General features: G+C 43.3%; 1 protein-coding gene, 1 non-coding gene and 3 pseudogenes across 10 annotated transcripts; 3 read left to right on the forward strand and 2 right to left on the reverse strand.

The window, feature by feature from the left end:
* The first annotated feature begins 145285 nt into the window (after positions 1 to 145285).
* Magi1 (membrane associated guanylate kinase, WW and PDZ domain containing 1) lies at positions 145286 to 754945 on the forward strand. 9 transcript variants are annotated; one of them, XM_032906056.1, is made up of 25 exons: positions 145287 to 146195; positions 492320 to 492436; positions 619313 to 619432; positions 641281 to 641487; positions 648236 to 648437; positions 659915 to 659997; positions 664032 to 664067; positions 672370 to 672427; positions 675246 to 675379; positions 677557 to 677649; positions 684111 to 684293; positions 685410 to 686030; positions 713706 to 713737; positions 722446 to 722662; positions 726193 to 726276; positions 729173 to 729264; positions 730663 to 730855; positions 733194 to 733487; positions 736515 to 736718; positions 743786 to 743879; positions 744021 to 744081; positions 744982 to 745125; positions 747394 to 747532; positions 749577 to 749665; positions 751452 to 751829. In XM_032906056.1, the coding sequence occupies exons 1-25, from the start codon at positions 145883 to 145885 to the stop codon at positions 751506 to 751508; spliced, it is 3867 nt and encodes a 1288-aa protein (XP_032761947.1). In that variant the 5' UTR covers positions 145287 to 145882; the 3' UTR covers positions 751509 to 751829. The 9 variants fall into 9 exon arrangements, with proteins under 9 accessions (XP_032761949.1, XP_032761947.1, XP_032761948.1 ...); XM_032906057.1 differs by having other exon boundaries at positions 736518 to 736718; XM_032906052.1 differs by lacking the exon at positions 749577 to 749665 and having other exon boundaries at positions 145288 to 146195; positions 751452 to 754945.
* On the forward strand, positions 433166 to 434927 carry LOC116903591 (annotated as a pseudogene).
* Positions 545891 to 546021, reverse strand: LOC116904681. The gene has a single exon (XR_004388379.1). It is a non-coding gene; the product is annotated as a small nucleolar RNA SNORA44 (small nucleolar RNA).
* Positions 754946 to 779179: 24234 nt separating the features above from the next.
* Positions 779180 to 780216, forward strand: LOC116902721 (annotated as a pseudogene).
* A 149339-nt stretch (positions 780217 to 929555) lies between these two features.
* LOC116904723 lies at positions 929556 to 929669 on the reverse strand (annotated as a pseudogene).
* Between the last annotated feature and the right edge of the window lie 50331 nt (positions 929670 to 980000).

Consider the following 980000-nt stretch of genomic DNA (forward strand, 5'->3'; position numbering starts at 1 on the left):
TCTCCCCTGGGTTTTCATGGCCTCTAGGGTTTTGGGTTTTAACTCTAGGATCCCTAGTTCCGGCATGGCCTGGGGTCCCTAGTGCTGGCAGGCCTCCAAGATAGTAGGCAGAGTTGTGGGCTGGCAAATGGAGTCTAAGGTGTTGGGTACAGTTTAAGGTTGTTGGGTGTTTTAAGGAAATATGGTGGGCTAGGGCTTAGTGCAGGGTCTTACCTGGTGACAGCAGGCCTCCAAGAAAGGAGGCAGAGTTGTGGAGCAGAAAATGGAGGACAGTGTTTGGGGTGCATTTTATCCCTCTTGGGTCTATTCTCAGGGGAGTTGGTAAGCAGGGGATTGGGAGTAGGGCTTTCTTTGGGTCCCTGGTGCCTGCAGGCCTCCAGGAAAGCAGGCAGAGTTGTGGTACAGGAAATTCAGCAGAGGGTTTTGGGTGCAGTTTATTGCTGTTGGGTTGCTTTCAGGCAGAGCTAGTTTCTCAAGTTCCCGAAGAATGGTGGCTTTTATCTACCTGTCAGAAAATCCTCCTCTAGTTGAAGCTGAACTCATTTCTGGGTATTTTGACTGTCTTTTATAGTTTGGAGAATTAGAGTTTCCATTGGACCTGACAGGCTTTCTAAATTTAAAATCATGTGATCTGCAAATATGGGTAATTTTTCTTCCTTTTCTATTTGTATTTTTTTCTTTTGCCTTATGGCTTTAGCTAAGGATTTGAGCATTACTGTATTAAATAAAGGAGACCTTTGCTCCATTCCTTATGTTAATCTGTTGGGTCCATCACTACACACATTTCGTTACTGGGTTGTAGGGGCTGGAAACTTGCTGGGGAGGTCTGGAAACTGTTGCTAAGGAAGTAGCTAAGGAAGTTTGGAAACTGCTGCTGACCCATTGTCCTTGCCTCAGGCCAGGTAGCAGGGCATCTTCTGAGGATAAGGACTTGTCTGAATTTCCCAGTTCTTGAAAACAGAGATTTAGGCCTATTCTTCTTAATTGCCAATTTGAAGCCTGTGGTAGAATCAGCCTAGCCGTCTCAGCATGACCACTCCATGGTGCGGTTAAAGGGGAGGTATTTATTGTCAGAGAGAGAGAGAGAGAGAGAGAGAGAGAGAGAGAGAGAGAGAGAGAGAGAGAGAGAGAGAGAACAGCTAGAAACATGGGGAAAGAGTCCAGAGTAAAGACAGAAAGTAATAGACTGAATATGGCTAGCAGGCTGGATCTGGCCAGTTGAGGAGCAGGGGCATAGTGGAGAGATAGAGAGATAGAGGGAGAAAAGAGAAGAGTGAGAATGAAGATAAAGAGAGGACCAAGAGAGTGCATAGCCAAAATAGCAAGGTTATAAAGAGAATGGACAGCTAGAGGGAAAGAAACACATGAAAGGAGAGGTTAGCGGTGGTAGAGGGGTTGGGTGGGGGAGCTGAGAAGTGGTGGGTGGGGTGGGGCAAAGCTGTGAAGATGCAGATGCCAGCATGGACTCTAAGCTGTGTAACAGGGACTTGTGATACTGAGGAGGATGGGCACCAGCAAGTGCTTTGGTCCGCTAATAGTCACCACAGAGAGACATTTGTCCCTTGTTCTGGAGAAATGCAGTTATTTTCATCTACTGACTTTGACATGGTCTTGTTTTGACAAGACTTTAAATTATTTACTTGAGGTCTCCCTGATTTTTTTTTAATGTGAATATTTAGAACTGTCAGCTTTCCTCTTAGAACTCTTTTCCTTGTGTACCATAGGTTTTGGTGTGTTGTGTTTTCATTCTCATTAACTTCTACGGGTTTTAAAAACGTCTTTCTTGGTTTCTTCAGTGACTAAATCAATACATGCAATAATATGTTGCTTAATCTCCATGCACTCATATGTGTTCTGTAGTTTTTCTTGCTATTTTCTTGTAGTTCTATTGCATTGTGATAAGATACAATTTAAGGGCTATATAACTCTTCTTGCTAAGACTTGCTTTCTGTTCTAATCTATGGCCTTTTCTAGAGAAAGTAGCATGAACTTCTAAAAAAAATGTATTCTGCAATGTTTGGACGACATATTTTGTCTATGATGTCATTTGATTCAAATGTTTCTCCACTGAGGAACTGGCCTGTCAATGGTTGAGAATACAGCAGTCAGTCACTGCTTTTGGTTTATCTGTGACTTCATACCTTGTAGTATTTTATGAAACCTAACGCACCCATGTTGGATGGATATAGGTTTAGAATTATGAGTGTCTGATCTATTAATCAGTGTGTAGTGGTCTTCTTTATTTCTTCTGATTATTTTTATTTGAAATCCAATTTGTCATTAGATCAATGACACCTGATTGTTCCCGAAGTCTTTTTCCTGTTACTTAAGGAACAAATACCCGTTTTCATCCTTCACTCAAAGGTCTCTTATAGTGAAATGTATTTCACAGGTACAATAAATTATGTATTCATCTGTGTCTTTGACTGGAGAATTGAGATCACTGATACTCTGATATTCAGAGTTACTGGTATGAAAGGTATGTATTAATTCTTGCAGTTTTGCTGACTTTTAATGTTTGACATTTTCCTAATCCTATCCCTTTTTTTGCATATGAGTATACTTAGCTGGAGTGTCTTAGTGCACACTAGAAGAGGGCATCGGATCCCATTACAGATGGTTGTGAGCCACCATGTGGTTGCTGGGAATTGAAGTCAGGACCTCTGGAAAAGCAGCCAGTGCTCTTAACCACTGAGCTATCTCCCCAGCCCTCCTATTCCTGTCTTAATTATTACTCTATTGTGACCTATTTTTTCTCATGGCCTCATGGATGTCTTTACCTTTGTCCTCACTCTGAAGGCTTTCATCAAGTATGTTCTGTAGAGCTCGCTTAGTGGTAATGAATTCCTCTAGCATATTTTATTTTGATGGAAAGTTTTTCTTTCCCCTTCAATTATAATAGCTTTGCTGGGTGTGATAGTATGGTGAGGCAATTGTCTCTAAGAACTTGTAATACATCATTCTAAGCCTTCCTGCTATTCGAAGTTTCTGCTGAGAAATCTGCTATTATTCTGATGGTCTGACCTTAATGTGTGTCTTAATGTTTCCTTTGAAATTTGATACACTTTCTTTTCCCTGTATTTCCAGTGGTTTACATATGATATAATGGGAGGATTTTCTTTTCTAGTCTTACCTATATGGTGTTTTAAATGCCTTCTCCATCTGGATTGGCACCTCTTCCCTAATTTGGGGAAATTTTATGCTATCATTTTGTTGAAAATGTTTTCTATACCTTTGGAATAAAATCATTATCTTTCTTTTATGCCCACGATTCTTACATTTTGTCTTTTTCTTGTACCTTATACATCTTGGCAGTCTGACTTGTGCCTTCTTACTATTTTTCTTCTTGCCGAATTTTTCACATTCCTCCTCCATGTCTTTGAGTTCTGAAGTTTTGTCTTTTCCTTGATCTGTTATGTTCATGAAGCTTCTCATTAAGCTTTGTGTTTTATCATTCTCTTCATTTTCAGTGTTTTCATTCTGTTTTCTTCAAGTATTTCTGCCTCTTTATAATATTTCTTTTATACCTTTTTGGCTTCTTTACTTATTTCACCTATCTGTGTTCTTTTGAGATTTATTCATCTTCTGTGCTTTCTTTGAACATTTGTAGAATCGTTTTTCTGAGTTATTTGTCTGAGATTTCTAATCCTTTCTCAGTAGAGGCCATTGCTGTGGGATGTTTTTTTTTGTTTTTTTTTTTTTTTGTTTTGTTTTGTTTTGTTTGTGGACTCAGTATTGTCTGGTGTTTCCTGTTACTTGTAGGTTTGTGTTGGGAATTGAATCTCTGGAGTTAGGTCATTGGTTGGATTGATTTATTTATTTTCAATCACCTTAATTCTCTCAGAAGACGTTTACTGTGTTCAAGAGATCCTTAGCTTGTGGCTTTTACCTGTTACTGGGTTTTCAGAGTGTATTAGTTTCTATTCTGTTGCTTTGACAAAACACTGGGACAAAGGCAACTTAAGGAAGAGGGAGTTTGTTCTGGCTATGGCTCTAGACGGATAAGAGTTCATCATGGCACGGAAGCACGGCAGCACGTGGCAGGCCTGGCGGCAGGATCAGAGAGCTGAGACATCTTCAACAGTAAACGCGCAGCACAGAGTGAACTGGAAATGTGGAAAGGCTGTAAATTCTCAAATATGCCCCACACACCCCATTGACAAACTTCCTTCAGCAAGACTGTACCCCAGTAATTCTGTCAACTGGAGAGCAACTGTTAAAACACCCGAGCCCACAGGGGATGTTTTCATTCAAGTGACCAGACCAGGTTGTTCAGTTTCCATGTTAAACTTGTGCCTAGATGTGGCCGTCTGAGTAAAGTGACCCATTCAACCGAGGACTCAATGTGTCAACAAAATGTGCAATCTGATTTGAGGCTTGTAAGGGCTGAGGGCTTGCCCTGAGCTTAGGAGTCAGTCTCTTTGCTTCGGGGCTGTGCTGGGTAGTTCTATGTCAACTTGATACAAGTTGATACCAGGATTATAGTGAGGATTTTGGTTTCTAAAACACACACACACACACACACACACACACACACACACACACACACACACATGGGGAGAGAGAGAGAGAGAGAGAGAGAGAGAGAGAGAGAGAGAGAGAGAGAGAGAGACTATGAGCATGGGCCTTCATTTAAATTCCAGCTGTGGGATATGGGGCTGTTTCAGATTGTCCACTTCATCTGACTATGATTTTCCTTGTGCTGCAATGTGTGACATTTGGAATTCTGGGACCTTTTTAAAGGTTATATAGATGCTATAGCCGTTGTGGCGGCTTGGTGGCTGTTCGGTGGCTGGCTTCCATTGACTGCGGTTGGTTGCAGTTCGTCAAGTAGTCACGTTCAAGAAGACAGGGGTAGAAAATAGACATCCTGAAGACGAAGATCAAACTGGCACCAAGGAACTCGATGCCCCTAATCAGCAGGAAGTCGTCTAAAGATAAAGTCACTCCCTTTCTGCCTACCCTTTCCCCTCTCCTATCTAGGGTTAGGGGCTTGAAACTATGGAAAAAAGAACCCACAAAGTAGCCAAAAGACCATCTACAGATAGTGAGGTGTTGCTAGGACAGATCTAACCAAGTTGTTTCGGGGAGGATTGTAGAGGGACTTTGGAGCTTTGGCCCAGAAGAAGCCATTGATTTGGCACTCAGAGCTGTTCTGTGGGGGCTTGGAAGAAGGTTAAGAACAGTGTAGATGATGGAGGCCTGGCTCCTGAAGTTTCAGACAGAAGCAAAGACTTCACCAGGCCTTTTGAGTTAAGAATCCATGATTCTCGTTTGCTGGGACAGAAGAATTGGCTATAATTAACACGATACCAGAACCACTAAAGAGAAACCATTGTTTTTCTGGGACAATGGATGCTGGTTAGCTTGGTTTGATGAATCAGCTGTGCCTTAAGAAGAGACTAGCATCAAGGTGAAGTCTTCTAAGAAATATGTCCTCAGGGTCAGCACACAGGAGCTGTGTCAGAAACGGCCAAGGCTGTACCTTCTGTTCGCGGCTGAACTTGCTAGTGCAGGAGTCTCCGTGTGGTACTGGTTTTGAATCCACGAAGGGTCACAGAGAGCAGCTGAGGCACCGTGTGGCAGGGCTGGGGTGCCTGAAGAGACTCCGAGAGAGGTTATTAGTGAAAGTGCATCCCAGCTGCAGCAAAGGGACTCTGGCATTTTGGAGATGCCATGGAGAATGGCCACCAAGAATAGCAGCAGGTATGGATGGAGTCAGCTGGAACCTAGAAGAAATGCTGTGTGTGCTTCACAGGGCAGAGTCATGAAAATGGCCCACGACCAGGAGCCCAGAAGATTATGAGTGAATCCCAGCTAATCGGACAGTGATTTATCTACACGTTTAGAGTTTGGTTTTGCTTTAAGATTGTGACTGTGCCCCGATTCTTCCCTCATGAAGTAAGAACGTATTTAACTTAATTTTTTTTAAAGGAGCCCACTGTTGAGTTTTAGAATTTTAAGAGAGATTTTGGATTTTTAAAGGATCTGGATCTTTTAAAGGAACTGATCTTTTAATATGTTTGAGTTTTTAAAGAATGTCGGACTTTTAAAATTATATTTTTATGTGAGATCTTGGGGACTACTGAGAAAGGCAAAGTTGTAGCTTAGTGGTGGTGTTTGTGTGGCAAGCGGACAAGGGGCCAGTTATGTCATCTTTACACAAATTGTCATCTGGAAGGAGGGACCTCAATTAAGGAAATGCCTCCATGAGATCAGGCTGTACACCAGCCTGCAAAGCATTTTCTTAATTAATGATTGATGTGCAAAGAAGGACTCAGCCCATTGTGTGTGGTGTTATCCCTGGCTGCTGGTCCTGAGTTCTATAGGAAAGCAGGCTGGGATAGGCGTGGAGAGCAAGCCCGTACGAAACTCTCCTCCATGGTCTTCCCAACAGCTCCTGCCTCCAAGTTTGTGTCCTATTTGAGTTCCTATCTTGAGATCATTCAGTGATGAACTATAATATGGAACTATAAGCTAAATATACCCATTTTTATCCAACGTGTTTTGGTCATGGTGTTTCATCACAGCAACGGAGCACTGACTAAGACACTGGATCATTACCTTTTGGGTGAGGAGTCCCTTACGCCTGCTGCTCAAGCTGCATTATGGGAGCTATGTGGAGCATGCCTTCTTTCTCTTTGGTGTTTTATCTTTAATTTTTCTCAGCACTTTTCAGATATTTTTCTACTTTTATGAATTTCTAAAGGCTTTCTCTTTCTGATAGTCTGCTCTTTCTTTTTCTTTTAATTTTTTTTTGAGATCTATTTATTTATTTTATGAATGAGTGCTCTGTCTCCATGTACACCTCCATGCCAGAAAAGGGCATCAGATCCTATTACAGATGTTTGTGAGCCATCATGTGGTTGCTGGGGATTGAACTCAAGACCTCTGGGAGAACAGACAGTGCTCTTAACCATTGAGCCATCTCTCCAGCTCCAAGTCTGTGCTTTCTTACAGTGACTCTTCTCCTTAACCAGATATGATAGTCAATTTTGATTATCAACTTGATTGGATTTGGAATCAACTAAGTGATTCATCTCTAGAGCCGTTTGTAAGGAGATTTCAAGGAAGGAGAGACTGAGAGGAGAAGACCCTCCCCCAGAGTGGGTGGTGCCTTTGGGTGCCATCCCAGACACAAGGAGGTTTGATGAAAAAGCAATGCTTGCTTGCCTGCCTGATTCCTGCTGCTCTGTCCTGTTGCCACTGCTGTTACCATTCTTTATGGCTTTTGGCTTATTCACCTGTCCAATGTGGAGTGAAGACAAGGGACTGCAGAAATTCTCCAGGCCTTCAAAGTTACATTCTAGCTCCAAAGATATCTGTACACCCTCCTGGATTGAGCAGTCATGAGTTTATTGGCCTTTCTAGTGTGCAGATGGCCATTGTTGAACTATGCAGATTCTATTACATAACCCAATGTAATAAATCCCTCTTTTTAACATATGGTTAGTCATTCTATCATCCCTGTTCTTCTAGAGAACCTTGACTGTTCACTGAGTCACAGGGAAATGGCCCCTAGTCTGTCATCTTACTCAGGAGCTGTTGTCACATTCTCTATGGAACACTGTCAGAAAAAGTTCATGAGGCCTGAAATTGAGGTACATGGGTGAGCTCCCCTTTCACGTGATAGCTGACCTCTGCATTTGGAGCTGTGCTAGGTGGGTACCCAAAGCACTCAGCTTCAGAAGTCCCAAAAGAGGGTCACAAAGTGTGACTAAATAGCTTGTTTGTCTTTCTTCCAATCACAAGCTAGTTCCTTTGCCTCTAATCATCTGTGTATGTAAAGGCAGCATAAGAAATAGGCAGGGCTCCACATTTATCTCGCTTTAGATCCTAGAACTTTGTGGTATTTTTAGTTCTTTAGGTCAGTAACAAAGAATTCCTAAAATGACAATCCAAAACCAATCCTTCCTCTATGACCACATCATCTAGATCATGTTGGCAATTTCTACACATTTATCACTCTGAAGCTTTCTTGCCCCTGAACTTGCTTGCTAAAATGTAGAAATGTCTATGTTGCAGGTAGACGGTCCCAGAAGGTGAGGGTACTTGTCCCTCTTCCTTATTACTGTTTTACTTCAGCATACAAGAAACTACCTGGCACAAAGGCATAGTAGACATTAGGAACATATCTGCAATAAATTAATAATTAATTCACCTAACTTATCAATGTGTGGATGAATGGCTCTTCGGAATGCAGCATCACGTCAGCATTATAGACAAGACTTAGTAATGATCATGTCTCAATAGTGGTTCCTCTCTCTGAGCCCTGCTTCTGGGGTCCTGAACAGTGGAGTGGGGAGGATCACGGGGAGTACTCCTTACTCCTTCAGCACCTCTCATTGGACCAGATGTTTACTCATCAATTAAGATCAGTATGTCTTAGTTACTTTTCTATTGCTGTGAAGAGACACTATGACCAAGGCAACTTAATAAAGAAAGTATTACACTGGAAGCTTTGTTACGGTGTCAGAGGGATACACCTATGACCATCCTGGTAGGGAGAGTGGCTGCAGGCAGGCAGGCATGGCACTAGAGTTTCATCCAAGAACTTACATCCTTATCCACAAGTTGAAAGCAAAGAAAGAGAACTAATTGGGAGTGGTATAGGCATTTGTAATGTAGTGACATACCCCTCCATAAAGGTCAGACCGTCTAATCTTTCCCAAATAGTTTCACTAACTGGGGGCCAAGAATTCAAACATATGAGCCATTGAGGCCATTGTCATTCAAACCACCACAAAGTGGGTAAGTAGAGACGGATCCTTCAGGGCTGTGAAGATGTCTCAGCAGTTAAGGGCACTGCTCTTCCTCCAGATCTCCTAAACTCAATTCCCAGGATGCTCATGGTGGCTATAACTGTAGTCCCATGAGATCCAGTGCCTTCCTCTTGTGTACAGATGTGTACCCAGACAAAATACCATATACATAAAATACATATGTAAATCCTTAAGGGGAGCTGGAGAGATGGCTTAGCCATTGAAGGCTATGCTCACAACTAAAAATATAAGAGATGGGTCCCTTCAGCATACCTTGTCTATGACTCCATTCCTGTTGTTCTCCCTTCCTCCTGTCTACCACGAGGTAAAGAATCTCCTCCTTTACGTGTGCCTGCTGCTATGGTGTTGTGTCTCTCCACAGGCCCAGAATCAATGAATCCCAGCAGGACTGTTAACTGAGTCCTCTGAAACAGCAGTCCCAGAGAAACTCTTCCTCTTATAAATTGTTCTCTCTGATACTTTTGCTACAGTTACATAAAAGAAATTAATACAGGGACCTTATGAAGCTCAAAGTAGGATTCTCAGCACTGCAAATAGTAATTGGTGGTGGTGGTGGTGGTGGTGGTGGTGGTGGTGGTGGTGGTGGTGATGATGATGATGATGATGATGATGATGATGATACAATCCATGTGTTGAAGGCAGGCTGGGATGATCTGACCTCAGATAAGAAATAGGAGTTTGTCTAAATGTAAAGAAGACAAAACTAACTTCAGAGAGGAGGGGAGAGGACAGAAGGGGAGGGAAAGTGGGGAAAGAGAAGAGGGAAGAGGGGAAGGGAGAGGGACAGGGAGAGAGAGATTGAACAAGCAAACCTGCTAATCTGAATGTGCTGAGTTCTCAGTTCCCATAGAGTCCCTTGAGACCTGGCTACACTTCCTGACTTGATGATTGATTTCAGGTTGTGTTATTAGTTGGGTTGGTCTTTGATTTCTGGCAAACATTAATTCCTAACTCTAAAGGAAGGCATTCTCCACCCCGTGGTAACGTGAATGCGTTTCTCATTCATCCGTTTGTCTGCTTCCTGGATAAATGCATGAGGATAGGTGGGTGCGGGAAGATAAAGGCCCGTAGGTGGGTAAAGTAGACATCGGTTTGCTGTCAGGTTCCAGTGGGGGGACAGTTTTCAGGGACATGAAGAGAAACAGTGAGGTGACTGTGTATCTCATACTGCCTAGGATACTCCAGGAGCCATGAGCCATGAGCCATATCAAAATGACCAACTCATGCCAGGTGTGGTGGGTAGTGTATGACTTCAATGCCAGCACTTGGGACAGAGAAGCCGGTAGATCTCTGTGAGTCCAAGAACTACATAGTAGCACCTTATCTCAAAAAGGAAAACCATCCCCCCCCAACAACAACAACAAAAGAAAACAAAACAAAATAAAAAACCGTTAAAGAGAATTCAGTCTGTTATAGAGAGGAAAGATATACCATTCTTTATCAGAGAGCTGTTTTCACACTTAGATTCCCCAGGATTGGTTTTAGACTATCTCCATTTTATAGACAAATTGGAAGCACTTGGACCTCTAAGCAAGGGTTAAGTGACTATTCAGAACAAACAAAGCCAGGAAGACAGATAGGTAGAACCCAAACACTATGTTGTCTTCAAAGCCCCATATCTTGTGTGTTCCTTCTCTTCCCAAGCACAGTAAGTCCGGAAGAACCACACACAGGGTATAACCCTGTAGAAACCTGCAGTGGAAGGCATCCAGGCTGGGCTATTTTAAGGATCAGTTCTGCCAAAACAATGCCAGCATCCAGGAGCAGAGGCTCCAGCCAGCTCTCTGCTGAAGTTGCTGCAAGGTGGGTCTATTTGCAGCGCTCTCTCTCTCTCTCTCTCTCTCTCTCTCTCTCTCTCTCTCTCTCTCTCTCCTCTCCTGTGGGCCTGGGGTCTCCAGGGTTTGGGGCATTGGAGGATGGCTGAGGTTGGTGAGACCTGAAAGCTTGACTTTAGCACCCAGTTTGCATCCTGACCCTGCAGTGAAGACAGATAGACCAAACACAGAGCTTCCGAGGGTGCCCCTCAGACCGGCTCCACAAATCTCTTCAGAGTTCACAATGACATTACGGGACTTGGCTAAAACTGCATACTCCCGGGGGAATCTCGTTTTCTTTCCAACTTATCTCACATTACCGACAGAAAGGATAGAAATAACCTCCTCCGAGCTATAAAAATGAATGTCAATAAAACCCCAAAGCTCCTTCAGTGCCTTGGAAACTGTAACCTTGTTTTCAGACCAGCTTTCCTCAGAGGAGACAAGATCAGAAACCAGCTGGGGTTTCCATTTGGCTTCCCAAGACCCACCACAGCGAGAAGCAAGATGCTGCAAGGGCCCCAGCAGGGCAGCCAGAAATATCTCCCCACCCACGGCTGGTGCCTGGAATTCCACCAGGAGATGTGTTCCTGGCTCAAGATGGTGCCTCTCCGGAGGCTATTTCTGGACTTTACCTAGGCTCAAACCTGACAGAGCAACACTGCTTCTAAGTTGTGCTCTCAGAACCGTGTTTAGCAAAGTGTGTTCTGGGGATACCTACATCTAGGGAAGCTTTATCAGAATGAACGTTAGCATCCAGCCGAGTGCACAATTCTTCAATATGAGGCTCAGGTTACCTTCATTTTAAACAAGTATCCATGTTAATATTCTAGTACACTAAAGCCTGAAGGTTGTTCTATGTCATGTTTACCTACCAGTTTACCTACCTTCCAGAATATACTATAAATAAACCATGGCTATACGGGGGAGGTGGACATTGAGTATCATTCCTCAGATGCCATCCACCTTCTTTTATGAGACAAGGTCTCTCCTTGGCCTGAAACTCACCAAATAGTCTTGGCTGTGTGGTCAGTGAGCCCAGGGTGGGTGAACTGTCCCTGCCTCCCCATGCTGAGACAGCAAGTGTGTAATACCACACCTAACTATTTTACCTAAGTTCTATTTTTTTACATTGAATTCAGGTCCTTGTGCTTGGACATGTTGATTTGAGTAGTATTCTGTTTGGGGTTTGTTCTTATTGTAAGATATTTAGTACCATCCCACTGATATCAGTAGTAACTCCCCTCCCTACAGAAAAAAAATGTCTCTTAACCAGGCTTAAAATCCAATACCTGGGAGGTTTGGGGTAGAAAAATCACAACTACAAGGTCTGGACTATGTATGTAGCAAGAGTTTATAAATTAAATTAAATTATTAAAAAAGATAGGTGCCCAGGTGTTCACCTATAATCCAATTGCTTGGGATACTAAGTCAAGCATACGACTGCAAGTTCAAGGTCAACCTAGCCTAGAGGTCTATAGAGTAAGCCTCTGTCTTTCAAAATGAAAAAGACTAACGGGATGGACTTCAGACAGGATAGAGTCAAGGTCTGGCATGGTCTCTGCCATGCTGCTCATCTCCGAGCACCTTTTCATCCTGTAGTTGACTCTCTGGACAGTGGGGAATAGCTGCATCTTCTTAAAGCAGTTACCATTCCACATGGTGTCATCTGGCAGAAAGAGGCTTTCTGGTCCCTCAGCCATCAATAGAATAATTTGATCAACTTGGGTTATATGAAGTAAGATGCTAAGGAACTTACTTTTTATTTTTTATTTTCTTTTTTTTTTTTTTGAGGCAATGTCTCTTTATGTAGTCCCTGGAACACTCTGTAGACCAGGCCAGCTTCAAACTCAGAGACCCACCTGCCTCTGCCTCCCAAGCACTGCCGTGAAAGGCGTGCACCACCACACCCGCCCCGGGAACTGATTTTTAAATTAAACCAGTTTCTAATGTTTAAAACAGGATCTTTGCCCAGTCCAGGCTCCAGGCCATGAGCCAAAGGGTTCCTCTCTCTTTGGCTTCTTGGGAAGTAGTAACCACAGGCATTAGGCTATGTAGCCATTATGTTAGGCTACAGTAAGCCAGGTTGAGCTGGACTTTCTGTTTCTTGTAGCCAGAGCAAGCTCGGATACCTTAGCCTGAGCTAATATACCCCCATAACTACATTACATTGTTTAAACTTCTGGATCTTGTGCCAGTAGCGTCAGCAGTGCTGGGTAGCTTGTGAGGAATGCAGGCATTGGAGGTCCTTGCCAGGTTTACTGAGTCTGAAGCTGAGCTGTGAAAAGAGTCTCACGTGACCTGCATCAACATTAAACTGTGGAAACCTAGAGTTGTGAGCTAAGGAATCGATGATAATAAGCCAATGGTAGACATTGTAGCTTAGCTACTTCTAATTGGACTGGATGCCTGCTGTGTGCTCAGTTACATCTCAACTTCATGCACACATGCATTCATTCTCTCGTTTCACTTGGTAAAGAAATTTTAGCTCTACATTTATAAATAAACTGCGCGCGCGCGCGCGCGCGCGCGTGTGTGTGTGTGTGTGTGTGTGTGTGTGTGTGTGTCTGTGAAAAACAAAACGAAAAGGAATCTCTGCCCCTAAAGGAATCACTAACTGCTTGAAAAATTATAATCCTATAAACCAAGGTGGAGTGCTCAGGCAAGTCTAACTTTTGACCCTGTGATACAGCATTCATCATCTACCAGCTTCATGCCTGAAAATGGATTAATTGGGTTAGAAAAAATTGCAAAACAATCATGTCTTAAGCAAGCTTATGGTTTTGTATTGAGTCACATTTACAGCCTTCTTGGGACCGCATGGGCAGCAGCTTGGAGACACCTGAAAGTGGATCCCTGATAGGCCATGGGAAGATGGACAGTCCCAGTGCTCTGTGAAGACCAGAAGGACGTTAGTGAGGGTGTGGCGGGTTAAGGGGAGAGGAGCCCATCTGTGGAAAGCACAGGGGTAATGAATGCTTTTAGACAGAAAGCAGCAGGGCAAATCCTTGATTCTCCAGAAGGACAGAGCCTGGAAGGTGTGTAGAGGTTCAGCATGGACGAGGCAGGGTGAGGTGATAGAACTCTACAAACCCATGTTAAAAGGGATGAAGGTCTAGCTTATGCAACTGCAAGGTCTTGGATCCAATTCCTAGCATAAAAGAATACAAAGAAACATGTTCAGGAAGTTTGTGTAATTCCTAACCTAGCAGAAAGCAAGCATTTTAAATGTAGCACTACCAATGACATAGCCTCAACCTGTCTCTTAGCACCTTCTGTTCTTGTTGTCTCTCTTCCTTCTTGTCACTGAGCCAAGTCGTCCAGCATAGCTTCGCATGTTCACACTCTACGTGCTATTCGGTGCTGGCAGGCAGAATGGGGGACAGGGTCAGTCTGCTCGTGTTATTTCTCTGCCACAAGTGTCGAGACAACAGGAATTAGAGACCTATGACATCACCATCACATGGTTCATCTCTCCACATTGTATCCCGTCTCAAAGAGAGACAGTAAACACACACTGGATGAATGGTCTAACCCAGGCGCCTTCAGTTCGTCTACGTGCAGTTACCTGGTCTGTAAAATCAGATACCAGCAGTCTGTTTTATAGGATTGTATGAATGAAAAAGACTGTAAGGACTTGGCACAGTACTGGGCACAAGCCATATATTCCTAACTCTGTATAGGTACATGATATATCATATACACAGCACATGAACACATGTTCACACACTCTCAAAGGGATATCACACACACGCAGATGTACACATGAGACAGCAGTTTCTCACCACTGACTCCTGCAATCTAAACCAGAGACTCCATGAAATACTTTCTAAGTAGCTAGGCATGGTACTATTCACATTTATAATCCTAGTTCTCAAAAAGTTGAGGAAGTAAAATCATGAGTTTAAAGACAGCCTAGGCAATATTAATTAATTAATTAATACTTTAGGTGATCCATGCACCTATCTATGAATGGGGAAGCCACAAGACTTGACCTTCCCCACATTTGGTCATAGAGTAGGCATGCTGTGACTGACACTGACGTCCCCAGTCCGAGCATACACCTTGCCATGTGACCCTGTGAGTATTACTCCCCTGGCCATGTGTGTTTCTTCAATAGAAAAGGAGGAAGTCCTTGGAAGTGTCGTAGGGCCATTGGAACTTCCATTTGACCTGAAATAACCCAAATGTGTGCCCATTTCTCCAGCATGGGAATTGTTCCAACCATAAACTGGTCCAGCTGAAGTCATATTATGGGATTACTGTGGAAAGAGTGTAAGCGTCACAGGTGCGTTAACCCTTCGATGATTTAATTCCCCAGGTTCACCCATCAAACCTCTCCGTTTACCAGCACCACAGCGAAGCGGCATCTGTGTCCAAGTGCATCACAAGAAGGGATGGAAATGTATCAACTGGAGTGCGGTGAGCAGTTGCTGCCATTCGTTTGTCCTCCCCACTGGGGGCTCTGAGTCAGGACTTTGTCAGACTCAAGTGTGAGAAAAGCATCTCAAAATACCATGCGCAGAGACTGTTGATCTATAAACATTAATGTGTCCGGGTCACTTGCTAGCTTCAGGTAAATGCTAGGTCCAACACAGCAGTGCCTGGAATCTGTGTTCTTCCCCTCCCTCTTCTCTTCCTCCCTACCATCAGCTTCCACCAAGGTCACCGCTTAGACTTACGGTCTTGACTCCAGAAGGAAAAATCCCTTTCATCCCCAGACTTCACATCAGTCTCTAGGAAACAGTGAAGGGGCTCAAAGGACCGTGCACCCACTTATTTGTCCTCCAGGGACAAAGGGCACTAGCCAGGCTCAGTCACACATCCATCCCATGGGAAAGAAAACAGTTACTGTTGATTCTATCACACAGATCCGAGGATGTACAGTTCTCTAGATAGGGTGAAGGCTAGACCACGAAAGAAGATGACCCTCATGTCAAGACTTAAACTGTATGCCACCCCCAGTGTTCTCCTGTTGACCGTCATCTCTGCTGGACACAGAATTTATTTCGATTTTATAAAGCGCTAAGAGAAGAAAATCAAGGCCAATAAAAAGTATTTTGGTTTTTAAGAGAGAAGCTGTAAAAGAGTTTCAGCCCACATCAGATAAGCATCTTTATAGAGCAGCCGGCACAGTGTTCATGCTCGATGTGTCCCACCCATCATCCACCCTCTTTGCTCCCAGGCCTGCTCTATGGCCCAAGGCTGACCCTTGGTGTTGACCCTGGTATCTAGGGGGTTCAGATCAGGTAAAGAAAGCAAGGCCGTAAGAGTCATTCTCTGTGCCTCCTCGTTCACGGTCCTGTCAGCCTCAGGCTCTATCCTTCATCTTCATGTTTAATAGTGAGACTAGCTTCCCACCGCAATTCCTTGAGTGATGGATCATGTCCTGTTGCCCCATCACCTTTGATGGATCCTTCCACAAAGCCATTACACTCATTTCAGAGCTCTTTGATTAACGCCCCTTGAGTAAGTCATCTACCAACAGCTAAGATCCTAACCCACCGTGTACCTGGGTTATTTTTCCTCTTTTCCCCTCTATACATTACAAATAATATATATAATTTATGTAAATAAATTGTGTGTGTGTGTGTGTGTGTGTGTACATTCAGTACAGAAAAGCATGACCCCAGAAAAGGAATAAAGTGGACTGGGAAGGTAGCTCAGCTGGTAGAGTGCTACCCTGGATCTGATCCCAAAAGGTATATAAACTCAGTGTGGTAGCACATAGCTGGAATCCCAGCATTTGGCAGGAAGAGGCAACAGGAGGATAGGAAGCTCAAGGTCATCTTTACTGTACACTGGGTTTGAAGCTAGCCTGGACTTAATGACACATCGTTTCAAAACAAGAGGGTGGGGGAGGGGAGAGAGAGAAATTATCTTAACCCCTAGGTGATGTAATATTTTAATACATAGCATTCCATATTTTATTCCTTGTATATAAATGCATGCAATGCAGACTTTTAAAGATAGCAGTAGAAGTACCATTATCTTTTAAAACTTGAAGTGGTCTTTTTGCTGAGATTGGAAATAGGAAGAAGTTAATGGTTTCAAAGGCAAGAGAAAAAAATTACCTTGTAGAATGACTGTTACGAGTATAACCACTCCCCACCTTTTTTCAAAACAATTACAAAATAATCAGTTTTAGAGATCTCTTGTAAACAGGTGACTAAACTTTCAAGCCAAGTAAAGTAAACGTGGAGAATATTTTGGGACTTAGGTGGCTTTCAGTGAACTTTGACACTCAGAGAAAACACGGGGGACAAGCACAGCCAGAACACTAGCTGAAACTCCTTCTACCCAGAGGCCTTTTGCTCGCTCTAGAGGGCGATACAACATTTCCCCTAAGTAGTTCATTTTGGAAGAATTTTTAAAAAGTTTCCAAGTCCTGCTGAGTATTTTAAGAACAAGAAAGCTATGCATTGTCCTGGTCGAATGACCCCTGAGTCAGCAATGGCTTTAAGCACAGCCAAAGACCATGGATCTATGGAGAATTATCCCTCACATGACTGAACCCAGGCACGGACACTGTTCATGCTCTGTTAGTTCAACAAGTGCGATGAGTAGGAAGACCACTGAAGAAACAAGCTTGACCCTGAGAGCCCTCGTGGATGGCCCAGTCACTTAGAATGACCTAAAACAACAAAGTGTTCATCTAGCAAAAACTAGGAAATACTAGTGCAAACTGTCCTGGTTCGGGTATGAAATGTCCCCTCAAAAGGCTCACACAACTCAAAGCGTGGTGATACCCAACTTTAATCCCAGTATTGAAGAGGCAGGGACAGACTGGTTTACATAGCAAGTTCCAAGACAGCCAGGGTTATTTAATGAAACTCTGTCTCAAACAACAACAACAACCACAACAAGACTTCCTTGTTGAAGTCCTCAGGAGGCAGTGTTGAGAGCTAGGGCACGTGTGGTATGCACTCACAGGGTGTGTGAGGGCACACAAGAGTGTGAAGGCCTGGAGTTAATGTTGGCTGTCCTCCTCGATTGATCTCCATCTTTTGAGACAGGGTCTCTCAGTGAACCTGGAGCTCACCTATTCAGCTGGAATAACTGCCACCAAGTTCCAAGGACCCTCTGCTTCTTCCTACTTCCGGGATTTAAGTAAAGGCTGCTGTGCCTCAGCTGCTGCTGCTTCTGCCTCTTCTTTCTTCTCCTCCTCCCTTCTGCTCCTTCTTCCTTCATTTTCTTCCTCCTCTTCTCCTTCCCCCCCTTCTCCTCCTTCCCCTCCTCCTTCTCCTCTTTCTCCTCCTCTTCTTCTTCCTCCTCCTCCTTCCATGTGGGTGCCAGGGAGTTTGAACTCAGGTTCTTATGCTTGCATTGCAAGTACTGTACTAAGCCATCTCCCCAGCCTCAGGGATGAGACTTCTGGGGAGAGACAATGTCATGAGGGCGCTGCCTGTGTCTACAGATTCATCTATTAATGGATTTATGGATTTACAATTTTCTGGCATTATTTGGAATAGGTAGGGGTAGAGGTGGTGGAAGTGGATGGGGGATATGCCTTTGAAGCAATCAATGTCTTGTCCCCAACTTCTCTTTTACCTACTCCTGACCAGGGAGAGTGGGTAGTGACAAAAACTAGTAACACGGGACTCCGTGTGTGGAGGCCCTGTAGTTGGAAGGAGTTAAAACATTTAATGAGAACGCACTGGAGGGCAAGTCTGGTGCCAGAAGCCTCAGTAATTCTAGCTCGACAGAGTACATTTCCGTCACTGCAGTTGGGAGGGAAGCACGGGAGAGGGCATGTATAGAGGAGCTGCAGGAGTGGGAGTGGGGACGAATTTGATCAAGATACATTGTATTTATGTATGACATTTTCAAGTAATAATCCTTTCAAAGAAAGAAAAAAGTTGCTGCAGTTTATAAAGGTCATAGTTGGATCTTGGGAGAGAGCCGGGAATCTACCGTGGGGCAGTGGGTGCCTTCCTCAGCCTCCTGCCTCTCGGCTCCCTCCATGTTCTTAACTGGCCCGAGGCACTTACTCAAATGACCCGGACACTGTAGCTAGTAATACAGGGCTAGCACTGTAGCTAGTAATACTGGGCTAGAACTGTAGCTAGTAATACTGGGCTAGCACTGTAGCTAGTAATACTGGGCTAGCACTGTAGCTAGTAATACTGGGCTAGCACTGTAGTTAGTAATACTGGGCTAGCACTGTAGCTAGTAATACTGGGCTAGCACTTCTGTTATCTTGCTGGCTTTCAGAACTAAGGCATAATTAAGAGGGATGTTGGGGAACGTTCACACTGCACCCCTAGAGGTGAAATTATTGGAGCCAGGCAAGGTTTCCTGGCCATTACTCGGCGAGCAGCTCTGTCCCACTATGCCCTTGCCAGCCTCTGCCTCGCCTTAGGCTTAAAAGCAGTGACTCTGGGCTGAGCTCTCTTGAGCCCACATCCATTTTCTCTTTTGAAAGCTTATTTTCTTGGGTCTTCTTCTTTCTTCAAAATAATGGAAAGTCTAACACAGAAACGTTGGGAGGCACCCAGAGTCCCAGCATTCACGCAGTCTGGTGTCTTCACTTTCTCCTATCAATGGTGCTCACCAGTCTTCTTGCACTGTTAGTGACTCTGCTTTGGGGAGTGATGGGAAATATAGATTTTTCACCTTTCGCTAATAGTCTCTGGTCTCATGAATTCAATTTTCTCAAGCACTGGCATTGATTTTACAGTAACGCCTTTGGGATTTCTTCTGGCAGGCCTCATCTCTCTGACTCAGCCACCACCTTCGCACAGCTCTGAAAGTGTTGGCTGGGATTGAGCCTACTTCTTTGGCCTGGGTTTCTGCAGTTGCAAAGGGACCTGTCAACACAGACAGACACTTGACTCTTTCACCTACATGGTCCTTGTAAATGTTGTCTAGAGATAGTCTCGCCTTTTTCCAGTTCCCAAAACCGTATGACTATTAGAATTTTAAAAGGCCTAAGAGACACCCAGGCAGCCAGCAGTGATTACAGTGCAGGGCTATTCCAGCTCAGAGGCATCTGGGATATCTGAGCGACACATGAATCAGTCTGACTCAGCCTCTGTTCAGACCTCCCTATTCCAAGGTTGGTACTCTCAGAAGCACACATCCTCTGCAGATGCAACTTGGCAAGCCTGGGATGAGGGTGTCACTTCCTAACTTAATACTTCCTAACTCAAATTGCATCCTACACCCCACATCCGCCCATCCTTCCAGTCACCATGTCGACAAATAGTGTGTGATCTCTGTTGCAGCAGAATGAACCAGGCAAAATCTAGGAAGCGCTTGGGGAATGGCGACGTGCTGTGTCGTCCTCCTTAAGAACTGTGAGTTACATTCTGATGTTACCAAGGTGGACTTTCACTGGTTTCATGCCAAAGAACAGACACCAATTTCACTTAGACATGTTAAACTTTGGGTCCCTTCTTCAAGTAGCATGGTGTTACAAATCACACCTAGACACAGAGCACAGAGAACTAGACCCCATCAGGAACACACAGAGGGACTTTGCTTTATCTTCTTGTCCTGCGTGAACATACCACCCCTGCGTCACACTCTCCCCTCCAAGATGAACTATACCCTCAAAATTCAAGGGAAATAAACTCCTCGACCCTTAAGCTGCTTTTGCTGTACATTCATCTGCGTGCAGGATGGGCACTTGATCGCGTGGATTTTATTACTTTCTCCAAAGGACGATCAGAAAACTCTCCTATGACCTACCGCAGAGAACAGGGGTGGCGCCTTCACTGCCTTTGCAATTTTCTAAAATGGTAAAGCACCACATTTTGGGACAGCATGTGTGGTGGTTTCAATATGCTTGGCCCATGGGAATTAGCACTATTAGGAGGTGTGGCCTTGTTGGAGGGGGTGTGTCACTGTGAGGATGGACTTTGAGGTCTCCATCCAGTGTGGAATTCCAGTCTTCTCCTGATCAAGATGTCTAACCCTCGGCTCCTTCTCCAGCATCATGTCTGTCTGGAAGCCATGCTTCCCACTATGACAATAATGGACTAAACTTCTGAACCTGTAAGTCGGCCCCCATCAAATGTTGTCCTTTATAAGAGTTGCCTCGGTCATGGAGTCTCTTCTCAGCCATGAAATCCTAAGACAAAAATTTATACATTGGATGCTTCTGTTCACATCAACTGTCCATGGTGGGTAAACTCTGTAAAGACGGAATGCAGACTCCCAGTTCCCAGCTAAGAGTGAGAAGTGGAGCAAGTTTGTAATCTTAACACTGGGAGGCAAAGGTGGGACAATCAGAGAGTTCAAGGCTAGGCTGAGCTCCGTAGTGAGACCCTTTCAGAAAGAAAGATACAGAGAGGGAGGGAGGGAGAGGGAAGCAGCATTGTTTAATGATAATGGAGTTCAAAATCTGTGAGTAAAAACATCTGGGTAGATATGGTAACTACAGCACGTCAAATAAACCAGCTGCCACTGAATTACTCACTTTGAGTAGTCATTGCTTTGAGATGGTTAGTTTTAATCACGCCGTTGTTTTATGGTTTAGAAGAGTTACGTTTAGGTTGTGTGGCAAGCATCTAAACTTTAAAAAAAGAAACTGGAACTTGAACAACCGTGTGTTGCCTCAGAGCTCCTTTCCAGGATGGCGAGACGCTGTTAGCTCACCCCCAGGCCTCTGTGACTCAAGTCCAGACTTCGGCATTCTACACCGACATGGCAAAGCTTTTACCAGGTCTAACAAGATGTTTCAGTTCCCAGGACTGTTATGGGTGAAGGAGAGCATCAACTCCTACAAAATGTCCTCTGACTCCCACATGTGCACCGTGGCATGCACCCACCCAGGACAAATGAGCAAACAAGGCTTGAAAGAACACACTCATACCACACTTTCAAAAGCCATTCAGTTATCTCCTCCACTGAGATGCCATGGCCCATTCACCTCATCATCATGTCAATTTTTGTGAGACAGGGATGGAGATCAGACACACAATTGCGGGAGTCATATACTGGGAAAGGAAGCATTAGAGAAAACACCAGGAGCCCCACACACAGTGTTAGGGGAAGCCAGCTTAGAACTGAGACGGAAACGCTGCTCCTCGTCTGAGTACCTCAGCGGGCAGACTCACAGAGCAGCATGGCTGCATTCTGTAAAACACTGTGCCGAGGGCAGGAATTCTGGGAAAGAAAAGTATGGCATTTCATTAAAGGGACAATTATTCTGCCTGTTTCTTTAGCACGGCTTAAGGTAAACCCTCTTTTCTAGGAGCAATCCCTGCTTTCAGAGGAGTAATGCCTACGTCAGATGGTTGATGCGCCCAACTGGAACATCAATCCCAATGCAGGCCAGAGATTCTAGTCTGCTGACCAGAAGGAATTTCTCCTTAACGGGTCTTCACTGGCACTCTAAGAAAAGGCTTAACAGTCACCATACTGGTGGGAAAAATATACTCTGATGCTGCAACCTTCCATACAGTCCTTCATGCTGTGGTGACCCCCCTGACCTTAAAATGACTCTTGTTGCTACTTCATAACTATAACTTTGCTCCTGTCATGAATCGTAATGTAAATACCTGTGTTTTCCGATGGTCTTAGGTGACCCCTGTGAAAGGGTCACTAAAACTCCCAAAGGGGTGGAGACTCACAGGTTGAAAAACACTGCTCTAAAGAGAAATACTCATGCTGTTCCTTTTCGGATAACTAACCCCAAGAAATTAGACTTCTCCCTGGAGTCTCATGCTGGGGTAGGGAGGGTGCATGTGAGGCTGGGCTTCTGTAAAAGAAATTGTATGCAGCTCTCACAACTTTGTCAGACCACATCACAAGACTGATTAGAGCCGATGTAATGGTGGGTCAATAATGGGTGGGGTCACACCTTGATTAGGACTGCCTAATTATGCAGGCCTTTTGCCCTCCGTTTAAATCTAACTCTTAAGTCAGAAGCCTGAATGAAGATGGTCTGGGGAACATGGGTCCACAGCATCTCCTTATCCACACTGAGTAGATCTTTCATAGTTTTGACCACGACTTGTCTCTTCAAATAGCATAATTAGCACTCGAGGACAGGTGGCTGAGCCTAGATCGTGAGGTTTGCCAGAACCCAGGCTCTGACCAGAACAACTCCCGTGCACCTAAAACTATCTGTATCTGAAGTTCTGGACTTCTCAGATGAGTCAATGGGCTAACGGATTAATTACCTTGGCATGTGTGTATGTAAGTGAATTCGAATTGATTTTTTTTTTATCATTACAATTCCATGAGAAGGATCAATGGCTAATAGCATCTATTAGATTGAGCTCAGGCTATAAATCCCCAAGCCAATTTAGGATTTATCCTCTTGCCATTCAACAATTCCCTTGTCTTCCCCAGCGTCACTGACTGTAGTAATTTGCCTGACCTGTAGCTTTGATGCTATGTTAAGTATAACTCGTAATTCGTAACTTGAGTAGATGAATGGCACGGAGAGCACATTAACGCTTCTGACCCCATAATGTCCTCTCTTAAATGGGTTATGCACGTGTAGCACTGCTGCGGACCATCTGTACTGTGTATTTAAGCTCTGTAATGAAATGGCCGGGCGCTCATTGTTTATTTATGGGATGCAGACAGCCTCGCTCAGTCCTAACTCACTCCCCAGTCACTGTTTTGCAGGCTAGAAGGCTCGAATAACTGCAAAAGAAACGTTTGCTGCCTCAGATGGCGCTATTAAAAGAGAATTGTTCCCAAAGAGACGCTTATCTCCCGGTGGGGGAGGGGCCGCTAAATCACTATAAATTATGAAAAGGAGAATGGCAAGTGTGTCATGCTCTCTCTCTTTTGGAGGCATTGTTTTATCACAACTGTCAACTAGAGCACACACCTATTTTGAAAAGCTTTTTACAGCTTTGAATTAAGGACCAATGGAGGCATAAGAGGCTGCCTAATTAGAGCGGCTAACAAGAGCTCCGCTCTGCAACTAAAGACAGGGTTGCACGGTGACTGATTCACAAATGGCACCAGCTAGGGGTCGGGGCTGTGCAGAGGGTAAGAGAGGAGAGAAAAGCAGCAAAACACAGTCGAGAGGCGCAACTAGTGAGATAGCAGGGAGCCCGAGGGAGAGAAGACTATTGGGGCGTGGGCATCGTAGCACAGCTCCCTTCCCAGGGCCAAGAGGATGGGAGCGGTCAGGGCTGAGAGTTCCTTTTGACCTGAATAAACAAAATCAGTCAAACGGTCTGTGCTGCTGTAGGCTTTCATAATACAACTGTTACGGAAAAGGCAGCTGCCCTGTCCGCTGTCCATCACCAGCAATGTCCATGGAGTCCGGTATAGTAGCCAGGGCGCCTGTTCATAACACGGTGCACATGCTGGTCAAGGCCAGCAGAGGGAGCAAGAGGTTAGTGGGTGCCTTCCAAGCTGTGCCAAGGTCACAGGCTCCTGACATGGGACCACCCAATCCATTTGTGCCTAGGAGTATCTTCTAAGCCTTCTTGTTCTTTCCCCCAAAAAAATGAATGTTTGTTTGCTCTGCACTGTGGGTGTGGGGATGAACGAGCTGTTTATTTTTCTTTAATTCATGGTGTATTATGCTTTGAATGTATACATTGTATGCACTTAATGTTACATAGTGTATTACTCCACCTGTTGAGCCAACACGGTTTTGGTTAATTAAGATGTGTAAATGCTTGTTTATTTTCTCTGGGTTCCAATTCAATAATCTTAATAATGCTACAGAAAATGCTCTGGATGTACTAACTAGCACCACAAAAACAAAGAAAATGAGGTCTTAGGGAATCCTAGACGTGAGGTGCTTTACTGGGGATTGGGGAATAAAAGATGAGCACTCTGTGGTGTCAGGAGGCTTTATGCTTCACTCTTTAATAAGGCTCTATGAGTGCTTTAGTTAATTCCAGCTGCCATAACAAAATACCACAGGCTAGCCAACTTACACACAATAGGAAGTATTTCTTACAGCTCTGGAAGCTGGAAGGTCGGAAAAGATAGGGCCAGGAGGTTTGGTGTGCAGTGAGGGCCTGTTTCCTACACAGCATGTTCTCCCAGCACACAGCCCTGTCAGTAAAGAGCAAAAGGAACAAATTCTGTGTCTTCATGGGGCTGAAGGAAAGACCAAATCTTGCACTCCTCTGAGAGTTCACAAATCCTACTTATGAGGGCTGAAACTTCAAAGATCCTAAAGCCCCTACTTTGTGCATATGCCCACGTGTGTAGATTCATGTATGTGTGAAGGTGCTTCTGTGTGTGTGCAAGTGTGGGTGTATGTGTGTGTGTCTGTATGTGTCTATGTGTATGCATGCTTACACATGTGCAAGTACATGTATATGTGCTTGAGTGTGGAGGCCACAGGTCAACCTTGGGTCTTGTTCTTCAGGATCGATCCATCCTGTTTCTGAGGGTGAGACCTGAGGCTAGACTAGTTAGCCAGTACCTCAAGGGACCTGTCTATCTCTACCCCCACAGGTCTGGAACTTTAAAAAATGCATACATACCCCAATTAAGTTTCCACTTCATTTTTAAAAATTGTATGAAGGTCAGAGAACAGCTTGCAGAATTCAGTTCTCTCTCTCTCTCTCTCTATTACATAGGTTCTGGGGCTTGAACCCAGGTCGTCAGGCTTGGCAGCAAGCACCTGTATCCACTGAGCATCCCCCAGCCAAGTGTCCACATTTTTATTCGTTCTCATTAGTCCACATCTGTGTTAGTTACCTTCCCTGTTGTTGTGACAAAACGAATACCTGACAGAAGATAAAGAAAGAAAGATGGCCTCATTTTGGCTCGTGGTTTGAGGTTTCGTGTGGGGAAGACAGTCTAGCCGCCCAGCAGCAGAGAGACTGAAGGAGCGTGAGCCGCTGGCCATGGTCAGTGCAGAAGCAGAGAGATGTGCTGGTGCTCAGTTACCTCCTCCTGCTTTTCTTAGTCTCTGGGGTGATGCCACCCACACTCAGGGTGGGTTTTGTTGTCTCTATTTCATGTGTGTGTAGAGGGTAGGGGGGTGGGCCATGGTGCATGTGCAGAGGTCAGAGGGCAGCTGGTGGGAGTCAGTTCTCTCCCTCCTAAGTTAAGCCTTTCTGCAAACATCCTCACAGACATGCCCAAAGGTTGGCATCATTACTGTCCAAGTGTTTCTCTCCTCCTCTTTTTCTTCCTTCTCTTCCTCCTCCTTCTCTTCCTCCTTCTCCTCCTCCTCTTTCTTCTTCCTCTTCCTTCTCCTCCTCCTCTTTCTTCTTCCTCTTCCTTCTCCTCCTCCTCTTTTTCCTCTTCCTCCTCCCCTCCTTCTTCTTTATATCATTTTGTGTGTATTAGGGCTTTGCCTGAATGTATATCTGTGTACATATGCATTTCTGGTGCCTAAGGAAGAGGTGAGCCTTGATTTGGATGCTAGGAATTGAATTCGGGTCCTTTGCAAGAACAAGTGCTCTTAACCACCAAGCCAGTTCTCCAGGCTACCCCAGGTGTTACTTAACCCAGTCAAGTTGACAGTAGAAATTAACCATCCCAGCAGCACGCTGCTAAGTTCCAGCAGATGCATTTGCAGAGACTTCTGCACTCCGCAGGAGATGGGCATCAGGAGCTTTATATTTACAGGTGGTTTGTTCAAGTAAGGGTAGCTTAGCAGTCTGTCTTAGTTAGGGTTTTACTGCTCTGAACAGACACCATGACCAAAGCAACTCTTATAAGGACGACATTTAATTGGGGCTGGCTTACAGGTTCAGAGGTTCAGTCCATTATCATCATGGCAGGAGCATGGCAGCCTCCAGGCAGGCATGGAGCAATCAGAGCTGAGAGTTCTACATCGTCATCTGAAGGCTGCTAGCAGAATACTGGCTTCCAAGCAGCTAGGATGAGGGTCTTACAGCCACAGTGACATTGCCTACGCCAATGGGGCCACATCTTCTAATAGTGCTACTCACTGGGCCTCTCATTTATAAGCTATAACACAGTCTGTACATTAAAACTCATGAGGCTGCTGGGTGAGGTGACAATCATGCAATCTCAGGACTCAGGAGGCAGAAGCAGGTGCTGCTTTGTGAGTTAGAAGCCAGCCTGGCCTGCGCAGTGAGACCCTTTTTCAAAAATGGGGAGGGGGTGGTGGTGAGAAGATGAGACTCACACTACACTTCTCTCCTTCGCCAACGAGGTGTGAAATTTGTGATTTCCTAGCTCTCATAACAACTATCTGAGCATTTAATCAATACTCTTTAAAAGTATTTATTCCTTTACTTTTAAATCTACTTACTTTGAGTTACCCAGGCTGACTGAACTTGCTGTGTAACAAGGGTGGGAAACTCTGGTCTTGCTTGTCTCTCTACCTCTTTGGGATGACAGGTCTGGGCCATACGGTTTATGCAGAATTGGGGATATCCATCCTATGGCTTGGTGCACACACCAGGTAAGTACGGCACCAAGTAAGTTACGTCACCAGCTCCCAGTCAACAGTTTCCTTTACCTCAACTGATTTCTAGCTGAATTTTCCTTTCCAGTGTTGGCAGTCCAACCTAGAACTTCGCACACGCTAAGTGTGTCATCTACACTGGAGCTACGGTTCCAGCTCTGAAATCAAATTTGAAAGAAGCTTTATGGACTATATGCAAGAAAGAGAAGATAATCACTAAATCTGAGGTTTGAAGGTCAACTCCACCTCCCAGAGGCTCCCCATAAATGGAATTTTGGGCCAGGTCTTGAAGGACTCCAGCTGGGGCTGCAGAACAATGGACTGTTAAGGTGAGATATTAGACCAGCAACTGGAGAAGGTAAGGCCTAGAGGAATATGTAAAGCAGACGCTGAAAGGAATCTCAAGGTGACAGGAGCTTTTTGTTTTGATAGCAAAGATCCGAACAGCAGCAACTCAAATTTTTTTGTCTTTCCAATGAGGTTTTTAGATAGCAAAAGACAATTACCCAAATGCAAAATTCAGACCAGACTAGAAAAATAAATGGTCCCTAAGTTCTTCATCTAAACACCAGCAAAGGGGACGAGCAGCCTCCTAGTACACAGTAACTCTACATACAGCAGTGCACAGTAGGTTCCTCTCAGGTTAAAGCACCATATCCCCAAGAGGTAAAAGCATAGATATCAGACGAACACCCGCAAACACTCCATCTAACTCATCCCAGTGAGAGAGCCTGTTGGCTTTTCAACTTACTCAAGGGGGAAGGCCAGGAGCAGAGATGAACACTAGAGTGTTGGAGCGGATCACACAAACCACAGTGTAAGAGGGACAGCAGTTGGCCATCCACAGGGCTGTCTTCTTTGCACAACTGAGAAAGAACTTCCTGCATTATTCTCTATTTTACCATCCATTTCCTAATTGTCCAGACCAACATAGACAACTACAGATAAACAGTAATCAAATTAGTTCTCTTCAGAGTTAACAGACTGGGGATGTTGGGTAGTACTTACACCATCTTTAGAGCAGCATAAACTGGGCACAGTAGCGTACACCTATAATCTCAGGACTCTACAGGTGGAGGGAAGTAGGACAGGAGGATCTGAGGTTTAAGGTCAACTCCCCTCCAAGGCACATAATGAGTTTGGGCCAGTCTGCACTACAGGACAGTTAATGAGATAGACCACCTCGCCTTGCACACGCTAGGCAAGTGTTGGATCCCTGTGCCTATTTTTTTTTAAGTTTCTCTTTTTTAGAAGTAGATTTATAATGCAAAATAGACCAACTAGAAAATAACCTCAAATTACCATGTATTCGTATTAAAATATCACTGCTGTTAACAATTCTGTAGTAATTAGTAACAAACAGGAATGAGGAGAGACACGCTCTTTAAGGCTCCTCTAATTCTAACGTCGCGGGAATCTATCACCTAGCGCACTACGGGGTGAATTTATGTTTTATTAAAGCTGAGTTCCAAAAAGGTTAGAGTCAAGTTTTAAAATCAATCAGGAACAGCGATAAAAGCATATCTGAAATTAATGTGCAGTGTGTAAGTTAATTAAAAAGAGAAGTTCATTACATGAAAATGAAATTAAAATATATCTGTGGGGAGGAGGGAGGGAAGGGTGAAGGTGGAGACAATCACCATACACGAAATAAGTCTGAAAATTCCTGTGCAGCCATCACTATGAATGAGGGATGGATATATGTCGATACAGACTGTTAAAGACTTTTCAGTCAGGCCTGAAATATAAAAAGCTAGGGGTATTTTATTATATCTAAGAAATGACAACCGTCCACAATGACAACTGACAAGATCTTCACCCCAGCGTCATGATCAACACAGAAATCTATGGAAAAGGGTCCCAAGGCTGTCTTCAACCTGATACCCACAATGATTTTGAATGATGTTTAACTCATTATTTAAGTCCTCCAATGTGTCTAGGTGACACTAGGTGTCACTTTGTATCATTAAAAATAGTAACTGAAGTCACTCCGTGCAATCAAGGCGCCTTGAGATACCTCCCCAACAGACAATCACAGCAGAATCATTACCGCTGCTGATACTGTCAGAGAAGAACTCTTCATTGTCAACAGCCCTTTTCCATTTTATCTATCCTGTCTTCAACTTCTGGTTTTTAGGGGTCATTTTTAGATTTTTCAGGGAAGTCCTTTAACATTTTACCACCATCTTCAGACAGTTTGGGTCTTATCCTTGGTGTAGGGGCCTTTCTCTGTGACAAACCACCCCAGTTCCTTGAGCAGACTTAGCAAATACAGCAAAGGGAACTCCTTTCAGAGGACGTTTCCTTCTATTCACAAAGCCATCAACTTCCTTGTTCGACAATTAATGTCACCCCGTGTGCAGAGGGAACACAACCAAACAGGGACAGTAATGGTTTTCCCTGGCCTTGTAATAGAATATGAGAGGTTATCACAACAGGATGTCTGTGTTTGAATGGCAAGAGATAAAAAAAAAAAACAAAAAACAAAAAACAAAAAAACAAAAAAAAACAATAACAACAACAAAAAAAAAAAACCAGGCAAGCCTGTTGCTATGTGGCCTAACTGGAAGGAAGTCCACAGAAATGGACATTCAAAGAGCAAAAGCTACATCCCAAAGCAAATGGCAACTTTTAAAGTTGGAGCTCTTCTTTCTTTCCAGGGGTGGATAGGTGGCAAGGATGTGAACATCACAAGACAGAATTTCTACCCATAGGACCCCACACCTACACTTTCCTTACTTGAGAGTCTGAGGCAGGAAGATGGCAGAATTGAGGCCATCCCAGACTAGGTGGTGAGAGCCTGTCTTTAACAATAAAACAGAGGGGCTAGAGAGATGGCTCAGTGTTCAAGAGCACTGGCCGCTCCTTCAGAAGACCCGGGTTTAAATCCCACTACCTACGTAGTGGTTCAGAACCCTGTGTAACTCCAGTTCCAGGCCACCCGACACCCTCTTCCAGCCTCCGCAAGTACTAGACACACTCATGGGGTACAGACATACGTTCAGCCAAAATGCTCACACACATAAAATAAAATAAATCTGAAAAGTTAAGAAAACAAAATAAAAGTAAGGGGGTGGGGAGCCCAATATATTAATTCTAACTGAGCTCCCTGGTGTGAGGTATGTTCCACGGCTCCTTATCATCTGTATGCAGTATGCATCTGTGCATCTTACAGAACAAGAGTAGCCAGGCTCTAAGAGACCCGCATGTGGATGTTGGCCGAGGAGCACGACTCTCCATTGAGCATGGCTGTCCACATCCGTCTCATGACCTCCCTACTTCCCTATCTTTTTGTTATATGTGGGGATGGAAGCCGGGACCTCACACCTGCTGGGCCTGTGCTAGGCAAGTGTTCATTGTTCAAGTGAGATGCATGTGAGTGTTTCTGAGGCCATACGTGAATAGGAACGTGTACCGTGCTCATGGGACAGGGTTCTAGAGTGCCACAGATGGACCCCAGAAGCCACAGTCCTGACTTAGGAGCTAGCACTTCCTTCCTACCTCTACAGTCACAGGCTGCTCTACTCATTAACAGAGCTTCCCTCAAGCCCTTCTGTTACCAACGGTTCACATCCAGGTCGCTGAGACGGTTCAGTGGGTAAACGAGTCCTCTGCCAAGCTTGGCACCTTGGATCAGGCCAACAGGTGGGTAGCAGAGAACAAGATCCTGAAAGCTGTCCTCTGACCTCCACAACTCACAAGAGCACATACTCGGACAAATAAATGTAATAAGAACATGTAAATGTGCACAGCTGCCTTATTTCCCTGAGAGAACATTCTCACCCACCTTGTGTCAACCCACCCTCGGCAACCGAAGAACTGAGAAAAGCACTATTAGTTCTTCTTTGGTTGTGTTTGAAGGGCTCCTTGCTTATACAAAAAAAGTTTGTGTGTGGCCTGATGCTGTCTCTCCCATGCTTCACCAGTGTGAAAACACACACACACACACACACACACACACACACACACCTCTGTGCGTATCCCCCAATGTTCATTTCCCATCACTATCAAAGAACAACTTCAACTTCTCGGAGGGAAGGAGGGAGAGTGGGAGAGAGGGAGGGAGAGAGGGAAGAAAAGAGGAAGAGAGGGGGAGGAGAGCTTTATGCAGCAGGCTGGGCACGTTGCCTATCTTCTGTTTTGTAGAAGTAGGTAGGCGTGGCTACCTGCTTTCTTTTCCCAGATTAAATTATAACCAACATTAGATTAGTAAAGGTGTACCTGACCTTGGCAAGGCTGCCTCTCTCTCATCACCAGAAGCCAGCTACAAGGTCAACTCTTCCCTAACTCCACATAAAACATGTACCTCCTTTCAACTCCTCCCCACCCTGATCACCCTGCAGCCACTCATGGCTCTTAGGAGTATTTAGCAAGTAGGTGTGTAGAGGGGGAGGTGTTTGCTGCCTTGCCCTCCGGTTTCTACACTGCAGCCTCCATAGACCATGCATGCTTCTTTCGTGGCCAACTGTGTCTCCCTCCTCCCCCACCAAAAACGCTGGTGTGCAAGTAAGGAACTCAAACAAAACAAAGCAATAAAGAAATTAACAGTGTCTTTCTTGCCGCCCCTTTTGCCAGAAAAAGACACAAGGCAAGTGAGAGCCTTTGGTTGTTTCTTTCCAGGAAAACACGCCAAGGTAGAGGGTTCTCTGGAATACAAAATTTCCCCTTCACCATCTCTCTTTCCTGCCTGGAATACAGAAGCTGCTGGTGTTGGGGCAACAAACTTGGGACAGTGAGAAGGAGAAGCAGACATGGTCTCTGATAGCCCCCTAGAGCCTCCATATGAGCAGGGGATTGCTTGTGTCTAGACTTCTAATTACATGAGAAAACTAAAGCCGTCACTTGGTTAGTGCCATTGCCTCTGGTGCTCTGGGGCTTCCTGCCAAAGCCATTCCCTGTTGACGTCTCACAGTGTTCGAGAGAGAGAGAGAGGAGAGAGAGAGAGAGAGAGAGAGAGAGAGAGAGAGAGAGAGAGAGAGAGGCAGTTGTGGTGGGACACACGTACAGTCCCAGCAGAGAGAGATTCCTGAGGTTCGCTGGCCAGCCAGGCTCTCCTATTTGGCAAATTCTAGGCAAGCGAGAGACATTGTCTCAAGAAAGGAAACAAAATAAAAATAGGTCGGTGGTGCCTGAAGAATAAGCAAACCTGCCCTGGAAACCTCACATGCATGTGCACACATGTACATGTATACAAACATGTGTGTGCACCAGCACACACACACACACAAAGATGCACACAACAAAGATATTCAGTGTGGGTTTTTTTCCAGGGGGAGGGGAATCATACATCCAAAACCATTCACAATCAAGACCTAATATAAAACAACAGGAATATCAAACTCGAAGATGCCAATACGTTATAGTCTTCCTCCCTAAGGACTCCAACACAAACGGCAAACAGGAGTGAAATAGCTAGTTTTAAAAATCATCTTTAGGGGCTGGAGAGATGGCTCAGTGGTTAGAAGCACTGACTGCTGTCCCAGAGGTCCTGAGTTCAAATCCCAGCAACCACATGGTGGGTAACAACCATCTGCAATGAGATCCGATGCTTTCTTTTGGTGTCATGAAGACATCTACAGTGTACTCGCATACATAAAATAAATCAATTAATAAATAATTCTTTAAAAAAATAAATAAAAATCATCTTTAGTTTATGAATTCGCTCATTCAGTCCTCACTGCACTCTTGCCATCTACCAGACTACAGTAGGACCTGGTAATAAGGCAGCAAGCCCATCAGGCTAAAGAGCAACCGCTTTGTGGAGCCTCCAGTGGAGGAAGAAAGGCAGCCTACAGGAGATAGGTTCCTGTTAGGAGCTGTGGGGAACTATTACTAGAAGGAACAGCAAGGGAGCGTGTCCGGGCAGAGGAAGCAGCCTATTCATGGCCTGCAGTGGACATTTCCCAGGTCCTGCTCAATCAGTGAATTAAGCTTTATTATTTTCATCTCAGCCCAGTATGAAAGTGGCAGCATCAGTATCCTTCTTGCCTCAGGGTTCCTTCTGGGCACTGGAGCCTGCTCTGTCCCCATACACAGCCACTAGCAGGAACGAGAGCAAACACAGGCCAGGAACAGGCAACCGTTGGCATAGAAGTTCCCCAAGCTCCTGGCATTTGGGCAAGCTAACACTATTATCCCATGATGCACATGGTCAGTGCTGGATCTGATTTTGCCAGAGAAATTAGATCAGTTGCCCACAGTGGTTGCTGGCTTGATAACACACCCTCTAGGGGAGGATCTCTCTTTTCTGGCTCCCTTTTCGATTTCCTAAGGGCAGTTTCCAAACAAGTGATTTATACTCAAATCCTGGTCTCCAAGTCTATAGGCAGGAGACACAAACTTAGACAGAGCCAAGTTGGCCAAATTAGAAAGCTGTCCTGTGCCCGAGGGAACGAGGGAGTAAGAAGAAAGAGAGCCAGACAGTGGCATAAGAATGCCTAGATTCTAGACCTTTGTCCAAGTAAGGCGGAAGCCTTGAAGGGCTTGGGCAGAGCAGGAACACGTTCTGACTTGTGTTTTGAACCTTAGTCTAATTGTGTTGATAACAGACCACAAGGGGTATCTCAGGAGCAGGCGTACTTAAGGAAACTATCCATTGTTATAACTAATGCTGGCAACAGACAACCAGAGCATAGGCCAGGGAGGTGGCCCTATAACTAGAACAACGGAGTAGGGCTTAGGAGATGGCCCAGTGGGTAAAGTGCTTGCTGCACAAGAACAGATACCTGAGTTCAGAGCACCAGAGTCCATGTGAAAGCTGGGCACAGCAGCATCCATCTGTAACTCTAGTGTTGGAGAGCCGGTGAGACTAGTGAGCCCTGGGGGATTGCTGGCCAAGCAATTTAGCCAAAACAGTGAGCTCTGGGTTCAGTGAGAGACCCTGCCTCAAAAAATATGGTAGAGAATGATAGAGGAAGACACTCGACATCAATTTCTGCCTCTATACACATTTGTACAGGCAACTACACACACACACACACACACACACACACACAGACACACACACACACACACACCGCATGCACACACTGGCAAACCCATCTTCTTGTCCTGTTCATCTCAGTGGAGTTCATCATCCAACAGAGTAACCCAAAGTCATTGGGTCTCTTTGCCCTGGGAAGTCAGTATTCAGTAAGTGACACATAACAGAGCCTGGGACATGGGCTCCACACTTATCTCTGATCTCTTGTTTAAACTGTCTGGCTCTCCACAGCCAAAAATACCATTCCCACCATCTGAAGCCAGGGTGAAGAATAAATTGAATGAGACAGTGTTTTCAACTTGCTGAGCTCAATGTTTATGCTAAATTACAACATGAATATTATTTTAAAGATCACATTTCATCAGCTGTAAGCTAACATTGCTTTTAAATGTGTTATTGTTTACCCACCTCCAAGGAAGAATAAAAATACTGCCAGTTAAACTATGGCACAAGGCCTCCGTGACAGTCCTGCAGGCCACACAAGAGATATATCACCTTGTCACTGACCTGAAATGTCTTTCATCTAGTCCAAAGAACTGGACCATTTATCAACTGCATGCATGATGTGAGATGGGAAATGGTTTTCCTGTATCCAAGAAACGGCACGAAAGATAGTATAACCAGAAGCTTCATCAGTCTTCTGATATCTTTCTGTAAAACATTTAGAGGAACCAATGGCATTTCTCCTTTCACAAATCCCTGTTTCGGTAACCTCTTCTGGAGCCTGCTACTTTGTCTATCCACACAAAGGCTGTGGGTATAATGGCTTCTTCTCATTCTCCAGCTGCATCACTGTATCCCCTCTTGGGTCTTGGGTAAATGTACTAATTGTACACTAGACACATTCAGATCCAACCGGTAAGACATTGTTGAGACAAAAATTTTAAACAGTCTAAATGAACAGATCCCCAGGCTAGAAGAAAGAAAGAAGAAAAAACAAACAGTGCCTGTGTCCCAATTAGAAAGCATATGACCAAAACTCGTGCACCGATGCGAGCACTGGCTGAGGTCCCTACGAGGAAAGACAGGAACAAGAGAAAAGCAGTCCAGTTTTTATAGTTTAAGCATGATGTGGGATCTTTTAGAAATGGACACTCAAAGAGTGAACATTGTTTTATGGCTCTGTGCAGACATAGGATGGGTGGATAAAGGGGTGAGGCCTGATGAGAGAATGGGCTAGAAGTAGAGGGCGTGGCAGGATCTCCCCTCAGTTCTTGGCATCTCAGTGTCTCCATCTCTGTCCTTTCTACCAGATATCCAGTAAGGGGGTGGGGGTGAACTTGCTAGAATTAGAGCTGCATGACCTGCTTCAAGGGAAGCTCTTCTGCATCTTGTGGACTGCTTCGGGGGCATGAGCAAAGGAAGGTCTTGCTCTATGGCTTTCTCAAATACCAGGGTAGCAGATCTGGGGACAGCACATGCCAGATATGCTCAGCAGCCGCAGACTAGAAATTTCCCAACTATCAGCCAATGGTGGAATAAAGTTTGATGTGCATGGTATAGAAAGCATAGAAATAAGAATGAATTTGTAAGAACTTTCAGTCACAATACCTGTAAAGGCTTACAGATGTAATATGGAGAAAAAGGAATGGTTTTATCAAGTGTAGTTAAAGAAAGATTAAAACTCTGGCAAGCTATTAGAAGTCAAGAAAAATTGTTATTTGTAGGAGAGAGCTGAATGGCAATTAGGTTTGAACACGAAAGAGTCACTTAGGGTGGGATCATGTTCTGTTCTGGAAGTAGGTGCTAATGCATGAATGTGGACAGTTAGCAAAAAATGAATATTTATGCCATGTCTGTAAGTGTATTTTATTTAAATTTAAAAAACCCGTATGTCTGTATACATCTGTATATAGATGGAAATCAATTTGACCTTATCAAGGTAAAAAAAAAACTGGTGTTTGAATGAAGAATCATTTGTCACACCATTTTATCACAATGTTTTATTACCTGAACCTTTGAACCAGATAATAATAACACTTAGGTCTTTGCTTCTTGTTCATGGTTATCATGAGAAACAATGGTCTATTGAACAAGAGAAAATAATTTTCTTGTTACAGTGTTATTTTCATTTTCTCTCCAGGTAAATTCCTGCTAAGCTTGCTCTTGCCAAGTATCCACCCATACGGTGCACCATGACTCAAATCTCTGTCTAGTGTCAGCGTTCCTTAGGTAATGAGGACTTCCTGTGAGTTTAAAATGCTTCAAACCACCACTGAGGAGACGGTTATTACTGCCTACACTGGAGGAGAAACCTACACTGAGGACCCCTGAGAATTATATAGAACTAGGGCTGCTGGCACAAGTACCCTCAGCTCAGGGGTCAAGGCTCGGTGCCGATGAGCTACAGAGAGCCTGCACAGGGGTTGGACTCTGTCCATGGGAGACTTGTCTCTTCCGGTTTAGGCTGCAGTTTGCCAAACCTGCTGTTTCCCTGCATGGCTATGGAGGATCTGGAGTTCAAGAAGACTGAAGTTTTGACTCCAAGAAAGCACAACCCTCTCTTCCAGAACAGTATGGCTATAATATAGTTGTCTGCATGTAGCTGTGACAGAAAAAAAAGAATGATGTAGCTCGGCTCATAGTTTCCAAGGGTTTGGTACATGGGTGCCTAGTCCTGTGTGCTTGGGGAATGGGCTGGTCACCTCGTAGTAGGCAGGAGGCAGAGAGAGAAAAAGGGACCTGAAGCCTGGCATAAATAACATTCAGTCATACCCTAGTAACTTACTATTCCAGTTACAGCTTGGCCCACATCTCGTAAAGTTTCCACAACCTCCCAGAACAGCGCCATCAGCTGGAGAACAAGCATGCCATACATGAAACCATAGGAGTGCATCACACTTTCGAAGCAGAAAAATAATATACCTCTTTTTCTTTTCTTTTCTTTTCTTTTTTTTTTAAATTCTGGGCTTTTGAGACAGGATTTCTCTGTGTAGCCCTGGATGTCCTGGAACTCACTCCGTAGAGCAGGCTGGCCTTGGCTGCAGAGACGTCTGACTGCCTCTGCCTCCCACGTGCTAGAATTAAAGGCCTGAACCACCACTGCCCAGCCAATGTAAGCTCTTTTTATCTGCTCACGCATGGTTAGCCACAAGATTCATTTTACATCATCATCATCATCATTGTTGTCATCGTCATTGTCATCGTCGTCGTCATCATCATCATCATCATCATCATCATCATCCTTTGGTGAGTGCACTAACCCAACCCCCAACTGTGAAGCAAAGGGAGACTTTCAGCAACCCTGCTAAGGCAGAATTACCAGTTCAGCCCATACCTTCTGCCTGCAGAATAAAAAACTATATTTAGATGTTTGGTGCTTTAAGGGGGAAAAGTAGAAGGGGGACCAGTTGATAAAAGGAAGCGATCGGCAGGGGTAGGAAGAGGAACAAGAGAGAATAGTGAAGGTGAATATGAGAAAAACACACCACAGACATTCCAAGCTCATTATTCTACGTAATTAATATATGCCAATAAAAACTAAGAAACGAGTCGACATCGCTGTTTGATAAAGTTTGCCATGCCATAGTGCATATCACAGAAACAAGATCTGAAATGATGAGGAATTAAAAAGGAAAGACTGAATTTGGAGATCTGAGAGAAGACAGAAACTTACTAGACCTTGCTGGAGTTAGCTATTCAGAATAAGATAGCTGTAAATCTCATGGATAATTTGGACAAAGCTTTGGCTTTACAACCCCTGGGGCTCAGTCCTGATTACTTCCTTTTCCTCTAGACACAATCTGTTGGTGGTTTCTTTCAGCTTTGTGGCTTTCAACATCACCCACATGTAAAACGAAACAAGAAGTCTCACGATAGTTGTCTGTTGAGCGGCAACCCTCCTTTCGGAACCCCAGGCACAGGCATTAAACTACTTGGCTTCTCTTAGATGTCTGACTCTACCCTGAAATCGACATGGAGAACATTGCCAGGTGTGATGGCTGCAATCCGAGTGTTTAGGAGGCTGAAGAGGATTACCAGGAGTCAGAGGCCAGCATGAGGGACATAGTGAGATCCAGGCCACCCTGGGCTACACAGTGATGTCCTCAAATAAGAATGCCATACTTATCCCTTATCTAACACACACACACACACACACACACACACACACACACACACACACACACACACACACACACACACACCCTACCCCAGCTTGTTCTTTCTGTCCCTTACCCTCATCAGATTCCAACTTTCTTCTGCTGTTCTGGCCCTAAGCCTTGATTTCCTCCCAGGCACTCTTTGTGCCAGTTTCTTATCCTACTCAACAATAAAATGAGCCCAGAAGCAGCCAGTTCCCTCTGTCCATGTTGAGGATCAAACAGAATCAAAGACTTGCTAACATTGATGCTGACATAACCCTAGTCCAAATATCACATGGGCCAAGTCTCTGCTTATAGCATTTGGAGAGTGTGCACCTCCAGATAAAGGGAGCCCAGGCACCAGCAGCAGTTGACTCTGGAAATACCACACACAGGTATACTGGGTCCTCAGCCGCCATCTCATTCTGCACATACTCTTTACTCTCCGCCATGAGTGCCCTCACTCCAGAACACACCATGAGCCCCTCCTTTCACCCTGTATTTTCCAGGCTCTCTGAACACAGGAGTGAGAAATGCAGGCAACTTTTAAAAAAGAATTATGAATACGACTCCACATATTTTAGAGTCAGTTGTCTTACGTGGGGTTCCTATTGCTGTGGTGAAACACCATGGCCAAAGCAACTTAGGGTGGAAAGGGTTAATCTCACTCACAGTTTTTCATACAACAGTTCATCATTGAAAGCAGTGAGGGCAGGAACAAGGAGGCAGGAATTGATGCAGAGGCCATGGAGGGATGCTGCTTACTAGCCTGCTTTCCACGGCTTGTTCAGCCTGCTTTCTTATAGAACCCAGGACCACCAGCCCAGGGGCAGTACTGCCATAATGGCTGGGCCCTCCCACATCATACACTGATTAAGAAAATGATCTGTAGGTCTGCCTATGGCCTTATCTTATGGAGGCATTTTCTTAATTGAGGTTCCCTTCTTTCAGATGACTTTAGCTTGTATCAAGTTGACAAAAATTAGCCAGGACTGTGGTAAAAACAAGCCTGCACTCAAAAGTTACCAGATCAAGTCCTTCATTTTATCCCAGTGTAACTAGAAATTAACTATAAATAGTTCAGATTGTTCCTAATCTATATATTCAGCTGGTCTCCAACCAAATAGAAAATTTGCATGTGTATGTACTGATAATGTGTGCACATGTATATACCTATACTGTATACACATGTGTATATATACATGCACACATATATAGAGAAAAGCACAACATGTTTTATATATGTGTGTATACTGTGCTGGTCTGAATGAAAATGGCTCATAGGGAGTGGCATAATTGGAGATGTGGTCTTGTTGGAAGAAGTATGACACTTGGGATGAGCTTTGAGGTTTCAGATGCTCAAGCCAGGCCCAGCGTCATGCTCTTCCTACTGGCTGCTGATCCAGATGTAGAAATCTCAGCTCTTTCTCCAGCACCATGTCAGCCTGCATGCCACTATGCTTCCCGCCAAGAAAAGAAATGGACAAAATCTCTGAACTCTAAGCCAGTCCCAATTAGTTTTTATCTGTAAGAGTTTCTATGGTCATGGTGTCTCTTAATAGAAGTAGAAACCATAACTCAGACACACACAGAGACACAGACACACACAGACAGACACACACACACACACAGAGACACACAGACACACACAGAGACACAGACACACACAGACAGACACACAGACACAGACACACATACACTGAGACAGACAGACACACACACACACACACACACAGACAGACAGACACACACACACACACACACAGAGACAGACAGACAGACACACACTCACACACAAAGACACAGACACACACAGACACACACACACACAAAGACACAGACACACGCAGAGACAGACAGACAGACACACACACACACTCCTTTTGCTTTTAGTTAGGTTTGGTTTTAGTCTGTGCTAGTAAGCATCTTTCTGTCTTCAGATGGTATATCTGAACTTACTCGCTCTAACTATACAAGGCCTCAGGGTGTATGCTGATATAAGCCACCATCTTTTTTTTTTTTTTTGTCTGCATATTTTCCTACTTAATGTCACTTGGTGTTATGGCTTTAAACCCCCCCCCCACCTAAATAAAGCCAGGCATAGGAGGAGCAGCTTTAATCCCAGTGTTAGGAGGACACAGGAGAGAAAAATCACAAGTTGGAGGCCTGCGCAGCTACACAGTGAAACCCCATCTCAAGGAAACACAACCAAAACCCATAACAGTGAAACCTCTCTACTTGTATGTAGGGGGTGTGTGTGGAAGGAGGAGGGAAGGAAACAGGGGGTGCTATGCACTGCCAAAGAAGCAGCAAATCAAACCAGGTGACTCAGCCACTGCTCTATTGCTGTGTTGAGACATCATGACCAAGGCACCTTCTAGAAGACAGCATTTAATGGGAAAATCACAGTTTCAGAAGTTGAGTCCATGACCATTGTGGTCGGGAGCACGGTACCAGATAGGCATGGAACTGGAACAGTAGCTGAGAGCTCATATTTTGAGACACACCATAAGGCAGAGAGAGCAGGGGGACACTCTAGAAATGACATGCAGTGTTGAAACTTCAGACACAACCCTGATGACATGCTGGCTTTCAATAAGGCCACACCTTCCAATCCTTCCCAAACAGTTCCAACTGGAGACCAAACATTTAACTACATGAGCCTATGGGCACCATTCTCATTCAAACCATCACACTGGACCATCATTCACTTGGGAGCAGAACATTAAAAGTGAACTTGGAGGGCTGGAGGAATGGCTAGATGGTTTAAGGCACAATTATCCACAGTTTGGATCCCAGCATCCAAATAGCAAGTGGGTATTCATTAGCCAAAACCCCTGCAACTCCAGCACAAAAGGGGGACAGAGCAGGAGGCTTCCTGAGGCTTGCTGAAGTTTGCTGGTTTCCAGCCTCCCTGAGATATGAGTCCTGGGTTCAAGAGACCCTTGAGGAGGAACAGGCAACTGGGCATGGTGGCACACACCTTTAATTCCAGTGCCTGGGAAACAGAGACAGGCAGATCACTCTGAGTTTGAGGCCAGCCTGGTCTATCTAATGAACTTCAGGTCAGCCAAGCTGCTAGTGAGACTTGTTCTCAAAAAACAAAACAAAAGACAAAAGCTAGAGAGGAACAGGCAAAGAACAATGGAGGATTCCTGACACCTCCCTTTCCACCTCCCCTTGCAGGCACAGACAAGGGTGCACACACATGTCTATATTTGCACAGACAGATAGGCAGGCAGACAGGCAGACAGGCAGGCAGACAGACACACACACACACACACACACACACACACACAAACACACACACAGGGGAGTGGGGGAGACAGAGACAGAGATAAAGAAATGTGAGGAAATTTTTCAAAAGAGAAAAGTGTACTCGGGGCATCTACCAGCAGAAGCTACCAAGCCTATAAACACTGTAAAGTTACCACAAAAAGCATGTGAAATTGATTCTGGCGCTCTCTCTCTCTCTCTCTCTCTCTCTCTCTCTCTCTCTCTCTCTCTTTCTCTTTCTCTTCTTTCTTTTTTGACCTCCAGCTGTAAAAAAACTGAAGAATAGAAATGTGTGTGCTGTCCCACCTCTGAAGCAGCTCGCAGCCTCGCTGGACTTCTGAAAAGTCACAGATACACAACACAGTCACAGTCACAAACACCACGGTGGCTAGGCAGCGCTTCTCCACTGGGTGTTAGTTTGTACCCAAGGCAACACTAAACAACATCTGGAGACATTTTGGTTGTCACACTTAAAGGACGATGTTCCTGGCTTCTAGAGGGGAGAGACTAGTGTATTAGTATTAGTGTATTAGTAATTAGATTGATTACTTTAAATCAAATTCCCAAGTTAATTAACATAAAAAGTTTACTCCAGCTCACAGTCTTACAGGTTTTAGTCCAAGAAAGAGGAGTCCCAGTGATTTGGGCCCGTGAGGAGATGCCAAATGGCAGCAGTGGGGAGCACACAGCAGAGTAAGCTGCTCACCTCATGGTCCAGGAGGCAAAGACCCCAGAGTCCCCTTGAAGGGGACACCTCCAGGAAGAATGTCTCATAGGGCTCTACCTCCTGCAGATCTGCAGCTGCTTGAAACAGTACCGCTCTTGAAAGAGCCTTTAACACATGGAGCTCTGGAGGACATCCAGCTGTGGTCATCATGGATGATGCTAAATATTCTAGAATGTACAGGAATGCTCTCTGCATGCCTATCTGCCTCAGTTGTAAAGCCGTGGGCTAAGTATATAAGAACTTTCTCTTCTGCTCACCCCCCCCCTTTCCCACTCCATACATGTCTCATTCCTCCAGCGGTCTCCCACTCCAATTCTAATGGCTCAACTATGGTGGACACCTAGCTTTCAAAGTCTAGCCCCCAGCTCCTATAGTAGCGAATCTGCAAAGATTGTCCACTAACAAAATACCCCTACCTACAGGCAGACCTCCATCTTGAAATGTAAAGAATTTCCATTTTAATCGACAGGAATGGCACATGTGGCAAGATGCACAAATTCTAAAGCCTCCTAGTCCTACTAGGCACAGCTGCCATCCCCGCATGTGGAAAGCAGAGACAGAAGGACAGTGAGTTCAAGGCCAGCCAAGGCTACATAGTAAATTCAAAGCCAGCCTGGAGTTCCATAGAGAGATCTGGCCTCAAAACACTAAGGGCTGACAGCCTAACTCAGTGGTTGAGTACTTGCCCAGCATCGCACAAGGTCTTGGCCTCAAAGAGGAACGCTACAACATCAACAAAGAAAGAATCTGAGGTGCTAAGGGGTGAAGTCCAGCTGCATGACCAAATGAGGAAGCCACGTGGACAGGAAGAAGCCCCAAGTTTCCATGGGAAGAGAAGAAGGCCAGTCTCCTAGGTGAGTCCAGGCTTCAGCTACTTCTGTCCAGACACTGGGGACTAAACCCAAGGACACTCAGGTGACACCAGCTGCAGCAGATATCACCAGGAATGGAAGAATTGGCACACCAAATCAAGGCAGCTCAAAACACTAAGAAGTAACAAAAGGGCTTTTTGCTGGAAACAACTAGGGCTGTAACAGCTATAGACAACTGTATTGGATTTTTGTCTCTACAGTGAGGAGACTTTAGAGTCTCACTACTCTCAGAACCCCTGATCTAAACATAGTCTTACGAAAAGCAATGGTGTGCATAACTTTAGGGAGTCTTCTGCAGACACGAGCCTAGACAAAAGTGAATTCTTCAAATGGCAAGGAATCTGGAGCCAAGGGGCTGCTGGAACCAGTTGAGTTTCTTACAGAAGTCAGAGCTAACATATCTGTGATTCCAATCATTCTCATCATGCATCCTTCTACATAACCACAAGCCACTTGGCGTCATGACAGATATAATGTTAGCATGGAAAGGAAGTGGCAGTGAGAAAGAGGACACCACAGCATGTGTTTGTTTCAGTGTGTATGTGTGTTTGCATGCACATCAGTGTGCACATGCGTGTAGAGGTCAGCAACCAAGGTTAGAATAATTATTCTGCACCTTAGTTTTTGAGGGCATGTCTCTCACTGAATCCGGAGCTTATCACATCAGCTAGACTGGCTGGCCAGCGAGCCCCATGGATCCTCTTGTCAACAGAAGCTTTGCCAGAAGTCCCCTTTAGCATTACGTTGTGGGGACCTGCAAAGAGCTATGGATGGAAGCTTCTTCATGGTACCAATTCCCTGGTTATGATCCTGTGACAAGAGTTTCCTCAGAGAAGAGAGGAAAGCAGACATGCATCAGAAGCACGTCGTGGGCCAGAATGTTGCAGATTTGTATGTGGTACCTAAGATGATGATGCTCACAAGAAACAATTTCCCAGTGCACAAAGAATGACATAACTCCAGACACAATGGAGGACATTTTTCCTGTTTGTTTATTCTTCTCTCATATATTATCCCAACTGCCATTTATCTTCCCTCCCCTCACCCCACCCCAATCTCTCCCTCCTACCTCCCTTTTCCCTGGAGTCCATCCCTCCTTTGCCTCCCCCCTCCCCCAGAAAAGAGCAGGTCTTCCAAGGACACCAACCAAATCTGGCATAACACTAAGGCCGGGCACATATTCTCACATCAAAGCTGGATGTGGCAACCTAAAAGGCCCCAAAGGCAGGCAAAAGAGTCAGCAACAGCCCGTGCTCCTACTGTTAGGAATCCCACAAGGCATAGGTGCAAAGGACCTAGGTCTGACACATACTGGCCCTTGATCTCTGAGCCCACTTGAGTCCTGGTCAGTAGGCCATGTTCTAGTGGTGCCCTTGATCCCTCTGATGCCTCCAATTCTTCCTCCTCTTTCTCAGGATGCCAGAGAGCCAAGCCTGCTTACACACTTCTGTCTCAGGGATGTTTCAGGAATGTCAAGCCCACTTACACTCTCTGAGAAACCTAGCCAGTTATCTGTTCTTATCAGCACACCTGCAGTTTGAGGTTTAGGGTTATTGGAACCGAAAGAACAATGGGAGCGTGGTGAGGGTAGTGAATTGATCTCGGGCCCTGCGTGGCCTTCCCGTTTGCTTGTCTTTATAAACCACTGTATTGAAATAAAATTTGAGAGTTTCTTCAGACCATAGACTTGCTCTCCTTCTTTGTGCTTCCTGTCCCCCATTATTTCGTCCCTTCCCGGATCTCCGCTGAACTCTTGCAGGCCAGGGCATCAGGATTCCCTGTGTTACACCAAATATTTGACTGTAGGTCTTTGTATTTGTCTGATGAAGGATACTATAAGAAAACTTGTACTGGCTAGTTTTGTGTCAACTTGACACACAAGTCATCTGGAAGGAGAGAATCTTGACTAAGAAAATGCCTTCATTTTCTATAGGATTATAGGCAAGCCTGTGGAGCATTTTCTTTTTTCTTTTTTTTTTTTTTTTTTTTTTTTTTTTCGAGCTGGGGACCGAACCCAGGGCCTTGGCGCTTACTAGGCAAGCGCCTACCACTGAGCTAAATCCCCAACCCATGTGGAGCATTTTCTAAGTTAGTGATTGGTGTGGAGGGCCCAGGCCATTGTGGGTGGTTCTACCCCTGGGCTGTGGCCCTAAGTTCTATAAGAAAGGAGGCCGAGCAAACTAGGAGGAGCAAGCCAGTAAGCAGCAACCTTCCATGGCATCTATATCAGCTCCAAGCTTCTGCCCTGCTGCAGTTCCTGTCCTGACTTCCTTTAAAGATGAACAGTACTTTGGAAGCAGAAGTCAAATAAATACTTCCCTTCCCAAGCTGATTCAGTCATGGTAACCCATCATCATGTTAACCCTCACTAGGACAAAGCTCGAGTAGCTCGAGGCGAAAAATCCAGTCTGCAAGAAACCCCAAGGAGAAGAGACTGAAACACAGAGATAGAAGTAACCCAAAACGTCTTTTGTCCAGAAGATGGAGTAACTCAAAAGGAGGAAAGACTCTTTGGAGCTAACCCAGACAATTTTCTATTAAGCTTAACTCAGATAATAACAATAAAGTTATCGGATGAGTAGTTTAAAAACAAAAATGTAAATAGGGCTATTTTAGATAGCAGAATTCTGTGTTGCTTAGTTTCACCTCGACTTGGTATAAGCTAGAATCATCTGGGAAGAGGAACTTCCACTGAGGAAACGCCCCCAATGGATTGACTTGTAGACAAACCTATAGTACATTTTCCTAATTAGTGACTGATGTGGGAGGGCCCAGGTCATCGTGGGTGGGACCACCCCCTGGGCAAGTAGTCCTCAGTTCTACAAGAAAGCAGGCTGAGTAAGCCATGAGAAGCAAATTAACAAGCAGCATCCCTTCTTACCCTCTGCTTTGGTCCTGAAAGAACCTAGCTCAAGTCTCAGGATGGCGCACCCCAGGAAACACCGATCCCGGACGAGCCCCCAAATGAAAGATCCCTGAAGAGAGACCCTTACTTGAGTCTTGGGAAATCTCGGACCCCAGACACAGAGAGACCATTTTGAATGTAATAAGCAAAGGTGAGGTTTATTACGGAGATCTATTACAGGGATCTCCAGGCCGACTTATATCCCACGCAGGAGACAGAGGTGTTGACCCCGACTTTTAGAAGCAAGGGGTTTTTATAGGGTGAGGAACAGGGGGAGGGGGAGAGTTGGCGCGGCTATAAGTGATTGGCTCATTCAAACATATCAGTGAGATCACAACACAGAAGAGTACGTGCTGACTGGGGCGTTCGGGTTTTTAGAAGCCAGGGGCTTATCAGGGTTTGAAGGACATCTGGTTAAAGTGTGGCTCTGAGTAAGCTGGGGGAGGTGCCCTACTGCCAAATGGTTTATGAGAGTCTTGATCACTTGGGCTGGTTCCTGCATTTCTTTTCTTTATCTTTATGGCCTGTCAGTCCTGGCTGCAGGGCGTGCCCTGCCCTACCTGGACAGTGTTTAGCCCTGAGTCTGTGGATTTTGAAACTTACTCTTTTAATTTTATATTTTTAAACCTTAAATCTGTATAATTTTCCTTTCAGTCCCTGATTTGAGTTCTTGCCCTGACTTCCTGCTCTGACTTTATTAGACAAGTGCCTGTGATGTGGATGTGTAAGAGAGAGAAATCCTTTCTTCCTGAGTTTCCTTTGGTCACAGAGCTTCATCACAGCAGGAGAAACTGTAACAAGACAAATAGGCTGTGAAATAATTACAGTAGGGGGAAGCAGTGAGGGAGTATTTGGGGGCTATATGGGAGGCCCTGTGTCTGAGTGTACGGGAAGCCACGATACAGAATGGTCATTTGAGCTGATGAAATACCAGCCCTGAGAAACCTGAAAGGAAGAGATCCATCCAGGTGGTCACAGAGGAAACTATTTTTAAGGAGCCATGGGAAACAATGTAGCTGGACAGGAGAGAGCAAAATTGGTGGGAAGAAGCAGAGCCTCACAGGAGCCTGCTTGTTTGCTGTTTGCAGGCAGCTTTCTCTTTAAACTCACTTTCCTCAGGAGCCTTTTGAAAGGGCTCAGTACGCTTCCATTTCCACCTTCCCTGGATGTCAAGTCCTTGGTGTTGCTGATTGTGGAGCCCAGCGTTTTGATAGACATAGACTGAGAGGATCCAGAGTGTGAATGAATCTGTAAACCAATCGTTTAATCATCTTCCTTCGTCTGTCTTCTCATTGGAAACTATGGGCAGGCATCACATGAGTCGCGGTCCCTGAGGTTAGCGATAGCTGGGTTAAGAAAGTGTGATGCCCCACTTTAGAGGACTAACATTCTGCCCACAATCTGTTGGCAGTGATATAAGAGCCCAAACATGGAGGGACAGCCCTGTTGTTCTTAGCGCCATAGCTGCAGAGACAAGTCCCTTGTTTCTTATGGAAACCAATGAGCAGCAGACTGTGTAACTACAAAATCACTCTAGGCTGACTGTAAACGAGTGGATTAAACTTGGACCTGGGACCTTGTACACTAACTCTAGGAAATGCTTTTGTGCATAGGACCTAGCTCCCCATGAATTTTCAGTCGCTGAGCTTTGAAAACAGAAATGGCTCAGGAAACCATGGTAGGCACACTTGCTTGCCCTTTGATGGAGGGCTGAGATACTTTTGAAAAAAATATCCCACACAACGTTGGCACTGGCCCCAACAACCTAATGATTGAAAGATTGAGACTGTGCAAGCTCCATTCACACAGCCTTTAATCCCTTCCTAAAGCTAAGTAAATTCCTTGAGCAGAGCCAACATTTTCTTTGGAGAATCTCAATGGAAAAACAATGACCAGCACAGAATGACGATGATGACAATTACGAACAACAACGACAGCTTCTTGGGATTTCTTAGTATTCTGTGACAGGAGCTTGGCATCCCTAACCTCATTATCTACCACAAAACCCTTGTGAAGGAGCTGCACCTATAATACCAGCTGACTAATGAAATGCTTGACGCTGTTATAAACCCAATTATGGAGAAATTTAGGTGAGTATTGCCCAAGTTACTGAGGCACTCAGAGGGAAACCTAGGATTTAACTCTAGAAATAACGACTAAGTAGTCGTGCTCTCAAATAGCATGAGGGCCAATAGGAGCAAATTTCCATTTTAAAAGATGGTTTGGAAGCAAAGCTAAGGGTTTAAAAATCCATGAAAGCTGCTTCTGGGGGTGTGTGTGTGTGTGTGTGTGTGTGTGTGTGTGTGTGTGTGTACATGCATGCTTGGTGTCTTAGGAGGGCAGAAGAGGGCATTGGTTCCTCTGAAACTGTAGTTACAGATGGTGCGAATCGCCATGCGAGTAGTGAGAATTGAACTCAGGTCCTCAGCAGAAGGAACAAATGCTCTTAACCCCCGAGCGACTCTGCAGCCCCTGGTTTAACTTTTGATGTATGTGTACTTCTGAGTTCACAGTAGACAAATACTCATTGTCAGGCTCATTCATAAACAGCCTAAGGCATATGCAAACTTGCTTGAGCACCATTTGGAATGAATGGTGAGCTCTGCTTGCTGTCTAGGAAAGGAAGTGCCACGAAGCAGGGCAAGCTTTTAATAAAATAAGGAAGGACTAAAGGAAAGGAAAGAAGGAGAAAGAGAAAGGAGAGGAGGAAGGGACGGATTTTACCCAAATTGATACCCACAGGGCAGAAGGTAGAGAGAAGGACTCTTCTCTTAAGTTCCTGAGATGCTAGACAAAATCCTTTCTATGAAGATACTTCTATGACGTAAGAGATTTTATCCAAAGATCAATGGGAATTTCCTTCTCTCTATCAGCCTCAGATTACTTATTTCATTTTATCATCTACTGAAAGAGGAACCAGTTTTCAACAAACTCAAATGGCATTGTGGATTGGAACACAGATCTCAGGCACCTTCTCAGTTTCTCTTCGTTGTACTTTCCTCCATCCTAGGCAATGTCTTATTCACAGTGGCTGTCTCATCCACTCACACAGCATGGTATGTACTTCCAGGGATGCCTCCATGGGCTGGATCATGCTACAGAAAGAGGAGAATTAGCTCCCTGTGGGTTAACCTTGGCCAACGAGATAGAGGTGATTGGAGAAAGAGGAGAGCACTTGCCCCTTCTCTTTGATGGGCTACTTCTGCAGCAAAATATGTCGACAAGTCAAGGAAGGCTGGTGAGTAGTAGATGACCCTCCTCATGACTGGTCTATGGCTGAAAGCTGAACAATGCTTCATATCTTTCCCACCCCGTTTTGAAGCTCCCAAATCAGTTTTAATATCTTCAATATGGCTACCTGAATACAGAACACACCCTCAGAACTGATGGTGTCTGAGTGTTCTTACGAGTAGGATGCATGCAGAAGTGTCTTATACAAATTCTAGCCCTTGGCTTTGAAAAGAACTTAATCTTTTCTCTGACTTTCCTATTTCCCACTCCAAGCCCCACTGGCTGGGAAGCATCAAAAATTGGAAGAGTTGAAGGCTACAGATCAATGACATTAATGGACCATTCAGCCCTGTGTTGTTTCTTAAGTGAGTAGGAATTAAACTTCAATATTTAAAATAAAATTGTATTATGCGTCTCAATTATTGACTCAGACTCTACCTTGTAAAAATACTCAAGCCAGACTATAATTATGACATCTGCATTTTGCAGACAGCTTTCTTCTGCTGAGGATTCTGTGTGAATCACATTAAGGTCCCTGCGGAACAGGGGCTGCTCTGACTGACGGGGGCAGATACACCTGGAAATCAATTCTTCCATAGTCAAGACACAGACAGAATGGATCTCGATTTGCCCCTGCAGGGTGACCTTCTTTTATGTCTGAGATGATGGACATATAACATCCAAATATAACTCCTTCCCTTCCTTTTGGAGTATGAAGCAGTTGGTTGCCTTTATGCTCAAATAGAAATACAAAGAGAGAAGAAAGAGTGCGCAGATTCTTGTGATATAGAAAAGAGAGAAAGCCTTAACGTACACTTGGGCTTCCATTTCCTTGTTGGTAAAAGTTACTAAATTCAGTATTATAAATGGACCAGTCTTCCTATAACTCCAGTTCCAACACCTCCTGCTGGCCTCCAAGATACCTGCACTTACATGAACACACCCACCCTCCCACATACATGAGTATATATACGTTTAAAATAAATAAAGAAATCTTGGAAAATTGTTTATGTTACTGTAATAATGTAACCAATAGTAACAGTAAAACAGACATTATCATCCATATGATGTAAGAAAATAGATGTTTCACTCAAGATGATAGAGCTGTATTTCTTTTTACAGACTGATTTGTGTGTATATGAACGTGTGTGTGTGTGTGTCTATGTGAGTAGGGGATGTGTGAGTGTGTGAGTGTGTGTGTGTGTGTGTGTGTGTGTGTGTGTGTATCTATGTGAGTAGGGGATGTGTGAATAAGGGGATGCATTGTCCTGTGCACACAGAGGCCAAAGTGGGTGTTGGATCTCTTGGAGTTGGAGTTAAAGATGCCTGGCTTGCTATAGGTGCTGAGATTTGAACTCTGGTCCTTATGATTGTGCAGCAAGCTGCAAGATTTATATTTCCAGCCCCAAGGTTTCTATTTCTTGTCATAAAAAGAAGCCATGATATGCTTGAGCTTCCCCTTTACTCAATAATTTTAATTATGTGTGTGCATGTGTGTCTCAAGGGAGGGGGTTTGTGCGTATGAGTACAGGTGTCTTTAGAAGCCAGAGGCTCCCCTGGGGCTGGAGTTACAGGTGTCCACCATTGATGTGGATACAAGGAATCAAATTCAGATCCTCTGCAAGAGAAACAGGCATTCTTAACTGATAACCATACCCTTACAGCTTATTTGAGCTTTCGTCTTGTTTATTATTGGCTGGGTGTGCTGACACACCCCTTGCTAGACTCGTACTCAAGAAGCTGAGGCAGTGGGTCATGAGTTTGAAGACAGCCTGCTATCTAGTGAGACCTGGTCTCAAAAACAAACTAAAGTAGAAGTCCATTACTAAATGTAGTATAATAGTGTCTATTCTCTGAGTCGAGCCGTATGCCAGCAACTTTGACGTCAGCTGGGAACATCCTAAGGATTCGAACTTTTGGCCTCACACCAGCATTACTGAATCCGCAACTCTTGTAGCAGATGGAGTCTAGCAGCATGTGTTTCAGTGGCCCCCCGGGTTACGTGGATACATGCTAAAGATGGGCAATTGCAAATACACGTGATAGAGGAGCCCTGCTTTGCCTCTGCTACACCAACAAAGCAGAATGGTCGAGGCAACACAACTGGTCTGGAGGAATGGGTGCTTCAGAGAACACTGGAAGGTCAGGAATAATATAACATGACACTTCATCAGAGGTGGAGAGATGGCTCAGCAGTTAAGGACACATTCTTTGGAGGACCCAAGTTTGACTTTCAGCAGTCATATATGGTAGCTCTCAGTCACTTAGAACTCAAGCTCCAGGGGATTTGACACCCTCTCCTGGCTCCAGTACCTGAACTAGAATACGGAAAGTTCTAGACCTTATATTTATTACTCCATCTCTATTTGTTCTGAGCCTTTAATGAATTTGAGAGCAGGCTGCCATAGGTCTTAGCATCATATACAGACATTCCATATCCAGAGACAACTCCTGGAGTCAACTTCTTTCCCTCTGTCCCACTCTTCTTTCTCTTTTCCTCTTCTTCTTCTTTTGGCATGTCTTTGTCTTTGTCCTGTTTTTGAAACAGGGTCAAGGGTGCCTTGAAAACTCATGGTTTTTTTGCCTCCACTTCTAAGAACTCAGACAGGATTACAGCTCATAAAACCCTCATGTGTGTCTGTCTCTCTGTCTCTCTGTCTCTCTATCTCTCTGTCTCTGTCTCTCTCTTTGTGTTTGTGTGTGTGTGTGTGTGTGTGTGTGTGTGTATGTGTGTACATAGATGAAGAAAGAAAAATAAAACCAAGATCTCTTCTATTACCCAGGAGGCTACAGTTCTATAGTAGGAAGATCATGAGTTAGAGGACACCCCTGGCTACATAATACGAGGTCTCCGATACATTTTATTTTTATGAAATAAGATTTAAAACCTAATGTAAGAGGAGAAGAGTCAGCACAAAGAAACAAAATTCAACATATACATATATGCACCCATAAATGTCCCCAAGGTTTATGTGTTCAATTCCCTCCTAGTTAGCTAAACAAAAATTAAAACATCATCAAACTACCTTTTCTTGGGTTGATGAAATTCCCGGGCTCTCAACAGTTAAGAGCACATACTCTTGCAGAAGGCATGAGTCTTGTTTTCAGTGGCCACATTGGGTAGCTCACAAAGTCTGTAACTTCAGCTCCAGGAAGACCTCCACTCATGTGCACACACAACACATACACAGACTTAAAAGGAATTTAATTTCTCTACTGTCAGCTTTATAAGGATTACAAACTCTAGCAAGTCAGCATTGCAAGGAAGGAAAGAGAAATAGGCATCATCTGGCATTGCTGTGAGAATTCACTCCAGTACAATTCTTGTGGATGTCATTTTGGATTATCTAATAAAACTACATATCCATTTACTTTTTAACTCAGTAATTCCCTTTTTAGGAACTGATACTGAAGTTAGGATTCCAATAATATAAGAACACATACAAGGTATTATATCATTGTCAATCACAGCAAAATGTCAGAAAATGCTTCACTGGCCACATGCATATACACACATACATATGAAGAGGTTTATCATGAAGGGATATAAAGTTATTTGCAATGATTGAGTGGGAGGGAGTCAACAGAATATTATAACCTGTCAGCTTTCATGGGAAATAAGAGGGTATAAGAAAATGTTATATGATACGATTCCTAGGGAGACATGGACAAAGATCTAATTACCCCAAATAGGAAAGTTATGACACACCAAAGTAAAGATATCACCAGAGTCCAACTGAGTGACCAATGAGATTTATTGGGGTCACTTGCAGAAATGTGGACAAGGAGTTAGTTACAGGAACAAAATTGGTTCAAATACAGATGCATCATCAAAATTCCAACCAAAGCATGGGCAGAAGCTCTCAAAAGATGAGAACATGAAGTAAACTGCAGCTCAACAGGTTGGAGAATATCCTTTTCAGTTAATTCAGTTGTTCTGAGTCTCTTCTAGGCAACTACCTAGGCTAGATTCTGCTTCTTTCAGGAAGGTTGGTTTGTCTGCAAATGTCTATAAATAACCCTTACAGTTTATGCATGCCTAAACAAGGAAGAGCCTAGTGAATCTGGTAGGTTTCAGGGACTTCCTGAAACCTTTGAGTTGTTTACTTCCTGGGTTTAATGAACTTCTCTGCAAAATAGAATGTTTCACTTCCACTTAGAACATCCTGTTGCCTCATCTCCATTTTCACATCCTATATCTTATACGTTTTTCCCCAAAATAGAAAGTTTTAATCTTGGAGGAAACTGCTATACAACACTCCATCCATTCTTGTATCCTTTGCACATGCTGTTCTGCAATGGTCCATTGGATGGAGTGATATACAAGTCTGACTCTATCGTCCTCTAACTCAAATAGGAATCATTCTGTCTGTTTTTAGAATGGTAAGTCTTAGTGGTATTTCTTTTGCTATAAAATACAAGTGTAGAAAAAGAAGAAAATCAGAAACAGGAAAAATATACAAGTGAACACCACCAGCAGTAATTATGTCATACTGGTTGTAATTACAAATGTTGGGAAGTACCTTATTCTGGGCTCCATATTTATTTATTGAAACAAAAGCAATTATTTTTTCATCGGGGGCCTATTATTTCCCTGGTCACACATTTATCTCAGTTCCTAGAACCAGCTGTGATGTTTTCCCTGTGGAGCAGACCCTTAAATCCAATCAGAAAGCTGGTTTTCTCCATAATCCCTCACATCAGAGTCGTTCTAGCAGACACATCATGTCTGGCACTTTCATCTGACGCATACAGGATCCACAGCTGAGAAGGACTTCGAGCCATAATTATCTATAGCAATTTAACAGCACATTCTAGCACTCTAGGAAGTAGACCACAGGGAAGGAACACACTCAGCTTAGACTTCTTAGTCTTCAGACTTAATCTTTCCTCAAGTCCAATAAGCAAAGCATGGGATGCCTTCTGTGATAGGGTCTTATCCACTTGTGGAATGTGACCAACATCATTAGCAGTAACCTTTATTGTTTCAGGAGTGCCTAGGGCTTCCCTGGCCAAAAACTCCTTAGGAGGGAACCATTCTCAGCACTAGGATTTTTAGTAGCATAGGCTTTAGAGCATCTCTTTTTATTCTCTTACGGTATCCATTTTTACTGTTTATGAATTGATTTCTCTCTTCACTCCTTTGGGTGCACTGGAGTATCTCTTAAATTTGTCTCTAAATCTGAAAAAGCACTTAGGTTATATATATATTGAATGAGACCTTTTTGCAGAGGGCAAACAGGACAACAGTGTAAAGTCCTCAACCCCCATCCTGTAACAAATAGTGAGGTTGCATCAATAACACCAGGGAAACACTCAGAAAGTCTACTGTGATTGGTTCTGAGCAGGTATCTGGTGATCACAGGAGCTCATGGAGAAGAGTATATATTAAGGCAAACTTTCAGCAAAGTGTAATGCAGCATGAGAAGATTTTATCCATAGGATTAGTTACCTGGATGGTGCATCTTGGAGCACTTATATTGAGTCTCTGTTCACTCTAGTGAACTTGATGGAGTGGCTCTAACTGCTTAGTCTAGCCTAGGGTCAATGGAGAAATAGTCACTCACCTCCTTAGCTATCCCTGTTCCCAACTCCTACTCTAGACCTATACCCCTCTACTAGTCTGGATGACATTCTCTGCACCCAGGAGAGAAGTGTACACTGTTTCCTTGGAGGAGACAGTAATCCACTCCTCCTCCAAGTTTAATCTCTTTGACTTACACCATTGTCTATCCATGTCTACCAACTGACATTCAGTGTATTTGATATTCCTGAGACACCAAGAACCAAGACACATGTACTTCTAGAAAATATATTTTTTTTATCTTCGATAGATGACCAACAAGTCAATGATATAACATAGGGATCTCAGGCACCCTACATGATCTTCACCTCAAGTATCCCTGGCCCATTCCCTGAAGACTTCCTTTTTCCATAACAGGGGCTAATGGTGGGGTGTGCCTGTATTTTTCTGTTTAATATAGTGTTTTTCGTCTGTGGTGAACTGCTCATTAGGCCTTAAGGCTCACTCGCCCTGGATTTGATCTTGTATCAATGTTTTCTCTTAAGAACTCTTGACTCAGGACTAGAGAGATGGCTCAGCCATTAAGAGCACTGGCTGCACCCAATTAGACAAGATGGATGAAGCAAAGAAGTGCAGGCAGACAGGAGCCGAATGTAGATCTCTCCTGAGAGACACAGCCAGAATACAGCAAATACAGAGGCGAATGCCAGCAGCAAACCACTGAACTGAGAATAGGACCCCCGTTGAAGGAATCGGAGAAAGAACTGGAAGAGCTTGAAGGGGCTCGAGACCCCTTATGAACAACAATGCCAAGCAACTACAGCTTCCAGGGACTAAGCCATTACCTAAAGACTATACATGGACTGACCCTGGACTCTGACCTCATAGGTAGCAATGAATATCCTAGTAAGAGCACCAGTGGAAGGGGAAGCCCTGGGTCCTGCTAAGACTGAACCTCCAGTGAACGTGATTGTTGGGGGGAGGGCGGCAATGGGGGGAGGGTGGGGAGGGGAACACCCATAAAGAAGGGGATGGGGAGGGATTAGGGGGATGTTTGCCCAGAAACCGGGAAAGGGAATAACACTCGAAATGTATATAATAAATACTCAAGTTAATAAAAAAAATTAAAAAAAAATTTTGAAAAAAAAAAAAAGAGCACTGGCTGCTCTTCCAAAGGACCTGGGTTCAATTCCCAGCACCCTCATGGCAGTTCACAACTGTCTATAATTATAGTTCCAGGGGATCTGACACCCTCACACAGACTAATATGGAGGCAATGTACATAAAATAAAATTAAAAAAAAGAACTTTGACTCAATGTAAATCTACCCACATTTGACCCCAAGTACCTGGAGAGGTTTCACTTTTTATCTGTTTTTACTGTTTTTTTGTTTTTGTTGTTGTTGTTGTTGTTGTTGGTGGTGGTGGTGGTGGTGGAGGAGGAGGAGGAGGAGGGAGGAGGAGGAGGAGGAGGAGGAGGAGGAGGAGGAGGAGGATGGTGGTGGTGGTGGTGTTTTTGTACCTTTACAGGTTTGCATGTCAGCTCAAATCTGTTAACATCTCTTACTTATAAAGAACATGTCCTAATGTAGCTCTTACTAAAGTCACTAGCACTCCACCCCATTCCCAAAGTCTTTGACAAATTCATCTTTCCTCAACTCTTGAATGAACAGCATCAAACACCACTTTTTTAAATTATGCAAACTGACTTTTGAAAAATTTATATTCCAGCAATTGTCCTCCCTCCCTGTCCCCTCTTTCACAGTTCCTCATCCCATTCCTCCTCCCCCTTGCCTCCAAGAGGGTGCTCCCCACATACACCAGGCTTCTCTCTTCCCTGGGGCCTCAAGTCTCTCTAGGATTAGGTGCAACTTCTCCCACTGATGCCAGACCAGGGAATCTTCTGCTATATATGCTGGGGGCCTTGGACCAGCCTGTGTATACTGCCTGGTTGATGGCTCGGTCTCTCAGAGCTCCCTGGGGTCTTGGTTAGTTGAGATTGCTGACCTTCTTATGGGGTCACCTCCCCCTTCAGCTTCTTCAATTCTTTCCCTAATTCAACCATAGGGGTCCCCAACTTCAGTCCAATGGTTGAGTGTAAGAATCTGAGTCTGTCTCAGTCAGCTGCTGAGAAGGCCTCTCAGAGGACAGCCATGCTAGGCTCTTGTCTGGAAGCAAATCATAGTATCAGTAATAGTGTCAGGCCTTGGTGCCCCCTTCTTCCCCATGAGATGGATCCCTCTGGAATGCCTTTCCTCCAGTCTCCTCTCCATTGTTGCCCCTGCAGTCCTTTTAGCCAGGAACAATTCTGGCTCAGAAATTTTGACTGTGGGTTGTTAACTCCGCTCCTCCACTTGAAGCCCTGTCTATCTATTGGAGGTGAGGTGGACTCTTCACGTCCCCTTAGCCAATGTTGGGCATTTTGGCTTAGGTCACTTCCACTGAGTCCTGAAAGTCTCTCACTTCCAAGACTCTGGTGTGGTCTAGAGGGTTTCCCCCAACCCCGGGGCTGCATATTTCTCTTCATTCTCCTGACCCTCTAGGCTTCTCTCCTGTCCCACCATCCTACCCTATACCTTATCCTGTTCTCCTTTTCATCCTCCCCTCTCCCACCCAGATCTCTCTCCCCTTCTGCTTCTTGTGATTATATTCTTCCTGCTTCTAAGTGGGATTGAAGCATTCTAACTTGGGCCTTTTTGCTTGTTACACTTCTTATGGTCTGTGGGTTGTATCTTAGGTATTCTGTACTTTTTGGCTTATAGGTCCATCAATGGAATAATATAGAAGACCCAGAGATAAACCTCACATCTATGGACACTTGATCTTTGACAAAGAAACCAAAAACATACAGTGGAAAAAGAAAAGCATCTTCAACAATAGTACTGGTCTAACTGGCTGGCTGTATGTAGAAGAATGAAAATAGATCCATATTTATCACCTTGCACAAAGCTCAAGTCCAAGTAGATCAAGGACCCCAACATGAAACCAGATACATTGGATCTAATAGAAGGAAAAAGGGGAAAGAGCCTCAAACTCATTGACATGGGGGTGGGGGTTCTGGACAGAACTCCAATGGCTCAGGCTCTAAGAGCAACAATTGATAAATGGGACCTCATGAAACTGAAAAGCTTTTGTAAGGCAAAGGGCATTATCAATAGAACAAATAGGTAGCCTACAGATTGGGAGAAAAAAACTTCACTAACTCTACATCTGTTAGAGGGCTAATATCCAAAATATATAAAGAACTCAAGAAGTTAACCTCAACAAAAGATAAATAGCCCAATTAAAAATGGGAAATAGAGCTAAATAGAATTCAAAACAGAAGAATCTCAAATGGCAGAGAAGCACTTAAAGAAATGTTTAATTTCCTTAGTCATCAGGGAAATGCAAATCAAAATAACCCTGAGATTCCACCAATCAGAAGGGCTAAGATCAAAAACTCAAATGACAGCACATGCTGGCAAGCATGTAGAGAAAGGGGAAGACTTCTCCATTGGTGGTGGGACTGCAAACTGGTAGAACCCCTCTGGAAATCAAACTGCCGGTTCCTCAGAGAACTGGAAACAGTTCTACCTGAAGACCCAGCTATACTCTTGGGCATATACCCAAAAGATACCCCACCATACCACAAGGATACATGTTTCACTATGTTCATAACAACTTTCTTTATAATAGCCAGAAGCTGGAAACCACCCAGGCACCCCTCAACTGGAGAATGGATACAGAAAATGTGTTTATTTACACAATGGAATACTATTCAGCTATTAAGAACGAGGACATCATGAATTTTGCAGGCAAGTGGATGGAACTAGTAAACAGCACCCTGAGTGAGGTAACCCAGACCTCTAAGGACAAACATCACTTTTTTATCAGAAGCTTTTTAAAGGAATACTATTACTTATGTCATATTCTTTCTTTACTACCTGACTCCCATGGATTCGGAGTGTTTGGATGCTGGGAAAGTTCTTTAGGAAAGATACAACTTGTTACCCAACCTCCTGGCCCTGCAAACTGTAGAGAACAGCTACGTCAACATCTCTTCCACATCTCTTCTCACACAAGCAAGTTCCCCTGAGTAGCCACCTCAGTCTTAGCCACAGTTTTTACTGCATGCCGTGGTGGCCATACAGCCTCTGTGACAGGCTCTTGACGCTCTTGTTCCTAGTTACTCTCACAGGTAAGTACATGCGTTTAAAACCTTTAGCCCATTTTAGGGCATCTCTACATTTGTGCTCTAGACTCCATTCACCATACAGACATGTTACTACCTACCACCCCACCGTAGTTCAGTCTCTCCACTTGGTGGCTGTTTGGGGAGGCTTAGGAGGTGTGGCCTTGCTGGAGGGAGTATGAAACTGGGGACTCTCCTCATTTCAGATGCACTCTCCCTGTTTTCCTGCTTGTGGTTCAGGATGTGAGCTCTCAAGGGTCACTGCAGCCATCATGACTACCTGCTGCTAAGCTTCTCTGCAGTGATGGACTCTTATTCCTCTGGAACAATTAGGCAAAAATAAGCCCTTCTTCCTATAGATACTTTGGTCATGACATTTTGTTTTTATTTTTGTTTTTGTTTTTGTTTTTGTTTTTTTGATCACAGCAACAGGAAAGTAACTAATGTAGTGTGGAAGTGTAAGGACCTGAGTAGTAGATAGTAAAATGCCAGGCATGGTGGTTTGTAATCCCAGCACTGGGGAGGTGACTGCAGGAAGATGTCTAGGTCTCACAGACCAGCCTGTCTAGCCTAATTGGTGAGCATCAGGCCAAGTGGTGGTGTTGTGGTTTGCCCTGGGGCTGTTTGTGTTCTGATGTTAATTCTGTTTCCTCAAGAGGGACTGCCCAGATGAGATCATGTACTCAGGTGATTTCACATGAACCATCGTCTCCCCATGTTAACTGGTCAAATAAAGGCTAGAGCCTGTGATTGGGCAGCGGAAAGGAAAGGTGGGGCTGGAAGTTTTAGAGAGCAGGGGAAGAGTAGGGAATGAGGAGGAGGAAGAGGAGGTGGAAGGAAGGTGGAGCAGAACCACATGGCCTGAAGAAGCCATAGTAGCAAGAGATCTCATAGCTGGGGAACAGAGTACTGTGGTATTAAACCTGCCCAGTCTGTGCGTGCAGCTTATAAATACTGTAACTGAGTTATGTTTTTGCACGGGCTTATTGGCGTTGGAGATTTACTGCAACAAGGTGGCATTCCTGGGGATTACATGGCTGTCCTCCAGTCTCCACATGTGCTTCCACGAACACATAAACAAATGGGTGGACCGAGGCATGGGGTACATGTCTTTAATCCCAGCCCTTGGGAGGCAGAGGCAGGTGGATTTCTATGAGTTCAAGGCCAGCCTATTCTACATAGGAAGTTTCAGGTCAGCCAGGGGGCTACGCAGTGAGAACCTGTGTTACTTTGAATGATGTGTCCCTCTCTCGTAGTCTTGGGCATTTGAATACTTGATCTCCAGTTGGTGGTGCTGTTTGGATGGTTTAGGAGGTGTGTGACTTTGCTGGCCGCAGAGTGCCACTGTGGGTGGCTTTGAGAATTTAAAGACATACGTTATTTTTTTTTCTTAACTGTTTCTGCTTCATGCTTGCCCTTCAAGATGTGAACTCCCAAGTGTTCCTGTCACAACGCCTGCTGCCAGGGGTCCATACCAGGATGGATGTTAACCCTCTGGAATTGTCAGCCCAAATAAGCTCTTCGATAAGTTTCCCTGGTCACGGCATTTTTATCTCAATACTAGAAGAAAATAAAGAACATGGACCCTGTTTCAAAGTAAGTGGAATGAGTAGAAACCATGAGAAGCTGTGAGAGGAGTGGAAGAGGGATGTCACCTGAGCAAGGATTCTAAATTGTACAGCTAATGGCGTTCTACAGTCAGATGTGAGCACTCGGACGAACTCAGTCAGGACATAGTGGGAAACCAGGCAGCACACAGACTAACAGAGGGCCTCATATTCCAAGTGGCACAACCATCCCTGCAGCTGGGAGGAGGCTGAGGCAAAGTAACTGTGGGAAACTGGGCGGTAGCAGTCTTTACTATGGATTGCAGGAATAAAGAATTGCACAAAGTTAGATTCCCAGAGGATACAGATGATTAATTCTCAACCTATATTTATTAAAAGGCAGAACAAGGTAGTGCATACATTATCATTTTATTTTATGCTGGTGTGAGAGATCAAGGGCTTTGCACATGCTGAGGACGTACCCTCCTACTTAGATTTCTCTACATATCCTGAGATTATATTTTTGCTGGTCGAAAAAGGATGAAAAGAAGCAAAGGATGGGAGCTCACAGAAGCTCTCTGTTAACTGGAACTGGAACTATCAGGATGGTACCATCTATGTGTATGGTTATATAGTATCTCATCACACATAGATGATAAACAGATAAATGATAGTTATAGAATTATAGGTATACTGGGTATGTGCTTGTTAGAATGCACACATGTATTTTCTAGTTCTTCCTGCTCAGAGAACTTGGAAACAATGCAAGCCGTGACATCATATCACACTGTCCACACAAAGAGCCTAGACCTTGGTGTCAAGGACATTTCCCAGTGAAAAGGACAATGGCTTCTTACAGATACGATTGATTCTGGGGCCGTGCCAGGGAAAGCACAAGATGAGTCTGAACAGTTTGTGAGTCCAGACAATTAAGGAAGTACAATAAAAAGAAGAAGAAAGGGAATAAAGAAATCAAGCCATGAACAAGTGATGGGATAGAAGAGTCACCTGGAGGGTCACCCAGTGAGCAGGGGTGGGACAAGATGAGTAATAAAATAGTAATGATAGGATGTCATGCAGAGAATTAAATAGTTATGATATAGGCTGGTACCAAGTAGGCAAACAGCTAATACAAGGTGTAATGAATGGTTCATATCAACGTAGAAGGGTCTAGAATCACCCAGGAGACAAGCCTCTGGCCATGCCTGTGATGGCCCAGGTTGATGGGAAGACCAACCTCAAGTGAGTGCAGCACCATCCCGTGGGCCGGCTCTTGAACTACATAGAAGGGACAAAGCAGGCTGAGAGCGGGCTCTCATTGCTCTCTACATCCTGGCTGCAGACATAGTGTGACCAGCTGCCTCAAGCTCCCGCAGCCATGACTCCGCCTCCACGGAAGGCTGCAGCCTAGGACTGAACCAAAACAAGCTTTGTACTTTACGTTGCCTTTGTCAGGCATTTTGTACAGCAACAAGAGAAGTAACTTCTAAGAAAGCACATAGCTAAGCCGGACACACACACACACACACACTTAATCCCAACACTCAGGAGGCAGAGGCAGGAGGATCTCTACGTGTTCATGGACAGCTTGGTCTACACAGCAAGTTCCAGACAGCCAGGGTTACACAAAGAAACCCTATCTTGAAAAACTAAAATAAGTATATAACTGATAAGTATTGAATAAAATAAGCTGTTAGCAATTTTACATAATAATTAATAACGGAAAATTCATAAGTAACTGAACAAAGAAATGAAGGTGGGGAAAGGACATTATAGTTCATTAATACAGATGGGTGACATCAATAACAGGAGCTACAGTTAGTGGGCTAATTTATACTATCACGCATCTCTTAAGCAAGTAAGAGAACCCACTGGCAATCCAGTGGCATCACTGCCAACATTACACAGCCTGAACTTCATCTTGAGGAAACAGCACACTAGCCAAAATTGAGGAATGCTATGCAAAATAACTGACCATTTCCCCTTTGTGTATGTGTATATGGTGTATTTTCATGTTTAAGTGGGTCTTTGTATGTGAGCGTAAGGGACTATTTATGTGTGCATATGTGTGTGGAGACCAGAGGCTGACATGGCGTGTCTTCCTCAATTGCTTGCCACTTTGTTTTTTGAGGTTGATCTCACACTGAACATGGAGCTCAATAGTTAGTCTAGACTGACTTGTCAATGGACCTAAGGGCTTTTACTGTCTTCACCTCCCCAGGAATAGGATTACAGACAACTGACATGTAGGAGACATGGCCATACATGCCAACAGTGCCAGCATTGGTGAGCATAGACAGGCAGATCTAAAGAGCTCATTGACCAACACACACACACACACACACACACACACACACACACACACACACAAATGCACGCATGAACGCCTGCACGTGCAAATGTTTTTAAAAAAGAATATCGATTTCCCCTGGGAGGAGAACCAGGCATGTTGGAATTATGCTCCATGCTTATCTGGATTGGGATATGTGTAATAAGTTCATATCTAAATTCCACCAAACAGTGAACATTTAAAAGTCATGCACTCTGCTATAGGTGTGTTATTCCTGAATGGAGGGGGGAAAGAAGAGTAAAGGAAACCACACAACAATCGATGCATCGTAGCAAGCTGAAGCCTCACCTCCATGATGCACGCTGGACGAGGCTCCTAATAGAAGCCATAACATTTATCATCACAGTGCTTTCAATAAATATAACAAAGGCCCAGAAGAGATATCACATGTCAGATTGACAGCCCACCTCACATTGAAAGGGTATTTATAACTGACACCAATTGTAGGCGGCAACGTTTTTTTTAGTGGCATTGATTCTTCATGACATATTATTAGAGAAGTTGTAAATATCATAACTTTTGAGGATGAAGAGACCAAATCTCAGAGGAGTGAGAAGACACTGGCCCGAGGCAGACATTAATAAGCTGCTTCAAAGAGTGTTGTGTCAAGGTCAGGGTGTCTCTGATCCTATTTCACTGCCTCAAACAGAAAGATTTAGACTTGGATCTCTAGCACCAGGGAGGCCGGAGAGGTAAATCACTCAATCGGCATGGTGATTGCTGCCCAAGCCTAAGGACCTGAGTTCAATCCTTCTGTGTGGTGGCAGACACTTGCAAACCCAGAGCTGGAAAGGCAGAGATGTTGGGTTCCTAGGCTCACTGGCTAACAAGTCAAGCCTAATCAGTGACGTCCAGGATACTTGGAGAGCCTGTCTCATACAAGGTGGAGAATGACCCAGAAAGACCCATGAGGTTGACCTCTGACTTCCACAAACATGTTTACATGTGAATGGGGGGGCAGATAGAATGAGAGCGGAGGGAGGGATCCACTAAAAAAAGTCAGATACCAAGAAGATACTTGCTTCCTTTTTCTAAAATGACTTTCAAGTTTTTTGTTTTTTTTTTTTTTGTAGTTGTCAAATCCTTAAATTTTTATCATGGTCATGGAATTCTGACTGCCTCTATTTAAAATACACTCAATCAAAGGGCACTCTAGACATGTAGATCTTTGTAAAGAAATGTGACTTCAAATATGTAAAGGGGAAAAAAGTATAGCTTTTAAGCTTTCACTTGACCTCTCCTATCATCCTTTTTACCAGCCTTTGAATTTCACCCCATTAACCTTCCCTTCAATTTGAGTTGACTATTACCAGTCATAATAAAATCAGGTTTATTTATTGTCCACTCGATGGACAGTGGCCTGTAATTCCTTTACAGACAGCTGTGTTGTGTCTCCTTGTCACATGTACTAGAGACTGGTCTACCCTAGCCCAAGAACCTCTTGATCTAACTGGTCCAGGAATGCTGGGATTCTCTCAATGGTATCCTCTCCTTACAGCCCTGGCTATAAAAACAATCTCTTCCACGGAACACTCTGGTATGTAAGATCACATGGCCTCAAAATCAGATATGCCTGGCCCAGGTTCTAGCATGGCCATTTTTAGTAGTATTACCTTAGACAACTTGATTACTCTGAAGATATTAAATGTGTCTAGTTAGGGTTTTATTGCTGTGAAAAGACACCATGACTACAGCAACTCTCTTAAGTCCTGAGGCTGGCTTACAGTTCAGAGGTTCACTCCATCATGGTGGGAAGCTTGGTGGCCTGCAGTCAGACATGTGGAGAGGAAGCTGAGAGTTCCACATCCAGATCTGCAGGCAGCAGGAAAAGGCAGTGAGCCACTAGGCCTATCTTGAGCTTCTGAAAACTCAAAGCCCACCTCCAGCGACACACTTCCTCCAACAAGGCCACACCTACTCCAGTACGGCCACACCTCCAATAATGAAACTCCCTATGAGTCTACGGGGACCATTTTCATTCAGATCACCACAAAATGCATCTCTATGATATGCTGTCAGATGTGGAAGGAAACAGTGGCTGATGAAACAGTCCACAAAATCTTAAAGGGACATTCAACAAGACAAGGACACAGATGACCGCAAACAGTTGAGAAATAAGCCTTGTGTGACAGAGAGTGCCGGAGAATGGCAGTGTTGGGTTATGCTTGCTGCTTGCCTTTTCTGCCCTGACCTTGTATGTGTATATGTGCGTTGGGGGGGGGCATGTATGTGTGCATACCTACACAGGCTAGAGGTCAAACTCAACTGTCATTCAACAGAACCTGTTTTCTTCTCTCTCTCTCTCTCTCTCTCTCTCTCTCTCTCTCTCTCTCTCTCGCTTTCTCTTTCTTTCTTTCTTTCTTTCTTTCTTTCTTTCTTTCTTTCTTTCTTTCTTCCTTTCTGAGAAGGGTCAGACTCTCTCTTGAGTTATGGGATTCACTGACCGATTGGCCAGCAGGGACCTCTAGTCCTGGAAGTACAAGCACATGCCACCTCTCGGGGATTTTTAGAGTGAGTTTTAGAGGTTGTATTCATGTTCTTATGGGCAAGCACTTTTCCAACTAAGATGTCTCCCTAACCCCTGCTCTGCCCTTTCTGACTGCTCAAAGCAATAGTTCTCAACCTTCCTACTGCTACAACCCTTTCATCCAGGTCCTTATGTTATGTGACTCCACCAACACCACCATAAAATTAATTTCTTTGCTACTTCATAACTATAACTTTGCTACTGTTATAAATCGTTATGTAAATATCTGTGTTTTCTGATAGTCTTAAGTGACCCTTATGAGAGGGTCGGTCAAACCCAAAAGGGCTGTGCCCCACAGGTTGAGAACACTGGCTTAGAAGCTATGGAGCTAAAACAGAAAAATGTCACAGTGGCTGTAACATACAAGGAAGAAAACAGAAGGAAAGGACTTCCGTCTAGGCACCGTGTTGTACCAGCTGCTCTGTGTTTTTGCTAACCACTCACAGCCAGCTTACCAATAACCAAAGCAATTATTCCCTCCTGGGAACGTTTCTGCTTTGATTGTCATCAAATATGGACATCTGGAAGAAATTCAGAAATTGATTCCTACCAGTAGAGTGAATGCCAGCAAGCACAAGGTAGAACCACTTTAATTAAACACACGGCAAATCCCCGTTCATCTGATTCTCCTTCCTTTATGTAAGGGCCCCACATCCTTCCTGCCTCCTAAGTGTCTACACCAAGGAAAGACACTTCCTGAATCCTGTTACCACACGCCTTCTACCCTGCATATAAAAAACAAAACTGTGACTGCTGCTTTAAGTAAGTCACAATCCAGAGGGTTCATATTTTATTGAGTCACAGTAAACTAAAGGAAAGGAAAATGGGGAAACTTGCCGGAAGGAAGATGGCTTTCGAATGCAGTTGGTAACTAGAGTGAAGAGGGGCAACCTGGCTGTTATGTCTGAGCTGTCAGAAAGCTGCCGTGATTACGTTATTCAGCGGTAATCTAATACACTCCCACACTGACTCCCAGAGCAGAGAAGCTGGGGTTTTAATCATTTAGTAATGCACTTGTGTCCAATCTTGCAGATTTGTCAAGAGCTGTAAACGAACCACATTTTTTATTCACTTTTCTCTTTGGGGGCCAGTTCCAGTTCTCATCTGCAGCACAGGCAATTTTAAACACAGAGGACGGACACACGGGATGGGAAATAGTCTTCTAAGGCACCTCAGGGCCTCCAGGCAGGGGGCAGGCAGCTAGAGGACCTTGGGGAAGGGCTTCAGGCCCACTTAAGACCCAGGTTCCCACAAGCTGGATGCAGGGCAGCAAGGGCCAAAGGGCTGCATCATCCTGCAATTTCCCGACCCCTAGTACGAAGCCAAGTGGGGTGAAGTCTGTCTTATGTGCTTGCTGTCTAGTGGCCTTTAACACTTTGTGACACTGTGTGACCTTTTTTCTGTATGACAAAGGTTGGGTTGTCTTCTCTGCTTTGTTGTGGCTTCATGGGCTTGCTGTGTGTATGTTGCACACCAGTCTCCTTGGGGACTATTGGCTGGGTGGACTGTATGTGTTGGATTTTTGGTTTCCTCAGGATTTTCACACACGCCCAGAATGAATGTGTAGTAGCTTCAGTCTCCAACCATCTGCTGGCGTGTTTGGAAGTGAGAACCAGTTCAAGTGAGTTAACTTAACTCTGCTGTTGTTTAAAACTCATGCCTCAGGCAGGACATCCAACCCATAGGTGGCAAGTGCCCCGGAATAGGTTTGAACATGACCAACACGTTCATTGAGATTTGTTTCAGTTTTATTTGTTTTGTTTTTTTACCCTTTTCTTTTTGATAACTTAGTTGTGCGGCTCTCCAGCATGATCTATAAATAGCAATGTTAGGCTACAAAGGTTGCACACCCCTGGCTGATTTGTGAGTAAGACCCCCATGGAATTCAGGTTTGTCTTTTCCTGATAGTGTGGCCTGTCAGTTACTCAGCCATTCTGAAAGTCTATTTTCTTAAAAAAAATAAAAAAATAAAAAAACAACAAAAAACGAATAGACAACTCAGACTGGGAAGGTGTTTCCAAGCACCACCCAAGCAAAAGGCCCAGAATTCGGATTCCTAGAGTCCACATAAATATTAGTTGGTAGAAGTACTTGTCCTGTAATTCCAGCCTTTCAAGGTAGAAACAGCCATCCCTGGGGCAGATGACCAACAAGTAAGACCAGTGTCTTAGTTAGGGTTTTACTGCTGTGAACAGACACCATGACCAAGGCAACTTTTTTAAGGACAACATTAAATTGGGGCTGGCTTACAGGTTCTGAGGTTCAGTCCATTATCATCAAGGCTGGAGCGTGGTAACAACCAGGCAGGCATGGTGCAGGAGGAGCTGAGAGTTCTACATCTTCATCTGAAGGGTGCCAGGAGAAGACTGGCTTCCAGGCAACTAGGACGAGGGTATTAAAGCCCATGTCCACAGTGACACACCTACTCCAACAAGGCCACACCTCCTAATAGTGCCACTCCCTAGGCCAAGCATAAGCAAACCATCACAACTAACCAGATAGGTAAGCTCTGGATTTTATTAAGAGACTCTGCCTCAGAGTTGGTGGGATACAACTTTGGTTGTAGTATTCTGGGAGACAGAAGCAGATATCTGCAAAATCCAGGCCAGCCAGAGCTGTGCAGCGAGACTCTGAGAGAGGGAGACGGGAATTGGGAGGAGACTCAGAAGAATAAGGTGGAAGGCCAATCAAGAAAGATTCCTGATATTAACCTCAGGCCTCCCCTTGTACATGCACAAATGTACACTTGCACCCTCCCACACGAGCTCCCACATACATAGACACACACACACACACACACACACACACACACACACGAACATAAAAAAAAAAAACAGTAACAACATAGACCAGTTCAACCCAAATTGAGTGTTAGGAAGTTAAATGAGAGCACAGGTAAAGGAGGCTTACCTCAGAACGTTAAGATATATATTCGGGAACTAGAATAGATTTTTTCATGAAAAAAAATAATCTCAAAGCGCTGACAGGTCACAGAAAGAGAAATGTAAGTTGCTCTTGGCTATATTAAAGCTGTTCAACTTCCCTGACAATAAGACAACTACAGGGCAGTGCTATGCAGGGATAGCATTTTTACGTATTAAACTGGCAAAGATTCAATCTCCAAGTTTTATAACACGTTGTGGAACAAATAGCAGAATTCTGCACTCTCCTACACTGTTGGCAAGAGCGAGAAATGGTACGGTCCTTTGGGGACCTAACTGGCAATGGCGGTCCAAATTACAAACGCACTGGCTTTTCACGCAACAATTCAACTCCCAGGGATTTGTTTTATATCAGCACCTAAACCAGCGGTAAGCAAAGTGACACAGACGCCCTGTTAGAGCTGTGAGCAGGAACAACACACTGAACAGGGGCCCCTGCCAATGTAAGGCAAATAAGCCACAGTATGGTGGTGTGGGGGCTCAGCTGGAGAAGGAGAAGGCTCTCTGTCCCTTGCAGAAAACAGCTCAGGAAAATCACCCAGTGAGACTGAAGAATGCCAAACAGCACAGGGCATCGAAGTTGCTATAAAAATGACAGAGTAGCATATTTATATACAAATAAAAGCCAGAAGCCACCACAACACATGAACAAGACCTGTTACTAAGAAGAGGCCAGGAGATAGGAAATTTGGAGTCAGGACTTAGAATAACAATTCCTTTTGATTTCTTTTTGGTTTTTTTCCTAGTGCTAGAGAAGCCCTCTATCCCTGAGCTGTGTCACCAGCCCCATTGAATTTCTCTTCATTTGTTTTTAAGCATGTAAATACAATGTCACCTCATATTACAAGCTCAAAATAAAGAAAGTAAACATTTTTCTAAAAGGAAGTGCTTTCAAAATCAGTTGAAACCCATATTTGGATTACCTGTCATTCAGAACATTTTCTGGTCCATTTCATGCACTGTCTGTGACCTGGGTGGCCAGTCATAGAGTTAGAGAGCAGAGTTTACTACAGCAATGAGTGAGTGAAGGGTCTTGCAGCTTCCATTCTATAGGGAATGATCAGCTAACCGTCTCTACCAGAACTGTCCATTGGGGAGTTAACAGGAATAGGGAAAGCAAATTTGTGCATGCGTGTGTATAAAAGACAACCCTTGCTCTTTTTCCTCAATGCTATCCATGTTTTCTGAGTGTCTCACTGGCCTGGAACTTTTCGAGTATGGTAGGATAGATTACTGACAGGTGAGCCCCAAGAATCCATTTGTATCTTCCTCCTAAGCATTGGGATTACAAGTGCACTCGTGCTTGACTTAACGTTGGTTCGGAGGACAGAACCCAGGTACTCATGTTTCCCCGGCAAGCACTTCACTGACTGAGCCATCTGCCCAGCCCCACTACCTTGTATACAGGAAGGCAAAAATGCATCGCCAAAGAAAATGAAAAAGAAAAAATGGGTTCCTTCTTGGAACTCTGAAAGAGAACTCTGATGTAGTTTCTTGAGGGGGAGGGGAAGGGTTCCATTTGAACCAAAACTAAAGGCCACGGAGGCTGGAAGGAATGCATGCATCTGCCCTGGGTCAGAGTAGACCTGAAGACTGAGGAGGAACTTGTGAGGTCAAAGACAAGTTTCTCCACACACCTTCCAGCTCTGTCCCCATTACCAATTCCCTTAATAGAAACAGAGGGCTGGCGGGAGAGCACCACAGAGAGATGATTGGTAAAACGACTCCTACACCAAACGCCAAAGAAAATTTGTTCGTCCACGCCTCGACTTCCTCTACGCCCCATAATTTATACAAAACACCATCTCCTTTACTGCGGGGTACCTGATTTATAGATTGGGCATCTGTTTCATATAAAGGGCTCCGAATGGAACAACAACCTATGTTCTAACAAAACAGGATTCCTTACATAAATCACTTCCGACCCAGCAGATACCTCACACTGAATTTCTGTTAAATCCAGGCGCATTTTTCTTTTCCTCAGAGCTTGTCCCGCAGGTGGCTATTAAGACAGAAAAACATATTTCAAGCTGTTAAAGGACCGCAAAATAACAATAATAAATCTAGAAATCAGTTTATTTCTTTAGATTTTTTTTCTATTATACAGCTTTTTCTGTAAATGTTTTCAGGATGAAATATTTAAAGCAATCAATGTCCTCAGAGATCTTCTAGCCCAGGAAGGAATTTGCAGACAAATGGAATTTCCTTGTTTCCCTCCCTAGTCCCTCGCTCAGAGCAGACATTACTAATTGATCACTTCTTTCCTGTTCAGGTTGCTTGAGGCCCTAACTGTACCTCTCAACCCCAGGCACATTGGAACTGACCAATCCAGTTCCTTCAGGACTACCGAGGGGAAGGACAGAGGGGAAGGAGACTTTGACAAGGTCACAGCAAGTCAGGGATGCTCATGGAATGTACTCTCAAGTACTCAGTATTCTCCTTGGTGCACACTACCCGACGATGGATTTCTATCAGTGCACTTGATTCTTGTGTTTCAACAGAGCAATTCTTCTTTCCTTCAAAAAAATGTTATAGACCAAAACAATCCCAATTAGCTACATTTTTCAAACACACAATCAGCCAGGGATGTAGCTCGGTTGGTAGAAAGTTAATCTAACAAGCTAAAACCTCAGGATCAATTTCGAGAACAAATAAAACTGAAATGGTGCAGTGGGTGAAGACAATTCATGACAAGCCCGGAGACCAGAGTTCTATTGGACAAAAAAAGAACCTACCTGTCATTCCAGCACAATCTACAGACTAGCCACTTGTCACTCTAAATATCATTTTGTTTTAGCAATAATCTTATCAATCTGCTTCCTCCTCGGTGCAGTGGCCATAATGATTATTAAACCGGAAATTACTTTTTATCTGCTACCACAAAGGACCAGTCAATGAGCTTGATGCATGGACAAGACCCTCCATCACCGAAGCAGCGCAGAAGCTCATTAAGCAATTTATCACAGTCTTTATTAAACCTCAGAGAGGCTTTAATTTTTCCTTGTGCCTCAGAAAAAAAAAAGTTTCTCAGAATTACTGAATGTCTGAATAATGAAAGTCAGATAAGGGCTTTCAATGCCAGTGATCAAACAAACTACAAGAAACCATGGAATTCTAGAAATGATCTGGCCAGGATAACATAGCTGTGGACTCACAATTTTAAATTCCTTCTAATTCAGCATGCCACAGTAGTGAGAGGAGAATGAGAATTTTATCATAGAGTGTAGTGCTATACACCGCCATCCCAGTCACTCAAGAGACAGAGGCTGGGGGATTTTGAGTTTCAGGTTTTTCTGGGCCACACAGAGTAACCCTGTCTCAAAATAAAATAAAACAAAACAATAAAAAGGTATTTCCTGTATACTTATATATATTATAAGTATAATCCAAAATATACTGAGTTTTTATTTTGGGAAGCTGTTTTTTTTTCTTTTTTGTTGTTTGCTTGCTTGTTCATTTGTTTGTTTCAAAGCAGGTTTTCTCTTTGTAGCCCTGACTGTCCTGGAACTTGCTTTGTAGACCAAGCTGGCCTCGAACTCAGACTTCTGCCTGCCTCTGCCTTCCAAGTGCTAGGACCAAAGGCATGTACAGCTGACACCAGGCTTAGATTGGGTTCTCTAATCAATGCATCTTAAACTATGCAAATAAGACTCTGGGTTTAATTCCAGTACCAACAAAAGAAAAGATTATGTGGATTTGTGGCTATAGCTTAGTGATAAAGTCTGTGCTTAGCTTGAATGAAGCCCCTGTTTATAGTCCAGCACCAACCAATCAAAACTGTAATATGAATATGAATCACCCAGGGTCTGGTTAAAATGCAGAATGTCATTATGTATATCTCAGGTAGGGTCTGAGGTTCAGCATTTCTAACAATGACTCATGATCCAGATCCATGGTGCAGTGGTCTCTTTACTGTGAGAGAACCGTCTGGCCTTAGCAGTGTGTCTTTATTATGTCTCTAACAAATCACATTTGATGTCCATCACTCAGGTGACCTGCAATGGTCTGGACTTTCACATGGCGTGCTACTTCTTTTTCTTGGTGCTATCACGAAATAACTGACAAAAGTAACGTAAGGAAGGAAGCATTTGGTCAGGCTCATGGTTTGAGGGGATACAGTCCATCATGGCAGAAAAGACATAGTGGCATGAATGGTAGGCAGCTGGTCACATTGTGTCTGAGTCACGAGCAGAGAGAGACGGACACAGGTTCGCAGCTGATATTCTCATTTCCTCCTATTTTATTCAGCTCACGTTATAGGAGGATGCTTCCCACATTCAGGGTTGGTTTTCCCTACTTAGTAAAACGTCTGTAGAAATCTTCCCACAAATATGCCAGAAATACATTTCATGGTTGGAGATTCAGTCAAGTTGACAGTGAAGGTTACCCATCATATACAGCAAGAGTGGCTAGCAAGACGCTAACTAATTGAGCTGGATTTGATAAAGTGATAGAAGGATCCAAATTTATGTTCTATACTTCTATCTTTAAACCTTTGTTGCTGTATTTTCATTTTGTTTCCCAGGTTAATGTCTAGAGCAGATACCATAGCTTACTTGGAAACAATTGCTAATTTATAATCCCATCTTCAGATATTAAGATGACAATGTGGTACACTTCTAGCTTTTCTCCCCAGCAGCTCAGATCTACTTCATGGTGGGAGCAGGGGGAAGGCTGCTTCTCTCCTCACTCTGCTCTGCTTCCTATTTACTTTCTGCCACCTCTGGAGAGCCTGAGATCCAGTGGGGAAAAGGAGAAATGCTTACAAACAGACATGTTATTTAAAAAATAAAAAAATAAAAAGACTTAGTGGATTGGTGATACAAGATTTTAGACATTGCCTCCTTCCTTTTGGGGCCAATCCTATGAGTTCTTTAAAGACTCAAAGTTTCCCCTTCATTCCCACAGTAGGGACTTTTGATAGTGCCCTATGTCCTAGTCACTGTTCTATTACTGTGAACAGACTCCATGACCAACACAACTCTTATAAAAGAAAATGCTTAATATTGGTGGCTTGCTTACAGCTTTAGAGGGTTAGTCCATGATCAGAAAGCAGATAAACATGGCACCGGAACAGTAGCTGAAAGCTTTACATCTTGATCCTCAGGCAGCAGGCAGAGAAAAAGATGATAGACTTTGTAACTTCAAAGTCTACCCCCCAGTGACACATCTCCAACAAGACCACACCTCCTTACCCTTCTCAAGTAATTTATCATCTGGGGACTAAGGATGCAAATCTATGAGCCCACGAGGGCATATTCTCATTCAGTAGCCAAATGATGATCTGAGTGTCTGATCTTAACTACCTCTAGCTCCTAAGTGCTAGGATAATAGACATATACCACCACACACGGCTGTGCATTGCTGAGGGTCAAACCCAGGGCTTTCTGCGTACTAGGCAAGCATTACCAATCGAGCTTCATCCCCAACAAATTGATGTTAATCTATGGGTTTTAAGTCCTTAGAGCTATGTGTGTACTTTACAAAAAGGTTTCTAGAATACATTTCTAAAAACTAATGCTGTCACTACTAGCATGATGATTGGGTACATGGCACTGAATGTTTCTTTTAATTCACCTAATTATAGCAATTGGGCACGGAGGCACTGCTTGAAAAGCTAGCATTCTAAGCTTGTTATGAATTTATGATTAAGCACTCTTGGAATTCTCCTAGGTGGCATTTTCATTTTTTTCTTCACAGAAGAGAAATGTATCATACAGAACATTAATTTCATGGCTTTGAGTCCTGGAATTATTCACTGTAGGACTGAGGCACATTTCTAGAATGCAGCCTATGACAGAAAATCCTGCATGGTAGTTCTGATTCTACCTTGACCGTGGTTAGGCTAGTTGGCATTCATGACCTCCTCAAAGTCAATTCAACCTAACAGTGCTTCTTGAGTAGAAATAAGACCCAAGCACTAGGCAAGGAGGCTGAAATTATGTACTTGTACTAATTTTGGTGTTACTTACACCAAAAACAAAACAAAACAACAAAACAAACAAAGAACACTCATAGATCAAGTGTAGTGAAAATAACCCTGAGATCTCATTTACTGTGTTTCATGTGGTCTTGGTTAAAGGGACTCTCTTAGTAACTGTTCTATTACTGTGAAGAAACATAACAACCAAGGAAATTTTTATAAAAGAAAGTGTTGGATCAAGGGTCCCCTTTCAGTTTCAGATGTTAGTACACTATCATTATGGTGGGGAGCATGGTGGTACACATGGCCATGGGGCACTAGCTGAGAGCTTTATATCCTGATTCATAAGCAGCAGGAAGAGATAGAGAGGCTAAGCCTGGTATCCGCTTCTGAAACCTCAAAGCCTGGCAATACACCTCCTCTCCAAGGGCATGCCTCCTAAGGATTCTAAACCTTTAAAAAAGTTCCACTCTCTGGTGACTAACATTCAAATATATGAGCCTATAAGGACCATTCATATTCAAATCATCACATTCTACTTCCTGACCCTAGATGCTTATAGCCATATCATAATGCAAAAATACATTCAGTCCAACTTCAGGGGTCTCCATTGTCTTTCAGTTTTAACACTGTTTAAAAAAATCCAAAGGTTCTTCTGAAATTCATAGTGATCACACACACACACACACACACACACACACACACACACAGGGTGGGGGAGAATCCTCCATTCTGTACCTTTTCTTGTGTCTGGTCACTCAGAAATATGATGCTATCAGTTATGATTGTTTGTTGCTTGCTACCTCACATTATTTTTATCCATGTATTCGCCACAGACCGCTCCCCCTTCCACAATTATATAAACATCTCCTTTCTATAAGCTGACTTGCCACAACTCTGAGACTTAGCTGAAACACTGGTATGCTGTACCATGCCTTCTCGTGACCAACATCACCCACTGACCACGCTGTCTCTTGACTGATGCCACCCATTTGGTCCACATCACCATCCCCTCATCACCACATCACATTTGTTGCTAGAGAAAATATTCTGACTGGGTTTTTTTTTCCTTCCACCTGTCTCATGACAGGATCCTGACTCGCTCACCCAAGTGATTCAACACAATTCAGAGATCGCTCAGGAACCAAACTATTGGTTACTCCAGACTCATGTCTTACAAACTGATGAAATGCCTATAATACAAGTCTTTGAAACGTGCCTTTGATTTTTCTTACAATCCAATCTCTTTAGATTTTCCCTGGTGTGCAGCACCAGATTGTCCCCAGACAAGAGTTTATAGCAATCTCTTAACTGCAACCCCCTATAAAATCAAAATCTATAAGTGGATCACATACTTCCAATATAAAATGGCACAGAATACATATTGTCATTCCAAAAGGGAGTAAAGGGAGCAGAATGAGGAAATACCGGACCAAAGCAAGACCAAAAGTCATCAGGGTAAACTCCAAATTCTGTATCTCGTGTCTGATGTCAAAGCACTCTTCATTTCCCCAACACCTTTCAGTTTTCTTGAAAGCAACATACCTCTCTCTTTCTGGAGATGCTTCCATACTCTTAGCAGATCTCTTTGGCAGATGCTCCATGACTCTGGATCTTGGGGTCTCTAACACAATCCAGGATTTACCTTCACAGATTCAGGCAAGCGGCCTCTCTGGGCCTCTCAGGCCCTAACATGCACCTGTCCTCAGTGGCTTTCCTTAGATCCAGAAGGAGATTCCACAACTCCTTACTTATATCTTTAGTTCTAAAGCCAGAACCATGCAGCCCACGCTGCCACGTTCTGCTGCTTGTTGGGGCCCCCATGTTCAACTACCTCTACATCAGCTTTCTGTTGCTGGTGGCTTTCTTTACTTTGTAAGCTTGTCTTTAAGCTTAGCTGAGGTGTTGCCCTGAGGTTTCCATTCCATTTATTCCATTTAGCACCAGGCTTTTCTTTTTTTAAAACATTTTATCTCCTTAAGCACAAGACTCTATTACACCTCCTGGCATTTCTTTTCTCTTCAAACTGTACATTTTATATGTCTTTTTGTTCTCTTTGCTCCTTTTCCTTATATATCTGCATAAGAGTGTTTACTAATAACTGCATGGCAATCAATTCTAGGCTATCTTGAAATCTCCTCTCACAACACCATTTATCCAAAAGTCTTCAATTTAACCTCCAGCTGATTTTAGGATGAGGGCCAAAAGTAACCACATTCTTTGCTAAATATCACAAGAATGGTTTCTAGGCCACTTAATAGCCTTCCCTCTCTGAAACACTTGAGCTGGAATTGATGGTCCACATTGCTCTCATTCCTTTATTCTACTAAAATGACCCAATAAGCCCTGCTTAAAGCATTCAACCACTTTTCTATTTCAAAGTCCCAAAGTCTTACATAATTCTCCAAACAATAACATGGTGAGTCCTGTCACAGAAATATTCCAGTCTCTGGTACCAACTTGTCTTAGTCACTGTTCTGCTGTAAAGAGACATCTTGACCAAGGCAACTTTTATAAAAGGAAGTATTCAGCTGGGGGTGGGGGTTGCTTACAGATTCAGAGATTAGGACATTAGCATTATGGTGGGGAACATGGTGGCACACATGGCAATGAGGCACTAGCTGAGAGCTTTATATCCTGATTCATAAGCAGCAGGCAGAAGTAGAGAGGCTGAGACTTGTATAGGCTTTTGAAACCTCAAAGCCCACTCCCATGACACACTTCCTCCAACAAGGCCACACCTCCTAATCCTTCTAATCCTTTCAAACAGTTCCACTTCCTGATGACTAAACACAAAAATTTAAGAGCCTATGGGGACCATTCTTTTTTAAACAACCACAGGGACTTTACCTGACAAGCTGGTATCAGTGTTTATTTTCTTTAGAGCCTTTGTTTAAACATACTTACACTTAGACTGCTTTTTTGAGCCACACAGGTCTCTAGAATTCTGCTCAAAGTTGATTGAGACCAACATCAACCACTGGGGAGTTCCTCAGATAATGACTCAAGAATTAGAGAAATCCTTCATTATTCCAACTTGATCTCTCCATAAGAAACCCTAACTTATTTTTCAGCTATAACAAATTGAAAAGTTGAAAAGGTAAATGAAAAAGGCAACCTTTAAGAGGTGATCTGTTCAATAAGCTTATGGGACAATTAAATATTCTTTCTGCCTGGGAGGTTATTGCCAAGAGTAAAACAAAAATCTACCAAAGAAGGTACTATATGGATCCAAATATTTTTGTTTCTGCTCTTTTACTCAGAAATGTTTCTTCTAAAAATAAATCCTAAAAAAAATGATTGTACAAGTATCTTAAGAGGTACATATGGAATCATCAACAGCAGTACCAATTTTCATGTAGAAAAAAATTATAAGAAAACAACACAATTAGTAAGCAAGATATTTGATATAATCATTTTTATGGAAAAATACTTACATCTATGTTATTATGGAAAAGAATTATGCTGATTAGTGAAAATTTTCAGAGCAGACAATTATACATATACATATATATCATATATATGATATATGCCATAATGTAAATACAAACCATAATTTCCATTATGGGAGATTTTGCTACATTATTATGACTTTCTATGTCTCTGGTCTTTTTTCTTGCTGTGTTATTCCTGCTATGAAAAATTTAAACCCCAAACATCTCAACATCTAAACCTTTTTAAGTTCTACATGCTACCCCAAGTTAAAATTTTCAGATATGATCCCCTAGTTTTTCATTGCTGTGATAAATACCATAATCAAAAGCAACTTGGAGAAGAAAAGGCTTCTTTGGCCAATAGCCCATCATCAGGGGAAGCCAAGGCAAGAACCCGGGGCTAGAAACTAGAGGCAGAAACTGAAGCAGAAGCCATAGAGAAACGCTACTTACTTGCTTGCTCCTCATGACTTGCTCAGCCTGCTTCTTTATACAACCGAGAGTCACCTGCCCAGGGATGAAAACCCCACTCCTACCCCTAAACCCTGTCTGTGGACTGGACCCTCCCACATCCATCATTAATCAAGAAGTACCCAACAGACTTGCCTATAGGCAATTTGATGAAGGCATTTTCTCAATTAGGTTTCATCTTTTCAGATAATTCTAGCTTGTGTCAAGTTAACAAAAATTAACCAGGACACCTCGTCTCATGTAACAGATTATAGTCAAGATGACAGCACAATAAACGTATGAAATTACCTTTAGGCTACATGCAAAAACTTGTTATAAAATATAAATGAATTCCATTTTAGCTTTTTATACCATCATTAAAATGACTTATTATGCAAAAATTCAACCTCCCCCACCCATCCACAACTCAAAATCTGAAGCATTTGGAACTTCTGGTTTCAAATATTTCAGATAAGGGATAATCAATCTGTATCTATAATCTAAAAAGAAAAAGATCATTAAAAATAAGCCTACTATGTATGAGGACGTTGGCTTAGTCCCTAGAAACACACACACACGCACACACGCACACACGCACACACACACACACAAATGTTAATAATGATGATATAATTTAATTAAGACCCTAGTTTTTCCCTTGTATATATCTTTTGTGAAATACCTTCAAGGTTCCAGCCTTAAATATGCTTAGCCCAGGGAGTGGCACTATTAGGAGGTGTGGAGGTTGGAGTAGGCCTTGTTGAAGGAAGTGTGTCACTGTGGGTGGGGGCAATGAGATCCTCCTCCCAGCTGCCTGGAAAACAGTCTTCTGGCTGCCTTCAGATCAAAATGTAGAACTCTCAGCTCCTTTTCTAGCATCATGTCTGCCTGTACACTGCCATGCTTTTTGCCATGATGATAATGGACTGAACACTGAAAGTGTAAACCAGCCCCAATTAAATGCTATCCTTTAAAAGAGTTGCTTTGGTCTTTGTGTCTCTAAGACACTAAGACACTATCCAACAGAAATCTATCATGAGCCACAGACTAACATCGTGTATAATCTAAGATTTCAAACATGCTATATAGACTTATATGCCCAAATAATCATTTTAACATATAAAATACATTATACAATTTCATGAGATAGTGCACTATTTTTTTTAAATCTGAAGTTCTTCATGATATAAAAGTAACTTTTACTCACCTTATGTAATTGTCCTCTTGGAGGCCTGCTGCAGAATAAGCTCATCCTTTCTAGTTCTTTCTGAACTCTGGTGGCTGGTTCAACTCAGCTATTCTGCCCTAAACTCTTCTCCAAGCTGACTGATTCAAACTGGCTTCTCTCAGCTTCTCACTGAATTGCTCTGCTTGGCCTCTAACTCTGGCAATCTGTTTTCATCTTCTGTCTCCTTCTTTTCTAGTTTCAACTGCCTCAACTCCACTGTACTGCACTCACTCCCAATTGACCCTTTCTTCCTACACTGCTCTTAAATAGCCTCCCTTTCCTATCTGTTCCCATAAGAGTTGGGTATGTCTTATCTCTGACTCATTCTGCCAAACCATTCTCTGATTGGTTACTTTGTCTGCCCTTCAATTTGCTGTCATTGTTTGGGATTAAAGTTGTGTACTAAGTGTGTATCTATATCTCAGCCAGAAGGAATAAAGATATGTGGCATGTCTGAATTTCAGCTGGATCACACAGACCTTGAAGGTCTTTGGTTGTGACCCAAGTAGCCATGTTGCTGGATTAAAATCCCTCTATACCATATATAGCCATATGAATAACAGATTAATAAGGTTTCAAGCGCTAAATGGCCACATGAATTAGACAGTGCAGTTTTTGAAATGTACTCTGCTATCATTCTAAACAATTAGTAAATGTCTAGTTCTTGATCTTTACTTCATTCATCTCTCTTCTTCCCTCTTCCCCATTCTCACTCTCCCTGCTTCCTTCCTCCATCCTTTTCTTCCTCCATCCTTTCCTTCCTTCCTTTTTTCCTTCCTTCCTTCTTTTCTTTCTTTCTTTCTCTCTCTCTTTCTTTCTTTCTTTCTTTCTTTCTTCCTTTCTTTCTTTCTTTCTTTCTAACAGGGTCTTGCTATATAGGTCAGGTTATCTTCAAACTAACAAGGACCAACCTGCCATTGTCCCCAAAGTTTTGAGATTGAAACATGTCCCACCACCCCTACCTTCCCTCTGCCCTGCAGCAGATTGTTTTTAAAGAATAAACAAGGAGCTCAAGAGTTAGTAATGGTCCTTTTTGGAGAAGTGAATCTTTTTATAGGCATTTAGAAAGGTTTAATTTTTGAAGTTGTTTGATTTTGCTTAAATGGCTGGTGAGTTTTTGAAGATGGTTTTCCACAGTCTGATTTGTTTCATTTTAAAGAAAGCAATGACCTAAGCATGACTTCCCATACAAACACCCTAAGTGAACTTGTACCTCTCTCTTATCTGTCACTGCATCCTCAATTGTTGGCAGCAGGGACAAAAGGTCATACTCTTTCCTAGACACAATTGTTGCTGGTCCCTGGGAGGAGGAGGGACAGAGTGACAGCAATAACCAGTCACCTGTGGCCTCACTGAGGAGTGACTAGAATTAATAGGAAGGTTCCCTGCATAATCAAAATGGCATTATCTCACAAGTCTAATTCAGTCTAAAGAATGATGTGTCTTGTTGGTTTCCTTTCCTCTCTTTTTTTGCAGCAATCCACCTAAGTTGCCCCACCATGCGGAGGTTTTCACTGCCTGAACATGGATGGAGAGGGCCAGCCTCAGCACAACCTAGAACAGTGGATCCAGGTTTGGGTGTCTTTTGGTCTCTGAATTCCTAAGATCAGCATAAATAAGCTTGTTCCACCATTTGGCTTTTATGTGCCCATGTATGTTGAATTTGTGTATATGCACTCCAGTTCATGCACACATATGAATATGCATGTGAAAGTCCAAGAACAACTTTGGATGTTGTTCCTCAAGTATTATTTCCTTTTGGGGAGAAGATAGGGTCTCTCACTGCCCTTGAACTCACCAAGTAGGCTAGAGTAGGGGGCTAGTAAGCCCCAGGGATCCATCTGTCTGCAAAGTCCCATCTTGGTATCACACATGCATGCTACTTCATGTGGTTGCTTAGTTCTTTGGTTTGGTTTGGTTTGGTTTGGTTTTCTGAGACAGGGTTTCTCCGTGTCACCCTGGCTGTCCTGGAATTCACTTTGTAGACCAGGCTGGCCTTGAACTCTCAGAAATCTGCCTGCCTGTGCCTCCAGAGTGCTGAGAGTAAAGGTGTGCGCCACCAAGCCAGGCCTGTTGTTTTTTAATGTGGGTTCTGAGGATCAAAATCGACTCTGTGCTTTCAAGGCAGGCCCTTTACCCACAGAGCCATCTCCCCAGCTTTTTTTAAAAAAAGAAAATCCTTTTGCCCATCACACATAAAGTATGGAGAGAAAAGTATATCCATTCTAGATGTGAAGCTTGGTGACTCCACAAGTTCAGTGTTCTTACCTAGCCACAGCTTGATGGAGATGCACAGTACTTCCAGCACATCGGCAGCCCCTCCCGCCCCTGCCATCTGCAGCCCTCTGTCCTTATGAAGCCCATCACTACAGACCGAGCTGGTTAAAACCATGCAGCTTCGTCAGTGCACAGGCATCTTAGACCTTCAGTTCCCAGCCTTCCCATGTGGGAAATAAGGTGTCAGCCAGAGTTTGGCTCCTCCTCCAGGACCTGCGCTCACTCAAGCTGTTGGCTGGATTTCGTTTCTGTGACTGCATACCTAAGGTCCCACTGCCCTGCATCTTGTCAGCTCGGTACCACTCTTGGCTCCTAGAGGCTGCCGATAGTCCCCATAAGCAGTTCACAGCTGTTGCTTCTTTCTAGGTTAGAAAGAGATTTTGCCTCTGGCTTCTATTTCTGCTCATTCAAGAGCTCACCCAGATACATGAGCCCACTTTAGATCACCTGCTGGGAAATAATAGGAATTCTAACGACAGGAGTGATAGACCAGTTATTTTCTGATCAGTGTTACAGGAACACCTGGATGGGACCACTAAAGAGAAGAAGGGTTTACTTCAGTCCGTTCAGGAGGTGAAGGCATTCCATAGTTCCTGGCAGTTAGAGCATGTAAAGGAAGCTGGCTCATATGTTGGCAAATAGGATTCTGAGAAAGCTACAACAAAGCCAGGATAGGTATAACCTTCAAAGTCTTGGCTCTAGTGGCTGAATACATCTAGCCACTTTGTAGGAGTAGGAGTCCTTTGTAGTAGTAGGAGTCTACTTTGTAAAGGCTCCTAGCTTTCCAAGTAGTGCCACAAGTGTTCAAACCCTGAGACTGTAAGGCACGCTTTAGACTAAGAGCCTAAGAAGTGATATTCTATCCCATTATATGATGCAACTGCACTCAAAGGGCAGGTCATACATAAGGGACAAGCATGGGAGGCAGAGCTCATGAACGGACCTTAGACTGCTGGATATGACAACGCAGCTGTCTGGTGCTTCACAGTGTGTTTTACCTGACTTTAAAATTTATAAAAAATGAGGCTAAATAAATGGTTCAGCTGTTAAGAACACTGACTGTTCTTCCAGAGGCCCTGAGTTCAATTCCCAGCAACCACAGGATCCAATGCCTTCTTCTAATATGTCTGAAAATGGTGACAGTGTACTCACATAACAAAAAATAAAAATAAATCTTTTAAACAATGTTTTTATAGAAATGTGGATTAGTGAGGTGGTTTAGTATTAAGAGCACTTGTTGTACTTCCAAAGGTCCCAGGTTCAATTCCCAGCACACAGTGGGTACCACAACAGTCTGCAATTGTAGTTCCTGAGAATCTGATGCTCTCTTCTGGTCTCTAGCCAAACAGGCATGCTCATATGCATATATACATGCAAGCAAAGCAATCATACACATAAAAAATTAATCTAAAAAACCCTTTTAAAATGGCATCATCCAGCATGTCTCCTGGGCCTTGCTTTCCAGGTTGAACACTGTGAACTGCCTCATCCTTCTGTGTGCAGTTGTAGATAAAGCCTCTGCATTGTTGCATCTAGTATTCTACTGTGTGACTGTGGTGGTTTGAATGAGAGCGACCCCCCAGAGGCTCATATGTTTTAGCCTTAATTACTGGCACTGTTTGGAAAGGATTAGGAGATATAGCCTTGTTGGAGGAGGTGTGTCCTTGTTGGAGGAGGTGTGTTCCTGGGGGCGGGCTTTGAGATTTCTAAAGTCCACACCAGGTTTAGTCTCTCTCTGCTGCCTGTGGATCAGGATGTGAGCTCTTAGCTACTGCTCTAGTGCCATGCCTGTCTCCTATTGCCATATTTTCCCGCCATGATCATAACGGACTCACCCTCTGAAGCTGTAAGCAAGCCTACAATTAAATGCTTTCTTCTGTAAACTGCCTTGGTCATGGTGTCTCTTCATAGCAATTGAAGCAAAACAAACACAGCCCATTCCAGCTTGCTGGACACTTAGGTTATTCTTACTTGGAGACTATTACTAACAATGCTGTTAGAACATTCTAGAATGTGTCTTTTAATGAAGACATGAATGCAACATGGTTGGGTAAATATTGAGTTGAATCGCTGGGCCTTATGGTATATTCATGATCCACATGGGAAACATTAACAAGATATGTTTTTATTTTAATTTAACTTAAGTTTTCCTTTTAAAAAGGGTCTCATGTATCCTAGACTGACCTGGACTTCATCATGGAGCTAAAGATGACCTTGAACTCCAGGTCTTCCTACTTCCATGTCACAAGAGTTGATATTACAGTATATGAAACTCTTCCTGGTTTTATGAATACTGAACGTCTAAACCACAGCTTCATGGATGCTAGACAAGCAATCTACCAACTGAGCTTCATCATCGGTCTTACCAACCTACTATCCACATTGGCTTTACCAAGCTGTGTATCCAACAGCAGTGTTAGAATAGTCCACAAGACTTGGCCAGGTGCTGTAAACTATAATCCTTACAAAGACAATAGCACTGCACCTGAACCATAGTAATATACAAAAGTGAGTGTCCTCCGTGGACAACTTTCTGCTAGATTATGAAAGTTCCTGGGGTATAATATCCATCTTCAAATAGACAGAGGAACACATCAAAGTTGAACAGCCTCAACAACAAACTTCCTATAGCTTTCATTTACTTTTTCTTGGCCCTTACCCTAAAGCACATGGTAAGAACACTGACTGGGCACTGTCTTTGAACTTAGTGAGATTAAGACCAACCTGGGTTGGGGGCAGAGCTCAGTGGTGGAGCACTTGCCTACTTCATATTGAGTATCGTGGTTCAATATTCAGTACTGAAAAAGAGAAAGGAAAGAAAGAAAGAAAGAAAGAAAGAAAGAAAGAAAGAAAGAAAGAAAGAAAGAAAGAAGAAAGGAGGTTAGTATAATGGTGATTTTTGTATAAAACAATTATTCCAGACTGGGAATACTTAGGTCATATCTGTAAAACACAGGATTCATGAAAGTATTTCATTTGCTAGGATCAGCAAATTATAAGAAACACCTTGATTAAAACCTAGTCCAGGGAGAGGTTTTGTCTTATTTTTCAGAGGATTAAGAAGTGAAATTCAGGCCACATAATGTCAAGGAGAAACTAATCTCATGTACTGATTACCTTTCATGCAAGGGATCGGGCATGCTAATCAATTCTTCCTAATGGCTTGTTAGTCATTATCCTAGTGGGGGCCATGAGTCACTGGCTTCAGTCGCCTGATGCCAGACCTTGGAAGGCCAAGTCAAATCAAGAGAAGTAATGAGGAATCCCACAAACACATCAGATAAATCAAAGTCATTGCCTACTCTCAATGTGTTTTAAAGTTGGCTGGTTTTAATCAGGGGATCACTTAGCCTACCTTCCAGTTTCTCATTTGCAAAATCGGCATTATAGGGTATCAGTGACCTCATATGGCATTATAGGGCATCAGGAACCTCATATGGCATTATAGGGCATCAGGAACCTCATATGGCATTATAGGGTATCAGTGACCTCATATGGCATTAAGCATCCACTAATTCAAAAGACACAGTTCACACTCCATGCCAGACTCAGTGCCAGCGGTGAAGTTATTAATTAAATATTAATGAGATGTCAACTATAGCCATTGTCAACATTTAATTACTTGCCTAAGACATCTACAAAAGGGGCTGGAGAGATGGCTCAGTGGTTAAGAGCACTGACTGCTCTTCCAGAGGCCCTGAGTTCAATTCCCAGCAACCACATGGTGGCTCACAACCATCTGTAATGGAATCTGATGCCCTCTTCTGGTGTGTCTAGTGTACTCATATGCATAAATAAATCTTTAAAAAAAAAAAGACATCTACAAAAATGTGGAACCTTGGGGCCAGAGCGATAGTGGGTAAGAGTGCTTGATACACAAGCATGAGTACCCAAGTTTGGATCCAGCATTCGTGTAAAATCTAGATATGGCTGGTTTCGTCCCTGTAACTCAGTACTATTGTGAGTAGAGATGGGAGGATTTCTGGGGCTTGATGAATATCAGCCTAGCCTCAGACTCAGTGAAAGACCCAGTCTCAAGGGAATAAGGCAGAAAGGGATAAAGCATGACATCTTCTTCTGGTTCTCTTCTGGATCCTATCTCACAGATGTACATACTACACATACACTACACTACACACACACACCCCACACACACACATAACACACACACACCACACCACACACACATACACACACACCACATGCTATACACACCACACCACACAGAGACACATACTACATACCTCACATGCCACATACACACATGTACACACAAACACACACCACATATATCACAGACAACACACACATACCACTCACCACACTCAACACATACCCCACACACCACACATACCTATACACATACACATATCACACACACCATACCATACACACACACACATCGCCCACACACACCTACACACACACACACACACACACACACACACACACACACTACACACACACACACACACACACACACACACACACACACACACACACACACACATATACACACACATACACACACAGACACACACACACACACACACACACACACATGCCCCAAAACAAAGATGTAGAATATTCAGCTTGCTGTAAACCTGTCCTGTCATGCCCACCCCCACCCTCACACATGGTGACATTGCTACCTTCTACCACTGGTATGGATCCAACCCCTCAAGCCTGAATTCTCAGTAACTTTGGTCAGAGGAAACAACGTAATGGCATTATTGGCCTAAGTGCTTCATAATGAAAAAGGCAAATATGACCAGTTTCAAACTCCCAGGGGAAGGTTTGGGGGGTTAACTGTCATTATGTTTATCTGCCCCACATCTTCCCTTCCATTAACTGAGAAACATTAGGCAGCAACTCACTAAACATGTCTGAATGCAGGAGGATCCAGTTTTGCAGGGAGATTCTATTTCCTCATCAAGAAATGGTCAGTGGGAAAATATTTCCAAAATATTTCCCCTTTCAATAGCAAGGTCCTAGATTTTCTCTCAGCCTTAGTCATATAGTTAAGGAATAAATGTTAAATTAACTTTGGCAACAGAAGGTCACGAGGGCAAAAGAATGGTACTGAATAGAATATTCTTCTTCTCTGGAGCCAAAAAACCCTGTCTGAGGATTGCCTGGATTAAGGTTGCCTGCCTAAAACACAAAGTACTAAGTTACGTTTGTGTTTCAGATAAACAGCCGTTCTTTTAGTGTAAACATATTCCTTACTCAGATTTCGGACATTTTTCTACTAAAAATTTATTTGTTGTTTATCTGAAATTCAAATTTAACTAGGTGCTGTGTGTTTTGATTTGCTATGCCTGCTAACTTTACTCCGTTTATTAGCTGCGTGAACTAGGGCACGGATCTATAAACTGTCTGTGTCTTATTTGTAAAACAAGAGGAGTGAAAGCATGTTCTTCCGAGGATGGTTGGGATACTTTACTGCTCAAGGGAAATGCCTGGTTCATTTTCTTCCAGCAACTTGGAAGAGCAGTGCTTCCTCAGTTTCTTGAGGTGAACCTTGGGGCTTGCTTCAGCCAATGCAAAGCGGTAGACGTGAGTCACTTGAAGACTCTTACTCCCCAACCCCTGACCCAAGGTGTATGGGGAAGAATGAAAGTTCCATGTGTGATTTCGAAGGCTGAACCCTGGAAGCTTGTCCTTACAGTGTCCCTTAGCTATCTCGGTTTGGTTTCTTTTGCAGTGATGAAGACCATGACCAAAACCAGTCTCTACAGGAATGGTTTTGTTTGTCTTATACATCCTGAAGCCCAATCCATTGAGAGAAGCCAAGGCAGGAATCCAGGGGCAGGAACTGAAGCAGAAGCCATGGAGGAGTGCTGCTTCCTAGCTTGCTCCCCATGACTTGCTTGTTCTCTCTCTCTCTCTCTCTCTCTCTCTCTCTCTCTCTCTCTCTCTCCCCCTTCATTCCTTTCCATTATATACTTAATTTTGTTTTTGTGTTTTGCCTGCAGGTATGTCTGCAAGCCTGGTGTCTGCAGAGGCTAGAGTAGGGTACCAAGCCCCCTGGGACTGGAGTTACTGAGAGCTACCATATAGGTGTGAGAAATGGAACCTAAGTCCTCTGAAAAAGCAGCAACCCTCTTAACCTCTGAGCCATTCCTCCAGCCTGCTTTCAGCCTGCTTTCTTATACTACCCAGGACCACCTGTCCAGGGTGACACCATCTCTAGACTGGACCCTTGCACCCCAATCAAGGAAATTCCCTCATGACTTTGTCTAAAGACCAATCTGATGGGGATATTTTCTCAATTGAGTCTCCCCTTCCCAGATAATTCTGACTTGTGTCAAGCTGTCAAAAAAAAAAAAAAAAAAACAAAAAAACAAAAAACCAAAAAACCACCACCACCACCAACAACAACAACAGATTAGCTTAACTTATTTGTGAGCTGTGAGGAAGCCTTCATGAGTTAAAAATCACCAAGGAGGGGTTGGGGATTTAGCTCAGTGGTTAGAGTGCTTGCCTAGGAAGCGCAAGGCCCTGGGTTCGGTCCCCAACTCCGAAAAAAAGAACCCTAAAAAAAAAAAAAAAAAAAAATAAAAAAAAATCACCAAGGATTCAGAGCATTCAGAGCATGTTGGCCACACAGTAGGCAATTAAACACAGATATTTCTCATGCTAAGAAGTATGCAACACTGTTCTTGTATGAAGAAGGACTCGAGAGAAGCTGTCCTTGTCGTCTGTCTGAGTCAGTTGGATTGCTGTCAGTTGGATAACAGAGTATTGTGGAATAGACCAGGCTCAAACAATGGGCATCTGTGTTCCTAATGTTTTGGAGGGTAGAATGGGGCACCGGCATGGTCTGTCCTGGCGAGGGCAAATGGCCACCTTCCTTCCATGTACCCACCTGGTCTTTCCTTGGTGTGTATCATACACAAGGGACAAAGGTTCCTCCTTGGTATTCCTCTCCTATGAAACCATCAATGCTATTAGAGTCTTTAATTTTTCATAAATCCTGTACTGTTTAAAAGTCCCTTCCCCAAATCATATTGGGGGCCAGATTGTCAGCATACCCAAGTTAAATGGACACAGTTCAGTCCAGAGCAGTATGCATGTGCTGGTGATAAACACTTATTGTCTAGTTTCTTTTCTCTGGGCCTAAGAAAGTCAAACTACATATTCCTTTCCATTGTATTTGGTAATCAGCTCACCAATGAAGAAACATGTACCACAGTGAGTCTCTTTGATCATGAAACGTGTGTGTGTGTGTGTGTGTGTGTGTGTGTGTGTGTGTGTGTGTGTACTACAACCGAAGCATGGGTTATAACAGAGCAACAGACTAGACTGCAGACATCCATGGTTGAACACTCTGCAGAAGCTAGCCATGTGCACAGTAATTCAGAAAGGGCAGCGAAACCGGATCCAGGGGGGAATCACGAGCAGTTAATGAGAATCAGATGTACTGTAATTCAGACCACAGCACACATCCTGATCTCTGGGCACAGGGAATTACACCCATAAACAGACTAGACTTGATTTTATGCAGCACTTTCAACCCCCAAAGAATCACAAAGCACTGCAAAGCACACCCCTGCTCCTGGTGGCTTGGTAGTGCAGAGGCAAACAGGGCTAATGTATGTCTCTCACTCAGGCTCAGAGCCTTCATTTAGAATCCATATTGTCCGTGGGGGCTACCTTGGTTTGATGCTAGGCAACCCTTTACTGATAGGGAACATATACTGCTTTTTCTTTTTGATAAAAAGTACACACATAAAAAGTTCTAATATCCCCTAAAGAGGTTTTCCAAGTTTGACCATGAGCCACAGTAAAAATGCATAGACTCCACCAGACTCACTACACAAACGTCTTTGTACATGTGCATCTATGTCTTTATACTCAACAGGAATAAAAACTTCACAGAATATTACTAATCCTTGCTGTAAGTGATGTGTTCTGGCGTTCTCGTCGCCTTGCTTTTTTGAAAAGTCAATTCAATCGCTGTCTCATAATTGATCCTGGAACTCATTCCCATGAAGAATCTTCAGTTCTGAAATCCATTTTACTAAAGTATACTTACCAAACTCCAACATCACGGCAGTCCAATTATACCCCAGCATATGGCCCAGGGACAGTCACTGTACCTTTTAAGTAGCGAGCCTTCTGGGATTCCTCCAGTTTTAACTGGCTGGAGTTTTGCTGTATGGAATTGAAAGCAAGCAGCAGCTTCAGTCACTGCTGTGTTGTTTTCAGAATGTCTGAGAGATGGCGTTCAAGGTGGGAGGAGAGTCTGTGTGCCGGTGCATTGAACAGAGTTTTGGACACGCACAAAAGGAAGCGGCTTCTCTGAATAAGCAGTCATCGAGGTAGCTCGGCTGGCCCAGAGGCTGGGGTGATGTCACCCGATACTGCTGTCCTTGTCCCTGGATTCCACTGTCCTTGCTGTTAGAATTTTTCTCTCCTTTTATGGAAAGACTTCCACATGGTATCAGAGATATTCCTGAGTAGCTCTCAATGTAAGTTCCCTAACGCTAACAATCCACAGTAAACATGACTCTGTTTTGATAAAAAAGCTCCAGGCTTCTCAAAAGCCCAGGTTGGGTCATGTGCCCATTTGGGGGTCAATCACATTGACAAGAGATATGCCTTCCTCCAGAGGTTCAGATCTAGGTACCCTTGAGGCATAGTCATGGACCAAACAAACCACATGAACCTGAGGATGTTAGGTCAGAAAGGAAAATCAAAGGACCATTCCCAAAAGTTCAAAGCATGGGGGTTGGGGATTTAGCTCAGCAGTAGAGCACTTGCCTAGCAAGTGCAAGGCCCTGGGTTCTGTCCCCAGCTCCAAAAAAAAAAAAAAAAAAAAAAAAAAAAAAAAAAAAAAAAAAAAAGTTCAAAGCAGGGGTTACAAACCAGCATTAACCTTGAGCAGGTTAGACCACCGGTACGTCTCTCCTGTTCAGTTTTAAATCACAGAGAGGAGAATAGGAGCTCTATTGTTGCACTTGGAGAGTTCTTACCATAGAGAGAATTGCATGATATTTTCCTTCTCCAATCGCTTTCATAAGTTGCAGCAAGGGACTCTCCTAATTTTCAGATGGAGAACTTAATGTGCCATGAACTTCTGGTCACAAGCCTAGAACTAAAAACTCTCTTTGGGGCCTATTAGAGATCATCTCCAAACTTCACACGGTGGATTTTTAATGTAATTGCATTGTCCTGAAGCTGTCTGTGCAGGCAATGTTTGAACACGTAGGTTACCGTGGATTAACCAAGGTATTGTGTACTCCAACAGTTGGCTCGACCAGAGTCCTGAATACTTGCTCTGTCTTGCACTAAAGAGCAGACAGAGAGAAAAATACCCAGGCTCACACACAAAACAACAACCACAAAATCAGACAAAGGGAAGGAGAGCGTCTCAGAGAGACACGGCTGGAATGCGATCATCTGCCTGCATTTTGCCAGTGTTGCTTTTCTTCTGGGAAGCAACAGAATGGGCGCTGTGACTTTTAGGCTCTGCAAACATTATTGCCATGCGTGGGAGGTGATTAGCTCGCCCCAACACAGACAAGGAACGTGAGGAGCAGTCGCTCATTCTTTCTTTTGGCACATGCCCCTTCCACCCTATGTACCAGGCCAGAGTCTGGGGTTCTGTTCGTTTGCTTCCTTCGTCTTGTTTTTAATTAGTATGGGGTTTCTCATTGCATTTTTCAATTCAGACTGAGAAAAGACAGCTCTGGTGTGATGCAGGCACACTTCCTCTGTTACTCTGTGTCTGTGTGTGTGTGTGTGTGTGTGTGTGTGTGTGTGTGTGTACATGCATGTGTGTGTGAACATGCATGTATATATGTGTTATTGCACATGTATTTCGGGGGAAGAATGTGTCTGTGTACGTGTGGCCACCAGAGGAGAGCTCCCTGGGTGCAGCACACTTTGTATTATTTTTTTTGATGCAGGTCTCTTGAACCTGGAGCTCACATTTTCTGCTTATTCTGGAAGCCAGCAAGACCCATCAACCCTTCTGTTTCTGCTCCCCACAGCGTCACATGTGTGCCCAAAGATGCCTCAACTTGTTACATGGGTGCTGGGGTCTATCCAGCCTCCCTTAATGCTATTCTGAATTAGATTTTTAGTGCAAAATATAATTGCTTCCTTATAGCTATCACACATGGGATAAAGGAACCAGTATTTTTCCACTGCCTAGACCATTTCTCTTCCCCCTTCCTTGGCTTTTTCTTTCTCCAGACTTCACATCTTGGCTTCAATGGTAGGACATATTTTCTTCAAAATTAAATATTAAAAATTAAACATAATCAAAAGTAAACAAAGTTACCATGTAACTTACCCAACCCATTCCAATCTTCCTATATTTAGAGAAACGAGAACACATGCCCAAGCAAAACCTTATATGTGAATATTCATAGCAGAGTTATTCATGACAGCCAAAAAGGGTGAACCAGTTAACGAGCAAGCAAAAATGTGGTTTAAGGTAAAGCATTAGTCAACAATGAAAAGGAAGCATGCACGGCTTACCAGTCCACATGAGAAGGAAAGAACGATATATTAATACACACTGCGATGACGTATCCATCTAAAATATTACATGAAGTCATTGTAAAAGGTCACATGCTGCATAATTCCATGTACAAGTCTACAGAGACAGGAGAGGTATGAATGGTTGCACATGGCGGGAGGTAAGACAGAGATCAACTGCAAATAAGTATATGAGAACAATGTTGTAAAATTGAATTATAGAAATAGTTACATATACAACTTGACTAATTTAATAAAAATCCTCTAACTGACTAATAACAATAGTGATAAGCGGAGGCTTCTCTTAAGCCTTTATTGTTTGTTTGGTTTTTGTATGTTTACCTCTATTCATCTCCTGTGTGGAGGGAGGGGCATATGGGGATCTCAGGACAACTTGTGCTAGCTGCTACTCCCCTCTTCCCATGTGAGCTCCTGAGATGGAACTCCAGTTGAGTACCTCTTCCTACCCAGACATTCTGCTAATACTAATTTACCCTGCTTTAGAAAGTCTCCCATATATTAACATACTTGAACTCGGTCTCTCTTGGCCATTAACTGGAATGATCTTGGATGGGTCACTTGCTGTCCCTAAGACCAAAGGGGACAGCATCCACACCTGCTTACTTACTTGTCACTCTTGCCTAGTGAAGCACGCATTCCACCTGTCCCATGCTGTGCTAAAGGTGTCTGGAGCCAAGAACACAGGTAAGGATTCTAGAACCAGGCTGTCTAGATCTGAGTCCTCTTTCCAAGCTCAGAACCACATGGCTGTTATTTAACCACACTCTCTCATCACCAGAAGTTTGTGAGACACTAAGGCTCTTGTGAACGTCAAACGAGACGTTTCTCAAAAGAAGACATGGAAATGAGGTTTAAGAAAAAATACTCAACATCACCAACCGTCAGGGAACATAAACTAAAACTGGGGTGGATGGCCACTTCACACTTGTTAAACTGGCTATTACGGAGATGACATTAAAATGCTGGTGGAAATGTGTGGGGAGGGGGCACACAAGATGGCTCAGTGGGGAAAAGCCTTTGCTGCCAACCTTGACATGCCTATGACCCACATGGTAGAAGGCAAGAGCCAACTCCCACAATTTGTCCTCTGACCTGCATGTGGGAGCTGTGTCACCTGCCTTCTGACCATGCTGTTATACGTAACCTACAGCAGCCCCTACAATCCACTCAAAGCTTCAGCAGGACGCTGATGCCCATACCTAGGACTCTGTGGATGAGGATAATACTTTTTTAAACTTTCCATTTTGTTTTTATAGTTTTATGTGTACGTGTGAGCACATCATACATGTGTGCAGATGCCCAAGGAGGTCAAAGAGAGCAAAGCATAAATCTCCTGGAACTGGACTTTCTGGCCAACATGAGCTGACAGTGTAAATGCTGAAAACTGAACTCTGGCCTCTAGAAAAGTAGTAAATGCTCTGAACTGCAGAACCCCCAAGGATGACTCTTGCAATGTATGTTAGCCCCTGTGTACTTTAGCAAAATACCTGAGGAAGGTTAAGTTATCTTTACAAACAAGGGGGTCTTCTTCTTCCCCTTCTTCTTCTTCTTCTTCTTCTTCTTCTTCTTCTTCTTCTTCTTCTTCTTCTTCTTCTTCTTCTTCTTCTTCTTCTTCTTCTTCTTCTCCTTCTCCTCCTCCTCCTCCTCCTCCTCCTCCTTCTTCTTCTTCTTCTTCTCCTTCTTCTCCTCCTCTTCCTCCTCCTCCTCCTCCTTCTTCTTCTTCTTCTCCCTCTTCTTCTCCTCCTCCTCCTCCTTCTTCTTCCTCTTCCTCTTCTTCTTCTTCCTCTTCCTCCTCCTCCTCCTCTTCCTTCTCCTCCTCCTCCTCCTTCTTCTTTTGCTTTAATTTCAGTCTTCTCTTATATTCCAGGCTTTACCTTTCCTCTTTGATCTCACTGTGCTGTTGAACAAACAGTTCATCAGCCAAGGAAGGCAGCATTTGCTTGGATTAGTAGTAGAGTTCCTTCCAGGTTGGGTGACTTATGTTGGCAATCAATACAAGGTGTTAGTAGAATAGCAGTTTTGAAAAGTGACATTTAAGTTCCTCAAGAAAACTAAAGGTAGAGCTATACTATGTTCCAATAAACTTACTTTGAGGTCTATAGCAAAAGGAAATAAGACCAGGATGCCAAAAGTATGCTTGTCTTGACGTGTTCATTGTAGCAGTGGTCACAATAGCTGTGTGACTAATGGCTATTGTTAACTTGATGCAATTTATAATTACCACATAAATAAAACTCTGATCTTGTCTGTGAAGGGTTAATTGAAGTGGGGAGACCACACTAAATGTGAGAATACCACTGCAAGAGCTATGGTTTGGGACTGAACCTGTTCTGTTTTACTTTGTTTTGGTGTTGGTGTTAGTATTAGTGTTGTTGTTGTTGTTGTTGCTGTTGTTGCTGCTGCTTCTGCTGCTACTGCTGGTGGTGGTGGTGGTGGTGGTGGTGGTGGTGGTGGTGTGTGTGTGTGTGTGTGTGTGTGTGTGTGTGTGTGTGTGTGTGTGTGTGTGTGTGGCAGAGGGTTGAGGAAGGATTTTTTTTTTTTGACAAGGAATTTCATCTCAGCAATGAGGCAAGTCATGATTACAACAGCCAGGGAAGGGAATTATAACTGCCCATAAAGGAATGAGCAGAAAGAGTTTAGGATGAAAATGCATGAACACGGAAATAGAATCTAGCTTTTAAAAAGCAGAGCATGTGAGTCAGCAAGATGGCTCCGCAGGTAAAGGTTCTTGCTGGCAATCTGATGGTCTGACTTTGATCCCCAGAACACACAAGGTGAAAGGAGAGAACCACTTCCTGCAAGTTGTTCTCTGAACTCCACACTCACACTCTGACCTGCGTGTGAACACACATGCACAGGCATACACACACACACACACGAATCAATAAATACATGCAGACAAAGTAAACAGAGTATCTCGATGGACACATGCTTCTAGACCTAGACTCTCAGAAGACTGAGGAGGGAGAACTTGCACCTAAGGTGCTTAAGACCTGCGTAAGCCACATAATGAGATGCTATATTTTTAAAAGAAGTAGAAAATCATGTCTCATGTGAAATGTGGATAAATTAAAAGGACACTGTGTGGAATAAAATGATCCAGGCCCAGTTAGACATGTGGGATCTACAAGAGTCTAGCTCTGGAAAGTAGAGAGCAGAAGGAAGCTTATCTGTACTCTATGATAGTGTTTGGTCCCCAGGCTAGAGATGCTGAGAGAAGTAGATTGTCCTGAAATGCCAGGGTAAACATCCTAAGTGACAAACAGATGAGAAGAAAGAGATGTGACTCCTAGAGAGGAAAAGGGGCTATGTGATTCTGGAAGCAGAGAAAGGAAAGGGGCTATGATGTGGTTTCAGTTACAGTATTGGTAGAAAATGAATCCAGAAGGACACACAACAAAACAAATAGGGGTTAATAATTGAATGGACGTACAAGGAAGGAGGAAGGAAACAGACAGTTGATGGAATCCCTAAGTCTAGGTTAGATGGTGAGCAAAGAAAAACAGTAAGAACACAGTGAACCCTCTGGGTTATTTGTGTGAACAGTCAAGTTGGCCGGCAGAGAGATGGACGTGTTTATCTGAAGGGCTGATGTTCCCTGCACCCGGTGTTTGGAAGGACCAAAGAATGGAACAAATGTAGAAACATGGCCTGGGACACTATTCAGCAAATGTCAGAGGAAACAACCCCATACCTACATCCTTCATCTTTTACGTATCTCGGGCACAGCACGTTATGACACTGTCTTGGTTACTGTTCTTTTTTTTTTTGAAAAAAATATTTTTTTTCTCACATAATGTATCCTGGTTGCCATCCCTACCTTCCCTCCCCTGTGGATCTACCCCCTTGAAGTTTCTCACTAGAAAACAAACAAGCTTCTATAAGATAATAATAAGATAAGATAAAACAAGATAAAACAAAAACTGACACATTGGAACTGGTTCACAGAGAAGGACACGAACCCAAGATAAGGCACAAGAAACACAGACCCACTTGTTTGCACATTCGGGAGCCTATAAAAAACATTTAAACTAGAAGCTGTAATATTTACACAAAAAAACATGTAATGTAAAAAGAGAGAAGAAAAGATATATGGTTTTCATGTGCAAGTGGTTATGAGTTGGAGATTGCTTCTGGAGTAGGGATGGGCCATGTGCCCACTTCTCTTTTTAGTTCAAGGAATCCAACTGATACAGACAGACCCATGCCAGCCCTGTGCATGCTCCATCCATCTTTGTTGGGTTCATATGTGTTTATTGTGTTGATTTGTAGGGCCTCGTTTTCTTAATGTCTTCCATCCCCTCAGCTCTTGTACTTTCTCCACCTCCTCTTTATAGGGTTCTCTGAACGCTGATGGGAGGGATTTGATGAAAACATCACATTTAGGGATCAGCATTCCAAGATTTCTTACTTTCTGCATAATATCTTGCTGTGGGTCTCTATCTGTTTCTATCTACTGCATGAAGAAGTTTCTCTGACGATGGCTGCCCAAGGCACTGATCTATGAATGTAGCAGAATGCCATTAAGAGTAATTTTATTGCTCCTCTTTAAAGGAGGAGAAGAAGAAGAAGAAGAAGAAGAAGAAGAAGAAGAAGAAGAAGAAGAAGAAGAAGAAGAAGAAGAAGAAGGCATTTACGACGATTTATTTATTTATTTATTTTACAGCGAAGAAGAAGAAGAAGAAGAAGAAGAAGAAGAAGAAGAAGAAGAAGAAGAAGAAGAAGAAGAAGAAGAAGAAGAAGAAGAAGAAGAAGAAGAAGAAGAAGAAGAAGAAGTAGTAGTATTTGGTTTTTTTTTCCCCCTATGTTCCTGGGTTATCTAGTCTCTGCTTTTGGGGCCCACATTTCTCCCTTAGTAGCATACAAAGTAACTTCCTCTACCAAAGACACTAGAACAGAGGTGAAGTCTCTATGTAGGCCCCAGCTTGACTTCCCCATGTTCAATGAGTTGTGTATGTGTATGTGTTCTACTGCTGTGAAAGGACACTATGACCAAGGAAAATCTTATAAAAAGGAACCATTTAACTGGAGGCTTGCTTATAGTTTCAGAGGGCAAGAAGACATGGTGGGAAGCAGACAGGCATGACCCTGGTGCAGTAACTGAGCTTTACATCCTGATCCTCAAGCAGCTGGCAAAGAGACCCTGGGCCTCATGTGGTTTTGTTGAAACCACTCAGGGCCATGCCTCCTCCAACAAGGAAACCTCCTACTCCTTCCAAACAGTTCATCAGCTGAGGAGTAAGCACGCAAATGTATGAGCCTGTGGGGATTGTTCTCTCTCAAACTGTACACTGGCCTTTGTCCCTCCCTGTTTCATATCAGTCTGTTTTAGTAAAAGACGGAATTATAAATACAGATATCTCTTTTTAAAAAAGTCCCTAATTACAGCTGAAGCTTAAGTGGAAGGAATATCCAGAGTTAGGAAAAAGTGCTTCTGGGGTTGGGGATTTAGCTCAGTGGTAGAGTGCTTGCCTAGCAAGCGCAAGGCCCTGGGTTTGGTCCTCAGCTAAAAAAAAAAAAAAAAAAAGGAAAAAGTGTTTCTAAGAGATGGTACAGAGTTTAAGGGTACTTGCTAGTCTTGCCAAGGACCTCAGTTCAGTACCCAGGACCCATGCTGGGCAGCTCAGAACACATGTAACTTCAGCAACTTCAGCTGCATAACGCCTCCTGTCCTCCAAGGCCACTTATGCACACAGGTGCAAATACACTCAGTGATATACACACATGCACATAAACAGAATAAATCTTTTTGGTGGATATATATATATATATGCTGTATCCACAAGTGGGGCAGGCTATGAATGGCTGTTCCTTCCATCTCTGCTCCAGACTTTGTCTCCATATTCCCTCCTATGAATATTTTTGCTCCCTCTTTTAAGAAGGAGTGAAGCATCTGTACTTTGGTCCTCTTCTTCTTGAGCTTCATGTGGTCTGTGGATTGTATCTTGGGTAATTTGAGCTTTGGGGCTAATATCCACTTATCATTGAGTGCATACCATTTGTGTGTTTTTGTGATTGGGTTACCTCACTCAAGATGGTATTTTCTAGTTCCATCCATCTGCCTATGAATTACATAAAGTCATTGTTTTTGATAGCTGAGTAATATTCCATTGTGTAGATGTACCACATTTTCTGTATCCATTCCTCGGTTGAAGGGCATCTGGGTTCTTTCCAGCCTCTGGCTATTATAAATAAGGCTGCTATGAACATAGTGGAACATGTGTCTTTGTTATATGTTGCAACATCTTTTTGGGTATATGCCCAGGAGAGGTATAGCTGGGTCCTCAGGTAGTTCAATGTCCAATTTTCTGAGGAACCTCCAGACTGATTTCCAGGGTGATTGTACCAGTTTTTAATTCCACAAACAATGGAGGAGTGTTCCTCTTTCTTCACATACTTGCCAGCATCTGTTGTCACCCAAGTTTTTGATTTTAGCCATTCTGACTGTTGTAAGGAGGAATCTCAGGGTTGTTTTGATTTGCATTTCCCTGATGACTAAGGATGTTGAACATTTCTTTAGGTACTTCTCAGCCATTCGATATTCCTCAGCTGAGAATTCTTTGTTTAGCTCTGTACCCCATTTTTATTAGGGTTATTTGATTCTCTGGAGTCTAACTTCTTGAGTTCTTTGTATATTTTGGATATTAGCCCTCTATCAGATGTAGGATTGGTAAAGCTCTTTTCCCAATCTGTTGGTTGTCATTTTGTCCTAATGACAGTGTCCTTTGCCTTACAGAAGTTTTACAGCTTTATGAGATCCCATTTGTCAATTCTTGATCTTAGAGCATAAGCCATTGGGTATTTTATTCAGGAAATTTTCCTAGTGCCCATGTGTTCAAGAGTCTTCCCCGCTTTTTCTTCTGTTAATTTGAGTGTATCCGGTTTGATGTGAAGGTCCTTGATCCACTTGGACTTAAGCTTTGTACAGGGTGATAAGAATGGGTCGATTTGCAGTCTTCTTCATGCTGACCTCCAATTGAACCAGCACCCAAGAGCACACAAGATGAAAGAAGAGAACCACCTCCAGGATCTTCTGGCTTTCATAGTCTCTGGTGAGAAGTCTGGTGTAATTCTTACAGGTCTGCCTTTTTATGTTACTTGACCGTTTTCCCCTTACTGCTTTTAATATTCTTTGTTTTGTACATTTGGTGTTTTGACTATTATGGGACAGGAGGGATTTCTTTTCTGGTCCAATCTATTTGGAGTCTATAGGCTTCTTGTATGTTTATGGCCATCTCTTTGTTTAGGTTAGAGAAGTTTTCTTCTATAATTTTGTTGAAGATATTTCTGGCCCTTTAATTTGGGAGTCTTCATTCTCTTCTATACCTATTATCCTTAGGTTTGATCTTTTCATTGTGTCCTGGATTTCCTGGATGTTTTGGGTTAGGAGTTTTTTGCATTTTACATTATCTTTGACAGTTGTGTCAATGTTTTCTATGTTATCTTCTGCCCCTGAGATTCTCTCTTCTATCTCTTGTATTCTGTTAGTGATACTTGCATCTATGACTCCTGATCTCTTTCCTAGGTTTTCTATCTCCAGGGTTGTCTCCCTTTGTGCTTTCTTTATTGTTTCTATTTCCATTTTTAAATCCTTGATGGCTTTGTTCAATTCTTTCACCTGTTTGGTTGTGTTTTCCTGTAATTCTTTAAGGGATTTTTATGTTTCCTCTTTAAGGGCTTCTACTTGTTTACCTGTGTTGTCCTGTATTTCTTTAAGGGAGTTATTTATATCCTTCTTAATGTCCTTTATTATCATCATGAGATGTGATTTTAAATCCAAATCTTGCTTTTCCAGTGTGTTGGGATCTCCAGTATTTGCTTTGGTGGGAGAACTGGGCTCTGAAGATGCCAAGTAGTCTTAGTTTCTGTTGCTCAGGTTCCTGTGCTTACCTCTCACCATCAGGTTGACTCTGGTGTTAGCTTGTCTTGCTGTCTCTGACAGAGGCTTGACCCTCCTGTAAGCCTGTGTATCAGCACTCCTGTTGACCTGTTTCCTTTCAGCGAGATCTGGGAACAGAGAGCTGCTCCTGGGTCTGTGTGTCCTGAAGCCTCCAGGCGGGTCACTTGGAGCAGAGGAGTTGGCCTTACCTCTGCTCTCAGGTGTGTCAGTGCCCCTGTCAACTGGCTTTCAGCTCTGTATGCAGGCAGAAACAGGAAGTGTCCTGCCCTTGTCTGCTCCTAAGTGCTCCTCTGGTCCCCATATCCAGAGGGCACTAGGCAAGTTCCTCTTGGGCCAGGGATATGAGCAGGTTTGGCCATCTACCCTGAGCTCTTAGGATTGTCTGTACTTCTGAGAGTTCAGCTTTCTCCCCCATGGGAGTTGGGTACAGAGAGAATAAATCTTTTTTTAAGTGCTTCCATTGATGTAGAAGATATAGGTTCCCTTGGCCAGTCGATATCTCCTTATTGAGTGAACCTCATTACACAGGACAACAGGCTCAGCCAGAGCTTCTCTTGTCCCCATTTTGAAGGAGAATGAGTTTGGAAACAAGTGATGAGCTTGGCAAGGTTTCCAAAGGGAGTGTTTAAACCACTAGAAAACACAAACTGCAGTTAATCACCTTCAAACACATCAGAAGCTGGTTCAGATCCAGCTGTTATATGGATTGCAAACTGTTCCTCTATATTAAAGAAGCCTTGGGTAGAACAGGGAGCCATTGTGTAGCCTTGTTATATTTCCTGGAAATGATCAAGCTATTTCCTTTCAAACATTTCATCCTTTCTATCTTCTTCTAATTTTCACTGGCTGTTTTTTACTGAGGAGTTAAAACATCACAACTTTTTAAAAAAGTTTTAAAAACTATTAGATATTTCTATGTGTATATGTGGTCGTGAGTGTAAGTCTGTGTACCACATGCATGCAAGTGTCCCCAGAGCCCTGAAGACAGTGTCAGATCCACTGGAACTGGAGTTATAGGTGGTTATGAGCAGCCGTGGTGGGTGCTAAGAACAGAACTTTGCAAGAGCAGCAAGTGTTCTTAACCACTGGACCATCTCTCCAACCTCACAGTAAATGTTTTGATGGATCTCAAGCCCTGTAGCTTCTGCAACACCCCCTGTCTTGTCACCTGGGGTTGTAGCTCAGGACAATCCTCCTACTATCTACATCCCTAAAGAGTTTATCCCCAAACTGTCCAGCCCAAACCACATACCCGAAGTTTCACTTTTGAAATTCTAGACCTGGCCCTGTCTCCATGTACCAGAGCTCTGCAATAAACTCTGGTTTCCTGAACACCACCCAAAACCTTCCAAGACACCTCCTGACAGCCACAAGCAAGATCGTCCTGGAAGAAAGGCTAGCCCATGGACTTGGGTGGAATGGGGCCATGAGCTATGTGGCTGCCTTGCCTTGTCTGTAATCTTTCCCAGGCTCACTGACTAATGCAGAACATACCAGTGACTGGTCCTGAGGTTTGAGGTCAGGATCAAGAGAGAATGAAGTCCTTCTAAGATGCCTGGAAATAGCTACTTCTCCTTCAATAATAAGCATGGTTATTGTCACCACTTGGCATGTCCACCAGCCATCAGGCAGGACCATCTCACTCATTATAAACATATACTTGTTCACTTGCTAGATAATACTCGTTCATCTGTTTATATGGGTAAAATAGAAAGGGGGGCTTCGGATTCTGTGATTTTTTTTGTTTGTTTGTTTTTGAAGTAAGCAACACTGAGTATCTGTAATTTAAATAAAACCAATTATATTTAGGAACTGTGAATCACAGATACAAAAGAAACGTGAGGCTGGCGATATAATTGTATGGGTTAAAGTACTGGCGTGCCTAACTTATGGCAAACCCTGGCTTCAATTCCCAGCATCCCATAAACCAGTTATGGTAACACATTCCTGCAGTTCTTGAGGAAGAGACAAAAGGATCAGAAGTTCCAGGTCATTCTTGACTACAAAGCAAGTTCCAGATCAACCTGGGATTGCTTGAGTGAGACCCTGTTTCAAAGAAACAAACAAAAAAGAAAGAGGACTAAGAGAGAGGGGGAGGAAGAAAGAGGAGAAGGAGGAAGAAGAGGATGTGGTGGGGGGAAGAAGAGGAGGAGGAAGAGGGGGAGGAGGAGGAGAAAGAGGAGGAAGTGAAAGCGAGTTGATAGAAGCCAACAGATATTTCTTTTGTACCCCTACCAACATTCTCCCTCAACGTATTCCCCAATGACCCTCCATTGGGAGAATAAAAGGATTTTTAAAGAAATAAACCCAAATTGGAAAGGGTGATAATTGCCTCCTAACCCAGTATATGGGAGGCAGAAATGCAGGCAGATCTCTGTGAGTTCAAAGCCAGCTTGGTCTACATAGTGAGTTCTAGGCCAGCCAGAGCTACATAATGAAAGTCTGTTTCAGAAGGAGGAGGGGGTGGTGGTGGGAGAAGCAGTCCCAACATTAACAGTTACCCATTAAGTATTAAGAAGAACACCTCAGAATATAAAGTGAAAAGGTTCCTGGCAGACTTAACATAAAGAGTGAAAAGTCGAAAAACAGTGTCACGCCAGAAACCTCTGTGTAGCATCATGCTGAAACACAGGTAGGGCTGCTATCACATCCCTTATTTTCTCTCTGGAGCTGCTCTAGTCACGCAGAGTACCTGGAGAGCAGTCATTCGAAGATGCTGTATACCACTCCCCCCAGCCCCCACGTTTTGCATGGAAAGCTCATTAGCTCAATGTGAGGGAAGCTTTCTCAGAAGTAATGAAAAGAATATTTTAAAATGAAACACCATTTTATTAGGTTTAAAGGACCCAGAACTGGAGTTAGAATTTTAAGAGAGCTCTGAGGACTAAAGAGACGGCCCTTCCCACATTTCCCTTGAATTTCAAAATAAAAACAACCTTGAGCAAAGAGAAGACAAGTGTTGCACCACGGATTTTCTTGGCGTGGCATATATTTAATTATCTTTGTGTGTGTGGCCATGTTCCTGTGTCTGTCCATGAATAAGTGCATATGCCTGTGTGTAGAGGCAAGAGGTCCATAATGAGCATCTTCCCCAATTGACACCCACTTTATCTTTGGCACTGGGTCTCTCCCTGTGTGTAAAGCTCAACAATACGGCTGGACTTGCTGCTATCAAGCTACAGGGATCCTCCTGTCCCGGCTGGTTTTATAGAACCACATCACCTGGGCTGTCATTCCTTTACATAAGTGGAAAGACTAAACTCAGGTCCTCATTCTTGCATAGCAAGCGCTTTACCAAGCCCTTCCTGACCCGTGTGTGTGTGTGTGTGTGTGTGTGTGTGTGTGTGTGTGTGTGTGTGTGTGTGTGTGTGTTGTTTTTTGTTGTTATTTGTTTAGTCTACCTGCCAGGATACAGGGCTAAAGGCACTAAGGTATAGCAAAGGAGCCTGGCAAAGAGTCACCCGGCCAGGGTGGAACTTAGAGATGTATATTCGAATCCCAATGTTGACCTGTGACTTCCCTCTAAGCACCCATTACGTTATCTGTGGCTGAAAGATGGTTGTGGAGGGGTCAAAGCAAAGTTGACCAAGACAATGTCTGCTTTCTAAATGATAGCTCCATTGCAGTAGACACCCGCTTGCAATAAACTCATTACTTATATACACAAAAGGTGCCGAGGCAAGGCACTGATGATTTCTTTGAGTCAACCAACAACATACCTTTACATTTTTACTACCTCCAAAATTTCAACCCAGTAGAGTCTAAGCAAGCTGTGGTACCCCACAGTGTGGAGAGAAGGGAAAAAAAATAGGGGAAAAGAGGACATGATATACAACGTAAGGAAATAGGGCAGAGTACACAACACGTGCGGTCTTAAGGTTGGGGGGATAAGCAAAACGCTCTTTGCAGGAGTCTCCCAGATGCCTGATAGGAAAGCCTACATTTCTGGAAAAGGCAGACTTTCAATAACTGCTCAATTACTTCCCATCTTATAATTAAATGATTAAAAGATGGGGGGGAGGGGCTGCCATTTAGATTGGTACATGGTCCTCCTCTACTGGGCACGGTGTGCTTGGTGACAGGAAGGCTGCACCGAGGACTTTGACACACTCCATATCAGTGAACTCTGCCCATGGCAAGTTCCACAGCATGGTCATGGCTAAGAATGGGAAATATGTCATCAAATGGAAGGTCATTCTGTCTTCCAGGGGAGAGATCCCACCAACATCAATGGGGTGACTCTAGTGCCGAGCGTGTTGTAGAGTCTACTGGTGTCCCCATGGAGAAGGCTAGGACCACTGGAAAGGCAGAGCAAAAAGCGTCATCATCTCTGCCTGTTCTGCTGTGTGACAACTCACTCAATTGTCAGCAATGCCTCTTATACGAACAACTGCTTCCCTCACCACCCCCCCCACCCACCTCCCAGGCCAAGATCATCCACGATAACTTTGGTTTTATGGAGGGGCTCATGATCACATTTCATGTCATCAATGCCACCCACATGTCTGTGGATATCCCTTCTGGGAAACTGAGGTGTGATGGCCATGGGGCTGCCCAGAGCATCTTCCCTGCATCCATTGGTTCACCAGCACCGTGGACAAGGTCATCCTAGAGCTGAATAGGAAGCTCACAGAGATGGTCTTCCATGCCCCTACCCTTGGGGTAACCTTTGGGGATCTGAACATGCCACCTGGAAAAAATGCCAAGTATGATGACATCATGTAGAGGGTGAAGCAGGCGTAAGTGGCTCACCAAAGGGCATCCTGATTATACTGAGGATCAGGTTGACTCCTGCAACTTTACCAGCAATGCCCACTCTTCCACCTTTGATGCTGGGGCTAGCATTGCTCTCAACAACTGTTTTGTGAAGTTCATTTCCTGGTAGGGCAACAGAGTGGTGGACCTCAAAACCTACATGGCCTCCAAGGAGTAAGAAGCCCTGGGTCACCCAGCCCAACAAGAACAGAGAGAAAGAGAGAGGACCTTGGCTGCGAAGGGGTCCCTGTTCCATCTCAGCTCCTGATACTGAGTATTTGGGCCTCACAGCTCCCATCCGGGACACCCAGAAAAAGTAGGGGGTGGGACTTGGAGAATCCTAGTGTCTTGAATACAATCAATAAAGTTCATTGCTCCTGCTTCCCCAAAGAATAGGCCAGCATTCTTCCAAATGTCGTTATCACGAAATATAAAGAAAGCCTGAGGCATTGATCAAAATTAGGGAAGACAATCACAATTTAATGTCTGATTTGGTTTGGATTCTGTACTAAAAATAATAATCATAATAATAAAGCCCTTACTGAATCAGTCGACAAAATTGGTAGGTGGACAGTAGATTTGAAAAAAAGTATTGATCAATACTTAATTACCTTCAGTAGGTAAGTGCAGTGTGGTTCTATACAGGGATACCCTTGTTCTCAGAAAACACAAGGGCTGACAGGTAATGCGGCACAGTGAATGCAGCTCAGTCACGAACATTTTCTATACACGAAGAAGGAATAGGCAAGATGTCAGTAATTGGTGAGTCCCACTAATGGATGTATGGGAGGTTTTGTGCTTATAATTTTTTTTCTTGATACTTGAAATGATTCGTGAACAAATGTTTAAAACTGTGTAAGACTGAAAAAAAATTGCAGGAACTCTGGCAGTACAAAGGTAGGAATGAAAATTCCAAGCACGTACTGTGCAGCTGGGTATCATCAAGAATGATGTCCTGTTGTGACCAGATATTAAAAGTTTGATCAGCAATGGTGAACTTCCATAGATTTGGGCCATAAAATGAAACATTCTTCCAGATTAAGATTTTTATTATCATCCCTCTGAGGATGTGGAGTTGGTCAGATATCCTTTATTTTGGATCGAGGCCACCTACGACTTCGGAATGCATTCTGAAGTTCATTTATCTCTTGGGTCATTCAAATATTTAAAATGGCATTGAAATATAGCATACAACTGAGCAGATTTTTGTCTTGGAATTCCTCTAGAATGTTTCCATTTCTACTCACCAATAGGGAATTTTAATTTTGTTTGAAATCCAAAAATCCCTAATGAGCTTTGTCTCTGGATAGCCCCAACATAACTTTTGCCTGATTTAAAGTTTTTCTTGTTTTACAATGTGATTTATGTGCCAACTGACACATATCTCAGGCAGTGACTGATATGTACTTACTATGACTGGGGAGTCTGGGAGAAATAATTTTATATAGAGTCAGTTATGAATGAAGGAAAATATTCTTACCTCAGAGGGGATGATGAAAGAGATAATTACCATTTGCACAATGTCTCAAGGTCTTTTGATGAAAGGGTCCATTCAGGTCTACAAGTCATTTTTTATGATGGGCTCTGTCACATTTTCTTGATAGTACATGGAGTGCTACCATTTTAGATTGTTTTGTCAGAAGCTGATGAGGGTGAGTGCCAATAAAAGAAACTGATTTCCTTGCCCTCAGTCACAGGTATGGGTCCTGTCAATAGAATTAGACATAAAGAAATTCACAGGCTGAACATGGAGGTGCACACCTGTAACTCCATCACTGGGGAAGCTGAGGCAGGATGGCAGTGTGTTCTGGGCTAGCCTGGGCTATTTAGTAAGACCTCCTTTTCTCCCCAAACCAAAACCTCCTAGCCTTTGCCATGCTGCTGCTTTTCCCTGGATTACTACACCAGCCAGTTTATTATATTCATTTTCGTGTTATTATTTTAGTTTATTAGATACATGCTATAGTTAACTTTCACTGTCAACTTGACCGTGAGAACATACCTCCGGTGTGTCTTTGAGGGTATTCCCAGAACGGTTAAACTAAGGAGGGAAGATCCACCCTAAGTGGGAGTTCCACCATGGTCAACCTGCTACCTCAGGCTTCTGCGGTCATGCCTTCCCCGGTTTCAAACTGTGATCCAAGCAAATCCTTCCTTACTTAAGGTTCTTTGTCAGGTATATTGTCACAGCAGCAATAAAAGTAACTGAAACAACAAATAACCTTTTCCTTGGTTTATATGACTAGATTGTGGGCAAATATAAAAGCAATTTTGCTATTTATTGGGGCACGTATCCAATGTTAGGCATGGAGAGAAAATTGAGAAAAAAACTGATCTCATCAATGAAGCTTAGAGTCCAGTGGAGGAGAAAAACAAGAAAAACACGCACACATACACACACACACACACACACACACACACAAACATCACATCACATACACATACCACATATACAACACATACACACATCACTTGCACACACACATCACATACACACATACCACATACACACACACAAACATCACATCACATACACACACCACATATACAACACATACACACATCACTTGCACACACACATCCCATACACACATACACACACCCACGCACACCGCCTACACAAACACACACACATACACACACACACACACACACACACACACACACACACATGACAAAAATCATGAACAGAAAGTAAAGAAATGTAGTTCCCAGACCACAACTGCCTAAAACTCCAACTCCAAATGGTTCCCTGGCCTCCGTGATCACCCATACATATATGGCGTACACTGCTATAGATACTCATACATACACTTGAATGAAAATGAAAAATAAAAATATGACTTTAGATTTTTCTTTAAGGAGAGAGATGTGAAGCCAAAGATTATAAGAATGGGGCCTGGTGTAAGTTAACTTTTAATAGTTCTTTCTAGGTCTGGTTGTAACGATGTGGTCATGGATTTCCTTATAGGTAATGCATTTTAATAACACAGCACTTTTTAGAAACCATGCATCTGGGCCACAGACGAGCCCAAGCTCAGTTTACTAGCAATGCCTCTCACATCTTAGAGCTTTAATATTGGGAAGGGATTATGTGACGGAATGAAATGTTACAACTATAAAATCACTCCAGGGCTCTGGGGAATTGCTCATTGGATAAAGTGTTTGTCATGAACAGCTGAATTCAGATCCCTGGCACCCATGTAAAAGCCAGGTGCTGTGGCATGTAACTAATGCCAGTGTTGGCAGAATAGGAACAGGCATGGCCTCTATGTCAGTTCACCTAATTAGTTAGCTCCATTTCCCCCTTGGTCCTAGGGATTGAACCTTGGACTTCATATATTTAAGGCAGGTGCTGTACCGCTAGGCCACAACTCCAGCCCTTAGCTCTAGTTCAGTGACATAACCCATCTCAAAATGAATGAGTTGGACAGTGGTAGAGGAAGATCCCTGATGTTGACTTCTGGCCTTTACAGATACTTGCACATATGCACAATACATGTAGACCCATACTCACACATGTTTGCATGAATACCACATACATCACACACGCGCGTACACACACACACACACACACACACACACACACACACACACACTTCTGCCAATGATGATCCAACATTGGTTCTTCCATATTTAATGATTAAAAAAAAAAAAAAAAAGAGGAAATGAAGCATTTTTAAAGCACAAAATAAACAATGTTATAATGAATTAAGTGGCAAACTGTGGAATTCATTGCCATTGCCGTGATAACATGTAGTTAATAACTGAATTCTATCTGTATGAAGTGACAGTCAGTTCACCATTTGGAGGGCTCCTATTGTCTGTTTCCCTTACAAAGACTCAGTTGCCTAACTGGGTAATGGCCCCTTCTGATACAGATCCAAAACAAACTACCTGTAGAAGTAGCCATGAAAACAGTCATTGGCAATGTCTGTTTGATATTAGCGCTTAATAACTACTGACAATGTACACTCATCAGTCCCGTTGGTAGTTAGCGGTCAGGAGAGCGTATAACATAATGCCCTGGATGTTAGGATAAGTACCTACTATTCCCTCACAATAAATACATGCTGAATAAACTAATAGTTTAGCAAAAGAGGAAAAGTACTCTGTATACACGTAGGAGCAAAGAGTGGCAGAGGCCAAAATCAACCACTAACCCCCCAAAAAAAGGTTTGAACCTCCAAGCGTCTCAAATGCAAACCTTTTGGTTCCAGGGCCCTATTTACATACCCCATTTTCAGAATGCATCCTACAGCTGTCAAACAAAGCAGCAATACAAAAACATTTAGGGCAACTTTGCATAAGTTAGTTAAAGGTCATAGCCTGAAGGACTTTCTGCAGGCATTTGGTTAAAGAGGTTGCAGACTAGAAAACAAAATAAAACAGAACCTGCAATCGGTTGCAGGTGTTGGAGCAAATTCCCTCAGATCCTGTGAAGGCGTCTGCTGTCGCTGCTGCTTCGTTTCACTGATTAAATAAGTTCAGCAGCTCATCCCTGTTTGCAGGTGTTGGGAAAATAATCTCGGTGTCCCACGAGAGAACACATAAACAAAGTAATTTGACAAGAGGATTTCTTTTTTGCAAAAAGGGTACGCCAGAACCCAAACCAGGCTAGCGAACGCTCGCAGACAAAACGGCCTCTTTTATCTCTGACATTGGTGGTGACTGCTTCTCACCCCACTGTCTCAATGTCACAATCTAACTTGACTGGCTAATGGCACAAGGAGATGGGAACGGTTCAGGAAATAGGGGCCCTTGAGAAGCTGATTACCTCTGATAGAAAACAAAAACAAAACCTAAACATTTCTCATCATTCTCCCTCTCTATATCATACAGGGTTTTTTTTTTTAAGTAATCTCTTTTTTGGAGCGGTAACCCCAAATGCCTTAATAGTCAGGGCAATAATCAATCTGACTTTGTCCATCTAGATGGAGCTGCTGACCACGACAGTCAGTACACTGCTCCAGTAAACGGTATGAACGAGCATAGACTGTCTCTCTTATCAAGAACTGCTGTAGGAAGCATGGAGCAAACCTTGATCCACAGAGCCACACTAAGTCTCCCGCAGAAGGCCCCTCTGTGCTCCCTGACAGTCACTGCTAAGCTAAGCCAGAGCCCTTCCCCGCCTCCCCAGCTCTGAGCTCCTCCTTGCAAGTCCCCAGGCTTCTTCTGTTCCCAACTCCATGTGATTTCCAGCAATGACTAGACTCCCGGGAGTTTGGGAACACCTGACTCTTCAGCCTTAGACTGTCTCATTTCTCTCGGAGCTGAGGTCCACTTCCTAAGCCACATCGCTTCCTGCAAGTCCATCACCTGATGGCTGCTTAGGGTAAAAGCAGTCTAGCATTCCCTGTTTAGTCTGCCGGGAGGAGTTCCCACACCCTTTCGGTGAGGCGGAACACAGAACCACAACATGATATCCATTGAGTCTCCTCTTTTATATACATTTATGTGACTTTGTATGACCTTGGTAGTTTACTTAAATTTCATGCCCCACCCCCTTTCTTGGAGTGGTGGTAGGGATCCAGTCATGGTAATCTTTATCAGTAGTCAACAACCCCAGCGATGAGAATTGATCTATCACAGCCAAACCTTTGATTTTGAATGAGTTCAAGGAGCAGACAGTGAAAAACAGCAAGACATAGTAAAACATCGTGAAATAGATGTTTACAACAGCTTACAAACTCATCTGAGGAAGCCCTGTTAAAAGTCTGACACTAGGGCTGGAGAGATGGCTCAGCGGTTAAGAGCACTGACTGCTCTTCCAGAGGTCCTGAGTTCAATTCCCAGCAACCACATGGTGACTCACAACCATCTGGATTCGATGCCCTCTTCTGGTGTGTCTGAGTATCTGAAGTCAGTTACAATGTACTCATATATATACAAAATAAATTTATCTTAAAAAAAATAAATAACTGTGACGGTGTAGTTAAAAAGAACTTAGAAAGGGATGTTATCCCGCAGTCTGTTTGTTTCCCTAACCTGACTAACTGTAACTGGCAAATAAAAACAAAAGCAAAAGATACCCAGGGTTCAGTGGAGCAGAAAGAGGAACAAACAGAAAACGCAGAGCAAAGGAATCCTGCGAAAGAACACTCTGCACCAATTGGAGAGAGGCCGGCTTGGAGACACTGAACAGAGAGCAGGCACAGGAGAGCCTGCGTCTCCAGCCTCCAGCCCAAGAAGACTGATTTCTCTTGCTTCCAGTTGTGGTGGCAGTAGCTTGTGTACACCTGGCAATCATCCTTTAGGTTTTGGATGGTATATGACAATGCTGACTTTCCCTGGGCTGCTGCAAACTCACATGTGTGGTGGCTTGAACAAGACATCCCCCATAGTCTTTGGTGTTTGAAGGCTTAGTCCCAAGTTGAAGTCTAGAAAGGCTTAGGAGGCGTGGCCTTGCTGGAGGAAGTGCGTCATGGGGGGGCAGGCCTTGAGGCTTCAAAAGACCCCTCCCCTTTTGTGTTACTCTTCTTGCTTTCTATTTGTGGTTCAGGATGTGAGCTCTCAGCCGTTGGCTCCTGTCACCTGCTACACTATGGTCTACCCTCATGGACTCTAACTCTCCGGACCATTAGCCCAAAATAAACTGTTCCCTCTACTAGCAGTCTTCGTCACGGTGTCTTATCACAGAAGTTCAAGAGGTTTCAGAGAGGAAGGCTATTAGCAGCTGGGCTAGAGACTGTTCTTGTGATTTTTGGCAAAGAATTTGGTCACTTTCTGCCCACTTCCTAAGAATTTGCCTGAGCCTAAATTTTAAAGTGATGGACTGACTTCTTTGGTGAAGCAGATTTCAAGGTAACTTGTTATGTGGTTATTAATAATCATTTTATGCAGTTCTGCAATGAAAAACAATAAATGGGGCAGAAAGGAACACAAAATGTACAGTTTGGAGGGGGAAGGGCACTGTTGAGAACTCCCTCATGCCCCTCTCCCACCTCTAAAAAGCACAGAGAAAAAAAAAAAGAGGAAGAAATTTCATAGTCTCATCAAAAAAGATTTTACCTTAACCACAATACAAATTTTTATTGTGAATGCCAAGAGGGAATCTCTGGGTCCCATTTTCTTTTTTCTTTTTTCTTTTTTTCGGAGCTGGGGACCGAACCCAGGGCCTTGCGCTTGCTAGGCAAGCACTCTACCACTGAGCTAAATCCCCAACCCCTCTGGGTCCCATTTTTACACCCTTCCCCCCTCGTTCCTTGGTACAAACTGTTGTTGGGAATGGAACCCATGAAAGCAACTGGCAGAATGGAGGCCTGCCCAATGCCTATAGGTGCTGCTGTTGTTTGCAGATCATATGAGGAAACTGGGAAGAAGAAAGTGGCCTTGGTGCTATTTCATTCTCCCTAAGCCTGAAATAAGGCAGACCTGTGAATACAAAAAGAGCCAGGGAGCCTTTGGGTCTAGGGTCTACCAGTTGGTCTGTGGTTTTGCTGGTAGAGGAATCTGTTTCCTTCTAGTTCTTTTTACCTAATTGTTGGCCATCCTGGCTTCATAAGAGTTAACCAATCAAAGTCTCAGCCCCACATAATAGTAACAGGATCACTCACACTCCCATAACTCATTAGAATCTTAGCCTTCCCTCGTGGAGACTTCTGTTGCACTCCAATTTTGAATGTTTTATTCATCTGCAACTAATTACGAACTTGAGGCCATGTCCCGTGTTAGGTGCTTCTCAGCAAACAGAAGTTACCAAGGACACTTACGGAGCCATGGGTCAGGGCTCCACATTCACTTTGCCTCAGCGAAAAGTCTCACTCACAGTCTCTTAGTCTCCAGGATAACCCAACAAACCAAAACAAACTGCCATTCTTCAAATTTCCGACCTTCAGGGCCACAGCAATGGAGGCAGGGTGTGCCTCCCCCAAGGGAGGGCATCTGAACACTCTCTGAGATGGACTTGAAATCTTGGAAAGCCCCCAAATAGTTGGAAAAAGAAAAGTCTCAGTGTTGCACAAAAAGAACATATGAGCAGAGCAAAAGTAATTCAACAGGGCATTTCTTCTTGCAAACATTGTGAGTCAACATGTGTGTGTGTGTGTGTGTGTGTGTGTGTGTGTGTGTGTACGTGTGCATGCCTGCATGCATGCATGTGCATGTGAGTGTGCATGTATCTGTGCTGAGGCTTGAACCCAGGGCCTTGTAGATGGTAAGCACATGCTTTCCTGCTGAGCTTTTCCAGCTGTTGGCAATTAAGAAAAAAAAAGAAAAAAGAAGCATGCATTTTTACTTACTCAAATTTAACTAATATATGTAAGGCATTAACTCTTGGAAGACATCATGAAAAGACGTAAGACAGATTTTGGAGCAATTCCATCCTTAACCTTGATCTCCTATCATACTCCTTTATTTTAGAGGGCATAACATCATCTCCAAACTTCTTACCACCTAGAAAACTTGTCCTCCAATTCACTAAGTCTCAATTTAAACAATAAATAAATAAAGTGAATGTAGACACTTCCTCAGAGGAGGCCGGAAGCAGGGCTGACTCCAGGTGGGATCTGATTCCAGGCAAGACCAGTATCTTCTTTCCATCCTTAAACTCTGGCTTCCTCTGAATTAGCCCTGACATCCTCCCCCACAACCCCCATTCCTCCTCTCCCCTCTCCCCCATGCTTCTATGAGTGGCACGGATTGTCACCCCATCCCAGAACCTGTATCTGTGTCACCACCACATTGTCTTCAATCAAAATGAAGTGTGCCTCTCTGCCACAGCATCCCATATGCAACCAGCCAGAACCCCGAAGGGTGCAGGCCCAGAGCTGGATCAGCCAGCCAAACTGAGCTTGCCTGCGAGCTACACAGCGAACATCTGCTCCTGTCCTGGGAGAATCCCTTTTTCCTCTGGTGGAACGTGAGTACTGCTGAGAAGTAGGAAAGGGGGACGTGGAGGCTAATGTGGAAAACATCAAAGGTATCACATCCACTATGAGCAGAAAATCCAGAGCCAGACAGGGTAGTGTGCATCTGTAGTACCAGCTACCTGTGAGACATCTTTGTGTCCCAAAATTTGAGACCAGCCTGAGTCATACAGCAAAACCACGTTTTTTTTAAAAAAGGGTTGGACCACTGATACGGCTTAGTGGGCAAAAATGTCTGCTGATGAGTTCATCCCCCAGGAGCCACACAGTAGAAGGGGAAAACTGACTTTCAAAAGTAGTCCTCAGACCTCCACGGGGATGCCAACTCATGTGTCTGCATGTGCAAACAAAATAAACAAACTCTTAAAATAAAATAAAAGAGATTTGGGTTCATCTCTGTACATTCTCTCCAAGTTGGACACCTATCTTTTCTCCCAGAGAAGAAAGGTGTCCTGGTCAGAAAAACTACTGGAAATCTCACAGTGAAAGAATGTTGTCTCTTATCTGTGTCCAACCATATTACTTTGTAACACAATGTATCAAGTGCATGTGGCAGAGCTGACTACGCAGAGCACTGACAGTCCAGATGTGAAGCATCTTCACACTGATGCCAGGAAGCAATGAAAGGGTTTTGGGGATGCTGCACCTTAAAGTTTTTCATTGTCAAAGTCTTTAATTTAAAAAAAAAAAACTTTATTAGTGTGGGGAGATATGCATATCATAGAACATGTATAAAGGTCAGAGGAAGGCTGGAGAGATGGCTCAGTGGTTAAGAGCACTGACTGCTCTTCCAGAGGTCCTGAGTTCAATTCCCAGCAACCACATGGTAGCTCTCAACCATCTGTAATGGGATCTGATGCCCTCTTCTGGTGTGTCTGAAGATAGCTACAATGTACTCATATACATAAAGTAAATAAATCTTAAAAAAATTAAAGGTCAGAGGATACATTTCCATCATCACCACCACCACCACCACCACCATCATCATAAGGAGTAGGAGAATTTTGGGTTTTCAAGACAGGGTTTCTCTGTGTAGCCCTGGCTGTCCTGAACTCACTCTGTAGACCAGACTGGCCTCGAACTCATAGAGATCTGCTTGCCTCTGCCTCCTGAGGGCTAGGATTAAAGAGTGCATCATCACTGCCCAGCCAGAGGACAATTTTATGGAGTCAGTTCTCTCTGTCCATCTTTAATTGCCTCTGTCAGATTGACTTGTAGGAATTTTCATGGAACATTTTCCTAGTTAATGATGACTGTGGGAGGGCTCAGACTACTACAGTTGGTATTGCCCTTGGGAAGATGGCCCTAGGTTGTAAAACAAAACGAGCTGAGCAAGCCATGGAGAGCAAGCCAGTAAATATTCCTCCATGGTCTCTCTGCTTTATTTCTTGCTTTCAGGTTCCTGCCTTGGGTTCCTGTCTTGGCTTCCCCAATGATGGACTGACTATAACCTGTAAGCTAAAATAAACCCTTTCTTCCACAGGTTATTTCTGACCATGGTGTTTACAACTGCAACGGAGAAGCAAACTAAGACACATAAGTTCCCGGCATTGAACCCAGGTCACCAGGTGTCTGTGGCAAGGGCTTTTACCCAAGAGCTATCTCACTGGCCCTATCTCCAGCTTTGATCTACAGGTTTCAAACAGAAATCACAGCTTTGAATACTGCCAAGTTGACCGGCCTTTTCTAAACCCCAAAGCTGGCAGGACCCCATTGTCTTCTTTATTAAAGCTTTCAGATCGCACCAGATTGCCAAAATGTTGTACAGATTGTCATAGAATACTTTTCTTGGTAGATACTGAGAACCCAGAAGGAAATAAGGCAGGGTTGTAGCTCTGCTTGATTCAGCAGGAAGCAGAGACTGTAAACAGTCTATTTATTTGATCAGTCAAAGCAAAGACCGTTTAGTGAGTTGTCTCTTGAAGGTACTGTCTGCACACAGGCCAGTCAGCGACCAACCTCAGGATGTGTATTTCCCAGGGCAAGCACTGCTTCCTTTCCTCCTCTTGACTCTGAGCCTTTCTTTCCCTTGTATAGGAAAGGCTCTCTCCATTCCTCCCCAGCCTTCTTATTCTTTATCTCAGTAACTTCTGCACCTTTGAGTTTCAGTTTCTGTCCTAAGCTCCTCCTTTTCCTAGATTTGATGAGATATTTTTCTTGTTATTGTTTAGCTTTGAACTTTTGAGTAGCAAAGAATGACTCTGGATTCCTGTGTCACTGTGCCCAGAATATGCTGTACAAAGCCAAGACGTAGTCAGTAGACAACTAAGCCATGTCTCCAGCCCTCCATCAGAAGTCTTTATAAGATTAGTTTAGTCTTCCAAGGCTTTCCAGGTGACAGGGCAGTTTTAGAACTAGACAGCTACTGTGAAGATAGCCAGTCTTTCCCCCATCCAGACTCTGCGCTCCTTGAGGGGCAAAGCTGTTTACCTTGTTTCTACCTCTGGGCTTCATGCCACATCCTAGAGTCTGTGCCCCTGCTATTCTTCTGCCTATGACCTTTCTCCCTGGGGAACTATTCAGTCAACTCTCTTTCATTCTCCCTCACAGATGAAGTTAGCCAGGACAACTTCCCTTGTCACCTAAGAAACAGTAGCCACCTTCACCCTGAGCATCGCAGTCCCCTCTGCCCCCATGTCCTCTCTACAGCACTGATCTTCAAATTTGTCTTTGTGTATTGCCTCATGAAAAAAATGTAAGCTTTCCAGTCAGGGTTTTGGGTACAGGAAATGCTGTAAGCTTGAGGCCTGGCTGATTGATGTAATTTCCAAGCTCGAAACAAAACACAACAGTAAAACAAGAATAAGAGAAGACGAGGAAAAAGATAAAAGCATAAACGGAGCAGTGATGGGACACGCCTTTGATTCCAACACTCAGGAGTCAGTGGCAGGCAGATCTCTGAGTTTGAGGCCAGCCTGTTCTAAAGACCAAGTTCTAGGACTGTCAGAGATATACAGAGAAAACAAAACAAAACAAAAACAAACAAACAAAACCTAAAATAACAAAATTAGATATGTAGGCCTAGTTGGTGACTTTTTCCTAGTAGCCCTAATTGCCTTTCATTTCTTAGGTACATAAAGCATATTAAATGACTGGAAGGATAAACCTATATGTAATGATCTGGTCCACAGTAGGCACTTAGTACATGTTTTAGAAGAAAACAGGCAGTTGGGAGTTACTAAGCAAACAGGGTACTTGGCTTAATTAGAGGAGTCATAAAAAGGGGCAAAAAAATTATATGGAATAAAAGAATTTCCTGCCTAGTATGGAAGCACGCTCTGGTCTAGGGCCAGCTTGGTTATCATGAGACACTCTCCAAAAGAAAAGGAGAGGGGGAAAAAAACCTCAAAACAAACAAACAAACAAAAAACGAACAAACAAATACCCTGGAAAACTGGTTTTTTTCCCTGTCCTTTTATTATATTCATGCGATAGGTAAAAGGTGAGTCCAATTCTCTTAGTGTTGACAGCTAGATAAGGCTATCTAAGCAGGGTGGGAAGGCTGATAAACTCTTCATTCCCAGACACCCAGCCCTTCCATCCCCACCCCACCCTCACCCTCACGCCACTCCTACCCCCACCCCCGCCCACCTCCCACCCCACCCCCACCCCTCTCCTACTCCCCCCACCCCAACTCTTCAACATATTTTCATGCAGCTGTCAGCTTTTGTAGTTCTGTACTTTCTTGCCAAGAATGGAGATTAAAAATGTCCCATAGAGAAATTAGCATCAGGGTTGACCAACTGGAAGCCAAACCCTGCAGCTATTTTCCTGCGTTCCTCAACTCCCGGGAGAAGCAGAGAGGGAGGGGAAAAGCAGAGTCTGGAGGACAGTGATCTAGAAGGGTCATCCTCTTGTGGAGACAAAGTTGATGGGGGGAGGAACTGCGCATAGCACAGCAGGAGCAGAGGCCTGTGTTTGGAGAGGAGCCCTCTCTGCCTCTAAACATTTGGGGGTTTTGTTCCTATGGATTCTCAGGAGCTGTATGGTTTCTTCTGGAGCTGTGGAAGGCGTTGCTCCATCAGTCTTGATAATCACAGTGACAGCTTACTTACTCTCAAGAGGAAGGGAGGGAAAATGGCTACCTTTTTTTCTTTATAAATTCTTTCCCATCAATGTAAAGATCCCATGGCTGTTCTTGCTTAACACCAGGTTGGGACCAGCGTCAAAATTCTAGCTATAGAAATTTAGCCTAAATTTCCATATAATCCTTCATAATGGTTATTATAAATTGTTCTACTCTTTTGGGAACTACTACAAAGACTTGTCCATGGAATATTTTTCCTGGGATGCGGGAAGCCTTGTATGGAGATAAAAGCCATTTGAAATACGATTATCTCTCCCAACCTGCCTCATTTGGCTTTTAATGATCACTAAGAATATTAGCAGCCCTCAGTTCACACACAAAGAGAAAGAAAGAATGAGCTACCTGTTGGCTATCACCATTATTCTTGGGGTAAGCACCAACCTACTGGAGAAGTATTCTGCAAACCCAACAGCAGTCACACATGTTTTATATTTAGAGATGATTTGGGCTCAGATAGGTTATACACTCGTCTAAGGACACTGTGTGACAGCATGGGATTCTGCTTCTCTTGACACTGTCTTCTATAAAATTCATGCTTGTGAACTGTAAAACTGAATAACAAAAAAAAAAACAAAAAACAAAAAACAAAAAAAACACGAAACAAAACAACCACCACCACCAACAGCAACAAACGTCATGATTTATACAAGTTCCAAGTTTTGCATTAGGCTGCATCCAGAGCTGTACTGGGGTACATGTGACCCGTCTGCCGTGAGTTGATTATACCTGAGTTGATTTGCTGACTGAACACTGGTTCCTGTAATGTGTAACATTTTTCCTGTGTAAGTTATACAACATACACCAGCATATTCTGTGTTGTTTTAATATATCATAATTTTTAGTGATGTTAGAGAGTTTGGTTTTGTTGTTGCTGTTGTTGTTTTCGTTTTATTTTGTTTTCAAGACAGGGTCTCACTGTATAACTCTGGCTGCCTTAGAGCCCACTATATAGACCAGTCTGGCCTCAAACTCACAGAGATCTGCCTGCCTCTGTCTCCTAAGTGCTGGGATTAAAGGCATACACCACTATGCCCAGGTTAATGAGTTTTTTAAAAATTCAGGTAGAACTCACAGAAAATGCAGTTTACCATTTTATTGCTTTTATTGTGCTAGGGCTAAATTTAGGGCCTCTCATATTCTAGGAAAGCACCCTTTTGATGAGCTGCATCTTCAATCCCCCAAAAAATTTAAAGATACATTTTTCATTAATACATATATAGGAATTGTATATATGTATTTGGGAACTAAGTACCCTTCAGTATGTACAAAATGTAATGATTAAATTGGGGTAATTGGCATACCTGTCATCTCAGACAACTTTTTTTTGGACTATGTTTTATCCTTTGAAATTTTCATGCATGATATACACTGTATTTTGGTCAATCCACCATTACCCCTCCCTTCCTCCCTGTAGTGTCCCCCCACTTCCCTCCCTTTGTGGTTTGAATGAGAATGTCCCCCACAGGTTCACATGCTTGAACACTTAGCTCCCAGATGGTGGCGCTGTTTGGGAGATTGTAGAACCATTAGGAGTTGGAGTCCTGCTGGAGGAAGATATCATAGTCAGCTCGAGGTTTTGTTACAACAAGAAGTAAAGTAAGATGCTCTTTATAGATTGTGTACTTTCCTTCTTTCAAAGTACCATGTTTTGACATGTTAGTAATTAGTTCCTTTTTACAGCCGAGCAAATTTTCATTGTATGGAAATGTACACACACACATATATATATACACATATATATATTTCAAACATGTATATATTTATATACATGTACATCTATGTATATGTATGTATACGTGTGTGTGTGGCATATCCATATGTATATATAAATGGATATAGTTCATTTTGTTTATGGGTTTATTCACTAATGGGTATCTGCCCTATTTCCACCTTCTGTTTATTGTGAATTATAGTGCTACAGGTGTTTTTGTACACGTTTTTATTCATATACCTTTTTTAAGTCCTTTCAGTGTGTCTACCTAGGAGCTGTTGCCTTATGCATAATTTAGCCTATTGAGGACCTAATAAACTGCTCACAGACACTATGCCATTTTATATTTCCACGTGCAGTGCATACAGTTCTGTCATCTTCCCGTTGTCAGCATGTGTTAGTTCCCAGTTTACAAAGTATGGCAGGCCTAGTGGGTGTGTAGAGGCACCTTATGGCTTTGATTTACACTCCCCTAATGATTAAAGATGCTAAAGAAAAAAATCACTTCATGTATTTTTTTTTTTTTTAGTTTTTTTTTTCGGAGCTGGGGACCGAACCCAGGGCCTATGCGCTTCCTAGGCAAGCGCTCTACCACTGAGCTAAATCCCCAACCCCACTTTATGTATTTTAAAAACAAACTTTAATCTTTAGGAGGAAAGTGTTAAGTTTAAGGAAAACTCGAAAAGATGATAGAGCAACAATATTTTATTCTAGATGCATATAACATATACTAGAAACTGCTTCCTCTGCGCCTCTACTAAATCATCTACCTTGGATTATTTTGATAGAGAAATACAGGCGTACACCAGCACGGTTAATGAAGGTTCTGCTGCTTTCCTTACTGTGCCTACAAAACCCACCGTCTAGAGACTCTTTGGGTGAGCGTAGAAGTTAAACAGAAGCTGGGCGTGCTGGCTCCTCCCTGTAGTATCAGCACTTGAGAGGTTGGAGCAGGAAGATTGACATAGTTTAGGACTAGCCGGGCTATGTAGTAAGTTTTTACATCTGCCTGAGCTACAGTGGGAGGCCTCACCTCAGAAACGCATAGAGAACGGAAGTACCTAAGCGCTGGGGTTAAAAACATGTTTTTCGTTTGGGTCACACAGATTTGAATACTGACTGCGCCATGTTAGGCAAGATGCTTAACGTTTCCGAACCCCAGTCTCTCCATCATCCAGGCACAGCATGTGTCCGGCAGAGTCATTACAGTGGCATTATGGGACTTGGGAGTAGAAAGGTATTTGAAGCAGTTACAGGTAATCTTTTAAATGAAATGTTTCCCTGCTTTTAAAGCTCAGAACATGCTCACTTTGTGTCCTTATAGCTGTTCGAGGTCCACAGGATCCTCACTTTCTCGGCGCCTTCATTCATGCTTGCAAACCACTTCCTCAGTCCTCAGCTATGCACCGATCCTACACTGGATGTCAGGCCACAGTCAAGGAACAGGACCCAAAGCCTTCAGTCTGGATGGAAGTAGAGAACTTCAGTTCAAATCCCAAATCCCAACTGCTACTTCCTGGGTGTCTGACCCTCTTCCAGTTACACGACTTTGTCAGGTTTCCGTTTCCTTATGGGTAAAATGGGGCAAATTCTCTGGCCTCTAAAATGGAGAGTATTAAATAAATGGGCCACATAAAGCATTCGGCAGCATGTCCAGCACAGCGGGAACGCACTAAGAAAACACTCGCCGCCATTGCTACCGCGGTCATGATTCCGATCACAGCACAGACGGATTGTTGTTAAGATTTAATGAGATAATAGTCACAAAGATTGATGGTAGTCATACGCCTTGTCGTAAACATGTCTCCATAGCAGTATTATTTTTTTTTTTTTTTGAGTTGCTTTTTGTCCATTTAAAAAGGTAAGACCAGCCTTAACTCATGGGTCGTGCAGGGGCAGGTTAAAGAATGGAGCAGAGGTGGGCCATGAGCTCTGTCAGAACAAAAGGATAATACAGTGTCCTTAGGAGACTCGGTTTGGGTCACATGCACAAGTGTGTTTGCATAAGGGTATGCTGGAGAGAAAAGAAACCCCTTCTCTTCTGGTGAACAGCAATCTGAAAAGTTTGTAAGACGCAAACCTACAGACAGTTCCCAGCCATCTGGCGAGCAGTGGCAGGAGTGCCAGCTTGCCCGAGCAAAGGGATAGCATAGCTGTAATATTTCCACATTTGATGGCATCAATTAAAAAGAATAAAACCATACCAAGACTGCATGGTAAAGTAAAATTAGTAACTGAAGGAAGCTGAGTCTAAAATAGGGTAACCCTGGTTTTAAAATAAAGACCGGGGAGAGAAGAGAGAAAAGAAGTATAGTCTTGTGTTTGCTTCCATTGCTCAGCTGGGAGAGTTCCCAGCACTGTCTGAGTTCTAGAGGCAAGGTTAAAGATCAAGGTCAAACATCTGAAAAATGCAGATGCTGTGAGTCTGGAAGCAGAAACATTCCTCAGCATATGCCAGCTTATGCACTCGCTAAAGCAGAGAGCTAGCTCAGTAATTAAAACCTTGGTACCTTCCAACACGAAGCTTAATTCAGCCATTCTTGATTGCATCCAAAATCCTTGTGGGGCACGAAGGCAGACAGGCAGAGTGTCTCAATCCGGGCTGCAGAAATGCTCGGCAGACAAGGGCTCCAAATTTGGGAAGGACTCTCGGGAAGGCATTGCTCATAACCACTCTGGGGCTGGCTAAGTCTTTCCTCACCTGGGCAACTGTCCATAAAAAACGAGCTTGAAATTCTAGGAACGTGGTGAGTCTGGAGAGCGAGTCAGACCTATTTCTGGAGCACTCCTTCATCTGGATACAGGATTTTGGGGGGGAACTGTTTTCCTAAGATGGCGTAGTTTAAGGACCAAGGTCACTCAGGCTCCATGCTGTCTTTTTCTCCTGAGTCACAGTCCACATCCTCACCTCAGAGGCAAGCTTGGTGGAACCACATAGTCTCACTGCGGGGTGACTTTCCCTACCCAAGGACCTGGATGAATATCAAGCACACCTTCAAGCACCAGAATGGGATCACAACACCAGATTGCCTTTCACTGCATAAAATGCCACTAAGATAAAGAGAGGGAAAGAGATGGGAAGCCCTTCTCTGTTTATAAGGCAATGTCCTCTAATGAGAAGTCCGCCTGGGTTTCCCTGTCTGTGAACTTTCTTCCTTCCTTTCTTTAAGATTTATTTATCATATTATAAGTATACTGTTGCTGTCTTCAGACACACCAGAAGAGGACATCAGATCTCATTACCGATGGTTATAAGCCACCATGCAGTTGCTGGGATTTGAACTCCAGACCTCTGGAAGAGCAGTCAGTGCTCTTAACCGCTGAGCCATCTCTCCAGCCCCTGTCTGTGACCTTTCTAAACACTGTTTTGTTCTTTTGTCTGAATGCCAAATTTGAGGGTAAGCTTCCTTTATAACAGTGGTTTTCAACCTTTCTAGTGCTGTGACCTTTTGTGCTGTGACAACCTTCACCCATAAAATTATTTGTGTTGCTACTTAGTGACTGTAACTTTGCTACTTTTATGAAGCATAAATATCTGTGTTTTTCAATGGTTTTAGGTGACCCCTATGAAAGAATGATTTGAACCTGCAAAGGGGTCACGACCCACAGGTTGAGAACCATGGTCCCAGAGAACTCTCAGTGTGTCTTTTAGTCCTGTGCCTTTAGTCCTTAATATAACTGACAAAATAAGTGATCAATCCAATTTTTTTTTTTTGGAACAAATAAAACGATGTTCTTGGTATCCAATTGTCATGAAGTAACTCTCACGGTGTAATACATCTTTTCAGCTTAGACTACTAGAAACTCAAGATTTAGGTTAAAGCACTTGAACTTGATGCCATGTAGTTTAATAAGCCATCATATTATACACCTAAGTGTTTGACGGGTTTCCATAGCAAAGGGTTTGACTCTATAATGTTGCCAACTTTAGAGTATCTTAAAAAATGTCTTCGGAAATATGGGCCAAGCACTGCAGTTTTGATCAAAATAAACTCACAGTACACTTACGTTTTTGGAATGTGTAGATAATTGCATTAAAAAGCAACCATAGGGACCTGCAGGGTAATTTCCTTTTGTGAGGTTTCCCCAACCATTTCCATGTCTTCTCTCTCTCTCTCTCTCTCTCTCTCTCTCTGTGTGTGTGTGTGTGTGTGTGTGTGTGTGTGTGTGTGTGTGTGTGTGTGTGTGATTTGATAGACAATGATTGCTTGAAGGGCCGAAAGGGGAGGTTGGGGGTGGGGGTGAGGGTGGGGGTGGGGGTGGGGTATACCAGATCCTCACGCATGCTAAGAGGCTGTTTTTCCTCTGAGCTTCACCTCCAGTGCCTGAGGTGAATCATTTGGTGGTGGTTGTTAAAGCCTCTAAATAAATAGATTCTAAACTCAACAACTGAATTACTTTAACAAGAGCTGGAGTCTCTCTGCTTGCTTTTCCCTACTGAAAAATGCCTTCCTCAGTCTGATAAACTGGATTAGGAAAACTGCTGTGGCCATCATCCCTTCCAGATAGAACAAGGCCAGTCTTCCCAGAGCCAGAGAGCATGAGGCCAACGGACAGAGGGCAGAGCTAGGAGACAGACAGCTATAGCTGAGGGCATCTGTATCAGCTACTTGTGTTGCTGTGGTGATAAAATTCCTGACCCAAAAAAACAAAAACAAAAACAAAAACAGCAGCCGAAGGAAGAAAGAGTCGGGCTCAAGGTTCAGTTCGAGGACACACTCCTTCAAGGTGGGGAAGGCATGGCGGCAGGAACCGGAAGCAGTTGGTCACTCTGCATATGCAGCCAGAGGCTGAGAGGAATGCCGGTGCTCCGCTCCGCTCGTTTTCTTCTTTCTTAATTTATTTTTACTTTGTCTTTTATGTGCATTGATGTTTTGTCTGCATGTGTGTCTGTGTGAGGGTGTTGGATACCCTGAACCTGGAGTTATAGACAGTTGTGAGCTGCCATGTGGGTGCTGGGAAATGAACTGAGGACCTCTGCAAGAGCAGGTCAGTGCTCTTAACCAACACACACACACACACACACACACACACACACACACACACACACACACACCTTTTCTCCTTTTTATTCATTTTGTGACTCCAGCAACTAGGAGAGTGCCACTCACATATAAGGTGGATCTTCTCCCCTCCAATTAGCCTAATTTAGAAAATCCCTAACAGACATATTCCACGGTGATCCTGAATCTCATCAAGTTTACAATCAATTTTTTTTTTTTTTTTTTTTTTTTTTGGTTCTTTTTTTCGGAGCTGGGGACCGAACCCAGGGCCTTGCGCTTCCTAGGCAAGCGCTCTAACCACTGAGCTAAATCCCCAGCCCCTACAATCAAATTTAACCATAGCAGTGTCATTTAATCCTTTTATCCAGACAGGCTGAGAGCGGTTCTCAGGCTAGCCTTGCCAGTTATGTGGAATAATCCATTTCCTGTTTGAGTTAACCTAGTTAGACTGGGTTTGTTGTTGGCAACCCAAACCTACTACAAATTGTTATTTTAGTCTCATTCAAAATCTGGAATAATTGCTAAAAGGACAGTGGTTTACTCTATCTTGGAACACTCGAAATAGGGTGTCGTTCAGTTATTGCAAGTAACACGCACAGGACTATGCTTACCAAAGGGGAGCTGATAGTGTATCAATCAGCAAAGGTTTAAAAAATGATTGCTTTGCCCAGCATCCTGGGGTGTCATGTGCTTTCATATCAGTCAGGAGGCAGTTGCAGAGGCCAGCCTGGTCTACTGGTGAAACTTTGTCTCCACAAACAAACAAACAAGATCGTTTTTATCTTATAAATAAATTAAGATATTCCACTTGGGAACATGGGAGAGAATATTAAAGAGCACAGTGTGTGTGTGTGTGTGTGTGTGTGTGTGTGTGTGTGTGTGTGTGTGTGTGTGTGTGTGTACTGTGTACTGTGTACTGTGTAGTGGACAATTTTTGTAGTTGATTCTCTCCTTCACCACTTAATTGGGTTCTAGGATTTGAACTCAGGATCAGGCTTGCTTGGCCAGGGCTTTGACCTGCTGAGCCATTTCAATGGCATTATGTTTTTAAAACTCAGGCATTCTGCCTTTGGGTTGAAGCCATCCCACGCTACACGATGAGGGATTATTTAAAAAAGATTCAGAGAATATCTTTCTCCTCTCTCAGTTTTGTTTTGGTGTAGGAAACGGAAAAGATAGACAATAAGCAAGGGGAAAAATAGTAGAAAGTAGAATAATGAAGTAGTAGTAGTAGTAGTAGTAGTAGTAGTAGTAGTAGTAGTAGTAGTAATATCAGGGCTGGAGAGATGGCTCAGCGGTTAAGAGCACTGGCTGCTCTTCCACAGGTCCTGAGTTTAAGGCTGGCCCGGTCTACCAATTGAATTCTAGGGCAGCCTGCGCTGCACAGAGAAGTCACTCTTGTAAAAAAAACGACAAAACCAAACCAAAAAAAAAAAAAAAAGAAAAGAAAAGAAAAGAAAAAAAGAGCCCCCTAGAGCTGTTTAAATATGCACTATGTTTAAACTACTGAAGTTTTGGTGGCATTGGTGGGTGATGGAATAAAAGCCAGGGATGAGGGATGGTGACACTATTCTATTACAAGAAATGGGACCCTGAGGCTCCTTTTACTAGGAAGCAATTTATTGTGCCAGCAGGCTTTTACTGCAGGATTAGCCAAATGCTGAAAAAACTAGAATGTTACAAGGTTGTGGGTTCTTTGTTTTTCTTTCTTCTTTCCTTTCTGTCCCCCCACACCCTCAGGGTCTCTCTCTGTGTAGTCTTGGATGTCTTAGAGCTCGCTGTATAGTCAGGTTGAGACTTTTATACATTTTTGTCCTCTTCATCTCCTATAGATGGCTATCTGCATTCTAATTGGGTGCTTCAAACTATGAGGTAGTAAGAGCTAGAAGGAGAAAGGAAGGGGGTCTACAGGAGAGATGCGGTCAGTTTGCATATCCACAGAGAGACTACTGACCAGCCTGTATGTACACACACACACACACACACACACACACACACACACACACACACACACACACACGTACACACACGGGGGCAGTGTCCAGCCTGCATGGCTGTTTCCTGCTTTTCTTCCTCGTAGCCCTCAAGGGCCTCCTATTCTACCTCCCACAGCACATGCCTATCATCTCAACTCTTGGGAAGCTGAGGCAGGAGTATTGTTGGGACTGTGAGGTCAGCCTGGGCTACGTGGTGAGTACCAGATTAAGTAGGCCTATAACACAAGACCCTGACTCAAACCTGCCCAGACCTGGACTCAAACCTTCTTTCTGACTAAGGAAAACAAAACAACAAAACGGAAAGTGACGAATATTGACTAAGAGAGCAAAGACGCCTACAGGCAAATCTGTCAGCCTGAACTCAAGCCCTAGGCCCACAAGGGGAAGGAGAGAATGGACTCCTACCTTGCTGTCCTCTGCTTACCACACAAGGGCTGTGGCATGCGCATCTCTCTCTCTCTCTCTCTCTCTCTCTCTCTCTCTCTCTCTCTCTCTCTCTCTCTTTCTCTCTCTCTCTCTCTCACACACACACACACACATTTGCAGTGTATGTAAATAAAGTTATAAAGTGCACAAGTGTACGTATAAGTGAATGTAATTAAAATACAAAGAGAGACAGACACACGCACATACCAAGAAAGACAGAGAGAGAGAAGCATGGAATGCTTATTTGAATACAATGCAAATATCCTGTTCCTCAAACAGTTAGCCACGTCACCAGAATCATTTTCAATGAATTATGCAGGAGGGGGTGCTGTTTTAACATAGTGCTTTATATAGTTAAACAATTTGGGAAATCCTAGGACCGCTATAATAAAATTTTGGGGTTTCCTTGCTCTTTTGACAGTCAAATCTTCCAGTCTTCAGTTTGGGAAGGGGACAATGGAAGTGAACCAGAAGGTTCATCAAGCTTTAAACGTTTAAATCCTCTCTCTCCTCGGTCTTCATCCTCTGGGGTATCAAAATAGGAACTCAGATCTGATGTTTTGAAAGGTCACAAAACTTAACACTTTATTTATCTTTGCTCTCAGCTGAAAGTACTAAGGGGGGAAACACTCCGCACAGTGCACGGTTGTGTGAAATACAGTGATGACTGCCTGCCTGCCCGGTAAGGAAAATAAACTTTGTGGGTGAATCATAAAAATTCCTCTGTGAAGCCCACCCCTGACACTGCTCATGATGTTCTGCTATGCTTGCAGACAGGTGCCTGGCACAATCATCGTCAGAGACAGAAACAGATGCAGAGAACCAGAGGCAAACATTGGGCAGAGCCTGGGGAATCCTGTGGAAAGGGGGAGGAAGGAATGTAGGAGCCAGAGGGTCAAGGACACCAGAGGAAAACCTATAGAATCAACTAACCTTGGCCCAGAGGGGCTCACAGAGACTGAGACACCCACCAGGGAGCATGCATGGGACTGTCTTAGGCACGTTCCAGTGGTGTAGCTTGGTCTTCATGTGGGACTCCTAACAGTGGGCACAGGGGCTGTCTCTCTTGCCTTCCTTTCCTCCTACTGGGCTGCTCTGTCTAGCTTCAATAGGAGATGTGCCTAGTCTTACTGCAACTTCATATGCCAGGGCTGGTTGAAAGCCATGGGAGGCCTCCCCTTTCAGAAGAGAAATGGAGGAGTGGATGGTGGTGGTGGGGTGGGGGTGCGGTGGAAGGAAGGATGTGACAAAGAAGACAAGTAATTGATTAATTAATTAAAAATCCAAACCATGGGGTTGGGGATTTAGCTCAGTGGTAGTGCACTTGCCTAGCAAGCGCAAGGCCCTGGGTTCGGTCCCCAGCTCCGAAAAAAAGAAAAGAAAAAAAAATCCAAACCATTACAATAAAACCAAATAAAAAAAGCCTTCATGAGATCATTAGGAAATTTTCCTTTATTCTGATTACCATCTGCCTGGACCAATGGCTTCAGTCTATCCTATTAATGTACGCTTCACGCCAACAGTTTGGCATTAGTTACCTTACGCTACACAAATATCTATACTGGCATCTTCAACAAACCTTCTGAACAGCATTTTACGGGAATTAAGGTTTATTTGACAGACTGAGGCAGAAGGATGATGCTTCAACGCTAGGCTGGTCTATATAGTGATTCCCTTGACTTAAATGTCCTTCCATTTCCAGAAGAGTGAGGCGAAATGCTGCTCTAGACTGTATCTTACTTTGCTTGTCTGTTTCTGTGCCAAAGCATGGACCAAAACCAACCTGAGGGAGAAAGATTTATTTGGCTTGCAGAATTGAGTCAATCACCAAGGTATGCCAAGGCAGTATGAGAAATGGTTTGTTTGTTGTTTGTAAAGGTGGCTAGGCTCACCAAGGGCCAATATTCCATAAACCTTCCCCATTTTGAAATTTTTGCGTGACATATCTGTTTGCCCAAATCCTGAACATTCCTGAGACTTGCCTTAAACACACGCACACCCACACATGCTGTCAATCATGTCAGGATGTGAGATTGAACTCTTAGCATTGGGATTAAGACATAGTCACAGTTCTAATACGACATTAGGGGGATGGGGATTTAGCTCAGTGGTAGAGCGCTTGCCTAGCAAGCTCAAGGCCCTGGGTTCAGTCCTCAGCTCAGCTCTGGGGGTTGGGGGGGAAGACATTAGAATATAAACTAAGTGACCTTCCTTCCCAGTGTATGCTTCTTAGCCTGGGCATGGGTCACAGACCATCCTTTCTTCAAAAAGACATTGTCTTTCTGGGTTACTTTATGTGTTTGTGTGAAACAACAGTTTGGGGGCTGGTCTCAGACTTCAAATCCATCTGGAAGAGTGTTTGAACCCCCTCCCTTGACGGAGACATGGTCCCAATGTCCCATGGTCTCATGTTCCCATGGAAGTGGCCCCTAGGGTCTGAAGTAAATGACAGACTTTCAGATTGGTAAGGCTTCCCGGACAGAAATTTTCTCTGTTGTGGGAAAGGGCCTGGGATTTTCCTAGGCCCTCCAGGCACAGCTGTACATAGACCAAGTCAAGCAAGAAACATCATGGAGAATAGCAAAACATTCCTATGTGATTGAGACATTTTAAAGATGGAGAGCAACTTGGAGTGCAAGGAACTTTCTCTTTAGGGATGAAGGGTTGAAATATATATAAGCGTCTCTTGATTTAGATGCAAGAAACCTCTTTAGGGATGGAGGAATGAACTCTAAGGGGCTTTGAACAGAGTGGAAAATAATCAGGACAAACCGAGCTCCAGGAAAAAGAAAGGAAAGAAATGGAATCCATCAGATAGGGGTGAAACAAGTCCCTGGAATGGTCCAGAGAATCCTCCACCTCATTCAAGTGAGATTGAACAATGACAAAGAGATGTCCAAAGCTACATTTAAACTTCCTATCATCTCTCTGGCATGGAATTCTTCTTTCTTTTCTGCTTTGTCCAATTCTCCCAGAGAAGCTTGGAGACATTGGGTCTGGTTTGGAGAAAAGGAGAAAAGACAGTTGCTCGGTTGGCTAAGTTAGGTATGGCTGCCTTGGGCTGTGAGGTCCCTAATTTTGTAGAAGCACCACACAAGATGACTGAGGTTTTCAGTCAGGTTTAATTGTTTTCACATGTTGGTTTTTCAGAGACAGCGAAGTCCTATGGTCCTTACCTTCTTAATAATATCACTAGTGAAGATGACAAGTAAGTTCTATTATATGATTGCTGTAACCTTTTTTCCCCCAAGGCATGATGTCTCCATATAGCCCCTGACTTTCCTGGAACGCTTTTGTGTAGACAAGGCTGGTCTGGAACTCACGAAATCTGTCTGCCAATTGCTGAGGGTCGCAGATCTGTGTGATCTCAGCCCATGTCATGCTTGTGGGGGAAATGGTGGCAAAGGCACTTTCTCCTTTTCGGTTTCTCCATGTGTTCCCTTAACAACAGTGTCACTTATGGGTATTGGATACCATCTGTCCCATTTCTTCTTCTTCCTAGCAAGAGCTTGTACCTAGGAACCAAAGGAAGATTTTAAATAAATAAATAGCGGGGCTGGAGAGATGGCTCAGTGGTTAAGAGCACTGACTGCTCTTCCAGAGGTCCTGAGTTCAATCCCCAGCAACCACATGGTGGCTCACAACCATCTGTAATGAGATCTGATGCTCTCTTCTGGTGTGTCTGAAGCTACAGTGTAATCACATACATAAAATAAATAAATATATCTTAAAAAAATAGCAAGATCCAGCTAATACCCCTTGGTATTCACAGTGCCTTACCACAGGCCCTGATGAAAGATGGGCTCATTCTATCATGGATCTGAACCCATTGTAAGAAGAAGTAATCATGGTTCCATCTTGGCTGGTGACCTCATTAAGTCAACCATTGAGCATAATGGCACACACACTTGGGAGACAGAGGCAGGCAGATTTCTGTGAGTTCCAGACCAGTCTGGTCTACCTGCAGAATTCCAGGAAACTATAGATTCCAGGAACTATAGATTTTCACTCTCCCCATATACCCCTCCTCCAAAATATCACAGCAACCATGTAACTTACTTGCCATCCGTATTGATGATATCATCACAAAGGTGAGAGACATATGACTTCATTACCATCTTGGTTCATGCACCCCTAAAATCTCCTGCATCACAAACATTCAGCCCCAAAAAACACAATCCTTTTCTTTTCTTTTTTTTTTTTTTTTTTTTTTGAGTTTTACCTCCCTGGATACCTGATAGGATCATGGAAACAGGAGACCCAGTGGAGTCTCCAACATGGACTGTATTGCCAGGTGCTAAGGTTGATGAATTTTTATATCACACTCAGGCAGTAATACTAAACCTCCACGGTAGTTTTTATTTTTTTGTACGACATCATCGCAGTGCCTCCAACACTGGCCAGCTCCCAACGGGAGGTGACACTTTGAGATGGTTAGATCTGGGAGGCTCGGGGAATCTGCAACAGCCAAGAACAAACTTGGGAAAGCACAGCTCTACAGGATTGGCAGGTGCTAGACAAACTGCTGCCAGTGCTGCCAGAGGGGGAAAAAAAGGGATCAACCTGCCTGGGTAGGAGGACGAAGATGCAGATTCTGCTGTGTCTGTATGCCTGAGCTTTCTGCTCGGCCTCTCCATGACTGTTCAATCTTCCTTCCTTTCTCGATGCTTGCCTGCTTTTGTTTCTGCCCCACCGAGCCCCGAGTACTCCTGCTTTTGTTTTAAATTTCCAGTTACAATGACAGAAACAGGCTAAGAAAAAACCAAGCTGCCGCCATACCTTTCCCGATTCTTTTTAGATCTTATTGTTTTCTGTGTTGTGTATTCTCTAGATTACAGGTGACAAATAAAAAAAAAAAAAAGAGATGAAGTGAAAGACTATTACAATCCTCAGAGAGGACTGCCTGCTTAATAATAATAATAATAATAATAATAATAATAATAATTCATAATAGTAACACAACGACGACAACAATGTAATCTCACAATAGGAACTCTGGTGTCATAGTTTTAACAGGGCTTCCTTGGCTGTGTTTGTTACGTTGTAAACATTGAATTCATGATGTCTCACTGTGTGTTGCTGTTTTTCTCTATCTGCAACTTGCACTTGTTCAAAGCCAAAAGCAGGGTGATGACAGATCATTCTGTGGACTGTACACACCACAAAAACTTCATGTATTTGGCTCTTTAGGGATCTAGTTGGTGCCTGTGGAAGACAGGAGAACTTGTCAGGATCACTAGAACTGGAGTTATAGATGGTTGTGAGCCACAGTGTAGGCTGGGAACCTGCAAGTGTAACAAGGGAATCTTAAATGCTGAGCCATCTTTCCAGTCTTCCCATCGAAGACCTTTGGGGGTCTTATGTTTTATACAAGATTTACTCAGGAACTTATAAGTTGCCGTACTTTAACAGTATATACAGGTAATATTGACTTATTATAATGTATATATGGGTTTAGGTTCAGCTTTCAGTTATTGAGGTGGTTGCTATACAGTACTCTCTTCTAAGCCAAACAACTGCTGTCTTCAGAAGACCACTTGTGCCTGCTTATAAGAGATCAGCAGTTTATAAAAGAAGCTGGGGATGGTGGCGCACAGCTTCAATCCCAGCACTTGGGAGGCAGGAGCAGGCCTGTGAGTTGGAGACCAGCCTGGTCTACTGAGTGAGTTCGAGAACAGCTAGGACTACACATTGAAACCCTGTCTTCAACAGCCCCACCCCACCCCAAATGAATAAAAAATAAAGGACAGAAAGAAAGAAAGATCATCAGACCTAAATTTGTTGATATTTCTTCTTCGCAGAAAAGGAAGGTCTGGGTAACTGGGTCAAGGAGTATCTAGACAGTCCTTGGCTAACTATATGTGATTCTGCCTCAATTTCATGTGTCCTTGGGGTCTTGGGGAGCAGCCAGAGTACATAGGATGGGAAAGACTAGGGATAGGGTGTCCATTCCATATGTGCATCTTTGGCAAAGCCATTATCCATGCTGAGTAAATGTGGCTCCTTCCAATGTGGCTGCTTTCAGATCACCCACATTCCTTTCAGTAGCCAGAAGTGAGCTCAAGAAACATATTGGTTCTCTGAGGTGACCTTAGATAAAAATGAAACCTTGGTTTGTCATTGGGACTTTTGGGGGTGGGGTGATTGACATATTCCACTCTCTTGGGAGAAAATTCTCATGGTATTGAGAAAGAAAAGCAAAAGATAAAAGAAAATGTTAGAATAACATTAACAATGGAAATATTTTTAGTAAAGTAGGACTTGTATATGAAGATTAAGATGCCTGGATGTTTTTCCAGAATGGAAAAGAAAACCAAAAATAAATTTCTGTTTAAGTTACATAAAGTATGTGAATATATATATGATCTTAACATTTCTAAGGTCAAAGTTTAATTTTATTAATAGAGTCACTGATCTGTTCTTCATAACAATTATAAGGACTGGCTTAAAGAATAAAAATGTATGCCTAATCAAAGTTTATTTTTAAATGTGTAGGCTTTTTCCCCCTCAGCTTTATCTAAGGATTACAAAGTAGTTAAATGTACCAGATAGAAACCAGTAGGTGGTGGTGCATATCTTTAATCCCAGCACTAGGGAGGCAGAGGCAGGGGGATCTCTGAGTTGGGGGCCAGCCTGGTCTACAGAGTGAGTTCCAGGACATCCACGACTACACAGAGAAACTGTCTGGAAAACAAAAAATGCACCAGAATAGTATATATGGGTGTTCAATAATCATACTTGTAGGACTATATTGATGTGGTCAGAAGGATTAAAAAGAGACAATATTTTGCCTCTTCCCCATTGTCAACAAGGTACCAGTGGACTGCGGGTAGCTCTGTGTAACTATAGGGAGTGACCTGTTATTTGCAGGGAGGCTCTGGAGACCACCTGGTGAACTCTGTCCGGTTTCCAGTCTATGACTAGGAGGGCCAACACAGAAGAAGATGGTCTTTAGTGCTTCCAAAGAAAAGTATGGTTGAGCAAAACTTTGACTTACCCTGCTAAAAGGAAGGCTAGAGGAGCCAAAGGTTCTTCTCAAATCCAAGTGACTGCTGGGGACCAGACCCTCAGTTGGCTTTGATAGTAAGAAAAGAAAATGATTCATTTTGGCCTACTGCATGGTTTTAAACATTTAACATTTGGGCTGCAGCGATAGCTGCTCTTCTAGAGGTCCCGAGTTCAATTCCCAGCAACCACATCGTGGTTACAACCATCTGTAATGGGATCTGATGCCCTCTTCTGCATGCAGGTGTATATACAGATCTAGCACTCATACATAAAACAAATAAATCCTTAAAAAAAATACAACTTTGAAGTATAACTCTCTTATTAGGGTTTTAAGCTTTCAAAGTCCTGCCTCCACAGTGACTCACTTCCTCTAACAAGGCCACATCTCCTCCAACAAGCCACACCTACAAATAGTGCCACTCCCTATGGGCCAAGCATTCAAACACATGAGTCTATGGGGGTCCAGACCTCTTCAAACCACCACAATTACCAAAAACTAAAATGATGAATCCATTTCTTTAACAATCCATAGGATTGAGTTCCATAGACCTAAGACTTAAATCCATATGAGATGTTACTATGACAGCTATTTTTCACAAAGGACTTTTTTCTTTAAAAGATAATTTCATATGTCATCACAACATCTACCTACAGCCAAGAGAGACAAGCCCACTACTATTTTGACCTAAAATTTAAATGGTGGCTACATTCCTTTTTAGTCCATCTCTAGAAGCCATCTGGGAGGGACCTCAAGCTGCTTCTAGCCACTCTGACAGCTACCAAAGGGCCTGAGAGCAGATTCTGGGTTCGGCATTCTGGAGACCACCCTTAGAAGTCAATAAAAAAATGAGGAGTCCAATAGATGGATGCTCTTGGGAGCCCAACAAGAGATTCTCATGGACTTTGATTTGGAGATTAACAATGTCTTCCATTCTGGCCTTTCCTGGTTCTCTGCCTAGGACTTGTAATGCTAGTCTTTACTTCTCTCTCACACCTCCTCCCAGGCATGTGAAGAACTTTCTTCCCTCCCTATATCTAGCTATTCTATAAATGGAACCATGGATGTAGTTGGGGGGTTCTTTAGGTAGATCCAGTTAAGAGATACCCTGGGGGCCATGTCTTATCCCACCATTCAACTGGCATAAGCCAGATCAGTCACAACCCCAGATCCAAGTGGCAGCTACAGTTACTTCTTCAGGGAGGGGATGAGGAACACAGGTCAAAAATTGGCCAGGCAGTTTAAGGTAATAGACCCTGGAAATAAAAGAAAAAAAATAACCATTTTTTCTCTTAGCTTAAAGACAGAAATGCCCTTGGGCCTCTTGGCAGCCTCATCCTTGCTAGCAGTCAGAGATGCCAAAAGTGTTTTAGAGACTCTGTTTTCTGATCTGGTTTGCAAATGATTCTAGTCTTACCTCCTCAGACATTCATTCCGAGGAATGTGACAGTCGTAGTAAAGACCTGTCAAGAGAAATCTTACGGTCAAAAGAACAGAACCTTTGGCTTAGATGGAGACTTAGCATTCTAGTGGGGTCAAGTCAGTCTCCTGGTCTTTGGTCTTGGCCTAGGAGAGTGGGCTCACATTTTGTTATGTTAAACAGATAGGAAAAATGGTTAATTCCTGTGTTAGGAGCTTTATCCAGAGCCTCATCAAGTTTTCTCTCTCTAGACAATCCCTAGTCATTTAGCATGACAATGATTTATTATTACTAGAGAGTTCAGAAAGTCACTATGCTCTAGCTGACCTTGAAGAAATAAATGAAAATGTATCCTAAGGAGGGGCAATTATGATAAGTGGTTTTTTTTCTTTCTATCAAAGCTGGCTAACTCACCTATGGCCATTGTGTTTGTTTGCTCACGCTCTGTGCACTCCCAAGACTTGACTCTCTAGACACCATCTCCTCCTGTGACAGAATCAAATGTAAGGGAGGTGCACTTGTTAGCCTGGTTAGGGCCATGGTACACCCTTTTGGTAAAGAAATTGCTTTGTTAGATTAATTTCACTTCGTCTGCGTGATACTGAGAATATTCTTTCCAAACAGCAGGAACTCAACCTGGAGACAGGGACTGAGGCAGGGTTGAAGGAAGAACGCTGCTTTCTGGTTTGCTCTCTCTGGTTTGCTCAGCTCCTTCTCTCATAAAGTCTAGGCTAGTGATGGCTCCACCCAACTGGGCTGGGTCCTCCTACATCAATTAGCAATTAAGAAGAAGTCACACAGATCTGCCTTCAGGTCGAACTAATGGAGTAGATTCCACAGTTGAGGTTTCTCTTTTCCCAGCCCAGACTGTTAGCATGACTATCATTCTTCATAACTCAAAACTTTAGACAGAAACAAATTAGGAGGAAGCAGAAGAAGCGAGTCCTCTCTATTTATGGTTTTGTTCTTCCTTATAGTACAAAAAGCTATATGAAAGTCAGATCTGAATTTGTGGAGACTGTAGTTATAGCTTCCTTCTTGTTCAATTTCTAGTCTGCTCTATTAAGAGAGTTCAAAGCTGGGGCTGGAGAGTTGGCTCAGTGGTTTAGAGCACTTACTGTTGTTGCAAAGGATCTGGGTTTAGGGGTTGGGGATTTAGCTCGGTGGTAGAGCACTTGCCTAGCCAGCGCAAGGCCCTGGGTTCAGTCCCCAGCTCTGAAAAAAAGAAAAATTTCCCAGCACCCACATGGAGGCTCACCACCCCCTCAAGCACCAGCATGTGTTGTACACACATGAAGGCAAAACATTCATACACATAAGATACTAAAACTAAAAAAAATTAAAATCACTCATATACACTTTTAAAAAGTTCATAGTTGGTAGCTGGGTGTGGTGGCTCACACCTTTAATTCCAGCACTGAAGACACAGAGACAGGCAGATCTCTGAGTTCTAGGTCAGCCTGGTCTACAAAGCAAGTTCCATGACAGCAAGGGCTATACAGAGAAACCCTGTCTCAAAAACACGAAAACAAATTAAAGCCCCAAGTCAACCATCAAAAAGCCAAAAACCAAAATCAAACCAAACCAAACCAAATAACAACAACAACAAAAAAGAGTTTGTGGTTGGGGATGGAGAGATAGCTCAGCAGTCATGAGTCTTTACTGCTCTTGCAGAGGACCTGGGTTTGATTCTCAGCACCCACACTGTTATCTCTTAACTCCCTGTAACTATAGTTCTAGGAGCTCCAATTGCCTCTTCTGGTTCCTGAGTGTACATGCATGTGTATATATATATATATATATATATATATATATATATATATAACTTTAAATTTTTCAGAGGAGACTGAGCCATGGGATGTTTAGCTTTCATCCCAGTAGCCAGAATGCAGAAGTAGGTAGAACTCTGAATTTGAGATTAGCCTGGTCTAATCTCAGAGTTCCAGGCCAGCCAGGGATACATAATGAGATCCAGTCTCCCTTCTCCACCAAATTCAGGGTTAACAATCTTCTGTATCAACAACATGACTGCTTTTTTTTTTTAAGTATAGAATAGAATTTATTTAGGGCCTGGGGAAGGGAGTTTAGGGAGTAGAGACAGAGAAAGGCATGGTGGGGGGGGGTAGAAGCCAGCCATGAGCACGTGGAGAGAGAGGGGCAAGAGGGTAAGGGAGCATGAGCAAGAAGAGAAGAAAAGAGAGCAAGAGATAAGACTGCTTTGTACACCACCTGCCATGCATTCAGTCCTTGGGTCCCTGTGTTCTGTAGGAATGTTTGCAAACCTTTCTTCACTTCACTCCTGTGAAGTCCAAGATCTTCCTGATGGATCAAAGGTACATCCCAGTGCAAAAGAACACTGTGCTCCTTCACACAGATAAGGAGAGACAAGAGGACCAAACATACACTGTGGGGCAGATTCTAGAGACCCTTCCACCAAAGCTTTGCCTAAATATACTAAATGACTGCATCTGTCTTCTCACCTCAAAGTGTTCTGCGCACACAGCCCTTGGGTTGTGCCTCTGGATTAATGCCTAGCAAAACTCTTAGGCAAGTTTTCAATTCCTACTTCACTTTGCATAATGGTCCAGATTGAGATCATTTCTGGTAATCTCCCTCTCCCTTGGTTGCTGTACATAACTGTCCTGGCATACACAGTGAGTTTCAAAGTTATGTATTTGTAGCATCGTTCTTTGCAGCAGAATGCATTGCCAAATTCCTGGCACAAGTAAGAAACACTAAGGATGGTAGAGCCTTTGCCTTGCATCTGCTCAAGGAAAATACACTTTAAAATGTGGCAGCTATATGCCTTTTCTAAAAAACAACCTTTAAATATCTTGGTTTTAGCCATTAACTCCAAACTGTATCTTGTGTCATATGATTTAATATCTTACTTTGGCCATTCATTCATAAATCCATTCAATGAAGGTGCCTACTTGTGCTGGCTGGTTTTATGTCAACCTGACATAAGCTAGAGTCATTTTGAAAGAGTCATGAAAAAAAGCCCCCACCAGTTGCCCTGTAGGCAAGCCTGTGGTACATTTTCTTGATTGATGATTGATGTGGGAGGGTCCATTTCTGGGCTGGTGGTCCTGGGTGCTATAGGAACACAGGCTGAGAAAGCCAGAAAGAGCAAGCCAGTAAGCATTCTAGTCTGGCTTCTTCATCAGCTCTTTGTCTCCAAATTCCTTGCCTGTTTGTGCTCTTGCTCTGACTTCCCTGAGCATTGGTGTGTGATCTGAGGGTTGTAAGCTGAAACAAACCCTTTCTTCCCTATGCTGCTTTTGATCAAGGTATTTTTATCACAACAATAGAAACCCTAATTAAGACAGAAATCTGTAGCAGGTCATGGGGGCATATTACTATGACGGATCTGACCGTAAGTTTTGGGAACAATTATGGTAGCATCTGACCTTTGACCTGAAAAAGCCATAGAGAATTGAGAGCTCAGTAGGCTGGCTGTTCTGTGGAAGCTCCAAATACAGCAGTGCCACCAGAAGTGTAGACAACGAGGGTTTGGCTTGTGACGTTTCAGAGGGAATTAAAGGCTTTATCATAGCTCTTTATGTGCTATCTTGAATTAATAATCTGTGGTTCTGGTCATCAGGCGCTAAAGAGTTGGAAGAGGCCACAACCAATAAAGTGAAATCTTTGCTTTGCTGGGATCATCAAAGTCTTGTAGGAAGTATTTTGTCAGGGTTAGCGCATAGAAGCTGCAGTGCAGAGGCAGCAGAGGCTGTGCCTCATGTCGGCAGCTCAACTTGATTGTGATAAAGAGTTCCCAGGTCTTACTGGTTTTGAATTCATAAAGTAATTGTGGAGAGCAGCTGAGACTTCGCACCATAAGAGACCAGGACAGGCTATTGGTGAATGCACACGGAGACTGAAGGGGTCATGGAGAAGTTGCGGTTTGGCAGCATGGAGTAAGGTCAGTCTCTGAAGAGCACCCGAGAGGTTATTGGTGAAGGTGCAGCCCAGTTGCAGGCTGTAGTGCTTTGGGTGATGCTGATACCACAGGACCACCACCAAGGACAGCTACAGGTATGGAATGGAGTCAGCCTGAGCCTAGGAGATGCTGTGAATGCAGAGCCAGAGAATCATGGCTGCCCAAGGCCCTTTGGAGACCAGAGGATTGTCGGGGTAGGTCCCTGAAGTCAAACTGAGTTATTCACGCTGTTGGAGTTTGGTTTTTGCTTTGTTCAGATTGTGTCTGTGCCCTGGTTCTTTCTCCTTGGAGTAAGAAAACATTTGATTCATTTTGATCTTACAGGAGCCTAGGGTTGAGAGAGCTTGAAGAGACTTTGGGTATTTTAGAGAGGCTGTGAATATTCTAGAGAACTTGAACTTTGAAAGGGACTCTGAATGTTTTAAAGAGACTCAAATTTTAAAGTGTTTTAAAGTGTTTTAAGGACTGTGGGATTTTAAAATTTTGTATGTTTTATTAACATTGAGATATTGGGGATAAATGAGGGGGAAGGTTATCGTTTAACACTTATGTGTCAAGTTGAGAAGGGGTCAAGTGTAATGGCTAGTTTTATGTCAACATGACACAAATTAGAGCCATTTTGGAAGAGGGAAACTCAACAAAAAGATATCACCTCCCGTGGTACAGCTGATGATTTGGTGTGTGCAGGCTGTCTTAGTTTCTATGAAGACACAAGATGTCCATTAAGCTCTTATAAAGAGGGTGCGTCGAGCCAGAAGCAGCAGCCGGGATGGACGTATTTCTCATGATCCGGGGCCACAAGACCACCATCTTTATGGACGCCAGAGAGTTAAGCACCGTGTTCAGACTGCAGTGCATCGTGGAGGGCATCCTCAAGCGACCGCCAGAGGAGCAGCAGCTGTACAAGGACGACCAGCTAGCTCCTTGATGATGGAAAACTCTAGGCGAATATGGCTTCACTAGTCAGACAGCGAGGTCACGGGCCCCAGCCACAGTGGGCTTGGCCTTTCGAGCAGATGACACCTTCGAAGCGCTGTGCATCGAGCCCTTCTCCAGCCCTCCGGAGCTTCCAGATGTGATGAAGCCACAGGATTCTGGAGGCAGCGCCAATGAACAAGCTGCACCGTGAGGGTCCCAGGCCTACCCCCTAGAGGCCCATTCCCCCAATAAAAAAAGATATGGCTGTCTAAAAACAAAACAAAATAAAACAAAACAAAAAACTCTTATAAAGAAAAACATTTAATTTGGGGTTGGCTTGCGGTCTCAGAGGTTCACTCCATTATTGTCGTGTGGGAAACATGGTGGCAGACAAGCTGCTGGAGAAATAAGCTGAGAGGTTTACAATTTGATCTGCAGGCAGCAAAAAGAGACTATGAGTCATATTGGTCATAGCTTGAGCAGAGGAGACCTCAATGCCCACCCCCACAGTGACACACTTCCTCCAACACGGCCACACCTCCTAATAGTGCCATTCCCTATGGGCCAAACATTCAAACACATGAGTTTATGGGGGCCATTCCTATTCAAACTACCACTGGGGCCAAGGTCACTGTGGGCGATGCCACCCCTAGGCTGGTGGTCTTGGATGCTGTAAGAAGTTAGGCTGAGCAAACCAGCAAGCAGTACTCTTGCATGGCTTCTGACCTGTTTGAGTTCTTGCCCTGACTTCCCTAGGGACTGGAGTATGACTTGAGAGTCGTAAGATGAAATAAACCCTTCTCTCCCCACACTGTTTATGGTAACGGTGTTTTATCACAGCATTAGAAACCCTAACTAAGGTGTTGTTGTAAAAATATAAAAAGTAAAAAAAAGTATTGTTGTCTTTTACCTCGCTAGGTCCGCACCGCGGTGCCCTAAGATATCGGCTAGATATCTTGGTGGAAACACATCCCAACTCCTCGGCGGTCCAGTGTCTCCTGCCGCTGCACTTTTTACACTCAAACCCTCACATAAAAGAACACACAACACAATAATCTTTGACCCAATTGATAAGATATAATTGCCCACCTAAACATACAAAGCTCAGTACCATCCATCCCTTAGGAACATTAATAACAACCTGTAAATACACAGAGCGAGATCTTTACGTCAGCCTCCATTGTTCCTGCCACGGCTTCTCTCCTTCTCTCCCTCGAGTCTCTTCCTTTCCGTTCCAGTCTCCTCCTCTTCCTTCAAACTTCTCCCCCACCTTCCTTCTCCTCCAATGACAGGCCTCCTTCTATCCTGTACCTGCCCCTCACCTGTACAGATTCTTTACAAATTCAATGGGGAGAAGGATCTGGTGAAGTCACCTGATTCCTGAGTACTGACAAGCGGTCCTTGGGGCAGTGGAATTAGCATCAAAATACAGATAACTTCAGGCAAACCTCAACTCTAAGGTACTAGTACATTGCTGTGAGACATGGTTTTTGGGAAGGAGAATTCAAAGGTTGGCTATCAGAGATGTAATTTCAGTCATGAGGTTGCTTCTACTGTGGGCATGGGAATGAGACCGTGTGAAAGAGGAGGGATGGGAAGGGTCAGGAGGCACACAACAAACTCAGTGCCTGGAAAATTCCACCTCCGACTGCTCAGAAGGGTCACAGCTCTTGGGTCTTTTTCCTTTGGGGTGATTCCACACTCAGAACCTGAAGTATGAGGTAGGCTGGTGGGAGAACTCTTTCCTAGTATATACAATGCCTGGTGTTTGAATTCCAGCACTGAAAATCTAGCTGTGTGTCTGTGCTCAAGAGATGGCTAAGCAATTAAGAGCCCTGTCTGCCCCTGCAAAAGGCCAGGGTTTGATTCCTAGCACCCACAGTGCAAGTCACACTGTCTGTTCTCCAGTTCAAGGGATCTGATGCCCTCTACTGGCCTCTAGAGGCACTAGGCTTTCAAGTGGTACACAGGCAAACATTCAGGCAAAACACTCTTACACATAAAACAAACAAAATTGAAACTGTGTGTTTATATGTATGTTCGTGTGTATCTGCCTGTGTTTGTTGTATATATGTATGTCTGTCAGGTGGAAGCAGAGACAAGGACAATCAGGAGTTCTACCCAATCCTTGGCAATACAGAAAGTCCAAGGCTAGCCTTAGTTATCTGAGATTCTGTCTCAAAACAAAACCTGTAGACTAGAAACTCTAAACACAATTAACAACCAAAACTCTCCAAGGCTTTAATCTCAGCAAATGTGAGCCAGACACTGGTGGAATTATAGGAGTTTGAGGCCAGTTTCACTTATACAATAAGTTTTAGGCTAGCCAGAACTAAAGAGTGAGATTGTACCTCAAAATCCAAACCGAACCAAACCAAACCAAACCAAACCAAACCCAACCAAACCAAAACCAACCCTGCCCAACACAATAGAAGAAGGGATCTGGTCTCAATTCCAATCGTCTACCTTCTCAGTTGCACTGGGAGGAATCATGGAAGTCTGGTTGGGTAGATCCCTTGGCATGCTCCAGGTGAGGGAGAGAGTGAAGTCAGGAAGTGAGGGACACCAGTTCTCAGTGGGTAAGGGAATTTTTGGCAAATAGGTCAAGACTATCAGTGACTAAGAATGCGTCTCAAATAGCATATTTTAAAATGTACAGTTTTTGCAGAGAGGCCTTTGCACACACTCAAGGATTCATGAAGTACTCAGAGTTAAGTGCTCTTGACTGGGAGTATGTCAAGAACCCAAAGTATCTGAGTTCCTTGCCTTTTGGAGTGCATACTCCAGAAAAGCAGGTCATATGTTTACCCTCCCATAGGACTATGAAAAAAAAAATACACAGCGATTAAGATGTTAAATCTGTGGCCTTTAGTGTTGTATAGCAACACAACTTAGTGGAATCCTTAATGGTCTATGATCCAGCAGTAAGAGGGGAAGGAAGAGTGAGAGTTTGAGGTCTTCTTGGGCTGCAGAATGAGTCAGACCTAGTCTCAAAAACAGAAAAGTAGGCATTCAATCCACCACACAGGTGAAGAACAGTTATGACCATGGCTCAACACTAAACAGTAAAAAACAAAACAAAACAACCCCCCCCCAAAAAACCCCAAAAAACAAAAATAAACAGACAAAACCAAAAAAATCCCCCCAAAAAGTGAGATTTATTTGTTTGTAATGATTTGATTTTACGGGACAAATTTAACTTCACAGTTAAGAGACCGGGTTTGTTAAAAGCCCTTGAACTTGTAAAATGTTAAAAAGCTTGAAGACGTGGTACTTTTAAAATGTATTTTATATTGTTATATCAATATTATGGCATCTTGGGTACAAAGACAGGGAAGGTTATGGTTTAACATTACTGTTTGTGTGTCCAGTTGACAAAGAGTGGTGGGTGGTGCTAGTGAAGTTTTTGTCAACAGGAGAAAAATCTAGACACAGCTGGGGAAAGGGCGTAGTAGAGAAACTGGGGAGTGGCTATGTTTCTGAGGCATTGTCTTGATTGTGGATTGCTGTACAGGACCCAGGCCACTGCGGTGGATGCCATCCTTGGGCAGTTGAAGCAAGCCAGTGGGCAGCATTCCCGAGCTGTAAGTTCAAATAGATCCTTTTTGACCAAGTCGGTTTTGGTTAGTGTTTTATTACAGCAACAAAACGCAAGTTAGAACATCCTAGAGATGCTGATGGCCAGATCCCTGTAAGGGTTTGGCAGGTAGGTTTGAAGGGGCTGCTCATTTGACTTCAGTATTGAAAGGGTTAAAACAACAACAAAACCAAAACCAACAAAACAAAAAAGCCCCACAAACAGCACTATCACCACTTGGGGGAAAACAAAACAACCAACAACCCCTCCCCCAAAACCAAACCAAACCAAACCAACAACAACAAAACAAAGAGGCTCGCAGTGAAATTGCTTTCACCTTCTCAAATACTCTGGAGCCAGTTTTTTTTTTTTTTTTTTTTTTTTTAAATGGAGTCCAGGCTGTCCTCGCCTAGAATTTGCCTTGAATTCTTGATCCCCATGCCTCAGCCTCACAAGTACCAGGATTACAGATGTGAAACACCAGACCCTTATTTTTATTAACTTAGAATAGCTCTCCAGAAACAGGGCTTGAAGAGCTTAAATATATGCTTAAGTTCTAGAGAGGGGATTATCTCTACCCTACAATCCCAACCACTAAGGACTCCGATTCCTCACCCCCCACACCAACCTCCAGTTATCAGACTGTGAAATTTTATATGCTACCATACAATTATAAACTTTGTAAGTTTCCAGTGCTTATGTATTATTTCTAACAACTGTGGGGATTTGGTTGTATTCCTCCAGTTGGCAAGTGGAAGGTCTGAGGTTCATTCGCTTAAGGTCTTGAGTACTTGAGATGCCTGCGGAACTTCAGACTTTTCCTCTCCACCCACCTCAGTGGCATCCTCACCTTTCTGAGCGGCTCCAACTAAGCTCCCTTTATCTAGTAGATTCTCAAGTCTGTGACCAAAGAGGAACTCATTGGAAACCACTGAAAAGTAAACGAAACCGCTAGGGCCACTACTGCACTAGCCTCTTGGCGGTGGGGGCTGTTCTTTCTGTCCCAGCCTCATCAGCGCTGATTACTGCACCCAGCCTCTGGGCGGCGAATTCCGAGGTGGCCGGCGCGCCCACACTTGTGCAGGACCCGCACCCTGCGGGTGATCTTTACTCCCCAAAGCAGTCCTTACGGTTCTCGGCTCTCCCAGAAGCTAAAAGGGGCTGGCCGCTGCCGCCCCTTTGCTGGAAGGACAATGAGAAGTCTTAGGTAGAAGGCCTTTGGCTTTTCTCGCTCACCGACAGTTTTCTCCTTGTCCTAAAAAGTTGGCCCCAAAGTTTAACGGTGGGCGCGGAGAGAAATGCAGAGGGTGCGTGGGTCTTGCTGGTTCGGGTCCTCAGCGTCACACAGACAAGAGCCAGGCTCCGCACGTGGACTTGAACCCCTGGGCCGGGAGCAGGCACGGAAATGAGGCGGAAGGCAGTGGGGCCGCGAGAGAGATGGCGTGGCCACCGAGGGCGAGGAGGGAACCTGGCTGGCAGGCAAGAGTGTGAGCCCCCCGCCGAATTGGTCTCCCAGCCCCCACCTGTTTGAAACGATTTGTTAAGCACCAAAGCCACATTTCCTGCGTTACAAAAGTTAGAGAGCTGGAGTGGGGCACGCGCACGTGTTCCCCAAAAGGCTCTGGCTGGGCCGACGGCACAGGAAGAGTAGGAATTCTAGGGGTGCAGAGACAGGAGCAAGTTGGCGTCAATGGAAGGTCGGCCCTAGGACCCCGCGGGAGGCGCGTTGGAATCTCTCCTTTCCAGGAGGAGGGGTGGGGCGGGCCTGCCCGCGGGCGGCCGCCGAGCGCATGCGCGCGCGCCTCCTATCCAGCCGGCCGCCGCGCTCCGCCGCGCGGAGTAGAATGAACTGTAACAAAACAAGCAGAGCCTTTGTATCTGCTTAAAGGGGCCGCGGCCACTTCCCTCGCGTCCCCTCACCCCCGCCCCGCGCCGCCGCGTCTCCAGGGCTCCCGGCAACTAGCTTGGAAAGGGCTTCCCTCGCGCTGAGGAGCGGCCGGCCGGCGCGGAGCAGGCGCGGCGCGTGTGGAGAAAGCTGCGGAGCGGAGAGCGGGCCCGGGCGGCGTCGGAGTGGACTCTGGTCCCGGGAGCGCGATCGGCGCCGGAACGCGGACCCGGAGGCACCGGAATGCAAACAAAGCTCGCGGGCGCCTGTGCAGGGCTCTCAACGGAGCCCGGAAAGTTTGTTTTATGATGGCTTGAGAGCGCGAGAGAGTCGGGCGAGGAGGCTCGAGTAGCTCGCTCCCGCGCTCCGAGAGATGCTTCTCCCGTGAGCCCGCCGCTCCGGGGGCTCGTGCTGTGGGGGCACCTGTCTCTCGTTTTAGCAGTTTTCTTTCTTTTCTTTTTCTTTAATTTTAATTTTTCTTTTGAGGAGGGGCTGTAACTCATCATGTCGAAAGTGATCCAGAAGAAGAACCACTGGACTGGCCGCGTTCACGAATGCACCGTGAAGCGGGGACCCCAGGGCGAGCTGGGGGTGACGGTGCTGGGGGGCGCGGAGCATGGGGAGTTTCCGTACGTGGGGGCGGTGGCGGCGGCCGAGGCGGCGGGGCTTCCCGGCGGTGGCGAGGGACCGAAGCTGGCTGAAGGTGAGCTGCTGCTGGAGGTGCAGGGGGTCCGGGTGTCCGGCTTGCCCCGCTATGACGTGCTGGGAGTCATCGACAGCTGCAAGGAGGCCGTCACCTTCAAAGCCGTCAGACAAGGTAAGACGGGCGTGTCGTTGGGGGGGGCGCACCCCGAAAAAGAGGGGAGGCCTGAGGGGGCGCCGTTTGCTCCGAGTGCTGTGAGCTAAAGTTGAGGCCGGGCCAGATGAACTCAAAGTTGTGAGGTTGTGGGCTGCGCGCCCACCTGCGTGGCGGCCAGGGGCCGAGGTTGCGCCGGGAAGCGGGGAGATGCTTCCCAGGCCTGGTTTGCCAACTTCTTGTCATAGCCACCTAGTGTTGCGCAGCTTCGTCTGCACCTTAAGGCAGATGGGTAACTGAAGCAAGCTAAGGTGGACGCTTTCCACAGCCCCTTATGGGATAGATGAGCTCACGGAGCTGGTGGCTTGCCATTGCTTGTGTTCCCTGAATTGGAGAGTGGGTCGTGGAAAGGGAGGGTCTATTTATGGTTGACTGGAATTCTTACTTCACAAAATTGCCTTCACCCTGCAAGCCCTCCAGGTGAGGCTGGGTTATGACCCCCTAGAGTCCTTAATCCAGGCGCCTGCAGAGCCTGCATTCACCCCACAGCGGGGTGACGTCTGTGTCTCCTCCTTGTGGAGACCTACGGTGGGGGAAGGGGTGTTTAGCTCTTGGCGCGAATCTAGTCCAAGTTTACCCAGCCGCCGCCTCCCCTTGCACCGTCGTCCTTATTGATCATGATTGTTGAGAGATTACAATTCATTGTTAGCGTGCTATATGAGAGGCTCTCTGTAAAGTGGTTTAATTGCATTATCTCATTCTGATTCACAACAATGCTATAAGATCGACTTGTTTTTGTAAGTCCTATATTACAATAAGTAAGCCGGAGCTGACCTAGGTAAATGACTTGCCCAAGGTCACACAACTACTAAAGTGTATGGGTCTTTTCTGTTAAACCTTGAGCAAGGAGGAGGAGGGCTTGAGGGGATGACTTAAGGGGCTTGAGTTTTGGGGTGTGTGGGGGGAAGCAAGTCCTCTCTTAGAAGTCTGTAGGGTAGGGATGGCTTTCTAAAAGACGCATTTGATGACTCCTGGCCGTGGTAGTTTACTCCCTCGCAGTTTGGTCTGAGCAATGGTCTGCTCTCTGTCTGGCTACCGGAGCATAGCTGCAGTACTTAAAGGCATCCCTCCTGCACCCGAGTGCTGTGACGCAGGTTCTCCCAGATGAAAGCACCAGAGGAGGTGGCAGAGTTGAATGTGGTGAAAAGTTGCCATATGTTCCTGTCAGGATGGCAGCAGCTGAAGGAAACGTGTCAAAGGAAAGCCTGGGAGAGCCAGCTCTCTCCAGCAGCAGGCCTCTTCCAGATGACCTGAGGATGAGTGCAGTGTTGTGTGTGGTTAGCCCAGTAGCCCGGACTTTCTACCGTGTTGGGAGCGCAGAGGCTGACACCTAACAGTGGAATGTCCTTATCTTGCTGCTTGGCCTTGCCTCATGACTATGTCCTTAGGAGTTTCTCCTAGGACCGTAACCCAGGAAGTGTGCACAGCAGTGCTGGTTCACAGTAAGTGCTCAGTAAAAGTGAGTTATGGTTGTATGTTGGATTAGAGTTGAATTTAAGGAGTTAGGAATTCAGTTTTTAGCTAGGAATTTAGTGCCAGTTCCCCGGGTGATAATGACTTGGTTAGAGCTGTTGAGAAAATACTTTGACAGACATTTATTTACTGGGGGGTAACATTGGGTTTGAGTTCAGGCTCATTTTGCAGAAAGATTTCTCATCCAGCAGGATGTCTGGGTGGTGGTTAATGGGTCCTAAGATCTGTTGGCCATGGACAAGAAGCTGCCAGAAGCTGCCTTCCACTGTTTTGCAGAGATCCTTGGTGCTGGCGCCTTCCCTTCTTCCCCCAACCCTCTGTCTCTCGTGTGAGCACTTACCCTTCATTGGTGGTGCTGGGGGAAAGAAGCCTGTGGATTTGACAGTTACTGTAGTGCCTTCAGGTGTCGGTTCCTACGATTGGGACTGTCCTTTGCCAACATCCTTGTAATAGGCTAGGAGTGGCCTAGCGTGGAATCCACCACTTTGTAAAAACTGTTGCATGTGATAAAGACTTGGGCACAGTCACTTGTAAAATGTCTACATTACAGTGAAGATGACCCTAGGAACCATTTCAACAATCTTCTCTCACTTTCCTGTTGCAAGATGATTTAAGTTATAGGATGTATTTGTCTCTGACTTTTTCTTTTACTGTGTCTTTATTGTATCAGGTGGACTGAGCTGGTAATTGGGAAATACTATATTTTTTTATGGTGTTTCTATTTTGAGTTAGCCCTGACAAGGGACATAGTCACTCTGGGTACATGTCTATGTGGAAATGTCACAGCCTTTCTGGTGCATGGCGGTTCTCTGGAGAGACTTATGAAGCAAAATAGTCTATGGCAAATAGTGTTGTATGGATAGGAGTGGATTGAGAACCAGACTTAATAGACCCACTTTAAGTGGAGAGGACGGCTGTTGGTCGCAAAATGCTTAAAAATATTATAAATGTATGTGTGCTAGTTGGATCTCTGTATGCATATTATTTTCAGAATTCAGATATTTAAAATACAGAATTTTAGCAGGATTCAGATATTTTAAAAACCTAAACATTTAAACACACACACACACACCCACACACACACACACACACACACACACACACACACACACACACACACACAGAGTACATACTGTTTTGTTTAGCTTTTGTTTTGTTTTTGAGGCAGTATAGTCCTGGTTGGCCTTGAATGCCTGGTCCTCCTGTCTGTCTCTAGAGGACTAGGATTGAAGGTGTTTGCTGCCATGTCTAGTGTGCTGCAGTCTTATGATATTTGTGTATGTATTATATATGTTTAGGTCAGATACCGAGTGTCTGCTGTAATGGATTTGGGAGCATGTACCCTCTCACGTTCCCATCACTCAAATGAATATATGCATTACTATCAGCTAAATATTCCCTTCATGATTCTTTCTAGTTAATCCCCTCTCAATCAAGGGTGTTGATTCCTCTTACTATAGATTTGCATATTCTTTGACTTCATAAAAGATAAAATGTAGTATATACTATACTATGTGTCTGTTTTTACCCAGAAGGTTTTGGATAGCTTATGTTGTATACTTCACTCTGTAGCTCCTTTTTCATTGCTGCATAGTATTCTTTGGTAGATATTTTTGCCCCCCCCCCCAGGCCCAGATTTGACTGTTACAAACCAATCTGTTATGAATGTTCTGGTTATTTTCTGTCTTTGCCAGTCTTTAATCTCGTCCATGTTGTATATTAATCATTCTAGTGTTTTAGGGAAAGAAAGTAATTCTAGAAATATTGAATAGGAGGTAGCTAGTATTTTATTAAGTTCTGACATTGGAGTTTATCAGAACAATGTGTGTTTAGTACATGTGTGTCCTTGGTTCATAACTCAGCACTGGACTAAACCAAGAAGACATGGGGGTGGTTGGTTAACCTAGCACTTTGTGGCATTCCCTTCTTTAATCCTCTGAACTTGACTCACATGTTGGAAACTTAGGTTCAGAGAGGTCGGGTAACTTTGCTAAGAGCCCTAGTGACCCGGCAAACACAGAGGGGGAGTGCCGCCCACCATCCCAATGCCTCTGCTGCTGACACCGAGGACATTGGGTATGGAGTTGGAGTCCCCTAACCAGCAATTCTAGGTTTCCACACCCTAGTCAGAAATGTAAATTCTGCCTCCTGAGGTGCTACTGATTTAGGAACTCTGGGCTCACAGTCTTCGTTTGGTGACTTGTTGATCCCTGAAAGAGAAGATGGGCAGGTGACCCTCTGATCTCAAAGTCACTTTTCCGAGGGCCTAAATTTCTCAACGCCAAGAATAAGTGGGTATGCGTCGCTTCAGATCCACTGCTTGCCTGAAGTGCTGGGCTACGAATAACTCCGATTCCATGTTTAAAACTGTCTGATTGCAGTTTCTCAAAACGAGTATATTATAGGTCATGCTTTTTCATATTTCTGTGGATGAATTTGTGGTTTTGCAAATTACTCAGGAAATTGCCCTTCCACTGTGTTTTTTTTTAAAAGGCAAGTAAGAGACAATAAATGTGGCACAATTTAAAATTCAAATGTTGCACCAAACCTTTCTCTTTACCACAGGACGGGGCTGTGGCCACACAGAGTTGAGTCTAGTTCTGGGTGCAGGTTTAGTTCCTCTTGGCTTTTGTTTTGTTTTGATGGTGAGTGCTTGTGCTGCCGAATTGAAATATGTGACAGTGGCTCTTAAAATAATTCTGTGACCGTTTCCCCTTCATTTCTCAACACAGTGCTGTGCCTTTCTCGGTTTCTTCCTTCCCAATGAGTGTCTGCATCCTTTCTGCCAGATTGTCCCCACATTGACTCCTGTTTTAAAATTCCTTTTTCCTCTTTGCTTTTCATTTTTTCCATTGTGTGTGTGTGTGTGTGTGTGTGTGTGTGTGTGTGTGTGTGTGTGTGTGTGTGTGCGCGCGCGCGTGTGATGTGTATGTGGGGGTGTGTGCATGCCACAGCCTGCATATGCTATATATGGTCAGAGGATAACTTTGTGTAGTCTGCCCCACTCTTCCCCTTTATGTCTGTTGCTGGAATTAAGCTCAGGGTTCAGGGGTACAGTGAGGGCTTTACCCACTGAACCACCTCACCTATCTTCTCTTTGCTTTATTCAGACCACGTCTTACTATGCTGCTCTGATTGCCTTTAAACTCACTATGTGGTCCAGGCAGTGCTCTGAAGTCTTCTTCCCTCAGCTTCCTGCATGCTGGGATAACACATGTGTCGAGCTGTGCTTGGCTTTTGACTCCTTTTTAAATTTTAAATGATCCCTATACGTCCGTGTGTGGGTATGTACGTGTGAGGGCAGGTGTCTGCAGGCCAGACGTGTTGGCTCCTATTGGAGCTGTGGTCCACCTGATTAAGATAGGCGTTGGGAGCCAACCTCTGCGTGAGTAGCCTGGGCATCTCATCTCTCCTGCCCTAGGCTCTTACATAGTTACCGAATCTCCATAGACATCCTGATTTACTTGTGTTCATTCCTTATGTCCTCCTCCTGGTGTTCTATCCTAAGATCCTTTAAGAAAGATATTTTTTTATTATATGCGTTTATTTCCACCCACAGCAAGTAGATTCTTTGCGACACAAAGCAGCTTCAGTGCTTTTGCTCACTCTTAACTTCTGCTTTGTGTTTATTTATATATTTTTTAACTTAAACCTTCAAAAATCAGTCTGCTTTTGTTCTTAGTGCCAAAAGACCCTTCTCAGAGGCGTTGTTTTAGTGTATGTTGTGGAATCCGCCATGGCTTTGATAGGAGAGAAACCGTACAAGGAGAGGCAGCCCAGCCGTGTGTCGTTCCCTGTGCCACCCTCTGCCATTGGCTGTGTTACTTAAAGTAGATTAGCTTGACCTTATGAGGCAATGGCAAACTGTTGGCTCCCCGCATTTGCTGGCAGCCTGTATCCCACTCGTGTCGGATAGCAGAATTGATGATATCCACCGAGGGGAATTAAGTGGTTTGTAAGAGAAAACATTCTGACATCTCCTTACCACAGGGGTTTGCGTGAAGGATGTTGTTCCATAAACAGTGGTTATTTAACGCACAACACCACCCTGTGATGTCAGTGGCCCTTTCCCTGGGTTTGTATATATGTGTAACAGGATCTGCGGGGTTTTGTATACACTGAGAATAAAGGCTGTCACATTTGTTAAGGGCTGTACGGGACTATTCATGTCCTAAAGAGTAGGTTACCCAATCTTTGCCCGTCTGTAGCCCACAAGATCTGTAACCATGGGCCCAGGATCGTTTTCGTGTCGCACTCCATGTTGTGTCGGGTGTTATTTATTTCTCGTGGTTGCCTTTCATTGGTTCCCCAATGGAAGCCCATGGATGTCAAGGTTGGCTCCATCTGAGACTTAGAAAAAGTCCAGTGTGTTCTGACTGTCACCTTTTCTGAAGGCATGTAATAACAATTAGGAAATGCACTTGAACATTTTTATGATTAAATAGTAATCATCTGCTCTTATAGCTTAGCAGTTATAGTGTAGAACAGGCTTATTTATGCTCTTACCTGTAGTCCCCACCTCAGTGGTAAAGGCCAAGTTCATAAAGAAACTTAGAAGGCCCGTATGATCTGGCCCTTGACATCGATGCTCTAACCCTGCCCACAGCCTGTAGGCCCCCACTTACACATCTGACACACTGGCTCTCTCTTTCATGTACTTTAAGCCTTTCTTGAATAATCACCCTCTCAGCGAGGTTTCCTGTGCTCATTTAGAATATGATTTAACACGGGCTTCACTGACACTTGTCCTTCTGTGGTCTCCGGTGCTTCATTTACCCTGGAACGTGCAGGTCCCTTAAGTAAGTTGCCTGTAGGATCTAAATTCCAGGAGGGTCGGATTGGTTTGGTTCTCCACTGATGCTGTTGCCCTGGTGCCGAGGATGCAACATAGTTGTTCATTTATTGTTGAGTGTGGACTGTCAAACTTAGAACTAGAACAGGTCTCTCGGCTCACTCATCTCTGCAGATTACGGAAAGGTAGATAACGAATGCTGGTCTGCACTAAGCCCCACGTGACTTTTTAAATGATCGCTCTCTGACTGGAGCTGAATAGAGCTAGATGCGTGTGTCCTTACAAGACAGTGGTTCTGGCCCACTTCAATCAGAGACTTGATATTATGGAGTCGTTTGCCCCCCAAGCATCGGAGAATAGAATATGTAAAATCGCCTTGGAGTCAAAGATAGAGTTGTACTTAGCTTCCATTTTCAATCTTAGGAGGATATTCTTGATTTTAGGGCTAATTGAATGCTGCTGAGTTTTTGTGGTGGCACTTCTTAGGGTCACCGAGTGGTTGATCTAAACTGAAAACCCGAGGCCACTTGAGCCGTCCAGGGATCTCATTGACATAGCCAGGCCTTATATATCTATGTCACTAACCTTGCTTTGTCTTCCAGCCTGTCTGCTCCCCACCATCATGTGGGTCTTAAGTGGAATTTATAGGAGCACACCTGAGATAGGCTTTTTCATTTATTTATTTTTGAGAGACTTTTTTTTTTAACCATTGTTCAGATTTGCCCAAACTTTACTGTGTGACCAGGCTAACCACCTTCCTATCTCAGCCTCCCCAGTAATTATTTGACTGTCAAAATAATTACTTTTCTGAGAGGTGGTCCTAGGGAACACCAGTAGGAGGCACAGTGGCCAGCCAGGTGTTTAAAAAAAGTCACATTGCCGAGGAAGGATTTGGGGTAGCAGCTTAGTGCTGAGTGCCTCAGGAAAGTTTGAGAATGTCTTACTCCTCCCGTGGTTGGTGAGAGCTTCTTCCTGTTGGCCGTGTCTGTGAACTTTTTTTTCTGTAACTATCTCCAGTGTTGGGAGAAGGAGTTATGTAAGAAAATTACATTCTCACTGCCAAGGTATCAAGCCTACTGTTATTGCTAAGGTATTAAGCCCGGCAGAATGGGTTGTGTGTGTACTTTTAATGGGCCACGGTTGTGTTTTCTGCAGTAGGGCTCGTTTTTTACTTTGTTGGGAGACAGGGCTTGCTGCTCTCTTTATGGACAGTGGCCCAGTGGTGCAATTAAAAGGCTCTTGCTCATATACTGATGATAAAGCCGTGTTTCAAAATGATTGCCATACCCGGGATTAACTGGACTGTCAAACTGCTCATAGACTAATCTACAAATAGCAATTAATTGATGGGTTGTAATTAAGTCTTTAGACTCAGTCTGGCTACTGGAGACCTGGGTGTTAGGGGGGCAAGACACTTCACCTCTTGTGAGTCATGCTTGCCCCTCTGAAAATGGGGATAATAAGGGCGACTGCTGTGTAGGGCTGACGGAGGAACGAGCTGGAAATGAGGAAGCCACATGGCTCTGGGCCTGCGCAGAGTGACTGCTCAGAAAGTGTTGGCTTCTGTTATTGTTCCCCATTTGAAAGTGCTTCAGGGAGAAGAAAGATTTTTCATGGGGGGCGGGGATAGCTCTCTGCGGGAGCTTTTTCAAGTCCAGAAACAGCCTTCATTTTTCTGTATGATTCACACGCTCTTTCTAAAGGATTGGTTCAAACGAACGGGAAAGAGGCCTGTAGCTTGATTTCCCATGTGTTTGGTGGAGGTCTGCGCCTTCATGGTCATGGGTGAGGAGTTGAATAACGGTTGTTCTTAGGTTCCAGGTTGTGATAGTTTGGAGAGATGGCAGGTTCCTGATTTCTTGGTGTGCTAGGCGGGCTAGTAGGGCACCAGTGATCCTTGAGATCCAGACACCGAGGTTCTCTGATTTTTCTTGGTACCATGCCTGGGCTCCCACTAAATGTCTGGGGTGGCAGTGATGTTTAATGGTTACTTGTGTAGGTTTGAAGTCAGCCTGCCTAGCTCTTCCTTTTCCCAGCAGAGACTATGTCCAGTTAATTGGCAGAATATCAGTTCTCAGCAGACAGAGAGAATAATACCAGAGTCCTAGGGTGGCTGTCACAGTTGGCTTTTGTCAACTCAACCCAAACCTGGACGTAACTGGGAAGAGTGAATGTCATTTGAGAAACTGTCTTCATCAAATTGGCTTGTGGACATATCCGTGGAGTATTTCCTTGCTAAATGATTGATTGGGAGAGCCTGGTCCACTGTGGGCCATGTTATCCTTGGGCAAGTGGACCTGGGTGTCTGAGAAAGGTAGCTGGATGAGCCAGCTGTGGTTTCTCCTTCAGTTCCTACCTCCAGGTTTTCGCCTTGGCTTTTCATGATGGTGGGCTGTGTACCCTATACGCCAAATAAACCCTTTCCTCTCCCAGTTGCTTTTGGCCACAGTTTTTTTTTTTTTTTTTTTTTTTATTAACTTGAATATTTCTTATATACATTTCGAAAGTGTTATTCCCTTTCCGGTTTCGGGCAAACATCCCCCTCCCCCCCTTCCTTATGGGTGTTCCCCTCCCCACCCTCCCCCTATTGCCGCCCTCCCCCCAACTGTCTAGTTCACTGGGGGTTCAGTCTTAGCAGGACCCAGGGCTTCCCCTTCCACTGGTGCTCTTACTAGGATATTCATTGCTACCTATGAGGTTGGAATCCAGAGTCAGTCCATGTATAGTCTTTAGGTAGTGGCTTAGTCCCTGGAAGCTCTGGTTGCTTGGCATTGTTGTACATATGGGGTCTCGAGCCCCTTCAAGCTCTTCCAGTTCTTTCTCTGATTCCTTCAACGGGGGTCCTATTCTCAGTTCAGTGGTTTGCTGCTGACATTCGCCTCTGTATTTGCTGTATTCTGGCTGTGTCTCTCAGGAGCGATCTACACTTCTGCACTTCTTTGCTTCATCCATCTTATCTAATTGGGTGGCTGTATATATATGGGCCACATGTGGGGCAGGCTCTGAATGGGTGTCCCTTCAGTCTCTGTTTTAATCTTTGCCTCTCTCTTCCCTGCCAAGGGTATTCTTGTTCCCCTTTTAAAGAAGGAGTGAAGCATTCACATTTTGATCATCCGTCTTGAGTTTCATTTGTTCTAGGCATCTAGGGTAATTCAGGCATTTGGGCTAATAGCCACTTATCAATGAGTGCATACCATGTATGTCTTTCTGTGATTGGGTTAGCTCACTCAGGATGATATTTTCCAGTTCCAACCATTTGCCTACGAAATTCATAAAGTCGTTGTTTTTTATAGCTGAGTAATATTCCATTGTGTAGATGTACCACATTTTCTGTATCCATTCCTCTGTTGAAGGGCATCTGGGTTCTTTCCAGCTTCTGGCTATTATAAATAAGGCTGCGATGAACATAGTGGAGCACGTGTCTTTTTTTTATATGTTGGGGCATCTTTTGGGTATATGCCCAAGAGAGGTATAGCTGGATCCTCAGGCAGTTCAATGTCCAATTTTCTGAGGAACCTCCAGACTGATTTCCAGAATGGTTGTACCAGTCTGCAATCCCACCAACAATGGAGGAGTGTTCCTCTTTCTCCACATCCTCGCCAGCATTTGCTGTCACCTGAGTTTTTGATCTTAGCCATTCTCACTGGTGTGAGGTGAAATCTCAGGGTTGTTTTGATTTGCATTTCCCTGATGACTAAAGATGTTGAACATTTCTTTAGGTGTTTCTCAGCCATTCGGCATTCCTCAGCTGTGAATTCTTTGTTTAGCTCTGAACCCCATTTTTTAATAGGGTTATTTGTCTCCCTGCGGTCTAACTTTTTGAGTTCTTTGTATATTTTGGATATAAGGCCTCTATCTGTTGTAGGATTGGTAAAGATCTTTTCCCAATCTGTTGGTTTTGGCCACAGTTTTATCACAGCCCCAGAGAAGCAAATTAATATTGTGGCTGCGAGGACTGCATGAGATAACATTTATTGAATGTTTTGGTGTTTTCCTTGGTTCATAAGTAATAATGATCAGCTGTGATCACTTTCAGTTGAAAAATGGACACCCAGCACTGAGTTCCCTCCTCTAAGGCAGAATTTTGCCTGCCTGCCCTCGGGAAATTTACCAGTATGTAGGAACATTTTTTCTTGTTTATTAAGGACTGGGTGGTATCGGCACATAGTAAATAAATAGACATTAGGAAGGTAGAAATTTACCAAAACTGTCACTAAGGTTGAGGTTGAGGAAGCCTGCTCTGAGGCATAGCTTTGTAGATAGGCTGAGAATCTGAGTTAGGGTGGTAGATTAGTAAATAAAACTGTTGTCTCTAGGTGCCACGGACTTCTCCGCCTCTCCGGTTAAAGAGCTTACCTAGCTGTGTGATCCTATTCTCCTTTTAACTGTGAGAAGTCTTCAGAAGTTGTTAGTCACTGACAGTGAGACTCAAGCTAGGCTCTGCCTGGCTACCTCGGGCTTCCATATTACAAATGTCTTGATCCTACAGTGTAGGATCCTAGTGTCCTCGTGCTGGGGGATTATCATGAAGGTACCCTGTTTTAGACAGGTGCCAGACACAGTACGATACACTTAGTGACCTCAGTGAAGATAGTTCTAGAAATAAAGTATTCTCCCAAATTTACTAGGCAAAAATCAGAGTCAGAAAGCGCTCTGACGGATCTTCAAGCAATTCTGTTTATCTGCCATGGGCTCCTGTGCCTTATGATTTACGCCACTAATTCTGTTGATTTTCTTCTTCCTTGTGGGTGTTTCTCATGCCTGTGCCTTGTAACTGTAAATCTGCCCGACTGTCTTCTTTGCTGCATAAGTGTTTCTTGTAGGAAGCGTCCTTGTTTTGTGTATTGTATAATCTCTGCTCTGTGTAGGAACTCGGGAAATCTTTGTTGAAATTTTCAGAGGGTTAAAAACTAGACATGATTTTTACATAAAAAATTCTTGCCTCAGATCTTGTTGGCGAGGAAATCCACTTTTTATTTTTAAGGCATATTAAATATACTTAGCCATATGTCTGACTCCTCTGTGATGATTTAAGATGGTTGCCTGCCAGTTGTTGTAGCATTTTGAACTGTAGAGAAAATATTGAATTAATTGTGTTGGAGGTCTTAGCGTGCCTTTATTCTGGCCAGATGTAAGCAGCAGTTGCTTATGTAATGTGGCCATGGGAGGCACCATTTTGGCCTGATTTAAATAGAGCCAGTGAAGAGTCAGTTTCTTACCACCTGGATTCTTGGCAGGACCTTGGAATTTACATCTGATAGAATGTGTTCATTTCCTTCTCCAGCTATCAGCCTGCCTCGGTCTGTGTGCCGTGGTTAAGAATTCAAAGCTAAGTTGTTAAAAAATAACTTTCTCTGGTGTTGGAGCGTGCATGTTTTATTTTATTTAATAAAAAGTATATAATCAGAGTTTTGGTTTCTAATCTTTTAAAAAACCATATGCCATTACGATCTTATATAACTATTGATCACTATATATAGTTGATCTGTCCGTCAGTCTAATTTTTTCACATTTACACAATATGTAGAATACAGAAAGATGTTAATGGGGAAAGAAAATGTATGCACATAACTTAATATTCTACCCTAGAGAAATGTATATGCTAACATTGTATTTCTATAATATCCATCCATCCATCCATCCATCCATTCATCCATCCCCTGCCCCCCAGTAGATACACTGGGGACTACTTTTTTCTTTACTAAAATAAAATTTTATAACAGTGCTTGGTGGAACTTTGTGCCTAATAAAAATATTGTGGACTTTAACACCTTCCCCTCCCTCAACAAAAACAGATGCAACTCTGACTGGCCTAGAACTTGTTACATAGAACATGCTGGCCTCAAACTCAGGAATCTGCCTGCTTCTGCCTCCTGACTCTGGGATTAATGGTGTGGGCGACTGTCTGTTGACTTAATAAAATTTTAAACACATAGACATTTACTCAAACATCCCAGTGGCTATTTGGTCACTTGATGGTATGTTTTCATGCTTTGAACGTGAGCCTTTACATTATTTGCACTTGTCCCATGTTTTTTACATGGTTTTTAATATCCTCCTATCTATATATATATTAGTGACCAAATGTCTAGAACTAGTTTTGTGAGCTCATGTGAATTTTCCTTTTTAGTTGGGAATCTATCAGGTTATAGCCCTTGAATGTGAGTATGGGAAACCCTGTTCTTCAGGGACCTCCCTGGACCTGCTCCTCAATACCTTCTACTAGAATTGTTTTTTATGGCTGTCATGCTGAGTTTGTGTATTGAGATCTGGAGGGATCCTTAAGGTTAGATGTTTTAAAGACATATCTTTGTCCAATTTTAAACATTGGTTCAGAGTTCTTTTGAAAACATGGGTGAACCCAATAGAGCGCATCTGGGAGCCATATTGGGTCCCCACGTGACAAGTTTGCCACGCTTCCTCTACAAGTTACTCTCTCATCAGTGCCTGTCACACTTCATCTCTTTAAGAGTAGCAATCACATTTCTTACATCTATGTTCTCAAGGTCCAGGATGGTGACCAGCTCACAAGAAATGTGTGTTGAAATGAATAATACATTCTGGAAGTGGTTTAGTTTGGCACCAGAACTTGTCCATGTATGTTCATCGAGGCCCAGCTGGTGACAGCTCTCCAGCTCCAGTTGAGAAGAGCTGGGGAGAGCGCATATTTTGACAGCTGATTATAATCGTTGGAATATTCTGTCTCAGGGCTCTGGTCTGCTGAAACTTAGAACTGGGTGCAAAAATCACATCTTGAAATTGACATTCTTATGGATTTGAATTCCCACTGTGGGAATAGAATCTATTTTCTGCTTAGAGATGATTTCACTGTGAAATGTATAGCCTTATAAATAAAAGAATGAGCAGGCTTTATGTTTGTTACTTAGGAATGGTTTTGTGTGTGTGTGCGTGTGTGTGTGTGTGTGTGTTTGTGCGCTCGCATGCATGTGTGCATGCATGCATGCAAATGTGTACCACAGGATAACATTGTATCTTGTTCCTAAGGCACGGTGCCAGTTAGTGTTTATATTAATCTGACACAAGCTAGAGTTCTCTGAAAGGAGGGGACCTCAGTAGGAAAAAAAATGTCTCCATAAGATGGCAAGCATGTAGAGCATTTTCTTAATTAGTGTTTTATGGGGGAGAGCTCATTACCCAGCATTGTAGATGGCGACAGCTCTGGGCTGGCTGGTGGTCCTGGGTTCTATGGGAAGGCAGGCGGAGCAAGCCAGTAAGCCCCGCTCCTTCATCTGCATTAGCTCCTGCCCCCAGGTTCTTATCCTGTTTCAGTTCCTGCCCTGACTTCCTTCTACGATGAACAGTGATAAGGAAGTGTCAGCAAAATAAACCCTTTCCTCTTTAAGTCGCTTTGGGTCATGGTGTTTCATCACAGCAATAGGAACCCCTACTAAGGCAGACACTACATTTCCCTTCCTACTGTGTGGTACTTGCCTGTGCAATGTGAGAAAGTGTGTGTTTGTGCCCATGCACTATTTCCCTTGAGACAAGGGTTCACCGAATCTGATGCAGGACTGGTAGCTGGCTGGCTAGCCTCAGCAGTCCTTCTGTCTTCCGTTCCCCACTCCTCCACAGTGGTGGGGTTACGGGCACTTGTGGGCATGCTTTGCTTTTCATGTAGGCTCTTGGGATCTGAACTCTGATTTTGAACATCAGAGTCATCTGTCTGGCCTGGGGGGTTTTAGCTAGTAAAGGAAAGTGCCTGATACCATCTTTTTGGGCTATTCTCCAGGTAAGTCAGGATTGTAGCCTTTTCTCCAGAGTAGACACGCCGTTAGAACTTGGTGACCCTCTGGGGTCTGTTCTGCAGTGCGTTGTTCCATGGGAGCTGCTGCTGCTCTTGCTGCTTTCCTGCCTGCATAACGGATTACGTAATTGCTGGTGAGCACCAGCTTTGCTACACTGGGCCGAGGAACAGGACTCAGTATTTCAGACCAGAGGCTGAGTCTCTGTGGCTTTTCTATCAAGGAGCCAAGTAAAGGAAGGGGTGCAGTCGGTAGTGAGAGCCATCGCAGACTTAAGACTGGTGTGGATTTGGCTTGTGTGTCCTTCCCGTTGTTGGGCACTTTCCGTTCCTCTGAACCTCTGTCAGAGTGGAACATTCTGGTAGACTGTCTAGGAACTCAGTTTTTAGATAGTGTGGTTTATATGTAATTTAGAACCTCACGTTTGAGGCAGAACGAAGGCGTTTTCAAATTGAGACTAAATGATCAACTTCTTGTGTTTTCAGAGCCTCGTTTGTGGCATCCAGATGTCCCCATCCAGGCATGAGACATGGCCTTGGTTTGCTACGTGGAAATGCTCGGAGATGCAGTGTAGAACGCAACGCGTACATGCCATTGTCGTTTGGGTTGTGGGTCTTTGGTAGAGTTTCCGCCCTTCTGTCTGTGTTGAAGAGTCTAGGTGTGATGAAGAGGGGCTGCTCCGAAGCTTAGCTTAGTGGGAAGGTCCACTTGCTGCAGCCAGGACTCTGAAGCCGCCCAGCTTCTCTGAATCCTAGCTGAATATGCAATGAACACATTTCGTTCCATGCCTCTGAGGTTTCCAGGTTGGTTGTTTTGTGGTACTCGGATAACAGTAACTGAGACAGTGGGTTCCCCTTCTAAATTGCTAAGCTGCGGTCAAAAGCTAGGTCTGTTTGGGATTTTGTACCTTGAGTTTGGTGAAGCAAAGATCAAAGATGGCAGGAATATAATAAGCATTCGTTCTAGCCAAAGAATATCGATTCTGATGGCTGTATCCTGAGCTGTGAGGTGAATTTGTTGGCCTAATAGCTTAATTTTCTTTCAAACTAAAAAAAAAAAAAAAAAAAAAAAAAAAAAAAAAAAAAAGAAAGACAACTTCTTTTGGAAGCAAAGAACATTATCCCAATTTTGATATGTTTATATAGAAAAGCCAGTAAAGGAAATAGCCCTGTAGCTGTTGGCTATTTGTGTCTCTCTCACTCTGGGAAAATACTGACATAAGGAAGAAAGGACCCAGCTTTCTTGTGCAATGTGAATCTGTGATATTGTAGCTGAAAATGTGAGCTCAAGCTATTCTCTGTGAAATAAATTATCTCAGAAAAACGGATAATTGTGAGGAGAAGCCATTGATGGGGAAATGATTTCTGGTTCTTACTCTTGAAGACTGTTGGTGGGAGGAACCTATCCATGGGGTTCAGTAACACATGGTGGTGGCTCACTTTGCTTTCCGAATTCACAAGGGCAAAGAGACGTTTAAGAGAGGCTGGGGAGGTGTGTGGGCCCGTGCATCTGTTACCAGGCCTGGGTACTTACCTGAACGCTGCCGTTCGCGCCATAGTAGGCCTGGTTACAGAGAAGAAAACGATCAGCTTTGGAAACAGACTGGCAAATTGAATTCAGGTGAACATAGCCTCCATCAGAACTCCCCAGGGAGACTCTACGACGACGAGGTCTAGGCATCTGGAGCGGTAGCTTCATTAGCTATTCGGACTCAGGTTTCAAAGCCTGGTCCTCCTGTGCCAATTGCAAAGAGTGGTCCACGAAACAACCCCCAAATTGGAATCAGCCAGCATAATTTTGAATATGGGGATGACAAGGTCTCAGCTTAGATAGTATGGAGTCAGAATCCTGGGGCCAGGAATGGATATTCTGTGCAGCCATGGTAGAAAGTCAGTTCCCGTTAATTGTGGGAAGTCCATAGTTTGAAGCTGTAGGCTTTATGGTGCTGATTTTCTAATTTTCTAATAAAAGGCGGAAGCAGACCCTATTGTATACTGAAAGCACATTGGTTTAGAGAAGCCACAATAATGGAAGGGCAAACTTGAGTTATCTGAGGGAGCTGCATATTGGGATGTGCTGTCAGTCTCTACTATAAGTCTGTAATGTACAGAGACTTCCTTCCATAGCACATTTGCCCCTCTGAACTCCTCCAGAGACAAGACCATGCTGCCCAGTAGAACACACCGCGATGTTTGACTGTCCTTTATGTTTTGTACCTAATCTGGTACATGTGGCAGTGGTGGGCTTGGACTGTGCCTACTACTGTGTCTGAGGAACTGAGCTTGACATTTTATGTACATAGAATGAATTCAAATCTAGGAAGCACATGGCTAATGTCCATCATGTTGCATTAGTACAGGTGGAAGGATAGCCAGGAATATTTGGTGTCACATCCAGCTGCTCTGAAATACGGTTGGAGTGCCACTTTGAACTTGATATTGGTGGGTGTTTTTTTTTTTTTTTTCCTTGCTCATCACCCTGTTCCTTAAGAAGTTGAGTGTATGGCAGTGTGCAGATTTCCCTGAACAGTTTGTATAGAACAATTATTTTCTATGAGGCTAGGGATAATGTTTTTCCTATTGGCTTCTATGTCCCCCTAACCTAGTAAGTATCTTGGAATTGGATTGGGGAAAAAAATATCTTTAAAAAAAGTTTTCTTTATTTGTGTGTGTGCTTATGTGAGTTTGTGTGCTCTCCATGTGTGCAGATGCTTTCAGAGGCCAGAAAGAGTATGTTGAATTTCCTGGCACTGGAGTAATAATCAGATGCCTGTTGGGGTGCTGGAACCTGAACCCCCAGGGTCTTTGTAAGAGCCCTGTCAGGCTCTTAATCACGGAGCTATCTCTCTAACCCCCTGGGCTACCCTGAGGGCTCTGGGCTACCCTGAGGTTTTCTAGTTAAAGGTTTTCTAAAATCTTTTTTTCAAGTCTAATGCTTTGGTTATAATTAATAATAAAAGTTCAGATGGTTTCAAATGGCTTAAGAGGATTAGTTGATGCACATAACTAAGAATTTCAGAGAGACAGAGCTTCAATTACTGTTTGAACCGCTTCAGAGCTGTCAGCTCTTCATGTGATGCTGCTAACTCATTCGACCCAGACTGACTCCTGTAAGAGCCTCGTCTTCCGCATCTACACTGGAAAACCTTGGATTTTCAGAGCACCCTCCCCACCCCATCACTGTTATCCCTTCAGGTTTAAGTTACTTCTCTGTTTTGTAGATAGGTGATGTGCTCAAGGGGGATGGAAGGGTGGTGGTGGTGCATGCTTTCTTTCTTTCTCTTTTTAAATGAAGATAGAGGTTTTATTGTATATCCGGGGCCCAGCTGGAACTCACTGTGTAGACAAGACTGGCCTTGAACTCACAGAGCTCTGCCTGTCTGTCTGTGCCCTGATACTGCTGGGATTAGAAGTGTATTCACCATGTTCAGCTCCTGTGCCTCGTGTGCTGAGTCACTTAGCTCTGTAGCCTTCCTGCCAGTTATCCAGGCTTCTACAGGTTAAGTGCCCCTTGGAGTATGGACTTGAGGTTCGTTCTCATCTGGATCTGGACCATGTGATTTCTGCACACCTGGGGAGACGTTATTCATGGTTTCCTAATCAGGAAGTAGGTGCTGTCCTAAAGGGTGGAACCATGAACTAGACACCAAATAGACTGACTCGTTGGTGTCTGCTTCCCACGTCTACCTCCAACATGCTTAGCTTCTGACAACATGCTTGACGGCCACTAAGCCTTGACTCTGATTTGTTTCCAATCCTAGAGATTCTGCTGTTAAATAACTTGGAGTGTGTGTGTGTGTGTGTGTGTGTGTGTGTGTGTGTGTGTGTGTGTGTGTGTGTATGTATGTATGTATGTTTTTTTTCCCCCTTAAACCCAAGCTTGTCTCTCTCCCTCCCCCACCTTTGGGGGATGTTAGGGAATACCTGAATTCAAATTTGGGTTTTATAATTGGAAGGTACTATTGGCAGATGGTGAGTGGAGAGCAGGGATTCCACTCAGTGTCCTCTTATCTCCAGGACAATAGCAGATGGGGAAACCTGTATCTCTAGACTCAGTGGCTTCCTTTTCATGGAACCAGGTGCCTTCTTCTTACTCACCCTCTTGTTATCTGCAGCGAGCCTCCTTGTTTACTGTTGTCCTCCTGGGGTGTAACGGCTGCAGGGCAGTAGTCCATCCATATGTTCTGCTCTCCTCACTAAGCAGCAGCCGGCCGCTGAGCAGTGTTCTTATATGAAATGAATAAAGGAACCAAGCAAGAAGGCTGCCTTTTTTTGGGTGGGAAGGTTTGCTGAGGTATGGAGATGGCTCGGGGGTGATAAAAGGATTAACTCAGGAGCTCTGAGGTAGGCTATAGAATAATGGGTGTACTGTGGATTCCTAAAGGGCAGAGTGAGAACCAATCAGACAACAAGTTCTCATTCTGTTGGAAAAGCAGAACAAGCAGTGACTTGAAAGAGGAGACTAGGAGATAAGTAGCCAGCGCCAACCCATTCTGGGCCAAGTGACGAGAGACACTGAACTTGTTGGCTGGCTGAAGCTGAGCATTTAAACGGCAGTGGGGTTGCTTGCTAAGAAGGTTCCCAGGCTATCAGTGGTCACCAAAGGCTGGAACAGGCTCTCCTGGAATCTAGGCCCCAAGGGAACATGTTCTCTATGTGAGGTAGGGTATTGCATGGGTGATGGTAGCTGTTCATCTTCTTTCCCTTACCAGTTGTGTGACCTTGAGAATGCTGCCTAACTTCTCAGTTTCCTCATCTACAAGAAGGGATGACAGTGGTTCTTGGCTCTCAGTACCTGGCTTAAGGCCACCATAGCTCAGTGTTTAGGAATTCTGGCATCTCAGGGTTTAAATGCTGGCTCCAGACACTGTGGTGGTTGGAAGGTGAAGAGGGCTGTGTCATCTTTGGAGGAACAGCACGGCCAGGTGCTGTCTACTGGGCCCAGTCTTTGGGGTGTGGGGAACAGTCTGCTTTACATCTCCTACTGGGTGCCAGCAGAAAGTTACAAATGTGAAAATATGCAGGGGCAATCACGGGTGCAGGTGGTAGGCACTGGTGGTGAAAGGGACTTTTTTTCTTCTGGCTTTGTAAAATAACAAAGCAAAGGGGCTGGAGAGAGGGCGTTTGTTGTTCTAATAGAGGACTGGTGTTCAATTCCCAGCACACACATGGTGGTTCTCACCCTCTCTGTACTGCTCATTAGATCCAGTGCCCTCTTCTGGCCTCTGTAAGACAAAGCACTCCTACAAATAAAGATTAAAACAATCTAAAAGTCAAAACTGTAAAATATCAAATACAGACACGCATGTGCGAGTGCTTGGGCAACCTCCCCCCACCTGCCTTGGTTCACAGTTGTGTGTGTGCAGTACAACTAACGGTGATTATAAATCCCCATCTCTGACTGACATAAAAAGGGGGGGGGGTGCGAAAAAGAAACAGCTCCAAGATAATAAAGCAGCCAGCAGATATTAATTTCCAAAAAAGAGCAAAGGTGTTTGCTTTTTCTTTTATCCTTCTGGTTCCCAGAGTTCTCATTCTGAATGTCTAATGGATCTCCCATCATCCTTTCTTATGTTTATGTAGCAGTCCTTAGTTCTTCTCAGAGTTGGGAAGCTTCCAGCCCTCTCACCTGCCCTCCCTGTCCTGTTATCTGCCTGTTGTTGGGCTTCTCCTGGGACGGATTGGAGAGGACATAGGCACCACACTGGTAACCCAGTAGCAGAATGTGATTCAGTATCTGTCAGTTCGGCCTTGTGTTTATCTAGTTACATATCTGTGAATGAGCTTGAGTGCACATGCATGTGTGCCCTCCTGTGTAAGTGCACGTATGAGGCTAGAGGTTAGCATCAGGAGTTCCTTAGATGCTGTGTATCAAGGGGTCCACATCTCTACCTCCCTGGTGTTGGGATTATGTCTGTGCCACAATGTCATGCTTTTTTCTTACCTGGGTTCTGGGAAAGCAAACTCAAGCTCTCATGCTTACAACTCAAGCCATCTCCCCAGCTCAACGTTTGCTTCCAAAGACTGCGCTAACCCTCAGCCCGTGCTGGGGTGTGTCTGCTTCATTCCTCCACATTACAGATCTGAACATAACTGCTTGGCAGAGGTTTCTCAGCTGATTACCTGACTCCGGGAGTTGTCTGGTAGCCTGCGGTCTCTCTAGGTATTTGCCTGGATGCAGTTGCCTGGGTGTTTTTGTCTCACGCTGCGAGACTGTGCTTGTGGTGTGGGTCCCTGGGAGAGCCCAGGTCCCGGGAGAGCTGAGGCCCAGCACTGGTTGCAGTTTTTACACTCTCCTCAGAGAAGAGCTGTCTGTGCCCGGGCAAGGGCGTGCATGGCCAGCTTGGCTCTTTACAGAGCGGCACCGTTGATCCATCTGTGGCCACGCCCTGCACGTGTCCAGGCATAAGTGTTTTCGTCTTTCAGCTCTGACTAAACACTTCTCAGGGGTCCAGGGAAAGGAATGTGAATTTTATGAACCTCATCAGGTACTACTGACTTAAAGAAGAATATGCGTAGCGTAAAGTGGCCCGTTGCAAGCATTTTTATGCATATTAGGTGTTAGGTGCATGTATGCTGTTGTGAAGCCATTGCCTCTATCCATCTCCAGAGAACTGTGCCTTTTTTTTTTTTGGCAGTGCAAACTATCCTTGTCAACTCCCTGCTCCCTTTGCCCATGGCCCCTAGCAGTCGCTACTTCAGTTCTGCCATGGACTATGGCTCCTGTAGGAGCAGTGTATCTGTGTATACATATTATCTCACTTTTTATAGCTGGCTTATTTCACGTGTCACCAGGTTTGTACACATTGTCACTTTGGTCATGATTTCCTTCCCTTTAAAGCCGAGTTATGTCCCATTGCTTGTGTATGCCTCACTTTTACTCAATGTTGATCTGTCCATGGGGAACTGGTTTTTCTTCCTCCCTTTTTCTGTTTGACTTTTATCTTCTGCTCAGAAGCAGGTATATGTGGTCAGATTTTAGTTACTTAGTTGTTTTCTTTTTGAGACAAGGTCTGTCTCCCATGTATCAGACCTTTCTGGCATCAGATTCATTGTGTACTTGAGAATGGCTTCCCCTGATCCTCCTGCCTCTGTCTTCCACATCCTAGGATCACAGGCATGTACTGTCTTGCCTGGTTTTATTCAGTGTTGGGGGCTGGGGTTTAAAGCTTTCCTTGGTCTTTGGTCCCCTCCTTTCTGCTTCTCTTCCCTGCTTGCTTCCTCCTTGCTTTCCTAGGTTTCTCAGGTGTAATTGGTACTTATCAAGTCCCTAGCTCTGAAGGCCGATGGTGATTGTCAGGGCAGAGTGTGGCTAACAGTGTTAGCTCCTCTCTTTGGGATTTCGAGCAGTTTGTAGATCGTGCCTTCAGTACCTCCAACATCTTTCATCTAGTCACTGTTTTCACTTTCTTGGGAGGGATGCAATACACTCACTTGTTGTGTGCTCAAGATTTGGGTTTCTTGGGGGGCTGGGTTCAAGTGTAGGCTCACGACTGAGCTACCGTACAACGCTGGACATGTGATTTTTTTTTTTACTTCTGGGAACTAGTACTACTAAGAAACATTATATGTTAGCTGCAAGAGTTTAAGCAGAGGGGTTGGGGATTTAGCTCAGTGGTAGAACGCTTGCCTAGGAAGTGCAAGGCCCTGGGTTCGGTCCCCAGCTCCAAAAAAAAGAAAAGAAAAAAAAAAGAGTTTAAGCAGAACGACATAGTGAACCTCCGACATGGAAGGAACATAGAGTGAAAACAGAGCCAAGTCACTGATATTCCCTGCTTTGAATCTGATAACTTTTGATTCTAGGTTCGTGGAGGCGCGGAATTGACTCTGTGGTTGACTCAAAACACTTCTGTTTAACACTCTGGGTTTTTATAATTGTTCCTGGCACTGCCACCTCCACTTAGATTTTATGGAGATGAATTCGTTGGGCCAAGTTTTATGGAGCAGATTTGATAGAAATTCATCCTAAGTAGACTGTTAAACTGTCTTTATGTTTTCCTGTTATTTCTTGTATAAGATGGCTTGCAGTCTGAATTTAGTCACCACCCTCTAGAGGAGGTGATAAGTGATTATAGGAGAATTCAATGATCTCCAAGTTGCAGTGAGATAGAAAATCCATGTAGATGTTGTCCAAGGAGCTGTGCCAGATGGGGCTTGGTCAGGTTTTCTTTCTGCTGCTTGTGGCTGTCGATAGGATTATAATTTAGTCACTAGATGTTTATTGCTCTAACTTAAAAAAAAATACGCTTTAAGGCTGGGGTGGTGGCACAAACTTGTAAGCTTAGTGCTTTCGGAGCTTGAGGCAGGGGATCCCAAGTTCAAGGCCAACGTGTGCCACACAGTGCAATCCTGTCTTACTAACCATAAAAATAGATTTTATGTGTATTTATCTATATGATTATGCTTCATATATTTTAGATAACACATTTGATCATTACAGGGAGTAATGGTTTAAGAGTTAAGAAGAATCTAGCAATAACATAGCATGTACTGTCCCATGTTCTACCCCACCCTTTTAATACAGGTTCCAGATATTCCTGATTGGCTGGGAAACTTGCTATTGTAATTGAAGATGACCTTGAGCTTTTTTTGTTTGCTGGTGTTTGTTTTGAGAGAGCATGTTACTGTACAGTCCTAGCTGGCTTGAGACTCATTTTGTACACCAGGCTGGCCTTGAACTCCTCAGAAATCAGGATGTGTCTGTTTGTTTGCTGTTTCAACAGACCTCTGGGTAAAAGGACAGTGAGAGAAATATTTATTGGGTGTTTATAGTGTGTACTCAGTATTTTGTGACTATTCCTCAGACCTTACACTATTTCATTCTCACAAACAATTCTATAAGGCACATAACTTATATGTTTGTTTTTTTTTTTTTAAATGGAGTCTTCAAAAGTTTATAAACAAAACCCAAGGCCAGAGTAGATAAGAAATTCAGAGCCAGATCTCGCTGACTCAAATCTGGAGCCTTAAAGGCTATCCCACACATTGCAAATACCACCTCACCCTGAGAAGAGCAGTCCGTTGCTCACCCACTAACAGTTTACAGAATATACAGATGGCTTCTGTACCTGTGGGGCCTGGATCCTCACAGGGGAAAACACTGTTTAAAGTATTCACTACTCAGACATGCCTAGGTCCCGCAACCCATACAACGCCGCTGCAAGGATAAATGGTTTTTAAGATAAGAAGGCTGAGTGGGTCACCAGCTCAGTGGCAGAACATAGTACCCTGCACAAGGCCCTATGTTCTGCAAGCATCACAAAATAAGCACAACAAAAATGAAATACAGTACAGTAGGGTGCAATACAATACGATACATAGCGAGCACAGGAGCCAAGGAACTGCCCGTCAGGCGGGGCTCCGCTCCAGGCTCTTGTAGTTGGGCTCTGCACCCAACCTTGCCCTGTAGCCTCAGATCTAGCACTCACACACTTTAGTACAGTATGTTCATTAACCCAAAAACAGGAAACACACTGGGCATTGCTACTGTGTTTGAAACAATCCAAAAGTGAGCTCTGCAACATGTCAGAAACTCAGCCCACAGGACCGTGTCTCGCGTTAAAGGGCCAGTGAAACAATGTGCTCTGTCCTGATTTCTGTGTGCGTGTTAAAGTGCTGCTTTCGCAGGGAACTTGCCCTTCGGGAGTCAGTCCGTGTTGTTAATCAATACTCAGTGAAACTACTAGTGTTTCTTGACCTCCTCTTGTATGGTAAAGGTTCTTTGTGATTGCTCACTTAATCTTCCGTAGAAATCTTTATGCTATTTGGAATTCCTATGGGTTCCTATTGAATCCTGAGGTCAGGCCTTTAGAGAGAGTGATGTGGTCCAAGTCACTGGTGTCAGTAGGATGCGACCACCGCGTGTGTGTAGCCATGACTGTGAGTGCCCACAATTCAGAGTTGACTATAGACAGATTAGTGTTCACGGTGTTGATGGAAAAATTAGTGCTGCAGGGTCTTTGCTCATGGTTGGGGTTGGGTGTGCTTCCTGAGGAGGTTATATTTGATTTGTAAGCTATTTACAGAGTTGCGGGGGGTGCTAGTCTGAGTAGTGGGGACAGCTGGAGCAGTGGCCCGAAGGCAGGAAAATTCCCAGTGTGCTGTGGGCCCCAAGTGTCTGAGCTGAGGGCCTGGTTAGGGAATGGGATAGCATGCTTCTTTTCCTAGCCTGGCAGTGTTTCAGCAGTGCTCATTAACTCCAGTCTTGAAATGATTTGATAAATAAAGCCCTTTTTGAGAGTATGTGGGAAGAGCCCATTAAAAACCGTAACATTTTGGCCTCAAATTCTTACCACTAGAAACCCTTCCTCTGGAAACACTCAAACGTCGAGGTATGTGAAGGCCTGTGCATTCTCTGTGTGCGTTCTGTGTGTGCGTTCTGTGTGTGCGTTCTGTGGCATTGCTTGTAAAGGACTGGCTTGTGCATGCATTATGATAGTTTAAGCTTACAGTACCCCCTCCTTGTACCATATTCCACAGCCAGTTAAGACAGTGACATGGAAACAGATGATTCAGTAAATGAAAGAGGTACTCTTGGGTGAGTCCATTCTTGGAACAAATTGACAACCCACTTGGGTGGGTGTCTAGAGCAACATGGATCACTTACCCATGGCTGCCTCCGGGTTGGGTGACATAGGTGCCCGTTAGATTGTTTGATTATACTTGACAATAAAATTATTTATAGTGTGATCTCCAAGTCTCAGTGTCTTTTTGGACGGGACATACATGGCTATTCTATCTTTTTCTGAGGGTTAGAGGTAGGCAGGAACAGCGGGAAGAGGCTGCTACACCTGCGACCTGCACACATGCATTTTTTATAAGGCAACTTGAGGATTATGGCTTTGCTGTATTAGATAGTGGCTCTTTGCTGAGCTGCCGTTAAGTGGTTATCTCTGATGGAGAAATTACCTTTTTTCTTCCTGTGAGGCGAGCATCTACTTTACTCTACTTGACTAAGTTATCCGTATAATTATTGAAGACTTCCATTGTCATGTAAGTTGGTAGACTTTGCCACTCACCCAATTTTGCAGAAACCTAGTGGGAGGTATTCCGCTTCCTTCTCTCATTTAACAGCCTGTGCTGTTGAATTGAAATTCTCCCTGAGAGAAACAACAGACTCTTTGAAATACTGTGAAATTGTGATCTTCTCATCCCTAGGTTCCTCAAACATCAATTTAGACCCTATAGGAGTCTAAATTATTAAATGAGCTCCCTGCAAACGCAAGCTAGAGGATGTCGCAGGGTTGGCTAGAGTCCTCTCTTCTTTTGCTTCCCAGTAAAACCCCAGAGGAAATAGGCCTAGGAAGGAAATAGCCGCGATTCAGAAAACAGAAAGTCATAGGGCACTTTTGATGTGCTAGACTCTGTGGTAGGCGCCTTCACATCTGTTGCATCTGCATTCTTTACTGAGATTGTGCTGTATTATCTTCTTCCACATATGTGTGTGGAAACCGAGGCTCAGAACACTGAGTACCTGACCAAGATGCTTGGGATGCAAACCAGACTCCTTTGATCTGTAACTCGTTCTTTGCTTTTGTTTGGAACAGAGCCTGATGTAGCTTGGGTTTAGTCTTGTGGTCTTTATGTTATCGAAGGGTGACCTTGAACTCGGTGCTCTTGTTTTTTTGAATACTGTGGTATAGGCGTGCACCACCCTGCCTGGTTTTGATTTGGGGTTTGAATAGTAACTCCACTCATAGAGAGCTTGTCAGCTTTAGCCTTATTGACATTGTAACCTGATGGATTTCTTGTTGGGGCCTGTGGCTGGCACTGTAGCCACATCCCTGGACTTTATCCACCAGATGCCAGGAACTCCTACCCCTTTCTCACAAAAAATGTCTCTACAAACAGAAAAGGGTAGAGTAGTCCCTGGTTGAGAATGCCTACACTGTACCAAATTAGAGGGCCGTCTTTGGATCTGGGTAAGTCAAGGGTTAGCAGTGGGCAAGCAAAGGAAAGGACACCTATGCTTAGTAGTGTGCAGACTTTCCCAGGTCAAATCAATAAGTCAACCTACCTACCTTCCTTCCTTCCTTCCTTCCTTCCTTCCTTCCTTCCTTCCTTCCTTCCTTCCTTCCTTCCCTCCTTCCCTCCTCCCTCCCTCCCTCCCTCCCTCCCTTTCTTTCCTCCCTTTCTTTTCTTTCTTTCGGCCTGATTGTGTTTGTTTAAAACCTGAGGACCTGGAACTAAAGAGCGGCAAATCTTACTAGTTAATGAATAATGGCCCTGCTCAGAATGTCGAGAAGGTCAAAGCATCTTTGGATCCTGCCAGTCCTCTTTTTCTCTCATTCCCCGTTTTGGGAATGCGTCTCAACCAGGAAGATTCATGTTAGTCATTCCATATGGTTCCATTCAGCTTTTTAAAATGCTGCTTATGCTTATGGCCGGGGGTGTATAACTCAGTTATGGAGTGTCTGCTTAACACCCGTGAGACCTTGTGCTCAGCAACCACACTGCTGCTTAGAAGCAATGTGGTGGCTTGGGGCTTGGTGCGGGCATGCTTTCCTCAATACAGGCTATCCATGCAGTGCAGGCCTTATGGTTGGTTAATGATTCATCCTGGGGAAACTGTCGAGGGCTCCAGTGGACTGGAGGGCACGTCTGGACTTAGAAAAGTCTGGACTTTGCTTTCTCCTTTGTTCCCACCTCTGCTTTTCTGCAATCAGCTGGTTCATCAGCTCTGAGCTTTCTTTTAGATTTCAAGGTATGGAGGGGATTAGCAGCTATCAATACTGTCTCTCTCTCTTTTTTTTTCATGGTTTTAAGAAAATTCAAGGATGAATGTTGGTTGAAGAAAGCATACTGTGGGTTATTCAAGTGGAGTGGAACATGGTGTACTTTCTCCCTTCTCCCCATTCCAAATTCGAAGATACCGCTTGTTTGCTTGTCCAACTCAGGAGTCTTTATTGCCTGTCATTCTTCCGAATGTAAAAAGTATAACTTTGAGAAACCCACTTGGGTTACCATCCAATTAAAACAAAGAAAACCGGATCTGACTGGGACAGTTTGGATGCTGGAGGGAGAGTTAGAGCTGGAGCAAAGAAAATAGAGCATTGGGTGTTCTCCTTATAAAAACTAGTATTTTTCTCTCATGTTTCTATTTTAACTAGTTCTGGAGAAATGACAATTTAGCTTACACACATATAGTCATGTAGCTGTTGTACTGGTGGCTTAGACAAGAATACTTAGGATCGTTTGCCTCATGGGGACAAAACGCAGTTGCCGAAATGGGCTCTTTCCAACAGCATCAACATTTGCTCTGAGTGACTCACCTGCTGGAAGAGGAGTATCGACTCAGGCCTTCTCTTCCCACTCTCAGCTAGGGATCATTGACCACATAGTGCCACTCCAATTCCCCATGGATTCAGCAGGACACCCCCACCCCCACCCCCACCCAAGCACCGGGTAAGATCACCCAGCTATAAGATACATCCTGTGTATTATCAGTGCCTGGCCAACTGAGGGCAAAGTGCTTCATGACCAAGTTGGTGCGTGGTATGCAAGGAAAGTTGAAAATGACATCCTGAAAATGAAATTCTGCAAAGGAAGTTACGTTTTACCAAAAATGAGGCCTTGGGAATTTTCAGGTAACTCTTTGCAGTGGAGTCTAGCCAAGCCAGAGAAAGTCAGTGTTGAGTAGAAAGCTGCCCCAGGGTGTCGGGGCAGGGGGTGGGAGTGGGGGGCGGGGAAGAGATCACCCAGGAAGTGCTTTTCTTTTCAGCCTTTCTAACCACACTGGCTAGCTGCGCCCTGGTCAAAGGGTCTCAGCATCGTCTTTCCTTCCACCTCTTCCTTGTGTGCTGCAGGCTTTGTTAAGCATCAGAGACTGACCAAGAGTCACAGGCTTTCAGAGCTCACAGGGTGCTAGGCAACCTGGGGACCCTTTGAGAAGTGCCCAGATCACTGTGCACGGCTGTGTGCCCAGGATTCTCCAGGACAGACTGGGTTTCCTTGCGGTCTGGACTCGAGACGCCTCATCTCCTGCTCCATCGTAGAGTGAGAGTACGGCTACTAGCACCACCAATTTCATGCCCTTTGTATCCATACCAAAAATAAAGTTTTAAAAAAAATAAATTAGTTTTTTAAGAAATAAATTTATTTTTGTTCTCCTTCCTCCATTGGCTTTTTCTTTTTCTTTCTGGCTTAAAGAGTTAATGTGCTCTTGAGGGTAGTAGGCTGAGGGCCGAATGCTATGTGAAGTTAGTTGATCTTTAAGGGCCACCTATTGTGTGTTCAATGTCACTCTTAGGGGTTAATCCTTCCAGTACCCTGTCTGAGGTAGGTACAGGATTGTGCCCTATGATGGAAACACAGTTTTTGGATTTGAGGTACTCCTTATTTTTAATGTGCATTAATGGCGGTCAAGTTTCTTGTAACATCCTGTAGCAGTCACAAGGTGGGCTCACCAGCTCTGTAGAGTCGGTTTTTTGTGTAGCACCAGGCTACTTCTTGCTTATTTCTTTGGTAGGAAAGATACACCGTTTGCCTTGAAGGGTTGGTATCAGAGAGACGTGCATACCCACGTCGTAGACCTAGGTCTAAGGGAAGAAAAGAGACATTGTTTTATAGAAATAGAATTGTCTGTGGTCTGAATCTTGTTCAAGTAAAATTCTTCACCATTTTCTGTTCCTTCTTCTCCTCACTTGGTGTATCCTGCTTACAAGCCGGCGGGGACTTGCTGAGTTGACAGCATCTTTCTGGATATATGAAAGCCTCTGAGGGGTGGTGTCTGCTGCTCTCTCTAGTCTCACTCCACACTGTTCTAATGATGCTGCCACGGGCCGTTGTTGCAGTCACCTTTCCTCTCTTACTGGCTGTCGTTCCTCTCCATTCCCGGTTAACCCTGGCCGTTCTTTAGGTGTATTTCTGTTACCACTTTCTTCTTTTTGAGGAAGTCTTGCACGCTCCCCAGCACAGCTGTTGATAAGCAGTCGTGGACCCGTTTCCTTCATTGCTGAGCACCAAGCGTGGTAAGGTGTTGCTAGTTCCCCTTCACTGTATCCATAACACTCGCCAGGTACAGGGCCCACATAGCGGGATCCTCATCTTCAGGACTTAGAGATGGAAGAAATGAAGACCGAACATCCCTGTTTCCCTGCTGCTGTGTGGCCTGACATGGAAGTCCCCAGCCTGACCACATGTGAAGTACCTGGAGATGCAGACTTATTTCAGAAGGTCCAGATGCCCTCATAAACTCTCAACACTGTGGTCAGACTGGGGAGCATGTGTTGGAACCCAGTACCATCCAGAGAACAGCTACATAGGCGGTCTGCCCCTCCCTCAGTTTGCATCCCCCCAGAAGGTGTAGAAGTAAGAAATGATATTTCTACACCATGTACACGGAGTGTCTGACTATCTGCAGTATCTTTCCACGTTCTTATCAAGCCTCTTCAGAGTTCTATCCCCGTGTCCTGGATGAACCTTGAAATGCTAACCACTACAACATAGTGAGGCCAGCAGCTTAGGATGTAGCCAGGGAGCGAGCCTGGTGCTTGCATCATATCCCCTTGTGTGCAGTTGAATTTCCTCCTCCTTGCTGTCGTCTTTTGCACTGCAGTGGGACTGTGTGGTGACATGCTGTGCCAGACGGTTTAGTCTGTAGATTATCAGGCGTCAGTTAAGTGTGGGGCGCATGCCCAGCTTTTCTGCTTCTTGGTGATCTCCAGGTTCATTGATACTTGCTGGTTAATTAATAATACAGGAAAGACACAGTGTGGCACTGGGGAGTTGGGAGCACCATGGCGACCTCACGCTTGCAAGAGATAACGAGATGGAGCTGGTTCAGTTGGTTCTGTTGGGGCAGGGCCAGAACAGACACCTCTCTGTATCTGCATCCTAGTCTGTGTGTAGTGATGCTCAGTAGAAAGCACATGGAATGTGTACTCTTTAAAGGTAGGACCATGGTGCAGCCAACGGGGTTTTTCTGTGCCTGCTCCGGTTCCTGATTAATGACATGGAGGCTTATGTATTTATAATGCTTTCTGCCTTAGTTTACGTGTGCTCCCTAACTAGCTCTTAATTTGCATTAACCCACTTACACTATTCTGGGTTCTGCTACATATCTGGTTACCTCTCCTCAGTCTCATGAGTCTGACTTCCCTGAGTCTGGGTGGTGAATCTCTCCCATCTGACTCCTTCAGATTTTGGCCTGCAAGTACAAATACCTGAGTTCAAGTCCTCAGGACTCATGGAAATATCTGAGCATGATGCATGCCTGTAAACCCAGAATTGGAGGCAGAGACAGGCAGATTAAGCTCCTCCTCCTCCTCCTCCTCTTCCTCCCCCTCCTTACTTCCCCCCCTCTTGTGAGCTTCTGGTTTAGTGAGAGATCCTGTCTCAAGGCAGTAAGGCAGAGAGCATTAAAGGAAGACACACCGCCCTTCTTTGGTTTTACACTTACTTGCACGGGTCAATTTACTCACCCACTCCCTCATGTGCTTATAGCACATTCACACATTCACACAACAGTCTCAGTGCCTGTCGGAGTCTGTTTGTCCTCTCTCTCTCTCTCTCTCTCTCTCTGCACCTCACCCCCCATAAGACCACTAAGCCAAGAAACAATCCCAAACAAAATTTAAGAACTCAGTCTCACTCCTCATTTATGTGTCTCTGTTCAAATACCCAAATGTGTTTTCTTCAGACAGTTGTATGTGACATCCTTAGATACTCCTCATGTTCTGGTACCACAGGATGACCAGAGCATAAACAAATGGAAACGCTTCACTTTGGGATTGTCAAGTCTTGGCACTTGCTGAAAGTGCGTCTATCTAGTTCGTTTTAGTCATATGTACCCATTCATTTACAAACGCATATAGCTATATATAAACACGTACATATACATAATGAGTGTGTGTATATGTCACAAATGCAAAAATTCCTTACTTGACTTTATGGCAGACTTTCAGACTTTAAACCCCTTGGCAATATTCTGTGTTCAAAGGTAGGATTTTGTTTTTCTTCCTGGCTGCTGCTGGCAGTAATAGATTTTCAGCCTGTTGCAAGTTGCTTCTGATGGTCCAGCATTATTTATGTAGCAACAGTGTCCCGTTTAGTTTCCTGGTAATCGGATGATCCTCAGGAAGAATGGACAGCGCTAAATGCATCCGTATAGATTTCTATTTACACTGCAGTATGATGTCACTAGGGGTGAAAGTTGTCATCTTTAGTACAGGTACAAGTGAGTTGTTACTTTACAAGTTATTGGCACCCTCACCCTCTGTCTGCTATCTATGTCTCTCTCCTCTGTCCATCCATCCATCCCTACCCAGTTCACCCCACCCTTTTTCTCTTTTCTCTTGATGATCAGGCTGTCTTCTGACTCAATAAGTACCTGAGGATGATCTTGAACTCTTTAAAAAAATTTTTTTATTCTGTGGTTTGCCTGTGCATCACTTGCACACAGTGTCCATGGAGGTCAGAAGAGGGCATCAGATCCCCTAGAACTGGAGTTGACAGATGATTTTGAGCTACCGTATGGATGATGGGAATTGAACCTGGGTCCTCTGAAAGGAACAACTGATGCTCTTAGCTGCTGATCTGTCTCTCCAGCCTGTGACCTTGAACTCTTGGATCCCCTGGCTTCCAGCTCCTAAGTGCTGCATCAAACGTGTGGACCACTACACCTGCCTTTTAGCACCGCTGAGGATCAGACTTGGGCCTTCGTGCGTGCTGGGCAGGCACTTTATCAATTGAGTTACATCCTCTGCCCCTGTACACATTTTAAAATCATCTCGATATAGCACGTGTAATGTAGAGACCCTAAATGACTTATTGGAGGTGGTGTCTTATTTAGTGTCTACAATCCAGAGGCTAATACTAGAAATAAACTTGAGTACTTAAGAGGAACTGGAGTAATTCCTTTGCAGCAGTTCCCAGGGTGCTCCCCGTCTCTGTGTCTCAGTCTTATGTGGGGTACCTGGAAGTCTACCTCCTTTGTTCCTTATTCTCCACTGGGTCTGTCTGAATCTCTTTGTACCCTTCCCTTTCTTTGTCTCTGTTCATTGGTTGCCATTTTCTTACCTTTCTTGATTTTCTTCCTTTATTCTCACAGACTGTGGTCTTCAACCTGTATAGGCAGACATAGAAAGGGACCCGGAGATTTAGGAGTGGGGCTAGTCCTGAGTGGCAGGTACCAAAGGTTGTCCCAGGAGGGGAAGACTCAGTAATTGTATTGATTACTAGACAGCTGCGGGGGGGAGGGGCGACTGCTGTTTAGAAAACACCAAGTAGGGGTGGGGTAAGCTAACAGGTTTCCCCACGGTGACAGACTGCCTTAAAGGAAGGCAGCAGGAAGCCATTATTTTGGCTCACATTTTCAGAGGGACTTCAGTCCATCATCACAGAGAAGACATGCTTCATGATGCGCGTCTGTACGCGGGGCGTGCCCGAGGGTGTGTGTGTGTGTGCGCGCGCGTGTGCACGAGTGCATGTGTGAGACTGGTGGAATAGCTGTGAAAACAGTCCAGAACAAGTGTCTGTAACCTTTAAGGGTTTGTTTGCCCCTACTGACTAACTTCTGCTAGGCAGGTCTCACCTCCTAAGAGTTGCACAGTTGTGGAAATAGTGCCACAGGCTGGGGAACCCATATTCAGAACATGGGCCTCTGGGATGACATTTCAGCGTCATCGTAACTGGTGTATCCAGAATTGTAATCCTCATAATAGGCAGCGAGCCCGGGTGAAGTGTAAGCGGAAGAGAAGCTCTGCCTTCAGGTACGCACGCTTCCTTCATGCTTTGCCTTCCCTTCCCCCTCTCACTTCCCTGCAGGATGCTGGGGGTGGGGGGATACTAAAGCCTTCCTCGCAACACATCCAGAGAGCTGTAGGTCACATCAGCTCCAAATTAAATCTAGTGCTTCTCTGTAAACAGCTGCTGTCTGTGTTCTATTAAAAATGAAAAAGCCCTTTAACATGGCAAATTCATAACTTCATGGATTTCGTCTTGATGAAATCCAAACTTGGGAATAATAATTCAGGAGATGTTTAATACTCTTATTTGTTATGTTTAAATTAAATGTCAATTGGATATAGAAGGAGCCATGCTGTTTTAAGATGGCAGTGGTATGTAATGTATGCAGGGGACTCTTCTGATTGTAACCAGGACTAGTGTTTGTAATTATGGCTTCAAAGGCAAGTTCTTGGGCTTCTGTGGCTGAAACAGTTCTTCTGGTCTCTCTTACAATATTTGCCCATCCAGGTGTTTGCTTTAAATCTGCTGTACTCAAGGGTGTCTGAGCCTCGGAATTTTTCTATTTATATTACTCTGGAATTCTTTTGTGGTGCATTATCACCAGGACAGATTTAATTTTTACAAATATGTCTCCAGGGTGTTTCCTCCACGAGGGTTTGTGAGATGGGTATCTATTTGTATCTCCTCTCTCCTCTGCTTTTTAATCTCGAGTTAGTGCCTGGGATCACAGCAACTGTTTCACGAGCATATGCTAGGCTATGGCTTAAGTTGTGGGTCCTGACTATCTGGGGTCATGCAACTCAGTGCGAAGATGGTGGAAAACTTGGCTATAGTGAAAGATTTATGAGTGCTCAGTGACTGAAAGCTCATCTTAAACCAGTGCACAGTGAAGCTGAGCTACTCTGGCAGCATTTGCCTCTGTTGCAGTGTGTGGCTTCATTGCAGCCTTGGTTCTGAGTATATGTGTGCATGTACCACATACACCCTATACACAGGGCACACTGTCATACAGTGCCTGTGTGTGCATGCTGCCAGAAACACCTCGCTTTTAATGTATGAATATATATCATACACACACACACACACACACACACACACACAAACACACAAACACACACACACACCACACACGTGCACATGTACATGCGTATAGAGTTTTTCCCCTAGTGTTAATAAAGATAACCTTGGAGCCTTATGCATGCTACATCCTCAGCTTTTTGATTCCAGCTAACTCTCCTGTGTATGAAAGCGGTAACATTCTTAGCTCAACCAGCAGGGCTGACCATGATCCTCTATCCCTCTTGCCTCAACCTCCCGAGTATTGAGACTTTTTGATGTACCACCATGCCCAGTTTATTTAGTGTTTGGGATGGAAGCCAGGGCATAGGGGTAGATTGTCTTGGTGAGCTCATCTCTTTTTGTTACTGTTGCATGGGTAAGAACAAACAAACAAACAAACAAAAAAGTGAGCTTTGCCCCAAACTAGTTGCAGCAACCTTCTAAGTTGGAACTAGGAATGGCGTGGCTTTCTGATCTCTCATCGCACTAACTACTTCAGGTTTTGAGTGACCGTCTTTGTTCGTGGCATCCTACCTATGGTCACCTTCCCCAGATTGGATAACTTTCAGAACAGTTTCTGGTAGGAGGGACTTATATTTATGCACAGAAACCCAACCTCAGCAAGAAGTGCCTTACCTCAGTCACACAGGTAGAATGTGTAGAGTTTTGTCCCCCTGGTTTTCAAGAGGGCACTTTTCCTAGGACTTGGATTACAGCTCAACTTTATTTCATTCTGGGTACGTGGTCACTTCTACATTGAAAATATTTTGAAAAAGGACTGTACCTGACTAAACACATACATATTTTTCTTATTTTCCAAATAATGCATTATTAACACTATTTAGCATTTACATTTTATTAGGTATCTTGGGTAACCTAGAGAGGATTTAAAGCTTATGGAAGCACGTGCAGTTATTACATGCTGATCTCTACTCCTCTTTATATAAGGGGCTAGGGCATCCAGGGATGGTGCTGTTCATGGGGGTTCTAGAATGAGTGTCTTTCTTGAGTATTTTTGCTAATATACAAACCAGCCAAGACCTTTAAAAAATGATACTGGAGAGAAAAAAAACCAATCCAACAAGTTTCCCCTTTCCTGTGACATAATCGTTTCCTTGTATCAAGTCCGTTTTAACCTTGAGATCAGTCAGATCTTCAATACCATTGCCGTTGTAGTAATGTGCCCCATGTGCATGTTGCTTCGGAAGGTGGTAGGAAATGGTGAGAAAGGAGAGGCAGCGGAAGGTAGGAATGGGCAGCGATGGCCACTTTCTGTCTGTCCCTCCCATTTTCAAGGAAAAATGGAATTACCAACAGGTGCCCAGTCTGTGCAGTTGTACAGATATGAAGACATGTGATTTATCAGTTCATTTTCTTCTCCTTTTGTTCCTTTGTTTTTGTTCTACAATATTTTCATTCTTCATGAGTTGCGTGCACAGCGTTTTGATCACATTCACCCACCCCGGGACTAGATTTGCTTTCTGTTCCCGAGATAAAACCCAGACCAAAACCAGCTTGGGAAGGAAAGGATTTATTTCAGCTGAAAGTTCAGTCTCTTGTTGAAGAAGCCAGGGAGGAACTTGAAGTAGATGCCATGGGGGGATGCTGCTTACTGGCTTGCTTCCCTGTCTTCCTTGGTTTGCCTATACAACCCAGGACCACCTGCTTAGTGGTGGCACTGTCCATGAGTCGTCAGGAAAGTGCCCCACAGACACTCTCACAGGCCACTCTTACAAAGGCAGTTCCCCAGTTGAGACTCACTCTTCCGAGGTGGCTCTAGTTTCTGTCAAGTTCACTCAATCAAGCAGTACATCCGTTCCCCTGACCTTTGGTGCTAATGTTTGAACCCCGAGCTCCTTCTACTCTGAGTAGATGCTACCGTGTTCAAGCAGCTGGTTAATTCTCTCTATGTTCAGGCCATTCAAGGTGCTTCTCTTAAACGAGTGAATGTGGACTGATTGCTGGTTGAGCAGCGTCAGTTTGCCTGTGGAGTGATTCCACGCTGTTTTAATTTTCCTTCAAGTGCCAATCATTGGAAGTAATTTACCTGGTTGGGTAAATGGCTCTCCCCGTGCCACTTGTTTCTGTGAGTATCAAGGATCCCACATCAAAGGGTAGTGAAATCAAAAGCACTGTGTTTGAAAAAAAGAGCCCACCCAGGACATGTGGATCTTAATCAGCGCAGTTCCCGCATAGATCTTCTTTCGCTCTCTGAAACATCTTAAAAATAGGCTCCAGTTCCTGCCTACCAGCCACAGCCTTAGGAGTCAGATTGGAGCTTGTCTACTGTATATTTGCATTAAAAGGAAACAAAATGTCAAGTGATTAAAATGGTAGCTTAGAGAATTCCTTAGTCTGGAGACATTTCACACAGTGAGCCTGTCCCTTTTCTCATCCACTTCTTTTGTGTAAATTGACCTTTGTTTCCAAAAAAAAAAAAAAAAAGGCTAATTAAAATGTTGTATTTCCAATCAAATTTTTGAAGTTACTCTTTGTCTAAGGAGACTTAGTGGAAGTCCCTTTCCTGGTAAAGAGATTTCCGTGCTATGTATTGGTTTTGTTTATGAGGCTCACTGGATGAAATAGAGACACTTGCTGTGTCTGTAGGCTGAGGAGACTCTGAGACTACTGAGGCCTGGGAGACATGTGGGAAGTTCTTTATCAAACCGGTGCCTGCTCTGGGCACAAGGAGGAGGTGAGGGAAGACTTTGCCCGCTCTGTTACAGGGAGCTTCTTCTGTTTTATAAGAATGGTGATTTTCAACTTTCATCTATTTCCCTTCCTCCTTCCCCTCTACCCCTCTCTCCCTCTTTCCTTTCTCTCTCTCCCTCCTTTTCTCTCTTTTTTTTTGACAAGGTCTTAATTCTATAGCTGTAGCTGTCCTGGAACTCACGGTAGACCAGGCTAGCCATGAATTCACAGTCATCCACCTGCCTCTGCCTACCTAGTGCTGGGATTAAAAGCACTTGCCACCATCTCTGGCAATTTCTGGTTTTGAGGCCCCTAACAGACCAGCCTGTGGCCCCAGCAATGCCAAGTGGAAGCTTGGGCACTTGTTCGTAGCATACTGTGCTTGACGGTTAGTTTGTATTGAACACGTATTATCCAAATACCTGTTTCCCGTTTGATAGCAAGTTACTTAAGGAAAATACTTTGTATTCATTGTCTCTGGCATTAGGGCAAGATACCGTTGTCTTAGTTAAGGTTTCATTGCTGTGAACAGACACCATGACCAAGGCAACTCTTAAAAGGACAACATTTAATTGGGGCTGGCTTCCAGGTTCAGAGGTTCAGTCCATTATCATCAAGGTTGGAGACAGGCATGGTGCAGGAGATGCCGAGAGTTCTACATCTTCGGAAAGCTGCTGGAGAAGACTGGCTCCTATGTGGTTAGGAGGAGGGTCTCATTGCCCACTCCCACAGTGACACATTTTCTCTAACAAGGCCACATCTCCTAATAGTGCCATTCCCTGGGCCAAGCACATTCAAACCACCACAGCCATCATACTGTCTAGTACATGCTGTCTATCACTCTGGGCCTCAGTTTCTTTCATGTTGAGTAGATCCCTAGGAGGAGTCAATGAAATAACCTGTGAAACCTTTCAGTCAGGGCTTGGCAGGCAGTAGGTTCTCAGTATGGTTGGTAGTCTGAGGGAAGAAACCGTTGCTGTTCATATGAAGTAGTTGATGTGGACGATGGAGCTGTGGTGGAGAACACTACCCAGACAGTGGCAGGCAGTTAGGCACTTACTAAGTGCCTTCTATGAGTCAGCCTCTAAGCCAGTCCTGACCCACTAGAGGAGGCAGGGAGGCTAAGTTCTTAGTCCACCAACTTCCTTATTGAAATACTCCGATGGACCTTTGATCTCAATGGGTCTGCTTGCTTTTGGATTTTCTTGCCTACAGGGCACATCTTGTGGCATTTTCACCCTGGCGGGTAATCAAGGTAGAGCATCAAAAGAATGTACACTGGGATTATTTTAACAATTTTGGTTTTGCTTTAAGAGTTTATTGACATTTTAGGTTTTTTAAAATAATTTTTAATTTTTTGTGCATGTTTGTTTCTCCTGAATGTATGTCCGTATACCTCTTCAGAGGCCAGAAGAAGATGTTGGATCTCCTGGGACCAGAGTTTATAGACAGTCATGAGTAGCCATGTAGGTGCTGGGGATTGAACCTGAGTACTCTTGGGGGGCAGCCATTGCTCTTAACTGCTTGAGACAGGTTTTGTGTACCCCTCTCTGGCCTGCAACTTGCTTTGTAGGCCAGGCTGCAAACTCGGGAGAGATCTACCTTCCTCTGCCTCCCGAGTGCTGAGATTGTTAAAGCATGTATCACCATGCCTCCTTCTACACTAACTTTTAGTAAGGAAATGGAGTTATGTAATTGGACAAATTTTGATTAAAACTGAAGATTGAATTCCACCCTGGTTTTCTGAACCCATTAGGACTCCTTAAAGGGATTATACTTGCAAAATAACGATGAAATTAGTTCTTGATTACAAAAAGATTGTGGACTGGTGATCAATTATATATTAAAGGAAACGTAGTAGCCAGATAATAGAGAGTGAACTAGTTAGTAATACCACGTGACCTGAGCTTTCTCACATAGAGAAAGTGGATTTTGGGTCATTAAAATATACGTTAACATAGACTTGATTAGGAGCAGAGTATCTATCAGACGTTTACTACAAGGCCTGGGTAAAGTGCAAAGTGCATTTCAGTGACCCTTTTTTTTTTTAATCTTTCTGTCTATCTCTCTTTTTCACACACAGACATGTAGGTACTTTGCAGTCGTAGAGGTAGAGTAGGAGAGGAAAGTCTTGATACACCTTAATCATGTGTGTATATGAGATTGGGACTTGGTGTGTTCAGTGCCACAGATGGGGAACCGCCACAGATTGTTTTCACAGTTATTGTTTCTGCCTTCTCTCTGCCTATTTTCTCCCTGCCTCTAGAATTAACAATGTCTTTGAAAAGGATTCCTTTACAGCTGGTGCCTTGAGTGATAAAAGGTCAGAATAAAAAGGTGCTAGTAAAACGTATCATGGTTTTATCCCCATTTAGAGATGATTCTTTTCTCTGTTAAGAATTAAGTAATTGTGAGTACAATATGTAAGTGTACTATAAAACCACCTCCATTAACCGTTTCAAGTAATGGGAACACATCAACACTAACCCCATGAAGCTACGCGCCTTAAAAGTTTACAACCTCCATTTTACGGGCTTTGAGGCTTTTTGCACTAGATGAAAGGAATATTACACTATAAAAATTGGCACCTTAGGGCCTGAAGCTTTTACATCAGCAGCATTCTAGAGCAGGCAAGGATACAAAAGTAATCATTGCTGAACATGACCCATAAGTTTTAGAAGTAGTCATTATCTTCTGGCTGTGGTTAAATAAGGAGGGCCTAATAGGTTAGTGTCAGCCTCTCGTCTCAGTTTCTAAGTATACATTCTTTATTAAAAGAGTGAGTGGATTTTTATCGTTTGTTGTCACTTCAACAAATGTTTATGGCAAGCCTGCTGTGACAGTCATCTCTCCTTGAAGCACTGCCTGACACACCACCCTGAACTTACTCATCGACATGAGGTATCTCGAGCTCACTGGCCTGGTGTGGGCTGACTGGGGGACTCTGTGCGTCTTATCTGGAGGCTAGCCTTGGAACTGACATCTCACGGTGTCATCTCAGTGTACCGTTGCGGGCCAATGAAGCACCATCCTCCCATAAATCCTAGAGTAGGAGGAGGGAAAGGACATTTTCCCAAGAGGAATAGAATCCACCACCACTACAGCCCTGTCTTGTGGGTCCAGATTTACAGGGATCGAGGTGGATGGCATCTTTGTCCTGTGGGGATTCTACTGTGGAGGAAAAGATAAGAACACAAAAGCAAATGACCAACGCAAGCAAGATAGTTTCAGATGGCAGCCAGGGTGCTATGGTAGAGCATGACTCAGTGAAACTGTAATGCGTGAAACTATAGTATACCTTTTCTCATGTGTATTGCGTTCTCTGTGGCTGAGTAGTGTCTCACACTGACTGAGTTGTGTCTCTGTAATGTGACATTATTCTAGAATGACAACTCTTAACAACTGTGGATTTTGGTTTTCGGATAAGTCATTGCAGGTCTCAGTGGTTTAAATTTTGTATGGAGTCCCTCACAGTGGAAGGGAAGGTAGGCAAGGTCAGGGTAATTGAGATCTTCTGCCAGACCGCAGCTCTTGAGGCAGGGACTGTACCCATACACCCATTTTTAAGTACTCCCTATCATGGAAATGGTTCTCCAGAAAGGCCCCATGATCTGCAGTTGGGGTTGGGAGAAAATCAACACCCCCCTCCCCGCCCCCTGCCACCATGTACATGTACATACATGCATACATACTATACCTGTCTCTACTAAGCAAGTTGTGGCTTCCAACTTGCCTAAAACGGACTAATAACATTTCAGCTCTGAGAAACTTGACAGTAGATCACACCAATCGGGTGTGTAGCGATGATGTCATTTGTTGCCTTGCTCAGCCACAGCAAGATGGGCTTGTTAAACTGAGCGCATACCAGTCATGTGGTGGCTTCCTCTGTTTGGGGGCCAGTATCATGGCAGCTGTTCTCCACAGGCTGGAAGGTGTTATCTTTACCTGGCAGGGGTCCTGGCCTGTGCAGCCCAGGGGAGGTGGGTGTTCCTCACGCAGCTTTGACAGATAGGAGGAAGGAGCAGGGCCAGTGGCGCTACAAGTCAAGCTTCATCTTGTGTGTTTGAGGCCGGCAGACTGGACTGGTGCTGAGATGCAGGGAATTTTTCCCCCCCTCTTAGTTTTTCATTTATAGTTATCACTAAATATATTCCAATGATGGAAAATTGCAGCTTTTTACTTGCCACTTGGCAGCTGTGCCTGTATCTCTTTTTTAGTTTTTGGTGTATATTTTAAATTCAGTTAGGCTTCAATGGGGTAGAATTATGAGACTTTAAAAAAGATGAAGTGTCACACTGTTAATTTAGGGTTAGGTGCAGTATAAAAAGACAAGTTATAATTGGAGCTGGCAGTTGAGAGTTTCCTGTGTCCCTTGTCTCAGGCGAAGTGCTGGACATATGTGATGGCATTTGTTTTCGATATTCCTAGACACCTTAAGGGTAGTTACTTGGTTGTTGTAATTATTCCCATATTATAGGTAAGAAGACTGGAGCCAGGGTTCAATGGTTTCTTAACTTTATCTAGCTTATGAGTGGTAGATTCTAGATTCTAATCCTCATTTGTATCAGGGCAGGGCTGAAATTTTTAGAATTCTAATTACTTTTTTTTTTTTTGGAAGGAGAAAATATCCTGTATAATCGGCACACAGACATTTGTCTGCACTTGTCTCTTCCCTGAATACCTAGAGAACAGACTTAGGTAGGCACTGAGTAGTCTAGAAATGAATGCCCTGGAAATAGAGGCCTGAAGAATGGTGTCTTAGGGTTTTATTGCTGTGAACAGACTCCATGACCAATGCAAGTTTTATAATGGACAACATTTAACTGGGGCTGGCTTACAGGTTCAGAGGTTCAGTCCATTAACATCAAGGCAGGAGCATGGCAGCATTGCCGAATCCAGGCAGGCATGGTGCAGGAGGAGCCGAGAGGTCTACATCTTCATCTGAAGGAAGCCAGGAAGAGACTGAGCATCCTCAGGCAGCTAGGAGGAGGGTCTCTAAGCCTCCGCAGTGACACACTTCCTCCAACAAGGCCACACCTTCTAATAGTGCCACTCCCTGGGCCAAGCATATTCAAACCATCACAAATGGCAAGCATGCTTAGAAGTGCTGGGGAGAGCTGTGCACGCTCAGGTACGAGAGAGTATATGAGGTAGTTAAAATTGGGGGCTTAAGGAATAGAATTTCTGATTCTATCCCCTTCAGAAACCTGAGTAAAATTTGAATTCACGATTTGGGTCTTGGTGATACAGTTTGGATTTGCCCCTTCTCAAAAAATCTAGTGAGGTAGCTTAGCTGGCCACACAAGTTAGACGACCTGAGTTCCGTCCCTGGAACTCATGTCTTGATGAAAGAACCAGTTTCTTCAGGAAGGTTCAAGAATGTTGTCATCTGGATCTTTACAGGCTTTCTGTCACATGTGCGCGTGTGTGCAAGTTGTGCGAGGCTTTTTACTTGGATTTCTCCCAGGAGCTTTGGAGAAGCTTGCACACTTATAGAACCCTCTACTGGGTCCTGAGCACATCCCTCCACCACACATAAGCTTCCGGGAACAAGAATGTTGTCCACTCCAATCCTCAACTCTCACACAGACTGTACAGGCCCTGAACAAACGCAGAAGCAACTATGAGCCTCCCATGACTCACTCTGGCTTGGCTTCTCCCTGGTGTAGACAGACACCCACAAACACATTTCCAGAAAGGTGCTAAGATAGCAACAATGCAAGGACAAATGCAGCACAGCTTAGAGATGGATCGGATGCCCCCATGGTGCCTTGCAGCAGCCAATCACCACAATGGCTCACGAGCAGTGCAGACCTCCACACTGACCCCACTCAGAATCCAAGATTAAAGACAGATTTGGTCACACCAAAGCCTGAAGTTTATCCGAAATGCACAAAACTTTTTTTAACAGTACAGTTTAAAGAGCCAAAATTTAACACTCATTTAACCCATTTTACCTGTAGGAATTTAACACTCCCTTAAACGATTTTTTAATTGTATTATTGTATGTGTGTGTGTGTGTGTGTGTGTGTGTGTGTGTGTGTGTATGTGTGTGTGTGCACGCGTGAGTGTTTATGTCCACATTTACCCACACAGTCATGTGCATGCACTCCTCCGAGTTGGGAGCACAGATAGAGGTTAAGGTTAAGAACATGGATCTTGTAATGGATCGGGACCTGTTTCATTCCAAGGTGTTGGCTCTCATTAGCTGCCTTGCTGGTTTACCCAATGTTCCCTTGCTCTGTGCTTGTGCAAGCGATGCCTGAAGTACAGAGGATTCTTACCTCGTGGAGTCAGAAATCACACTGGGCACAGCACAGTGTCACCCACCTAACTCATACGTTGTTATGATGAAGTTTTGTACAGTCAAGTGTGTATATTTTGCACATCTTTAATCCCAGCACTTGAGAGAGGGAGGCAGGGGGAATGAAAGTTCAAGGCCAGCCTAGGCTATGCAGTGAGTTCAAGGTCAGCTAGTTTAAAAGAAGTAATTTAATTCAGTTTTAAAAAGTGTTTCTGAAGGCTGCCTAGTCTGTAGTGCTGAACATGTTTTTGCTTCAGTCAGTGAAACCCTATAGTCTTTCTCTGAAAGATGAAATAATGGGCCATGTCTATTCTGATGTGGATTATTCTTGTTCATCTGGTTTACAGAGAGGGCTTGCTGGTCCTTTGAATTGTGTGCAGAGTCCTGTAGTGCAGTGGTTCTCAACCTGTGGGTCGAGACCCCTTTGGGGTTGAGCGACCAAGTGTCCTGTATGTCAGGCGTTTATATTATGATTCATAACAGTGACAAAATTACAGTTATGAAACAGCAATGAAAATAATTTTATGCTTTGGGGTAACCACCACATAAGGAACTGTATTAAAAGGTTGCTGTATTAGGAAGGTTGAGAACCACTGCCGTAGTGACTCCCAGGGTTACGTGCTGCTGGATAAGTGAGGCAGCGTTGTCATTTTGAAGGGCTGGGGGAAACTGGAGCCATCCATGTTTTCAGGAAAGCTGTGAGATGCAAGCAAATTAATATGTCATTTAAACTCCATGAAGCCTGTTGGCAGTGTTTCTTGATTAAATGAGATGTTTGCTAAATAATTCATTTCTTTATCTGGAAATAAAATTCAGTAAGGAACGTAGGAAGGTTTGGTAAGGTCTGCGGCCTTCCTCTGTTCTCCTTTGTGGGTCTGGAATTGGGTTTTGCTATTCAAAAGGAGCTACAGCAGCATTAGTTACAGATTTCAGGTCCCCTACCAGTCTTGATAAATGAGACTCTGTGTTTTAACAAGATCCTCCTGGGAGGGCAGGAGGAAAGTTTTGATTGGAAAGTTTTGCTGTTGAAAGGAAGACAAAGTGATAAAAATCAGGTGAAAAGTGTTGTTTTTTAAGCTCTACCACAGAGCAGTTCTTCCTCCTCATGCCCACCCCACCCTTCAATCCCCAGAACAGGCCTAAAACCATCTTTGTTTACAAGGATGCTTTGAACTCCTGATCTCCTGCTTCTGCTTCCCAAGGACCAAGATTACAAATGTGGTGGGGAATCAAGCCTGGGGCTTTGTACGTGCTAGGTAAACACTGGACAACAGAATTACATCCCCAGACCAATTCAATATGTGTGTGTGTGTGTGTGTGTGTGTGTGTGTGTGTGTGTGTGTGTGCACGCGCGCACGCTCTCATGCTCGTGCTGCCCACCCCGTAAGTTCTCTTCCATTTAAACTGCATTTGGTCCACTTTATCACAGAGAGCAAGTAATGGTGCTATTCCAGGACCTGAGAGAAGAGAATAAATACGTGGACTTTATTTATGGAATGAATGTCTTTGTCAGGACATTGTTGAGGTAGCTTCCTTAGCTGTCCAGCTGTCTGGGTTAGTCAGGAGTGCTGACACTGACTGTCTTAGCGAATGCTAGTCCCTGTAGGGCAACTCCTGGGAACCAGTTTACCTAACCCTGCTACAGTGTCTTGAGATTAACTAACCCCTGATCAAACTCCAACACTCTCTGGTACTTAAACTCTGCTAGGCTGCCATCTAAGCAAGGGAGATATTTACATCACAACTTATATTTGACCTTTTTGAGTCTGACGGATAATAGTGATTAGTAAGTATTTGAACTTCCTTGCTGTAGAAGCAGGTCAGAATATAGTCTGCCATGACTAGCTTGCCCAAGTGGTTGCCTCAGTTATCTGGGAATGAGAAAAGTTACCTCAAATTTCATAGTCACCCGCATTTCGGTAATTACAGTGCAGAAAAACCATGTCTCTAATTGAGGGAAACCTTATCCGAGGCAGAGGTCTTCAGACACAGATGGTTTGGAAACGACCCTCATGGTCTTTTCTATGCTCACATGTTACTGACTTGCTTTATTTAGCTGTTAACATTTTAAAGTTTACTTTGTGTATGAGTGTGGGTGTTGTGTGAGTGTGGAGATCAGAAAGTAACTTTCTAGACTCCGTTCTCTTTCAACCATGTACACCACGTGGGTCCAGTGATGTAACTCACGCCCGACAGCAGCTGCCTTTACCTACTAAGCCATCTCAGAAACCCTAATTAACTTTTAAAATTTCTACATTGTAGAGAAAAGTGTGATCCTAATTGGAATCTCACACCGTTGCCAGGCATAGACTCACATAAACATGTTTCTGAGTCTGAGTTTTTTTGCTTCTTCATTAAGAATAACCAGGGGAAAACAGCATTAGTTTGCATGAGAACCTGGGTTCAATCTCAAACTCCCCCAAAACAATACCCACATAACAATAACTAGTGTTACAGAGGTGCCCCTCCCTAATAGTTCCAACCTGTCACTGTCTTTTCAAAGAGAATTGGGAGGAAGGCTTTCTCTAAAAATGTGATTTACATTCTGGAAGCAAGGCGTCCTGTTCACCACACTTACACCCCAGGAACACTGTGGCACGAGTCCATGCTAATCAGCTACTCTTTGGAGAGTGGCTGGAACTTAGCCTGACAGGAATGGCATTGACAAGTGAAACCTGAAACGTGCTGGAGCTGGACCTGGACCTGACAGCTGTGCTCTGTGGTGAAGCGCTGGGTGCTGAAGTGAGAGAGCTTGCCTTACTAACAACGTCACTTGCGTGGTTGGTGTGTATATCGGTCTTTCAACACTCATGTGCTTAATCCTTGACTTTTCCAGTCTTGCTAGTATAGGATAATCACTGAGAACGTACCGTAGTTTATAACTGGAATGGAGACCTGGGTCTGACTTTCTCCTGTTCTTCACTGTGAGGGCTCCGGTGCCCTTTCTTCCTCTTTGCCCTTGGGTTGGCCTCCTAGTATTGCGGGTCTTCCTGGTCCCTCTGTAGTTCTTCTTCCACTGACTTTGATCCTTGAACCACCATCGTACATATTTTTTTTTTAAATCTCTGACCTCCTAAAGTATATTTTACTAGTTTGTTTTTTCTCTGCATCAAATTACTTTGCAAATTTTAGTCTAGAAAAATCTGTTTAAGAAAAGGCAGCTGAGTTTCCCCAACATTCTCTAAAATGAGCACATGACTGCTAATATAAAAAGCAATTATTGTACTTGAGAACCCGTGTGGTGTATATAAGTATTCAGCACAATACTCATACACAAAAAGAAGAACAAGTCATTTAAAAAATGACCCTGGGGCTGGAGGTTTAGCCCAAGCCCAGAGTTTTATGTCTAGCATGCCCAGGACTTGGATTTGATCCCCACCACTTTGAGATTTTTTTTTAAAGCATTGTAACAAAATCATTTCACTTACCACGCCTTGTACTGTTACTGCATGTTCACTCTGCAGTCTGTGTGGCACATGTGGCCGAGGAGAGAGATGAATGTGGCCCAATTCAAGCTGTAAAGGTACTGAATATTAGGAGGGCTTTTTTGTGTCTTTTTTTTTTTTTTTTTTTTTTAAAACCTGGCTGCATTCTCAGTGTGAACATTGTAACTGGGAACCTGTTGCAGTGTCAAAAGGCAGGACATACCTGCACCTGTAGCCTGATAGTGTATTAATCGGGGAAGTTCAGGGGGAAGGTTATAATGTCTTAAGTACCACTAATGAGATAACAATATTCGAGAATGATACATAGATATAGGTCATTTTTCTAAAAGCCCTCACGTGAGTCTAGTGTGCGTACAGGAAGTTAGAACCCACCAGAATGGCCTTACTGGGCTGTCTTTACATTATATTATTTGTATATTAATTCTCTTAAAAAATTCATTTCCATTAGTCCTGCTGGGACTGGATGTCCCAGGGCTGGGTGGTACCCAAGGGGTGGGGCTTCTTCTCTGAGGAAAAGGGGAGGGATAATGGGGGGATTTGTAAGGGGCGACTGGGCAGATAGGAGGGAGGGGGTAAAGTGGGGCAGTCAGGATGTAAAGTGAATAAATTAATTAATGAAAAAAAGTTCATTTCCAGCTTTCCAGGTTCTGCTGTTACGTATAAGTGAGGACAGGTCTCTGAGTAGAGTCTGCACTGGGAGGCCTTGAGTTTTCTAATTTTAGGTTGTCAGCCATTGGAGTAACTTGAGCAGTTGAGTGTAGGTTTATTTCTGCCACTTCTTAACTTGAGGATGACAGGCAAGTGTGCATCCTTAGGAGTCTTAGTTAGGTCAGCTGTCAAGTGGGAAGCTAATCCTTATGTGTATCCCCAGCCGAGTAAGGGTCAAATGAGGAGATGACCGTTTCCCCCTTTATTGCAAATGTATATTTTTCTCATATATATCCTGATTTCTGTTTTCCTTCCCTTTACTCCTCCCAGTTCCTACCCCCACCTCCTTTCCCATCTGGATCCACCCCTCTGTCTCTTATTAGAAAACAAACAGGCTTCCAAGGGATACTAATACAATATATAATATATAGTACATAATATACAATATATAATATGATAAAACAAAAGCTAACACATCAGAATAGGATAAAATAAACAGAAGGAAAAGAACCTAGGAAAAAGACTCAGACACACTCAGGAATTCCATTTAAATATCAAACTGGAAGCCATAATATGTACAAAGGAGCTGTAGAGTTAAAAGATATACTTATATATATTTACATACATAAATACATTTTATATAAATTCTATAATTATATATAATTAAATATATACACACCAATTATATATGTAATTGGCACATGCATATATATATCAGTTGGGATTATATATCAATATATTTATTATATATGACATAAGTAAAATAAGAAAAGAATAACTATAACTAGGACTTAAAACACAAGCACCCACAGGCGACCAGAAACCCCCAAAGATGCCATTGAGTTCATTTTCTGTCTGCCGTCTGCTCCGAGGCCTGGCCTCCCCGTAGGATTGTGTGTTTCCCCAGTGAGACTCCCTTGGAGAAAACTAAGCTTCCATTTTAGTTGCTATCAGATGGAGATTGCCCCTGGGTTGGGTTTGGCAGCTTGTGTCCGCTCCTCTTCTCTAGGACCCCGTGTAGTATAGACCTGTGCAGGCCTTGTGCACGCTCCTGCAGGCTCCGAGTTCATGTGTTTGTTGGCCATGTTGATTTAGAGAGCTTTGTTTCCTTGGTGTCCTCCTTCCGTTCTGGCTCTGACACTCCACCTTCTCTTCCTCAGGGTTCCCTGAGTCCTGGCCCGGGTGGTGGTGGTGGGGGTTGGGAGAGGGGTAGGGGGAGGGGGAGGGGGAGGGGAGAGCTTGATGGAGACATCCCATTTAGGCTTGAGTGTTCTCAGAGTAAAGTCTGGCTATGGGTGTTTGTCCCCGTCTGCTTGCTGCAGGAGGAAGCTGCCCTTGTGATGGCCGAGCTGGGCATTGATTTATGAGTATAGCAGAGTGCCATTAAGAGTCCTGTTATTGTTACATTTTTCTATTTTTAAAACCGCGGTACTTGGTTTTCCCTAGGTCCCTGGACTATCTAGTCTCAGGTTCTTGGCCACCCAAGAAATGTTGAGTATGTGCTGTGCCTGAAGGGCATGGGGGGGCGTAAGCAGGTTTAGAGAAAGATAAAAACTGTCAGAGGTTTTAAGGAGAAATATTTCACATTAGCGATGGATGATAACTTTAAATAGCAAATTCTTGCTAATTACAGTTTTGCAGCTTCCTTTCCTGTCCTCGCTCCTGGCCGGTGATTGTCCCCTATTTGGGATAGCTGGGCTCGTTGAACTGAGTAGCAGCTGCCACTCACAGAGTAAGCCTGCAGGTCGGTCTGATTAACTGCGTCTATAAGCTTGACTGTTTTTCTCTGCGCGTCATTGTGTAATGTTGTTTCGTCCTTGTTGGCTTGCTCTGCGTCTGTCCTCCTTTGTGGACAGCAGCATGGGAGCTGCAGGCTTCTGCACCATTGGTAGCAGCCTTATATTGCAGGATGGGATGCGTTGGGTGGAAAGATGGAGGGGAAGGAGAAATGGTGGGCTTGCTGGGCGGCTGCTGAACTGGGGGAGGATTTTGGATCCTATCTTTCCTTAAGGGGCAAATTGCTGACATTGTGAGAACAACATTTAAACCTCTGTTAATTTTCAATTCAAAAATAGTCAACCACTTCAGTGTCTAGGCTCTGCAGGTTAAAAAAAAAAAAAAAGAATGACGTAGACATACCCTAGATTTAGGTCAAGTACAGAGTTTTTAGTAACTTGCAGAGCTCAGTGTTTCCAGTCAATCACTGGTATTTTCTTACTTGACTGCAACATCACAAGTCTCCTTCTCAGAAGCTCTGAAAAGTGAGGTGCTTGTTGCTGTGGTTTCATTGTTTCCTTTTAAAAGTGACCAGATCGTACTCCAATGGTAGCTTCCGTGTGCGTTGAGACTTAAGCTCTCATTTTGTCGTTTTGGCTTGAGAAGGTCATTACGATGGAATTACCCTTGCTTAATGACACACGCTAACAGTGATGACAAGAGAAGAAAAATGCTAGAGTAAAAGTGATTTTAATCTCTGTTCTTGCCTCTTGAGTGACATCAGGCAAATTACCTAGCCTCTATGAACTACGCTTTGAGTAACTATTGGTCCCATGCATGGATGTTTGAGGAATACAAATCACACGGAAGCCATTTTGATTTAGCACACAGTTTTTATTTGCTGAGAGAAAGACAAGTCAGTGATGGGGATAGAAATAGGAAAGAGCAGTCCATAGACCATCAGCTGTTTGATACTGAGGAGAAGGCATTGTCCTGAGAATTGGCATGTCATTCATTAGTGTCCTTCCTGTGCTCCTGGCCTTACCCCGTGCAGAGTTTATGGTACCTAAGTTAAAATAATTGCTGTTGATTGCATTAAGATGAGATAAAATCGTGACTATGATTTTCGGGTTATATTGCCCACTGTTTAATAACTTAGTGGTCGTGTCTGTTGCCTTGGTTAGCAACTTCTCACGCCACTGAGAGACCTGTTGGATGATTCCCTTTAATCGAGCAGGTGAGCTTCTTGTTCCCTGCTGGTAAGAATTTTTTTTTTTTTTTTTTTTTTGGTGAATGTTGCCCTCGGCAGTGGGGTCGCTGCTCTCAGTTCTGGAGAGCAACCTTTTGTCTTAACAGGCTGGGGGTGTTTGGTAATTTCCATGGGACCCCTTGGTCACCAACTCAATTCAGTATAACCTATCCTCACCATTGGAAGCCTCCTTGCCTGGCAAGACGAGCTGGCGGGTGAGACTCCATCCCCCATGACTAGAAGTCCTCATTAGAATCACCTTCATAGGTTCCACGAAGTTTCCATTGCACTAGGTGTCCTCTTCCCCTATTGCCCCCAATGGTGTGATCTCTGCCCGGACTCCCTCACTCTACCCTGTCTCTCCCACTACCTCATTCTTCTCCGACTCCTGTCCCCACCTGCCTCCAGTCTGCCTGTAAAATGTATTCTATTTCCCTCTGCCCATGGAGATCCATGAATCTGCCCCTAGACCTAGATCTCCTTTTTAACCTAACCTCTCTGGGTGTATGGATTGTAGCTTTGTTATCATTTACTTAACAGCTAATATCCACTTCTAAGTGAGTTCTTACCATGTTTGTCTTTCTGGGTCTGGGTTATCTCACTCAGGATGATATTTTCTAGTTCCATCATTTGTCTGCAGATTTCATGATGCCATTTTTTTTAACAGCTGAGCAATACTCCACCATTTAAATGAACCCCATTTTCTTTATTCATTCTTCTCTTGAGGGACAGCTAGGTCCTGGCTAAATCATAAACCTGCAGTGGACCTGGTTGAGCAAGCGTCCTTGTGGTAGGATGGAATATCCTTTGGGTATGCCCAAGAGTGGTATAGCTGGATATTGAGGCAGATTAGTTCCCTACTTTTGAAGTTGAGCTAGTGCCTGCACAGAGCCCTCATCCCTACATTCTCTGATCTTTGGGGCCGGAAGGAACTCTGCTGCTGTTGATAGTCTGCTATCAGGATAGAGGCTTCTTCCCGGAGCCGATGGGAACAGATGCAGAGACCCACAGCCAGACACTATGTGGAGAGAGAGTCTCCATTGAAGGTCTTCATCAGATCCCTTTCATGAGAGCTCAGGAAATGCCCTGGAAGAGGAGGCAGAAAGATCGTAAGAGTCAGAGGGGAGGGAGGAGAGTGGGAGAACATGGCCCTCTGAATCAGCTAAACAAGGCACACATGAGCTCACAGAGCCTGAAGCAGCAAGCACAGGGACCAGAGGGTCCGCACCAGGTCCTCTGCATGTATTGTAGCTATTGGTGTGGTATTTTTATGAGACTCCCCACTGTGACAATGACTGGGTCGCTGACTCCTGTGCCTGCCTTTGGGACTCTTTTCCTCCTATTTTGGGTTGCTGTGTACAACTTTGATCTGATGGTTTTTGCTTCGTTCTATTTTATTTTGTCATGTTTGGTGGTTATCTTTTAGAAGCCTGTTTTTTTCTGAGAGACAGAAAGGTGTGGATCTGGAGTGGAGGGCAAGTGGGAAGGGACTGGGAGGAGTAGAGGGACGGGAATCTATGATCAGGGTATATTGTATGAGGAAAAAAATCTATTTAAAGTAAAAGGGAAAACTTTGGGATATTGTAGCACCTCCCAGACAAGTATTGTATGAGATGTCATATTAGATGTGTGAAATGGCTAATGATGTGCGCCCAGAAGGCAACTTGTGGGTCATTTACATGTCGTGTGTGTGTGTGTGTGTGTGTGTGTGTGTGTGTGTGTGTGTGTGTGTGGTGTGGGAGCTGGGGGTGGGGAGGACAGAGGTCATTCTTCAGTGTCTTACTCAATCGATTTCTACATCATCATCATAATCACCATTGTCTTCTTCTTCATCATCATTGCCACCACCACCACCACCATCACCATCATCATCGGTTTTCAAGACAAAGTTTCTTGGTGTAGCCTTGGCTGTCGTAGACCTAATTCTGTAGACCTGGCTGGCCTTGGACTGGAGATCTGCCTGTCAATGTTCCCTGAGTATTGAGATTAAAGGTATGTGCCACCATGCCTGGCTTCTACTTTAGTTTTTGAGACTTGGAACTCAATTCATCTGGACTAGCTGCTCAGAAAGCCTAAGGGATCTTCTGATTCTGCCTTCCCAGTTTTGGGATTTTAGGTGTAGTTTTTCTTTCTTTCTTTCTTTTTTTTAATAGTTTGGTTCTGGAGGATCAAACCCAAGTGTTTATGCTTTCACAGCAAGCCATCTCCCCGTCCCTATATGTTACTTAACAATTGCCTCTGGTAAAAATACTCCTAACCCTGCAGGGTTGGAGATTTAAAATTATAAACATGGAGATAAAGTAAGGGGCTTTTTTCTTCTTTTATTTTGTCCCCCTGCCCCCATTTCTTTCACCGCAGTCGGAGCTCTAGTCAATCTGGAGACAGAGATATGCCCTTCTCCTCTGGGCTGAGTGCGTTGGCCATCTGTCTATTTTCTCATGGCTTCAGCATGAAGTGTGGGCTTAGGAAAAGGGCTTCTATCCCAGGTGAGCTTAGGATCTGCCTGAGGTTGTAGCTCACACCCTCCTTGTTTTAATTTAGGTAAGCCACATGCCCCACCTCTGTTGCTGTGCCTACCACTGCAAGGTGTAGCCCGGAGAGAAAAGGCAAAGTGTTCTCTCCTTCACTTTCCTGCCCCCGGCCAGGAAGCCATTCCGTTAGGCAGAAGTGCAGAGATAACTGTGGCTTCTTCCTGGATAAGTTTAAAGAGAGAAGAAACGCCAAAACCCAGCTATAAAAATGATGGCATATTTAAATATTTACACCCAATAAATTAATGCTTCTAGTGTATTCATAATATGCCACGAGGAGTGACTGCCATAAAGGAGGTAATTAAGGTTTTATAAAAATATTAATTATGAGTGTCTGGCATGTGTGATGTGGTAATGGGGCTCGTGTGGAACACTGGTGCTTGTAGAGCTGTTTCACTCCAGTCCTCACACGACAGCGACTGTGGAGCTGGGCGCATGGTAAGCCAGTGCCAGAAGTTCAAGTTGAGGCCATTTGTAACTGGCAGACCCAGGTTCAGACTTCTGACGTCTGATAGAGCTTATCTTTCAAAAAATTTATGAGGCCGGCATAATGGTTCGTGCCTTCGATAGCAGCACTCTTGAGGTGGGGCAGGAGGATTGCTGTGTAGCCTTTGGCTACATTGTGAGATGTTTCATTTTTAAAAAGATTAGTTCCTGAATGTTGACGAGCACGGATATGGTAATGCACGATGTTTCATAGAAAACCTAATGTACGTTATAAGGCAAACTTGCTCGCTCTCTGACATAAATATTTGCCTCCCTTTATGTGGATGTACTATTTATTTTTCCCCTTGCTTTCTGCTCCAGTGGTTACTGATTTATGGGCCATTGCTTACTTGTGCTGCCCTTTGAAGTTGTGTAAATTATGCAAAGGTCTTTTATCTCCAAAAATGTAGAGGGCAGTGAAGTTCTCTGGGCTTCTCTCTGAAACGGCTTTCAAACCACTTGTAAGCATTTCAACGGCGAACTTTTCTGCCTTTTGAAATGGCTGAAGCAGCTTGGATGAAAAGCCTCGGAACAATGTGACTTAAACAGTCTCGTCGCAGTCTGAATGCCTTCTGAGCCTACAGCTTGTTTTCAGATAAATACTGAGTTTAGAAATTTTTTTAATTCAGATGAAAGGCTTGATGAGTTGCCTTTTAAACAAGGCATTTCAGTGTCGTTCCTCGGGCCTTGGGACTTCTCATCTCCTCCTCTGGCAGGCTCTTTCTCTTGTAGTCAGTCAGCATTCCTTCTAGAGGTGGTGAGTGTGAATTGGGAGCAGCCTCTGTAGCTCCTGCTGTCAGTTACCCAGCCTTTCAGGCCTCCTTGTTTTGCTTTGGAAAAACGAGAGTAGTGATGTCATCTCCTAAGGCAGGAGTTGCTAGTCTGTGGAAAGTATGTAAAGTGGTACCCGACACCCCGGGAAGCAAGCACTCAACATGCTGTCCTTGTTATTATCACCGCCACTCATCAGATATGTCACTCATCAGATATGGATCGGAGGCCCAAAGGTGGAGCTCAGGAGTACAGCGCTCGCTTGGCTTGCACAGGAAGAGAAAGCATGACAAGCGTTTGAAGATGCTGCGATGCAAACCATTGTTTTGTTAACTTAAGAAATTAAGGAGAAAGATTTTACTCTTTGCGTTATGTTTGTATGAGTGCATGTGTGTGTTTCTGCTCATTCTTAAGCGGGAACACGTATGTGGAGGCAAGAGGTGAACCTTAGGTATTGTTTATCACACGGTTTACTTTTTGTTTAGATTTATTTTTAATGATGTGCATATGTCTGTGTGCAGGTGCTTGTGGAGGCTAGGGAAGGTCTTTGGGATCCTTTAAGCTGGGTTAGAGGTGCTTGTGAGCCGATATGGGTGCTGGGAACTAAATTTGGGATCTCTGCAGGAACTATTTTCACTCTTAACCCCTGAGCTGTCTCTCCAGTCCTCTCCCTTTGGTCTTTTGAGACAGTGTCTTTTCCTGGCCCAGAACTCCCAGTGGGCTGTGCTGGTTGGCCAGTGAGCCAGAGGTCTGCCAGTCTTTCCCAGTGCTGGGATTACAAACACACCACCATGCCTGACCTTTTTTCTTAAAACATGGGCTGTGGGGATCCTTACTCTTGTGAGGCAAACATTTTATCGACTGAGCTATCTTCCTTTAATCGACTCCCAGTGGTTGGAGTGCTAGATATTTACAATCCAGAGCTTAACAGAAAGATGTGCTTTTGCCTTAATGGATCCTCAAGCTTAGCATTTATTTATTTATCTTACAGTTCTGTTTCTGTGAGAATGCAAGTGCTGAAGGCTGCCGTGGTGGCCATATCTCGTATTCTTATCCTCTTTTCAATGGACTTTTTGTATTTTTGAGACAGGTCTTGCTATGTAGCTCTGGCTGTGTAGACTGCAGTGGCCACCAACTCAGAGATCTGCCTACCTCTGCCTCAAATGCTGAGGTTAAAAGCATATGCTAACATGTTTAGCTTCTAAACACTTGTTAAATATGTTTTTATCACCAAATAATATAGCATTCTGTTCTCAGATTAGTTTCCTGCTCCCAAAGGAAGTTTCCCTGCCTTTGTAGATGACCAGCTTGAGACATATAGTTGAAGTTCTTGCCCAAGAGAGGGTATCTGCTGCCTCTCACTTCTCTGCAGTGGCCTTTCTATCCCTCCTTTGAGAATAATGGCCACCCCTGCACTTTCTTTCATGAATCACCAGATATGACTGTCAGGAATCTCTGTAACTTTCTTGTTTTGTGAGGATCAAGGTAACCATGATCTTCTCTAGAGTGTGTAAATTAGGGGATGTTCAGGATTGACTGGAACCTGTGAACATTATCTGAAGTGGGGGTGTTGAGTCAAGGAAGACTCCTTGCTTTTCTTTGAGCTAGGATCTCTCTAGGTAGCCCTAGATGGTCTCAAACTCAGTATGTAGACCGGGATGGCCTCAAACTTACAAGATCTGCCCGTTTCTGCCTCTTGAGTAGATGTAGGACACCTCGCCTGCCTAAAGGAGAAGTTCTTAACTCTCCCCTGACTTTGAATTCAATGTCTTCTGTGTAAAATGACCTCCATGGGCCATGCGGTGCCTGGTCACTTTGGTCATAAGCACAGATGTTCTTAGTGGTCAATGAGAGATAGTTGGTGTTAGTTGTTACACAAGGGTCCTTCTTGGAAATGTAATCACAGGAGACAGAAAGGTTGTAAATACCTCTCTTCTAATTCTTGAAAACTCTCTTGTACGGTCATATTACAAATGGTTAGTGAGAATGAAGGTCACTGAAGTGAGAACAAACAAGACTTATTTACCAGCTTAGGTCTTCAGGTTTCACTATATAGCCCTGGCTATCCTGGAACCCACATAGAAATGAGTCGGCCTCAAACTCATAGAGCTCCACCTGCCTATGGAGCAGTTATGGAGTGACCACTTACTACATATAGTATTATGTACTCACACACAGGCGCGTACGCGCTTTCAGGACTATTTGCCACTGGATTACCAGTTGGTGTACCTTTTCCTGGAGAAGGCTTTTCTCCACTCTTAGGATTCCTTAGTTGCTTGGGTTTATTGTGTAGAGTTGAGGCCTCATGGACTTTTTCCACATTAGCTTGTCCCTGATCCTTGGGCCTGAGGTGCAGAAGTTGTATGACAGATGTCTCATTTGGCACCGGGCTCGACGACTGTGATTTGGTCAATTGTGGTTTTATACAGTGCTCTCACGCTGTTTGTGAGAGAGGTTTCTTTGCCGAGGGGTGAGGGCTACACTTATCTGCGGGAATAAGGATAAATAGAATGTGTTTAGGGATTTTGCTGGTTTAGTACTATGGTGGTTATAGGTTTTTGAGACTAAAAAAAAAAATCTCTTTCAATATATGAGTATTTACTAACTGCCTCTTTGAAGGCAATGCCAATATTGTCACAGAACATTGGACGTTGTGTTCAAAACAGAGCCAACATCACTGATAGTAAGTTGAGTTAGATTCAGTTTAGCTCACTTTCTCTTTCTTTTATTCCTTCCTTCCCTCCCTCCCTCTTTACCTCCCTCCTTTCCTTTTTCTTCCCTACTCTTCTTTCTCCCTTCCCATTTGGAGGCAGAAAATTGTAACATTAAAACTAACATTCTTATAACAATGCCATTTTGAAATTCCTAGTGACTTTACTAAGATCCATGAGTGATCAAAATTTGGTACAGTATCCCACACCTATGATGGTGAGGCTGCTAACACAGGAGGATAGCCGTGAGTTAGAGGTCAGTGTGGTCTCTGAAGCAAGTTCGAGGCCAGTCAGGGCTACAACCCATCCTAATTTTATCCTTAGATGAATTTGTCTCTGGGATCTGAACCAGGGTGAATCTCTTAAGTTTGAATAGCGGAAGTGTGTAATTAGGTAAGGGATTGAGCAGGCCAACCTAAAAGTAGCTTTTGCATTGATATTCTCCAAGTGCAGATTCACACAGCCTGGTCCTCTCACCCTGGCAACCTCAGTGACTTGCTGTGGCTTAGAAGGGAAGGTGAGCTTGTTTTCTTCTGAGCGCATTTGTCATATTTGAAATACTGGTTAGATATTAAATGAGTATACTGGTTAGATATTAAATGAGTATACTGGTTAAATGTTCTAAGGATATAGTTCCATTACATAGGTTTAGCTTATATTGAGCCTCTGTCCTTCAAGCTCTTTGGGGGCCGGTGTTTTGAGGATACTGGTGATTACTGTCATCATCTAACGTGAAGAGTGGAGATGGAGTCAGCCTGCTTGTCAGGTGGTGACTGCAGTGACGAAGAGCTTCAGCTTTCTGCCCTTCCCGGTGTGTTTTCTTGGGCAGGTGAAGCAGTATGTGCCATGTAGCTTGTACCATGCTGGAGTATCCTGAGGGAGTGGAGATGGCAATGGTGCCCACCTCTCGGGGTGGTTACAAGAATGACATCCAGTGACTAACAGATATGTCAGTTGAATGGTGATGCCTGACACAGGAAGCTTTATGTATTAAAGAGAGCTCAGCTGGAGTAGGGACTAGGTGAGAAGACACTTGCCCCAGTGACAAAACTTGAGAGCAACCGAGACCTCATCAGTTGATTATACTGGAACGCACTGCTTTTTATTTTATAGTTTTGGGCGCTGAGGGTCACATCCAGAACCTCATGTACTCTAGGCATGAGCTCCTCACTGAATGGCCTCCCTAGCTCCAGTGCGCTCCTGAAGAAGAAGTTAACGGTGAGGCCCACACTCAGTGTACCACGGTCATGAGTAAGTTATGTGTGGTAATGCTCGCACACTCCCCTGCCTCACTTTTCTTCCTGATTTCCAGGGCCGTCCTTCGCTAAGAGACATTTCCTAGGAGAACTTCCCGCTTATTATTGCCAGGAATAGTGACCAGTGTGCAGCGACCCAGTGCTTAGCTGCTGCTTCTCGAGTCCCCAGCCTGTATGTTCCGAAGGGAGGTCTCTTCTCTGCAGTCACAGCTGCTGCGTGAGCCACTTTTCAGCATGGGTTTAGAGTGGAATGAATAGCTCTGGGTTTTGGTCTCACCACCTGACACAGCCTGTGTACCTGTTCCTTTAGGAACCACCCAGGACGCCAGCCATTGAGTTTATTAAGGAAGGAGTTTGTTCCTTCAAGAGGTGAGGCATAATGCCTACCCTTGACCCACATTTCAAAAACAGAAGAGAAAAAAGCAGAAGATAGTTCCGGTCTTTGCTAATCCTCTGTGAGCGCTTTAAGGTTTTTATGAAGGGAGAGCAGAGCCATTTAGATTTCCCTGAAGCCACGGGAGCCGAGTTTTACAAGCACATCCCTGAGGGAGTTAATCAGGTTTCCTTGGGGTTGCTGGGCTACGGTGCTTAGAGGGAAAATAGCACCACCCTGAAGAGTAAGAATAGCAGAAACCACATGTCCCCGTGAGCTCCAGCCAACTGCTCCTGAAGGAAATGGAATCTCGCCGCTAGGATGGTTTTTGTTGGACAGCTTTTTGATTAAGCAACAGGTTCCTTCCCAGCCTGGGAATGTGATTTATTAAATATACAAATATTGTTATCTGAGTGCGTGTGTATTGGGGGAGGCGGGGGGTGCTAGGTTATGCTGTGCTTCGTCTGTATGAAATTGGATTGGATTTTATGTTTAATTCTTACACATTTCTCCATTTGTCTGCTTGCTTTGTCTTTTGGAGTCAGGGTCTCACTAGGTAACCTTGGCTGGCCTGGCACTTGGTATGGACACCAGACTGGCTTTCGACTCGCAGAGACCCATTTGCCTCAGCCTCCCCAATGCCGCCATCAGAGGCGAGGGCCACCACACCCTGCATTTTTTCCAGAGATCTGGGTATTTCTGTGTTTAGCTGTGGCAAAACAAAACAAAACAAGACCAATGAGCCTTGATTATTTTAGGTTGGTCCCTGCACCAGCTCCTTGGATTAAGAAAGAAGAGTAAATAGGGTAGCTATTTAAGCTCGTTGAGAAAGAGAAATGCTGCTTTTTGGGTCCTTGAAACCACGGCTTGTGAATGAAGACACCAGGAGCTGACTCACCGCTGAGCTATGATTCCGATGGCTCCTGTGATTGTGATGAAGGCAGAGTCAACAGTGGGGTTGGCCGGAGGGGACATGGTTAGTGATCATCTGGGTGGGATTGGAGCCAGAAAACCATTTAGGCAAGAGTTGAGTCAGCTTTCTCCAGTGCTCTCTGCCCAGCATGCTACACTCTAAGAGCCTTCAGTGAGCAGGACAGAGAAAGTCGCTGCTTTCTTGGGAAGGTGCCCAGGATATCCTGAGTAAGATCATGGGCTGGGGAGAGAGATAGTCAGTCAGTAAAGTGTTTGCTACACAACTGTGATGACCTGATCTGCAGAAACCATGTGGGAAAGCCAGATGTGCTAGCAGGTACTTGCATTTCCAGCTCCGGGGAGGGGGAGGCAAGGACAGGGAGTTCCTTAGGGGGGTTTATTGGCCAGCTAAGCTAGTAGAATAACAAGAATGACAGCATCCTGAGAAATGACAACCAAGGTTGGCCTCTGGTCTCCACACACAGGCACATACCATGTGCACTTGTAGCTTCAGATACATTGTACCTGGACACACACCAACATGTTCCTCAATCCCCACCCCCAAAAGAGCATGCATTTGGATGTAAACTAATCACTTAGAAGCTGTGTGTCTTGAGTATATTAGCCTCTGTGCTTTAGATCTGTAACAAGCATATTCCTTGCCTCCCACAGTCCTGAGAACCAAAGTTCTGAGAGTGGAACCTGGATCTTCACAGTTTTTCCATATAGGGTAAACCTTAGTTTTTATGCCCGATTCTTTTTTTTATAGGTTTACTTTTTCTGTGTGTACATATGGCAAGTAACAGGCAAACTGCTGAATAAAGGTGAACAAAATGAACAGCCAGCAGTGAGAGATCCGGGACCATGGTGGTGCAGTCTCAGGTCTGCTGCTCAGAGAGACCCGGCTGGAGACAGGACCAGGGCTTGGAGTGCTGGTGACAAAGGGTACTCAGAGAACACAGCCGTAGTTCCCAGAAACACAGGAGACTTGGCAAGTCTGGCAAAGAGCAGCAAGCTATTGAGGCGCAAATGCTGCATTTGCTTTCTCATTGCCGTGACCGACATATCTGACAGGAAGGAGCCGAGTGAACAAGAGCTCATTTGGGCTCATGGTCTCAGAGTTGAGCCCCTCATGGTGGGCCAGGCCGGCTGGAGTGGCTCAGTGGTGGTAGGAGGGTGTCATCGATGGCCTTCTTCACCGCATGGCCCTGAACTTAGAGCTGGATTGGAACCAGAGGTGGTGTAAACCTCTAGTTCACTCTGTCTACCTGCCCCACTTTCTTCTGCTAGGCTGCACTTCCTTTTTCTCTTTTTTTTTTTTTTTTTTTTTTTTTTTTTTCGGAGCTGGGACCCAACTCTAGGGCCTTGGCGCCATAGGGCAAGCGCCTACCACCGAGCTAAATCCCCAACCCCTAGGCTGCACTTCCAAAGGCTTTATGAATGTTCCAAACAGTGCTGTCAGCTGGGGACCAAGGGTTCATCCACAGGAATCTGTGGGAGCTATGCCTGTTCAAGTGGACACAAATGGAAGATAGCATAAGGAGGAGAGAGGTTACATGGGCCTTACCTGCCATGGAGATCAGCTTGTCTTTTGCCTTTGGTTTTGTTTTAAATAAGGCTTCTGGGTTGTCTCTGAGCAGCAGCGTGACCCACTGTGAACCGAGTGTATGCTCTATGGGTAGTTAAAGGTGGACGCAGACTTGGTAATACCGACCACTTTCCAAGTCTGCTGCTGGGAACGTGGTGAGGTGGCAGAGTCTGATGACGTCTGCTCTCATTTTCAATGCAGAGATGCCCCAAGCACAGACTGAATGGAAAGAAACCTTGTAAAGTCATCACCCTTTACAGGCCAGCACCCACTGTCCTTTAAGAAGGCCCAGGGTTAAGTGCTTTAAGTGACATTGATCTCCTGGAGTTAAGAGTTTGAAAGATTGCATGCTGGGATGGTCTCCATCTCTTGTTAACTTGAAATAGTTTAATGGCTCCTGTTTGAAAATGCCTGTGACTGTCCCACTGTGAAGGAAGATGCCAGCCCAGGGCTCCTGCTACCTGTTGCATCCTTTGAACAAAGCAAGCGTGATGTATGCAGTGTGAATTAATTTGAAGTATGCAGCGTGAATTAGGGCCAGCTGTAAAACTTTGCACCCAAGCCCAGGCCTCCCTTGGCCCCTTCTGCTTCATCTGTGCTGTGTGGTTTGATTGATTTTGCTTTCGTTCAAATAATGTCAAGTGCAAGAGTAATTAATTATAGAATGGAATTCGACTTTTTTCTTAAAAAAAAAAAAAACACCTCCGTTATAATTCATTAGTTAGAAAGGGCTTTAAAATAAATTTTATATAATTGCTATTTGCTAGTGTTTAAAAAGATTTTTGTTTTTTAAATTTATAAAAATGGCGCTAACAGATGGCTCGGCAGGTAAAAGTGCTTCCTGACAAGCATGGTGACCCGAGTTGGGTCCCTGGAACCTTCATTGTATGAAGAGAGAACCAGCCCCTGTAAGTTGTTCTCTGACTTCCACAAGTACACCATGGCATGCCCCCATCCCTGAAATGTCAAAAAGTCTTTAAATATGTATGTTTTCCTCTCATTATCTGTGGAAGGTTGGTTTCAGGACACCACAGATACCCCAGTCCTTTAAATACACTGCCGGGTTATTTTCATGTAGCCATGCGCAGCCTGCCTTGTATACTTTATAAAGCTCCTCCCTAGGCTGCCCATAATCCCTAAGGAGTGCACATGGTGAAGAATTAGTTGTGATGCTTTACTGTGTAGAGAGTAATGACAAGAAAGGCAGTCTGTATATTGGATACAGATGCAGTCTCAAGGATCTACAGGGGTAGAACTCACAGACTGGCTATTGACAGAATGGGAAATTACATCACTTAGAGTATTTGTGATGGCTTGCTTTATTTGTGACAGTCTCATGACTTCCGTCACGTATGGGCTGGCTGTGGTAGAGTGTCAGCAGTCACAACTGGAACAGAGAGTTCGAGGCCACCAACCCCCTGGCTTGTTGGCACTCGGACCTGTGATGTAACGTCGAGAAAGGGCAAGTGTGAAGCATCAGGCCGGGCAGCCACAGTAAAGTGTCTTCTGGGACTTTCCATCATTTATTGACAGTGGAGCTCAGCCTGGCATGTGTTTCCTTTAATTCTCAGATGAAATACATAACTTGAAATTCTTTCTGTCACTAGGAGCTAGGGAGATAGCTTGGCTCCTTAGGTGCTTGCTGTGTGAATATGAGGACCTGAATTGGTTCCCTCAAACCACACAGAGAGCGAGGAGTGAAGTGACTTTGGTGGTACACTTATGCAATCCCCGGACACTTAGGAGGAAGAGGTAGGAGTTTATGAGTTCAAGGCTAGCCAAGGCTATGTAGTGAGATTCTCATCTTAGAAAGAGAGCAACTTACAATGAAGTCCAAGCAAAATCCTTAAGCTCCAAAGTAAAATAACAGCCGGAACAACTAAAGTCTGGGGTGGTGACATTTGCTTGTAATCCCAGTGTTGAGGAAGTGAATGCTGGTAGGTCAGTGGTTACAGCCTTCCTAATGTCATGACTCTTTAATACACTTCCTCCTGTTGTGGTGACCCCACCCATACAATAATTTTTGTTGTTCCTTCATAGCTGTAATTTTGCCACTGTTATGAATTATAACTATCGTATGTTTTCTGATGGCCTTAGGTGTGACCCTTGTGAAGGGTCATTTGACCCCCAAAGTGGTTGCAAGGGGTTGAAAGTCACTGATTCAGAATCCATGTCATAATTCCTTACAGCTCACTGGCTAGCTAGTCACGCCTACTTGGTAAATTCCAGCCAACTAAGAAACTGTCTGAAAAAGCAAGGTGGTTAGCTCCTGAGGAGCAGTCTCTAGAGTTGTATCCACTTGCACTTGATCTCTCTCTCTCTCTCTCTCTCTCTCTCTCTCTCTCTCTCTCTCTCTCCACCCTCCCACCCCCTTCTCTGTTCTCTGGAAACATCTTAAATAAGGAAAACAATTCATGCCAAATAACGAGGCCAAAGGTTTGTGCTGTGATGGAAGATCTCAGGCTCCAGACAGTCCACATTTAAGACATAACTTCAGTCCAAGTCTGAGTGACATTTGGTGACAGGCGAAGATATGAGGCTTTTTGTGATGTAACAACTGCCATGGGTTCAGATGTTTTAGGGCATCCTGGAAGGGTGTTTTCTTTTACCACATGTCTTATATAAAGTACGGTGTTCCAAGAAGGGTTAGAAGTGACAAGGTTGTTTTGGGGCCTTTCTTCCCTTTTATGTCTAGCCTATGTTTCATAAAGAAGATTTTGGAAATTGGTCTCTGGGTACTGATATATTTGCTGAGTCAAGTCATGAGTTTTCAGAATGAAATTACTCTTGCCAAGAGTTGCAAGTCGGGCAGCCAGAACATTTCAGTTGTTTTTGGGTGAGGCAAAAAATTCAAGTTGACATTTCTCATGGATAATTGCTGTTTTTTAAAATAGATACTTCCTTTTTAAACTTTGGTGCATATTATGAATGACTTGTATAAGCTGGTGCAACTATGCAAAATAATCCTGCCTCTCGTGCCTAGTGGGTTTGTCGCTGGTGGGTCCGGACGGAGAGTTTATGAAGATCTGAAACTCTGCAGACCGCCAAGATTTCCCTCCAGTTGACTTGGCATATCTGTGACTTGCCATTTGTAAGATTAATCCTTTTGTCCTAGACATTTTTCTCTTTCCTTCTCTCTTGGATCCTCTGTCCTGTAGGGAAGCCATGTGAGGAATGGCCCTTGCAGTGAGAGGCTCAGGTGCCCTGCTGTGTACAGCTACTTCAGGAGAGTTGTGGGCAGTAACTGTAGCTCTCCTGAAGCTGAGGCAGTCAGCCAGCCACAGCCACTGTTGGAGTCCTGACTCATAACTGCCGTAGGATAATAAATACTGGTTATTTGAAACCAGCAGAACCAGACTCATTTGTTACACAGCCATAAATAACCATTACAACAAACTCGTGACATAGGTTACCTAATTGATCTGTCCCCCGCTACCTGCTTCTGTTGGTCCATGATTTCAGTTGTCCTTTGAGGGTCGCTGTCTCTGCAACTGGTCTTGCTCAGCAGGATATAAGAGAGTGTGCTCTGGGATCTGTGCTCTCAAGGTAAGAGGGACATTCTGCCCATAGAGTCACAGTCTACCCTATCGTTTCCCTAGTATTAACACTTTAAAAGTAACTTAATGTCTTTACGTTTGTGTATCTTTTCCTTGTCGTATTCTTTATACCAATTGTAAATATGGAACTGTCAACATTTCATGCCATATTTAACATAAACCAAAATGAGTTTCGATAAAATGAAGTAACCCAGCATGTATTTTATGACATCCTTATTTATGTTGTGTCATTCTTTAGTTGGATTAACTATCCTCATTGTTTACATTTTACCCTGATTATATGAATTGTTCTGAAAATAAAAAGCATTTAGGGAAGATAAGGAGACAAGCTAAACAAATAAGTTCTAATACTGACAGAGTGATTTCAGTATGCTGAATTTGGGGCTAAACCATTCATGTGTGTTCCTTATCTTTATCTTCTGAAAGTGATGTAACTATGACATCTGGGTTTTGGTTAATAAAATTAAGATTTAGAGTAGTTAATTATTGCAAAGTCTAAAAATCTGGAGATCAGTTTTAATCTAGGCCTCCGAGCACTGCCCTCGGCTGGATGCATGAAGTCAGTCAAGTTCATACCCCCTTAGAAGTTGCTTTTCTATATGCAAAGTACTGCTAATGCGTGCTAATGCTATCCAAGGATCCAGGATGTGTGTATACCTGAGTAATAGATGTTCATCACTCACAGTTGGATTCTGGGTTGCCCTTAGTACTGTGTCTCCCCCCCCCACCCCCCCCCCCGTCTGTTTGCCTTCCTCATTCTAATGCGTGCTAATGCTATCCCTAGGATCCAGGATGTGTGTATACCTGGGTAATAGATGTTTATCACTCACAGTTGGATTCTGGGTTGCCCTTAGTACTGTTTCCCCCGTCTGTTTGCCTTCCTCATCCATCATCCTGAAAATGAGCGTCTTTTCTTTAACTCCTCACCTTAACAAGAATACCTGAGATTTCAAGCTCCATGGAGATTGTGAGTGAAAGTTGTTGGACACATTAGTTCCGGCCTAATAAAGATTATACGGTGTATTGTCAAGGACAGGGTCACATTTCAGAAAGGAAGTTAACAGAACTACCTAGTAATACATTTATAAATTAAATAAAAAGTATGTTATAGCTGGGAGATTTGGTTTTCACACTTGAAAATGGGCAGAACTGTCAAAGGTATAATGGTTAAGCAGCAAAAGTTATTATTTATTGGTGTTAGTGTCTTTTCCGCAGCAGTTAATGGTGTGAACGGAATGGTGTGAATGGTAGCTCTGTCCACGTGTGCGGTTTCTTCCCCTCTATTGTGTTTTGATTCCATTGGGTTTTTTGAACTGGAGCAGGAACTGCTTTAACGTGGAAGCTGGCAGCCTTAGAGATTCTGTATACGGCTCTGTTGGAGGAGTGGGGCTGTGAGAGCCTCACCTCCAAGTCCCTGCCCTTTTATGTCCCAGCACCACGGCTAGGTACTTTTCTTGTTGTGACAAAACACTTGACATAGTAACTTAAGAAAGGAGAGGTTTATTTAGACTCATGCTCTGAGAGGATAGATGTAATCTCTTATCTTGCGGGTGGCTCTATAATGGCGGTATCCTGTAGCCAAAGACTTCATATGGACCAGGAATGCCTAGAGAACGCCTGACTGGAAGAAGGGCTAACAGACCCCCCCCCCACCCAAAGCACATGCCCCCAGTGACTCCTTTCCTCCAGTCAGGCCCCACCTCCTAAGGATTCCACTGGTTTTCAGCCTCTAGCTAGAGACCCATGTGTTCAGACCCTTGAGCCTGGAAAAACTAAAGACTAAACTCGTAACACACAATCTCATCTCTTTGGTTTTCTTCTTCTCCCCTTGCTAAGTCTTTCCCCCCTTCGCCTTGAATTTTCCTCTGTTGGATGGAATATGTGGGAATGTGGAATGATGGCTGAGTGCGCCCAAGAGGAAGTTATATTGAACTTGGGGAGGGCAGGAAGTTTGTTCCTCTGCTGGTCAGTGGATAATGGCGCCTTTACCAAGCACAGATCCGTCACATAAACACCAAGCATTTAAATGGAAAAAGAGAAAGCCTCAACAATTCTCACTCTGTGTTCCTTGGTCTGAAGGAGGAACCACACCATGGGGCACTGCAGGAAGTCAGGCTGCATCCAGCTTCATCTCTGGCTGGAGGAAGTGCCTGATTTGGCTGACACAGTTGGCAACAGTTGTGCTCTGTGATTGTTCTTCTTTGATTCCTTTGCATTGCATAAAAACACATGTTTGAGTTGGGTTCAGATCATGCTTCCTCCTTGGGCAAAGGTCTTGAGCAGTAGAACAGTTTGCTTGCTTACCACCTCCCCCGGAAACTTAGGAGAGGAGAAAATCATTCAAGGGCGATGCTGAGGTCTGCAGTGCTTCTGAAACACAACGCTGGTTTCTCTTTAAATAAGATGGTTCTTAGTAGGATCCTGAATTAGATACAGCATGTGCTTTCTGAATGCAGAACTCCAGTCAAGGCCACAAGCCATAGACCTGACCCTTAAGGAAGGCTCTGGAGCAGCGGTTCTTCACCTTGTTTAATCCTGCAACTCTTTAATACAGTTCTTCATGTTGGGGTGACCCCCAACCATGATAGGATTTTGTTGCTTCTTCATAACTGTAATTTTGCTCTGGAGTCTACCGAGTCTGATAAGTAACAATTCATCAGCATTCACATTCCGTGTCTTTCTCTTTAGATAGCAGCTGACATTTCTGTAATTGTAGAATATAGGTAATCCGAAAGCATGCTGTAATATTATTCATTGATTACTCTGTTGTTGGGGAAGCCATGAATAACCGTAGAGACTTAGTGCATTGGGCAGCTCTTTTGAAGGCGTGTGCGAACTGCCTCTAAGGCCTGTAGCATACAACAACAAGATGGTGGCTTCTAGCTGCAGCTTCATAGGCTGGAGAGAAGGTTTTGCTCAGGCTGTGAACAGAAAAGTTTGAGCAACAAGCTAAATGTCAGTCAAGAAGCCCTTTCTTGGTACCGAAAAATCTGAGAAATCAGTTTAGTCTTTGTAAGTCAGCGGCTGCTGTTCTCCTTGGCATCCATAGAGATGGGTTTGGTTGTCCGAGGGGAAGTGGAGGCCAGAGATGCTGGTGGGCATGCCATGGTACCCAGGACAGCTTTCCACGTCATGCACCATGAAGTCAGCAATTCCCAGCTTTAGAAATCCCTTTGCTCCTAACAGTTAACAGCCAGGAAGGGTGAGTGCCATGCTTTTTGGCGTGGGGAAGAAGCTAAAAGACAGAGTGAGGGAAGCATGTTGCTTGAGACCAGATGTGGTCATTGGCTTAGGTTCTGGGAAGGTCCTCAGTCCTTGACTCCTTCACCTAATTATTTTGAGTTAGGGTTCAGCCTTGTGTGATGTGAACCTCAGACAACAGATTACGTACCCATTCTCTCAGTTACACCGCGTGTGAAATTGGCTATATGAATGTTCTTCCTGCCTGCTGTTTATCTCAGGTCCCCTCAAGAAGGTCCAGCACATGGGCACATTCACCGTGGCTGAATTCCACATAAGCCCCCACACTCGTGTGAGTGCATCAGTGCAAGGAGTCTGGTTTAGAACATCCACGAACAGTTATGTTTACTCCGTGTTTTTCAAAAGGATTTCATGTGTAGGGTAAAAAGAATCCAAAGTTTACGGAGGATATCGTTGTTCCGTGGAACCCCTGTTGCTGTTCCTTGTTCTGGTGCTGGTTCAGCCACATCCGAATGTGTGTCTGTCTCTCCCTTCAGGTAAGTATAGAATATGTAGAATAATATGTATGCACATAACATAGAAATATGCTTCCTGTGTATTTTTTTTTTTAAAGATTTATTTATCTTATCTATGTGAGTACACTGTTGTTGTCTTGAGACATACCAGAAGAGGGCATCGGATCCCATTATAGATGGTTGTGAGCCCCCATGTGGTTGCTGGGAATTGAACTCAGAACCTCTGGAAAAACAGTCAGTGCTCTTAACGGCTGAGCCATCTGTCCAGCCCCAGCTTCCTGTGTTTTTAAATCATGTGTTTGTGTGTATACCACCTGCATGCTTAGTGCCTGTGGAGGGCAGAAGAGGAGGCTAGATCCCCTGGAATGGAGGCTACTGTGAGCCACCATTTGGTGCCTGGGTCCTCTGCAAGAATAACAAGTGTTCCTAACTGAGTGCTGGGTTCCACTGCTGCAGCCCAATTGTATTCACTCTGATGATCTGGCCTTTACCGGGTCTCAGCGTTCTGTATGTAATGCACCTAACCAGTTCTCCACCGATGAGCGCCACTTCCTTCCAGTCTTTTGGTTTTGCAAACAATGCTGTGATGACGCTGTATCCTTAAATTTGTATCACCGTGCACAGCAATACTGTTTATAAAATAGAATGCTAGCAGTGGAGTCTCTGGTTCAAAAGGTAGGCGCTCTTTGTATCCATCTAAGGTTTTGCCAAATTACTAACCTTTCAGAAACATGCTGTGCCTTTTACCTTTTCTGATTGTGCACTGACATACTTAAAGCCCCATCCCCCTGTTTTCTGTTCTATTCCTCATTTCTTCCTGACCCATCAAATGTCTACTCTGTCTCAGTCTGGGGAACACTTACCCCAGAGTTGTGCCTTAGAAACACTGCTAGTCCTTTTTGAGAGCCTGCCTGGATTCTCCTCCAGGGCAGGGTGATACTGGAGACTCACCTTCTCACTTCCTCGCCTTGCTTTTGCAAGCTCCTCTGGTAAGGCCCCTCCTGCACTTTCGCAGTCCCAGTGCCTGCCAGGCTTTTAAGAACAGGTCCTCATCTGTGGTGCCGGGGACTTGGAGCCTATAAACTTGTCTTGGGTCCTTGCCAGTGCATAAAGATAGGCGCAGTTAGGCGCCCACATTCCTTACCATTTTCGAGCCAGAGGTATCTGCTTGCATGTGCAGTGTCAGAAGACAGGTTCCCCTCGAGGCCTTTGGCCTGGTATTTCTATGCACACTTGTGGTGGGAGAGGATTGCCCTTACTTGGCTGGCAGAGGACCCAATCTGACAGTCCATTTGTTTCTTTTTCCTAGTCTTGGCGTCCAGATGGGGTACCCTGTAACTTGATTCGGTGTTTACAGAGTTCAACTGGGACGAGCTTGGGGAGGGATGGTATCTGGGAGGGGTCCTTTCAGCCTACATTGACTTCATTCCTTATTTACAGCTCTCCACTCTCTTCTACTGTTTCTCTTCTGTTTTAAATGCTGACTCATACTTTAAGAACTTATTTCATTTAAAAATTATCATATATGTATATATGAATGTATATGTGAAGTATGTATATATGTATGTATGTATGTGTGTGTATATATGTTCATATATATGAATGTTTTGCTTATATGTACGTGTACCTCATATGTGCCGGGTGCCTGCAGAGGCCAGAAAAGAATGTTAGACCCCTTGGAATTAGAATTACGTTACAGCTTCCTGTGAGCTGCCATGTGAGTGCTGGGAACTGAACTCCGGCCCTCTGCAAGAATGCAAAGAGCACTAACTGCTGAGCCATCTTTCCATCTACTCACTGTAAAAGTTTAAATGTACAGTGAAATTGAAAGAATTTTATAGTAGTCCCTCTTACGCCTGATGCTTAGATTCTGCCTCAGACGTTTACGGGGCTCGATTTGATGGACCATCTGCTATTCCTCTAGCCTTCCTCTGGAGTCTTTCACTAATGGTGTGTCAAAGGCTCACACACAGGTTGTTAGCAACTTAGGCTTTGAAGACAGACTAATGACGTTTGAGTCCTGAGTGTGATGTTCTCCATCTTGCGAAGTTCCAGAATGCCTCTCTGTGCCTTAACAGTATCGTCTATGAAATGGAAATATCAATGGTGACCTCATAGGGTTTGGTGAGGGTGAGGGAAGAAGGACATATAGATTGCATTTAGGACAGAGACTTTTGGAGTTTGTTTTAGTCATGTAGCATGCTATTATAGTCAATGACTTAACATTGTGTTTGTGTGTTATAAAGGAAACAGGTTTCATGGACTATGGGACAGACAGCCGCTATGTCCCCACCACTCTGCCTAGTACATTTGTCCCTCATCTTTGTTCTTCAGATCAGCCTTCAGATCACCTTCACACATGAATAAGTTGGTGCTTCCTTGCTGCCCACTATGCAGCTCAGTCACCGGTCCGCCATATTTGTCTCCAGTGCATACTTGGCTTTCTTTTTTAGTCCCATTCTACAGAGTGAAGGATTTGTATGCAAGGTGGCAGAGGCTCTTGCAGTTGGAAAGCTTGGGCATCTGAATTGTGACACCAGGGACACACACCCATGCACATTGCCTTTAAGGCATGACCTTGAGTTCTCAAAGGTCAATTGCTTTGCTTCGTCCTGTATCTTGCCAAAATGACTTCCCTGACACCCAGTTTCCAGCTCCAGTCTTCTTGTTGGGCTCTGGCTGATCTAGCTGGATTAGAATCACCTTGGGGTGTTTTAATAGAGAGTCGTTTGTCACTTGCTTCACATCTGAGGTGCTAGAGAACTCCCAGTTTGTTGGGAAAAAGGTTAGGGAACAAAGAAGTGGATTCTACTCCCATCTTAAGTGGGGCACTTCGGGAGAAGGCGTTTCTTTAGGGCATAAGCTGTCGCTGTGATACCATTTTCTGCTTCTGGTGTGTACCTCATGCTGTAAAGATGGGGGGGGCTGTCTTTACTCCTTTTTTCCATTCAGATTCTCTTCCATAAATTCTCTGCTTATGAAATTATCCCAGAGAGGTCTCTTTCAGGTAGTTAATAAGCTTTTAAGGGGTTAGTAAGATGGCTTAGGCTGCAAGATGCTAGACATTGCAAGCCCAAAATCCACATAAAGGTGGAAGGAGAGACCAACTCTGTAAAATTGCCCTGTGGCCTCCACACCTGTGACGTGATACGTGCACACCTCCTCCTTTTCACACATCACATGTCTCTCACACACAATAAATATATTAATTAACTTTTAAGAAGCTTTTATGCTCTGCTAGCATAATGTAGTTGAGAGGGTCCAGCTTTTAATGGAACCCTTTGCTTTTAGAAGTTACCTATTTTTATGAAGCTGGTTCTGTATCTGTACTTTATAGACATATCAGTTTTTACTTAAAACCGTTCACTTGTAATACATCTAATTATATACAATGAGTTCGTAAAACCGGGGCACGGTGAAATAGGAGAAGCAGCACTTTTAATGACTGAACTGTGAGTGGATACAAATGGTAGAAGTTTTCATAAGTGCTGATTGACGGGAGCCTTGGAGTTCCTGTGTCGGTCTCTGTTGACAGTGGATGCTCTGGGCAGGGGAGCGCTTACCACGTAGCTGCATCTGTTTCAGAGGTATTCAGTGGAAAATCGTTTGCACTCTACATCTGTTTCTCAGCTAAGAAAAATACATGCAGTTGGTTCTGGGCTCTTTGGAAGGGTTTAGAGCAAGGATAATTATGCCTTGGGGCCTTGGCCAACCCCGCTTGTCTCTGGGAGGCAGGCCTTGGTATCAGCACTCAGAAGGAGGGGAGTTTGATGGAGGTAGTTTTCAAAATTGTTTATTATTTGAAAACCCGTTTCTTTCTAGTATGGCCTGAATGTCCAGGAGATGGATCTTTTAATATCGGGAGAACTCCTAACCCGCAGAGCACTCCAGGTTCACTGCTGACTTGTCTGGATGGGAAAGAGAGTGGAGCATGGGAGCAAGCCTGCTGGGGGATTTCTGAAGAACCTGAGGTGGGAGGACCATTGGAAGCCCAGTTTAATGGCAGGGCTCCATTGAAAGACAAACGTGGGGTAATCCTCTGAAAGTGAATCCTGGTTAAGCCTAAGGATTTGTAGGATGCTTAGGGATTGTGTTTCAGGAGAGGAAGACACACAGCTGCTTCACAGGATCCTTAGCTGGGTAAATGTTAAGTAACCAGGAGTGTGGAAAGCAGTAGGAGTCAAAGGCAGGATCCTTATGGCCAGAGCCAGGTATGCCCAGGTGAGGCCTTGACAGTTCAAGGAGCCTTGAAGATAGGGCCTTGGGGAGGTGTCTTAGTTAGAGTAACATTTAATTGGGCTGGCTTACACTTTCAGAGATTCAGTCCAGTATCATCATCAAGGCTGGAGCATGGCAGTGTCTAGGTAGGCATGGCTGTGGAGAAGGAACTGGGAGTTCTATATCTGGATCAGTAGGCAGCCAGGAAAAGACAGCTTTCAGGCAGTTAGGAGGGAGGTCTCTCAAAGCCCACCCCCACACTGCCTCCAACAAGGCCACATCTCCTGTCAGTGCCACTCCCTGGGTCAAGCATATTCAAACCAGCACAGGAGGCCTTTAAAAAAAAAAATTTAGGGGTATACAAGGATAGTCCTCTCGAGTGGAGCCCCTGCTTTCTTCTGTTTACTTCCTGATCAGGGATATGAGGCCACGTTGGGAACTTCAAGGTGGTTTGACAACGAGCCCTTTTCTTTGGTGGGTATTTTCTTTTCCTTGATGTTGGTGGCAGTTATGATCTCTCCATGCAGGGGTACCACACCTCAGCTCCCCAGTGGTTTGTCTTCCCTCAAGTTCTAATGGACATTTAGACGTTTTTCATCCCCCTCCACCCCAACTCCCCAAACACACACTTTTTTCTTAGCTTTCTCTTTTAGAGACTGGCTGTGTTACCCAGGCTGACTTTGAACCCTTGGGCTCCAGTGACGGTCCTGCCATTGTTCCCATCTCTAGTGGGCTTTATGTTCGAGCAAGTGTCACCTTTCAAATAGGATCTGGAAGGCCTTGACTATATCTGAAGAACACAGCTCAGGGATCTGCCTATTAGATCAAGCAAACCCACCCCGCTTCACTCCTTATCCTGTAACCACTGGAATAAAACGGGAGAAAAAGAGCTTCTCGACTCCACTCATGGAAGCTGTCTCAACTGGAGAAACAGCCTTTTCAAACCACTGAGCTGATTGCTCAGGTAGATCCCAAATGTTTAGTGCTAACCAAGCAATTTGCTGGACGCTCCTTTGTTCCTGAGTAGAACGGGACCTTCGTGATGTTTGTCCTGCAGAAAGTTTACTAAAGGGAACCTGACAGGAAGGTTGGGAGAAGAGTGATGAAGCCAGTCCGTACTGAAAGGTTGACTTTTGTGGCGTGTAAAATGGTAGGAATGGATGTCGTTGTCGGTCCAGTTTGGCTGCTGACTGGACCAAGTACAAGGACCACTGTCCTCTGCAGGGTTCCCTTGAAGCTCATATCCACCCAGTATCTCCATCCTTGCTATGTTCCGAGGCTCCCAGCACGGCAGGGTGTTGGTCGCCTAGATGAATGCACATATTATAGTTCAGTGCATAGTTTTGCTTGTTTCGTGACATTTCCTTGTTAGTATAAGGAATCTTCCTGGTCCAGGTCGTGTTTTCCATGCTGACGGCGTACGGTACAGTTCACTTTAACTAACTTACTTGCCCATTGTTGCCCAAGGAACCCAAGCTGAAAATAATAGCAGCGTCACAACCTAGGAAGGGGTGGGATAAAGAATGGAATACATTCAAAGACCGTTGGGAAATGCATTGTGGGTAGGTCGTACTTTCTGTAAATTTATGTTGAATAGTTCTTTTCACTGGGCAGAGACTACTTAATTTTGGGGTGCTGGTGGTGGTAGTATATGGGTGGTGCATACACTTGGGTCTTTTGATAAATATGTCCATGCGCATGCATACGGAGGCCATGAAAGCACACCAGGGATTTTCTTCCATCACTTCATTTTATTTTATTTTATTTTATTTTATTTTTTTTTTGGTTCTTTTTTTTCGGAGCTGGGGATCGAACCCAGGGCCTTGCGCTTCCTAGGCAAGCGCTCTACCACTGAGCTAAATCCCCAACCCTCATTTTATTTTTTAATAAAGGGTTTTTCACTGATTCAGAAGCTTACCATTTGACCTTCCAGTTTCTCCAACGTACCAAAACAATCTGTCCGAGCATCAGGGACCAAGCCCGTTGGGCTATTTCATAGTCAGTCTGTTACACAACTTCTGATGCATTTCTGCAAATGGATGTAGCCTGCTGCAGGAGGACACCATCGGATGGGAAAGCGAATGCTCCTGATCTCCTTCCTGTAGTTGAAAGCATGGCGTCATGGAAATGGAAAAGACTGTTTTAGGGTTTCATGGTAGCTTAAAATGTAATGGGAATTTAGTTCACTCACTCATCCAGCTTGCCTATTAGTGTTTGCATCCCTGCCAGTCAGACTCTTCTGAGACAGATGAATCTTTGCCCACCAGGAACTAGTAGAAGGTGCAGAAAGTCAGGCTTACCTGTTATTTTCAGTAAGCACAGAGCGGGGAAATATGTGTGATTTTGGCGTTTGAACTCGTTTCTCAGAAGTTTGTTCGTTTGTTTGTTTTGTTGGGATACAGGGTCTCTCTGTGTAGCTTTGTCTGCCTGGAACTCCCTCTGTAGACCAGGAGGACTTCAAACTCAGAAATCCACCTGCTTTTGCCTCCAGAGTGCTGGGATTAGAGGCATGTGCCACCAAACCTGTCTTCTCTGAAGTCTTTTTACTTGTGGCTCTGTAGGAACAAAAATGGTGAATTATATAGAAACAAGGGGGGGTGCTTACCAGATGGAATGGGGGAGTTAAAATGGGTGAAGGGTGAGAAGCCTCCTCCCTGGGTAACTCTACATTATGGAAGTAGTGGGTATATTTGGGGACGACGGAATGTCTAATTCCAGCTTCGAACTTTGGTGGTTTTAGTCCCTGTGGATTTTAGGTTGCAATGCTGTAATTAACATAATTAGGTTCCTTTCTCCCCTTAGAGTTGTTCCATGGGACAGAGCACCTTCTCACTTGATGAACAAAGGACCAGAAGGGACATGTCCCTCTTCTTTATGTTGTTGTATGTGTTGGTTGGTTAGAGGCAAAGATATAACTGTCCACCCTCCCTCAGATCTCTTCTCCACAGATGTCAAAACCCTTTTGAGGAATCTGTGAAATGTGAACTCTGACTGGATTGTGGAGGTTTGGTGAAGCAGCTGGAGAATTTCAGAAAGCTAAGCAGGAGAGTCTAGACATCACTTTCTTATCTCTGCTGGGGGAGCTTTTCCTCAGCGGGGGTCCAGGCTCAGGAAAACTGGCTTAACTGGCAAAAACCCCCATCTGGAACGAATTTAGACCAGTCTCAAAAAGTATAGGGTTATGGTTACTTGTGTGAGAAGAACATAAAACGATTTGTTAGATTTGATATTAAAGAATTATTTTTTTTGGAGTCATGAGCAAGTTTGTTTGTCTGCATAAGATTATGTCTGTTACATGTGTGCAGGTGCTCATAGAGGCCAGAGGAATTGATCGTCTGGAAACAGGAGTTCTAGGCTGCTATGAACTGCCTGTTACAGGTTGTAGCTATTAAACCTCGATCCTCTGTTAGATCAGTAGGCATCTTAACCACTGAGCCATCTCTACAGCCCGATTTTTGGTATTAAAAGAGAACCTAGGAAGAGGAAATATCGCTCATGTGATGAAGTACTTGCCTAGCATGTGTAAAGTTTGATGGCAGGCACCTGTAATGGTAATACTTGACTAGAATCCTGTGGAGGCAGGGTGAGCAGAACTCACTTCTGAGGTTATCCACAAATTCATAGTGAGCTTGAAACCAGTCTGGGCTGGAGACCCTGTCTCATAAAGACAATGAGACAAAGAAAGGAAAGAGGGAGAGGGAACATATCGTTTCTTGCCTACCAGGCCTTTATTAGTACTCATTATGCATAGACATTGTACTTTCATTGATGTATTCTTATGGACAAAGGAGTGATACATTGTTACGAATCGAATAATTTTTGTAAAGAAAACACACAGTAACACAGCAGAAATGCAGGGAACGTGATGAACTGGAAGAGAGATCAGGGATCGTCTGAACACAGTAAGTTCGAAATATTTTCGAAATTAACCAAATGGAGGAGGTAGAGAGAATCAAGCTACTTCAGACTTCTCCGTACCTTTGGCCACTGTGCCCTTCAGAAACTTCCAGAAATGGAAATGTTATTTGTGCCTTAGCAGTTGTCAAAACAACGATATCCTGCCTATAATAGCCAAGGGACAGAATGTGTACTTTCCTCCCTAGGACCATGGGCGTTGGCTTTTTACCTTAAATATATGTGCCAAATTACCTGGAATGCTGTCGCTTCCTGTCTGACTGTTGGAAAAAAGTCTAGCTACGTCAGGCTCCAGGCGCTCAGGCTGTATCCTCTGCTTTCCTTAGTGGCTGCCTCAGAGTGCTCAGCTCCTAATCAGAGTGAGGCTGTTTTGTGTCAGACAGTTAACTGCCTGCTGGTGCGATAAACCTTAAGCACTCTGTCTAGAAGGCTTTTCTCAAGATGGATTGCACATTTGCCCCTTTGATGCCACAATAAGTAGGTCTTTATTTGCTATAAACATAGTTTAAAATAGTGCCAAGCTAAGCTTTGAAGACTGAAGTAGTCTGTCTCTCCACAGTGGTCTGCCTATGGTGACATGGCCTGGGCTAGTTTTAGTATACCTGAGATTGCGCTCCGTTTCCCTTACGCTTGTCTTAAGAACTCCATTTAGACGGTGAAGTTTGATGAATTTCTTTCTTCGAGTCTTAAACGCACCAGGGAAGTCACATTATGATGACATACATCAGAGATGACATAGCACAGTCAACCCACCTGGGTCAGTGACATCCACTCAAGGAGGACCTGACAGCAACCATGCGGTCCACTCTTGGCTCCACCCCTTGTCATGAATTAGAACCACCATCCTGACCCCAACCTCAGTGGTGGGTGAGTTTTATGAGCTTTGAAAGTTTATATGGACAGATGAATTTGGCATGGATTCTTTTATTCCTGGCTTTTAATTCTTACTGTGTTGTTGATGTTTTCAGTGTAGCATGCAGGCTCAGTTCAGTCTCTTAATTTGTTGATAATTGTAGCATGCGTATGTTTACATTTCTTTATGTGCTCTACATTGTGTGTGTGTGTGTGTGTGTGTGTGTGTGTGTGTGTGTGTGTGTGTGTGTGTGTGTGTACCTGGGTGTGGTAGCCGGAAGTTGATGTTTGGTATCTTCCTCAGTTGCTGTCTTTGTGAGACAGGGTCTCTTGATGCTTGCCCTAGGGGTCTTCCTGCTGCCATCACAGATGTCTGCTGCTGCAGCTGGCCTTTTACAGGGGCACAGATCCAAGCTCAGGTCCTCGGGCTTGTACGGCAGGCACTTCCTGACTGCGTCGTCTCCAGCCTCATGTATTCTAGTTGGAGGACATTATGTTGTATGTGGTTCGGGAAGGTTAGAAATAAGAGTATGGTGTTGGCATATACCTGCATGCTTGTTTCTCTGGGGTCTAGCCTGGATGGGATTGTAGTGCCTGACTGTACACTGGGCATTTCTCCAATTCCAGTAGAAAGTTCCATAGCCTGCAAAGCATGCCTCACTGTGGTTCTACCTCGTGGCCCACCAGCACCATCCTCATTTCCACTGTCCAGCATCCTTAGTAGGGATGATTTATTGTATTTCGTTTTTTAAAACAACTTTTTTTTTTGGGTGGGGTGGGGTGGGCAGGACTAGAGATTGGATTCAGGCCCTGGTACATACTAGGCCAGCTTCTCTTTCTGATCCACACGCCAGGATCCATTTACTTTTATCCTTCTAAAGAGATGTGTGCTTTAAAGGCTGGGGGCATAGCTCAGGGGTAGCTTGCCTCTCCTGTCCAAAGCCATGGTTTGAACCTAGTGTCCGTGAGGAAGCATGGACACAGAGAGAACAAGAGAGAGATTGACTGACTGAGGGGCTGATTGAGATTTGGAGTTTAAGAAGTCTGAATTTACCTAAGGCCTCCCACCGAAGGACGGCCATAAGATGACTGAGGCTGTGTTTGTGTCAGGATCTCAGCCTTCGGACTCTTGCACCCCGTGGTCCAAATGTGCCAATGTGAGGTTGGCACATTTAGTCTCTGTTAGCCTCAGTGTTTCTTTTAGCAGGATGGAAAGCATTTACAATTCCTCAAGAGTGGTTACAAGCCCTGCGCCCTCGCCCAGTGCGCTTCCTTAGTTGCAGCCTTGTTCATTGTAACAGGACCGATAAGCTCTTTGCCCATTTTACTGCTGTGGAATAATACTCCAGTACGTGTTTCATTTTAATTTTCACGGAAACAGTTATTTCACTGAGAGTATATGACATCGGAACCCGTGCATCCTTCCTGGAGCCGCCATGTGTGATTGCTGTCTATCTGAGTATGTGCATGTTTTGAAGGACATCTTGAGCCCTGGGATGCTGTGGATGTGTCTGCCTTTGACACAGGACAGCAGAAAAGGAAATGGTGCTTGGCTGTCTTTTGACACAGAGGAGTTTTATTTTTCCTTTGTCAGGTCTCTGCATCCTCCACTGAAAGCAAAACAAAGGCCCCGCCGGCTGCATAAATATTGTGACTGGCAGCTCCAGGGTTGCTGCTGTCCTTTTCCCCTTTCCTACAATTGCTGAGCGACTTAGGGAGGCACAGCAAAGCCCCGTGGTCGTCACGCTGGTGTTTGAAAGGTGACCTTGCAATTCCAGAACTAAAAATGGAGAGCGAAAGAAAAATAAGAAGCCCAGTCATTTTTGGAGAGAAGTTGAGGGGCATTTGCCGGGAAGAGAAGGCTTTTCCTCCCTGACACCCAGGTTGTTGTACCATGTTCCTGAGTCTCAGGAAACCCAGTGCAAGGTGGCACCCTAGGTACCTTCACCTGAGCACTTTCCTACTCACTTTTACTTGATGAGCAGAACATTCCAGAAGTCTGGCTAGGAGACAGGAAAAGGAGTGCCCTGAGTATATCCTTGCAGAGTCTGACCTAGAGAATTCCATTTGTAATTAGTTAAGTTTTGTTTGGTTATTTTTTTTAATCAGTTAAAAAGATTGTTCAAGACAATTTTGTTTTCTCCTTTTTTAAAATTCATATTTTCCCTTTCTAGCTTTATGCCTTTATTTTGTGCTTCTGTCTCTCTCACATCTTTCTTTCAAAATGTAAGGAAAGGGAATTGGAGGGAGGGAGAATGGGGACATAGGAATGGATGGATGGATGGATGGATGGATGGATGGATGGACGGACGGATGGACGGACGGACGGATGGACAGGTAGATAGATACACCGAGAACACTGGTGTCTAAATTCGTGTAACAGAAAGGGATCCCTTTTGTATAAGTTCTTACTGCTTGATTCTGAGCAAATCTCATATCTTTAAGCTTCAATTCCTTATCTCTCAATGGAGATACTGATTATTTCATTTGTTGTGGAGGTTCTGATAGGAAATGACAACCATGTGGATTTCAAGAATAGACACAACTGGCTGTCCCTAGCGTGTGCCCTGTGTCAGTTTTTGTTCTGAATACGTGGGCATCCTCAGTTCTTTCTGCTCTCAGAACTGCCCTGTAAGTTGGGAAGTCTATTTAGTGGCGAGGAAACCAAGACAGCACCTGTTTAAGTGACTTGGCTGAGATCACTCAGTTACTATTTAAGAGGGTTGCCATTTGAAGTGTGGTTTAGTCCAGAGTCAGTGTCCTTACACATAGCACACCTCCTGTACACCCATGTCTGTCACACAAGCCCACTTCTGCTTCACCGTGGAGATAGCCATTGTTCATTTAGCCTCACTTCCTATGTGGTTGGAAGCAACAGGTCTGGCGTGTGCCACCTACAGCATATGCACCCTACGACATACTGTTAATACCTGAGCTCTGCCATGTAGCCCGAGCTTGGTGTGGCCTAGCTTTCTTTTTGAGTGATCTTAATGGAGGTCACTCTCTGCCTAGGACCTGTGTGTCCTCCCCACCCCCAACTAGCTTCTGAGGAAAACCGTGGGAAACAAAGGCCTTCAGAGGTTTTCAGAAACCTGAATGCAAACTCAAATCTCATCTGCTCCCAAAACTCTACTACCTAAAATCTTGAAAAATATTTTCTTTTAGGGTTATTCCCACAAGGTTGTTAGTCTGAGAGTGATCCAGGCCTCACAGGCCTGACTTTTTGCCCCTGGCATTAGGTTGGAGAGCAGTGGTTGAGGTTGAGTGGTGGTGAAGGAAGTGAATTCATTTACTATGACAGCTACCATCGGGATGCTGCCACTTCAGAGAGGGATGCTGTGTCCCACAGCCGAGGTGAAGCTTTTAAAGTCGTCCAGTTTTACAGAGAGCAGCGTAAAGTCACAAACGTGCATCGGCTATCATCCTTCCTAACAGGGTTCTTTCTAGATGAATGCTGTTGCAGCATTTTTCTCCTTTCTCTTCCCATAGCTGGCATTTGACAGTCATTTTTTATTTTATTTTCTCGTTAGAGGCACGGCTTGTTCAAGTGCCCCTGTGTTGTGAAGTTCTTGTCTAAAGAAGGCTTGTCAGGCCCCATGAGCCTTGCACAGCAGACAAACCTTCATTTGTTCAGTGTTGGGAGAGGAATGTGCTGCTACCCCTGCCTCCCTGGATACACCTGTAGGGCTGGTTCCCCTAAGGAACCTTACTGCTGGATCTTTAACTCAGCCAGGGTTTGCTCTCCCTAGCAACGCTGTGTCAATAGTGACAGGATGCAGAGGGACTGAGGTTTCTGTGTTCTTTTTTTTTTTTACCCCCTGCTTAAGCCCCAAATATGTGTGTAATCTCTCTTAACTGGTATGGTAAAGTCGAAACTTGCCTTATCACTGGCTTGAGAGGCTCCTGGAACATAACTCTAGATAAGGTGGAAAAAAATACCAGGCCCGAGATAACCAGAGAAAGTTAATCTTTCCTCACAAAGAACACTGCTCTCTTTAATTGGCTAGTCTGTGAATAGGTAAGGGGGTGTGAGGAAGCCTTCCTTACCTCCCCCTGAGCAGTTTGGAAGCAGGAGGGAAGGTTCCTAGCAGTAAGTAGTCCGAGGGCTTAGGTTCTTACTAGGTGTTACCTGCTTCTTGAGAAAATCACAGGCAGCCCGTTTCTGCTGGAATCCAGTCTCGTGACCTTGAACTTAACCTTTCTTTGAGCCTTAGTTGTTTGGCCCATGACCAGGGAATAGCTGATAGTATGCAGCTCTTAAGGGGGGATTAAAGAGGTGTACTTGCATTCCTCTGAATGGCACCTGGTACACAGTGTTACCCAGAGATTGCAGATGGAAACCAACAGTGAGCATTATACGCCAGTGAGAGTCATATGGTCTTGCTTTCTAAATATTCTAGCACACAAGTCAGTCACATAGATTTAGATAATTGCTTATTGCTGTAAACATTTTCTTTTCAAATCTACTGCTCTGGAAGTTCTTCCTGTTTGTTTGGCAGAACAAAAGTATGTGGCCGGGGCGAGCTCTTCCCTTACATTGGTTTGGCTGTGGTCAAAATCCAGAGCTCTGAATGATCAATAGGACAGGGCCCCAGGGAAAGAGGCACCCGTGACAGAATCTCCCAAGTATCCCGTGGATAGAAATTAGGAGAGCCATCCATTTGGAGAGGAAACATTTTATCCATAGCTTCAGTAACACCCAGGTGAACTTGGGCTTCCTCTCAGCTATGAGTATACGCAGTATGGGATAATCAGCATTCACCACCGGATCATCAGCAGGACTCTTAGATTTTTAAATATCTTATAGTATTGTTTATACTTAAAAAAAGCAAAAACAAAAACAAACAGGTTGACATGTAGCCCAGGCTATTCTCAGACTTAAAATATAGCAGAGGGCGGCCTTGAACTCCTGATTATTCTCCCTCTCAAATGCTGGCATTACAGGCATATATCACCATGCCCAGAGTCTCTCATGCTTTTATTTTCTAGCTAGAGATAGCAGTAGTTATCCAGTCCCAATTTTATGATTCCTCAGGGTTTTTCTTAAGAAAATACATTACTATATTATAAATATACTTTACAAGTACTTTAAAAGCCATATTTCAGTATAATTGCTTTCCTTTGTTCTTTTATACATTTTATTTTACTTATTTATAAATGTTGTTCGGAGCAGTACCCATAAGCTTCACAAACCACCGAAGGGGTCTGTGCACAAACAAGCAGCATGGTTGCATAGGCGAATGAGAGACTGGATTGGCCTGTTGTACACTATGTGCATGCATAAGGCTTGCTTGCACAACAGCATGAGATCCCAAGTGAAGAAAACCACGGATGGGCAGTGGCGGGGTTCGTGCACAGCATGCACAATGTCTCGGTTTGGATCCCCAGTGTCACCTAGAAACCATCACACTAACCAAGAAGTCAAACAAAACCTGTGGCTGCTTAAAAAGAATAAAAGAAGTGAGCTAGACTAATATTAGGAATGTTTCACTCCAATGATTACTTGTAAAGTGCCATTGCAGTGGGTTGGCTGTACTAAAACTTCGTTATGAGATATTTCATTTCTTTTCTTACCATGACTGCTTGAACCAGGTCTGGCTTCTATTTGGGTGCTGCAGGTTCACTGCTACTCGGTCTCCAAGTAACGAAATTTTGCTTGAAGTGTGAATTCATGGGCTCCAGCCCAGTGCACTTGCTGCATTTGTATCGGGGTGTTTACATTGCAGTGATGGAAGATGAACAAAATAAACAATTTTTTAACCGTAGGAGCTACAGGTGGAGTCCTCATGGCTGTTGGAGGTTGCAGCTTCTGCCGTTAAGTTGTGCTGCTCTGGAGTCTAGCTGTACCTGGACCCTTCCCAGGATGCACAGTGGTTTAACAGAGTGCCGTGGGGATTGCCTGAGGAAGCTCTCCCATTCTGTGGTTCTATGTTTAGCAACAGTAGTGTGTGTTCAGAGCCTGCTTTGAGCTCTGTTGAGCATCCTACCTGTCTAGAGAAAGCTGTGTTGTCCAGGGACCACAGCCCTGGGCTGTTTTGATGCCTTTTGCAGGACCTTCGATGGATCGAGGAGAGTTTAGAAGTTCCTGGAAATGACTTGCTGTCTTCTTAGGCCATCTCTGGTGTGAAAATGGAGCCTGCTTTACATAGAGGACGTTTGGTATTTTGTTTGTATTCCTCTCCCCCAAAGTATTTTCCTGAAGGTACTTGAGTGGGGTGAGGTTGTGGTTGAAGTAATTTAATCCATTTAACTGTCACTGGACAGGGTACAAGGCTGTTTTTGGAAGATTACAAACCCAAGATTGGCATTTGGACCACACAGGTTGAGCGAGACCTCTTCAAGGGTACTTTCTAACATTAGAAATGTCTTGTCCTTCCTGAGAGTGTTTTCTGAACTCTAGACAGCTAACTGATTACACACTTGGACAATCTAGCTCTTGTCTGGGATTCCTGAGAGACTCTCAGCCGGAGGGGAGGTGGTGCAGGAGTGAAACTCAAGACCGTCCGTGCAAGCCCTGGGTCAGAATCTCGTGGAGACTGACTTGGTGGTTATTCTTTTTATGCATTTAAGCATAATACATCTTTGGGAAAGGGATTCCATGTGACAGTTCTCACAACAAAGCTTTAGTCCTAGCTACAGTAGAACTCCCTAGCAAGGTAACAAAGTACCTACCTTACAATAAGAATGATTTCCGGGTTGGGGATTTAGCTCAGTGGTAGAGCGCTTGTCTAGCAAGCGCAAGGCCCTGGGTTCGGTCCCCAGCTCCGAAAAAAAGAAAAGAAAAGAAAAGAAAAGAAAAGAAAAAGAATGATTTCTATTGGCTGATAAACAGAGCTCTAGGCTAGGGCCTTTTTAAAAGGGATGATTCTACTTATTGAGAAACAAAGCCCAGTATTAGGGCCTAAATAATTTCCCGGATATTGAGGGGATTAAGGTGGAGGCTTGCTCCTAATAGAATAGCTAAGGATTGCCAGGTTGCCAGACAACATTTACTCCAGCCTTCCGGGTGAAAAGCTGTCATTCATTTCCTTCCTTGAAGAAAGTAGGCGCCGGGGCTCCCCCTCCCCCCCAATGTTTGGGGAGCCTGGTTCCTCCAATGCTTTCCTTAAGAAAAGCCTCCTCTTTCCCCACCTTCTAGCTTGTTTTTCTGGTATTGTGTTGTGTCTGGCCCTTTTATTTCTTTTGATTAAAATGTATAAGCTGTTACAAAAATATGAACTGATAATGTTGCCAATTCTGATCCAATATAAATACAACACTGGGTCCTACATTTAAAAGTTGGAGAGAGAGGAGTACCTGTGAGAAGCACAGAGAGGAGATGTCTACATTGGGAAGAACGATGAGTAAAAGGGCCCAGTGATCTGCAGGTTCATGGTCAGCCCACCGTTGATCATTTCTTAGTTTCGGGTCTGTCTTGCTAGGTGGTCTTATGAACTGCCCTCTGTGCTGCACTCGGGTGTTAACCCACTGTTTGAGAAGAAGACCATTATCACAGCTTTAAGTCAAATTTGAAGCAAGCTTTCATTAAGCTGGCCAGGTTGATGGTCTCTCTGGCCATGCCTTTCTCTGGGTTTCCAGAAAATGGCCATGAGTCACACCTTGCAGTGGCTTGAAAAGGCAGTCCCACAAGGCCACTGTATTTCCCATCAGGTCTAGTCAGGGACAAGCATATATCCTGACATATTTCCTGCCTACGTACCTCCTGCCTACATCCAATCAGGGGCTAAGCATACATCCTGACATATTTCTTGTCTACATATCTCTCACCCACACGTGATCGAGCACATCCTCTTGTTATCTCCCATAAACAATAGCCTTCAGCATTTCAGGAAGTGTTTGTCCTTGGACTAGGGGCTGACAAGGTAGAGGCATTTTTGTTTCATAGGTCTCTTAGGAACAATAATTAAAACTTAAAAACATAATGTTGGCTCTCACAAGGGTCTATCCTTCCATCCCTCCAGCATGGGATTCCTGAGGACATTTATGCCCTTCCTTCAGTTGCCTGACAGGACAGTTTATTGTATTACTCGTGATGTGACATGTGAAAGAGCTCTTTTCTGGCGTGTGTACTTGGTGGCAGGTTTCCTGTGTGCTGACTCCGAGCTGACTGGTGACCGTAAACTGCAGCATCCAGAAGGGAATACATAGTGCTTTTCTTGCTCTTGAGGAAATGTAGTTTTGGTAAAGTCCCAATAGGAACTTGGAAATCCCTTTGGCCGAAGGGCATCGGCTGCTTGTCTGAGCCCATAGTATAACTAAAAGCCAGAAATAGAGTGGCATCTCAGTTTCATTTTGCATCTGTCCCCTTTGCTTTGGGTCAGCCACCTGTTCATTATGACCTGTTAACTACAGAGAGGGAGTAGAGCATTCTTCATCCGTTGATACCGAAGAACAAATTTATAAGGAATTGAAGTGTCTTTGGGTAAATTTTTACAGTGTCCGATTCCAGACACCCAGACAATTCTAATGGTCTTCTCCTCCATTTTCCACCTCTCTCCACCCCATAAGCCAAAAGTCACCTTGAATTCCAGGGATAGCCCGCAGTGAGAACAATTATCTATGATGGTGAGGCTGCGTCCTTGGGTTATAACGGGAGTAGTTGTCTCAGAGGTGAGTGGCTTGCGCCCTTCTGCGGGCTACCCTGTGGGATCAATCACGAGACAGTGATCAACTGGACCACAGCTTGACCAAGACTATTTGTGCATGCCTCTTGCCCCTGGCCTCAGTTCCTTCCATTTAACCTAAAGTTCCATCTGTCTCCTGAAGATGATCTTGGGGGGTCACTGGCCTCCTTTATTCTTAAATCTCTTTTCTCTGCTTTTCAGTACTGCCTTTCTCTTTGCTTGGTGAATTTGAATGAACAGTCGAACTTACCTTTTAGGGGATCCTGTCCTAAAAACCTCAGCTATGAACTTCAACGGTAAACATGGACAGTTCCAAATGATGATTTAGATAGAAGAATCCTTTTGCTTGTTTCTATTTAATCTACACTGAATAGAAACAAATTCTTAGCCAGCTAGTAGCAGTAAGGACCAACAGCTGTTGACATTCGTGCAGTTATTCAACACGTATTTGCTGGGTGTGTACTGTGTCAGGTGAGTCGCTAGAATACAGCAAGACAAGTGCTGAGCATGGAGTGTGCTTGCCTGGGTGTGTTATGCAGGCGTTAGGACATATCTGATGATGTGTGGTTTGGGCCAAAGCAGTTGGCTTTTCCATCCCATGCTGCAGATTGAACTGCACTTGGTTCTCTTTGAAATGAGCGAACATTTATATCCTTGCGTAATAGAAGTAGGCTTAGTAGTTTATAATTGGTGTGAAGGCTCCAGTTATGACTAAGGGGGACACCTCAGTAGATGTCACCCTCTTTGCATGCTATTTTCTCTGTGTTTCTTGTACTTGGTTCTCGTCGCTTTCTACTGCTGGTTTCTGGGCAGTGGGAGGAGCCTGGATGATTCAGTTCATTCATTTTGGTTTGAGACATAAAACACCAAGCCTCATGATTCATGGGGACCCTCTGTGGCGTCGCCCTTGTAACTCGTAAAATTTGTTTTTCAAATAAGGGCTATGATTTTATGATGTTAAAAGTAACACATTTTTAGAGTTGCTTAGTGAGTATATAACTCAGCGTGCACAGGATTTAAAAACTTCATTGAAGTCCGTGCTTAGAACTCAGTGGTTCTTTGACAGCATTTTGGAGTAAGATGAGCTGGTTTTGACTGTATTCTTGCCTTTTAAAGAAAACCTTCTAATATTTATGTTTGGAGTAAGATGTTTTTGGAAGGTCAGTAATGTTGACCTTCCCAGAAATGTGTTCATTTCTGGTACCGAGTGAGGGTTTCTGAGTGAAGTTTAGTCCTGTTTGGCTGAGCAGGTTAAAGCCCAGCCTAGTTGAAGGGCAAAAGCTCTGGGCATTTTATCCGGGTTCTGACAGCAGGGTGTGGTTTCTACAATGAAGAAGATCTTATGAAGGGAGCACTGACGAAGGTTGAGGTGTTTGCTTTATCTCAGACTGTGCTAGGGCAGCTTGGTACTTTGTCACTAGTCCCTTTTTTCCTCCACACGACGTGACAAACTAGAGTGTGGATGTATTGAACTGGGCTACTTACAGGGCTCTCTGACCAAGTTGAGTGTTAGCAGAGAAGACATTACACTGGTTTTGATGCCTTGGCTGAGTCATGAGTTCATGGAAAGCTGTCCCAGTCGACGTGAGCATTGGGTCACCTGTGTCACTGCAGCATCCCTTATAGGTGGTGTTTTCGGTGGTGGTGGTGTGTGTGAGAGAGGATGTATATATGGCATGGCACTCGTATGGATGTGGGGTCTAGCATTTCTAACTTGTTTGAGGTGGTATCTCTTGTATAGGGAGGGTCTCTTTGCATCAGGTAGGCTTACTGGCTTTTAAACTTCTGGAGATTCTCCTGTCTCTCTGTCTTTTGTCTCCCCAGAGATGTACTCTGGGGCTATAGATAATCATAGCCCTGTATCCATTTTTCACATGGATTCTGGGTACCAAACTCTAGTCATCAGGTTTTGTGAAAAGTGCTTTGCCCTTGAGCCATCTTCCCAGTCATCTTTATTGATACTTAAAAGGTGCAGATATAGACATTTTCAGAATTTAGAAAGGTGACAAGTTTACTTTGTCATTTTCTCTATTATTTTGAGCATATGAGATTTTTCTCTGTTATTATTGAAGTATAGTGGTAGAGCGCTCCCTGTGTGTAGGTGAGACCTCTGACACTGAAGTACACGCTCCTTCTTTTTTAAGTGTTTACTCTGAGTCACGATCCTGCTGAGGTGCCCAGGTTACGATCCTTGCTTACCAGAACCTGTGGTGCTTACTTCCGCTTAGGGCATACACACCTACCACACTTTTGAGAGTTTTTTGCAGATTTGAATCTTACTTACAGTTGGTAAAGATAAAATCGTAAACACAGAGGGATGCAGAACTGTCAGAATAGCATTTAGCTGCTTTAGGAAACTGTTTCCTGTCTGCTGTGACTTTCAGACCTCGTTCTCATGCACCATCCGTATCTGCTGACTTCAGGAACTCCACAAAGTAAAAGCCGGGGAACTGGTTTACATAGCAGTAGGCGCACACTGATATTTGGAAGTTACTTAGCACAGAAGGCCCGAGGGCACCAAATACAACACAGTGCAGAAGAGGGGCCAACCTTCCCTTGACTGCTGGCTGTAAGTTGACAGTAACTTATAGAGAGTAACTAAGATGAAAACACTGTATTGAATTACTTAGGTATTGCCTGGCTATCATTCTTCCATCATTTAAAGTTTACGTCAAAAGTGTAAAGTGTAAGCTCACCAGCTGCTGTATTTCTTCAGTGTCTGCTTCTTCCCTGGACCTTCTTAATCTGCAGATGAAAATAGGAAAAAACAAAACAAAACAAAACAAAACCAAACAAACAAAAAACTTTCAGTGCCTACATGTTTTCTCCCACATTGATTGAACACTTTGTATTTATCATTTTCTGAAGTACTTGGAAGCTGCTGGTTATGCGGTGTGCAGCACACACGCGTGCATGTGCATGCATGACTGCCTGCATAGTTAGGATGCCATTTTCAGGTAATGAGTTACTGAAAATAGGCTGTGGGCACATGACATAAGCGACTCCCTGGAGTCCACTGCCAAGACAAATAGCAGTAGGTGTGTTGGTCTCCGCTGAATGTCATTGCCACTCTGGCTCTGTGTCTCATCCACGTGGAAAAGCTTGCTGAAATTTGTACCTCAAGAATCGGTCGGACGAGTCGGAGTACTGACCCAGGGTGGTAGAAGTTTGAGTATTCCCGATGGGGAAATGCATAGTGAAATGTTGCAAGGGTGCGTGATTTCCAGCTGCCGAGTTCAGCCACAGACACTAGAGAGAAGGGTTGAGGACCTGTGGTTTGCAAAAGTCTTTTACCTTGGGCTTCTTGAGGAGTGAAGAAGGAGGAGAGAGCAGTCGTGGGGACATTAGAGAGGAAGCTTGTCTTGCTGGAGTCTGGCTGAGGAGCAAGAACTCCAGCAAAATTAGCATATGTTGTAAAGGCAGCCAACACAGAGTTAATATTCACTGTGTGTGTGTAGGCAGTTTGTGTTAAAATCAGTGACCCAGGCTGAGTGTGTATGACTTTGGGTAGGGCCTGGTTTCTTTCCCCAGACATTGCTTGAGTTCCTTAGTTAGGGTCTCCATTGCTGTGATGAAACACCATGACCAGAAGAAGCTTGGGGAGGAAAGGGTTATTTCAGTTTGTAGTTCTTCCCTGAGGGAAGTCAGGGCAGGAACTCTGGCAGGAAACAGGAGGCAAAACTGATGAAGAGACCATGGGGGAGCTGCAGTGAGCTGGACCCTCTCTCATCAAACATCAGTTAATAAAATGCACCACAGGCTTGCCCACGGTTCAGTGTAGTGGGGATATTTTCTCTTTTGAGGTTACCACTTCGGAAATGATTCTAGCTTGTGCCAATTTTACGTCAAAGTAAGCAAGCAGCATGCTAACGATCTCAAAGCCGAACTGTGCTTACAAGAAAGACATGTGTCCCACCCCGTTCTCCTCGGTAGCTACCAATGAGACGGTGATAACCGCCGTCCACCCCCCTAAATTGCACATATGACTGTTAGAAAAACAAAGTGCTGTGCCTCTCCCTTGAACCCACATCCACACCAGGGTTGTCTTACTTTCCTTCTGAACACATCTTTTTATCTTAATTATCCTGTTTCATGTATTCACGGGCTGGGGAGATGGCTCAGAGGTTAAGGGCATTGACTGCTCTTCCAAAGGTCCTGAGTTCAAATCTCACAACCACATGGTGGCTCACAACCATCTGTAATGGGATCTGGTGCTCTCTTCTGGTGTGTCTGAAGACAGCCAGTGTGGTGTGTTTGTGTGTGTGTGTGTGTGTGTGTGTGTGTGTGTGTGTGCGCAAAATAAATACACCTTGAAAGAACCTGTTTCAAATACCTCTAATCTGCAAATCTGCATCATAAACTGACTAATAAATCCTGGTTTGCCCTGAGCTGAGGTCCATGAAACTCTAAGGGAATTCCTCAGGCTACAAAGGATGGCACAGGGGAGTTGTGCCTCTTCCACCCATACCTGTGAGCAATAACAGTGGTTTCCTTTTGTTCTTGTCTCTGCCCTTTGTGATTACTAGTTATGGTCTTCAGTTCTCCCATACTTCCAGGGGTGGCAGGCATGCAGGAATTGCAGGGCCTCATGCCGAGAGCCAGCCTAGGGGGTACTCATTCTCTGGTTGTCAGTTACTTCCAGCCCCTGCTAGTGCCCATGAAGGCTGGCCTTGGGGTCGGACCCAAGGAGCTGCTTAGATGTTCTCTTCCTTAGTGAGAAATAAATTAGAACACAGGGATATTTTGCTTCTGAATTAAAAATAGAATAATTGAGAACTGCCATTTTAATATTAAAAAAGTTTTAGAAATTCACCACTGTACTGCTTGTAACACACACACACACACACACACACACACACACACACACACACACACACACACACACACACACACACACACACACACACACACTCTGCCTGGGTCTGGTTCCTTCAGCAGGTTTTCCCAGATACTAGGCACTCAAGATATTTTCCGAGAACCGAGAATGGGTGGGTGTATGATCCACAGATCAGTGACCACAGAGTCTCTTGGGTGGTCGTGGTGGATTCAGGCAGCTTCTTGTGTCCGCTCTTGCCAGGACTTCACAATCCGTGTGTTTGGGAGACATTGGCCAGAGAATCTGCATGTGAAGAGCAGCTTTTCCAGCAAATCTGTTTGTTATCTCCTACTTGAGCACTCGTGCCCTAACCTCACATTGCTTTGACTTTCTCTGTTGCTTTTCGTATATATTGGAACACGGCAAAGCCATGAATGATGGATGCTCTGTCTTCAGTGCTCTCCTTCCACACAGTACTATCTATTGAGTGTCCTCGCTATAATAAATGAATTATTATGTGATGAATACCTACAGCCTTCAAATATGTTAACAGTACAAAATTGGTGTTTCCCTTCCCAAGCTGATCTTACAAGTGAAGGTGATCCTCCTGCCTCAGCTCTCCAAGTATTGGGATTGCAAACATGAACTTAAAGTGGGTACATTCTGTATTGTCCAGCCATTTCCCTATTGTGGGATCCCTCTGCTAATCCCCCCACCCCCACATTCCCTTAGTTATGGTGCAAGGAGTTGATAATTTGGGCATGGCACCCTTTTTGAAATGTTCCCTTGCTGAGTCGTGGTTCTTTCTAGAGCTAGTTTCTTGTACAGAAATGCACTATAATACTGAAAGGGGTCTTTTCATGGCATTGGAAAGACATTAGCATTTATATAGTACTTTCTGTCTCTGTGATCCTACTCGTTTTAACTAGTATGTTTTTCAAATGGGAAAACAATTCCAAGTCACTTTTTTATTACATTTCCTTAAGCACATTAAAATGGATGAATGGATGGATTCCTGACTCCTAGGTCCTGGCTTTGTGTCATGCATGTGATCAGGCACTTTCTTTCTTGGTCACTGGTCATCTACTTTCAGATGGACCCAAGCATACTTTTCTTCCTGAGACTTCTTTGCTTGAAGAAATAAAATATTAACCTTTGGTACTATATAATAATAACTTCTGATATAATGTATAGTTCTAACACTTAAAAACTGTAAAATTAAAAACCCACTTAATAAATAACTTAAGCATTTTGATTTCTGTAGAATTAATATTCTTAAGATGTGTACTACCATTAAGGTATGCAGAGATAAAGTGACTAGCCACATTTGACCATGAATTCTTTACATCTCATCATTCCCCATGAAAAGCTTGTTCTTTTCAGTTGGATGAAATCATGGCTAGCAAGTCCTCCTTAGGGACTGTAGGCTAGAACATGTGAATAGACATGCACCTACAGTAGTGTCCCTTATGGAGTAGGGACATATTTTCACAAAATGCTTCTTTGCTCTCTCAAGTTGTGAATGTTTTGAGAGTTCAGAGGCAAAAAGGAACTCTTGAGAAGACCATTTCTGTGTTCGGGACATCAGAGGAAACACACAACACTGCAACAATTCAGTGAATTTGACATGAGGAATGGAAACAAACGTGTTCATTTGTACCTCAAATAACAGCAGAAAAAAGTTGGTGTGGAAGGCTTTGGACAAAATCCGGAGCCTCATGCATGCTAATTCAGTCTTCTGTAACAGTGAGAAACGTCCACTGAGATTGATATAAACATCATCTACCGTTTCCTCCGTGCCACCCCTATTGCGAGTGTTTCACAGGTACTGATGGGAGCAACCCCTTTGGAAGAGGTGCTGTTATCCATCCCTATTCCGTGGATGAGGAGGGTGGCACTTTTGTTGACATTCTGCTTTATATAAAGCTCAACTGTGAAAGAACAAGGTCGTTACTGTATGTGAAACCTTGATTCTCTATTGAAATTTTTTTAGGGGATTGCTCAGCCATCAAGAGTGCAAACAGACTGGCCAAGCTTCCTCTCTTCCTGCCGCATGACAATGCATTGAGATTGTTAGCAGTTGGCATCATAGGGGATGTCTGCCTGACCGTGCTAGACTTCTGTCCTCCAGGGGTGTGCGTATCTGTGTTTGTAATTCATTGACTCTCAGGCATTTTGCAGTAGCAGCCTGAACTCATGAAGACAGCCTTCCAGTGTTATGGAAGCGTGGTATATGGTATAAATCAACATACTTTTTTTTTTTTTTTCCCCCTCCAGAGCTGAGGACTGAACCCAGGGCCTTGAGTTTGCTAGGCAAGTGCTCTACCACTGAGCTAAATCTCCAACCCTATAAATCAACATTCTTAAAGGGTGACCATTCTTAGGCTTGTTTTCTCCAGGAGTCCCCCAGTTTGGACTAAGAACTAAGAGCCTAGAGAGGTCTTTCTTGGGTTCCTTGGTCATTTTGTCTTAAACTTCTAAAGCAAAGTAAATACAGATTTATTAAGGAAAAATGAGAACGATCTCCTGGGAGTGGGAGGGTCCCTGGTCCTTTAAGCCTTCCCCTTGTTCGTAGCATGTGGTTTACAAGGTTATTAAAGTTCTGGTACCAAGGGACAGAGAGGGGTAGAACGGACGACAGTTAGGCAACTCACGGCCTCTGCCACACTGTTAGTTCAGCATTCTGATATTTTATTTTGATCACTAAAGACTTTTCTTTATTCGTCTTTAATCTCTAGATTAAATGATGCAAAAACCTGGAATGACCATTTCTCAAATGGCCACCATGTGCTACTAACATTGCGAGAATATGTGTTATTCCAGCTCTGCTTCCAGCCCTCATAGCCTTACTGTGTGTTACCTCCCCTTCTCACAGTGTCTGACGTAGTGACCACATACATTCAAGGCGATTGGTTTTGATGGGTCTGGGGTATAATGTTCGCCATTGCAATACTTTCTCTGACTTAGATCACAAACCACCTTTAAGGCCTTTTGATGTTTCTTTGGGTGACTTTACATCCTCCAGTCTGTGTTCAGAGTTAACTTGAGTCATCTATTTTTAGTTCTTCGTACTTTGCCCAGAATTAGCACTGGGGGTTATTGACCCCCACCACCACTCCACAGTGTAAACATGGAAAAAACAAAACAAAACAAAAATCCCACTATAGCCATGGCGTTAAACTGCAGTTTGCACGGTTTCTGACACTAGAGATTACATGGCTCCATTGCTTCCTGCCTATAGTCAGAGCCACAGGAAACTTTGAGGAGCCGTGAACTTGATTTTGAAAAAGAGGTGCGCATAAAAAGATTCTTTGTGTGTCACTCCAGAGACCCAGGAAGTTCACTGATGATCGGGTTAGCTCTTTCCATGTACTGTGTAAGTTCGTTCAAAGTAAGAGCGGGCATATTTGTATTTTTCTCTTGAGCCGCATAGTCATGATAAAACGATTTTGAAGAGGCCACGAGAACGAGCATCGGCGCTGGTGTTTACATTAGAGACGCTCCCGAATGAATGAGCTCTGCAGGGCAGGATACAGCTGTTTCTGCTGTTTACCTACAGGGTCGCATCCTCCCTACACAGTACACGAGGCTGCGTGCGGTGCCCTCTGCTAAGCCTTTCCTTTTGTCTCTGAGGACCTTTCTTCCCTTGTGCTGGTCTAGTCTGTTAGAGTGGAATGGCTTCAGTGATGTCTCGTTTCAGGAAATGTTCGATGAGTCTCAGGAAAACTATAAATAAGTCTCATGAAATTGTTACACGGAGGAACACGTACAGCTGTTGTTTTAGATGGTTAGGATGTGATGCCTAGGAGAGGTCTGTATCTGAAGAAGTGGCCTGCAGAATGTTACTTTCATCTATCTTACTCAGTGCAGGAAGTCACCTACTCCCAGTGCAGAGAACAGGCCTCACGTGAGCCTATCAGGTACTGCGTGTAGCCAGTGGGGAGGTTGTCATCTTCGACAGTGTCATCCTAAGACCTCAATGGTCATTTTGTCCATCTCTAGACCCTGTTATAGCCCTTCAGTCGTCTTGACCAGGAAAGCGAGAGTGGGACTCATCATTGGTTTCAAAGGCCGTTTAACCATGCAGGGACCGCGGTGGACGAGTGTAGAGCACTTGCTCTGCTTGTGTAAAACCATGGGTTCTGATTTAACACCCCACCCTCAACCCTAAGTAGCGGCAGAAGCAGCAACAAGGAAAAAACAAAACAAAACAAAACAAAAACACAAAAAAACAAAACCCAAAAACCCCAAACAAGCCAAAAAAAAAAAAAAAACAAAAACAAAAAAAAAAAAAAAAAAAAAAAACAAAAAACCCAACTCATTGTAAACATCCTATTCTCAAAAAAATTTTGCTTTGGCTTATGATTTGATTTAGTTTAGTTAAAGTGAAATAAATTGCTCCTATCTATTCATCAGATTCTTCTTTAATCTTAAGAGCTCTGTTTATATTTGTAGCTTAGATACTTGAGGCAAAAAGACTTTTTATTTTTATTTATTTATTTATTTTGAGGAGTTCTCTAAAGTCTAGGTTGTCTCCAGACTTGCTGAGCTCTAGCTCTCAGATGCCCCACCAAGCCTCGTCTATGCGTGGGCTCCAACTCAAGGCTTCATGTATGAGCGTGTTAAAACTCAGCCCTAGCTGTGGCCCAGAAAACTCTTAATAGGTTAAAATTTCTATGTTGAATGTGTCTGAACTTGATAGGACGGATGGTGGTTTTTATGTGTAACATGGGGTATATTTCTTAAGATTAATAAGAGATTTGGTCAAACATTTCTATTACTTTCTTTGTTTTTTGAGATAGAGTCTCTCTAGCTGTCCTGGAACTCCCTTTAGACTAGACCAGGCTCAAAATCACAGAGATCCACCTGCCTCCCCACCTCCCCAGTGCTGTGGTTAGAAGTGTGTGCACCACATCTGGCTGAGCTCAAACATTTCTTAACAGTATTGTTTTATCTACATTCTCTTGATTCTGAAAACTGTTCTTTCTACACACACACACACACACACACACACACACACACACACACACCCCAAAAACCAAACCAAACCAGAAAACCAACAAGAAGTCACAGTTTTGCCTGTGTTTTGCCTGCATGTATGCCTATGTATCTAGCACATATACATACACACGTTGTGTGTGTGTGTGCGTGTGCATGTGCGTGTGTGCATGCATGTATGCACGCACATATAGCTGGTACCTGTAGAAGCCAGAAGATGGCTTCTGGCTGATCCCTTGGAACTAGAGTTCTAGACAGTTATATGCTGTTATACGGATGGAATCAAATCCAGTTCCATTGGAAGAATAGCTAGTGTTCTTAACCGCTGGGCCTCGTTTTTAGCCTCTAAAATAATTTATTTTATTTTATTCTCTCCATTCTTTGTCTCATACAGTACTGCACAGTTTTGCTTGTTCGAATTAATTACAGTGGAAGCCAAAATAAACTAGGGACTATAGGGCAGGTGGTGGCTCAGTGCTTGCATGCCTGTTAGCTCCCAGGAGGTCCTGGGTTGCATCCCCAGCTTCCTCTCCCCTACCAAATATAGTCTTAAAAGCTTGCATTTAGCAGGTGAGGCAGGGTAAGCTGTGGCCGTGCATATCCAACACAGGCCATACAGGAAACACTTGTTCATGATGGACTCATGCTACAGAGGCTGCCTGTGGCTCTGTGGTTGGACCGCCAGCCACACGTTGGCAAGGGGAGGGCCACCAGACCTAAAGTCAAGTTCCTACTCAACCTGTGAGGTCACCTCCAGGAACAAGCTGACTTACAAACCATTTCCTGGTGATCCACATGGGGAGGGAGAGGATTTCCTGAGCTGAACCCCCGGACTGTTGGTACTCAGAGCACACAAAGACCCTAACCTTGAAACATCAGAAGCTGAAGGGCAAGGGCTCTTGGCCAAGTGCTTGTGACTCTGCTGTCCGGGATGGTACTTGGCAATCTCAGAAGAGCGCTATGCTGTTGGAGTTGATTCCAGCTCATCTGCTCCTTCACTTCTGCTCATTCACCTTCTCAGGGAGGGTCTCTGGTGGAGACCAGTGGAAACTGCTTTTGGCAAGCTGTACAGACTTACCCATCATCAGGAGGAAAGCCACTGTGTAGAGCGAATTAGGTAGAGACTTAAGAAAAACAACCCGGTTAGATTCAGATGGTGCTGAAGGTTCTTTACTTTGGCAAGGCAGGCACAGTTTGTTTCTCTGCTCTGCTGGTGGATCAGCACCTTGGTGTAGTTAGCGCCTTTATCTCTGTTTACTTACAGGATTTTTCTGTTTTCTTTCCCACTTAAGAGGCACTTAAGGTGCAGAGTCCTTTGCTGGGCTTCCCCATCATGGCTCACCCATGTCTTCCAGAGGACTCTCTTTGGATATAATATATGGATCTAGGGAGAAGATGTTTGTTGTTGACCCATGGGTTACTAGCAGCTTCTGAAACAGTGGAAATCCTGATTCTGCCATTTTTCTTTGTATGTTATAGACAATTCCTTTCATCCTGTTTATAATAATTTAAAAAGTGAGAGTCTTGGTGCTGATAAGTTATGATACTCCTCCATGTTGGCTCCAGGGTAAAGTTGGGGTCCTTTTAGTTTTGCCTAAAGCCATTGTGATGGTTTGCATATGCTTGGCCTAGGGAGTGGCACTATTAGAAGGTGTGAACTTGTTGGAGGAAGTGTGTCATTGTGGGGGTGGGCTTGGAGACCCTCCTTCTAGCTCCTCTTAGGATGCTCAGTCTGTTCCTGGCTTCCTTTGGGTGAAGATGTAGAACTCAGCTCCTCCTGCACCATGCCTGCCTGGATGCTGCCATGCTCCAGCCTTGATGATAATGGACTGAACCTCTGAACCTGTAAGCCAGCCCCAGTTAGATGTTGTCCTTTATAAAACTTACATTGGTCATGGTGTCTGTTCACAGCAGTAAGACTCTAACTAAGCCTTTTTCTGTTGCTGACTGATAAAATCCACAAATAAACAACGGTTCCTCATTTCTCATGGTGGTGTGCATTGGCTGGTGAGAGAGTTCCAGGCCTTGCTCATCTTCTGTGTTTGACTGGTAGCTGACTTGGAAGTCCCCTCCAGTGTCCACCCTTTGGTCCTCCCTAGTACTTAGCTTGTTTTTCAGTGTTACTTTTCTCTTATGTAAGGACAGGCTTCTTTACTTGGTGGTGTCAGACATCATACCAGAAGAGTGACTGTTGCCAGGTACAGCTTGCTGGGGAGATGGAGGAAAGAGGGCCACAGTTTGCGAGGGAACCCCCATCTCTAACAAACAAAAGAAAAGCTACACAGTAGTGACTTTGGCAGAGGCGAAGCCTCTAGAGTTCCCTACTACAGAACTTACCTGTGCCACTGTGACACCTCCTGTTCCTCAGGGCCTGTTCTATACCCACGTGTTAGGCTCATTACAGATTCTTCCCAGCCACCCCACCCTACTCCTGCCATCCACACCTCTCACAGTCTTGGAATTTCTTTCAGTTCTAAATGCCTCCTTCCTCCCCAATTTTTGGCCTGGACTCGTGGACTTCTCTCCATCTGGAATATTCTTTATTGCCTATTATTTTTCTAGCTAACTGCTATATATACTTCAGACTTCCGCTTTAGGGCGTTTTCTAAGGGTGTTCCTGTTGTGACACCCTAGATTCTGGGAAACATAACCCTTCCTAAGAGTTTCCTCTGTTTTCCTTTTAGAACTTGTTTTGTCTTCCCTGAGAAACCTGTACTATGTCCCAGGGCAGAAACAATGCCTGCCTTCTCAGTGGCCTGTCTAGCACCCATGGCAGTGGCCACTGAAGTACATCCCTTAGTTTATTTGCTTAGAACATAACTTTACTGTACCCTTGGAAGTCCTCCTCTTTTTAGGCTAGCTCTTGGCTCTCCTCCCCCCATTCCAAGGAAACTTACTATGTAGACCAGGGTGGCCTCAAACGCCCAGAGATCCTCCTGCTTCTACCTCTCAAGTGTTGGGGTTAAAGGCGTGCACCACCTTCCCTGGCTGAAATCAAGTCTCTTGGCAAATAGCCTTATGAGATGCCCATCATGGAAAAAGACCCCTCATCTTGATCAAGCCCTCACATGACTGCAAACTCTGCCAGGGACTCTGAATGAAACTGTGTGCGATCACAAATGCTGATTAGTTTAGTCAGTGCTGCACTCTGTGTGCTCTCCGGACCCCAGGGAGAGGATGTGTGAATGGATTATGTGAGTTTAACTAATTGTCTTTCCAAAGATGGTTATTGAAAGAAACGCAAACTTCCCTGGATGGCCATTTTTTAATGGAACATGTATTTGGTTGGATCTCACATAGATGGAGGTGGTGGTAATTCCTCTTTCAAATGAGCTGTTCAAGATTATTCTTCAGTAGATTGAATTAACTGAGGAAACGTAGGATGGTGTTGGGTACTACTGGATAGTGCTTTACCTAAACCCTGCTAAGAGCCGGTTTTATTCCAAGCAGAAGCCTAAGTGGAAAGAGACTTTATTAATAGAGAGCACGGCTGGGCCAGCTGGCAAGGTTGGCGTAGGGTCTTCTGAACGGTTGAAACACAGAATGGAAAGTTATGAGGCTTCTCCTTGTCTCTCCTCTCAGAATATCTTCCTCCACCCATGACCTTTCTGAATGTTCGCCTGTCTAGGAGAATTTGGAAAATGCAATTTACTATAGGACAGATTTATTTACATGCTCAGAAGGTAGGAGTAATTGGTAGACCTTGTCAGTTGTCCATTCCTAAGCCAGCCAGTCAGCTTTTACTACAGGCGGAGTGTAGGGCTGCCAGGAACACACTCTTGCGGGAGGGGAGTGCTGAAAGGATGGTGTGCTGATACTTTGAAGATCCCTACTGTTTTAGGAGAGATTTCGGAAGGATGCTTTTAGGAAACTGATACGTTATCTCTCTAAACAAGGCAGCAATTTTCCAGCAATAGATGATAAAGTCTTAAATGTCCTTTTCCCTCTTTGACTTTCTTTCTCTGTCGAGGTTGGTTTTGTATCCTATCTTTTACCACAAAGAGCTTTAGTATTTTGGGGAAGATAGGGAGTAAATGCTTATTACACATTCTTGAAGCAAGACTTAGAGAATGCATTAGACGTGCACTGCTGTGATTCCTGTAAGGAAGGGAAGGCAGTTTTCTACGAGGTCTAAAGTGTCACTAGTATAAATGTGCACTTAGTCTCTGGCCCAACCCTGGGACCCGGGGCTCCCTGGGTGCTGCAGCTCTGGTGCTCTTATTAGCTACCTGCAAGGTTGGGTCAGGATGTCTGAAGTACCTTCATTATAGTGTTAGACAGTATGATGAAGGACTCAGAACATGGTGTGATCCGTAGGCCTGCAGCGAGGCTTGCTGTACGTTAGTGTGAGGTAAATGGAAGAGAGGATGAGAAAATGATACATCTGAGGAAGATGTCCACTGAAAAAGAAAACCATTCAAGTCAGTCATCTGTGCTGTCTATGATCATTCTGCTCATCCAAAGAGAATTTAATAAGGTTTGCTTTATCTGAAGATGCCTGGCTTCTCAGGCTCTTGTGATCTTTATTTTCTAGAACTGTTAGTGACTTGAAACTTCAGTGAAGTACAAGTTGAGAGTTTTTAATTGAAAACCCCAAATTTGAGATACTCTAAAATCTGACACAATGTGACATAAGGTAGGAGATCCCAAAACGCAGGTTTTCACTGTGTGTGTGTACAGTAGTATAAAAAATGGAATAAAATTATTCAACCGTTTGTATAACCTGTGGGTTGTGACCCCTATGGGTTGTGACCCCTGTGGATCACATATCAGATATCTTCTATAGCAGATGTTTGCATTATGATCCATAACAGCAGCAAAATGACAGGTATGAAGTGGTAACGAAGTAATTTTATGGTTGGGGGGGTCAGCACAACACGGGGAGCTGTATTAAAGTGTCTCAGCATTAGGAATGTTGAGAACCACTGGTATAAGGTTTACGTAAGACACACATGATTTTGTTTGTAGACTTGGGTCACACTAAGAAGATCTCACTTTGTATACTCAATCGCTTCTGTCCCCAAGAATTTCAGATAAGGTTGGTGACTTAACCTGTATTTTAAAGTGTGATGGATTCTTACTGGGAAGGGAGTACTTGTGGTGGTCACTGGGTGTCTGTGTGTCATTGGGTGACAGGTTTTCGGTGTAATAGAAAATTAGTTATAAGAAAATACAGGTCTCTCCCTCCCCCAACATACTGTTTTAGACTTGGAAGCTGTTTCAAATACACTCCATAGGTTATTATGTTTCTAGTATGTTGATTATTCTGGCATATACTTTGCAAAAATGAAGAAGATACTAGAGTCCAGGTGGTCATTTTACTGAGTTAGTGTCCTGACTGAGACAAAATAAAAAACCCAAAACCTGGCTTTTACTTTAGATACATTTTTTTTAAAAATATCATTTAATCTTATAGAACAGCTATTAGATGCATAAGAAAGAATTTTTTCTCTTTGGTTAATGGAACTATAATTTGTTTTAAGTGAACTTGTTCAAAATCCCAGTGAACTAGAACCCAGGACGGATTTGTAGTTCTTTCCCTCTTTCCTCGCTTCTGTTTAGTTTCTTGAAACAGAGTCGTGGTGTATAGCCAGGCTGGCATGGAGCTTGCTGTATAGTCCAGGTTGGCAGTCGTCCTGCCTCAGCCTCTGAAGTTCTGGAACTCAAGGCTTGTGCCACCACACCCCTGGACCCAGAATTTCCAACTCCGGTTGCTTTCCATTTTGTAACCATTCGGTGTCCCTTGGCTTCTCATTCTGAGTTGGTTTGTGTTGTAAGGCCTTTGTTTGTTTTGGGTTCTGGGGATTCAGCCCTGGCCTTGGTGACTTCTAGTAAGCACTCCCCACTGAACTTTATTCCGAGCCTGTTTTGTGGTTTGTGGTGTTTAGCTTGTGAATGGTAGTTGTGGTTTTCATCTCTTACGGCTTTCTGCACCATCAAAGGGATTCAGGTTGCAGAGTGGGTGGTGTCGTGCATTATCCAGTGTGGATTGCATTGTCTCAGAAATAGACTTAAACTCCTTTTCCTTTTACTGTGTTCTCTACCTGTGCAATGGCGGAGTTCCCTGGGTTTGGGTGGGGGGAGGGTAGATGGCTTGCAGGCCCTGCTCACATATTACTGTATTTCACAAGGCTAATGCTGACTGCATCTGTGATTATAACTGTTTGGTTCATGTTTGAGGGTCCTTCTGAATACAAGAGCACATTGTCTCACTTACAGCCTGTAATGACCGATGCATCACAAGGGCAGTTTTCCTTACACCGCAGCTCCCATTGTGGCTGGATTTTATTTGAGAAGGTAGTTATTTTGGAAAGAAGGAACTACACCTTCCAGCTTTAAAAGACGGCCTTGCAAGTTTTAAGTGTTTAGAACCCCGGCCAAGAAGAGACTTAGTTGCACTCGAATTGCAGTTTCAGAGTCTTTCCAGGTGGAGGGACACAGTTGAATAGAGGGACCAAGGCCAAGCCTTTGTTATGGTGGCGCTGAGGGAGGAAACGTGAGCAGTTGGGATTCCTGCTGGCTGGAGGAGCAGTTGGGTCTGGGAGAAAACAATGCATTGTTTCTTCCCACTCGCCCTTGACGAGTGGCTGCTTCTAGTTTCTGTGTAAGCAGCGCTCCTGGTTCAGCCTGAAAAACTACTTGTGAATTCATTGTAACAGCAGCGCCCAGATTCTAGCCCTGAGTATGCTGATTGCTGGCTGATTGGCCGCTCTGGGAAGAGAGTAGTGCTTACCAGTTTCCACTATCAAAACACCACCGCCATGGCTGGTGTCACAGGGCCACCCCTGTGTGTGGACCCGGGAAGTGTTGGGCACAGTTGGTTCAGCTGTCAATCAGCATGAGCTGTCTCTTTCCACAGCGCATTCCTCATACAGCGCATTAGAACAGCTAAACTCTAATAACATCACGTGGGGATGATGGTCATGCACCGAGACTGTGTTACGGATCAGATTTGAAAAGTTCTTTAAGATGCTTTCTCTTGCTTTTTCAAGTAAGGGTTTCCAAGGCAGGGTTTCCCTGTGTACCCTTGGCTGGCCTGGAACTCACTTTGTAGACCCAGGCAGGCTTCACACTCAGACATCCACCTGCCTCTGCCTCCCAAGAGCTAGAATTAAAGATGTGCACCACCACCTCCGCCCTTTTTTTTTTTAAAATCTTGTTTTTCTGTGACATGGTCTCACTGTCTAGCCTAGTCTAGTTTCCAACTTGGCATCCTCCACCCTGTCCCTCTACCTGCTAGCATCATAGCATATGTGTCCTACTTTTTTCTTATTTAGTCGCCATGACAGCACAGAGAGATAAATGCTGTTTGTTCTCCCAAACTTAGTATGGTCTCTTTTTATTCCCAGATTGCTTGAATTTCCAGTCTGCCCACCTGTCTGAGAAGTGTAAGTGGCAGGTCTGAGGCCGAAAAGCATCTTGCTCCTCCCACAGTCAGAATTTGAGATCAGTACAATGTATGTAACTAAGCATTAGTGCCAGTCACGTTTCACTTGCACTTTCCCTTTTCCAGTTAAGAGTATTTATAAGAGTCCACAGTATTTTCATGGGATTCATAAGCTCCTGCAGTTTACTGAGTATCTGTTATATGTCTGTTTTACATGGCTCGGATGGATCAGTGAGCGAAGTGGAGAAACAACCATATCCTCCAGGGGAAATTGGGCCAACTAATGTATGCCGGAGCAGTTTATGTGGCACGGTGCAGGTAGGGGTGGGCTGGTTTGCAGTGGGAAAAATGGGCTGGGGACTCTATACAGAGGAGGGGCCTGGGTGGCCGTTTTAAAGCCAGAGATCATATTATTGTAATAGCTTAAGTTTCTGGTACCTCACACTCCTGGTTGCTTTTTGTCAAAGGAATGTGGTATGTTAAATAGCTGTGCTCCCGCAAACTTAGGTGTAGTCTGCTGCTCCTCTTCCCAGCTGGATCTCCCTTCCTTCCCTTGATGATTGGTCAGTGTGTAGCCTAACAGCCCCTGTCTCTTCTAGGCCCCTTGTTCCACCCCTGGCTGATGTTGATCAGCCTACACCGAAGGTCTTTCCACAGACACACCTCCCCACTAAGCCCGCTTTCCTTGCCCAGTTATTTTACTGTTGACTCATTAGACCTAGAAGTAGTACTTCATTTATCTCTGCAATTTCTCATTATACAGAAACTTTGCTGGGACCCACTGATTTATTGGCAAATAAGTCTTCATTTGTGTCACCCCAAGTTCTTAATGCCATTTGAGGTTGTATTTTCATAAGCAGATTCACACCTTTTAAAGTTCGTTTTCCCCGGATGTGATGTTTAGAAGTATCCTCTTAGCGTCAGTGAGCCTGTAGCCTTCCTATAGCCTTATAGGAAGAAGGAGTGGGTTGGGGAGGGGAGAGGAGACCGTTAGGACAGATGGGCCTTAGTGTTGGAGCCAGCACAAATATTTTTAGCTGGAAATGATTAACATTGTGTTGCTAACATCTTATTCATCTTTAGTATCACCATCTGTTTGGATTAAGAGGAAACCCTTGTCTTCTTATCACGATGTAATAAAATTTCTTTTCAGGTTTAATCTATACAAGTAGAAACTGAGTTCATTTGGTTAAATGCAAAACAACAAAAATGGCTTTCAAGTGGAACAGATTAAGGGGTTAGCTTTTCAGTGTCAGAAGTCTGGTTAATACTTGCAAAAAACTGTGTGGTCATTAATAGGTAGGAATCCTTTAAAAGGCTCTGGTAATGAGGCTGCAGAGAAGACAGAGATTAGAGGTAGGGTAGACAGCTCCTGAGGAATAACACTCAAGGTTGGCCTCTGGTCTGTGCTCTAATGCACACACGTACACAAGTGCGTATACATGAAACTGCTTGTAAAATATGTAATGTTTAAAAATATCATTTTAGAACTATTTGATTACATATATATGTACACACACATCCATACACACACACATCCATACACACACACAGACACACATCTGTACACACACATCCATATACACAGACACACACACATACATACACATTCATACACATACACAGACACACACCCATACATACACAGACGCACATCCACACACACACACATCCACACACACACACACACACCATACACACACATACACATACATCCATACACACATCCATACACACACACCCACACACGCATCCATACACACAGACACAGGCAGACACACACACACACACGCATCCATACACACAGACACAGGCAGACACACAGACACACACATCCATACACACACACCCACACACGCATCCATACACACAGACACAGGCAGACACACAGACATACAGACACACACACACACACACACACACACACACACCCATACACATGGACACACATCCATACACACAGACGCACACATACACATCCATACACACAGAGACACACACATCCATACACACAGACAGCGACACACACACAGACAGAGACACAGACACAGACAGACAGACAGACAGACAGACAGACAGACAGACACACACACACACACACACACACAGTGGAGAAAAGTATGAACTTTGGAGCCAGATTCTTGATTTGGATGTGTCTTTTTTTAAAATTTGTCATATGATTGCAGGTTTGCTATAATTAGTGTCTCAATTTATTTGTCCGCCAAATGCAGATAAAAATATTTACTCAGAGTTCTTGTGAGGGTGGAGTGGATACAGTAGAAATAGTCACATCTATGAAAGCTGTGCCCTTTTGGGGGACGATGGTGTCCTCCATGTTTAGCAATCTAGCATATCCTAATGGTCACAGGAATATTACTTAGTATTCTAGGCCACGGAAGTAGGAAGGGGACTCACGGAGTGAATAGTTCTTTTGTTTTTTTCAGCTCTGCCTGCGGAGTTGTGTGTCATTGGCTCTTGGTTGTTTTATACTTGTTCTTGTTGGGCCAAAGTGAGCTGTTTTTATGCTAAGTTTGGGCAAGGTGCCCTTTATTGTCATTGAGTTTGACCTTTGCAACACCTTCTTAAGTGCTACCCAAAATATGTCGCAACACCACCTGTACTGAGGCCTTTTATTGTTATGGAATTATATTCTAAAGGAAGTGTCAAGGATGACTCAGTAGATGAGGAAATAGAACTCTAAAGGGGCTTAATCATACATGTGAGTTTTCTTTTCTTTTAAATATCCATCCATCCATCCATCCATCCATCCATCCATCCATCCATCCATCCATCCATCCATCCATCCATTCTCTTTGGAAGCAATCTTATATAGCCCAGGCTAGCCTCTAAGTCACTGCAAATTGAGGATGACCTTGTAATTCTGATCCTTCTACTTCCCAAGTGCTAGGATTATAGGTGTATACATCACACCTGGTTTATGCAATGCTGCAGGTTGAACTGAGGCCTTAGTGCATGCTGGGCCAGTACTCTACCGGGCGAGCTACACTGTGAGTGATGACTTCACTTCTGCCAAGTTCTGACGTGATAAACAAAACCACTGCTGCTGGGTGAGAAATGTGGAGGGGGTGAGGTAGACACAGGTCTGGGGCTGCACATCCCACTGTGAACTCAGTAGGACTTGTTGAGCTACCCAGGAAATAAAGTGTCTGTGCCAGCCATGATTAGGTAAAAGCGGAATACATATAAAGTTCAGCTGGCTTACTATTTGCAAAGCTCCTTAGAGAGAGTTTCATGAATAAAAAATTCACCAAGGTGCTCTAAAAATACAAATATGAGCCAACTTTTATTCAGCACTTAGCTATGTGCCTGGCATGCTTCTGAGCTTTTGTATGGTGTGTGTGTGTGTGTGTGTGTGTGTGTGTGTGTCTGTTTGTCTGTCTGTCTGTCTGTCTTTGTACTGTACTGACCAGACATTTCAGTATCTTGAAGGCAAGAAATTGGTATATGGGAAGATTTGACTGGGGCTTGTATTTCAACTTTTGACCAATGAAAGAGCACTTGACTACAAATTTTGTAACTCTTTTAAAGCTGCAACGATGGGAAAATGAGCCTTTTCATCTAACATTTAAATCACGCCAATCGTTAAAGAGCCAAAGTTGCGTTTGTTTACAGATGGGCCTAGCTTTAGTTATTCATACATCTCTCTGAATTATCACAGTTACCACATAATGATGAAACAGTGCTAGGCAAATGACTGTTTCTGCTCACACAGGCAACGGAGCCTAATTCTTAAAACTTCTTCAATTACTTCTCAATATCAAATCCAGATTCCTCGATGCCTGCAGCATTAGGTCCTGGTTCTCTGTTGTCACAGAGAGCTGATACTAGTTGGAATTGCTTTGCTGCCATGATTGGGGGTCACACTATGCCTATGGAGAGACCTGTATAGATTAGATAGGTTAGATTCCCTTTCATCTTGCGTAGTCTGTACAAGACTGGTCAACCTCATCTACTGTCTTCCTACCACCCACCATGTCTTCTTGTAATTGTCCTTATACTTAAGGCTGTTTTTTAAACAATGCCCGGACTTGAATTTGATCTCTTGCTTCCAGGAGGTTGGGGTGGAGGATGGTGTGGGTAGTGGAGTCAGGTAGATCCTCGGGGCTTGCTGGCCTGCCAGCCTAGGCCAGATGAGTGAGTTCCAGGCTCAGTGGACAGATAGTTCCTGCATCCAAGGTTGATCTATGATCTGCACACACATGCACGCATGCACCACCCTCTCTTTCATTTTTGCTAAAGTCCTTAGAAGATGGTCGTGTATTTATCTTGTTTGGTCCCTTATCTGTAAGCACAAACATGCTTGTTGCCTAGTACGCTATCTGTGGTGTTCATTGAGCACAGATGGGTGGATGGATGAATCCATGTAGAATGAACAGAAAAGTAGCAGGTCTTACATCATAGAGTTAAAAGGCCCTTTCCTGACACACATGACCCTGGGATAGTGGAGTCAAAATATCAAGTTGATGAGGAAAAATGAAATTTTGTTTAGGGACATGTGAGTCCTAAGGTAGGCTATCCTTGCATATGTCTCTTGTGAATCCCGTGCTTCCCATAGCTAGCATGCTGTGGCAGAGGAAAGGTGCATTCTTCTATCAGGAGTAGTATTAATAGAGTTTATCACAGATGCTGATGTATGGCTGGAAATAAACCAGTGGTTGTCATTTGGCACTAATCTAATTTTCTTCTAATCAGTTGGTTCCTGTCACTGCTTCTGGTTCAGGTCCTCAGAGATTCCTTGCAGGTTGGGTATCAGCAATGCCTTGCTACTTGGTTCATTACAGTCTCCTCCCCCATGTCATAGCTTCTCCAGGATGCTTTAGAATTGGGTACCTTTTAACCACAGAAGTGTGTTGTTTCAGACTTTTGGAAACTAGAATCCTAAAATCAAGGAGGGCCATGAGATCTGTGAAGCCTTAGGGAGGACCCCTCCCTGTGTCTTTTGAATTTCTGCCAGCCGCCTGTATACCGGAGCTTTCTTGCCTTATAGCTATGAGCTATAACGTAGGTTTAGATGTTTACATTTTGCTTTTTAAGTAAGGTGCACTGGGGCTGGAAGGATGGATCAGTGGTTAGGAGCACTTGTTGCTGTTACAGAGTTACAGCATGCAGATGATGGCTCCTTTACTAGGAGATCCAGTGCTCTTCTGAACTACTTAGGCACTAAGCACACATGTAGTACACATTATACATGCAAGAAAATCACTCAGATACAAGACTATTAAAATCAGTGTGTGTGTGTGTGTGGGTGTGGGTGTGGGTGTGTGTGGTGTTTGCATGAGAGTGCATATCTGAGGGCACAGGTGTCAGATGCCCTTCGAGCTGGAGTCACAGGAAGTAGTGAGCTGCCTTGTGGATTCCCTGGGAAGTGAATTTAGTTCATCTGGAGAAACAGTTTGTGTTCACAATCACTGAACCATCCTTCAGGCCCCTGAAATTTGGATTTTGAGGGCTCCACACAGACCCCTGTTTTGGTGGCTTGGTCCCCAGGAAGGCTGGAGGCTGGTGAAACATGAAAGAGATGGGTACCAGTGGGACATCTTCAGGCCACCAGGACCATGCCATTGCAAGAGATCATGGGGCACAGCCTGTGCTTCTACCCCTCGTTTGCTCTGCTGCAGTTTCCTAGACCATTTCAGAGGCTGAAACCTCTAAAACTGAGCTAAGGGAAACTTCATCTTGGGGTTTTTTGCTGTTGTTGTTTGTTCGTTTGTTTTAAGTGAGGGAAAGCTGACCTACCCACTCTACACTTTTGCTGTTGGAGAGAGAGAAAAGAGAGAGAGAGAGTGTGTGTGTGTGTGTGTGTCTGTGTGTGTGTGTGTGTGTGGCAGGTAAATGGGCCAAGGCATGTGCACACTGAACTGTGCTCATGAGTGTGCAAACACATGTGTACGGGCATGTATATATGTCTAAGTGCTTCCTCTTAAAACCTACATTAGTCATAGTAGCCTTAAGGCTTGCTCTAATCTAGTGTGATCTAGTGCTCCTTGACTAATTTTTTCTGCAAGTTTCTAGTTAAGTTCAGTGAAAGCTCCAAATGGACATGGCTTTGTAGGGAGAGACGCCAGTCCAGAAATGCAGGCTCCAGCCTTCTTCCTTGGTGCTCTTCGGTGAGCCTGACCTAGTCTGCTGCTCTTTGGGGGAACTTTGCATGGCATTTGCTCTCTCAGGCTGGCATGTCCAACCTTAAGTCCCACAGGCTACACGCATCCCATAATAGGTGGGAAACTGGCTCAGCACAATTGTATATGGTGTCCTATTGCAATGTCAGAAGGCTGGATACGGTTATTAGAATTTTAGCTCTTTGGTATGTGGTGTTCCATCACTTAATGTCTCCATTTCTACAAGAGGAATCTGATCACATAATACCTGTATCTGTGGGGCTTGTGAGGACTCAGAGAGATGATGTAAGCAGATCGTGTTATATAGAGACCGTTGTAAATATTTGACACATTCCTGTGATTGTTCCTTTTTTTGAAAACATAACATATATATCTATATCTATATCTATCACACACACACACACACACACACACACACACACACACACACACACACACACCCCGACACCAGTTTGATGTAAGAACCTTTGTTGGTATGCTCATTGGAGGTAGTTCCAGTATGATACCAAAGCTGTCTTTTTTTGTGGGGCAGAGCTGGGGGAATCCGCACTGAGGAGTAGAAACTATTGCTTTGTGTGTGCAGGACAAGTACTCTAGCATTGAACTGTTTCCCCAGTCCCCTCTTACTTTGTGTGTGCAGGACAAGTACTCTAGCATTGAACTGTTTCCCCAGTCCCCTCTTACTTTTCATTTTAAGATTGGGTCTCAAGACATTTCACAGGCTGGCCCTGAGCTTATGTGTAACCTAGGTGAGCCTTGAACCTGCTATCCTCCTGCCTCAGCCCCCTGAGTAGTAGCCATTGCAGGTTTTGCCACCAGGCCCACCGGGTAACAAAGTTTTATAGAAAATTGTAAGTCAATGCTGAAATGTGGGCCGCCATTAGAAAATTCACTTCTTCAATTAAGGTTTTTTGACTAAAGGTTGCCACATCCTCACAATGTACCATGTGATTAAGCTCCCCCCACAAGATAGGCAGTGTTGACCAATTCTGCAGTGGCTTGAAACGGCAAGTCAAAATCATTTTAGAGTTTTCTGGGTAATAATGATCTCTCAGTTTGGAAGTGAAGCCAATTGTGACTATAAGATTATAGCCCAACTATTGCTTTCTTAGTAAATATAAATGTGATTATAAATTAAAACCCACTGGGGGTGTTTCAATTTAATCTTTTTATTTTTTTTCTGAAATGTCAAATTGAATACATATTAAGACTCTCTTTGAACATGGCAAAATTGGGTAAATTTAATTACGCCGCCATTGTTTTATAAATACTTCCTAAGTTCCAAGAGGGAATGAAGGTTATATGTCTGGAGTGCCTTAAGGTGACTGCATCCAGGGGCAGAGGGATTAGATTTTCATGTGACACATGCATCATAACTTTAAAAGGGTGGTTCACTGTTAGAGATTCATACCGGGCTTGTGTTTGCCTGGCAGAGTTTGTACAGTCAGTCTGTTCGTTCCACTTGCTTACTCTTCAAAAGAGAATAATTTTAGTACTACTTGTTTTCAGTCTCACTGCCTTTAATGACTGTTACAGAGGCCTTCTAGAAATTGAATCTGAGGTGTTTATTTAGAAGAATAAAATACAGATGATTCTGTGGGTAGGAGAGCTGATATGCGTGATGAAAATCAGTTTTTATTGTGTTTCCTTAAGAGATGGTATGTTAAGTAGCTTACTACAGCTATGACCCAAGATTCCCAAGATGCAGCTTCCAGGGAGGCGGAATGAACTATTTTGGCCAGTGGCTTCTGAGCTGTCAGCTTGTACTCCTGTTGATTGTGGGTCTGTGATGAGGCAGGGACATCATGGTGCTGGGAGCACTTAGTAAAGGCCGCTTGCCTCAGAGCAGGCATCATACGTGTGCACTTGCATGGGTGTGTGCAGGCCTGGAGAGAACACACCTGCTTTATTGACTCTCTTTTGCCTATTATTTCATCCTGTTCTGTCCCCCACTCCCATAATGCCACACTCCCTTCTTCCCCGGAAATGGCCCCAGACACACACATACAGAGATATGATTTGCTAATCTCCAAGCATCTTCTCAGTCCCATCAAGGTGAAACAGCAGTTGCTCATATGTTTCTTCCTTAAGATGAATTATCACAGTGCTGGGGAGATGGTTCAGTGGGTAAAGTGCTAGCTGGCATAAGGACCTGCATCTGTAACCTGTAGTGTAGGGGACGGGGCAGAGACAACAGGACCCCTATAGCTTACTGACTAGCAACTCTAGCCAACTGGTGACCAACTGGTGAACTCTCAGAAAATAAGGTGCCAACCGATGAGGAAGAAACTTGGCATTAACCTTGGCCTCTACATTTACATGTACATAACACACACACACACACACACACACACACACACACACACACACACAGACACCCCACTATAGATACAGACAGTACCATGTGAATAATTTGTGGGAGCATAGAGTCTCCCATAATAATTGTATCTGGTTGGAAACGTTTCCCCTCTGCTCTGATTCTGTGCTCTTTAAGTCCTGTTTAGGTTATCCCAGTAAAGTATGTGTGTGTATTGAGACATTGGATCAGACTAGGTAATGCTCAGATTTCTGTTATTCCTGAGTTTCTATAAAGGGAAATATATAAAGGGGGCAAAAAATGAAAAATGTTGAAAGGAGGTGATGTGCTCGCAGGTCTGAGGTATTGGGGTAAGATTTACTGAGTTTTGATATTCAGAGCAGTAGAAGAATGCTAGAAGACTAAGAGTTTATACAGACATTTTTCTTGCAGTAGAAGGTTTGGGAGAGAGGGCGAACACAGGCTAGAATATACTAAGTTATCTTCTGGGAACCTTCGCTTATGCAAGCATTTTGGAGGTTAAAGAATGGAAACTCCAGTTGCTCATACATTTATAATTTCAGAATCAGAAGTCAGCGTTTCATCTCCTGGGATGAAAACTAACTCAAATTCAATCAGATTAATTCACTTTCATGCAGAGGAAAAGCTGATACAGTGAGTTGAGCAGGACCAGGGAAGCCGATAGTTTGTGTTTACTGGGTTGCTCCGTTTCCTGTATAATCAGTGTCCTTGTGAGCAGGGCCGTTCTGCCAGAATGTTACAGGACTCCAGCTCTGGACCCTTTGAGCTAGTGTTGGCTCTTCTTCCTCTCCTCTCCTCTCCTCTCCTCCTCTCCTCTCCTCTCCTCTCCTCTCCCTCTCCTCTCCTCTCCTCTCCTCCTCCTCCTCTCCCTCCTCCCCTCCTCCCTCCCCCCTCCCTCCCTCCCCCCCTCCCCTCCCTCCCTCCCCCCTCCCTCCCTCCTCTTTCTCTTTTCCTTTCCTTTCCTTTCATAAACTGAAGTTGATTGTCCTACCTTAAGAAAGCTCACCCTCCCTGGTGCAACCGAACTCTTCTTACCATCTCATGCACATACTCATTGTCTTGTATATACTTATTGGTGGAACAGTTGTAAATGAAGAATATTTAAAATTCACCGAAACAATAATTTAAGCAGACAGGTGCAGTAGCCAAACAGTAGGATGAAAATAACTCACTTGTAGCAAAGAAAGGGAAGAGTCCAGTTGAGGACCGCTGAGCAGCCAGGGGCCCTGGTTAGATCCTTGGACGCATAGCACAGGAGGCCGCTTTCAGATTCAGGATATTAATCAAGAAACGCTGAAGTAAAGGGTGCAGGAAGCTAGCTTAGTGAATACAGCCATATAGCTTCCTTTTTTTTATTACAGGTGTTCTTTCCGGGATTTAATGATATTTTTAGTGGTGGGGATTTGTATGTAGTGATTCTGACCCTACATCAAGATGTAGACATAACTTTTCTAACTATAAAATCAATTAGCATAGTCCTTTTGGTTTTTTTTGGTATGTATGTATGTATATATTTATGTATGTATGTATGCATATGCATGCATGTATGTATGTATGTATGTATGTATGTATGTATGTATGTATGGCTTTTAACAATGACTTAATTGTAGAGCAGGTTCAGTTGTAGAGCAGCAACAGTGAGAGCTGGGTACAGACTTCATGCTCCTCCTGCTAGCTGGTAGTTTCTCTTCACTGTTAGCACTTCCTCCAAGTGGGGTGGGTACACTCGTTAGACCACAGGAGCTCACATCCATGTGTCCTCATTATTCTAACAGCTGATACTAGGTGTCACTTTTGGTGTAGTATAGTATGGATTGGGAGGGATGACAGTTGACATGGGCTGCCTTTTCAGAAACTTGAACTATGGTTACGGTCTCATTACGGTTATAGTCTCACTGCCAGACTGCTCTTTGCTGTCTATCCACCAAGCTCAACCTCGCCAATGCCTTCTTTTCTGATAGGCCTCCTGAGCATGGCCTCTTTCCAAACTGTAGAGAAAGTTGCTCTAAACTCTGAGGGAAGTATTCTCTCATGGATACAGGTTTTCCATCTACACTGGGTAAAATGGGAACCTGAGGGTAAAACCACGTGATAAAATTATGCTTTAATTTGTAAGAACTGCCAAACTGTCTTCTACATTTGCTCTCCCATTGTGTGAGTGGGAGTTCTTGTTTTCCCACATCCTTCCAGCATTTAGTAGGTGTCATTGTCCTGGGTTTTGGATATTCTTCTGTGTATTATAGTAGGATTTCACTAGTGTTTGTTTGGATGTCCTACCCCCATCCCCCACCCCCACACCCAATCAAGTACTACTGTCAGAAGTAAGTCTAGGTTGCGAAGAAAGAGACCACCACTACCACCACTCGAGTCGAAGTGTCTTGACTGTCTACACTGTTCACCAATGCAAAGGAGCAAAGCACTCTGGGTCAAGACTTCATTTGGTTTTTATTTAAATGTGGGCGGTGACTGTGTCTTTTCTCCATTGGCTGGAATCTGTTTGGGATTGACTAGCTTTAAGGGAAAAAAAATGGCTCAAAGGAAGTGAAGAGGCAAGAGGCCAGGAACTTTAATCCCAGAATGTAGCAGGACCTTCATTTTCACAGAGGTTTTAGTGTGTGGGAGAATTAAAATTTAAAAGTCATACATGTTGGAGGAGATAAAAAGATTGTAGCTCCTTGCCCTAAACACCAGGGTGTTTTTGTTTGTTTTCTGAGACAGGATTTGTCTATGTAGCCCTGGCTTTTCTAGAACTCTTTATGTAGACCAAACTGGCCTCAAACTCAAAGATATATGCTTGCCTCTACTTCTAGAGTGATGGGATTAAAGGTAAGAACCATCATGCTTGGCTCTGAACAAAACTTCTATAGTGTTTGTTAGAAAACACATATTTAGTTAATGATAATTACATTATTAATAATGATTTCTTTATGTTTATTTTATGCACATTGGTGTTTTGCGTACACATATGTCTGTGTAAAGTCGGATACCCTAGAACTGTAACTATAGGCAGTTGTGAACTGCCGTGAGTGGGCTGAGAATTGAACTCAGGACCTCTGAAAGAGCAGTCAGTAACCACTGAGCCATCTCCCCAGCCCACACTGTTAATAAGGAAAAAAAAAGAGAACAAATAGAATTTTGAGACTCAGATAAAATGTTACGTTTGTGTTTCCAGAAGTTTCTGTATTTTATATGCAAAAAGGCAAATGCCTATGAATAAAGTTTAAGAAGTAAAACTGCTAAAACATAATTTTAAAAATATTGATTGCTGGGTTGAAGAGATTAAGAACACTGACGGTTCTTCTAGAAGTTCTGAGTTCTAATTCCCAGCAACCACATGGTGGCTCACCAGCTATCTGTAATGAGATCCAATGCCCTTTTCTGGTCTGTCTGAAGAGAGCAACAGTGTACTCACATATATAAAATAAATACATCTTTTTAAAAAATATTGATTGCTTCTGTAGAGATGAGTCAGCAGTTAAGGTCACGAGCTGCTCTTACAGGCAACCAGTGTTCAATATCATCACCCGTAAGTCAGCTCACAACCATCCGTTTCAGGAAATCTGATGCCTTCTCCTGACCGCCATGGCACCAGGCAGACACCTGGTGCACATATATGCACGCACAGGGAAAATATCCATAAATATTAAATAAATATTAAAAAAAACACAAGGGAACATCTGAACAGTGTGGATAATATATTTAGAGAGAACCAAAAGTAACATTTCAGTAGTTACACATTCACGAGCTGTCCATTTTCAACGAGGAAGAGACTGCGCAGTGTAGAGTTCATCTCAGCCAAGCCCTCCTGTCTGCATCCTTCCATTACATGGGTTTCCTTGGGGTCAGGATGGGCATGGGCGCATAGGTGTTTAATGTGTGCTGTGCCATCTGTCATATAAGACAAGGATGTGTTTGAGAGAAGCCATGAAGGGCCAGACAGATGGAGAAAGCACTTGCTGTCACATGTGCGGACCCAAGTTTGGATTCCGAGCATCTACATGGCAGTTGGGATGGTGATGGAGTTCTGAACTCCCAGTTCTGGGAAGGAAGAGGCAGAGTATCCACGGTAGGCTGGAGAGCCAGAACAGCCTTTCTGATGAACTCTGGCTTTAACTAAGCGATCATGCCTCAGGTGCAAGGTAGGGAGCGATGGAGGAAAATTCTAGGCATCACCCTCAGGCCTAGACATGTACACGCATGTGTGTGCTCTCCTGTACACACATATATGTCCACACACATGTGAAAATTCATGCACACATGAGTAGCACACATGTATGCATGGCAAAATTGTCGTTAGGTGATTTTTTTTTCTGAACAGAGTGTAATTATACTAACGGTTCTAGAGTCACTATGGTAAAATATTAACAGAACCTGTGTCATGTGCAATTCATTCTTGATCAGAATGTCAACATGTGGTGTGTGGCTATTTAAGAAAAGTGCGTGAATGTAATTCTTTAAGGTTTACTTGTTTATTTGGGTGTGTATGTGTGCTCTGGCACATTTATGGTGGTCAAAGGGTAACTCGTGGGTGTCTAAGCTCTCCTCCTTCCTTGGACCTGGGTATTGAACTTAGGCCATCAGGTTGGGTAATCAGTACCTTTCCCCACTGAGCCCCTCTCCGACCCTGCGAGTATATTTCTTATGCATTATATGACTATATAATCTGCTCTTACAATCGTGCTCACAAATGATAGCAAATACATACATTTGCATCTCTTCGCAGATGGTAGCGTTTGATTCCGTATAATCGAAACCTTGCATCACTGAGCTCTGGGCCTCATATTCGGGGGTGCTTTCCTTATTTTTAGAATTCAGGGAATGCAGAGGGACTGGCATGTGCATAGCCAGGAGGCACAAAATACCGTCAGTTACCCGATAACCATCTTTTCACCAAGGAAGAAGAAGGCTGCACACGCAGTGTGGCTCTTGCTGGAGCTGCGTGCCACTTGAAGGACACTCGTGGTCACCCTCGGGGATGAGTCACCCAGTGCAGCTGTAAAGTTCTTTTAATTAAGTAGGAAGCACCTGCGCGTTATTACTTCATACTTTTCCTCTTCCCAGTACAGGCTCGTTAGGGATTTAAAATACAGAAGGAAACAAGCAAACAGATCCAATGAGCTGGAATTGAGATTTTTCTGCAGAGGGTGGTAGTAGGTGTCTACAAAAGGGCAAGTGCACAGACCTTCTGCCAGTAAGAGTGGCTTAGCATCCTGGAGGGCAAATGGCTGTGTCTGCTCCCAGGTGTTTGGCAGTAAACTGTCTGTTAGCAGCCACGTGTGTCTGGGTTTGCACTTTTGCATTGAGTGTTTGAAAACACTTAGCAGGATTAGCAAGGTGTTGTTAAAATGTAAGCGATGCTAGTGTCTTGGTCCGAATGAGCATTTCTGTAGACGGTTCAGCATTCTCTCATGACTCCAGCCAGAGGCTGAGACAGGTCACACAGCAGCTTCTTCTAAGCCTCTGAATCTAAGGGGCAGAACGGTGTCTTTGGCCAAATGATTAACCCCAGCAATTTTTCAGAGGAAGGTGGGGGACAGAATCCCACACTGTATCCCAGGTTGGCCTAGAACTTACTACATTGAAGATCAGACTAGTCTTGAACTTGTGACTGTCTTCCCCTCTCAGTCTCCAAGTACTAAGATACCTGGTCTGAGCCACTATTCTCTGCAAACTGTGTTTTACTGGGCAGCCACTATAATCTCAGAGCTTTACAAATCTATTACTATCTAGCTTTTAACAGCTACCTCAAGAGAGTGACCCATCATTTCACAAATGAGACACCGAGGTATGGAAGCAATGTGCCTCACTAAGGTCGCTTAGCATGGACTATAGGATTCTTAACCCATTCATAGTGGGATTTTCCTGCAAGAATTGCTCTCTGTGGGTATGTTTGGGAAAATGCTTTCTATTTCTATGGGGGTGGGGAAGGCATACTAAGTTACTGGTGGTGGTTGTTACTATCTGTGGGCCCTCGTAAACAACCTTGTTTGCCACATCTGCTCGTCCCTGTTCTCAGCTTGGTGACCTGTGCATGTAATGTGACCAGCAGATATTTCGGAACAAGTTTGGATCCTAATGATGGTAGTCCCGCACCTGCTCTGCTTTTTCCTTTCCTTTTGCTTTGCTGGGGAGTCTGAAGGGTTGCCCTTGGTTGTCACTGAATTAATTACTCACGAATCTTGAGAGCTGTTTGGCACAAGGATAACGTGTCCTCTACCCTGTTGACATTTGGCTTCCTGATTGCAGGAAGCGTGCAAGCAGGATGGGCCCCCCTCTGTAGTGTGTTCACTTGTGGGTTCAGATTAGTCAGTGCTAAGAAATTGATGTTTTTGCTCTAGAATAAATGTTGCTGGCTTTTACATTGCTTAATAAAACCCAGTGAGTTGACTAAAGCCAGTTCACTGTGCACCAGAGAAGCTCCCTCCCTGTTGGTAGAACTCCCTACTTGGTCTCTGTTTGCAGAGCACCATCCACTGCCTGTGGACCAAGTCCTACTGGGCGTCTCCCCAAGGCTGCTGTTTGTTGGATTATGCTTTACCCCAATTTTTAATCCGCAGATCACAACTATTCGGGGGATATTTGCTGCAAGAGTTGCTGTCCATGGGTACGTTCGTGATGTATTTTTTCGTTCCACTATGTAAAGGTCGAGAGGTATCCTAAAAGCACAGTTCTTAGTAGTGCTGTGCTCAAGGCAGCTATTCTGTTTTGCCCAACCCAGGGTTTACTAATCGGTTAAATCCCTTAGGAATCCAGCCTCGATGAATGCTACCTTTCTGCCTCAAAGAACTGCTTTTTGCTTTTGTATACATCATGTTTCAGGGTTGTCTCCCTCTTAAGCCTAAAACCTTGGAACTGTGTTTCAGACTTAGGCACTGGGCACAATTCCATAATTCTCATTCTGTTTAAATGGGTTTATTCCTTGAAATGGCCGGCTTCTCAAACAAGAAATGTGTTGACTGAGTATTTGGAAGAACCAAACTCAAGTAAGGCTTTGTCATTTCTCTTGGTGTCTGATGGATCGGGGGAACCCTTTTTATTTTGGCGGCTTGTAGTTAGAGCCAATACGTAACGCCTGGACAACGTCAGTCACAGCGGTCTCAGTGGACGTGTTCTACTTTCTGCCCGGCAGGTGTTACCGAGGTGGTAATTCCAAATATAACGAATATAAATTTATCTCCACCGCTCTTCAGTGCTGAGGTTTGAGCCCCCTCACAGGTCAAACACACAGCCCACCCAGAAGCTACACCCCCAACCCTGTGGATTTTGTTTGTTTGTTTTTCTTTGTTTTTCATTCTCATAATAATTTTGCAAGATAACATTTCCCTCTGCTTCACTAAGGAAACTAACTGGTCCTGACAGATGAAGCCTCTTAATTAGCCAGACCCTGTGGTGAGTTAGTTAAGTGAATCTTGTCTTCTGGGTCTTTTGTTCTTATTCTTAGAACTTTGATTTATGTATGAATTGAAAATGTTCTTTTCTGTTACTGAAAAAAAAAAGTACCCCTAAGTCAGACTATCTTAATTTGAGGACCTTGTTTTTCACTCTAAACAGATGACACAGGAGCTCTTCCCAACCGGGCCAAACCTGGATGATCCAACGTGAATTGTCCATTGTAGTGCACTTCTAAATCCCCGCTTTGGTTCCTTCAACCTCTCTCCTGCCTGTCAGATTCACTGGTCCTTCCCCTGGCTCTGTCAGAGCAGGCCAGAGACACCTCAGAACTGAAAACATTATTTGTATGGTTTTAGAAGCAGATCTTGAGGTTTTTTTGTTTTGTTTTGTTTCCCCCTAGTTTGGGGACATGTTGGCTTGTTGAATTTAACCTTGCATTGCTTTTAAAACTAGGTTCACGGACATTCAAATGTGTCGTTACCCGGGTAGGCCTGAAAGCAGATACAGGTTTCATCCATAACTACTCAGTGAAATAAGTACTCCTTGAAGAAAATTGTTTTCACTTCCACCTTTCCCTCTTCAAGTATTATCGTCTGTGCGTGAGGCTTTGGGCCTCTGAGTCACATTTTGATTAAAATGTACGTTGTGCGGGCCTCTGGGAAGGGAATCGTTCAGCCTCGGGGCTCGTTCTTGAAGTGGGACATGCTGCCTATTTTGTGGGGGTCGTGGACAGTAGTGGGTCAGCAGACATCAAATCCGACCTGTACAAGATAAGAGTTTGGTAATGACAGAAGGAGAAACGTTACCATCTCCTAGTTCCCACACTCGATCCTAGAAAGCGATGCGTTGTTCTGGTTACTTTTCTGTTCGCGTGACACAAACTAGAGTCATCTGGGAGAAGGGAGCCTCAGTTGGCCTTAGACAGCTGAGTGCGACTGATGCTTCCACCTACCTGTATCTTGCACCATCCTGAGCCCTAGCCTTAGTACTTCCTCCTTAGCAAAGCCCTCTCTAGCTTTCCAGCACTTCCCTTCGGTGAGTTCACGTAATGGTATCCGTCTCCCTTTCCTAGTTTAGCCCTGCTTCAAGGAACACAATTATCCCATGGTATCTAAAGGGGATTAGCTGAGTGCAGGATCCCCTGAGGATGGGAAAAGTTACTTACAGAAAATGACTTAGTTGTTCCATAGACCCTATCTCCTTGGCCACACTAGGTAGATGTTTCCATTGAACTCTACCCCCGGCCTTCCAATACACTTTAAATCATTTCTAGGTTCCTGGTAATATCTACTGTAAGACAAATGTGTTGAAACCAGTTGCTAGGCTGTCTCCATTAGGGGATAATGTCAACCAAAGGTCTGTATGTACTTACTACAGACACGGTTTTTCCTGTCTAGTATTTCCATCCTGTGGTTGCTCGCATCCATGGTTGGGATTTGGGTTGCATGCAGGGAGAGGGCCAGCTGCCTTCTATTTACTATTAGATGCTGTCATTTTCAAGACGTGCCTTCCTCGAAACTAGTGTTTTCAATGAGAAGAACGACATGCTTCTACGTTGTTGGTAACACAAAACACATGCTCTCAAATAAGGATGTTAATTCCAAGAGAACAAAAGCAAACAGAAATTCCATTATTTCTGCATCACCCCCTTCCTCCCTTCAGCCCCTCCAGAACTTTTCCTTATATCTGAGAGCATCATATAAGTCCTTCAGGTCCCAGAGATAACCTGATTTCTGTGGCATGCTCTGTTTTGAAGAGCACTGGGTTGGATAATCAGCCCAAGTGTAACTCAAGCATTTGCAGTGCCGAGTCAGCTGTCAGAGAGTGCTTTGCTCTTTCTCTGCACACTTGTTGCATTGCGACTTCAAATACGTCCAGGAGACCACAGATGGTACTAGGGATTGAACCCGTGGCCTCTGGCATGCTGAGCACGGGCTGCAGCATTGAGCACATCCTTGGCCTTAAACTGTGTTTTGATTATCTGGGCACAATAGTGTGGAGATTTTGAAAGTGAATCATAATTTAACATATCCTTTGTGTATCTGTATAGTTTGGGCTTATATTTCATACCTCTTAAAATGTGTGTGTGTGTGCATGTGCACTCTCACACATATGCATATGTGAGCATGTCCATGAAAGTCCTCTTTCATTTTTCTACTTTATTAAAGAAGGGTCTTAGGATGGAGGCAGAGTTTGCTAATTCTGGGTTCTCTAGATAACTAGTTTGCCCCAAGGGATTTCCTGCCTCTGCCTTTCCCATGCTGGGATGATAGGTGATGCCTACACTTGTACATTTTAGGTAGATTTTAGGGCTCGGAATTCTAATTCTCATGCTTTCAGAGCCAAGCACCTTATCCACTGGGCTCCCCAGGCCCTTGGGGGTTATTTCTTCCCTTTTGTTTCTTAGTGTGTGTGTGTGTGTGTGTGTGTGTTTGTGTGTTGTGTGTGTGTGTGTGTGTGTGTGTATGTTTGGGTCTAGTAATCGCCTACTACTGTGTCTAGATTCTCTTCCTCACCCATAGCTTAAGAAGCAGGGTGCTAAAGAAGTGTTTTCATCCCTTGTTCACTATCCTGTCACCCTAATCCAACAGCGGCATGCACTATTGTTAAATCAGAATCTGGGGGATGTAACACAGGGGCCAGCGTGACTATTTTTTTGAATTTTTAAACGTTTGTAGCAGTTTTCAAACTGCCCTGGCTGCTTTAATGGTATAGTGGACCAGGCCTTTGCAGAGAACTCAGTTTGGCTGTGATGTTTGTGAATGTTTCTTTTCCTTTAGAAGTCGAGCACCTGCATAAGGAGACCTTTGTTTTGCTGTGACTTGCTGTTCTGTTGTTTGTCACAGAATGTTCTCACACTGGGAGAGGGCTGCCTTAGAAGGGGTCCCCCTACCTTTTGCTTGTCTCTGCTAGCTGGGGCTAGGGGCTGCATAGGTGACGTTGGTACACAGGCCTGCTCTTCCTGAGGCTTCCATGGAGAGTACGTGGGAGATAGGCTGCCAATAGGTGTTATGGTTTCAATGTGTTTGAACATCGGTTCCCCAGCTAGGGCTGCTGCCTGCAATGTTAGAGAGCACTGGGGGCGTGGTGCTTAACTGGACATAGGTCACAGGTGGTGTGCACCGAAGGGCACACCTGCCTCTGCTTCCTTCCCTTCTTGTGCTTTTGATCCGCCAGGATGTGAGCAATGTCCCCCAGCCCTGACCTCCCCCCATGTCTCCCTGCCAGGATGGAGTGAGGCCATAAGCTCCTGTCAACCTCCTTCCCTTTAGCTTATTTCCCTCAGGTCTGTGGTGATAGCCACAGGGAAATGACTGACAAACTGGCAAACTCTTCAGTACTTAACCTGTGTCAGGCAGGGCTGAGTCATGGCGGATGAGAAAGCCAGAGAGAGGAGGAACTAGAAGGACAGCCTGGACTGAGGGACAAAGGGAATAGTCCTTTGAAGGTGGAGTTTGGAGTGTCATGGCATGTTGGGTGGGGAGAAGTATTCCCAGGGCCTTGCAGGCTGTGGTGAGAGGTTTGGATTTTATCCCAAGAGCAGTGACTTTTGGTTGGAAGATTTTTAATTAGGAAGTGAGCCTTCTGCATCTGGGGCACATCCCTGGGGCCAGAAGGTTCTGGAGGTGCACATGGCAGAAAGAGGTGGGAGGCTTAGTCTGGCTTCAAGTCATGCAGACAGGATAGAAAATATACCAGGCTTGCCTGACCAGTCCAGGCCCCTCTGGTACTCCCTGCCTCTCCTTGATGCTTATCTCCTGGAAGTCTGAGCTGGTGGTAAAGAGCTGTGCTTCTGCAAGGCCTGAAATCGGAAAAGTCAAAACTAAGTCAAAAGGTTTTCCCATCTCCACAATGCCCTCAGAGGGTGAATGTTGGAGGTTCCTTCCGAATTCCTAGATTCACATGTTTTTGAGGAATGTGGTTTGTTTGTTTGTTTGTTTTTGTACCTAATTTTAGACAAATTGACAACTGGACTATTTATTTATTTATTTATTTATTTATTTATTTATTTCCTCTGGAAGAGCATTCAGTGCTCTTAACCACCGAGCCATCTCTCCAGCCCTGGACTGTTTTATAAAGAGCACTGTAGGAACTATAAAGAGGAAACCATTGGTAATGATACAATACAAAGGAAGGATGTCCCTTTTAAGGCAATGAGTGAGAGGAGGGAGGGGTAGGGTTAAGGGCTAATGTTTCACTAGGAGGACTTTCTGTGTACTAGGACTTTAAATCTCAGGCTCCCCTACAAGATATACAGAGCTATTCCTATCTCCGAGAAAGGAAACTGAATCTTATAGAAGCAGGTGGTCCAAGGTCACAGTCAGCTGTGAGGTGGCAGAGCAGACACACAACCAGCCCTGTTGTGCAGGTTTTCCTCTTAATCCTGCAGTACATGAACGCTTCAGCTAAGCCCCCTGCCTCCCTGCCGTGCGAGCATCTTCTAGGGGCTCCTTTAACCCAGGTGGTCTTGTTGGCCTAGGTCCAGCCATTTAGTAGCATCCACAATTCCTTCCATTTTTCCCGCATTTGAACCTTAACTTTGGATCAAGGTTATGATGTGGTGGAGGGTTGATGCTGCTGGCTTGCTCTGCTCTCAAGCCAGAGAGAAGGGCTGGTGTTCTGCCCTGCCCTTGGGCTGTGCACTGAAGGTGGAGCGTGCTCAGGTCCTGCCAGCAGCTGACATGAAACCCAGGTTGCCTTTTTGGTTGCCCCGCCCCTTTTGCAGAGTTGCAGGAAGAGCCTTGCCTGCACTTTGGAGTTAAGGGGAGGGAGCTACAGGCTGGTACAGGTAAGAAAGCCCCAGCAACCTCGTTTTTCCACAGCCAAACTTCAACCTTTCTGCTTGAGGCTCGTAAGAGAACACTGATGTTTCCTGCAAGACCACAGGGGTTGGTATTGGGGTTTTCTTTCGAATACCCAGGGGCGTGGATAACCCCCGCCTTTTCTAATAAGAGTTTGTTGGCTGCTGTCTTGTTGTGTTGTTTGGAATTTTATTGTTAATGAGCCATCTTGGTTTCATTTCCTTTTCTTCCTTTGAGAATGGGTTTCATTCCCAGGGATGGTAGTCTGTGCTTCCCTGAATAAGCTACCAGTAAGACTTGACCGAGAGATGATTGGGAGTACCCTTTACTCCCTTCTGTTTGTCCAGTAATAAAAGACCTGTAAAAGCATTACTCAGCAAGCAGATGCAAATCAGGTATTTCCTCAACGCTATTCCTCAGGTAGAGATTAGTCAGGCCCGTTAAGGAATACCCACCAGAGACTCTGTGTGTGTGGGTGTGTGCACACGTGTGCGTGTGAGAGGGTGCGTGACACTTTGCGCTCTTTAGCATTCAAAGAGCAGCACTGGGAAAACAGAATCACAAAGCATGTTGTTCCGTAGATTACGATGGTCTCCATAGTTCTTTTTGTGTGGGGAGAGTTTCGTTTTTCTCTATGAATAACAGTGAACTTCAAACCCTGCAAGTGTCTTCTCACAATCAGCCCGTGCTGCCAGTAAGCGTGGTAATTATTGGAGCCCTGTGGGATCACAGGCATTTGGGAGTTTGGGGTATTCTTGAATATATAAATGCAAATTCATGAAGAGCCCTTAAGGAATGAAAACAGAAGAATTAGTCTATACAGAAATGTGCCTCATTCCCAGGAACTGGGATCCGAGCTGTGGTATAGCTTGAACAGAAGTGGTTTGTGTAGGTAGGTAAGTGAATTTCACCATTCTGAAGCCTAACAGAACCATTTTCAATAGAAGGGAAACCCTCATTGCAGCTCTTTTCTTTCCCACAGCAGTAGCAACCAGTCAGCGAGAGAGTGTTTTTAATTGAAAATCACAGAACTTTCACGTTAGCCAACTTTCAATTGCTTCCCAAGTGCAGCGTTTTGCCAGAGCTTCAAACAAGACTGTACAAGAAAAAGAAAAGAATGTGGGATTCACAGATCCTAAAACATTGTAAAGACAGTTCTGCTATCAGCGGCCAATTCAGACCTCGAGCTCCCCTCAGCACTTGCTGAGGGGGAACAGAAACTTAATTCATTGCATTCTCAGAGCTTCCTTGTCTCCATCCTCGTGGTTCCTCCTCCCTCTGTGGACCACCCTGGCTTGTTTGCACTTTTCTTTCTGTGGCCTCAGCTGTCTCGGTCTTGTCTGATGATGATTGCTTTGGCTAGGGAGGAAGTGCTTTCGTGTGTGCCTCTGTAATGCTCTTGAGCAAATGTAAAAAGAAAGTGTGTAACGGAAGGGCATAGGGCACCTTGGGGATACCCAGTGTCCTCAAGTCCCCGATGCAATGCTGTCTGGTAGATTTCCCCATGTCTGCCATTCCCTGTTTCATGTACTCTCCGTTCTTTTCCTGGCTGCCCACATGTCCAGCATATGCTTCTGACCAAGGCTGGAATCTTTGTTTTCATTGTGCATTTAAACGAGATGGGCTCTGATTGATCCACTGTGGTCAGCAGCTCACATCTGTGGCGCAGGAAGTGAACCCCCGTGCAGCACGGGGGCCGGAAGCACAGCTGTTGTAATGGTCGTAGGGGTACGAAATGGCTACCCAGTTCAGTTCGCCATTGTTAGTTTTCTTTAAAATCACGCTTATTTATTTGTGTGTGGGCACGTGTGGAGATCAGAGGGCAACTTGTGGAAGTTGATTCTCTGTATCTATTATGTGGGTGCTAGGAATGGAACTTGGGTTGTCAGGCCTGGTGGTAAGCGCCTTTACTCACTGAGCCATGTTGCCAGCCCATACTGTGAGTTTTTTCTTTTTCCCTTTTAAACACATCTCTGTAGGACCTTCTTTTAATGCTGGGGATCAAACAATAGTGCATTGTATACGCTAGGCAATCCTCTACCGCTGAGCTACGCCTCCAGTCCTTAGAAATCCTAACTCTTTCTACTTCAATTTCAGGCTCATCGATCAAGCCAACGGGCTAGAAGTATAGTTCAGAGATAGATGGACTACCTACTTGTTCTGCTTAAGACTCGGCCCCATCCCCAGCAACACAAACCACTAAGCCTTAACTAAAGATACCAGATCTAGTGCAGGGCAGGCAGATATTGGCAAGGTAATTGTGTGTTAGGGTATTAGTACTGTGTGAGCGCACACTGGATGCTGAATGCCTTCTGTATCCTCGGTCTTGCTTCAGATTAGACTAGTAACACATGGTTCATGCAGTTTCCACCCAGCCATTGTTACCTTCCCCAAATCACAATGGGGTGTTCTCTGTCTGCTGGATTCCCGCCGACTCCCACTGGAGTAAGAGCCGTGTTTCGAAGGTTGGTCTTTGAAGCTCCAGTGACATTTTTTTCTGTCCAGAGTGATGACACTTGAAAAAGAAATTCTTAGATGCAGGGAGGCCTGGTAAGGCAAAAGATAAGATAGTGCCTGTGCCCATGAAATGACTTCCAAGGTCCAAGGACTGGGTCTGAGGGACCCAATCACTTGCTCTAGAGACAAGCCAAGAAGCAGAATTTGCCAGAAGGGTAGAAAGTGCTTTATGTTTTTTTTTTTTAGTTCAGGTAATTGGTTTCACTGGATAAAAGATAATGTGAAAGCAAATCTGAAATTCTTTTAGAACTATAATTATTCTCTTTGATCTAAGCACGCGAGTGATTAAGATGTGAAAAATGTTTCTCGGTGAGCAAGGTCTCAATTTCCATGGATTTAAGGGCACCTTAGCCAGTTCACATTGGACTTAACCAAGTTCTGCAGCATCTGGAAAATTTGTATTTCAGAGAGGGGTTGTTTTAATTTTCATCCCTTAATCTAATTTTAACTTTAATCTTCTTTTGCAAGTCTAATCCAAAATGTAAGTGAATTAGGTAAAGAATATTAGAAACTATCAAAAATCTCTTTGGGGGTTTTGTTCTACGCACATGGGGACTCGATGCCAAGGGCTTTACTGTGAATCAGTTTTCAAACATGACAAGAGGACAGTTCATTATTGTTCTCTCCCCTTCTTTACCCATCTTGACTTTGTTTCTCCATTATTCAAAATAATGACAATATGGAGGCATGGTGACATCTCTGCTACCTGTGAGCACCTCTGAGATGACCTAGGGTTTTCATAAGGTTGACCTACCTTTCCCACCTTCCTGTGATCAATTTTTGGGTCACACACCACTGTCTGTCCGTCTGTCCATCCATCCATCCATCCATCCATCCATCCATCCATCCATCCATCCATCCATCCATCCATCCATCCTAGGCAGCATCTCACTATGTATCCCTGGCTGGTTTGGAGCTCGCTATATAAGCCAGACTGATTTTGAACTTAGAGAGATCCCTCTACCACTGCCTCCCAAGAGCTGCGATTACGATCTTGCCAAGCCTTGAGTAGTCCTGTAGTGCGTATTTTTAGTGAAAATTATCGAGCTTAGAGTTACTCTGGATTTCCCCTCATGACTGCAGGTTTTGTTCTGTGGGCATTTTTTCATGTTAGAAGGAGATCCATGTGTAAAATTCATTCTCTTGTTTAGTTGCTGTTATTTTCAGTCATTGTTCCGTGTGTGTGTATTTGGAAAGACTTTATAGAGTGTTTCAAAGCAGTAAGAGCTATGAACCGAATCGTAGAAATGAATGAGCTGTAAACTGTATTTATGTATGTGTATGTATATATATATGTATATATATATATATATATGATTTTATACATTTGTGCATGTGCACATATATAATATGCACGTGTATATTAACTTTTACAAAAAAATGCCAACTTGGTGTGTTCTCACTTAAATTCTGTTACTGTTTTTCTCTAGACATTTGGAAATAGAACTGTTCTCAGACCTGCCCCCTTCCTACTTTTCCTTCTTTCCTTCATCCACTACAGTTGTCAATGGACTTTTATTTGAGAATAATACATAGCTGAGGTTGGATTCTAGCTCAACTCTTAGCAGAAACAGATAAGTTGAGAGAGTCCTTTTAAGCAGGGATTTTATAGAAAGAATCATTTAACCTACTGATATATTAAACTCTGGCTTATGTCTTGTTTAAGGCATTATTCTTAAATGTTTTAAGGAGAAAGCTAATTAAGCTGAGTTAAATAGCTGGTATTATGCTTTAAATTTATATTAGGGAACAAATAGCTATTTTCCTTGAAAATACTTTGCCTCTAAGTAGCAATCCATGAAGCAGGATGTTGAAATACCTCACATTTTCCATAAATATGTGGATGGATTAGTATAGAGTTATCATTAGACTGTTAGAAAAAGCCTAGTTATGATCACACAGGATTTAATGAGTATTCCCTTTCAGGACTATTAGTCCAGATGTACTATGTATGTGTATATAAAAGAAAAATCAGGGGTGAAATGTGTGCATCATCTTTTCATCCTCACCTCCCATTAAATCATGAAAATGTTGCTATGTTTTTTTATTAAGAAGCCACATTATTTTATACACTGCCATTTTTAAGATTTGCTCGGCGTTCTTTCACAGGGCTGCTTGTTCTCACTGTGTAAGCATTGCTGAGCAGTGGCTCGGGGGCCTCTTCGTTTAAAGACTCCTGAGATACACCTCCCCGTATCTGAATATCTGTCCACATGGCTGAGGTCTTTTTTTTGCAGGCGAGCTGCTCAGCTGTGGAGTTGCCGATCTTGAGGTTTGATGATTTCAAGGCCCCTTTGTTTGTTTTCAGCTCACATATGATTATGTTTTGCTTTTGCAATAACCTTCTTCCCAGTGTTGGGCATGGTTGTACTTTCGATGTTATGATCTCTGTTGTTGTAGAGATGATATCCTGTTGTAGAGATGATATCAGTTTGGTTTTGGTCCCATTTCTTTTCCTGTTCTTGTCTGTTCCTGGTGTCTGAATTTGAGTTCTTGTGGAACATTTGCCTTTGATCACTGTCTTTAGGGGAAAACCACAGTAGCCCACCAGTCCGTGGCTCCACCACAGGAGCCAGGCTCTGTGTGTCCTGTCGGTGCGGTTGCCGTTGTCTGCTGTGATAGGCTGGTAAGTAGTGGGTCAGTCCTTTCTCCTTTCTGAGCCACAAGAGTGGGGAGTGAGTCTTGTCACAGAACAAGCAGGCCACTTATGTACCTCCAGCTGCCAAGGAGAGCTGAATCCTTAGCAGAGGGTTTCCTGAGAGATTAAAATATTTTGGACTTCATACTTATTATAGTTTGATAACTGAAGGATACTTTCAAAGGCCAAAAATAAATCTCTGGATAGTCTAGATCAACATTTGTTCTCCACGTTAATGTAGAGGGTCAATGACATGAATTTGAATAAGATTTTACCACATAAGTAACTTTAAGAAATTGTTAACTTCGTGCTTGTCACTTCACACCATAGTGAGTTAAGGTTGAGTTATTCCCTGTGGTAGAAAAAGCTGCAGAATGGCCTGCAGTCACAGTGCAAGGGACTTGTAGGTTTGTCTGAGATTGGGAAAAGAAGAAAACTTGTTTACTGTGTGAAGAGAAAGGTAGTGTGTGCCACGCTTTGCCTTCTGGAGTGAATTATAATAATTGTGACACCCATAACCTCTCACTCTGAGGTGATAGTTTAATTTCTGAATTCTCAAGATGTCACATAACTCCCTGGGCCAATAGGTGTGTGTGTGTGTGTGTGTGTGTGTGTGTGTGTGTGTGTGTGTGTGTGTGTTCATTTACTGTATTTGTTTGGGTCCATGGTCATGGCATTGGGTGGAAAGAGAGTCACCGGGAAAGAGGCGCTGAGCTTTAAGAGGAAACACCCAGCTTGGGCTTTCTGCCAGCCCTTCTGAGGTGTCCTGATACTGCCCACCTGCAGTAAGTCACACTTGCTGGAGGTGTAGTCACTTATGCCTGCTGTTCAGTCAACACAAGGGAGAGAGAAGCCTAATGGATTTACTGCCCAGTTCTTCTTGACTGTACACACGTCACTCTATTCCCCACAAACACCACAGAGAGCTGAAAAGGGGCACGTTTTGATGTTTTAATAAACGGCGTTATTTAGCACCTCCATTCGCTGCTGCTGTTCAGTCCTGTTTAGGGATGTCACAGTGATGGGTGTGTATGCTTTGACCTCATGAAGGTTCCATGACAACAGTAAACATTCACATTGCAGCCTTTCATGAGGTAATTAATGTGAATGATGCAAGTGGCCTTGGCCTACAATAAAGACGGTTGTGAAATTTCCCATGCTGGAAGATCTGCTCAGAGCTGGGGCAGGCTCTCTGAAGACTGTGAAGGGAGCTGTGGATGAGCTGCCCTTGCAGACAGAGCTCGAGAGAGTTTATGCCCACTTCATTGTGTTCCTCTGGTGTGCCCCAATTGGGGTGAAATGGCGAGTTTGTACCATGTTTGAAGTAGTTTCTGTTCTTCCCAAGGTCTGTTCTAATGGAACTCTATATTCTCTCTCTTCCATTAGCCTGGATTAAAAAAGATAACCAAACCCCCAACATTCACAATGACCGATAAAGTAGCATCATGTTATAGAAGGGCTGTCATCAGTTACCTTTCCAATTTAATAATATTTGGTTATCTTTTTCATTATTTGGGTAGAATGTTTTCTTTTTGTCATTTTTATGATTTTTAAAGTTTTACGTGTATGGATGTTTTACCTGCATGTATGTCTATTGAGTATGTCTATTGAAAAAAAAAAATATATATATCTCCTGAAGAGGCCAGAAGAGAGGGTGTTGGATCCCTTGGAACTGTAGTGTCAGAGTGACAGATATTGTTATCTATCAGATGGGTCATGGGAATTGAACCCAGAGCCACTAATGCTCTCAACTGCCCTGAGCCTTTTCTCCAGCCCAGTTTTGATGATTTTATCAGTCAATGGTACAGTTTTAAGTAGAGGGTTTTCTAAGGACCACATGAAGAATTTCTAGGCGGACTTGGTGTTTTCACCTTAGTATCATTATTTAGTGTCTCCTATGATGGAGAGCAGGCCACACAGCCTCTGTGAAGTTCTTTTTTATCACCATCATACAGGGCCAATAATATTCAGTGCCTTTTAGGTAGGAATCGTGGCAGAAGTAGCTGACAGAGGTGCCTCCCTCAGGCTTCCTCATTCACAGTTAGAGGACTTGGGTGGTATTTGCCTCCACAGGGTGGATGTCTGGTTCCTTCTCCTTGACTTGAAGGAAAGGACTTGTGGTTATAGTGAAGTGAGAGTCTAAAAATTCCAAGATGGTCAGAAAAGACAGGACAGCTTCCAGCTCATTCTCTTTGGACACTTGAGTTTGCAATCCATCTAGCAGGTTGTGAAGTAACTCAAGCAGGCACATGGAGAGGCCATATCTATCTGTTTCCATGGCCAGCCACAGCTAAGGTCCCTTGCTGCATTTTGCCCTGTTCTCAAGTCACCTTCCGTCTTCATGGGGTAAGTCTCTTGGCTTCCCTAATATTTTATCTTAACCAATAGACTGAGAAATGATCTCCAGGACACCTTTAGCAGAGACTTTGAAAATTGTGAAGGACAGTGAAGTGGTCCCTATTAAAGATGGTGGGTTTGGGGATGACATACGTGTAGTAGTATAGTTGGAATGAGGTATTGTGGCTACAGGGAAGACATCGTATTCTCCTAGGTATGAATGTTGGTTGCATATTTAGTGTCCATGTGGCCTTGGGTGAGGTATCTAACTTTATTGGGTTTCTTCTGTTTGTAAATGGGACTGATGATCCTTCATTCTTTCTATACATCTGTGAGCATTGGTGATTAAATCTCTCTGAGCTGCCAATGTATATTTGTGGTCATTATTTTTTATTAAACTATGTCGCTGGAGTTGCAGAAGGCGTGGAGATACTGGTATGACTTATACTTTAACTTTTAAGAGAGTTATAAGAATGTTTGTACTGTATGATGGGTCATGTGTATGTATCTGCATTTGTGCAGAGAAGACAACTTACAGGAGTCTATTTTCTTTCCACCATATGTGTTCTGGGGATTGAAGTCTGGTAGGTGGTCAGGCTTGGGGGCAAATTGAGTCGACTTGCTGGCCCTACCTATTTTTAAAGTGCCGTTTTCTAGGGAAGAAACCAGTCTTAATGTAATTTTCATGAACTGTAAAACAGTAGAGCAAGTAAAATAAGTATTTTGCCTTTGTGAAAATGCATATTTAGTTTATACATTTTCACACTGGGAAACCTTGTCTTCACCTTGTAGAAAAGTGACTTCAGTTGTGTGACCTAAGAACAGCTGAGGGACGGGCGTAGAGATTTCGTTCATTTAAAAACCATCTACAGGTTTTTTATGAGGTGGCCTTTTGGAACAGTTTGAAAAGAATCTCATTAATTTTTTTTCCCTCTAAAATATGAGTGTCGGTGTCTTTCCTAAAGAGAAGCATACGTGTAGTTCTCTGTTAGGTGTGACCTCTAGGTGTGCTTTCCCTTCTGTCTTGCTTTAAGGAGGAAGAGCTTACCGCCCATTCTAAGCTAGGTTTCTGTAGATCCCAAATGGACCTGACCATAGTCCTCACCACTGGGGTTATTGAGATAATCTACTGTTTCCCCAGGTTGTCTGATCACCAAGATTTCTCCATAGCAGCACAGGTTAGTCTACACATTCTTCAAATTCGCTTCCGTGGTTCCACGTAATCTTAAATAATAACCCAGTGAATGGGCATAGATGTCAGTAAATCGCATGATAAAATTTGTTACTTTTTTCATTCATTCATTAGGGGGTTTTATGTACTCTCTGCTTCATTAATTTTCTTTCCTTTTTGCACAGGGGTGAAGAAGGACTGTAGATTAGGGACTTTTCCCCTTGTAACATAAATAAAGAAATCAGAGTCTTTCAGGTAGAGTCCTGAAACCATGGGAGGATTTTGTGAGCAGGGAGTGTTTTACTGGTATGTATTGCTCGATGGTAAGGGAAGGAGAATGCTCTTTTGGAAAGTGTAAAGTTCCAGTGTGCACAGAGAACAGCATCTGTTTAGAACTCTATCTGTGTCTCATTGTTCAGCCTCATATTACTATGACTGGTCACTTGTCCCACATCTAAACCACAGTCATTTGTGGCCGAGTTTGACAGCTACACAGGGCTGCTGGGAGTAACATGAGGTCTGATATTCTACAGAGCATGCTGAAGTGGTTGTCTTTGTCCCCTTTGGTTGCATGAGTGCTACAGGGACCCCTGCAGAAAGGGAAGTGTGACTCTGAGCTGATGTGACTGGCTTAGAGCACGTAACCAATCCTCCCAGCGTGCTGGTTCCTAGTCCTCTCGTCTCCCATAGCACTTGGGCTTCAGTGGAGCCACGCACTGTGCGGCAACGTTCTGGCTCAGTAGCCGGCCAGTGGAACGAGGGCTCGACATGCTCTCAGATTGCTGACAGGAACTCAGAGCACTGTGTACTGCCCTCATCGAATCCACCTCATTCTTTAAAGAATTAGTCACTGCACACGTTTCATTAAAGTAGGCTTTATTGTGGAGAAACGAGGTATAAATTTTATTGTTTTATTTTTTTCCTTCCCATGGTTGCTGTTTATGTGATTTCAGATGCCATTAAATACAACGGGAAGATTTTAGTCTGTAGCTTGGAGTGTTCTGAAATTGGGATATAGTTGTGGTTTCCTTTTTGTTACAGGAATCTCTTGTTCTCTGTTCTTTGTTCCTGTCCTTTCCCATCCCACTCTGTCTTGTCTCATCCTGTCCTGCCTGTTTCGTCTCGTTCTGTCCCATCTCTTTTGCTCTGGTGATTGAGCCCAGCACATACTGGGCATCCCTTCTGCTGAGCTACATCTCAGTCCTCTTCTTACTTTAGAAAAAATTTGACACAGGATGCCATTACATTGTTCAGGCTGAGGTTGAACTTGAATCCTCCTGCTTTAGCCTCTCTAGTAGCTGGTGCTTCAGACCTGTGCCACCATTTCTGGCTGTGGTTATTTTATTTTTAAAGGAACTATTTATTGGATCATATCATCCCATTCCCTTGAAGGGAATTCCTGACGGTATCACTGGCAGGGACCACAAAGAGGCGAGAATCAAACTTGGTTCAGCTTGACTTTTTATAAAACTTCCAGACTCTGATGCCAAGGTGGTTTATCGAAGGTATATTTAAACACAATAGAATCTGGAAAAACATTTCCAGGCCACAATTATTCCCATTCCAGGTGCAAATAAAACTTAAGGTATGAGACGCTCATTCGCAAAGTACATGTGACCAGGAAGGTGGGTCCTATAGCTACAAGTGTGGTCTCTCACTGAGCTAGCATAGAGGTCAGCAGGCCAAAAAATATACGTGACATTTCTCCTAAGGAAGGTTCTATTGACTGGGAACTAAAGTTAAAGGTCCAGGGAGGGAAGAGTGGGTTAATCATTCTAGGGGGTTTGGGTGAAGTTGGCCCCTACAGGTAGCAAAAGGTCATGAGTTGTTAATAGCAACTTTCTAGGTGGAATGCAGGTATTTTGTCTCCCCCACTGAGGAGACATGCCTCTGGGTTTAACATTCCTGGCTTCCCTAGTGCTTATCCTGGAATACAAGGACTATGTGCTTCTACGGCATTTTGCTGTGTAGCTTAGCCTGCCCAAAGTTTGGAATCCTGTCTCATTCTTCCCAGTGTAAGGAGTACAGGTGTGGTAGTAAGTCTGACTTCAACTTAAAATGTTCTTGCCAAGCCTTTGGGGAATTTCCTCAAACATTGGCTTTTGTGATGGGCCTTGTTCGACTTGGAATGATTTTTTTTTTTTTTTTTAAAAACAATCAGCTGTTTTAAAGTTCAATTTTGAAGAGTTGGGTGCACGGACAGAGGCTTTTGATCTGCATGAGAGGAAAAGGGAGGAGTGGGTGTTTTGGCGGGGGTGTGTGTGATAGGGACATATGAATGAGAAAATGTGTGAATGAAACATTGTATTTGAGAGAGTGTATGTGAGAAAAATTGCTTGTGAAGGAGCGATGTCTTGTATGTGATTGAGAGAGAAAGGGATATGGGGGTGGGGCATATAGTGAATTTTGAATGTCAGCTAGGGCCCCTTCACATGCATTCACATTGACGTCTTTTTCCTGTGATGTATTTCATTTTATTATTTTGTGTTAATTTTTGGAACAGTGTGCTAACCATGTTGCCACCACCGGCCTCAAGCTCATGTCGCTGCCTTAGCCTTCCAAGTTATCATACTCAGATCAACGTTTATGCGTTTTTTGTTTTTGTTTTTGTTTTTTTTTTTTTTTTTTTTAAAAACTAGTGAGAGTGAGTCACTAAGATGGCAATTTGCTAAAGGGCATAAAGCTTGCTTCTGTGACTTTTCCAGGGTCTGCCTAATATCCTCATGCGCATGCGTGTACACACCCACGCATGCGCTTACATTTGATCATTTTCTGAGCATCCTCTAAGGTGCTTCCCTCCTAAAGAGCCTCCCTTGACAATATCCTTCCTGCTCTGATGCTGCAGTGGGGATGCTTGACTCTAGTTGAGCTTCTTGATGGAGGTCATCCCCTCAGCCTCACGTCTGTTCAGAAGTTGTATGGCGTAAGTTTGGAGTTTGTTGGCCAATTCCCCTTTTGCTCAGGACAGTCATCACGGTGGCTTATGGTGTATTTGGGAAGCTGAGGGGATGGGGAAGAATGGCTCAGAAGGCAAGTCTTGGGCATACTGCAAGTCCATATTGTTGGTATTCTGTCTAAGCTCCACCCTCACAGCTACCTGGGAACAGCCAGGTATGCTCCGCCCCACAGTTGCCTAGCAACAGCCAGCTGTGCCTGACTATATAAAGGGCTGCTTGCTTCCTCTTCCCCCCACCTTACCCCCTCTTACTCTTTGTTTTCCTTTGTTCTTGTCCCCTTCCACCTTCCACCCACATGCTCATAGCTGGCCACCTTTCCTCTCCTCTCCTCTCTTCTTTTTCTCTCATTAAACCTCTCCACGTGGAACCATGTTGTCTTGGTGTGTTCTGTCCAGGCATGGGCCAAGATTTAAACCATTCCTAAACACCTAACATTGGTATGCTGATAACGCCAAGGTCGCGGGTTCAATTCCCGTAAGGGCCACCAATGTTGTTTAAATATCGGCCTGTGTCCAGATAAATTACACCAAACCAGCATAGTTCCCCGTGGAGAGATTTAATGGGAGAACGAGACAAGGGGAAGGGGCGAGAGAAAGGGAGGGGGCAGAAGATGTCTGCTTTTTATTTGGAATATGACATAACTGCTCCCAGGTGAAGGTGGGAGTTTAAACCAAAGGAACACTGGGAATATATGGCTGTTGCCATGGCAACAGTGACACATGGTATCACTGCTGAAGGCAATTCCGATACCAACACATATAGAGTCTCTGCGACCTGCTGCACTAGCAGCTGGGCCTCTTAAAGACTTTGATGTGAGAAGAAAATAGGTTCTTTTTTCTTAAATGAGTAGCTTCTCTGTTCCCTTTCGCATATTTTCCCCCCATACATATCAAGTGGACACTTCTTTTATTTCATTCATCCATCTCGTTCTGACCTATGACAGTTATAGTTACTGTCTCCATTCATAGTCATATTATGAGGTCAACTGAGAGAGCAGACAGGAGTAAGGTGGTGGTTAAAAACTGTACTTAAAAACATTTTCCTATTCACCAGTACTAGAGCTCATGGTGTTAGAAAGCCACTAGGACCCAGTATTTAATATTATCATATATAGGCAAAATATAGGTATAACACACATACATGTATACACACATATCTAACCTTTGTGTATAGTAGAAAATTCCATAAGGGCCTTAATTTGTATTCTGATAATTTATGGTTCACAGGTAGAATGTCAAGACTTGTGGAGTAATGGTTATCAATATGCTAAATTTTGTCATCCACAGTTTATGGTAACACTGCATTGAACCATCTTGAATAAGTAATATTTTGTTTAGAATGGGAAAAATTAAGACTTTTAATTTCTTTTGCATGAATGTCTTAATTTTTTTAAAAGATTTATTTATTTGTTTGTTTATTTATGTTATGTATATGATTATACTGTCGCTGCTTCAGACACACCAGAAGAGGGCATCAGATCACCTTACAGATGGTTGTGAGCCACCATGTGGTTGCTGGGATTTGAACTCAGGACCTCTGGAAGAGCAGCCAGTGCTCTTAACCACTGAACCATGTCTCCAGCCCCCGAATGTCTTAATTTTATGTCTTCAGAAACATCTTAAAAGTCTGTAAGTGCACCCCTCTGTCTGTGTGTGTGTGTGTGTGTGTGTGTGTAGATTTGTAAATCAAGTGTCCAGTTTGCATTGAGAAATTTCATCAGACACTCAGTCTCTCGTATGACTTGGGCCATTGTGTCATCTTAAGTTCGGCCAGGTTTACTCTCAGTTGTCTCACGGGAGCACTCTTGACCCTGGAGGGCTGTAATGAGTCCCTGGGGTACTTGGGCTGCCAACCTTAGTTACATCTGACTCTCCTGTGCTTTCATTGGATCTACACCTGAGGAAGAAGGATGTAGTATTCCTTTCTTGACTTCCCTTTGCAGAGTCGTGTGCCTCTGTAAAGCCATTGAGGTGGGTTCAGCTGCTTAGTGCTCCATAGCCATAAAAACCAGTGTTTTTCTAGGAATATATAGTTCACGGTCTCAAGACGGTCATTTGGCTTCTCCCTTACCACCAGGTTGGTCAGTGGAGATTGCTTTCACGGTAATAAGTTCATGGAGATAATCGTCTGAGAAGAACTAGCTGTTGCTCATTTCAAACAATGCATGCTTCTTGATAGTCTTTCCCTTAAAGTATGTGCTTATCTGTGTAGGCAAGTTCTCATGGCACAGTGCACATGTGGAGGTCAGAGGACAACTCTGGGGAGTCAGTTCTCTTCTGCCACCTTGTGGGATCTGGGGACAGAACTCAGTCAGTGCACTTGCCACTAATGGCTGACCCCTCTTGTCAGCTGACACTCATTATTGTCAAAACTCATTAAAAACACATTGCATTAAGGACAACCTAAATGTAGTTACTGCCCCCATAGTACTGCTACTGGGTCTGACAGTTGATCTGTTCAGTGTGCATGGTATTAAAGTGTGTTCAGTGTGCTGTCAGTATAGTGTAGTAGTAGTAGTAGTAGTAGTGTGTGTGTGTGTGTGTGTGTGTGTGTGTGTGTGTGTGTGTGTGTGTTTCTTTTGTGGAATAAATACTTGGATTTGAGCATTATATTGAGCTATAAGACAGATCATGGTCACCCAACCATATCCTCATATGGTCATTAAAGTATAAATTAAAGCTCAATGATGAATTGATCAACTACCTAGATTGGAAACACTGTATCTTAGACGATTATGCATTAATAACATACAGGGTATTTTTCTTTGAAGGCAGGGTCTCACTGTGTTGTCCTTGCTTGCGTAGAACCCACTTTGTAAGACTGGCTGGCCTTGAACTCACAGAGCTCCACTTGCATCTGCCTCTGGGGTGCTGGGATTATAGTCTTGTATGATCCACGCCCTATGATTTAATGAACTTTTATTTTCTTCCTCCCTTGTTTCTTCTGTCCCTCCTCCTGTCTTAGAGAAGCTGTGGTATCTGTTAAAGGCAAGGAAGTTAAAGACACAGATTCAAGCTTTATAGTGTGTTTTAGTTGTTTATATACAGTAGAATTTGTAAGTATGTAAGCATATAAGACTTTGGTTTAATTGTCAGTGGCAATTTTATTTGCTTCTTCCCCTCCCTCCCTTCCTCTACCCCTTTCCCCCTTCCCTCTCTCCCCCCTCCCCCCTCCTTCCTTCCTGTCTGTATCTGTGGGGAAAGGGGGCAACCAAAACAGTTTGTCTTTGTCTTTTGTATGCTGTTAAACTGATACGTGCTTATTATGAGAATCCAACTAGAGCACTGCCTTACGGAGTGGGAATCTAGATTTTCTGTTACCTCCCTGTTGTCAATATTAAGTAAAAACAAATATTAGCGTTCTTTTCAAAGGGGATATGAGATATTTTTTTCTGGAGCCAAATATGAGTGGCCATGTTTTGAGAACACAGATTTAGGATATCCTAATTAATGGGGAGTGGGGTTGTCTCTGTGACCATGGCTAGCAGAGTAAGGATCCTTGAGAGGCAAGGAGGTAGTTCTGTTAAACATGACTCACTAGCAGTGTTGGTTCAAACTTTGGGAGTTTGATCCTAAGTAGTTTATTTTAGGCATATTTAAGCACAGCACAGTTTGGTGAACATAGTTGATAATAAACTCAATCCTGTGTGCACAATAAAGCTTACATAAATCTCTCTGAGGAATAAAGAAAGCTAAATAAAGATCAGACATGCCTGCATTCAAACTCTGCGTGCCCGTGACGCCTTCCATAAAGATAGGTTCTGTAGATTGACTGAGGAAAACAGGCCCCTGATAAGGGTCTAGGGGAAGGTCCCGTGTGGTCTCCAGCCACACAGATAGTGCAAAGGTCACCAGACTAGACTGCATGTCCCCACCAGCCTCTGGACAGATAATAGGTATTGCATTCCTTCCCTGGAAGGAGCAGTTCTGTCCCCTAACATTCCAGGACCCTGTGCTTATCTCTGAGCACTATGACCCCTGTGCCTCCTACACCCTAAATTCCATGTTGTAATGTAGCAACCATTTTGGGTTATCGTAACAGAAACTCATAAATCATGATAGTTTCCAAATACATTGGTGGAAACCTCAAGCAGGCAGGTTACAGCCAAGCAGGTCTCTTCCGTAGGCCATGGATGCCATTTGATGACATTCTTATTAACCTTGGGTTGGTGGCCAGCACAAGATGTTAGGTCAAACGCAAAGATGGGCTGTACCTGGCTAAATTAGCTAAGGGGTAAGGGTAAGGGTATTTACCTCAAGGTACTTTGGTTTTCTATCTCCCCATAATTACTGAAGTTCCAGTGGGTTTGATAGTGTAACACAAGTGCGGCCTTTTTTCCCTGGGAACCCCATTAACACTGTCTCTGACTTAAAATTCTCATTCTGTAGTAGCGATTACTTGAAGATACCTTTTTCCCCTATGCATATGAAAAACTATGTTCCTGGTCTTTGGGATCTTGTACATGGATGTAGGTACGATGAACTGACTACCGTTTGCAAAGTTCTCAATCGGTATTTGAAGTGCACTTTGTGTTTTGTGAGTTTGCATGGGCACCTTGGCCTTGACTAGACACTTATTTTTAAATTATCAATGAAGGACCAGTGGTTTGCATCCATTTAGAATTTTTTGATGAAGGCAGCTGTGTGTCACATTGGGAACTTAAATAGCTTCCTGGTTCAGCTGTGTTTGTGTCAGCCAGTGGAATCAGCACTTCATGGGAGCTGCAGTAGGACAGAAGTTCATTTCTGCCACTTCTAATGATGAGCGCTCCCTGTCCAGGGTCCCAGTAAGATTTACCTCTTACCTGCGGTGGATAGTAGGAAGGGGACAGGGGACCAGGACTGAACACATCTTTTTTCCACGTGTGAGCCAGGAATGGCACCCTGCCTCTGCTCGTGTCTCAGAAGTCCCCGAGCAGCTGCAGTGACAGCCTTTAATCAGGGCAGCCATATGTTCAGCTGAGTATTTGCAGGGATGGAAGGATGTGGTTCACGGGAGACTCACACTGCTCTGTGATGTTTAAAGGAATCTTGAAGCACATTAGTGCACAAATGGCTGAAAAAATTCTCATTGATGTATCAAGTATAAATGAAAAACCCATTTGATTTTTTTTAAACAAAAAATAATCTCATCTGTTTATATACAAGTCTTACATACAGTTTTGTCAATTGCAGGGCAGTTTGACATGAATATTTTGTGCAGAATAGGAGCAAGATTTTGTTGGGTAACAAACTATTTAGAACTTCAAAACAGGGAGATACGGAAATCTACTGTTCTTGTTCTAAGAGGTTAAACCCATTCCAGTTTGAAACTTCCAAGTATATAACATTGCTGGACTGTAAAGTGATTTTTATAAATTTGTCAAGCTTGTATGCTGTAGTTCGAAAGTGCAGATAAAATTGTAAAATCTCCTTAGAGATGGCCGTCATGTAATACTTGCTTTATAAATGACATAATACGAGGATGTGGACATGTCAGTGTCTATGCATATATATGCCTATATACCATACGTGCTTGAACCCTACTTCTATAAGTTTTGATTACTTCACAGTTTGGGTTTTGCCCATATTGTATTTGCTACACAGGTGGGAAAGATATCCATGACACATGTAAACACACCATTTTCATCATCCCCCAGATAGCTGTTCTGTGGCTTCGATCCTCTTAACTGTGTGTTGTTGAGTGATTGATCCCAGTCTTATGCTTCCATAGAGAACAATGTGACAAGTGGTGTTTATTATTATGATGATGGTGATGATGATGATGGTGATGATGATGATATATTTGTATGAATGTTTTTTGGAGATGATTATTACATATGTAATTAATGATACATTTATTAGTTTTTTGGGTGTGGGTGTGTTTGCGGAGGGAGGCACACACACATATCCGTGTGTGTGTGTGTATGTGTGTGTGCGTGTGCGTGTGTGCTCGCACGCGCACATACTTGTACACATGTGGAGGTCTGAGGTCAGTCAATCTGCCTTGATTTTTGAAATAGGATCTTTCATAGGTCTAGAGCTTAGATTAGGGTTAGGGTTAGGCTTAGGCTTAGGCTTAGAGGCAGAGCTGGGCCAGGGCCAGTGCCAGGGATCCACATCTCTCTTGCTGAGATGACAAGTAGGCACCACAATGCCTCACTTTTACTCAAGTCCTCAGGGTTGCACAGGACCACTTTGCCAGCTGAGCCACCTTTCCAGCCTTGATATGGTTCTGAGACATTTCTTAATGCTTTTTCGACTGTTTTTCAGTAATAACTCTTAAGTCTTTGTTCATGCAGTAGGAGCCTTAGTTCATAAGTCGTTTGATATTTTAGTAGTCCAGAGATTGATTCAAGTTAGCTTAAAATTTCCATTCCTTCTTTTTGTGCAGCAGCTGAAGGCTGGGTCCTTCTCCATTAGGAGAAAGCTTCTGTTGTCCACCCCCTTCTGTGTGCTTCGCGATGGTCGCTCGTGCAGGTCCTGACTTTATCTCCCACTTTAGAGTGTGCTGTTTGTTTTTTCATCTTGGTAATGAGTCTTCTCCTAGATACCTCATGCTCTGTGTTGTGTCACCAGTGCCTTGCTGTAGCTAAGCAGAGGCTGCTGATGTCTCAGTGGAGGCGGGTGGAGAGCCAGGGCCTGATCCCTTGCATTGCCAATTTAGGAAGGTAATTAGTGGGCCATCATCTTCAGCTCTGTCACGAGGCATTGGACGCTTTCTTCTTCTTCCCATTTCAGTGTCCTGTAGGACAGGTGGTTCAGTCCTGGCTGCTAAAACCTCTGCATCTTTGTTTCCCTTTCCCTTCCCATGTAGAAAGTGATCCTGCAGCTTCTCCTTCATTTTTCTTCTTGCTAGTCTGGGCAGTTAGGATTGAACAACTTATTTCTTCCTAGGGAACAGGAAATGTAGCGGCTGTGGCTTCACCGAGGGGGGTTTTATTTTACATTTTATGAAAAGCCTGGAGACAATATGCATAAACAGAAAGATAAATGATTGTTACTGTTCTGTGCTCTTCTCCCCTATCTGTGAGTGAGATGGGAAATAAGACCGGAAAGGTTTGCAGCAGGCTAGTCCGGAGGCAACCCAGGGTTGGCGTTTCAGCTCTCACTCCTGGATATGATAGTGCCAGTGTCTACCTGCCTCTAGTTGTTGGGGTTGAATGCAGCCCCTTAAGAGTGCTGGGCAAATGTTTTACCACTGAGCTACATGCTAGGCCGTTTGAGGTCATTGTTTAAAACAGCAATCTTTCTTTAAACAAAATATTTTGAGAACCGTACATGTTGGTAGGTCAGCCATTGAAACCGGGTGGTCTAGCAGTATGTCTTAGCACATAGCCAGTGTCTGTGCGATTCCAGGAATAACCTTATTTATCATCGTTGCAAAGAGTTATTTGTATAAGTTATTAAATTTCTTTTATTAAGACCCACCCTGCTTATAAAATACTTTTGTTCATTTTTGAAGGTCACATTTCAGAATTATTTATTATTATTCTTTCAAGCTAGAAGTTGCTAGTGAGAATGCTGCCTGGGTAATTTATTTTGAATAGTTGTTCCCTACTTGCTTTACAAATACAAAAGCCAACTCCAGTGATCGTTTTGTATGGTGAAATTTTGATACCTTATTGGGCATTTGCTGACTTTTGGGCTCATGAATCCACTTTCATATGTATGGTATTTGTATGTCTGCATGTGTATTGGAACATTTATGTGCAGGTGCATGTGTGGGCATGCATGTGGAAGCCTGAGGCTGAGTTAGGTATCATCCTCCACTATTCCGCCCTGTGTTTACCGAGCCAGGGTAGCTCAGTGAGCTCACTTGGTTAGTCTGGCTGACCAGCTTGTCCTTGGGATTCCTGGTGACTGCTCCTGAAGGCTGTCGTTTGAAGTAGCTTCCATGCGTGCCTGGTTTTGAAGTGCATTCTGGGGACCAGACGTCTACTTTTCGCACTTGGACACAGCAAAGTCTTTATTGACTAGGCCATCTCCTCAGCTTCTCATTCAACTTTTTAATTAATTACTTTTGAGAGACTGTGGGGAATCAAACGTAGGGCCTGCTGCAAGCTAGGAAGTGCGACTCCTCTGTGCTCTGGAGCTTAAGATCCACTGTCCTTCTAGACCTGGGACTCTAACATTTTGGTATACTTTATGCTAATAAATGAATGGCATGTTAAAGAAAGTGGGAAAATACAGAGTTTTACAAATTTCTCATGTGGGTAGCTAGGTACTTGACTGCTTGAGAAGTTGACTTAGTTAATTTTCTGCATGTACACTTTCTTTCCTTCCTGTTTTTTTTCCCCTCCTTCACCCTATCCTCTTTTGTCTTTTTAGACAATGCCCCCTGTATTCTCAACAGGATGGTCTGTCAAGGTCCTTCCTCTCCTCTAGAGGAGGGACTTGCAACTCTAAGTTAAGTCAATTAGATGAACTTTTCCAGATTTGAGAAAGGGGTCTCAGTTATTCAGTTCCTATTTACCCTGAGTGTTTGTCACTATTTCCTCCAACGTGTGCTGGGCCTTGCTCCCAAGATCTATGCAGCACTTTTTTTTTTAAAATTAAAAATGTATTTTTATAAATGTACTGTTAATTGTGTTTGGAGTAGGGTTATGAATGGGCTACCCGAGGATACCATTGTAGAGTTGTTTCTCTCATTCTCCTTTTACAAGGGTTCCAGGGAGTGAGCTCTGTCACCAGGCCACCCAACTCTCTTCCTCTCCCTTCCCTCTCCTCCCTTCCTTCCTCCCTTCCCCTTCTCTTCCTGAGAGGTCTCACACTGACCTTGAACTTCTGATACTCCTGCTTCCACCTCCAAAATGATAGCTTTACAGGCATGCATCACTGTGCTGTTTTATGCAGTACAGGCTCGGTCTTGAACCCAGGACTTTGTGCATGCCAGGCAAGTACTTTACTGACTGAGCAATATCTCTAGTCCATTGGGGCTGTTTCTTCTTTTTCTTTTATAGCATGTCCACATAAGAAATGGCTTTTCTTTTAACTTCTGCTGTTAGCAACTGAAGAAATTCCTGCCCCCATGCATCTGGCGCTGGGCTCAGGGACTCTCCCAGGGGAGTCTACACAACCAGTTCCCATTAACCTGCCTTGCACATGCTCATATCTAGGTCAGAGTGATTCTCTGAATTCATAAAAGGAAAGTTACCTGTCAGGATTGAATGTTCTGGATGGTATTGTTGTGCATGTGCTTCCTGTTGGCAGCCCACTCAGGAAGTTGAGGAACTTCCCAAACAGAAAATGGCTTAGGGAATGGGAAAAGTTAGATGTGTGATCTCTGATGGAAATATGACCTTTTTCCCAGAGGTATTTGCTTTGTATCCTAGGTTGGTCTCAAAGGGACCATCCATCTGCCTCCAGATCCCTAGTGCTGGGATTATAGACATGCACCCCCGACCCAGTTCCTGACCTCATAACTGTGTTTGTGTAGTCAGCCCTGTGGTCTAGCCTTTCCCATCAGCGTTGCACATGCCCTCATGTCTCCGTACCGTGGCCATTGTGAATGATGAAAGGCATTTAGGTATCACCTCCTCTTCGGAGCAGTTCTCAGAAGTACCTGGGTCAATTTAGAAAGCAAGTGGAGATGAGTTTCCGTGCAGAAACTGGAGAACACGGTCCCCTCAATGCTCAGCCCAGCTTAACCCTGAGCAGAAATCATCTGGTGAATTCTTACCACCATTCTTAGGACCCCCAACTCCTCCTGTTCATACCTGGACTCCTGCATGGATACTTGGATGCTTCTGAATTCCTTCAATGAGTTAGAAATGTTATTAGGCCCATACATAAGATTCCGTATACCCTTAGGTTAAATGCTAATGTAGGACCCCATGTTCCCAGATTATCCAGACTGGGGAAAACTCAGGGTCTCAACTGTTTGAGTTTTGGTCATTTGTTCCCTTGGATCAATGGCCATGAACTCCATGCCCTGATTTTATCATCTATAAATGGGAGCTAATAGCATCCCCACTTGATTTAATTTCTGAAGCTAAACGTAATTACTTCTCTTCGAGTATCTAGTACACAGTGTGGCATATTTTGTTGGCTACATTGTACAATTGATTCATTACAGTATTTCTGTCAGCTAAGGACGTCTTGAACCCTGTTTTTCACGTAAGAACATTTGTGCTAGAAGAGTGAAGGCCCAAAGTCAGGCTCATCTGCTGAGGTGGTGTCTCCTGGGAGCTCTGTTCCTCTCAGTGCCCCTGCGACCTTGAAGTTCTGACACTGGGCCTTCAGTCTGTCTTGAAATTTGTACTGTGAATTATCTTTCTGATTATTTAAATATTCTGGCAGTCTTAAAAACACAGAACATAAAGTATCAAGACAGATGAAATATCTTGAAATACAGATTTATTGTATTGAAAGACAAAAACAATTTGTAAATAAATTATTTGATTTTTTTTTTTTTTTGTAAGAAATGGGGTCTTATTATATATCCTTGACTAGCCTCAAACTAGTAACCCTCCTGTCTCAGACTCTCACATGCTGCAATTACAGACTACTGCTGGACTGGGCTGTGCCAATGCTCTTAGTAGATAGGATCTTGACAGTTCTCATGAATACCGTTTCAGTTTTTAAATTTTAGGTCTTTAAAATTGGTTTGCCATTTGAGACTCCAACCCGGGCTTCACTAGGCAGGTTCCCTACCACTGAGTTATACACCCTGCCTCTCAGTGTTTTACTGTTTGGGTAATTATTTTGTATATGGGGAATTGAAGACAGAAGGTTGTTTATTGGCTTGCTAAAGACCACCTGGTAAATTAACAGCAAACTGGCATTAAAGCCCTGGTTTTCCAACTCCTGTGCAATTTGCACCCCAAGCCCATTTTGCCCTTTAATACAAGAGATCGAATTTAAATCTGTATGTGATGCTTTCTGGGAAGTGTAATCTATTTGAAGTGGTGTTTGGGAGCAATTGACACATCTGCCAGGAGGCATCAGGACCCTGTGTGTGGATTACAGAGGTAGAGGATGACTGTGTGATGAGGGAGCAGAGCAGTTCCCCCTTGTCTTTCACAGCCATTGGCCTCCTATGTTAAGGATGTCAACACCTCTTTTCATGGGACCCCTGAGACCCCAGGGACACCTAGGACCACTTTTGTCACCACAGTTGCCATTTAGGCTTTAAGAGAATTTTATTAAAGATTTTTATCACATGGGCATTGAATAGGTGACTTCTTGTGTCTGCTGAGAGTGACAAGTGTAAGAGTTTAATAGGAGAGCAGATATTAGACTAGTTTTGGGTGTGAGCTCAGTCTGCCTTATAGGATTCTGCTACTAACCAGCTCTGGAGCTTTAGACGAATGGGTAGATCAGTTCTGAGGTAAATTTTGCTATTCACAAGAAGGGAGTAATGTAAACCACCTGTCTTAATCCCTTTTTATTCTTGTGATAAAAGACCATGGCCGATGCAACCAATAGAGGGAGGGTTTATTTGGAGCTTACAGTTCCAGAGGGATAGGAGTCCATGACCATCATGGTGGGAAGCATGGAGCAGCAGCAGAGAGCTCAGATCCTGATCCATAGATAGCAAAGAACACTGCAGGAATGACAGGAATCTTTGGAAACCTCAAAGCCCATCCTCAGGGACACGCCTCCTCCAGCAAGGCCACACCTCCCAATTCTTCCAAAACAGTTCCACTGACTGGGGATCGAGTATTCAAACATAGGAGTATGTGGGGCTGTTCTTTGAAGCACCGTAACAGGATGCTAGTACACTTGATGCTGTACTATGTACGGGTGCACATTTGAGTTGTAGGAATCACTGTTACCGTAGGTTTACAAATATTTCTGAGCACTGGGAGGTTTACATTTTTGTTTGTTGAACACACAGCCAGGGTGTAGGGAGCTGGTGTTGGGACACAAACAGCTTGGTTTTCTGGCATTGTTATCTTAGCAAGCCTTTGAGCAGGAAGTCCCTTAGTGCTTGCAACATTTGTGTAAAATGTCATGGTGTTACTCTACACAAGGCTGTGATCCCTGACTGTTTTTTTTTTTTTTTTTTTGGTTTTGTTTTGTTTGGTGCAGGTTCTCCCCTTCCATCTCAGTCCCACCTCAGTGGGCCTGCTTTGTCCGTCCTTAAGGAAGGGCCGCAGGGATGATTGTTTCTCAAGGTTTCCCCTGGTTTTCTGAGGCCCAGGGATCTTTGCTTCCCTCTTGGTTTATGGTTTTTACACCGACAAGTTGAGAGGTTTTGAGGAGCATTTCAGCACGAGTCCTGGGTGCTCTGTGAGATGACTCATCCCAATTAGGCTGCGGCCTGTCTGCTGGGGATTCTCTTGTTTATCAGTGTGTGTGTGTGTGTGTGTGTGTGTGTGTGTGTGTGTGTGTGTCTGTGTGTCTGTGTGTGTGTGTGTGTGTGTGTGTTTAAAGGTAGATTGCTGGCATAGCAATAGCAGCCATTGCTCAGCAAGGATCATAATGACTCTGATCCCAGCACCTTGGAGACAGAACGCCAAGGGAGTGTGCACACACACTCGCATGCTCCTGCTGCTCATGGAACCATGGCCTGGTTTGTGTTAGCCAAGTGTTCTACTATTGAGCCACATCGTAAGCCCAGTGTTCCCTTTTTGAAAGCTCCACATACCCACCTTTGCTCCCCACTGTGAGTCGATAGGCAAAGGCAAACCAATGACCGAGTCCAGTGAATCAGCCCCTTAGCAATTTCTTCTTCTCTCTCGTTGTTGTCATACTGGTTCCTAATCTGTAACTCCTTTTTTAAGAATCAGAAAGTATTAGAGTGGAGAAGGCCTAGTCCGCTAGAGAATCCCAGAGGAGATGGATGTCTCCACCACGGTGGGAGCCCCTCCCAACAGAGTAAAATGTCTCAGTTGGGGTTTCATTGCTGTGAAGAGACACCATAACGAGGGCAACTCTTATAAAGGACAATGTTTAATTGGGGCTGGCTTACACTTTCAGAAGTCCAGTCCATTATTATCGGGGTGGGAGCGTGGCAGCATGCAGGCAGACATGATGCCGGAGAAGGAGCCAAGAGTTCTACATCAGTCAGGAGAAGACTGGCAAAGCCCACCCCCACAGTGACACACTTCCTCCAATCAGGCCACATCTATTTCAACAAGGCCACACCTCCTAATAGTATTACTCTCTGTGGGCCAAGTATTCAAACATCTGAGTCTATGGGGGCCAAGCCTATTCAGACCACTACAATGAGACCAGTGCTTGGTTTTATGTTCTTTCCTCCCTGCCCCCCGGCCCAGGTACCTCCTTCTCCTCCCAATTTCCATCTTTTACATGCATGCACATGCACTAATACATACATGCACAAGCATGTGGCCAGAGAGGGATGAATGCAGGCCTGTGTTTGCATGATACTCATGTGAGGGTCCCAGGGCAACTTCTCGTGTTGGCCCTTGCCTTCCACCTTGTGCAAAACACAGTCTGGTTCATTCACTGCTGTGTGGGCTTGGCTTACTGTCCTAAGAGTTTCTGGGAACTTCCTGCAAGTGCTTTGCCCAGGAAGTCTTCTTAGCCCTTGTTCCATTTGCTGATGCAGGATCTCTTTGTGCAGCCTAGGTTGTTGTGAAACTCAGCGTGCAGCACGTGCTGGCCTCCCGCATAAGGTTCTCCTGCCTTATGTAGCCACCGAATGCCGGGATTGTAGACGTGGGCCACTCATGCCTGATGCTGTGAGGGTTCAGACCACTAGCACTCTCCAAGGTGCACTGCCCTCACCACCGAGTGTGGGCCACTGCGGTTGTAGCATACCTTATAATAATATGAATACGTACAGTGTATGGGTCCCCATCTCTTCCTGTTAATCTGAAACCTTTGTGAGCAGAGTGTAAACATTTGGAGGGATGCATTTTGGTTCTGGTAATGGGAAAGCGTAATGTCTCACCTAAGAGCCACCAGATGTGCCAGAGAATGCGACTCAGCAGCGATTAATGTTGAAGTCGGCCCAGAACGGTGTGTATGTGGAAGGAATGAGCGACTCCAAGCACTAACTGCAAACTTCTGCAGGCCTCAAGGTTTGTCGTGGGGCCCTGCCACAGCAGATGCACTTGATCCAAACTCTGGGCTTTGGCCTTCCCATCCCGAGACACAAGGTTGTCTCAGGGCTCGGCCAGAAGGCAAGTCAGCACTTTGCCTGTGGACGGCAGCAAAGCTCACCCTCTTGGCTGCTGCCCCAGTTTGATGTTTTGATTGCCTTTGTTCTTCTAAAAATTGAATTAAAAAAAGTACTTAAAGTACATAGAGTACTTTAATAAAAATACAGCTTGATAGTTTAGCCACTGTCTTCTCTGTAACTACCACCAGGTGGAGCTATGGATCACTCTGTCTTCAGAGTCCCTCGGATTTAGTCCCGGGCCTGACTTTAACTGTTATCGCTGTACATGTGTCTTGCTTGCTCATAATTTTCAATAAGAACTAACTATAATATGTGCTCTTTTATGTCAGGTTGACTTTTTTTATGCTTAGGGGACACCTCCGTTTTGAGTGTATCAGTAGTTCTTTTTATTGACTTTGTAATATTCCACCTTGTGATCATGTTGTATGTGCTTGTTTTTCTGTTCTTAGGTAGCTAGTTACTTTATAACTTGGAGGTGTTTTCATTAAAGGTGCCCCATTCTTTCCTAGTATGTTTTTTTAAGAACATATTCCGTGTGTGTGTGTGTGTGTGTGTGTGTAACCTAGGTTCTAGAATAGATATCTGTTTGACTTTAGAAGGTGCTGCCAAATGGGTTCTGATTTGTATGTGTTTCTCTCTGTGTGTATATCTGTATATGTTCTTGTGTGTATGCATGTATGCAGGTGTACATGTGTGTGCAGATGAATGTTGGGACCAGAGAAAAGCCTTGGGTATCGTTCTGAAGGAGCTACCCCTCTTGTCTTCTGAGAGCTCACAGAATCAACTGCCCTGTCAAGCCACAAGGCTCCAGGATCCTCTTGACTCTGAATCCCCAGTACATCACCAAACCAGTGTTTACTAGGGTTCTGGGGACCTGACTCAGGTCCTCATGCTTGCATTGCAAGTCTTTACTGACAGCTCTGTCCCATCCCTGGTTCTAACTTTTGATCCTATCTAAGCTCGCATCTGTCCATGAGCTCAGTGCTCTTAGTACATGGCTTGTGGTCTCGTCTCCCGTGCGTGTAGACTGGGGAGAGGAAATGTAAAAAGAACTTTATGGAGATGGAATGGAGCAGGGAACTGGTTACTGTGTGTTTAAGGAAGAGAGGGATGGATGTGGAGAGGAGTTGGAGACCACATAGTTTGGGACCTGGGGGCTTCTGTGTGAATTCAAACTCCAGCTTCTGTCCCATTCCTTAGCAGTTTCAACATAAGGAATGTGTTTCTACTGCAGGAATAATTCCACACACATGCACAGTGCAGAGTTTTTTATATTGCTCCAAGGAAAGAAGTGGAGTGTCAGGAAGTGTCCCCTAAATGCGCTGAGGCTCCTCAGGCACCCTTCTCTCCACCGATACAGGAAAGACAGACACAGAGCTCTTCTTTAGGATTTTCAGTCTGTCCAGGAGATGGGTAGCGAAATGCTTTATGCTTCATTCTCGGAGTCCAGCCTCACAGGTTGAGCCCTGTATCTGACAGGTCGCTACTCTGTGGTTTTCTCCCTTGTGAAACAGAATATCCACATTTACCCCAAGGGGTTGGCCCCTGGGTTCTGAGCGGCTTTGTCTCCTGTGCCTGATGTTTAAATGTCCAGCATGACGCTGATTCACAGAAGCCTGCGGGTTTGGTGAGAGCCATCGGCTGCAAATAACTATAGTCAAGCTCTGGCAGGTGAGGTGAGACCTGCAATTGGAAAGCACAGGCTCTGTACTTCCTCTGCCCATCCCAGGGCCAGCGCCAGGGCCAACTTTGCAGAACAGCATATGGACCAGAAAAACTCCCGGGGAGTTTCCTCAGCAGGGTGGCTTGTAAGCAAATGACAGAGCAGGCAAGACTGGCTGTGGGTTCCTGATGGATCAGTGGTGACAAGGGACTACCATCTGTTCCCATCCTCTCTGACCTGACACACCTTAGCCTCCAACAAAACACAAAGTGTGTGGTGGGGGCCTTGTGGCAGGGTGGAGAAGAAGGAACCTTGAGAGAGGGCTCTTGGAGGGCTGGGGAGGTGATATACACGGCCCCCATGGACCTGAGCTCTTGAGGGATTGTTTCAGGAAGGAGAGCATTGCTCACACACAGTGTGCCAGCCACCGTGTCAAGACCTGGTACACAGGATCATGTCAGCTGAGGAGAACCTGGCCCATGGTGTGTCGGTCACTGTGCCAGGGTCCCATACGCTAGGGTTGTGTTGTAGGGATGGCACCTGGGTAAGTAAAGGCTGAGTAGTTTCTTTGGTTGGGTGATTCCCTGAGTACTTTGGCTACATAACTCATTTAAATTTCAGAACAATCATGTAGCACACTTTTAGAATTTATTTATTTTTGAAGTATTTTCTTAACTCTGTTTAGATTGATTCTGATGAGCAGCAACTTACTTCTTCTAGTAACATTAACAAATCAGCATCGAATGTGCTACCTCCCTACCCCGAACACTTAATTACAGCCCACACATTCCTGATGGGGTCTTGCCAATGCCCTAGGCGAACTTACATCACCAGATCTAGCAAGGCTTTGCGATTATCTGCAAATTTTTGGATGGGACCAGGTTAGGGAGTGTCACAGTAATTCCCCGGGGCGCATTTCAGCAACAGAAGGCATTCTTTTAATGGGGGTTTGCTTTAAAAAGACATCTCCTGGGGTTGGGGATTTAGCTCAGTGGTAGAGCCCTGGGTTCGGTCCCCAGCTCCGAAAAAAAGAAAAAAAAAAAAAAGACATCTCGTAAAAGAATTCTAGCCAACAATATATGTGTATTTATAAACAAATATACGTGTGGGTGCATTGTAACATGGAGAAAAGAGACCAAGAAAGGCTAAATCTTGGAGAACAAGAAAGAACTGAATGTAGGGCCTGAGTTGGAAGAGGGTGTGAAACTACTTGTCTTTCTGGTCTGTCATGAGGGTTTTTTGTCTTTGTGGAGGATTAGTGCATGGAGTATATTTGATAGTAAAAGTATAAAATCCAATGTGAGCTTCTACAACTTCCATTCTAGGTGTCCACTCTAATTGTGTAGAAATTCATTGGGTTTATATAGTCTTTGGTTTATTTTGGTGTGTGATGATTTTTCTGTTAGTGACGTTTTCTTTAGACACTGGCCTTTCTGCTCTCGGTCATGAGTGTTGCTAGTGTACTCTATCAGCACGATGAAGCACCCAGCCTTTGGAAACCCAGAAGACAGTGTAGATCTCAGGGCGAGGGTGGGTGAGGGGTGGGTGAGGGGTGAGTGAGGGGTGAGTGAGGGGTGGGTGAGGGGTGGGTGAGGGGTGGGTGGGGTGGGTGAGGGGGTGGGTGAGGGGTGGGTGAGGGGCAGGAAGAAGTTTCAGTAGGAGATGCCCAGAGTACCAGTCACACAGGCTACTGCATGTGTAATTCCATTGTTCTGAAGCCCACATCCCCAGGCACTTCTGCCACTCTGATCTGTGTGTCAGGAGTAAAATGAGGGCTGCAGAAGGTGGTCAAGGACTGGTGGTGAACTCTAGGCCTGGGTTTTCTTCCACATTCCCAGACAGTTTGCTTTCTTTGTTAATCATTTTTTTTAAGTAGTTAAATATATATCTCATTCCCCCAGGCCACCCCCTAAGAAAAAGGCAAAAAAGAAAGTAAGAAAGAAAGAAAAAGGAGCTGTAACACTTACCAGCAGTTCCTCTTTGTCTCTATAGAGGCATCCCCCCCCCGACTTGATGGTAGAACACTTGCCTAGAATATACGAGTCCCTGAGTTTGACCCCCCAGCGTTGCATAGGTCAGCCCTGGTGGAGAATACCCATAATCCTAGCCCTGGGGAGTTAGAGGCAGGAAGATCAGAAGTTCAAAGTCATTCATTGGCTCTACCAGGAGTTCTAGGCAGGCTTAGGATATATGGGATGGTGTCTTAGACTACACACAAATGCAAATGCAGGTTTCAAAGGTTATGCAATGTCCTTGGCATACCATAATTTCTCGGGCAGTTGTCAAGAGGAATGTTGCTGAGTCCCTACCATCACGATGGTGGTGACCTCTTAGCAGCCTTTGCTGTAAATATTTTCATTTCCTTTACCATTTGTAGCTTCAGGAAAATTCTCATTGGGAATCTAGCTTAGATTTGGACAGTGACCAGGTCTCTGGGAAGGATTTTCATATCAGTCCAATGTTTCTCGTCAATAGCCATGGAAAACCTCTTGGTGTTTCTCCCAAGAGCCCAGAGGAAAGCAGCAGTGGAGGGAAGGCACAGGGCCTTTTCTGCCAAGGGAACCCTGCAAGCTGAACAATGGGAAGGAAACCACCATTTTGTCTGCTTCTAATGTGCAGCTGAGCGTTGCTGATGAGACCACTTGGCGTGCATTGTAGATCACCCCTCCATCATGGCGGACTGGCATTCTGGACAGTCTAGACACGAGATAGATATGGGCTTTGTAGCTGGGGAGTAAGCAAACCATCCCTACAGCGTGCTCTCAGAAGTCAGTAAGTGCTAAGCTTTGATGTGTGTGTGTGTGTGTGTGTGTGTGTGTGTGTGTGTGTGTGTGCGTGTGCACACATGCTTTCTTTTATTTTTATTATTGTATATCTGTTTTCATGTGGCACTGTGTATGTGTGGAGGTCAGAGGGCAACTTTCCTCCTATCTTTAGGTCCATTTTAGGACTTGATCTCATTCCCTAGTCACCCAAATCACCCAAACCAACCATCACAGGCCCCTGTGCATGTATGTTAAATTGGCATGTGGGTACAACAATTTTCTTTAATAGGATTTTGCTGTAAAGGTTGAAGCTTAATTGATAAGTGTATTTATATTTTATCTCATTTCCTATTCTATTGAATGTCCACTCACTCATTAACCTATTTAAAAGTTAAGAGGTCCTCTTGTTGCCATTCATTTACTACTAGTACAAGAGTCAGGCAACAATCAAATAATCGTTCCAGTGAATATGAAGGAATGTTAAAAGAGACTCGTGAGTTTGTAGCACAGGAGAATGGCCCTCAGGGCACTGACACTTTGACTGCGTCTGAACACAGATGTGTAGCAGTGATGGACATAAGAAAGACCCAAAGCTGCTTTTTATCGTTGTGCAATAGTTCTTAATAAATGTGTGGTGGGTCAAATATCTATTATTGTGGGCTGTGAGGGGCATTGCTGTATCTCCATGTTTTATTTTCTTTTGGAGGATGAAAATAAACTCTTTATTAAAAGACAATTTTGTATTTACTCTAGAAATAATAGGAAAATGAGAGGGAAAGTCACGGTTATTGTTAGCTAGTTTGAAATGGCTCAGAGATTAAACATTTTTATCATGTCAACCTCATTTAAATGTATGAAGGATGGCCTTCCTCAAGGAGCTGCAAGAAGTGGAAAAAGAGGCAGCCCTACTCCCCTAGGCTTACCACCCACATCCTGTTTTCCTTCCAGGGATTCTGTGGACCATCCTTGGGGGACTTGATCCTTGGCAGCTGGCTGAGGATGCCATCGACATGGCAAATCCCCACAGCTCTTGTTAAAAGTGTGCACAGAATCCCTGAGGCTACCTGAGGATTCAGGCGTTTTCCTTCTCTTAAATTAACACAGGGCATGTTTGAGCTGTGGTGCTCGCTCGTTCAGAGGTGATGATGGGTTACCTCTGGGGTAATGCACACACCCAAGGGGAAAGGGCGCTTTGATGTCTCTCTGCCCTTACGTAATTGGATGCTGGATATTGGGGGGGGAAAAGAAAACATTTTTGGATGTTACCTTTGCCCATCGCTGATGAGAGTGTCTTATAGAGACACAAAACCAGACCCAGACTAAGTGAAGGCTTCCATTTACAGTGGGGTTCCCCTCTCTCTTTCCTCTTCCCACAAGACAGAAATGTTCACCTCTGCATCTGAGGAAGAGAAGCTGAGTGGAGTGGTGTGGAAGGTAAAAGAATTTACAATTCCTGGAGGGAAGAGCAGTGATTTAGTTACCCTTATTAGGACTCTGAAAATCCTGAATCTCCTCTTTTCTAATTTATTAATGGCATTACCCAGCCAGCCAAAGCAGCAAAATGTACAAGATTAAAAATTAGTGGAATGCAGCTGGGACCCATTGATGTGTTGTCTCCATAACAACTAGCTTGTGTCTGGAATGACGGACTGGGGCACCACTCCGTCTAACCACATGGCCTAGCTCTGTAAAACATTTGAGCACTGGGTTCCTTCTGGAGCCATCTGGAAACGTCTCAGGACCCTGGATTTCTGTTTGGCGGTAATGGTTGCATTTAAGCGTAGGTGACTCTTAAAGCATTATACTTATAAACACCATTTTAGAATTAATAGTGCTGGGAACACTAGGTTTTCACAGGTCTCTCTTTAGGCCCTTGCATGTTGTATTGGTAAACCTGCTTGTCCCTTTCCTGTTTCCTTGCCATCCTGCCACATTTAAATGCCGAGGTGTCTGTGGGGCTACATCTGTATGTGGAGGTCAGAGGTCGATGCTGGATGATGCCTTAATCACTCTCTACTTTTTATTTAATTTTTTTTGTTTTGTTTTCATTTTTAAGATGAGGTCTGTTATGGAACCTGCACTTATACGTTTGCCTAGATTGATGGGCCAGAGAACTTCAAGAATCAGTTTCTACACCCTTGTCCCTGCTTCTGGAGTTACTTAGTCATGCTTTTGCATCCAACTCAACTTTTTTTTTTTTTTTTTTTTTTTTTTTTTCCGGGGCTGGGGACGGAACCCTGGCCATGTTGGTCACTTGGCCCATGCTTTTCCCCAGAGCTAAATCCCCAACCCTGCATCCAACTTTTAAATGGGCGTTGGGAATCTAAACTCAGGTTCTCACGCTTGTGGTGCCTTAAGCCATCCCCTCAGGCCTGTAAAGTGTCTTTAAAAGGGGTGCGTGTTTTTGCCTCTCACCTGGGCACATGTGGAGGTCAGAAAGGGGTGCCAGATCCCCTGAACCTGGAGTTCCTGCGTTTGGAATGCTTGGCTTGTTACTTGTGTGCATATGCAAATTGAAGTCCTTCTGACTGTTCCCTAACTGCTCTGCACCGATCATTCACCTTTCCTGCTACACTGTGTGAGTTGGTTGCTTTGTTGTTGTTGTTTTGTTGTTGTTTGTTTTTTGTGCTGGGTAGAAAGGAGGAAGTACAGGCGAAAGCGAGTGGGTGGCCAACTGCAGCTTCCTAGTGGATTACAGTTTTTAGGATCTCACTGAAGACAGCGTCTCAGGTTTATTTATTGTTAAGGTCTTCCCAGAGGGAAATACTAGATTTAAAATCTTAAAAACAAAACAAAACAAAAACAGAAAAAGAAAGAGAAAAGAGATAACCACTACCACCACCACCAAGCCTCCCTAGTCTTTGACCGACCCTTTCACCCTCTAACACCACTCTCTCTGCTATCATAGTGAGAGCCATTTGACTCTGAACTCTGTGACCTGGACTCCAGCTTTTGCATGAGATTCTTTTTTTTAAAAAATATTTATTTATTCTTATATATTTGAATACATTGTAGCTATCTTCAGACACACCAGAAGAGGGCATCAGGTCCCATTACAGATGGTTGTGAGTCACCATGTGGTTGCTGGGAATTGAACTCAGGACCTCTGGAAGAACAGTCAATGCTCTTAACCACTGAGCCATCCCTCCAGCCCTTGCATGAGATTCTTAAGTGGTTATATGTGCACTGGCTGGAGTTATGTGTGGATTACTAGGTGTGAATTGCAGAATAGCTATGAGAATAGTCTTGATTTGCAAACAATTATAAGGTGATAATGAACAGAATTTCATAAAATTTTAGGTTCTTAATGTGAAAAATAGGACGTGCCTGATACTTGGCGTCACCTCTAAAGTGAACTTGGAGTTTGGGCTCTCCTCTCTGGCTTCTTCCTCCAGGAACCTGCTTGCCAGTTGTCATCAAAACTGGCTGTTTCCTGTTCTGAACACTGCTGACCATGGTTGGCTGATGACCTCATAAACCAAGGCCAAAGCACTTAGGAAACAAATGCTGCATGGCTGCCAGGTGGAGCTTGTGCACATGCAGCCCTGCTAAGCCCCACTGCCGCTGCTGCCATAAATTCCTGTTGAGTAAACAGGGACCTTGCAGAACGTTGGCTTTCGTGAAATGCTGGTGTATGTGGCAAGGTAGCAGTCAGTTTCTACCGTGGTGTGAGTTGAAGTAAAATGAAGTCCAGATCCGTAGGTGTTGGCACCCGCCCCTCCCCCACTCTGTTCTGCATCTCCTAAACTTGAGCAGGCGCAGAGACTCTCCTGGAGAGTCCGATGCTGTTTCTTCAAGTGAGGGCACCGTTACAGCATTGCAGAGAAGGCATAGGCCTGTAGCTCTCAACTGGTTTTGTCCCAGGCACCCATATTGAGATGACAGGTTGATCTCTTTAACAAGTACTGTTGACATTGAGATGCGGCACTGAACGTGCCCATCCAGAGTATGTCTGAATAGTGTGGAGTGAAGTCTTGCTTGCTCTCTTCCTAATCTTGTTTTCTGTAATATTACAGCATCTGTCATCTGGTGTGAAGGTGACCTTGTTAGTCTTTGTGCAGGGAAGTGTGGGAGGGATGTACCATCAGGCTGTATGCCATGTTTATCAGATTGGTTCAGACACCTGCCAAGATTACTCACTCCATCCTGTGGTGTTTGGTATACTCTTGATCCAACAGGAACTTTAGTGCTTTTTATCATCTGCCATTCATTTGTAAAATTTTTTTTTTCTTTTTCCCCTAAGGAAAGCACGTCCCTGTGCTAGGGGCAGTAGAAATGGAAACACCTAGTATTTGATTAGCATAGAAAGTTCTGGGTGCGTAGCGAAGCCTTTGGGAAAGGTCTGCATTCTCTCTTCTGGAGTCTCTTTTGCCCTTTTCTTGTTGCCCAGCCCAAGGGTCCTATCTAGGATACCCCATTGAAATAGATTCCCTATCCATTGTGGCTATTTAAAATGAAACATACGTAATCCAGAAAATCCCAGGTTGAGTTGCAGTAACATTTCAAGTGTTCAGTAGCCATTGGTGGCTGCTATAGAGGTCAATTTAGATTAGAAATATTCTTTATCCCTGGTTCTGCTGAGGAGTACTACAGATAGCAAGACCCTGTAGTATGGAATGGATGTGCATGCATGTGTGGGTGTGTATATGTCTCTATGTGTGCTTACTACAGGATTTCAGGACAGAGCCTGAGAGAAGCTCCCAGTGACTGAGTATGGGCGAGTGAGGGGGTGTTCTGGTAGATAGCCACAGATAAATAAAGGAAAGAGTCATGGTTGGTCAAGGGAGTGTCACTATTTAGAGGTGTGACCTTGTAGTACCTACTTGTGGAGTATACTGTGGGTGTGGGTTTTAATGCCCTCATCTTAACTGCCTCGAAGTGAGTCTTCCACTAGCAGCCTTCAGATGAAGATGTAGAACTCTCAGCTCTGTCCACACCATGCCTGCCTACACACTGCCATGTTCCCACCTTGAGGATACTGGACTGAACCTCTGAACCTGTAAGCCAGCCCCGATTAAATGTTATCCTTTGTAAGACTTAACCTTGGTCATGGTGTCTGTTCACAGCAGTAGAACCCTAACTAAAACAGAAAGGCTTTAATTCTGCGTGCGACTGGCTGTCCTTTTTTTCCTTAGCCATACCAGTGTACCATGTGGCACAGGGATATCTGAGTTTAGTTTTCCTAATTTTCTTTGTGCCATCTGCCCCCTCCTGACTTCATTTATTTTATTATGTCTCCCCCCAGTTATTTAGTGCAGCGATCTCTCTCTATAGGTCCCAAAGCAGACATTACCCAGGCTTTTCCATCTTCTAGACTCACACGAGCTCTTCTTCATGATGGCTTCTTTGGCAGAATCCGTCCTGTAGGCTGTATGTCAAATGCTCCCTGGGTACACTGACATCACATCCATCCCCTTCTTCGGAGTTTGGGCCTCACTTCCAGAGTAAGAAGTTTGTCCAGTGAGCCTACTCTCCATTCTTTGGCAGAACCCGGGATCACACCCACATCGGAGGTTCCAGATGTCTCCTATAGCGTGTCCTCATTGGTTCCTGTTTCAGTCCTCCGGCCTATGCTAGATACTCAGTGGACTCTGGGCCCACTAGGAGTTATACTGGGAGGAGACTATAGAGAAGTCAAAGAAGGGACTAAGCAAGATTTACTTTTGTCCCGAGAAAGGGAAAGCCTGGGCAAATGTGGCCTGGGATACCTAACCCCTATGGTTCTTCTGTTGTGTGTTCTACCACCCCTGAGCAGTCAGTAATGCTCTTCTCATCAAGCAAGGCGAGACTCTAGCTGGAGTGCAATGAGGAAGAAGGGAGAGATGATTGCTTAGGGCCCGCCACGGCCACCAGTCTTTTTAAAGAACTCCTGTGGAAGTCTCTCATCCAGCAGCTTCCCCGATATGTCTCTGCAGGGGAAGGCTAGGATAGGACTGAACATTCTTTCCTCTGGCCACGCTTTCTCTCTGTGATATTGATATTCCAAGAGGAAATGAGGATTGGGAAGGCTTGTCACAGTCAGCCACAAGCTGCGTTTGTCTTGCCGCTTTAGATGGTGTGGGCCTCAACCCAGAGTGGAAATGATCACTTTTCTCCTTTAGCCTGCATGCCCTCGGGTATAATCGCAGGCGCTGTGCTTACTTGCTGCTTTTCTGGGGCAACATGCATGTCCTGGAGTTGGCAGGTCCTGATCTGAGGATGCCGATTCCACCTCGAAGTGTCATACTTCTCTCTCTGGTCCTGAACTTGAAGTAGCTATTTCCGGTTTTTTCATCTGTGTGGCCATCTGTCATGGCACCCTGGAAGGTGTATGGGTCGTGATTTGGACAGAGGAACCACGTGACAGGACAGTGAGGCTTGCTTTCATTTGGTTGCAAAACTCCTTAGCTAAGCATCCCCTGGGAAGGGCATGATGGGAAGTAGTATCCCCATAGAGTATGCCCTTCCGTAGTGCTCTCTGTGAGTTATGTTGGAGAGTTACCTATTTAGAGGGGTGTGTGTGTGTGTGTATGTGTGTGTGTGTGTGTGTGTGTGTGTGTGTGTGTCTATCTGTCTGTCTGTCTGTGTTATGTGCATCTTCAAAGTTTAGTTTTAAGAACCATCCTTGCTTATCTTGATGGGCAATTTATTTTGGTAATGGGGTTATGACGGTACTAAAGATACCTGTATAAGATACTTGAGATTTGTAGAGCAGAGGTGTTTACAGATCATTGTTTAATCTTTCTTTCCAACACCCTCCGGCTTGTATGGACCGGGACTAGGTGACTGCCATAGTTAAGTCCTTGTGTGGAATGAAGGAGCTTCTTGGGTTTAGGTTTTCCTGTTTGTTTTTGTTTGTTTGTTTTCCCTGAAATATATTTCAAGTAACAGGCTAGAATCTCCTTAGAATCACTGTATTTTTGTCAGAGGACTTTGGATGAATCTTAATAGTGAAAACCCATTCGCTCTGAAGGGATTTTTATCTTTAGTGTCAGCAGTGAAATTGGGGTCTAGCAGAGGGTACTTTAAACAATTAAATAAATTGGGGTCCTGTGTAGCTAGGACAACTTCCCTTTATTATTCACCAATCCTTTTGATGCACCTTAAAGGTTTATTTACTGGTCCAGAAATTCATCCCATGTTTCTCTTAACTTTAGGCTGCCTGGAAGGTCCATAGATGCAGAACAAAGAGGGCAAGGCCTTAATGCACCAGAAACCACCCAGTGGGTGGTAAAAGGTGTGGTGGGTGTTTTAGACTTTGAGTGTTGAAGTATTTGATGAATGAGACTCACGTTAGCATTATTATCAGCATTGAGTATGCACAGAAGAATGATCTGTGAGGTTGACCCTGCCAGGAACTTACTCCTCAGTGCATTAAACATACCCTAGGAGATGGAGACACAACACACACTAAAGTCATGTTCACACAGTTCCTGAAGCTGTTGACTACATTGGGTTGTATTGGTTTAGAACAAAAAATCTGGAGACCTGTCTCTAAATCTTAAGCTGTGTATCAACAAAAGATGCTGGTCAAATATATCTGAGTAGCCTCATAAGTCTATTCTAATGCTTTCTTCAGTACAAAGTGTCCTTTAATATTAAATGTAGTGGATGAAAAAAAAGTAGTGGATGGAGGTGTTTACACACACACTGTCTAACGTGTTGGGTTTTACCATTTTAGCTAGACTTCCACCCTTGGTAAGAAGTCCTTTGGTAAGCAGTTTGCTTTATTTGATCAGTACCCCCTATTTCTGCCGAGACTTTAATCCGTTGATGTTCAGGTAGCCCATCTTAGACAGTGGTCCTCCTGCTTCTATCACTACCTGCCTGTGTGATTATCTGGAACTTGCCATGAGGGTTTCCTTGGGCAGACTTTTGCCCTGTGATAGGACCAGACGGGAGGGGCTGGTTCAGGAGTCACTGGTGCCAGCACTCATCTTTGGTGTGGGTTCTTAGCTATTCCAGATGGAAGCACACCACCACCTAGCAAAGCTTGCCTAAGGCGTTCTGTAGCCCTTCACACCTAGCTCGGCACGTTCCCTGTCATCCCCTGTAACAGCCCACCCATAGATTCAGCCTTTGCTCAGCCGCATCACTGTCAATCATCCCTCTTCCTCTTGTGATAGAAAGCTTGCAGTTTCTTCTTCTGATAGGGATATTTTTCAAGCTTTCAAAAATGAAACTGTGTGTGCGTGCGTGTGTGCGTGTGTGTGTGTGATGTTCTCTGGGAGCTACCCATGACAAGAAATACATAAAGCCCAGAGACTGGACCTTTCATTTACCCAAACAATATATAGGAAGTATTTTCTCTGTATAAATTTCAGGTACCAAGTGTATCCCCTGCTTTCCGATGTGATAGTTTTTTGTTGTTGTTTTGTGTGCGTTTTTTTTTTCCTCTCTAAGATTTATTTATTTTACATATTGAGTACACTGTCGCTGTCTTCACATACACAGGAAGAGGGCATTGGACCCCATTTCAGATGGTCGTGAGCCACCATGTGGTTGCTGGGAATTGAACTCAGGACCTACCTCTGGAAGGCGCTCTTGACCGCTGAGCCATCTCTGCAGCCCTTGTTTCGTGTCTTTAAAAGCCTAGGGAAGTTATTGCCTGCTCTAGGTTTAGACTCACACTGCAGGTAAGAGGAATGAAGGGTGCAGTCTATATGGATGGCATTTGTTCTCTAGGATTGCTTATTGGTGATATTGTGTCCCATATTCCTATAAAAACAAAAGACGAAACTCAATGTTACTTTGACAGCTTTAGTTTGGCTCTAAAAGTTCATCCAGAGTTTATAGTATATATTATTTCTTATCTTGGTTTTAATGGAAGACTCTCTCAGATGATGTAATGTCCCTCCCTTATATCTTTACACTCCAGGAAGATGTGTCTTTCTTATCTTGACATTCTAAGGATGCCTTTGCATTACTAAGACCAGCAGTACTGTTTTGATGGTGTGTCTGAGACAGGGGGCTTTTAGTTCTAAAATCTAGACAATTAGAGAATAAAATCTAGACAGTCCAGAACAGTTTGGAAGTCTGTTTGCTTGGAATGCTAAGAGGTTTCTTGAGTTAACAGGACATTCAGTGCTGAAACTAAGTGTTCTGCAAATTGTGACGTTTTAGTCATTCTCACTTGCATAATGCAAACAGAAAATGCCCATGCTTACATTTTAGAGCATGACACAAACATGTGACCTAAGAAAATCGTAGCACATTTCTAAATAGGTATGTTTCGATTCTCATGGTTTTAGTAAGAAAGTAGCCTGTTTAGCTGAGTTCAGTAGGATGTGTTGCACTTCTCTTACTCAGAATAATATGATATTCCCCGGAGTCATAAGCATGACTGTTGATCCGCTAATTCTGATATGTATTTCTTCTTCATACCAACCTAATGCAATAACTTACCTATCAGCAATATAGAGAATTAGTTTTGAGGACGGGTTAATGGGAATAGAAGCATAGCTCTGCTATTGCTCCTCTCAGCAGCTCGAGAAGTTTCCTTCAGCTTGTAGAGACCTCAACTCAAAGGGGTCACTGGCTTCTACAAAAAGGTCTAGGCTAGTTATTTTAGTGAAACCAGGTTGCTGATTTTTTTTTTTTTTTTTAATATTGGCTTAAGAGAAAGATAGAGACTCAGACAGTGTGATGTATTTCTAAGGGAGAGTGTCAGAAAGCAAGACACAGGCAAGTGTGGACTCTGGCTTCTTCAGGATAGGGAACAGTTAACTGTTTCAGCATTAGCACAGCCCTTCTGGTGACTTTCACTTTATATCTCGAAAGGTTGCCAAGAAATCCCCCTGTGCCCCCTCCCCTTGATAACAGAGATGGCTTGGATGGAGTTAGAATCTGATAAGGCCCACTAGGGCTGCACTGGGGATGTCCTCTCCATATAAATGAGATTTCCGCTGAGATTCCTAGCACTCTGTAGGGATTGAGGCAGGAAGGAGAGGGCTTGGAAGGGTGGTAATTATGTTGGAATTCTTGCCCTGTTGCAGATGAGCACATAAGCCAAATGCCTGGATAAGGGCTCCTTTTCTTCTCATGTCTCCCCAGTTTTCCCTGCCTTTCTATCTGCCTCGAACTATAGAGTAATCTTTTTTCCTTTTTTCTATTAAATCCCCTTAGGAGCCAAATGCCATCTTCCCATATATATTGGAACCTGGAAAGAACGGAGAATTATATTGATTGATATTTGTGTTCTTTCTCCGTGAGATGTGTGTGTGTATATATATATATCTCCATCCATGTTGTAACTGTCAGGACAGAGTACTTAATTTTTGACACTCTGTGTTAGGAGATTTATTTCCTTTAGATTTATTTCTATGACTAAGTGTGAAGTAGCTCGTCGGTATTATCTGATGCGGTAACCAAATGCCAGTGTTTTTTGTTAAACTTTCTGCCACTCCTGCTGATTTCTAGCTCAAGCACATATGTATCAAATAGGTAATGGCTGGGGAGAATGACTGCACGAATTCATCTCTGGGGTTGAGAGAGAAGCCATTGTCACAACAGTGGAGCTCATTCTGAAGCAAAAGGAAAAGAGGCTCTGGGTGGTCTTGAACTTGCAATGTACAGTTGAACTGGCAGTGTCCTCCTTATCTCTTTGGTACTTGATCACAGGACCCTAGCCACTCACAAGCAGATGACTAGGAAATGCAGCTCTCATATCCTACCAACAATCAGAAAAGTGTGGTGATCTACTCTAGTGTCTTCCCAAGCAGGGAGACTTCGACATTTGAACTTGAACCTAAGCTTCTTGAAGGAATTTGATTAGGTTCTTTTCCTTGGGTCACTGGGCTTGACTTCAGAACTGAGTGCATCACTCAGGCTTTTCAGTCACTAACTAACCCACTCCTTGCAAAGTCTCCCTCTTTGCAGATTGTTCATCTCTTAAGTTAGAAGGGCAGTTTGTTTTCTTCAATGCACTCCTCCCAGCTTAGGAGGGAAATCAGCTACAACAGAAGCTGGGTAATTTTACCAAGAGAGCATCCGTTTTCTTTGTTCAGAATGTGCCTTACGTTTGTAATATGCTTTAATTAAGGAGTGATTGTCAGGTCTCTTTAAGAGCGGTAGTATAAGTTGATCAATCATGGGTCCTTGGGGCCAGGAGTAAATATACTTAAGGGCTAGCTTGGATTTGCAGGCCCTAGGATGTCATTTTAAGCATCTTATTAAGACAGCCCATATGGGGTCTAAAACATTCCAGGTCACTTTGCTTCACTCTGCCCCACTTGGCCCACCTCTTTAAGGCTTCCATATGTTTCCCATTTGGCCTTCTTTTATTGGAAATTTCATTCAGTGTAACAGGCTGTTCCTATGTTCACCACACTCCCAGTAACCCAAACAGACACATGGGCTGACAAAGTAGATTTCTTCCAACTCACTGCTGCCTCCCAGTCCTCCCAGTGAACTTGACAGACAGACTTCCTGTCTCTGGAGCAGTTCTGACCCTATGGCTGGGCATTTTAGCTTCTGCCGGTTCCAATTAGGACTTCTGAGTTACCCAGTGTCACCAGAATTGTAAACTAATGAACAAAGTTTGTATACACGCTGAATATGTTGCACGCACGTGTGTGTTGGTTTAAAACTTCATCGTAACCGCCATCAATTTTTCAAGGCTTTGGGTTTTTAAGTTCTTTAGAACTTTCAGTTTGGTGTAGGTGCCGGCTCCTGGTCATTTTGGTCATGGAAAACAAGGGTAGCAGGGAGCACTATGGGAACAGGCTTAAACCTGAACTGGGGGGTGGGGTTTGCTGTTCACTCGTTCCTTAGAAAATGATGAGCAGCAGCCCACAGGAACACCATCAAAACACACCAGGGCCCAGGCTGAAGCCTAGTGATGAGCGCTCTCCTTACATGGGCAAGAGGGGCAGGCCACCAGCTTTGCAAAGAAACAGGACATTTAGCGTAAAAGTCACTGTATGTCATTGGCCTCAATGGAAAGGTTAGAGAGCGAAAAAGTAAATAATAGTTGAAAAATACATTTTTCCATGTTAGCTGAGAGGTGTTCAAATTTCTGTACACCCAGCATAAAATAATGCATGAGTAATAGTAGAATGATATGTGTTAACCTCCTGGAGTAAATATGAGTCCTGGGCACTTTCGAGCTCATATATTTTAATTTTATCAAGTTAGCTAAAACAAACAAACAAACAAACAAACAAACAAACAAACAAACAAAACCCACAGGTCTCATTGTGTTGACTGAGTTTCTTTTAAATTGTGTGTGTGTTTCTGGTATTGTAGGCATGCGCCATTGTCCCCGGCTTGACTTGCACGCTTTAACATTTTCCATTTGCGTCATGGAATATACTTAGGAGTATGCTCAGGAGATGGGAATACCTCCATATGGATGAAAGCTAAATTTGTTCAATACTAAAGTTGGAATTACATGAAAAACATACAAATTAAGAACAGAGTGGCGTTTTCCGTGGGTCACTCTGCCGTCAGGAACACTGTCCGCATCCTAATTTTGTGGCTTGAGGAGACTTCTGTTGCAGCAGAGAGCGAACCACCAGGAGGTGGCAGTAGTTTTCTGACACAGAGATAAAAACCACAAACCCAGCCAGGGAGTTTCCATCCAGGATCCCCTTAAGGTTTTGGGATTTCTAAGGCACTCAGCCATCTGCCTCAGATTTAATGTTATTAAGTTTATATTCTTGAGCTTTAGGTCTGCACTTGGAAGACTCCGTCTCGGATTTGTGATTCGCTGTGGTACGGTTCTTTAGCAGATAGGATTTTGTATTTACAAAGAAGAGAAGTGTCTGGGGGTCATTCGTTACCCTGTATTCAGTTGTTTCATTATATGGCACTGTTTTCCTAAGTACCTACCCTCAGTGAGAATTTAGCTCAGGAAATAATTGTCTTAAAATTGGTATAAATAGAGTATCATTAATAGCATCAGGGATTGCTGATGCCTGTGGGATGGGTCTCAAGTTAAGACAGTTACTGGTTGGCCATTCCCTCAGTCTCTGCTCCATCCCATCCCTGCGTTTCTTGTGGACAGGATACATTTGGGGTCGAAAGTTTTGTGAGTGGGTTGGTGTCTGTCTTGTTCCACTGGGATTCCTGCGTGGCTACGGCAATGAGCTCTACAGGTTCCATATCCCCAATGTAGTGAGTCACAGTGAAAGACACCCCCATTGATTCTTGGATCTCTCCTTTATCCCAGGTTTCTGTCTGCTCCTGGAGATGCTCCCCACCTCCTCACCCCTGTCAGTTGCTAAGATTTCCATGTATTCTCATGGCACCAATCCCTGACACTATTAATGATACTTTGTTATGCTTCCAGACAGGAGTCTAGCATGACTGACCTCTGAGAGGCTCTACCCAGCATCTGACTTGGATAACCAAACAGTGGACTGAGCTTGAGGACTCTTATGGAAGAATAGGAACAGGATGGGAATTCTACAGGAAGACCAACAGAGCCAACTAACATGGACCCTTGGGGCTCTCAGAGAATAAACTACCAACCAAAGAGCATACATGGGCTGGACCTAGGCCCCAGCACATATGTAGTAGATGTGCAGCTTGGTCTTCATGTGGGTCCTCAACAACTTGAGTGGGCACTATCTTAAAAGCTTTTACTTGTACTTAGGATATGTTCTCCTAGCTGGGCTGCTCTGTCTGGCCTCAGTGGGAGAGGAAGTGTCTAGTCACTTGATATGCCAGGGTGGCAGGATACCCGGGGGCCCTACCTGCTCAGAAGAGGAGAAAGAGGGATGGAGGAGAGGATTGTGGGCAGGAGTGACCAGGCGAGGGACAGCGAGTGGGTTGTAAAGTGAATAAGTAAAAGAAAAAAATGTATAAACAAAAGCATTCATTTTTCAGAACAACTTTGGTGGTCTTTTAATCCATAGGAAGAAATTTTCCTCTTGATTTGAGGATGAGGTCCAAGAAAAAAAAAAAAATCAACTTGTTAACATTGGGCAGTCCATTTGACCCTTCAGATTATGCGTCCAAGGACTTCTTCAGAGGGGCAGTTTGGTCCCAGGGCTGAGACCATAGGCCTAGAATCAGGTGCTCAGACTTGAACTCCCATCATTTCCTCTGAATGTTGTGGATAAATACTTACCCTCTCAGACCTACAGTTTCTGTGATGGGAACAAAACAGGAGCTACTGTGGAATTCTTACCAAGGCTCAACAAAGTCCTGAATGCTACTGCTTTGAAGCCTTGCTACTTAGGTGTTCAGTGTTACCTCCCTCAGTGAGCCCAAGGCCCCTTCCCAGATTCATTGCCTTACAGTGAATGTCTGTGATGGCAGAACATCCCCCAGCTCTGACTTCTGGTTGTTAAATCCGGATCTGTAGTTCCTGACTCCATCCTCTACCCTCCAAATGAAGGTGGCTTGTGTAGACCAGCTGAGTATCCTATACAGCATCCTGTACAGCTCTGCCTGCTGCCTGCAGTCTGCAGTAACATCCCATTTCTGGGATGACAATTCTCTTCTCAACTGTGACTCAGGTCCTCCTGACACCAAGGCTAATACAGTATCCCAGGATGCAATGCGTTTGCGGGAAGACCAGTATCCTAGGATGCAAGTCATTTGCCCAAAGACCATAAACTCTTAGGCGTCGTGTATGTGGTGAATCTCCTTGGGCATAACTTTCGCAGACACAAAGGCAGATGCTGTGTGAGTAACAGCCAGTTCATTTCTGAGTACTGTGTGTGAGCAGCCAGGCTCCGAGTCAGCGTCTGTGGGTTCTAAACTTGCCCCAGAGTGTGCTCAGAGCGGAAGTGTCACTACCGATTTGCAGCTTTGATTCACAAGTCTTATGAAAGCGTTGAAGAGTGTTCAGCCTGGCTATTCACCAGGTAAGAAGGACCGACCTGTGTCATAGGTGGACTAAACTGCGTGCTAGGCTGTAAGGCCGTGGAAACGTTGTGTGGCATCATGGGTGATACTGGAAGCAAAGAAACTCTGCATTTTCTTGCAAGGATTGAGCAACTTTGGAAATTGTGATTTCTGCATGGTAGCTCTGTCTGCAGTCTGGACCTGGGGAAGGTCAAGGCAGGTGTGTCTGGTACAGACAAGACGAAGCCTGTCATTGTCACATCACAGTAGACTTACATCACCCTGGCAGTGCACTGGCCCAGTGAGGACCTCTGTGCAGTTGTGAAGGACAGGCTTGAAACACTGAGATATCAGCCCTGGCTTAGAAGTTCAAGTTCATTGATTTAAGATCCAATGTATAGGATGAGGGGAACTGCCATGGTGTTTGTAGAGTCTCTCCTGTCCTAGGAATTGTTCCAGAAGTACAGAGAGTCTCATTGCCTTTTACAGATAGCGTGGCAAGGCTCAGTAAAGCTATTTAACATGGGTCATAGGAGACAGAAGTACTCTGGAGCCCATCGTCTTTACCGTGTTTGACGTTACCTTCTTTTCTGAGGGTTTCAGGGTGGCAAACCAACTTAAAAGTACATGGCCAGAAGAGATGATGTAACCCTAATCCTGAAACTCCAGTGAGGGTGGCTGCAGGGTTCCTTGAGGTCTCTGAATTGGTGGGAATGGGGAACTGCCTCATTCAATATTGAATTTCTCTGTGAATTTTCTCTATACTCAGGTATCTGCTCTGTGCCAGGAAACACACCATAAAACAACACAGTACCCTTGTCCTATATGAATTGGGTTTGAATTATTTTTTAAATTCTATTTATTTGTTTGTACCATGCCTGCATGTTGTCTGCAATACATGCTTGCAATGCCTGTGATGTTCAGAAGACAGGGTCAGATCCCCTGAGTCTGAGGTTACAGACAGTTATGAGCTTTCATGTGGGTGCTGGGAGTCAAGCCCTAGTCTTCTGGAAATGCAACCAGGGCTCTTAACCATCTCTCCAGCTTACATTTAATTATTTTTAAGCTGCATTTACAGATAGCTTCCTCTGGACTCTTTCCTCCCCAGAGTTTATTGTTCAGAATGCTTGTTCATTGACATTTTTTTAATGTATAATATGGGTATGAAGGGTGTGTTAAACAGAAACAAGGCTCTTTGGACGGGATCAGAGGTTTTATTTTTAAAATACATTCATATGTTCTGTGTATCTTTATATGTGTGTGGGTTTACATCTGGGGTGACCAGAGAATATCTTACCTACCCAGGATCAGAATTTTTTTTTTATAATCATATTTATAATCATGAGTACACTGTAGCTATCTTTAGACACACCAGAAGAGGGCACCCGATCCCATTACAGATGATTGTGAGCCACGTTGCTGGGAGTTAAAACTCAGGACCTCTGGAAGAGCAGTCAGTGTTCTTAACCACTGAGCTGTCTCTCCAGCCCCCAGAGTTTTTGATATTCTAAGACCTCCCAGAGTTCTCCCGATGTAAGAAATAAATTATGTTCTCTCACAATTTTTGACCATCAATCTCTTTTCCATGAGATCAGTGTTCAAAGCCATGCTCGAGGTTGACCCTTGCTTTCTATTACTGTTGTTATTAAGGAATCACTTACTTAATTAATTGTGTGTGTACGTGTGTGCACATTCATGTAAGCGCATTTTTATGCCGTGGCATGCATGTGGAGGTCAGAGAACAGCTTACAGTAGTCAGTTCCTTCCACCATTTGAGTCTCTGGACTTGAACTAGGTCTTCAGGCTTGGCGGCGAGTGTCTTAGGCCGTGGAGCTATCTCACAGCCAGCCACCCCCTCCACCCACGCTGGGAACAGAGCAGGGGTATTCATATAGGAAGGAAATGCTTACCACGGAGGAACCTCTCCAAGTACTCACTTTTCTTCAAAAACTTTTTGTTCTATTTTTTTTTTTTAATCTATAAGATTTAAGTCCTGGAGGTGACTAATGTCCCTGCCCTGTGCATTCGATTAGGACAGCTAGGTTACATCTTCGAGCATTGGGAGCCTTTGAGCATGAGTGAGCTAACAGGTGACTGACAGCTTTGCTGTGACAGTCAGTGTCTGTGGCCAGGAAGTTGTATTCGTTATTTATTATTGCTTTTAATAAATGTGTCTCAGAACTTAGTAGCTGAAAATGATAGATGGGGTTCTTCATCCTGCTGGTCAGTAGCCTGAGTGTGGGTTTACTTGGAACTTGAACTTGGGGATCTCGGGGGTTCGCTTTCTGATGACAGCTGAAGTCTTATCCAAATACCTGAAGGGCACTGACAGGTCGTCTCCTCATCACATGCCTTGGTCTCTTACTTGGTCGACCCCAAGACGTCCAGTGGACTTCTCTGTGACATCTAGCTCCTCTGGGAAGAGCAGCAGAGCCTCCTGAGACAGGCGAGGCTCAGTCTTCTTAAATCTTGACTGGAAGAGACTGGCTTACTAAATGGTAGAGAAACACAAATACCAAAAGGTGGGAGTCATTGAAGACCATTGTAGTGGCTACTAACACATTACTGCTTGTGAAATGTCCCTTACAGGCTCCTGCATTTGCCACTTGGTTGCTAACTGAATGACTTTTAGGAAGTGATTGGCTGTAACAAGTGGATTATATGTCCTTTGATGGACTCATATTGGGATTGGCATCATTAGGAGTTGCTGGTGAAAAATAAAAACCGGGATATAATTGGAGGAAGTAAGTCTCCGGAGGAGGCTTTTGTTGGAGGCTGTACCTTGTCCCCTTCTACATTTCCTGGGCACCATGACTCATTATATACCCCTCCCCCATAATCTTCTGGCAAGCACACAGTGCTCAGCAGCTGGTGAACCCTTGAACCATGATCCAAAATAAATCTTTCTTCTCAAGTTATATGTCAGGTACTTTGACAGAGCAGTGAAAAATCTGATCAACAGAAATGACACAAGTGTAAAGAGACTTTTTTGGGAGAAGACCGGTGTATTCGATTTTCACTTGCAGTGAGAAGGCAGAGAAGGCTGCTGCCACCCAGGACTGGGAGCAGCAAAGTTCCTGGTCCAGAATGAAGCAGAGAGAGGCGTTAGATGGAAATAGAGCTGGCCAAGCAACAGAAGTTGTCGTGACTTTGCCCATGGCACCCTGTGGTGCCACGAGGCAGCTTATGAGAAGGAGGGAAGGAAGGACAGAAAGGCATTTTGCTGCAGCTCAAAAAAAATTCTGTCTGAAATTATGTTAGAATTGCACATGCACAAAATTCAAGAGCTAAACAAAATGAGAAAATGGGTGTGAATTAAATAACCTTTTATTACCTCCTCCCTTCACAGAGTGAAAATTGCAGTGTTGTAAAAAGGTAGTGCTGTTGCTTTGCTATGTCTTAAGACACCCAGGAGGGAAAATCAGCTACTTCCTGCTCTGTAGGATACAGCCCTGTAACTCAAGGCTATGGCATTTGTTTCGATGTTGGAGAAATGGCCATAAAAATTTGATGGAGGCAGAGCAACGTCTGTGGTAGAGGTCTGAAGCAGGGACTGGAGAAACAAAGTAGAATGATCAAACTGTGCACAGTGATACTTAACTAGTTACATGCTAACATATTTAGTTGTAAGCATTTAGCTGTTGAAATATTTTATTACTATGATTCCTCTGTGTCTGTATTATTAAACCGAACGATGACTTTTGAATTGAACCCTCGGTGGCCCTCACGCATTTCCAGTGGGCTTATGTGGAGCCATTGTGATTTGGTTGTTATTCACAGTGAGTGCCTACCTCAGGTGCATATGCCATAGGTTCATGTGTTGGTTAAACAAGGCATAAAGGACTATTTCGTTCTTCTATTTTATAGAAGGTAAGATTCCTCCCATTTCCAGGGGTTATAAGGAAAGCTGAATAAATGCAATTACACAGAAGGAAATTAAATAAACACATGGTTAGTGTGGTGGTTTGGATGAGATATGACTCATATTCCAGGCATCTGAATATGTGATTCCCCAGTTAGTGACTTTGTCTTGGTAGGCTTCGGAAGGGTGACCTTACCGGAGGAGGTACGTTATTGCGGGCAGGCTTGAGTTTCCATAAGCCATATGCCTTTTCTAGCGTGCTCTTTCTGCTTCCTGTTTGAGGTTCAAAGTGTGGATTCTGAGGGGCTCCAGCCTTCTGCCGCTGTTCTTTCTTGATCAGAAGCTCTGCGGCTGTAAGCTCAAAGTAAACCCTTCTCTATGTTGCTGGTAGCCATGGCGTGTATCAAACCAACGGACCTCTAATAATGCCTCAGCAATTATTGATAATAGAGCCTATTGGAGAAAATCAACGAGCTATTGAAAGTGGCAGACACCTACCAGAGTGGGCGAATACGATGGATACTCACCGCAAGTGTGAAAGACGACACAGAAGCTGTGACTGCAGATTCTGGAGACATCGAAAATTCTGGAGGTCGCTCAATGGTAGAGCACTTGTCTAGCATGTGTGAAGTGCTGGGTTCAGTCCTCCCCAGCAGACCAACCAACCAACCAACCAACCAAACAGCCCACAAGCAAAGCAAGTTCAAAGGGAATATACCAGGGACAGCTCTCTCCATACCAGTGGTTCTCAACCTTCCCAGTGCTGTTTGCCTTTAATACAGCTCTCATGTTGCAGTGACCCTCAACTATAAAATCACTTTTATCTCTACTTAATAGCTGTAGTTTTGCCACTGTTATGAATCATAAGGTAAATACCCGATTCGCAGGTCACCTGAGGTGAGACCTCTGTGAAAGGGTTGTTTGAGGGGGGTCACACAGGTTGAGAACCACTGCTCTATACAGATCCGAGTAAGAAGACATGGAGGACTGAGCGGAGAAGCTCACAAACTACCTCACTTTAGTTTGCGTGGTTATATGAGTAGCCTCACAGTGGGAGAGCAGCTGTCTGTTGCACAGGCCTATTGCATTTCCTTTATGTGTACGCCTGTCAGTGGGATTGTTGGCTCATATAGCGGTTCTCTCAATTCTCCTGAAGGAGTGAGAGCACCGTCTTCCATAATGACTGTGCTAATTTATATTCCTACCAACAACGTCCAAGGGTTCTCTTTGGTAATTGTTTTTCTGTCTTCTTGATAAGAGCCATTCTTCCCGGAGTTAACAGTTATGTTAACTTGTTATGGAGGGCAGTGAGACATGTTGAGTATATTAATATATCCAGGTAAGGGACTAACATAGAATACATATAAATGCATATCCCAAATGCATGTCACGTTTTACTTTTGAAATTCTACTGTCGTCGTTTAGGTAGAGCCAATATGGGAAAACAGGTGGTGGGTATGGAGGTCTTGTTTCTTTTATCTTTATCATTTTCTGTGAATCTATGATCTCTTGAGGGGGAAAAAGTATATAAAGACAAGACCTTCAGGTTGGTGATCTGTGTGGCTCTGATGTTTGGGGTCTTGCCTAATATGCACAAGGCCTGGGTTTAAACATAAAGCACCACGTAAAACTGGCCATAGGGGTTGTATGCCTGTAATCGTAGCATTTGTGAAGTGCTGCCAAGCTTCTCCTTCTCCCTTGGGCTAGTCCAGCCCCTTGCACAGTGAGCTGGAATGGGGGGAGAAAAGCTTAGCCAGGCGGGCAGGCACAGACAGGATCTGTCAGCCATGAGTGCATAGTGAAGAACACACACACCGAGAAGCAGCTTTGGAGAACTGGTTCAGCTTATTGGGTGAACTAAGGCTATTTAAATATTTCGGGGTTTAGAGACAGGACACCTTCTCTAAACAGCTGGGGTGAGTGCACATTGGCTGGGTGCTGGGGATGCCTCATTTGCATAAGGAGGAATTTCAGGAGCTGCTGGACATGGCCTTATAAGGAGGAAGAAGTTTAACCTGCCTACCTAGCAAGTGACGTCCTCTGATGAGGCAAAGGTGGGAGGCACAGGGCTGCATGCATTAGTACATGCAGGCCCCAGAGACAGGGAGGAGCAGTCCTGTTTCTGTTGATTTCAGGACAAGACTTCTGGGGTTTGGACACAACTTCCTCCACTCTTGATCAGGGCCTGCTCCTCCCAGTCCCACAGCTTCCTGGCCCGACAGGGAGGTAGAGATGGGCTGATCATAAGTTGGCTTCATAGTTCATTTGAGACCCTCCTGGGCTACACAGGACACTGTCTCTCAAACAAATGAGGCCTTCTAGCTCACCTCTATGTGTTTCTAGCTTACTCTTCCACCACTGTTCTCCCCCAACCCAGGAACATCCTTCCCTTTTATTTTTTTGCATACTTTTGCTTGAGTGTATGCACTCAGGTGCTTGTGCACATATGTAAGAAGGCCACAAGAAGGTGTCAGACCCCTCTGGGCTTGAGTTACCCCCGGCTTGTTACGTGAATTTGGGGATCTAGCTCAAATGATTGCTCAGCAAACATTCTTAACTGCTGAGCCATCTCTCTAGCTCCAACCCTGGCAGATATCGCCATGTCCTAGAGATATGTTTGTTCATCACAGTTGTTGAGAGGTAAGTAATAAGGCTAAATGTCTCACTGTCCCTAAATGTCACATGATGGAAGAAATATTCAGCCACAAGTCTGAGTTTGAGAATTTTTGCACTAGTTCCTTTAAGTAGCTTGAAACAAATGTGAAATTTGGGGTTGTCCCTGTAGGGAACCAGACAGTAGATTCAGACAGGACATGATTAGAGCAGACAGGACATGATTAAGGGAGCCACACAGACCAACACAGATAGTCCATAAATAAGATGCTGACTGTTACCAAGCAGCGGGAGGCAGCTGTATCCTATGGAAACGGCAACTATTAGCTGCGGCATATTTCAGTACCAAAGCATAAAGGCCACTGTGAGCCGTGCTTCTCCCTTGTGGCTGGTGGATGACTCTAGTGTGGTCTCACGTTGCTGTCAGTGTTGATACTGGAGACCAGACTGGGAGGATCCCAGCAGCCCCATGCCATGTTGGGGAACGTGTGTATTTTTCCTCCCTCCTCCTGCTTTAGTGTGTTGTGTTCAGTGTGCTTCCCTTAGCAAGCACAGCACCTGAGGCCGATTCTCACCCGTGGGGCCATTCTAGTTGCTACAGAACTGATACACAGGGCCTGGGTGACGAGAGGCAGGGCCACACAGGTGCTGTGGAAAGCGTTTTGGCTGAGGTTGTGTCGGCAGGATGTGGCTCTGATCCCACCTGTATCCATCTATTTGAAGCTGTGGTATCAGAAACCTTTAGAGAGAAGCAAATGGTGTTTCATTTTATTTATTTTATTTTCAATTGTAGAAGGGTCTCTTCATTTTGCCTCTGTTAATCATGTCTTAATTTCTGAGCAGTTGTTTCCAGACTGCCACATTCACTACCCACTTGTGAGCAGAGACGTATGGCGCAACGGGATTGCTACAGGAGGTGGCATTGTGTCATTGACACAACAATGACAGCATGATGATGGCAGTTCCCTCTGTGCTGTGTAGGCTGTTCTTGAACTCAGGAACTCAAGTGATTATCTTCCCTCATTTTCCCCTGTGGCTGGAACCACAGGCATGCATACCACCACATCTGGTTTATTGTTTGTATAATACTTTATACTTGGACTACAGAGTAGACTTTCCAAAGGCACTGAGGCAGGGCAGATGGCACAGTCAAGTGTGTCAGCCAGCAGTCACCAAAGTGATGGATGGCCTCATGGAAGATCAACCCCACCCTTTTTTTAAGCCCGCTGTCCTTTCCCTTGTATCCCCTTGATAGCTGATAGTCTGCACTTGCCACTGATCTCCAACAGAGTCCTTAAGAAACCAGGGAGCCAGGAATGCTCACTACCCCATGACAGCAGAGTTAGTTTAGTTTCTGGGTTACTCCCCAGCCTGCCAATGAGTAGAGCTGTTTGTTACAGAGCAGTCTTTCATGCAGCATCAGAATTGGGCTTTCGAGTTTTCCAGTGAAAACACTATCCTCTTTGGCTTTGTCATCTTGTGTTTGGTACCTGCCACCTCTTACTCAGAACGGTTATACCCATGGTGTGTTGGGTGTGACGTCAGAGCCTCTGTGCACGTGGGTTGGTGTGAGTGGCACGCTGAAGCAAAGGCATGCAAGGTCCTGGTTCTGGGTCCCCATATTAATCAAGCAACACCCGTTTTGTTAGCAGTGACATGGACTTCAGATCCAGTCTAATCTGTTATCTGTGATACCAAATTTTAAATTAAAGCAAGAATAAACATGAAGTTTAGTGTAACCGTATGGGAGATACAGGGTGGTTGCACAGAAGGACTGCGTGCTGGTTTCAGCCGTAAAGATGATAAATCTGTAGATGGTACTAGTGAGTGCTGAAATTATGAATACAAATTCTTAGATCTGCCAAATAATGACCTAGGAGCACTTAGCATAAAAATGTTCTCGTTTGCATTGATGTCATTTAGATTTCTTAGATTTCGCTAGAAAATGCAACATCAATGCAGATATTTTGGGGAGAAGAAAGTAAATATACCAGAGAGGGCTATTAATTTCTCGTGCACAGTCATGTATTTTCAAGCAGTAGCTTGTCATGGATGGCCCTTATTATACTTATGAGTTTGCTTGTTAAGGAGGACCTGAAGCCCAGGAAGTACAAATGCTTCAGATGAGAAGTACATTGCTGGAGATAAACGGACCCACAGGTGCATTTGCACTGCCATTAAGTGACCGCCGTGGCACATTCTTCTTTTCCTGCTAGATATATATGTCTGAACCAATGGTATTTCAAGTGTCTTAAAGGAGTATGTGTTGTGTTTCCTTGAAGTCTCTGGTTTAAAAAAGAGAAATGTTGATCAAATGAGGGCATTTAAAAAATACAGACAAAAAGAAATTCCTTAAAGAAAAAAAGAGTTTAAATTCTCTTCTTGGGGAAAAACAAAAGCAAACATAGAAATAAAGAGAATAGAAGAGAACAGCTAAAATAGATTGATCTACTGAAGGCCTAAGGTATAATAATTTTATTAAAACACTGAGTTGTAATTCAGTGGTTTTTAATATGCGTAAGACTCTGGGATCTGTCACCAGGTGCATGTGCACATACTTTATGATGTCATGAAGAAAATGGCTTTGTGTTATGCGATAAACACAAATTTGAAGTAAAAGGATGAAAAGGAATATTTTGCACACTTTAACAGAAAGCTGATTGGCTGTGCTAATGTGTGAAATAGAATTCAGGGTTACAGAGATGGCTCGGCAGTTAAGAGCACTTGCTGCTCTTGCAGAAAACCTGGCTTCAGTTCCTAACACCTACCTGGTTGGTTACTCACATGTAGGAACTCCAGTTCCAGGGAACCAGACAACCTCTTCTGGCCTCTGCAGGCACCAGGTACACACAGGGTGCACATACATACAGTCAGCTAAACACTCATAGATAAAAAAAATATTTAAAAAGAAACAAGCCATACTTCAAAGCATGTGAACTTACCACACATAGAAAGATGTTTAGAAAATTACTTTGTATTCGCATGTGTGTGGAGGCCAGAGGTTGAGACTGGGTGTCTTCCCCAGACTGGGTGTTCTCGTGAGATAGCCTCACAATGAACTCAAAGATCACTGACTGTCTAGACTAGCTAGCCAGAGAGCTCCAGAAATCCCAAATCCTGGGGTTCACTAACACCATTCTGCTTTTATGATGGTGTTTGGAATCTGGAGTCAGGTCCTCATGCTTGAGTGATAGTCACTTTACTGAGTCAAACTTCCCGCCCCAGAGAGGGACCTTTTGATGTAAAGGGTCAGTCTGCCAGATTGGCAGAGGCGTTCAAACTGCCTGTGCACCAAACGAGAGAGCAGAAAGGTTTGTGAAGCCAAACCAATGGAGGGAGTAATGACAGGAGGAAGTAGTGAATGCACTGAATTGTGATTCCAGCTCTCAGTATCCCCCTCGACTGCTTTGGAGTACCTGGAGAGGAAGTGAGCAAAGCTTTTGGAGGCCTTAACACCAGAACAGGATGGAATTGGTGTTGTACAATACATCATCCAGCAGATACAGAGTCCATGTTCCTTTCAAGCATCTCCAGGTTGTACACAAAAATTAACTATGTCCTGAGTCATAAAACAAATCTCACCCAGTTTGGGTTGTGATCGTTCACTGTGTTCTCCAACCTCAGCTCAGTCAGGGTGGCAGTCAATAAGGGAAAGTAGTCCGCCTCTGTGTGCCCCAGGTCCGTTCCTAGATCATGCCACGTCGTTCACGAGGGTGTGCGGTGTGGCGTGTGGCGTGTGCAGTGTGCGGTGTGGCATTTTGAATGCCATGCTGTTCCCTTATAGTAGTAGTTCCTTGGCCTGTCCATTCTGGGCATTAAAGTCAATACCACTTAGGCACTTTTGTGACTGCTTAACATGGCTCTCCACAGCCCTCTGGAGCCATCCTGCTGTCCCTTGCCACCATTTTCATATCACCATATCACCACATGTACCATTTGTATGGATAAGAAAATGATCTTTTCTGTTTATCAGCAGAAAAGATTGAACTTCGTATGTTGTGTGTCTCAGCACTCCTGGTACCTGGATAATACCTGCCAAGTCAAAAGTTATCGAATGGACGATAGATTCTGGATACATAGTCAACCGTGAACATTAGTAGTCCATCACTATTTTTGCTGCTACCAGGGATTTTTGGTAAACCAGCTCCTTCCTATTCAAACAAGCATCTCTCCAACTAGCCTTTGTATTCATAAAGTTGTTTATTCGACCAAAGAAACTTTTAGGGGAGGCTGGATTGAAGTGGGTTGGATGTGTATAAAAACCTTAGGAAGTCTGATAAAATTATGAAAAGCCAATGAAACCTAATCCTGGTGGATCATTCAGTTTCCCAGTGATAATGACATAAAACTTCCGTAATTTTAACAATAGCCTCCATTTCGCACAGTAAAATCCTGTGAACCTGAATTTTGGGATGAACTGCACAGCTCAGTTGGTAGTGTACTTGCCTCGCGTTCGTGCAGAGGACTCCAGGTTCCATCCCCATTACCACATAAACCCTGAGTAATGGCACCCACCTATAAACCAAGCACTTGAGAAGTGGGTTCTAGGACAGTATGGAACACATGAGATCTTGTCTCAAAAAAATAATAAAATAAAATATATCAAACCTACCCACAAACAAGCAAATAGGCAACAACAGCAAAATCCAACACCAAAGAAAAAATTAAATTCACCCAAACGATATCTTTGCCCACAGCTAAGTGATCAGTAGTTATTGTAGGAAGTAGATATTTAAACATACTATTGTCTGTCCAGCGCCTTTATCTGGTCTTTCTGTTGCATTTGGTAAGTTGGAGAGGAACTGTAGCATGGATGTTGGATGTTCACGGGACGCTTCAGCTATCTGTGTCAGAAATGGGAACAGTTTTATTTTCTTTTCCAAAGCCATTTATTCAAGCATAAGAATTGGCCTCCTAACTATGCCACTATAGAGTGATTTTAAACATTCTAACAAAGAAGTACTAATAGTGCATGTCCCTTCCATTCCTTCACAGAGTCCCACAGTGAGTGAAAGCACGCACAAGGCTCAAGCATCCCAACACAGCCTTACCTAGCAATTGTCAGGTGTTGCCGACCAACAGATTGAATCCCCAGAAAAACAACAGAAATTTATACCCACGGAGTCTGTTAACCAAGACAGCACTTTGGAGTAATGAGAGTAATGGAGTAATGGAGGTTAAGATAAACTGGTAGATGTTGGTCCGAGGTTTCTAGAAAATATTTCCTAACATTTAGAGGAAAGTCCAGACTGCTGTTGGTGCGTTCCAGCAGCGCACTGACTATAACCGCATCTCCAAGAGGACTCTCAGTACTTCGTATGCCGTTTCAGCTCTGTAGTTTGGCGGTGTTTGCAAGGCCATTTTAGCTGAAGCCTCCTTTCACGCAAGTAGACTTTTTTTTTTCAAGCAGGTGCTTTTTTGATTGCCAACAGCCTTCACGAAACTCTTTGATTGGCAGAATGTCATGGAGCCCAGGCCGTTCTCAAATCAGCCATAACCAAGAGTGACCTTGGACTTCTGGTTGTTCGGCCTCCACCTTCTCAGGGATGGGATAACAGGTGTGACCACCACACTGTGTTTATGTGGCTCTAGGGATTCATGCACGCCAGGCAGCGTGCCCCACTAACAGCTATATCCCACACCCTGCATCACTTTCTCTTACTCTGTTTATATAAAAATTTATATTTAGTTTTTAAGTGACAGGCGCAGGGCAGAGTTTGTTTGTCTGTGCATGTGTGAGGGTAGGTGCACATTGAGCCCCAAACAGGGCTTGGGCTCCCCTGGAGCTGGGATTACAATCGTGAGCCACCTCATGTGGGTGATGGGCATCTGGAAGAACTGCAAGTTCTCTTTCCTGCTGAGCCATTTCCAGCTCCCCCTTTCTGGTGTTCCAGCTTCGTGCGTTTCTTGCTTTGATTCTAAGACTAGGGGTCATTTGGTTCTTTTCTTTCTGTTGTTGTTGTTCAGAACTTGGCCTCCTTTATTATAATTACATACGAAGTGTTAGTTTCAGAACTCAGTCTCCAAGCCTATTTTCTGATTACTCGTCCAACTTTGTTTACTTTGGAAAAACAGTGGTCCAGCCCAGTGTTGTACTTTGTTATAATGAGATGCTCTATGTCCATACTCAGACCTCACAGAGCCCGTTCTAAAGGGAGAGCTATGCAAATTCAGCTGTCTCTGGGGGTTAGCGTGCACTTTTTTAGTTTTTGAGAAGCATTATTTACATTATGTGAGTATCATTTCTTCCCAGTAGTCAAACTGCTGCTCTTGTCCTCCTGTCCATCCTGCTGCTCCTCCTTCCCGTTGTCCTCTTACTAAAAGGAGAACCTAAGGCTTCCTAGGCGACCACATTGGATCCATGAGGGCAAGGCAGGAGTCAGGGCAGTATGCTGTCTTCTCTGGGGAACCAGCCCCGAGGGGATCGAATTCTCCCACTGCCATTAGAGACCTGCAGCACAGAGCAGTGAGCCTGCTTCACAATGGACAGGGAGGAGCCAGGCCCAAGCACTTGCCCAGTCGTGCCCACCTAGCATTGGCACAGCCCCAGGCCCTGGTTTGTGTTTATTTTTCAAAGTTCACTTTTTTAAAACTGTCCAGTGCCACACCCATCACAATTCTTTGTTTTAATACTGTAAACCTGTTTATTCCTGCTAGCTGATGTCATAGTACGATTCCTGGGAAGCAGCCTGGGCATTATTGCCTGGGTTTTATTCTTAGGTTTCTGCAGTCTTGATAAGATTTGAGCAAGTCTTTGTTTAATCACATGGACATGTGTGATTATTTTTAATAGTGTACAATATATTACTGTCAGTCATAAAACACATTGAAAATTAATTGCAAACATAAGTCAGCCGTGTTTAGTCATTTGGGAAGGCTGCCAGGAGCCTCTCTTGTGAGGGGTCTGACTGTGGGAGTCGAATGGGAAGTGATTTCTGCTGAGGGAAAATGTGTTGTGGTAGCCCATTTTGCCAAGAATCTGGTCATCTGTGGCTTAAAATTTTAAAAAGTAATCAGGCCATTTGTCTTGTAAAAGCTAATTTTATGTTTTCTGCGAGCGTTTTTACTGGAGCTGCAGTTGAAGTGGGCGATTCCATGGATCAGTGCTTGGTAGTGAACCTAGCCACGCTAACTATATGGGATGTCTCTATCTGTAAGACCCAACCCTCCCCCTCCATCCATCTCTGTTTCCGCCCTTTTAATGTGTTTGTTAGGCTTTTCTTTCTCATACAAACATGGGCATCCCAGAGGGCTTGGGGTACAGTGTGTCGTCTAATAGTTAGAAAGCTTTAAATGTAACAATCTGACATGATAGCCTGTATAGCTTGAGAATGACACTGTTATTTATATTAATGGCATTTTTTTTGTTCTCACAAACTTTTTCTTTCATCCTTTAATATTCAAAGAAGAAAGGTTCTTCTTTACCCTTTTATACATGTTGAACTATACTAACTTAACCTTTTTACTGAATTTCTTTGTAGCTCTCTTTCGTGCCCTCTGATTTTGTCTTAGTTTTGTTTATTTTTGCTCATGATTCCAGTTTATTATTATTATTATTATTATTATTATTATTATTATTATTATTGCTGCGGTGGTTGTTGTTCCTTTAATGTATAATGTACATACAGAGAAGTGAATGAGCTGTAACTTTAACAGCTTGGTAGGCTTTCAGGAAAAGACACCACCACCCCCATCCCCACCCTGTGCTCTCATGGCCAGCACCCAGTTTCTGCAGGTCTCTGACTCATGTGTATGTCACCATAGCATCTCCTAGGCCTCCCCTCATGACTGTCGTAACCAGTAACTACCAGCAGCAATGGCAGCAACACAGATGAGGCTTATCTACCTTTCTAGTTTTTATAAGTATAAGCACGTGGCTGTTTTGTTTTCTTTTGTGTGTGTTGCCCAACATCATGATTTGAAGGTTTATGGCGTTTTAACTACAGTTACGCAGTGGACTTTGTTTTTGGACAGCCAATACTTTTGTAATATTTTCTTCCAGATGTGGCTTTACTAATACACACATAACTTCAGGACGATTTGTGACTATTCAAAAGTCATACTTAAAAGATGACTTAAAAGGACAACTTAAGGGAAGAGAGAAGGAAGGAAGGAAGGAAGGAAGGAAGGAAGGAAGGAAGGAAGGAAAGTTCACTTTCAAATCAGAAAAGGTGTATTGTCTCAAGCATAGGATACACACACACACACACACACACACACACACACACACATACATACATTCTAGATTCTTAACAATGGCATTGGGGCTTAGTGCAGGGTTCTGGTTTTTGGATCTGGGTACTGCTGGTGGTCGGAACTGAGAGTGTCTTAATGTCTGTACATGTACTAGTTATTATATTACCTGCTTATGACATCTTTGTTTGAATGAAGCAAATTTTCAGTTGTAGGTGGATATTGTCATGACTGGTGAGATAATTCATTCTTGTGCAGTAGTGAGTCCAGAAGAGAACTGAAAGGCTATACATTCTATCCATCAGCATCTAATGAAAGCATGCTTCTTCCCATACGAGTCTACGCTTCTTCCCATACGAGCCTGTGCTTCTTCACATACGAGTCTATGCTTCTTCACATACGAGTCTAAGCTTCACTCGGCTGTTACGTTTGCCAGCAGCATCTTCTGCTGGCAGAAGTTTTCAGTGACTGATTCAAGTTAGCTGTTTCTGTTTTTCAGAATATCCTGGAGGGATCTTATAACTTTGATAGTAGTTTCTTAAAGACTTTCTCAAACACTGCTGGCTGTCTTTGGCATTGCAAACGTGGCTGTTTTGAGCAACTTTTACACTTAACAAAACGTGTTTGTAAATAATGCCTTATGTGTATTAGTCACTGGGGCTTCTGCACCGAAAATTCCTTAGCCTGGGTAGTGCCTAGGAAGAGTGGTATTGCTCAGTATTCTGGAGGCTAGGGACATTAGTAGATCCAGTGCTTGCCAAGGGCACTTGTCTCGTACTTACTCGCTGCTTCTCACAGAGAGAAAGAGAAGTTGCCTTTTATAAGGTCAGTACCTGTCAGTAGAGTGAAGCTTTCAGGAGTTCTTTCTTAAAGGCCATGCCTCTTTAAGACCGTCACAGAAGCCTCAGGTTTGGACATAGTAATTTTGAGGGAGCACTAACAGAAAGAACATAGCGGCGTGGAGGTTGTTCTTGTTGACTCACATGCACAATGATTTCTTATGCCTGTGCCCGTGTTTTACTTGGCCGCTGTAGCGACACCGGCACAGGCTTAGTGGCTGAGATGCCACATGTTTAATGTCTGAGGGTCAGCAGCTTGGCTGGTCTTACAGTTCCACTGTAAAGGTGTTGGCACAGTTGTGTTTCTTTCTGGAGGTTCTCAGGGTTGTTCAGTCTCTTCATGATGTACATGAAGTTGTTATCAACAATGTTCAGTTGTGTTATCTGTGACTCAAAGGCAAAGATACTCCTAATGTTGTACCCAACTTTATGACTTTGTATTATTTTTAAGAGCAAGTCCTTTAAAGGAAGTACCATTTTAATTCTAGGCAGATTGTAAAGATGAAGAGACCTTCTCTGCTAGCAGGAATAAAGGGCTGCACCACTGGGCTGACATACTGAGTTGATAAGCTGTCCATATTTTCCAGTTTATTTTTTTTCTGAAAGCAACTCTGATGTAGGTTTTTAAAGATAAACTTTTAAAATCCCCAGAACCAGTGCTTTTGAAGTCATTAATTCCCTCTCTGTTCCTGCGCTTTTGAAGATATCTTGGCTCTCTCCCTTTTCCCTACTTCCTGGGTACCTGACCTTGAACCGTGTTTGTGTGTTCAGCGGCTGATGGCTGGCAGTGCATGCCACTCCCTTTTCAGGCAGCATCTTTAAAAGATTAGTATTATTTTAACTTACCATATGCTTCAGTATTCTCATGGATATTGTCTTAAAAAAAAACCCAAACAGAATAAAATAATATTAGAAGAGAAATCTTGTATTTTACAGTAAGTAGACACATCCTATAACTTCCTAAGTGGTTAAATGATTGGTGCGTAAGAGAAAAGCCAGAGATGACTGCTAGAACCATTGCCCCTCCCGCCATGTGGGACGCAAAGTCTTAATGCTTCACAGAAAGGGAAATTGGTTGTTTTAGCAGCCTCCTTTACCTGCGTTGGATAGCCATTGTGTTTAGTGTGTGTGTGTGTGTGTGTGTGTGTGTGTGTGTGTTTGTGTGCATGTGTATCCTGCCCCTTACTGGCCTCAGTGCTAGGGTTGTAGGAACACATTACTATAACTAGCTTTTTATGTGGCTGCTAGAGATCTGAACTCAGGACCTCATGCATGAGCAAGCATTTCTACCTACTGAGCCATATCCCTAGCTCCTTGGACTGCTTTTTAATCCCTTGTGTATTCATGAATGGTAGAGTTAAGTCACCTGAGAACAAAGAATTGATTTAGTTACTGAGATAAGGTCTCCCTCCTGTAGCTCAGCCTGACCTTGGACTGGCCATGTAGCTGAGGATGAGCCTATGATCTCTCTGATTCCACCTCTGGGCTGGCGTGCCCATTCTTGTTTAAGTGGTACGAGGGATAGAACCAGGGTTGTGTTGATATTAGGCTGGCATTCTACCAATTAAGCTACATATCCCCGGCCCTGAATTCATTCTTAAAGATAACTGGAACTTAGAACTCTTTCTGCAGCCTGTTTTCCTTGTGTGTATAGCTCCTTATGGCCCCTGCCCCATGCATATAATGTGAAATACCTGCAGTTTGGAATTAACCTTTCCTCCTCGCAGAGCAGGCTCCTTCCTTTCTCCATCCACACAGCCACATGTGCTGATTTGCGTCCTGGACCAGGGGCACAATTGCAATGTTTTGTTTTAGTACTCAGGAAGGGCTGTTGGCACCGAGGAGTTGGGAAGGAAGCCAGATGTGTGTGCTGTGCAAACAGGTCCTGTTATTTGCCCATCTGTGGCTCTAGCTCTCATATTCCACTCTTCTCCAGGATCCCACAAGAGCTTAAGGAAAAGGCGGAGAAAGGGTTCCCAAGATTACGTGAACATCCAAATTTCCACCGACAGTGGGTGCATACAGCTTTTAATCATCTTTTAATTAACGTCTTTAGTTTTGAAATTTACCTAGAGAGAACTGACGTAATAATCAGTAACATCCTTGATTGCTATGTGTTCACATTATGTTAAAGAAGTTTATGTGTGATCGGTAACCGAAATTCTAGAAAGCGAATTTTAAAATGTTTCCCATTTTACCAGCGAGATGAAGAAAGTTGACGTTATTCACTCCAGGTCTCAGCTTCTGCTAAAAGGCAAAACTAAGATTTAGATTGGGTTTCTGAATTTGTAGAGCCTTCTGCTGTGTGCTGTGTCTCTGTGGTGACACTTGGGAGGGAGCCTGCCAAGGAGGGCCTGTCGTCCAGAATGCATGCTTCATGAGGCATTCCTGCTCCCTAGGCAGTTCCGGTGCCCGGTGCAGACTCTTGGGTATCCACTGGTGAAAGCCATGGCTTGCTTTGGGAAGAGTTTTGCTCACTCTTCCCGCATTCACATAACGATGACCGTTATGTACTGTTAGTGCTGCAAGAGAAGCCGCCCGCATGGCTTCTTGGGCACGTTCTTCACTCTCGGTCGTCTCCACTCTACAAAGCACTCCAAGGGGCTGTCCTTCAAAACTCAAGTCCGAAGCCTCAGAGAGTTCTCCTGGTAGAGGCTGAAACTCCTTGACAGGATGTAGGAGCTCTTCAGTGACGACACCTGCTTCTTCTGTGGGCTCATCCGACCGCCTTTCTGTAACCCTGAACTAGCTAAGCAGAGGGATCCTTCACATGCAGGGTTCAGCCCCTGCTAAGCTCCTGATGTATGGCATTTCTTGGTCCAGGATAGGTCTCCTTATTATCCTGGATTCACTGCGTCTGAAAGCGGCTGCTTCCTCCCTCATCCGAGCTGGTTGCCCTTTCTGCGTGTTAAGGCCGCACCCTGTAAGTCTCTTTTCTACAGTTGCTGTATCTTAGACAGTCTTAAATCCAGGCGCTCCGCCTCCTAGGAGAGGCATGCTTACTGTTGGAGCCACTGCACCTAGTATAGTGCTTGGCTAAATATTAACTGAATTAAGAGTAGAATTGAGGCAGACACGTGAACGAACTGTAGAAGAGTGCTGTGAAGACCCTGCAGAAAATGAACACGGTCTCTCATTAACTGACATTTTTCTGGCCTAGGACAGTTTTTGAAAGACACAGAGGGATACAGATGATTGCGTGTTTTTAAAAAGAGTTGAGTGTCTTTTTAATTCTGCCTTTAAAATGGAAATGAGAACCTGAAGGTGCGTTTAGTGATATAATGCGTATTTATAATATGCGAGTCTCTGAGTTCAATTCCCAGGAAAACAAAAATGGTGAGACCCCCATAATTGGACTTAGATTTTCTTCAACTGAAGTTAGTGTCCTGCGTTTTGCCCTTCTCTGCATAGCTAGAAGGTAGTAATTAGGTGCTGTTGTGTTCTCTTGCATAAGAATCGACTGTCTCAAGCTATGAGCATAGTCCAGATTTCTTTTATGATTTGCTTTTCTTTTTCACTAGACCATTGCGTCTTGTTCTCTTACGTCTGTTATGCCACTAGCAAGTCAGCCTTATTGTCATAAAAGTAGTCCTTACCAGGGCCAGAGCAGCCCTCTTTAGTCTGGAGTCACAGAGCAGAATAGGAATGTTCCAAAGGGTGTGTCCACCAAGCGCCCTTTGTCTGAGCACTTCTCACAGATTTCTGTCATCTCTGAGCACCTCTCCTCCTTCTTCATAGATTCAGTCGGTAAGCTGACTTTTTTTTTTTTTTTTTTAAATGAAAAGTGTCATTTGGGTGAGCCAGAAGCTTGCTTTTGTTTGTTTGTTTCTGTTTATTTTTGTGGTGCTAGTCCCACTCTCCCTATCTCTAGGATCATAATGGGGAAAACGCAGCAGCAAGCTTCCTGCCTTAGCAGCTAGGTCTACTTTGAACACTGTGTGCTGGTGAGGCACATGCTTTCCCACTGAGCTGTAACCCAATCCTGTTTCTCTTTGTTTGCAAAAGGGGTGGGTGGGAAAGGGGTGGGTGGGGAAGGGATGGGAGGGGGGTGTTGAGGATTGAGCCCAGGGCTTCACACACATTCACCAAGACCATAGTAAGAATATGACATTGGCCGCCAGAGTTTAATTTAGCAGAGTGAGCTTTTGTTTTCTTTTAGATTGGTGCCCTGCCAAAGCTTTAGTACTGCACCAGTCGCTCCTTCTCTGTGGGAGATAAAACCCAAGACTCCTTGTGGATATCTGACACTGTGGTACATTAATCAGGGTCCTCTAGAGAAACAGAACTGATAGTATTAATGTGTATATGAGGTTTGTATATGGAATTTATTAGAGTGGCTTATAGACTTGTTCCAGCTAGTTCAACAATGGGTGTCCACCAATGGAAAAATCCAAGTATTCAGTAGTTACTCAGTCCATGAAGTCGTGTCTCAGCTGGTCTTCAGTACATGCTGGATTCCCAAGAAGTAGGCTCTAATGTCGGTGAAAGAATAAACTCGCTTAAGTAAGAGCTAGGGCAAACAGGCAAAGGACAAGTGCTTCCTTCTTGCTTGCCCAGAAGTTGTGGCCCAAATTTAAGGTAGTTCTTTCCACCTCAAGAGATTAAAAAGTGGGTTTTCTAATTTCAAATGATTTAATTGAGAAAAGTCCCAGCTACTTGGGTTTGTGTTAATTCTATATGTTGTCATACGTTGACCTCCAAGAATAGCCACCAGACATGGGTGCTACTATGTATACTATTTTGACAGTAATGATGTGAAGTGATTATAATGAGCTACTACATGAGAGGGATACGAATGTGGCCTGTCTCTCGAGATTTTTACTGAGTCACATTCAGGCTTTTTCGTGTGATGATGTGTGGTGATGCAGTGCCCCTGTGATGAGTTAGGATAAGATGAACCATACAGTACTGCGACATTGTCTTAGGCTCTTACTCAGTACTTACATAGCACGAGAGTACAAGTGACAGGCAGTCTGATGACTTAGCTACTGAGTGAGTAATGGGCAGGTAGTATATACAACTTGGATACGCTGGGCAAGGGATGACTTTGTATTTGTAGGATGAATAGAAATGATGTGAACTTTCACCACCTTACTCAGAGTATTCATTGACAAACTTACTATATCAAGATTTTTTTTTCACTTAATTTGCCCCAAGGTTATGTGAAACCATAGAAGGTGAAACGATAAACCAGTGTTGTATATTTGGGGCAGGCAGCTGTACGATACTTGTAATAGCTAAAGACCGATGATTCATTTTTGTAAAGTCCATTCCGAATATAAGCCAATTTAAGCTATAGAAAAAAAGTCCCCATGTATAATTAGATAAGTGTAACAAACCGTTCAACATCCATAAATGTAATTAAATTCTGATGTAGAGCATGCCAGAATCTGACTTGCCAAATTCAGTTCATCTTTTTTTTGAAAAAGCATATTTTATGATAGACCTTACGAAAGTGTGCACATGTGTGAAATTAGTCAAGTGACATATATTGTTTTAGCTCCCATTATGGGGTGTGTAATAACCTGGCATGCAGGAATGCTATTTACATAAGAATTCTTGTTGAAATAAAAGTGAGAGGCATTGCTAATTTTTCTAAGTTATAACTTATGTCTAAACCATCTGTTCCTTACATACACTCAGGATTTTATATATTCCTTTTCCTTATAATTTAGCTATTATCCCATTAGCTACACCATTAAAGATAATGGCTAAATGTGTTACCATTGACTTATTAATTGATTCATTTAATATGTATTTGAAACACTGGAGTTGATGATAACTATCTGAAGATGAAGTATAACAATTTTGAGCCCATTGGGATATCACTTGGCCTAATACCTCCCATTTAATTTAATTTTACTTCTTTTGCATTAATAATATAATATCGATGGTGGCCATGCCTGGTAATTGTCACTTGCATTATGAAGAGCATATTAAGAACGATCTTGGGCTGTGGAGGTGACAGTTGGTGAGAACTTTTGCTGTGTAAGCACAAGGACCCAGACTTGCTGGGCAAGGCTGCATGTGCTTTAATCTCAACATTGCAGGGTAGAGGGAAAAACTCACAAGCTGCCAGCCTAGCCAAAACCACGAGGTTCCAGTTTTGTGAAAGACCCTGTCTCCAGAGAATAAGGTGGGAAGCCATAGAAGACCCCCAGTGTCCTGCTTTGGCATCACCCCCACCCCCATCTCGCTCTGTTTCCCTTTCTCCTCCTCTCTCCTGACTCCTCCTTATCCTGAAGTGTTATCGTTAGAGCTCACTTGATATTCTTCCAATAGCGCTCATTATGTCCCCCTCGTAGTCATCCGGAGTATCTGAGTTGTTAACAAGGCTCCACTTTGGACCGTCAGTCCCGCCAGGTAATTGATACACAGTAAGAACTCATCTGTTTTGCCTCTGTTTGACAGTGGCAATCCCTCTTGGCAGGTTTCAAGTTGGTAGAGCTCCCATATCCCTGGGTATCTGGAGCTGTGCTATTCAGGGCAATATTCACCCTCTCTGCGTGGCTATTTAATTTTTATTTGAGATGAAATAAATTAAGTGTATTTTAGCCATTGGAGCTGCAGGCCACCACAGTGGACTGAACTTATTGCAGAACATTCCTGTCCTGGAGGGAAGACTTTTCGGTACTGCTGTAAGGGAGTTCTGCAGTCTCTTGGCGGCTTAACTCCTTTATTGAGTTGAAGTATGACCTCAGGGTCTGCCGGGTGACAAACTCCCTCCCTCCCTCCCTCTCCCCCTCCCTCCCTCCCTCTCCCTCCCTCCCTCCCTCCTCACGTATTCTGCATATCTTCATTTCTAAGCCTGACTGTACATTAATATCACACGGGGAACGTTTGCCATTTTACCATTCAGGTTAATTAGAATCACCGTTGGAGGGAGGAGGAAATAGTTTTCCTTCCCATCATTGTGATAAAATACCCTGACAAAAACAACTTAAGGGGAGTGACATTTATTTCAACTCAGTTCAGAGTTGCAGTGTGGGACTTGGGGGGAGGGGTTCCAGGAGACAGGGTGGTGATGGAGAGTCATCAGCAATAGGATCTTGGGGCAGTCGGTCACACTGTATCTTCAGTCAGAAGAACAGTAAGGACTGTACACATCCTAGAACATAGTCCGCTTTTCCCACCTTTATGTAGTGAGGATTTCCAGGCCTAGGCAATGTTTCTGCCCCCAATTAAGCTAGGCCTTCCCATTGCAATGAATTTAATCAAGTTACTATACCACAGACATGCCCAGAGTCCCGTCTCCCAGCGAGTTCTAGATTTGTTCAGTTGACTATTAACAATAATATTAACAGCATCAGAGTTAACCAAAGATTTCCTGATTCTTGCCGGCTGCCAACACTCCTAGTTCACTGTTACATATAATAGAATTTTATTTACTTATTCTAAGCTTGAGATTGAACCCAGGGCCTTGAGTATGCTAAGCTCATACCCACTACTGAGTACTATTTTTTTTTTTATTATTTTAATCCACAGATCAGTGGCTCCTCGATCTTTTTTCTCTTTCTTTATCTTGGTGCCATTGAAAGTTGTCTGGCAAGTTTTAAAACCATGATAAGAGTTAGCTCTACCCGCTGCTGCAGAATTTCCGGCCATTACAGCACCTGTCTTCTTTAGACATGTAAAGACTAAGATAAGCACATAAAACATGTAGGCATGCAATAAAAATATATTTGGTAATGTAATTTTTATCACGATTATTAAATATATAATAAAATCATATGATACATATTTTCAGAATATAAATATGTAACAAAACCCTTGCTAGCATAAGAGGACATGAGAGATTTTTATGGGAATCGCTTTTCCATTTAAAGGACTAAAATGTTTTCCTTCTAATATGTAAGGACAGAGCAAAGAGCACCCATGTAGCAAGGGTGCTTGCACAGTGTCTGCTTTGTCTGCGAGAATTGCTCACTCGGGCCCTTTGGTTCATACTTTGGAATTATGCAATCAGAGTGGATTTCAGTGGAGGTACCAGGGCAGGCGGTGGTACCTTCGTGCTTCAGTGTTAGTAACAGTCAGTTGTTGGCCCCAGCCTAGATTAGGACAAACATCTTTTCTCAAACTATGGGGTCTACAATCATCTGAGTTTCTGAGGAGGGAAACTTCTTTCTAGTTGTTCTACTGGGACTTTCTGGAACCTGAGAGAGATAGGTAGATGTTGTGTATGTTGCTGGTTCCTAGTGTCTTGTAGAAGAGACTGGGTTTATAATAGGTTAGACGTAGAAATGTAGACACGCTTCCCAAGTGGATGAGCTTACAGCTTTCCCAAATCAAAACTAAAATGCAGTTAAATTTTAGGAGCTTTATCTGTCCTTTTTCTCCTGTAGACACTGGTATTTTCTTTCAAAAGGTATGTTTTCCTAAGTTGCCTATTAAAATGCCAAGACTCTTAGCAACCGGCTATGTAAACAAACCATTTTATGTCTGTGTTTTTAAATGATCAAATCAAATTACTGTAGAGCCAGAACCTGAATTATCATTTCTCAGAGACGTAAAAACACAGCATCTGTGTTCTGCTTCGTGCAGGGCTTCCTTTGTAACGTTTTGTGGTAATTCCAGCTGTTTAGAGTTCCCTGTGCTTCCCAGGACAGGTGCCCACCTGACAGTGAGGGGTGCTGTGTGCATGGATGTCCATTCGCTGGAGAACCACACTGCTGTGTCCTTGGCTGACACACGGAAAACTGCGTTCTCAGGCGAGAGAAATAGGGTCTTATTTTTTTGTTTCTAGGTATGATTTGGTGAGAGTCCAGAGCTACAGTGTTAAAGACAAGCAATACATCACCCTACCATGTCCCAGGCCCGAACAGCTGTTGGTGACCTTGTAAAAGGCCTAGATGCTTGGAGGTCTGAGCTGATAACCGTTATAACTACAATTTAAGTGAGAAGTGGGGATAAATACAGTGCGGGTGAAATCCTAAGCCTTAGTATATGTCAAAAGTGCATCTCTTATAGATTATTATATACCAGCTATGGAGAGAAATTGCTGGTTCATATATTAACTCAATTAGTTCTCACTGCTACTTTAACATTGCAATTTTGTTGTTCTTGTTGCCATATGCAGATAGTTAAAAGAAGGTTACACTTTTTTTTAAGAGTCTATCAGCTGGAGAGATGGCTCAGTGGTTAAGACCACTCCGTTCTCCTACAGAGAGCCCAAGTTGGTTCCCAACACTCACATGGCAGCTCACAGCTCTCTGTAGCTTTACTTTCAGGGCCTCTTCTCTTCTCTTCTCTTCTCTTCTCTTCTCTTCTCTTCTCTTCTCTTCTCTTCTCTTCTCTTCTCTTCTCCCTCCTCTTCCCCTCCCCTCCTCCCATTTGTATGTATGCACACGTGTGTGTAAGATAGAGATCAATGTGTCTTCTTTAAATCACCCCTCTCCCCCTTGAGACAAGATTTCTCACTGAACCTGGAGCTCAGTGATCCCAGCTTTTCCACACTAGGCCTGGGCAATCTAAGCACAGAGCCTCATGCTTTCATGGTAAACGCTTTACTGACTGATTCATCGCCCAGCCCCAACTTTTAAATAAAGCAATACAGTAAGTTATTAGGCAGTGAAAGCATTTCATCACACCATCGGGGTTGATAATAATGTATGCTGCAATTAAGTCTCGTTGGTTAAGTCTGAGGAGAATGGGAAAGAGAGTCACAGAAACTCTCTGGTTACCCCAACAGTGTGGCTTTTCTGTTGTTTGACAACATATTTCTGGGATACCACATTGTATGACATTTCACACAACATTTTTAATTGGCAATTTTATAAGAATAACCAGCAAGGTAGCATATTATCCTTTCTTTCCCCCCCTCCCCATTTTCTGTGTGCCTAGTACTGAGGAGTGGACAGAGGACAGCAGCTTCCTAAAGACATTGATACCCTAGCCTTGAGTTAGGGAGATGAGCCCATCCCAAGTTCCTGCCTGGGTTATAAGAAAGCAATAGTATCTGTTTACAGCTGTGAACAGGGGTGGGGGGTTGGGGGAGAGGGAGAGAAGTGAGAGGGTGGGTGGGGGGAAGAACATATTCAGTTGCAGTGCAAAGGAAACAGTGCAAAGACTAATAGCTGGAACCTTCATTATAGAGTTGCTGGGTAGCTCCTTCCCAAGTGCTTGCATGAGCCCTGGTTGTGGCCTGAATCTGGGAGCCCCAGGGAGTTTATCACTGTCTTGACTTTGCTTTTGTTGTTTTTCCGCTGCACTCTCTCATTCTCCAAACCCTAGCTCTCATGTGGAAGAAAACATGAATAACCCTTAGCTCTTTCTGAAGTTCCAGCCACCCACAGAGACTGACTAGCTGGCTTCCAGTCATAGCCTCCTCACGTTTCCTAGAAAGAGACTCAGTGCTGCCAGATACGGGTCAGGTGGCTGCTCTTGGCCAATGTGTGGAACTTGGATTCCTAGTTAAACATGGCTGCCTAGGGCTCCTTGTTGAGAGCTGGCAGGAGGTGTCCCAAGAAGAGGGTTGGCTTCTGGATTTGGCAGGCAATCTGAACGATGTCTCATAGAATAAAGGGGGAGGGGGAGCAACCCAAGCTTTAAACACTCACTTCTTAGGCTGTTAGTGGAAAGTGTTAGCAATTATTGCTTTCCTTGTTTGTCTGAGTCAGAAGGGGCTGGATGACAGGATCAAGGGAAATGTTACCATAACAATGCATGCTCTTCATGCCTTGAAGAGCCGGGATGCAAAGATTATTCCACTGCCACGGGAAAAATAACGAAGGGTGCATTCAGTGTTCTGCTTCCTCAGCATAGACTTTGTTGTTTTTATATTTATTTAGTTCAGCAATCTTGAGAACATTTTCTTCCCTTGCCCCTTGGGTAACCATTTGGCCAACTAGTTACCAACCCTTTCCAATCAGCAGATTAGTTATATCAAATATGTGGCAAGTGCCCATTATAGGCCGTCTAGTTACAAAGTGTCATAGGTGGTGGGTGGAGCCATCCTGGAGCAGTCTCATGGGAGAGACAGGGGGAGGAGCTACTCATATCCATCCACAAGTCACCAAGGAAACACTAGTGTTAGTGCAGCGAAGGTGTATTTCAGTGGCTGGAGCTGCAAGGTCTAGGGGAGGGACTGCCCATTGTCACACATTGCAACATGAGGATGTTGGGCTTCTGAGTTGACTGAATCTCAAGAGCTCCAAGAGCGAGTATCTGTTATCCTTTTATAGACACTTCCCAACATCACCGGCTCTTGGAACCTTGGTTGGATGAACTGATGTGTGAGGAGGAAGGTGTCTGTCCTTCAGTTCCTGTCTCTCTGGGGAGCTGCTCTGGAGTCCAGTTTCTATAAGTCCGGCTTCTCTGTTTCTTACCTGTTTCTGACTTCTGTGTCTAGTCACCATTGCAGTGGAATTACTTGTGCTGTGTCTCGCACTGTGCCTTGACATAGCCTTCAAGAAGTAGTCTATTTCTGGGCAGAGGTGTCACAAGCACTATGACCAAACTTTGAGACATGTGGCTTGAAGACTGTGTGAAGGAAGGAGGTCTCCCGCTGGCAGAACTTCAGGGGCAGTTTGCCTCTGTGGTGGGATGTGAAGGATTCTGGGGAGGAAGGTCCTCCTCAGCTCCCCAGAAGTGCCACAGAAGTCATGCTACGGTAAACTGGACATGGTGGTATACATCTTGAATCCCAACATACAGGCTAGGCTATTGCTAAGTTCAAGTTCAGCTTGTTCTACATTACAGATTCCAGGCCAGCCAGGTCTACACAGGAAGAAACTGTCTCAAAACAAAACAGAACAAAACTCCATTACAACAAACGCTCAGAGCAAAAGAGAGAGAGAGGTGTGCTAATGCATTCATTCAGCTGTAGTGGCTTTGTCTCTCGGGGCCTCTTACCACCTAGGATGGCATTTGACAAACGAACTCTCCTGCTGTTTGGGTTTCTCCTGTTAATGAATTCATAAGATACTGGGGAAAAGAGATCCTGAAATGAAGGCAGATGATAGAGAACAAGTAACAGACATTTCCTCTTGGTAGAGAAAACTTGTAAGTGGGAAGGGCTGAGAACATGTGTGCAGGAACCAAAGACAGGGGTGGGGTGGGAGAGGGGCATTTCAGAGGCCACCTCCAGAGGGCAAAAGCAAGGGACCCATGGGGTTTTGAGACCGATTGTGAGCTCGTTTAGTAAGAGAACCTGTGCCAAGGCTGCCACCCGAGAAGTTGAACTGGATGGCAGACATAGTTTTCCTTGTTTGATATCCCTGTTCCCCTATGGTGGCTAAGGGGTTGGGGGTGGGGGAGATCCACATTTCCTCTAGGCTACTGGCTCTCTCCTTTTGTAACAAGCATGTGATACTGGTCTTGTGACTGTTACCAGCAAAAGAGAGCAAGCATCTGGCCTTCAGTTGGTGTTGGGTTTTCTGTTAGAGCTCAAACAAAGGGTTTTGATCTTCTGCAATTTTTGTAGCTTGCCAGAATAAGTAGAAGCCCTGGATAAAGTGTTTTTGAAAGACTTTAAATTATGCTTTCTTCTCAGTCATTGTTTCTTCTTTCTCACCTTTATCTACCTTTGCTGCCTCCAGTCAAGGAGGCACTTGTGTGCAAGCTTGAGTCTTTCCATATTGTAAGGGAGCTTAAATGTCTGGGAACTGAATTTCTCTGCTAGGTGAAGGTTTGTGTAAAACCCTCTCACATAGTTATTCACCGTCCCCTTGGAATGGTGACAGTTGCTACCTGGTTCTAAAGGTCTTAAATCACCCACTCCATCTGGATTGCTGAAGTGTCCAGAAAGAAGCGTAGGTCCCAATGTGCTCAATTACCCCAGCTGTTAGAGCGGATCATCAGGATGTGTGATAGGAATGCGACAGGAAACCTCAAACAGCGTTTTTACACTATGCTAGCATAGCGTACTATTTTAACGTGCGTGTGTTTCTTAATAACATGCCCATGGAGTCCATGGACCATAATCACGGGTTCATTTCACCTCTGGGATTCCCAATATCCAAGTGTTTTTCTCATAATAAATACCTGTATTTCAGGTTATTCCACCCGGTGTATTGCTCTCATTCCCCAGCATAAATCTCTTGTCCCTTCTTTTGGGGGTTATCCAGGGGACACATTATGGCTGTGCCTCAGTGTTCAGTTAAGCCTCAGCAGTTAAGGTTGTGCTCTTGTAAGAGGAGAATGGACTCTAAAAGGTAATCCTGTTTTGATTAAAATGAGGCATAAAAAGATGCCTTTAAAAAAATCTTGTGAAAGTCCCAAGTGAATCTGAGATGCACCTTAAGTGACAGAGACCAGAATGGCCCCTCAGTGTGTGAGGTAGTGAGAACATGGGAACATGGGCTTGGAGGACTGTTGTCTTTTGAAGATTTCCCATTGATGTGTGTGTGTGTGTGTGTGTGTGTGTGTGTGTGTGTGTGTGTGTGTGTGTGTGTGTGTGAGTGATTCTGTGAAGGATTATCTTTGATATTATTATTGTCTCTGGATCCAAGGAATCATTTTGCTGCAGGCGATTGAGGTTAGCAGCCAGACCAGTTTTCCCTTTTCAGTCCAGGCTCCATTAGGAAAATCAGTACCGTCACACTGAATAATTCAGCTGTTTACCAAGTCCATTTGTCTGTGTCTTTCGTGCCCTGAAGGTTGGTGAGGTTGTGTGTGGAGCACAGGTTATTAATTGGAACCGTGCATGAGGAGACTTGCTTTATCCCAAGTATGTCCAGTGGAATCACTAGGTGCTCTGTTGATACATCTCTCTCTGAGTGCAGCCTGATTCTGGCTGCACAGAGCACTCTTATGATGCTGTGTGTGTTAGAGGTGGTAGTACAGAAGAGATGTGAAAATCACAGGCCTGAGAGGCTGATCCCACTTTGTCTCTGTGCTCAGCCTCTGCAGTGGTCGCCTTGGAACTGCACGGCCAGTGCAGTAGTTCTTAGAGGTGGGTGGGACCTCCAATCGATGATTCCATAAGAGCAGAGACCAGGGAGTCCATCCCCCCTCCATCCTCTATAATGTAAGCACACACCTAGGAGAGCTTATACTTGAAGCACAGATCAAGCTCTCACTAGATGCAGGCATTGCTGCACCCTTATCTGGGCCTTCCCAGCCTCCAGAAGTGGGAGGAACAGATTTCTGTTACCCAGACTGAGAATCGTTACAGTGCACGAGAAGGTGAAGAGAGCTTCTGGTTAATGGATGGCTCCGAATAGGACAGCTGTCTCCCCTCACCCTTGAGTTCTTCTGTTATGGCAGTGTCTATTGCAAGGATGATTTGGCAGAGGAGAATGCATCTAAAGTAGTGGCCAGATGGAAGGGATCCTGTTTGATTCTCCTGTCATCGCTGTCGTCATCTGTGTTGTCATCAGGGTCAGGAGTGCAGATCATTGGCTCTCAACTGAGAACTTACCCACCTCCCAATACGTGCTGTATGAGGTCACAGACATGGTGATGATCAATACTTTGCAATACTAGTATCTGCATGGCACAGGCTGGACCAGTTGTTAAGCTCTCTGCAGTTTGATCCCAAGTCAGTGGCAGAAACCCTGAAATCCCTTTGTTATTTATATTGTGGGTAGCACTAGAACATACTGCTGTTTTCATTTTCTTTGTCTTCCCTCCATCTCTCTCTCCTTTACTGTTCCCCTCCTCTCTACTTCCCCTCTGCCCCACTATTCTTTGCCCTCTCAGTTTTTATTCCTATCTTGAGATAAGGTCTCTCGTGGCCATAAGCTGTCCATGAACTCCCAATTCTCCTGGCACCACCTCCCAAGCCTTGGCATTGCTGGCCTGTGGCACCACATCTGGCTTTTTCTACCTCTTGATGTGATAGCTGTATTAAAAAAAAGTGTTCTGTTTGTAACCTGGTACATTCTTTGAGCCTCTGCCTTTCTGATTGTGCCCATGCAAATCATTGTCTGCCAGGTCATGCAGAAGAAGCTATTAGCAGGTTATTTCTCTCAGTTTCTACCTGGGTAAGAAGGCACGGGTTAGGCTTTCGAACTTGAATGTAACTAATTGGGCTTGAATGTCCCTGCTGTTGTCTCGGGGTAAACGATGAGAGGGCTCTGAGACACCCACATTTCTGCTAGAGGTTTGCTAATTTGTCATTATTATCTTAAAGGTTTATGTACTGTTTATGGGCCTTAATTACCATTTCACTGAAGCACTTAAACTATTTCTGTGTATGGGGAAGTGTGAGTTATTTCGCCTTACACAGAAAGCGTTTCAGACATTGTATTTCCCGTTGACAACTGTTCACAAGGAGTGGATTCAGTCAGTTTCATAGGGAATGGTATTTTCTGTCTGTGGATGTGTACAGATGTGCTTGTGTGTGCACATGTGGAGTCTCGTCACCAAGCTAGGGGTCGTTTCCTAGGTCTCTTTTACCTTGTTTTCTTGAGAAAGGTTATGTCAGTGGCCCAGAGGTCACTGAGTAAGCTCAGCCAACTGAGCAGTGAGCCCCTGTATCTACCTGCTTCTGCCTCTCCAGCAATAGCAGTGTAACTGTAACAGAGCCCCGGCCTGACCATAGTAGGTCCTGAGACCTTAGTACAAGTGACTCCATGATGGCAGTACCATTCAGGCTGTAAAACTCAGCAAATAGACAGCACCATCTGCCGGAACTAAAACAAACACCTAACCCATCAAAGTTCTGGGAAAGTTCCAAAATGCACTTCTGCTTCTGGCTAACTTTTTATAATGAAATATCTCAACCCAGAACATGGTTGTTTTTGTGCTTAAAAACAGCCCGAGAAAGGCTCAGCTATACTGGTATCTCGAACACCCAGTATAGTCCCTGGCCTGCTAATAAAGACTTTCTATTGGCTTACACTCATGTCTGAGCTGTCTCCTCTGGCGAATACCTCACAGTAGTATACACACACCACCGTGCCCAGGATTTTTATGTAGGATCTGGGGATTCAGTCCAGGTCCCCACCCCTGCATGGCAAACTCTTGAGCGAGCCCTTTACTGACTGAGCCACCCCCCAGTCTTTTCATGAGCAACTTTAAGGACACGTGTTGGAGGGACAGAATATCATGCCATATCTAAATATCTCCACAATGTGTTTTTTATTTGTAATCAATAAGCAAGTGAATAAAAATTAGACAGTGTTGAGAGGAAAGGTTTTAAGATTGTTCATTTACATTTGTAAATGCGCCCATTACGGTAGTGAAATTGCATTGTGTAATTTTAGTCTAGACAGTGTCGTTATCCCCTCATAGAACACTGTCAGTCTAACACTGTTTTAGTTCATATCACTTTATTAGATTGGCTGTGTTTGCGCTGTATAAAAATGATCATCTTATTCATTTGTTGCCTTATTTTAAAACTCACTTGCAGTTAGCAAGAAACAGACTGTGCATAAAAGATTATAATTATTTTGATGTATTTACTAGTTTGTTTGCTGTTGTTTTTGAACAGGGCCTCTCTCTATAGGCCTGGTTGTCCTGGAAATCGCTATATAGACCAGGCTGGCCTTGAACTCACGGAGATCCTCTTGACTTTGCTTCGTGAGTGCTAGGATTAAAGGTATGCACCATCATACCCAGCTTGACTATTTTTATTATAAAGCAGGTGATTTTGAGGGAGTATGTTGCTGGTACTAGGCATGTTATGTGTCCAGTTTGGCATCCATGCTCTTACATAGATGGTATACATTGTAGAAAACGGTGGAGGTGTAGTCTTGGAGTTTGTCTTCTTCATTGTGGGTGGGTCAGATGTCAACAAAGGTTACTAAAAGGATTTCGGGGATTTTCTTGTGGTGTCTTGGAAAGCATTTTTCACCATTTGCCACAGAAGGAAAGTAACAAAGCATTCTTAGTAAAACTAAGGTTTCTTCAGTCATTCTCTCCTTTAGTTCTCCGTTCACGGTGTCACTAACCCAGTTTTTCTTTTCTTTTCTGGATGCTATATACTGTGCTTGATGAGTGTTAAAGGCACGAACAGAAGAGCCTCAGTCCTTGTATGACCAGTTCCATGTTGATATGAGCAATTGTCAGGTTTCTAACCTGAGAGTGCAGTGTGGGGTTGCAGGATATCTTGTTCTTAGGGGGCATTGAAGTGATTGTGAAGTTTTTTTGTTTTCCTGGGTATCCTTCACAGGAAGGTAAACATTCATCTCCATTTACTTTTAATTACCCCTAGATGATGAATGGATCTGTGTGATAAGAAATTAAAATGCTAGCAGTTAAAGGGCAGTTGCCACCTGTTACCATCTCTTTGTCTTTCCCACTTTCACACAAATAGATTTTATTGTCCTCTCTAAGGTTAACATTTCTGGTCAGACCCGTGTGAACAGGACAGGGTGGGATGAGGAGAAGCGGGGACGGGGACTGTGGAGAACTTGGTGCGTATGCACAGGTTCATGTGGGGGGTTTATTGGGCAAGAAGACCATGTGCATATGCTTGTGCACAGAGTGCATGCAGTAGATGTGTTTCTCAGAGATTATAGGGCAAACGCTGTTCCTCAGACATCATCAATTTCTTCTGAGACTAGCCTGGAACTGTGCTAGTTCCAGTAGACTGTTCTCTGAGGCTGTGCTCTCTGGTCAGTGCCCCAGATGTCTGCCCGATTCCTTTTCTCTGTTCCCTAGGGTTGTAAGCATGTGCCACCTTGCTTGGCTTTGTTAAGGATTTTTTTTTTTCCCCGGAGCTGGGGACCGAACCCAGGGCCTTGCGCTCGCTAGGCTAGTGCTCTACCACTGAGCTAAATCCCCAACCCCAAGGATTTATTTTTATTATTTATTTCTATTGTTTCTCTCTCTCTCTCTCTCTCTCTCTCTCTCTGTGTGTGTGTGTGTGTGTGTGTGTGTGTGTGTGTGTACAGATGCCAGCAAAGTCACTTGACCAGGATGACTATACTTTTAGAAATACTTGGATAAGGGATTTTGTAGTCCGTTAAAACTGCATTTAAATGATTAGTGGAGCACCTGTTTAATTTAGCTTAATTTGGTTTAATTAAATCAAACCTCAGTTTACAAGGAGGGTTGTCTTAGATCTGTGGACATTTATTTTGACTATAATTAGGATAAATCTGTGGTGTTAGAAGAAACCCAAGCTTTCTTCCAGAGCCTTGGTCATGGGAACAGCAGCAACTCTATTTCTCTTTCAATGTGAGTCTGTCCCCCAGGATGATGGCTGCTACCTGGTTTCTGTTGGCTTTTGTGTTCCAGGAGGGAAAAGGGCCTGGATGAATGGACGAATTTCTGTGCACAACTACTACTGGGGTTGTGCTCAAAGTGCAGAGCCCAAAAAGTGTTTTTGGAACGAGGCATGCTGCAACACTTTCAGGGGTTGTCAGCACTGGCCCATGCACAAGTCACCTCCCATTTGAATTTTCAGTCAAGTCTGTTTTCTTGTTGTTGTTTAGCTCTTGTTTGCTTGTTTCTGTGTCTGCCCTAAACTCTTAGGAGATTCTACATGTTTATAAAGCTGTACATTCATAGAAACTGTGATTCTGTTTCCTCTTCCTCGGAAGCAGCAGTTGTGAAATATGGATCATATTAATTACAAAAATGTTTCTAGCAACTGCAGTTGCTACCTTGTCCCTATTAAAGCTGATTTGGACACTTCCTTCCTGAACACCCAGCTGTAGTGTGTATCTGCCTCCTCTCTTGTTGTGGAAAGTTTGAGGCCCTTGAGGCTGGGTAGGTGGTCTGACCTGTACATATAGGCTTTGTTTATATGTCATAGACTAAGGTGGTGTATAATAGTCACAACTCATGAGATATAGCCAGCGTTTTCTAGATGAATAGAAAGTGCCATCAAACAAACAAGCAAACAAACAACACAGGTCTCAACCTAAGATCACACCCTTGAAACATGGAAGACTTTAAAATTGCCTGGAGGTTGGGGTGGGGAAGTTGGTACTGTTAGAGGAGCCCTTGATCTGTGTGCCCCTTAGCTACAATTCGGCATGGAGCTTGTTCCCGTTGGTGACGTTTGATTGGCACACAACCATTCCATACACTGTGTATATACAAGGCTGCTCTTCCACCTCAGCGTCATAGCTGAGCAGTTGTGGAGAAGGAGTATGGTGCATAGTGCTTCAGATAGAGAAGTCTGGGTTAGAACATAACACATAGTGTCCATACTGCTAGGAGACTTCAAAGCGTAGAGACATTTTAATAAGATGCTGAGGTTGTAGGCCAGTGGAGGTCCTAGGTTTGAATCCCAGTACTGTACACATAAAAGGAGGAGTGGGGAGGAGGAGGAACAGGAGGAGGAAGAGGAGGAGGAAGAGGAAGAGGAGGAGGAGGAGGAGGAGGAGGAGGAGGAGGAATAGGCTAGATTGCTTGCCTAGCATGCTCAAGGGGAGAGAGAGAGAGAGAGAGAGAGAGAGGGAGAGAGAGAGAGAGAGAGAGAGAGAGAGATATGCCTACTTTGTCATAACTAGTTGCAAGCGCAGACTGGAATATGCCATTGATTTATATCTTCACTGTCCTCTTGTTTCGTCCTCTCCTGTTTCTTGATACTCAGTCTTTGTTTTCTTCTTCCTTCCCTCTTCCTTCTGTGTAAAATTCCTATCCACTGGTGGAAAGTACAGACATTCTCATCGTGGACCATCTTCTATTTAACACTGCTTACATGTTTTCCAGCGTTAATCCTCCACCTCCATCACCCCTCAGAAACATGCTCTTTCGTAGTTTTGTTATCAGTGTAGCCCTGGGATGTGGGCCTTTTGAAGGTAGTTATTTTATTCTGTTCACAGCTCAGCCTGGTGCCTACAACAGTTTCCAAAGAGATGGTGACTAGCTCTCAAGCTTTTTCAGAATCCATAGGTAACAGACTGTTTATCCAACCCTATTTAGCTTGTCATTTAAATATTCCCCCAAATGTTTCTTGTTAAGCACTTCATTAACTTTCTAGTTATTTGGTTATCTATTGGGTTTTTTTTTTTAAATAACCTTTTTCTTGGAGAAATTATACTGTAAGCTAGAATTCTACTTTGAGGTAGAAGTATCAGGCTAAAGAATACTTTAACGAGAAAAGGAACATTTTCTGACATGTGGAAACCTAAAAGGTCACTGATTGAACACTAAGAATCAGGTGCTTAGAGCACAAGAGAAAGGAAGTGCGGAGCTTCTGGGGAAACTCAATTAGGTTGGAAGAAATTCGGTAGTCAGTATTGATGTAGTTTTCTCTTCCTTAAAACCTGTCCTTCATCTCCTGGTGAATCTGCTTGTATCTACCATTCCTGGCTAAGCCGTGTTCTATCTTTACATACATACCGTCAGAAGATGGCCTTTAGTTTTGACTGGTGTGCCTTGTAGAGCTATAAACCAGTGGTTTCTGTCCTTGTGGGTAGTGCACCTGCGGTTTAACCAGCTGCAAATAGAAATATTTGAAAACAGCAAAACAAAACTGTCCGTATCGAACATACGCTGCAGATTTTTCTTACCTGTCAGTGTTGCCAAAGAACCTGATACAATTATTTACTTAGCATTTTTATTGAACTAAATATTGATAACACAATTAGTTTAAAGCATGTGGGAGCACATGTAGGTGATATGCAAATACTGAGACATTTTATGTAGGCATTCGAGTACCTGGATTTTACTTTTGCAGGTCCCTTGTCTACTTTCTTTATGCTAGTAAAAAGCCTTTGTTGGACCAGCGTGACCTCTTCAGCTTTGAGGGGAAGCCTGCTTGTTCCTCTCCGAAGACTGGGTGACCGAGGCAAGGACAGCAAGGATTCTGAGGAGTGCTTGTTTTTATAAGTATTGCATGTGTAAGACATGTTGATTTGAACATGCTTTATTTATAAGTATTGCATGTGTAAGACATGTTGATTTGAACATGCTTTATTTATAAGTATTGCATGTGTAAGACATGTTGATTTGAACATGCTTTATTTATAAGTATTGCATGTGTAAGACATGTTGATTTGAACATGCTTTATTTATAAGTATTGCATGTGTAAGACATGTTGATTTGAACATGCTTTATTGCACCAGGCTCTTACAGTTATTGAACTGAGAGGCCCAAGGCTCCCTGAGGAGCCCAAGCTGACAAGTTGAAATGACATGAGTCTTTGGCTCTAAGCTACCCTTTTCCCACTTTATTAGCTTAAGCTTAACCGTTCTTTACAGATCCTGTAGCTGACTTCATAGGCTCAATAAAATGCTGCTTAATCAAGATCTGCCTGTCGCGGCAAAGTGGGCTTTTCTTATTTTTCCTCATTTAACTGTTTAATGGCAGTAACCCTTGTATGATGTGACTGTCTCCACTTTGGCTCTTCTCTGAGAAAGAGGACCATGATTGGATTTCAAGGGGTTGGCTCTAAAAACCACTAATTTAAGCTGAGGTGTTGAAGAGATATTTTGCAAGGAGGACTTAATGCATTTCTTCAGTCCCACGCCCAACTCATTTCGTCCCTGTGCAGACAGCAGGCAACACTGTTAAAAAGAAAGCAAACATGGGTGGTCCTGCACACCTTTGATCTGAGCACTCAGAGTCAGGCAGATCTCAAAGTTCAAGGCTAACTTGATCTGTAGAGAGAGTTCCAAGACAGCCAGGGCTACACAGAGAAGCCCTTCACGCACATGAGCACGCACACAATGGTAAAGTGTTTTACTATGGGGTTTCTGTTTTCTTCTCCAATACTAGGAACAAAGTTTTTCTCTTGGTCCTCTTTAGGCCTACAGGTTATGAAATAAAAGACACGTAATACATTTATTGCATGAATAAGCATTTGTGATAAAGCAGACACTAGCAGTTTTTTAAAACATTTGTTTCTCTGTTTATTGGGTGTGTACATGTGGGTCCATATATACCATGGAGGGAGGGTGAGAGAGAGCATGCGCCAGAGGACGGCTCTCGGGAATCAATATGCTCATAGGATCAAGCTCAGATTGTTGGCCTTGCACAGCAAGCTCTTATCTGCTGGAGTATCTTGCAGACCAGCTTTGACAGTATTTCTTGTTTTGAGCTCTCCGGATAAGAATTGGAGAGATAAGGGACCTGGGGATTTTTATGTCTGAGCTCTTTCTTCCTTGTGGAGAACAGAACAAAGGTAGAGGAAAACTTGTCCAAATTATTAAGGTCGTACCTTGCTCCAAGATGTTTAGTAGCAAAGCAGAATTGTAATTTGTATTTACCCATGAGAAGTACCACCGAATTTAAAGAGTGCTTTTGCAGTATTGGTTTTATTGTAGCAAAGGGTCTAAGGTGTAATGCATGCTGGCAGGTCTATCTGAGGCTTCCTTCAATAGACCATGGATGTAGTCTTCTCACAAGCTCACAGTGCAAAAGCAACTCCTAAATACAGGATGAAATGAATCACTTAAAGTTCATACAGAAGTGTGCTCCTAACTTGTGTGCACCCAGCAAATGTTACCAGTGGGAAGCGGCTGCTCTGGTGGCACATAAGTGACAGGTAGGTTGGGTTAGACCAAGCTCTGTTGCTGAATTCACGAACTTGGCTGAGCTGCAGTGATATAATTTTAAGACTGGCATAACACCTACCTTGTGGATGCTTTTGTGATTCCCAGAACAGATTGCGTTTTTAAAAAAAAAAATCCCTGTAAAGCCTTCAGAAGCTTGTCACATACTACAGGTGACTTGCTAGTGCTTTCCCAGTAGGCTTTGGGAGAACTGCTCCTGACTGTGCCCAAGTAAGGTTCCAGGAAAGAATTGAGTTACAGTATGTGTGGGTTCCCTGCTAGGGTTTCTTATTTGACCTTGAAGGAATTTAGAAGGATCCAAAAATGTGGAAGAAAGCGAAACTGGCCACTTCTACCCTGAGGATCCAGGGTAGGTGAAACTTGCTTGATTCACTGGTCATTTTGACTTTAACCTTGACTGTCTTTCTCCCTGACTTCAGCCGTGCTGGGGTCCCTCTTTCTGGGTTTGCTTAGCTTGTTGGCTTTTGTGTGGGGGATTTTTGTCTGGGATGCTTTCCCTACCCACTTTCAAAGGCAAAGTTCTTATCTGTGTTATACCATGATTGGCAGTTGTTTTATTAACTTCCAAACTCTGATTAGGAATTCAGCTTAGTGTTCCAAGAATCCCACGTGCTTGCTCCTAACATTCCACTCTGAGGCTTTTATAATTGCCCACTGCTTTGTCCCCCTGGTCCCCTGGGCTGTGCAATCTCAGAGGACAGAATAGGCCCTGTTTGCTGTCATCTCTCCAGCACCTAATATAGTTTTGAGAACACAAATGAATGGTGTGTGAGAATTGGTTTCCCTGTCGTTCAAGCTCAATGTGTTTTTGGTTTTCTATTTAAAGTTCTGAGCTGCCTAGAACTGGCTAAACATAACATCTTTGTTTTGACATTAGTCTGTTCACTAAAAAAAATGGCAGAGGAAGACTTTTCAAGTTGGATTTTTCTTCAGTGTATCTGGTTTCTTTTAGGGTGTGTTGCTGTGCAAATGCTGTTTTGGTCCAGAATTGAGAGTCTTAAAGTGGCCCCAGAGCCTGGGCTAGAATAGCTTTATCTCCACCCATTCCTTGTTCCTGAGTGCATCTGTCTGTGGTTGCCTCTGTGAGCTTCGGTCCCTGAACTTCTTAGGGGATGAAAAAATGGTGATGTTGCCACAGGCCTTTGGATGTCAGCTAACTTAAAAATATGAGTTGAAAGGAAAACCATCTAATTCCCACTAATGAATTGCTGCGTGCTTCTCAGTGTTAGTAAGGGCATTGATTGAAATACTTTCAAGTAGGAAAACTTTAAAGATGAATTGAAAGAGGTGGGTCTGTCAATATTAGAGGATTCCTTGACCAAAGGAATTACATTTAATACCACCTAATGTATTTCTGAGAGGTACTTGGCAAAACGATTCATTTGGGTGTAGGTGCAGAGAGAGATTTTTGATCTGGTTTCCAAGGCACAATGAGCACAGAAAGAAATACTGATTTCATTCATTCATTCATCTTGTTCACCTGCTGAGTCTCTATTGGCGGCTGGTTGCGGCAGGAACTTTTCCAGGGGCAGGGAATAGAACAGGAAACCAGTCCTCAGTGTTTATAACATGTTCCGTTTCCGCCAATGATTTATGCTATCCTGGTGAATTCCATCTTGGATAAATACCTTGGTTGTCTGTTGTGTGACACGAGGCTCGGGAAGGAGCACATTGCCATGCTGTCTGCATTCCCTCTGTTCCCGACAGTCGGTTTAAACATTTATGTTTTATTTGTGTTTAATCCTTGATTTATCAACCTGCTATCAACTTTGGTCATGTTCTTGGCTTGGATGAAACGAACCAATAAATGCCGCTTCCCTCAAAAAGGAAGGAGGGGGATGAATACGAAATTAGATTTCTGTAGCTTTGAAGATAGTGCCCTCTTGTGGTGCACTGTGTCTCTCCTCACTTCTTGGATATAAGCTTAATCAAAATTATATAAACTCCTGGCTCTGTTGGAGTTAAATCACATTTTAAGAGGTTTATTTAGAAATAATTCATATGTGGTGCAGCGTTCATTCATGTAACATTTGGTACAGTTTAGTCATGCAACCTTCATATTCTTATTTTTGGAATATTTTAATGTCCTCTCAAAGTAGTCCCATGCCCCTCCCTTCTCTGTCCCTTCCTCCATGTGGCTTGGGGCCAGAGACATTTAAGAAAATATATTTTCTGCTTCTGTAGACTTTTGTAGATGTTCCACACAAAGAGAACTAAATAATACCTTGTCTTCTTGTCATTATAGTTTCTGCCTTTTTTTTTTTTTTTTTTTTTTGCATGATCACATATCAGGTTGTTTCCGCTTTTTGAAGCCTGTTTTAATTACTGTTACTTGGGAATGCTTGTGTGCAAGGTTCTATGTGGGCATGCGCTCCCATTTCTCTTGCAGCACACCTTGGAGTAGAGTTATCGGGTCAAACTGGTAACTCCACATGTAACTTTTCAAAGAACTTCAATACTGTTTTTAAATTGCAACTCTCAAAAAGTAAGGCAGAGAGGAATTGAAGGAAACTGATACACACACACACACACACACACACACACACACACACACACACGAGCTTTATAGTTTTCAGGTGATTTGCATAGATAGGCTCTGATCCCTTAAACCACTTTTCATTGGTTGCCAAGCAATAATAGTGTCTTCCCCACAATAGCATCTAGAAAGGACTTAATGAGTAACAGTCACTCTTCATCTGTTATCAACTCTTAGTCAATGTCGCTATGGATAGTGAACCTGAAAACAGATGACCTCACCAGCGTAGAGCCCTTCACCTGTGAAGATCATAGTCTAAGCTGCAGAGTCAAAAGCGAGTCATGCTAAGGGTTAAGAGTGAGCAGCACCTGCCTAGCATGAACGAGATCTGGAGTTTAAGCCCTACAAAGTGAGTTTATAAACAAACAGGGATGAAAAGGACTACTTCAGAATATTAGCCTTTAAAGGTAAGCAAACAAAGAAACTTTTCATCTAACGTTTTTTTAATTTTTTAATTTTAAATTTTAAATAATTTATGGTAATATTTTAAAAAATAGCTTCTGTTCTGTCCTTTCAAGAGTTGTAGAAAAACCTTTCAGTTATGTTTCTGGTTTCGTTGTGTATGTGCACTTTTGTATGTGTGTCAGATGTTTATGTGCCTGCCTGTGCAGAGCAGAAATCCGCACTGGGCGTCTCCATTTGCTTCCACCCACCCATCCACCCACCCATCCATCACTGATTTTGGAAATCATCTATTCCTTGCCTGAGAATGGCCAGCAAGCCCCAGGAAATCCTGTTTCTGGGCCTGAAACTGCAGAGGACACTGGGAAAATATTTTCTTCTTACTAAGTAGGGATTCTAGACTTGGGCTGTGTGACAAGCAGACATGGACATACATCATGTCCATCAAAGTCCAGGAGACTGTAGCCAAGAGCCCTCAAACTACATGTGTTGTGTGGTTGCCAGCGGGCAGGGTAATGCAGATTAAAGAGAGAACTGAGGAAGACCTTTGGTGAGTCCTTCCTTGGATGTTATCCCATGGTAATACTGGTTTGAAGCTCTTTGCCCCGATGGAGCCTTAAGTACCTGAAGCTAAGGAAATCCCATTGTGTCTTTGGTCTTTGAGAAACAGCAGTGCCATATAATTTGGGTAATGATTCTTTTAATGGATCTGCTTCTGGGAAACAAACTAAGGTAGCTGTGATGATCAAGTCCTCAAATGGCTCCTCTCCAGGCCAGGCATGGAGAAGCCCTCAGTGACTGAGCAGAGGCTTGTGGTGGAGGTCAGGGTCTGTTCTGTGGACGCCGTGTATGGGTACTATTCTGTTCTTCCAAACATTTGGAAGTAAATCAGTCGCTGTTCTCTGAGATTTGAAAAGCAGCAGCACACAGACCTCCTTCCTCTTTGCATGGAGCCGGGTTCTTTTCTTATCCCTGCATCTCACAGGGCAGTTTCCTTCTGGAGACTCAGGAGGTAAACAAAAGGTCACTTCCGTGGGGGAACAGAAACATGGAAGGTTCTTGTGGTCTCTCCACAGCAGTATAAAAAAGGTTAAAAGGTGGCTGGGGAGGAGACTGATCAGAACTCACCCACAGAGAGCGGAGCCTCTCGGACGGCCGAGCTGCCTGCGAGCTGTGCAGAGAGCTCCAGCGTTGTAACTGAGCACCCAGGTTGAGGTGGGTCTTCAGGGTGCAGCTTCTTACAGTTCCCCCTTGTTGCTTGTAAGCAACCCCACCCACATTCATTCCTAACGTCAACAAAGATTCACTGGCCCACCACATTGATTGCTGCAGTCGTTGCTTTGGATTGTCCTGAGTTCCCTTTGTGGGGTAAACAGATGTGTATGTTGTGATTCTCCAGAAACTCTGTCACCCCAGTGTCCATAACTTCCTTCATTTTCCTACGGTTTTGCAAACCAGTTCATGTGTGATCTTCAAATTCGCACTGGACTGATTGTTTGGATCAAGTAATGTATTCCTTAAAATATTAGGATCATCCGCCCCCACAAGAGGAAACTGCTGCTTTGCTGCGACTGTTGGTGGCACGGATTCTGAACGTAACAGCTAAGACTCTTTGTGAGTTGAACTGCACAGGAGCCCCCAGGTCTCTTCTTCTCCAGGCTTCAGATGGGCTTTGAGTCCTCTGAATGTTTTGTTAGGAGATTTCTGCCTCCAGTCTTCCTCTGGGCACTTGAGGAATTTATATATGGACTTATTATAACTAAGCTCTGATTAGAGTTAGCAAGAACGAGTTTGAGAGGAGAACCTTGGTCTTCTACTGTATTTGCTGGTACCGTTGGGTGAGCCTCTTGCCCTCCTTTCTGCCTTTCCTGATGCATAATCTCGGCCATCAGTGGTACCCCGTCTTCCGGTTGGTCAGGTGTGTTAAAGAAACATCATCTTTTGCCTTTTAGTCTCATTATTTTCATGGAAACGCATCCTGGCATCACACAGAGCCTGGAGGAGTTTCAGCTAGTTAGGGAAAGGTCAGTGCTACTTATCCTTGCTGTATTTTAACACATGTGTCACCTTCAAAAGGTGGATCTCCATGGGGACCTTGCAGGGTCAGAATCTCTCCCTCTGTGGTGTGAATAATGCTCATAAAGATTGTGACTTTTAAAAGGCCGTGTTCCCAGAAAGGATCTATTCACAATATGGGCTGCGGACCCACAGTCGACATTTCCCGGAAGGGGGAGAGGCCATTAAAGATGGCCTACATCCGTCACTTGATCATGCCATCCCGTTCTTGGAAATCAGATTCAGTGTTGCCTTTGTAAAGTTTCTCTTTAAACCATAACCATCTGTCCGTTTGTCCATCCATCCACCCACCCACCCACAAAGAAAACAAGGTTTCCTCGTGTAGCCCAGGCTGACCCAGTCTTCCTGCATCTGCCTGATGAGTGCTCTGTTGCAGGTGTGAGGCATGACACCCAGTTTAAAGTCTGGCTTAAGATCATTCCACAGTTCTTTTTGCCAAAAGCAAAGAGAAAGCCACAGTCACTTTTCTAGGTAGATGTGTTATCTTTGGGGAAACGTTGAGCTTTCTACATAGTCACTTCTGGCTCCTCTTGACTGGGACTGACAATGAGAAGTTGCTTGGAACATGGCAGATTCATTGATGAAAGTCTGCAAGGAAACCCCGGCTGGAGATGTCAGTGCTGGCTGAGCCCATGGTGCAGTGGAGAGGGTCACACTGGCGACACTGTGTGCTGGAGCAGGGGCTTGGTGGAGAAGTGGGTGAGGCCGAGCTGGTGTTCCTTTGCAGCACCAGAGCATGGTCAGACACTGTGCAGGTTCACAGACAGCGAAGGGGTGTTTATTCTGTCGGTTAGTAAAGGCACTCTGGACAGTTTGTGCTGGCTTATCACTTGTTTAGAGGTAAGTGGAGGCAGCCATTTCAGGCATTATAGTATGTTTGGTGTGTTTTCTCTTCCCTAATGTTAGGGCCTTCATATTTGTGACAACTATTAATGTCATTTTCCTCTCTCCAGTATCCCCTGGCATACTTGCCCCAAGATGAAAACTGTGGGTCTGAAAACTGGCTCTTAGGAATCTGACCAAGAGTTGTTTATCTTTTTTAAAGTTACCCAGCCAAAGGCAAACACTGACCAGCTTTCTGCCTTTTCCGTCTGCCTCTGGAGTTCAGCGGCTCCCAGCTTCAGCTCTGGTTCCTGTTGGGTGCGGATAAAGGCATATTTCCCCTGCTCTCCATATGTGCTGAGGATGTGGTCCATTGATTACGTGATGGGCCCTGGGTCTACAAGTGTTGTCTGGGTTTTCTATGAACTTGCATCTGCCAAGAGGTTGAGTGGTAGAAGAGGTTGTTGCACATAGCTTTTTGTAAGACTTTAAAGAATACTTGCCTGGTATGAGGTAAGTGTTCCCTGGATATTTTATGGGCTAGTACATGACTCCTGATGTATTATAATGCATATGCATGCAAATATATGCATATATATACATATACGCGCGCGCACACACACACACACACACACACACACACACACACACACACACACACACATATATATATATAGTATTGCACATCTACTTATCCATAGTCTTACTGGATTCCAAACAGTATGGGATAGTGTTGGCCATGATGTATTGGCTGTTCCCTACGTGCCAGGCTTCTTGTATATATTATTCTTTGTCAGTTATTTAACAGCTTTTGGGGACATAATTGCCCTGCAATAATTTGCACAGGTTCCACGCATACAGTTTGAAGAATTTTGTTCTTTTTCCGCATTCACAAAACTATCATGCATGAAACAACACTGTTTGGGGAACACCCTTTGTATTGTTGTAGATTTGCCTGTTGTCACTATAGACTAAATTGTCTTTGACAGTGAAATAAGAAAAGGATGCAGTGTGGGGAGGGCAAGGTGGCTCAGTGGATAAAAGCACTTGCTGCCCAGACTGATGATCTTGAGATTTAGCGCAGAGACCCTCCAGGTAGAAGGAGAAAACTGACTCCAAAACATATATGACTTCCACATATATGGCATGGTGTGTGCACATCATGTATACAGTACGCACACATACGCAAGATAAATAAATGCTTAAAAGTAAAACAAATAAAAGTAGACTGGCGGGTTGGGGATTTAGCTCAGTGGTAGAGCACTTGCCTAGCAAGCACAAGGCCCTGGGTTTGGTCCTCAGCTCCAGGGGAAAAAAAAAAAGTAGACTGGCAAATTGGCCTCGTGGGCAAGGGTGCTTGTTACCAACCCTGATAACCCAAATTCCATCCATGGATCCCTCATCATAGGAGAGAACTAAGTCCTGCAAGTTGTCCTCTGGCCTTACACACATGCTATGACATGTACACCCCACCCCAGGAATAATTAAATTAATAAAGTGTGATTTTTTTTAAAAAAAAAATGTGTAAAAAATATAAATTTTCTAAAAAAAAAAAAAAATGGATTACTTGTTTAACTTAATGTTTTCAAAAAAAACTATGCTGGGGCTTGGGGTTTACCTCAGTGGTAGAATTAGCCCTTGTCTGCCATGTGTGAGGTTCTGGTTCAATCCCTCGCCCTATGAAAGCAAATCTAGCTGAGGTGATGAGAGCCCCATGCACACACACACTCATCCTCCAGCCTGTCTACTCATTGCCTTTTCTTGAGCGTCTCCTATTTTTTGACTGTGACAGGCGCTGCAGTTCCTTCTGGAAACCGCAAACATTGAAGCACTGGGTAGATCCTTGTTGAAATCTGCAGCGGGACTCAGGGCGCCGTTCATAGAAGACATGGCCAGGATGTGAATGGAGCTGCCATGACGGGCGTAAACAAATGCTCTGAGAAGCAGAAGTGTATGACAGAGGGGGCGGATGGCTCTTTGTTCATGAATCCCACAAGTGTCTTTCATCTGCTCCAGGCTCCAGGCCATACGTTCATGTTTTACATTAGACCCGTGGTTATTTTGAGGGGTACCACTTTTTGTTGATGTTATGGTTTTTTTGTTTGCTTGTTTGTTTTTTTTTTTTCATCCTAGCGCCTGAAAGCTGGCATTAATTATTGGAGTGGTGTGCCTGCCCGGAGATTTCCTGTAGCTGCCAAGAAAACCAAATACTGGAGGAGAGTCAGAAAATCACCCCAGATGTGCTCTATTATAATTTAGAAATCAGCCTTTACAAAACTGATGTCTCCTTTATAACTTAACGTGCTTCACAAGAAGATCTAATAAAAGTGTGTTTAAATGGGGGGTTACCTTTTTTTTTTTTAATTGTGTTTCTTGCAACTCAAAGACACAAAACCAAAATCTTCCATCCTCTTGCCTCATTCCATTTTTAACACTAATATTTGTGTGGCTTTTGGGGGGTCGTTACAGTAAAATTAAGTTGATGCAAGGTACAACTTTTGAAGTTGTATGAAAACCCAGCTGAGTGCCAATAGGTTTTTTTTGTTTGTTTGTTTGTTTTGGGTCTGTTTGTTTTGTTTTGTTTTTATTTACTCTTCCTGTACCATCCCAGGAGAAGAAGGGGGTGAGGCTTTTGTTGAAGAAGCCTGGCAGAAATTCTAAGCCACAGGCGATGGCCACAGCAACAACAGAGAGCACTTGCCTCCTAATTCATTTGACTATTTTGGTTCACGTCTTCCTCCTCTTAGGGAGGCATCTCTGTCTTGTTGGTTTTATAATCAAAGAGAAATTTGCCAAAGGTCAGCTCATGCTAGAAGCCGCTCACTCATCTCCAAAACTAATACTTTGGTGTTAGTGAGCATCCCTTGCCCACCCACTCACTTGGAGATGGCTTTTAAGAATGCAAGGGACCTTGTATTATAACATATCGTGGTTCACCAGGAAAGAGCGGCATTTGTGTTAGTTGCGTTTGCAGAATGGAAGGCAAAGGGAAACATTCTGTCAGAAGATTTCAGAAAGTTTTTTTTGGGGGATGGGTCATAAAGGAGGAGGGTGGAGGGTACTGGAACACCTGATACGGACGTCAGAGGGTGATAATACCAGGGAAAGGCATTAGGGGATGAGGATTGCAGGGAGAAGGGGGCAAAGAATCAACCAAAACTAAGTGTGTATAAAAATACCATAAAGAAATTGTTACTTTCCATACTAAATTGAAACAAAAGCCCTGGACTTTTTTCAATGAAATTGAGATCACAGTAATGCTTCTGTTGTTCATGACTCTTTGGGATAAGAATAATAGTAAACATTATCAGTAATATTTTTGAGCTGCTTCATGTCCCATGTTGTATTTTATATCATTTTCATTGTTATCCCTGAAGCATTGATAATACTTTCCTCTCAATTATAAGAGTGGAAACTGAAGCTAAGGGGTGACTGACTCACGTCTTAGTCAGTTGTAAAGATCGAATGACAAAAGGCAGGCCTGGGTCTTTCTGTTCTGAGGGGCAGATTTTAGTGTCTTGTTAGTACCGGAGGCAAGTTTATGTATCTTGTCACAGATCCTCCCTCCACTGTGTTAGGCACAGAACGCGTGCTCAGTTCCTGTTAGCCTTTTGGTTGAATTTCTTAGCTGTCTCTTACTTTAGAAAAACCACTGTGATCTTTTTGTTCCATGTGTTTGTTCATACTGCCCGGGAGGACATTGTGAGCGTACCGTTTCTCTTGGTAGAGTGGAAGGAATGGATGTCAGGGTCAGCAGTGGCTCGCACAGTGTACCCATAAACCATGTAAACGATAGCTTGGCAGACTCTGACTTTGTAGACAACGTGGCCCATGGGGTTATGAGCACTTTCAAGCCCAAAGACTTTTAGACTTACAACAAGAGTATTCAGACTAAAGCTGGATGTAGCCATACACAGCACCTGGGAAATAGGTAGGGTGACTTCTGGGTATTCAAGGCTAACCTGGTCTACATAGTGAGATCCTGTCTTGAAACAAACAAATATTCAAAATAAGACTTTTTCTGTAATAACCTATTAAATAGAGCACAAAAAAAATGGTCTTTAAAAATTACCCAAGATATTGCATAACAGGATTTTCAGGGGTTGTACTTTTTCTTGTTTTGTTTTGTTGTTTTGTTTTGGTTTTGGAGACAGAGTTTTTCTACATAGCCCTGACTGTCCTGAAACTCACTTTGTAGATGAAGGTAGCCTCTGCCACACAGAAATCTGCCTACCTCTGCCTCATGAGGATTAGAGATGTGCACCACCATGCCTGGCAGTTAGTTGTTCTGGTTTCTCTTGTGAACTTGGCACAGCCTAGAGTCAATTGAGGAAGAGAAACCTCTCTCTACTGAAGAACTGGTTTGTGGCTTCTCTGAGAGGAATTTTCTTAATTGATGATCGATGTGGGAGGGGCCAGCCTACTGTGGGTGGCACCATCCCTATGTAGGTAGGCAGGAACGGGCTATATAAGAAAGATGCTGATCTTGAACCAGGCACCAAGCCAGTAATCAGTGTTCCTCTGTGGGATCTATTTCAGTTTCTTTCCACTTGAGCTCCTGTCCTGATTTGCCCTCAGTGAAGGGTTGTGATCTGGAAATGTAAGCTAAATAAACTTTTTTTTTTCCTCCTCGAACTTCATTTGGCCATGCATGGTGTATATCACAGCAACAGAAAGGGAGATGAGAGCAGGGTGGGAGACAATTACAGACATCTTAAAGCAGCAGCAGTGCCCTGTGGCGAATGTCTGGCTGGCTTGTGTGAGCATTGTTAAAGGTAGCAACTGCCCACTCGTACCACTTACCGGTGCTAGATTAAAAAATACCAGAACAGCGATTTGGTCAGATTAGTATTTTAGATGTAGAATTTCTTAACACTGAAATGTTTTATCCCATATTGGAACAAAACTGGATTACCACTTTATTAATTTTTTTATTAGCTAGAGACTCAGGCTATGAAAACAAATGCCCATGTTCCCCTTAATTATTGGGTTGGTTAGCATTGCAGGAATCTGTAGTGAGTAATTTCTACCCCAGAGCTATTTATCTTCTGGAATTTTCTATCATCCTGTGGATTCTTTTTCATATTTGCTCCTTGGAAGAAATTATTCTAATTTGTAGCTCATTTAGCAAGCTACAAATAATTCATATTAAAAAGGAAGTACGATGAGATATAACAATTCTAATCTTTGAATCTAATTATAAAGAAGTCGTTAAAATTAATGACTTAAGTATAATTAAGGCATAAGTATCCAAGACAAGGCAGTCATAGACCCGCAGAAAGCAAATTACAACGCCGTTGTATTTTTTCTTCTGCGTTCATTTTTTTCTCAAGAAGACAGCCTTGTGAAGCAGTTTCAAAGGTGATTGCAACAGACTCCAATGTGTTCTGTAGTCAGTGGAGCTGTGCAAGCCAATGACTCTCTTTAAACTGTCACCATGGGAAGACAGATCTGGTGCTAGGACATGCTGAGTTGATCTGTCAATGACTACTCCCTTTGGTCATTTGTCCTTTGGAGATGTCTGCTCTGACATGCCGTTCCTCATCACAGTGATTCATGGTCTGTGAGAATATGAGTTCTTTTCCTTTGAAAAGAAAACAACCAGTTCTGTGTTTTATGGGGTGGGGTGGTAAATGGTTCTTGCTAACATTTAAGGTGAACTACTCTGTAGCCAGTACTTTTTTGAATATATTTTATGTCTATAATGCATAATAATTCATTTATTCTTAAAGTAGAACTGCCTTTCAATTAGTTTCCTCAGTCAGCTGATGAGGAATCCAGTTCCTGAAACAAAACAAAACACAACACAACACAACACAACACAACACAATATAAACACAACACAACACAATACCAAACCAGATTGCCTTTGGAAACTTGGTGACTGGTTCTGGAGTTGGGACCTTTGCTCAGCTCTGACAGACCTCAGGCCTCCTCAGCGCCTCATGCCTTTCAGTTCCTCTTGCTGGTCTTCTGAGAGGTCTAACATCCCCCTGTTGAATTCCTTAACCTCTTATTCTGTGATGCTTTTTGTTGCAAGCACATCTCTAGTCCAACCTGGGGGTCGGGACCTCTTTGGTGGCTGCACTTAAGGTGTCCTGGAGATAGATATTTATTATGATTACTAACAGCAGTGAAATTACAGTTATGAGGTAGCAACATAGACAGTTTTGTGGTGTGTGTGGGGGTCACCACACCATGAGGAACTGTATTAAAGGATTGCAGTTTAGCCTTAGGGAAGTGGGTCATTACTTCGTCATGTGCCTGGAAAAGTGTCTTGTGCCCAATAGAGTCTCACAGTGTTACTTCATGCTTGCCTGTAGTCGCTTAGCTTCCTGCCTGGAAGGTTTTGTTCTTTTCCCTCTATTTCCTTTCCCCTGTTTGCCTCCTACAAGCTAGCTCTGGTCTTGGGAGGCTGTTGTCATGGCAGCTGCTGTCTTTCTTCTTACTTCCTGTGTTCCAAGTGTTGGTGCCTCTTCTCTGTCTAGCATCATTGCCAGGGTCCACAGTGAGTGTGGGGTCCTCCCTTGGGGTCTTCGCTTACATCTGCATTGATTGGCTACTCAGATCCTGTGTCTGATCCCATGACAGAAGCAAGGTCCTGTGCTCAAATTTGGGTAGAAGAGACAAAGACTGTTTTTCCTATTGCCTCACAGTGTGAGTGGGTGGACCCACACATTCAGAACCTTGAAGTCACCGTTTTGACCAGAGAACATCAACCTTTACAGTAACAGAGGTGGACTCGCTCAGTAAGTTGCTAAGCAAGTCACATTTTTATAAAAATATTAACAACATTGAATTAAGATCCTACACAATGTAGGATCAAATAACTGACCTTAATTGCAAACTTATTATAGGCACTCGAGCCTTCAAATAAAGAAGTGTGAAATATTCTGGTCATGGAGGAATGGAATGAAATGAAATACACTAAGGTTGTTTCACATCAAACTTCTTTTGGGGGGCGGGGACAGATTCTCCTGTAGCCCAAATTGGCCTCCAGTTATATAGCCAATGATGTCTGTGAACTCCTGGTGTTCTCGCCTCTACCCAGTGTTGGGATGGCAAGTGTATGCCACCCTGCCAGCCTTTGTCAAACATTCTTAATTTTCATATGCTGACCCATAGGCTTCTTACTATTGGGGGAGGGGGATGTGTGTCTTTGCTTTGTAAATCTTGTGTGGGCCAGTGCCTTCAAAAGCCAGAAGGAGATGTCTCATGCCCTGGAGTTGGAAGTTACAGGTATCAGCTACATGATGTGGGCGCTAGGAACCGAACTCCAATGAGTTCAGCTAAATGAGCCAGCTCCCCAGACCTTTTCCTGGCCTTTGAATGTTATCAAACACTAATACGATGTGAGCTAATGGCAAGTAACTATCAACACGTTTACAGCAAGCCTCGTTTTCAGAGCTAGTTCAGTTTCAAATTACATTCCCCAGAGTTGAAATTTTGTATTATGCAGTTATGCACATTTCCATATTTATGATCAGATATCAGTATTTCCCCATGCTCTCCATGTTCTGGGATGAGATGCCTACATATGTTCCCTCTGTCACCTGAGAAGACTGAGGAACACCTTACAAGGTGTTTTTCCAGATGAATATGCTATCTTAGCTGACATTTGCTCAACTGTATTCTCTAACAATGTGTGTGCATCCAAATGTATGTGTGTAGCGCCAAGGGTGGAACCTAGGGCCTCACACATGCTGGGCAAGCATTGTCCCATTCGTCTACAGTCCTGGACTGGCTGAGAATTGATTTCTTTCACTTTCTCTAGAAGAAGAAAACAATTCTTCCTACCATCTAATTCCTCTGGACCTGGCAAGGTAGGATGGGGGCTGACCTTACCACTGACTTGCAATGGTAGCTAAAAGGGCAGCAGTCAGTGAGCATTATTACTCTGCAGTGTCTAATAGGGTTGGATTGATTTTAGTATCAGGGTTGTGAAACCCAATTTTACTGCAGACAGCAGTCTTCTTTGGGTTGGAATGTAGAGTCCTTGGAGAACATTTAATGGCCACAGTGGTACTGAGCTTGGTCCATGTAGGGCTTCAGGTAAAAGATAAAAAACACTTTGCCCATGGGTATATTTCCTTCTACTTCACATTCCCTGTAGTCTTAATAGGTATAGGAACAATGGACACTCGAGGGATCTACTTGGGGACAATAAATCAGCAAGTTGTGAAGTTCATGGCATTGTGTTCTTAAGTTAGAACCAAATCCCTAGACTTGAGCAATCTTTGCCTTTCAGCCTTCAAAGTGGCAGATGTTTTGGGCAATTGTCCTTGAGCCCTCCCCTTAGGGTACATTTTACAAAATGTACAGAAAGTGTATACAAGTGTATACAAGTACTTGTAGAGCTCATGGCAGGAGGAGACATCTCCTCTGAAGGGTCTATGCTCCTGTGTGGGGAGGGCTACAACACAGAGAAGTTCAAGCCAGCCAGCCTATACTGGAAAGTATACTATGAGTGCCCTTTGACCTCCTGCTTCACTCCTCTCACCTTTCAAAGATGTGAAAGTTCCTGGTGACTGCAGATACTAAACTAATGCTTATGTGGTTCCGCATTGGGAATTTTTATACAAAACACGCATCATCCTCATTTGTGGGAGTGGTCTGATTTGTATAAAAGCATTTTAACAATAGCCACATGCTTAAAATGGAACAGACATTTCTTCCTGTGTCCAGAAAGACTTTTCTTACCAACGTCAGGGGCTGTTTCTTCAAATCAGTGACACACCGGAATCATGCTTTAAATTCTTTATCACTCTCATTTATTTATATGTGTGCTGTGTGTGTCCGGGTGGTGAGAAGACACATTATGGCCATCGGGGCTTCCCTCCTTGTACCGTGGGAGAAGTTAGGCTGTAAGGTGTCTAGCAAGAGCCCGCGGTTTGTCATTGCTGGTTGTCTACCAGTCCCCTCGACTGTTCAGCTGATGTTTTCAGGTCAGTATATTTTCAGCTCCCATCTATGCTGTTGCCTTTTGACTAGCAAGTGCCCGGCTTACGTGAGTACATCTTTATAAAAAAGGGGGAGAACTAGGTGCGTGGTGGCACATATCTGAACCCCCCAGCACTTGGAAAGTGGAGGCAGGAGGATCAGAAGTTTGCAGTCATCCTTAGCTACATGGTGGATCTGAGTCCACTCTCAGCTACATGAGACCCTGTTACAAACCAAACCTGATCAAAAGGCAAGCAGCTAATCCCCTGTGTCCATGAGCACATTGTGATTATATGCACGAGTAATCATCTGTCTCTGTCTGCTCATATTTCCTTTGCCATTGTGGAAAAAAGGGGGCCCAGCTTTGAAGAACCCTTTCCTGCTCCTTTCTTTAATGATAAAGCAAATACTGAGTGCAAGTTTTGAGAAAAAAAGTTTTTTTCTTCTTCTTCTTTATGGCACTGCATCTTGTTAAAGCCTGTTGCTTTTAATCCTGGAATTCATCTATTAAAGTTAGTGAGAGGCTGTTTGCTGGCTTTAGGTTCCAAGGAGTTCTTAGCACTAAGTTTAGATAAGAAGTGGTTTGTCAAAATCCCAGTGGGCTTGCAGTGAGGTGACACAGGAAATAGGCTTTGTCCGCGGAGTTTAAAAGGGAAATATTATTCGGCGTGTAAAGCACTTTTTATCCTTTTAAAAAGTACTTCTCACATTTCCCAAAAGATAATGGTTTCTTTAAAGTACTGCCACTATGGTATTTTCTAAAGCAAAGATATTAAAAATTAAACTCGAGGCAGGTTCAACCCAGGGCTCCTGTGTGTGCTGCCTTCATGGGAAAACATGGGCCTCCAGTTCTGTATTTCATCTTGGCCATTTATTTCATCCATGTGAGTAAAGTCATTCTACCCCACAGCTGGCTGTTATTATGTGAGCCCCGCAGGAGTGATTAGTTTTCAGACAGCATTCTAACTTTCTGCTGTTTGATTTCAGTGCACCCTCTCCTCCCTCCCCTCCCTCCTCCCCCCTTTCCTCCCTCCCCATCCCTCCCCTCCTCCTCCTCCCTCCTCCCCCCCTCCTCCCCCCTCTATAGTAGGTGAGGTGGTGGGGTGTTATTGCTGTCCTGATTGAGGAACGTGACCTGTGATTATTAGTTCTTGATTTTGATGTGCTGGGACCACGTCTTGAAACGATTTTCACAGCAATTTGTTTAAAGAACGTTTAGGCGACTTGCCTGTTGGTGTAGGTCAGAGATCCGGTTGGCTTTTATTAGTGATTCGCAGGTTGGCAAATACTTCATCTCAGAATTTATAAAAGGCAGTCTGGGCATGGCTGAACAGTCAGTGTTTATAAAGTAGCTTGAAGAGAAGTGAGGAAATGCGGAAACACAGAGAACGGGTGGCTTAATCAGGCTAATTATGGTCTCTTTGCTGGTGAAGGACAAGCACCGAGTGGGCTAAAACTGCCTGGCCTGGGACTTAGCGATCATCTTTCTCATTTGATTTCTCATGAGATGAACAACTTAAATTTTAACTGGTCAATAGCAGGATTTCAAACGAGTGACTTAAAATTTGGTTTTGTCTGACTTTGGGGGTGGGTCTCAGTCCAAAACAGTGGTGGGTTTTTGTCTTTTTTTAGTTGTTGTTGAATTTCAGTTTACCAGAGTTCCTTTTTGTTGTATTTGGCCTTCGCAGTGGTAGTGATCTAACCCAGGCCTTCCTGCATGCCAGCCAAGTAGTCTCCCACTGCACTACAGTCTCAGAAGAGTGGCACTGTGGCAGAGTTTGTTCCTTGGTGGGAAAATGTATGTTTTCATCTTGCCATCCACTTTCTGCAAAGATATTCTCCAACAGGATCATGGGAATTTTGAAAAGATTCTTAACAAAGTAGCTATTTAAAAAAACTGTAATGCTGAGGCGATGTCTCAGCAAGTAAAAGTGCTTGCAGCCAAGCCTGGTGGTCTGGCTTCAGTTCCTGGACTGACATGGTGGCAGAGATCAAATTGTTCTCTGACCTCTCAAGGACAAAGCTTATGGGTAATTCGGAAAATACTATGTATTTTTAGGGTCTACAAAAAAATAGAGGGTTTGGGCTCACACCTTTGTTTTTGGCCAAGCAGGAAGGTTGACCTGTAATGTGGAGAAGAAGATAGGGAAGTGATCAGAGAGGTCAAACAGACACAATCATTATGCACCCTGTGGGTCTACATAAAACCTACAGAATCCGAGACCCATGGAAGATCCAAAAGGCAAACAGAACCTTAGAGGTTAAGCTGCTACCTGCTTCAGGCAAGGTACCTCGTTGGCACTAGAATTTTCTTTATTTGAACCTACTGCATTTTCTCTTACTGTATTATGGTAGTAACCGCAATACAGATCTTTCTTTTATATTTGTTTTCCTTCCTTCTTCTTCCCCCTCCCTTCCTCCTCCCTCCACACACACACACACACACACACACACACACACACACACACACACACACACACCGCCTCTCAGGGTCCACTATGTAGTCCTTGGTGTTCTGGGACTCACTGTGCAGACTAGGCTGGCCTCGAACTCACAGACATCTGTCTGCCTGTAGTAGGATTAGTGGGATGTGCTGCCATGCTTTCTTTTCTTTGATTTTAGTGGCTCCCATTCCACATCCTTCCCATTGTATTAAAAAAAAAAGATCCAGTTGTTTGTTTTCTCCTGCCATTTGTGTTATAATTATCTAGACTAGATTGTCATCATCTAAGTAAGGCCACAAAACTCGAGCATCGAGTCCTTGTGCGTGGTCATCACACCGGTGATTTTTATTTTTTAAGACCTAAAAGGAGCACATTACATATACACAATTTCAACTGGTTGATGGTAAGACTTCCTACCCTTTTCTTTTTCTTTTCTTTCTTTTCCTTTTTTTCACCATTACACCCGTGTTTTGGTTTAATTTACAGAACGCTGATGTAGCTATGTCCTTAACATTCTTCCCTTGAGATAGCCAGATACTCCCTTTCAGCCTGGTTCGCGATCTCTTTCATCCCCATCTCAGGCGGCCACAGTCCCGTGTTGCTTTCCTCTTCGAGGATCACAGCAGGTTGGAAGTGTTCCAGATGTCGCCCACCACCTCTGGATTTTTATTCCTTGTTCTTGATCATAGATTGCAGCCAAAGTGAGCGCAAGCAAAGCCTGTGAGCACCCTTAGGCCTGACCTGAGGCAGGTGCTCCATTTTATATGACTTGTCTTGGGCATGGTGTGCAGAGCTTTGCTGACCCTGAGGTTTAGGTAGTACTCCATGTATCAGGAGAACACATGTAAATATATAAAGGCACCGTCTGCCTTTCCTGTTGCCCTCCGTTTAGTCATTGGTGAGAAGAAACCCACATGTGAGAGAACAAGGAAGGGTTGGTGTGGTCAGCCAGATGAGGTCATTTAGTTGAAGATAATACAAATGCTATTATACCAGCTTAGTTTGCAGGTCTGTTAATGATAAAGGAAGTACTAGAAAAATGGGAGTTTGGTTTTTCTGTATAATAGAAACTTACTTTTTAGACCAGGCTGGTCTCAAACTCATAGAGATCTACATGCTTCCACCCCAACCGTCACGTGCTGGGATTAAAGATGTATAACACCATGTCCTGCAAAAATATGGATATCCTGCAGAAAGAGCCTTTCCCTTGTATGGAAACTAGATCAAGGACCAAGGAACTTGAAAATATAAACTATTAGAAGAATGTCCACTGACTTGCATAATGGATAAAATGAATTGATTTACGGGTTAATGATTAATTTTCCTCCATAAAACCAACTCCAAAAGCTGCACTGGCTATGGTAGGGAATTTTGAGAGAATGGGTTCTCTATCCTTTTCAGGGCCATTTTCTTGAAGCAAAAGTCCCCGATGTTAGCCTGTTCCAGGCCTTTTTGTCTTTCCCCATCTCAAACCTGGTAACTTGGCAAATAACTCTCTCTCTCTCTCTCTCTCTCTCTCTCTCTCTCTCTCTCTCTCTCTCTCTCTCTCTCTCTCCTCTCTCCTCTCCCCTCCCCTCTCAAGGTTACAATGCAAGTAAGCATTGGTGTGTTCGTTATCACCACTGCCAGCACTGCCACAACGTGAATGAATGCATGTGGGGAGGAAGGAAGGAAGGAAACCAAGCAGAACAGCCCATCCTTGAGTGTCTGTCCATTCCTAGCTACAGCTGCAAGAGGACTCAGTGTTTGCCACGCTTTCATTGTACAGGAGTGGGTTGCATATGCTACGGGTTTTAATGGGAACAGATGAGTCAGATAAATCTCCAGCACTGAGGGTGGCACATGGAAAATCATCTGTCAACGTCTGTCATGAAAAGTATGCATTGCTTTATAAGAGCTGTGGATGCCTTGTGAGAACACTACTTTTTCGGCGAGGTGCTTTAGTTCCTTTAATCTTCTTTTTTGACATTTTGGTGGTTAAAGGCCTTTTTTAGAAGGTGCCTCATCTAGTCTTAGTGCTGCAACCCCAAGGAAATAGCATGATTGGTTGCCTTGTCACACCGTATGCCTATTGAAAAACATAAAATCAAATGCCACTTTAAAGTACCCGAGAGAAGTCGACATACCCCAGGGTTATCACCCAGTGGGTCCACACCTGTGTCTACCCCTCGTCCTTTGTTAATTTATGAGATTCCTTTCAGAGGGCCTGCTACACGATAGTGCTTAGCTCATCGTAGTCTGAAGAGGATGTTTTAGATAAGAAAACTGAGTTATGGTAGATTTTCTTCTCTCTGCGAATGTAGGCCCCTTGATGGATGTGTTCCCCAAGTGGTCTGTTGAGTTACGTGACATTTCTAAGATGCCTTACTTGTCAGAGCTTCTTTTGGACTTTAAGGTAGATTGAAGTTCAAGTTAGGACAGAAAGTGAAGAACCAAATTCAATTAGTGGGTATTTCCAGTCTGCCCTTTTAATTACTAACTGCCACCTTTCCTGACAACCAAGGCTGTTTTTATAGAAAGCATAGAGATACATGTGGCTGTGTGTCGTTTTGTTGTCCTTGGGTGGAGGGTGAGGTTTAAAAGCCACTGAAGCTAGGTACTCTGGGATGGAATCCTAGCTCTTACATTTAGTGACTGGATGATTTCTGGGGCTTCTGCAGGGACTAGTGACTTAATACTTCAAAAGTATATGTCCTGTCCTGAGTAACGCCTGCTCGCTGCTCTCGTGGAGGAAGCATAGGTTTAACCCCACCCTTTTCAGCAGGCTGAAGTGTAATGGCAGAGCAGGCAATGTAACGTACAGATTTAGTGTTAAGTCTTGTACAGGCTCAGGAAGTGTCTTGGAAATGGAGAGCCAAGAAAGTTGCAGAATTTAGAGGATTTCAGGTTCCAGTTCCATCTTCTGCTGAATAAAGAGAAGCAATTGTTAAAAAAAGAAAGAAAGAAAGAAAGAAAGAAAGAAAGAAAGAAAGAAAGAAAGAAAAACTAAGCTTTGCAGAAATTGAAGAAGCATGAGTGCTTTTACCACAGGCTGTTTGTACAGAATTCTCTCAACCAGTACTTCCTGTGCAGACAGTAAGAACATCACTTTTCCTTTTGGTACAGGACAGACATTTCATGAAAAAGAGAGAGTGAGTAGGTCAGAGTGTCCCTTTCTTTGCTATTTTTGCAGTGCTTCGAGCTCAAAATAACTCTTCTGCCAGTGTGGCATGTGTAGGGTTGGGTGTTCTGCCCCTCCTCGTTTTCATCTCGCTTAGCTTGGTGTTTGCTTTTAGAGTGTACATCACTGACTGATCTTCCTTCTTTAGGAAATTGAAGTTGTTTCTATCCTTGGATGTCAAATTGTCTGACAGAGAGTACTTATATACATATAATTACCGCTGCATTTAGCCCATAAATTCCGGAAGTTGTGATAGTGCCCAGGCTTTAAGGCCTAGGAAGGATACTGTTCTCTTCCGTTTTCTGAGAGCACACATGCCTGTGTTTCAAGCTCATCTCAGTCACTTCCGGGCTATGTAATCTTAGAGGAGGTATTTAGCCTCCTACGGCCTCAGTCGCCTTATCCATAAAGTGGTGGGACACCAGTCCTGCTGATGTGGTTGGCTGTAAAAACTCTATAATAACAGAGATAAAGCACTTAGAGGAACTAGCACACACAGTAGATATTAACCAAAGAAACAAGCTGGGAAGAGATCACTTACACAACTCAAAAACCAATTCCGAGCAAAGTAATAATTTTCGCTAATAACATTGTTGGTAGTTCCTTGCTCACAGTCTTTGCTCATGATTTTCTCTCGAATGGCTAAATGAACAATGTCTGGTTCACACTTTTCCTGGGATCATTGTAGAGCAAAATAATGGTGGCTTCCCTCTGAGTGCGGTGAATTTTTGCTTCTTGTTTTTTTTCCCCTCAATTCTCGCAGACTATGCTTGATGTATACCATCCATCTGCTCACCATAATGAGATGCCTAAGAGAGGCTGGTCTGAGGGGGAGTGGATTGGTGTCTTATATTGGTGTCTCTTGCAATCATCAGTAGAGTAGTCCTCAGCCATAGATCAAGCTTTCTCTTCACATCAGAAGGGACAGTGTGCAATATGTCTGGGCCCCCTTCTGAGAATTCCTTTGTGAGCCTGGTTGAAGAGGCAAAAAGAACTGTTTGGCCTGTGGCTGTTTATGACCCGCCTTCTTGATAGACACGTGTTGAAGGCCTTCTGCCTGAGGAAATAGAGTCAGTCTGTGGCAATGGCAGAGTTACAGTACAGAGAAGAGCCGAGTGCTTTCCCTCACTGCCTTGTTGATCACCCAGAGAGGTCCTCAGATCACATCCCAGTCTGCCTCTTCCCCAGTGTCACTTGTTAGGATCCCAAAGGGTTAAATGCTCCTTCTTTAAGCCCCCATCAGGCCCATCTGTAATCAAGATGGAAAACCCCACTCTTTGTCCCAAGAAACCCATTTTTCATTTCCCACAGGCCATCCCCACACCTGACTTGTTTCCACCAGCCCTCAGGAACGCAGCCATCCTGGAGGCAGAGTGGAGATGAAGCAGAGAGCACATTTGCTCCCAGGTTGCCCTGGGAGGCAAAAGCAATCCATTTTACCTGAAGCCGCCATTGGCATCTGTTTTCTGTGGTTTCGGGGACATTGTGCATTTCAGACTCATTCTCTGCCGCCTAATGAGGAGCAGGCTCCTGCAGAAACAAGACTTCTGCCACATCGCACATTCAAATGGTGTCTCGCTGGAAATAAAATGGCTTGCTCCTCTTAACCTCCCTGCCTTTGCTACCAGGAACGAGACAGCCATAAAAGCATTCTGAGAGGTTGGAAATGAAACCTCCTGTAATTACTACAGGAAATGGCTTAGCAGCGCTGGAATTTGGCATTTTCCTATAGAGTCTGCAAAGTCCCTAGATCAACAAGGTCTATTGGAAACAGAGGTGCCTCTTCATGGCCGCGCTCGCATTGCTCTCCATTTAACTCCACTTCTCTTCTCTGGCTGCACCGGAAGTGTTTGTTTCACTCTCACTTCTGAGTCTCCTGTAACCTGACTTGCAGTCAGATGGCGAGGTTACGTGACTGTGAGGTTGTGATGTTTAAAATGTCCTAGGGACAGTGGAAGTTGAATGGGCCTCCAGGGAATCAGTGTTGAGGATTTCAAGGAGCACAGGACTTGGAGCTGCACGGGCTTGGGAAGGGCACCATTGTTTCACTCCAGACTTCCGTCTGTATTAGTGACTGTGCTTCTAGCTAGTTTGGGCTTACCTGTCTGTAGAGGCTGAGCACGTTTAAAATGGAAAGTGAGCTCCTTGCAGTCAGACGATAACCTCCCTGTCCAAGGAGCTTCTGTGTGACGCAGCATCCAGTTCTTTGTCTAGATCGGAGATGAGGCTCCTGTGTTGTGCCTTTAAGCTTACAATGCCTATTCTAAGTCGGTCCCTTTTACTTTTCCATTCTAAGGCAGGGCCCTGTGGTACTAAAGACATTGACTCTAAGACTTTCTACTTGTGTGACCTTGGCAGAGTTCCTTTCCTTTATTGTTCCTCACTTTCTTCATTTTTGTGGAGTGGATGACAATCAATTCCTTGAAAGAACATGACACAGAATAAATAGTTTTGTGTCTGTGGACACACACTGCGAACCAGACAAAGCAGGGTCTCTGGAGGAGGAGCCGAGCAGCTCTGGTATCCATGGTGGCTGGTTATTTTGTACGTGTGTATAAAGCCAGACTTGTGTTTAGAGCTTAACTTAAATCTGGATCCATGGTTGTTCCTGTTGTCACAGCTACTTTGATGGCTGATGCAGGATGATGATCATGACTTCCAGGCCAGCCTGGGCGTTGGAGTACATTGAGGGCCAGTCTGTGTCCCTAGTGAGATCCTGTCTTTTTCCTCCTCCTAGAACCACAGTGAAGACTTAGACATGGGCTGTATCATTTAGCTGTCAACAGGATAAGAGTGGTTCCGCTGCCAGTCCAGTCGTTCGAAGAGAAATCAAGGCTGGAAAGTTGTTTTCCTCTCCTACTTATCAGAACTAGTACATAATGGCATCCAAACCCGGCTAATTCTAGGTTCCTGCACTCAAATAGAAAAACATTTCCTTTTTTTGCTCTCAGCGTATTGCACCTCTTCCGTGGTTGGTTAAGTAAGAAAATACAGACTTGTGAGTTTTTATGAGAAAAGAAAATATCTCTGTACACTTATTAATTCCTGCTCTGTCCCATGACTTTGAAATCTAGGTTTTTCTGTTAATCTTTTAGTAAAAGAAGGGGGGGCAGATGTTGAAGACTATGTGTCTAACCTTGTGGCTCATGGGAGGAGGAATCTGCCCCTTCCTCTGACACTCCATGGTACTCACATGGTGTTTTGTAATCGATGGGGTTTGCGCTGGTTTTTTCTTTCTCCATACTTTGTTAGCTCGCTTAAGTATACATCTTTTTTCATAATTGTATGCATGTGTGGCATCCTGTGAGCTTGTTTTCAATAGTCAGCACTGAAATATGTGACACCAGAAGGCATTTGGTGTTGAGATAGGGGTGTGGTACAGGCCGATAACCCCAGCACTAGGAAGGTGGGTGAGGAAGGGAAGATCATCCTCTGTTATATAGTGAATTGGGGTTCAGTTTGGGCTACATGAAACCAAAGTTCTTACAAACAAGAGAACAACAAGATGTATAGCCAAGCACTGTCTTGAAAGAGAGAACCATTAGATTTGCAGAAGAACGGACAGAGGTACTTGGTCCAGTGGGTTTTCTTCTAGTGAGAAATGTGACATTTCTCAAGAACTTCCTGGGCTGTGTTAAGGTCCACATGTGTGAGAAGCTCTCGAGGAACACGTGTGGCATGAGTAAGAAGGTCTCAAGTAGTTGATAGGTTTAAATTACAAATTCTTATGATGTACATACATGCATGCACTTACTAAATTCTTACATGTCAAGTATAAGGAAATGTCTGCCTGTTTTTCAGGATTCTTGGAGGTTTATTGGAACCACCTGGCTGTTAATGGTTATTCATTGTCTTCTCAGAATGACTCAACTTTGGCACCACAGAGATTTTAGGCTACATATTATGTAGCAGGTTTAGAAATATGCCTGACTTCTACCCAGTAGATACCAATAGCTTTTCTGTAGTCATGACAACCAAAACTGGGTCCAGATGTTGCCAAGTGTTCCTTGGGGCATGATATCACCTCTGGCTGATAACCACTGTTCGGGGAATATACATTGGCATCTAGTTCAGTTAATAGACTGCAGGCTGGGTAAATGTGATAGTGGCCCCATGTGAACAGTTTTCAAAATGTGGTCCAAGGAAAACATTTTTTTCCTTCCTCCATTTCAAGAGTGTCATTCTTGGAAATGAGCTCCAAATGATTAACATGAAGCAGTTGTGAGAGTTCATGGGCCACACGGCAAGATTCTGTTTCAGAAACAAAGCAAATGGATGAGCAGCCCAATTTAAACAAGAAATCTCTGAAACTGAAGGGGTCAAGTGTTTGTGTCATTTGGAGAAAGTTAATAACGGAAACATCTCGGAAGGGGATGAGTCATACCTTAGTATTTTCTCCTGTCTATGGTTTTTGTTTTTATCATGGTGCACACTGTGTGCCGAAGCGTGTGTGTGTGCAGTCGCACCAGCGTGGGTATTTAGAGGGCGTGGACAGCCTCGTTGTTGGCCCTCACCTTGCGCCTCACTGGAGAGGCTCCTTGTTTCTTTGCAGCCCTGTGTTCCCGTCTACCTTGCTGATGAGCTTTTGGGGATGCGCCCTGAGGAGCATTGGAATCACAGATGCGCTATCACGGTTGGCTTATGTGGGTTCTTGCGTTCAAACTCTGGTCTTGATGCTTTCACAGCCAGTGCTTTTAGACACCGAGTCGTCTCCCCCACGTTTTGTTGGTGAGCTTTTTTGTTTCCTCCTGCGTCTCCTCTGTTTCTTTACGAGGGAAGTGGTGTGTTGTGCAACTTCATTTTTTCATCTCAGCATTTCTGCATCTCCCTGAAAAGAGTCAGACAGGACTTCCCAGGATTTACCTCCTCACATGAGTCTTATCTTGAAGTCATTATGAGTCTTTGCAGGTAGAAATTTTACCTACATAATTAGACTCTAGGGTTTTGGATGTTTCAGGACTCTTGTGACTCTCAAGTGATGAGACATCTTAGAAATGGATCTCTCAAGTTGGTTCTTCCTTAGAGAAGTTTCTGGAAAGAAAAGAAATAATCAACTATCTTTCTACATCAGCACATATATCTTTATTTTTCAAATTAAATTGATAAAGTTTTTCAGATGTCCTACTTGCTATATCAGAAGATGGGGGTAGGTGGGGTGGCCTAGTGACTGAAGCTCTTGCCACATGATCCTGAGGATTGAAATTTGGATCCTTAGAACTCACATGAAAGACGATGGCCCCCCTGTGATGCCAGTGTTTGGTAGCCGGGATCAAGCTATCTCTAGGACAAGCTTGCCAGCTAGCTCAGCCAAGTCAGTGACCTCTGCGCTCAGTAAGAAGCCCTGCCTCAGGAGAAACAGTGGAGAGGGATTGCTGAAGACCCTTAATTTCAACTTTTAGCTTCCACACACATACCTACACAAGAAAACAGTTTAAAAAAAGATGGGAATTTCAACTTAGAAACCCAAGAAGTCACAAATGAAGGCTTCTCTCCCATCCGTTCTTAAATTCCTAAGATTATTTTAAGGTTCCTTCTTCGAGGAAGTTGGCCAAGAAATCTAAAAGTTGAAAGACATTTAGTAACTCTGCATAGTATGACATACTTCGGAGAAGAAAGCTGAAAGCACTCAGAGGCATGGTTTTATTTATTGAATTTACTTTATAGCATATTGTTTTCTAATTTAGTATGGTTTTTGAGATTCTTTTTAATAAGCTGAGATGCTTTAAATTTGAATTATGAGTGCAGGCTCAGACAGTATTACTACTGAAAGATTTTTGTTCTCCCTCGAGGGCAGGTCACAGAGTTCAATCCCATACTCTTGTGTTCATGCGTTGTTGTGTGCGGGCATTTTGTTTTAGTTGAAACTGAGGTTCAGACATTGTCTTCCGTAGCTTTCACGTTGGCTCTGTGTTGAGATCCAAGTCTTTACTGATGTGTCACTGGGAAGAAGACCATCGCTTTTCATAGTGGTTGTTTACAGGAAGAACCTGCTTCTGTAATTCAGTTGAGAGCATGTGCAGTTGACAAAAAGCACATCTCAGGTCACACAGGGATACAGACAAAGCGCTTGTCACCATGGAGTCCTCTGCTGAGATAGAGGACAGGATGCAATTGTAGCATTTGTTCAGTGCTAGGGTGGTGTTGTCTTTAGAGGAGCATTGTGGCCTTGACCCATGCATTTACGATGTTTAAAATGCTCTAAATAGTCCGAACTGTGACAATTCATTCTCAGAGGTGTACCTTCTCTTTGTTGCTCTAGCTTTTCCTTTCTTGAGAACTTGGTCCTCATTTAAACGAACCACTTGCCTTCCTGATAGATGCTATGCAGAAAGAACATGGTCCTTTCTTCCCAGAGGGAAGTTGCCTTTACTCTAAGTCCTATTTTTCCTCAAGAATCTACTACTAGCAAATGGCATGAGAGTATCCTTCATCGTCACAAGAGGGGATTTGGGGTGGTCAGGGAGTACTTACTATAGGTTGGAAAAAAGAAAGTATGAGCCAGCTCTGATTACACGAGCTGCTGCAGCATCATGAATAGTATGTCGTTCTTTCCGTATTTTAGGGCATTTTTAGAACCAACTGAAAATTGAGATGATTTTAAAGACCTGAAGAGGAGAGAGAGAGAGAGAGAGAGAGAGAGAGAGAGAGAGAGAGAGAGAGAGAGAGAATGAGAATCAGAAATGACAGATTTTGAATAATCTAGGTTAAAATTATTCAGTGTTTATATTACAGCATAATAAGGCATGCAGTTGCCTCAAGGGTAACTGTTTTCTCAAATTGGTACACTCTAGAATAAATTGTCCCAGGGTTAATGAGATTTTTATTTTAATAATTATAGCAACTCTGTAGGATAGTTACAGTTTTAACTTTTCTTGCTTTATTCAGTTGTGGGTAAGTTAATTTTTTTTTTTTGTTCATAAGAGAAAACATTAAGGTATCCCACAAGCTTCCTGAAGACCATAAATGCATATAAAGTTGTGATTCTGGGTATCCTTTACATTTCCTTAGAAGACATACAGACATTGTTTATGTCTGTATGTAACTTACTGCTGTGGAATTCCACCACAGTCTGTCTAGAAGTGAATTCTGATTTTCAACCCCCTACTTTCCCTGCCACATACACCACTATAAAATGTGTCTTTTAGTTTCAAGTAGACTTCCATGTGCTTGATTGAACATGTTGATTCTGATGACAATGGTAGGGTAGACTTGGAACCCAGGACAGTTTTCTCTTTGTTGAAAGGTGTTAGAGAGCCTGCTTTTGGAAGAACTGCTGTAGCATTCATTTAGCATTGTGATCATTGTGTCTCTGGTACTTCTCCGTATGTGGAAGATTCTTTTCTATAAACAGAAAAACAATAACTAGCTAAATACACTGCAGGCAGAGTTAGAGTCCATGGTAACTGGTGTCTATATTGATTGGCTAATCAGTTGCCATTTTTTAATCTATAACTAGGCAGATAGCACAGTCTGTGAAACCCAGTGTGACTTTGCTGAAGCTGTAATTCTTACAGCCACCTCAAACTTAGCATACCCCCTTTAAGGGGAAAAGCCAGCATTCCTAATGCCATTTTTTTTTCTTAAGATGATTTTTTTTTTTTAAGGTAGCCCAGATGAAAGGCAGATTCTAGAAGATCAAAGAATGCATCATGAGTGCATCTAAGACAAGGCTGCTTTAGGTCTTGGTGGAATAATATTTTTGCTGTTGAAAGATTATATTATAGATTAAATCGAGGGCTAATATGAGTAAGTTTAGAATTTCATGAGCTCCAAAGAGCTGCAAATGTTCTTAACCACCGAGCCACCTCTTCAATCCCAAGTAATTATGTTTTTTTTAAATTTGATTAGAGATCAAGTCTTTAACTCTGAAGATAATGTTTCTTCTTCTTCTTCTTCTTCTTCTTCTTCTTCTTCTTCTTCTTCTTCTTCTTCTTCTTCTTCTTCTTCTTCTTCTTCTTCTTCTTCTTTTCTCCTCCTCCTCCTCCTCCTCCTCCTCCTCCTCCCTCCTTCCTCCTCCTCCCCTTTTCTTCCTCTTTTCCTCCTCCCTTCTTTTTCCTTCTTCCAAAAAAAAAAAAAAAAAGGAGAGATTTAGTTTTATCCCTGTGGTGTGCACGTGGGCTCCCTAGGATGCCAGGAGAGTATGTTGGATGCACTGGATCTGGAGTTGCAGTGGCTTGTAAGCTGTTGGATGTGAATGTTGGGAACCAAACTTGGGTTCTCTGTAGGAGCCAAGAGTACACTTACCCACCAAGCAGGCACCTCTGCCCATGATGTCTATACTGTATGTCTTTATGTCTACACTATAGCACTGCTCTGTGAACTTAAGCCTAGAAAGAGTAAGTATTTTGATATTGGAGAAAGAAAATAATAAGTGCCAAGCACATGTGTGTATAAATTCTTACATTCCCCACTTGACTCAGTGATACTTGCAATGGTAGTCCTGAGTGAAATTTGGGAACTCATTGTCCTCCTGTTCCCAAAGCTACTATGAAGTGACACACAGTGATCGTCTTGTCCCCTTCTGAGAAGTACTGTTGGCAGTGGGACTTGATATCAGAGAGCAGCTTACTAGAACCTTGTAGAACACTGCCCTTTTCTTTGACACTCAGCGAACACGGCGCTCTGAGGCTAAAAGGGGACATCAAAGCAGGGAAAGGGAGACCCTGGGTCCTCTCTGAAAAGGCCACTGCCATATGATGGAGTCACTGCAGCCTGGCTCTGATGTCTTGAGCTTTTCTGTCCTTTCCCTGTTAATGCTCCATTGCCCAGCAGGGGGCAGGACCAGCTCTCCCTTCTGGAGAAGCCACTGGCAAGAGGACATTTAGACCAGATCCTGTAACTAAGCTAGAGGCAGGACAAACATCCATCTCTCTGGATTGATTGTGCAGCCTTACCATTTTGATCACATGCTTTTTCTCTAATAATTACTGATTGTGTACATCAGATACTTTGTCCAAATACATAGTAAAAAATTTTTTAGAACAGTACTTGTAATAAATTTATGAAAATTTATAATTCCCCTTCTGAAGAAAACAGGCTCAGAGAGACTTTTTTAAAAAGGAAAAAAAACTTATTCTGTTTGTTTTTAAAGAGAGTCTCGATGTAGAGGTTGTCTGAGACCAGGCTAGACCAAGCTATCCTCAAAACTCTATAGAGATCCACCTACCTGCTGCAGGTGCCTCAAATTCTGGGGTTAAAGTATGTGCCACCCCACCTGGCTGGAGAGTTTAAGCATACTTACTTAAGTATACTTACTTACTATATATACTTAAGTACACTTACTGTATATACTTACTGAAGTATATTTACTATATATACTTACTGAAGTATACTTACTTAAGCATACTTACTATATATACTTAAGTAGACTTACTATATATACTTACTTAAGCATATTTACTTACTATATACACTTACTGAAGTATACTTACTATATATACTTACTGAAGTATACTTACTTAAGCATACTTACTATATATACTTAAGCATGCTTACTATATATACTTACTTCAGTATACTTACTATATATATTTACTTGAGCATACTTACTATATATACTTACTTAAGTATACTTACTATATATATTTACTTGAGCATACTTACTATATATACTTACTTAAGCATACTTTCTTACTATACATACTTACTTAAGTATACTCTGCTTTCCACAAAGGGATAATAAGAGACTTGCATGTATGCAAAGGAGTTGGGGTCCTACATAGTTCAGATGGTGATGTACACTCCAGGGTGTGTACTTCAATCTCCAGGGTGGCATCCTTGTCACATTATGGATCCTTCTGCTTCTTCTCTAGACTGTTGGTAAGTATAGGCAGGGCCATAACTCATTTCAAGGCCACTTTGTTATTTAGTAGCTTTCAAGTTTCCTGGAGAGGGGATGTGAAAAGTCAGTGTTCGGGAAACCCAGGATTCTGCTGTAGATCTGCTACTAGAGCCTGAAGTGTGCCATTTAGCTCGAACGAGGGATTTATCACATTTTCAAATTCTCATCTTCATAGCAACTTTGAACTCATTCCCATTGCCAGTGATTATGCTGCCCACTTGTCCGAATGCATGTGTTCAATCACAGCCTTGGAGGACCTCTATCATAGGATCTTTGCAAACTCCACGAACTCATTCAGTAGTTCACTTTGTCGGTGGTTTTTGTTAGGGTCATAGTTCTGTCTTCCCGGGTGCTGCTTGTAAGACTAAGGGGTGGGTTCAGAGTCCCTATCTCTTGTTTATAGATCCTATGTCGTTAACTCTCATTTAACAATCTCTTGTATACCACCTGTCCATTACATGTTCTGCACATCCCTGGCCCTGCCTTCATCATCATTCTTACCAGAGTTCCATACAGCATGTAACCATTTCCAGAATCAGGACAGCATGTTCGGGATCCCTTAGACTTCTGGCTTTAATTTAGAGAATGACTCTAGCCGGTGACCTTCCTGCTCCGCTTGGCCCTAGCCAGAGCCTTCTTGACCAGGAGATGGTGTTTCCTCCATGTGCTTAGCAATGCACACCTACCTTCTAGTTCTGTGTGGCAACCAAGTACAGTGACCACAGCTTAGATTGTTTTGTGTTCTCCTGAGCTTCCGTGACAAACAACTTGAAATTTCTCCTGCCTGGCATTGGTAGACAATCTGTGGCTCTCAGTGCGAGTATTATAACCCTTAAGTAGAGAGATATCATTTAGCATTCATGCATGTGTGTGTATATATTATATAATATCATTTAAGGTAAATGACAAGGAATGGTGGTTCCCTATGGCCTTTTCGAACATCCTCAGTGTTCTTTAGTCCTCTCTGTTTGTTTTGCCCTGTCTCCCCATTTCCCAGTTAAGGCTGCCATCAGTCCCGGCCTCCGAATGCTGTCTCCATTTAGTTCTTTCCCCTATTAGCACAGGACCCTGGTGTTACTGTTTATAGAGCTCTTTGCCCACCCTTGCCCCTTTTATGTTCCTGGCTTCTACTGTTACTCCAGATTCTGTGCTCGAATCTATAGATTTAGAGCAAGTATCTGCAAATCAGAGAGGGCACGTAGCGTTTGTCTGTCTGGGTTACCTCACATGTAATATTGTCTCATCTCATCCGCTTACCTGAAGTTTTCAAATCTTCGTTTTTCCCTACAGCCACACAGAACTCCATTGTGCTTGTATTCCACATTTTCACTGTGCAGTCATCAACTGAGTGACTTTGAGGTCGTTCCCGCTACTGTTGTGAGTAGAGCTGTGGTGAACGTGGCTGGGTAGTTATCTGTGGGGTAGATGTTCAGTCTTCTATATAGACGTTAAGAAGTGACTTATCTGTGTCATGTATGTGGTCGATTTATTTTACCTTTGTTAGAATTATCCATACGAATTTCCTGAGTGGCTGTGCCAGTCTGCAGTCCCATCGAGAGTGAAGGAGGCTGCGCTGACCCCACATTCTCACTGGCATTTGTTGTCGGTTCTTCTGTTGATGTTGGCCACTCTGACTGGGGTGAGGTGAAATCTCAGAAGTGTTTTAGTTTGCATTTTTCTCACTGCTAAGGATGATGAGCACTTTTTGAGACATAGCTTTATTCATTTATTTATTATTTATATTTTTGAGATTTCTCTATTGGCATCTATAATTTTTTTTAACTGGGTTATTTGTTTTCTTTGTTTTTGACTCTGTGCTTTAAGTTCTTTACATATTCTGTATCTTAGTCCTCTACAACATACATTGCTGACCAAATTCTTTCCCACTCTGTGGGATCCTCTCCCCTTGATTCCTTTCCTTTCCTTTGCTGTGCAGAGCTTTTTAATTTTATGGAATCTCACTTGTCTATTGTTGGTCTTAATTCCTGGGCCTAAACCTTTATCTTGTAAGGCAGTGCTTGTGCTTTCTAGTAGCTTAAGGTTTCAGGTTCTTAATGCCTTTGGAATCGTCTTCTGTGCAGAGTGATAGAAACGAGTCTAGTTTCATTCTCCTGAACGTGGACATCAGTTTTCCCATCATCGTTTGTTCAAGACACACCTTTCCTCCAGTGTACATTTTTGGAACCCTTGTCAAATATCAGAGGTTGTAGTTATGTCCACTTGTGTTTGGGTCCGTTTGTTCCCTTGGTTTGTGTGCTTCATTAAAATTGTTGTTATTATTGCAATAACTCTGTAATATATCTTGAAATCTGGAATGGTAATTCCCCCGAGATTCCCCACCCCTACCACCCTGCCTCCCACCACCTTTGGGATTGCTTTGTTTCTCCGGGGTCTTTTTGGAATTGAACTTGAGTCCTTTGGAAAAGCAGCGAGTGCTTGTAACCTCTGAGCCATCTCTCCAGGCCAGTGATTTTTCTTTGAAGTTCTTTGTTGTAGAGTTTATCAAGGTCATTTTCATTAGAGAATATTTCTATAGAATTGGTAGATTTGAGGGGAAATATATCATCTTGGCCTTTCATATTGTTTGTGGTTCTGCAAGAAGAGCTGGGCATGTGGACGTCTAATTGACCGTGTATCTTTTCTAGGTTGCCCTGTTAGACGGTGGCTGGCTTTTGTTTTGCTGTTACTGTTGCTCATTATTGGTTGGTTTCAGATCAGGTGTGAGGAGTGGGTAGGTTAGTCCTTGCGATGCTCAGTGTTGGTGCTGGTTTGGAGGATGGGGAGATTCTAGTTCCGTGGTCAGCAGAGAAGCATGAGAATAGGGAAAATGGCAGATTTACTCAGGGTAGCAGGCAGGCTTTGCTACCTGGGCTATGCTTTCCAAAGTACGAGAATAGCATGTGTGGGCCTGTTCTTGGGAACTCACCTTAGCCGTATGGCAAGGCCTTGGTATTGTGGTAGTGCAAGCAGGCAGGGTTCTAGTGACTTCAGATGAGACCACTGTGCAGGGTGTGGGCCTGGGAATTGAGATGGGAGCAGGTGCGATTGACCTGACTGGGCTGGTCCACAAGATGGGAGTCTGGGTCAGGTCAGAAGATTGGGAAAAATGCAGTCAGACTAGGTAGGCTTCAGGGAAATCAGTAGTCTAGACCAGAGGCACAGGGTGATTGCCCTGGGCAGGGTGTAGAATTTGGATGTGTCGTGGGATGGATGGTCAAAGTTACAAAAGCTGAGCAGATTGGGCTAGCATGAAATACGAGTTCTTGCTAGCCATATTTTCACACGACACTGTTGAAACGGGGAAGCCTGTTCTTTGAAATAAGAATTCGTAAGTTTCCAGCTGACACTGCCTGCCGGCCTTAAGAGGAAGTAATAATTGAGTGTACATGTGGGTTAAACTACTAAGGATCTATGCCGATTGAATGCTAATCCGTGTTATGTGTTTATGTTTTTCAGGTAAGGAATTACATTTGGTTCTGCCTGGTTTCCTAAGGGGCGTGACAGATGCTGTCTTCCTGTGTTCATTTGTAACCTGCCAAATCGGGCACAATATGCTCGCCTACAAATCTAGAGCTTCCAGCTGTAAGTCATACGCTTCATGTTCCTGGCTGTGGAGGCGGCCTTGTGGGAAGCACTCGCAGACTGTGCTGGGCCGTGCCTCACACTACGCGTGGCCCATATCAGGGTTGCAGTCAGCCTTACTGACCACCCGGCTACTGCCTTCGTGCACCATTTTCCTTTTGTTTCTTTTTCTTTTTTTTGATTATTCTCATTTAAGGCACAAGGCATTCTGGTTCCTTATGTATAATATAGGAAATTTTCATGGGGGGGGCAAATATGTGAAAATAGTTTTCAGAAGTATCAGTGTTAAAAATATCCTACAAAGTCAAATAAGCCATCATTGCGGGAGCCCATGTTTATATACTGTGGAATGGGCAAATGCAGAGAAATAAAGTAGATTGAAGGTCGTTGGGGTTCGGAATGGGGCGGGTAGGGAACGTCCAACTCCTTTGCTTAGCAGTAACAGAATTTATTTCAGAGGTATTGAGAGTGGATACCACGATGGCTGTAGAACACTGAATGTCATTAGTGCTATAAAATTATACAGTGTAGAGTGGTCTAATTGGGGCCGTCTACATGAGCAGGCTGTGATCGTGTAGCAGATAGAGGCACCTGCTGCCTGACATTTGAGTTTGATGCCAATTAAAACCCATGCAAAGGTGGAAGAGGAAAATCGATTCTAGGAAGTTGTCCTCTGACCTCTACCCATGAGCCCGTAGCGCGCGCGCACACACACATACACAATGTGTGCACACACACCTGCACAGCTATAAATAAATAAACATGAATCTAAAATATTATCCAAGTGGAAAATTTCATATTTTTTAAGATATCAAATAAAGGGGAAAAAAATCACCCAGAAGCCTCACCCCCCCCCCAAGACCTTACTCTCCACACCTTAACAGAAGCCCCTCCTCCTGAGGATTTGCTCTTCACACATGGACAGAGGCCCCCCCGCGAGGATTTACTCTCACACTGCACAGCATTCTCATACAGTGATGTTTGAAGTGTGTTCTATGAAGGTCTGTTACTGTTGGAGTTGGTGGGAACAGTACCAAGGAAGCACGGAAGCGGGGAGAGGTGACAGAGTCACATGGTGACTCCCAGGAAACCCGACTCCAGAGAGCAGCTTCAGGGAGCAGAACTGAGTTTATTGCCCAGCCTAAGCTTATACAGCGAGCCAGTCCCCAAACCATGGATCCTCAGCCAGTCATAGCTCGCCACACTGTGCTCCAATGAAAACCCTGACTAATGAGGTAACTTAGAAGGAGTGGGGGGAGCTTCCTCACCAATGAAGATTTCCATGAAAATGGGGGAAGTGGCTACTACCCTGGTCTCCGTTCCGTTCTGCTCTCTCCCTGGTGTGCCTGTAGCCAATTTAGATCTGATGCCCTGCACAGCAGATCGCAACTCTTCCAGGAGCGTAGAAGTCTGTGGCGCCTCACTCTCCACGCCACGTTTTTACTTCACAAGACTGACTTTCACTTCCCCAAGGAAGTTGAGATCATGGAGTCTAAACAGTCCACATTTCATTTTCTTCCTTCAGCCATTTGTCCTGAACATTTTTCTGTGCTGTGAGGGAACCATTGCATCCATATATTGAGCTCCTTGAAATGTGTCATGGCCCTGGAAAGATGGTTAAGAGTGCTCGCTGCTACTCAAGACGGATGATCAAAATGTGAATGCTTCACTCCTTTAAAAAGGGGAACAAGAATACCCTTGGCAGGGAAGAGAGAGGCAAAAGATTAAAACAGAGACTGAAGGAACACCCATTCAGAGCCTGCCCACATGTGGCCCATACATATACAGCCATCCAACTAGACAAGATGGATGAAGCAAAGAAGTGCAGGCCGACAGGAGCCGGATATAGATCTCTCCTGAGAGACACAGCCAGAATACAGCAAATACATAGGCGAATGCCAGCAGCAAACCACTAAACTGAGAATAGGACCCCCGTCGAAGGAATCAGAGAAAGAACTGGAAGAGCTTGAAGGAGCTCGAGACCCCATATGAACAACAATTCCAAGCAACCAGAGCTTCCAGGGACTAAGCCACTACCCAAAGACTATACATGGACTGACCCTGGACTCTGACCTCATAGGTAGCAATGAATATCCTAGTAAGAGCACCAGTGGAAGGGGAAGCCCTTGGTTCTGCTAAGACTGAACCCCCAGTGAACGTGATTGTTGGAGGGAGGGGGGTAATGGGGAGAGGATGGGGAGGGGAACACCCACAAAAGAAGGGGAGGGGGAGGGGTTAGGGGGATGTTGGCCCGGAAACCAGGAAAGGGAAATGTAAATAAGAAATACTCAAGTTAAATAAATAAATAAATAAATTAAAAAAAAAAAGAGTGCTCGCTGCTCTTGTAGAGGACCTGGGTTTGGTTCCCAGCACCCACATGGCAGCTCCCAGCAGTCTAACTCCAGTTCCAAGGGAGCCAACATCCTCTTCTGGCCAGTACACGGCATGTATACATTTAGGCACTCATACATGGATGAAGTTTAAGAACAGTATCTGACTCATTCATTATAACCGTGTATCACCACCACCTTTCTCCATGGTCTCCTGTTCACACTGTCTGTCCATTTCATTCATTCAGTATAGACAGTGAGCATGAGCTGGACACCACACCAGGCTGGTCACTGAGTCTGAGTAAGGTAGAAGCTAGTGATGGGCGTGGGCCTTGATGCTCCATCATCCGACTCATGCAGACTGGTTCCATGTGGAATGGTTTGGAGGACACTGGGCTGTACAGTCTGTAGAATGTTCATCGCTGCTCTCAATTTGCCTTTCTCCCTTATAGACTTTAATGCTAATATGTGAAAACTATCTGAAAAAACCTGGCAAAGAACAGCCCATCATAAAGGTTTTCTGCCGTCACTGCTTCCCATGTTGACTTTGCTGTCCCTGAGGTACAGAAGATACTTCTGGCCTCTTCTGAAAACTGATGCGTAAAAGTGCACATTTTGAAAGAGTCTTTGCAAAAACGCACCCATTGAGTTTCCTTATTTGCGTTTCTGTTTGTTGTGAGTAAAGGGACAAAACGGCCATACACTTACCCGTTGTACCTTTGTGAAGTCCTATGTTGTCATTATGTGTAATTTAATTGTTCCCAGACTTTCTTATATCATCCCTTAGAATTTGAGAACTCACACAAAAGGAATATATATTAAATATTCCCCAGGATACAGAGAAAAAAATCAATTATTGTAACAAAAGCTTTAGTGAGGTGGATAGTCAATTCTGAAGACTTTAGAATATTAGCAGAGCCTGGCCTGCTTCAGGAGTAGCTATCCCTGGCTAATTAGGAAGTTGGTGGATGTGAAGAGCTGGATAGACACATTCTCACGGAGCTTCTGTATTCTCTCACCTTACAGTACCTGGCACAGTGAAAACTTGACATACCGTTAGATAGATGAGTGTATCTTGAAAGGACAGACCTTTCTATAGTGGGTTTGAACATGGTAATGGTTTTTACGTTAACTGCTGATCTCGGGAGGAGTAATAATAGATACTGTGTGGTGTGTGACTCTGTGCGTGTGGTGTCTGAGGAAGTGCAGATCCCTTTTGAGTTGTAAGTCCATGGAGGACTCTGTCTCGATTTTTCTTAGGTGATTTATAAAAACAGGCCCATTTTACCATCTCTCCCATTTTACAACTCCCTTAGCAAAGCTGCTTTACATAGCTGTTTTCAGGCTTTCTCGTTCGGGCAGATGTATTTCAGAGTTTGTTTACAAACGTTTCCCAGACATATTGTTGATCATCGGGTCTCTTCGGTTAACAGCAGCTTCTTGGGGCTGTTTATCTCTATTTCTGATTGACAGCTTGACAAATGGTGTAGGTCTTCACACATGCAGAGGTAGAGTAGTGAATCCGGTGGAAATCAGATGAAGAGAGCTGGGACCGTTCACCCGAGATAAAGCTGTGAGGGCTGGGGGTGGGGCATGAAGCAGTGTGGCCATCGCTTACGTCTTGAGTAAGGTCAGTATTCACTTTGTGCCTCTTCCCCAGATGTACACACTCACTTGCACACTTACTGTATTTCATTTCATTCTCTGGCTCATTCTCCATAGAGCCTGGGCTGTCCTATCAGGGAGGAGGCCAGAGAAGTTCATGGAACCTGTTCAAGTTCAATAACCAATTCATGGTTTGTAGTAAAAAATATTTAAAAAGTCCCTGTATGGGGTTTTTTACCTTGCCTTTGTTATTGCGCTCCCAGATGAAAACACACACACACACACACACACACACACACACACACACACACACACACACACACCCTTTCTATTTACAGTATGCCTTAGGCAGCGCAATAGATGGGCAGCCGCCTACCCTCCATGCTGTTGCAGTCTATTTTCCTAACAATAGCCCCGACATATTACTTGCTATGTTTCATCTGGGCTGCTCTTAGCTCTAATTTGCCACGCCTTTCTCTCTCTATCCCATTGCTGCTCTCCTCTCCACTCCCCTGCACGGTCTTCCTTTATTCCATAGCTCCTTCCTCCTCTTTCTCTCCTGGTCCTCTCTCTCCAAGCCCATGAAACCTCAACCCACCTATGTCTCTTCTGCCCAGCTATTGGCTGTTGGCATCTTTATTTACCAATCACAGTTAACTGGGAGTAGGCAGAGTCACTCAATATCTTACGTGCAGACTTTCTCATCTTTGATGTAAACAGCCTTGGGGGCCCCAAATTAGTGTTAGACTATAAGCAGCATTAGGCCACCCAATGTAAACTGCACCAATGATGGACCCCAAATGCCACCTGCCCTGAAACATCTGGCATCGCCATCTTTTCTTGGTCTCTGTATAAAAGTTTATTGAAATTAAAATAGTATTCTGGGAATGATTGGATTTCCTTAAAGAGGGAAAAATGTGGACATGTCTGAAAACCCAGGCCCATGGTTTCTAAGAGTTATTTTCTTGAGATGGAATGGGCCGGTGATGTAAACTATTAGGCATGCCCAGCAGTCCACACATGATGCTCACGCCTGCTGTGGCTTGAGCTTTTGCTGTTGAACAGCGGAAGCCTTTGAAGACTGCCTTTGTTCTCCTTGCACTTGCTGAAGTGTTAAACGTTGCACAGTTGTGAGCAGTTTGATGTAAATATGCATAAACGCCATGTTTCCATGCACAGATAAGCAAGGGCAGTGGGAGCCGCCTAATGCGACTCCGTTATCTGTTTTCCAGACTTCATTATGCATAATCTGAGCACGCAGCTTAGTCAAGGCCGCACCTCCTCTCTGCCGTGCCTGGTCCTGGGTACCAGCTTCAGGCCGTGAGCTTACTGGATGGTTGATGAATGGATGAGTAGTTGAAATAAGTCCTGAGCATCCGTCATTGGATGCTACCCTTCGAGTTAACAGCCCCTTGCATCAGAATGGCTGTGACCATTTATTTGAAGGTGACCCCCACCCCCAAGATCTACTGGTTGGTTGCTGACATCCCCCATCGATGATAGGGGTGCGGGGACCTCTTGCACTTGGGATTGTGGTAGTTTTCTCACACCTCCTGGTCAACTGTATGTAATTCTGCTGCCATTGTAGGTGGCCTCATTGTCTTGGGAAGCACTAAAATACATAGACAATGGAGGGGAGCTGAAGGAGGGCTCTATGTGCAATTATGAGGATGTCATCATCCATGCTAAGATGGGACAGCGCAGTGGTGTCTGGTTTCACTTTCTCGTGCTGCTATGAATAACCCCTCACACATGCGCTGTGCGTAAGCCCAGTAAGTTCCTCAAGGTGGAGTTTGGTGTTTGATTATTCTTTGCCTTGTCATTGGAGCCCTATAAGGAATGGGTAGACTTACATCTTCCCAGAGAAAAGAGTTTACATAAACTCATTAAACAAGCTTGGATGGAATCGTCACATATGTTTGTTTTCTAAACTTTGAATCTCCTTGGTGAAGGTTTTGTGTTTGTGAATAGAAAATTACATCACCAAATAGAATATTGTCCATTGATTTGTAGAACATAAAATGGCCTTGGGTGTCTTCCCTGGCATTAAAACCACTAGTTTTGTTCTATATAGAAGTGCTGATTAAGAAGAATTTCTCCCCTTTCTGTAGGGGAGAAATGGCTCAGTCTGTAATTACTGCACAAATGTAAGTACCTGAGTTATGATCCCTAGCGCCCATGTGAAAGCAGGAACAGCAGCAGCATGTGCCCGTATGTTAGCTTTATAGAGGCAGAGACAGATGTATTTCTGGAGCTCACTGGACAGCCAACTGAGCCAGTCAATCAGTGATCTCATCTGTAGTGATCATGGGAAGCACCCAGTGCCAATCTCTGGTTTCACTATGTGTTCATACCCCACCCAACACACACACACACACACACACACACACACACACACACACACACACACACACACGATCTTTTCAGTATTTCCTTGTCAAAGCTCTCCCTGTTGTAACTCATAGAAGATAGAACTACTCCACCACAGGATTTTAAATTCTTTTGTAAATTTTAAATATTGTTGCAGTAACTAAAGGAGACAAAGGTGAGGACTTTTTTATATCATAAAATGTGCCCATCAGCACGTAGCTTAATAAATGAAGCAAGTTTGACGGCTCCTGCATTTGGGTAGAGCTGTAGACTCCACAGTTGGTTAGGAGTACAAAGTCTGTCTGGTTCTAACTAGTTTTTGAGCCTGCTTGCATAATGGAGTCCAAAATATCCGAGTAAGAAATGGCGCAAGGGATGACAGAATGGCCAAGCCAGAAAAAATGCTTGTTGGACAAGCCTGATGACCTGAGTTCAGTCCATGGAAACTATGCAAAGGTCAAGGAAAGAACTGGATTCACAGAGCTGTTCTCTGACCTCCACTGTAGCATGTATATTCCTCCTCCTCCTCCTCCTCCCCCTCCTCCTCCTCCTCTTCCTCCTCCTCCTCCCCAACAACAACAACAACAACAATGCAATTAAAAAAAAGAAACTGCCCAGATCATATTAGTTTTACCCTGTCCTCCAAAGATTTCATTGAAGTCTTCTTCCTCCCTACAGAAGCAATAAATCTGAAATCCTTTGGGGAATTTGAACAACTTAAATGAGGAAAGGCCCAAGTTTGAGAGACATTGTCTATCAGGATGAACACACACAGTATATTTGGAGCTGGATTTTTCTCAGCAATGGATTCCTAAGATGTTCACATCCTTAAAGACTTTTTTTCATGGCCTAATTTTAGTAGCTCAAGAGCGGTGGTTTTACAGAAGCTTAAGTTCACAGAATGTCTGTTGGTCCTAGCTGAAAATGGCTTCGGAATTGCCGCAAACTAATCCATAGTAATTATCTCTGTCTTCCCTTCTCCCTACTGTCTCAGCGTCCTTCCTGAGGCCCTGGCAATGCTTCAGAGTAGCAGGCATCTTTACCTTAGAAATACTTTTCCAGTCAGGGGCAATGAGCATGGTAATTAGAAACAGGGTTTGGATGAGGGCTTCCTAAATTCAGACCCCAGCCTTCTCAGCTCTCTGTGGATGTGACCTCTGGACACACCCATTAATGGCTCTCAGGACTAGTTTCTAGGGGTGTGCATGGGGATAGACATTATAGGAAGCTCCTGGCAAGTCCTGCAGGATTGGATAAGGTGATGTATGTTTGTAGTGCACCTTGCCCAGTGTCTAGCTGTCAGGAAATAGTGTCAGCATTCTCACGAACCCTGCTATCACAAGCCTGAACGGTCACTTCCAGGGGAGGCTGATTCACAGCATTTCCGCCCGGATATGTGGATGGAGATGGTTATTTACTTTTCTCTCTGTGGTCATGTCTGTGAGGGAGAGCGTGTGTGAATTTAGTGTGCACTTTTTCTAAAATGCCGGATAAGCTATCATGCGAAAGCGTCTCTCCATCTTCTCTGAGGCTGTCTACACAATCTATGCTGTCGCAGGGAAGCCTGTGATGTAAACTCTTGAGTGCTGTCTTCCGAAATGGTGGCCTAAAGCACCCAAGGGGAGAGGAGGATAGTTTTCTGAGAACATTGATTCCTTGTATATTGGCAAGTTGTAAGGAGATGCGCAGTCTAATTTTAGGAGACCTGAAGGGGCTCCTGGTTCATAAGCTAATGATGTGTGTCCATGTGTCTTCCTACTTTTCTAAATGGCACCTCAGATTTCACCTTCACCCACTCCACCACACTTAACCATGCGTAGCTGTGGCAATGTTGACAAGCAGTCTAATGAGCTGTGTTCCTTGATTTTTTAATTTGACACATTTTATCTGGGGTGTGTGTGTGTGTGTGTGTGTGTGTGTGTGTGTGTGTGTGTGTGTGTAATTTGAGGCTTGTTACCTACCCTTATAGCAGCTTCCCTCCTTCCCTGCAGATGGGCTGCAGGACCTGTAGTCACAAGCGAGAAGTCATGAGGGATGGCAGGATTGTTAGACCAAGTACTTCAGGTCTTCAGCTCGTGGGCGTGGCTTCCTGGTTTTAAAGAAAGAAAAGTTTCTTCATACATATGCTTCTTAGACCAGACTGTACCCGCCTTAAAGTTAAAAACCCAGACAATATGTAGAACCAGTCTATTGTTAGAACAATTGAAGAGAACAGTATATAAACTGGAAGTGGATTTTTCTTCTTTTTTACCCAAAAGCAGTCTGCATGGCCCTTCTCATTTTCCAGGGAGAGATTAAAGAATAGGATTACTTATCCTGATGAAAAAATATGTGGAAGTTGAAGTCCATCCACAGATCTTTAAATTTAGTTTTGTGTCTTTCAGAAAGAAGTTATCATTAAATTGTCGAAATATTCCCTGGTCATATTTAAGAATCTTCTTTGTATGCAAATACATGTACTTTCAAAACCATCCTGGAAAGGGCTGGGGAGATGGTTCTGTTGGTGAAATGCTTGCTGCATGAGTCTGAGGACTTGGGTTTGGATCCCCACAGTTGCTGGACATGTAGATTTAAGTGTGATCCCGGAGCCAGGGAGGCGGACATGCTAGAATCCTAGAAGCACACTCCTCAGCCCAATAGGTGAGGTCCACATTCATCGAGAGTCTGTTAAACACAAAGGGATGGAGAAGAGGCACTCCGTGGTTAGAGCATTGGGTGCTCTTCCAGAGGTCCTGACTTCAATTTCAGGTACCCACATGGCAGCTCACAACTGTCTGTCACTCCAGTTCCAGGGAATCCAACACCCCACACAGACATGCATGCTGGCAAAACAGCAATGCACATAAAACGAAAATAAATAACAAAGAAAAAATTAAAGTGTAAAACAATTAAGTAAAACATCTGCTATTAAACATTGGCCTCTACCTCCTGCTTGCTCAAACATATGTATACACACTCATATACACATTCGGACCAACACACACACACACACACACACACACACACACACACACACACACACACACACACACACACACACCCTTTCCAACACATTTGTATGAATTGTAATGCTCAGAAGGATAATTTTTCTTTTTCTATTCCAGAATACTAGATATAGCCTTCCTGGAAATTTCCATTAAGTATTTGCATATGTTCAAGGGAATCAGGCCTATTCTTATCCTTAGGAGCCCTGCTTCCTGTGGGAATCCTCAGTGGTTCGTCACATTGAACTGGAAAAAGAATGGAGAGTTGTATGCTGCTGAAATGGAGGTTTGACTAATAGAAAAGGCGGCATGGCTGAGACAATGTATTTAGCCTGAATATAAAAACGAGTGGGCATCTGGCCCATTCACTCTGCTCTGCTCAGACTGTTCCCCAAGCCTTGCCCCATCAGCTGTGGAGGAAGTAAACTGAAGGCTTGTCCTTACTTCGGGAAAATATAAATTGACCTAAGGAGGGCCATTAGAGCAGCAGGAAGAGGAGACTGGAGTTTAAATCAGACCCAGAATCGGGGGAAAGGAACATTGGGGATCAGGCTGTAGTAATCTGGCTGTGTTGCCCCTTCGTAGGAGAGAAGTAAGTGGTCCCTTACAAACAGGGGAAGGTGGTTTCTTTGCCCCCAGCCCTTACTTGGGACCGTCCAGTTTGTACTATTCCCTGCACTTCCAGACTGAACAGGCAGGGGATCAAACAGCCCAGACTACTGTGAGAGATTCATTTATGCTTTAATAGACCGTATAAAGTCACTTGTTTGTTTGAAAATTAAGATGAAATACCCAAGAAAGGGACCGGTTGAAGAGTTAAACAGACTTCAGATTACCACAGCTGCTGAAGCTGTCCCTGTACGCCAGATGGGTCTTTGATAGGATGAATCTCATTGTCGGAGAGATGGATGAGGTTTTCTTCTGTTTCTCTCTGGGCTTGCCTTTGCTCCAGATGATATTATAGTAGAAATGTCTACTGGAGTGAAGAAATCGAATAGGTTAGTGTGGGTTCTTCCTTTCCATTGTTCGAAGCCATGTGTCATTTAAAACTGAGAGGTTCCATATAACATTATTTTTCTAGCTTAGTTTACAAACACACATAGATGTGTGCATACGGTCTCCACAATATGACAAAGTGGGGCATACATACATAATCAGTTGCCGAGAACTTAGATCTCACCCCCTTCAATATAGCTGAACTCTCCAGTTTACTGCAGTCCCCACTATTCCCTAATATCATGCCAATCATTTCTCTTACTGCAGTTTCTGATCAATGAGTTAAGAAGCACAGGCAAGTATTTTTATTTTAAGGTAAAGACAATCTTTATATGCTGTGTTCAGTTAGTAGATAAACCCCAGGAAGTGGATCAGACCTTGGTATGGGGAAAAGTATGGGTTAATAGAACCTAAGTGTGGTATGTAGAACCATAAGCCTCAAACATTCGCTTTTTACTTACATTCATTCTTGTGCAGAGCCTTTTCTATTTGTGCTGTGATAACTGGGCCCTCTAGAGGGCAGTAGAGAGCAACTTGCTGATTGGGTGTCTGGCAAAGGGGCTGGTTGGAGCGTTCAGAAACAGTTTCCTTTTCCTCCCTCTCCCACTGTAACTCCGGAGAGTACAAGGAGCTTGTGGGAAAGTCCGGGGAAGATGGAAATTGTGTTCTTAGGCTTGATTTTTGTTAGTCGGTATCATCAGGAATCATTGTGAAGTATGTATGTAAACATGATGTCTGCAGGATTTTCTTTCTTGAATCGGAGTAAGCACGTGGTGTCTCTTGATTGGCGGCTAAATGCACAACAGAAGGGCTATGGTCTTGGTACAGGAATATTGTGAAGGGAATCTGGAGACTGCTCTCTTCTCTCTCTGAGGTTTAATGACTGCTTCCCTTTTAGACCAAGACTGAATTAATTTTATTCCTAAACATCCCTAAATGTAACTTGATAAAATCGTTTAAATGAATGCTTTCCTACGAGGAAGTAAGTTGAGGTGGGGGGTGGGTGGAGGTTTCACACAACCTAGAATTTTTTTTTTTTTAAAGATTTGTTTTATTTATGTGAGTACACTGTAGCTGCCCTCAGACACACCAGAAGAGGGCATCGGATCCCATTACAGATGGTTGTGAGCCACCTTGTAGTTGCTGGGGATTGAACTCAGAACCTCTGGAAGAGCAGTCAGTGCTCTTAACCGCCGAGCCATCTCTCTAGACCAACCTAGGATTCTTTAAGTGTGACTTTTTAATATCTTAATATTTTACCTGAACAACAAATAATTACATCCACAATATTTTGTTACTTTCTGAAGTGTAGAGGGTGATTTTCCCTTCTGTTTAAGAATGGAGTGGACCATACCTTCTGCTCCAGTTTGACTGCTCTGGGCATTTAATGCTCTCCTCAGCCTCTCTATCGTGGCCTTGGGCTCACAGAGATCCCCCTGCCTCTGCCTCCAAGAACTTGATTAAAGGTGTAAAGTGAGCCACTTTACCCACCTCAAAATGACTGAAGTTTAAGAAATAATAGAATTTAAAGACCTAAAAAATTACTAACGAATGTATGATAGTGGAAATTCTTTATGCGGTGTTCACTTCCACGTTAGTCATATTATTGTTGAGTTTGGTCACATGATAATTTACTATAGCATGGAAATTACTTGTGCAGGGGGTAAGGGTGGATCACTTTCTCCAGAGTTACCATTTTCTGATGACAGACTTTCAGTTTTGCAAGTGATTCTAAGTTCTTCCTCTTATACCACTCATGGGATTCTAGAACTACTAGTTATTCATCTTTTAAGCTTTTTTTAAAAAAGATTTTGTTTATATTTATTCATATGTATGTCTGATTGTATGTTTATGCACCATGTGCATACAGCGTCCTGTTTGTCCAGCAGAGGGCAGTAGACCCCCCAAGGACTGGCGTTACAGAAGTTTGTAAGCTACCATAGTGGGTGTGGAGAATTGATGAATGGAGAGCTTTGGAAAGAACATTCAGTACGCTTAAGCGCTGACCTTTGTCTCTCCTGCCCCTTGGTTACACATCTTTAATATACGTTTAAAGCTTTTTCAAGGGGAACTGGAAGAAGTTCCCTTTAATTCTGTTTACCGTTTCATTACCCAGTTCCTAAGTTTGAGACTGGACAGTATTTCCAGAGGTAGCATGATTGACCTTCCATCTTGTCATTGACTGTGCTGAAGAACGAGTGGAGATGGCTTTATAGTGAGGCGATGCCATGTCACTCCTCCACATGTCAGACGAGAAAAGAAGACTATTTGCTATGATTTTTATTCTTTAAAACTTAGTATTTAGATTTTATTTTATGAGTGTTTTGCTTGCATGTGTGTCTGCGCATGTGTATGACTGGTGCTCCTAGAGATCAGAAGACAGCATTGGATCTCACGGAGCTGGGTTACGGATGGTTGGGATTGAATTCGCAGCACAACCTCCATGCAGGGCTGGGAATGACACCTGTGTCCTCTGCAAGAACAAGTTCTCTAACCACAGAGTTAGCTCTTCAGCGCCAGTCTCTCTATTTTAAACCATCGTTTGTCCTTCCTAGGTCTTTCCACTCTTGATCTTGATTTAACCTGTCATTCCTACTCACAGAAGCCAGACTTTTCATCAGAACAGTTCACTCATTCCAGCCAAGCAGGTGCGCCTCCAGTCAGTCTACCTCCTGTTGTCTCTCAAGTGTCTAGGGATTGGGGATGTCACTCAGTTGGCAGAACATTTGATCATGCTTGATGCTGGGGCTTAAATCCTTAGCACCACGTTGAGTTTTGTGGAGATAAAGAAGTCAGAAGATGGAGTCTGGGAAAGTGGACGTTCAAGGTCATCTCAAGCTACATAAATATATAAGACCTTATATTAACAACAACAACAACAACAACAACAACAACAACAACAACAACAACACAACAAGCAAGACCTGGGACTGGCTCAGTGGCTGAAGTGCCTGTTCTGCATGTGTACGCCCCTAGTTCGAATCCCTAGCACCTGTTTGGATGCTGGGTGAGCATCTTGGTCCACTTGTAATTCCAGTTCTCAGGATGTGAAGACAAAATATAAGAGCAGGCAGCTAGCTCGGCTCGTCATATCAGCGAGCTTTGGGCTCACTTGGAAATCTGTTGCTCATTGGACAAGATGGACATCAACCAGAAGATTACAGATGTCAGCTTCTGTTCCCCTGCCTTCACTGTGGAATTTTATACATGCAAAACAAAATAATCAACAAAAATACAATTGGCTCAGAGGTGTCCATGCGACCCACCTTTTGCCATTGACATCAAGAAGTAGGCTACAGCCTGAATGCCTTCCAGGAGGTCCGCAGTCACCAAATACACAGACAGGAGCCTGGCATGGCGGTCCTCTGAGAGGCCCTTCCAGCAGCTGACTGAGACAGAAGAGGATACTTAAGCCTAACCATTGAACTGAAGTCCTGGCCCTCTGTGGTTGAATTAGGGGAAGGATTGAAGAAGCTGAAGGGGAGCGTGACCCCTTAAGAAGACCAGCAGTCTCAACTTACCCAGACCCCAGGCTGCTTCCAGAGACTGAACCACCAACCAGGAACATGCACTGGACAGTCCAAGGCCCCTGGCACAAATGTAGTAGAGGAGTCCTCTACTAGTCCCTACTAGTGGGAGAAGATGAGCTTAATCCTCCAGAGACTTGAGGCCCCAGGGAAGGGAGAGGCCTGATGGGGGGGGCACCCTCTCTGAGGCAAGGGGGAGGAGGAAGAGCATGAGGAGCTGTGGGAAGGAGGACCGAGAAGGGGGCAACGACTGGAATGTAAATAAATAAAAATTTTTTAAAAAGTAGGTGAGAGTCCATTCATGAGTGCAAGTGGAGATACTTATAGAAATCAATCATTTCAACATTCCCTCCTGCTTCCTGCTTTAAATACAGATATAGAAACCATCTTATGGGAATGAGGTAGAAGGCTGAGGACGGAAACTGAGATGCAGAGCAGGATGGACCAGACAGCCTTGTTGAATAGCTGAGTCAGCCCTCACACTGCTTCCCCTCCTAGATAGAGTGGGGGTGGGGTCAAACAAGCTTCTTACTATTTAAATAAGCCCCGGTTTCTTCTGGATTCTCTTATTTTCAGCCCAAATTTTCTAGTTCATAAGCACTCTTAGGGCAAAGCCAGTTGAGTGAGATGAGAAGACAGCCATATTTTTTTTTCCTCAATCTTGCTGCTTCTTCTTCTTCTTTTAAATAAATATTATTTTCTTTTGGCTTGAAAAGAGAGGCAGATGTTGCAGAAATGTAATTAAACTCTACATATATGTGGTTAAGTTTTTCAGTTTTTAATTGAACCAGAGGCCTGAAAGTGTGTGGTAACAGAAAGAAAATAATGGTGCCTGTCTTGTTTGATTAAATCATCTGAACTCCTCCTGTACAGTCAGACGTTGGAGGTAGCAGGGCCGCATTACTTCGAGCTTTCAGCATTGCTGTCTCCATTTCCCCCTTAACTGTTTGTTTTCTTAGCTTGCCTGGTCTACTGCAGAGACTGCATACAGTACCATATGAACAGCAAGCTACCTCAGAGACTCCCAGGAGGCTGTGACTATTCTTAGAGTAGCTGAAGCGAGCAGGAGGGTGTGTGTGTGTGTGTGTGTGTGTGTGTGTGTGTGTGTGTGTGTGTGTGTGGAAGTGATCAGGAGGTGTGTGTGTGTGTGTGTGTGTGTGTGTGTGTGTGTGTACACTTGCAGGCTGAAGTTCAAGGTCCATTGTTGTCTTCAGTTGCTCGCCACCTTGTTTTCTAAGATAGGTTTTCCTCACTGAGTCTGTCTCACTAGCTCCAGGAATCGGCCTGCTTTCTACCCCCAGCATTACAGATGCATTCCACTCTCTCTGGTTTTGTTTTTATAACATTGGTGCTGGGGATCTGGACTCAGGTCCTCATGCTGAGCTATCATTTGTACACCCCACCCCCTGCCGCTTCTCTGCTCCCTAGAGTCTCCTTTGTTAGTGATAGTGAGTGTTATATGTGGTTTCAAGGATCTGCTTAAGGAACTTGGCTTTACTGGGTGGGAGCTAGAATGTTTAAATAAAGCAGTGTTGTCTGTCTCTTTGTTAGTTGAGTTTCTAAGCCTCAGGTTAAAGTTTAGTTTCCTTACCATTTCAGGGAGTTAAGTCTATATTGTAGCTGTCTGCTATGTCCAGTGTTGCACTCAAAATATTAGTAAATTGCGATGTCACAGGGCTTTACCTGGCCTGATACTTTTGTACTAACTCCACAATGGTTAGAGTCTGGCACTATATAATCCATTCCTACATAGCATTTGCTTGGAGTAATTACTGTCTCATGCTGCTTTTTCTTTTCATTCTAAATGTCTAAAACAGAATTTTCCTACTGAATGAAGATTCAAGACCTTTGCAGTTATAAACTTTTATAAAATTAGTTTTAATTGGGTCAGAATGAATTAGACTGTAGTATGTTTCACTCCTTTTTATTCCTAAGAGTATTAGACATGTTCTTATTTTGTGAGGCGATGTCATAGGATATTGATTGGAAGTCAAGGTAGATGCTTATTGTTTAAAAGTTAATTGGCTTCAGTAGCTTCTAGAGCCTTCCTGGAAGAACAGTGCTTCTGTGATTTGAAAGGCTTTTTGCTTGAGTCCTTTATTCCATGTAAAATTCAAAAGAAGTTTGTAAAGAATAGTGCTGCCTTAGACAAACTAATAAGCAAAGGTTTTCTCTTTTTTTTTCTCTTTTAGTGGTGGGGAGGGGGCATTAGGGCGGGGGATGACTGTGCCTCTTCCAACAGTTTGCATTTAAGGAGAACAGTGGCCCTGAACATGTCTCTCTCCTGTCTGATGAGGGGTGTGCTGGAGGAACTGAACTTTGTTGGTGAGGTATGAATTCGTCTCGCAGAAGCCATGCTTACAGCAGAAAACACGTCACGGCATTTTCCAATAGTGGCCAGGGAGGTAGCTCAGTCAGTGACCATGGCTGCACAAGTGATGGAGTCTATGAAACAAGTTGGTGTCCTAGTGCCCATCTCACAAGGCCCTGTGCTCCCAGAGGAGAAGCTACTGCTGAGAAATGGAGAATCAGCTTTCTCCAGGGATGAGCCGCCCTGACACTTATCTGATCTCAAGTGCTCATTCCCAAACAGAGACGCGTGTGAGCGACATTAGGCAGACTCAACAAGTTATAATTATGAATGCACATGCATGTGTGGGCGTGCTTACATATGTGTCTATGTGTAAAACAACAATAATAATTAAAGTAGAAGAAGCCATGAGTTTGAGAAAAAGTTGGGGAAACACTGGAGAAGAGGAAAATGATATAAATATAGTTCTCATATATGTGAAATTCTAAAAATATTAAAAATAAGAGCACATGGCATTTTGATGATGAGAATAATTTTTTTAAAAGTCATGTATAGTGCTGTCCACTGTAACCAGGACTCGGGTGCTGGAGAGGCAGAGACAGGGGAGGAGGGTTTGTGAGGTTAGCTGCTGTCCAGTCACAATCTTAGGTACCTTTGAGAGGCCGCTCTTAAGAAGTATGGCAGAAAGTGATAGAGGAAGATAGCCACATTGGTCTCTGGCTTCCGTATGCACATACCCTATACATTCACGGATATGTCACATGGACAGGCTCACAGCACACAGCAGCCTCCCTCTGATGAAGATCTACCTTACTGTGCATTGATAGTCCTACATGATCCGTACCTCCCTGGGCCCCCATGGCTGGGTTAAACCCTCTTCACCACTCTGCTGAGGCTGGGTTTTCTTCATTTTCTATTTGCCGGGTGTTAAAAACCTCTTTTCACAGATCTTTACTTGACTGGCACCCCATCTACCCCCGCATTGAAGCAACACCCCAAAGTCTAAGCCACCAACAGAGAACTGTATCACTTTGACAAAAACATAATATGAATTTGAGATCCTTCTGTCTACATTTTTAGTGTCTCGTTTGTTTAAATAAAACTCTGTTTGTATTTGCCTGTAGGGGGTTGGGGACCTCAGGACCTAGAACACATAGTAACTTTTCATAATTACCTCTCGAGTTAAAAAAAAGGGGGGAATAGCATTATGGGTACATTTAAAAATATTCTACCAGAGACTGATGTTTTGTTTCTGGGAGTTGAAGCCAGGGCCTCAAACATGTTAATCACATTGTACTACTGGGCTCCCAGACTACATTGAGTCCTCTCTTTTATCATAAAGTGTCCACCTCTTTGGGAATTCCAGTTAAAATACATCTCTACTTCTTTATTTTTTTAAAAAAAATTCACATATAGACCAGATACCTATTGGAATCCATGGGTCAGTTAATACGTCTCAATCGTCTGAAACTGGGTCCTCACACTTTGTGCTGTGTGGATGCTTGGCTCTAATGAAACCCCATTAAAATGAATATACTTACCAAATAATTCATAAGTTGCAGCAGCTTTGTATCCCTTTAGAACATTCCATTATCGTATTGAAGGGTACTTGTGAGTCCCGGAGTGTAGAAAGTTCCGTTGCTTCTGCTTCACAGATTACTGTATGCATGGGGCCTTCCCTATGTGACCTTCCTTTTACTTCCCTCTGGGTGGCTGCTGATACTGAGTTGAATTTCGCCCTTTCTGCTTTGTTTTCCTACTTTGTCATGAGGGACTGTTAGAGTGGAGAATGAGGTTTTCCTGGTTCCCTGGAGAGGTTGTGGAGTACTCAGGATGCTCAGGGAATAAGTAGATGGACCTGGAAGGCTCACCAGCGTAAGGTCCCATCGTGACTCTCGCCCAGTGATTGAGAAGTTGTGTTTTAATGCACTTCCTGGCGGTGGTATACTTTATGGGCTACTTTTGGATTGGTAGGTATGAAATGCCGTAACTCTCTCTCTGTTTTCAAAATACAACCTGTGAAGTGAAAACAGCATTAATCAGAGATTTCTAGTCATTGTGGGGGCTACAGAGCCTTGTTTCTTTAACCAAAGCAGACAGACAGACAATTTACAAAAGGCAAAAAATACCAAGCAAATCGAACACCCAAGACAACACGTGTTTGCCTTGTGGAAGAATGCTCCAAGATGCGGTAGTGCTTCTGAATCACTCTGTCTCTCTAGGAAATGTTACACGGAATCCTTATCTACTGCCAGTCAGGCAGTGTCTTCGCCAGGTACTTAGCACCCCCCTCATTGAATATTCCTTCCCAGACTTCCATTTTGCCATAATTGAATTCAAAAGGAGGGGTTCTCATTGTGAAATATTAGGCTAAGGTGTTTTATGTAAAAGCATTGAATTATCATATTCTCCAGGTGGCATAGTTTAAATAAGATAGAAGTGTAAATCTAATCAACTACATGACTATGTCTATTTTATACTACATAGCTTCTTTAAAACACACTGATTCATATGCAGCAGTATAATTCATTTAATCTCAAAAGCCTTAGCATAATTTTATATTCCTCTCCTATACTTTTTTTTTTGCCAAGTGTACATTCATGTAAATTACTTTTTGCCTTCTATACTGGCTCCAGAACAGATTTGAGAAGCAACAGAACCATTAACCCTTCACACAGCAGTCTCTCTCTTTCTTTCGCTTTTATTGCTAATTAGATTACTTGAAATTGGGCTTTGAACTATTCATTTTATCTTTAATCATGTGTGTTGGTTTGGTATACATGAGTAAGTGCAAGTGTCCACTGAAGGTGTTAAATTGCCTTGGGTTAGAGTTACAGGCAGTTGTGAGTTACCCAACATGAGAGCTAGGGATGAAACTTGGGTCCTTTGAAAGACCAGTGCACGCTCTTAACTGCTAACAATAATTTGCCATTTGCTTATGTCTGACAAAGAACCTGGGATGCTCCATCTTATGTCAATATGACACGAGCCAGAGTCACTGGAGAGGAAGGAGCCCTAATTGAGAAAATGCCTACATAAGATCTGTCTGTAGGCAAGCCCGTAGAGCATTTTCTACAGGCTCTAATTAGTGATGAATGGGTGAGAGCCCAGCCCGTAGAGGGAAGTGCCACGCCAGGGATGATGGTGCCGGTCTGTATGATTGAACAAGCTGAAAAGAGCAAGCCACTAAGCAGCATTCCGTCATAGCACCTGCATCAGCTCCTACCTCCTGGACCCTGCCATGTTTGAGTTCCTGTCTTGAGCACCTTTGATTATGAACAGTGATGTGGAAGCATAAACCAAAAAACCCTTTCCTCCTAAATGCTTTTTGGTCATGGTGGTTTTGTCATAGAAATAGACAAACTAAGTAAGACAGAACTTAAGGGTATTTTGTTCCTCTTTGTGTCCTCTTCTTCATAGGCTGTCCTTGTCATTGTCCTGTTGTTGTCCTTGTCTCCTCTTTTCCCTCCTCCGCTTCTTCCTCCCCCTCCTTCTCTTCTTCCTTCTTCATTTGTTTTTCAAGACGGTTTTTCTGTGTAGCACTTGCTGTCCTGGAACACTCTGTAAATTAGGCTGACCTCAAACTTAGAGCTACAACTACCATTGCCTGAGTGCTAGCATTAAAGGTGTGCACCACCACGCCCACTTCTTCTTTGTGTTTTTAGTCTGTAGTTAATTACTGTTGCACACATTTGAGATGGGTCTCATTATTATTCCTGTTTCTTAGACAGAAAGGGCAAAGCACACAGAAGGTATAGGACTCCTCCTAGGTCACACTAGGAGAAAACCAAGTTTCAAGTCCAGACATCATTGTTTCAGGGTCTGTGAATTCAACCATTCTATTCTCCTGCTTCTGTTGAACGAGGAATTGATAATTAGCAGGGATTGGTTAATCCAAACATGTGGGACTGGAACCATATTTGGAGCTCTTTCCTTCTGAGCACGTTGACGAGTCAGGTTCTTTCAACTCAAGTTATGGTCCTTGGGATTTTTAGACCAGGTACAGAGATTTAGTTCATGGGTTCCAGTAGAGGTAGGTTGTGTGTGTGTGTGTGTGTGTGTGTGTGTGTGTGATCATTTGTTCATTTGATTAGTATATTGTTGAGAACTTTTAGGCAGTATCTTGAGTAATAGGTAGTCAACAGTAACAGAAGAAGGAAAATGTCTCTTCTTAAGGTGTATGCATCAGATTATATTCTGGTAAGTAATACTGACTGACCTGAGCCATATATGCAGTGACATTCCTTATCTGCAGACTTTGCACTTACAGCTATTTTGAGACGATTCCAAAGAACAGGACCCTGTACCTAAAAGGCTCTCCTCTCTGTGTCTGATACCACCGGTGCAAACAATTTTGACAAGCACCTACCATGATAAAGAATCCCTTGGACACTGGTCACCCGTGGCCTGAGATAGAGTCACTTGTGCGTATTGTATGGTGGCGATTTTTGTTGTTTTGATAACCACTTCTCTTGCCCTCCCTTTCCACCACTGCGTTATAATTTCTACAGCAGGATGTGAATTTTCATACAAACGGGCACGTGTATTATAGCCTGATAGAGTTGGAGGATAATGCGTGGCCTCTCTGAAGACGTATTGTCTTCACTCTCATTAGCGTGTCTGCTCAGGCTCGTTATCGTCAGTGTGTTGCTTAGCGTTTCCAGTTGCTTTGTTTGAAATGCTGTGTGCGGCTGATGATATTTTAGAAATGCACGCATGTGCTGGCACACCTAGCAATTCTCACAGTTTCTAATCCAGAAATGCACTAATTTTCACACAGGGATGTTTTTTTTTTGCCGCTCATAATGTGTCTCACTGACAGTTAAATACTCGAGGCTCTAATGAGGCCCTCCTACGTGATTAAGGTCTCATCGCTTTCTCTTTAGCACGAGTTCTACACCAAAACTGTGATCATGATGCGTCCTTCATGGAGGCGTTACTAACTTTGTCATTTGCTGTTGTTTCCCACTTACTAAAATGAAGGAGATCTGTGTACAGTGGGCTGTACGTATCACCTGGGTAGGACAGAGTTACCAGATGTGCTATGAACACATTGTGGCCGTTTCAATGAGTATCTTCCCAGAGGCTTAGATGTTTGACAATTTGGTCCCCCGTTAGTGGCGCTGTCTGTGGAGGCTGTGGAAGCTTTGAGAGGTCAAGCCTAGCTGGAGGTAGTCAATCACGTTAGAAAACCACAGAGACACTGTTCATGATAAACTATCAGTATGCAGTCACCGGTGAGGGTAGTCACGGTTAAAGAATACACGGTACATCATAGAAGGCCAGGAAGCTGTGCTTAGTCCATCTAAATAGCAAGGTTGTATAATGTGACACCGTGAGGAAAAAGCCAAGCATGTCAAGTTATAGATCGACAAGTGAATTAAATTTAATGTCATTGCTGTTAAAATGCTGAATGTTCACAGCATTCCATAGTATATTAATTGATACGCACTGGTGCTTTCATTGTGTGGTATAAATAATAAAAAGGAAGTTTGAAAGTAGCATATACTATTGCACCTTCAATTAAAACGTATTAAAAGTGTTATATAAATTTTGTAAAAAACAAAATTTTATATGGAAAGCCCAGACATTGTCTATGCAGATAGATAATACATGTAACATGTGTTGTATAGACATGTGTGCACATGTATGCACATTTGAGAAGTCTGTAGCAGTGTGCTGATATTGGATCCGTTGACTGCTATTGATGATTTTCTGTACTTACCCGTGCCTTTTCAAGTTTCTCCTTTTTCTTTTCTTTTCCTTTCTTTCTTTCTTTCTTTCTTTCTTTCTTTCTTTCTTTCTTTCTTTCTTTATAATTATAGCTTCTGGTTTTAGAACTTAATTTTTTCAGTTGATTTTTTTTAAATAAATTTTATTATTGATTGATTGATTGGTGATTGATTTTACTACCTAACACTTTAGAGCATTTGCTTTACATCTTTTTCTTGATAGGGCTATGTTCTAAAAAGATGTTTTCAAAAGGGTAGAGCCAGGCGTGGAGAGGGGGGGCTGGGCAAAGGAGTAACAGTGTAGGTTAGTGCCTTGAGGAAATGGGCAGAGGCTGGACAGAGGATGGGAGGGAGGGGGAGGGAGGGGGAGATGGGTGGGTGGATGGATGGATGGATGGATGGATGGATGGATGGATGGATGAAGGGAATGAGGGAAGGAGGTGAAACACTATGGGCCAGTTTGACAGATAGTGGAAACCTGTCTGGGATGCCTGGTTATAAACATGAAGCTCTACCTTCCATCGCTGTAATAAAGCACCAGGACCAAAATCAACTTTGGCAAGAAAAGACTTATTTCAACTTACAGCTTATAGTCCATCATGAAACAAAGTCAGGGTAGGGACTCAAAGCAGGAACCTGGAGCCAAGAACTGAGGGAGAGGCCAGGAAGGAATGCTGCTCACTGGTTTGTCTCCACTAAGTGCTGGGTCCCTTGAGACTTAAGGACAGAGAGTGAGGAACTGTCATGTGGGTGCTAGGAATCAAACCTAGGTCCTCTGAACAGCAGCCAGTGCTCTTAACCTCAGAATCACCAGATTAGCACGACTAGTAGCGGGCTGAGTCCTTGTACATTAATCATTAAGAAAATGCCCCCACCCCCACTCCCACAGGCTTGTTACAGGCTGGTCTGGTCTGTTGGAGCTAGTGTAGCTGGTCTTAGCTGCTTTGTGAGTTTTTCTTTTCCTCACCTCTATTCCCATACCTGCTAGTTTCGCCCCCATCACCAGATAGTATAGCGATACCTGAATCTAATTTCTTTCTTCTGTGTTTATTCTTTGAGCTCTACAACCAATGAACCAAACCACAGTCAATCCCTCTGAACACCCAACACCCGCCAACCCTGCCCCTAGAGGTCCCTCTGAAAAGTTCCCAGACTCCACAGGTCACACAGGAAGTATGCTGGCAAAGCCACACCTCTGCGGGAGCAGGAGACAAGTCATAGTCAGCTGTGTGAAGCAGCCTTCTCTCCCTGTACCTGGGATTAAAATGAAAAATATTTTTACAATATGTCCTTGCTTTTTAAGAAACCAAAATTCCAGAATTGTCACTATGAGGTAGTTTCCCTTTTCCTAGATTACCCTAGTCTGAATCAGGTTGATTAAAAAACAACAACAACCAAGTTAGCCATCAAACATGACTAATGATTTCTGGAGGAGTGATAAGTGTATATGAATTTGTCTTAGAGTTTTACTGCTGTGAGCAGACACCAGGACCAACACAACTCTTACAAGGACGACATTTAATTGGGGCTGGCTTACAGGCTCAGGGATTCAGTCCATTATCATCAAGGCAGGAACATGGCAGCATCCAGGCAGGCATGGTGCAGGCAGAGCTGAGAGTTCTACATCTTCATCTGAAGGCTGTTAGCAGAAGACTGACTTCCAGGCAGCTAGGATGAGGGTCTTAAAACCCACACCTACTCGAACAGGGCCACACCTTCTATAGTGCCACTCCCTGGGCTGAGCATATTCAAACCATCACAGAATTCTATAATAATTTGACCTCAGAATATATTCAGAAGTCTGTATTATCTTTGAGCACAGACTATGTGTGTTTTTTATGTGTTACAGAAATGAGAAGGAATTTAGTGTTCCTAATATATAGTGGAAGCATATGACAGAAGTCGACTGCCTGTGCATGTGTGTCTGAGAGTGGAAGCAATATAGAAGTGCAGTGGGAAGGACAGAGCAGGATTTGGAGCTGGGCACCAAGATGGCTTCGCCCATCCTGCCTGGTGATGTGACCAATTCTAGAGGTTCGTCTCTATCTTGTCCTGGAAACATGTCTTCAGGGATTTGCTACCAGTTCTCATTGTTCCGCTCCTTTTTGTCACTGTAGAGAACTCAGATCCAGCCAGAATCTTTGTAGCAATATCTCAGAACTTCCTTCTGCAGTGAGAGTGCCTCGGTTAGTCTCAATACCTAGTCTTTGAAAAACAAAACAAGTTTGTGCTGACCGTTGTGGTGTCACATTAACCATGGACAATGTAGCCTCTTATTTTCATGTCATTGTGACCTTGACAAACATCTTGATGAGTAGATTCACAGAATGAATTCCAAGTCTCAGAGAAAAGAACAGAGAGACTTATACCTGGGTGGAATTGTAAGGTAAGACTTGAGAACCCTCTCCACAATCACTCTGTCACCATAGTTAGACACACTTGACCAAAATCTCTTCTCAGCTTCTTTTGTCCCACCACCCCAGCTGCTGTATTGTAGACTGTATAAATCTAGGACGGACAATGCTTTTGGCTGTAGAAGAGGGCCTGAGTCTGAGCTTGTCTTTGCAGGGTGCTGTCCAGTCTCATTTCATGGCTAGGCTACTATGGTCAATTCCAGGATCCCTTAGTGTTGCAAGCTGGACCGGTCAGAATTGATTGAAGGAGTTTCGTGAGTCCTATTAGAGCAGGCTCCTCTGGCTGTAAGATTGTTGTCTTGAGAATGTGAGATTGTTAGATAGAGGCTTTATAGGATGCATAGCCACGGCTGTACCTACCAGATGGGAGGAGTCCCTGTCCTACCCCTGCTCTTCTAACCAGACCTGCTCCAAGTATTGCTAAGTGCCCTCAAGGACAAAGTTTTTGAAGAGTGTCCTTTGGCTTTTTAGTTATCTATGTATGTATCTGTCTGTCTGTCTGTCTGTCTGTCTGTCTTTTGTGCAAGCACTTAGTGTGGGTGTAGGTATGCTTCTTCATGTATTCTTATTGGGAGCTCAGTAGCCAATGTAGTGTCTTCCTTAATCCCTTTCTACTTTATGACATTCTCTTGATAACCTGGAGTTCACCTTTTCACCTAACCTGTCTTGTTCCCAAGCTCCTGGGAGCCACTTGTCCCTCCGTTCCAGTGGTTTCACTGGTGCAGAGCTTCATGGGGAGGCGCTGAACTCAGGTCACCACACCTTCGTTGACCCAGGTGTCTGCTAACTATTTATTGCTCTTTTCAATGGCTGTCATCAGTGTGGCGTTGCTTCTGTTCTTGTGTTTGCGTAAAGCCCAGAAAGGTTCTCTTCTTTTCAAGCTGCACTTGGCTCAGCACATCCAGGAGATGCCTGTCAGTCTCCCCTTTGTGACTTGAATTGCTGCTGTCCCTGTGAAGGGACATGCCCAAAGTCCCGAATAGATTAGGAGACCTATTCTTCTGCCTGCCACCTTTGTTGACATTTTTTTGGTTTCGCTTGAACTCGTTTACCTGACTTCCCATTACAGCATCTGAGACCTAGCTATGCAATGTTTGTGGTAGAGTTTAGAAAACCTCTCTTTAAATGTTGCTTCAATTCGTAGACTGGGATTTTCTTTCTACACCCCAGCCTGTTAACACAAACAGAAAGCTTGGTGCAGAGGAGGCCTCCCCGTGTGCTCGCCCAGCACCAGGCTCATTTTTCCCATCCATCTTGAGCCCCGTGAAGAAGTTTTGTTAGAAGCCGTGCACTGGGAACCGTTAGGAGACAGTTGTGAGACAGAATGTGGAAAAGGCAGCAAACGGCCTCCAAGATACTTGGTTAAGTGGTTTCCAAAAACTGAAGATTCCAGAGTCAGGTAGCAAGGGAGGAATGCAATCTCCCGCTGTTCCTAGTACCCTGTGAAATGAGATAGTCTGTCTCTGTGTCGGCCTAATTGCAGCTCCTTCCCGTTTCTTCTCTGCATTGCACACTGAGGTAAGTGCCCATCGAATCAATCCAGGGTGGAGAATAATTTATTCTTTTTATTTTCTTTCTCAGCGCAGCTTCTCGAGGTGAAGTACGTCTTTGTTCTCAGGCTGGTCTGTGCTGTAGTCTGTGGTTTTCAACAGAGTGATTACATAGGTCCTTTGAGATTACAGTTCACTGGCCTGTAGCATTTCTGACAGTAGCTCCGTCACCTCTGGTGTCCTTAGCCAAGGTCCCAAATTTCCAGGCTGGTTCTGCATCTGCTGTAAAGTGCAGAGGGTTTTGCAGGCTAGCAGCTTAGATAGGACAGTGCCTAGCAAGATGGTGTCTGATGTGTGAGTCCCAGAGATGAGGACAGGAGGATGCTTCTAATTGAAAGTAGTCCAAAGGTACCTGAGGTCTTCAGTGTAGTAAGTGGCTTTCTTGGTATTCATTGTTTTTGCTTTGTTTTCGAATACAGTTTCAAAGGCCTGAGCTTCCACAGACCTTCAGCGGTAACAAGAATGTCTGAAAGCATCGCTCTAACAAACTGTTTCCAACACCTGGCTGCTCACAGGGGCATCCCAGTGGAGAGAGGCAGCTGCATCCGCTCCAGTTGACTAAATTAACAAATCCCAAGCAGAATGAAGTCTACGGTCTCACCTTTTGCTGCCTTTTTTTTTTTTTTAACTTAACTGCACAAAATCTTGGTTATAAAATAGTTTTTTCATATAATGAGAGCACATAAATATTTCATTGATGCAATTATCTTTGACATGAAATAATTCCTCAGCATGGCTAGTGCCTGGAGAAGTAATAAATCTGCTTCTTTCCCCCAAGTAATTTTTATTTTAAACAAAATGTGTGTTTGAAGCAGTGGTTCCTGTGTGTACGTGTCTATTGGTAGGAGCCCTGCCATTCCCTGGAAAGTGCATGTGGCTGCTGGGGTGAGAGGTGCTGTTCACGTGGAAACAGTGTTACATTCCTATAGTTAGGGCGAAATAAACTGACAGCGGTCTGGGTGGAGTTTTCAAAGTCCCCGAAGTATACTGAATTAAAGAAGCCTGCAGATCCTGAGCTTTTGCTTTCTGGTGGCAAATTGAACTTGCAACTTTGCTCTCAAAAAGTAAAAGAAAGGCAGGGTGGGTGGTCCGGAGCTGGGGTCTGGGGATGGCCTGGAGAGAAAGGTTACAAGGAAACAAAAGAAAATCCTTGTTATCCTAAAAAAGTTATGACTATTCATATTTTTTTTTTACTTCAATGTAGGTTCTAGAAGACTGTTCTAGTCCATTTTACCATTTAAAGTTGTGTGTCCGTGAGGAGATATCTAAGATACCTGTTTACAAGCATCACTGATTAACACCTCACCTAGCTGAAGGCATTTTTTTTTTTCTTGCCATGTCTCCATTTTGAAAGCAGATCTATGGACTACACTATATCTGCAGATTTTCTGGTTAGGTTTTCTCTCTTGACATTGAATTTACAATCTTATTCCTTTGAATCATTTTGTCTGTTGCTTCTAAGGCTGAGCCTGTCTGTGGTCCTTGCTATATTGGAGTTTCAAAGAGAAGAAAGGATAATTGTTAATGTAACTGAAGAAACTTCTAGGCTCATTGTTAATGGTAAACAGAATTAGTAGGATCTAGATTTTAATTGTGGAGTGTGGTGTGTGTGTGTGTGTGTGTGTGTGTGTGTGTGTGTGTGTGTGTGTGTGTGTATGTGTGTTATCATTCCCTGGGAAACAAGAAAAAGCATCTGTTTACTCCAAATAAAGAACTGATGATAGACCCATGTAATAATACCACCAAGGTACAATTTAGTAAAGGAAGGAGTTGGTTGGGTTTACTTACAGATTTATGGGTAAGAGGTTACTTTAAAGAATTAGGAACAACTCAAAGGTCACTACAATATTAGAAGGTCATCTCAGCATGGGTGGAGATTCATAAAAGCTGGAACTCTGGAGTTCTCTGTTCTTCTTGAAGGCAGCCTGACAGGTTACAGACTCTTCTCCACAGAAGATTTTACTGTTTTTATAATTTTGGGCAAGGAGAGGTCTTGTGAATCTCCTAAGTTTCAGGAGTTTCCTGACACTGCTGAATTGTTTACTTCCTTTTAGAACTTCCTGGATCCTAACAAGCTTCCTTCAACACTAGAATGTTCCAATGTAGAGGAAATTGCTTCACAATGTGTGTGTGTGTGTGTGCGTGTGCGTGTGCGTGTGCGTGTGCGTGTGTGTGTGTGTGTGTGTGTACTTTATGATGATAATATAAAAGCTGTCATTGAAAAACAATTGATGGTGTCAGAGAAGAAATGATTAAGGATTTGAGTCCTCTATAGAAAACCAATCTTAGGGTTGTTGGTGATTCTTGAAGGATAGTGTCATTGTTTGAGAATTTCACTATACATAAAAGGTGACATTTTGCTGATTACAGTTTCATCCATATCAGCAGAAGACAAAAGACTCTTGAGCCAGAGATAAATGCATTGATATCACTCAGAAACAGCAAGTAGCATGGCCATGGGGAGTGCAGGCTTCCTGCCCCCTTTGACGCTTAAGAGGATGTTTTAAAGGGCCAGGATGGGATTAGGCATGGTAAATCGTACTTCCCAGTCTTGGAACTCTTGATGTATCTGACACCTTTGTGATGAGCCTTGTTTTGAGGAAACATTTTCTCGTGTCTCAAGACACATGGTTCATTATAAACAAGTATATCAGTGATCTGGGCAAAGTGTGTAGTAAGGGCTTAGGATTTTCTGCAGGATGCTCAGGTATCAGGAGTCATGGTGGATTGTTTCTGTCAGGAGGAGTTGCCAATGGTACCTCATGATCATATTAATAATAGCAGGAAGAGTCACATTGAACTGCCTGACACACGCTGCTCACGTGCGTTACATATGTTCATTTTAATCAATTTTAACCCTTTCAACTGTTTGTGACAATATTATGCTTCTCTTCCAGTACAGAAAGCAAGGCTGAGGCTTAGTGTAAATGACACTGCTGTGCTTATTACCACAACTGACCATTAATAATAATAATATCATGTATTTAAATTTGACTTTCTTTGTCTTGAGGCTGAAATGAAAGCTGTTTTAAGTGTCTTTATTTTCCTAGCCACTAGATTGTACTTAGTTGCACGGAGCCATATTGGATTTGGGCCTAGCCGCTTTTTGACTGCTTGTCCCTGCCAGCGGGGACCCAGTTATTCAGGGTCCCGAAGGGGCGCTACCCTTGGGCCTAAATGGGGCGCGAGAGAAGAAGGAGACCAAGCAAGATTCTGTTGTCAAGGTCTCGTTTATTGGGATGAATGTTACAGCTTTTAATTTCAGGTAGGGGGGTTTGTTTGAAATTGAAGGAGGGGAGATGAAAGGCAGGATAGCTTATGTAGGTCAGGTGGTGGAGACACGGGTGTAGACTGAGGAGATAACTGGTATCTCTCGAGCTGAGGCATCAAATGTTATCTTAAATTCATGGGAGAGGCTTTTCCAACAATCTTAAGCCTTTGGCAGTCATCTGAGGGTGAGTCTCTGTGGCAAAACAGCCCAGAGTCACCTAGCCACTTTGAGCCAAGCAGTAGGCCCAAATCCAATATGGCTCCTGCACTTAGTGGTGTGATGTAGATCCTGGGTTAGTGTTTAATGCTGAGTTTATTTTGGGGTTTGTTTGTTTGAAATCAGGTTATTAGCCCAGGCGGACTGAGACCAAAGTCTTAAACTCCTCTTGCTTCTCCCCTGTTTTGTGCTTTGAATGTAGAATATCTCCTCTAAGCTCCATTCGAGCCATTAGCCCTTCGCTGGCAGTGCTGTTTTGAAAGGTTGCCGGACCTCTGTGAGGTGGAGCTTCCTGAAGGCCATTGAGTTTGAGCTTTGAGGTTTTAAAGAACTTCCTACTTCCTGCCCACACCTTGCTTTCTCACAGCAGCTGGGATGTGCTCAGCCACCATATGCATCTGCCGCTGCCTTGGCATTGCTGCCATGCTAAACTATACTCCTTCTGTAAGGCAAAGTAGACCTTTCTCCCCTCACATTCTTGCCAGCTCGTCCCCACAGCAAGAGGATTACATAATGTACTTCACCCTCTACTAAGTGCTAGGACTGTAGCCTGAGCCTGGCCAACTCCCATCCTCCTCCGGACACAAGGAGCTGAAGTTCTCTGCAGTAACACCAGATCCTTCCTAGGCAGAGTGGCTCCAGAGGGGATGGCAGTGCCATAGCATCTAGTGAGGCTGGCCTGCTCCAGGACCTGAAACACGATTCCAGCCCATCATGGCAGCCATACCCACCTCCTGTCCCCAGACTTAAGTCATTTTTTGGTTTTGGAAGCAAGTCTTCATTCTGTAAGCTAAACTGAGCACAATCTCAACTGCCTTTCTGCTTCTTTCTGAACTGGGGTGACAAGCCTGTAATGCTTGGCTCAGTCACCTCACCGTAATGAATAAGGTAGTAGATATAGACAAAATTTTGTTAGCCACACAAGTTACCGAGTGACTACATGGCTTCAAATCGAGGCTCGATTTGAAGTTCCTCTGGCCTTGTGGGCTTGATATTTAGTTACACCGATCGATAATATAAGCCCAGTGCTTAAAACTCTTTGAGGTTTAGGTTGTCTGGCTTGCTTTAGTCATTCCCACAGGTAGATAGATCATCAACATTATTTTGGAAGGTTATTTAGAAATGAAGATATTACATTTATTTTTATTTCTTGAATTTCTCTTGTGGCTCGATAAGGAAGAAAACAGTGGGTGTCTCCAAGAACCCTCAATACCCATTTTCAATTAAATACCAGGCTTTTTCCAGAGCTCTCTGTAGGTAACAGCATAGAGTTTGACCAAAGATCTTGAGCTTCTTCCTAGCCTGGTTTCCATGGTGATGGCTGCAGCTTTGATAAGGTTCACATGGCAGCGAAAGGAAGCAGAAGACAGGGTGCTATTCCATCACTCCAGCAGCCAGGGTCCTTTATGACAACAAGGGTTGCAAAGGACAATGGCCTGGCACTGGCTCCCAAGCAGAAGGAGCAGAGAAAGCTTTTGTCCGAATGACTTCCCTCCCGATTGCACTGAGAAATCAGCTTACCTCTCAGGCAGAAGATAGCAGTAAAATTCCTTCCCTAACTGTATCTTTCTGGTGCATATCTAGTTAGAGAATCTTCCAGTAAGGGGATAAAGGTAGAATAATGTTTATCTGCTACGGACCCCGGGATATGACAAAAGATCTAGGGTGGAATTTCCAGAAATGTCTGCTTACATATTTCATGCAGCTGTTTGCTTATAGAGTAGGCAGTCTATTGCTACAGAACAAAACCCACAAGGCATAAAGCACTGTGGCTTACAGAAACAATTCTAGTGTTTCTAGTGCTTTGGTGTTTTTCCCAGCCACTGACGTCTACGTGGTTGTTGTCAGAATGAAAGATCCTAACTTCTTCTGAGGTTGGTCGCCTTGACTTGCATGTATGCGAATACACTCTCTCTGGTTTCTTGTACTTTGGTGCTTTTCCCTGTCCTTGACCTCTGTGTGACTTCTATGAGAATGACAGATCTTAACTCCAGCATGGCAGCTCTTGGTGACTAGCTGTTGGTTGGGAAATCAGCTGGAACTGTGTAACAGAGTGTATATGTATGTGTGTGTGTGTGTGTGTGTGTGTGTGTGTGTGTGTGTGTATGTACATATATGTATGATGTATATATGTATATTACCTACAGCTTACTTTATCCATGTTGGTTAGGTTCACAGTAGTTTGATGTCCCTTGACCTTTTTGACCCGGAAGCAGTCACTGTTATAGAATGGTATGATTGGTGAAGTATCATCTCTCTCATAGTCTGTTAGTCAAGCTGAAGATTCTAAATTAGATAGGTTACTTAGACCTTTCCTTGTAGTGGGGAGACGTACCAAATAATTTTATTGTTAAACCAGCACAAGAGCTCCCTCTGCGCTGAGTACTTTTGAGAAACATAGTCAGTTTTGGTCCTCATGAAGTTCATAGACTATAGGAGATAGCTTTGATCTCAAAAGCTTACACAAATAAAAATGATTTATAATATGTCAAGTATCTTGAAATGGGTGCACCCTGAGGGTTGGCAGTAGGGGGTTATTATTCCTTTGCTTGGGCTGTCATAAAGATAGGCTGGGTGGCTTGAAGAACAGAATATTTTTTTTTCTTCCTAGAGGGTATAAGTTAAATATTAAGGAGTCAGTGAGCTTGCCTTCTTCTGAGGCTGGTCTTCTTGATTTGTCTGTATTACAAGTACAGTCTCTCTGCATGGTCTTTCTCTGAGCACATACGTACATGCCCAAAGCCCTAAGGTCATGATAAGGACATCGGCCATGTTGGATTACAGTCTAGTCATAGGATCTCATTGACTTTGATTATATTTTTAAAGACCCCATCTATACTAAGTGCACATTCTTGGAATTAACCTTCCAACATATGAATTAGATGTGCATGTAACACAGTGCCTCAGAAGTCCATGTCTGCAGGTGTCAGGGAAGACCATACTGAAGACATGGCCATCACTAGGAAATAAAGGAGCTGGACATTAAAAGTCTGGTTCCAGTTGGGCAGTGGTGGAGCATACATTTAGTCCCAACACTTGGGAAGCAGAGGCTAGGGAATCTCTGAGTTTGAGGCCAACTTGGTCCACAGAATGAGTTCCAGAACAGCCAGGGCTACACAGAGAAACCATGTCTCAAAAAACAAACAACAAAATCCCCAACCAACCAACCAAACAAACAAACAAACAAGCCAGCCACTGGTCCCAGTTTGCTTCCATGAGTATTCATTTCTCTGAAAATCTTCATCTGTAAGAGGAAGTTATTACCTGCATACGTTTCCTCCCTAATAGTGTAGAAGCTTCCAGAGACAATGCTGATACTAGTAAGTGCTCTAGAAATCGTCAAGTTCCCTTAAATTAGGAGCCTGCCTGGCTGAAACTTACATGTTTCTTTGCTTCTTATTTGTTTCTTGAGTTTAGGATTGAGTGCAGAGTGTGTACTACGCCGAGCAGACACCTTTACCACACCTCCGGCCCTCCCGCATCTTCTAATTGATGTTTGCCTCCATTGCATTCTGCTGTAATATGGCGTTTTGCTTTTCTAGAAACAAACCCCAAATCCTCTTGGGTAATACCATCATCATGTAGGTTTGTTCTTTAAATGACAATGTGGGTTATTTCTAAACACATGTATGGGTTTGTGCATACATGTGCGTGTATGTGGGGAGCCCAGAGAATAGAAAATCTGATATTGCTGCTATGGTTTTCCTCCTTCATTTTTTTTTCTTTTTGACAACCAGTCACTAATGAAACCCAGCAAGCACATTTTAAGCAAGACTTGATTTACAATTTATTTCTCTCATAAAACAGAGGTTAATACCATAAGCAAATTAGAGCTATTCCGATTCTTTTAAAATTGCCTGTTAAAAACAGGTCTTGAATTTTCAGGATGTCAAATGTTACGTGTGAAATAAGCACTGTGCTCATGAGCTGATTAGGGCTGGCATTCTTAGGTGTCAGTATGTTTAAACACACTGCTGATGGATCAGATACCAAAACATAGGTGTTACATGCTCACATTGGCCAAAAATAGCATATGCATACATGCATGTGTACATACATACATACATACATACATACATACATACATACATACATACATACGATGATGATTCTGCAGTATAAACAGAGAGAGATCTAGGGGTGAAAAATAGCTCAGTTAGTAGCTTGCCTTACAAGTGCCTGCTTGAGCTTCATCCCCAGAACATATGTGGAAATCACTGGTCTGGCCCCAGTAGCATGTCCTTAGAATTCCAGCACCGAGGAGGAGGAAGAGACCATAGGTCTTTTGGTTTCGTTGGCTGTTGCACCTGTCTTATTTGTGAGTTCCAGGTTTTGTCTCAATCAAACAAGGTAGCTGGTACCTGAGGAATGATAGCTGAGTTTGCCCCAGGGCCTCTATAGCTACATGTATACATATATGCATCTCTCTGTCTGTCTGTCTGTCTGTCTGTCTGTCTGTCTATCTATCTATCTATCTATCTATCTATCTATCTATCTATCTATCTATCTATCTATCATTTGTCTATCTATGTATGTGTGCATCTGCTTAAACATAAACACACAGGCATGCATATACCTATAAACACATAAAAATAAAAAGAGATACTTCAGGAAGGTTAGTAGAGTTGGGTGGGTCAGCTCACATTAACAACAAAGGCTTGGCCGAGACACAGCTTTAAGGACACAGTCTCTTAAAGCCTTTGAGCTCTGTCATCCATTATGCTGCACACTAAGAGCAAGTGATGGTTTCCGTTTCCTGTATGTCACCAACCGCCTCTCCGTAAGAGACTGGTTTAAGAAATGTGTCACGCTGTACGATTTGCTTTGTTTTGTTTCTCATGCTTTTATGTACTTGAATGCCCACCTCTACCTGAAAGTCATTGATGTGACCTCAGAGGCCATTTCTGTCACACAGAAGAACACAGAGACCAAATACCTGTTTATTTTTGTGTGAAGATGTATGACTAACTTTCTAAGGCTTTTTTTCCCTAGTAGACAAAACTGAGCTGCGTGTTCTGGCTGCTCTTCTGGGATTTATTAAATTAGAGCAGTTCATGACCCTTAGGAAACATCAGACTCCCTCTACTACCTCCAAGACCAGTGTCCAAGGGGGTTGGCGGATGGGAGGTCAAAGTTTCAAGTTCCTCCTCTTTCCTTGGCTGGGTCTGCCATAGGCCCTTAACTTCTCATAGCTTTTACTTACCCTGCTGCTCTGGCATTTGGTATAGAAGAAGAGACAGTAAGGGGAGGGTTAAGAAGCTGGGAAAGGCCTTTTCAGAACTTCTACCAAAAGTGAAATGCTATCTCCTGCCTTTCTATCGCCACCCCTAACCCCACCCTCCCTCCCTTTTTTGGTCTCCACTGTCTTCTCTTTGGCGTTTGTTCTTTAAAGATATTCCGGCTGCTCAGTCGGTAGTGCTGACATAGTATGCACAAAGCTCTGGGCATGATGCACAGCATGACTACTGGATAGAGACACGGCATAAACTAGATGCACCTTTAAATGTGAATGGAGCTGGGTTGGATCTCACCTATGTGGTTCGAGAGCATTAGCTTTATCCGGCTGATTTTAAAGATCAACTTTCAATTTGTATAAAGTGGGCTACATTTACAGGGAGAATTACTTTGGCACAAATGATTGTATGGACCTGTGTCCATTCACTACTCCTTGAGGTTGAAATGCTGATGAAATGCCGTGTGTGTGTGTGTGTGTGTGTGTGTGTGTGTGTGTGTGTGTGTGTGTGTGTTGTGTTTGACATTTCTGCTCTGTCACATGATGCTTTGCTCTGCATCTATTCAATTTTGCATTCACCATACCATTTTCACCATTACAATCCTGGGTTGAATGGGCATGGGGGCCATGAGTCTGGGTTCTTAAAGGTTTCCTAACTGTCAATATTTTATTGGCTTATTTTACCCTGGCTTAGCTGCCTGTGTAGTTTAAATACTGCATTGCTAGAGAAACTTGAGAGGAAAGTTTGAAACCATGGCTACTGATGTGGTCTCTTTTATCTTTTGCTTAATGACCCTCCCTCTCTTCTCCAGAGATGTTTTTGTCAATCTTGAGTGCCTGTTTTGATTATTTACAAAGTGCTTCTCCGTTGCATAGCACCAGCCCTGATGGATCCAAGTAATGAAATATTTAGTTTGGGAACATGAAGAGGTATGAGGGTTTTGAGTTACACCTTTGGAGCTCTCTCAGGGAAGCACTGAAGAGAAGTTGCCTACATCTGAGGTGTGGCCAGGCTTTGGGATTGAAGTTCCTCCACCATTAAGAGCAGCAGTGAGCACATCCATGTTTGATCAATGGGCTGTCAACCCTCCGCATCCTCTGCCAAGTCTTTGGTTTATCCTACTGCGGTACCAGGACTGGCTCGCTTGCAGTGATGAATGAAACCCTGGGTTGTTTGGGTGTGGAATGTTTTTGTCTGTGCCTTGCAAAGATGAAAACATTGGTTCGGGTTTAAAGTAAATCGAGCGTCCTGCAAAAATGCCCTTCAGTGGCTTCCTGTTGCAAAGTAGATTGCTGACATGGCCTCCTATGGCCCAGAGGGTCCTTTGCTATCTGCCTGTTCAATGGCATCTCAGGTGTCGTTCCTCCTTTCCTTATCTATTAACATGGCGGGACTTTCAGATTTGCTGTATTTCACTACTTTTGAGCTTCCATTTCCTCTCCTAGATTCCTTTCTCTTGTCCTTTTTCCTTCTTTGTCTGAATCCTCATCTTTCATTCCACCCCACTCCAGGGTGCTTCTGGCTCCTAACATCACAAGCCATTCCCTGTTCTTATCTTGGACCCAGCACAGTCTAAATTGATGCTGTTTTCAGCTCCTTCCCAGAGAAGAGCGTGGTTTATCTTTCACGGTTTCTCCATCCCTAGCTCGTGCCTGGTACATTGGATGCACTTCCCATACATCTGGCAGGGGTGGAGAGATGACTCAGCGGTTAATGCCCTTGCTGCCCGTCTTAGTTAGGGTATCTATTGCTGTGATAAACACCATGATAAAAAGTGTCTCGGGGAAGAAAGGGTTTACTTCATCTTACAGGGCACCCCATCGCTTAGGGAAGGCAAGGCAGGAACTGAAGCAGAGGCCATGAAGGAGTGATGCTTACTGGATTGCTTTCTCAAGAAGGCCTGCTCAGCCTGCTTTCTTATAGCATTCAGGACCAGAAGTCCAGAGATGGCATTACTCGCAGTGAGCTCAGTCCTCCCACATCAGTTATTAGTCAAGAAGGTGTACTGCTGGTCAGTCTTGTTGGGGACATTTTCTCAGTTGAGATTCATCCTTCTAAAATGACTCTAGCTCATGGCAAGTTGACTGAAACAAACCAAACGCACTACCCACTTTCTTTCTGTCTGACACTTTAGACCTATACAGAAATAAAAGTAAGTCTTAAGTGTATAGATTTTTCCTTTTTGATCAATAGGCACATATGCTCTAATATCCTGTTAGAACTTCTCTTGAGATACTGTTTAGCCCCAGGCCTATATATCAGTCTCTTGTAATTAAAGAGACTTGAGGTTTGAATCACATGAGGGAGCTAAAGTTTTCGTGCTCGTTCAAAAAGTATTCTTTGCCAGACTCATGCAATCTTCTCAATAAGACATATTAATATTTCATCACCTAAGGTGGTTGAGAACTGTCTAATATATCATACAGGATATTCAGGGGGACAGGGGATATGGTTCAGTTGGTAAATGGCTGGATTGGATCCTTAGAACCTGACCTGGGATGCTGGCCTGGGAAGAAGGGGATAGGTGGATCCCTAAGAATCTCTGGCCAGTCAGTCTACCTGAAGCAGTGAGCTTCAGACCAGGAGAGACCATGTCTCAAAAAATAAGGTAGTGCTATCTGGGGGAAATAACACCTGAGGGTGACTTCTAGCCTCCATATGTGCATGTTTTGTGGTGTACATGCCTACATACACATTCACACACATACCACAGACACACATGTACCACATCCCCAAAATTAAATTCAAATTACAGTTTTAAAAACACTAACCTTTCCTTTAAAAGAATATCATAGGAGGTTTGTAGCTGGTCAGGATAAACCTTGGCAAATCTCATGAAAACAAAGATGCTTTAGCGTCAGAGATGTTTGCCCTGGTTTATATTTTGCACAGGTGCTTTTTATAAGAATCGGGATGAGATTCACCTGACAGTAAGTGTTTTAAAAGTGAACAGCTTAAAGTGCATATGCAATTTTTCAAGAATATCTGTTGTGAATAACATTCCTCTTAGGAATTTATTAAGACACTATTTAATTAGAATTTCAGTGAATTTCAAAAGCCCGACGTAGCCGGTCTTCTGTGCTACTGAATACCAGCCACTTTAAGAAGTTTATTGGGGCAGAGAAAGTTCTCAGTTGAGCCTATACTCTCTGACAATATTAAATGACTTAAAATAACACTTTATTATTCAAATGCAAGCTTAGAAATCTTTTTTTTTTCTTACTTCAAATATTACCTCAATAAGAATGTAGCTTGACATAAAACCACGAAAATGAGAGACTTAAGGAAATGGCCTGAGAGTCTCTGCGTCATTGTGCTCCACAATATTTGTGTTAAAGTAATATGAGATGCATTGTGACTTACCCTTAACCTCAGTAAAGGTCTCTGAAACTCCAGCCAGCCAGAGCCACTTTTAATTGATTGGGGATTTGGGAAAGGCACCGAGGAGTTTGCACAGCTGGAGAAAGCTGCGTTTGAGGCTACAAGGAAAGCAGGGATTATTAGGAACGGTAGGGTGAATATGAGACTCCCAGCTCCCTGTGCACAGCCAAGACTAGATGGAAGGAGATGGGGTCCAAAGGGCAGGGTCCCTGGTCACCTTCTCCCACAGGTGCATTTCTACAGAATGTTGGCTGTTTGTGCCTGTCGATCTGGTGACTGTGCACTTGAACGTACAAACATTCTCAGGCACTGGTTTAAATGATTGTTGCAAACAAAAATGTAAATGAACTGTTAAAAATTATGCTCCCAAACTTACAGACCATAGGGACCCAAGTAAGTCATTTGTTACTTGTGTAAGTTAGATGAGAAAGAAAAGTCAGTATACAACGAACAGTTCTGGCAGAGATAATCAGGAAAAGGTAAAAGATAAAGTTATTGAGTCGGGAGAAAGAGAAGAATGATAAGGTCTAGAAACCCTAAGGAAGTGGGCAGCAGTGAGCCTATAGACCAGCCAGCCCGGCTTGAGCTTCCTACTGAGGAGGATACATGGCCTTTCCTTGATGTGTCAGCTGAGTTCACACCTGGGGTGACTGCTAATTTTGTAACAACTGTGCATAAGAAAATTAGAGTTCAAGATTAGCAAGGAATGGCAAATTAGATGCCTCCTAAGGACAGCAGAGCCTGCTTAGGAGCGGACGCAGTTCGGCTACCTGTTCTGGTACAGAAAGCCTAAAGGAAGAAATGCGTTTGAGGGGACATACAGAATCTGCACATAAAATGGATCTCCCCATGACTCAACATAAAGAGGGCAGTGGATTTGGAGACCTCCTTACTCCTTTGCCTCTATGCACCCCTCACATCGGGAGACACTTCTGTAACTGTAACCATTTTAAAGAAAAGCAAGGGCTGCAGAGAGGGCTCAGCTGATAAAGGAAAGTCCTTACTTGTCTGCAAACCTAATGGCTTTAGTTCAGTCCCTAGAACCCACATGATAAAAGAGCTGATTCCTGTAAGTTATCCTCTGATTTCCACATAGGTGTGCCATGTAAAAAAGTAAAAATAAAGACAATGTAAAGAATAAGAACTGTTTAAATTGAGCAACTCTCAAACAAAACAAAACAAAACAAAACAAAATATACCTAAACCACAACAACAAACCACCAAATTGAAGGCAGTTTATTTTCTGGAAGTTTTTAGCAGTATCTTAAAATCCCTAGCTAGCATTCAGCCATTGCCAGGGCTGGTGGAGGATTTGGTAGCTTTTTCTTGGCCTTGCTGGCCTAGAGCTCATTTTCCTAAGGTTTCATTTGCCCCAGCAACTTAGGACAGTCGGACTCTCCCACCCTGTGTCTTCCAGGAGTGTCCCTCATGGCAGGGAGAGAGCTTGGACATTGGAAAGCATTCTTCTATTCTCTGGCACCATCTAACCTGAATTAACCTGCTACCTAATCTCCATGTGTCTGAGGCGAGTGTCACACGTTCCGAGTTTGAGATGCCTGTGTGGTAGCATCCAGGAAGCAACTGGAACCATGGAGGAAGCTCTGAACGCTGGAGAAAGGTCTGGGGACTCACTGCTACGGAGATAGTCATCAAGGCTGTGCACTAACAGATCTGCCTGAAGGCAACCATGGAGGGAATGAGAGAGGGCACCTGGAGCGTTTTCAGATTTCCTTGGACAAGTTTTCATTGGGTCTTTAATCCGGGAGGAAAGTTGTGCCGGGCAGCCTTGTGATAATTACCTTTCCTGTAGCGGGTCCTCACGCCGTTCTCGGGTTCAGCAAATGCCTTAGTGGAGTTCATTACTCTAGTTAGACTCACTCAGCACTGAAGGCATCAGATTTGCTCATCTTCTGGTTCAGCAGTCATGCAGCACATAGAGCAGCAGGACTAGAAGCCACTTACCCCTGCCAAAACAGTAGGATACGAACGCCTTGCCTGACAGGCCAGAGGAGGCAGTTGTCAAGTGCATCCAGGAGCTCCTGAACCTGGAGGGTGGGCTGCTTCTCCCCAGCCAGTCCTGTTAGCTCCTCTTCTCCAGGTTCTGCTGCAAATGCTCTACAAAAGCAGTGGGAATCTTCCATCAATCTTAGCAGGGGGTAGCCCTGCATCTCGGAGATCTAAAGAATCAAGTTTCTCACACCATGTGTTGAGCGGGAGTACCGAGCTGTAGAAATAAAAAAGAAGCTGCTTATTTATTCGTTGTTTGACAAATATGCCTTAAGGACTGGGACTTCAAAAGTCCCCTGGTTACTACATCAAGCAATCCCTCCCCTTTCAAGGAGTTCAAATTCTGAGACATACATGAGTGGGATGAATAATTACGAGTGTGTAAAGTCCTCTAATGGAGTTGGGTGTTGGAAGGCTCAAGCCGAATGTAGTATTTGCTGTGGACCTGAGTTCTACTCTGAGCACTCATATATCAGGAGTGGTGATGAGCTCTTCCAGTCCTAGTGCTGGAGAGACAAAGGCAGGTAGATACACTGGTGCTCTCTGACTGGCCAGCCTAGCCTACTTGGTGGGTTTCAGTCCAGTAAGAAACCCTTTCTCTGACAAAGGTGGATTGTGCCTTGAAACTATATATACCCAAGACTGTGGCATCCTCATACATGCCCATACCTATGAATTAATGTATATACCCAATGCACATACACATGTAACCCAATACATGAACATTCCCTTTATGTACTCACACATCTGTGTGCACTCATACATGTTCACCTGCACACACATGCATGCGTACCCATGCATGCGTATTATCTTCTTTAATGTGCAAGGTGTAGATCTAGAGAGTGGGAAGCAGGAAGAAAGGTCAGGTCAGGGAAGGGATTGGTAGCCTAGGGAGTAAGGGGGCTGTCTGGTGAGCCTGCTTATAGCTTCCGACCAGAATTCAGCAAGTACATTTTAAAATTCACCCTTTACTGCTGTGTATTGCTTCTGTGCTATGTGAGACTACAGGGACAGTGGAGGGAGTTGGTAGCTTGCAGATTATACTAGGATAAATTGCAGCCTTGACCCGAAAGTCTTTGGTGCTGTCAGGCTCAGCTGTGAAAAGGCGTTCTGCCTAATCATACATGTAAGGGGTGGACTGTTATGTTTGTGCATTGATTTTTAAAGAAGTGGGGGTAGGGAGAGATTGGCTGTAAATAGGTGGGTGTTGTATAAGCTGACACTTTAAACATATATGTGTACAGATTCTTCTTGACATTTGGATTTAATGCTGACTTTGTAGGAGACTTGGAAATGTATGTGTGGAATCCCAATCAGAAAGTCTGTCATGTTTGTCACCTCTCGGGCAGCAAGTGCTCTATCCAGAGCTTGAGCCACAGGGCGAATCACAGCTCCCTTGTTTCTACTTAGATTTCCCAAGGGCCACATAAGCGGGAAAGCAAATTAAATAACAGGCAAGGGAGACCATATCCAGGCCTTGTGTGGGATTTGCATATGATTTGCATAGTGCTTTCTAAGCTGAAATCTGTTCTTTGAAACATTCACGATAGCGTTTCAATATGGCTTCCTGTCAGCCATTTCAAGGTATTTTCTACTCATTTTATTATTTTGTTCTTATTGACCGTCTACAAATTATACATATCTTCACTAGAAGTATACAGCTCTAATTCTGTTCATTAATGCAGACAAAATTTAGGGTCCACCAGAGACTATTACTTGTCAAATGAAGCTCCTATTTAAGTTCTTCCTAGTCATGTCTTACTCAGTCCTGTAGTAAAAGTGCCTTTATTTGGGCCTTGTCTCAGAAGCTTAGGGGACCCACAAGTGGACAGGGCAGAAAGAAAAAGTAAGCCATGCATTGGAAAGCTGTGAGAAGTCAACCTCTGACATCATTCTTAAAACTGTGTGCCATTTGAGATAGGTTCATTTATTTCGTAGACTCTTACTTTCTTCATTGTCCACTGGAGATAAAATATCAAGGGTTGTGGCAACGCTCAGCACAGGTCAGTGATTGATGCTAGTCTGTTTATAGAATCTATCCTTCAGCCATATTGTGGGCATGAATTTTCTCTCTATAAGGTGGCAAGGGCCCCCTTGATGCTAGCCCAGGACATTAAGAGACAATGTTGACTAAGTGATGTTGGGGTCCCAGCCCTCATGCTCTGTAGGGATCAGAGTGACTAGTGTGCATTTTCGTGTTCTGAAGAGGTGTGTTGCACCTTAAAAGTACTTACATTTGCACTTAATATTTAATTAACACATGCATTGGCTTCATTAGAAGCAATTAAAGAAACAGCTTTAGGTAAAGATACTCTGTGAAGTTTCTGGACCCAGACTGTTAGACATTCACGTTTTCGATCCTTTGAGGGTTTCCTAAGAGGTTTTACAGTCATATTTTAATTTACTAATTATCAGAAGTGCTATCTGATACAGTCACAACATAGGCAGGAATTAGATGTAGCTGTTCAGTTTTATATTAAGGTAGATTTAAGGCAGCTATAACATACAAAATGTTCGCATGAAAGAACTTTTTAATATATAACTTATGGATAGTTGTTTTTCAAAATGATAACTCACTAAGGAAATAGTGTAAACTTTGTTTTTATTTAAAGGCTATCTGAAGAATCTTACAAGGAAGGGTATTTTTAATTTACAGCCAACAAGATCAAAGTGTTCTTAGTTGAAATAAATTTCCAACTGGGTACGATGGTATAGTTCCATCCTTTTATACTCAGGAGACCAAGACAGGATAGTCAGTTGATCTCAGATCTTCAAGGCAAGACTGTCCCAAAGGGAGAGGAGACCTAAAATATTACTACTTTGTCTAGGGCAGTAGTGTCTAAGCATGACTACGGCATATGTTATGGACATGTATTATGTCATATGTAATGAACATGCATATATTTATCAAACTTAGCCTAGTTTAAAGCCAGTTTCTGTGTCTGTCTTCAGAAGGTTGGAGGTAAGGTCTGAGGATTTTCATCCTCAGCAGATGTCCTGTGGTTTTGATGCTGAGTCTGGGGTTGCATGTGGAGAACTGCTTGCTGTAAGGAAGAATCGGCTGTCCTCGTGGCTGCATGGTTGGACCCTACATTGCTCAGCCTACGCTTCGCTCCTTAGCTCCACCCCAGTGCCCATTTCCCCCGCTTTTCATTCATTGTCACCTGTGTTTTGTGTTGCGATGCATTGCTCTTCCTTCTTTTTTGGGTTTTTACCACCGTCATTCCAGGACAGGAAGTTCAATATTTGGTATCTGACAAGAGGAAACCAAAATGTGAGATCATAAGACGTTTCGATGGGTATATGAATGAGGAGATAGATGATGGTGAGGGATGTCTGTTTTACACAGGGTGAACAGGAGACACTGTCTTGGTACGGGAAGCATGAGCAGGCCCCATAGAACAGTGAGGCTAAGTGCATCTGGAGGGAAGTGGGTCCCAGATAGAGACGCAGGAACATGCCGTTGTGCTTACGCATGAGCAGAAAGACCATCAGAACTGGAACCTAATAGGCGGTAGGGGAGGTGGACAGTGGATGGACACTGGATTTTATTCTGAATGAGAATGGTTGCTGTTGGAGGGTTCTGAGGAGTGCAGACAGGATGTAGCTGACCTTTGAAAGAGGCAGATTGTCCTTGTGGAGAATGGGAACAAGGAAAGCATCCTGGGTTTACAGGAGTAGAAAGTGACCAAAACACTGATATCCCATGCTGCTTCCGTTAACATCCCCAAATCAACTACCGGGGCCTTTGTCCATGGCTTGGATATTGACTTTCATGACTTGTCAACATAGCATGTTGTGGGAAACTGAGCAGTGGAGTCTGCCCATGGGATGGAAGTTATTTCTGTTTGTCCTACAGTCCATGTAATAAATGGCATTTTAGTTCCTTCTCTGCCCTTGAAGACATGCTGGGAGGCATCTACTCCAGATTCACTCGTTCATTCATCCTGCGTCAGACTGATCTGTAAAGAGGGAAGTTGCAGAACCCAGGTTTTGTGTCCAAATGTGATGTAATCAAGACATCAAAATGAGGATTCAGTCATGTTTTGAAAAACTTTAAATTGATTCGCTTTTATATTTATGAGTATTTTGCCTGAATGTGTACATGTGTACCATGTGCATACCTATGGAAGTCAGAAGAGGTCATCAGATCTCCTGGGATTAGAGTGATGGAGAGTTGTAAGTCGCCGTGTGGGTCTTCTGCAAGAGCATCACAATTTCTTTTTTTTTTTTCTTTTTCTTTTTTTTTTTTTTTTTTTGGAGCTGGGGACCGAACCCAGGGCCTTGTGCTTGCTAGGCAAGCGCTCTACCACTGAGCTAAATCCCCAACCCCAGCATCACAATTTCTTAATCGTTGAGCGATCTCTCTATGCCCTTCAGTCCTTTCTATACTAGGAAAGGCCATTTGAAGGTTAGGGCAGTCAGGTGCAAGGTTGCCCACGGCTCCTGGCACAGAAGGAGTGTGTCTTCCCTTAGTCCTCAGTGTCCTATGGTCACCTATCAGTCTGAGTTCCACAGCCCTTCCCGTTGTCTTCCAACAGGAGCAGTTGCTCACCACTTTATTTGACAGAATGGTTCGTGAGTCAGTTTTGAATTTCTGAATACTTTCTACTCAAAATGCCTCCCCTTCCTCCCTCTCCCCTACCCTGCTCCTCCCCTTCCCTCTCCCCTCTTCTTTCTCTCTCCTTCTGTCTTTGTTACTTGAATTAATTTCTCTCTTCTTTTCACCTCACTAGTTACCCACATTGAAGAAAATTGTTTATGGCCATATGGGAATGGATTCCATACTAGCATTTATGTATTAATGAGGTTATTAATTTATGGGTCTTCATCTTTTTCTTTTCAAAATTATTTCTGGTAATAAATACCCAGTAATTTACTAAAGTTTAGCTTTAGCATAAAATGCCTTAAATATAAAAGAAATTCCTCAATTGGTACACAGTGCAGAAGGGGCTAAAGTGTGTACCCAATGTATTCAATAAGAAAATAAAATAGACCAAAGTTCTCATTCCGGTCTCGGAGACAGCTAGCCAGAGGAGTAGTAATCGCATCATTTTAGAATAAATCTTTTTGTGCAGTCGTGTTTACTGCCTGTTAGAGGACCTTGGATTGAGAAGTGTAACATAGGGGCTACTCATAGGAACACGGGTTAGAGGTCTTGTCAGGGCACCTGCTTTTGCAGCATAAGCTCGATATGCGTGCGTGCGTGCGTGCGATGCGTCTTTGCGTCTTGATGTGTGTGTGTGTGTGTGTGTGTGTGTGTGTGTGTGTGTGTGTGTGTGTGTGTGTGTGTGTGTTTGCTATGCCCGTGATATCCAGTGTCTTCCTCCATCACTACTTATCTCTTTTTAAAGATAGGTTAGCCAACACTTTCCAGGATCTGTTTGTCTCTGCCCTCCAATGCTAGGAGGAGGCTGCACAGCCATGCAAAGCCTTTTCCCTGAATCCTGGGGATTGAACTCAGGTCCTCATGGACTTTGCACTTTGCCCTTCCTTACCTTACCTGCTCTTCCAGCAAGCACTCTTACCTAGTGAGCTACATCCCTATTCCCCCTTTACCCCCAGCCACGTTTATCGACAATTACTATTAACCGGGTATCAGATATTATAAGGTCAGTTAGTTCCCACAACATCCTGGTGTGAGGTAAGCACAGACAGCTGCTCCTTATAGATGAACGGGTGGTGGGGATGGGTAATGCCCTCTAGGCGCTGTTCCTAATGTAGTGTCCCACACTTCCATAGGCAGTGACTCTACCAGCTCCTACTGCTTGGATTAGCTTTGCTGATTTTAGAAGTAGTTGGAATGTATTGCTGAGAATAGGAGGCCAGACTCTAATGCCTCTTATATTCTGTTCCTTAGTTGTCTGACTATATTTTACCACACCGATTTCATCTTTATTGTTTTCACTGCTGATTAAAAAGAAGTCAGTATTTATTTCTTGCTCATGTTTTCTCCTCTCCTGTATGTGCTGGGACTATGAATGCCCAGTGACTGCAAAGATGCCCCGTGTCATTTCCTTTGCTTTCTTTGTGTTGTCACTTTCCTGAGATAGGGCCTTACAGTGTAGCCTAGGCTGGCCTTAAAGGCACAGTCCTCCTACCCCAGCTTCCCACTGTGGAGCACCTGCGCCCACACCACATTCTGCTTCAGTTCCATCCGATGGCGGAATAGCAGACCTTTCAATACGAGATTTAAAATCTTTCAGGAAATCCCAATTTGGAGAATCTTCTTCACTGTTTTAAATCTTAAGTGTCATCGGGACCCCAAATCATGCTTCATCCTTGGGCTGTGTTTTGTATTTCAGGGGCTTTGAACTGCTCATGTAGGCACTGGAGACCAGGTGTATAATCTTAAGAAAAAATCTTTGAACCGATTCATTTGCAGTCCTCACCCACAGCATGGTGATGGCCATGCTGAAGAAAACTCTAGGCACCCTACCGGGCTGCAGGGGTTAGGAGACACTGGAGGGGCGGACAAGGCCACTTTTGGTATTTCCAGTTCTTCAATAATGCCCGTGTGTGTATGTATGTGTGCTCCCTTAGTAACAAATTACTATCATGTTGTTCCTTTCCTTCCTCTCCCCCCTACCCCCTTGCTCCCCCACCTCTCTCCTTCCCTTTCTTCCATCTATCCAATAGCCTGTCTGTTAGCCTTTTCTTCCCCTCCCATCTCCTCCATCCCATCCTCCTAGAGTCTATGTTTTCACAGGTCCCATTGTGAGCCCTGGACAGCAGACAGTGAACAAAATGGATTCAGCTGCTCTCTGCACAGGGCTTCCTTCCTTCCTAGTTGGGGCTGCTGTGCTTAGGGCCTTGTCTGTTTTATATTTCCTGTCGAGAGTCAGAGTTTGAAGACGTGGCGGCTACACTGCAGGTTGATTAAAGCTGGAATTAGGACTTTGGTGGTTTAATCCCAGCACGTGGAAGGCAGAGGCAGGCAGATCTCTGAGTTTGAGGCTAGCCTGGTCTACAGGGTAAGCTCCAGGACAGCCAGGGCTACACAGAGAAACAGTGTCTCCATGGCTTGAACCCTCTTGCCCAAAATACAAAGCTGGAACTATGGGCTGTGTTAGAAGGGTGACAGTAACTGGTTGCCTGTCTAGCAGGTGGAGGAGAGAGGCAGAATCTGCTCCAAAGAATGCTGAACACACAAAAACTGTAAGGGGAGATGAGGAATAGAGACAGTGTCACCCCGAAGCACATACTAAGTATTTGAGAAGTGGCCATGGATTTGGGGGAAGGCTTAAGTGCAAGGATTAATGAGGTCATTGGACATGAGGAACGCAGGGATGCTCTAGAATGTCAAGGTCAGGCTGTGACATCAAGAGTGAAGAGAGCCTGTCACTAGGTGTCCATTATTATGGTCATTCACATACGTGTTGTTCTGCTGCCGCTGCCACCTGGGTTTTCCATTCACCGCAGCAGGCACAGTGTTTCTCCCTGATCTAGATCACTGCCAGTTACAGAGTGAGCATTTGCCAGCAGTGCGTGAATGAATGAGCAAGTCGGATGAATGAAAGAATCTGTTGACCTGGAGCACAGTGGCACATTGAGAATTGGTTTATTCTGTGCTCCGTAAAAACCTGTTGGTCCTTAATGGTCCTGGTAGTTTCAGAATTAATTGTTCTATCAGAACGTAATCAGTTTTCCAATTACTGACTTGGAAATACATCCAGTCTTAGTTTTTAGTCTTCATAGATAGCCGTGTCAGAAAGGATCTTATGGGGAAGGAAAGAAATGTTGAGCTATGATCCAGGATGTGACATTGACTTCCTTCAGAGTAGCTGTGCTTGTTACTGGCTTGTGTTCTGGCTTTTGAAGAAAGTAACAGCTGAAGGATTGATTTCACTACTAAAAGCACCCCCCCTTCACCCCCACTGTCTATGATGTAGTTAGAATGCTTTGTCCACAATGGTCTCCACTCCCGTTAAAGACCACCATGGCTCCTCTTTATCAATAGAAACGAGGCTAAGAGGGGCTGGAGAGATGGCTCAGCAGTTAAGAGCACTTACTGCTCTTGCAGAAGGACCTGGGTTCTGTTCCCACCACTCACATGGTGGCTCATGACTATTTGTAATTCCAGTTACAAGGGGTCTAATGCTTCTTCTGGCCTCCAGGCTCCTGCATGTGATACACAGACATAGACTCCAGTACATACACAACAAAACACATTTTTCCCCTTTAAAAGGGCTTACAATTAAAACAGTATCTTTACCGTTGGTTGGACATTGATGCACCCTGATAATCATTCTAGGCCTTTATATATATTGTGGGATAGTGTGTTCTAAGTCTGCATTTTACAGATGATAAAACAGAGTTCATTAATGAACTTGCTGAAATGATAACCACTAGTAATTAATCTTAGAATAAAGTGACATAAGGTCCTTGGGGGTTTCTAACCATCCCCTGCTAGATACTTTACACAGTTGGGTGAAGCCCAGGAAAGCATCTGAAAATGTTTTTAGATTATAAAATAGGCTCAGTCCAGTCCGGTTCTCGGGAGAATAAAGCTCGTGTACAAAGAAGAGCATCCGTGAGAGAAGCGTCGCTCTGGGGGCGAGAAAATCCGAAAGAAATACCCAGACCGGATCCCGGGATAGTGAAAAAGCTCCCAAAGCTTGGATAGGCGACCTGGACAAAAAGAAATACCTGGTACCTTCTGATCTTACAGTTGGTCAATTCTACTTCTTGATCCGGAAGCGAATTCATCTCTGTGCTGAAGATGCCTTGTTTTTCTTTGTCAACAATGTCATTCCACCCACCACTGCCATGATGGGTCAGCTGTACCAGGAACACCGTGAAGAAGACTTCTTTCTATACACTGCCTACAGTGATGAAAGCGTCTGGTCTGTGAAGTTGCTGTCCCGGAGGTGGGGGTTCCATTCTACAAAGAGAGTGGCGCTCCTTCCTTGACATCCAGTTCCTCCTTCAGGCTCAAACACCATCTCCTTTCTTCAGGACCTGCACTTCATGTTTGAGGCTGTCTCTCCAGTCCCTCTGAGCAGAAGGGGTAATGGTAGATGCAGCCGCTGAACCTCTCTCTTTCTCCTTGTTTACCCTCCATTCCCACTCTGCTTTAGACTTCTGGATTGTCGATCTCTGTCACATCGGATGATTGTTTTGGTTTCTGTTCCCTTTCTAACTGCCCACTGGGCTCAGATCCCAATAAACCCTTCCTTTCACTACCTTCTTTTTGGGGGGGTAGATGGCAGGGATTGGCATTGGGTGGGAGAGGTAGGAGGCACATCAATAAAGAGGAAACCACCGAGCTGGGGGAAAAAAATAGGGGCTAGAGAGGTGACTCAGTGACTTATTTAAAAACACTTTGTTGCTTTTGCAGAGAAACAAGGTTCAGTTCCAGGCATCCTTATGGTAGCTCACAACCGTCCTAACTCCATTTCCAGGGAATCTGATGCCCTCTTCCAACTTTTATAAGCCATCAGGCATGTACATGATATGTGGGTGCGTGCATGCGTGCGTGCGTGCGTGTGTGTATGTGTGTGTGTACATATTTATATGTACATTTATACATACATATATTTATAAATGTATATGTGTATGTGTATATGCTATGCAGGTAAAACATTCATATATTGTACTTAAATATTCCTTAATCTTGAAATTTAGAAATCTGGTTATTTGGAAAGCTAATTAAGCTTCAAATAGAATTTCAAAAGGGCAAAATTGCGATTTTTTTTTTTTTAACTGAAATTCTGTGCCGTGGAATCACCAACATTGGCAGCTGTGAGGTACTGAGTCCTGAGAGAATAAGGAACCAGGTGCTCTTTAGAGTAAGCCCGTGCAATTAGCTGGCAGAGACTCCCCTGAGAAGAAACATGCTTGTAATCTCACCATACAGGGGGCTTAGGCAGGGGGATTGAGAGATGCACTGTAGACATAGATCTTGTATCAAGAAACCAAAACCAAATTGAGCCAAAATATCCCTGCTCCAGCGCCAGGCCCATGTACCTGTAACCCATGTGCATTTGATGCAGTGTCAGTACCGTTAATCATGTAGCGTGCACACAATATTTGTGTTGACGGGAGTGATTTACTCTGACTTTAATGCCTCTGTTCTAAGTGCATCGTTTCGACTTCTGAGTAGTTAAGAGCCGTTTGGCTGCATCAGGCTAGATTTTGGCTTCCATTGAGAAGTTGATTAAGTTGAAAATGGCTTAGGCACTTTCTACAGTGATTTCACTGCAGCTACCCACATCTCTTCTGTGCACTCGTGCGCGAACACAGCAATGGCAGCCGGAAGCTGAACAAGGAAAGCATTGCTCACAGTGTGACTTGTGCAGGTGCCTTGGCTTGGGATGTGCTGGGATAGCAGGTTTCCGTGCCGATAGATTTTGAAAATCCAAGCTCTTACATTTTTATCAGCACAGCCAGAGATGTAGAACAAGAGTGTTCTTAAGACAGACGGGGAGACCTTGGAGTTCAGGGCTCACCCGAGTGTAATGTTCTGTCATGTTTTATTTGCTAAGAATATTTGCATAGTAGTTTGAATGGAAATTATGTGGTCAAAGAGGACAAGTAGGTTTCTAAAATGCAGAACGTCCCAGCCCCTTAGCATGTTAATGCTTATCCTGACTTTCCTAGGGGTTTGGCATGCAGACTGTTACAGTTGCTCTAGACAGTCTAAAAACCAGTTCAGGAATTTTGCTGGTCTGGTAAATGAGGTTTATTTATCAGAATATCCTCGTGTTATAGTACTACACCGTATGATTTGTGACTACTAGGGTTTTTGCTTTTAAAACATGTATCCTGATGCTACAGTCCTGGCTACCCTGGAACTTGCTATATAGACCAGGCTGACCCCGAATTCACAGAGATCTGCCTGGCCTCTATCTCCCAAATGCTAGGTAGACAGAGGCTTATGCCATCGCCAACAGCTTGATTGCAGATTCCCTAAACAGATCTTCATAATGGTTAAAGTTGTATAGACCTTGCCCTACGCTTGTTATTTATTTATTTTGGATTTTTTGTTTGTTTTTCCTCACACGAGCCATCACAAAAAAAAAAGTGTATCCCCCATGTATGTTCAATCTTTTGTTGAAGGTGTCCATGCACCAGCTGCACCTGGCTTTCCAAACAGTGAAATTGTGCCTAGAAACCATGTCTGCATGAACTACAAGTCTACAGATGTCTCACCAGGACCAGGCACATTCTAACCCCAGTTTGTATTGTTTTCGGTGTTGTTGTTTATCTGTTTCCTCCCTCTGTATGCATTTGTTTCTGAAGGGAACTGTGGAAGCAAAGAGACACCACTTACTCCCTCTATCTGTAGTAGAAGTTGGGCTTTTCTGCTTGCCCAATCATGTTGAAATCCCATTGGTGGGTCATGGTCATGTGATTTTCATGCCTGCCTCCTGTGAAAGGTTGTGTGATAGACAGAGCTGGGCTGGGACCCCTGCTGTCTTTTGTGGGAAGGGATATGTCCTTCCTAGGTAATATCCTTGTGCAGTCAGGAATGGGGCTTGGACCATGAGCCCTGGAAGAAGTTAAGTTGCTGTGGGACAAAGCAACAGGAAAGCATCCTATGCCTTGGTAGGTAAAATAGCAGGAGGCCTTAGCCTGTCATCTTGTGAAATTCTCTTTTCCTGTTAATCAAATTAAGGTTTTCCTTAACTGAACTTCTAGTTAGTTAAGGTGCAGCTAATTAAGTTTGGTGGATAATTGGTGCAGACAGAAGAAACAAATGGATATAGCACAAAAGTAAAATCAAGTGTGAAGGCAAGTAGTTCAAGGTTGGCCTTAGTACTGCAAAGTGCCTAACAGATCAGGCTCCAGCAAGCTGAAGCTTAGGCTGTGAGAGTCTCCAAGTGAACCACACCCTTTGACATTGCCTCTGTGGACTGGTGTCAGGATGTGCTGAATTTTGTTGTTTCTGTAGAATTCAGAGATTATGATAGGGCCAGTTATTTGCTGCAATACACACACACACACACACACACACACACTGTGTGTGTGTGTGTGTGTGTGTGTGTGTATGTATGTATGTATGTATGTACGTATATGTATATGTATATTTTGGAGAAAAGATACTCACTGTGAATCTGAAGGCCAAGGGTTCAGATTTGTTCAAAGTGAAATCTTGGATAAAAGTGAAGACTTGTTTCCTTGTGAGAGGAGCTGACTCCTGGCCCATTGAGAAGACTGTTCAGTGGAAGTATTCTTGGAGTGTTTGTTTTCTCTCCATGACACCAGTACCTGGGTCTCCGAGGGATTTTGTGCTTCTTTCTTTTTTGGTAAATTGTATTATTATACCACATTTTTAGCCATACCGTATCATGTTGTTCCAATGAGGATGGTTTGGGATACAAAACTGACAAATAAAAATGTCTTTCATTTCTCCTACTGTCATCTGCAGTTTAACTAGTTTTTCACAGCCTACAGTAATGCAAATAACAAACAAACAAACAAACAAACAAGTGTGTGGAATTGGCCGTGTGTGGATGGTTTTCTTGTCTTGTAGCTTTCTATCCACAGTCTGTGAGATATTTTTGAGTTCTGTTTGTTTGCCTCTGGTAGAGTTAATAGATAATTCATCCTCTTGATTTCCCTAATGCTTAAAATTATGTAGTGACTAAACTGTCTATGGGAAATAAAAGAAGCCAAGTTGATGGTAGTGAATGATGCATATTGAAGTGTGTGTAATGCGTGCTTGGGGCCAGCTCTTCCTGGGGATCTTGTCAGTGCCTGTTCTGATTAAGCAGCTCCCGTGTAATGCTTGAGAACATGCGTTTCCAGCCATTTGCTGAAGCCATTATTTCTGTTCTTAGACACGTTATAAACAGAAAGGCTCTAGAAACCTGTGCATGGGCTCATTATGAGTCTCAGTCATAAAATTGATTGCTACAGAGCCAATCGAGGTCCTGAGGCTGCATAGCAAGCATCTTTACCCGCTGAGCCATATTGCTGGCCCCAAGATCCACATATTAACGTTCTTCGTGTATTAGAATATTAAAATCATAAAAATCATAATTTGTGGCATTGGAAAGATGGCTTGGCAGTTAAGAGCACTTGCTGCTCTTGCAGAGAACCCAGGTTCAGTTCTTCGAGCTCATGCAGCCTTTCATAACCACACATAACTCCAGTTCCAGATTGTCCAAAAACGTCTTCTTACCTCAGTGGTCACCCTGCACATATGTGGCACATGACCTAAAGTAAAGTACATGTATTTTTAAATCATACTTCAGCATGCTTACCCTGCAAGTCTGAGGACCTGAGTTCAACCCCCAGAATGTATGTCTAAAGAAGCAAACAAACAAACAAGCCAGGCGTGATGGTCATGCTTGTAATTCTAGCAGTAAATGGTGATTGCTTGGTTTTCATCAGCTTAACATAAGCTAGGATCAGCTGGGAAGAGGCAGCATCAGATGAGGATTTGCCTTCATCAGATCCTCTGTGTCAAGTTTGTGAGGCATTTTCTTCATTAATGACTCATCTGGTTTGGGCCCTGCTTACTTTGGATGCTACCACTTTGGGGCAGGTGGTCCTGGGAGTGGAAGAAAGCAGGCTGGAGAGCAAGCTAGTAATCAGCATTCCTCCATGCTTTCCTTCATTTTGGAATATGACTAAGACGTGTAAACAAAGCGAACTCTTTCCTTCCCAAATCACTGGGTCATGGTCTTTGTCACAGCAGTGAAAGTAAACTAACAAACAAGGGATGTTGTGCTAAAGTGAGTCCCGGGGTTCTCTGGCTAGCTAGACGGACGACTCCTGATGGGATTCAGCCAGGGTTGTCCTCTGGCCTACACATGCATGTGTGCACTCACATGGAGGCAAAAACCACGTGTGGAGAGAATCTCCTCTAAGCATCAAGTGTCAATAAAAAAGCCAATGGCCAATGAGGTGAGGCAGGAAATCGGAGGTGGGATACTGGCAGGAGGAGAGAGGATTCTGGGAAATAGTGAGAGAATAGAAAGAGACAGATGCAGGGAAAGATGCAGAGATTAGAGAGAGGCCCCCAGGAAATGCCAAAGAAGCAGGCTGGCACTGAAGGAAAGGTAACTAGTCAAGTGTTACCGACTAGTTAGAATGAGTTAAGTAAGATATGAGCTAGTCAGGGAGTGAGCCAAAGCTTATGGCCTAGGCATTTAATAATAACTTGTCTGGAGGAAAAATGGATTTTATTTTTTTTTTTTTTAAACAACCAACCACACTTTGCCTTTACAGTTGAGGAATGAGAAGACTTTCAGCTCAGAATCTTGGGGTTTTGTTCACAGGCACAGTCTTCGGTTGTGGCCGGCTTATCAGGACCCTCGTCTGTGAAATCCTCCTTTTGCCTCCAAGTTGCTGCAGCAAGCTTCCTCTTCTCTATATTTGGAGATCGAATTCTTTGTTTTGTTTTGTTTTCTTGTGGTAATGTGGATCAAACATAGGGCCTTACGCATGCCATCTAGGCATTCCCACTGAGCTGGGCTACAACCACAACCCTTTTTCTCTGCTTTCTCAAGATCTACCCCCAATACCTCACGGAATGGTGTACCCTGAACCCAAAGACCACTGTATGCAGTGGGCCAAGGCGGCCTTCAGTTTGGTGTGACCACCTATGGTTTAGTCAGGCAGATGTCCCATAAGCCCAGAGTCCATGGAAAAACTCAAGGAACCTCCGTCGTCCTTGTAGGCAGCACAGCACACAGCCAGCAAGCAGCACATTCGTCTTGGAGGTGTTTTCTCTGCTGTTCACTTTGTTCCCGCCGTAATTGGGAGAGAAGTCGCCGTGGCCATATTTGCACTGACAGATTTGTTTTGCGCTGTGCTGCAGTGGGGTGTGAAGCGGAGGCCTGTGAAGAATCGGAAATATTTTGAGGGTGGGGGCATAGCTCCAAACAGACTGAATTGTGTTTTTTTCCAGCTGAGTCTCTTTCCTGGGAGCTCTGGAGCTCTAGTGTCAAGGGAACAGACATCATCCAACCCTGGAAAGGTGGCTGCAGTTATGTGGGGCTGTGAGTTCCTTGTAGGGCTTTATCCAGATCTTGCCATTTGAATTTTGTTTATTGTTTTTGTTTCGAGACAGGGTCTTGTACAGCCCGGGCTAGCAGTAAACTCTTTATATATTCTGAAACTGGCTTTGAATTCTTGATTAGTCTGTTCTCACCTCCCTGGTAATGAGACTGCATACATGTACCACCATACTAGCTTTATAGATCAAAATTTGAAGGCATTATTGGTGCTAAAATTAAAATGATGGAATTGGTGGAACGAGAATAGTAATATATAGGGTGGATTTATTAGTTGCATGGAAAACAACGTTTGCTTATATGTAAAGGATTAATTGTCATTTCTAAATTGCTACTCACATACTTGAACTGAAAATGTTTTAGCCTTCAGCCAAGCTACATTCTTTGAAATTGTACTTCATGTGAAATGTATACACTATGGCTTTCCCTCATTTGATACAAAGCGATTTCAGTAACCACAGAATATAAAATATATCCTCTATAGGGCATTTGAAAAGTAGATTAAATTTTTGAGAAAAGAAAAAATTAAAAAGCAAATGAGCATCTCCAGCACCCCCAAAATGACAACAATCGAGAATTTTTTTCTAATTTTTTTTTTTTTAAAAATTCGGAAATGTTTAAACCTGTAGTCACCTTTTCACTGGATGACATTGTTCTGTTGGTTTTGTATGCTGGCATTTCATTGAGCGCTATGGAGAATGCACATTAAAAATGCTCATTTTTAAGCACTTTTTTTTTGACTTGGAAATCTGAAATAATTATAGGTTCACATGTAGACTTAGGTTGCATTGAGCACCATGGGGAAGGCACACTGAAAGCACTCATTTTTAAGCACTTGGGTTTTTAATTGGAAATCTTTGAAATAACTACAGATCTCCATGCAGGCTTATGGAATAGTATGGTGGGATTCCTCCAGTCTTAGTACAGTGTCCCCGAAGCTGTACACAGAGCGACAGTATAGTGCTGCACCTAGGACCTTGAAATTGATGCAGTTGATAGCAGGTTCACGTCTCCCCAGTTTTGTGTGCCCTGGTTTGTGTGGATCTGAGGGTTTTCATCACCCTTCTAAGATGGTTTGTTGGCTAGGCTTTTGGTTAGTTTTCCTAAGCAAAAGTCCCGTGGGAAGAAGGGACCTCAACTGAGAAAGGGTCTCCTAAAAATGGCCTATAAGTAAGTCTATGGAAGGTTTCCTTGATTAGTGAGTGACGGCCCAGTGCTACTAACTGGGCAGCTGGCCCTGAGCAGGTGAGCAAGCCTCAAGAAACAAGTCAGGGAGTGGCTTCAGTTCCTGCCTCCACATTCCTGCCTTGACTTCTCTCTAGGCTGGATGATGATGCAGAAGTGTGAGTGAAATAACCCTTTCCTCCCCAGGTTGCTTTTGGTCATAGTGTGTTACCACAGCAAGAGAAACCTTAGCTATGTATCACCACAGTCACATCACAGAGCTGGGCTTGTAGCTCAGTGTTTTGACTGGCACATACAGGATCAGTTCTCCCAGCAACACGCGTGCACATGTACGTGTCCCACAGGCCCCACACCATTAGTATAACATTTACATTCATATCTGCCTTTTCTTTTATTTAGACTTCCTAGCCTATAGTAACTGCTAATTTCTCCTTAGATTCTAAATTTTTTTCCTATCAGAAATTTTATACTTTTGGAATATGCAGGAGTATAAAGTATGTTGCTGAATCATATAGCCCAGATTACAGACTCACCCATCACAGGATATCTTGGTTAATTCCAGATACTCATTCCAGGCACTCCAGTGAAGCTGCTGTGAGAATTCATACGCAGACTGTTGCTGTGTTTGTTCTCTCAGCGAGGATTTCTGTTCTTGTGGTTAAAGTGCACAGGCTACAGAATTTGAATGGATGTTTTAATTCTGCGAAGGATTCTCCAACAGGTTGCAGGAGTGGCCTCCCATTTTACTTCCTGCCTTACTCAGGGTGAGCAGCCAGAATCTGAAACATTTGAAGGTGCTGACGCTCAGATTCCAATTTCAGAATGCTTTGGGTTTAGAATTTTGTGGTTCAGGGCGCACCGCCAGGCTTTGGACATCCCTTGCCTACCACGGCAAGTGGGGTCCTGGGTTCCATTTCCAGACCACAGTTAAGCAATACAGCTTAAGAACATTCTTAAGTCTGAAAAGCTTCAACCCTGACCTCCGCCTTCCTCCAGGTAGTGTAGAAGGGTCACCTCCCCATGAGCACAGCCTGGCTGATCACATCCTCGCTGGTCCTTGTTTGGGGGGGCCACTGTGCTTTAGCCATTCCGCTAGAAGCAAGGCAGACACACTGTGTCTGAACTTACCTGCTTCCGATGGATGCCAGTGTGTGGGGGCATCCTTCTCATGGGCTTGCCTGTCGCTCTGAGCCACATGGCTCTTGTTCTGGTCCTTAGCCCGTTTTTTGAGCATTCTTTGTAACTCCTAGTTCTTTGTCACCTCCAGGTTTTTCCTAGCCAACAAATTGCCTATATATATATATAGGAGAGAGAGAGACTAGTTTTAGAAACGTTCTGCAGCAAAGCTAAGAAAACGTCACACATTTCCCATCTATTTGCTACGAAGCCTTCCTGAGCTGTAGAGATGCCTTAGCAGTTACTAGTGAAGCCTCCTCTCTAGAGGGTCCTAATTCGGTTCCCAGCACCCATGTCGGATGGCCTACAACCATTCGAAGCTCCAGTTTCAGAGGCTCTCATGCCTCTGGTCTGACCACGTATGTGCACAGACCCATTTACATACATATAGAATTAAAAATTAAAATGAAATTTAAAAAAATAAAGGAACTAAGGCTCCTGTAAGAGTCTTCTTCATTTCGCCCCTCACAAGAGAACTGTTAAGATTCATGAACCATGGACAGTCCTTTTCACCTGGACACTCGTGTTTGTTCATGGTCACATGCATTCTGTTGGTTTAGATAAATGTGTCATGGTGCGTGCCTTCCCTAAATGTCTTGGACCTGTTGGTGGGTCTTTTTTAATCTTTCACTTTGGCTTTCAAATGGTTAACCTTTAAATTTTTGTTACCTTCAGAGTAACAATTTGTCCTCTAATATAGTATACGTCATGTCATACCAGTAACCCTTTTTCCTGCTCTGCCTTAAAGTTTTTATTTTTTAAGTTACCTTTTTCTTTTTGTTGTTGTTCTGTGAACATTCTTTTTGCTAGCAGTATGTTCTGAAAAGATGACATTTCATTGATCGGATAACTTTATATCACTATCAAAAGTCAGGGGTATATAGTTTCATAGGTCTATTTCTGGGTCCTGTAGTCTGTCCTTTCATGTCATTCCCCTGCCTGTCTCATACTGTGTTCTATTGTCGCATCTACTGAGTTCTAGCCATGGATGCAGTGTGTCTCCTCAGGCCTTCTCTGCTGGACTGTGGGGTCTGTGCTATCAGCAGTCCTGGTGTGTGGGTCTGTATGCTCCCCCATGTTCCTTTCCAATCCTGAACTCATTTTTTAGCTTTTCCTCTAGAGGATATTTTACTTGATTAAATAATTCCTTCCCTTTTCCCAGGCAACCCTGATGTTCATTTTCTCCCTCAATACAGTGAAAACAACATCGAGTTTGTGGATGATTTTATTTTTGCCCACCTTAACCCCTGCTCCAAACTCCCAAACACCTCTCTGTGAACTTCTCTGATTTGCAAATCCTTGATTTGTTGGCTTCTTAGTTCTTAACTTCTTTTTCTCTTTAGAGTTAGCTATGTTGCTGGAAATGGAGATGAGGAAATGAAAACGGCTCACTCCAAATGCTCTCCTCTCAGAAGCGAGGTGACAGAGTGTACAAATCAGTACACGGGTCTGCAAATATTTAAACAGGAAGGTTTTAGGGGGAAATTTCATTAGGAAATTTTTTTAAACAGCATGGCAGCAGAATGATACTGTAAATTGTAATGTCTGTCCCTTTGGGTACATAAACAGAAGAGGAATGTATTTTTCTTAAAAATGGTTTGGTGGTTCATTTAGAATAAAAGCACTATAAGTCACTCTACAGTAATGGCAGGACAAAACAAGAAGATGCTGTATCTGGCTGGGTGTTAAGACTTCTAGGGAGCCTAGTGTGGAGATGGAGTTGAGATGAGAGTTTATTTGGTGCTGTTTCTCAATTCCTTTCTGTGAATGGCATTAGGACCTTGGAAGAGAAAGACCGTAACTGCATGGAGGGAGAAAGGATTCAGAACTCCATCTTAATGGCATGCATATTAGAACAGCTGCTTCTAGGTGGCTATCGTGACGTTCTAACCAGTAGGCCAGAAGATGACTCACCCTATTTCCAGACTCCATGCATAGATGATGCCCCAAGAGTGGCACTGTTTTGCCCTTAAGTCCACTACAGATCTCAGCCAAGTAGGTCTGATCTGTGGACTGAGGGAGGACACGTTTGTCAGAATGGGTGAAAAGTTAAGGAATGCCAAACCAATTCCTTTCCTCTCCAAATCTCTGGTTCAAACATCCGGTCCTGCTGTCCTATTATGGCAGAGCTAAGGTCATGCTTTCTTTGGACAAATCTAAGATATGCACTTGGCTGTATCATGATCAATATCATATTGTTTATATTAATTATGGCAGTTCCCATTCAGAAGTGATAAATGACACTATAAACTTATACCCTGACAATAAAGGTCATAGCTTAATGTTTGGAGAAGGCCTGTGTGGCTTTGCTAAGGCCAGGATGGGGTAGGAGATGGGAATCTAAAGAGGCCAGTCCTGTGCTACCGAATTCATGGAAGAAAAGAAGGCTCACAAAGGAAAGAGAGGGATGTGATATCTGTCCGTCGGTCACTCTCCCTTTCTTAGCTTTACCCTCAGAAGGTAGAAAGCTTTGGGACTAAAGGGAGGAGTAGTCTTGACTGTCTCCTCAGTAAGGCTCTGGCTGCCTTCTCCATTCTTGTTCAGTAGAAAGCCTGATGAGGGCTCTTTGGGTGTGACATCATCCTAGCAGCCATTGCCCCAGCTGGCCCCATGGAAACAAGGGAAGCGGGTGATTCTGTCTCTCTGTCACTCTTAAGATTTCTTAAAATACTCTGGAGGGCACATCTAGCCTATCTGCAGCTACTGCCTCCTATTCGTGTACTGAACATTATGGAGTTCAGTGTCTGTGTGGATCTTAGAAGCAGTTCCCCACGAGTACAGTGGGGCTTTCATCTCCACAGTGCTAGATTGTAACGCCCGTCTCACTTTAATTCATATATCACACACAACATCTTTGTGCTCGCCGACCGTGTTCATCCGTGGTTTCGTGCCAGAGGATGAAGGCAGGTAAACAGAAGCTTGCAGTGCACAAGTGGCCCCTCTGGGGGAAAATTGCTTTGTTAGTCTGAAGACGTGCTTAGCTGACGAGAAATTAAACAACACGATTGAGGAGGAAAAGCAGAGCAAGTGGAACACGGAAAATAAAACAGGGCTCTGTAGCTATTTAAGCTCATTATTCAAGTTTGGAGATTGGGTGGTTCTTAATTATTCATTTGAGTGTCAATGAGGATGGAAAATAACTATCTTATAAGTAACAAGGACATGTTGAAATGATGAAGTGTTTCTCAAAATTCACAGTAAGAACGAGGGGAAGTTTTCAGTGTTTTTTCTTCTTTTTTTTCCTTTGGAGCCTGTTGAGTCTATGTAGAAGAAAGATATTAAACTAGTTGACAGTTTCCTTGAGGAATGTGAGCATACAATGTGACAAAATTTGAAAAGAACAGCTCCGAACAGGGCTGTAGCTGTGAGCTTCCTGCATTTGCAAGGCAGACTGTGCCGAGAATCTGGGTAGCTACATATACATCTGAATGTTTGCAGTCAAGTCTGAAGAAGGCGTCCTGGTTAAGTCTCTGTCTTGAAATCTTTTCTTATCAAGAGTATCTGTCTCCTTATCCTACTGTAGATTATGACCCTCTTACACCCTTACTTCTTTGGTTTGTAGGGTATTTTGTGCAGGAAGCAGATGTTTGGGAAAAATACAAACATGGTCTACACTGGGGCTGACTGAGGAGATGGCTCAGTGGGTAAAGGGCTTGTTACAGAGCACGTAGACCTGAACGCAGATCCCAGCAGCTATAAGAACTGGTAGGTGTGAAGGTGCACGTCTGAAAGCCCTGTGCTGGTGGGACGGAGGCGGGTGGGCCTTTGAAGCTTCCTTGCTAACCAATCCAACTGAATCAATGCGCCCCAGACTCAGTCTTCATATATAAGGTGGAGACCGAGAGAGAAGGAAAGCCATCATCAATCTCCTGCCTTCCCACGTGTCTGTACATACATGTCTACACATGCATGTCCACACACAAACATGTAACACACATAAGTCCACACAAAATACTATCACTCTCCAGTCTTTATTTATTGATTCGTTTAGGAAAGGAACTCATCGGAAGTCGACTTAGAATGAGTACGGTGACGTGTGTCTCGACATTTGAATCTTAAGCATCCCTTTGTGGATCCAGATTGGGCAGAGGTGGCTTTAATGTGGAGAGTGAGTGGGGCAGAGTCGGAGGGACCACCAAATGGTTCTTCTGAAAGGCTGCGTGAAGCCGCCAGGTGGAGAGGGTGAGGCAGTCAGTAACAGTGCTCAACTCCTCTGAGTGGTGAGCCTGGGTCACATTAACCTCGTTAACCTCCCTCTACTTCCTCATACTGAGAGCTCTCCTCATCACTTTGAGCCCTTTGCCCCAAACCAGTGCTTTTCTCCATTATTTGTCAAATATCTTCTATTATCATTGAGATCAAGATGATTCCAGTATGATACAGACCCGTGTCATGTCTGCCTGTGTTCCTGCCCTTCCTGAGTTCCTCAGTGATCATGGAAACTGTTCTTAGTTCGTGGTACCACCTTGTTATGTATCTTTTCGTAAATAATGAGTATTAATAACAATAACCAAGCAAACAAAACAAATTAGAATTTAGAGGTGGGAAAGATGAAACATTCTAGGAGTTATCACTACCATTCTTAAGACCACTCTCAATTCAAAAGAACTCTTGTTTCTAAAGTAATCTACAGATACATCTCTCTAATCTTAATTATCTTCTTATTCTTTACGTGTATAACCCCCTCCCCCATAAAGCTTACAATTCCTAAAGGGCCCTCAGCAGCTGTTAAAATTTGGTGTACATAGAGACATTGATTTAATACTTGTTGAATTAAATTAAATACATCTGTTCATGTCCTTTTGTCAGTCTCCTTAGTAGGAAGGTCTGTTATATCTGCAAGTGAGGGGCAAACTGGGACATGTCATTCTATATTGTGAACACAATACTGTCCCTCCAGAAAAACACTTGGTTTTGTGTGGTTCTTTGACAAATTCAAAGGCTGGTGTGACCATCTGTTTTCTTTAACTCCTGGGGGAAGAACAAAAGGATTGTACTTTGTGCGGGCTAGCTAGAGAAAAAGAACACAGAAAACAAATCCCTCTTTTGGTTTTTAATGGTTGACTGAGCTGGTCCAAGACCTACCCTGTTTCCTTCCCTGGTCCCTATAAAATCCAACGTCTCCTTTGACAGTCCTGCTGGACTTGACCAGGTCAGCTCCCTTGCTTGGCCCAGTTCTCTTTAATTCAAGTCTTTCCCCATCTTCCACATTGCTTTCAGTTAGTTTTGCATTACAAAAGCAGTGCACTTGGCCTTCACTGTCTGTGGGCTCCTCATCTGCAAATTCAGTCAGCCAATCAAAAATATTTAGGAAGAAAAGAAAAAAAGTCAGAGATTTCCAAAAGACAGAACTTTAATTCATTGCACATTGAGTATAACTCAAAATTATACAAATAAAGTAGCATGTAGCTATTCTAATAAGTATCTTTAAAAAAAATTATTACATTTTAATGTTACACCCCCACCCTGTTTTTTTTTGTGTGTGTGTGTGTGTGTGTGTGTGTGTGTGTGTGTGTGTGTGTGTGTGTGAATTCTCTGTAGTACTTGGATACTCCATCATTAAGTGACATGTGGAACATTGAAGATTCTTGGGGTGGGGTGGGATAGGGAATCTCTCACAAATTCGTAGGAATAACCTATGTTTTTAGAAGAAAGAAGATTTCAGAATGTGTTAAGTCAGGGCTGAAAGTCCATGCTCCAATTCCTTAGACACCATCAGTAAAGTGATAGACATCTTTTTGTGATTTTTATGTTTAATATAGGCATGTATTTTACATGCTATGGCTTTTATAAAAATATTAAAATTTTCATCCTTTATGACTGTTCTTATTACTGTGAATGCATGGGTTTCATTTTTTAAATAGTCACATAAACTTTGTCTTGAATTAGTATTCTAGAACTCTGTGCTTCTTAGTATATAGGCAAATATCTGGATGTTTAACATTTCCTGTTAAGTAGAACAGAAGACTGTCTGCTTAGGTTTTCTTTTCAGAACTAGGAACTGTTATGAGGACGAGGCCATGCCTAGTGAAGATTTGAGTACTGCTGCATTTATCTTTGAAAATTTGTCAGGTTGTCCCTACTTCTCTGCCATTTCTTCCTGAGTACAGTTCAGCCCAAACTGCCTCCAGCATTGGAACACACAGTTTCTTTGGTTGAACCCTTGTAAATTGACTGGCTTGTGCTGAGAGACAATTGTTTCAGTTTTATTGTTATTTATGTTTTGTTCTTGTCTCAGTGGGTGGAGCTGAATTCCATTGTAAAGAGCTACCTCGTTAATCTGTCTCTTGTACATGCTTGGGACAAGGTCATACTCAGTTCATAGAAGGTTTGTGGTTTTGTTTGCTATGCTCTTCTGTCTTGATTGTCATTTAAGAATTTCTTTTTTTCCTCAGGTTCTCTGCTAAGTGTTTTAAAATGTATTATACTTGAAATCGAGCAAACAAAAAACCTTGAATGTTTTTTTCCCCCTTTTCTCTCTTGCCCTATTTCCCCATTGGAAACAAACAACCAATCAAACCACTATTTATGCTCTGGTAGAAGTATGAAATTGGGCTGGAGAGATGGCTCAACAGTTAAGAGCACCAACTGCTCTCTCAGACGTTCTGAGTTCACATCCCAACAACTACATGGTGGCTTACAACCATCTGTAATGGGATCTGATACCCTCTTCTGGTGTGTCTGAAGACAGCTACAGTGTACTCACATACATAAAATGAATAAATAATTCTTTTTAAAAAAGTATGAAATTTTTAACTATAATATTTCAAGCTGTCTTGTTGAAACCAAATATCTACTTGTCCTTGGTGCCTGGGGAACATGGGTGTGCCACTTTATAAAGGCTATCTGTTGTTATTTCAAATTACATTTGAAACTCCAGACATCTGTGGCTTATCTGCCCTGGAGTCACACGTGTAAGCGAACACTTGTGAGTCTCGGTGTCCCCACACTGTGATTAAGACTGGTAGGGTGGCTGAGAGTTTGGGGTGACATCAGCGTGTCAGGTCAGCTTGCCTCTATCCCAATTTATCATCCTTTTCTCTTAAGAGGACAACCCAGCGGGCTTGCTGAGTGTGGAAGGGCTGGCTATGGAATATCGGTGGCAGGCTCCCTCCACAGATAGCAGGAGTAGCCAGAACCATTTGGGAATGCACTTCCCAATGTCTAGAGGAGGATGACGTCTATTTATTAGCACTGAGTGAGTCTGCAGCAGTGAGTGAGCCTATCTTCAGCTTTAATGTTGAACTGCAGCAGATTAAGCTCTTGTAACCTCTGCTTTAGTACAGTTGGGCCAGCAGTGTGGCCTGGGAGTGCACAGGTTCTGTACTGTGCAGCAGGTCATCTGAGGGTAACCTGTAAGCCAGAGAACGGTGTGATCTTGGGAGAAGCGGGGAAACGGAGAAAAGCGGGCAGATTGAAGTTTCCCTGATTTCTTTTGCTGATGATTTTACTTTAAGGCAGTGTTAAAAGCTGTCCGAGAACAGAAAGCCTCTGTTGGGAATGGCTGTTCTAGAGACTGGAGAAAGTGGAATTGTGGAGTTGTTTCAAAAGAGATGTGTAAGCATAAGCTCCCAGCCCGTTCCCCCAAAACAGGTTCTGTAGATGGTGTGTCTCAGGCACCTTGTGGAGTTAGGAATGCCTGTCGCCAGGGGTTGAACGGAAACCTCAGACTCTGCTCTTGCAGACAGATTGGATGGCTGGTCTGCTTCAGTGTGAACAGGAATCCTATTTGAAAGCCCCATGCTGAGGGTGCTAGGTTGTCTGTCCTGAGATTGTCCTTCGCACTCTCCTGTCTAGTCTAGCCTTGTCAGAGTGTGTTGAACATATATGCTGTTGGCTATCGTGTGTGGGGAAGCATCTAAGCTCTTTAACATAATTTTCAAAATTCTTTTTACATTAAAAAAATTGTGTGCTTATGTGTGCAAGCATGATGTGCCTATGCAAGCTGGAGGACAAATTTGGAAATCATTTCTTTCCTTCCACTTTGTGGGTCCTGTGACTTGAACCCTGGCCGTCCCAGTTTAGTGGTAGGTGGTTTTATCGGCTGCTCCATTCCGTTGGCTCCTTCATGTAAGGTTTGAGACCTGTTGTAATGCGGCCATCGCTTCTCTGCGTAGTGTCATCTCTTTTCCACAGTCAAATGCTAGTCCCTGTGAGTCCTTCTTATGTTTACATGGGAGGTAGCCCTGTGTGGAAGGCATCCTTACTTTGCTTATGAAAAGTGTGAGGGAGAAAAGGCTCTTATTTTGCCAGTTTGGATGTGTTAGGTTTTAATAATGTAAGTGACATTTCCGTCAGTTCTATGCCAAGGAATAACAGAGTTTCCCATTCTCAAAGCCCATGTTTTATGAGATTTTGCACCTCTGGCTCCCAGTAGACAGAGGGATTATGTCTAAAGGTCTCTGGCTTGTTTCAGAGATTGGAGCCTCCTAGAAGTCTCAGCCACAGTATTTAAGCCTCACAAATAAACTGAGGGTCATGGTGACCAGAGGGCGGACTGTGGCAGAGTTAAGGTCAGACTTATTCTCAAATTCAGGTGAGAAGACTTCCTGAAGGTGGCAAATAGACAGGCTACATAAAATGAAATGCCCCTAAAGCTCTCTGTATTTAACTTCCTGTGACTGAACAGTTGGGCTACAAAAGTTGACCCATAATTAATTTTCAATTTTTTTTATGTTAAATATATGTGTCTTACTTTGGTTGTGGTACAAAATTTATATAGCATTATAAGATAGGAAAAATAATATTGAAGGGAGTGACGTCAGACTTCCTCTATAGTTCGTGCTGTGTTTGGCTGAGTAGGGCCAGTAATTAGGAGAACTGGGTGTGGTCTGCTACACTATTAACAGAAACCTGTGATGCCTTTTTCCCTGTGAAAACTTGAACCCAGGAACCCTAATCAGATGTCCACTCCAAGACCAAGCCAAAGCAGGACCGTTCTGCCTGTCACCAAAAGGTGGCGACAGTGGTTATTTATTTGATGCCCTTTTGGGATTGCCGGCTTAATTCTAAGTCATCTTTTCAAAATCTAAAGCGTAAATGAAGGGACTGGGATAGCAGAAGTCAATTGATCATTCTTGGTCACATCCTGTCCTCAAGTCTGTTAAGATCAGTTGAGCTGTTTCTCCAGTCATCAAGCAAATTGGAATAATTTAACACTTGAGTGCTGGAGAGGGCCTACCCTTGAGGGAGCTTTCACAGTAAGAATGTTTCAATGGAATGAGTGGACTTCAGCTAGACCTGCAGGTCTGCTCTCTGAGATGAGTTCCTAGGAAATTGTTATAGTGCTCCAGAATCATCATATAATTAATAAAATGTAGTTTCTGGCCAGGATTGTATTATGGTCTCTATGTAAGAAATCTATGCCTTCTCTGCTGTTCGAAGGCATTGGCTGCTCACTCACACATCACCCCACCCCGCCCTCCCCCTGAGCTTACTCTGTGTAGCCCTGGCTGTCCTAGAACTCGATTTGTAGACCAAGATCCGCCTGCATCTGCCACTCTAGTGCTGGGATTAAAGGTGCATTCTTGTGGAGGTTTCCTGGTTTTGGTTTTCTTCTTGCTCTTACTTTTATCTTAACAACTGGATCCTGAGGACACAGTCATTTTTATTTTTTCGATGCATCGACATGTAAATACACGTGACCTCCTTGCTGTGACCTTTAGACCATCCATCAATTATTAAAAACAATCAAAGGTGGCATCTTTCTAGCATTGGGTCCAATATGTCAGCACTCTTGTCATTTGAGGATTACTTACATGTATGGTTGCCCCAAGCCGGCTTATTTTCCATAGTACTTTCTTGCTTTAGAGAGAATTTTTGGTGGTTTGAAGTTGAGAAGGAGGATTTTTACTGTAAAGCCCACATGTCTATTCACTATTCCCCTTTGCTTATCTGGGCCTGAGATTTCTAGTGGAACTGCTTGATGACAGTAGTTGGAGGGTCCCCCCCTCCCCCCAACACTTGGCATAGTGTGAAAAAGCATCTCTAACTTAAGGTGCTTTACCCATGAGGTATACTCTCTTGGGTAAAGAAAACTGCCTTTTCCTCAACAAAGACTGCCTGGGCTTTGTATCTGTGTCAATGATTCTGTCTTAGGCAGGTTTCCTCAGAGGAATGAAGATCAGAGTTTCTCATTTGTTCATAGCTTTCTTTTTCCTGGTGGTTCGGACCCATGTCTGTGGTATGGAATGGAAGCCTGGCCAGGGGGCCATGACCAGAGGTGTGCAAAGTCTGGCCGATGAGCTGGGGGAAGGCCTCAAACACGGTCTACTTCTGTCCACTCCACCACCACACAAAGGAACGTATACAAAGGGCCTGCGACTTTTACAAGATGGCATTTGGTCTCTAGGGAATGGCTACTGGAACCGATGTCTGCTGGTTCTTTGAATTCCCTGAGTCAGGATTAGGGCCTAGTCTCTCAATTTTTGTTTATTTTTCATTAGTTGCCTTACTTACTCATCCACTTATTTATTTGGCGTGTGTGTGTGTGTGTGTGTGTGTGTGTGTGTGTGTGTGTGTGTGTGTCTGTCTGTCTGTCTGTGTGTTGTGTGTAACTCGCTCTGAGGTCACTCAGTATGACTGGAAGGAAATCCGAGCGTTACCCCCATGGTTTTAGGAGTACATACAGTCCTGCTCCAGCACCGTCTACTTAATAACACAGTATGCTTGGTGCTCCTCGACATGCTCTAAGTATATGAGCTCCTTTAAATAAAACTCATCTCATTTTGATTGTAGTGGAAAAACTGAGGCACAGAGAGTGTAAGTAAATAGCCTGGAGCCACACAGCTTTCGGGAGCTGCATTAGAGGTCCAGGTAGCTAGGTTTGCAATTGATGTTCTATATTCTAGCGTTATACTGTTTGTTGTTGCTCAGAAAATCTTCCACAGGTCCAGTTGCAGCTGGGGGTGTTGGGAAGTTGATTCCTCCTTTAGGGTTCAGAAAAATTCTTTAGAAGACAGCTGTCCTTCCTGCTTCACTCTTGTCTCCCCCGTGTGTCCTTCCTTCCCCAGTCTGTGCCAGGCACGCAGCACGTTCTTCACGCTCGCACGTCTCCAAGGGCCTCAGCAAGAATAATTAAGTTTTACCTTCTGGCTGCTTTTCTCACAGGAGCCTGCCGACATGGAATTGAGATGAAGCAGAGGCTTCCCAGCTTTCCACGTGCACATTCCCTTCCCCATCCTAACCCTGTTTGTCTCATATCCTTGTGGTTGATTTGTGATTTAGTTCTCAAGGCCAGACCCATTGTACCTTCCTTCCTGAGAGCCCTTATAATGTCACCAAATAATTTTGGCAAATGCCTTTGAAACGGAAATGTCTAAATTAGAAGTCTTTTTCCTCTGTTCTCATTCATACCAAAGAGGTACCATTTCTATTCCCTGTGAATAGAGAGGAAATGGCTATTCTTCACATAGAACATTTCTTCTTAATGTGCTCCATTGGTGGGATAACTAGGTGGTTCTAAAGGACCCAATGCTCTTCTTCGCCTGGGCATGGCTTGCTTTCATGGTCATGCAGTGAATGGTGTGTAGGGCCCATCACATTGTTTTGAAAGAATGGTGGGTTGTGACCGGTTGGTTACATCTTTGTGGCTTTGAACACCAGCACATTAAAACTTTTCTTAGAATCGTCCCCTGGATTTCATAGGTAAGTAAAAGAAATCTAAGGGTAGGAGGTCTGGGAACTACTCCTTGAAACATTTATTAGATATATGCTTGTAAATATGTGAGAGAGGGTGAGAACGAAAATTCAAGTGTTTCCAGACCTCTCACCACCAAATCTTACCTACTTTACTTAACCAGAAGCACTAATGGGTGTCAGGGTTCTCACACCCTTAGCCTGTTTAGTGACCTCCTGGCAGTGTTCTGAGTGATTAAGCCCTGCTCCTCTTAGATAACTGTCCTTAGTTCCAGGCTGACATCTGGTTGTTAGAATCTTCTCTATGTCAGCACAGGGTACCGGATTGGTGCAGATGCTGATGCTGCATTCCTGACCCGGATGGGGGAGACCACAGCAGTGATGGGGTAGGTCAGTTGAGACCCATCTCAGAATAACACCTCCACCAGAGGCTCAGAGATGCTGTGCCTTGTTGATGATGTAGTTGATGGTACAAACTTTCTCTCTGCCTGGAGAAAGGTTCCCTTTGACTCCATGTTCTTCTCGAGTAGGTAGAATCAAACAGCACTAGCTTGCCTGGCTGCAATCCAGACCTTGTCTGAGCCGCTGCCACGCTTCTGAAGCATATTTTAGACATTTTTCCTTGTTGTTTTTCTCTTCAGGTCTGTTCAGAGCTTTTACTCCCATGTGTGATTGTTTACAAGATTTAATTGTTTACAGCATTTTTCAGAAATCACTTTCCAATGACTTCTCTTTCTCATGTTGCATGTGACTTGTATGTAGAACACTGGTTCTCAACCTGTGGTCACAATCTCTTTTGGGGGTGGGTGTCAAAGGACCCTTGCACAGGGGTCTCATCAGATATCCTACCTATCACATATTTACATTACGATCCATAACGGTAGCAAAATTACAATTATAAACTAACTACAAAATGATGTTATGGTTGGCTCTACCACAACACGAGGAACTGTTTTAAAGGGCCGCAGCATTAGGAAGGGTCAGAACCACTGGCGTAGGGGAGGAACATCTGAGGAATTCTTTACTGCAGTAAAAAGCTGTTAGACTTGAGGATGACCCCAAAATCCATTCTATTCTTTTAAGATGCTATTTGGAGTAATTGTGTGTATTCCTCTGGGGGAAAAAAAAAAAAAAGCCCCCAACCGGCCGCCTTCTTTTTTGAGTCAGTGTTGCAATGATATATCCCTGGCTTTCTTGGAACTTTCTCTGCAGACTGGGCTCACCCGGAATTCAGAGATCTTCCTGCCTCTGCCTCAGGAATGTACCAATTCTTTTGTTTTTGAGTCAGGGTCTCATTTTAGCCAAAGCTGACCCTGAATATCATGAGAATGACCTTGAACTTCTGGACCTACTATTTTGGAGTCGGGGCATGAATACAGTTCTGGGGAGCAAACTCAAGTTCTTCCTGGGCGCCCTAAAGGCATTTATTTAGTATCCAAGATTCATATCTGAGCTCACCTCCAATTTGATTATCTTTTAATATCTTCTATACATTGCTGGCATATTAGTACTTGGTGAACATATGTGTACAAATGAGAAGTTTGAAAGAGGTGATAAGTTTGCTGAGAGTGACAGGTTGCCAATGGCAACCACACAAATCCCTGGCTCTCCTCTTAGTGCAGAAAAGCATCTTCAGCAGGTGGACTAATGGCTAGAAATGTGGGTGTGATTACCTCTTTAATGAACATATGGAAAGTGTTAGATCCCCCCCCCCCTTTAATGCCTTGATGAAATTATTTCCTGCAAGCTTTGGGCCAGTTTCCAAACATACGCCATGCCTCACTGTAGGGCAGCTTCTAGAGGGTGTGTGTCAGAACAGGGTGGTGTGGAAGCCAAAGCTGGGCAGATGAGGCCTCTGGGAGTTTGCTGGTTCTGAGGCGGGACTGATGAGGCACAGTGATTGATAACCTCAGGCTGTAAATGAAGAACTTCTAAAACATTCAGATTTCTGGACAGAACTGCTGAGAACAACAATGTGCTAAAGTTGAAAATGCATATTTACTAAAGGGAGGTCTAGGTATAATCGGTTCTTGTTATCTGTGATAGCTGTGTTATGTAAAGTTACCATGAACGTCGAAGCAAACGCTCTACTTCTAATGGAAATACGTGACTAGGTTGCTGAGGACCTCTGGTAACATTTTTGTCTGCCACTCCATCATAATTTTACGCTTTTTTATGTGTTTGTATTTAAAGGTGCTTTATTTATACATACCTACAGTCTTAGTCAGTGCTCTGCTGTTAAGAAAAGATACCATTACCATGGCATTTAATTGGGGCTAGCTTATGATTCAGAGGTTTACCTCATTATCATCAGAGAAGGAAATATGGCAGCACTCCAGCAGACATGGAGCTGGAGAGGTAGCTGGGAATTCCACAGGCAAAAGGCAGAGAGACACAATGGGTCTTCTCAAACCTCTTAGCCCACCCCCAGTGACCACACTCCCCTTAGCAAGGCCAGTCTTCCTAATGGATTGAAATACTGTCACTTCCTAGTAACCCAGCATTCAAGTCTATGGGTCTGTGGAAACCATTCTTCCCAAACCACCTCGCCCCACTGCCATCCCTGAGGCTCGAAGCTGTATCATAGTGCAAACATATATTCAGTCCAACGTCAAAAGTCCACATAGTCTTTAACAGTCTCAACACTGTTCAGAAGTTCAAAGTCTCTGATACTCACGGAAACCTTTTACCTGTAACCCCTTGTAAAAATCAGAATTAAAAAGCAGACCACAACCTTCCAACATACAGTGGCAATGCAGTGTGAATGAGGGGAGGAACAGAAGCATAGCACACAGACACTGGACCAAACCAAGGCTGAAAGCCAGCCGGGCAGACTCAAAATTCTCATCTCCATGCCTCTCTGCGTGCACACACAATTGCAGAATACGCCGCAGAGCTGGTCTAGGGCTTTAAAGAGCCCATCCTGCCTTTGACTGTGCTAGGGTTATAATAGACATGCAGGCAGTTAGTTATCTATGACTTTATACGTTTTTGTTTGTTTCTTGGTGTAGCCTTGGTTGTCCTAGAACTCACTGTGTAGACCAGGCTGGCCTTGAACTCAGAGCGATCCACCTGCTTTTGCATCTTGATTGCTAGGATTAAAAGTGTGCTTCACCACCATTTGAGTGACTTTATACGTGTTTCTTATAAAGCAACATACTTATTTTCTGTATCATTCAAAGCCGCTGGGAAGGGATTGCTATTTTCCTGACCCTGGCTAACACAGTTGACAAGTTCTCTGGCTTTTGGCTTCATGACGTCAATGCCTGGTGTGCTTAACTTACTGCCCATTGTTCCCCAAGTTTCCATCATTGGCCTGTTGTTCTTATCATCTGTTCAGCTTTGTGACACCTACAGATGTTGGTCTCAGTTCTGGGAATTGCTTCTTCCTCTGTTTGAGTACAGTTTATTGTGGGTCTGGTGGTCCTGATCTTACAATCAGATGAACTGAAACTCAAAGCTAAATGAAGCTTAACCTAACACCTATGAAAATCACATCGTGGCCGTATCCTTAGAAGCACTTTGTAAGCTTCATCGAGCAATTAGGGGACCTCTTTAACATCACCACCAATAAAAAGCAGAAAAACGTGCCAAGATGGCAGTGAGTAGATGGTGAAGGGGACATTTGCCTACTGTATAAGAGTTATACATTATGTTTGATCTTTGTTCACATTGTATGGAAAAAAAACTTTCAGTGTTTTTTGGGTGTTCATAAGTGATTAAGAAAATGTTTTGTGTTGATTTAAGGTAAAAGTAAAATTTAGGAATTGGCTTAGTAATGTGTCCCATTAGCAGTGATGGTAGTGGAGTCTACCCTAGGGTTTTGACCTGTCTAATCAAAGGATGTAGCCCCAACAGTTATGCCAGGTTCTAGCTTCAGAGCAAGCCTTGAAACTGATAAGAACTGTTTGGTTCCATCCACGCCTTTTATGCAGGGCGGGTTACTATTGTAGCTTGCAGAGTTCACTTCTGGGTATGACTGATGGTTCCTTTCCTCCTCTGGTAGAATGTACAACTTCTCGTGTTAGGAAAGCTAGCCCATAGAGAGGAAGCTTCCAGATCAGTACTCGTTATCGTCATGTTCTGTGACTCAAGTGTGTGAATCATCCTGACCCAATACTATTTTGCTGCTAATGGGACACATTATTAAACTGATTTCTAATGACTTCTTGTTATAGGCCCAGATTAGTGATTTCCTCAGATCTTCTCAGAAAACATCTTTTGTGCAGCAGGTGGTGATTAACACAGAGACCCACCACTGGTCAGAGAGCAGAGAATAGGTGTCTGTACAGTGATCAACCCTAAGTGGGACATCTGTATTGCACCTCCCACCTCACACAGTATACTGTGCAGAAGAGGGGACTGAAAGAGCAGAGGTAGTGAGGTGACTACAAGGAAGCAATGTTTTCCAGACACAATAGGCACTTGCACATAGAAACTTAACAGCAATTAGGACAATGTTCACAAGACTTGAGTACCACCTGTACACCTCAAGCAGAAACAACCCCAGTGTGGAGGTAGAAGATGTGTACACACTTCTGTCCGTCCTGTGTGTAAGTATGGAATGGGGGATGGATCTAGAAGAGTTGGAAGATGAGAATGAAAGGTTCAGAATACAGTGTATAACATTCTCAGTAATTGGGACTGGACAGGTGGCTCTTCCAGAGGTCCTGAGTTCAGTTCCCAGCAACCACATGGTGGCTCACAACCCTCTGTAATGGGACCTCATGCCCTCTTCTGGTGTGTCTGATGAGAGGGACAGTGTACTCACATACATCAAACAAACAAACAAACAAACAGTATCGATAATATAAATACTTTTCACAAAGTAACGTTTAGTGGGTGGGGAAATCTACAAATATGGAACCAAATACGGTTATGGGGGTTAACTAGGTTTCTCCATGGGAAGCTAGAACCATTTGTACAGCATAGTTGAAGCTGCCCTTCCTTCCACCTGCTCATTAATCGTGATAGGACTTCGAGTAAGCACTTTCCCTTAGCTTCAGTTTTCAAAACGTGGCAATCGCAGGAGCTGTCTCTCCAGGTCCTGTAGCGCACTATACATGATTAGCAGTATTTTACACTTCAGACAAGCACCTGTAGACTGCGTATATTATCACCCCTTTATGGCGGTAATGACAAGATGCTCGTCTACTTGGTGTACTTTGGAGAAATGGGTGAATCGTTCTGGAACTTTTTCCCTCCCTCCTCCATTTAGTTTATGCTGTAATGAGTTGACAGTGCTGTTGCCAGTGTTCTATGAAATGTCCTAAGTGACAGAATTTGTATCAGTTAGCAACTAGACTGGGTTCTGAGAAACACATTGTCAAGTGATTTCATCAGTGTGTGACATCAGCGTGCACTTGCACAAACTGAGACAGCTACAGTAGTCTTAGTGTTGATGTAATCCGGTGGGACCACCATAGCAGAGCAGTTTTGTCACTGGCAGAAATATCATCCTGCATATGACTGTAATGTAATACTCACTGGAGTTGATTTTTAGCGATTCCTACCACAGAACAAAGGAAGAAAGCTGGGATCCCAATGCTCTGTGAATATGTATCAAAACATCATGTTGTAACCCACCATTATACGGTAAAAAGAAACATTGTTACCACATACAAAACACAGCGTCCTGTCATCCTTGCTGACCTGCCATGTTCCTCTTCCTCTCAGCCATTGGAATAGTCTACCTGTTTCAAAAGTCATCTTGAACATAGGCACAGTCCTTTGGTCATTTCTTTCCTGTTGCTACTTTTATCCGAAACAGAATCAAGTAGTTACTATAGAGACCATATGTCCTTAAGCTTAAAATAATTGATGCCTGGTATTTGCAGGAACCATTTACTAATTCCTAATTTAGAAGAGTCTTTCTCAATTAAAACTAAGCCAGGCTGCTGACTTCGGTGCCAGAGGTAAACAATATGTCCTTCGCAGGGACTGAGTCATTGTTACCATAGAGGATGAGATGTGCAGGCACATTCTTCCAATGGTCTCTAGTTCATTCACCTTTTCTTTGTTCTGTTTCACCTTCTGTCCTAAACTTTTTACCGTTTTTAGTAATTGTTCTGCTTTTTCTAGATCATTTTTTTCATGGATATAAAATATAAAAGAATACAAAGGTTACTAAAATGGAGTCAGAGGTGGTGGCATCCATATTCCTAGAACTCATGCACCAAGATTATGAGTTCCAGGTCAGCCTGGGCAACATAGCAAGACCCTGTCATTAAAAAGTAAATAAATCAGGACTTCAGGTATTACTTGGTAGTACCTGCCTACCATGCCTGAGATCCTGAGTTCTAGCCTCAGCACCATGGAAAACTGGGTGTGCTGGTGCATTGTTGTCATCCTAGTACTACAGAAATTGAGGTGGAATGTTCAGAAGTTTATGGTCATCCTCAACTACCTATGTAGTTTGAGAATAGCCTGAGCTACACAAGACCTTGTCTCAAAACAAATGAAGCACCCAACCAGACTAGTAAACCAGAAAATACGTTGGTGCCAGATGTCAGCCACTATATTTGGGTGAGCAAACTGCCTTCAGAGTAACGAGTAGCTTGCCCAAGATGTTCTGGACAGATGACCAGATTCTTATCTTGAATATATTGACTCTCGATGTAGGTTCATTATGTCATGGGGCTTACTAATTATTTTTTAATTACAGATGTGTTTTTGTGATGTATTGTTTGTTTTGAGATAGGGTTTCTCTGTGTAGCCCTGGCTATCCAGGAACTCATTTTGTAGACCAGGCTGGACTTGAACTTGCAGAGATCTGTCTGCCTCTGCCTCCCGAGTGCTGGGATTGAAGGCATGAGTCACTACCACCTGGCTATATTCACGTGTTTTCCCCTTGAAAACCTAGATTCCATTTTAGATGGCTTCCTTTAAGTCTGTCCCAGTTAAGTTATGAAGATGACTTCTATGTTTAATAAGATGCTACTTTCAGAACAACACGAGAGAATTCATTGTGTTGACAAGAAATTATTTATTCTGTAATTTATACATGATGGTGGAAGGATCGCTTGACATTGCTCTTCTTTCTACTCTCTCTACACACACACACACACACACACACACACACACTCTCTCTCTCTCTCTCTCTCCTCCCTCCCTCCCCCCCTCTCTCTGCCCAGGAGATCATGTGTGCTCACAGTCTAATTACATTCCAACCTGGGAGCAGAAATGCATAAAAAGATATGGGACTTTTCTTCAGCTCTAAGCTGATGTCAAAGAAGTTGATATTCTGTCCTGAAGGGTACCTAATTTATTTCAGAAAATGTGTTGGAATCCTGGGGTGTAGTTTGGTTGTTTTGTCTTATGTACTGTGTGGTAGCAGATTGATAAATAATTTTTTTCTTTTGATGCATTTTCTCTTAGCAGTCTGATTCCCAGAACTGAGATTCCCACCATGATGGGTCCATTGACTAAATGTAAATGACTTGCTATGCTCTAGCAGCCTGGTATGGAAGACTAGACATTCCGACCTCCCTGGAGATGTCAGTCCCTGCTCTGCTTGTTCATTATAGTAAAATTTGCTTAATCTAAGACAAAGCAAGAAGAAAAAAATGGATGATTAGGAGACAAAAGTCACCATACTTCTTGGCATTCCCTCTTCTGATTTAATGAAGGTTTGAAGTAATCATAAGAGTAGAAAACTGGACCTTTTTCCTTAATGAATTTGAAAATTTGGAAGAGACACTAGCATTCTTGGATCCAATGAATGTTTTGCTGTCACTCTTGTCAGCATTTACATCTGTCGTTAGTCACCATTATGCCAGCGGGATTGACAGGTAAGGGACCTACACGCAGAGCATGTAACTAGTGTTCCGTAGCTAAGATCATGAGTTGACAATACTTTAACTTCCACTGAAGGTCATTTGCAAGGTGCTTCTGTTAGCTTTTGACTTACAACCTAGGAACAAGTTTCCTTTCTCTTAGGTATCAGCTGTGCATGGCCCAGGCTAACTAGAACACAGTCATGTAGTGATTTCAGTGGAAACCAAAGTTCCCTAATTGCTTAGGGTTTCAACTCTTGACCCCTCAACAGAGATCAAAGCAATTAGCCCCTCTCTCATTATTTGCCATGGCCTTCCAAATCGCTCATGGTTGTGTGTGTAAAGTACTTTAGCTTTGTTAATTCAGAGGCAGCAACAACACGGTTTGGATTTTGAATCTCAGCAACAACGTATTTCCTTCTCCTCAGGTGAGAAACTTAAGTTGGGGCACAATAGAATTTAGGTCCTATGGATGTTGGACAGATAAAAGGTTCTGACTTATGTAAAGTTCTTAGATTTGTAGAAGGTGTTTATAAATGCTAGCTGTGGATATAATTGTCCTTATTTTGCCTGTGTGTCCTTTTGTCTGACTGTCATCTGTTTGTCCTTTATTTCCTGATATAATCAATAGGTACCCCCCCCCCACTTTGGCTTATTGAGGATCAAATCTAGAGCCTCATGAATATTAGATGACCCTTCTTCCTTCCTTCCTCTCAGTGAGTTTGTACTGAAAGATTCAAATTTCCTTCATCCCATGCTTGTCATATACACTAGTATCACAGACCATTCGAGAAACAGGCAGGACTTTGAACTTCTGGGTTAAAACGCACAATGGTTGGAGAGATGGCTCAGCTGCTGAGAGCACTGGCTGCTCTTGTAGAGGACCCGGGTTCAGTTCCCAGCAGCCACACAGTGGCTCTCAACCATCTGCAGCCACAGATGAACATGAGGAATGTACCTGGTGTATGACGTACATGCGGGCAAAATAGTCATACACATGAGATAAAATAAATCTAAAAGATTTTTTAAAGAATGCATTTTTTTTTGATACGTGACTACAAATATCTTTGGTTAATTTTAAAGATTTAGCACTTTTATAAAATTATTTCTCTTCCTCTGATACAAACCTTATAACATTATAAGACTATATCATTTTGGAAAACAAAAATCTGGAATGGTTATTCAAGGTAACTCAATCTGTGATAACAAGACTTCACTCTTATGTTGCTAGAGATCCTAAGATCCAACTGGTCTTTGCGGACAGGCAAGGAAACAGATCTTTCTGTGTCTCTAAAGATTCATTTACTTTTCTCATGGGAATGATGGTTTACCTGTATGTGTGTGTAGCATGTCTGTGTTGATGCCCATGAGGCCAGAAGGTGTCAGAAACCCTGGGACTAGAGGTAGAGATGGTTGGGAGCCAGTATGTGGGTGCTGCAAACTGAACCTGGGTTCCCTGCAGGAGCAGCTAGTACTCATAACTGATGACTTGTGTCTCTAATTGCCAAGACTCTCCTCTTTCTTAATAAGATTTTCATACAAAGTATAAAAGCAGCTGGAAATTGCAATGCAGTTACCCAAGCTCAAGTTTAATGTCGACTTTGAACTAAGCTGTGCGATCTTGGGCAACTTTCTCAACCGTTCTGTGTTGCCTTCTGTTTATTGCCTCTGAAGTAGGAAACGTTAGTTCCCATTTCAGACTGCCGGGGATAGGACTGAATAATGTATAAGAACACTTAGCAAAGTCCTGCAATAAATTGTAGTCATCATGGTGATAGATGATGACAATTTAGAATTCTCCTCTGCATATCAAATCGAGCAGAGAGGGAAAAAAAAATCCTCCCAAGATAATAAATCTTTAGGAATCCCATCTTCCCATCAGCAGAGGAGGAGTGGAATCATGTCCTATTCTGTCATCTGTACTTTGCTGGCATTTGACTAGGTTACATTTCAGAAGTCACAGTTGACTGTAACCATCTATACCACAATGCTATGTGGCTACATGTAAACTTCTTCCTCTCTCCTTTTAATTAGTTCCTTACTTTCCTGTCTGTCTGTCTGCCTGCCTGCCTGCCTGCCTACCTGTCTGCCTGTCTGCCTGTCTGCCTGCCTGTCTGCCTGTCTGTCTGTCTGTCTGCCTGCCTGCCTGCCTGCCTGCCTCCTTCCTGCCTCCCTGCCTGCCTGCCTGCCTGCCTGCCTGTCTGCCTGTCTGTCTGTCTGCCTCTGCCTGCCTGCCTGCCTGTCTGCCTGTCTGCCTGTCTGTCTGCCTGCCTGCCTGCCTTTCTTGCCTGCCTGCCTGTCTGCCTGCCTGCCTGCCTATCTGCCTGCCTGCCTGTCTGCCTGTCTGCCTGTCTGCCTGTCTGCCTGTCTGCCTGTCTGCCTGTCTGCCTGTCTGCCTGCCTGCCTGCCTGCCTGTCTGTCTGCCTGTCTGTCTGTCTGCCTGCCTGCCTGCCTGCCTGCCTGCCTGCCTGCCTGCCTGCCTGCCTGCCTTGCTGCCTGCCTGCCTGCCTTCCTGCCTGTCTGCCTGTCTGCCTGTCTGTCTGCCTGCCTGCCTGTCTGCCTGCCTGTCTGCCTGCCTGCCTGTCTGCCTGTCTGTCTGCCTGTCTGTCTGTCTGTCTGTCTGTCTGTCTGTCTGTCTGTCTGTCTGTCTGTCTGTCTGTCTGTCTGCCTGTCTGTCTGTCTGTCTGCCTGCCATCCTGCCTACCCTCCTTCCGCCCCTTCCTCTCTCCCTTCCTTCTGTTTTTTATGGAGTCACAGTGAAGCCCTTTGGTGTCATCCTGGAAGACAGGTGGTGAGAGGCAGTTTCTCCCTCCCTTCTCTGCACTCCCGGGCTTCCCCTGTGAGAAGCTTTGGGCATTGAATGGAACACCTTCGCCTCTCCCACGTGCCCTTTCACGGTGGTAAAGGAAGAGTTGAATAATGGAGGAAGCTCATAAAAGCCTCAACACTGAATGTTGAGAGGCTTGCTCTCGCACGGCGATAGATAATTTCCACCTTTTGAAATTGATACAAATGGAAAAATGGCAAGAAGAATTCTTTTTTCTGGGCAAAGTTAAATTATTTCACAATTATAAAATATGTAGAGTCTGAGCATATGCAACAATGCATTTGTAGAAATTTACATTTCCATAACAACTAGGCAGTAAAGTGAAGAAGAGAGCTTAGAGCCTTACATTTTGGAGCCTAGCACTCCGAATTCACATGAGGAATTTCAGGGGACAGACTAGTCAGCAGACTGCACAGATTTCACTCCCCAAGGAAGACGTACACTGTAGATTTTTAAGACAGAAAGGGAAGGTAAAATTTGGCAAGCAGTTATTTAACCTGGTCACCCTCTCCTGGATTGAGAAAGATGCACCTCAATGAAGAGCACGGTCCCCACTTGCGTGTCAGCAGCACACAGAGAGAGTGCCTGGAATGAAGATTTGCATGTGAAGATTTGCATGGTCATGGAACATTCGATTTTGAGGTACTGACAGGAGACCTGGCTGGTTATTACGGGGCTGCCACGCTCCATAACTCTCTTCTTCCCATATTCATATTTGGCACAAGCCACCATTCTCCAAGGCTGCACCAGTCTAACATTCTCTTGCAGTCCCTTAACAATTTTATGGGAAATTGCTCTCAGCTGAGTGTTGTTTCTCTGCCCTGTCCCCTTCTCCCCTCTCCATTTGTGTTTAAAAAAGCTTAGGCGTGATTGATTTTGCAGTTAACTCTGACAGCACCAAATGATAACAGTTTCTAGGCTGGGGCCCTCAACTGGGCTCAAAGATCTTCAACTTAATCAGTCTTTGCATTCTATATAATGTTACAGTGTCTCTGCTGTAGGCCCAGGATCTGGGTATATAGATACAGACTTTTTACAAAGCAAAGGTTTAGAGTTTTTTTTTTTTTTTTTTTTTTTAAAGCACTGAGAATCAATTTACCCATCTTTAATTTCATCATCCAGACATACTCCTGTTCGCATATGGCTCTATTTTCTCTAGTTTATTTGTCTTGCATCTATAACCGTGCTTAGCAACCCTTTCTGCCCCCTCATGGAAATTGGATACCTTTGTGTATGCATATCTTAAATGTAGTTGGAGTTGTGTTTTATATATGGAAGTTACATCAAAAGCACAGTTAGACTCCACCATATGTAACTGAGATGATGGATAAAAAGACAGAGAAACTGAAATTCCTCTAATTAACTCTCCCAGCCCCCAGCCCTGCTGGGTTTAAAATAACCTTGGCTCAGTTCTTTCTCACTGTCTTTGAGGGAAAAAAAAAAAACAAAAAAACAAAACAAAACAAAAAAAACAGTACTCTAGAAGTGCAGAAAGGAACTGAAGGTTCTAGCTTCCAAAAGTCCTGGTCATTTGGAGGATTTTAGTGGTAATTTATAATTAGTTCTTTAGTTAATTAGTAAAGGAGTTATTGCAGCATTTTAATTCCCAGCAGCATCAAGCCTCCTGTAAAGGCACAGTTGTACTTGCCCTTTGTTTTGTGTGCCCCATCCTGTACTGCCCATGGTGAATCCTGGTTAAGGAAAAGAAGTCTCACTCACAGGCCTGCCATGGTGTTCAGGGAAGGCCCCATTAAAATAAAAGCTAACCGGGGCTAGAGAGGTGGCTCAGCACTTAAGAGCATTTGTTGCTCTTGCAAAGGATCTGGGTTCTGTTCTCAGCACCTACATGTCAGTTCAAAACCATTTGTAACATCCGTTCCGGAGGATCTGATACTCTCTCTTTGTCCTCACACCACCAGGCACAAACATGCCTACACATGTGGCATACAAACATACATACATGCAGGCAAAATCCTCATGCATGTAAAATAAAACAATCTAAAACTGAGATGGATATTTAGTTACCGTGTGTGTGTGTGTGTGTGTGTGTGTGTGTGTCATGGTGTGCGTGCAGAGATTAGAGGACAACTCTCTAGAGTCGGTTCTCCCAAGGTCTCCTTTGTTAATGCTCTGCAGCATATACTGGGCTAGCTGGCCCACAGGCTTCCGGCCAGTTCTTCTGCTCTACCTCCCAGCTGGTGTAGCAGGGATGCTGTTGTTACAGATCTGCTTACCCTATCTGACTTATTGGTGGATCCCAGAGGTCAAACTCAGGTAGCCAGACTTGTACAGTAGGCACTGTACCCACTAAAAACCATCTTTCTAGTCCTCCTAGGAAGTGTTCTGGTTGCTTAGCTCCCACCACTGGCAGAATCCAGTATTTATTAGAGTGCTAGCTCCTAGCTACATCCCAAGCAGTGTAAACTCCTGGCTCCCTGACTTTTACCTCTAGAGCAGCAGTTCTCAGTCTTCTTAATGCTGTGACCCTTTAATATAGTTGTGGTGACCCCAGCCATAGAATTCTTTCATTGCTACATCTTCATTGCTACTTCAGAACTGAAAAGTTGCTATTATGAATTTTAATGTATCTATTATAAAGAATATCTAATGTATGGGGCCCCAAAGCAGTCGTGACCCACAGGTTGAGAACCACTGCTTAGAGTGATTTGGAGTGTTGCCTCCAATGAGAATTCTCCCAACAGTTTGTCTTCTTGCAGATGATTGCATTAGCTAAAACCACAGATAGGTTCCTTGCATCTCTGGGTTAGCCCATCCTGTGGAATTTCCTCCCACCCAGTGATCCATGACCCTCGCATAGTGACCTAACACTAGTATCCCTCCTCTGTACCCTCTCACTACCTTCAATTTCACATTCTCGGTAAAAATCCATGAAATTTTCTATGTGAATAATCTTGTTCTAACTGTATGCAGCACATATGTGTCTGACACGAGGTGTTGGGAGTTGAAGCTTCTGGGACTGGAGTTATTGATGGTTGTGAGTCCTCGTGCGGGTACCAACCACCAGAGTAGCAAGTGCTCTTAACCGCCGAGCCATTTCTCAAGCCCCAGTCTGTGTAAATTAATGTTTCATCTGTAAATTCAGGCAGTTTTATTTCCTCAGTTGTAATTAATGTGTTACATTTCCTTTCCTCACCTGTTTTGCTAGAACTTCCAATATTTTATTGACCAAGTTCTGAGAGCCTTGTAGTTTTTCAGAGAGTAACAGGAAAAAATACCTGATGTCCCGTCAAGAGCCATCATGTCAGCAGAAGGGTTTTCTGACTGTTCTTTGTCAGTGCGACGTTATCCCCTCTAGTCATCAGTTTTGAAAATTTATATTTAATTATGAATCAGATTGTTCTGAACCAGTTGATATGATGGTATGTTTTCAAGATGTTATTGTGAGTTATTCTTTTTTTTTTTTTCTTTTTTCGGAGCTGGGGACTGAACCCAGGGCCTTGCACTTGCTAGGCAAGCGCTCTACCACTGAGCTAAATCCCCAACCCCATTTGTGAATTATTCTTATTGATCTTCAGACCATCACTGTAATGAAACTATACTGATTATCTACAAAAAAAAAACAAAAACAAAAACAAAACAAAACAAAAAAAACCCTCCCACACTTCAATGGGCCCATGGTTCATAATTTATTTTCATATATTACAGGGTTCATTTTGGTAAAATTTTCGTATTTGATCACATGAGAGAGAGATGCCAGTCTGTAGATGGTTTTGGTAGCAGACCGTATTAGCTTTGTAAACTGAGTTGGGACATGTTCGCTTATATCTGTTTTCTGGCGAGGATTGTGTGGACTTGGTATTCACACAGTTGTGAGATCTGCGTCTTTAGTGGAGAAGGATATGAACCTGCAGATTTCCCTGTGCTTCTAGGTTGCATTTCTATAATTGTCCCAAAGTTATTTAAGCTGCATGTTCTTAGATCAACTATGGTGTTCCTCCAGTTCTTAGTCCCTTTCTCCATGTCACCGGGTACCCTTATTGAAGCATTCCCTTCTCCTTTGATAAATGCATGGCCGCCGGCAGCGTCATTTATTTAATTCCTTGTATGACAATTCTGTCTTATTCTTTTATCCCAGTTTGTCAGTTTTACAGGAGAAATTGCCATTTGCTTAATCTCCTCAAAGAATGGGCTTTGACTTATTATTTTTTCTGTCATTCCATTTTTGCTTTCATTTATTGCGTTCTTCTTTTTCTCCTTGGTCTTTATTTTGGTCTTCTGTTTGTGAATTCTTGTAGAGATTATTGATTTAAGAATTTAGGTCTTTACTAATGTAAAAGCTATAAAATTTCCTCTGATACTGCTCAAGATGTTTGCACAGATTTTTGATATAATGGAGTTTTCTTCAATTGAAAATTCTTTAGAGAATTCCTCTGTAACTCATAAGCATCTACTGGGTTTTTTAATGCATAAATTTGAGTGTGTACCCATTCAGACATTGTCCTCATATTCTTCTCTTACTGATTTCCACTTTGGCTCCCTTGTATTATAGAACACAAGCTGTATACGTTCAGATTTTTAAAAAAATGAAATTTTATTTACATGCGTGTGGGAGTCTGTGAAGACAGCCTTCGGATTCCCTGGAACTGGATCCAGGCAGTGTGAGTTACACAATATGGGTGCTAGAAACTGAACATTAGTCCTTTGCCAGAAAAGCGAGTGTTCTCAACCACTTCACCGTTTCACTTACTCTGTAGTTTAAACTTACTGAACAGGATACAGTCAATATATATAGGCTATAATAGGACATATGTCTAACTCATGTTCATTGGTGATTGTGAGCTTTTGTGCTAATTAAATTTTCCAGTTGAGAGGGATGTTGCGGCCTGAGCTTATATTTGCACATGTGTTTCCTTCTTTGGGGTGCATCTGTCATGTTTTGAAGTCCTCATCGTATACGCTTGCTCTGTCTTTTTGGTTGGCATGGCCTTTTATCGTTATACAGCGCTGTGGTCTGTGTTAACTTTCCGTGCTTTTGAGTCCACTTTATCTGAGATCGAGCATTACTGCTTCCTTTGGACTTCATTTTCCATGATATCATTTCTGTCCTCTTATTCTTCCTTTTTCTGTAGTGGGGTATTGGAAGAATATAGTTGCTTTATGCGTCTCAGTTCACTCTGCTGCCTCGGTCTTTTAATTTTGTTAGAAACATTCTCCTTGTTGTGCAAAGAAACACCAAAGCAAAGTTAAAGAGTCTTGTAAAGGCAACATTTTACTCTCAATGGAGTGGGTGAACCCAGAATTGGCTTCTATTCTAATTCTGGTGGTGATTGTGTCTTCCTTGTCTGAGGTCCAACCTCACGGTCTGTCCCAACTGGCTAGTTTTAAAAGAATCCTGCAGAGAAAATGAGAGCAAGGGGGATAGGCGTGGATCCTGTAAGATACTTAAATTCTGAACATAGACCAGGGCCTTGAGTGTAAACAAAGGCATCATCATGTTGGGCAGTGGGGTGGTGGGTGGGGCCGAAACATTTCCATAAAGTTCTTACAAGGTAAGAGATAAACAAATTTGAATTTCTGGTCATAACAGTTTTACAGTATTTGACAGAAAAGACTCGTAATTAATGCTTTTTATACTTTATTAGTTCATTTACATGTAATGGAATTATTGGCATGTTATGGCATATAAAGCTATCTTATTTTAATTTCCCACTTATTTTCTGTAATTTTCATCATCTGCTTTCCTTGGAGCTGAGAATTGTTTCAGTTTTCAATTTCAGTTTATCTCAGAAGTTTTACTGTGTTGTTCTTTTCATGATCTTTTTAGTAGTTGTTCTAGATATAACATTATAGACTCAGAATGTATCTATCTACTGTGGTCATTGATTGGCTCAACTGTATTGTTTAAACCTCACCTTCCTTTACATCCTTACTTATAGTATATTATACCTGTCTGTAATCTTTCTCTACACTTAGAATCACATTAGACAGTATTGTATGATTATTTTCCAATTAGTGAACCTTTTTCAGGAAATTTAAAGAGAGAAGGACCATGATGTCTCATACATTCATGCATACATACAATTTCTGTTCTAGTCTTCCTTTTGTTCAGTACGTGTTTGCTCACTGTTTGCATGTGTGTCCATATGAGCATGTCTCATCTGTGCAGGAGTGCCTATGGAAGCCAGAAGTAGATATGGTCTTCCAGACTGGGAATTATAGGAAGTTATGAGCTACCCAGTGAGAGTGCTGGGAACTTACCTTGGGTCTTTGCATCTCTGCAGACTCTTCTCATTCATTCTTTATAGTATCTATTGTTAATGATAACTTTCATCCATGCGATGATGCCTTTATTTCCCTCCATATGTTTAATTGTATGTAATGTGGATTAATTTTCTCCTTTCCTTCTTGAATTTTTACATTTATATGTTTTGCTTAATTTGAGAAGTTTCATGATTATTTCTGTCATTATGGTTTTAGATGTGTTCTTTCTCCTTTCCTTTTGGGATGCTAGTGACACAAATATTAGATCTTTTGTATAGTTCCCATTAGTCCTATAGTTCCCTGAGACAGACAGCAGGGCTGACTGGTGTGCATTCTTGTTGTGTCTTTGTTTCTGTCTCTCTCTTTCCTTCTTCTTACTTACTGTTTTTCCTCTTCCTCTTATCTTTTTCTTTTTCCCTCATTCCCACCCACAACACCCCCTCCGACCCCCTTCCTTTTTCATTTTGAGACAGAGTATCTCTATTTAGCCCTGGCTGTCCTGGAATTCCCTATATAGGCCAGGCTGTACTCAAACTCATAGTGATCCACTTGCCTCTGCCTTCTAAGTGCTGGAATTAAAGACCTGCACCACCACTCTAGACTCCACTTACTTTCTTGGTTTGTTTGTTTGTTTTTCTTTTTTTAAACATTTATTTATATGTTTTATGTTTGTGAGTACACTGTTGCTGTCTTCAGACACACCAGAAGAGAGCATTGGGTCCTATTGTAGACAGTTGTGAGCCACCATGTGGTGGATGAGAATTGAACTCAGGACATTTGGAAGGGCAGTCAAGTGCTCTTAACCTATGCACCATCTCTCCAGCCCCTGTTTGTTTGTTTTACAACATGAGCAATTTAGGAAACTTTACAGAACTAATGTCTGTATTCAAGACATTATATCAAGACCACTGTATGTTTGTGTCTTTACATTTGAGGGTCTTGTTTGTCTTAGAGTCACTACCCAGAATCTCTGCTTGTACTGAAGTGTGAGATAGAGGGAACTATGTCTCATCTTCCAAGAAGAGCAGTGTCACCTAGTCAGTAGGTGGGGTCGTCTTTACATCATCCAGAACGTAGAATAATTAGAGCTAGGGAGTTGGTGTGAGGAACTTGTTAGTGACTTGATGGTTTTAGATGTGTTTAGATGATTTTATAGACAAGAACACTGGTGAAGAACAAAGGTCAGTTTATCCAGTGACTGACATTGCAGACCTTCTGAAATACTCGGGACTGGGTAGTTGGTACTGGAAGGGCAAGGAGAAAGAGGAGCTGAGAAATGAATAAGCAGCTTCGCCATCTGCCTTCCCCGCAGTTCAGAAAGTCACATGGCACCACCGAGTTAGAGCTGCTTCTCCATGTGTACTCGAGGTGCCAAATGCTATATTTAAGCCAAGAACCAATTTTGAAAATATTTTTCTACTTCTGTTTTGTCACACACATTCCTTGGCATATTATGTTAGGGCTTCTTCTGTTAAAGCCTCGCAGAGCCTTCTGTTTCTAAAAGCTGATCTGGCGTGCACTACTCAAACATTAGACCCTAGTTTTGGAACAGAAGTTTCTCTGGAGATAGCACAAAGACTGTTGTAACTCTTGGGCAGGTAATTCCTCCCAATGAGAGATGGAGCTCTTAGTCCTTAATCGTTACTCTTTTATGCATGAGACTTCTTTTTAAGCTATTTTCTGCTCAGGCCTATTTGACTACATTTTCTCTTCCCAGAACCTTTCTAATTATGCGAGGGAAGGAAATGTTAAGTTAGTCTCTCTTTATAGTGAAAAACTGAATAAAGTGTGACTAACTGGCTCTCTACTTTCATAGTTTGATTTTGCTTGAACTTTTGAGATACCAGTGTGACTTCAGTCTGTATAAATAGAGCACACATATCCGGGCTAGACATCTAGATATGCCAGCAAAAAAAGATCGGGTGCAAAATTTTAGTGTCGGTGTAAAGAAAACGGTTTTCTACGGTGTCTTAGTCTGCTGTAGACATTTTTTTTGTATGGCCTTTGTTTCCGGGTGCCTTTTTAAATAGGGCATGACTGTCACCGCATCTGTACCTGTGACCCGTGGCGGGGTCCTATCTCATTAAAGGGAATTAATGGTTCCTGTGAGCAGTGAAGGCTTGATCTTTCCGTGGCAGCAGCTGCACTTGGTGTTGGTGACCAAAGACACCTTGTTGGGGTTCATGTAGGCCAATGAAATAATTACCCTATTTGTAACAGTCGCATTGGGTTGTATTCGATTTGGGGAGAGGCTCTGGTATGTCCTTTCCTTTTCTATAGTTCTAAGTGAGCTTCAGGTATCAGCCCCATGGCTATTAAAAGGTCATTATTGTGATAGAGGATGGGAAGCACCATGCTCTAACAAAGCCTTTGTTCCTTTGCTCTTTGCAAAGGACCGTAGCACAGTGGAAACTGGTCCATTCAGGCTCTTACAAGCTTGTTCAGACAGACAGACAGACAGACACACACACACAGACACACACATACAATGGGCAGGCTTGCTTGCTCGCGCTCTCCTCTCTCTCTCTCTCTCTCTCTCTCTCTCTCTCTCTCTCTCTCTCCACATTTCATGCCTGCTTTTCAGATTACACACAGTTAAGATGGCTTTTGTCAGGGACAGCTGTGAAAGAGCAGGTCACCTAGAGTCTCGTGATCTTTTGAGGTGAAATGGCCATCCAGCTAATGTGATTCTACTGTCACCTCCCCAGTCCAGGCAGGCACCCGATTTAAATTCCCAGGGCTGTGACTCTTAAGAGGGTTAGAATTTTCCGTGTCCTTTCTTATTGATGTTCTTCACTCCCACCCTACTTGCTCTTCTCTCAAGAGTCTTTGACATCTTAGGCTGTGCAGGGTTCAGTACAAAGAGCAGCTTCTGCACAGTCGCTAACCCACTATGAATTCAGGATTGAGGAATCAGACTAGGCTCACAAGCCTGGCTGCCACATTGGAGTCACTAGTGGGTGCTTATTAAAAATAGTGGTGTGGTTTTTTTGTTTGTTTGCTTGTGTTTCTGCAGGTAGGACCTCATCTATCCCAGGCTGGCCTGGAACATGCTGTGTAGCAGAAGATGACCTTGAGCTTCTCACCTTCCTGCCTTTATTCCTGTGATTATAGACGTGTGTTGCCTCTTCAGTTTAGACCCTGGTGGGGATCTAACCTAGGGCATGATGCACTGTAAACAAGCACATTGCTGAGTGAGCTACATTCTTTGTAGATGTGTGTCTGTGTGACAGTTTGCTATGTATGTATGTATGTGCCACAGGTGTGTGGGTACCCGAGGAGGCCAACAGGGGTGCTGGATCCCCTAAAACTGGAGTTATTGGCAGTTGTGATCTATTACTGCTCCGAATGGCTCAGCTGTCTCTCCAACCCACCTGGTATTTAAAATCTTGTAAACATACTGTGTTTTGTTGTTGTTGTCGTTGTTGTTTATTGTTTGTTGTTTACTTTTATAAGGTATGCCTAGTCCTATCTTGTATGTTCCTGATTGGTCTGAAGTCAAACAAAGGCTTAAGTGTTATTTCTGGCTGATTCTAATGAAACTCCAGAGATACCCAAACCTTCATCTGCTAATATCCAGCTTCCATATATGTTCCTGAGTAAGTCTGGCTGGTATTCTGGTATTAGATTATTTGAGGGCCTAAGGAGAGAAAAGATGTTTGATTTTTCTGTGAGAGTCCCCAGTGATCTCAGTCCCTCATGGTTGGAAAGGGGTGGGCTGGAACAGGCTGGGTCCGTAGCGGTGAAGGCTGTGGCGTCTCTTTTATAACATCTTGGTGAATCTCGAAGCAGATGACTCAGGGGAACCAGGAGCAGATATTATCCTCAGGGCCCACGACAAGTATTACTCAACCCTAATGGTATAACCCATTGATATGTTTCCTGATGTCACAGTGACTTCAATCCATAAAATTATTTCAAGCTACTTAATACTCACTTCTGCTAGCCGGCCGGGCCACAGGTCCAAAGTTTTTGCTGCTCTCAAAACTTGTCTAGAGTCCCAAGTGTCTAGGCCATTCTCAGGGATCCAGCTGAAATTAAGCCACTGAAAAATTGTCCCATTTTTAAGGCAGAAGATGACAGACTTTGGTCTACTCCATTGTATGTCTAGATGCAATTTATGAAAAGTATGAAAGTGTCAAGGGCTTGTGCACCTAACAGACCACCTTTTAATGGGCTCTGTTGCCTCATTGGGTATCTTTGGTGCAGAATTTAAAATGTCATTTAGAATTCAAGAGATTCTTCCTGTATACAATATACGTGGAGGAGGAGCTGGAAGAGTCCAGGTGCTACAGCCCTCCTGATTTGTCTTCCTTCTGAACTGGAGACAGAAAGGATTGCATTCTGCCATTGTACAGTACGTCAGCCAGCACAAGGTTGTCCAGTCATATGTTACAGAATCCTTTTAAAATCCCTTTGACCTCATTGAAGAGTGGTACAGCCAACTTAATCCTAGGGGAGAGCTGATGTTAAAAAAATCGAAACAGAAAATCAAAGTATCTAAGTATCGGCCATTTAAAATCAGAGAGAGCTTATATATTCCTTTTAGGGCCACTTTAGGCTGGAGAGATGGTTCCGTGGTTGAGAGAGCATACTTGTTATCAGTGAGGATCCAAGTTCTGCTCTCAGCTCCCATAGCAGGAGCTCAGAACTACCCGTAACTCCAGCTCCAGGGAAATCCAGTTCCTCTAACCCAGGGGCTCTCAACCCTAATGGTATAACCCATTGATATGTTTCCTGATGTCACAGTGACTTCAATCCATAAAATTATTTCAAGCTACTTAATACTGTATAATTTTGCTACTGTTGTAAATCATAATGTAAATAGGTGCATTTTCTGATGGTATTGGGTGACCCCTGTGTAAGGGTTGTTTTACCCCACTCCCCCCTCAAATGGGACTGCCACCCACAGGTTGAGAACCACTGCTCTAGTCTCTGAGAGCACCTAAACAGTACCTACATGAACAGTTAAACATAGCAAAATCAAATCTTCAAAAGAAAAGAAATTAGGGCCATTTTATCGAACATGCCAGGGACACTCCTCAGACACTAAGTATAAAATGTGTCATACTGTGCTGGTGCTTGTGGAGGCAGGCTTCCCCACCTTTCATTGGTGAGTGTGTGTGTGTGTGTGTGTGTGTGTGTGTGTGTGTGTGTGTGTGTGTGTGTGTGTGTGTGTAAGCAAGGGGCAGGGGAGAGAAGGGAGAGAAGGAGAGAGATAGATTTAGATTAGATTATGAGGAGTTTGGTGGTTGCCATATTCCAAGAACTGAAGTGGAGAAGCTCGAGCCTCAGAAGAGCTGGTGGTAAACTCCCATTAGAAAGTTGGCAGCCATGATGCTCAGGGGAAGCCCGTGTTTTAGCTCTAGTCCAAAGGAAGAAGCGACTCTTCATTCAGGACTGTCAGGTGGAAGAACAGCCCTGTTATTTTTAACGTGGCAAGATTTTGATACCCTCAGGTCTTCACCAGTTAGATGAGCTCTATGCACACTAATGAAAGCAGCCTGATGTACTTAGTCTGTTGACTTTTGTTAAACTCATTGTATTTGACCAAGAACCTGACTAGCCCGAAGCCCAGTAGAATTGACGTGTGAATCGACACTTACAATAATTCTTTAAATGGGATACTGTACAGATTTTAGTTTTACATACAGTTCTTTGAATTTGTTGTTTTTATTAAGTTATTTTCTGACTTAATATACAAAAAACAGTAACTTTAGAAAAAAATAACTGTAAAACTTAAACTTCGTTAACACTGACATATTGTCCGTCACTTGGCTAAAGATTCCGGTAACTCTGGAGTGTAGTTTAGAAGTATAATGTTTGCCCAGCATGCACCAGACCCCAGGTTCAATTCCTGGGTCCCCAAATAATAAAATATGATTTTGAAAAGCCCATATTACTAATAAAATCAGTAGACAGTCACAGGTAGAGAGAATGTTTACAAAATCCCCTTTTTTCTGTGACTTGAATCACAGTAGAGGGGAACAGTTTTACTAAGATAACTTAATAAAATCAGACAAGCAATCTGAATAGAAACTTCACAAAAGCGAAGATACTTTCATTAGCCTCTAACAGTATGGACTATGGGTTAGGTTTCTGAGGTAATGCAAATTAAAACCGTGAATAAACACATAAAGGAAGGGGGATAAATTGGAGAAATTAAAAGTGAAGACTGCATGCTTTGATGTTTGGGACTGGATTAAGCCAGAGAAGGGATGCTGCTTAATGCTCTCTCTTGTGTTTTCTTTCCACGGAGCTGAAAGCACACCTTCTCTTGGCTCGGACGCTACCTTCAGCCATGCAGTGTGGGAATATGGGAGTGTGGAAGGAGCCTGATGTCTGCATCAGATTTAGTTCACATTCTGGTCACATAGGAGGTTGGAGTCTTTAACCTCCTTTTGCTTTATACAAAAGTGACAGTTGTGAAGCTAAAAAAAAAAAAATTAAAAAAACAAACAAAAAAAAAAAACCAAAAAAAAAAAACAAAAAAAAAACCCTGAGAATTCCACAAGAGTAGACTGTGGCCATAATTCATTTGGCAAGATGGTTGCAAAAGGCCCTAAGTTCAGTTTAAAGGAGTGACAAGTTCTTTTCTTTAAATGAACACAGGCACAGTGACATTACTTAGAATCCCAGCACTGGGGAGGCAAAGACAGGCACTTACTGATTTGTTTGTTTGTTTGTTTGTTTGTTGGCTTGCTGGTCAGTCCTTTAGTCAAGAACAAATGGCTGTTGAGAGAGAGCACTGCTATTCTCCAGCCAGAGGGGAACCAGCCTGTCAGATGCGCCAGTGACTCCCAATACATCACCTCTTCTTGTTGAGGTTGGTGTATGGCCAGTGCATGTCCTAATTACCCAATGGCTTTTATAGGCCATTATTTCTACTCGCTCTTGAATAGTGGCTGGACTGACAAGAGAATCAGCATGGAAACGGTGGAGTGTAAGGATGGCGATTGGTGAGAGCATTTTGAAGATGAGTAACCTCTCCTGATCAGCCAAGAATCATAAGTGAGCACTATGGGCTGTCCAGAGAGATAAATCTTAGCGAATTAAGACTTTTTACTTAATAGGCTTATTACAAAACTTGGATATCACAGTATGTGCCCCAACAAGCCATACTTTTCAGTAATCCACTTAAAAGAGCCAAATTAATAATGAGAAGTAGAGGAGGAGATGTTTTCAGTGTGGCCAGGAAAGGACAAAGAGGTCCAATGACCACACCCCCCCGTCCCCCATCTTGGAGGTCCTAACACTCAGGGGGCTTAAGCAGAAGCAAGAGGTTCACACACCCAAGCTAAGGTGGTGTGCACAGTCCCTCTGCACAGCCCTCTGGTTCCCAGTCTCCTCACGTTCCTCCTTTCCCAGATCAGTTCCTTCTCTGACTGCACCCAGGTCTTCAGGCATTTCTTCGACTTCTGGGGAAATTTTGCTTTCTGTCGACCCATTTTTTTACTAGTCAAAGGAAGGAAGGCATATAAGTTCCCTTTAGAGTTGGAGTCCTGCCAGAAGGCCAGGACAGATTTGTAACATATAAAATTACTTCAAAACCATGCCGGTGGCCCCAAGCACGTGTTAGTGTTCCTTTCCACAGCTCTGCCTCCCTGGTCCTGGTGAGTTTGTTACTTTTCTTTTGTTTCTTACTTTGACTTGTACTCAAAGCCAAGATTCTATGCAAAGAAGGTGCCTTCTTGAGTGGGAAACTGTCTCACTTTTTTCCCTTTGGGTTTATCTAGTGATGTGTGCAGACAGCAGTGGTCGGCTGTCCTAGGATACTGTCTGTCTGTGATCTGCCAGTGTCGGTCAGAGTGCCTGGAATTCTGGCCCCAGCCAACTGTCCTGTGAATGATATCAGAGTATGGTTTGCAACCCAGATTCTCTCTTCACTCAGCGAATCAATTGGGGTGAGGCTGGGAGAGCAGGAGAGCAGCTGTTTTCATCATTGTGGATGTTCGAGCCTGGGAATGCCAGTGGGATCTCAGTCACATTTGCATAGAAACATTTGAAAGGTCCTTCTTGTCCCCAGGGGTGGGGGCGGGACTGCTTCCCTGGAAGGAAAAGTGTCTGTGGAAGGTTGTCAGTCCTGTGCCAATCCTTTGTTTTTCCTCATTGAGGAACATTGAGGACTGCTGACTTTACTTTCCTGATTGGTAAGAGAAGTTGTTATCTTCCATATTGAGAGTTTTTCCCAATGTTTGCCACTTTAATAGTAATTATAGCAGCTTTATCTGAAAGGTGAAATAACTCATTTCGTAACAGTGTTAACTCATTACGAAGCTCACCCACATCTGGCCATCACTGTTCTTTGCACGTCTTTACCTATCTGTTTTCCCCCACGTTTCCTGACTGTGGGATGCAGATACCCTAGCACCATCATCTGACTGATGGGTTTCTCCTGCACGTTTTGGCACAGCTGCCATGTCTTTCATTGGCGCCCTCAGACTTTCCCAGCCACACTCGCCATTGCCTCGGCTGAGATGCTGTTGTGTTGGGTTAAGAAGTGATGATGCTAAGACTCACCCTAATCATGGAGCACACACCATCTCCATAGTCAGCTGATACTGTGGGAAAGCCAGGATTGCCAGGGAGTTAGCGTCTCACCTAAAGCCTGCTCCAGAGTTTGACACCTAGATGAGAGCTAGTGGAACCTGGCTTGGGTTCTGCTGGGAAATCAGTCACCTTGGTGTTGCACGAAGGAAGATAAACAGAAATTTTGCAAAAGCAGTTCAGAGCCCGACATAGATAGTGACTACATCTCATTCCATTGGCTGGATTTTGACTTCCGCAATCTGATGCCATTGGTTAATCGGAGCAAAGGGATCTGGGAGGTTCAGAAAATATGGGCTCTTACTGGCCTGACTACCTTTGATAGAAAATAAAATCCCTTTTATGATCAGGTGCTTTTGATTGCTGCTGACAGAGCCCTGCTCTGTAGGAACAAGTCTCATGTCACTTGGTTCCTCAGTCTCAGTTATGCTCTCGGAAAATTTCCAAAAGCAGCTGTTTAGAAAACAAAACTTTTGTGAATGTGAGAACTCAAGTTTACAAAGAATATGTACTGGGGTTGTTGTTTTGGTTTGTTTGTTTGTTTTGTGGGGGGTTTTTTGTTTTTGTTTTTTGTTTATTTGTCTTGTTTTGTTGCCTTAATTCTCTAGTTTGTCTCTCCTGAGACGCTCGGTTGCTGCAGTGCACATCTGGACTTTCTGACCAAAGATGCTTGGAGAGCCCAGTCTTCTGGACATGAGTCCCGCTTTTCTCTGTCCTGGTTGGGCGACGGAGGGATTCGTCAGCTTTACCTTGTTCTTCTACAACACAGCACCTCAGTGGGTTGCTGGCCGAGTGTGAGGAAGCGCTTAGCAGTGCACACAAATGGCCCATATGTGCTTGTTATCCTTACCAGAATCTAGCAGGTCCTGTATTTTTTAGGATGTCACTGTCAGGTTTGTGAAATGGCTGCCTGAGTAGAGAGAGGCATGTACTGGCAAGCCCAACCATCAAATTTGAGGATTCGCTGGTAGAAGGAGAGAACTGATTGCCGTGATTGACCTCTGACCTCCCCAAGTCCACTGTGGCACACGTGTGCTCCCTTTCCCCTCCAGGAAATGATAAAAATACAAAGAAACCAGAGTGAGGGAGAGGACAAGAAGGAGGAGTTAAGGAAGCAGTAGCTGTTGCCCGCACTGCCATCTCCAGGGCCGTGACACAGGACATAAATGGTACACGTGCGTCTTCAGATGCTGCCGAGGGGTCTGAGCTTGGATACCCAGCTTCGGCTTTCGGAGAAACCATAGAGCTGCTTACTGGGCTGGCCGAACAGTGGCAGCAGCTATGTGGCTTTGACCACAGGGATCACTGTCTTGTACTTTCTCTGTAGACACCCCTCTCCCCTTTTGTCAACGAACAGATGTTATTCTGCATCTTAGCCTAACTGGAATAAACACAGGGAACGTAAAGGCTTTAAGTAATGAAAACTGGAGATGATAACATTTAAAACCTGAGCTTTTACTCAATTCAGGTTTCTTCTGGCTGTGGGATGGAATTTGTTATTTAAAAAAAAAAAGATTGCCTGGGAGAAAAAAAAAAGGGGGTGACCGGGACATAGTAAGGAAGCCAGTTTCATAAGTGCTGACAGAAGGGTCTGTGCTTGTCGCCGGGGGAACTCAATGCAAGCAGTGTTTTCTTGTGTCTCCTCAGTATCACAGTTCTACTCTCCACGTCGCTCCAACGCACACTCGCTGTGCATTGCTTTTGCTTTCCTTCTTTTAATTTTTCTTTTTAAACTTTATAGAAACCTGCCTCAGGGAGCAGCAGTCTCTGTACCACCAAGGCAGGGATTTAGAGCAGGGTGAAGAGGTCCTTGTCGAACTGCTCAGGCACCTCAGGCTGCAGGGCTGTCACCTAAAACAGGAGCCTGCTCTCCTAACAGTTATCTCAGAGGAATCAAAGATAGGAAGAGAGACTTTATTCTGGAACATAGATTTATGTGGCCCTCCTCCCCTCCAAATTCAGTGTCTCACTATGGAAGCAGTTCCATGGACTTTTTATGCTGACAGAACAGATAAAGTTATAAGGCCTTTTTCCCCCTTGAGACAGAGTTTCTCGGTGTAGCTCTGACTATTATGGAACTCTGTATGTAGGCCAGGCTGGCTTTGAACTCATAGATCTGCCTGCTTCTTCCTCCCCAGTGTTGGGATTAAATGTGTCCCAAGCTAAGTCAAGCCATTTTAAAAGTACCTTGTTGGAAACCTGAGGGCAGAGGTTACAGGAAGATGTCAGAATCTCAATGGTAGGAAAGGCACGGTAAGGAAAGTGTAATTAAAGTATAAAATATCATTGAAAAGTTAATTACCAGCCATTTTAGAAGGAGCTTCCTTTTAGAAATTCTCATTTGGAGACCATGTCAGTTAGCCTTGCTCCTCCCCTCCCCTCCCTTCCCTTCCCTCTTCCTCCTAGACTTTTTGGTCGGATCTTACTACATAGCCTCCATCAGCCTCCTTTCTCAGCTCACTGCTTTTAGGATTGCAGCTGTGCATCCTCGTCTGGCCCTTTCTCCTGGTTTGTTTGTTTGTTTGTTTGTTTGTTTTAATATAGTTTTGGCGGAAAGAATTCTTATTTATTTATTGTCTGTTATGAAATACAGTGGAACAAGGGGTTATCTTTACCGGGCCCATGCCAAGGCATGCCCATGAGAAAGATGTCCTACAACAGGCCTGCCTGGTATAAAAGAGGTGTACTGGGGAAGGGGAGAAGAGCAAGGGCCTGGGAAAGAGTTAGAGGCCAACAAGTGGGAACTTACACAGGCATTGGGATGGGAGCAGAGCCATGAGGGCAGAGAGAAAGGAGTAGGGGTTGCTGAGTGTAGGGTGGGCAGGTCTTTTTATATGCAGCGGACACCTGTGTCACCGGCAGCAGGTCACTTTCTAAGGGCAGGCCAGAGGCATACCTGTCTACTAATGTTGTCCATGTTGACTTTCATGCCACCAAGGCAGACTGGAGTGTTCCTAGGGCTGGGAAAAGATACTCAAATTTCATCCTGTATAGAAAGATGTAGCTGGGCTGGAGAGATGGCTCAGTGGTTAAGAGCACTGACTGCTCTTCCAGAGGTCCTGAGTTCAATTTATAGCAACCACATGGTGGCTCACAACCATCTGTAATGAGATCTGATGCCCTCTTCTGGTGTGTCTGAAGTCAGTGACAGTGTACTCATATACATGAAATAAATCTTTAAAAGAAGAAAAGAAAAGATAAAAAAGGAAAAAAGATCTAGCCAACCATGATTTAGGCCATTTGTTGCTATTTGGGGTAAAGAAGTTTGAAGTAATTCTATAAAGACTTGACTTATCCAGTGTTCCCAGTTTATGTGTTTTTTACATACTGGGGGTTTCTTTTGGTTTTTGGTTAAATACACATGATAATGACAGTCATTCATTATTTCTCAATAGGCTGTTCTCTAAATTAATTTTCTATGCAGAGCAATTTGTCAAGATTAGGAGAAACTAATTAAAAGGGAAAACCCATTCTCATTTCAACATTCCTTGTCACATGAATGATATTGAATTTTTTTTGTATACCTTAGAAATTAGTATGACCTTTGGGAATGAAGTAATTCCACATATAGGGAACTTTCAAAAATAATATATATTTAAGCTTTATTATAAAAAACCTTGTTATAAATAAAATTGTAGCACTAGGTAGAACATCAAAAATGTCTGACATATGAGAAATCTCTGTAACCATTTTGAGGCATTTGAAATGAATAGATGTGTGTGAGGCCCATCTGTAATCTCAGCACATAGGAATGAGAGGCAGGTGTAAGCAAGGCACAGTGAGATCAGACCACTCCATGGGTAGATGACTGGGGATCAGACTGCCAAGGCTATGTGGGATGGGTGCAGAGAGAACAAAATGGTGGGAGAGCAAGCAGGGTAACAGCAGGGTGGGGTCTCTGATTCAGCATCTAAATTTAACTAGAGGCCATGGCCCTAGGTAATTGACCATTGTGGTAAGATTAAAGGCAGTTCCTAGTGAACAGAAACCAGCCTCTAGAGGTGTTAATCCAGTAAGAATCCTTCTGTTTACCGGATGGGAGTCCTTCTGTTTAGGACAAGGTCAGAGCTCCAATGTGGTGGGGTGGGTGGGAGTTAGGGGCTTTGGACCTAATAGCAGAAAAATCACAGTTTGAAGCACCCTGGCTTATATAGCTCTAAAAATCTAAGAAATAAAAGATTAGGTGGGATATGGGAACGCTACCATAGTCTTTTGGAGAGAATTTGTTTTAAGAGCCTTAAACATTTCCCTGCTTCTTGCTCCACTATCACTACCTGGATGATGGAAACTAGATACAGACCTTGTGAGTCTGTTACAGCCTCAGGTAGGCTGGCCTCAAACTACTCATGCAGCCAAGAATATACTTGAACTCCTGCTCCTGCCTCTGTCTCCCAAATGCCAAGCTTATAGGCCTGTGGCATAGCACCCAGCTACGGGTGGATTTTGTACACCGAAGATAATTCCCTTGCTTACTTAGTGGTTATGGTCATATAGGTTGTAGTGAATCGATAAAGTACATAGCACTTTGAATTATATTTTGCAAATGCCTATAAAATGTAGACATAAATCTCATGCACGGTATGATCTGACATTAGGTCCTGGTCAGTAGGGATCAACTCAACTTCATGGGCTACTGAACCCATTCATTGACAATTTAAAAAAAAAAAAACAAAACTTGGTGTATCACTTTCCTGTTGCTGCTATGATAAAATACCATGGCTAAAAGCAATCTGAAGGAGAATAGGGTTTATTTTCACTTATGTATAACATACTGACAGAGTATCCTGGCATGGAACCGGGAGCCCCAGGGGAGCATAGAGAGCACATTTCATCTGCATACAGGAAGCAGAGAGAAGGCAAAGAAAGCGAGGCCAGGTTGTAAAACCCCAAAGCCCACCCGCAATGGCACACTCAATCTAGCAAAGCTTGCTTCCTAAAGCTTCCATACTTTCCCAGACTGCCACAGGCTAAGGATCAAGTGTTCAGTACCTGAGCTTATGGAAAGCTTATTTCATTCAAACAACCACGCAGCCTGAGTCAGCTCCTTTCTACCCTCTCCTGCCCTGCTCTGTCCTCTCCTGGGTCAGCACTCCTCTTTACCTGCTGTGGATGTACTGGCTCCTTCCTGTCACCTACTCCTGCACATGAAAATTTATACTATGTCCTCTGCTTTGACTGGATCCCTGGACACATTCCTCCTGCACTTAGAGTAAGGTACAGGTTCCTTACTGCAGCCTACAGTAGGAAGCCCCTCCCCTCCTACCTAAGCTCCTTCCTGACTAAGGTCTCTGGGCTTCCTCCTGCATGGGTTCCTCCTGCATGGCTACCTCTCTGCTACCTGGAATACTTTCCTCCACTCTTTGCAGGGTGACTTTCTTCTTTTCTTTCTTTAGTTGCTGTCTTTCAACAATGGCCTCTATTAGAGGCCACCTCTGCCTTGGACATCATGCTGCTTCCTGCTTAGGGGCAGCCTATCTTGAGGGTTTACAGCACATTTATCTGTGGGCACTTAATAAAGTCCCAATGAGTGAGTTGCACTTGGATGTGGGGATAGGTATGTTATGAGAGGATTTTGTAATCCAAGGATCCAGTGCGGCCGTACAACAGGACAAAAATTAATAAAATTAATAAATGTGTGCAAATGAGGTTACGGGTGGTTTTACTTTGTCACACATCTTTATAGTTTTAAAAATTTCTTTTTGGGGGACTGCATAGACGGTTCAGCCTGCAGTGAGGAGCACTGGCTGCTCTCCCAGAGGACCCAGGTTTGCTTCTAAGTACCCCTGAGGAAGCTCACAGACATGGGTAACTCCAGGTGCAGAGGGTCCGACATCCTTTCCTGGCTTTCGTGCACATGCGACACACACACACACACACACACACACACACACACACACACACACACACACAGACAAAACTACCACACGTGTAAAATGTTTTATTTTTGGGGTGACAGGGCCTCTCTATACAGTGCAGGCTGGCTTTGAACTCTTCACATTCACACCTCAACCTTTTAAGCACCGAGACTAAGAGGATGTGCCCCTGTGCCTGGTTTGTCTCTCAAAGTTGGTAATTACTTTATATAACTTTGTTATGGTGGTAAACTATGCAAAAACCCCGTTTTAACCACTTTCAGAAGAGTCCATTCACATTACAGTGCAGATACCACCACCCTCCTTTCCAGAACATTTTGAACATCCTCAGCTGAAATTCTTTCTTATTGTACACTAACTTCCTGATAATTAAAAAAATTTTAAAGGAGAGAGAAATGCCGGAGGGGAAATATTGTTAAAAGGAAGCATGAATAATACCATGTTGACATTCTTTGACACAGATGACATAGTTGCAGGTCATAGTGGCATGGTCAGTAGTTGATAATAATCCTGTCCTCCTTTTAAACTATATTTTATTATAGGACTTTACACTTGCTTAAAACTTACAAGGAAAATAGAGAGTTCTGATTTACCCAAAATAAATTTCTTTTCCTTTTCCTGAACTAAGATAGTTTTTAAATTGAAATTAGCATTGAAAGTAATGGGTTTCAGTGATTCGCTTTCCCAGACAAGGCCAGAAAGAGAAGAAAATCATGTTTCACAGTTAAGGCCAACCCCAAGGGAAGGAAACATAATCTGTCCGAAGAAATGATAGGAAAATGGGATGCGTAACTCCCATCTATGAACTGTGTCTTTATCTGCACTTGCTTTCCAACCCAGCGTCTGCTCCATGGAGATCAGTTTCTTCACCTTTTGTGCATAGTTTCCTTCCTTTCTGTTTTTTAAAAAAGCCATCCCAGTAGCACTTACAGCAACATGGCTTGTATTGAAAATAGCTTGATTTTTTTTTATATAAAGAAAAATGATTTTTTTGTGTATTGATAATGGAATCTTATACAATATTAAAATGATATATCAATAATCATTAAATTTCAAACACTCAATAAAAGATATGGAATTCCTATATATTGATAAATATAAAGTGACAGCAATCCAAGTGGGGTGTAAGCTCCATTGTCCTCTTTTAAAATTTAAAACTCCGTACATTGATCTGATTGAAAGAGAGGGAGAGACAGAGAGGGAGGAAGGGAGGGAGGGAGAGAGAGAGAGAGAGAGAGAGAGAGAGAGAGAGAGAGAGAGAGAGAGAGAGAATGAATATGAGAGAATGAGAGAATATATGTGCGTAGACAGGACCCTCTTCTGTAGCCCTGGCTGTCCTAAAACTCACTCTGTACACCAGGCTGGCCTCAGTCTCACAGAGATCTGCTACCTCCCCGTCCCAAGGCTGAGAGACTGAAGGCAAGCTTCACCACAGCAGCTTCCCGCTTACTTCTTTGAGACAAGGTCTTTCACCAAACCAGTATGGCTAGGCCGGATGCCCAGTAGGCTCCAGGGATACTGGGGATCTGGGCCCCAGTCGTCTTTGCAGATTAAGCATTTATCTATTGACCAAGCCGTCTCTCCAGCACTAGTTCTGAACTTTTTTTCTGAGGCAGAGCTCTACATAATTCTCACCCGTGTTCTTTTCTTCCATGTACAACACAAATCTTGAACTTGAACGAAAGCAAAGACGCCGTGACATACTTACAGTTTATTATTTATCCACCTTACAATTTATTATTTCAGTGTCTCAATGCCCTTGACAATTAGGAGAAGATTTACTGACATGTCCTCTGAATAATTGCCAATTAATTTGAGATTAGATGCTCAAAGTACAGTATTCTTAATGGAATGTGAAGGTGGAGGCTTTTCTCATCCAAATGTCAGGGAATGCAGAGTAAATGTTAACTGTTGGCATAGTTAACCCTGCCCTTTTGCACATTCACAGAAGAAAGGAGTTTCAATCTTTTTTTTTTTTTTTTTTTTTTTTTTGGTTCTTTTTTTTTCCCGAGCTGGGGACCCAACAGGGCCTTGCGCTTCCTAGGCAAGCGCTCTACCACTGAGCTAAATCCCCAACCCCAGGAGTTTCAATCTTATGATCATAAACCACAACCGGCTTGATTCGTTGGAGCCCAAGATCAATTATAATCTATCAGAGTCTTAAGAATGGCACCCCGTCTGTAAGCCTCTGGTTTATCTTGATGGCGACTATAGATAGAGGCATCTGTGTTACATATAGGGAAAGAGCTAATGCATCCCGAATGTTCTCTGGAATTTGCTTTGGACTCTGATAGTACATTACATTTCACAGACCTCTTTAATACCCATGGCCCATAAAGAAATGTTCAGTGCCTCTTGAATTTTGTGTGTGTGTGTGTGTGTGTGTGTGTGTGTGTGTTTCATGTCAGTAATCTGACATGACTTTTCCTGTCAAGAACCACCTAGGGTGGAGGTGGTTGTAGAACATTGTCCCTAGGCTAGAGTTTAGCAAGTGTGACCCTACCAGTCACACCTACCAGTGATTTACCAGTCAGCATTCTTTGCTGAACTTCTCCGTGTTTCCGCACGAATAGACCATCACTCATTTCTAGACGCAACAGAAATACCCAACTATCTCAGCTTATGTGTTGGCTTCGCTTATTTCTAACCCATTTGAATAACTTTCATATTTATGTGATTTTTTTTTTGAAACACAATACTAGTTCATACTTGGCCCAGTTTCAACTCATTTCACCCTCACCTCAATAACTGTCCACTTGACACTGTCGCGATTGCGATTTCGCCTTTCATTAAGTGTTTCCACTCTGCCCTGCACTGTGCTAACATGTCATCCCCTCTGATGCTTCCAGCAGCCATGTGATGCAGCTGCTATGATATCATTGTTCTATTTTTATGAGTGAGAGGAGAGAGGCTTACAAGCCATGAACAGTGAAGCCAGATCCATACCTGGACCCGTGTGTTTCCTCACTGCCAAGATTTGCCCTAATCTTTGGTTAGGCTCCCTAATGAAATGGAGAGAACTAAGCATCTAGCAAAGTCTCTAGCATATGGTATCCATTAGGCCAGCCATCCCGTACAACTTTGTTTTCTGTGTGGTTCTATTCATTCTCGTCCATAGGATCTGTGTTATGCTAACACCATCACAGTCAACTCTGAATTGGCATCTCCCTCCAACAGTTCATCATTGTCTCTGTTCCCTACAAAGTTCTTTGGAAGTAATTACCATTGTTGTTGACTCAGAGACTGTAGGGTAGTGTTGGTTAATACCCTTCATGAAGTTTCCTTATATAAACTGGAACATAAGGTAACACGCATGTACCCCATGGCTGTGTACCCTCATGCTGTTCTACTCTCGGTCTCTGTTTCCCTGTATTCCAGGGGGAACATTTTATAACTTTGTGGATGAAGTTTTGTCCTCATTTATGTCTGGCCTCTAGGTTCAGTGTTTAATGCTTGTGAGAATTGATATTACTGTATGTGCTGGAGTCTCTCCTTTTTAAGTGCTGTGTAGTACTTCACCGAACATATGATGTTTCACGGCCTGTGGATAAACAGTTTATACTTTGGGGCTGTTGTCATTAAGGGGACTGAGATGTTTCATCTGTGTTTTCTTTTTGTGGACTTATTTTCATATTCTTTGCCAGTGAAATTCCTGGGTTATTTACTTTGTGCAAATTTGAGTTAATGAGGTATTGTTAAGTTGTGTTCCCATGATGCCGAGCCTCTCTATATACCCACTAGCTGTATATAAAACCTTGTATTATAACTTTGCTAAAAGGTGATGTTTTAACTCTTTAAATTTTGGTAGCTATATAGTGGGATCTTCCTGTGATTTGAATTTGTATGTTTTTATTGCCTGTGTCAACATCTTTGTGTGTGTGTGTGTGTGTGTGTGTGTGTGTGTGTGTGTGTGTGTGTGTGTGTCTGTTGTTTTCTGAACTATTGACATCCTATCTGTTTTGGGTCTACAAACAGGTAAGATAGTGTTTATCTTCTATAGTAAGTAAATAGCTGGTGAATGAATGAATGAAGTTAAGTTTGATTATTAATGTATGTATTTCCATTTTGACAATGTGAACCTTGGTTATAGCACAACCAAAATAAGGTAGTTCAAATGCAGTTTCAGAAGTTGTGACAACAAGACCAGTAGTTTCATGCTGTAGCAGGGAATACCATCCTATCATCCTGTCTTAGCCTAAGTTGTTCTTCTGAGCCTGGAGCAGTTGCTGTCTGCTTCAGAAAGGGCAATTTTGTTTTCAAACAGGGAGTCTCTATGTAGTCTTCGCTGTCTTGGAGCTCGCTCTACAGACCAGGCTGGCCTCAGACTCAGTAATCTACATGCCTCAGCCTCCAGGGTGCTGGGATTAAAGGCATGCACAACACCGCCCAGCTGGAGAGACAATCGCAGTCTTATTATTTTGAGTTGTCTCTCTGACGTCTTTATCCATTATGAGTGAGCTAGGTTGATCTGTAAGACTTTTGTTGATCCTATAGACTATAATTTATGGTTATAATCTCTTAAAGTTCTTTCTTTTCTATGACACATTTTTGTAACATTTTAAAACGTTTCTTTTGTTCTATTAGATATACAAGATTTCAAAAAAAATTAATTCACAGATCCACTCAGTTAACTGTGGCTCAAACAACAGTAATTAAGCAATGCGTACCTTGCATTTGAAAGGCATCAGAGGACACAGAGATGTACACACAGCATTTATTTATCCCTAAAATAAAGAACAGGTCTTCTTTCTCAGCTCAAGTCCTTTACTCTAAAGGAGATGGCTTTCCCCTCCCCCACTCTCACCCCCTTTCTTTCTCTCAAGATTCTATTAATATGTGTATGTGTTCTCTGGCTGGAGAGCTGACTCAGTGGTTAACAGCACTGACTGCTCTTCCAGAAGTCCTGAGTTCAATTCCCAGCAACCACAGGATGGTTCACAACCATCTGTAATACGAGCTAATGCCCTCTTCTGGTGTGTCTGGTGTGAGTGAGAGTTTACTCATATAAGTAAATAAATAAATGAATAAATCTTTTTAAAAATATGTGTTTGATCTTCTTTTTCAATTTGTATTTTATATATTATGATGTTTTTGGTTTGATTCTGGGGATTGAACTTAGTCTAAAACTGGCTGAGCTATGTCTCTGCCTGTTTCCTATTTGCAATTCTTTTGTGCACAAAAGCAGTCATAGAGACAGATGAGCTGCACCTATGATGTCATCCATGCATGGAGTATAAAATGTTGATCTCATCCTAATCAACAGTAGAATGGGGGAATGGTGCTTACCAAGAGACCTGGGAGGAAGTTTGATACAATGTCCTGTTCAGGTAGAAACAAGAAATTGATTTGTTCCCACACAGAAGAGTAACTAGACAAAATGCTACAGTACTCTGCACTTCAGAAGCTTGCAGAAAGGATTTTGAAAGTTTTTGTTGTATAAATGACAGCTAACTTAATCATTATAGAGTATACACATATATTTAAACATTATATGATGCACTCTTAATATACTTAAAATATAAATTTCTTTTGCTGCTTTTATATACCAGTTAAGTAAAGTTTGGAAATGCAAACAGGGCTCAGACTTTGAAGGCTGTTTTCCCCGAGCTCCCTCCCTGTGACTGCCATGAGGAGGGGTAGCTTATATATGCTTAGCAGTTATTACATAGGTGGGCCGAGCTTTACTCAGTTGGTTTCTTTTTGTTGTTTTTAGGTTGTTTCTTTGTTTGCTTTTATATTTATCTATTTGCTTTAGTAAATTACTCTGGAGTCCTAAACAGGCTTGCAAGTATAATCCTCTGCCGAATGCTTTACAATTCGACAGTTACTGCTGAATTGTCCTTTGCGGTTTCAGCTGTTTGTACTTCCTCTGTGTCTGTGCGTGTCACTGTCACCCCCTTAAATGCAGAGGCTAAATGACATTTGTTATTTAGTCTTCTAGTATTTCATTTAATGAGACCCACACTTTACTTCTGTTTCTATGCTGTTTTCCCTTTATTGCATTCTTCTTGCTTTTCCCCTGCAGCAGGAAACTGAAGCATCTTTGCTATGACTGAGGTTCTTTGGGCCGGATTCGCGGGGTGCTGCTTTCTCACACACACCTTTGAGGGCTCACGGCTCAGGGAAGCCCAGCTCTTGTTCATGTGCTGTTTTGTGTATTTCTTATAGGAGGAAGACTCAACAAGGACCTGCGACATTTCCTCAACCAACGGTTCCAGAAGGGGTCTCCGGATCATGAACTCCAGCAGACCATAAGGGACAACCTCTACCGCCATGCCGTGCCTTGTAAGTAGCCAGCCTAAGCGTCTCCCTGCTGGTGTGTGTGAGCGTGTATGTGTGTGAGTCTGTAAGTAGAAGAAAAAAGCAAGGCTGAAGGTTCTGGCACACTTAGCAGGGTCAGTGCAGTGTCGCAGCATGACAGTGTGACTAGATTTCCATTTGGCTCTGCTGCTTTGTAGGTTTAAATGCCTGGCAAATTATCTACCTTTTGTGAGGCTCGCCATCTGATCTGTGGAAAGACCATGTCAGCCATGCTAGTTTTGTGGAACTGTTGAAGAATATAAATGGGCTGAAGTACTTGGCATGGTGAAGCCTCTAGAAATGAGGCCATTGTTGTCTTGAGTTAGAGAGTAGACCAGGCAGAGACCCTGATCCTGACTTGTGTGGAGGCAGGCCACTGTGCCTTTAATGGCCCTCAGTGGAGGAAATACCGTACTATGTTCTCCTTTTTTTGAGATTGACTTAGAAATTCCTAAATCTGGATTGGCTAAGAAAAGACTTTCAATACAATCAAATTTGAGCAAGCAAGATGGAGAACACCAGGCCTCTGAAAGGAAAGGGGACAGTGTGTTTGTTGGCCTGCGAGTGGATAAACCGACAGCTGACTTATAATGGCACATGACCACACTGTGTCCATGAACGGGCTGTTCTCACCTCTGCCTCTCCGAAAGACACCACATTAATTGTGTTTCATTCAGACCGCAAGAACAGATGGTTCTGGCTTTATTCTTGGGGGTTTTACTTTCTGCCTCTGTCATGTGATCTGGCCACCTTTGAAAGAGCTTTAGAAGTACCATTTTTAAGGCACCGCCTCCTAGAAGAAGAAGAAGAAGAATGTCTACAAAGTCCCCCTGATCTATGAATGTTTTTCTTTCGAATATAATCTTTTGTAAGCAATGTACTTGACTGCCATTGGTTTCTGATAACTACTGTAAAGTCACAAGTGGAACTAACTGAAGGCATTCGATAGATTTGAGAACTTTAGTTTCTAGAATGATCGCTGTCCCCACAGGTTCTGCAGAGGAGCACTGAAAGCAACTTGGGGCAGCACTTAGTAGTCCCTTCTTCACCCTGTGGTTCTGCATCTGGCAGAGCAGAGGGGACCTGTCACTGTGACTTAGTGGCCCTCACTCATTTTAGCTTGTCAATAATGAAAACCCATAGTATGCTTGAATAATTCCATATGTAGTTGTAGATTAATTGCGATTCCTGGTTCTAATGTTGCAAATGGGGTAGGAATTGGTCATCCCATTTTTATTGATCTAGTACCACATTTTTTTGTTTTGTTTGTTTTGTTTTGTTTTTTTTGGTGAGATTGTGACTCCAGGTGAGAAGACAGAGGCTCAGTGGTCAAGCTTGGTCCATCGATGTCACATTGGCACGAGTTATACACACTTACCTATGAGAGTAGGGGAGGAAGCAGAGTCATGGGAAAATTAACTCATTTGGAGTTCAGAGTATTTGGAGTTCTCCCTCTTGAACTACCCAGCCATTTCTTAGCTGTCCTTGACAGCCTGTAAGTTAGGGTTGCAGGCTGAATACAATTTTTCAGAATTCAGTAATTGCAGACTCATGGTTGTTCTCCATGTAATTTTTCCCCTACTTAGATTCCAATTTAAGAAATGGGGATAAAGCACGCGAGCACACCATTGGTTGGTGCATCTGTGGTGTTACCATGGTTACAGTTTGGCAAGCTTTCCCATTTATTTCCCCCTACTGATCTCTTGGACCCAACTGTGAGCTAAATGGCTTGATTTTAAGTTTGCCACTATTTAGGAAGTAGGTCCAAAATGACCATAGTCTTTTAAAAACAGTGGGAAAATCATGTTTATCTTTGCTTGAACAAAAAAAAAAAACTTGGTGTTGATGTTCCATTTTTATGAAACTAGGAAATCAGGAATTTGGAAAGTTTAAATGATGTTTGGACCTAAAAAGAGGATACATCGCAATTCACTGTACATATCCAATTATAGAGTGTCAGAAAATGAGGTCTATTTCTGTGGCTAGTGTGCACTGTGTGTGCACTATGTATGCATTTATGGGTGTTTGTATATATGTTCATGTATACCCACATGCACATGTGTGTAAGTGGAGGCCAGAGGTCCACCCTTGATGTCATTCTTCAGGTATTGAAAATGTAAGCCACACTGGGACTTGGGGCTTACCATTTAGGCTAGACTGACTTCCCATAGAGCCCCAGGGACCCACAGATCTGCACCTCCTCATTGATGGCATTACAAGCCCGTGTCAACCCATCTACCTTTCCTTGTGGGATACTGGAGGTGCAATTCTGTTCCTCATGCTTTCCTAATAAGCACTTTGCTTCCCGAGCTACCTCTCCTGCCTATGATATTGTCTTTAACATGAGTTAGCTAGGGTGATGTAAGTTCTACAGTAGGCTTGAAACAGTCTGTCCCCACATGTGTTTATTTTGACACTTTGGCCCTATGCCTGGGAAAGCTGAGATCTTTGCCAATGCCTTGTGTGAATGGCTGAGGAAGCTCTGGTTTGGGAGAACCAATCCTCCTTGAGTTGTAATAAGAAAAAAATGTTCCTCTGATCCGTTGCCTTCCAGAACTTCCATTGACTGATACTTACTGATCTAAGCATGCGGAAGGGTGATCTCGTGAGCAGGCGGGGATGAATTTCTATTCTCCACATTGTAGATGTGTATTGGTCATTGGAAGTGAAGAACTGAAGTTTCTCTCATCCCAAGTCATCCTGACATCTTTAGTGTCTGTGTTTCGGTGGCTGTCACAGCTCAGAACTCAGCCCTGTGCATCCCAGCAACACACACAATACCCTGTTGTGCCAATAATCAGAGGAACAATTGAACTTAACTTCCGCTCAGTCATACTTGTAAATACCGTGCTCCCTTCTCACCCACTGCTGGGGTGACTGTTTTTAATCTTCAGCCGCTTCGTTGAGGTCTAACTCAGTACCATCCACATTGCCATTTAATGCCTGAATCCCATCCTATTTGTGTCACAGCCATCATTGTCCTTTTATTTTTCTCTTTATTAGAGAAATACTGTAGAAGGAAAAAGGTCATCATGGTAGGGACTTCATCTTCATTTATATATATATATGATGAAAATCACTCCCACTCCCTAGGACAAAAATGAATACAGACAAAAGAGCTAGATGCAGGAGTTAGAAGTCTGGGTGTGAAGTGTGTGGAGGGTTGCTCTAACCAGCTCTGCAACCTTGTGCAGGTCCCAGAACCCCTCTGATGCTCTTTAAATGGAGGTAGTGGTCTGAGCTCAACTAGTGTCTCTGGAGGAGGGGAGGCCTATAAGGCCTAACCTTGTAGGCATCACCAACATTCTGGCTTTGCAACACTTTACCTCACACTTAAGAACCATGTAACCTAGTTGTGTTTGTAGGCAGGCGCGCGCGCGCACACACACACACACACACACACACACACACACACACACACACACTATCTCATCATGTCCCAAGTTACCGTTTTGTCTTGTGCCTCATCCGTATGTGTCCTGCAGCACATGCAGCCCGTTCCTCAGTCCCTGCCTACTGCTTTAGCCACACAAACTGCTTCCTGCCTTCAGCACACATCTGCCTTCTTCTGTGTGTACGCATTGCATTTGCTGGCCAGTTCTTTACTTTCATTTTAATTTTAAGGTCAGCCTAGATGCCTCTTCTCCCATGAAGTCCTGCCTCATCTTCTCCACTGGGACAGGCGTCCTCCTCATACCCCCAAAGCACTCACCTTTTTACCGCGCCCTGAGCCTGCTATGATTCCTACTGCGTGTCCTCTTTGAATCTGCTTTTGCTGAGCCCAGTAGTATATCTCCCTCAGTGACCCCTGCACCGTTAGCCCGGTGCCTGGATCATAGGATAACTATTTGTTGACTGAATGAACGAAGGGAGAAATGCAGAGGAAGGTTTGTTATTTCCCTTGCTTTTCTTATTTGGTTGTGCAGCCCTTAGAGGCTGCTTCCAGGCTGCTCAGAAGTTTGCTCCCCTCAGAGATGGCGGGTAAGGACTTCACTGGCGACTTGGCAGGTAATCCGAGCCCAGGGTGACAGTCCCGAGCGTGGAGCTGTGCAGCCCTTTGCAGCAGCTCTTAATTACAGTCTCTATTGCTGCACCTCCCTCAATGATAGCCTTCCCGCTTTATGACTTCCCGTCTTCCATGATGTGACAGCATCTAAGATTGTTGCTTTGGCGTGGCCACGTTCCTTGTGAGGATAAATGCCTTACCTGACAGGGCTTGTCATTTGCAGTGCTGCCGCTGTCAAAGTGAGATGCAAAATGCAGCTCAGGGCTCATTCAGCAGTGTCGCTTCTCCGGAATGCTAAGTGCACGCGCGCACGCGCACACACACACACACACACACACACACACACACACACACACACACACACACACACCCCTCCCATGTCCTGCGGCTCTGCTCATTTTCCCACACAGGCAAATGTCTCCTGAAAGAGGAAGGGGACATGGAGCCCATTTATGGATTGGTCTTTTGTGTTGGTCCAGGTTCCCCTTGATTCTGAGACCACTGTAACCTGCCTAAGAGGTATTGATTATTAACTTAAAGGAATTTACAAAGAGATTATGTGTGTTCGATCTCCAAGACATTTTAAATCCCATCTGATAAGCGGGTGGCCCGGTCTTTATTTATAGAGGTGCCATATTCAGAGAGATGGTTGACCTTTTCCCACCTTGTGTGTGGAGTCATGTATTACTTTAGGGACTCTCTGAACATACTAGTCTTCTCTTCGGCACCGTTGTTTCCACCATGGCTTATCGGAAATCAGCCGGTGCTGCCATATTCTTCAATAGGTGGAGCTGATGGTACCATGGAGCGGGAGCAGAGACGCTGCTGCTGGATGTAGCTTGTCTGTGGGATGCGTGTCTGTGCTCAGGTTGTGTTTGATGTTAATGAAGTGGCTCCAATTGGCGTGTGTAGAGAGCTGTGTAAGCATCTGAGGACTGTCATGACTGCTATTCTCTAATCAAAGTGCTGCCTAGAATTAAAAGGGTTCTGTAGCTCTTCGCAGAGCCTCACCTGACTCATAAAACTGATAGTCGCCTAACTCTGTGACTCTTCCTGTGACTCAGATACTCTCCTGTGATTTGTATGGATGGTCTGCCCTGTCATCTCTACCTCCAGTCTCGTCTAGTGTATGTAGGCCCTCACGGGCCTGGAGTAAAGACAGACAGATATATTCTCCTCTCTTCTCCTCTCTCCCTTTCTCTTTCCTCCCCCCCCCCTCTCTGTATGTATGTAGATAGGTAGGTATACATGTATGGATGTATGCAGCATTCATACAGGGTTAGGTGTGGATACTTGGATATTGGTACCAGAAGTTGACCTTGAGTGCTGTTCCTCAAAGCTGTCTACCTTGTTTTGTGAGACAGGGCTATGTGAGGAAGACCTGGTCTCAACTTCATTCAGGTTTGCTATTTTGCTATTCCGTAAACCCCAGGGATCCACCCATCTCTGCCTTCTCAGCATTGGGTTTACACTCCCGACTTTTTAAAATTTGTTTTGTTTTGTTTTGTTTTTAAACTCACACCCATCTTTCTGTGTCAGATTTCGGCGATGTGGTGGGCACACAGTACCACAGCTTGAGCTTTTTTTCATTTTTTTTTAGTTATTTTTATTTTATGTGTATAAGTGTTGGCCTGCATACATGCATGCCTGATGCCCTCAGAGGCCAGAAGAGGGTGTGGGATCCCCTAGAAATGGAATTATATTGTATGCGTTTTACCACGAGAGTGCTATGGACTGAGTCATAGTCCCCAAGTGCAGCAAGTGTTTGTGCCCACCGAGCCGTCTCTCCAGCCTCTATTTTGTCTTTATATGTAATTATTTGTATGCAGTGCAGGCATTTAAACTACCCAGCTTGACTGTTACAACCAGGTCTTAGGCAAGAGCAGGGTGCAGTGTGAGTGCCGAGTCACCTCTCTAGTTCCACTCTTTATGTGGGTGCTGGTGGTCTGAACCCAGACCTTCATGCTTGGACAGTGAGCCCTTTCCTGCCTGGTCCTTCTTCCTAGCCCCCAAGATGTTGGCTGCATGCAGTGTGGTAAGAGTTTGTTTTCCTCCTGTCTTACCTCTTTACTGTACCTTCTACATGCAGCATCGACGTTTCCCCACGTGTCCTCGGCCGTCTGTAGTCTGCTTCCGGCCTGCCTACCTCTCCCCTTAGGGCGTAGTATGTACACCCTGCCTGCTGTTTTCATGAAAACGTATTTGTTCTTCATCAAAGATTTCCTTAAAGGATTCAAGATCTAGAGCAAATATGAAAGGTTCCTTCTGTGGCATAGGCTTTCCCATCCCACACGCTGTGTACATGTACCTTGTATTCTGAATATGGAATGCTTGAGCAATGGAGAGTGTAAACAATGAAGAGCTCTTACCCCTTGGACTGTGGTACATGGTTTCCCATGCTCCATGCGGTGCTGAGAGAAGGCAGTGTCAGCACTAGTTGCTCAGGCCTGGGCTTTTTCTCTCTGCAGTTTCAGTTGTCATAGTCCCTGTCACCTGTTAATTAAGGTAGAACCCTCACACAGTCACACAGTAGTCCAGGTAAGAAATTCTCAACCAAACTTTAAAAACATGGATTAGGGGGGAAAAACCCTGTTTCTCGAGTGAATATAATTTGGAATGAGGAGAGTGGGGTCAGAGTTGGTGAGGTGGCTCACTTGGTAGGATGGCGCCCAGCATTCAGAGAGCACCACATTCTGGCCCCAGTACTGCGAGCCGTCCAACCGGGCGATGCCATAGGAAGTTTCGCGCCAGCTAGGCTTTCATGAGACCCCGCCATCCCCCCCCGAAAAGTCTGGCGTCCTATGACTCTTAAGTCTTTTTTCATCTGATGGCAAACTGAAGGGACAGGGCAGTCTTTTGTTGTGCTGGACCATCATTCACTCCATGCCTGTTTCTTCTTGCCAGCCGAGAATTAAGTTCCAGTGAGTCATGAGAATAGCAGGCTACTCCTGGCTGGGGTGGCCCATTTCTCCCGGGCTCTGCCTGTTTCTGGGAATCACCTGCTCACGGTGGCTTCACAGTGTGAGCTTGATAGGTCCAGGGCCACCAAAAAGATACTGACTTCAGGATCCAAGCTGGCAAAGGGTGACTCATCTTACTTCATTGTAATTTATTGACGAGCTGAGTGCTAGCAAAACTCCAAAGCTATTTCCTGCAATGTACGTTTATTAGTAATAAACCTGACATTGCTTACAGGAATTGTTTTGTTCTGGGCTGTGATGGTGATTTTTAATGATGCTATGAAACACGCACACATAAACCTTATACACATATATGTTCTTACTTATTTCTTTTTTCTCATCTTATATATTCTAATGGGTTTTCTCCTTGAAGTTCATCAAGACTGGCTTTCATTTTTAACTCTTTAAGGACTCTGAAGAGCAGGTATGGTAGGCAGTACACACCTTTAATAACGGCACTCCAGGAAGAGGCAGTTGGATCTCTGAGTTTGAGCCCAGCTTGGTCTTACATAGCAACTTTCGGGTTAGCCAAGGTGACAAAATGAGACACTGTCTCAAAAATTTAAAAACAAAACAAAAAAACCAAATCTACTCTGAAAGTCTAAATTCTGCATTTGATTGGCAGCTGTCATTTATCCACTGGTTCCAGTGGAGTCTGAGGACCAAACTGTTGTCGCTCTATTTGCTGACAGTGCAGATGGTAGGAATGGCTGTCTTTACCATGACATAAAGGGAGGTCTGCTGCCATGCTTTATAACTGAAAATTTACTGATGAAAAGAAAGCAACTAATTGGGCTTACTAAGTGCAGTCAGTATGTCAGGAGTTACACAAGACATTTTGCCTACCCTATTGCCTTTAATCCTTCTTTTTTGGTTTGTTTTTCTTTGGGACAGAGTCTAACTATGTAGTCCTGGCTGGCCTGAAACTCTCCTTCCATCGTGTCTCTGTCTCTGTCTCTTGTCTCTTGTCTCTGCTTGCCTGCCTGCCCGTCTGTCTATATGTACTCTCTTTCTTTCTTTGTGCGTGTGTGTGCGTGTGTGTGTGTGTGTTTTTGTGTGTTTGCATGTTCTCTCTCTCTCTCTCTCTCTCTCTCTCTCTCTCTCTCTCTCTGTGTGTGTGTCTGTCTGTCTGCCTGTCTGTCTGTGGTTTAACCTTTAAGCTGGTTTTCTGCTCACTGCCTTTTTTTTTTTTTTTTTTTTTTGGTCTGTCATTGTCACAAGGAGATGTTGACTCTCTGGGACTTTGAAGGATCTGAGAGGCCAGTAGCTCTTCCAGTTAGCAGTTTTCTATGCTGTGTAGGGCCATACCACTCCCTCTTCCCATGATATGTGTCAAGTGTGTCCAATCCATGACTCGCAGGCCACATGTGCCCTAGGATAGCTGCGAACTGTCCCAGCCTAACACAAAATCATAAACTTTTACCCTGTTTTGCCTTTTCTTTTGTAGTTCATTTGCACTTAAGTGTGAACTTTGTAGACAATAATGTTGTGTTGCAATGTGAGAACTTTACATGGGCCTTCTATCTGAAGGTTTTCCATTGAGGTCTGTCCTGCTCCCTACTGACATGAATTTCCAAATTTACCACCGCTGCTTGTTTAAAGTTCTCTTTAGACTTCGGCTAGAAATACAAAGGAAGAACATCACTCATAGGTAGAGGTACCAATATCTAAATCCGGCGAGAGTTTGGTCCTGTGACAAAGAAGCAGATGAGAGGTGGCCACTGTCCTTGGTTTCAAGCTTAAGATGAGATATATAGCTTGTTATTTTATATATTTTTAGTGCAGATAGCAAGAGAGTAGAAGGCAACTTATGTCAGTGGTCTCTACAGGTACCCATTTTATTAATGATTAAACTCAAGCACAAATCCAGTTGGTTGGGTGGGTGGGGTGGTTGGGTGGTTTGGGTTGGTTGGGTGGTTGGTTGGTTGGGTGGTTGTTGGGTGGGTGGGTAGTTTAGGTTGGTTGGTGTGTTGGTTGGTTTTTCAAGACAGAGTTTCTCTGAGTGGCCCTGGTCATTGTGGAACGGCCTTGAACTCCTGAGATCTGCCTGTCTCTTCCTCCTGAGTGCTGGAATGAAAGGTGTACATCACCATGCCTGGCTCCAAATCCAGGTTCAACCACCATTGAGTCCACGCTCTGCTCTTACTGCTCTGCCTGCCTATGCCTTAAAGATCACATTTGAAATTTATGTACTGAATCTTAAAACTTCTTCTCTTAATAACATATGGATTAGTCCTTGGCTGAGTCCGGCATACTAATATATCTATTTGGCAGCCATGTTAATTTATTTAATTGCTTAATAATTTCAGCTGACATTTCCCATCAAGATTTGTTGCAATTAAAGAGCAATTTTTGAAGGTGCATGAGCATTTCCATTGTGTCCTTGCCACCCATTATGTAAGAGAAATTCCTACTATTTTTTTAGTTTTTCAAAAAGAATATTTAAGTCCAAAGAATGAAATAAAATGTATCTCAAAAATTCTCCTGGCATCAAGTGTGTTCATCGAAAATAGGGTGGGGGTGTGGCTCAGTTAGTTGAGGGCTCTCTTTAAATTCATGAGGACCTCACCCCCCACTCAACCTTCTTGGGTTTGATCTCTATCACCACATAAAACAGGGCATGAGGATCGTATTAGAGTCCTCTAGAGGATCAGAGTCCATTAGATTAATATGATATTAATATATATTGTATTTGTATTCTTATACAAATATACATATATACATGTGTATGATATATATGTTCAACAGTGACTCTTTGTACTCTGGAGAGCCTACAGCTGCTGTATACAGACTATAGCTGCTCAGTTCATAGACTGGATGGATGCTCCACTGGTCTCAACCTGGTGCTCAAGGCCTGGCGAGGCACTGGTGTCCATATTGGGATATTGGTGCCTATTGGAAGCTAAGAAGGCTGGGTTCTGTTGTCACCGAAGGATGGTGTCAGCAGTAGCAGCAATAGCATAGATGCACTTAGCAGCATTCAGCCCAGGGAGCTCTGCTTTTTCCTTTTTAGTTTGCCGTCTTGAAATGGACTGTCCCTCTGAGGGATGAACTGTCCCTTGCTAATCCTTCATAGACAACCTTCTCAGACCTCCTCAGAGGTTGGACTTTTGGTTGATCCTAGATTCATTGACAGTGACACCCAAGATTAACCATACTGAGGTACCCTTTGTGCCCAGCACTTAGTTGGTGGAGATAGGAGAATCAAATGTTTAAGGCCATTCCCAGTTATGTAGGGACATTGAGGCTCTCCTGGATTGCATGAGACTCCATCTACAAAACAAGATAAAACCAAACCTCACAGACCCACCCCCCCTTTTTTTTCTAGTCCTTTTGGTGGATTCTGAGCATTTATTTTAAAGTCCAGGTAAGAACACATTTCCTCTTGTCATTGGATTGTCTTACTAAAGACCATGACAAAATGGGGGGTTTGAGAGATGACTTGGCAGTCGAGCACTGTGTGCTCTTTCTGTGGGTTTGGTTCCCACACAGGTCAGGCAGGATGAACTGTAACTCCTGTTCCAGGGCACCTGATATGCGCTTCTGGCCTCTGTGATCCTCTGCATCCTCATGGTATGTGCGCACATGAGTACACACACACACACACACACACACACACACACACACACACACACACACACCAAATAGTTTATTCTTGATTTACTAAAGATAAAAACGAACTTGCCTAAACGAGATAGATATGCTCGTGCTTATCTGCATAATGGTTTAAATCTTTGCTGAATATTTGACCGTGTGGGACATGGAGTTCTTGAGTGTCTTTGAGAGTTGATCCGCAGCTTGGCAGTACCATGGTGAGTGCTGAAATGCTGCTTTACACAGGTGCATGGCACCAAGCAGCAGAGGTGTATTTACAGCCGTTTTAGAAAAGTTTGAAACTCCGAGCTTGGTACAAACCAAAATTCACTGAGCCATTTTTTAAAATGAAATTCAAGTCAGCAGCTCAGACAGTGATTTTAAGAATCAAACAATTTAAAACAGTATCATCCAAAGATAAGCCAATTTGATAACATGCTGAGGAATGACAGTAGGGGAAATTTTAAAGGCTTTTTGTTTTGCATAGGTAAATTATGTTCCTCTAAGAGCAGAAGACCAGGAGAACAGTAAATGTGCTGTGATGTGCACCTATGGTGCACGATAGCTGAGCCTAGTTCCTGTAGATGGTGTTGCTGATGCTACAGGGGGCAGCGTGCTCAGTGCAAAGAAGCCCTTGTGTGTTCAGGACAGGACACTAAAGCCACAGACTGAGACACAAATACCTCAGGACGCATTCGTGCTGGGGTCTAATTGTTGGTCATTTCACATTCAGATCCCTCTTACTATTGCCAGACATTTCGTATCCCCCACGTTCAGTTGTAAGGTGCTTTATGGATTTCAGCACACAGTTTTAGAAAGTGTTAAGCTGGCAAGATGGCTCAGCAAATGAGCGCACTCGTAATGGAAGCCTGGTGACCCGAGTTCAATCCCTGGGATTGAATAGTGGAAGGAAAAACTTCTGAAAGTTTTCCTTTGACTTCTTCATGCACGGTGGGGCACAGGATCGTCTGCACTCACACACAGCTTGTTCTCTCTCTCTCTCTCTCTCTCTCTCTCTCTCTCTCTCTCTTGCTCTCTCTCTCTCTGCACACACACACACACATACAGAGAGAGAGAGAGAGAGAGAGAGAGAGAGAGAGAGAGAGAGACTCACTCTGAGGTGAAATGCTCAATGTGCTTTTATTAAATTTAGACTAGAAAATGTCTATTATTCCATTGCAATTATAATATGAACAAAATGGTCATATTGATGAATGGCGTACTGCATTTAAAATTAGGCCATTAACTTGTGAAGGTAGCAGGGAATGAACCCTTTAGTAATCTCCAAGAAGGATCCTCCTTCCACATACAATTAACTGGTTACCACTTCAGTCTGGAAACGTGTGCCGAAGTATACGGCCAGGGTGAATATACAGCTAATGTCAGTTCTTCACAAACATCAAAAGCAACTGAACATATATTGCCTGTACAGAGAGGGAGAAAGAGAGTAGCAGGCTAGCAGGCAGGAGTGTTAGCAGTGGGTGAGGCTGGGACAGGGCATGTGACTGACTCCCTTTTATCCTTTTTATCCCTTTGATTTCTTTAAATTATGAGGTACTCCCAGATAAGTATTATTAAAAGGAAACCAACCCAGACCCAAAAGAGATAAGTTAACCAATTATTGTTTAGGAGAAAAGGAATGTATGTATGTATGTGCTTCACCTGTGGAACGCTTTTCCTGATCAGTGCCTTTAGCCTAAAGCTGAGATTTGCTGAGCACCCCATTGGATCATGAAGTCGAGACCGTCCTGAGGGGTGTGCGTTGGGGAAAAACAAAAATCTCCTGTGGAAAAGCAAATGTATGCTGTGTTTTAATTACAGCATGTCATGCCGTTATTGCAGAACCCTATGAAGTTAGGCACGTCTGTTATACTGGTACTGTCTTATCAGTCAGGAAGAGGCTGGTTTACTTACTTTTGTGAAATAGAACTGAAACACCAGCGCTCGATTTTCAGTCAAAAATCTATAGCTTTTTTTTTTTTGTTGTTGTTTTTTTTTTTTTTTAGATTATGAGTATAATAGTTGTATGTATTCTTATCTAGAAAATAAGTTAGGAGTAATCATTTCTAGTAAATTCTAAGGATCTGCTAATGGGATCTAGATGAATGTAAACGTATCCATAGAATGATAATTATTTACAAGCATATGCTGAAGGCTTCATAGGCCAGGTTTAAGTCCACTGTAGTGTAATCATCTCATCATCATATAACAGGGTGCAGTTATTCTCAAGGTTAAATAAGTTCAAAATCTCATTACCTCTCAGTCATAGATCTGTACTGTGTTACTCCATGAGATCTACTCTTAATCAGAGAGTGATAGTGCCTAGAGAGAACGTTTTTAAAAGAAAAAGAATTGGTAATTCAGTACAGCCTTCTTCTTGGTAGGCTTGTGTTTTATTATTCTCTGTTAATTAGGTTGTAGTCTTAGAATCCCATTAAAGGCACCGTGGTACTCAAATCTAAGGGCTGCTATTCAGTCATCTGTGATTTATGCTCTTGAGCGACCGTATAGCCTTACGCAATAGCCCAGTTCTAACAGTGGGTTCTTTGCTAGACACACAGTTTGAGAGGGAGTGGAATAAAACTGCTACTCGTTTTGGAAGTGTGTATCCCGAAGAGGCATCCTAAATATTGCAACACAGTGTGTTATCCAGGCGATATCTGCTACAGATTTAGCAGAAACCCAATCCAAAAGAGTTCTTCATTCTTTTTCCTTCTTAATCATTCTTTACAGTTTCAAATTTAAACATGATCTTGGTTCTGAACCTGGGATACTTCCAGATCTGTGGCTCCCACAGTGTGACAAGCAGGGAAGTAAACACAGAAACTTGATCAGCTAGTTTAGCAGACTCAAGGGCGAATGCCACCCAAAACAGAGGAAGGCCTTGGTTCAGTCTTGGTCTAGATCACCTTTCTCCACACTGTGAGGTTACTATGGGCAGATTGGGTTTACTGTTGGCGCCCGTGGGAACATGTTTCCTGATCTTTCTTATCATTAGAAATCCATCAATGGTTTGTCCAAATACCACCTGCTTCCCATCTAGCCAACCACACGTAGAACATGTAATAAACAAACAAACACCTGGCAGCCATCTGTACTGGGCCTCCTTCTCCGCTGCTGGTCTGATCCATGTGAATAGCTTCAGTTGCAGGCTTCCGCATCTTTGAGCTTAGTCACTCTGCCATGCTTTCTCCATGGTGATGGACTAAAACCCTCTGAAACTGGGAGCCAAGAGAAGTTCATCCTTTGTTTCTGTGAGATATTTTGCACCAGTGACACAAATTAATTAATGAACTACCAGGATTGACCCTTAATGCACGGCGACTATCCACCCTGATTTCTCAATTAGAATATCCATTTATCCAGCCTATATCTGTTCATTCCTCTGCCTCCGGGGGAAAATTTCTACTGAACAGCAGCACCCAGCAGATGGATGTGTTGGGTGCTCAGCGTCAGAGATAAGCTGGGTAAATTTCCTGCGTTCACAGAGTTTGCTGTGTAGTAAGGAAGGCAAGAAGAGTGCAGGAGATAACCTCCGTAAGCCCAGTGGGTCAGTGTGACACGGGTTGCCACATAATTAACCAAAGAGATGCAGGGCAAGCAGTGGAGGAGCCAGGAACTGTCTATGTCTACCCTGTGACTGTGAGCTAATAGACCCACCCATTAGTGCCTTGTATGCTGTTAGTACATCATCATGTTGTCTGTAGGTCTATGTGAAAAGGACGTTAAAGCCTTGTGTAGTGGTGCATGCCTCTAATACCAGCACTTGAAGGATCTCTGATTTCTCGGCCATCATGGACATAGAAAAAAAAATTTTTTTAACTTGAGGCCCACAATGAGGGAGACTTTAGACAAATGACCTTGGCCCTACCTGTCCTGGCTAACTCATGACAGTAATGGCACTCTTCCCAGCTTCAGGCTCAGCCTTGGTCGCTTGTTAGGAGCAAGAGTTTGTGATAGCCTCGGCCTTTGTCAGGGCTTTGCCTTGAAGCCCCCTGTTCTTTACTCTCAAGCCACCTATCTCTTCTACATTTGACTTAGGTAGAGTTGAGATTTTCCGCCCTTTCCTGCACTGTTAGGAGTGGCCCATTCTGTTGTCTTAGGAGTTCCGTTTGAAAAGTGAGACAAGTTTTGGTTAGACTGGAATTGAAGTTATTTTTAAGTTCCCTTGCTGGTAACCTGTGGGGATTTATTCCCCTGGTTTCTGTATGTAAATGTGTTTGGTGTTAGGGACAGGGCCATTAAGTCCTTACAGCCTATGAGAGCTGCAGCGTTTGTATTCTCCGTTTCCTTTGGTGATTTTAAAGATATATATGCCTTGTTTTCATCTCTAATTGGTTTTACATAGCTTCAGCTCCACTTAATTAGGACTTGTGAGAGAAACACCACATCTGTTTCAGCAGAATTTTGCAAGAAAACTTTGCTTGAGTGGTAGATGAAATGTTCTTCAGTTGTGTGGTAGGACTTAAAATGAGATGTATGTGTGTGTGTGTGTGTGTGTGTGTGTGTGTGTGTGTGTGTGTGTGTGTGTGTGAGAGAGAGAGAGAGAGAGAGAGAGAGAGAGAGTGTGTGTGTGTGTGTGTGTGTGTGACACGCGCACGTGTTACCTCGTATGTATTGATTCTTCTCCCTCCATGCGTTCCAGGGATAGACTGAGGTCTTCAGGCTTCCAGGCATGTGTCTTGACTCTGCTGGGGCATCTAGCCAGCCCCAGTTCTGTCATCTCTTACTAATGTTGCTCTTTTGAAATGCATCCATGTGCCTGAATGTAACAGTAGTCTCATTTTTCCCCACTGGATAGTTCTCATCGTATGGATAGACGGCCATCCTTCCTGCTGGTTTCACTGGGCTCCAGCTTTTAGCTCTTCCTGTATGTGTTTTGATATGATTGGACACATCTGCACAATACAATACCTGGAGGAGGGTTGCTGGTCAAAGTAAAGACATAAATCTAGTAGTAGTAGATCTTGTCAAAACACATCCAGAGTGGCTATAGCTTTTACTGTGCACCTACGTGGAGCTCGGGTCACACCTCATTGTCAGAATCATTACCTATTGTTGGTTTTATAAAATAAATATTTTTGTCATCTTAGTGGGATACAGCAGTGTCTCTTTTGCATTCTTGCAGATACAAAATGACATTGAGCATCATGTCCAGGTGTTTGTTTCTATTTTCCTTGTAGATTATCTCTTTTCCAAAGTTGTAGCAGGAGTTCAGTTTTCCATTTCGTCTCTGAGTTTGGACGGACTGTAGAGTGAGTGCAAAGGCATCCTTGGCATCGTAACGAAGCTGCTAATTCAGCCGGGTGAGAATAAGACCAGTACCACAGCTGTTGAGCTAAGTTTGAGGCATGTTTTATTAAATACTATCCAGGACAATGGCTGTTGGACAGGTCCATACCCAGGATCCTCAGAGAATGGCTCCAGATCTATGAGTCATGGACTTTAACTAAGGCAAACCCCACAAAGCTACATACTTCCTACCCTCCTCCAGTTGGGGCAAGCGTACATCTTGATATAGTTCCTGCTATGAATCTCCTGCCTCCATGTGATCAAGAACATTCTGTGCAGTTGAGGCACATGTGGCTTGTTATCCTCCATCAGAGGTTCTCAACCTGTAGGTCATGACCCGTATGAGGGGAAGATTAATAAATCTTTTACATGGGTCGCCTAAGACAATTGGAAACACGGATATTTACATTATGATTCATAACAGTAGCAAAACCGCATTTATGAAGTGGCCATGAAAATGATTTTATAGTCGGGAGTCACCACAGTGTGAGGGACTGTATGTAAAAGACTGCAGCATTAGAAAGGTTGAAAACCACTGTCTTGTATGGACAATTGCCCCTAGCATCCCTAGAAGTTATCTGTCCTTGCGCAAGTGGGGCTTACAGGTTAGAAACATTTCGGTTTTATAGATCTCTTAAGCACAGTAATTTAAACTTAAACCATAACTTTAGCCATCACAAGACCTGTCTTTTAAGAAAAAAAAAGGCATTAAATAGTAGATCAAAAATCAAACATTAGAAACTTCACTTGGGTCTAAGGAAGAGGCTCATTGGGTGAAGAGCTTGCCTTTTAAGCACAGAACTTGAGTTTGATCTCCAGAACCCATGTAAAAGTGTCTGGATGTGGTAGCTTAGATTTATAATCTCAGTGCATCAGAGACTGGCAGATTCCCAGATTCCCAGTCACTCACTGGTCTGCTTAGTGAGTTTCAGATTCAGTGAGTGACTTTGTCTCATTAAAAACAAGATAGATGGCCCTTGAGGAATGATACAGCTTGAGGTTGTCTTTTCCCCCTACATGCTTGCATGCATATTCATACATAGCATATGCACATTCACAGACACTCAAGCACATACATACTTAAAGGAAACCTTACGGAATGGGTCTAGTCCTGCCTACTGTATAGGTGGGCCGCAGTAAGAGGGGGAAGTGTAACGCAATCACCAAGTACCAAGCAGTGAGCACTCTGTTCCAGGCCTGGAAGAAGGCACAGGAGAATAACGTCTAAATTAAGAAAATCTATTCTTGTATCAGGGGTCAGATTCATTAAGACATTGCAATGGCTTTCTCTTTCTCTTTGTGTGTGCCCTCACCTGCCTTCTATTCTTCTGCAGTACAAAAAGAGAATGGTCACATGCATAATACATATGGGGCTAAAGTGTCTGATTTGTTACAAAGGCACACTGGAGGTCATATCGGTTCTCCTAAGAAATTTGTCTTTGCAAGGGAGACAGATGTGCAGTAAAAGTGAGTTTCTTTTTAGACTCCACTAAGATAAAATGTAAATGTACCACTCAATTAGAGATGTCTCCCTGCCCCGCCAAGGGGCAGGAGGGAAAGGCCTGGGCTTTGTCTCTCATTTCTTCTTCCTCCTTTGTTACTGAGCTCCTCAGAGATTCAGGTTGTTCATTTTGTGAAGTAGAGGGAGCAACACCTTCCTTGTAGCCTTGCAAGGCTTTGCTCAGTGCCTGGCCCCAGTCAGGAAGCACTCTATTGGGAGCTGCTGTGATGGGTGATGCTCATGGGAGAGTGCTGGTGCTGATGAAGATGATGAAGGGGCCTCTTTGGCTCAGAGGGACCTGGAGCCCTGTGAGGCACATCAGGAAGGGCAGTTTTCCCCACGTGTCCCTTTGCAAATCAGGCTCAGGGCTAGCCCTGACCTCCCAGATGAATTACATGAGTTTTGTTGTTCTCTTCGATGTACGTGTTTGGAAGTGTGTGTTAACCAGCCTGTGGTGGTACACGCCTTTAATAGCAGTTCTCAAGGAAGAAGCAGAAGACTGTCCAAGTTCTAGGCCAGCCCGGCCCATAGACTGCATTCCCTGGATAGCCAGGGATTTACAGAGAAACCCTGTCTTGAGATGGGCTGGGGTGGGAGGCACATATTTAAATAAGAACAAAATCACAGTGATTTAAGAAGGTACTGGGATTTAGTTCAGGAAACTTCCATCATCCTGGCTGTGGAATACTGTTAAGGTTATTAGTAAATGCAAATTTCAAATGTGGCCCCATAACCCCTGCACCATCGGATGTCCGTACTTGGATAAGTTGCTTCCCTTGGGATTCCTATGTTCTCCTCCTCCTCCTCCTCCTCCTCCTCCTCCTCCTCCTCCTCCTCCTCCTCCTCCTCCTCCTCCTCCCTCCTCCCTCCTCTCCCTTCTTCTTCTTCTTTCCTTCTTCTTCTTCTTCTTCTTCTTCTTCTTCTTCTTCTTCTTCTTCTTCTTCTTCTTCTTCTTCTCTCTCTCTCTCTCTCTCTCTCTCTCTCTCTCTCTCTCTCTCTCTCTCTCTCTCAGACTTAAGAGGACTGAGAGACATAACATGGAAATATGACCTGGTACACAGTTGGTGGCCACGTTGCTGCGATAAATCCACGCTGATGGGTAGTGTCAAGTTTAATGATACTTCTTTAAGAGCACGGATGACTGTTACAAAGGAAGGTGTGTGTTTTAAGCACACCTACCAGACCATGTAGCCTTGCTCAGCCTTGTCTGTATGTTGTGGCTACAAGCAGGCTCTGGTTCTATAATTCTGTCACCACATGTTTCACGCTCTTTAGAGCAATTGCAACTGAGATAAATCTGCTGTATAACTAGCCTACCATTGAGCGATCTATAATTTACTGGCATAAAACACACTAACCTGCACATTAAATGGTAAGTGTGATGTAGCCTTATTTTTTTCTCTCTCCCCCTCATTAACTATAAAGCCTCTAAGCATGCTTTCAAGGTAGGTCAGGCAGTGCAAAGGGTGCCTGGTTGGCCTCGTGGGCTTTTACTTTTGTTGCTATTTCTTGAGCTGTCTGAAATGAATGGCTGTCTGTCTGAAGGCAGGTGAGCGTTTTTTGCAGTAGTGCAAAGCCCCCATGAAGCGCCCCCATGAAGCACACCCATGTTGCACAGCATCTCCCCTAGCAAATGCACATCTGTGCTTCCTACCTTCTTTAGTTACTCACTGTAACAGCTTTTCTTCAGGACTTCGCATGGGTGTTCTATGAGAAGGCCATAATGTACCACACACATGTAAAAAGTTCATACGTCATGTCCCCTGTTCTCCTGTGTTCTGAACCCAGTGAGAGCCACAGCAAAGAAGACCAGAAGGTGACAAGAGTATAGACTTAAGGAAGGTTACAGTGTTGAGACGGAAAAGTATGACCTTGTAAAATAGCTCATCTGTTGTGAGGCCTATAAACAATGATCCCACTCTGACAGCACCCTGCTCAGTACAAGTTTGGACTATCTGGAACTTTTATCGTTGATGGCGCCATTATAGAATGTTTTTTCCCCATTTGCTATATGATTCCCCAGCTGACTCAGGAGAGCCTCTGAATTGTCCATGAGATTGCTTTCTCTAAGGGTGGAGGGATCACTTCCTCACATGTTTGTGGTAATTCAAGTCAAAATCCAGCTGGAAAACCGCAATTCAAGTTGTTACATTTTCCTCCCTTTTTACTTATTGTGTAAGTCAAAGGTTCTCGTCAGGAAAATGGGCCTCTGTGGACCCGTATGTAACTGTGAAGTGATTTATCGTTTGTCTTTGAAGTTACATGAAAGTCGTCATATTCCATATGCAGGAGGAAACACCAGCAGTGATTTCCCGTCACCTCTTGGTTATAAATTGACATAATTATCAGGTCCTTTGACTAACTTAAAAAGCATCAGATAAGTTGGAGCTCTTTTGTTTGGCTTCTCTTTCTACAACAATATCTCTTACCTCCTAAATGAGCATTATAGACTCAAGACCTTAGGAGAAAATCAGTGTCCTTTCCTGGCACAACTTTGCTGCAGAATCCAAACAGGTGTACTTAAAAATTGTACCCTTAGCAAGGGGACTCATCTGGATCAGTGGCTCCTGTGTTCTATAAAACCAGTACCTCTTGATTTATAGATATATGTTTACCCACATTTGGGAGTATAAAAACACGGATGTATATATGTAATGTTAAAGTTTTCTTTTTTCATTGAGAATTTTATTAAAGACTATAATTAAAGTTTATAATTGAAGAATATAAATCAAAATTTATAATTAATAACACGTTAAAACTAAGGGTCTCTCCTCTGCTCCCACCCCCCCACCCCCGGTCTCAGTTATCCTAGAATAGCTTTGAACTTGCCTTATAACTAAGCATGACTTTGAGCTTCTCATCCTCTTGCCCCTATATCCTGAGGGCTGGGATTTCGCACATGATCCACCACGCCTTGTCTATGCAGCTCTAGGCATTGAACCCTGGCACTCTGCTTTCTCTGAGCAAGCATTCTAGCATCTGAGTTACATCTCCAGCCCCCAGACACGGAAAGATTGATACTGAAAAACGAAACAAAACAAAAAACCTTACCCTAGTGCTGTGGTCTGAAAAATGTCCTCCTAAATTCAAATGTTGAAATTAATGGCCACTGTGATAGATAAGACTTAAATCAAGCCTTGAATGTGAAAAGATTTACAGCTGTTATCAGAGAGCTTAAGATAGTGTGTTTGTGTTCTGTCTTGGCTCTGTCCTATGATGACCAAGCTGCCATCTTGGTACAAAAGAGAGTTCTTATGAGACTCCCAAGCCTATGGGCACGTCTGCTTTGAAATCTCCAGTTAACTGAACTAAACAACTGTCTGACACAAACCTTACAAATTTCTGCTTCTTACAAACACCAATGCAAATGGACTAAGAGGCAGACTATTTATTTTTGTTACTTGTGCTTTGAATGTGCGGGTCTAGGCTGATAAGTCAGCCTGTGGATGACTTTAGTTCAAGTGAGTTGCCTTCAGGTACCCACCCCTTATCTACCTCCATGGCTCCACTAACTAGCAGGAAGTTCCAGCCACAGTTTTAATGAATACCTCAGAGTGTTTCATCCTGTGCAAGCATCAAATTACTGTATCGCTACCACATACATTTTTGTTATTAAAAATAAAAGCACAAAAATGTCATGTGACCTTTGTAATACCATGTGTTTACCTTTTATCTGATAATCATGGACTGTTTAAATCCTCTAATCATTTGCCTAGTATGTGTAAGGTACCCTGGGCCTTCAGCATCCCATGCCTAGTACACACAACATATACACTCCTATCTGAGGGCCAGACAGCGGAGCATAGCTGTGTAAGCTCATATGGGAGTGCCTGCTCAGTATGTCATACAAGGCCCTAAGCTTAATTCCCAGCACTGCACAAACAAAATGAAACAAAATATCTTTCTGCTATCTTTTTCCAATAATTCACAAATGTGTTCTGAATTGCCTTTGCCTCACTGTGGCAAAGTGTCTGAAGAAAAATCAGCTTAAAGGAGAGGCTTTTGGCTTCCTGTCAGAGGGTTTTGGCTTGTGCTTGCTTGGCCCCATAGCTTTTGAGTCCGAAGTGTAACAGGACACCATAGCAAAGGGGTGTGGTTGAAGAGATCTCTTCACTTCATGGTGGCTGAGAAGCAGAGAGGTGAGAGGAAGACACAAGCACCCTAGTACCCAGAGGGCATGCTCCTAACCGCCTACCAGTCCTCACTTCTTCAAGCCTGCCTTACCTCCCACAGGCCCCACAATGGGACAACCAAATGTTTTAGCAGTGGACTTTGGGGGATAACACCATAAACCATAATGCATATGAGCATATATAAAAGACATAGAATGCATAGCAAAGTATGTGCATTTGGTTAATTATATAATGGGCACTTTCCTCTATTTTATGGCTGGGTAAGAACTTTCTGTGAAATATCCCGCCATGTGTGCTTGCTTGCTTGTTTCAGTAGTTGGGAGCAGGGAGGAGACATTAGACCTTTTAGTGTAACTGTGTTTTATTTAGTCATTTCTCCCTTTCATTTTCTATGGTTTTGTTCTTTGTTTTGTCTTGTTGTTTGTTTTGAACTCTTCTTTCATACATTACATCAGAACTGGAGTTCCCCCTCCCTCCCTTCCCCTCCCTTCCCTCCCTTCCCCTCCCCCGGATCCACTTCTCCATTTCCCTTTAGAAAAGTTCAGACCTCCCAGAGTTATCAACCAAATGTGACATATCAAATTGCAGTATGACTTGGCACAACCCCACATATTAATTCTACTCCTTCTTAAAGCAGTTTCGTTTGTGTATTATCCCAGAAATAACATCTGTCTAGGTTATCAAACTAAGAGTTATGTATGGCATTCTCTTACACATGAAGATAAAGTTTTTCTAATTATAATGCTTTCCCTTCTGTTTCTGAAACGAATGCCATGATTTCTTCCTTCTCTACTAACGATTTTGTTTTCCAAAGAGTTTTTTCTTACACTTTCACAGAAAACAACAAACAAAAATCTTCCTCTTTTCATCCTTTTTTCCTTATTGCCTGTAGTTTCTTATCTATATTTTTTACATTTTACCTTTCTAAATAGCTTCATCGAAATGTATCTATCTCCCATTTCTTAAAACTCGTTTTATAGCCAGGCAGTGGTGGTGCATGCCTTAAGTCCCAGAGAGGCAGGCAGCTCTCTGAGTTAGAGCCAAGCCTAGTCTCCATGGTTTTAGGACACTAGAGAAAACAAGGAAACGCTGTCTAAAGATTCCAAAGACCAATCAGACAAACACACCAACAAACAAAACTCATCCTTTTAGTCTATACCTGCCTTTCTGTATCCCTGGATTCAAGCAACTTCAGATTGTCTTTTAAGCTCACAGTGTGGGCTAGAGAGATGAGATGGCACAGTGGCTAAGAGCACTGACTGCTCTTCCAGAGGTCCTGAGTTCAAATCCCAGCAACCACATGGTAGCTCACAACCATCTGTAATGGGAATCCTATGCCCTCTTCTGGTTGTCTGTAGATGGCTATAGAGTACTCATATAAAAATAAATAAATAAGTCTTTAAAAAAATAAGCTCACAGTGGATGTATCAAACTGGAGTTATTAATGACTTTTCTATTCTTATCACTGTTATCAAAGCAACACATTCTAACTAACAACTTTTGGGTATTATAAGTGACCCAGAGGTGACTTACGGCATTTGAAAGGTATGTGTAAGTTATGAGCAAGTACGCGTTCTGAGTGTTTACTTCCTTTTCATGATGATGAATAATGCTACCACAAGTGCTCATGTATACAGTTTTAAATTGGCATGTATTCTCATTTCTCTTGGACAGCCTATGAAATGGGATTGCTTTGTCATATCATAAATAACGCTTTCAGTCTGGGCCTGATTGTCCTCCAAAATGGCGGCTCCAGGGTGTCTTCCTTTCGTCCTTGCTAGTTGTCTTTTTCCTTGAGAAGTCTTCGTCACTAAGAGGTGATATCTCTTGGCTGTGACTTGCATTTCCAGATGGATTACCCAGTCATATGAGCACATTCTTAAGTGTTTATTGGTCACCTGTGTATCATCCCTGGCAAATGTTTAATCCCTTCACTAGTTGTTAAATGGGCTGTTTGTTTTTGTATTAAATAGTTGTAGAAGTCCTTCACATACGTGTATATAAGCTGCTCATCAGATATGACTCTCAGATACTCCCATTCAGTGATTCTCCTCTCCTTGTCTTGGTATTATTATTCTCAGGGAGAAAAAAAGGATCTCTTCAATCTGTAATGTGCCAATATTTGTGTGTGTGTGTGTGTGTGTGTGTGTGTGTGTGTGTGTGTGTCTGTGTGTGTGTGTGTGTGTGTCTGTCTGTCTGTCTCCTTTTGGGATCATTGCCTAACTGAGGACTATAAACATCAATAAAATGCTTTCTTCTGGGAGTTGTATCAAGTTCTGTCTGTCATTGCTTGTGGGTAAATTTTTGCTTATGGTGTGAGGAGGGGGCAGCTTTATTCTTTTTTTTTTTTTTTTTTTTTTTGACTGTTTTTCTATGTAGCCTTGGCTGTCCTGGAATTCGCTCTGTAGACCAGGTTGGCCTCAGACTTGGAGCTCTGCCCGCCTCCTGAATGCTGGGATTAAAGGTGTGCGTCACCACCTCAGGCCAGCTTCATTCTTTTTCATATAGGTAGTTTTTATTCTCAGCACTGTTAGATCATTTTTTAAACCTTTTTAAAGTTTATCTTATGTCTATAGCTTCATAAGTAGCATAATTCAGTATTCTCTCAGTCTTCAGTAAGTGTGCATAAGGCTGTTACTTCCTTATGTCTGAGTACCTGGGCACATCTTGCAGGTTTATGTCTGCTGTTGGTACCCATCTTTAGCCTCCTCTCTATTGTTAATATCTATTTTTGTTCCAGTCTAGTTAGTGAATGTGGCTTGGGTTGTCATTCAACATAATTTTACCAAAGAACGATTCTATTAGAGTCACTACAGGACCCCTTTCCCAACCTCATAGATGGCTTATACCTGTTTCTTATATCCCACAGGGCTCTGCTCTTGGTATGTATTCAGGAAATTCAGGGAATCTGAATTTACAGAATCTGGGTATGGTGATGCCCAGTTGTAAATCCAGGGCATGAGGCTGAGGCAAGCTGACAGTGATTGAGTTCAAGACCAGCAAGGACTACATAATGAGAGCCTGGCTTAAAATAACAAACCGAAACAGAGGGATCTGATCACCAGTTAAATCCTGGCATGGTGCTGCCAGTCTGTAATCCCAGCACATAGAAAGTAGATGCTGGCTTGTTTTACCTGGAGAACTCCCAGCTGTCTAGAGATATACAGCAAGACCGGATATCTCAAAGTACTTACCTATCTCCTGAAAAGGGCATGTTCATAGATAGCAGATCCACGCCCAGAGGGTAGCTAAGGTGATTGATGAGATAACAGTCTCTGCCTGGCATTTACCCACGTCTGCATCCTCCTACCTAGTCATATACCCACCTGCCTTGTAGGGCAGGAGAGAAGGCACAGGTGTTGCCAGGTCAGGCAGTTTGCCCATTAGTCCCATCATTTAGACACAGGGTGGCTACTGCACTTGCATGGTGCCAGGCCCCACCTTAAAACCAACCTGCACTCTGAAGTGCCCGTGGCGTTTGTTTTGGGGATGATCAGAAAGAAACCCTTTGACGACTTCTCACAGTTTGGTAAAATGCTGGTAGTAAGAGATGACTACACCTTGAACTGAAGATCCTGTCTGACTGGCCCTTGGGTCTAGAAATCAGGTAGTAATGAGTGATGACTGAAGGACACGTTGGCTCTTAACTTGTGTATGTTTCAGGTGTGATTTAAAAAAACAAACAAACAAACAAACAAACAAAAAAAAACAAGACATGGGCATCTTTCCACTTTTGCTGGAGACCATTTGCTCTCTGAGAGCCTGGATTTGTGAAATTGAGGGTGTGTGCTCTGGTAAAACCTGAGCAGATTTCCATGGCCTCTTTGCCTTTCTCTTATGCATAGAGAAGTCTGGTCTTGCATTAATTGAAAATCATTTTGATTCTCCTCTCTGGCTCTCTCTCTCTCTCTCTCTCTCTCTCTCTCTCTCTCTCTCTCTCTCTCTCTCTTTCACTCTCTCTTTCCCCCCCAGAAGTTGGGTGGGTGGGGAAATTGGGAGGGGTAGTATATGATTACAAAATATCCTTGTTAGGGATATTTTCCATCCCAGTGAGGTCTGTTTTTCACACTCTTTCGAAACTGGAAAGCTCTCTGTGAATACGACTGCATGAACATTCCTTATTTCACGAAGAGGACAGTTTGTAATTCTGTTCCCTCTGGTGCAGCCTCTATGTAACTTCATTGCAACAGAGCAATTTAATTTGTACTGCACAATTCATTTTCTTGTGGAAAACTAATAAAATACAAATTTTAGTTTCAGCGTGAAATTGTGGCTGAAGGCTTTTGAGAGTTTTATGTGATCCCTTTCTGTCTAATGACGGAGTGATGTCAGCGCTTACACACATTATGTACAAGGTTGATAAGAGCATTCCCCAAACTTTATTATTCCATCTAAATGAAAATGTAAACTGATACTCTGCATTCAGCACTTCAGACCTTCCCTGCCAAGGGAGTAGGCAGGAATTCGGAATGAAGGTTTAAAAAACAAACAAACAAACGCAAAAGCATCTCACTTATTCTGACAGCTAGAGTGGTGCCCAGCCCAGGGCTCAGCAGTTAGCTATTTGGAGGCCTAGAAAAGATCCCATTTTACAGGTTCTCCCTCAAAGTAAAGGCTGGGTGGTTTGTGCTGGGCTTAAAGGTGCATGCCTTTGGGAGGCAAGGGCTGACAGATCTCTGTAAAATTGAGGTCAGCCACATCTATATAGTGAGTTCCAGGATAGCCAGAGATGTACACCTGTCTCCAAGCAAGCAAACAAAAGACAAAAATCCAACCAACAGACAAAAACTATTCGAGATGCTTAGTATGTGATTGTGGTGAACAATAAGAGCATGTGATATACAGTAACCCTTTTTTCCATATGGATGGGCTGTAGACACGTGTCTGTCTTCCCATGTGTAAAATTTTAATAGAAATGATAAAGATGACACCTGATACTGGACCTTTGACCTCACACGCACACACATGTGCACACGTGTGAACACATGCATTCATACTATCATGTGGGAATAATGTACAAAGAGCTCCCAGCACGGGTCATCGATGTTCAAAAGCAGAAGGAGGAGAGGTGGCCTTAGAACACAGGCCTGAGGCCAGTGAGGAGTCTCAGACTCTTAAGTGCCCACAGGAAGAAGAGTGCTAGAAATACAACTTGAGCAGCCCTGGTGGCCCAAGCATAAGCCACAAAGAGACACCCTGACTGAAAAACAAAAACAAAAGAAGTGCAGTCTTGCCACACCCTGGGTTGTTCAGGGAACAAAAGGTTACATTACCCTGCACACAGTTACAGATTCATGATTAGAAATCTTTCCTCCTCTGCTCTGAGATGCAGTTGATCGGGAGTCCTAGGGAAAGTTCTGTTCGTTAGTTAATCTGTCCGGCAGACTGCCCTCCAGCCCTTCCTAGCCCAGCTTTCAAATGCTCTGCTGTTTTTTTTTTGTTTTGTTTTGTTTTGTTTTGTTTTGTTTTTTGTTTTTTTTCAGGAGCTGGGGACCGAACCCAGGGCCTTGCTCTTGCTAGGCAAGGGCTCTACCACTGAGCTAAATCCCCAACCCCTCTGCCCATTCTTTAGTACTTAATTCTTGACCGCCCCTTGCATGTGACTGTGGAGCTGGGGAAATGCAGGTGGTGGGTTACAGGCACACCCTGTAGTGAGATCACTGCCAGTCGGAAATGTTTACTCTCCTGGAGTCTCACAGCACTGTTTCCTACTCCTGGAGCTGAGGTAAGGATGCTGAACTGGGAATAAGGCTGAGATCAACCCCGAGTTTGAGGGGTAGGGAGATGACTTAGTCAAGTGCTCACTGCACAAGGAGGAGGATCTGAGGGCCCCAGCTCCCTTTCAAAAGGCGCATGCAGGTGTATGCAGCTTTAATGCCAGGGTTTAGCAGGCAGAGGTAAGGGCAGCCCAAGGGGTTCGCTGGTCAGTTAGTCTAGCTGGACACAGTGAACTCCAGGTCAGTGGGAGACCTGCCTCAAAAATTACTCTACAGAAATGATTGAAGAAGGCACCTCACAAACGCCTGTGCCCGTGAAACACACACACACACACACACACACACACACACACACACACACACGGGGCAGGGGAGTAAATTTGAATACAGGGTGATAAACCCCAAGTGCTTGGTTCTAAATGGGATTCTGCCTTTAATATTTTTTCCTAGTCAGCTGTTTGAAGGGGAATCCTTCAAAGTCTCATTCTCAGCATCTCCATCATCTTTAACTCCAAGAAAACAGTTATTTCAAGTATAAGAATTATTTCTGTGAAATCTCTTTCAAAGTTAGGAGAAAGGCCGAGGGGACTTGGGAGGCTCTTGTCCCCGTTCTTGAGAATCACCCTCCTTTCCTTACCATACCCCCAAGCCCTCACCCCATCTGTCCACTCAGCTGCTAGTCCTTAGCAAATGGGGCAACCCGATTTCCCGCCTTTCCTTGGCCAAGAGCTCCCTAGGACCAATCGGGTGGTGGGGACTTGACATGTCCTGGTAGGGGAGCGAGCTGGGTCCCGCCCCCTCCCGCCCCCTTCACAGGTGCAGCCCTAATCCCCCCTGGCCTAGATATCCGGCAGCCTCTGAGAACCCGGGCTCTGTGATGTAATGCGCTTTTTTCACACTCCCGGCTTAAATACAGATGGAAATTGTTGTCATGTGTTAGAAATGTCGCCAGTGATATAAAAGGCGCAAGCTTGAGCATCTTCTCTCCCTTCTCGCATATCAGCTGCTCCTCCAGCCAGAGCCTGTGCCCTGGAAAACCCACTCAGTGGTCAGGTGGCCGAGGAGCCCCTTAGCTAGCTTAGGAAGGGGTTCAGATCCCACTCCCCACCCCCGCCTCTCCTTACAGCCGCTGCGGAGCCGAAGACCAGCGTGGTGGGAGGCTCTTTCAGGCGCACAAAAGGAAGGATTAATCTTGGCGATTGGCTGGGCTTTTGCAGGCAAGTACAAGTCCATGATCTCCCCCGGCCAACCCCTGCCCACCTCTGGATTCGAACGCTCGGCCACTGGAAGAAGGCTGGGATCAGGCAGGCGGTGACCGGGGCGCCTGCCACCGGAGGTTTGCGCTTGGGTTGTGGGAACATCCATGGAGGTGAAGATGCCATGTGTGGTGTGTGGACCAGGGAGGAGGGGAGACTGTGGGCCAGCTTGGGAGGGCCAGATGGCTGAGGCTGCGTTTTAATTCAACGGGCAGGCAGGCCCCGTTTTGCTGGGCAGGGTGGGAGGAGAAGCACGGAAGGAAAAAAATCAGAGGTCAGTGGGTAGGGAGAGGCTGGGCTCCAGAGCAGATGCCTGGCGAACAATGGGGCTTTTGAAGGGGATGCTGGAGGAAGTGTGGCGTGCGCTTTGTATTGCCTCCTCCGCATTGCAGGTTGGAATCGGGCAGCTAAATTTTAATGAAGTGCATTCCAAAGTGTGCTAGTCAGCCTGGGTTTGGGGAGCCAGAGCGAGGGGCGGCCCCCAGGCTTTGCTGAATGGGGACTGGGGGTGGGCGGGGGAGGGGGGGCACCGAAATGAGTTCCTGATGGATGGTAAAGGAGGAGAAGAAAGCTTGCTCAGTGTGGAGGGCAGGGGAAGGGGAGGGGGAGAGCCTTAGGCCCCCGTGCATATTAATAGGCTCCAGCAGGTGTTGGTAAATGCATGTTGCTGCATTGTTCCGGCGCCCAGGCTGGAGTAGGCGGGGAGACAGAGACTGCTTCTCCTGGCGGGAGTGGGCAAATGCCTTTGCACTTTGGAAGAGCTTTGAGCTCTCAAGAAAATAAAGAGAAAAAGGACCACCATCCCCTCTCTCCTTTCCCCCACTTTTAAAGGAGGAGTGTCCATGCAGAAGGCTTTTTAGGTTTGCTTCCTGGAAATTAACATGTGTTTGTGAGAGCACTGTCTTGTCTAGGTAAGGTCTGCTTGTCTGTGGGCATCAGTAAAGAGAGGAATCTGGAGTCTGGTTTGTGAGTGCTTGGGAGCCGGAAGGCTGTTCTGTTCTCCCTAGCTGGCTCTTAATGGGCCAATCCTGGAAGACTGGTATCTTTATTTCTTTAAAGAGACAGGAGGGTGTACCTTCCTCTTCTCAAACTCTGAGTGTGTCTGACCGAGTACCAAGGGGGCAGTGAAGTGTGCAAGGAAGCTGTCTCATCCCCAGAGTTGGCCTTCCACACAAAGGGAGTGGATTTGTGTCTGAACTAAATGGTTTGAGGGTGTGTGTTGTTTATTTGTAAGGATTAGGGATAGGCCCCTTTCTCTTCCCAAGAGTTGACTATGCCAATCCATTGAGAATCATTTAGGTGGCTTTTTAGTTAGGACTGTGCACTGGTCAAATAACCCTTGCTGGTTTTGTTGTTTGCTTTCGTGCTTGTTTTTACTACTCCTGACTAAAACCTATTCAGTGTTTTCAAAAGATTCAGCCGTGTTCATTGGAGGTTCACTTGCAAACTGAAAGCGGATGTAGAGGAAGGGGCGTGTGACTCTTATTTTGAAAATATTTAACCACGGGTTTATATACAATATATTCATATATTTTCTATATATGTATAAAACTGTGCACGTTTTAACATAAACTAACCTTGCCTCGTTGGTTCTGGGGGGGGGGAATGATTTGGTTGAGAGAGGCTTACATTGTGTCATCTATAAGGCCAGTGCTCTCTGAAAACTGTGGTGTTTTACCTGAACTTCTTCGTAGCCCTGCCTTGATGGGGTACGCGTTCAGAGTCTTTTCATGATTGAACTTGCACAGCACCTACTCAACAAGGCCCAGCTCACCACTTGCCTGTGAATTCTCGGGCTGTTGAAAGCCTGAGCAGATTAATGGTATCAACACTGTCTTGATTCCTCCATTTCTCAGCTGAGCAAGCAGAAGCTGCCTTTGCCCCTGGCTGCCTTTCCACTTTGAGGTGTTGAGGGGAGGGGAAAGAGGATGGGGCAGAAGGAAGGGATTGTGGCTGAGGCCCACTTTTGACTCCCCAGCCCCACGGTACCCCACCAAGGTTGGAGCGTTCCTGCTTTGCGGCCCTCTGTAGTTGCTGCAAATTTCAAGTTGTGTTTCTATGGCAATGCCTTGAAGAAAATGTTTGATATTGTATCTGCCTCTCTTGCGTTTTTACTAGGGAGGTGGAGTTGACCTGGGTTTTTTTGTTTGTTTTTTTGTTTTGTGTTTTTTGCTTTTTTTGTTTTTTTTTGGTTTTTGGTTTGTTTGTTTGTTTGTTTGTTTGTTTTCACTGGGGTTTACCTGCTGGTCCTTGTTGAGCAGAAAGCAGGGGCAATTGTGTCTGTCACAGAACTTTCCCCAAGAAGACTAGAGCTTTCATGAACAAGCCAGCATGTGTCCACTGGAGCAACCATCCACTAGATTTATTCCACACTGAGACTGTGTGATACACCGTGGTCGATGGGCCCTTGGACATGTGAGATAACGCACAGTCCATGAGTTGTTGGTGCCAAAGAAATCATGGCTGTGGCTGGTGTGCTCCAAGAGCATATTCTGCCTCAGTCTTGTCGTGTGCATAGGAGCGTGAGGAAGAGTAAAGCAGAGGAAGGAGGAGTAAAACCTTTACACTTCCAATGCCAAGCACTGATTGAGTAGTACCAGCTCCCAGAATGACTAAACAAACAGGGGGAAAGTTGGACTTTCTCTTTGCACCTAGGTGGTGTCTTTAAAGCAGTTCAGGAACCAGCAGATGAGATGGCCTGTTTCATGGCATACATGACTGTCCTGGCATACATGACTGTCCTGGCATACATGACTGTCGTGGTATACATGACTGCAAAGTATGTAGTTCACGGTGTTTTCCTGCTGTTAGCCTTTCCACAGGGAATGGAATGTGGGGAGACTTGGGCCTCCCTGTGAAAGAGTTCCTCAAGGTAATAATGACTGTAGAGGTGAGAGTACTAGAAAAAAGGAGAATCAAGGACAACTCTCCATTCAAAACATTTTTTTTTTCCTTTGCAATTGCATTTTTTTTTCAGGCAAAATCCAGTTGGTTTGGTAACCATTATTCCCCCAGCATGTTTATTTTCTCCTTTAAAAAATTATGTTGATAATCAGACCCCAAATATTTGAATGTAAGCACATCCCTCGCAGTCACACTGACACCCTCTGGCACCAGACGAACTGTCATAGCATTTCTGAGAAGTAAGTCTGGTGGAAAGAGAAGGCAGCAGTGCCAGTCACTGATTTGGGAACAGAAGCCTGTGTGACAGGGTCTCTCCTCTGGTTGGCTTCCAGTCATCTGAAGTGTTATGAACACTCGATCCAGCCATCTTGCTCTGGATCCCTGGGTCTTCAAAGATTTCTGCCATTTTTGACCTCCAGCACATCTCTTCAGTTTGTCAGGAATGCCCACAACTGGGGACTATGGCTAATCAGTCCCTCCAAGCACTGCAGCGTGTTGCTTCTCTTTGGTAGCTTCTCTGACCTGGGTTCTACTCTTTTTTTTTTTTTGGTTCTTTTTTTTTCGAGCTGGGGACCAACCAGGGCCTTGCGCTTCCTAGGCAAGAACCACTGAGCTAAATCCCAACCCTGGGTTCTACTTACAGCTCTTCTTGCATTTGCTCCAAGGGTCTGCTGACTTGGTGACTGTATGCCATGTGGATACTCTGTTTGGTTTGGTTTGGTTTGGTTTGGTTTGGTTTATTCTCTTGATACAGGTCTTGGGCTCTGGTTACTCATTTTGATTCTTTTTTTTTTTTTCCTCCCCCAAAGGAGATTGGCATCTTTAAAGTTTCAGCAGACTGTTATATTCAGGCATAAAAATCAATGGGAAAATGTTGTTTGACATTTAATATGATGTTTGAAAGGATCCAAACATGAAAGTAAAAAGGGACCCCGGGCTTGAAAATGGCCCACTAGATTCAAACTTCTTCCATGTTTGTGGTTCCCCGACGAGAACAGGAAAGGGAAAAAAAAAAAAAACCTCTGTGGATAAACTTCTGTTCTTTGTGATTCTTTCCTTGTAGAGGTTTTGCTAGTTTCCTTTCTGGATCTCAGTTCTCAGTGCTGATCCTTGTACACAATACATCCCGAGTGATCACGTGAGCAAGGGGATGCACCAGGGACCCTTAGCAGTCACTTTGAAGTTTGATCAGAGTCCTGGGGTGCTGTTGCTTTTGACAATACTTGATAGAGGAAGGGGGCAGAGATCGCCTAGTATTTAAAGATGTATGTTCTTTTTGCAAGCTAGACAGTTAGTTGATCCCATATTCTATTTAAAAAAAAAGGCACTTAGCTTTCTGCTCAGTTTATTTAATTGATCTTCAAGGTGATTCTAAATTATTGTGTGGGGCGTATTTCTGTTGCATAGTAAAGATTAGATCCATGCAAATCTACAAATTTGACAACAGCTATATGAAATAACTTGCCTAAAAGGAGTAAGTGCCATAATTTTCTAATTAATTATGGAACAATGCCAAAGAGTGTTGCTTTAGAAACACTAAGTATAGATAGGGCCCTAAAAGGGAGGCTAGTCTGCAAACATTTAGCCCTTTTTAGCAATGCTTAGCACCTGGGTTTATGGAAACATTTGCTCCTTTTTATGGCTTTGTGGACCTTTAAATCATTACTGACATTTCTATCTAGTGGTGATACTGACCTGGGAATGGCATGCATGTGGGTGCCTACTCTGTGCCTTTAGATACTGAAGATTGTGGTACAGCAAAGAAGACGAGAACTTCCTTAGCTTCTGAAGCTTGACTTAGAACGCATGCTGGTTTAGTCCAGTCAAAATAGGGAAAAGAGGATAAGGTAGAAATGATTATTGAAAAATATTTTGTCTATGTAAAGTTTATTCCTAAAAACTCTAAAACCCTTGACTATTTACAAATAAGGTCAATCACAAAGATAAATATAATCATAATTTCCAGTTGATTCAGTCTCATACTTCAAAAGGATTAAGTGTGTGTGTGTGTGTGTGTGTGTGTGTGTGTGTGTGTGTGTATGCGCTCGTCCCCTCGCTCGCTCTCAATTTCCACAGTAATATATATATGTAAGCAGAATTTAGTGATACTTTATTCTACTTGGAATTGATGTGTTAAGTCAGTAGTTAAAATATCCCTGCCAAAGATTTGGTAGCAAATACTCCATGTCCTGAGGTGTGGGACAGAATGGTATAATGCATTTAATTTTCATTTGATGCTAAGACTTAGGATTCCTCTTCCGAACCATATTGATAAATAGTCAATAGCCTAACCCACGCTTGTTACCGTCCATCATGTGTTGGCGCATGTTTGCCTTCTTCCTGCCCTCTAGTCATCATCACCTATGTTTTCAGGCTGCTTCATGCTTGAGCTAGCTCACAAGGTAGATTTCAGCATTCAAAAACCACTGATGTTAAAACTTCTCTGTGCTGAGAACCATTGGGGTGCTTGGGCATTATGATCAACTGCATGATCCAGCATGGAATCTTCGTGTGTGTTGTAGTTAGGAGAGTTGGGCAGTAGTCAGTTATTCGTACTGGAAAACAGTGTAAATGTGATGGGGGTATGGGGGGAGGAGAGTATGTCTGGGAACATGGGGATTGGGTGTCTGGCAGTTTTCAATAGAGTCTCTAAGGTGTCAGGTTAGACCCCACAGGGAAGGGAACATTAAGCTGACAGAGTGAGGGGAAGGACTATGTGGGTGGTGGACAGCACAGTACAGACACTAGAACAGAAGGGCTAAACTACACTTTCTGAGAAGTAGACAGAATGGCTGGAGTGGAGAAGATGGCAGAACCGTGGAGAATGAGACTGTGGGACAGAGGATGCCTGGCATTTTAGGGCACAGCCAAGCGACTGGCAATGGATGGTAGCCATTGCAGTGTCCTGACTAGATGGCAGACCTGGGAAGCCTCACCTCAGGCTGTATGCTGAGCAGTGCAGAGGAGTGGAAATGGGTGGGGAGGGGGTGGAGCCTGACTAGGGAGCTGTCCCTGTCTTCTTCTTGGAGGAGAGGTGTGCAGAAGGCAGGGCTCTATTTGAAAGTGAGTTGATGATGGTGAAAAAGAGGATAAAGAGTGACTCTGAGTTTATTTTTTATTATTTATTTTTCAAGACAGTGTTTCTCTGTGTAGTCCTGGCTGTCCTAGAACTTGCTGTGAGGAACAGGCTGTGAGGAACTTGGAGATCCACATGCTTCTGCCTCCCTAGTGCTGGGGAGAAAGGTGTAAGCCACCACAGACTGACTTGATCTTTTATTTTTCAAGGGCTGTTGTTTGGGTTTGATGACTCTGGTTTATCGTGAACTTTATGGGAGAAGCTGAGAATGTATCGCATCCTATGGTTTAGGTCAGGAGCTCAGCTAGGACTTAGTGAAGGAGGGAGACCCTGTCACACGTGAAGTAGGTTTTCAGGGAGACTGTGCGGCATTGATGGAGACCTCCTTTAGACCATGAGTTAGGCTCTCGTCAGTGAGGGCAATCATAGGACACAGTCAGAGCCATTGCTTCGTACTTCTCTGTGGCTCTCTGCAGTTTCACCTCCTGAGGCATCAGCCAGCATTGGGTGGAAAGGGGTGTGTGTGCTCATGTGTGTGAAGATGCATGAGTGCATAGGTCCTCATGCATGCTTGTGAAGGTGTATGTGGTAGGCAGTGGACAACCTCAGGAATCATGTCTACCTCCTGTTGTGGTAAACCTTATTTGGGGGTTTCTTCCTCACTTTAGATCATTTCATTCCCAAATAAAAGGCCCAGAAACCTTCATATTTATAATAAGCCTTAAAAGCACTACGGCTAGGTAGATACCAACCTCTGTGCTATTTTATCTCCTTTTCTGTCATTAACCCCAACATAAAACTTGTCGTGTTCTGCTGGGCCACTCCTACTCTGGCCCGTCCTCCTGGCCTTGCTCTCACCATCCACCTACCCTATGGCATCTTCCTCCTCTCTCCTCTCACTCCTGGTCTCTGCCTCAGACCCTAAGCCTGCCAACTGAATTGCCCCCTCCCTTCTACCCAGCTACAGGCTGTTAGCATCTTTATTTAACCAATAGTTTTAAATTAAGGAGCAAGGTTACCTAGCATCACTTGGTGTGAGGATTTCCGAGTTCTTGAGGCCCTCCAGATCTTGGGAAGCCACCATTTAGCATTACAACACATAGCAACAGACCAAACCTTAGCTCCCTCCTTGGAGACAAGACAGAGTGGTTCAGTGGCCTGAAACTTAGCAATTAGACTAGGCCAGCTGGCCAGGTGGCTCCAGCGGTCCACCTGCCTCTGCCTGCCCACCACTGTGCCTGCCATTTTCACGTGGGTTCTGTAGATACAACTGAGGTCTTCTTGCACACAGATCGAGCGCTTTTTCAGTGAGCTATCCCTCCATCCTGAGAGAATGCGTGCTTTTAGGATTAGAAATACCTCCACAAAGGGATTTCATAAGACACTTGTCAGTGTATAACTTTTCATTTGTATTCTACTTCCTTCAACTTGAATATACTCAATCTTTAAAGGTTGCACAGGTTGATAGGAGAAATGCCGTGTACATATGGTCTATAAATATTTATACTAAATGCAGTCTTTAGTCAGACCTCTCGTGGCCTCTGGTCTCAGAGATTCTGTTCAGGTCCTGGAGCAGGAGAGACTTTGCTCCCCTCTGTGAAAGTTTGCCTACCATGGGCACAGTGGTAGCATAGGCCATGTTTAGCAGGACAAAGTAATTCCCTGAGGACTTAGCTTTCTGTAGGAGGATGTAACATACTCAGCATTGTTCAAGCAGCTAATTAAAGACTAATGGGGAGACAGCCAAGTAGCAGTTCTAAAGCACATCTTCTGTAAAGGGGGAAATTTTAAATTATGCCATTATATCATCCTCTGAAAGAACAGTGCCTTCCAACGTGTGGACAAGTTTTAGTACTAAGTGTTAAATTAAAATAGTTGGCCCAGCCAAGGTGGAGTGCCCAGTGAATTCTGATTTTTCAAAAAGTTATACAAGGTTGACTGAGGAGTTTTTTTCCTAGTTAATGAAACAAATACTTAATGTCTCTCAGCCATGAGGAAGATAGTAGGGTCTGGGAGACAAAGTTGCATGAAGGGTGGCCTTTTCCTGTCAGGATCCAGTGGCATTGATGGTGGGCAGCGCCTCTATGGGAGATGGTGCGTGCTGTCACATGAGCTATGTGAAAGTGTATGGGGGACAGGGAAGGAGTCTTGGCTGGAATTCAGGCCAACAATGGTTTTGTGGCACAGGACACTCTACTGATGGCGTTGAAGGGCATAGACAGGACATCTCAAGGGAGGCTCTGGACGGAAGGCAAGTGATGTGTACATGTTGAATAGTGGCTGGATTGTGCACAGTCCCTCATGGTGGATGTGCAGTTTATAGGAGCTGTGTGGGGCTGCCATGGAGAGGACTTAGAGGCATTCCTACGTCCTACTGAGATATCGGTCTTAGAGCTTCCCTTGAGGGTAGTGGAGGAATTTAAACAGAAGGAATTACTTGCTTGCATTTTTTTTTTTTTTTTAATGTGTCTGCCTAACTAAGGTAGAGGCCATCTAACTGGCCTAAATATGATCCGTTCTTTGCTTCTTTCTCAAATGAAGTTTTTTGTTTGTTTGTTTGTGTGTGTGTGTTTGTTTTTTAACATAGTCTTCATTTGGAACATGAGTTCTCTTTCCCCTCCCTACCCTCCCCGTTCTCATGCTTCTCCAACTATAGGGTAGAATGCCTGTAGCAGGGAATGTAACCCCGCTAGCCTGAACTATTTACTTGAAGTAAGTTAGTTACCCCTTGACTTTTTTTTTTTTAAAGAAAGTTTTGTTAACCCTTGACCTAAGTTTGAAGTTAATGCAGGGGCGTTTATAAAGAAGCTACAGCTAGAATGAAAGCCCCAAACCCAGTTATTCAGGAGAGAGACTTTGAAGGACTTAATGAATAATCGAACAAGAACTTTAAGGAAGAGAAGGGGTTGGAAATGACGTAGTAGTTCTAGGAGGAGTGACCAGGGAAGTCACAAGGGATATTTAAGTGGAGATGCCCAGCAAAGTGGGAGGTGTTTGAGCCTGCAGTTAACCTGAGCAGGTGTTAAAGAGTTGGAGTTTAGATCTCCTGGGTGCGTAAAACCCTAGAAGTACCACATTGGTTTTCTTCTTCCCTAGCATGCACCAGAAAGGAATCGGTCTCTGCCAGTTTCAACCTCGATGATTTAAATCTCATTTTCGCGGGCTTTGGGAAGCCATCCCTGCATATGGCACATTTCTCAGTTTTTCGTTGCTGTGACAAAATAAGTCAAACCAACAGCAGCCGAAATGGTCTCTCTGTTTGGTTTTGGTGTTTTGATTGCTTGGTTGTTTGGTTTTTGGGTTTTGGCTCATGGGTTCAGAGAGGTTCCAGTCCACGATCACCAGTGGGCAAGAGGTGGTGAGGCAGAACATCAGGTGGAAGGACATAAGGACAAGATGGGAGAAAGCAGCAGCCTCCCTAGTGCCCGCCAGGAAGTGAGGAAGGGGTTGGGGCGAACTAGATCTTTCCCCAGTGACCTACTTAAACCAGGTTCTACCTCCTTGTTTCCCTCACTTCCCAATGATGTCATGTTAATCCATTGATTTATAAGCCTACCCATCATTTAAACATCCCAGAGATCTCCCTCTCAATATTGTATTGCACATGAAGGATTCAACACATGAGCCTTTAGGTAAGTTTCAGACCTAAACTTTAATATGATACTTTATGTAATCTGGTCCGGGCCTACTCAAAACCCTTCCTGTAGAATCATGGGAAGCTACTTAATGGCTGGTATTTCCAAGCAAATTCTTATTTCTTGGCCTAGAATATTAGACTAAGGTTAAATACAGTGTCTCATACATTTTTGAGCGACTCTAGGGTACACAATGAAATCAGTTCAACGCACTAATCTGCATTTTGTAGTTTCAAAGCATGATGCTTGCATGGAGGAAGACAAATTTCCTCAAAAATCTTTCTTTGATTTGTTCAACAAAAACATGTCTAGCACAATGTGTATTATCTCAGGCAATAAAACACATTACCCTTACCCCTTCTTGGTTCCTAAGACTATAAAGCATAATATTAGAGCAGGATTGTAAGTATCTTAGTCCAATCCCATCATTTTAGAGATAGGCCGTGGGTTGCCCATCTTCCTTGCATGATCTAATCTCCTCTGAAGGATGCAAGATACATTGTTTTAATGTTCACTTCCCGTTCTTGGAGCAGCTCTTCATCTTGGCCCTGGCTGGTGCTGATTTTGAAGATTGTTTTTTTTTTTTTTTTTCCACTTCTTGTTACCAGACTTGCTTTTATTGCAAGATGCTCCGCTTTAATGGGGTCAAAATTAGGGAAGAATGTTTCACCCTTAGTCCATTCTCTTATCTCATATGACATGCTGCTATCTGCATTCTTGAAATGTGACATGGAAAATTAAGGAACATGGAGTTTCTGGCAGTTTCCCATTTTCGTCATTACATGAGCTGAAAGCATCAATTTTCATTTCATGCTTTGAATTGCTTGTAATAGGGGTTTTCAGTGAGACTTTGGTAGGCAGATGAGCCAGAGCTCTGGGGCTGTTCGGGGAAAGAAGAGAATACCTCAGGAGGCCAGCAAGATCCACATGCTTCTGGAGAAGAGGATTCTAGATGCATTCCTCACCCAACCCTGAAGGAGAGCTGGGCTTGCAAGTGTAGAAGCTAATCGCTTCTCAGGACTTTTCATGTGCTAGGTGATGCAAAGACCTGGGGTGGGCACGGTTTATTTTCTGCAGACAGCATGGAGCAGCAGGGTGCCGAGCACAGTGGTATCTGTCTTCAGCATGTGTAGCATCAAAGATCCCTACCTTACAGCAGAGACTCTCCCATCAATGGGTTAGGGATGGGACTCCAGTAGACACCGTTGTATTATACTCGAGGTTTGACTTTATTCATGGTCAGTAAACCCTGACCGTGGGAGGTTGCAGTTTTCTTTTTAGGAAGAAAACTTTCTCCAAGGCGGCTTTTGGGACTTACAAGCTCTGTGGAAAACCTGTGTCTCTTACTCTAGACGCCTCCTGTGTTGTGTTTGCATTTTCCAGAATGCAGAATGAAGGTGTTGGAGTGAACTGTTGTGCTTGCCAACCAGCAAGAGGGTGCTAAAAAAAAAAGTCTGTTATGTTTCTTGCCAGTTTGAAAATATGTATATTCCAACACTTTGTCATTAAGAAAACTTATGTTAGTTTGTGATGGCTTTAATCTAGGTGAGTTTTAAGTAAGGGTGTGTGTGTGTGTGTGTGTGTGTGTGTGTGTGTGTGTGTGCATGCTCACACATGTACTCCTGCACATGTGAAGGAGTGTGTGTGTGTGTGTGTGTTCGTGTGTGCGCGCGCGTGCGCGCGTGTGACCTTGTGCACCTGCTTCTGAGAAATGTTGGGGGTTTGTTTGTTACTGAAGTGAATTTAATTCACCTACAATTGGGAATGTTGTGCTGAGTTGTGTCAGTCTCATACAATCTTGCACCTGTCAGTTATTCAGGGAGAACACGGAAGTCTCCCTAAGAACCCCTTCCTCCCCATCCCTTTGCAGTCGGTCTTCCATCCCCAGGCATCCATAGTTATTTTGTTAACCAATATTTCTGACTTATCTCAAATGCCATATAAATGAAATCATTTAGTATTCAGCTTCTGCATAGTAAATGGAGTTAGGTCTCATCCTGTTGTTGCTTGCATTGTTAGTTCCTTTGTGTTGCTGGGTATTGTTCCGTTTTGTGAATGCACCACCAGTACACCTACCTGTTTACCTCTTGAGGGACTACTGAATTGCTTTGACTTGGAGATTATGAGTAATGTCCTTAAGGAGGCTCCACAGAAAGCAAACGAATAGGCTTAGAGTTTCTGGTCAAAGAACCACATGAGTACTCAAGGGTTTTGTCAAGTTAGGTTTTCACTTTGGGTAAATCCAGAGGAGTGGGGTCACTGGGTCACATGGCAAGTCCATGGTTTGTGGTCGGAGACACTTACCCACTTCTACAGTGGTTGGACATGATGCATCCTCACCGTGGTAGGCAATGTAAGGCTCTCAGTTGCTCTATGTCTTCCCTAGCACTTGGGTTTGTTGTTTCTGTTTATTTTCTTGAGTCAGGATCTCACTGTATACCTTGGGTGGTCTGGAACTCCCAGACATCCACCTGCCCTTGCCTCCTAAGTGCTGCTATTGAAGTCATTCACGTTATTTTCTAGGACTTAGTACAGGATGAGCTTCCTCCTCAGTTACGTCAGTGCTGAGCTACAGTGGGGTTTTAGTGTCCTGTTGTAATTGTATTGTCTCTCTGAGTGTGGTTTCCAGATGAGAGATGCACCCTGGGTAAATGCTGTACAGATACTTAAAAATCCAAAGGACTGGGGACACTGAGACAGTCTTGTCTCAAATATCGCAAATAAAAGAATCTCAAGCTATATTGCCAAATATTTTCTTAGTCTTTTGAAAACTAGTCACAGGTGTGTGTGTGTATGTGTGTGTGGCTTATGATGTTTATTCATTGCATGTGTGTGTGTGTCTCTTTGTCTGTGTGCACACACAACTTCACAGTACACAATGGAGGAGAGAGGACAGTGTTCAGGCTTAGGTTCTCCGTGCACTGTGTGGGCTCTGGGGTTGAAAGTAGGCCGTTATTCCTGGCAGTGAGTATCTTTACATTTTGAGGCATCCGATCATTCTTTTCCTTAGTCCTTCTACTAACTGTGGCATTAAGTTGTCCTCCTTTTCAGACAATTATAGATGCTAAGCATGTCCACATGTATTTATTTGCCACCTGTATATCTAGTTTGATGAACTGTGTGTATAAATCCTTTATTCATTTAAAAAAATCGCGTTGTTTATAATCAAGAATTTTAAGGGAATACACAAGCTGTCAGTCAATCCTACTCATTAGTCTGTCTGATTTTTAAAATATCAAGGTGGAGGTTGGAGCAGTGGCTCACTGGTTATGAGTGCCTACTGCTCTTCCGGCACCTATGTCACACGGTTCACAACAGTCTGTAAATCCAGCTTCAGGGTGCCTAAAGCCTTCTTCTGGCCTCTATGGGCACCCATATGCACGTGTAGACATTCACCCAGACATACACACACACACACACACACACACACATATATATGTATGTATGTATGTATGTATGTATGTATGTATCATGATATGTAGGATGATGTCATACAGGTGAAGGCAGGTACAAGATAGAATGAGGCCTGCCATTGTATGAGAAGGAAGGGTGGGCGGGAGAGAGTGGAGGACACTGGAGCGAGCGAGAAGTGGCCGGGAGAACATGGAGGCGGATGTTAAGATTCCTCTCTGCACCTTTACAGGTTGTTATGAATGTTCTTAAGGAATGGATGTATGGATGTAAGGGCTTTGTATGTCTAGATGAGCAAATTGTACATTATCAATTAGATCAGTGGTCATTGTGTTGTGTGTCCTTTCATGTGGCGATTTAAGTTCAAGAGAGTGTGTGGTGGCTAGAGACATGTGTATGGTGGCAACCTGCCTGGGGAACTGGATGGGTAGAGAGATTGCTGCCAGGCTCAGAGAGAAGCCATCAGCAGTGTGATATGGGATGGAGCAAAGTGGGTGAGATGCTTTGCTGACTGAGATGAAGACATCTACCAGATGTTGGGGCACTGCAGTGCCGGATCTAGTGCGGGGTAAAAGAAACCTTTTTTTTTTTTTTTTTTTTAAATTACAATTTACAGCAACAATGATGGATTCCCTACTTTCTGCCTGATGAATGAATGGATGGATGGATGGATGGATGGATGGATGGATGGATGGATGGATGGATTTTGTTTTTTCCTAGGAGTTGAACAAACGGGGGCTTACTCTGTCTCTGGCTATACAGATGGCTTTAGCTCACCATTTTACCTCTGTGAGTCTGGTCCTTCATTTGTACAGTAGTCTGAGTGCCTAATTGCTAGTTAGTGTTAAACAGAGTGTCATGTACAGACCCTCACACAGAGTGTATACTTAGTGAGCAAGTCGGGGAGTATTACTGGCTTCTGTAAACTCTCCTGTTAGCCTGTCTGCCTTCCTTCTGACAGATCTGTGAGGTCCCTCCAGGGAAGTCCTTGCTGGGTTTTGCTTACTACTGCAGCCCAAGGGGCTGGCCAGTAACTGGTACTTGAAAGGCATGGTAAATAGTGGGCACAGAGCGTAGAGCTGTACTCCTAATGGTTACCCAGTAGGCGCCGAAGTCTTGGGTTTGTTTTACACCTCCATTTATTTTAGTGCTGGAGTCATTGATAGCTTTTAGCTAACAAATTCAGATTTAATGGTAGGGAGCCCAACAGCAAAATTTGGGGAGGTGTTGTTTGTGTAGCCCTTCTCTCTCCTTAGCAAAACCTGCTACTGGCTTGAGGCTTCCCTTTGCCTGTAATGTAACTGTGAGAAGGCTGATGATATCTTAGCTGTGCTGAATGGCGGCTCCTGCTCCTCCTCCTCTTCCTCCTCTTCTTTCTCCTCCTCTTCCTCTTCTTCCTCCTCTTCTTCTTAAGATTTGTTTTAATTTATTATATATAAGTGAACTGTAGCTGTCTTCAGACACACCAGGAATGGGCATAGGATCCCATTACAGATGGTTGTGAGCCACCATGTGGTTGCTGGGATTTGAACTCAAGACCTCTGGAAGAACAGTCAGTGCTCTTAACCACTGAGGCATTTCTCCAGCCCCCTGAATGGCACTTCTTGACCAAATCTCCAAGATTGTGGCCCATCCTTTCTTGGCTGTTTTTAGGGAGAGTGAGGGTAGTTTCACTGTGACTGGTCTAACTTTCTTGCAGCAGCAGTAAGGCCATCAAGGGTTCCTATAACCTGACCTCATTTTTAAGAAATTGCTGACTTTGGCAGGGTCCTGTCAGAGCCTCACCAAATCCAGCTCTGGCCTCCTGAAAAGCATCGTTTCAGCTGGTCTCAGCTGAGTCAGCTCTAAGTTAGAACTAGGTCATAATAGCTCATTTTATAGGCTGAGCAATGCTTCTAACCAACCTTCCATAGGGAGGGAGAAAGTTAACTTTAAGCCAGCTTGCTTCCTTGCTTGTTTTCAGAAAGTGGTTTTTGAGACCCATGGGTAAGGAAGGGAGGGATAGGGAATGTCAAGGGGTTCTGGGATGCTTTAATTATTATGTTATGTGAGCTTTACACTACCATTGCTGTGGAAATATCTTCAAAGTGAATTGCTTTTCATGCTCTGGTGAAGCACTTTCAGAAGCCAGGAGAAGCTGTAATCTCACCTTGAAGGAGAAGGAGCGACCTTTTCCTAGTGTATATAGGGTTGGAGAGACTCCTTATTGTCAATGTCTCTTCAACTCCCCTCCTTAAAATCATGCTGAGAACATCCTTCAGAAGCTCAGTTCTAGGGTAACCTAGTCTTTCTAGAAGCTGGAGAGTAGCCCAGGCATGCTGTTGCAAAGTGGTTCTTGAACTCTTCTTGCTTCCTGTTGCCTGTGTTGCTACTTCATTTTTTTTGTTACGTTTGTTTTTGTCTAGCTGTTTGAAACATTTACAGTCAACATACATTAATATGTCATTAGCAAGAAAAACCACTGTTCAAAGGAAGCTTAATGAAGCAGTTTCTCTTAGAGGTCAGGGAAACGCAAATATTATTTGCAATACAACAAATATTATTTGCCATACAACTTTATTACACATAACAGTCCATTCCCACTGTCATAGTACTTCGTATAGTAACTGCATTTCAAGACATATCTGGTTGCTGAGGCTAATGCTGTCCTAAATTAGGAGAAATTTCAAGCTCCCTTCTGCTAGTTAAAAAAGCATGACTCAGAGAATAGCAATAGAGTCCAGAAAAAGAAAGTGCTTGACATCTGTACTTACACTATCCAGGGTCAGGAAGTCCTCAGCCACATGTAACTGTTGGGGCATTTCAGGTATAGATCATGTGAATTGAGATCCGCCGACAGGTTAAGATACTGTGTGCACTGAAAAGATTGAGCGGGGGCAAATGAAGGGGAACACCTCACTATTTTTAGTCCTTAGACTGATTTGGCATTATAGTATAGCTTCAATATGCTGGGCTAGAAGAAACTAGTTGTTCGATTCATTTTCCTTGTTCAGCCTGAGCTCTTTTTTTTTTTTTTTTTTTTTTTTTTTTTGGAGGGGGGAATATGGATATGTACATTTGAATGCGAAATTGGGGTTCAATTCTGTTGTAAACATGGGTGCTGGGACCCAGCCCAAGTCTTCTGCAAGAGTTGCACACTAAGAACACTGACTGCTCTTGCAGAGTTCCTGAGTTCAAATCCCCGCAACCCCATGCTGGTTCACAGTCATTTGTAATGAGATCTGATGCCCTCTTTGGTGTGTCTGAAGACAGCTACAGTGTACTTATATATAATAAATAAATAGTTTTAAAAAAAGAGTTGCACACACTCTTACCCAGTGAGCCACCTCTCCAGCCTCCTGAATTATTTTTTGGTGTTACCTTTGTGTTTTAAAGTTCTATATGGGTCTATATTTTATCTCTATAAGAGCGAGGTATAATACTAATGTGATAACGACACTCATCGTTTCAAAATTTTAAGAGCTCAGTCGTGTCCTATGCCAGTGTTCATTTGCAGGTTGAGGTGTGTTCTTTGGACAACCTTTGCATCCTCTAAGCAAACTTTTGAGTTTGTTCAGAGGAGCTTGGTACTAAAGATAACAGAGCTCTTGCCATGGATGTCTGTCCTCGTGATGGCCTTGGTATGACGTTCAAGTGGGAGAAATGAGGTAATAAGGTCAGAGTGCAAGGGGGAATCCCAGCAGTTGCCTTGGAAATGCTTGCTCTCTTCAGCAGTTGTGTTTGACCTGGATTTCATGCTCAGAGTGCCCTGGCACTCACCTCTGTCAACCTCCGGAGCCTGCCTTTGGTGTGACGCACCTAATAGCAATTACAAGGGCTCTCACCTGCAATAAGTGCTTTTGTGGTGTGCTTACAGACACCCACTCCACTCAGCTCCCAAGAACACTGAGGAGGTTTCTGTGTATTGTCACCCACTGGGAGCCTTGGGCCTGCCCGTTAGGAAAATAACTAACCCGGGGTGAGCCTCTTCTCTATGCTGCCCCATCTTCCAATCCCCAAATCTACCATGTAGGCTCATAGATGACCTAGACAGGACCTTTATTCTTTGTCCACAGAGAGTGGGCTCTGTTACTGAATGTGTAGCTGAATACGTCTGGTGTACCTTCTAGGGTTAGCAATATTGCAATAGAAAAGCCAAACTAATTCCCGCCATGCTTGGTTTAGGGAGCAGATACCCTAGCAGAGCCTGTTGTACGGTTGTATATTTTGAGACAGTCAGTTGCGGTGAACAGCCAACCTACGGAGAACTTGGAAGTTACAGAGACCAAACCATTCATTTAGCAATCATCACTGTAATGTTGAATCCACGGGGATAAAGGCAGTGTTGGCATGCGGAGGTCCTCAGGATGCACCTTCATTCATGCAGCGTTTCCTAAACAGCTGCCATCTTCCAGATACTTTCTTACCTTCTCAATAAAGAGATGAAGGAGAGACTGTTGTTCTCTTGAGTTTTAAATATAAAAAGAAAAAAGTGGGAGGACAAAAACCAAGTCCAACAACATGGAGGGTGTCCTGTCCATGGGAGATGATTCTACTGGGAAGGTGACACAGGTGGGTGGGAGCAAGTTTGTTTTCATTCTGGAAATTGGGGTGTCGATGAGTCGTTCTGTGTTCAGTGACCAGTCAAAAGTCAAAGGTGCAGAAGCATGCCTGACTTGTTTGATGGGCAGTGGGGCTGGGCAGAGTGGGGCGAGGGGAGAGGAAGATGAAGTTGCAGACTAGGGAATCTACTCAGATAGGAACTGCAGTCTTTGTTTATTTTCTTGTTGTTGTTGTTGTTTTGGTTTCTCTATATAGGCCTTCTCTATGTAGTCCTGATTGTCCTGGAACTCTCACGTAGATGAGGCTGGACTTGAACTCGGAGCTCTACCTGCCTTTGCCTCCTCATTCCTGGGATTAGATGTATGTGCCACCAACCCTGCAATTTAAGGTTTTGTAACACAGGATTTTGAGTGCAGATCTTCTGTCATCCAGCTTACTTTTCTGTAAAAGTTTTTACCATGCAGTACAATTCTACATTGCTGATGCGCAACTCTGTAAGCTTTAAGAGTCATGCACGATCCTCGAGCCATCATCCCACCAAGATGCTGAGTCCTGACTCCCTTGTGACTTAGCATTTCAGAGGACAACTCAGGAGGCTCTGACTGGCTGACTGTAGGAGGGTGGCTGAAGTGACAGAGGTCAGTGTGTAGGTTCATACAGCTCTCGGTTGTAGGGCAGCAGATGTGGACCTGATCTCAAGGTAAAGTTTGATGGGCCATGTGAAAGAAAAGATGGCATGATTTTGTACTTTCAAGAAGGGTGGCGCTCTCATTTCAGAGCCGAGGCGGACTGTAAAGCAGAAGTATTTAATAGCTATCCAGGCAGCATTGAAGTGTATGAGTTCAGTATGAATGTGCTTTGTAGGAGAAAAAAAGGTGGAAAGGAAATTGGTGATGTTTTAGCGGGCCCTTGTCACCCTTTAGGATTCTGAGGTGCTTGATGACACCTTATGCGTGATGCGGGGGTCTTGGTTTACTTTGTCATTTGTTCTTTGGTAGAGAGAGCTCTTTTCTTCCTAGGTAGGCACATCTATAGCGTTTAGTACAACTCAAACCGTCCTACACTCTGCTTGACTTAAAAAACATGACTTGTGGTAGGGAGTCCTAGCTCATAAGGAGTCTTTTTTTAATTCCACCAAAGTTGAATTTTAGGAAGCAGCTCTGGTGTTTAACTTTGAGTCACTTGCTCACTTCTGGTACTATTAACTGACAGCGCTCGTGAGGCACCCAGAGAACCTGAGAGATGTTAGCATCAAACCCTGGTAAAATGCTACTTGCATAGGAAACGGCTGTAGTTTCTTTGTATAGCTGAATCCCTGATTAAGTCTACAGTACATTGTACATAGCTCGACTGAGAATAGCGCTCTATACTGTTCAGTGATGCAGACTTCTAGATGTGTCTCTCCTTGTTTGGGGAGTTTCATCAACAAACTTTTGTTCTCTTACAGAATTGACCCAAGAGTAGATTCAGACTTAGTCTTAGGACAGACCAGTAAATGAGACAGAAAAAGGGGTTTGCATCGAGGTAGCCAGAAGTCCTTTTGAAGCAGGTTCTTACTATATAACTTTGACTGGCTTAGAACTCTGTATGTAGAGCAGGCTGGCTTCAGACTCGTAGAGATCCTGTCTCTGCCTCCTGAGTGCAGGGAACACAGGCTTGTGCCACCACTTCTGGCCGCTAGTCATCAGAACATATGTGCTCATTATAGCTTTATAATGAAAAATACATTGATGAATAAAGATAGGCTATAAGTGACTTCATCAAGTTTTATTAGCCATTGTTTTTTTTTTCTTTTTACAGTGTTGGGAATTATACTCATGGCCTTCCAAATACTTGAGCTATATCCCATCCTTCTTTTCTTTCCTTTTTAACTGAAAAAATGTAACACCTAATGTTTTGTTCCTTGTGAATTTCAGCTGCTGTGTTTTGTTCATACTTATCTCCTTTCCCAACTCCTCCCAGATCTGCTTCCACCTCGCTACCAGCCCAACTTTGTGTTCTCTCTTGATCTCTGTTTTAAATCTGTCAAGTCAGTTATGTGGTGACCTGGGTGTGGTTCCTACTATGGAGTGTGAGCCTTACTTCAGAGGTCACAAATCAAAGAAAACTGACTACCTTTCCCAGTAGCTATCAAATGCCAATAGCTCCACAGTAGGGGGCAGGGGGATGTCCCCATTTGTTGGAGATTTGTTTGGCCTGGGTTTGCACAGGTTTTGTGTTTGCTGCCGCAGTTGCTGTGAGTTATGTGCATAAATCCTGTTGTATATAAACAAACAAAACAGCAACAAAAACCTAAACAAAAAGAAAATAAGAAAAGTAACCCCACTATTTCCTTGTAATAATACATTTGCTCCTGGCCCTTAAATTATTTCTGTCCTGGTTCCACTAAGTTCTCTGATCCTCGAGGCAGAGAGGTTCGATAATAGATGTCCCATTTGGGCTGAGCACTCTGAAGTTTCTTATTCTCTGTGCATTGACCAGTTTTAATTTTACCGTTAATCCCTCTCTTGTAAGAAGACTCTCTGGTGAGGGTTGAGGGATACACTGATTTCAGGTATAGCAATATGTCGTTAGGAGTCATTTTAATGCTATGTCCCTTTAGTGCAATAGTAATCGTAGGTTTTCTCCTGGGCTGTATGACATGTCTTGCCACAGATTCTTGGCCTTGCTCTCAGTGCTGGGCTTGTGGTGTTGTCCTTAAGTCCAATAAGAAAGTGGTTGGTTATCTTCATAACGTGTGCCACTGTGGCGCCGTTGGGCGCGTCTTCCCAGAGACGTTATTGCAGCCCCCAGGGTTCACAGCTGGGTGAGACTGAGGATTAATTTTCTTCAGAAGCAGTGGATCATTCCAAGGATAACAGCATGCCTACCTAGCAGCTTCCGGGACTGTGAAAGCCAGACTGCTTTTCTTCCAATATGGTTTTGTTGTTCTCCTTTTGTTAAGATTTTAATGAAACTATGCGCCCTTGTCCTTTCCTCATTGTTTCCATGTTTCCTCATCCCTGCTTCCTCTCAAATTTGTGTCCTTTTTTCTTTAATTATTATCAATATTGTCTAAGTTAGCGGTAGGATTGATGTGATTGAATACCATGCACAGCCTGAATAGCTTGGGCAAGAAAGGATTTATTGAGATAGAAACTCACAAAGCACCAGAACTTGGAGTCAGAAGCTGAGGCAGAGGGCATGGAGGGATGGTGCTGCCTACTGGCTGGCTCATGGGTAGCTCTGCCTGCCTGCCCGCCTGCCTGTCTGCCGCCCGCCCGCCCGCCCGCCCGCCCGCCCGCCCGCCCGCCTACCCCGCCTGCCCGTCTGCCTGTCTGCCTGTCTGCCTGTCTGCCTGTCTGTCTGCCTGCCTGCCCGCCTCCCTGCCTGCCCGCCTGCCCGCCTGCCCGTCTGCCCGTCTGCCTGTCTGCCCGTCTGCCTGTCTGCCTGCCTGCCTGCCTGCCTGCCCGCCTCCCCTGCCTGCCCGCCTGCCCGCCCGCCCGCCCCGCCCGCCCGCCCGCCCGCCCGCCTGCCTGCCTGCCTTCCTTCCTTCCTTTATTTCTTTCTTTTATTGGATATTATTTTATTTACATTTCAATGCTATCCCCTTTCCCAGTTTCCCATCCATAAACCTCCTATCCCATCCCTCCTTCCCCTTCTTCTGTGAGGGTGTTCCCCCACCCACCCATCCACTCATCCACCCACCCCTTTTCACCTTCCTGCCCTGGCATTCCCCTACACTGGGGCTTTGAGCCTTGGCATGATCAAGGGGTTCTCCTCCCACTGATACCCAACAAGGCCATCCTCTGCTACATATGCATCTGGAACCATGGGTCTGTCCATGTATAGTCTTTGAATGGTGGTTTAGTCCCTGGGAGCTCTGGTTGGTTGGCATTGTTGTTCTGATGGGGTTGAAAACCCCTTCAGCCCCTTCAATCCTTTTTCTAACTCCTCCAGTGGGGACCCTGTTCTCTGTTCAATGGTTGGCTGAAAGTGTCCGCCTCTGTATTTGTCATGCTCTGGCAGAGCCTCTCAGGAGACAGGCTCCTGTCAGCATGCACTTCTTGGCATCAGCAGTATTGTCTGGGTTTGGTGGCTGTATGTGTATAGGCTGGATCCCAGGTGGAGCAACCCCTGGATGGCCTTTCCTTCAGTCTCTGCTCCAAACTTTGCCTCCATATCCCCTCCTGTGAATATTTTTGTTTCCCCTTCTCAGAAGGACTGAAGATTCCACATTTTAGTCGTTCTTCTTGAGCTTCATGTGGTCTGTGGATTGTATCTTGGGTAATCCAAGATTTTGGGCTAATATCCACTTACCAGTGAGTACATACCATGTGTGTTTTTTTGTGATTGGGTTACCTCATTCAGAATGATATTTTCTAGTTCCATCCATTTGCCTATGAATTTTATGAGTCATTGTTTTTAATAGCTGAGTAGTACTCCATTGTGTAAATGTATACTCCACATTTTCTGTATCCATTCCTTTGTTGAGGGACATCTGGGTTCTTTCCAGCTTCTGGGTATCATAAATAAGGCTGCTATGAACATAGTGGAGCATATGTCCTCATTATATGTTGGAGCATCTTTGAGTATATGCCCAGGCAGGAGTGGTATAGCTGGGTCCTCAGGTAGTACTATGTCCAATTTTCTGAGGAACCTTCAGACTGATTTCCAGTTTGGTTGCACCAGTTTGCAATCCCACCAACAATGGAGGAGTGTTCCTCTTTCTCCACATCTGTTGTCACCTAAGTTTTTGATCTTAACCATTCTGACTGGTATGAGGTGGAATCTTAGGGTTGTTTTGATTTGCATTTCCCTGATGACTAAGGATGTTGAACATTAGGTGATTCTCAGCCATTTGATATTCCTCAGTTGAGAATTCTTTGTTTAGCTCTGTACCCCATTTTTTAATAGGGTTATTTAATTCTCTGGAGTCTAACTTCTTGAGTTCTTTGTATAGTTTGGATATTAGCCCACTATCAGATGTAGGATTGGTAAAGATCTTTTCCCAATGTGTTGGTTGCCATTTTGTCCTAATGATAGTATCCTTTGCCTTACAGAAGCTTTGCAGTTTTATGAAATCCACTTTGTCAATTCTTGATCTTAAAGCATAAGCCATTTGTGTTCTGTTCAAGAAATTTTCCCCAGTGCCTATGTGTTCGAGGTTTTCCCCCATATCTTTTCACAAATCCAGCCCTACAAAGGATAATAGATGGGAAACTCCAACACAAGGAGAGAAACTACACCCTAGAAAAAGCAAGAAAGTAATCTTCTTGCATCAAACCCAAAAATAGCCACACAAACATGATTCCACCTCTAACAACAAAAATAACAGGAAACAACAATCACTACTCCTTAATATTTCTTAATATCAGTGGACTCAATTCCCCAATAAAAAGACATAGACTAACAGACTGGATATGTAAAGAGGACCCAGCATTTTGCTGCATACAGGAAACACACCTCAGTGACAAAGACAGAAACTACCTCAGAGTATAAGGTTAGGAAACAATTTTCCAAGCAAATGGTCCCAGGAAACAAGCTGGAGTAGCAATTCTAATATCAAATAAAATCGACTTTCAACCAAAAGTTACCAAAAAAGATAAGGAAGGACACTTCATATTCATCAAAGGAAAAATTCACCAAGATGAACTCTCAATCTTGAATATCTCTGCTCCAAATGCAAGGGCACCTACATTCCTTAGCCTGCTTTCATATAGAAACCAGGACCCCACCCACAAGGAGCTGGCTCTTTCCCTAAAAATCACTAATCAAGGAGGTGCCTACAAGCTTGCTTATCGCCCAATATTATGAAAGCATTTTCTTCATTGAGGCTCTCTTCGCTCAGATGAGTTTAGCTTGTGTTAAGATAACATAAAACTATCTAGCACAGACATATATGTAAGCACAACCTCCTGAGTCTATTTAGTGTTACTTGTATGTGTGTTTCTAGGGCTGACCACTTGGTATTGGCTAACCAATTAGGGGACTCGTCCTTGAGGTGTAAGGATTTTCTCCCTCTCTCTGGAGTCATTGATTGCTTTAGGTCTTCAAATAGGAGTGAGGCCCGAAAGAGTTTCCCCATTTAATTTGGGTTATCATCTGGAGTTGGAATTGTTCAGGATTTGTTTACTAAACTCAAGGAGGGTGTGGGATGTTCAACAATAGGATCTTATCACCAACTTCTGGAGGGTAACCAAAAATCACTGACAATAACCTGTGAGGTGGGTCTTTAGGACCCTATTGGCCAATGACTCAAAAAGAATTAACCCATTCCTGTTCTTGGGTTTTTATTTGGTAGCCAGTGATTACAGGGTATGTGTACGTTCATATGTAAGTACATAAATACATACATACAAATATACATACACATATTAATTATCTTCTCCTGCAATGTTTCTATGTGGCTTTTTCAAAAGGAATTTGCTTTTACTTCTTGCTCCCCATATTTTGTCATCTACTTTTCTCTCCTATCCCCTACCCCCATGATGCCTTCTATTCCATTTTTCTCTCTTCTTCCTAACATTATATTCTATCCTCCTTTGCTTGAAAGACTTCCTGCTCCCACTTAGCCCTTTGCTAGTTTCCTAACCCGAGTGATCATTCCAAATGAAACACGCTTATCTAAAGCTTAAAAGCTAATATGCTAGATTTGAAAGAAAGCATAGCACATTCTTTGTCTTTCTTCATCTGAATTTTCTCACTAAAGACAATGGCTTCCAGTTCAGACTATCAGCCTGCAAATTTCATTTCCCCCAAGTAACACATTTCATTATCCATTCATCAGTCTGTGATGGCTATTCCTGGTTGTCAACTTGACTACATCTGGAACGAACTCCAATCCAGAATTGGAGGGCGCACCTGTGACCCAGATCTTGAGACTGGAAGACACAGGCTTCTGACCCAGATCTTTACGTGGAGATCTTGAGGCATAGTGCCTATGAAAAGCTTAACCCCAGGCATGGAAGTACATGCCTTTATTCCCAGAAAACTGAGACAAGCAGATCTCTAAATTCAAGGTCATCCTGGGACAAGGCAAGTTCCAGATCCAGGCATGGTGGTAGACACCTTTAATCTGGACCACGCCTTCTGCTGGAGGCCTATATAAGGATAACATTTAATTGGGGCTGTCTTACAGGTTCACAGGTTCGATACAGTATCATCAAGGCAGGAACATGGCAGTGTCTAGGCAGTCATGGCGCAGGAGGAGCTGAGAGTTCTTCATCTTCATCTGAAGGCTGCTAGGAGAAGACTGGCTTCCAGACAGCTAGGTCCAGGATCTTAAAACCCATCCATGCCTGTAGTAACATACCTACTCCAACAAGGCCTGACATCGAAATAGTACCACGCCCTGAGCCAAGCGTATTCAAAGTACCGCACAGTCTGTGTTTTATATCATATGTATAGGCTGCTTCCTGTTCTCCCTTTTACTTTCTAAGAAAGATACTAACAGCCACAGGTACTGTGCTGACCTGAGCTGTCAGAATGTCTCCATTTCATTCTGTGATACAGTTGGGGATCCCATGACCATAACTCAGCCAAAGCCCTTGGAAACTTGCTGTCATTTTCTTGGTTAGCGATGTCTTTACAAGTCAGACTTCATTCACCTTCCTCATCTGTTTATAATTTCTGAGGATCTAGAACCGAATGTTTTGACTGTCAGATCCTCTCTGCAAAGCAGATTTGATGAGATCGTGACTGATAGCAGGTAGAGTTCTCTCCCACTCACCATAGCAGGTACAAAGTTCACGTGTATGTCTGTCTGGGCTCCAACGGTCCAACCACTGGGCAACAGAGGTGCTGTGGCACCTTGGCAGAAGCTCTGCTGGAGGGCCCTACCTGGTGTCTTCATTACCTCAGTGCCATTGTGATACTGCGTTTTGTTAAGTCTCTGTCGGTTCATCCGGAAAATCCCTCTGGTATCCTCATAGAATCTGACACTCTGACTCCAGGACTCACACAGTAGTGGGGCTGAGCAGTACTTCAAGGCTGTTACCGTATGGCCCGTTACATTAACCCAGCTGTCCAGTCTCATTTTGCCATGGGAGGTTCAGTGCCAAGTGTGTTGACTGTCTTGTGGACTCCCAGAATGCAGCAGATTTTAGAGAGCTTGCAGAGGGGCATCTGTTCTTACTGAGAGACTCTTAGACCAGGGAGACTTCATTGTCCCCTTGTGACCAAGTTTTCATACAGGATTAATTATGCTCAATAGCATTTCTCATCCATCACTTCCATTTCTGGTGCTGGATCAGTGTTGCAAGTGGGATTCGCAACCTGCAAAAGATGTTTCCCTATGTCTTCTTTATTCTTCTTAAGAACTGGTTAAAAAAAATCCCCTCCCCCCTCCTCTTCTCCTTCCCCTCACCCTCCCCCTCTTCCTCCCCTCCTCCCCCCTCCTCCCCCCCTCCTCCTCTCTCCCTCTTCTTCCCCTCCTCCTCCCTCCTCCCCCCTCTTCCTCCAATAAGAATGCTGATAAGATGGCTTCTTTCTGATTTTGTCAAATGCAGTGTGTCCAGAAGCAAAGCAGAACCATGTTTTTTCATGTGATTCCTGGCAGAAATGGTGCTACTTCATCTCAGGATAAAACTGTGAATTTTTAGGAAGCAACAAAATGTGATACTTAAGGCAAGCAAATGAGATGACGCATAGCCTGCCTGCCAGCGTCGCTTTGGTCCTGGTGGCTTGAGGACATTGCTAGTGATTTGTAAGAACCCAAGCTCCTGACTACAGGCAGAAGAACCCTCCCTCAGCTTGAAGGGATAGCTGAGTAGAGAGCCAAGGTGTGGTGGGGTGGGCACTGTTGCTTTCCCAGGGGAGTCTTAATTGTCATGATTTTATTCATTCACAGGACACAAGCCAAGGATGTGCATGTGTGTGATTGAGGCAGATACACTGAGACACATGTGATATATCCGATATATCCATCACTTAGTACAAGGAATGCAGGGGCTGGGGGCGGGGGGGTGGACCCTAGAGGCCGTGTCCAGAGGGAGACTGAGCTGGGAGACTTAAATCTCCCCACATCAGTACCCCACTCAGCTGAGGGGCTTCATCTACACTGGCGATCTTTAAAGTAAGCCAACTTCTTCCTGGGGTCTACATGCAGGAGCAGTGAGCTTTTCTCACACTGGAAACAGGCAGGCCGCATGGAGCTTAAGCAGAGTAGACTACTACATTTGTTAAGTTTACATAGTACACTTCTAAGACAGCGTTAATGCAAATGGGTCATTGGGATAAAGCAAGAGAGGTACACAATTTATTAGTGCTGAAAAACTTAGGAATTGTTTTATTACTTTTGGATGTTTTTGAAAGTATTTTGAAAGGGGCTGGAGAGAGGGCTTGGCAGTTTAGAGTACTAACCGCTCTTCCAGAGGACCCTGGTTTGATTTCCAGTCTTTGCATGACTCTATTATACTCTGTAATTACAGTTCCAGGAGACCTAGTGCCCTCTTTTAGTCTCTGTGAGCACCAGCCACTCACATGGTGCACAGACATAAATGCAGGCAAAACAAACAAACAAACAAAAACAAATAAAATTGTAAAAGTAAAAGATAGATGAGAGTCACTGCTTTTTCTTTTATCCTAGAATGTCTTTGGCTAGAATGGCTCTGGTACTGATATTTCCTTCATATAAATATTACTTGTGTTGGTTTGAAAGAGCATGGTTCTCATTAGCTCATATATTCAAGTACTTGGTCTCCAGTTGGTGGAACTAGTTTGGCAGGATTAGGAGGTGTGGCCTTATTGGAGGAGATATGTCACTGGGGGTGGGCTTTGAGAGTTCAAAAGCCCTCACCATTTCCAGTTTTTTCTTTGCCCCTTGTTTGTATGGATCAGTTTTGTTCTGTTTGGTTTTGTTAATTTTCAAGACAGAGTTTCTTTATGTAGCCCTGGCTTTCCTAGAACTTGCTCTGTAGACCAGGCTGACCTTGACCTCCAGAGTGCTGGGATTAAAGGCATGTGCGGCCAGCCTCTGACGCTTGTGTGAATCAAGCAGTAAGCTCTCAGATACTTCTCTAAGGCCATGACTGTCATCTTCCATGTTCTTTACAAGGATGGTCCTGACCTCATACTCTAAAAGTGTAAACCCCAATTAAACACTTTCTTCTATAAATTGTCTGTCATCCTGTCTCTTCAGATTTCAATTGAAAGGTAGCTAAAACATAACTTTATCAAAGATTCCTTCACTACCCTGGCCTGCCTGCCTCCCTCCCCCCCTCCCCCCGTGTGTGTGTGTGTGTGTGTGTGTGTGTGTGTGTGTGTGTGTGTGTGTGTGTGTGTGTGTGTGTGTGTTTAATATATTGCATCAACTGCTCTTACTTGAAATCACTAAAGTTTTTTGCCTTTGTTTTTTTAATCTTTGGAGAGCCAAGATCATGCATCCTTTGCTTCCTCATGGTCTGGGCTTGTTCCTGATTTTAGAAATTGATTATAAGTGACATAAAGAATCTAAAGTGATTTTTACAAATTCAGCTCTTACAGAACAGTGTGTATAGATTGAACTTCCTTGTGTGTGTGTTCCAGTATGTGAAAGGGCTTTTATATATTCCTTTATTCAGTAGATATTTATTGAACATTTACTGAATACCAGCCCTGTTCTGAGTGCTTGAAATATTATACAAATTAAGCAAATCTGTGTGTTCTTGCAACATACATCCCAATGGTAGCCATACATCATTCCTAGTCCCCATGATGACTCTTCAGTATCGCTCCTGGCTCAACCATCTCTCAGGTGGGAAGAGAGTTGCCCCCTAGGATGATCCTGGGAGCAGGTGACGAGCGTGGTCGTGTTGAGCAAGAAGAACGTTGAAAGGACTCAGAAAGCATCAGGCTTGTTACAGCATGCGTTTAGTCAATAGGAGGCTTCCTGGAATGTATGAGTCCTCAATTGGCTCTTAGAGGAAATCATTATTTAAATTCAAGGGCAGAAATGTAATGTTCGTTTTCTTTGATTGTTGCAAATTCAACAGGATGACCCAGAGAAAGCCAGGTAAGGATAAAAATCAAGCATTTGCTTGCTGACGTCAGCAGCACGCACTAAACTTCTGGAGTAGCAGAGGTGGGGCTGACTCCAGTCTGTTAGAACAAGGATCACTTACCCAGAGAAGAGAGCACAATGTTTTATTAGCAATATCTACATGGGGATGACAGGATCACCGCTGATTTTCTTGCTCGTGTGTCACATGCGTTATTATAATTATGTTGATTGCATTAGTGCCCGGAGATGAATCTTTAGAAAACAGCTATTAGAATTGCTGAAGAGATTACTAATACATGGTGGCTTGATTGCTGGGAGACTTAGATAGGAGGAAGAAACAGAAAGTAGAGAAATTTAGGTTCAGATGTTGATCGTGTAGTTTGCAAATACAATTGTATAAAAAGCCTGTATTTGTTCATGCACTAGTTAGAAAACAGTTAACATTTGACTTACACCGAAGACCTTTATAAGACTTCTTTATTGAGATAGATTTTATATGCAATGTATTGCTCATATTTAGTGTGTGAAAAAAATTTGAAGCCAACACCATAATAATTAAGCCTGATCAAAAGCAGAGGCCCAGTTTTCTATGCTGCTTGGAATGCTGAAACAGGGGCATGACTGGTACTCGGGAGTTACACCAAGCAACATAACAAGACCAGGCAATGGGAGGGGACAAGACCACACTCATGTTTTGTTTGTATAAGTTTTCCATACTTTTGCCATTCCTACACAATGATGTGTAATTTTTTTAATTTTCATTTTCTTTTATGTGTTTTGACTGTGTGTGTGTCTGTGCAGTGCCTTCAGAGGTGCGAAGAGGTTGGTAGATCCTTGGCACTGCAGTTACAGGTAGTCATGAGCCATCTTATGAGTTTAGAATTGAACTTTGGTCCTCTGGAAGAGCAGTCAGGGCTCTCAACTGCTGAGCCATCTCTCCAGCCCCAATACATATTTTTTATTGCTATGCATTAGATTGCTTTTCTTAGAAATTTTACACAAATGAAGTCATGCAATATGTATTCTTTTTGTGAAGAAACCAGCCTGGCTTCAATCAAAGCATAATGGTGAATTATGTATGCTTTGTTCACTGACATAATTCTTTTAGATCTATTCATGTTTCAGGATATAGCCGTAGTTTGTTGTTTAATGGCCAAGTAGAACTGTGCTTCCTATATAGAGATACCATAATTTACCTATTTCTGTGCTGGTAGAAATGTCTGTTGTTTCTATTTGGGGGCTGTTGTGAACATCTGCAAGTCAGTCTTTTATATGGTTTAAGGCTTTCATTTGTCTTCTGTAAGAATTTAGGTGTGGAATGGCTGGGTGTTACTTTATCTGAAAAATTTAAGCAACACACCAACATTTTCACAGAGTGCCTGTTGCATGATCCATCCCCACCTGTAAGCCTATTGAGATTTCAGTTTTCCCGAATTTTAAACAAGGGTCCTCTTGGCCAGGCTCTTCTTCATCATCACCATCATCATCATCACCACCATTATCATTATTTTCATCATCACCATCATCATCATCGAGTGTCTGAGGAGGTGGTGGTCCTGTGTGTGTGCGCGTGCGAGTGAGTGCTGGTGTCAGCTGAGGAACTTTTGGGCAGTTGTGAGGTATCTAAGGTGGCTGCTGGGAATCGAACATGGGTCTGCTGCAAGAGCAGTATGACTCTTAACCACTGAGCCATCTCTCCAGCCCTTGGCTAGTCTGTCTAACCTTAATCCTTTATAGTGTATAGTGCTACACTACTGCCGTGCCACCTCACTGTTGACAGCAGATGATGCTGAGTCTTTTTGTGACCTCATTTGCTTTCCATGCCTCTCCTTTTTTGACCTTTGTACCTTGAAATATTTTGCTCCTTTTATGTGGATTTTATTTTCTTAAAGCCATTTCTAGAATTTTTTTTGCATAACCTTTATAAAAATGTTCTTACCAAATATTTGGTTTACAGTGTTTTTGTTCCTCAAGCTGTCCTCTGTGTTTTCATGCTTTTTATACTGCTTCCTGAGAGGGTAGACGTTTGGATTTTGTGGCCGCCCAAATTACCCCTTGTATCTATTTGTAAGGATCGTGCTCTTGGTATCACATTTCCTGAAATGGACGCTCAGAAGGGTTTCCTCTTATTTCCTCTAGAAATTTTGTAGTGTGGGATTTTCCTTTTATGTTCCTGATCCTTTTATTTTATACTTTGTTTGTTTGGTTAGTTAGTTGGTTAGTTAGTTGGTAAGTTTAGTTAGTTAGCAGGTTCAGGGATATAGAGACAGGATCTCTCTCTATAGCTCTGGCTGGTCTGGAAGTTGCTGGGCAGACCAGGCCAGTCTTAAAGTCATAGATGTGGGCTTGCCTCTGCCTCTGCCTCGCAGTGCTGAGATTCAAGGCTGTACCATCACACATTTATGTTCTTACCAGGCTTTGGTATGACCTTTTGCTCCTTTTCTTTTAAGGCAAAGTTTAGTTTTAGTTGTTTTTCTACGATTTTTTGACAGTGTTTCCTTCCTCCACTGGACTGTGTTTGTATCTCTGTCTGGGCCAGATGTACCACGCAAGTGCATGGTTGGATTGTCTGGTCTTCTACCAGAGTAGGATAGCACTGGGTTAGGGACTGGGAATCAAATAAGTCTCGAAATTGGATCTAAACCTTCTTGTCCATCTTTATGTATATGTTGGTGATTGGAAAACTTCTGCGGGAAAGTTCTACATGAATTTTTGAGGCCCTGTTTGCAGTGCTACAATGTAAGTTGGAATTTTGGGTAAGACTGCATTGAATATATAAATATATAAATATAGATCTATTTAGGGACAATTTACACTTTAACAATATTCCCATGGTGCCCTGGGTCTGGCTAGGTGGTGCAGTGCTCCCCTGGGCTGTGCAAGGCTCTTGGTTCCACAACATATATTCCGCCCCCAATAAGGTGCATCTTGTGAGTCTTTAAAGGTATTGGTTTTTTCCTTTCAATTTTTTTTTGTTTTGTTTTAATAGTGTGTGTGTGTGTGTGTGTGTGTGTGTGTGTGTGTGTGTGTGTGTGTGTTCATAGTCTCAAGAGTCTATTCTTTCCTTTTACTGTGTGGTCAGACTTAGTTTTCAATATTATGTGTTTTTGATGCTTACAATAAACACTGCTTTAGGATTTCAGTTCTGACTACAGATTATAAGTGGGTGGAAATATATTTTTGGACATCATTCTTGTGATCTGTAATATTACAGATTGAATCAGATTGTCTGCATCGATCAGAGGTTAGAAACCTTTTTCTTCAAAGTCCTTTAGCAGATATTTTCGGCTTGTGGGTGGGATGGTCTGTGTGGTAGTGGCTTCTGTGCCTGGTGTAGGGAAAACAGTTGTGGTTATAAGCAAATGGGGGGTGGGGATGTTCCCTACTGCTGCAGGCTGCACAGGTAACTGCTATCTGGAAACCCCAGCAGTTTGCTCTAGCATCTCCCATCTCGCCGTCTTTCCCTTCCTGTCCTCTCTGTGCTGTTCTGTCTGGGAGTTCTTGTTGTAATGTGTTGGGGTGAACAAAGAAAAGCAAATGTGTGTCTCTCATTTATAACTGCAGGGGTAGCACTCTGCCTCAGAACTAAGCACTGGTCTCTCCGAGATGCCTCCCTTACCAGCAGATATGAATGCTAGTGTAGGTCTGTTGCAAGCCTTCTTCAGGTGAAGGAAGTTCTATTCTAGCTGTGGTTTGACAAAAGATGTATTTGTTGGCTATTTGATTACTGTGAGTCCCAAGCTTGAGTTATTTATGTCTGACCTCAAACTGACTAGCAATCTGTTGTAATCTTCTGGCTCCTTCTCATTCTCCGGTTCATTCTGTCTTCAACTGTGTCTAGCTTGTTCTTCTTCTGCAACCTGTCTCTAAAACTCTCCTGTAATTGCCACCTGCCCCTCTTTCTGTTTTTCTCTACTCGGCTCTAAGTAGCCTCTCTATTCTCTATGTTCTCATGAGAGTTGGTCATCTCCTATTCTGTCAGATCTTTCTCTGATTCGTCACTTTGTCTGCCACTCAATTAGACATCACTTTCAAATGTGGGTGCCTCCTTCTACAAACCAGCTTTATCTTCATTGTTTGGGATTAAAGGTATGTGCTAAGATCATACCTGCGTTCCATCTAGTGGGTTTAAATGTATGTGCTAAGATCATACCTGTGTTCCATCTAGTGGGTTTAAATGTATGTGCTAAGATCATACCTGCGTTCCATCTAGTGGGTTTAAATGTATGTGCTAAGATCATACCTGTGTTCCGTCCAGCGGGTTTAAAGGTATGTGCTAAGATCATACCTGTGTTCCGTCCAGTGGGTTTAAATGTATGGGCTAAGATCATACCTGTGTTCCGTCCAGTGGGTTTAAATGTATGGGCTAAGATCATACCTGTGTTCCGTCCAGTGGGTTTAAAGGTATGTGCTAAGATCATACCTGTGTTCCGTCCAGTGGGTTTAAAGGTATGTGCTAAGATCATACCTGTGTTCTGTCCAGTGGATTTAAATGTATGGGCTAAGATCATACCTGTGTTCCGTCCAGTGGGTTTAAAGGTATGTGCTAAGATCATACCTGTGTTCCGTCCAGTGGGTTTAAAGGTATGTGCTAAGATCATACCTGTGTTCCGTCCAGTGGGTTTAAAGGTATGTGCTAAGGGATGAGCCACACCAGAACTAGAAAGACACAGGCTCTTTTCAGTAAATATCACTGTCTTGGGGTTCACGCTGTGATCAGATATCTTGCAATGGGTATTTATTTTTTCTTGCTTTTTCTTTTTAATCAGGAGTAGAATTTCTCAAATGTTTTTCCCATGGTCATAGAGTATTTACATAGTTTTTTTTTTTAGTACAATAATCAGATTGATAAGCTCCCTTCCCCTACTCCCAACCCCACGCCCACCCCCGTGTATATGTGTGTATGGTGTGTGTGTGTGTGTGTGTGTGTGTGTGTGTGTGTGTGTGTCCTTGTACCTTACTGAACACTGGCTTTCTTCCTGTCCCTTGTTACCCTCTTCCTTAGATGTCATATTTGGTGGGATGCCACTATAAACTGCTGAGCATGATGGTTCCTGGAATACAGTAAATGCCCAGGATTATAACCTGGTCTGTTCTGCCTTATCATCCCCCACCCCCTCCACCCCACTTCACCCCAATGCACCAATTCTGGGAACTGAATCCCATGTCAAATAACTTCTTGTCACAGTGAATAATATTCCATCCATAGATACTTCATCATAGATGAAGATATATGAAACTTCATTTACTTAGCACATTTGGGGTTTTTTTTTTTTTCACACTCATGTTTAAAGGAAGCCTAAATGTATACTTCATGTTGTATTGTACAAACCGTGAGAGTCTTAGTAGTCATTTTTGTGGAACAGTTCCGTGTATAACCCGATTTTAAGTGTGGAAGGTGGTTTAATATTCTTGCCTCTGCATTGTAAATGGTAATGACAGCACCTACCTGTCATCGTGGGACATCCAAAGCTAGTCCCATACATTGTCCCAGTACCTCTGGGTGGAGTTCCAGGCATTGCCCCTCTGTCAAATCTGTAGCACCTAACAGGTGCAAATGACAGTTGCTCTCCACAGATAGTCATGATATGGAACTTGACCAGAAGTAAGCTTTGCAATTTTCATTAGGATAAAGGATCATTCACCTTAAATTTAACCTAACTACCTTACTTCTTGTTGGTGCATAATCTAGTCCTGTCCCTTGAGGTGGAAGAGGCACTTCCAGCCACTGTCATGGTTTATTTGACTAGAGAAAGGAGTTGTGCTGCCAGTGGCTGAGGAAGTAGTCACCAGGAGTTGCCTCTGATACAGGGCTGTGAACAGAGTGAATTGCAGAACCTTAGCAGAGTCTGGGCCTTTCTCTACTGAGAGGGTGGAGGGTTGTCTCCATTCCCTGCAGAGTGAGAGGAATACCATTCCTTGTGAGGGCACAGACCTCACTTTTAGTGCAGCCCATTGATGGTGCATGTTTGGTTTCTCCTGTCCATTTCATCCTTAAGCTTCGTGCATTGAGATTTCAGGCAACCCCCATGTAAAGACGATAGCACGGGCTCACCCAGCTCTTACAGGCATCTTGACGTTGCTGTGACTAGAACAGCATTAGAGTTCTCCTTCACAGACACAGCACTCTCGACACCCTCTTGACCCACGTGCCTGACACCCGGTATGCAGGTTTGTAACAGCGTATGCTAGGAATCTGGGAGAGCTGGGCCATCTTGACAGGAATGGTGGCTCTCCTCTGACTCTTCATTGCTGGGTGGTAGCATGGTCGCACCGTGGCCACCTCTTCTCAATTTTAAAGAGAAGTTGGAAATTTGATTTTCCCCGCTCTGATTTATCCTGTTTTTCCTGTTTTGAACTTTTCAACTAACCTCTAAACGTGGATATATATATATATATATTTTAGATCTTTCACCATTTTTAAAAAAGTTTTATTTTAATTTACATCTGAGTGTTTGCCATAAACTTCAAGTTTGTGCCAGCCTACGGGGAGGCCAGAGGAGGGTGTCAGAATGCCTGGAACTGAATTTATGTGTGGTTGTGATGCGCCCTGCGGTGCTAGGAGCTGATCCCAGCACCCCTTTGCAAGAGCAGCAGTCACTCTGAGCCGTAGCTCCAGTCCGAGAGCCTGCGTGCTCAGTAAGAGTGCGCGGTGCTTCACAGTATTAAGCACACTCACACAATCGCACAACCAACCTTCAGTCAGATCTCTGGGCAAATCTTGGTTCCCAACCAACAACTTATCCTTTCCCTCCCTTCAGCAACCGTGGCCTGACATTGTCTTTTGTCTTCATTAATTCAGTTACTGTGGCGATCCCGTAGTAGTGAGTTTATAGGAGATTGGCCTTTCTGTGCTGGTCCCTGTCACTCTTGTCCTTCAGGCTCATTCAGATAGCAAATGCTAGTCTATCCACCTCGAAACTGCAATTGGAATTTGCAGACCAGTCGTTGTTTTTAATCAATAGATCCTGCTTTGCTCAACTGCTAGCTTGTTGTTGTTTTTGTTTGCTTGTTTGTTTTGAGAAAGTCTCATGTTGCAGCCCCAGCTAGCCTGGAACTCACTATGTAGATAGACTAGGATGACCTAAAATTCACAGAAATCTGCCTGCCTCTGCCTCCCAAGTGCTGGGATTAAAGCCTTGCATAACTTTACCTATCTAGAGTTAGAAAACAATTTGAAGCATTATGTGATCCCAACAAAAGATGACTTCCCCTAACTGGATTTTTGCAGTGGCCTATGTGGATAATAAAATTAAACATGAGAATTATTTAACTCATTACTGAAGGGTGTTAGAAATTATAGAGGATCAATTACTTTGCATAGTTACAGCAAAAGAGCTAAACTTGTACTTGATATAATAGGAATTTATGGGGTTTGTGCTTTTGTGCCCCCCCCCTGTGTGTGTGTGTGTGTGTGTGTGTGTGTGTGTGTGTGTGTGTGTGTAACCAAAAATTTTTTTGTTTTAAGAATTTTTATTATGAAAAATCAGAACTAATAGCCAGGCAGTAGTGGCGTATGCCTTAACCCCCACACTTGTGAGTTCAAGGCCAACTTGGTCTACAGACCGAGTGCGTTCCAGGACAGCCAGGGTTACACAGAGAAAGACCCTGTCTAGACTTGAGAAGGAGAAGGAAAAGTAGAAAAGAAAAGCAGAGGTAAAAGAGAACAAGGCTAGGGGCAGTTTCTACCTCCCTGTGAGCAAGTACCTCCTCCTTCCGTTCCTCTCGCTTGACTGTGAGGCGTTAATGGAAAGCCCCGAGCTTCCCTGCCTGCCTGGTCCTTCACCAGCCCTTCACGTTAATTGCCTCTCTGCCTGTGCCCTTTCTCTGGTAAACAGGTGCCCTTGGGACCGTGTTCTTAAAGATTACTTTGTGGATGCTGGCATGGCTGCTGACTCTGGGATTTATGTCCCGGTGTCCCTTTGAAGGTAACATTTAACTTCTGAGGAGATTTGCTAGGGTCCTGTGCAGCCTAAATTAAATGTAAATATAACAGGCCAGTGGGATATGCTACGACAGAGTACAAAGGTCCTTTTCCACCGTCTCGTCTTCCTTTCTTCTTTAATTAGCCTCTTTGACCTGATAAAATTATTCGGAACATGATCCTCTTAGTACTATTTAGATCAAAACATTTTCTGAGTTTTGTTCGCTTCTTAGTTTGGGGAATTTCTTTTTTCTCTTTTCTATAGATTTAGATACCATCATGGCCTGCCTGGTTTTTGTGGGGCTGGATGGGTCATGTGGGGTGTTCCTATTACTAACCAGGTTTGAGGGAACAGAAACGACCCTCCATTTTAACATTGGGAATTCTCTTCAAGCGAAGTTTGAGGTCTAGCCAGGTAGAGGCAAAGACAGTCCCGATGTGCTGTTGAGGTACCCAGCAACATGCTGCATGTTTTAGACTCCTGTTGGGATATTGTGTACAAGACACTTTAACAGGTACAAGCGTGTCTCTGCAGTCCTGACGGCACTGCTCGCGGAAAATGGCTCCGTGTGCACAAGTGTGAGCACCACACCTAACCCGCACTCCAGGTGGAATAAGCAAAACCCGCATGACCTGGAAGTGAGGCGTGACCTCAGAGTTAATGCTGCCCCTTCCGCCAGAGCCTCAAGTGACTTTGGAAGCAAGCCTCCCTGTGTCTTTGCTACAAAGTGTGTACTGTTTGCCCTCTGCAATCACAGTTAATGTGGCCATCACAAAAGCTCTTTCTGTCCACTGTAGAAAGAGATCACAAGTAGGCGATGTAGGAGAAATAAAGTCAGCCTGTATCCGGATGCTTGGTCATTGTTGTTATATCTAGATTGATAACCTTCCTGGGTTTCTTCCTCTGTATGTAGATGGTCTGTTCAGGTGTCTTAATGTAACTTGCTCTATCACTACTTTTGTAAAACAAACGTGAAATTTTTCTCTTACACTTAATACAGCTGCCATCCCCACTGTGTGTGTGTGTGTGTGTGTGTGTGTGTGTGCGCGCGCGCGTGTGCGTGCACGCGCACACACGCTCTCCCTCTCCCTCTGCCTCTCTCTCTCCCTCCTTCTCCCTCTTCCTCTCCCTCTTTCTCCCTCTCTGTTCTCTCCCTCTCCCCCTCCCTCCCCCTCCCCTCCCCTCTCAATATACCGGTCAATTTTTGTCAGCTTGGTACAAACTAGGGTAACCTGGAAAGAGGGAACCTCAATCAGGAATTGTCGTCACCGAATCGGCCTGTGGCATTTTCTTGATTTATGATTGGCAGGGCTGGGGGGTGTCATAATGGAGCTACCTCTGGGCAACTGATGCTCTGACTTCCCTCAGTGGTCGATATGACCTCTGTGTCAGATTGAGCCTTTGCTACGCCATGTCGTGTTTCTAAACCTGGATCTAGGCTGATTTCCACAGGCACCTATAATCTTCCTGTTTCCACCCACAGCCCTAGAGGCATAGGCAAATGCATAACCACACCTAGCTCTTATTTTGGGTGCTGGGAATCTGAACTCAGGGCCTCATGATTACAAAACAAACACAGTTGCCTTCCTACTTGTCTCCATCACCCCAAGAATGTTTCTTAGGGAGAGTGGTATTGCCTAAGTGTCATCCTTGAGAAGGCGAAGATCTCAGACATCAAGCTAACTTGATCAAACAAGCGAGAATACAAATGTTCTGTATACCCTTGCAAAACATCCTTGGCCATTAGTCTTTACTAGTTAGCAATGGCTTCTTTGGCTGCATATTATGAATGATGGCCAAGACAAGGGTAGAGCCTTGATAAAAAATGTGGAATTTGTTTTCAGCTAGAGCTGTCCTTCGTGTAACCCAGGCTGCAGCATCTCCTGTTGCTCAGTTTTCACTAGAAACATGCGTAAGCCTTTATTAAGTTACATATGTGCACACACATCCATGCGTTTATGTGTGCACATTGCTGGTGGATTTCCGTTGGCACCTTTGATGAGCATCCGGCTTGCCACCCTATCTCAGCAGTTCAGCTGGTCTTGGCTGTAGGTCTGTTTTCATGTTCTCCAGGGAGCCAGTACTCTGGCTGTGAGCGTGCTGGCTCATCTGTCTCTACACTGTCACTGCACTGGCTATAAAGCCTTTGGAGCCATGTTGTTGGTTGGCAGTGAGGAGCCAGGAGATCTCTTCTGTCACAGGCATTTAATGATGATGAAACATTAGTGAAGCTCTTTGAGAGCATTTTTGACAAGTGGTCCCTCTGCTAAAGACCTTGGCTGCAGGTTAGAATACTATTAGGAAATCAGTCTGTTAAGCAAATAAATCTTTAGGTTGCTATCGAACTTGGGGCGAGGCTATGCCTATTTTTAATTTCCCAGCGGACTGGTGAAGCCATTACATGGCCTACTATTTTTATTTTTTATTTCTTTGGTCTTCATATTGTTAGTATTGTAGATTGGATGACAATTCTTTTTCCACAGTTATTTCAAGATTTCTGCAGATAGTTATTTATAAGAGATCTTTAAAAAAAAAAACTCATTCATTCTTCTGCCGTATAATTGTCTCTTTGCCTTGGCTGGATCTATTCAGTGAAGAAGAAAATTCAGAATTAGACGTGGAAGGAGGCCAAAAGCAGGGGCAGAAGATGGCAGTGGAAATATCCAAATCAGGACACTTGGAAAAGCGCATTGTGATTGTAAAGGAAGGGATCTTTAAAATAGATTTGTTCTGCCCCTACCCCTCTTTTTTTTTCTTCTCCTTTTCTAAGAGAATTATCTACTTTTGCAGCCTTGTCTAAGGCAGGGAACCGCTCCACGTTTGCGAGGTCTCTCATGTGCTCCATTCTTGGTTCTGATCGCCTTGCCCTTCCTTGGCCTGTGTGGTGTCTAGAGCAGAGAGGAAGGGAGACCGACTGTCCACATCTCAGCATTAGGTCCCTGACTCTGAGCGTTAGTTTTCTCTGTCGTTTCTCCCTGTCGCCTTCTTCCTCTGCTCTTCTTTGGTGATGTCAGTCAGGCGCCTTTGTCATTTTGCATGAATTGGTCTAGGAACTTGACTGGGCACTGAGGGACGGAAGAAAGGACAGACTTAACAGACACACATACAGAAAAGCTGGGTGGAGACGCACTGTGGTCGTTCTTCTATTCCTGTGAAGAGATACCATGGCAAGGCAACTCTTGTGAGAGAAAGTATTTAACTGGGGTCTTGCTTACAGTTTCAGGGGTTTAGTCACATTGCCATCATGGTGGCAGCATGGCACTAGAGTAGCTGATGAGAACTACGTCCTAATCTGCAGGTTGGGCTTGGGGGAGCCTCAAAGCCTACCCCTAGTGACACACTTCCTCCAACAAGGTCACTCCTACTCTAACAAGGCCACACCTCCTGGTCCTTCTCTTAGTACCACTACCTGGTGATTAAACATTCAAATACATGGGCCTGTGGGGGGCCATTCTGATTTAAACAGCACAGGCAGGAAGAGCCACAGTAGATTATCTAACCTCAGATTTGTAATCATCCCAGAGGAGGAAACCATAGTTGATAGTTTCCATATATACTGTCCACATTTGCACACACATTTCATTCTGGGCTTCCTCCTCTAACCAACAATGTTTCATGTAGCCCAGGTTGGCCCCAGACTCCTGTCCTCCTTCCATTCCCCAAGTACTTCAGTAAGCCATTTACAGTCACACCTGGCTTCTCTCCCTTAATTTTTAAGAAACATTCATTTATTTTGGGTACTTGTGCGCATAATATGTACTGCATCTGTGCCACAGGATGTGTGGAAGCCAGAGGACAATCTGTGTGACTCTGTTCTCTTCACCATGTGGGTTCCAGGGATGGCAACAAATGTCTTTACCCACTGAGCCATCTCACCAGCCTTCCCCGCCTCTTTGAAGCTCAGTGAAACAGGCAGGTAGTGGGAACCGACTGCCTTTTCATTCAGAGAGAGAGAATGGTCTGTTGTGTGGGAGAGAGGGGGCAGAGAAGGGCATCAGCTGCACTTACTAGAGATAAGGGTAACATATGAGATCCATGGAACTGTGGCCTTTTAGATGAGGTATTTTGAGAGCAGTGGGATGGCACTCACAGGTAGAGCATCTAGATATGGAAGGTATTCTGTTTTGTTTGTTTTGGTTTTTGTTTGTAAGACTGGGACTTGAACCCAAGGCATCATATAACATATGCAAAGCATCCTTTGACTGAACCTTTCTCTTTGCCCTGTATACTTTACTCATGTCCATATCTACATATTTAGGATGATCACATTGCTTTAGAGACCCACCCTTGCCCTGCCGTGAGTTTTAAGGTCTTAGGGATCTGCTTCACACTGCATAACCTCACAAACACATTTAGCTCCCGTGGCATTTCACAAAACATATTTTATTTAGATCAGCCTTCACCCAAGGCTTTGGTCATCTTCCTGATGATGGATTTTCTTTTCAGATGAAGATGGATTGAGTGTTTTGAAATGTCCGTCTTTTTATTCTAGGTGTGTCCTGTTCTTGTTTGTTCTGCCTTCTCTGTTTTGTAATGAAACAGAGTCCCATGTGTGGTCTTCAGAGACTCGCTAACTCATCACCTCGGGTGGATACTGTAAGGACCTGCATGCAGCTCTGAGCTAGAGCTTCCAAGGTGACTAGGTGATAGGCCCTCCCTGGCCATTGTGATCCTAACAAGTGCAGAGGTGGCACTTGGTGTCCCCTTGCCCACTTCTGTTTGTTTTGGGCAGTTCTTTCTCCCTCCTGTATTCACTCCTCTGGGTTGAGTACAATACTAGGTGGTTATGAAGAGAGAAAGAGCCTCAAATGTAACTCCTCGTGGTAACAAAAGCTAGGAAGCCATTCTGAGGAAGATTCTGTTAGCCACTTAGCCTTTCCATTAGAAAGGTGCCCTCTGCTGACTGCACACAAGCTAGTAGAGGGATCTATTGGTTCCTGGTTCTGTAAGGTGAGCTGTCCTTCCTCCTAGTGAGGTTAGTTATAAACATCTGCTATCCCATTCAGGCTTGTAAGACAGAAATCCGCAGCTGGCTGAGGCCAGTCTTGTGAATTTGAAGCTCACGTGTGAGCAGGGTTGCCACAGTCCTGCATGCTTTAGAGCTGGAGGATAGTCTCTCATGATGTCTGATCGAATGCCTGATCAGTTTTTTTGGGCTGTTGGCAGGAGGCCACGGGGACTTCTCTACAAGGTTGCTTAAGTGACCTCAGAATGTGGCATCTGCTTTTGCAAAGTGAGAGAGCAAAGACACCACACTGAAAGTTGAGGTGTCTTAGGATTTCACCTCAGAAAGCTCCCTCATCCTGACACATTAGTCCCTTCAGTGGAACTTCAGAACCCAGGGACAAGCAGATACACCGCTGTCTCTCCCGGGTTGCATGGTGTTTTCAGTGAATGGTCTGTTCTGTTTGTTACCAGCCTAGTGCATACCTGTTACCCCTTCCTACAGGAGTTTAACTTAATTAGAGCCATGAAAACCAGCGATGGACGTAATGAGTGAGGGAAATGGAGAATTGTCCTTTGTCATTAGACTCTTCCAAGAAGCCCTAATAAAGGGTGGCTGATTAAAAGTCTTTGTGAAATTAGGTTTAGATGAGTCCATAAAAATTTTAAGACACCCATAAAAACCCAAAACCCTCAAAGTGCTTTGCACCTGTCTCTGTTATCACTCCATTTCAGAGAAGCCACAATTGGGAATCATAACCTCTGACTTGTAAGCATGATGTATTTATTCCAAGAAAGCGCTCCCAAACAGGAAGTCTAAGTCCAAAGCTAAATTCTCAGTGTTCTTTAAAAGATGGATTAGACAATGACTGTGTGTGTGCTGAAGTAAAGGACTTTTACATTTATATGAATTTTTGATTTCTTGCCCTTTTGTATCTGATTTCAGTAATTTATTATGTACTAGCTTTAGTTATGTTGGAAAGATCAGTTTTAGCATGTAAGATAGTTCAAGGTTCTTATGTAGGAATTATTACAAAAGGCTTTTTACCACACTGTTCTAAACGGAAGCATTGTCATAACCATCCATTTTCTAAGATGTGTGGTTTCCTACTCTTTCATGGTCCAGGAATTAAAGCACACTCTACACCCAGTGACATTTTCTAATTTAGTTGACAGTCTATACTATCTTCTTAAATTACAGTTTATGCCTGAGATTTGATAATGTGTTAAATGGTGTTTAGGTCCGGGACAAAACATTAAATATCCGAGTTCTAGGCTCATGTTAAAGGTGGAGGTAGGTGTTTCTGCCCAATCGTGGCTTCGCTGAGTCTGCTTGGGTGTGTTAATAAATTGTTCAGAGCAGTGCAAACTCACATCTAACTCTTTTTATGGCTGTGTGCTGTCTGGTGGCTCAGTTCCAACTGTATATTGACACAAATGATGTGCATTAGTCCCAGACTGTTTTCCACTTGACCATAAAAGTCCGAGGCTTTTCTGTATGGAAGCGTGTATTAGTTTAGCACACATTTATCCGTGCGCTTTCTCACATGTCTTTTCATAATGGAAAGAAATGGAAGGGAGTGTATCAAGCCTGTCCAACTGACAGTGCCCTGTCTGGTTCTAATAAGATAGAAGGAATACGCTCAAGGGTTATGTCGCATGGTAGGCTGACTACAGACAGTGATCGTGTATCATGTACATCCAAAGACTAGAAGAAAGAGATTATTGTTTTCACCATAAAGAAATGGCAAAGGCACCTGGGTGTGACAGCCACTGTCCTAGCACTAGAGAGGAGGAAGCTGGAGGATCAAGACTTCAAGGTTGTTCTCAGCTCCACATGGAGACTGAGGCCAGCCTAGGTACAAGAGCTCATTGCTGAAGAAACAAAATGAAGGAAGGGACGGAGGGAAAATCCTTCAGTAAATAGATGAATTCATCTTGATTTGAACATTACGTACTACATATGTGCATTTAAACATTACATTGTAACTCATATACAGCTGTGACCTTTCAATTTTTAAAAGAATTTTTGAAGAAACAAAATGGAAGTAAAAATGATCTTTTATAATAAGCAAGTACCCATGAGAGTAAACTCCCAAGATTTTCAGTTTCCAGAGTTAATACCTTCCCCACCCCTCCAAGATTATAGCCGAACATCTGGGCCCATCGAGTTCAAAGTAATGGCTATCTAGAGTTTTACAGCTTAGATTTAGACCAAGAGCTCTCGACCTGTGGGCTGAGACCCCTTTGGGGGTTGAATGACCCATTCACAGGGGTCGCATATCAGGTATCCTACATATCAGATATTTACATTATAGTAGCATAATTAAGATTTTGAAGTAGCAATGAAATCATTTTATGGTTGGGAGTCACCACAACATGAGGAGCTGTATTAAAGGGTCACAGGATTAGGCGAGTTGAGAGCCATTGATTTGGACTTTTCTGTCTGATAGCTTTCCTTGTTATTTGTACAACTACTTAATAAACTAAAGCTTTGGATTCCTCCGATGTGGTAGATTGTTCTTTAAGGCTCAAGCCCTTGCTGGCTTCTTCCTCCTCAGTTCTACAGAGTCTTGTTCCCTATCTCCTAAGTATGGATATCGTAACTGGGGGCTGACCGCTGAGGGCAAAGGACAAAGAACTGGGGGAGCATTCAAAACGTCAAGGGACCTCTGCATCCAGATTCTCCCACACTGGGAAGTGCTAAACTTTCTTTGTTTTCTTAGTAGCCTTAAAAGATTTTGGTAACCACTAAGGCCTCAAGCATCAGTCAGGATGTAGTGTAGTAGAGCTCTGCTTACCACATGCAAGGTCTTGAGCTCAATCACCAGCACTTAAAAAAAAAAAAAAAAAAAAAAAAAAGACAACAAAATATAAGCCCAACCTTTAAAGAACGAGGGGAAAACATAAGTTCTTACAGCCTTTTTTATGTTTTCTCTGCCTATCTGTTTCCCTGTTAATCCTGTATTTATAAGAATTAGTGATGGAAGGATGAGTGGCTTGTCTCCATTTGTGCCGTGTGAATTCCTCTCACTGCTCCTGTCATTGTTTGGATGACACCTGAGAAAAGCAACTTAAGGAGAGAAGGGCTTATCTGGGCTCAGAGTTGGGAGCTTGCATCATGGTGGGGAAGATAAGGTGTCCAGAGCTTGAAGCAACTGTCCACACTGTTATCATGGCAAAGCAGAGAGATGGGTACCGGTGCTGGAGCTGGTGCCAGTGCTCAGCCTGTGTCCTCCTTTTCATTCGGTCCAGAACTTCAGCGCAGGGAATGGTGCCACCCACAGTTGACATGGAACTTCCCACCTCGGCTAACCTCATCTGGATAATTTTTCATAGACATAGCTAGATGCATGCTGCCTCTTCCGAGATTTTAGATCCTGTCAAGTTAAGAGGGAGTTATTTTCTTTGATGCGTACATTAGCTGATCTATTAGTTCCTCTCTGGAAGAGAGAGATAACTGGAAGAGAAGCCTGATAACTCTTCCACCCGGACCCCCTCTCTGTTGGCGATTTTGCAACATATCCCTAGCTGCTCTCAGCAGGCATAATGTCAAGAGCCCTCCCATTTCAGCCTGCCTGTGGTGATCTTGCATGAGGTGGGTAACTTGGTGGTTGTCCACTTCCCCTTCGGTGGTCTTCGTTTCATGTGTCCTTTTGCCTGTGTTTCTTTTCCTGAGCACAGGGTCACCCTTACTCCAGCCCTGTAAGTAACTGTAGGTGCCTAGTTCTTTCAGAATCCCAGATTGCTATTAGCATATGAGCTAGCACTTATAACCTCTTCCTATGCGCTGGGAGTGAAAGCGGTGCATTCCCGAACTATCACCATGGATACGACTTTCCCTGAAGAGATAAGAAGTCGATGCTGCTAAATGCCAAAGAATCCTTATGTGTTGTTCTAAACAGGTCTTTTACTATCACCACGGGAAGATAACACTTTCTATAGAGATAACACTTTATATAGTGAAACTTATATTTCATTTAAAGAAAAACATTGTAATCATGTGTGTGCCTCAGATCATATGAATTTAGGTGTGTGTGCACGCTGTTACTACATCTGTGGGCGTGGGCATGTGCTTTTCGTGGCATACTTTGTAGGCCAGAGGTCAGTCTTGATGGTATTCCCCAGTTTCCACTTTGAGTTGGGGTCTTTATTTACTTATTTATTGCTGCTACACACACACACACACACACACACACACACACACACACACACACACACACACACACACACACACCAGACCACTTGGCTTATGAGCTGGTGAGAATGTTTCTGCCTCTGCCTCCCAAATCCTGGGAATGTAAATATTCAAGCTGTACCACCAGTTTTTACTGACAAGTGTTTCCAGGGTCCTCTCCCCAGTGCCTAGGGAGTTTTGTAAATGTCTCCCGGCCTCCATTTTCTGCTCTGTAAAAAGAAAATGCCATCCTTGCTTCACTGGGGCTCGGGGCAGATTTAAAAACAATGGATGGAAGTACGCGGAACAGGATCTAGCACTACAGGAGTATTAGACCATTAGAAATAGGAAGTGGTAGTGCCTAGAAACAAAGGCAAAAGTACAAACTCAAGACTTTAAAGTCCCGAGTAGATATGGCTATAGAGATAACTAGTATTCTATAAAGGAAAGGTAGTATAGAATAAGTCATTTGTGTCAAAATGGCCCCTCGATTTTCAGACAGGTTTGTTTTAAAGTAGGTTATCAGTTTGACACACAAGCTGCCCCATCAGAATAAGGAAGAGTGGGCGGGTTGGGTGGCACACACCTGTACTTGAGCTGTTCAGGAGGGTGAGTGGTTCAAGGCCAGCCTCAGAACATGGTGAGCCCCGTATTACAAATGCTGAATCAGAACCATAGAAAGGCATGGCAGAACAGTTAGGAAAAGTGTAAGAACTGCTCAGTCCTCCTCTTCAAAGGTCACTGTCTCTTTATGATGTCAGGTGGCATGAGGGGAAAGTCCTTGTTCTCCCTTCTGCTCAACAAGGAGAAATGGCATGGGTCCTCACATGTGAGTTCACCAGAGAAAGTGAATTCAAAAGGAAATCGATTTCCCCATCCCTCCCCCACTCCACCCCTGTGTTGCATAGCGCCTGTGTTTTTAATTCCCCACCTGCGCTGAAAGGCTTTCGAGCTCTCCAGCTTGTGGAGTATATGGTGTATTCATTTGGTTCCACCCTAGGAGAGTAGTCGTGCTTGAGAATGATGTCCGTAAAGCTTTCTGCTTTAGGAGTTTCACTGTTCTCTGCCATTATGTCCTTTACATTAGTGAAGTGGAAATGGTTTTTATATCGAGCAAAGCTTTAGTGCTTGGCAGTATACGCTGCTGCCTGGATTAGTGGCTAAGAGTACAGGTTCCTAGCCCTTGCTTACAGGAATTCTGACCAAATGCATCAGGGTGGTTTGCTAAACATTCCTTTCCCCCTCCCCTTCTGCACTCATTCACTCACTCTGTCTTACTAAGAAAAAAATGTTAAATTGGGGCTGGCTTACACTTCACAGGTTTACTCTATTGTCCTGGCAGGAAGTAGGTGGCATGCAGGCAGGCATGGTGCTGGAAGAGATAGCTGGGAGTTCTACATCCAGATCAGCAGGCAATAAGGAGGAAGGAGGAGGGGAGGGAGGGAGGGAGGGAGGGAGGGAGAGAGGGAGGGAGGGAGAGAGGAGATGGGGAGACTGAGAGACAGAGACAAGAATCGAAAGCTGAACAACACTGCATTTGGAACCTCAAAGCCCATCCCCAGTGACACACTTCCTCTAACAAGGCCACACCTATTCCAACATGGAACACCTCCTAATAGTGCCACTACCTGTGAGCCTCTGGGGCCATTTTCATTGAAACCACCACACACTCTTTCCTTCTTTCATGTGTTAGCAGTTGTAGCCTCTTTTTCCTCATCCCAGAATAGGCTGTGAAAGCTTACAGTGTCACCCTGACCGTGAGTTGACTTTTCCCCCCTTTTCTTTTCTCTCTCTTTTTGGTTTTTTGTTTGTTTGTTTGTTTTAAGATTTATTTATTTTATATAAGTACACTGAAGCTGTCAGGCACACCAGAAGAGGACATCGGATCCCAGATGGTTGTGAGCCACCATGTGGTTGCTGGGAATTGAACTCAGGACCTCTGGAAGAACAGTTAGTGCTCTTAACTGCTGAGCCATCTCTCCAGCCCTCTTTTCTCTCTCTAATCTTACACTGTCTCTTATTGCTTTTACATTCTATTTCTTTCCCTTTTTAAAAACCTTTCTTGGTGTTTCAGTTGAAAGTACATTTAAGGGAAGCCCAGACTCCCTATCCTTTACAGCTAGCCCATGGGAAACGTTGGCCAGAATCCATGTTTGTGGGAAGTGGGGCCCTCGCCTTCTCTAAGCATGCGGCAGAAATTGGGGCAGTGGCTGAGAGGGAACGGTGTGTGGAAAAATAAAACCTGTCTCCTGTTTGATTGTACACATTGAGTATTGATGGCTTGCCAAGCCCCTTTGTGGTTCCTCTGGCTATGGTTTTCTTACATGTTCTCATTTGAGACTAGCAGTATAACGTTGCAGAAAAGCCACTGGTAAGGAACAAAAATTCAGTCTCTTAGGTGCACAGAGCATCTTCCTCTGGTTTCAAGGAAATGCGGATGACAGTTGGCCCTCAAGGAGGAGGAAGTCTGTTTGTGTCTTAGATGTGCATACGTCTGTGAGGTAGTGACTGTAGTCTGGCCAGACCTTGAACAGATTTAACTTTATTGTTATTAATTGACTCTTAAGTGGAAGGCAGTTTGGCACAGGGTCCCTGCTGGAGGTGCACCATAGAGGAAAATTAATGCTAACTGAGACGGAGGCTGGGGAACTTGTCCAGATTGTTATCGATTATTTATATTAATTACAATTCAGTTTTAAAGTTCACATGGCATCTGTTAACTTCCTACCAAAAGCCAAATTATCAAGGTGATTGTTATTGAAGGAAAACCTTCTAAGCTATAAGGCTAGAGCAGTGACCTGAATTGCGTGATGTTATTGAAGGCTCCATTCTGCTTGGTGCAGAGTTCTGGAGATACTGTGATGAGGGCTAAGGCGGTACTAATGAGGGCATGGACATGGACCAGTGTAGTTCAGTAAGTATGTATTTATCAAGCAAAGAGAGGAGCAAGCTTCTTTGAGAGGTTATCATGATATTGAACCTAGTGAATGCATTTCTAGTGCTGGGTCCATTTCCTTCTGGGTGGCAGCCTACAAAGACAGATTTATGTCGTCCTCAACAGATGCTGTGGACCGTGGAATCCAGGGGTGGTAGAAGTGGGTGGTTCTGCCTTAAGGACTCTCTTAAGGGTCCAACCAGGCTGTTGGTGTTACAGTAATCACCAGACAATTCGTCTGGGCCTGAAGAATGTCTCTTGCAGTGTTGGTTTAGTTCTTTAGTATGGGTGGCCTTACATGGGGCAGCTTCTACCAAAGCAAATTCACTGCATACACAAGCAAGGTCACCTCATCTTGGGTTGATGTAACCTCTCTTGTCCTGCGTCTCTACAGATCAATTTTGTGTTATGTGGGTGGAGAATGCATTGGTCCAAATAAAAAGAATTGGACCATCTTAAGGGCCATCTAAAAGGTCACCCACACACTGAGTCTGGAGGCTTGTGGCTGTCCATTCAGGTAAGACACTGTTCAAGCAGGGATGAAACTCAGGGCTCTTTGGAACATAGCCTTCGATGTACTGGAGACGATGCCCAAGAACTTGACTGGGACCCGATTACACATGTCTTCTGGAGTCAAATGAAGAATTTTATTTGAATGCTAGTTAATGACCTACCCTTCCTTCCTTCCTTCCTTCCTTCCTTCCTTCCTTCCTTCCTTCCTTCCTTCCTTCCTTCCTTCCTTATTTTAAAGACACTGGTCTGCTTTCTGTGAGCAGTATGAATTATAGGTAGGGAAGCCAGCTGGAAAGCTGTGATAGTTATCCAGGCAAGTGATCATTTCGGGTGAGAACATTGGCAGTGAATTAGCAGTGGCTAGATGTGCAGTATATTTAGAAGGGAGCTTGTCAGAATTTAGAGTGGATGGAACTGTTGTCCAGCAGGACCTCTGCTTCTGGCATCTAGAGTGGGATGGACTGAGGTGACATTGTCAGATAAAGGGAACTGGGGACTCAGAGGATGTAGCTCAGCTGATAATAGGTTCCTGGCATGGATGAAGCCCTGGGTTCATTCCTCAGCATGGCATGAAGTAGACATGATGGTGCACACCTGTATTCCCTCCTGTGGAAGCAGGAGGATCAGAACCTCAAAGTCATCCTCTGTTACATGAGTTTGAGGACAGGCTGGAATTCATGAGGTCCTTCCTTTTAATTAAAAGGGGAGGGGGACTGGGAAAAGGACCAGCCTTCAGAGATATGTAATAGAATTGATCCTGAAATTGGAGCTGTCACTGTGGGACAAAGTGAATAAATGTATCAGGTAGTGAGTGTTAGGAGTCGGAGCAGGAGAAGACAGGTACAGGACAGATGCAGTTCCACTCAGTTTGTAGAAAGCATGGTGGCCTTTTTTTCTTCTTTAATATGTGATGGTGTGTGTGTGTGTGTGTGTGTGTGTGTGTGTGTGTGTGTGTGTGTGTGCGTGCACATGTGTTTTCATCACTCAGGTGTGCTCACCTGTGTGGAGGACAGAGGTTGGCAATGGTAGGTCCCTCTCTTTGTCTCTACTGTATTGTTTGATACAGGGTTTCTCTCTTAAGCTGAGGCTTGCCTAGAGATGGGCTTGCCCTCAGCACTGGGATAACAGACCACACTGCCACACTCGGATTTTATGTGGCTTCTAGGAACTGAAGTCAGGTCCTCCTGCTTGCTCAGCAAATACTTTACCTGCACAACAAGTAGTGCCTGATTAGACCCTTAAGACAGATCTTGTTTTCATTCGTGTATGAATAGTTCGTGTCTGGCAAGGCACGTTGAAATTCTTGGGATTTTCCTTTAGATGATCGTGCTTATCTTTTAAAGCAGCTTTATAAGACCTTTTCAATCCCGGTTTATTGATTTATTTTCTTAGATGCTGAGATCCATTTGGGGTGTCTGAATGAATTCACTAACTTCACATAGTATTTAACTGCTTCCTTTGCCTCTTGACTCTGCTTGCTCCCTCCTTCCCTCTTTGCCTTTCTCCCCTTCCCCTCCCAATCTTCATCCCCCTTCCCCTCTTTCATACTCTATTTCACTTGTATTTTTCTGCTTGTGTTTTGAGACAGTATTTCATGTCTTCTACGCTGGCCACAGAATCCAGCCTTTAACTCCTGCTGTTCCACAGTTCCTGGATTACTGGTGTGGACCATCAGGCAGTCATGGGGTTCAAACCTAGGATCTTGTGAAGGCTAGCCAAGCACTGAACCGTATCTCTAACCACATATACATAATTATCAAAGAACATGAGGGTCTATAGGACTACTACATGAATCATTCATATTTTCCAGGAAAAGAAACAAGTTAATTGAAGAGGCACTTTGTACCAGCTCTAGGGTTTTTAAGAAATGCTGCCCCCTCTCTTTTAACCAGGATACGTACTCTGAGCCTTATTCCAGGCACTTGCTACATGACAGGGAGCATAGGCCTTGCCCAATAGCTATTGCAAGGAGAGATATCCTTGCTGTCTATGGCTACAGTGATGTTTGTCTTTGTTCATGGCTGGTTTCCAGGCTCCTACAAAGGCCTAGTGTCAGGTAGATCTCTGAGACATATATGCCAGCATAATTGAATGAGCAAATCACAGTTTAAAAAGTTTCTGTCTGAAATAATCAGACTTGAAAGAACATTGAATAAAATCAGTATAGACAGCCCCCCTATCTTCCTCAAAGCTTCCCCTAATGTTGTCTCTACCGTAATGTCCTCTCATGTCACAGGGGCACCATGATCAGAACTCAGGAAGTCAGAATGACTAGCCTGTAGACAATGGAATTTCACTGCCAGCTACCCAAGATGTGTATGTTTTATTCACATGCCCTCTGTCCGATCTGCAACACTTGTCAGTCTTTTATGACCATGACATTGCTGGGGACAGTGTAGTTAGTTACTCTGTAGAAGGACCTTGTACTTCAAAGCCATGCTCTCACCACAACATACCTGTGCTGCAGACAACGTCATGAGAGGCCGGGGACTTCAGCAGCTTGATAGAAAGTGAGGAATGGATGGAGCAAGGGGTGCAAGGAGAGCTCTGAACCTGGAACCCTTTGGTCCTGTCTTCCTCTTTCTTATCTGCAAGTAACAGTTGGCCTTAGCTGACCAGTCAAGAGTTGTCACCTCATCTGGCTTCCCTACAGCACTGACTCTAACCTTCCTTCCTCAGTAAAAGGATCTCTGTGATTCATGTGCAGCTCAGCCTCCGTATGCTGCCAGCCCTGCTCTTCAAGCTTCAGCTTCTTGTCATCAGACCTCATGTATCCCCTACCATCTTTTAAAAAGAGCTACTATTTTTACTTTATATGTATGTGTTTAGTGCCTATGTGTATGTATATATGTGCACAACTGCATTCCTGGTGCCTGAGGGGAGAGAAGAGGATGCTGGATCCCTTGAAACTGGGTCACAGTTAACAGGTGGTCGTAAGCCACCATCTGAGTTCTGGGAACTAAACCTGGCGTCTCTGCAAGAGCAGCATGTAGACTTAACCTCCAACTATCCCTCCAGCTTCCCCTCCCCTACCTGTCATTTTTTATTAGACTCAACCAGTCCTTCCTTAGTCTTGGAACAGCCATACTTTACTGAGTTTTTCTTGTTATTTTCATTTAGTTACTATTCTTTTGCTGTGAAGAAGGAAAACAAAACAAAACAAAACCACCATCACCAAGGCATCTTATAAAAGAAAGCATTTAATTTGTGGCTTACGGTTTCAGGGGGTTAGAGTCCATGAAGGGAGAACACAGGCTCCGAGCAGGCACAACTGGAGCCTTCCAGCCTGATCTGCAGGTGGGGGACAGAGGGAGATAACTGATCCTTTTGAAACCTCCAAGCCCACTGTCAGTGACACACTTCCTCCCGTGAAGTCACACCTCTTAATCTTTCCAAGCAGTTCTACCAAATGAGAACCAGGCTTTCAAACATGAGCTGATGGGGTCCATTTTCTTTCCCACCACACCATGACAGTTTCTTAAATTCAGGGAGTCTTACATGCCAGACTCCATGCCTTCCTAGTGGGAAGCCATGTCAGCCCCAGAGCAGTGAGCATTTGCTCCTGGGGCTGTGTTCTACTTGTTTGTTCTTTGCCAACAGCACACAGCTGGAGTTATCTGGGAGGAGGAGCCACAATTGAGAAACTGTCTCCTGATTGGCCTATAGACACGCTCCTGGTTAATGGTTGGTTTGGGAGGGCCCAGTTCACTGTGGGCTGTGCATCCCCTGACCAGGTGGTCCTGAATTGTTTAAGAAACCAGGCTTAATGGTGGTGGTGCATGCCTTTAATCTCAAACTGGGGGGACAGAGGCAGGTGGATCTTGTGAGTGAGTACAAAGCTAGCCTGGTCTACGGGGTGAGTTCCAGGACAGCCAGGGCTACACAGAGAAATCCTGTCTCAGAATATCTCCCCTAACCCCAAACCACCTCCCAAAAGAAGAAACGAAGGAAGGAAAGCAAGCAAGCGAGAAAGCCTTGAGCATCCAGGCAGTAAGCAGTACTCCTCCAGGTCCTTCTTGTTCTTGCCCCGACTGCACTTCATGTAAGTCATGATAACCACACCCACCCAAAAAGGTGCTTTTCATCCTGGTGTTTATCACAGCAGTAGAAACCTAGCTAAGACGAGTGGAAGAAGCTTCCTATGTTTAATCAATAAAGATCTGCACTAACAGATGTAAGCAGACACAGAATACCAAGTAGATATTTTCTGTGTCCCTGCTGCTAAGCTTTGCTTGGAAGAAGAGTTTGATGGGGAAGAGAGGGAAGGTATCTGAGGAGCTCAGCAGTGGAATGAGAGAATATGGAGAGGTGATATCTGGACAGGACAGGACAGGACAGGACAGGACAGGACAGGCAGACTTAAATAGCAAAGGCCTAACCACCATTCATCCTTACCAAGTTTAGTATTGCTTATGTTTTTATCATTCATATTCAAAACCAGCTAGACAGTCCACAGAACACAAAGTAGCAGCGCTGGAAACGAGGGTGTGATAACTGGGGACTGACTCCCCACTTGTGCCGTTGTATTAGATCCTGGTTGAAGACAAGTATGCCACTGTAAAAGTCTGCCCTGTCACTTCTCTGACGCCTGAAACAGTAACATATAAGAAAGTGTGCAATGATTACAATAAATGTGTTAATGTCCATGTTTTAGGGGCTACAATAGGAGGATCAGGAGTTTAAGACTAGCCTGGACCTACATGGTGAGTTCAAGGCCAGCCTGGGTTACATAGTGAAATTCTCTCTCCCCCAAAATGGGGGTTGTTGAATGACTAAAGAAAAGTAATATTTTACAATAAAGATATCTGTCAGAGCTAATCTAAATCGTTCTGTTTGGTGTTAGGCCATAATCTCATTGCAATATAGCCAGCAAAGACCTTTTAAAAAAAAATTAGAAACACTACTGATCAAACTGTAGGATAAGATCCATACCTACCGCGGAGTGCGGCTTCTGGGTGGCCACTCCAGTTTAATGTAGAAACTGCCTCTAGCTACTAAACCTCCAAATACATGACATAATGGAATTATACCCTGCATAGCTCATAGGTTAAATCAGACTCATAGGTTAAATCAGTTTCCCGTCCATCTTAAGGTGCTTACAAAAAGGAGAAAACATCAGTGTTGCTGTTTTCGATGTAATGGACATACCGTAAATGAGACAGCGAAACATTGATGGGGGTGTATTTCCCTTTGCTGTTTTCATCTGGGAGTGCAGTGTAGTGTTTGCGGTGGGGCCCTGGGTTCTCCTCAGCATAGTGCCTGAGCAGGTAAGCAGTTTCTAGTTGTGCGAACATGAAGCTCTCTCCCTTAGAGAAATGTTCCCTTTACTTCGAACTGGAGGATTGAACTGACAATTGTAACTACACGAAACAGTGAATTTATCTTTCATTGTTTTCCAGTGTATCCAGAAGAGGAATGATGACCTTCATGTATCAAGTCAGGAGTGGCCATGCACCTAAATTTAACTTTCTAAACTTCCCCTGTAAGCTAATTGTATTATGCACACACTCTTATTGAGTAAGAGTTAGAGCCCAAGAGAAGCTAAATTTGCTCCAAAGAGGTCCAGTTTGCTAGAAAAAACCAGAAATAGACAGGAATGGTGATGTCACCAGTGAGCCCTCCTTTTCTCGTTCCCTTTGGTACAGAGCAAGTCAGTGCAAATAAACCAAAAAGTGTGCAGCTCAGAAACTGACAGACCCCCACCCTTTTGTCCCCCGTCGTCCCCCCCCTCCTCCCCACCCCACCCCACCCCACCCCGCCACCAACCCTGGATGCTTCCAAACAGCCTATTCTCTCTTCTTGTGCTAAATGTTTGTTTAGGTGTAGGTTCAGGTATGCCCTTCTCTGAATTATGGGGTTATGTTTTGGAATTATGTCAAATGGCTTTTTGGCTTGCCTTTGCTTTGAGTTATTCTTTTACCACCACCCTGAAGCTTATAAAACTTGATAAAGTAAAGGTTAATGTTGGGAACTGGGGACACACACACACACAGCCTGAGGACACACACACACACACACACACAGAGCGAGCCTGTCTGAGCAAGGCTGCTCTCCAGCTCTCTTCATCAGAAAAGGTGGGTGCTTCAGGGCTTCTAATTAGCAGCTTTCTGCCTCCTAGCACTCAGCCTTGGAGAACCCTCTCAGCAGGAGATCGTGTACTACAGACACTCCACTCCACCCACTGAATGACCTAATGTAATCATTCCAAATTGAAAGTCACTCCGACCCCAGCAGGAGTGACTCTCTTGCCACCCCAAGCCATTTCAGAGTCACCCCCTTCTTCATTTCACCGGAAGCAGATAACCTGGTCCTCTGATGTATTCCCTTAGGGGAACTGTACCAGTTTGCTTTGTGGGGGGAGGGGTGCATGTGAAATCCATCCTTTTTCCTTGCATTAAAGAAATAAACAAAAAGAAAGTGTCTCCTGCTACCTTCTCTAAGGCAGGCCTCCTGCAGCCCCTTGGCGGAGATTCTGTTTCCTCTGCTTCTCTCAGCCACATGGAAATGCCTCTGGAGTATTTTGTAAAGTGCAGCAAACCATTGCTTTTGACTTCCTTTGTGAGTGGCCTTGCTATTCCCGGCATGTTGAGCATGTCAGGACCAATCCCAATTTAGTCACATTGATTATTCCTCCTGGATGCCCCATGAATGATTGCACTGTCCACCTGAAATTAGAACTGAAATTGTATGTAAATTAAAAAGAGCTGGCCAGAGGTGGTGGATTCCAAAGGAGATTTGGAGAAGGTGAGTGTGCTTGCCTGTGTGTGCACGTGTGTGGTGTGTGTGTGTGTGTGTGTGTGTGTGTGTGTGTGTGTGTGTGTGTGTGTAGGGGAATCTTTTTTTTTTTCTTGCCTATTGAAGGACAGAATATAGTCCCAATCTCAAAAAGACATGGTGTCCTTGATGCTAAAAGTTCATAAAAGGGCTGGAGAGATGGCTCAGTGGTTAAGAGCACTGACTGCTCTTCCAGAGGTCCTGAGGTCAAATCCCAACAACCACATAGTGGCTCACAACCATCTGTAATGGGATCTCATGCCCTCTTCTGGTGTGTCTGAAGACAGCTACAGAGTATTCACATATATAAAATAGATAAATCTTTTTTTAAAAAGTTCATAAAAGATAGCAACATTGGGCAAACTGGGTCATCCTCATCCTTTAACTTGGACTGGACAGAGACTGTGCCATCATTTCCTAGTTGTGTGGCCTCCATGGCTTTTGAGCTTTAAAGGGGGGAAACAAACAGCCACCTATCTCTGGAATGGCATGTAGTGAGGTACATCCGTTTTGGAAATGTAGATTGGTCCAGGAGCCCTCCAGACAACTGTAGAATGGTGAACCAAGTTGTCCTTTGTTTATCCCATGGAAGGAGGACCAGAATCATCTTCCTTCCAAACAAAAGAATATATCCCCAAATTGGGGCTAGGTAGGGGGATAGGATAGCACTGTGCTTTTAAAGTGTTTTGAACTAGTGTATTGTACAGCTCATCGTAAACACTTAAGAAAATGGCAGGTGCTGTTTATTAGTTATAAGTAAATCAATTATGAAACATGATTATGAACAAAGTTAAGCTTCTGCCTTATTTCAAAGGAATCTCAATATTGTCATTTAATTGTCATTTCCACTTCCATTTCTAAGTTTATAGCAACTCTGGGTGAGGACCCTGTAACCCTCTTCACCTACTGGGTGTCCTGAAAGCCATGCCTCTTTCCCACCAGACCCTGACTGAGGCCTTAGGCAACAGGACCCTCTGGGAGTATGAATAGCATGCCCTAAGAAGGCAGGAGTGGGCTGGGGGACACCACTCAGCTCTTAGGTGCCTGGTGATGAGACTCTGGCTACAGAATGCTGTGACTGAGTAGGGCCTAAGCAGACTTGGCAAACAGGTAAATCAGGGGCTGCAGGGGCAGCTGGGTATTTTCCTTGAAGTGACAGCAGGAGGTCTGGGAGGCAGGGAGGCAGGGAGGCAGAAAGGATCCTGGGATGATGGAGAAAGAGGGACATTAGCAACAGGAGGCAAGGGAGGAGGCAGCCCCTGGCAGCTTGGAAGCAGCACCACATTTGGCTTCTGCACGGCTTTCAAGTTCCCCACCTCCTATCTCTACAGCCAGAGCCCACCTGCCTCACCTGAAGCATCTGAAGAAGTGCTAGACTTGCCCTTGGCACGTTTCCTCTAGTTTGTTCCAGCCAGCCATGTTTTGGGCAAGCATTACAGGTGCCCTGTTGAGCATAGGCTTCAGGGACTGCCCTGTTGCAGCTTTAAGAGCCTGTGCAAGAAGGCGGAAAGGGATGGGAGCCACCAGCACCCCACAGCCACTCTCCTCAGTGGGGGGGTCTTGGAGGGTACCTTACTGTGGCTCTAGCATATTCTGAGCCAGTGTCTGTCTCCTCTTCCCTCCTTCCCGCTTCACTGGCTTGCCGCTGCTTGGGAAGCGGTGGCTCTCACCAGCCCTTAAGGAGCCTGTAATCTGGGCATCTGAGAATGATGCTTACATAAAGCTCAGCTGAGCTGGAGAAACAGGCTGGAGACTGGGAGGTTCTTCTCTTCAGATTCCTTTTGTAGAGCCATCTTTCTCGCCTGGCCTCTGGAGGTTCCTAGCACAAGAAGAGGAAGACTTGGAGGGGGCACACTTCCCTGGCCTCCTCCTATACCTGTATCTTCATTTTGAGGCAGGAGGTTGCTCTGAAATGGAGAAGAGCTAGCTGTTACCTGGGATGCCCCTAAGTGCCCTGTAGCTCCGGTTTCCATGGTTTCTCTGCCCACTCACAGGAAATGTAACTCTTACCCGTCTGCCAGAAGCAGTTTCCTCCCAGCTGCCAGAGTGGATCCACATTTTAGGCTGGCTGAGTTCATGTCTGGGTTAGGAGATTAATGGAAACCTTTAAGAGGAGCTCTTGATCAGGAGTTTTGGTGTTCCCAATGACCCTACCTACTCCTCAGATGAATATTGCCCAAAGTTTGCTCCTAGAGTCACTGAGCTTCAGGGTTTGATATTTCTACAGTGTGTGGTGTTAGAACTCCAGGCTCTGTCTGAAATCCTGTGTGAAATAAACATCATGGTTATGGTTCTGTTATGGAGTGCCTCAGTGTAGGCCTGGTGCTGTTTTCAGTTATTGGTATCTGTTAGCACTTTTGATACATGTAGCCAGCAAGGATGTTATTTGAAGTCAGCAGATGCACGGACTCATATGAGGTTTTTTTTCCCATTGTGCACAGCCAGATGTAGGTTGAGTTGAGGCAGTCTATGTCCTTCCCCCTACCTGTCCAGAAGTACTCAGTAAAATTTCTCCTTGACTGTATCTACCACTAGTAGTCAGATGTGGTTGAGCCTTGGACCCAACATTCACAGAATTTATATTTATCTTGCATAAATCCTATAAGATATGAGGTAGCAGATATGAGGTCTAGTACGTGATTTATAAGCAGGAGTGATCAAGTAATTTGAAGTAAATTAACAGCCCAGCCTTCTATCCATTAGCACAGTGGAGACTCTGGGCATTTACATTCATCTCTCTCCCCTTAGTGATTGAATGAACTTGGCCAAGCAGCTAGCCTTCCCCAAGGCTCAATCTTCACATCTTCAAAGTGTGTTTTGTATGGAAAATGGACTTGCAGCAGTTAGCATAGGGCCTAACTGATAGTGCTAAGTTAGGCATGGTTACACAATTAACACAATTTCAGCACTAGGAGGGAGAAGCAGAAGGATCCAAAGCTTTAATCTTTGCTGGGCTCTCAAAAGAAACAAAACAAAACATCCCCACCCCCCACAAAAAAAAAAAAAAAGTTTGATGGAGCTGTTGTTTTGCAGTTGAGTGTAGCTTCCTGTCTTTGGTAAGCATTTCTTTGGATGTATGGATTAGCATCCTGGGGATTCAGCCACAGTTCTCTGCAGTTTATCATAGATCTTCTCTGCTTACCTGCTTGCATTATGCACAGGTCATATGTGCATCTGTTCTGTGTAGACAGGCTTTGAAATGTTACACTGTTAATCATGTCCGGGGTGAGAGCTAATATTTGTGCGCTTTGGCTTTGTTTTGGCTGAACCATTGAAAGTAAGTTGCAAACATGAATCTACTTCACCTATGTCTCCTTTGTTACTGATTGTCTTTCAAGCGACTGTTACTTTGGGCTAGGTGTCAGCTGCTTTTCTTCCCTTTGGCTTTACCCAGAGTGACACATTAGTTGTAAGTCGTCTGGAGTTTCAGGATTTGTCCAAGAGCATCCTGGTAAACTGAAACCAGCGTGCATATCACAATTATAGCCCTTAAAGACCAGACCTTCTGGACCAGATAGGATTGGTGAAAATTACAGGGAGAGTGATGATGGTGACATGTCCACCAGTGAAGAAGAACCTTACAGACCACAGTCTACTTAATCAGTGACGTCACCCCATCTCCGTTTGTTTCCACTGCTTGTTATTTCAGAGAACATACCTCAGTGTTTCTCCCTTTCATATTTTATTTCTATATTCTGTCCTCTGTTGTTGTTTGGGATTTTTAGGTTTGTTTGTTTGTTTGTTTGTTTGTTTGTTTCATTTGGTGGCCTAGGGATCAAACCTAGGGGCTTTCAAGATGCCTTAAGTGCTCCATCACTGAGTCCCAGCCAGCCATTTATTTCTCAGTATTTTGAACAGCGTGGATTTAGGAGTTAGCCTAGTACCTTGGGTGAGGTTCTGATGTTCGTTAGTAGCATAGAGATGGATCTGGGGGAAAACAAAGTAAAACAAAAATCATTACAGCCATTCCATTCTTTAATTTTAAACTATTTTGTTTGTAATTTTTGAGATTGTAATTTAATTACATTTGTCCCTTCCCTATTTTCCCTTTAAACCCTTCCATATACCCCTCTCCACTCACCTTCGACTTCATGGCCTCTTTATTCATTAAGTGTTGTTGCATGCATAAATGTATTCCTGTAGACACATATACTCTGTTGAGTCCATATAATGTTATTTGCATGTATGCTTTCAAGGCTGACCACTCGGCACTGGACAACCCATTGTGGCGTTTTCTTCTCTAGGGAGGACCACCCCTTCCATGGCCAGGTTTACTTCTTAGCCTGCAGTGCTTTGTGTAGGGTTGAAGCCTTGTGGGCCTTTCTCCATCTAGGTTGGCACCTTTATATTTGGTGCAGTCTTTGTTCAGCTCACATCTGGGCAGTCATGGTGGTGAGACCTCACAGTTCTGATGCTGCTAGGAAACACCAGTCTCACAGCAGAGTTCCCGATCCTCTGGCTCTTAGCAGCCTCTCCCCCACTTCTTCCTCGATGTTTCCTGAGCCTCAGGTAAGGGTCCTTTGGTAGATGTAGCCAATGGGACTGGGCTTTGCAGCTCGGCATTGACTGGTTGTGGTTTTCTGCACTGTTCTCTGTTGCTAACAGAGAAGGGTCCTTGATAAAGAGTGAAAACTGCATTTATCTTTGCATTGAGGACAAATGTTTATAGATTGTTATTAGTGATTACGCTGGTTTAATAAATTAAAAATTGTAGCTTTTCCCTTGGTAACCATGATTTCATTAGCACTGGGTAGTTAGCCAGGGGGGTTATAGGCAGGCTTTCCACTTTGTTAAGCAGCCATTCTTTTAGGTTAGAAATCTTTATTTAATTTCCAGACTCTTTATAACGACTAATTATCATTTTACTATGAAATGAATTTAGCATAGGGGAGACATGATGTTGACCCCACAACAAAAGTGACCACATCCTCCTGCCAGGCTGTAGATGTTGACCACACAACAAAAGCGACCACACCCTCCTGCCAGGCTGTAGGACCGACTGCTGCTTCCTCCTTTTTACACTCGTGCATTTGCATTGTTGTTCTGTGTTCAGGTGAGAGCCATGAGGATGTGCAATCCTGAGGTGGCTTCCACTTCCTAACAGCGGCGTGCAGACCAGAAAGAAACCCTTCACTAAATCATCTAAAATTGCCTGATAATGGGCAGGGGAGGTGGCCCACGCCTTTAAGCTCAGCACTAATGATCTTTGAAGCGCTTGGTGCTTGGTTACTCACAAACAAAAGGACTGGGAGTCCTTAGACTCTTAGGAACACTTGTAGCTGGGCAGGGTGACCATGGAGACTGTACATCATGGAGAACTGTGGAGTACCTCAAGAATAGGCCTCTGTAGGATTTGGGGCTATATTAAGTATTTTTATTTGTTTGTTTTTTAATCAGGGTCTCATTATGTAGCACTGGCTGTCCTAGAACTTAGTATGTAAACCAGGCTGGCCTTGAACTCATTGTGCCTGCCTCTGCCCTTGCTGGAGGGCCCATTGAGCCATCTCACCAGCCACCAAATATGCGTGTGTGTGTGTGTGTGTGTGTGTGTGTGTGTGTGTGTGTGTATAATTTATATAATTATATCACTTATATTTATATAAATATATCAAACTTTTATAAGTGAAGTGTCAGTAGTTCATTAGAGAAGTTCTAGAAAGTATAAGATTTTGAAAATAAAAGAAAATTTCTTAATTCTATAATCTATCCCTGATCACAGAGTTCAGCAATGGACATGAGGGAGCCAAGGCCTTCCTAGTTCAGGAGGAGAGCTTCCAAATGTGGGATTTCCTATCAGGCAAGATAGGTGGAGTCATAGGAGTAGAACAGAAGCATAACAAATTATTCCTAACAACTTCCTGAAGCAAAGACATGCTTGCAAGGTGGGCATAATAAGGTAATAAAAACAACCGGTAGTCATAGGTGGTCCTATAGCCCTTTTGAAATGAAGGTAGGGTTGCAAGATGGTCATACACGGTTTTCTAAAAGAAGACGTGATTGCCATTCCTGGAACAGGCAGTGAAGGACCATTGGTAAGGTTACAGGCGGCATACAGAGTATAGTCCTCGAGGAGCAGAGGTTAAGTCACGAACAGGAACGAACTTAGTTTGCTTTTTCTTTAAGTGTAAAATGGAAGCAGACTGGTTCTTCCTTTCACCACAGAACCAGGACGCTAAGGACCTCCTTGCTGCTGCTCTTACACATCCATCCCTCCTCCTCACAGCACACTGGCTGCTGTGTCCCATTAGCATGGCTCCCTTTGCTGTTGCCCTGAGCAGGAAGGGAGAGGTTCAGGTCATCAGTAAAGGTGTGATTGTGTGCTGTGGGGGAAACTCCGGAGAGATGAACAGAAAGCCCTGAGGCAGATCTGAAGGGCCCTTAGCTCCCCACTGCCCCCAGGCAGCTTCTTGCAATGCACCATCAAGTCTGTCTGGGGGGAAAAGTGATCATTTTATTTTAGATCAATATCTACTATATAAAAACTCTTTGATCAGCACATAGCTAGGGATGCAGCTCGGTTGGTAGAGTGCTTGTACAGTGTGCACAAAGCCCTGGGTTCAGCTCCTCGCCCTGGATACATTGTGATTGATGGTACGTCTCTAAGCCCAGGGGATGTGGGAACAGGGTGATCAGAAATTCAAGGCCTTTGTTTGAGGCCAACCTAGGCTACATGAGCCCCTGCCCCCCAAATAAAAACAAAAGATATAGGTCTTTCTCAAAACAAATAAAAATACATAGCTCTTTTTTTTTTCTTTTAGGTTTATATCTGTTCTAATTTTTGAGCTATGGGACTCTCTTTCTTCTAGGCGTCGGTGTTGGTACTACACGTATAGCAATAAGCTTCACCCAACTTCCATTATGAAGCAGGGATATAGAACTGGATCTGAGGAGGAACACCTCTGATCCTGAGAGGTAAAGGTATGAGTCAGGAAGTCAAGATCTGTAACACTGAGTTCGGAGCCGGCTTGGTCTGTATTAGATCCTGTTTCTTCTCAGTTTTTAAAAAACAAAAAGATTTAGTACGTAAACCGCCCAAAAAATGTGAAATGCCATTGGCGATGCATGCTTCAGTGGAGCATAATAAAGCAGCATGAGCTGACAGAATAAAGGGCACATTGCTATTTTAGATAAAGTGGTCCAGTAGCAAATACAAATTAAGAAGTCCTCTGTTGGTTGTGATTATTGGCTTAGCTTCTGCATGTCTGAGTCGGCCTGGTGTGTGGTTTCAGACTTCCCTCTGAGCATATCTGATTGCTAAGCCCTTTCAGCCTGTGACTTGATCTGAAGGTTGCCTTAGATTCATGAGGAAGCTGAGACGCATTTCCTTCCATGGAGAGTGTGCAGGGAGGCAGGGCTGCTGCCCTCGTAGCAAGGCCGATCCTGCTTTGTTTAGAGCACCTTGCCAATGACCAGGAAGTCCAGGGTTGTTTCCCCTCTGCGTTTCGAACCCTAGAAGAATAACAGACTTTGACAAGCGACTGATGAAACACTGGGACAGACAGACAGACAGACATGTTTGGTGTATACACTATAGTTCTGTTAAGAGCCACCTGCTCTGTCCCCAGAAAGTGCTCCAAGCTGGGCAACTGATTCACATGCTAACTAGCTACACAGCCCTGCCCTGAAGCTGGGCGAGCCAATTCCTTTGTTTCCAGAGGCCTACAAAGCTGTGCCCTGCTTTTCATCCCAAATTGTGAAGCAGAGTTACTCACCATATGCTGCCTTACACTCCTGATACTGAGCACAAATGCTTTGGCCCACAGTCATAAATTCACATCCAGGTTAAAAGGACACGGTCTCCCCAGGCAGTGGTATTCTTGTTCCCTAGAGGATGGTGTATTCTTTCAGATGCCCCCTTGGGAGCCTGTGGAGAAAGTTCATTTTCTGTTTGGTGGCAGTTCTTGCGCCCGCGTGTGTACCTTGTTTCCTTGAGGGGGGAAGCGTTGGGAGGGTGCAAGAGCAAATGGAAAGGAAGTGGCCGTTCTCGATTCTTCTATGTTGGGCATGAATTGACGATGGGCTATATAGTTAGGTGAGATTATAGTCTCTAGCAGATCTTACTGATCGATGAGAACCGCACTGATGCAGTAATTAATTTTTTAGTCCCAATTACACACTTCTTTTAGAAGCCTTAATATTTTATCTGCCACATCTGAGAGTGTCATGTTATGAGTCCCCTTTTACGAGATTGATTTTTGAATATATGTTTCGGAATGTACTTGGCACCCAGGAGAAATGTCTCAGGATTTGAGAGAGGGAAAGATCAGAAGAAAGATGCTGTGTGCCCTTCAGCCTGACTAAAGGATAGCCCTTGGGTTTGTACCACGTGAAGCATTATTCCTGGCCGTGGTGTTTGTTGTCGCTTTTGAAGCTGTTACTCCCCTGGTTCCCAAGCAGCATCTCCTGGTTTTGACCCATGTGTTACTGAGGATGTAAATGGCCCTACTGTTTCTGTGACAGCGAGTGACTGTTTGCTTTCATATCATACTCCAGTGATTCTGCCGTGGGAGGAGAGGGTTTGGGAAGTTATTTTGGAAACATCAGAGTCTGGTGCCAATCACCTGAATTTGGCTTCTCTTTCCAAGCTTAGCCAGCCAGCCTTTGGAGACTCATTCAGAACCCACTCATCTTCACTGCTTCCATTCTGTGTCTTCCTCTCTCTTGCTAGTCAGACATTCTGCCATGAGGTGATGCTGGTGGATAGTGCAGTTTATAGAGAATTGTGAGCATTGAACTGTAGACTGATGCTCATAGCAGATGCTATAAGAAGGTGTCAAACATGGCGGCAGGGAAACACCAGAGTCTGGGCTTCCTTAAGAGGGTTGAGCATAGCTTTCACAGGGGGAAAATGTCGTTGAAGTATCAGTAGGAGTTTATTGGACAGAAGAGGGTAGGAGCAAGGGCATGTTGACATCACTGTATGTGGCTGATTTATTTGCCAGGGGCCTTGAGAGATGGAGCTCCATACTATTTCCGCTGGCAGTCTAGGGGCTCTTTCCTTAGAGGCTCCTGCTTTGGTGAAGCCTGGATTCCTGGCTTCGTCACAGAGAAGAATTTCAGAATGACTCAGTGTGAAGGAAGTTGGAGTCTAGCATAGATTGAAATGCAGACCTTAGGGCGGGAGAGATCTACCGTGGCAAAGGACAGTATGTGCACACCACGGCGTGGCTTAGGTTCTCAAAAGACAACCTAGCAGTTGGCTATGACGGCACAGGCATGTAACCAGGTAACCCAGCACTTGGCTGATGAGGTAGGACAATCAGCATTCCAAGGGCAACTTGGTTTAACTACATTGCAAGTTCAAGGCTCAGAGCCAACACTGATTTAAGCACCTTGGCAATAGCTATATGTACCATTTTGGTAGCTTCTGAAGTTACACTGTTAGGAGCTTTTCAAAGAAACTTCAATTTTTTTTCTTTCTTTTTTTTTTTTTCCTGTCTCCCATCTTCCCGCTATCCTCCACTTTCTTTTTGTCTTTTCCTCCCTTCCTTCTCTCTCTCCAGTACGTGACCATACGGAGATTCTCAGATTCAGGTTGCAGCCCAAACAGGAATAGAACTCAACTCAGAGGTCACCCAGTTGGAGTCTTCAACTAGACTCTGGAGTGTGGAGCTTCTTACCTTTTCCCTTAATTTTCCTGTCTTTCTGTCCTGCCTCAGGCTACTGAGACAACACTGGGGTTTAAATGCATAACATCCACGGCTGAGGTTAGAGAATGTGTCCACTGTGTGGAGATGGAGGTTGTCACAACCTGTGTTCTCCTCAGCAACACCCTCCTTTCACTTACAGCCCTTTCCACTGACTCCTAAAACATTCTGGTGGTAGAAAAGAAAACTCACTGGATACTTGATAAGAGCAAAAATAGTCCGGGAATTGGCCAGACCTAGGTGCCCAGAGCACGTTAGGGATTTATCTCAGGGTCTCTGCTCTGTCTTTTGCTGGGTCGACGTCATTCCTAGCACAGTTTTGGTGGGAATGCATTGCTTTTAACAGGTCTATGCCCCAGCCCCTTAACCACAAGTTTCTTTTTCTCAGTGATTACAACTGAAATCCTGCTAGCAAATCCAGCCTGATTATTCAAGTCTTGTGGTCACCCTAGAACACTCTGACTGGAGAAGAGATGGTGCTGAACAGGGTCAGGCTTTCACAGGCCCTCACGCTGGTTGCAGGATTCCAGATGATGGGAACTAGAGTGAGATGCTTTATGTGTAATGCACGTCCCAGTCTACACTCTTAAAGAGACTGGCTCCTTTCGTAAACACCGAGAGCCTTTTGACTCCACCCTTATTTGTAATGGTTGTGAAGAAGCCAAAGAGAAATCTCGTCCTCATTTTTGGTAGATCCCTCTGAGAGAGGATCCCCCTTTCTTTTAGTTACCTGAAGTCTGGAATGTTATGTGGAAGGTTCCAGGTATAACTTAAGTCATACGCCCCTGGAGTGGCATGCTCTGCTCTCAGGTTTTCCTTTGTCATGCTTTGGCCCAGTTACCATGTAATCATCTCTTGGTCCAGTATATCTATGCTGCATACAGTTAGTCCCTTCATAGCTCATGTGTTTGGTTACTGTGAATGACATGTTACTACTTGTAAAGGAATGGTCACTTTACTTATCAATACCACAAAGATAGTAGTAATGGTGCTGACAACTGGGCTGTGGTAATCAGAAGCCCTAAGGTGTTTCTTAGGTAAATATTCTTGGCTTAATAAAAGACCCCTACAACCCCCGAGGTTCTAGGGGTCTGCAGCAGAGTAAAACCTTTGAATGAGACCCCATTTACATATTTTAAGTGTTCTACTCTATTACTATCAATTATTGCTCTTTTCTATTAATATGTCTTAATATTTATTGTCTAGTTGACATTAAACATGATCATATTAATTTTAGCCATTTCTAGGGGTTTTGGACCATATCCTATGTTAATAAGGAGGGAATTTAGACTATTCAAACACTTGTCATTTTATCCAGTATGATCCTGAAATCATGGAATATAGAAAAGGGACTGGCTCCTTTCGTAAACACCGAGAGCCTTTTGGCTCCACCCATATTTGTAATGGTTGTAAAGAAGCCAAAGAGAAATCTGTGTGGTAGGAGAGTCCACCTTCACAGATCTTACAGGAGAAGCAGTTAGGATAACAACAGTACTGTATAGTGCTGATGCTAGCATATGTGTGCATAAAAGGTACAAAATCAGCAATATCTGCTTGCTGAAGGGTGAGGGGAGGCCTCAAGTGCCACAGTCCTTATTATTGAGGTACCGTTCTTGGGAGTGCAGAGTTCCCAGGACCCTCAATGGGACTTGGGGCACCGGTTAGCTTTTCTGTTTCTTTTCAAGCCCCCTCCCCTCCCTAACTGTGAGTATCTCACCAAATGGGTACAATCCTAGCACTCAGTGTGTATTCTTAAAAATCCCACATGGTCCTTGGATCCAAGCCAACTTCCTCAGCTGCTGTTTAACCAAAGCGGCGGCAATCAGGATGATTTTGACTATAAGCTGTCATGAAAAGAGATCTTGAGGTGTCATAATTAAGACAAGTGATTACCTAACTGATATCTATTTTAAGAAATATTAATTTTCATTTTGCCAAATGCAGACTTTGGTGGGGTTTTTTTTTTTTTCCTATCCTTGTATCACCCACTCAAACTTCAATGTATAAAATAGCTTCCCACCGAGTGAGTGACGGCGTTTGACTGTCATTGATAGTTTCATTCCGTTGGACAAGAAGGGAGGGGAACACTGGAAGTCTCTCCAGATTGGGAGGGTCGGTCATGAGGCTGTTTTTCCTCCGGTTAAAAATACTTGCACACTTCAAGGGATACCATTGAGTCTGTTCCTTGCTCTTTTCCTTGAGTAAAACTTCACACATGGGGCCTGTGAAGCCTCCGCCTACTGCTCCTGTCACTGGCTTCACGCAGCCAGAAGCGTTCTTCAGATATGGGCGTTCACCTGACATCCTTCTCTGATGGAAGAAGGGGCTCCTTACACATCTTCAAAGTTAACAATGATCTTCTCCTGAGAAGACGTTTCCTTTGAAGAGCTGTTCGTTCACAGGCTTTTAGGAAGGGAGAAAATTGTTCTAATGACCTGTTATTAGAAATATCCACTATCATCAGACTTATTTTCATCTTTCAAATCCTTTTCAAATCCATGGGAAGAAATGACAGTAACATCCCCTGGGGAACGAGAGCAGCATGGAGAAGGAGTTGGCCTGGGCTGACTTCTCCTGCCAGCCGTATTCAATTTTGCCAGGGTTATTTTTGCCCTTGGCAATCTTCTTCTTCCCTAATTGCAGGGCCATATGGTGCTTTGTGGTCCCGCTCACTCATGACAAAACACACACACACACACACACACACACACACTCACACACACACACACACACACACACACACAAAGGAGTGTGCACTTCCCCTCCATTCAGTTTTTGCCTTCTGTTGCACAAATTACTGGCCATGGTGCTTGGGCTAGCAGACTCAATCCTAGGGGCCTTACAGTTTCCAAATCTTAAACACGAGAGCTGAAGGCTCCCGCAGATGACTCCTCGGTGACTAGTGTTAAAGACATTGGGTAAGATACAGCAGAAGAAGACTGAGTTTTGAAGGCAGCTGGATTCAAAGTCAGGTACACATTGGTCATCTTCATCAATCTCAGAAACAGCACAGTGAACATTTACTGAGGGCCTACTGTGTGCCACTGCTCCTAGCACTGTGAACTAGCATCCTGGTCTCTTGTATTTATCATGCTTGTTCTCAAGAGACAGAAGTCACATAGCTTAGGCCGGTTTCTAACTGCAGCCTTATTAAAACTACACTCTAAATTTTATTATTTCAGGTGTCTTATTTTTAAACAGTTTTATTTATTTACTTAATTATTGTCGTATGTGCATTGGCATTTTATGTGAATATATGTCTGTGTGCTGGTGTCGAATCCCTTGGAACAGGAGTTACAGACAGTTGTAAACTGCCATGTACGCACTGGGAATTGAACCCAGGCCCTCTGGACGAACAGTCAGTGCCTTTAACCACTAAGCACTATCTAGCTCTATCTTAAGCGTCTTATTGTGTGTACATGTGGTATGTGTGTGTTTGGCGAGGTGCGCTCGTGCACACACATGGGGAAGCTACAGGTCAATGCCAGGAGTCCGGCTCAGTTGCTCTCCATTCTGCATTTGAGTGGGTCTGTACATGTCACAGCGTATGTATGGAGGTCAGATGTCAGGGTGTGCACATGTCACAGCGTATGTATGGAGGTCAGATGTCAGGGTGTGCACATGTCACAGTGTATGTGTGGAGGTCAGATGTCAGGGTGTGCACATGTCACAGTGTATGTGTGGAGGTCAGATGTCAGGGTGTGCACATGTCACAGCGTATGTTTGGAAGTCAGATGTCAACTTGCAAGAGTTTTTTCTCTCTTTCCACCATGTGGGTCCCACAGGTCAAACTTACTCTGTCAGGTTTGGCTGCGAGCACCTTTTCCTGTTAAGCGGGCCCTCCAGCTTACGTTTTAAGTCAGGGTCTGTCACTGAATGGAGCTCCCTTATTTTCCTAGACTGGGGGGCCAGCAAGCTCTAGCCATCTTCCTGTCTTCAGCTTTTCTAGGACTGTAGACACCAGACATACAGCACTGTGCCCGACTTAAATGGTGCTGGAGATCGACAATTACTTCACTGGGTCAGTCCCCAGAATAATTTATTAAGTTGACCTTTTTTTAGTGTATCCTATGGTGTAACACACTCTGTAAATAGTATGACAAGTGATTGTGCCTTTTCGTGTTTTAAAAACAGTTACTGTTGGCTATCACCAGATTCTAAGATCCAGGAAGCTCAGCTGGGCAGTTCTGCCTTAGGGAGTTTGGGGAACTTTCCTCTGAAACTTGCAATGAAGCTGCCAGGCTTCAGTGAGCTCAGGGTTTGTCTGTGGCTAGAGAACCACTTCCAAGCTGGTGACCAGACGTGAGTGTTCTTCACAGTCAAAGTAGTAGATGAGCAAAAGCAATGCAAGCATCGTGGGCCATTGTAGGTCATGCAGGCACGGTTGGATTGGATGGGTCATAAAAGTTTTCAGGTTTCATTTTCAGTGATCTATCTTAAGTGATACTAAACCAAGAAATGGTCTTAACTACGTAGAAAATTCCTTGATCAAATGTTCTGAGAGTACATGTGTCTTAGGAGCTGCCTCTTGAGGGAACGTTTGGTCTTGTTAAAAGGACTGTGTGCACATGTCCCTGTCTCTGGGCTTTTCAAAGAGTCCTACCTGTTCTGCTCTTAGACTCATTGAATTCTCAAACATGTTTTTGAGAGAGTGTTGCTGTGATGACAAAATTTTTTAAAGGAGTAGATATTTAATGACGTTTTGAAATTGTATTTTACAACTTGCTAATATTGTATGATGGCAGAAACACTGAAAAGCTATTGCAGTATGGTACAAGGTGGGACTCAAGCAATGAGAATAGCTTTGGGCGTAGGGCCTGAGCATCTGAGCATGCTTCTGTTAACTTATGGCTTCCTTCGTGGACACTGCATGCTTGCTGTAAGCATGGCATGCAGTATTTCCCCTGTGCAGCCCCTGGGCCACTGACCATTGACATCACCTCCTCTTATCACTGTTTCTTCACTGCCCTCTACAGTGTCTCTACCCAGTTAGGTCCTCAGTACGTTGTGGACTGAAGAAGTCCACTAATTTGAAAGAAGTACAAGACTAGTCATAAAATAGACAGTCTCGTGTGCCAGACACCATCTAAGCCCTGAGGAGAGGGCACCCAAACTCCCACCCTAACTTTACCTTTCAGTGGGAGGAGACAATAAAGGAAGGAAGGAAGTGAACGGCCATCTCTGCCACCACATGCTGCAAAGGAAGTTTCCACATGTGCAGAGAGCTTGGGAGGGAGCAGCGTGTCCTGATGAACCATTGTGCTATAGAGGGGAGACAGATCAACAAAAAACAGACAGCCATACAGGGACCTGTCTGCCAGGAAAAGAGGAGAGAAGCCAAATTAAAGAACCCCAGTCAGGATAGCAGTACCCATACTATTCTCTCACAGACTAAGTAGCCCAGAGCTGACACTGAAGGTAGGATCATGGCCACCTCAACATAGATTCCTTGTCTGACTCTGCGTTGCCCTCACTGCCATTGGCTGCTTCTCACCACACCTGTATGCAGTGTTGAGGTTCAAACCCAGGGCTCTGCACGTGTTCGTCTAGCACTCCATCCCTGAGCTACTAGCCCTGCTTTGCTTTGTTTAAATCTTGTGCCTCAAGTCTGAGTCGCCATGTTTGCACAGGAGCCATCCTCTTATGGAAGTTAGAACACTGAATGCTTTCTCCACCAAAGGCTTTTCCCTGAAAGACATGCCTAATACTTCTGCATAGATGTTACCGGTCAGATTGTAATGCCTTGGCTCTGTAGCTGCAAAGCAGGCTACATAAGTAGTTTCTGTTCCAACGTTAGTGTCCTATTGCTAAGAAGGGGTGGGAGAATGGCATTAAAAATCCAGGCCACAAGTAACAAGTGTGAATGCCCCATATTGGTTCTAAGATTCTCAAAGAGCACTAAGTGGGCATGTCGTGTGGGTTATTGAGTAACAGACAAGTGTATTGTTCAGCTAGCAACCATGACATCAGACTTGATATTCTTCGTCATATCTTTGTGTGGTCATGGGTCTTCATCAGAACAGATAAGTTGATTTTTTTTTCCTAGAGATTTGTGTGATTCCTGGATTTAGGATAAGAAGAAAAATCCAGCTAATGCTCAGAATTTATTTAAAAGAACCATTACAAATGGCCTTACCTGTGAGCCAGGCACTGTTGTGTACTTCATAGGGGACTAAGCCATTCTGTTCGCATAGCAAATTGAATGCACGGTAAATACATCTGTTTCCAGGGGAGCGAATAGAGCCTTAGAGAACCTGCATTTGGGTCAGTAACGAAGCTGGTAAGATTCTTGCACTGTACTATATATGCCCTGCAGAGGAGTTTTGTGATGTAACAGAGGGCAAAGTGCAACCTAATGGGGATAGCAGTGGTACAAAAGTCTGACAAGTGACATCTAAACCAGCCTTCTGAACACTACACTTTCTGCTTAACCTTCTAAAGGGCTATGGTGTCCACCTCGCTACAGGTGTTCACTGCTTCTATGCCATGTGCCTGGTCCTGTTTATTGGTTCTTTGCTCAAACACTTACTTAACCCCTAGTCAAGGCAGGCGTTCTCACACATCAGAGCTAATGCATAAGCGAGGAGAATCTGGGCATGAGTTGATATGGTTTAAAAGATTACAGTTGGAGAGCATCAACCAGCGATGGAGAAAGGGGAAAGGCCTTAACAAAAGAAGTGTACTGAAGGCAACCATAGCATACATTAGCCACTGGTATGGTCTGCATAACTGTTAATAATTTATGTCTATACATCTGAGGTGTGTGTGTGTGTGTGTGTGTGTGTGTGTGTGCGTCTGTGTGTGTGTGTGTGTGTGTGTGTGTGTCTGTGTGTGTGGGTGTGTCTGTGTGTGTGTATAAATGTTTCAGGTGTATCTCACCCATGGCCTGTGAGATACATGTGGCCAACACAGAATTTTAAAGTTACTTAAAACGTTATGGGCCATTTGGGGCGCAGAGGGGGTAGTCTGGTGGCACAGTTCTTGAACATTAATATTGTGGATGTCAATCTTGGCATCACTATGTTATGAGACCTGTCTGGCTCTAGGCCACTTTTAGGTATATGTGTAAAACAGTTAAAAACAGAGGTTTAATAAAATCTCATACATGAATGCTCATAGCAGAACACTATTCACTGTGGCCAGCTAATTGATGGATAAACAAATGGTAGTATGTCTGTGTGAGATTGGAAGGCATGCTGCATGGTGCAGAGATCTGGAGAAGGTCAGGTGCAAAGGACCATCTATTCTATGATTGAATTTATGATTATACAAAGCTAAATTGGAGGAATCCAGAGCTGGAGGAGGAATGGACACACACTGGGTAACGGTGACTGCTGGGCATGCCTGTATGCTGTCCCTCAGTCACACGTTGAAACAGCTAATCTTTTAAACTCTTGTTTATGCTTTAAAAATAAAAACCAGTTATGAGAGCAGTCTGTTCAAGAACTATTTCTTACAAGCAGGTATCAGTTTTGAAGTGTAGAAAAGTGTGTCTCCCAGGCAGACAGGAGTTAGCCATAGTGTTTTTGAATGGAAAAGTGGTACTGGTATAGTGACCAGGCTTCCCTGTGAGAAGAGAGCTGAGAAGTGGGGACTGATATTTGTAGGGTATTTGCTCTCTGCCAGCCCCATGCGGAGAGCTTAGCTGGATTATCAAATTTAAATGGTCCAGCAGCCTTTGTGGTGAGTGGAGCTTTCTTCATGTTGTAGAATTAGTAATTGAGATGCAGGTGGCTCTGTAGCCTGTCCAGCATCCTGTGGAGAATTAGTGTTTGTGAGTACTGGATCCATTGGCTGTCCTACACTGAGGGAACTGCTGTGCATCTTCAATTTATTGCTGAGATGGAATTTATTTGAATTTATTGCAGTGTTAGGCGAGTTTGTGTCCGTTGACTTGGAGTAAAAGAAATGTGATGTAAAAACAAGGGACTTCTGTCCACTTGATTAAGCCTGTGCTCCATTCTTTCAAAGTCTTGCCTTCAACAATGGAGCAAGGATTAAATAAATACATTTTTATTAACCTAATATCTTCTTTTTTTTCATTGTGTATGTGTTTAGGTGTGTGTAAGTATGTATGTATCATGGCACATATGTGGAGGTCAGCACAACCTAGCACATCATTTCTCACTCACCAAATTGTTTGAGTCAGGATCTCCAGTTACCTACCTCTGTGTATGCCAGACTAGCTGCTCTTTAGGCTTTGGGGAATTCTCTCCTCTCCACCTTCCATATTGCCATAGAGGCATTAATACTGCAGCTGCAAAGTCCAACACTAGGATTTGTTTACTGTTACCTCTCTGCTGTGATAAGCGCCAAAAGCAACCTGGGGAGAAACTGACTCATTTCTTCCTACAACTCCATGGAAGTCATGGCAGGTACTTGCTGTAGAGACCATGGAAGAATGCTGCTTTCTGACTTGCTCTCCTTGACTTGTTCGCCATGGCTTACTCTGAGTGTTGTTGGTTTAGCATTGTTTCAAATAAGCTGGCCTTCCCACATCAACCTTTAATCAAGAAAATGCCCTGTATACATTCCTCCAGGTAAATTTGATGGAAGCAAATCCTCCCTTAAGAGCCCCTCACTTTCCGGGTATCTGTAGTTTATATTAGGTTGACAAGAACTCACCAGCATATAGGGGCTGGGGATTCAGACTCAGGTCCTCACACTTGGCATGGCAAGGCCTTTGCTCACTGAGCCATCTCCCTAGAACATACTGCCATCTTCAAATCTTGATATTGTTTCAGGTGACTCCAAGAAGGGTGATGTATAAAAAAAATGTTTATGTAGGGATCAGTATTCCCCATTTTCTTTGAGACTGCCACCTGGCACTTGTAATTGCTCTAAAATATAACTAACTTTGAGAATCACACTGTGGATGTGTAGATGTAAGGCACCACCATGTCCTGTGGTGGCATCCCATGTTCAAGAAGCAGAGAAAATGCCAGAACTGAGTCCTGCGTTCATGCTTCTTAAAGGGGTGAGTGGCAAAGGGCTGTGTGTTTTCCTCCGCAGTTTCTGCCCAAAAGCATTAAGTTTGGATGGTGACTAATAAACCTGGAAGTAACCTGATGAAGAAGAGCACACACATCCTTCTGAACACTTAAAGCCCATCTCTCTTGCTATGTGTATGTGTTGTAGGTCTCAAAGCCAGACCTAGGAATTCTTTTGTCCTTTTTCTGGGTCCTGCTTGCTGGCATCTGAAGGTCTCAGAACAGAATGTTGATGATTGGAAGTAAAGCTGTGGATTGATGGCTGGTCACTTTTTTAACCTTTCAAGGATTGTGAGAATATTGATTTATCAACTAATCCACATCGTGAGTTATAGGAATATCCCAGTCTGAGTATTGAAAGGGCTGGGGTTCTGTGGAAGGTAGCCTGGAGACTCCATCGTAGTGTCCTTTATCCGTGTGAAATGCTAGGAAGGAAGGTCAAGTGAAGCCATCTGGGCACGGGGGGGATTGGGCTTTTCAGTTGGTGAGCAATTCCAGATATGGACAGGGTTTTATTGGAGTAATTTGAAGCAGATTTTCATAAGAGTTCATTATCAAGTTCCTGGTTTTTTTATACCGTCATAATAGAAGCTGCTGCTGCACCTATGGACTAGTTTACAGCAGCATTCTGGTCAGCTTGGTAGCATGGCTACTACCTAGTGTTTGTTGCTAGGACAAGCGAAGCTGTTGCCAGAGGTGTGCTCATGGAGCCCATATCCCTGACTCTGTCACATTTCAAGGGCTAGTCATTCCAGTGGTGTGTCACTCTGCTTTACAGGCAGTAGTTGACAAGTTACCTTTATCCGAATAGTCATTTACTGGCAAACAGAGGTGGTGGGCATCACGTCGGGCAGAGGGAGGGAAAGAACAGAAAAGGAAATGAAATAATCAGATAACTATTCTGGCAGTAGAATGGAATAATAAACATTGCCCATTCATAATTATATCAGTTAGGCACCACAAATATATGGTACAACTCTTGAATGTAAGATAAGTTTTTTGTTTTTAACTAATAATATAGATCAAAAGCTTCTCTCTTGTTTCTGCAGAATTTGGGAAACCCTCTGTTTCCAAATGTCACATTTTCCTAAGTACCTTGAACTCCTCTTGGCTGAGATTTGGTGGCACTATTGTAATTCCCAGGACAGTAAGTCATGAGCACAGGATTGTGGGACATAGTGATCCAGTAAATCCTTATGCAGCATGCAAATGGATTTCCATCACCGAGCCCGAGGTTGTAATTAGGCACATTCTGTGGGTAGAGATTGACAGGGTGGTTATTTCATCCCTTTGTTTCTTTCCATACATTTTTTTTTTTACAACGCACAGGCTCTGAATAACTGTAATGGAAGCGCTATGTGATACAGTCTAAGAAGTTAATTCATTTGTTCCAGACAGTCACACGCCGGAAAGTGCCGAAGTCCGTGGTTTCACATTGTGTGAGGTTGAGCTAGAGGTCTTGATAGGCCATCCTTCTGAGCTGCGTATTTAGATTTCTCAGGTCACTTTGATTCTTCAGTGAGAACAGAAGCGTTGAGTAGCCTCGCTTTCTCTTAGTTCCATGGGTCTAAAAGGCATTTGGCATTACAGGTGTAGGCTGGTATTTTTCTGCAGGTTTCGTGGATGCTTTCTTAGAGGGGAAAGGGTGATAGAAAACCCATTGAGAATTGATGCAGTCTACGAGAACAGTGTTGAGTAGCACTACAGATTGGATGAGGTGTCCTACCTTGGATTTGACTCAGGAAGGTACTCCAAGATGAAGGAAATTTGGCTTCAGGGAAGGAGAGGTGGCAGTGGGTCAGCAGGACCTCATAGCAGTGTGTGCAGTCGAGGCGCTAAGAGGTTGTGAGTGGGTGTTTAAAGTTCCTAGGGGGTGGCCCTCAGTGAGGGACAGCTTCAAGCAGGTAGCACCTGTGGACCTCTAGCACCAAGGCACTGCTTTTTCATGACAGATGTGAGGCTGCACCGCCGTGACCTGTGGCTTGAAGGGCACCATTTACAGATTATTAATGAGCTGTGCTGGGAGATTTGCCAGGTTTTGTCTTATGTTTTTCTGGATCTTGGCCAGCGTCAGCGGGTGAGATACAATTTCCAAGGAGAGCTACATGATGCTGAGAGAGTTAGAAGGTGGGTGACCACAAGGAAGCCTGTATGGCTGCCATTTTAGATCTCCACTTGTGGCCATCTGCAGAACCCCTCTTGTTATGCAATAAGGCCTGCACACCGGATGCTGTCCACTGTCTTCAGACTCACCAGGGCAGCAGGGTAAGATGGGTTGACCTTGACACTGGGCAGCATGTGGGCATTGTTCTTACATCCCCAGTGTTCGCCTGGTGCTAGCTGAGCTAGCATCGTCTTCTGTGCTACCGCAATTCAGTGATGCTCTGAGCGAGCGTCTCAGAGGAGTTTGTCAGATGGCAGTCCACTTGTCCCTGATGTCTGTTACTAATCTGTATGGGAAAGAAAGTAGCCACACTGGAGGGAGCATTTACAAAGTCCTGTGCAGTGCCAGGTCCCCAGTACCAGAAACCTTTGTTTAGTCTCACACTCAGAAGTTCTTTTTCTCAGTCTCTTTCCTTTCTTCTGTCGCTCTCTTCCTTTCTCTCTCTCAAGCTTTTGGAGACAGGGTCTCACATAGCCCAAGCTGGACTGTTTTAGTTAAGAGTTTCTATTGCTTTGAAGAGACACCATGACCATGGCAACTCTTATAAATAAAAGATTTCATTGGGACTGGTTTGCAGTTCAGAGGTTTAGTCCGTTGTCATGGCAGGAAGCATGGTGGCATGCAGGCAGGCATGGTGCTGGAGAAGGAGCTGAAAATTCTACATCCGGGTCCATAGGCAACAAGAAAAGAATGAGACACTAGGCTGCCTTGAGCATCTGAAACCTCAAAAACCCAGTAACTTACTCCCTCCAACAAGGCCACATTTCCTAATAGTGCCACTCCCTTTGAGCCTATGGGGGCCATCTTATTTCAAACCACCACATGGCCCCAACTTACTGTTTAGCTAAGGATGCCCTTGAACTTTCGATCTTCCTAATTCTCCCTCCTGAGAACTGGGGTTCCAGGTGTGTGCTATGATGGCTGTTTAATGTGGTGCTGGTGAATGACCTCAGGGCCTCTTCATGAATGCTAGGCGCTTATCTCCCTCGTGAGCTGCACTCTGGCCCTCTTAATCATCTCAGGGTTTTTCTAACAGTATTTTGAACTCCTGACCAGAAATGAGTACTTCCTTTCTTGTAACATTTCCTCTTCCTCTGAGAACCTCAGTAGACTGCTAAGAGACCCTATCCCTTTTAGAAGGAATACAGCAAACATTTCCATGAGTTTCCTGGCTATATCTATTATTGTATACTTTTGTGGTTTTAAAGTCTAGATGGAACTTTTAGTTCTGAAGGAATGTTGTGGAGTAATACATTTCTCCCCAGACCAGTCTCCTTTTTTTCCTCCTTTCTTCCTTAGTGCCATCCCCCCTTTTTTGCTTCTTCCTGTTTTCCTAGTTCCCCCTTCTGTTTTCAAAGTTTAACTGAGCTTTTTTTTTTTTTTTTTTTTTTTTTCTGTAATTGACAGTGTAGTAACTTGAGGTCTTCCTTGTCCATGGCTTTCACATTAGGGTTTCTTTGGTGGCTGGGTAGATAACAGGTCACCCTAGACATCTGGAATGTCAGCTCCCATGATTCTGCAGTAGAAGAATTCCTACTTGTTTTCTTGAGTAATACAAAAGTATATAAAGAGTATTAAATCCTTGAGAATAATCTGTTTATCTCAATGGTTTCAACAACAATTTCCAGATCTTTCCATTACTGAGTTACTTCTTTAAACGTTTGTGCAGTTAAGCCCTAGCATATAGAGTTGTTTCCAAGCATGTAAGACAAAGAAAATCAGTTACAGTCAATTCCCTCTTGACCAGACCTCAGTTTTGTGCATCATGTAATAGTTCATAGAGTAAGTTGCCCACACTGAGATGTAGAATAGAGACCGTAAGAAAGTACCACTCAGCTGCTGGGCACACAGTGTCAGGTCATTCAAATGGGAAGCAGCACTGTTGCCTAACTGACCTTTTATCTTCTGGGATTCCCCCACTTCCCCTTTCCCAACTCACCTCCCTTCCCATAGTTCCTGACACTTGCTGATGTTATTAAAGTTGCCCTCATTAAATGAACCTCATAGTAATTCTAAAAGATCACTTCCTGGGCCTTTGTAATGGGGGCGGGCGCTACTGTACTAGGTGGGGGCCATTGGGAAAGTGAAAAAGGGAAAGAAATTTCCATCTAGTTTCTTCCTTACAGTTCTGATGTGTCACTGCTACCTTTTCCTTGTAACAAAAGTTGGGAACACAGTGTAGTCGTAAGTTTATATAGCTGTGAAGGAGAATAATGAAGATGTTGGAAGAATTCATCCCTGATACATTAAATCCCATTACACTAAGAGATGAGATTAATGTCCAGTCGGTTTAGGTATCAACAGAGGAATGGTGGTTTCAATGTAAAAATTAGTTTCCTATTAGTCTGTAATGACTGTCTGTTGTATTATAATCCAAGAATCAGTGCATACAATCCTTGCCTGAAACTGCTTGGTAACAGATGATAAGGAGCACAGCCCTATCATAACTCAAAAGCCAACCAGTACAAAGCTGGGTCATTTAGAACTCAAGTGTGCGTGCTTGCATTACAATGGAGAATTTCCACTGTTTGCGAATATTCATTATATTATGTATTTACTCGGTAAGTAATAAAGTCCTCAAGTCGATATTTTCTGAAATCTGTACTTCAAAAACAAATGGCCTGTCCGCATAGGTATTTAAATATCTAATCAGTTCTATACGTCTGTTGCACTTGTTCCGAAGCTGTGCCTATTAAGATTGTTAAAGCAGCGTGCTTTTCCAGCCTCTTCATGAGTATCTGGCCCGCCAGTTGCTAAAGCAACATGGCAGTCAGTCTCTCTGCCTGCTGTTACTGCTGGGTCAGAACTTTATTGACTCTGGGAGACTTTTGTAGTTAAGATCCACCCTCTTTTCAGTGTAATCTTTGTAATAACATGGAGGGGTTGCTGTATCTTGATCTCTTATGACGCTCACATTAATAAAGTGGGAAAGACCCCATCTGTGGAACTCTCATCCTGGCGGTGGCTGGGGTGTCCCATTTCTGTGTTTTCCTAGTGGTTTCTGTGCTCATCAGCATTGAGCTTGTGGATGTTGTCACAGTAGAGTGTTGTTCGTCACCAGGTTCACTAAAGTGTTTTCCAGAATAGACATGGTAGCCATAGCATTTGGGGACATACTGTGCTGAGGGTCTGTACTCTCAACCTCTTCTATGCCTACCAAGGTTTCCCAGACACAGGAGCTTCTGATAGACACTTGGGCAGAGTATCACCCAGCATCCCAAATGCTTTTTTGTTGTCCTGGAGGCATGCCATGGCATGCATGTGGAGGTCAGAGGACAGCTGTGCAACTGGTTCTCTCTTTTCCTGGGTTCCGGGGATCAAACTCTTGTTACCAGGCCTGTGAGGCTACTTCCTTCCTGCCAACCCTTCATAGATCTTTGTTGTTTTGTTTTTTCAAGATGGGTCTCAAAGCCTAGATAGCTAGGAACTTATCATGTAGATTAGGCTGGCCTCTGCCTCCCAGTTGCTGGGATTAAAATCATGTGCCTATATGCTGGGCCCCTTCATACGACATTTCAACTAACAGATGCTGTGTTGAAAATGACTATAATTGTTATTCAAGTGCCCGTATAACAGGCTCCTTTTGAATCTGGGTTTCTGCCACCCAGAATTCTCTACCCTGTTCGCAGCAGTATTATGTAATTTAGGGATGTTTATTACATCTCTCCATATTGTAGAATATCAGCTTCAGTAGGAGAGAACTTTGCTTTTATTTGTTTTTGTCGTATGTAGCACCTGAAACTTGGCACACAGCATTTAGTAAAAGTTTACTGAAAGCAGACTGGAGAGATGGCTCAGTGGTTAAGAGCACTGACTGCTCTTCCAAAGGTCCTGGGTTCAAATCCCAGCAACCACATGGTGGCTCACAACCATCTTTAATGAAATCTAATGCCCTCTTCTGGTGTGTCTGAAGACAGCAATATATCTTACAAACAAATAAATAAATCCTTTAAAAAATTACATTTAAAAAAAGTTTACTGAAAGCAAGATATTGATGTTTATCAAGTATCTTGTCTCATGAATATAAGTTAACACCTGTGGTGTTGTCACGTCAGATTTATTCTAAGTCTAATAACCTATCCACTCAGGATTCTAGGGTCTCACTGGGATTCCTCCTAATTCCAGCCACTCTTAGCCATCGGTTTGTGGGACTGTGAGCTCCAAGAGCTCATTGTGTTGTGAAGTTATACTTAAGTCCCTCTGTCCTTTTTATTTCCACAAAAGTTCAAACAATAACTGTATGCTTTGCTGCGTTCGTCCCTGGGAGTATACTGGGACAGACACAGCCCTAATTCTTATAGCGTTAATACCATGGTGAATGAGGGAGAAAATGACTGTACAGAAACATAAACTCATTACAGATCGTGAAAGTGCTATGAAAGAAAAATGAGTGCCCATCAGAGGACAGTTGGAAAAAGACATTTCTAGCCATGGTCAAGGGAGGCTTTCAGGAGGCATGAACATCTTTAAGTGAAATTTAGACCGTAACCTCTTGGTATATTTAAGCAACTAACCAGGTGGATTATTATTTTTCCAACCCATATCTACTCAACAGCTAGCATAGATAGGCCAGATGATATTCCAGGATCTTAGAATTCAACGGTAACAAGACAGACAATGCCCCCTGTTCTCATGGTACTTCTATGCTCGCATAGGAAGGTGTTTTCTGTTGCACAGGACTTAGTGGGAAAATACATCAGGCATAGCAGTGTGCACAGCGTACTTTTATACACAGCAGAGCTGTTCCAAGATTCCCAGAGGATGTTTGAAATAGCACCGAGCCCGTATCAATGTTTGCCACTGAATCTACATACGCACAATAAAATTTAATGTATAAATAGACACAGTGAGAGATTAGGAGCAACAACAGCTTCTATAACGTCAGGTATATGCGTCTCTCCAAAGTGTCTCAGTGTTCTCTCTGCACCGTCCCGTGTTGGCGCCTCTTCCTTCTTAACTGTGAACACTTTGCACAAGCAGTGAGTAAGTTGGCAGTTGGAGGTGTGAAAGCAAAGCTGGTGTAAATGCCTTTCCTTCTTGTCAGTTCTGTGGGTGGAAGAGTTATGCTCACCGAGATCTCAGTAACTTCAGCCCACGGCTTGAGAGGTTTCAGCCTATATGTTTCTTGTATCTCTGTGGTGAGGCACAACATCATGGGCACAGGACTGTGTCGCAGAAGCTGTTTACCTCACGGTCTGGAACCAGGAAACTTCATAATGCAGGTGTGAAGCAGAATAAAGCTGTAATGGGGAAGGCTAGGCTAGGGTAGGCCCCACATGCCTTGCCCCGGGCATCCCTAACCTGTCCACCAGTGGATGGTTTTACACTTAGGTAGTTATGCTTTGAATATATTCTTAGATTAAACCATTCATTAGGCCAGAGCTCCCAGTATCTCAGTGCCTCTGGAAATGCCTTAACACCTAGAGATAAGCTTCACTAATCTCCTGTTTTCTTTTCTCTTTGCCCACTCTCTGTCTCTGTCTCTGTCTCTGTCTCTGTCTCTCTCTGTCTCTCTGTCTCTCTGTCTCTCTGTCTCTCTCTCTCTCTCTCTGTGTGTGTGTGTGTGTGTGTGTGTGTGTGTGTGTGTGTGTGTAAAGCCCAGAGGTTGGCATTCAGCACCTTTCTCAGTCGTTCTATCTCTTACATATTTTTTCAGTCTTTCACTTGAACCTGGAGCCTACGAATGTACCTAATCTAGCTAGCTTGACCCAGGAATTGCTTGTCTTTGATTCTCAAACTCAGGACTTGCATGTATGTTGCTATGACCGCCCAGCATTTATGGATGGGTGCTGAAGAATGTGTGTCGTGTAGGAAAGGGGCGAAGGGGTGGAGGTGACAACAAGGCTAAAGGACAGGTAGTGAAGGAATAGGAGTTGGATGGGTGAGAGGCTATTATGACTTGGAATAAAGGGCCAAGGAACTCTTCCCCTGGAAGGTGACGTCTGAGGTAAACTTGCAGGAGGTTTGGCAACAGCCTTAAGACTGTGGAACATCGGCCATCTGAAGGCTGGTGAGGGGAATCAACCTGTAGATGTACTTACTGCGCAAGCCTGATGTCCTGCCTTTGATCTCCAGAACCATGTAAAGGTGGAAAGGGAGAAGTGACTCCACGTAAGTTGTCCTCTGACATCCAGATCTATGCACATACACCTGTGCATGCACACAGTATCATAAAGTTTGAAAGGCTGGCCATCTGATAGAAGAATGTGGGCATGAGGCCATTGAGGGAGACTACTCCCAGGAGTGTCATAGGAGTAAGGAGGCCACTGAGAAGGGACGCCCTGTGGTGGCTTTACACCTCTGCCTAAACTTCAAAGTCTGTAAAGTGAGTTTTGATCCCCACATAGCTGCCACTTAAAGGAAGATAGCAGGTATGTAACACATTCTTTTCCAGCCACGGGTGTGAGCTCACTGCCGATGATTATATGAGGTTTCAAAGAGAAAGGATGCCCAAGTTACACCTGACTCAAACTTGTGTGGCAGGAACAAGGATAACAGACCTCTGCCGTTAGTTGAGTTCCTGTTATCACCATCGGTACTGTTTGTGATCATTTCACCGGTCCAGCTCCTCTGCCTCCTATAAAGGTCCTCACTCAATGTCCCTGCTCCTAAAAGCTGCACACAGGAGCAGGAGAGTAGTTCAGCAGTTGTGAAAGGCGTACGGTTTCCTCCCTGTAGCCTTTGGTGTGATGGTCAGTGTTGGTCAGTCTTGCTCACAGGGAAGCTTTTGCATTATTGCCCAGCGCTAGCTCTGCCTGAGGATCCCAGGAAGTGATCCCTGTTTACAGGACAGTGGGTAGGGACCTTGGATGGTCAGCTGGGACAGTAAAGGTGCCTTCCCCACTGGGTTTCCTGCTAGCATCTCCATTTCTTCAGAAACTAAGAAAGATGATAGAACAAGAACCTGGAGTACAGATGTCGCCAGGCCCTCATAACCATTGTTGCTTTTCCCAGTGTTCCGTCTTCTTCTCTGTGTCAGTCATGGCGCCCTTTGGCTGTAGGAAGTGGCAGCTTTGCTTACATGGCTTCCTTCCGGCTTTACCTGTATAGACCAAGATGGAAACCTTGTCCTTTACTGCATTTTCTGACATGACTAACTTGTGAATTACTGCTGCTTTCAGTTTCTCATCCCTCTTTTCAGAAATAACGAATTTTGTGTTGAATTAGAAAAAGACTTTCAGAATATCCGCTCTCCCTTTTACCAACCTCTCCCCACTCTTTTAATGTTCTGGTTTGTCAGATCCCACCCATGGACCTCTAGGTAATGACTGATGGATTTAGGAAAGGCTGGCTCTTTTCCCTTCTGGGCAACAAAATGAGTTTCCCTGAAGATGAGACAGTAGGTGCTAGGTAAATGGGTCAAAAATTCAGGATCTGAGGAGAGGGCTGGTAAGAGCTCCCCTGGGTCATTTATCACCTCCCCCAGCTGCCCCTGCTGACAAGGAACTAATGGCAGTCAGCTTTTGCTGCTCAATGAAGGCCTTAAGGTTGCCTCGCCCTCTTCTTTGCCCTTGACCAGCAGATGCTGTTGACAAAAATGAAGAATTAGATGAAACCTAGGAGTGAGGTCAATCACCTTCCTGTGCTCGGACATTCTGTTCACATATGGGGAGCAAACCATGTATGTTCCTCTTTTTTTCTCTTTTTAAAAATAAGTTAACTTATAACTTCTATTTCACAACAAATCCTTCATTTTTAAGGATCAGTGTACAAATTTGTATCTCTAATAAAGAACATGTGGTCAATGATTTGATCAATGATTGGATCTTATCTAACTAACTAACATTAGGCCCTGTTTTCATAGATAACAAGGGAATAATCTGCGTAATAGCATAATCTATGCTACCTGATGTTACATTGAGAACAGCCAGTTTCTGTTAAAATCTTTGAAATAAACATTTCTCCTTGACATAGTTGTTTTTTAAAGTTGGCCACTAATTCTTTCTTATTCTCTTTGCTATCTTATGTAGTATTCTTGTGTGTAAGGTCTGTCTGTCTGTCTGTCTGCAATTGCATGTGTAAATATAGAGGTCAAAAGACAACTTCCAGTATCATTCTGTAGATGCTGTCCTTACACTACAAAGTCTACGCACGGGCAGTCTGCTTCTCTTAATATAGGCTTCATTTATAGCCAATCTCCTTTATTCCTCCAGCGTGTTATCGTTCTCACAGCACAGCATGTCCTTTTATTGACTTTGACATAGCAATGTGTACTTTATGGGAGCTAAAATAAAATTCACACGTTCTTGAATATTTAGCTGTATGGTTGAGAAGGCTTCAAGAACTATCCTGACTATGTGAAGCAGAAACCCTTGTAGTCGTTAAATCAGCAGGAACTTTGGTTCTTATATCCATCTGGAATTCTTAGAATTGTTCAATCTTAGTACTAAACATTAATTGTTGTCTTTGAATCCACTTATATGTTATTTATTAAAGAAATAAGCATTGCATCCATTCAGTGAAAAGGAGTCAGCCACAGGAAGAATAACATGGTGGTGTGAGATTGGGAGGATTAAGGTTTTCCAATGTAGACATTATGTCCAAACACCTAGGCACATTCTTGGGAATCAATACCAGTGTTAGTGTCGAATGATGAGCGATTAACCAAGTGGTGCTGTTTACACAAGATGCTGACCATGTGATTTGTTATCTAAAGATAACCCAAGGAGGTGTAGCTAACGTTATGTACATTGTGTGAAAGGCTTTGAAAATGTTGATTAAAGGTTAATGTTTAATGTTAAGGCATTAAAAATGTACCCTGCCTTGGAGAGTGAAATTGGGGCATTATGGGAAGCAAGCTTGTGCTCTGTGTTAGCTTAGCAAACGATCAATAGCTGGGTCGTTATTTCTTGTTTATGTCTGGTGCTGCAGATCAAACCCAGACCTCCCTGCAAGAGAATTAAGCTGTCTGTCACTGAACCACAATGTCTTCCTCCTCCTGTCCCAGCAAAATCACTAGATTTGGTTCCCTCTTCCTTTACTGTGTTTTGCTTGAACCACAGAGTTTGTGGAGGAGATAACAGTCATTAAGCTGATACTTCACAAGTGCATATTCTCACCCAACTAAACATTTTACATGAGAAGCATGGGGTTTTATCATTATCACAATTACTTCCATTTTAGAGCTAAGGAAAGCATGGTATGGAACTTGACCATAGTTGCTCAGTTTGTAAGATCCCGAGCTCTGAGATTTAAAGTTGCAAAGCCTGAATTTAGATGTAGTTTCTCTACACAAATTCTGGAAGAGCTCAAGACCTCCGAAGTGTTTAGGAAAATTATGTAAAGTAGACATTGGCTTCTGAACTCTGACTTTCTCTGAAAACTGAGAGCAGAGACTAGGTTTTACTCGCACCTTTATCTTTAAGGGTAACAAACACACACACACACACACACACACACAGACACACACATACACACACAGACACACAGACACACATACACACACATACATACAGACACACACACACACACACATTTTTATGTATTTTGAATTAGGGTTTCACTGTGTAGCTAAGGCTGGCCTTAAATTCCTTATGTAGCCCGAGCTGCCTTCAAACTTGGATTCCTCCTGCCTCAGCTCCATGCATGCTAGAGTTACAACCATGCATCACTTTGCTCAGATAACATTTATTTATATTTATCAGCCTTATTGCTTCAGTTTAGGTACCGTACAGTTCACCCTTTTTGGAGTGTACGATTCATTGGTTTGCATTATATTCACGGAACTACTGCAACTAGTTAATTGTAGAATATTTTCATTGTCTCCAAAGAAACCATATGCTCATTAGCAGTCATTCCTGATCTGTTTTTTTTTTCTTTTAAACTAAGAAAACAAGCTGCTTAATATTAGAACCATTTGATAGTCTTAATTAGTCATTGCTTTTCATTCAAATAATCATTTCTTCACACATTTTTAAAAATCGTCCAGTTGGAAACATCGGAAATGAATTTGAATCTGTTCCTTTACACAACAATTGTGTCGTGACTTCAGAGACAGTTGAAGCATCACCTGTCATACTGGATAAAATCATCTTCAGTCCCCCTTTATCACAGACAACCCTTCCCATTCAGATTGGCATCCTTCACTTTCTGAACTGTACTCAGATGAAATGTGTGTCAAGATAACCCCCAGAGGTTGATCTTTGATAAGGGTACCCTCTCATGGTGGAGACCCTCATCCTTTAATTCCTGAGTGTTTTTGCTGCTGTTTGGAATGAAGCAACAGCATCAGGAGACCTTGACTTTCCTGTTTAATGACTGCAGGCTTTCTGCACTTACGTGTGCTAGCATTCTCTCCCACGTGAAAAGGGGAGGAGCGACAGCTCATGCTCATGTTTCTGTGTACTAGAGTTTGCTACTGAATGGAGTCTGGGGTCGTTACCTGGTTTCTCTTGTCAGGCAGTAATGTTACAGTGTGCCATACACCTTGGGTTTGGGACCCTGGAAATCCTGAGAAAACTTTATTAGTTTTCCTCTCAGCTAATTTACCTTAATTCACCTCATTTTTGGGCCCCTCTCCCACCCTGGTGTTTCTGTGACAGTAACTTTTCTTCAAATTCAAGTCTGCTGTTCACTAGCTATATCATTTTAACAAATCACTGTGCCTCTTTCTACATGTCATCTCACCTGTGATGATCCCTACCTACCTTCCAGGATTCTTGTGAGAATGAAATAAGATAATACATAGAAATTATAAACACTGGCATAAATATGGATCCTCCCGACCCCTGGGCAAGGTTTGCTTTTCGGGCTTTTGTATGTGTTTAAATGCTTATTGAACATACTCTCCTCATGTTCCTGTTCTTTACTCTCTTTCTCTCTTTCCTTTTCCTTTTGGTTCTTTTTCTTTCCCTGGATATTTTACTTCTAATTAGGTGAGGAGTAGTTTATGTATTCAATAAAATATAAGTTCTACAAATGAGGAAAAACTCCAGAATATTTGTCTGTGTTTGGCTTTTTCTTAAAATGATTATCTTTTGTTGCTCCCATTTTCCTGCAAGCAGCATAACATTTTGTTTTTCTACATGGCTGAAAAAATTTATATATATACTCCAGTTTCCTTGCCCATTCTTATGAATTTAGACATCTAGGCTGCTTCCATAATTCAGCTATTAAGAATAAAGGTATAATAAACCTAGATATTCAAGTGTCTCTGTCACAGGCTGACTTTGAGTCTTTTGGGTCAATACCAGGAGTGATAGAGCTAAAACACATGGAATTATAAAATGCCTTTATTGGCCACCAGTTTATATCCTTCTGGTGTGAGTCAATTTGTATGTCATCGTCATTCTACAGTATATTCCCCAAAGAGGAGACGTTCTGTGGTACAAATAAGGACAAAGGACATAAAAAGGGGTGGTCAGAAGTCAACCAGCCACACAATTAATTTGGTTGCAGAACTGGGCAAGACTGGCTTCTCTTCTATATCCTTTTTCCTTTTGAGCTGTAGACTTGGTCATCTGCTTTCTCTGTGCCTTTTGGTGTCTTCTCGTGGTTCTGTTACCTGCCTGCAGAATCCTTACTGAAGCACAGCATGTGATCACAGAGGGCAGGCTGCATGCAAAACAACAGATATGGACAGTTCGAGCGGCCTCCCTCAAGCTTCTTGGATTTGGCACAGCTTTCTTCTCTTGAACTCGTCAGTTGTAGAGAAAAGAGGTAGGGAGTCACAGAACCACGTTAGATACTTCCTGTCTTAGGTGACCAGGTTCCTGAGTCCTCTGCATAAGGGACCATGCCACGTGTGTGGATGGGATCTCCCAATGCTTTTCTAAAACCCATTAGGTGGTGTTCACACACAGGGCAGAGGTGCATGAGCCCCGGTTTATGAATTGTAGCTACAAGAAGGAACAATTGTTGACTGTTCTGTTTCACGCTCTGGGGTGCAGAGATGAGGGTACTGCTGCCACCTCTGTACCATGGTGGGGAGACCTGGAAAGAAGAGTCCCCGGGTAGTGAAAAACCAACTCTCTTTGACAGTGTGCCTGTCCTTGAGAACAGAGGGACTTGTATCAGCACTTAGAGCACATTGGAGGTAATGCCTCCAGAGTTTCAGTCCTGCCCTAGCTGGGATCTAGTCTGTCTTCTTCAGATCATTCCCGTTGGCAATGAGGCATCAGTTGAGGCAGGACATGGGCCTAATCAGATTGTAAGCATTTTGGACACAAGACAGGACTTCCTCAGCTCTGCTCTGTATCTTGTGCATGCCTGTTGCTCAGTGGCACTGACGTAGTGCTCTTTATCTCTGGGCCCTAACCCCTATGGCCACTGTGGTGATGCTCAGAAGTAGAGCCTCTAGGAAGAGATTAGAAAGGCTTACAGCAGTATCAGTTACCCATGATGGAATTAATGTCATTTAAAAAGAAGGAGCTCATGCTTTCCTCTCCCACCTCCGCCCTCCACGTGAGGACAGGATACAGTAAAGAGTAGCTACCTGCAGTCCAGACAGAGCAAGCATGCACTATGGGAAGTACAGGCTTGTCACCGACAAGTACTCTGGTGTTGTGTTATAGCAGCTCCAGTTATGACAAAGCCTTATAATTGTTGTTGAGGAGATGGTCTCCATCTGATGCTAACAGATATCTACAGTGGTTATCTCACTTTGTAATAAAAGAATTCAAGCCTTTAGATAAACGGCCTTTGTTTTTATTGGGTTTAATTTTGGTTGGTATTTACGACAAAATGAAACTGATTCTTCATTTAATGAAATGCTAAACATTTCCTTTTGTTAAGAAACTAATAAGCAGTAGCATTCACTGATGTTAGTTGAGGTGGGGAGACTCAACCACTATGGGTAGTATCAGCCTCTAGACTGGGATCCTGGACTATATATAAAGGAGAAAATGGACCAAGCACAATCAATCACTCCCTCTCCCTCCCTCCCTCTCCCTCTCCCTCTCCCTCTCCCTCCTCCTCCCTCTCCCTCTCCCTCTCCCCTCTCCCTCTCCCCTCCCTCCCTCCCTCCCTCTCCTCTCCCTCTCCCTCTCCCTTCCACCCTTCTTTCTTCTCCTGATTGTGAGTGCAGTGCGACCAGCTATCCAGCCCCTGCTGCTTTTGAGTTACAGTCTGTATCCCCAACTATGAAGCAAAATGAACCCCTCCTTAAGTTCCTTTTGTTAGGGTAGTTTATCATAGCAACAGAACTAAGACAGGGTAGCATGAGCTTAAACAATGCACAGGCCTAGAATATCTGTCTACTCCTGTCAGGAAGCAGAATGCTTCTGCATCCTCTCCTAACCACCTCGTGATGCCCCTGTGTACTGTGTATGCCACCCACACTATCTCTCTGAGGCAGTTTGTCTTCCTTGTGGTGATTTTGCCTTTTCTAGACCATCCTGTAAATGGTAATATACCACATGTAGCCTTCTAGGCCTGGGGTTTTGGGATTTTCTTTTTTCCAATTAGCACAATATATTTGAGATTCACCCATCCTGTTGTAATGCTTGCCTTGCTAAGTGTTGTTCCATTGCAGAGATGCACCACAGTTTGACCAGTTGAAGACCATCTAGGCCATTTTCAGTTTGAGGTGATTACAAATGAGCCTTTCATAAACATTTACATACATCTTTGTTTGTTTATAAACTTGCATTGCACCTCTCTGGAAGAAATGCAGAATTGGGCTTTTGGAATGTATGACTCTTCTTTGCTTAACGTCTTAATGAATTGTCATGTTGAAGCCTTTGAAAATGCTTTGGTTTGAAGAGCCAACCTTGACTAGTGCTGCTAATCTCCAGAGCCATAAAACAAAGTAATATGAGAGGTTAGTAATGGAGTAAGCTAGAGAGACAGTGGCAGTGCACACTTCTGTGCTCTGTCTACAGTAGCTGAAGAATGAAGAGTATAAGGCTGGCCCAGCCGTCCAATATCTAGGATGTCCAAGGAACGCAGGCAATTGTGTTAGAAGATAAAACACTGTCTCTGGGTAGCATGTTCAAGTGTCCTAAACCATGAAATGACAGCAATCTCCTTGAAGTCATGCTAGACTTTGGTAAACAAGACCCAAATTAATGTAGCAGCAAATGATATCATTACACATTGGCCGTTGGATCTGAGTGAGGTGCTCAGGGCCCTTTCCCAGGCTGGGTCTGAAACCCATTGTGCAGCTTCCGGGAAGGAACTCGATTGAGAATGAGTGTCTGGAAACCTGTCTGTGCTGGGAACCTGAATCACTAGGAGGGGGCTTAGCAGCAGGCGTTTCCGCTCTAGGGTCTCTTCAGCCACCTCAGCGGGGTTGTAGGGGGATCTCTAGAAGGGCGTTCTATCCAGTGTCCTCTCCTTAGCTGCAGTGAGCCAAGTGTGATGGCAAGGAAGGTCACTTTCTAATTTCCTCAGCAAGGGTCACTGAAGCCAGGTACACTAAAAGTTTATGGACCATAAAATGTGCATAAGAAGCAAATAGGCATTCAAACTTTGCTAGGAGAACTCTAGGACCATTGCTAATTCACACTGAGACATTCAATAGCACAGTGCTCAGATTAATTAAGTTATGATCTGGCGGTAGAAAGGGTTGGGGACCTCACTGCTTAGACACTTCTTATCAGTCCTTTTTAAACAATTAAGGAGGACTTTAATGATTAACACTTGAAGTTTTGAAAATAAAATCAGGTGGGAAAATAGTACCACCTTCCCTGCAACTTTCTTTGCACTGCGTTCTCAGTCACAACTGAAGACCTGTGGCACTGACCTTGGTGTTAGCTTCTTCTCACGTGGGAAACCTTGAAATGGCATTGTTAGTGTGGCAGGCTGGAGCCTGTAATTCGTCTGCATGTTTTTGTGGGGAATAAGTTAAGATCGAAGACGCTTGAGTTGACTGTCAAAGACTTAGGTCTTCAGATATTGAAGTGATCATTTTATAAGATACATAAATAAATCCTTGCCCTCTGTCTACACAGTTCAGATTATGAGAGGTGTTTTCTGAAAGGAGCGGCTGTGTCCGCTCTCCCCGTTTCTGCAGACACCCTCTGGGAAGCACCCAGTGTTAAGAATTTAGTATTCCTCTAACAATTCAGCTGCCGGACTATAAGCAGAGAGAGCATGGGCTTTCATTCTCTGCTCATGGGGGAAATGCAGCAATAGTGACTTTTTATTCCATGATTCGTTGGTGTCACTTCAGTGCTCATGGCTAGCGTTCCTTGTGACAAGTGCCTGCCGTCTAATCCTTCTTGCCATTTGCAGTTACAGAGCTAGCCCCGCTCCTGAGGGCACATCCACCATGCTCAGACCCATCTTTCCCCTGTGTAGGCTCCTTGTTTTCCCTCCTTATTTTATTTTGTTTAATTCATTGCAGTCCATGCTATCACAAATTATCTTTGAATATAGAGGGTTTTTCCCCCCAAGAAATATAGTCAATAAGGACCAAATAGAATTTTTAGAACAAAAACACAGACTTTGTTTGACTAGATCATTTTTTGAAAGCATTTACAGGCATTTAAATGGAAGGCTTTCAAATAGCAGTTCAAGACGTCTTACTGTTTAATATTAGTATGTTTCCTGTTATTTTGAGAGCTAGAAGTCTTTGAGGGACTGACTGTATAAATACACAGTGTAAAACCAGCAACTCAGATCCCTTTTCCGGAGAGGTGTCCTGGCTCGTCTGCTGGCCATGGGCAGCTGTTCTTCACATTTAAAGTAAATGATAGTGAAATCAGTCCCGCAGGCTCCACAGTGCCAGCGCCCCGCCCCCCACATGTGGGTGTATATGTACATGTTTACATGTACACGTGTGTAGTTGTGTGTGCGTGTGGAAGCCAGAGGTGGACTTTAGGCAGCGTTTCTATTCTCTCCCCACCTTATTTTTTGAGATGTAGTCTTTGAACCTGGAGCTCGTGAATTGGTTAAACAGGCTGACTGGCGAGCTCTGATCCACAACCCACTCTTTTTTTTTTTTTTAATATTTACTTATTTAATGAATATGAGCACACTGCAGCTGTCTTCAGACACACCAGAAGAGGACACTGAGTGCCCATTACAGATGATTGTGAGCCACCATGTGGTTGCTGGGAATTGAACTCAGGACCTCTGGAAGAGCAGTCAGTGCTCTTAACCACTGAGCCATCTCTCCAGCCCCCCACAACCCACACTTATATTAGAATCATAGACTCAGATGTCTTCTGCTACTGGCTTTTATGTGAATGCGAGGGGTCTGAACCCAGATCCTCCTGTGTGCATGACAAACACTATATCCCTTGAGCTGGTTTAAAGTTAAAATGGGAGGTGATATGAACTGTTGTCCTTCAAATATTTTATATGGCCGTGGATAGGTTACTTTCCCTGCTTGAATCTAAGGCTCTTCACCAGTAAGATGGATATAATATTAATCCAACTTCTGTGGTTTCTTGTGCAAATTAAATACACCGCTGATTAAGTGCTTGATGCCTTTCTATATGTAAACATCTAGGAGCTAGAAGCTGTTGTTTTCCTCAGTGTTTGATAGTCTCCTTTTCTCAAAGAAGTGTAACACTGTGTTTATGGGCTTAAAGCTAATAACTGGAAGATATTGCTGGCCTGGTTTCCAGCTCAACAAGCAGAAGGTAGCATTTTAGGCTGCAGAAAACCCGAGTTTGTTAGCCTGGTATATTTTTATGTGTCTTCCTAACATGATAGAATTTGTTTTACTTCTCTTCTTTCAGGAAGTAACCCTTCTGGCTTTGTTAGAAGCACGGTTTGTAATAATTGTACCCACCCCAGATGGCTCCCGAAATCCCTTTGAAATGCCATCTGTCAGGCGTGTGTCCAGCCAGCAGCCTGTCATTCTGTTACAAGAAGAGGCGGAGCCCCTCCCTGTGGCCTTTTCCCCCAGCATTCTCTCTGAATGGATCCTGGGAAGTTGGCCCAGATCCAGAGTGGGTTGCTCAGAACATCCCTGGGAGTAACCCTCTTGGTAGCCTACAGTGAGGACAGGTTTCGCCTGGGTAATAAGCCCTGGGAGTCCAGTGGGTGGAGAGGCACCCGCCTTCCTACCTCCTCCCTGCAGCTCAGAAGCTGTTTGAAGCAGATTTGTTTTCTTGGGAAGACAGTGTCTCTAGCAGTTTCATTTTTCGTGTAAAATATGATTTTTGAAGTTCCCGGTTGCTTCTAATCCTTTCAGGAAATTAAGACCCAGGGGTGACTGTTGTCTTTAAAGTAAATCTGGCAAATTGGATAAAAAAGAATCGGCAAATAATGAGGCAGTGTGGGCTGAGGGAGAACAGACTAGTCTAGGAGGACATCTAAGACTCAGGAAATCCTTTGTTCGCTTTTATTTTCTCCTCATCTTCTTTCGAATGGACCAGTTTGTTGTATTTGAGCATGGAGGCTGAGTGTGAGTTTACCCTAAGAACAAACTTGAGGCAGATCCTCTTGCGGCCTGTCCGAAGCGACTCTATCCCTGCCCCACACTGGGATTTCCCAGGAGATGTTGGCTGTCAGTGCCTTACAAGTTGCTGACTAAACAACTTTTTTCTCTTGGCTTCAGGACCTCGCCCTCCTTTGCTTCTTCCTCTCAGACACCTGGTTGTAGTCTTTCTCCCATTCCTAGCATGGAAAGTAGAAGGTCTTCCGGTCCCTCCTGTGCTTCTTGGCTTCTCCAGATTCTCCTTGCATTGTCTTTCTCGGTGTTCCGCCATCAGATGCCCCTGGCTTGCTACCTGAGCCCTCCTGACGGCTCTGTCTCCACTTGACCTTCAGGTGTCCAAGGCCACTCTTCCTCCTCCGCACCAAAGGCTCTGATTTCAAACTTACCAGAACCAGGGTGGACTTTCTGACCCTCTTTCTTGAAACGATTTATTCCATGATTTCAGTTTTTACAAACAACACTGCCCGTTGGTCCAGGTTAAAAACGTTTTTTAAAAGTCTTCGTTGTTCTCTCTGACATAGCACATCTAATCCACAAGCAAGTTACTTTATGTTTGTCTTTAAAATGCAGACAGAATAATTCTAACCTTCCTGGTAGGAGAGAGAATTTTAAAGAGAGACACTTGTATTATGAGACTATTGAAACAATGCCCTTCCCTCCAAGAAACCCTAAAATTTCTCTGGAAACCTCACACTGGGAGAAGGAAAGGCTGACATCCTAGTGTTAATAGCCTTTTTACCTGCTCTAGGTCCGGCACCACAGTGCCCCAAGATATCTGCTAGATATCTTAATCTCAGTCAGCAAAGCCTCTCACCCGCTTTGCTCCATCCCATATCACACTGCCAAAGGCCTCTCTCTGAGCCTGGCAACAATCTCTCTACCCATCCAGTTCCCAAGGCAGGCTGCCACCATGGCAGAAATATACATCCTAATTCCGTGGTAGCTCAGTGTCCCAACCGCCACATATTCTCTTAAACTTAAATCGCCACATGAAAGAACACACAACACAATAACCTCTGATCCAATTGATAAGATATAATTGCCCACCTAGACATACAAAGCCCTGTATACATCCATCCCTTAAGGATATTTGTAACAACCCGTAACAGTACAGCGTGGAATCTTAACATCAGCCTCCATGTTCTCTCCGAGGCTACTCTCCCAGTCTCCTCCTGTCTCTTCTTCCCTCAAACTTTTCTCCCGCCCATCCTTTCTTCTCATCCAATGACAGGTCTCGTTCTATCCTGTATTCTCCTCACCTGTATGATCATCCCACATCCTAGTGCCAGTCCACGGAGGAACTTACCTCCCCCAAAGGATTCCTCAGTCCTGACTACTTGTCGGATCACTTTGCAAGACAGATGGACAGTGCTGGGCAGGATCACAGCTTGACTGGCCCTGCGTAGTAATGCATAGCTCTTATACTCTGTGTAAACCTAAGTCTCAGAGCAGCACCCTCAAGATGGATCTGGGGGTCATCAGACCTCTTTACTTGTCCTTCCCAATGTGGCTACGCTGAATTACCTTCTTTCTCTGCTTTTCTTGACACCTTGTCTCTTTGATACATGGAGGGTGGTTGGTTAAACCAGCTCATTGGAGCTTCCAAGCATAGGCTCTGACCGTGAGAACTTCAATAACAGTGTGACGGGATGAGATACGTGCCCTCATCTCCATACTTCATTTTTATGTGTATTGCTGGTTTGCCTGCGTGTATGTCTGTGGAACATGTATTGGAGTTACGGCCATGTATGTGAGTGGCCACCCTGTAGGGCTGAGAGTCAATCCTGGGTCCTCAGGAAGAGCAGGCATTGCTCTTATCCACGGAGCCATCTCTGCAGCCCCCTCTTATATACTGTTAATAGTCTGTGCTGTGGACCGTGCCACAGTGATTTAAGGTTTGTGTGTTTTGTAGTAGAACTCTGACTGCCGCTTAGCACCTGCACCTTCCTGAGCTCTGATTATCTCAGTCGTGGGCACTGTGACTGCCCCTGATTTGCCATCCTGCTTTTCCCTTACCCACCTCCCCTACTCTATCCATAGGCAGCTCTCTGTAAAGTCAAAGATCTCTCAGCACTAAATGTTGAAAGGCCCTGCCACGCTCTAACCATCCAGGAGCTTCCTGTCTTCCTAAGGAGTGTAAAATGTGTTTGTCTTTCTTCTGGCCCCATCGTGCTTTTGTTGTCAGCTGGTTCCTGTCTTTTTGTTACAAAGCGGCCATTCCTCAGCATGCCGGGCCATGCCCACACCAAAGCCTCCAGGAGGCTTGTCCCACTGCCCGTGACACTTTCTTGACACCTTGAATGAGCCAGGCTTTTCCTGGTTCCTAATCTCAACTTGCCTTCCACCCCTCAGCTTGCCCCCTTCCTCCACATTCCAGTCTCCTTAGGCTGCCTGGCACCACGATGCTTTCTAGGACATTGTTCTTCCCTAGAATAATGCTCTGTGCTTGTGTACAGATATGTGTATTTCCTGTCTCACAGAGCATGGGCAGTTTTTGTTATGGCAAAGGACTTGCCTTGCTTGTCAATGCTTTCTGTGCATCCATCCTCACTCCGTGCACTGGGATCTCAGGAAACACTCTGTGGTCAACACGAACAGTGGCATTTATATACATACGTACATGCATACATGGTTGTATGATTGCGACTGTCACTGTGGAATCTGAATCGTAAGAGTGTGTAAACTCATTTAACTCAAGCCACATAAAAACAATACTGGGTAACAATGGCTGATTTCACGTGTTATCTCAGCAGTCTTGTTCAGGAAATCTGTGCTGTAAGAACCATCGTTAATCCTGTCTTGCAACAAGGACATTGAAAAGTAATAGAAACTTAAGGACAGGCCTGAGACCATGAGTAGATCGAGGATTTGTACTTCCCATCCAAGCCTCTGCTCTCCCATGGTATACACTGCTCTCTATTTTCTCAAGTATTAACTGCGTGCTGGCATTTGAGTTTCCGCTTGTTTGGTTTTCTTTCCTGGGGATGGAGCATGCTAAGCTAACATTAAGGATCCTAGCCTGTGAGAAATGGGATAGAAGTTTAATGATAGCACATGACCCGCTTAACCGTTCAGGGAACCAGAAGTAGGAACAAGGCAGCAAATATTGTAGGAGTAAAGTTACGGGTAACACACAATAGGCTCTTTGCCTGGAAGCCATGTTCTAGGAAGGAGAAGCTACCATTCTGTGAAAAAAAAAAAAAATGAAGCTATCTTGTAAGACATTTGGATTTAAGGCATTTTAACATTTGGGTGCACTGAGAAATAGATTTCAGCCTGAGCAAAGTAGTAAGTGATGCTTGAGGGTTTTGACCTGAGGAAATTATAGCTACACAGTACATGCATGTTGACACCAATCTTACACAGGTTTCTGATGCTACACCACGCCCAGGGTGTTAGAACCACTGCTCACATATGGCTGCTTAGGAAATTGCTTTACGGTGACAAGGAGAGAGTTCTGGGAGGAAGGCAAATCCCTGCTTATTATACTGGTGGAACTTTCAATCACCACCATAGATGATGCCTTGTGAACTCGGCTCTGAGTCTCATCCGCTAGCCATGGGCCTGTAAGGTTGACACACGATCAGAGCTCGCACTGTATGGCTCTGTTTTGTTCCTTGTAACATCAATCACAGGTTGCTGGTACATACCGTGCGATTGCATCTTTATTTTTCCCTTTGCTGTGTGTGTGAACCACATTCCCCCTTTTTGCTTCCTTTCTTTGGTTGACACCGTGCTGAAATGTGATAGATAGCTTCATAGTTCAGAGCCTGGGCTGAATGTCTTAAATCCTCTCGGTGACACGTGTCATTTCCTAAGAGAAATGGATACATTGATTAGCCGTTGAGAGTATGAGCAGATTAATTCAGGGGGAGTTTTCCTTTCATACACGGTGTCCTTTCTCTGTCCTCGGAGCTCATGGGTGTCCACGTTTTACGGGGCATAATAATTACCTGGAGAGAGGCAGCATTTTAATCCCTGGTTGATGTCCAAGCACAGATTGGGCGTCACATCTCCACGCACTGAGCCTGTGTTATGGTGTCATTTTCTTCAAAGGCTTGTTACACTGGAATTTGCCAGATGTATTGAAAACAAGGATTTCAAGGCCTGTGATAACAATACAACCCTTTAGTCTCTGAGCTCAAGGTAGATAAGTTGGTGGCATTTACTGGAGTCCTAAAAGCAGATAATTGTGAGCCTTGCCTGTGTGGCATTGAATTTAATTTGTTTTATTTGCTTTCTGCATTAAAAACAAAACAAATGCTAAAACTGTCTATGGATTGCCTGTGTTCCCTTTCCCCTGCTGGAAGGAAGGGCCATGGGATGGAGGATGCTGTTCTGTTAAGGAGCTGCTTTTCCTGGGCCCCTGTAAGTTCTAGGCAGCTCACAGAGCAGGTTTGTTAATTATGTAGGTTGGAACTCCCTGTTCTAATGGACTGATGGCATCCTGGGCCTTTGTCTTTTCTGCTGCAGGCACAACCCGGTCTCCCAGAGAAGGAGAAGTGCCTGGCGTCGATTACAGCTTTCTGACCGTGAAGGAGTTCCTGGACCTCGAGCAGAGTGGGACCCTGTTGGAAGTCGGCACCTATGAAGGTGAGCTGCCCAGCTGCCCTGTGGCATTCCCAGTTCCTGCAGTGGTCCAGGCAGTGTTTAGACTCTGAAGGAGTCTAAAGGAGTAAGAAGAGACTCACTTACCTTAACACGGTCAATGCCAGCAAGACCTGGGAAGGCTCGAAGGTTCTTTTTGCAAGTTCTTTCTCTTTTTTACCATTTAAGCTTAAGGACATAAGTTTTGTGGTTTGATGTGGACACGTGTACACCTTCACTGCATCATGGGTTCACTGTGCGAGCTTATAGGAATTTGTTTTTATCTTGAAGACATGGAATTCCATTCTTAGCAGGAGATGGTTTTACCTGAAAGTGTATTTACGTAGACCATAAAGAACCATCAGTGAGTTTCCTATGCCAGAATGCTGCCTATTGGGCTGGAATTCGGTGCCATGAGCAATGTGACTGCTGACTGGAGCTCCTGCCTTGGCTTTGGCTTTTTTGTTTTTGTGTTTTTAAGTTCACTTGAGTATTAGTATGCATGCATGTCCACACCTCTGTGTGTTCATGGCTTCTTGTTTTACACAGAGGACCATGTGCACTGCATGCTTTTGACGCCTTTTCTTCTGTTTCTTGTTCTCTCTTATAGATCCTTAACATTCAGTAATAGAGAACTTCTTGTTTTCCTTCCTCAAATCGCTGTGTGGTTCTTCATATGAATGCGTCATAACTTATTTAGTTTTCTTCCTCTGGCTAAACTTTCGGGTTATTTTTAATTTTAATTTTTTAAGGATTTTTTTTTACCATTTAAAATATTTGTAATTTTTTGCTCTCTTAGGATATTACTGTATGAACATTAGCTGTAGTGAATGTGAGTTTCTATAAATGAAATTTCTGTGTCAAAGCCAAGTAGGAGAAAAATTACATTTCCTTCCTTGTTTGGGGGTTGTATTTTAAATTATCTAACTAGTTCTCTATATGTGGGTTTTTCATACCTAATTTTAATTTTTTTGACATTTCATAGTTATATTTATAGGATATGGCATCATATTTCATACATTTGTGAGGATCAGATCAGGACATATACTTAGAACCCCAAGGCTGTGGGGCTACTGAAACCAAAGGTCATGAGTTCAACACTAAGCTGGACCACAAGTGATATTCATCATTTCAAATCCTTGTCTTTTGTGTTATGAACAGTTCAAATGCTTTCTACTGGCTGATTTGAAATATGTAATTAATTGGTGACAGCCACAGTCATTTTATCATGCTACAGTAAGTTGGAAGTTCTTTCACTTACCTAATTGTATCAGTGCTACCGTAACCGTCCTCTCTGTCTCACCCACTCTTCTCAGCCTCTGAGAAGAATGCTACCGTTCTCCTCTGCCCTCTCCTCTTCTATTACACAGCTAGTAAGTCTTACACATGCAAGTAAGAGCACGAGGTATCTGGCTTTCCATGCTCATCTGTGTTGGCACCAATGACAGAGAAGAAAGACCTCATATAGTCCTACCTAGCACGATACTCAGTATCTTGAGGATGATCTTGAACTTGAAATCCTTCTGCCTCCAACTCTCCAGTGCTGAGCTTACTGGCATACTGGGCAAGCGTGTTGTCAGCTGAGCTACATCATTAGCCCCAGTTTTTGTGACTTCATTAGTCCATTGTCTATAGAAATAGTGGTTTCTTTGTGTTTTCATCTGTGATCAACACTCAGGTTGATGTTATCACCTGTCCTTTGTGAACAGTGATAAACTTGGGAGTAAAGGTGTGTTTTATCTGCTGATTTCTCTCTGGACATCATATACATATATACTCAGGAGAGTCATTGTTGGATTATGTGGTTTTGTTTCCAGGTTTCTAAGGAATTTCTGTGCTGTTTTCTGTGCTGGATGCACAACTTATATTGTTTAAGAATTCCCCTTCTGCTGCAGTTTGCTGGGTGCTACTTTGGTCTTCTTGGTATTAGCCGCTCTGCCTGGAGTGGGACAATACCTTGCTATGGTGTTGATTGAGTTCTGATGGTGACTGATACTGGGATATTTTTATGCCCTTGTTGACCACGTAAATACTGGAATGAAGATGGAGGTGACACAGTTGAGAAACAGTGAAAGCAATTCATAATGTATAAACAATATTAAAAAGAGATGAAAGCTCGGAAGGCAAAATAAACTGAAATAAAACTCAAAGTGAAAATTTCAGAAATTGAAGCAAGAAATTCAGAGGAAAGACTCACCAACAGATTGGATCAAGGGAAAGTGAGAATATCAACTCTTAAGACAATCCAGAATTGGATCATTTAGTCAAGGAATGTGTTAAATAATAACAACAACAAAGATAACGGACACAACATACAAGGAACTGTAGGACAATATGAAAAGAGAAAGTACTCAGGAATAACAGGTATAAAAGGAAAAAAAGACTCAGGTCAAAGACCCATTGTCAATGAAATCAAAGAGGAAAGCTTTCCTAATCTGGAGAAGGAGATGCCTGTCACAATCTAAGAGGCACACAGAAGAGCAAATAGAGACAACCAGAAAGGAACTTTCCACATAACCGTCAAAATAGTAAACGTACACAACGAAGAAAGGAGATGGAGAAGGGGAGAGGGGAGGAAGTGGAGGAGGAGGAAGATAGGAGCAAAGCTAACATTTCAGGAGAGACTATGAAAACCTGAAGCACTTAGATAAGTTATAAAAGACCAGATACACCAGTCTAGACTAATATACCCAACAAACTTATCAGTTATGAAGGAAAATTATTTCCATGATTAAAACAGTTATTAAAGCAGAATCTATGACTACCAAGGCAGCTATACAGAGGAGATGGAAAGAGGAGGTTTAAACATGCCCAAGAATCAGACATAACTTTATTTGAATAGAGCACTAATTAAAAGTTGTCTATTAAGATACCACAAAGTAACAGGAATTAATACATATTGTTCAATAATAGCTCTTAATGGTCTCAATTCCCAAGGAAAGACACATCGACTAACAAATTTGATTAGAAAATAGGATACTTTTTTTTTTTTTTTTTTTTTTTGCTGCCTCCAGGAAATACTCTCCACAGTTGATGATAGACACCACCTTAGGGTGAAATGATGGAGAAAAATATGAAATTATAAACAAGAGGAGTAATTATCCTAATATCTGGGGAAATTGACTTCAAATTAAAACTATTCAGAAGGGTTAAAGAAGAATACTTCAGGGTTGGGGATTTAGCTCAGTGGTAGAGCGCTTGCCTAGCATGCGCAAGGCCCTGGGTTCGGTCCCCAGCTCCGGGAAAAAAAAAAAAAAAAAGAATACTTCATATTCATCAAAGTATTAATCCACTAACAGTATTACAATCTAACCATTTATGCACCAAATATAGGAGCATTCAATTTCGTAACAGAATCACTATTATATCTAAAACTACGGACTGTGTCCAACATGGTGATGATGGGTGGTTTCAGTACCCCACTTAACAATAGACAAGTCGTTAAGTAAGGGGAAAATTAAAAGCCTGTACTGAGAAACTCTGGACTTAAGGAATGTTAGGTCAAATGGACCTAACAGGTTATCCATGTAGCATTCACCCAAGCACTGACAATTTTCCCAACAGTCTATGGAACTTCAGTAGACTGCATGTGGACTTGAAGCAAGTCTTACTAACAAATACAGAACAATTGAAATCACACACTGCATCCTGTCTGATCATAAGGAAATAAAACCAGATTTCAACAGCAATAGAAACTATAAAAAGTCCACAGGCTCCTGGAAACTGAACAGCGCACTACTGATGACAGTCAGGTCAAAGGAGTGATCAAGAAGGAAAAGAATGAAAATGAGAACACAGCACACCAAGATTTGTGGGATGCAGTGAAGAGAGTCCTAAGAGGAAAGCTCAAACTATAATGTTGCCTCGAAGACCTTGGAAAAAATATAATAAACAAAACCCAAGAGCAGTTGGTGGAAGTGTGCCCTTTCGATTTCGTGTGCTTGACATAAGCTGGGGTTGTTTGGGAAGAGAAAACCTCAACTAAGAAAATATCCCCATCAGCTTAGCTTGTAGGCAAGTCTGTGGGGGCATTTTCTTTATTAATGATCTGTATTGGTGGGCCTAGTCATCTGGGTGGTACCATCCCTGGGCAGGTAGTCCTGCATTGTAGAAGAAAGCCAACACAGCAAGCCTTAGAGAATAAACCAGTAAGCTGTGTCCCTCTGTGGTTTCTGTTTCAGTTCTTGCCTCCAAGGTGTGCCCTGACTTTTCTTCATGATAGACAGTAAGCTATAAGATGAGATAAGTGCTGTCCTCTTCACGTTGATTTCGATCATATAAAAAAAAATCAAAGGAAGACAAAAAGATAATGACAATTAGTGCTGAAATTAAGGAGGTGGAGAGGGAAATAAAACAATACGAAGAATGAAACAAAGAGCTGCTTCTTTGGAAAGATAACAAAGTCGGCAGTTTGTTAGCCATGTTAGCCATAAGGGAAAAAGAGGATCTGGATTAATAAAATTAGGGATGTAATCACAACAGATACTGAAGAAGTCCAGAGAATCATGAAACATACTTTAGAAGTTTGTATCCCTGTCCCCCAAACCGAAAAGTTAAAAGAAATGGATAAGAACAATGTACAGCCTACCATAGGTACATCAAGATTTGATAAATAATGAAAATGTGATATAGTCAAGTGAAATTCACAGGTAAATAGATAGAGCTGGAAACAATCATTCTGGGTACAATAACCAAGAAAGAAACATCACATACTTTCTTTCATTTGTGGATGTTACTTTTGAATCTTCAGATATGTGTGCTCTTTTGGAATATGCATAGAGGTCAGGAAATGAGTAAGGGGCCATGAGAAGAGCTTTCAAGAGAAGGGAACTAGAACTCAATGATATAAAGGGCTAAAGAGTAATAATGGATCGGGGAGAGTTATCATGATGTTGAGTATAGTAGGAGAGGGTAGAGGAAGGAACCAGAGAGAGAGATAAATAATACCAATGTTGTTCCAAGAAAAGTCATATGGAGAGCTACCACTATAGAGGCATCCTAAAATATATACATGCACGCATACGAAAAGAGTTAGTGTGTAATTACCCTGTAACCAGCTAACAATGCCCCTACTAGACCATAGATTGACAACAGAAAGCTCAGTGCCTAGAACAGGTTACCTGTTTTGAAGTTTTGTGCAAGTTAGTTTACATAGATGCCCAAACATTGCAAGCTATAGCCAATGCTATTGGTTTTCCTCTAGAACTCGATGATAGAACTGTATTGGCAGAGTCAAAGAGTGTGGAAGAATGAAGCTGGCACTCACCTATAAGTTTCACCTGTTCTAGGTAGCTTCCATACTCCTGGACGGTATTGTGCTATTAGACGAGAAAAGGAATCATCAGTCTTGCCCATTCTCTCATAGCTGAAGTAACAACTGGCCTTTAAAGACATGCCCACTGGGGCAATAGTGGCATGGCCATTATGGGAGTAACCAACCACTTTCTAGTTCGATTTAAGTCCCACCTAACAAGGTGAAACCCATACAAACAGATCAGAGCCACTAGGGGAGAACCTATACTAGTCTTTTGCGAAGCAGACTTACTATTATGCCCATACATTAATGCATCTCAACCCTCATCACAGAGAAACTACTGTTCGCAGTAGCTGGCAGTTAATGCAGACATCCACAAGTGGTTTAGGTGCAGAGCATAAGGGACTGCAGAGTGCTCATCCCTAAGAGTACTTTGTGACTGTGTGACTCATAATTCAGTGACTTTCTGTAGAGCAGGTACGGCCTCTTTGTTTAGAAGATAGTGACTGACCTCACCTGAAAGCATGTATTCTTTGAGTCTGGGAGCCTTACTTCCCAAGTGTACATCCCATACATTTGCCCTTTTAGAGGCATGGCTAGAGGAATTGGGGGAGAGCATAGACTTTAGACAGGGGTTGAGTATGGAAAAGGAGAACTAAGCTTATTCAGATGTTTCTGTGACAGGTTCCACGTAGGTAAAACAGGTTCCTCTTCTCGTTTGCTGACATCAGTACAGGACTGGCACCAGTACTGTGACTGAAGCTTCAGAAGGGGACCTGGGGCTAATGGAAGGTTTTCATGGCAGCTCTGAGATACTAGGTCAGGAGTCACTCCCAGCTCAGATCCAGCAGTCTCCCCCCAAACTCAGAAGGATACCCTGGGTGTAACAGGCAGCTTGTTGGTGCTGTACTCTGACTTCCTTGTTTGGCAGCAGGAAACTTAAAATTTTTCAGAAAATCCCTGATTGTCTTCTGTTTCTATGAATGCTGGTTGGTTATTTTGGAATTGAAATCTTCTCACAGTCCGAATTAGTCCTTTCCACGTTTTATGCGTTTTCCGAGGCTTGCTCTGCAGCCTTTGACCTTTTACTAGCTTAATTTCACATCTGTACGAGAAGGCTCTTTACTTTTCGGAACCAGCTAGAGTTTGACTTTCACAAGCTGAAAGCAAATGGAATTTTTATTAAATGCCAGATAAGGCCCTTGGAGTAATGCTCCTAGATCCCCGAGGCCTGTCCCTCCACAGTGGTGGCTGTGTCTGGTGGTAAACACTCAGGAGTGGGCAGCCTTGCCATCACACTGTTTAAATCTCAGTTTCCACCCTGTCTTACAGAGCTCTGTCCCTCTGGCAAGACACTTTATGCTTGGAGTCTCTGTTTTTCCCTTTGATAATTGCACTGTTTCCTTGTGAGTCAGACTGAATGAGGCAGTGATTGGAAACAGTTTAGTGAGGGCCTGACACGGTGCGCTCCCAGTCAGCAGTCGCTCTTATGCGTGTGCACGGGCTTACCTAAATTGCTGCACGATGTATTCTGTCTTCTTCCAGCTCTGCCAGCGAGTCTCTGGAGTCACTTCCCAGGCTCCACCCACCTTTTACCATCTGGAATGTCTTCCAGCCTCTCATTACAGAAATGGAGGGCCTGGTATTAAAAGATGGAGCACTCTTTTTTTATTTTTTTTATTTAGATATATTTTTTATTTACATTTCAAATGTTATTCCCTAACCCAGTTTCCTGTCCATAAGTCCCCATCCCCTCACCCTCCTCCATATGGGTATTTCCCCCTCATCCATCCCCCTTATACCCTCCCTCCCGCCCCCAACATTCCCTTGCACTGAGGGTCCAACCTTGGCAGGATCAAGGGCTTCCCCTTCCACTGGTGCCCCAACAAGGCTATTCTCTGCTACATATGCAGTTGGAGCCCTGGGTCAGTCCATGTACAGTCTTTGGGTAGTGGTTTAGTCCCTGGAAGCTCTAGTTGGTTGGTATTGTTGTTCTTATGGGGTTGCAAGCCCTTTCAGCTCTTTCAATTCTTCCTCTAATTCCCCCCAAAGGGGATCCTGTTCTCAGATCAGTGGTTTACTGATAGCATTCACCTCTGTATTGGACATGCTCTGGATGTGTCTCTCAGGAGAGATCTATATCCAATCCCTTTCCACATGCATTTTTTAGCTTCATCAGTCTTAATCTAGTTTTGGTGGCTGTATATATATGGGCCACGTATGGGGCAGGCTCTGAATGGCCATTCCTTGAGTCACTGCTCTAAACTTTGCTTCCATATCCCCTCCTATGGATATTTTTGTTCCCCTTTTTAAGAAGGAGTGGAAGCATCTGCATTTTGGTCATCCTGCTTTTTGAGCTTCCTGTAGTCTGTGGTTTGCATCTTGGATAATTCAAGCTTTTGGGCTAATATCCACTTATCAATGAGTGCATACCAAGTGTGTTTTTCTGTGATTGGGTTACCTCACTCAGGATGATATTTTCTAGTTCATTCCATTTGCCTATGAATTTCATGAAGTCATTGTTTTTGATAGCTGTGTAGTACTCCATTGTGTAGATGTACCACATTTTTTAAATCCATTCCTCTGTTGAAGGGCATCTGGGTTCTTTCCAGCTTCTGGCTATTATAAATAAGGCAGCTATGAACATAGTAAAGCATGTGTCTTTGTTATATGTTGGAGCATCTTTTGGGTATATGCCCAGGAGAGGTATAGCTGAGTCCTTAGGTAGTGGAATGTCCAATTTTCTGAGGAACCTCCAGACTGATTTCCAGAGTGGTTGTACCAGTGTGCAGTCCCACCAACAATGGAGGAGTGTTCCCCTTTCTCCACATCATGGCCAGCATCTGCTATCACCTGAATTTTTTGTCTTAGCCATTCTGACTAGTGTGAAGTAGAATCTCAGGGTTGTTTTGATTTGCATTTCCCTGGTGACTAAGGATGTTGAACATTTCTTTAGGTGCTTCTCAGCCACTCCATATTCCTCAGTTGAGAATTCTTTGTTTAGTTCTGTACCCCATTTTTAATAGGGTTATTTAGCTCTCTGGAGTCTAACTTCTTGAGTTCTTTGTATAGTTTGGATATTAGCCCACTATCAGATGTAGGATTGGTAAAGATCTTTTCCCAATGTGTTGGTTGCCATTTTGTCCTAATGACACTGTCTTTTGCCTTTCAGAAGCTTTGCAGTTTTATGAGGTCCCATTTGTTGATTCTTGATCTTAGAGCATAAGCCATTGGTGTTTTGTTCAGGAAATTTTTTGCAGTGCCCATGTGTTCGAGACTCTTTCCCACTTTTTCTTCTATTAGTTTGAATGTATCTGGTTTGATGTGGAGGTCCTTGATCCACTTGGACTTAAGCTTTGTACAGGGTGATAAGAATAGATCAGTCTGCCGCCTTCTACATGCTGACCTCCAGTTGAACCAGCACCATTTGTTGAAAATGCTATCTTTCTTCCATTGGATGGTTTTAGTTCCTTTGTCAAAGATCAAATGACCATAGATGTGTGGGTTCATTTCTCGGTCTTCAGTTTTGTTCCACTGATCTATCTGCCTGTCTCTGTGCCAATACCATACAGTTTGTATCACTATTGCTCTGTAATACCTCTTGAAGTCAGGGATGGTGATTCCCCCAGAAGTTCTTTTATTGTTGAGTATAGTTTTCGCTATCCTGGTTTTTTTGTTATTCCAAAAAAATTTGCAAATTGCTCTTTCTATCTCTATAAAAATTATGTAGGAATTTTGATGGGGATTGCATCAAATGTATAGATTGCTTTTGGCAAAATGGCCATTTTTACTATATTAATCCTGCCAATCCATGAGCATGGGAGATCTTTCCATCTTCTTAACTTTCTCATTATTACTTTCTGGTCTACCATTATGTAAACTGAGTACCCTGAAACTATGAGCGGAAACAGCCCTTCTCCTTAAGAACAAAACAGACTACACAGCATAGTCTTCAAATTTCACTATTTGAATATTTGATTCAAATCAAATTTCACAAATCAATATTTGATTGCCTTTGTTCGGGTAAGTGTCCTTAATAGCTGCATAAAGGCTTGTTTTCTAGCCCACGGTGCTGTTGGGAAATGGTAGGACTGTTAGAAAATGGAGTCAGGCTTGAGAGGTGGCTCAATGGTGAAGAACACTGGCTGCTCTTGCAGAGGTCCTGAGCTCAATTCCCAGCAACCACATGGTGGCTCATAACCATCTGTAATGGGATCTCATGCCCTCTTCTGTTGTGTCTGAAGACAGCTACAGTGTACTAGCACACATGCAATAACTAAGTCTTCAAAAAAATAAAAAATGATGGAGTTAGTATAGTTAGGCAGCCTTTGGAAGTCGTACAGTATATGTTTTTGAAGCCTGGCTTCTCCCGCCTCTCTGTTTGCTTCTCAGCCACACGATATGAACAGATTGCTTTGTCATATACATCCACCTCCCTGCTCCCACAGTGCCAAACAAGGCAAGAGAGCCATCTGATTCGGGCTAGAACCTCTCAGTGTAAAAGAACAGTGCATCCAGAAAGGGCACCTGCAGCATGCTCTGGAAGTCTCCAGCAGCTGCCGTCTCCAGCTGCGAGACAGGAGCTTGTGGCAAAGGTCAGGAGAACTGCTCCAGACAGCAGCAGAGCCCACTCATCAACACCCAAGGATGACTGGAAAGCAGACTGACTATGCTCAGTCCAGAGCAGGTTAGAAGGATGGCTGTGAATAGGGGGTGAAGCAGCCAGGCTCAGTTTCCAAAGCCAGTGAGAGCCTTGCTCAGTGTGCAGCACTCAGTGTCTTTTCAGCTTTGCATACGGTAGCCACTAACCCACTGGGGCTCTTCAGGCTGAAGAGTTAGAATGTTGTATATGTGCATATGAGCCCGAATGTAGATGCCCATGGAGTCCAGAACAGCAATTTTATTATTTCTGTGTCTTTATTTATCTTTGTTATATTATTTATTTATAATTAAAAAACTCTTCAAGAAGAATTAAAAGTTCTCTGCAGGAACAAGCGCTCTTAATGCTTAGCTGTCTCTCACACCCCTGAATAGTTCAAGTTTCATGGATTTTTTTTATTTTCTTTTTTATCATTTTTTTCAGAGTTTCATATAATGTATTTTGATCACACTTAGTACCTACCCTCAATTCTTCCCAAGTCAATCCCACCCTTCCTACCACACAATTTTTTGTCCATTCCCTAAGCCCTAAGTTCTTGAAGTCCAATTTGTACTGCCCTAGTTTGGAACGTGTGACCTTCCACTGGAGACTGGTAAACTTAACCAGGAGCTCCCCTCTTAACGTAGACTCTCTCCCTCTCAACAGCTAACACATGTCAGGTCCACAGTTAGGGTCGAGGCCTTGCACCCCTCTCCTCTCGATGCTGGCATTTGCTCTGACTTGGATTTGCACAGGTTTTGTGCATGACATTCCAGCTCCTGTGAATTCATATATTGGGGCTAGAGAGATGGCTCAGTGGTTAAGATCAATTAAGTTTCTAGCATCTGTGTCATGTAGCTCACAATGGCCTATGTCTCCAGTTCTAGGGAGATCTGATGCCTCTGATCCTTTTGGGCATAGACAGACAGACACACACGCACGTTCTCTCTCTCTCTCTCTCTCTCTCTCTCTCTCTCTCTCTCTCTCTCTCTCTCTCTCTCTTAAAAATAAAATAACTATGATAATTTAAAAAATTACCACTGTGGCAGCTGGCCACTGTGTTTATTTCAATGTCATTTTGAATAAAAATTTATTTAGGGAGAATTGAAAGTCCCACAGAAGAACCTCTTTCTCCTCACTTGCCAACTTTGTGTAGCAAAGACATCTTGAGCTGAATTTGGATCCCCAGAATCCTTGTAAAGCTCGAATGCAGTAGCACAAATCCACATAAACACTGTACACAGTAGTGCGCGTACCAGTGAGATGGAAGACGAAGATGAGAGAACCATTGGAGGAAGCTTGTGGGCCAGCTAACCCTGAGAATGCAGTGGTGACTGCAGTAGCGACCCTGTTCAAAACAAGATGGAAGGCAAGAACCAACACCCACACATGGATATACATGGGCCAGAGCACACATGGTCATGAACTTAGTTTTATATACATGACACACACAGACACACACACACACACACACACACACACACACACACACACACACACACACACACACACCACAGAACCTACTGTGCATTTCATCTGGCATTTGGTGTTATGGTTAGCTGTGAACTGCATAGGTGATAGCAGTAGTGATGAATAGGCTGAATCTAGAGATACGTGTGTAACCAAAGAGCTGGATTTGGTGATGTGTTGCTCATTGCCAGAAGGAAAGAAGAGATAAGTGACAGTCACTGTCCTAGGACAAATCCTACCCTCTTGTCTTTATATGTCTCTATCTATATATCGTATCTATATCATCTATACCTATGTAGCTTCTAGATCTATGGTGCTAACATTTGCTAAGATAATAAACACTAGGTAGCTTTGGTATCCAGAGAGAAGAAGGCAAGGGGAGCCCGATTTTTAGCTTAACCTGAACTACATAATAAAAACCTGTCTCAAAAAAGAATGAAAGAAATGCTGTATTCAGAACAGATTTAGAGAGTGTGCAAGGACTTCATCATGGAACTGTCCCCTCATCAGCTGTAACTGTTGACTGGCAGCTGCCCATGCTCCCAACAGAGTAGAGCCCTGAAAGTCCTCTTTTGCAAGGCACAGAAGTTAATTAGTGGAGTGTGTCAGCTTTGCATTTTGAACCGGCTCAAACCAGCTCCTCATTCTTTTCTTGGACAGACAAGGTATCAAAGCAAATCAGAGAAAATAGGAATAAACTCCTTGGCCCAACTTTGAATACACTGAGCTAATTTATTTGATACACTGCTTGAAATAAATCAACAAAACCATCCCTGTTGGTACTTTTTTTTTCCTGCTGACATTTTTTGCTCTCCAATCCTGGTTGTTGCCATTGGGCGCACGCACCCTTGAGACTTCCCTGGGCGAGAGTTTACAATGGATGAACTATTCAGTGGGACTGATTCTGAACATGCCTGTTTTACAAATGCCTCTGGGTAGAAGACACTGATTATACACTTTGAGCTTCGCAAAGGTTTTCCTTCAGCATGGAAGTGCAGTGCCAGGGTGACATTTCAAACTGGAGTTATGGGCTGCATATTTCTGCATGCTAATTAGAAAGGGGATGTCAGTGTTCAATAATGGGATTGTTTTGCTTCCTGGAAGATCTGCAGAAAAGCAGCTGCCAGCAGTATACTTTTGGGGGACAGAGACATAAAGCAGGGTGAAGAGAGTTCATGTTTGTCATTGAAGAAAATGAGACCGGCTGGAGTCCTGTTCTTTGGCGGGCCCTGGAAGCCTTCTGCTGTGATAAGCTCTGTTGGCAAACTGCTCTGGAATGTTCTCTGTTGATAACGAAAGTAGCCAAATGAAACCTGTGCTTCGCTGGCTTTGCTCTGAATTTAAAGATGGGGAGGCTGGAGTTAGGAAACTTTTAGTTACTTCCTTGCTGGAGTTGAGTGCATAGATGTGGGACACAAACCTATGTTTTGATGCCTACATCATTTACAAATTATATGACTCTCCTCTCCTTCAACCGAAAAATCAGACTACTGATTACTTTTGCCGCAAGATAACCATAAATACTAGCTTGTCTCTTTTTTGGCCTCATACTCAAAGTCATGGGTACAGAGAAACAGCTAATTATAGGGTGTTGGTTTATTCCTTTTTATATGTAAATTTGCTTTTTTACAGGGTGGGGCAGGCACGTGGGAAAAGGAGCAGTGGAGAGAGTGATGAAAGTTTCTTTGAATGATACCATAATGTGTTGAACACATACATGGCAAAGTAGCATAGTTATATGTTGTGCAGATATAACTGACGGAGTGGAAAGAAATGCCGTGAGTCATGTCATGAAGAACAGGACCCACAGTACTGGTATCTAGGGCGATCCCAGGCTGGGATTTATGTGTGCTGTCACTGCTTGTTCCTTTATACATTCTGCAAAGTAATACTGAGTGACACTGCGTACCTTACAGACTGTGGCAGCCCTCAGAGAACACGGGCGTGCACAAAGACAGTCATGCTACTGCCGTATAGAACTCCTAACCCAGAAATGAGAACTAATACTAAATCAAACCACTTGATAAATGGAGCACAAGATGTTTGAAAGGGACAGGCGAGTGTTTCCCTGTTGATATAGCAGGATGAGGAGAGCTTTGTCTAGCCTGTTGTATCAGAGATAATGTCCTGAGCACAGGTAGTAGGGATGAGGGACCAAGGGAGGAATGGGTACAAGCACCACACGATACTGAGGGGCCAGTTTAAGAGGCTACAGAATGAAGCCCCATGGAGTCAGAGTGAGAAAGCGTATAGAAATCATCTGTAGACCAGCCTAGAGAGTGGGAAGGGCCAGAGACCTCGGGGCCCTGATGCCAAGGCCAACCTAGATGAGTTGATGTCTGTGTTCATTAACTGTACAGATGTCTGCACTTCTTACAGGAAAATGAAGACTTTATAAACTCTGCCTCCAACAGGATCTTTGTCCACTTGAGGTTGACATTGTCCTCAGTGGAAATGTTTTGTCTGTATTTCCCTCAGAGAAGGGCATTACCATCATGGTCGTTTGCTTATTTTCAAGTTCTTTCCCTTTAAGAGGACAGAGAAGGGTATCCTCATTTATGCTGAACTAACCGTGGTTCCTTTCTACAAAAGGGTGGGTTAGTTTTCTCTGTCTATAGATGGAGACCCTGTGACGCAGGCGAGTCACCTCTATACTGATTAGAATCTTGACTATCTGCTCTACCGTATGGTTTCAGTATCTGCATTTATGTTTCCAGACTGTCCATTAAGGTTTCAGAACACTGATATTTACCATGTAAAAAGATTTAGTTCCTTTTATCTTATTTCCAGTAGGTAGTGTAGTATTTACAATTTAGATTTTCTCCGAGGATATACATGAAATTATAACTTTTTGTAAGTCGAGGAACTGTGCAGACTTGTTTCAGTCTTGCTGAAAATACAGAGATAATACAGTCTTCTATAAGTAAAGCTCTAAAAATTGATTTGCAGCCCTCATTAATTTATACGTGTGTTAGAAAGTATTTTCTTTGGCTTTGGTCATGGCCACAGATAGTGGTTGTTAATTAAGGCCTGCCTTGCCTTCCTCTTTCCTTTTCCCTCCCTACCCACCACCCCTGTTGAGTTTTATTGTAGAACCTGCTCTGAAGTAGCAGAGAGGAAGGGGAACACATTCCCACTTGGGCTGAAGCCCGGGCACCTCAGGAAGTGTCTGTTGGGTAACGTGGAGACTGTGAGCCAGCCAGGTTCTGCCTTCACAGAAATGATACATCCTGCCAAGCACTGACCTTAATTAATTTTTTAATCATTTGCAATGCCTCGGATTATTTATGTCCTTCACACAGAGACCCCTGCACAGGTCGCATGTTCTCTGTAAGGTTTGTGCTTCTAAGTTGGCTAGACTTAGCCCGCTTATGATCACCTGTAAATCCTTGAAAAGGTGGAGTTTTTGGAAAGGTACATTTTGGATCTCGGAGTCCTGGAATACCTATGGGACTCTGTATGTGACCCGCTTGCCCGCAGTAACATATTAAAGGTAGGCCAAAGTTATACTCTTATTGACCAAAAATCCAGGGCCCAACATGTGCATCCAATTCAGTTCATTCAAAGGACAACTTATAGACTCTTTAAAGACTTGGAGTTGTAGTTTTTCCTTCATCTTTGCCATATGCTCTGCCTATGCCCCTGTACCTATGCAGGCTTTTGTATCACAAAATCCTTAAGGTACTGACCTGAGTTTGGTTCCAGAGTGCTTATGTGCCAAGAACAAAAAAAGACTACGGGCAGACATTCTCTGCATACAGGCTCAATTCCCTGAGTATGCTGGGCCCTGTCCTGGTTATTTGTCTGTCTTTTTCTCCTTGACATGAGCTAGAGCAGTGGTTTTCAACCTGTGGGTCACAACCCCTGTGGGGGTTCTACATCAGATATGTATATCATGATTCATAGCAGTAGCAAAATTACAGTTATGAAGTAGCAACACAGTAATTGTATAGTTGGGGGTCACCACAGAGGAACCCTATTAAAGGATTGTAGCGTTAGGAAGATTGAGAACCACTGAGCTCATTACTTGAGAAGAGGAGCCTCAGTTGAGAAAATGTTTCCTTCAGCTACACCAACAAGGACATGCTTCTGATAGTGCCACTCCCTGGGCCAAGCATATTCAAACCACCACAAACAGGCATGCTGGCTTTGGACGTAAGCTTGCTTATCAGTATTGCTGAGGTGGGGGATGGAGTAGTCTGTGGGATTATTTCCTAATAGTTTGTCTCTCCTGGTCTTCAGAGCACTAGTGTCTATTAGAACCATTCTGCTTTTTTTTTTTTTTTAAATTATTTATATGAGTACAGTGTAGCTGTCTTCAGATACACACCAGAAGAGGGCATCAGATCCACTTACAGATGGTTGTGAGCCACCATGTGGTTGCTGGGAATTCAACCTAGGACCTCTGGAAGACCAGTCAGCACTCTTAACCGCTGAGCCATCTCCCCACCCCCCATTCTCTTTTTAAAGATAGGTGTTCATTCATATCATTTTCAAATGGTGTATGGGAAGTAAACCAAAATATATTATTGAAGTCAAAATGTGAACCCCTTACATAGAAACTTCTACATAGAAGGTTTTCTATGAAGGAAAAGAAACTTTGGAGAGATTAGAATAATCTTAGCACCTCTGGTTGATGGAGCTTCTTGGAGAGTCTAGTATTGTCAAAATCATTTCTGTAGGATCACTACACTGCTGTTATGGATGGCAACTGGGAAAGTTCTTGAGAGTCTGAACATAGGTGCTGACATGCTTTTTTTTTAAATAGTAGAATAAGAACTGTCACTTATTGGGTGTTTCAGATATCAGTGGTTTTGGAGGCAGAACAGAAATCAATTTTTAATTATTTAATTTTATTGTTTTACTTATTCATGTTACATCCTACTCACTGCCCCCCTCCCAGTCACTACCCCCTACAACCACTTCCCACGTCCCCTTCTCCTCTGAGCGGGTAGGGATCTCCCTGGGTATCCCCTTGGGCCCCATGTGAAGACCAAGCTGCACATCTGCTACATATGTGCAGGGAGGCATAGGTCCAAACCATGTGTGTTCTTCGGTTGGTAGTTCAGACTCTGGGTGCCCCAAGGGTCCAGGTTAGTTGACTCTGTTGGTCCTCCTCTGGAGTTCCTATCCCCTTCAGGGGCGCAATCCTTCCTCCTACTCTTCCATAAGAGTCCCCAGGCTCTGTCCACAGTTTGGCTGTGGGAGTCCGTATCTGTCTGAGTCAGCTGCTGGGTGGAGGTTAGAAACACATCGGCATCATGAAGCATTTGCCAGTCTCACCCTGGCGCCAACTTCAGCATGGATGAAAGGGTCTCTATGGACCAACTCCTGTGTCCTTGTAAGAGGCATTCAAGGTGCACAGTGCATGTCTTTAGCGTCATGATTTTCAGGTTGAGAGCAAACACTGCGGTTTTGTTTGCTTTTGCTTTTTGTCTTGTGAATGGGAAGAACGCTGAGTCCCGGGTAACACAGGCAGTTAATGGTGAGTTGGAACTGTAGGCTCCCTCTTACAGGCTTTTGTGACATGTGGTGCTGAGGCTTCCCAGTATTGCTGACGCACACGTATCATTATGTTAAGCCGCGCTGCATTAATGATGTTTGACAAGTTTTAATTTTATATGGTCCCCTGATGATATGCACATTACCTGTCTCCAAGACTACTTTGTAGACATGGGAAACAACTCTGAACTGGTGGATTTTCTGTGGGTGTGTCAACAGATCTGCTAGTCCTTTTTCCACTTGACAACTGAGGTGCTTGCTGGGAAATCCACACGTATTTGTCAAGTTACATGAAACTTGATTTCCTAGCCGTTTAGTTCTGTCTTCGACTGTGGATATCAAAGAGTAAATTGATATTAAAATGATAATTGTATGATCATGACTTCAGTTGAATGTCACCAAACTTGATAATAATTAGGAAATTAAGAGTGCAGGGTCCTATCCTTTACCCCCCACCCACGTTTTTAGTGGGTTTTAACTTGTAGACATTAGCCTTCATCCAGTGTCTAAGATGACTGTGCTCTTTGGTATATTAGTAATTGGAGGGATTAGTGCTTTTACCCTCTGTCTGTCTGTCTGTCTGTCTGTCTGTCTGTCTGTCTAATTCACTGAGGAGATTTAATTTTAAGTTAACAATCTTACTTTGCTAAACCTCAAAAATACTCCTCAGTTAGTTGTTTTTTTTTTTTTTTCTTCGAAGAAGGCACCCTTGACCTAGGCACACCTTTAAAGCGAATGTGGGATTGTCTTTACATAACCTGTGGAAAGGGAAGACAAGGTGTGTTTCTTTGTTACCCATTCTAGCTCTGCCTAGCTTTGGGGGTTGACTCCTCAAACCACGACCGCATGCCTTCCTTCTAGCTTCTTCCTCCCAGACTCTCTGCCAGTAAGCTGTGGATCTGAAAGATCTTTTCCCTTTTTAATAAGCTGAGAGGTCACATTCTGTATGAAAGCGTACATCTTCACCGAAGCATCCATTGCGAGCTTACTAGAGACCTGGGTCCTTCCGTTTTTATTTAGGTGTTCATATTTATGATCGTTCTGCCTAGCTGTACCACATGCTTGCCTGTGCTCGTTGAGGTCAAGATACCTGGGTACTGAAGGTACAGATGGTTGTGAGCCAACATGTGGGTGCAGCGAACTGAGCCCTAAGTCCCCTATAAGAGCTTCAAGTGCTCTTAACGGCTGGCTAAATGATGAGATGACTCCACTCCCTGCCCCCGTGTGTTTTAATTTTTATGTTCAGAGCTAACTGGTGACATGTGTTGTTATGTCCCTCTCAAAAAAACAGGTTTTGTTGCTGTTTTTGTGCTTTGAGACAGTGTTCTCTGTGTAGCCCTGGCTGTCTGGAAACTCTCTCTGTGGACCAGGCTGGCTTCAAACTCAGAAGTCCACCTGCCTCCGCCTCCTGAGTGCTGGGATTAAAGATATATATATATATATATATATATATATATATATTATCATCACCTAGCTATAATTTTATGTGTGCTCATAAAAACTACTGATTCAAAACACAATTTAAAGAAACAAATATTAGAGTTGGAGAGATGACGCAGCTGTGGAGGGTGCTTGCTGCTCTTCTAGATGTCCAGGGTTTGGCTTTCAGGACTCACATTGGCAGATCACAACCATCTATAAGGACTCCAGCTCCGGGGCATCCCGTCCCCTCCTCTGGCTTCCCCAGCAACCACACAAAGAAGCACAGCACACACAAGTAGACATAAACTTACACAAGAGTTTTTTAAAAATTTTAAACTCTCTTAAAAAATACCATTGAACCTTCCTTTCTTAAAAATAGCATTGTATTTATTTACCTGCATTTATGTAAATGTAGATATAGCTTAGTTGCTAGAGAGGTTAGCTTGGATGCTTGTAGCTCTAGGCAGGACCCCACCAAGCATAAAGAGAGTGACAGTTCAAGCCCCAGGAAGCACAGGCCGTAGACCAGCCTAGCCTGGGCTACCTGAAACCAAACCCTGCCTCTCTAACCTCTCAACACCACCACCAATAAAACCGTTCTGCAGGAAAACTGAATCCCATCAAGACAAAAGAGAAAAGTAATTATAGCTAAAAGACAAAACTTGATGCAGACGCTGTCAGCACCCCTGCCCTACTGATTACCAAATGTGCCTTCTAAACCTAGGTTAGACATGAAGCACTCAAACTTTTTGTACTGGGTCACACCCCTTAGAGTTTGGTTGAAGACCATGTTAGAAATCACTTGCTATGAGACATAAATCTGTAGATGGAAATTATCACTACCTTCATTCCCTCCATCCATCAATTTCTTTTTTATTTATGTTGGATTACTTGTTTGTAATTTTTTAAGTATGAGTATTTTATGCATGAATACTGTATTCCTACCATTTATATCCCCAACTCCCTTAGCTCCTTCCTTGACTCTCACTCTCTCTCAAATTCTTCATGACTTCTTTTTAATTTTTTTCTTTCTTTCCTTCTTTTTTTCCCCTAAGATTTATTTATTTTATACAAGTGAATTCACTGTCATTTTCTTCAGACACACCAGAAAAAAAATCATCAGATCTCATAACAGGTAATTGTGAGCCACCATCTGGTTGCTGGGAATTGAACCCGGGACCTCTGGAAGAGCAGTCAGTGCTCTTAACTGCTGAGCCATCTCTCCAGCCCTCTGTATGACTTCTTCAGTTGTTATTGTTACATATATGTAGACTCAAACTAGTAAGCCTATTTAGTGTTGCTCATGCATATACTTTTTTAGGGCTTAGCACTTGGGCTTATCCCTGTAGGAAATAGATTCTCCCTCAGCAGCCATTGTCTGACTGTGGCTCTTATCCAAAGGTGGAGCTGTGACATTTCCTATCCACATTAGCATGTCAACGGGTGTTGTCTTTAAGCCACCTTAATATTGTTTAAGTAACAATATTATTGAGATTTCATGGGTGCAGCTTCCTTTCAATGTCTAGGAGACATAGTCTTGCAGCATGTATCCTGATCCCCAGTCTCTCACAGTCAGTTGAGGTTGGACGGCCCACAGTCATCTGTTCTCTGCATTTAGATCAGTTTTAGTCCTCTGCAACAGTTTCCTTCTACTGCAAAAAGAAGCTTCCCTGATAAAGGGTTTGAGGATAGCCAGGAATATTGCTTGAGGAAAATGGTCGTAGTGGGTTTTCTTCTTAAGTTTGTGACCTTTCCAGCCATCAAGTAGATGGCTAGGTTTACAGAACCAGTCATGAATTTCTTCCTATTAAACAGAATATAAATCTAAACAGCTGTTGATTACCTCCAGGATAAAATCAACTCTGTTGCACAATTGGAAATACCTTAGGTGGCCAATCATTGATGTAGTTTTCAACTACATATTTATAGGCTTTTCAACTTGATAGGATTATCAACTGTTTTTCTCTATTGCAAACTTGTACAGCGTCTTGATATTCGAGAACTGGTCCTCAGGGAGGATTCCTCCGAGTTCTGTGTTTAGCATATGTGTTGTCTTCGACAGTGGCATCTTAACCTTCAAGTTCTGAAAGACAACTAAGGAAAATGGCAGTAGCCTCTATTGGTTTGGGAGACTCTTAGAACCCACGTGAACACAACTCAAAGTGAGATGTCCCATGCCTGGCACTGGGGTCTTGGTGGATAGTTTATATAGCTCTTGAAAATCATCACCTGGTATGGCATAACTCCATTTAGTGTGTGTGTGTGTGTGTGTGTGTGTGTTAGATGTATTTTTAAGTAGGTTAAGTAGGTTTATGAAGTAATATGCTTTTTGAGACTTTTAAGAAAACTGACTTTGTGTCACCCTGCTCAAGGGTCGTACATATCTTCTCTGTATTATTCCAGTGTTAGTATAAAGGCTGTCAAAGCAAGCACTTGATGTATTTAATTAACCTTCTTTTACGAAACCACCTTTTAAGGTATGTGGTTAAAAAATAAGCCTTAAAAAAGCATTTTTTTTCATCTTTAAGGTTAATCGAATTTACTAGTTAGAATTTAGTAATTATATCAAATTTAATATAATAAATCTGGTGCTAGGCACATAGTTGATAAAGTACTCTTCATGTAAGAATAAAGATCTGAGTTTAGACCCAGAAGCCACGTTTTTTAAGTAGATGTTATAGAGTGCGCTTGTAATCTCTTTGCTGGGAAGGAAGGAGTCTGTAAGTGAATGGGGGCTCCCTGATCAGCTAGTCTAGCTGAGTCAGCACACTTCAAGCCAAGGAGAGGTCCTGCCTCAAAAACCAAGGTAGATGACTCATGCACACATGTATAAAAAATATTCCATATCCATTCATATATACACATATAACACACCCAAATGAAAATAAAACAAAATTTAATAAATTTAACAAAATAAAGTGAAAAATAAAATTCCTGAATTCCTGGAAGCAAAGGTAGGCCATTGGTGAGAGTGACTTCCCCCAGAGGGCACCAGTAGAACAGTTTTCACTTGAATCTTGGCAAGGATTTGTTCCCACCCGCCATGACACCTCTATAGTCAACCCTACCATTCAGTTTAAGAGGTGCCACGTGGTGCTGTCTGCCCTCCTTTTACAGAAGTGCCCCAGTACCCTCTTAAAGAGAGACAGAGACAGAGACCTTTGAAGCGTGGGAGGATCTTGGCAGTAATGAATTTTTATCTTCTGTGGGGCTGCCTCTTAATCGGATTCAGCATTATGTGGTTGCCTATGTAAAAAAAAAAAAAATGACCAATTCAAATTCAAATGCAATGACAATGAAGTGCTTCTATTCAGTACAGCCACCTCTGTTTTTATCACTACGAGCTCCTTTGCGTCAAAACCATGCGGCTTTCTTTTCCCTTCTGTAACATAACTAGCTAGATAGAAATGATGTCTTTGCTAACTTCTAGAAGTGAAATACAGCATGTTCTAGCTTTCTGGCTTCATTTCTTTTAATGCTCTAAGAGATTCAGATGTGAATTCTTGGGACTGGGGGAAAAAAAAGTATTCATTTTGAAACATGCAAATGTGTCTCTCCGTCACCTAGGAAACTATTATGGGACACCCAAACCTCCCAGCCAGCCAGTCAGTGGGAAAGTGATCACGACGGATGCCTTGCACAGCCTTCAGTCTGGCTCCAAGCAGTCGACCCCTAAGCGAACAAAATCCTACAATGATATGCAAAATGCTGGCATAGTCCACACGGAGAATGAGGAAGAGGAGGATGTTCCTGAAATGAACAGTAGCTTCACAGGTAAGGATAGAGGTCATCCCCTCCCAATGATTCTGCCAAAGTGGTGGTCGGAGTCTTTACAGAAAGTTTCCAACCTGTTGGGAGTTGTCTAGATACGGACTCTAACCATGGGTGCTGGGGAAGGGGAGAGTCAATCCTTGGTCTGTATGCCATGCTTGTTCATGAGAGTCTTTGAACTTTACTCAATCACTAAGAATGCACTAGGAATAACTGTTTGAAGTTTCAACCTGGTTTCTTTCTCCTCAAAATACTACAGTATGTTTAAAATAGTTCCTGTTTTGTTTCTTAATTTTTTGGGGGTGGGAGGATCATGAGATGTGATTATGGTTACTTAGTATGAATGGGAACTTGAAAATGGGTTTTTCATCGTGTGACTGTCATCTGAGGTTATATTGGTAAGCTACCAGCATCCTCTTCTCACCTAAGTTAAGCTATAATGAAACCATGCCAGGCCTTCAGTTAACTTGTACAACGTTTATTGTATACCCTACGGAGGGAATGGTGAGAAATTCAATATATAAGATTTAAAAATGCATGTGCATGCTGTATTACATACATGGACTACTGATATGGTATATACTATGAAGGGATGGTTAAGAACAAAGCCTTAGGTCAGTATAGGGCCCAGAGACTAGGATATGTATTCTTGGTTAGTGTAGCGTATTTTTCACAGTCTGTGTTTGATCTGTATACCACAGCTCGACATTTAATAAATAATGATATAAATGGAGATGCTGTTCAAATTTACACTATGGCCCAAACACCCAGCCAGTAGCATATATGAAGTTGCTCATGTGTTATGTGACTTAGATGTCCATCTTGTTTCTTCCATTTTGTCTTGTGATTTTCCTTTACTGTCTCAGAATCGTAGCTATGGATGGTTCATCCATTTTCAGTATACTAGATCATCTTCTCCTTCGTATCAACAGACCTTTGTCATTATCTAGTTAGCCACAGTGAGTGAAACGATTGGTCAGCCTGTATGCCCACCTCCTGCCTCCATCACATAAATCCAGTAGGATGTTTAGGGGGAAAGTTGTCACAGTTGAACACTGTCTCTATTCTGTTGTGCTTCTCAGAGGTTTTGCCTAAAACTAAGAGGTAGCAATGAAAGTTTTGCTAATCATGCTACTGCAGTAGTGTGGCTCAACCTTTTTGCAAGAAATATTGGGTAAATGAGGAGTTCTTAGGTGTTATGGCTTGACTTGTGGTGGTTTACAAACAGTATGCATAGCCCCATTTGTGTGTCAAATGGCTAGTATTAAACCACTTGTAGCTTTCTCTGGGAATTTGATTCTATGAAAACATCATTTTTCTTTGATCATTTAAAGTTGAATAGACAGTGGCTGACCGTTAGTTGTAATATCCAGAAGATATTTGCTATTCTCATGTATACTCTTATTAAAATCGTTTGGTTTAATTTAATATTCCTATTCCTTGAGAGTATTCCATGCCTTGATAGTGGTCTTCTCCAAAAGAAAAACAGATTATACACTAGTGTTATCGTCTCTTTTAAAGATATGTGATACTTTAGTGTCTTAGTTGTTCAGTAGACAAGAACAGCAAATCATGATCTAACCCCCAGCAAAGAGGAAGTCTACAAAGCTGATCTAGCAGGCAAGATTCAGTGAAGCACCTCTGAGAGTGCAGGGAGTAATCCTGAGGAGTGGACACCAGGAGTAGATGGCAGGAGTAGTCTCTCAAGTAGACTTCAGGGGTGATCTTCAGTAGTCCACAGAAGTATTCCCTAAGAGTAGATCCCTGGAGTTGGCCCCAGGACCCAGTTAGGTCCCAGGGGTGGTCTCTAGGAATAGACCCAGGAGTGGTTCCCAAGAATAGTTCCCAAGAAAAAATCTGCAGAGTTGACTCCAGGAATAGACCCTTCAAGTAGAGTAGTCATCAATAAACAACCTCAAGAATAGACCCCAGAAGTTGTCCCCTCAAGTAGACTCTCAGAGTGGTCTTCCATAAACAAAAAGAGTTTTCCCCAAGAGTAGACTCCAAGCATAGGTCCCTAGGTAGGCCCCAGGAGTGGTCCCCAGATTTGTTCCCATGAGTATAACCCAGGAGTAAGGGCGCCTGGGGGATTCTGTTCCCTTACCTGTCCTCTATGTACATGTTAATGGGGATTCTTGGCAGAAAGCAAAATCAAACTCATGGTAGTAGCTGCAGTTATTGGTGGGTTTCCTGTTGTACCCTCCTATTGTAACTTCCTATTGGTAACAACCAGGTCTCAAAATCTGACTTCTTTATCATTCTCAATTGAAATCCTAGGATCTAAGGGCAGCATTTGTTCTGAGGTCATCATTGATAAAATTAGTCTTACCACCAATTTATATAACACAGAAAAAGAAGCCAAATGATAAGTGAGCTGTATAAGCCCCTCCTTAACACCAAGAAGGCAAATAGCACAAACAGTGACCTGTGCTGAGAGGACAGATAGCTCAGTGCTATAGCACATGCCCAGCATACAAGTTCTGGGCCTGATTCCAAACAATGATCTGGGGATTGGGGTGACAGGGTGTGTTGAGAAACAAAATAGGGGAAAGAAGGGAGGGTTGCTTGATGTGTCTGTGAGATAGGATAACCTGAGCATGTAAGGAATGTGTTAAATAAATACGAATTTATAACTCTGATGCTCTGTCATGCACTAACTCAAGTAATTTTCAAATACTTAACACTGCCTTCTCTGTGATGTATGTGTAAAAGGAGTTGCTTCTAATAATTTCGCCCTGGCTACCTCTTTAACTTGCAGTCCACCAGCTCTGAGCTAACAGCTCCTTGAACAACAGTGGTGTAATAAGGTTTTAGCTCTGCTTCAGATTGGCTTTGCTAAAGTTAATAGCACAGTCATATCCAAATGTAGAAGCACTCACTCTGGGTGCTTACCCAGCAGGACATTAAAAAATAATCTGCCATTGCTGCTGTCCTTTGCTTGGATCATGTGAAGAAATTGTACCCCATAATGATGCCTGTGTAACATTCAGTGTCTATAGGGGGACTCCAGATAGAATATGGCCACTTGCATCCTGAGGGCATAGCCTGTGCCTTCTTTCTGATGCGATGAGCAGAGGACTGATGGTCAAACGCCAGTAGTGGGACAGTCTTCCACAAATGGTTCCTGAATCCCAGAGCTAAGAGGAGCCACTCAGGTCAAATACTTCTTCTATATACTTAGCAATGATAGATTTATACTGTTGGCCAAAGTGCACTATTATTTAGACAACCAAAAACTTTAAGAAAACAATTTTGGGACTGGAGAGAGAGATCAGTGATTAAGCCTTGGCTGCTCAAGACTGAGGAGCTGTGTTCAAATCCCTGGTGGGAGTGAACTCCCACATAAAATTAAGACTCTAAATAACTCACATGCTACCTTTTTTTATGCCCATACATTCTTTGGAGAACTGTCTGAAAACATGGCTCTTATATAATCTGAGTCTTTTTCAATTTGGTGCTTTAAAAAAAAAAAAGTTCCTTTAAATATATACCTCAATCCTGTTGTTGGAGCAAGGAGTCACGTTAGAATTCAGTAGTGGGTCTGAGGGACTTAGGGGGACATTTCAGCGTCAGAAGTTCAGCCTCGAGAGGAACATCAGAAACGAGTGTGTGTTGACTTCTGTAGGTAGAGTCAAGGATGAATCTATTCACTCTTTCGAATTACTCAGTTCATATTGATATCTATTAATTTCAAGATGACTTCTGTTTTTGTTTGATTTCTTTTCTCTTCTAGATTTCTATTAATCTGTACTTTTAGCTATAAGCTGTAAGACTTAATTTGTATTGGTTTGAGAAGGAAAGTGATTCTGAGGAATTAAGCAGTCGAATAGCCTGGGGACAGTCTTGGTTTCAGACATGAGTCTTAGTGTTCACCACCTTTTCTCTCTGCTTTTCTCTGTGCAGCTGTTACTAAGACTCATTAGAATGGCCCCTGGCTTATGAAGTGTAAATGCCCTGTCTACCTGATTACCTCAGCATGAACAAGCTGCCAGTTGCTTCACCAGAATTTGTGTACCTGATGTGCTGCTTAGTTTTATGTCAGCTTGACACAAGCTAGTCATTGAAGAACAGGGCCTCTTAAGTTAAGAAACTGTCTCCAGTAAGATTTGCTTGTAGGCAAATCTGTAGTGCATTCTCTTGGTTAATGATTGATGTGTGAGGGCCAGCTCTCTGGGGGCAGTGCCATTCCTGGGCAGGTGATCTGGGTTGTATTAAAAAACAAAAAACAAAAAACAGGCTGAATAGGCCAGTAAGCAGCATTCCTCTGTGGCCTCTGCTTCAGTTCCTATCTCCCAGTTTCTGTCTTGAGTTCCTGGTCTGACTTCTCTCCCTGATGGATTACAGTAGAAAGCACACATAAACCTTCTCCCCAAGTTGCCTTTGGTCTTGGTGTTTTATATTAGCAGTAGAAATGTAATTGGAGACACCTGACCTTCATGCTTAGCCCTGCAGCATTTACCTCTGCCTGAAGCAATGGAAAAGGTAAAATTGAGAGAATCTTCCTAAATCTAGGAGTGTGACTGGGAACCACAAATGGGTTTGTCTGTTTCTATCTGAACCACCTAGACCTAGAATGGCCTCCAAACAGAGCCCGAATGATGGCATCAAAATGAGAGAAGGGAGATGTTAGCCAGGGAAGTCCTCTAGATGGCTTAGTCACTGGTGCCAGGTTCTGGTAGAGCTGCTCATCCTCTGTAGGTTTGGCATTCCGTCCTCTCTCTTTTGGAGAGCCTTCCTTCTCGTGTGCTGACTTCCAGCTGTTCATCAGACAGCTTGGGAATCTGTGTTCTTTCTCCTATTCTCAGACTCTATCTCCTAGAGTCAGAAATGTCTACAGGGGAATGACGTGGGAGACAGAAAACGACTTTGTCCTGATTTTTACATGTCGAACCCCATGGAGTTTGACACCTAATCTCCTCATCCTCTATAAAAAGTCAGCAGAATGTCAACAGTGCTGTTTATGGGTGTTTGGATGGCATCCTCCTTGATGTTTCTGGTTAATACAGAGGCAAGAGAGACACGTTCACTTAGAGCCTTCCTTTAAGATCCACCCACATGACAACCATCCTGGGGTAACTGTCTTGGTTTTCACAAGAACAGTCTCTTTAGTTTCCCAAAGGAGTCTCAGTTCTGACTCACTGTATGCCAGTGAGTCTTCACATTCTAAACTTTTATATTCTTTCCAGCTTAATTTGTCAGTATTTGATCTCTCCTGGTATCTATAAAAAATCTTTTAATAACTTACACAAAAATGCCACTGCATCTGTATGTTTGGTTTGATCTCCCCTGCCCACTCCCCACCCCCTGACCCCCAAATCAGGAAACCAAATATATTTCATGGAATGAGAGTTCAGATCAGTTTGGGGACATCTTGGACTAGAACCTTTAGGGTTCAAGTTGATACATTGGTTTCTTCTTTTATGTCTTCAAAGTGTTTTAAGTTTTGCTATTTGGTTTTGTTTGGGTGGATCCTTTTGTACTAAGTTATTGAACCCAAGCCCTGCATATACCAAGCATATGCACTGCTACTCAGCTGTATCCCAGCCATGCTAATCACTTTGATCCCTCTTGTTTACTCAAGTGGAACAAGACAGAGTTGATAGCCAGCAATTAGGAAAAGATGAGTCTTTTTTAAAAAAGAATGTAGATTCTGGATTTGGGGATGATTCCTCCTCCTCCTCCTCCTCCTCTCCCTCCTCCTCTTCCTCCTCCTCCACCTCTTCCTCCTCCTCCTCTTCCTCCTCCTCCTCCACCTCTTCCTCCTCCTCCTCTTCCTCCTCCACCTCTTCCTCCTCTTCCTCTTCCTCCTCCACCTCTTCCTCCTCCTCCTTCTTCTTCCTCTTCTTCTTCTCTTGAAATGATCAAGTGAGTTCTGTCTTTGAGTCTATTAATGGTGACACATTACACCTACCGACTGAATCATCTCTCACCCATCTCTGGAATAAAGCCAACTTGAGCAGGATGAAACCTGTTTTTGACGGGTTCTGGAATTTGGTTTGCAAGTGTTTTATTGAGAATTTTTGCAACTGTGTTCATCAGGGATACACAGCACAGGAATTCCATAATTTAAATGCCTATCTATAGGTAAGATGTCTGTAACACTCCCAACGAGGCCCAGAAAACATTGCAGAGGGAGGCATGAAAGAATGTAAGGGCTGAAAAAGGCGGAGAGTAGTGTGGCCCTAACGACTAGGCATGGCGACTAGGCATGGCGACTAGGCATGGCGTCACTGGTGCACTCTTCACAGCAGCCGTGATTGCATGTTCAATGTCTCTGTATGATTGGGCTTGGCTGTGGGCTGCTATGAAAGAGAAAGTGGCTCACAGGGCCCCACACCCCTGTGATGCTTTATACATAATTACTGGTTGATTGGAGAAGACACACACTTTCTTCAGTGGCAGAGCCATTGGCAGTACACGCATAAGTTTCTGTAAGCAGGGTGACTGAGTAGAAACTCTCGGGTCACTAGAAGATACAAGAGTGAAATAGAAGGAGGGCTACATGTGAAGAGAAAATGAGAGAGGGTATCAAATAGGGTAATGAGTTGATATGATCCACACACATTGTAGATGTGGAGATGATGTAATGCAAGCCATTATTTGCATAATCAGTATCTGTTAATAGAATCTAAGATGACAAATGAGTGTGGGGGAAGAACATAGATGTGTTCGTTGTGCATTTCCCAGGCTTGTGGTGTGTTGTTGAACAGTTCTGTACTTGTCTTTTTCTCTCCCTGTGCCCACCGAGCAGCCGACTCTGGAGACCAGGACGAGCCCATTCTCCAAGAAGCGACGCTCCCGCCTGTGAATAGTAGCGCCCTTGCTGCTCCCATCACGGACCCTTCTCAGAAGTTCCCTCAGTACCTACCTCTTTCTGCAGAGGATAATTTAGGTCCTCTACCTGAAAACTGGGAGATGGCCTATACTGAAAATGGAGAAGTCTATTTTATAGAGTAAAGTATACCATTTTCTCTACCTGAAAATACCCTTCTCACTCTCCCTTCCTGCTCCTTCTCTGGATATCAGTTAAACCTGAGGGAACTGATCCTACCCCAGCGTTATTCTCTAAGATTAAACTGGCTCCTCAGAAAAACAATTTTCATCCATATCATTCTTAATCATTCAGTGTGAACGGTTTCAGGAAGCATAAGATCTATAATTTCTTGAAGGGGTGAGACAACTGTATTTTGTGATATAATTATAATGAATAACTATTCTATTTAGTCATTAAAATGATAAATTCTTGGCATGTTTTTCCTAAAATCTTCAGTTTTCTTGCTCCTTAGTTTTCAGGCTTTATATATTCTGGACACAATTTATTTTAATTGTGGTTTTTCTCAAATGCGACTCTTCATTGCTTTTCAAAGTCCAGGAGCTTTTAATTTGACTGATGCAGACTGCCTTTTTCCCTTCGTGTTGTGTGCCACTGTGCTAGCAAGGAATCATTGCCTTACTTAACTTCAGAGATTTTCTGTCACGTTTCCTGAAAAAAAAATTCATCGCTTTACACCGTACGTTTTGGTGTGTGGACTGACATATGCTAATTTTATTACATGGTACAAGATAGGCAAACAGGGATTTGAGAATATGTGGATGTGAAAGGCTTAAAATGTGTGTAATTAAAGTTTTAACAGGTAACATTTTGCAGGAATAGAGAAAAACAAAACTAATAGAATTCCTATAGTGGAAACTGTTATTGAAAATCCAAAGATCTTCTGACTCCTAATAGTAGCTGCATGTTGAAGTGCAGCGTTTTGAAGCTGCTTTCCACGACATGCACTACTTTTTATGGATCACAGATGGGTGGATGGTCAATTATTGTGTTAGAGCAGTGGTATAATGTTCTAATTGTATTCCCAGTACATAAACAAAACATAGATAAATGTATTATTCTCACATAAATGGCCTACTCTTAATTGAATCAGCAGAAGGGAAGCATTGCCAAGGAATATTTAAAGCACTCAACTTTCTAAAATGCACGCATGCATCTAGTGAGGGGTTTGTGTTCTAAGCATAGCATACTTTTCTGTGGGTTTTAAAATTTCATAGGTATCATATATTTTGTTATTAGAAAGAGGCAATAAAAATTAAAAGTAAATTTTCCTAAGCACATAGGCTCAGGAAGAAGGCTAGAGGCTCAGAACAGTTGCTTTGGAAACCCACCTGGAAAGAAGTTTGTGAGGCCTGAGGGGAGCGCTGGTATTCTCCAGCCAGAGGGCAGAGACACGCATGGCTCTTGCCTGTGTCTTGTTCATGGTGGTTACTTATGAACACAGCAACATGGACAGCACAGTAGTCAGCACGTGTGTTCTCCAGTTCTCGGCTGTGTGGCCTGGGACCTTGCATCCTCTTCAGTCCTCTTCCATGTTTGTAAAAAGTTATGATGCATGGAGCCCACGTGCCCTGAGGGGTGGGGAGAGTGGTGTATGAAGTGCCTGGATCGGTAATTCTTAGTGTCACTCCTTCCATTCTTACCACATTCATCACGCGGATGAATTTCAACATTGCTCAAAGAACACTGGGTATCACATTGAAGTTCAAATGTTCATAGTTTGATTTTGTAGCAAATTGCCTTTGAAATTATGTCCATTAACTAGAATTGTACAAACCAAAAGCATACATATTAGAGATGTTCCCAGTACCAAATAATGTGTGAAACACGCATTCCTGGAAAAGAGTTTGGCCAATAATTTTGCCAAGGCTGAATTGATAAGTTTTAGAAAAACAAGTTCAGTATGCTAACAGTGAATGAAAAGCCAGCCCCATGCCACAGCTGGCTGAAGTACACACTCTGTCCGTAGAAGTTATAGCTTTCAGGAGTTTTATTGCCCTACTCTCAAAATTTGTGGCTCTGACATGTATGATACCAACTTTTCGGCTATTATTTCAATAGGTATTGATCGTAAACCCCATTTGAGATTAGAGGTATAATATAGTGGTAGAGCTCCTGCCGGGTGTGTGTGTGTGTGTGTGTGTGTGTGTGTGTGTGTGTGTGTGTGTGTGTGTGTGTAGTCCAGCAATCATGATCTATGTTAAATTAAAATAAATAAATGCTCTAACACTGAGCTGTAAATGAAAATTTTAAATAAATGTTCTTGAACTTATATGTATAAACATTCATCCCAGGCCCAGCTAAGAAGTGATTGTTTTATTTATACAGAGTATTATATTAAGATTTTATTTATGTGCTACAATAAATAAATAAATAAATAAATAAATAAATTTAAACAAAACAGACACACACACACACACAGACACACACACACACACACCCCCTAAACTCTCAACAGTCTTTTTCATTCTGAAATGAACTTAAGAGTATCTTGCATCGAATAGCAAGTTAAATTAGATAATGTTAAATCTAAGGTATGCATGTTTTATAGATTTAGACAAATATAAAATACTAGATTGGTTTTGCAGTTTGGGGGAAAATGTAAACTAGTATAAAGAAGGCCCTTAAAGATAAAACATAGACTTAGCAACCTGTGCCTTGTGTAGACAACTGGAGTAGAGGACAGAAAGGAAGGAACCAATGGAGCAGGCTGTCGCAAGCATGTCCTCAGAGGAACGTGGAGCTTCCTTTTTAATGCATTTACCTCAGGCTTTGAGCAAAAGAAACTGGCAACCCAGAAACACTAGCAGAGAGCGAAGCAGGTGGTCCTAATGAAAGCCTGCTTTCTCTTAGCCGAATGACTAGGGAAGGAGGGGGAATCATACAAGTCAGACAGCTTTTGGTGAGCAGCTCCTGGATCCCAGAAAAAAACACAGGACCGCCAGGGTCCTCCCCTTGGTCCCATCTGATGGGAGCCAAACCTGCCTGCCAGTGTTCTCTCAGAAAGACTTGCCTTAGAGATGGAAGGTTGATATAGCGAGGCAGAAACAGTGCTGCCTGCCCTTCCCCCATATAAATACTGTAGTACTTCTTAGAGGAGAGTGTGGGCCTCCCCTCTACTTGAAGTGGAACAAGCTACTGTTTCCCTTCTAGGGTGTTGTCCAGAGAGGCTCAGAGGAGAGTCAGGGTTTCCATCATTGTCCTGTGGTAGAGCCCACAGGTGGCGCTCCTGCTTTGGAGCAATAGTGGGATTCCATCATCCCTTCCAGCTTCGTTAGTATCCGGCAAGGCCTGGTAAGTAGCTGGAATGAACCTCCCCAAATGTCGGGGTGGGGCAAGATAACAAGGATGTCCTTCCCCATCTAGTGTCATTGAAAATGACATAAGGCCTACTTAAAACCCACTAACTTTTCCTCTCTGGAGCAGTTACAAGGTAATCCAGTTAAAGTATTTTAAGTGAAACCTGTAGTCTTATAATATAATACTCTGAGTATCCAAGTTTATAAAACAATCACTTCTTAGCTGGGCCTGGGATCGCATCAGCCTGGAATCCACCCATTCATTTGGCTGGGATAACAGGATTCCAGAGGCTTCCTTAGCAACATATCTAACACCTTCTTGCAAAATAATAAGGGCTTCAGGTTACAGCTCAGTGTTAGAGCATTTGCCTAGCATGTGTTAGGACCTAGGTTTAATCCCCAATAACACAAATAGATCATGATTGGCTGGTTAGTAGGCGGACTAGACAAAAGCCTTATAGCAACAGCCAGAAAGATTGCAAGTCGACCGAAAGAAAACAGTCAACAAATACCAACACCAAGGCGGCAGAGATGTTAGCATTGTCCAAGATTTTAGAAGCATACATTGTAGGTAGGCATGGTTGTGTACACCTGGAGTCCCAGCACTGGGAAGGCTGAGGCAGGAGGTTGGGTAATCTAGGGCCAGCCTGAGCAACATTTAGAGATCTTTTTGCATGACCGAATGAATGAGTAGTATATATGTACTTATTGCCATTACAAAATACTTCACTAATCAATCATAAGCATACTTGAAACAGAGAAAAGAAAGGAAACTTTTAGGCAAACAGTAGAAAATATAAAGAGGAAAACCTGGAACTTTAAAAAAAAAAAAATAAAAAAGCCCAGTTGCTGGGTCTTGCATCACTGTCAGCAGCAGACGGGAACCAAAAGCCAGAGGCTGGGTGTGGAGATGGGAAACAGAGATTACCTGAGCTGAACAGCACAAACACTTCGCAGAGAAGTAATGGGGCAGACGTTAGGAACGTTCAGGTCAACTACAGAACATAAAACCTTGCTGATCAAACTCTTAGGAAAAGACAGTGAGTGAGTGGGCTAGGGAAAAACTGAAGAACTGATGTACCCAAACCTCCCAAATTAGCAAGGAGGAGAAACCACAGATTGAAGAAATTTGGTAAACTCAAATCACAGAAACTAAAAAAAAAAAAAAAAAAAAAAAAATGCACATCCAGTCATTACCTTTCTGTTGCTGTAATAAAGCACCAGGGTCAAAAGCAGCTTATGGAAGGCTGTATTTCTGGTTACAGTTCCAGAGGGAGACCCCACAATGACCAGGAAGGCCCGGCAGCCAGGTGGCCAGAGAGGGAGCTAGCTGATCATAGAGTTTTTCACATAAGAAACATAGAAAGTTAACTAGAAATGATGCTAGACACTAAACTCTCAAAGCTCCCCAGGCTCCCTAGGACTGCCTCCAACAAGGCCCCACATCCTAAAACTTCTGTAACCTCCCAAACAGAGCCACCAAGTATTCAAATACATGAGTCTATGGTGACATTTCTCATTCGAGCTGTCATAAACAAACATAAAACTTTTGAATAAGAAAAAATAATACCTTAATTATACAAATACAGCAACTGATTTACTTCTCCAGGGAAGACGCTAGGGCAATGGTTCTCAACCTGTGAGTCGCAACCCCTTTAAGGGTCTATATGTCAGATGTTTACACTATGATTTATAAGAGTAGAATGATTAGAGTTATGGAGTAACAACAGAATAATTTTGTTTGTGTGTCATCACAACATAAAGAATTGTATTAAAGGGTCGCAGCATTAAGAAGGTCTAGAACCAGCAGATTAGAAAGCAGGGCAAAGCCAGCCGTTCAGGCCCTGAGAGAGGAGAAATAACTCTGTGTCTACATAGACTGAAAGGACCTTTCAGGTGCTCTTACATGAACCAAAGCTGGAAAAGGTATCAGCAGCAAGCCTACCCTGAATGAACAGCTGAAGAAGAAAATTCTAGAACAGTGGGGGGCCAGGACAGAAAGTCAGAGTATAGGTAAATAAGATAAACTGCTCTTTACCTCTTGAGTTTTCTAGATTAACTTGGAGGATTGGAATAGAAATGTTCAACATCTTTCCACACAAATTTAGAGAAGAGCAGTAAGCTCATTATAAATAATAGGAAAAGAAGGGGTTGGGGATTTAGCTCAGTGGTAGAGCGCTTGCCTAGGAAGCGCAAGGCCCTGGGTTCGGTCCCCAGCTCCGAAAAAAAGAACCAAAAAAAAAAAAAAAAAAAAAATAATAATAATAATAGGAAAAGAAGAGTGTGAGTGTAAGTGAGTGTAGAGGGTAACACCTGTAGTTTGTGTAACGCATGCTTATGAAGGAAGATATAAATGTACTGAGATACATAAATATCTATGATGTACTACCTAGATGTGATAAGAGAGGATACCCTCAAGTTTACCTGAAGCATCTTACCTTGGCTAGTTATGTGTCAGCCTGACACAAGCTAGAGTCATCAGAGAGGAGGGGCCTCAGTTGAGAAAATGCCTCCATAAGATTAGGCTGTAGACAGGCAAGCCTGAAGGCCATTTTTATAATTCGTGATTTATGGGGGAAAAGCCCAACCCTCTGTGGGTGATCCTCATGCCAGCCTGGTGATCCTGGGTCTGTAAGAAAGCAAGTTGAGTAGCCCATGGAAGCAACCCAGTAAGCTGCACCCCTCCATACCTCTGCATTAGCTGCTGCTTCCAGGTTCCTGCCCTGCTTGAGTTCCCACCCTCAAGTTGATGATGAACTCTACATGGGACTGTGAACAGTGTAAACCCTGTCCTCGGGTTGCTTTGGTCATGGTGTTTTATCACAGCCGTAGTGACCCTGACTAAAACAGACCCTCAGCAACCTTTTCAAAAGCTAGATAAACAATCGAAAGTAGGATGATAAAGAGAAAGGAGGTCTCAAGTCTAGTGGCCTAAAGAAAAGCTGGGGAAAGAGACAGGAAGCAAGAACATGGCTAGCGATTAACAGACTGAAGGTAATTAAATACAACAAAAATTCATTTTAGGTGTAACAGTTAAGGTCTGCTGAACATAAAACAGTAGGAAAAGCATATCATAAAAATATTAATCATGAAAGTAAACATTATAGAATTATCTAATAAGGAAAAAAGAAAATATCAGAAATAATCATCAGCCACCTTGCAAAAGAATCAATAATTCAAAACAATAGTCTCAAGAGAAATTGTTTGGTTTTGTAGATTTTTGTGACTGAGGCTTTCTTTGTAGCCATCCTGACCTCAAACTTGTTATCTTGCATTAATCTCCTTAGTCTTCAGCTTGAGAAAAAAAAATGAAAATATCGCATCTCAGAGTAGATCAAAGGCCAGAGAATGACAGAGGTATGTGTAGTATTAACCACACTTAGAAAAAGAGACGGCTTCTGTCTGTACTCTTGAGCTTTTATCTCGAGATCCTAGAGAAAGAAGAGTAAGTCAATCTCCACAAAAGGGTGCCTTAGCAGCTAAGCACCCCGGCTGCTCGTGCTATGGATCTGATTCCATTCCCTGCATACATGGTGGCCCACAAAGTTTCTAACTCCAATTTCAGAGGGTCTGGTGTCCTCTTGTGGTGCACATGTATATGTGAAGCCAAATATTTATACATGTAAAATAAAATAAATCTTAACAGCATCCTCCCAAACGCACACACACACACGCATACACGCTCTCAGATCAGAAGGGAGAATGAAGAACAATCAGTCCAGTTGAACCCTAGAGAAAATGCCTGGAATATTTAGGTCTTCAAAGGTTTAGTAAAATGGATGAATATTTATAAGCCAAAGAATGAAATACAGAAGTCTGCCATTATTGATCAGGATGGGAATCACTGCCAATTCTGACAATTTCGTCAAGACAGTAGGTTAATGTGAGCACAGATCTACACACAGACATCTGAAAAAAAATCCCATGAAATGGACCCGTGATCAAGAGACACAGACTGTATTTCATCTATGGCATGGGCCTTTTAAGGAAGCCTGTAACAATTAGGAGAACGAGTTTATAATTTTAAGCTCCTGAAAAAGAAATCCTAGGCCCCCAAGTTTTCACCCAGGAGAATTCTGTCATAGAAGAATGAGCACCATTTCTACATAATAATTTAGAGAATAGAAGAAAGCCATTATGTAATGTTTTAAGGGCAACATTACTCTAATGAGAATACAAATGAAGGCTTGCTGTGTGTGCCTACAGCACAGGCTCGAACCCTAGTACTGAAAAACAGGAACAGCCAACAAAACATCAAGGACACTTCAATCAAAATAATGAAAAAGAAAATTCTATTGGCATAGTGTATCATATCAACATCATAGAACGTATCATAGAACGTATCATATCAACAGTCTAAAGAACATGCTCTCAGGACAAGGGTGAGTTTGAGGCTAACCTGCATTGTGAGATCCTGTCAATGTCATTGTGAGATCCTGACCAAAAAAAAAAAGCAAAATATGGACGGAGGGAGACAAATATACACATAGACCCAATCTTAATAAGTGCAAACAGGAATTTTTCAAATGTCTGAATAATCATATTATCTTAGCTGTCCCAGCATACAGTTTTCTAGAGGTGTTGCCATTCTTGGGAAAGCTTTATTGGATATAGCTATAAATTCCTGTAGTGACATGAGGGTCTATAGTTATTTCAAACTGAAAGGTTGTCCCTGTTGGTTTTGGTCAAGTCAACATATTTGGATGTAGCACTCCTCCATGCCCTCGGTATTGGTTCCCGCCTTGAGTTTCTGACCTGCCTGGGTGGTAGACTACAAACTATAAGATGAAATATACCATTTCTTTCCCCAATTGCTTTTGTTCACGGTGTTTTATGACAGCAAGAGAAAAATAATTTAAGGCATAAATTGGTACCAGAAGTGGGATATTGTTGTGGCAGACTTGACTGTTTTTCTTGGAAGGATTTCAGAAGGACTTCAGAATGTCGAGCTGGGAAAGCTGTTGGGTGCTCAGAGCTCAGTAGGCTTATGGGAGCTCGAAAGACACGAATGCTGAGATCTCTTGAGATAATAAAGCAAGCTGTGGCTTGCAAAGTTTAAGAGGGTTGCTTTAAGAGTCCCTTAGACTCTCTTGGGGCCCTTTGATAATTTCAGTATAAAATTTGTGGGCCTAGGTAGCTAGGGCTGAAGAACTGGCTATAATTTTGGGGACCAGCACCCCCAAAGTATAACTTTTGCTTTACTGAGATGAGCAATGCTGAAGCTGAGAAATTAGTAGTGTTTAGAAAGAGGGCAGCCTCATGGAGGATCATCTGTCTAGAAGCATTTCCTCAGGCTTACCACACAGAAGCTGTGGACCAGAGGAGACCAAGGCCATACCTCATGATGGCAGCTGAGCATGGTGATGTACAAGAATTCCCAGGTAATAGCTGGTTTTGAAGATAGGAAGTGGCCAAGGAGAGCAGCTGAGGTGGCACTGTGAGAAGCCAGGAGAGGCCCCTGGTGATGTTGCAGCCTCAGTTGTAACAGAAGCTCCAGGATCTACAGGGTTAGGGAGAGAAATTGAGGCTCGGTGTCACGTGGCAGGGTCAGAGCCCCTGAATAAAGGCCAGGAGAAGCGATGGTAAGGCTTCTACCTCAGAAGCAATGGACACCTCAGCATTCTGGAGATCCCAGTGCAATGGAACAGCCCCCCAAAACAGCGGGAGCTGTGGAACGGAGCCGGCCTGAGCCTGTGAGATGTAGTGTGTGTGTTCTGTGTGTCAGAGCCAGAGAGGTCAAGCTGCCTATGTCCCCTGAAGCCCAGAGCATTTTTAGTTCCAAACAGTGGACAGACACTGAGTTGTGTATTTACTGTGTTTCTGCGTTTGACTTTGCTTTGACCTGATAGTGAGTAGAGTCTGCCTTTTTACAACAAGTCAGCCACTTATTTTTATTTTACAGGAGTTAGCTTTTGAGAGAGTTTAGATATTTTAATGAGGCTTTGGATAGCTCAGAGGAGGACTTGAGTTCTGAGAATTACTGTGAATATTTTTAAAGAGACTAGATGTTTAAAGTATTTCACTTTTTAAAGACTTTAAAAGTTGGAATGTTCTCTATTGTGATACTGGTATTAGTATGAGATATCGGGAATGAATAAGGAAAATATCAATATTTAAGTTATATGTTTTTCTGTCAAAGGGGGATTGATTGGCCTTTTGAGATTTTTGTTTTGTTTTTTGTTTTTTTTTGTTTTTTCTTTTTTGGTTGTTTGGGTGTTTTTGGTCAACTTGACACAAACCTAAACATATTTGGTAACAAGAAACTCAGTTGAGGAAATGTCACTACAAAATTGCAAGGCTGAGGGGCATTTTCTTGATTAATGATGGATATGTGTGGGTTTAGCCAGTAGAGGTGGTGCTGCCCTTTCTCATTTAAGAAAGCTGAGCAAGCCAGCAAGTAGCCGTCCACCACGGCCTCCCATCTGTTACTGCGTTAAGCCCAAGACCTGCCTTCCCTTGATGATTGGACTATGAGCCATACGATGAAATGATGAAATAAACCCTTTCCTCCCCAAATTGCTTTTGGCCATGATATTTTATCAGGGCCGTAGAAATATGACTAAGACAAATACTTGTTTCTGAAGTGGTACACACTCCTGCCTCCCAGCAGTGGCCAGTGTAGTGTTCTGCATCCTTGCATAGATGTGCAGACCTCAGATTCAGCTGTACAACCCCCTGGGTTTCTTTTTCTACTTCTGCCATGTGTCAGCCATAGCCTTTGGCACACTTCACCTCCATGTTCCCATCGTTCTCTTCTGTAAAATGGGGGTAATGACGTTCCTGCTCATTAATTTCCCAGAGGGTTGTTACGAGAATGAAATAGACTAACATCTGAGAAATGAGGTTCTCGGGTTCATAGAGCAAACGTGATGATGGGTTGCTGGTGGGGAAATGGCCCCATAAGAGCAACAGGGTGATGGGAATCCTGTAAGAGTTAGCCTTTTCCTTTGTCGACTGTTGTTTGAACACCCATAAGGAAGGGGAAATGGCAGATCCGTTTTCATAAGGTATAACTTTTTCTTTAATAATTAGTAAGATGTGGATCTAAAGTGCTGATGCAGCTCTGTGCCTCCCTCACATTGGTCACCCAAATTGTAAACTTAGGATAGAAGGATTCATGCCAAAACTTCAAAGGTTTCTTTCCTGCCCCTCCCTTTCTTGTTTGCACTTCTAATTTTGGGCCAAACCTCTTGACCTTGAGGTCCTTCTCATCCACTTAGTTGCCCAGTGAATCAGGCTGAAGCAGAACTCTGACCCCAGTGTCTTGATCAACTTGGAGGAGCACAAAGGCAGCTTCTTCCCACTTTGTGACATTTCTAGCACAGCTGAAGGGTCTATTAAGACCCTTGGGATGTTTCAGTACCCAAAATGCCCCAGGCACCTTCTGCTAAGACCTCTAGGGTTGGCCTGTACCCTCCAGGAGACATTTGGCCAGCATCTCTGTTTCTCTCTGTGTGTTTCTCTTCTCTCCCCTTTCCCCTCCTCTCCCCATTCCTTCACCCCAGACTCTCTCTGTCCCTCCCTCCCCCCTCGTTTCCCCTCTCTTATAGACTCTATTTGGGTTGCTTTTGACCACTTTAAAGCCTAAGATAGGGAACAGCAAAATAGCTCACCACTCAGAGAGCTTACCACCAAACCCAACACTTGAGCTCAGCACTTGGGACCCTGTTGATGGACCAAGAGAAATGGCTCCTGTAAGGTGTCCCGAGATCTCCACATATATCCTATTGCACAAATAAGCCCATACACTGATAAATAAGTAAATTAGTTAGTTCATTAAGTGCCTCTAAGTTAGGGGGTTTGGGAGTGATATGTATGAGTAGTTTTGAAGTGCTGTATGATCAAGGGGCCCCACAGTGTCAGGAAAGGGCTTATGTGAGACAAGGAGTGACATAGCAGCCTCACTCGTGGATTTCAGTAGTATGCATCGAAGTCATAGACAAATGTAATTAAAAGTTATTCTTTGGCAAGTGTCAAAATGGATGAATAAGTGTGGACAGGCATAGACTGTATAAGAAAAGCATGTCATTTGGATCTACTATTCAGAAATGGTGCCAGTACTATGTTTTAAGCATTCAGTAACTTGCTGGTTATATCTTAGAAAGGAAAACCTCCCTCTCACACTCATCCTAGGCATTATCACTGTGGCCTCCAGGCTGCAGGACAGTGGTTTCCCTGTCCTGTTGGAATGCATCTCTTTAAGTTCATGAGCAGAGATGCAAGTCTTTGTGCTGTCTTTGTACTGTGTTGTTATTCCTTCTCCTTAAACAAATGTCTTGTTCTTGTCTCCGGATTTCAGCCACAACACGAAAACAACATCATGGTTAGACCCTCGGTGCCTGAACAAACAGCAGAAGCCTCTGGAAGAATGTGAAGATGATGGTAAGGGCTAAGATTTCAGGATCTGCAAGCTGGGGCTAAGGTACATGTGCACATTTGCTAACCAGTGCTCACACAGCAAATGAGTCCGGTACATTGAAGTGGTTTGTTCAGTTTTTAGGAATCACACTGTGGCTTAGAATAAAGGAAGGGATGAAAAAAAGAATTCTTTCAGAAGAACAATTCATCAAAAGACATGTTATATTCCAGCATGGCTGTTGGGAATAGCAGCAGGTCAAACTTGGAAAGGACTCTAGAGAAACTCTCCAGGAATATAGAAACCAAAGATGTTTTGATCTTTCACACATACTAATTAATGGACTAGATCCTAACCTGTGTTATAAAAGCCTTCAGGGAAGAAATCAGATTTCTTGGCTCTAATTTTTTATAATTCTAGGGGCAATGGGAAGATCTTGACACGTTGGGGATGGCCTTATAGCTTAAGATGCAGCTATAATTTTTGGAAGACTATTCCTCAAAGGGACAGGTGTTGCTTAGAGCTGTGACTTTATCTTCCAGACACTCCCTCTGACTGTACAAGTCTCTGTTGAAAAGGATTATTTCAGGTATTTGGAGTCTCTAATTATCTCTCCAAAGCAGAAAAAAACTTAATGCAGAGCAAGTATATCCTCTTTAGCACTAGAATCTGTCCCAAGTTCTGTCAAGATTGCTTTCTGTTGTGAACTTATTAAAAGGCGAATGGCTGGCCTTGCTGCTCATTATACAATCCTGGCATCTGAATTAATACTATAATTAACTGTGTATTAGTTGTGGAATAATTGTAATAATATACTAATACATTATAACATGTATTATAATACATAACATATAGGTATGTATACATGTATAATAACATATTTACCTGTGAGATACCAAAGCTTTATTAATTTCCCCTGTAGTGCATAATTGTTGCTTAGACATAAATGGTGATATTCGGAAAACACAAGCTAGTATTGCAAAATATTATACAGGTAAAAGCCTGGTACTCTGTGACTTTTTTTTTTCTGTTACGTATGGCTGCAGATTACATTAAATGAATATAGGTTTGCATGTTCATGTTTATTGGAACAAATTCACATGGAAATATATATTTTCCTAGTTTAAGAGGCACAATCCTCATGTTCATTTTACTCTGGTTGCTTATTCTCCTAGCTGAAGAAGGAATGAACTAGGTGTGATCAGATCCCTTTCTCACACATGGGGAGTAGTGGCTATCTGAGTACTCAGGATCTGTTTACTATAACACAGAGGTAACCAATTTTCAAAGATGAGAGCACAGCATGCTTTCTGTGGAGTGTACTTCTGTGGAGTACAACTTCATGGAACAAGTTTAATCTTTTTGACAAGATGAATTTGAAGGCAGTTTAACCATTTTTATTACATAGGATATTCAGGGTCGGTGTCCACTATAAGTACATTGGGAATGTATGATAATCGAAGATGGAAGGTTGCAGAACCTTTATTGAGAAAAACTGCTGTGGAATAATTGCATTAAGAAGAGCTCTGGAATGTTTCTGTTTCTACATTAATAGCATTTTCCTTGACACAGGTATACATTCATATCAAGTGCAGTTCATTCAATAATTACCTCATCAACACTAGAATCATATATCTCGTTCATTTAGAATGATATGTGTATGCATAGACAGCATAAACATGTAATCACATGATGACAAGTGTCAGTTTGGGGTTTTGATGTGAGTAAGCACAGAGCTGCCTTGTCTTACTGTTTGCTGTCATGACCCAGATCAAGAAGCTCTACCGCTCACACACACTCTGCCTGCATGGCTTTATTCTCTGGTCTACCAGCTCATGGAATGTTCTTCATGAATTGAGAGGGGGCTGCACTTTCTGTTGCCTCACTCAACCGAGTGGGGACCCACAGTATATAAATTACTCCTTTGGTCATCTATCTTTGTCTAGAACCATTAGAAGTCTTGATCTTGCCTCATAGTATCAGGTCAATGTTTTCAGTTGCCTGTGATTTTGGCCCAACAGGTATCAAAGAGATTTCTGACTCTGGCTAGTTAAAACGGAACTGTTGACCCTATACTCAGTGTTCCCCGGGTTGGTTGAGAGTTAAATGGGTACACACTCAGGAGCCCCATTCATCCATCTTCTTTCTTCACCTCCATTTCATGCATGAGTCAGCTCAATTCACACGCTTCCTAAATATCTCTGGAGTCCACTCCCTCTTCTCTTCCACACATGTAGAGCTCCTAGCTAGGTCACGCATGTCTCCTACCTAGATCCCTTGCTTCTGCTCTCAGCAGTTTTTGTTTTTTTTCCTCATGTCAATGTGAGGGCGACTTTGCTGCGCTGCTGCTGGCTCTCTGCTTGCCCAGTAACTGCCTGTTCTGGTCTGCCTGTCCAGCCCCCCTCGCTCTGCCCTGCCCTGCCTTTTGCTTGGCACTTCCGCTAGACCTCACTGAGTTGCTGCCTAACTGTTGCATGCTCAGTGCTCCCTCCTTAGAATGGGGTCACATTGCTCACAGTCGATGACTATCTTCTACGTGGGACATCCATTGTAGACCCTGCGGACATGTCAGTAAATGCAACAGCAAAGCATCCAGAATCGGAGTGACTTTCACTGGCACCCATGCATCTTTCACATTGTTGTTCAGATACCATTTCCATGACCTGGGCTTAAGGACGCTCACATCGCTCCAGTGTGCAGTGTCCGCTGGAGAGTTAGGCATGGTCTTAATTTCACTGGATTCTGTTTAGCTTTGTACATGCCTTCTCTTGCAAAAGCGTCACTGTATTTGTGCCAGTTTAGCCATTGGCCTAGCACGGCCGACTGGCACATACTCACTCTCTTGGGGAAAAATGAACAAAGCCTCCCATGAACCTCATCAGGTAATATCCGAATGGGCATTTATGCATTTTGTAATACCTTTGAGCTTTCCCTCTTCTTAAGGGGGAAGTCACTTATTACAGACCTTATTTTATATAAATCTGATAATTAAAAAGAGAAAAGAATGCTTTTCAAAACTGACTGCTTCTGCTAGCTCGGTGTGGCAGCCTGTCTGTAATCGCCACCAGGAGGCCAAACTAGCTACCAGTACTAGCTGATTAACGGTTAGTATCTGAAACAGTCTGCAAAGTAGCCTGAACACCGGCATGTGCACTGTGGAAAGAGGTTTGAACCCCCTTGCCTCTGTGGTTGTATAGCTTCCTTCCAGGGTAGGCAGCAGCCGCCTGCTCTCGGTAGCTGTGGAGATTTTAGCAAGAAAATGAATGTTGCGTGCTGTGCCATGTTCTCAGCTCAGTAATAACCAACTTATTTTATTGACAGCCAGAGGAGGTCAGCAGTGAAAGGAATTTGACTTGTTTTGCTGGCTGGAATAATTGAGCACATTTTCACTTGACTATGTCTGAACTGTTGGCTTAGAAAGCTTATGGACAAATCAACAAACAAACGAGAGTCGGTGAGCTCTGCCATAGCGCTCCTTCAGTGCAGCCTTCGGGCGTCACCTCCTTGAGAAGTATCACCATGACATAGTTGATCTCTCTCGCCCCTCTTGACAGGCACTGGGGAACATTATTCAATCCCCCTTTTCAGTGTGACCTCACTTTCCACTTTCCAAGCCGCGTAACTTTTAAGTTAAGCAGTGCTCTAATTACGAGTGTAATTGCTTCTGTGATGGGACGGTTATTGAAGATTGAAAGGGCCGATGTCGAGAGGTCTCACTGCTCTGTTTGCTGCATGTAAGGTCTGTCATAAGCGACTTCCCACTTAAGAACGTGGGAACCTCAAAGGTATTTGTCATCCTTTACAACCAATCAAATAACATTTTGACATGCAAGGAAATGAGCCGTCTAATTATTTTGCCAATATCAGCTCTTACCGTTCTGTGATTTACACTGAGGTCAGGAGTTTACTAGCCAAAGCCAGTGAAACAAACCACAGTTCAGGTAAGGTCGCTGTCGTGATGTTTTTGCTGCTGTTTTTCTAAGGGAGTTTCTCTCTTGGTGCTGGTGTCTGAATTTGTCTTTCTCTTTTCTGTCTCATTCCTGCTCTTCCTTTGGAGAAGAAGGGGTACACACCGAGGAGCTGGACAGTGAACTAGGTAATGCCTTCCCACCTGCTTAACCCCCTCTCCTCTTTGAGTTTGCCCTTCTCCGGTCAGTCTTCAGCCTGACTTGCCTGTGAAAGGCAGTACGTTCGGTGACAGGCATCAGCCAGAGCTGTATGTAATGCACAATGATCTCAGAGAAACCGTGAGAACAGGCTGAGATAGAAACAGTAAATCAGCAATGAGTGGTCCTTCAGTTTAGAATTTGGGGAAGAAAATGAAGGGATGCTTGCCGTGACCCCTGAACTTCCTTGTAGTCTGTCTTCGCTTCATTGCGTTCTCATGTAGTGCAGTGCGCAGGGTTGTTTGTATGAATAATGTAAGCAAGCCAAGCAAAACAAAAGCTCGGGAGGCAAATGTGATGATCAGTATGCTCTGTGGAATAAAATAATTCCAGTAAGGAGCCGCATGGTTGATGAGCCTTATGACTGTGTTATGTTCAAGTCATGGGCTGTGTGCTGCTGACCGTGTCCCTGCAGTGCGTCACTCGGGCAGCAGGTGCGTGCAGTGTTCAGTGACATTTTCTGTACTGAGCATGGCTCAGTGTAAATCAGCTCCTGACCACTTTGGCTGTTACAGCGCAGGCGTCATTTGCATATGTCTGTGATGCCGTTTCTTTCCCATGCCGTTGGAGAGCCTTGCCTTGTATTCACCCTGACGTGATAACAGTGAGATTTGAACACTTCACTGCAGTCCTCCTGAAGCTTCCCGGAAGAACAGATGGAAAAGCACAAGCATTTTCAGTAAATTGCAGGGAAAGTCATGGCCGATTGAAAAGTGTTACGTGGACTCTCCCAAGATAACTGAGTCTGCTTGCGTTTTATCATTGTCTTCACTCCTTCCATGTGGATATATTTCATAGTAATTACTGCTCTGATTTGCTTTTGGTTTTTCTACACACACACACACACACACACACACACACACACACACACACTAGTGGGTCACTAGAGCTGTACTATAGAATTTGGCCATATTTTCTTCATCATTTGGAAGATTCCCTCTTATAACAAGCATGAACCAGGGGAAAGGTGTGCTCAGAGATGTTTGTTAACCAGGCAGAGTCCACAGAGCAACAGCGCTAATGTGGACCCTAAGTTCCAGTTTCCACAGCTGAGCTATGCTGAAGGATCTCAGCTCCCTCGAATCCCCACAGCAGGCTAAAGAGTCCTGTCTGTCCACCGTCCTTCATAGGGACAGGCAGTGTGTCTTCGTGAATGTTTGCTTAAAACATAATATAATCAGTTTCTCTGTTAAATATTTTCTGACCTTCTTCTGTTTTCCAAAACTAAATGGCAAATTCTGGGACAAACAGCTTCCTTTTTTTTCTTTTTTTTTTTAATTGATGACCTATTTCTATTTTAAGCATTAAGAGACTAATTCCTGTTATTAAGTTAATTACCACATTGGAAGTGAGAAATCTGTCTTTTCATTTCAAAATAAGTTTTAGCTTAAAAAAGTTCAGAAATTTTATAGAATTGGTTCATCTGTTCCAGAATTGTTTAATTTTGGGTGTGTGTTTGTATGTATACATGCTAGTATACAGAATGCTTACCAATTGAGCTATCATGAAAAGCCCCCCCACCCCCTACTCAGAAATACCAACTGATTGAATTTTTCAACTCCAGAATGTTAAGTTGTTGGTAGTACAGAGGTTCAGGTCAAGGGCAGTTTCACGTATCCTCTTCTTACTCCCCCAAAGCACAGGTAATGGCTTATACACTTCCTTCTCTGTTCCTGGTTTCTAACATGCCCACAGGCAAACAGTAGTGGTTACATTAATGTTTGCCAAATTAAGAAAATCAAGTACCTATTTCTACCATTTTTGAAGATAATCAGGTCAAATATTTTAAGTTTGGTAGGAGATCTGGGTCAATTAGTCACAGCACTATCCTTCCCTCTCACCCTTTCTTCTGCCCTCTGACTGTGCAGCAATTTGCATTTTAACCATCCAGGCTTCGTTTTCATTTATATGGCGATTTCTAGCTTGGTAAGGGGAAACTGGTTCCCAGGCATTTGAAGTTCATTGGTCCTTAAGACCTGATATTACAAACAAAGGCCATGTTACATCAATATTTGTAAATTGGACCCATCTTTTTTTATAGTACTAATGTCTCCTAAACTCAAGAGACATCTTAACATCTGCAAAGTGTCTTTTATAAAAGAAGGGAGGAAGGAAAAGAAAGAAAGGAAAGAGGCCTATCTCTTTGTTTTCAGACATAACCTGTGTAGCAAATGCCATAAAATCAGTGTCTCTGGATGTGCAGCCAAATCTGAACAGAATTTGAACTGTGAGTAACCAGTTTGCATGTGTCTGTGTGAACATGCACACCTCCATTACACTCTGTGACTGTTGGTAACATGTAAAAACCCTCTGCTGACAAAACTGTCAACATTTGCAAATCCCCACAATAGATCATAATTAAAATACTATGTAGACAAAACAAAAAAAATTTATTGAAATCTCCAAGAGAAAAAAACACAAATCATATATAAGTGAAAATCCTCAAAATAATATCCAATTTCACAATGGAAACTTTGAAAGCCAGAAGATCCTGGAGCAATACATTCCAAGTCCTAAAAGGCTATGATTGACAGGCTGTAATAATAACATACCCAGAAAAACTACCCACTGTAACTGAAATTGCAAGAATTTTTTCTAAGATATAAAGTTTTTTTAAAAGTTTGCAACCAATAAATCAAACGTAAAGAAAATACAGGAAGCAGTGTTTTCAGTTGAACAAAGGAATGAGCATAGCAAAAACACTGTGGGACAACATAGAAGCCCTAATTATTAAAATGTAGAGTACCACAGAGAACACAATACCACCAAAAATCAACAATAAGACAAAACTGCAGTTAACATACATTTCAATTGATGGCTTTAAATGTCAGTGGCCTCATTTCTCCAATCAAAAAATACCAACTGAATGAATACAGACATTAAGACACAAAATCCATCTATCTGTTCTCTACAAGGAACGCATATTAGCTTTAAAGGTAGACACCACCTTACAGTAATAAGATGGACCAAAGTACTCCAATCAAATGGGACCAGGAAAAAATCAGTTGTTGCTATTCTAATATTTGACTCTATATACTACAGACTTGAAAGTAAAACTAATCAAAAGAAAGAGAGACACTTCATCCTAAACAAGGCAAAGTTAATAAAGAAGACATTACAATTCTAAAGATGTGTGTGCCTAACTCTTGCACAAAATTTCATTTTAAAAATGTATTACTTGATTTAAAGACACAGATTAACATCTGTCTCGCAATAGCAGGTGATTTCAATACCCCAGTTTCTATACTAGATGGGTCACCCAGACATACATACATATGTACAGACAGACACACATACAACATAACGTACATCAGAATTTATTGATAGTACATATCAAATGGACTTAATGGTTTTCTACAGAATACTCCTCTCAAACACCAAAGAATACACATGTCATTCAGTAACACACAGAAGACTTTTCTAAAACATACCATATCCTGAGGCACTAAACAAATCTTTACAAGTCAAAATGATTGAAATCAGTCCACATATTCTATGTGATCACAGTGCAATGACAATAAAATTTTAAAAGAGACAGTAATCTCTAGTAAGTACACAAACCCATGGAGATTCAACAATTCATTTCTAACGCATGATTGTGTCAAAGAAGAAATCAAGAAAAAGCAATTTTTCCTTCAACTAAGAGAAAAATGAAAGCACAACAAAACTTCGGAGACACATTGAAAGCAGTACTAGTAGTAAATTTTCAGTTCCTAGTGCCTACATTAAAGAAATGAAGAAGAGGAGAAATAAATGGCTTAATCAAACAAGTCACAAAAGCAACCCAAATTCAAACCCAGTCAACAGGAAAAACAATAATAAAAGCAAATATTAATGAAATAGAAACAATACCAAGAGTCAGTATGTCTAAGAGCTGTTTCTTTAAGAAGATAAAACAAAATTAATCGATAATTGGTCAAGCTAACCAGAAGAAAAAAGAGAGGAGAGAAAGCAGCCAGGCTAACAGATTCAGAAGCAAACGGGAAAAACATTACAATATCTATTAAATCAACAGTATTATAAGGGAACACTTTCAAACCCTGTCCTCCATTAAGCTGGAAAACCTGAAAGAAATGGATAAATTTCTAGATTCAGCCAAATCACCAAAATTAAACCAGGAGGACATGAGCACCCTAAAGAATTATAACTAATGAGGAGCTTGCGATAGTAATGAAAAGCAGGGCCAGGTGGATTCACAGAATTCTATCACCCATTCAAAGATCCACAGCCAATCCTCCTTAATCTACTGAGGCACAGAGGAGGGCAGGGGGAGCACTTCTAGACTCTGAGGAAGACAGCGTTGCTCTAATACCAAAATCAGATAAAGACAACAACAACAACAAAGAAAATTATGGGCCAATATCTTTGAACATAGATTTGTTCAATAAACTACTTGCAAGCAGAATAAAGAGATCCATCAAAAACATTACAAATCATTACCAAGTTTGTCCTATCCGTAGATGAAGGGAGGGGTAAACATGCACAAGTCAAAAAAATATAAACTACAAAAATCACATGATCGTATTAATGGGTGCAGAGAAAGCCTTTGATAAAATTCAGCATCCATCATGCCAGAAATTCTAGAGAATGTGAGATGAGAGGGAACTTACCTCAAAGTAATAAAGGCTATTTATGAAAAACCCACTACCAGCATCATTCTGAATTGAGAAGAGCTTGAAACAGTTCCACTGAGCTCAGGAATTAAAGAAAGGCTCATCCAGTAGCCGGAGCCACAAGAAAAGAGGGAATTAAAGGAATCTGAATAGGTAAAGAAGAAGGCAAAGTACCTCTGTTTGCAGATGGTATAACATCGTGCATTAGAGATCCCCCAAATTCAGCCAGGAAATTTCTAGAAAAGATGAACAAATCGAGCAGTGTGTCAGGATATAGAATTGATTTGCACAAATCAATACATCACCAATGTACACGCAGTTAATGAGATCAATGGCCCACTCTCACTCACAATAACCTGGAATAAAAAAGAAAATATCTTGGGATAAGCCTGGTCACCGAAGAGAAGGGCCTCAACAATGAAAAGTTTAAACCTCTAAAGAAAGACACTAGAAAAGGGATAGATAGTCCATGCTCGTGGAGGGGTAGATTTAATATTGTGAAAAAACTGTTTTACCAAAAGCTGTTTACAGGTTCAGTACAACCAAAATGACAATCCTCATCTCGTTATTCACAGAAATAGAAACCAAAATCTTAAAATTCATATGGACCTCAGATAGCCGTAACAATCCTGAACAAGAAGAAGAATGCTAGATAGATTACCACACCGAATCTTAAAATATACTCCAGCATCATGGTAATAAAAGGAATATGGTACCTGCACAAAACCAGATATGTAGACCAAATGAACAAAATTGAAGACCCAGACATGAGTATACAGAACTTAAGCCACTTAGTAATTGACAAAGATGCCCCAAAACAATGGTTGGAGTAAAGAAAACATTTTCCACAAATGCTACTGGGAAAACTGGATATGCATACGCAGAAGGATGAAAATAGACTTGTACCTATGGCCTTGCAGAGACACTAACTCAAAATATATCAAAACCTAAACATGAAACCTGAAAGGCTGACACTGCTAGGCAGGAGCATATGATTTACCTGTGAAAAAGGACTTTCTGAATAGACTCCATTTGACCAAGAAAGCCAACAATTGACAAGTGGGACTTCATAAAACTAAAGTGCTTTGCACAGCTAAAGAAACCAACAGCTGGGTGAAGAGGAAAACCACAGTAATGGAGAGAACTTTTGCTACATACATATCTGAGAGGCAGTTAACATCCAGACTATATAAAGAACGAGAAAGACAAAGTAAGGCCTAGGACTAAATGGACAGTGGCCAAAGAGGAAGGGGGTGAAAGAGGCTAAGAAATATCCTTAAAATGTTCATCATTTCTAGCAACTGGAAATGCAAATATTACAACTGTGAGATGTCTTCTGACCCCTGTGAACGGCAACCGTTCACCAACAAACGAGAAATGCTAGAGGGCTGAAGGGGAAGAGAGAACCCTCATTCGCTGTTGGTGGGACTACAGACTAGTGCAGCCACTGTGGAGGTCAGTGTGGAGAATTCCCCTAAAGCTAAAAGTAAAGCTACCACATGACACACCTCTACCATTCTTTGGCATATGCCCGAAGGACTCATGGCTTCTTACTCTACAGATACTGGTTCAGCCATGGTTGTTGCTATTCCAGCCATAATAAGTAGGACTGGGAAAACACCTAAATGCCCTATGAATGAATAATGAAACTGTGGCCTAGGCACACTGTGAAATACCATTCAGATTCAGCTGTAAAGAAAAGTCAGACCATGAACTCTAAGGGTGAATGGGTACAAGTAGTAAAGACCACATTGTGTGAGGTAACCTAGACCCAGAAAATCAAATGTCATGTGTGCTCTCTCAGTAGAGCTCCTAGCTCCAAATCCTCGCAAACCAAATCCTCATCCCTCATCAAGGAAACTAATTGTTGCAACAGATGGAGACCTTTACAGAAAATCACAACCAGTCAAAATGGTCGTCGTTGGCCCTAGTCCCAGTGGATACATCTATAAATAAATTCCGTACCTAAGGCTCAGAGAGCATTGTGGGAGAGGGGCAGAAAGATTCTAAGAGCCGGAGGGTCAAGAATCCTGTGAGATTGGGTCTCCTAGGAATTAGTGGGGTGCAGTGAAGTCACACTAATATGGGGTGCCTCAATACGAGTTGAACAAGGAAAACAGACTCGCCAATGTGATGGGAGGTAGGAACCATAAGGCCTCAGCTCTATACGAAGTACTATAGGCAACTAAGGAATGCTTTCCGTGGGAGAAATAATCTTCCGCAGAGAAGAACATGCCAATTGATTACTTAATACCAAATGGTCAGCACTGTAAACATGCATACAAGTATCATTATACAGGTTGAACAGGTTATATTTAGGAACATTCATAATATACATGTGTTCATGTAACAACAATTAATAATAAAGAGGCTGTGAATTTGAAAGAGCAAGGAGAGGGGTGTATGGGAGTGTTTGGGGGGAAGCAAGGGATAGGGGAAATGGTATGGTTTTATTATCATCTCAAAATTAAGTAATAACTATATAATTCTTTGAATTGAAAAATAAGGCTGGTTCAAAGTAAGCAATGTCTATGGTATTTGTGGTGCTCAACTCACACTCTCTGACAAGTGATTCTAGGAATAATGAGTCACTGAGGAGGATAGCGTTACCCAGGCTTGCCTTACCTACACAAGAGCTTTAAAACTCAAGTTGAGTAATTGCTGCCCTGCCCGAAAGGACTGCCTGATGACACAGATGCAGCCTAGGTGCTCCCTTCCTCGAGAAAAACACCCCAGTGCACAAGACTTGCTGTCATAGGTCCATCTAACCGCACTCGGGAACTTAGTTCATAAGTGAGTTTCCGACTTTGGTGTGAAACCTTGGGAGGCAGAGTTCACTGTTTGCCTGGGGCCATTCCACCCTTGTTTTTAAAAGATACACATAGAGGTGTGTAGGTGCATGCTGGCAGTCCCAGCACTCCAGCAGTGAAGACCAGAGCAAGTGTGAGACCAGCCTGGCCCACCTAGTGAAGCCTAGTCTGTATTCCACCCACTAGAGGGACGTACAAAAGAATAATATTTGCACACAGCAAGGGACTATCTTGTGTCATCTTTCCTACGTAAAGTTCCGGAAAGACAAACACATGTAAGAGTGAAGTGACACAGTGTGTACTTCGGACAGCCAGCTCGGCCTGCCATTTTAATTCACCCAGTGGTGTCTTAATTAGGAACAAGGACCAAGTAAGATGCAAGTTTAATTTTGTCACGGGGACAGGAAAATAAGACCGCTGAGTTGAAAATGAAAGGAGAGTAATTTTTATGTGTTCTTGTTTATGTGGTAAGGTAGTCTGGAAACAGAATGAGGAAACTACGTACACTTGAATAAAGGAAGTCTGAAGTATTTCTATTAAAATCTAATTCAATACTTGGCTGATGATGAAGGCAGCTGGAACTGCACTTTATTGTTTTATTTTTCTTAAGTAAAATGCCAGTAGATAGAGAGTCATTTTTCATGTTTGAAAAGTGCGCAGAACAAAGTAGAAAGAGTGCACCAACGCTCCTCCGTGTTAGAATGCACATTTTGATTGTGTTCAGGATATTTGAATGCATCTCTCTCCGTGACGACTCGGTTGTTGAGCTCCTGAACCAGTGCTTGTGCTAATGTTCCTTTGTTTTTCAGAGCTGCCTGCTGGCTGGGAAAAGATTGAAGACCCTGTCTACGGTGTCTACTATGTAGAGTAAGTGCCCGAGGATAATCCACATAGAGCTTTTGCCCTCCTGGGCCATTGTGTATATTATAGAAAACACAGCATCGTTATAAGGTCCAAAATGATGATAATAATTTTATAATGAAGATATGAAGAATTTAGTAAGTAAATATTCACCAAACCTGAAGGACTTCAGAAAGGAAGTCAGTACGTGTGGCTTTTGTTAACTTCCCAATGACCGAGACCCCTCGGTCTGCACAACATGTGCCCATTGTGCGCGACAGGTGCTCAGCGTATGCCCAGGTCTGAACTCACAGCAATTACTTATTTATTCACGCGACCATTCTAAAAGGGTTAGACAGATCTTAATCATTTATGAAAGTTTTCCAAGAGTCAGAAGGAAACAGAAAGCTGGGATAAGATTCAGGGCCTGCTATCTGTCCCTCCTGGCCTCTCCTAGGATTCTCAACCCTTAGTGTGATCGCTTTACTGTGCACTTTATTCTAGCATTGGGCATGTGCTTTGTCCTTTCACTAAAACCATCGATTAGCAAGATGCAAAAAAAAAGAAAATTTTAAAAATAACCAAGAGTTAGAATATTGAAAACACCATTAGTATCAACATACATCACAGCTTTGCTTCTGAGGGAAAGGAGAGACAACTGAAACAGTTCCTTTGAACAAGGCAAACGCCATGTGAAGTTCGTGTCATCATTGTCCGTCCTGCCACAGTGAAGATAAAAGGTCTCCTTCCTCTTTCTCGTGTTGCTGCCGATAAAAAGTTTCTTGTATAATGCCCCTGTAATAGAGCACCTTATGTAAAAATGCCAGGCCGCTTTAAGATGCCACCGTCTTATTGTAAAGCAGTTACAGGAGTTCAGCGGAGCAAGTGCCCTTGACCAGTACAAGTCCTGCTTTCCCTCTACAGAACAGGGAGAAATTTCATCATCAGATACAAGCAAAGTCATTTCTATTGACCCTCATAAAGTACATTTCCTTTGTGAGCTCTGAGGATCTTTTATACTGATAAATAGAGAGGCTTCTGCCAGGCAAGGCCGGGCTTGCATTAGTACTTAGCTAGCTTGTGCACTTAATAAGAAAGGACGCAGCTGGGCACCACTGTGAACAGAAGAAACCAGGTCCTGAAGTGGGAAGGCATAACGTACTATGTCTGCTTCTCTGTGTCTTTTCATGCCTGATCCACAGGGTGCCTTAGTGGCAGGCAGTTTCTTAAAATGAAATTATCTAAAGGAACCAAGAGGTAAATATCCTTTTAATAAGAATTAAAGATATCCTATCTCCCCTATTTGATAAACCCTTTTTAAAAACAAAAGTCTGATTTTCAAAAGCAGTACTTAATGTTTTAAATAATAACATTATAGGTATGCCCCCAAACTTCTAATGAACTGTTATTTTGGCTTAAGGAGTATGTATGTGTACATATACATATATGCGTACATATATGTATGTGTGAAACCATCTATAATGCATGTATTTATACTTAGCATAAATGCAAAATAAATAAGGCCATCACACAAAAACACCCACGTGGATGATGGGTGTGTGCATTGATATGTGTTGTGGGGGTGGGGTGGGTTCGTGTGCCCTGGCCCTACTAGTAACAATCATCCAAAATGTCTGGGTCTTTGTCACTTTAGACACATCACATCCACTTAGTTTGGCTATCTTTGGTGTAGCATTGCCTATAGGCTGTAAATTTGGTCTTTCCTCTTGGTCATTGGGTTAGCATAGGCGACAGATGTTAGTGGAGTCCTTTTGACTTGAGTCTTCTACATAACTTGCTATGTAAAGCCATTCAAGAGTTTTGCCATTGTAGATCGCAGATAACATCACAGCTCCAGTTGAATCTTAATTCTTAATAGTTCAGAGTGTAGGTCTTGGTGAATTCAGGGACCTTTCCTCTCAGATGATACAGGTGGAGTCACTGACTCAAGTCCTCACATTCAAAAGCAGCCATAGCTGAGTGAGCATGCTAGTTAATAATGTCAGACCAAGGGAACTACTCAGAAGTGTACTTCCCTTCCCACCATGAAATGCCATCCTGTCCCCGATTACATGGTTCACATACTCAATTGCTAGTTAGAAAAAAAAAAATTGCATAGAAAACTTTAGAAATAAATAAAATTTAAGTTTCAAGTTGGGTGTCCTTCCTGGCATGGTGAGGTCTCTTTCCTTGCTGCTCCATGAAGATTAGGCCACAAAGCACCCCCGCTTCCAGCACATCTACGCTTTATGCACTGCCTGCCTATCAATCACTTGGTGGCCATCTCAGTTACAAGGTCAGCTGTCACAGTGTCATACTCTGTGTTCAAGTGTCCCTTATTTAACTTCATGATAGACCCAGAGCACAAAGGTAGTGGTGTCGGCAGTTGGAACATGCGGAAGAGGCAGGCAGAAGTTCCTTTAAGTGGCTAAGGAAAGGAAAGGAATCATGTGTGGAAACTGCTGAGGGCTACGGTGAATTGTTGCTGTGCTTGTTTTGTAAATTAAACTTGGTCATAGGTGTGCACAGATGCAGAGGGAAAACTGAAGTTCATATAGGACTGGACATTATCCTGGGCTCCAGTGTTCACTGGGTCTCTGGGAACACATTCCCTGTGAACAGGGACTTTCTGCTATGTCAGTAAGAATGCTGTGTGCCTCAGGACGTTGGCTCGGAATTTCTAATGTGCGTTCCAGCCCATACCTAGGCTTTACTGCACACACAGCGTTTCCATCGTCCTATCTGCAGATCCACACCAGACCTCTGCTGTGCCCCATTCCCTTCTTTGACTTGCCCGGCTAGAATGAGTATTTCCTCCCTGAAAACTGCTCTCCTCTCTTCCCAGCCACATCAACAGGAAGACGCAATATGAAAACCCAGTCCTAGAAGCCAAAAGGAAGAGACAGCTTGAACAGCAGCAGCAGCAGCAGCAGCAGCACCAGCAGCAGCCGCAGCAGCCTCAGCCACCGCAGCCAGAAGGTCGGCTTCTTTGCTGGAGGCTTTTCCCTGAGCTGGGAATGTGGGGCAAAGCCGAGGCACTGACACCCCCGTGTGGTCAGAGCTGGCCTTGGTGATAGACTCTTTCTCCTCCTCTAGCCACCCCTCCCCCCGACGGCACGCCCCAGCACACTGCAGAAGGGGGCGCCCCTGCATAGCACTCAGACCTCTGCCTTGCTTTAGAGGGAATTTAGCCTGCAGAGCCCTCTGAGGGTGAGGGAGTTTGGGCCCCTGCAGCATTTACGTGGTGATCCCTGTCTAATCCAATGCCCCTTTAACATTCAAGCAGAGTTTCTGGGCACTAGACTCTTTTGTCATATTAGACACCCTGCACAGAAGGATCTGTGCTTCTGGGAAGTTACGAAGTCACATTCCCAATAGAAATAACAATAACCCAGAAAGAGGGGACAACAATAAATCTCCCAGGGCTCGCCCCATCCCATTCTCAGGAGCTCAGCGTGTGCAGTTTTTTGGGTAAATAAAAATCACAAACATCAAAAACAAGAATAATTTTCTGAGTAAATATATTGAACTTGAGCAACTTTTTTTTTTACTTTTTATTTCTTGAACCTGCTTGAAGATTTATTAGTTGACCCACAGTTTTATGGGTAAAAGATGTGTTATTTAATGAGTGTTTTACTAATATGTAACCATCAATTTATTAATACTTAGGATTTTCCTAATTTTTCACTAAAATTTTTCACTAGGCTTTATATTATCTACGTATAATATCGATTATGTGAATATGAACTATAACACTTTTGTTCCCACAACATTATATTTATAATATTACATATTATATATTTAGTTTATATATTACATATTTATATATATACATATATATATATATGTATATTGCTGGAAATTGTACTCAGGACCTCAGCACACCATGTATCTACCCAAGCACTGAGCCCTTGAACACAGTCAAATATAAACCTTAGACTGTAGGAGTAGCTAAGTGTTTTATAAATGTCCACATCACGAATGTTTTAGCATTAATGATACATAGTTCTTATAATAACTATTCACCTTTATGTATAAAAACAGATACAGATAATATATAAATATAGGTATATCTGTGTATCAATAAGACTCATGAACACTAATTTGAATCTCATAATTTTCATTAATACTCAATTTCAGAAAATACTCAATTTTAACCTTTTAAAAATGTGAAAAGCCAGCATGGTTTACATAGTAATTTCCAAGACAGGCAAGACTACACTGAGAAACCCTGTCTCAAAAAAAAATCCAAATAAATCAGTATGTAAGTAAATAAATGAATGAAATGTGTTTTTATACCTTGTATTATATAGAAGAGACATTGAGCCCAATTTAGCTGGTAAACCATGTTTTACTACGTGCTACCCCTACTTACCGGCTGAAAAGTTCTCCGCCTTAATTTCCTTTTTAATTTAAGGATAACTTTTTAGAGATAACCCAGAAAATGTGGTTTGAGCTGTGGGTGCATACAGCTGGATGTGTTAGCTAAGGGAAGGTGACCGCTTTACATCTCAGAGGTCACTCACTGCATGGTGTTGCTGGGACCTGGCAGCGGCTTCCCTTGGGTTTCAGAGACAACAGAAGTTAGTGCCTCAGCAAAACAATGGCGTGCACTTTCATCCAACTCACCGTGCAAGATAGGTAGGCTCAGCAGACCAGCCCACCCCTCACTGAGCCTGAAGGAGGTTCTTTCTCACAAGGCCACCTTCAGGTGAATGCACACCTTAAAAAAACAAAAGAAAGGAAAACCAAAATTTGTTTTCACTTAAAACCTTTGACGTCAGATTTTTACCAGTCATGCCATATTTCTTTATCACAAGAGAGAGATCTCACCGACCTTACCACAAAGGAGTTCAGTTGACTGCTTCGTTTGCTCACAGACTGTCTTAGTTACGGTTTCCATTGCTGTGAAGAGGCACCATGAACAAGCCAACCGGTATAAAGGACAACATCTAATTGGGGCTGGCTTACAGGTTCAGAGGTTTAGCCCATTATCGTGGCCGGAAGCATGGCAGCATCTTTAAGAGTGCCACACCCTAGGCCAAGCATATTCAAATCACCACACCCCCTACTGTTGGTTCATTGGTCTGTTGCTAAGGAGGTAAGTGGCTTGGCTGTTCAGAGACAAATCAGGAAACTACTTTTCTTTCTTCTAGAGTGGACAGAAGATCATGCATCTGTTGTGCCTCCTGTTGCTCCTTCCCATCCCCCGAGCAACCCGGAGCCAGCCAGGGAAGCTCCACTTCAGGGTAATGTGGGCTTTTGATTGTATTATAGTTCCAGCTCTGCGGTATCACTGTTAATTTCTTCATCACATTGATTGTGTGTATGTGTGTGTGTGTGTGTGTGTGTGTGTGTGTGTGTGTGTGTGTGTTTATTTTGTTAATTTTTAGGTAGAATCCTTTGATATGTATGAAATTATAATATTATTGAAACAGTGTGTCTATATGTGCACACACATTTTTCACTAGCTCATGTACTAAAAGGGAATTGTCTTAGAGGTGAAATATACTTGATTGAAAGGTACATGTCCTGGGCACAGCATGTACTTAAAGCACCAGCTAAGACTGCTTGGCATTTGTCTGTTTCATCTCAAGAGTCTCCCTCTTGTTTTGTTCTGTTTTGAAACATGTTTTCCACTATGCAGTTCTGGATGGATTAGAACTAGTTGTATAGACTAGGCTGGCCTCAAACTCACAGAAATCCTCCTGTCTGCCTCCTGTGGGCTGGGATTAAAAGCAAGCATCACTGTGCCCAGAGTCCTGCCACACTCCCAGCCTTTGGCTCTTTCTTTCTTCTTCAGTTCTGTTGAAAGTGGGCTGAGAAAGTCCAGGCCCACTGAACTCTCCATGGAGTCAACTGTCCTTGTAGCCAGCCCACTCTGCAGCCTTCATGTTGATCCTCCTCCCTCTGACCTAATGAGCGTCTTTGGAGTATAACTGATGACAAAGAAATACATTACGTCCCGTTTCCTTCTCTGAACTGGGTCTGTAATAAACTTTAACTTAGCCTTTAGCTTCATTGTTTATGACTGAGCTGCACATCTTAGTTTTACACAGTGGATCAAGAAGAAGCCATTTTGCCCACTTGGCGTATTGGTTAATTTCTAAACTAAATTCTCCTCTGACTCTCCTTCCCAGTACCTGGCCAGTTTGTGGCTGTGTTCTTCAGCAAGCTCTCAGCTTCCACATTTGGTTCGGGGATGGCTTTCTGCAGTTTCCTCTCCCCGCTGTAGTCCGTCCCCCGTCTCTATAACTGATTTATTGAATCTTATTACATGCCAGAGTCTCCCTCTGAGCCTTTCATATTCATTGTCCAATTTCATTTTTCTTTATAATTATTACATTAAATTGGTACCATCTCTGTCTGACTTTAGACGTGCAACACCCCCAACAAAAGGTCTGATGGCTGGCCACAATATAGCAGAACCTATATGCAAATGCCCACTGTCGTTAGAAATAGATTAAATTCTGGCTCATAACTTTCTATCATCCTACTTTTTGTGGGGCACTTTATTGCATGAGCTGAGTTCTACTGTTAGTACAGTGTCACTGGTTACGTATTGTCACTTAGGTTTAAACTTACAACAACTGCAAGAATTAAAAATTGCATTTCTTTGGCCATTAGCCTCATTTCAGGGCTGCCCTATCCATTTATGCGGTGTGGTGCCTGCTGTGTAGGTCACTGTAAATACACAGTATTATCAGCATTGCAGTCAGTGATGGTGGATAACTGCCAGTCCAGAGAATTCGAGTACCAGAGCTAAGAGAACTTCCGGCCTGGCGGAGAGCATTGAAGGGTAGCTCAAGGCCGGAGCTTTGAACATAATCCAGAAGATTCTCATTCAGTGGGCATAGGGTGAGAACTAAAATAAATGCCTTTTAACAGCCTTTCAGATGGGTTTACAGATACACAACCAGGTCTTACAACTATGCCAGGAAGTCTCAATAGATGGCATGGACCCCACAGACCTACAACCAAGAGCATCAAATCCCGCTGTTTATGGGAGAAAATTCCTGATGCACCTTAACTCATGACCCACCCATAACTAAAGCATAATAAAAGGTGCATTAATACAAAAGTCTGATGTTGTGCATGTTGTGCAAACTTAGAGAAGCTTTGTGGCACATTTTCATGTCTTCTAATTTTGCCTATAATAAAAATGAAAGGTATCTCTATTGGTTACTTCTTTTCAGCATTCTTCACTTCCTGTTGAATCTGTTCATTGTGCCTTTCTTTAGCCATTCATGCCTTCAAGAGAAGGAGTTAGAGCACCTCATACATACCAGACAGTACTCGGATTCTAAGCCTGAATCTGCAAATGAGTCTCCATGGGGCTTACTTTCTAGTGAGTCTAGCGCATGCTCAGCATAGGCACAGGAAAACTGAAACCCAAGCCAGTCGGTAAGATATGTACTGCATTAAAGTAGTCAATTCTAAGGACAAAATTAAGCAGGAGATGTTGCAGAGGCATTGTACTTTTAATAGTGTAGTCTGAGAGAGTCTCAGTGACAAGTCAGTAGCTGTTGATGTCTCTGCATGACTAAAATGTGTTCACTTCAAGCTCTCTAAACTCTTGTCAGCCTCTTCCGAAAGGTCTAGGCCATTGGGCTTCCGTAGCTCAAAGGCCATTCTCCCTGTCCTCAATTTCTAACCTGATACTAACTGGCTTAGAAGCTGTCTCCCAGAAGTCCTCACTGGAGGTGCCATCCTTTCCCCCACACCTTGGCAAATGACTTTGCCTGGCCAATCCTGCTAAGTCTTGCCTCTATTTAACCACAGTTACAGGGCTGCCATTTGTTGGGTTTCCAATAAACCTTGGACTGCACTAGAGAGGAGGTTTGTGAGAGGACCTCTAACTACAGCCAATTTGAAACAGCCTCCTTTGTAAGAGCCAGAGACTTTTAAAAATATGCAATTAAAATCTGTGTGTGTGCCCAGAGACCTTTTAAAGCCTTTTAGTTATAGCTAACCCAAAATAACTTTCCAACTGGGTGCCAAGGCTGCTAAGTGCAGAGGTGCTTGCTAACTTCTTTTTCTCCTTTAAAAATAGTAGATAGATAGATAGATAGATAGATAGATAGATAGATAGAATGCATACATACATACATTGATACATAGATGATAGGGATAGATAGATAGATAGATAGATAGATACATACATACATACATACATACATACATACATACATACATACATGGATTCATAGATGATATAAATAGATGGTAGGTAGGTAGATAGATAGATAGACAGACAGACAGACAGATAGGTATATAGATTGTATACATACATACATTGATACATAGATGATAGGGATAGATAGATACATACATACATACATACATGGATTCATAGATGATATAGATAGATGGTAGGTAGGTAGGTAGGTAGATAGATAGATAGACAGACAGACAGACAGACAGACAGACAGACAGACAGAAATTAATTCCAGTGAGCCTCTTGGATGCAGAGGACAACTTAGGGAAGTCCTGAACACAACTTTGTGGTACTCAAATGCTCTTATTTGTTTGTTGGTTTATTTATGAATTTATTTATTTGAGATTGTCATGTTTGAGCACTGTGTTTACATCATTTCCATTCACTCCACTTTGTCCCACTCCATTTTCTCCTATGCCCCAACTGTCTCCCAAATCCATGATGTATTCTTCTTCTTTCATTATTATAATTATTGCGTGTATGGACAAACACTTAGATACAATCTACGGAGCCCATTTAGTGTCCTTAGGGTGTATATGTGTTTAAAACTGATGTCTTGGGATTGGATAGCTGGATAGCCTATCAGGGAGCAAGAAAACTGATTCTCATTCTCTCTCTCTCTCTCTCTCTCTCTCTCTCTCTCTCTCTCTCTCTCTGTGTGTGTGTGTGTGTGTGTGTGTGTGTGTGTGTGTGTGTGTGTGTGTGTGTGTGTGTGTGTGTGTGGCCATCGATGGCCTATAATTCTAGAGGTGGGCCTGGCAGAATTTTGTCTATCCATGTTTCCATATTTTACCTGGTATCATCAGTGCGTAGGTCTTGTTTACGCAGCCGTATAGTTGAAGCACACCTTTCTGTCCTGTCTTGAAGACACTATCCAACATCAGGGGTCTTGGACCTCTGGCTCTTAAGACCTTCTGTTCCTCTTCCATGCTGTGCGCTGAGCCTTAGGCACAGAGGTTGTGCTGTAGATGTATCCCTAGGGGCTCTGAGTCCCAAAGTCATTTATTCTCTGCATTTTGACCAGATACTGTGGTAGTGTCCTTCATGATGAAGGGAAAGAACTATTCTTCTCTATGGACATACAGTTAGGTATTTAGGATATAGGTGGAAAGTATATTGGTTTAGGAGTATAGCAGTAGTAAGTTCTTCTCCCAGGCCTATGATCTAATCAGCCAAAGTTGGGTAGCTTCATAGTAGTAGTCGTGGATTCCCTTCTATTGGATGGGTAGTCCCAAAAGACAGCTGTTGGTTACCCATAAGACAGAAGTGCAGCGTTGAAAATATCTCGCTAGGCCAGTCGGTGCTGAGGTCATAGGCTTTATAGCTAGGTAGGACTATTGATATTGTTCGCCCTTGGCAGCTTGCATAGCACCTTCAGATACTTTGCAGCCAGTCCTCAGGGAAGGCTGTCTCTTCCAAGTCAGTCCCAGCTTGATTCTTCCAAGTTCTGTGACTAAAGTGTGTGCAGTCTTTAGCAATGGGGACACGCCTTAAAATTCTGGGAGGCAGCCAAGGTCAATGCCAATAGCCTATATCGATTGAGGTGGAGGGTGTCCTCTGTAATCTGCAGATCACCAGCTTGGAGAGAGATTCCCTGTGCCTGGAATTGTGGTGTTTGTTATTCTATGGCTCATGTGAGGAGCATGTATCCCTTGGGATGTCCCTGGGGATTATCACACTATGTGATGTAACTGTTTAAGCTGTGTGTGTGTGTGTGTGTGTGTGTGTGTGTGTGTGTGTGTGTGTGCATATACACACATATACATAGATGTTATGTATGTGATTTTAAATAAGCTTATAAAATACGGTTCTCTATGGCTTTCCAAGCACCGTCAGAGTTATTTATCTTTAGAGGTCTGGGATTGTAGCCCAGATAGCTAAGTGCTCATCCCGTATGCATAAGGCCCTGAGTGTGGTTCCCAGAGCCCACATGAAAATGCTAGACATAAAGATAAGCAATTCTAGTGTCAGCTCTGGCAAGGCAGAGACAGGAGGGTCCCTGAAGCTCTGTGGCCAGCCAGCCTGAAGTAATTGTTGAGTTCCAGGCCAATGAGAGATCCCGTCTCAAAAGACATGACAACAAAATCTAAAGATGAAATCTGAGGTTGTCCTCTGGCCTCCACACACATCTACACATGTACATGTGAGACATATATATATGTGTGTGTGTGTGTGTGTGTGTGTATATATGACATATATATATATGAGACATATATATATATAGAGAGAGAGACAGACAGACAGACAGACATGCACACAAACATATACACATGCTTTAAGACAGAGAAACCTTAGTCGGATTGAGAATTGCCTAGCTAATTAATTTATCTTGAGTAAAATGGCTGAATTTGAAGCTGTGTGCATCTTGCTGGTAACTAGTTAGTTTGAGGGGTCTGCTTTTTAGCTAATGCATTTTCTGTTGGTTTTTTGTTTTGTTTTGTTTTGTTCTGTTGTTTAAAAGCAATAAACCTTAGCAATGAATACATGCTAGCTACTTTTCAAAATGTTAAAAGCTGCAGCTAAATAATACACGTCAGATGACTTTGGGATTCCATTTGAAGTAATGACCTTTAATTTTCAAAATAGTGATACATTTATGTCACCTCACACTCTATTATGTACTTCCTGATAATATCTTTTTTTTTTTTTTTTGATCCTTTCATTTGGCTAAAAATTAAAGTTTCTGCTAGTTGGCCCTGTACATGAAAGCCATGTCTGTAGTAGCACATTAGAGTAAACACTCCAAAATAGCAAAGAAAACCATGGCACAAAGCAAAGCCCATCTGCTTTCTTTAAGGAGGCTTTGGCAGCACAGTAGCTGTGGAACCTCCTAGGCTGAAATTCCGGGAGAACGTCCCATGACGGAGACTGGGAGTTTTGCTCTGTCCTCTTGCTTTTGGACCTGAGTGATGGTTTGCCTGAGCTGGAGCTGGAGCAGAGAGAATGCCCAACATGCCGAAGCACTAGGTGGGCTTCCTGCACTGCACACCTCCAGTCCTACCTCTCGGGTGGTGGAGGCAGGAGGATCAAGAGTGCAGTCTTTGTAGAAGCGGTTGGAAGCTAGCCTGGGCTACATGAAAACCTGTCTTGAAAGAATGCTATTCTCTATGTATGTCAATATGACTGTGCCACTCACCTAGACAGGGTGTGGAAGCACACATTCCTGCAGTGACGAGAAGCGTCTATAAAGAGGATTTCTCGGTGTAAATGCAGGTCCACAGGGAACAAAAGAGTGTGTCCGATCTCCTAGAGCTAGGGTTGCAGCAGTTGTAAGCTACCTTATGTGGTGCAGGAAACCAAACGCAGGTCCTCTGCGAGAGCAACAAGTGTTCCTAACCGCTGAGCCGTCTCTGACCACCAAGAGGCCCATCCATGTCCACAGACCTCGATCCATATGCTAGAACAGGTCATCTCAATTGTCTCAGTCCACCCTTAACTTGGCTTCACTCGTGATGAATTTCCTTTGCTTTTTCTCTTTCTAATCTAAACCAGGCAAACCTTTTTTTACAAGAAATCCCTCTGAGCTGAAAGGCAAGTTCATTCACACAAAGCTACGGAAAAGCAGTCGAGGCTTTGGCTTCACGGTGGTTGGAGGGGACGAACCTGATGAGTTCCTGCAGATCAAGAGCCTTGTCCTAGATGGTCCTGCTGCACTGGATGGCAAGATGGAGACAGGTGAGTCCACGTGGCCACAGCGTGTTCCCTGTGGTGGGGCCTCTGCCCATGTCTGAACAAGAGCAGACAGCATCATGATTCTTTATAGGTGTCCTTTAAACACCCACCAGTGAGCTGGATCCCTCTCTTAAGAAGGAACCCTCCCTCAATGCAGATGCAAAGCTTTGAAAGTACTTTGACCTTGGGGACCTGTTAGGTGCTATTGGATTGAGTAGAGTAGAAGTTTACTAAAAATGTCAATCCATTTGAGTAAATGAATTCTAATCTTAGAACCTCAGTGGTTTGTTTTTTTTTTCTTTTTAATGTTATTATATTGTCATTTACCAGAGAAGGCACTCAATGCTACAAGCAAACTTTATTAGCAGTTCAAACACGCAGTCTGCTCGTGCGTTCCCCATCCTCACCCTATCTCCTTCCACTTCACATTGAGGTTACAGATGAACCACAGTTGAGCTTCACCCTCATTAGGGTTTCAGATGGGTCTTAGCATTACAAAGGCTAGGTCAGTCAAAGGGAAGCATATACGTTCATTCAAGATGAATTTAAAACCAGGTACAGTGACACTCAAGATAGCTGCGGCAAAAGATCACAAATTGGAGGCCAGCCTGGGCTACATAATGAGACCTTGACTCTGAAACCATATTCCTAAATACCAAGAATGGGTTGTATGTGACACAGGGCCAGCAGCCCAGAGACGATGCTCAGCACATGGTAGAGTGAACACCGGGTAGGTTATGAGAATGTGACTAAGGCACACAGGCCGAGACGAGAGTGTCCAAGTAGAGAAGCAGCTAGGACGTTAGGCATTGGTTAAACAAGGTCAGTGTGCATCCATTTCTGCTGTTGATTTCTGGTTTTAAACTCATCTTAGATGAACGTATATGCTTTCCTCTTACTGACCTGTCTTGTGGTCTTTAAAGCCCATCCTAAAGTTTTTCCATACCTGCAGTATGAAGTTGAATGAAACGGTGGAGGTGGGGCACGCAACCAAGAAGTAAGAATGTGTGTGCCCAGTGAGAATCTTGGGGTGCACTCTCTGAACATTAGGAGAACGTTATTGTAGCACCATTTTTGGGGTGTTGTTGTTTGACCTCCAGACTTTTTCCTTTTTTACAGGAGATGTAATCGTCAGTGTGAATGACACCTGTGTTTTGGGACACACACATGCTCAAGTTGTGAAAATTTTCCAGTCCATTCCCATTGGTGCCAGTGTGGACCTTGAACTCTGCAGAGGTTATCCATTGCCTTTTGACCCGGATGACCCTAACACAAGTTTAGTGACCTCGGTGGCCATTTTGGACAAAGAACCAATAATTGTAAATGGACAAGAGACCTATGATTCACCAGCAAGCCACAGTAGTAAAACGGGCAAAGTCAGCACCATGAAGGATGCCAGGCCAAGCAGCCCCGCAGACGTGGCTTCCAACAGTTCTCATGGGTATCCCAACGACACAGTCTCCTTGGCTTCCTCCATAGCCACCCAGCCAGAGCTAATAACCGTTCACATAGTCAAAGGGCCAATGGGATTTGGCTTTACGATCGCAGATAGTCCCGGTGGGGGTGGCCAAAGAGTGAAGCAGATTGTTGACAGTCCGCGCTGCAGAGGCCTCAAAGAAGGGGATCTGATTGTGGAGGTGAATAAGAGGAACGTGCAGGCCCTGACGCACAATCAAGTCGTGGATATGCTGATTGAGTGTCCAAAGGGAAGTGAGGTCACACTGTTGGTGCAGCGAGGAGGTATGTAGGCTGACTTTGTTCTTTGCTTTTGAAATCTGAAGTGCGTTGCTTAGCTTTGTAGTCTTCAACTATTTGAAGTGATTTCAGGGTTTTTTGTATGTATGTTTGTTTGTTTGTTTATTTGTTTGTTTGTTTTTTAAGTAGTTAAGGATTTATTTTTTGAGACTCTGAAAATTGATCACAGGGCCTTCAGCGTGCTATGCTAGTGCTGTGCTCCCAGACAACATCCCCAACCTACATTACTTTTTCACTTACATATTTTTTTTTTCTTTTCTTTTTTTCGGAGCTGGGGACCGAACCCAGGGCCTTGCGCTTGCTAGGCAAGCGCCCTACCACTGAGCTAAATCCCCAACCCCTCACTTACATATTTTTAAATACATAATGTCACTTGGTTGCTTAGAACATGCTTCACAATAAAGTTTATATATTGTGCACACAGAATTAGAATGATCTGTAAAACAAATCACTGTGCCTTTTAAAGAGAAGTAAGACTTGTCTCTCCTAAACAAGAATTCTCTTGTAAGACTCCTGTCTTAGCCTTCACAGGCTGAAGAATGCCCTTGTGAGTTCCCTTTCCCAGACTCTGTTCTTCCTGGTCTGCCACTTCCACTGGAATTTAGCCATGATTGCTTTGTCCTTTCCTGCCTCAGGGCCTTTCTGTTTCTCTCCCCTCTGCCTGGAATGTCCTTTTCTCACTACAGTGCTTCTCTGGCCCAGTTTCTCGAAATTTCTCCCTAGGAATTTGTCTGTCTCACTGTCTGAATTAACTACAGATACATCCATACGCATCCTAGCCCTAGCCCCACCTGACACCTTTTAAAGTAATTCTATAGAATTCACATCATCTTAGTCTTGACATTAAGCAAGTTTCCTTCCTTCCTTCCTTCCTTCCTTCCTTCCTTCCTTCCTTCCTTCCTTCCTTTCTTTTTTCCTTTCTTTCTTTCTTTCTTTTCTTTCTTCCTTGCCTAAGCTTCTGTGTTTCTTCCTCACCAGCCCTTCAAGGACTTCATATGAAGAAATACTCAGTATTGAAATGTCTCACTCCTGATATGTAAACTTGTAACTAGGTATCACTGATAGTTGATCATAGGAGACCTGCGATTTCCTCTGTTGATCTCCTCAGTGTGGATGCCATGCATAACAGATTTAAGCCTTTGAAAAGCAGACCAGTTATCAAATACAATTTCCTTGCAGCCAAGGTGCTCACTTGAAGCTGGATGGTGTACGATCAAAGTGATTATGGTCATAGGAGGAAATCCAAAACACAGCACAGCTGTTGAGTTGACTAAAGTATTCTAACTCTTGGGAGCAGACTGTTGTGGTGATGTACACCTTTGATCCCAGCACTCGGGAGACAGAGGCAGGTGTTTCTCTGTGAGTTCAGGGGCAGCTTGGTCTACACAGTGAGTTCTAGGACAGCCAGAGCTACATAATGAAGACCTGTCTAAAATTAAAAACAAAAACAAAAACAAAACTAAAAACAACAAACATTACACAGACCGATTCAGCAAAACACTCCGTCCAGGATACCTGAGGTCTTGTCTTATTCCTATACCACTGGATACCCGAAAGCTGATCCCTAAAAGTGACCTTGGTTCACGTAGACAAGGTGGTCATTCATGGAGTGTTTTCATACATGTATGCACCTCTCATCTAATCATTAGCATGTCCTTAGGCTGTAGGAGGGTCCAGCCCTAGTAGAACTGAATTGTTCACCCTATTCCTGTGACTCCGACCGTAGTCTAACTCTGCCGTCTTAACCTCATCAAGAGTTGATCTCGTCCTTGTTCACATGTTTGGCTGCTCCTCCAGGCATCTCTGATCCAACTGCCGTGTATTTTACAGCCGTGCTCCTCTCTATTTGATCCTTTGTTTCTATTGAATGTATTATTTACTGGACTTTTCTGTCATTAGGTTCATATTCAGGGATACCAAAAAGCATAGTTTTGTGAGAAATCTACTAAGTCAGCCCTGTATTATAATGAATTTGCCAAAAAAATACCCCAAGAGTTGATTATAGAAACAGATAGACCTCTTGATGTTAACTAAGTGTATCTTTTCTTAATTCCTGAGACTGACTCACTCTCTCTCTCTCTCTCTCTCTCTCTCTCTCTCTCTCTCTCTCTTTCTCTGTTGATGCTGTTACATTTTATAACATTCATATGGAAAGATCCAGAATATATTGCCTCATTAGTCAACATCTACATGGTTTACTCTACAACCTGAGTAATTTAAAATCACAGTAACAGCCACAGTCTGTAAAGCACGCCATACACGCTGTGCTTGATTTATGTGTAGGATGGGAAGTTTGTACATCTGCAGTTGGCAGGCCACCGCCAGCTACTATTAATCTTTCTCAAAAGCATAAAAATACATTTGGCTATGCCACACGCTAGTTGTTTGCATCGGGGCTGGCATTTAATCATCCCTCTGTGAGGTGGGGAGGATAAAGGAGGATGTTTGATGGAGAAACAGGACGGCCACTAGGTGAGATGAGGAAGAGGGTGGTCAGTCCACTGACTGCTCATGAATCTCATTTCTGTCATAGCTTCTGGTAAGCAGATTGATTAACTCATTAAACACACATCGTCCATGATCCCAGGCATCCGTGGTGGGAGGATGGGCATAGTGCGCTTTAGGAAATGGGGCAGCATTGGGTGCTTACAGCATCTCTTTTCATTCCTAAGTCTCATGTTCATATTTGATGTCTGTCCTCGTCAAGATTTCTTCCATTTTACCTTTTACTTTTTCTATTTGTCTGTCTGTCATCTCCTTCCCAGCAGTAGGAAAATCAAGCAGAGGATAGAATAGCTTTGGTTAGTTCCTGGATTCAGTTTCCTGGGGCAGGCTTGGATTTACCAGGGTCGTTCACCCACAGGCTGTGTAGCTGGGACTGTCGCAGGTTGTCCCTAGTCTCTCAGCTAGAACTCACTCCTGCTCTTGCTCCCACTCTGGCGTTTGTCTGTTAGGCTCTCCTTCTGGTCTCCATCTTCTCAAACACATCCGTTCCTCCTCCTCCCTCTGCTGTCCAGACAAGAGAGCGCTTTCTTTCTGTTATGGTTTAAAATTGTGTCAGCATTTGCAGTCAGCAGTCTGCCTTCCAGTGCCAGTGTGAGCCTATTGGCTTTCTTGAGTTGTTTGGAAAATAATGCTAGACCGGGGTTAATGGATAGTATTTTAATGTGCTGAAGAGCTTGCCCTGTACAGGGTTTTCCGTGTTTAAGGGGAGCACTTTACATGCAGTCACCATAGCACCTGTGCCCCACAGTGTGCGAGCATCGCTTGCCCAGCAAATGCACACCTCTGTGCTTCTCTTTCCGAAAGAATTTGGTGTTGACACAGAGCGCTTTGTTTCAGGAAGTTTGACAGTGTTTGGTGAATGTGGAGCGTGAATGCTGTGCTTGGAGACAGCATCTATGGGAAAGAGGGTTGACCTGGGGCCGTGAGGAGCAAGCAGGCCTCTTGAGATAAGCTGTGTTCTTACAGTTCTACCTCCTGCCCTGGCATTCATTTCCTCATCAATAAGTAAATAAGTAAGTAAATGTATCAAACTAACAAAAAAAGTCCTGACTCTTGGGCTCGCTTTTCATGAAAACAGTGATCCCATTGTCGTGGAGAAAAGGCAATGGAGTTGGAGCCAGAGGATGGTCATTTGAATCCTGGGTCTGCCCTCACTGCTGTGCGCTGTCAGGCAAGTCTCCGACCTTAGCTTGGTTCATCGTGTACCAGAATGACTCTTGCCTTGTGTGCGTGATATAGACAAGCCGTGGCCATGGATGACCCATCCATCCCTGGTGATGTACTAATGTTGCCAGCTAGCAGAAGTAACTGCTTAAGTTGGGTGAGGCTGGCTTTTTATTAACAACAACCAAAAAAGAAAAGAAAAGGAAAGGAAGGAGAGAGAGAGAGAAAAGAAACAGATGATCTCTAGCCAGAACTCAGAGACTTACCATCTCCTATGATGTTTTGACATCAGCATTTTGTTTTGTTTTGGAAGCTCTGTTGTTGGTTGTTAGTTAAGTAACCAGGATTGTGAATGAAACCAGGCTCCCAACCCGTGACCCCTTCTAGCTTTAATTCCTTCTCATATACTTTGCATGTGGTAGGGAGAAAGGGTTTTAATTTCATAAAACCAAAATTCATTTTCACCTTTGAGTAAGTTTCTTTTCTAAAAGCTCTTCTGGGTTTGTTGGTAAGCTTCTGTAAGCAGCGGTAAGAGCCATTTCAGCTCCCACCACCTACATTCTTCTGATTCTGAGAATGAGGGGAGTGGCTTTATTCTGACCTCTTTGTCTTGGGTGGAGGTCATCACTGGCTTCCGGTGATCACAAATGTAAGGGAAGGGAAGTCTGCTTCACAGTGTGCATGAACTGGATCATATATAGAATCCTTCTGTCAAGCCACTAAGTTATTATTTTAGGATCTGATTCTTAGGTAATGAACCTTTGGGATTCCCAGAGGGTGGGGTCTGTGTCTTTTTTCTTAAACCACAGGTGCTTTAGGATAGACAGCTTCATCTACAAGTCACAGGAAAGCATTACCCATATAGCTTTGAAGCCTAATGTATCTACTGTAAAAGGGCAATGATACACCTTTAGGGGAAAATGAGATATGAAAATAGTGGCTGAGTCTTTACTATGGACCAGACATGTTACCACCATGGCACAGCAGTATACATTTTGCAACCAAAATGGAATTAGTGTCATGCGTAGAATGACTCTGAGTGGGACCCTCTGTGAAATGAAATCATTTATTACTGCCTCCTACAATAGTTAAGAATGTGGAGGGGTGATGGTGGGTGGGTGGGTGGGTGAGTGGGTTGATTGGGTTTTATGGGGGTGGTTGTTTTGTTTCTTGTTGGAGTTTTTTGTTTTGTTGTTGTTGTTGTTGCTGTTGTTGTTGTTGTCGTCGTGGAAGGAAACTCTAGCTACATTTGAGTGGTATATAGCAAAGCAGGGATTCCCCGGCTCTGTTGGGAGAGCAGGCTGAAGACTCGTAATTCAGACAATAAACTGCCATTGCAAAGAGCTATGGCCAGGCACTGTCCTTAATGTTTTTGCATACACTTGACCCAGAATTCTTGGAGCCCTCTGAAAAGGTGCAGTATGAGTTCAGTGTTTTACAAGAAGTTGAGATCTCAAGAGTGTCAGATTTTCCCAAATCTGCACACCTGGCTTAGTTTTGGCCCAGGAATCTGGGCTCCAGAGACTGTGCTTAAACACTATGCGAAAAATCCTTTTGCATTTAAAAAGAAAAGAAAAGAAAGAGGTAAGGGGAGGCGAAGAAAAAAACAGCTACTCAGGCAGAACCGTTGAGTATATTTTATGTATGGAAACTCTCCCACTAGCGTAGTTGTTGGGAAATTTATCTTATAGAGAGAGATGGATAAGCCTGAAGTCCACAGGCAAATTGATACCACTTAATTCTCAACAAATTCACTGATGATTTTTATTTCATTAAATCATCCATCCAAATAGGCCAAGCGGTGTCTAAGCTTATCATCTAAGCAAAGCATAAGCGTCAGCACTTGTCTGTGTGTGTTATATCTGTTCATTTGTGTGTCTGTCTGTCTGTCTGTCGTTTGTGTGGCGTCATCCTGAAATGATGAAGAACCATCATAATTAGGACCACAGCAAGCTGTCTGCCCTAGAGTTACACTGGGTGATCAGACAGGCACCTCTCTTTGCCCTCTGGTCTTGGAGTGGAGAATGAATTGCAAATCGTATCACTTAAAGTGTTTGACTGCCTGAATGCCTCACACTGGGCTGCCAGGCCCCAGGAAGGGAATTCAGGTTGTTCAGAGTGAGATCCTAATAGATTTGAGCATTATGTCCCCTCTCCCATGCTGTCCCTCTCCCTTCTTAGATCTCCAGGCTCAGAGCACATCTCACCTTCCCTGGCCTCTGCCAGGCACCTGTATGGCACTTGGCTTTGTACTCTCCTCATAAGAGGACTCAGAGCTTCCCCTGTCCGTGCTCTGTCTAGAGTGGATTCAAGTCAAGTCAAGGCACTCACATCCAAGTGGCTTTCCAGCATTCAGTGTAAGCTCCACAGCCCTGTGTGAAGCCCTGCTCTGTGATTTTTCCCTCTTCCCACTCTTTCTTCTCCCATAGTCTCGGGAACCCCTTCCTCACATCCTCTGGCCTCTGCTCTGAGATCCTTTCATGTAAGAAGCTGACTCTGACCATTCACATAAAGTGAACTAGCATCAATCACCATCCCTCCCTACTCTGAGCTTTCCTCAGAGCGGTTACACAGTGTTTCCTCCTTTTGCTTTCACACTGCAGGAACCTCACTGGAAACCTAAAAGGACAGCCACCACCCCTGTGCATATACACCCTTCTAGTTAAGATTACTTTGTGAAGCACACAAGAGAGCAGTTATACCTATAATAATGAACAATTAGAACAAAACCATGCTACTCTGGGCAGCATACAGTTCAATACCTATGAATTGTTTATTTCTGGAAATTTCAAGTGAGCATTTTCAGACTTTGAATAGCTTAACTCTCAAAAAGTATCACCTCAGGTAAGGGGCAGGTTCCTTGTGCTTACTTGGGGTCTCCACGAGAGCTGGAACCCAGCCAGCTTTGTCCTCTTGCCTGAAATAGAGCCTGATGCATGAGAGTCACTCAGAAAATCACATGGATTAGTGACTCTTCCTTAAGGAGCCTTGACCTACACTTGGGTGTGTCTGAATATCCACAGTTCCTTTTTGGGAAGCCTACCCCTGTGCTTACACCCATATGAAAGTATCCTTATTAAATCCCAACTCTGCTTCCTTAAGAATGAGCAAATGAAGTCTGCCAGGCCGTGCTTCCTGAGCGGTGATCCTTAGCAGCTTCCTGAGGTGTCGTCACTGAAGACAGCTGAGGGAAAGGACCAACACCTCCCAGCAGAACAGTGGCTACACCTGGATCTGAACTCAGATCTCTTTGTTTTCAAAGCCAGGACTGCTCAACAGAACTGGGAATTGTGTTTATCAAGAGCATTTGCAAGCCAAGGAGCCAAAGAATCAAGCCAGTGAATCCTATAGTCGAACATTACAGAAAGTGTTATCTGGGCATGGAGCTATTTCATGCCAGGAGTGAGGTCTTGAAACCCCCTTGATTTCACCATCTCTCTTGATGGTATACCTTGGAACAGAAGAAAATCAGGTAGTGAAGATGGCTTCACAGAATGTGGAGTTCTTCCGTATGCAAGGTAGAAATTCAGAAGCTCTCCTACTGTCTGTTTTTCCGTGTGGCCCTCTGACCTCTGTGTACACAGAACTCAAGACTTTACAGTGGCCTGCTTAGGACAATTCTGAGGGTGATTTTAAGGTCCTGGAATGACCTTTGCAAGATTTCAGAGGATTTCTTCTTACAGAGCCCTAGTCTGTCTGGCATGCCTCTTACACTCCGACCCTAGACTGATATTTAATGAGTTTGTCTAGTTTCATTCTGTTGCTGTGACAAAAGACTGTGACCAAAAGCATCTTGGAGAGGAAGGGCATTTTTCCGCTTACACTTCCAGGTCCCCATCCATCACTGAGGGAAGTCAGGGCCAGGACTGGAGCAGAAACCACGGAGGAACAGTGCCTACTGGCTTGCTTCCTCTAACGCATGCTCGGCCAGCTAGCCCGTTAACTCGCTTGTTTTCTTAAATATGTTTTAGATTATTTTATGTATATGAGTATTCTGCCTGTGTGTGTATGTGTGTGTGTGTATGTGTGTATGTACATCATTTTAGTGCTAGGTACTTGAGAAGGTCAGAAGAGGGCATCAGGTTTCCTGAAAATGGATAGCCACTATGTGGGTGCTAGGAATTGAACCCAGTCCCCCTATAGGAGCAGCAAGCGTTTTTCTAGCTTTCTCACACAACTCCACCAGGGATGGCCAATGCTCACAGTGGGCGGAGCCCTCCCACATCAACCAACAGTCAAGAAAATTCTTCCCACAGGCATAGCTACAAGCCAGTCTTATCCAGGGTATTTTCAATCTAAATTCCTCTTCCGAGGTAACGCTTAGCTATGTCAAGTTGATGTTACAAACTAACCATGACACAGGTGTGTGTGTGTGTGTGTGTGTGTGTGTTATACTCAACTAGACTGAAAGATGACTTAGCAGGTGAAGGCACTCCCTGCCAACCCTAACAGCCTTTGTTCAATCCCTTGTTACATGGTGAAAGGAACATACTGATTCCTGTAAGTCCTCTGACTTACATGCTCACATACACTTTAGCACATATGTGCGCACACGCAAACACACACACGCACACACACACAAATAAATAAAGGTTGAAAAAAAAAAAAAGGAGCAGAGGCTGGAATTATAGCTCATTGGCTAAGAGCACTTGCTGATCTTGCAGAACACCCAGGTAATTTGTAACACCCATGTAGTGGCTCAGAACCATTTGTAACTGCAGTTCTATGTGATGTAATGCTTCTGGCCTGCACTCCACGCATGCATGCATGCATGTACTTACTCTCAGACACGCATACACATAAAATAAATAAATAGGGTTTTTAAAATTTAAAGTAGTGCTGGCATCGGTGTCACGTGCCTTTAATCCTGGCATTTATGATACAGAGGTAGGTCTCTCTCTCTGTGTCCTAGGCCAGTCAGGTCTACATAGTGACATCTTAACTTTAAAGTAAGCAATAGCTAAAATTATTACCTACAAAATACATGTGAGCAGCCACCTAAGCTACAAGCCACGATCAGTTTGTCAGAACTCCATCGAAAGCGGAGGCATTTCCTCAATGTATTTGGACATAGTATCTGTAACCAACTTCTCAGCTCACGCAGGGCGTCTGCGTTTTGTAGCACTATTGGAAGTTGAGGCCCTGGTTGGATCCAGTGTGTTGCCTGATGCCTTTCAGGCTGTTAGAAGTTGTTCAAGTTAAAATTAGCAAACTTCTTGCACTTGTGTGGTGCTAAGCAGAGTGGCTTTCAAGTTTGCTATTAAGGAGCCTTCTGGCCTTTATTAGCAATGCAGTTTGAAATTGTTATTTTGGTTTATTGCCATGGCTTAAAGTCATCAAGGATTTTATTTTGGAATTCTTCATAAAATGTTAGGTCACATTTGCATTTGAGATGACTTATACCAAGATAGGAGATAAATTTAAAAGTGTTTCTATCCTGGTTATGTTTCATTATATAATGCTTAAGAATTGTCCCTCATTTTTATGTCTTGAGGAATTCTAGTTTCTTTAATTATTTTTGTCTTAATATTTAAATCTAAGCGCAGTGCCTTTTTTTGTTCTAGCATTTGTATGCAATGCCAGATGTAATTGAACAATTGAAGTCTCTTTCTTTATAAGCTTACATTTGGATGACATTGTGTGTGAGCATATGTGCCCTTGCACGCGTGCAGACCTGAGGTCAGCCTCGGGTGTTGTTATTCCTTAGGAGCTATTCAGTTTGGGTTTTGTCTCGTGGGCCTAGAGTTCATCTGAGTAGGTCTGGCCCACTGGCCAGTGAGCCTTGGGGATCTTCCTGTCTTCACCTTTCCAAAACTGGGATTGCAAGCATGTGCTACCCTGTCCTGCCTTTCATATGAGTCCTGGGAATTGAACCCTGTCTCTTATGCTTAGCCTTTCCTACTGAGCCATCTCCTCAGCCCTGTTCCTTTAACAACGCTGAGCGGTTGACACACCTCAAACAAATTTTTTTTCCCCACAAGTCAGTCCCTCACCCACCCTTAAAGATAAATAGAATATCGCCAATGTATGCACATTATTTATTATAAGTGTGTATAGGATTTATCATCCTCATTAAAAAGTAGTGGCATCCCCTTGCTTTTCTGGAAGAATAGTAACATTTCGTTGGCTGGGCTGGTGGCAGCAGTAAAATTACTATTCTGCACTGCTGCTTACAGAGCTGGCTCTGAATGTTAAGGACAGTGATTAGTCTTCTCTTTTGGGGAAGGAATGGAACTGGGGGGGGGGGAGAGACAGAGTGACTGGAGACAACAAGCAAGAAGAGTCAGAACTAAGGTCAGGACCCGTGTGCCAGAACCAGAGTTTGGCGTGCCGTGTTCACAGTGGCGTTCGGTTTGCCCCTTTGGAGGAAAGAGCTTACACTAATGCTTGCACATCATCTGCTCCGCATGGAGGGAAGGAGGGTATTAGGAATGACAGGGAAAGAAACAGATCCCCTGGAGCTTTGCTGGGGTTGAGCAAGGTCTGACAGCTCGGAGTGACAAGAGTTAAGATCAAGGGTAACATGTATTGGGCTGTGTTAGGAGAGTGGCAGGATGCAGTGGGTGATCTGGAGGTAGAGGTTGACAAAGTTGTGTTAAAAACTAGCTAGTAGGGTTGGGGGTTTAGCTCAGTGGTAGGGCCCTTGCCAAGGAAACGAAAGGCCCCGGGTTAAATCCCCACCCCAAAAAAAAAAAACAAAAAAAAAAAAAACCAAAAAAAAAAAAAAAAAAAACCTAGCTAGTAAACGTCTTAGACTTTCTGGGCCTTGTAACCTCTGTACTCACCACCCATCTGCCCTGAACCAGGTAGAATGCAAGTATGTGGGTTGTTTGTGTTCTCCTGACACGATATGCCTTACTCTTCTAGTTTCAATCTGTTGTGACAAATCCCAAGACCCAAAACAACTTAGGGGAGAAAGGGATTTGTTTGGCTTATACGTCCATAGCCTCATTGTTGAGGGAAGTCAGGAACTCAAGTGAGACCTTGAAGGCCTCCTCCTTATTCCACACATGTACTGCTCATAACCAGGGAGCTCATTTATAGGCAAGGGAGCACCACAGAAACCATGGAAGAATGCCGCTCACTGGCAAACCCAGTATTAGTTAGCTCCCAATAAAGCCCAGGACTGCCCAATGCCAGAAATGGTGCTGCCAGCAGTGGTATGGGCCTTTCTACATCAAGTAACAATCAGGGCAGTCACCCTCTTTATGCCCACATAAAGATCTGGGTGATCTTTCCATTGAGACGCCACTCTCAGGTGACTTCAAGCTGTGCCAAGTTAATAGTCACAGCTGACTAGAACGCTTACAAGCTCTAGTTTTAACTAGACTCTAGTTAAAAGAGGGAAAAGACAGTAGGAAACACCAAAAATGACCCGTGAATTTCCTATCTAAGTCTAGAACTCGCCAGGAATTAGATACCAGAGGAGGAGTGGGCAGAGTCATGCTATGGAGTCAAGAGTTCCGTCTTAGACACATTCATTGTGAAATGTCCCGTTGTCATCCAAGTGCAGTGGGAATGTCTGCTGTTGTCTGGAGTCTGAAATAAGGGCAGAAGAAATATGCATTTATGGGTCATTATCAAATCAATGAGCATTCTGCAAACTGTTCGGTATGACCTGTTACTAGCCATGAAATCAATATATTAGGCTATAACTGGTACTTTTATCAAGTGAAAGAGAATATAAACATCAGAATATACCTCACTATGGAAGAGTAAGTGCTTTTTCATAGAATATTGTGTACATGTTGTGCACACCTGTACATATATCTAAATGTATAGGAACGTGTTATGTTCTCGTTATGGACCAAAATCACAACTCTTCACACATGTAGACAATCTTTAGAGCCCTGAGGCTGACTAAGGTTATTACGGACAAAATAAAACAAAGGGAGAAGGGGCCAAAACAGAAACCTCAGGGACCTATCACCCTGCAAAGTCAGGCTGAGCAGAAGGTGCCAGCAACAATATGAAAAAGGGAAAGGATAGGAAACTAAAACTGTGTTTCCGAATCCAGCAGTAAAGACATGCCCACGGCAGTTGTGGCTTCAGGAAGTAGGGACACATGAGGGTATAGTGCTGCCTGTGGTGTGGACGGTCTCTTGAGCACATGGGAAAGCTCCTACACTCACTGGGATTCTCGGAAAACAGTCAGCCTGGAGTGAGTGTTGAGGGCAGGTGAGGGAGTCGGAGGTTGGGACAAGCCATAGGAACTCTTGTCACAAAGTAGAAGAGACAAGAAAGAGAGATGAGCCGAGCATGTAGAGTCATGGGAGGGGAGCACTTCTTTCTAGTTAAGTGGGGACATCTTGAAATCTGATAGGTATGACTTAGTAGATGGGGAACCTGGTATTTGGAGAATTGAGAGAAGCCAGTGTTTGCTGCTGGCAGAAATGCTCTGAGGAAGTGGAGCTCTAACAAGGGAGGAAGATTGACCTGTGGGGATCTATGGAAACCGTAGAAAGTGGACTAGAATTGATCATTGATTTTTCTTTTGAACATAAAAAACTCAAACATGCATTTTTTATGTGCATGTGTTTTTAGATTTATATGGGTTATGCATGTATGTGTGCAAGTGTGCACATGAATGTGTATGCATGTGTAAGTGCATGCCAGTGTTTATCTTTGTGTATCATTCCTTAGGAGACATCCACCTTGAGTTTTGAGACAAGATCTCACTGGAGGTTGGAGCTTTCTGATTAGGATAGGACAGACTTCCACCAAGCCCTGGAATTCCCCTTCTCTCTGCCTTCCCAGCACTGGCACTACAAGCATATGCCACCCTGTCTGACATTTTAGAAGCAAGCTTAAGATTGAACTTGAGTTCTTATGGTTGCACGACAAGCACTACTGACTAAGCTATCGCCCCAGCCTCCATTTTCTACTTCATTTAATTGTCCTATTAATAATATTTATTATAAGCCTTTTATCATCTAACCCATTCTTGGCCCCATCAAAGACTGAGGATATTATTTGTACACAATTCTGGAGGGTGAAGAGTGAAAACATAGTGTACCTAACCCAGTCAATGGCGTCAAGACCAATAGATGATTTTACTGGAGTAGCATGTGTTCTCTCTTTGTGCTGTAGATTTGGATGAAAGGTGAGTCAGGGAGGAGATGATAGGGGTAGCCAGTTCAGGTGACCGTGAGGCAAGAACAGAATCTCTAATGTTGCACCGTTGAGACAGGAACCTGGAATTCTTTCCTGGAAGTCTACACCACGATGTCTATGGTTAGCAGCATCCCTGGTTGGCTGTCAGCGGCACACCGGCCTGACAACATTGTCAGATATCCCTTAGATAATAAATTGTGAGAACCGCTGAATCGAAGCTTTGAAGTCTAGGAAGGACTTGGAGCTGGGACTGCGTGGTTCGTGAGCAGTAGACAGCTCATCTACTTTTTAGCAATCTCTGAAGTTATTTTAACATTCGAATACATTTAGCTTAATTTAACATCAGTTCCAGCATGCCAGGGGTCTGTCGTATCATCTCCTCTTATGTCTGGCTTCACCCTTGCGTATTACCTGTCTGTGATCTACAGGCAGCCCACAACAGCACGCATGGAGACTGGGAGGGGGGGGGCAATGGATGTGATGCACAGATGCAGAGAGACCAGTCTGGGCTGCTACCTAGTATTTGTACAGTGTCACCATCTCAAAATCCCAAAGAATGGCTTTCTGTTGTGTGTTGTTGTTTCTTCATTAATATAATTTGCTTTAACATAAACTCAATACTTCCATAGGTTTCCCCCCCACTTAGTTCTAGGTAAAGATTACCAGTAACTTTGAATGGTCTCTCTTACATAAAAAAAGTGCACAGTATAGAAGAAAAGGAAAACTGTAATGGTAGTCCCTCCTCATTAAAGGCATTTTCTGTTCCTGATTTCAAACACCCTCAAATCTACTATGTGTAATTTTTATTTTTCAAATCCTATTTTTAATGATGGTTCTTAAGCGCTTTAACCTTCCTTGTAACCCACCACCCATCAGAGGTAGTGGGTAAAAAAGGATACGGGAGAAGTGGACCTGTTTAGAAAGGTTCTTTGGAGCAACTCCTGTCTGTATTGTCTGGAAATCAGCAGTTCAGTTCACAGGTCAGCAGCAGCAGCTCGATCACTTGCAAACCCTTCATGGATACACCAGCAGTCCAGTTGGGAGAGTCAGGTTAGCAACAGCAGTTACACCTAGCAGACAGCCAGCAGGAGGGACAAATAGGAACAGCAGGAGAAGTTCTGGGCCGTGCCTCTCTCAGGGAAGTAAAGGTCAGCGAAGAATCTAGACCCACAAGTATTACATAGCTAGCTGTACCGGCTCTAGCTCGGTCACTCTGTGGAGTCCTATTTGTACCCTCCAAACATCACGTGTCCTCCACATGCCTTGCCTCAGCACATGCATCCAGTCAGCCCGAATCCTCGGAGTCCTGACAAATGAACTCAACTGCATGATGTAAGGTGGACCAAAGTGTAAGGCAGACCAAAATGTAAGGTGGACCAAAGTGTAAGGTGGACCAAAATGTAAGGTGGACCAAAATGTAAGGCGGACCAAAATGTAAGGCCAAAATGTAAGGCGGACCAAAATGTAAGGCGGACCAATACATGCATGTTGTTAGCAAAGAATCCTTCATGTGCCTTTTCACATCTTTGCTCTAGCAGAACATCCTCTCTCCTGTGTCTGTTTCAGTGAAATATTCCTTCCTGAGTCTTCTTAGTCTTTTACCTGGGTCCACTCTAGGAAAACACTTCTTCATACTTTTGCCCCAGCAAAACACCATCCGACACAACTGACTCTCCGGAGAACCCTTAAGTTTCCACTTCAATTATGTGAGGAATTTTGCTCTGTAGGATACTCTTTTATCTTTATTCCTTCACATTCGTAAGCACCATTTTGCATTAAAACTTTGCCGGAAAGAGGGTCTGTGTGGGTCTGCACCAGGTCCTCTGTGTCTGTGGCTGCTCCCAGTTTTGTGTTTTTATGGGATTCCTGAGCGTGTGAAGGTGTAGGTCTCTGTTTCTTGTGTCTTTTCTTGGGCTCTTTTCCTTCTCTTTGCTGGTTTTGTTAAGTCTCGATGTGACAGTTTTTGTTTTATCTTACTCTGTCTTATTACATTACCCCTCAGAAGCCTGTGTCCCTTAGAGTCTGTTTTTCTTGTCCAATGAGAGACAGAAACAGTGTGCATCCAGATGGGAGGGTAGGTGGGGAGGAACAGGGAGGAATAGATGGAGGGGAAACCATAATCAGGATAAGTAATAGGAGAAAAAAGTCTATTTTCAATAAGTGAGGAAAAAGAACAGAGGTTATAACTGGTGGGTTGGGGGTGAGGTTTGCTGAAACGCCTCCTGAGTCTTCCGTTCTCCCCGACGAGTGCAAACGTGTTCTCCGACTTGAATGTTGCTGAGTATTTGTTTATAATCATGCTCAGATATTAATCACAGCCCCTATCTGTGAGCATGAGTCCCTAGGATTCTTATTAGTGGAGTCTTTAGTATCTTCAAAAAGAGCAATGTCTCCTTACCAGTGAGAGCTTCCTCCCGGCAACAACAGTTGTGCCTTTTTTGTGCCAAATTGTTACCTAGATCTGTTTTCAATTCCTCATTAAATTTTCATGTGTTTCACGATTTCCTAATTGTTTTTTTTGCTCTTGCCACATATAATAAACGCTACTCTAGTTGACCCAGCACACTTTCAAACCAAGCTAATCTCCTGTGGATGCTGACATGTGAAGTCTAGCACGCTTCCGTCTGTCTTCCAACTATCACATGCCTGCTTCAGTTCTAGGACTTTACCTTAGTCATACGCCATTCTACTGTACTATTTTTTCATCTTCAACCCTGAAGATTGTTCAGAGGATCCTGTTTTCGATCACAGCTTAGCGGCTGCTAGAAAGTTGCATGAGAGCCCAGTAATAGACTCTGCAGTGAAGGAAACCCCATCATTTCCCTATGTCAGTGATCTGCTGGCCTCATGCAACACCCAGGTTTTTAATTAGGCTTCTAGTTTGTTGCTGGGTATGGTCATCAACCCTGGCATGATTAACCCTGTAAAAGCTCTATTTAAAAAGGCACTCCTTGTCATTGGCACGAACACGCGTTGGTTTTTGAAAAGTCATTTGGAGATAGTTAGAATTAAGTCTGTTCTCTTGTAGGCTTTTTGTTGTTATTTCTAAATTTAAAGTGGATTATGTTCTCTGGTGACTTTTGCAGTACATACCACCTACCAAAGTGACAGATGACTGCATTCGAAATAGCAACACTGCCCCTGAAATTAATAAAATCCCGTGTTTGTGGAATTAGTCTGCTCTGTGGTAAAGCAACTTTTACTTAACATTCTGGCAAGCTGAAGGGGGGGGAAGGGCTGGTTTTCAAGTGAGGCCTTGATGCTGTCACACTTCCCACCCCCCAGTTATAACAATGAGTGTCTGTAGGTGCAAGAGACTCCTGTCTCCTCAAGGACAGAGTCAATTATGAGACCCACGTTCTGAATCCCTTTGATACCCATTTGTGTTTGCTTCTTGCGATTTCGGTGTTCTACTCTTTAAAATGCAAATGATATCAATTTCTCTATTAGCTCTTATTGCTGTTGAGTTTGGGCAGAAGATACTTAATTTCTTAGTCTCTCCTTTCTTAGTTTTCTCTTGTAACTCCTCAGTATTAGAAGCAATGGCTTGTGGCCAGTTGTGACAGCCCCTCTGTAATGGCTGCCACTGGCCGGTGGTGCAAACCCAGGCTGGGCCAGCCTTAGGCAGTTTTTTCGAACTTCCATGTTATCTGAAATCTGGGCAGAAGGGCACCCTCTTATGTTGTAACCAAGATGGACTGACACTGGTTTGTCACACTCTCAGCTGACCGGTGCACTGGAGGTGGAAGGTTCTGCCTTATAGCCCTCGTGTTGTCTGGTGGATGGTGCTCGCCAAGGGGGAAGGGGTGACACTCATGGAAACGTGCTGTCGCTCTGCACTTTGACTTAGTTGTCTGCAGTCAGGGATCAGGAAGAGGGGCGAGGTGACTGACATGTTCTTTTGGCTGCAGTGAGAAGAAGAAAATCAGCCCAAACGGGGAACTTCCTGTTGAAGTCTCCAGTGAGAGCTGAGTGCCTTTGGCCTCCTTAAATCTTTCTGAAGACTCCATCCCCAGTTTGCAAAGGAAGGACTGGCAGCATGTGGTCAGTTAGTTGCTCAATTCTGTTTTACAGAAATGTGCCGGTTTGTGAAATCGGCACTCTAAAGGGCCCTGCTGTCGGGAAGAGGCCCTCAAGAAGGCGAGGACAGGACAGGAGAGCGTGTGGGGATGGCCAAGGCACTCTTCCTCCCATGACTGCTGCTTCAGGGCCTCTTAATTTAAGGGGAAGCGGAGTCCGGGCTGTGGTTACATTTCTTACTCTTGTGTATGCTCCTGGCTAACATTCGGTTCAGCGGCCTCACCGGTCCTGGATCTTTCCTGCATCTTAAACACTCTTGACCTATAAAAGTTACCTATAATGAGGCTCACCTGAGGCGGGACTGCGTCCCTTAGGGTGTGTGGACTGAAGCTGACTCCTACATTCCCCCTGTAAGTAAATCCTGTCAGTTCAGTGAGGGTTGACTGGCTGAATGAAGTGTAAACTCCTCTCCCCAACCTAGAGTGGCTGGCAGGTTTCTATTCATTAGAAATTGACAGAGCCAAGGAAACACCTCCTTTCCCCCTCAGTAATTCCCAGTCACGTAGATCGCTTAGATACTGTTTCATCAGGAGGATTTTGAAGACATTTAATATCTCCAGGGGACACAGACGGGCTTCACGTGATCCCTGTTGCTCTTTGGAAAGCCTGACCCCTGTGTAAGTGGCTTCTCTAGGTCTGATCTGCAGATTCTTTGGGTAATGCAGTGCCACAGACTCTGTTGTGGAATTGCATGCCGTTAAGGACCACAGCTTGTGCTATATGAGACTTCTTAGAGTAAGATTTGGTGTGTGTGTTGGGGGAGTGGGGTGGTTATTATTGGTTGAAGTTAAGCAGTCTTATAATAAAGTCACATGAAATGACCACATCCTTACAAAAGGCATCAGAAATTTGCCTTACCATTTAAAAAAAAAATACATTGTGACAGAAGAGAAACTGACATCCTCATCAGGCTGTTAGGCCTTCTCGGGAGATGCATGGCTTTGCCTTCAGAAAGCAGCTGCCAGTCTCCCCATTAGCAGGTACGTGCCAGCAAAAGGGAGCCTTTGGAGCCTTGTAGCTCCTCTTGTAATGAAAGCTTGTTTCATAAGCAGAAATAAGAAGGTCTCCTCTCTCAGACTTAAAATCCCTGAGAACAAATGCACTTCCTGGGGCTGGTGGCTTGTGGTAGGGTTTGAGCTCCGAGAAGCAAGCTTGTTGTCATGGGAAGTCAGGACACAAGGTGGCACAGTGGAACCTTGTTGTGTGCCTCCGGAGTAAGGCAGCTGGAGTTGGGCTGCGCATGGCAGCTCACCAATAAATCGAGCGGCAGAGCGAGGATCAAGGGTTGTTACTCAGGCAGCATCGAGGGTGGTAAAGTGAAGGCCCGTGTTGCCCCTCCCAGTTACCTCATCAGCTTTTCCTGGAGCCCTTGAGACATAGGCTCACTCCGAAAGGTTTACACATTTACATATTCGTCGGAAAGAAATCTACTGAACTGAAGTGGAGATACAGCTCAGCATAGACAGATATGGTGGGCCAGAGACAATTAAGTGTGTAAGCAACAATAATAAACAGAGATGTGGGCAAGTACAGATGTTTTAGGGAGTGTCAGCGTGTCTGGCAACAACCTGAACTTTGTAAGTCAATTATGATAAAAGGTGTCATTTGTATCTGCTGGGGGCCTCGATCCATCCTGAGCGAGAAGGGGAGAAGCTGCACACGCATAAAGCTTCGTTCAGCCTTACTGTTCCAAGATGGGGGAGCAGCCAGTGAAAATGTGCAGGGAGAAGCCAAGAGTTCTGAAGTGAATGGAGGCCAGACTAGAGCATACGGACAAGGCGGGCGACTCAAGTGGAACTGAAATGGACCAAAGGCAGCTCAGATGAAGGAGGGTTTGGCGGGATACGGGAAGAGTGTGGGATTCATTGAACTGATGCTGGGAAAGCACAGCATTGTGAAGCCGGGGGACCATGTCGTTGGATCTGTACTGCACACGCGTGGCCTCCGTGTGTATAGGAAGGGCATGAACCTAAGGGTTGAGTGATGAGACCTTTGTGGTCATTAGGAAGACAGTGACAACAGAGGTGGGACTTCTCAGATAGAGGTGGACGAGGTGAGAGAGATAAAGTCCCAGAAGCCACTGCTTCTTCAGGATTTCGGTGTCTTGTAAAGATAAAATTCAGAATATTCAACTTGATCGCTTTCTTCATCCCCTGCCTTACTTAAGCTGCTAAAAATAAGCAGCCGGGATAACAATCAGCCGTAGAGTCAGCAGTGTCGGAGGAAAGGGTCCTGGTGTGGACTTTACAACCCAGAGGCTCAGTCCCAATTACAGTGACAGCTTTCCCTTGGAGGCCAGTGACCTTAAAATAGGGACACACGCAGCATCCTGTTTTTGGAAAAGGAGTTCTTACTGAGTTTTTCTCTCAGTACACTATTTTGAGCTATTGTTCCCTAATCCCCTCCCTACTTCCTAATACTATTAAAAGCCAAACTTTGAAATTCAAAGGGACTTCTGTAGAGTTTCCAGCCCCCTCCCCCCATATCCCCACATCCCCCCTATCCCAACAGCTTCTCCATGAGGGAAAAGTTAGGGAAGGGAGGAGTTAGCAAGACCAGTCCTGAAGCATCCACACAAGTAGCAGTTGAGACTTGAGGCTGACATTCAAGGTGGAAATAAATACTTGTAGAGCAAGATACGACCCCCCAAAGAGGAGTATGATCGCAAATATCTCAACCCACACAACGTCAACGACTAAGAACTGCCCCCGCTCCATCTTGGAACAGCACATCTTGCTAGGGTATCTTCCCTGGAGAAGGATGGTCCCCTTGCTGCATCATGACAGGACAGACTTTAAAGGGACAGTTCTTTTGCTTTCCCTTTATGAAGGCAAGGCGCTACAACCCCCCCTACTTCTGACTCGTTAGCTCTTTCCTCTACACCCCATTAAAAAGAGATCCTTTTATTGTTGCATTGTCAGAAAGCATTTGCAGAGCTGATACAACTATCACTGTCAAGGTTTCCAGCTCTTAGGGGTCAGCGTATAGCTTTAGATGGCTTCTTTGCCCCCAGGCAGAAACAGAGCTAACTGTATTTTCAGAAGGCACAGCTTTCAGTGGGCAGAGATCCTTAGAGTAATCACTCGGAGACAGGTTAAGAAATAGCTGTCCGGAGACTCTACCTCTAGAGGAGAGCCAACTTCCTAAATTCAAATCATGAATGTGGCTGAGATAGTCTGACAAACTGCCGTGGCGTTTGTGGATGGTAAGGCCATAGTCTCAGTAGTGCTAAGTGAAAGTCTCTCTGTACATTTGTTTTAGACTGCATGGACAGCTATAGACTTCACCCCTTCCCTGTGCTCTCCTCAGCTACTCCTGGACTGTGTGCCATTGGCCATGTTGTTCAACACTTAATGTGACAGTTTTCTAATCTGCAATGAAAAGAGGCTATTAGAAGTTGCCCAGAGCCAAGCAACCAGAGCTCCAGGACTAAGCCACTACCTAAAGACTATACATGGACTGACCCTGACTCTGACCTCATAGGTAGCAATGAATATCCTAGTAAGAGCACCAGTGGAAGGGGAAGCCCTGGGTCCTGCTAATACTGAACCCCCAGTGAACTAGACTGTTGGGGGAGGGCGGCAATGGGGGAGGGGGGGAGGGGAACACCCATAAGGAAGGGAGGGGGAGGGGATGTTTTGCCCGAAACCCGGAAAGGGAATAACACTTTAAAATGTATATAAGAAATATTCAAGTTAATAAAAAAAAAAAAAAAAAAAAGAAGTTGCCCAGAAATGAATAGTCTAGTTAGAGCACCAGTGGAAGGGGAAGCCCTTGGCCCTGCCAAGACTGAACCCCCAGTGAACGGGATTGTTGCGGGGAGGGTGGTAATGGGGGGAGGATGGAGAGGGGAACACCCATATAGAAGGGGAAGGAGAGGGGTTAGGGGGATGTTGGCCTGGAAACCGAGAAGGGGAATAACAATCGAAATATAAATAAGAAACACTCAAGTTAATAAAGATGGAGAAAAAAAAAAGAAGTCGCTCAGAGAGCTGATGTAAAGAACAGTGCACCAGTTCTTTTGCACATAGGTCTCATTTAAAAATATGTGTGTATTAGAAATAAGAAGAGAAGGTAGGTCTCCTGCTCTTCAAGGTATAGGTATACTACATACATGTTTGGGGGTTTGTTTGGTTCCTCCCCCCACCCCCAATTTTCTTTCGTGGTAGGTAAGCCCTCTTCTGTTGAGCTACAGCCCCAGCCTGTGCTTCATATATTTTCTGAATGAACTGGAGGAACATCTTTCCATTTCAGTGATTTCCCCCCGTCAGGTAACCGTTTACTTCTGAGGAATTGCTTGAACGTAGTTCATCCATCCTACCTTGAACTTTGAGCAAGCAGCCCCTGGTGATGGTGACTTCCAGTCTCTCTGTGTCTGTGTCACTTCAAGGCTTCTGACTCACAGGTGGAAAGCTCTGTAGCCACTAGAAATCACCAGTCTCTCGGGCCATTTATCTCTCCTAGGGACATACTTATGAGGCCACATGTACTGTGTAATTGAAGTCAACCGCTCTGTAGCCGTAAAGCACTGTACAACTGCATTCTTAATCTTCTTTGCAAGATGCCAAATAAAAAAGCTTGGGAACTCCTTCCTCTAGACTTGAATTACAAGAGGGAGGCTATTTCATAGTGACCATTATTGGCTTCCTAAGGAAAGAATGTCTTCCTCTTTCTGGAGGCAATGGGTCTGGTCCTGATTCTTGGCAGCTGATACTGTGTTTGCATTGAAAAATTACTCTGCAGAGTTGATGATGGTTTTTGGCTAGAGGAAAGAGACAAAAAAAAAAAAATCAAACGGTCCAAAGTAGAATAATTTTTCATTTTGTTTCATGGATTTAATTTCGTGATGTATTGTGTTTGTCAGATGCATCGGTGGAAATGTACCCTGGCTCGGGCTTTGCTTTGAGTCTATGTTGACACACTTATTTAGCCTGAAACAACCTTAAATTCATGATCCTTATTCAATCAATCACCAGTCATTTTATGCTCCGACTTGTCCCCTACTCCATGGGGAAACTCTGCCTGTCCTTCACTTTCAGCCTATCCTTTCTGCTCCCTCCTTCCTAATGGAGTAGATTCCTTCCCTCTGTTCTTTCTCTATGTGCTGGGGTTTCCTTCTATCATGGTAGTTCATGTTCTTCACTCTGTTACTTTGGGTTTGTGAACAGACTGTGAACCTCTCCAGGGCCAAGGTCATACCCAAGTTCCTGGATCTCCCCAGTCATGTTCTGCTTGGCCTATGGCGGAGCTCAGTAAATCTTGGATGAATGAATAATTTCATGCCCGATCCCTTCTTACGACTCAAGTTTTAGCCACAACACTGCCTCCTCTTCCATTTCCCACTTTGCTGACCAAACAGTTTAAAGTGGCCCTTCTCAGACTCAACGTCCTTCACATTCTTCATTGTCAACGAAGAGGAAACTTCTCTCAGGAATTGGGTGCTACAGTGTTGATTCTCTCCACAGAGCTGTAAAATCAAGACTTCAGCCTCTTCGGTCTTGCTCACTGCTTTATATCATTTTAACTCGTGACACATAGTAGGGCTTCCGTGCGGTATGTTTAATCTTGTGAGAGCACCTGTTCTGTGTTCCTTCCAGCCTGAGCCCTTCCTAACACTTAAATTTTACCTGCCTTCCAGACAGTGAAAATTAATCTTCTCACTTACATCTGTTATAGTGTGTCCCCTTTTTACATATTCTCTATCAAGCAAAACGAGCAAAACAGCTAGTTAGTAAAGAACAATGTTCACGGCTTGTTGAACATGTTGGCATTCGGATTATCGTAATTCCTGCTTGAGTCGAGGAGCCTTGTTCTCAGCTCTCCATCCCTTCCCTTGGACATGGGCAGCGCAGTGGTCTCTCTCTCACTTCATCCCCATTCGAGCTGATGGACTACCTCGTAGGCACAGTGCTCCCAGAAGCATCCTGCTTGTAAACATCAGTGTTGTGGTGTGTTCTTCAAGGCCCAGTGTCTTCCCCCACAATCATTTTCTAGATATTTCCTTTTAGACTGTTCAAGAAAAAGGAGATGTGTCCAGTGGCATATAGAATAGTGACTTAGAGTTTTTTGGTTTTAGTTTTTGTTTTTTCGTTTTAATGCTTAAAGAAAACCAAACTGTGTGTGATGGATAGCCATGTCTGGAGAGCCAGTGGAAGGAGAGCGGGAGCCATGCTGAAGTCAGTGCCCACCAGTGATGTTGTAGGCTTTTGTTATTTGTTAGCTCCTCTTTGTGTGTCCCCGTGACTGCAGAATTCATCCTTTCAACACCCTTTGCCTGGTTTTTTTTTTTCACTCTGTCAGTCAGAGACAGATGCTTGACACCTCATTTCCTTTAATCCTGGAGGACACTGTGTCCAGAGAAGCCTTCTGTCCTGGCAACTGGAGATTCACTCATTGCTAGGGTGCGATGAAGTTTTTAGCTTCCCCGATAGCTGATCTTAGATCTTCCCCATTTCGTTTTGTCATCAGGGCAAGGACAAATGTTTATCTAGACAAAGCTACGCGTCAGCCTGGCACGGTAGCCCGCCGTACATTTCTGATGTTCAGAAGCTGAAATAGCATAAAGCGAGCCTGAGGTACATATTAGGGCCTTGTCTCAAAAATAAAAACAGAACAAAAACAGGGGTCGATACTGTAGCTCAGCTTGTACAGCACCGGCTCAGCATGCATGAGACCCTGGGTTCAGTCCTCTTAGTACAAGGAGGAGAAAATGATGGATCTGCATTCATTCTCAGGGAAAGACGTGACTCCTGCAAAGCTACAGAAGCCAATGATGCCCTAGCAGTTGTTCTCAAATATGCTGTGTTTGTCTTGCTTTAAAGGGCAGTGCAGACTTTTGTTTATTGCAGCGCCCATGTATATATCTGTGTTTACAATTCAAGCTCTCCTTGCTGCAGGAGATAGTACTCTGGGTAGTAAAGGCATCTGGAATATCAGGCACCAAAGAAAATGGTGTTTCTGCATCTGACTTCCTTGTTTCCCAAATGCTTGCATATTGCTACTTTTTCCAATAAATTATTTCTGTGCGGCCATCATATAATTTCTTCGAAACTACGTTCTTCTATTTAATAATTGGAGAGTGGTTTTGGGAGCAAAGTTTATGATGCCCTTACTATGTAATGGGACGGGAGCACTCCCTGTGGTGTTAATGGTGCTGTCCCACTCGCTAGCAGAACATTGGCCTTTTGTTCTGTCTGCTGGGAAGTTTAGAAATCCAAGGCCCAGGATTTTCCCACTGCATGGATCACACTAAGGCTCACACCTCCAGCACACACCTCCCTGTAAAAGGTTGTTGGATTCTCTTAGAAGTAGCATTTGCTGCTGCTTGGGTGCTAAGAGCAGATGGTGCCATCCATAAATGCTTTTTTTCCTCCCTCTGTGGGAAACTCCGTTCTTGAGTGGACCATGTGAAACCATTAAGGCAGGTGCTGTTTGTGCCCCTGTGCCTCACATGTAATATTCAACATGGCTTAGAGAGCACAACCCTCCTTGCTGCTGCCACAGTACGCACAAAGAATGAATTTGCCTAGGCAAAACCAGGGCTATGCCATGAAGGAGGAGTAACATTCCCTCCTGGAGTCTTCTCAGCACAGGGTGGTCTGCAGATGACCCTTTCTGGGTGAAAGCTGTGTTTACATGATTTCTAGGGCTGGGGGAATTCACCCCAAAAGTGACCCTTTGGCTGTGTTTGGGGGCTTTTCCCGGCTGCTTTCTGAATAGTTTTTGCTAAAATAAATTATAAATTGTAGTAAGGAAGATTGTTCCAGCATTCATATTTATTAGATTTTAAGATTTAATGATCATATGGGCCTAAAACAAATCTTTGATCCCCCTGCTCCTCCGTTTTAAAGCAGCCAAATGGAGTGTGTCTTGATTTTGACTACTTAAATATTAATCTGTGGTCATAACCCATTTTTGGCTCCTGTCAAAAGGTGTGGCTTTTAAAATGAAAGTTTCAGCAACTCAGGGGCAGAGAAAAACAAAGCACTTCTTACTAAGAGGTTCTTATTTGTTGCAAAATGTAATTTGTATGAAATTAGCTGGGACCTTCTAGAACATCATTAGGCAACTTTCCTAGAGGAAATACACAAACAGGCCTTAGTTGGTTAGCTGTGTTTCTTTAATGCTGGTTGATATTTTGTTATATAGTAGAAGGCCTATTAACTAATTTTATTTTAAAATTACTATCTTACTACCTCAGTGAGATCAGAATTCTAAGTAGCGATGAATAATGTCCTTGCAATCAATTAGGTAACATTCACAGAAAGAAAACTATGTGTGTGTTTGCCACCTCTCTCCTGTTACGTGTCTCTGTGCTGTCCACACTCATGCAATATGTTTTGGAAGCAGTCACAATGTTACCGGAAGAGAGAGCTCATTCCTTTTAACCCATGTGGAATGCTTTGTGGGTTGGTTACCTGACAGGCTATCTAGAAGTTCTGGTGGTTTCCAGTTTCCCGGTATATCAGAGTGCTGCAGGGCGTGTCCTTGTGGAGGCACTGGAGGGAATGTGGGATCAGTCCTGTGTGGCAGAGAATCAAAATACCCACTCCCCTACCATGGCGATCCTCAGAGACAGTTGGTGACTGCCCACATCTGAGTCTGACAAAGCCAGCTGGGGACTCCACAAGAAGTTTTGTGGAGGAGGGTCAGTGTGATACTGATCAATCGAGTTCAATAAGAATTGGAGGTGACGAAACTTGCCGTATTCCAGGAAGTGTGTATGAATTAGGAAGTGTGAATATAACCGTGTAACAGTATGCAGTGTGAAGCATATGCAGTGACTCGTTAAGGTAATTTGATAAAGATTCGTTAAGGACAGCCTATTGACCAATAAAAGCACCCAATTCTTTTAAATTAAAGTCCTATCAAAATTGTTCCGCTCAGTCTGAAGTCTGTAAGTAATCCTTCCCTAAATCTTTTTATATGTTAATTAACTCAGCAAAAAAAATGATTTTACGGGTTTTTTTTTTTTTACCCTGATTGAAATCAGCTAATCCTAATCATTTTTTACAAAGATGATGTCAGTTAGCCAAGGAAAGTGAAAGAACGTGATGTTGGAATATGACCAGGACAGAGGCTCTCAAAGATCTTGTGTTATTTAATTGCCTTAATCTTAAAAGGCCAGCCTTGCTGCTTCTATTCATTACAGCAGAAACTGAGTTGCAAAAGACTCCAAACTGGCCTGCCTGCTCTGCCTCACTTGGAACAGCAACACTCCTTCTGCTCTGTCATAATTTCTTAAAATTGTGTTCTTTGGGGTGACTCTTGCCTTGGTATCAGAAACATTGAGAAATCGAATTAGTGCTGCAGGTTTCTGCCCCCCCCCAGGTGGGCGGGGGTGTGGGCACTGAAATTGCACTTTCTTTTAAATGAGGTCTTATCTGGGAGCTACACTGTCAGACCATGGTACCCTCATTTTTGTGATGTGAGGAGCCTTGCCAGAGAGTGCCCCTGGCTTCTCTGAGGACCAGTGACTCTCTCCATGCCTCACCGGCAGTGTGCACATTAGCACTGCACATCCCAGTGGCTCCCTCCTTCCTTACCAACTTCCCCTGCTTCCTGTGCCTGTCGCTGACTTAGCATGGCTTTAGAACTGACGAGTGACTTCCCGGGGAGTTGAGATCATCAGGCTGCATCAGAGTCACTTCAGAACCAGGCTGAAGTGTCTGCAGAGACATCCCATCCCAAATGTAGCTTTAGCCTTTGTGCGGTTGAAATCTCCATCTCGCGGTCAAACCCCCGCTCAAAGAAGGAAAAATACAAGAGGTGGCAGTTGGAGAAAAGATGACTCTTCCAACACCAGTGTGGGCTTGTTTTCCTTTCTCACCCCCCTTCCCCTCACTTGTCTGGTGACAGGGACCCCACAAGCCTGCCTCTGATTGCTGCTCGATTTCCTAGAAGTGATGAGATCACTGGCTCCTTCCGGCTCTAGCCCTCCCCCTAAGGACAGGGTCTGAGGACAGCCCACCAGGTCCAGCCACCACCTTGGTCTCCTTTGCCTTTCTCCTTCTCCCTTACAGTCTTTTCCTCTCTGCTTTGTGAAATCTCCCTTGTTCCTTCCAAATGGCATGCTTACCTCTCCAGAGCCCAGTCCAAACCCAAGTCATTTCCAGAAACCAAGTTAGGAGGCCACTTAGATGACTGACAGATACCAAGAGGAGTGCTGATGGTCGGACGATCCTAAACCAACTTGAACTCGGGCTCCCGTTTTATCCTTCTCTGCCGGCTAAAGACCATTCATCTTTGTGTTGTGGCTGAGCTCAGCCAAGCTAAAGAAGGCATTCCTTTGCCTGAAATACATAGAGGGAGAGAAAAAGACAGAACGGTGGGGGGAAATAAATTTAACCATGCTGTCCTTTAAAACTAAATATATACCCCTTTCTCTGTCCTGATTGGTCCATTTCCGTTGACAAGTGGATCGTGAGGAAAGGGAATATCCTGAACTTAATTGTAAGTTAAGTCTCCCTTAATCCAGAAGAGCATTTGAGATTCTGTCCAAGTGTTCAATTTCCCAGGCCGCTGAGGTCTGTGAATTTCTTTTCCCAGCCTCCAGGCTGCTGCAGTACAAGTCAGCATAGCTAATGCAGATAGATCTCCTGCCTCTCGCTCTCCTCCTCCCTCGCCTTTGATTCGATATGAACAGCCTGGTAACTCCGATGCTGGGGAGAAATCTGACATAACTCTGCAGATGACTAGGTGGCCATGAAACACCTGGGGATTGTTCTTTAAGAAAAGGTAACATTTATATGCTAATGATGTCTTCCCCCCACCCCCTTTGTTGCATTTTTTTCCTAGGGCTACCAGTTCCCAAGAAGAGTCCAAAGTCGGTAAGGACTTGTCATTTACTTGGTGCTTGGAGGGGGAGGGGGAAGCGGGAGACCCCGTCGGGAGGAAGGTAAGCTGCCTGGGTTCACCTGACTAAACGTGCTTTTGGAGTGGATGCGGGATCCAGGAGCATAGGCTCATTTTATTAAGTTCTGGGGTATGTTTGCTATAGATGGTATGTGGGTTTGTCTTTTAACTGTGTAGAGATGTAGAAGCAGGATGCAAAAGCCTGGAGGATTAAAATAATGCAGTGTGGCTTCTCTAAACAGATGCTTGCAACTCCTTTGAATGGGCGAGTTTCTGAGCTGTTTCAACTTGATACAAATGCTATTGTTTCCTTTGGGGGAGGAAGAGAGAAAAGGCTCCACCTGCTTGCTCACTGGCTTCTCAACTGGTGTTCGCAGGGCGGCCATTCACATGGCTACCGGCTCTCTCCGATCTTCCTTATGCACTCAATGGTGAATTATTATTCACGAAACCAAAAGCCCGTGGATTTAGAGGAGAATTGCTATGCCTGTATATGTCCATGCGCTCAGATAACAGTGTTCGCTGCCCAGCACTGAGAGTAAGACATTTCCTTGCTAGGGAAATGTCCTTTGTTGTTTTGCTAGCTTTAGCACCATTATGCTGCAGGTATAGGATTTAAAAAAAAAAAAAATCAATGTTTTGCTGTCCTATCTAATCTGGTTTCCTTAAAGATGCATTACCTACTTGGCATGCTGGCTAATAGCCTAGAGGCTATAGTGTTTTGCTTGGTCGTATGAGCTTTTACTCCCAGGGCACTAACAACAAATTAAAATGCTACTTAAAAACTCCAAATCTGTGACTTGAATGCCTGTGAAACTGAGCTAGGTGCAGAAGCTTCTTGAGTCATTAATAATAGGATGAAGAAGGGGGGCTTCCTTGTAACTTAGAAGATGTGAGAACGGGGAAATGTGTGGCTTTGTGCCGTCTCCGGAGGAGGGACCTCTAAAACTTTGCAGCTTCAAGTGCTGCAGCCGAATTCCTTCCACCTGTCTGCAAGCATGGCCGCACCAGGCAGAAGTTTATCACAGAGCCGAGGGGAGGGGGCTGCATGCGTTCTGAAACCCAATTCCCTAGTTCTGCACAGAGGAAAAAACCTGCGGTAATCGGCGTGGCGATTGGAACACTGACATCGGGGCTGCTTCCCGTGTCAGTTTGTGTTAGTGTCCAGGCAGGGGAAAATGCAGATGTGCGCATGTGTTTACCGCCGTCCCTGGGTCATTGTCAGAAACCCATCCAGCCTTCAGACAAATCTAATGCAGCTGGAAGATGTGTCTCCTGAGCTTGAGTTAGTGCGAGCTTCCCTTTTTCTCTCCACCACGGCCATGCTGTGCTGATGCATGGGCCTGTTTTACACATCCCACATGCTGTGGAATCTTGACAGGTAGCTTTACACTAATAGCAAGATTTCAGGTGTCTCAGGTGTTCTCTGCTGTTTGCCCCTGTGCAGAAGAGGCTTCGTAATGTTTGCATACCGTCTTCCCTAAAGTGTCTCAGAATCTCCTGGCTAGCACCTAGTATCAAGCGTGTACGGAGCGCATGTTCATGAAGCCAGTTAAGAGAATTCTCAGGCAGTTTATTTTTGTAGTTACCATGTCATTAGTGAGCAACAAGCCAATTACTTGGGTTGCATTCCTAGGAAAAAGCTCTCTTAACTGCTTTGCCCACAGTCTGCTGGCTCCTAATTACCACAAGCCAAGAGGGTGGGTGCTGTTGGATTTAAGAGCAGGTTCCCAGCTTGGGGCTTGTCCTCACCTGGGTCCTGCTCCAGGACAGGGACGGCAGCTTGCATGGCATGTTGGCACACTGGCAGCTGCTGCACACGATTAAGGGACTATCAGCCAAGGGCTGCTCTTGGCAGGAGAGCATTGCAAACATCTGTGATCAGTGGGAGCTTGTACAGGTGGATGGAAAGCCGTTTCCCTTTCCCCGGTTGGAATTTGGATGGTGTCCTGCCAGTGGACCAGATGATGATGGGATGTTTTCAGTAGGGTTGGAGGGAATCCAGGGGGATGCTGGGTGTCCAGGTGCTGGCTGAGGCGCTCAGGTGACAGATAGTGTCAGTTCTGCAGGCTGCATAGTTAAAGGTTGCCATTGTGCCTGGGTTGTGGTCCATGTGGACTCCACCTCAGCTCTGAACCAGGTCCCACTATTGGCTGCTTGCTGCGCTTCTGACACACTTGGCTTCCCGCAATGATGGACGAGGTCCCTGCATTCCCATACTTTTTCTTTCTTTTTTTAATGTTTTCAATAATTAGAGAGTTGAAATTTTATTAGAGCAGAAGGGTTTGGCATTTTAATGTTGTTTCACCTCCTGGGTTGTCCCTAAAGCTTACTCTGAATAAGTAACTCAACTTACTAGATTTAGTTAAAATGCTGTTTGTGGTTTTGGTGTACTCTTGAGGGAGATTGGCGATGTCTTAATAACGTCTGATGAATTTAATACCTGGATTTCTATGTCATAGATTTTTTTACCACGTGGCAGTAAAAAATAAGGCACATTTGCTGTGGGGTTTTAGATTTCCCTGGAAAACTTGTAACCCAACTTAATCATTCTGACTAGAAACTTTAACTGTCAGCTTAAATTGCACGCAGAGATCTTGTGGGTGTAGGGGTTTTTGAATTCTAAATTGCACAGCAAACATTGTAAGTCAGATCCACAGTCTCCGTTCTCCCTTTGTTAACCTGTCCACTTCTTTACCCGTTCACCAGTCTTATGCCCATCCATCCATTTCTCTTCTGCATACTCAACTATTCATCTATCCTTTCATTTAGCACATGTAGTAGTGAGAACCACTAAGTGTGGAACTTGGAATGAGACATTGGAAATACCAATGTTCAACGACTGCCTCTTAGGTGATAGTAGTGTGGGTATCCAGGAACTAAGAGAAAATATCCCTGCCTCCCAGCAACTGGGGAGTGAAATAGATACTGCAGAATAGACAGGCCTGTCTAGACCCTCTCCTCGGGGGATTAAAGTCTGGTGAGCACACACTTCAAGAGTTGAATGATGACTCAGTGCATACATTATGCTAGCCATGCAGTTGTCAGTCCCAGTGACCTAAGTTGAGTGGTCTTACAGAGCCCAAGGTAGAATGAAAAACTGTGGCTGACCTGAAACTGTTTGAAATCCCCTGTCGGGCAGAGAACACCCACAGTTTTAAGACCAGTGGCAAGGTGATGTCTTCAGGGTAACAAGAGAAAACTTCACTCTGTCAGTGTCCATTCCATTTACCTGTAAGAGATGCTGAAGTCATTAAGACATGTGAGGGGGACACAAGACCTCTTAGCTGACAGGTGCACTGCCAACTCCTGCCTCAGCCACCCTCTGTGACATGCTCGACCTCTCACACTGCACCCCTAGGCTTCACAATTTCCAAAGCCACCACCTGATCCCCTCACAGCTTCTACAGGCCACGAGGAGAAATAGTGAGGTCGGTAGATGAGGAAAGGAATGGATGACTTCAAATCGTCTTGTGGCCTCTTACCTCCCACCTCAGTGAATAGCCCATGGGAGCTTCTCCACGTATAGAAGACAATACAAGTATTGTCCGTTTTGCCAAGTTTCTTTTATTTTATGTGTCTCAGCTTTCCCGTTTCTGTCCAGCCAGTGTACTGTGCCTTCACCTGCCTGTGACTGGGAGGCAAGAGATATAGGAAAGAGGCAGAAGGCAAGAGAAGCCAGTGCTTTGGCCATTTCCATGCCTCTGATGACCTTGGCCTCATACCTCGGCGGCACTTGGATCCGCTCCTATTGTCCATGCAAATCCCTGCAGTGGCCTTGGGTCTTGGCAGATACATCAACTGTAAATAATTTGGCTTTAAAATGGATCAATTTGTCATCTTTGAGCCACATGAATTCTTTTCATCATCTAAGCTCCTAAGTGCTGTCTGTATTCATTTGTTCTTCTGAGCAAATATTTTCAGTTTACTTTATAAGAACCTCCATTTCTAAATCACTCTGTGAAATACTGATGAGGTAAAAATTTTTCCCCATTTCCATTTATACAAACCACTGCGCCTCCCCAGTCGCCCTGACCCGACAGTAAGTAGTATGAGAGAATCATTCATTTTAGAGAGATAGGTACAATTTCATTCTAAAAGGTTTTGTGATACAAGTTCATGGCCAAGGACTCTTAAGGAGATTTTAAAATTAAGCCCATTTTCTTCTCCCAAGTTGGCGGAGGTTTGAAAATGAGGAATGAAATTCTCGGTTCAGAAATATCAGCCCAGTGACAGTAGCATAGGTGACTTGTCTGGTGCCTAGCGCTCTCCTGGACCATGAACTCAGGCTGTGCTGTTCTTGGGGACAGTGCAGTGTTTCTAAGCTGGGGGATTGCTGCTGTGTGTCTAAGATGTATTATTCTCCCTCCTCTCTCCCCTTGGACCTGTCAGCAGTGTCTCTCCTTCATCAAACCTCTGCCCCAGTAGAAGCTCCTTCAGATGCAGAGCAACTTCAGGCCAGCCCCAGTGCTTCCAGTCATTTCTCTACCCAGGTGCCTGACCAAACTTCCCACAAGTCCACTAACTCTGATGCATTCCTGTTTTAAGTGCATAAATGGATTCTTCCTCCAAAGTTAAGAATGAAGCCTGTCCTCACGGTGTCACACAGGTGCCAACACCGGCATCATGTGGCTTCCAGGTCCATGCCCAGCTCCCCCATTCAATGGCCATTCATTCTACAGTCCCAGCTCAGTTTCTGCAAAAAGACTTAGAACATGCTGGGTCCATTGCCAAAATACTCTTCTGTACACCCATCCATAAACCCACTTGCTAGCCAAAGGACATTGCGGCACAATGATTTAAATCTATTCTGAATGCTTGATTCATTTAATATCCATCTGCACCATATACATCCATGCTCAGATATAAATTCCAGGCAATTAGGTAACATCTTTTTATTTCTGTTGTTTTTCTTATTGTCTGGCACAGTGTAGATTATTCACTTGCATTTGTTGGTCGAGCCAATAAGTATGTTGTAGGTGGTCACTGCAGGGGGGCCTTGTCTGGTGTCCAGTTAATGTGCTTCTCTTTGTCCACACACAGGCTTCCTTTAACAGGACAAGCTACAGCCTTATAGCTGCTTGTCTTTGAGCAAGTGCCCTACTTAGAGAAGTGAGGTAGCACTCACTTGTAACCCAGTACTCCAGAGGCAGAGGCAAGAGAATCCCGAGTTTGTGCTTAGCCTGGGCTACATAGTAAAACTTTCTTACACACACACACACCCCAAATGATTTTAATTTGAGAGCTTTATATGCCAATAAATAAATAATTTGAGAGCTTTATATGTCATTGAAAATGAAAAACACTTTGAAATGTTTGCACATATACACACAGAGTACAACTCCAAAAACCCCAAGATTTTCATTACAGAATGCACCTTTAAATTGGAGGGAGGTGCTCACTTTTAAAATTTAACATTCCGGTGGTGAAAATCCAGAAAGCTTCCAGATTCCTGGGCTGCAGTCCTTCAGTATGTCACCAAGCCAAGCCACTGAGTGATAGTTCTGTAGTGTAGTTCTTCAAAACTTGGAAAATTCCCTCTCTGATATTTCCCAGCTGAGAGGCCACATGGGACGACTTTAAAGGGACTCAGAGGCACAGTTTGACCCAGATGCAGCTTTGTTTCTGAGTTTGTTTTAACCCAGACTTCAGTGAGGTCTTCCTGGGGAGGTGAGAGCAGCTATTATAATGTGAAAGGTGGCTAAAGTGTTTTTCCGTAGACTTCATCTGCATCCCCCCTTTGTGGCCCGGCAAGCTCTAGTTAAACCTGAGGTTAGGCCCTCAGTGTCACCACAGGCAAAGCCTCTAGGACGAGATAAACATCCTGGGTCCTTAGAAACCCATTTGAGCAACATGTCTGACTCTGTGCATGATTACTCTCATCAGGGTGAGAAATTCTTGACAGAAGCAGCTTAAAGAAAAAAAAATTGATTTTGCTCATGAGCTCAAGGGATATCATTCAGTCAGGATAAGGAGGAACAACTGTGGGATTTGGCTTAATCTCTGTCAGCAGGCACATGAAACAGCTGATCACATTATGGTGACAGATGAGAAGCAGAAAGACTGGGCTAGACCCAGGAGGGCATTATCATCTTCCAGAACTACCCAGGAGACCCACTTCTGGTGGCTGGCCACATGTCCCAAAGGCTCAGCGACCTGCCAACAGCACCACCAGCTGGGGACCAGGTGCTCAAACCCTTGGCTCAGTGTGGGCCCCTCACTGTGTATAAAAACCATAGGCATGTTATACATCAGAAGTGCCTAACACTTTCATCAGACTCTGAGTGTGACAGCGAGGAAAAGTTTAAAGTTTGGTTTTCAGGGACAGGTACCCAAGAAGTTAGGGGAACACATACTCTGTGTGTATATGTGCAAAGTGTACCCCCTGAAACCCCACATGTGAGCGTTCTCCAGGTATCATGTAGCATGCAGGCCTAGGGGCTGAGGGGTAAGTGACCTCGAACAGAGACTGAAACTTTCAGGATTAGAGACTTAGCTCATCTGTGAAATGAACTCAGTGTTGATGGGCTCATCCTACGGTCAGGCATCTGCCACGTTTTTTACGGAACAAAAATAGGGTAGGTATTTGACCGGAAGAGTGTGAGTCTCCAGGCAAACTTAGCTCCCATGTTGAATGACTTGTTTTTATATTTAGAATGTGTCCTTAACAACATAAAAGTCCACATTAATTCTGGTTACTAAAGTTTACTTCAAAATGAAAATAGCCTTTTCCTTGTAAAATGTTAACCTGTTGTTATAAATAAATAAATAAGCCGCGCTGAAAAGTGTGAAACTTAAAGGAAGAAGCCTAAGCACAGTACCTGGTTGGTTGGTTGGTTTGTTTGTTTTTTCTAAATATTGTGCGATGTTTACAGCAACAGTGGGCAGATACTATCCGTGCTTTGTGATTGAGAGCCTTGTAAGAGATACACAATGAGAAAGACAACTTGCTGTGCACATCCAAAAGAGAACTGGTGCTGCTCTTGCTCTCAACAGCTCCAACGTGTCACCCAAGGAAGGGACAGAGTCGGGATGGCTTTTCAGGGCATGACAGGAGGCCATAGAGCTGATGTCAGGGTGGAGAAGGACCCCAAAAGGCAGCAGGGTGCCTATGTCAAGTCTTCTAGTCTATCCACTCTCTAGCACAGAGCCGAGAACTTTCATCGCCTGAAGACAAGGTGATATTCTGTGTTTGCCCTGTGCTTTCCCTGTGCCTTCACCACTTCACCTTTACGTGTGAGGGACTTTCCCTCAAGTACAGAACTTTTCCAAAACCCATAGTCAGAGCTCTAGCATCCAGAAGCAAATCAAGGAGTTGAGAGGTGGCTGCCAATAAAATGGTTGCCACACAAATATAAAAACCTATGTTCTTTTTGGACTTTGTCTACTTATTTCAAAACAAGAGCTAATAGGGGAAAGGCTCATGAACGTTCTTACAAGGGTTGAAAGTGGAGGCCCCCTGAGGGGAGAGCAAGGATTGATGATAGCCTCTGGTGACAGAGCTCCAAGGGACGGGATCGCACACAGTCAGGATCTTTAGCTCTTCTAAAACAGCTCTGTGGTTTGTGTGATAGAGGATAGAGATGCACACACATGCAAGCAAGCACACACACATACTTCACGCACACACACATCACGCATATGCACACATACGTAAACATACCATACACACACACACACACACACACACACACACACACATACACACCCCTCTTCCCTCCTGATAACTAGGCAGAGAAGTTAGTAACATGATGTCTTTCACAAAGGAAGCAGAACTCCAGTGTAGCATTTAAGGGGTAAAACCATACAAGGATCTTGGTTGTTGCCTCTGTCAATTCAGAGAACACTTCATAAGACGAAAGTCTGTGCTAAGCTGGTTTCGGTGATCAAGAACTTGACTCTGCCTCTGAAATCAATGGAGTTCCCTCTTTGAAAGGTATCTGAACTGTGGACAGTTACCAGTCTGGGAAGGCTGACCCCTGCAGGGCAATACATATGCACACATCACGTTTGCTCTTGACTTTTAAACTCACAGTAGGATCAGTAATTCCAGAGGTGCAAAGCAATGCCTTTAGAACTGATGGAAAACTCTAGGAGCTCTGGATCTGACGGTTCTCTGCACACGAGTACCAGTGCACTGTGACTCTAGGCGTGACTCCCTAATTCTCTGACCCAGTCTCTGCTGGAATGGAACTGGTAGCAACCTTTACAGCAGAGCAGGTCTCTTATTACTAAGAGGTACAGCATATGGTGGGTGCCACAGGAAACATTTTTAGTCCTGGTTGTAATTCTTACAGCACAGACTTCCATCTGAAACAGGTATTTTGAGTCACATATTTTTGTTGGGAAATAAGGATGTCAGGATAGATGTATCCTCCAATAGAGAAGCCCAGCGTATCTTCCCAAGAACTTACAATGAAAATCAGATTTGTTTCCCTGCTACAGCTCAGAGAACACCATGCTCTGTGGTGATATCTTCCTGTCTAGTCCAGACCTCTGTCTCTCTGCCAATCATTTGAGGATTTATCTGCATCCACCACTTGGCTGGAAGAAGGTAGAGGCCAGAGTGTGTTGTTTTAAGGTCATAGGTACACAGGTGTGCAAGGTCAGGCTGGCGAGAGATGCCCACTGCAGAAGCCACAGTCCTCTTCCTTTCTTGGCTCCCTCACTTGCTCTCTTACAGCAGCCACTGGAGAGGAAAGACAGCCAGAACAGCTCCCAGCACAGTGTGTCCAGCCTCCGGAGCCTGCACACAGCTTCCCTGAGCCACAGCGCACAGGTGCTCCCTGAGTACCCACCTGCAGACGTCCCTGCTCCAGATCAGACCGACAGCTCTGGGCAGAAAAAGCCAGATCCCTTTAAAATCTGGGCCCAGTCGAGGAGCATGTATGAAAACCGACGTGAGTAATGCCTGGGTTCCTGCTAACTTCCTCTTAGTAGAAGAGGCCTAGGGGTCAAGTGGACAGACGTAAAGAAGGTGGAAAGCCATAGCTTCTCCGAGCAGATGGAATCTTCTGGTTATCTGGGTAGCCTGGATGATGTCTCCATTTTGAGGAAGCCTGGGTAAAGAGGCGGTTGCTAAGAGCCACTGCCTTCAGTTCTTTCCCAAGTGGAGACGGTGGCAATGCCTTGTGCTCCTGTCTGGCAAAGCTGCTCAGACACACAATGGAGCAGAAATGTGATTGTGGGTTCATGAGAAGAGCTCAGTGGCTTTCCTTGTGGCCTTGTGGATATTAAACAATGCTGGTATCGTTTCATTTTAACCTCTTCCACCTTTGCAAAGGTTTCCCTTAAAATGGCGAGGGGGGCGGGAGCTGGCTCACAGGGGATGATTGCAGCTTGCCTTTTTGTTAGGCAGACTTGGAAAGATGGGCTTCAGAGTTTCCCAGATCTCAAAACCCTAAAATCCCCTCTGCGTTTCTCTTCTCTCCCTTAATGACTACTGTGGACGCTCACCATCAGGAGTCTTCATTATTTTATCAAAGAAAGTCCCTACAACGCCCTGGGCTTGGTAGAAGCATGTCAGACAGGAAGGCTTTGCTGTCCCTGACAGTTTTCTCTCCAGATGGTCGGTCAGTATGCCCTGGAATGCGACAGCGTGTCTTAGGAAGGAAGACATTATGTTTGTGACTTGTGAGAAGCTGAGAGAGAAAGCAGCATCGCTGGCCTGGCTGCCCTCAGCATGGGTTTCACCCCTAGCCACAGCCTAGTCACCTCCGTGGAGATGGTAGTGCAGAAGCTGGCGAGAGGTTAAGGGTTCTCCTTGCTCTCACCAACTACTCTGACCTTGCCGTACAGCAAACCTGTGTTGGCCGAAGGGCATTCTGGGAGGCTGCCATTGTTCTGTGACTCAGATAAAGGGAATATTGTAAGGCCAGCAGCCCCAGGAAGAAAAGCTGACCAAACCCTTAGTCAGCAATTAGGGGGCACATGAGGGCCTCACCTCTTGCCGATTACCAGCTATTAGAGGTCCCTTGAAGTATCATCAGGGGACAATAGTGAGCCACTAGACAGGCTGTTGTACTGGCTCAGCCTCACCATGTTGATAAAGCCAGCTAATTCAGAAATGGAACACACACACACAATCTCACCCCAACTGAGGAAGATGCCATCAAACACTTCTGGAAGCCAGACTGAAGGAAATTTCCCTCAGACAATGCAAACAACAAAGTTGAGCATCCTTTATCAAAAAATGCTTCCGTATCCATAGAGAGAATCTGAGAATGGGACCTGAGTCTAAATTTCAAATCCATTTTATGTTTCATACATCCTTTACACTCAAGGCCAGAAAAAGTCATTTCCAACCATATTTGCGCTGATTTTATTTGTGAATGTACATTTTATGGCATGGCCTTTTCTTCTTGTGGTGTTTACATCAATACTTAAAAGCTTTGGGTTTTAGAGCATTCGAGGTTTTCAGATCAGGGATGCCCAACTGGTTTAAACCTGGGCTCCATACCAGGAGTCCTCTCTAATTGTAGTGATTTCTCTTTAAAATACCACTGAAGGAATGCTTCCTAAGGGAGAACGTTCCATATTCCCTTCACATTTCTCTCTAACTATGTGGCTTCTTCAGTCGATGGCCCAACTTCAGGGGATGCTGAGCGATTGCTTTATTGACCACGGCCCTGCTTTCTTCAGTACAGAACATATTAGGGTTGAGTTTTCCATGGTCCAATCATTCTGTGATCCAGTAAATCATCCCCTGAACTACTGGCTGGTCCTCCTGGATTGACAGGATGCTCCGAGCACCTGCTCAGTGGTAGGCTTATTTATCCTATAGCAGCTGTATTTCTTGGGATTCGGATAGTCAACTTTTAAGAAAGTTTTCACCAGCCAAAGAAACTGGAATATCCAGTATGGCCATATCCAATTGCTATAAGCACTGGCATTGCTCAAATGGAGGTGAGACAAACATTTGGAAATCTTTCAGTTTTGCTCCTTGACTTTGTGTAGCATCTAAAGCAATCAGGAGCATGTGGGAGAGAATCAATGTCTCTTTGGTGATTGGAGGTCCTGTGATTGAGTGATAGTAGCAGCCTAGTGCTGTTAAGATCTGCATAGATTCTTTTTTCTTCTCTACTAAATGAGAATAATTATTCTGTCTCTATCACAGATTGTTCTTCTTTCCATGGTACCTACTGATGGGCCTATATCAATCTTGCCTTTGAATTAGTATTTTGTTTAATCTCAAATTTATTTCTCCCATTGTCCTGTTATTTTGTATTTTGTCTTTAAGAACATTTTTTTTTTAAAAGAGGAGTATCTGGATGGAGGGAATGACCTCCCCATCCCTTGATAATAAAAGCAAACACTGAAGGAAAATTAAAGTAAGTCACAGCACATTAAATATACATATTATGCCCTTAATGTTGAAATACCTTTTCCTTTTTACCAAAGTTCATTTTTAAAGGCAATGTAAAGACAGACACACAGCTGACCACTTTCCTTTACATGGTGTAGGTGTTTTGCAAAATACCATCCTCTCAGTCTGGCTCTCTGCCAAAACAGCAGTGTCAAGATGATTTAATCTGAGTTACAGATGTGTTAATGAATCCCTTTGAAGGATTTCAATGTTAATTAAAGACTTGAAGTCCTTTAAATAAGCCATCTTGCATGTTTTGTATTTTCTCTAGATAACATGCCAATTGGATCCTTGTCTTTAAAAGTGACATGATTGGTCTTATTAGCAGATGTTCACACAGTCACCTGGTGCACAGCAGAATTTACTAGAAAAGACACTCCGAAGCCTCTAAGTGAAGTTTTTTGCTTGTTTGTGGTGTAGCTTGAGAAGAAAGCAGTCAATGCTCTCATTCTAACCAGTGTTATAAAGCTGTCCGTCCTTTAGGGAGTTGTGCTTACAAGCCTGACACCAGGAATTTAAGATGATTATAACAGTTTCTGTGTGCTCATTCAAAGTTGACGGATTCCGTGATTGCATCTCAAACATAAGAAAGACTATTCTGGTTTGAGCTGCCTAGAATTCACCAGGGCATGCTTCAGCCTTAGAACGGAGTCTCTCTCTCGGGATTGATGCTCCCCTAAAATAATCAGTGCTGGTATGTACTGGTGGCACGCATACGCTTCCATTTTCTCAAACAGGCAATGAGAGTTTAGACAGCTCTCCAGTGTTCGTGACATGAAGCAAGGTCATTCAAGAAGGTGGTTAGAGCCTAATTAAATGTAAGGAGCCTATGGTGGTAATGGAAGAGCTTCACAGGAAGCACTCAGTGTTCAGTTAGCTTTTGGACAACTAAAGCATCATGAAATACAAAAGTGAAAACCAGAACCAAGCTACAGTCCTTGATCCCAAAGCATTGGTAACCTTGATTGTACCGCTGAGTCGAACGTCCCTTATCAATCACAGCGAAGTTAAAATGAACTGAGAACACATGTTAAGCTTTACACACTTGTGAAATTGATATTCCAGCTATGTCACCTTCGCCTGCGTCAGGATTGAGCAAGGGTGAAAGAGACAGAGAGATCAATTCCACGAATTTTGGAGAATGTCAGAGTAAGGATCTGCCGCAAACCTGTGCTCCTCCATTCCCGCCCATCCTGTCTGATGTTCCCATCTGTCTGGGGAGAAGTCCACAGAAGTGAGGGCAGATAAACGTGCATGAGGGGCTGGTTTTAGGCTTGCATTGGCCGAGCATAAGCCAAGCATCAGATGAGATTAGGGGGTGGCATGTGTTTTCACTGTCTGTACCAGTGGTGACACCAGGGCCTGGTGACCCCACTCGCACTACACTTCAAGGAAAGTCACTCTGGTACTTTGTTAAGTGACCACTACAAGGACCGGAAGCAGATTAGCTGCAGAGATTGTCCCCTGGATGAGGATGTAAGATTCACACAGCTGGATTAAAGCTATAAAATCTGTTAAGACTGGCCTCACTGAAAAATATAAAATAAAAAATACAGTAATTTGGGGGGAATGGCCTCACCTCACTGCTTTCTAAAATACGACCTCTGAAAGTAGAGAGTGAAAACATTTGTGGAACCAAACCTTAGTACTTTTTATACAAAGAAATAATATCATAGAAGACAAAATTTGAATACCAGAATATACATCAATATCAATTCACAAGCCAAAGTTATATTTATTTGGGTGAATGGTTGGTAAGAAGAATAAAATTGTTAATAGGCTAAAATTAAAGTACCAGAAGACTTTCTTTGTTACTTGTCTGTGTTGGTGTTTGTGTCTGTGTTTTATGGTTCACTGTTAATGTCTTTATATCCCAAGTGTTTTCTGGTTCACTGTTAATGTCTTTATATCCCAAGTGTTTTCTGGTTCACCGTTAATGTCTTTATATCACAGGGCACCTTTCTTTTCTTTCTTTTTTTGTTTTTAATTTTCTTTTTATGATTTTATTAATTTGATTCTTGAAAGGAAGCAAACCTCTTTTTTTCCTGTGGACTAACTCAGGTGATTGACCTAAATCTGTTGGGTCTCCTCCTCCTCCGAATACCATGAGAGCTGACACCTCATTGCCACATAAAGCAGAAATGAGCTACATTTTTTTTTTTTGTCCCTGTAGGATGGAGAAATGATATTGTGTTATGTGATGCTGAAGAAAAAAGGCTCGGGGGTGAAGGCCTTTGCAGAGTTTCTTTATTTGTTCACAGAAAGCTCCAGCAGCCAAGTATACTGGCTGAAAATCACTAGTGGTCTTTTGGGGTGCTAGTTTCCTTCTGTGGATAACCCAAAAGACAGAGCACCCTCTGAGTTAGCTTGTATTTCAGTGGGGCAAGTAATAGCAAGCATCATTTACTAAGCTACTCACACAGGAGTGAGTGAACACATACACACACACACACACACACACACACACACACACACACACACAAATGTAGTCAAAGAAACATTAGTCTAACTGTTTCAGTAGGAGTCCCATGATATAGCTGGATTTACCTTCCTTGGCATTTTACAAGTTAGCACTTATAATATAAGGGACTATATAAATATAGGGGACCCAGGTAAAGCCCCAGCATTAAAGCAGCTCAAACAAACACCCGCTGCCTTGTACTCACCTATCTGGCTTGTTTCCCTCGGATCATTCATTTACTGTGCATCTTAGACTCCAGACAAAGCACTAAAAAGGAACAGTTCTTCCCAGTGGGAAATCTAAGCCACCATTTTCATCTTTCCTGTTCCAGCATTCAAAACTAAAGAAGATGGGAATTAGGAGTTTCAGACCTGGACACTCCTACAGCCTAAAATACAATTAATGAAACCAATAAGAAAGAATGCGGGGCGGTAATTTAAGTGCCCCTTCAGGATTCACTGCAACTAAATCATAATGTATTCTCTTTAACTAAAAGTTGTATCACTTTATAGGCTATAAAACACTTTGTGTATACATTAAGTACTCAGTAAGAATGACGTGGAATAACCACCTTTACTGTCTCAGTGAAGTGACAGTGCAGTTATACAGAATGTGCTCATGCACAACCGGCGTTTCCTGGAATTTATTGAGAGCTTCGTTTTAAAGCACTAGACCATTACTGAGTGTTGAACATAAAATAGCAAGTTATTGAATAATGAGTTGATACTTATGTTCAAATACCATAGGCAAATTAAGGGAAAGCTGTAACTTAGTGATGAGAAAGAGTTAGTTGGTCAGAAGATTCTGTCCTCACTTGACCTTAAGGGATGAAGTCTGACAACTCTGGGATAATAGAACTAAACTCATACTAAACTCTACATTTACCAGTTCTAGAGCTGTTACGTTTTGTCATGGTGCCGGGGATCAAGCCCAGGGCTTGGGGAAGGATGGGTGAATGGTACACCAGCAACCGTGCATCACACAGCCCCTTTTAAATAGGTTTTTTTACCCCTCACAAGATTGATCTCATATCAAATTACTAATGTCACTGGTCTTAATTATGTTAGGGGAAAAGAAAATAATTAAAAATTAATTAAAAATTCTTTTTAGCCCAAATCATAATACTTATCTGCTCTGTAAAATAACAAATCATTTAAAGGAACATTCCAATCTATAGAGCCAGTGTCTTCTCCAGAGAGACTGTCACACAGGTGACTTCATTCCTGGATGCTTGCGTTGTCGTGCAACACATGGTGATTTGATTTACTTGATTCCTGTTGCCGTGATGTTAGGGAGAGGCCCTTGCTCACTCCTGGCTTAGCTGTCCATGATGGTGTGAGCTCAAGTAGGAATGTAACAGGCGCTCATAGCCCTTTGGAGCGCTGCAGAGCTGACTGGCCCTGCTGCTTGTTTGTGCCCCTGGTTGTCAGCTGCCACCCAGCCATGACCTTTTCTTTAGTTGCCTGTGTTGGGATTGCTTTTATGTGTGCATACACATCCATCCTGGTCCTGCTTGTGCCCATCTTAGACACGTGATCCCTTTTATTAGTGAGATGATCTTTCTCCCTTCTTCCTTCTCTGCAGTTCCAGATTACCAGGAGCAGGACATCTTCCTCTGGAGAAAAGAGACGGGATTTGGATTTAGGATTCTGGGTGGAAATGAGCCAGGGGAACCCGTGAGTCTTTTTATCTGCTTCCTTCCACAGTGCTGTTTGCTCAGGCTTCAAAGGAAAGTGGCAGCCACGACAGATCGCCACGCTAGGAATCCAGCTAGCTGTGGCAGTTGGCTCTGTCATCTTGGGTAGCATGGGTCTCATACTGGCTTTTTGTGGAGCTGCACTTGGTGTTGTTGTTGTTGTTTGTCTTGAGGAAGAAGGGAAGTGATGTTTTCTACAGCTTTTGTATGTGGTGGGGAATTTCAGCCGCTGTCCCCGTGCACACACTAAGAAGATGGAAAGCAAAGGGCAGAGCGAGCATCATCTTAGCAACTGTGGCATCCGCATAGGGAGAGGGCGCGTGTACGTGAGTGGAGAGCATAGGGTCTGTGTAGGAAGTGACTAGAGCACAGAGGGAACCTCCTCAGGCAGCAGCACCTCAAGAAAATGGCACCCTGTCCGGAAAAAGGATCCAGAACAGTGATCTAGAAGCGCTGAATCTCCTCTCTGGGTCTCAGTCTCTTAGAGTACATTTACTTGAACATCACAATGTCCTTCTCAAGGAAAACAAAAGAGAAGGAGCCTTGATCCCTTTGGACTAAAAGCTGTTATTCACTGAGCAGTTACTGTGTGTGGTGTGCTCTGTGAAAGACTTCCAACACATGTTCTCCCCTTTAGCCCTGTTTTTTTTTCAAACCAGAAAATAAAAGCCCCAGAAAGATTAAGTAACTGGCCCAAGGTCTCAGAGCTGGTATAAATGGAGGGACTGACACAGCCCAAGTCCTTCATCCATTTGTCCCTGTCCCTCATAAACTCTAAATGTCATGTAAAGAAAAGGATAACATTATTGTCCACTGAGAAGACAAAGCCACACACCGATATTTAAGCTCACATTTAGTGAACAGTGAAACGGCAAGATGTTGGGTATCAACATTGCTCTGCCTTCTGGTCTTCAAAGATGGCAGAAATGGGGACGTCAGGCCAGACTGCTTCATTTTATACTGTTTAGTGAAATGCGGTACCGCTAAGCAGACAGTACTAGGCCCCTTAAGAGAAGCAGCATTGATATAATTGGTGGGGCACAATGAAAGTGAGGTTTCTGAGTAGACAGGAAATGAGGAAAAACTTTCAGATAAGAAAATAAAGTGACCATTTTTCCAGAGTAGAAGTAAAATTCACGATTGACAGACCACAGATGCGTCTATTTGAGGGAGCCCTGTCACAAATAGTTACTCTTTCCACAAACCCCTACAGCACCTGGCACAATGCCTTATACACAGTAGGTGCTCAATAATTGTTTGGGGCGTGCATGTGGATACAAATGAATAAACTGAATTATTTCTAGAGATGCACGGGCCATCAGTCTTGATAGTAAAACCAACAGGGCAATGTCTCACCCGTTACCTGATTACTCAACAGATTTATATCGGTCACATCGTACCACTGGGTGCTGCTGACACAGACGGCCGCCTGAGGTCTGGAGATGAATTAATCTGTGTGGATGGGACACCAGTAATTGGGAAATCACACCAGCTCGTGGTCCAGCTTATGCAACAAGCTGCCAAGCAAGGCCACGTCAATCTCACAGTGAGGCGTAAAGTGGTGTTTGCCGGTATGTTCCTCCTTCATTCCTCCAGACTGGGCTCTGTCTGTGCCTGCCTCCTCAAGCTTCTATTTTACCAAATGTTTGCAAATGTGATCAAGCTCAGGATTTCCAGATGGTTTGTTTCTCTCCAGCCCTGCTGTCACTCAGAAGTAGTTTAACATGCCGTTTGCATATGCTCCAGAAAGACGCCCAGAAGAGTGCCTCTTGCCCCCTCACCAACCAGAACTTAGCCTTCTTCCTCTTCACTGGGGGATAATGGATAATCCTTATCCCAGGAGCCATCAGGAGTGTGAGAAAAGGTCATCTTGGGATTCAGAGAACTGAAGCTGGGTTTGGACTGCGAAATGAGCTCGTCCTCACCCAGCACCTTGCTATTGCTCTGTTCCTCAAGGCTTTTCTCCTTCACTGGGAAGCTAAGGAGCTGGCCAGTTCTAGGGCATCCCTGATTTCCTCTGCGATTTTTAAACAGGCTCAACTCAAAAAGAACACTTCTCCAAATGCTCTCAGGTTTTAGCACCCCTGCCATGTGGGGCTCAGAGCGTATTTCCGTACCTGTCTCTGCCACTTTAAGAAAGCTCTGACCTCTCTGTTCTTTCCTGAAGCCTGTGTCTCTAATGTTGACCTTTGCGTGCAGGCCACACTCAAAGCCGTGGGAGGGGGAGGGATGAACACACACACACACACACACACACACATACACACACACACACACACACAGAATGCAGAAGGGGAAGAGTAACTGTCGTGTCAGTTGATTTCCTGGAGAAGTACGGTGTAAAACCCTCTAAGTTCTCTGTAGCCTTAATATCAGTGTAGCAGTTACCCACCAGATAAAATTAGTTGACCCCTAAAAATAATACTAATGTAGCTTACTTTAAGTGATATATAATTAATTACAGAATGACATTATTAAATGCCAGTATAAGAGTCTGTTGGCAGCCATTGAAAACACTCCTCCTCCACCACGGACTGTGTCTTTAAGAGAACTCATTTCAGGCCACCAAAGCTCTCATAGCATGGGATTCCGTGCAGCCGGGCGGCAGGCAGCTAGTTTGGTCTGGGTTTTGAGGCGAGTTGAATACTATTTGATTTCCCTGGTTTAAATTAAAGTAGTAAGGCAATGTAAATTTCACTCTGTTGGTTCAGGTTTATTTTGAAAGACTTAAAATGTTTGGGATGCAGGGGTTGGGGATTTAGCTCAGTGGTAGAGCGCAAGGCCCTGGGTTCGATCCCCAGCTCCGGAAAAAAAAAAAAAAGTTTGGGATGCTTAGCATGTTAGTCCTTTGCGGACATCATATTAAGTGAAATTAGGTAAACAGATACCAAGCAGAAAGTGGGGGTGGGGGGCGGAGATCTGTTCTTCAATGGTGAGGGCTTCACTTGGGGAAGCTGATGAATTTCTAGAAATGGACGACAATGACATTTACATAGCAGTGTGACGATAAACCTGTGCCCCATGAGTTACAGGTAGCGACTGTCAGATTGTAACATTTGTGTTCCCCATAATCAAAAACATCTCTGAAAGTAAAAGCTTTGTGAATAAAAGATAACAGTAGCCACAACCTACAGAAGCACACACTCCTTTCAGTACCTGCTTCCACCTAGGGTGTGGACTATCTAAGAATGTTCTGCCCCCATTAGCTGAGCAAGACCGGAAGGCTGACTAAAATTGGACAGAAGCCAACGCCTCTAGCTCTGTGTTTGGAGCAGATGTTTACAGCTGGGGGCTGGGGAGAGCAGTTAAGTGTACCTACCGCGCGGGTCCTGAGGCTGGGGAGAGCAGTTAAGTGTACCTACCGCGCGGGTCCTCGTGAATCCGGCTGTGCAAACCTTAAAGGTACAACCCCTAGCAGCCTCCTGCCCAGTGGAGGAGTAAACACTGAGCAAAAACATGGCAGGAGGCGGAAGAGGGGGAGATCTGACTGTGAGTAAGTGAGCCTGTGAAGCTAGAATCCTCGCCTGCACTGGCAGAGCTCACACCAGAGTCGTCTCAGAATTCCCTTCTGCTCAGGAGAAAGGTCAGAACTGGATGTTGCTGTCGACTGAATGGTATTATGGGTATTGTCATTCTACTGTCTACCTTGTAAATATTGTCTGCTTCCTAAGTAGAGGACTACTTAAGAGTCCTCTTTGGGGGTCCACATGTAGTCTGACTTCCCGGAGCCTGACTGACTATTAACGTTTCCACAGCAAGGCTGCTTTTCATGCCTGTGCGGCAGTTCTCTGAGTCAAGGTGCCATCGTTTAGCATCTTGAATTTTTTTTACAGGTAGGGAAGTTGGAAGTGTGGTGGCTGGGTCCATCTTCTGAGAATCAAATGGTTTAGACACACATCTCTCTTGCAGTCCCCAAAGCAGAGAACGAGGTGCCCTCACCAGCCTCATCGCACCACAGTAGCAACCAGCCGGCGTCCCTGACGGAAGAGAAGCGCACACCGCAGGGCAGCCAGAACTCGCTGAACACCGTGAGCTCAGGCAGCGGCAGCACCAGCGGCATTGGCAGTGGTGGCGGCGGAGGCAGCGGCGTGGTGAGCGCTGTGCTGCAGCCATATGATGTGGAGATTCGGCGTGGGGAGAACGAGGGCTTTGGGTTTGTCATCGTGTCCTCCGTGAGCAGGCCTGAAGCGGGCACCACCTTCGGTGAGTGCTAGAAAGGACTGGGCCCAGGGCGGCTCAGCAATTTAGGGTGTAAGATCCCTTACAGAGGATCTGGGCTTAGTTCTCAACAGAAATGCCTTAATATGTGAGGCGTGCGGCGTGCGGCGTGCGTGCGTCTTGACGAAGCGTCGAAAAGAGCCAGCGGCGTGCGTCGAAAGGCAAGGCGTCGATGCATGCGTCGTGCGTGTCGTGCGTGCTGCTTCATATATAAAAGTCTTAGTTGGAGACAGATTTTATTTGGTAGGTTTTGTTGGGCCCCTCTTCCCCACTGCCCCCTTTTAGCTTTCTTTCTAAATGTGTAGTTACATACAACTTAAAGTACACAAAAGATTTATGTCAGGATTGAATAGCGGCCCCTTAGTGGTGTGAAGGATTATACAATTTTTGCCAGTGAAAGACTTGAGAAAGTTCCTAAACAGAGGATATTAATAACAGTGGCCTCAGAAAGTCATAAGGATTTCTAAAAGCAGCAGGTGTTTGCAAGAATGCCTAGAAAAAGTAAAGATGTAAGAAATAAAAGATGACCTGATTCTCCCCACCTCCATCCTCGCCTGAGTGCGGCCTGAAGTTTTAAATGATGCCTTACTGTTGCTTTAGCAACTGGCTAGACTCTGAGTGAAGAGTCATTTGATTTGGGGACTTGGATTTTAATGAAGTATGGATAATGTTTTGTAATCTTCTCTCCTGGGTGCATTCCCAAAGGCAAACAGGAAACCAGTTGAGTCTGAGTCCCTTCCCTGTTATGATGCGTGTGAACCTCCCTTTCTGATTCAGTCCCTTGTCCTCTCCTGAGCACACTGGAAGGCGAGGGGAGACAGGAAGAGTTTATTCTCGTTATTCTTCCATTTTTTCTCAAATGGCTCGACCCCATAGGTCCTTGTGGCCAGAGGTCTAGGTCAGTCATTGAAGTTAACAAGGGGCTACATCCCTTTAACATTCTGGTCCCAGAGAACCACTCTGTCTCCAGTTAGTCTTGATAAGATGCTTCTTACCAAAGGGGACACTCAGCCTGGTCTGCCCATGTGTGACTGCCGTAACCACACCCACTACTAACCTTGCTTTTCTGAGTTAGGAAGACAGTCATCACAGCATGGCCCAGTGCATGACCCGACCTCAAGGCCCCCATTTTTATTTTGTTTTATTTTGCTTTGTTTTTTAAATTATTCCAAAGGCTTTTCTGCTGACTTTAAAAATAATAAGAAACAGGGGAAGGAAATCCCAAGTTGCCCCCCCCCAAAAAAATCTCCAGTGTACCCCACAACACACTGAGCTTTACCTTAGATCTTGTTTTCAGACTCCAGAAAGGAAAAGCAGGTATGTCGGGTGACAGGCTCTGTGGTGGATGATGAGTATTGAATGTTTCGCTCACGGTTGGATCTTTTGATTATTTTCCTTGGGTTCTTGCAAGCAACAAATTGAACTTTGCCTCACACCTCGCACAAGACTGCTGAGCTATGCAGAGCCTTTCTTCATGCCCGCTACTTGAGAGCCTTGTCCTGCAGATTGTCCTTGGAACTGAGCGGCATTTACTCAGGGCCTTGGATTCCATGCGTCCACCTCCCGCTGCACCTCCTTCCTACATCCACCGGCAGCTCACTTGCTTTTGAAAACTCTTTGAATTTGGCATTCCACTTAGTGACACACTCAGTCAAGCCCTCTGTTCAGAATCAAAGGAGACAAAGTGCATTCTCCAGATAGTTTTCCCTTCAGGTCAGAATTATAATGAGTCTGCACAGTTGACTTTATTGTCTCCCTCCATTAATTTTGTCACCGTTTCCAAAAGGTGGCCCAATACCTTCGCTGTTTTGATAATTCTGAGAAAGCAAATTGTAAAAGCTTACAAAAAAAAAAAAAAATGGAACTAAGCTGGGTGGTGACAGCATAGAACTCAGGAGGCAGAGGCAGGCAGATTTCTCTTGAGTTTGAGGCCAGCCTGATCTATGGAGCTAGTTCAAGGACATCTAGTGTTGACTCTGAAACCCTGTGTCAGAAACAAACAAACCTAACACACGCATGCACACACACATTGGAACTCAATACACAAACACTTGATTATCCCTCAAAGACAGCTCTCCCAGTAGGGTGACCCAAGTGTGCAATACACCTGCAGATCCCTTCGCCCTGTTTCATATCTTGTATGTATGTCTGTAAGTCCGTGAGTCGATGCAGGGGATTAAAGGGAGAGAGTTAGGGAATGACGTAAGGATAGCTTTGGTGTGCTCTCCTCAGCATGAGGAGGTGCTAGACCTTCAGTATGTCCCTTTAAGGGAATTTGTTTGTGAGGCAGGAAGAGGATCAGAGCGGATGAGCCCACCAGGGCCTCCCTGAGAGCTCCTGACTTGGGCTGAGTGAACATGGATCCACACGGATCCGTAAGTGTTGGTCTTGGTGCTTCCCTGGCTTCTCTCACAATTGTGCCGTTTCTAAAGCTTCCATCAGCCTACATAGAGAGCAAAGGTGTCGGACCACTTTGTGTTTTCAGATTGAACTTTTAATGCTAGCAGACTCTTAACCTCACCAGAAGCCCAGTGATTATTTTTGTAAATGGAGAAAGAACAAAACATTGGCAAAAGCTTTAATAACAGTTGGCAAAATGAAGTGGCAGAAGACAGAATGAATGGGTAAAACATCCATTTCAGCTCTGGGGTTTATATGTATGTAGAGCTCCAAAATAAACCAACAGCCACCAAGTTATTTTGGGGTCTCAAGACTCAAGTTGTCAAATACCCCCAAATTCTAATTGTTTTAAGGTGGGAAGCCGGGGTTTTGCTATCATTTTAAAATAAAAAGGACTGTGACCTTGAACTGTAGACTCGGGGCTGTGGCTTTTTAGACACCCTGAGTATTGCCAATGTTTTGACCATCAGCACAGCGCTCTCCTTTAATAACATTTGCTTAATGCTTTAATTAATTAACACTTAACCTTCTCTTTCCCTTTTCAACCCTTTTCTCCTCCCTTCACTATATTCCCACATAACTTTAAAAAAAAATTAAAACTCAATACCAAAGCAGGCAATGCATGTGTGGCTATGCCTCACAAAATAGGTCGGATTATTGAGGGGAGCCCTGCTGACCGCTGTGGCAAGCTGAAAGTAGGAGACCGGATCTTGGCAGTAAATGGATGTTCCATCACCAACAAATCCCATTCTGACATTGTCAACCTAATCAAAGAAGCAGGCAACACAGTGACTCTCCGCATCATCCCCGGGGATGGTAAAGTATACCTCTCTTTCTCTCTCTTCTCTCTCTCTCTCTCTCTCTCTCTCTCTCTCTCTCTCTCTTCTGTCCTCCTCCTCCTTCTTCCTCTTTCTCTCTCTCTTCTCTCTCCTCTTCTCTCTCTCTTCTCCTCTTCTTTCTCTTCTCTCCTCTCTCTTTCTCACCTCTTCTCTCTCTTCTCTCCTCCTCCTCCTCCTTCTTCCTCTCTCTCTCCTTCCCTTCCTCCCTCTTATCTCCGCCCATTAGTGTTCGTGGAACTGAGTGTTTGATTTTGGTCTAGAGTCCACTTTACCCACCCCTAACTGAACATCCCTATCAGAGGAACCAGAGCCATTGTTACTAAACTTCTCACTCTCTCTGACCTAATTAACCCTCTGGCCCTGTCATCCCATCTTAATGCACATGGGAAAAAAGTCCAGAAAATCTCCAACTTTCTCCGTTTATTTTTTCCCTTGCCTTCTTGTCTTCGGAACTATAGAAAAACCTGAGTATGGGTAGTAATTACAGACCGATGGTGTAGCTGAAATGTGGCGTGGCAGAGCCTCCCTAACAACAGTGCAGAGCCAACCCTGTTTCTTCAAAATTAGAGAGCGTATCAATACTTTTGATTTAAGGAACAGTTCCTAGGCCATAGCCTACTTGGTTTGTGTATGATTTACACATGGATGAAGAGAGACTGGATGTCTATATTTTTGACAGATCGTGTACATTAAACTCCCAAGTACCCTTGTTTACTTGAGTAGTTACGTTTGGTTCTTTTTACGTCAGTGGCAGTTAGTTCTGCCTTTGGCTATGCCTGCAGTGTGTACAGTGTCCTCTTACGGATGGAGACTTAGGGTATTCCTAAACATCCCACAGTACACATAGCAGCCCCCACAGGGAAGAGCCACTTAGTCTAAAAGACCAGCGTTCATATTTGCACAAACGAAGGTGATGTGCTGATGCTGGTAAGGGTAGGTTGCTCGTACCCCCTAAAGCCCTGTGCACTGATCTCACTAAGCCAGCTTGTATTAGGAAGAAGCTACTACTCATCCAAAAATGTTATTTCCATACACTCTATAAAATAAATTGCATTCTAAAATGTATGGGTGTTTCCCAAGATGAAAAACACGTAGCTCTAGAAAGTCAGCCATTTTGTTTCAAATGAGTATTCTGCATGCTGGTTGGTAGGGAGTGAAACTTAAGATTGAAAAGTCGTCTGGTAGAGCTGGAGCTTTGCAGTGACTTTAAAATGAGATGCAATCTAAAAATCGTGTGTTCTCAGGACAGAGAACTCTCCCTTCCCTACAAAATACCTTTGCCAATTATGGAGGGCAGAGTGCAGCTCCTTACGTGCTTGTGGGTGTCACCTTCTTTAGATGCCTGGTTTGTAATTTACCGTCTGATGCAAGGACCATTTGCCTCTTTACAAAACCAATCACAAAATGGCAGAGCCTGGATTCCAAATGGAGCACATCGGGGAAGCCAGACAGAGAGAGGGGAAATGGTTCAGAGGCCCATACAGTAGTATAGATAGATATAGGTTTATATGTTGTAGAGAGATCTTAGTACAAACCCAAAGAGTTGGGCACAGGAAATGACTTAGTGGCCCCAGGCTGGGCAGTCAAGATGAGAGAAGGAGAGTGTCTCGGGCAGGAGGAGGAACTCCTTAAAGCAGGTATCTGGAGAAAGTGTGACGTCAGGAAAGGCAGCTCGAACTACAGCGTGCATACTGAGAATCAATTTGATTAAATACTATACAGTAAACCTTCTAAAACCCTGAATACCAAAAATATATAGTATATATAGAATGGCCACTAATAATTGGCAGTTAAAAGGCCTTTTAAAAAATAACTTATCTGGGGTTGGGGATTTAGCTCAGTGGTAGAGCGCTTGCCTAGCAAACGCAAGGCCCTGGGTTCGATCCCCAGCTCCGAAAAAAAAAAAAAAAAATAACTTATCTCCTACTTTGATAGTAAACAAAGTTGACACAAATATAATATAATTGATTGATGATTGGTTGATTGATTGTTTTTTAAGGCAGGACGGATTCTCTTAAGGATGTGATTTTATCCACGGTGTTTCAGGAAAGCATTGCTATGATCATAGAACTCTCTGCCAGAGACTTAAGTGACTGTGTCAGGTGCTGGATGAAGGCAGTCACACCTGGCAGGGAGGACGCGTGATGCCCATTCATTAAAGGGTCTGAAACTGGAGCCTGAGGCAAGGGAGTTTGAGTCCAGAGAATTTTGCAAGCATATAAAAAAAGAGTAGCCATTACTGTGTGATGGGGCGAAAACTTGCTGGTTCCATTTCTTCTGTGTGTAGTTCGTAGGACAGGTTTATGGGGTGAAGGGGGAGCTCTTCAGGCTAGGGAACTCTGGTCTCTTTCAGATGTTTCATTTGAATGTCCACTGTAACAAATAGCCTCAAGTCCGCTTGTTTTATGGTACCTACGAAGAGGCTGAAGTTCCTAAGCACAGTGATCCCCTGCCTCATAAACCCTAGGCCTGCAGAGTGACCACTGTTTGTTTGGGCAGTGCTTAAAAGCATCCCCTGAGCACACATCTTTGGTTTTGTTAGTTTATTTCTTTTGTTGCTGACAGGGTCTCACAGTGTAGCCTCCCGCCTGAGATCCTCCTCCCTCAGCCTCTTCAGTGCTGGGATTACAGACATGAGCCACCACCCTAGATGAACTGTTCAGTTCCTGCTGCCTGGCTGTCTGTTTCTGTCATTAGATAATCCATTCTTTCTCTAGTCTCCCTGACTCTGTTCCCCATTTGTCATCTGTCCAGTAAACCTCTAGGATATTACCTTTATCTTCGTAGATCTATGCGGACCAACACCCTTTCCTCTCTGCTTTTATATCATAGTGATCGAGATGGATGGTAGAATAGAGAGAGGAAGGGCCTCTGCCACGGTATCTGAGCAGGGGTTTCTAACTATATAACGACAGTCCAGAAAGACCCCGAAGATAGCTCAGCACAGAGTCTGAGCTTGAACGTTCAGAATCAAAGCTTATTCCTATTGCCTAGAGACGCCCATTTAAGTGGGAGTAAGGCTTTAGTCAGGCAAAGCAAAACCTGACTAAGCTTAGCTTATGCGGAATCAAGTCCAAGATAATAAAAACATGCATGTGCTTAAAACGTAACTGATAATTCATTTCACTGTTATTCAAAGTGTTTACTTATAGATAAGACAGAGCTTAGCAATACAGAGTCTATTGCTTCCTTGGGAGGAGGAGGAGAATAGTAAAAAGCTCCCAACAGCTTTCATGGACTCAGGTTTTCCGATGTATTCAGATACTTGTTACATGTGTGGTAGCACGTTAGAGTATTTATTTTAAAAAAATTGTATTCGTTGTTGTCTTGCATGGCTTTCCACGGTACATTTCATGAGAGAAAATAGCAATATTAGCATGGGAATGGGAGTCAGAGTGGCAACTACTCGTCACGAAGGGAAGTTGAAACCGAAGGTAGATCCCCCTGTCAGAAGAGCAAGGGCCCTGGCTTAGCATAGCATAGCCCTCCACTGTACCTTGAGAACTAGGATTTGCTCTTCAAGATGTGTGATGGCTTTGAAAATGAGGATTACCCATCCTCATCCCTTATTGGGAGCGAAAGTGGATATAAATGCAGTTTAATAAAGGAGATAGGCACGCACGAGATTTTTGTCATCGAAATGTTCAGTCATGTGACAGTCATGTGCAGTGACACTCCCTCATACCATTGCTGATACCCTGCTCCTGTTTCTGCCCTTTGATACCTTTTTGTCATGTTTGGGGGGTAGAGCTATAATGTGTTTTTGACGATGGGCTGTAGCTCTTTATGTCTGAAAGTCTGGCAGTGTTTGGGCAGATGTAATTTTGGCTTAATTCCAAATGAAGACTTAAATGTTTATGGAAAACAAGTATAACTTTATCGATATTATAAGAGCATACTGGAAATCAAGCCTATTTAAACTATTTTGGTGCTCTGAAGAGGGCCTGTAAGATCCAGTAGGTAGCACAGGGTATGATGTATTTTAAGTAATCACTGATGGACTTTAGTGAAGTTACTGATATTCATGAAGTAAAATTAAAGCATTGCTTAGTTGAAAGGAGTGTACCAATTGGGTGTGGTTTTCTTGATAAATATAATTCTCATATAAAACAAATAAGTCTGCAATTGAACTGTCAGGCAAGCCTTGGGTTCAATTCCCAACATTTCCTCTTGCTTCCTGGGAGACCTTGAGTGTGTTCTTTCCATGTTGGTGCCTCAGATCCACATCTGTAAAGCAAGACATTCACTGAACCTGCCTGTTTTAGGTGAAGTGATTATCATATTTAATGGTGGTTATCATAGTGGATCTATAAGGTACAATGTTTACACGCTGTAAATTAAATAGCGACACAAACAATGGGGTGAGGAAAACTGTGTTAGATTCAAAGCCGAATATTAAGTGTTAATGTGTTTTAAATGCTTAAAATTAAGCTTCAACACCCAAACAATTTGCATCGGGAGACATCGCAAGTAAAGAATTGAAGGAAAATTATTGATGACATTCTATTTATGTGTGTCGTGCTTGATCATCATGTGCCGTCAAACCACGAAAACAACAGAAATAGAAAATCTGCTTGACAATAGGATTTGATGTGCCCAGAAAACACTGGCGATTAACAACGCACAAACATTCTAAAGGAATTCATTCAACAGTTATAATCACTTTAATTACAAGAAAACATTCCTTTTTGTTGTCCCAATAATGACTTCACTATGGCCCAAACATTCCCATAACTTCCCAGATAGTCTTTATGCAGTGAACGATGATGAGCAATGTCAGGGGTCTTCAGAGTCTGGTGTCCATGGTCATAAGTGTCAGTGAGTCATACTGACAGAAGGTGCTGTCCCTGTGGTTCTCCAGGTTAGCTGCCCTGGTCTGGAAGTGATGTAAAGGAGCCAGTGTTCCTCCGGTCTCCTAATAACAGTAATTAAAATTCACCAATATGCTCTTAAAACAATGGCACTAATAAGTAATAATAGATACCCCACATGTTTTAATTATTTTGACTAATATTTATGTGTCAGGCACCATCCTATTTTTAAATTATAATCACTGCACCAAATTCCTTAGAGACTCGTGTTGTTCCCATCATGCAGATGAGAAAACTGAGGCAGAATGTGCTTCTGTCGCATTGTTTAAACCCTATTCTGTAAAGCTGCAGAGTGTGATGGTGTGACCCTGCAGTCTGACCTCGCAGCCACTGAGCAAGCTGCCTACCAGCTAATTTGAGCACCACCTCCCCACTCAGAGGACACAGAGCACATTGTCACAGTACCAGACAGAGAGCAGCCTAAGAGATGCTCCTAGGCACATTCCTGTTTCATGTGTCAGTTCCTTCTTGGCCACACACTCTCTCCCTGCTATCTACAGAGATTTGAAAAGGACAGATTAGAAGGAACATTGTCCTGCAGTGTGACTTGGATATAGAAGCAATCCTCTGGATCCAGTTAAAGTCTGTGCTTTGGCTGGAAGAGTAATAGGCTTTGGGGTATAGTAGAGAAACTAAAGAATCATATTAAACTTTGTCGTTTTTCAGAATCTTTAAACAACTTTCAAGAAGCTCCCTTAGAAAATAATAAGAGTTTTTACTAGCAGCAAGGCCCAAAGGTGGAGTGTGTGTGCACTGGGCACTCACTGTATGTGTGCCAGGCAGACAGTCTACAAAACACTTTCTGTCCCTTTATCCACAAGACGGGACAGAACTCCTTTTACCAAATAAGAAAAATAAGGCTCTTACCAAAATGAGGGAGGAAGCAGTGATCTGGACCTGGGTCTGAAATCTCAAAACTCACGCTTGGTATATAACAAAAAATAAAGCTCTAGGAAGCTGGATTCAAGCTGAGTGCATGCTAAGGAATGAAAATGGAAGAGAGATCACCATCGGTTAGGATACATGAGCTGTCTTTTGTTCCAAGAACACAATGGAGAAAGATATGTTCCAGGTTTCTCGATTTAGAATGCTTAAAATATTTTCCCATAGAAGCCTTGTTTTACCTGGTGGATAGATATTTGCATTCTCCCAATGCTAAACTGCTTCCTGTGAATCATGGCTTGTGGGAACTTGGCGTTTCCAAGTTGCACCATGAATTGAATGGACACGTACAGGCTAATACTAGAACACCACAACCGCAGTTAATCCTTATTAAAAAACATGCAGAGTCAGTTTAAAAGTAAATACCAAGAGTAGGACTTGATCATGCTACCCAGCTTGATCCAAATAGAGAAACAGATGACTAATAAATGATTTCGTAAATAGAGACTGATTAGCCATCGCTAATAAGCGATTAGAATTTACGTACATGTGGATATGCAGAACATGGTTACATTCGTGAGTATTTTCAGATTCCAAACCTCCAACCTCCTAGAGATTAATGAAGTTGCTTTTGAATTTGATTAGTGGAGAAGAGAGTCAATTTACATATGAATATGATTGTATTCATTACATTAAGGTGGCCTCATGATTTATATGGCTTATATTTATAAACACTGGTTATTCTAATGTAAGTTTTAAAATGAATCTTTCATGAGAGATACTAAATGAGGTTTGTCAAGAGTCCCATCCGCTTTGCAGTTGGGCTCCATTCAAAGCAACAGGGAAGAAAGCAGATGTTACTTATGTGTTTAACAAGATGGTGGGTGCAGCATTCCTGATTCTAGCATTTACATGAGGAGATCAAACAGACTCAGTCAAATATAGCTGTTAAACTGCAGCGAACGTTAGCAAAGCCATTCATCATCACCCGGTAAAATGCTTGAACTTCAATGTGGTGTAGTATTCTGATGGTTCCTGCCATCTTTCAGGGTCAGGACAGGAGTAACACCTCCCTCTGTAAGCTACGTTACATTTGTGGGGTCCGGTAGGGAAAGGAGTCCTGCAGTCTCCTCCTTGAGAGGGATCATGGACCCCCGGTTGTTTAAATTTTTCAGTCAGCTCTTTGAAATGGAGACAGGGAAGTCAGGATCTAGATCCGGGGTTTCTGCATGCCTCCCAGTTGGTAGATGTCTTCTCAAAGGCCTTCATGTCTTTATGCTCTGCCCTACAGAGTCCTCCAATGCCACACTGCTGACTAATGCGGAGAAGATCGCCACCATCACCACCACCCATGCCCCCTCACAACAGGGGACCCAGGAAGCAAGGTCAGATGTGGCTTGGGTTCTTTGTCATTGTCTGCATTGTTGAGGGGTTAAAGGACCCCTGCCTGAGGAATGGCGGCCTTGATTTTTCTTTCTTGTTTTCCCCTGGGATTGCCGTTATATCTGTGTCTCTCATTTTGGCAGGACCACCACCAAACCAAAGCCGGATTCTCAGTTTGAGTTCAAAGGCCCGCAGGCTGCACAGGTGAGGGCGTCTTCTCCTTTGTCTTTGAACCTGTTACTCATTTCCTTCCAACTTCCTGAAGCTATTTTAAAAAAAAAAAAAAAAAAAAATTAAAACCTCGTATTGGAAAATAAACAATCTTTTTTGTGAAGCGATTTAACCAGATGTACACGCTCATATTTGATTGTCTAGAAAATGACGTTTTATTTTTACCACCTTTGAAAAATGTTTTCTAGGTCCTCTTTTCAAAGGGGGAAGAAAGAAAGGCTGTCACAAGACTCAGTGATCAGAGAAGCAAGGCAGCTAGTATCTCGCTTCTCATGGTTTTCAAAACCCTGTTACTGTCAAGAAAACGTCTTTTTATATAAGACATTTCTCTGGCTAGTGAGTTTCGGATAAGACCCCTAGCGTGCGAGTTCTGTCCTCAGGTTGGAGATGCCCAAATTACAGCCAGTGCTGCAAATCTGAAAAACACGGGTGATGTGAGGTTAATTTTTTTTTTTCTTGAAGCCTTCGGCAGTTCTTCATGATCTTCCCCCAGACTGAGGGAGCCAGACCCTCATTTATAAAGGCTGACGTAGGGCACTGCTAGCATTTGTTGGGGACCAGGCATCTAGCAACATGTCAGCCAGCGGTTGGTCTTCTACAGTGAAGACTTTTCCCGCCTCAGAGGCAAACTGCAGCCTCACTGACTGAGCAGTTGTAAATGTGTGCATGCGTGTAGGTGTGCCCGAGAATGTTTACAGATCCAGAATTCCTAACACCTCGGATGAACAAAGATTGATGAAGATGATTAATGAACAAGAATTGCCGCGTTGCAGATAGAGCCTCAACCTTTCTGCAGAGTCACTGAGAGAAATGGCCGTGGGTCTAAGTCCCCCCCCTCCCCCCGGAATGATCACGTTTAATTTCTTCAAACAGGAGCAAGATTTTTACACTGTGGAATTGGAAAGAGGAGCCAAGGGATTTGGCTTTAGTCTTCGAGGAGGGCGAGAGTATAACATGGACCTTTATGTTCTGCGCTTAGCAGAGGATGGTCCTGCAGAAAGATGCGGAAAGATGAGGGTAAGTGGCCAGGCGGCCGGAATGATTGGAAGCACAACCCTCTGTGTCACTTCTCTACATTCCCACAGCTTTCAGGAGGGTGAATGGATGGCTCCTGCCACAGATTCTCTTCTGAAGCATACTTAGGTATAGCTACTAAGTGAGACGGATCTTGTGGATCCGTCTTTACTCCAAGCATAGTAAGGCAGGTGTTTTCTGAATGTCAGTCTCATTGTTCTCATGCATAATCTTGATGGTAGGCACATCCTGCCACAAGAAACTGGATAGTGAAGGATACCTAGAAGGCAGGAAATCTGAGTAGCCCTGTAGGTGCATTCCTTGTCTAAGTGGTCACCAGCTGCCTTCCCTTAACCTCAAAGATTCCCCGGCATGGGGCCAGCATGGGGCCAGTAGTTCATAGCACTGTCACTGAAGGTTGCTGTGGACTGCTAGGCTCGTCAAACCTTTTGAAATTATCATTTCATCTACAATATTATCTAAAAAGTGGATGATATAGATATACATTTTGGGACCTTGAAATCAAGTTTTAAAAATTGTCAAAAATAAATTTCATCAAGTTTTGAGTAAGTTTAGAGTTTTGTGTTGGGACACGTGTGTAAGCCATCGTCAGCCGTAAGTGCCTTCAAGGCACGGGTTGGGCATACCTAGCCTGAGGATTTGAAAAGAACAGATATCCAGAGCCCTCTGTTCTGTTTCCCTGTTTAAAGTTTGTTACTACAGATAAATGTTAGCTCCCATGCAGACTAGATAACAAAGAGGCAAATCATCTCATTTAAATAAGTTACATAGCTGGAAACACACACAGAGCCACTGCAGCAAACGAAATCATCAGGGAAGGAAGAGAAGTGAATTGGAAACACACACACACACACACACACACACACACACACACACACAAACACACACACTAAGCCAAAATGAGGACCGTCATGGGCTGTTTATACCTGTTTTTCCTCTCTCAATCTGAAGTGTTTGGGGTTTTTGTTGTTTCTATTTTTATACGTTATTCTGCTTCTTATGTGTATAGACAGACAGACAGATATGCATGTGGAGACAAGAAAACGACTTGCAGGAGTCAGCTCTCTCTGTCCACCATGTGGGTCCCCGGGATCAGATTCAGGTTCTAAGGGTGTGTGGCAGGAGCCTTTGTCTGCCGATCCCTCTCATTGGCCCCAGACTGACATTTCTCACAGCCCTTTCTTAGTTGAGGAACAGAGCATAGTTTCAAGCATCCAACAGCGAAAAATGATGAATCTTTGGAAGGAGCCGTTTCTAATGGCATGAGTTAGCATCGTTCGGCAGTGCACGTAGCTCCTAAGCACGTGTGTCCCATGATCCCTTGCGCTTTGTAGGCGGGGCTTGTTTTCATCTCTGTAGTCGAAGAGCGAGCTGCAGGCGGCTGATGGGCCGTATGATTAACTGACAAATGGGGAATGGATTCCAAAGCCAGTACTCGGCCTCTTCCTCTAGAATGTAAGCTGTGTGTGACTCAGAGTTCGCTGATTCTGTTTCTGCACAGTGCCTAGGGTGAGTCTGTGGTCTCTCAGGACTCGCTGTGGAAGGTTTCTCCTGAGCTCATTCTTGGGTGATCTACAGGATTTTGTGGCCTGTCAGCCTGTGGCTGGAGTCTTCCCTCCTCTCCTTATCATGGAAGTTCTTAGTGATGTAGTAGTCAGATTTTGGAACCAGATGACTACAGACATAAGCCTGAAATAAAGAAGAACATATTATATCTCACGATCTCAGAGGTTTTAGTTCCCGTTTGGAAGGCAGACTGTTATAGCGGGGTGGAGGGATGTGTAGTGGAGGGACGTGTGATGCGGTAAAACTCCTTAGCTTACAGGAGCTAAGAAGCAGAGAGAGGAGCTGGTCAGTGTCCCTGCCTTCCCTTCAGGAACCTGTTCCTTATTACCTAGCTAACTTTCACTCAGCTACTTACTAATACTATCCTGGACCCTGGCTCTAAGTGTTCATTCACCTTGGGGCCTTGGGAGACCACATTCACCACAGCAGGTACCCCATAACCTGCATCAGAGTGGGAGACAAAAAAAAATGAGAGTAAGAAAGACAGGATACAGGATTATTCGTAACTGTTGAGCTGACACCCTATCATGTGTGCCATATTCTTTTGACTCGAAGCAAGTCTCCACACAATGTGCCTAATGTGTATGTGGAGAATCGATGAGGGGGGAGAATTTTAGGTCCAAAGACTCGCCTCGCTTATGGAAACCTGGTGTGACCGTTTCATCTTGTCTCTTACTTTGGCAGATTGGCGATGAAATTCTAGAGATCAATGGTGAGACCACCAAAAACATGAAACACTCTCGGGCCATAGAACTGATCAAGAATGGCGGTCGCAGAGTCCGTCTGTTTCTGAGGCGGGGAGACGGCTCGGTCCCAGAATATGGTGGGTCAAACTATGAAAACATCCCTTCCTTCCCTGGCATGACTCCATGAGTTTGTCTCCAGAGCGGCAACAGGAAAGCCCTTTTTGTCCCCCTATTCACCAGTGTCTTACCAGCCTCTCGCACCATGTGGTTATTTGCCTCGCTTGTTCTGAAATCTCTACACATTTCATCCCTTTGCTTGCTTACATGGACTGGGGCGTGGCCTAAGACAAGATCCTGATAGCCCCCTTTCTGATAATCAGAGAGAACATCCTGTCTGGTCCAACCAAGAGCGAAGGAATGTTTGTTTGAACTGTGCCAAACTGTTTCTCAGATCCAATTGTTAGCACAAATGACTATTCAGTCCTTTACATAAGCAGGTTTCCTGACTCACCTTGAGGCACAATATCTAGTTGGGTTTGTTTCTTTGTTGCTTTTCTTTTTCCTCTGTTTTGTTTTTGTTTTGTTTTGTTTTTACTTTATTTAAGAGGCGTGCAGTTTTGAAATATTGGGGAGGGGGGCTTTGCTCATTTGTTTAGGCTCTGTATATGACAGTTGTCTGTCCCTCTCAACTGGTCTCTTACCCCAAATCAGACCACCTGAGCCCACACTATCAACAAACGACAACAAGCAAATGTTGACCTATTAGCCATATGTTTTTAAATGATGAAGGATGAAGCAGATTCCCAGTGCTCACCATGAGGGAACCATGTTACTATACCTTTCCTATGAGGAAAGCCGGGTAAAACGTAGAGGTCCTCTGTCGTATCTTTAAACATAGTTTGAGTAGATGGCAATGCTCTTTACCTAGGTTAGTGTTCTGATGGCAAAATATTGTATATTGTGATAATTATGTCCTATTTATTTGAGATTCTTGTTTAAAATTAAAAAGAAAAAAAGAAAAAAAAAAAAGGAAGCTATGCCCTAGATGTAGGGCTTTTTTTCCCAACCAAAGGTCTACAGAAGTTTCTATAGAAACTGTGATTGAAAGATCCCCATATACATTGGTCCCCTTTATTCGGGATTTATCTGTTATCACCCTCTTTTCTGAACGTCTTTCTGCACAATTCCCAGATGCATTTTGGGCACAATGAGATACTCAATTCAGACATAGTTCAAGGAGGAGAAGGGCTCCTTTGCAGGGCGCCTTCCCGGGTGTTGGACATTGGTGCTGGTGCACTGTATGAGGGGTCTGAGGTAAGGGGGAACCTTGATGACAACATCAGGTGCCATGGCTGCACACTGTGCTTGACTTCTGACCGTTAGGTGTATTGATGCCACTGAAACTGTGTAACATGTCTCCCTTTTCTGTCTTCCCTACGCTTCTGTTGGATGTGATACCTCATTTGAGCGTCATCATCAGTAACCTGTGTATCTTCTCCAAACCTATGTCTGTTGCACTGAGGATGAAAATCCAACACTAACAAATGTTCTCTGGGCTAAAAAATAAAGATCATTGAAATGAATGGTTTTCCACCAAGGGTTGGACCATGCTGGGGTTGTGCTACTGTAATGTTTCCATGCGTCATTTGGACTACATCTCTCTAATTCTACTGATTAGAGTTACAAATGGGTTATAATATGTTAAGTTCCAATATTTTTCTGACTTGACTGGAACCTGCTTCTCTGTGAGGCTATTTTTGTAATGAGTTTTTTGTACTTAATTTAACTGCCGTGGTATTTGGGGGGGTGGGAGGGGGACTTTGTTCTTTTGTTGTTTATTGTTAACGCTCTCTATGCCAGCCTGTCATTGTTCCAGTTGTTTAAAAAAAAAAAAACACACAAAACAAAACAAAAAAAACAACAAAAGGATGCATTATCATCTGGGTTTTCAAGTCATCTTACGGCTGTCTAAAGAAAAAACGTCATTGCTCCAATTGCGGTCTCTGCAGCCTTGCGTGTTGCCTTAGACTGTCTGACTGGACGAATAAACTCTCTTTACCCTATGTTAACAAATGAAGGTTTTTTTCTTTCTTGTTATAGGGAATCTAAATGTTCAACTTTTTCTCTTTCTCTCTTTCTCCTTCTCTCTGACTGTTCTTGCCTGGGTCCTCCCACCTACAGCGATGATCCCTCCTAATATCGCTGCATGTATGAGAAATGAAAAGTTCGGGGAGGCTTGCTTCTACCTTATGGGCCATAATCAAACTACGGTTTGTAGCTCAATCAATACTAGGTGTTTCTGTGCTGTGGCCTAATTTCCTCATTGCTTCTGCTTAGCTCTATTTTGATATGTATGGCAATTCATTCTGAGCACCCTGCGTTCTTTGAATTGTAAGTACATGGCTGACCTGTTGAAGTGTTGCTCTCTCTTGTCTTAAGACTACAGTAAGAACCTAGGATAGATTTATGATAGCTACCTAGGTGCTTCCCTCCCCCACCCCCAAGTGTGCAACGACTTTGACTTTGTACCTTACCCAGCATTTAGAAAGCATGAGCCTTGTCCTGATGCTCTTCCCGGAAGGGCAAGACCTTGCCAGACAGGAATTAGAGATTTCCTGGCTGTTCAGGTTTCTCTCAGCCAACTCCAGCCCATGAGCCAAATCCTGCTCACAGCCTGTTTTTTGCAAATAAGGCTTTATTGGCATATAGCACACCCATTTTTTTTTAATTTTTTTTTTTTTTGCACCACAGTGGCAAAGTTAAAGATTGGTCGAGCCAAAATAAGTGTTAGCTGTCCCCCACCCCTACATTCACACGCCAGAAAAGAACGAAGGAGGCAAGCACCCATGCGCTAAGCCACAGCCCTGCCTTTGTTAAGCTTGTCCTGGGTTTGGGGAGATCCTTCACGAGACAGACAGACAGACCATTTTGTTACTGTTGGCCAGGCTATCTCATAGAATGTTTTGAAAGTCCTGCACCCCACGCTGTGGTAGTGCAACATCTCAGGCACCGAAAACTTGATGGTTTTGCCATTGCAACAAAGCGTCCTGCTTTGCAAAGGTCCTCATAAATCCAAGGTGCTGCCTTAAACAGCTATAGTGTAGGATCAGATAGTTAAATGATAAATGGGACTTGTCGTGGGCTGTCCAGCCTTAGATCTGTGGATGCTTGAGTGAATTAGAGGCAGCCCAATGGCTTCACAGCTCTTTCTTCTCACAGCATGAAGAAAGGTCCTTTTAAACTTCAAGATTTTATGAAGCCCCAGCTAATTTCAGATGTGCACCTAACAACCTATTCCCCTTGCTTTTATTTGACAGAAAGCTCTTTTAAATACAGTTCCTTGTTTTTTTAATTTACTTGAAAGTAGACAAAATAGTTAAATGCAAAAGTCGTAGTTTAATGGAACTTCAAGCAGGTATCCCCTTTGACAGTTAACATCTGCTCTATGCGATGTCTACATAATCCCCCTTTCCCAATACCCCGAATCCGTTTTTAAAGTAGAAGTATGTTTTTCATGTAATATACATAACATATCCTCAGGGGCTTGTCCTTGCTGTTAGGTCACCACCCAGATAAGCCAGCGACTATTTCTAACCCTAGGAAAGCTTTTCTTGTGCCCATCCAGGTCTGTGCCCTGGGTTAATTTTAATCAGAACACATATTCTTCAAATGAAAGAAAGAAGAAAGGCAGAGGTAGGGAAAGAGCTGATGGGTAGCCAGGAAGAGCAGGTGTGGGTCGGGTGGGGGCAGCTCTGGTACCTGTAGACAGACTCCTGCAGCTCTGCCTTCAAAAGCCTTATCCATTTATAAATTCTCCGATGGTCTGTCTTCAGGGTATGGGGAACAGCGAGCTAGATGTTGAAAGCCACAGCGCTAGTTTTTAATCCTAACTAGTTGTAGTAATACTTAAATTAACCAAGATTCAGTTGGCTTTGATTGACTGACTGCTTTAACAGTTGTTTGTTCGTTGTGACTAATGAGTCAAGTGTGGGAGGGAACTGGGCCAGGAGCCTCCGATCCTTCTTGTTAAGCTGTTCTTCTTTCTCTCCCCGACAGACCCCAGCAGCGACAGGAACGGCCCCTCCCCCGGTGCACAAGGTGTTCCGGAAGTGAGGCTGGGGCCACCGGACCACAGATCACATCCAGCCTTGGAGTCCAGTTACCCACCAGATCTTCACAAATCATCACAACATGCCGAAAAGCGAGCACACGCGAAGGATCCAAAAGGCAACAGGGAGCACAGCAAACAGCCCAACGAACATCACACCTGGAATGGAACTTCTAGAAAACCCGACAGTGGGGCATGCCGGCCCAAAGACCGGCCACCCGACACATGGAGAGAGGCGCAGCCAGAACGGACAGCCACCAATGGCCCAAAGAGGAGGTCTCCGGAGAAGCGCAGGGAAGGCACCCGCAGTGCTGACAACACTTTGGAAAGAAGGGAGAAGCATGAGAAGAGAAGAGAGATGTCTCCTGAGAGGAAGCGAGAGCGGTCACCCACCCGGAGAAAAGACAGCTCCCCGAGCCGCCGGCGGAGGTCCCTCGAAAGACTCCTGGATCAAAGAAGGTCCCCAGAGCGCAGAAGAGGGGGCTCGCCCGAGAGGAGAGCAAAGTCCACCGACAGGAGGAGGGCCAGGTCCCCAGAGCGCAGGCGAGAGCGGTCACTGGACAAAAGGAACCGAGACGACAAAGTTGGCCACCGAGAAAGGGAAGAGGCTGGTCTGAAGCTGGAAGGCGGGAGAAGCCCCAGAAATCCCCCAGAGCAGAGAAGGCGGCCTTACAAAGAATGTAGCACCGACCTCAGCATCTGAGACTCAGAGCGTTGCAACCTTTACCGTGTCAAAGGTTCTAAGAGGAAGGTCGCAAAATGAAATAATTTAGTTTCTTACCTGAGGAAGCATTGACACCTGGTAGTCCTAAGAATAGTAACAGACATTTTATGCATCTGAAATCTTATAAGGAAAAAAATATATATGAAAAGTCTTGTGCCTGATGTATAATATTAAAGAAAGTATTTTTAAATGCATACTTTTTTTTTTTTTTGAAAATTATTTGCCAAAATACTGGCCCAAAGGGATATATACATTTTGTTTCTTCACAAGCTATAGAGTTGTTCCTTCTTTGGGGCAAACTCTTTCTTTCCTAAATAAACGGGGCTGTTGGTCATGTCCTATAAGTAAATGCAGTTAAATTTAACTCAGTATAAACTGTTTTGAAGTGACATAGTGCTGTACTGTAAGCCCCTGTTTTTCTGAAAAGCAGAACACAGAAACATACAGACTGAGAATCTTTTAGGATGGATTAGGGTGGCCATTGAGCCTAAAATTCAGCCAACTATGGGACAAGAATACTACTGCAAATGAAGGATATTTATGACTACAGTGCACGGCACTAGGAAACCTTATGATCTTGAGGTATAATTGGTATAGTCAAAGAACGGTTTGTGCTCTCCCTGGCCCAGAAAGGTGCAGAAACAAGAAGGTTGGCTGCCATTAACCAAACCCAGCCTTAGCTGAGACGATCAGGTTCACCAGGTTCCACCACAGAATACATCTCACCTGCAGCGGCGCCCATTGCAAAGTGTCAGCCTCTGAGCCGAGCAGACAAGCTCCTTCTGGGTTGTCTGGTCCAGTTTGAAGCTGAGTAGATGGAATGTAGGACCCGTACCTCTGGGATGAGGGAGATGTAAATGTCTCCCACATGCAAAGGGTACCCTCCCCCCACTATTTAGCATAAGCCCCTGCTTGCCCTCTGCCCAGTGGGAGCAGAGGAGTGAACTTTGGTGGTGGAAACCTGTCACGATATTTTAAAAGTATTGGGGCTGCATATTCCCGGAATAGTTGATCACACACTTTGAAACCATAATCCAAGTCCTAAGGATTGATTGAAAGGGAAGGAAGAACATGATGACGCCGGTGGGTCTTGATCTGTCTGCTGGGAAATGACCCTATCCCTTGTGTTTGGGGACAGCGAAGGAAAATGTAATGGTTTTTCTTGCTAAAATAGACCCATTTTCTGAACCTCAGAAGGTGTGGTTGGGTCAGCTGTAGCCCTGAGATGTGGTTTAAATGGATTACTGCCTAGCTGAGCCAAAGCGTTTGCTTGTACCTGTTGGACCACTGCAGCAAACCCTGCTGACAGAGCATTTGTATTTCTGTAGTACTGTTTTGCATTTTCCATTCAGACACAGAACTGTGCAAGTCAATCACTGTTGATTCCCGTGGTACTGTAATAAGGGAGGGGCAAAAAAAAGAAAAAAAATAGAAAAGAAAACCAGCCAATCATTGTACGTAGAGTTTAAAATTGTAATTAATAGAGCCTCTTTGGAAGAAAAAAAATAAAACAACTGTTGCCTTTTTTTGTATAAAAGAGAATTTATGACAGAAGTCTAGCTGTGAGGAATGTGATATGTGTCTATATTTCTGAATATGAACAGATTGATTCTTGGGGATATACTTTAATGTAAATCAGGTATGTGAAGTTGTTTTAAAGTGGGACATTCTATAAGTAATCGTCACAGCTTTCATTTGTTAGGGCTGTTGTTTCTCCGTGGAGAGACTGCTCATGAATAATCAGGCATTCATTTGCACTCTCTGTTCGCTTATTTCTTGCCTCACGCTCCCTCTGTGTTGATGAAAAGCAATGTGTGGGCCATTCCTTTTATAAAACACTATGCACATATAAATGTTACATTGTTCATAGCTTTATTTGACTTAGGGTTTATATATAACATTACACTGAGTAGTTATAGAGTGGACATTTCTCCAAGTTCTTTCCTTGAATCAAACACAATATACATGCTATAGCTACAGGGGCAGGAGGTCTGTGACTGCTACTTGTGTTATTGGAGTGCTCCCTACAGATCATACATGGATGATTGCATTAATGCGGAGGAAGACTCTGACTGAGTCCGAAAGCCAGCTTGGAGGTGTTGCTCTGGAGCCTCTGTGACTAGGGTTTGCCTCACTAGTTCTGGCACAGCCTATGATGTTAACTGATGGATTCATTCTCTTGATCATGGTCTATGGGTTTAAACAAAAAAAAAAAAAAAGGTTGATTTTTGGAGTGGGTCCTGAAGTTAGCATCATGATATCTGTCTCAGTTTAAAAAATGGTATAGGGCATTTAAAGTCAGTGCTACCCAAGTGAGCCTGGCTCAGTATCTGAGGACTTTTGCTATGACAAGTTCACCTTAAATTCAGTACATCAGATTTGGTTTGCACTGTATGGGAAACTGCGTGTGGTAAGCGGAAATCTAGAAATCTCTTTAATCTACTGTAGACTATATTGGAAACTGATTCTTGTGAGCCTTCTTCCCCAACCTTTCACTTACCATAAGAGTGCTGATGAGGGTTGAGTATTTTGTATGGTTAAATCAAACAATTTAAGATTCCCCAGCCCCCATGACACAACCAATGCCTGAAAGAATGTTTGGGGGGTAGGGGGAGTCAATAGCGTACTTGGATTTTTTAAGTTTCTTTTGTGAAAGATTTTTTAATGCATTTTTACTGTAAAAATACATGGAAGTGTATGCATTCCATTACCACTGTTGCTTCTGGATTGGTATCTTCTTTGTCTCCATGTGGTCTCAAATGTATCGGGGTCAAGTAACTACTTGAGGGCCATGACTGCAACTCTCGAACTATCACTCTGTTGATGAACAGGGTTCTTCACTATGGAAAAGTGCCTTGCTGTTCAAAATGTAGCACATGACCTAGCTGCCTCATGGGGTGGGCTTATTAGGAGCATAAAACCTCAGACCCTGCTGCAGACCTCTGAAGTCACACTGTGCACTCAGCAGGGTCCTCTGCTAAGTTGTGTGCACATGAACTATAGTCACAGTCACCTAGTAATAGCAGATTCCTCAGAGCAAAGGGTCGCGTCACCCCTTAAGGGTGTGCTACCTGGCCAGGAGGGCTCCTTAGTCTCTTGAAGCCTCCCTTCCTCCTCTCTGAAGGACCGTACCTCACAGAGTTATAGGTCAGATCTAGAAGCAGATCCTCAGCAAGTGCAGTCAGCACTTCCCTCAGTTGTAAAACCAGCAAGTCATGCAGTTGGACTAGGGACAGATGGGATTGAAACGTGTAGCCAGGATGCTGTTTTGAGACAAAAAAAAAAAAAAAAAAAAAAATGGATCTCCGAGCATAACATGGGGGTAAATCCATAAGTGGAGTCAGTTGTGCTCCCAGGTCAGACAGGAAGTTAATGGAAGGTTAACAGGCATCTGAGCTGATGGTGGAGCTTCAACGGTCCAGTCTCCTTCTTTCAGTGTGTTTGACATGGTGGCTGGCACTTTTTCCTAGGAGCTTAAGTACCTGAAGATTCAAAGGGGGTATTGTATGAATAATAAGCCTTCCCGCAGCCTGCCTCTGTCACACTGTGCTTTAGTTTATCACCGACATGGTAATTATGAGCGTTGCCTTTTTAGTCTCTCTTTTGTTGAAGATGGTATCTAGCACTGGCCCCCAGCTTAACCCAGCAATTGAAGCTATTTGTAAAGCCTTTGTGTCCAAAAGTTCTTTACCTGCCATAAATACCAGCACTGAAAAGGAAGTCTGAAACTCAATTACAGCTATCAGGGACTTTGCTGCTGGTGGCCAAGCTGAGTCTACCTCTCATGTTCTGCATTAATCTTGAAAGGAAGAGGCCTTTCAGACTCTGATTATGAAACAACACAATCAGCATGACTGTGAGTTCGGTACAATCTGCTGGGAGTGCTTTTACAGTGTAGACCATAAGCTCCCAACATAATTATTTGGGGTATGTTTCAAAGCGATGGGCCTAACACAAGCCATTTTGTCAACCTTCTATGTGTTGAGTTCATCACTAGGGGCCCAAGAAGTATAGTAGGATATAATTAGTTCAGGCATTACTTGACTGGATCCAAAGCACTTAGGAGTTCAGCCAGATGTCTCATTGTAATGTGTTCTTTAGAACAGCATAGGATGGCCTACATTTAACTAGAAAACTTGTATGTCTGGGTCTAGTCTGCATGGCCTGCAGCTACAGACACCTCACCAATAAGCATTGATAGTTGATGTTTCTGTGAATAAATTCTCTCTGATATCAGAATTAAAGACAAAATGGAATGTCTGCTAATCTGTGCAGAGACAATAAATAACCAAGGCTGTTCCCAAAGGCCATCTGTTGGGCATGCATTTATGGAGAAGCAGCTCTACAAGTAGAAATACCTGCTTGGTATGGAGAGCTAATAGTTGGGTGGAAGGGGGAAATGCATAGAAGACACAAAGTCAGGGCCCAGGGCTGCAATAGTGACGTAAGGGGATCTAGCCAGATTGAGGAAATAGATGGATTAAACAAAAAAAGGACTTACCTGATGACATAAGCACAGTACAGGCTGAGGTAAAGTGTGACCCAACTAGGACTGGCCAGCCTTGTTCACAGTGAGTTCAGCAGCACACCACTGAGGAGTGTTTACAGAGCCTCTGCCCCATTGCATGTCTTTCTGGGAAGGAAGTGTGGCCAAGTTTAGGCCTACATTTGAGAAAAGCACCATGTAAGAACCTGTCGAGTTTCACACCCCATAGTTTATCTCATTTTCTTGAAACTTACAAATCCGTACTGTGGTTTGAGTCGGCCACGTCTTTTTCAAACTGCAAAGGCATGTGCATGTATTACGTGGTGCTCGCTAGGCCTCCTGCTTTTGAGTATTGGAGAGGAACCATGTTTCTGATATTCCATTCTGAAGAACACTTTTACATTTTGAAAGTAATGCACACTTTCAGTAGAATTCTCAAATATTTCGGAACCATATAAAGAGCATGCTGGTGTGCTTTGTGACCAGTCGATTCCAATCTTTCTAGAGAGCGTATAGAGTTTTCCTCTTCCGGGGTAAGGGGTCAGTTTATAAGTTCCTTCTATGAGAATGAGATGAGTAAGGTAATGAAACAAAGACCGACCGTGCTCTCCCAATAGGAGGGAGGGGGTCAGGAGTCAAAAAGGAAGTGTCAGCGTAGCTGAAACGCATGGGAAAGCTGGAAAGGACTCACAGCTGCAGCCTTCGCTCCCTGACAGGGAGGGGGTTCCAAAGCTACACCGTGTTGTTGTAAAACTATAAAAATAAAAAAGTGAAGTTGTCTTTTACCCCGCTGGATCTGCACCGCAGTGTCCCAAGATATCTGCTAGATATCTTGGCGGAAACACATCCCAGCCGCACACTTTCCTACACTCAAACCCTCACATAAAAGAACACACAACACAATAATCTTAGATTCAATTGATAAGATATAATTGCCCACTTAAACATACAAAGCTCGGTACCATCCATCCCTTAGGAACATTGATAACAACCGGTAAATACATAGAGCAGAATATTAACATCACCTGCCATGGCTTCTCACCCTCTCTTTCTCCTGTCTCCTCCTCTCTCTCCAGTCTCCGCCTCCTCCTTCAAACTTCTCTCCCGCCCATCCTTCCTTCTCCTCCAATGACAGGCCTCCTTCTATCCTGTACCTGCCCCTCACCTGTACTTTACAAATTCAATGGAGAGGTGGTTCTGGTGAACTCACCTGAGTTCTGCATCCTTGACTAGGCAGCTGTCCTTGGGGTAGTGGAATTAGCATCAAAATACAGATAACTTCAGGGCAAACCACAACAACAGCACAACTTGAGCTGGAGGTCCTAACGATGAGCATCAGTCTGTATGTATGAAGCTCAGTGTGTATTTTTGCCCTAACTCTCACTCTGGGTGGTAGCTAGCACTAAAGAAATCCATGACAACACTCATGTCTCAGAGCACTAGATCCAGGTACCTACCATCTTGACAGTGGTTCTGTTGCTTTAAAACTGAACTATTCTGAGGACTTGAAACTGAGGATCAGTCATAAAGGAAGCAGCCTGGAAACGTGCCTCTGAAGTATTTGCATGGGACTGACCACCAGACGTTTAGGTTGGAGTGAAGTTCAGGCATCAGAAGCTTAAGCTGTCAAAACCAGTGGCCAGTGGCTCTTCACTCTGATGAGGAATAAGCTTAATTACCTGGAAACCAGAAAATGAGAGCTCAGAACCCATAGCTGGCAGTCACATGACCTCCAAATCTACCTTCCACATGTGGTTGGCTGCTGGGAAGGAATTAGAGGTCCAGCAGATTGCTGGATTCCCAAAGCCTCCTTTGTCCCACAGGGAGTTCCCTACAGCATAGATTCTGACAGCTCTGAAGCCATCAGGTGGACTGCAGGTCCTTTCAGCTGTTCCACTCTGAGACAGAGCTCAGTCCTCTGTCAGGTAGGAGGAACTCCTCAACTGCGTGTACAAACTCCCTCAGAGTGTATACACAGGGTTCTCTGGAGTGAGTGCCTAGCCCGCCATCCACAAAGCCCATGAGCAGCAGTATCTCCCTAGTAAAGAAAGAAATGAACATGGCCCAGATGCTGACAACCCATCCTTGACCACTTGGCCTATCAGACTGCAGAGCGCCAGGCGAAAACAAACTGTGTGACACTCTGGCTACGACCCACCACTCCCTTCCCTTAACACATCCGGTTGATTACAGTACTAGAGGGCCTGGAAAGACGGCTCACCAATTCATTATAATCGGTTGTTTTGAGAATTTTGTACAACTAGTTTTGATATTTACCCCACCCCGTTCCTCATAGATCCAAACCCTTTTCCTATCCATCAACCTAAGTCTTTTTTCCCCCATACATCAAGTCCAGTTTGTGTTGCCCATAAATTCTTGGATATATGATCTTCCAGTCAACTTACCAGAGGCAACAATCTGCCCTCCCCCCACCCCCGAAGCAATTGGTTACACTTCTTATTTTAAATTCGTCTTTTTCTGGAACAATTTAAAGGATGTTAAAAATGAAGTCTTCCGTGATTTCATCTTCCGGGTTCCCTGAGGAGTTACTTGCCATTTGTCGGTATCCTCTGGTCCCAGCTCTCTAGGACAGTTGTTTTCTATTTACTAGTATTTTCTCTTTTTTATTCTCTTATTTAAAATCATTTCCCCCATCACATGAATCTCCTGACTACCACCTCCTCTCCCATCTTCTCCCAGTTCCTTTTCCCTCCCTTCCCATCCAGATGCACCCCCTTTTTGTGTTTCATTAAAACAAACAAATAAAGAGACTTCTAAGGGATAATAATAAAAAAACTATGATTAAAAAAAAAAAAACCCAACACATCACAATTGGATGAAACAAGGAAAAAAAAAACCACAATAAACAGAAACTCACTCGTTCATACGCTCAAGAGTCCTATAAAAACATCCATACTCTGAGGAGTCCTATAAAAACTCTAACTGCTAGAGAGCAGACCCCAAAGACCCTCTGGGGCCTCCTCACAACCCAGGTCTCTGGTAAATTCTAGAAATTGCCCCCACTGCTGCCAATCTCTTTTTTCTCTCCCCTGCTCTCCTACAGATGATCTCTCCCCCATCCCTGCGCCCTACTTCCCTTTCCCATCACATCTTCTACCCAGTTCCCTCCTTCCACCCATCTTCCTTCCACCATCTCCCTTCCATCCTCTGATATCTATTTTATTTCCCTTTCTGAGAAAGACTCAATCATCTTCCCTTGGACTCTCCCTGTTATTTGGCTTCTTTCGGTCTGTTGATTATAGCACAGTCAGTCTGTACTTTATGGCTAATATCTACTTATAAGTGAGTACATATCATGCTTCTCCTGATAGGTCTGGGTTACTGTCTTAGGATTTCCATTGCTGATAAGAGACATCATGACCAAGTCAACTTTTAAAAGGAACAACATTTAATTGGGGTTAGATTACAGGTTCAGAGGTTCAGTCTATTATCATCATGGCAGGAAGCATGGCAGTGTACAGGCAGACAGGGTGCCTGAGAAGGAGCTGAGAGTTCTACATCTTAATCTGAAGGCACTCAGAAGACTATGTTCAGGCAGCTAAGAGGAGGGTCTTAAAGCCCATCCTCACAGTAATACACTTCCTCCTACAAGGCCACGCCTACTTGTGGTGCCACTCCCTGAGCCAAGTGTATTCAAACCACCAAAGTTATCTCACTCGGGATGATATTACCGAGTTCCATTCATTTGTCTGCAAGATTCATGAGATCCTTGTTTTTAATGGCTGGGTAATATTCCATTATGTAAATGAACCACATTTTCTGTATTGATTCTTCAGTTGAGGGACATCTAGGTTGTTTCTGAGCTGAGACTCCTAGCAGTGGGAGATATGGATCCTGAAGTGGCCAGTCCCTATAGCCAGGCAAAGAAAAGACAGAAATGGGGCAGATTAACTGCTCAATTCTCTTAGACTTAAAACAGTTCCACAGAGTATGAAGGGAAGGATGCTTTCAAACCCTTATTATAAAGTCAGTGCTGCACGGACACCAGAAGCAGATGAGGACACAGTAGCAAAATCTGCAAACCCATTTCCCTGACAAGCACAGACACAAAAGCCTTTAATATAAAAAGTATAAAGAGGGGCAAAAGAAATGGTTCAGCAGTTAAAGGCACTTTGTAAAGGTGAAAATTGGATTCAATAGCACATTAATATCATAGCCATGATCACATTGGTTTCATTCTAGGGATTCAATGATGGTGCATATAGATACATATAAACAAACATAAAATCACCTAGATGTAATCAAAGATGAAAAATCACATAATCGTGTGAATTAATATAGGGAAAAATCCTTTGACAAAATTCAGCATCCATTCATGGTAGAAATTCTAAGGGAGCAAACAGCACAGCTGAACTTGGTATGGTTTGAGATGATGAACCAATAGTCAACACTCTGACCAGGGAAGACCTGAGTCAATTCTTGGGAATAGGGAACAAGACCAGTGTATCTGTTCTCTCTACTCTTATTTAATGTAGTGTTTGAGTTCTCAACCGGAGAAAGAAGTCAAGAAAAAGAAAGGGGATATAAATAGGAAAGGAAAATGTTTGCAGACAATATAAAACCTATCCTAATAAGACCCTAAAGATATCACCAGAAAACTCTTAAACAAGTTCGGCCAATATCAGTTACAAAGCTATGTCGATTTTGATAATAAACATTCTGAAAAAGAAATCGTACAAACCTGTTCACATGGCTCCAAAATAAAAAATAAAATACCTAGAAGAACTCTAACCAAGGAAGTACAAGATACAAGACTTCTACAAGGATGAGAAATTGAAGGAAAAAAAGAAAGAAAGTGTGTGTGTGTGTGTGTGTGACAGAGAGACAGAGAGACAGAGAAACAAAGAGAGAGACATAGAGACATAAAGTGAGAGGGACAGGGAGAGAGAGAGGGAGAGGGAGAGGGAGGGAGAGAGGGAGGGAGGGAGGAAGGAAGGAAGGAAGGAAGGAAGGAAGGAAGGAAGGAAGGAAGGAAGGAAGGAAAAGGAAAAGGAAAAGAGAAGAATGAAACTCTTTATATTCTGAAAGTCATTACCAAAAGTAACTTATAGATTCAGTGCAGCTGTCATTAAAGTCGTAGGGGTATTCTGTAGTTAAGTATTTAGCCACCCTAAAAAGTTGAAAAAAAAATAGAGGGCTAGAGAGATGGCTCGCTCAGTTAAAAGATTTGTTGGTTTTGCAGAGGCCCAGGACCCAGTTCTCAGCACCCACATAATGGCTGACAACCATCCATAATTCCAGTTCTGGGTCATCCAATGTCCTCTCCTTACTTTTGCAGGCAACAGGTGTGCATGTGGTACACTTACATAGATCCAGGGAAGCCCACTCGTACACATAGAGTGAACCAAATAAAAAATAAATTAAGGATCTGAATAGTCAAAGAAATCCTAAGCAAAAAGGGTAATGCTGAAGGCATCCCAGTTCCTGATTTCAAACTGCAGCACAGAAAAACACCATTGTGCTGCAGACACAAAATCAGATGGGGGAACAGTGGAACCCAGTAGAGTAGCATAAAGTTAACTCTCACGGCTCCAGCCTGTTCTTGACAAGATGCCAAAAGCATGTTAGAAAAAAGACTCAAAGCAGTGGTAGCAAACATAATAGCCACATGTAGAAACCTGGACCTACATCCCCACCTCTATCCTCTCCAAAAACCAACCCAACATGGATCAAATTGGATACCACTCTTGGAAAATACTTCAAAATACAGTTATAGTCAAGAACTCTCTTGTTAAGTCCTTAGTTCCTTAGGAAATAGCAAGAACTGGAAATTGGGTTGTACCAAATTAAACTTTACTTAGCAAAGAAAACACTTTCCAGAGTAAAGAGACAGCCTATAAGAAAATGGAGGGAATGTTTGTCGACTCTTCATGCAACAGGAATTGATTCCCTAAATATAAAGAACTGGGAAAGTTAACCACCAAAAGATCAGAGAGCAATCAGTAAGTGGGCAAACAAACTGAAGGGTCAAGTCTCAGAATGAAAAAACACAAATGACCTATAAATAACATGAAAAAATGTTAACATCTTCACAGATGGAAACTACATTTGGATTGCATCTTGCTCCAGTCAGTATGACTGTCATCATGAAAACCAAACACAGCAAGTACTAGCAGGGGTACAGGGACACAGGAGAGAAACCCTCACACACTGTTGGGTAATGTTAGTCCAGCCACTCTGAAAACCAGCATAGGAGTCCCTCAAAAATGTAGAGGGATACTATCCAACTATCTCCCTCTCCTGGATCTACATGTGTCCAAGAGCCAAAGCCAGCACGCGCACACACACACACACACACACACACACACACACACACACACACACACTCACACACACACACGTATGTATACATATGTGTGTGTATGTATGTATGTATGTGTTATTGAGCCATTAAAAAAAAATGGGAAGTTCTACAGTTTTCAGGACAACTGTGTGAAACCGAGACACAGTGTTAAGCAAACTAAGCCGAACTCACAAAGAGAAGTATTACATTATTTTTCAAGTACATGAAATTAGAAGGGAAAATATTTAGGAAGAGGAGGAGTACCAGTGAGAGAAGAATGGGGAAGAGAGCAGTGGAGATGACTTTGTAAATGTATGAAGATATCATGATTAAGTCCATTGTTATGCACAACAGTTAGAATGGACCAGTGAGTACTTAAAAGAACTAATTGACAAGGGTTTGTATAGCAACTCTAAAATTATTAGAGCACAAGGTAGGTGTATGCATTCATTTAAAATAAAATCTACATACTAAGTGTAGATCTTCATGCTCTCCCTTCTTCTCTGGATTCCTGCTATAGCTTTCTCACTTTTCTGGAGACCTTTCCACTTGCCCACGTACATATTTTCTCCCTGGGGAGTCAGGCTAGATAGCCACACTTGCTTTTTACCTCCTCACTGTTTCTTGCACCCTTTTCTGACTACCCTACTGAAGAGGAATTCTAATCCAGCAACATGCTGGATCACAGCCTTTTTTGATTTTTTTTTTTTTTTTTTTTTTTCTTTTTTTGGAGCTGGGGACCGAACCCAGGGCCTTGCGCTTCCTAGGCAAGCGCTCTACCACTGAGCTAAAACCCAACCCCTTTTTGATCTTTGAGATCTGGCTGGAATGCAGACACATTCTGATTATGGGTACGATCTGGCTGGACACATCCTTAGTATACATCTTTAATCACAAGCAATGGAAAAAAAATGTCTTATAGGAAGAAGCAGCCATGTTTGAAAGTGATATCTAATTGAGGGGCAGACAAAGTAATGAATCAGAAAAGGATCTGATGGAATGAGTCAGAGATAGGATACCCTCAACTATCACAAGAACAGCACAGGAAAGAGAGGATTTAAGAGGCTGGGAAGAGAGAGACAGACAGACACACAGAGAGACACACACAGAGAGAGAGACAGAGACAGGGAGATAGAGACAGAGAGAGAGAGAGAGAGAGAGAGAGAGAGAGAGAGAGAGAGAGAGAGAGAGAGAGAGCAAGGAGGCAGTTTTACCAGAACAGTTTTACAGGTTGAAGGTGAAGACAGAACAAGCCAGATAACGAGAAGGACCCAGGGATTAGAAGCCAGAATAGCTGAGTTGAAGCAGCCAGCAAGAGTTCAGAAGAAAGTAGAAAGGGCGAGCTTACTCAGCAGAATACCTCTGAGATGACAGTTGCATCTAGTGATAAGTTACTTTTACACCCTACTTTAAGACGTCAACCCACATCCCGTTCTTCCTCTCCCGTAGCACTGGCCATCTTCTAACTGCTGAGCCTGCTTCCCCCTCTCTCCCCCATGGACCACCTGTTCCCTCTTGAATACCTCTAACTTGCAGCCTGTGCAGCCACACACACAGCCATGCGTGAGGAAGGACCCTTGGCCTGTTTTAATATGTGACTGTCATGGTCTTTCATTTTTATTAAGTCTTTGAATAAGGAGCCCTTCAACTTTGGATTTGCATGGTTCATCCTTATGTAGAGCTAAGCCCATGCGAGAGCCCTAATGTAAGCTTGGGAAAGTCAAGGATCCTTTGTCTTTTACACTGGGACAAACCTGCCTATAGTCATTGTTCTGTAATTTAAGTAGTTTGCTTTCTTAATAACTACCTATTCTGTTGTTGACCACAATTTATTTAGCTAGTTCCCTATGGATACACAGTTTCTATTATAAAAATCTGCTGCACTGGATAGCCCTGCTTTTAATTAAAACCTGGTACCCTTGAGTGGTTCGGTTTAAATACCTTTGAAGGAATAAGTCATGGCTCCTAGTTCTTTTCTATTTCTGGTGACACTAATACTGAGAATATGTATACTGTCATTGAGAACAGCTGCTTTCAGCTAAGTGTTTGCAGGCCTTGGGATGGTGTCCCATGGATGTTGCTTTTCCAAGCACAGCCTAATGGCTGCCTGGGATAGCTCACCGCCTCAGGTGCACACAGCAGCCACCTGGGAAGCTTCAGAAACTGTGATGCCGGGGTCCCTCCCAGGGACTGTGATGTAATTGACCTGCCTGCAGCCTGGGTTTATAAAAGGTCCCCGGTGATTTCAGTTGGCAGTGGTGACTCTCTCTTTAACCTCACAGAGAGGTTTTGCTTTGGCCGTCGGGGGTCTGCTCTTGCCTTTTGCAGTCCCTCAGTTGCACGAAGGAGAAATAGGTAAGATGATTTTGGCAGACCTTCCTATGAGGCTATTACCTAGATATAAACCGAATAGACAGGTGGCTTATCAATTGTGAATTGTTCGATATCCCCGTGGTGGCTGAATTTATGGTAAGGGCAGCAGAGAGGCGCCGGCGTCCTTGGACGCAGCAGTGGTGCACCAAGGTTTGGCAACGGCAACTTCTTTTTCTTAAAAGCCTAGAGGAATACTTTAATGCTCTTATTTAAATGGAACATGTGGCGTGTTAAAACAGAACAAGAAAGAGAATATTAAATAATGAGCAGTTTGATGTGATGAGAAGAGTAGAATATTTTTCTAGCACATTCTTTCTTTCCGAAGCGTTTCTGGACCTCCCACTCTCTCCAGACTCTGTTTGTGACTACTTTGAGCACAGGACTTTGTGGGACTTAGAGTGGTCTGTGCCTCCTGTAAAATTGTTTTAAAACAAATTTAATTAGTAAAAATATTGGTTAAACTGAGCATTTTTTAAAGTTTTTTTTTAATTTCACATGTGCATGTATGAGCCTGAGCGTGTGTATGTGCAGTGGAGGCCAGGAGGGGAGGTTGCACCCCTGGAACTGGAGTTGAAGGCAGTTGTGTGCCGTCTGATGTGGGTTCTAGCAACTGAACTCCGGTCCTCGGAAGGAGACCATCTCTAGAAAATGAGCTCTTTCTCCAGCTCCTAAACTAGGCATCTTAAAGTTTAAAACCTGCGTGTGACTGAGTGAGCAGAGCATGGTATTCCTCTAACCAAGGCAACAGTCAAGTTTTAAAATACTAGAACCATCTTGAGAGCATCTCGTTCTTCACATTAGCAAACACTAACTCACGTGACTTACACCAGACTAGTGCCCCAGACCACAATTCACCATTGACATTAGTTGCTCTAACTAGAGAGTGGATTAGAACTCATAGTTCCATGGATGTGCTGGGAAGATGGGTCAGTGGGTAAAGACAGTACTTACCACTCAAGCATGGAGACTGAGTCGGGATCAGAACCACATACAAAGCTGGATGTATCATAAAGTGACTATGAGCCCAGCGCTTGGAGGTGGACACAGGAAGAGTCCTGGAGCTCTCTGGCCAGGCAGTGTAGCCAAGCAGTGAGTTCCAAGTGCAGTGAGAGGCTCTGTCTTAAAAATTAAGGTGGAAAGAGAAAGATATTCAGTGTTGGACCTCTAGTACACACACACACACACACACACACACACACAGTGGGGGGAGGATGTTTGTTTATGGAACACATTATCCTCTTGCAAACTGACATGTGACTGTTTAAACTGTTTCCTTCAGCTCCATCCAGAACAGTTTGTTTACAAGGATATTGAGTGGCTCCCATTTTGAAGCATGGCATTCCGTGTTTGTGTCAAGAGGCAGGGGTACGAGCAACAAAATTTCTACAGTCCTGAGGTTTAGAGTCTGGCGGGAAAGCCAGACGCTGGCTAATTGAGTTTCCTTGTGGTAAGAGCTCTGGAGGTGTATGTGGTGTCCTTGAATGTCTATACTACAGAAACTTCATCTCTGCAGTGCCAAGAAGGGAAAGAAAGAAACATGAGCTCTCCACAGGGAACCAGGGAGTGGGCAAAGACTGCAAGGAGAAGCTAAGGTGTTTTTTCACAGAACGGAGGGCAGGCCTGAAGGTCAGTGATGGGAAAACACAGGCAGAAGGCTCAGAATGGCTCCATCTGGAAGGCTTAGGGAAAAAGACTCGTGTGTGTGTGTGTGTGTGTGTGTGTGTGTGTGCAGCAAAGTTTCCAGAGAACCAAGCCTCTCAGTGATTGCTAAAATAACTCCCATAGCAAAAGACAGTGAGTACAGTCCACATCCATCATCCAGAGAATCCCAAAATCTATTAGAAGAACTGATAGGGGCCATCATGTGTTGGCATCCTTCCTGCAGAAGAAGTATTTTCTTAATTCCTCTCTAAGAGCCAACATTTGGGATCTAGAGAGCACGCTCAGGCTGGGTGTGCCTTCACTGCCACAGGCTGGTCTATGTGGAATCTCAACACAGGTGAACATTCCTGAAGGAAGATGGACACAGGAAATACACCCTGTTATCAGCTCCATGAAGTCACTAGGCTGGCTTGTGGTTTTATTTTTTACTTCCAACCTCTTTGAGTTTTATTTCAATCTTTTTCACAAGTTATTATTATTATCCTCATTATCATCATTAATTTGGTATATTTTGTCTGGTTTCTTTGTATTATTCTTTATTCTCTCACGTACATCATCCTGACCACAGTTTTTCCCTCCCTCCACTTCCTTTCTTTTCCAGATCTACTCTTCCTCCGTTTCCCCTCAGAAGATAGCAGCCTTCTAGGGATATTAACCAATCATTATATAAGAAGATACAATTAGACTGGGCACAATCCCTCAAATCAAGGCTGGGTGAAGCAACCCAGTAGGAGGAAAAGGGTCCCAAGAGTAACCAACAGACTCAGAGACACCGCCTCCCACTGTTAGGACAACTACGAAACACCAGGAGAGCAACTCTAACAGTGTGCTCTCTTCGTTTTCACCCTGAACTTATTCTCTCTCCTCCTGGCTTCCATTGAAATGAATGGAAAGGTCTTCCTTCCCTACTAACGGGACTTAGTTGAGATTTCGAGGGAAGTATTCTGTGTGTTCCACTACTGCATCAGCAACTAGGTTCAAATACAGAGAAAAAGTGTGGTCCACTGTAGAGCTTAGAGCAGGAAAAGCGGCATATTCCTGTGACTCCATACTGCCTGTGGAAGAGGCCAGACATAGGCATCACTGGGAACACAATTCAAACTCTGAGAAAGCAGAACAATTAGGCAATAAAGGACTTAATCACTGTTTATGAAACAAGCAGCACTACATGGTACATTAGTTGTATCGTGTGTGTGTGTGTGTGTGTGTGTGTGTGTGTTGTGTGTGTGTGTGCACGCGCTGGACACCCAGTTCTTGTGCTTTCCATAGCAAGTACTTTACTGGTTGAGCCATCTCTCCACATCAGCTGAGTTTTTCAAAACAAAATGATGGAGAATATGGGAAACATAAACTGGTCTCTGTGAGTTACATAAATAAATAAATAAATAAATAAATAAATAAATAAATAAATAAATGTTAGGCTGTGGTAGTGTATGACTTTAATTCCAGCACTCTGGTAACAGAGACAGTGGAGCTCTGAGTTCGAGGCTAGCCAGATCTACAAACGGAGTTACTAGACAGCTAGGGATACACAGAGAAACCTTGTCTCCAAAAACCAAAATAAAGGAGGAGGAGGAGGAGGAGGAGGAGGAGGAGGAGGAGGAGGAGGAGGAGGAGGAGGAGAGGAGGAGGAAAGGGGAGACAGGAAGCTGGGAAAAGGTGGAGGTAGGGGTAGGTCTGAGGGAAGTTAAGGGGAGGAATAGAGGTGAATGTGGTCAAGATACATGTGTGAAATTTTCAAAGAATTAATAAAATATATAAAATATAATAATAAACATTATATACATATATGCAAATGCATATTAATATAAACTAAATAAATTAATATAATAAAATAGTATATTTAGAACCCTTCCACATAGCATAAGATAAAACATCCCCTTGACCATTTCCTCCCCCAGTTCCAGTCTTCTCCTAGAGCTAACTGGGATTATCACATTGGGATGATTCTCCCAGACACCCCTGTTTCTACACCAATGTCTCAAAGCGTTTGCCTTTGACCATGCTCACAGTTTTGTCTATGGAGTTTTCAGACGCCGCACGGTGCTACATCTCTTGCTCGAAGGCGGTTCTGTGTTTTTCCTGCTCCGTACTTCACGCCATTTCCTGCCCAGCTCAGTGAGGATCTTGTACTTGCTTTCTGTTTGGTTTTGTTCCATTTAGTTAAGTGTTGAAGTCTGTAGTGCATTAGTGTTCTCTCAGGTTGCTCTTACAGACTACCAAGGAGTTAGTGATGGAACAGACTTATTTTCCAACACTTCTGGAGACCAGAAGTCCAAAGATTGAGGTGTCATTTCTCGTGAGGGCTCTCGGCTTCACTCACAAGTGGCTTCTCTGCTGTCTTCCACTGCTTTTCTCCTGGTGTCACTTCCTGGAAAGGACAACAGCTCTGTCCGTATAATGTCACTTAACCCTATAGGACCCTCTGCTGCAATGCAGACACACTGTGTGTAAAGAGGTTACATATTTGAACATGCAGATGCTAATTTGTTTTCATAACACATAGCATGACTAGTCTATAATTAATCTTATGTTCATCATGAGATAAATTCCTTAATCTTTTTAAAGCTGTGATAGAGCACGATTGTTTTCCCCTTGAACTGTTAGCAACTAGGGCTTCTATATCCAGAGGCAGGGCATGGTAAGAAAGAGCACCAGAGGGGCAGAGGCATGGAGGAGTGGCGGCATAAAGGCTCATCTCCTGTTGCTCATTCTCAACAGCCCACACACTTCTCAGCTCTGAGTGTAGGAGAATTTGGCATTTGAGTATGCAGAGATGGAGGAGGCCTGCAAAGCCAGAAATGTTCTGTGTGGGCTTCCCTGAGCGTTAGAATACCCAGCAGGCAACCTGGGAAGAAGGAGAAAGCTGCGGGCCCCAAAAAGGCTCCCCAGCTCCATTCCCAGCACCCCTCCCCGGACCCATGCATTGTCCAGGGAAGACATTTCCTCATACTAGAGTGCACGGATGTGTGGAGGATCTTCCAAGACACTTTGTGTCATCCAAGCCCCCACCCATCCCCTTTCCAGAAGAATTTCTGGAAATTGCCGTTTGCATGACTCAAAGAGTACCAATCCCGGGAAGAGGAAAGATTTCTCCCCTTGGTAAATCTAACAAACTGGGTTCAGTCACCTGTCCTCAATCCACCAATTAAGCAGAGTCAGTAAAAAGCAGAGAATGAGGCTTTACTCAATGTGGCCGTGCTGACAAGAAGACCAGTTAAAGAAGCCCAATGACCTCAGAGACAGCCTCCTAGGCTCTGACATGAGCTTAGGTTTCGGCAGAGAGCAAGAGACAGGCAGTTTAGCCATCCTGCCATGGTATGATCCCCCAGTCATTGACCCATCCTGTCTGCTCAGCCTCCGTCTCCTTCAAGGTGATCTGCCCAGCTGCTGGAACCCCGTGAAATCTGTTTTCAAGAGACAATTTCCTGCTATGGCTGGCTCAGCCTTCCCTTTCTCTCAGCATCAGATTCCTGGGAGTTCCAATTTGGGGGGGGGGTTATTGTCTCAAGAGTCTGACTGCCAAAGGGCAGTGTCTCTTTAGAATCCCTTTGTACTTGTCAGCGTGGTTACACATCCACAAGGGCTCTCTGGATGTGTAGAGAGCTGGGAAGAATTACTTTGACATCTAGTCGAAGTATGTAGTTTGGACACGTGCACAATTTGGATGGCCAGGGGACAATTAAAAATAACTGGAGATATTTTGTCATCATACTGGGAGAGGGGTTTGTGCTGTTAGCACTCCCCAGCGCTCCCCAGCATCCTCCCAGAAGGTGCACACAAGTCCTCCTCCTCAGTAAGCAATCAGCCAGCCACATTGCCAGCAGTGGTGAGGTTGAGATAGGCAACATCCTTTGTCAAGCCTGCGCTCATCCTCTAACTCCCAACTTGCTGCTTTCTTTGACATGCTTGGTGTATCAATTTCCCTTTAGGTTTGTTTATTTGTTTTATCAGACAGCTCCCAAAACAGTCTGCTAAACTCCTTTGTCAGAGCACCAGGGTTCGCTGAGGAGAACATGTGACATCCACAGCAGTGCTGGTTTGGTTATAGATTCGCACTGTCACACGGCCTCATTAAAATTTTAGCCTCAGCTGAAGATCCCTTCTGTCTATCCCTTGACTCAGAAGGCACTCTTCAGAGGGTGTTTTGAGGATTAATTAGTTAACTTTGGTACGGCGCTTTGAAGATAACAGTACATTCTGCATTCTAACTACCACCATTGGGTGAATAGGCACCCTTTAGACATTATCACCTCGTAGCTTTGGTCCTGCCCATCCCCTCACTTGCTCGAGCAGTTTCCTGGGAGGAAGGGTATTAGAGTCGGCAGTGGCCAGCAGCCTAAAATCAGGAGTGTTATTGAAGACTGCTAGTTGAAGAGTCTCCTTGTATGATGAGAGAAACACTCCAAGGGACGTTAAAAGCCCTTCGTAGTGATGGAAGACTTCTGAAATGCAGTAAGTGAACCAGAAACAACCCCCATTCTCTCATTTGTAATCATTGATCAGCCTTGACTCTTCCCTTTTCTCCCTTATAAAGAGCAGAGCCTCATCAGGGACCGCTCAAAACCCTCCCATGAAAAAACCTGTAACTTACATTCACAATGTCTTAGCTTCCATGCTGACATTTGTCACTCTATACATGGGGAGGACACGCATGAACGCAGGTGTCCTCAGAGGCCTCAGGCCTGGGAGTCCCCTACAGCTGGAGTTATAGGTAGTTGTGAGCTCTTCAATGTGCTGAGAATCGAACTCTGGTTCTCTGCGAGAGCACTGCATGCTTATAACCATGGGGCCATCTCTCCAGCCCCTGTGCAGATTTGACCTTTAAAAACTATTTATTTAATTTTTGAAAACAACAGCAACTGATTTATCTCTATTTTATGTGTATGTCTATGTGGTTGAGGTCTACAGGTGTCATAGGTGGGTAGGACTACTGGTTGCCTCCCTCCTTTGAAAGCTGGCATGGTGCCTGCCTAACAGTACCGTAAAAGCTAGTCAGAGGCATTCAAGTCATTTTGAGCTCAGGTAAATTTTCTTTTTCTTTTCTTTCCTTTTCTCTTCTTTTTCTTATCATTTGCATTGCATTTATTCTTACTTGTAGTTTCTAATTTTTACACACTATTTTTATTATTTGGGAATTCATATCATGAACCCAGATCACACTTACTTCCCAGTCTTTCCAGCCTTCCCTTGTGACCTCATTCCTGAAGAAGTAGAAGGAGGATGAGGAAGGAAAGAAAAAGGAAGGAGGAGGAGGAAGGAAGGAAAAAGGGAGGAGGAGGAGGAAGAAGAAGAAAAGGAGAAGGAGGAGAAAGAGAAGAAGAGGAGGAGGAGGAGGAAGACTTACACAAAAGCAAATTGAAAAGCACCTACTGTGGATCAGGTACTGTGCTTAGAACCTACTTCATCCTCCAACACCTGTTAAGATAGGCGTGGTTTTGTCCAGTTGACATATACCAGCATGGACATGTCCTTGAGGTTGCTCTCTTAGTTATGGTTACCAAGCTGGGAAATGAGAACCATGCCCTAGTTGTTTCAAAGTTAATGCTGTATTATTTCATCATCTCAAGCTAAGACAAACCTGTGCGTCCCTTTTTCCCACTTGGTTTTCATCCCTGTAGGTGTAGAATAGGGAAGGTAGCACACTTGTCTGTTTTCAGATAAAGGCAGGGATGAGAGGATTGGTGCCTTGCTCATGTCTCACAGCACCAGAGAACTGGTTTCCTTGCAGACTTCTTGACCACGGACCCACCAGCACCACCTACTAGCAGCTGCTTAGTACTGCATCCTTCTCTCTCTTGGGGCTGCCCTGGATGAGTCCTTCCCTGGCTCCCTTTGGTTTGTGTGGATCATTCATCAACCCCAAACCAGAACTCTCTGTTCCCCTTGCTGTCTCCTTGTCCCGGAATACCTTGTAAGCACTAGTTGCCCTGCAGGGAATCAACTTGGGCATTCTTTTCAACCCCCATCAGTGACTTCATCTCGTTCTCCAGCTTAGATCAGTGGTTCCTAAACTTTGTTGGGGATTAGAATCACCAGGGGAGCCTTTAAACTTCCTAGACTGCTCATAGATAAATTAGCCTAGCAGCACTGATAATCAGGACGTTTTTCACTTTATTTTTTTCAAAGCTCTCTGGGCGATTCTAAAGTGCAGTCAGACGTGAGACCCAGACACATGAGTCATGTCCTGTGTGTTCTTGGGTGACAACTTATAAACTCTTCCTTCCACATGAGGCCTATAATCTCTACCTGTTTCTAGTTTCCCCCAGACCCTGAATGTCCAAATTTAGCAAGTGAAAATGCAGAGGGTCCAGTCACACTCATGTTTCTCACAGGACATGTACTAAAAAAAATATTGGCTGTTTACCCTAACTGCCTGCTGCTGTCACATCTGGCAACCCTGCTAAGGAGAACATGACCTCTCTGAGTTTCCCCTTAGTCAGAAAGGCTTTCCTGTGAACCTAGGGGCAAACCTTAGCTTTCTCTGACATCTCCCCCTGCCCCTTTGATTCCTGCCCTTGGAGGCAGGACCACTTCACACATCTTTCCTCTGCTCATGATTCCTTGGTCTATTCTCATCACCTGGGTCTTTGAGGATTTTACAGCAATGGAACTAACTGAGCCTTTTTGTGTCTGCATTCTACACTCTTTCCTCTTATGATCCAGGTTCCGTTATTTCCTAAAATATCCTCCTGAAACACTGAACTGATTCTGCATTTGGACCTTTAAGGGCCACTCACCCAGGAGGGACAATGTAAAATGTACTCCTCTAGAATGGACAGCCCTTAAGGACGTTTCAGCAGGGCTCCCTGGCAGAGCCCAAGTACTGGGGGGCAGTCTAAGAAAACTGTGTATCCTGACATGTACTAGCACTTGTCTTCTACTTAGATCGGGATACCTGATCTTAACAAACTTCTATCCATTCAAAGCAGAAAACATGGTTTCCCAGAGTCGTTCTTGCTGATTTTTTTTTATTTATTGTATGTATATGCATACACTGTCGCTGTCTTCAGACACATCAGAAGAGGACATCAGATCCCATGACAGATGGTTGTGAGCCACCATGTGGTTGCTGGGAATTGAACTCAGGACTGCTGGAAGAGCAGTCAGTGCTCTTAGCCGCTGAGCCATCTCTCTAGCCCTCTTGCTGATTTCTATTGGCATTTCCTGAAGACCTTTCTGACAGTTCTGGCTTGCTTAAACCCATCCTCCCCATCTTCCCCAGCATGATGTCATACCTGGGATTAGTGTAATAGGTTTCTAATTGGTATTACTGCTTCTAACTTGTACCCTCCTGATGTGATTGTGTGTGTTGTATAGGTTTATAGTTGTGTTTCTCTCTCTCTCTCTCTCTCTCTCTCTCTCTCTCTCTCTCTCTGTGTGTGTGCAGACACACATGTGCTTCCTCAATTTTTATTCACCTTAATTTTTGGGACAGGGTCCCTCTCTGAACCTGGAGGTTGCCATGGCTGGAAGGGTCCACTTCCCCAGCACTGGGATTATAGCTGTGCACTCTGCTCTACTTTTTATATGGGTGCTGGTGACCAAAGCTCAGACCCAAATTCTTCTGCAGCAGGCACTTTACAGGCCAAACCATCTCCCGAGCCCTATATGACCATAAAGTAGGTTGGCTCTTGTTATCAATGTGGCTGTGTGGTTCCCTCCTCATAGTCGCTAGCTGTCCCCAGCACATACTGCTTCATAGCAGATTGTTTGAGCTAGAAGCTGAATTTTTGTGCCCATGGGCTTTCAATGGACAATGAAACCACATCTTTCCATGTAAGTAGCAAGCTGGCATAGCTGGGGAACTGAACACTAACTCAACAGCCTTAACTAATGTGGCAAGTCCTGGGTGCAGAGCCCCGCTGTTTCTCCAAGTTCCCCACTCAGATGCAATTGCAGGAGGAGGCCGTTTGCTTGTTAGTTTTCCATGCATTGACTTTTCATAGACCTTTCCTGGCTAGCTTTGTTGTCCTTTCTATTAGTAACAATAACTACCCAAGTCAACTACTCATCTGTGGAGCCTTAACTCAAAGTCTGTTTGTGGAGGAAGCTCTCATTCATATTTTTGACATGTTAGCTCATTAACATAAATTTACCCAGCGATGGGGAAAGATCAAGCTTGAAAGAATGAATAGAATGAAGAGGTTCATGATTCTGACTGTTTTTCAACTCCTCCTTGAAGCTCCCATTCCCTGCCACTTCTGAGAGGCAGTCACTGTGCCCCAATGCTACACTGCCATTCCCGAGTTGTAGCTTGCTCAAGATGGCTTCTGGTCCTTAGGACCAGAGGGTCCTAACGAATACAATTCCCATGGAGCTTGCTACAAAAGAAAAGACATACCTTTTACTGTACTTTCCTGATGGAATATTTTGTCTAGATCATTCAGATGGCCAACAGTAAGAACTTGGAGCCTAGCTTGGGCCGCTGGGTAAAGCTGTGTACAGAAGTTCAAGACCTTTTTTGTTTTCTAAGGGACTTTCTTTCATTGGTTTTCTTTCTGTAACCAGACAACTGAACACATTTGGTGCTCCTTCACTTCTTATAGTGCTTTATCTCTGACCTCTGCAGCATAAATGAGATCTCTAACCTTGGGAATGACAGACACTTCTTTGTGACATGGTCAAATAGAAGGACACAAAAAACAACTTTTCTACTTAACAAGCTATTAAAAAATGTGATACATTTAGAGCATAAATCTTCGAAGAATCAGACAATAAATTGACCCCCCCCATCCCGCTCTTCCTCCTAAGTGACATTCTAGCACTTTTTGTGCCCATGGGCTTTCACTTTTCAAAAAGTGTGCCCGTAATGAGCTGGCACTGAAGTGGTCTGGTAACAACCTGACTCACCGGGGATCCCAGCCAGTTAAAGACTTCTCTATACTCAGTATTTTGCTGATTAGAGTCTTGCTTTAGTATGACCCTGGCCTCATCTACAACTTGCTGTAGCCAAGGTGATGCAGTAGAAATGACAGACTGACAGCTCCATGCTTCTGAATCTAGAGCCTGAGCAAGCCAGTCGCTCTCCAAAGGCTTACACTTGCTCATACTTGAACTTCAGCCTGACAGTGAGAGCCTAGAGATGAGAAGCCATGTAAAACAGAATCAAATTATCCTAGCCAAGGCCAGCCCCAGCTAAACTACGAGCTCTGCAGAAATATTATTGAGGCCACTCCAGATCAGAGGCTCATGGCCTTTGGAGTAATAATAAATGACTCTTGTTTGAAACCATATGGTCTTTGTATGTTTATTAAATACTGTGGTAGTAAACAGTATAGCTTAATCTTCCATCATCTGGGATGACATATGCTTAAGTCCCTAACATGGAACCTTTAAGAAGATAATAGATTTAAAGATAATAGCCAGTAGATTTGGAGGCTGTGTTCCAGTGACTGATTCAGTATGGGCCTGCATTGTGTGTATGGAGGCTATGCTACAGGGATTTCATAACCTGGGAGATTTGCTCCATGACAGTGGTTAGCAAATGATAGTCCATAACCCAAATTCCATGGTCAGTCTTGACAAAGTCTTATTGGAATACGGTCTCAGTGATTTGTTCTATGGTGGAAGAACAGTCTATTTGTGACAGATAGGGGCTTGTAAACTATTTACTCTCTGGTCTCTTACACAAAATGCCTGTGAATAATTATCACAGAGCATCTAAACCTAAGATTCCATGCACTAATAATTGGACAATACATGGAGTATGAAATCAGGCTGCCAAGGAAGGGAAGGTGAGTATTGCAAATAAGAATCCCCTTGAAGGTGCAGAGGCATGGCAGGCTCCATGGAGCTCAAGTGGTGTGCCCCCAGGAGAGCAGCCGGGAGCTCTTTAATTAAACATCAATGCACCCTCTAACTTGAGGGCACAGTTCATTCTAAATATAAGTGCCATCTTTAACTCCTTCACAGTCACTTTCCTCTACTCTAGCTCATGACATGTGAGCCTCTCTAGGGCGTAACTTTTTTAGGGATGGAAGAAGCCATAAACACGTGGCAAGAGTTTGGTTCTGATAGCTTCCGCCACTGACGTATTATGTAATAAACAGGGAGAGGACTGGAAACTAAAGCTTCTCACCCACGTTGGATCCCATATACGCAAGTACTTCCTCCCAAAGGCAAACTTTCCCATCTTAGTGTGAAATTATGCAAAGCAAATGACAGGAGTGAATGACAGGGATAGAATATTCTTCCTAGGTTTATCTTAATTGAAATGTATGAGGGAAATACATAATTTAAAGGAATAGTTCATATGCCTTTGTAATGTAAATAGCTTCGTGATGTGAGTGTCACATGTGAGTGCTGTCTCTCCTTGCCTCACTGAACCACTGTCATGTGTCAAGCTTGTGTGATGCTTGCATCTTGACTCTGAGACATCACACCCAAGTCAGTATGTCTAGAGCACTGACTCAGCATGCTGCCATCACCCAACCTCCTAGACCTGCCCTATGGTGGCCACTCTATTGACCTGTCCATCCTCACTCAGACACAGTCAGACTTCTACTCATTTATTCAGATTCTGTTAGTTCATCCACCAAATCATAACCCACGTTGGGCACCTTCTCTATGACACTGTGGCCTCAGCAGCTCTTGCCTAGAAGTCCAGACCACAGACATAGTAGATTACTTTCTACCATGTGTGGTTCTCACAGCAGCCAGAATGATCCTCTTAATAGGAAAATTGAGTCAAATCCCTTCTGCCAAATCTCCCAGTAGCCTTTGTCACTGCTCTAACTCCAGTCTTCTCATAGTCAAGTGCTGGTGGTCTGGCCATGCATGTTTCTCCATGTTTAATCTTTAATGGGTTTCTTCCTGCTGACTTCAAGTCCAGCCCCTTCTGCGCCCTGATTGCCTATATTAGGCCTAACTGCCCAACCCATAGCCCTCACTATAAACGTCTCTAGTGCACTCTCCTTTGTCTGTCATGCCTTGTCTGTGGACATCTTGTGTTAACAGCTCTGGGATATGGATGCAATCCCATCCTCTATGGGGGAGAGGCCAGGAATGCTGGCAGCCTACTTGACACAGGGAACTCCCATAACAGAGATGTTTTGGCTCCATGGCAGTAGTCCCTAGGCTAAGAAACCTTGTTCCATCTCAGTGCTCCAAGGTTTTCTCCCAAGGAGAAAAAATGTTTTAAACTCACACTTTCCAAAGTGACTTTCCCCATCCTTCCCACTTCCAGCACTTCCTCACGCTTAGCAGCAATAAGAACACACATTTCTAGTTTGGTCTCTCCTCCAGGTTGAGGGTAAGCTCCCTGAAGGAAGGCTCTTTGGCTGACTGAAGGCTGATTCCCTTGGTGTGTAGCACAAGGGCCAGGCATATAAAGCCTTTGATAGATGTGGCTGCATCCTGAAGTTTGGAGAGCCTGCCTCACACCCACAGTTGCACAGACTACCAAGAAAACTTCTCATCTGTTTATCAGTCATCTAAGCCACTTTAAGATCATACATTTAAGCACACGTATTATAAGCAAAGGGTCTTGCACTTACTACAAAATAAATCTTCTTTTACGGGATGTACATGTACCAAGATGTCATTCTGCACATGTGAATGCACACATGTATAAACACATGAAGACACACAAAGGGAAAAAATGCTGCTTTAACACAGTACTCCTGGCTTCTTCCTTCCAAGTTGGCATGCCTGGTTGATCACCTTTCCCATACAGAAAGCCTGGCCTTATTATCAGCCAGGTCCTGTCACGCAATGACCACTGCTCATTTCTTATATGTCTGTGACCTTTCTTCCTAATCCCAGTGTGGCTGCTATGAGTTGGAAACTCTGGGTAGCCTGATGCCTTCACCCATGGGACAGGACTTCACCCTTTCAGCATACCCCACAGTCAATATTGGATCAAAAACTTACTTTATCTCAAGCTCCCTGTAGATTTTTCTCTTGGACAAAATTACCAGTCTTCCTCAGCCCCAGTGTGGTAATAATGGAACCTTGAAACGAGTATCTCAATTTAAAGACAGCAGAGATTCCTGGCTCATTTTTATGAACATAAAATTGTGTGTCCTCTGTTATTAAAAACCATGTATGGATCTCTTGCCAGGCATCCTCATTAAAGTGACATCGTCTTTAAACCCTGCACGGCAATATCTGATGCACTGCTGTCATGCCCAGGGAAGAGAGGGCAACCTGGAGGTCCAACCAGTTCCTTAAGATCATCCAATTTCTGGGTGATTACCCAAACTGCTTCACTGTGGGAGCAGACAATGTGGGCTCCATGCAGGTGTGGCAGACCCACATGTCTCTTCAAGGGAAGGCTGTGGTGCTGGAGGGCAAGGAACGCCATCATGCGTGAGGCCATCAGGGGTCATCTAGAAAAGAACCCAGCTCTGGAGAAACTGCTGCCTCACATGCGGGAGGAATGTGGGCTTTGTGTACACCAAGGAGGACCTCACTGAGATTAGGGGCATGCTGCTGGCCTATAATGTGCTGGCTGCCACTTGTGCTGTTGCCATCGCTCAGGATGAGGTCACTGTGCCAGCTCAGAACACTGGTCTGGGGCCAGAAAAGACCTTTTTCTTCCTGGTTTGAGGCATCACCACTAAAATCTCCAGAGGTACCACTGAAATTCCGAGGAATATGAAGCTGATAAAAACTTGAGACACGAGTTGGGGATTTAGCTCAGTGGTAGAGCGCTTGCCTAGCTGGGTTCGGTCCCCAGCTCTGAAAAAAAAAAAAGAAAGAAAGAAAGAAAGAAAAACTTGAGACAAAGCAGGAGCCTGAGAAGCATGAACATGCTGAACATCTGCTCCTTTCGGCTGATCATGTAGGAGGTGTTTCACAACGGCAGCCTTTACAACCGGAAGTGCTTGACATCAAGCGCTGACTCTGCACTTCCGCTTCCTAGAGGGTGTCCGACAGATCGCCAGCGTTCGTCTGTCTGCAGACTGGTTACCTGACTGTTGCTTCAGAGGCACACTGTATCGTCAATGGATACAAGTAGATCCTGCTTGGTCTGTGGAGACTGAATACACCTTCCCACTTGCTGAAAAGGTCAAGGCCTTCTTGGCTAATCCATCTGCATTTGTGGCTGCTGCTCCTGAGGCTGCCACCACCACAGCTGCAGCTCCTGCAGAGGCTGAAGCAAAGGAAGTGTTGGAAGAATCAGATGAGGAGGATATGGGATTTGGCCTCTTTGACTAATTCCCCCTCTCAAAGCAACCAACTTAGTCAACTTACTTTGTGAAAAAAAGAAATAAAGGCTTACTTCTCTTAAAACAACAACAACAAAAACAAACAGAAACCAAAACCAACCAAACAAACAAACAAAAAACATGCCTAAGCTTAAAAAACAAAAAGAATTCATTTATTTTTGCCACTTAGACTTGTCTGCATCTCAAGATGACTTCGACTTTTATTTTTCAAAGATGTGAGTTTCTGTATTTGGCATTAGGCACTTTAATTTTGGACTATGACCATTTCTCTGCTTTACGCCTACACTGCCTTCCCTGACAGTTATATGCACACAAGCACGCTGACTGCACATGCGCCCCACTCAATAAATAGCCACCATTCCCATGGAAATGAGACAGGAGCTAGCTGGTTAGCAGGAGCCTCCAGCTAGAGACCCCCAGTGTTACCAAAGGAATGACGCCAACTCTTTTTTGGAAATAGGCCACCAGCTTAGCCATGCGGCCCTGCTGACCTCATCAGAAGTTTTGTGCTTAGCTCTGCTCTGCAGTCCACTCCTTAATGAAGTCACTGTTTGGCAGCTCCCTTAACCGCTGAGCACTTGAGCTTCTCACTTGGGATTTCCTGTTGACCTTGATCTCCCTTGGCTTTGACTGGAAGAGTAGCCTGCAGACTTGTCTGGCTCCACCCTAGCCTCCTTCAGAGTCACCCTTTCTTAGGATACAACAAGCGCTGGTCTACTTTCTGTTATCCCACTGTGCTGGCGGATTTGTGCCTCTGTGGAGGAAAAGCCTCCATGAGATCCAGCTATAAGGCATTTTCTCTAGTGATCAAGTGGGGAAGACCCAGCCCATGGGGGGTGGGGAGGGGATGTTGCTATCCCTGGGTGTCAGCACCAGCCTCCAGGTTCCTGCCCTGCTTGAGTTCCTGTCCTGACTTCCTCCAATGATGGATTATGATCTGGAAGTGTAAGTTGAATAAACCCTGTCTCCCCAGCGGGCTTTTTGGTCATGGTGTTTCATCACAGCAATGGAAACCCTAAGACCCCCACTGAAGTCTTCGGCTGGGGAGAAGCCCTGCGGCATCTGAATCACATTGTAGCAGCAGCAGAGTTGGCTGTGAAATCTAGATTAGCAAAGCCCGGGAGAGAATGACTGAGCCCTGTCATTTTCCAGAAGCACATAATGCATTGAACAGGAGGCTGAAAGAATCAACTATGGAATATGGCGTAGGTTCAAGTTCTGTTTTACTACATGTTTACCCATGGTAAATCATTAAACCTTCCTGGGCTTCACTTCCCATTCCCTGCCACCCTTATCCTCTGCCCACCTCTATGGAAACAGGGGTTGAAGCATCTACCGTTTTAGAGTTTAAAGAAGGATTAATAGTAAGAAGCACCTTTAGCATTGAGGGCGTGGCTAACCCACATTAGGGACTTGTGATGGTTCACATTGTCAACTCTCTGGGATCTAGAATCACCTAGGAGACAAACGCCTGGGCATGCCTGTGAGAGATGATCTGGATTAGGTTAATTGAAGCTGATTCATTCTCCATGGACAGTTATGGCTGTGGTGAGGGTGGGTGAGTGGGCAGGCATGGTGTCTCCTAGGCTGGATAAAAGAAGGATGTTGAGCTGAGGGGTGTGTTCATCTCTCTGGGCTGCCTGAGTACAGATGCCGTGTTAACAGTGCTCTGACGTCCTGCTGCCCCTGGATGAATCATACCCTTGAACCGTGAACCAAAACAAATCCACCATTTTTAAGTTGCCTTTTTGTCAGACATTTGGTCCCAGCAGTGTGAAAAATAACAAATACAGGGCCATATGCAATTTTATTGAGGAGCTTAAGCTATGGGATATTTGTTCTCTGTTCTCTGTGCAAGCACCCATGATGTCTATTTTGTATAAACACACTTCATAGCTGGGTTCTTGCCCTGTGACAGTAGCTCTTATTCTCCTACCTGGGCCTTGGGAATTTTCTCATTAAAGACTCCTAAGTCTTTACTCTAAGTACACACACTAATGTGGATCTCACCAAACAATTATCTGAGTGATAGGCCAGTAGCTGGTTCAGTTCTCTGAGTCCTCCAGATGCGGTCTGTTCCCTCCCCATTATCCCATGTACTGTGATTGCTTGTACCATGGTGTTAAGAGGTGACTGTGTTATAGGGTCTCTGCTCCCATAAGTACATGACTATTTTTCTTGGAAAGGTGGGTGAAGTCTGCCTGTGAGTTGGGTGCTCTGAAACTGGATCCATTACTGTACAAGTGTGTTCTTGTGGGACACATTTTCCACTAGTGTTATGGGGCAGCTGAGGTCAGTTGTGGTCACTAGTGCATTGGTTTCTGCCATAGGATTCACAAGAGAGGCTGGGATGTCATCCACAGGGACACAATTAAAGATGGGTGTTTTCAACATGACTCCTTCCTATGCCTTTGAACTCCACTGCTGTGATCTATAGAATACCTCCTTGTTTATAAATCCTCAGGTATTTGGTCTACAAAAAAATGGACTAAGATACATATGGTTGTGTAGCTCAGCTCAGCCCATTCTTCTGGATGACCAATGAAGGTCAATTACCATTGAACCCAGTGAGAAATACCTACCTTTATATTTATATTGAGTTTTAAACTTCAGAGCATCGTATAACAGCAACGTATCTAACCCATTGGAGGTATAAATGGAAGATAAGCCCCAGAGGAAAATTTCCAAAGGTTGGTTAGCAGATTAAAGCCAGGATCTTCACCAGCATCCTCACTGGAGTGTTCATGTGATCGTCTTCAGGTTCAGACTGAGGGGTGCTCTGACTTCTAAGTGTTCTATACTACACTTACCTCCTTTAAAGTACTGTACCTGACTGGTGTGTGGGATGATGTCACAATACCGTGTCCCTTCAGATCTGAGTAGTTTGGCTTGCCTCAGTTGGAGTCTGTAATGTCCTGTCAGCAGAGGATGTCAATGCCTTTTGACAGGGTCTGGGTGGACAGTGACAGTGGTGAGTGTGACAGCAGCCAGGATCTACTCAGGACTTTTGTAGTGATGAAGAGCTCCTGTACAAGACAGCATGCTCATCGCTCTGGGAAAGAGTTCAGGGAAGCAGTGCAACATGTTCAGTGTCACATAGCAATATATATAAAAAGGCAGGATCAGAAATCCAGCCCAAGAGCCCATATGCTGTCTTCACAGTAGCAGCCTAAACTTTTAACGGGACTAACCTATTCAACAACATAATTCTGCATGTCTGCTACCTGCCCAGGACTCTGTTAAGACTTGGCTTGATGTCCCTGCTGGGCATACAAACTGAAGTTCATGAGGCTACACTGAGTCTAGTAGCCCTTCCAAATCTATCATGTAGGTGTTAATAGGAGAGGGGACACAAGTAACTGTGAGACAGGAGCAGCTAACTTCACAATAGAGCCAGGAACTGCATTCTACGGGAACACAAGAAAAAGAAGCATTTCTTAGAAGAATCAGAGGATGTTCCAAGGAAAAGACTAGTTCCTTTACAAGGCATGCCCAAAAAGGGTGGTGTATTTTTAGAAACAGTCATTGTTTTTACATTTTTCCATGGCTGACACAGAAGAGTGGGGAAGAGGGAAAACGATAATGAAAGAAAGGTAAAAGAATCTGAGTCAGGGCAGTGATGATGTCATGAGTCACTCTAGCAAGGGGGGCCTGGAGACATGGCCCCTGGCTAAGAGCAGGTTACCGCTTGTCCAGAGGATCCACAGTGGGTTCCACCACTCCCTGGGGAACTTACTTCTGCCTGTCAGTGTAGCATCAGGACATCCATGCCGTCTTCTAACCGCAACAGGCTTCTGGACACAGGTGGTGTACATTCAAGCACATAGCCTATACAACGAAAAAGTAAACCAAAGTCGTAGAAGGTTCAAAGAAAGGGGCCTATACGTTATTTTAGTCAGGACAGTATTGCTTTGAGAGAGTCAACTTTGAGAGATCATCAGATAAGTGAAAATTGGTTAGCCAAGGAACAGTGGCAGGGAACACTAGTCGGGTATCTACAAAGTCCATTATTAAAAGGCTTTGGGCATAGGGAGATGGCTTACTGGCTAAATCACTTGCCTTAAGAGTTTTAGGACCAGAGATCAGATCCCTAGAAACTTCCTAAAAGCCAGTAGGCATAGTGATACTCCTGTGGTCCCAACACACCAGAGGCAGAGGAATCTCTGAAGCAAGCTTCCTAGCCAAAGCAGCAGCATTGTGAGCTTTCTATTCCATAGAGAAAGACACTGAATGACAATCTTAGATTTCCACATACATGCATGTGCATGTATGTCACATATATGTGTATGCTTGTCCTCTGATCCCTATATGAACACACTACAAACACACACACACACACACACACACACACACACACACATATGCATGGCCACCATACACGTATACAAACACAAGTCGTGGGGGCTGATCTAAGACTAGAAATTAAGAGGCAAGGAAACAGTTTTGAGACTCATGGGACAGAATTTGCTCTTTGGGAAGAAGATGGAAAGATGGACACAGAGAGCTGATGCCCATTTCTCAAGCTTGGGGAGAACAAGGAAATAGCTTTTCTTCTCCCCAGTACAGTAAGAGATGGAAGAAGGAGAAATAGAGCTTTTGCTTTTCATTTTAAGATGTCTGTATAGATGTCTAAAGGCATTTGAGTTTAAAGTTTGAAGGAGCATTTACAGATTACAGGTCAATGTCTCTGATGAGCCTGGATGCAAATTTCTCAAAGAAATACTTGCAAATCAAATTCATCTACCACAATCAAGTTGGCTTCATTCCAGAGATGCAGGGCTGACTCAACATATGTAAGTTAATAAATGTAAACTACCACATGGACACAAGGATAGAAACAGCATGATTCCCTCAATAGATGCAGAAAAGGCCTTTGACAAAATCCAACATCAATTCATCACGAACACCCTAGAGAACCCGGGCATCAAGCCCTATCTTTCAGCATAATAAAGGCAATGAAGAACAAGCACATAACCCACATCTTGGTAAATGGAAAAAAAACCTCAGGTAATTTCTACTGAAACCAGGGACAAAATGAGGACATTTTCACACAACCACCACTTGATCCAGTGTTTGGAGTCTTAGCTCGAGCCAATAGACAAACGAAGAAGATAAAGGGTTAAATTGGAAAGGAAGACTTCTAAAAATCATTATTTGCAGATGATGTAATTCCAGACATAAAAGAACTCAACAATCCTATCACAAAACTCTTACAGTTGATAAACATATACGGCAAAATAGCAGGATACAAAATTAACACACACACAAAATAACACCTTCCTACATGTAGAAAGCAAACACATCAAGAAGGAAATCAGGGAGACAATACTATTCAAAATAGCCTCAAAAAACCAAGGAAATGAAAGACTATGAAAATTTTAACACATGCACGCAAGGGAACTCAAGGATGTACCAGAATATAGAAAGATGTTCTATGTTCATGAATTTGTACAATTAATATTATAAAGATGGCCATCCTACCAAAAGCAATCTACAGATTCAACACAATACCTATCAAATTTTCAATGTAATTCTTCATAGAAATTTAAAAAAATAATTTAAATAAGTGTTTTTATCTTAATCTTTTTATAAAGATTATTAAAAATCTTTTTTTTTCTTTCTTTTTTTTTTTTTTGGAGCTGGGGACCGAACCCAGGGCCTTGTGCTTGCTAGGCAAGCGCTCTACCACTGAGCTAAACCCCCAACCCCATTAAAAATCTTTTAACTTTTTTAGATTAAGGGTAGTCAAAACATCCTTAGCAATTAAAAGATTGTAGATATTATCTAAGAATTCAAATTATACTACAGAGCTGCAGTAATAGAAATCGGTATAGTACTGGCATAAAACAGACACTGGGGCTCTTGTCCACTTGAGACATCTGCAGTTGGGGAGTCGGTGAAAGTTGTCTCTTCCTATTTGGACATGGTGTGGACCAAGGAAACTACATCCCAGGGGCCTACAGAAAAGTGGTGACTTCTCAGGCCCCCAGGAAGGTGCTGGGCTCCTCCATCTCTGTCAGCAATTCTTCAAGTTTGTAAGAAAAGCTGAAAATAAGTGTGTTGGAGGGAACCCAGTCTGTGTGTGCTCAACTCCCAAGTGGCAAAAAGGCATCAGGGAATTCTTCAGGCTGTCCCCTGAAAAAGAAAACCAGATTCCTGAAGAAGCAGGAAGCAGTGGCTTAGAAAAAGCAAAGAGAAAAGCGTGTCCTTTGCAACCTGATCAGAGATGGTAAAAATAAATAGAACTCACTCATCTGAATAATGTCTTTGGTTTACTTACATATTCTAGGATATAAATGAGTTTGATCAATTGGCTTGTTAATAGGCATTTAACTGAAAAAAAAATGAGGCTAAAATTTAGCCATTCAAATGAAACCAGCTATAAAAGTAGAAAAGTTTTATGATTTGTAAATTTGAAATGCTTGCTTGAATTTATGTCATATGTTCCCTCTTTTACCTATTATGCTTCTTTCTAAAACCAATGTTACATGATGCTCTAATTACTAATCTGCTGTCTCTGCTTAGATTTTTGTACTGATGCCATTTTATGGGCATCGATTATGGAAATAGTGCCATATTGTTATGGCCCATTTGCTTTAAATTTTTGACTTAGTCTTTTTTACATTAAAAAATTCAATATTTAAAAAAAAGACACATTGATCAATGAGATAAAATTGAGAACCTTCACATAAGCACAAACTCCTACAGCTACTGATTTTTTTCAATGGAGGTCAACAATAAATATTAGAGAAAAGGCAATATCTTTAATACGTGGTGCTGGTCAAACTAGATAGCTACATGTAGAAGAATGAAACTGGATTGTTATCTCTCATCTTGCACAAAACTTAATTCCAAATGGATTAAGGCATCAGTATGAGATCTGAGACCCTGAATCTGGTAGAGGAAAAAGTAGGGACTACTTGAACTTTGGACTTCCTGGACCAAATCCTGATAGTACAGGCATTGAGACCAACAACTATGTTCACATATAAGTATGACCTTGTGAAAATAAAAAACTTTTGCATAACAAAGTGTACCGTCACTAAAGTGGGGAGGTAGCCTATGGAATGGGGAAAACTCTTCAACAGATGTACATCTGACAGAGGGTTAGTGTCTAGAATATATAAAGAACTAAACAAAGAAAGAGAGAAAGAAAGAAACATACACACATACACACAAAAACAGAAACAAAAAATACACTAAAAAAACAAAAACAAACTTAAATAACAAGAAAGCAAACAATCCAATTAAAACACGGGGTTGGGAGCATGGAACTAAATAGAAAGTTTTCAAAAGATGCTATACGAGTAGCTGAGAAACATCTTTAAAATGTTCTACATCAAAAAATAATGATTTCCATCTTTAGCCACCAGGAGAAATGCAAATCGCAACTACTTTGAGACATAATCTTACCCTAGCCAGAATACCCATGATCAAAAGAACCAATGACAGCAGATGCTGGTGTGATTGTAAAGGGGGATGCTTGTTTACTGCTGTGGAGCGCAAACTGGTGCAGCCACTATGAAGACCAGTGTGGAAGTTACCCCAAAGTTAGAAATGCATCTGCCATAGGATCCAGCTCTTCCCTAGCCCTAGAGCGATACCCTGAAGACTCTATGACCTACCATAGAGACACTTGCTCACCATGTTCTTTGCTGCTCATAGTTACTAAGAAATGGAAACAGCCTAGATACCCTCGATGAGTGAAAGTGTGGTATATCAACAAAATGGAATCTGCTAAATGGGCATAGTATTAAACTGACTCCTAATGCTTTATACCTGCAGATTAGTGTATCTCTTAACCCTCATAGAAAAGTTTCTTTGTGTAGTAACTGTTAATTAACACAGAGAACTACAGCTGGTAAAGGTACATAGAAAAAGTTACTGTAGAACTCTTAGTCCTATATTGGACACCTATACCACAGCCCGCTCTCCCAAGACTCAAGAATAAATGCAAGAAATGGGGGAAGACATATTGTAAGAGCCAGAGGTAGTAGATGACTACCAGGAGGCATTGTTTTCAGGAGACAGCAAGGGAGCTGCTCATATGAACTCACAGTGGTTGTGACAGCATGCATCAGGCCTGAGCAATGTCAAGTCAGGCCAAAATCCCAGCATAAAAGAGGAAGGTTGGCACAAATTCCCATTCTTAGCTGAACAGCTACTGGCGGTTGATGGCTTCTGGAAGAAGGACTGTTCGTATTCTTTAAGGGTGTATTTCCTGGTAGGTTGACCATGCTCCGTTGGATAACCTCACTCCAAAGACTGTGTTAGCATCATGCATTGGGCTGGATGGGTTTAGGATGGAGAAATAAAGACAAAGCTGGGTGTGTAGGACAGGGGAGTGGATCTGGAGGTGGAGTATAAAATACGATCAAACTGCTCTCTATGACTCTTTCAAAGCACTAATTCAAATGTTAGAAAGAAAGAAACTTCAAGTGAGAAACACTGTATAAGTCTCTGTTAGTATGACTATTCAAATGAATCACCACAGACACCCAGCAGTGATGGTGACACTGTCTGTTTGGGGGTCATGCACAATTATACAATAGTTATTAGGCAAGGGAAAATTTTTCTTTTCCTCACCCCACGGCATGTTGGGTAAGAGCTAGAGTTGATGTTAGTGACATTTAGCAGGTAGAGGCCAAAGATCTTTTTAAACAGCTTGTAATGCACAGGGAAGCTCTGCATAGCAAGAAGTTACATTGACCAAAATGTCCATCATGCTGATGTTGAGATGCATTGTCTGTGGGGCTAAGCAGAACCAAGCTGAGCTTCCTCTTTTAGGAATCCAAGGAGTCACATGGTGGTCAGATTTGTGGTTAGAAGGTGTCTTGGTTAGGGTTTCATTGCTGTGAAGAGGCACCATGACCAAGGCAACTCTTAGAAAGGGACATTTATCATTATTATTTACAGTCCAGTTGTTGTACCCTTCTGATTTTCCCTCCCACAGTTCTTTACCCCATTCCTTTTCCCCCTTGTCTCTAAGAGGATGTCCCCCGCCCCACCCACCAGACCACTCTACTCCCTGGGGCCTCAAGTCTCTTGAGGGTTAGGCATGTCTTCTCCCACTGAGGCCAGGCCTGGTGTCCTCTGCTATATATGTGTCAGGGGCCAAGTACCAGAGACATAGGACTCAAAGGGAGGGCCTTAGATGAAATGCCTAACAGTGGAGAGAGGGGACTCATAGAGTCCACCTCCAATAGAAAGACAGGGCATCATGTGGAGGATTGTTCCTATCTAAAGTAACTGCAGGGACAAAAATGGAGAAGAAACTGAGGGAAAGGTGGTCTAGTGACTGGCTCAACTTGGGATCCATCTCAAAGGGAGTCTCTAAGGCCTGACACTATTACTGATGCTATGGTGTGCTTATGGACAGAAGCCAGGCATGGCTGTTCTCTGAGAGGCCCAACAAGCAGCTGAGTGAGACAGATGTAGATATTTACACTAATTGGAGTGAAGTTGGGGAACCCTTGTGGTTGAATTAGGGAAAGGCTGGAAGAAGCTAAGGAGGACAACCCCATAGGAGGACTAAGAGCCTCAACTAACCCAGACCCCTGAAATCTCTCAGACACTGAGCCACCACCAGGCAGCATAAAGGACAGCATTTAATTGGGGCTAGCTTACAGGTTCAGAGGTTGAGTCCATTATCATCATGGCAGGAAACATTTAAGTGTCTAGGCAGGCATGGTGCTAGAGAAACTGCAAGTTCTGTCTTGTTCAGAAGGCAAACAGGAGAAGACTGACTCCTTGGGAGGAGGGTCTCAAAGCCCACAACCCAAAATGTCACACTTTCTTCAACAAGACCACGCCTCCTAACAGTGCCACTGTCTGGGTCAAGCATATTCAAATCACCACAGAAAGCAACTGAATCAGGTCATATTTTGATAATGTCTTCAAAAAAATGTAAGAGGGTACCTCCAACTGCTGTCTGCCCATCTTCTAGTTGATCCATCTCCTGTTTGACTCTAAGACAAGATTCCCGAAATTTACTTCGCATTTGCTATACTTTGAGTCTGACATGTATCTTGTGTTATCTATGTTTTTTCTTGCTTTTACAAAACACCCGATGAAAGCAAATTAAGGAAGTATGGCTCACAGGTTGAGGGTACAGACCATCATGGCAAGTATGGTGACAGGAACTCAGGGCAGTTGGTCACATTGTATGCAGTCAGGGAGTAGAGACTGACAATGCTTTTACCAAGCTATTTTTCTCATTTTCATTGCAGTCCAAGACCTTAGCCTACGGATGAGTGCTGCACCCATTTATGGTGGGTCTTTCCATCTGAAATAATCCAAATGAAAGACTCCCTCACAGACAGGACCAGAGGTTTGTTTCCTGGTGGTCCTAGATCCTGTCAGGTTGATAATGGATATGAACCCTTACATCCCAAAGACCTATGCATTGAAGTCTTCATTTCCTCCCATGCTCTGTTAGGATGTGTTGGAGCCTTTAAGAGGTGCAGCCTCATGGAAGGTCTTGTTTTTGTTTAGGTTTTAGGACCGAACCTTCAGTGGGGGCTGTGACACTGATCTCTTCCTCTCTTGCCTCATCTCCTGCCTGACACAAGGCTAGTAGCTTCTTGGAACTCCCACCATGATTTTCTTCTACCTCACCATAGGCACAAAGTACTAGGGCTAACTAACCAAGGCCTGAACCTTCTAAGACTAAGTCAAAATAAACTTTCCCTGTTTTAAGTAGACTTGTCCCAGTTATTTATCATAGTAACAGAAAGCCAACCAATACAGTGTTCAAATGCTGTCGTTAGTTCAAGTTTGCTTACAACCAAAGAACTTTCATTAGTCAGTACCGCGTACCACTAATAGCAGAATTACATTCTAAGGCAGCAAAAGCCAATAGCAAAATGTTGGCTCATGATCCAGGGATGTTTGGCTCTTTCAAATCTTCAAACACCTTTAAATAATGACATCAAGATTGGTTCACCTTTCTCTGTTCTGTGACTAGGAGACAAAAGGACATGCTGGACAGACTATAGTTCCTACCCCTGTCCCTCAAAGGGGACTCTTCTTGAGTAAAGAATAGTTGCATTGCTCTGCAAATTAGAGCGGCAAGTGATTGAAGAAATCTGCTACTGCCAGAAGATTCCACCCAGTAACCTATGGGTATATCGCAGTCACCCATTCCAGGATTCGAATTCCAGCTATTCACAGCCAGCAGCCTACACCTGTCAGCCATATTGGAATCTTCCTATGCAGCCATATTGGAATCTCCCCGTGTAGTTTATATACTTGCTAGTTTCCTACCTTCCCCTCCGCTTGTAAAAGTAACCCAAAGCTTTCTCATTTTGAGTCAGAAAAGTTGAATTACTTTATCATAGCTAGCTAGTAGTTAAGTCTAAAAACTACAGCTTCTGGATCAAAGGAGGAGTACCTATGGAAGAGACTGCTGTCCACAGGGTTTGATCCTCCTTCCTTTCAGGTACTACAAGACCATCAGCCACAGGCCTAGTTAATGGACTATGGTCAGAAGCCATGAACAACACTTCAGCTCTACCTGTAAATACATGCTTGTTCATCAGACTGGTTTTTCAAATTGAGACACGTAGCCAGGACACCATGGAATTCATATATTGAAAATGGTATCAGTTCCACCAATTTGTTCCCTAGCAAACTGTATAGGAAAATTCCCTGTCAGTGTCTACCTACCCATAACTGTTATACAAATCAAGAAATAATTATTCTAATATTTAAGTTGTATTTATTATAAATGTAAGCTAATCTTAAGAAGTCATTTAAACTGTGCAAAGTGCTGAGAGCCTGTAATGCAACCTACTTGGCAAGGGTCTCTGCTGAGGCAGAAGAATCACAAGTTCATGGCCAGTCAGATACATAGCATAGTAGGCTCTCTCTTGAGATAAAAATAAAAAGGAGAACTAAGGGCATGTCTCATTGGTCTGGCATTTGCCTAGACTGTGTGAGGCCCTAGGTTCACACTCCTCAGTTACCCTCGCCCTCACAGAAGTTCCTTCCCGTGACATTACTCCATACTCACTGTGCTAGATGTGCTTCTGTGGGATGAAATATGGCTTCTTCCTCTCTGTGCAGTGCAGAGGGATGTAGGCTTCGTGGTGGTCATATTTCAAAACCGCTATCATGTTCATTTCCATTGGATTTCCACCGGGAGCTTGACCTGCCCGATTACAAAACTGGGGACAAATGACATCATTTCTTAAAGATCTTTAGGAAACGACAGTTAAAATTTAAATTGGAAGCAGAGACCATGAATCATCTTCCAGGAAGCTTTAAAACCCATCACAATAGCTTTTCTCTTGTGTTTTCTGCCGCTCTTGATTCTGTTCCCAAGGCCACTTTCCTTAGGATTAGTTAGTGCTGTTGTTCTGAGAACACAGCATTCTCTCTTCTCGGTGGTTCAAAGACAGACTGCAAGCCAGTCTTTCATGATGAAAGGGGAGGGAGTCCTGCTTCTATAATCCCTAGCTGAAGAGAGCCTGCCACCAGGACAGAGTGGTAGGAAGCCAGGAGAATGGGCAGGAGGGAGGCTAAGGTAAGAACAGCGGGCAGCACACAGTTTTGCATAGCTGTATTGTTTAGTCACCAAGCCATTGTTAGCCTTACCAGTCCCTCCCCCCACTCCCGCTTTACAGATAAGAGAACTCCCAGAGACAGAGCCGTGCTTAGCAGTGGAGTTGCTGCTTGACCTTGTTAGCCTGGTTCAAAAGCTTTGGGTCAGAATCAGTCCCATTAATTTTTTTTTGTTGTTGTTGGCTGATGTGTTGGGGAAAGTAAAAGAGCCACCCAATTTTCCAGGTTCAGGGTTTCTGTTTCAAGAATGTCAGGAGGAGGTAGACTTTTAGAGAAAAAACACTATTTTATGGGTACCAGCTGATATATAGAGATGCTGCCTGGCTTGCGTGGCAATGACGTTTGCAGAAAGGGTACAGCGACTGCATGGGTGGTTTAGGGTCCTGTCTAGAGATTTGCAAGTGTATTTGAACTTAAGCACACTGAGACTGGAGAGCTGCCAATGACCAGCCTTACCTTCTGTTTCAACTTTCTAATGTGCACACATCCTTGCTCTCCTGCTAGTTTGATTCGATACTAACATTCTCCTTCTTTTGTTAATTCATCTTATTTGTGGAAGTTTTAGGTTGTGCCATCTTAGAAGCAAACCATCTAAGTAATTATTAGCAAATCTAAGTAGTTATGAGGACATACCATGAACTCCTGAGAACAGGACAAGGAAGCAAGACGAGAAAGAAGTCAACACAGGAATATTAGTGATAGACGAACTCTTGGTGCAGGTGGGGCTCAGCCACGTGGGAAGGGGGATATTTGGGAGGTGGGGTGTAGCACACTTTGGAGATGACCTGCAAGAAGCAGAAGTTACCAGCCGAGCAGTAAGTGCTGATATCATGAATGGACACAAGAAACGTGCTACAGTGGGAATGGGTGAGACGAGCAAGCCATTCTATTCAGAAGTCAAGGCTGTGTTTGTGAAAGAGCCACACAGCCCAGGAAGTATGAGCAAGCTAGAATGGGATTTCCTAAGTATCGTCCACTTTTCTTAGTGTGTATACATGCTTGTGTATGCCTCCCCGGGTGCATGTGTGTGCATGTGCCTGTCTGTGGAGGCCAGAAGTCAGCCTTTGGTTTCTTCCTCAGTTGCTCTCCATCTTGTCTTTTTGAGTTGGAGTCTCTCATTTTATCTGGAAAATCACTGATTAATCTAGACTTGCTGGCCAGTCTGGACCCAAGGATCTGCTTGTCTCTGTCTCCCTAATACTAGGATTACAAACAGATGCTTCTGCTCTTTGCTTTACTGTGGGTTCTGAGGATTGAATCGGGTCCTTGTGCTTACGAACCAGGCACTTTGCAGATCTACCCTGCTCTGCCTTCTAGCTGTTGTTTAAGACAGGGTTCTAACTGGTATGGAACTTCTCCGAGTTGGCTAGACTAGCTGGCAAGTGGACTTCAGGGATCTAGCTGTCTTCTGCCTCTCTGCAGCGGCATCCACTGTACATGGCTTTCCTTATATTCTGGGGATTAGACTCAGATCCTTATGCTTGCAGGACAAGTGTTTATCAGTTGAGATATCTCCCCAATATAGACTTTCTACTGTCTAATGACACCTCTGCCTATACCCACTAGGGTATGGTTAGACAGTAATGTCCCACCTCTAGACCTCAGTTTATTGCTTTCTAAAGAAAAGAGTTGGGTACATGATCTGAGGTGCACTTCACACTCAGATACTCTGTGGTTCTTTGAATTGAATTTGAGGCCTGTGGTGAGGCTGAGGACGTCATTGAATGTTAGAGTGCTTACAAGGCATTGGGTTTGATTCCCCAGCACTGTAAGAAGTGAAGCAAGTCCTATATACATGCAAAAACAAAACAGAACAAAACAAAACAAAACAAAACAAGGAAACCCTAGGTTGATGCTCTGAACCATCAGCAGCCTGACCATGTGAGTCGGTTGTGATGGCTCTTCTTATGGAGCAATTCTTAGGCAACCAGAGAAAGAGCTAAATGTGGCGTTTCATTTTAAACCAGCACAACGAGCCCAGGCACTGCTGTCAGCTCTATTATAGAGCAGCAAGAGCAAAGAAAAGCAAGGTTGACCATTTGTCTACACTGCATTCATAAGTGATGGAGCTGGAGATTGAGTTCATGCCAATCTGAGTCACATGTGTTCTATCCTTTTCTTGTTCCTGTGGTGGGGACAGTGTCTGGAACGTATCATATGCAACCAACTCACATGAAGCACAGTGATGCTCTGTGATCATTATGGGACATATGGATTATGAACACCACCTATGCTCGTCTGACATGCAAATGATCATCTGTGTCCTACAGTGGGAATCTACTACCGAAATACACTTTTTCAAGATTGTGATTATTGTCATTGCCATCATATTAGCAATGGTTTCTGTAGGGCTTCCCCTTCCCCGGCACTATTCTTAGTCCTTCACACTAGCTTGTACATTCTATCCGTGGAAGAACCTCATGGCATAGGAACGGTCATTGTTCCCCATTTTGGCTGAATCGGACACTATATTAGCTAAGGTTTTCTAGAGGAACAGAAGTGATGGGATAATACATTATGTAAAGGGGTTTATTAGAATGGCTTATGTAATAGTGGGTGGGTAGTCCAACAGTAGCCATCTGCTCACTGAATAATGTAAGCATTGGGTTGCTGTTCAGTCCTCAAAGCTGGATCTTCAGTAGTAGCACTCCGATGCTGAAGGTTCTCAGTCCACACTGCAAAAGCTGATGGAGACAGATTCCCATGGCGGCAACAACAGGATAGACGCAGCAGCAGGGAGCAAAGTGAGTGCTGCCCACTCTCAGAGGGAGGGAGAGAAGCACCCATTTTTCTCTATCAGTTAATCATTCTGGGAAGCAAAAGTTAACAATTACACATGGCTAGTGAGTCAAGATTCTGGCTTCAGAGACCAGAATGTGTTCTCCAGCTTGAGCTCCCTTTCCAGATGCAGGCTTGAATCTGCATGCTGGAGCTTGGAGCCATTTTATCATCTCAACTGGAAACCAACAGAGGGAGATGACTGAGGCCCTCGTTATTTAGTCCAAGCGATCAGGTGTTAGTATTAACTTAAATGAGAGCACACACAGATGCAATCTTTCTCCATACCCTTTCCCTGTGACTTGGATAACATCCAAATACATTTAAAAACCGATCCATTCAGGGTTCTGGGACCTGGATCCCAGTGATTTTGCAAGAGCTCTGCTACATATCAGTGGCCCATAGATCCTGTGCTGGATGGATTTATGTCAACCTGACAGAAGCTAAAGTCATCTGAGGCATCTGAGAAAATGCCTCCATAAGATTGGGCTGTAGGCAACCCTGTAGGGCATTTTTTAAATTAGTGATTTATGGGAGATGGTCCCATTGTGGGTGGTGCCATGCCTTGGGCGGGTGATCTTGGGTTCTATGAGGCAGGCTGAGCAAAGCCATGGGAAGCAAGCCAGTAAGCAGCACTCCTCCACGGACTTTGCATCAGCTCCTGCCTCCAGGGTTCTACCCTGCTTGAGTTCCTGTACTGATTTTCTTTGATGTTGAACTGTGATGTGGAAACTTAAGCCAAGTAAATACTTTCCTCCTCATGGTCATGGCATTTGTCATAGCAATAGTAACCCCAACTAAGACAGGACCCATTCACATTCTGATACCTGTGGGCCAAGGTAAACACCTTAGTCTGCTCAGTAATGGAGTTTGGAAAATGGACAGGTTTTTTTCTTTGAGATTATAATTATGTGATTTCCTCACCTTCCCTTTTCTCTCTCCAATCTCTTATGTACCTACTTTCTCTCTTTCAAGTTCATGATCTCTTTTTCTCAAATTATGTATATCATTAATGTATGAAACTCTAAGTATTCATATCCCACTTGCTCAGTCTGTATGTTACTTGTATGTATGTGTTTCTCATGGCCGATCATTTGCTATTGGATAATCAGTTGGTACGTTCTTCCCTGGGGAAGACTTTTTCTTCTACTCTCAGCATCCTTAGTTGCCTGTAGCTCTTTGCCTGGAGTTGAAGCCTTATGAATTGTCTGCCTTCCACATTAGTACGTCTAATGCTGTGTCCTGGTTCAGGTCATGTTTAGGCAGCCATATTGGTAGGACTTCATGGGTGTAGCTTTTCTGACATTTCTTAGAGACACAACCTCACAGCAAACTCCCTGTGCCTCTAGCTCAGTCTTTCTTCCTGCCTCTCCTTCCCCAGTGATCCCTGAGCCTGAGGTGCAGGAGTCATGTAGATGTATTAGTTGGGACTGGGCTCCATAACTCTGCATTTTGACCAGCTGTGGCTTTCTGTAATGGTCTCCATCTGTTGCAAAAAGAAGTTTCTTTGACTGGGCATGATAACTATGTATATCTCTGGTTATAAGGATAAATATTTAAAATGTAGTTAGGGATTATGTTGTTTTAGTGAAATAATAGTTGTAGGTAATCCTTTAAATTCCATGACTTAGTGATGGTTATCACTAAGTCTTGGTTGGTTGACTAGGTTTCCAGTACCAGGCATGATTTTGCTCTTGTTAAGAGGACTTAAGTCTAATTAGAGAGATGCCAAGGTATGCATGCATTATTGTGCCCTTAGGGTTATTGTGCCATGCTGTTCATTTGTGTGGTTCACAGGTATCACAGTGGGGTAGGACTGTTGGTTATTTCCCTCCTTTGTCATCTTCTGGTACCGTGAGAGACAGTCTCAGAGAGGGGCTTTTAGGTCAGATCCACCTCAGGAACCCCTGAGGGTCCTGTGTTCAAAGTCCGTGGTATTTTCAGCAATAAGGACTTAGCCACCTACTTTCCTTCTCCAGGAGATAACCAAAAGCAACAGCAATATACTATAATGTTTTGGGAGGCCCTTGAATAACCCCGATAAACCCAAAAGGTGGCTTGTATGCCTGCTGTTTAAGGGTTTGTTAGATATTTTAAGGCTCTTGGGGAAAGCAATGTCAGCCCATTGGGGCATTTTCATTTACACACACACACACACACACACACACACACACACACACACACACACTATATCTACCTATTATCTATATTTATATGCATATTTATATTTATCAATCAGACTTACATGTGTTTAGGATTTTGCTTTAGGTAGACAGTTAATAGCATGATACTTAAGGACTTTTCCATCATCATTACTATTATTGTACCCTCATTTTTCTGTATTTATCTCCTTGCCAACTCTTTAATTTTAAGGAGACTTTAACCCCCTCCATTCTTCCTATTTTCTCTTCTGATCACTTATGCATGGCTGCTCCCCTGAGAGCATTTTCGTTTTTTTTTTTTTTCTCGGAGCTGGGGACCGAACCCAGGGCCTTGCGCTTGCTAGGTAAGCGCTCTACCACTGAGCTAAATCCCCAACCTCCCTGAGAGCATTTTCTATGTGAGGACCAGTAGGCTAAGACTGTCCATCGAAGACCCATGTGGTAACTTCTTCATCTGGGTACTCAGACACTCATTCATTAACTTATTCATTCACTCACAGAGCCATTCATTCGAGGATTCCATATCAACTCAATGTCAGATTCTAGATGAAGTTCATAGGCAACTCAAAAGTTTCTGTCTCAAAAGTGTCAGACAGAAACTTCAAAGATGACCGAACTTTGTCAGACTACTGACAAAGAATTGAGGCACAGAAAATGAAAAACCTGTTAATTATGGAATGAAATTAAGAGACAGTCACATCTTTCATTAAACCAACAGTCAACAGTAAAAGATGGCTATTTTGAAAAACATGGACTTTGGAAAGGATAATAAGATTATCTCAGTTTTGAAATGACAAAGGTTTATCTCAAAATTGAAAAAAGAGGAGGGTTTGGCTTGTTTTCAGAAGAAATGACTATTTCATTAAAAATGAAAGGGCTTTGGGAAATGTTATTTTGTTGTTATTTGATGAAGTTAAAATTATATCACCATAAGTTCAGTTGTATTGTACTTATAGTTCATTTGGTTCTAACCTGTGGTCGCCTTAAGCCACTTCAAAGCATGTTGTCAATCAAAGCATATTTGCAGTTCTTTTGACAGATACAAAGATAGTTTATAATAAGAAAGAGAGAGAGAAAATGAGAGATAGAGGGCAGGAGGGAGAGGGTATGGAGGGAGGGAGGGAAGGAGGTGGGAGAAAGAGAGAAAATCTAGATTGCTCTAAGATGACAGCTCCGATGTGGAAGTGTTGACTTCTCTCTATAGTAACAGCTCTATCTGTTCCCTGTTCTATCATCTAGCGTGTTGTATATATGGATGTGAGTGTGTGCATGCACGTATGTGAGTGTGAGTACATGTGTGGCTACTGTGGTCACTGATCCCTCTTGAGTGCCTTCCACAGTTGCTTTCCACCAATGAGGCAGATTTTCTCATTGAAAACAGAGCTCATCTCTTTGAGCAACTAAGAACTCCAAAGAGCCTCCCCACCCACACCAGCCTTTACATCAGTGGTGAGAATCTTAACTTAGGTCCACATGCTTATGCAGCAGACACTTTATGATGAAGCCACATTCCTAGGTCCTCTAAAATTAAGAAAAAAAAACAGCTTGTCTGGTCTCTCCAATAAGCATACTAAGTATCATAATTACTGGGATGTAGTCAGAGTAGATTTTCTAGTCTGCTGGTCAGTAGCACTTTCTGGATTTGTATAAATCTTATATCTCTGCTGACTAATATGGTGGCAGCCAGAATATGTGGCTATTGATTGAGTACTTGAAAGCAGCTATATTCACTGAAGGCAGTTTAATTTAATCTTAAATAACTCTGAGTTATTCCTAGACAAACATCTGTGACTAATGGGTTATATTGCACAATGTACCTTTGTATGTATATATGATATGTTTGCATGTATAGGTGTGTGCAGGTGCATATAAACATATATGCATTTACATATAGAGGCCAGATGTCAGTACCTGTGTCTTCCTCAATTGCTCTCTGCCCTGTTTTATGAGATAGGTACTCTCACTGGACATGGTGCCCACTGATTCAATAAACAAGCCCCAGAGATACTCCTGTCTCTGTCTCTACAGTGCTGAGATTCCAGGTACACATCCATCTCCCCTTCTCCTGGACAATGCACCTTGAGAAACCCATCTTAGTGAGGGGAGCAAAGCACTTCCAGACAACTTAGCTTGTGCAGAGTCAAAGAAGTTTCTATGCGTCCAAGTGTACTAAATATTACTGAGTGATATCACCATCATTTCTCTTACTACTTTCTTCCTTCGATATTTAGTAAGCTACTGCCTTGTGTCTGGTCTGCTATGGATGCTATGGGTGAATGGGGTAGAAACCCTCATCCTTGTGTAGCAAATAAAAAATGTCTCCACTCACCAAACAAATAACAGAAGCATTTGGCGTGCCAGCAAGTCAAGAAAAAGGGGTTGAGGTAAGGGAAGCTGTGGGAGCTGTAACTGTAAAGAGGAAAGTCAGGAAAGGCCTTGTGGAGAAGATAAATAGTGTGATTGTCTGGTGAGGGATAGTTGAAATGTGATCACCAATTAGCGGGGGCTGTGAGCCAAAGAGTCTAGAGTTCGGTGAACTCTCAACAGATTCAGGAGAAAATTAGGAAGCTGTGGTGCAAAGGAGAAGGGGACACAGAAAAGACTTGTTCCAGGGTGGTCACTGTGGATGTAGATGGCCACTGTATTAGCGACTCTCAACTTTCCTAATGCTGCCACCCTTTAATACAGTTTCTCATGTCCTGGTGATCCCTGACCATAAAATTATTCCTGTTGGTACTTCATAACTGTAATTTTGCTACTGTTATAAATAGTAATGTAAATATCTGTGTTTTCCAATGGCCTTAGGTGACCCTCGTAAAAGGGTCATTCAACCCCAAAGGGGTCATAGCCCACAAGGTAAGAACCACTGCACTCATATTTGCTGAGATGCTAGTTTGGGGTTGTGAGGGGAAGACAAGTCCAGGAAGATTCCAAAACTTGGGCCAATACAAGTAGAACTGCAGTGCAGTCTTTTAACTGAGAGGAGGGAACACATTTATAATGTAACTTTGATATGTCAGGAAGAGCCTAAGTCATTTATGTTCAATACCTGGAAATGAGCCACCATGCCCTTGCTGGGACCAGAGTAGACATCAGCTATGGGGTTGATTGCGACCTGAGAATCCTTCCCAGTGCTCCTGAAAGCCAGTATGTCTCTGAGTTCTATACCTCTCTGAGCTGGTGCTCAAGATAAAATCATGTTGGTCCATTATACTTGTTCATTTAGGAAGGTGGGGAAATGCACGATCGATTTCATGAGTTCTCAAATGAATGACTTCATCTTATATAGTTGCTTACATTAATGTGATTGGATTCTTGCAAAACCCTTTCCCTGGGAATCGATGAGAGGAAAAGATTGACAGAGCTCAGAGGATTTCTCCTCTGATCCTGGCTGTTTGCATCTCTCATTATCCACTAGAATCCTCTGCAGCATGGGCTGGTAGGTGCTGCTGTAGCAGGATGCTCTGCAGAGTTACTGCTGTTGCCATGCACACTTGTTTCTTCCTGCCTTGGGTCACTGCAAATGACTGATAAGTGTTGGTTAGCTTGAATGCATTTGAATTCACAAAAGATTCCACTTCAATGTGACCTCACTGCATTAAATAACACCGTTAAGCGTTCATTAAGTACTTATTTTATGTTAGGTACCAAAGGTTTAGAAGTGTCAACGAGGAGAACAGTATGGGCTGTATTTCATCATCATTAAGGCAATATCGATTGGGAACTTACTTCACAAACCCAGCTAGATGCTAACACACATCACAGTTCTCACCTCATCTAGTTCAGTTTCATAGGGATGCTCTCTGCTTCACTGAGTAATTTAAGGTCACAGAGCATGGAACTTTGACATTCCAAAGCAAGTCGTTTCCCCTTTCTTTCCTTAGACATGTGCTAAGGACACTCTCTCTACTTTATAAATCAGTGTCTGAAAGCCAAACAAGATTAGTAATTTCCCAAGAACACACACCTGAGCTATTGGGAATGCTGTTCTCAGAAGGGTCATTTTGCTTTCCAAGGGGCATTCAGTAATGTCTGAACACGTTTATGACTTTCTTAGCTTAGAAGTTGCCACTGGTTTCTAGGGAAGAGGTCAAGGAAGCTGTTGAACATCCTGGAGGGCACAGGGCAGCCCTACCCCCGCTACAAGGTTGGTCAACCTAATGTCAGCTACTTCGAGGTTGAGAAATTCAGTTTCTTAACCCAGAACTTATCAGAGCTGTGACTCTCCTTACACCAAAGATGATGGAATAATTCCAGAAACACGCATATGTTGATATTTCACATTTAAAAATGCAAACATGCACCAGTAGAAGGCGTTTCACATTTCTGTATAGCATCTCTGTACAGCATCAGTGAGTCATGGGTTACAGGAGGCGTGCGTTTGACAGTTATGCACTCCTGGATCCCTTCTGCTTGATTTGTTTCCTGTCTACCATGAAATAAGCAGCCTCTGTCACATGCTGCCTGCTGTGACACTCTGCCAGAATCAACGGAGCAGTACCACAGAGAGCTTTCTCTGATGCTATGAGCCAAAATGAACCTTCCTCTCTGAAGGCGCCCCGTCAGGTGTTTTGTCTCAGTGAGGAGGATTCTGACTAATGCAGAGGTCTTTGACCACTTTGTCTCCCAGCATCTTTAAGTTTTCCCGTTGTCTGTTGTTTGCTATAATTTACATCTTCTGGTTGGCTTGCTCGTGGCCTTTTATTTCTCCACCTGCTTTGCAGTCTCATGAAGACAGAGTTCTTCTCTTCATTTCATGCTTCCCTCTAACACACAGCACAATAAACAACTAACACCTTGGAAACATTCAGTTTGGAACCTGCTTCTGTTGAGGGAGAGGATTTTCAGTCATCTACACTACATGACGCTATCATGAAGTGTGTTCTCCACCTAGGAAGCTGTGGAACTTTATTAAAAAGCTTCCAAAATAGTTTCCCAAAGTCTCATTTGCCTTCTTCTATGGAATTTTTTCCCTTTGAGTGAAGGCTGGGGACACTCCAAGCTCCTGTGAGGCTTGGTTCTGGAAACCTGACTTGGGCTGCTAGAGAATGACGAGGGGATAGACACTAGATACATATACAGAAAATCTGGGGAGAGGTGTGCTGGGCATCCTCTGATGGAGTTGCATCAACTACACAAGAACCCAGACCCTCAGTGTGTTTACTGTATACAGCAGAGGGTGGGGTGGTTAGCTAGAAGGTCTCTGTGGGAGAGCAGTCTGAGACTGCAAGCGTCCTGGAGGAGGAACCTGTAGTTGCCAGTCTTTGCACATACTGGTCCATCTTTTGTAAACACTTCTGTTTACACACACAGTGCCCATGCTCACCCTCAGAGCAGAGGAAGACTTTGCCTGTCATGGGTTGGAGGTATTAGTCCTTGACATGGCCATTCCTCTGACAATAATCCACACTCCCTCATTCTTCAGCTCTCGATAGGCTGGGTCCAGGGATTTGCTTTCTAGAGTGAGGTATCTGGACTAGAAGTTTCTAGAAAAGGCTTTGAGAGGCCAGGTGTGTGCTTCGGTCAGGCTTCTCTCAAGTTTGTTCTTTCTGAAAAAAAATTAGCACAGCGTGGTGGGTAGCCTGGTGAACCCAGCTGATGGGGTCAACTGTTTCCAGAGCACTGAGAGCTTTGACCAAACCTTCAGCCTAGAGGAAATCTAGTCCTGCCAATGACTATGTGAATGGGTTTGAAGGTGGGTTTTTCTCCGCTCAGGTGAGATTGTTGACCCAGAAGCCTGGAAATGATGTTCTATGCCGTGTGAGATGCTATAAAATGAGAACTCATGACCCAAAGAACCAGAGATTTCTCACCTGTTAACACTGTAAACAGAAATGTTGTTTTAAGGTGCTGGTTTTGGAGGCAACTTGTTCGGCAGCAACAGTTAACTAATACAAACTATGTAAGGGTCCAGGAGGGGAAAGACAAATAAATAAGCTTTCACATAACGATAAAGTTTTGTGGGAGGAAAAAAAAGTCATTCACATATAGGCAAAGGCTTTCCCAAAGACACTGCCTGGCATGCTCTCTGAGGCTTACGAGTCTAGGAAAGGGAGGCAGTTCAGACAGGGTCCACAGCCAAAACTTTGAAAGGCTGTATACATCCCAGGAAGGGACCTGGGGGATTTTGTTATGGGTAATGGGTACACTGAAGTATTTCAAGCACTGTAATATGTTAGAGGAAAGCTGTGCCAAGAAGGGTTTTACATTTGGAGTCAATGGGTTACACTGTTAAATTGTTTTATGCTGTATTTCTTAAATGCATGAGCCATGTGTTTATTCTCATTGTTAATAATTAATGTAAAGTCAAAAAAAAAAAAAAGAAAGAAAGAAAAGAGTTCCCTTTCAATGTTTTGAACCTACATTTTTCTTCCATAAAGGGATGCAGGCTTTGTTTGTTGTGTTGCAGGAACAAAATGGGCAGTCACGTGCTGGAGCAGGCTGTAACACTCTTTGTAGAGACGTTGTTTTACCTAGAACTTGAGCAAATTTGCATCACCTTGGTAAGGACCACAAACCAGAGCCATGACCTTCCCGCAAAGATCCCTTGCTGAGACGCTTCTAGTAATCTGTGCCTTTCAAGGTCAATTTCCTCTCATTTAAAAGTAAAAATTTATTTTAGACTGATAATCTAAAGAGACGCATCTTAGTGATTCAAAACATGAGTCCCAGCATCACAATGCCTAAGTTCAAATCCCCAGTCTACGTATGCTAACTGGCCTCATCTGAGTCACCCAATCTCCTTCTCTGTAGGATGCAGATAATAGTACATTAATCATGAGGACGAACTGTATGAATGTGTGTCATGGGTCCTATAAAGGTGGTTGACATTAATGTTAATATACTTGTGGCTACGGTGTGTGTAATGGTCTAAACTTACCTTCTTTTGAAACATTGCATCTTGGAGAGTTTAGAGACACTATTCCCTTTTTAATTAAAACATTTACTTTGAGATAACTGTAAATTCTCATGAACCTGTATGGAAATCTACATAGATCCTCTCAGAAGTATTAAGTACTGGTAACACTGTGCAAAGCCAAACTATATCAGTGCAACTTGAATGCTGGCATTGATGCAGGAATCAGGATGAAGGATGGGTCAGCTGCATCCTGAGGACATGGCTTAGCATGTAGTAAAAGCCCACATACAATTCCTTTTTGCCCTACATGGTCCTTTACCCTGGAAGCTACTGGCATTTCTCAGTTTCCATAACATTTGGATTTCACAAAAAGTAACCTTCCAGAACTGTGACTGATCACTCAGTGGTTCTCTGGGCATCCATTTAGTTGTCTTCGTGGAAAATTGGTACTCTTTGTTTCCTGGTGGTAGTCGATGGAATAGATAAACAGTGGTTTTGGTTCACATAACTGTTGTAAGTGACTTTTTCTGAATTGAAATGTCCTTTCCTGGAGAAAGGAGGGAGGGTCATAGGACCCTGCAGGAAGCTAGAAGCTTCTGACATTTATGTGTTAAAGGGAAGCTGTGCCTAAAAGGACTTTAAATTTGGAGCCTTTGAATTACACTGGCAAACTGTTTTGCATTATATTTCTTAAACATATGAACCACACATATATTCTCATTATAAATAGTTAACAAATCAACAAAATCCCCTTTACTGTCTCTACCCGCACGTTCCCTGGGATAGATCTGTTTGGTTTGGCTACTAACTCAAATGTGTGCCCATCTCTTGGCACCTCTGAGCACTGAGTGCTTCAGAGCCAGTCAGATGCCTGATGAGCTGCTGGCCACACAGCTGTGTGCACTAGTGTGTAGGTGGTCAGGGTCTCCTTCAGCTGATTAGAGAGGTATTCAGACTGGTGGGTGATTGGGCATCAAGCTCTTGTCTTCTCTATGGCCTGTAACTATAGGGTTAAGTTGGCTGGGGGAAAATTGCATGGGTTCAAAAGGAAAAGAACACTAGACCATCTCACTAAAGTGCAGGAAGTTTCAGAGCTTACCTTCCCTGTTGGGACAGCAGGAGAGGGTAGAGGAATACAGGCATGATGGACACAGGGAAGGTTAAAGAAGGAAGTTCCATGCAGAAGGAGGAGACTATTAATATATGTAAGTAAAGCCCTGGTGATCTTTGTTGCACCATGCTGAGAGATCCTGAGACACCAGGACCCTGAGTCACCTCTGGGACATTAAGAAGATAGCCATCTAACTGTCAGGAAGGCCCCTGGAGAAACTGTCAGTTTTTAGGTGACAAAATGACAGAGAGGATTTAGACATGATTCTTCACCAAGTGCAGAATTTCCAAAAAGGAAAAAGAACACACTTGAAAGATTACATGGCCTAAGCTACATTACTTTTCTTTGCTGTGTAATGAATGGCAGATTAACAGAGCATATCCACTACTGGCTATGGGTGAGGAATCCTAGCAGACTCTGAATGCAGGCTTCCCAGAGCTGTGTCCACATCACTTTCAAGTTTCTCTCAGTTATCTGCTGCACCCCATTTCCTTGCAGAGAGTGGGGTAGAGAGGGAAAGGGAGAGAAAGGGCAGGATGAGCTCACTAGCAAGGCAGGTTTTTATAGACACAACAGAACCACAAGAGTGACATCTGGTGACATTTATTTGTGGGAGGCACACACTCAGAGGGATAGGATATATAAAGATGTGATCATGAGTTTGGGACCGCGGTGGCTTCCGTGAAGCTTGCCACAGCGGCAAGTGTACAGAGGGCCACTGGAGTACGGAAAAGGGAGGTGGACCAGATGCTCAGAACTATAGGATAAGATGGTGGGAACGAAGCTTGGCAGTACAGTTTGGAGAATCTTGAAGTTCTGTTTAAGGTGCCCTGGTTTGGGCTCTGTGGAACTTATAAATGGAACATTTCAGCCTTAACCCTTGAAACCAACATGTCTGCAGGGAAACCTGTTCGTGCCTTTAGCTTTTTTTATGCTTATACTCGTTTCCTGAGTACTCATTTCTTCTAAAACATGTTTTAGAAATGAAGTGATAATTATGTTTAAAGTCAAGCATCTGCATTAAGATGACCATCTTCAGTAAGTAGTTTCTGTGTTTGGTGAGCTATTGAAGGCAGATTCACAAATTCCTGAATGGAGAAGCAAGACAAAAGGCATCTGCAATCTCCATTTTTTCCAGCACAGCTTCTCTGTGGACTCATTGTAGAGACAGAACGAGCCGCTCACTAAAAGCATCATGACTTTATACTCCCCTATGAGCAGCTGCTTCAAGAACTGATGGGGAAAAATGTGCAAATACTCAGGAAGGTGAAAGCAGAGGTGAGGCTGCTTTGGATGGCATCAGGGTCAGTTCTCCAGTGTCACAGAGAGGATTGAAAGTAATGGCAGTGCCAAGTGAAATAGCTCCCTGTGGAGAGAACTCCAGCCTCCGGAACAGCAATGGAGAGATGCCGTGTGAACTTCTGTGGGATGTTGGATACGTGACTGTTAGCATCCCTTAGCTGACAGCATGCACGTTGACTATCAGGACAACGCTTTCACTGAATATATACTTTCCTGAAGATGGCCACTATGTTAGAAAATTAATTTTAAAATTATTATTATTACTTATTATTTGTATTATTACTAATATTTTTGAGACAAGGTTTCACTGTGTATTCCTGGTTGGCTTGGCCTAGAACTCACTGTGTAGACCAGGCTGGCCTTAGACTTATAGACATCTGTCAGCCTTTATTTATTTTGAAGTGTGCGTGTGTGTGTGTGTGTGTGTGTGCGTGTGTGTGTGTGCGTGCATGGGAGTGCAGGTGTTTTGGATCTATAGCTGGAATTACAGGCAGTTGTGAGATTCCTGATATAGATGTAGGAAGAGAACTCTGCTCTTCTAATGATTAAGCCATCCCCAAGGTCTCTCTCTCTCTCTCTCTCTCTCTCTCTCTCTCTCTCTCTCTCTCTCTGTGTGTGTGTGTGAGGGATTCTCTTGGGAATCTGTTTTTGCATTTGTGTGTTTGAGTTTTGAAGTAGCATCTCATCAGGGTAACCCGGAGCTCCTGTCTCAGCCTCCTGAGTGTGTGGGGCTTGTGTACATACCGTTACCCGTTACCCAGGTTCATTTGGGGAATGTTGGTACAGACTGTAGGCTTTCCTCCTGAAAAATGCTTACATGCAGGAAATTTCATAGTTTTAAGAGTGCCCTAGAATTCAAGTCATACCCATTGTGGAAAACCATCCATTTTATGTGTACAAATCTTGAATTAAATGAACTTTGAAATAACAGTAAACAAGCATAAAATGCACAGTCAAATCCACCTCTACCTAGTGATAGCTGTGCGTGCCTGTAGACTTGAACACCGCTGTTTTGCTAGTCTGGCTCACTCGTCTAAGAAATGAGGTGGAGCCTTCGGTCCATGTTGGAGATCCTCATGTGAACTCTTAGATGTAAACGGTAATGAGGCGTGGATTTGCATTTGCAGTGGAATTTTATTATTTTATTTTATTTGGGTTTTCAAGACAGGTTTCACTGTGTAGCCCGGCTGTTCTGGAACTCACTCTGTAAACCAGGCTGGTCTTAAATTTACAGAGATCCACCTGCCTTTTTCCCCTAACCCCCCCTCCCCAAGTGCTGGAAGTAAAGATGTGGGCTACCACCACTTGGCTGAATTTTATTTCTAATAAGATTTTTAATGTCTCTGCATAGGAGTTTGTTTTTCAGGTAGAAGTTTTCGTCGTGCAGTATGGGAGACAGGAAACAACCCATGGGGCTAATCAAGGTAAAACAGTAATGACTGGGGATGGGGGGGAGTGGGAGGAGAGTGTAGAGAGAGGGCAATGCATTGTAACCTTTTACTTTCTGTAATAAAATATCTAAGACAACAATTTAAGGGAGAAAGGATTTCTTTCACGATTTTAGAGATTTTGGTCGATGGTCACTGCATCCAGCTGCTTTGGGGTTGTATCGTGGTCAAAGCATCATGGAGGACAGCTGTGGTCAAGAAAAGTCATCATTGGGATGCTGGCCAGGTGGTGCAGACTTGAGTTGGAGGGGTTGGGGACCAGGCATCCTCATGGCACACCTCTAGTGAGTTACTTCCCACAACTAGGCTTTCCTGCTTCCAATACCACCCCACCCCCCAGTAATGGCAGAAAATTAGGAATCCACCAATGGATGAATTCACTGATTAGGTCAGATCTCTCTGGATCTAATCACCCTGGGCTTCCTCTTGAAATACTGCATTGGGGACCAAGGCTTCAATCCATGAATGTTAGAGGAACTTTTTAATGTCCTTACCATAACATCTAGAGCAAAACAGAGAAATGGCAGAGAGGAGTAGCTAGAGAAGGGCACACAGACAGATACAAAGAGAGCAGCAGAGATGGATGAAAATGCCTAGTTACAGAGAGGTGGGGGAGGGGCAGCACACGGGAGGAGGAAACACAGGGATTGACAGACATATGGAGGATGCCATGGTCTAAACTCCTGTGCACCCAGAATGTCCTTCCCAATTCAGCGATGTCATGAGAGGCTTGAAGAGTGTGTCAGATGTCACGTGAATCATAGCAGTTCCCTAAGAATCAAGAATCCCTGTGTCCCTTCCAGCTTTTGATGATGCATGGAGTTGACTATCTATGTAGCTATTACTACACACTGAATCTGCTAGCACACTGGTCTTGAACATTTTAACTTTAGAACTGAGCAATACATACATACATACATACATACACACACATACACACACATCTATCTATCTATCTATCTATCTATCTGTCTGTCTGTCTGTCTGTCCGTCCATCCGTCCGTCCGTCCGTCCGTCCATCCATCCATCCATCCATCCATCCATCCATCCATCCATCTATCTATCTATCTATCTATCTATCTATCTATCTATATCTATAAATTATCTACCTGGAAGTATTTTATTATCTCGCCTGGATGGACTTCAGTCTTTGGCAGGCAGACTGGCGGGGAGGTAGCTGCTGAGTCCAGGAGAAAGGCAGAACGAAAGGTTGAGACTTTCTAAGCAACTGAGCACTGCAGGTTCTCTTACTGCTGCTGAGTAGTGGGGCTGCTGGCGATGTTGTTTACCAGAAAGATAGGAAATGAAAGGACTGTGGGTGCCTAAACAAAGAGGGGAGGTCCCACTGAGTAGATTACTTTCCGGGCAATGAATAAATAATTCAGACCCTGTGCGTGTGGACTGAAAGAAATTGGTACCTCTCGGCTCTCTAGGAATTCTGTTGTGTTTCTGAGATGCTTTGGGGGACTTTAGAAAATGTGTGTATCATGTCTCCCTAGGGATGGTGTGTGTGTGTGTGAGAGAGAGAGAGAGAGAGAGAGAGAGAGAGAGAGAGAGAGAGAGAGAGAGAGAGAGAGAGAGATCACTTAAAACACTGTCCAGAAACTCTTCCCAGAAACTTGAAAAGGTTCTTCTGAATATGTGGTCTGCAAATGTTGTGCAAGGCAAGAAAAGGTCATTTAAAAAAGCATTATACTAGTCTTTGAAGAAGGATCAGCCAAGGCCAGCATTAACATCGAGAGAGATGAAGAATTTGTATGCAAAATCTTTTGATGTGCAAAGAATTACTCACTGGCTTCCCAAGCAGGACACGACTGTAATTCATAGAGTGACTGTTCAAAGCTTTTAATGTCTTGTAACATGAATGTGCTTGGAATTTAAAATCTTGCTTGGAAAAAAATGATCATTTGGGTGTTAGGGCTGATATCCCTGATAAAAATATGCTTCGAGCAGATACTAACTCTCTGGTGTCTGATGAGCTGATGAAAACTGTGGAGAATTTTCTGGAAAGCCTCCTTTTCAAGGGCCATCATTCCATTAGGGTCTTGTGTACTTCACAGGAATGACATTTTTTTAACCAAACCTCTATATAAGTGGTTCTCCATCTAGCAAGGTTGAACATCGTTAGTGCTTCTTTGATCTGCTGGATGGTAGCTTCATTATAGGGCTTGTGGGAAAACATGGAACAGAAATAGAGATGGAATTAAATATAATTTGGGTGAATTGTATTCTCTAAACACAGAAGCTTAGTAGATAAAACCGAGATGGGGCATTTTTAAGGAGTAGAATGATACATGATTGGCTGCAAGCCATGTTGTGAAAGGAGTTGGAAGATGTTGAGGGTCATGGGTAGAACAGGGTATTGACTAAGACCTTTGGAATTAGTATCTTGTGTACTTCGATGATATTGTTTCATTAAATTTATTTTCTCAAGTGCCCCCGAAGGTCCAGGAACTATTTGGGGTTTAACACTGTGAAATAATATAATTTTATACTTCTAGACCCCATTCTATTCCTTAAAATCTTTTTCCTTGAAGAGAAGGAAATCATCAGGGGTAGATTTAAGAAAGCCAACCCTTTGATAGGAGAAACATAAGCCTGGAAAATGGAAACATGCTTAACATGGAAACATCCTCTATTGGTGGGTTTAATGTCACTTGAGTGATTATTGCCAAGCTGGTTAATGTTGCAGTTTCTACTTGCTCCATGCTCTGCCTTGGACTCCTTGGTATGAGGATTATAGGTATGTGCTACCATACCCTGTTCACAAATATTCATTTCCCCCTTTGTAATCAAACTAAAACCTTAGTGTTTTTTAGAGTCTCAATCCTGCTGGCTTCCAGACTAGAAGAGACACCATGGATTTTCTGGTTCTCAGGCTTCTGATATCCGCCAATGATAGACACTGGGATAGACAATGGTAGCTTCCTTACCGTGCATCATAACTCTTTCTGCCCGTATAGAAAAGTTTCTCTTGTTCTGATCTTCTTCAGGATCCCAAGCAATGAAGTTTATAACAATACAGTATCATTCTGCTAAACTGAAGTGATTAGCAGGCCGGGTTGCCATGGAAGCAGAAGTGGTCCAGGAGCAGACAGTGCCCGGCCACATGGCAGTTCAGTAACAGTAAGGATCCAGCCTTTCCTTATTTCTTAAGTTTATATTAGTGTACATTGATTATATACAACAGTAGGTTTCAACACGACATTTCAAACATGTATATAATGCATTTTGACCATAGGCATCCCTGTTCCTGTCTCTTGATCCCTCCCACAATTCCCTTTTCAAATAGTATTTCTACTTCCTGTGTGTGAGGAGTGTGTGAGTGTGTGTACATGCAGGACAACTTACCGGTGGCTAGTCCACTGAAGAAAACACCTCTCACATTTTCTTCAGGGCCCATGTTCTTTGTGTCTACTCAGCTGTGTGGAGCTTTTTATGTGACTTAGTTCTCCGGCTTTCTTGGAGCAGGGCTTTCTTCCTAGGAGGAAGGAGGCCCTGATCAGAAGGCCCAGTGAGCTAGCTGGGAGCATCGTGTGCTGGCTCTGTTTGCTCCTCTCTGGCCAGGCTAAGGACACAGGGATTTCTTTAGCTTTCCAAGGTCTGGGAAATAAGGCACCAATTCCACACATTGCTGCAAAGAACAAAGTTGGGGTTCTCTAAGGAGAATCAAGGGATGTATCCATCCTGGAGTATGGGATTAGAGGTTCTCTTCATGCATTATTTGGTGACCATATTTAAAACAAAAGGATAAATCTTAGCACTTAGTTGGAACTGAAGATAATATACATTCAAAATGAATTTAAGATTTGAGACATTACTTTTAAGTTTCTCTGGTACAGTGCATTAGAATGATTTTATTAGTCAAGGCAAGCATATTTACACTTCCTCAGGTTCGTCCTAGGATTCACTGCATGCCACTTCTACCCCTCAGGTTTTGTATACCCTCTCATTTACCACGGGCCTCTAACATGGGGCTCTCCTACTTTAGCCTCCTAAATGCTGGAGTTTCAAGTCTGCATCACGGTGCTTGACTTGTCTCTTGAATCTTACAGCCATGGGGGTTGGTCCTCCTGTTCTCATTCTGTAAGTTGAAAAACAAATGAATTTCAGAGAGTGTTTGTATAAGTCGGTTAAAGTTTTACAGAGAACAGTGTAGGTTGGCCCCCAGGTCCTTTCTATTAGAGAGTACCTAACATATAGTCTATGATAATGTATTTTTAAAAACCTCTAATGTCTAGCATAGTATTCTGCAATCAATTCTTATTAAAACAATAATTTCAATATACTACTTGAAGGTTGAGGTTATTAGTAACAGGAAAATATACCTAAGAATAAAATTGATGAAAACTCTGTCCTCTCACATGACACTCCTGTTGCTGTCTTGAAGTTGGAGCAGCTGGGATTACCCTCACAAGACCGTGGCAAGATTGGGCCCATTCACATGGTCTGAGAATCCATGGACTCCCTCCCTCTTGTTCTGTCCCCACCTGCCTGTAGGCCTACTCTAGGATAGCGATACATCCTGACCAGTACTTTGTAGATGACCAGGTCATGTTATGGTATCAAAAAGAGCTGGGGCACAGAGCAGGTAGAATGTGGGTTAGGCATGTGGATCCCACATGGTGGCTGTCATAACTGTGCTGCGGTGGACTTCTTCCACTCTATAGCTGCCTACCTCACCTATGTCCCTGACAGGAACCTCAATAAACTCACTGACTCCTAAAGCTGGACTTGGGTGCCATCATTTCCACCTCTATCCTGGCAGAGGGAAAGATTTGAAATTCCTCTCTCTCTATGCATGATTAAAATGTGATTATTTTTAAATTTTGAAGAGAGAGAGGATGCTTCTTAGTTCTGTTTTATTTTATTTTATTTTTTGGTTTTGTTTTCACATTCTTGGCTCTTCATTCATTGTGGAACATTTGTCTTTCCTGAAGAGATAGTGATTTGCTGTCCAAGGCCCTTAGTATAGAACTCCACTTTGTGTGCAGTCTTAGTTCTTGGTTATCTAAAACTGTCTTTATTTCACTCCTGTTGCTGAAAGACTCAGGTGAGAGGGGGGATTTAAAACTCTAAGTAGGAGGTTCTCATACTGGGTAAATGAGAACAGGAAACTGCTATTGTTCTCCACTGTTAACAGCTGGGGCACCAGGAATCCATCTACTGCTGTGAGGTCCTAGTCAGAAACCAGACCTGCTTTCTAGCTTTGCTTGACTTTATTTTTATATAGTTTTATTGTGCTATATCTAGGTAAGGATTCTTTCAAATTTCTTTCTTCAATTTCACTTAACTTTTAAATCTGTGGACAATCTTTCAACAGTTACGGAAAATCATTTCTTGATGTCTCGAATATTGCCCTTGTTCCCTGCTCACTTTTAATATTTATATAAAGATTTAAAAATGTGTTTTAGGCCATCTCTCCACATCTGTCTCCCTTGTTGCCTTTTTTCAGGTGTAAGATCAAAAGTCATGTTCACTCTCTCATTTTATTCTGTTTTTATCTAATTGGCTGCCAATCTAATTTATGTTTAAAGTGTTTGGTTTTGTTTTTAATTTATGGAAATACAGTTGAATCTTGTTTCAAAATGATAACATTTTATATAGTTTTCCATAGTTTGTATTCATTTTCATATGGCTATGTGTATTTTAAAATAAAAATTTCTACTTATTCTTTGAACTTTTCATACAGTATATTCTGGTCTTACTCTTTCCCCTGTCTCAGCTCCTCCCAGATTTCTCCCTACCTCCCTACCTATCCAACTTCATGCTCTCTCTCTTTCTTAGACAAACAAAATGAGCAAACACTATTAACCAAAAACCGGAGTCCCGTTTGTGTTGGTTGACTACTCCTAACATGAGGGAGAGTTATTGATATTCCCAGTGTCACTCTATGAAGAAAACTGATTTTCCCTCAGCAACAATTGACTGCAAATGGTTTCTTCCTGAGTGAGACTTTGTACCCCTTTCCCTCCTCCACGCAGGGATTTTATCTGGCTTGAGCTTGTGAGGGTCTTGTATAGGCTTCATTTTCCACTTCTGTCTTATGCATGTTGTCTCAGTCTCTGAGCTTACATGTGCATCTGCCCCGGTATGTTTGGAAAATGGTGTCTCATTGAATTTCACCACGCTCTGTGGCTCTTTCCATCCCTCTTCCATACAGGTCTCTGAGATGTGACGGGAGGAGATGATACATCCCATTTAGGACTGAGAATTCCAAGGTTTCTTATTCTCTACACATTGTCCACTGGGATTCTCTGCGCTGATTTCCATCTAGAGCAAGAAAAAGTGCTATATGGCTCTGAAGGTTGAGCAATGTGATCTACGGGTCTAGTAATCTGTCATTAGGAGTTGTTTTATTACTATATTCATGTAGCCGGATAGTGGAAGTATGTTTTCTCCTGGCAACCATGAGCTATTTAGCTTCAGGCTCTTGACCTCCTTGACAGTGTCAGGTATGGGTTCTGTCTTGTAGCGTGGGCCTTAAATCCAATTTGTGAAAAGTATTTGATCACTCCCATAACATTTATGCATCAGTGAGCACACCTTGCAGACCTGTCAGAATCGTAACTCACAGGGTTGATAAGTGTGTAAGACTGGTGGTTAATTTTCTTCTACTTTTGAGTGCTGTGAGCCTTGTCAGTAGAGGTGAAGATTCTGACTGTATGCTGGCTAGCTCGCTCCATGTTCCGTGACATGAACATGTGGTATTTTCAACAATATGGTCTTACCATCAAGTTGTGGAAGGCAAGGCAGTCACTTGTAATGTTTGGGAGTGCATGTCGAACTCTATTGAACAACAACTGAAGAAGATGTAGCCCATTTCTGGAACTGGGGGTTCTATTTGGTAGTACATGATGTTGAGTTTGGGTTTTGTTTCCCCTATTATATGGTAGCTTTATTTAAAATCCATATATAGTTAGTTTCTACAATAGTAAATTTCCATATGACTTTGTATTTCTTTTTAAAAAGATTTATTTATTTTAGTTATGAGTGCACGGTTGCTATCTTAAGACACACCAGAAGAGGGCATCAGATCCAATTATAGATGGTTGTGAGCCACCATGTGGTTGCTGAGAGTTGAATTCAGGACCTCTGGAAGAACAATTAGTGCTCTTAACCCCTCCATATGATCTTTTTCAATAGATCTTTAGAGAAAGAAATAGAGGGAGGATGGGGGAATCAAATTTATATTTTGTTTCTTTAAAGTACAGTTTTTAATAATTTATGATTATTAAAATGTCTAATATGTGTCAAAGTATCTTATTTCTCTTGGTTTTCTTTAGAATGCTTTTCCCCCATAAAATTCTCAATACCAATAACTGTGTGTGTTTATGTGTGTTGTGAATGAGAGAGAACACACACACACATACACACACACACACACACAGACACACACACACACATATCTTTATTACTAAACGTTACAGTTTTTGATCACGTGCGTGTGTCACAGTTAATGACACGAGTTCTTGCAGTTGCCTACCCATGGGTCACAGTTTTTTCCTTTCTTCTGCTCTGCTGAGGCATAAGCTACCTCTTCTGAAGACACCATGGTGGGAGTGGATATACTGTGGCTTATCCTCTTCTCCAATGAAGGCCAAGTTAGTAGTGTTAGCAGGCTATTTTTCACACAGCCTTCACTCGGCTTTTTTGAGTTTTGTTTTTCCATGTTCCTCGATGTCACAGATCTGTTTCTTCCAGATTAGGAGATGCTTTGGAGCTAAAGTGACTCAGCAGTTTTCCATCCAAGTCACTTATTTAACGTTTATTTGATATATTGTTTAAATTGTTTAGTCTGATTTTGGATAGGTTAAAAGAAGAGAAGTACAGAGGGTCAGGAAATTGAACAGAAGTATGTAGCAGTGGGGGACGGGGAACTGGGGTAGCCACTAGAAAGACCCAGATGCCAGGGAAGCAAGAGGTTTCTAGGACCCAACGGGGATGACATTAGCCAAAATATCCAACAAAGAAGAGAGAACCCGTAGAGACCATCTCTAGTAGATAGACAGGGCCCCAAGTTGAGGGATGGGGCCACCCACCCATCGCAAACATTTTAACCCAGAATTGTTACTTTCTAAAAGAATGCAGGGACAAAAAATGGAGCAGAGACTGAAAGAAAGGCCATCCAGAGACTGCCCCACCTAGGGATCCATCCCATCTGCAGACAGCAAACCTTGACACTATTGCTGATGTCAAGAAATGTTTGCTGACAGGAGCCTGGTATAGCTATTCCCTGACCAATACAGATACAGATACTCACAGCCAACCATCAGACTGAACCCAGAGATCCCAATGGAAGAGTTAGGGGAAGGACTGAAGGAGCTGAAGGGAATTGCAACCCCACAGGAAGAACAGCAATATCAACTAACTGGACCACCCAGAACTCCTAGGGACTAAACCACCAGCCAAAGAGTACACACGAAGGAACCCATGGCTCTAGCTACATATTTAGCAGAGGATTGCCTTATCTGTCATCAATGGGAGGGGAGGCCCTTGGTCCTGTGGAGGCTTGATACCCCAGCATAAGGAGATGCTAGAGCAGTGAGGCAGGAATGGGTGGATGGGTGGGGGACCACCCTCATAGAGGCAAAGGGGAGGGGGAATGGGATGAGGGCTTTGCAGAGGGGAAACCAGGAAGGGGTTCAACATTCTAAATTTAAATAAATAAAATAAGCAATAAAAATAATAAAACTAAATAAAAATATGTATTGCACTAACTTTTTCTGCCTTAGATGTGGAGTTTGTCCAAACAGCTTAGCCACGCATTGCTGATTAAGCAACATTTAAAGGTAGCATCTTACTAACATCATTCTACAATGGTTACTTTATGATTATAACTTCAGAAAAAGGCAGACTCCATGAAATTTTTTTTAACTTTTAATGTTTTTATTATTATTGCTTCCTCCTCCTCCTCCTCTTCTTCTTCTTCTTCTTCTTCTTCTTCTTCTTCTTCTTCTTCTTCTTCTTCTTCTTCTTCTTCTCTCCTCCTCGTCCCTTTCCCTCCCTTTTCTCCTCCTCTTCCTCCTCCTTCTTGTTTTTTGGCTTTGAGATGATTTCTCCTTACAACTCATAGTCTCTCCAATGGTGCTGTCAACTTCAGAGGCTGTGACTGGGTAAAAATGGCATCAGGGAGGTTTGAGCCTTGACTCTCCTGTCCTAGATCCAGGGTTGCAGCCATGACTATAATTTTTCCCTATAAAATTGGACAAATTGTCTGTAATGACTATTCCTGGTTGTCAACTTGACTACATCTGGAATAAACTACAATGCCAGAAATGGAGGGCACACCTGTGACCCAGATCTTGAGGCTGGAAGACACAGGCTCCTGACCCCGATCTTTGCATGGAGATCTTGAGGCAATAAAAAGCTTAGGCTCAGGCAATGTAGTACGTGCCTTTAATCCCAGAAGACTAAGGCAAGCAGATCTTTGAGTTCAAGGCCAGCCTGGGACAAAGCAAGCTCCAAGTCCAGGCATGGTGATGCACACCTTTATTTTGGGCCACACCTTCTGCTGGAGGCCAACACAAGGAAGTTGGAAAAAGGAAGGCTCACTCTTCTTCACCTGCTTACATTTACTTGCCAGCACATCTGTCAGAACCCAATTCTTCAGGACTTCAGGTTACATAAAGCCAGCTGAAACGCCCAGCCTTGTGGGACTGGGCAACTACTAGATTTAGACTTCACATTCACAGCTGCCCATTGTTGGGTTAGCTGGACTACAGACTGTAAGTTATTCCAAAAAATTCCCTTAATGTGGAGAGACAGCCCATAAGTTCTGTGACTCTAGAGAACCCTGACTCATACATTGCCTAACTCATATGATCTGTAAAAATTTGTTTCAAGAAGAAAATGGCCTGAGCTGGATTAATCCAATAAAAAATATAGAAACATTCATTCATAGAGACCTCAACAGGAAAGATAATTAGACCCATGTCTTAGACATGGATGAGATTTTATACTGTGCAGGTCTGAATCCCATGTCTCTGCACTCAGGTGCTGAGGTCACCGTTAGCTGTAGTTTATCATGTCCTCTGAAATTCGCAGTGGTGATGGGAATTGTGGGAATGTATGCAGCAACTTCCATTTAATGAGCTTTGAAGATTATGATTTATTTTCTTGCCTATTTGGAGTGTCTTTTCTTCTTCTAAAATTTCTACTTGGGATTTTTTTATGCTTATTACTCATCTCACACATACTAAATGTGCCTTTTTTCCTAAATGGAAATAATTTTATTTCTACTTCATCATTATTGGGCTGATAGATCTCTGTAAACAATAGAAAAACCAAAGTTTCTAACATCACTTTCTCAAGACAACTTGTTCTTTAAAACATATTTGTTTATTTAGTGTGTGTTTGTGTGTCTGTATATGCATGCCTGTGTATCTCTGTGAGGAATATATGTGCATGTGCTGTACATGCCTGTGCATGTGTAGAGGCCAGAAGGAGACATTGTATATCTTCCATCATCTCCTGCCATTTCTTTGACTGGGTTGCTCCCTGAACTGTAGCCTTCTTACTTTTTTTCCCAGCAAGCCCCAGTGACCCTTCATGGAGCTGGCATAACAGATATGTATGGGATGCTTGGTTTGCTCTTGGATGCTAGAATCCAACTCCCATCAGCCATTGCACAGGAAATGCCTTCACCCTCTGAGCCATCTCTCCAGACCCTTAGTGGTAACCTCTACTAGCCTTTAATAAGACCATTAGTCCATAGCTTTACAAATGTCTTCCTTTTTCCACTCGTGGATGTGTCTACATTATACCTAGGCAACATACATGTAAGCAACATATATAATATATGTAGATAAAATACATTATGTATATATATCAGTCTATGAAAACAAGGCATCTTATGTGTCAGAGTGAGAAAAATAACACTAATCTTTACTAATACTACATGTGTAGCTCTTTTTTTCTTTTAAGTTAATTCTATTTTAATGTTACATTTTTAGCTTGCAGTAGGCATGTTATAATCTGTTTAACCACAGTGGTTAGGTATAGAGTAAGGGACTAGAAGGGAGGGGAGGATTTCCCAAAGAAGGGGAAGTAGAATATATAGTTATTAGAGTTGGGGGATGGGCAGATTGGCAGGAGCAAACAGGAGGTGGGGCATGATGGTGAATACAGGGAGGGACAACTAACACTATGGACCACTTGAGGGGTCATATGGAAGCCTACTATAATAGAAGCTTCTTAAAATATGTGCATACATGAAAGACTAAATAGTCACCAAGTAATGGGGGAGACAAAGTCTTAACTCTACATCTTTCACTTTCAAGTCAATTTGCCAGTGCTTAGGATGGGTTACATCAAATTGAATTGGGTTGTTGGCAAAGGGGTCCCATGGAAACCCTCGAACAATTCAAATATTTCAAAGCCTATTTGTTGTTGTCCATAAGCTGATATTAAGGGCCAATTTAATATCAGACAACATTTTCCTATCTCATTGAACATGTGGAAATTGAGCTGGGATCTTTCTAGAGACTTCGCCCCTACTGACTAGTGTTTGTATACTAGAAATTATTCTGTACACTACCAGAGGAGAAAGGCAAACATCAACCCAGCCACCAACCCAGCTACAATGGCAGCCTGCCTATGTGATACACCAGGACAAGAGTGGCACAAATGTTGTGTGAGTAACCAACCACTATCTGGTTAGATTTAAGGCCCACTCCATGAGCTGGAACCCATGTCTGACAGAATTCAGGTGGCTAAGACCCTGTGACTAGGTAGGGTATTAGCCTAGGGGGAAAAATCACTACTGTTATTTTGGTAAAGGAACATAACAATAAAATGACTCCTCATGACATATTCTATTCTCATATTCATGATCTATACTCAGATGGTGTCTGCTCAGCCATCATCCTCTTATAGGAATTGATAGAGAGATCTTCAATTGGATAATGTGCGGGGAGTGAGAGACCTTGGAATATTCAGTTCTACATTTGATGTCTTTGTCAAACCCTTCCCCTCAGGGCTCAGGGAACCATGTAGAAGGCAGAAAGACTGTGAGAGCCAGAAGGGATGAGTCTATCTCCAATCAACAATTGTTTCAAAGGTAAATTTAGTTTTCTCTATTGGTCACTGGGTATTCAAATCACAATTAAGGTCAGGTCAATGCAAAACAAACTCAATGTTTTTTGTTTTTGTTTTTGTTTTTCTGTCTCATATTGCTTTGTTTGGGCATTTTTACCTTGCTGGTTTTTGTTTGTTTGCTTGGGTTTTTTTTCTTGTATATTGATTTTGTTTTTGTTTTTGTTTTTTTAAAGGGTTTTGTGTCTTATTTTGTGTATGTGTTTCTTGTGGTACTCCCTCACCCCCAACTTATTTTGGTCCTATTTGTTTTTTATTTCCCAGCTCATTTTTATAAATAAAAACAACAAAAAAGTGGTGTGGAGTTGGATGGGTAGGAGCTGAGGAGGATCTGGGAGATGAGAGATCAAGATCAGAATGTAGTTTATGAAAAAATATTTTCAATAAAAATATAATTACAAAGCAATTATAAAAAGTTAAATTCATTTCAGACTGATACATAAACACATAAATCATGCATATTTATGGGTAGTATGAGATATTTGGTAATGTATTCGTTGTCCCATGTATCTCTATCTTCAAATACCTGTCATTTTCTTTATGTGAAGATTTTAAAAAACATTCTGAGCTTACCCTTTTTAGTAATACAGCATATCATTCTCATTTGTAGCCCCACAGACCTCTTTAGTCCTATGTAACTACAATCTAGTATCTACTGACAAACATTTCCCCACCCCGTTCCCTCTCTACTCTCCCTGGCCTCTTATAAACACCATTTTCCTGGCTCCTTCTATGAAACCAACCTCTTTAGCTCTGTGTGCACATGATAGCACACATGCTACTTGCTACTCTGTGCTTGTCTTATGTTACTGAACATAATGATCTAGCATCATGTGTGTCTTAGTTAGGGTCTTATTGCTGTGAGCAGACACCATGACCAAGTCAAGTCTTATAAAGGACAACACTTAATTGGGGCTGGCTTACAGGTTCAGAGATTCAGTCCATTATCACCAAGGTGGGAGCATGGCAGCATCCAGGCAGGCATGGCGCAGGAGGAGCTGAGAATTCTACATCTTCACTGGAAGGAAGCCAGGAAGAGACTGAGCATCCTCAGGCAGCTAGGAGTAGGGTCTCCAAGCCCACCCCCACAGTGACACACTCCCTCCAACAAGGCCACACCTTCTAATAGTGCCACTCCCTGGGCCAAGCATATGCAAACCATCACAATGTATGTTATCATCTGGGAAAGGATTTCAGCCTTTTCTGGCTGAATAGTGTTCCATTATGCATTTGTCTCAGGTTTTCTTTATCCATTCATCAGGTGACAAACATTTAGGTTGAGTCTGCTATTCAGCTGTTACAAGCACCGTTGTAATGAACATAAGAGTACTGTGTCCCTTCAACTTGATGTCATGTTTGGATATTTACAAAAGAATGGGACAGCTGGGTTACATCTAGTTTAGTATATTTCTTTACAATCTCCAGACAGCTGTACTAACTTACAGTTACCCCAACAGTGTGTCTAGGTTTTCTTTTCTCCACACACTTACTAGCCCTTGTTATCAGCTCCACAATACTCACTACTACAGTGAAATGAGGTCTCAGTAGAGTTTGATTAGTCTCAGTTTGATTAGTGACAGTGAATATTTGTCACACATACGCTAGCCATTTGCAGGCCTTTAAAAAACCATTTATGCCTAGTGCCCACTTTCTAATTTGTTTGCTGTGCATGCTGTTGATCTCCCCCCACCCCCATTTGTAGGCTGCTTCTTCACCATTCCCTGGGCTGCTCCAGGGTTTTGAGTATGACGCATTCTCACTTCCCCCCTTTGTTTCCTGTGATTTGAGGATTTTATGCCAAAGAATCCTTTCCCGATCTGATGGCCTACAGTTGCTTCTAGTAATTTTACAGTTTCAGTTCTTACATGTAACTTTTTAGCCCAGTGGTTCTCAACCTTCCTAATTGTGTGGCCCTTTAATATAGTACCTCACGTTGTGGTGATCCCAACCATAAAGTTATTTTTGTTGCTATGTTATAACTGCATTTCTGTTACTGCTATGAAATGTAATATAAATGTTTTTGGAGATAGAGGTTTGTCAAAGGGGTCGTGACTCAGGTTGAGGACCACTGGTTTAGTCCATTCTGACTGCACTTTTGTAATTGGTAGGTGATAGAGGCCCTTTCTTTCTACTCTCTATGGAAATACTGTTTTCCCAATACCCATTATTGAGAAGCTCTCCTTTCTGCAGCTCTCATTCTTAGCACCTTTGTCAAGGCAGTGGACTGTAAATGTGGATGCGTATTGCTAGTTTCTATCCTTTTCCATTGATCCGTGTGGTCTCTATTCCAGGGCCATGCGAATATGATTACTTCGGCTTTCTAGCGTATCTTGAAGCCAAGTTTAATCTCTGCATCTCTGTTCTGGCCTGGACTATTTATTTTTGGTCCATATACCTTTGAGGGCTGCTTTGTTTTCCTGCTTCTGTGAAGAATGCCCTTGGTATTTTGATAATGATTACACTTAATCATAGATCATGTCTCATGGGCATTTAAATAATATTGATTCTTCCAACACAGGAGCATAAGGGGTCTTTGTTCTTTTTGTGTGTCCTCTTAAATTTCTTCCATGGGTTTATTTTTTTTATTAATTTTTATTGCAGGATTTTTTTTTGTATTTAGTTATTTTATTTACTAACATTTCAAATGTTATCCCCCTTTCCAGTTTCCCCTCCACAAGTCCCCTATCACCTCCCACCTATCCCTGCCTCTATGAGGGTGCTCCCCCCACCCACCCACCCACTCCTGCCTCAGAGGCATAGCACTCCCCTATCCTGAGTCATCAAGCCTCCACAGGACCAAGGGGCTCCCATCCCAGTGATGCCAGATAAGGCAATCCTCTGCTACATATCTAGCTGGAGCCACGGGTACCCCCAGTGTACTCTTTGGTTGATGGTTTAGTCCCTGAGAACTCTGGGGAGGTCTGGTTGGTTGATATTATTGTTCTTCCTATGGGGTTGCAAACCCCTTCAGCTCCTACAGTCCTTGCCCTAACTTCCCCATTGGGTCCCCAAGCTCAGTCCAATGTTTGGCTGTGTATATCTGCATCTGTATTGGTCCAGTTCTGGCAGAGCCTCTCAGGGGACAACTATACTAGGCTCCTGTCAGTAAGCACTTCTTGGCATCAGCAATAGTGTCTGGGTTTGGTGTCTGCAGATGGCATAGATCCCTAGGTGGGACAGGTTCTTGATGGCCTTTCTTTCAGTCTGCTCCACTCTTTGACCCTCCGTTTCCTTTTGATAGGAGAAATTCTAGATTAATATTTTTGAGGAGGGTTGGCGGCCCCATCCCTCAACTGGGGGCCATGCCTATCCACAAGATATGGTTTCTAGAGGTTCTATCTCCCCTTTTTTGTGTGTTTTGGCTAAAGTCCTTCCTGTTTGGGTCCTGGGAACCTCTTGGGTTCCTGGCATCTGGGACTTTCTAGTGACTACCCTCAGTTCCCCCTTCCCCACTGCTATAAAGCTACTTTCAAATTCCTGACCCTCTGTACTTCTCCCACATCTACTCCCATATCTGAACCGGCCCCCTTCCCCCCACTCCCTCCCATCTCCCTCCCAGATTCCTCTCTTCCTCTACTTCCCAGAGAATATGCTCTTCCCCCTACTAAGTAGTACTGTAGCATCCACACTTTGGTGTGATCTTCTTTCTTTTTGAGGTTCATATGGTCTGTGAATTGTATCATGAGTATTCCAAGCTTCTTTTTGGTTAATATCCACTTATCAGTGAGTACATACCATGTGTGTTCTTTTGTAACTGGGTTACCTCGCTCAGGATGATAATTTCAAGTTCCATCCATTTGTCTGTAAATTTCATGAAAACATTTTTAATAGATGAGTAGTACTCCATCGTGTAAATATATCACATTTTCTGTATCCATTCCTCTGTTGAGGGACATCTGGGTTTTTTCCAGCTTCTGGCTATTAAAAATAAGGCTGCTATGAACATAGTGGAGCATGTGTCCTTGTTATATGTTGGAGCATCTTTTGTGTATACACCCAGGAGTGGTATAGCTGGGTCCTCAGGTAGAACTATTTCCAATTTTCTGAGGAACCACCAGACTGATTTCCAGAGTGATTGCACCTGCTTGCAATCCCACTAGCAATGGAGGAGTGTTCCTCTTTCTCTACATCCTCACCAGCATCTGTTGTCACCTGAGTTTTTGATCTTAACGATTCTGACTGGTATGAGGTAGAATCTCAGGGTTGTTTTGATTTGCATTTCCCTGATGACTAAGTGTGTTGAACATTTCTTTAAGTGCTTCTCAGCTATTTGAGATTCTTCAGGTGAGCATTCTTTTTTTTTAACTCTGTGCCCCAGTTTTATAAAGATTTATTTATTTATTTATTTTATGTATCCATTGCTGGTGTCTTCAGACACACCAGAAGAGGGCATCAGATCCCATTACAGATGATTGAGTCACCATATGGTTGCATGGGATTGAACTCAGGACCTCTGGAAGAGCAGTCAGTGCTCTTAACCTCTGAGCTATCTCTCCAGCCCTCTGTACCCCATTTTTAATAGGGTTATTTGGTTCTCTGGAGTCTAACTTCTTGAGTTCTTTGTATATTTTAGATATTAGACATCTATCAGATGTAGGGTTGGTAAAGATCCTTTCCCAATCTGTGGATTGCTGTGTTGTCCTATTGACTGTCCTTCACTTTACAGAAGCTTTTCAATTTTATGAGGTCCCATTTGTCAATTCTTGATCTTTGGGCATAAGCCATTCATGTTCTGTTCAGGAAAATATCCCCTGTGGTCATGTGTTTGAGGTTCTTTCCCACTTTTTCTTCTGTTAGATTGATTCATTGTATCTGTTGTTATGTGGAGGTCCTTGATCCACTTGGACTCAAGCTTTGTACAAGGAGATAACAATGGGTCAATTTGCATTCTTCTACATGCTGACCACCAGTTGAACCAGCACCATTTGTTGATAATGCTATCTTTTTTCCTCTGGATGGTTTTAGCTCCTTTGTCAAAGATCAAGTGACCGTAGGTGTGTGGGTTCATTTCTGGGTCTTCAATTCTATTCTATTGATCTACTTGTCTGTATCTGTACCAATACCAGACAGTTTTTATCACCATTGCTCTGTAGTATAGCTTAGAGTCAGGGATGGTGATTCCCACAGAAGTTCTTTTATTGATGAGAATGGTTTTTGATATCTTGGGTTTTTTGTTATTTCAGACAAATTTGAGAATTGCTCTTTCTATCTCTGTGAAGAATTGATTTGGAATTTTGATGGGGATTGGATTGAATCTGAGGTTGCTTTTGGCCATTTTTACTATATTAATCCTGCTGATCTATGAGCATGGGAGATCTCTTCATCTTCTGAGGTCTCTAATTTCTTTCTTCAGAGAGTTGAAATTCTTGTCATACAGATCTTTCACTTGGTTAGAGTCACACCAAGATATTTTATTTTGTTTATGACTATTGTGAAGGATGTCGTTTTCCTAATTTCTTCCTCAGTCCATTTATCCTTTGAGTAGAGGAAGGCTACTGATTTGGTTGAGTTGATTTTGTATCCATCCACTTTGCTGAAGCTGTTTATCAGCTGTAGGAGTTCTCCAGTGAGTTTTTTTTGGGGGTCAGTTATGTGTACTATCATATCATCTACAAATAGTGATATCTTGACTTCCTACTTTATAATTTGTATTCCTCTGATCTCCTTTTGTTGCCTAATTGATCTGGCAAGAACTTCAAATACTATATTGAATAGATAGGGAGAGTGGGCAGTCTTGTTTTGTCCTTGATTTTATTAGGATTGCTTCAAGTTTTTCTCTATTTAGTTTGATGTTAGCTATAGGCTTACTGTATATTGCTTTTATTATATTTAGGTATGGACCTTGAATTCCTATTCTCTCCAATACTTTTAGTATGAAGGGGTGTTGTATTTTGTCAAAGGCTTCTTCAGCATCTAATGAGATAATCATGTGATTTTTTTCTTTTAGTTTGTTTATATAGTGGATTATGATGACAGATTACCACACACTGAAGCATCCCTGCATTCCTTGGATGAAGCCCACTTGATCATAGTGAATGAACATTCTGATGTGTTCTTGGTTTGCATGAATTTTATTGAGTATTTTTTGTCAATATTCATGAAGGGAATTGGTCTGAAGTTCTTTTTGTTTGACCTTTTTGTGGTTTAGGAATTAGTGTAACTGTGGCTTCATAGAATGTATTAGGTAGTGTTTCTTGTGTTTCTATTTTATGAAATAATTTGGGAAGTATTGGTATTAGGTCTTCTTTGAAGGTCTGATAGAATTCTTCACTAAAACCATTTGGTCCTGGGGATTTTTTAGTTGGAAGACCTTTAATGACTGCTTCTATTTCCTTAGGGGTTATTGGACTGTTTAAATGGTTTATTTGACTGTGATTTAAATTGGTACTTGGTATTTATCTAGAAAACCATCCATTTCATCTAGATTTTCTAGTTTTGTTGAGTATAGGCTTTTGTAGTAGGATCTGATACTTTTTAAAATTTCTTTAGTTTCTGTTGTTATGTCTCCATTTTCATTTCTGATTTTGTTATTTTGAATACTGTCTCTGTGCCCTGTGGCTAATCTGGCTAATCTACTTTGTTGATTTTCTCAAAGAACCAGTTCCTATTTTTGTTGATTCTTTGTATAGTTCTTTTTGTTTCTACTTGGTTGATTTCAGCCCTGAGTTTGATTATTTCCTGCCTTCTACTCCTCTTGGGTGTATTTGTTTCTTTTTGTTCTAGAGCTTTCAGATGTGCTGTTAAGCTGCTACTGTATACTCTCTCCAATTTCTTTTTTGAGGTATTCAGAGCTATGAGTTTTCCTCTTAGCACTGCTTTCATTGTGTTCTATAAGTTTCAATATGTTATGCCTTCATTTTCATTGAATTCTAAAAAGACTTTAATTTATTTCTTTATTTATTCCCTAGCCAGGTTATCATTGAGTAGTTTTTCAGCTTCCATGCGTATGTGGGCTTCCTGTAGTTTTTGTTCTTAAAGATCAGCCTTAATTCATGATGATCTGATAGGATGCATGAGGTTATCTCAATGTTCTTGTATCTGTTGAGGTTTGCTTTGTGTCTGATTATTTGGTCAATTTTGGAGAAGGTGCCTTGAGGTAATGAGAAGAAGGTATATTCTTTTGTTTTAGAATGGAATGTTCTGTAGATATCTGTGAAGTCCATTTGGTTCAAAACTTCTGTTAAGTTTCACTGTGTTTGTTTAGTTTCTGTTTCCATGATCTGTACATTGGTGAGAATGGGGTGTTGAAACCTCCCACTACTATCGTATGAGGTTCAATGTGTGCTTTGAGCTTCAGTTATGTTACTTTTACTTATGTGGATGACCTTGCATTTGGGGCATAGGTGTTCAGAATTGAGAGATTTTCTTGGATTTTTCCTTTGATAAGCATGTAGTTTCCTTCTGCATCCTTTTTGATAACTTTTGGTTGAAAGTCTATTTTATTGGATACTAGAATTGATACTCAAGCTTGTTTCTTTAGACCATTTGCCTGGAAATTTTTTTTCCAGTCTTTTACTTTGAGGTAATATTTGTCTTTGTCACCCAGATGTGTTTCCTGTATGCAGCAAAATGCTGGGTCCTGTTTTTGTATCCAGCCTGGTAGTCTGTGTCTTTTTACTAGGGAATTGAGTCCATTGATGTTGAGAGATATTAAGGACCAATGATTGTTGCTTCCTGTTATTTTTTGTTGTTAGAGGTGGAATTATGCCTGGGTGTTTCTCTTCTTTTGGGTTTGTTGTGAGATTAGTCTTTTGCTTTTTCTTGGGTATAGTTTTCCTCCCTGTGTTTGAGTTTCCCTTCCATTATCCTCTGTATGACTGGATTGGTGGAAAGATACTGTTTAAATTTGGTTTTGTCATGGAATATCTTGGTTTCTCCCTCTATGGTAATTAAGAGTTTTGGTGTATACAGTAACTTGGGCTGGCATTTGTGTTCTCTTAGGGTCTGTATGACATCTGCCCAAGATCTTCTGGCTTTTATAGTCTTTGTTGAGAAGTCTGGTGTAATTCTGATGAGTTTCCCTTTATATGTTACTTGACCTTTTTCTCTTACTGTTTTCAATATACTTTCCTTGTTTTGTGCATTTGGTGTTTAATTATTTTGTGATGGGAGGAATTTCTTTTCTGGTTCCATCTGTTTGGTGTTCTGTAGGCTTCTTGTATGTTTATGGGCATCTCTCTCTTTAGGGAAAGTTTTCTTTTATAGTTTTGTTGAAGATGATAGCTGGCACTTTGAATTGGGAATCTTCATTCTCTCTTATACCTATTATTCTGAGGTTTGTCTTTTCATTGCATTCTTGATTTCTTGAATGTTTTGAGTTAGGGGCTTTTTGCTTTTTGTATTTTCTTTGACTGTTGTGTCAATATCTTCTAGGATATCTTCTATGCCTGAGATTTTCTCTTCTATCTTTTGTATTCTGTTGGTGATGCTTGCATCTGTGACTCCTGTTCTCTTTCCTAGGTTCTCCATCTCCAGGGCTGTTTCCCTTTGTGTTTTCTTTAATGTTTCTCTTTCTGCTTTTAGATCCTGGATGGTTTTATTCAATTTCTTTACCTGTTTGATTGTGTTTTCCTGTATTTCTTAAAGAGATATATTTGTTTCCTCTTTAAGGGCTTCTACTTGTTTACCTGTGTTCTTCTGTATTTCTTTAACTGAGTTATGTATGTCCTTCTTAAATTTCTCTATCATATTCATGAGATGGGATTTAAGTCTAAATCTTGCTTTTCATGTGTGTTAGACTATCCAGGGCTTGGTGTGGTGGGAGAATGGGTTCTGATGTTGTCAAGTAGCGTTGGTTTCTGTTGCTTATGTTCTTGCACTTGCCTCTCGTCATCTGGTTATCTCTAGTGCTAACTGCCCTTGCTGTCTCTGACTGGAACCTGTCCCTCCTGTGATCCTGGTGGTGTCAGAACTCTTTGGAGTCCAGCTGTCTCTGTGATCCTGTGATTCTGAGATCCTGGGCGTTTCTCAGAGCACCTGGGGGTTGGTGTCCCTTTGGATGTTGTAGGAATGGGTGTTGAGCTAGTGCCCTAGGTCTGCTCTGGGTGCAGGTTCAAACCCAGATCTTCTTCTTCTTCTTTTTTAACCTCTGGTTCAGCTTAATCCCAGACATTGTATTGTATTGTTTTGTCTGTGTTGTGAATGAGGCTGTTCACTGATTCTGGTTCATTTGCTGATGGAGTATAGCAATGCCACTGACTTTTCCACATTAATTTCTATCCTGAAAGTTTGGTGATTGGATTCTGTACCTAAGTTCATGCAGTCTGCACTGTGACCATTTGGCTTCTTTCCTCAATGAATGTCCTCTATCTCTCTTTATTGTTTGGTTGCTCTGTGTGATGGCTAGTCTTGGTTGTCAAATTAACCACACCTGTAATTAACAAAAACCCAAGCAGCTGGGTATACCTGTGAAGGAATTTTCATAATTGAATATTTTGAAGTGGGAAAGACCCATATTTATTTTAATCCAAATCTCTTGGAATGAGATGAAACACCTTTAATATGGGCCAAAACTTCTGGTGGGAGCCTACTTAAAGGACATGGAAGAAGGAAGCTTGCTCTCTGCCTCCTTGCTCTCTCTCTTGCTGGCAAGCGTATTTCTTCAGTGGCATTAAAGCCAACATCTTCAGGATTCCAGTGTATATTGAAGACCAGCTGAGACATTCAGCCTATGGGATTCTTGGACTTTCCATTGGTAGACAGCAATTGTTGAACTAGTTCGACCACAGCTTGTAATCCATTCTAATAAATCATATATATACGCCTGTGTCTACTGAAATGATCATGTGTTTTATCTTTTACTCTGTAGTTATGGCACATCACATTTACAGATATGTGACTGTTGCACTACCCTTGCGTTGTGATGTGTCCCACTTGATTATGGCAAATGATTTTTTAAATGTGATGTTTAATCAGTTTGTTAGTATGAATATTTGGTTGGAGTTTTTTTTCAACTATGTTCATCAAGATTATTAGCCTCTCCCCCACCTCCCTGCCACTTCCCTCCCTCTCTCCTCCTCCTCCTTCTTTTTCTTAGGTCTCTATCTGGTTTTAGAATTCCAGTATTGCTGACATCTTGAAATGTGTTTGGATGAATCTCTCTCCATTCTGTTTTATTTTATTATACTTTTAAATTTTATTTTATTGTTTTAACAATTTAAGAAGAACTGGAATACCTCTTAATATATTTGGTAGAACTCATCAGTCATACTTGGCTTTGGAATTTTTTTGATGGGAGACTTTTTATGACTGATCCAATCTTTTTACTGGTTTGTTCAAGTGTTCTGTTTCATTGTGATTTAATCTTGGTAATAAAGTGATGGCCTTGCAAATTCTTAGGGTAGAAAATAATAAAACATGCCTTTGAGAGCTGTGCTGATTGGGTTCTTCTTAAAATATTTTTTGTCAACTTGACATAAGCTAGAGTCATCTGGGATGAACGTCAGCTGAGAAGATGCTTCCATCACACTGACTGCAAGCGAGTCTGTGGAACACTCTCCTGATCACTAAATAATGTGAATGAGCTAAGCTGGATGTAGGTGATGCCCATCATGGGAAGGTGCTCCTGAATTAAGAAAGCAGGCTGAGACAACCAAGAAGAACAAGCCAGTGAGCACCGCTCCTGTATGGTTTCTGCTTCAGTTCCTATCTCCAGGCTCCTTCTAAGAGTTCCCTTGGTGAACTGAGAGATGTAAGCTAAGATAAACAGTTGTGGAATATTTACCAGAGAAAGATGCTGGGACATCTTTATTAGCTGGTCAGCAACTACCCTGGGTGTTTAGCATTCCAGTGTAGCTCCAAGCCTTTCAAAAAAATCATGTTCTGGGTTGACATACTTCAGTTAGCAAGAATTGTTAGCTAGAAGTAGAATTACAGAAGCCCAAAGCAAGGTTAGTACATTTAGAGACTTTCTCAGAACTATGGACTTTTGATGGATTAGGCCTTTGTTTTAGTTTTGACAAGTGAAGCTGTCTACAAGTTGAGGTTTAGAGCCTGAATGATACTTCCATCATGGAGTTGGTTATGCTAAGGTCAGGGGGACTACTCGGGCCTGGAGCCCTGTTACAAATCCTTTCTCCCCAAGTCACTTTTTGTCATGGTGTTTATCATAGCAGTACAAACAATGAGTAAGACAATGAGTAAGACAAAAGTTTTCATGAGTTTATTTAGAAGGAGGTGGAGGGGTGGTGGAGGAGGGAGCAGGTATGGTTAGCAAACAAATTGAACAGAGTTAAACTAAAGGCCAATGCAGAGGCACAGAAGACCCGAAAGATAATCTAATACCACAGATGATCAAAATCAAGTCTTCAGTCATTCTCTGTAAGTCTAAGTGCTGTTGGTAACCCCTTTCCTACCTCTGTCAGCCTACTACTTTGTACCCCTCTCTAGAGGAACTTATGTATTACTTTTGCTTGGGACACTTTGTGAGGTTGGGATGGTATCCAATGTCACCTGGCACCAGAAGTACTGAGAACCAGGCTGATTCCAGGCTTTCTCAGAGACTCTGATTGAAAGGACAAAGGGAACCTAATTCTGTGTCCTTGCAGAGAGGCAAACTTGGCAAGGTCTATTCTGGAGCTGGGGCCATGGCCTCAGAGGACTTAAGGATTTGGTTCCAGTGAACTTGACTTTTTCCCCTGAAGAGACTGGACTTACCAGTCCCAAGTTCCAAGGCCACTGTGTGCTTTGGCTCTAATGCCCTTGAGATATTCTGTATTCCCTTTGTATATATACTATTACTTGATTAGCTTCCTGCTGAATTAATCTCATTTCTCCCCCAAAATATGACTATAAAAGTGTTGCTCTGCATAAGACTTAGCTTATGCAAGACCTCTTAACTTTTTAAAATCTCCTTTATTTCTGATCTTTTAGATCTTCTTCCTCATGATCCTGTCACTGAAGAATGACCTGGTCCAGGTTAAGAACAGTGCAAACAGGATCATGGTTCAGAGAGAAACTGAACATTCCATGTTAGATAGTAACTGGAGCTGGAGTGGGTAAGATAGGCAACTGGGACTTAGGCTCAAATACAGCACGGCAAGTTCCATGTTGTTAAATACTAACATCTCTGGCACAGTGACCTCCATTCTCATTCTTCTTGTCCTTGATAGCTCTGGACAACATTAGCATTACTCTCTAACTGGCTTAGGCTCTAAGGCATGCAGAGTTTTCCCAGCTTCCTCTATTTCTGCACCCTCATCCTGTACCATTTCAGCATTCTCCATTTGTAGGTCTCATGCCACTTCTGCCCTTTCACATCATAGCAGGACAGTCTGAATCACTCTTATCCATTAAACAGTATTTCAAGTAAATGCTTTGGTTGGTAGAAGCATCCAGTACTAGGAATAACACAGTACATCCTGTGAAAGAAAGAGAAATTCCTCTATTTTTAAGGGAAATGGAGTTATTAAAGCCCAGATTTCCTGTTTTCCTAACTGTAGGCAGCTTTTCTCTGCCCACCCCTGAGGAGAGGAGCAGAGAACTCCTTTCTGGAGATGCCGAATGTGTTACCACCCTTCAGTGAAGAGATTTCATGCACAAGGAGGCTTCTGACTTAGTAATAATAGCAAATTGTTGATGCTCCAGGAGGGCTGCCTTCAGGTTCAAAGAGAAACATCTCTATTGTCTTAGAGAAAGAAAGATGAGGCAAGAGCTCCTTCCCATCCCCCACCTCCACGCAAACAAAAGGACCTCAGACAAAGTTAAAGGGAGCATGGCCGCAGCAGCAGTTAGATCACATGCTTAGAGATGTTAGATGATATTACAAGAGTCTGTCTAAAGGAAGTATAAGAGAATGTCCAAGAGATATAACTTTAGGAAATTAAAGTAAGGCCTTCATCCTCTGCATATATCGGGTGTTGCTTAGTGTTCTTCTGAGACTCTTGACAGTGGGATCAGGGGCTGTCTCTAACTCTTTTGCCTACTTTTGGGAACCTTTTCACCCTACTGGAATGTCGTGCAGCCTTGAGTATGGTCTAGTCTAATTACAACTTGTTATCTGTGTTTGGTTGATATCCCTGGGAGGTCTGCTTTTTTTCTGAAGGGAACCAGAGGAGACATGGATATGGGGGAGAGGGGAGGTGAAGGTAAGAGACTGGGAGGAGAGGAGGGAGGGAAAACTGCAGTTGGGATGTAATATATGAGAGAAGAGTAAATAAACAAGAAAAACTATGTAATAAATTAGACACCAAGACTAAAATGAAATGTTCTACAGAAGGGCACACTGAAGAGAGACTGAGAGGGGAGCACAAAGAAGGACACAGGGTGGCTCCAGAACGTCTGAGGTACAAGCAAGAGAGTGTCAGTGACCAGTAGAGAGCCTGGAAACCGCAACAAATCCCACGGGGGACCTGGGAATGAAGGGACGAGCACAGGGTGTAAGGGATCTCTCTGTCTGTGAATGCTGTGAACCGAGTAGCGTGCCCTATGTGGATGACTCAGAGAGAATGCAGACTTTCAGATAGTGCCTAACCCAGTGACACTGGCAAGTTAGGAAACAACATTACCAGTGTGCTGTCTGTAAATACAGAAGTACCAAGGAGAAGGAAAGGGCTTGCTGCCTAAAGAGAACTGATCCGGTGTGCATCGAAAGCTTGCTGTTTTCAGTATCTCACGCAGTGTGATATTTAAAACAATAAACCTATATTAGTGTGAGGTTGTATCTACTCTTATTCAGCACACATGCACTCCTGAAACATTTGGTATTCTAGAAAATGTTACAGATTGGGAAAAAAAATCTTTGTGGAAATCAAAGACAGTTCAAGAATATAAAACCTATAATCAGCTGGGTGATTTAAAAGATTTTTTTTATGAAAAATGTTAAGATAAGCAACTTTTGCCTCATTCTCGGAGTAAGAAGCTTGCCTTGTGTGAGGGAGGACTTCACACTGCCAGACTACAGTTGCGAGATTTAGCAAAAGCACATGGCCAGATGGACAAACCAGGATAATCAGTTAAATTTGAATTTTGCTGAAACAGTTACTTTTTTTAAGCCTAAGTATGTCCCCAACACTAAATGAGACATATTTATATGAAAATATTTTCATTATTTATTTATTGGAAACCAACAAATATAGCAATCATGATGGGGTTTGAGAGGAAATGGTTGGGCCTCTTTTGTTGCCGTTGTTTTTACTAGCCCATCTGTTATCCATGAGATGTTTAATAGCTTGCTTTAATGCTTCTTTTTTCAGGGTCTATCAAGTTCAGGTGTTAATGAGTTCCACAAGATGACCAACCACTTCCAACTCCGGAAGAGTGAGTCCATCTACTGTTCTGCTAGAGTTTTCTGTCACAGGGTAATGGAAACCTCAGGGACACATTTAGCTGAATGTATGGCAAGCAAGACCAGTTGCTCCTTCCTTCCGTGGGAAAGGAAACGTGAAGGGAGATGTGGAGTGTGAGCAGGAATTGGACACTTGGTAGAGGGTAGTAACCTTGTCTAAGGCTGTCAGACGCAAAGCTGCTCGTGTCCTCCCTTTGAACTTAGCTCCAGTTGTCTTAATAGCCAGATCTGACACCTGTCAAGCTTTCCTCTCTGTCAGCTTTTGCTGGAATTATTCTGTGGGACCCCTTTCACCTTCGGTATAGTTGAAGAATAATTTGTTCTTCTTCATTGGCAATTGGATGGTCAGGGCTGGCATTTGCACTTTTCAAATTCTTTCCAGAATTCAATTCTTCAAACAGCTCGGAGAAATAAAAGAAGCCATCAAGTGGTCAGTTGGGTGTCTGTGTTTTTCAATTATTTCCAGCATGGTAAAAAAAATCTATCACGGACTTAGGAGTCTGAAAACTTAAGCTTCATAATTTGGTGTTTTCAGTCCCCAAAGAAAGCTTTCTGAGACCTAATGTGCCCTACAGGATTGGCCTCTATAGCTCCTGCTGGGAATTGTCTCTTCGTACTTTAAAAGGCAGAACAGCATTTTCCCTATAATTCTCATCTTTCATTTTTCCATCTTTATCCAAACATGTCAATATGTTTCTCTGCTCTGGGACTATTGATTTCTGAAAGCATTTTGTAGCGTTTGCAATTCAATCTCTCTCTCTCTCTCTCTCTCTCTCTCTCTCTCTCTCTCTCTCTCCTTCCCTTCCTTCCATCCTTCCTCTCTTGTCTCTCTCTCCCTCCTTCCTTCCTTCCTTCCTTCCTTCCTTCCTTCCTTCCTTCCTTCCTTCCTTCCTTCCTTCCTTCCTTCCCCAGTTGGTCTGTTTTAGTTTATCCGCCTTCTCATAGTTTAATCCAAATTACAAAGAACCGAAAACAAAAGTCCTTGACACAATTCCGAAAATAGTAAGACATCTATGGAATGAACCATATCATATAGAACCGAATCTGACTTCCGGCTCCACGCTTTTCTGTCTGTGTAATTGAGACTGAGACACTTAAGCTTTTCCTCTCCATTTCCTTAGCTGTCAATAAATAGCAACAACAGAACCTACTGTGTAAATTGGTTTTAAATAAGACAAGAGCCAAGTGTGCACTACAGGGCTTCTCATGCTGGTCACATAGTAAAACATAGCTATTTAGTAAGTACTTCTGCACAAAAATACTATGATTTTCGTCAGTTCTATGACCATCATCCAACACATAGTGTTGTCTGGAATTAGCTCTATACTAATGTACTGTTTCATTCCCAAGGCCTTCTTGCTGGATACACAATGTCAGAAGGCAAGATTCCCGAGCTCCCCCTTCCCCCTCTTTCCGGTACATTTACATACTTGTCAGGTAATGACCTCATGACATCAATGGCAAAGAGATCTTTTGAAAGGCATCTTTTCTCTCTGGATTAACTTTCAAACTCCCTCCACCCTCCCACGTTTCTGCTTTGAGAATGGAGAATCTGACTTGTATGTTTGTTAGCTCTTGAAACCTTTTCCATTACAGGGTGCCTCTATGAGGCCTTTCTTGCCCACAGAAAAGGAAAATAAAAACAAAACAAAACAAAACAAAAAACACAGCAAGACAGAAAATCAGAGATATACTTGACATCTCTAATTATAAGCATTACCAGGTGTCTTAGTTAGGGTTTTACTGCTGTAAGCAGACACCAAGGCAACTCTTATAAGGGCAACATTTAATTGGGGCTGGCTTATAGGTTCAGAGGTTCAGTCCATTATCATTAAGGCAGCAACATGGCAGCCTCCAGGCAGGCATGATGAAGAAGGAGCCAAGACTTCCACACCTTCATCTGAAGGCTGCTAGCAGCCTGGTCTCAAAGCACAGTCCCACAGTGACACACCTACTCCAACAAGGCTGCACCTCCAAATAGTGCCACTCCCTGAGCCAAGCACATTTAAACCATGACACTCTGAGTACTGAGTTGAATGAGAATGGCCCCTATAGGCCCATTTGTTTGAAGGTTCGGTTCCCAGCTCGTAGAACTCTTTGAGAAGGATTATGAGGTAGAGTCTTGTTAGAGGAGGTATGTCACCAGTGGTGGGCTTTGAGGTTTCATAACCCACCACCATTGTGTGGTAATATAAGCTCTGAGCTACTGAGCCAGTGCCTGCCTGCTCCTTGCCATGCTGGTCATGGACTTTAAGCCTCTGAAACTATAAGCTCCCAATAAACTCTTCTTTAAGTTGCCTTGATAATGGTGTTTGTCATAGCAGTGGGAGAGTAACTAAGACAGTGGAATACTCTGTATGGTTTAGAATTGTGATTATATTTAATGCTACTTGCTTAGCACAGGAAGTGCTAACCTGAATTTAAAAAGGAGAAATTACTGGGCGGTGTAACCTTCTGGTGAGTGAAGGAAGTTTGAAGATTATGTATCCACATTGACAATGAACTCTGATTGAATTTCCAAAGGGTTTTTCTTTTTCTTTCTTTCTTTTTTTCATCTTTATTAACTTGAGTATTTCTTATTTACATTTCGATTGTTATTCCCCTTCCTGATTTTCTGGCCAACATCCCCCTAGCCCCTCCCCCTCCCCTTCTCTATGGGTGGTCCCTCCCCATCCTCCCCATTACCATCCTCCCCCAACAATCACATTCACTGGGGTTCATTCTTGCAGGACCAAGGGCTTCCCCTTCCACTGGTGCTCTTACTAGGCTATTCATTGCTACCTAGGCAGTTGGAGCCCAGGGTCAGTCCATGTATAGTCTTTGGGTAGTGGCTTAGTCCCTGGAAACTGGTTGTTTGGCATTGTTGTTCATATGGGGCCTCAAGCCCCTTCAAGCTCTTTCAGTCATTTCTAAGATTCCTTCGACGGGGGTCCTGTTCTCAGTTCAGTGGTTTGCTGCTGGCATTCGCCTCTGTATTTGCTGTATTCTGGCTGTGTCTCTCAGGAGAGATCGGTTCCTGTCCACCTGAACTTCGTTGCTTCATCCATCTTATCTAGTTTGGTGGCTGTATATGTATGGGCCACATGTAGGGCAGGCTCTGAATGGGTGTTCCTTCTGCCTCTGTTCTAAACTTTGCCTCCCTATTCCCTGCCAAGGGTATTCTTGTTCTCTTTTCAAAGACGGAGTGAAGCATTCACATTTTGGTCATCCTTCTTGAGTTTCATGTGTTCTGTGCATCTAGGTTATCCTAGATGCAAGCATTTGGGCTAATATCCACTTACCAATGAGTGCATACCATGTGTGTTTTTCTGTGATTGGGTTACCTCACTCAGGATGATATTTTCCAGTTCTATCCATTTGCCTATGAATTTCATAAAGTCATTGTTTTTGATAGCTGAGTAGTATTCCATTGTGTAGATGTACCACATTTTCTGTATCCATTCCTCTGTTGAAGGGCATCTGGGTTCTTTCCAGCTTCTGGCTATTATAAATAAGGCTGCGACGAACATAGTGGAGCACATGTCTTTTTTTTTTTTTTTTTATTAACTTGAGTATTTCTTATTTACATTTCGAAAGTGTTATTTCCTTTCCGGTTTCGGGCAAACATCCTCTAATCCCTCCCCTCCCCTTCTGTATGGGTGTTCCCCTCCCCATTCTCTCCCCATTGCTGCCCTCCCCCCAACAATCTAGTTCACTCGGGGTTCAGTCTTAGCAGGACCCAGGGCTTCCCCTTCCACTGGTGCTCTTACTAGGATATTCATTGCTTCCTACAAGGTCAGAGTCCAGGGTCAGTCCATGTATAGTCTTTAGGTAGTGGCTTAGTCCCTGGAAGCTCTGGTTGCTTGGCATTGTTGTTCATATGGGGTCTCGAGCCCCTTTGAGCTCTTCCAGTTCTTTCTCTGATTCCTTCAACAGGTGTCCTATTCTCAGTTCAGTGGTTTGCTGCTGGCATTCGCCTCTGTATTTGCTGTATTCTGGCTGTGTCTCTCAGGAGAGATCTACATCCGGCTCCTGTCGGCCTGCACTTCTTTGCTTCATGCATCTTGTCTAATTGGATGGCTGTATATGTATGGGCCACATGTGGGGCAGGCTCTGAATGGGTGTTCCTTCTGTGTCTGTTTTAATCTTTGCCTCTCTATTCCTCAAAAGGGTATTCTTGTTCCCCTTTTTAAAGAAGGAGTGAAGCATTCACATTTTGATCATCCGTCTTGAGTTTCATTTGTTCTAGGCATCTAGGGTAATTCAAGCATTTGGGCTAATAGCCACTTATCAATGAGTGCATACCATGTGTGCTTTTCTGTGACTGGGTTACCTCACTCAGGATGATATTTTCCAGTTCCAACCATTTGCCTACGAATTTCATAAAGTCATTGTTTTTGATAGCTGAGTAATATTCCATTGTGTAGATGTACCACATTTTCTGCATCCATTCCTCTGTTGAAGGGCATCTGGGTTCTTTCCAGCTTCTGGCTATTATAAATAAGGCTGCTATGAACATAGTGGAGCACGTGTCTTTTTTATATGTTGGGGCATCTTTTGGGTATATGCCCAAGAGAGGTATAGCTGGATCCTCAGGCAATTCAATGTCCAATTTTCTGAGGAACCTCCAGACTGATTTCCAGAATGGTTGTACCAGTCTGCAATCCCACCAACAATGGAGGAGTATTCCTCTTTCTCCACATCTTCACCAGCATTTGCTGTCCCCTGAGTTTTTGATCTTAGCCCTTCTCACTGGTGCGAGGTGAAATCTCAGGGTTGTTTTGATTTGCATTTCCCTTATGACTAAAGATGTTGAACATTTCTTTAGGTGTTTCTCAGCCATTAGGTATTCTTCAGCTGTGAATTCTTTGTTTAGCTCTGAACCCCATTTTTAATAGGGTTATTTGTCTCCCTGCAGTCTAACTTCTTGAGTTCTTTGTATATTTTGGATATAAGTCCTCTATCAGTTGTAGGATTGGTAAAGATCTTTTCCCAATCTGTTGGTTGCGGTTTTGTCCTAACAACAGTGTCCTTTGCCTTGCAGAAGTTTTGCAGTTTTATGAGATCCCATTTGTAGGTTCTTGATCTTAGAGCATAAGCCATTGGTGTTTTGTTCAGAAAATTTTCTCCAGTACCCATGTGTTTGAGATTCTTCCCCACTTTTTCTTCTATTAGTTTGAGTGTATCTGGTTTGATCCACTTGGACTAAAGCTTTGTACAGGGTGATAAGCATGGATTGATCTGCATGCTTCTACATGCTGACCTCCAATTGAACCAGCACCATTTGCTGAAAATGCTATCTTTTTTTCCATTGGATGGTTTTGGCTCCTATGTCAAAAATCAAGTGACCATAGGTGTGTGGGTTCATTTCTGGATCTTCAATTCTATCCCAATGGTCTATCTGTCTGTCTCTGTACCAATACCATGCAGTTTTTATCACTATTGCTCTGTAATACTGCTTGAGTTCAGGGATAGTGATTCCCCCGGAAGTCCTTTTATTGTTGAGGATAGTTTTAGCTATCCTGGGTTTTTTGTTATTCCAGATAAATTTGGAAATTGTTCTGTCTAACTCTTTGAAGAATTGAATTGGTATTTTGATGGGGGTTGCATTGAATCTGTAGATCGCTTTTGGTAAAATGGCCATTTTTACTATATTAATCCTGCCAATCCATGAGCATGGGAGATCTTTCCATCTTCTGAGATCTTCTTCAATTTCTTTCTTCAGAGGCTTGAAGTTCTCATTGTACAAATCTTTTACTTGCTTGGTTAAAGTCACACCGAGGTACTTTATATTATTTGGGTCTATTATGAAGGGTGTCGTTTCCCTAATTTCTTTCTCGGCTTGTTTCTCTTTTGTGTAGAGGAAGGCTACTGATTTATTTGAGTTAATTTTATACCCAGCCACTTTGCTGAAGGTGTTTTATCAGGTTTAGTAGTTCTCTGGTGGAACTTTTGGGATCACTTAAATATACTATCATATCATCTGCAAATAGTGGTATTTTGACTTCTTCTTTTCCAGTCTGTATCCCTTTGATCTCCTTTTGTTGTCTGATTGTTCTGGCTAGAACTTCAAGAACTATATTGAATAAGTAGGGAGAGTGTGGGCAGCCTTGTCTAGTCCCTGATTTTAGTGGGATTGCTTCAAGTTTCTCTTCATTTAGTTCAATGTTAGCTACTGTTATATAGCTATAGTTGCTATATATGGCTTTTACTACATTTAGGTATGGGCCTTGAATTCCTAGTCTTTCCAGGACTTTTATCCTGAAGGTGTGTTGAATTTTGTCTAATGCTTTCTCAGAATCTAATGAAATGATCATATGGTTTTTATCTTTCAGTTTGTTTATATAATGGATTAAGGTGATGGTTTTCCATATATTAAACCATCCCTGCATGCCTGGGATGAAGCCTACTTGATCATAGTTGATGATTGTTTTGGTATGCTCTTGGATTTGGTTTGCCAGAATTTTATTGAGTATTTTTTGCATCGATATTCATAAGGGAAATTGGTCTGAAGTTCTCTTTCTTTGTTGGGTCTTTGGGTGGTTTAGGTATAAGAGTAATTGTGGCTTCATAGAAGGAATTCGGTAACACTCCATCTGTTTCAATTTTGTGGAATAGTTTGGATAGTATTGATATGAGGTCTTCTATGAAGGTCTGGTAGAATTCTGCACTCAACCCATCTGGGCCTGGCCTCTTTTTGGTTGGGAGACCTTTAATGACTGCTTCTATTTCGTTATGGGATTGTTTAAGTTATGGGTTTATCTGTTCCTGATTTAACTTCAGTACCTGGTATCTGTCTAGGAAATTGTCCTTTTCCTGCAGATTTTCAAGTTTTGTTGAATATAGGCTTTTGTAGTAGGATCTGATGATTTATTGAATTTGCTCTGATTCTGTAGTTATGTCTCCCTTTTCATTTCTGATTTTGTTAATTTGGACACACTTTCTTTGTCCTCTCATTAGTCTGGCTAAGGGTTTATCTATCTTGTTGATTTTCTCAAAGAACCAATTTTTGGTTCTGTTGATTCTTTGTATGGTCCTTTTTGGTTCTACTTAGTTGATTTCAGGTATGCTTTTATATGTTACTTGACCTTTTTCCCTTACTGCTATTAATATTCTTTCTTTATTTTGTGCACTTGGTGTTTTGACTATTATGTGATGGGAGGAATTTCTTTTCTGGTCCAATCTATTTGGAGTTCTGTAGGCTTCTCGTATGTTTATGGGCATCTCTTTCTTTATGTTAGGAAAGTTTTCTTCTATGATTTTGTTGAAGATACTTATGGGTCCTTTGAGCTGGGAGTCTTCACTCTCTTCTATACCTATTATCCTTAGGTTTGATCTTCTCATTGAGTCCTGGATTTCCTGTATGTTTTGGACCAGTAGCTTTTTCCATTTTACATTTTCTTTGACCGTTGTGTCAATGATTTCTATGGAATCTTCTGCTCCTGAGATTCTCTCTTCTATCTCTTGTATTCTGTTGGTGATGCTTGTATTTATGGCTCCTTGTCTCTTCCTTTGGTTTTCTATATCCAAGGTTGTCTCCCTTAGTGCTTTCTTTATTGCTTCTATTTCCATTTTCAATTCCTTCACCTGTTTGATTGTGTTTTCCTGGAATTCTTTCAGGGATTTTTGTGATTCTTCTCTATAAGCTTCTACTTGTTTATTTATGTTTTCCTCCATTTCTCTAAGGGGGTTCTTTACCGTCTTTCTTGAAGTCCTCCATTATCATGATCAAATGTAGATCTAGATCTTGCTTTTCTGGTGTGTTTGGATATTCCGTGTTTGCTTTGGTGGGAGAATTGGGGTCTGGTGATGCCATGTAGTCTTGGTTTCTGTTGCTTGGGTTCCTCCACTTGCCTCTCGCCATCAGGTTGTCTCTGCTGTTACCTTGTTCTGCTATTTCTGACTGTGGCTAGACCGTCCTATAAGCTTGTGTGTCAGGAGTGCTGTAGACCTGTTTTCCTGTTTTCTTTCAGCCAGTTATGGGAAGAGAGTGTTCTGCTTTTGGGAGTGTAGTCTTTCCTGTCTACTGGTCTTCAGCTGTTCCGGTGTGCCTGTGTCCTGAGTCCACCAGGTAGGTCGCTTGGAGCAGAAAAGTTGGTCTTACCTCTGGTCCTGAGGCTGAAGTTGCTCCTGGGGGGCTGCTTTTGAATTCTCTGTGAGGGTGGCAACCAGGAGTGCCTGCACCGCTTTTTCCCTGGGGTCCCTGTGCACCAGGGTCCCAGATGGTGTTAGGTGTTTTCTTCTGGAGTCAGAAATGTGAGCAGAGTGTAGTCTCTTCTGGCTTCCCAGGCATGTCTGCCCCTCCGAAGGTTTAGTTCTCCCTCCCATGGGATTTGGATGCAGGGCGGTTTTGATTGTGTCCCTTCAGATCTGGGTGGTATCTGGACCACAGGACCTGCTGCTTGAGTGCCCCCTATCTTCTGGTTCCCAAAGGCCCTATACATTTTCCTCTTGGGCCAGGGATGGGCAGGGGTGGGCAGTATTGATGGTCTCTCCCTCTCTGCAGTCTCAGGAGTGCTCACCTCTCTGGGCGGTGAGTTCTGTTTCCCATGGGGTTTGGGAGCAGTGAACTGTGGGCTGGGATCAGTGAGGTTGGGGCTCCAGCTAAAAACCAGAAGTGTCCTGTACCAGAGGAATTTTGCCTCTGTGTGTCCTGAGTCCACCAGGCAGGTCGCTTGGAGCAGAAAAGTTGGTCTTACCTGTGGTCCCATGACTTAAGTTGCTCTTGGAGGGCTGCTTTTGAGCTCTCCGTGAGGGTGGCAACCAGGAGGGCCTGCACTGCCTTTTCCCGGGGCCCCAATGCACCAGGGTCCCAGATGGCATTAGGTGTTTTCCTCTGGAGTCAGAAATGTGGGCAGAGTATAGTCTCTTCTGGCTTCCTAGGCATGTCTGCCCCTCTGAAGCCACATGGTTTTTCTGATGCACATTAAGAGCCTGCAGGAGATATGGACATATTTCTGCCATTTGCCAAGGAACCAGGTTTTCAAATGGCTGGACGTAATTTATCCAGAGGATCACCCCAGTCTTGGTATCTCTGGTATAGAAGCTAGTGAGTTATGGTAAGTCTTCACAAGTGTCATGAATGCTCTCCTTTGGATTGATTTCTTCTAAGTATAGAATATATAGTATCATCATGTTCCACTATGTTCATAGCAACCTTATTTACAATACCCAGAAGCTGGAAATGACACAGATGTCCCTCAATGGAAGAATGAATACAGAAAATGTAGTACATTTACACAATGGAATACTACTCAGCTATTAAAAATGAGGATTTCACAACTTTTGGAACACATGGATGGAACTAAAAACTATCAACCTGAGTAAGGACATACATGATGTGGACTCAGTGACACATGAATATTAGTCCCAGATCTCAGAATACCCATGATACAACTCACAGACCATATGAAGCTTAGCAAGAGGGAAGGCCAAAGTGTGGATGTGTCAATCCCACTTAGAAGGCAGAACAAAATAATCATGGAAGGCAGAGAGACAGAGGAACCTGGTTGGGAGAGGAAAGGGGGAGGAAAAAAGGGAGGCAGGATCAGGTATAGGAGGAGACAGAAAACGAATAGAAACATGTAATAGTAGAGGTGGGGAATGGGGGCAACCAATAGAAAATCCCAGATGCTAGGGGCTTCTAGGACCCAATGGGATGACTTTAGATGAAATGCCCAACAGTGAGGATATAGAACCTGATGAGACCACTTCCAATAGATAGGCATGGTCCCCTGTTGAGGGATGGGGCCATCTGTCCATTTCAAAAAGTTTATCACAGAATTGTTCTTGTCTAAAGGGAATGCAGGGACAAAAAAATGGAGCAGAGACTGAAGGAAAGGTCATCCAGAGACTGCCCTACCTTGGAATCCATCACATCCACCAACACCAAACCCAGACACTATTACTGATGCCAAGATGTGCTTGCACACAGGAGACTGGCACAGCTCTCCTCTGAGAGGCTCTGCTAGCAACTGACTAAGACAGATGCAGATACTCACAGCTAACTACTGGACTGAGTCTGGAGACCCAGTGGAAGAGTTAGGGAAAGGACTGTAGGAACTGAATGGGATTGCAACCCCATAGAAAGAACAACAGAATCAACTAATCGAGCCCCTCAGAGCTTCCAGGGACTAATCCACCAACTAGAGTATACATGAGCCGGTCTGTGGCTCCTACTACGTATGTGGCAGAGGACTACCTTATCTGGCATCAGTGGGAGGGGAGGCGCTTAGTCCTGTGGAGACTTGATGCCCAGAGAAGGGGATGCTAGAAGGGTGAGGAGGGAGTGGGTAGATGGATGGGGAGTACCCTCTTGAAGGTAAAGGGGAGGGGGGAGGGGTTTTGTGGAGGGGACACTAGGAAGGGGAATAACATTTGAAATGTAAATAAATAAAATATTTTTTTAAAAAAGAAAATTTTGACTTCATTACCACATCTCAATGGTGTGGCCAACTGCATTTCTTCAGCTGTCAAATGAGAAGCTGACAATCACATTAGTAATAATGGTTAATATCTATTGCTCATTTGATGGCTATTCTTGGTCGCCAACTTACCTGCATCTGGAATTAACTAAAGCTGTGAAATGGAGAGGCACAGCTGTGAGAGATTTTTGATTAGTTTGAAGTGGGGAGATACTTTATGTGAGAAGATACACTTTTAATCCAGATACTGAAATGGGAAGATACACCTCTAATCCAGATCTTTGAGGCAGAAAGATCCACCTTTCAACTAGATCATTTTAACCTGGGAAAACTCACCTCAAACCTGGGCCACACCTCCTGCAAGCCTACAGGAAGACTTGGAAGCAGGAAGCTTTTGCTCTTTGCCTGCCTTCTCTTGTCTTGCTGGCAGGTCCATTCATGGGCCTTAGAGTCAGCATCCTGGTGTTCACTGAAGACCAACTGAGACATTCAGCCTTGTGAACTGAGCAACTACTACTGGATTCTTGGACTTTGCATTCATAGGCAGCCATTGTTGGATGAGCTTGATGACAGCCTGTAAGACATCCTAATAAATCTCATATATATGTATGTATAATACATATATGCATATACAATAAATCTATCATCTATCTATCTGTAGCTATCTCTATCTATCTATCTATCTATCTATCTATCTATCTCTATATATGGATTTATTCTTTTAGTTCAGTTACTCTAAAGAACCCTAATACAACCATTTATGGAATGCTAAGCAGTGGGGTAAAGAAATTCATGGATATTATCTCAGTGTTTCCACAACAGGTACATTGTTGGCATTTATTATTATTTTTAACTCTATAGATAGTAAAACTGAAGTTTAGATAGCTAAGAAACTTACCTGAAGTTATGTGACTTTTTGACCTTACATCTCTCAGGTTAGTCAATGTTTTTGTTAGCCAGTTTCAAAAAGTCCTCCAATGATCCTGATCTCCTGGAGGCTCTTTTGAGCTGAATGTCTGACTCCAGATTTAATTTATGTGACAAAAAGCACACATAGTTTCTGCTCCTCTCCCCCCTTTGCTCCCTACATCCTCTCATTTTCCTTGGAGGTGACTATTTGCCGTTCTGTGCTTCTAGAAACCCTGTAAAGAAGTCCATGCAGCAAGGGTCTAGGGTTTGACCACTGTTACACAAGCAAATTCTCTGCCTCTAGAGTACAGCTTCCAGCAGCTACCAGTGTCAAGGGCCCACTTGGCATCTTCCTGGGTTGCTCTTACACTTCCTTCTCTGTGCCTTCCTGGTTCAGTGGTAAGACTGTTTGCTTTCAGAGAAGAAAAGCTTAACTCAGTCTGTTCCAGAAGGGAGGCGAATTTCCAGGCTGGCATAAGTGAAGAGCCAGAGAGCTTTAGATACCGTCTGACAGGAAGTGTATGATCTCATTAAACGTAAGCACATCCGTGGGATCTGCTTGTCTCTGACTTCCCTCTATGTGTTGACTTCATCTTGATTGCTTTATGCAAGTGATGAAGAAGGGTAGTGCCTTCTAAGTTCTCAACAAACTAGGAATCAGAGAATGTGTCTTCCTGATTCCAATTGCAACATGCTGATTTGGAACGGCCTGGGTCATATGCCTTGAAGAGGTTAGTGATTGTCCTGTGACATCCACTCTCTTACCTCTTTTTTGTGACCATGTACAGTGTCCGCATGTGTGCACATATTTATGTGAGTGAGGTTACATACTAACTCTGATAACCTTTGGGATGTCAGTTTCCCAAACCAGGCAGCTATTCAAATGAAAATTGAATCCTGCCAAGAAAGAGGGAAATACAGAAAATCACTGACAACTTTCCAATAATTTCTTTTCTCCATCATGCTCATTCTGTTTTCAAAACCCCTGGTCAAATGTGTCTGCAATTGAAGGACTGCTATTGACTCTCACTAATATAAACAAAACGAAACTGAGGGGGTTGCCACAACACTTTAGAGGGTGTTGACGTTCAGGTGATGATTGGCGGCTGCCATGAGGGTCCCCGGGAGAATGAGGGAAGATTGAGGTTCATTCCTGTCTTTGATTGTGGGTTTTGTGAATAGGAGTTGAGTCTCCCTCACAAAGGATATGCCCAGTGCATGTCTATCATTGAATGAGCTTAATCACCACTACACTAAGAATTAAACCTTCTTCACAGTGAATCCTGAATGTGCCATTAACCAAGAAGAATAGGGGCAAAAAAAATAGATTTAAAACTGTGGAAATGCCTGATTATAGAGAATAAATGATCGCAAGGGCACGAAAGTATACGCTTAGGGAACACTAACAGAAAATAGCTAAAAACAGAAAACTTTCCTATGGCAGATAGCCCCCTCCCCCAACCTTGATTGTATTGAATTCCATTGTTTGCTTTCTGGAATAGTGGTTTTGTTTTTTTTTCTTTCCTTGCTTGTAAGCAGCCCTTAAGGACTTATATGCTAAAGATTTGGCCTGGAGCTGACAACATTAATTGGAGCTGGTGAAACCTTTAAGAGGTGGGAGCTTTTAGAAGGAAGTGAGGCTGCTTCTCCTTTTTTTGGGTTTCCATAGGATAAGAAGTTTTGTTTTATGCTCCACAGTGGTCTGCCTTACCATAGGTTTCAAAACAATTGAACCAACGGGCCTGAAACCTCTTAACCATGGACTAGAATAAAATATTCCGTCTTTAAGCTGATTTTGTCACAGCAACCAGAAACAAACTGAGATCTTCAACCCATGGAGAATATACTTTGAACATGTGTTCTAGGGCAGGGGTTGGGATGCTGATGAAAGTGTCTGCTTACTTGGTTGTTCACCGGCCTCCTGAAGAGCTCCGTCTATCTCGCCAACTGAAGAACATTGCTATGAAGTACCATCGCTTATAGTCAATAGTTCCCTTGAACAGAAAACAAGTGTCGGGGGATTTCAAAAAGCATTGGCCTTAAACTCTTTGAATAGAGTTAAAAGACAAATCTGTGTTTGAGGGAGGCAAACATTTGCATTCAAAAACACAAAAGTCAGTGGAAGAAGCTCTAAGAGCACCATATCATGAAGAAAACAAAAGAAAGCAACTGTACAGAACGGCCATGAGCAGGCAAGGAGGAAACTGCTGCCAAGGGCTAGTGTTTATATTTGCATAAGAGCTCTTGCTAGGTGCATTGTTTCAACCAAGTATTTTATAATATGTCACCTTGGGCTGTACTACACATCAGCCAGAGCTAAGAGCTCTGTGTCTCTTTTCTATTGTTGTATGAACAATGTGCTTCACACACTTGTCTAAACAAAGTTTATAGCTGCTTCAGGCAGGAGCAATGACTGCTGGGATATTATACTAGGAAAGGGGAGGTCTAAGGAGAATGGCTTTGCTGTATATAAATGGCTAGCTTGGATTCAACACTGGCTTGGTGCTCACTGACTTTGAACGGTGGTGGTTGTGCTTGGCCAAGTTATTACTGGATGAGCCTAGGTGCCACCCATCTTTGCTGACTTGCTAGGATCATGTTGTGAGGGTGATAGCCCCATTTGCGTGGAGCTGAGAGCCACATATGTCTACAGGGCCTTCAGCTCTGGTGGTTTTTACAAGCCTAGAGCCTACTTACAGGGCACACATTTCCAGAGTAGAGTTTTTATTTGTGGTGAGACTTTTTCAAGTACACTTAGATAGCCAACACCTCAACTCTGAGCTTAGGAAGACAAAATAATGAGTGAGTTCCTTTGGATCTCCATTATGAGGAGAGGGCTCACTGTCTCCTTGACAGTAGCTGATGATTTGGGGATGACCATGGTCTTAGAAAATAGGACTTGTTCTTAATGGGCAGCTTAGCACTCTTGGGGTAGGGAATAGGATAAATTGAGAGAGCTGATGCACAGATGTCATTAGTATAGGAAGAACAAGAAACTTTTTATAGGATAGCCTACAGTACAGTCTATTTATTATTTCTTTTTGAGCTAGGGTCTCATGTAGTCCAGGCTGGCCTCAAACTGGCTATGTAACTGAGGGTGATCGTAAACTTCTGAAGCTGCCTCCTGTCTCCTGAATGCTGGGATTAAAATAGAACACCACCAAGTTCATTGTATACAATGCTGGGAGATGATCTTAGGATTTTACCCATGCTAAACAAGTACCCTACCAACTAAGTTGCATCTTCAGTCCAACCAACAGTGTCCAAAGGCTTTTGTTAGTGTTAGACTGGCCTTGGTCTCTGTGCAGATTTTCTACTTTGAGGCAGGAGATTGCATTCCAGTGAATACCTCTCAGGTAACCCAGTTCTACAGAAAAACAACCCCTTGATTTCCACAGGAGACATTACACTGTCGAACTGAATGTCATGGTTCTAGGGAGGAGGATGCCGTCAACTCCACCCTGATGGCATGATCCCTTAAACTGGGGTTTCTGAACTCCCTTCATCTCTAGAATTACTGGGTCCTCATCAACCTTTCTGAGTGTGACATTCTGGGCATGAGGTTTAAGGTTAAATTTCTGATGTCTCCATAGGAGATTCTGAAGTTGAATCAAGAGAATCAAGATACATGAGAGTCATTTTTGATATGAAGTGTGGAGACTAGGAGTCAAGTTGCACAAGGCTAACTCTTTTTTGCTGCTTCTAAGACACCTTAGCCTGGACATGTTGAGTAACTTGTCATAGCTTAGTGCTGATGTGCACAGGGCAATGGTTTTCTTTGTCCCCTGTGCTGTGAGTAAAGATTAATGATGGGGGTGACGTGTTTTATAAAGCCAGATATATTTTATAGAACATGGTATGGTGTGGTGGGAGGGGGTACCTCAGCGGGCCCATGTTGAGACCCCACCCCCAGGTACCAGCCATATGAGAGGTCTAGTACAGAATAGAGTTTATTTGGGGACATGGGAAGGGGTGTTGAGAAGCCCTACCTTGCTGTTGCTAGGTAACTGTTGGGCAGAGGGTAGAGGGAATACCAATGGGGGACTCTGCAGAACACCTGGAACACAGCTAACACCGGTACAAGTTAACTATATTATTTGATGGTGAGGCTGTGGTACTTTGGAGCCAGATATGTCTACATTTTCCCCATCCATCAAACCCCAGAATTATGATAGTAATGACAGTATCTAAGAGCTATTGAATGTTTAACACACATCAGAAAACACAAAGTCCTTTCATTTATTATCTCCTTACAAATATCCCTTAAAGAAGAAAGTATTATTGTTTCTTGTTAAATGTTCAAAGGGGTTGGGGAATAGCTCAGTGGATAGAGCATTTCTCCATAACCATGGTGTTAGGATCCCCAGCATCCGTATAAAAGCCGAGTGGCACTAAGGTTTGATCATTATCCTGGAGTTCTGGAAGCAGAAAAAGAATTCCTGGGCAAGGTAATTAGCAAGCTTAGAAAAATTGACAAGGTTAGAGTTCAATGACAGATTCTGCACCAGTAAGTAAGGTGGATGGCACAGAGGAAAACACTAGCCATCAACCTGTGCCTTTCACAAGTGTGCACACATGCATGCACGTACACACACATCATGCATCTGCACCCATATATGCTATCATACATGCAAATATGCTATACATAATATACACATGTAAACACAAACACACACACACACACACACAAATAGGTAAACACAAAAGGCAAAGTAGATATTAGCCAAAAAGAAGCCCTGAATACCCACGATACAACTCACAGACCATATGAAACTCTAGAAGAAAGAAGATTATGCCAACGTGTGGATGCTACAGGACTACTCAGTAAAGGAAACAGAATAATTCTGGGAAGTAATAGAGAGAGGGATCTGGGAAGGAGAGGAGGGGGAAGGGGGTCAGTTCAGATATGGGAGGAGATGGGGAAGAAGTATAGAGAGGGTTAGGAATTTGAAAGTAGGTGTGTAGCAGTGGGGGAGGGGGAACTAGGGGTAGCTACTAGAAAGTCCCAGATGCCAGGGACCCAAGAGGTTCCCAGGATCCCAACAGGGAGGACTTTAGTCAAAATACCCAAGAAAGGGGAGATAGAATCTGTAGAGACCATATCCAGTGGATAGGCCCGGGCCCCCACCTACTTCAAAAACATTAATCCAGAATTCCTCCTGTCAAAAGAAATGCAGGGACAAAGAGTAGAGCAGACTGAAAGAAAGGCCATCCAGAGCCTGCCCCACCTAGGGATCTATGCCATCTGCAGACACCAAACCCAGACACTATGGCTGATGCCAAGAAGTGCTTAGTGACAGGAACCTGGTATAGCTGTCCCCTGAGAGGCTCTGCCAGAGCTGGACCAATACAGATGTGAATGTACACAGCCAAACATTGGACTGAGCTCGGGGACCCCAATGGGGAAGTTAGGGCAAGGACTGTAGGAGTTGAAGGGGTTTGCAAACCCATAGGAAGAACAACAATATCAATCAACCAGACTCCCCAGAGCTCCCAGGGACTAAACCACCAACCAAACAGTACACAGGAGGCACCCATGGCTCCAGCTGGATATGTAGCAGAGGATGGCCTTATCTGGCATCACTGGGAAGGGAGACCGTTGGTTCTGTGGAGGCTTGATGACTCAGGATGGGGGAGTGCTATGCCTCTGAGGCAGGAGTGGGTGAGCAGGTGGGTGAGCATCCTCATAGAGGCAGGGGTATGTGGGAGGTGATAGGGGACTTGTGGAGGGGAAACTGGGAAGAGGGATAACATTTGAAATGTAAATAAATAAAATAACCATTTTTTTTTAAGGCAAAGCAAGGACCTGGTGTCCTGTCGCTTCCAGCTGGCAAGTTGCTGAACTGGGTCTGGTTATGTCTGTCTGACCTCCAAACTTCCAGGCCTAGTAACTACTGCCTTTGATCCCTGTTTTGAATCTTCCCTCTAGATGAAGAACTTCTAGAGATTTCCAAACCACAAATTCTCTCAATACTTTCCAGTCTTCTGTGGATCTGGGCCAGCCAAATTCTTGTTAATATTTGTTTTTTATGATGTGGAATGCTCGCCCCAAAGTTATACACCTTTTTTTTTTGCATTTTAATAATTTCCTAAGAGAAAAAATAAATTTTTTGGGGTTTATTTTATTTATTTATTTTTAAAAGCTATTTATTTCATTTACACCCCATAGGCTGCCCCCTCCTGGTCACCACTCACAGAGTATCTCCCCTTCCCCCAGCCTCCCTCCCCTTCACTTCTGAGAATGGGGTCCCCTCTGGGTATCCCCCACACACTGGTGCATCAAGTCTCTGCAGGATTACAAGCATCCTCTTCCACTGAGGCCCGACAAGACAGTCATCTGCTTCATATGTGTGGGGGTGGGGATGGAGTGGGGGCGGCGGCAGCGGTGGGGGCAGGGGTGCTCGGTCCAGCTCTGCTATGCTCTTTGGTTGGTGGCTCAGTCTCTGAGAGTTTGCAGGGTTCCAGGTTAGGTGTGTGTGTGTGTGTGTGTGTGTGTGTGTGTGTGTGTGTGTGTGTGTGTGTGTGTGTGCTCGCACACATGTGGCTGTTGAAAACCATTGTCCTTGTCCTTGAGCATGATCTGCCTTTTTCATCCAACTGCGCCCTTGAACAAATGGATTCTTCTTGTTCCTTCTGTACGAATAATGAGGGTGCTTCATGCTTCTCTTCTAGCCTCGGCCAGCCTCTGCCCAGTGCTGGTGTCTAATGACATGTGCAGATGCTCTGGAGTTCTTTGATGGGAACAAGCTGACCTGATTTGAGTTCGCTAAGGATTTTCTATCTGAACTGTCTTTGTTTGGAGATTGGCTATGTTGTGTGTTCTAAAGGATTGGACATTTTTTTCATTCTTAAGTGTATCTTTTGGTTTAGAAGCTTTGGAGAGGAGGATGCTCAAGAGGGCAGGACATGGAGCTGTCTTACTTAGCTGGCCTACCTCTGTTTCCTTGGTTTCTCTTGGAAACGGCTACAAAAGTTCTCTGAGCAGGTGTTGTTTCCCACCACAGACATTAGATATTTCATGATTGTTGTTGTCCCAGGTTGGCTGAGACCTTTGCTGCAATCTTGCAGCACTGTGCCTGTGTGTGTTTGTCTAACTGACATCTTTCCCCAGTGCCAGATCTGTGTCTGCTTTTTACATTGCGTTATTGCTAGACTCCTATCAAACAGCTAGACACTTAGTCAGGACTCTGTACATCTCTGCTGAATGCCTTTTTATCCCCTTACTATTTGCAGAGAATGAGCAAAGACAAGCATAACTCAAGCTGCCTTTATCACGGAGAAGTGATTACTGACATACATAACTAAAACTTCAGGCCTATGTGCTTGGGGATGGCTGCATTCGCCTGATGCAGCGGCAGCAATTAGGGTTGGTCTTGCCCCTCTCAGTTAAGCTTTTCCCAGTTGGCACCATTCTAAGACAGCCCATTACCTTGTGGTGAGTAGGCAGCCACTAGTGCGGGACAACATCCTCACAGGGGTGCCATGGAGTGTCTTTTTCTCAGCCTCCATCACAGGACTCACAGACAGAATTCTTATTCCCAGGCCACCTGTTAATGCCAAGAGGGGTTATTCAAATTCCCGAAGCTCTGGTCAGGATCTGGGGAAGGTGCAGGTGAGTCACATGGTATAAGAATGCAGGAGGTAGGAGTTGGGGATTTGGCTCAGCAGTAGAGCGCTTGCCTAGCAAGCGCAAGGCCCTGGGTTCGGTCCCCAGCTCTGGAAAAAAAAAGAAAAAAGAAAAAATAAAAAAAAATGCAGGAGGTAGGTTTCCCCTCTGCCAGCCTCAGATGGCGGTTCTGGAAGGAAACCTGGGGTACCAGTTTTGGTGACCAAGAATACTTCTTGATCTGATAAGCATTTCTGAAGCCGAGAACTAGATATTCTTAACAAGAAAAGCGGATAGTTTGCTCCCTAGTTTACTGGGTGGGAGCTATAGTAACAAACTGAAGGCTTACTTCATTCCTAAATACATCTCCATGGATTGCACAAGCCTTGGTTTTTTTTTTTTTTTTTTGCTTTTGGACGAGTGAGTTTATTAAGAGTATAGCAGGCAGGAATGAAGTAATAAATAGTAAGGGGCAGATAGAGAAAAGATTATCACCACCATCGTCACCACCACCACCATCATCATCATCAAAACATCATCTGACAGCAGAAGTGACTGGGGCAGCCTAATTGAGAGAGCAAGCAGAAACTAACATCATCAAATCGGGTCTCAAGACACCCAGCAGAAACCAACCCAAGAAGCTGAGGGAGTCCGAAGTTTCTGACGGATTTTCACTCTGTGCCTTTCCCACTGTAGACATTTTATATTCCAGGATAAGCAAGAGTAACCCCTGTTGGAAGATGTTACCTTCATAGGTGTCTTCAGGAACTTGATACTTTTACCCTTGGGGTTGCTTTTGTTCTCTTCCCATCCTGTCTTATAGCTTTGAGGGCCATCTCATCCCCAGACAAAGTTTTGGAGGGCTCTCTGAGACAAACATGCTTGGGTTTGGAATGGGAGGGGGGGTATGCAATCTCAATCCCAGAGTCTGCTTTTAACAAGCCTAGTTACATGCCACCAAATCAAATTATCGTCACAGGACAATTTATCAATAAAGTATGCATTACATCGAGACCCTACAGTTTAGTCTTAGCTCTAGATTCCAGAACTTCTCTTCCTCAAGAGTGGTCTCCTGAGACAGTAGTTGATCACCCCTCCTGCCCTTTTTGCCTCTCTGTATGCCCTCCCATCTCTGATTCTGCAATCCTCTCACCCAGAGCCCTCCTTGCCGACTCATGCTACCTTGTATGAGTGTCTGGGCCCAGGCTCAGTGAGTCCCAGACTCTGCCTCACTGGTTGCACCTTATGTCCTGTGAAAGCCTTGGTTTCTTATAGTGAAGAAACTCTCTTAGGGAATGAGACAGAATACTGGAAGCCCATACTCAATGGAAAAGGAGCAATTCTCCAGGAAAAAAAATGCTAATGTTTAACCTTAGAAAATGAAGGGTTGTAAAGCCAATGAAAGTTGAGGGCTTGTGATCTCAGGTTATATATACATCCATGAGAATTAAAAAAATTTTTTTGAAACATTTCTTTTGATAGGCAGGTATGAGTACGCATCGTAGTAGGCATGCAGAGGTCAGAGGACAACTTGCAAGATAGGTTCTCTCCTTCTACTACTTCAGGTCCTGGGATCGAACTCAGGCTGTTAGGTTTGGTGGCAAGCCCCCTTACTCACTAAGCTATCTCACAGGCCCCACCATGAGAATGTCGTTGGAAGGTCAAAACCTAAAGGTAGAGAGAGAACTGGGCTACTTACTGTCATGGGGACTCTTAAGTTAGGAGGAGGATCTGGGACATGAGTCAATACACTTTCCCAGGACTTTAAATCTTGAATTTGTGATACAACATTTCTTAAATGTTTGAAAAGATTCGCATGGCGGTTGGTGACAATGGCACCGACAAGTGCGGGTGTTCCCTGCTCTGGTGTGACTGAGGGAAATGACTGCTGTGAGTTCCATTCCCCACCCCCTACCCCCTACAGGCATTGAAATGACCTTCAGATCACCACAGTACATCCTTCTTCCTAAAGGTGATCTGGTTGATTTCTCTTAATTCTAACCAGGAATCCTAACCGAGTAACTGAATTTTCTAAAAGAATAATTCTAAGTTAATATCCCCCCCTTGGAGAAAATGTTCCACCTTAAGATAAAGTCACTGGGCTGGGAACTAGGAGAACTGAATTTAATCCCTTAGCCAACGTTCTGTGGCTGCGAAGAGACACCATGACCAAGACAACCCTTATAAAAGAAAGCATTTAATTGGGAGCTCGCTTACAGTTTCAGAGGCTTAGTCTATAGTCAGTGTGGTCAGAAGCATGGCGGCAGGCATAGCAGGCGTGGTTCTCGAGAAGTAACCGAGAGCTGTGCCCTGATCCAAAGGCAACCCTGGGCTTGGCATGGGCTTTTGAAAGCTCAAATCCTGGGCCCCAGTAACACACTTCTCCCACACCTCCTACCTAATCTAAATTCCGATCTAGTGCCACTCCCTGGTGACCAAGCATTCAAACATCTGAGCTATGGGGGAGGATTTTCATTCAAACCGCCATAATTCTCGATACCATAGTCATTTACCTAGATTTCCAGTTTGCTATTAATGTCTGGCTTAGTTTCTTAACCAGTAAAATGAGGTTGGGAGAGTTTCCTACCTTTGGAGCTATTGCAATGTCGGAGACTGAGAAATAGAAATACCTTACCAGTTACGTATGTGGGACATAAGCTGTATGGCTCATCCATGAGCAGATGAATTTGACTGAATTCTTCACCGGGGCAGCTCTGTCTTGCCTCTATCCACTGCGTGTTCGGATCCATGAATTCATTACGGAGGAGAATTCATGAAATGTCCACTATGTGCCAGGTATTGTTTCTAACGTTTATAAATTTCTCTTATAAGAAATTTATTTTTTGCTGCCCAGCTGTCATCTTCTACCTCTATAGATGTTGCTCAGATCTTACGCTTGCAGGGGGAGGGGAGTCGAGCTGCAGGTGTCTCGCTTCTCTGTAGAGTCACTTTTCTATCTTGAGCATCACCCAGGAGGGAGCCTTTCCCCCTGCAATGCCCCCTGCTTCCCAGGGACATGTTCGTCTAAGGAAGTGATCTTCTTGGACAGGCTTTGCTGAGGACATTCTTGAAGATGTTTATCCCAAGGAAGGGAAAGAACTGTGGTCAGCCACATTTAGTCAGGTGATGAAGGATGGGCAGACTGAACCAGAAAGGGAGCAGATGACTTAAAATACCACGTGGCTTCATAAAAACATCAACTAAAAAAATCAAAATAAAGACCACTCTCTTATGTAACTAATGATCATATGCACAAAAATGTCCTAAAATGAAATTTTCTGACGCACATTGTCCTCTGCATCGTGTGACCAACTATCTCGCATTTCAGAAGAATGACTTTTGTTTGTTTTCTTTCCCAGGATATACTGAGAACTGTGTGTCAAGAGTCAGTTTTGCCAGAACTTAATCTGCCTTAAAATAGTTATGAATGATAATGTCTCCAAATGCTGCATCTGCCAATATCCACTTGATTTCCTTAGAATTTTGGAGAGATCTGAGGAGGGAATCCATTTTTAATGTTGTCTGTTTATGATTCCCAAGAGGACACAAAGGGAAGGTGTCCTCGCTGCATAATTACACTGGGCAATACTTCCTGTGGAGTACCTGCCTTATGGGGTATACACAGAAAGGAGTGCCAAGCTCACAGCGAGAGTTGCCTTTTGTCTTTGTCCCGAGAAACTGATTGTTTCGTGTTTGTTGCGCCTATGCTGGGACTGTCTTTGGTTTCCCACTTGAGAGCAAGCCTTTGCAAACTAAGACATGTTGAGACTCACAGAATGTGAGTTCTGGAAGGAACCACGAAGACCTCCACACTCAGCCTCCCTTCTTTTCTCAAAAACTGTAAAGTTCAGCACTTGAGTGAGTACTAAGCATCATGACAGATATCTCCAGCAATAGTCGTTACCTCAGTAGCAACAGCAACAGGCAATTCAAGAAGTTGCTGCTGAAAGAGAGCAAGTCTTCTCCAGGGACGAGCTCTCTGATAAGTTATCCAAAGCCAAGTGGACAGCCACAAATACCTATGAGCAGTGCTAACCAGGTTCAGCAGGTTGTAGTAAATATACTTACATGTATATGTTTGTGTGACCAAAATAAGCAGGACAAGGTCATGAATTTGAGAGGGAATTGAGGCTGAGAAACACTGGAAGACCGGTAAACATTGGTAAGCCTGGTAAATACTTATTTATGAAGTTCTCAGAAAAAAAAAGAGTCCGGAAAAATGTTACCTTGGGAAAGAAGCATTTCCGAATTTCGAAATCCTTCAGTCTGACATAGAAACTCTCTCCATTCTCTTAAATCCAAACCATCATATGTATAGTGCAGTGTAAATGTGAGATTATAGAGACTACATCAGTGTATGAGCCAAGGTCTTGGCCTCTTCTCGTCTACGGATGCTCGTGTGTATTTGAATAGATTACTTTCTAGAGAACCATGGAGAAGCAGACAGGAGAAGCAAATGCCATTTTCTGTAAGTCATCCTGTGAGAGCAAGCCGGGCAGTGGAGCTAGGGAAGTTACAGGAGCCGGGTTTTTGACAAAGGCTCAGAGAGCTTGATGACCTTGATGTTCATGCTGTGGTTGTTATGGCAACAGGAAAGTGAAATTGTGGTTGCTAAGGGACACTGAACCGAGACAATCTCCATCACTGCCGGTCATTCCACTCGGACTCAGAAATCCATCTAAAACAAGGATGAGTCAGCAAAACACCTTTTAAAGGTTGACTTCAAGTCGGGCCCTGTTTCGCAGTGCTTGTTTCTGAAGAAGTCCCTAAGGTTTTGGAGTGGTTAGGGCAATTTAAAGTCTTAAATGGTTTAAAGGTGATGAAAATGTTCTAAATGAAGGGGCACTCCCTTCACTACATCTGCCAATCCCCCTGAGGTGCCACAGCTCCATTTCACTTACAAACAGATGATTTTTGAAGCAGGTAATATATTCACAGTATAAATCTTCGCCCCTGGAAAGGTCAACCTCATTAATGAGGAGAATGCTCAAGCTATACCTGGAAATGACTAATGAGTCACGAAGTGGGATGCTTCCCCGCAGCATCCTAGGAAGACAGTCAGTGACATCAATGCCCATTTACCTGAGTGATGAGTCTCATCCTCCTTCACATCAGTCACTTCCCCAGCATGTGCAGAATGCCTTCCTGACCAATTAGTACTGGGCAAAGCACGGATACCACCCGCCTATAATAGACTAGGATGCTTCCGTGTTTCAGTGCCTCATCAAGTCCATGTATGTGTGATCCATTTTCTCTCCACCTTGCACACATTAATGCATACTTATTCATATGTACTTTCTGTGGTGCTGAGGATTGGACCTAGGATCTAGATCAATAACAGGCTACTCTAAGTATTGATTAGCTACTATGTGGGAAACAGGAAGAGACAGGTTACTCTACATCTGGATTCTGTGGATGGGCATATTTGGGCCGGCTGTGTGTTGAGATAAAACAAATTGCTTCTGCCCTTTAACCTTTCCTCCTTCACTCTCCTCTCGCCGCCCTTTCTGTTTTACTTCCTCAACTGATTATGAGCACATTTACTTTGCCAGGAACCGAGAATACGGAAGGAAGTAAGAATGTCCCTTTGTCCTTCTGGGATCATTTTTACATTGGGATCGCTGACTTATGAGCAGCTATGACACAATGTGCTAAGTGTTCTTCTAATGCAAGCGTGACAGATGTAGCATGCACAGAGAAGAATGTGAGCTTAACTTTTTAGAAAGGCAATTTTGTTGGGTAAGATACTCGATTCTAAGTGTGTGTGTGTGCGCGCGTGTGTTTGTGTGTGTGTGTGTGTGTGTGTGTGTGTGTGTGTGTTTATCTACTCTTTCCTCACAGGGTGTCAGGGAACACTTCATGTGTACCTTCTTAGATGCTTAACGAGTTCTTTGGGAGAAAATGCTGCTAAAGGAAGTCAGTGGGATAAAGCCTCTGCACGACAACAAAGGACACAGCAGCAGTGAGCAAGAAGACCCCGTAGACCAATGTGTAGATCTATGACTGACAGGACAGGGGAAGAAGGAAGGGCCCAAGTCTTCGAATATCCCAGTGGGATCCCTAACAAAGAGCATCTGTAGAGGTGTCCAGTGCCAATGAGTCCTGGGCCTCCATGCTGTTCTTCACATGTGAGCGTGTGCTGGGAACTTGCTGTGCTTGGCTGACGGTGTCTCTGAGTACACCTGATGCCGAATCTGGCAGCTAACTGTTCGGTCTAAGCAGCTCTCAGTAAATAGATCAATGGACAGAAGAATGATAGATAGATAGATAGATAGATAGATAGATAGATGATAGATAGATAGATAGATAGATAGATAGATAGATAGAATGATATACAGATAGACAAAGGAATGAGGCCTAGGGTGTGGCAACTTGGGGGATAATAGGGAAGGGAAACTAACCTGACTTGATAGAAATTCTCTAGTGTTTAAAATAGAACTATAAAGTATAATGTGCTTGTTAATGGCGGCATATGATCAAATGTCGAAAAGTACCCAGGCACGAAGTATATATGCATCATTGTATTTGGTTGCCTTGGATACGACCCTATCTTATCCATGGCCGTGTATCGCTCCTTTTGTGAAACTGAGGAAGGGTATACAGGCTGAAAATAGACTCTCCCTGGGGAGCAACTTCGGGAACATTATCTTCAAGGGAATGTAGAAAGCTGGATTAGGCAGAGAGTGAGCTTAAGCTGTGATTTGGCATAGGGGCCCACCTGACCTCCAAAGAAGCTCCAAGCTGGTATGGGCCTACGGTGATGTCTTCAATAGAGGAATAATAGCAATTCTCTGTAATTGGGTATCAGCTAGGCATTGGATGAGGCTACTCTGACAGCGAGTGAACAGTTATTGGGAAGGGATGTATGTCCACGTGAGACAGTACTTGGGAAGGGATGCCTGTGTGGCTCCTAGCAGAAAGCAACATCAGAGCTGGGAAAGAGGGTTCTTCTGCTGACCAAGAAGCCCCCTGAAAGCTAAACTCATGCTCCACAAAGCTGTAGTAGCCCTTCACTGTATCCAATGTATCTGTCATAATTCTATTAGAATGCTTGTGTCATAGCTGTTTGCAGGTCAGTAATCCCCATGTGAACACAATCCTGCAAGGCCAAAGCTATGTTCTTACTTCTGTGTTCCCAGCTCCTAGTAAAGACCCATAGATCTTTCAAGGGATGTGTTCTTTCTGCACGTAGCTTGCTTATTGGGTTAAGTTTGTATGAGCTATGTTCTGCCCACACAATTCTCTTACCAAAGGTCTTGCCTTGAGCCTGTGACACCAAGTTGAAGGATTCAGTAGCAGTCGGGTGCAGCACCAGTTGAAGACACAATTGTCTTTTTCATGTTTCAATTTTGTATGTGTGGTTGTGTATGTGTGCTCATGTTTGTATATGCATGTAAATGCATAGCATATGGTGGGTAGAAGTTGACACTGGGTGCCCTCCTTTGCTACTCTCCGCCTTATTTTATTTTATTTTATTTTATTTTTGAGACAAGGCCTTTTACTGATCCCAGAATACAGCCGGTCAGACTGGCTGGCTAGCTGGCTGGTAAGGCCCAAGGATCCTCTGGTCTTTGCCTCCCCAGTGCTGGGATCACAGACTTCTACTGTGTCACTAATTCAGAGAAAGACAACTTTAAAATGTTTATTTTATTTTATGTGTGTATATGTGTGCCTGGGTATATGTGAGCATTCCAGGTGCGTGCACAGAGAGTTTAGTTTCGAATAGTGTTGAAGTATCACGTGGGTAACAGGAACTGAACCTGGTTCCCCCGCAAGAGTAGAAAGTGCACTTAGCTGGGAGCCTTCTCTCCAACCCCCAACAACATATTTTAAAATGGAGTGATTCTATTTTTTAAAAAAATATTTAAAAACTATGTAAAATAAAATTTGGTGGACCATGTTTGAAAGAGAGACAATATCTATTATATATGTGTGTTTTTATATAATTATTCTCAAGTGTATTTATAAACTGAGGGTGTTTGCAAGACATGACGCACACAAGCTAGAGTCATCAGACTGTAAAGAGCCTCACTGGAGGAAATGTTTCCATGGATCCAGATGTAGGGCATTTTCTCAATTAGTGATCAATGGGTGAGGGCCCAGCCCATTGTGGGTGATGCCATCTCTGGGCTGGAGGTCCTGGGTTCTATATGTAAGTAGGTTGAGCAAGTCATGTGAGTAAGAAAGTAAGCAACATCCATCCACGGACTCTGCCTCCAGGTTCCATCCCTGTTTGAGTTTTCCTGTCTCAACTTCCTCCAAAGGTGGACTATGATCTGGATGTGTAAGCCAGATAAACCCTTTTCTTTCCAATTTTTATACTGGTCATGTTGTTTCATTGCAGTAATAGAAACCTTAACCAAGACAGATGGATATTACTAATGGGGTAAAGGTATCTGTTAAGAAAAACGTGAAGCCACACTGAGTATATTAAAATTCCTTATAGGGACAAGATATATGGAGTCAGATTAAAAATTATGGGAATTAGTTAAGTCTATAGCAATTATTCCATCAAGGGCACTTTGGTCACACCAGAGATCTAGGTTGAAGGGTATGTAGGCAGAGTGTGAGCTAACAAAACCTCAGGGGCAACAACAGCCTTCAGAAGTCATTCTAAGAAGTGGGCCAGAAGAGGGAAGAGCTAAAATGATATTTGAAGGATTAATGACTACATGTTAGGATTGCTGAAATCTTCCTCTAATAGATTAATAAATCATGAATTAATAGATCTCCAGAGGGGCAATCAAACTTCTCAGCCAATCTCCCTGATATGTTAATAGGGATCTCCCTGGGTTGGGTCATTAAGGCTCAGTTAGAATGTACAAGGCAAAATTGCTTCGCCTTGTTGACTAGACTGAAGGCAAATCAACTCAAGTGGGTTCCTGCCATCCCGTTTGCTGTGTGCCTGCTGACAGAGGAAATGGCTCCCAGCAGGAGAAGATCTTTGAGTATTTAATCTCTCACCATCTAGGCATAGATGGGCTTGGGTTGCCTGGGTGTGAATTGTGGTTACTGTTTCTCAGTTCCTGGTAATGAGGTATTCAGTAAGCTTCTGGGGAGTAGTTCTCAACCTGTGGGTCATGACCCCTTTGGGGGTGTGGGTTCAATGACCCATTCACAGGGGTTACCTAAGATCATCGGAAAACAGAGATATTTGAGTAATGAAATTGTAGTTGTGAAGTAGGAACAAAAAATAGTTTAATGGCGGGCGGGGGGGTGGGGAGTTAGTACAACATGAGGAACTGTATTAAAGGATCACAGCACTAGGTAGGTGAGAACCACTGCTCTGGGGGAGGATACCCCTTGCAGGTCTTAGGGTTTGAAATGGACTGGAGAGGATGTTCTTTGGGTATTGTATTTTAAAAAAAGGGAATATTGAAGTCACATTTGAGGCATGACCATAAGTCAAGAGGGGCTAGCCACACAAAGAGATTAGGAGTGAGGATGGTATGAAGGGGGGAAGACCATCCCAGGAAGAAGGAATGGTGTTCCTTTGAGGACATTGAAATGGACCAGCATGGCTGAATGGATGCATGGGGGCCACCTGGCCTCAGAGACCACATAAGGGGCCCTTTTTGCTTTGCTAATTAGATCATCTTATAAAGTTGAGATTTTGTCCAAAATACCAATTGAGTTTGTAGACAAGGAGGGACACGATTCAATTTTTATAAGAGAACATAAAGCTTCATAAAGCATCTACAAGGAGAGTGCATCAGAGGGAAACAAAGAATCAGGCAAATCAATAGAGGTAATTTGAGACATTTAAGATAGGGGAGATGATGGTGTTAGTCTTGGGTGATAGACCGAGTGAGACCGGGATTGATGAACTAAGAGCGTAACTAGGAGGCAGAGAAAGGAAGGACTTAGTGCGAGCTTAGCTGTGGGACAGAGATGGTTAGAGTGGGAGGCATTTAGGATGTACCCGTGTTTCTGTCTTAGGCAACCAGGAATGTATACATAGGTGCTTGAGTTCTACCATTGACCCAGTTCTATTTTGAACTGGATTTCTTTCATTCCTAACCACTGCCCTCCCTCCTCCTCATGTCTGCTTAGTGTTTAGAGAGAAAGCAGCTTCTTTCCTGAGCAAGCTGTTCACTTTGCCAACAGAATGAAAGCTGCACTCCTTTTTGATAGTCAGTGCCACATGACTGGCCTCTCTGGCATGCAGTACTGGATCTTTGAATGATTTAACATCTGTTCTTCTTACTCAGCCCTAATCTGAATGCACTGCCTGTTGATTATCTCAGACACAACTTATTACCGTGATTCTAAGACTCCTTCTGCACTGTTTCAATTAATGGGACCACGAGTGTGTGTGCTCTAGAATGGCAGAGCACAGCCAGGAATTAATTTATTTGGCTTAATTTGCATATCTCATTCTGAAAGAATTATGTGTCATAAATTCACCTACTGGCAGGACCTGGCCACTGCTGCTTCCTTTGTGAATACAAAATTAGCTTCTCTGAAGGTTCTCCCAACCCTTGTTGCCTTAAGCTCTCCTGAGATGCCTAATGTATGCTCTCTTGGGAAATGGAGTGACTCTGGGGTGCATAGCATTAGACTGCATATAAGAGAGGCAAAGGCCATGGGAACTTATACCGTCTTGGGTGCCATCTCTAAGGGAGTTGTTGAGACTCTTGGCCTGGGAGCTGAAGCCAGAGCAGACACTGTGGAAGATGGGTATCAAGGGGAAGGGGACTTTGCATTCTTTCAACCAAAGGCACACTTCCTGTTACTATTGATGTTTTTCTATGAGACTGTAGAAAAGGCAAACTGATGCATGCCTTTATTTCACATATGTAATACATGCATCGAATATATATGCAATGCATGTGAATAGGTATATGGTGGGAAATTATTCATTATGCAACATAATATCTATCTGTGGCAGATGATGAATGTGTCCCATTGCACACAGAAGGTAGCTGCTGTGCCTGGTGCTTTTGCTGTCCCTGGCACCCAGGAGCTCCCTTGTCCCAGTAGCTGGAGCAACTACACTTAGCCTTCTCAACGTACTTCTAGGCCTCTCCCTCATGTTCTGTAACTATATCGAGAGTCTTTCTGATTGGCTGTTAACTATTCTGAATTCTCTCCTTTTCTCTCCCCGTGTGTAAATTTTTGCTCACGTTTATGCTAAAATTTCTGTCATAAATTCATTCAGTTGACAAAGACGGGGTACAGACTAGACACCAGGAGCTGTGCTAATTTTACAGAATGGGGGGCTGAATGAGGTAGTGCTCCGTGCCCCAGAGAGATAGTTCAGGAGTGAAGATTATTGCATAAATGTAAGTCTAATGATGGGGACCGCCAAAAGGAACTTATGATCCTTGGGGGCTTCTAATCCTGCCCAAGGTTATAGTGTTGTGGGTAGCCAGGGAAAATTTCTTACATATCTAACCTTAGAGCTTAGTCTCACAGGATGAGTCGGGGTCAGTCACCCTTAGTAAAGATGGAAATAATGGAGACTCACTGGGTTTCACTGAAGAGACTATATAGAAGGGTAGGAGAGGCAGATGGGACCAGTGCAGGTAAGAACTGGTGAATGCAGTCCTTATAATTTTGCTTGCTCAGCATTCATTTTGCTAATAGAATGTCTCTTTTTTTTTTGAAGAGAGAGAGAGAGAGAGAGAGAGAGAGAGATTGTAGGGTCACTGTAGCCTCACCAATCTCACGCTGTTAATTTGAATGTGATAGACTCTACCTAGACTCTGACTCCTAATATCAGGAAAAGGCATACATTGGAGGTCCAGCCAAGTGTTTGCTCTGTTGCCTTGGTACAGTGATTGGTTCCACAGTAGACGAGGACACTCATGTCAGTCTAACAAGAATTGGGCACCAGGAGTACGACAGAGGTATTCACAAAAGAAACATCTTTCTTACAGGCACCGCTGAGCCTCTGGTAGCCAGCTTGCTACTGTAAAGAAAACCCTCCAGTACCTTGGGAAATAGTTGAGACATAAAAGCAGATTCCCTGTAGAGATGGTTTTAGGAGCTGAAACCACATATTCCGGAGACCGCATATCCCTTAACGTCCTTAGAGACATAAGCAGTAATACAATTCCTTTCAGCCTAAGCCAAACCAAGGTCATGCAGAAGTGAAGGAGACCCTGTGAGCTCATGGTGTCCAGCAGAGTAAGCCACCAGAACCCCTAAGAACAATAGATCCAGAGACAGATGGACACAGACGACCACACAAAGGCTACAGAAATAGACATTTCCAAGAACCGGGAAGAGAATCCAGTCCGTTGGACACAGGACTCTGTGTCAGTTCAATGAAGGTCATTCTCACATGCAAGGCTGAGAACAGATTCCGACTCTAGGACTATAAGCTACGGCCACTGTTGTACGCAGTATCCGCCGTCCCAGACCTGCATCTGAAGCAGTGTGTTCTCATGGCAGGATGGTTTTTCATGGTGAACTTGTGTCCTCCTTGACTAGCATGTTTTCTTGGGAACCATTCCATTTGGTCACCTGTCCTCTGTGTTTCAGTTCAGGAGAACTTGAGAATATGGCAACATCTGCAATGACAATACAGACCCACAGAGGTCTTGGGTCACAAATGTGAAGGGCTTGTCGTATGCCAAATCCTGTCAAGTGCCTGTGGAGGAAGGTGGTTGCCAGCATTTTTCTCATTTCAGACAGGAGCAAACTGAGGTTAAAAATCTGAAAAGTTCCTTCGACTGGCCATTGACCTGACTGGACATTAAATGTCACTTTATTTTATTTTAACTTTTTTTCAGAGAAAATCTTTTGTGTACCACGGACATCTATATGGAAAGTTAACCTTCAAAGGCCTAGATTTTTACGTTTCCTGACATTTGTTTTATATGCTTGCTAATTTATCATCCTTTCAGCTTTTCTCTTGGATTCGTACAGCTCCTCCCTGTCAATAACTCAGGGCCTGCAATTAACAAGAGACAATAGTTTTTCTTTGCAGCTGTAATGACCACTCTTTCAAGTTCTACTTCCAGCTGTTCAAACTCATTTCCTTCCATGGATGCTTCTCTGTGATTTCTGAAACATTGCAATCAATATTTTATCCTTGGCTGCTTAATAAACACAACCAAACCCACGGCCTTTAGCATTTCAGAGAAACCATTCTCTACCGTTTCTCAGCAGTGAATTTATCTACCAGAGGAACAGCCTTGAGGGACTCCATTTATTTTTGAATATAATAGATTCTTTTTCTATAAACCTCTAAAAGCAACATTGGAGGCTTCCCTCGGTGTTATTTCATGATTTTTTTCCTTTTTCTTTTCTTTTTTTCCTTTTTTTTTATCCTCACCTGGCTTGAAACTCTGTGATTGTCATCCCTGAGTCTTTGGACAAGATCAAATCATTTCTCGGGTGATGATTGAAAGGCTCTGGCTTCGTTGGATCTGGCATTTTGCAGGTATGGGGAGCTGTGTAAGGTCGACTGCAGCAGCTTTTCATGCCGAATGCCGGGGCAACAGGTCTGGAGGATGTTCTGAACGTTTCTCATATTTGAAAACGTCAAGTCCATTGTAAGACATGTGTGGTCAAGCTCCCCACTCATGCTGAGTTCTAGTCACTGAGAAGACACTGTTTTCATCTGAAACATTTATCTCAAAACTGCCAACGAAAAATGAAATACGGCCCCTTGGAAAAACAAACCCTAAACCAAACCAAAGCACACCTCTACCTTGGACAATCACTCAGACCCTCTAGCGTGTAGCCCAGGGGGAGAAAACAGCAAGCAGACCTACTGTCTGCATCCACGTCATTGTCGTGGAACTGTCTCATGGAAGGATTGTTCCTCCACAGGAGACGTCCTGTCCCTGTTTTGTTTTATTTTTTTTGTTTTCAGTGAGACCAAAGTTGTTGGTCAATAGGTTCCTCACGTTACTGGGTATGTATGCAGGCTGATCCTGCCTTTTTGTCTGGGCAAATTTGTTGAGGCATCCTATAAAAGTGTCTACTTTTTGTTGTGTTTTTGTGTGATAGGAATAAGACTATTTGAAAATCTTCCCCTGGATTCAAGAAAAGTAAAATGTCCCAGAAGATGGTTGATTTAGTCATTTGGAACAACATTCCCTCAGTTTGACACCCAGAGAGTGGCTCAAAATTTTATTTTATATGTGTGTGTGTGTATATACATACTTGTATAAATATATATATTATATGTTACACACATATATACATACATATATAGGTACATATATCAGGTATATATAGGCATATATATCAGCAGTCTGATGGGGAATAGAAGCTGGGGTTCAGGAGACATTAAGGTCCTATGTCCTTCACTAGGAAGTGTGAACCAGGAGACTCTCTAAACTGCTTGCCATACAAGCCTAAGGGCCTGCATTCAGATTCTCAGAACCCCTGCAAGAAGCCAGGCATGGCTATGCACATCTTAATCCTAGCTCTTGAGGTAAGAGGTAAGAATCCCTTGGGCTTGTCAGTCAGCAACTGTAGCTGAATTAGTGAGCTCCAGGTTCAGTGAAGATTGTCTCAAATAATAAGGTGGAGCAAGGACCCTGACATTGCCGTATGGACTCATACAGGTACACATACAGGCACATGTACCATCATACACACATGTAAACACACATAAACATACATACCACCTACCTACTCCCACATGAAAGTGTGACTCAGAAACAAAGTTTCCCTCTGGTAATTTGAAGCCCATGTTGAATTGTCAGGGCACTTCCTGTTATAGTAGATTGGTGAATAGTTGTGTGTTGTTGAATCATTGAGACTCTGGCTTTAGAAGTGGGATAGACTCTCTCCTTTCAGACCCAAGCATATTTATTTGAAAGCATCGTCCAGGTACTCTTGCCTAGGGACAGCCTGGCTCCCTGGCCCTGTGACAAGGAGAAGAAGAATCTAAGAACCCTAAGAATAGAACCACTGCACCTGTGAGAACAGTTAGAAGCTAAGCCATTCTCAGCAGAGGTCACTGTTGTTGACCCTGCAGCTCATTCATGGAGAGGAAGCTCTTACATGGGAACGCCAGCTGGCTTCCATGGAACTCCATGGAGCTTCCCAGTCAATGTCTGCTGGAGAGTATAGAACCTGGTTAGGTGTAACTTCTGCTTGCTTTCTCAATCACAGTGCTCCGGTTGTCTGCGCTGAATGCTGTAAACCGCTGATTTGATTGTGTTTTGATATTGCCCTACCATTTCTATCTGCTATTTCAGTTTTACTTGTTATGTGTATGATAAACTCACTTATTTGAAACGGAAAATATGACAGCTGTAGATCATTCTGATCCCACAGAACACCCAACTTAGATATCTATAGTTGACTGATAAAAGTGAATGTACAATCCTCTTAGAAGAATTGACATTTCAAATTATTTATAGAAAAGCTTTTGTGAGTGCATTTGTAGGTGAACAACTCACAAGTAACCAGACACACGGGAAACAGCACAGGGTTGAGTACAGACAGAAGTACGGAAGATAGATAAGCCCCACCCAGATGATAGAAAGGCAGAAGGTAGTTCAAGTCATTGTACTTAGGAAACTTAATACATTGACAGGAAATTGGAAAAAGGATAGTGTATTTCTTTTTAAAGAACAAATTGGAAACATGGAATTGGAAGCAATAATAATTAAGCTTAATAGGTCAAGAGATTGATTTGGTGACAAGTTCGGTGTGAATAATAGCATCATTGAACTGTAAGGCGGGAATGTGAGGAGTTGAACTCTCTAAAGTGCTAGGGTTCTGCAGGGATGAGGTGAGTTCATGGGAGGTCTGAGGTGACCCTACTGAGATGGAATCCATGACCCTACCACTGACATGGGATTCAGAACCATTTTATTTATGGAGCACAGTTCAGGAACTGTGGTGGGAAAGTCTTTAGCTCAGGCCTGATGACATGCAAATGGACTTGTGACACATAGAGAGACACTTTGGAAGGGAAAGAAAGACAGGCTGTGGGCTGGGCTTCATGGAATGTGTCTGAAACTGTATTGTGGTGCAGCCACACCGATGACTTAAAGCTAACACTGCAATTTTGGTGCAGGATTCATTGCCTTGGCCATGAGTAATTGTGTGTGTGTGTGTGTGTGTGTGTGTGTGTGTGTGTGTGTGTGTGTGTGTGTGTGTGTGTGTGTGTGTGTGTGTGAGAGAGAGAGAGAGAGAGAGAGACAGAGAGAGAGAGAGAGAGAGAGACACACACAGAGACTTCACCTCAGAGACACAGAGAAAGACAAAGAAACAGAGAGAGACAGAGACAGAAATAGACAGACACACACAGAGAGAAACAGAAAGAGAGAGAGAGCGAGAGACAGAGAGACAGAGACAGAGACAGAGAGAGACAGAGACAGATACAGAGAGACAGAGACAGAGAGACAGAGACAGAGAGACAGAGACAGAGAGACAGAGACAGATAAACAGGCAGACAGATTTGAACCCAGAGCTTGCCTTTATATTGGGACACCAGGGAGCTAGACCATAGTCTCTTGCTTGTGGCAGCAAGCTCCTGACACAATGAGCTTCCTTCTTAGTCTTTTGGTCAGGAGTTTTACCAGGGCCTTAAATACCTGAAGTCAGTCTCATTGCCAAGTAAGTTTGCACATCCATAATGTCCCCTCATTAGAAGAATGTCAAGTATAATGGGCAAAAGCCATCCTGCCAGAACGAGTGCAAAAGAGAAACTATGCTGGGTGGCTTTTAGTATCCAGCTTCTAGAATGCAAGAAGGAGCACTCCAAAGGAATGGAGATGGAGAGGCACTGTGGGCCAGATCCACAGTTGCTTCTGTCTGCTTGGCAGAACAGCATCCTGTTTCTTTTGGAAATGGAACATGTTCTGTGAAAGAACAATTCAGCCAGTGACAGACACGAACTCAGACAGGCCAGTTTCACTACAGTGTGCTAGACACTTGAGTTGGGCTATGAACGTGCTCTCCATCCATTCTAGTTCACTAAGAACCTCCTTTAAGCTCTTCTGCCAAAACCATGGGGAAAATTACTACTGAAAACCCCGAGCATGCAAGACCTGGAGGCACACAGCTGCTGGTGAAGACAGGGGAACACGGATTCCAGGAGGTGGGAACAAGAAATCGGAATGGGAGAGATACAGGGTTCCTAAGATCCTATGTGAATCCCTGGATCAGACTGTGTCCTCAGTTACACAATCCTACATATTCCCCTTTCCTTAGTTTGAATTGAGTTCTTGTACTATCGAGTACTGACACATAATTATGTAAATTAATATATCATGGTATACTCCTTTCTGTCCTTACAGTTATAAAATACTGCTCTTTCTGCAAATGACATAGAGGTTGGAACATCTTATTTCCCAGGAAAGTTCACATTTTATTGGTGACCGTCTGTGGTGGGGACTCTGGGAGGCTCGCTTGAGGCTTGCCTTAGTTCATCTTAATTGTTCCTGTGAAATAATACCTGACTGAATTTAAAAGAAAAATTGTCCATTTTGGCTGAAGGTTTTAGAGCCCATGTTTACTTTACTCTATGTTTCTGGGCCCATTGCGAATTAGAATATCATGGTGGTGGGAGTCTCTGGAGGGGGAGGTTGCTCACCTCATAGCACACAGGAAGCAGAGAGAGGAATTCAGGAAGATGTCCTGGCAAGCTACAGCCCCCAAGGAACCCATTAGCTTGCGTTGTCCATGTAAGCCTGCTTTCGTTTCTCTGATGCTATCCGATTGTAAATCCTCAGGAGAGCAAAGAATTCCTAGGGTCAGAGTCCTCAGGATCTAATCCCCTCTCAAGACACCCAGAGGTGGGCTTCACTAATCTATTTGTTTTTCAGTAAACCAAACTGACAATCAAGATTAGTCATCAAAGGCTTACACCGGACCCCTCTGTGTGGGGATCTGGTAATTTCCGCTGCTAGAGGCTGAAAAGTGAGTATTAGGAAAGCAAGACCGTGTCACTTCAATTAGAATAGCCAGATCAGAAGTCAATCCTAGATTATACCTTGTACTCCTCTTAGTACTTTCAATAGTCATATCCATCAGGACAAGGGCTTGTTTGCTCATTTGTTCATTCATCCGTTCATGTTCATTCATTCATTCATTCTTCAGCATTTGGAATCTCACTTCTCTCAATGAGTGCAGATTCCTTATGGACTATATTGTTTACAAACCCAAGGAAAAAAAGCAAAATTTGTGTTCCTAGTCCAAACTTAACTGGTTTTGAAGTCTTGGCTTTGATACTTTCTGTCAGTCCATGGGGCAGATACATTATCCTGTTTTCCTGTCTCCCAGGGAACCTTGTTTCCCACCCATGTCCCCAGTGCTTAGGTGCCTCTTTTGGCTGGAGCACACTTCCTGCTTCCTCATTTGGATCTCACTGTACTTATCGCCTGAGCTGACATTTAGGTGAGGACCAGTCTCTCCTCTGAGCTCTCACTGTATTTTTTTACATCATTTTTATTATATTTGTAACATCACAGTGAAGTTGTTTTCAGTGTGTTTTGCCTCTATTGCACTATGAGCTATTAAAAGGTCAATGTAGCATCCCATTCACCCTTTAATCCTCAATGCTGACATCAAATAGTTATGATCAGGTCCCGCATTATACATTGTAGCCATGACAATTTCTATTGGTCACAATCAGAATTTTATGGGTGTTCCTGTGAATTCAGATTACTTTGTCTTCTTTACTAGATAGGAAGCCCCAAAGGGCTTAGAAACATAGATAATTGTGCATGCCTACATATCCCGATTGCTTTGTGCAGCTCTTGACACAACAGGGACTGAATATATTTATGGAGTGGATCACTAAGCTTTTCTGAGTGAGTGCATGAATTGTAGATTATAGAAGATGATACTATTTAAAGAGTTTTAAAAGAAATCTTACTGGGCAAGGTGGTACACACCTCACAGAACTCCTGAGGCAGAGAAACAGGAGCCTTGCTACAAGTTTAAGGTCAGCAAGGGCTATATAGAGGGCTCTTGTCTCAAAATGAAAGGAAGGAAAGGAGAAGAGAAAAAGATGAAGAAGGAGGAGGAGGGAAAAGGAGAGAAAGAAAGAAAAAAAAAGAAAGGAAAAGAAAGAAAGGAAGGAAGGAAGGAAGGAAGGAAGGAAGGAAGAAAGGCAGGCAGAAGCTTAGATGGAGAAGATCTTTCTCAGTCCCGGTGGGAAACCCAAGTAATGTTAATGAATAGCGGGATTGTAGGCACTGTAGAACCTGGTGAGGGTATCTTAACAATGCTTAAATTTCTACCTTTCAGGAAAGTTCAACGAACTTTCTCTCCCCCAGAGCCATTTGATGATAAATTATAAACATAGTGTCCAATTATTTATCGATGTTAGACTATATTTTATGTAAACATGAACAATCTCTTATATAACATAATATGTCTGTGTTAGTTAGTTACTTTTCTAATACTGTGACCAAGGTTACTTATACAAGGAAGGGTTTATTTCCCGTTAACAGTGCCAGAGAGTTAAGAGTCCCTCACAATGGGAAAACATGGTAAGTTAGGCACGATGACGGAAACAACTTACATCTTAAACCTCACATCTCAACCTCAAACATGAGGCAGAGAGAGAGAGAGCTAGGAATGGAGCAAGGCTTCAAAACCTCAAAAGCCTGCCCCAGCTGGCCTACTTCAGCGAGCTCACATCCCCTAAACTGTTCAAACAGGACCACCAACTGGGACCAAATATTTGAAAGTCCAAGACTATAGGGGCCATCTCACTCAGACCGCCACATTCTCCTCCCTGGCCCTTGTAGGATCATGGCCGTATCATAATGCAAACTGTATTTAGTCCAGCTTCAAAGGTCTCCTAGCAGTCTTTCCGTTTCAACAGTTTAAAAGTCCAAAGTTTGTATCTCAGACTCAAGGCAATCTCTCAATTGTAACTTTCTGTACAATCAAAAAAGCAAACTACATTCTTCCAACATCCGTAGGCACAGAATGTACATTACCATTCCAAAGGGGAGGAATCAGGGCACAGTGAGGAAATGCTGGACTAAAGCAAGACTGAAACTCACGAGAGAAAACTCCAAATCCTGTAGTCCCATGGCTGTTGTCAAGGGCTTAGATGGCTCCACCATTCCTCTAACTTTGCTCCCTGCCCCTCTCTCTCTCGGGCTGGTTCCCTCCATGTGCAACTCTCTTTGGCAGGCACCCCGTGACTCTGGACTCTTTAGTATCTTGAGGTTACCAGTTCAACTTAGGCTTCACTTCCACAGTTCCCTCCATACACCTCCACACAGGAACTCCACTGCCACATGCCTGGCCCAGGTGACTCTCTGTAACCACAGAGGAGGAGTTCACAACCCCTTTATTCTTGGACTCTTCATGACTTTAAAGTCAGAGCCACAAGATGGTACTGGCAAGTTTAGCCAACAACTTGGGGTGGACCTTAACCTTCATGAATCACTATTTTATTAGGTTCTTATATCTCCCACCCATACAATCCCCCCATACTAGTGGTAGGGAAGAAAGAAGGTTAGAAGAGAAGTTGGCATAGACCTCTAGAGGCTACTTCCTGCTGAATAGGGGGCAGAGAGTTTCTTCAGGCCACTCCAAATGGTCCAGTTGTGAGGATATCTCCAACTTCTTCTTGTCAACCACAACAGGAACCAGGAGCAGTAGCTACTACAGGCCCTCCTGGGCTTCTCGTATTTATACCCTCTCCAGAGCTCCCAGAATTAGACTACTGCAGCTGAAAATATCACCCCCCCCCCAACCCGAGCATGAGACGATCACAGTTAGCGGCCGTGGCAAACTGAAGCAGCTCCATATCTCACAGCTGGGATTAAAACACAAACATATTCATATAACATAGCTGGGTTTTTAAGGAAACCAAAACGCTCACTACAGCTTTTGTTTGTTGTTCCTTTCTAGAAGACACTTCCTAGGCCTTTTCCTTTCACAAGCTGGAAGCTTAGCTGGGTGGGGTCTTACCCTGAAGGGACTCTTCCCTTTATATTAATACATACCAGATCTTTCTTTAATCTCTCTATTATCTCTTTCAATGCAAGCCTTGGCTGCAACACTAAGTTTCCTGATGCTCTCTCTCTCTCTCTCTCTCTCTCTCTCTCTCTCTCTCTCTCTCTCTCTCTCTTCATATTGTACATTTTGGATTTTTTTTTTACATTTTAAAAGTCATTTTTATTTTTCTGCCCCACTTGCTCATTTTGTGTGTAGACCTGCATAAGACTGATAACCAATAACCATGTGACGAAGTCTGTCTTAAAATCTCTTCCACCAGAGGAATTAGTTGATTACCTTTCTGTTTAGTCTTAGGACAAACTGCTGCCATCTGATCTGGCTCCCTGCAGTCCCCGTTGCTCCCATCACTGTCTTCCTAGTTTCTACTAGGGTGGTCCGCTGAGTTCTGCTTACAATGCTCAAGTCCTTTTCTATTCCAGATAGCCAAAGACATCCACATTCCCTCATAAATGTCAGATCTATCACAGGAATAGGCTATTCCTTGGTAGTAGCTTCTGTATTGATTAATTTTCTACTGCTGTAATAAAACACCATGAACAAGACAGATTACAGAAGAAGGGATTTTATTTGGCTTGTGGTTCTAGAGCAGTAGTTCTCAATCTTTCTAGCACTGCACCCCTTTAATACAGTTCCTCATGTTCTGGTGACTTCCAACCACAACATTATTTCATTGCTACTTCATAACTGTAATTTTGCTATTGGTATGAATCATGATGTAAATATCTGATATGCAGGAGACCTGATATGGGACCTCTGTGAAAAGGTTGCGCAATCCCCAAAGGGGTCAGGAACACAAATGGTTGAGAACCATTGTTTTAGAGGGGTAAGAGTCCATCATGGTGGCAGGAACAGCAGAGAGAGCTAATAGGGAACAGTTCAAGGATTTGAAATCTCAAATCCCAGCTCTAGTCACATACTTTCTTCGTTAAGGTCACACCACCCACACTGCCTAAACAGTGCCAGTAACCAGGGACCAAATACTTAAAAGGCAAAGACCACCTCATACAAAAGGCCGCCATAATGACTATTCACACCAGGGAGCTGGGATTAGTAAGTTGCCCTAGTTTAAGCTTCAGGCCTCTTTGAGTGTCCTCAATTGCTCCAATCAATGACCTTGATGCAGAAGGATCTAGTTGTGGAGTCCATTTGATTGTCATGCCTCCTTAGTGTCCTTCATTGTGGAAAAAAAAATGTCTTTCCTTGGCTTTTATGGCTTGGAGACACTTTAAGATATTACAGTCCATTTATTTTTCATTATTGCACTCATTTGTTGTTGGTCTGATGTTTCCTCCTGATTAGGCTCAGCTTAGCACGGTTGGCAGAGTTAACACCCAGGGCAGGGCTGGCTCTGCTCATCGCCTCTGACTGCAGACAAGGTACCTTCATCATTGTGTGGAGTCAGTGTCCTCCAGGCTCCCCCACTGCACACCTCCTCCTTCTTCCCTCTGTCATCAAGACGTGCTTGAGAAGCTGCTTCGAAGGTATGCACATATGCACTTCTCACTGGACTTTCAATTAATAAGAGGTTTTACTCGACAGATACGTGTTTGGTACCTATAACTGGGATTTTAAAAATGTTCTGTGGTTTTATAGTTGTACTTGCTCCTGGGCACAAACCTAGTAACTAATCTGAGTGCAATGAATGAAATAATGGATTTACTAGAGATTAGATAAAGGACAGTTGAGTATTTCTTACAAGAACAAATAGGAAAGACTCCTGGACAGAGACCATTGGGACTGAATGGGTGTGTGTGGGATTTCTAGACACCAGAGGCAGAAGGTAATGGAGACCAAGCTATGAGAGGGTTTGTATTATGCGTACATATATGTCATCCAGCTCCACATATTAGAGGTGGAGGGGGAGGTGTGGGAGAGTAAGAGGCTAATTGGAAGGATTTTTTAAATACATGGTCTCATGTAGGCCAAGCTGGCCTGGGGTTTGCTAGTTAGCTAAGGGTAGCCTTGAACTTCTTCCTTTGTTTACCTTCCTAGAGCAGGAGTACAGACGTGAGTCACCACTCCTGCTTTAGGTAGTGCTAGGTATTAGCCCCAGGCATCCAATTCAGGGCCAAATGAATGCTAGAAAGGCTACATCCTTAGATCCCAAAGGGGATTTAAAACTTTAAATTTATTATTATTATGTGTGGATGTTATGCTATGTGTGTGCAGGTACATCCATGGCACATGTACAAGTGGAAGTCAGAAGATAACTTTTATATAATCAGTGTGTGTGTGTGTGTGTGTGTGTGTGTGTGTGTGTGTGTGTGTGTCCATTGGTGCTGGGTAAAGCACAGTCAGCTGTTCTCTGCATTTTGTCCAGTTGTGGTTTTCTGTAATGGCCTCCTTCTGCTTCTTTAATATGGGATGAGAGCTATATTTACCTTTGGGTATAAGGATGGGTATTTAGAACACAGTTAGAACTCATATTCCTTTAGAAGAATGATGGTAGTAGGTTCTCCTTGAGGGCCTATATGGGTCCCATAGGACCCAGCAATCTTACTCCTGGGAACCTGTCTGAAGGACTGGCTGTACATCCTACTCCACATACTCTTGCTGAACCCTGTTCATTGCTGCTGTACACACAAAAGCCAGGAAATAGAAACAACCTAGATGCCCTTTAACCCATGAATGAATAATGAAACTTTGGTACATAAATGCTATTCAGCTGTACAGAAAAATGAAATCATGAGATTTTTCAGGCAAATGGATAGAACTAGAAAATATTATACCAGGCAACCAAGTTAGACAAACATGTTAAGTTCCCTCTTATTGGTGGATCCTGGCTCTTTAGACGTGAATGTAGAACCTGGAATAACTGCAGAAGCCAGATGTCTTAGTTACAGTTTCTACTACAGCGATAAAACACCATGATCAAAAACAACTTGGGGAGAATAGGGTTTATTTCACCCTACAGCTTGTAGTCCGTCATCCAGGGAGATCGGAGCAGGAACTCAAGTCAGGAACCCAAAGGCAGGAACTGAAGCAGAGACTGTGGCAGAGTACTGCTTACTAGATTGGTCCACAAGGCTAGTTCAGTCTGTGTTCTTATAAACCCAAGACCACCTTCCCAGGGGTAAGATAACTCAACGTGAAGCCTGGACTGCTGAGCTTCTAGGAGAAAACATAGGTAGTGCCATCCTGAGATAAGCACAGCAGAGGACTTTCTGAATGAGAGTCCATTTGTCCAGGAAGTAAGGACAACAACAAGTAGGGCCCCATAAAACCAAAAAGATTTTATACGGCAAGGAAAACGATCAAGTAAGTGAAGGGGAAGCCCAGAATGGACAAGAATCTCTGTAGCCTAAGACCCAGGATGTACGAAGGACTCAGAAATCAGAGTCAAGAGAACAAATGACCCAATTAAAAAGGGGCCACTGGCCTAGACAGAAAGCTTTTGAAAGAAGCAACTAAAATGCCCAGGAAATACCTTTCAAAAGCATTCAGCATCTAGGGGGAAAGTTACGTACGTCTGCTTGACTTTCCTCTGGTACAGTTTCACCCTTAGATGTGAACGTGAGGACCCTTTCTCTAGGTCCTGGACCATAAGAGTAGGCCAGCATTAGTGGGTCACATGACAGTAGGCCAGTATTAGTGTGTCATGGGTTAGTGCCAGGTGACAGTAGGCTAGTATTGCTGTGTCACGTGGCAGTGCCCACCTCTGGCAGAAGGAGAATTGTAACCTTAGCATACCTTACCATGATCAATCAGAACCTTGCAGGCCCAGGAAGCAGTCTGCCCCATCTTGGCTCAGTGCTGCAGGCCTTGAGGACTGTATGCTGTCACAGGCCACAGTGCTCATTTTTTCTTTGCACTCCATGATACACGAGTCCTTCTTCAAGGTCAATGCTGAGTTAGCCCTGGATTTGCTGTCAGGCAAGGCAGCCAAAGGAACCTGACTGAAATTCACAGCCTGCCTCTGAGATCTGTCACATTGGGTTTAGAGGTAACACAACTAAAGTTGGGTACAGTCACCTCGAATTTCAGGAGACCATTAGAATTGTAAGTAGCTTTATGTTCATATACATACATAATAGGATTCACTGAACATTGAAAAATTAAATACAATATTATTTTACAATTATAATAATATGATTTAAATAATATTATAATATGATTTAAATTTGTCCTTAATTTCAGTGGGTAGTTTAACTTACCACAGAAGAAAAACAAAAGTTGAAGGCAACACTTTAATATTAAATAATTTAATAGTTAATAATGTATAAAATAACAAAGCACTAAATAATAATTAAGAATTTAATGAAAAACTTAATGTATTGCCTCATTACATTTTCTCTAATGTAAATTTCAAATAAAAATGGTGTCAATTATGTATTATATAATAACAGTTGACAGTGTAACTTGTCAATTTAATATAACTTAAATATTGTATTATAATTAAATTATTGTTAATAGTTACAAGTTTTATGAAAATATATATTATGACACGTAATCAATGATTCTGTCAAAATAGTAACAAGAAACATAATTTAGGAAATTGATATGTAAAATTTATGAACACACATGACCTTAGTAGCAGTCCAGGAAAAGCTTGTCTGTCCTTTGCTCTCCTGGTGTATCTTTGGTGTATGGGTGCTTTGCCTGAGTATAGCTACACTATCCGTATGCCATACCCAAGGAGGCCAGAAGAGTATGTCAGATCCCCTGATACAGGCATTACAGATGGTTGGGAGCCACCACGTGGGTACTGAGAATTGAACCTGTGTCCTCTGCAAGAGCAGTTAGCGCTTTGAACTATAGAGCCACCTCTCTAGCCCCAGATGATAGTCTTGATATGTTTCTGTAATTTCTGGTCACATGATATCACTGGGTTTGCGTATGTGTAAACCATCCAAGACAGAAGCCACTGGAAACACATTCCAGGACATTTTCTTTATTTTTCTTTTTCTTTTCTTTTTTCTTTCTTTTCTTTCCTTTTCCTTCCTTCCTTCCTTCCTTCTCTTCCTTCCTTCCTTCCTTCCTTTTCTTTCTTTCCTTCCTTTCTTTCTTTTTTATTTTAGAAGAAAATTATTGATATGAAATGCACTTATAAAATCTCCACAGAGGACATGTGATTTTCACTGCTATATAAATGTGTTAGTAAGGTTATTGATCACACCTATTGTCACCTAAAAATATCCTGTAAATAATTAGGTATACTCTAAAAACAAAGGAGTAACGATTCTCGGCAATCACTGGTTTACTAATTAGTGAGATTACACAATCACATCTACATTCTGGAGTGCGTGTTTCCTCTTGGGCAGTGTAGCAGGACTTAGAGCACAGCCACATAGGGATGTTTCAGAACAGTTGCCAAGGACTCTGCTTCACTGTCTTCATGACAGGTGGCCCTTCCTCTGCTTGAACAATGACAGCTTTGGTGATGGTCTGCGGGACTCTGAGCACAATAGTCTGTGGCTCTGTGTGGCAACAACTCGAAGTTTACTTCTAGGAAGCGAGTGCAACATTATTGTCAGCTATTTTGCATATTTAGATAGTATAGTCTAATTATTCATAAACAGATAAAACACACACACACAGTCTTAATTCTATTTAAAAAAAAATACCATCAGCCCATAACACCACGCATGTGGCTTACACGAGCACGTGGCAAATTTCTGGTAGGTGCATGAATTGCTGTAGATAATACGGCTTAGTAACGAGTGTTTCGTATTTCACACCATGAAATGTGCATTACTGACATTTACTTTATGCAGCATCAAGGAATTCCAAGTCCCGAATGCCATAGCTTACTTTAAAACCTCCTCAAAGCTATGGCTCTGCAGCCGGTTTAGCAGATTAAATCCAAAGTATCCCAGCTCCTAAGGGATTCTCTCCATCGTGTTGTTTGATGTGGGAAGACCCGCCCTACACGTTCTGGGCGCCTTCTGGTGGCAGTGGATGAAGAGGCTCTGCTCTTTAGCTGCTTGCCTTTGTGTTGTGTTGGCAACTTCATCTACTCTGTTGCAGCTGCCGCCACTGTTGCAGAAACTCTTGGCTGACTTCAGAGCCATCTTTTCCCGTCTCTTAATGTGAACTGAAGGACATTAGTTTTCTGGGAATTCCTCAGGCCTTCAAGGCAGACTGGGACTGCTAAGGCCTCCTACCTTTTGTACTGAGCAGCTGTTGGCCACTCAGTCTTTCCTGGGTGACAGTAGCCATGGCTGGGCTGCCGAGCTTGTTTCTATAAGCCAATCCCTTTTCAGTAGATGTTCATTCTACCAGTTCAGTTCCTCTAGTTGGTCATGGCCCTTTGGGAGCTGAATGACCCTTTCACAAGTGTCACACATTAGATATCCTGCATATTCGATATTTAAAGCATGATTCAAAATGGTAGCAAAAGTACAGCTATAAAGTTGCAGTGAAATAATCTTACGGTTGGGGGTCACTACAACATGAGGAGCTGTGTTGAACAGTGCCAGCATTAGGAAGGTGGAGAACCACTGTTCTAGAGACATTTGGACAGACACTCATCCAAGTAAGGAGAGGGGACACATTTATCAGTTTTCATATGGCTATGTGGGATTTGGGCTCCAATTGAGCTTTTTTTACTTGAGGCTCGCAAATGTTATGGGCGGGCTTTCCCACTCCGCCTTCCTACTCAGCCTCTTGCATAAACGCCACGTTTATGTCTAGGTTTTACTCCAGAGGTAACATGGGGATCAGTTCCAACTTCTCTGTATAAGGTGAGTTGGATTTATATGCACTGTAGCCGCTGGCGCCTACTTCAAGCTCAGCCAGAGTTAGGGACTGTGGGACAATTTGCCCATGCTGTCTGTCTTCTTTTGGTCACAGTCTGAGGGCAGTTGACAGCTATAGCTAGGCTTTAGCTATTAGGGAATGTCCCGGTGTTTTGGGGCTGGCTGGCTTATTGTGTAATAACCTCTCCCGTGGCTGGAGATTGGTCTGCAGTGCATTGTATGTTTGTAGCCTCCTCCTCGTTCCTGCTGCATTATGATTTCAACAGCACAACAGGCACAGCGGCGCCTGTGTCTTTTTCTAAGGGGTTGGCCAAGGTTGTAAATGGCTTATATTGCACCCTCTTCCCTTCCTGGGCTTTGATGGCAAATTCTTTTTCCTTATCTATCAAACAAAGCTATGCATGCTCTTATAGGAGAGAATGCAAAGATAAGCAAAAAGAAACAAATCCGGCCAGCAGACATAGCCTCTGATAACAGTGTCTCACAGGTTTGTAGTCCCTTGGGGAGCTGTTAAGGAAGACCAATGCCTGTCCTTCCGCTCAGACATTCTGATCCAGGTGGTCTGGGCTGGCCGGCCAGGGAAGTCTCTCAAGGTCTAATGTGCAACTCTAGGAGACATTCAGTCTAGACATTAGGCTATAAAATGCGTGCTTTGTCACGACGGGTATCCCATAATATAGTTTTGTTACCTGATTTCATCATTTAATTGTTTATTATAAGCATCATTCCGTAGAAAGACGACAGACCTAACCCATCTTCTTAATAGTTTCCCAGTGTGAGTTAATTTAATCATTCTCTTGTGGTTGGCTAAATGGGATGTTCTCACCTGGGCCAGGGTGTGGGGGGCAGATAAGAACAGAAATGACCTGGTAGGCATCAGAAAGCTAACAGCTGCAGAGAATGGCAGGGTAAGCTTGGCTTCTGTTATCATTTTTTTTTTGTTGTTGTTGTTACTGGAATCCTTGGCTATAAAGCTATGGTTTTGAGTAGGTCAGTTTCCAAACAATTGCCTAAGAACCAACGGCACTTAGAGGAATTCATTCAGTTATTTATTTTATTCACACAACTGATACACACTGAGCATCATATCGGGGACATCGGAGTTAGATTTTGTTTTTCACCCGAAGGAATCTACGCTGTAAAAGAAAGCAGAGGCAGATGAACCAACAGTCTGTGTTTGTTTATAGAGAACTTTCCTCTGCCCCAGGCCCTCCTGATAACCTCCGTAAGTGGATTTCCTGGGTTAGTGGTCAGCATTACCCAAGGAAGTCAGCATCTTAGAAGTCACTCCCTTCCACCGGAGGATGAGATCATGAGAGAAGACTGCCCAGGGTTACACAGCCAATCAGTGGCAGAGCTAAAGCCACACGAGTGTGAGATATGAATGAGGTCTATTCACACCAGATAAGACACCAACCACAACTCTGTCCAAGTACATCTTGAGGAACCAACGGCTTTGATGAACTTACTTACAGACCATGCATGAAGGCTTCTTTACAGGAGTATGGGGAACCCCAAAGCTGCCTCATCACCCCAAAGTCTCAACCAGCTGGGATGATAATTTCCCTACAGCTGCATAAATGAAGTCGCTGTCAGTTAACCTCCCACACACTTTTATTCTCAAATGCCTCCCTAGAAGACAAGACCCCAGGCAGCATGGATGGAATAAACGTAACTTATAGGAGGGAGGAGCTGAGATCTCATGTGAGGGTCTGATGATCCTTCCTACCCCATTCTCCTATGAAGACATGTTGATAGACTTGGAGTCAATGCCTCTCTGATCAGGATGGCAATGGATGCTGTGCTTGGAGCACAGCATGCTACATAACAGCTAGGAGTCAAGCCAAGATACTCTGGCTCCAGAGACCAGGGCTCTCACTCTCCACTGTTTTAGGAACCCACAGGACCATGGGACAGCAGGTTAAACTAGAACAGCCATTATAGAAATCAGTGTGGAAGCGACTCAAAAAAAAAATAAAGATAAAGATAAACTATATTACCCAGCTGGACCATTCCTGGGAATATATCCAAAGGAAGCCATATCCTCCCCAAAGGATCCTTGCACACTTATATTTATTGTTGTGTTATTCAAGGAATGCAAGGAAATGGAACCAGCTAGATGCCCACCAGCATATGGATCAATAAAGAAAATGTGGTACACATATTCAGGGCAATTTTATTTGGGCATAAAGAAATGAAATATGAAATAATGCAGTTTGCAGGAAAATGGATCTGGAAATGATCTTAAGCAAGGTAGCCCTACGAAGACAAATCTCACACGTTCTCTGTCACATGCTGATCTTAGCCTTTAAGGCTGTAGATGTGCATATGCGCATGTGTGCATACAAACATTATAGGTCATAGAACTAGACTAGGTTCCACAGGAGAGAAAAACCAAAGTGTGTGTGTGTGTGTGTGTGTGTGTGTGTGTGTGTGTGTGCGCATAGGAATAACAGAACACATGTGACACAGGAGCGGAAGGTAGTAGAAGGCACAGGGAGTGTCAGGGTAGTGGGAGAAGAGTCAACAAAAGCAAACTCCGTTTGAAAAATGACATAGTAAAACTTAATACTTGGGATGCTAACTAAAAACAAAACAAATATTTAAGAGAGGACATCAGGTGCTGGGCAGGGTTCTGATGATAGAGGTCAGTTTGAACGTGGGAAGGGAACCATTTCAGGAGGGGCTTTGACCCACAGAAACTATTTCATTACTATTATTTTCCTTGTGGTGCTGGAATTTAAATCTAGGGTCTTATGAATGCTAGGCAAGTGATCTACCACTGAGTTATGCTATATTCTAAGCCTTGCTTAATTCTTCAAAGGAAAAGTTAATAGGGTGTGAGGAACACATGCGTGGCACTTACAGAAGTACACTGTGATAGCTAGTGCTTATGGGAAATGTTTCCTCCCTTCTCAACATGTTCTGACATTGCACAACAGCTGCAGCAGGGTAGCTGAGAGTCTGTGAACCTTTGAGAGGGATCTGGTCCATTGACAGACAAGTCTCTAGTGGGATGATGCAGACAGCAAGCTGGGGGGATGCGGTACATTAGGAGAAAGGCCATTGTGTAGCACAAGAAAAATGATAGCAGCACTCTAGGCTCTCCTTCAAAGGAAGCTCCTGAGCCAAGAACCATTAGATGAGGCTGGGAAGAAATTCTATTTGATAGTTAGATCTGAGGAAGCCACTTAGGGAATCCTCCCCAGGAGAAATAAATCTAGAACATTCTCAACCCGTTGGTAGTGACCCCTTTGGCAAAGTTCTTTCTCCAAAAATATTTACATTGCAATTCCCAATAGTAGCAAAATTACAGGTGTGAAGTAGCAGTGAACATAATTTTATGGTTGGGCGTCACCACAAGATGAGGAAGTGTGTTAAAGGGTCAGAGCTTTAGGAAGGTTGAGAACCAGTGATCTAGACAGACACCCTAGAGAGCCTTCTGCTTGAGCCTGTTGTAGGAGTTGGCTCGGGAGTGGAAGGGGCTAGGAAGTAGCAGAATACTGAAGAAGCAGAAATAGTAGGTAGGATAGTGGGCAGAAAATACATGTCAGGTTTCAAAAGTAAACTGCCTCCAGGGAGGGTTAGACTTTCCCACTTCTTTCTTTCTTTCTTTCTTTCTTTCTTTCTTTCTTTCTTTCTTTCTTTCTTTCTTTCTTTCTTTCTTTCTTTCTTTCTTTCTTTCTTTCTTTCTTATATATAAGTACACTGTAGCTGTCTTCAGATACACCAGAAGAGGGCATCGGATCTCTTTACAGATGGTTGTGAGCCACCATGTGGTTGCTGGGAATTGAACTCAGGACCTCTGGAAGAGCAGTCGGGTGCTCTTAACCGCCGAGCCATCTCTCCAGCTCCAGACTTTCCCATTTCTAATGGCTACTTTCTTCAATAGCGTGGGTCCTGAACAGGCTTCTGCTACAATTTTGTTGGATTTGTCCATAAAAAGAGTTGGCTGTAGAGAGGTGAATGATTCTGCTAGACTATGTTAGGGAAAGTAACAGTAACAAGTATCATTTCCCAGTGGATTTAAAGAATAAGGTCATACTTTCTCATGGGAGATTCTCATGGGATGTCTACACATGGGAAGACAACAAGGTTGCTTGATCCAGTCTTGTGGAATTTGATTGTGGTATGCATTGTACATGTAGGCTATAACTAGCTAGCCCAAGACCCCAGTGACCTCACATAGCACATCATGCTCATTTATGTCATCAATCCAGGCAACTGAGGCCCTCAATTACATTCAAGGACCTTGACTCCTTCTGAATTGTGGCCTTATGGCTAATGTGGCTTCAGAATTACCCTGATGAATTAGCCTGCAGAAGGAGGAAGAGAAGGGGTGTGGAGAACTGATGCGATCTTAAAGGTCTGGCCATGGAGCTATAAACACCACTCTCATCTCTAATTCAGCGGTTGGTATTCAATTTGAGAGCTCTGCCTAAACCCAGGGATACTGTTAGCTGGGACTTTAGTCTCTTAGAAGGGAGCTACAATGGGTTTTTTTAATTCTATTATGGCCCATCTCACAAGTTCTTCCTATTCTTCTGTACTTTCTCTCTCAAAGTCTTTCTTTTTCTTCTTATATCACGATGGCTGAAGTGGGGCTGGAAAGATGGCTCAGTGGTTAAGAGCACTGACTCGTCTTCCAGAGGTCCTGAGTTCAATTCTCAACAACCTCATGGTGACTTACAACCATGTGTAATGGGTATTCGATGCCCCCTTTTGGTGTGTCTGAAGACAGTGACAGTGTACCCACATATATGAAATAAATAAAACTTAAACAAACAAAAAACTTAAACAATGGCTGAAGTGGTGGGACCACATCTAACCACATGGCTCAGAGAAGCAAAGAGACCATATCTTTTCTGACTATTTTTCAGGAACATGGAAGCTTTCCCATGTTCTTACAACACACTTTCTGTCATCAGTCACTGAGCAAAATAAAGTCACCTTCTTTTCCTATACCAACCCCCAGGAGAAATGAGATTATTTTCTGATAATTAATCTTAACCTGGAGCTAGCAGTAAGGAAGCAGGTCTTTGAAACACACAGGTGCTGGACCAGGAGAATTCTTGAAAAACACCATGATTCTACCAGGATGCAGGAGACAGTGATGCTGCCAGTGATGAGTAGAACAGACTGCTGGCAATCAGGAAAACAATTTGGCTTCTCTCAGGAGACTGAGAGAGAATGAGGGAGGCAGAAAGGAGGTTTGGTAAAATAGAAGAGGTTCTGATGTCCATTGAACTTGAAAAGTGTCCTTTTCATTCTCAGATGTGTCTCTCTCTCTCTCTCTCTCTCTCTCTCTCTCTTCTCTCTCTCTCTAACAAATGATGTCAAGTAAATAGAACATATGTAGGACATAGAACTGGGGAAGTAGCAATGACTATTGGGAGACAATGTGGTGCTGGTTTGGATATGCGAATAGTCTTGCTTTGCAGAGGGCATGTGAGTGACCATGAACTGCTAGGGAGGGTAGTCAAGGGCTTCTGGGTCTCTTCCTTAAAGCATCATTCTTCCAGAGATGGCTGTATGGGTGGTGGGGGATAATTCCTGGCTGTGACAGAGGCTGCAGGCCTTGCTGGACTCTTTGGATTGTTCAGTGAATCCACCCCTTGATAACTGCAAAACACACGTTGGCCTCTTCCCTCTGCAAACTAAAATGATAGACAAATGAAGAAATTCAAGGCAAGGCTGCCCAGGAGGGAAAAGGTACCAGAGGTCAGGAAGGCAAATTGGCCAGAGTGGGAGTTAATCCTTAAGAAGACTTTCAGAGATATTTCTGTTGTAGAGGTTTCCATGGTGAAGATCCCAGGTACTCAGCCATCTGGGAAGGAGCTAAGTTATACTGAAATGATTGTCCAGGGGTTTTGAAGGGAGATCAGAACATATTCTCCAGTAGGTGTTGTGCCACAGAGGCCAATAGCATGACCTTTGGTGTAGGACAGTTCAACGTTCCTAGTTCCTTCCTAGGAACTTGATCTTGAGCTGAGGACTGCTTTAGCCTCAGTTTCCCTATAGGTAACACATGTTAGTGTTATTTTGCAGCTTATAGGTTATAAATGCAAAGGAATTCTTGGGTAGTAGAAAATGCTTAATAAAGTCCATTTGCCTTGACTTTCTGTTATCATTGTTTATGATAGCAACTGATGGCGTTGTGAAGGGCAGAAAGGTGAATAGAAGAGAAGAACACACAGAACTGTGGAGGAGCACAGACTCACACACCTCTTGAGTGTGGCTAGAGTCAAAATAGCGGCCTTGGGAGGGAGAGCCTTACTTTTGAAATGCTTTGATGTCTATTGCAGGTTTAACTAGTGTTATTTTAAACAGCTCCAAGGATTTTATTCAAGTAATATTTCCATGTGGTGTTTAGCTCAAAAGTCTTACTATCCCTTAATCCTTAATTCCATCCATCCATCCATTCATCCATCCATTTTATCTGTCTCTATTTCTCTATATCTATCTATCTATCTATCTATCTATCTATCTATCTATCTATCTATCTATCTATCTATCTATCATTTAACTCTCTTCCTCCTCCCTTCTTTCTTGGAATAGGGACAATAAGGGAATACAGAAAGAACACAGGAAGATGGGGGTGGAGAAATGGCTTCACGGAGTGCATCCTATGTTCCCGTGGAAATGCTAAGGAATGAAGTTCAGGTCCTCAGCCTTCACTGGGTTGAATACTGAGACAGGGACCCTCAGGGGAAGCTGGCTGGTTAGGCTAGCTAAGTGGCTGAGCTCTGGGTTCATCTGGAGACCCGCCCTCATTAAGTAAAGTGGAGAGTGATCAAAGAAGACACTTGACATCAACCTTTGGCGGCACACACACACACACACACACACACACACACACACACACACACACACACGTACACAACTTCCCCTTCCCCCATGAACACACACACAAATGTACACACACACACAAATACACACATACACACATGTGCTTGTGCACATATACATGCGTATACACATGCATGCACACACAAAAAATTAAAGATAAAAACTACCATAAAGCCTTCTTTCCCTTTATTTTTTTACTACTCTGGTTTTGTTTTCATTTTTTAAAGACTTGTACCTTTACAGGGCTGTGGATTCCTACAAAGTCTCCCTGCTGCCCTCACCCCTAGATGCCATGACTGGTGATCTAGTGTATCTGATGCGCTCATCTGACCTGGTTAAGCACAAGATCTGGTAGTTTAGGATAACTGGCATTTCTAAAGTCTTAGGTGAATCTGGGTTTCTAATCTCAACAAAGGAAAGCAGAGGTCCTGGTCCAGGTGGTCTGGACTGGTCTGGCAACAGGGCGACAGTGGAAACTCACCAGTAAACAAAGGAAGGCCTGAGAGGTGGGAGTGAGGGAGAAACCAGGGGGAGTTTGCTATTGTTTCAGACAGGCTTTCCCCTTGTAACCCATTCTTGCCTTGAACTTGTTATCTTCAGTCCCCACCTCCCAAGTGCTGGGCTTACTGGCCTGTGTCACTGTGTCTGTCTCATGAACAGTTTTATAGCCACCCTCTTTCCCCAGACGCCTATCTGCCTAATCGTCAGGCATCTGTTACTGGCCAAAACATTCATCTCGAAGATAAACACAGAGGCGAACACTGCGGCTCCAGGGTGAGAAGACAGTCTCCATCCAGCAGCTCTGTTTGTGGAACACCGAGATGCTTGCCTGCAGACACCTGGGTTAGGTCCTTATTACGTTGACTTAGAGGTTGGCTTGCCTGAATCCTTTCTGCCTCAGCGACATACAGATCATCCATTTTGCCGAATCAGTGTCTTAGGCATTTCCCACTCAAGTGCTGTGTTGTGGCTAATCAAGAGAAAAATACCGGCTCCATTTCTGAGCCAGGAGTTAGGCTCAAAACATGGCGGCTTGTGCCTGATTCAAAGTCAAGTCCTGCCCTTTCTCCTTATGAATAAGATCCTTTTAAAAATAAAAACAAGGATTACTGACAATCAATTTTAGGAGACACAGCGTTCAGAAGTTTCTTGAGCATGCCACTGTTTTAAAAAGTCTGATCCCTCTTACTGAGTTTAGTTTTAGGCTGTGACTGGAGCTCCTAATTACGCTCTGCAAACATGGAGCCGTGGAAATGGAACTCAGCAGAAAAGTAATTAAGGGGCTCGGTCCTGATTGTTTTTCCCGTTAACCAGTCTATTGGAATCGCTAAGCCAGCTGTGGCAAGACTATTTAATAACCTTCTTTTCATTTCCTGGTTTCTTACTCAGTTTCTCTTGCAGTCGTCATTCCTGGGCAGCCTGGATTCATTGTTTGCTATTTCCGTCCATATGTTACTTTAAAATAATCACATGTGGGTTTATGTTCAAGTCGCCTGTGTAGCTGGTTTCCATGGCCAGCAATGATCAGCCATGAAAGCCAACGGAATAAAGGAGTGGGCTAAAGGACAGGAGAGGGAGCTAAGCTAGAAATATCCTTCCACCACACAGAATTTACCGAGGTGCCAGAGGTATGTTTTACTTTTAATTACAAGTAAACCTTTCCCCCACAAAGGCCCCTTGTGTGATGAGGCACAAGAGGGCAGTGTTACGTTAAATTAAACTTTATGAAGATGTGATTAGTGGTAGAAACCCGAAGGGACTGGATTCATCATAACCTTGGATATGAGACTTCTAGCGGTGGCGAGAATGTGAATGGCAGAGAAGGAGAGGGCAGAACACGTCTCCAGGGCTCACTGGTATTGATCTGTTTCATGACAGTAACAAAAGAACTGATCTCTTCTGGATGGGAAAGCAGTCCCTCCAACCTGAACCAGACCAGGGATTCTGCAGGTCATGACTGCTCTAGAATACATCTAAAACCACCCTTGGATTTTAGAAGTTTTACTTGCGATTCACTGTCCATCTGAACAAAAGGCATGGGATGAAAACAATGCTGAGAATGGATGACTGAGACAAGGAGAAGCAGTGTGCAGATTGGCATCTCAGGGCTTCAGGGCTGCACTTGCGCCTCTGGGGAGCTGAAGGTATCATTCAAGTGCACATGCTAAGACGCTGTATTAGGCAGGGCTTTCTACAGGAACTGAACTGATAGAGTCTGTATAGGTTAGAAACGAGGATTTACTGGAATGGTATGCACTAAAGGGGTTCCATAGCCCAACGATGGCTGTGTATATATTAGAACGACTGAGAACTCAGTAACTTCTCAAAAATCTGGGTATCCTAGGTGTTTCAATGCTTAAGAGCTGGGAAGTTCCTGGAGAGCCCACTCAGGTGCATGTCCCTTAATGGACTCCAGGTTCTATCAACCTGACAGAATTTACTATCATGTCCACTCCTTATCAACTTGACCTAATATGATATATGTATCCACCATACAGCTGAAATATGCTAAATCACCCCCACCCAGAACAGATGGCAACGTTGCTTGAAAACATTGCTTAGTCGTTTAATGTCCCATGCTTAGATATGATAATACAGAGTTAACAAAACAGAACTACTGATATTATCTCAGTTGATGCTAAATATAGAAAAGAAATAGAAGAGGAAAGAAAACAAGAAAATATGTTTTATATATGTGTATATATGAGTAAGCATACTCTTTTTTTTAAAGATATATTTATTTTATGTGTATGAGTACTGTCATTTTCTTCAGACACACTGGAAGAGGGCATCAGATCCTATCACAGATAGTTGTGAGCCACCATGTGGTTGCTGGGAATTGAACTCAGGACCACTGGATGAGCAGTTGGTTCTCTTAACCACTGAGCCATCTCTCCAGCCCTAAGTAAGCATATTCTTAACAAAGTAGAACAGAAACTCATGACAATTACAATCATTGTCTCTGTAACAGGTCACATGGCCGAAAGCTGGAATTTATTCTATCTTTCTTTACTACTCATTATGTATTTCCTCTACCCTCAACAAGCACCTTAGCTCTCTTTGTTCTTTACCTGGAGAAGTGACCAGCACCTTCATTCCAAATGAGTTTGAGCCATTCATCACCCTGCCTGGATTGGTAGGTCCCATTGACTTTAATACCAGGACATGCTAACACCAAGAGACGCACTAAAGCAGTGGTTTTCAACCTTCCTAATGATACAACCCTTTATCAAGTTCCTCATGTTGTGGTGGCCTCCAACCATAAAATTATTTTGGTTGCTGCTTCATAACTATAATTTTGCTACTGTTAAGCATCATAATGTAAATATCTGTGTTTGCTGATGGTCTTAGGCAACCTCTGTAAAAGAGCCATTTGACCCTCAAAGGGATCACAGTCTACAGATTGAGAACAGATGCCCTAGAGTGTCTCCGTGCTCCTAAGACACACTTGTGGAAAAACAGTCTAATTTCATGCTACTACTCTGGACCACTCATCTCTGCTGACCTTGTGATTTTGACTCATGTGCACCAAGAGTATATCAAGGCCATGGAGAAGTCTTAACTTTTAGTTCAATGGAATGTTTGCTGTGCTTCATGGCAGAAGTGACCACCTCCTCAAGAACTAAGACTTCAAGATCAATGGAACATACAGTTAAAGGGATAGGAAACAAAAATTTTGTTAGTGGGTAATAAGGGGTAGTGCTAATTGTTACCATCTCCATTTTTTTTTTTTTTTTCTTTTTGGTTTTGATTCCTTGAACCCATGAATTCTGGCTGTGAGAGAGAGTACCATATAATGGATGCTGATTTTGGAACGTTTAACCTTCTGGAGTGCCCTGTCACAGGTCTCCAGACATTACTACCTAGGAGCTGTTATAACTGTGCCTTTGTAAGTTATTCGACTCTTCTAACAAGTTAACTGCTTCAGGATGGTGGGGAACATACTAAGACCAGTGAATTCCGTGAATGTTTCCTTTCGTTACTTTGAATATTTCTGCTTATACGGATTTACCAAGAACTGAATAGACTTCCTACCTATTTCACTTCTACAAACACCATGAGTGATTAGCCAGTGCTGTCAGTCTATAGGAGTCAGACTCTTATGAATTTTGCCGTCCACTGCAGTAAGTACACACCTTGCTTTTAGCAGATCACTGTTGCCATTTGGTCCTTGCTACTCTTTGTATCTATGAACCCATTGTATACATGTAATTGAACTGAGCACTCGCCCCTTCCATGCACAGCATAGCTCTCCAAGTCTCTGATGGCCCTGTCACAAATCTGTTCCTTACAGCATTAGTGAAGGGCATGTTCTCTGGCCTCTCTTATTGTCTCTTTCTGTGGAGGATTAGTTTTAAATAGCAAATCTTTCTAGGTATTCCACTTCCCCAGAGTCTTTGAATCCCACCATCAATTCAAAGCCAAGGGGATATCAAGCATTTTCAATGCATTCAGAGTAGGCCATCCTTTGACCCATACTTCAGCCAACTAAAAACCTATTTGTACTTAAAAGAAAAAAAATTTGGAAGTACCTTATTAAGAGACATTATTGCAAAAAAAAAAAAAAAAGAGATAGTATTGCAAGCCTCACAGAAGAGTACTACTTTCTGTTTTAACTTTCTTTTGTTTTCATATATGAATGCTATTTTTACATTATGTCTACCCCTCCTCCTCTGCCTTCCAAGTCCTCCCATGTTCCCCATACTCCCTCTCTGGTTCATGACCTCATCTTCTAGAATTGATCCCTCCCAACAACACATCACCTATGGAGCCCATTTAATGTTTCTCTTGTTACAAGTGTTTAGGGATGACCACTTGGATTGAATAACCATCTGGGAGCTTGTCCCTAGGGAAGACTTGTCTTTCTTTCTCAGCAGTCACTGACTGCATGTAGATCTTCATCTAGGGTGGGGCCTTGAGGAACTTTCTCTGTTGTATTGTTACGTCAACAGATGTTAGCTCCCTTTAAAACTGTGCCAGCTGTAGCAATTAGCCCATAATTTCTGATCATCGGGACTGTATCTATAAGTTCAGATGGACTCAGTTTTATAATCCTTCCACAATTATCCTATATGCTTAGAATCTATTAGCACACTGTCCCTATAACCTAAAACACTCGTGTTCTTTATGAGTGTAGTGTACCCCATCACAGGACACATTGTGTATTTTATTTCTAGGGGGCCTGCTGACACTTGAGTCTGACAATAGGACTAGGGACAAAGGTGAGTGGTAAGGGTGGGTCCTGGAGGACGTAAGAATTATCTTGCTTGGCATCTCCTTCAGGGAAGGATATTGCTGTTTCCATAGACAATGCAGAGTTAATTCCTTCAGCAAATGTGGAGCGGGCAATACTTCAGGAAGTGTGGGTGGGGACACATTTGCTACTACTTACTTGAGCAAAACAAACTTGTCAGAATATGAGAGTTCAATGTTCTTGGCTTCAGCAGGGTCCTCCCACATGTCTCTATCCTAAGTTTTCCAACCAGTGTGCTCACTTTGACTGCTGACACCTTTCAAGGCAGGGAATTAAGTTTGTGTTGTGCACCAGCCAATCGGGCAACAGGAGCTTAGATTTCTTTTTTCTCCAGGCTTCTGGCTTCTGGAGAAAAGATTATTTCTTAGGATACACTGGAGAAGTTGAGAACCCAATAGCGTCTCTGTGTATGGTGGTGGATGCCTTAGCAGTTGCCATCTAACTCTGAAGGTGTGGGAGATTCATGCCAAGTCACTTGTCATCAGTCCATGTTGGAAGGCCCAAGAAGCTGAAGTCTGATGTCAGCAAAAGATGACAGCTGTGGCGGCGGCGGCGGCGGCAGCAGCAGCAGCAGCAGCAGCAGCAGCAGGACTCAGCTGTGAGTGAGGGCAGGCAGTCAATCAACAATACTTTTTTTCTTGGACTTCTTTACTTGTGTCTGAGTTCCGTGTTGGGACATGACATTGGAGAATGGTCTTCTCCCTCCAGTCAATACTTCCTGGAAATGCCCTCACAGACCTTCCTAAAAGAGTGCCTCTTAAATTTATTCTGAGCTATCAGGCTGACAATCCAGATTAACTATCACAGACTCCAAGGATCATGAATTGCTCTGAATCCAGAAACTTCTCACTGTTTTGTCTGCTTCGAGTGTATGTCTACCTGTGGCCTGATGAGCCCTCAACATGTCACTTCCATGGAGTCATTTATCTGTAGAAAGAAGCAAATAACAGAGCTACATTGTGTGTGTGTGTGTGTGTGTGTGTGTGTGTGTGTGTGTGTAGTCAAATAGTCTGCTGTAATGTTTAGTATATAATTGTGTTTTGGTAAATGATGAACAATGAACAATTAGATTATCACACAACTCTCTCAATCTAGACATGAGTGGTATTGAAATAGGTTCAGCTTCTTTAATGATGCCTTTTTTTTAGTTTACATTTCTATTTTTTTTATTTTTTCCATCTTTATTAACTTGAGTATTTCTTATTTACATTTCGATTGTTATTCCCCTTCCTGGTTTCTGGGCCTACACCCCCTAATTCCTCCCCCTCCCCATCACCCCCCCATTACCACCCTCCCCACAACAATCACGTTCACTGGGGGTTCAGTCTTGGCAGGACCAAGGGCTTCCCCTTCTACTGGTGCTCTTACTAGGCTATTCATTGCAACCTATGAGGTTGGAGCCCAGGGTCAGTCCATGTATAGTCTTTGGTAGTGGCTTAGTCCCTGGAAGCTCTGGTTGCTTGGCATTGTTGTTCATATGGGGTCTTGAGCCCCTTCAAGCTCTTCCAGTCCTTTCTAAGATTCCTTCAACGGGAGTCCTGTTCTCAGTTCAGTGGTTTAATGATGGCATTCGCCTATGTATTTGCTGTATTCTGGTTATGTCTCTCAGGAGAGATCTACATCCGGTTCCTGTCGGTCTGCACTTCTTTGCTTCATCCATCTTATCTAGTTTGGTGGCTGTATATGTATGGGCCACATGTGGGGCAGGCTCTGAATGGGTGTTCCTTCTGCCTCTGTTCTAAACTTTGCCTCCCTATTCCCTTCCAAGGGTATTCTTGTTCCCCTTTTAAAAAAGGAGTGAAGCATTCGCATTTTGGTCATCCTTCTTGGTGCTCTGTGCAAATGATTCCTTTTCTTTCTTTCCTTTTTCTCTAGTGCTTAGGATTCAGCTCGGGGCCTTACATGTGTTAGGCAAACATTCTACCACTTGGCTCTACACCCAAAGGTTGTTATACTTTTGAAATATTTGATCCCTTAAAATACACTTAAACACAAATTCAGAAAGATTTGCTGAAACTTTGGTAGCTCTATAGGTATTTCTATTCCAAACTAGAATTCCTTTAAAATTAAAAGGTAATACTGATAATAATTACCCTGAGACAGCAGGCACAAACCAAGTCTATGCAAGGCAAATCAAGATACATTTTGACATTGTACAGGTTTTACTGAGGCAATAAATTCAGGCTTGAAATACAGAGAGACGGATACAGGGCACTTTATCATCTAAGCATTAGTGATACTTATGGCATTGGGTATAAGTAACTCCATGATATACATGGAAGTATCCTTTTGACAAACCCTGGGATCCAGAGCTAGGCCCCACTTCTCCTCCTCCTCCTGTTCTCTTCAGGGTAATTCTCAAAGCACTTGAGCCCAGCTCGGGATCTTGCCTTAGCCTACTGACATCAGTGGAGTGCTATTCATTTTTCATTTGGGTTGAAGTAGGATCTTGGGAAAGGATGTCATTCAAATGTCACCTGAATTAGGACTGCTCCAACCCAAGCTAATACAGATGTCCCTTCTTTGTAGTGTCACAGCCTGAACAGTATTTTTGACTGATTACATTGTGTGTATTGTCTATAAAGGACAAGGACTTTGTGTCCTTCATTACTGTCACTAATAAATGAGGACAGTGCCTGGGCAGAGTTGAAGAATACCCTTGAATTAAAGAGGCTAGAGACTGATAACATGAGATCATGATGAGTTATGAAGGAAAAGGTCGACCAATATTCATAAGGCTATGATTCCCAAGGAAGCGACATAACTCACAACAAAGAAATAGTTGTTGGATTACAAGGTGCAGGATCTTACCAAGCATCATACATTGTTGTAGCATCTAACCTAATAGCTCTAAACACTCTTTCTTCTGACTTGCATATGGGGAAACTGAGGCACAGAGAATTGCAAGTGTTTGCTTTAGTCAGAAGTGCCCAAAATTTCACACAGAGCTATTGAGGGATCTGTTGAAAGCCCAGTGATGTGATGTGGAAGGTGGGTGAGTACCACTCTGCTTTGGGCAACATGAGAGTCTCTATTGATCAAGAGCTCTGAGCTCATCCTTCTAAACACAACAGCCTTATCTATCCTGCCGCTTCCTCTTCTTCCTTGTTTTTACAGATCTTTTGGCTAGGTGGAGTGGGGACTCCAGGAATCTTTACTTTAAAGATACTTTAAGAAAAGATACATCTTCTTGGAGAGGTCACTTCTATTACTTCAAAGAATTTCAAGAGTAGCCCATTTGAGCCACTTGCCACTCCTGGTCATGCTTGTGGAGCTGGTACAAACAAAGGGTGTGGGGTGGTATGAGACAGTGCCTTCTAAGGCTTTGGCTTTTCTGCTTGGCATCGACAGTGAATTCAGTGGTCCATTACAACTTTCTCCTTGGGAATTTCTGAAAAGCAGATATTTTATTTGTCTCATAGTCTCATAGTTAGATATGCTAGACAGTAATGGACTTTGCAGCATAACAGCCTCTCTCCTTCCCCACCAAATCACAGGAAATAGCTAACAAGATATACCCTAAGGTTTTGCTAAGTTCTTGCTTCTTTTCCAATATTATCGTAGGATCTGTTTCGGTGACTAGGAAAGGAGGTACTATAACAGACATGATTTCTCCAATACTGTTTAATAGCACAAAGTTCTTAAAAAACTGAGCACATTGTGCTTGATGTTGGCCACATTTCAACTGATCCTTTGGAATGGTGGTGGTGGAGTGCTGGTGGGGATATGGTTGAAAAAATTAAACTCAGTTTACTTTAGGATCATGCCATCTCAGGCAGGCCACTCTAGCAGTAAGAACTGCTTGTCTCTACCTGTGTCTCTAGGAGGACAGACTTCTGTCCTCCTTTAGAGAAGGCATTTCCTTAGCTCCCCTACTCCTTCTAGATCAATTGTTATACCACAGGGATTAGAAACTAATTTTTCCCAGGTGATCATGCACCAGAGTGCATGCTTGACCACTTGGAGAATAATAGGTGGTTGTGGAGACAGGCACAAGTCCTAGAGAAAAAGGGAGGAGGGGCCAGGCAGATGAAAGCATTTCTGTATCCACCCATCTATTTATCCATCTGGGTGTCAGGAATAAACAGAGCAAAAGCAAACACACACATGAAGACTCTCACTAAAAGCTTACTACAGGTAGGGCAGGGTCAGGGAGCTGTATGAGAGCCAAGGATCACTGGGCAGAAATATGGCCATTAAAGCGTACATACAACTTTTTAATTTATAATACAAATAACCATTTATGTTACACACACACACACACACACACACACACACGTAGTATAAGGTTAGAAGTGCTGAGTATGATGAGAAAGGTATAACAGGAAAAGGATGAGGTTTTTAGAGGAAGAAGCTATTTCTAGGGCGTGGAAAACTAGAGTAGGAATGATATTTCTGAGGTGATGCTGGAATAATGTTTAAATGATGAGCAAATGGTACCTGAAAGCGAAGAATTTGAATCCTGGCTCCCCTGGCTGTTGGCTGTGTGGTGTTAACACAAGTTATTTACACCCTCCAAACCTGTCATGCTGTCTCCAAATTGGGAAGATGGTCTCTGCCCATGGGCATGTAGCACAGAGACCAGGCAGGATCTGGGTCCTCAGAGGAGTGTCTGGTGAGAAACAAAGGCTCACACCGTGACAGCGGCCTCCTTTTGTGGTAACTGTTTTTAGAGCTTTATAAGAAATGTTCTACCAGGGAAGGCCATGTAGTGAGATGCTCTCAGATGCACTGAGGGTACCAAAGGCTGATAGAGTCGGAGGACACCACAGTGTTACGCGTGAGAATGAGGGAAGCAGGGGTTTCCACCTGATGGAGAGTAGCCGCATGGTGGGTGGCGGTGGATCGTGTCGTCCTCATCTAAGGACCAAGAGCTTAGTGTTTTCTAGTGACGAGGGTGAGGAGACAACTAAAGAAAAATAAACACAAGTTACAGGGGAAAGGGCACGGAGTCTGCTTTGGATTAGTGGAAATGAAAGGGGCGGAAAACATTTGGTTGTTTGATCACGAGAAGAGCTATTTTAAAAGTTCCAGGTTTGCATGCTCTCCAGAATGGCTATTCTTAGTAATAATGCCAGGAAGTCATGTGATGTAGGAAATAAAAACGATGCAACTGGGGCTCGGAAGATGTGACCTCAGTCTTGAATCCACCAGGCACAGCTACATGAACGAGAAAAACCCATCTCAAGTTCTCAGCCTTTCTTGTCTCGGGTGCAATTTAGGTCTATGTTCCTGTTTTAGGTTTTAGGAGGGGTGTGGCACCAAGTGACATCCAGGATGGAAATTACTGGGGCAGCATGAGAACAGTAGGGCAGTGCAGGAAGTACTAGATGCAGACTGAGGGCAACTGTGGAGTGAAGTCAGGAAATTACATTGTAGCCTGATGGAGTGAGTGTTCAAGCTGGTCCCTGCCTATCTGTGGAGGACAATTTGTGTGCTATTACGTGGTAACGCTACAGGTTCATGTTTTGAATGCTTGATCCTCACTTTATGGCACTATTTCAAAGTTCAAGGAGACTTTAGGAGCTGGGGTCTGTCTGGCGGAAGCAGTCATCCCACAGAAGCTTCTGGAAAGGATCCCCTCCCTGGGGCTAGTCTGACTTTCTACCCCAGGTCTTTTCTAAGGCCAGAGCTGTTCCTGCTAACCTGTTTTGCTGTCCTAAGGAACCAAAGTCACTCTGAAACGGTGGACTCCAACAAAACCTTCCCTGCTTTATCTTTTGGGCAAGTATTTTGTCACAGAAATGATCAAGTAGCCAATGCAAGCTCTGAGGGTATTTCAATACCATGTGCTTTCAATTTGATGGAAATCCAACAAGAGAATTTTAAGTGGGGTCTGGATCAACTTCTTCCAAATGAGTGTTGCCACGCACTGTCACTGGCTACAATTGCACTGGTGTTTATGACTATGATGGAGCCAAGAAGGCTTTGCTAAGAGAGGAGGCAGAACTTACATATGTACATATGAACAACGGACTACTACCAAGGGACATATACATCACACCACACCACACACACCACACACACCATACCATACCACACACATGATACCAACATACCACACATACCACATACACCATATCATACATACCACCTCCTGCATACTACACCACACACACATATACACCATACCACACATACCACACACCACACCACAGAGCTCCATGTGTAAATACATCTTCAACTTGTAGATGCTACAAGCTTCACTCTCTCTCTCTCTCTCTCTCTCTCTCTCAGTGTTCTTTTTACTAATTGGGAATTCTTGTTGTTTTTGGACATAGTTTTTAATTATCTATGACCATATAAAAGTTTTAAATGAAAAATGCTTGCTGGCTTTTGTTGTTTTGCAATACACTTTGTTAATATTATAACAAAAATGGACATGGCTATGTTGAAAATTTGGGGCAATGCCATGATTTCATTTTTTTTCTAGTGAAGAAAAATCCCATTGCATTCATTTAAGACACAATAACATTCTATGTGAGAGTTTGAATTTTAAATGAGTACATGAGTATATTCTCACCAGTGTTAGTCAATGAGGAAACGCAGATTGAACCACAACAAAACCTCACCATTCACTGCCATGCTTAAATTAAAAAGACAGACCCTTACCAAGCACTGGCAAGGCAATGCAACATCTGGAGCTCTCACATAATCGTGGAAGGAGTGTATCATGGCATAGCCACGCTGGAGAACAGTTGGCAATTAAATTTAATATAGTTACTGAATGACTCAGCCATTTTACTCCTAGGCATTTATTCACATTTATTCGGGAGGAGTGGAACCATATGTCCATACAAAGACATAAGAAGAATGCTTACAGCAGCTTTCTTTCCTCTGTGTCCAAAGAGAAATAACCCAGATGTTTATTAGCAAATGAATGGATAAAAATGAGGTATGGCCACACGGTGGAATATTACTCAACAATTAAAAGGAATGAGTCACTGACAGATACAAGAACGGATATCGAAATGTCATTTTGTTCACACAAAACTCTAGGAAAGGTAAGGTATTATGACAAAAAAGTCCAGTGGTTACCTGGGCATGGGACAAAGACTTGCAGGGGACAGTTTCTGGAGGAGGTGCATAACAGCCTTTTCACTGTGGTAATGATTGTACAGATATGACATATTTCAGGTAAATTATACCTTCACATATATACATATACACTGTATACAATGTATTAAGTAAAGGTGGTAAAATACACACACACACACACACACACACACACACACACACACACACACACAGAGACAAACTTTCCCATCAGACAAACTTACCCATCAGACAAAGTTTCAAACAACAGCTTTGCCTCTCATGCTTAGTATTTGTTCAGGCGACTACTTAAAATATTTTTGAACATCACCAGTGGATGGGTATGGTGGATGACACCTACTTCAGAGTGTTGTGCTAGAGGAAAGCAAGTTCTAGAACGTAGTCAGTTGATGATGGCTGCTGGTGGTGGTTGTGGAGTGAGGATTCTGTCCACCTGAGGGATACTTTAGGGATGTTTTGCACTGATGCCTTTTTCTCTTGTTTCTGGGGTCATAGCATGTGTCCTATAGTCATGATCTACGAACACTTGAATAAAAGTAGGGCTATTATCACCATATTGTACACCTGCTAACAACATAAACATTCAATGCCAGCTACTCTCTCCTCAGTAAAATTAGACTCTGCGGGTGAGGGCAGCATCTTAAAGCTCCCAGTCCACTGGGATATCTAGGGAAAGTTGAAACCCGGGACTCTGCTACTCCAAGTGTGTTCCATGGACCAGGAGCATCCCAGGAAGTAGGAGATTCTTAGATGTGAAGCTTCTGGCTCTGCCTTAGAATTGCTGTGACAGAAGCTACACTGGAGCAAGAACTCTTGCCTGGCACACACACAGAAAATTGACATCCACAAAGTGGGGTGGGCTCTCCCAGTCTCTTTTGTCTAATGTCACCTCACATATTTGAAAGTCATGTAGTGGCATTGAGTCCCATTGCCGATCTTACTGGAAGGAATCAAGGAAGCCAGAAAATTATCCCTCAGAGAGACAGAGAGGCAGGCAAGCCAGAGAGAACATGCAAGTGCATATGCTTGCTTCTTACAACAGAAGGCCCTTCATTAGCTCCTTATAAAACAGTGATTTGGGATGATTGAGGACAAATTGATGCTAACTGAAACTTCGGATTTAAATATTTTTCAAGAAGCTCCCTTGAGGTCGTTTATTTTCAAGCACTTTCCAAATAAACAGGACCATCTTTCTCCGAGAAGCCCGATTTAGTAGGTCAGATCTGAGTTTGGGTTACTTGTTCCTGTTTACCTGTTGCTTTCACGCTGGGTTTTCTGCAGGAGCTTTGTTACACCGCCGCACTCAGCCAGCCCTCACATCAAGGCTGTAGACACTTTTCATCAATAAACTCATGTCCGCAAAGGGCACTGGTGTGCAAGCCCTGAGTTCTTTCTAAAGGTCACTACCAATGGGAAGTTTGAGATTTGAACCGGTGCGGTGTAATCAAAGCTGTGGTTGCCGAGTCTAGGGAAGCAGGGATCGAAGAGCCTGTTGACGGTAGTGATGGGCTTGAGTCTTGACTTTACATTTACATGAATGAATGAATGAATGAATGAATGAATGAATAAAAGACTTTGCTGCATAGAATATCACTATGAGAATGTTCTAATGATTGATTAGCAGAGATGAGGAAGCCAATCCGGAAATCAAGAAGACATTCTGGTGGTACTCGGCCCCTCACTTGGGGGTGGGAGGAGGGGCGGAGGATTGATGAGAGGGACAGCAGGCTAGGAGTAGGCTACAGGGGAGATGAAGGTATTGATCATAAACATTCCCTCTTTGCCCCTTGATGTGACAGCACGCATTGTATCTGGCTTCTGTGGGACACAGAGCTCTTAAAAAAAGGCTATGTTATCATTGTTATCAACATGATGCTTACTATTTTACTTTTAACCAAGTGAGAGCCTTTGCAGGGGAGCTGCTGTCTCATCCACTGCCATTCCATTTTCTCTCAGTTTCTTCATATGAACTCCTGGTTCTGCACAGCCTCAGCCTAGGACTCTACCTACAGCGAAGGCTGTAAATCACCTCCTTAAAATTCCTCTTCTGCATTCTTTTTTGTTACCTGGCTTGAGGCTAAGATTACTTTACTTTTGAGATATATTTTAATTTAAAACAAGAAATACACTCTTTTGGAGAAATAGAAAAATACATGCAGACAAATATTGAAGGTGCCAACCCTTGGATAACTGGCTGTAGGATAGAGTCACACATAATGTGGATATGGCCACCTTTGCCTGTTCACCTTTGTGTCTATCCTTTTTTATCCAAGCTGTTCAGCATGAGGCTCCACCAGGTTTTCATTTGTCCCTTTGCCACCTTCTTAACTTCTAGACAAAGCAGACACATACTTGGTGGGCGTGGCGCTGCTTTTTGTAAGTGATGGATTCTCTGATAACTGACTTGACCGGTTGGTGCTAGTTTTGTATATCGATGGCAAAATGCCACATCTCCCAGAATTCATGCTAAAGACTAAGACTGTCCCCAGTCTTGGTCATGAAGCCACTGAGCACGGGGGCCCAAATGGAGGAGTTAGGAAAGTACTGAAGGAGCTGAAGGGGTTTGCAACCCCATAGGAAGAACAATAATATCAACCAGAGCTCTCAAGAGACTAAACCACAACCAAAGAGTACACATGGAAGGACCCATGGCTCCAGCTGCATATGTAGCAGAGGATGGGCCTTATCTGGTCTCAATTGGAGGAGAAACCCTTGGTCCTGCCAAGGCTGGACCCCCCAGTGTAGGGGAATGCCAGGGTAGGGAGATGGGAGGGGGTGGGTGGTTGGGTGGAGGAACACCCTCATAAAAAAAGGGGGAGGAGGAATGGGAGAGGGGGAACTGGGAAAGGGGATACCATTGGAAATGTAAATACTTAAAATATCCAATAAAAAAAAGAATGTGGAGAAGGGACGAATTAGAATATGGTAGAGCCTGATGCTGGAGAAATCCCACTTCTGTCCACTAAGGCAGCATACACACCAGGGTGGATTCTTCATGAGAGGATGGAGGATGAGCATTTTGAAGACCTCAAATCTTTTAAGGCTTCTAAGGATCTTGAATCCTGTGAGCTGCGTTCAAATTCCTTGTGAGAAGAGAGAAACAGAACTGCTGATGTGATATTGGTTGTGGGGGGAGAGAGATTGTCTCTAGATGGAAATCCCTCAGTAACTGAGGAGATGGCGCTGGTTTTTCTGAATTGCACAGTGCCTCTGACCTCAGGGCTGAGCTATCCTTTTCTTTTTTCCCTCCCAAGGCTTTTGATTGAACAACAAAAATAACAACAAAGGGGGGGGGTGTGTGTGGAACCATTCAACCCAATAGAATTCTTGCAGTCAATACCCTTTGTATAGTACACCACCAGCCAAAATATTTATCATATAAATTTTGTAAACCAAACAAAACAAAAAACCAAAAATCCAAACTTATGTGCAAAAAAGCAATGTTAGAGATGGCAGCCTTATTTTTTAAAAAAGTGAGCAAAATATCTGTACAGATGCTTTATGAGCAGGTATCCACACCTGGTGCGTGATAAATATCTGAAAGATGCTCATCTTCATTAATTGTCACAAAATGTAAATTAATACAACAATGAAATATTATTGCACACCCACTAAAATGGCTAAACTGACTATGTGTTTTCAGGTGACTATGTGTTCATCTGTTTAACATATATCTGTTGAAGTATAACTTAGGATCATTGGAAGACCCAAGAATGATCATAGGTGCACCATTTAAAAACATATATATATATTTACTGATTCTTTGAGATAATTTCAGACATTCATACAATGTGTGTTGAATATATATATATCTATCTATCTATATCCCTGCACCCCTAAATCCCTTCAGATATACCTCTGGCCTTTCTACCTCCCCTACCCTCCCAATTTCTTCCTTCTCTTTCTCTTCCTTTTTGTCTTTTATTTTTTATAACCTTTGGGGCCCATTTACTCTGCCCATGTACTCATGGGCATGGGGTAGGAGTCTCACCCTTAAATTAAAGCTCCTCCCTCTCTCCCAGGAGCTGTCAACTGTGGCTAGCATTCAGTTAGGGTGGAGCTCATGAGCCCCTCACCCTTCTGTGCTAGAAGAGTGGCTGGCTTTCTCTGGCGCAAGCTTCGTGCAGGCAACCACAGCTCTGTGAGTTCATGAGTGAAACAGGCCAGCGGTGCCCACAGGATTCAAGTTTGCTTCAGTCCTCCCTAAGTTCTGCCTATTGAAATCTTTCTGCCTCTTCTTCTAAGATGGTACCCAAACCATGGGGGAGAGAGCACTCCATAGCTACCCTCTGCACCTTAACCACCCGTGAGATTCTATGTTAACCACCACCACTCACTATTTAATATCCACAAACCTGGAATCAACTAAAATTTTATCAGCCACAGAATAGGCGAATAACCTGTGCCATGGACTCCTACACAGCAATATGGTGTTATGAATCTGTGTAACAGCTGCCCTTCGGATGGTGTTAGGAAGCTTCTAGATCACATTGGAATATATAGTGTGTCAGCAGCCACTGGTCCAAGTGCACACATAAGCAGTACACTTTCCTGCATGCTTATCATACTCCAGAAAAACACTGAACCTTTATTTTAGACCCTTGTTGACCCTTATTTTATATGTCTGGGTATTTTGCCTGCAGATATGAGTACCGTGTGCATGCCCGGTGCTGTCCAGAGTCAGAAGAGGACCTTGAATTTGATGAAACTAGGGTTACAAATTACTGTAAGCAGCCACGTGGGTGCTGGGAATCAAACCTTCGTCCCCCTGAAGAGCGGATTCTTAACTGCCGAGCATCTTTCTAGCTTCTGTGCTTGTTTTTAGAACAAAGGTCACAGGGAGATGCCCGATGACCTCAAGGCTGTTTCTTCATCAAGGCGGAAGGCCTGTGATAGATTCAAGGACAATGGCTTTGCACTTACATCTTTGTTTGCACAGTAGGTATGGCATGAAAATTTGTGCATGAGCATATTCTACTAAGTGAAACCTTGTTCTTCAAGGGGATCATGTCATGAATCATTCCGAGAAGGTCCCTGCTCTGTAATTCATCTTGTTTATGAATGAAGACATTTACTCATTAGGGTTGCTTCCAGCAAGGTGTACCTGAGCTGATACAAATGAGCCATTTGCTTTTGCTCTATTATTAATTAATTAACATCAAGTCAACCTATATTCTCAAATAACATCTGAATTCACCTCTTTCTGAGTTTTGCAGGGCTGTGAGAACAAATGTCTTGATGTAATACACTTTCATGGTTCTTGGAGGTCACAAGTCTGAAAGCAAGTGATTGACAGGGGCATGCTCTTCTGTCCTAAGGCAGTCTGTAACCTCTTCTTTTTCTGACATTTTCCAGTTTTTCTTGGCTTGTGGCAATTTAACTTCAGTCTCATCCTGTGCCCTCCTTTGGGTCTTTCCTCTTCTGTGTGTCTTAGTGTCCCTGCTTTCTAAAAGAAGGGACATGCTAAATCCGAGATTGTTATTTTCTTAAGACCTTAAACTCATTCTGCCTGTGAAGACCTCATTTCTAGAAAGCCTACGTTCTGAGCTTCTGGGTGAACATGGATACAGAAGAAGAGAGACCCTTGCTTACCTGATATGGACAGGGACACTGGGCTAAGCACACAACAGTCCCGTGCTGTTTGCTTCTTCTGCTATAGGCTAGCCATTGCGTCAGAGCCAGGAATTAAAGACTTCAACAGTTAAGATGTAACTATTTTCTGAGACTTTTATCATTTATTCCTCTCAACAACTGTGTTATTTTACTTTTTCTTTTTGAGACAAGATCTCATCACATAGACCAGGCTGGCCTTGAACTCCCAGACATCTGCCTGCCTCTGCTGGCATTAAAGGCATGCACCATCACACCCAGTGATCCCACTATTCTACAAACCTATTATCTGTGGCTGCACAGAGAGTTTAAGTAACTTTGCCACAGTCACACAGGTAATGGATGATTGACCAGACACCCCCTTTTAAAAAGTTACCATGTGGAGGTCTGGGAATATAGGCCAACTGTCAAGGTGCTTGCCTTAAAAGTGTGAGAACCTCAGTTTGCTCTCTAGAATCCATATGAAAATAATTGGCAGGGGCATGTGCCTATAATCACCACAACATAAGTAATGGAGACAGAAGGAACTCAGGGGTTTGTGGCTAGCCTAATTGGTGAGCTTCTGGTCAATGAGAGCCTGTGTCTCAAAGAAAGCTAATAGCATTTCTGAGGGTAAAACCTAATATTGTCCTTTGGCAGACACAGACACAGACACAGACACAGACACAGACACAGACACAGACACAGACACAGACACAGACACAGACACAGACACACCCCACTGGCAAATTAAACCAAAGGAAACCACATTACCATATTGGATACTATCAGTTGGTAACTGCTTGTTCACTATTTACCAGGCCTTGGATGCGATCGCAAACGTTAGAACTAGACCGTGGGCCTTGCCTCTGAGGAGCTCAGGACTAAGAACACTAGAGACACCCAATTAGACAAGATGGATGAAGCAAAAGTGCAGAAGTGTAGATCGCTCCTGAGAGACACAGCCAGAATACAGCAAATACAGGCGAATGTCAGCAGCAAACCTCTGAACTGAGAATAGGACCCCGTTGAAGGAATCAGAGAAAGAACTGGAAGAGCTTGAAGGGCTCGAGACCCTATATGTACAACAATGACAAGCCACCAGAGCTTCCAGGGACTAAGCCACTACCTAAAGACTATACATGGACTGACCCTGGACTCTGACCTCATAGGTAGCAATGAATATCCTAGTAAGAGCACCAGTGGAAGGGGAAGCCCTGGGTCCTGCTAATACTGAACCCCCAGTGAACTAGACTGGCGGCAATGGGGGAGGGTTGGGAGGGGACACCCATAAGGAAGGGGAGGGGGAGGGATGTTTGCCCAAGCAGGGAAAGGGAATAATACTCAAAATGTATATAAGAAATATTCAAGTTAATAAAAAAAAAATAGAAATGGAAAAAAAAAAAAAAAGAACACTAGAGACAAACATCGTGTTCATTTGGTAGCATGTAATGAAAACATGCCGCCACGTGTGAGGCATGGCTTTAAGCACTGGTGAGACGTGAGCAGACATGCATGGAAGCATGTGGTCAAATGGGAAGTGCATGGTAGTAAGTGAAAGGGGTACATTAATTAATTAATATCAAGCCAACCTGCATTCCCAAGTAACATCTGCACTCACCACTGTCTGAGTTTTGCAGGCAGGGCTGCCAGAACAAATAGATAGACACAGCACACTTTCATGGTTCTTGGAGATCACAAGGCTGAAATACAGATGTAGCTTGTGGTAAATATTCTGAAGGACACCAATCACAGTTAGGGGACACTTTCTGTACCAGTAGCAGTTTTCTATGTGCCTTTGAGAGTGGAAGCAGCATAGGTCCGTGAGCTGATACAAACCCCAGACAAGGTATTCGAAAGGGAGTGTATAAAAAGGGAAGAGTAGTAACTTTTGGCATGGAAAGCTGTTTCACTGATTTAAATTGGTTAATACACTTAAAGGTTTTCTGTTTGATTTCTCACGGATTTTGTAAGCATGCCTAACACGTAATGAACCAGTGACTAACATTATTATTGGAGGTTGAAGAGGATGATTGGTGGGTGGTTCCTTCTCCATTCTTCTAACACCGACCACTGGAGCACCTTTACTGCCCAGAACTAGCCCTGAATCGAACTCACAGTCAGTGCAGGCAAACAGTGCCTTGCCCCAGGGAAGATGAATAGTGAGGTCTCTCTTTTAGAATTCTGTTCCTGTAACTCCTGATGAGTCATAATCCTTAAACTTATTAATTAATAATAATTAATAATCCTTAAACTTAATAATCCTTATTATTTAAAAATAATTTAATTTGAAAAAAATAGTTGCGTGCATTTCCTGTTGTGTGAATGTGTGATTTACAAATTTTAGTCTATATGTGCGCATATAGGAGCATGGAGGTACCCATGTGTACATATGGTTGCTTGTTCATATATGTATGTGTGTGCATACATGTACATGTATGTGAGGTATGTGTGTCTGTGTGTGTGTGTATATACACTAGAGGTCCATATATGAGGTCTTTTCTCTATACTTTCCTGTGATGGTTAGTTTTGTTGACAACTTGACACAGACTAGCGTTACCTGAAAAAAGAGACTCCCAAGTGAAAAAACTCCTCCATCAGATTGCCAGCATTGTCTTGATTAATGATTAATGTGGGAGGGCCCAGGCCACTCTTAATGCCACCCTTAAGCAGGTGGTCTTTGGCTGTATAAGAAAGCAAGTGGAGTGAGCCATGGCGAGCAAGCCGGGAAGGCAACGTTCCTTTATGGTCCCTGTTTCAGTTCCTGCCCTGATTTCCCCTCATGACAGACTGCACATAAGCTGTAGGGTAAAACAAACCCTTTACTCCCCAAGTTGCTTTTGATCATGGTTTTTTTTTTTTTTTTTTTTTTTTTTTTTTTTTTTTTTTTATTTTTTTACCACAGTCCTAGAAAGCAAACAAGAACACCTTAACTTTGTTTTGAGACAAGATTTCTCACTGAACCTGAAACATCCGTTTGGCTCAGCCGGCTAGCCAATGAGTTTCAGGATTGTATCTGTCTCCCCCATCCTCTACCCCTGCCACTTCACCCCATAGAACATGTCACCACACCTGAGTTTTTTCCCCCTGGGGTCTTAGATCCTACCTTAGGCCCCCATGTTTTCTTGGAAAGTATTTTTCTCACCTTCCCAATTTCCCCTTTACATTTTCTGTTCTTTACCAGCCTTTCCTACCCCTTCCCAGCTGCTAGCTGCACAGGGAATCTCTCCCACCCGCAGCTAGTAGCGAGTTGCACGTGCAGCCATAGCTGATAGCAGCTCATTAAGTAACTGGAGGAAGTCTGAATATTGACGACAGTGGCTGCTCCCTGGGCACACCACACAATCGCAGAGCTGATTTCTCTCTCTCTTTCCCTACCGTGATATGATAGATTTCATTCCTGGGGAGCTCCACAGGCAAGATTTAAGTCGGTTTTTTCCTGCTGTGAGTCTGAAATAAAGTCTTCACAGATTGCCCAAGCAGGCTCAGTGAATCACTCTCACTTGCGGGCGTGCTCCGAGCTCCTCTGCATGCAGAGGGCAGCCTGATTTAGCACAAGCCTCTCTCACCTCCCATACATCACCAGCTGCAGGCACACTGCTAGGTGGGGAAGCACAGTTGTGGACGTTCCTATCATTCTATCACCTGAGTGAAAAGCCTGTTTTCAGTGTAGCTTTCCATCGGAAGAATGTCCTTCAGGCGACAGATTGCAACAAGCCAGGGGCACTGGGTGTGGCTTCACAAGCCCATGGGTCCTGGGAGAACTTCGGAGGCATCATTTCTGGGAAATCAAAAAAGAATGCTTTAAAACTGATGGTTTTAAACAGAAAGTTGCAGTTAGGTATTTTGTGTTTGTGTGTGTGTGTGCGCGCGCGCGCGCGCATGCGCGCACGTGCGTGCATGCACGTCTGTCCAACTGTGTGTGAGCACACGTGCCATGGCATTAGTATAGAAGTCAGAAGCCACCTGGGGGGTGGCCCTTCTTCCACCAGGAATCAAACTTAGGTTGCTAGGCTTGGTGGCAGGGGCCTTTGCATCTTGTCATCGCAGCTGATGGCTTTTGATAGTGTCTAGGGTTATCTTTTGCTCTGGGTTGTATGGACAAAGCTCACAGAAGCGGAAAAAATTCTGTCTTAGGGATGCTGGGCTCTGGCACTTGGCTTCCTTGCTTCCTGAGACAGCTTCTTACTTACCCTTCTCTGGCTTAGAGCTCATGATCTTCCTGCTCAGATTCCTGAGTGCTGAGATTACAGGTCTATGCCACTACCCCTGGCATAGCTGCTCTTGGGGTTGGGCAGTTGAGTAACCTTTGTGACTCTCAGTTTGTACAATTATAGAATAACACTAAAGTTAAGGATTGTCCAGTGCTATGAGTCGTGTAAAATGCTTGTTATAGGAACAGTCTCCTAGAAAACGTTCAGTACAAGTTAGTGTTGTGCTAGAGTCGGTACTGGTGTTATTTACCACTAGGCTAGTGCATGCATGTATGTGTCATGTGTGTGCACAGTGTGTATTCATGTGTACAAAAGGACTGTCTGTTCTGAGGTGCCTTCTACCCTTTGTTTGATACAGCGTCTCTTACTGACATAGAGCTTTACCACATGGTCTAGGACTAAGAATTTCCAGGGGCCTATCTATCTCCACCTCCCACCTCTGGGATAATGTGTGCTTACCACTGTGCCTGGATGCCCAGGTCTTTATAGGTTCTAGAGATCCAAATGTAGGCCCTAATTACTTTATCAATTGATCCATCTGCCTTTCCTTGGAGGGACCATCTTTTAGAAGCGTTTCACATTGTTCTGTCTAGACAGATTGTTAGGAAAAAGCTAGGATGCTGAAGAGAGCTATAGTTTGAATGGATCTCCTCCAACTTCAGGTGACACCACTGTGGTCATATTAAGGACCCAGGGCTGTAAGAGGCTACAAGGTCTTCATGTGTGAGGTATTGAGATCCTCATAAAAGAGGATGTGTTCTGTGTTCAACTAGCTTACTCTTCTCTTTGCTTTGTGATCTTTTGAAGGCACCTAGAAGTTCATGGTAGCTGCTGACATATTGGTCTGTCTAGCCTGTCACATTATAAGAAAACAAGCTTTATCTTTATAAGTTTGTAAAGTCTAGGCTGCCTTATTATAGCAGCACAACACGGACTGAGACACAGAGGCAATCTGTCTTGTTAACAAAGAATCAAGATACCTGGGTATGGACATTCACTCAGCCAGGTTTACATAGCCAAATCCTGGTGCAAAGAAAACAGCAAAGGCGGGGGACAGAGTTCTGTGGCAATGAGGTTGCCTGCCTTGTCCAAGGCCCTGGTTGACTCTAAGCATAGGGGTAGAGGAGGAAGTAATGCACTTTAAAGTCACAAGATGAGTTTTGGGATTTATAATTTCTCACAAGTTGCCATTTGGGATCTAGGCAAGTCCTTTCTTAGCATTTTTTCTTCATATATGCTTTAGATGATCTATAAGATTAAATAATGAGGCATCTTTTGTTCTAGATGGTATAGAAAGAATTCTTATAGGGGTGGTTAACAATACACACTTAGTCTCAAAAAAGACAAATATCAACTTTCCTCTCATTTGTAGTTCCCAGATCTCTCTCTCTCTCTCTCTCTCTCTCTCTCTCTCTCTCTCTCTTTCTCTCTCTCTCTCTTTCTTTCTCTGTTGCTCTGTCTCTGTCTGTCTGTCTGTCTCTCAAACACACACACAATTATGTATGTACAATCATGCTATACATGCCATGAAAAAAGTAAAATGGTCTCAGGAGATGAAGGCCTAATGGGAGGGACAGCATTGAGGCAGAGAGATAAGGGGAGTGTGGGGTTATGTTCCACATGTAATATGTACTTTAACAAAAACTTGAAAAATAACTAAATATAAAAAGGCATCAAAAAATCTGGCTTAGAAATAGCATGGCAGGTCAGTTGTGACTTTAAAGAGCAAACTTTTATCATAGCTTTATTACTTCAGCATCTTCTTTCTATTAAGCACACGGTGTAGCCCAAGCCATGTGGTGAATGCTTTATGAACATCAGCTCTGTTGTCTTAACAATCGTGCGACTTACATTTAACCTCCACTGTGTGGGCAAATGAGTGTCTTTCCTTGAAAACTCTGAAAACCGCTTATGCAATATGAGAGCCACGCTCCTGAACATGGCCTATGAGGGTTTTTCAGGTTTAACCAGGCCATACCCCCCACCGGGGGTCCCGTGTACAGCTGGCGTCTGTCCTTTCTCTATTGTAACCACAACTCACTTAGCATTTTGCAGAACACACCATGCTCAAGCCAGCCCAAGACCTCACCTATCTACCCGCTCTTACGGCAGCATCTCTCTCCTGTCTGCTTGTTCATCTGGACAACTGGTCGTCATTTAGGCTGAGGATGAATGCAGTTACCCTGAGATCAGGCTGCTAGCAGTTTACACAGAGACTGTTACCTTATCCTTTGTGTTTTGGGGTACCCTGACCATTATTCTCACACAGCAACTGCCACTCTCTGAAGACCATCTCTCAGGACAAGACATGAGCAGGGAATATTGAATGGTCACATGATGCCATGTAGTTCGTGCTCATCCTATGTTTATAAGGTGAATGAACAGGGTATGCCCAGTCACATCTGGTCTCTTGCTCTGTCTTTGAACTTTGATCCTTTCTGGGATGCAAGGAGGCCTTTGGCTCAAAGATTGGTTTAGCATTCTCACTTGTGGTATCTCAAGAGACATATTATTTAAAGATTTGTTTCCTCCGAAGAACCCAGGCAGATTGTTCTGGATTGGTGTGGGGACCACTAGGGAGCGCTTGGCATTGTATGTGTCCAAGAACACACTTGGACATGAATTTCACATCAAGATATTCACCCAGAGATTCTAACCAGACTGGGGAAAATATTTTATCTTCTTGACAGTCATCATTGTATTTTTTATATAGCAGAAAACAGTTAATGGGGGGGGGATCTAAATGTCTTACAGGGAAGACTGGTTGAAGAAATCACAGTAGACCTATATAAAAGAATTCAGGTTGCCTATTAAAATAATCCTGCATATGAGTATTTTTTTCATATAGGAAGATATTCCCATGTAGAACAAGAAACAAAGATTACAAATGTTATATACAGCATGATCTCACATTGATTTAGTGTAACAAAATTTAGCTTTAATTTTTATGCATTTAGTGTTGACTTTATATACGTCTGTGTGGATGTATGGATATGTATGATAGACTTGGGGGAAAGATCGGGAAGATTTAAAAGATCGGGGTATTAACAGGAATTCTTTCTACCCCATGGCATAAAAGTCATAAATTCATATTTTTGTAATATACATTTAAAGTTGTAGCCAACATATTTTTATATTCATATCAGTGTTCACTAGAGTTCATTTCCTAAACCCTAATTTTTCCATTACATTAAAACAAAAATCTTCTAAAATTATGTTATGAAAAGATGCTGTCCAATCAAAGCCTCTTTTTTAGGTCTGACAAATTATCCTGGAAGTGATATCCTTGGGACAATTCACAATTGGAGTGCTGAGGCAAAACATTATCTTGGTACAGGCAGAAGGAGAGGGTGAATCGTAATTGCTTTTTGAAATGGATTTTTTGCTGAGAGTTCTAAATGATGGGTTTGTAGTCTATTCAAGCTTTCAAAAAAGTTCTCTAAATATATTAATCTACAATATAGTTAACCCAACTGGGTTCCATCCGACATCTAAAAGAGATGATAAGAAATTGTACAGTTACAGGTGCGCTGCCATCTGCAAGGCTAATGTAATTATACAGACCAAGTATCACCAAATTCCCCCATTCACAACTGGCCCTTGACTGTGCAGCATCTTTTAGCATCTGATTCTTGGTCTTTGAAGTAAGTTACACTTCCTGATTACATCACGAGTCTCTGAGCATTAGGCCTTATCTTCTGCTTCTGGAAAATTGATACCCAGGAGTAGAAATTGATGAATGAAAAGTGGGTGAATATCCTTGGCCTATTTCTACTTTCTTTTTTTTTTTTCTTTTTTTCCGGAGCTGAGGACTGAACCCAGGGCCTTGCGCTTGCTAGGCAAGTGCTCTACTACTGAGCTAAATCCCCAACCCCCTATTTCTATTTTCAAAAGGAATTCAGTTGTAACCTTAGAACCATTTAATCCAACTGAAATGATTATTGCTTTGGTTTTCCTTGGAACTAAAACAACAAAATGGCGGCCATGGCTGTGTCTTGTGTCAATATGTAATAAAGTTTAAGTTGGCTTCAAGAAAAGATATCTTTTTTTCTTCATCTTTATTAAATTGGGTATTTCTGATTTACATTTCAAATGTTATTCCCTTTACTGGTTTCCAGGCCAACATCCCCCTAACCCCTCCACTTCCTTTCTATGTGGGTGTTCCCTCCCCATCCTCCCCCCATTACCATCCTTCCCCCAATAATCACCTCCACTAGGGGTTCAGCCTTGGCAGGGCCAAGGTCTTCCCTTTCCACTGGTGCCCCTACTAGGCTATTCATTGATACCTATGAATTTGGAGCCCAGGAGCTCTGGTTGGTTGGCATTGTCATTCATATGGGGTCTCGAGCCCCTTCAGCTCTTTCAGTTCTTTCTCTGATTCCTTCAATGGGGGTTCCATTCTCAGGTCAGTAGCTTGTTGCTGGTATTTGCCTATGTATTTGCCATATTCTGGCCATGTCTCTCAGGAGAGATAAATATCAGGTTCCTGTCAGCCTGCATCTCTTTGCTTCATCCATCTTATCTAGTTTGGTGGCTGTATATGAATGGGCCACATGTGGGCAGGCTCTGAATGGGTGTTCCTTCTGCCTCTGTTCTAAACTTTGCCTCCCTATCCCCTCCCAAGGGTATTCTTGTTACCCTTTTAAAGAAGGAGTGAAGCATTCGCATTTTGGTCATCCTTCTTGAGTTTCATGTGTTCTGTGCATCTTGGGTAATTTGAGCATTTGGGCTAATATCCACTTATTAATGAGTGCATACCATGTGTGTTTTTCTGTGATTGGGTTACCTCACTCAGGATGATATTTTCCAGTTCCGTCCATTTGCCTATGAATTTCATAAAAGTCATTGTTTTTGATAGCTGAGTAATATTCCATTGTGTAGATGTACCACATTTTCTGTATCCATTCCTCTGTTGAAGGGCATCTGGGCTCTTTCCAGCTTCTGGCTATTGTAAATAAGGCTGCTATGAACATAGTGGATCATGTGTCTTTGTTGTATGTTGGAGCATCTTTTGGGTATATGCCCAAGAGAGGTATAGTTGGGTCCTCAGATAGTGCAATGTCCAATTTTCTGAGGAACCTCCAGACTGATTTCCAGAGTAGTTGTACCAGTTTGCAATCCCACCAACAATGGAGGAGTGTTCCTCTTTCTACACATCCTCGCCAGCATCTGCTGTCACCTGAGTTTTTGATCTTAGACATTCTTACTGGTGTGAGGTGGAATCTCAGGGTTGTTTTGATTTGCATTTCCCTTATGACTAAAGATGTTAAACATTTCTTTAGATGCTTCTCAGGCATTTGATATTCCTCAGCTGTGAAGTTTTTGTTTAGTTCTGAACCCCATTTTTAATAGGGTTATTTGTCTCCCTGCAGCCTAACTTCATGAGTTCTTTGTATATTTTGGATATAAGCCCTCTATCAGATGTATGATTGGTAAAGAACTTTTCCCAATCTGTTGGTTGCCGTTTTGTACTAATGACAGTGTCCTTTGCCTGTTCTTTCCAGGATTTTTATCATGAAGGGGTGTTGAATTTTGTCAAATGCTTTCTCAGCATCTAATGAAATGATCATGTGGTTTTTATCTTTCAGTTTGTTTATATAGTGAATTACGTTGATGTTTTTCCATATATTAAACCATCCCTGCATACCTGGGATGAAGCCTACTTGATCATGATGGATGATTGTTTTGATGTGTTTTTGAATTCGGTTTGCAAGAATTTTTTTTTTTATTAACTTGAGCATTTCTTATTTACATTTTAAGTGTTATTCCCTTTCCCGGTTTCTGGGCCAACATCCCCTAACCCTCCTTCCCTTCTTTATGGGTGTTCCCTCCCCATCCCCCCCATTGCCCTCCCCCCAACAATCTAGTTCACTGGGGGTTCAGTCTTAGCAGGACCAAGGGCTTCCCCTTCCACTGGTGCTCTTACTAGGATATTCATTGCTACCTATGAGGTCAGAGTCCAGGGTCAGTCCATGTATAGTCTTTAGGTAGTGGCTTAGTCCCTGGAAGCTCTGGTTGCTTGGCATTGTTGTTCATATGGGGTCTCGAGCCCCTTCAAGCTCTTCAGTTCTTTCTCTGATTCCTTCAATGGGGGTCCTGTTCTCAGTTCAGTGGTTTGCTGCTGGCATTACATGCCTCTGTATTTGCTGTATTCTGGCTGTGTCTCTCAGGAGATCTACATTGGCTCCTGTCTGCCTGCACTTCCTGCTTCATCCATCTTGTCTAATTGGGTGGCTGTATGTATGGGCCACATGTGGGGCAGGCTCTGAATGGGTGTTCCTTCTGTCTCTGTTTTAATCTTAGTTTGCAAGAATTTTATTGAGTATTTTTGTGTCAATATTCATAAGGGAAATTGGTCTGAAGCTCTCTTTCTTTGTTGGGTCTTTGTGTGGTTTAGGTATAAGAGTAATTGTGGCTTCATAGAAGGAATTCGGTAGCACTCCATCTGTTTCAGTTCTGTGAATAGTTTGGATAGTATTGGTATGAGGTCTATTATGAAGGTCTGATAGAATTCTGCACTGAACCCATCTGGACCTGGCCTCTTTATGGTTGGAAGACTTTTAATGACTGCTTCTATTTCTTTAGGAATTATGGGGTTGTTTAAATGGTTTATCAGTTCCTGATTTAACTTTGGTACCTGGTATTTGTCTAAGTAATTGTCCATTTCTTGCAGATTTTCAAGTTTTGTTGAATATAGGCTTTTGTAGTAGGCTCTGATGATTTTTTGAATTTCCTCTGATTCTGTAGATATGTCTCCCTTTTCATTTCTGATTTTGTTAATTTGGACATACTCTCTGTGTCCTCTGGTTAGTCTGGCTAAGGGTTTATCTATCTTGTTGATTTTCTCAAAGAACCAGCTTTTTGGTTCTGTTGATTCTTTCTATGGTCCTTTTGTTTCTACTTGGTTGATTTCAGCTCTGAGTTTGATTATTTCCTGCCTTCTACTCCTCCTGGGTGTATTTGCTTCTTTTTGTTCTAGAGCTTTTAGGTGTGCTGTCAAGCTGCTGATATATGCTCTTTCCTGTTTCTTTCTGCAGGCACTCAGAGCTATGAGTTTTCCTCTTAGCACAGCTTTCATTGTGTCCCATAAGTTTGGGTATGTTGTACCTTCATTTTCATTAAATTCTAAAAAGTCTTTAGTATCTTTCTTTATTTCTTCCTTGACCAGGTTATCATTGAGTAGAGCATTGTTCAACTTCCATGTATATGTGGGCATTCTTTCCTTATTGTTATTGAAGACCTGCTTTAGCCCGTGGTGGTCTGATAGGATGTATGGGATTATTTCTATCTTTCTGTATCTGTTGAGGCCTGTTTTGTTACTGATTATATGGTCAATTTTGGAAAAAGTACCATGAGATGGTGAGAAGAAGGTATATCCTTTTGTTTTAGGATAGAATGTTCTATAAATATTTGTTAAGTCCATTTGGTTTATGACTTCTCTTAGTCTGTCTATGTCTCTGTTTAATTTCCATCATCTGTTCATTGATGAGAGTGGAGTGTTGAAATCTCCTACTATTATCATGTGAGGTGCAATGTGTGCTTTGAGCTTTAGTAAGGTTTCTTTTATGTATGTAGGTGCCCTTGTATTTGGAGCATAGATATTTAAGATTGAGAGTTCATCTTGGTGGATTTTTCCTTTGATGAATATGAAGAGTCCTTCCTTATCTTTTTTGATGACTTTTAGTTGAAAATCGATTTTATTCATATTAGAATGGCTACTCCAGCCTGCTTCTTCAGACCATTTGCTTGGAAAGTTGTTTTCCAGCCTTTCACTCTGAGGTAGTGTCTGTCTTTGTCTCTGAGGTGTGTTTCCTGTAGGCAGCAGAATGCAGCAGGGTCCTCATTGCGTGTCCAGTTTGTTAATCTATGTCTTTTTATTGGGGAGTTGAGTCCATTGATGTTGAGAGATATTAAGGAATGGTGATTGTTGCTTCCTGTTATCTTCGAATTTGGATGTGAGGTTATGTTTGTGTGTTTTTCTTCTCTTTGTTTTGTTGCCAAGACGATTAGTTTCTTGCTTTTTCTAGGGTGTAGCTTGCCTCCTTATGTTGGGCTTTACCATTTATTATCCTTTGTAGGGCTGGGTTTGTAGAAAGATATTTGTAAATTTGATTTTTGTCATGGAATATCTTGGTTTTCCTCTATGTTAATTGAGAGTTTTGCTGGATACAGTAACCTGGGCTGGCATTTGTGTTCTCTTAGGGTCTGTATGACATCTGTCCAGGATCTTCTGGCTTTCATAGTCTCTGGTGAGAAGTCTGGTGTAATTCTGATAGGTCTGCCTTTATATGTTACTTGACCTTTTTCCCTTACTGCTTTTAATATTCTTTCTTTGTTTTGTGCATTTGATGTTTTGACAGTTATGTGATTCGAGGAGTTTCTTTTCTGATCCAATCTATTTGGAGTTCTGTAGGCTTCTTGTATGTTTATGGGCATCTCTTTTATTCTCTTCTTTTGGTTAGGGAAGTTTTCTTCTATGATTTTGTTCAAGATATTTACTGGTCCTTTGAGTTGGGAGTCTATTATCCTTAGGTTTGATCTTCTCATTGTGTCCTGGATTTCCTGTACGTTTTGGGCCAGTAGCTCTTTCCATTTTACATCATCTTTGACAGTTGTGTCAATGATTTCTATGGAATCTTCTGCTCCTGAGATTCTCTCTTCTATCTCTTGTATTCTGTTGGTGATGCTTGTATTTACAGCTCCTTGTCTCTTCCTTTGATTTTCTATATCCAGGGTTGTCTCCCTTTGTTCTTTCTTTATTGTTTCTATTTCCATTTTCAATTCCTTCACCTGTTTGATTGTGTTTTCCTGTAATTCTCTCAGGGATTTTTGTGTTTCCTCTCTAAGGGCTTCTATCTGTTTACTTGTGTTTTCCTGCATTTCTCTAAGTGAGTTCTTTCTATCTTTCTTAATGTCTTCCATCATCATGATCAAATGTGATTTTAAATCTAGGTCTTGCTTTTCTGGTGTGTTTGGATATTCAGTGTTTGCTTTGGTAGGAGAATTGGGCTCCGATGATGCCATGTAGTCTTGGTTTCTCTTAGATTCTTGTGCTGGCCTCTTGCCATCAGGTTGTCTCTGGTGTTACCTTGTTTTGCCATTTCTGACAGTGGCTTGGCCTTCCTGTAGGCCTGTGTGTCAGGAGTCCTGTAGACTTGTTGTCCTGTTTTCTTTCAACCAGTTATGGGAACACAGTGTTCTGCTCTCAGGCATGTAGTAGTTCCTGTCCACTGGCTTTCAGCTGTCCCTGTGGGCAGGAACCAGAAGAGCCTGTCCCTACTTCTCCTTGTCCCTATGCGCAGGGGGTCCTGATGGCTCTAGGTGTTTTCCTCTTGAGTCAGAAATGTGGGCAGAGATTAGTCTCTGGTTTCCCAGGAGTGTCTGGCCCTCTGAAGGTACAGCTCTCCCTCCCACGGGATTTGGTGTAGGGAGCTATTTGACCGGGTACGCTCAGATCCATGTGCAGTCTAGACTGCAGGGCTCCTGCAGCTTGACTGCTCCTATCTTCCTGTGCCCAGAGGCCCTGTACAGTTTCCTCTTGGGCCAGGGATGTGGGCAAACGTGGGCAGTGCTGGCGGTCTCTCCTGCCCTTCAGTCTCAGGAGTGTCCACAGGTCTGAGTGATCAGCTCTCTCTCCCTCAGGGTTTGGGAGCAGGCAGGTGTGGTCCGGGATCAGCGAGATTTGGGCGCCAGCTCAAGAGAAGATATCTTATCTATCAAGATTGTTTATCCAATTTTCTTGATGCCAAATCAAGTGGATAAAATAATGTTTGAGGGCTTTCATTCTAATTTCTTTGTGATAGCCTTCTGATAGGCTGTGTTAGATTCACCTAACATGTGCTTTCCACTTTCTTTTTCTTTCATTTCAAGGTTCTAATTTAATATGTCTGGGGGGTAAGATCTAGACATCCAGATTTTTGATTTTTGCAAGGGATTGTTATACACAATTAAACTTGGCAACATCTAATATAAATCAACATCACTTTATTTTAAAGGAGTCTAAAAGTCTATACAATTTAAAAAATCTTTTTCTAGGCAAAATCAAAGAAGCAACACTAAGGCTTTTCTGTAGACAAGATCTCTCACTGTGGTAAGGATTCTGGTCCAGTTCTTGCTGGTTGTTGCTTCTACTCATCTTCCTCGCACTGGGCATCTTCCAACAGATGCTTTCTTGATAAGTGTGAAGTCCACTTTATCCACCATGCAATCCCTGGGAAGTCCTGTGTTGATGATGTAGTGACTCTTTCCCTCTTCTCTCCAATGCTATGGAGATATTAAAGGCAATGGGCACGGGGAGGCATGACCAGAAGGCTTTCATAGCAATTACTGGTATGGTAAGGAATAAAAAGTACAGTTTGGTCGCAGATCATATAGTAATAGATATATGCAATCTGTTATTCTTAAATGAGCCTTTGTTTCTTCACTAACACAGGCACAGCTCACTGGCTGGAAATGGATCCAGGGCATTGTGCATGTAGCAAACAGAATTCTGAGGGGAAAAATGTTTCATTGATATAGCAATACAAGAAAAAACCTCCTGTTATTCAGAACTTTGTAAATTGTTATCCAAATAATCAAGATCAATAAATATACTTTAGTATAGACAAAGTTATCAACTGAAATGCAAATATGGAAATTTAACTAAAAGAATAGTTTTGAGTAAGCAAATTTTGGGGGAAAATGATGATTCGTAATGTTTAAGGAACATTGCTAAGTCAGAAAAAAACCAATTAAATGTATTCTAGCATGAATACATTCTGGCATCAAAAGCCAGACAGAAAAATAATTGGCTTGTGAGAAATATTTTTAAATTATTAATATTTGTGCTGGTTAATCTCAATTGCCAACTTCATGAGATCTAAAATCGCCTGAGAGATGGGCCCCTGGACATGCTTGTGGCGTATTATCTTGATGAGCTTGGTTGAGGGGGGGAAGCCTTACACACTGTGGATGTCACCATTCCCTAGGCTGGGATTCTGGAGTCTATGAGAGAAAATAGATGGAATTAAGGCATTCATATGTCTCTGCTTCCTTACTATGGACACACTATAAGCAATTGCCTCAAGCTGCTGCTGCTGCGACTACCCACTGTTATGGACTATACCTTGGAACTGTGAGTCAAAACAATGTTTGCCCCTCTGCCCTTAAGTTCCTTTTGTTGGGGTATTTTATCACAGCAATTGTGTAGTATCACATATAACTTTTTTTCTACTTATTTCATTCTATTATAAATTTTCTCTTAGTAACTTTTGAATTAATTTTTTATTACTTGTAGATGGAGTTGTAACCAGTTAGGCAATATTTTCTAGGCTGGCTAGTTTTATGCCAACTGGATATAAACTAGAATTATTTGGAAAGAAGGACTACCAATTGAGGAAATGCCCCCACCACATTGGCCTGTGGGCGTGTCTGTGGTGCACTTTCTCAGTTAATGATTGGTGTGGAATGGTACTACCTCTGGGGTGGTTATTCTCAAGGATATAATAAAGCAGGCTGAGCAAGGCATGAGGAGCAATCCAGTAAGCAGCATTCTTCCATAGCCTCTTCATCAACCTCTGCCTCCAGATTCCTGTCTTTACCTATCCCGACTTCCCCTGGTGATGGACTGCGGGCAAGTTGCTTTTATTCATGGAACTCTATCAAAGCAATACAAACTGACTAAGGCATTGCCTTTCTAGGCCTCATATTTATTTTCTATAAAGGGCTAGGTAGGTTTTGAGTTTTAATTCTGCTCCATGATTTAAAAACAGTATAAGCAACTTCTAACACGGTAGCATGATAAAAAAAGGATTGTTAGATTTTTTCTATATATAGATACAGTTATCTCTCTCTGAAGAACAAGCCACACTGTAATCCACTTCCACAGACTAGTAGATGTTCATCATTCCTTATGACTTTAAGTGTCAGGTGGGTGGTTCTATGGGTATGGGTAAATTACATTTGAGCTTGCTAATATGCCTATCTGTGGTAGGTTGGTGTGTTAGCTCAGTGCTGACTGTCCTAAGCTGGCCTCACATACAAGTCTGGTAGAGCTGGCTGCCGAGTAGGCTGTTGAGTTGCCCATAATGTGTCTCTGTTATTGGCTAATAGATTAACTTGAAGCTTTTTATCAAGGTGGCTGAGCAGGACCCTAAGAGAACAAGAGATAAATCATTTAATCCAAAGTTTTTGACCCATGCACAATCATTCCTGCTGCTTCTGCTGGCTAAAGGAAATCAGGAGGCTAGCTTACATTCAAGGAGAACAGAAACAAATCCCACACTCTCATGGGAAGAGTAAGAGTCACACATAAGCATTAGAGTGGAACACTTGTGGTAGTTTTATAATTAAAGAAACAAATTGCCTCAGAAATAGTTTCTTCAAATACTATCCCAATTTTTAGGATGCATATACTTTTAGATGACATACTCTCTATTTTTATTTTTATTTTGGCTAAGTTTATACAGATGGATACACCACCTTCCATTTATCTTACTATCTCAACTAGACATTGCATCTTAGACATAATTCCAGGTTCAAGAGATTAAGTGCAGATGATATTTTTGGCTTTGACCTTCTGAGTCTCTAGGACGGCACGCCTCATTATGAACCCAATTACCCACATCCTTAATCTCTGTATTCCCCCATAAACTGTTGGTAAAGAGTCGAGCCTGTAATTGTGGGTCTCTGTGTCATCAGGTCAGACATGATTTCATCCTTGCTGGCTCGATAGTTACTTGTCATTATTATTATTTATTGCAATGATAATTAAAAGGCTGTTTCTTTTGAAACTAGCATTTGACTCTAATTAGCCCATGGGAAACAGAATGCTGATTAATTTTACATGCATTGCTCATCTTCTTGTTCCCACCAATTTAGCGAATAGGCTAAACTGGCAGGCAGAGCAATACCAAGACTAGGCAACCTAGTGGATGGTAGGATTCCAAGGAGTTTACAAAGGACAACAGAGTGCTTAGGGGCTCTGGCTTCTTTTTCTCTTCCTAGTTCTGATAGATCAATGACATCTTAAGAGCTGCTCGTTTTCTTCAAAGCAGGCCTCTATAGTTCTCCAGCACCCTACCCTACGGACAAAGTGTAGTAAACCTGAGTCAGCTTTCAGCGCTATGATAAAGACCTTGCCCTTAACTAACAGACAGCAGCAGAAGAATACTGTGGCAGTTATGGATTAAGCCATCAATTCCTTATAAAAATTCATCCCTTTCTCTCCAGCTTCCCTTCAGAATCACTTGTATCTGCCCACTGGTTGAGACTTGATCAGACTAATATGGCATGAGTTAGAACCAGTGGACTTGTGTATTTACCACAAGACAGAGTCTTTCACTTACTGGATTAAAATTACTGAGCATCTGCTATTTGATAAACCTAATCTGTGCCTATAAATAGAACTATAAAGAGGAATAAAACACTGTTGTGTTCTTAAAGCTTTACATTTTAGTAGAGGGACATAGGTTCCTGTAATGTGTTTTTGAACAGAGATCTATTGATAGGCAGAAACAGAATGAATAGAACCTATGCAACTGAGCATGCGTGTATATGTGTGCATATATGGTTAGACACATACATTTATTAGACACACACACACACACACACACTGAAAAGAGAGAGAGAGAGAGAGAGAGAGAGAGAGAGAGAGAGAGACTGATGAGATGAGAGAGAGATACTGATGAGGAATTGGTAACATGTGGTTCCATTTGGGCCATATTTAAACTGCAAGAAACAAAATAACTATGTTGTGCTTATGCTTGAAAATGACAAAATTATCTTATGTACAACTGAATCTGTTTTCCCAGGGAACCCAAAGTCTTTGGGTGATATCTACCCATCTCTTTGGAGAGCCTGTAACTTTAACACCATGCTCTGATGTTCATAGTACTTAAATCCTATCAGATAAAGCCAGTCTCTCTCTCAAGATGTAGATGGTATGGAAGAAGGGATATAACAGGCATTTGAGGGTGTTTCTATAAAAATGTGTGTGTATATACTACATACATATACACAGGTGTTCATGCACATACATATCCATGATAAAATGAAGAAATAGTCACAAAATTACCTCCCTCTTTTCTATATTGCTAGCCACAGCTCGTATTTGATGCCACCACCTTCCATTACCTCCCCTACATTCTGTTTGCCTTCAGCAGGCTTCTCAGCTGGCTATGTTTCTTTACCTGGTGAAGGGACTCAAACCTTTCTTCATGAACACTAGTAATTTGTCTTGGCTCTGGTTGCTGTGGTTTTTACTTAACCTTAATCACATGCCCTAGGGGTTCTCTCATGTTTCTGCTATATTTCTTTTGTGAAATAAATTTCTCAGGACACCTCATCAAACCCTTTAGTCAACATGGTTGCTGTCTTCTTTACCTCATGACCAAGAGGTACATCTGCATGCTACAGTCTTAATTTCTACCTTGCTGGAAAATCACCCCTACCCCCTGAAGGAAGCAGTCTTGGCTTTAGAACCATAAGCTCCAGATGAACTTCATGAAGGTTCTCAAGGGCAGAAAGCTGGGATTTTGCTGGTGGAGTGCCAAGTGCATCTGCTAATTGACACACTTCATTTCCTGGACCCATGGATCCTGGTTCTGGAAGAATTAGTTCCATCTTGATTCAGACTATTCAGATTTCTGGAGCCCTTTGCCCTAGTTCTGCAATATGTCTTCCATTTGCTGGGGCAGTACTGAATCTCCAAAGGCTATTTCCTCATCCCACCAAGATATGTGTGTAATTGGTCAAAGTACTGAGAAAAGAGACTGAATGCACCACCCTAAATCTGACCCCCTCTAAGGCATAGGTAACATGGTAGAAAGACTAAGAGTCAGCAAACAGGAAGGAGAAGTGTAAAATACTGTCCTCTGGACAGGGCATAGTCATCACATTCTTGATCTCACAGCAGTTAAGGCTTTCTGCACAATACCTACACAAGAGCAAGGCAGTCAACAGTTTATTATGACCTGGGGAGCCACTGCCCAAGCTCCAGCCTTTACTGAAGGGCTATTATCTGGAGAGGGTTGCTGGGGTAGGGAGAATTGTGGTGTGTTGACATCGGCAAGTTTCTGATGCTCCAGGGCATTGCCTGACACCCGTGCACAAATGGGCATCACTAACTTGATGTAATGAGTTGTAAAAAACAGTTGGGGGGATGATGTGAGGGGATGTAGAGTGGATGTAGGGGGGTTGGAAGGGGATCTAGAGGGAGAATATGATCGTATTTCATTGGGCCCATGCATGAAATTTTCAATAATAAATAAAAATTGTTAGAACTAAGATACATTAAGGAAATATTCGCTTTGGGTTGGTGAAGGATGTGGTCAAATCAATGAATTTTATGGTACCCATGGCTGTACTGATTGACCATGTGAGATGCTGTGCAGATGGATAAACATTTCTTAAGTTCTTAGATCAAAGTTTTGCTGAGAAGCATTGCACAAAGGGCAATTGCACACAGGCAAACATGCATTCCAAGTGTGTCAATTTCACAACCAAACAATGCTCCTTCCATATGGAAGTGGTTCAGGACAATCCATTTTCAACAGGTGACTGATAACCTGGGGAATGGGGTCTTATAGAGAACTTACAGGTTAAGGTCATACAACTGGTGTGGGAGTGTGGGATAATAAATAGTCCAACATCTGTATGTTAACTGAGTATCAAGAAGCAGCCCCAAATCAAGCAGAAAATGAAGTTTTCCTCAGAAAAGTCAAACAAATCTCCCAAACAAAAGTCATACATTGTAAATTAAGTAGTCAAGTCTTTGGCCAACCCAACGTGAAGGCACCTGATCTCAGAAGCTAAGCAGGGTCAGACCTGGCTAGTACTTGGGTGGGAGAATGAAGGAGTGAGTAAGACTCAAGAGACATAACTTTGATTAACTTTCTTTGTGGCACAATAAGACGTTTCCTCCCTCTGTGAGTTATAGTCAGCTCATGGCATTTGGGTCATCATGGTTCTTCTAATGGCCTTAAGAATTCATTGATTATGTAAAGGTAATTAGGACTGCCAAACAAGTTAGGCTCTGGCTACCTACCACCACCACCTCCATTTTTATTAAAGAAATATAGATTCCTTCCTTTCCTTCCTTTCTTTTTCCTTCCTTCCCTCTCTTCTTCCAGATACTTTTTTTTTTTTTTATTTTTTTTTATTTATTTTTTTTTCTTGGTATTTCTTTTCATTTACCTCCCATCCCTCCCCCCCCCTCCCCTCCCTCCCCACCCCTCCTAGTTCCTCCAGGACCCCCTCCCCTCCTCCCTCCCTCCCATGTATAGTCCTTCCTTAGTCCTTCCTTCTTTCCTTCCTTCCTTCTGATTTCCTTCCTTCAGTGGTTTCCTTCCTTCCTTCCTTCTGTCTTTCTTTCTCTCTCTCTTTCTTCCTTCCTTCCTTCCTTTCTTTCTTCCTGTTTCCTTCACAGATGCTTTTGTGTGTCATGTATGTGTGTGTTTGTAAGTGTTTACATATGTGCACATACGTGTACAGGTATATATACATATGTGCATGTCCACATAGATGACAGAAGTTAATGTTGGTTGTCTTCCTCAATTGCTTTCCACCTCATTCTTTTTCTATTTTGAGACACAGGCTCTCACTGAACCTGAAGCTCACTGATAAGCTGTCCACTCCATCTCCACACCCTTACAAGTACAGCTTGCATTCAACATGGGTGTCGGGGCTTGAATTTAGGTCCACATGCTTGTGCAGCAGGCATTGGTTGAGCCATCTCTCCTACCTGGAATTTAACTCTTATCTGGGTTTATCATTAGATGTTAGAGAGCCAGGTCAATGATTTCTATATTCAACATTGTGGAGGACTGATAATGAGATCCAATCAGCATTTATCATATTAGAAGCACTACATGTGAGGTTCCAAACTATGAGTCAGAAGCAGTTACCTGTGGCATATGCTATGCACAGTCATATTTCAGATAACTCTGTGAGTTGTTCAGGGATATCGTGTGCTCAGGGTAGTGGCTGGGCTACTTCATAAGGTTGCATTGCACTAACAATGAGTCCTGGCTGGAAGGATCTAGACATCGTACCCTTATCTGTTTGCAGTATTAATACTTGCTTGCTGATGGTTTCAAGTCTTGTTTCGTTGTCTGATATCTTCTTATTCGGCAAGGCCTCTTTTGTGAGGCCCCTTTGACATTGTGCTTATGTAACGTACTCTTATCTGTTACTGCTGCCACATTTAATTGGTTGGTACAAGTGACAATGACATTTCATATTCAAAAAGAATAGAAAAAAGTTCTTGGTTTTTTATAGGTGGTGATGTATGTAAGCATGGAGAGATGGGAGGCATTAGTGCCTTCTCTGTTTTCATTGATTTTTCATTGCTTTTCTAGTCACTCTTTCCATTAATTTCTGCTGTAATCTTTACTGTTTTCTTTCTTTTTAAAAACTTCTTATTGGTTCTTTGTGAATTTCACATCATGCACCTGAAGCTCACTCATCTCCCCCTCCCCATCTCATCCTTCAACCTTGCAACTTCCCCACCAACATAGAAAAAAATCTTGTGGAAACTGCAGTGTGTCACAGTGTGTCCCACAGTATATCCTTTTGTCTATATATCGTGGCTTGCAACTATTCATTGCAATGAGTCTTTGGTCTGGCACAAAGGTTCTGGATTCTACTGCTCTGTCAATGTAGGAACGTCATCTGGACTCCTCTCAGATATCCTGTTGCTGCCCTATGTCATGGAGATCCTACAGTTTTGGATTTTGTAGGACTTTATGAACTCCAGCAGCATAGATGGGGTAGATGTTGGGGTGGGCCAATTGAAAGCCCTGGATCTGGGCCTGAGTAGTGTCTGAGCTGGTCAGCTCTCTGGCTTTCCCATTCTCACCAGAAACCCACCATTGCCCAGGCGAGATGGAGTTACATGGCCAATTCTCCCACTCTCATGACCCAGGGCCAGCTCTCCTGCCTGCCATAGGCAGTAAGGGATGAGGGAGGAGGGTGACTCTCCCTCATTTGTACCACCTCGTGAAGACAAGAGGCAGGGCGGGCTCTCCTGTACTCACACCCTGAGGGCGGGATCACCAACAACACCTACATCCAGGACCAGCTTGACTGAGTTTACCAGATGAGGTACAGGGCCTGTTCTCCTGAGTGCTGCAGCAGGTGAGGGGCAGGACCAGCTCTGCCACTCTGAAGACATCAGGACAGCTCTCTTGCCTGCTGTAGGTGGCAAGGAGTGAGGTGTTGGGGAGTGGCATCTCTTCCTCGCCCATGTCACTGCTCAGCAGATAAGTGGCAGGGTCAGATCTTCTATGCTTACACCCTCAGTGATGGCTTGCCTGCATCCTCGACACCCGGGTCAGCTCTACTGTGCTGCCTAGGTGAGGTAGGAGAAGGGACAGCTCTCCTGCTCTCATAACACCAGCATCAGGTCTCCTACCTGCTACAGCTGTTAAGGGGGGGAAGTGGGAATCTTTTCCTCATTCATGTCACCTCACAGGAGACAAGTAGCAGGGCCATCTCTCCATTCTTGTATTCTCAGGCTGGTTCACCCACAACTCCTACGGTGTGTCTCGTGGCTTTCCCAATTACTGCAGCTGGATAGGGCCAGAGTTAGCTCTCTTGCCCTCCCACCTGAGGAGCAAGCTCTCCCACGATGTCCTGGTGTGGGGTGGGACCAATTGTGCACAGCCCTCAGATCATCAACATCTCCCCAGTGGCATCCCAGACCAGGGAAGTCTGCTTGGCCTTTGGCGGTAACTTGGCTGCCAGATGTTGCCCCCATGGCAGCCCAGGCCAGGACCCCACCATGGTCCCAGGTGGCATCAAGTAGTTCCTCATTCTCAAGTATCCAGTCCTACCTCTCTTCACTGTGCCCATATCCTTCTGCTTCTCTTTCTCTTCCATTTCTCTACTGCTTACTTGCTCCTCTTAGTGGCACCCGGGGTCTCTGAGTATCTGGCATCATCTTAGGAGTGCTAGGTACTGCTTGTACATTATGGTACCAGGTAGGGGGTCATCTCAGGCATAGTCTGCCCCACTTAGGCCTGCATGATCCAGACTGGTGGTCATTTGAGGCTAGCTCTCTGTTTGGGCCCCATGGTGATTGCCTGGTTGTTGGAGCCCATCTGAGTGGCCTTATGTGAGGGTTATCTGTCTCAGGCTCACTCGTGGTCCCAGATGGGGGTCTTCTAGTCTCCAGCTTGCTCCCAGCCCTGGGAGCCTTATCTGGACCTACATGGCACAGGACTTGTGTTGTCTGACTCTTTTTAAAGGGAATGTTAGACTACTAATTAATCATTCAGATGTTCACAGGTCAGGACACTTAGCCTTTCTCCTCTCTGCCACCTACTGATGCACATGTGACACAGTAGCCACTCCTGCAACACTTCTAGGGACAGGGCCTGCAATTTTCTTAAGGATTACATTACTCTTTTCCTCCCAGTTAAACTTAACACAGACACAGGCAGTTCAACTACTGATGTCAGGTCTTCTTCACTATCATACACGTTACAGCTATAAACTGCCCTCTAAGAAACACTTTAGCTGCATCTCATAAATCCCAGCATCCAGTGTTTTTAATTTTTTTCATACTAAAGTATTTTCCTTTCCATTGTAATTTCTTGCTTGATATGTTTCAACTGAGTTTAGGACTTTGTTGTTTAAATTTCATATATTTCTGTATTTCCCAAGTTTCTGTTGTTCATTCCATTTGGGGAATTACCTAGCATGACTTTGATAATTTTAAATTTATCAAAAATTATTTTGCGTCCTAGATATCATGCTTCCCCCCCTGTATAATGTTCTGAGCAATCTGAGAAAAATGTATGCTTTGCTATGGTTGGCGGAAGACCCATGTGATACTAATTAGATCGAGTTTGTGTACAGTGTTGCTCAAATCTCATTTCTTTGTTCAGTTCTCATCTAGTTGCTGTATATGTTATAAAAACTGAAGTGTTAAAGTCTCAGACTGTCATCACATAACTATTTCTCTCTTAGGTTTGGTTCCTGTCTAACAGGGCTATTTCAGTTTTATCATTTTATATCGTTGGTCTTTACATCTTTAGAAGAATGTCTCTTTTTATTTAAAATTTAAAACTATGGTAGTGTGTGTGTGTGTGTGTGTGTGTGTGTGTGTGTGTGTGTATGCACTCTGAAGTGCTTTTGCCTAGGCTATGTAGTTTTTGTGACTGTCTTTTATGTGGTCTGTTGTTTTTTTTTTTCCCTCTGGACTGTGTCTTTGAATTTAGGCGTTTCTGACAAAAGAACATAGTTTTCTTCCAGTCTAATAATGCAGTCATACTTAATGTTACACACACACTCGTGTGCGTGCACATGCACACACACAAACACACACACATACACACACAAATGTCTCTCATTTTTATTTTTACTTTTTAAATGCTCATGTTTTTATTTGTGCATTTCCCCTCAACTATTTTTTTTTTTGGATTGAGAATTATTTAGTAAACATTTTAATTCTTCCTTCATTTCATTTTTTGTTTGTTTGAAATAAGTTTTGTGTGTGTGTGTGTGTGTGTGTGTGTTTGTGTGTGTGCACACACGTGCCCACATAGCCTTGGTTGTTCTAGAACTCACTCTGTAGACCAGGCTGGCCTTGAACTCACAGAGATCCATCTGCCTCTGCCTCCCAAGTGCTGGGATTAGAGATGTGCACCACTACCACCCAGTACATTTTAATTTTTTAATTGATATTTTCCTTCTTCCTTTTATTTTCTTAGTAGTTGTTCCATCATTGTTTCAAACAGTCAGAAGCTGCTTTAGAGTCCCCAGAACTTGGTTCTAGCAAGCTTTACAGACATTATTTCTGTCTTACCTTCCTCTTTTATTTGTTATGTATGTATATACTTCAATATCTGTGTCATACCCAAAGGCATGTTTTATAACAATTGCCTTGCAGAAAGAACAGAGACCAAGTGAAGATTTACAGAGTTGATTCATCAACTTTCCTATTTGTCTATTTCACCCTTCCCATTTTCATGGAACTTCAATTACCGTTTGGTATCATGTTCTTCCTCTGATACAACTCCACTCTGACGTTTGTGGTATAATGTCAAATATTTTGTGTTAAACTTATCAAGTACTTTAGAGTTCAATGTGTTAAACCTTTAGTAGTGCATTAAATACGTATGTTTTCCATCGTTGCTCTTGAAATCAGTGGAGAGAAGAAAGAAATGTGAATAAGAACTCAAACGATTTCTTTACTTGTGTATTCTTTGGCTACAAGACAAGCCTCCATATTCTCTTTAAATTCTAAACAAATATATTATTTTTAAACCTTTGCATGTATGTGTGTGCACACATGCATGTGTACGTGTGTTTGTGTGTGTGTGTGTGTGTGTGTGTGTGTGTGTGTGTTATGCACACCCTACTCCTCAAGCACACCATAGTATATATGTGGAGGTCGGGGGTCAAACTCTGATGTTGTTCCCTGCTTTCTGCCTTACGACTGGGTCTTTAGTTATTTACCTTTGCATATGCTAGCCTAGGTAGCCTGTGAGCTTCTGAAGATTCTCCTATTTCAGCTTCCTTTCTCCCTTAACAAGTGCTGGGGTTGTGGATGTATGCTATGACATCTGGCTTCATGTGGGTTGTGAGAATTCAAACCCAGATCCTCATGTTTGTATGACAAGTACTATACCCACTGAGCCATCTCTCCATCCTGTACTGTCTTTTATGATGACACACTTACCTTACTGGGTATACTGTGTGTGTGTGTGTGTGTGTGTGTGTGTGTGTGTGTGTGTGTGTAAATCACTTACTGTCTGAGATCACCTTCTTTCAGCTGGAAAATCTTCTCTTAGTACCTCTTGCATGATGAGTTGTCTTTGGAGACAGTCTACTGCATATTGTTATAGGATCCATCTCAATTCTACCCCGTACCAACAGATGGCATTAAGGATCAATAGTGTCATAAAGGCACTGATGTTGATCTTGTTTGGAGCCAAATTTATAAAACAGAAATTTCAACAATTCTTGGAAGTGTGTTAGACAAGCCTCATGGTAAGGGACCCCTGGAAGGTCAGAGAAAGTGAAGCTCCAGAAATGAGCAGAGCGTCCAACTGTCAAAGTGGCTCTCTTGTTAATGTGACCCACAGAGCAAGGAAGGCCTTCAGTCCTGGCTCTTTCCCAAGACAAAGAATGTATTCCCAATTATGCTGCAGCAGCTTAAAAATGGGTCATATCTACTTTCTCTGTTCTTTTGCAGTGACCCTGTAATCTAAACCAGCTTCTTGCTCTCTATTTAATTTGGAAAAAAATCATTAAAACTAAACAGACCAAGAGTCCAATTAAGAGAGTCCTGCTGCATAACAGATAATTGAGACTTTTCCAGAAAATAACTGTCTTTGGACCTACCTGGATTTGCAGAAGCAGTGACAAGCAACATGGGTCAGAGATGCGCTGGACATCATCAACGCTTTCTCTCTAATGTTTCATGAAAATGGCCCTGTGAGTCAGATGCTATTATCTTTTGTTTATAGAAGCAGAATCCAAAGCCCTAAGAGTTTAAGTAACTTGCCCAGGTCAGAAAGCTAAGAAGTAGAACAGATTTGCAATGCGGGTCTTTGTGTGCTGGGTCTCATGGTCAAAACAGTAGAGCTGAGACTCACTCCGAGGGTGCCATTTAGTTCTAGTTCAGATGGGACAATTCCTTCTCACCAGCATTGCTCCTCTCCCTACTTGGCCTGCAGCCAGCTCGTGCTCTCTGGTCCCATCTGTTCTATGAGTAGGTTGATGTCCTCTTCCCCTCTCCTCACTGGTTTGCTCGCCTTCTTAGTTGTCTGAACTTCACCCAGGAGTATGTGCACAGTAGTTTTGCAGTCCCCGTGTCTTGAATGCATTCACGACAGTATAATGGAAGCTAAGCAGGTACTTGATTGGCAAGTTTACTGTTAAGTCATATAGGTAAACGGACTTACCACCAAGTCCAATGATCAAAGGTTAATTACCAGAATGCACACAGTAGAAGAAAATGAGCTCCTTCAAGTTGTCCTCTGACTTTCATAAGTATTCCATGGCAGTTGAAAGAACCAGGGTCCACAATCGCCTTTGAGTGATCATCCCCAGGCCTCTCCTCTTTAGGACCCCACTCCCTCCTAATAGTGCCACAGGCCTTATGCCACATTGCAAATCTATACCAAAGTCCTTCAGGCATTCTCTTCCCATCTATTCTCACTCAGAGCTTTATACTTGCTATTCTCTTCTGATTCACTAATCTGTCATTGTCTTGGTGCCAGTCCTTCCTGCAAGGCAGTCTAGTTGTCAGAGCTGTGGAAAATCTCTTCTTGGGAGATATGTCCTTCCCCTTTCTGGCACCAGGCTTCATTCTTTTTCTTCTCCCAGCATGAGATTCCTGAAGAAATCCCAATTTCTTGGGACCTCTATTTCACCAGTTAGTCACATCATTTTAGCTGTTAGCCAAGGTGAGCTGTCCTCTTAGTGTAATTTTGTTTCTGACAGGATGGTTACAGTATGAGGCAGGAATAAGGTTACTGGTCTCCAGGACACTTTTCTTTATGAATGGAGGGGGTGACCTCAGCTCTACACACCTATGGTGGAGTCCTGATGCTGAGTCTCTTTTGCTAAATCGTCTGTGTGTTTCCAAGGAGCAAAGGTGGCCATGGCTTTGATCCTAACTATTGTGTCTTAGTCTGGGTTTCTATTCCTGTGCAAAGCATCATGACCAAGAAGCAAGTTGTGGAGGAAAGGGTTCATTCATGTTACACTCCGATGTTGCTGTTCATCACCAAAGTCAGGAGTGGGACTCAAGCAGGTCAAGAAGCAGGAGCTGACATAGAGGTCATGAAGGATGTTACTTACTAGCTTGCTTCCTCTGACTTGCTCAGCTTGCTTTCTTATAGAACCAAGGACTACCAGACCAGGTAGGGCACCATTCATAATGGACCCTCCCCCTTTGATCACAAATTGAGAAAATGCCTTATAGCTGGATCTCATGGAGGCATTTCCTCAAGGGAGGCTCTTTTCTTTGTAATAACTCCATGTTGTGTCAAGTTGATACTCAAAACCAGCCACTACAGTGTCTTATATTTTGAATAAAACCATTAAAATACATTTGTATTCATGCATAAAACTAGTCAGTTAGTCATACGTAACACCCTGCCCCCACAAACAACAACAACAACAACAACAACAGGGGAATGGGACACAGAAAAGTCAAATATGGAGGTTCATGGGTGGGTAGAAAGATTTGACGATCGTATCCCCTGCCCCCATCATCATGGTATCAGACATTGAAGTGGGTATTCAGGAAAACAACTTCAAAATGGCATCAAGGCCTGCTTCCACCTTAGAGTTCCTGGAAGTATGAACCCAAGGTTTTACCACCAGTTCAGCCTCTCAACCCCATGACATGCCTTTCATGGAAAGACTGAACAAGATAACAGAGAGGAGACACTCAAACCTTCCAACCTTGCTTTTATTTTTGGGGGTGGATTGCAATAGAGAGAAATAGCCTTTAAAGCCACCATTTTCAGGAAGTGTGAGCCTTATACCACAGGCCCAGTGCTTTTAACTTCAGAAACAGCGGTAGGAAGGTTGACTACAATTCTGAAGATCAGAACCAACCTCACAGTGTCAGTTCTTATACGGGTATTTTGGTGACGGGAAGCAGTTTTGTAATAGAACCGTTTGCTGACACATACTATTTCTCTGTAGTTCACATATCCTGGCTTAATAAGTCCCTGGTGGTTTGTTTTGCGTTCTTGTATGAACCTGGCACAAATGCAATTTGGCTCAAGCTGAGAACATTTTCTTATGGCCAGAACCAGTTGCTCTTGTTATTTTATTCTCCACGGCAACCTTGCATTTTCTACATTGGAAAGTTGCACACAAAAGAAACCTTCAGGCTACTGGCTAGTGACTGCTGTGCTCCAGGAGGAATCTAATGCTACCTTTTATGTAGATGGGAAAATGGAAGTGTTTATTTAAAAATGAATAACAACATGCAGGCTTGGGAATGCACCCTGTACATGTGGGAAGTAGAAACGTAAACTATTTATAAAATAGCTTTTTGTGTAGATTCATCGCTACAATAAGTGAAACTATTTTTAGAATGACATGCCCTGGGGTCTAAATTTCCTTTTAAAATTCTACATCTAATAATTTTTATGCAAATAATTTTATTCTTTCCCTTGTGCCAATGCAGACAATGATCGTCTTTCCTTAAAGCTTGATAATGAGCTATCCTAATGGTGATGGTTTTGTTTTACACACTCATTTACTTAAAGGAACATGCTTACACCAGCCAAATGGGATTTTATGGAGCAATTAGTGATTAGAAAGCAGCAAGTCCAAATGTTCAGATAGACAGGGCCAAGTGTTTTTGATAAATATATAACTTCCCGTGTTTTCTTCACTTAATCAATCCACGCCGAACGCTGCATCTTCGCCCACTCTATCACTCCTATATACCGATGTGTGCTTAGGATCCTAGCGGGCACAGGTGAGGTGGTCTCCCTGACTTGGATGAGACCTGGAATTCAGGACATTTGTCCTTCAAACCAAGAAACTGAGAAAGTTGCACCCTATTTGCTGTGATGGAAAATGTTCTAATGCTTGTACATGTGGATCTTGCAGAAGGTCTAGTTCCTCTATAATCTCGATCCACTGGCCACCACCCTCAACTACTCACCAATAAGATAAGTAAAAAGAATGTTGATTGAAGTGCCGAACTAGAAACCCATATTAGTCAGGGCTCTCTAGAGGAATGGAACCAATAGAACAAACATGTATTATGAAGGGATATTTAGTAGATTGATTTATATTTGCTAACAATGGCCATCTGCATTCTAAAGTCACCAGTATTTGCTCAGTCCATGAAGCCTGTTGTCTCAGAAGTTCCAATCTGGTGTTGGAGAGCCTCTGGTCTTTAGTCTGCATTGTGAAGCTAAAGGAGGTTTTGGTGGTAGTGAAGAATGTGGTTATAGCAACAACAGCAGCAACTGTGACAGGAGAGATCAGTGTCAAGGAGAGAAGACAGGCAGGCAGACACAGCTTTCTTCTCAGTCTTCTTTTACCTGCGCTGCTCCCACAATGTGTCACCCACTCTGAAGCAAGAGTCTTCAGTTAATCCTTCCTGGAAACGTGCTCACAGATTTGAGATTTTGTACTCATTTAGTTAGAGAAACATGCTTACGCTAGCCAAACAGGATTTGTGGGGCAGTGGTGTGTTTCCTACTTGATTACAGATCTGGTCAAACTGACAAGAATAACTATTATAATACCCCATTATAGTAACATCTTGGTGCTGCTTGATCCTGGGAAAATAATACTCTTTAATTTCCTAGAATTTTCTGCCAGAATCAGTTTTGTTCTACAGAAGACACACGTGGCTTTAAGTTGGAACTTTGAACATACAGAAACTTTCTGTGACATGAGACTGCTCTGGAGGGATGCTTAGACAACTTCTGACCTGGGTCTCAGTGGCCTCTGCCTCCCGGTACTCCTGCTCAGAGGCAACCCCTTCATTTGACACTAGACAGACCAAGTGGCTTGTTTCTCAGGAAGTGACTAGGATAGCGATGGGTTCTCATATCTGGGGTTGGATTCTAAAAGACTCTTTCTCTCTCCCTCTCCCTGTTCCTCCCTCTCCCTCCTTACCTCCCCCCCCTCTCAATTTGCTCATTGTAAAGGTGGTTACAGCCCACATGGTGAGCTGCCCTTTAGAGAATGCTTGTGACAAAAACCACGTTTGGCTCTATTAACTTGTCACAGGCAGCTTGGTTCCCATGGGGCTCCTCTTCCCCAGAAACCTGTCCTGCTCCTCTGTCATTTACCCACCGGGAGGCCTGCTCCTCCCCATCCCGTAGGCTCACCTCTGAGCCTTCCCATGCCTCCAGCAAGGTTTGTTCTTTCCATTCCAGGTATGCCTGGTTTCTCAGGTGTCCCCTTCTCCCTGAACCAAATGTAGCCCATTCTCTCTCACATGTAGATGCTAGCCTTGAATCATTAGATATTTGTATCTAAGTTGGGGTGCCCATAGAAGTCAGGAAATGAGTAAGGGGCCATGATGAATTTCAGGGGATGGTGGAATAACCCTGGTGGTTTGAAGACAAAGGTAATAGGAAGGGTTAAATGGGTGAGGGTAGAATGTGGCCCTGGGAAGCAATGCCTCCTCCAGACACCACAGGCTATCAAATAAAAAGGCCATTGCCTGGCATGAGCTCTCTCTTTCTTTTTCTTTTCCTTTCTTTTTTCTTTTTGCAAGTTGTTGGTCAATAGGATTTCATAATGGTCCCACAGAATTATAGGATATTGGTATTATTCCTTATTACCTCACCCCAGAACTTAATAGTAAGACCTTATTACCGAGGATAACCTACTTGAGTCACCAAGAACTGCATCCCCATTGGCTGTCTTTCCTAGAGATGGATGGTTCTCCACATGCTGCTAGGAGAGAACAATTGTCAGTGGCCTACCCATCTGTGAACCCTGGGAGCTACAGTACAGCTTGGCCTGTCAAGTTATACTTACTGGTGCAATGAAAACAGAAGTTATGAGAGTTACCAACAATTTCTTGATTGGATGTATAGCCTGCTTCAAAAAAAAAAAAAAAAAAAAAAAAAAAAAACCCCCAACAATAACAAAACAAACAACAAACAAACAAACAACAAAAAACCAGAACTCAGGATTTATACCATGAAACGGAACCAAAACCAAAATTTGTGGCTGGGTAGATCATGGGCCCTAAGTAAGAAGCTACCACTGTTATTCTGTTAAGTGAACCTAGTAACTAACTGCCCACTAAGTTCTTTACTTTATACCTACAGATAGGTGCACTTCTCAGTGGTCCCCAGAGAAGCCTCTTTTTACAGTATATTGTAATTAATACAAAGATCATAAACTTTGCTAACACATAGAAAATAAGAGACCATGGACTGCTCAGCTCTAAATGCAAAAACTGTATCCCATTCTCTACTGACAGGGATCCAGGGTCTTCGTTGGAAAAACTGTAAGAGGAAGACGGAATGATGTCTGTAAGAATCAGTATTTGCATGACATCACAGCATCTTTTCACATGTGAACTCACTCACTGATTGGAGCTACATGTACAAGGCCCACACAAGATCAAGTCAGCTGAGATCCCAACATAGACCAGGGAGGGGCTCATGGAGTCTCAGCCCTATCTGAGGAGCTGTTGACTATTGATGGCACCTTAGGGAGGAGTCAGCTTTCGTAGGATACAGTCACTGAGAGACCACTCAACCTCTAGTAGATGGTTACAACCCTGCACATACAGGCAGTGCTAAGTGGACTCAGTGTAATTTTTGTTTTAAAAGCACATGAAATTTGGAGGGAAACATGAGGGGAGAAATAGGAAAACAATTACTGGGGAGTGAATGGAGGGTGTATTTAATCAAAACATAGAAGCCTTTAGAAATTCTCAAGCAATAAAAAAAGAGTCTAAAAATAAAAACAAAACCAAACAACAAGCAAACAAAAATGGGAAAAACAAATAAACAAAACCAAAAAACTTAACTATATCCTTTTGTTCATGCCAAGTTTGGAAGTAGAGCTCTTTACAGAATATGAATCCAGTCAACACTGGTCAGAAGGCTCCCACCCAAAGCATCCGCCAGATGAGCCCTCCCTCCTGCCGAGTCTTTGCTAATAGCCTAAAAAATTAGGAGACACTGCTAAATCAGCTCTGAATATTTGGCCTGAAGACTGTGAGATAACAAATGCTTTAAGCTACTAAGGTTTGGACCTACAAAAATATTTACAATTCTAAATGATATTATTATTGAACCAAATTTCAGTTTTTATCATGACACTACAATTTGCACTTTTTATTTCTTTGTTTTTATTTAAACCAAGTATATTATGTACCTCAAAGAGTGATTTGCATATATTTTCTACTTCGAATGTATCATTTGTATAAATACTTGGGATTTTAAATTTTGTTTTAAGCTAAGATTATATATTTGTTTCTGGCATTTTCATGTATACTGTCCCCGCCAGCGGGGACCCAGTTATTCAGGGTCCCGAAGAGGCTTTCTACCTGTGGGCCAAAATGGGGGTGAAGAGAAGAAGGAGACCAAGCAAGAGTTCTGTTGTCAAGGTCTCGTTTATTGAAGGAATGTACACCCAAAGCATCTGAGGCAGGAATAGAAGCAGGAACTGAAGCTTAGGGTGGGGAGAAATAGCCCAAGGATATAAGGTGAATCACTATAGCTGCAGATATCCTCCTATAACAAAGAGGCAACAGTCTTCGGGGACATGTTCTTAAAAAAGGTTGAAAAAAAGGAATCTGCTCAGGGACATCCGGTTTTTGCTCAGGCTGAAACATCCTGTCATTGCTCCCAGGGTCTTCCTGGGGAGTTTTTTAGTTCAACAATCTCATGTCCGTATGGCAGTCGTCTCAAGGTTAAACCTCTGTGGCCATGCAGCCCAGAGTCAAGTAGCCACCTTGAGCTATGCATTCACAAAGCGGCTAGGCCCAAATCCAATACAGCTCACTGCAGTATAGCTTTAAAAAATTTGCTGAATTGGACAGAATTCTTCCTGCAAGTGAAAGGAAACAAATTAAAACTAGCTTTAAAAAAAGAAATCTTGTCAGTAATGCATGTGTCTGAAAAGACCAAGGAGTCAGCAAGCCCAGATGGTGACATCACGCCTAACTCAGTCTGTGTTTCTTCCCCACCATCCATGGCTCTCCGCACCACCTACTCCATGCCTTCTTTCTCTTATCATATTGTCCCTCCTCTTAATGAATGTGCCACAAACCAGAATTGGAAAGGGGACCACCTCTCTTGACTCAGTGTGCACTGTGATTTTCAGGCTGATTGACTATGCCGAATAATGAATCCCTTTCCTTGGACCACTATATACAGGATAGGGTATTCTGATTGGCCAGGTCAGACTACAAATCTGCTCCATGTGCAGAAGATTCTTGTGTTCCCTAGTAAATAAATCTAGAAGAGTGTTGAATTGGGAGGGCAAAGTGTCCCCCACAGGGAGAAGTTTCTAGGCAGTCAATGCAACAGCAATCCACTCGGTAGGTTATTTTCTGGAACAGTATGTACATTTAGTTACTTCTGTGTCACTATGAACAAATAGTTGACAGGACAACTCAGGAGAGGCATTATTCCTTTTCATTCTGCACATCAGAGGGCCATATGATGAGGAGATGTGTAGTGGAGCAGGTAAATTAGCATCATGGCAGCCAGGAAACAGAGAAATTGGAATAAAAGAAGGGTCCAGGGCAAGATAAAGCTCCCAAGGATAGGCACCAGTAACTGTTTCCTCCAACTAGATTCTGCCTCCCTCCTACTTTTTGCCCCCACCCAATAGCGTACCCTTCATCATGTTGATCCTTACATTGGGTTAGAGCCCTTATGATCTTATTGCTTCTAGAAATGCTCTCACAGATGTACCCAGAGAAATTCTTAATGATTTACTAGGCCACGCTGAATCAACTAAGATCCAGATTAAGCTACCCTGGTGGGGTAATTGCTACATACCAGATCACCCCAAACTTAATGACATGAAGACTTGGGGTTGAATGGGCTTGGCTAGATTGTTTGCACTTGAGATTGTTCAAACAATGGCAGTCAGATAGTGGCTGAGCTGGAAGTGACTTAAAACCATCATCAATCATATATTTACTGCCTGGGATCAAATGATCAAACAGTTGTACTTTTCTGTGCAGTTTTGTTTCCCTGTATGGATTCTCTATGTGTTCTGATACAATGACAGTAGACCACAGACACACTTCTGATATGGTAGACCAGGACTAAATGAGTCTATGACCAAGAGACAGAGAGCATCGGTCACCATTTATGAGTCTAGGCTCAGTCATCCCATAGCACCAATTTCTGTGTTTTCTCTGATAGAAGTGAGCTGTATTCCAAGACTGTGGAATGAGACTGTACTGTGAGGCGAGGGGCACCAGAGAGTTTGTGGACACATTTAAAAAGCATCACATGCAAATTTTAAAAGTTCTCTTTCTTTTCTTGCTTCTGAACTAGCACTTAACCATGAATTATTCACTGGTAAGGTTGAGATGTGACTGAAACCCAAGCATGTTTGACAGAGGAATATGACAAAGTCACTAGATAAAAAATGATGTTTTAAACTTTGAGACTAGAAAAAAAATAGATTAATCTTTCTAATCAGTCCTCTCAATTCTAAATGTGGCAGGAGGTAACTGGTAATTTGTGATCTTGTAATGTTGTTTGTTTACTGTTGTTAGTGATCCTTGTGGGGGACAGGGCAGTGTACCTGTCACAAGTCATTGTATCTCCTACACAGACATAGCTTTCCTGTATAAATAAATCATTGTTGATATTGAGAAAAGATAATCTAAGCAATTGGTTGTCTTTTGTTCTGTAAGTTTGTCTGATGTCTTTCCATGCTACTCTTTCTTCTATTTTTCCTAGGGGTTCTAAAATTATATCCGTGCATGCCTGCATGCTGGTGTGCACGTACATATGTGCCTAAGCAGTTTAAAATGTCTTACTAACAAAAGCAAGGAAGCAGTTGTCTTTCTATGTCTGAGAAAAGTAATGGATGATGGTGTCATCATTAACTCATTTACAACAGATTTGAATGGTAAATTTAGACAAGTCATGGTACCTTTTGTGTCTTAGTTTCCTTACTGGGTTACATTAGATATGGGATTTAATGTATTCCAGGGCATGCATAAACCCAAAACCCTTTTCAGCTTCACATACAGAAAACAAAGCCCAGTACTATGTCTCATGCCGTTTCTGTAGTTTGTAGATCTTAAAGTGGTCGTGCTCAATCCCTAACAATTCCTTGGTCTCTCTGAGTCATTGCCATGTGCTTCCGGTGGAGCACACACAATGGCCTTTGTGAGATCCTTTTTACACCACTGATAAGAAAAAGAAAACACAGAGCAAAGTGACAAGATGAATTTGAATTTCATGAAATCACTTGGGCTTACTTGCTATGAGTGCGAGAGAGCATAAAACATAAACTTCATGACTACCTTTCAGGGCTCGGTGAGCTCTTTGACAGCGTGTCTTCTCTGTGGTAGGGAGTTGGTGAGGTGGAAAGTGGGAGTGACTCTGGGGTTAACTAAACTGGAGGATACTTCATTTTGTTCTGGCTAGGTAGCTTTGTAAATCATGGAGGTGGGGGCCATGGAGTGTATATATTCCTCTGACTCTCTCTGAGCCCAGTTGCCTCTCCTCATGTTCCAGTAAAAGGATGGTGAAAGAGAACAGACCAGAAATTTTTTGGAAGAGAATGTTCTTAATGTCTTTTATCTGTGAACACTGTCTCCAATAGAGAGGCACATCTGAGAGCTTGGTGATCAGGGAACATTGGCTTTTAGGACCTGATTTATTAATTTTAGAAAAGTGTATGACCTATTACTGGAACCCAAAGGTATTTGCTGAATGGGTTCGTTTGTTTGAGCAGCAAAATGCGGTGCAGTTGTTGGACTCAGACCGAACTGAGTTTCTCGGCTCTACCTCTTTCAATGATAGTTTGGTAAAATGCTACATATGGCATATCAACTGGATCCAATCAAAATGAGGCGGGGAGGGAGAAGAGAGGGGCAGGGTGGGGGAGAGGGAGAGGGAGAGGGAGAGGGAGAGGGGACATATAAAAGGCTGAAATGTGTTTGGTTGGTAACACAGGTAAATTGCTTACAAGGTCACTAGCCAAAAGAGTTTGGTTAATAACATAATCCCTCAACTGCATTCTAAATGTGTATCCTTATGCCCACAGAGAAGGGTAGTCCTCACCCCTCATCAAGGAAACATCTCTTTGCAACAGATAAAAACCACTAGTGAAAACCACAACTGGTCAAAGTGCAGAGCTGTGGAGTCCATTCCTAACTGATACATCTGTAACACAACTGCAGCACCTACGGCTCAGGGAACATTGCAGAGGAGGACGTGGAAAGATTTTTAGAGCCAGAGGAACCGGGAGGTTTCTGTGAGACTGTGAAGTGTTAGAAGATACACCCATTAACTTTCTACAACAAGGCTGCCTAATCCCCCAACTGCATGATCTGAACAAGGTTGGGACCACTCAACATGCTAATATGGAGGAGAAAAAGCTCATGAGGCCTCAACCCTAGATGAACTAACGGATGCTGGGTGGGAGGAGATAGTCTTCTAGAGGGAAGAGCACACCACTGGTTATCCAGTTCCAACTGGTCAGCCCTGAAACCATATACATACAAGTCACATTGTATGGACTGAGCAGGTTGTATTTATATGTTTAGGGATCTATAACACCAATTAAAGAAAGAAAGGTTGTGCGTATGGGAGGGACTGGAGGGAGGATAAAAGGGGGATATAATTATTTAATAATTTCAAAGCAAATTATAAAAACAAAATAAATGGAGAAAAAGTTTTATTAAGTCTTTCTCCCTCCCCCCCCACTCTGGCTGCAGTTTTCCCTCCATCTTCTCAGTCCCTTACCCAACCCCCACCCATCCACTCCTCATCCTCCTCAGCTCTTCAGAAAAGGGCAGGTCTCCTACGGATATCAATCAACCATGGCATATCAAATTGCAGTAAGATTAGACACCTCCTCTCCTATTAAGGAAATTAGGCTACCCAGTAGGAAGAAAGGGTCCCAAAGGCAGGCAACAGAGTCAAAGACAGCCCCCTGCTGCTGTTAGGAGTTCCACAGGAAGATCAAGCGACACAACTGTAACATAGGTGCAGAGGGCCTGTGTCAGTCCCATGAAGCTCTCTGATTGTCGGTTTAGTCTCTGTGAGCCTCTATAAACCCAGGTTAGTTGATTCTGTGGGTTTTCTTGTGGTGTCCTTTGACCCCACTGGCTCCGACAATCCTTCTTCCCTGTCTTCAGCAGGATCCTCCAAATTCTACTTAATGTTAGGTGTGGGTCTCTGCTTCTGTTTCCATCAGTTGCTGAGTGATCTCTGCTAACAATTGGGCTAGGTACCAATCTATGCGTATAACAGAATATCATTAGTAATCATTTCATTAACTTTTCAATTTTTGTTTTTGTTTTGTTTCGTTTGTTTGGTCACTTGTGTTTGGTTCTACCCTAGGTCTCTGGGATATTCAGCCTCTGGGCCCTGGCTCTCCAAGCAATGTCATGAATAGGCTCCCTCTCATGGCATAAATCTCAAGCTGAGCCAGTCATTGGTTGGCCACTCCCACAATTTCTGCCCCACCTTAATTTCTGCCTCAGCATATTTTGTGGGCAGGACAGATTGTAAGTTGAAAGTTTTGTGGTTGGGTTGATGTCCCAATCCCTCCACTGGAAGTCTTGCTGGTTACAGGAGATGGCCAGTTTCCTCCTGTTCTCAACCCCACCCTCTCATCCTGAAGACACCCACCTTGTCCCACCCTCACTCTCCCACCCCTTATCCACCTGTGATGTGATCTATTTCCCCTTCATGTTGAGACTCATGTTTCCCTCTTTGAGTGTTCCCCTGTTACTTGGCTTCTCTGGGTCTGTGGACTGTAGCATAGTTATCCTTTACTTTATGACTTATATCCACTTTTAAGTGAGTGCATACCAAGTTTGTCTTCCTGGGTCTGGGTTACTGCACTCAGGATGATATTTTTCCTAGTTCTATCCACTTGATGGCAAATTTTATGAGGTTTTTAACAGTTTTTTTTAAACAGTTTTTAACAGTTGAGTAATATTCCTTTGTATAAATATACTACATTTTCTTTATCTATTCTTCAGTGGAGGGACATCTACATTACTTTCAGTTTCTGTCTATTAAAAAAAGGCTATGAATATAATTGAGCAAGTGTCCTTGTGGTATTGTGAAGAGTAATGTTTTGTTTCTATTTTGTGGAATAATTTGAGAAGTATTGGCATTAACTCTTCTTTGAAAGTCTGATAGAATTCATGTAGCCCTGGATATATATATATATATATATATATATATATATATATATTTTTTTTTTGGCTTGGGAGGTTTAATGACTACTTTTATTTCCTTAGGGGCTATAGTTATTTAAATTGTTTATCTGATCTTTGGTAAGTGGTTTCTATAAAAAATTGTTTATTTCTTTTAGATTTTTCAACTTTGTAGAGTTCAGGAATTTGAAGTAAGACCTAATGATTCCTTGGATTTCCCCAGTGTCTGTTGTTATGTCCCCCTTTTGCTAATTTGAATATTTCTTCTCTGCTTTGTAGTTAGTTTGGATAAGGGTTTCTCTAACCTGTTGATTTTCTTAAAGAATAAATTCTTTGTGAGTCTTAACTACAGGGAGACCCCCCCCCCAAGTGAGACATGAGAATGGAATTCAATGCAAATGCAAGAGGTTTAGTCTCTGGCACATCAAGATCGACCTTCCACCAGCCCTTCGTGGCAAGTGACTAGAAGGTGACCCCAAATGGATATAGTAAGCAGTTTTTATACTTTTTAGGGGTACAGGTTACATCAACAAGGTTATAGTTTAAACTTATTGGCTAAGCATATTGACCTTTGAATCTATTGGCTAGCAAGCATAGGACATGCATTTGAACTCTATCTGGAACCAGAGGGTCAGGTGACTATCAGTATATTCTGCAATTTTTCAAGAAAGTCCCTGCTTCTCCCGAGAGCTATGGGTAGAGAATGCAACTTGGCCTAGCATTGACTCGAGGCAGGAAGCTGGTACTTGGCCCAATCTTGACCTGAAACGGTGGGAGTAAGGCTGGCAAAAGTCCCTAGAGTCCTTCACATGAACCCCATAACCTACCTATTTTCTACCATGCCAAGTCTCTTAATAGCTCTTATACTTAAGTAAGAACTAAGGTTCTTCAGTTTCATTGATTCTTTGTATTGCTCTCTTTGTTTCTATTTTATTCATTTCAGTCCTGGGTTTGTTTCCTGCTGTTTACTCCTCTTAGGTGTGTTTTTCTCTTATTGTTCTAGAGCTTTCTAGTGTGTTGTTAAGTTGCTAGTATGAGGTCTCTTTGGTTTCTCTATGAAGGCACTTAGTGCCATCAACTTTTAGTACTGCGTTCATTGTGTTCCATAAATTTAGGTATAGTGTGCATTTGTTTTCATTGAATTCTAGGAGTCTTTAATTTCTTTTTTTATTTCTTCTTTGCACCAGTGGTCATTCAGTAAAGAGTTGCTCCATTTCCATGAGTTTACAACCTTTGTGTTTGTTGTTGTTGAAGTCCAGCTTTAATCCATGATGATCTGATAAATTACAGGGAATTATTTTAATTTTCTTGTATCTGTTGATATTTGTTATGTGATTGACTATATGACCAAATTTGGAGAAGGTTCAGTGATGTACTGAAAAGAAGGTATATTTTTTTTGTGTGTGTTTGAGTGAAATGTTCTGCAGAAATCTCTTAGGTATATTTGAGTCATAATATCTGTTAGTTTCATTACTTCTCTCTTTAGTTTCTGTCTGGATGACCTGGCCATTGGTAAGATCAGAGTATTGAAGTCTCCTACTACTAATGTGTGAGATCCAATGTATGATTTAAGCTTTAGTAATGTTTCTTCTACATGTTTGGGTGCCCTTGTATTTAGGGCATAGATATTCATAGTTGAGAGGTCCAGTGATTCTTTTTTTTTTTTTTGCCAGAAGAACATACACCTTTAAGACCACCCTCCCGGCACTAGACGAGGGCACGGTCCAGTCCTCCCAATGAAACGGAAGCAAGAGGCTGCGCGGTCCGGGGCTTAAAAAACCATAACCAGTGATTCTTAATTCTTGTTCTTTTAATGTTGTTGTTGGTTTTGTGTATATGTATTTCCCTTCTTTTGTTTTTGCTGATGTGAAATTATTTGTTTCCTGTGTTTTCTTGGGTGTAGTTAACTTCTTCTGTTGGAGTTTTCCTTCTTTTGGAGTTCTCTTCTGTAGAGCTAGATTTGTGGCTAGATGTTCTTTAAAATTATTTTTGTAATAGAATATTTTGTTTTCTTCATTTATGGTGTTTGACAGTTTTGGTAGGTATGGTAGTCTGGGCAGGCGTCTATTGTCTGAATCTGCAACACACCTGTCCAGGCCCTTCTGGCATTTAGAATCTCTCTTGAGAACTTGGGTGTAATTCTAGTATGTCTGCCTTTATCCTTGGCCTTTTTTTATTATTCTTTCTTTGTTCTGTACACTTAGCGTTTTGATTATTATATGGTGGTAGTGGTATGACTTTCTTTTCTGGTCCAATCTATTTATTGCTCTGTAAGTTTCTTGTACATTTACAGGCATCTCTTTCTTTAGGTTAGGAAATTTTTCTTCTATGGTTTTGTTGAAAATATTTTCTGGGCCTTTGAGCTGAGAATCTTTTATTTCTATTATTCTTAGGTTTGTTTTTTTTTCTTAGTGTTTCAGACTTCGTATATGTCTTGTGTGAACTTTTTGGATTTAATATTTTCTTTAACTGATGTATTAGTTTCTTTCCTTGTATCTTCTATCCCTGAGATTCTCTCTGCCATCTCTTGTATTGTGCTGGTGATGCTTGTGTCTGTACTTTCTGCTCTCTTATCTAGGTTTTCTATCTCTTGAATTTCTTCAGTTTGTGTTTTCTTTATTGCTTCTATTCCTATTTTCAGGTCTCAGACACTTTTATTCACTTCCTTTACCTGTTTGTATTTTCCTAGATTTCTTTATTTTCTCTTTAAGGGCCTCTATAGTTTTTATAAGATTGGATTTAAGATTATCTTCGTGTGTTTCAGTTGTGCTGGAATATCCAGGGCTTGCTGCAGTACAACAGTTGGATGATAGTGGTGCCAGATTGCCCTGGCTGTTGTTCTGTTTTCCATGTGTTCTCTTACTGGCCTCCAATCATCTGGGTTTGGGGTTATTAAAGGTTTAGGTGCCGATTCCTGAATTTATCTTTGTTAGATGGGGTGCTTTTTTGGTTTCTCTTTCATCTCTGGTCTTCTGGCCTGAAAAGCCTGGGGTTCTGGTGACCAGTGAGTCTTCAGGTCCAGTAGTGTGTCTCTACTGGGGATTTTGCAGCCTGAATAATCTCTTGGAGTTTGGGTGCCAATGTTGCGTCTGGGGTTCCAAGTGCCTGTGTGGACTCTGAAGTTCTGGATGTCTGCCTAGTCTTTGGTTCCTCATATGGCACAGTCTCTAGTAAAGCTAAAGCCTTCTGCTGAAGTAGTGGGCCAGAATATGGAGCCCAGGGAAGACAGTTCTGTTGGGCTGGCTTTAAGGAGTGTTAGCAGATTGTAGGCTGTGTCTTTCCTGGGGTCTCTAGAAAATGGTGTGGTCTCCAGAAAATCAGCCAGAGTCGTGGACCAGGATATAGAGACCAGGGCAGGGGTTCTTGGTTAGGTTTTAATTACTGTAGTTTTAATCTTGAAAACAATTGGTTAATTGGTTTTTTTTCTTGACTATCTAAGCTTCTACCCAAGCTCATATCTTTTGTGTGACTGTGTGTGTGATATACACAAGCATATGGAGTTAAGAAGAGAATATCAGATGTCTTCTTCTATAACTATCATCATCATCATCATCATCATCATCATCATCATCATCATCATCATCATCGGTAGCAGCCACAACAACAGCATTATTTTGAGACAGGATCTCTCACTGAACCCAAAGCTCAGTGGTTTGGCTAGGCTGGCTTGTGAGTGATCTCCCAGGGTCTGCTTGGTTCCAACTTCCAACACTGGTGTTATATGCACATGCACTATGTCCAGGTTTTATGTGGATGCTGGGGGATTTGAACTCAGGGCCTCTTGCTTTCACAGAAAATGCTCTCACCTATGGAACCACCTGCCTAGTACATAGCCTAATTCTAATAGCCTTACTCTACTAAAAATCACTAATTAAAGCAAGTTTGAACAGTCAACACAAAGCTTCATTCTTTAATAGCTTTTTGGCTAAATGATGTTATAATGCCAACATCTGTGTGGAAGGCAGCAATTGTTATCACCTGGGGGCAATGCAATTCATAAGGCTTTTTCCTGTAACTGGGTGAATTATGGGTTTAGTGTCTCCTAATTCAAAGGCACATAGACAATTCAACAAAGCGAACCATCCTGATAACCATACATTTTTTTTTTGGTGACAAATAAGCTGAGTTCTTTCTTCTAGTCCTGAGGTTTTCCTAATAGGTAACTCCTTATGCTGTAATTTGGTAAGTGTGAGTGCCTATGTATCCTCTATGCATTTAAGAGTCACAACAATTGATTTCGTCTCTCCCTGACAAGTGACAAAGTATCCAGAGACAGTATGTTGTGTGACCATGAATCAGCTCTTATTCTTTCCCAGGAAAGGCTGGGTCTTCACAGTACCCTTCTTACAGACACTTCGGCTTTAACTTGCTTGAGCTTCAAACAGCTTCAGTCTTTGTCAAGATGGCACTTCATTTGCTTAACCTTGTCTTCAGGCCAGTTGAGCTGGACTGAAACTTGAAGAGGTGTTTAAAAGTCACATGGGATGCACGTGAATGGTTTCAAGAAGACAATTTAGCAGGCTTGTCTCCTAGTCTCGGAAAGTATGCTTTTCTTAAAATCCACCCCACCCTATCATCCCACAGAGTAGGTCTATGCTCAAGGAGAGAATACACACAATTCACTGAACTCTATGAAAAATAACAAGCATCTGTTGAAAGCAAAACTTGCTTTTTTGTTCTTGAGTTGAAGGAAAGCCACATTTAAACTTATTGAAAAACAATTTTCCTTGTTGTTTCTCAGGATTGCCACGCTTTGTCTTGTCACAGGAGCTGTCTGCTTCTGTCCTAACAGGAGCTCTCTTATGCCAACTTAGTCCTTGTCCCTTTCAAGGGCTGTTGTGCCCTCTGCTTAAAAAATATCCCTCCCTTGAAGGCTGGGCTGATAGAGTCATGGTTCTGACAAACTGCTCAGAGTGGGTAGAATGAAAAAGCAGAATGAAGGTTAAGGGTTACTGTGACCAGGACCAAGGAGAAGATGAGGTGACAGAGGGAAATGGGGAGGAGCCTGGAGAGGGGCTACCCCAGTTGGCCAGCATTCCTGGTAAGTTAGCATCTGAAGGATGATTGAGAGCTTACTCTTTGCTTTCAAAGAAAGCAAGGTAGTCAGAGGGTGGGGCTGGGCTTACAGGGAGGGGAGGGATGATATTTATAGGAGAATTGGTCTCCATGTAGGTCACTGAAGTGGAGATAAAACTCTGGATTTTTCTGAGGAAAATGAAAATTTTTATATAGAATGTTAAGATGACAATCTGTCTTATTTTCATCATTCTGCTTGTTTTATGGGAAATAGACTGTAGGTGATGGAGGGAGAAATCAGAGAAGCTATTTGGGGTTTCACCTCTGGCACTTGTTTGGAGGACTGGGCAAAGAGTTCTCATACAGTAAGCCCGTGTGATCTACTGGGGACTTATTCTGAGCCTCTTTCAGCTACCACACTTGGCAGACTCTCTGGATATATATGTATATGTGTGATATTTGCATATATGTTGTACATATTCTTTGAAATATACCAAGCCACCTTAAGTTTACTTATACCAAGGCAACCCCTGTACACATAGCTATTAGGATGAATTTTTGGGAGAATAAAGTTAAAGAAAGAATGAAAGAAAGAAAGGAAGAAAGAAAGGAAAAGAAAAGAAAAGAGAAGCAGGAAACAGACCTTATCTGCCTGTGTTGAGTACAGATGGATTTTTTTTTTTTTTTTTTGATGTAAGGGTTGACTGAATCCATGGATGTAGAAACCATGGCTACAGAGAAAGCCTAACTCTACTTCAAATTCCTTTTGAGTTTCAGGGCTGCATTTCACAGACTGTCACTTTCTGACAATGTCAAGATGGCCATCCTGGATCCTAGGGTTTAGCTGGTTTATACAACTATTGAGTATTCAGAGAGGAGCAGCCATGGTGCTAAGCAAGGGGAAAAACTTGGCACAGCACTGCTATGCTACGCTATGGATGACATAGGCCTACAAGAAATGAGTTTTCAGACATGCAATTCAAGCCAGTGCCCCTTAGTAACACAGAATGCTTCGGGGATGTAGGGAAGGAATGAGTGCTAACGTTTTCTTTTATTGTCCTGCTATTTGTTAAAATGTTGAATACACATTCACACGATACACACATGCTTATACACACATACATAAGCACACTCACATATACTTACACACATCATGCATATACACATCATACACAACTCATACACACTCATATACACATGTACACTCACTCATATGCACAATGCACACACACACACACACACACACACACACACACACACACACCAAACCTCAGCATAAGAAGGACTATGAATAAGTCTAAAGAAAACTCAGGCTATCCTCTGAGTAATTTTTTTTTTGCACAGGGGTCTTGAGCTCAGAGGATACTTCTGCCCAAAATAACTCATTCTGAGACTCAGCTCCATGACAGAGAGAGGTTAGAGAGCCAAGCTTGTGTCTGGGCTCTTGTCTGTTTCAAGGAGACCCCTGGAGTTCTTCCTATTGGAGCACAATGTTCAGTTTGGTCACCAGAGTATCAAAGGAAAAGTATTCCTGTGATGTAAATATTCTTTTTTAGGTTTCCTGTAGCTTGTAGCCAACTCAGTAGCATCTTGTAACCATGGCAACCAAGGGAGCACAAGTCTTGTGCCACGGAGTAATGACAAGAGGCAAAAGAACCCTGGAAAGACCAAGATATGAAGCTTTTCAGCATTGTGTGTAATCCCAATGAATTCACTGCAGTTCACCATTTGAAACAAAATGAATTGTAGATGAGTTTGCAAAATAGGTGCTCTAACAAAAATGAATTTAGAATCTTTGAAAATTCCTGTTCACCCTCCTTACTTGTTATCAACTGTCACTGAAACAGTTTGCACTCATCCTAAGTATTGCCTTGAACCAGAGCTGAAAGTGACAGTTTATTCCACTGGCATTGACACCAGGGGAGATAAGAAGACCCATGCACCAAGACCAAGTACCTTACATCTGTGTGGTGGTTATTCTGCTCTATTAACACAGCTGAAACACAGGGGGGAACTATTCCACAGAGCCTCCCAGTTTCCTAATTTTAATCTGAACCCTCATATTCATGATCCGAAACGCCAAGAGCTGTCCTATGTGGAGGACTTTGCTTATACTTTTAAGAGCACCAGTGGTTTGCTGAACGTTAGGTCAAAGTCCTTAGAAATACATGACACCAGGACCTTTTGTAGAACAGAAATGACTTTTATACGATGAAAGACATTGAAAAGTATCAAGACTTCACACACTGGCCTAAAAACCTTACCTCCGCTGACTTTGATAGTACCTCCATTTCTGTTCTCTAAAAGATGAAGCATAGACAATAACATTCAGCTCATAGCATCTAGACCAGAGCCCACATAAACTATCTAGTATAAGAGGGTATTGAGAAGTATGTGGACAGGGAGCATCTGCAAAGAAGCTAGTGTCTTCTGACCTTTCTAGGTGGTGTGCACTTTAATCCATTCAATGTGCATAAACATAACAGGAGAATATTTTGAGAAAGAATCTCATATAGTACAAGCTGGTCTCTGACTTACTCTGTAGCTGAAGATGTCACTGAAGTCCAGATCTTCCTGCCCCCACCTTCTGAGTGCTGGGATCCTTGACTTATACAATACTGATGATCAGGCTGGAGTGTGCATGTTAGGCAAAGCGCTCTGCCAACTGAACTAGAGCCCAAGCCCCCATTAGAAGAGCCTTAAACTCCTCTGTTCACCTCCTAGCATCTACTTTTGTTTTGTGTTGTTGATAGTGTTGGGATTGAACTCAAGGTCTCTGCTAGAAAAGGAGTCTCTCAGTGAGTTACAACCCCAGCTCCTCAATTGCTTTTGATGTGATTTGCTCTATTTAGATCTCAGTCACTTTTTCTTTTTAAAAAGTTGTGTGTGTGCACGTGTGTGTGTGTGTGTTACACACTGAGAGGTTAGAGGACATCTTAAGAAATTGGTTTTTGCTTTTACCTTTTTGTTTCTGGACTTGAACTCAGGTCATCCATCTTAAGTATTTTTATTCTCTGAGCTATATTTCTGGCCCCCATCTTCTTATTCTTCATTTTTTAATTCAAAGTCTTTCATAGGCCAAGGGCTGACTAGTTAGGCTTAGCTGGCCAGCTAGTGATCCCCTAGAACGTGCCTGTCTCTGTCTCCCTAGTACTGGGATCACAAGTGTGTGCGGCCACCCCAGCTTTTTGATGTGGGTCTTGCATCAAACTTGGTTCATCAAACTTGCATCACAAAGGATTTACTGTCATGGCCGATCCATCTCCTTGGTCCTGGCTCTCCTCTCCCATAGGGGGCTGATGCCAATGGAAGGGCAGAACCACATTACTACCTTGGACAATATCAAAGCTCCCATTCCCATTTTGATCTCCATTGTTGGTTCTTAACTGGGGATAATTTTGCTCCTAAGAGATGTTTGATAGTCTTCACAGTTATTTGGTTGCCACAACTTAGGAGTGGGTGCTGGTGCCTTGAGGGCATCAGACATTCTACCATCTATGAAATAGCAAATAATAATTCTTTCCAAAATGATTGTAGCCAGAGATAAGGAAACTCTGTTCCACATAAAATGTTTCCTTTCCATATCTTTGTAGGAGGCAATTGGAGGATCTAGGATTGATACTAATTTGCTTTTACTTTTGTTTATTTTAAAAATTCTGTTTCAGTATGGGATTCAGAGTTATTACTGAGAACTAGTGGGCTTTGGAGTGAAGTAAAGTGGGGCTCTATTCTTTGAGTCTCCTGAGTACTAGTTGTGTGTCCTTGATCAAGAGATTCAGTTGCTGGGAACCCAGTTTCTTCATTTGTGAAATAAGAGAAGAAGTATTTATGGTGATAATTCATAAGGAAATTGAAAGCACAAAGCACCAGCTTTGGCCGATAGTTGCACTTTATGTATGCTATTGGTTTCCACCTCTGAACAGCAGCAGCAGTAAATGCCTGCTGTAAACAGGATGAGGGACTGCTGCATTTATTAATTTTATTGTTGGTAGTTAAGAAAATATATGGCAGTCCTGTATCACATAAAGATTTCCCTAATCGTTATCTCCATTGGGGAAAGTGTGTACTGTAGGTGTCGGTTTTGATCATGGGTACAAAGACAGAAGGGAAAAAGATAGATGCTCACAACTGCACAGAAACACAACAAGCAGGAGAGCAAACGCCTAATCATAAAAATTGAATTGCATGAGTTTTGTGGTCACAGCATTTTGGAAAATTCTCATTAGGAAAAATAATGCGTGAGGGACTTTTAGGTAAGACAGTGACCTAGAAGGCATGTCAGAGCAAGTGATTGGTTATAGTCAGGAAAGAAAGGGGAGAGGAATATTCCATCACTCTGTCAGCTGCTTCTTTAGTGTCCAGGAGCAACTTGGTCAACACCCCAATGAACTTCCTCTCCTGCCAGGATCTGGACTTGTTGAGACTGGGACCAGCCCAGTGGCTTCTGCAGCTGCAGAATCTGAGAGACTAGAAGTTGACTGCAAACCTCTTCCAGGAAATCTACAAAAACTGTGTTGATAGGATTGTATAGCAGAGGGCACTGCTGCTAGGATCACTATCAGCATCTCAGTGGAGAGACTGGAAAGAACAGGATCTAAGCACAGGCTCTGAAGAGTGTCTACCAGCTCTAAACGGAAGCGTCTAGCTTCAGGGCTGCAGGAGCTAAGGTTGGGCAGTAGCATTTGTCTCAGCCTTCCGCAGCTCACGGACAAGGCTTGTGCCAAGTCGACATAGACCAACAGGCATACTTACTGTTTCCTATTTCTGCTAAGTCTCTTAAGGTCCAGAAGCTGAGCTGGTTTATGACATCTGTGTGCATTGTTTCAGCCCCTTCTTCTTCTTAGTCTGTTCTTTTTTCTCTTTATTCACTCAGTTCTTCTTTTGTCTTTGTTATTTCTGCTCTTACGTATGTTTTCCTCTTCTACTTCCCATATAGAAATCTCATAAGAATCATAGTCTCACTGTGATAGTATCCCCAAATAACTAACATATTTAGTATACACAGGGTCCATTGACTTCCTAAAACAAGTGTCTCTTTTTGTGGTCTTCTACTCTATCACCAAAGTGTGTTAAACACTGAATAGTGACAGTTTATACAGATACCACTCAACCCATGTGGTGGAGACGTGGAACACCAGTCTAACAAAGGGAAATATAACTGAAATTGTACTGCAATCTAATCTCTCTTGAATATTACAAATACCTTCCAAACACAGGAAAATTGAAGCCCATTCAGATTCAAGAGATATACAGAATATCAAACTGACCGAATGAGAAAAGGAACCGTCTATGCCATAGTACAAAACATTGACTGTACAGAAAATAGAATATTGAAAGCTGTAAGAAAGACCAAGTTACATTTAAAGACCATCACGAGAACTACTGAATTCTCAATACAAACCTTTATTTAAAGCAAGATGGTCTTCTAATGATGTGTCTCAAGTTATGAAAGAGCACAACTCAATATACCCAGTAAAATTATTCATCATAATTAAAGGTGAAAAAAAACCCCTTTACATTATAAAGCAAGCTAAAGGAGTTTGTGATTACCACAATAGCCCTATAGAAGACACTGAAGGGAATATTTTTGATTTAAGAAAAAGATTATTGAACACATGAGAGCAGAGATAAGAGCACCACTTCTGCTCCAAGGGACCTGCCTGGAGCCCTCAGGACACAGGAACCCAGGAGATGTCTGGGACAGGACCCTTCCTGTTTCTGCCTGTGCCTGGAGCTGACCCAGTGTCACAGCTCTCAATATCCAAATCACATGGGGGAAAGAGCTGGACTCTCAGAAGTGTGGACAATCCTGAGAGCACAGGCGAGACCACCACTTCTGCTCACATTCCTGGTCCAAGAGGAGCCTGCCTGGAGCCCTTTGGACACAGGAACCGAGGAACAGTCTGGGACTGCTCCAGTTTCCCCTGTGCCTGGAGCTAACCGGTAACACAGCTCTTTGTATCCAGATCCCACTGGGAGAAAGCCAGTCTCCAGGAATGCTGACACACAGGCTTACAGGAGGGTCAAACCACTGTCGGAGACAATAAGACCAACTAACACCAGAGAAAAGCAGATGGCAAGAGCCAAAGGCAAGAACCTAAGCAACAGAAACCAAGGCCACTTGACATCATCAGAACCCAGTACCCCTACCACAGCAAGCCCTGGATACTCCGACACAGCAGAAAAGCAAGATTTTGATTTAAAATCACAACTCATGAAGATATTAGAGATCTTTAAGAAGGACTTAAATAACTCCCTTAAAGAAGTATAGGACAATACAGGTAAACAGGTAAAAGCCCTTAAAGAGGAAACACAAAAATCCTGTAAATAATTATAGGAAAATACAACCAAACATGTGAAGGAATTGAACAAAACCATCCAGGATCTAAAACTGGAAATAGAGGGAGACAACCTAGGAAAGAGATCAGGTGTCACCACAGAACACAAGAAATAAAAGAAAGAATCTCAGGGGCAGAAGATACCATAGAAAACATTGACACAACCGTCAAAGAAAATGCAAAATGCAAAAAGCTCCTAACTCAAAACAACCAGGCAATCTAGGACACAATGAGAAGACCAAACCTAAAGATAATAGGTATAGAAGAGAGCAAAGATTCCAAACTTAAAGGGCCAGTACATATCTTCAATAAAATTATAGAAGAAAACTTCACCAACCTAAAGAAAGAGATGCCCATAAACATACAAGAAGCCTACAGAACTCCAAATAGATTGGACCAGAAAAGAAACTCCTCCCGTCACATAATAGTCAAAACACCAAATGCACAAAACAAAGAAAGAATATTAAAAGCAGTAAGGGAAAAAGGTCAAGTAACATATAAAGGGAGACCTATCAGAATTACACCAGATTTCTCAGCAGAGACTATGAAAGCCAGAAGATCCTGGACAAATGTTATACAGACCCTAAGAGAACACAAATGCCAGGCCAGGCTACCAATGCCTTATGCTCTAAGATCAAGAATCAACAAATGGGACCTCACAAAATTGCAAAGCTTCTGTAGGGCAAAGGACACTGTCATTAGGACAAAACAGCAACCAACAGATTGGGAATGATCTTTACCAATCCTAAATCTGATAGAAGGCTAATATCCAATATATACAAAGAACTCAAGATGTTAGAATCCAGACAATCAAATAATCATATTAAAAATGGGGTAAAGAGCTAAACAAAGAATTCTCTACTGAGGAATATGGAGTGGCTGAGAAGCACATAAGAAATGTTCAACATCCTTAGTCATCAGGGAAATGCAAATCAAAACAACTCTGAGATTCTAACTCACACCAGTCAGAATGGCTAACATCAAAATTTCAGGTGACAACAGATGCTGGCAAGGATGTGGAAAAAGAGGAACATTCCTCCATTGTTGGTGAGATTGCAAAAAATTGGGCATAGTACTACCCAAGGACCCAGCTATACCGCACCTGCGCATATACCCAAAAGATGCTCAAACATATAATAAGGACACGTGCTCCACTATGTTCATAGCAGCCTTATTTATAATAGCCAGAAGCTTGAAAGAACCCAGATGTCCCTCAACTGAAAATGTGGTACATTTGCACAATGGAGTACTACTCAGCTATTAAAAACAAATTCATGAAATTCATAGGCAAATGGAAGGAACTAGAAAATATCATCCTGAGTGAGGTAACCCAACCACAAATAAATAAATAAATAAATAAATATATATATCCCCATGGTATGCACTCACTGATTAATGAATATTAGCCTAAAAGCTTGGATTACCCAAGATACAATCCACAGACTATATGAAACTCAAGAAGGATAACCAAAGTGCAGATGCTTCAGTCCTTCTTAGAAAGGTGTAACAAAAATATTAATAGGAAGAAATACAGAGACAGAGTGTGGAGCAGAGACGGAAGGAAAGGCCATCCAGAGACTGCCCCACCTGAGGATCCAGCCCATACACATACAGCCACCAATATTGTTGATGCCAAAAGTACATGCTGACAAGAGCCCGGTATAGCTGTCTCTTTATAGGCTCTGCCAGAGCATGACAAATATGGTGGTGGATGCTTGCAGCTAACCATTGAACTAAGAACAGGGTCACCATTGGAGGAGTTAGAGAAAGGATTGAAGGAGCTGAAGGGGTTTCCAACACCATAAGAAACAACAACATCAACCAACCAGAGCTCCCAAGGACTAAACCATCCTCCAAAGTGTACACGTGGACAAACCCCATGGCTCTAGCTGCTTATGTAGCAGAGGATGGCCTTGTTGGGTACCAATAAGAGAAGAAGCCCTTGGCCCTGCCAGGGTTTGATCACCCCCCCCCCCCAGTGTAAAGGAATGTCAGGATGAGGGAGTGGGAAGGGGCGGGGAATGGGTGGGGGAACACCCTCCTAGAAGAAGGGGGAGGGGAATGGGATAGATGTTTTATGGACAGGAAACCAGGAAAGGGGATAACATTTGAAATGTAAATAAATAATCCAATAGAAGAAAAGAAAAGAAAAAGAACAGTTTTTCAGAAAAATCTGGATTAAAAAAGAAAGAAAGAAAAGATTATTGAATCCAAGAGACTACAGGAGAAAAAAAAGATGCTAAGACTTGTTATAGAAAAGAGGACTAAGGAACCACCAAATATTATAAACTCCACAAAATGTCAGGGACATAAACCTTTTAAGACAAGAGTGTCTACTCTTGACTCATCTACTGAATATAGTGCTGACGTTTTACTGGAACAATAATTGAAGAGATAGAAATAAAAATAATATAAATAAGAAAGGAAGAATTCAAGGCATCTTTATTTGTAGGTGATAAAATTAGATCCCAAAGACAGACGTCTACTGGGAAACTTCTAGAGCTGATAAACACTTTCAGAAATGTGACAGTTTACAAAATTAACATAGTCAGATCAATAACTTTCCTATATACTTAATGAGAAAAGCATCAAAGAAATAATGTCATTCAGAATAGCTTCAAAAATACCTTAGAATAAATCTAACTGTGGAAGTAGAAGACCTCTACAAAGAAAACTTTAAAACACTGAAAAAAAGAAATGAAGAGGACAGCAGAAAATGGAGAAACTTCCCATGTTTGTGGATTGATAGGTAAGATTAATAATGTACAAATGACAATCTTATCAAAAGAAACCTACAGATGCAGTACATTCCTCTTAAGAAAATCCAATGCATTTTCACAGGATTGTAAAACCAACATTAAAATTTGATTGGAAGCACAAAAGACCCAACATAGCCAAAACAGTTTTGAACTATCAAAATACTTCTAGGAACATCACTACACCTGATTTCAAGTTATACTACAATGCCATTACTAATAAAAAAAAATCATGGTATGGCCACAAAAAGAGACACACAGATCAATAAAATTGAATAAGGGCCTCAGATACAAGTCTATGTACCTACAATTACTTGATTTTTTTTTTACAAAGATGTCAAAAATTCTCATTAGAAAGAGAGGTAAATCATGCTGGCAAAGTTGCCTATAGGTGAATAAAATTTCTTCCTTTTTCTTCCCCTGTTGCCCCTCTAAATATATCAAACGTTTAATGTTAGATGAAATAATAAAACTTCTAGAGGAATGAATAGGAAGTACACTTAAAAAATAGGCTCAGATGTGGACTTTCTGAATAGACACCAGAATCACATCAGAAACAAGTAGGACCTCATGAAATTAAAACAAAAACAAAAACAAAAACAAAAAACAAAAAAACCCTTTTGTACTGTAAATGAAACTGTCCTAGTGTAAGAGAGGAGAAAAAACATTACTAGCTATATATCTTACAGAGGATTAAATGTCTAGACTATATGAAGAATTAAGAAACAACTGAATTTAAAAAATGGGCTCTGGAATGGAATATAATATAAAATTCTTTGTTTTGAACTTTAAACAAAATTTTATTACACAAAGGTTGTCACATGATTGGATACTTCTCTACTCTGTACACAATCATTCTCACCCTCCACAGAAAGGCTGCTCCTGAACACCTCATGTGGTGACACAGCGCTACAGATCTGATGCTAATGGAACAGTAGAGATGCCTGGTGATTTAAGTTGAAAGCAGGACCCCGGTATATGGCTCTTGCACCCAGAATCAGGAATGTAAATATAAAATTCTTAAGTAAAGAAACAAAATGGTTAAGAAGTATTTTAAGAAGTGTTCATCACTCTTAGCCAGAAGGGAAATGCAAATTAGAACTACCCCAAGATTTCATTTTACTCTAGTTATAATGGTCAAGGTCTACAGCTGACATCAAATGCTAGTTTGGAGGGAAAGCAGAGCCTTTATTCACTTTTGGTGAGAAGGTAAACGTATATAGTCATAATGAAAACCAGTGTGGAGAGGCCTAGCAAAGCTAAAGATAGATCTACCACGTGCCCGAGTTATGCTACCGGCATATGCCTAGAAGACTCTATGCTACTACGGAGATTATGTACTTGTTTATATTTACTGTTGAGCCTTCCCAATACGAAATGGACTCAGCCTAATATCTATCATGTGATGAGTGGGCAATGGAAACCTGGCACAGGATACACAATGGGATTTCATTCAGTTGTTGAGAAAAATGAAGTTTTCAAGTAAACTAATGGAACTGGAAAAAAAAATACCAAATGAGGTTACCCAGACCTTGATATAAAAATGTTATTTGTTCTTATTCATATGTGAATCCTAACCACGAGTCTTTAGATTTATGGATTTGGATTAGAGTATCTGTAAAAGTCAGGAAGCTTAGAAAAGGGGTCATGGGGGGCATGTAAGAAAGATTTTATGAAAGAGTGGATGGTCGGAACCAAATGCCATGGATTCTGAAAGAGATTAATGGACTGTGGTGGTGTATGGGGCAGTGGGATTGGGAAAGTGCATAGGAGGTGTTGGGAGAGGAATACTGACCCTAAGAAAGCGTGAATAGCCATATATAAGCATACTAGCTGCCATTGTTCAGTTCTTAAGCTAATAAGTTTAAAAGAGTTTAATGTAGGTTCCATGTTCCAGAGATCCCCCCCTACACACACACACACACACACACACACACACACACACACACACACACAAACAATACAGGCTATTGCTACTGCTCTTACTTACCCACCAAAACTTGATATAGGACCCCACTGCAGAAGACACCACACACTTCGTTCACAAGACATAGAAAAGTAAAACAAGGACTGATTTAAAAGCTGCTACTCAAATGGCTAGTTTTCGTGGCCCTGGAAGGTACTCTGCAGGATACTCTGAGTGGAAAGTCATCAACAGTCTTACCCAGCTATGAACAGTATGAGCTACAGTGATAACTAGCTTGGCAAGATATGTCCATTGGTGCAACATTGACAAGGATGCTACTGTAGCAGCCAACCAATTTTTGAAATTGAATTTAAAGCCCATTCCACAGGAAGGAATAAATGAAGAATATTATAAACCTGGCCAAGAACCAACTGGTGGCTAGGGAGGTCATTGTCCTACTAGGGTTGCTTTGATAAATGACCATGGTATCAAAGTACATTTTAAACCCATGGCTTTATACTTAGACATACATGTAGATACCGGTCTTCACCAGAGAACTCTACTTTTACAGTGAACAGTGGTTAGCGCAGAGACTCACAAAGTGCTGAGACTAAGTGGGTGTGGTATACTCAGCCTTAAATGGGACATCTGTATCACACACCCTTCCCAAGACTCAGGGAAAACCATGGAAGAAAGGAGAGGAAGACTGTAAGAGGCAGAGGTTGGGGAGGACTTTTATGAACCAGAGTCTTCTGGATATAACATGGCAGACACATTCATAAAATCACGGTAGCTATGGTAATCTATATAAGACCTTAAAAAAGAATGTGCCTGCCAACACATTAGACCTAATGAGGACCATACCCCCTAAGGGACTCTAAACAGCCCGTGGTGGCTCAGGAAGGGGTGTCACTTTCTTCAATGACGGTTCAGTTGCCCACACTCCAGGAGATACCCTCCCGTTCTTGCTCACGCAGAAAGCCTTGCTTATGCTCTCTTGGTTACACACACAAAATGGTATGGGGGAGGTTAAGAGTTTCTGTAGGAGAAAGAAGGAGGTGAGGCAGGACGCTAGGGAGGAAAAAAAACAATAAAAGTCATTCTATGTAAGTATGAAATTCTCAAATAATTTAAAAATAAAAAAGTATTTAAAGAACGGGGTAGGGGGAGCAGGAAAGTCAATTTTAAGAAGATGTGTCTCTAATCTTAAGCTAATGGCTGACTCCCAACTCACTCCTCCTGAAATGTTATTGTTGTTAGAATTTCTAGGCAAGTTTGTGTGTGTCTTTGAGAGTGCCTTCAATGTGGCTTATGAAGGATGCTTGAGATAGAAGGGCCTCCCACCCCCATGGTTCTCATTTGGGACTTGACTTAATTAAAAGCAATCATGCTAACAAAAGAGTTGGGTAGGGAGTCTGCTTCTCCTACATTTTCTATTGTCTTACCAATTTCATGTCAGATTTCTCAAAGGGTTTTAAAATCTAAGACAGCAGGAAAACCATCTAATATAGTAGTGGCAGCATGGACCGAGCCTAAGCAGGCGTGAAGCATGAAGAGGTGTAAGGTTGCAAGGCTTTGTTTTCTTTTAGCTTTAGACACAATAGCCCAGTGGTATGGACTTGGCCATTCCATGCATGAGCATAATTGCTAAGAAAAGGCTTTCAGGAGACACACAACAGAGAGTGTAGAGCAGCGTTCACTCTTCAGCTCCTTTTGGTTCAACACAAAGCTGATGTAAGAAACAATGCTGGGGTTGGGGATTTAGCTCAGTGGTAGAGCGCTTGCCTAGGAAGCGCAAGGCCCTGGTTCGGTCCCCAGCTCGAAAAAAAGAACAAAAAAAAAAAAAAAAAAAAAAAAAAAAAAAACAATGCTGGCATCCTATGCCTTTTTGGAACCAGAGACCTATTACGTCACGTGGCACCGAAAGCATTTCTCCACCTCAGTTCATGCACTTCTTCCACAGAATATCCCTTTGTGACAAAGCACTCGAGACCCCAGCGAAAGCACAGACCAGCATTTTATTTAGAAATGGGAGCCCAGTGGTGACTAAGCTTCATCATACATTAGAGTCACTTGGAGATTTAAACAACGATGTTGAACAAATCTACGGTGAATCCCGTTTTCTCTTAGTGTACATGCCTGTGTGAGAGAGACAGAGACTGGGGGAAGAGGAGCCAAGCATGCACCAAGGTGCTCACATGGAGGTCAGAGAACAACTTTTTGGACATGAAACTTATTGGAAGCCGTTTATCTCTTCTACTTATAGCAGGAAGTTTTATTTCTTGTTTACTTCCATGCTGGCAATTGAACTTCTGCGTCAGATGGTGTCCCATCTCATTGTAGGATTGTGGGATTATAGATTCCCACGATGGAATTCAGGTTTAACTTACTTATTTTTATTTATTGGAAGATTTCTCACATGAGTACAGTGTATTTGTATCATTCCTACTCGTCCCTCTCCACCTCCCTTATCAACCGTCTTCCTTTGGGTTTTATTACTATGAAGAGACACCATAACGAGCGCAACTGTTATAAAGTTTAATGGTGCCTGGCTTCCTTTTCAGAGGTTCAGTTCCTTCTCACCACGGTGAGAAGCATGGCAGCCGGCAGGCAGGCGTAATGCCGGAGGAGGAGCTGCGAGTTCTACGTCTTGAACCAGACGCCAGCCAGGAGAGGTCTGAGTCTTCTCAGCTGGGTGGAGCTTAAGCCTAGGACTTCAAAGCCCACCCTCAACAGTGACTCACTTGCTCCAAGGCCACACCTACTCCGACAAGGCCACGCCTCCTAGTAGTATCATTTCCCCTGGGCCAAGCACATTCAAACCACCAAATCCCCAACCACCTTCTTGAATTCATAATCTCTCCTATAATTAATTCTGGGTTAATTCTCTCTCTCTCTCTCTCTCTCTCTCTCTCTCTCTCTCTCTCTCTCTCTCTCTCTCTCTCTCTCTCTCTCTCTCCCTCCCTCCTCCCTCCTCCTCCCTGCTTCCCTCCTTTTCTCCCTCCCTATTGAGTACAATTAGTGTTGAATTTGTATTTTAGGCCTGAGGTCTGGTGTTTAAAAGACTTGGTTCTCCCTCAGCACCCACTGCCTGCCTCCCTGTAGTTCTGCCTCTCAGGGTGGGGCCTTGTGAGATTTCCCTGTATCCATGCTGGTGTACTGACTGGTCTGGTCTTTGTGCTCTTGTGCAGGCAGCTACAACGGTGAGACTTCATGAGTTTGACCTGCTTGCTGGGCCGAGACACTCTCATGCAGCAACCAACCGAGTCCTTAGGCTCACACGATCTTTTCATTCCCTCTTCCAGGACTGTCCTTGAACCTTAGGTATAAGGGTCATGCTACAGATGTTACTTCTGGGGCAGAACACCCAAGGTCCCTTACCTTTTGCATTTTGGTCAGTTGTGTGTGTCTTTATCACACTCTCTCTAATACAAAAGGAACTTCTTTGTTGAGGTATGAGAGGTTCACTTCTCTGTAAGTCTAAGACTGAGCTGGCTGTATTTATGGATTTAGGAATATCTTTGCAAACACATAAACATATATGCCAGTAGCAACAGTTAATGAAAAAAGAAGGCATGGGTTTGAAAGAGAGCAAGGAGGGGTACACAGGAGAGTTTGGTGGGCTGAAAGGGAAGGGAGAAATGATATAATTATATTAATCTCCAAAAAACTAAAAGAAATAACTTTTAAAAAGCACTTGAAAACTATATTGCTTTATTGATATAATAGAGATATATTTCTCTTTTTTTTCCTGGAGGGTCTATGACCTTTCCACCTATTGTTCTGGGTTAGGTTTATAGTACCAAGCATGAGTGCCCTTCAATAGAACAGGTACTAAGTACAGTCAGATCACTGTTGTTTACCCCTAGATGCACATGACAGTTCTTTTCTTCCTCTTAGCCATTTTCCTTGAGTAAGATGAAACCTTAAAGCAGTTTTAGTTCGCGTTTCCATAGTTGGCAAGGATGGTGAACATTTTTTGAGATATTTCTTAGACTTCTTTTTGTCTTTAGTAAAATCTCGTTTCTATCCATACCCAATTTTTAAGTAGTCTGTTTATTGTCTTTACTTTTGTTCTTTGAATTCTTTTTATATTCTAGATGTTAGTCCTCCAGCAGGTCTCTCCCACCGTGTGGGTTTCTTTTTCATTCAATTGTTTCCTTAGCTGTACGGAAACTTTTTAGTTTATCAAGTCCCATTTGTCAGTTGTTGACTTTAATTCTTAGGCAAACAAAGTCCTGTTCAGAAAGTTCTTTCTTACACCTATGCTTTGTAGGGTTCTGCCTGTGTTGTCTTCTAACAGTTTCAGTGTTTCACGTCTTTTTATTGAAGTCTTCATTCCATACAAAGTTAACTTTTGTGCAGGGTGATAGATAGCAAATCTAATTTTGTTCTTCTACCTGTGGCTGTACAGTGTCCCCAGCAACATTTGCTGTATTTCTCTGGTGTACATTTTTGGCATTTTTGTCAAAGATCTGATGGCTGTAAGTATGTGTACTCATGTTCAAGTCTTCTATTATGTTCTATTGGTCTACAAATCTGTTTCTGTGCCAGTACCACACTGCTGTATTACTATAGTTTTATAATATCATGACATCTGGACTTTTTAATCCTGCCAGCATTGTTATCCTTGTTTCGGGTTGCCAATGCTATCTGGGGTCCTCTTTGCTTCCATATGAATTTGAGGAGGTCTTTTTCTTTTTCTGTGAAGAATATTGTGGCAATTGTGATTGAGATGACATTGAATCTGTAAATTATTCTTGGTAGGATGGTCATTTTTGCAATGTTAATTCTATTTGATTTGTGAGCTTGGGAGATCTTTCCATGTTTTTAAATGTCTTTCTTAATTTCTTTCTTATTTTTATTCCTAAATATTTTCTTTCTTTGAGGATATTGCCAATATGGGTGTTCTTGTTTATGATCTTGTTCTCCATGTATCTTATTAGAGTATAAAAGGCGGCTGAGTTTAATAAGTTGATTTTGTATCTTACTACTTTGCTGAAATAATTGATGCTTTCTAGAAATTTTCTGGTGTAATTTTTGGGAGCTCTTACATATAATATTATATAATCTTCAAATAGGGATTTGTCTTCTTTTGTATTTCTATCCCTTTAATTTCCTTCTGTTGTCATAGTGCTATAGCTAGTGCTTCAAATACTATGTGGAGAAGGAATAGTCCCCAAAACATTCCTGATTTTGATAAGTTTGTTCAGGGGTTTTCTCCATTAGGATGATATTGGCTGTAGATGTGTCATAGATAGCCTTTATTATGTGGAAGTATGCCTCATCCAGTTGTACCCTCTTCAGGACTTAAGCTGTGAAAGCATATTAGATTTTGTCAAAGCCTTTTCCTCCATCTATTGTTATGACCACATAATTTTTGTCTTTAAGACCATTTGAGAATTTGCTGACAGGGTAGAGCTTAGAGGGCAAACTCACCAAACTAGGCAAGAGCACAAGATGTGCTGGTTATGTGGGGCCTTGGGGATGGATATGGTGTGGGAACTGGAGGCTGCATCTGGCTTTTGGAGAAACCATAATTTAATTAGCTTATGATAACCATATGAAAAGTATCTTCGACATAATGTTTATTCTGCATCTGGGGTAAAAAACCATTGCAATAACAATTTAAGTCCAGGCCTTTGTATGATTTTTCTGGTTCAAAATATTTGTGTATTACCTTCATCCTTTAGCATGACTCACTCTGGCATTGATTCATGAGACAGAGTCTTGAGTTCGGGTAAAGGAACAGAGAGACAGCAGAGGGGAGCGTTTGTGTGGATCTCACATGCAGAATAGCTTATTTAAATGCTGTGTCTCAGGGGCACTACATTGACATGCTCCGGTGGTTTCCCACTGTGCACTCATCCTGTTCTCAACATTCTTCTAAAAGGAACCCCAGTCCATGAAGGAAAAAAGGTGCAGAAGAGTCGGTACTGGATGTGTGACTAGCTCTCCAGTGACTAGAAGGTTAATAACACAGCAGCATGGCCAGAAAAGGTCTGGGATTAAAACACAAATAAACCCACCAGATGTTGCTCACTTCCCAGGGTTGCCTGCATTCAGTCATGTTCTTGAGTATTGAGCTATTTCACAAACAGTGCCCTTTACAGGAGTCCTCTAGATCCACCTTAGAACTAAAACTTTAAAGTCTCCATTGTGAATTAAAGATTCTCACTACATTCCCACAGGTCAAATAACAGCCCCAAACTGTAACCTGTGGAACCTGAGACCCAAGATAGGGTCACCATTATACTATGTATTATTAAACAGACGAGCTTCTGCATGTATCTTGGTAGCTGGGTGCCTGGCTCCAGCCACAGCCAATCTCCTGTGTTGCTGAGAGCCCACAGACACCCATGGTAAGAATGACCCTGTTCAGCGGCTCCTCCAATTAGCATTTTTATGTCAGGTGAAAGTTGAACATATGTTAGTGCATAACTAAGTGTTCGTCCTATAAAGTTTTCGTATAATTGTCCTCAGGCACGAGAAGCCTCGTGTTCCACATCAGTCAAAGATGCTTCTTCGTGGTCCTCGCCCTTCACTAATCTCACATACATCTGAAAGGCAGGAAAATGGCGAGAACTGAAATGGACACAGATCACATTCAGTATGTTAAGGTAAGGAATCTAAAGACCCAGGAGTGACATGCACCTTCAGACACATTTCTAAGCTCCTCTGATGTATGCAAATATTCGGCATTTACTCGCTATCACGTTTTCTCTGCAAATACTTAATTCTCATAGATAAGATTTTTTCTTGAAAACGGTGAAAGATTGCATCTCTGAGCTGTAATTTATAAGATTTTTGATGTCAAGAAGGTTTTTGATCATCACTACCACTCCTGAAGGAAAGAAGAACCCGTGGGGAAGAGAAATGCACCTGTGGCAAAGAAAGGCTCTCAGTTAAAGGTCATTGTGGCTTTATTCTGGACACACCTGCTTTAGATAATGTAATGCTTATACAAATGATTGCTGACAGGTCTTCATATACAGTGTATACCTACTTATTCACTTGTCCCTTAGGGACTGTTGTGAAATTTATATGGAGTCAAATTACTAAGTCACAGGAAAAAAATTATTTCTATCTATCTATCTATCTATCTATCTATCTATCTATCTATCTATCATCTACCTACCTACCTACACACACACACACACACACACACACACACACACACACACACACACACACAGTTTGCCTGTGTTGTTTCAGGCTGTTCTATGAAAACATGCTTGCCTACCTAAAGCTGAGTCACCTGGCATGATGGGTCATGCTAAGCCAATTTGGTTCCACTTGAAAAGAATGCTTATCTAATCATCTGACATATGAGCTGAAGTCATGAGAGATGGGCCAGAGGCCTGTTTCTATCATCTATGCTAACAGTAGCAGAGAAAGAAGAGTTCCTTACGAGTGCTTGAATGTGAAATGGCCCCAGAGTTTGCATTGTGAGCACTTGACTTAAAGCTGGTAGCACAGTCTAGGGAGGTTGTGTGGCCTTGCTGGTGGAAGTAAGTTATGAGGGATGGGACTTTGGGGTTAGAGTCCAGCCTGCCTACTTCCCATTCTCCCTGCTCCCTTATGTGCTGAGACAGAAGCAGGCGTCACTGTACAGTATACTGCCTCTGCTACAGACTGAGCTGCCTCCAGCTATCATGATAAGCTGTGATGCACTGTGATGTCTGGAGCTGTGAGGGGAAAATAAACCCCTCTTCCTTTAAGCAACTCTTGTCATGGGTTGTGTGAAAGCAGTGAGAAGAGCAGCTACCACAGCCCCAGGGAAGCACGATGAGAGACAGAGAGGAGAAACAGCCATGAAGAGACTTTAAAGGATCAACCTCTGGTAGCTGCTGTGATTCGTTCATCCTGGAGTTTGAGTTTCACCTTTACTGACTTATTTCTTGCTGCGAATTCCACACGATAGTCTTTTAGAGCCACACCCACAGAGCAAGACTTTGTGGATTTCTTTTGGTTCTGATCAAAAAACCTTTTAACATAAAAGCAATGAACCCTCCTAAAAGTCAATACCGCAAACCCAGATGTGATTGGAATGTTCTTGGAAGTTTATTGCACCTTGGGTCTTAGAGGGTTTTTTTTGGGGGGGGGGCATATATTTCAGTTTTGACTGAAAAGCAATTGTTATCAGTTGCTTCTCTCATGAGAGATGAGACTCTTCTATCACATGTGTCATAGCCACCACTGTCCACAAAAAGACATTAAACAATACCCAACTCATGTGAGGGTAATTCTTCCAATGTGTGACTTTCAAAGAGTCTGGCTGGCATCGTGTAGGCATCACAACAGCCATAGTTGTCCTATGTGTTTTCTATACCAGTGTGTACTACTCTTCTATCAACCAATGGACTCTTCATTGGAATGCCTTTCTCTGTGGTTGAATGGTGCACGTTCAGAGTAGGATGCCATGGGCTTTCCATACCGTCTTTTCAAAAGGCCGATTTTAAAATGCCTCACTGGGTTCTGTAGTGAAGTGCAGTGTTGGGTCAAGCGGTGGGATTTTTGTGGGTTAAACATTATTGCAGTGCACTCATGTGGGGCTGAGGAGGTGGCTTGGTGGTAAATATTTATTGGTCAAGTATGAGGATTCTCAGCACGTGCGTTAAAAGACAACTGCAGTCACACATCTGTACTCCTAGTTATAAAAGGAGATGGGTTTCCAGAGTTTGCTGGCCAGCTCATCCAGCTGAAAGGACAAGCCTCAGGTTTGATAACAAATTCTGTGTCAAGGGAAGACTACAGAGAGTAATAGAATAGGACCCCTGGCCTCCTCATCTGCACTTAGCACTCATGTGAGAGGATACCTCCTCACTCACGTGTTGAATCTCTCTCTCTCTCTCTCTCTCTCTCTCTCTCTCTCTCTCTCTCTCTCTCACACACACACACACACACACACACACACAGAGACAGAGACAGAGACAGAGAGACAGAGAGACAGAGAGAGACACAGAGATGTATGTACGAATGCACTTGCCTTTGTCATGAGAGATACATGAAGAATAGTAGAAAGAATTATTTAACATAGAAAGAAAATGCAACTGCTGTAATGGCAAGTGGCAACAGTAAGGGTAGATGCTACTGTTTTGTGTTTTCAGTAAAATACGTGTCACCCGTTTAAAATCAGTTGTCGGACCTTTCTGATTTCACTGGGGCACCCCTCCCCCACACCCTCCCATCTCTGAGTTATTATTTCACCTTTTACATAGTTGCTGCCTGACACTTTAGCCTTATTCTTTTCTCTTATTTTGTTTTTCTCGGTTCACTGCCCATCTGTTGTGCATCTCAGATAAAATGATGCAAAAAGTTAGATTCACGAAAAGGGAAAATGCGAATCAGGTGGCTCACAGTTCAGGAAAAGAGATTCTTAATGGCAGGAATGTAGCCAGGTCACAGGGGGAGGCAGACTATCCGGAAATGCTTAGGAAGGAGAGCAAATGGCTGTCCTTTTATTTGAACATTTGTCAGACAAAGATCAGCAACCACAGTTGAGGTTCCAGGATCTGTGAGTTTACCACAAAGAAACTTAACTTATTTCGGTTTGTAAGCACTCGCTTTTCCCATGAAGATAAAAGGCAGCCTTTCAAAGCCACAGTTCCTCAGCTCCTGGGAAATGTTCGTAGGCTCATAGCTTTGTTACAGACTTTTAACTATTTTTCTCTTGACTGAACAAATGAATTTCTGGAATCACACCACATGCTTATGTTTTTTGACCTCTTTCCTGACTTTATGAAATAAGTCAGATTAACTGGATGAGGATTTGCAATGCCTGGTTCCCATGTTCTGGGAAGACCTTCTTTTGTGGCCTTGGACTTGGATGCACACTGTTTTCTCACTGTGCACAGAACTCATTGTCTGTAAGCAGAGACCCCTGGAGAAGGACATGTGGCCGCCTGTCAGCTCCCAGCCCCATCTTCCTCTCTGAGAGTGGCCTTTTAAAGGAGTTGAGGATTTGTAGCCTCTGGGAATAGTTTGCTCAAGAGCTGAAATTAAAAGCTGTCAAAATATGGGCACATGTGTGGCTTGATCAACCTAGAGATTCAAGAAAATTAATTTCTGCGGACGCTCCTGTCTACAGCCTTCACTATAATTCACACACACTTAGGTCACCTGCTTGGTGCCTATGGTGACTTTGTAGAGTCTCATTTAAAATAAAGGACAACTAGACACCCCAGGCCATCCATGCATCTATCCATTAGCAAACATTTATCTCTCTGCCTTCTATATAGTAGGATCCATATTACATGCTGAGGATGTAATATAAACAAAAAATTCTGTACACACACACACATGCACATGTGTATGCACATACATACAGACACAGGCACATACACACATAGAGAAACTCATCCACATGCAGTGTGCATATAAATATGTATGTGGTGTGTGTGTGTATGGATTTAACATATATATAGTGTACATCTCTTTGAGGGCCCATAGATTAATTAAGGGGGAGGGTCATGAGAAAACATTGAAGGGTTTGAAAAGGCAGCCCATGACAGGGCAGATGTTTCACAAGGACATTTCTGGATGTTAAGGGAATCTGAAGGCAAGAGGAAGCAAAGGTGTTAATGAGAAGGAAGATGGTAGCTTAGATCAAAATGGGGATTTAGAATGGGGAGAGTGAGTTAGCAAAGCCAGGAGGTTGACAATAAAATTGATAGTCCTAGTAATAGATTAGACTTGAGGGTGAGGGCAGACAGAGCAGATGTCAAGAATGATCCCTAGATTGCTTTCTGGCTGAGTGACAGGAGGATATCTGTGAGATGGATTATTATATAGGAGTGACAGCCACACTGAGTCTTGGTCATCTGGGATGACACTGCCCTCTGTTTGCCTGCGTTTCATTTCAAACTCCGTCTGCACTGAACTACAACTCGAGAACATGATGCAGTGCAAATGTTTTCAGAAGTGACATAAAGGAGCAGTCCTGTTTCCGCAGGCCCTGAGTGCCAGGCGGAGCTGAGGGCCAGAATTCCAATGGTAGTGAACATTAGATCATCTCACTACCAAGGAGGAAGTAATAAGGGGAGAACTTGATGCTAGGTTATAATTACTTTATTACTTCTGGTTTGTAAATATTTCGAGACTACAGCAAAGGTATGTTGGATGAGACCAGGGTTGAAGGTAGGGTTTCCTAGGGAATGATGACTAAAGTTAAGGCTAATCATTACTTAACAATGAGAAATAAAATGTTCCAGGTTGTTGTTGTAAAAATATAAAAATGAAATGGTATAGTTGACTTTTATCCCGCTAGGTCCGCACAGCGGTGCCCAAGATATCTGCTAGATATCTTGGTGGAAACACATCCCCACTCCTCGGCGACCCAGTGTCTCTTGCCTCCACACACTTTCCTATACTCAAACCCTCACATAAAAGAACACACAACACAATAATCTTTGACCCAACTGATAAGATATAATTGCCCACTTAAACATACAAATCCCGGTACCATTCATCCTTTGAGAACATTAATAACAACCTGTAAATACACAGAGCGGAATCTTAACATCACCTGCCATCTTGTCCTGCCACGGCTTCTCTCACCCTATCTCCTCCTTCAAACTTCTCTTCCGCCCATCCTTCCTTCTCCTCCAATGACTGGCTTCCTTCTATCCTGTACCTGCCCCTCACTTGTACTTTACAAATCCAATGGGGAAAAGGTTCTGGTGAAGTCACCTGATTCCTGAGTACTAGACTAGGCAGCTGTCCTTGGGGCAGCAGAATTAGCATCAAAATACAGATAACTCCAGGGCAAACCACAACACCAGATGAAGGACATTAACATTTTTATGATTTAGAAAATGAAAACTATGAGGATAAGAGTTCTTTTTCTATTTCATGACTGTCAGGGACTAGCAGGACACAAAAAGGGGAGTCAGATGTGGCTAAGTTCTGGCAGATAAATACTTGTGGCTTCTTTTAAAAGCTGTTTCTACCCCAGATCCCTATTGCTTAGAGCTCATGGGAGACAAGAGAAACTGAATTGGAAGAGGCATAGTGCAAAGAAGCAAGGTGGTCAGAGGAAGCCGGAAGGAGGCTTCAGGCTGCTGGGAGTGAGGAGGGTTGTCTTTGAGAAGAAATTCCTTTTCATAATTCTGACTCAAATACTAGTTCATCTTTTCACTTTGGGCTTGACTCCTTGGTCTGGGGTTAGATCACCCCTTAGTTTCCAGTAGCTCCTGAACCTATGTGGCAAGACTTGTAGAAAGTGGACCATATGGGAACCAGTTTTTCAACGATGCCTGTCAGACTGGGTTCTCTCTTCATAGCCTTCTCCGGAGCGCACAGCTGGTCACTCTTGTCCCAAATGCAGTGGAGAGATAAGATGGCACCATGCAGCACTCTGTGACACCATGTGCTCCTATTCTACAAATATTTTGTTTTGAAGAGTCCCCATGATTCTTTCTCTTCTCCTCTTCCTTCCTCTCCTCTTTGCCCTTCTCCTCTTCCCCATCATCTCCATTTCCTCCTCTTCTTCCTTGTCCTCCTCACCTCTTTCTTCTCCTTCCTCACCTCTTCCTCCTGTTCTCATGCTGTATTTCCTTCCTGTTTCTTTCTACTCCTTGTGTCCTGCCCCTTCAGAGCACTCTTTCATCACACTCCTTCATCACACTCCTTCTGTAAGCAAAGCTGCCTCACAGAGAGAGCTGTCTGATTTAAGGAGCTGAAAGGCATAAGTGTTCTGGAGCATTTAATCCATCCTTGTTTTGTAGATACATTGTAATATACACTGTATATTAGTTTGAGGCACCTTTTAAAATCGAATCACAGATTTCTTGTGTCAGTAGCTGCTTTTCTGGTCATTTGAGTTATGAACATGTCTTGAGATAGGTAGCTCCTTCCTGGGTGGCTCTGGTGACAGTATAGTGTATTTCATCTTGGAGATGAACTAATCTCTCACTTGTGCACTTCTGCTCTCATAGATATCCAAGCAATTGCTTCCCCATGTCTGATGACAGTAAAATATAAGTAGCTTTTAAATTTGTTTTGATATAATCTAGGCACCTGGCTTTACGAATTGATATGTGTGCATGCATAAGTATGTATGTGTGTGCATGTGTGGATGAATGTATATTTGCATGTGTAGATGAGTGTACACACATGTGTAGTGAGTATGTGTGCAGGCATTGATGGGTGTGTGTATGTGCATGTGTAGATTAGCATGTGTGTGTATATGTGTGTGTTTTTGTGTTTGTGTTGGAGGTAGAGAGAAGGCAGAGGGAACACAGTACAATGTCACTAGCACAGTATGTGGAGTTTAGAAAACCCAGGCCAGGATGGCTGACCTTGGACCACCCACATAGCCTTGTGCACATCACACCCTGCACTAGCCTCGGTGTCTTCACTCATGAGATAGAAGTGTCCTGTTTTGGTGGAAGTTCCGGTTTGACAGTATGAACACAGGATTCATACCCATAAGACACTTCTTCTAATCTGAGTCCCTGCTCCTTACATGGTTCATTGTCCATTTATTTGCTCTCGTATTCAGGATGGAATCCGGCACGTCTGACTTGCTGTGGGAGCGTCAGTTATTGGCGAACACATGTGGAGGTGGGACAGTGCAGAGGGCTTCCCATCCTCTTGTGGTTGTGACAAATAGTGGACAGAAGAAATGACTTCTAGATAAGATTGAACACTCTAATGAGTATCTTTTAATAATTAAGAATTTGGCTGAGCCACTGCAGACAAATTTGTGGAATAACAGTTTAGGAAGAAACAGGCCACTAAGTCTTACATAGAACTTCTTCTTTTTATTTTTTAATCTCATTCATTGAGAAAAACAGGGGTAGGGATGAAGAGATGGCTTAGTGTTCGAGAGCACATACTGTTCTTGCAGAGGACCTGAGTTCAGTTCCTAGCACTCACGTTCAATGGCTTACAACCTGCAACTCCAGCCCCATGGGACCAGAGGCCACGGTCATAGGCACTGGCACTCAATACACGCACCAGCCCCATACATAATTACAAATAAATAAGTAAATAAAAACAAGTAGGAAGAATGTTGTTTTCCACGGGAAATATCAGAAGCCATCAAGTGGGTGATTTCCATTTCTGGTAACCTAAGATGGAGAATTTATTTATTCACTTCTACTTCACTCTTATTTATTTAAAAAATTGACTTTTTTTGAGATGGTAGTAGTGAGCTCAACCTCCATAGAGACTATAGAACTGCTAACTTTACAGCACAGTTCAGAAGGACTTTTCTGTTTGTTCGGTTTTCTTGTTGTTTGTCTGCTTGTTTGTTTAGTTGGTTAGTTTTGTTTTGTTTGAGACAGAGTTTCTCTGTGTAGCCCTGGCTGTCTTTGACTTACTCTGTGAACCAGATTGGCCTTGAATTCAGAGATCCACATGCCTCTGCCTTCTGAAGACTGAGTGCGTCATCGCCGCCTGACTTTTTTTTTTTTTTTATAAAAGCAGAAGGCTGCTGTGGGCAAGCGTCACAGTGTCCACAGAGCTTGTAGAGATACTGGCTCCGACTTACTATGCTTTTATATGCCTGGAATTTATTGCTGAAGGAATCTAGATAAATTCTTCAGTGGCGACAGATGCAGCGCGACCTGCAGTGTGCATCTGTATGAGGCTAACAGGTCTGTTGCCGACTTGGTTAACTGACTCTAACAGTCAATGTTACCGAGTGATGAATGAACGGCACACAGACGTGAGTTATGCTGCCTGAGACACCACAGCAGCAGCAAGCACACTTTGGAGATGGAGACTACATGGAACTAACTATACTAAAGGTCTCTGCCTTTGTGCCACCCTCATTTCTACATCTCCTAATGTCTTAGAGTTCCTAGTGCTGTGCCAAAACACCCAAAGCAAGCTGTGGAGGGACGGGTTGATTTGCTTACAGTTCCAAGTCACAGTCTATCACTGAAGGAGGGGTCAGGGCAGGAAACCAGGCCTATCCGGATGTCTCTATAGCTCTCTCTGTTCCTTCACAATGGCCACAGATCTGCTTGCCATATTGTTGAAACAGCTATGTGCTTCCATTTCTCCTCGATGCCATTCAAGTTCTGCTCTACTTTGTCCTCCTTCTCTTTCTCTTTGGACAAGAATTCACTTCACTAATTCTGCAAGCTCATATACATTCCTCCTTGACACTTGGATGCTTGCCCTATAACACATGACTCTTTTTTGTTTGAGCCTAGCTCCTGTGCCTTTTGTCCCTGCAAGATCGTAGTATATATCTCAAAGACACACCCTGAAGTCACATGCTATCCTTCTCTCTGTTCTGCCTCCCTTCTCTCTACCATCCTTCCTTTTCTTTCTTTCTAGCTTCTATTTTTCTCTTTCCTCATTTCTTTTTGATAATCCAAAGAACAAGCTCATAGACGTCTCTTCATCCAGTCTCTCTAGATCTCTTCATATTTGCTGTCTTAGGTTGTCTGTGTGACAAGCATTACTCCTGCAGTGGCTGTGTGACAAGCATTGCTCCTGCAGTGGCTGTGTGACAAGCGTTGCTCCTGCAGTGGCTGTGCGACATGCGTTACTCCTGCAGTGGCTGTGTGACAAGGATTGCTCCTGCAGTGGCTGTGTGACAAGCATTGCTCCTGCAGTGCCTGTGTGACAAGCATTGCTCCTGCAGTGGCCGTGTGACAAGCATTGCTCCTGCAGTGGCTGTGTGACAAGCATTGCTCCTGCAGTGGCCGTGTGACAAGCATTGCTCCTGCAGTGGCTGTGTGACAAGCATTGCTCCTGCAGTGGCTGTGTGACAAGCATTGCTCCTGCAGTGGCTGTGTGACAAGCATTGCTCCTGCAGTGGCTGTGTGACATGCATTACTCCTGCAGTGGCTGTGTGACAAGCATTGCTCCTGCAGTGTCTGTGTGACAAGCATTGCTCCTGCAGTGGCTGTGTGACAAGCATTGCTCCTGCAGTGTCTGTGTGACAAGCATTGCTCCTGCAGTGTCTGTGTGACAAGGACTGCTCCTGCAGTGGCTGTGTGACAAGCATTGCTCCTGCAGTGGCTGTGTGACAAGCATTGCTCCTGCAGTGCCTGTGTGCAGTGTCTGTGTGACAAGCATTGCTCCTGCAGTGTCTGTGTGACAAGCATTGCTCCTGCAGTGGCTGTGTGACAAGCATTGCTCCTGCAGTGGCTGTGTGACAAGCATTGCTCCTGCAGTGGCTGTGTGACAAGCATTGCTCCTGCAGTGGCTGTGTGACAAGCATTGCTGCTGCAGTGGCTGTGTGACAAGCATTGCTCCTGCAGTGGCTGTGTGACAAGCATTGCTCCTGCAGTGGCTGTGTGACAAGGATTGCTCCTGCAGTGGCTGTGTGACAAGCATTGCTCCTGCAGTGGCTGTGTGACAAGCATTGCTCCTGCAGTGACTGTGTGACAAGCATTGCTCCTGCAGTGGCTGTGTGACAAGCATTGCTCCTGCAGTGGCTGTGTGACAAGGACTGCTCCTGCAGTGGCTGTGTGACAAGGACTGCTCCTGAAGTGGCTGTGTGACAAGCATTGCTCCTGCAGTGGCTGTGTGACAAGTGACAAGGACTGCTCCTGCAGTGGCTGTGTGACAAGCATTACTCCTGCAGTGGCTGTGTGACAAGGATTGCTCCTGCAGTGGCTGTGTGACAAGGACTGCTCCTGCAGTGGCTGTGTGACAAGCATTGCTCCTGCAGTGGCTGTGTGACAAGCATTGCTCCTGCAGTGGCTGTGTGACAAGGACTGCTCCTGCAGTGGCTGTGTGACAAGCATTGCTCCTGCAGTGGCTGTGTGACAAGGATTGCTCCTGCAGTGGCTGTGTGACAAGGATTGCTCCTGCAGTGGCTGTGTGACAAGGATTACTCCTGCAGTGGCTGTGTGACAAGGATTGCTCCTGCAGTGGCTGTGTGACAGGCATTGCTCCTGCAGTGGCTGTGTGATAAGCATTGCTCCTGCAGTGGCTGTGTGACAAGGATTACTCCTGCAGTGGCCGTGTGACAAGCATTGCTCCTGCAGTGGCTGTGTGACAGGCAAGTGGCTGTGTGATAAGCATTGCTCCTGCAGTGGCTGTGTGACAAGGATTACTCCTGCAGTGGCTGTGTGACAAGCATTGCTCCTGCAGAAGGCCGCCCTATTTTCGCCACAGCATTTCCTCTCTCTTTCTGGGACTTAGGTTTTGCTGACAACTTTCAGCAGGACTTGCAAGCAAAGCTTGAATACCTATACATGCTAAGACTTGGATTCTAGGTATACAGCAAGGAATGAGATGATCTAACGATTTTGATGTTATATAAGACCCAAGAATAGTAAGCACCCTATAAAGCCTTAAATGAGGTGATGTAAGGATGAATGACAAGCAATAGAGGATAAGATGGCGGGAAGGCCTATAAAAAATTGTATCTGAATCCTGATCTGAGTAGCCAGAAGAACCCCAAAGCTTTCCGTGGAAAGGGAAGAGTTCATGGGTGGATTCACATCAGAAGATGCTTGGTAGGTTCAATGACTCAGTGTTTAGAGTGGCTACAGTTTGAGAGGTTCCAAACAGAGAAGCATATGCACGTATGAAGAGCTGGCAGGGAACTCCAGCTTCTGAGGCTGGCCCCATTATAGGCCTTAAGGGTCATCAGATTCCAAGTGGAAGGCACTGGATGAAATTTGACTTATGCTCTAGTGTGTAAATGGTTTGTAGTTTGGGGATTTCAAGGGTTTCTATCTTATTTTTCTCTATATTTTGGCAATAAAGAAAATAATGTAGTCCAAAAAGCCAGAAAGGAAAGGAGAGAGAGAGAGAGAGAGAGAGAGAGAGAGAGAGAGAGAGAGAGAGAGAGAGAGAGAGAGAGAGATAAGGGGGGGTTGAAGGATTTTCACTTTAGCTGAACACCTAACTACTAAACTGAGAGTCACACACAACACTGAGTTTCAAGAGGGAAGACACCAGCTAAGGTTGCCACTGCACACACATTGTGTGGCCTTTGTGTTTATGCTTCCTCAAATGCTAGCTTAAAGGCAATAGGGACATATTCTTTTTATCAGAATGTATGTCAGAGAGACTTCTTATCACTACCCAGAATAGGCTGTACACCTCACAATGAGCTTGACCAAAACCCTATTCCCTGAGAATTAAAGAAATGTCTCATCAACCACACATTCCAGCCAGAATTTCAGAGAAGATCTGGGGAGAAATTGTGTAAGTTCAGTTAAACTCTGTTGAACAGAGCAAAACGTGATAATATTAATATTTTTAGGTTGCAGATATCCTACTTCTAGAAATTTCTCATACAGAAAACTTGGGGATCCATAGAAAGATGGTTAACTGTTTGGAAAATAGTAAGATTTGAAAATTTTCTAAATAGCTAGTAATGGGGGAATGCTTAAATATTTCGGTTTAAAGCACTATTGTGCTTTGTATATAATGATGTCTTAGAAGAATATCTAATGACAAAAAGTTTCCCCATGAAAAAATGGGTAGAAGCAAAATATAACCACTTCTCTCCCGAAGTTAATGATTAGATGTAGGAAGTTATAGAATGCTGTATGTACTTTGACATTAATCTGAAATTGAATATATAAAAAGAAAACTGAGCAAACCGTGAACGCTAACAGTGACGACTTTGAGATAGAGCACAGAAATTTTTCTTTCCAGTTTTTTAAAAAAAATTGTATTTCTCCTTTTCCATTTATCTTTCAAAATTTCCAAAGTGAGCATTAATGAAAATAAGTCAATACACCAAGAATTAATTTATAGAAATAAGTTGAAGGACCGTGACAATACATCAGTATGTAAAGTGCTTGCTATGCAAGCACAAGGACTCAAGTTTGATCGCCATAACCCAAGCAAAAAGCCAGACCTGGTGATATACACTTATAATTCCAGAACTGGGAGATGAGGCAGGTGAATGCCTGGGGA

Source organism: Rattus rattus, chromosome 6 (assembly GCF_011064425.1).
Source record: "Rattus rattus isolate New Zealand chromosome 6, Rrattus_CSIRO_v1, whole genome shotgun sequence".
Lineage (NCBI taxonomy): Eukaryota > Metazoa > Chordata > Mammalia > Rodentia > Muridae > Rattus > Rattus rattus.

Bases quoted from the DNA above. Each gene is read 5' to 3' on its own strand.
- Magi1 (XM_032906052.1), top strand. From the start codon at position 145,883: ATGTCGAAAGTGATCCAGAAGAAGAACCACTGGACTGGCCGCGTTCAC. The intron at 648,438-659,914 runs GTAAAGTATACC...TCCGGATTTCAG, and splicing joins GGAGAAGTCTATTTTATAGA to CCACAACACGAAAACAACAT. The intron at 733,488-736,514 runs GTGAGTGCTAGA...TCAATACCAAAG, and splicing joins TGAAGCGGGCACCACCTTCG to CAGGCAATGCATGTGTGGCT.